Source organism: Sminthopsis crassicaudata, chromosome 3 (genome assembly GCF_048593235.1).
Source record: "Sminthopsis crassicaudata isolate SCR6 chromosome 3, ASM4859323v1, whole genome shotgun sequence".
NCBI classification, from domain to species: Eukaryota; Metazoa; Chordata; class Mammalia; order Dasyuromorphia; family Dasyuridae; genus Sminthopsis; species Sminthopsis crassicaudata.
The window spans coordinates 154,314,040-155,467,472 of NC_133619.1; the positions used below are offsets into that span (position 1 = coordinate 154,314,040).

The following is a 1,153,433-nucleotide window of genomic DNA, read 5'->3' on the forward strand; positions in this document are numbered from 1 at the left end:
GAATTCTAATACTATGTAAATTATTTGGAAAAATAGGTTAAAAAGGAGTACTACCAAATTCCTTCCATGACATAAATATGTCACTGGTACCTAAACCAGGAAGAGCTAAAACAGAGAAAGAAAATTACAAACCAATCTCCTTAATGAATATTCATGCAAAAATTTTAAATAAAAAATGAGTAAAGAGATTATAACAAATTATCAGCAGAATAATACAATATAACCAAGTGGGATTTATACCAGAAATGTAACCATAATCGACCATATCAATAACAAAAGCAGCAGAAATCATGTGATAATCTCAATAGATTATGCAATACAAAATATAGCATCCATTCCTATTAAAAATTCTAGAGAGTATAGGGATAAAGGGAGCTTTCCTAAAAATAATAAGTAGTAGCTATCTAAAACCTATAACAAGCATTATTTGTAATAGAAGATGGACACATTCCCAATAGTTTTGGGGTGAAGCAAGCATCCCTGATATCACTACTATTATTCAGTATTGTACTAGAAATGTTGGCTTTAGCAATAAGAAAAGAAAAAATAAATTAAAGTAATTAGAAAATAAAACTATCACTCTTTGCAGATGAGATGATGATATTCTTAGGGAATCTTAGAAAATCATCCAAAAACCTACTGGAAACAATTCACAGCTTTCGCAGAATTGCAGAGTATAAAATAAACCCACATAAATCATCAGCATTTCTATATATTTCTGACAAAGCCCATCAGCAAGAGATACAAAGAGAAATTACATTTAAAATTATTGTAGACAAAATAAAATCTTAGGGTTCTACCTAAAAAAGACAAACTCAAGAATTGTATGAACACAATTATAAAACACTTATCATACAAATAAAATCAAATCTAAACAATTGGAAAAATATCAATTGTTCAAGGCTAGGCTGAGCTAATAAAATAAAAATGACAATTCTATCTAAATTGCTCTACTTGTTCAGTGCTATACCAATCAAACTGCTAAAACATTATTTTATAGAACTAGAAAAGATAATAGCAAAATTCATATGAAAGAACAAAAGGTCAAGAATATCAAGGGAATTAGTGAGAAAAAATTACAAAGGATGGTGACTTAGCAATATCAAACCTAAAACTATATTATAAAGCAGCAGTCACCAAAACCATTTGGTATTGGCTAAGAAATAGAGTAGTGAATCAGTGGAATAGGTTAGATACACATGACAATAATCAAAGCCTGTAGCAATCTAATGTTTGATAAATCCTCAACTCAGCTTCTGGAATAAGAACTGATTATTTGACAAAAATTTCATGGAAAACTAGAAAATAATGTGTCAGAAACTTGGCACAAACCTACATCTCACACCTCATACCAAAATAAGATAAAAATGGATACATTATTTTGACTTAAAGGATAATACCATAAACAATTTAGGAGAATAAGGGGATAATTTATTTATCAGATTTTTGGAGAAGGGAGGAATTTATTATCAAAAGATTAGAGAACATAATAAAAGGCAAAATGGACAATTTTGATTACATTAAATTAAAAATGTTTTGCATAAGCTATTGTACTGAGAAAAACAACAAGTAAGACTTGGTAAAATTTCAAGTGGAGTTTATTTGCCAGTGGGTGCAAGGAATGTAGTAAGATCCAAATCAAGCAGCCCAAAACAGTGGAAGGCAAGGATTTACAAAACCTAAAACCACAAGCTAGAGAGTTTTTAATTGCATAAGATGAAGATACAGAAGTAGAAATCAGCAGTTAAAACATTATCAAGAGTAGTCTGAACAGGGGGTACAGAATGGGGTGCTTTGACCACAGAGCACAAGGAAGTTCATTCTGTTTAGATAAAATGCTTGGGGGGATGGGGCAAGCAGGAGCTAGTATAAAAAAACAAAACAAAACAAAAAAACAACAGAGACAAGATTAAAAAGGGAAGTACAAAGCTGGGAAAAAATCTTTACAACCAGTGTTTCTGACAAAGGTCTTATTTCTAAAATATATAAAGAACTGTGCCAAATTTTTAAGAATACAGTCATTCCCCAATTGATAAATGGTCAAAAGATATGAGCAGATAATTTGCAGGTGACAAAATTAAAGCCATTTATAGATAGTTATATGAAAAAATGCTCTAAATCAAAGAGAAATGAAAATTAAAACAATTCTGAGGTACGATCTCACATCCTCTCAGATTGGCTGAGATGATAGGAAAAGATAATGATAAATGTTGGAGGGTATATGGGAAAACTAGAACACTAATACATTGTTGGTGGAGTTGTGAAATGATCCCAACATTCTGGAGAGCAATCTGGAACTATGCCCAGAAACAATATATAAAACTGTGCTTACCTTTGACTCAGCAATGCCATTTCTGTGTCCCAAGGAAATCATAAAGGAGGGAAAAGGACCCCATGTGCAAACATTTGTAGCAGTAGCAAAGAATTGGAGAAGGAGTGGATGCCCATCAATTGGGGAATGGCTGAACAAGTTATGGTACATGAAGGTAATGGAATATTATTGTCCTATAAAATGATGAACAAGCTGATTTTAGAAAGGCCTGGAAATATTTACATGAACTTATGTTGAGCAAAACAAGCAGAATCAGGAATATATCGTACACAATAACAGCAAGAATGTGTGATGATCAACTATGAAAGGCTTGGTTCTTCTCAGTGGTTCAGTGATCCAAAGCCATCCCAATAGACTTTGGACAGAAAATGCCATCTGCATCCAGAAAAAGGACTAAGGAGACTGAATGTAAATCAAGACATGCTGTGTTCACTTCTTTTTTCTGTTTTTTTTTTTTTTAATCTCTCCCATGATTTTTCCCCTTTGCTTTGATTTTTCTCTCTCAACATGATTCATAAAGCAATGTGCAGTAAAATAAATAAACTTACTACAATAAAAAAGGAACAGTGTTCTGAAGATTATTGACTATAGTGACAGTGAGGTATGGCTTCATTTGGTCCCTGAAATGTGCCTGTTCAATTCAACTCTGAGAGGAGTGTGTAGTTGTAAACTTTTGTACAGCACCACATCCATAAATAGAGAAAGGAGGGGTATAATTTTTCTTCTCTGGTGGTCCCTGCTTTTCAATTTCTCCTTTGTGACTTAGATGATTTTCAGTTGTTTTGGTAGCTTTGCTTATCCATTTTTGATTCTTTGCTTTGTGAACTTTGGGCCTTTTAACTAGTTGTTGTTTTGCTGATGGGATAGATCTGAGTTCAACCTTGCTTCTAAAATTTACTCCCTATATAGACTTGGGAGAAATCTCAAACTCACAAATCTCTTTGCATAAATCTTCTCTTCCAAACTTTCTTACTTCTGTCAAAGGTATCAGTAACTTTTCAGTATTACCAGTTTTGTAATCTTAGCATTACCTTTATTCCTTACTCTCTCACATCCCACTTAATCAATCAATTGCCAACATTTGTCATTTCTAGCTTCTAGTCCTCACTAGCTCTCACTTATACAATTGCATAGTCTCATATTTAGTTTCCCTGCCTTGGTTCTCTGCATTCCAGTCCATCCTAGATACTACTGACCAGAATACTAACCCTACTCAGTCAACTTCAAGGACTCCCCATTGACTAGTGGGATAAAATATAAACTATTTTAGTTTTTAAAAGTATTCACAACATGGCCTTGAATTATCTTTCTGTTCTCATTGGACATTACTCCCCTTTTGCATTCTTTGATCTAGTTAAACTGATCTCTTTGTCTATCACACACTAGACTATTGTATCCCCTCTATCTGTCCTTTTTATATTGGTGGTCCCTCATGCCTGGAATGTTCTCACTACCATTTGACTTTTGCCTCATAGAATATTTATTTTTTTTCAGGATGCAACTCAATCTTTACTTTCTACATGAAGCATTTCCTGATTTGGTTATTGTCTTCTCTTCCAAAAACAACCTGAAATTTAACTATTTTGCATTTTTCTCCTTATACAAAGTATCCCAAAGTCTTAGTGCCATTTAGTTATCGATGCTCTTTCTATATTTATATAAAAGTGAAGAATAAATAAATATATGACAATATTAAACATATGTATATATTATATATACTCTCCATCTATATATGTATGTGTATATATATACATATATATATACACACATACACACACATTCTTATGTATTCTCCATTAGAATGTAAACTCCTTGAGAGTAAAAATTATTATATTCTCTGTGTTTCTATCCCAGCACGCAGCACAGTGCCTGACACATAGTAGTTACTTATTTATTGATTGATAGAAGTCACCAAAACCTCCCTAGGCAGAGAGACACAGAGACACAGAGAGAGACCAGAGAGACATAGAGACAGAGAAAGACAGACAGATAGATGTAGAGAGAGTTATAGAGATAGAAATAGAGAAAGAGAGAGAGAGAGAGAGAGAGAGAGAGAGAAAGAGAGAGAGAGAGAGAGAGAGAGAGAGAGAGAGAGAAGAGAGAGAGAGAGAGAGAGAGAGAGAGAGAGAGAGAGAGAGAGAGAGAGAGAGAGAGAGAGAGAGAGAGAGAGAGACCTATGAAGCATCAAGAGATGCACTGAATATACAGTAGAATCTGATACTTTGCAGGTGTTCTTAACTTTAGGTATGTGATTTGGTTATTTAATATTTTGCAAACCATATTTCAATATAATTGATTTCCTTTGTGATAATGTGTTTTATTTTATGTATTTAAAAACATTATTCTGAGAAGAAATTTATAGATTTCACCAGACTGCCAAAGGGTCCATGACATAAAAAAGATTAAGAGTCACAGTTCTATGACCTTTTTAATATTCTTATAAATTTATTGAGCACAAAGTTCAAAAGTATTAAAGGAGACAGAGCAAAAGAGCAATAATTTTCTCAAGGATATTAAAAATTCATTAGAAGTTATAGGTAGAAATATAATACATATGGCATGTTCCATCTGTCTAACTCCTTAAATACTGAAGGCCAATATTTCTACTAGCTTCTATTGTGAATTGAATCTATTTTAAGTGGATGAAAGAATTATATAATTAAGCTGTGATTCTTAAAACATATATTGATTCGATATCAGCTTCCCAAGATTTGAATATTATATGCCCAATTTTTATAATTTCCCTAGATTTCAAATGACTGACACTCAAAATGATTCTCAGCTAACCCCAACCTCCAATGTGATATATTTAAAGACAATTTGTTCCATTAATGCAACCATCCATCTATTCATCATCCCTTCATACATCTTGTCATAGTAACCTGGCTAGAGCACGGGGAGGTTGGGGAATCTATAATTGTTGCTTCACCTGAAGTTTCTATTGGGAAGCAGGCACTGTTGGCTATTCTAATTCTGTGTCCAAAATTTACACAAATGGGATAGAGGTGGAGTGGATAGGAATCAGAGTCCTCTGTACTTCAGAAAGAATGGTTTACATATACACCATGAAGAATTTCATTCCTTGTGACTTCAGCGTGTAGAGGTGGAAAAGACTATTGAGACCAAAGCTTATCTTTTAATAGATAAAGGCAAGCCAGGATTTGGAAGGAAGACCTTCTATAAAAAGTCCTAGAGTAAAGGAAAACATCTGGAGCCTTCTGGCTGTCTGAATGGTACATGGATTCTAGCTAACTGTAAATATCCATGAACAAAGAATATCTCAGTAGCCAATATTTTTCTCTGCTGGTATCAAATGAAATTCATTTGGTACCAGCTGGAGTTTTTATAGTGCTAATGGAAGTTATTTTCAGTTATCACGTCAGTCCATAAGTATACAAAGGCAGCAATTTCACTGGTAATCTGGAGATCGGTTTGTATGTGGGGGGTATGCTTTAGACCGCTTTTGCAGTGCAAGCTTTTATCTTAAGAAATGTGGGGAATCATAAATAAAGACGGAATGATAAAACAGAACATTCAACCAGGGCTAAGGTTGGGTTTGGAAACATTTCATAGTGTGAACATCTGAACTCCAGAGATGGGGTGATGTCCAGGAAGCCCCATGCTCAATGGGGAGCAGATGTAGCTGCAAACTCAATCTGCCTGATGTTAGTTAGCCCTCACCATAATTAGTCTTTAAATACTGACAGTCCTGTTTGTATGTAGCAGCGAGCTGTTCTCATTCCATTGGATGGAATAGGGCTGGAATCATCCAATTTTGTGTTTTTAATAAACTCATGTAATTTTATCATTCACCCACCAGGTGCTAGAATGACGATGAAGCCCTATAAATAAGACTTTGCTCTCTGCAGGTTTTTAATTATTTATATTTATTTTTTCACAAGCAAATCCCTACCCCTCAGCGAGAGTAACATGTATGGAGACTGGAGTTTTAAAATGTATTGCCATGGTTGCTCAACTAGATAGGAACTATATAATTTTTTTCCTCCATGAAGATAAGAATCACAGAATATTAAAGTTATAAAAGACTTTATTTGGTTCATTCCTTTCACTGAAGAGATGAGGAAAACAGAAGCCTAGAAAGATTCCTGAGGCCTTGAAGCAATGGCAGAGTCAAGCCTAGACCACACATTTACCAACTCTCAGACCAGCCTTCTTTGCTCTACTCCATGACTGAGGAAAAACACTTTATACCTCAACTATCTATATCTATTCAGTGCCAATGACTAGAAAACATTTAAAAATAATATTTTTGTGGAATAATCACAATAGTGGAAGTCTCTATAGCCAAGGAGCTGTATGTTTCAAAGATCAAAATAATGAGCAGCTGATTCATGAAAATTGCATTCTTTTCTCATTCCAGATTAAAGAATAAAGGTTTTTAAAACCCATATATTAACAATTAGTTTGTCTACTGTTCACTGAATGTTCTCTGCTAAGATAGAGTATTGTACTTAAGATTTGGGTACAAATCCTACCTATTACACTTATTAACTTTGTTTCTGAATCTCAGTTTCCTCATCTGCAAAATAACTATTGTAATAAAACTTTTTCATAGGGTTTTTAAGAAATTCTGAAATGCTTTACAAACTTTAAAGAATTAAACAAATGTCAAATGTCAATGATTGCTATTATTGATTTTTTTCAAAAGCAGTTAATAAATGCTTGCTGATATTTATTCAAAGAATTTTCATTTACATTGTCTCATGATCTTTGCAATGATCTTATGAAACAGGGTAGGCATAATTATGTTTCTTCAGATAAAGCAATGAAAGTTTGAAAAATTAAGTGAAGTTGATTAAAGTCAAATAGCTAATCAACAGTGAATTGGGACTAAAGACTTGCCCATTCCCATTTTCTTTCCACAATATCACACTTGCTGCCAATTTTGTGTGTGTGTGTGTGTGTGTGTGTGTGTGTGTGTGTGTGTGTGTGTGTGACCCCATTTGGGGTTTTCTTGGCAGAGATTCTGAAGTGGTTTACCATTTCCTTTTCTAGATCATTTTACACATGAGGAACCTGAGGCAAACAGGATTAAGTGACTTTCCTAGGGTCTGAACCTGAAAATTTAGGAATCAGCTTTTGAAATTTAAGCTGACCAGTATATCTTGGACTAAAGGTAATGGTAGCACAGAAATGGTAACCCAAGAGTGCAGACAGGCTGGGCTTCCCATTGGTGTTAGATGTGCTATGCCAAAACCACTAGTAGTCTACAAATATTGCTATAGATACACAAAGGGAATGCAGATGGATAAGTCTTCTGGATTTCTTTTTCTGGAGGGGAGTGGGATTCTCAGCAGAGCATGAGAAACCACACCTTGGAAAATTGCCCATAGTCTAAGCACCATGTTGTTTCTCGGTCATGAACGTCCCACCTAACTATTTCTCTGTCTCTCTTCACCTTCTATTGCCACAGCACCGTGATGAATGGTCTAAAGAACAATATTAATACTCCCGATATGTTGGCTGTACATCTTATGTGTCTTGGCTCTGGGAAGTACTATTGCACTTTCCTAGCACAATAACCGCACTGGCTCCCTTCCTGCCTCTGTGTATCAGCTGTGATGTCTCTCCCACTGTAATTTGGTTTTGAGTCCCTTCATCATCCTGATAGCCGTTCTCAGCTTGCCAATGTCCCTCCTAATGTGTAGTGCCCCGATCTGAACACAATATTGCAGATGTGACCTGAAATGGAAGAGTATAGAGCCAGACATCTCCCTGGAAATCTAAAAGGAAAAGGCTGCAAATGAATTCCAAACATTCTTTTGATCTGAGAATTAATTTTTAAAAATATTGAAGTTTAGTGGCTTATTCATTGTTGAAAATAGTGCCCCTATGTGCTGCTAGCCCTGCCTCTATGTTTATTTTAGTTGATGATATCATAATCCAATGATATCAGAAGCTTATTATACTTGAGGGCAGCAAGGAAGAGTAAAATGCTGTTTAGCATAGCAATGAGCTTCTTCTCTAAGGTATGCTTCCTTAACCCATTACTTATGCACATTGCAGAGGATCCCCCCTTTTTTGGTTCAACTGCAACCAAGGCCCCTGTCCTTCTCTACCTTCTCCTCATGGAATTTCTCCCAGTGTAAGAATTCCTATGTATAATTCTACATTCTTTGGGCTACTTTCCAGGGCATTAAGGTATTTAATGAGAACAAAAGAGTAATATTATCATTGTTTCAGCCTCCTTCTTCCCAGTATAGTCAAGTAAAGGGGTTCCTTTTTGGACACTGTCAGCATAAACTACCCCACATCAGCATTCTATTTAGAATTTGGGGGTTAATTTAGTCTCCAAGTTTCTCCACACTTGGTATTTTTCCTTCTCTATGATTAAGAAAGTCCCTATCTCCAGATCCCTATGGTTCAGAACTGCTGTCTATCTAAACAAGAATCTTCTCCTCTCTTATATAACCCTCCTCTAATTTTTATGTTACTTTTACTCCTCCCCAGTTCCTATCCTATTCTACTGATATTACTTTGTTCTCTGAAACTCCTGCTAATATATTTGCATTCATCTTTGAATCTCTACCTGTTATGTTATGTTAATCTTCTGGTACTAACATAATCTTGTCTTTCTCCCATCCCTTTAAAATCACCTTTAATATTTATTAACACCTTTTAACCTCTCCCAAATTCCACAGCTCCTTCCTCTACTTTCTCTTCTCACTTCCCACCCAATTATTCCCAGTATTTAGAGCCAGGGCAAGAGAAGTAATCTTTGTTACTTAACATTTACTTATTGCTTCCAACTACTGAGCCAATAAATGATGTAAGAGGAAGTCACAAATCTCTTAGAATGATTAATAATTCTTTAAGGTGTACAAGATACTTTATAAATATTACCTCACTATATTCCCATAACAATCCTGGGAGATAGGTGTTATTATTTTTCATATTTTATAGATGAGGAAGCTGAGACAGAGGTTAAATGCTTGCTTAAGGTCACATAGCTAATTAGTATCTGAAGCCTGCCTGAAATAAACACTGTTCTTCCAACTCCAAGTCTGGAACTCTATGGGTCATCCATATACCTCTAAAAGAATAATTAGTATTTATATAGTACTCTAAAATTTGTAAAATATTGCATGAAAATCCTCAGATTCATCAATGATTGATTTACTATTACATTCTCCATAGCAGCTGCTTTAAAATTATTTTTAATTAAAATTTATTTTCTTTCTCTCTTATTCCCCTCCCCAAATTGAAAAAGAAAAACAAAACTTTTGTAAAAATATGCAGTCAAATAAAGCAAATTTCCACCTTCATCACAACTAAAATATGTCTTCTTATGCATCTTGAATCATTACTCTTTTAACAGGTGACTAGCAAGCTTCAGCATTGATAGCCTGAAACTGATGGTCATTGTATTGATCAGAATCCTTAAGTCTTTTAAAGTAATTTGTTTTTACAATCTTGTTTTATAAATTGTTCTCCTTCTGGTTTTGTTTACTTCTCTCTGTAATAGTCATTCTTTCCCCTTTCTCCACTTCATCTCCATACCCCATTTCTCTTCCTCTCAGTAAATGACATCATCTCTTGCTTTTCTGAGAAGACTGAATGATTCCCTTTCCTCTTGATCTAATCTGCCGTATCTGAGCTCATTTTTCTTCCTCTATGCCACAAATAAGTCCCAATTTTTCATTCTCTTCTTATTTCCTACAATCTCATTGCCAAGGAAAGACACTCCATGTGGCTTTTTAATCCTATGTCTCCAGTCTCCTTTTGAAGTTTGTTCTATCACTCATTTCCTCTCTGATGTTTACTTTCTCCCTACTGTCTAAAATTTTTTCAGACTTTTGTAATACATAAAAGTTTTACTTGTGATTTAGCATTTGATAAAAATTATTGTTTTTCTTTTTTAAGTGCTAATATTCCAGAAAGAGCACTTATTGCCTCTATTTCCTCTACCTATTCATTCTTCTGCACCTTGCAATTTGGCTTCTGACTTATCATTCTACTAAAATTGCTCTCTTAAAAAAGTCACCAATTACTTTTCATTTCTGAAATAGGCTAGCCTTTTTTTTTTTTCCAGTTTTTGACCTTTCTATATATTTTACCACTGTAGACCATCCCATCCTTATATGACTTCAATTTTTGATTTCTATAATAGCACCCTCCTGGTTTTTCTGTCATTTATGCTTATATTATTTTAATATCTTTTTACTGGTGTTCATGCTTCCAGTGGCCCTCCCTGCCTCTTTCATTTCATCTTCCAATGTTATAGCCCAAAATAATTTTCCTCAGGCACAGTTCCAATCATGTCATTTCCTGTTCAATAACCTTCACTAAATCTTTATTTCTTACATGATGGAACATCAACTTTTTTGCATTTTGGGGCTTTTAGAATGTGCTTCTAGCCAATCTTTCCAGATTAATTCCATATTATCTTTCTTTTTATGTTATGTCCTAACTAAATGTAAGTTCTAGTTAATCCCTGAACTTTATTTACTAGTTTTAGTCCTTGGGCAGTTGACCAGACTATTATTCATTTAGTCTGAATTACCTCTTTGTTTTGCCTGTGAATTTATTCTTATCTAAAAGATTGAGTTCAACTATCACCTTTTTCATGAAATCTTTCTTTTTTTTTCTCTAGCTGCAAGAATTCTCTCTTCTTTCAAAATTCTCCATGGCATTTTCTGAGAAATCTTTCCTTCAATGTCATCAAATTCTATTATACATGATACTAACTTGTATAGTTTCTTCCATATTTTTTTGTTTCTTACATAGTTAGTTTCTTCCATATTTTTTTGTTTCTTCCATAATTTTATGTAATTTCTTTGAGTTCAGGAACAATGTCATTTTTATTTTTGTCTAAGTGATCAGCATAGAGTTTTTCCCATGTGGACACTTAATTAAATATTTGTTGAACTGAACTGACTTATCAATGGTTTGATCTTATGTTAGGAAGATTTATTACAAATTTTGTGTAGAGTGAGGATAAGACTATATTGTATGCCTTTTTCATGAAAGTTCTCTTTCATAACTGTCTTCCTCTGTGCCAATGAGAAGGAAGATATCATTGTGTGTCATCTACTTTTTGCTTCCTTTGGTAGGTTTTGAATAGAGTAAGACCATGTTTGGGATAAAATTCTACCCCAGAAATCTTTAACAATTTTCTTTTTAGAAATTTTTACAGTATTCTGAAGAAGATGGCAACATAAGGTTCATTAAAAAAGCTAAAATGGACTTTTAAGTAATTGTGGTAGTATTAAATTTCGACTTTACCAAGAGTTAAATATAGCTCCTACTATGATGGATACTTTCAAGATGATCTGGTGACATGTTTATAGTTATGCTTTTTTAAAAAGTATCTTTTGCAAAGAAATACATTTTGGCAAAGTTATATATCTATATATTTATATATATGTGTGTGTACATACATATATGTATACATATATACATGTATGAATATATAACTTTTAAAAATATTTATTTACTTACTTTTTAAAAAAATCTTATTTTCAAAATATATGCATAGCTTTCAACATTCACTCTTGCACAATCTTGTGTTACAAATTTTTTCTCTCTCCCTTCTCCCTACTCTCTCCCCCAGATGGCAAGTAACAATATATGTTAAATATGTGCAATTCTTCTATGTATATTTCCACAATTATTATGTTGCACAAGAAAAATCAGATCAAAAAGAAAAAAATGAAAAAAAGAAAACAAAATGCAAGCAAAAAACAACAACAAAAAGTGAAAATACTATGTTGTGATACATACTGAGTCCCACAGTGAAGATGGCTCTTTCCATTGAAAAACATATTCAGGAGGACCCAAATTCAGATCTGGTCTCAGACACTTAACACTTCCTAGCTGTGTGACTCTGGGCAAGTCACTTAACCCCAGCCTCAGGAAAAAACAAAACAAAAACAAACAAACAAAAAAAAACAAAAACTATTGCAACTGGCCTGAATCACCTCACTGTTGAAAAGAGATTGATCAGTGTATAATCTTCTTGGTACTGTGTACAGTGTTCTCTGGGTTCTGCTCATTTCACTTAACATCAGTTCATGGAAGTCTTTCCAGGCCTCTCTGAAATTATCCTCCTGAGTATTTCTTATAGAACAATAACATTCCATAACATTCATATACCATAATTTATTCAGCCATTCTCCAATTGATGGGCATCCACTCAGTTTCCATTTTCTGGCCACTACAAAGAGGGCTGCCACAAACATTCTTGGGCATACAGGTCCTTTGCCCTTCTCTAAGATCTCTTTGGGATATAGGCCTAGTAGAAACACTACTAGATCAAAAGGTATGCACAGTTTGATAGCCCTTGGGCATAGTTCCATATTGTTCTTCAGAATGATTGGATCAGCTTATAACTCCACCAACAATGTATTAGTGTCCCAGTTTTCCCACATCCCCTCCAACATTCATCATTATCTTTTCCTGTTATCTTAGTCAATCTGAGAGCTATGTAGTAGTATCTCAGAATTGTCTTAATTTGCATTTCTCTGATCAATAGTGATTTAGATTGTTTTTTCATAGGACTAGAAATGGCTTTAGTTTCTACATCTGAAAATTGTCTATTCATATCCCTTGACCATTTATCAATTGAAGAATAGCATGTATTCTTATAAATTTGAGTTAATTTCCTATATATTTTAGAAATGAGGCCTTTATCAAAACTCTTGGATATAATTTTTTCCCTAGTTTACTTCTTCCCTTCTAATCTTATCTGCATTGGTTTTGTTTGTATAAAATATATTTTTGTGTTTCATAATGTACTCTAGTTCTTTTGTGGATACAAATTCACAAATTCTTTCCTTCTTCACAGATCTGAGAGATAGACTTTGTTCTTCTAATTTGCTTATAGCATCACTCTTTAGCACTTTTAAAATGTTAGACCACTTGTGGCAGACAGGATCAGTCTTTAGTAAGGACTGACCATGTCCCAGGATGAATTTCTAATTAACTTATTATTCTGAGACTTCACTTAATTACCCTAGTACATTTCTAAGAGCTTTAAGACATCTCTCATGTATAAGAGAAAACTGAACCCCACAGAGTTAGTAGGGGGAAAATATATTGACCCTGGTCAAACCACAGTTACCATTATTATATCCTAGATATGTTGCAACAATGTCCTGGAATCTTTAGTGCCTATTCAATCCAACCTTTTCATTTTATGGATTAGAGGTAAAGTCATTTGCACAAGGTCATACAGGCAGTGAGTTATAGAAGTAGATCCTTCCATTCTAAATCCATTTTTTTTTCATCATACCATACTGTCTTTTATACATCACTTTTTGACTTCTGTGATTTTAGTGTGACTTTAATTGTCAGCATGCCCCATGTTCTGTCCCAACGGTAGTTGAGTTTCAGTAGTGACCGATATTAGGATCACAAGTCTTTACCTGCCTCACGGGCTTGTGATGGGCTTTGAGCTACCCAAATGAACCATAAATATATACTTTTTGTAGTACATTTTGGTGGAGTATGCATGCAAATGCTCTGATCAGAACTTCATATAATTGGGGCTTCAATTAATTGAGGCAGCTGGCCAGAAGTCTTTGATGACTGTCTTCCAGGCCTAAGGGATCCAAAAAGTGGACTTCAAAGCTTGCTGGATAATGCTGCAATTAGAGAAGCTGACAGATAGTTTGCCCAAGGCAGAGTGGCAGCATCAGGAAAGGATGCTCAAAGGATGAAGAAGGAGTACTTGCTGCCTCCTCTCTAGAGCTGGGAAGCCCTGGGAAAACCAGCTGACAGCTCTTCCTGAAGCCCAGACACCCCTTGTACACATGCTCAGATTGATGACTTGCTGGTTGGTGATATGCAATGTCAAGTGCCCCATTGAGCCCTTTTGTATGTCCTGCTGAGCTGCCATTGAGGACTTAGAACAATGTGATTATCTTGGGCTTCAAACCTTTTGTAGTGGGACTTTGAAATTTTCCTCTTACTCTTTTTATTTCTCATGAATGTTTCATTTACATGTCCTCTTCAGAAAGAAAACAAGCTCTGGATATATCTGTGTGCATCTTTGGAATTACTAAACTGGCTCATTGTTAAGCCTGTGACACGACATATCTTAGGTTTCTTGATCTCCTCCATATTGCCGTAAATATCTTAAGAATTTACTACATTTATATTGATGTATTGATTTTTTAAAACATAGTCATCCCATGAGAATATTTTCCATACCTGAGGCAGATTTCTTACTTGTTTAATAAAATGGTTTCTTACACATATTTCATCAGACCATAGATTGAAAACTAAAAAGGATGGTAGAAGATACTAGTTTAAGATTCTCATGTTAAAGCTGAAGAAACTGAGGCAGACTGAGATTAAGTGACTTGCTAAGAATAACAAAGATGTCTAAGGCAAAATTTGAACTCAGGTGTGCCTAACTCTAAGTACTAATTCTATATGATTCACTTTCAGTGTTAGATATTTAAATATAGTGTATGTATCTATATATGATTACATAATTATATCTTTTCTTAACTGTAACTTGCTTTGGGATCATGGGGGAATGCAAGGGGGAAAAAGAATAAAGTAAATAAGTTGTGCAGCAGAGAACCAAAGAGCAGTTTACAAGGAAGTAAAGAAAAATGGACATTCATGAATATAATTTCTTCTACTAATATATATATATATATATATATATATATATATATATATATATATATATATATATATATATGAATATATATACACTTTCTTGATTTGGTAATTTATTCTTATATATTTTGAATCCTCCCTGATGTTCTGCTGGACACATGACAGTATTATCTTTTGTTTTGCTTTATTTTGTTTTGTATTTCTTTTCTGTTCTTTTTTTCTTTGATTTTTCAGATAAAATAAATTTAAAGTAAAAACAATTATGACACAAAAGTGTTTATCAAAGTATTCATTACATCATTCTCTGGTAGCAAAGCAAATGGCTAAGCCAGCTACATTGCATTATGAATATATGTTTATAATTTACATATACATATATAATAGTTAACATAAATATGTAATATGTATGTAACATAGCAATGTAATGTGTATAATTTGGGTCTAATAAAAAGATTTTCCTGTTTAAAAAAAATGGGAGACAACTAAATAGGGCAGCCCTGAATTCAGGAGGACCTGAGTTCAAATCCAGCCTCAAACACTTAACACTTCCTAGCTGTGTGACCCTGAACAATTCACTTAACCCTGATTGTCCAAAAAAGAGGAAAGAAATTTAAATACAAGGCAGAACTTAAGACATTTATTAACAATAATGATGGTAATGATTCTAATAACAGAAAAATATAAGAAAGAAAATAGCTCACATTTATACAAAGCACTTCAAATAGATATTTTCTTTTGATATTAGAGCTTTGTTAAACATAAATTCAAATGAATTCAAAGAACAACAGAGGTTGTCGTTGGGCCCCATTCAAAATGGAATTGTTCACTGAAGTCCTCAAAATACTTCATTATATCACAATTTCACCTATCACAAAATGGCTGTATGGTATGAACCACTTGGATATGATCTATCCAAAGCCATATGGATACTATGAATCCTGGTATTTGAATTTCAGTCCTCTGACTTCAAAAGGAGGCTCCTTTCATTGCATCACAGTTTGTTAAATCTAAGATGTATATAAATGATATTTTAATTAATTTGATATTTAATTTATGGTGCTTCCAAGTTTAATATGGTACCTTCAGGTTTTTAATTAAAATATGATATAGTGGAAAGATTATTGACTTTGGAATCAGAGGACCTGGATTCAAATTTTGGGTTTCTTACTTGGGACAAATCACAAAATGTAGATGAGACTTTTTAAAAAAAAAATAAATGACCTCTAAGATCTTTTACAGCTCTCTATATAAAATACTTTGGAAATTTGGTAGTTCCTGTAGAACCAGTGTCAGAGCTAAGGGGTCATGGAAATGATGTCCCTAGATTCCTTTAAGATTCAATTCGAATCCTATCTCCTGTGTGAATCATCTCCCAGCTGCTGGTGCCTTTTCTTTTAAGGCTACTTTACACTTATTTTCTAAATATCTAATATACAATTATTTATATATTTCTTCTTCATTAGAATGTAATCTCTCTGAAGGCAGGAATTATATATTTTTTATTTGTATATTCAACAGTTAACATGGTACCTGACAGTAAGAAATGCTTGCTAATTGATTGTCCAAGTTCTTTTATTTGTTTAATTAATTATTTTTACAGAGAAGGAAATTAAAGTCCAGAAAAAAGTGACTTGCTTAAGGTCATTTAGTTAGCAACAATTAGAACTGGAATGTATGAGAGCTGCTGGATGGAGAACAGTCCTGACCTATCCTGGTCATTGTCTCAAAAGTCCAGGTTTTGTAGGATTTCTAATAATCTTAGACACACAAAATAAAGATACAAATGAAATATGAAGAATGAAACAAAATAATTATGAAGTACTTGACTGACCAAGCAAATGTTAACTCATTTGTAAGAGATATAGGGACTGAATATAACTAAATGAAACCAATGAATTGTGCCAGTGGTAAAAATGCCAACACCTGGTGGTAGAATATTCCCTAGAGGGCAAAGATTCTATTTCAGGAGCTAATGTGTGGGCAATAAACTCAGCTCCCCAAAATCAGGGTCCTCATTCCCAGCAATCTCAGGAGAAGGAGTTGAGTCTTATTGAGTTTAATTTGATTCTATTTCATTCCCCTTCTCCCCAACTCCCCAATTTATATTCCTTTCCCCCCTCCTCCAGCCAACTTGGTCCTTGAGCAATGTGCTAGATTGGACCAAACAAGGGCTAGGTCCTAGAATATTCCCTGTACTTTTTGCGAACTGAAAATGAGACCACACACTGGGTTCTGGTTGCTGACTATTGACCTTTGTACTATCTCCAGAGCCTTTGCTGTCCTGAGATTGTGGAAGTTGAGGAGCCACACATGAGTGTTTGCAAAACTCCTTATGTGATGGGGGAAAGAAAAAAAAGACTTCTGAAGGCATCCAGGAGCTTCCCTCAGACAGCTAGATGAGATGGGTAAGTACAAGAGCAATCTTGTAATTGTCATGCTCCTGTTCTTAAGGTCTTTCTCTCCCATCCCCAAAAGACCTTGAATGGGGAAAAATATACAGTGGAGACATCATGATTGTAATAACAACAGTTAGCAAATACATGGCACTTTAAGGTTTACAAAACACTTAACGTGCTATTTCATTTAATCTTCATAACCTGGGAGTAAGTGGTATTATTCTTTGTTTTACAGATGAGGAAATTGAGAGTGAAAAAGATTAAAAGATTTACCAGACGTACAACTAGCAAATAATAGCTTAAACAGGATTCGAACTGAGGTTTTTCTGACTTTTAAGTCCATTTCTCTCCCCACTGTACCATCTAATTAAGTATCTCAATTACTATCTTTGAAACCTCAGAAATAGTGGATTTGGAAACTTTTTTTGGATTCTTTTTTGCTATCAAGATCACTACTAGAAGTAGTGGGCATAATGTGCAAGGAGGTAGATTTCAACTTAGTGTAAAGAGCTGTTGAGAGGCAGCATGGCTCTCTGTATGACCACAAGCAAGGCATTTAAATTATCAGTCTCCTATGTCAGTGTTCTATTTTTACAATGTACCCTTGTCAGTAAGTCAACAAGCATTTATTAAGTGTTTACTATGTACCAAGAACTGTATTAAGCCTGGGAATACAAATATAAGTAAACAGAAAAACAATCTCTGCCCTCATGGAATTTAAAATTCTCAACAAATAAAAGGAAGCTAAAAAGTTGCTGAGGGGAAGGTATAGAAAGAGAATAGACAAAAATAGGAGGGCATTGTAGAAGTAATTTGGAGTTTAGCTAGGAGAGGAATGAAACATGAATTGTGAGCAGTATAGGAGTGAAGTGAGGTATCACAGGATTAAAGTTATATATTGTTTTATTGAATAACAGAGGTGAAAGGACACACACACACAGTCCCAGAGTGATAAGTGACTTAATCCTATTTGCCTCAATTTCCTCATCTGCAAAATGAACTGGAGAAAGAAACGGCAAATCATTCCAGTATCTTTGCCAAGAAAACCCCAAATTTTGAGCAGTCTTTCTCTCTCTCTCTCTCTCTCTCTCTCTCTCTCTCTCTCTCTCTCTCTCTCTCTCTCTCTCACACACACACACACACACACACACACACACACACACACACCTCCCAGAGTGATCTTGTAGATTACAAATATCATCCAATTTTAGCAGTCTTTTTAGCTCTGGATAATCCAGTGTTTGAAATTACAATACTTTTATGAAGAGAAGCTAATTATTTTAAATCTTCATCAATAAGTCTCCCTCATGGAGAAGTAGGATCTTAGAATGTAGTTGCAAATAATTCTGGGTTAGGAGAAAAGGGACTTCAGATGACATATCCCAAGAGTGAAAGCTGTGGTGCTCACCTCCTGTTGGTCATTTCTTACAGAACAATAATATTCCATAACATTCATATACCATAATTTACCCAACCATTCTCCAATTGATGGACATCCATTCAGTTTCCAGTTTCTAGACACTACAAAAAGGGCTGCCACAAACAGTTTTGCACATGTGGATCCCTTTCCCTCCTTTAAAATCTCTTTGGGATATAAGCCCAGTAGAAATACTGCTGGATCGAAGGATATACACAGTTTGATAACTTTTGAGCATAGTTCCAAACTGCTCCAGAATGGTTAGTTCCGTTCACAATTCTACCAACAACCTATTAATGTCCCACTTTTCCCACATCCCCTCCAACATTCATCATTATCTTTTCCTGTCGGATGATTCTACTTTTGAACAAGTGTAGTGATTGGAAAAATTTTCCTTATATAAACCATGAGTCCATCTCTTTGAACTTTTCTTTTTTTTTTTAGCTTTAATTATAATTATTCTTTTCTTTTTTCTTTTTAATTTTTAAAACTTTTTATTTTCAAAACATATGCACAGATAATTTTTCAACATTGACTCTTGCATAACCTTGTGTTTCAGATTTTCCCCTCCTTTCTCCCACCCCCTTCCCTAGATGGTAAAAAATCCAATATATGTTATTCATGTTAAAATACATGTTAAATCCTCACTTCCAGTTGATCAATGATGGACAGAAATAACTACACCCAGAGAAGAAACACTGGGAAGTGAATGTAAATTGTTAGCACTACTGTCTATCTTCCCAGGTTACTTATACCTTCGGAATCTAATACTTAATGTGCAACAAGAAAATGGTATTTACACACATATATTGTATCTAGGTTTTATTGTAACACATGTAAAATGGATGGGATTGCCTGTAATCGGGGGGAGGGAGTAGAGGGAGGGGGCGATAACTTGGAAAAATGAATACAAGGGATAATATTATTAAAAAAATTACTCATGCATATATATTGTGAAAAAAATTCTAAATAAAAAAAAGTTAAAAAAATACATGTTAAATCCAATATGTATAAACATATTTATATGATTTTCTTCCTGCACAAAAATCAGATCAAAAAGGAAAGAAAATGAGTAAGAAAACAAAATGCAAGTGAACAACAACAAAAAGAGTGAGAATGTTATGTTATGATCCACATTCAGTTCCCACAGTCCTCTCTAAGGGGGTAGATAGCTTTCTTCATCACAAGCACTGAAACTGGCATTAATCAATCAGAGTCACTTCTATTAGAATTGATCATCCTATAATCTTGCTGTTGCTGTGTACAATGATCTTCTGGTTCTACTCACTTCACTTAGCATCAGTTCATGTAAGTCTCACCAGGCCTCTCTAAAATCATCCTCATGATAATTTCTTATAGAGCAATAATATTCCATAATAATCATATATCACAATTTATTCAACCATTCTCCAACTGATGGGCACTCACTCAGTTTCCAGTTTCTTGCTACTACAAAAAGGGCTGCCACAAATATTTTTGCACATATGGGACTCTTTCCTTCCTTTAAGATCTCTATGGGACACAGACCCAGTAAAAACACTGCTTGGGTGATACCTTTTTTGAGCATAGTTCCAAATTGCTTTCCAGAATGGCTGGATTCATTCACAGTTCCACCAACAATGTATCAGTGTCCCAGTTTTCCTACATCCCCTCCAACATTTATTATTATCTTTTCCTGTCTTTTATCTTTCCTGTTTTTCTTAGCCAATCTGAGAGGTGTGTAGTGGTATCTCAGAGTTGTCTTAATTTGCAGTTCTCTGATCAATAGTGATTTAGAGCATCTTTTCATATGATTAGAAATGGTTTTAATTTCTTCATCTGAAAATTGTTCATATCCTTTGACCATTTATCAATTGGAGAATGGCTTGAATTCTTATAAATTTGAGTTAATTCTCTAGATATTTTAGAAATGAGGCCTTTATCAGAACTCTTACATGTAAAAATGTTTTCCTAATTTATTGCTTCCCTTCTAATCTTGTCTGCATTTGTTTTGTTTGTACGAAAACCTTTTAACTTAATGTAATCAAAACTATTTGGTGTTCAATTATGATTTCCAGTTCTTCTTTGGACACAAATTCCTTCCTTCTCCACAGATCTGAGAGGTAAACTATTCTATAATTCTTCTACTTTGCTTATAATATCACTTTTTAATGTCTAAATCACGAACCCATTTTGATCTTATTTTTTAATGTGGTGTTAGGTGTGAGTTTCTTCCATACTAGTTTCCAATTTTCCCAGAAGTTTTTGTCAAATAGTGGGTTCTTATCCCCAAAGCTGGGGTCTTTGGGTTTGTCAAACATTAGATTGCTATAGTTATTGACTATTTTGTCCTGTGAACCTAACCTATTCCAATGATCAAGTAGTTTATTCCTTAGCCAATACCAAATGGTTTTGGTGACAACTGCTTTATAATATAGTTTTAGATCTCCCCCAGCTAAGCCACCTTCATTGACATTTTTTTTTTCGTTAATTCCCTTTTGTTCTTCCAGATGCACTTTGTTCTTGTTTTTTCTAGGTCTGTAAAATAATTTCTTGGGAGTATGATTGGTATGGCACTAAATAAGATTAATTTAGGTAGTATTGTCATTTTTATTATATTCATTCTGCCTACCCATGAGTGCTTGATATTTTCCCAACTGATTAGATTATTTGTGTGGAAAGTTATGTTAATACAATGCCTAACTTTCCCTTGGCAGATATATTCCCATACATTTTACACTATCAACAGTTATTTTGAATGGAATTTCTTTTTGTATCTCTTGCTGCTGTACTTTGTTTATATTATATATAAAAATGCTGATGATTTACGTGGATTTATTTTGTATCCTGCAACTTTGCTAAAGTTGTGAATTGTTTCTAGTAGTTTTTTTTAGTGGATTCTCTAAGTATACCATTATATCATCTGCAAAGAGAGATAATTTGGTTTCCTCATCACCTCATTACCTACTCTAATTCCTTTCATCTCTTTTTCTTCTCTTATTGCCAAAGCTAGCATTTCTAATACAAAATTGAATAATAATGGTGATAATAGGCAACCTTATTTCACTCCTGATTTTATTGGGAATAGTTCTAGCTTGTCCCCATTACATAGGAAGCTTGATGATAGTTTTAATGCTACTGATCATTTAAAGGAAAAGCCCATTTATTCCTCTATTCTCTAATGTTTTTAATAGGAATGGGTATTGGAGTTTATCAAATGCCTTTTCCACATCTATTGTCTCTTTGAACTTTTTATTCATTGCTCTAGGCTCTCCTAATTGGAGAAAATATAGGACAAATCTATTCAGCCATTCTCCAACTGATGGGCAACACTCAGTTTCCAGTTTCTTGCTACTACGAAGAGGGCTACCACAAATATTTTTGCACATACGGGACCCTTTCCTTCCTTTAAGATCTCTATGGGACACAGACCCAGTAAAAACACTGCTGGGTCAAAGGGTATACACAGTTTGATAGCTTTTTGAGCATAGTTCCAAATTGCTTTCCAGAATGGCTGGATCCATTCACAGTTCCACCAACAATGTATTAGTGTCCCAGTTTTCCTACATGCCCTCCAACATTTTTTCCACATAAAGGTCTTTCAGATACTTGAAGACCATTATCAAGAACTTTTAAAATTTTCTCTTTTCCTAGATAAATATCCCCAGTCTTTTTAGATAATATGGCTACTCTTGGCTACTCTACTCCCCACACAATTACCAATGTCCTTCCTCAAATATCTTGCCTTGAATGGAGTATATTTGACTTGAATTCCATTATTATTCCATGGTGGCACTTTAATTTTTCTGCTATTGAACAGAAAATAATGAAAAGTTATGAGAATTTTTTTTTAACTTTCCTCATCAGATGATGCTCCAGAAAAGAACATCTTTTTTTTATTTAATAATCTTATCAGACACATTTTGTGGTGTTAAAACTTTCATATGTGCCAAAACAACCACTTCAATAAATAATATAACCATTTCATCTGGGAAGAAGCTATTATACCTGAGATTTGACAAAGAAAGGATATTTCTGTTTTGCTTTGTTTTTTCCAATAGCTCTATTTCCTCTTCTAACTGATTTTATTACTGTTGCCATAGTCAGGGATTTGTGAACTTAAAAACAAATAATAACTATATTTCAATGTAGTTTGTTTCTTTTGTAATCCTATGTATTATTTTATTTAATGCATTTAAAAGCATTATTCTGAAAAGGGATTCATAGCCTTTACCAGGTGATTAAAAGGATTCATGAGAAGCAAAAAACAGATTAGAAAACCCTGCCTTAAAACTTATTTCTGCTAGTTCAAATGTATTTAATATATATTATCCTTTTGCTTTTTAGAAATATTGAAGTTAACCATACAGATTCAGCCCCAGTTCATCTACTTCTTTGGTTATCATATAATTTAGATTAGTTTTTGCATCTAGTCCTTCTGATAATTTCAGAATATGAAAATGGTAGGGACCTTGAGGCAATTTAATTCAATCTCTCATTTAAAAACTAAAAACAAACAAACAAACAAACTCAAAACAAACAAACCTCAAAAAAGATAAAGTAGATTTTATTGAATCATATATCTGAAACTGGAAGGGACCAAAGAAGTCATCAACTCCAACATTCTCATTTTAAAAGTGGGGAAACTGAAGTACAAAAAGAGTAAATAGCTCAGGGTAATACTGCTAATAATGAAGTCCCTGAAGTGAGATCTGAATCTGGATATTCCTGATCCTAAATTTTGGCAAATTCTTCACTGTGATATCCACTACTTTTTGATACTTCTTGACTTTTTGAATCTATGGATCTAGTTGATGCTAGATCCAGGACTAGATAAAAGATGTCTGTTCTCATTCTTAGTATTCATCAATACTGGATAGCGTACATTTATGGAATAGAGGCTAGAAAATACTAGAATCAGTTAATTTTTCAAAATACTAGGCTCATAAAATTGCATATTTAAAGCTGTAAGAGATCTAACAGTCTAATAATCCAACATCCTTACTTTTACAAGTGAGGAAATGGAGGTCTAGAAAGGTTAAATGGTTTGCCCAAAATTATACTACTAGTAAATAAGTCCAGGTTCTCTGACCCCAGGACCAGAGCTATTTCTACTATCTCATGATGGATGCTAAATACTGTATAAAAGGATTTTTGCATAGATCTGTGTATAGCAACATTAACTTAGAAGACTTCATTTTCCTGTTTCTTTTCTTCACTTCAAAAGACATAACTTATGATAGCTGTTTACACACATGTAACCTAGTAATGAGGGACCCTGAAACCCTCTGAAAACTCCTTCAAGGAGAAAGTCTACTTGAATCCTGCCTCTGTAAAGACCCTACTCGAGGACAAACAGCTTCATTCTGTTATCTAGGTGGGGCTGGTTGAGTCCTGAGATGGAGAATTCCAACCCTATTGAATTGAAGATTTTCTATTCAATTCAGCTCAAGCTGTACTCAGCCCTATCAAGAACTGCCCCAGTTTGTAGCTAAGGCTTCTATTATAAAAAGAGACAATTTTAAACTCACTCCTTGCAGAAGACCTAACATGCCATGCTATGCCATGCTATACTAAGGAAACTCTGCCTGCTGAAATAATATTCCCTTTAGCATTACCCTCTCTTTATCTCCCTCACCTATTTCCCTAACAAGACTTTATATCTCTCCTTTGGGACTTTGCCACTAAGGAATTCAGCCTTCCTATTCATGCATAGCAAAGGCTGACTTCCTAATGCCAATAATAAACTTTTTTTTTTTTTATCAGTCTAAGTCTTCAGGTTCTTAAATTCCTTTACAAAGGACTTCTGCACTGCCAGAAGGGGGTTCCCAAAACTCCCTACCCATGCATTGATTCAAAGGGGATTTAGGGGAGCCAAACCTCTTCATTTGGTTCCCTGAATCCTGAACCAGCCACTAGACCTCATCATTTTAACTCCCTAACGGCCAGGAACCCTAATCTCATCATTTTGGTTCCCTGAATCTAATTGCATCACTAGAACACCTGGTAGAAATTTCCTTTGTCAAGGAGCCAGCGCTGTCTTTTTCTTTTTTTCCAATGAGAGGGATGATACCTAAATAAAAATCTACTTGACTTTTCAATCTGCCTATCAGAATTCATCTCTTTTGCTATTCTGTGTGAAAAATGTCACTTTTCAACTTTGGCAGCCTTTCACTTATACTCTCTTAGTTCATTTGCCATGAGGACATATCCTGCTCTTGAGATGTCTCTGTTACAGCTGTTATTTTGATATTGTAGAAGAAGAGGTAGCTACTTAAGTAAAATGAATGTAAATGAAAAAACTCTCTCCTTTGAATTTCACCCAGAAATTTTCTGTGAGCCAGGGCAGCAGATAGAGGACAAGTAGGGTCATAAAGGACCTGGGAGAGTTAGCTCCATTTTGTCAAAGGGAGAGCACAAAATGGTTTTGAAGAATAATTCCTTATGGAAGCATGTTGTTCCCAATGAACAAATTGGAAACTCTAAATTCATAGATGTCTATTTTAGTAACTAAGATTTTTGGATTTTAAGAGCCTTTGACTTTCACGATTCATTTTTAAGGAAGACTTGAATTAGGAATAGGTCTCTGGTAGCATACTCAAGTGGCAGTTTTTAATTTGGTCCTCAAATGGTCAAAAGGAAAAAAAAATCAGTGTTTTTACTGGTGGGCACAGAAAGGAACCTAGTGAAATATATTATTCATAGAATCATAGCCTCTCTAAATTGGAAAAAGATTGTAGATGCCATTCCAGCCAACCCACCCTTATACAAAAGCTCCTCCACAATTTTTCTATCCAGTTAGTACTCAAAAAACTAGTCTAGAGTAAATTTTTACCTTTTGAGACAGCCCATTCCACTATCATTAATGTTGGATTAAACAAACAAAAAAAAAACAATTTCTGTGCCAGCCTAAGTAGTGTCCTAAGAAAGGACAAAATATCCTGGTGCCTATCTCAAAGAAAGTGAAGGAATTGGATATGATAATTTCTAAATTCCTCTCCAATTTAAAATTTTGATAGAGGAACAGGATTTGGTGCTATAAGCCACAGTTATAGAATGGTTCAAAAGGAACAGCATTGCATTGTAGGTTAGATCTGGGCTCAGATTTCACTTTTGTATCTTGCTGTTGGTGTGACTAATGGGGAAGACATATAGTTTCTCTGGGCTTTAATCCCCTCATCCATAAATAGGTGGACTAGAGCAAGTGGCATCTAAGGTCCCTTATAATTCTATACCTATTATGCTATAAATCTACCTGATTATACTTTTCTCAATAAAATGAAATGACTGGTTTGATGGTAATTTAAGGGCTGAGAGAGTCAAGTGTCCAAACTCAATCTGGAGTTTTTACTGTCTGTGAAAGAAAGAACAGGCATTATAGGACAATCCAAACTTTAGTCCTGCTTAAAGCTTTTAAATTGTCTCTTAGTAACTATTACTTTTTTAGGTTAGTGAGCTATCTAATTATATCCTATTAGATTCTGTAAGATCTTAATTAGGCCTTTTAAAATCTATTCTATTTGCATTCATTGTATAGATTATCCTTTAACTCAGTTTGTCTTTGCTACTTTTATGGCCTTAGCATTCTTTTATCCCACAAGTACCCCTAACCATTGATCCTAAAGGCATCTACATGAGAGACTTAATGAATCATTGAACTTTCGAAATTTTAAGGATGAATCCTCTGTATTAAACAATTTAAAGGAATGTTCTTTAGGTTTTTTTTTTTTTTTTCCAGCATGTAGGAGTCTAACATTAACATAACCATTTAGATATAATTATAAATACATCAAATGCAATGCAGTTTTAATTATAGGAGGACCAACTGAAAAGGCAAAACATGAATATGCGATTTTAATTAAGATATATCCATAATTGCAAGTGTGCATCTCATGAGGGAAAGCATACAGAGGCTCATTCTTCACTCTTTCTCTTTCCCTTCCCCCACTCCAAATGGTGTTCTTGATCATTAAATTCCTTAATAGACTTTGAAATTTTCTGCCCTAGTTTTTTCCTTGAGTGCTCATTGATACCTAGAGTTAAGAACAGAGCCTAGGGCTGACAGAAATTCAGCTGCACCAAAGAGTTTGTAGTGGGTGTTGCTCTGAATACTCTTTTCAGAATGAGAAGAGTTGACATATTTCTGTATGTCTTAAAAACAAAGTGACTGTGAATTGTCCAGCTTTTAGAAACTTGTCAGCTATCAAAGACCTGATTGATGTTGAATTTCTGAACCACTATTTAAATGGGAATGCTCTAATTTCCTTGTATAGCATATAATCTAGCATTACCTTCCCAATATTTACTGGCACAAGCAGACTGGGTACTGAGGGGCAGATGCTACTTTTATCCCCATGGCTCTAGGGCACTCTGAGGGTGTTATTCTAATGTTATAGCTTGTGAGATCCCATGGGTGTGTCCCCCTCATGTTTGTCAGTTGTTATCAATTAGCTAGCTGGCCTTAATTAGCTTTTAGAATGGGTATGTATTTATCAAGGAGGTATAGTAAAAATAGTTGCTCAAGTATATGTAGAGTCCCCTGAAAAGTGGGCTTATATAGAGAACACATATAACAAAGAGATAACTTTTTAACATGAATTCTCAAGATTTTCTTTATATATATATATATATGTATGTATATGTAGTTTTCTTCCTGTCTTATAAAGCTTTGAATTTACCAGTATTTAGCTCATTCAGTCTGTCCTTGTCTCCTAAAGCAAATATTTCCATCAATTGTTGTCTTTCCTGGAATATTACTTGGACAACTAGGGAAAAAAATCAAAATCATAAGGTTTTGTGAAGTTCGTAAGGTGATGAAGAGAAGATCAAGACTGAGGCCATTTCCTTTAAGAAATTCTGGTGGGAGCTTGAATGAAATGGCTCTCTTTTATGCTTGCAGAAATTAAAATCACTAGGTTTATTGATGACTAAGTTTTCTCAACCAATCTGAGCATACTTAGCAAACAGCATCATTCTAATTCAACCAATAGCTTTCAAGGACATATAAATTGATTAATGACTTTTTTTTCCACTTAAACCAAAGCTGTGAAGTGTTCTCACCTAATTAAGGCATCAAAGTGTCACTTTAAGGAGGGTGCAGTAATTGTTTGATTGATTTAATTGTTCTTTACTAGGTCAAAGATATCTGACCAAACATATATTAGACCTCATATTTTTCCATGCTTACATATCAATGATTTAGTGATTCAAAAACTATTTTATTTAACCAAAGTATTCTCATCTATAATAGAAATCTTGATTTGTGTTTATAAAAATATACACTTCTACTTTAGAAGATTGTGGAAATGGGATTGTTACTAATTACACTAAGCTTAAATAAATCTCATATAAGCACAAATACTTTAGACAAATTTGTAGGACCTGAAAAGCTTGCACACACTTCATTTATCTTCATAGATAATTTAGTTGAACTCTAACCAAATAGTTCCTGCTTTATTTAGACATTAAATGGCATGAAGATGGTGATGAAAGGGGAGAGGGTGGTTTCAGATGATGTTAAACTCCTCTGGTTAGTGTAGATCCAGAACAAAGTTGTCAAGGAAAAACAGATCTTGAAAATTTTGTGGGTAAAGAACAAAGTGTCAATGGAGTTTTAATGGAGAAGCCCAAGTAATTGCAGCATGAATAAAAAACACAAGTATACACTTATATGTAAATATATATTTGCATATAAACTACAAACGTATGCACATAAACATAAACACACATATAAAAATATAAATATATGCCTTCATACCTACATGTGAATGTATATATTGATGTATATGTGTGTGTGTGAGTGTATGTATATATAAAATTAAGCACCTTGCAACATAGAAAAGGACCAGAGGGATTAGTCTCTCTGGAAGTCCCTTGCCAAAAGGGACCCTGTCTTCCCATGTTCAGATCATGGGAAGTCTGCATCATAGCCTGGGTATAAAAGGTATTTGTGTCCACTGTGGCACAGCATTTTATGATCTCATCTAAAGAAGCATTGTGTAGTCCTAGTATAATTCTTCTATAAACCTCATTAGCATTTTCTTTAGCAAGTTTTTTTATCATAATTTCTGTTGCTGCATTTTCACCAATAGTTTGTATAACAGCTGTCTGCAGATGTCCCACGAAATCAGCAAAGGGTTCATTTGGACCTTGCTCTATTTTAGTGAAGGCTTCTCCTGTATCTTGTCTTCCTAGGTGGGTGTCCCATGCTTGGATATAGCCGCAGCAGCAATTTGCTCACATGCTTCTATAGGGTAATTAATCTGTGCTAAAATATCTGCATAAGGACCTAAACCTGCTTCTTGATCAAAGGTGACTGGTATATTAGCTCCAGTCTGCCTATTTCATTGGGTTTGTATTCTACAGAATTCACTATACTCAGAAAGCCACAAGTTTTGACCAGGTTCTAAAGATGTCCTTGGAATAGATTTCCAATCACTAGGGGTTAAAATTTCAAAAGCCAAATTCTCTAATACCATCTTAACATAAGGCTGTGTAGCTCCAAAAAGAGTGTAACCCTTTTTCAGATCTTTAATAATTTCTAGACTAAAAGGAATGTATCTTCTTCTTTCTTGATCTGAAGAGTCAAACTCTTCAATCACAGGGTATGTTTCTATTCTTAAATCTGATATACCCTGCCCTTCCTCTTTAATTTTAACTAGTGTCTTTTATAATTGTGTCATAGGGGATGGACAAAACTGCTGTATGGGTGGTGTTGATGGTGTCACTCCCTCTCCCACTCCTCCTCCTCCCTCCACCTATAATGTCCAGGATAGCTCCCTGGAGGGCCTCAGAGTCAGACAGAATCATGATAAATCAAAGTTCTTCGGGAGTCTGGAGTCTCCAGCATCTCTCCTCCTCCTCCTCCTGCTGCCAAATGACTCTGATTTCTCTTCCCCTGCCCTCTAGTCCATGCGTACAATTATCTCACTACCAAAACATTCAGCAAGCACCAATGGTGAGGAGAGCCATCTCATCTAATTATGTATACAGAGCCATTATCTCACATCAAATAGATAATTAGCTTTAAGTGCTTTCATGCCTGATTCAAGCACACCTTTTTCAGAGTTTTAGCCCTCTATATCTACCCACAAAGGTGAAGGGTCATGAGATGGGAAATATCCTAAGGGCTCCTGCTGAGAAGCACCATACTCCTTAATTTTCATCATTACTTAATTCCTTTCTTGTCCAATTCTTCATGCTCTTCAGTTGTTTTGTCACATTTCCCCTCCTGTTCTTCCTCCTTTTTCCTTATTTTAAAACTCATAGGATTCCTTAAAGCTAAGTGTATTATGCTATATAAATAGAATATTTCCTCAGGAATTGAATCAGGACCCTTAGCTTCATACTATATAATTAGTTGTTCTCCCACTAGTTTCCACTTATCTGGCTCTAATTTTTTTTTTCCTTAAAGAACTAAGTTCAGGGCTCCAGCTTCTGCAGGGAGTCCAGGGGGCTGAGCAGGAGGAATAAGATTGGCGTCAAAGGAGTCATGGGGTAGTTTGAGTGAGGAAATGATAGAAGTGATGCTCCCACTTCTCTCAGGCTCCTTCAGGCTTTATTTTTATACTATATCATAATCATATACTTTTCTTTAGGTCAACATAGTCTTCAGACATGTGTCTGACTTATTGACTTTTATATGTTACTATATTTGACACTTAATCATTTAAATGATTACATTATGCTAAGCCAATAATGAAAGAGTAAATGTTATACAAGGTTAAATGTCTATGAATTTTGTTAGTTTATTTATGACTTCTTTGTCAATTCTATGGATTGTTTGATTCCTCTATTTCTCCTACTTGAAACCATGTACATAGGCATTTAGGGCAATTCCTAGTTATACTTTAACCATCTTTTGGTTCCTAGATATACTGATCTTTTCTGAGTCTAAGTTAGTAAACACCATTATTTCTTGGACCTTTGGATTCTCTGTGATAGTGACAATGCTTTCTATAGTGTTCTCTCCTTTATCATTTGTCTCAGTGAAAGATTAGTTTTATTAGCACAGAATATGTGGAATCATTTCTAGTTAATTTGCCCAAATTCCCCTTGTCATCAGATTTTTTTTAGATAATGTTTTAGTGCTGTAATCAAGCCAATTATAAATAATATAGGAAAGAGTAGTCCACTAATGAGAATCTTAGAAGGAAATGTTGTTCCTGCATGAGTGTTGTGCACATTTGATCTCAGTGCTGGGCTTTGCCAATCAGCTTAGAGATTGTGGCTGCCAACAACCAAAGAGTTGAGTACTCTAATATATCTAAGAGTCCAATGATCTGCTCCCAAGTTACCAACAAACCTTGCCATTTTATTAACCTAACTATGCTTTCTACACACCTCCCTTGGGGTGGGCAAGTCACTTTTCTTAGTATTTGCCCCATTTCAGCTGAAAAACAAAAGTAACTAGTTTACTTTCTGGGTCATAGGACGATTGCATCAGTTGAACTGCTGAGTGTAGGTCCTTACATCCAGAGCCTAAAAATGTACTATTCTTTTTTTCAGTGCCCCACGTTTAGATGTCAAAATGTAGTGTCCAGATTGAGCTCTCTGGGGGATCTTGGGACCAGGCTTGATCTTAGTGGAGGAGTGAAGAAGGCAGGAGAGCCACCAGGAGGATCATCAAAGATGGAATGTCCCATTTCCAGTCCTCTAAGCCCTTAAATACCTCAGTATGATTACATCATTACAGCACATTAAGTATATATGAACTAGAGAACCATCATCTTATCAATCACACTGAATAAATAGCCTGTAATTATATTTGTTTCAAGTATACTTTTCTCAGAGTTCCCCAATATCTGTGGTGCTCTACACAATACATTTATAGATATGTTAATGAATTTTTAAACAGGCCTACCAGAATTTATAAAATCACATGTATTATTTCTTTAATTTTCAACTCAGGCCATCAATTTGATAAAATAAAATTAAAAAAAAAACTTATCATGTAAAAGACATTATGCCACATGATACAAAATGAAAAGGAAAATCATACTCAGCCTTTGATGAGTTTACATTTTACTAGTGTTAAAAAAAATTTATACATATACAGGATAATTTAAAGAAGAAAAAACTCTAATAACTTGGGGGATCAGGAAAGACTTCTTTTAGAAAGTTGTATCTGAGTTGAATCTTGATGGAAGATAAAAGTCTAAGAAATGAAAGCAGTAGGAAGTGCTATTAGGCATAAGGTACTGAACTGTGCATTTGTTTTATCTCTCCAGGCTTCCAACTAAGCCTGCTGCTAGTTTTTTGTAGGAGACAGGATTCCTGCATGAATGACAATAGAGAATGCTGAACACATTATGATATAAATCTTCCAAATGGTTGGGGTGAGAGTGTAAGAACATGGGTGGTGCCAGAGACTCTCTGGGAAAGACATATATAGAAGAAAAAAAATCTGACATGTCAGGAAAGATTGCCCCTCAATATTTTCCTGATTTCCAGCTTGCTTCCCTAGATCCTACTACAACAGTTCTCCTTGGAGGAGATTAGGCCCTATGGACTGATGAGCTGAGTTCAACTCAATCCCAGCTAAATGGTTATTCATTCTTGTATACTCCAATCTGTATAACATCTCAAATTTTTCTTCGGTGTTTGCTTGGCTAAATGGATTTACTTTGTCTTCATTATTTTTGATGTCTTTTGTGTAATCAGCATTTACTGGGAAGAAGCTAACTTGGCCAATGCTATTCTCTCCCTATGGAATGTTCAGCAAAACTGATTTCCTTCTGAACCAGACTGGTATTCCTAGAGCACACAAAACTTCCAGTTGGGGATAGGTGAAGGAAGAAACTAGTGTCTTACTATGGTCCTCCCATTCTCTCAATATGCAAATAAACTTCCTTTGGAGGAGGGCAGATTCTAGACCATGCAACTTGTGAGTCACATCAATACAATTAGGCAAGTGAGACAGACATGTCTTACATGGATACATATCTATGTTACAGTAGGATGTACTCCCTTCTCCTTTCCAGTTCTTGGAATCCTTAGCTTTCTTCAAGCTTCAGCTGAGGTGCTAATTCCTATAGGAAGCTTTTCCTAATCCTTCTCTTCTCCTTTATTTATTTATTTATTTATTTGTTTGTTTGTTTGTTTGTTTGTTTATTTATTTATTGAGGGCTTTGTTTCCTCCCAAATAATTTATGAATGTTTTAAAATGCCAAGTGAAGGAGTTAGTATGCATTTCTAGAGTCAACAGGAAACCACTGAAAATTCACCTGGAGAAAGGTTGACATGACCACACTGGTGAAGATGATTTTGGCAACTATGTGGAGGATGTTTTATAAAAGGAGAAAAAGCTTTCCTTCTTTATTTCCACCCCCTTACTTTCTTCACTTCTTAAAGTCTATTTTCTGCAAGAACTGTTTCCCAGTCTTTGAGCCTTAGCATCTTTCTTTTGAAATTATATCCATTTTATTCTGTATTAGCTTTAAAAATTTTTTTTGTAAATAGTTGTTTGCACTGTGAGAGATTAGAGCTTTCCTTTTTTGCCTTTCTTTTTTTATCCCTATGCCTAGTTGTTGTTGGTCCTTTGTGCTTGGAGAGGATCAAAAGGATATCACAATGTGATTATTCCCAGTGCTAGTACAGTGCCTGCCATATAGTCGGTACTTAATAAATGCTAGTTGGTTTATGACTGAGACTGGAAATAGTGGGACTCATTAGGAAGCCATTGTAAGCATTCAAGTAAGTGAAGATGAGGACTGGAAGTAGGATGGTGACATTCTCTTCATTGAAGCACAGACTGAGAAGTTTTGAATGGCTTATAATGTGCATTATCCGAGAGTGGATACATGAGTGTCACAATGGATTCCTAAGCATAACAGAGAATATAATTTAAATTGGGGTCAGATTAAGTTTTTAATAAGTTATATTTAATTACAGTTAGTCTTTTCACACATGCTCAGCCTTCAGTTTGTTACTCATGTGCCTTAGTTGTCTACTTACAACTTCAAGAAACAGATGGGGCATTAGTTATATTACTATCTAGTTAACACTTGGGCTTCAAATTGCCTAGCAACGAAGTATGCTCATCTCCTAAAGCTGGGTACAGTGTGACCATTTAGAACACAATGATTGGGAGATTTTCTTTCTTCTGCTATCATTATTGCAAAGGTTTGAGTGGACATTCACAGTACCACTTTGGAATTGGAAATGCCTTTCAAATTAGTGCCTTTTGTCTTTCAGAAAAATTGGGGAGCTTTGTAAGTGATTTTCTTATGCAATATTCTCTTAATGAGTCTGAGAGTAGCATGATGGTTTGCAACATTTTTTTTTTAATTGAAAGCATTTATTTAAAGCATTCTTCCATTTTGTAAAGGGGTCTGATTTTATGGGTTAGTTCATCCTCCTCACTCAAAAAAAATTCCCTAATAAAATCTTCCTATTCCCCAAACCAGCTAGAATCTCAAAAAATTGAAAAGCATTTATGTCATTTATAATGCTCGTTTCAAAACACTCCCTGAAGTCATTGTCATGAGTCATTAGGCGAAAATGAGACTGTAAGTTGTGTATTACTAGATAGGTAAAATTGTAGTTACTGTTTCTAATGTTTTAATGATATATAATTAGAAGTCTTTGAGGTCACCATTGACCTACTTCTATTTACCTTATAAATACTTCTTAATTATTCATATTGTATATATTCCAAACAGAGAATGGGAAGATTGTTGTAATATTAAAAGATTTGTCTGAAACTCTGTTTTATCATTCAATATCACAATAAGTTTCAGTGTCACTGTTAACATTTTTGAAGAAAATAGAGGTTACAGACATAAGAGATAAAAGTCCTTCACCCACATCAATATTTAGGGCAGTGTTTTGAATGCAGTAGATGCTCAGTAACTGGTTGAATTTAAATGAATTCAGTGAACTACATGCTTGTTTAATCAGATGGTTGAAGAATCAGTATTCTGGTTATCTCAGTATCTTGGCTGAAAGATATAGTGATTGGTAATTATAACTTACAACTTTCCAAAGAATTAGAAAATTTCAATGAAAATAAAACATTCCCATGAAAAAGATATCAAACATTTTCATGAAGAATCAAAAAAGGCACTTCAGAATCTGGTGGTTTCACATCTTCCCCATAATTAATCATTGCATAGGACTTTAGAAAAACATTCTGATCATCAGAATTTTCTGGGAATTAGTATTCTGGGGCCATGGATCCTATATGTTAGACTTCTCATCTTTGCATAAATTGTATGGTTTCCAGTAGTGCTGGATACTATCTATATACATCTAGCTCTGTTGAGATAATGAATATGGTATTATGGTCTCATGTGTTTAAAATCACACTATATGAAGTTGTTATTACATAAATATGGTAACTGCTTCAAATCCAATGGAAAATTTACAGTGCAAATTCAAATAATGGGACCACTTCATGGAATTTAGTACTCATACCAATCAGGAACTGGTTATATATAAATAAGAATTAACACTAGTTTGGAGGCAGTTATCATGTATTGAAAAGTATACTGGATTTGGAATTAGGGGACAGATGCTATATGCTGTGTGGTTTTAGATTATGATATGTGAGGTTTACAAATTAAGTTTAATCTTTTTATGCTTCAGTTCTATTCTCTGTAAAATGGGAATAATAATGCCTGTACTACTTAGCTCACAATATGGTTGTAAGAAAAGTAATTTGTAAACCTCACATATCATCTATTATAATTTATCTTACCTATTATTTTATTTTGCCCAGTGGAATCAATGAAGAGTCTATGGGAGAGCATTTATACCCAAATATTTTCAGCTTTTTTTCCTAATCACAGCTTTCTTGCCTCTTTGCTTCCTTTCCATGTCTCCTATTTGTACAATGACTCACCTTATCCTACATAGGAAATAACTCAGAATCCCTGTTATGTTCAGAATTTTGGGCTTATTCCTTGCTTCTCAAGGGTGGTGGGTTGGGTCCTTTTACCCTCTTCCTATTCCCTAAACCACCCAGAGTGGACAAGCTAATTACATTGCTTGGATGAGCAGGGAGTCCTCAATAATCCTTTTAGTGAGATTTGGGACCACTAGACCTTCCCATCTGCTTTTCCACTGTGTTATAAAATAACCTGGCAACTACTGGTGTTATAACATAATCTGGCAACATCTGGCTGATGCAAATTAAGCACCCCTAGACCTTGTAATTGCTTGATATCCTGCCATGAATGATTAGAACTTCTATATGTCTTGTTTCTCCCAATTAGGGAGTGAGCATCTTCATAACCAAGAATGTTTTGCTTTTCTATCTGTTTTTGGTATGTAGTAGGTCCTTACAAAATGTTTTTTAATTCATTCATGCATTCATGTATCCATTTTGTTTGTTTTAGTTTGAAATATTTCATATGGCTTCCCATGCTTTCTGAATGTTATATTTATCATTTCATTTTTTTGGGGGGTGTTGCAGCTTAAATTAATTTTATTTAATTAATGCAATAATATTTTCCCAGGTTCATATGAAGATAGTTTTCAACATTCATTTTTGTAAGACGTTGTATTCCAAATCTTTCTTCCTTCTTCCTCCTCCTTTCTTCCCCAAGACAGCAAGGAATCTGATATAGGTTAAACAAGTGCAATCCTTTTAAGTATATTTCCATATTTGTCATGTTGTATAAGAAAAATCAGATCAAAAGAGACAAAAATATGAGAAAAAAGGAAACAAATGAAAAAAGATGAAAATACTATTCTTCAATTCACATTCAGTCTCCATACTTCTGTCTCTGGATGTAGCATGGCATTTTCCATCTTAAGTCTATTGGAATTGTCTTGAACCACTGAATTGCTGAGAAGAGTCAAATCCATCACAGTTAATCAAAACCACAATCTTTTTGTTACTATGTACAGTATTTTCCTGGTTTTGCTCACTTCCCTCAGCATCAATTTGTGTCAATCTTTCCAGGCTTTTCTGAAATCAGCCCCCTCATAATTTCTTATAAACCAATAACATTTCATTACCTTTATATACCACAACTTATTCAGCCATTCGCCCACTGATGGGCATCCACTCAATTTCCACTTCCTTGTCCACACAAAAAAGGACTGCTACAAACATTTTTGCACCTGTGGATCCTTTTCCCTCTTTTATGATCTCTTTAGCATACATGCTCAGTAGAAAAATTGCTTGATCAAAGCGTAGATACAATTTTATAGCCCTTTAGTCATAGTTCCAAATTGTTCTCCAGAGTGGTTGGATTATTTCACAACTCCACTAACAATGCATTAGTGTTCCATTTTTGTCACTTCTCCTCCAACATTTATCATTATCTTTTCCTGTCTTCTTAGCCAATCAGATGTGAAGTAGTACTTCAGAATTGTCTTAATTTGCATTTCTCTAATCAATAGTGATTTAGAGCATTTTTTTCATACATTATTTCTTATAGTATAATAATATTACATTACATTCATGAGCTACAAGGATTCCTGATTTCTGGGCATCTACTTTGTTTTTGTTTTTTCCTACAACAAAAATTTCTGCCATAAATATTTTGTTTTATATGAAACTTTTCCCTTTTTATCATCTATCTACTTGAACATATGATAAGCACTGCTATGTATCAACCAACTTGATAAAATGTTTCTCTGAATTTGGTTTGATTTCTCTGGTATTTGAAGCCTTTATATTTGGCTTATTATCTAGTAGCATTGCTTTGGCGAATCATGATTTATGCCTATGCCTATGATTCCAGTGGTCCTAGATTGTTTATTTATCTATGCATATTCTTTTTTTTTTCAACTAGATTCTAAAAGTCATTGGAGGGTGAAATCTATCTTGTACCTTTGTGTAGACCACTTATTTCAGTAGCCTGCGCATGGATAAGGCTCAAAATGAATATCTTGATGATGATTATAAGAACAGATATGCATATGTATTGCACTCACAGAAATAAATTATGTTGCTCTGCCTTCTCTCTGGACTTTGGTCTCTGGTTTATAGTTAAATTTTTTCAAATCTGACTTACTGATTTTGCATTAGAGAGTAATGGCAGTCCTATACTCAAACTAAAAGTTTAAGGATAGATTACATTTACATATTTTCAGTTTATAATTTGCTTCCATTTTTTTGCCAAGGAGTTTGCACCAGAAATGATGGAATGCACTAAAAAGGCTAGCAGGGAATTGATATCAAGACAAATGAGGAGATAGTAAAATACCAACTAGCTGCTTGAAAAATTAAAGGTAGTGAATTTCCTTAGAAGTTAAATGAACTGGTGGATATCATGACAAAATAGTTTGATCAAAAATTATCTGGAAACTTTATTCATCAAACATCTTTGATCACTGAGCCATTGTGTGACATTTTAAGGATTGCTGTGAACAGGAGAGTCATGGTGATTAGAAAAGAGCAAATTTCTTGTATTTTTTTTAAAAAGGAGAAATTGAGTTTTCAAACCATAGGCTGATGAACTTGACTTTTCTTCCCTATAAGAAAAGGCTCTTTATATGCATTTTGAGCATATAAAGCCCTGAATTCAAATTCTGTCATATCTTTGTTAGCTATATGACACAGGGCAAGTCATTTAACCAATGTCTACCTCAGTTTCATTATTTATAAATTGGGGATATTGATGCTGTTGTTGTGAAGATCATATGAAATAATATCTATAAAGTACTTCGTAAAACTTAAAGCATTGCGTGATGATATTAATGATGATGACAATGATGATGATGATAATGATGATGATGATGATGGTCATGATGATGACCATCTAGACCATTAGCTGAACATCTAATAAAGAAGTGGTGAGATTACAAAGAACCAACAGGATTTCATCTAATGCATTACAATAAACATTTATTAAGCACCTACCATGGTCAGTCATTGTGCTAAATGCCTGGGATAGAACTAATAGAAAAAAAAGAGTCCCTGCTGTCAAGGAATTTAGAATTTAATATGTTCATCAAAAACAGGCCATACTATAATAACCTCATTTACTTTATTTTTGACCATGTTTTAAAATGATCAGGTCAGAGAAATTCTGCAAATATACTTATTCTAGATATTAGCAAAGAATTTGATAAACTATTTCATGCTTATAGAAAAGATAATAGTATAGTTAGATAAATCCAGGATTGGCTGAAATTACTAGACTCAAAAGGTGATCATTAGTTTGTATTGAAGAAGATTTGCTGTGAAGTTAGGGCCTATGGTCCATATTTATAATGTTGGGTAAGTTTCCATCTTATAAACCTAGTGAGGGCAGATAGTGCAAGTATCATTGTTTTAAAAGCCTTCTTAAAATTTTAGAGATAAAGAAACTGAGGCTTAGAGAGATTATGATTCCATAAAGGTTTCATGTTTAGAAAATAACACAGCTAGAATTTCTTTCTTTTCTTTTTTTTTTTTTTTTTGCAAGATAAAGTTAAGTGATTTGTCCAGGGTCACACAGCTAATAAGTGTAAGGGCCTGTGTCTAGATTTGAATTCAGATCCTTCTGTCTTCAGGGCTGTTGCTCTCTCTATTGCTCCATATCCCTTCTACCAGAGATAAAATTTCAACCCAGGTCTCTCAAATCCAGTGTTTTTCCCACTACATAACTGCCTCTCCAGAATTTGTCCAGAAAAACTGATACTATAATATCCATCAGTCTCTCCAAGGACTTGCTGAGCTTATGATTTGATTCTCTACTTTCTTGTCCATCACTGCCTCCCTGGGCAGGGTGATGGTCTGTATTGTCAAAGATAGTCTTTGACTATAAGGGACTATTCCCTGATGTTGCTGGTATATGACCTCTGTCTCTCAGTTAATTTTCAGTCCTTAACACTGGATGTTCCTGCTAAGCAGTTCATCATTTTTCATCATTAAAAAAACCCCTTCTCCTTGGAAACCCACTGAAGTATTACTTAATATTTGACTCTTCGTCAATTGAATGTGTTACATATTTAATTTTCTACAGAAATCTGGTTTGATCCTATCATCTTCAATGTTTGGAGCATACTTTCCTCAGCCCTTGACTAAGCTATGTATAGATAGCTGATTTTTTCCCCCTCAGAGGCTGTGATCTGAGAATTAGCATCAATTATGCTGTATTTATGATAATCAGAATGAAAAATGTTGGCCTTATTAACATTTCCAGCTTCCAATATTGTCAACAATATACTTTGCTTATTTTAGAAATGAGTTCCACAAGCATCAATACATAAATATCTGCTAAAGTCCTATTTTGATATTTCAATTTATTATAAAAGTAACCTTGGGTTCTTAAAGGATAAACCAATGGAGTATGAGCAATGGAATACAGTTTCTACCAACGTGTAAAAAGCCTGAGTTCCATTTTTCTGATCCTCAGGTCCATTGGACCAGGCTGATTTTTATTCTTGAATAATGATCATGCACATTTTTGTAGATCATATAAGTTTACAAAGTGCTTTCCTCTCAACAACCCTGTGAAACAGATACAGGTGAAGCACCTGGAACTCAAAAAAATTAAGTAAGTTAGAGTCATAAAGGTAATAAGAAGTAGAGCTGGATGTGAACAAGAATATCTCAATTTCAAACCCAGCATTCATTGTATTTTCTCACGTTGTTACTCCTAAATTAGGCCCTGGAATAATATTAATTAACAGGCTGTCATGTGCTTAATTAGCAATTGTCATTTGTAACTTAAAAACTCTCATAAGTCTCTTAAAATCAACCCATTATCATTTACCCCAAGTTCTTCTGTCTTCCTACTTATTTGTTTGTCAAGGATATCACCACCCTTCTGGTTATATAGGCTGCTAATCTAGATGTCATTCTCAGTCTTTCCAATCCTGTTTTCCAGTCAGTGGCCAAGACCTGTCGGGTCTACCTTTTAACATCTCTTGCATATGCTTGCTTCTTTCTTGCCATCACCCTTGAATGGGTCCTCATTCCTGCCATCCTGCATTTGATATTGCTCTTTTTTTGAAAGCAGGTCTAAGCATGTAATCAAAACTTAGCATAGTACCTGGTAGATAGTAAGTGGTTAATAAATATTGATTGATGCAACTTCCCCTACTCAATAAACTCCAATGCTCCCTATTATCTTAGGGATCAAATATAAAATCCTGTTTTTTTTAAAGCCCTTCATAGCCTGACTCCCTTCTTACAATCTTAATTTTTACTCTCATATATATAGTCTGCAATCCAGTGATACTGTAATCTTTGCTGTTCCTTGTGTAAGAAAATGCATCTGTAGTAATTTTCACTGACTGTTCTCTATACTTGAAATTGTTTCCTTCATCTTCTCTGTCTCCTGGCTCCCCTAGATTTTTTTAAATTCTCAGCTAAAATTCTACCTTCTATATGAAGCCTTTCCCAACCCCCTAAATTTTGTGTGCATTGCCTTTACTCTCTTGTTCTCTCTTTCTCATGTCTTCATTTCTTTCATCATCCTTCATCATCATCATCATGATCCTTCCTCTTCCTCATCATCCTTCATTATCACCCTTCTTCATCATCATTCTCCATCATCATCATCTGTCTTTCTTCATCCTTCTTCATTTTCTTCTCCCTCTCTTCCTCCTTCTTATTTTTCTCATTTGTATGTAGACTCTCAGTAGACTTAAATCTTTGAAAACTGATTGTTTTGTGCCTTTCTTTATAGCCTCACTATTTAGCACATAACAGGTGCTTAATGAATGCTTGTTGACTGACTAAATCTAGCAATCCTTTGACAGTTTGCTGGGAGGATAGCAACTAAATTGATGCTAACTAGATATAGTTTAGCAATTAGAAATTAAGGGCTTTCAATGAATTTTTACCTCTAGTCAAAATAAGGACTCTGACAGAAATGATGTTTTTAGTGACTAGGACATTTTATTTTATCTGGGTTTTTAATTTTATGAGCATTGGGAATACTCAAGTAGGAAACTCTCTATACTATATACATCTGTAATTATTCTACAATCTATTGTCTTTGAGAGTACCATAGCCATTATGGGTCAGAGGGAAGACTTGAGTCAGGTCTTCCCAGCATTAGTGCTAGTTATCTTTCCATCGTCTTATGGATTTTCTAACCAGGAAATAAGATAAAAAATAAATAGGTTCTAAAGGCAGTAATTAGATGTGTATGTAGTAGGTGTTGGGAGGAGGGGAGCAGGTATTGATTGGCTTTCTAAAGAGCTTGGTACCTGGAATGAAGGATTTTTTTTTTTCCTAGAGAAAAAACATCCATTTCACCCAAAGACAGGAGAAAAAGGCAAACTCCTGTCCTCCCTCAAGATGAGGTAATCTTGAAGGTCCTTCCCTGACTTGTTCATTGATTAATTAGATGAGTAAGGTCTTTTCCATTGTAAAAAGAAGTGTAACTGCCTCTTCTCCTTATCTCATCCCAATCTTTAACCTAAAAGAGCAATGGCTGAACTTGCTCTTTTTACTGGAAAGAAGAAGAACCTCAGTTAGAGAGTATGGCTGAAGCCAGGAGCTGGAAGCATTGAGAATCTTTAAACTTTTATGATCAGTGGAACTGTTTTGGACAGTGCCAGCAGGCACTTTGGGATCAGCAATGGTGGTCACCCAATCCATGCAGGGTCCAAGACCTGGTCGAGACTCCATGATAGTCCTTTTTACCTTTTATAACCTAGACCAATCCTTGCTATTAGAACATTTTTCTTCTTCATCAAAATTCCTCTTCTTATTGTGAAGGTCATTGTCCTCTTGTTCAGGCAGTTGTTGTGAAGTTCTTTGGTTCTATTGGAGCCATGCTAAAATAGCTTTTAAAAAAATGTTTTAATATTCCACAACTAGAAAGATGTAAACATTTCTAAGAAGGAACAGAGAAGGAATCCCAGAGAAGGAATCATAGATCTCAAGTTCTATGTAAAAAAGAGGATCCTTGATATAATGAGCTGATATTTTGATTCATCTGTGAATTGGATTTAATTGAGGCAGAGTTGCAAAACTTCACTCTCTCTCTCAGTCTTAGAAGTTCAGTGGTAGGACAAGGTTCAAGACCACTGGCTATGGCCCAAAATGCAATGGATGACCTCATTGTTTCTGATATCTGACTAAGTACCTGCTTTAGCTATCTCCATAGCTTTTAGAACAAACTCATCAATTCATCAAAGGCTTTGAGGCTGGTTGTTTACCCTCAGGCAATAATAGGCATGGAAAACAGTTAATTATTCTTTAAATTATTTTTCTTAAGCAGGCAGATAGATGGTACAATACTTCCTGGTGTCTGGAAGATCTCAATTTAAATCGCACCTCATCCCCTTACTATCTGTGCAAATCTGGGCAAGTCATTTGAATATTTTCTGCCTTAGTTTGCCATATACAAAATGGGGATTATAATAATAACACCTTACTCTCACCTACATCACTACTCATTTATGCCTAAATAAGATAATATTTGTAAACTGCTTAGCTTGATACTTAGCTCATAGTGGGTATTATATAAATGCTAGTTATTGTTATTATCATCATCATCATTATTATGATGTATAAAATCATCCACCAATGTTTTCTACTCAGCTTGAATAATCTCAGTACTTTAACCTTTTCTTCTTTTGTCTTATTTGAACTATTCTCTTGAATATCTCTTGATTTATCCACAATTTTCTTCTCTATAAAACGAAAGGATTGGATTAGATGACTTTTCATAAGGTTCTTATGAATTTGAGACCTATGATTTTGTGATTCCTTCTTTGTTCCTTCTTAGAATTTATTTCATATCTTTTTAGTTGTGGAATCCTAAAACATTAAAAAAAAAAAAAAAGAGGGCTATTTTTTAATAGTTTTTATTTACCAGATATGTGCATGGGTAATTTTACAACATTGACAATTGCCAAACCTTTTGTTCTAATTTTTCCCCTCCCCCCCCAAGATGACCAATACATGTTAAATATATTAAAGTATAAATTAAATACAATATATGCATACATGTCCAGACAGTTGTTTTGCTGTACAAAAAGAATCAGATTTTGAAATAGTGTACAATTAGCCTGTGAAGGAAATCCAAAATGCAGGTGGACAAAAATAGAGGGATTGGGAATTCTTTATAGTGGTTCATAGTCATCTCCCAGAGTTCTTTTGCTGGGTGTAGCTGGTTCAGTTCATTACTGCTCTATTGGAACTGATTTGGTTCATCTCATTGTTGAAGAGGGCCACGTCCATCAGAATTGATCATCGTACAGTATTAGTATTGAAGTATATAATGATCTCCTGGTCTTGCTCATTTCACTCAGCATCAGTTCCTGTAAGTCTCTCTAGGCCTTTCTGAAATCATCCTGCTGGTCATTTCTTACAGAACAATAATATTCCATAATATTCATATACCACAATTTATTCATCTATTCTCCAATTGATGGGCATCTACTTAGTTTCCAATTTCTGGCCACTACAAAGAGGAAAGAGGGCCATTTTTAGAATGGCCCCAATAGTCCTGAGTATAAGAGAGGAGTTTGTAGATACTATCAATGTATTCATTTACAACATTTTAACTCTTCTTATGCCTGACCAGACTCATGCTCTATTTATGGAGTTCCTCCCTTTTTAGGGATCCCTACAAACTTGACTCTGATGGTTAGTCATATTTCTCAGCAAACAATGGGAAGTTATAGTCCTTTCCTAGGAAAAAATAAAATGTCTGGGTGCAGTTTCTTGGTGCTTTTACTAGATAAAGGGGACATTCATATAGTATTCACCAGTCCTTCTTAGTTTGAATCACCTGATTTGGCTCTACTGGCTTAAGTTTATTTAATTATTTTGCTTAAGTTTATTAGGAGAATTTGGGTTTGCTGTTCTTTTTGGTTTATTCACTTAAACCCAGGGGTATCAACATGTGGCTTTCTAGGGCTGAGATTTACATAAATATTTCTGGGACATCTGAATCTCACTCATCAAAGTTCCAGATATGGGGCATGCAGATAAGAATTCCACTTAGAGATCACAGCTCACTAACTCAGGGATAGCTATCCTTCAGGAAAGCTGTGATTCAATGTTTTGCCTCTGCAAGCTGCAGAATAAGGACCTGGGATGATTCTTTTGGCATGTATAAGAATCAGGGCAAGGAGCCATTTTTTTTTTTTTCCTTTTTTGAGAGGAAGGGAATTGTAATTTCCTTTTAATGTAAAAAAAAAAAAAAAAAAAAAAAGTCTTCTTGGAACATGCAATATCCATCTCTCAATTAGTATTAACAGTTAATCAGAGTCTGCCAGGACAACAGTGCTCTCGTCTAACAGCAGGCTGCCCATTTTATTTTTTTGATGTGGCTTAAAGATTATTCGAAAAACCTCCTTCAGGGATCTAGTATGCAGGGAGCCACCTAGTCCCAGTCAGAGCTTAAACAGATCCAAAATACAATATTAATGATTGATGCAGAAACACACAGTTTGGCGCTGGGGTTTAATTAGATAAGTGTTGCAGCTGTTTTCGGGTAGAGATGCCTTGATGGCATACCAAGCTATTATGGGCCTTCGCATCTATAGGACATCTATTGAAGTGGAAACAGGAGAGAACCACTAGGAATTACAATGATGACATTCCTCTTTCTGAGTTGAAACTGAGAAACAGCCTGATTTGGGGGAGGGTTGGGCATTCTGCAATTAAAACAGAGGACTGGGAACATTTCCTTTCCTTTACCTGATGATCTTGACAGTCACAGAAACCAGATGGCTACAGCCAAGGAAAAATCTGGCAAACTGAATATAAGAACTACCTTTACTGAATTCTTCTGGCCCATTCCACTTCACACTTACTAAATCTTCCCCAGCCCCAGACCTATCCTTCACCTTGAAAGAGTTACATCATTTATACCCAGCTCTGTAGCAGTCCAAGGGAGGCAGACAAATATCTGCCAGACCACAAATAATACTTTTCCCTGGATGACTTGAGAAGAATTTAAAATAAGGTCCCATGGTTGTACCAAGAGGATACTTTGATGTTTAATGACATTAGCAATTCTAAGAGGCTTCTTTGAGTGAACTGAAAATGGCCAAAGAGCTTGTTATGTGCCATCCCTTTTTGCCTACAGTGCTGAAACTCAGATTAGGAGAATATGGTAAAACCCACATGTCATCTAGTAATAGGAATTGGATGTAGGAAAGAAAATAATTTATTTGGAATCAGAAAAAAAAAATACTGTGGAGCAAGAGAATTAAATTCTTCCAAGGATAAAATCCTGAATGGTGTGAATTTTCAAAAGATATTATTCAATTGATTAAAAAAAAAAAAAAACCCACCAAAAGCTACTTCAAGCCAGTAAAAAAAGGAGACCCTTTGCTGGATGTTTTGAGTTTAGAGATAATTAAAACAGTCACTCAGCCAACTATGAAACAATCTTTAATTGTTGATTGTCAAGAATTTCGAAATGCAAAGGGTTTTGGAATGCCAAGCATTCTTCTTATTGCCAGGAATTGATTGGGAATGAATCTTAATGAGACTAATCCTGATCATTTATAAATCTGCTTAACTGTGGAAATTTTGAATGGGCTCATCCAACCTTTCCAAAATGAGAAAAGAACAAATAGATCTTTTGCTGGAGGTGTGTTAAGACTTTCAAGTAATTAACATAACATTTAATGTCCTGAAAAGGGAAATCCACTGAATAGTATCCCAGGAGGAGAGTAGCTAATTCAAGACTCATTTATAGTCAGTTTTGGGATATGTTTTCATACTTAATTTGAATGTGGGTGTGGTTGATGTGCAATATCTTCACTTGATAAAATTGCTTTGTTGGGGCAGGATGCTCTAATCAGTAGTTTGCTCAATTACTATCATAGATTAAGAGCCAGAAGGGACCATAGAAGTCATTCTAATCCAATCTTTCATTTTAAAGATGAGTAGTAACCCACTGTGACTTTTAGTGTTGGGTAAAGTAAGATTTTGAACCCAGATCCCTGAATATCTTTTCCATTGATTACAATTATACTCTACATATTATTCCACACATCAAAGGAGTACATTTAAGCACATGTACCCTGCCCTCAGATCTTTTGTAGATAAGATTTTCCATTTAGGAATGCTGACTGGTTAAAGAATGAATAAATATTGACTGAGCAATTATAATTGGAAACAAAAGAACCTATTGAATAGCATATAGAAAGGAGGATTTATGATGTGGTCGCTTTAAACTCTGAAGTTCCCTGGTGATATGTCTATAACTTTGTATTATATACTTCTATGGATATAGCTACCATTTTTGTTCAGGTCCTCATTATCTTTCACCTGTACTATTGATAGTAGCCCTTTAATCATTATTTCTGAACCAAACTTTCCTCTCTAATATTTCTTCATCATAGCTGTCAAATGGATATTATGAAAATACAGGTTTGATCATCACTCCCCTACTCAAGAAGTTCTAGTGGCTCTCTTTCCTCTTTAGAATTAAATATAGCTTTCAATTTTTGGCTTTTAATGTCTTCCATAGAGGAAGTAATAGCTTATTTTTCAAGGTTAATTTCACATTATTCTTCTTCATGCATTCTCTGATCCAAACAAATTGGCTTACTAGTTGGTAAATTTCATATCATGAAATCTTTGATTTACTTCAAGTGTCAGCTAATTCTACTAAGTGCTATATTCTATAGGAAGTCCTGATCCCTCAGTTTCTACAATCCCTCTTCCCCCAGAAACAAAGTTGCATTTACATTATATACATTTTATATTTAATTTTCTGTATATATTTTTTAATATCCTAAATACTCTGTAATGAATGAAAATCTAGAGAAACAGTTTCTGGGTAATTAATAATCAATTTATCTATTAGATTAGTCAGCAGTCAATAAATTGAGGGTTGTGGGTTTCTCCTGGTAGCCAAAGACACCAATAGAAACCTTGAAATTTTATTCCCCTCTAAAAGGGAATTCCCCTGAAAAGTGAAAATCAGCCCTACTTGGTGAGCATTTAATGAATTTCTAGTCTTTAGCTCCTCCTGAGAATATGGCTTGATCTTGACACTCTACAGGCTTAAGACATCTAAGCAGGAAAAACCATTTCCATCTATCCAGATCTTTCCAATTAGTTTTCTCTTGCAAGTACTGGCTTGCCCTACTCTTTAATGGAGGAAATCACAGCCTGGGAACTCTTCCCCCAGGCAAAAAAGGCTCATTCAGACTGTATTCTGTTTATATTCTGAACAGAAATTAGGTCTCCCAATTGAGTGCCATCCAGCCCAACTAACAAGCATGTGCCTCTAGAGCTAGGAAAATCTCATGAGATATCTGTGCCCTTCAGAAATTGACTGATTTAGGAATTGAGTTTTAACAAAGGAATGATCACAAATTAATAATTAATATTATAGCATAATATTAATTTCTCTCAGCTTCTTGAGATCATTATTATTATTTTTTGTTTCTCTATACAATACCTAGTATAATGTATATCTAGTACCTGGTATTGATATAAATTGTGAAACTTTGTCTCCCTTTTGGGGGGAAACTCCTGAGTCTTAAACTCTCCCAGACTCTTGGGAGGGACCACACCTTTCTGTCCATAAGGGAAACTCCCAAGATAAGTAATCTCTTTTCAACTGGAAATCTAGGCCTGGGGCATAGTCAACATTAAGTGGCTCAAACTCCCAGTTAAGTGATCTCATTCAATTGGAGATCTCACAGTCAATAGTTCTCTATTGAGTGCCTCAAACTGCTCACCAGCCCTCAGCCCAAGGTGTACCCAATATAATCAAGGGTTGGTCAAACCTATCTTCTAAGTCGGAGGAACAGGATCATGATCACTGCTGAAGATATTTTCTTTTCAGTGTAACCCACTTTTGCTATATTCTTTGCCCAATAAGAAGTCTGTCTTTCTAGCAAGCTGGCTACTTAGTGCAATTAAACCCATCCTTTGCCACAATCCTGGTGCCTGTATTTATTGGGATTTGTGAATTCTTTTGCAAAGTCTGCCACCGGCCCAGGGATCCCGTTGCTGTTAGGGGGTCTTTTTCTCTCAATTCTCGCACCTCATCATTTGCACCTCATCAGTATAATGTCTGATATTATATCTCAACAGGCTAGAATGCCATGTTTTCTTGAATAAGATGAACTTCAATAGGGTAAATGGACAATCCTACCAGCAAACAAAATATCAATTGCTCAATTAAAGGAGGTATGGCTAGATAACAGAGTTCCTATGAGGGGAAATATTTTGTTTCAGTTTTTTACTTTATATACTAAAGTTTCAGGAAATATAAAAGAGTCAACTGAAAAATTCTAACACATGTGGGCCTTCATTTGTAGTGAGAAGTCAGTATACATATTTGCACACACTATGCAAACCTTAAAAACTGACTTGTTTTTCTTATATTCTAGAGAATTCTCTTAAACATAGATTAAGAAGAGAGCTCTTAAAAAGGTTTCATCTGAATTGATTGAATTAGACATTACTTATTTTTAAAAGATTTTCTGTTGCAATTTTCTTTCTGAAACCTCAATGTATATGTACATAGTATGGTAGACAGAGTGCTAGTATCTGGAAGTTGAAAGGTCAGTTCAAATCTCCCCTCACAGAAGTATAATAGGTCTGACTTAAGGCAAATTAACTAATTTCTTTGTGCCTAAGTTTACTTAGGTATAAAATGAGGGGGTTAGAATTGTAAGGATCTTTCTCATCCCAAGTTTTACTTATGGAATTATAGGTTATTAAATCTATTATCCTCATTTTTTTTTTCAGCTGAGGAAAATGAGGCACAAAGAGATGTAGTGATTTGATATTTTGGGGAGAAGTTTGGGACTATTTCTTTGAGTATTCCTTATTCAAAATGTGTGATCATAAGATCACACATAGAATTCTCTTATGGGGACATTAGTGAACATCAAGTCCAACTTCCCCATTAAATAGATGAAAAAAACAGAAAATGCATGAAATTAAGTGACTTATCTAGGGTCACATACCAAATAAATATGAGGTGAAATTTGAATGTAGATCTTCCTGATTCCAAGTCCAATGATGTATTTACTATTCCTTTCCTAGTGTATGAAAAGTCTGGGCAATGACCAAAGCTATTAATTTGGGGGTCCCATAGCAGTTAGATATTAATTGAGAGAGATGAGCAGTAAGCAAAAAGGAAATATTTGATCAGCTGATATGAAACAAGAATCAAGGCCCTTCTATGTACTGTCAATTCATAAACCATCAACAAGTAGTAGGACCATCCTTTCTTCTTTCTACAACTTCCAATCAGGCTGCCATTTTGTGACTATTTTTCTTTTCAATATTGCCTTTGGCATTTAATTTAACTTGGTTTCATTTGTATAAAAATATATGCCCTTGTAGGGGACAAGTGAATAGTAAACAGTGTGATATATTGTGATTCTCATCCTGTTACAGTTGACCCTGCCAATGGCAAATAAAAAGGAAAAAAAAGAAGAGACTCTATCAGTGTTTTCCCTCAGAATATCTGAATTATTTTAACTAGTAATAGAAGTTTGTGTTGTTTCCTTCCATATGCTCTGTGTAACTAAAGCTGGCTCTTGGTCCCATCTCTTGAGTGGATTTAACAGGTTGTCTTAGCTCCTTGTTTACTTCATGAAAGGATCAGAAGGTCACAAATTCCCATGCTGCTTCTCCAGTAATTCTAGTACCTGCTGCAGATGGCTAGAGATGAACAGATGTTGGTGGGTTTTTTTTTTTTTTTTTTGGTAGGCAAGAAACATAAATGCAATATACCTAAACTGAATTATTTTAAAACCCTCTAATGATTTTTCACACATTCACCCAACCTATTTGAAATTGACAGAGATGACAATAGATAAGTATTTTAAAAAGGAGATGGGAGAAAATTGGTCTTATGAATTATTTTTGAAAATATTGCACATGAAAACTAGGAAAAAAAGTTTTAATCGTCACTTTCTAGCAAGCACAATAATTTATGTGAGCTACACAAATATCAACCTCTTTTAAATGTTGTTTAAAATCCAAAAGTTCTTAACCTGAGTTTTCTGAAATAGATTTAAAAAAATATTTTGACTTCATTATATAAATCTGTATAAATTTACATATTCAATTTTATGCATTTAAAACAATATTCTTAGAAGAAATCCATAAAATTCATGAAGATTAAGGACCTCAAAATTAGATCACCATCTCTGCATCATTAGTCCACCCACTATTTAAAGTCTAAAAACATTTTTTCCCTATAAGTTCTTACTACCAAAAGTCATATGACTTAGAGCTGCTAAAACTCTAACTCGATCCCTTTTATACTCTAAGAATCCAGGGCACACCAAGAAAGGTTGTGTCTGAAGTCATATTGATAAACATTTTTTTTTTTAAAGCATTATTTCCCAAGCTGTTGAGAGCCATTGTAAAGAAATTATAGGAGATGAGTATTTCTCACATGGCAATTCAGATAATTTGGATAATTTGCCAATCTATAATATAGTTTAAGTTGGTAAACATTACCCTTGAGTACAATCTTCTATCCTATTTTTCTATTGCTTTATTCATCAAAATTAAATCTGTTTTTTCCCCCTTCATATCAAGGGAAGAACATGAGCTGGAACATTGGTAGAGGTCACAGTTTATATTCCTCCTCTCCAATGTTTCTAATACATTCTTGAATTTTCTAAAACCTTCTAGGTAATTTGTAAGTCTGGGTACTTGTTATATAGAAGACATAATGGGAATTGAAAAGGCAGTTGAGAAAAGGGTGTATGTGTTTGTCTCCAAACTCAGATAAACCAGAAGGTTGACTGCATGGAGGCACCCTTCCTGTGCTCTGAGGTCGGGAAGAGATGAATGGAATATAGTTTCTCTCACTCAGGAATGAATAGAAAATAAACATTCATTAATTTCTAGGTTCTGTGCTAAGCATTTTAGGAATATCATGCCATTTGATCCTCACAATAATCCTGGAACATAGATGCTATTATTACCTCCATTTTCATTTGAAGAAATTGAGGCAGATAGAAATTAAGTGATTCTCCAATGGTCACACAGCTAATAAATAAGTGTTTAAGACCAGATTTGAATTATTGCATTTAAATATTTTTTATTTACCTCTGATGGCCTCCTTATAATACTTTTTCAAACTTTTTTCCTTTCTCAAGAACCCAACTCTACTTACATTAACCTGTTCAGTCATTTTTCTGTTGTGTCCAAGTCTTCAAGACTCTATTAGGGTTTTATTGGCAAAGGTACTAGAGGTTTGCCATTTCCTTTTCCAGCTCATTTTACAGATGAGTAAACTAAGGCAAACAGAGTTAAGTGATTTGTGCAGGATGAGGCCAAATTTGTACTCATGAACATGAGTCTTCTTAGGCCTACCACTCTTATCTACTACTCCCCCTTGTAAATGAGTTTGCCTCCTAATTTAATAAGAGAAAAATGGGACAATCACTGTCAATTAGTTTATTGAAATCTAGGTTAAAGCATGTCTATTGTTTTCCAATTGCCTACCAGTCTTTTGATGCTATTATTAGAAAAAAATTAATCTGATCTGATTTAGCTGAAATGAAGCTATGATAAATTTTTCATGATCACTGATTTCCTTTCTAGTTGTTGAGAATCCACCCCAAACCATCTATATTCTGGTATTTTACTAGGGATTAAATTTAAATTCTGTTATCTGGTATCTCTTTTGCAGATTGTCCCTCTTCATTTTTTTTTTTAATTGGGATATCTTACAATGCTATCTCCCATATTTTTTTTTGCAATGTATCTTCCATGTTTTTTTCATAGTTCCCTCATGGTACTTCAATAATCCTATTTTCTGTTCTCTTGGGATTTAGCTTATAATTTGAATTTACTGAGAGCAGCCATGTTCAATTTTCTCCTTACCTTTCTTGGATTTCAATTTATTAAGAGCCAGGTTTATTCCATCAATGATTATTCTGTCTGACAAAAAACAAAAATAAAATTTGAGTTGAGTAATTTTCTTCTTTCTTCTTCTTCTTCTTCTTCTTCTTCTTCTTCTTCTTCTTCTTCTTCTTCTCCTCCTCCTCCTCCTCCTCCTCCTCCTCCTCCTCCTCCTCCTCCTCCTCCTCCTCCTCCTCCTCCTCCTCCTCCTCCTCCTCCTCCTCCTCCTCCTCCTCCTCCTCCTCCTCCTCCTCCTCCTCCTCCTCCTCCTCCTCCTCCTCCTCCTCCTCCTCCTCCTCCTCCTCCTCCTCCTCCTCCTCCTCCTCCTCCTCCTCCTCCTCCTCGGCAATTGGGGTTAAGTAGTTTGTCCAGGATCACACTGTAAGAAGTGTTAAGTGTCTGAGATTAGATTTGAATTCAGATCCTCCTGACTTCAGGGTTGATGCTGCAACCACTTCACATCACCTAGTTGCCCTCTTGAGTAGTTTTTCTTAACCCCATTGACCCATCCATTTCAGATAGTACCCTAATCCCTTTTAAAGAAAAAAAAAAATCTTCCTTTTCCTTTCTTACAGTTATCTGTCCACTTCATCATTTGCTGTTTTTAGCATTCCTTGCCAACTTTATCATCTTTATTATTTTTGATGATATTTTAAAAATATGTTGTACTATATTTGAAGCATCAACAATACTATAAAATTACTGGGGTGCTCTCTTATTACATACCTATTTCCATATCTATTTCCACTACCTCTCAGCTCAAGTCATCACCTTGATATGGCATAATGCAAGTTTCTTAACTTTTTTTCTTTCATTTAATTTTATTCCCCTACAATCAATCCTACATATGATGGCTAGTTTAATTACCCTAATATGGTGCTTTATATATGTTGTTCTCTTTCATGATCTGTATCAACCCCTTTTCTAGTCATTTATTCATTTAATTATCAATCTGCCTATCTGCCACACAAAGAAATTAGTTACTAGGCACTGTATTGGATACTGGGGATACAAAGAAAAGTAAAAATAAACAAAACAGAATTTGCCATCAAGAGGCTTACATGTGAATGAAAAGACAACATATAAATAATTAAATGCATAACACACACACACACACACACACACACACACACACACACACACACACACACACTAAATAGAAGAATGTAATCTGAAAGGGGAAGGCATTAGCTGCTGGGAATACCAGGAAAAGCCTTGACTCACCTCTCACTATTATTCCCCAACAATTCTTCATTCTATCAAAGCTGATTGATCTGGACATCATTCCCTAAACATTGTTTATAATTTCCTTTTCTCTTGTACTTTGGAATGACCACATCTTTTTCCCTTTCATTAAGTTTTGGTCTTCCTTAAATGCTCTTCCTGTGACATATACCAATATATCTCTAGTCCGCCTTTAAATTGTGGCCCTTGGCATCTGTACTGATTGTTTGGGGCTCATCATATACTATTTTATATCACCATTTGCCTCATGTATGTGTTCTGTTTTCAGATAGGAAAAAGAGAATAGTCTAGTGACAGAGGCCAGGTATCCTGAAGAATGGAAATAGTTCTTGATTCTCACATCTGATTTAAGGTTTTGGGAGAAAAATTAAGTCAACTGTATTTTGTGTTATGATTTTCTATGAGTTTCTGCTATATAGAAAAATGATTCGTTCACTCAAGAGGCCACTGGGAGCAACTGAACTGTTTGGCTGCTAAGAGATCAAAGTAATAATAATGTGAACTAGACATTTGGCCTATTTGGACAGTGAAAACCTCTTACTATTTATGATGGGTTTATACTTCTAAGTGTGGTATCCTGATTGCTTTAGCTATAAAAAAAAACCCTCATGCTTTTGCTAGTATAACTTATTGCTCCCAGGTCCTATTATTTTTTTGACTACTGCCTTGTTGATACTAAGCTTTTCCACTGATTCATTCTCTTAAATTATTTCTCTTTCTCCTGATTTTCCATTTGAGTTTAATATCCTGGAAAGATTGCTTAGTCTTATAATTTTTACACTGACACAATAGTTTTATGTGGGTGTGCAAAAACACTTCTTGAGTGTCAATATCTTCATTTATAAAATATTATAAAATCTAATATTTTCTTCATGAAAGGTTGTTGGGTTTGGTGTCAGAGCCCTGGGTTTAAAGCATGGCTCTGTTCTGATCTGAGACAAATAACTTCTCTTCTCTGTTTTAAGTCTTTTCATCAGTAATATGAGAGAGGTGGATGATATTATCTCTAAGGTTCTTTCTGGCTCTAAATCTATGAAATATACATTATTATCACGGATAATGAATTGATGGGCCAAGTGTGGGTCCATCTCTGAATTTCTTGATTGATGTCTATTACCCTCAGCTTAAGATTTTGGGGATCTTATCTCTTTCTTCTGATTATGCATACATCTTTGTTTTTACAGACTGGCTAATTTACCAAGTGCTTTAATATTGACATTGTTTAGTATTGACAGATTATGGAATGCCAGGAGTTGCACTGCTCCTCAAATCCACTGCCTGTGCTTTCTGCCAATGACTTTTCCTTTCTAATCTGAATGAATGAATGAAAATGCTTAAACACTTAATACTTATGCCAAAAACTGTTTTAAGCACTATGGCTACAGACAGAAAAGGAAGACAGCTCTGTTCTCAAGGAACTGACATTCTAACAGGGGAGATAATACATATAGGCACATTCAATTACAAGGAAGATGATTAAGTAGGGTGGTATTTAAGATGCAATTATAGTTTGACATGGGGCAAGCCATTTCCACAAAAATGGTCAAGCTAAGTCATATTTGTGCTTAATGTTAGGAGAGGAAGAGTGAAGTGGGGAGGGCGGGAATGGGGTTGGAAGAAGGGAAAGAGTGTGTTGTAAAAGGAAAAAAGGAAGAAAAAAATAAAGGAAAAATTTACATGATAAACTTTATTATATATTTAAAAGAAATATCAAACTAAGGATAATAGATTTGTAGTTTCATGAGCAATTATCTTTTTTTATTCTACTGTTATGGAAATGCTTATTTCATAAGTTAAAAATAAAATAAAGAGTTCCAGGAGGGGGGAAATAATAACTTGTAAGGTCTCTTTTTAGTTTTATTTTGTGATCCTGTATAACTTGTGTGTATTTTATAATGTATATATTATTTATTATATAATATGCAGTATATTATACATATATAGTCCTGTAAGTTATTGCATCTTATGTGATCATATGTAATAAATTGTTTCTAAGTTAATATATATTTAAATACGGATATATTTTGTGTCAGATGGAGAACCTAATGCATTGAGAAATTTAGATGACCTATTCCACTTCCTACAGAATTAAAATGAATGCCATAATTAGAAGTGAGGAATTAAGGCGATTAGAATTCTTCAGATAAAAGTACAGTAATTTTTCATTGAGATATAATAGGTATAAAATACAGTGTTCTATGAAAATTTAAGATGAAATTTTCCTTAATATCAAACACTCCGATCCTAAAGATTCCACTGTTGTCTATTTACCCTAACTTGGAGTCCAATCTTTCTGCTTAGACTTTCTGTTTATCTGACCTATGGGAAGCATGTGCTTCAGTATTCCCTTTTAAGGCAATTGATTTTAAGGTACTGTTGTTATTTAAGAATCTATAGAAAGAAAATATCATTTTTAGGGAAATGATATAAATAATATGCCTTCCCTCCTCACTTCCACTTCTGGCTTCACTGGTTTAAGTTTGCATGTTGGCTTAGCCATTAGAATGTGATCTCTTTGAAGGCAGGGAACATATTTTTGCCTTTTTGGATCCTCAGAGCACAGCACAGTATCTGGCACATAGCTACACTTAATAAATATCTCTTATTTTTATGGAATTTTTCTCTTTATTCTCTCTTTGACTTTATCTTTAGTCAAAATAATCTTTGTAGAGTTTTAACATTGTGGTCTCGTATATCCCCAAACATTTGACCATCTCTTTGTAGGAAGGAGTAAATACTATGCCTTACTGTGGTAAGATCATTTTAATGGCAAGGAAATGATCATGTTCCAAGACCAGTAATTACAACCTATTCCTCACTGGCTGTCTTCCTTGCTTCCAGCATGGCTCCCCTGCAGTCAAGCCTTTTCAAAGCTGCCAAAATCATCTTTCATACCCGCTGCTTTGACAATGTCACCCCTATCATCAAAACCCCATAGTGGCTCCCTATTACCCTTCCCACCCATGCCAAAAACCTTACCCTGACTTTCAAGATCCTCTGTAGGGCTGCCCCAGACAATCTGGCTTTTTGGCTCTGAAGTCCAATTCTTCTCCTCTGATGTTGCTAATGTTTGCATGATCTTTTTGGCCAACTTTTCTTAACTTTTGACTCTGGGCCTTGAATTTAAGATATATTTATTGAGGGCCCAGAATTCTCTCCTCTTTTCCTTTCCCAACACTGCCAAACCTCTCTCAACCTTCTTAAATGATTGTCTCATCAAATTCTTTAGAACTTTTCAGAATTAAATGGATTTTAGATTTGGATTCCCTGCACGTTTCTCTTTACAAAGACAAGAATTTTAATAGGAAGGAAATAGAAATCTTTGGCTCTATGGGAACTTTTATTTAATTGATAATGAGGAAAGTTTTTTTCTTTTTATATAATGCTTTGTGCATATCCTGAAACCTATTATCTGAAAAATAAGATAACTTTTGAAATTGGAAATTATATTTAGACATTGACTAGTTCAACTTTAGAAGCAGTGAAATTGCATTCATCTGTTTAAAAATTACACCCCTATCAGGAAGAGCTTAATTCCTTGGGACAGGTGACCATTCTTCATTTTCTTTAGATAATCACCCCCACAATGTATGTAACACTTTGCACATTTTCTTTTCTTTTTTTGGGGGGGGGGCTGAGGACCATATAGAGGAATAAAGACCAATGAATCAACAAATATTATTAAGCAATTATGAGTTAGGCCTTATGAATGGTGCTCAAAGGAAGGAAATGAGCATTTCTTAAGTGTCTCCTATGTCTCATGCACTGTGCTAAGTACTTTACAAATATTTCATTTCATCCTCACAACAATGCTGGGAGAATTGTGCTATTATTATCCCTATTTTCCAGTTGAGGAAAGTCAGATAAACAGAAGTAAAGGGACATTCCCAGGCTCACCCATTAGTAACTATGTCTGAAGCCAGATCTGGTCTTCCTGATTCTTAAGTGCTCTATCCACTGCATCACCTATCAAATTACAAATATAAGTAAGAATTTAAATTCAAAAGTACAAAATAAATTGGGAGTGGGAGAGTCAGTGGCAGCAGACAGGAGAATCAAAAAGCTCTTAGGCTGAGTGGGTCACCTGGGCTGAGCTATGAGAAACAATAGGTTTTTCAGATTGGCTGGCATGCCTGAAGTATAATAACAAGGAATAAGACTAGAAAACTAGATTGTAAACAGGTTGTAGAGGACTTTAAAAGACAACCAGAGGTTCATCTTAAAGGCCATAAGGAGACACTGAAGTTTTTTGAGAAGGAAGTCTTCCATTTAGAATTGTGTGTTAGAAATTGCAGTTTATATTATTATTAGAGACTGTATATATTAGAGAGTGTTGACACTGTAGGTAAGGACACCAATTGAGAAGATATTACAGTAGTCCAAAAGAGAGACTGTGATGAATTAATTTATCAAGCATTTATTAATATTTACAAATATGAAAGTGAGATAGTTCTGAATGAAAGATTTTAGATTCTACCACAGAAATTCAACATGTATTCAAAGAAGAGGAAAATGGGGAATTGTATTAAGGGTTTGATGGAGGCACATTTCATCAAATAGCTTGAATTATACATTTTTGATATGTTTTATTTTATGAATGCTTTGTGCATCATATTAATTTCTAAATACATTCTTTTTTCACCACCCAGGAAGAAAGGTTAAAAAAAAGTAAGTGGGAAAACAGTTGAGCAAAACTAACCAATATATCAACTATCTCTAATGGTTATTCATATTTTCCCACTTTTTCAGTGTAAGTAGGAAGGTGCATTTTCTCAATTTTTCTTTGGGACCAAACTTAAATATTATAATTAAGTAAAACTCAATTTACTTTTCTTCTTTTCTTTTTGCATAAATGGAGAGCAGTATGAATTAGTTTATATGTCTGCCTGTTTCTTGGAATTTTTCAAATTCTCTTTCTTACAGTTTAGTAATATTCTAATATATCCATATACCATAATTTGTTTAATTTTTCCCCCTATTAATAAATACCTTGTTTCCAGTTCTTTTCTACCTTAAAGCTATTATGAACATGTTGGTGTATATGGGACTTTCTGTATTTGACTTTTTTGGTCTTATATACTTAGCACTGGAGTCTCTGGGTAAAATGGGTATACCTATAGCAATTATTTTAAATAAAATTATAATTTCAAATTGTTTTCCAGAATGACTAGACCAATTCACAGCTCCAATAATACTCTTATGAACTTATGAGCTATTTTCCACAGTGTAACAATCTTTTTCAGCAATGACTATTTATACCTTTTGTTAACTTTGTCAATTTACCCAGTGTGAAATGAAACTTTAGAGTTATTTTTATTTGCTTTTCTCTTGTAGTGATTTGTAGCAATTGTTCATGTTGTTGTTATAAGTTTGCAATTTTTTTGAGAACCGCTTCTTCTTATACTTTGAACATTTATTTATTGGAGAAATGATATTAATTTGTTTATGTAGATAACAGCAAAGATTTTTTCCAACAAATTTTTTTCTTCCTATCCTAATTTAGTTGCATTAATATTGTCCACACAAATGCTCAATGATTTTTTTTACATTGTTGTGATCATAATCATTCAACAGGTATATGTTAAGCATCTATTATGTTTTAGATACAAGATAGGAACTGGAGAAATAAAGAAAAAAAAATTAAACAGTTCTTGTCCTCAAAAAGCTTAATGTGTGTACATCTAATTAAATTATACAAACACACACACACATAAAGTAAATAAACAAAAGTCAGTTTTTTGGGAAGAGACACTAGTATTCATGAGGATCAGAAAAGATTGAATAAAGAGGTAGCATTGATCTAAACATTTTCAGCATTGTGAAAGACACTGATTTTATTCTCTTCTAATTCTTTTATGATATGCTAACACTACCATTGGACTAGAAAGGACACAAAAGAAATAACCAATAAGGAATTGATGACCAAGTATTGAGTTAATATGAAGATAACAAGTTGTTAAGGACAAGTAAATTACATCCTGGTGTACTGAAAAAAACAACAACATGTGGATGCTATTGTTGGATCATTGTCAGTTTCTTAGAATCAATGAGAACAGAAGTCCCATAGGAATGGATAAAATAAAATGTTCTGGCAGAGGATAGTATCTATACATGAAACTGAACATAACTTTGATTCTCAGCAAAATTCTAGAATACATGATCAAAGGAAGGTTAATGAACTAGAAAAGGAAGGAGTCATCAAAATGTTATACAGAGAGAAAAAATCCATAGATTCATCAAAAGCAGGGCATGCCGGGAGAAGAAACACACGACTCAGTGAACGTCCTCACTCCCTCACAACCAATTAGATAAATTAAGTCTCAAAATTAGCTCAGGACTGATAGATACCACAAGGACTGGAAGCACGACTTACCAGCTGAAGAGAATCTGGAGTTTCAACAGGAAAGGTCAGTTCTCAGGGGAGGAATAAGAAAGACCAGCACAGACGGTGGGGTAGGGGCACACTGCGCCCATTGCGCTGGGAAGGGCTCTGGGATCAGAGAAGCCACTGAGGTAAAGGAATCTGGCACAGGCTGTTAGCTCTTCTCTGCTAATTATTTAGCAGTTCAGAAGAGAAAGCCAAAATATTTTAAAACTCAGATTAGATTTTCCCCATCCTGGGGGGTGACTCAGCAGACTCGGCACCAGGGGGTGTGGCCTCAGCTACCTCCTGAGAATAGTTAAGAGATTGACAAGTGGTGGATACGGCCCAAGGCAACACACACTGCCTAGCTTAGCTGGAGGGAGTGGAACTCAGCTCCAGGAAGTCCCAGAGAAGCGGAACCTTTGAACTAGGGACCGCGGTTTCTGGCAGACACTTCCAGTTTGAGCACAGGGGCTTCTCACGTCACCTGCTGCAGACATCCACTCCCCACCCGGACACATAGGCTGGGCTTCCTGCTATCTTCACTATTCTACGCCCTCGAAGCACAGTAGTGCTAATCACCTCTGAGGCACTTCCAGGGAGGGGGTGGGGAACTCTCTCCCAGAGCTCTCTCTTAGCTCAGGCGCGGGGGGCCGCTGCATCCATCCAGTCTGGGAGGAAGCTGGTAAAGAAGTAAATAATTTCCTACCCCAGGGACAGACCCCAAAACATTTTTTAAAATATGAACAAAAAAGCTAGAAAAACTATAGATTCCTTCTATACAGAGAAAGAGCGGGTATCCAACCCCGAGGAAGTTAACAGCAAAGATTCAGAAGATAACAACCTAAAGGGGAACGATTCCTGCCCCCCATCACATAACTCTCTCCTAGAAGAAGCTCTTAAAAAATTGAGGGAGATCGAAGAAAAATGGGGAAAGGAAAGGGAAGTTATGATAGAGAATAACAACGTCCTGAAATTGGAGTTGGAAAAAATAAAGAATTCACAGGAGATGCAGGGAAACAAAATTAGTGAATTAGAAAAGGTTAAAAAAACACAGGAAAGTAGGATTTCTGAATTGGAAAAGATAAAAAAGTCTCAAGAAAATAGAATTTCTGAATTGGAAAAAGAAAATAATTCTCAAAAAAAAAAATTAGGGAAATGGAAAAAAATTCAATAGAGCAAAATAATTCATTTAAAAACGAAATTGGGCATTTACAAAAAGAACTAAAAACTGTGAAAGAAGAAAATAACTCCTTAAAAGTCAGGATGGAACAAATAGAAATGAATGATTCACAGAGAACCCAAGAATCAGTCAAACAAAACAAAAAAAATGAGAAGCTGGAGAACAACGTCAAATACTTAACTGGGAAAATCTATAGACCTGGAAAATAGATCTAGGAGAGATAATCTGCGGATTATTGGACTTCCAGAAAACTATGACCAAAAAAAGAGCCTAGATTCTATTTTACAGGAAATTATCAAAGAGAACTGCCCAGAGATAATAGAAACAGAAGGGAAAGTAGATGTGGAAAGAATTCATCGAACTCCTTCTGAAATAGACCCTAAAAAAAGAACACCACGGAATATTGTGGCTAAGCTGCAGAATTACCACACAAAGGAGAAAATCCTGCAAGCAGCTAGAAAAAAACAATTTAAATACCAAGGTGCCACAATAAGGGTCACCCAAGATCTGGCTGCCTCCACATTAAAAGATAGAAGGGCCTGGAACCTGATATTCCGTAAGGCAAAAGATCAAGGACTGCAACCAAGAATGAACTACCCAGCTAAGTTTAGCATCTTTTTCCATGGAAGAAGATGGTCATTCAATGAAACAGAGGAATTCTATATGTTTCTAAGAAAAAAACCAGACTTAAACAAAAAATTTGATCTACATCCACAAGACTGAAGAGAAACAGAAAAAGGTACACAGAACCCTTGAGAACTGTAACTCTGTTGTGGGTATATAAAAAATACTCAAGGATAATTTGATTTTACTGATATAAAAGAAAAAAAGGGGGGTGTAGTAAAGGGAAGGAGGTCGGTTCAGAAAAAGGGGAAGGAGTGATAAAAAGAGGGAAACTACATCCCAGGAAGAGACATAGAAAATACACCATATCTGAGGGAACTTAGTGAGGGGGAGAATCATTGTGTGAATCTTACTCTCATCAGAAGAGGCTCAAAGAGTAAATAATTAACATATTTGTTTTTCAGAGAATTTTCTCTCACCTCATTAAAAGGGGAGAGAGGAAAAGGGAAAAGGAAAAGGAGAATAAGTGAAGGGACTTGGAGGGAGGGGGGAGGGATCCTAAAAAAAAAAAAAAGAGGGAGGGTTGTGCGTCACAAGGGGGGTCTGTAAATTAAATATCGGGGAGGGGGATCAGGGGGGTCAAGGGAAAAAAGCATAATCTGGGGATAATACGATGGCAGGAAATACAGAATTAGTCATTTTAACTGTAAATGTAAATGGGATGAACGATCCCATCAAACGGAGACGGATAGTAGATTGGATCAAAAAGCAGAACCCTACAATATGTTGCCTACAGGAAACACACTTAAAGCAGGGAGATACATACAGAGTAAAGGTAAAAGGTTGGAACAGAGCCTATTATGCTTCAGGTAAAGCCAAAAAAGCAGGGGTAGCTATCCTTATCTCAGATCAAGCAAAAGCAGAAGTAGATCTTGTTAAAAAGATAAGGAAGGAAAACTATATCCTGCTGAAAGGTAGCATAAATAATGAAGCCATATCAATACTAAACATATATGCACCAAGTGGTATAGCATCTAACTTTCTAAAGGAAAAGTTAAGAGAACTGCAAGAAGAAATAGACAGTAAAACTATAATAGTGGGAGATCTCAACCTTGCACTCTCAGATTTAGACAAATCAAACCACAAAACAAACAAGAAAGAAATTAAAAAAGTAAATAGAACATTAGAAAAACTAGGTATGATAGACCTTTGGAGAAAACTGAATGGCAATAGGAAGGAATATACTTTCTTCTCAGCAGTTCATGGATCCTATACAAAAATTGACCATATACTAGGACATAAAGATCTCAAAATTAAATGTAGGAAGGCAGAAATAATAAATGCCTTCTTCTCAGATCACAATGCAATAAAAGCTACATTCAGTAAAAAGTTAGGGGTAAATAGACCAAAAAGTAATTGGAAACTGAATAATCTCATCTTAAAGAATGACTGGGTGAAAGAGCAAATTATAGAAACAATTAACAATTTCACCCAAGATAATGATAATGATGAGACATCATATCAAAATCTTTGGGATGCAGCTAAAGCAGTAATAAGAGGAAATTTTATATCTTTAGAGGCTTATTTGAAGAAAATTGAGAAAGAGAAGATTAACGAATTGGGCTTACAACTTAAAAGGCTAGAAAAAGACCAAATTATAAACCCCCAACCAAAAATTAAACTCGAAATACAAAAATTAAAAGGAGAAATCAATAAAATTGCAAGTAAAAAAACTATTGAATTAATAAATAAAACCAAGAGTTGGTTTTATGAAAAAGCCAATAAAATAGATAAACCTTTGGTAAATTTGATCAAAAAAAAGAAAGAGGAAAATCAAATTGATAGTCTTACAAATGAAAAGGGGGATCTTTCCACCAATGAAGAGGAAATTAGAGAAATAATAAGGAGTTACTTTGCCCAACTTTATGCCAATAAATTTGATAACTTAAGTGAAATGGATGACTTCCTCCAAAAATATAGGCTCCCTAGATTAACAGAGGAGGAGATAAATTGCTTAAATAGTCCCATTTCAGAAAAAGAAATAGAACAAGCTATTAATCAACCCCCCAGGAAAAAATCCCCAGGGCCAGATGGATTCACATGTGAATTCTACCAAACATTTAAAGAACAATTAGCCCCAATGTTATATAAATTATTTGAAAAAATAGGGGATGAAGGAGTCCTACCAAATTCCTTTTATGACACAGACATGGTACTGATACCTAAACCTGGTAGATTGAAAACTGAGAAAGAAAATTATAGACCAATCTCCTTAATGAATATTGATGCTAAAATCTTAAATAAGATATTAGCAAAAAGACTTCAGAAAATCATCTCCAAGATAATACACTATGATCAAGTAGGATTTATTCCAGGAATGCAGGGCTGGTTTAATATTAGGAAAACTATTAATATAATTGACCATATTAATAATCAAATTAATAAGAACCATATGATCATCTCAATAGATGCAGAAAAAGCATTTGACAAAATCCAACATCCATTCCTACTAAAAACTCTTGAGAGTATAGGAATAAATGGATTATTCCTTAGAATAATCAGGAGTATATATTTAAGACCGTCAGTAAGCATAATATGCAATAGAAATAAACTGCAACCTTTCCCAGTAAGATCAGGAGTGAAACAAGGTTGCCCACTATCACCATTACTATTCAATATAGTACTAGAAACGCTAGCCTCGGCAATAAGAGCCGAGAAAGAGATTCAAGGAATTAGAGTAGGAAATGAGGAAATTAAACTATCACTTTTTGCAGATGACATGATGGTATACTTAGAGAACCCCAAAGACTCTGCTAAAAAGCTACTAGAAATAATTCAAAATTTCAGCAAAGTGGCAGGATACAAAATAAATCCACATAAATCCTCGGCATTTTTATATATCACTAACAAAATGCAACAGCAAGAGATACAAAGAGAAATTCCATTCCAAACAAATGTTGAGAGTATAAAATATTTGGGAATCCATCTACCAAAGAAAAGTCAGGAATTATATGAGAAAAATTACAAAACACTTGCCACAAAAATAAAATCAGATTTAAATAATTGGAAAGACATTCAGTGCTCTTGGATAGGCCGAGCGAATATAATAAAGATGACAATACTCCCCAAACTAATCTATTTATTTAGTGCTATACCAATCAGACTCCCAAGAAACTATTTTAATGACCTAGAAAAAATAACAACAAAATTCATATGGAAGAATAAAAGGTCAAGAATTGCAAGGGAACTAATGAAAAAAAACTCAGAGGAAGGTGGTCTAAGTGTACCTGATCTAAAGCTATATTATATAGCAGCAGTCACCAAAACCATTTGGTATTGGCTAAGAAATAGACCGGTAGATCAGTGGAACAGATTAGATACAAAGGACAAAAAAGGGTACATCTATAGCAATCTAATCTTTGACAAACCCAAAGATTCCAACATTAGGGATAAAAATTCATTATTCGGAAAAAACTGTTGGGAAAACTGGAAACTAGTATGGCAGAAATTAGATATGGATCCACACTTAACACCATATACCAAGATAAGATCAAAATGGGTCCATGATTTAGACATAAAGAGGGAGATAATAAATAGATTAGAGGAACAGAGGATAATCTACCTCTCAGACTTGTGGAGGAGGAAGGAATTTATGACCAGAAGAGAACTAGAGATCATTATTGATCACAAAATAGAAGATTTTGATTACATCAAACTAAAAAGTTTCTGTACAAATAATACTAATGTAAACAAGATTAGAAGGGAAGTAACAAATTGGGAAAATATTTTTAAAAACAAAGGTTCTGACAAAGGTCTCATTTCCAAAATATATAGAGAACTGACCATAATTTATAAGAAACCGAACCATTCTCCAATTGATAAATGGTCAAAGGATATGAACAGACAATTCTCAGAGGAAGAAATTGAAACTATATCCACTCACATGAAAGAGTGTTCCAAATCACTACTGATCAGAGAAATGCAAATTAAGACCACTCTGAGATACCACTACACACCTGTCAGATTGGCTAAGATGACAGGAACAAATAATGACAAATGTTGGAGGGGATGTGGGGAAATTGGGACACTAATACATTGCTGGTGGAGTTGTGAAAGAATCCAGCCATTCTGGAGAGCAATCTGGAATTATGCCCAAAAAGTTATCAAACTGTGCATACCCTTTGACCCAGCAGCGCTACTACTGGGATTATATCCCAAAGAAATACTAAAGAGCGGAAAGAGACATATATGTGCCAAAATGTTTGTGGCAGCTCTTTTTGTTGTAGCTAGAAACTGGAAGATGAATGGATGTCCATCAGTTGGAGAATGGTTGGGTAAATTGTGGTATATGAAAGTTATGGAATATTATTGCTCGGTAAGAAATGACCAGCAGGAGGAATACAGAGAGGGTTGGAGAGACTTAAATCAACTGATGCTGAGTGAAATGAGCAGAACCAGAAGATCACTGTATACTTCAACAACAATACTGTATGAGGATGTATTCTGATGGAAGTGGAAATCTTCAACATAAAGAAGATCCAACTCACTTCCAGTTGATCAATGATGGACAGAGGTAGCTACACCCAGAGAAGAAACACTGGGAGGGGAATGTAAATTGTTAGCACTAATATCTGTCTGCCCAGGTTGCATGTACCTTCGGATTCTAATGTTTATTGTGCAACAAGAAAATGATATTCACACACATGTATTGTACTTAGACTATATTGTAACACATGTAAAATGTATGGTATTGCCTGTCGTCGGGGGGAGGGAATAGAGGGAGGGGGGGTAATTTGGAAAAATGAATACAAGGGATAATATTATAAAATATATATATATATAATAAAAAAAAATAAATAATAAAAAGGAGCATATATTTTAAAAAAAAAAAAAAAAAAAAAAAAAAAAGCAGGGCATGCCAAAATAAGTTTACTTACTTTTTTTGGAGGGAAAAGGTTAATAGATTGATAAATCAGGGAAGTACTATTGATGTTGTTTAGATTTCAGCAATCATTTGACAAGGTCTTTCATGCTTTTCTTGTAAATCTAGTTAACAAAAATGTTAGCTAGATGATGTAACAATTAGCTGGATAAAGGGATTGGTTGAATGAAAGGACCTAAATGATATTTAATTACTAATGATTTAATGTCATTGTGGAATGAGAAGTTTAATGGAATGCCACATGTATTTGTTTACATTTTTATCAATTACTTGTATTAAGATATGTACAACTATACCTAACAAATTTGTATATAGATCAGAACTAGGAGAAATCCGTAACATGTTGAATGACAGAGTCAAGATCTAAAAACATTTTAGAACATTAGATGAATATAACACGGTAACCAAAAAAAATCAAGGCAATGTATTTCTGAATTGAGAGGTATGATGTTTAAATAGGACTAGAGAAGCGACAGTCTAACTTATATGGTGTTTATAGTTTTATTTGCTTTTCTCTATGGGTACTCCAACTTATCAATGTCCTTTCAAAAATTGGCACCCAAAACTGATCAGAGCATACATGAAGTATTGAGGTCTAAGTTTCAATTTTTGGAAAGACATTGATAAATTGGAGTACATATAGAGAAAACTATAAACACCATATAAGGATCATTTGAAGGCATTGGGGATATTTAACATGGAGAAGAAATAAATTTAGGATACATATAATAATTTCTTCAAGAATTTGAAGGGCATTTATTTAGAAGAGGGGTTTTTCTGCTTGTCCTTAAAGATCAGAATTAACTTGCAAAAACTATTGATTCAGCCTTATTGTAAGAAAAACTGAACTAATTAATGACTATCCTGAGACAGGTACAGAGGCTCAGTTCTGGAGGTAATGATTGTGGTGGTAGTGGTAGGTTGTCTCCAGCTTTAAGTTTAGTCAAGAGGACTGGAATGAGATCCAGATCTGGTTTAAATTGGTTGGTTGGTTGTTGACCTTCGTTCTCAAAGATGAGCAAAATGACATCACTATGTTGGAATCAGGTAAGGTGTGCCAAACTGTGGTTCATCAGACCGATATGAGTTCAGAAGACTCTATCAGAGGTTGAGTACAAACAGTCCATATAAATATATGGTGGGAATGTCTCTAAATTTGTGCCTCACATTTCTGTGAGCTATTATAATTCTTCTTTGCTCATACAATGCTCCTTCTTTGATACAGGCACACCATATTGGGTGGTTCTTTACCAGTGTTCCCCATGTCATACAATTGATTCAAAAGGAGAAGGACATTAATCAGACAGTGCAGAGTCTCAGATTTTGAATTTAAGGCTAGCAACAATCATAGTAGAGAGATAAACTGAGATTAAGAGAGAGGAAGAGATAAAGAGGAAGGGACAGGATTACGAAGGAAGAATGGGGGGAGACAGAGAGAGACCAGAAGAGTGAGTGAGAGACAGAGTGGATGAGAGTGAATAAGGGTTATTTGCAAAAACCAGAGAATACCAAGACCTAGAGACCCTGAAAAGGAAATGGGCTGGATATAAAGAAAACATATATAAATAATTATCAATGAGTTATCCTAATTGACTCTATTGTCAGTTGTTACCAGTTCTGGAACTTCTAGACCTTTTTAATTGTGCTCATTTTTGCTGTGTCTTGATTGACAACATAGGGCTTTGATATATTCTTGATTTTACTGTTTGAGTATTACTTACATAGATTACAATCCTTTCAATGATGTTTTATTCTGTATAATTCTCCCTAAATTCACTTCTGAGAGTCTACTTGGTAGATAAGATTTTTTTTTATTGTTCTTTTAGTATGACAGTTGCACAATATGCCATGATTAATGGATTTTTTTTAGATGGGGTTGCTCTCCTGGAACTAAGATTTTATCCATGAAAGAAATTTATTCCTAAAATGTGGTAAGGTCTTCCGATGAGGATTGTTAATTTACTAATTTGATTTAATTTCATTAACATTATATCTGATGTAGAATATTTCCTAGAGAAGTGAAATGTTAAAGGCTTTGCTTGTGGATGTAGAGCTATTATGTATGAAAAGCTGAATTTGAACCTGACTTCAAGACCAGTCCATCATCATACTGCTTAATTGATATTTCAGGGCTTAATAGGACTGTTTAAGAATATCACGTGATGATCCTTTATGTTACTGAAACTTTTTCTGAATTATTGTAGTAGTCATTCTTCATTTTTAGCATCTTTTTTATTTTTAAAAGGAAACACTTATTTTAAAAGAACATCATTTTGCCATTGGGGTCCCTGTTTCATGTTCTCAAGCATGGTTATTAATGCCTATTTCCCAAGCTGATTCTATTCACAGAAAGTGAATCTGTCTATAATCATATTATTTCAGTGTTTCAATCAATTTGCTGATCAACAAGCAAAGTGCCAGGTACCATGATAAGCACTGGGAATACAAAGATGAAAGTGAACATAATGCCTGCACTAAGGAATTTACAATTTAGCCAAGGAATCTAGATCTTTTTGGAAAGTTACTTAACCTCTCTGTGACTCAATTTTTTCATCTAGAAGATGATAGGTTGGACTAGATACTCTCTAAGGCCTCTCTTAGTTTTAGAATAGAACTTTGATGGAGAAGTGAGAGCTATCTGCTATAATTTTTTTTTGAATAATAGATTTTTATTTTCAAAATATATGCCAAGATGGTTTTCAACATTAACTCTTGAAAAACCTTCTGTTCCAAATTTTTTCTCCCTCCCTTCCTCATACTCCTTCTCCTAGATGGTAAGTAATCCAATATACTTTATACATGTATATTCTTCTCTACATATTCCTATAATTATGCTGCACAAGAAAAATCAGATCAAAAAGGGGGGGGGTAAATGAGAAAGAAAACAAAACCAAGCAAACAACAATAAAAAAGGTGAAAAAACTATGTTGTGATCCACATTTAGTCCCCACAATCCTCTCTCTGGCTGCAAATGGTTCTCTCCATCACAAGTCTACTGGAATTGACCCTGAATCACCTTGCTTTTGAAAAGATCCATCTCCATCAGAATTGATCATAACAAAGTCTTGTTCTTTCTGTGTACAATGTTCCCTTGGCTCTACTCATACTTTAGCATCAATTAAGTAAGTCTCTCCAGGCCTCGCTGAAATCATCCTGCTGATTGTTTCTTATAGAACAATTATATTCCATAACATTCATATACCACAACTTATTCAGCCATTCTCCAACTGATGGCCTGCTGCAACTTTAAAGAGCTATCTGCCAGACAGAAGAGGGATTAGACAGGTTTGCTTTACTCCCATAGGTTTAATGGAGCAATTAATGGAAGCTGCAGAAATAGATTTAGGCTCTTTATAAGGAAAGACAGCACTTAATGCTGCCTAAAAAAATGCAAGTGACTGTTTCAGGAAATAGAGGCCTTTTTTGAATTTAAAAAAAAAAGTTCTTTTTTTTTCTTGCAAATTTGTTATTAACAAATGTGAACATTTCAATACTCAAAGAAGAAAAAGAAGATTGTGTAAGAAAATACGGATTTATGGTCAGTTTGTTTTAAAGAAGGAGCTAAACATACATACATATAACATGTATATTATAAATAGGGTACATATACCCCCTGCCTTTCCTCTCTCCCTTCCTAATTCTCTGTCTCTCTTTCTCTCTGACTGTCTCTTTCTCTCTCCCTCTTCTCTCTCTTTCTGTTTGTAGACATATATGAGATAGGGATTAGACTTCTGATTATTAGAAAATCCTGTTGAAATAGATGACTTTGGAAGGCATTTCTACTTTGAGATCACAAAATTCTAAGAACAGTTGAAAAGCTATTTGAAGAAAAGAGTAGGATTATTTCCCCCTCTTAGTTAAAATTGTTTAAATCTTCAGTTTAATTTTTCATTCATCTCAGATGTAGAAAAGGAATTCTGACTGCTTTCTATGCTGGCAGAATCCAGCATTTGTCATAAAACCCAAGCTGATAAAGCAAAATTGTGTGTGTGTGTGTGTGTGTGTGTGTGTGTGTGTGTGTGTGTGTGTGTGTACATTTAAAGATAACAGCAAAGTGAAAGACTAATTGTAGGTTACTTTTTGATTTGATAATTTTGCAAGCAATTGAACATCCCTCTCTTTTGCTCTCCTTTTCTTCTCTTTCTTTTTTCCTTCCTTCCCTTTCTTCCTCTTCCTTCTTTTCTTCTCCCTTTCCTACTATTTTCCTTTTCCCTCCTCTTCCTTTCTCTCATTCCTAAACTCAGTTCTTCTTCCTTTCCTTCCCCATCCTCAGAAGCTCTTTTCATTTCTACCCCATACCTAAATTTAATCCTGAGACATCCTGATTCTTAACTTTTTCTTGGCGTTTCCCCTTAGGGACATGTTCTTTGCCTTGGATTTGAATTGCCCTCAAACCCACTCCTATTTATGTCAGATTAATGGGAAATTAAGAAATTAAAAAAAAAAAGAGAAAGGAGATATGGACTTGCAATCAGTAACTACCAGTTTACACATTAGGAAATTCTGTGGTGTGTGTGTGTGTGTGTGTGTGTGTGTGTGTGTGATGTGGTGTGTGTGACATGAAGTTCATCAAGGGGAAGGTACTTTTCATTATGTTTCTAGAAAGGGTTTATGTTGGATTTTTCCTGGATGATGTGTAGCACTAACTAAACTAAATGAATGGGGTGGCTACAAGAGAGGCCCAGAACTTGACAGGTGATAGGTAGTAGAGAAAAAACTGTGAAAATTGAGGGTGGTGACTAATTATTTGGGGCACCTATTAGTTATTTAAAGTGTTAATTAATAGAATCAGTAATATCTTGGCTTAGAATTTTTTAGATTTGGAAATAAATATTTTCCCCTGTTGACAAAGTTCTGTTATTGAAGTATTATTATACCTCTCTTACTAAGGCATTGTAGTTAGAGAGATAGGATTTGGAGTCAGAAGAGTCTTGAATTCAAATCTTACCTTCAAATATTCACTAGGTGTTAGACAATGGGCTAGGTTGTTAACTTTTCTGGGCCATACTTTTCTCATATTTAAAATATCTGTAGTACTTAGTTCGCAGTGCCTTTATAAGCATCAAATGAGTTGGCAACTCACCAGAGGGAGCTCATGAGTGAATTCAGGTACTGGTAGCATCACTATGTTGTTATGAAAGCATCACTATGGTAATTGTGTGTGTGTGCAGTGGAAGCCCTTACCAAACTAATGTTACCTACATGAAAATCACCTCTTCTGCCTCTCCCAACCTTCATGCCACAGACTAGATTTTTTAAATATATGGTGCCTTCTTGGAGAAATAGAAGGGGAGACAGTCATAGTTTTGTCTTTCTAGCTCATATTTTGTAGTCTAGTTAGAGCCTAGTTCATTTTCAGAACATCGTTGTCATCTACTTATTCTAGTTATCATCATTGTGCCACGTTCAAATGAATCATCAGTTCTGGTGATTTCACTGTAGAACTTAACACTATAATGGCCTTTGGTTTGCTCTTTCCTCTCCTTTCCCCAGGATCCTTCCAATTCAAAGTTAATGGTAGACCCTAGGAACTTTGAGAATGTTGGATAAAACACCTTTGACAAGCAGCAATGAAAAGGAATAAATTCTTTTTTTCAGAAAATACTCACTTGAAAGAGTTTAATATCACCATAATTTATTATTTATTGTTCAGTCATTTTTTCTATTGTATTTGCCTCTTTATGATCTCATTTGGGGTTTTCTTGGAAAGATACTGGATTGGCTTGCCATTTCCTTCTCTAACTCATTTTATAGACAAGGAAATTGAGGCAAACAGGGTTAAGTGATTTGCCCAGGATTTCACAGATAGTGTCTATGGCCAGATTTGAACTCATAAGATAAGTCTTCCTGATTCTAATTTTGGTATTCTATCATTGCACCACCTAGCTTCCCCTCCCTCCTAATTTAGCAGTCATATTTGCCAACTTTAAGGGATTGGGAACAGACATTTGAGTAGATATAGTCTGCTCTTCCAAGTCTGAGGGACAGGCAGATTACATATGTAAAATTTCTGAAAACCTTAAATCTTAAAGCTAGATAAATGTCAGATATTATCAGTTAGACTGCAATACTTTAGGACAGAGGTGAACAATTTGTTACCTGAGGAACCTAGAATGCTACAGTGCTCAGGAATTTCACTAAAACACTTTAATTATCACATTTCTTTGCTTAGAAACCAATAGTTTCATGTTGCCTGTACGATAAAGTCTAACCTTATCCGTGTATTCCCACATTCTAGTTACAACCTCTCTTTTCAGGTTTATCTGACACTACTGCCCTTCACATTTTCTAGCTTCCACTTGAAATATTTCCTGCTCCTTGCCTTTTCTTTTTCCTTCTTTTTGTCCTGCACTCAGAAGACACCAAATAAAAGGACTGTTTTTATTTAATCTGTTGAACTAATGTTGTTTTGGTTGAAGTATATTAAAAAAAATCCAATCTCACACAGATTATATAGTTAGAAAAGGGAGGAATGTTTAGTTGATAAATACTGTATCAGTATTTGAAAATAGTTTTGTTCTCTAAATCCTGTGAAAGAGACTTGATTTCTGGCCTAGAATTCCTGACATTTTCCAGTTGTTTCCTACTGAAATACTAAATAAGTCTGATGTAACTTAGCTTTGAGATCAGACAAGATCAGTAGGATATGACTGTGTGCTAGTACATACTCCAAGGACTATCTCCCCATATTTTGTCTTATAGTCAATTCCTATGACATTTTTTCCCCAGACAGTCTCAGTCTATTTTCCTTACTTCTTATATTCACAAACTATCAACATTTTCTATGCTGTTCAACATATTTCTTTTCAGGCAGAATTCGGCATCTGTCATAATGTTGGCCACCCTGAAATTATGTATTTATATTGTAGCTTTATCAAATTGAGGCCAATCAACTTGTCATTCAGTGAAGATGTTTTCAATGGAGTCTATACTGACATGTAGGAATGTTTATGTCACAGCTACAGGGAAGCTTTTAAAATACATCACTCCATAGACATAAATTCTTTGTTAATCAAAATAGAGGTTATATGGATTTCCACTTTGAATAAACCTTTTCCTTTGAGTTCTTTTCAATTATATCCTGGCTTATGCCAAGTCCTTTTTGGAATTTTATATGAATTTTTATAATTGCCTCTGCATGATAAACACACTACTACCAAAATACTAAACCAAGTCAATACAAAAAGTTCAAACGCACAATGTAAGAACAATGAACAGACATCATAGAATCAGTCAAGAGCCTTGCCCCAGACCTCAAAGTGCTCAAATAGGAACATAGGGTCAACATAGGGTTGGCTGGAACTCCCTCAAATGAGGGCTCTTTTCATAAATAATTCATCTCTTTTTAATTAATTCTTCTCAAAACATGATTAATCTGTGCTTGGTAGGAAAGATAACTAAGACTCACCTCCAGGTTTTTAGTCCAGGTTGACTTTAATAGAGTACTTGGAGGTAATAGAAATGATGATATGTGGTTTCTCAGGCTAAACCTTACCATTAATTATGTGACAGCCTTAAGCCCCAGTTTTATCTCTAGGATGGAAATACTTGCACTGCTGCTACTTACTACAGAAAGATGAAGTTACTATGTATATGTTGGATGTTGGTAATTGTATCTTTGAGGAGGCTTACCATTAGATGGATTTGATAACCTCAAGAGGTATCATAGATCCAGAAGAGAACTAAGGGGCCATCTGGTATAGCTATCTAATTTTATAGTTGAGAAAACTGAAAATTTGGGGAAATAGGGGTATCTTACATATCCAAGGTGACAGAAATGAATATCAGGGGCAGGAGTAGAATCCATGTAATTTGATTTCAGAGCCAGCATACTTTACACTGAACTAATGCCTCTCCAATCAGACACTGACACAAGTGCCCCTTTCACCATTTAATGAGAATAATTCCTCAGTTCTAATGATAACAGAGTTTTCCTTTTTTAACATATGACATTTCCTGATATAAGAATGATATTATTTCAGCAAGATTCTTCTAAGATAAGATTAACTCACACAAAAACACATACAACCACACATACACACACAATCATACACAGACACACAATACCTACAGTCTTCTCCAGATCTTGTTACAAACATTTCTATTACCTTCAGCCAAACTATTTCAACTTTTCAAGACTCAGTTTCACAATCCATAGAGCAAAAGGACTTAGAGTAGGGGATCACTAAGGCATTTTCCAACTATGAAATTCAATAATTGAGAAATCTTTTGTGGTCATACTAAGCAAACAGAGTCAAGCTGGAAAGAATAATAATAATTTTCCCTTTCCCTTTAGAGACAATATGACGAAGTATAAAGAGATACAAGTTTGGAATCAATGGCCTTGGATTCAAATCCAACTTGTACTATTTCCTACCTGTATGACCTCTCTGGGCTCAAGATGTCTCATTTATGAAATGAGGGAAGTGAAAGTGATGGCCTTTGAATTCAGTGACAAATTTATTATTCTCTGATGTACTCTTCCCTGATATTGGCAAGATCTGTTAACGTCTTTTATCATCAGTTAAGCCATATACAACCTAGAGTAATTAGATACAGTGGCCTGATTGTGCTTAGAATAGGTGCTACATCTCCTATATGTGGTTCTTAATCATTCTAGCTCTGAATGTAGGCTTCATAGAATTATCCCTTCCCCTCACTTTTTTTTCTTTTTCTGAATGCAGATGACTTTTTCTACCCAAAGTTTATTGGGATTGCCTTGGATCATTGAACCCTTGAGAAGAACCAAGTCTTTCCTCATTGCACATGCTTGCTGTTATTGTGTACAATGTATTTTTGGTTCTGTTTGTTTTGCTCAGCATCAGTTCATATAACTTTTTCCAGGACTTTCTAAAACCAGCTTGTTCATAATCTTTTACAGAACAATAATATTCCATTACCTTCATGTACTACAATTAATTCAGCCATCCTCCAGTTGATGGACACCTACTCCCTTCCACCCATTTTTTTAAAATGTCATTGAAAACATATTCTTGAATGCTAGTTTAGTGTTAATTTCCAAAGGAATATTGGAGGAAACAGGAAAAACTTTCCAGAGAAAAATCTATTTGAAGAAAAAATTCTGGCCTTGGGATGTTTATGCCTTTTGGGCTTTTAGAGCAAATCTTGAAAACCTTGGCTAACCCTTGTCACTATGGAAACTAGACTTCATTCCCAGAGGATTCTGAGGGTCATTAAGCCAGGATTATTTACCTTTTTCTTTTTATATTCTTAAACTTTGACTTGAAATATTCTTAGGCTTTGTTTCCTACTTTTTACTAAATAATATAAATATGTCCTGAATTTCAGTGTTTCATGTTAATTATTGTGTGTTGATTTTAAATGTTTCTGTTTCCCCAAATACTTTTATCTTTCAGATTAGTTTCTATTGTCTATGATAATTCATAATGTCAGAAAAAATACTCCAGTGAATTACATTTAGGGAGCCTTATTTTAAAGGACACTTCTTAGTTTCCACCAAAGTTGTTAAGCAATATCCTGGCAGCTTTATTTAATTCAATATTCTCTTCAGCAGACTTAATTCAAAATAGTAAGGTACTAACATTTTTTTAAAAACTTCCTCTAACAAAGGACAAAGATTTATATCCAATGATAAAGACTGACTTTTCTAGAAATCAGAAGTGTATTTTTGGAAGCACAGACACTTCTCCCTCCTTTCTCCCAAGATTATACCACTGTGTTTGGAAAGCATGACTGGAACAGCTGTGGCACATTTGGAATCAAGTTGGTGCCAATAGCATTCAGCTCCTGGGGCAGCTGATGCACCCTGCCAGTCCTTCCTGTAGTCACAACTATTCTTGAAAGCTTATGATTCATGGTTCTAGACCAGCTATGGGTAATAATGGGAAGGTCCTTCATTCAAATATATCCTGCTTTTATTAGTTCATGGTAGCTGACTATAGTAAGCCTTCAATCTCAAACTCACCATCTGGTATTTAGGATTTCCCAAGTGTTTCTACTGGACGGTTCTTAATTTCCTCCTCAGAATGCTCATATTCTCAATTTTATATATTGATTGGATTTTACAGTTGCTAGGTTGTGGAGATTCCATTACCCATGAAGTCATCATAAAGATTCTATTGTATTCTGATAATCAAAGAACAATTTTTTTAAAAAACTCCTCAAGCTCTTTGAATGAAAGAAGAATAGCTATGGGTTTACCAGTGTCTATAAAACCTTCTAATTGTGATCCAACTACTTTGTTTATTTAAAATCATGTTTTTAGTGACTTTCTTCATGTTTAACTTGTTTATCTTTATTCTTCTATGCAATATTGTGTTATGTTGCTACCTGAAGAAATTCCTCTTAATTTTTGACACAGATATTTTACGACATTATTTCTGAGATAGAGACCAGTGTTTTTCCTACTCTCCAAATGGGCCATATGCCCCATAAGGAAATGATTATGTCTTATTTACATTTCATATTTCTCACAATACCTATAAGAGTAGTTTGAGCAGAGAGATTTAGTAAATATTAAATGAATTAATTGTTGAATGTGAAACTTAATATCATTATCTATGTGATTTCATATGTGTAGGGAGTTCCCCAATGAAGAACATTCTTCTATAAATTTAGATTAATACTTCTACAAATTATAATCTTTCATTTGACTACTTTGTGTATATTTGCATTTTTAAACTTTCTATTTATGCTGTATTTTATATGTAATTTTAAAAAATAATGATAATGATAGTAATTACAATAACTAACATTTATGTGTATATATGTCAGACATTGGGATAAGTACTTTTAAAATTATTATCATCTTATCTTCATAACAACCCTGTGAAGTAGATGTTACTATTCCTATTTTACAGAGGAAGAAAATGGGACAAACAGAAATTTTAAGTGACTTGCCAGAATAACATAGCTAGTATTTGTCTTCATTAGAATGTGCATATTTGTAAATAGGGAATATTTCATTCTTTTCCTTATATCCCCAGTAGTTGGGACATAGTATGTGCTCGATAAATACTTGATGATTAATTTATTGATAGGATGATGAGGCATTAATGGATGATCTGTATTGTTGGGAAGAGAACTGACTCATCAAAATATTGAAGTGTTTCTACATATGTAAAAGATGGGGTGGGTAGTTAAAGGATGAATACAATCCTTTATCCAATACCAGATTTCAGGAAATGAAACACAACTCCATGCTCTCTAAATTCATCTGTAATGATTATAAATAATATAAAACAGTATTAGTAGATGCATATATAGATTACTTGTGTTAATCAGTGTTACCAATTTCTCATTTGTCTTATTTAGTATTTGAGAGGAAAAGATGCACAGAAAAGCTAGTTCCATACAAAACTATAGGCTATGTCTGAGCATTAATATTATCTAGGACTAGCACTGCTTTATAATTATGAGAGTAAAAAGAGATCCTGCTTTAGCAACAACGTTAGGTAAGCATACCTAAAATGCCTTTTGAAATACCCATCATGACTAAGCTAGAGTAGGGTTGGCAGAATTTCTTTGGTGTTAGAGTTTGCATTTATGAAGTCATCCTTCATTCCTTCTAGCTGTTTTTGTCTACTTTTTGTAGTCCCTCTTCTGCCATATGGATGAAGGGGCTCAGTCTGGCTAAATTGAATCAAATGCTGTAATTAGTGTCAGGATCACTAAAGTACAGAAGGAATGGAGCCTGTGAAAGAAAACTAAGGATAAGTAAAAAGAAAAAAAGAATGGGCTCAAAGGAGTGACAGGATCATGCCTCAGGGTTAATGGGATGATGATAAAGGATGATGGAGAGAAGGCAGAACTCTTACAATCTTGTTTTTTGTGTATTTTCTACTAAGAAGAATGATCTTTGACTCTTGGGGAAAAAAAGAGAACGATTGGTTAACAGGTGAAACCCAGGACAAATAAGGAGATAAGGGATCCTAGCTATCCTTCATGAGTTCAAATCAGAGGGCCATATGAACTATATCTTGTACTGAAATAAGTAGTGGATGTAATAACTGAGATAATTTCAGTGATTTCTGAGCTTTCATAGATCATGGTGGTTCCAGGAAAACCAGCTCAACAAAGAAATACAGACTAGGTCTGCTAGCAATGGTAGAGCTGGCACTGGATTATACTCAGAAAGGTCATAGAACTTGCAGGACTGAACAAGTACAGAATATAGAATAGAAATGATAGATTATGGTGCAATGCCTTAGATTTTGATTCCTTGCAAAATAATAGCATATATTATTAAATTTTATTCTTGATTTCTTACATTTTTGCATGCTTTTAATTTCTCCTCCCCTTTCCCTTAGACTCTGGATAGGGAGGTGTTCATATGAACAAAAATCTAAAGCCAAAAGGTTCCTAGGGCTCATTTTGTCCAAACACCTCATTTTAGAAATGAGCAATTTGACACCCAGAGTGACCTGCCCAAAGTCACAAAAGTAGGAAGCAGCAGAACCAAAATGAATCAATGCCAGGTCTCTTTCCTGAATCACACTGTTAGACAAGATGGGTTTCAGGTCTGAAATTGTTTGATACTGAGATTCATCAATTATGTGATTCTTTAGTGCCTTCAGTAAGATAAAAAAATATATTAATCTTATGTAGGGTAATAGCTTCCAGAGATTGCCATAGGCTTAACTGTATAGTAGGTAGTTTGTCTAAATGAAATAATGTATGTAAAAAGCTTTATAATCCTGAAATTGTCAGTTATTGTGATTTCTTCTTAGTAGAACAAATGCAGTTGAAGAGTTTTGCCTTTTCTTCATTATCCATTATTATCTTCCTAGCCACTCCAAATTAGGCTCCTATTTATTTTTTTTGACATTTAACTTGTCCCTAAAGTACTTTTAAAATTGTTTTTGGTTGGTTTGTCATGTTTATAAAAAGTTCCCATTCCCTATAATTTTTGGCTTTTGGGACATTATTCTTACCAAACCTTATCATACATGGGGATTTCTTTTCAATTAATTCTCCTTATCTCTCACACACATGTCTAACTTAACTTATGACATGGAGCCATAACAGAAAAACTGAGTCTGCCTCAAGGTATTGATATGGATATACATATATACATACATACACACATATACACACATGCATTTTTGCACATGACTAATATGGGAATTTGTTTTGTTTCGAGTATGCATATTTGTTACTATTTATTTTTCCCTTTTTGGGGGTGTGGGGAAAAGAGGGAGGATAATGAAATTGGCTGTTATTAGTTTAAAAATGAAACATTAAAAAAATGGTCAAGCAAACTTATAATGAAAATAGATCTTTTAGAACCAAAGGAGTTAATAGTTCTTGTAAATTATTCTTTTTAATTTTCTCTCACAGGGAATGATTTGGAAACTATCCATACTCAGCTGGGATTTCATGTCTATCATAGCTGGTGAAACATTTAAAATGAAAGAAGATCAATATTTGGAAGGAAAGATCAGCCCAGTAACATTTTTAAAATGAAGTATTATTTAAAAGAAGGTACTGAAAAGGAAGTCTCTTAATGTTCTTCATGCAATTAAGGGCAGCATTCTGGCCAATTACTTTTAGAGCCACAGATGTAGGAGGTCAATGCAATGGAGAATTCAGAGCCAAGTACTAAAGATAATAGTCTAGTTAACACTGTTATGAAGTTTGATTGAATTCAGGAAAACCAAAAATCGTTAAATAATGCCAGCAGAAAATATTAACATCAACATATGAACCAGTAATGTACCATTCTAAAGAGGAAAAGGATCTTTCTACTAGTTAGATATAACAATAGGTATTATGTTTCTCTTTTATTTTTCACTTCATATTCATTTTTTAACACCTACTCTTTTCTTCTAGTTTGGCTACCCACAAGGGTGATCACCTTTGATAGTATCATTTTCCTTAGATATTTTACTTCTATAACCAAGTATCCTGCAATTCTTTTATTTCACAATAATCTTCTATTATCCCATCCCTTCTAATGTCTCACCTTTCCCAAATACATTGTTTTTATCCTTACTGTGACATCTATTTCCTATAGTCCAGCAAATCCTTTCCTAGGCAGTCACTGATACTCTGACTTGATTTTCCTTTTTTCCCAATTTTGAGCTTATAGATCATCAATTTAACTTTATACTACCCTGCACTTTTGAATCATTTGCCTCCTTAGCCTGTTTCTATTTTGCTTTACCAAAATTCCTCCTCCTACCACCTATCTTCTCAGTTCTTATCTTAGTACTTAAAAGTACTACAGGAATTTTCCATCACTTGAGTGATTGGGTGCATTACAAATTCATGTTATCTGATATCAGCTGGGACCTCATTGCCAAATAATCAATCATCAAGCATTCATTAAGCATTTACTCAGTGCTAGATAGAGTGCCACATGTCACTTTTTTTTTTATTACTCTCTAATTGACTCTATATTGTGTTCTCCATAGTCAAGCCTATCTCCCAGAGTTGTAAGGATCAAAATAAAATATTTGTACAAAACCTTTAACTCAATACCTGGCATATAGTAGACATTATATAAATGCTTATTACTTTCCCCTTCAGGATTTTTGAGCAGTTTTTTCATGGTTGTCTTACTTCTCTGGATCATTATTCATGGTCTACCCTTTAACTTTAAGTATATTCTAAGACTCTGGCTTTGTTTTCCTCTGTACATTCTCTGAGTGATCTTATTAATTCCCATGGATACAATAGCCCAACATATCTAGGCCTGATCTCTGTCCTGAGCTGATTCTATGCCATCAGATGTCTATTGGACCTTTCAAATTAGATGTTCCTTTGATCACACTTAATGTGTTCAAAACAAAACTCATTATCTTTCCCCTAGTTGTCATTGCTGTTCATTTATTTCAGTCAGCTCTGACTCTTTGTGACCATATTTGAGGATTTCTTGACAAAGATACTGGAATGGTTTGCCATTTCCTTATCCAGCTCATTTAACAAATAAGGAAACTGAGGCAAACAGAATTAAATGACTTACCCAGAGTTACCCAGCTACAGTGTCTAAGACCAGATTTGAACTTAGATTTTCCTGACTCCAGGCCTGGTGTTCTATCCATTGGACCAGCTCGCTGTGCGTCCCCCACAACATACATCCTCCATAACCCCTCCTCCCCCCATTTAGTCAACTACTTTTGTAAAATTAGAATCTTTGCTGACTTTTCACTCTCCCTTATCTCCCACATTAATTTTGTTAGCAAGTCTTGTTGATTTCCTCATAACATGTTTTATGTCTATTCCCTTTTCTCCACTCATATGGCTGCCATTTTAGTTCAGGTGCTGATAATTCCTCAACTGGACTATTGCAATAACCTCCTAATTGATTTCCTAGAGTCTAGAGTCTCTCCCGTCTTCAATTTATTTTCTTTACATCTGCTAAAGTGATATTCCTAAAACATAAGTCTGATTGTGTCACTTCTATGCCTATGATACTCCAGTGATTTTCAGATTACCTCTAGACTCAAATTCAAATTCCTTCATTTGGAATTTAAAACCCTTCACAAACTCACTTTAGCTCTCTTTACCAGGCTTATCGTACATGATACATTACTCTCCTTCACATACTCTGTATTAAAATCAACATGGCTTATTTATTCCCTCTATACCACATTTTCTTTGGTCTCTGTTTGTTTACACAGGCTATCCTTGTCTCAAGAGTATTTCTTCTTCCTGTCTGCCAACACAAAGCCTATTCTTGTCCCTCATCTACTTGACATTATTTTTATTTACTTTGTATGTGTTTCATATTTATTAATATATACATATATATATTCTGTCTTTCCTATAAAATATGTCAGGGCAAGAGAAAATAAAGACAGAAATTCTTTGAGATATACACATAGAAGTGCTTAATCTATTTTGTTACTCTGCCATATATTGGAAAGAAAGGAAGGCAAGATGGCCAGAGAGCAGAGAAGATTGAGAGTTAGATCTCATCTCTGACAAATTTTGTCTCTGTGACTTTGGGCAGTTCATTTGACCTAACACTGCCTCTGGCACTGTCTTATGCAACTTGGCAATTCTTTAAGATGATAAATTACAGAAAAATGCCCATCTGGATTTGTAGGACAAGTTTCATTGCTTGGAATTTCTTGTACCATTGAAATCACAGTGTTATGTATGCAGATATGTATAGAACAAATGCTCCTAATTTATGTTTCTTCAGTTCATTATTTTAAATATTGGCATGCACAATTCTAAATCAAGCCGTTACTGCAGACAGTCTAAATATATACAGCTTAGAGACTTGAGTTGGAATTCTTTATGCCAATATTTAAAATAATGAACTGAAGAAACATAAATCAGGAATAGTTCCTATAAAGGATAAAAATCTTTTTTTTTTCCTTTTGTGGATGGCTAGACAAATTTCTAGCTGTTATAGATTTCAAAGTAACATGATTTGGATCTAGAAGAGATTTTGAAAGTTACCTAGTCCAGCTTTCTCATTTCATAGATGAGAAAACTGAGAAGAGGTTCTTAGCCTGGGGTCTGTGAACTTTAAATATATATACACATAGCATGTATGTGTGTACACATATATAGCATGCATAAGTGTGTGTATGTATATATATACATACATATATACAGGTTTAGGGTATAGATATATATGTATGCATATAGATAGATAGATTACAGTTTCAATATAATTGGTTTCCTTTGTAATCTTATGTATTTCATTGTCTACATTTAAAAACATCCTGTGAATGGGTCAATGGTTTCACAATGTTGTCAAAGAGAGGCCCATGGAACAAAAAAGTTAAGAATTCCTGTTCTGGGGCAATTATGTGATTGAGTTATTAAGAAAGATAGAACTGTTGAATATTGTAGTCAGTCTTTGACCATACCTAAGAAGATAGTGATTCAAGAGGCTCAGCAGGAAGCCTTCTCCTTTGGCAGAATAGGCTACTTTATGGTCTCTCAAGCTCATTCATCCCTCTTACCTTTAGGCTTGTGCAAACAAAAAGCAGGAGGGAAGAACATGACCTGGAGAAGTGGAAGTTGAGGAACTGCCAACAAGAGAAATGGATAAGAGGCTTCAGGTGCTCAGAGGGATTTGAGCAGGATAGTGTGGATGACCACAGTCAGAGTTGTAACTATGTGATGGAAATCTTTTTCTCCCAGAGACTAAAACTGTTTATTTTAAATTTTCCCTCCCATTCTCTTGAGAAGGCAAATAAATTCACTTTGAATGTAATGCTTCCCTCTGAATTTGGGAGGTATTTACCTTTCTATACTTACAACTTTATTTTGTTTCCCAAGCTGACCAATGGGATAAAGCTTTTCATCAACATAATTTTCAAACTGTATGTGATATTGGCTGAATACCATTGGTTGAAGTGGTTTGATTGGGAATGATCCATAAGGGGAACAAAACTTAAAACTGTTTTGTCTGCTCAAGTGAGATTTTTTGTCTGGGGGCTCATTATCAAAAAAGAGAGTTATTGATTTATTTTAACAGCTTCCCGGAACTGAGAATACATTTTCTGGGTTGTCTCTAGGAATCAAACAAATCAGAAACACTGTGACAAACTAACTTTCTGACATTAAATCATTAACTTACATCTTCTTAGGAAAAGAAACCCCTTCCCTAGAGAGGAGGATGCTGAGGGAGAACTTCATACCCTCAGGGTATGGGGGAAGAGTAAAAGTGACTGGCAATTCTGCCTGCCTGTAACAGTCCAGGAGGAAGAAGCTCTCTTGAAGTAAAGACAATAATTCCCTGAACATTCAATCCATTTTCCAAGCTTGGGTGAGGAGTGGAAAAGTAGGAGAATGCCAGCTAAGATTGTAGACAGCAGTGAATGCATGTGCTCTGAAACCACCACCATAGATAGCAGCCAAGCTTTTACAGGAAACTTGAAATGCTACAAAATTAGTCTAAAAGACAATTAAACAACTTTAGCCAAGCAACAGGATATGAGATAATTTCATAAAATAGTCTGTTTCTATCTAAAACTGATAAAAAAACAGAGAAACATGGTGAAAAAAATTTGTAATAACAAAATGTACCAAATATTTGAGTGGTGCCCTATCAATATATCTATATATTTATCTATATGTATATCTATATAGATAGATATAGATGATCAAATGAAATATTTTAAAAAGTACCTAGCACAATACCTGGCATATAGTAAATGCTTTATAAATGCTTATTCTCCTCTCTTTCCCTTATTTCAAGATCTTTATGGATTTCTAGTAATAACTGGACAAATAGTGGAATGTCCTTTAATATTTCCCAAATTAATTTACATATTTAATAAAATAGGAACCAAAATACCAAGACATGACTTCATAGAACTAGGTAAACTAATAACACCATTCATATGACAAAGTAGGAATGATGTTAAAATAATATTAAAATTATTGATAATTAAGAATATCAGAATCATAAACCACCAAGAAATAATAGGTGGAAAATTTGCCTTAGTAATCTGGTACTGGAAAAAATTTTAGAGAAACAGATCAGTGGAATAGAATAGAGAAACCAATATTTTAAATTAGTATTTGAAAAGGCTATGTTTAAAAACACTGGGAAATAGAATTACTATTTAATTAAATGTGTTGGGAAAACTCAATAGCCACATGGGGGAAAAATGAGTTTAGAGTTATAACCAAAACTTTATAATATAATTAACTTTAGATCAATGTTCTAAATATATTAAAAACTCATAAAACTGGAAGAGAAAAGAATAGCATATTTGTTTCTGTTATGAAGAAGAAGAATGATTTTTATCAATCAAGCAAAAGAAAAAAAATATTTGGACACAAAATTATTGATCCTAAAAGATCTAAAGATTTTGCCCGAAAAAGCAATAAAGGAAATGAAAAAGAAATGAAACATTGGGAAAATTGTTTGCAGTAAATATATCAGAAAACTGATCACTGGATTATATAAACAACTGGTTTTTATCTATAAAAATACCTTTTGAAGGAATAAATAGAAATTGTCCAAAAAATTGCCCCATCCATGAGAAGGAATTTATATATTTTAATGGCTATAAAAATGCAAATTAACACATATCAACTAATTTGCTAAAAATTGTAAAGTAGAATAAAAAAAATTCATAAAAACACTTAGTATGTGTCAAGGTTTGTGCCAGTCTTTGAGGCTGCTAAGATAAAAAAAAGAAATATTCTATACTCTAAATAAGCTTACATTCTATGGTGGGTAAACAATGCATGTGCATTTGTTTAAAATACATATAAACTTAATGAACTGATTCAATCATTCTGGAGATTTGGAACTATATGGGCTATAAAACTGTGCATACTCTGACCCAGCAATACCACTATTAGGTGTGCATCCAAGAGGTCAAAGAAAAACTCAAGATTTAATAAGAAAGAATGTTAAGATGTTAGAAATAAATGGCAAAGTAGAAAAATATTTTAAAGTGAAACTGATATAGAAAAATTAAATGCAGCTAATTTGGGGGGGCAGAAGCACTTTTAGCTTTGGAAGTGGGGATCAGGGAAAGCCTCATATATGAGATCACATTTCAAATGTTTGGAAGAAAAGAAGTGATTCTGTGAGGCAGAAATGGGATAGTGCATGACAAACATGGGGAAAAGCTTATGCAAAAGTGGAGTAAGAAAGAAGAATTAATTTCCCATGTGGGAAAGCATCCCATATGCCAACTGGCCTGGACTATAGAATGTGAGAATAGGAGTAATGTATAATAGTCCTGGAAAAGTTGATTGCAGTCAGGCTGTAAACATACATAACATATATTGTGTAATATATGTTTTATAAAATGTATGTATATGTATAAATATATATGTATATAAATAAATATATAATGTAATATGCCAAATGGGAGTTTTGATCCTAGAACCAAGAAGGAACAATTTGAAGTTATGGAAGAGGACATGACATGATCATATACATGCTTTGGGATCATCCTTTTGGAAGATGTGTGGAGAATGGATTGGAAAGAGAAGACACTTGTGGCAGGAAAATCAACTATTGTTGCAATAGTCCAAGCATGAGATGATGTGGTCATTGGCTGGACTGCAGGAAGATAGACTCTCCTTTAGGGTGCAGTTGGAATTGTAGATATATTCCCTATTTTTTTGAAGAGTAATATGGTAATATATAATAATAGTTACAAAACTGATTGTATCCTTTTTTCCCAAATGATTCTATGGCAATAGGTTTAATATAAAGATAATTATGAAAAAGAGAAAAATAGTCATTGTTGGGGGTAATAACAAGCTAGAGTTGAAGAGGATTTCATAAGATGATAATAGAAAATCTTCATGTCTTGATAGAAGAGATTCTAAAACTCTAACATATTAGCAAATCAGAGTGTGATTTGAAGAAAGGGAAGAGAGTACTAACCACAGGATTATTGGAGAAAACTTTAAGTATACTTTCAGAGAAGGTGGGGGTCTTGAGAGGAGGAGGTAAAAAGGGTGAGTGCTCCAAGCATAGGCATTTTCAGGTTGTTCTGATTTAATGTCAAGTTTGGGGGACTACTTATCATTCTGCTATGTTTGGAGTGTATGTTTACGAATGGGAGGAGTCAGGAAGCAAAGGTAGCTTGGGCCCACATTCTGGAGGCCTTTCAATACCAGGCAGGAGAATTTGTATTTTATTTAAAATTCTGAAATTATTGGAGATTTTTTGAGAAGGAATAACATGGTCATAGCCATTCTTTAAGAAGATTCTGACTTTAAAATGATTATATTATAAATAGGGTGGATTATAAAGAAGAAGTACTAGGAACAAAGAGACCATCTAATACTAATCATCCTGATGAGGGGTGAGCAGAATTGAAATTAGAATAGTGACTGTTTAAGATGAGAAGAGTGTTGCAGAGGTACAATCTTTAAACTTGGCAAAAGATTGGATATAAGGGATGAAGAAGAGACACGGATAATTCTGAGGTTGCAAAACTGGAAAAGTAGGATGTGCTTCCCTGAATAGAAATAGAAATAGTTTGTTAGGTAGAAGAGAACGATTATGGAAAAGGCAAGATAGGTGGAAATATCAGTTCAATTTTGAACATAGTGAATTTGAGATACCAAGGGGTAAGGTATTGTATCTTCCAACAGACATTTATCATGAGGTTCTGGTGGTCAGGGAAGAGATTCACTAATCAACAAGTATTTATTAAGCATCATAAAAGTGCTAGTCTCTCATAAGTAATCTAGGTGAGAGGAAATGAAGGATTGAACTAAGGTGCTAGGTATATAAATGGAGATAAGAGCCTTAGGGAAAGAAATGTTGTGAAGATAGAAATGATAAGATTTCATAATTGATTTGTATTTGTGAGGTGTCATCTGCATCAAGATAATTGATCTCATGGGAAGGGAGGAAATTACAAAAACAGAATATTTATGTAAAGGAATCTACTCAAATAAAATCCTGGATAGTCATTTAATGGGGAGGAGAAAGAAAATCTAGTAAAATAGACTAAAACAATCATCAGACAGGTAGAGTAGAACCAGGAGAGAGTAGTATCATGGAAGCTAGCAAGGGGAGAATGTTCAGGAAGAAGCTGCATAATGGTCAAATAGAGTGAGTTTTAAAAAGTCTGTTAGATAAAAATGAGTTATTTAATGTAATGATCTGTAATAGTGTATGTCTCTGGAGCCGTCATTCATGGAAGTTTTGAATTAGAATCACTTAAGTGAGGATCATAGCAAAATGTGACTGCCTCAAAGAGATAGGGCTATCATCTCATCTTACTTGTCTTCTGAGAAACTTGATGTGTGGCCCAAGAAGAAACAGTACTGAACAAGGAACAACTGATTGGTTTAAGACTGGGGGAAAATGTAAGGCAAGGCTGCCTATTGTGATCTTATTTAATTTATATGCAAAGTACATCATGTGAAATGCCAGCATAGATTAATCAAACATCAAAATTAAGGTTTCTGGGAGCAACATCAGCAGTTTCAGATATGCAGATGATACCACTCTGATGGAAGAAAGGGAAGAAGAATTAAAAAGCCTCTTAATGAGGGAGAAAGAGGAAAGTGTAAAAGTTGGCTTACAGTTTAACATAAAAAACTAAAACAAAGTAAAATAAAAAATCCTAAGATCTTGACAATTGGTCCCATCATTATTGTTGTTAGTCCTGTTCAACTCTTCATGATCCCATTTGGGATTTTCTTGACTAAGATATTGAAATGCCATTTCCTTCTCCAGTTCATTTTACAGACCAGAATTGAAGCAAACAGTGACTTTCCCAGGGTCACACAGATACTACATGTCTGAGGCCAGATTTGAAGATTTAAGTTCATGAAGATGAGTCTTCCTGATTCTAAGCCCAGTGAACTATCTAGATGACTCCACTGGTTTCTTCACTTTTTGGCAAATGGGTGGGGGGGGGAGAGGAGAGAAGAAATGGAAGCAGTTTCAGGTTTATTTTCTTGGGCTCAAAGATCCCTGCATATTTCCATGAAGTTAAAAGATGCTTCCTCTTTGGAAGGAAAATGATCTCAAATCCGGAGAGCATACTAAAAGTAGAGAGATCACTTTGTAGACAAAAGCCCATATAGTCAAAGTTAAGATTTTTCCTGTAGCAGACAGTGTCATAGAGACAATGAACCTAAACTTGGATAGACTTTGAGAGATAGTGGAGGATAGAAGCCTGGCATTCTATGGTCCATGGGATCAAGATTTGGACAAGAAAAGTATGACAAGACTGAATCACTTAATAATAACAAAAGATTCAACAAAGAACTTACCATATCTTCTCTGGTAGTTACCCAGTGGCTTTGTTGTTTAATGAGTACTTTAACCCAGTGTTCCTGAGTGAGGTCAGCTACATCTCCCAGTTTGGGGGTGTAGGTGTCCACATGAAAGATTGATTGTATCTTTTTCTGCTTCAATTTGCTCAAGCCCCCATTCAAGTTTGTTCCCCCATTGTTAGCAGCCAATGACTACTGACCTAGTTAATTAATATAAATACGTTTTTCAAAGTGGTAGTTATTTTGAGGATATAGAAAGAACAGAAATAACAGAAACATCTTTCCCTTCTCCCACACCCTAAAACCTCAATGGGGCATACTCTCACCTCTACTATTAATAGTGAGCTCAAATTTTACACAGTTTCTATACTAAGTGATATGATTGCTGCTTGTCTCATCTACCTGTGGGCTGGGACTTGAAGGTCTCTTTTGATCCTCAGGGTACTGTGATTTGCAACTAGCCTAGCTGCAAAACTCAGACTATGATTTATTGCTAGACCACCTCCAATTCCCTTCACTTAAAAAAAAAGAACAAATGCAAGTCAAATAACAGAAGTCTGGGATCATGGGCTACATGTTAGCCTTAAATGGAAAGGATCTGAAACTTCTTCCTTTATAATGTTTTCTTCCTTCTCTCACTGAAATGCTACCAGGCAGAAGTACTAACACCAGGCTAAGGGACAGGGTCTACTTAACTTGTGTTTTATTGCTTCATAACCTAAGAAACTTCTTTTTATGGTTACAAAACATTTGCACATGCTCATAAGGGTTAAGCTTATTGGCCAGTCCACATTACATATAACTTTCCTTGCTGCATTTTACAATCCAGCTGACCTGTTCTATATATTCATCCTCTCTTCCATCTCTCTTCTTCATGTCTTTGTTCTAATCATTCCCATTACTTCTTCCTCTCTTTTGCTTTGGAGAATTCTCTGCTTTCTTTAGTACTGAATCCAAGCACAACCTTGAAACTTTCTTGATTCTCCCAATCATTAGTTCCCTCCCTTCCTTATTAGGTTGTATTTGTTTACTTTGTATTTTTATTGTATTTACTCTTCACGTGTTCATTCTGTATATGCTTTTTATGTCCATGTTGTCTGTTTTGATAGAATGTGTTTCTTTTAAGCAAGACTGGTTCCATTTTTCTTTGGTACCTAGAACATCAAAGTTGTTCAATAAATGGTTCATCAATTAAGTCTTTATTTCCTACTTTTTATTTATATAGCTGGATGTAATCTTTTTAAAAATGGGAAGGACTAAACTTTGATACTTTAAATAGTTCTTGCTTACCTCTCTATATCATGATAGGAAAATAAAAAAGAAATAAAACTTGGCACTGGTCAGTTAGATGTAGTAACAGAAAGCTTGATTGTCCTTGAGGCAAATAAATTCCCAGTCACTTAAAGACTGATTATTGTGTTATTTGTTGCTATGACACTGCAATCTTTACATCTAAGGATAACATGTCTGAAAGAAGATATTAATCATTCCATTCAGGCCTCAGATTAATAGAATAAATCAACATCTGCCTTATGGGTATAGCCCTGATTACATTTTAGTAGGCTTTCTAGGACAGTCAAGCTCTAAATGGAAATAATGACAGATAGAGACTGTCAAGTGAACCACTCATTCCTTTTAAATAAATAAAAAGTAGCAAAAATCAGCTATAAGATTATTGCTTTAATGACTCAGCATGTAAGTCAGAGCTCCAAACATTCCCATAGTTTTACTATTTCTTAAATGCTATTTCCCCTCCTCTCCTCCTTAACTGTCACATATGTCAGAGCCCAAATTCAAACACCAATTGAAAACTTGTATTTTAGAGAATAATTATTTCTTAATATTTCTCTGGTTATATACTACCATCCAAGATCCACAGCTATTATTGTAGTCAATTAGCTAGTTCACTGGTTTGTGAAAGCTTTTAACTTTCTTGTAGGGGCAATAAAATTAAGACACTGCCATCATTTGGAAAGGCAGCATGAATTAGCAGTATGGTTTTTTGCTACTATCAGTTGTCCTCAGAGTCAGAAATTGGAGCCTTAGAGGATCCAATGATATCTAAAGGGATCTGTTTGAGAGTCGTACTCAAGTGTGGCATTCTTGTAGTCTGAACAGGACATGCCATCTTTGTAAGATGGGACTGAAACATGACACCTTACCAGGAAAGATTTTTATCTACCTCATTAACTTAACTTAAAAATGTGTGTAGGCTTATTTTGGCTGCTGGTGAAAAAGTTGTTGTTTTATCTTTATTAAATTGAACACCTTTTTCTATTAATATTGGCTTGCATATTTTTAGATTTTTTTCTATTACATTATTATTTTTCTAACAGACTGAGAAATCAGTTTATCATTTAACAGCTAACCATAGGGCTCTGTCCAATCTCATCCAATCTAATCCAATCCAATGCAACTCAATGAACATTTAAATACCTTCTACATCTCTGGCAATGAGCTAATGACTGAAATAAAAATTACCTGTTCCCTGAAGGTGTTATAGTATAAGCAGAAATTTTGTATTAATTTTGTTCTTGTTGTGGAATCATTTCAATTGTGCCAAACTCTTTGTGAGCCTATTAGGAGTTTTTCTGGCAGGAGAGGTTTGCTATTTCCTTTGCTTGTTCATTTTACATATGAAGAAACTGAGGCAAACTGGGTTAAGTGACTTGCTCAGAGTCTCCCAGCTAGTAAATATCTGAGGCTGGATTTTAACCCAGGGCTTCTTGATTTCCAGCCCTAGCACTCTATCCACTCTTATATACTGGTCTTTTGTATTAATGGAGTCTCAGAGAAATTTAAGCAACAGCATAGCTTAGTATAGTAGATTCATGACTTGCCAATGAATCAATAAACTTGAAATTTATTCAAATTATACCTCAGACACTTAGAGCTGTATTTAGGAGTGTGCTATATAGTCAACTGACTAAGCCAATTATTCAGTTTTCTGTGTGAGCATATACTCCTTAAAAATGGGCAAATCAGGACTTGAATCATTTTGTTGATTATTTACACTTGTGTTAAAAAATAATAACAATAAAAATAGAACTTAAAGTATATTTTAAAGAAAAAAATATTATGAATACATTTTTCTTCTTTTGGAGAGCAATTGTTAAACTGTTAAATACATTCCTAAGTATGATTGTGGACAAATTATTAAATTATCTTATGGTCATTTCTTCATCTGCCAAATAGGTATGATAATATAGGTAGTGTTTCCCAGAATATCTGTGAGGAAAGCACCACATAAATGTGTGTTATTATTGGGAAGAACCTTAGCTGGACTGGGAGACTTAGTGCTTCGGGCACTAGCTGAATCAGGTCAAATCTAGTCAACAGCATTTAAGTTGCAGACACTGTTTTGGTGCTGGAAATTTAAAAGGAAAAAACATTACCAACTCTTAAAGAGCTTTGTGATCACTTTATCCATTCAGTTTCTCATCTCTTGAATGAGCTGGAGAAAGAAATGGCCAACTACTCTAGTATCTCTGCCAAGAGATTTACCAAACAAAAACAGCCTTAACCTTCTTCAAACTCTCATAGTACTTTGTCATTCTTATATGTGTTTGTAATATTTTAATTTGTAATATTCTAAATTGTAATATTTATATTTCTTATTTTATTAGCCTTCAAAAATGAATTTAAATCAGGCTGACTAGGACTTTTTCATAGGATGTCAAAATTTATATACTTGTGACAACATTTATAAGTCCTTCAAAAGAGTAAAAACAATTGAGGATACTACAGTCAATAAGAATCTAGTTAGATTAGGAAGCTTTGGGAGTTTTATCCCTTGGTGTCTGCAGGACAGCAGAATTCTTCCCAGCAGGTCATACTGCCCCTATTGGTATCTTTCTCAGTAGTAGCTTCAAGGTATTATTCTGATCTCTGTCCTCCCAACTCATTCAGCTTTGTGTCATTTGCTAGAGTCCCCCAAAGGACTGATTGGGATCCATATTCCATCCCCACTGACCTCTCTCTGGATGCAGATGATTCTCCCCATCACAAGACCATTGGAACTGGCCTGAATCATCTTTCTGTGGAAAAGAGCCATGTCTATCACAATGGATCATCATATAATCTTGTTGCTATATACAATATTCTCTTGGTTCTACTCAATTCACTCAGCATCAGTTCACGTAAGTCTCTCCAGGCCTTTCCAAAATCATCTTGCTGATCATTTCTTACAATAATATTTCATAGCATTTATATGCCATAATTTATTCAGTCATTCAGGAATTTTTCTGGTTTGATCAGAAAGAGAAAATAAGGTTTAGGTTTAAAAAATCATCCTTTTACAATCAACATAATGCATAATTCCCTAAGTGCAAATTTCTATATTTTCTTAGGGAACATGGGGAAAGAAAAGAATTTTTGTTAGCTAAGAGATGTCACAGAAATTTTAGAGTCTAATTCAATAGGAAGCTTTGATCTCAGCCCCCCTAAATGGTGGGAAACAATAACATTTAGGTTGTAAATAAATAATATGTTGTTTTCCATTGAGGATCAGCTATATACTATTTATGGTCACCTAATTTTCACAATCATGTAGATGCTATGTAATTGAAAATTTCCAATTTGCCAAATTGTTTTATCTTTCCAATGTTTGACTTATTTTGCCTCTAAATTTCTCTGGTTTGAAGAATTTGTTCAGTTCTATGGACTTTTTTTTTCTTTTCAAGCTATCTTTGTCTGCTACTCAAAATTTTTAAAGGATATGTTATGATGATTCTGATGGGGGAACCCTGAAACTGTCCTCCTTGAAATTGTCCTTCTTGACTTTTGGAGTAAGCCTGGAAACTCTCCTAAAAGGGACTCACCCTTCTGGGGCAGTTGAGTAGTTTCATTAAGATTGGTCCAGGGCCACTCCCTACTTAGCTCCAATTTAAGTGGTCTCATTTAGCTGGATATCTGGACCTGATATTTCTATTGAGCAGCTGGCAGCACCCTCTACTGAATTGAGTCCAGGACCACTCCTATTTAGCTTAAACTTAAGTGATCTTATTCAATTGCCCTGGGGGGCAGTGACAACATTGAAGTAATTTCATTCAATTTCCTATTAAAGGGCAATTTGGGGCTCATTTCTTTGCAGAGGCCCTAAAGCAGGACCATGCCTCGTCAAGGAACCTCTTTCCTTGGCATAGCTGTTTGTCAGGACCTCTGCCCACTGAGAAAACATTCTTTTCTCAGTGTTAACACCTTTGTTTATCTCTCCCAGGATTTCTCTGCTAAGACCTTTATCTCTCTTCTAGAACTCTTTTGCTGAGAAGTCAGTTTCCCTAGCAAAAGCTGATTTCTGCAGTGCCAACAATAAACTTCCTTTTTGCTGGTCTAATATTTCAAGTTCATGAATTCTTTCACATTGGACCTGTGCCAACCAAAGAGGGGTTCCCACAACTCTCTGCACTGCCACTAACCACATCATTTAGTTCCATAACCTCATCAATTCTATAAAATGTTATAAGGATTTTAAAATTTTAATTTATTGGATCTTATTATTTGGGACTCAAAGCTATCCCTCCTGCAACTTTTGGTTAACTTGTAGCCTGCCATTTATTAATATTACCTTGACCTGACTCAAACCAGACTCAATGGATAAGAGTGTTACAGGAAGACTTTCGATATTTCTGAAATAAGAAATCAAATGAGAAAAGCAAAATATTTTATTTGTGGAAGAATTTGCTTGATTCCTCTTCATTTTGACATATAAACCCCTTCCTTTGAATTAACCCATATGACTAAAATATAGTCTTATAGTTTTCTTAAGTGTTGGATTTTTGCAAATGCAGTGTTTCTTCTGTAACTCACTTCATTTTTCTTTGAAGTCTGTTAAACTGGGCTTGCATCCTTAGGGGATTTATAAGACTATGACTCAGTTTATGAGATTTAAGGAAGCAAGGGATCATGAATCTATCTTTTTAAAACTTTAATAGCCTAAAAGAATATATAAGATTGCAATATGTAAAAGAATTTGTGTCATTCTGATGTAATTTTGTCTATAAAAACCTTTTTAAAATCCTAATCTTTGTTCATGATTATTTTTCTACATACTGAACTTAAGCATAATAAAAACCTAGATTTTTACCTGTATAATTTCTGCGTTATGGTAGATGTATTTCAGTGCCAGATACCTACCATGTGAATTAAAAAAAGAAATATTTCTTCCATAACAGATGTAATAGAATGCTTAAGAATTATATGAATTTGTAGCCAAGTTAAATTCAGAATTCTGTGTTCACTGTCATATGACTAAGATGTTCATACAATTAGGTTTATTACTTTTGTTGGAATATTTCAATAGCTTCTCAATTGGTCTTCCTTTCTCTAATTGTTTCTATTTTTAATCTAGTCTCTTTATAGCTACTGAAATGATATTCCTAAATCACAGATCTGATCATATGATTCCCTTGCTCTTTAAATTCTAATATGTAAAAGAATTTATCTGTTATTTTGATAAATTTTTTTTCCATAAAAATCTTTTTATTGTTTAGTCATTTTCAGGCATGTCCAACTCTTCATGATTGCATTGGGGGTTTTCTTGGCAAAGATACTGGCACAGTTTGCCTTTTCCTTCTCAAGCTCATTTTACACATGAGGAAACTGAGGCAAATAGGATTAAGTGACTTGCCTAGGGTCACACAGATAGTAAGTTTCTGAGGCTGGATTTGTCCTTGTGTCTTCCTGACTTGCCTGATTCTCTGTTCACTGTGCCACTTAGGTGATCAAATTAAACTCTAGTGCTTCCTTATTATCTCAGATACAAATGCACATATTTAAAGGCCCTTTATAATTTTACTGTAATCTACCTTTTTAGCTTTTTTATACATTACTCCCCATTACATGCTCTCTGTAGGTGTTCTCAAACTACTGCCCACAGGCCAGATGCAGCCACTGAGGAAGTTTATGTGGTCCGCCAGATTACTGCAAATGAGCTGAGGGGCGCAGACAGAGTGTGAGTTTTTGTTTTTACTATATTCCCGTCCTCCAACAGTCTGAGGGACAGTGAACTGGCCCCCTATTTTAAAAGTTTGAGGACCACTGCATGGTCTAGCTATACTGACCTTTTTGTTATTCTCTAATTCCTGTTGTTCTAGATCTTTGCACAGACTGTCCCTCATGCCTAAAATGTACTTCCTTTTTATGGTTGCCACTAAAACCTTAGTTTCCTTTAAAGTCCAGCTTCAAAACATCACCTATTATATGAAACCTTTTCTGATTGCCTTAGATGCCAGTCTTCCTTCCCAGTAAGTTTGTATTATTTTGAACTTATATGTGTGCATGATATTTCCCTTTCCATAACATAAATTCCTTGAGAGCAATCTTATACCTAGGCATATAGTTTGTGCTTAATTAACTTGTTGATTGACTGATTTTTGTACATAATGTGGTCCAACTCCCCTTTCATGTGGTATAATCTCAGTCTTGAAATGGACCTCAAGGGCCATCAAGCTAGTTTCTATCTAATCAGGAATTCCTTTTTTTGACATCTTCTTTTTGGACTAATAGAACCAATGAATAAAAGTAGCTGGGAAGCCAATTTCAGATTAATTTAAAGCAAAATTTACTAATAGGTCTGGTCAAAAGTGAAAGGGCTAAGAAGTAAAATCTATTTAGTACTAATGTTCATATACATGTTATCTTTAAAATCTACAAATAGATATAACTCAAAACATATTGCAGTGTTCCTAAAAATTATGCACTTTAATAACTGTTTATCAATTGATGAATAATTATTCATTTAGGGCCTTTACTGTGCCTAGTACTGGGCTAAATAATAGGAATGAAAGTATAAAGAATAAAGAATTCACAAGATGTTTACACTCTAATAGATAAGAACATACAAATACACACAACAAAAATAGAATGTGAATAAATGCAAATATATACAAATACTTAAATTAAAGGTACTTTGAGAGGAATGGCATTAGCATTTGCTGAGATCAGAAAATCCTGCTTGAGCTGTGTCTTTTTTTTTTTTTTTTTTTTTTTTGGTTTGAGCTGTGTCTTAAAGGAAGAAATGTATTTTAAGAGGGCTTGAGAAATGGTCAGTACAACATCTTGGGGATAGGAAAAGTTGGAATGTCATGTATGGAGAATAGAAAGAAGGCCACTTTGACTGTATAGCAGGATTCTGGAGGGAGTAGGGTTCCAACTCGGAAATGAGAATAGGTAACAAAATATAATTCATATTTTCTTCTTCCAGACATTCTAGTCAGCCGTAGAGCTAGTGATAAAAAAAAGTCTTAAACTGCTTGAAATTTAGCTCCCTAAGAAGAACCCGTATATTACTATGTATATTTAAATGTTTAGAAAAGACAAGGTAGGGCATGGTGCTACATTTTCTCAGTGGGACTCATTTCAGAATTTTGATTCCTTCTTCACTGCTTGTCGGCAAAAAAGGTTGAAATGTTCATTTGGAAGAAAAGATAGGAGTCATTCAAATGACCTCACTGTCTGCCAAGATCAAAGCAGCAGTTGCACATCTTGAAATTCAGCACATCATCTGATACATAACAATATGACCTCACTGTTCTGGAATGGCTACCAAGCATACAGAAATCTCAGCTCCAGCTATGTGGGTTCCTGAGATTGTGAGAGGGGAATGTGAAATGGGAGAGCTCTCTGGTGGAGAAGGAAGTCAAACAAATAATGGATGGAGACAAATGGAGGAGGATGGGAAAGCTGACTAGTAAAAGTCAGTCAACTAAATATAGTTTATTGTTATTAAAGAAACACAAATAGTATACTTTGTGCTCCATATTTGCATCAAACAGGATCTCCCAAGTGTTAGTTTGTGACAAATCTAGTGGTAAACTGACATTTTTTTAATATGTGAGGTCCTGGGCAAGCAAAGCTATCAATATTGCATGTCCCACAAACTGCCAGGAATCAATAATAAGAGGTCAATTGTTTTAGGTTGGATGCTCTTGAGTAAATTCTAATTAACATATTTTTGTTTTATCTGCTTAAAGAGCAACTATGTAGGAAGGGTTCCTCTCAGCCAGTTTTTTAAAAGGGATTTTGAATCCTAATGGTGTTTCCCTGCTCTATTCTTTTTGCTCTGGGTTTTTAAATTTTTTTCTACTCTCTATCACTTCTTGCCTGAGAAATGTTGACTTGACCCTGGGTATAGAGAGATATAAATTAGATCTTTATAAATATATAAAATAGGTAATAATAAATCATAAAGAAATTTATTTAAAATTTTTTTTTTCTGGCATACATTTACTTTTACCATTTATTAAATGAGTTGGGTGTATTTGTTTATTTTTACATAAATAATTAAAACTTGATGGAATAGTTGATACTGTAGTATACAGAACATTCAGAAACTTTTTACTGTTGCCAAATTTTTTTGTGATCCTACATTCAGAAGCCTTTTTTTTTTTTTTTTTTTTTTTTAATTTGATGGGGCAGCTATGAGATGCAGTAGATAAAGTGCCTGGCCTGAGTCAGGAAGACATCTTCCTGAATTTAAATTTGACCCTTACTAGCTGTGTGATCCTAGGTAAATTACTTAATCTTGTTTGCCTCAGTTTCTTTACTTGTGAAACTTGTGTTTACCTGGCAAACCATTCCAGTATCTTTGCTAAGAAAATCCCAAATAGGCTCATGGTGAGACTGATAGGACTGAAAAATGACTGAATAACAAGAACTTGCATTTGAATGTATTGCCACAGACTAGTCATATGAATATCTGGAAAAATCTTAAAAAGGCACTTTGAAGAAAAATTTCAAGTATTTGCTTATGTTTTGGAAGAAAATTTCCATTCTAGAAATTACAGTTTTTACTTGTATTTTTTTCTTCTTTTACCTGAAAATAATTTTTTTTTTGAGGTACAGATAATTTTGTTTTTTCCTGCTCACATCCTGGAATTATTTGTTACATGTTTTTTAATTTTTATTTTATAGAGATATGATGAGATTATTTCAGCTAGGTTGGTTTTATTCCTTCCTGAAATTAGTAAAAAAATAATTTTAGATGATTGTAGAATTTATTTATATTCTCTTATTGATAAAACTGAATGCATGGTTAATTGCTATATGTTAATATATGAAAAAGTCATCAGTAATTTGTGCTAATTTGAATTTATATCTGATGCTATAATATTGAATTTTTTCAAACAAAATATAATTCAGTAGACCATTGTTGCTGTCATAGTACACATTTATTATTTGCATCAATATTTATATAATAATGTGGGTATATATAGAAGCTATCTTAAAAAAAGTGATGTAGATTGAGTGATATTGATGTAAAACAGAGATCTTGGGGGGAAAGAGTGGTTCTGGGATAGAAATCTCAAACTCCCTCTAGGAGGGGCTCCACCCTCTTTTCACAGGAGAAATTCCCAGATAAGTAATCTCCTTTTATAATTCAATTGGAGATCTTGGCCAGGGGCAAAATGACCACCTTTTATTGGATTGAAAATTAGTCCCTCAAATTGCTCCCTAGATCCCAGCAACAAAAATCCAATCTAACCAAAAACTGTGTGCCCAAAGTTTTGCAAAAAGGTCCTAACAGAATTTTGCCCACTGAGTTTTTTTTCTCAGTGTAATAAACCCATTTTTGCCACAAACTTTGCCATTCCGGATTGCGAATTCTTTTGCAAAGAAATCTGCAGCAACAACCAGGGGATCTCTCAATCCTTATTTCTCACACCTCAACAGTATCACTTTGCATCGAAAAACATTGTATAAGTAGTTTAAAAATATTGAATGGGAAAGTAAAAGACTTGGGAAATTATACAATTAAGATCAATAATGTTAATGCCTTTGAGTCAATGCAGAAACTAATCCACAAACCTTTATTAAGCAATCACTTTATTCCAAGCACTGTGGTACAAGGTAGGGATTAAAAAAACAAAAAAACAAAAAACAAAAAACAAAAACAGTTCCTGCTCTCAAGGAGGAGCTTACAAGTAAACAAAAGAAATTACATGGATTTTTATATAAAAAGACTTTTATATAAAAAGACTAATGGAAGCATTTTTCCATTACCAGTGTGAGTGTATGTCCTAGTGTCCTTCAAGGACACTAATCAATCTTCAACAGCTGATGGAAAGACTACTTGGGAACACATACTACTTGTTAGTAGTATGTATACCTTGTTGATATTATTGTCTTCTCTATAACAAGGTGGGAAACAATTGAAAGTGTTGGAGAAAGCTAGTCTGAAGCTATCAATTGATAAGTGCTATGTTATAGAGCTACTGTTAACTTGCAGACAATTCTTTTCTTTTTTCCCCCAATAGTATTTTATTTTTTTCCAATTACATGCAAAGATAGTTTTCAGCATTCACCTTTACAAAACTTTGTTCTAGATTTTTTCTCTCCTCCCCCTCCCCAAAATAGCAAGCAACTCAATATAGTTTAAACGTGCAATTCTTCTATCTTTGCATATTCATCATGCTGCACAAGAAAAATCAGATCAAAAGGGTAAAAAACATGACAAAGTGAAAAAAAAAACAAAACACTAACAAATAACAACAGAAAAGGTGAAAATATTATGCTTCTATCCACTTCCAGTTTCCATAGTTCTCTTTCTGGATGCAGATGGAATTTTCTATCCCATGTCTATAGAATAGGCAATTGCTTTCTTTGGAGAGAGCACAGGTCAAGAAGAGCTGGCCTAAAATCTAACCTGAAACACTTACTAGCTTCATGATCTTGGGCAGTTTACTTAACCTCTGTTTGCCTTAGTTTCTTCAAGTATAAAATAGGGATAATAATAGCACTGCTTCTCAAGGTTGTTGTAAAGAGCAAATGAGATAATATTTTAAAAGTGTTTATTATAGTTCTTGGTACCTAGTAGGTACAATATAAATGTTCATTCCCTCTTCCCTTTCTGATCAGAGAATTCTGTTCTAAGTTATGATGTTACTGATAATCTGTAGAAATAGTTACCCTTATATCTAGACTGGAGATCATCCATGTGAATATCTTGCTTGTAATTGTATCTGGTTTATTGTTGCACATGTTTAAATATCTTTATTTCTTCTTTTGCTGTTATATTCATTTGGCTAAGCCGTATCCTTTTAAATATAGGAATATAAATAATATTTTTGTTGCTCTAATTATAATTTACAAATATGGTTAATTAGCCTTGCATTGTTTTTATTAACTTCTGATGGCTGTGTACTATGGATATTCTAGTCCTTTTGAGCCAACTATGCTCTGCATTTATTTAGGCATATTATTCCTGAAAAACTTTGTCAAGTGATGCTATGTATATTTACATATCTATTATATGTACTGTTAGTGTGTCTATTTTGTTTTGTTTTGTTTTCAATTATAGTATAGATTAATTTATTGGGACATTGGAAAATGTTTTAAAGTGCTGATGTTTATGTATATGTTATTTAATTATATGTTTTAAACTTGTCCAGGCTGAATTTTGTAAGTGATTTCAAATAATTTTGACTTAAGGGAGGAATATAACACAAGTTTAAGCCTGAGGCTTTTGGGAAACCTCCTCCTAGACATGATTGCAGATTGGTAGAGAAAATACCAACTCTGAGTTATATTACTGTATAAGAGGGGAGTTGATATAAAACCTTTGGAGAGAAATTCTTATTTGTTCCTTCTTTGATAAAGATGAACAGGACTAGATTCTTTTAAGAGAGAGGGAGGGGAAAAAGAGGGAGGGGAGAGGGAGAGGGAAAGAAAAGGGAAAAAAGGGAGAGGGAGAAGAGGAAAGAGAGGGGAGAGGGAGAGACAAGGGAGTGAAAGGAGAGGGAAATGGAGGCAGGAGTAGAGGGAGAGATAGGGAGAAAAAGAGGGAGAGATGGGGGAGGGAGAAAGAGGAGATGGATGGAGAGGAGGAATAGGGGGGAAGAAGAGATTGGGAAGTGGCAGGCATTAGAAGAACTAATGTCTCAAAATGTCTCTGATTTTCAGCTTGCCCCTTTAGAGACTTTGGGTATTTCCCTTGGATGAGAATAGGGCCTCTCTTTTGGTTGAGCTATTTTGCTCCCAGTTGGGAAAGCTAATTAATTTCATTTTCATTTTGTTTTCATTTTTATTTTCTTGTATATTCTAATTGGTATCACTTCTCTGATTTCAGTTTACTGTTTGCTTGGGTAACTGGATTTACTTGCGGCTCATTATTTTTGGCATTTTTTTGGTAGATAACATTTGGTGGGAATGAGTAATGCATCTGGATGTAAGATTGGGAAGTTACTCTTCTACTTTTATGGTTGAGCAATCTGGGAAAGTCTAATTTTTTTTGCTTTTAAATCTAAAAAATTTGAGTTCTTCACCAAGCAATATTTAGGGGATAAGACTGATGCAATTTTAGGTAGATATAATTCCAGCACTTATCACAGTGCAGGCACTAAGGCACACAGTAAACTCTTAATTAATGTTTATTTATTAATTTTATTTTTATTTATTTTTATTTTTATTTTACTTATTTTTATTTTATTTATTAATTCTAGTACATTATCACACTCTTTCAGAGGAAATTGAGCAGTCAGCTTCTGTACCTCTTCTCCTCTGGAATTCTCTCCATAAAGGAATCTAATTCTGCATTGGAAAAGGATGAGCAAGACTCTAAAAATATTTACTGATGTCTCTCCATAAGTTGTAGGTACATACACATCTTATGGGCATACATTTTGTAAAATGAAGGCACTGAACTAGATCATCTTGAATGTTTCTTTCTTTTTTTTTTTTTTTTTTGCTGAGGCAGTTGGGATTGCCCAGGGTCACACAGCTAGGAAGTGTTAAGTGTCTGAGACCAGATTTAAACTTGGGTCCTCCTAACTTCAAGGCTGGTGCTCTATCCACTGCACCACTTAGCTACCCCTACCTTGAATGTTTCTTATACTCTTAATATCTTTAATTCTATCAACTATTACAAGTAGTTGTTGTACAATATTTATAGGTACTTCAGTATTGCATACTATGAGAAACCTTTGAAGGTAAAATGACATCATGGATAATGAGTATATTTCTCTCAAAAGGCTGTATTGAAGACGCCAACAAATGTACTTTATCACTCTAGCACTAATATTCACAATGTTAAAAAGAGAATATATTTTATGACTCTTGGGATTCAGTCTCAAAATTATATTATTGGAACTGTAAATTATAAAGCATTTGTCCTTGTCCAAATCTTATGTGTGTTCTTGGTGCTTTTATGTTTATGTATACTTCATTGTGGCTGTATGCTTGACTTAATATTATCTAGCAAACACCTGTCTGAATGCATATTATGGGGACAGCACTGTACAAGAGAGAAATACAAACATATAAAAGATTTGAAACATGGAGTAGTAGCAAATTCAAGGTTTGTGAGTTTAGACAATTGTTCATTTCATTTCTCTCTCTGACAATAAATAGCTTCATGAACATTGGGGAATCACTTAACTTTTTTGAGTCTGTTTTCTTATCTATAAAATGGTGATAATGTTACCTGCTGTATCTCCAAGGTTATTGTAAAGATCAGATGATATAATGACTGAGAAAGCTTTTTATAACTGCTATAGCAGCATAAACTCTATCCTTTCTCTTAATAACTGCATGTTTTTTTCCCCCTCTGTCACCTTTTCCTTCATCTTCTTCAGACCTGGGATTTCACAAATACATGTTGGATAAACATTCTCTATCTCTTCAAAAAAGAAAAACAAAACAAAATAAGACAAAACACCCAACAACTGATAAGAGGTGAATGCACAATCATTTATGTAACACAAAAGTATGCAAGATACCTAGAACATTTTATAATGCAACTAATAAAACCATTTGTACTAATTATTTACATTGCACTCTGGATTTCCAGAATATTAATGTATTTTTTTCTCAGCCATGTTGAAACATGTGTATTTAAACTTGAGAGAATTTCAGTTCCTTTTTAGAATACATTCTTGCCATTGTATATTGTAGCTATCCTGCCATATGTTGCCATCTGTTTTCTGTGAATATATGCAAAACATTTTAGCACCAAATAATGGGATAGTGAGCATCTTCAGGTCCTGTATGCCACTTTATGGTAGCCTTAAGTAATCAGATGTTCATCTGAAAAGTGGATCATCAAGTAGTTTGTGGAGAAATAAGCAGTAGAACTATTGTAGTTAAGAAAACAAATGTAATCTTGGAATATAAAGAAAATCTCATATTTCTGTCTTGTAAACAGACCAGCTTACCAGTACTAAGGAGAGATCCAAGGGTTTTTTTTCTCAAACTTAAGGAACAATACATACTAACTACAAGTTTTAGTATGTTAGTCTCAAGGAATAATTTGAAGATCATAGAGTTTATTTGCCCAATGTTGCACATTAATACAAATGTCTAGAGGAAGGATTTAAATTCAAGTTTTATTGTTAAACTCTAATAAGATAGAGTTAAAGAATGGGTATGTTAAAAGGTCAGAATTTATATAGAACAATCATCATACCTTTTTGTTTGGAAAGATCTGGGGTACAGATTTTTAGTTTACAGAACAGCTAGATGGTGCAGTGGATAGAGCACCAGCCCTGAAGTCAGGAGGATCTGAATTCAAATCTGGCCTCAGACAGTTAATACTTCCTAACTGTGTGACCCTGGGCAAGTCACTTAACCCCAACTACCTCAGCAAAAAATAGAAAAAATTCAGTTTACCAAAGGCTGAAGTGTCCTCCAAGAAACATAGCTCATTCTCAGGAATCTATGGTGATAAGGTTTAAAGAAAGCATGAATTATTGAAATCCACAAAAAATTTAAATTTTTTTTAAGTTAAAAGCTTTTTATTTTCAAAATATATACATGAACAATTTTCAACATTCACTCCCACAGAACTCTATGTTATATTCCCCCCCCCCTTTCCTTCACTCTTTCCCTTGTCAGGAAGTGATCCAATATATGTTGAACATATATTTCCATAAATATCATGCTGCTCCAGTAAAATCAGATCAAAAAGGACAAAAATGAGAAAGAAAACAAAATTCAAGCAAACAACAACAAAAAGAGTGAGAATTCTATGTTGTGGTCCATATTCAGTTCCCACTCTCCTCTCTCTGAGTGCTGATGGCTATCTTCATCACAAGATCATTGAAACTGGTCTGCATCATCTCATAGTTGATGAGAGCCACTACATCAGAATTGATTATTGTATAATCTTGCTGTTGCTATGTACAATGATCTCCTGGTTCTGCTCATTTCACTTAGCATCAGTTCATGTAAGTCTCTCCAGACCTCTCTGAAATCATCCTGCTGATTTTTTCTTATAGAACAAAAATATTCCATTACATTCATATACCATATAACTTGTTCAGTCATTCTCCAGTTTCCAGTTCAAAAAAAATCTCTAAATCTCAGTTTAATCAATAGGCACCATTGGGCAAGTCACTTAACCCTATTTGCCTTAGTTTCCTCATCTGAAAGGGAAGGCAATGGCAAACTACATCAGTATCTTTGCCAGGAAAGTCCCCAAAGGAGTCACAAAGAATCAGACACAACTGAAAATAATAAACAACATTTTTCCCTCAAGAACTTTTAAACAGAGCAGTACTCAAAGTAGCTAAACATAATTTAGTGGCAGTTAGGTTCTTATTTAGGGATTTTTATTTGAACTTTCTAATATTCCATACCTTTCCCTGACTGTGGTCATTCTATGATTGTGATAACTGCTAAGTTATCTCTTAAAGCTAAGGCTCTAGAATTCTGAGAAATGTAGAATGCCAAAGTTAGTCAAAAATATTGATTGCACCCACTATGGGCCAGGCACTGTTTTAAATACTGAGAATATAGAGAAAGATAAGCCCAGTTACTGCTCTCAAGGAGCTCACAGTATAATGAGGAGATAACATGCAAACAACTATGTACAAACAGGATGTATACAGGATAAGTTGAAAATAAATAACAATAATAGAGAGAAGGAACTAAAATCAAGGCAAAATAAGATCTATCCAGGGAAAAAGTAAGGGAATTACCTGCAGAATTTTCCCTTGAGGAGGATCTAGCAGGTAGTTCCTTCTGGGAAATTGGAACTAAAGACCAAATGTGATTATACTCAACTGAATAGTAAAAAAAAAAAATGGATTTTCATGCTCAGTGTATGTGGATGGTTTTTATGGAAAGATACTACACTTACATATTTGTGTCTCTGTAAACTTCCAGTAATTATCTTGGAGGAGAGTCTGCATGAATACTTTTGTGATCCTAAAGATGGAAAACCTTGGTGTGAGGATGATTTGGTTGTAGCTTCTTTCTGCAGAGTTGATTGGGTGAGTCTTGCTGGTTAAAAACATGTGTTCTTACTCCCTTATGGCTTACTGTGTATTCTTCTTTTTAAAAGAGGCATTCAGGATTAAATGACTTGCCCAGAGTCATGTAGCTAATGAGAGTCTGAATCCAAACAGGTCCTTTTGAATTCAGGTCATTGAATTCAGGTTCTTCTGACTCCAGGACCACTGCTCTATCCACCTTGCCATCTAGCTGCCTTGCGGTCATCCTTTCTGAAGCTGTTCTTTTAGTTAAGGAGGAAATTCTTTCTTCATAGAGGAAGTGCATTTTTAGTCTGTTGTTCTGTGTATTTATGCTTTCTTGCAAGTACTTCCTAAATAAGATCTCAAAGTTCATTTGTATGTTAAAAAACACCTTGCTTCTGTTTCTTGAGTTTTTTAATTTAATTAATTTAAATCTGAAAATGGCAAACAAACCCAATACCAGATGATTTGTGGAGAGAGGAGAGGATATAATCTTGGAATCATTTTAAGAGGTACATGTCCTGGACACTGTGACAAAATCTTCAGAAACATTTTTATCTAATAGTAACAGAAAATAATGTTACATCTTTGCGTCAACAGGCACAAACAGTGATGATCACAGTAAGAAATGGGACCAAAATAGCTCTGAGACATTAAGGTTAACACATGGTTAATGATGTGACTATTTTCTGCCTTCTTACTTGGCAGGTACCTTTTTGCCTTTAGTATTTGGAACATCAGTCAAAGGAAAGTGGCATTTCCCAAATGCTGTTTCTTGTGGAAAGGTTAGCACATTAATGACATTTCAGGAAGAACACAAAGTTATTTTGTTTTCTTCTTGAACATATGAGGAGGTAAATTTGCTCTCAGACAGAGCAGAATTTTTATGATTGTAAGATAGATCTGAATGGCACCATAGAACTATAATTTATTAACTTTCACTGACTTCACAGCCATTTGATAGATGAAGAGTTGGTGTATTACTTTTTGTGGATACAAAATAAGTACAGATTTGAGACTTGTTATGGTTGGCCCTAGAGGACAAAACTCACATCAATAGGTGGAACTTATAAGGAGATAGACTGAAATTTGCTATTAAAAATTAGGAAATTATAGTTTTCCAAAACCAAAAGGGATTATCAAGAGATGATAGTAAGTTGCAAATGTTTCCTTTTATAATATGGAGTGTATTTCAGAGACATTGTAAATCTTGGAATAAACTTGGATTTAATGTGTTACTTATTGACTGGTAGGAGAAAAATTCACTGAAGGTTAAAAAAAACCCTGTTATCACAGTATCTTTAATAATTCACATTAATTATTATATTAATGATTCGTGTTAGTTCTTATTATCTATTCTCTATGCTATTGCTTATTGCAGAGGGAGAAAACTATGACCATAAAAATATTGCTATCAAACATTTAACATCAGATATCAAAGTTATATAAAAAGGATCCAAAAGCCAAATAATAGAATCTACTAAATGCCAATTGCATCTGAATAATGAGTTCAAATATTTCATTACTTAACTCTGTTTAACTCATCCTTTACAATTTACTACTGCTCTTCAGATATAATATGCTGAAAAGATGTGAGTAGACAATACCAAAAGGTTGGTGCTTTATCTAGATGACAAGGATTCTTTAAAATCCTTTGCTAGGAATAAGTGTTGTCCAATATGATTAAGAATATACTTCTGGTGTTCCTGCTTACAGCTATATGACTTTAAAAATAATTTTCCAGAAATGATCTTATTTAATCATCACAACTTTCTTTTTTTTTTACTTTTATAAAAATTAATTTTATAATTATAAATTTTTTGACAGTATATATGCATGAGTAATTTTTTTATAACATTATCCCTTGTATTCATTTTTCCAAATTTTCCCTTCCCTTCTTCTACTTCCTCCCCTAGATGACAAGCAATCCCATACATTTTACATGTGTTACAGTATAACCTAGATACAATATATGTGTGTAAATCCAATTTTCTTGTTGCACCTTAAGTATTGGATTCTGAAGGTATAAGTAACCTGGGTAGATAGACTGTAGTGCTAATATTTTACATTCAATTCCCAGTGTTCCTTCTCTGGGTGTAGTTGTTTCTGTCCATCATTGATCAGCTGGAAGTGAGTTGGATCTTCTTTATGTTGAAGAGATCCACTTCCATCAGAATACATCTTCATACAGTATTGTTGTTGAAGTGTATAGTGATCTGGTTCTGCTCATTTCACTCAGCATCAGTTCATGCAAGTCTCTCCAAGCCTTTCTGAATTCATCCTGCTGGTCATTTTTTATAGAGCAATAATATTCCATAACCTTCATATACCATAATTTACCCAACCATTCTCCAAATGATGGACATCTATTCATCTTCCAGTTTTTAGCCACTACGAAAAGAGCTGCTACAAACATTTTGGCACATACAGGTCCCTTTCCCCTCTTTAGTATTTCTTTGGGATATAAGCCCAGTAGTAGCACTGTTGGATCAAAGGGTATGCACAGTTTGATAGCTTTTTGGGCATAGTTCCAAATTGCTATCCAGAATGGCCGGATTCTTTTACAACTCTACCAACAATGTATTAGTGTCCCAGTTTTCCCACATCCCCTCCAACATTCATCATTATTTGTTCCTGTCATTTTAGCCAATCTGACAGGTGTGTAGTGATATCTCAGAGTTGCATTTCTCTGATCAGTAGTGATTTGGAACACTCTCATATGAGTAGATATAGTTTCAATTTCATTATCTGAGAATTGTCTGTTCATATCCTTTGACCATTTATCAATTGGAGAATGGTTTGATTTCTTATAAATTAGGATCAATTCTCTATATATTTTGGAAATGAGACCTTTATCAGAACCTTTAACTGTAAAAATATTTTCCCAAATTGTTACTTCCCTTCTAATCTTGTTTGCATTAGTATTGTTTGTACAGAAACTTTTTTAGTTTGATGTAATCAAAATCTTCTATTTTGTGATCAATAATGATCTCTAGTTCTTCTCTAGTCATGAATTCCTTCCTCCTCCACAGGTCTGAGAGGTAGACTATCCTCTGTTCCTCTAATCTATTTATGATCTCATTCTTTATGCCTAAATTATGGACCCATCTTGATCTTATCTTGGTATATGGTGTTGTGTGGATCCATATCTAATTTCTGGCATACTAATTTCCAGTTTTCCCAACTTTTTTTTCAAATAATGAATTTTTATCCCTAATGTTGATATTTTGGGGTTTATCAAACACTAGATTGCTATAGCTGTACCCTTTTTTGTTCTTTGAACCTAATCTGTTCCACTGATCGACCTGTCTATTTCTTAGTCAATACCAAATGGTTTTGGTGACTGCCACTATATAATATAGCTTTAGATCAGGTACACCTAGACCACCTTCATCTGACTTTCTTTTCATTAATTTCCTTGAAATTCTCGACCTTTTATTCTTCCATATGAACTTTGTTGTTATTTTTTTTTAAGTCACTAAAATAGTTTCTCATCACAAGTTTCTCAAATAAGTATAACCAACTCCTATTTTATAGATTAGGAAACAGGCTTAGAGGGCCTACCCAATTTTGTAATATTTACTTTGATCATTTGCAATGTTTAATTTTTTTCTATTCAACTTTCAAGGTTTATTCATCCCTCATAATCTGATTTTGCAGTTAGGTACATCTTTTGTTAGATGTCCAATTCAACAATTCAATTCAATGAAAATTTACCAACTGCTCATTTACGTGTAAGTCACTGTGCTAAGCACTTGAACTACCAAAAAAAACCCAATTATACATGCATGTAAATCAAAACTTCAGAATGTACTAAAAACTGAGGGATTCAGGAAAGGTTTTTTACAAAATGGGGCAAGTAAGTTGAACTTTGGATGTAACTAAGAATTCTACATCATACAACAAAGAGTGGGATAAGGGGAAACTCAGTGCAAAGGTATGAAGGCTGGAGATGGAATACCAAATCTGGAGAACAAGAAGTGGACCAATTTAGCTGGAACAGAGAAAGTATGATTGAAAACGATGTAAAATAAATTTGGAACCATCATAAATTTAATAAGATGTAAGCTTCTTGAAGAAAGGACCCTTTGGTTTGGTTTGGTTTTTTGTCTCTCCAACATCTAGCATTGTACTTGGAGCATAATAGTTATTTAACAAATGCTTATTGATTAATTGAAATATAGACTGGAATCTGACTAGTCCCAGTTCTTCTCTTTCATACCTCTGCAGCCTCACGCTAGTCATTTCATTTTCTACTTTTTTTTAACTTTGAGATTATGTGATCTTTGCTATTATCCACACCACTTTGCTATAAAAACATTTGGGAATGCTGGAAAGAAGACATTATACAAGTAGGCAGCATTCTTAAGTGTATAGAATTTTATGCTTTCATATCAAGAGTGGCCAAGAAAAAGATGGGAAGGAAGAAATTCTTGTTCTTTAATAGATTTAATGAAAGATCTTTAAAAGTTATAAGAGGGGTATTAAATTTGGTTTTATATCTAAAATCTTCAAAGGATATCTTATATTTCCATTAAGATTAAGTTGAAGTTTTCATTTATTTAAAAAAATTCAGTTGCATCAAAGAAATCTGTATTCTCTTCACTCTTGTTATGAATAAAGAAAAATGACTCCTTTGTTTTTGTAACCCTAAATGCCCTATAGAGTCCCTCCACCACACACACACACTAATTAGTTCAAATAGCTTTCTCTACTTTTTATTTATTGGATTTAGAATTTATATGGTAAAATATATTTTTATTCCCTGGTGTATTATTAGAGGTGCAAATTAAATCATGCATTTATACCAACAAGTATTTGCCTTTTACATATGAATATTATGTAAAATTTGGTCATACATTTCATTTGCTCACTGCTCTGTGACTTGAGGAAGCACAATTTTGCTTTTGCCTAATGAATAACATGTGGGGGAATAAAATAATGGACATATTGCTGCATTTTATCAAGTGTATTTTATATTAATATATCCTAAAACACCAAAATAATGATTCCATAACATTCATATACCATAATTTTTTCAGACATTTTACAATTAATGGGCATCCATTTGGTTTCCAGTTTCTAGCCACTACAAAAAGGGCCGCAGTGGTCCCTTTTAATTTCTTTCTGACCATTTGCTTAATCACTTTACTGTTTTTGGCTGGAGAACTCCCTATGACACTGTTGTTCTTGTCTCCACAACTACATATTTTTATTTGTGAGCTCCAGACTAGACTCCACCACCATGTCATTGACTTTTCCTTCCAACCTTCTGAGTTTTCTTGGCCTGGAAGAATGTTGAACCCTGATCTTTAGTTAGCTCTGCTATTAGCTTTGCATTTTATTACAATTGTTTGGACGGGAATGCTGTGAGAGTTCAGTTCTAGTGCTTCCTCAACCCTGCCATCTTGGCTCTATACTCTCAGAACTCCACCTAATGTTCTATTTAAAAAAAAAAAATACAAAACAAAACAATACGACCCTAGTTTCTTGAGCTTTGAAAATTCTGAGTCAGCCTAAATCATCCTTTTATTTTGAACATTTTTGGGAGCTGTCCTTTTTTTCAACAGTAACATCCCCTGAGAATTGAGGCTGTTTAATTCCTTGTGTTTATATTCCCAGGACCTAGTACAATGCTTGGCACATTACAGCATAGTAATACATGTTTATTGGTTGATTTCTCATATAGAATCACTAGCATATGTTTTGTAATTATTTTTTTCTCTTTTTATCTGCTTCCTCATTTTGGCACCAGTCTTTGAGAAAGTAAATATTTATGTAACAAAAGTCTTGATGACCTAATTTTCTTTTCTTTGGATTTGATATTTAATATTGCTAGCTACCTCAGAGATATCAGGCTTCAGATGAAATCTCCTTGGCATTTTATAAAATGATTTGATGATACCATCAGCTCAACAATCCTATAGATGTCTTTTCTGGAGGCATCAAAGGAACCATATTTGTTAAGTGATTAGAAATCAATATAGTCAAGAAAGAAAGAAATGAATCTAGGATTCCAAGACTCATACAAAACATTTTTTATGTCACAAATATTAAATATATCATTATGGGGACAAAATCTTTATACAATGATCAAGAGAGGAAAAGGAAAACTATATATTTTTTACCTACTTTTCATCCCTTATCCCTCATGAAATGAAAATAAAATCATACATCTTTGGGATTTGACATTGGAATTCATCCTCTCTCTTCCTTCCAACATTTTCGGGTAGCTAAAAGATTTCACTAGTACTGTATTCCTATCTTCACGTTTCACTGGAGAACAACAGTAATAGATTGTCAGCAGGAAGATATTTAGTCATAGGCATTAAATTGTTGCCCAAGAAAAAGAAGTGGTAATTTGTGTAATTGAATAATATCAGCAATATCTCTCTTAAGGAAGATTTGACTGCTATAATAAAAATTGAATTACTATATCCCTTTATGTTGGGGAAAAGAAGCATTTTTATTGTCCTATTTCTTTTTTTAGGCTCTTTACTATATAGATCAGAAACCTACTCTTAGATTTTTTTTGTCTCCTATGTGTGGGATTATTGTGGATGACTGTTAGCCAGGAATATTCCTTTTCTAAAGTTAGTTGTCATTGTCCATTTTGAAACAATAAACTAAACAAGCAATCTTGTGCCCATCCTTATGTCCTAGAAAATGTGATCTTACTTCAGCCAAAATTTAGAAAAGGTCAAAAGAAATACCTGTAAAAGGAAGCACTGACCTTTGTTTTAATTCTTCTTGCAATTTTTCAAGTTTTATTTAAACTTCAGTAAACCTCAAATGGGAAAATTCAGTCAAGGTTCTGAGATGCTGAGCCCACCATTGGAGTCTAACTGCTTTGTGGCATATCTGGCTAGCTGTGCTGGCCATTAGTAAGAAAGAAATTTGATGCTTCTCTCATCCCTATATAGTAAGAGGCTGATGAAAATGTTAGGTCCTGGGGATTAAAGAAGAAAATGACAACTAAACATACAAAATAGGCCTGAAGATGACAGATGGAGTAGTGCAATAATCTATTATCTTGGATAGAAATTTTGTTCATTAGTGCGGCAGGGATTCTGCACTAGGTCTTTAAATATTTCTCTTAAAGGCTGAAATGGCTATAATGTTCCCTTCTCCAAGGGACATTCTCCTTTAACAACTGGGTCTGAGCTATAGAAGCAACAAAGCATTTATTTGGGCTTGTTTATAGTGAAAATGATGAAAGATATCAACTCATCTAAGGAATCATATATTGTGAATATTCTAGGTAAAACAGAGCAAGAAATGGAGGTGACATGGCATGGTAGAAAGTGTTAGATATGTTGTCAGACATTGTAGTTATTCAATTGTTTTCATTGTGTCCAACTCTTTGTGACCCATTTGGAGTTTTCTTGGCAAACACAGAAGTAGCTTGTCATTTCCTTCTCCATCTCATTTTACAGATGCAGAAACTGACTTGCCCAGGGTCACACAGCTAGTAGAGTCTGAGACCAGAGTTGAACTCAGAAAAGTAAGTCTTAGTAATTTCAGATTTGATGCTATCTGCATTGTACTACTTAACTGTCCTTATGTAGTCAGAAAACCTGGATTTAAATCCCAGTTCTACGTATATGCTGTCTAAATCATCATTAGCATAATTTCTGTGGGCTTTTTCATCTCTGAAATGAAGGAAGTGTATTAGGTGCTAAAGTCCCTTTTAATTTTACATTTGTGATCCTAAATAATAATGTGGACTGCTTGAAATAGTGGAATGGTTGGTGCTTGAAACACCATTAGGCATTTTATTAATGTTTACTGAATGAATGAAGCAGCTAGTTGGTGTAATGGATGGAGCTCTGGCATGGAGCTAGGAAAACCTGAGTTCAAATCTGCTTTTAGACACTTACTAGTAGTGTGGTCCTGAGAAAGTCATTTAACCCTGTTTGCCTCAGTTTGCTTATCTATAAAAGCAGATAATGGCCCTATCTCCCAGTGTTAATTGAAGATCAAATGAAATATTTGTAAAGTGCTTTGCAAACCTTAAAAGTACTAGATAGATGCTACTTAAAATTATAACATCTCTTGGAATAAATCTTCTGAGTGAATGTTTTAAAAACAGAGAGTATTAAAAGGAGAGTGAATTTGGTATGAATTTGAATCCCAGACCTGCTGTTTCCTACTTCTGTGAGTTTGGGCAAATCTTTACCTCTCTGGTACTCAGTTTTTGCATATGTAAAAAGATGTTAGATGAGATGATTTTGGGGATCTCTTTACAACTTTAATTTCTTTAGGATAGCTGCTGAATCTGTGATTTCACTGGTAGGGAGCTCCCCAGTGAAGAAACTTAATGAAGATATTGACATTTTCTCCACAATTCATAATCTTTGGGAGCTGTCCAGAGTGCTGAAAAGTTAAATGGACTTTTCTATGATCATACAATGAATATATCAGAGAAATGCACCCCCAACTTTGAAGCCAACTCTGTATCATCACTACCTCTTGACATACTATATATAGATATTGCTTGGTAGTAGTAGAAAAAAGATGAAAATGCAATGTACACTGAATGATCTTACAATTTAGTCAGGGAGTTAAAACCAACACAAATAACAACAGTAATACTGTGAGTGCTATATAGAGAGCTACATAGTGCAATGATATATTGCAGGAGAGCTAGGGGTTCTGTTTAGGAACGTAAAGAAGAGATAGCACCTGAGTGGGGCCAAGAAATATGGGAAGGATTCAACAATGATATAGAGAGAGTGCTTTACAGGGGCAGAGAATGGGAAGGATTTCAGCCCTCAAAGATAGGAAAAAAAAAAAGAAGAATGCCTTTTACACTCAGGGGAAGGTATTAACAAAGATCTATTGTTAAAGGAAAGTGTGAGATAAGTTCAGCAGTGGGTGAGTAGAATTAGGTAGAATATAGGTACCTGAAGGGAAAATGTATGAAATAGGACTGAATATGTAAACCATTTTGGGGAGGGCTAAGTCAGACTTCAGCTTTTTAAACTGTAGACATTGGGGAGCAAAAGAAGGGCTTTTAAGAAGGAAAATGATTTGATCATATCTGGAACTTATAAGGATTATCTTGTTTGTGGTATATAAGATCATATGGAATGGTGAGAAATTGGGATAGAGAATAAAATGAGCATATCTAAGGCACCTACTATGTGCCAGGCACTTTTCTAATTGCTTTACAAATATTATCTCATTTGATCCTCATAGCAATACTTCAAGGTAGGTGTATTATTACTCACATTTTACAGATAAGGAAAATGAGGCAAACAGTTTAAGTGATTTGTGCAGGATCACAAAGCTAATAAGTGTCTGAGATTAAATTTGAAATCAGATCTTCCTGATGTTATGTCCAATAGTCTAATCTATATATGTTTTGGTTATTCTTCTCTCTGCATTAGTTTATACATGTCTTCACAGTTTTCTCTAATTTCTTCTTATTCATCATTTCTTAAGGCACAAAATAGTTACATTATATACACATACAATAGTGCCACAATTGAAAGGGACCTAAAATAATTTCCATTTATTTGCTACTACAAAAAAATGTTGTTGTAATTATTTTTCTATATATGGGACTTTATCCTTGTCTTTGATCTCCTTAAGATATATGCTGAGTAATTGTATTAGCAGGACAGAGATCACTGTCTAGTAACTTTTTCATTGAATTATTCTATTTAAAAAAAAAAAAATTTGTGTTAAACCAAAAGTTTATTTATGTTCTTCATTTCCCACAGACTTTCTGACATTGGCCGTCATCATTATATGTCCTTTTGGTTAGTTTGGTTGTAAAGCTAAATTAGTATTTTAATTACCATTTTGATTATTTTTATTGATATTTTAGTAATATTCTTTTACAAGGTTGTTGAAAGCTTACATTTTGTCTTTTATTTAATTATATTTATTTATTTTTACATTTATTTCAAAAAACTGCTTGTTGTATCCTGTACTCATCTGATGGGAAATGGCTCTTATACATTTGTATATAAAATGCATGTATGTAATATGTATAACATGTACATTTTATATACATATACATATTTACACAGGCATGTATATGCACAGATAGCATACACATATGTATGTACCTGTACAGATGTACAATGTATACATGTATACATCTTCTTTACATATTTTATATCTGATCTTTATTAGAGGATTTTGCTGCAATCTTTTCCTCTTTTTTATTAATTATTTTTCTTCTAATTCTGTGTTGATTTTGCTTGTAGAAAGCTTTTCAATGTTATATGATCAAAAATCATCCATTTTGTTATATAGGATCACCTTTATCCCTTGTTGAATTAAGAACTCTAGGTCATTCTTGTATAAGCATAACTCTTTTTATTTTCCTTTTAATTTTAAATTAGATCTTCTGTCCATTTGGAACTTAGTTGATCTGAACCTAATTTGTTTCAGTCTGCTTTCCATTTTCCCCAGAAAATTTGGTTAAATAGGGCATACTTAATTCAATAGTTGATGTTCTCAGATTTATCGAATATAAGGTTATTAAATTTGGTTATTTTGTGTTCTTATTCTCCTACCATATCTAGCTAATCAATTTAAAAATTTTTTTTAAAAGCAGCAAAAATATCCTCCTTACATTTAATGCTTTTAAATATAGGTTGAGATTAGATAGTAAACACTATGTAATATTACTATTAAATAATAAGTAAGAGCTCCTTTATTTCTCTTTTAAAAAAATCTTCATCTCTCTTATCTTCAAGTATTTTCTTTTTTTTTTTTTTTGATGAATTAAAAAAAAAGATTTTGTATATCTGTATAAAATACATCCTTAGTAATTTGGTTGGTATGATGGTATATAAATTAATTTAGCTTATAATGCCATTCTTATATTGATATGACATCTGTAAATAATGAATGCTTTTCCAATTATTTGTTTTACTTTATTTCTATAAATAGTGTTATTTTATTTATATTTATCTAAGACTTAAGTGTTTCTTGATAGATTTACCCAGAGATTTTTCATGACATGTAATTAATATGAATGTACTTTATTTTCTAATTGTTAGTAATATATATATGTATATGCATATATATATACACATATGCATATATATGTATATACACACATACACACACACTATATATATACATATATATGTGTATATCTATATCTATATCTATATCTATATCTATATCTATATCTATATCTATATCTATATCTATATCTATATCTATATCTATATCTATCTATCTATATATATATATACATATATATACATATAAAGGTAGTTATTTTTTGTGGATTTATTTTATATTCTGTTAATAAACCGGGGTTGTCAATTGGTTCAATGAATTTTTTTCATTGAATAATTAAGTTTCTTTAAGCAATATCATAGTAATTGCATATATAATGAATATATAAATATATATTTGTCTCCTCTTTACCTAATTTTATTTCTTTAGTTTCTTTTTCTTGTTAAAGCTAGTATTTCTATCAAACAATAACGTGACCTCCTTGGTTTGCCCCAGAGCTAATTGGAAATATCTCTATTTTTCCCATTGTAGATACTTTATTTTAGATAATATTTGCAATATTAGGGAAGGATGAATTTTTCCTATTTATTTAACATAAACAGGTGCTATATTTTCTCAAAGGCTTTTTCCTAATCTATTGACATACTTATATAATTTTTTGATGTTTTTGTTAATGTTACCCATTAACTTGTCATTTATATATTCAGCATTAGTTTTGATAAATCTAACCTAATCATAGTGAATTATGTTTTGAACATAACACTGTGGCTTCTCTGCTAATATTTTGTTAAATATTTTTTCAATAATATTTATTAATAATAACATTTGTATAATACTTTTAAGAATTGCCAAGTACAATGAATATATTATTTCACTTGAGCCCTATATATCTATGTAGAAGATGCTATTATTATAACCATTTTACAAATGAGGAAAATGAGACAGACAAGTTTAAGTGCCTTATTTAGGGTCACATAGCTAGTAAATGTCTGAAGTAGGATTGAAATTCAGGTCTTTATGCTTCTGTGTCCATTGTGTTGGGTAGTTCTTTAGAATAGTGGTCTATATAGTCTGAATAGTTGTTTGTTTCTCTTGTGCTTGTGTCTAACCATCTGGAGAGTCAGGAACATATTTGCCTTGTAATAAGAGTTTGATAAGGAGCTTCTATCTCTGTTTTTGCAATCAGTTCAAGTAACATTAGAGTTGATTGTGCTTTGAGTAGTTTGATTTTATAATTCAAGTCACATGCCAAATTAAATGATCTTTTTTTTTTCTTTTGCCTATGAAAGTTTTTTAGGGATATCAAATGATACGGTATTTTTCCTATGAAGGGTTTAGATTGAATCTCAGAAGTTTGACATTTTGCCTCATTTTAATCAATTTATTTGATAAGATTAATGTTTTCTACATTTTGATCCTTGATCTACTCTATAAGATTATAATATTAGCCTCCATTTAAGTTTGGAACTCTTATTTATATTCCTATTTATACTTATTCTAATTGTAATTTTTATTACATGTATATATATAACATATATATGTAAATATATACTTTACCTTTATCCTAATTTTATTGCATTATAGTCCCAACATAGAAAATTAAGGAGCACAGAACTCAGGTGACAAATATAGGATTTAAATTTTGTAAGATATAGAGGTAAAAATAACTTTAACTGCTAACTTGTATTTCTTCATTTTAAAGGAAAATAGTCTAGGGAGCTTCAGTGAATTGCCTATAATCATACACTTAATAAGCATCATAATCCAGGTGTTCTGTTTGCAAATCTAGAGGCTTTTTTGTTTATATTTATCACCTTGCACTACTTCTGGACACATGTCTCTTAAATCATGTTGGATCCTGAGGTTTTTCCTTTTTGAGAAGAAATTGATCTGTCTAATCAGTCTATGGTAATCAGTGAATGAACAAGTCTGGCATTTGCTCTCTTGGTCATCTTCTTGACTCATTTACTCAACTTTGGCAGTGTGGAGGAGGATCGCATGGAAATAAATTGGGTGGTCCGTTTCTCTGATTTTTTAAAAAAGTTGATATTATGGTCATTTTTACTGTGGGACTCATCAGCAGTTAAGAAGTCTTTAATAGAAAGAATAACCCAAGGCTTCCTGGGAATTAGTTATGATCACTTGGCTATAAGATGCTGTTTAACTGATCTTAATTTCTATTCAGCTTCAGGTATTATAAAGGGTCAAAATCCTGCCATTTCCCATTACTGAAATAGGCTGAAGCTATAGTATGATTTTGCCTGTTAATTTAAGCCATGTATTATTTGTCAAATGTTTTTCCTTTCCCCTATCTTTATTTTGTGTACAGAAAATAAAACAAGTGTTGAGAGGTTATGTTATTATAAAGCAGCATTGGAAAAATGGTAAGGATTACCACATGTTATTTTAAGAAAGCAATATTTGTAAAAGGGAGAAATTAGATTCTGGTTGAATACCCAAGCTGTCCTATAGGTTTCTGTTTATCTGTTTCACATGTGTTAAAGCTTTAGTGTCTTTAAAGCTTCTGTGATTAATTTAAAGAAATGGAAGAAATCTTTATTAATAGATGTTTGATTAAGGTGAACAAATCCAAAAGGGACAAAACAAAGGTATTCAGGGATAGGAAAGACAAAAGAATTTTTTAAAACTGATTGTTGCATTTTTTTCATTTAAGTAGATTTTATCTTTGCAATGTAACCAATGAGGGGAAGATCTTGGTTTTCAAATTATTTTTAGTACCTATGATCATAAAAGGACTATTTATCATAACAAGATATAGTAGCACTTAATTATGGGGTAGTTTCACAGAGATTTGGGAGTAAAAGGAGTAAGTAGCCCACCCCACCCTTGGCACATTGCAAATTATAATGATAGAAATGAGCATGGCAAAGCTGTATGCACATATGATAGGATTTGACTGTGGTATAATTGAATTTGTGTAGCAGTTGAATATTAGAGCAATTTATAGTAGATGTTTTACTGTATTAGACTCTCAAATCAGAATGGCAAATGCTCTATGTACCTATAGAAACTAAGGTGACTAGATGACTCAATGGATAAAGTGCTAGACCTAGAGTCAGGAAGATTTGAGTTCAAATCCAGCCTCAGACACTTACTAGCTGCGTGATGCTGGGCAAGTCTCTTAATCTCTGTTTGCCTTAATCTACAGAAAGGGGAAATGGTGAACCACTCTAGTAGTTTTGCCAAGAAAACCCTGTGGCCAATATTGTCATATTATGGAACATGGGGTAACAGTCAGACTCAAATGAAGCCTGAAAATGAGAACCTACAAAATGGACTGCTCTTTATAGAAAACATTCTTTTTTTTTTGTTTTCTTTTTTAAAATTAATTTTATAATTATAACATTTTTTTTACAGTACATATGCATAGGTAATTTTTTACAATATTATTCCTTGTACTCCCTTCTGTTCCGAATTTTTCCCCTCCTTCCCTCCACCCCCCCCCTAAATGTCAGGTATTCCCATACATATTAAATATGTTATAGTATATCCTAGGTACAATATATATATATATATATATATGCAGAACCACATTTTGTTATTGTTGTTGCAAAGGAAGAATTAGATTTGGAAGGTGAAAATAATCTGGGGAGAAAAACAAAAAAATGCTAACAGTTTACACTCATTTCCCAGTGTTCCTTTTCTGGGTGTAGCTGATTCTGTCCTTCATTGATCAATAGGAATTGGATTAACTCTTCTCTATGTTGAAGATATCCACTTCCATCAGAATACATCCTCATACAGTATCGTTGCTGAAGTGTATAATGATCTCCTAGTTCTGCTCATTTCACTCAGTATCAGTTCATGTAAGTCTCTCCCAGCCTCTCTGTATTCATCCTGCTGGTCATTTCTTACAGAACAATAATATTCCATAACATTCATATACCATAATTTACCCAACCATTCTCCAATTGATGGACATCCATTCAGTTTCCAGTTTCTAGCCACTACAAAAAGAGCTACCACAAACATTTTGGCATCTACAGATCCCTTTCCCTGCTTTAGTATTTCCTTGGGATATAAGCCCAGTAGTAGCACTGCTGGATCAAAGGGTATGCACAGTTTGATAACTTTTTGGGCATAATTCCAGGTTGCTCTCCAGAATGGTTGGATTCTTTCACAACTCCACCAACAATGTATCAGTGTCCCAGTTTTCCCACATCCCCTCCAACATTCATCATTATTTGTTCCTGTCATCTTAGCCAATCTCACAGGTGTGTAGTGGTATCTCAGAGTTGTCTTAATTTGCATTTCTCTGATCAATAGTGATTTGGAACACTTTCATATGAGTGGAAATAGTTTTAATTTCATCATCTGAAAGTTGTCTGTTCATAGCCTTTGACTATTTATCAATTGGAGAATGGCTTGATTTCTTATAAATTAGAGTCAATTCTCTGTATATTTTGGAGATGAGGTCTTTATCAGAAATGTTTTCCCAATTTGTTACTTCCCTTCTAATCTTGTTTGCAATAGTTTTGTTTGTACAAAAGCTTTTTAATTTGATGTAATCAAAATTTTCTATTTTGTGATCAATAATGATCTCTAGTTCTCCATTGGTCACAAATTCCTTCCTCCTCCACAAGTCTGAGAGGTAAACTAGCATATGTTCCTCCAATTTATTTATAATCTTGTTCTTTATGCCTAAATCATGGACCCATTTTGATCTTATCTTAGTATGTGGTGTTAAATGTGGGTCCATGCCTAGTTTCTGCCATACTAATTTTCAGTTTTCCCAGCAGTTTTTGTCAAATAATGAATTCTTATCCCAAAAGTTGGGATCTTTGGGTTTGTCAAACACTAGATTGCTATTTTTATTCACTATCTTGCCCTGTGAACCTAACCTATGCCACTGATCAACTAGTCTATTTCTTAGCCAATACCAAATTGTTTTGGTGACTGTTGCTTTATAATATAGTTCTAGATCAGGTACAGCTAGGCCACCTTCATTTGATTTTTTTTTTCCATTACTTCCCTTGAAATTCTCAACCTTTGTTCTTCCATATGAATTTTGTTGTTACTTTTTTCTAGGTCATTAAAAAGTTTCTTTGGATTCTGATTGGTATAGCACTAAATAAATAGATTAGTTTAGGGAGTATTGTCATCTTTATTATATTAGCTTGGCCTATCCAAGAGCAATTAATGTCTTTCCAATTATTTAAATCTGGCTTTATTTTTGTGGCAAGTGTTTTGTAATTTTGCTCATATAATTCCTGACTTTCTTTTGGTAGATATATTTCCAAATATTTTATACTATCAACCATTATTTTGAATGGAATTTCTCTTTGTATCTCTTGCTGTTGGATTGTGTTGGTAATGTACAAAAATGTTGAGGATTTATGTGGATTTATTTTATATCCTGCAACTTTGCTAAAGTTCTGAATTATTTCTAAGAGCTTTTTAGCAGAGTCTTTGGGGTTCTCTAAGTATACCATCATGTCATCTGCAAAGAGTGATAGTTTGACAGTGCATACCCTTTGACCCAGCATTGCTGTTATTGGGATTATATCCCAAAGAAATACTAAAGAGTGGAAAGGGACCTGTATGTGCCAAAATGTTTGTGGCAGTTCTTTTTGTTGTAGCTAGAAACTGGAAGTTGAATGGATGTCCATCAATTGGAGAATGGTTGGGTAAATTGTGGTATATGAAGGTTATGGAATATTATTGCTCTGTAAGAAATGACCAGCAGGAGGAATACAGAGAGGCTTGGAGAGACTTACATCAACTGTTGCTGAGTGAAATGAGCAGAACCAGAAGATTGCTGTACACTTCAACAACAATACTGTATGAGGATGTATTCTGATGGAAGTGGAAATCTTCAACATAAAGAAGATCCAACTCACTTCCAGTTGATCAATGATGGACAGAAATAACTATACCCAGAGAAGGAACACTGGGAAGTGAATGTAAATTGTTAGCACTACTGTCTATCTACCCAGATTATTTATACCTTCGGAAGCTAATAATTAATGTGCAACAAGAAAATGGTATTTACACACATATATTGTATCTAGGTTATATTGTAACACATGTAAAATGTATAGGATTACCTGCCATCGGGGGGAGGGAGTGGAGGGAGGGAGGGGATAATTTGGAAAAATGAATACAAAAATTAAAAAAAAAGAGTGATAGTTTGATTTCCTCATTATCTACTCTAATTCCTTGAATCTCTTTCTCTGCTCTTATTGCTGAGGCTAGCGTTTTCTAGAAAACATTCTAAGGTATGCTTTCTCTTCATATGTGTACTCACCATAAAAGTTATGTTCCTTGCCTTCCCATCTTGCTATTTTCTCTCTTCTGGAATCTTGGCCTTCCTATCACAAACTAAATCATTTAATTAAATTTTTCCCATTTAAGCATACACACATTCCAAATACTACAAACCTTTTTTAGCCATTCTTCACAATTCCTAAAACTATTTGCTTTTTTTTTTTTTTTTTTTTTTTTTTTTTTTTTTTTTTTTACTACAGGTAAAAAAGGAATGCTTCCTTTATTTCCTTCTTGATTTTCTCTCATTAAGTTGATGACTAAGATCATAGTAGAGGAATATACTTCTTTTAGATCATGTCTGAATTCAATTCAATTCTACATGGCCTCTTAGCTCCCTTCTGTCCCAGGAAATCTGCATCCCAGAGCCCAGGGAGGCACATGTCTTTAACAAGAATATTTGTAGTCCTTGCATATTGTAATTGTTGACCTATTAGGAATAGGACCTAGTTTTTGTCTCTTTCTCCTTATAATGATGATGAATTTTTTATACTAAGGTTGACAAAAGTAATCTTGTCAATATTGAGTGAAGGGTACCTTTTTTTCTCATTTCTCTGAGGATAGACTGACTTGGAGGATCCATATCTGGAGAATGAAGTTCACACCACATCTGGAAGTCCAAGTCCAGAATCCTCTGAATTTACCACAGAAGATTAGCATGGAATAAAGCATATTTTTAAAAAGTATTATGTTATTGACATTTTTGTTTCTTTCTCACTTTGTCCCTGTGTGTGTCTCTCTCTCTACACACACACACACACACACACACACACACACACACACACACACACACTACAACTTTTCTTTATAATAGACAAAAAATCAAAATTAAGTAATACAACAATCATTCCTAATGACATGCAACATCCTCTATCCATAATTTCTAACAAGAAGAAAGAAGTTGATTTTCTGGAACCAATTTTTTGAATCTAAACTTTTTTTTGTTAGTTTTCTTTTTATTCATTGTATATATTTTTCTCTTACTACTGCTTTTTTCCTTAATACTACTTCCCATATTTCTCTGACTTCTTCATGCTTTATATTTTTTATGGCATAGTGATATTTCATTTTTATATAACTACTTTTATTAGTCATTACACAATAGGGACTCACTTTATTTTTATTTCAAAAATGATCATATGTATACACACACATATGGAATAGTATTTAAATAGAGCACTGGATTTGAAGTCAGGTTTACTTGAATTCAAATTCTAATTCTGAAAATTACTAGTTGTGTGATCCTGAATTAGTCCCTTAACTTCTCTATGTTTTAGTTTCCTTCTCTGTAAAATTAGGAGGCTCCACTGTCCTTAGATAATCACCAAGTGATGTGGAGAGACCCAGAAAGTGGTAAATGGAAGGGACCAGATAGGTTAACTGCCTAGGGGAGAGCGTTTGCTTGTATTTCTTCAGATGGAGAAGGAATCAGATGGGTGCCAACGAGTAGTAATCGCCTTGTCCATTGGAGAGAGACAGAAAAATAGAAAGACCTCAAAACAAAGAAGAAAATCTAAGAAACATCTGACACTGAAAGAGCATGGCTAATAAGAAGACTGTTAAAGAACTTTAAAAATCAGCAGGAATCATTGGATTTCCTAACACAAGATGAGACTAATGGACAATGGACTTATGGACATTTATAAATTCTCAATTTATGATTATTTGTTCATGTTATTTGTTACATACTTCTAGCATGTGTTATGTTACTATGTTACTATGTGTTTATGTAATCTATGTAATTATGTGTAATGCCTCCCATATTGATGGATTTATGTTTCAAGGTCATGACCACCCTATGTTCTAAATCAAAAAAAAGGGGGAGATATTAGGTTCTTACTAAGTGCTAAGTCGGTACTTGACAATTCTCTAGTTCCAGCCTTTACTGGGAGTTTTTACTTGTGAATTCCTGGGGAAGAGCTTGCATGCTTAGGAGGAGCAAGTTCATTGGTTGAAGTAATTTTTCCCAGAAGCCCTTGAATTATCCCACTCCCATTCTCTGGGAGGATAAAAGAGGGAAGTCACTACTCTGGATCAGAGTTGACAACAACTCTGTTGTTGACAACAGAAGAATCTGTCCAAGAGATTTGAGTTAACACAGAAGATCTCCTCCCAGAGAGCAATCGGCAGCTTCTGGAGACAACAGCATGTTACATTATTCCTTTTAAACTTTAGATAAAATTTATACCTGAACAAAAATAATCCTATATTTTTGTTTTGCCTCTAGGCCAGAATGAACATATCTTATTCTTCTTCAATACAAAGGTCCTTCAATACTTCTAACTTATATCATCTCTTTACCCACCAAATTCCAAGTCATCTTCTTGCTAGGTTTCCTTTATTACATAAAATGTTTCTTTTACTGATCTTCATATGGCATGATTTCAAGGCCATTCACTATCATTATTACATATATATATCTTGTCCTATTTTATTTACATGTAATGTATTATGAATAGTATAGTATATAGTATAGAAATAGTATATACAATATTAATACAATACATATATAATGAAAGACACATTGAGTTAAGAGAAAACTGAGTTTTTATTAACTTTAAAAAATTCTATTTTAAACAAATTAAGAATGATAGTTTTATGTAGAGAACCAAATAAAGTTCCTTTAACCACTCTTCATAGATCTTCCTTTTAGAATAAACAAATTGTTAAGGAAATACTAAAAGCTTCTAATAAAATTTCCTTATATTTTGTTAAGGGTACCTTCTTTGGGATACTTTACTCTTTATTCACTCACTAATTCCCAACTGGTTAATTATAAAGAGGAGTACAAAGTAGCATGTCATTGTCACAAACTTGTACAAGACATAGGAACAAAGAGATAGATTGTCCCTGCTGATTTTCACCTTGATCAAATGAAAATTTGGTTCATTGACATTTGAGTGAAAATTAGCTCTTGCTGGGCTAGGAACAGGGCAGTTACAATTAACCTGTTGGACTCTGTGAGGTTCCTTATTTAGACTTTGGGTTACTGATTTCCTTGTGATAGCACCCCTCTAGAGGTATCTCCCTCTCAACTCCAACTTGTAAGTTGGCTTCCCTGTCATCCCTCGGATGACAGACATAAGCACTATATTTTATAAATCTCTACTCTTATATCTATAGCTCATAAGCCACTACCAATATGTTTATCTTTTAATAGTCAGCCAAAAAGTAAAAATCAGCTTAAAACAAAGGCATTACTGGAATCATTGGATTCCACTGAAATTACTGGAATAATAAGAAATATAGATAAACATCCCTCCCCCACAAACTTAAGGCACATTCATCCATTTATACAACTAGTATCATCAGAAAAATGACACACATAGAGGTTGTAAATAGATAGGCACCCATATAGTAAAAATGTGGCTTTGTCCTTTGTGGACCTATTTTATAAGTACACAATTCTTGGGCAAAAAGGGTTGAGAGAAGAAAAGGTTTAAGAAGCCATGATCTAAAGAGATATTTCTGATTTATTCTTCCCTTTGGGAATATAAAGCCATGAAAAAAAGACATGCAATTATAGTGTTGAGAACCACAGTTTATGAAGTTGGGTTTTAGATGAGCCATTGCTTGAACTCTTCAATTCAGAAACTTAGGTTTAGGAAGAAAAATCCTTGAATTCTATTCTCAAGCTGGTAGTACACACCTCCTGTGGCCATGAGTTTCTACTATTACATGTAATTATCAATTGGGTAGAAGAAATATATATCTCTGTACCAGTTTTGCTGTACCCCTAAAGTCATGAAACAAAAGGAAAAAAAAAAGAGTCCTCAGTAGCTGAATCATTCTTTAAAAGTGACTATGTCCACTTCCTTTTTCTAGGGATTGTTTCCTTGTTTTTAACTAAGGCTATCTCTGTTCATAATTGCTTATCCATTATCTGTGATAATATTTAGCCCCGTTGTCTGAGTTTCCTGCCCTTTGTCACTGAAAGTCTCAAAGAGGCAAGCTTTTATATTTAATTGTCTCAATTATCTTCTCCTTATATCTTACATACAAGGTCATTCAAAGTCCAAATAACATTAGTCTGAATTGTAATTTCATATAATAGATTGGAAGACTCAACTCATCAGGATACCTGATAAGTCTTGCTCCTTGCAAATACATTGATTAGTGCTAACAACTTCTCTCTCATTTGTGATGAGATTGGCTTTTAAGAGAGCTGATGAAGAAACAAAACAAAAGAAAACAAAATAAAACAATAACTAGGTTTTCCATGCAGTTTAAAAAGATAAAAAAAATCATCTTAAGTGTTTTCTAATTTTGGGTACAGTTGACATCAAACTTGTATATAATAACTATACATGTGTGTATGTATGTGTAATAATACAACAATGGTCTGGAAGAAAAATTGATAAAATGCATTCCCTTTTTTCTCCTCTTTTTTCTATGTAGGCATCTGTGTGCATGCTACCAATCTCCTGACAGAGAGCTAATGACCTCAAGATGCAGAATGAGACATATATTTTTAGATCCAATACATGTGGGAATGTTTTTTATTTTTTGTTTGATTATTTGCTTCAAAGATTTTGCTTTTTTTTTCCATAGAAGGAATGGAATGAAATGGGAGAGGGAAAATATTTGTTAATGAAGAAGAAGACAAAGAAGATGATGATGATGATGGTAACAAGACAATGAAGGAAAGAAGAAAGGAAGAAAGGAAGGAAGGAAATTATGAAGAAGTAAAAGATGAGGCAGTAGGAACTTGGAAAGATACAGTGAGACCATATATAAAGTGCTTAAAAAAGTTTAAATTTATCAGAAGTAATAGGAAGGCAGTTTTTGAGCTGGTAAGAGGTACTTCATAAAAATATTTCTGGTAGCTGACTAAAGGATGGATTAGAGTACTTTAAGATTGCAAGCAGATAGTAGTCTGTTGTCATGGTTTATCTATGATAGATGAACAGGGTCTGTATTTGAAGACAGTCTATAAAAGAAATCAGTAAACTATAAGTTCAGCACTGAATCTGAACTTCTACCTATTTCTTTAATCTGTAGCAAAGAATGGATTTAATATTTTAAAACATAATAACACTTTTTTTTAAAAAACATTCTTAGCTTATCAACAGTACAAAAACAGGCAGCAAGTTGAGATTTGCTGACTTTTGTTTCTAGAACATTGGGCTGAAACTAGTAAATCTTTAGTCAAAAACGGGATGATCACATCTGAGGTGTTTTAGGAATAATTCATTTTAAGATCCAGGTTGGACAAAAGGAAAATAAAGGACCTTTTTCCTCTGAAATTTTTTGATTCTGTGAATACAATAGCAATAAAAGAGCTATTACCAACAAAAAAGAGGCCTGAAAGTTATTTTACAGTAGAGGGGGAAATCAGGGAGAGAGCACACGGACCTTACTCTGATTCATTGGAATTGGCTCATAGAGAATAAAATATATACTCAGTTGGCTGTAGAAATCTATTCTTACCAGAGAAGAAAGTAGAAGGGAATTGGATAAGAGAAAGTAGGAGAGCTGATGGAAGGAAGGCAGTTTGGGGTGGGAGGTAGAAGTCAGAAGCTAAACAGTTTGAGAATGGACAGAATAAAAAGATAAAGAAAGTAGATCAAGGGGGGAAAATAGAAGAAGGGAAAAACATAGTTGGTAATCATCACTACAAAAATATTTTTTACAATGAGTTTCTCTGATAGATTTTATTTATCAAACATATATAAAACTGGATTAAATGTAAAGAAATGAAAGCCATTCCTCAATTGATAAATGGCCAAAGGATACTGAGAGGGAGTTTTCGGACAAAATAATCAAAAATATCTATAGTCACATGAAAATGTGCTCTAAATCACTACTGATGAGAGAAATACAAATTTATACAACTCTGAACTACTACCTTACACCTGTCAGATTGTCTAATATGACAGAAATGGAAAATGCAAATGTTGATGGTGATGAGGAAAAACTAAAACATTACTATAATATTGGTGATGTTATATATTGATTCAAATGTTCTGAGGAGTAATTCAGAACTATATACCCAAGGGGCTGTAAAACTATGTACCCTTTGACCAAGCAATACTACTTCTAGGTCTACATTCTAAAGAGAAAAAAAAAAAAAAGGAAAAGGACCTATGTCTACAGAAATATTTCTAATAGCTTTTTTTAGTGGTGGCAAAGAATTGGAAATTGAGGAAATATTCATCAACTGTGCATTAAGAAATGATGAACAGGATGCTATCAAAAAAAAAAAAAAACCTAGAAAAATTTATGTGAACTGATGCAAAATAAAATCAGAGAACACGGTCAGGAGAACATTTTATACAATAATAGCAATATTGTGTGATGATCTACTATGAATAACTTCGCTATTATCAACAATATAATGATACAAGGCAATCTTGTAGGACAAATTATGAAAGGTGTTTATCTCCAGAGAAGAATTGGTAGAGCCTGAATGCAGATCAAAGATAATATTTCTTTACTTTATTTTTCTTGGGTTTTGTTTAGTTTAGTTTTTCATTTATTTATTTATTTATTTTTTGGTCTTCTTTTTTCACAGAATGCCTTACATGGAAATGTGTTTTGCATGACTACTCATGTAAAACCCATGTAAAATTTCCAAATGTCAGGGATAGGAAATGAAAGAAGATTTGGAATTCAAAAATTTTTGGAGAAAAGAATGTTAAGATTGTTTTTAAATTTAATTCAGAAAAATAAAATATCAAATAAAACTTCATTTTAATGGCTTCTCTGTAGGATCTCACAGACAAGATCAAGCAGGGATGCTGACATATGAAAGCATATTTATCTATATGTTCATAATATACTAGTCTTTTATCTTCTGGTCCACTGACATGTGTCTATTGAGGCAGCATCCATATTGTGACAATTCAGTTATCATTTTAAGCTTGAAGTATATTCTGCTATTTATTGAAATGTAGTAGGATTCAAAATTTTGCAGTTACATTGAGATCTTCCTTTGTCACAATCTATTGGGTATTTCTGTTATATTACAGAAAAAAAGGGTTGTCTATCTATCTATTTATTTGAATTTTATTTAAAATTTTTTAAAAAGATTTTTATTTTCAAAATACATGAAAAGATAGTTTTCCACATTCACCCTTGCAAAATCTTGTGTTCCAATTGTGCTCCAAGTTTTTCTCTCTCCCTTACTTGCCTCCCCTAAATAGCAAGTAATCCAATATATGTTAAACATGTGCAATTATTCTTCTATACATATTTCCACATTTATCATGCTGCTCAAGAAAAATCAGAAAAAGGATTATTATTTAAAAGAAGAAAATTAGCCTTTGGTGGAGTAGCTATAGTTAGAACCACTTATATTTCTGAAGATCAGATTGGATTAGAAGAGATTAGCTCCTATATATTGCTGTTCACTTGATAAAGAGATGAAAGCAAGATTAAAATGAAGAATTACTATTTTTCTGAACAGCTTCTGATTTCATTTTATTTTAATTGATTTGACAGAGATTTGAAATTAAGCCAGAAGCAGCAGGCAAACATGGAGAAGAGAACGAGATTTTTTTGTGGAAATACATCATCTGATAGAGCAATTCCATTATTATTTGAATGATAGATCCTGTTATTGGCAAGTCCCAGTGAAATTTGATGGCTGTAGATTCAATATTTCTAAGGTCTTTTACTGAAAGGATTCTTTTTATAACTCATGTTAACTTCAATGGATAGCTATGGTCTTAGAGGAACAGGGGAGGGATGCGCAGATGCCAATAATTTAAATTGTCATGTGTTTCCTTCTTCCCACATTTGTGTTGAGGATCTCTTTCCTTATTCAATCAAGCGAGGTTTAGTTACAATTAATGTGTGGTTGTTTTAATAGTATTTATTATTGAGTCATTTTTCAGTCGAGACTAGCTCTTCATGATCCTATTTGGGGTCTTCTTGGCAGGTATACTGGAGTGGATTGCTATTTTCTTTTCCTGCTTATTATACATTGAAGTAAGTGTTTGGGGCAAACTTTGAACTCAAGAAGTTGAATGGTTTTAATTCCAGGCTCAGCACTCTATCCACTACCATCTAGTCTAGCTGCTGTTTTTAAAGGTCTCCTAGGATTTTTAATTTAAAGTTGTGAGTTCCAAATTTTATCCCTCTCCCCTTCTCTTCACCCTGTTCTGAGATTGTAACTAATCAGATATAGGCTATACATGTGCAATTACATAAAAATGTCCATTTTGAACATTTTGTACAGAAAGACAAAAAAGAAAAAAGAAAAAAAAAGAAAGTTAAAAATAGCTTATCTATATTTAATCTATCTAAGTTCTTTAGGAGGATAATATGTTTCATCATTTGTCTGTTGGGATTATCTTGGCTCATTGTATTACTGATAATACTAGTTGCTATTTTAATAATAACAAGCATTTATGTAATTTTTTTTTTGCAAAGCACTTTTTAAATGTTTAATTTTATCTTCATAAAAACCTTGGGAGCTCTAAGAGTATCCTCAACCTATAGATAAAAAACTAAAGAGTATTACCACTATTTTTATGGATGAGGAAACTGAATTTCATAAATGTGTCATGATTTGTCCAAGATCATATAGCTAATGGCAGAGCTAGGATTCAAACTGATTTTATGTGCTTATTTTACCTTGGGCACATTGTTTTCTGTTGACATAATTATTAATTAGATCATTTGTCAACAACTTTATTTATACTGTCTATGATCAATTTCTTATTTTAAAAATTAATTTTAAAAATTTTATTGGCAATTTATCTTTGCCAATTCTAAATGACTCTTTCATATACTGACACTTTTCTCTGCAATGGAAAAACATGCTGCAACTCAATAAAACAAAGCAATGTATCTGTCTCAGTTCCTTTATGACTCTACCCTCCAGATATTTTTTGCTTCTATCTTCTTTCCAGCTACCTCATCCGCTCTCAGGTATCTTCTATCGTTCCCCCTCCCCACATTATGTATATTCCCCCATTGAAAAAAAAAAAAAAGCTATCATTTATATAGCACTTAAAGATTTGCAAAGTGTTTTACAACTAGCTCATTTGACCTTCACAGAGACCCTGCAAGGTTCTATTAATATTTTTATTTTATAGATAAGAAAACTGACTTGACCAGGTCACATAAATAGTAAGATTAGATTTGAACTCAGGTACTATGTTTTATCTACTGTAACAGGGTAGGGATTATCTTGCATGCTTGTATTGTATTCTCAACATTTAGCACAGTATTTAGCATACAGCAATCAATTTGATAAATATTCTCTTTTATTCATTGGTTATATTTTCCATCCATCTAGTAGTCCTATGAATCAGCTTCAGAGAGGACTGAGATGGGCTTCCTGGCTAAGGTAAAACTATCCACTTTTCCCCTTATCCCATCCCATCCCATCTCCTTTGGGAGCTTTCTCTAGCTCATTAAAATGATCAAGGACTCCCCCATTAATATCTATTACATATGTATATTCATTTATTCAATAATTCATACTAAAAGTTCTTCAGAGAGACCTTGAGAGTGTCCTTGTACCACTTTTTCTGATCTCTGTGTGAGCACTTGCCTCATGAGGGTTTTCTGTAAAACAGTTTTTTAAAAAAATGTAAACATATGTTTGGCATTTGAACAGAGTTTCATTCTCTGAAGTAGAATTTGAATACTTGGAAGTTCAGCTTGAGAAATGATCTCAGTGACTGGTACCTTTTCCTACCAGTGATCTTCAGCATCTTTCTAAGACAACAAATGGAAATAGTTCAGTTAGCTGGCTTGGTGCTGATAGATTGTCCAGGTTTAACAGGCATACAAAAAAGAAGGTATGAGAAATGCTTGCTCGCCCAGCATGGCTTGCCCATGTCAAAGAAGGTGCAGTGCTCTATGAACAAAGCAGAATCACAGTACCACAAAGGAATTGTGAGATGCACAAACCTCAAATTCCCAAAATATCCAAACAGACTATTTGTGTTCAATCTGTGATAGAGCCTTTTGAGCTTGTGACTTATCAGACATGGTTAAACACACTGTACGTTGACTTAAATATCATGCTGTTGTGGTCTTCTTCAAATGTGAAGGACAAACAACAACAATAACTTGTTATATAAGCATTTATTTAGTCTCTATTATATCCAAGAATCATGCTTGCTCCTGCTGATAGACAATAATGAAACAGTCCCAGTTTTCAGTGAATTTACATTCTGCTCCCATAAATTGAGGGGGAAAAGATTTCGAGGGGGATTTTATATACCAAGAATTATTCTGGCTGGATATTTCTTTTCTTGGTCTGTCCTGCTCATTATTCTGCTCAGTGATTTCAATGAGTAGCATATTTATACTGACATTATGAATTATCTTCTTGATATCAGCAGTTCTGAAGTAAATTAGCTTACTATCAATAACCCTTCTAGTTAATCCTTCATCTTCCTGACTTATTGCACTGTTTATTGAACAGCTGTTTGAAGGAGGAGGGGGAGTCCTTCAAATTGTATTAAATATGTTGTTTCCCTCTGTTATAGGTTTCCCTACTCTTTTCCTCCTAATGGCATTGATTTGCTTTTCTTCCCTCCATTTCTGAAAAAGTTTTGCTCCCTAGGATACTTTTATTTTGTTTGCTGACCAAAGCATTATTCCCACGTTGGTCCTAGCTAGCAAAAGCATACTCTGCTCTTTTTCCTGTGCTTTATAAGATCAAAGAGTTTAGTCCAAAGTTGGGTTTTACAGGTTGTGCAGTTGAATGCAGGGTCGCCTCATTCTGTGACTAGCCTGGTAGACTTCAGCTAAAGAAATTGTTATTATTTAAGAATTCAGAGGATATATAGCCTCCCACAGTTGACTGTTTAATCTGTCATTATTTGTTTGATGGTACCTTCTGTTCTATTCTGCATTATTTGAGTGGCTGAGATGAATAAATTAAGTACTGATGAACCAAGTCTTCTAGGAATATATAAATCAGAGAGAGAAACATGGGCTGGGTGAGGGGAGTCATGACCAGTCTACAGCTAGTATTATAAACATCTAGGATTACCTTCAGTGACTTTACATAATCCAATCCATTCCTTATGTAAATAGGATATAGAAAGAGTTCAGATAATTGTGATCCACAGATAATCTCCAAACTTCCTTTTAAGCCATAAATTTTATAGCAAAGATCAGTAAATTGCCTGAATTGTGTGTGTATTTTTTTTTTTTTTTTTTTAAAGAAACTGGCTTCCAAGTTTATTGAGATAACTTAGCTGATTTATTGCTGTATTTAAATGAAATCTGTTGCCTTAACTTTGCAGGAAATTTACATTCTCAAAGGAAGATTCTTTGAAACAAACACATATTTCATTTTTGCCCCAAGGAAGGCTTGAAAATTTTGCTTAGGCTGGTGCTTTATATGACTATCAGAGATAAATGATTAGTTTCATCACAACAAACCCATTTTCCTTCCCAGTGTAAGGAGCTGAACAGGAATTTAGGATCTTTGAGTCAAAAATTGGACTCAAAATTACTTCTTGAGTCACCATTATTTAGTGTAGTCAAATGTTAGAAAATTATTAAAATTTAAAATTTATTTAGCCAAATCTATGGATTTGAAGTGGGCTCCCAAAACAACTAACAAACTCATGAAAAGAAAATAAGCCCAAACAAAATATATTTCAATGTCAAATATGTACAAATTTTGGTTTATCCATTGTTTAGAACTAAAAATGCTTCTGCCTACAATGTATCTGTCTCAGTTCCTTTGTGACTCTACCATCCAGATATTTTGCCTCTTCCTTCTTTCCAGCTATGTCATCTCCTCTCAGGTACCTTCCACTGTCCCCCTCCCCACAGTTGTACTTTATGTGTATTTCTCCATTGAAATAAAATAACAATAGCTATCAGAGTTGCTAATCGGAAGATTAAGGTAATTGAAGTCAATTCATTCTTTATTTACCTGGTTCTTTCTGTGGAGTTGTTAGCCCCCCAAATGAGAAGAAACACGAACTTGGATAATCCAGAATTATAGCCATAAGAGATCTTAGAAATCAGTCACCTCGTTCCAACCTTATCAAAGAAACAGAGGCTTAGGGAGATTAAGTAATATGAACATATGGGTAATAAATAGCAAAGTCATAATTTGACCATAGATCCCTTACTACCATATCTTGTTCCTTCTCTGACTAATTGAGAGTTCTCTAGGGAAAAATACTGGATTTATGAGAATTGTCAAGGTAATTGAATGGATTTGGGGTCTGAATATTCACTTCATTATTTTTTGTATAACAGTCATTTTGCTAGTGCATTGGGAGAAAGCTTTGAATGTTTCTCTTTGAATGTTTCTATATTGCTTCATAATAATGTTAGTCTTTGTGCTTTGCAGCCAACATTTCTGTAACTTGTGGATTCAAGCCCATGACTTCAGGTCATAACACTATATGTACTCTCAGGCTTGATGTGGAGAAACCTGGGTAATAGGCCATCTGAAACAGAAACTGTTTTTGTGTTAGATCTCTTGAAATCCAATATACCCTAGAAAGAAGTGATCAATAAGCAGATGGCCCAGGCCCATGCACATGCCAAGAGATGAATTTTCTAATTAACAGTTAGATAAGGGTGTGAGACAGTTGCAGAGGTGGACACAGGGATCCTTCTGGGACTCCTCTGGGTAAAGACTACCAGGATCTGTGGCTCCGACATGTGGATAAAGTAGGGACTCTCCTCTAAAAAAAGAACTCCAAGCTAGAATCTTTATGAAGTATCACTTCCCATTTTTCCTGGGCTCCTCCACTTTCCCTATGCCCAACAAAAGAAAATCCTGGCTAGAAAAAAAGGCAACTGATTTAAGATTTTATTGACTTTCATCCCTGATGCAGGGAGGGAGTGTGATACAGTGGAGAGAACACTTGATCTGGTTTCAGAAGAACTAGGTTCAAATCATTTTCAGGATATACTTCTGCCACTTTCTGGGTCTCAGTTTCTTAATGTGAAAAATCAGGGAGTTAGATTGATAGACCCAAAATCCCTTTCAGTTCTATCTCTTAGGATGTTATAGACATTGCAAGAAATCCTGAAGCTTCTGCAAAGAATGCTTCCATTGCTTACTATAAAATAGGCAAGTTTTACAAAATTAAGTAGAAACAAAACGTTTGTAGGCTTCTTGAATTGAATCATAAGATTTAATTTTTCATTTCTGATATGAAGAAGGCCTGAAAACATTATTTTCTTTGTTAGACCTTGTGCCTTTGCCCAAGAAGAGCATATCACGGAATTCAAACATTCCTACAGTCACCCTCTCCCCCGCCCCCATTTTCTTTTAATTTTAAGACTAGATTCTCCATATTTCACTCCTATTGGCAATTCAGATATTACTCTGATATATTCTGATCCCACTTTGATTAGTATGGAAGCTTTGACCTGCTCCATTTCTTATCTGGTCCACTTCCTTAGTCAATTCACCTTGATTTTGGTAACTCATTATTTTGGTGCTGAATTTAATATGGAAATACAATCATCAGCTAAGATTCCTGTAGCTCAGAATTCCTGAGCTCAGGAAATACAATGACCTCAGGCTCCCTGCCACAAGAATAGCATATTGGTATGTACTATCTTCCCTATGAAAGTTGCCTTTTCTTCATGAATTGGAGCACACATTGTTTCTGTGGTTCATGGATAAAGGGGAGAGTTGGAATTCAGATTGTAATCTGATCTTTAATATATAAAATGTTCCCTAGCACCATTTTAATTACACTAATACACACTCATAGGTTTCATATCTTTTATATTTCCTTTGGCACAACTCTTTATATTATTTATAAAATGAAATATAGAACCTAGGGATGTCAAGGCTGATGTACCTTAATGTAAATATCTCATTATTACACATAAAGTACACCACAGTGTCTGCTTTAACCACCTTCACATCCATCATTCCTCTGGGGAAAACCTTCACATGCACTGGGTAGACCTCCCCTAACTCACTAATGGATTTAAAGCCTGTTAGTTACCCTCAACATGGTTTGGCCCATCTGCCAAAATAGTTTTACTGGGGTGCAGCCACTGAACATGCTATAGCTTTTTGGAGCCCAGATGAGAGCGTGATGATATGAAGACATTAATGGTGGATAAACAGCCCTGAAAAGGGCTCAAAAAGCCCTCACACCAAAGGTACTAGTCTTCTCTGAACAGTGGAACTTAAAAGAACAGTGTTGGGAAAAACGTATTTCTTTTGTAAATATGATGTATTACTCCTATATTATGAAAATTGGGGAAATTGCTACCAATAGAGCAACAGTTCATAACAACTTCTTTAGACTTCAAAGATTTGTGATAGTTATGAGAGGCCCATGTTCTACTTATAAAAGTCACAAATTTTCTAAGGCTTAGTATATATTTTAATGAGTTATGATAGCTCAGACTTAATCATCTTGTGGGGAAAATTCTTGCAATGAACCTCTTTGTACTGAAGCTAGTTCTTAGAAGATATAAGCATACTGTGATGCTAGACATGGTACTGAAGTATTTTTAGATTCAGTAATTCAACTACCAAATATTCATTAAATGTCTTTTATGTGCTAAGTGCTGGGGACACAGAAAAAAAGAATGAATTATTTTAATGAGGAAGAGGAAAAAAATATATATATATACACATACATACATACATGCTTGTGTGTATATGTGTGTATATAGAATAAATATAAGGTATTTATATAAGGGAACGAGATTGATAAGTCTTGCCAGAAATTGTGTTCTACAAAGGCACAGCCTTTTGGAACTCAGGGTCACCTTCATGCTACAGTGAAATGAGGAAGATTTTGGTGGAATCCATTTTTCTCTTTGTATTCTTGGTCTCCATGGAGGAATGCAAATGTTGGCAGGAATGAAATCTGTATTCTTTTCTCCTTGCTCAGCATAAATGATTACTTGGCAAGTGACTCTTTTCTGAGACTACACGAACCAACTACTAAATAGTAAAATGATATTCATTCTGTTTATTGGAGAGGATGTACTCTTGGCTTCTTAGCCTCTGGGAACATTTACAAGAATTACTGGGAAAAGTCACTTTGTTTTGGCTCACAGCCAGTAGAAAACATACAAACAAGACCCATATTGAATCATATTGTTTTTGTTTCTTGTCACTCTCTAGTAGTAGAATAGGTACTGAGGAATGTAGAATATCAGAATTCCTGTGGCAGGATGTCCTAAAATGTGGTCCAGGAACCACTGAGGGACCATGACTACATCTGTTGTGATATGAATATTGTAGATTTATGTCCAAAAATTTTATATTGTCTTGAATTGATAATTCTTTTACATCTTTCATTGATATTTGATCCAAAGTAAAGTTAGAGCTATTTTTCCCCCCATGGAGAGTAGTGTGTGTGTGTGTGTGTGTGTGTGTGTGTGTGTGTGTGTGTGTGTGTGTGTTAAATCAAATAATACCTTTATAGATAGAAAGAACCTTTGAGGTCACTGAATCCAACACTTTCATTTTATAAATGGAGAAACTGAGGCTCATAGCATTTAAATGGCTTGCCCTGGGTCACATAGTTAAATCTCTGAATTGAATTCAAAGCCAGTTTTTCCAAACCCAAGTATAGTACTCCATCCATCCACCATACCATGTGGACTTTCAAATGCTCCAGTAAGTAGGTTCGTTTTTCTTTGTTGCCTGTATCTAGGAACTAAGAAAATTTGAGAACTATGGATGCAACGGACTGATTGGCTCCTTAGTTACCTGAAAGAATGAATACTGACTTACTGTCAGGAAGAACTTTCTTACTAGAAAATGATCTTTCTCCTCTTCCTCATTTTCTCCTTGCTTTTTTATTCCTTTCCCCCCCTTTTCTTGTACTTATTTCTCTCTTTATTGTATCATCATTATTTGTGTATATGTCTTTTTTTCCATTAGCTTGTACAGTCTTTGAGCATAAAGTGTAAGAATTAAGCACATAGTAGGTTGCAAAATCGAAATGAACTGATTTGAAATTCTTTCTCTCTACCACAAATATGTGTGTGCATATGCACAGATACACATTCCTCACCAAGTCTCCATGATTAAAATGAAGTGAAGAATGGCAGTCATTATGCAAATTATTCAGGCAGAAACAACACCCCTCTTTGGCCTAATTTATCTGGATAGTTCCCTGCTGTGGGTTCCTGGCCACAGAGAACTTTTCTTGGAAAATGCTCTGGCTGGCAGCCTTTAGCTCAGTCTGTTGATTCATTATTTTAGATTGATTTGACTTGGCTTGAGTTGGAATACAAAAGTATCAGCCTTTAATATGTATTTATTTTCTGAGAGCTGAGAAGCTTTTGACAGCACTTTATAGAAAACACAGATGATAATGTAATTCTGTTCTTGTTTGGTACTCAGGGTCCTTTCAGCAACTACAGGTGTGTGTGTATGTGTTTGACAGCATGTAAATACTAAACAGCCAAATGGTAGATCAGGCATCAGGAACAGAAACAATGCTCCAGAATAAGTGTATTCACTTAATAAATATTACTTGAGGGTCGCCACTCACACTGTACAGGAAATGGAAACTACAAATATCAATTTGAGAAAGAAACAGAATGAAACTAAATTATTCACCTCCTAGGTTGGTTGCTTTGTGTAACCAAGCTTTAAGATTTCTATCATCTTTGAAATGCTGCTAGCACAGAGCAAGAGGATTGTAAATAAACTCTACCCTAGCCCTAGACTGCACTATTCTCTGCTTAATTTGATGGGAAGGTAATGTTAGCCCTCTAGTGTTCAAATAGAATTTCACTAGGGATTATACTGAAGAATTTTGAGAAACATAATGGGTAACATGTAAATTATGTACAAAATGAGGCTTTGAGTGCACAGTTTTTAGTTAGTTTCTAGGACACTTTGTGTTAAAGAATTATAGTACTTCATTTGAAAGAAAGAAATAAAGCCAGTAGAAAGAAAATTGGTATAAATTGAAGGATTGATTTAATGTGGTGATAGGTGGAGTTAAAATACATTTTATAGTGTAGCCCTTTAAGATTTACATGCTGACACTTTTCTCATAAGAACAACATAATGTAAGTAGCATTATTTTGTACATTTTGCTGATAGGAAAACTAAGGCCTATTCACATAGCTAGTATGTGTCAAAGCAGGGAACTAGAACAAAGATGTGTGTTCTTTCCACTGTTATACATTGCCTTTGATCCTAATGAGAATGTTCTTGCTGAAAGTAGGAGACTAGATTTCATGAGATCTATTTTCAGCTCTAAGGGCTGTAAAATAATGAATTTTTTTTTTCTACCAAGCTAGTGCTTCTGTTGTCATAGATAATTCCCAGTGAGAAACCTCCATTTACCAATGCAGATAGGCAGTTCTGTGACTTAAAAGTCTTAGATAGTTGTCTAAGAATCCCTGAAAAAGTAAATGATTTGTTCAAGTTCATACAGGTAAGTGTGTCCTAACTCAAGCCCTGTTCTATAGCTGCAGTGCCATGCTACCTCTCAAAATAATGAAAATTGGGAGAAAACAATAGATAACATACATAAGGGACCATTTCATCTTAGCCCTTCATTCAGAACCAGATTTTTTCCTTGGGTCCTGAGCTATCAGAAAAATGGTCTCCAAGTTTCTCAGATATCTTTATTTCCTCATTTATAGTGTATATGTATGTACATATATAATATTATATATATATATATATATATACATATATATATATATATATATATATATATATATATATATATATATATATATATATATATATATATATATATGTATATATATATATATATATATATGAGGAGAGAGGATTCTTTTAACCAGAGGGATTCAGAACCTACTGTGTTTTCAGGCATAATATCCTGAAGTTGCAACTCCACATAGATCCAGCTAAGATCAGACTTTGTTTCTCTCCTGAACATTATGCATGAAATGCAAGAGTCTCTGTGGTCTCTCTAATGAAATTCTCTATCAAGTGGGTGGGGCAAGAGAAAAAGAAAAATCTGGGTTAAAAATAGCTCAGGTATAGATTCCTAGAATTTCCTTGAAAGTGAAAAGGACTTCAGAGCTTCTCTAGTCCAACCTGATAACTTCAGAGGTTTAGAGATAGAAGGAATCTCAAATATCAAATTCTACTCCTTCATTTTTTCATAGGAAGGTACTGAGACTCAGAGAGGTTAACTTCTGACCCAAAGTCACACAGGTAGTGTCAGAGACAGGATTTTAACTGAAGTGCTTTAACTCTAGTCCCAATATACCTGACATTAAACCATACTCCCTTCTTTTTCAGAAGACTGCCAGTAATATTTCCATTACTTGCTGAGACACTTTCTTATTTTGGATCTAATTAGGTAGCTTCTCCTACAGTAAACCCTTATTATTTTTGTACATTGCTCTTACTTTAGGTTCATCAATCAATTAACAAGCATTTCTTCAGTGCCTCCTATGTGGTTGATGCTGATACAAAGAAAAAAAAATGAATCAGTCCCTATCCTCAAGCTAGAAAGACAATATATTTATCTTATCCTCTCTTTGTCTGTGTATACATTTGTATTGTATTGTATTGCATACAATAGATATGTACATATCTTATCTATATGTATATAAATCTATCTATCTATATATATATGAGATATAGACACATACACACATATTTATATATGTAGGATATATATCCACATATATATATGCACATGTACAGGATATATACACATATATAGATAAATATACACCTATAGGATATACATCATATATACTTGCAGATATATCTATCTATCTATCTATCTATCCATACCTACATACATTTATATATATCTCCTCTCTCTTTCTATTGTACCTCCCTTCTTCCCCTTTACATATGTGTATTTATGCACAGTATACATATATACATATGTTTACACATATATGTGTGTGTATATTTAGCTAGCCTATTATACTTATATCTTACATCCTTTGTATCCTTAAACATTTACATCATTACATCCTTTATATCCTCACACACACATATGGGGACTGATTAATTTTTTTCTTGGTGTTCACAACACACAGTACATTGTTGGCAGTTATTAAGTGTTTGTATCTATTTTGTATTTATATAATATAGATATAAAATGGATGGAAGATCATTTTGATAACCAGTATTTGGAGGTGTCAGAAAAGGTTTCGCTTAAGCTGAATTTATGGAGAATAATTTTAATCCTTCTTCCAAATGAGAATACTTCAAATATGCAAAGATTGCATTCCCCATTCCTTTAGTCAATACCCAGATGGCACAATATGCCGTCTTTCTTACATCCTGCTTGCCTACTCTAGAAACATTTCAACTTTTCAGTGTACTTAACTAAACCATGACACTAACAAAGACCCACACTTAAATGTGACAGAGTACAACTGAACAATCACTTCTCTTGTTGATATTCCTTCCTGCCCCAGTTTTAAAACAGTCACCTTGACTGCAATCTTCTGTTCAAGGTGAAAGCAGCAGATCAGGTGATAACTCAAGCGGCTGCCCTTGAAAAGGTCTGGGATTTTCAATTTCTAAGCTAAACAACCTGACTTTCTTTTATTCCTACTTTCCACAGTTAGATTGCCTGAGCAGAAGCCAGACATTTCATTCAAAACCCTGAGCTTTTGAATGAGCTGGCATGGGGAAGGCTGATTTTTTTTTTTGGACCTTGTTGACTTTCCTTTCTAGAATTTTAATATTTGTTATGTCCCTTTCAGCTCTAAAATTCCAAGATTTATTTGGATTTAAACTAGAAATAATAGCTCACTTTTATGTTGCACTTCACTCACAATTATCCAGTAAGGCAAATAGGGCAGGTGTTATATCCCATATTTTACAGATACAGAAACTAATCTCAAAGAGGTTACATAACTTCATAGATCTAGTAAATGCTAGAGACATGTCTTTTAAACTAGGTCTTCTGACTTTTCCCACAATATCACGCAATCTCCTCATACCACACGACTAATTATACTTTGTTATTGTTGTTTTTCAATCATTTCAGTCATGTCTGATCCTTTTTATTTATTTATTTTTTTACATGATATTTGGGATTTTCTTAGCTAAGATATTGGAGTAGTTTACCATTTCTTTCTCCAGCTCATTTTGCAGATGAGGAAACTGAGGCAATCAGGATTAAATTAAATTAAATCAGGATCACACAGCTAGTAACTGTGCAGCCAGATTTGAACTCAGGAAGATGAGTTTTCTTAACTGCAGGTCAGGGGATTTATCCATTACTACCTAGCTATACTAATTATAGCTCTACCTAGTTATATATGGTGAAATACCTTTGCTGAGATGCTTGTATGTTTTTCTGGATTTGATGAAGGGGAATGCATTGTTTAATTTCCATTGACTTTATTTTTTTGTGCTCAGAGTAGTAGACCAGGCCTAGTGATATTTAATTCTAAATTTAGAGCACTTTTTACTAGAGAGGGTGCAGAAAGGAAGTTCTTTGAAGGCAGGAACTATTATATTCTTTTTAGCTCCTCAATACATAGTACAGAAGCAAATGTTTAATAAATGATTGTTGCATGATTATACAGAATTCCAGAAATGAATTTGAAGTTAGCTCAGAAGTTATACAGTCTGAATAGCACCTGAAAAGGAAAAATCTCTTAAAAATATCTGACTAGTACTCATTTAGCCTTTTCTTGAAGATCTCCTGTCATAGGAACCCTGACACTTCCCAAATCTACCCATTCTACTTTTGGATAGCTTTGTAAGGCAGTTTCCCCCTCTAACATTAAATCTGCTTTTGTGTGACTTTTATTCCTCTTGAGAGCCAATACTTAATAGCTTTAGGTATTTTATAGGTTCTATGAGTCTGTATCCATGCTCAGAGTTCTATTGATCATTTGCAAGACTGGGCAATTAAGTCAAATATCCTAAAGACCAGCATGGTAAGTTGTTTTGTGGTGTGCTTCTGCAGGAACTTTAGGGTTTTAATAATCTGAAAGATGATGAGAATGTCAGCAGTACTGCTGAAGAATCTCATTGCTTTCTTTTAGAATGTGTGCGTGTGTGTATGTATGCCATTTTTGTTCAGTCTTTTTTTTTTTTAAATTCAGGAATTAATGTTTTTTGATAGAGAAAAGGGAAGCAGATTAGGAGTTAAGTAATTCAGTCTTCTCTCCATTGTTCATCATCATTGTTCCAGTCATCTTACAAACCATGACTATTCCTTCTTTGTCTTCCCCAAAATAGCTTCTTAAAAACTGTCTCTATTTCAATGTCTTTAGCATTTCTTTCCAGTCTCAGCTCATTCTGTGCTTTAACACACCTGACAATATTGATAGAGACTAATGTCATACTTGGATATTATCCTTACTTATGTACCTATGTTTCTAGCTTCTGATTTGGCTTTTAAAAATCTAAGACAGTCAATGAGTTCTCTACACATGGACATTATTATTTTTTAGGCCACTCCCTTTTCTCTTCCTCACTGGAATTGTTTCTCTTTGTGTCTTCAGAGTTTCATTCTTGAGAGATTTTTATCCTTCCTGGGTCAATTTGACCTGCAGTATTTTAAGCCAGGATATCTATCCTACTTATTCTTTTTAAAGAATCTTTTAAAATTCTTTCCCCTAAATCCACATTTTATGTCAGACTCTGCTAGTTTTCTTTTCCTTTTATCACAAATTTTAATATGAAGCAGTCCTTTCTCTTACTAAAGTGCCCATTATTTTGTGCTTCTTGGTAATAAGCAGGGCCAGAATAGCTGTTCCCCTTAGTGGCCCTTCTGTAATTTTAAATGTCACAGGAGTTATACTTATGCTATACATGACAACCTCTGGGTCCTGATGATAAAATTTAAGATGTGGAGAATTGGTGGAACAGAGTCAAATAATGGGAGGATCAGAATAGACCCATAGCTATCCTAAAGTTCTTTTTGGTGTGGCTATCAGATGTGCTTGGCACTTCAATACCTATTTGTTTTTGGGAATAGAATTAGATTAATGATTAGCCATTTGATGATTAAAGAAGGAAGAAATTATCTTTAAATCCCAAGCCAAAAATCATTAATTGTCCTTTGGCAGAGAAACTCCAGCAGTTTATTATTAATTGATATCCCTTTTCACTACTATGAGACATATAATAAATACATTTTCACAACTGAAATCAGGAAGTTGTAGGTTCAAATTCAGTCTCTGACACTTGTTATATAACCGTGGGCTAATCAATTAACCTCTCAATTTTCCAGACAAATGTCTAACACTATAAGTTTTTGAAGAATTGTTGATCTGTATTGATGGAGATAATTTCCATGCTTGAAGTTCCCCATACTGATTAAATCATGCCAAACTAATTTATTTATTCATTTATTTTTTTTTTTATAAAGCATGCTCATGCTACAGTGCCAAACTTTTGATTTGTTCCTGAGATATTTTCTCCTATCTTCCTTCTTCCCCTCACCAATTTCCTTTTTTAGGTCTAGGTGATGAGACATATACTCTGTTAATAATATTGCTTTGGTTTCTGCCTGCCTTGATCCTCATCCAAATATTCTTGATCAGACTTCCCCATATCTGGATCATGGGATTTCTCTATATGACTGCATCTTATCAACATACATGCTTTTCTTTCTACTTCCCTCATTGCATTATTTATCCTTTTCCTTTTGAATAAGCTATAATTTCTTAAAGTCATGAATCCCATTACCATGACTTGTATAACTTATTTTGGAAGTTATAGCTCAATGATCTTTTTGATGTCCTATTTGTCTCCTTACATTAGGATCTCTAATTCTTATTAACCAAATTTTGGTAGAGTTACATGTAAACATCTGAGAGGAGTTTTCTTGATGGCTTATTCCTTGAATTTTTGGATTTTATCTCATGTAAATTTTGAGATCTTTATTATTATTTTTGCTTTTATAATATCTACTTCATTATGGCATCTAACTGGGTAAATATACCCATACAGTCTTTTTTTCTCCCCCATCTGTTTAGGTAAAAGTGAGTGAAAATATTCCACCATTTTTAGCTATTTCTTCTTGCAAGATGATTAGTTTTATTCCCTTATACATTTTACTGCAGTTAAGGAACATTAATTAGGAAACTTTTCATGTAGAAAATGAGAACTGAGTCCTTGAGGTTTTGGATTAGTAGAGAGGAAAGCACAAAACATGTCAAGAGACAGGCTTGGCATTAGTAATCTTAGATCAAGTAGATAAGCATTTATTAAATGCCCACCATGGGTCAGGCACTTACTCAATGCTGCAGATGCAAAGAAAGAAGCTGAGGAGCTTCAGTCTAATAGAAGAGGCAGCATGGAAACAATTAGATATAGATAAACCATATGGGTTTCTTAAACTTTTTTCCACTTGAAATACATTTTCACTCAAGAAATTTTTATGTTACCCTGAGTATATAGTTTTATAAAACGGATATAAACATCTACTACTACTAAATTACCTACTAATGAAATGGATGTGCTTGTTTATTTTTTGTAGAAAAAATTAAATGTTGGTGCAATATTTGATCCCTTTTACTGTTGCCAAATTTTTCATGATGCCCATATTCAGTTATGTGATATAAGAACTTTGGGATAGAGGCTTTTGGGATAGAAGATAAATTATTCAAGCTTCAAAAAAAAAACTCTTGGAAGTAGAAGCTATAATTAAAACCCCACTCCCCCATTTTGTAGATAAGGAAATTGAGGCTCACAAAAATTAAATAATTTTCTAGGTTCATATAGGTTTGAGGCTAGACTTTAACTCAGCTTTTCCTGACTAAAGATCCCTCACTTGCTCTCTCACCTAGCTGCCTATAATGATAGCTTTCATTGCTGTAGTGATTTATAAATATTGTTTCATTTTAGAGAATTGGGAAAATGATGTTGTTATGTTTTTTTTTTTTCCAGAAGGGATTTTAGTTGAGACTTGAAGGAAGGCAGAGAAACCTGGAGGAGGTGGAGATAAGGAAGGAGAGTATTCCAGATCTTGTTTGAGGAACAGCAAGTGTCTAGATTATAGAATACTTGCAGAGGAATAAGGTGGAAGACAACTGGAAAAGTCATGAAGGGCTAAGTTAAAGTCAGAGTATTTTATATTTGATCTTGGAGGTAAGAGGGATTCACTGGGACAACATAAAAAGAGCAACATAGGAGGACTGAGGGGAAGATAGATTAGCGTGGGGAGAACCTTGAGTAGGGAGTCTAGCCAATAGGCTATTATAATCGTCAATACATTAAATGATAATGCAGAAGTGATAAAGTATGAAATATAGGGGAGAGGAAAAAAAAAAGACTGGATCAAAATGAACAGCCTCAGACATTTGGATTTTGAATATAAATATAAACATTGAATGTAAACTTGTCCTGACAATCAGTTAGTGGCTAATTCAAGCCATTTTGAATAAGGAATAGCTTGATAATTATGAATTAGAGATTCCTGTGCTCAAAAACCTTCAGTGTCCCCTTACTGTTGACCAAGTGAGATTCCTAATTTTTTACCTGATATTCAAAGCCCCCTACACCTACCAACACTTTGACTTCCTGCCTTACTGTCTTATGGATATACTCTACATTCTAATCAAACTAAATTTGTGTCTTCTCACTATTTATTTTGTTTTCATAATTCCATATTTTTCTTCATGTTGTTCCCTGTATATTGAAGGTTTTCTGTGCTCGTTTGGACTGCCAAATTCCTTCCCGTTCATGAAAAGCTCTAATGCTACCCTCTACATGAAGTTGTCTCTAAGACCCTCAAGTAATATGGAGAGTCCTGTTGGACTTCATATAGCATTCGCTTTTCATCTCTCTAATGATCGTACATAATATTGTGCAGCACAATTACCCATGTTTTTATCTGTAAAGCTCTGTAAGATCTATGAGGGAAAGAACTGGGACTTAAGTGTTGGTTAAATTTGTGATGGAATGAATGATAATGAGAGAGGGGAGAAAGCAGGGTGAAAATTTTTTTTTTTTTTTTTTTTTTTTTTTTTTTCTGAGGGAGGCTGTAGGGTGGATTAGACTTGGGACTTCTCTGGCATTTAGAAATACCAGTGACGATTGGTACAATCTGTTCCAGAGACAATCTGTTCATTGTGGTCTCAAAGTCAATCTGTGTAAAAGGTAGGCCACTACCTCCAAGGCCGGCTGTTCACTGTGCTATCCTCTGCTTCTGGAGGAAGCTTTCATGTTAATTCAGATGGGAATTCATAAAAGTTAAAATGAGGACAGTAGTTAGGGGATTGAAAAAAGGACACAAATTAAGAATTTATAGGATTGGGAGGCAGACTAGATGGATATAAGAGATGAGAATTAAAAGCTGGCTTCATGGTTTTCAGTTTGGTTACCAAGTCATTATTGATGCCATTGACAAAGAATAAGGAAATTTAATGTTTGCTTATCACTTTGCATATCTTATGTGATGTTCATATCAATATTGTTAAGTAGATGCATCATTTATTTCCATTTTATAAATGAGGAAATTAAGCTTGAAAGTATATTCAGGATTACACAGCTACTGTGTAATATAGGAGTTGAAATCAGGAATTGCTGATTGCAAGTTCATGTTTTGACTTATTATACCACCTAGTTGCCTACTCACTTGCAATGAATAAATATTCTAGGCAGCAATAAATACAGGTATGAAATTCAATTTAGAGGCTGGTACTAGATATGTCTATTTGGGGGTCAGTGACATAAAAGCTATAACAATGGAAAAGTTTTGAGGCAGTATTAAGGGAGAATGAGAGAGGACCAAGAACAGAACCTGGTGAAGGGAGGTTGGTTGTAAGTAAGAGGAAAAGAATAGAAGAATAAGAGAATGAACAGTTAAATGAAACAAGATCTCAGTGTTAGTTATAGAAGCTGAATGGAAGAGAGCCTCAAGGAAAAGAGTAGGGGGTAGTGGTAATGAACTGAGAAATGGAAATAATCCATTAGATATAGCCAAAAGAGGTAATCAGTGACCTGGAAATAGGATCAGCTAAAGAAACTGAGAACATTTAGCCTGAAGGAGAGAAGACTCAGGGGGAATATAACCGCCATGTTCAAGTATTTGAAGGTTTGTCATGTGGAGGAGAAATTAGATTTGGAATCTGTTTGGCCCCATAGGGCAGAGATCCAAGACCAGTGAGTAGAGTAAATAATGCAATTTAGATAGGCTGCATGTCAGGGAGAACAAAACAAAACAAAAATTATTTCCTAGCAATTAGAGTTCTCCAAAGGTTTATCTCAAGAAATAGTGGGCTGCAAAGAGATCTTAAGGGAGGGAAAGGGACCCACATGTGTAAAAATGTTTGTGGCAGCCCTTTTTGTAGTGGCAGGAAATTGAAAACTGAGTGGATGCACATCAGTTGGAGAATGGTTGAATAAATTATGGTATATGAATGAGGTGGAATATTGTTGTTTTTTAAGAAATGATCAGCAGGATGATTTTAGAGAGGGCTGAAGAAAGTTACGTGAACTGATGCTAAGTGAAATGAGTAGAACCAGGAGATCATTGTACACGGCAACAAGAAGATATGATGATCAATTCTGATGGACGTGACTCTTCTTAGCAATGAGACGGTTCAGTCCCTTTCCAATAAACCTTGTGATGAGAGCCATCTACACCCAGAGAGAGACTGTGGGAACACATTGTGGATCACAACATAGCATTTTTACTTTTTTTGTGTTTGCTTGAATTTTATTTTTTTTTTTCTAATTTCTTTTCCTTTTTGATCTGATTCTTCTTGTACAGAAAGATAATTGTATAAATACATATGCCTATATTGGATTTACATATATTTTTTATCATGTTTAACATATATTGGATTACTTGCCATTTAGGAGAGGGGGTGGGGGAAAAGGGGGAAATGAGAACACAAGGTTTTGCAAGGGTCAATGATGAAAAATTATCCTTGCATATGCTTTGAAAATAAAAAGCCTCAACAGAAAAAAAAAAAAAAAAAAGAAATAGTGGGCTGCCCGTTCCTGAGAGCACTTCAAGCAGAGGCCAGACTGCTACTCTAGAGAGAGGGATGAGAGACTCTGATTTCTCTGAGTAAATCAATTGTTGTCAAGAAAAATGCCGAGATGGAGACAGTGCTAAATGAGAGGTCCTTCACTGGACAACATTATTTTTCAGACTTCCTTTCATTACCTTGTGTTTCCTCAGATTTACCAAATGTGCTCCATTACTGAAATACTCTTTTTTCTCACCTTTCTACTTTAGAATTAATTCCTTTCTTCCCTTAAGGTTCATTTTGTCTTACCCCTAGAGGGATATTCCCTCCCCTCCATTAATACTCTTTTTCTTCTCAAATAATCATATGTTTACTTGATTATTTACAGTTTTTTATTCCCCCAATAAAATGTTCTCTTCTTGGAGGCAAGAACAGTTTTTCCTTTTGTCCTGAAACAAAATAGATTTAGATATCTAAGCACATTTATAATTGGATTAAAGCAAAATATGTGGCCTTCTTCATCCTTAGGATCTTGTAAGTAGAACCTGGGTGGGGGAGGAGATTGCCATTTAAGTACAGAGTTGAGTAGACAGCCTCTCAGGTCTGTCCAGTTTTATGAGGCAATGGATATTTGGTTATCTGATTGTAGGATTGTATTTTAACTTTTAGGATCAGAGAGTTTTTTGTTGTTTTCCTTGATAGTTTTTGAAAGTTGATGTCCTAGGGGATGTGGGAAAACTGGGACACTAATACATTGCTAGTGGAATTATGAACTGATCCAACCAATCTAGAGAGCAATTTGGAACTATGCCCAAAGGGCTATCAAGGGTGCATACCCTTTGATCCAGCAGTGTTTTTCCTGGGCTTATATCCCAAGAAGATCATAAAGGAGAGAAAGGGACCCACATGTGTAAAAATGTTTGTGGCAGCCCTTTTTGTAGTGGTGAGAAACTGGAAACTGAGTGGATGCCCATCAGTTGGAGAATGGCTGAATAAATTGTGGTATATGAATGTTATGGAATATTATTGTTCTGTAAGAAATGACCAGCAGGATGAATACAGAGAGGTTTGGAGAGACTTAAATCAACTGATGCTGAGTGAAATGAGCAGAACCAGGAGATCATTATACATGGCAACAATAAGATTATACAATTCTGATCAATTCTGATGGACACATCTTTTCAACAATGAGATGACTGAGGCCAGTGATGAAGAGAGCCATCTATATTCAGAGAGAGGACTGTGGGAACTGAGTATAGAGCACAACATAACATTTTCACCCTTTTATTGTTTGCTTGCATTTTGTTTTCTTTTTCATATTTTCCTTTTTGATCTGATTTTTCTTGCAATATTTGTATATATATTGGTTTTAATAATAATTTTTACCATGTTTAATATGTATTGGATTACTTGCCATCTAGGGGAGGTTATGGGGGGAAGGGAGGGAAAAATTTGGAACACAAGGTTTTCCAAGGATCAATGTTGAAAAATTATCCTTGCATATGTTTTGAAAATACAAAGCTGTATAAAAAGGAAGAAGAAAGGAAGGAAGAAAGAAAGGAAGGAAGGAAGGAAGGAAGGAAGGAAGGAAGGAAGGAAGGAAGGAAGGAAGGAAGGAAGGAAGGAAGGAAGGAAGGAAGGAAAGAAGAAGAAAGAAAGAAAGAAAGAAAGAAAGAAAGAAAGAAAGGAAAGGAAGAAAGAAAGAAAGAAAGAAAGAAAGAAAGAAAGAAAGGAAGGAAGGAAGGAAGGAAGGAAGGAAGGAAGGAAGGAAGGAAGGAAGGAAGGAAGGAAGGAAGGAAAGAAGGAAGGAAGGAAGGAAGGAAGGAAAGAAGAAAGGAAGGAAGGAAGGAAGAAAAGAAGAAAGAAAGAAAGAAAAAGAAAGAAAGAAAGAAAGAAAGAAGAAAGAAAGAAAGAAAGAAAGAAAGAAAGAAAGAAAGAAAGAAAGAAAGAAAGAAAGAAAGAAAGAAAGGAAAGAAAGGAAGAAAGAAAGAAAGAAAGAAAGAAAGAAAGAAAGAAAGAAAGAAAGAAAGAAGAAAGAAAGAAAGAAGAAAGAAAGAAAGAAAGAAAGAAAGAAAGAAAGGAAGGAAGGAAGAAAGGAAGGAAGGAAGAAAGGAAGGAAGGAAGGAAGGAAGGAAGGAAGGAAGGAGAAAAGAAGGAAGGAAGGAAGAAAGGAAGGAAGAAAGAAAGAAAGGAAGGAAGAAAGAAAGAAAGAAAAGAAGGAAGGAAGGAAGAAAAGAAGGAAGGAAGGAAGAAAGGAAGGAAGAAAGAAAGAAAGAAAAGAAGGAAGGAAGGAAGAAAAGAAGGAAGGAAGGAAGAAAGGAAGGAAGGAAGAAAGAAAGAAAAGAAAGAAAGAAAGAAAGAAAGAAAAAAAAGAAAGATGATGTCCAAGGTCCTTTTTTGATCATGACTTTCAGGTACACCAACAATTTTAAAACTATCTTTCCTGGATCTATTTTCCAGTCAGTTGTTTTTCCAATGAAATATTTCACTTTTTTTCCTATTTTTTTCATTTTTTGGGGTTTTGTTTTATTGTATTTCTCAGCTTCCATTTGCTCAATTCTATTTTTTAAGGAATTATTTTCTTCAGTGAGCTTTTGTACCTCCTTTCCCAATTGGTCAATTTTGCTTTTTAAGGCATTCTTCTCCTCATTAGCTTTTTGTATTTCCTTTAGTACCTCCCTCAATTCTTTCTTTATTCAGTTAGATTCCCATATTCAATCTTTTCTGCCTGGAGCTGTTATATGTGTCCCCCACCTTACTATAGCTGTAAGATCTAGCTTGCTGGCCTGGGTAGGAGCTATGCTGACAGGGGCTGCACTGGGAATGCACACCAGTCCCACCGCTTTGGCAGAGACTCTCCACTGCCCTTCTGAGTCCTACCTGGTGTCTCTGAGCTGAGAGACTGTTGGTCTCATTCAGAAGTCCTGTCTTTCTGATTCTGGATCTGGGATGGAGTTGGGGCCTAGGCTGGGCCTGCACTGGGGCCACACCAGCACTCCTCCTCTGGTTCCACAGACCTTTTCTGCTGACCTTTCAGGTCCTCTCTGGGCTGAGGGGTCTGGAAACCACCAGGACTTGGGCTGGGTCACTCCCACTTTTTCTGTTGAGCTTCTAAATTGCCTTCAGTTGTAAAATGTTCTATTACATTTATTTCAGTGTTCTGATGCTCTGAAATTTATTTAGTCATTATTTAAAGGAATTTGGAGCAATTTGGGGAAGAGGTTGAGCAAGTTCCTGCCTTTATTCCACTATCTTGGCTCTCCTTTCCCCTCATTTTATAGTTGAGGCAATTTAGATTCTGGGAAATTCCAAGTCATGCAAATAATGTCAGAAATAGGATTTGACTCCTTTGACTAATGATCCTGTATTCTTTCTGAAATATCACTCTATCTCTTTGTGATCTTCCTAAGTTCAATGTTAAGTCTCTGGTAGAATGTGGCACATGGCCTAAAAAATACACAAGTATGAGGGAAGAAAAGTTAAGAGGTTTCTTGTCAATGAAACAAGGTCTGACACCCTTAGAGCAACAGCACTTGACCTAATCTCTAAAGTCTTTGTTTTTTCTGTCTTGAGGCAAGATGAATTCATCTTCTTGTGGTTTCATTCAGTGTATTGCATAAGAAAATTTACCAAGAAATTAGCCTCTAAGGTTCTTTGGCAGCTTCTTTTGAATACTTATACCTTTATCTAGATATCATCTTGTAGATAGTCATTGTATTTGAAAGGGAAAATATAAGACAACAGAGAAGAGAAGCAAGAAATTCATTTTGTGTGTCCTGGCAGTAGGGCTGTAAGTTTATAGAGCTGTTATATGTGGACATTGACCTGAGTTAGAGTGGAGCAAAGCTGTTATCCAAGCAATTCCAACCATAAATTGACACAGTGCCCAAATCTTGACCTAAGACAGTTTTCCTCCCTACTTGGTAGAGAGAGATATTGGAGAAAAGAGAAGACTGGGGTATAAACAATTCTGGGAGCTCTCTGACTGTCGTAGACCATAACATATAGAAAGGGCAACAGAGGACCCTCACTGCCATTTAATTAAAAGCTTAAGAAAGCTGAGTGATTTCCCAGAAGTGGGATTTGAACCTATAGGATCAGTGCTTTTTGATGTGGACTTTGAGTTTATTCTCTTCCCATATCAGGAAAAAGCTCAACTGGCTATTATTCAAGCATAACCAAGTTCCAGACAATTCTGTTTGTATAGAGTGATGTAAGGATGTGAGAACTCTTCAACAACCTCCACTGTCTATCCGTCCAACCTTTGAGCATCTTTAAAACAATCTTTAAGATATTAATTAGTATATCTTTAGACAGGTCTGGGACCTGCTTAGCTAGATGGATTTCACCAGTGTCCTAAATTTCTCCTTCTGAGCCACCAAATTCTTCCTCCTACTTCCCTTTCTTCCTTGAGATTATATTTCTCCTATAAAAGATGTGCTCATGATGTATATCTTTGCTAAGTTCTTTTTTTTTTCTCTTCCAAATAATGTCTTTTCTATAACTATGTATACACATATTGGATTCAAGATGTTTAACATGTATTAGACTACCTGCCATCTAAGGGATGAGGTGGAATAAGGGGAAGGAGGGAAAATTTGGAACAGAAGGTTTTGCAAGGGTCAATGTTGAAAAATTACTCATGCATATATTTTGTAAATAAAAAGCTTTTAAAAAAGCAAATAATGTCTTTCATTTAATGATGTTTTTCTCCTTATTCTAGCTAACTCTGGTTAGACTGCTAAACTCCTCTAAGGATTTAACCTGCCAGTCAATGGCATAACTCAGGCCTCATGAAATATTCCTTTAATAGATTCTTCCAAACTTCTTTTCCTGATAGCACTATTGCTCTCCCAAATCTATTTTATATTTACCACTCCTGGAGCCTATTTTACCTCTTCATTTTGTCAGTAATCTCTTCTCCTGAATAAATGTCCCTTTTGGCAAAGAGAATGGCCATTGTGGATTTTCAAACAAGGAATTGCCTCCCTGACCTCATCATTTATTTTGATGACAACACATTACTTTTGGTACTCTTGTGATAGCAGTGGTGCATTGGCAGGAACTTGGAAGACTGGAAAATAAATAATTTAGGTATTTCATTCAGTATATTTGGTTTGTGTGATCCCTCACCTAGTCCAGGTGTGGTTGTTGCCAATAGCTTATCTACACAAGAGAGACAACCAGATTCTCCTTGTGCCTGAGCAGAGGACAAAGGACTTGCTGCTGGGTGTTTGATTCTACAGCCAGCTGTTTCCCATACCACTGGTTTTCAGTTGTTATTTTTTTTTTTTAAAGGACTGGGTTAATAGCAGCACTCTGCTTGTAATAATGATTTGCCCCTGCTCCATCATTGGTTCTCTCCTTTGGATTTCCCTGATTCGGCCAGATGCCCAGTGCATATGAGGTGGTCTCATTTCAAATCTCCTACTCCTTACACTTAATGGATGCTCCCAGATCAAATGGAATGGTTTTGATTAGAGACAGTGGGTGGTATAATGAGAGGATTAGTACTTGAAGTCTGGCCTCCCTGAGTGCTGTGGCTTATTGTCATGTTTTTCCATCTGTGTAACCCTTTCGTTTTAGTTTGTATATGTGTATTTAATGGTGAAAGAGAAGAATGGACAAAAGATTCTCACTAGTCCTCTCTGTCAGCACTGCTTGCTCTAGCGACAAGTGGGTCATCCCCTTTTCCCCTTGTGATATTTCAGGGATACTATGCCTTTAAATATTCCAGCTGCTATTAGGCCCCTTACTTTCTTGCAGAATGAACAATGCTTGCCTCTGCTGAACCTTAATTGCAGACTTTTCAGAGAGGGCTCAGCAGTCTTGGGAAAATAGAGTTCTATTACCCAAGTGCACTGAACCAAAAAAAAGAAATCTTCCATGAGACATTGAGAGGAAGTTTGAAGTAGTGGAAAATACATTACATTTGACATCTGAGAATTTAGGTTCAAATCCTGTCCACTTCTTACTTGCTTGCCTTTGGGCCAGTAATTTAATTTTTGTGCCTTAGTTTCCTCATCTCAGTTCACATGCTAGCTTTTAAGATTTAGAATTTCAATTTGGAATCATTTAGAATCATCCAGATACCTTATATTGTCATCTGATATAAGCTAAGGATCCCTAGGACTCCCCATCTACCGAACAGCTTAACTTTCTCTTAATAGGTTGTCTTCCACACTACAGTGTCAGCTCCTTGAGAACAGGTGTTGTCACACTTTTTTCTATCTGTATACCCACTGCTTGGCATGTAGCTCTTAAAAATATGCTAATTAATAAATTCATCTAGTCCAACACACATATGAAAGAAGTTCCCACTAAGAAGTGTCCCTTCAGCTTCTCCTTGAATATCTCTATTGTCACTTCGTAGCCCAAGATTATTTTGTATGTATTTTATATGTCTTTATCCATGTACATGCTCCATAAAGAACAAAAACTCCCAGAGACAAGGAGCAATTTCATTTTTATCTTTGTATTTCCAGTGCCTAGTACTGTGCTTGACACACAAATAGTATTTTTAATAAATGTCTTTTGACACTGATGGACCTATAAAGTTAGAATGTTGATTTAAATCAGCAGCTCTTAAACTTTTTGGTCTCATTCTCTCTTTATACTCTATAATATCAGTGAGGACCTGAAAGAGGTTTTATTTATGTGGTTATATCTATAAATATTTACCATATTAGATCTTAAAATTCATACATTTTAAAATAATAATAAATTCATCGCTTATTAACAATTTAAATAAAATATATATTTTCCACAACAAAAATCTTAAGAATAATGCCATAGTTTTACCCAATTTTGCAAATCTCTCTGTTGGCTTAATAGAAGACATTTGGATTCTTTATTTCATTCCACATTCACTCTTTTGAGATGTATTGTTTTAATTGACATATTTAAAGAAAATATGACCTAACACAGAGATAGATTTGGAAAGGTGAACTGTATTTTATTTTATTTTATTTTGTTTTTTGTTTTTTTTGTTGTTTTTCTGAGGCTGGGGTTAAGTGACTTGCCCAGGGTCACACAGCTAGGAAGTGTTAAGTGTCTGAGACCAGATTTGAACTTGGATCCTCCTGAATTCAAGGCTGGTGCTCTATCCACTGCGCTACCTAGCTGCCCCCTGAACTGTATTTTAATAAGCAAATAATGTCTTAATATCAGTATGAAAAGGTTTTTACTTCATGGGTCTCCCAGGGTCACTGCATTAGATGATTTCTAAGATGCCTTCCAAATCCTAAGTTTGAGTCTTGGGCAGATATATAGATATAGATATAGCTATGGATCTATATCCATAGCTATATCTATATCTATATCTATATATGTCTCTATATATATCTTTCCTCATTTGTATTTCAACAGTATGAGTGTTCTCTTACAAAATCTTATCTACTTCTAAGTAGAAACATTCTGGTCCACTGAATTCATAGAAAGCAAGTTCTCTTTAGTTATATGTCTACTACTGGATTTTGACAAAAATAGAAAATTATGGTTTTAGGGTTTATTTATTAATTGGCTGAGGGAAAAGGAGGAATAATTTGTAACACGGATTTTGTTGTTTTATAAACTGAGTTTATCTCTTTTTTATTATATACAAAAGGTAAACTTCAAAACAAACACAAAATCAAATGTAATCCTTTTTTGAACCTAGTGGTGTGAAGTTTCCCATAATCTCATAGTCACAAGTTAATCTCATCAAAGACAGACTGTCAACACTTCATCATAGATGTTACACAGAAAGTCAAATTTAACTATTTTAAGAAAATATAGAACCGATCCAACTTAAAGTAAATTAAACACCAAAAGGAATATGTACTTTTTGAGACAGTTACAGTTATTTTTAAAAAAGAGTATGAAATGTTCTATTCAACAGACCTGAAACCTAAGGAGAGTGGATTATATAGTCTAGAGCTACTTTTGCTTCCCAGGGCCAGTGATGATACCACAAATTCTGCTTTCCAAGCATTCTAAATTTCTGACTTTCTCAGAGGAGATACACCACTGACTTTGGAAGGGCAGAAATTGTCAAACATCCTACCTGCTGTAAGCAGGTAGGCAGACTCTTGGGGAAGGGACTATTATTTCCACAGGAAATTCTGGTGGCAGAAAGTTGTCTTGCAGTGAGACAAGCACTGAGATTCTCACTGCTGAATCAGGTCATTGTAATTAGAAAAAAAAAAGTAAGAAATAAATTCTACAGTGATATTATACAGGTGAGTCCTATAGAATTGAATAGAGTTTCCATTATTTTATCTTAATTATTTTTATTGTTGTCATTATTTGTTGAAGGCTCTTTATGGAAGTCAAGCTATTTGTATAATTATGTCCCAAAGTTATCTATTTACAGGTTTGTCTTAAGCCAGTTATTCCCCATGAGCCAAATTCTTTGCCTGGTACCTACACATGAATTTCTCTTGACACAGATGGGAAGTTGTGTGTGAATGACTGAGGCAAGAATTTGTCTTCTTCTGATTTCTATTTTTTTTTGCATATTTAAAAATAATATAAGAAAAAAGAATGCATGTTTTAAAATTCAGACTTTGTAGTGTGTAAAAATACTATCTCTTAGCATGAGTGAGTATAGTGCTGACCGTTTCCGATCAATCATAAATAAAACATTCTCCCATGAGAAGTAATTCTAAATGAATTGGGGAAAACATGAAGTAAAGCCATGTCTTCTCTACCACAGAATGGCCATTTTAGACCAATTGGTTTTGGGGAGTTAACAATGCAGTAGGGCACATTTGACATTTGAATATACGTTATTAGTTTTCAGAGCAGGGTACATGACATTTAAATGATCTACAGCTTTTCATGACACGATTTCTAACTTTATTAATACTATCATCATACATGGCTTTTTTAGGGAGTGTAAATAACCAACTGGTCAAACATAGCTTCACTAGGTAGGGCTTGTGTATGTTTTCAGTGGCAGTATGGTGACATATTGAAGGGAAAAACAAACAAACCAACCAAAATCAATCAGGATAAGTTGAAGCTAAGTTATTTGTTGGCTATAGCTTGTTCACTTGAAAGGAAAGGGGATATGAAAAGTGGCTTTGAAATAAGATTTTCATTTATCTTAGTTTGTACTCAGATATCCAGAAGGTCATCCCCACTTTCATCACTCTCCACTGTCAGCTGCCGTGTCCACCACTTTTTGACTTCAGAGCCACAGGAAGCAGTGTCAGTCATAGGGTTCATCTTGCATACTACTGACTTCATAGTGGTACGACTGCCAAACCTCAAGTTGACCGAAGACACAGAATGGCTTATTGGTTTTGGTGCTGTAGAATTAGAGAACGCTGTTATAGTTTTCTGTTCTGAATCTCTTTTTTGCAAGACTCTAAGTAATCTTAACACTGCATTTGGTCAATTACTAATTCTCTTGGCAAATGTGTCTTGAATGGAGTTTATGATTGTGAATTCTGTTTGGTGATTTAGTCATCATAAATGAAAAAAATTTCTTATCCTGGTGCAGGTTGTTCTTATTCATACATTTTTATATGCCCTTTAAAAATGTCTTCATCAATCATGAAGAATATATTTACCTGCTGGTTATCATGAAAGCTTACGACTTGGGTCAAGGAGGTAGAGAAACTAATGTGTGTAGAGGATTGTATACTCACATACATACAACATAGAGTGAATATGAGAAAAATTTGAGATTGGATAAAAAAACCCAATCAAGCTAAGCTTTACTTTTCTGTGAATCCTCATTAGAATCTTTGGTGTTCTCTAAGGAGGACAATGATCTATATTCAAAACCAATTCTGAAATTTTAGCTTGAGAATTATATATAAAATCTTGCAAATATGTTACAACAATGGGTGTTTATCTGCCAAGACAATTCAAATTGAACACATTTACAAAACACTTTTCACACAAATAAAGTCAGATCTTTGCAATCTGGACTTTGGAAAAAAAGTTGGAAAATTTTTGGAATTGGAAAAAATTGAAAAAAAAATCAATTACTCATTGATAGGCCAAATTAATATTATAGAAATGACAATTCTACATGCTAGTCTACTTGTTCAGTACCATATCAATGAAACTGCTAGAAAATTATATTATAGAGATAGAAAAAATAATAACAAAATTTATCTTGAAGAATAAAAGGTCAAGGATATCAAGGGAATTAATGAAAAAAATATATATAAAGAATGGTATCCTAGCAGTACCAGACCTGAAACTTTAGTACAAAGCAACATTTGTCAAAAATATATTGTACTGGCTTAGAAATAGAGTGATGGATAAGTAGAATTGGTTAGATACACATGACACAATAATCAATGATATTTGAACCACCTAGTGCTCTGACTATGGTGCTACTGTTTAAAAAATAATAGCTAGCATTTATATGATACTTTTAAGGTTTGCAAAGCATTTGACATATGTAAATACCTCTCTCTCTTGGTCTCTCTGTCTCATTGTCTCTGTCACCCTTCCTCCCCACTCCCCTGCCATGTCCCACTGCAATTACTTACATGCCCTTATCTTCTTCCTCCCTTCCTCATGCATTCTTTATATTTGTCAAGGGTACTGCCATTATTCTAGTCACTTAGTTTGAATTTTTCCAAAAAAAAATCTTAATTTTATTATATTCAACCACTTACTGTGTTCATTCTTTTATCAAAATATCTTTTTTTATTCTTTTTCCAACTGCTGCCCCCTGATTTCCAACTCTCTACTTCTCTTGTCTGGACAACTATCAGACCTCCCTAATAAATATTTCTGCCTCTCCAAAATGTCTTACATATTTCTTAGTGATAAACCTGGATTCCTCATTGTCAACAGAATAAAATCAATACACTGAAGCCTATAACTTTAGGCTTGGACCAATTTTTGTCTTTCCTTTGGCAAGAAAGTATCTCTTCCTATCTCTTTTGAAACACATTTTACACTGTAAATCAACATTTTGAAATACAAAATACAATTCATTTACAATCCTTGAATAGAAAAAGTATTTAGATATTAATAGACTTACCTGAAGGTAACCGCCACTGCCCAAATTTCCTTTGGGGTTTTCCAGCATCTGTAGAGTCTTGCCGACATCCTCCTCTATCTGATAGAGTTGGACTTAGAAGCTGCTGTTGGCTGCTTGTCTAAATAGATGGAGAAGAACCAAGAAGTTGCATTTATGCATTCACACTGAATTTACTTCTCTTCCCCATGACTACCTATTTGAACCACCATCATAATCCATAGCTGGCTAAAAGATTGCTTTAGGTTAGGAAGATCTGGGTTGCCATGTCCTGAACTGGCTTCCATACATAAAGAAAGGAAAATAAAAATAGGAAGAAAATGAAATGTGGATAGACAATGAAGATGATGAAGCAAAACAAGAAAATGTGTTCAAAGTATCAAGGGAAGGAAAAGAGACTCCAGGCCTAAATTTGAGGAAAGGACATCCCTTATATACTTACTACATTTTTTTTTCTTAAGGTCTTGCTAGATTTTATCTGTTTGCTACTGAAGTATATTTGCTGGGCATATATACAGTGAGAATGCTGGTGATTAAACCATTTAAATGGAGTTATTGCATTCCAGAAAGGAGGACTTGGAAGATGATGTAGTTGATAGAGGTGAATTTGTCTTTTTTAATCATCTACTCCCATCTTTTTTTTTCCCCATAGCCTTACCTTGCATAAATCTCAGTTTTTCTAAATTTCAGTCCTATCCCCCTGCATGTTCCCTGTTCTGCCCACCCCATTTTTCTTTAATAACAATGGCCCTTTCTTTCATGAAAAAAGTGATTTGCAGTCCCCATTCTCTTTCCCTTATAACCCTCCCTTCTCATAGCCTTCTTTTATTGCCTAACTCTTGCCAAATATCTTACTCAGATTGTTATTTTAGTCTAGATTTTTGTCTGTGGGCTTGTTGTATTATTCTAATGCAGATGGTTAATCAGGAGTTGTGGAGGGTACTAAGAGGCAAATTGCCCATGTTCATACCTCTGGTATCAATCTGAGGTAAGACTAGAATCCAGGTCTTCCTGACCCCAAGATCAGTCACCTATCTACAACACCATGTTGTTTTAGACCAGGAAACTCAGATTTAGTACAAGTGAGCCCACCTTGGGAAACAAGTCCAGTTATTGATAAAAGTTTGGTGGTAATTGAGTTTATGTCTTTATGAAAGTATAAAAGATACACCTACAATTGGCCTATGGTGAAATGGGAGCATCCTGTAGGTCTATTATATTTAAGGTTAATAGGTTTATCTCTAGAACCTAATGAGGTTGTAAATACTCCACAAAGCTTTCATGCCATCAGAGAACCCTTCTCAAAATGCTGGATTTACTCCAGGTCATTAACCTTAAAAAACAATTGTACCATCACAAAGGCTGATGGGAAGAAACAGGATTTCTTTGCCAGCTGTTCGTAATAGCACTAGTCTCTCCAGGATTTTGATTACTGGCTGTATTTTTTAAATAGACTTGTAGATGATTGGGTTTATAGATGAAATTATGCTATGTCCTAGTAATAGTTGGTCCTAGAGATAATTTCTGTTCTATATCCATATGCTATCCCAATGCCCAGCCAAGGAAGAATGACTCCTCAGTGTATTTTCCCACTTAAGTATGTTGGAAGCCAATTATAAAGCTTTTCACTGTCTATAGAAGAAGTTCATATGACTTGGTGAATGCAATGAAAATAATTTCAAGTATCTAGGGTATATGAACTGTTTTCTTTTAAGACATGAGGTATTCTCTGGAAACAAATCAGGCACTTTTAGGAGTACTATTAATCCTAAGTCTAAAGCTGATATAATTATCACTTTAGGGCACTGAATCTTACTTTGATAACCATAAAAAGCCATTTCTCAAAACAGCATTTACTTGTTCCTAGTATTATAGAAACTGGAAAACTGAATCAGTGGTTACTTGAACAATAATAGTTAGTGATTATCTTTTGTTTTTCCCCTTCAAAAGCAGCTATTTGGAATATTGGTATTTTTTCTGAAGCAGTTTTATGAGCTATACAGATAGATTGTTATTTTTTAAAATAAAAATGGTATTGATAAGGATCCATACCTCTGGCTGTACATTATTGTCTTGGTTATTAGCATTCATGTCTTCACTTGGCTGTGTCGTCTCGATGCTAGGAGGATTCAGAAATTTGCTTAGTTCTTGTTGCTGACTCTCTCGAAGGCTGTGAATGATACTGCATGACTGTTGCTGTTTCTAAGACAAGAAAAAATATATGTGTATATCTGTGGGTATACCTACAGTTATTCTATTAAGGGGGAAATCCCTAGTCAGCAGTGTAAAAACACAAAATGTCATCATCTGGATCCCAGTTATATTTTGTTAACTTTGATGTCATTAACAATTTTTAGACATAAGTGCTCCACCTGACCCACATGATGGTTTGGAAACATCATAATATTTGCTATACCCTTTTATGTCATTTGCATAAAAATCTAAACACTTTTCTACATTGATTTTAGATTGCATTTTATTTGGAATACATTTGCATCTGTTCATGATTATTGTCTGTTTTCCCCCCTCTTTCTTTCTTAATTCTCCAAATTCCACTCAAGTAGTCTGGTCTTGCCTAGACTTAAGAAATTTCTAATCTAAAAGAACTAGAGAATAAGACTATGGAGGATGGAAAGGAAAATTAATTCTAATCCTTTCTATCTAGAATTAATATCTAAGTTCTCTTGGCAGAGCAGGAGATAATTCTTGGGTTAACTTTGGCACTTTCTGAAAATTTGTGATCTGGAGATGGACCAGACCCACAGACTGTTATAGACCTTCTAAACCTTCTTGGCTCCACAGTATATAATTTCTTATTAATCTACATTTTCCTTACCTTCAGTCTCCTAAACCTTTGTCATCATTTAGCTCTTCAGTACCTCAACCTTTTGGTGCTTTCTCTAGAGTCCATTACCCTTGCTCTGACTTCACTCATTCCTCATTCTCCAATGAGGAAAGTGTTAAAAATTTCAACTCTACAATGTCCTCTGATTTTTAATTCCTAGCTTCCTCATCCCATTGTCATGTATCTCTTTCCAAACCTCAGCCTGGATTACTTTTACATCTGCCCCTCCATTCCTACACATCTTTATCACTCAACAGAAACTGCTCTCTCTAAAGGTAGTAGTGATTCTACTACTGCCAAATCTAATACTCTTTTCTCAGTTCTCATCTTTCTTGATGTATCTGAAATGCTAATCACCCTCTCCTATTGGATGATCTTTCCTTTCTGAGTTTCCATGATGATACTCACTTCCTACCAAACAAAACACTTTTTTAGTGTTTAGTGACTGACACCTCAGTCACCTTTGTGGCTCATGATCTATAATCACACTCCTTAACTGAAGGTATTTCCCAAAGGTTCTGTCCCAATCCCTCTTCTATGTCCCAATCCTTCCTTTATGTTCTGCTTTATAATCTTATCATCTTCCATAGGTCTAATTATAATTTTTATGCAGGTAAGTCTTGAATGTTTGCATGTGTATGAAATGTCACTTTGTCTCCTTTGGGTTTCAGTTCTAAATCACCAGTTACCTGTTGGACATTTTCTTTTCTCCCTATTTCAAACTTACTTAAATGCCAATGCTGTTTATAATTAATACTTCTCTCCTCCATTCTTTTCACTTGTATTCTCAGTATCCAGCACACTGCCCAGTACACAGTCAATGCTTATTGAATGAATGCTATATCTAAGTCAATAGGTCAAAAATACATGAATGGGTCTGATACAATATTTGGCATATTGGTCTAAAGTGAATATTTTGGCTTTGGAAATCTCAAGTCAGATTTTATCTAGATTTTAGAAGTTGATCAAGTGAGATAACATGTGCACAATGCTTTGCAACACAATATATAAATATAAGATTATATAAATTCTAATTATTATTCTTTTTTCATCATTACAACTACTATAATAAAATTTCAATATCATAAACTTAGTTTACAATATTCCTTTTCTGAAGTTTCTAAGGACTATGCTTCTCTTTAGAAACAAGCTAAAAAAAAGCATAGCATAGAGCAACAGTAAGTACCTAATTTAAATTTCCTATCCAAAATCTTAGGTGGGTTTAAAGCTTCTGGAATTATAACAACTTATATAGAAACATAAGTGACATAAATTTATGTGTGGCTATTGATCAAAAACAATAATTCACAAAAACCATGATTTTAAAAACAGATATTTCAGGCACTAGGATTGGAGATGGATTTAAATAGGAAACTCTAAAGGCAGATGGTCTTTACTACAAATTAAACATTAACCACATTATGCTGGAAGCTTCTTTAATGAGAAATATTATTTATTTTCCCCAAAAGCTATGTTTTTTTTTGTTTCTCACAATTGTTTTGTCAAACACATAGCAAAAGTTTTAATATAACTTTTTTTTCAAATAGTTGTTACTTGTAAAGTTACTTTTTAAAAAGCCTTCAGATTTAAGTACCTCATTCAATGAATTTACAAGCTGCAGGCTTTTAAAACAAACTGGAAATGGACGACTTTGAAAAAAGTAGACTCTTTAACTAGAATTAATTTTTGATTAATCATTGGTTTTGTCATCAGTAGAAAGAACTGAACGGAACAGATTATACTACATACTCAGTAAAGAGTTCAGAGACTAGTTAGAAAAGGCTTTTTGTCCTAAAATGCTTTTATAGGATGTTAATATTACTCTCCCTTTTCTCCCACACATTAAAAGAAAAAAGTAAAAAGCAAAAATCACAAAAACTCACTGCTCTGATGCGCTTTAAACACTTCTTCAGCCACATTCGTATAGTCTGTTTGGCCACTTCTTCTTCAATGGTATACTCCAATTGTTCCCTAGCAAGGAGTTCCTCCAACTGCAAACTTTTTCTGATGTCAACAGATCTGTATGAGAGCATACTGATGGAGAAAAGAATGATGTTAATCCATGGCAAAGAATTCCAGAAGATGGAACGGTAATAATCAATGAGCAATGAACTAGACTGGCCTAGTTCAGGCTCTTCCAGCAGTTGACCATGTGATCTCAAGTGGTCAAACCACTTTTCTTCTCTGGCTTTTAGTTTTGTTATCTCTAAAAAAATGAGGGTGGATTAGATCATCTCAAAAGAATCTTATAACATTCTTTGAGAATGTGAAAGGTGCCTTAAGATTGGAAACAAATTTCCAAACTTTTCAAAAAATGGGAAGAAAGTATTGAATGTAACTCCTTGCTAAACTTTAGAATCATTCAAGGAATGATTTGTGGACATTCAAAAAGGGTGGCAGTAATTACTTTAAATTAGCATGAATAACTTTAAGTATAGATCACACTAGCTTAATCCTGTTTCCATTTTTGAAAATTACTATACTAATAGATTAAAAAGGAATGGTGTAGATAAGAGTTAAAAAATATTTTTAGGAAGTCATTTAGGGGAGGGGTTATAGTATCCTGCCCTGACCTCATCTGGAGTAAGATGCTGAGGAGAAGCAAATAGCTCATAAAAGGGTCAGTTGATAGAATTAGGAATATTTAATCTAGAAAAAAAGATAATTTAAAGGACGCATTGTAACTGACTTTATGCATTTGAAATATTGTCCCATGGAAGAAGGATTAGACTTTATGACCTAAGAAAAGAACTAAGAGTAAAGGTAAGAAGTTATAGAGATGCAATTTTGGCTTAACATAAGGAAAAACTTTCTGACAATTAGAACTATTGAGAAGTGGAAATGTTGGATGTTTTGAAGATGATTATATTGTTACATTCAAAGCCTTAGCTATTTTTACATTCACCTTCAGTGTGAATACTCATCTGCTGATAAAAATTCCCTACATGTTTTTTAACTAGAAATGTCATATCTTTATAAAGCAGACTGGGCAAATTCCTACAGTATCACAACATTATTCAGAGTTTCCCCAGGGTGTCAGGCCACTTCTCTAGCATTGTTTAGCAACCTGAAGGTCATCATTAGACTATAATAAGGAGTACAGGTTATTCTACAGCCCATTAAATAAATGCACAATTACCCTCTATGGGAAACATGACCTTATTTATAATTATAAAATAACAATTTGTTATTAATGTTTATTAGTTAGAAAGAGAGGGAAGGTAAGAGGGTAGGAAAAATATTTTTTGTCAATTAAAAAATTAAATGGGAGGCTGGTTGAACTAGGGTGGCCTCCAAAACACTTTCTAGCTCTATGATCTTATGTTTAAATTGGATCTAAATAAAAAATTTTGTTTTGGGGATTTAACCCAGAAGATGATTAGTGCCCCCAGTAATTAAAATTTGAGTACCTTAGAACATCATGGAAGGTGACATCACCACCATTATGCAGCCTCTCCATCTCATAACACATGTGCTTGAACAAAAGTTTGTCTTTGTCAAGATCCACTTCGAGCCTCCCTCGGAGGAGCCTCAACAGAAACTTTACTCGGAAAGTTGGAATCACCCCCTGAAAGAACATGGTACGATAACTTGTAAATCATCATTAGAAGATAACAATGCACTCAAGCTTCTGTTTTAGTTACAAAAGATGTCATAATAGCCATGTTTTATTGCTTTATTAAATATATTTGTTACATATTATTACATATTCTATAGAATTATATATTAGTTTTAGTTACAAAACAGGAGCTATTTCTCCAAAGATATCACAATAGCCATGTTTTATTGCTTTATTAAATATGTTACATATTATTACATATTCTATAGAATTATATATTATATATTTTAAAGTGAGCTGCTTTTTGTTTCTCAAAAGTATTGGGATAATGGTTCATTTTCCATAGATAACACATATCTCAACCTGTTTCCACATGTCTTTGATTTTTTTTCTTGGTCTCTGTATTTCTGAAAACTTTTCTTAAAGACACATTGAAGATTATGTGCATTTGGTATGGTGACATCCAAGAATATATTTATAAATTTTATATATAGTTACCATCAAATATAATTTCTTAACTCTTCTCTGTGTTTATAAAATAATTAGTTTATAATTGACCTCTTAATAGGTCAAGGTAGGCATACAATTTATCAATGAGCATTATCAATTATCAATGATCATTTGAGCAAAAGTATATACTTTCTGCTTCAAGATTAAGCATTCAGCTATTATGAGGCAGTGAATAGTGTTCTAATGTGCTAAGTAAGAACAGGATGCAGAATTAGTAAATTAGTAGGAGACTAGAGAAAGAAATTTGGATATTTCCATTTAAAGAGGGAGGGCAGATAAAGGGAAGAAGGGGATATCAACTGAGGAACTTGGAGATATATAATGAAGGATCTGGATACCTATTTGAGGAATAAGGGCACCATCAGACTAGAAAAAGAGAAAAAGGGAAAGCTGAGAGGACTGAAAACAAATGCCCTTGATAGATTTTGTCTTAAATTCCCTTTCATTCCTATTCTCTTTCCTTCCATTTTCCTTTCTTCTCTGTTTCATTTCTCAAAGTTTAGAATATGATGGGACATGGAAGAGAAACATACTGTTTCTGCTTTTTTTTCTTTTTAACTCAAACTCTGGTGGGGGTTTTAGATAATATGCCAAAGATATTTCACTAGATAATTGATATGTGAGATCTCATTTCCTAGGCTACTATCACACACACAGATACACACACACACACACACACACACACACACACACACACACACACATACACGCAGATCTTGATGAATTCTTGATTTAAAATGTCAATGATTCCCTACTGAGCCAATCAAGATATTGTGCATTTCAATTACCAACAGTAAGGATAACAGAATGGTTAAGGCATTTTTGGGGGAAAAATGTGAAATTTACAGTACAATACAGAATAGCATCATCAAATTTCCTACCTCCCTTTTGTCATCTACCATATTCCATATTATTTGAAAGTGGCGAAGATCATTATAACTTAAAAGCTGGTCTTCCTCAGTAGAATAAAACAAAGAGAAATTTTCCACAATTATAGCTAAAAGAAAAAAAAACACAATTAAACATTTTGTCTAATTTTCTGTATCTTTCAGAAAAATAAAGCAAAATAAACAAAATGGATTTTGTCATCAATATTATAGGACAAATTTCCAAAGTAGTTTGACTCTGGTCTCCAAGTTGGCATGTCTTAATTTTGAACCAGGCTATTTATGCAAGCTCCTCTCTTTCCAAAACATGAGGGTCACAAGAACAAACATGGATTCTGTGTACACAAATTCTTGCCAACTGGCTTCTTCTTCTACTTGGGGGTGCCAGTATGATTTGTAAAGGCCAAGTTTTGTTCTGGGTGGTCTCACAGCTAGGTGACTAAAATTAATCATTTCAAAGAGAAAGTGTATTATTTTGGGGATGCAAAGGTAGACCTTCATGAATGTTTGTTTAAGAATATTAACCCCAAACCCCACAAACTATAATGTTCATTACCTAAGCAACTGTGTTAAAATTTAAGTTTATACTGAATAATGTAGTCTTGAATTTGTAATCAAGTCTCATTTACATACCTATGAAATGATTTTTCAGATTAAGAGTCAACACTTTATAATTAACACTGTGAAATATCCACCCCAAGCAATCCCAGATAATTACTTGGAAATTATGTATAATTATCTTAGTTCCTAGATTTAAAGAGGCAAATTATTTTATATTCAAAGAATATTACTTACCAACAAGCAGATTTAGCATGATGTAGGCAATGATGACATAAAATGAACAAAAATACATAAGTGCTCCAGCATAATTTCCACAGTCTGTTGCCCAATATTTGAAATCATCTGGTGTACAAAATGGAGGCTGAACCTTTTTGGGGGAGGGACAGAGATTACAAAATCCTTTATTAATTGACTAATTAATTGAATTTAATTAGTTTTTAAAAGCATTCCTGAACAAAAAAGACACAATAAATGCCAGTGCCATCTTTAAAGATGATTACGTTCTGGCTACCTCACTAATTTTATTAATAATAAAAGTATATATTTTTATTTCTTTCTTTCATACTTAAAAGATACAATAAATACCAGTGCCATCTTTAAAGATGATTATGTTCTAGCTACCTCACTAATTTTATTAATAATAAAAGTATATATTTTTATTTCTTTCTTTCATACTTAAGAGTCTCAAGTGCATTAAATTGGATTAAAGGTTTGTACTGAAGAAATCTGATTCCCATCCTAGTTGATTAGTGGCCATTAATACAAATCCTGTGTTAACAGACAAAGAAATAATCTTTTATTTCTCTGACTTGAACAACAGAGCCAATTTTAGAACAGAAAAAAGTCTAAGTGATAAGAGGTACAAATTGGCAAATCTAATTTTAAAACAAAGCTATCAGGACCACTTTTATTTGATACCCAACAAAACAATGCTATCTTGAAATACTAGATTGTTGATTGGATCCATACTGATTCAAATTAAAGCAGTATCTGTGATTAGGTCATATTTACCATACAGTCGTGCATAATCTTGTTCCAATCTTCCCCTGTGACTATTCGGAAGAGCACAGTGATGGCTTTTCCAGCTGAGGAAAAATTTGCGTGCCTATTTTATTTTAAAAAGAAACAAAAAAAAATTCAGGTGCATAATTTGTCATGGAGGAATTCGGGAAAGTTTTTAACTGAGAACAGCTTTGTAAGATCATAGACTTAAAAGTGGAAGGAACTTCAGAGGTCATCTGTATCAAAACCTTTTGCAGATGAATTGTGACCTGTTCAAGGTCACACAAAAAGAGGGAGTGGGATTTGAACTCAGGTCCCCTTGATTAGAGAGTTATCCAGCAGTCTTCTCAGTATATCATATTTGTTTTCATATTTCTTCCCTACCTAAATGGAGGGCCATTTCTACATGTAATGTGCCAATATACAGCAATTCAAAAGAAGTGAAAACAATAAAACAGAAAAGTATATTCTAAGAATTAGTTCATTTCATGGTATGGTATTTACTGCTGTGGTGACAGAAAGGATGAATTTATAAACCACCAATTCTTCCACTCCTAGAGTTGGGATACCAAGCCTTTCTGTAGAAAGTTTCTAAATTGGAAATGTATGCTAACATCAGCTGGTCCTTTTATTGTTGAATCCTTTTTGAATTCCCACTGGGAGCTATTGGTATCCTTTTTGATTCTCCTCAAGATTCCAATCCCACTTCTATCAGATTTCAGGAGGTCTGTAAACTTGAGTGGAAGAAATTGTATTTCACTAACCATTAATTAAAATTTGGAATTTCTTTCACTTATGATAAAAATAAAAACCAATTACTCGAGAAGCCCACAGGCAACACAAAGCAATCTATCTCTCTCTCTCTCACACACACACACACACAGACACACACAATATTAAAAAGTTCTGGTGTAAAAGAAATTCTAGTAAAATCACCTTTCTCTTGTATCTCTAGCATCAAGGTAACAATCCAGGATAAATTCTTTTATGCTGTACTAAGGAGACCTGAATCCTTTTCTATGTCAGTCACATAGATCACCCTATTCTACCTATTATATTTATGCTTATTAGTAATATAATAGTAATCCTCCACAACCCATCTCTAGTCTCAGCATCATTTTTGAGCTCTAGTTTTAAAAACTCAAACTTGAACTCATAATCCTCTCCATCCTTAACATTCCTCATCTTGTTAATTCTCTATTTTTATTAGTGTACCATTTTTCTAATTGTCTAGATTTGAAATTTTTTATTATTTTTGGATTTTGCCCTCTTTCTCTCTCCCCTTATAATCCATTATCTTCCACCTGAGCTCCAATCTTACATCAATTGTTTGCTAGACATTTCCTCCTAGATCATTCTCAATCACCCCAAATTTGGTCCAGAATTAAATTCATTAATTTCACTTCTCTTAGTTTTTCACTTATTTCACTCATCTTTCTTAGTTTTGCATGTAGCATCTAACCCCAGTTTTTCTTTCTAGCTTAATTTCACATTATACTGTCTCTTATACTTCATATTTCTATTAAATTGAAAAACTACATATTCCTCAAATACTCAGTCTCTCCCTATCCCTTACTTCTCCATTTCTCTTATCCTCCACCTCTCCCTCACCCTCTCCCTTCCCCATACTCCAACCATAGTATCAATAAGTTAAAGGGTATTATACAGATTAGTGACTTTGGGGGAATAATTTCAAGTTGTTTTCCAGGATGTTGTAACATTTAGTAGTTTTATCAATAGTGCATAAGTATGCTTTTACCCTCATAGGTCTTCTATTCTGAAATTTTTTTTCTTTTATTTGTTAACTTTGATAATGATATAGAATCTCAAAATTATTTTATATGCATATCTTTTATTATTATTTGAAGCAATTGTATATATTGTTGATAGTTTGCTTTTCTCATCGTGGGAACTGTATGTTCATATTTTTTGACCTATTGAGGAATCTATTGTGGAATTTATTTGTCTCATTCCCTGGAAACTTTTAGATATCAGACTTCTATCAGAGAAATTTGCTGCAAAGATTTTTTCCTAGGTTAACAATCATTCTAATTGCATTTATTGTGTTTGCATGAAAACTTAAAAATTTTATGTGATGAAAATTATCCATTTTATCATTTATGATCATATTTATTTCTTTTTTTGGTTAATAATTCCCCCTCTATTCATAGTTGTTAAAAGTATCTCTTCTTCTTTTCTTAATAACATAAGGTTTTATAGTTAGGCCAAGTATCAGTTTTGAATTTATTGTGGCATATGGTGAGAAATGATGTTCTAAACTTAAGCCAAACTGTTTTTGAATTTTCCCAGTAGATTTTGTCAAAAAGTAGTTGGTGTCCTTGGGATTTCTGAATTCTATGCTGCCCTGATTCATCTTTTAAAAATATAGATTGTTGTTCTCAACTACTCAAAAAACTTCAATGATTCCCTATTCCTTATAAGAAAAAACATTAACCTTAGGGCAGCAAGGTGGCACAATGGATAAAGTGCCAGGTCTGGAGTCAGGAATACTCATCTTTCTGAGTTTGAATCCTGACTTAGACTCTTATTAGTTGTGTGACTTTGGGCAAGTCACTTAACCCTGTTTACCTCAGTTTTCTCATTTGTAAAAGAATTTAGAGAAGGAAATGGCAAATCACTCCAGTATCTTTCCCAAGAAAACCCAAAATGGGATCATAAAGAGTCAGACATAATTGAAAAGACTGAAGAATAACAACAACAAAATATGATTTTAACATATCTTTCCAGGCTTTTCATCAGTATTGCCAGTGATATATTGTGTTTCAGATGAACTAGCTTATTGGATAATAGATTTAGATTTGGAAGGCTTATCTTCACATATTAAAAATGATGATACTCAAGACTGGAGAAGTTAAATGACTTGTCAAAATTCTCAGAAGTACCAACTGATATAGCTAGACCTTGAACCCATGTGTTGAGATTCTAAATCAAATGTCTTAACTTATACCCTTCTCCCTGAATCCTATTCATTTCTCCTCAGATATGTTTTATTCTTTTCAGATTGTCTCAAAATATTCTGTCTCTTAGCATCTCTCTGCTTGATAAAGTCCAATCTTTCTTTACTATTTATCTTGAAATTGCCAGATTCTCCACCAAACCTTTTTCAGTTCTGTGTCCTTGTCATAATACCCACCATGTTCAACACAGAGTGGGAATTAAAGTTTTATTTTTCTGCATTGAAATATAGACTCAACACAATGTATATTCAAGACTGGCACTTTAATATGCTAAGTTTTCAATGGAAAAAATGGCACAAGGTTTTTATATCATAGGATTATGCCTAATTCTGGCGGTTTTAATCTCTTTTGGGTTCTCATTTATTACCTTTGTCCTTCTAATTCTCTATCAGATAAAACCTCGAACAAACAAATAATCACCCACAAAGATTTTTATAGCACTAGTCACATGCTCATGTATATAAAAATGGGGATGGTTTCTCTACTTAATTAAAAAAGGAAATGGATACTAGGGATGCCAACCTGTTAATGTTCTCTCCATATTTCACTGTACCAAACAAAACAACTCCAGCAAAGGCATAGCACAGCAACAATAAAAACATCCCCACGATGATAAAGAAACTTTTGTACATGCTGACAACCACTGTCAAAAGGAGCATCTTTAGTGTTACCTGCAAATAGGAAGAAGAATATAATTCAATCATGTAGAAGAGATAGGGGGAAAAGGGCATTTTATTTAAACAGATTGTAATAAAATAGATTCTCAAGAGATCTTCTATGTGTGAATAACAAACAAAGGATGCTTTGCTTGTATCACAGCTACTTTCTAAAATAGGTAATAAGCATTTTGGTGTCGAGGTTATGGTTATCAATATTATTAGATGACAATTGACAAACATTTATTAAGTACCTACTTTGTGCCAGGCACTGAGATAAATGTTTGGATACAAATATAAAAATAATATCTACTCTTAAAGAGCCTTCATGATGGTGTTATCTCTGTAGTCATGACAATGACAGGGTGATATGTTGAGATCACTTAGATGGCTTATTTGTAGTTTATATTTATATTGTCTACCATATCTATTTCAAAGACTTCCTATTAGTGGAGATCAAGAACCATAAACAGGTAACTTGCCTTCTACATTACCTCTCTATCTCTAGTTTTTTATTTCACAAGACTAATTAATTTCTAATTTTTTTTTACCCTGGCTGCTAAATCTTCAGTCAACTGTTGATCTCTTTAAGTGGCCAAGCCAACATGGGAAAACAGCAGTATCCAAACTTTCTCTTATGGAAGTAAGAAGCCACTTTGATTCTTTTCAGCAGCAATAAATGTTACTTATTTTAGGGGAGGCAATGTCTACTAGAATCATTACATAATAGCTTTAAAACATAAAAATTTTGCTTATTGTAGAATTTATGCTATACTTTGGGAATCATAGACATTATTCTATATTATATTCGATATATTCCCTTCTAGAAAAACAACAACCTATCAATAGAGAAGGCAGCAAAAATAAATCTGCCTTTTACTTTAAATCCTACAAGACATTATAGAGTAATTTTTCATAAGACTTGAAGTTTAGAACTGAAAGGGACCTTAGAGATTTTCCAATATGTTCATTTTATAGATAAAGAACCTGAGTAAAGTGATTTTCTTAAAGTTACAAAGGTATTGCTAGAACCATATTTGCACCTGGGACCAATATTCTTTCATTGTACTATGCTACTTCTTAGCTGCAAGAAATTCTTTTTGGTCTCCACAATTATCAGTGCCTATCTAAGTTGCATTTTGAGTATTGGTTATATTATTGAATTTATTATTCCCAGTAGCACTGATCTATAATATACTCTATAATAAACATAATCATATTTTCCCTCCATAAATGAAGATTCCCGTTAAGAACAAAGTTTATCACAAAGGAAAATGAACAATATTTTTTGTGGATGATGCAGATCTTTTTGACAATTTATTTGATTTGCTGAATAAAAAACCATATCATCGAAATCTACAAGCCTTTTTGAGTACAGATAGCTTATGAGGCTAAGTTAGCTACTGAGATCAATGAGTTCTTAGGTTTATTATTTTGAATAATTTTTGTTAATAATCCTGAAAAATATGTACTTAAATATGAAGCTTTCCTTAAGAAACTGTTGCCAACTTCTTATTTTATATTGTCTTTACAATTAACTTCCAGAATCATAACCTATGAGATACTTACATGTTTTCCACAAATGGAGAAAAACCTGAAGACAATCACACAGGCTCCCATCATATATGTATATGCATTCTGGAATATAAATAGAAGGAAGACTTTCATAATTTTCACAAGAAATTTTGTTCCAGTTCCAGTTCCATTTCTCACTTGAAACCATCTGAGAAGTCTACTGAAAAATTGCTTTAATAAAATGTGGAAATTCATATAGGAAATTTGTCTAAGAAGGTTCTGAAAAGGTCACTGTCACATCTCATGAATAAATATTATACATAAAATGAAAATAATAAATGAAACTTGGAGTTATGTTTTGCTTAGGTGACTTCTCTATTGAAGGGTTATTATATAAAATAAGCATTTAACAATCATTTATTAAGTGCTGCCTGTGTGCAAAGCACTAGGCTAGGCACTAGGAGCAGATTCAAAGTTCTAATAAGGTGCAGCTCTTGCCTTCATGGAATTTACAGAAGAATAAAGGAGATGCTAAAGATAGGATTTTCATGTCTATTGGCCCTAATGGCAGAGGATCTTGTGATGAAATATAAGGGATGATGGGATTTAGAGCAAAGAAAAGACTTTAGAGATCATTTAATTCCAGCATCCTATTTTACAGATTATAAAACCTAGAAAGGATTTTATAAGCCCAGAAAGGTTACATGATTTTTATAGTAGTGTGTACTACTGTATACAAGTAGTATATCAAAAAAATAGGATTTGAACTTAGACCTGCTTATCCTAACTCCAATAAGAGCAACATTCCTGATAAAGAGAGTAGTTCAACATTAAAATTAACTACCCAAGAAGATCAGGGATTCTCCTTCTCTGTAAGTTTTTTTTAGGACAAGACAAGAGGCTCATCAATCTAGGATGATTTGGGTATGACAATGCCCTTTTAGTGATGGTGACTAATAACTTTTTAAAGACACAGCCAATCCAATGTACCATTATTTGCTGATAAAAATTAGCCTTAATAACTTTACAACAATTGTCTTATTAGGAGGTAAAATGTTTTATTAGATAAAGCTGTTATAACCACTCTAATTTAAAAAAAAAGAAGAAGAAGCTATCAAAGGATGTTTGTGCTTTGTTGGGTTAGCCTAAGCAAATGTCACAGACAAATTTAAGCAGCATCCTATTTATCATAAGATCACAGACACAGAAAGATATGTGACTTCAGGATCATCAACTTAGAACTGGAAGGCATAGAAGCATTGTTGCCCATCTGCTTTATTTTACCAGTGAGACTCATAGAAGTAAAGTGGTTCAAATTCACCCAGGGATGGCTAAATTAACAGAGCTGGATTTGAAACCTGGGTCTCAGAATCCAAATCCAGTATTCCTTCCACCAAGCCACATTATTTCTCTAACTTTTTGTAAAGTTCTCAAATAGAAACATATGACTATATTTCCTATGTATATGTTTGTAGGCTAGAAGGGGTTCAGTATCTCTTTTTATATAATCAATTGTAAAAATTATTTTGATAAGGTTGTGTGGTTTCTGAATGAAGAACACAAAAAGTGATAATAGGAGAGTGAGTTTTGTCAGATTTAGGAATTTCTAGGTACAGTCCTCTGTATGTAGGGGATTGTTAGTCAGCTAGAGTTCATTAGGTGCTTTCTTTATACCCCGCAACTGTGCTGCCTTTGATCAGACCTTGAATGTGAGAGGGTACTTTTCTTTAGGGTATGCATTGGAAGGAAAAAAATATAGATGTTCTTCCCAATCCACTGAAGTATTGAGCAAATTTTTGCTAGATCCTTCTCCCTCCACGTGTCAACAACAGTGAGAATTGGGTTCAGAAAAAAGCTGCTGGTATCTAGGAGCTGTGACAGCTCATCCTAGGTGAGTTCTACTTCTTTATGAAGGCAGCATAATACAGATTACCAACATAGCATTTTCTTAATAGAGTCAGTTCGTGCTTGTAGATGTGTGGGTTCTTTGTGTCATAGACTATCTATAGCATACCAAGCCATTGCTGCTGGGGCTGAGTGGGAGGGAGATATGTGTACTCCAGAGACAAAAGATGCAGTTTCTGAATTATCCAATATTTTGCCTCTTTTCTACCTGTGCTTTTCTCCATTTGTAGTTCTAATATGGGACTGGCTTTAATTTTAATAAGCAAGATAGTTTTATTGCAAGTGAGGATCTTACAAGGAGAGCAAAATGAAGTATCACCCAAATGACACCAAGGGAAGTCACCAAGAGGTCATATCGATTCCTTCGGCTCTGCCAGAAGCCCGCAGGTGACATGGCGATAATCTTCATTGTAACCTGGTAAACAATGAAGACACATAAAATGATGGATTTTTTTCTAGCAAAACTTTAATTTACCAAGCACAAGTAGAGTCTACTACTAAATGAAAATACAAACAATTATTATTAGGAAATTTTTTTAAAAATTGAAATAGTTCATGTAAATTAAAAATATTTCTCACTAGACGAAACATGTCACTTTCTAAAAGAAATAAACTCACTAGAAATTGAATAAGCTATAAATTAATGGCAAAAGTCATTCCTCCATACTCAGTCTTTCCCCTCCCTCCCACTAATTTAGATAGCAGCATATTTTGCTTACTCAAGTAAAACACTCATAGGGATAGGAAACATCCAACACCACATATTTATAAGTTCCAGGGTCTTAAAAAAGTTGAATTGAATAGTGATTGTGCAACCAACATGTATTTTAAGGTAATCTTAGCTCTGTCAAGAGCAAACCCATGAGTCAGCTCTCCTTGCTATATTTTGAATACTCTAAATCACTGATTGTACAGCTAGACATCATTAACACTGCCACAACTCAGGCACAGTAGTCCCCAGAAGTGTCTCAGCAATTGGAAAAGGAAAAGAGAATATTTGTTATAAAAATGGAGACCATCATATTAAAAAAGGAGATAATTCTAATGATATGTTTTGAAAAACAATTCTTAAAATAATGAAATAATGGAAAATAATTTTCATTTAAAGCTTCTGTCTTAAAATAATGAATTGAGGGGAGGGGATGTGGTACAGGCGAAAAAAAGCTGGTTTTGGAATCAGTGAACCTGGTTCAATTTTCTGCCTGCCACTTAGTATCTTTGTGATCTTGTGTAAATCACCGAGATTCTCTTTTGAGAGTCTCAGCTTCTTCATCTGTAAAAATGAGGGGGTTTAATGGCATGCTCCTTAACAGCTCTAATATTCTAAATCCATAACCTGTACCCTATGAAAGTGAATAACAGGAAATGAGCAGAAACCACTTAGAGAGTCTTAAGCCCTTTATCATACCTCCAGGACAAAAATGAAGGTGAACACAACCGACATTGTTGCTAAAGGAACAGTAACTGGGTCTGCAACATCCCACTGAAATCAGAAAAGAAACAATATGTAACCATGCGATTCTTTAAGGTGGTTTTTCTCCTTCCTATTAGGAGAAACTTTTTTTTTTTTTTTTAAATTATGGGTGAGCTTATGTTTAGACAAGAATGACATCTTGCTAGATTCTCTGCTAGATGAATGAATGAATGAAAAAAAAAACAATTTGCAAATGCATAGTGTGAAGCAAAATATATTAAAAAAATGTACCTTGACTGACAGCAGCACAGATTGAGCCAGGACCAGCACGGCTATAGTCCTCTTAAAAAAGGGATGCTGGGTAATGTCATACATTTTAGCTCTAAAACCATCATTATCTGCAAAAGAAGGATTTTTGCAAGGGCATTTTAGTCCTGGGTCACATTTGCTTTCTTGTTTTTCATTTTCTATAATGATCATCTCAAGACACATTCAACATTTTCCCCCCACTAGTTTTAATCTAACTTTGAATATTTAAAAACAACAACTGCATGAAGCCTTTAGTACTGAGAGGACAGTCACATTTCTGTCAGGTTAATATATTTCACTCTCATTATTAAAAGGCAAGCACAAATATATTTTATTTAAAAATTCATTTTTTTCATTAAGGCTTATCCTAAAAGCACTGAAGCACAACCTTTGGGCGGCTAGTTTTAATAGCCTTATGCAGAGATCTGTGGTTAGATGGCTGTTTCTGCATTAACTTATGCACAACCTCCTAGCGGCCTCACGATTATTATTTTAATTTAAATCTTAGACTCCTGGGGAATCATGAACACTAGTGCCCAACATGAATGAAATCAGAGCATCTTTGATACCCGGGCGAGGTGGGAGATGAAGAGGTTGTGCTATCTTCAGTCTGCTTTTCAGATCTTCCCATCTTCTCTGATCTACAGTCAGTAACGCCGTTCCCTTAATAAACAAAGGAAAGCATAAAAAAGCCTTTTGTCATCTAAACCCAGAACATTCCAAATGTGGTCATCATAAGACAAAAAAAAAGGGGGAAAAAAACAGTGCTGCTTTTGGAGCTTAAAAGACAGCACTTCTTTCCACACAGGGGCACTTGGGTAAACAGGGTCAGAGTTTTTCTCCCTCACCTCCAGGGCAGTTCCCAAAGTCGACTCTTTGGCTGGTAGGCCTATTCAGTAAGAAGACTTACTGCTCTATAGACCTGGGGTAGTTAGCTGTGGAAAATGTTACTTTTTAATTTGATTTCTACTTGCTGGAATCAAACAAAGGGAAGGAATACCTGTTTAAATAGCAGCTAATTTTTATTCAGTTTCATTGCAGAAGACATTGCAGTAAAATAATGTCTTATTACTATTATTTTATCTTGTGAAAGTATTTTTCTGTCCCTCCTATCTTCCCATTGTCCTCAAAACGTGCAATCATATAAAACATAAAGAAAAAAAAAACCATCAGGTCTTTTCAAAGACAAAGGATTAGTGAGGAGGCAACAAATGCTCTGAATTCTGCCAATCCTTTAATAAGCAGCAGAATGATTATGTGGCAAGTTATTTTATCAGAACATTGTCATTTTAGGTGGGGACAAAACAAAATAAACACCCCAAATATTTTAAGGTTAGAAAAATGAAGTTTTCCCTGTAACTACAGTTCATTTAATGAAAGACATAGATATGCAAGGTTGGAGAGACTTGAAAAATGATTACTCATTCATTCACTCAGGAAATATTGAGCTCCTATTGTGTCCTTGGTACTATGAGATATATGAAAAGGAGGAAAATTTGTTCCCTGCCATTCAGTCACTTATAATGTAGTGATTAAATTCTAGAAAAACCACTAATTGGTTATAATTTCTTAACTGGAAATATTTATAAACGATCAGAGTCAACACTATTTCCATGCCAACATATATTCCCTTTCCTTCCCAAATTATTTAAATTTCTCCCTCTTTTCTCTACTTTTTTTGCTGTTTTGAGTTAGCAGAGACACCTGGGTTCAAATACTGCCTACTTCTGATACTGATTGGATAATCCTGAGGAAGTTAATTAACATCTCTGAGACTCAGTTTTCTCACCTATAAAATGGGGATAATATATTTTAATAACTTCCTCATTTGTTTCTTATGAAGATAAAATAATAAATATAAAGTCCTTCAAAAATGTTCACTAACCATAAAAAAGAGTACTTGAACCAAAATTCACAGATTCACAAGGGGTCCATGAAGTTGGACATTAGAAAAAATCATTTTGATTTTTACTGGAAATGAATGGAAATTTAACATTTCCTTAAATTGTTTAAATTCATTATTCTGAGAATGAGTTCTTAGGTTTCCCTGACTGCAAGGAGTACATGACATATACAGATAGGTTTAAGAATCCCTACCTGCTTTCATTAGCATAGGAAACGCCTTCTACCAATGCCTGGTTGGCACCTTCTATGTAAATCCTAGCATTTCCTGAGGTTATACACCCAATAAATATCATAGATGATATTTGAACTTTGGTCTTCATGGCTACAAGGCTAGCTTTCTATCCACTACACCATGCCATCTCTCTTAAATGAAAAAAAATTACTTATTATTGTTAATATTATCATTTCCCTCCTCTTCTTTCTTCTGTACAATATGTAAATATGTAACAGAAAAGAGCAGTTCTCATCAATGTTTTAAGCTGTTGGACCATTCTATATTCACCATCACCATGCAGTAAGAACAAACAAGTCTGGGATGTGGAAAGAAATGCTTTAAGTGGCCTGTAAGCTTGGTCAGGGATACTTGAAACTGAGTTGGAATCCTGGTTCTGCCAATGATTAGTTATGTGACAGTTGGCAAGCAACCATATCTCTCTGACTCTCACTTCCCTCATCTTTAAAATAAGAAGGTTGGATGAGACTGTAGGATCCTTGTTTTGGAGCTATGAGGAACCTCAGAAGTCATTGGGTGTATTATTTACCCTATTCCTTACATTTGAGAAAAGTAAGACCCAGGAAAGCTAAATGCAATTTAAAACATCTGCCTTCAAATATTTGATTACTAGTATCCTATAACCAATGTTTAAAAAAAAAAACTTAAAAAAAGAAATTGGGCACTGAGTTACATGAAGATGAAAATATAGACTCTCCTGACAGCATATTTTCACTGGCTGTCCCCTATGTCTGGAATTCTTTTCCTCCTCTGCCTTTTGGTTTCCCTGATTTACTTTGGGTCTCAGATAAAAATCTAATCTTTCTAAGAGGCTTGTCCTAATACCCAATAATGCTAGTACTTTATCCCTTCTACATTGCAACTTTCCCCGTTGTGGCTTTGATATATCATGGGTCAGCATAAAAAAAACTATATGGGAATTTTCTGAGAATTTTGTTGAAGCTGCCGATGACACTCAAAGGCCAGCAGATGACAGCAAACCTATGACCAAATACTTTATCCAAAGTTTACAATAAGGAACTGTAAATACCCCATAAAAAGAAAACATACAGATTTCTCTGGTATGAACGAAGGGCCAACAAATTTTGCTGGAATTTCCAGAACTTTATTGCCAGTAACCTTGTTGAATATCTCCAACTTATTTTCTATATGTTTTATCTGTATGTAGTTTACATGTTGTCATCTCTCCCCCCATTTTCCCTACCATCAGCCTGAGAGCTCTTTAAGAGTGGGGCTGTTTTGTCATTTTTTGTATGCCCAGGACTCAGATATACAAAGGCATCATGGTTTCTGGCACATAAATGCTTGTTGATTTGATTTCTTAATGTACATTGAACTCATCAGCTCATAGTTATAGAACCTGAAAAGGTCCTTAGAGACCATAAATCAATTACACAAACACCATCAATTTACTGTATTCTTTATTGGTTTTTATATGGTAATATACAGTTACTTTATCATCCTTGTTGCTCTCTTTGGGAACATCTCTGGGTTTTTGACTGATTTTCAAATGTTAATATCATCATAGAAGTTCATGCTTGCAAAAAGGATTTCACATGCAGAAACTCATTTGACCTTAACAGTAAAAATGAGAAATAGGGAGGGCAATTACTATTTTCATTTTACAGATAAGGAAAGAAACCCTGAGAAGTTAAGGAACTTGGCCAGGGTCATGTGAATAGTTAGCATTCTGATTCCAATCCCAGTGATCTTTCTACTATACTGTATTTTCTTTCTCAATGATATAGATAATATGGTAGATTTGAAATGTTCATTTATGCATTGATACACTAATGAAATCAGTAAATGATCTGGTAAAATACTTAGATTTGTTTATGTCACTTATAGAGCACTTGACTTAGTGAAAATGCCTAAACTATTAAAAAAATTCATTTTCCTTCTTATTGACCCTGCAGGAAAGCTGCTGCTAACCAGACTCACCAGAGGCTGAAAATGCCTCTTCTGTTTGTTGGCAAGGAAAAAGGGAGAAAGGCGGGGAAGGATCCGGAGGGAAGAGATTTATTCACAATGAAATGCTGTAAGGGAAGAGGAGAACATTTTTTCTGGTTTATGAGTAATTTCAGCAAAGAGAATGATCCCCTACGAGGAGGAGAGGGAAGTTGCTTCTCTTTGCCTATAGAGAGGATTTTTGGCACAAGTATCATAATTCAGATTCCAGAGCAAAAGTTCCCTTAGGTACTGGCTAGGAACAAAAATTCAGACTTTTACGTATATAATGAGAAAATTCTTGTAGAGATTCTATTTATCACAGGATAAAAACAAACAAAGAAACAAAACCCAAATGGTCTTATAGTTCCTTTTTTATATTGAGTGATGACTTTGTTTTCAAATTTAAAAGTAGATAAATACTAATGATATTGATATGAGTGTGAGGATTTAGGAAAAAAAAAGGAACAGGAAGCCCCCTAAAATGAAGATTTGGAGAGAGAGGAAATCTGGGCACAATTTGATATATACTCTAGATTCAGGGGGAATGGATTTATAGGGTTCAGAAAAAGGACAAGGTACTGTGGCCTAAATTTCTAAAGAGGAAAATATTTAGCTGCCATTAATAAAAACAAGCCACAAAATTCACTGAACTACATCCTAGGATACTGAAAGAACTAGTGATTTATGGTTGCTAAACCACTGTCAATGATATTTGAGAAATATGAGAAAAGAAGGGCCATGAATTTATAGAGTTATCTTATGGAAGAGGGGTTTGCCTTGTTTTCCTAAAACTGAAGGTAGACCAGTCTATTAATTAATTAATTAATTAATTAATTAAGTTCAGTAATCACTTCTGCACATATGACTCCTAAATCAGTCTGTAACTTTTAGCAAGCTATAGGCTCATATTTTCAAATAATTGTTGAATATTTCTACTTAAATGTTCTGACAAAGCTTCAAACTAAATATGTCCTCAAATTAATTCATCTATTTCTTCTGTAAATTTACCCCTGCACTTTTCAAGCTTTCCCATCCCTACTAAGGGGCACTATTCATTTCCAAATCATCCAGATGTATAATCTTAGAGTTATCCTTGGATATTCCCTTTCCCTCAACATGTAATGTTTCCAAGTCCTACTGGTTCTACTTTCAGGATGTTTTCATATGCATCCTTTTCTCTCCAGTGAACCCAAATCACCATACCATTTTAACAGCTTCCTAATGACTCTTTTTGGCTACCAGTTCCTTGACTTTCCAATATATCTTTTACCCAGCTCACAAAATAATCTTCATGAGGTACATGTCTGACCATGTCACTCCCCTATTCAAAAAACATCAGTGAATCCCTATTGATTCTAAAATAAAATGAAAAATCCACAGGTGGCCTATTTTTTTGGTCCTGTTTTCTACCACTCCCATTCATGAATCCTATTTTCAAAAACGATTATTTGTTTTTTCCTTGATTCAACAATCCATCTCCTATGTCCAAAAATTCATCTGAGAAACAAGATTCATTTCCATTTTTTCCTTATCTAGCTAACTACTTTCTCTTTATAAAGATAAAAATTCTCTTCTTACTCTAAGGCTTAGCTCAAGGTAGACTTCCTTAATCCCTCCTCCTCTGGTTCTTACACCTCTCTCAAAGAACCTTGGATCTTTGTATGCTCCCACTCCCTCACTCTAGTAGTCATAATTGTATTATAGATGTTAATAGTCATGCCATAGGAGACATTGAGGGAAGAACTCTTGCCTTAAGAGCCTGAGGTAAGTAATTTAATCTTCTTCACTTATAAAATTATCTTCCCCTTTTGGATTATGTGGCATTTGAGGCCCCGTTAAACTCTATATCTATAATCCCTTAGAATGTAGATGCCTTAGAACTGGAAAGCAGTATGGCAGAAACTAGGCATTGACTAATATCTAACAGTCTATACCAAAATAAGGTCAAAATAGGTTCATGATTTTGACATAAATGGTATTAGGATAAGCAAATTAGAGGAACAAAGTATAATTTACCTCTCAGATCTGTGGAGAAGGGAGAAATTTATGGCCAAAGGAGAACTGGAGGACATTATAAATACAAAAATGAATAATTTTGATTACATTAAATCAAAAAGACTTTACACCAAAAAATCCAATGCAGTCAAGATTAGAAGGGAAGCAGAAAGTTGTAGAAAAAATTTTATAGCCTTTGTTTCTGATTAATTCCTCATTTCTAAAATATATAAAGAATTAACTCAAATTTATAAAAATACAAGCCCTTTCCCAATTGACAAAAGGTTAAAGGATATGAACAGACAATTTTCAGATGAAAAAATTAAAGCCATTTCTAGTCATATGAAAAAAATGCTCTAAATCACTATTGATTAGAGAAGTGCAAATTAAGACAACTCTGAAGTACCACTTCATACCCTCAGACTGCCTAAGATGACAGGAAAAGATGATGAATGTTGGAGGGGATGTGGAAAAACTGAGACCCTAATGTATCATGGGTGGAGCTGCAAAATGATCCAACTATTCTGTAGAGCAATTTGGAACTATGCCCAAAGTGTTTTATAAAACTGTATATACCCTTTTGATCTCTATTAGGTTTATACCTCAAAAAGATCATTAAAGAGGAAAAAGGACTCATATGTATAAAAATGTAGTAATCCTTTTTGTAATGGCAAGGAACTAGAAATTGAGTGGATGCCCATCAGTTGAGGAATGGCTGAATAAGTTATGGTATATAAATGCCATTACATTTATTGTTGTTCTATAAGAAATGATGAATAGGCTGATTTCAGAAAAGTCTGGAAAGACATATAAACTGATGCTAAGAACATTGTACACAGTAACAACAAGATATGTGATAATCAATTGTGATGGACTTGGGGCTTTTCAACAATGAGGTGATTCAAAGTAATTCCAATATATTCATGATAGAAAGTGCCATCATCAGCCAGAGAACAAACCATGGAGACTGAATGTGGATTGAAGCATAGTATTTTCATCTTTTTGTTGTTGATTTTTTTTTCTTTCTCATGTTTTTTTCCCTTTTAATTTGATTTTTCTTATGTGGCATGATGAATATGGAAATATTTTTAGAAGAATTGCACATGTTTAACCTATATTGGATTGCTTGCTGTCTTGGAGGGGAGAGGTAAGAGGGAGAAAATCTGGAACAAAAAATTTTTTAAAAATGAATGCTGAAAACTATTTTTACATGTATTAAAAAAAATAAAATACTACTAAAATTAAAGGAAAAGAACAACCACAAAAAAGAATGTAGATCCCTTAAAGACATAAGTTGTTTTTTGCTTTTGTCTTTGTATTCCCAGTGTCCAGCACAGTGCTTTGCCCATGGCATGTCTTTAATAAATAATTCATGAATATTGAATTTAGCTATAGAAATTGAAACAATATGTATAAGTTATAAAGAGACACAGACTATAGCAATTGTAGTAGCTAACATTTAAGTAGTGCCTTATGATTTGAAACAATTTGTAAAAGGGAACTTAGAGGCAATTGAGTCAAATACTCTAATTTTACAGATGTGGAAACTGAGGCTGAAAGACTGGGGTCACAAATCAGGATTTGAACTAAATTCCTTGACAATGCCACCTTGTGGCCAATCCTTAGTATCACACCAACCAGAAATTGTATAACAAGTTAACAAAGACTGATTTCAAAAACTTTAAATAAAGAGGACATAATTTTCTTAAGAAGGATTGTTTTTTTAAAGACATAAGGGACTCTCTTTTCTGTTCTGCCTAATTCTGAATCATTAAAAAAACATTGCTCCCAGTGCTCACATTATTCCCTATCTTCCTATTTCATACCTCTCACATTGATTACCTGACTGAGAAGAGAGAACATATATGGAACCCTGTTTATTTACCACTAGGGAAGATTTTATCTGACGATTTATATTTTCATTTTTAAAACTTGAGGGAGAAGCCTTTCTGGGTAGACTAGAGGTGATTTAGATATTTGCTGCAAAGAAGAATTTATCAAGACGCAAAGCAGAGCTGAATGCTTTCAGCATGCACCTGACAATAGATCTAATATTCTCTTCTCTTCTCTGAAATCTTCCTTCCCTGCTTTCCCTTCTCATCTCTGAATCATCACAACATTTTTCTCTCTACTTAGAATATTATATGTGGCATAGTGGAACATGCACTAGACTTGGAATCAGGAACACCTGAATTCAAATCCTTGCCTCAGATATTTGCTTACCACAGGCAAATCAATCAATCTCTCTGTGCCTCAGTTTCTTTATATGAAAAATGAAAAGGTTGATCACAATGCCCTCTATGGTCTTTTCCAGCTATGATTTATGATCCTTCCAAGCATTCTATTGTTTCTTTAAAAATAAATTTAAATTTATTAATTTTTTTAAAGCCTGGGCCTTTTTAATTTACACTCAGTTTGGAAGCTTAGTAATCACTCATTGTCTCATCCCATTTGGATTGGCAGAGAAACTTTGCCTTGCTCCAATTTGTCCTCCTTAGGTCAGCTAGTACCCTCACCATTATGAGTACTCAGAATATTTATGCTAAATTAGTGAGGATACCTGATTAGCTTTGCTCTATGCAGAGCTGAAGAAATCCACTAACTTCAGCCACTCCAAGCAGGAATTACAGATATGACTGTGCTTTTTCTTTTAAAACACTGCTCAAGCCCCCTCTCTACAATGCCTTCTCAGATTAGTTTATTCTGACTCTGGTCAGTCCAGGTACTTTTAGAACTCCATATTTGTGTGTAATTAAATTAATTATTGATTGATTTGTTTTCCCTAAGATATGCACTTTTATTTAACTTCACTCATTTGTTCTTTGTCTGTTATGTCTCTTAATGCATGGTGCTTTGAATGAGCAATATAGAGCAGGAGAGGTAACATGGCATTCAGTGCTAGACCAGGAGTAAAGAAGACTTGCCTCTCATTTTACTTCTCACAATTATCTGCCATGTGACAAGTCATTTTATCTCTCTGAGCCTCGATTTCCCCATCTCCAAAAGAAAGGGGTTGTCAACTCCTTGATTGCCAACTCCATAATTGGCTCCATAGAGTCCCTTCTAGCTCTAAATCTGAATTTTCTTTTGAGACTCAGTATAAATGCATGATTAACAAGAAAATCTCATTTTATAATGCTGTTAAGAAAACTCATGGGAGTCAGGTGTATAGTTCCTGCAACATTCTCATCATACCATTCTCATACCATACTCGTTCCAAAACCTTGGAAGGTCCTCATAACATGTAGAAAAAACAAAACTAAGCTAAATTCCTTTGCCTGGAATACAAGATGCCCCATAACATGGTTGTACCCTAACTCTTCAATTTAATCTCACATCCCTCTTGTATGTATTCTATTAATCAATCCTAAACTTTCTGATGTACATGCTTTTGCTCATGCCAAGTGATACCTAGAATGTCATCACAACCGCAGGTCCATTGATGGAAGTTTTACCTAATCTTCAAAAAGTCTTCCATTAATTCTCCTAGCCCTGCCCATATCGAATCAACCCACTTCTATCAGCTTTCACAAGATCTTTGTATTTCACGCATGGACTTTACACTCTGATTTGTATTATATCTGTAGTTATGCTCTTGAGACTTCCTCATTCTTGTACCATTGGTACAAAGGTGTAACTCAGTACCAGCCAAGTATCTTCCCACAGAATACATTCAATAAATATTTAACAATGCTGTGAATAACAATATCTCTTCCTCTGGCACATGCATGTGTACTAGGAATTAATCACCCAAAAAAGGATTTAAATACCAACTATGTGCTGACCCTAGGAGATTCAGAAAAAAACAAAACAAAACAATGTGCCTTCATAGAGCTTAATTGGAGCAATATGGTATAGCAGTAAATCCAATCTATATTTAAAGTCAGGATAGAGATTCATCCTATAATTTTATTGAAATATTGTATGTAGAAACTAAGTCCACCAATGAAGATAAGCAATTTGAATTCTTAGAGAGTTGTCCAAAGAATTAAGAAGTCAAGTGTCTTGCTCAGGGATGCACAGAAAGAAACCTGGACGTCAGATCATTCCTGATGTGAAAGCTATCTCTAGATCTACTATATGGTGCTTCCTTTTATAAATATTACTTGCAAAGAAATGGAATTTGAACTGAATTTTAAAAGAAACTAAGAATTTTCTGAGGCTGGCATAAGAAGAAAATATATTCTAGCTTGTGCAAAACACAGAAACAAAAGATAGATTCTCATGTGTGGACAATGATAATTACATTAGCTGGACCATAGTGAATATGATGGGAAACAACAGATAGATAAATGGAAGACTACAGTTAGATTGGTCCTGCATTTAAGTGTCACGTAAAGGAATTTGTATTTTAATCTAGAGGTAAGAAGTTACCACTGGAGTTTTTTGCATGGTAGGAGTAACATGATCAGAAATATACTTTAAGAAAATGACTTTAGAAGCTGTGTATAGTATGGTTTGAAGAAAGGTAACACTCAAAGGAAGGAGCCCAACCAGGAAGCTATAACAATATTCCAGGTGAGAGGCTATGAAGGCTTGAATTAGGATGGTATCTGTGTTCATCAAGGGAGGAAACAGAAGTGAAAGTTATTGTAGGAATAGAAACAATAACACTTGGCAATTGATAGGATATGTGGCATGAAGGAGAATGAAAACTCAAGGATGATTTCAAGATCAATAGCATGAAAGCATATTTAGTCTTAAATGTCTGTAATGGTACAGAGATTACAGAACAATGTTTAGAGTTAGAAAAACTTAGGTTTAAATCTACCTTCAGAAACACTCTAGCTTTGTGATTCTGGGCTTATTCCTTAAGGCTTATTCATAAAGTCATATATACATGCATATTCCACCCTAGATATAGGAAACCACAAATGTTTTTTAAAATTTCATGATCTGTAGAAGTTTTAAATGAAGCTGAATAATCATTTCTTTATATTTCAGATGGGCAATGGACAAAGAAAGAAACTTAAATTTTGAGATTCTTTCATAGAAAAAAAATCCATTTGTAGCAGAAATGTTTTTCATAATTGGACCACTAAATTTATGTATGCAAAGAGAATGAAAGGAATGAGCAAATGAGTAAATGAGTTAATGTTTTAAACAAAAAGGAGATTATATGCAAAGCTTAAAGACAGAAAAATTAAATAGACTGAATTTGATTATACAAAAATAATAGTAAATAACAAAGCTAAAAGAGATTTCATCTGGTTCTTCCCCTTGTCTTCAGATGGAATTGTAATTGAACTATTTCAGAATGACATCTGTCAACTAATTTATTTGAACTTTCTAGAAATGATCATCCCACTTTGCTTGATAACATGTTACATTGGCATCTTTCCATGTTAGAGTGAATTATCCTCCAAATTATATAATTAAATGTAAAAATCCTACTTTAAAAGTAAAAGAAAGATTGAGAATCCCAGTAGAACTGATGACTGGAAGTGCAGACTGAAGCATATTTTTTCCTCTATTGTTCTTTTTAAAATTTTTACTCCTTATAACAAAACTGTTTTGCATAACTATATGTATTTGTATATATATATATATAAAAATGTGTATCATATTTCTTGCCTTTTTTGTGAGGCAATCAGGGTTAAGGCACTTCCTTAGGATTACACAGCTAGTAAGTGTCAACTGTCTGAGGTCATATTTGAATTCTTGCGCTCCTGACTCCAGGACTATTGCTCTATCCACTATGGAATCTAACTGTTACTGTGTTTCTTGTCTTCTTAATGAATAAGAGAGGATTGGAAGGAGAGGATTTGAAATTGAAAATTTTAAAAGAATCTGAAAAACTATTAGCAAGTGAAGCCCTCAAAAAAGGAGTTTGAAAGGATGGATGGATTTGGTGCAAAGATCATGCATCCTTTTTTGGAGACATTGAATTTGAGATAATCTACCAGATCCTCTGTTGAAAATATCCACTTGGAAGATGGTAATGCATGGAAAAGACTAGGGTTTGAAAACATATTTGTAAATAGGCAAAGAGATAATAATTGAACCCGCAGGAACTGATGAATCTGACAGAAAGAGAATGAAGAAAAGACAAGATTGCCCAGAACCGAACCTCACTCACAGTTTGGGAATGGGAGTTGGATGATGGTCCAGTAAATATGATTAAGAAGGACTAACCAGTCAGTTGTGAAGGTAACCATGAGAGCAGTCTCTTGAAAATCAGATTCAGAAGATAGCTAACCATGTCAAATGTTGTTGTGTAATCAAGAAAGATCAAGATTAAGAAAAAGATTATTGGATATTGCAATTAGGTCCCAAGTAACTTTGCATAGAATAATTTTAATTAAGTATTAAGAGCATAGGGGCAGCTAGGTGGTGTAGTGGATAGGGCACCAGACCTGAAGACTAGAGGACCTGCATTCAAATCGGGTCTCAGACACTTAACACTTCCTATCTGTGTGACCCTAGGCAAGTCACTTAACCCCTCAGGAAAAAAAAATTAAGATCATAAACCAGATCTCTTTTTTAAAATTAATTTTATAATTATAACATTTTTGACAGTACATATGCATAAGTAATTTTTACAACATTATCCCTTGTACTCCCTTCTGTTCCGAATTTTCCCCTCTTTCCCTCACCCCCTCCCCTAGATGGCAGGCATTCCCATACATATTAAATATCTTATAGTATATCCTAGGTACAATATATATGTGTAGAACCGAATTTTGTTGTTGTTGGATTTGGAAGGTAAAAGTAACCTGAGGAGAAAAACAAAAAATGCTAATAGTTTACACTCATTTCCCAGTGTTCCTTCTCTGGGTGTAGCTAATTCTGTCCATCATTGATCAATTGGAATTGGATTAGCTCTTCTCATACAGTATCATTGTTGAAGTGTATAATGATCTCCTAGTTCTGCTCATTTCGCTCAGCACCAGTTGATGTAAGTCTCTCCAAGCCTCTCTGTATTCCTCCTACTGGTCATTTCTTACAGAACAATAATATTCCATAACATCCATATACCATAATTTACCCAACCATTCTCCAATTGATGGGCATCCATTCATCTTCCAGTTTCTAGCCACTACAAAAAGGGCTGCCACAAACATTTTGGCACATACAGGTCCCTTTCCCTTCTTTAGTATTTCTTTGGGATATAAGCCCAGTAGTAGCACTGCTGGATCAAAGGGTATGCACAGTTTGATAACTTTTGGGGCATAATTCCAGATTGCTCTCCAGAATGGTTGGCTTTCACAACTCCACCAACAATGCATCAGTGTCCCAGTTTTCCCACATCCCCCCCAACATTCATCATTATTTGTTCCTGTCATCTTAGCCAATCTGACAGGTGTGTAGTGGTATCTCAGAGTTGTCTTAATTTGAATTTCTCTGATCAATAGCGATTCAGAATACTCTTTCATATGAGTGGAAATAGTTTCAATTTCATCATCTGAGAATTGTCTGTTCATATCCTTTGACATAAACCAGATCTCAAGGAGCTGCATAATGAATGAGAGCAAAAGTAGAAGCAATGGCACTAGGACATTTCCCCTCCCTCTCTAGAAGTTTAGATGAGAAAGAGTAATAAGATATAGATCAGTAGTGGGAGGGAATAGTAAGATAAAGTGAGAGTTTTAAGGATGGAGTTTGTAAGCAAACATGTAAGCTGTCATGAATTTGAAAGAATTAATGAAGGAGGAGTAAAGGGAATGCCTTATAGCAGTGAAAGCCAAATATCATTAATTTTTAGTGCACATGATCAGTTCCATTGCATTATTTCTTCTATTATTTTTCAAAAACATGTGAGCAAGGGTAGGAAAGACAAATGTGAAGTAAGAATACCTATAAGTACTGGATGAAAGCCATATCCATCACATGTCATAGTTCAAAGAACCATCTGTCAAGCATGCAGGGTCTGAAAAAGTATAACAACTTAAGCTTGCAGCCAAAGAATGAATGCTGAGACAAGGCATGTGGAATATATTCTCATTAGCTGTTGTTAAAGTGGAAGGCAATCACCCTGGCTAATCAGAACCATTAGGAAGGGTGCTTCTGTCACTGCTGATCTGATTCTGGCCACTTGCCTTAACCTGACATATATAATAATTATTACAGTATGAAATTTTCTATGGTTTCACAGTCAAAAATCTCATTGGATTGTCCGATCTCAGGAATTCCTTTCTTGTAGTACTCAAATCCACCTTCTTCCTTTTTAAAAAATAATTTTGTTATTACATGGGATTTTCTTCAGGACCTGTCCATTTGAGATTGAGCTCAAGGGTTTTAGACTACTGTTCCTGGAAGAGTGAATGTGGATTTCAATAATCTGTGTTTATGAGTACTAAAAAGAAAAAAAGGTGAGTAAAAGTGAAGCTGGTCAGATTATTAGGGGTGGTAGTCATTGATGAGAATGGTTCCAGACTAGCATAAATTAGAGGGCCCATGTGTGAGAACATGGTACTCTTTGTTTGTACTCTTCAGTATTGATGAATTGGGAAAAACCCAAGCATTCTCACAACAGAGAAAATGATGTATGAATACTACTTTGATAAGTTAATTTTCTTTATTTTGATGGATATAGAGCTGATTTTAGAGTCAGAATGAACTGGAAAGGGTCATCTACTGTCCTCTGACAAGTAGTTTTATAAATTTAGGGAAGTTATTTAAACTTTCCATGCAGTATCCAACCTTCTGAGATTCTAATTTGCAAAGAAGGTGACAATCTGCATTGGTAGAAGGGAACTTTTTCATCTAGGAGTTGAAATCACTGAAATCACAGGCCTAGTATTTATCCTTTTGCAAAGCAATCTTACAGCAATCCTCTGAGACTGATAGCTTGCATGTTATGAACCCTATTTTGCTCAAGAGCAATCTAAAGTTCTACAAGGTTAAGCAACTTGCCTAAGAAGGTATCTGAAGTGGGATTTCTTTTGACTCCAAATCTAGCATTCACTCCTCTATACATTTATGTGTTTCACATGAATCTCATCCATTTATACTTATTTACTTATTCATTACAGTCTTGTTTTTTTCAATATTTGTAAACTTGAACTGAAACTATGGAATTATTATGAACTGAACACTTACTCCATATAAAGTTTCCAAAAAATTGGGAATCTTCCCTTCATACTTTGTAAATTAGAAAGCTAGAATATGATACCAACTTCATCCAGAAGAGGAAAATTGTATTTTGTCTTCCCTCAACACCCCGAATTTTGATTGCACCAATTTGATCCATAACAACATCCAATTCATATTTTATGAAAGCAACATTGCATGCAATCACAGAATTCATTTCAGCCTCAGAATTTTAATAACTCTTTTTCACCTCCCTTTCAGTTTGAACAATAGAAGATAGACTGTCAGTTGTCAGGGAATCAGAAAACACTCTACTACCCAAAGTGTAAATTTAGTGAAAATTGCATTTGTAAGTAATGTGGCTGAAAGACAGCAACGAGGCAATTTGTAAAAGAGTCATAGAGATTATTTACACTAGTTACATTATTGTTTAATATGCTCTCATAGTATGTGCATAATAAAATACTTCAAAGTAAAGGACTAGCAATGAATGTGCTATTCGTTGGTATTCAAATGAAGAATTCTTACCTTGTTTTCATTGAAATTAGCAATGACTACTCCAACAAAGAGGGTCAGTCCAATCATGCAACCCAGGAATACAAAAACATGAATATAGATTCCGTGGATCTGCATAAATGGAAAATATGGTGATTCATCAAAGCAAATGAAAGCAGCTCTTGAAGCGTTCAAAGGATTCGATGTGCTTGCTTACCGGCCCCACACGATGAATAATAACATCCCTTACTTCCACCCAGCCTTTCAAGGAGAGAACTTCAAACAATGCCAGCATAGCATTTCCCACATTGTCAAAATTAAAGTTCCGAGGATTGGCCCTGTAATTCAGAGGAGGAATGCACTGTGAAATTCTGATAAGAAACATCCTAGGGCAAGTGGTTGTCATTTTTATTCAGTTTTAGATACTTGAGAAAGGCACATTTGACCTCTGAAAATGCTGGTTCTATGACATCCTGTTTGCTTTATGGAATCAATAAAATAGATTAAATTAGTCTGGATCTCAGACTATTTATTTTCAAATAGAAGGAAATATTAGCTATTCCTATATCCAAATTCCTAATTAACTGGTAATGTATATCCCTTAAAAAACAAACAAACAAGCAAACACAGTTGTTTTTTTCCTTTCTTCTCTTTCTATATGTTCTGCTTACAATAAACACTGAAAAAATTATATATATGTAAAGCTTTTGTTTTATACTGAACTGAGTAAAAGCAATTGCATACAACTCAACAAGCATTTGTTAAGCAGCTGCTACATTCAAGGCACTGGGCTAGCCACTGAGGATAAACAGAGCACAACTATGAATAGTTCTTGTTTTTGAAGGACTTTTAAAGGATTTAGGAGTGTGAAAAATTCAGCCTAGAATTATTTAGCTGACTGTTCTACTTTCTTTTTTTTTTTCTTTTTTTTCTTTTTCAAATTGTCATTATTTATTAATTATTATTATTTTCATTATAGCTTTTTATTTACAAGATGTATGCATGGGTAATTTTTCAGCATTGACAATTACAAAACCTTTTTTTTTCCAACTTTTCCTCTCTTTCCCCCCCACCTCTTCCCCCTGATGGCAGGTTGACCAATATATGTTAAATATGTTAAAGTATAAGTTAAATACAATATATGTATACTTGTCCATACAGTTGTTTTGATGTACAAAAAGAATCAGACTTTGAAATAGTGTACAATTAGCCTGTGAAGGAAATCAGAAATGCTGACTGTTCTATTTTCAATATGAAGCTGTACACATTGGAAATTGGGAGACTACTACAAATTGGGACTTGCTTTATTGTTTTATTGATTATTGTATTCTAAAAAAGTCATGAAGAAAATGTTAGTAATCTAAATAAAACTTAAAGTGTGTGTGTGTGTGTGTGTGTGTGTGTGTGTGTGTGTGTATGTGTGGTGTGTTGTGTGTATGTACCTGCGCACCTATTGTTAAACATTTATCATTATACTTCTGAAGATACATCATGCCAACAGTGATAAAGAAATGATAATTTAGGGGAGGGAGAGAACACTAACAACTCACAGGATCAGGAAAGAATTCCCACAGGAAGGGAGGGTCACCTTCACTGCGTCTTGAAGGAAGCTCAGGAGTCAGAAGGAAGGGCATTCCAAATATGGATAGCTTGTACAACTTCACAGAAGTGGAAGATAGAATATAGGATTTAGATAACAATGGCTGAAGTTTAGAGTGTAAGAAGGGTGGAATTGTGAAGTAAGAATGGAAATATAGGCTAGAAACTGATTTTTCATGGTTTTACATGCCAATTCAAATCAATGGACATCAAATTAAGTGCCTACTAGACAACTAGACAACTATGTTTTAAGTTCTAGGGATACAAAACCAAATAATCTTCAAATCGCTTATATTGCACTGTGGAGATGGATGATACAGAGGAACAACATAAAATGTATGCAAAGTAAACATGGAATTCTTTTTTTGGGGGGGGAGGGAAGAGTGCTAAAACTGAAGGAAATGCCTTTTCTAGGACAGAGTAATTAAACTCAGATTTGAGTAAAGGACAGAATATCAAGAGACTGAGGTGAACAGGATGAGAAATCAAGACAATAACAACCCGTCTGTTCAAAGGCATGAATGTAGGGGAATTTCTATTTTATCCTAGAAGCAATATGGAATCCTTGGAAATCCTTGAACAATGAATGACTAGACCTGTGCTAGAATAGAAACATAATTTTGTAAGCTAAATGGAAGATGTATTGGAGAGGGGAGAGACCAAAAGAAGGAATTATCTAATAATGATTCTTACAATGATTTGAGAGATTGAGAACCTCCTCTTGAATGGCAGACCAATGAACTGTAAAAGAGGAAGTTGTGAGAGATTCTGTAGAAGTAGAATTAACAAGTTTTGTCAGCTTATTAGATAGGGATGGTAAGGGTGGTAAAATAATGAAGAGTTGAAGATAACTCCTAAATTTTGGGATTCTGTTAGTGAAAGGATCTTGGTCTCCTAAAAAAGAAATAAGGAAAATTGTGGGGAGGAGAGGTTGTTTTTTGGGAGATGAGGAGAGGATGAGTTCCAATTTTGAATAGGTTGAGTTCAAGTTTATTTAATACGTCACAAAGTGTTTTTTCCCTCACAGCTAATACATTATCCTAATTTTGGAGATAAAGGAACAGAGGCTCAGAATAATTAGGTATCTTGCCTATAGTAGCATAGCATGAGAACTGGGCCCCAATATCTGGTCTTCTATAAGTCAACTTCTTGTTTACTTTTCATTATGCTCTATAATCTCTAAGGATAACTTAGATTGGAAAGTCTGACTTTTAAATTAATTTCTGTCTGTGTCCTGGTCAAGTATAATTAATATATATATATATATATATATGTATATGTATGTAAGCTTTAATCTCTTAAATGTTAAATAAAATTGTGAATTATATTTCTTTTAGGCATAATTTGGCTGTTTCTTAATGATACATGAACACAAATTACTTTGTGGAAAAAGAGTGATTATTTTTCGAGTTATTAAGGTATGATTATTTGTTTTTAGGCTAAGTAGCTGGCTCTGCTTTTTTGTGTTCTAAAAAGTCCTTTATGCTTATTAAAGGTCAGTGTGACATTGATGAGGAAGCAGTGTTCTCAGGTACTACTAAAGTTTACGTGGCTGTTTTCTCCTGCATTGGATATTCCTGGTAATGTGAACTTTTTAGTTAGTATTTTTATCATAGTTATGTGGCAGATAGAAGATAGATCTAGAAATTATGCCATAGAAAGACAAATTGAAGGAACTGAGAACAAATACCCTGAAGAAGACTTAAAGGAAACAAAGAACTATTTTCAAGAAATGAAATTCTGTAATGAGTTTTGTGAGGTAATGATTTAATTGGAAGACTGCATTTCATGGCCATCATCATTGCTTTCTATAATTTCTGTGGCTGCTTCTGTTCCTTACTACTCTTTCCACTTTATTGTTCACATTTTCTTTCATGTCAGCTTTCTCTCCCTTTTATATATTTCTTCTCCCCTACTTACTGACTTTGATGTCCAAAGTGCTTCTCTGAGAATTACTGGTAGCTGATGAGACAGACCTTTCTTTTTGTCAACATATTAGACCACCATATTATATTATTTTCCAATTTTATAGCTTTAGTTTTAGCTTAATTTTCTTAATATTAAATCTAGGACTTTCAGTGTTTTATTTTTTTCTTTCTGGATGTATTGCTATTCCAGAAAATTGAACATACTGAGCATCAGGGGATATACCTTTTGATCTCATTAAAGAAGAAGTTAATTTTAAAGCAGGAATACTGAATACTTCCATGTCATATTTATGTATCTTTAAAAAAAAACTATTAATTTGGGCAGCAAGATGGTGTGGTAGAGAGAAAACAGTCTTGGAATCAGGAAGATCTGAGTTCAAATCTGGTCTCAGACAAGAATAGATTAGTTCTGCAAAGTTTAATATATAAAAGAGAATAAAGTCTGGGCTCTGATCAGTCTCAATAAACATGGAGTAATCTATTTCATTACTTTTCCAGAACAAAAATTTGATTAGTTTTTATCTCTAAAATACAAAAAAGGTGTTATAAATCTAATAATAATGATAATTATTATTATGAAAACTAAAATATATATAACTATATCTGTGATAATGATTAATTTATTCATTGCAATACTGAGGGTTCTGGTTTTTAGCTGTGTTTGATATATGAAAGTAGATGTGTACTATGTTAGATTATTCACAGAATCTTTCCTTTTAGATTTCAATTGAACTGTATTTTTTTTTTTTCAGCAGAAAGAAGCTGAAAGGATTTTGCAGATTCCATAGTTTGTTCAAATGATGATTTCCCCCTTTCCCCCAGTATTGTGGTATGACTCTCAGATCTAATGCTGTATACTCTTTGACCCAGGCATTTTTTTTTTTTTTTTTTTTTTTACAAAAAACGGTGGGAGTTTTAGAGCTGAATTTGCAATAACAGCCTACTTTCATGTTGTATGTGCTTCAGGAGTAAGGTTACCTTTAAAAGCACACTTTCAGTATAAAAAGAACAGAGTAAATCACATTAAAAAAACAAACTAACAGCAAAACTTTCAGTATTAACTACATAAGATGTATTATTTGTGTTCATTTTCCTTCCATTAAAATTGGATAAACTATAAAGAAAGCCTTGTAAATTACAAGTACTACCCTTTATCATATGTTCATTGGTAGCAACATTTCTATTTGAAAGGACTACTGTGGCATAACATTTTAGGAAAATAAATTTAAAATGCAATGCATTTCTAAGTCAGAAAAATAAAAAAGTAAGATTGGACATTAATATAGGTCTAATGTGTACGTTCCAGTAGGAAATACACAGAAGATCAAATCACATAAGGTGGATTTACTCATCTGGCAACATTTAAAAATCTTTGTTGATTCTGTTCTTATATTCATGCAGAGGAAAAGCAAATATTTCCCTCTTTCCTTGTTGTACCCAAGAAAAAAGGCTGCTGTAAGTACTCTAACACTAAATAAATATTTACATAATACTTTTTATCTTTCTCTCTCTCTTTTTCTTTTTTATTTGAGGGGATATCCACTGAAATACTAGGGAGCTATTTAAAAGAACACATTCAATTTTCATTGAAAGGATATTCAATAAAGATTATATAGATTATTTTGAATGAATGAAACATTGTATTATTAAAATCTATTGAGTCTTTACCTAGCCAAAATACAATTCCAAATATTTTTTGGTCCTAAAACTCTCACAAAATTGATACAGAATCACACCTAGAAGCTGATCTCACTTGGCTAGCCAACTGAAGTATAATTGAAGAAATTATTCTATTTAAGGGTGACATTCACTTGCCAGAGTTTTTCACCAACTCATTAATAAACCTGATAATATAAACTATTGGTCAGTTGCTGTGGGATGAAGTTTAATTATTGTTCAAAATCCTTCATAATTTCAACATTTTGTGATGATGAACATTTTTTGAAAGTAAGGCTAAAAATGCCTAATAAAAATTCATATCAAATCTTCTGCATTCAGATGAACTATAATACATTTATATTTAAAGTCAGGAATTCTGATTTACAAAATGAAGGATAGAATAGAAGGAATCTTTTTTCCATTTTAGAGTCTATTAATTTCTTGCATTAAAAATTATGCTCCTATTTTCAACTTTAAAATATTCTGAAAAAGTTTAGGACTTAGTATTATGTTAATAATTTACAAAAATATAGTATTTTCATAGAATAGTAATGCATATATAAAATTCCAGTTAAATATAGTCTAAAAAGCTGAGACCTTTAAATGCACCACTCCAATTTTTAGATTGAAGAATTGAAAACTATGATACTGCTAATTTAATGATCCTTGGAGTTCCAGCTATTTCCTTTCAAATAATGTGACATGAAATACCACTAAATAAAATAATAATTGAATGAGTTCACTGGGCATGGGTTGCTATCTCAATACATCCTCTGGGGAAAGTATTTCTATTGGTCTTCCTTTGCAAGGAATATTCCTCACAGCATGTGCCAGCATACAGTCTATGTTCAATGCAAGATCATGAATGACCTTTGTTGGATTCTACCTCAATATATTTAACTACTTGTTCCCTTTCTTTCTATAATCAGAATTCCACTGTATGAGTACATTTTATTCCATATTATTTTGGATTATTTATAACCCATTAACTAATATAAATATTATTCCAACATGTACATTTATTACAAATACTACACCACTGAGATCCCATGGGATAATGTTCTCACAATAAAATTACTCACCAGACACGAGGTACCCAAAATCCAGGCTTTTTTTCTCCAGGCCTTAGCTTTAAATTTAAGTTTTTGGAAACACTTACATTAATTCTGAATATGCCATGGCAATCTTCCTAAAAGAGAACCAAGGAGAAAATCCAGTAAATAAGTGGATTTCCCAAAATGAAGAGTGAAAACCATTGACATATTTTCAGGACATTTTAAAACAGGTACTTTAAGAGATAAGAAATATGAGCCATTAAAATGGGAAAACTTAATGGGTATACAAATCTATGGAGAATATCTCTTATAACTCTCAACACAATCCTTTATCATAATTTCCTTTTGCTGTACCTTCTTTATAAGGATTGCTCTGATATCAGAATTTAGTGACAGTGGAAATAAATAAATACAGAGGACTGGAAGGAATTTCCTTGCTAATATGATTAGTCTGTGGTCCTGTTTGTGGAGATATATATGACAGGAATGACTTGCATTGTATATAATGTAACATAAAAGAACTCAAGAAATATACTCCAGGGAAGGAATGGAGTATCTTCTAGCAATGAAATTCAATATTAACTCTCATTAGGTTCAACCTAAGCTACATAATTTGTATCTTCTGTTGTTTATGTGGTATTTTAAGGGTATTCCATATACTTCCTTGAACCTATTATCCCACACCACTCCTTTTTTAAAAAAAGATTGAACTAAGATCATTGAGCTCATCATTTCTTATAGCAAAGTAGTCAAAACATCACAATCATATAGCACAACTTGTTCAGCCATTCTGCAATTTATGGGTATCCCTGCAGTTTTCAGTTCTTTGCCACTTCAAAGATAATTGCTATAAAGATTTTAGAACAATTAGATTATTTGCCTTTTTCCTACTCCCTTTTGTAAGTAGACCTAATAGTATTGCTGGATCAAAGTTTATTTCTCTAAAAATTACACTTGACATGAGAACAGAGCTATATGTAGGAAGCATGTAAAAATGGAAGCCTTGAGATACTCAAAGAAAAATATAAATTTAGGAATACACCACATTAGCTTACCCTGACCAACACAATTTTGTAGGAAGAAACATTATGACTAAATTTTTGCATCTGTGAAATCTCACTTGTGTCCCCATAACATTGTTCTGGTTAATGTCAGTGTTTTCATGGAACCCACAAATGACAATAGATGGAGATTTGTCTCTCTAAGTGATGAGGAAAGGGGACAAGACTTCCAGATAGTGTGTAAAACTTTATTAAGTGTGTACATATTTACATGGTAAATTGGAGATAATTAACAAACTGTAGGGGCTACCCTTAAAGGGGATCAGCAAAGGCTTTTTGTAGAATGTAGAATTTTACTGGGACTTGAAGCCAGGAGATAGAGCTGAGGAGAGAGAGATTCCAGATATGGAACAACAGCACTGAAAATGCCTTTAGTTGGAAGATGGAGTAACATGTCTTAGCAAATGAAGTTGACAGCTTCTTGGAGTTGGAAGGTGATTAAGTGACAAGTGATCAATGGATCACAGAGTAAAGGGTTAGGGAAGGTAAGGAGTGGGGCCGAGGGAAGATATGAAAAGATTGTAAAGGTAGAAAGTGGGCAGATTATATATGGCTTTTAATGGCAAAGAGAGGATTTTATTTTTGATCTGAAGGTATTAGGGAATCACTGGTTTTTCCTGAGAGGTAATATGATTAGAACTGAAGTTTAGGAAGACCACTTTCTAGGGGATGAACTGAAATGGGGAGACTTCTCCAAACAGGGCAAAATTCTTGCAAGTCTTGACCTAATTAGGATCCTATGTAAAAGCAGTGGCTATATCTTTTCTCCTTGGGTCTTTTTGTTCATTCCTTCTTTTGCTTAAGAATACCATTATTTTTCACAGAATTCCCTATCCTATCTCACATGCTCTGGGAAAAACGATACTACTTCATTATGATGTAGGTATTTGTCTGCTCAGCCTATTTATAAATATATAACCTACCAGAATAATTGAATATTTGAATTACATTTGACTAGAAAACTTAAAATTGAAAGTTTTTTTAGGTTATCAATAATATCCTGGGTTACCCAAAATTCTACAGGCTTCATTCAGTAAATTATGCTACTCATTCTGTTATTTAATTTAACATTAAACAAAATCCCTTATTTCCTTTTATATGTTACAGAGATTTTAATTCTTTTCAATTGATCTTGTGTTTATGTCCTATAAAAATTATTTTTAAAAATATCTAACCAGTCAATAAAAAATTTATTAAGTACCTACTATATACTAATCCCTATGTCAAGTGCTGGGAATACAAAGAAAGGCGAAGGATAACCTTGCTTTCTAGGAGCTTGAAATCAGTGCTACTGATCATTTCAGAATTATTAAGAACAATATTAAATGGTTTTAGGATAAAAATTAAGGGTTTCAATATAAAAGACCTGAATGGAACTCCTTATTTATGGACAGAATGTAAAATGACTTTGATTTTATACCATAAAGAAAAAACAGAATTACTTACCCTTCTTATAATGTGGGGATCATTGCACTTTGCCAACTTTCCAGCAAAAAGCTGAACTCCAAAGCTTGCAAAAACAAGCATTAACGTCAGCAAGAGAATGGAAACCTGAAAGATTGAAGAAATATGAACACTTTTCTTGCAACTTAAACATTAGAACACTATACCTAGTGCTTCTTAAACATACATCAATCAAATAAGCATATACTAAGTGCCCAGGATGTATGAGGACCTTTGCCAAGGATTGGAGACACAAAGACAAAAAATGAAAGTTCCTTCTCTCAAGAGGTTTCTATTCTATTACAGGAAATAGTGTGTTCTAATTTAAATAAACACAGATTGCATACAAAGTAAATTCAAAGCAATTTGTGTTATAGATGGAAACTAGCAGCTCAGAGTATTAGAAGAGGTAGAAGTTGAATTGGTCTTGAGGAAGGTGAGAAATTCCAAGATGAAGTGAGGAGAGAGTATATTTCAAGCATAAAGGTTAATCAATGGAAAGGTGTTGAGAGAGGAGATATAATGTTCTTAGTAAAGACAGGTATGGTTAGACTATACAGTTTGAAAGGGAGTAATGTGCTCTCCCAAAAATTTATAACAACAAAAAAAAAACTGGAAAGGTTATGGAGATAGATCATGAAAGACTTTAAATGCTAAATATAATATAGTACTTGTCATTTATCACAGAAGTGTTAGGTATCTAAAAATTAAGCTTGTTCTCTGATGTCAAAAGTTATAGCTTCCAAGTCAAGGTACTTGTTTTACCTCTTTGGGATGGCATAATAGTTATGGTAAAAACTCAAAGATTTAGAATGAACATAAAATCAGCTGGACCAATGCCCTCATCTTATAGATGAGAAAATTGAAGATCAGAGATATGAATAAAATGTTTTGCCCAGGGTTACAAGTGTACTAAGTATCAAAGATAGGTCTTTTAATTAAAAAGGGAGGGAAAAGAGTCGAATAGGTAGTTATTAAGCACCTACTATGTGTCTGGAGCTGGGTTAAGTACTTTACAAATGTTTTCATTTGATCCTTATAGCAATCTTAGGAGGAAGGAACTATTATGATTCTTGTTTTTACAGTTGAGAAAATTGAAGTAGGCAGATGTCAAGAACTTGCCCAGGAGCACCCAGCTAGTATTTGAGACTAGACTTGAATTCAGGTTTTCTGGACTCAGTCCCAGCACTTTAACTACTGAGCCGCTTGGCTGCATCTAATCATAAACTGAACACATTTTCTATTTTGTCATGATGCCTTTAATTTACAGGAATGTTATTAAAATGAAAAGAAGAACGACTTAGCTTTTACTCAAAGCTTCCACTTAAGCAAAAAGTCCAGGTGTTTTAAAATAATTTTTAGATTTTTTTTTTTTTTTTTTTAAATGTTAGCATGAGAACTTTTGCTATTCTTTGTTCAGGGAATTCAGTCAGTCCTTTCTTATAGCAATTGGTTTTTTTTTGCCCCCATTTGCTCGAAATGGATTTCAGTCTCTATCAAAAGAGAACAAATGAGCGGTAGTGTGAAGTTTATTGCCTTGTGGGCGGTCTGTGCCTGTGTGCTGAGATTTTAGATAATGGCAAAGCTCAGAGACTGTTATTTGTTAAGTTCCTTTTGCTCCCTCTGCTGGTTACTTAATTTAATCAAAGCAGAGAGCACTGGAATAGCTTTTAAATTATACTAGTCGAGATATTAAAATATATTCTTTTACTATGCTAAAAATTACACAGAAAATCTAATTATTAATAGAAGTAGAGTGTTTGAAAAAAATTCCTACTGGTATAGCTACAATATAAAAGATCATTCAAATGTTTGTTCTAAATTACTAAGCACATGGAGTCTTGACTTAAAGGAGGCTGAATATTTGTGTCTTAATTAGCAGCATTATATAATGCTCCTTTTCCCTTCACTGCTGGCTGTGTAATGCCATAAAAGTCCATCCATGTAGCTCTGGTTTAAAGAAAATATGGAAAGTCAGAGATATCTTTTAAAGGTTAACAACTGTAAACTGCTGATAACACTATCATCATGCTGTCTTGAGGAATCCTGCAAAATAAATACAACTAACTTTGTATCTTGGTTTGCATAGTAGGTATGTTGCTAAAGAGTTGCCTTTAAAAAAGTTATGTAAATTGAATTCTTTTATAAATATAGAAGTGGAACTCACTATTTCAAGGAATTCAATAGTAATTCCATTTATAAAGCAAAGATGCTTCTGTATACCAAATGATCTCCCCAATTTAACTTTATATGTTTGTTCGAATTTTTAGTAAGTTTGCCCCTGTGCCTAAATCACTATTCTAGTCATGTTGTGAGGTATATAGCATTAAATCTCTTTAAACTTAATTTGCAGATGGCAAAGCTGAAGCACTAAGATAAAATTTTGGTAAGATGCAAGTGCTGAAAGAGTCACTAGAAGTTGGCTTTCTTCTTGCTTATTTCATGAAAGCACATATCACTGTGCTTTATATGCATTTTGCTTGCTGGTAGACTAGCATTGGATAAATTAAATGTAGTGGAAATCAAAAGCAGTTTAATTTATTTAAATGCATATAGTTATTACTTTCACAAAAATTATCTATCCTGACTTTTAACTTCTAACATTAACCAAAAAAGTAAACTTTGTATAATCGAGTAAGCAAAACTCCTCTATTTTGTTATCTTTCCATACTCTATATCAGAACATAAACCCATTTTCATCTCAGTTCAATTAGACAAGCATTTATTGTCTACAATTTATAAAGCAATGATGATACAGAGTTAGCAATGAAACAGTCTATGATCTCATATTCTTATTTTTCACTAGATTGTATGAATTGAAGATGAAAGTCATTGGAACATACCAGAAAGATTTCCTTGAAGCCACTGAAAAGTTCTCGTACTACCTTCCTCATTTGGGGTACCAATTTGAAGATTCGAAGGGGTCTCAGGCACCGAAGCACCATCAACAATTGAGCTCCAGATTTAGCAGGTACATTTTGAGGCATCCAACAAAGGAATATCAAACTCACCTAGGAAAATAAAACGATAGCCCTGGAATATTACTTGAAATTTGGGAAACACTATCATTTTCTCATTGAAATATTGAAACTATTATGTGGAGGCAGGCTTTAAAGACTCTCAAAAGAAAAAGTCAGATCAGTGTTACTACTTGCTCTAAATCAATGAAAAACAGGGTAGGCAAGGGAATAAAGAGTTTCATGATGGAGACTGCTCAACACTGCCATATGCTACATGTTAGGAAAGGAGTGTGAGGACCAAGAAAATGCCATTTCCTTTGTTCATAAGGAGATAATTGGTGACCTTCAAAAGTGATAGATGCCACATTGCAAGGGTCTGAGAACTAATGGTGATAACAACAATAATAACTATCATTTATATAGCACTTTAGGTTTGCAAAGCCTATTATTTATATATTATCTCATCTTATATGTTATTATATTGTGGTATATGTTATATTGTGACATATGTGATATATTATTATAGCATGGAATTGGCACACTGTAATATATTGTTGATACTATGAAATCAATATTATCTCTCTTTATCCTTACAACAATCCTATTCTACTTCATTTTACAAATAAGACAACTGAGGCAGATAGTGATTAACTGATTAGCCCATGGTCACATAACTAGAAAGTATCTGAGGTCAGACTTAGGTTAGATTTATCTAGTTCTGAGAGGAGAAAGTTGAGGTGCCCCTACTAAGATGATTTTACCATCTATTTCCTTCTGTAACTAATTTAACTTCTTTAAAAGTTTGGATGCTATTCCATTTGTCACCTATAAATTAAATCATTAAAATAAATAGGCAGAATATTTGCAGAGAGTGAGGGAAGTAGGATTGGGTTTGGGGGCTGGAAAAGAGACAGAAATTTGGAATTCTAAAAGGAATGTTATTAGTCAATTATGAAAGTAGAATAAGGATTCAAAAACTGAAGAAGTTTGCCAGAGATATGTGAGGGTTAAGTTTCAGCTAGACAGCATGAATATATAGTGGACAAATTTGTGAGGACATTAGCAAGGAAAAGGAACAGAGGAAGCAAATTCTGGGGTTTATTCTGGATAGAAAATAACAAACTTATTTGATAGATGGTAGAAAAGTATATTGTTAAAAATACTGGGGTCAGGAGAACATTGTACACAGAAAAAGCAATTTTATATAGATTATCAACTGTGAAGATTTAGCTACCCTGATTAATACAAAGATCCATGACAATTCCAAAGGACTCATGATAAAAAATGCTTATCCACCTCCAGAGAGAGAATTGATAAACTCTGAATGCAGATTGAAGAATATGTTTTATTCTTCATCTCTTTGTTCTTTTTCAGGTCCTTTTTTTTTTGGTAACAAGGCTAATACATCAATAGGTTTTGAATGACTTCACATGTGCCTTTTCGAAGGATGGGGGAAAGGATGGAGAAAAGGGTAAAATATGGAACAAAAATGAATTTTTAAAAATAAAATTTTAAAAATTACAGAGTTCCAGCCTGGATTAGAGAGGCTAATCATATCAGGATGGAAATATTGGGAAGGACTGAGAGAAAGCATATCATGATAAGAATGAATCACAAGTTCATTTGGGAATGAAGGTGCTGAGAACAGGAGAAGATAATAAGGAATAGAATAAGAAAAATGAAGAAAGAAAAAAAAAAGGAATGTCTCCTGAAAGTGATGCATTATCATTGAGTCCTAACTCTGCTATGATGAGTAAACTTATTTATCAAATCATGTTTGATCTGAAATAATTTTAATGATTGATATTTATAATAATTCATAACAAGTACTTAAGTTTACATGAATAAGTCATATGTGATAGATGAGATCAATTGAATTTAGGGGCTCAATGTGATATTGATCCTTCTATGACTTACACATTAAATCATTGGACACTGATTTTGAAGTCAAAAGACTTTTGTTTTCATCCTAGGAATAATCCAATCCTGCTATTTATTACCAGAGCCAATCCCTTGATTTTTCTGGGCCTTAGTTTTCTCATCTCTAAAATGACTGATGGCCATTGCAGTTCTAAATCACTAATATCATGATTATGAATAGATTTGGGAAAAGTATTTAACTTCTCTGTCATTTTCTTTATCTATATATAATAATTCTTGTGCTACCTACTTCACATTGGGTAAGTACTAAGTAAAGTACTTAAAACCTTAAAATATATAAATGTGAGCTTTTATTATGATTATTGAAGCCAGCCTTTCCAAGTATCAAAACTATTCCCTAGGAATGCAGAAAGTTTCAAAGCTGTAAAGTCCTACATTGATAAGACATTAAAACTTACAAGATAGATAAATATGTCCATTACTCCACCAAAGTCTCTTATGACTGCAGTTGGAGTGAAAAACAAACCATCTGCCATAATCTTCAAGTTGAGCTCAATGCTCATGAATATCACAAACACATATTCAGCAATCTGCAAAAGCAAAGGGCAGGCAATAAATTTGGGGAACTCAGTGATCCAAATTATGCATTAATCATTCTCTGTCTTATCTGTGAGCTATGAGTTGGTAGTTGTACCTGCAATGTAGGTGCATGCATGACTCTCCGAAAGGGGGATTCAAACATCATTGAAATGCAAGAGCAGATAGTCACAATGATCATCACCCAGTCCAGGTAGGTAACCAATCCTAGCAAGTCACTGCCAAAGAGCAAACATGGTCAAGAATCATAAAAAAACTTGAGAAAAAGGCTTTAAGAGTCAAGGCATATTGCTTATGTGAATCTTAGTTCAATTAAGGGAATTGTGAAAGATTTCATCAGCTACTTCACAGAATAGTGTAATGAGGAAATAAAGGACAACAGAGAAATTTGATTCAGCATAAAATAGTACATGAAAACTTCAAATATGCATGGAAAGCTGACTTCGTGATGCTTACTATAGTTGATGGTATTTTGTATTTTTCACAGCTCCTGTGACAGGGTCTGTTTTAGAACTGAAAGAGATAACAGGGATATCAAATTAAACAATATATCAAACAGAGTATGATTCAGAAGTATAATATTTGTACACAAGTTTCAAATAGCTCAAATATTAGAGGCTCCAGTGATTTGAATATATAAATACTGATGTAAATCTTCTATTACTGACTGAAAGACACCAAGTAATAGTAGTTTAAATAACATAAAAGAAAAATACTTTATAGATTTTTTTTTACAAAATACGATTTTACCACTTAATCACAAGTGAGGACCTTGATTTAGAATTTATAGTTGCACACAAAAACCTTTAGCAGTAGCTTAAAAACAAATGTGATTCTGATGTCAAATATCACTTGAAAACAATGCTCTAAAATATTCTTTGCCTCATGAAACATCATGTGATTTCTTAAAATGATAAAATTATTTATAAGACAAAGTACTTTGTTATATCTGATCACCATTCTGTAGAATACTTTCAAAAAAGGCTGCCTTCAATAATGATAACCTTTATGGTTTGGGAATCAGAATAAGATTCTAAAGTTCACAAAGGCTATGATTATGTCTGATATTGTTACTCATGAGATGGATGCTTTCATATCCATTTTACAGTTGATCAAACTAAGGTTGACAAATATAAAGTGATTTGCTATGGGTTCCTCAGCTGGTAAGTATTTGAGGCTTGATTTATAACCAGGACTTCTTGATTCCAAACCCAACACCCTATTTACCACTTAAATGTCTCACATAATCTACATAAAATAATCCACTTTGATATTTATCAATATTGATCAAGTTAATTTTTAAGTGGCTACTCTTTTAACTTTGTGAGATCCTAGTAAAATTTTCAAGGAACAAATGACTTTGAATTTTAAATGGCAAGAAGTACGGTAAGATTAAAGAGCAACCAGATTTGGGAGTTAAGAAATTTTGGTTCTAGACCCAACTTTCTCATTAACTAACTGCATGACCTTGAATAAGGCATTCTATTTTCTCAACTATAAAAATATGGAGCTGGACCAGGTACACTCTAATGTTTCTTAAGCCCTAGAATTATGAGATTCCATAAGAAGATTCCATAAAGAAAACTTTAGGTATTATAAAGTTCAATGACTTTCATTTATATATGAGAACACTGAGGTCTAAAGCAATAATTTGACTTATTGAAATCATTCTGTTAGGAAAAGGCAGAAGGGAGACTAAAGCAATTCATCCAACACCAAATCAAGTAGTTATTCCACTCATGGAATACTTGATTATGACAGAAAATCACCACCAATAAAAGGGATCATTGATTTTGGCACTGGAGAAGGTACATCTGAATAAAAGCCTAGACATGGAATCATTTCACACTTAAGCTTTATTTCCTCTTGTACTTCTGGTTTTAACTGAGGTTTTACCTAAAATAACATTTGAGAATAAAAAAAATCCTCTTTTACATTTTATGTACCCAATAACCTGGTGTAGAGAGCCAAGAACATGGTTCTTTCTGAAGGATCTCTGGCTCCCTCACAACTTTTGATGTAAATCTTGTCTCCTTTCAGGTGGGAATAGAGAAAAGGAAAGAAATATGTACATGGCTGTTAATAGAAGCATTATTCATTTTTCCTACCCCATTTCCCGCCCCCCCCCCCCTTTCACTCAGTACTGAATTACACAGAGTGGTATATTTTGATGTCAAAGCGGCTGGAAAATTTCAGTGTAAGTATAAAGACTCAATCTATTCCTAGCCTGATTGATTGACCAACTCATTAAAGACACTGGTCAAATCAATTAATTTTCTTATAACTCAGTTTCCTGCTCATAAATCCTTGAACTAATAACATTGATCTCAAACACATTGAGTAGTGATTTGAAATAACAAAGAAAATGATTGAAAACATTTTTGCACAATGATTGAATATTACATATATATTAAATAAATCTTCTACCTACCTTAACTTCTTGATTTACTCTGGTAGTAATGGTTTGATTAATTATTGTTGGATCCACAAGAATTGCATATTACTTTTATTTTCTCATGAAATAACTCTTTGTAAATTTAGAAGAAAGAACTGATCAAAACTGAACATACTTACGCATTAAACCGTGCTCGAACCACTACTCTGCAAAAATTTCGAAACCTGTGCTCACGGCCAACAATGAAAAGGGGCTTGTCAAAATATGGATGGTTTTCTCTTAATTCTTCCTCTTGTACTTTCCTTGGGAGGAAAAAAAAAAAAGATTCACGGGAAAGTAAAGCTTAATTTTTTTTAGAAGCAAATGTGATCCATGGGTCATTGTATCCCTTAATAAGTTTTCATTTCAGCTTGTTCCTTTTTTTCCTATACCATCTTGGGAATAAAGGATTCATGGGAAATTAAAGCTTAATTTTTTTAGAAACAAATGTTATTCATAAGTCATTGTCTCATTCAATACCTTTTCATTTCAGCTTGTTCCTTTTTTTCCTGGATCATCTTGATTTCACTGTCTTCTCTTTGTGCATTTCTATATCTCACTGTGTTGGAATGCTATAAATATGTGAGAATAACATATTGAAATGAATTAATTTCATTTACATGATCATAACAAAATCATTTATTTTTTTTCACTTATATTCTTATTCTATAAAGATAACATAGTATTGTCCATAAGTGGGATTTCTCTCCTTAAGTATAACTTGAAATTCATATAAAGTCTTTAGAGAGGCAGAATGATCTAGGATTTAGTGCTGCTTCTAATAATGTGTTATCATGTAAAGTGATTTCTTCTCTTTGCCCCTCAGTTTCCTCATCTGTAAAATGAGGGAGAAAAGACGATGATGTCTAAGATTCTTTCCAAGTTTGGGTTACATCATTCTACAATCTCATGCTTATCATTACCTATAATTACATCACATAGAGTATTTTTGGAAAAAAATCATATTTACTAAAATTTAAAATTTTCACTAACTTGCAGTCTAATGAATTGGGGCAGGGATCCAGAGTGGAGATTTAAATGAGAAGGTGGTTGAAATGAAAAAAAAATCTCATGAATCCCAAAAAATTTTGCCAGTGTAATATGGTGGATGTGTATTGTTATTTTTATTTTTTTATATGATTTTGTCCTACCCAAAGTATAGTGAAATTAACCAAGATAATAACTTTAAATTCTGCTGTTGATAGTGTCCTTATTGGGTCACTTGAACAGCAAACATAATACATGTTTAAAGTCATCTTTTGTTTTGGCCTTTTTAAACAATGAATTTTTGATGAGTCAATTGGAAAGAAGTATTCTGAATCAATATTGCCCCTGTTGGTCCTTAGGCAAATTTCTCATGATAATGTTCTATCCTAATATTTATCCAAAGAATTATGAAGCCAAAAGTCACTTGAGGAATAATAATAATTCTGTGGTGAAAAAGCAGTGGTTAGTTGGACAGATTTGTGACTATGAATAGGTTATGAGCTCTGAACTTAAACTTGAATTTTTACTTGAACTGCATGACATGACTGTGAATTAGCTGATAAAGATGTCTGCAGGCTTCATCATTATAGGCTGATCATTTTTTCAGGGTTGGCAGTAGGTAAAGGTCAATTCTGTCCACAGTACCCACAACTCCCATATGTACCAGAATATTCATGTAGGCATTAAAAGTCCAGAGCCCTGGTCACTAATTTCATTGATTCCATGCTTATTCTGACATATCCATTTATTCCTTAGTTAAATGAGCAGTAGATGAACAACCTTCAAAGAGACTCTGCTCTGATTCTCAGTATTGGATAAATTGCTTAGGTTGCCTATGTCTCTATGTTTGAAATGAGAAATTACATATTCTCCCATCTCTCCTCACTAGAGAAATTTACCAGAGTTATCTTTGAGTCTATCCTTTTTTGCTACTTATTTATATTCTACTTTTTTTGAATAGTACATTGAAAGCTGTGGAATCTAGTATTCTACTAGCCAGAAAACTTTACAACTTGATTTTTGTGTCCTCTAGTTTGTAACACAACATACAGAATGTATTGAATTAATTTTATTGACTGAATGAAGTCTTCAGTTTTTCATCATAGAATCAGAATGGCCAACAAAGATAGCTATATAATTTTAAAAAGATCTAACTGGCGTTACATTGATCATGCTTAAGAAGAAAAAATAAACTTTTCCACCAAAACTTCACAAAAGCGATTTTTTTTCTTTTTTCCATTTTGTGAAAGAAGAAAATCCTTTCCACTTTGAAAGTTTCTGAAATGATTTGAATAGACAATTGAGGGAGGTGGTGACAGAAAGGCAAATCTGTAGGGAGCTCTAAGAAACACTTTACTGACTATATGTTTGGACTAGAAGGGCTCTGAAAATGTTCCTCATGGATCAAAAGGTCTTCTCTACTCAGGAGTCACAGTGCTTAGAAATCTATCACTACGGAATCATTCTTTGCGATTAAATATTGCTTTCTCCATTTGGTCTTAAAAAAATTCTTCTGGGAAGGACAAAACACTAAGTCACTAATACATTAATGAGAATTGGTTTAGCAGATTATTACTCTCCTTTGAAACCAGAAGTCATCTGGACAGTAAGAGAACTCTGGGTCCCTGGAAGTGAGAAATGAAAGAATGAGGAGAAGGGACAGAAAAACAAGACGGGTCACTGAAAGATGAACTTTGCTGGCTTGTGATTTTGACTGGATCATTTAGCACCTAGAATAAACTCAGATGATGAAGCAATTAAAACTCCAGTTTCCAAAAATTGACAACAGTAAAAATTTAAAGCTGAAAACTTAAGTTTTCAGGAAAAGGCAGATAAATAACTTAGATAATCTTTAATTTCTTAATTTATCATCTCCTGGATTATTTCCCCACATTGTTCAATTTATTTAATCTTCACAATAAACATATTGTTACTGCAATTTTATAGATGAGGAAACTGAGGCAGACAATATATGACTTACCTTCAAGGGTTCTTATTAAGTGACTTAAGTAAAATTTGAACTCACTTCTTCCTGGCTCTAAGCCTAGAGCTCAAGCCCTTGTGCAACCTAATGATAGTTATACTAGAAGTGCCAAATTCAAACAGAAACTGGTTGGATATCAACTTAAAAGAGCCAGATCTTCATATTATGTGTTTTATTTTTAATTCTATTTAATTTAATTCTAATATTTAATTTTATTTAATCCTATTTTGTTAATTATTTCTGTTATATTTTGACCACATGCAAGCAGCATTAGGGAATGGTGTAGGTCGCACACAGTTCATAATCTCTATTTCTGACACTTCTGAGTTACATAATTATCAAATTATAACAGTTAACAAGTAATAATTGCCTCTTTGAGCAAGAATTGAGTATGGTGTAATCCAGAAGCTTTAAGTAAATAAATGTTTGGTTGAATACCAAATAGACATTGAAAGATTAAGACTTTTGAAAAATGTTGTTTTAATTTTTTTAGAATGCAAGCTTCTAGAGGGCAGAAATTATCTTCTCTATTACAGCCAAAACATTTTAAACATGAATATATCAATAGTAAATGCTGTTAATCATCATTATTATATGAAACCTTTTTCATTAAGTCTTTAGTTATAACAAATATATTTCTTTAATCATAATAATTATTTATACCATGTTTTGCTTCTACAAATAATATTATATATCATAGTGATGTCATTTTTAAAATTTCCATTTGGGATTGAATATCAGGACCCTCTGGAAAAATGGTCTGAAAGTCTAGACACTGAATTTGTATAAACAACCATTTAAATGGAAATTTGTAATTTTGCTCCCAAAATCCAAAGCATCATGTAAAGACTTACATCTTGAGTCAAGGTTTCAAGAGATTTTCCCCTGCTGATTCGCTGGCTGTTAGAACCATGTCTCAGTGACCTGAAATAATCATAATCAATTTGATGACAAACTTCAAGATAATGGCCATTCTAAAGAACAACTTTCCTAATATGTTTATATGTAAATGCAATATCTTTAGAATCTCACTCTTTACATCAGAAACTTAAGCTCTTCAATTGTCTCTAATACTTTTTTAAAATTATTTTTTCCTTTGTATCTTTCAATAGCTCTGTAGTCAGTGAAGAAAATGACATTTGAAAAAAATTTTAAAAGTCTTTTTCTGTTTTATGAGACAATAAACTTCATTATTGTTTCTAACCACAGTTATTCTGTTAATCCTTGCTTTCCAAAAGTAGCAGTTATGATGTTTACCTATTTAAGTCTTTCAATCAAATAATTTTCCCCCTGAAAATTCCTTCACTGCTTTCCCTGCCCTGTGCATTTACCTGCGTTCTTGACGAATATGGTGCTGCACACTGAGTATTGACCTTTCTTTTGCTGGCTGCCCCTCAAATGATCCACTCAGCATGCGTTGTCTCGTACAAGCCCTGGGGGAAGAAAGAAAGAACCCAAGTTAAATGCATATATATATATATAATTTTTTTAGGTTTCACTAGAAATAATACACAGTTGCTAATTACTTATTACTTTTTAGAAAACCTATCCCAAGGCAAAAATATCGGGAGCTGCACAGGATAGGAAAGTAAAGCTAGATAGGCTAGACTTAGTGTCCAAAGCATCAGCGTGAGTTTTCCTCAAAAAACAAAGATGGAACAGTTCAGGAAGTTGGAGTTACATGATTTCTTATAATTATAGGAAATCATGATGTTAGTGGAAAATCGAGGTTTTGTAATGAAGGGTCCCTGACAAGGAGCTATATAAATAGGTTCTTGAAATTATGAACATTCCAGCTTTTTAGCTCTACTTGAAAGAACTTATAAACAACAGAATAACATAAAAAATGAAAAAAAAAGGTAAAAAGCAGTACTAAAGCCTGGAATTTAAAAATTAGAAAAACTGAAATTGAACCTGTACATACTCAGACAAATGATACAAACCACTGCTTTCCAGGACCTTATAACAAGGTGTAATGGAATCTTATAACAAGGTGTTATGTAAACCATGGCCAGACTTTCAATTTTAGCTAGTACAAATTTTCTGAGTTAATGCAATTATAGTTATGATGCAAATTATATTTCAAGAAAAAAAACTAATATTCCATCTTCTCCAAGAAGCTTCCTCTACTTAATTATAGAAGAATTGAAGAAATACTCCTGAAAATGCAGTGTCAGCAAGAAAAATGAATCAAGGATCAGCCAAACTGGGTTTAGATACAAGTTGTGCTATGAACAATCACTGACAAGCCACTTGAAATTTCTGGCTTCTGGTTTTGTTGTATGTAAAAAAAGAAGGTCAAACTAGGAGATTCCCACAAAATCCAAAAACACTATGCTCCATATGTATTTCTTCAGATACACTTTTCATTCAATCCAGTAAATCAACTTAATGATGACCTTATTTATGGGTGTATTTTTAATGATGTGCCATACATTTAGCATTTCTGATTCATTTCATTTCTATATACCTTAGGACATAAATGCCTAGGGAATAGAGACTACTTTTACTTAATACAGCAACATGAATCATTGTACTATGTGCTAAGGGGTATCTAAAGAATGTTCTTGATGATAATCATGATGATGATCAAAATAATGACTGATCCAATATACTACATTATATGGCATCCTGGTGTTGTAAGAAATGTACAAACTACCATCACCATTTATTTGTTACAGATATCAATCAGTAGTTTGGTAGAAAGGTTCCATAAAAGTCAAGATTTTAATTCAGAAAACAGTATTCATGTAGCAGTAGTAATAGAAAAGCAACATTTAACATCAGGATTATAGCTAAGTTATAACAGCAGTTGAAAAACTGGGTTGTTACCACACGTCATAATTTTGGTCTCTGAGAAAATAAGATATCACAGAATCTTCAAATGAATAACTTGAGATTTTTTTTGGAATAAAGAATGGAAGAAATATGTCATTTTCAATGACTTGGAAGTATCCTAGTAGGATTCATTCAGTGAAACCATTCTATAAAAGATTAAACCTGAATAGTTCTTGTCAACAATTCTGGAGACTTCTTTTATGCTACAGATTGATGGGTATTTATATGATTTGGGTTATAGTTATCTAAATGTCATAAGATGAAAAGCTAAAATCCCCCTTTTATTGTTTGTATCTATCTTTCAGTATTGTCTTCTAGAGAGAAATTGAAATTAATATATAAAAAAGTATATGACAATCAGCACCATGGAAATACTTTCTGAAAGTAAAAATTGATACCAACTAGGTTAAAATTTACTTCAACAAGTCACACATTATATCTTCAATCTATTTTTTTGAAAGATCTTTACTCTTCTCTTTTCTTCTTTCCCTGATCTGGATCTCCTTTTGGTGTGATCAACAGCTGAAAAATTCAGGGTTACCTATACCTATGAGAAAGTATAAAGTAGCACAGAGAGCACTTGATATCAGAACAATTTTTTCTATTTATTCTATTCTGCTTATTAGTGAAACTCTTTTTGGCTTGGAATCTGGACCCTATCTGTATAGACAAATGACAACTGTCTAAACCTTCCTTCATTAGTTGACCCCTCTAGATTAAAGTTTTAGTCTACCTGTAAGTGTGATAACTACTAGATTCTCTTGACCTAGCTAGAGTATCCTGGTTAATTCCATTTTGACTTATGCCTCAAAGAGATACTACTAAACATTTTACCATAGAAGTTGCCAAAGAAAAAGGAAAGGAAAGGGAATAAAAAAGGATATTATACATTATTGATTCTCATATTTTTATACTGACCTGCTTTTATTTAAAGAGTTTAAAATACACTTTTTTCAACATCACCAAAATTTCTGCCAGTATTCCTTTATCTCTGTTCTACAAGACATCCATCTCACATAAAAAAAAACCACAATATTTTTAAAGAAAAAAGGGAGAAATCGGCACTGCTATTCAATGTATCAAAAAAATCTGAAAATATGAACATTGTATCACAACTGTGGACCTCTCACTTGTGGAAAGTAGTTAGGTAGGAATTCTTACAATTTTTGACAGGGGTAGGGTAGGTTATGTTTGTTTCTTATCTCTTCCAATATGTCCTATTGCTCAATAATTTTTTCAAATTCAAAATTGTCATTTCTTAGTTGAGAAAAAGGAATTATGTTTTCTAGCAAATGGCCATTTAGAAAATACTTTATGATGAATGTTATTGAAATATAACAGGCAAAATTAAAGGCAGAAATGACTTGAAAGAACTAGAACTAATCTAGAACTAATAGGATATTACTAAATAAAAAAAACTCTAATCACGTGCTATATCTATAATACTTAAAATGATCAGTCTGTTTATATAAAACAGTTTCCTCCCAAAAAAAAAGTGATAACACCAATGACACAAGTTCTGTACAGACATATATAGTTAAAATAGAAACATGTGGGAAAGCCTAATTAGACTATACAAGGAGACATGATTGCAAAACAAATCAGCAGGTTGCTAGTATGTTGTTCTTGAACTAAAAAAGAAAATCTTAGAGCAGGGGTTTTTAACCTTATTTGTGGATGGATTTAAGGAATTCTGCTAATTTTTTTTTTTCAAATTAATTTGGTAACTATTTGAAAATAATAATTTTATATTGCTATGAATTTTATTCATTTACAAAGAATGCTCTAAGAGGGGGTCCATAGGTTTCAGCAGATTACCAAAAGGGAAACATCTAATACACAAAAAGGATTTAAAAACCTGGCCTTAAAAGAAATGGCTACATGTTTATTAGGTGAGAGCATCACATATTTTGAATAGTCATATAGTAAAGGTGATTTTAAGATATAGTTAAAAAAATGTTAGAAATTCTCCAAAATGCATTGAACATGGAGTCAAAAATCAGATTTCAGGCCTGCTTCTATTATTCTCTAGCTTTATGTTATAGGCAGGATGAAAAGACATGATAGGTCACTTTTTGTGAGAGATGATTCTTGTTAGGGAATGAGTTGGATTTGATGATCTGTAAGATCTTTTCCAACTGCCTCCATCAGTTTGAGGACAGGCTGTCTTTTGTCTCTTTTTGTATCCTGTGTTTATCACAGTGCCTGGAACATGGTAGGTGCTCAATAAATGTTTCTGATTGATTATGTGAAATCTTGTAGTTGAATTTTTGTTGCTTTTTCTTGTAAAAAAATTATGAAGCATTTTGCTTGGCTCAGTGAGAAAATTCTTCCTGATACAGTACATGCAATTCTTCTAGTCTTTCTACTTAGAGAGGTATTGTAACATAGTAGGAACACTGAGGCATTTTCTTTTTACCAGCAGGGGAGAACACTCTACCCTCCCTCCCCCAAATACATAACAAGACAAGGACCCCCTGATGATGATTCAATTGTAGGGATATTTTTTACCAAACACACATCTCCACTTGAAAAAATATTATCCCTGGTACCTTGCCAAGTTCACTGAACGACTGGGTTAGGAAAACATAAAAGATTGATTCTTTTTATTTCTGTATTACCTTCATGCAATGGAATTTTCATGACCTTTTCCATGAAAGTCATGTATAAATAAATCTATATGTGATTTTTTGGGGGTAGGGGAAGGAATAGATATGTCCTAAGGAATAATTTTCTATATTTTATTTGATAGTTCAACATCAAAAAAGATTTAGAAATTGGCTTAAGAATAATGGTTATAAAGAAACTTCATTCTTCTTTAAACAGCATTTATTATTTATAGAAACAGTAGAAGAGATCTTGGTTTCTGTATTCTCTATCTTCATGTCTTCTTTATTAAAATTTTAGAATAAGAAATAGGGAAAGCTTGGAATCTGTAACAAAAGAAAGAGGCTTGTGATTCAATTTTCCTCCTCTGTATTATTTTTACCTTTTAAGTCAGCATTCATTTCAGAAAAATGTATGATTGATTACATTATATTATGTCATATCAAATACTGTTAACCTTCCAAGGGAACTAGAGTTCAGCTTTGAACAGCAATGAAATTTGAGAGATTCTGGTCAAATCAAGACTCTCAAAAATTCAATAAATATTAAGTGCTACCAGATGCTGGATAATATAATATAATCACCTTGAGAAACAAGGAAAAATATTTCAACATCAATTATACAAGGATGTGATTGTAGAACTATATAACAATACATAATGAGTGTTTCCTGGGAAATGGGTCTTACCTGTTCCATTAGAGTGTCAGTGTGATCATCCAAAGGAGAAACAATAGCAGACTCTGGCATCTAGCTTCTTCCAAAATGGCCTCTTGCTGAGATTAGGAAAACCCCTGCATTTTATCTATGTCAATATCATGAGGATAAGTTACTAATTCCTAAGCATATGTCTCTGGTTCTTAAATGGCTAGAAAAGATTGCCTTTTTATTCTGGTGTAATCTTATATATATATATATATATATGTATATATATATATATATATATATATATATATATATATATATATATATATATATATATATATATATATATATATATACACATATATATATATATATGTTTTCCCATCTTGCTTGAAACAAAGATTACTAATATATTTAGTTTAAATCTTTTTTTAAAAGTTGATAAAATATACTGATAGGACACACATATATTTTGTCACTTGGATCTGATCTTGTATAACTACAATAAAACTACAAAAGTGAACAGTTAGTGAAAATCACATATTTTACATGCCTATGAAAAAAAAGGCAGAAAATCTGATTTTGCTAGTTTTAAGTGAGTACAATTCAACTCTAAGTCTTAATAAAAGCCCCAACCTGAGCCATGGATAGTTAATGCACCACATCACAATATGAATAAAGAGTGAACAAGTTGAAGATGAAAATTTTTTAAAAAGTATTCTTAACAGATTTATGTCAACACCTTCTGCCAAACAGGTCAGTTATTTAAGTTCATTGACAAAATAAACAACAAAGCTTCTCTGATGATAGATGTTTAATTCACACTATAAAATGTTTATCATAAAACAAAACACAAATATAACTTCCCTAAAATATTTTCCCATAAGATAAAGTGCAATAGACAGCTGAATTTATTCAAATAAATAATACATTTTTCTTATTCGGCAAATAGATCATAAAACATATATCATCTCAACAGGTTATAAGATTTCATAAGTAGCATTACATATTAAATGGATTGACTATAAGGTATTTTAAAAGGCAATGAATTAGTAACACTGAGAATCAGGAAAAGCTTAATCCTGATCCTTGAGCTGAGGCTCAGAGAGGTTAAGACATTATTATTTTAATAGTATTACATATTAAATTTAAGATTTAATATGGTAGAGAAGGAAATGACAAACCACTTTAGTAACCTTGCCAAGAAAACCCCTGGATAGTATGCTATCCAAGGTGATGAAAAGTCAGATATAACAACAATAATTTAATATTTTTAATAGTTTCCTTTTGACACATTTGGATATTTCTTGTTATCCATCTACATAGCTACATATCTGTGACACATGTATAAATACATAAACACAACTTGCCTCTACATCCTTCTTTGATTTCTGATAAGGCTTAATTTTCATCAGTTTATTCTATCTTTTGATCTTAAATTGTTTCTCAATACATCTAGATGGAAAATAAATGGAAGAAAACCTTGAAGCAGTCAGAAAGTAAGGATATCCATGAAGTTTCAACAAATTGCAAGAAACATCTTCACTGCATGAATATGCAGCATTATCTTCTTTCTTGGGAGAGTAGAAATGAATTTTGGAGTGGTGTTAGAAGAATGAATTTGTGGCTTTGCCAGGTTATGTTTTTCACAAAACAGGTACTTTATTTTAAAAAAATAATAATAATCAAGGCTATCATTGGCAGAGTCCTGTGAGAGGGAGGTGAGGTTAATCCCCTTATCTCAGCATTTGAATAGATTTATTTTCCTGCTTTGCTGCCAGCCCTTTGTTTAGTCAGCTCTTGTGCTGCTATGGGCGGGTGCTACTGAGGTTCCACTGGAAGAACCATGGAACTCCATGACATACCTGGCACATCCGGCAGCACTGGAGGTGCGTTTTGCCCGACGTACCTGGCACGTTAAGCAGCAGTGAACTGGTTTGACCTCTTCCAAAGATGCTGAATTGTAACTGGTTAAGAAAAGAAAGGATAATTTTTAAAAGGAAACTTGCCATATGGGAAAAGCCAAGTTGGTGGAGATATGATTAATATATATATATATATATATATATATATATTTTTTTTTTCCTTAGGCTCACTTGGATTTGTAATTATCTAGTCCAGCTTGAGTTAATTGGCAAATTGGGACTTTTGGTCCAGACTATGGAGGGAGTACTGTTGAAGAATTGGTTCCTTTCTCCCATTGTTAATTTATATTTCAGTGGGCAGCAGTCATACTAAGTGGCAACGTAGAAGAAGTAGTTTTGTCTGCTCTCTTAGAAATTACTCTCAGCTATTATAATCATGAAATACATTTGCCCTAGATTTCTCTATAAGATATTCACACTCTGGAGATACAGGCTTGCCTATCGTTACCTTTTAAGTGCTCTTAGCTGAAAGGAAGCCTTTTCAGATGTGCACTTTACCAGTCACTTCAGTTGAGAAGAACTTTTTTCCTCACCAATGAATCAATTAGGTCTATTGAAAACTTACTTGTACTTGGTATTTTAAAAAGATAATTTGTTTATGTGTATGGAGTAGACAGGAAAAGACAAGGAAATATAGATGCAGAAGAACAAGATCCAAAGATAAACTTGGTCTCTTACTTTTATGGAGTAAAAACTATCTAGTTGGAAAGATAAGATGCAAACACATGAAACAATGGAAGATTCCTTTTATGAAGCAATTTATATCACATGGCTGTTGTATGGACTGATCACATTAATACTGTTAAAGTGGAGCACATAGAAGACTGAAAAGGATTAAGCAGGATGCATTATAGAAAACTTCCTCTAGTAGGGAGTTTTGGTGCAGCTTTTGGAAGAGGGCAGAAAAATGGGTTGGCAAAGAACATGGGGAGAGCATGCTAGTTAGAGAAAATAACATGTATATAAGTACAGAGGCAGAAACAAACAAATTGGTGGGACAGTGGCTTACACATTATTTTAGAAAATGAAGTGAATGATATGAGAAGGGCTATTTCATTTAAAAAAGATCTTATAGAATAAATACACACAATAGAATCTTTTAAAGCTTCAACTATTACATAAGCCTTGCATAGTACAAGCAATTGATCTCAATTATAAAGGTGACTTCATGGGGAAGAGACTACAAACCCTTTATCCACTTCATACTCACATTCACTGACTAAATATTGTCCAGATAAAATGACTGAGAGAAAGCAAAATTCAACTCAAACAGGCTTTCCCATATCAGAAGACTTTTAGGATAGCTTCCTGTCTTGGAGTCAGGTAAATTTAGTTTAGATCCCACCTTTGATATTTGCTCATTATGTAATCCTGAGCATAACACTCAACTTCTAGTCTCAGTTTCCTCATCAGTAAAATAGGGATAATAATAGGACCGACTTCAGAGGTTTGCTGTGAGGATCCAATGAGATAATATGTAAATGTAAAATGTCTCACAAATCTTAAGTACTATGTTGCCTATTATTGTTATTGTTAGTAGTATTATTATACTCATTCCTAAAGGAAACATGAACAAATTAGTTATTTCAGATGTCTCTAACATTGTCTCCATTTTTTTACTCCCTGAACCTTACTTCTAATTAAGAATTTAAATTTGGAAAACTGCTGTTTAGAGGTTGATCATACTTTTATTTACTTGGAGCCAGTTACTTAGGTCTGGTAGCCACTCAAACCTATTTTCCCTCTCTCCTTTCTTTTCCCCAAGTATTTGATTCTTGTGATTCCTCTGAGGCATTTTATTCTGAAACCAAACAATTAATTAATAAACATTTATTAAGTGTTTACTTTGCACCTTGCATTGTGGCAAGAGTTGGGAAATACCAAAACAAAAGTGAAATAAATATTCCCTCTTCTCAAATTTTTATTTTAAAAGAGGAGGACACATGTAAAATATATAGATTGAATAAGGTCATTTTGGGAGAAAGTAAACTAGCAGCCTTGGTCAATCTGGAAAGGCTTTATATGGAAAGTAATCCTACCTTTTTTAGCAAGGTAGAAGACAAACCAGAGATTCCAAAAGATGGAAATGGGGAGCGCACACATTCTAGGTATGGGGGATAAAGTGTTGTGTGTTTGGAACCAAGCATCAAAATTATTCTCTGGTAAGTATTTAAATTCATCATACCCATCTACAGTAGGTATTTAGGTAAAGAATTATTCTCCAACATCATAGATCTTAAAAACAAATATTTTAATTTAATTCAAAAGACCAACAGAGTTTGTTCTCTTCGTTATATTTTCATGGCAGTTAAGAGTAGTTGAATAATTCTTTAGGAGAAGATTTTAACTTCTTTTAACTTCTGTCTTCAGTGATTCCATTTATATCTATAATCCACTTACTGTCTTGCAAGATATGCCATGCCCTTTCATGTAAAGCTTGACCTTTGAGGCATGTCATTGTAGGTACTCCTCAAGTGAATTCAAGATTTTGACCTTTTTTTCCCAATTGTTAGTCACTTCAAGAGCTGAAGGAGATTTCTAAATATGGCACTTCATCGGAGATTGAGAGGGAGAGGGAAGAGCAGACCAAACTTCCTAGGTTCAGTTCAATGGAACTAGTTATCTATTCAACTTTTTCTTTTTCCTCACCTTTTGCAAACAAAAGAGAGAGGTCAAAAATGCTGACTTGTGGACCTTTGAAAGATGTTCTTGTTGTTGCTAGCAGGGACTCTCTGACATTACTATTAGATTGCATTAAGGGTAAATTGGTAATTCTTGGTGAAGAAGACTGTGAAGAATATATGATTTGACCTACAATTATTAGGCAAAAGATAAAAAGAAAGCTTGCATGATAGTAACCTTATATTGTATGATATTCACATATTCCTAATTAGAAAAGATTGCTTAAAAATCTAAATATTGAGAAAAGATCAGAGAAATCTTAAAACCATAGGATAGCTTCGTTAGGATAGAGGTCATGTTTAACAGGAGGAAATAGGCAAGAAATTATTAGAAGTCATTCTACTTGGTATGCACCTAAAAACCTGCAAGTGCTAAGTGACTTAGTACTTCATTTTTTTCTTATTTATTTTTTCCAATTAATTTAAAACATTTTTAAGTTCCAAATTCTCTCCCTCCTCTCTCTTCTCCATCTTAATGAGAAATCAAGCAATTTGATATATGTTATAAATGTGTACTCACATAAAACCCATTTCATTCTGTGAAAGAACACAGATGAAAAAATCACCAAGAAAATAAGTAGAGAAAAAAGTATCTTTGATCACATTCAGGGTCTACCAGTTTTTACTCTGGAGATGGGACAACACCTTTCATCATTAGTCTTATAAAACTGTCTTGGATCATTGTACTGCTGAGAATAGCTAAATTATTCCTAATAGAAATCATAAGATATTGTCATTACTATGTACAATGTTCTGACTCTGCTCATTTTACTTTGCATCGGTTCATTTAAGTGTTTCCATTCTTCCAAGAGCATCAGAAATTGTCTCATTGTCTCACTAGTGTCCTCATCATTTCTTAAAAGGACAATAATATTCCATCACAATCACATACAGCAACTTGTTCAGCCATTCCCAAATTGATAAATATTCCTGCAATTTCCAATTATTTTCCACCAATTAAAGAGCTGCTATAAATATTTTGTATACATAGGTCATTTTCTTTTTATTTTTATCTCTTTGTGACACAATCCTATAAGTGGTGTTGCTTATGTAGTTTTTGGGGGGCAAAGTTTCAAACTGCTTCTCAGAATGGCTGAATCAATATACAACTACACCAGAAGAATATTAGGCTTTCCACATCCCCTCCAACAGTTGTCATTTCCCTTTTATGTCATAATAGACAACCTGACAGGTGTGTAGTAAAAGCTCAGGATTGTTTTAATTTGTATTTCTTTAATCAATAGTTATGTAAAGCATTTTTATATAATTATAGATAGCTTTGATTACTTTGTCTTAAAACTACCTGTTTATATCTTTTGACCATTTATCAATTGAGAAGTGGCTCCTATTTCTACAAATTTGACTCAGTTTTCTATGTTTGAGAAATGAACTCTCACTATAAATTTTTTTGACAGTAATAGTTGCCAACTATGTAATTTTTTCCATCCCATTTCCACCCGTTTATGATACTCTCTCTTTTCTTTTACCCAGTGTCTTCTCAAAAGGGATTTGCTTCTTACTTTTATCTCTTCCCAAAATTCCCTACCTTCTATGACCTCTTCCCCTTCTCTTATCTCCTTCTCTTCCTACTTTCCTAAATGGTAAGATTGATAGCAACATTCAAATGAGTGTACATGCTATTTCCTCTAGTATGGTTCCCACAGTCACTTCCATTCCCCCATTTTACCTCCAGAGTAAAATTCCTGTGTGCCAGATTATCTGTCTTATTTTACCTCTTCCTTTCCCCTTTTCCCAATGCATTCTCATTTCTCATCCCTTAATTTTATTTTTTTTAGATAATCACACCATTACATACAAATCAAAACTCTGCTTTTTGTCTATGTATATTCTTAACTGCTTTAATGAGAAAGTTTTTAGGAGTTATAAATATTGGGATAGAGCCAAGATGGCAGCAAATAAATAAGTCTTTGTCTGAACTCTTTCTGGTTTCCCTCAGATCAACAGTTAAGTCTCTGAACAAGTTTAAGAGTAAAGGAACCCACAAATATTTGTAATGCAACAAATTTCCAGCAGAAGATATACTGGAAGAATTTTAGAAAAGGTATGTTTAAATCAGGCAGTGGAGAGGAGGGGGATTTGCAAGCCTACAGGCTCAGGGCAGTGTAGTGCAGTGTGGGGAGACTCGGGGGGAGAGAAGCTTTTGGAGGGACAAGGGGAGGGAATCTAGTGGGAATCTCTTAACCAAAATATAGAAGTGGTTGCTATTCTGGCTTAGAAGAACCTGTGGAAGAAACCAGTAGATCAACAATACAACTGCAGAAGGCAAATGGTGAGCTTCTGAATTCTAGCATTACTTGGTCATGCCTACTTAGCACAGGAAGAAAAATGGCAGCATGAGCCCCAGGGCAGTGTGAAGCTGGTATTGCCTGTAGAGGAAGCTTGGGACAATTTCCTTTTTGCTCCAAGAGCAGACCTTTAAAAATAAGCAAAAAAGCAAAAAGAGCTCTGACCATAGATAACTTTTATGGAAACAGAGAAGTATATATCTCAAACCCTGAGAACACTAACAGCAAAACATCTCTAGATGAAGCCTCAAAAGGTGATATAAATTGGTCTCCATCTCACAAGGCTCTCCGAGAAGAATTCAAAAAGGATATCAAAAGAGAGTTTGAAGAAAAATGTGGTAAGGAAATAAGAATGGAAAAGGAAACACAGAAATTATCTGAAGAAAATCACTCCTCAAAGAATAGTTTTGGTGAAATGGAAAAAGAAAACAACTTCTTGAAAAGCAGAATTTGTGAAAATACAAAGAACAAAACAACTCATTTAAAAGATTAATTGGCCAAATATAAAAGAAGATAAAAGAAATCTAATTGAAGAAAATAATTCACCAAAAGTTAGAATTGAACAAATGGAGGCAAATGACTTAATGAGATATCAAGAATGAGTCAAACAAAACAAAAAAAAAAAAAAAAAAAGAAAAAAAAAAGAAAATGTAAAATACCTCATTTAAAAAAAAAAAAAATATATATATATATATATATATATATATATATATATATATATATATAAATAAAACTGATTTGAAGAGTCATTGTCTCCAGAAGAGACAATGAAAACCATAATGAAAAAAAGAGCCTAGAGAACATCTTTCAAGAAATCATCAAGGAACACTGCCCTGATGTCCTAGTTTACCCTAGCCATTGAAATAATCTATCAACCAGCTCCTAATAGAGACCCCAAAATGAAAACTCCAGGGAATATTGTAGCTAAATTCTAGGATTATCAGATCAAGGAGAAAATACTGCAAGTAACCAGAAAGAAACAATTAAAATACTGAGAAGCTACACTCAGGATTACAAAGATTTTAGCAGTTTCTACTCCAAAGGATCAAAGAGTCTGGGATATGATATTCAGCGGGGCAAAGGAAATTGGACTGTAGCTAAGAACCAACTATCCAACAAAATCAAGCATTGTCTTTCAGGAAAGATGGACATTTAATGAAATAGTTAATGTTCATGTGTTTTTGATTAAAGATCAGAATTGAACAGAAAAATTGATCTTCAAATACAGAAATCAAGAGAAGTAGAAAAAGGTAAAAGAGGGAAGGTTAAAAATTATGTTTTTTCAAGGTTCCCTATATAGGAAGATGATATGTTTACCTCTTGAGAATATATGTTTGTTAGTTCCTTAAAGGGTATAAGTATAAATTGACATTACTGTAATAATATAAAAAGAAACTTTGGGTGGAAAAGAGATTGTACTAGAAGAAGAGGTAAGGAGGGAATGTGGTAAATTATATCACATGAAGAGGCAAAAAAGACCTATTACATAGAGGGAAAGAAGGGAGGGGGATAAGCATTGTGTGAATCTTAATCTCATCAGATTTGCCTCAAAGGCACATTTAGTTTTATACAGAAACTTATACACAGCTTATACATCCTGTAGAAAAGTAGGAGGAGAAAGGGGAAAGGAAAGGGGGAGGTAATGAAAGGGAGAAGAGAAGTAGAAGGGAAAATAGATAAGATAGGGGAAGGAACTGTAAAAGGGGAGGGCAGATTGAGGGTAGTGGTGGTCAGAAGCAAAACATTGGTGAGGAGGGTAACTGTGAAATCAAAGAGAAAAATATAACTTGTGGAAAATAAGATGGTGGGAAATGAAGTTAGTAATTTTATCTGTGAATGGGATGAACTCTTCCATAACATGGAAGCACATAGTAGACTGGATTAAAAGCCAAAATCCTTCAATATCTTGTTTACAAGAAACACATTTAAGCAGAGAGAGATACATACAGAGTAAAGGTAAAAGGCTGGAACATAATCCATTATGCTTCAGCTGAAGTAAAAAAAGAAGGAGTAGTTATCCTGATCTCAAATAAAACAAGAGCAAAAATAGATTTAATTAAAAGAAATAAGGAGGGAAACTATATCTTGCTAAGGTACCTCGGAAAATAAAGTAATATCAATACTAAACAAATATGCACCAAGTGATATCGCATACAAATTCCTACAGGAGAAGTTAAGAGAGCTACAGGAAAAAATACACAGCAAAACTATACTAGCTTGCTCTATCAGAACTAGATAAATTGAACCATAAAATAAATAAGTATAATGTTAAGGGCTTAAATAGAATTTTAGAAAAAGTTAGGTGTGATAGACCTTTGGAGAAATTTGAATGGAGACAAAAAAGAATATACTTTTTTTTTTCTCAGTAATACATGGAATCTTCACAAAAACTGACCATGTGTTAGGGCAATAAAAACCTCAAATGCAAAAAGGTAGAAACAGTGAAGGCATCTTTTTTCATATCTTGATGCAATAAAAATTATATGTAAAAAAGGGCTAGGGAAAAAGAGATCAAAAGTTAATTTGAAACTAAATCTAATCCTAACAAACGAGTGGGTGAAACAACAAATCATAGATACAATCAATAATTTCATTTAAAAGACTGACAATAATGAGACATACCAAAATTTATGGGATGCAGCCAAAGCAGTTTTTAGGGGAAGTTTTATATCTCTAGATTCTTACTTACATAAATAAAGGAATAAATAAAGGAATAAATTGGGCATGCTACTAAAAACCCCAAAAAAAGAACAAATTTAAAACCTCCAATTAAATACCAAATTTGAAATAATGAAAACAAAAGGGGAAATTCATAAATTGAAAGTAAGAAAACTGTTGAACTAATAAACAAAAGAGTTGGTTTTATGAAAAAGACTAACAAAATAGATGAACCTTTAGTTAATTTGATTAGAAAAAGGAAAGAAGAAAATCAAATTGTTAGTATCAAAAATGAAAAGAAGAAATTAGAGCAATACTTATGACCTATTTTGCCCAACTGTATGCCAATAAATATGATAATCTAAGTGAAATGGATGAATACTTACAAAAATAAAATGTCCAGATTAACAGAGTAGTAAATGAATTAAATAGTCCCATTTTAGAAAAAATAAATTGAATAAACTATTAATCAACTCTCTTAAAGAAAAACTCTCTAGGACCAAAGGAATTTACATGTATAAAGAACAATTAATCCCAATACTATGCAAACTATTTGGAAAAATAGGGAAAGCAAAGGTCCTACCAAATTCCTTTTATGACACAGATATGGTATTGATACCAAAACCAGGTGAGGTCAATACAAAGAAAGAAAATTATAGACTAATTTCTCTAATGAATATTGATGCAAAAATCTTAAATAAAATATTAACAAAAAGAATAGAGCAAGTTACCACTAGGATAATACAACATGACCAAATTAGATTTATACCAGGAATGTAGAGCTGGTTCAGTATCAGGAAAACTATTAGCATAATTGATTATATGAAAAACCAAATAAAAGAAATTATATGATTATTTCAACAGATGCAGAAAAAAAGCATCCAATACCCATTCCTATTAAAACACTAGAGAATATAGGAATAAATGGAGTTTTCCTTAAAATGATCAATAGCATCTATTTAAAACCAGCAGCAAGCATTATATGTAATGGCGATAAACTAGAATCATTCCCAATAAGGTCAGCGGTGAAATAAGGTTGCCCACTATCACTGTTACTATTCAATATTGTATTAGAAATATTAGCTTTAGCAATAAGAGAAGGAAAAGAAATTAAAGGAATTAGAGTAGGTAATGAGAAAACCAAATTATCACTTTACAGATGATGGTATACTTAGAGAATCTTAGAGAATCAACTAAAAAACTACTATAAAAAAATTCACAACTTTGGGAAAGTCACAGGGTACAAAATAAATCCATGTAAAGGAGTTATAAATATTTTCCCAGGTAGCAATATAAACAGTTCAATCTTATCAAATCCCTCATGATTTCTATTTCTTGTTTACTTTTTTATGTTTCTTTTGCATCTTGTATTTGAAAGTCAGATTTTCTATTTAATTCTGTTTTTTTCATCAGGAATGCCTGAAATTCCTCTATTTCATTGAATAGCCATTTCCCTTCTGAAGGATTACATTTAATTTTGCTGGGGAGGTGATTCTTGGTTGTAATCTTAGCTGGTTTTGCATTCCAGAATATCACTTTTCAAGTTCTCTGATCCTTTATGTAGAAACTGCTAAATCTATTCTGTTTTTTTAAAAGCTATTGTCTTCTTTAGTATTTTTGTGATTCCTTTACTAAGTTATGACTATGTTTTTTCATGATTTCTTTTGGCATAACTCTCATTTTTCTTCCAACTTTTTCCTCTACCTTTTTAATTGATTTTTAAAATCACCTTTCAAAATGCTCCAAGTCATTATTAGAGAAATGCAAATTAAGAAAACTCTGAGGTATTACTACACCCATCTTAGATTGGCTAAAATGATAGGAAAAGATAATGATAGCTGTCAGAGGTAATGTGGGAAAAATGGGACACTAATACACTCTTGGTGGAGTTGTGAATTAAACCAATCATTCTGGAGAGCAATTTGGAATTATGCCCAAAGAATGATCAAATTGTGTATATCTTTTGATCCAGTAGTGTCTCTTCTGGGTCTGTGTCTCAAAGAAATTAGAAAAAAACCCCACATGTGCAAAAATGTTTGTAGCAGTCCTTTCTGTAGTCACAAGGAACTGGAAACTGGGTAGATATCCATTAGTGAAGAATGTCTAAATAAGTTATGGTTTATAAATGTAAACATTCCATTACATTCATCTGCATCCAGAAAGAGGACTTGGAGATTGAATGTGGATAACAGCATAGTATTTTCACCATTTTTGTTGTTATTTCTTTTCATGCTTGTTTTTTTTAATTCTCATTTTTTTCCTTTTGATCTGAACTTTTTTTTTTTTGAAGCAAGATAAATGTGGAAATATGTACAGAAGAATACCAGATGTTTAACATAATTATATGCTGTCTAGGGAAGGAGGTGGGCAGAAGAGCAGGAGATAAATTTGGAATACAGGGTTTTATAAGGGTGAATGTTGAAAATTATCTTTGCAAGTATTTTGAATTTTTTTTTTTTTTTTGCTGAGGCAATTGGGGCTAAGTGACTTTCCCAAGGTCACACTGATAGAAAGTGTTAGGTGTCTGAGGCCAGATTTGAACTTAGGTTCCTAACTTCAGGGTTGGTGTTCTATCCACTGTGCCACCTAGTTGCCCCCAAAAAACTATTACTAAAAAAATAAAATCCCTCTTTAGCTCTTCTATTCCTGAGATGAATCCATTATTTTTCTTTGAGACTTTGGATATAGAAATTTTGAGTTTGTTTTCTTCTGAGCAGGAATTTTGATCTTCCTTGTCACCATAGTAACTTTTTATGGTAAGAATTTTTCTTTTTTGCTCATTTTCCAGCCTATTTCTTGACTTTTAACTTCATGCTAAAGTAGGGTTCTTCTTTACAAAGGTATTGTTCCAAGCTTCAGGTTTTTTTCCAACTGTTTTCAGAAATAATTTTGGGAAACTTTAAGTCTTTGGCTCTTTGAAGGGTGTTTGAACAAGGAGAGATATATTTATTACTCTCCTTAACTGTGTAAAGTAACAAGATTAAGATGTTGATGGAACTGAGTGGGCAGGGAATGGAGAAGCATGAAGTTGAAAGAAGTTCAAGGAAACAGAAAGAGGGATCAAGGGATTCCAAAACATGGTAGTTAGCATGAAGCAGCAGTTAATTGTTCATTGTCATTAATGGCCACATTTCAGTTAAAAAAATGGACATTGGGGCTAGGCAGTTAAGATGTTGAGGGCAAGAAGCTTTTAAATAACTGTTGCAATGATAATGAAGAGTAAATTTCAGAGAAATAAATTATTTTTAATTGTTCTTGTAGTTCTTTCTCTCTCCTCCCTCTCTCCTTTCCTCCCTCTTCCTTTCTTTTCTTTCCCTTTTTCAATCTCTCTTTCTCTCTCTCACACTTATACATTGCTGTCTGTTGCTATATCTATAATATAGATAGCAAAACATATCTATCCATATTGTATATCTATATCATAGCTATATATCTCTATATGTATGTTTTCTGAGCACTTAGGAATATCAAAGATAGTAGGTGAAAGAACAATTTAGTTGGATTCCTGCTATACTGTTATTTACTATTGAACCTGTAATCTTGTTATTCCAATGAGGAAGAGAAGACAGCTGAGCAGCTGAATCCAGCCATCCTAACAAGTATTCCAGTCCCTTTTCTACATTAATGTTGCTGGCAGACAAAAGTAGCTAGACATACGACCTCTGAGCTGATGTCACTAAACTTGTTCTTATACTATGGATGTGGGTATTCTGCTGACAGGAAGAAAATAGAGCTAGATGTGCTACAGCAGATCAGATTTCAATTGTATAATGTTCTTAGCTGGCTTTTACTTTGTATTTGTATTTCTGTTTCCCTATACAGTGAATATTTCTGGAGAAGTCTTGGGCATCCCTGCATCAAACATAATATGCACTTAGTAAATGCTTATTGACTTCACTTGACTTACATGCACCAAGAATTGTGCATGAGCTCTGTAGCAGCAGAGACAAGAAAATATTTGGTCATCAGTGACAAGACAGGTTATTGGTACTTCTATTCTCTAGTGAGAATTTTCTATATTTGTATTCTCTATAGTGTTTATTTCCAAAATAGGTTGGGGATTCTTTGAGCCCTATAATTGTCAAGTGTTATTTCCCTGCATACATAATTACATATATATATATATATATGTTTAAATAAATAATTTACAGTCTTAGAGTTGCTTGATGGCACTTAGTTAAATGATGTGATTTGCCTAGGATAAAATAGCCAGCTTTTGTCAAAGATAGATCTTTATTACTCATCCTACAGATCTACTTCTACAGCTAGTTCTTTTTCTATGACATCATACTATCTCTTTTAATTATGCAAACAATGTAAAACATAAAAACCTAGGTGCCTGAGCTAAAGTTATTTAAATCTTATCCTGGTATAAAATTCCAATTCCTTAGACTTTTAGACTAATACAAATGTTGGTGAGAAACATTTTAATTTGAACAAAGCCAAATGAAATCAATTATAGGACCGACTTTCAAAGTTTTGAATATTAGAAAAATCCCCACTCAATTACCTTAGCTAAATGGAGGCACTTTCAGGCAAAACACACAAAGCAGTGTGTAACTTGTCAAGGTATTTACATTTCTTAATTATTTTGCATTAGTATATCAGTGTATCAATTTCTTCACAGGAGAAATAATGCATTATTACCCCCCTTCTGCAATAGATGAGCTGATGACACTATGAGAAATGAGAGCGCTGGTGATAGGTTTGAAAGCACACTGTTACAAGTTCTTGATTTCCTGTGATATATTGAAAAGGTCACTGCTTCTTGAAGAACACTTTCTTTAGAGGAGCTCAACAACACTCTTTAAATCAGAATACCAGGGAATTTAATAGTGCCCTTGAATTTCTAATTTAGGCAGTAAAACACCATCTCTCTCACAATACACTTCAGACAAGTCTTCAAAAACAAGACAGATGATTGTGCCAAGTGAAAACCTACACTTAGACACAAGACACATGATCCTCTCAAACTCTCTAAAAATGCCATTAATGTTTTCTTATTTAAAAAATTTACTTTTCTAGCATGGTTTGATATTGATAATAATAAAAATTAACTTGAAAAGACAAAATTGATAGAATGCATAATTGCTTAAGTAGAGAAATGACAGAGTTTACTGTTATTTACGAAGTCCAGACTGAGGTGCATTGCGTGTCTAACCAGCTTTCTCCTTCAAAGGGTTGAATTTCCTGTTTGTGGCGATTTATAAGGCAGGCTGCTTCCATTACAAAGAATGTTATGAGTTCCACTTCAAATAATGACATGCATTTGGGAATTTGGACCCTCAAAGTAGAGAGTACTATCTGCCTTTTATAGGACTTAGAAGATTACTATAGCCTATAATACATAAAAGCTGGTGGCTAACATTAAAAATAGAACACTTAATAGACATAAAAGTACATAAGGCATTTTATCTAACATTAAAAAGCCATTCTTGCTTTCCACTCCCTTGGGATAATTTGTTACCTTTATGGGGTCAGAGAAGTTCTATAATATACTAATTAATGATGTTGACTGTGTTAGAAAAACCGGTTTTACTTCCTCCACATAGTAAAGGAATTTCACTAGAATTAATGAGAAGAAAACTTGGGAAATAATAAAGCCTCAGACAGAGGTGAAAAGGATCTTGGAAACTAGCTTCAGATTTGGACTCTTATATTAAATCTTTTTGTGGGCCAGATCTTTTTGGCATTCTGATGAAGCCAACTGGACCCCTTCTCAGAAAAAAAAATTAAACATACTTGACAGAAAACACATAGTATCACAAAAGGAAGCTAATTATAATGAAATATAGTTACCAAACTATTTTAAAAACAATCATAAAGCCTAGATTCAGCCCTGCTTTGCCCAACTCTATTATTTTATAGATAATATAGATTTATAGATAATGAAATTGAAGACCAGAGAATTGAAATCAATGTCTTGCATCATGAGAGTCACACATGTACCAAATAATTTAATATCCAACATTAAAATTTCCACCATTCTCTCACAAAGTTTGGAGCTCATATGATTTATCAGTCACATTTTTTTAACCTGTTAGGGAAAAATGGAATGATCTCCATTCATGCAGATTCCATCTTATTAAGGTTTACCAAATATCTAATGCAAAGGGTCATTAGTACTCTAATCCAATTCTTCATGGCTACTTTTTTTTTTGGATATCGATCTCTGATTTGATTATTGTAATGAATTGCTAGTGAAGATACTCCCTACATCAATCAGCATAGATTGGCAAATCCTTTGGAATTTCATTTCTTATAGTTGCCTAGTTGGGCAATGGTATATATAACTTGACCATAGTCACACAGCTAGTGTGAGTCAGAATTGGGACTCGGATTCAATTCTTCCTGACTCCAAAGCTAGGATGATTTCAGCCATACTACTACTCTACTTACTTCCTGAGTCAAGTAACTGACAATGGCACAGCTTACTGACAGTCTCATTTGGCAAACAACCATCTTCTTGAAACTCCTCCTCGTGAAACTCTTTCTCCATTTGCAATGCCTCCTCAGAATATTGCCCACCTCCTGATAGAAAGCTGATGGATTCAATATGTAGGATGAAAATGTTTTTGAACATGATCCCCAAATGTTTAATTATGCATATTTGTTTAAAAGTTTTATGGGTTGTTTTTCTCATGGGAAAGAGGTAAGAGGATTTGTTTTGTTTTCCCAAGGAGAGGAGAGGTAAGAGAAGATAAAATAAATGTTTGCTAATCTAAAAATAATTTTGCTAATCTAAAAAAAAATATAGCTTTGTAGTGCCTTTGTCCCCAAATATTAACCTCACCACTTGTTATTCTATCCATATGATACCATTTTTGTAGGTCTTAAGAACGTTTCCGTCTTTGAGTCCCATTTAAATATATAATACTCTTAGGAAGAGTGACAATTTGATTGTTCTCTACCAACCTTAACAATTAACACTATACTAAATGACAGCTGAGAACAAAAATGATTCACAAAATATAGCTTAATGCTATAGAATCAGAAGAAACCAATAAAAATTATTAATCACTTAAAATGTACATCAAGTTCTGACAAATACTGAAGATACAATTACATCTTAAGTATAATTCAGGGCAAAATGTATTAAGTGCTAAGGAGAAATCTTGATAAAACAGTTTGAAAAATCTGAATGTGAATTTTTTTTTTTTTTGGAATTGGAGGGAATCAGTGAAGACTTTGGATATAGGTAGAATGACCAAGAGTTCAGTTTGCACAGGGTACGAGTGTGGGAAAAGACAGGAATATAAATAATGCTTGGATGATACCTTGGAATCAAATTGTGGTGGAGTTTGAATGTCAGGTTAAGTATTTTATATCTTATTTAGTACAAAATGGGTTCAAAGAAACTCTGAGCAGAAGAGTGATAAGGTAAATATGTGTTTAATAGATTACATATTAGGTTATGTGTAAAAGACTGGAAAGAAGAGATACTAGAGCAGGGATATCAACTAGTAATTAAAATAAGAGATGAGGAAAACCTGAATTATGATGGTATCAGTTGGAGTAGTAATGAAGTGGATGAAAAGAGAGAGGATAGTGAGACAAACTTGACAGAACCTGACAACCAGGGATTGATCAGGAATGTTAAGAAAACATAAAATAACAAAGTTTCTTGAGGAAGTATTGGGGATCCACACTGCCTGCCTCACAGTTTTGTCTCAGGGAAGGCATATCTTGATTTGAATATTCCGGGTCAATTCCTGACCCAGCTGGAAAAGACTCCCCCCCCCCCAACTTAAAAAAAGCCCAGGATGGTATTTGAAGTGTTTCAGATACAGTGACAACAGCACATCCTTTTAAAACTGTTTAATGGATTCAGTTATAATAAGCAATCCCATGACTATTTTTCTATATTGAGGTAATTCTATGTTGAAAATTACTCCTTTCCTTTCTTTACTAGAAGTTATTTTTAAGAAAAATGACTTTTTTTTTTCAGCATGGGAGTTTTGCTCGAACCTTTATCCACAGGCTTAAACTAGGGACATATTCTGGAAATGACTAATATACTCAATTACAGTAGCTTTCATTTCAGTAACCTACACTTTTAACTTCATGGCCTCAGTGGCCATCAGTGAGGTAGCAATAAAGTGGTAATCTTCAAGGAAGTGAAATGGTCTTCTCTTAAGAACAAAAGAAAAAACAAGAAAACACTTATTCTCTAAGAGTTTTGGGTTCTTAGTTATTTTTCTAATTTTGGATTGCTATTTTATGTTTCTTATGATACATGTGGAATATATACTTAGATACACTTAGAATTTCTGAGCTCAGTCAAGCTACCAACACTGAAATTCCAGTAGCAGGGATTTACAAAAACATACCACTACTTGGTGTAATAGGCACTAATAATAGCCCATTCCAAAGTCAGCTGGAGTCCTGTTTTGTTAGATAAGTTCCATATTCTATGGATGATCCCTTTGATATATGAGTAAGGCTAAGAGAGAAGGTTATAGATTGGTCTAGAACTTCTGCTCCAGTGAAATCAGAACTTTTTGCAGGTGCTTCAAGTAATCTGTTTAGAAGTGCATGCTTGTAAATGTACATGTGTTTGTTTTGGAGATATTCAGCATGTAAGAGTTTTCAGGTCCCATGTTAAAATATCTTGTTTCAGACAGTTTTTGGAAAATAATACTAAATTTGGTAATGTGTGCCCAGGTCATTCCATAATTTAGCAGTATTGACTAGGTTAGATGTCAGTGCTGAATGCCTCATCATGCTACAGGTCTCCATAGAGATGTCCTATGTATAAACTGGGCTATTGTAGTATCCTCTGAAGATGCACAAAGGTATGTCTTTCTCTTTCTGCTGGAATGTGTTTATGTATCCCACAGTACCCTGTGAGTGAAAACATCTTTCTCTGGCTAAATGCTCTTATTTTTCCTCTTCAAGATGAGTATGTATGTGTGTATAAGTGTGTGAGAAATCTTCTGTGTCTCCAATTTTCTCTGCCATTCTGCTTGTTTCTTGATGTACTGAAAATGAATTTCCCTCTGAGACAAAATGGACAACTAGAGAGATAAAACCAATAGGACCGGAGGACTCCTTAAATAGAATCACCAGAACAAGCAGCAAAGTCAAATCATGGATGAAGAAGCAATACTCTCACCCTTCACTCGGGCAATCACACCACTCCTCTTCACTAGTCAGCTGGAAGATGCTTCTTATGGAGACTTAGAGCAAGTTCAAAGACAGGTAAGTGGTCATTACAATATTTGAGCTTCTTATACACTGAAGTCAAAAGAAGGACACTTTGTCCATATTTGAAATTCCCACTTCAGTACATGTGGTTTATCAGATACTGTCCCATTGCTGCTATTCCAAATACAGAACAACAAATTTCTTCCTTTTAAAGGTTAAGATGGAAAAGGATAATTTTTTTGCACATGCAAAATTAGAAGGGGATGTACCTTATTATCTTTTTTGTAACTTTTCCCATGCAAATGGATATTTGTTAATGCATATGATGATTGTATTCACAAATGAATGAACATGCAAATGCTGTGAAACACATAAATGGGAAGTCCATTTTTTTTTAAAGGCCCTACTATACCTTGGTCTGAACCTGTAAAAAAATAAATAAGTTCCTCAATTGTAGTGTTCCCCTTAGCAATGAGTAATATGAGTTTTTATATTGTCTGTACTACATTGCTCAGGGACTGTTACCTACTACTTAAATTTTACATACATACATATACATATATGTATATATATATATATATATATATATGTATTACCAACTATCAAGCCCAAAAGTACATTGTCCATTGGCTTGGTAAGCAATCTTAAAACTATTAATCTGAGGTTGACATGGAATTTGTGTGTTGATTTTTTCCTAATTGGTAGCTATTTGGAGTTACAGGTGCTCTTTTATCTTTAGGCTACAAGTAGCTAAGCTTTTGTTTACAACAGGTGTGTTGCTATAAAGCCTAGAGTAGGTAATATTGCAGGAGAAAACTGTATAAGAACTCAAGTGTATAAAAGGCAGAAGATATCCTTCTCCCTTCCAGTAGCTGGTGGTGGCTGTTAATTACCATAAACACCTGCTTTTACCTGACAAAAGCTACTCAGGCCTAGCACTTAGCTGTGTCTGCAATTATCTCTTTCTTTGGTCAGAATATGAAACAAATTTATAGAAGATTGTCTGGCTGATTAGCATATCCAGATGATATAATTTTAAGGTGAATGCAACAGCAGAGCTTTGCAGATCACATACTGTCAGGTTGATTTTTGGTCTTTAGGCCACAATAAAAAGCTAGTTGGGGGAGAAAATTCTCCAATGGTAACTCTTTGTAGAGATGTTATTGGTGAGGGGGGATGAAGAAGAAAACAGAAAGAGGCTTTAAATTCCCTCATTGCCCATAAGATTTCCTTCAAAATCTCCAAAGACAGCTCATGTCTAATCTCCAGTGTTGGAGAACATGTTTCATTTAAACATGAACAAAATTTTAATATTGATATATACTTACTATAATATAGGCAATAATGAAACAAAACAAAAGAGAACCATTCAATTTTGACTGGCTGAGCTCATTATATATTATTTGAGAAAAGACCACAATTGTGTTTTTTATAAAAAATGAAAATATTTTCTTTTCAGAAACTGTTATAAATAAAGCATTCATAAATCAGTAATATACATAGAAAAAATTAACACATGTATGTGATATGTATACATACATGTTTGCTATATTCTACTTATCAATATAGGTGTATACATATACATATATATGTAATATCCATTTTAAAAGGAAAGATGTATCAATCAACAGTTCATTGTTACCTGAGGATTTTTGTGACTGCTGTCTCCTTTTCCAGAAGATTCCTTGCCCTGATGCTGAAAACAGACTTACGAAGCTGGAAAATTTAAAGAAGGTGATTTTAGATTTTGTGCATAATGGGGAAATACAGCAGCAAATAGTGCAACAAGTTACATCAGCAGATAGTGCCACAAGTGCAACATTAAGAACTTGTACAAAGATTGTATTTCATGAAAGAATATCAAAATAGGTCTAAGACTAGTGTTAATAGTCCCAGATATTGAATGACTGTACTTTTTTACTCTAGCATCAATTTTTCTCAGTCATCTAGGAAGGAGATAGCAGAAATTTCCCTGTGAGATCTTCCAAATAAATAGGAGTTACTAGATACCTGAGAGTTTTAGCATACAAAAGTAATCCAATTCGGTAAAATATTCACTCTTGTGACCTCTAAGATAAACCTAGGGATATATCTGTATAAACCACACCTAGTGTTATTAGTCTCTCTATAGAATGGAAAATGTTTCCTTTGTTTACAGTGTGGCTTGGTATGCTGCCATTAATATAAATAAATTGTTTATGTCTGAATTCTTGTGAAAAGAGAAGATGAGTTTTCAAAGTTTCTTATGAACCAGTAAGTCTATGATTGATTCTGAGAAGACTGACAAAATAATCCTGGAGTACTATTATCTGAGCAGTGTAAAAACCTAAATCCTTATAGACTAGCTCTATTTTATAGGGTTATTTAAAGAAGCTGGACAATAACATGGTAAACAAGTGCTTGGAATATGATTAAGCAAATCTGGGGATTAAACACTGACAGGGCAGAAAGAGCTCTATGAGGAAAAAGTGAAGCAGGAATGTATCAGTTTAAATGCAGAAGAACTGTAGCTGCAGGAGAATGAATATGCTGGAAGGGAAATACTAGCAACCTATCCAAATATATCACTCAGTTCAGATCCTCATGGCTATTATGTATCAACCATAAGAGTATGTTGCTTCCTTTCCCAATGAGTTCAGTGACTGAGTCAAAGTTTTGTTTTTCTCCTCCCTATTGCTTGCCCTCATATTAAGAGATTTCAATATTCATAATGATGTTTCCTCAAATGCTTCAACTTCTTAGATCTTCAATCTATTTAGTCCTTATAACTTATTCCTCTACTTTATTTTAGATTACATACAAAGATAGTCATGTGCTAGATCTTGCCATCACTAAACTGTGAAATTTTTTGAAATGATGATAATTTTTATCATTATATATTTTTTCCCTATGTCTTATGTCTCCTACCCTTTTCTTTTTTCTCACTATGGCTTTCATTCCCTTCAGACCTTTCCAATATGCTGGTCAGGCCACTTTCCCTATCTTGAGATTTTGCTAAACCAACTCAATTTCACATTTCTCCTTCATTCTTGAATCCTGATCTGTTGGTGATCATGGCCCATTCTCCATCAATAAACTACTCAGACCACATATCTCCTTTATATCCTACTTAATGGAGATGAAGAAAATCAAGAAACCATAACATTCTACTGAGATCCCCTTGAAGGAAAGCAAACTTCTATTCTTCCCTAAGTGATTTGCTATTCATCTACAATAGTTATTCCAATCCTTGTTTTTCTTCAAGCCTTCTATGGGCATCTATAATCCCACTGAAGGTTTTTGTTTCAAACTTCATCAAAAATTGAGGTCATCCACTGAGATCTCCCTTTGATATCTACTCATTGACATCATTCAGGCATCTTTCTCTAACCAAATTCTTATAAATCTTAATCCTTGAGATTCAGAATTTTTTTAAAAGTCAGAATTTCTGGAAATTATAAGGAATTTCTCAGATAACTTATTTTGTATTTCTATAAGATCATATTTACATGTTTTAACATAATCATTTTTTTTCTGTGATAGGAGTTATAAAAATTTCAGAGGTTTTCTCTAAAAAGAAAAATGAAATATTAGTAAATGTATGGTTTATTATGATGATGATGATGAGGCAGCAAGGTGTCCTGGAGTCAGGAAGATTCCCCTTTTTTTTTAGATCAAATCTGACCTCAGACACTTTGCCTCAATCTCCTCATCTGTAAAATGAGTAGGAGAAAGAAATGGCAAATCACTCCGGTATTTGGGTGAAGAAAACTCCACATGGGATCATGAAGTGTCTGACAAGACTGGACTATGACAATAATAACAATGTTTATCTCTCTTCCCTTTCATAGATAAAATCTTTGTGAAAGCCTTCCATGTTGTTTCTTCCACTTTCCCTACTTTCACTGTCTTCTGAATCCTCTATAATATGATTTATAACTTCATTATCCAAGTAAAAAAGCCAAACTAAAAGTTGAAAATGATCTCTAAATAGACAAATATATGAACTTTTTTTTTCCAATCCTAATATTCTTCTTCTTCTGGATGTCCTCTCCTTAACTAAATGCTAAAGCATATGAACAAATTTGCATATAAAGAGAGATACATAAATTAATGAGCCATACTTTTTGCTAGACATAGTATTAAGAACTGGGGTTGCAATAAAATCCCCAAATCCCAAAACAAAACCAATCAAATAAAGTCACTGCTCTACAAGAGCTCATAGACTAATTGCAAACAACTATATAGGATAAATTGAAAATAATCCAAAAGGGAAGAAATTAAGATTAAAGTGAACTGAGAAAAACTTTTGTAACTTTAAAGCATAATGTTAAATTAATTTGTAAGTTAAAGTGAAATTGTTTCTTTATAAACAAAGACATTAAAAATCTTTCTACAAACCAAAGTGGCTAAAAATTGCAACAAGTTCTACGAGTGATGGTTCATTACATCAATGGTACTCAGAGAAATCATAAATAACTAATGATTTGGGGAGATTCAGATTTCTGCCTTTTATGCTCATTTTAAGACCTTTGTTTGTCCCAACTCTGACCCAGACTCGACTACTCTCCAGACCCAATGCTGCCCTCTTTTATCCTCACAGAGAATAAAAGAAGTGAGAACTCAACAGGACCTGGGGAAATACTTCAACCAATGAACTTGCTCCTTTTAAAGGTTGTGTAAACTCCTTTTTAGAAGTTCAAAGATGTAAACACCCCCTAAAGGCCGGAATTAAAGGTCTAAATTCTGAACTAGAGAATTGCCCAGACAACCTGAGTTCTCACCTTGTAATCCTAACAAGTCTTTTTAGCCACTCCTGGAAACAAATAAAAGAATGTCATCTTCAACGCATGTAAATAATTCTAGCTTTCTACTTCTTGCCCATGAGACTTGGGGGAAATCATTTAGCAATTTTAGCCCTCAATTTCCTCATCTATAATGTGAAAGTTGTAGTGGATAACTACTGAGGTCACTTAGAGCTCTAGATGATGATCCTATGATCTGTTTGATTAGATGAAATCTGATGTTCTTTCTAGTTCTGTCCCATTGATCCTGTACAAAAAGACACCAGTAACAAACACAACCCACAAAGAGGATGGTAACATGGTTTTGATAGTAGAAAATTCTACTAAATGAACAATACCTGACATTTAAGTAGGTCATTAAAATTTACAAACATTTTATATACATTATCTCATTTGATTTTCTGACAATGTTTATCTATTATTCCCATTTTAGAGATGAAGAAAATAAAACTGAACCAGGTTATGGTCACTTGTCCACAGTCATATACATAATAAGTGTCTGAGGTAGGATTCAGGTGCTAGCTTTCCTCATACCCCCAATTCTATTCTCTGATGCCTTATTGCCTTAGTAGAGAACTTTGTAGCAAATAAGTTTATGGGAAAAAGAAGACCAGAAAACATATTGGAAGGATTCCATAGAAAGGGAAATTATATACTTTAACATATGTAACATGTATTGGTCAACCTGCCATCTGGGGGAGGGGGGTGGGAGAAAGGAGGGGAGAAATTGGAACAAAAGGCTTGGCAATTGTCAGTGTTGTAAAATTGCCCATACATATATCTTTTAAATAAAAACTATAATAATAAAAAAAGGGAAATTAAAGAAAAAATTTAAAAATATAACTACTATGGCATTGGGGACAATATTTTCTCACAGAGAAGCAATTGGCTCAAAGATAGGAAACAATGGTGACCTTTAGCAGTGGTTTAACCTCTCTGGCCTGACATCAAGGAGAATAATCAGTCTCTCTTGCTAGATTATTGGAATCATTGTCAATGATGGAATGATTGACCTGGATGGAATATAATCATTAAAGTCATAATGACAGTTCATCTATTATTAAACACACATAAATGCACACACACACATACACACACACACTCAAGAGCAAGTTCAAGACCACAGAGATATTTGAGGTACATGTAGTAGGAGTAGAAATCATACATTTGTCTTTCCAGTTACACTTGGGAAATAAGCAATCCCATCCTCAAAGGGTGATGACATGTTTCAGTCACTTTTTTCTTACTGAAAGGTAGCAGTCTGAATTCAATCAAGCACAGCCGGGAAGTGATTGAGCTATTGAATCTTATAACAATTTTCTTCCTGTTAGAAAAAAACCCTTTTTTCAGAAACAGAGAATTTTATAGAGTTTCTCTCATTGTTTATAAGCCATATATGCTAAAGTACTGTTTATTTTTTCTTTTCTTTATTTGAAAGGATAAAAAGAGGGGAAAATGAGTTACTAATGAGAACATTAGAGCTAGTTGCCTGATTGCTAGTTATTTCACCAAGTAAGTACAAATACTGGCTATTTACAAGGTAGCAGCAGAATGAATGTTTCAATAGATCTTCTGATGTTATACATGTTCTTGGGTTTTAAACAGATTGCATTGGGGAAAATCTTGAACAGAGGGGAGAATGGCAGTTACAAATGCTTAAATAGGTAGGTAAAACATTATAATTTTACTGATAGTGCCTTTTTCTAGAGAGCAACAACAACAAAAGATGGCAATTTCCCCATTTATTATAGTAGCCTCTCACAAAGCTTGAGTAAAAGTTGATAGTCGTCATTTAGCAGAGAATATTCTTCAATCACATCAGAATCCTCTTGACTGGAGTGTGAGCTTGCACTAACTACTCTGCAGTGCCATCTTCTGTTTCTAAATGATACTACTTGTCTCTGCTTATTCTAGAGAAATGACTATTTTTTTTTTTTTTAATTCAAGACCTGATTCAAGAGAAACAAGGTAAATTTACAATGTGTGTTTGACAGCATTGATTACTGAGACTGATTACTATGATAGGCATAATGGAACTCAATCAATGCAAAATCCCGGGAGGAACACTTTCATAGAAAGTTAGATTCCATTTTAATTGAAGATAAAAAAAAAAAAAAAAAAAAAAAAAAAAAAAAAAAAAAACACTTTTTTTTTTTGTTGTTGTTGTTCTGAGGCTTCACATGTCCAATTTATTATTTTAAACTAAATATATGGAGAATAACTTGTTTAAATAACCAATTAACACACTAAAAGGATCAACCCAAATTTGAATGTAACTTTTTCATTTTTAAACATGTATTTTACAATCATGATAATGCTGATGAAATTTTAACTCAGCATTCTTCATTATTTGCATAGATTTATATGTGGATAAAGATCGGTATAGTTATCAGGATGCACAAGTATAATTGTAATTTATTGGGCATAATAATTAATGTGGAAGTTATTACTTACTTTTGTAATTTTAAAGAGCTGAAACTTAAATATATTAAGTACTTTTTTTAAGATTTTGAAAACCAATCAAAATGAAGCTGAAATTAAGAGATAAGTTTTGGGATTTCATGTCTCCAGGACTAATAGGTCACTCTTTTAAACAACATATGGAAAACAATTACCATATAGTTTTATAAATAAGACCAATAAGTGCCAGAGATTAAGGTATATCTCTTAGTTTTGCTCTTTAGGCTAATCTCTTTTCTATCAGTTTGCCACTACTTTTTTAGTACAGTGATTCATTAATATTTGAAACCCCTAACCAGGGCTTATCTTATTTTCTAAGTTAACACTTGTATAAGGGCAGTTGACTTGGTGTAGCTATAGCAATACAAGCAAACCAAACTCCATTTGAAAAAAAAAAGTTTCATGAATTTTCTCAACTGATGGTGAGACTGGACCTTTTTCAAAAGTGGCAGCTTCTTATGTTGTGTAGAAGTATAAAGACAACCCAGAGATGTTATCTTGAGAAAGGATAGTCATATCTGACCTAAAGAAGATATTTGGGGTGATAGGTGAATGATACGTTAAGGGAAATGAAGCTCCAGGATAATTTACTTGGTGCTGCTGCTAGCTTTCAGAATCCTATGGGAGTTTAAAGGACTTTATTCATCCCAACTTAAAATCATGCAGGCCTGAGGAAATTACTACTGAGGAAGAACAAAGTAGTCAAAAGGCAAGATTTTTACTTGAAGGAATCTGCTCTATTGGCTGAGTATAATTATGGTGGTAAAAAGAAAGATAAAACAGTCTTTAAGAATGGGAAAATTCACAAAAGAGAGATAAAAATTGTCTTTGAGGAAAAAAAAATACCAGCAGCTCGAGAGAACTCCAGAAAATGCTAGTGTTTCATCAAATAGCAGAGAAGCAATCCAGATCAAATGTCAGCAATTCAATGGAACAGAAGAAAGTAGCATCTTTGAAGGCAGAGTGGACATCATTTGAGACATAGTGAATTGTTAGGAGACTAACAGAGTTGTGAGAATTGTTCCAGCTGGGATGCAACCACAAAAGTTTGAGTTGCCTAAGGAATTTCCTCTTCCCCTTAAAACATGATAATCTGTGGGATATTGTGCCTCTGTGGATATGGAAGATATCCTTTTGTTATTAATTGAATGGCTTCTGCTCTGAATTAATGTGTCATCTTGGTCTGATATAAGGAGATAAAATGGGAAGAGAAGAGGACTAGGGTTGTTATTCTGAATAAATGACTATCCCCCAAATACCATGACCATGAGAGTTTTTTAGGCAGGTGAAAGAATAAGGGAGAACTGAAGCTAGATTTGTCTTTGTCAAATGATTTGATGAAAGTCAGGTACATTATATCTAAGACCTCCTCCAGACTAATTAGTCTAGTATCCGTGTTCTAAAAGGAAATGTCATTAGTCTGGCACAATCTGTTCTTTCTAAATCCAATCCAGCTCTTAGTAATCAATGCTTATCTTCCTGAATGGTCATAAGCTCTCTCTGTAATAATACATTCTAAAATTTCATCAGGAGTTCAAGTCAAGCTTAATAGTTTGAAGTTTGAAGATATCACCTTTTTTTCTTTTCTGAATACTGGTGAATACTTCTTTTTTATGTAAGTCTATAGCATGTTATATGAGCTCCACGATTTCTAAAAGTTTATATATAAAGTAACTTGTGCAGATATCTGAGGCCAGATTTGAACTTTCTGACTCCATACCCAGGATTTATCCACCTCGCCATGTACTGACAGTGTAACTTTCTTGTACTGAATTGACTGAATACTGAGGTTGATTCCCTGCTACATCTAAATTATTGGGCTATGCATACTCACTGATCCCAAGGAGCCTATATTCTATAGGGCACTCTCATTTTGTGCTTTTTTAAATAATTAATTCTGGATCAAGATCATCTGTGGTATCTCTCCAAGATATATGAGTTATCTGACCAATTATATAGCATGATATATCTTCATCTACTTAGTTTTCCCTCTATGTACTGTTAAATTGAATTTATTGGCTGATCATGGATTTTACTGAAGAGGCTCTGTAATATAGATTTTGATATAATAAGGGCAACATCATCTGCAAATAGGAACATCTAGAATAATATGTCATGATTTATTGGGGATTTTTCTTCTAAATGTATTTTGTATAAAGTGTCTTTAAGAACACTGACAAATACTTTTGTCAACTAAACATATGTATTATTCTTTTACTTCAGGATGTTGTGGAATTAACCAAATCATAAGCATTGAATGCCTTCTAGGTATCACTGTGCTTGGTGCTGGAAATATAAAGGGGAAAAAGCACATATCAACAAGAAACTTTCATTTCAGCAGAGAAAATATCATATAAACACATAGAAGTAAACATAAGCCATACACCAAGTGAATACAATAATTGAGGGGGGGGGTCATCTAGCAGGTGGGATTTATAGAATCAAGGAATCCTGATATGCACAAATGATAACTGATCACAAAAGAATCTTTATAGTTGGGTCTTGCTCTAACAAATCAAATGTTTATATATATATGTATATATATATATATATTTTAACAAATAATAAATATAGTAGTAGCTCTACGCATTTCACTCAGTTGTATGACTACACAGATGTGTTTGGCTACAGGCAATCAACTGTGAATATCTTCCTCTTCCTTTCCTAGAATTCCCCCAAGAATTCCTTAATACATGCAAGGACTATATTTATAGGAATTCTCTTGAGATTAGAAAATAACAGTATGGTTTAATATTGTTTATGAATTGTTGATAATAGTTGCTAAAGTAATCTCTTAATAGATATTGGTTTCAATACTGCTTGTTCGAACTCACTGAGGAAATCCAAGAATTTTCTTATTATCTTTTCACTAATTGACCATTTTATGCTATCTTTCCAAGCCCAAGAGAAGATAGAAGTAGAAATGGAAAAAGAAAATTAGCAAAAAGACAAAAATAGTTTAGTTCTATAATCTCTGCATAATTTGTTGCCTATCAAAAAAGATGCTTATGGACTAAAACATTTATATGTCAATGTCCAAAATAAGATAAATAAAGTGAATTAATATATTAAAAAATACAGATCTATCTGGGTGGAACCTATCTTACTGAAATATGATGGAATACAATTCACAATTGGAATGTGATAATGGAAAAATCTGCTTGTTCAAAAGGACCCATGTAAATAGTTACCAGAGCATTATTATGCTTCAAAGATTTTTTTTTGAACATCAACAGACCTGGAGAGGAGGAAGAGTTTGTAACATTGAGCATGGCCTGAAAGAGAAAAACAGAAACAAAACCCAAGCATATATTAAGTGCCTACTATGTGCATTGTGCTAAGCACTTCACAATGTTATCTTACTTGATAATTCTAAGAGATTATTATCTTCCTTTCAGAAAATAAGAGGTGATGCCCAGCAATTTGATTGTTGATTTTATGTTCTTTGCCAAAGAGAATGGCAATGACACTGGATTCTAGACTCAAAAAGAAAGGGGGGAAATGGATCGTAGGAAGTTGATAAGGGAGGAAACAGTAACAGAGCACTTATCTATCTTTGATGAATTAAAATCACCTAGCCAAGATAATTTGATGAGATGTTCATATATTGAAATAACTAGTAGATTTGTTTCTTCAGCTATTGCCAGCAGAATTGAAATCTGTGGAGATTGGGAAAGGTAAACATGCATGGAAAGGTGTATATAATGCCCAGATTTTTCCAAAATGGGAAAAAAAAAACTTTTGAAAATTTAGTTCAGTTAGCTTGCTATTGATTTCCAGTAACTTTTTAGAAAATTTATGAACATAATTAACTATACCAATTGCAAAACAACGAAAAATCATGGTTATCTCAAGAGATGCAGGAAAAAAAAAACTTTTGACAAAATGCAATATCCATAACTACAAAAAGTGCTAGAAATCATAGGAATACATGAAGTTTTCTCAGTGAAGGTTACTAAACAAGTATATTACAAGAGTCTCTTGCAATATTCTTATAAACTAGGTGGAAAGAGAGTTTTTGTGGGAATATGTTTCAGTGGATTTGGAATGTGTTGGCTGACAAAACACATGCAAAAAATTTAATGGGATAATACTGTTTTAGAGCTTCACCTTTGGTAGAGTTTTTTCATCAGTCTTGGAAAAACAATTTATCAGTGTTGGAAAAAGGAGCATATTTATCTACTTTATGGATGACACATGTCTAAAAGAGATGGCTAATATGTTGTACAGAAGAATTAATACCCTAAAATATTTCAACACATTGAAATAGTAAGTTTCAAGAGTTGAAAAGTTAAATTTGTATTAGGACATCCATTCCAAGGACACAGACATATAGAATAATATGTCTGATTCCAAGTACTACACTTTAGGAAAGATTTTGATAAACCAGAGGTAGTTCAGAGGGGGAGGACCAACATATTGAGATAATTCAGCTCCTTTAATTTTAAAATGAGAAAATACAAATCCATAGAGGGTTCCTATGGTCACATGAGGTAAAAACATCTGGGATCCAAAACCAGTTTATCAGACTATTAAGAGGAATATTCCTTTCCCTTCATTCTCTGGTTCAGCAACCATGATAGTGAAGAGCCTCACAACCATTGTAAGGCAGAAGTTTAGCCTGGAGAAGATAAAACAGAAGAAAGATATAAGCATTTTCTTCAAGTACTTGAAGAGCTGTCATATGAAACAGAGTTGGTTTGTTCTGCTTTGTGGAGAAAAGAATTAGAAATGCTGGACAGAATGTATAGAAAGGATGCTTGCAATTCAGTGCAAAGGGAAGACATTTTCCAACAGTATTATATAAAAATAGCACAGGATGCTTTAGGAAGTATTGGCTTCCTTCATCAATAGAAATCTGCAAGCAGTGGAGAGCTAGCATAATCTCAACAAGTATTGGTCAGACTAGGATGACCTTTGAATTCAATTTCTTGGAAAAACTCTGACTTTTAGATGATTGATTTCAAATGTCTGAAGGTTTTAAAGAATTATGTGGAGAATGGATTAGGTTTGTTTTGCTTAACCATAGAGAAGTCAATCGATTATATTGGGTCAATTGAATTGAATTACAAGGGAGCAGTATTCAACTAAATATAAGGAAAACCTTATTAAGAGAACTAACAAATGGAAAAGGTCTTCTCATGATAGGGAAGTAAGTTCTCCATTGTTGAGGATTTTCAGGGAATTACTAGATGATTAAAGATTCCTACTTTGGACAAAGTCTGGAGTCTGAGGTTCATTTTCAGATTCTTGATGACTTTTACCTTGAAGCAGGGAGAATTTGGAGTCTGTGAATTGAGTCTTAAATATATTTAAGAATAATAAGCTATGTTTTTTTATCCTTGTTGCTTTTCAGATTACTTAATATATTAATATTTATTTTAAGAACTCAATGAAATAAATATTGCATGCTTTCCTTAAAAATCAAAGAAAAATGTTTATTGTTACAGTACATATTTTTGTCCATCTGTGGGGTACTAGTTGATTTCTTTATCCTTCCCTGAAAAAAATCAAAATATGTGGAAAAATAGTTATAATAAATACATGACCACAAAGGACCCAAACAATGGTCATATGAATAGGGCTTGATAAGAATTACTTCTGTTAGAAAGGTGTAGCACAATTATCATAATGAGCTACTTTATTGAATGAGACACCCACATAAAACATAGCAATTGGGAATAAGTAATTACTCAAAATTATATAGCCAGAAAGTGGCACTTTACTTAAGTGTATTTGAATTTTTCATGCAACCATGAACTGAAAATCAATCCCAAACTCTGAATGGAAAGGTTGGTATATCATAACATTTTATAGTGAAATACACAGAATGAAACAGAAAGGACTTCATTAAAGTAAAATGAATAAAAACATCCATGTTAATATTGATTAAGAGTACCATACTATATTGTTAATTAGAAGAAGGATATATATCTATATGTTTTATTATGGATAAAAATATTTAAGTGGATCAATGATTCTGGTCTCTAGTCAATATAATCTGCTAAAACCTGAAATTTAAGGAAACAGGACATATTCCAAAATGGAAGACTTTTCATTTCTGAAAATAGTGTTCTGTACAGATTTGCTTAAATCATTTAACCTCAGATAACTAATTCCTTAGACAACTTCCTAGACTTATCTATGAAGCCAAAGATAATTGCAGTCATCTTGGGGAATAAAATATATTCTCTCTATATAATATATAATGCAATCTATCTATAAATGCTCTTTGTATATATTTATCTTGTCAATAAATACATTGTTAAATGTGTATTATAAAACAGTAATCCAATAAAATATCTCCTACTTCTTCCCATATTCTTATGAAATAAATATATGTACCAATGGGGGTGAATCATTTGAAATCTAGGAGAGAGCTCAGCAGTTTTGTAAAAGGCCTCAACTCATTGTGCACCAAAATCTTTATTAACTTAAATTCTCAATTAAACTCATTTTGGGGGGGGGTTAGGAGAGCACTCAACTTAACTTTTATGAATTAGCACTCATTCAAAAAGAAATCAAGACCCCAAAATCATTCTGGATTTATTTAACACTTTAGCCTGATATATAATACCAGTATTATACAATGAAAATAAGCAATGAATGTGAATACCTTTTGATCCAGCAATGTTACTACATATCCTGTATCCCAAGAGATCATAAAAAAGGGAAGAGTACACACACATATGTGCAAAAATGTAGCAACTCTTCTTTTTTTGTGGTGGCAAAGAATTGGAAATGGAATGGATGCCTATCAACTGGGGAATGACGGAATAAGTTATGGTATATGAATGCAATGGAATACTATTGTTCTATAAGAAATAATGAGCAAACTGATTTCAGAAACTGATGCTAAGTGAAGTGAGAAGAATGTTGTACACAGCTACAACAGGATTATGTGATGAGCAAATGTGATGTACTTGGATCTTCTCAGCAATACAGTGATTCAAGACAATTCCAATAGACTTGGGATGGAAAATGCTATCTACATCCAGAGAGTTTTGAAGACTAGATTCTTTCCTAGTATTTTTACCTTTTTTGTCTGTCTGTTTGTTTGCTGGCTTGCTTTTTCTGTCTGGTGATCTTTTGCCTTTTGCGCTTATTTTTCTGGCAGAACATGACAAATATATGTTTAAAAGGACTGCACATGTCTTACTGTCTTGGGGAGGGAAGAGATAAAAGAGAGAGGGAGAAGGAAAGCCATTTGATGTCAGTTACACATGCACAATCATGAAAAACATTTCTTTATTAGCCATGTTGTAAAAGAAAACACAAAGGCCTCCATGAAAAATAAAGTTTAAACAAATGTATGCTTCATTCTGCATTCAGATTTTATCAGTTTTTCTCTGGAAATGGACAACATTTTTTCATCATACGTTTTTTGGATGTCATATCATTTTATTGATAAGAATAGCTAAATCATTCACAGTTGATCATTACATAATATTGCTGTTACTGTGTACACTGTTATCCTGATTCTGCTTACTTTACTTTGCATCAGTTCATAAAAGTCTTCCCAGATTTTTTGAAATCTTACTCCTCATCACTACTTATGGAGCAATAGTATTTCATCACAATCATATATCACAACTATCCCAATTTTTCACATCACTGCAACATTTCTTATTTTCTTTTTTTATATCATATTAGCCAATCTGATAGGTCTAAGGTGGTATTTCAGAGATGTTTTAATCAGCATTTCTCTAATCGACAATGATTTAGAACATTTTTTCATATCATTATAAATAGCTTTGATTTCCTATTGGTTTTGGTTTAAGACCTAGTCCTTAACAAAGAAATTAAATCAGAAAACCTCAAAATATTTTAAAATACTTTTAAGAGCATCTGTACCTAAGGGTATGATAGCCTATGTGGAAAGAAGGAGGAAGAAAGGAAGGAAAGAATGAAGAACAAAGGAAGGGAAGAAGGAAAGAGGGAAAGAAGGAAGGAAGGAATGGAGGAAGGAAGGAAAGGAAGAAGATAGGAAAGAAAGAAGGGAGGAGGAAAGAGTGGAAAGAAAATTGAAGGGGAAGAAGGAAGGAAGGAATGAGGGAAGGAATGAAGGAAGGGAGGAGGGAAAAGAGGAAGGAAGGAAGGGAGAAGGGAAAAGAGGAAGGAGGAAGGGAAGGAAATAAATAAGGGAAGGAAGGAAGGTAGGAAAGGAGGAAGGGAAGAAGAAAGGAGAGGAGGAATGAAGGAAGGGAGGAAGGAATGAAGGAACTAAGGAAGGGAGGAGAGAAGGAAGGAAGGAAGAGAAGGAATGACAGAAGGGAGGAGGGAAGGGAAGTAAAAAGGAAGGAAAGGAGGAGGGAAAGGAAGAGGGAAGAAAGGGAGAAAGAAGGGAAAGAAAGGCAGAAAATAGGGAGGAAAGAAGGAAGGAAGAAAGGAAAGAATAGAGGAAGGGAGGGAGGGAGAAAAGAAGGGAGGAAGGAAGGATGGGAGAAAGGAAGGAAGGGAAGGAAGAAGGAAGGAAAAAAGGAAAGAAAGAAGGGAGGAAGGAAGGGGTCTTCTAACTAATCGATTCCAGATCAGCTTTACACTCATAGAGTTTGTTATTGCCCTCCATTCCTGAAGATAACCATGACATCAGGGAGATGATGTCATGACATGCAAGTGAATTGGATTTAATTGGATTAAATGAGGTAGGGCTGTTCAATATCACCTGCCTCACTTTCCCTCCAGAGCCATCTGGTTCCAAAAACTAAGATTCAAGTATTCTCTGCTACTCCTTATCTTCTGCTCTACTGTAAAGGCTCTTTTGTGACTCTCTTATGTGAAATAATTTGCTTCTTTTTCTCTCCCTCTTCATACTTACCCCAATGCATCCCTCTTTCTCAACCTTTATTTTTTATTTTTTTAGATATCATCCTATCATATTCAACTCACATCTGGGCTTTCTGTTAATGTATACTCCTTCTAACTCCCCTAATAATGATAAGATTCTTAGGAGTTATAAGTATTATCTTCCATGTGGGATTATAAATAGTTTAACCTTATTAAATTCCTTATGATGTTTCTCTTTCATGTTACCTTTCTGTGAGCCTTGTATTTGAAAGTCAAAATTTCTATTTATCCCTGGTATTTTAATCAGGAATGCTTGAAGATCCTCTATTTGATTAAATATTTATTCCCCCCCCCCCAAGAATTATACTCAGTTTGCTGGGTAAGTGATTCTTGGTTGTAGTCTTAGCTCCTTTTCCCTCTTGAATATCATTTTAATCTTCTGATCCTTTAAAGTACAAACGGCTAAATATTATATTAGCTTGACTGTGGCTCCATAATATTAGAATGGTTTCTTTCTGGCTGTTTGCAATATTTTTCCTTGTACTGGGAATTTGACTGTCATATTTCTGGGATCATTTAAGGGATTCATTTTAGGATCTCCTTCAGGAAGTGGTTGCTGGATTCTTTCACTTTCTAATTTATCCCATGGTTGTAGAATATCAAGGCTGTTTTCCTTGATAGTTTTTTTGAGAAATGGTGTCTTGTTTATCTTGGATTTCAGGATAGCTCAATAATAATGATAATAATATTTTTATATATTTATTTATTTGGTGAAGTAAGCAAGGTTAAATGACTTGCCCACAGTCACATATTAGTGACAAATATCTGAGCACAGATCTGAATTCAGCTCTCACTGATTCCAGGGCTACTGCTCTATTTAGCTTCTCTGGCCAATAATTTTAAATGAACTCTCCCCAATCTATTTTCCAAGTCAGTTGTTTTTACAGTGAGATATTTCACATTTTCTTCTTTTATTTTGTTTTACTGTTTCTTGATGTTTCATGGAGTCACTAAGTAACTACTAGTTGCCTGATTCTAATTTGTAAATAATTATTTTCTTCAATGAGTTTTTTGTACTTATTCCATTTACCTAATTCTACATTTTAAGGAGTTATTTTCTTAAGAGAATTTTTATGCCTCTTTTTCCATTTGACCAATTTTGTTTTTTTTTAGAAATTCTCTCCAATGAATTTTTGTATATCTTTTACCATTTTGCCTATTCTGTTTTTAAGGTGTTATTTTCTTCAGTATTTTTGTCCTCCTTTACCAAACTCTTGATTTTTGTTTCACTATTTTCTTGCATCATTCTCATTTCTTTCCTCATTTTTTTTGAGCTCTTGCAGGAATTCATTTTGGGCCTGAGACCAATTAATATTTTTCTCAGAGACTTTGGATATACTTGTTTTTATTTCTGTTGTCATATGAGTTTGTGTTTAATCTTCCCTGTCCTCACAGTAGTCTATGTTGATCAAGGTAAGATTTTTCTATAATTTTTTTCCCCATAAATTTAGCTTCTTTAATTAGATTTTTCTCATTTTTTTTCAAAATTTCTGACAAAATAACCATTAGAAAATTCTGGATTTCAAAGGCAAGTTTGTACAGGATTATTTTTTGTTGTTTACTCATTTTTTTTTCTGGTCTGTTTCTTGACTTTTAATTTTATATCAAAGTTGGTCTCTGCTCCCAGGTTGGTGGGGACACTGTTCTAAGTCTCCAGTTGTGTGTGTGTGTGTGTGTGTGTGTGTGTGTGTGTGTGTGTGTGTGTGTGCAAGTGCTGTTGTTTTTAAAGTTAATTCTGGGGGTCTAGAAGTTTTCAGTTCTTTCAAGGTGATATGATCTAAGGAGAAGTGTGGTCCTTGTTCTCTTGGGCTGTGTTCTGATGAACTACCATGAGCATTCTTTCCTATCCTGAAACTATGACCAGCATCCCCTTTACCCATGGTCCCATATTCTAGTGTGCTGGTGTTCCTCCTTACTCTTGGCCTGAGACCTGTAATGCAGACTCTCATATCCAGTGCCATCAAAGACTTCAGTGTAATCTCTTTCTGAACAGTTGTCTAACACACTTAACATCACTGACTGTGCTCTCTGGAAGCTGCCACTGCCAACTTAGTCACTCCCAAGTCTGGTTTGCTATGGTGGTTTGTGTGGAACTATGCTTTAATTTTACCTCAGCAGACAGATTTTTTCCTGCTGACCTTCTAAGTTTTCTTGTACTGGAAAATTATTTTATCCCATCTTTTTGTTGGTTTTAGTGCTCCAAAATTCCTTTTGAGTTGTGCCTATCTTGATTCAGCCTCTCCTCTCTCCAAAACTTTCAATGAGATCATTAGTTGATGTAAGTAAAGAAAGTTCAGAATAGAAATATCAATTGGAAATAATAATTTTTTTCAAGTAATCTGAGAATTTTAGAACTCAATATATAGGTTTTAATATAGAAAAACCTAGGCTATTTGCTCAATAGTTATTATATTACATAGCTATTATTTCTGGTATTCCTGCAGTAATAACATCTTAATGGAATATACCAAGTGTATTGTCTTCAGGATTTTAAAAAAATTGGCATGAATTTTAATGGAAAAATAAATTTATAAAGTAACCTAAAGTTAAATGAATACAGTTTTATTTCAGATTGAGTCAAGAGGGAACATTTAAAGAACAAAAGCAAGTCAAGTTAATGTGATTTAATAGGCATCTATTACAAATATAACACTGTGCTAAGCACTGGGGATAAAAAAGCAAAAGCAATCTCTTCAGGAACTCTCCACAATCAAATGGAAAGGGCAACATGGAAACAATTATGTACCAACTATACATAAGTGTGTGTGTGTGTGTGTGTGTGTGTGTGTGTGTGTGTGTGTGTGTGTGTTACAGAGCTACAGATACGTATATATACAATATGTGAATACACAAACATATTCATGCACACATATACAGTATGAATTCAATTACCAAAAATGGTTACATAGTACAAAAAAAACCCCATAAATAACTTCTTAAATACTTAGAGTTTTAACTAACAATTTGGTGCCTAGGATAAGCTTTATGAAATGAACACGGGCCAAATTTAGTTGAGGTTGGAAAGAGATGTTGAGACACAAGATCTTGGGATTCTTGTCTCTAGAAAGAAAAATCATCTGGTGGGTCTTAATAGACATTTGACTATTAAAGGCATAAGTCATTTGATAATTTCATATTTTAAGGCTACTATTACTTCTTTGATACTCAAGGAGTATAAGGCTAAATTCCAAAGCCTTGAAGAAAAGATCTAATTGCACTACTCTAAATAAGGGTCTGTAGATACTTTTGAGTCAGGTCTTCAAAGTAGGGCTCCATTGTTTTGTTTAATTCAATTCATAGATCAAACATATCCATATGCTCATGTAAACACAAAAACACACAATAATAGTTAAATATTAATTCTCTGCTGATTTATTGCCCACTTTGAATCATCTGTGTTTATCTGAAAACATGTAATGGTAGATAGAGTACAGGAAGACATGGATTCAAATATTTCCTCTGCTATGTCCTAGTTGTATGACGGTAGATGTTCATTTACCTTCTAAGTGCCCCAGGGAATTCTGCCACATTATTTACAAAACAGATACTAAATTGAACTATTGGTAGAGAGAGCTTATTGTCAGAAGCCTCATATCATTGAAATCACAAGTCCTGTAAAAATCAAACAAACATCTCCTCATCCCCAGCCCACAAATTTACTTTCACATATGAATATACTAAACATAAACATACACTAATACATGTTCAAGCTAAAAAGAAAAGGCTTTGATAATCTATTGTTTGATATTATCTATAACACTTCCCTACCCCCTTGCCATATAACTTCTTGTCACTTTTTGAGATGTCATATTAAGTGGTGAGAGATATGATTTTTCCATCTTTCTCTAAAGAGGCATCTTGCATATTATTATCAAAGTCCTAAGTTATTTTTGTAAGTTATTAGAGGATACATAGACTTGGGAAATGGTTAACAAGCTAATTTTTATATTCCGAAAAAAGGCTGACTCTGAAAATTATAAAGCAGGCTACCAAATGATGCCTAGGAAGTGACTAGAACAAATCAAACAAGATGTAATCACCAAGAAGAGCACAATGTGCTGGACAGCAATCACCAGGGCTTTGTTGAGAGCAAATTGTTCCTGAACAACTTAATTTTCCTCTATGATAGACTGAGGAGCTGCACAGACAAAGAAGAAAGCAATAGAAATGTCATGAGGAAAAATCCAATTCTTCTCTGCAGTGAGGGGAAAAATCAGTAATTCATGCATTAAAATTTTGTTTAGCCTTTAATCCCAAAGCTCATTTGTTAAAGAAAAGGACTTTTGCCTTGATTAAAACTCAAACTTCCCAAATATTGGATCTGTAGTACAAAATGCAACAATGAAGGAAATAAGAATAGCAAACAAAGGCATGATTATGAATCTGTTATATTCTTGTTTCACTTCAACGCAGGATCAGTCTTTAATTGTAATATATACCACTTATGTGAATTTCAACAAAGCTTGTGATTCCATATATTCTGTCATTTTATTATTGAAACAAAAAAAAATACTTGCAGGATCTAAATCAAGCTGCAATGTCCTTGAACAAAAGGGAAGAGTGGCATTTTTCTGACAGATTAGGGAGACAGAAACAGCTTACAATCCTTCTTTAGTCTTAAGCTGATGTCGTTCTTTGGAGGATAATTCATGTTTCCCAGACATTCATTTGAGGATTGCCTAGTCTGAATGCACACAGACCATCTGAAGAACAAGATTCTCAGTAACTCAGCTGAGGAAGTTGACAAGGAGAAAAAATGGAAATGTGGAATGTGGATAATATGAGAAGTGACTGAAAATTAGACATCTACTGGGGGAGATAAAGCAATTGTACAAGCTAATGTGTTGGTAGGGATGTCTATATTTCTAAACTCCAATAAAAAAAGCACAATGGAGATTTTCCCTTGAAAATTATATCTGGAGGTGCAGCTGGTCACATCCAAGTTGTTTGTTAAGGTTATGAGAAAGCTAAACCTGCTTTCATGTTTAGGCTTATAAGACAGAACATTGGGCTAGATTATATTGAGCCCCCACACAAAAAAATCTAGGATTAATCATGAAAATATGGGTAAGAATTCAGAGAGCATCTCTATCTTAAAAGAAGCACTATCGAGTTTCCTTGTGCTACATGAAAAAAAATCCTCTTAAGACATACTTGTCTTATGTTAGCCATAAAGAAAAAGGAATTCCTACTTTGTCCACTCATGGCTCTTATCTTGAGTTGGTAAATCCAATCACTGTGGAAATTGCTATTTGAGAACATTTTATGGCCAGAAGGTCAAGGTTGTGTGACAAGGAAAAAAAAAAAAAAAGCAAGGAGGATTTTCTCTTTCCTTCCTTCCCCACTCCAAGTCATAAATCCTAACTTCTTATTCCTTTTGATCCTGGAATTTAATAGAAACTGATAAATCTTTTGTTTCCAGGGAGAGAGACAGGTGTTGAAGAAGTGGAATCAAGGTAATCAAGATAGGATTTTTTTTTTAATAAAAGAGCTTGCCAAGGATGTGGAGTTGCCATGGTAACCACTTGTTACTGCTAAAAGCCAGAGTAATTACTCTGACAAAATCTTCCCTAACATACACTTCCTCCCTCCATTTTCTGCCATTTTTGACTAGCACTTTATTTTTTCCCACTGATTTCCTTCAGGTTTTTGATGGCTTGAGGTTTCTCCATCAAGAGAAGGAGTAATTTGCTTTAATACAGAGGTAGATAGGATTTTCTAACCTAAGAGTAATGATCAAGGGAAGAAATCTATTTTGTTGTTGCTCTAAGTGTCATGGATAAACCAGCCAGAATTCTCTTTTTACTTCTTAAGCAATGAGGAGAAAAGAGCTTATTCTGTCCTAGAAAGTGCTGCAGGGGGATTTCAATAAAGTGAAGAATTCTTCATCTGAAATATACAGACTGGCACTTTCTAAGGCCATTGTAATTTGGCATGCCAATAAAAATGTCTGAGCTTCTCTGGCAAATTAATTTCTTTCAGGGTCCCAACAGTAGTTTCTATTCAGTTAAAATTGAGTATACTTTTGATTTTTAATGCCTTCAAAGGATTTCGATAAATGCAATACATGAATTCTAGAAATCTCTTCTAGAATTGAGATTTGATAGTCTTTTTGATGCTGAGGTGAACTTTCTACTCATTTTACTGTATTACTTCTCATATTTATTTTTTCCCCTATAATTATATGCTGTAACTAAATGATTATCAGCATTAAGTCTAATATCAATCTGGGAAACCCCTCAGAAAAGAGCATCACCCAGATGTTTTTCTATTTTGAACTTGTGATTGAATATCAAGGAGTATATGTCTAGGCATGGAACTTACTTTGAGCCATCTGGAGGTTCAAATCTAATAAGTGGAACCAGCTGGCAGGAGGAAAAGGTCTTGCCACTGAAGAGAATGATGCAAGTCTAGTTGTTTTACCAGAAGATAATTTTGGGATAGTGAAACACCAAAGTAAAACATAATACAAAATGGCTAATTAGAAGTCTTGTTAATTGCTTTATGCCCTGATAAAAATTAAATGATCAATCTCCCAGGAGCTTGTAACAATAATTTAAAGTCACTGAGTTTTTTTAAGTCTTTAAGGACTTGTTATTTCTCTTTATTTTCTTACAAGGTATTTTTTGGGGGGAAGGGAAGGAGAGTGAAATGTGTGTTAATGACTTTAATATTTAATATTTCTTTATGTGTAGGAAAAATTACTTGCTTCAAAACTCATTCATATAATGCACTGGATATCTGTTACTTCCATTTTGGGGGGAAGGAAAAGAGAATCCCTAGATGTCAGTCATATTCAAAGTTTTAAGTAAAATTGTCCACTAGAAACTGGGCTGTGGATTTATTTATTTTTTTTTTCTGTTTTTTTTGTGAGGATGGGGATCCCAGTTCCTTTTTCATTCAGAAAGGTTTCCTGGAATAAAACAAATCCAATACTTAGACAATACTCTAGACAATAGTACTTTGGCTAATACTATGGGTCCAGAAATAATAGTTTCTCAATATTAGACTAGAATTAAATTGCATTTTCATTGTTATCTATTGTTGATGAATAGGTTTTATGATTACTTTTCTCAATATAAAAAGAAGATGAGTTGAAGCACAGAAACAAAGAAATTCAGATTTGGAAGGAATCCTCGAAGTTGTCTAGTTTAAGTAATAACTGAAAAAAGTATTTCCTCTATATCATGCTTTATGAGTTATCATCTAGTCTTTGCTTGAGGATCTCTAATGAAGGGAAATCCTGTAAGTAATGAACCAGTGTATTCTACTTTAAGTGAATTTTAATTGGTAGGAAAATTTTCCTTATGTTTAACTTTGCCCAAGTTTAAAATCTTCTCCTTATTCCCCAAATTATTATTTGAGGCCAAACAGAACAAAATTTCATTTGTCATCTATGTGACAGGCTTTCAAGTTTTTAAAGATAATATTCATGTCCTTTCTGAATCTTCTCCTTACTAGACAAAACATTCCTTATTCCATTAATTGATCTTTATACAACATAAACTTAAAAGCCTTTTTACTATTTCTGGTTGTTCTTCTCTGGATAATCTAGATGATGATGATGATGATGATGATGATGATGATGATGATGATGATGATGATGATAATAATAATAATAATAATAATAATAATAATAATAATAATAATAATAATAATAATAGCTTCCTATGTGACACTGTCCTAAGCACTTTATAATTCTTATGCCACTGGATCCTCATAACCACAAAAGGAAGTAGTTTGCTATTATTTTACTATTATTTGTCATGATCACCCCCAGTTTACAGATGAAGAAATAGGCAAACAGAGGTGGAATGGCTTTCCCAAAATCACACAGCCAGCAAGTATTTGAGGTTGGACTTGAATTCAGATCTTCTTGACTTCAGGCTCGGTGCTGTATCTATTGGGATACCTGCTGCCCCTAGTAATCAATGTCCTTCTTAAAATGTGGTACGCAGAATGAAAAAAACATGGCCAATTGTAGTCTGATCATAGTAGAGTACAGAGAAACTATCACCTCTTTATACCTGGAAGACATGACTCTCTAAATGTAGTCCAAGATTACATTAATTTCTGATGCTATATGGGTCTGTGAATAGTATAAACAGGTCTTTATTAAGGAAGACTCATCTTCCTGAATTCAAATCTGTTCTCACACAGTTTCTAGCTGTGGGTAAGACACTTAACCCTGTTTGCCTCAGCTTCTTCATCTGTAAAATGATCTGGAGAAGGAAATGGCAAACCACTCTGGTACCTTTGCCTAGAAAACCCCAAATAAGATAATGAAGAATTAATTAGACATGACAGAACAACAATACATTTTTTCAGTTTTCATTTTTCTTATATACATCCCCTTCTCTTTACTTATACACTTACCACTCTAGTTCTGACCTTCATATCATTTCCCATGGATTATTAAAAAACCTTCTAATTGGCCTTTTTGTCTCAAGGCTCTCCCAATTTAAGTCCATTCTCCACAAAGCTGTCAATATGATTTTCCTGAACTCTAGATCTGACTTTGTCACCTCTATTCAGTAAATTCCAGGGGCTCATTATTGCCTTCAGGATCAAATATTTATTTGGCATTTAAAGCTCCTTACAACCTGATTCTTTACAAGTTTAACAGACTTTACTCCTTTCCATGAACCTTAAGATCCATTCATACTGGCTTACTTGTTCTATTTCTGTTGCTTTACCCTAGACGTACTCTGTCTGGAATGCTCTCCCTCTTTACCTCATTCTCTTAGACTTTCTAGATTTAGTTAAAATTCAGCTTCATTAGAAGACTTTCCCATCATTGCTAGTGCATTCCTTTAAAAAAACAAAAACAAAAACAAAAACTCTCCATCTATTTTGTACGTATCTTATATAAATGTACATGTTTTCAATACCAATGTTTTCAATGCCAATCATGACATAGGACAGAAAAACAGAGGTTATTTTTTTTCCTTTTGGTTCCTTTGTCTAGTTGTTAGCACAATGCCTAAAATCTCATAAGGACTTAACAAATGGGTCTTAGTTAATTGAAAAAAGAATTGCTCTATACTTACGTGGCCCTTCCAGAATAGAATTTTTTTTTTTCAATTCTGTTTTTCAACTGTAAGGAAATGAGCATAGCAAAGGGAATATTCTTAAATTTAAAAAGTAATTCTCTGGCCCTAATATTATCCCAATCTGCTTTCACTAGTCATAAATAGAAGCAAAGAAAAGCACATTTTGAACTTAATTTATGTTTTTTTTTTTTTTTTAAACTGTCTAAATTATCCTGCTCTATCATACTATGTCATATGGCTCCCAATGAGCCAGGGCAATTGGATCCTGGGGCCAAACAGAATGACACCATGTATTCTTTTAAAACAGAACAAATTGACTTAACAGTAAATTTGTTTATTAGAGACAGTGTTACTTGCCTTTTGGTCAATATATTTGTTGTCCTCAATTGCAGATCTCTTGGAATGATCACAGGATGAAGATGAAGCTGAAGGAAGTCTTCGTAAGAGACAGCTTGTGTCTTGTTGTTGGCGGTCAATGAATTGTTTCATAAAGCTTTCCCTTTATACACAAACCAAAGAGAAATCAAAGACTTAATGAAAAGAATGAATGAATGCCCAGTTTCTGACTGAGATGCCCTTCAGACAAAGCAGGGGAAGAAAAGAGGAGATATAGAAACAAAAAGCTTAGATTCTGAAAGCCTTATTCTGTGGCCAGTATTATCTTTGAAAACACCTCAGACACTGTATTTTCTTTTTTTCAGTAATATTCTGAAGTAGATGACATTTAAAAAATTCTGTTCTGGTAATAATTACAGATTTGCAGAATCTGGGAGTTAGGAAAAAAGCTTGGGGTCACCTAGTCAAATCTGCCACCAAATAAAGAAATTCCTTTTATAGATATTGCCTCATTAAAAAGAACACAATGATGCATCCCTTGTAGAACACACTATACCTAAATTTAAAAGGGTGAATTAGTAACAAAGGAGGATTTTAATATTTTTAAATATACTTTTGCTCAGAAACTTGGAAAAAAAAAGTTACTAACTTTAAGTCACATAAACTATAAGCAATGAGGATAGATATTGTATGTATATATAATACACATTATATTTATATACAATAAATTTATATACATTAAATATAAATAATATTTATGAAAAATGAATATTTACCTTATTAATTCCCACTTAGAGAAGTATGTATCAAACTTCATTTTTACAAAGAGCCACTATTAATATAATTTTTTTTCATCATAATGATCTTCTCATTTTCATTTGGGCAGCATGTTTATTACAAATATAAACTTTGAATTTTAAATATAATGGAATCAAAATTTGTCAAATACAATGAGAAATTAAAAAATAAATCACTCTCCCCCATCTTTAACTCAAAAGATCAAATTCTGATGGATGTGGCTCTCTTCAGCAATGAGAAGATCCAAATCAATTGTTCCAATTGATATGTAATGAACAGAACCAGCTATACCCAGTGAAAGAACACTGGGAAATGAGTATGGAGCATAATATAACATTTCCATTCTTTCTGTTATTGTTTGCTTGCATTTTTGTTTTTTCTTCTCAGGTTATTTTTACCTTCTTTCTAAATCCAATCTCTCTTGGGCAACAAGATAACCGTATAAATATGTATACATATATTGTATTTAATATATACTTTAACATATTTAACATGTATGGGACTACCTGCCATCTAGGGGAGGGGATAGAAGGAAGGAGGGGAAAAGTTGAAGCTGAAGTTTTTGCAAGGGTCAATTTTGAAAAATTACCCATGTATATGTTTTGTATGCAAAAAGCTATCAACAATAACAACAACAAAACTCAAAAGATGAATGAGAGATAAAAGAAGAGCTAAACAATTATTTTATCTAATCCTATTATTTTGCAGATAATAAGAAAAGGCCCCAAGGTTTTATCATTTGCCAAAGTAATAAAAGTGGTAGGCCTTAGAGGCAAGAAATGAACCCAGATTTTTTGACTAAAAAGCCAGTCTTCTTTCCAATGATTGCATCTTGATTCTCTTTTAAATAAATGATTTTCACTTTCAGTTGTTTTTCCCCCCACAACTATAGATCTTGGAAGTTCTTTGATTAAACAATGATTAGGAGGTGATAGTAATTGTGACTAGTCTGTTACAAAATTCTCTGATACCAAAGCTACTTTTCTATTTATTTGGTAGTCAAAAAACAAACAAACAAACAAACAAACAAAAACCAAGTGAGTGTCTCAGAAGAAAAGCCAATTATTCAATTATTGCTTAGCTTCTAAAAAAAGGAGCCTCCTCATCCATACCCAAGGAATAGAAATTCAGAAGCTATTTTGTGTTTCAGCTTTGTTTATGGGCAGTCTTTCTAGACCAATAGCAAATTTTCACTTCAAAATATAAGCATAATAGCTAATTCTATTGAACTTTATGTTTTACAAATTGATTTACATATATTATCTCATTTAATCTTATTTTAAAGATGAGAAAATAAGGCTGAAAAGTTAAGTGACTCAGGCTCACTCTCTGATTCCATGCCAAGCAATCTATATATGACTGAGACTATCTTTTGAGGGGTGAAAGGCAATTTGAAGAAATACTAATACATTTCAAAAATGTTTTTTCTTTGTGAATATATATGTACTTTTTCATATATACCTATGCTTTTATGTATATATGTTATGTACTACAAGTACATTTACATATAACTATATAGCATAATACAGAATTGTGTATATATATATATATATATATATATATATACACACACACACACACACACACATATATATATATATATATATATATATATATATATATATATATATATATATATATACATATACATGTTACAGAGTATACATATAAATATATTCCTAAATTTGAGATAAAGCACCTAAAAACAGATCTAAAATGAATCTGGGACATGAATCTAAGAAATACAAATAAACAAAGTACCTGATTTTAGGAACAGTAAAATCTGAAGGAAGCTTTGAGATTTTCACCATTTGTGGTCGATTGGGAAATTTTTCAAAGATACGTAGGCGCAAAGGGAGCTTTTCCTTGGTGTCTGCATTTGCTTCACTTTGCTTCAACTAAAATAAAAAATGAAGGTATATCAGTAACTGTCAGTTAATGATTCATAATCAATGGAGCAATAAGAGTAATCACACAATGAAACATAAGATGGCAGCAAAGACCTACCAAGCACTGCCAAACCAAGTGCCGTGCATACTGAGAGGCTGAAATTCTATCAGTGCACAACTAGAAAAAAGACAAGTAAAATCTATAAAAAAGAGAAATTATCTGTATTTTTATTTTCAAATATTAGCCTCTTGACAGTACCATATAGACAATTCTATTTCATATATGGTTTACTCTTTTGTTTACTTGCCCTATATATATAACAACATATAAATATAAATTACTTTTGTGTTAATTACATTTCCAAATGCATACACAAACACACACACCCCTTTCTACTCCCCTTTTAAGGTTTAAACCTTTTTTGTTAAAGTTAAAACTTTGGTTTCATTGGTATAAGAAGCTCCTAATTAGGAACTGACTTTACTAATGCAGAATAATAATAATGTTATTATTATTATAACTAGCATTTATATAGATTTATTGGTTCGCAAAGCACTTTACAAATATTATCTCATTATTATATTCACAGCAACCCTGAGAAGTCGGTATTACTTTTATCTTCATTTTACAGATGAGCATACCAAAGCTTTCCTGATACTTTTAATTCTAGAAGCTTTCTTCTGTTGATGATTTCCAATTTATCTTGTATTTTTTTTTCTGTTCATAGTTGTTTGCATGCTTATGTCTCCCACATTAATGAGACTGTGAGCTCCTTAAGAACAGGGACTGTCTTTTGCCATTCTTTATATCCCTATAGTTTAGCAGACTACTGGGCACACAGTAGGTATTAAAAAATCTTTATTGACTGATTTGGTGACTTATCCAGAGTCACAAAGCTAACAAATGCCTGAGATAATATTTGAACTAAGGTTTTCCATTTAAAATTCCCCTACATTACATTAAGAGTGAGAACTTGTATTGGTAGAGTTTTCTTACACTAAAGTTGCCTATATCAATGACATTTTATGGAGTTTAATTCATCTGTCTATATTATCTCCATAGTCAATCAATCATATAATAGTATCATAATATAATCATAATAATATTATCATTTATATAACTTTATGATTTGCAAAGGGCTTTACACTCGAAGTATCAAAAAACCTGCAACAGTCTTCAGTAGGGCAGAGAAGAGATTAAAATAGAATTGGGAAATATTTGACAAAATAAATAAAAATACAATAGGACATATATAATAGTAATGTGTGATTTTTAAATTGATATGAAGCTGGAAGAAATCCTTACATATGGTTAAGTGGCCCCAGTTCTATTTGACTTTGTTACCCTGCTTTACTAAATTATCTTATTTGATCTTCACAACACTTGAGGTAAATGCTATTAGCAAATGGTACAGGTAAAATCATTTCTCTTTTACAGAAGAGGAATTTAGGCTGAGTAGAATCAAGGGAGTTGTTTATGGTCTCAAATATGTTTAAGGTATGAAAACAGGTCTTCCTATGATCTCTTTCCTTTTTAAAGGAGTTCAGCACCCAACTCACAATCTTCCTCCACCCTTCAACTCTCTTACATTTGACATTAGTAGACATACTGATGCTCTTCAACTATCTCTTCAAATAATCACCTGGCTCCTGTATTTTCCATACCAGAGTTTTTTCCATAGAAAAATCTTTAAAACTTAGCAGTATAAAATGCTCAGTTAAAGAGTTCTCTCTCATAGGGAAGGAGGATATAAAGTTATATACTTCAACTTGTCCATATATTCTTTTTAACATAACAATCCTGTAAAGTAGGCTGTACAAATATTATTACATACATTTTATAGATAAAACTTGGGCCCAAAGAGTGTAAATTATGTATCTAAGATCACTATGTGATACTATGTGATAAAGCCAAATTTTGATTCTAGATCTTTCAAATTATTGTAGCTCTTGGGCAAGGGGCATGTCTGTTTACTTATGTATACATATTATACTGTAATATAAATATTATTATGTATAATATAAAATACTATTATACCATTTTTATTGTTAAACTTAAAATACTCTTATGTAAAGAAAAGAAGCTGATTAACAAAAATATGAAAAAAATCAAGAGATTAAATTAATGAAACTATTCTCCGATGCAAATATTAGAAGAAAAAACAATAGCTAGGAATGATGAGAGTGGACAAATAGAAGGTAAAAAAGAAAACTGAGGTTAATATATAAAGTCAGACGAGACAAAAAGGCAAAAGAAGGCTAAGATAGAAATTTAGAGAAATAATAGAAAGAGTTGAAGTGGAAAAGAAAGATGTATAGCAGAAAAAAGAAAATATGTCAACAGATAGTGCCCACTAAAGTATGGGCATGGTGGAAGCATAGGAGGAAATGAGCAAAAATAAATGAAAACATCGTTTGTATACAAGATTTATAGCATATCTTTCTATAGCAGCAAAGAACTGTTAACTAAGGAGATACTCCTTAATTGAGGTGAGATTAAAGAAAATTATGACATGTGAATGTAATGGAAGTATATTGTGATGTCAAAAATGAAGAAAAAGATGATTTCAGAGAGACATGGGAAGACTTGTATGAACTGATGCAGAGTGAAGTAAGCAGAACCAGGAGAACAATTTCCACTATAACATCAGTATTGTAAAAAAAAATCAATTCCGGTTGCCTTAAGAACTCTGGTTGATGCAATGATCAACCCTGATTATGAGAGACTGGTTATAAAAATGCAACCCACCTCATGATTTAGTGATGTTCTAATATGCAGAATGAGATACACATTTTTATGGGAATTTGTTTACCTTTATTATGCTTATGTGCCCCAAAGATTTTATATTTTCTCCTTCCTTCTCTTTCATGTCAAGAGTAGGAAGGGGAAAAAACAAATCCTTTTAATTGAAAAAATAAAATGTTACTACTTAGAAACATTTCAGAATTGTAAGGCAGTGAACTCTGCTAATAAGCATACTTGAAGAATAGCATGGTCTAGTTTCTGAAATATACTAATATACAGAGATAATTGATGTTTAAAAATTAGATTCCAAGAAAATTCACTGAAATATAAAATAACAATGAATATAATTGCTATCTGATGATTCAAATCATACTTTGTATGCGTTTAAGTACTAGTTAGAACAAATTTCCAGTTCATAGAATATCAGCTAAACAGGGTTTTACTGCTGAAGCAAAAAATTATATCCAACCTCATTTCTAGGTGAGCAAATTTCTTCTACATGCTAATTCCCAATAGAATTCTCTTTGACCTTAAATGACTGACTCTTGAAAGGAGAAAGGGATTTTAACAACTTGGATCATATGGAGGATGTTTTCACTACATATAGATCATGGCATGCAAAAATGCATGGAGGTAGGACTGGAAAATATGAGGACAACAATTATAGAGGATTCTAGAGGGAATGAGATCAAAGTCCTAGGTGGAAATGTTAGTTTTTCTTAGATATGAAGAATGCTTATTTTCTCAGAGTTAAGTGAAAAGGAGAAAAGAATTAAAAATAGGTATAAAAATAAAGAGAGATTTCAGGCTGGTGGGAAGGTGAAAGGGTTTTAATATTGTCAGTAAAATCAATAACATAAAAGGTAAGTTCATCTTCCTTGGATGAACTGAAATAATTGGGGGCATAGGAGAGTGTAAAAGGTTTGGAAATAGCTGCTTTGGGGCCAGCAATAAAAGTTGCTAAAAGACCTGCACAGCAGATAAATTTAGGTTACTACTCAAAGGGTGAGAGATCCATATGCTTGAGTATTAAGAAATTATCAAAAATAACTAAAAGAAGGACTCTAGCACATTTGATGGATGCCTTGTGAAAGAATATTGCAAAGCATGGGGTCTCAGTGCAAGGAATCTTAACTTGGAGTTCACATGATAAGTATTTTAATATAATTGGTTTCTTTTGTTGTTTTTACTTTATTTAATGCATTTAAAAACATTCTGAAGTCTTCCTAGACTTTACCAGACTTTAAATAAGCCTGTTTTAGAGAAGGAGAGGGGACATGTGTGGCTGACTAGGTTACAATCACCAATGGCAGAAATTATATCTACATCCATGAAATCAAAGATACTAAAATATATCCCACATGTAAAGATTTAATTCTCTTCTAGCTTGTTGCCTAATAATGTTTTTAAATATCAAAAAACAAGTCCCCTGAATCTCATGTAAATCAACTTTTCCCCACAATGATGAGATTAATCAGTAATGTATATTACCTCAGTAACATTTAGTATCATCTATCTATATTCAGATCATAATACAGAAATACTAAGGACAATGAATGAACTAATGTTTGTTGCATAATGATGTTTGATAATCATATCATTTAAGGATACTCTTGTCCCCCTAAAAAGATATTTTATCAACAAGAACAACAAAAAAGGTGACAGATAATCCCATCCTCCCCTATTCTCTATTATCTTTTTCTCACACCAAACTCAAGAAATAGTTAACATTTAAATTTTAATGCCATTGATGTAAACAAGTATGAAAACTTTGTATGAATTCATTATCTTTCAAATCCTTGAATATAAACAAATTCATATTACAGTCTCCTGGCTCTATAAAAGCATGATGGACAATACCAATTATTACAAATAATGGGGAATATATACCAAGTGTAGTTGAAAGATGTGGGTCCTTGAGGGACTGAAACATAATTTACAGGAGCCTTGGACTTTATTTTTTATATTCAAGAAAGAAAGTGAAATGTAAAATGTAGCACAAAGAAGGGAGTTTATAATGGCTTCAAATGAATAAAAAACCTGAATCCTGCAGATAGAAAAGAGAGACCTTTGTAATAAACATAGTAAAGAAGCAAAGCCCAGCTGCAGCCCTTCCCCCCTAAAAAAGTAAAGGAACCTTAAAAAAATTCCTTGTGCTTAAAAAAATATCAGTCATCTAAGCTTACTGCTATTCTGTGGCTCAGCATCTGTCACAGTGAGATATCATTACATACTGGGCAGCTGAAAGCATTCTGCCTGAATTTGGCCTCTTGAGAGATCTCGGCTGTAATTGCACTGCATGACATATACCCTATTCTGTCTCATCACTTAAATCTTCCACATCTCAGCCAGTGCTTTCTTCTTTTAAATATATATAAACATTATTCAGTTTCATTTCCTTCCTAATTGTGGCATATAACAACACAATAAAAAGATTCAGTTGAATGAAATTAAGCAGGACTCAGGGTTAGATTTATTTGTGGGTACTTTTTTCAAGAAAATGATTTAAATTTTTTTTTAATCATATGCTATTTTGCTTTCGTTCAGTCTCTTTCAGTAATGAATGACTCTTCATGACTTCTTCATTTGGGGTTTTCTTGGCAAAGACACTAGAATGGTTTGCCATTTTCTTCTCTAGCTATTTTATAGATGAGAAAATTGAGGCAAACCAGGATCTTGCTCAGGGTTTGAGGCCAGATTTGAATTTATGAAGATGTCTTCTTGATTCCAAGCCCAGTGCTCTGTGACCCTATATAGCTGCCTCTACTTTTTTCAAGAAAATGATTTAAAATCGCCCAAGTCAGATGTTATAACATTACTTATTTGTAAGTCAAGTTTAGGGTTCCTCTGAAGGCATTGTGTTGACATTTGTTAACTGGTGGATATAGGGAAATCTTTATGTTCTGATATACTACTGTTTTGTGTTAATTCAATACAAAAGAGATAACTTTATTTCTAAATTTTTATTATGAATAAAAAAAATAATTTTCTCTTGACTCCATTAGTTCTGCTGTTTTTTCAAGTTGCAGTCTGATGCAACAGTTCAGAAGTCATTTTCAAAGTGCAAAAAATTATCCCAAATGAGTCATTTCTACAGCTATTTTGCTTAAATAATTTTACAACTCAAATCACATGGGTTATGAATAAATACAGGGATATATATAGTGACATCTGGAGCAATTATTAAATATGTGGACATAACTAATGCCATATGCAATTTGGCAAAATCTTGTAACGCAACATGAAGATTTTTCTATTTGACCTTGTGACATCAAAGAGGCAGCTAATGAAGAAAGAGTTTGTCTCATTTTCTGCATTGGATACAAAATAATCATCACTATAACATGTAATATAAAGATCAATCAATTTAGATCCAATTATTTCATTTTTTATTTATAAACAATTCTCAGTTGATCTTCTTTTGGTTGTTTACTTATTTGTGATGAATTAAATTCTAATAATTTGTGTTAGTAATCAATCTAATACATTTATTTTTCCATCATATGTCTATTGAAATTTCTCTGGATCACCTCATTGTTGAAAAGAGTCAAGATTATCATAGTTAATCATTCTGTGATCTTCCTTTCCTTTCCTTCCTTCCTTCCTTCCTTCCTTCCTTCCTTCCTTCCTTCCTTCCTTCCTTCCTTCCTTCCTTCCTTCCTTCCTTCCTTCCTTCCTCCGTCCCTCCCCCCCTCTCTTTCTTTCTTTCTTTCTTTCTTTCTTTCTTTCTTTCTTTCTTTCTTTCTTTCTTTCTTTCTTTCTTTCTTTCTTTCTTTCTTTCTTTCTTTCTTCCTTCCTTCCTTCCTTCCTTCCTTCCTTCCTTCCTTCCTCCGTCCCTCCCCCCTCTCTTTCTTTCTTTCTCTTTCTTTCTTTCTTTCTTTCTTTCTTTCTTTCTTTCTTTCTTTCTTTCTTTCTTTCTTTCTTTCTTTCTTTCTTTCTTTCTTTCTTTCTTTCTTTCTTTCTTTCTTTCTTTCTCTTCTTTCTTTCTTTCTTTCTTTTTCTTTTTCTTTCTTTCTTTCTTTGTAAATTTTCCTCTCCTCTCTACCCTGAATTGTACATTTCTTGGGGACCAGGTATGTTTCTCATTTAATTGTTTTTTATTTCCAATCCAGTCCTACATATAATACATGTGTTTGTCGATATTAATTCCATTATTATATTGCAAATGGGACTTATAAACACTTGAAGATTTAGGTGACACTGGAAGATTTAGGCCATATATCATATTAGCAGGAATAAAATAAAAAAGCGATCTAGTTTTTCTATTCCATAAAGAAAAGAATCTAATATTGGATTAACAACTCCAACTTCATGAGAACTCATCACAAATACAGCTCTTTTCTCCTTAAAAAGCCCTATGTTGCAAGAAATATTTTTGATTTGAAGTTACAGAAATTTTTGTAGCAAAAAAGCTATTCATCAAAAGATCACTACAGCAGGAATACAGAATAGGGAATGAGTACTGATTGTAGAGTCAGAGGGTTTGAGTTTAAATTTTTCCTCTCCTACTATGGTATATTTTCATTTTGGAATTCAACTACACTAATCTCTGAATCTTATGACATATCCGCCTTTTACAGTATATTTTCCAAGTAAAACTAGATGTATTTTTACTACTATTATTGCTTTGTTTCATGACTAAGTTATGCCTGTCATAATGTAGTCATGATTTTTAAACATCTGAAAAGCAAATTATTTCATAATTGATTAGTTTAACCATCTGTAAATTAGATTTAGTCAAGAGAACTGTTGAAAGTATCAAATTGTGTATGCCTTGGCTTATTTTGTCATTCTTTTATATTTAGTCACTGGATAACTTCCCTCTAACGACTACCAGTACTTTACTGACATGGAAAAAAGATAGATGATATATATATATATATATATATATGTATGTATATTTAGAAATTATATCAAGTATTCCAGAATTAGTATTACTACTAACCACAGTGCCATTTGCTTATCTGGCTGTTTTTCCTGAATATACTATCCAAAACATATCTTAGACCCATGATAAATATTCCATTAATAAGAATTTGAATGAGGTTTCAGGAAGTATTGTGAAAATGATTTTCCTCCAATAATCTTGATTTTTGCAAGTCCCTTCAGAAAGCAATATTTAAGAAAATTATGACTGGAATTTATTTTAAAATTAGTAGCATATGAGAAGAAATGATTGACACAGAAAAATACATATGAAGAACCAAAAAAGAGAATAAAATTCTTTTCCTTAAAAATAAACTTTAATATCATTTTTTTGTTCCTGGCTTATAGGATGACTAAGTAATCATCCTGCAATGATGATTATTCATCATGAGAGGAGAAACAATGGGGTGCCAAGAAAGGATGAGTCTATGTGCAGTTCATTCAAGGCTTCATGTAGCTCATCCACTACACCAACTTCATCAGCAAGAAAATGGCCATCAAGAAGTTCTTGATCAACAACATCATGGAAGCCAGTGCATCAGGGACATCCTTGAGGCTGGTAGTTTCAATTCCTATGTGCTGCCCAAACTCATAAGTGAAACTACTTCCCTGTGTGAGCTGTGTGATCCACAGCAAGGTAATGAGAAATTAATTGGTCCTGGGAAACCCTAAAGGATTGGACACTCTACCCCATATCAGACTTGCTGAAAAAGGACTATCTTCCATCAATAGCCTTGAACCAATCAAAGAAAAATAAAACAATTGGTCTACTCTAAAAATAAATAAATAAATGAACTTTAACAATAATTAAGTTATATAGAGAGTAGCTCTAAATTGTATCTAGAGAGCTGGCCTTCATGTCCTGCCTTTGACACATATTGGCAAATTGTTTAAACTCTCAGTTTTCTTAGTGGTGAAAAGAAATAGAATAGAAAAGGAAAAGAATAGAAACTGAGGCCCTTAACCTGTACAAAAGGATCACTGTGATTACACATTGATTTAGAAAATCACACCTCTATATATTTCTTTTATTTTTATTTTTTTATTAATAAACCAACATGTTACAATTACCCCTCTTCCCCAAACTCAGGTACTTGGCTGTGAATTTGATAATTCTGCCTTAGGTAACTTCAGCATTCCAAGTTGCAGAGAAAGTGCTTTTAACTCTTTAGAATTGTATTCTCAATAAGAAAGCCACTATAGCTGTACCAGGGAAATCATTTTCCAGGTTATAATTGGTGACTTGAGCAATATTTCTCCATTAGTTTGATGAAATTGAACCTAAAGATGGTTTTGGCCTTGGATCAAAGATTTATCACCAGTGCCTTAGATGAATATGATTGTAGAGAACTAAAATGTTAATTATCAAATTCAAATCCACTGAAATAAGCAAAGTTTTCATTAAATCATTTTGTCCCCAAATTTGGTTAAAATGGATTCGAAGAGTAATAGAACAAGGAACAAAATCTGCTTTAGCATTAAAAATAAATTCTGTTCACAAAAGTGAGCATGTATATGTGTTTTAAGCATTACTTCTCTCTTGGGTTGTATAAATGAGCTGCCTTGATCGCTGTGAAAATCTGCTTAATCATAGAAATATGTTCATCATGATTAAAAATCCATTCTGTTCTCTCCTTCAGATAAAATTATATTAAATTTCCACATAAACCAAATAATACTAAATTCTTATCAGATAAAATTCAATAATAATTTTTAAAACCTACACTGAAAAGAAATAAATGCAAGGTATTCTTGTGCAAGCATCTTAACTGGGATCTCCATAGAGGTAGCATATAGCACTGATTAAAGAATGGTGAAGAGGTGAGAAAATCTGGGTTCAAATATTAGGAAATTTCTTTAACATTCTGGGCTACAGCAGTGTGTGTGAAAAGGAGGATTCCCTAAAATATTAGTTAGATTATATAATAATATATTTAAAACAATTTAAGCCCCTTGGGGAAAATGTTCTATAAAAGTTCAATCTGATATTCTGCAGCTATAAATGCTGACTTTGACATAAAACAATTTAATATTACTAAATATGGAGGAATGCAGATGGTAATTAATATGTACATACTGTGCTTTTTCTTTGGGATTTTGGGATTCCATTGAATGATCTAGTTATTTCTGTTCTTCTACTAAAAAATCTTCAGCATCTCTTCATTATGTATGGAATAGTATTCAAGAACTACCTCCTATCTGTTTTCTCTCTCCTAATCTGTTTTCAATCTTCCACCCATTGCAACATCTTCTCATACTATTATTATCCAGGATGTAGACTATTGTACAGAAAAATCGAACATAGAATTCTGTTCTCATCCTGTCCTTTCTGCCTTTGCTCACAAAGTGATTTTCTCAGCTCCTGAAAACATCAATCTAAAGCTGGAAGCAATCCTAGATGACATCTAGAGCAAGTCTCTCATTTTAAACACAAGGAAGATGACTTGCCCAAAGTCATACATGTAGTAATTAAGAGAGTTCAGATGTGAACTGAGGTTCTCTCACTCCCTATTTCTTCTTCTATCCATTATAACACAGGATCTTAGATACATAACTAAAAGATACCTCAAATTCTATTTGGTCTCAACTTCTCATTTTACATATGAGGAAACTAGGATTAAGACTAAGTGACTAGCCAAATGCACATGAGAAGTAAGTGGCATTAAATATCAGTAATTAAATTTCAATGACTCTCTCCTACATGCTTGAAATGATACTCCCCCCTCTCTAATGAAGTCCCTCTTTTCCTTCAAGGCTCATCATAAATGCCACCTACATGATTTTTGCATTTTCTTTCTCTGTTCTCTTCTTAACCTTAGTGAAAAAAAAATCAATTTTTTTGTCTTTATCACCATTTAGAATGTAAGCTCCTGGAAGGCGAGGTCTGTATGTTGTATCTCTAGAACAGTACCTTGTGCCTTGTGAGCATTAACAAAAAATGCTTGATAACAGAAAGATGGAATGAAATATCCTTTCTTGATGTTTGCAACAATACCTAATTAGTGCTTTATAGTTTTTCTGCAACATTTAATCTGTTTCACCTTCCCTTAAAGCACTGGTTAGAAGAAGAGGCATATCCATCACCTACAGAGCCACAACATTTATTCAATTCAACAAATATTTATTAAGTATTCTAATAGGTGCCATAAAATGTGGATGTGTACACAAAGATAAAATGAAAAAAATAGTCATTGCATTCAAAGCAATTACAGGAGAAAACAATTTTTAAAAGATAAGTAAATACAGGATAATTTGAGGAAAGGGAGAGTACAAACAACTATTTCAGGGGTTCATTACCTTTTCTTCCTTTTTTTTTTTTTGCTCATGGCCCTGTTTAGGAGTTTGCTTAAGTACATGTTCTTCTGCTCAGTCATGTTTTAAAATAATTAAAGTAAATACTAAAGTCCAGGTAGAGATTAATTAATATACATACCCAATAATATAGGTATAGAAATATAAATACATATATATATATATATATATATATATATATATATATATATATATATATATATATATATATATATTTGTGTGTGTACTTGTGTGTGTATTGTTTCCTTATATAAATTCTATCTCAGAAAAGCCTTTATAGAGGAAGTGATATTTTAAGACTTAAATAGGGAGTGAATTCCAGGAATAGCAACAGCCTAGGTCATGGGTTCTTAGCTGGGAGTTCCAGAACCTCCAATGGGTCTCCAAATAGATTTTAAAGAGACTGTGAAATGAAACAGTAAAGAAATTATATTTTCATTTTACTATCTAATATCTGAACTATCTTAATATCTTATATCTGAAATTAATTTCCTTTAATAAAACAACAACATTATTCTAAGGAATCTGTCAGTTTCACCAGACAAAGGGATCCATGGCAGACAAAAAGTTAAGAATCCATATTCTATGTAAAAGAACAAGGTAAGGTGTTGATTATAGAGAAAAGCAAGGGGTTCAATTTTAAATTTCAACTGGAGTTCCCGAAGGGGATTTTTGTGAAGTAAGTTAGGAAAGGCTGGCTGGGTCTAGATTATAAAAGGTCTGGCTGAAGGGTGTGTTTTTAATCATACAGATGCTCTGGGAAAAAATGGGGACTTACCAGGGCTGATGCAATTCAAGAGGACTATATTGAAAGATTCTGATATTCATCACTGAAGAAACTTAGGGGTACATTATTTTAAATCATCTCATGATTTTTATGGAATTGACATTTTTATCTGAGAAAATCTGCTTCTTTGCCTGATTCTCCAATTATATACTTCTTATTTTTCTGAAACAAACATGTATAACCACACTTGGTCATTCTGTGTCTCAAAGGAGAAAGTTGACTGTCACTGAAGCTTTCTTTTTTCTTTTATAGGTTCATATTGATATTTTAAAGGACTATTTCTTTTATCATTTTTTGTTTATACTAAGAGGTTATATTGTTACTGCCTTGGATATGAGAATTCTTGGAGAGGGTTTGTGGGGATCTAGACAGAGGCTAAGAGCTAAGATGTGGATGCTGATAATCTGTCTACTAAATATTCATTCAGTAAGGCTATGATGTTGCATTTCAGATACCTAATAAGGCACAAGTTGGGACAAGTTCACAATGGGCAAATTTAGATTTGACATAAGGAAAGACTGTCTATTTACTTGAGTTAGCTCAAGCAGAATGAACTACTTATTTGAGATTTTTAAGTCAAAGTATAAAGAGGGATTATGTCCATGAATTTAGATTTACATTACTGGAGAATTGGGGTGTGTATGCATTTGGGCGTTGAAACAGGCAATTTTCTTAGCAGTTTTTTCCAAAGAAGAAGGATAAAAATCTGGTTCTTGATAAAAAAAAAGGTAGCCTTATTTGCATCAAAATAGGAAAGAGACCATACGAATGTGAGTTCATGGGTTTGCCAAATATATTCCATACATGGTTTGCCTGTGTAGTTGAAAACAGATTAATCACTGGAAAAAACAAAACAGAACTGAAGTAAAAATCACACGTTTCTTTGTACCCAACTTGAATCATCTAACCATACTCTTTAATCTTAATAGAAATTGTTATTAATATTATTGCTAGGGACCATACCATCATTAATTAGTTGAAGTAACTCTAATACCAGAAAACAATGCTATTAATATACTACTTTAGAATTGTGTGCTTATGCTTAGGTATGTATCCAGTGGGGTGAAGTGGGGAAGAGAAAGTCAGAAATGGTGATTTCATTTTTATAGGGAATATTAGAAGAAAGAAACTTTCAAACTCTCTTTATCAATAAAGATTTGCACCTTATCCATAACTTATAATTTTACAGAGTTACCTGGGGACACCTTATTGATACAGGGAATTTGAAAGTTTCCTTTATAGCTTTTTATTTACAAGATATGTGCATGGATAATATTATAGCACTGGCAATTACCAAGCCTGAGACATTTTCTTAGTCAAATATTTTGGGAATAGCAGATGCCTGTTGTTTTAGACAACCCTTCATAGAACTTACTGTAACTGTCATTCTCTCTGCAACTACTCACTGTTTTAACCTTTTCTTTATTGAGTGCACTTCTGCTTTTGTGCCTGTTCTAGATGTTTGTTATTCATCATCAAGGGCTCTTTCTCCTCAGATGTATTACTTATCAACAACAATATAAATTCAATCAAGATTCCTCTCTTGTGAGGAAAACAGCTTTGAAAACTCCTTGAAATAGAATGTCTTCTGAGTCACTTGGAAATTAAAGCTATGTGACAGAAACATGTTTCTAGGACCTTCCTGTACATAGCAATGTTCCTGTAGTTCCATTCTGATTGAACTCAGAACTCTCATCTCCAAAGTTGATAAGTATTCTTATCCTTCAATGGGACTCTCCTCTCTACTTCTTTTAAAGGAAACATTTCTTGGACCAAAACAACCTCACTGAAAACCTTTGATAAGGAATAGAAATTGTTTCTGAGTTTTAGGATTGGATCTTATTAAATAAATATATGGCCATATAACAGTATCATTTATATTGGTTACATTCTTGTCTTGACATTTGTGCTAATTATTTACATCATGCTGGTTACATTATAATTGTATATTTTAGAATGGTTACATTTATGTCTTCACATTTATGTTGGTTTGCCCAAGATTGTACTAATATAAAATAACAATTTCAACAATATAATAATATAGAACTTTGAATGCTATGAATTGCTTTCCTCATAACATCTCTGTTCCAGTTTGTAGATGAAGAAACTGAAACTCTGGGAACTGGTTCACTAAGATTATAATTCAGGCCTGACTCCAGGTCTAATGTTCTTTTTACTACAGAAATGCCTTTGTCTATATTGATCAATTATACTACTCAAAAAACCTTTGTTTTTTGTTATTAAGTGAGAAACTGGAAAATTTTGAGAAAAATATACAATTACCTAAAGTAAAAACAGCATGGCTAATCAGTAAATAAGAGTTCTGGGTCTGGAATCAAGAAGAAAGAGACCTGAATTCTGATCTGGTCTTAGACAGTTGCTTAAGTCACTGCCTGCCTCAGTTTCCTCAATTGTGAAATAGAAACAATAATACTTTATATTTCTTAGGGTGGTTGTGAGGATAAAATGATATAATGTTTGAAAAAAAGCACTTAACATGCTGCCTGACTTAAAAGCAGATGCTTAATAAATGCATGTTCTATTTCCCAACCCCTCCAAGAAAACAATATGATGGAGTAGGTGAGTGAAATGGAACTTGGAATTAGGAGACCTGGATGATGTAAGCACAAGTCAATGATATATATGAAAATAAAATATAAAGCTCTTCTGATGTCGCTCTCAGTTTGGGGGGACAAGTACCTCATGAACGTGGAAAACTTTGATCCAAAATAAATAAAATACCTTTCTTTTTGTAATAATTATACTATTGAAAAGTTGCATGTAAAATGATTTTTTGAAAATCAGTGCTAAAAATGCACCAAAAAGCATTTACTATTCAAAGGAACCCTAAGTAAAATTATTTTGAAAAAACAAAAAATACTTTGACAAAGCAAAAACTAAAAAAAAAAAAAAAAAAAAAAAAAAAAAAAAACAACCCCGCAACAAAACTTCCTTATAATTCCAAATTTTAATTTATTAGATTTTATTTAAATTACAACATTTTTATATACTAAGTTAAAGACTAAAAACTGACAACTGCATAATAGTTAGAATCAAAACCTCTGTTCAAACCAAGCTAATTCATATAGTTAAACACATTTCCTAGGGAGAGGAAAATTTCACTTTTCATTTTTAGGCTCCAAATTTTGGCTTGAAGATAACATTAGAAAATGCTCTGACCTACTAAATAAGTGTAGCTAGAAAATAATGCAATGAGTTCTCCAAAAAGAGAGATCATATTAAAATCTCAAGAAAATAATTGCCACCAAATAATTATTTTAGTAGAGTATTTTAGATACTTTATTTTATATGAAATATAAGTTATCATGATTTGTTCAAAGACCTCTTTGCAAGTACAACACAAATTAAAGTCAAGTAAAGGTATATTTGGATAATTTAGCAGATAAAATATTATAATATCATTATTTTTAAATCTTGGTTCTTATTACTTCATTATTTAGTTTCTTAGTGCTGTAGAATATTTCTTATTTTAAAATTTTATTCTATTTATAATTCCCCCTCTATCATATGAGTATTTCTAGACATGAAATATGACTAAATTATACTATTCACATTTAATAAATAAGGAATTAATTTTGGTTTTATTTTAAATATACATTTGGGGTCTCATCTATTTTCTCTTATTTTTCTTGAGTTTGAGAAATGATGGTATCAGCAGCTAGTAGACTGTGTGAAAATATTATAATAAGTATTATAGTACTAATTCATTGAGAACAACCTTTTTAAAAAATAGGATAATAAGTATATAGGTTATAACATATATATTGTGTTTCATCAAAGTAGACATTTTTATTTTCTTGAATTTTAATTTTATAGAGATGACTGATATTCTATTTTCACTTTTTAGTGAACTATATAGAACTGACCCCAATGTATTCATAGAAATTTGTTTCATTTTTCCCAGCAAGAAGATATTTATGAATTAAACACTTACAGCTACTATATTCTCTCAAATAATAGTTGAGAACACACACACATCACTTATTTTTCATAATCAAATATAAATTATCCAGAAAAATATTCTCTCAATTTTAGACAAAACTTTTTTCTGCTCATTGACATTATCTATCTAATTAGAGAAGTAGTTATGTAGGAAAAAAGAATGCTGACTTTGGAATTAGAAGACATGAATTAAAAATCCCATCTTCTTACCTAAAAAAATAGTAGCAAGTCACTTAACCATTCTGGTTCTAAGTTTCATCATCTATAAAATAAAGGAGTTGGTTTAAATGGCCTCAGAATTTAAGAAGTGTGAGCTTTCCTTTTTTTTTTCTTCCCATAAAATTGTTCTTTTTAGAGAATCTTCATTTTATATATATTTTACATTTATTTTACTTGTGGTCAGGAAAACAGAGTCTCTAGTTTTATCATCTTGGGTAAGACAATCTCTATGAACCTTAGTTTCTTTAGCTGAAAAATGGAGAAAATAATAGCTTTAGCTTCTGCACCAAAGCTTGTGTGATGGTCCTATAAGATTCTAGTACCAATGTGCTTTGCATTCAAAATAGTAGGTGAATATCAATTATTAACATCTATAAAATGGTAAAAATACAAAATCAAAAAACCCAACTACTCTTCACTATCTGATAGCATTATCAGGAGCAAATGCATGTGAAAACTAAAATCTACAAAAGTCATATTCAAATTATTTTGTTTAGTATCAGTGACACAATATTCAAGAAGGAGAATAGTATTCAAGACATGCATACATTTTTATTTTCTCATGTTTTGATATTTGTTTTAAATTCGATAGTATTTTATTTTTCCAATTATATGTAAAGATAGTTTTCCGCATTAAATTTTGAGTTCCAAATTTTTTTCTTTTTCCCTACCTTAAATCCCCTCCCAAGATTTCAAGCAATTTTATATAGAATATACATGTACAATCATTTTAAATTTATTTCCATATCAGTAATTTTGTAGGAAAAATCAGAACAAAAGGAAAAATCATGAGGAAGTAAAAGCAAACAACAAAACAATATGGAAAATACTATGTTTCAATCCACATTCAGTCTCCATAGTTCTCTCTTTGGATGCTGATGGTATTTTTTATTCTAAGGCTATTGGGATTGGCTTAAATCACTGCATTGCTAAGAAAAGCTGGTCTATTACACTTGATCATCACATTATCTACTGTGTACAGTGTTCTCCTACTGCTTAAATTTAGAGCTATGCCCAAAGGACTATCAAAATGTGCACACCCTCTGACCCCGTAGTGCTATTGCTAGGTCTGCAACCCAAGGAAATCATAAAGGAGAGAAAAGGATCCACACATGCAAAAATGTTTGTGGTGGCTCTTTTTGTGGTAGGAAAGAATTGGAAAATGAGTAGATGCCCATCACATGGGGAATGACTGAACAAACTGTGGTATATGAAGCTAACAAATTATTGTTCTATAAATATGATAAATAAACTGATTTTAGAAAGGTCTGGAAAGAGTTACATGACCTGATGCTGAGCAAAACAAGCAGAACCAGGAATACATTGTACACAGTAAGATTGCGTGATTGTGTGAGGATCAACTATGAAAGACTTGGTTCTTAGCAGTTCAGTGATCTAAGGAAATCTCAGTAAAACTTGGGATAGAAAATTCCATCTGCATACAGAACTATGGAGATTTAATGTAAATCAACATATGCTATGTTCACTTCTTTTTCCTGTTTTTTTTCTCTCTCTCAGGGTTTTTCCCTTTTTGTTCTGATTTTTCTCTCCTACCATGATTCATATAGAAATGTATATTTAAAAAGTTAATATACATATATATCCAGAAAAATAAAACAATCAACAAAAATTAAAAAGCAAGCTGCTAAAACATTTTTGCACTTGGAGGTCCTTTTCCCTCTTTTATGACCTCTTTGGGATACAATAGAAACATTGTTGGATTAAAGGGTATGCACAGTTTTATAGCCCTTTGGGCAGAGTTACATATTGGGCTACAGAATGGCTGGATTAGTTCACAACTCCAAGAACAATGCATTCGTGTCTCAGTTTTTCTACATCCTCTTCAACATTCATCAGTATCTTTTCCTTTCATCTTAGTCAATCTGAAAATTGTGAGATAGTACCTCTGAGTCATTTTAATTTGTTTTTCTCCAATCAATAGTGATTTTGACCACTATTTCATATGTCTAAAATGGTTATTTATCCTTTGACCATTTATCTTCTGTTAAAAGTTTGACTCAATTCTCTATTTTAGAAATGAGATCTTTATTAGAAGCACTGGGTATAAAATTTGTTTCTCATCTTAAAGGAGGGAAAAGGACCCATATGTGCAAAAATGTTTGTGTTAGCCCTTTTTGTAGTGGCAAGAAACTGGAAACATCCATTTGTTATGGAATAACATTGTTCTACAGGAAATGATTAGCAGACTTTTTCAGAAAGGTTTCAGAAAGGTTACTGATGTTGAGTAAAGTAAGTAGAACCAAGAGAACATGGTACACAGTAGTGTGATGATCGACTCTGATGGACTTGGTTCTTTTCAACAATGAGGTGAAGCAGGCCAATTCCATCTTCATCCAGAAAGAAAATTGTGGGGACTAAAGGTGGATAACAATATACTATAACAACATACTAATTGCCCCTTTTTGTTATTGTTTGCTCTTTCTTTCTCTTTTTTTTTCTTTCCTTTTTTCTTTCTTTCTCATTTTTTCCTTTTTTAAAAAAAACCTAATTAATTAATTAATTAATTTTTTCCCCCCCTGAGGCTGGGGTTAAGTGACTTGCCCAGGGTCACACAGCTAGGAAGTGTTAAGTGTCTGAGACCACATTTGAACTTGGGTCCTCCTGAATTCAGGGCGGGTGCTCTATCCACTGCGCCATCTAGCTGTCCCCCTCATTTTTTTTTTTTCCTTTTTGATCTGATTTTTCTTGTGCAGCAAGATAATTGTGGAAATATGTATATAAGAAATGCACATGTTTAACATGTATTGGATTGCTTGCTGTCTAGGAGAAAAGGAAGGAAGAAGGAAGAGAGAAAAACTTGGAACTGAGTTTTGCAAGGGTAAATAGTGAAATCTCATGCACTTTGAAAATAAAAAGCTATTATTTAAAAAAAAGAAATTTAATGTAATCAATATTATCCATTTTGTATTTTATATTTTATAATGTTCTCTACTTCTTATTTGGGCATAAATTACTCTATTCTCCAAAGATCTGACAGGTAAACTATCCATTTATGTCTACATCCAGAACCTGTTTTGACTTTTTCTTGGTATAGGATATAAGATATTGTCTATGCCTAGTTTCTGGCATACTATTTTTCCAGTTTTCCCAAGATATGTTTTTGTCAAAAGTGAGTTCTTATCCCAGAAGTTGGAGTCCTTAGTTTTAACCAAATAGAAGATTACTATAGTCATTGATTATTGTGTCTTCTATATCCAATCAATTTCACTGATATATCGCTCTATTTCTTAGTACTTTATAATATAGTTATTTATACACACACACACACAAATACATAGTATAGTTTTAGGGCTGTTAAGGCTAAATCACCTTTCTTTGTAATTTTTTTCATTAATTTCTTTGATATTCTTGATCTTTCATTTTTCCAGATGAATTTTTAAATTATTATTTCTAGCTCTATAAAATATTTTAGCAGCTTGATTTGTATGGCACTGAATAAGTAAATTAATTTAGATAAATTTGTCATTTTTATTACATTAGCTCAGCCTACCCATATACATTTGATATTTTTTCCAATTGTTTATATCTGATATTGTTTGTGTAAAAAGTGTTTTGAAGCTGGTTCATAAAATTCCTGAGTTGTTCTGGCAAGTAGACTCTCAAATATTTTATATTGTCTACAGTTATTTTAAATGGAATTCCTCTATATATGTCTTGCCGCTGGGCTTTGTTGATAATATATTGACATTCTATTGATTCAAATAGTTTATTCATAATTTTTGAAAGAGCTGCCTTTGACAGTATTGAAACTTAGTTCAACTTTGAAAGCTAATTCCTATGCTTCCTTTTCCTTGGTATAGTACTTGATTCTAGCAACTTTTAATGACTTCTTCTCCTTCAATATATATGACTTCATTTTCCATCTCTCTATACATTTCTCTAGTGTTTTACCTGACAGTTATCTATGTTTCTGCCTCATCCATATTTTAAACTATAAGTTTCAAGAGCATAAGAAGTATCTTTTTTAAAAAATATTTATTTCAGAACCCAGTTTTGATTCTATGTAATATGTTGTTCCTTCTCAGTCATTATTTTCTGTGAATGAATGAATGATCAAATTTATTTCTTAATTTGCTTGTTAGTGGATTGAAGATGTGGTCATAATGAGAGAATTTTAACTAAGAACAATGACTAATTGGAAGCCCAAGTCATTACTGATCTGCAGGAAAGTATAAGTCTCTTGGTAAATGTGGCCCCTCAGGTTATCTGGGGAATAACTGCTGACATGCTATGACTTATCAAATAACCATACCTGCTCTGGAAATCAGGTCCATAGAGGCAGCTAATGCATAGAATTTTGGGCTTAGAATCAAGAAGACTTCAATTCAAAACTAATCTTGAACATTTACTAGCTCTGGATTTGGAGTGTGGGAATCAGCAGCTATTTGACCCTGGGCAAGTCACATAACATCAATTCTCTTGTTTATAAAACAGAGGCAATAATAACATTTATCTCCCAGGATTATTGTTATTTTTTTTAGAAGTTACATATCCTTTAATGTCAATGTTGAACTTTTTCTATAGTAAAATCAAACAACTGGAAGAACAATGAAGACTTTGAGAGAATGGAATAAGCAACTGGTCCCAGGATTGTTAAAATGATAAAAATAGATAATATTTGAAAATCTTAAATCTCTCTATAAATACTAGCTATAATGATGAGAAGAAGTGAGTGAAAGAAGTAAAAGACAAAAAGAAAGAGGAAGAAGAGAAGGAGAAAAAGGAAGGGTGTCTTGGGAATATCTGATTTACTGGTTATACAGAACTAGGTCACTGGGTCCTACTTTAAACATTACTTTTATAGAATCATAAGACTGAGAACTGGAATGATACATTCTTAGAAGTAGAAGGGACATTAGCAATAAGCCAATTTTTTTTTCATTTCCTAGAAAAGGAGTCTGAGGCACAAAGCTCTGTAACTTGTTTAAAGTCACAGAGGCAGTAAGTAGTAAGTAGCAGAGACAAAACTCAAACCCAGAACCTTTGCCTTCAAATCCAGTTCTTGTTCCACTGCATCTTTACTCAAAGGAAGATATAACCAGGAAGTCAGGAAGTTTCTTGAGAGCAGGGATTGTTTTTTTGTTTGTTTATTTGTTTTTTGTTTGTTTCTTTTTGTTATTGCTTTCCTTTGTATCCCCAGCATTTAGTAAAATGCCTATTACTTAGTAGATGTTTAATAAATCCCATAGCTAGCCAATTGACTAATTCAGAAGTTTATATTTCTTACCTTCCACCATCCTATTTGTTTGATTTTTTCCCCCTGAAAATTCAACCTTTAAGTTATTTCCTTGGTAGAAAAATACCTACACAAATACAAATCCACCAGAAATCCCACTGCAGAGGAAAATGTTTTCACATACCATTCAGATGGAATGGTTAAGTCCCAGTGACAAAGGAGGAGATGTGGAAGGAGGGAGATGAACTAGTTATAGCCAAAGGGGGAATAAAGGTTGTGAAATAAAAGAATTTCCAAAAAAAAAAAAAAAAGCCGGAGACCCAACCACCAAACCACAGACCCCTATCTTTAAAGTAAATAATGAAAGACAATGCAGAATTGTGAAGTGTAAATGAAGGCCACAAGACAATATTCTTTTGTTTAAATGAAACCACATGAATCTGGCATCTTGGTCTACGTGGGTTCAGCAGGGGATTCCAATGAATTTCAAAAATCTAATCTGTATTTTTAAATTTGGGATAGAGGAAAGATAGCCCAAGATCCCACTAGTGAGACGTAGAGCCAGTGGGGTGACACATTAGAATACTAATGTACTCTCAAATACATTTGACACTTAAAAGCATTTTTAAAGAAAATTTTCTGTGTGGCTGCTGACATTGTAGTTCTTAGATTAAAAATGACCTCCACTGGTAACCTAGTGACAACAGAGTGATAATGAAACTTGGGAAAATACTTTATTCCCCATATCTCTTGCCCTTCCAACATATTTAAAGTCCATGAAGGGGACATTAAGCTGATAAACATCAAGAGCTGATCAATGGTACTAGGAAAGCTTATTGCTTTTTTGCTTCTCCTTCACAAGTGATTACTTTTCTGAGAGATTACTGAAATCTAAAAGCATATAAAGCATAACTAATAGCATGAAATGGCCCCATTACCAATGTTTCTCTTCCATTTTCCTAAATAGACAAAAGCTCCAGAGTTGTTAAGCTGTGGGATATGTTGTTTAGGAGGTGCAACAACCTAGTGAAATAAACAATATATAATATATTGAAAAGTAGAGGAAAATATATTTATTTTCTCTGAATAGGAAATGATTAAGGAGCTTATCAGAAGAGGAAAAAAGACTATAGGTCCTAAATTAGCTAACAGTATTTAGTTCATTTCAATACATTTACTTTTTACAGGGTTATGGGGAGGAGAGAGTGGTAAGGCATACACAGATAAGTGAATATAAATTGATAAAAATAAATAACTGGGGAGAGAAGGGGTGAAAGAATCAGGAAAGACTTCTTAGAGGCTCAATTTAAAGGAATCTGTGGATTCCAAGGAACAGAAGTAAAGAAAGAAGACATTCGAACCATTGGGGTCAGACAGTTTATGCAAAGGTACAAAGATAGGAGATTAAATGTTATATAGAGAATAATAGTAAATAGGCCAGTTGGGATACAAAGCAATGCTTTAGTGGAAGTCTGTGGTTATTAACATTAAGACTTCTCTCTACGATTTTCCCTCTAAATCTACAATATTATTTAATAAACAAAAATGTGTCTGGGAATGCCAAGAAGCAATGTTAGTTCATGGAGATGTAATCCTCATTTTTCACTTTCCATCTCATCTGTATTACGTTCCATTCCATACCCATTTTCAGACAATAGCCAGAGAAAGCTGGCTCTTCATGGCACAGGTTATTTCATTTCTGTTTTTTTCTCTTCTGAGTGGCCTTAAACAAAATACTTGAACAAATGTATGATAGGTTGTTGAATTCCTAATTTGCTCTATTTTATATGCCTGAAAGAAAGAGCTATTTAGCTATACAATTCAAATTTATGTAAATTGACATACAAATTATTTCAAAATCAATATGAAAAATAAGAGTAACAGGAAACAATGTAACAAGAAAATATATCTACAAATTTCTAGAAAGAATCCAAGGTGTTCTACTATAAATCTAAGAGGGCTTTTATGATTCTAGCCATGGCTATTCCATAGCTATTTTTCACCACATAATTTGGTAGTTTATTACATTACTGACAGAGTTGCTTATAATTTTTTTCTTTCTCTTGGAGGTCTTTACTATAAAATATGCTTCTCATATACTTCTCAGTTGTTTAAACACATACACATGTTTACTATGTCATACCACACGTGTTTATCCTATTATTGAACTCATTTGAAACAAATCAATTGCAAAATGTAGGCTTTAAACAAAATGGAGACAATTATGCTGTTGACAAATACATTCCTGCCATCTTATTAAGATAATGAACCTTTTTTTTTTTGTTATAAGCAAGGAAAGGCCTCCTCCTTTTCCCTAACAAACCTGGACTGGGAATAGGGGCTTGCAGTAAAGGTTGTAATACTTTGGTTCTCTTTTCTGTAAAACTAATAATTAAAGCTTCTAAGAATAGGACAGGGAATGAGGATGCTAAAATGAAAAACAACATTTCATGGTTTAGAATTTATAAACTAATTGCCAAATGGGGGGATTTGGATATGAAAGAATTAAGAATAAAACAAGGGTGTGTGTGATAAATACAAACCAGAAATTCAAACACAGACCTATAAGAAATATATTTTAAAATTTCTGTTTTTGAGCAAGAGACTTAAGAGAACTCACAGGTGAGGCAATCTGCTGAAGATAACTTGAAATATATAATTATAATTATTATTATTATTATTATATGCCATCTATTATGTTCCAGGAACTGTGATAAGTGCTTTATGGCAATTGTCTCATTTGATTCTTGAAACCATTCTATGAGGTAGGTGCTATTATTATCTTAATCCTTCAGATGAGGAAATGAGGCAGGCAGCAGTTACATGATAGCATAGCAAGGATATAAGTTTTTTTTTTTTTTTAATAATTGTTTGCTATTTGTTATTTTTCAGGTCTTTTTTGTGAGGGGTGAAATCTGGAATATTGACTGGTTTTGTTTTGAACCAGTTTTCTATTCAATGTTTGTCTCCTTTGTTACACTGAGATGAAACTCCAGATAAATCTATTAATCAATCAATAAGCATTTATTAATCACCTACTACAAGCTAGGATCTATGCCAGGAAATGAGGATATTGAAGTAGTAATGTAATGGCCAATGGAGGTCACTCTAAGCAAAGCATTTTGTCCTTATAAAGTAAAAGAAAGTTAAATTACAAGCAATGAGATAGTCCATCTGAAAGAAGAGAAATAATTAACATTTATCCTTCTTCCTCAGTCTTACAGCTTCTCACTTTCACTCCCATATTCATGCTTTCCCTAGCCAGGAAACTTTAAGGATCATTCTTAGGTTTCATAATATATTTTTAAAGGTATAGCCAGAACTAAACTAGAACTTGGTTACTGAACCAAATAAACTTATAGCTCTACCCTCAAAATTTGGCAAGGAAAAAAAATCCTAAATTCTAACAGAAATAAAAAATAAATGAAAATACATCTTTCATTCATTTTAGAAATCTCTCTTGACTTGTCTTACACAAAGCATAAAAAGCCTGACTAAAGCTTAAATACTGAGGAACCTTGGAAAGAAATGTTAGATATGGATTCCAATTAACTTTGCCAGTGTTTGCTGTGTAAATCTTAGTGTCAGAGTTCTTTATTAAATGAAGATGACAATCTCAAAAATCAATGCAAGCTACCAAAGGTAGTACTAGAACAGACTCAAGTGTATAAATGCGCATATAATTTCCTCTTTTCTGGTTTCAGAGAAAAATAATTGTGAGGGGAAAAGAGAGATATTTCCTGTATATAAATATAGTAGTTAAAAAAGAAAAGGGATATGTTAATATCCTAGTGATTCTTCTCTTTAATCTATGCATAATTTTTTTAAAAGGTAGGAATGTCAAGCAGAATTCAAAAACAGAATAAGTATTTTCCTTAACTGGTAAAAGTATCATCAAGTCTTTTTATCTAGAGAACAAACTGTTTATGGTAGGAATCTGTAGAAGCCATCATCACACATTTCACTTAATTGCAGAATATTCCAACCTTTGGCCTGAACTTGGATGTCATTACTTAGATATTTCTACCACAGGCACCCCATCCCTGGGCTTCATGCTTCCTCCTCTTCCTCTTCCTTCTTCTCCTCCCTTCCTCTCTTCCTCCTCCTTGTCATTCTTCCCTTCTCTCTCCTCCTAATTCTCCTCCTCATCTTCCTTCCCTTCCCCCCTCTTTTTTTCTTTCTTTCATGAAACCAGACTTTTAGAACTAGAAAGAAATTGAGAGATCATTTGTTCCAATGCCTCACTTTCCCATAAGGAAACCGAACACCAAAGAATGTGGACAATTTACTCAAAGGAGACTAATTTTTTTTCACTTTTTTTCCCAAATAAGGATTATTTTCTTTCATTTCTACATCCTTAATGCTTTGGGGACAGGATGAAGGGAGAGAACTTCAGGGGAAACTTTGTGTACTTTAATATTGTTCTACTACCTTTTTCATGGATTAAAAAATTTACAGTACTTATCCTTTTTTTTTTTCTCTCTCCCTCCTCTTCCCCCTCCCTGTCTCCTCTTCTTCCTTTCCCTCTCCTCTCCTTCCCCTCTTCCTCTCCCTTTCCTTTCCTCTCTTTTCCCTTTCCTCTCTCTCCCTTCCCTTCTGCTCCCCTCCCCTCTTCCCCTCTTCTCTTACATTTTCTTCCCTTCCATCTTTTTCTCTCCTCTCTGTCTCTCTGTCTGTGTGTCTATCTGTTTCCACCCCCTCTCTCTGTTTCACTTTTGATTCTCATTGTATGTTTTTTCAACTTCCCAAGGAAGAAAGGCATATAAAGGAGTAATGGAGGTATCATCAGGGGGATGGAATTAGAAGATAGTCCAGAAACTCCATCAATCTCTGTGGTTCCTAATAGCTTCCTCAAAAATGGTCTTTAAATGTTCCATGAGGGAAAATAAAGAAAATGTGTCTACTTTCATGGTACCATGGTGTGCATACTGAAGACTTTCCCTGTTCCCAACTCTCTACTTATAGTTATAGGCTATGGTCAAAATAAAAATTTTAAATGAGGGAAATTTCCATACAGTATTGGCTACAAAATAAGGCAAATGGCTTGCTCAATGTTCAGTAGGAAAACTAAATTATGAAAATGCATATTACTCAGAGTACAAAATAGTTGTATAAACAGCTTGTGTTAATCCATCTAGTTACCTTCTTCTGATTAAATAAGTGAGCTTAGCTCTTGGATATAATCTTGGATATAATATACATTTCTTGGATATAATGTACAAAACTTTGATATGAGTCTATCAATTGATTGATGATGATTAGAATAGAGTAGGAGTCCAAAAGAATTATTTCTCATAATAATATTAGAAAATATAACTCATAATGTAAAATAATGTAACAACAACTATATTAAAAATTGCATAGCACTTTCAGGTTTGCCAAACACTTTATATATATTTCATATGATCCTTACAACAACTCTGGGTGGGAGATGACATTATTATTCCCATTTAATAAAAGTATAACCATGTGGTAAGTTCATCAGTTTGAGCCCTCACCTATAAAACAAAAAGATGAATTCCAGTATTACATGTTTCATAGGGAAGAAAACATTTTGTTTATTTAAATAACTATCTAAATATGAGTTTGTCTTATTTCAGTCTTTCGACCTTTCTCATATACTTATCAAATTTTGTATTGTCAAAGAATTATTTGGTGTTTATGTCTTTTTTTCCTACTGTGCTGAAAGCTCTATTGGAATAGAAGCTATGTCTTATTTAGGTTTGTATTTCTAAAAGATCACCTGGTAATGTGGTCCTGCACTTAGTATGGCTCAATAAATATTTATTCATTTAAATTTTGTCTGAAAAGAAACCTAGGGGCAGCTGGGTGGCTCAAGGCATAGAGCAGCACCACTGAAGTCAAGATGAGCTGAGTTCAAATCTGACCTCAGACACTTAACACTTCTTAGTTGTATGACCCTGGGCAAGTCACTTAACCCCAACTGCCTCAGCAAAAAGCGAAAAAGAAAGAAAGAAAAAGGAACTAGGAGAAAGGGCAATTTTAAAAGTATACATGTGGTATTGTTTAATTATAAAAAAGACACTCATTACTACTATCTCTTCTTATTAACACTTTAAAGCAACTGAGGCAGAGGCTTCATTCATTTTTGAAAGTGGAACATCAAACACATAACCCCTGCTTAAAATTGATTCTCACCCATTCCCCCCCCCCCCACCTTAACAGAATAATTTCCTGTTACCAGTGAAAGGAACTTCAGCAAATGTGTTAGCTTTCTCTTAGTTAATTATCTCCCTTGTTATCTTTGATAATGTAGAAAGTTCGGAGTTCTTACAATTTTATACTCTTGCTGAAAAGATATGTATCAAGCCAAGTTTAGTTAGTAAAGGCAAAGGACTAGAACCCCAGGGATACTGATTTGGAGTTATTGCTATAAATATGAGCCTGGGCAAATTACTCTTCCATGCTCTCCCTCTTTTTCAAGTGAAAAAGATTACTTATTTCACAAAAATGTTATGGAAGAAATGGCAAGAATCACTATATAATTAGAGAAACAGAACCAACAAATGCCCACTGGGTAATCTCAGGCAGGTCACGAAAACTCATAAACATAGTTTTATGCCTAATATAGGATGACACTGCAGTGAGAAATCACCTGCTAAGATGCCAGTGGATAGGGCCACTGATTAGATTCTAGGACCTTTTTATGCCCACTCCAACTCCTCTTCCCCTTGACAAAAAATTGGGGACAAGGGAATCTGTTTTTAGTCAGCTGAAATAAAACTGAGCTACTGTTTTTATTGCTGACCACAACACATTTTGGATTTTCAAGATATGCACTGGAGTGAAATACTAAGACTTTTTATTGTGCAGTCTTTTAGTTTCCATCTGTAAAAAGAGACTAATTCCTTAGTGTTCTTCAATTATATAAATATATTTTAGAATATCTTCATGGTCAGACATTTTAATTGCACAAATTCTACATTATAACATCTGTATTCCATCTTTAACCAGTATAATCAAAGTGGAAGATTGATAGTAACTAATATTTAAGGCTTGCAAAACACTTTACAAATATATCTTTTTTTAAAAATCCAAACAACAATTCCAGGAAATAAGTGTTATTGTTATCCCCATTTTATAGAAGAGGAAAGAGAGATAAAGAGATTTCAATATGGTTTCAGAATTACATAAGCAGAAAGGATCTGAGGCTGTATTTCAATTCAAATCTCCCTGACTCTCTGTCTAGCACATTATCACACCATCCAGCTCTAGATTTGGAGTTCTGGGTTTAAGTATTGGCTCCTTCACTTACTACTTGTGTGATGTTGGCTAGTCATTTCCTCTCCTGGTTCTTAATTTTCTTGTTTGTTAATTTAGGGGCTTAGATTAAATAAATAACCCCTCAGGTCCTTTCTGATTTAAAAATTTATGTAAGATGTAAGAACATCTTGTGTTTCTTGTTATTGTTTCTTGTTCAGTTATTTTAGTCATGTCTGACTCTTTTTGAGTGTTTTATCATTTCCTTCTTTAGCTTACTTTTATAGATGTGGAAACTGAGTGAAAAAGGGTTTAGTATCCTACTCCAGATCACACAGCTATTGAATGTCTCAGGTATATTTGATCTTAAGAACATCCTTCTTCTCCTGTTGGATAAGAGATTAGTCTGGAAATACATGCTTTATCCATTGTGTTACTTAACTGTCTTTTTGTTTTCTTACTCCATAGTAAAATTCAATTACTTGTATGCTCCTTTGGATTTGGAATTGCTTCCAGTTATTGAAGGAAGTATAAAGAGGGACAGAAGACAAACCATTATTGGCCCAAGACCAACTTCCTACTGCATTCTAATCTTTGAATCTTTGGCTCAGAATTGTACCTTTATCATTAATTGTTTTTTTTTAAATTCATTTTGTTTTTCTTTCTTTTAATATGTTTTAAAATAAAATTTATTTGTTTTTCTTAATAGTATTTTATTTTTTCCAAATACAATAAAGAGTTTTCAACTATTTTTGTAAGATTTTGTGTTTCAAGTGTGTGTAAGTTTCTAGACAAACCATTCAACTATGCTGTATCAGTTTCTTTATATATAAAAGGTTATGATAATTCTTATTTCATAGGATAAGCTAGAAACAATAAATATTAAAGGTAAATATTTGTTTAAAATTCTATTAAAATTAAAGACTAAACTAAACTTATGCATAGTATAATAATCCATACCTTAAAACTAAAAATTATGAAATTAAAAAGCAAAACTATGATTTTAAAATGATTTTTTAGACCATATAATGTGTCTAGGCACACCCTTTACTCAAACTCATGCCTAGCAACAGAGATGAAAGAAAGATAGAGTGAAAGAATAAGGATAAGAAAGACTCTTAAAATAAAATTGGAGACCTTATTAAGAAGAAACTAACATTTTCTCCACAGTCTGAACAACTCTTTCCCTGACCTTCCCTGTCAAACAAGCTCTGCCATGCACACAGGGAGAGTTATCAAAAATGAAAAGTAATCAAATTTAGTTTAAGGATATGAATAAAACTTTCATTAGGACTGAAATTTTTTTTTTAAATCATAGCTTTGAATTTAATCTACACACACTATCTACCATTTTCTTTTCTTATTATTCTTTTCCTGAGGCTTCCCCATGGTTCCCTTGGGACTTAATAGATTATATATAGGGGTGTGTGTGTGTGTGTGTGTGTTTAACAAGCATATATATTAGTCCATGGCTAAGTTAAGAAATCATTCAGGCTATTAAAAAGGTTGCTTTTAGCTTGCAATATTTTATAGTTCTACCCTGTAACCCATTCTTTCATCTAAATAGCTGTATCATCCTGTAATACAGTTTAAATGATCTGGTATTTTTTCAAAATCTAAGGTTAGAGCTCTGATTTTTTATGGGTGCCAAATCAAGTTAAATAAGCAGTTAGTATGTCCCAAGCATTATTTGTAGTGTTGGGGATATAAACAAAGGTAGACAAGTCTCTGCCTTCAAGGAACTTACAATCTAATGGGGAAAGATATTATGTAAACAGCTATATCCATATACAAGATACAGACATATAGACATATTTATATCTTGATGATTAGCTGTAGGTAAATCATAGAGAGGAGGAATGTAAGGTTATTTTAAAAATAAGTTTCTTGAATACTGGTTTATTTTATTTCTGTCTTTGTCCCAGTCTCTCTCTCCCTGTCTTTGTCTCCTTTGTCCCTCATGGGATTTTATGTACATGCTTTTTCAGTTATAGTTTTCCAGTTTCAAATAAAATCACTTTTTAAAAAGTCCTTGATGTAAGAAATTCTATGTGACTTATCCAGAAACAGTGAGGGGTTATAAGCTACTTCAAGTCTACTATAGCTCTACATTAAAAAAAAAAAAAGCTTTATTGATGCATTTTACTTTTACATTACAAATACCTGAAAAATATATGCAACATTCCATATTTTTTATAAATTCCTATATTTTTCAAGTAAATAGAGTGAAAAATTTCATATTATTAACAACAACAATAAAGCTAGCATTTATATAGCACTTTGAGGCTTACCAATATTACTCAGTTTATACCAATGTTATCTCAGTTTATCCTCACAACAGTCATTGGAATATAGATGCTATTATCATCTCCATTTTGAAGATAAGGAAACTGAGGCCAACAGAGATTAAGTGATTTGGTGAGGATCACACAGCTAATGAAAGTATGGATTTGAACGTACATCTTCCTTATTCCAGGTCCAAAGCTTTATGTACTCTCCCATTTAAATTCTGTGTTATGCTATTACCATTTGAAGAATGGTAAAGGAAAGACAAGTGAAATAAATGTCATATTAATAGCTATCTTGTTATATCGTGAATCTCATTGAATAAAGGAATACATGAGAAAGAAAAACCTCAACTGTGTTTTGATAGCAAGGAGAGAGTTTTGATAGCCTCACATATAAAGAAAACAATGGAGAAAGGAGAGGAATGTTATTGCACTTCTTTTCAGGCAAATTAATCATGGATAGCAACCAGAACCAATTATGTGAACAACTGTGGTATGGTTTAAGTCTTCTTGGTTTGGAATCAAGTTTTAGTTAGAATCATGGTTCTGCAACTTAATATTTATGTAACATTGGAAAATTCACTTTACTATTTGGATTCTGGTTTTTTCATTTGTAAAATGAGGAGTTAGACTAGAGATTTTAAATTTTTCTTTCAACTCTACATCTATGATTTCTTGAATTATATGAAATCATAATTGTGAGTTCATGGATGGTTCTCAGATGGAACCTAAGTCAAAAATAGTTTTGGTTCTTGGAAAACATATTTGGTCATCAAGAAATGTGTATCCTACATGTAAAATGTATGGGATTACCTGTCATCAGGGGGAGGGAGTGGAGGGAGGGAGGGGATAATTTGGAAAAATGAATACAAGGGATAATATTATAAAAAAATAAATATATAAAAAAAGAAATATGTATCCTAGATTTATCTCCATTTATATTTGTATGTGTAAGTTTCAAGACAAAACATTCAACTATGCAATGTAGTTTCTTTGTATATAAATGGTTCTGATAATAGCCATGATTCTTATTTCATAAGACAAGCTGGAAACTGTTAGGATTACTAAGTGAGAACTCAGGTTGTCTGGATGGTGACAAGGTGAGAATTCAGGTTTTCTGGACAATTACAAGGTGAGAACTCAGGTTGACTTGATAGAGGGGGCAAGCTCATTGGCTGGGGTGGTTCTTCCCAGAAGCCCTTGCATTATCCCACGCCCATTCTCTGGGAGGATAAAAAGAGACAGCAATGGGCGCAGACAGCAGATCGGCCTGGAGAAGGACAAGAGCTGGAGGAGATTCAGAGCCAGGATTCAAGAGAAAGACTCTCTGCATTACATCAGGCCTGACGGGGCTCTCTGCAGGAAGGGAAGTCACTTCTAAGGACAAGAGTTAACAGCAACTGCCTGGAGACAACGGTTCGTTACAGGAAGAAGAATCTGTCTTAAAGATTTGAGTAGACACAGCAGATCTCTTCCCAGAGAGCGATCCAGCAGCTTTTGGAGACGACAGCTCGCTACATTTGGCGCCCAACGTGGGGCCAGGACATTTGCTTATCCTGACAAGAAGAGATAGACCAGACCTTCGCAGGAAACAATAACAGAACAGGTGTTTTTGTAAATAAAAAATAATTATTTTGTAGTATAAAGATCAAGGTCCTTCTTCCATCCATGAAGATTGTAGCCCACTCTACAACCTAGTAATCAAACAATCAGAGGTCATTCTTGTTCTTCATTCTCAAAGATGACCAAAATGATATAACTATGTTAGAGCTAAGTTACAGTGTGTGTGACTATGGGTGACCAAATCAATACAGGTTTGAAATACTCACAGATTGGGCATAAATAATCCATGTGAACAGGTGGAATGGATTTTCTAACTTTTCACAGCTCCTGTCTCTTGAGCTATTTCAACTTTGTTTTGCTTTTAGAACATAGAACCTTCTCTGATGAGGGTACACTGTTCAGGAAAGTCCTAGGCTAGTCTCTTCCACATCATGCAATCAGTTCTAAAAAATTAGGAGAGAATTAAAGAGTGTCCTGGTATTGCCTTTTTATGTATGTATGTATATGTGAGGCAAGTGGATTAAGTGTCTGAAGCTGGATTTGGACTTAGTTCCTTCTGACTTTAGGGCTTGTGTTCTATCCACTGAGATATCTAACTGCCCATCTTGTACTGCTTTTTTCTGACCACCAATTGAATATTTGTCCTGTGTAAGTTCTCTATAAAATAGTCTTTTCTACAATCTAACCATTAAGAATTACCCTAACTGAAAAAATCATTAATCTTTCCAAAACCTCAAGCTAATATGAAACCATTCTGTGAAGCTCTTCCAGTTGGGCAAGAGTTGCCTTCAAGATCACTTCTTTATTTATTTTTATTTTATTTTTGCTCAGGCAACTGGGATTAAGTGACTTACTCAGGATCACACAACTAGGAAGTGTTTAGTGTCTTGAGGTCAAATTTGAACTCGGGTCCTCCTGACTTCAGGGCTGGTGCTTTAACCCTTGCACCAACTACTGCCCCAAGATCACTTCATTAAAACAAGACATCTGAGAATAAAAATACTAGGTATAAGCATAACAAAAATACAGTGGTAATAGGGGAATTCTAATTTTAAAATTCCTTTCAATACTGGGACAACTATGTGGCACTATGGATAGACCAATGGCCCTGGAGTCTGAAGGAACTGAGAGCCTCAGACTCCTATTAGCTGTGTAACCCTGGACAAGTCACTTTACACTTAGTTCCTGAAAAAAAACAAGCAAACAAAAATATTTCAATATTGGAAAAGAGGCAATGGAGAGTTAGATTCTTAGTGGTAATACCTTATAAATTATTTCTACAGGGATATTTTGGGGACAGAATAAAAGTTGTACTATTAAGTAAGTACCCATTTATTATTCTTGCCAGTCTGCTTTTTAAAAAATCCTTAAGTATGCAAAACTGTCATCTTATCCAGTCAGTCAGCAAGCTTGTAAAGCATGCAGAATGTCATGGTACATGCTTGGGGAAATAACCAAAGAAACAGAAGACCCAAGCTCCAAATTCTTAGACTGTTGAAGCATTGCATCCTGTCACATTAGCATTCTTTGAAGATGTACCTTTTCTCTCTCTGGATTTAAGCTCACTGAATAGTCTCTTCTTGCAGCTGTCTCCCAACCCATAGAACTTTATCTTCCATTTTCTCCTGAATCTTTTTCTCCTTTGTGCTATTATTTATTAAACTTTTCAGCTGGTTCCTGCATTTTCACATCTACTTCTCTTAACTAGTTGTTCTGATGTTGCTTAAATGTCACGTAAGGGCGTGATCAAGGTAGGTCTTGGTACCTGAAATTCACTTCATCCAGCTAAAGTTTATTTCTTTCCTCAGTTTGGGAATTCTTTAGGCCCTTTCAACACTCCCATTGAGGGTTTCTTATGGCACAGACTATATTTGTTCCAATATTCTGTTAATGTGGCTTCTGCTGATGATTATCTTGAGTTTTTGATCCTGCCATCTGACAATTCATAATGATGTATATAAGTACATTTATTAGTATGGGGGCACATTGGGGAAAATTTTAGACCACTTTTCACTTTTACATATACTGTAAAACATCAGATAAATAATTTTTATTATTAATTTCCAAATAAAAAAGAAAATATACCATGTATCTGTAGTCTCACACAGCAATTATGACCAAAGCAGCTGTCTGAAATCATACGGAATATTTTACATACAATATAAATTCTAATGGGTTTCTTTTCTATAATCTTAGCTATCTAGTTTTATGAGAAGTGCAAAAATTACATCAGATCAGTGTGAAGATTTTCTTGGCTCATCTTTTTGCTGGAAAGCTATTGAATAAATATCACATTCTAAAACCTTTTTTTTTCTTTTCCATACTTTCTTTAGGAAAATTTGTTCCTTCAAGCAACAGCTTTGGTATGCATAATTATCAGGGAAGCACAGTTGTAAATTAGTGTGCATGAAAAACACATACAAAAAAGGCAGCATCTGATATTATATTGTACTGGAATTTGTTTAATTTTACTCAGAAGTGGTCCCTGTGCCCAGAGACATAGAAAGAAAGTGAATATGGAAGATAAAACTGAAACACCATTGATTATATAATAAGCACAGATGTCAATATAAAAGTATATTCATATATTCTTATTTATAAATATATACATACATATGTACATATGATGGGGGCAATAGCCCCTTTAAGATTCCTTGTCGATCTCCAACTTCCTTTGGGACTGACCTTTGATTACAAGATCTTGTCAAAACTACCCTTTTGTATTCCACAGGGAAATATCCTATCTGAGCCAGTTTGGGCTTGTACCCAGCCCCCACCGAATCTGAGCTGGCTTAGATTTTCTCAACCCCCACTATCTGCTCAGGTTTCCCCAAAACTATTTCTTCCTTATCTGAAAAGCCTGCCAAGAATTTGCCACTGCCCTAGGCTTCTTGAAGCAAATAAAAGAGCCTAGGAGGGAATCATCCCTTGGCAGAGAATCGAAAGATGCCAGCAACCATGCTTTGCCTCAGAGACTCTCTGTCCCGCTGCCTTTGGTGTATTTCTTCCTCTATCTAATATCTTTTACTAATCAGACTTTAACCTTGCTTCCAAACCCTGCAATAAATCTCTTTTTATTAATCTAGTTTTTCAGGCCTATAAACTCATTAACAGGGGACTCTCACCACCACTAGACCTCATTTAACTTTGTATCCTTGCGCCGAATCCTAAGGGGTTTCAGGGGAGCTCCATTTGACTCCCTGTACCCCAATCCTGCCACTAGACCTCAATTAATCCTAATTTTAATGAGGTTATACCTCATCATTCGGTATTTACCTCATCACATATGTATATATGTATTAAAGATTTAGCATAAAGATGATATGAAACTGTTGCATTAATATAAACTTTTCATAAATATATTAATAATAGTAAAGCTTTATAGTTTAAAAATCCACAAATATTTCTGGGAGATTTTGTATAATACTTTTTTGGCACTAAAACCAGTATATTTCCTTTGCTACTTTCACCAAACTAATTATTTCTGAATTTCAATAACCACAAAGATAATACACATTAAGACTTCAATGAAAAGTCTTCAGTTTGATAGAAAAATAACTGAAAAATCGATTACAACTTTATAGAGGATTTTTGAAAGGTCACAAATGAACAACAAAAAAGGAGTCCTTAAAAGTTTCCTTTTTTCCTATGTGTCAATAAGTCTTAGCATTGAAATCCTTTAAGTAAGTCATATAATAAAGGTCAGAGTCATTAGGGATACTGAAATGAAGGAGATAGAAAATGAAGGAACAACCTATTGAAAGTTAGCAACAAGGCTGGTAAAAGAGAGGATCAGGAACATTTTAAATTATAATAGTGCATGGGTCCATATCTCTTTTAAAGATAGCAACTGAGGATTTAGATGTAGGAAATACAAATCACCCCAATTATCTGAGTAAATACATAATTTTAGCTCAATTATAAGAAAATAATATGAATTAGCAAACAGCAAGCCAGCAATCACAAAGCATTATAAAGAAAACTATGCTAAGAAGTGGGCTAAGCACTAGAAATACAAAGAAAAAGCAAAAACAATCTCTGGCCTCAAAATTTTTGTTATTGTTACATTATTTCTAATTGTGCTTTTCAATGACCAAATGGTTGTATGCATATGAAAAGGGTCCTTGACACTGCAGGCAAGAACAATTGGTTGTATCCATATAGGTCCCCATTTTCTCAAATACAAAGCATCATGGAGAACAACTCAGTAGTTAACCAAAAGGTTATTTATTCATGGGATGTAATAGATGAGTTATTTTCAGAGTAATATAGCGTACAATCTATTATAATTATATGGTCGAGAAAGCAAGTCTCATTATCATAGGAGGCATATTGATTTAACTTTCATTCAACAAAATTTTCTAAGCATTTGATACATGTTAGGATAGGAGTTGTATCTGCTAGTAAATTATATCAAACTGGAATATTTAAGAAATCTCAACACTAGAGAAATTTGAAAGTTAGCTTCAACAGATAAATCTGAAATCCCAATTCTTCTTGTGTAAATCTTACATGTACAAATGTTAAAGTATCAGTGAGGGACAATGAATACTGGAAAACTCTATTAAAGTTGGAACTTCAAATTGTTTCCATTGTACTTACAGATCAATATACATTCTAATTAGATTTTTCCTCCATTGGTTGTTCAAAATCTATGTATTTTAATACAATTCACAAAATGGTAATATAAAAATATGTAACTTAAAAATAAAGTTTATAGTTGGATTTGGAAAGCTGAGCCTGGTCTGTTAGGCAAGAATAAGTCTCTCTTTGAATACATCTGGATTAAGTTATAACCAAATGCCAATAAACTGTCAGTACATTTTGGCAAAGTTTCAGAGAATTTATTTTATATTTACTTCAATGATACTGAGGATGTTCTGAACTCTTACTATTCTGTCCAAGATTTTGGTTGTTGCTGCCACTGTTTGAGGACTATTGAAAGGAAAACAAAACAAAACAAAACAAAATACCATATTCTTTAAAGCATTATATGTCCCTTCATATTCTGCCCAGCATGCCCAAGCATAGGAAATACTTTATTGGCAACTTTTGAATACATAAAAAATAAATTCACTTCATGCCAACCATTTTCCTCTTAGTGAATGCTAGTACATGATTATAAACCTGGACAAACGACCAAATGAAGGATTAAGATGTTCAAAGATTAGTCTTCAGGTAACAAAAGTTACCCATCCTACTGAAGATCAGAATGTCAGGGTAAGAGATGTTGCACTAGGGTTTGCTCTTGGTGCTCAAATCAACAGGCTGAAGGTTTCATTGCGCCCAGAAACTTGTTTTGTTTTTTTTTTTGTAATTTAACCCCAGAATACATTTTCCCCTATTCATTTCTGACATTGGCGCCATAAATATATGGTGTCTATAAAGAAAGTTAGACATATGAAATAATTCTCTTTCTTGTTAACAACAGGAATAGTCACAGATAATTATGTAACTTACCCTTTGGACAAAATTTCAGATATGATATATTATTATAGTGAGTTGGAGAAAAGTTATAAACCAATAATTACCCAGTGCAAATAAATGAAAAAGACAGGTATTTAGGACTCCTATTGATTAAATCAGGTCTCATTTCAAAGTGATGGAAAAAGTTGTTGTTGTTTTTTTAATTGGTTTTTCTCTTCTCTCCCCTCCTCCCCAATTGAAGCTAATCTAAAAAGTAAGAAATCTTTGTTCAGCTCTCCAAGTTTTCAAATGCCTAGAATAGGAGGACAGACATTTTCTTGATTCAAGGGACCATTATCTATGATGATACATGAAGACAATTTACAATTTTTGCACATACACCTATGTACCTATTGCATAGCTTAATTTAAAAAACCTAAAAGACTTTTTGAAAACATAATTCCTTTTGATAATTAGAACCATGTGCTGTTTTACAACTCCAGAGTATGATAAAAATGTACACCAACATTCATGAAAGTACAAACTTTAATTCACTAGTCTACAAACTTGAAGATTAATATTAATTAAAGAATTTTTTTAAAAGGATGAATTTTGAAAGTGATCAATAGTACTGAAAATGAAACAAATCAAAATTTTTAACTCTTATGGCTACATTATGCATATCAGAAGGAAAAGCTAGTCACTGAATATCCCAAAATATTTTACAGGTTCTCACATTAACCAAAATGTATCTTAGAAATGTTTTTTCAATAGCATTCCAGTTTTTTTCTATGTGATGTGAAAAAAATTAAGCCAGGACTCTATTATTCAAAAGAGTTTTCTCACATTTATATAAGAGCTCTTAAGGGATAAAGCTAGTAAAATAGCCAGACAATATTAAATTGAGGCTAATTTACCTACTGTCCAATATTTTCCACATAATGGAAAATTTTAAATGAGTCAATATTTCTATTTATTCTACCTTTCTATCATTAAAAATAAGAATAATACAACTTTTCTACTTTTTCCTAGCTAACAGTCCAAAGTAAATATCTTAAGAATATGTTCATGTTTCTTTGTGTGGCAGATGTCCTACACACAGTCCAAACTAAAGAATTACTTAATGATAGATAATGTGCTCCAAATAAACATCACAGATATCAGCATGCTAATAATACCAAGTATACTAAATGATTTACCCATAGCAAAAGAAGTGTATCTGCCACAGAAACACACTCCCCTACATTTTCTTTTTGGACTGGTTTTGTAGATGGATGTTGAGCTGGTACCATAACTGAGGAGCAGATTGGGTAGGATCTCACAGAGAAGTTGGTACTTTCAGCTTTCTACACTATTCAGTACTTCAAAAATCCAGCTCTTTAAAGACCAAAATTCTCTCAGTGGCACCATATTCTGATGAATCATGGAACACATTTTCTTAAAAATGGAAACATTAATACAAATAACCCGCCACACAAATATTGCTTACTTGTTTAAGTTTCTTCAGATCTTCATCAAGCTCGAGGTTGTCCAAAATAACAGCAACAAACAAACTCAGGAGAATCTACAAAATGATAAGATAGTGGTTAAAAAGAAAACAAATAGCACAATTCTCAGAAATAACCTAATCATTCATATATATATATATATATATGTAATTCCCTTCTCTGTTTTACAAATATACAGTATCCTATTAAATGGGGGGAAATTGAAAACTGGAAAACTAACATGAAATCTGCTATAAACTAAACATGAAAAAACATTAATTGAAAACACACAACACAAAATATGACTTTTTATTATGAAAATAGCTGCTCAAATTGAATCCTCTTTCTAAAATACAATGAACTATATGGTTAAAATAAAAGAAATACAGTGAAGCAAAAGTTAGCATTTAAAACAATTTTGTTCTTATATTTCATAGGAATTTTTTTTATATTTATATTTTCCTAATTAGTTCTAATTACAAGGAACTATCATGTTGGTGCATTTTACTAACATCATCCCTTTTGTATCTCATACTTCTTTTCCTCATTCACATTCATTCATCTAGAATTTATTAAAAGCTTATTATATGACTGGCACCATAGTAGGCTTTAGGAATAATATAAAGTAAAAAAAAAAAATCCTGCTCTCAGTGAGCTTACATTTTGTTTTGGTGAAAAAAACATGTGTACTTGATGAGGTATATACCTAATGATGAGGTCTATACTCAATAAAATTAGGATTAATTGAGGTCTAGTGGCAGCTTTGGGGTACAGGGAGTCAAGTGGAACTCCCCTGCAACCTCTTTGGATTTGGTGCAAGGAATCAAAGTTAAATGAGGTCTAGCGGCAGTGAGAGTCCCCTGTAAATGAATTTACAGGCCCGAAAACCTAGATTGATAAAAAAAGGTTTATTGTAAGGTTTGGAAGTAAGGTTAAAGTCTGGTTAGTAAAAGGTATTAGATAGAGGAAGAAATACACCAAAGGCAGCGGGACAGAGAGTCTGTGATGCAAAGAATATTGCTGGCATGTTTCAACTCTCTGCCAAGAGATGATTCCAGCTTGGCTCTTTTATTTGCTTCAAGGAACCTAGAGCAGTGACCAAATTCTTGGCAGGCTTTTCAGATAAGGAAGAAATAGTTTTGGGGAAACCTGAGCAGATAGTGGGGGTTGAGAAAATCCAAGCTAGCTCAGATCCAGTGGGGGCTGGGTACAAGCCCAAACTGGCTCAGATAGGATCTCTCCCCTTGGAATACAAAAGGGTGGTTTTGACCAGATCTTGTAAATCAAAGGTCAATCCCAAAGGAAGTTGGAGATCAGACAAAGAATCTTAAAGAGGCTACTGCCCCCCCATCATACTGATGACATATCAAAACCTAAGCAGGTGGGGAGGGGAAGGCTTTCTTTAGGATATGGGCCTTGTGCTAAGCCTTAAAGGAGGTCTGAGGTAGAGGTGAGGAGGGAATATGTTTTAAGACATGGGGCACTAGCTGTTAAGAGACATCCAGCAATTATGTTTTCTATCTATGAAATTAATTACTAAAAAGGTCAAAGCAACTTAGTGATTGCAGATTTCTTCATGCCCAATGAGAAAATAAATTTAGATGAAGCATTGTAACCCAGTTACCAGGCAAGATTTCTCCATAAAGTTGCTGTTGCCATTTTTGTTTGTTTGTTTGTTTTTTAAGATTTAGCGATAAAGATTTTATTTTCTCCCCTATTTTTCTGTTAATATGAAAATTGTCCTTTTAGATACATTGGTTAAATCACCACCCACAAACTAATATCTTCAAGCCCTCATATACATTCTTCCATGTGTAGCTTTGCCCTTCCCCTTTTCATTTGTCCATCCAAATCCTTAAAGGCCAGCTGAAAACTTGTAAATCCAAGCTATTAATGGACATTCCCATCCACAACATTTCTTCCCATTTCTTAGTTATGATAGCACTTTCTGACTGTGCTTTTTTGTTGTTGTTGTTGTTGTTGTTGTTGTTGTTGTTGTTGTTGTTGTTGTTCAGTCATTTCAGAAGGTCTTAACTCTTCATAAGGCCTTTTGGGATTTTCTTGGCAAAGATACTTGAATGGTTTGGCATTTCCTGCTCTAGCTTATTTTATAAATGAGGAACTAAAGCAAACAGGGGCAAGCAAACTGTCCAGAATCACACAACTAGTAAGTGTCTGAGGCCAGATTTGAAGTCAGGAACAAAAGTCATCCTGATTCCAAGCCCATTGCTCTGTCTCCTGTGTCACCAGTTATCCATACTATACTATACTACAAGAATTTTAAAATGTTTATTGATTTACTGATTTAATGAGATAGATGCTGCCTTGTTTTGGAATTCAGCTTTCAATATTACTCTACTGTCTTATTTGTGTCATTCAATCATTAAAGTCATGTCTGACTCTCAGTGACTCATTTGGAGTTTTATTTGCATTTCCTTTCCAGGTTCATTTTACAGATGAGGAAATTGAGGCAAATAAGGGTAAGTCATTTTCCCAACATCACATAGCAAGAAAGTGTCTGAGAGCAGATTTGACTCCAGGTCCTCTTGATTCTAGCTCCAACACTCCATACCCTCACATTCCCAAACTGTTGACGAAGAAGATTGTATGGGGAAGAATTGTAGCGCTAGAGTACACTAGATAGAGAAAATAACTTTAGCAATGATTTATCAACACAATTAGCACTGTATATGAAGAATCTTATGAGAAGGTAGAGAAAGAAGAAGCTCTGGACTAGATGTTAGGGGAACTAAGATTTTTTAAAAAATGCCTTCAAGCAACTTACAGTTTAAATAAATAGAGTATGAGGTATGGCATGGTATTAAAATAAATATGGTATGAAGTAGAATTTGATGAAGACCTAACTGGAGAAAGTGCTGTAGAAAAAAATAGAGGGGATGGGCAGAGCCATCATGGTAGAAAAAAAAGCATAATCCACTTGAGTTTTCCCCCAATTATCTCCAAAGACTTAAATAATGCCTTGAAACAAATTCTGAAGTGTCAGAACCCACAGAATTATGCAATGAAACAAATCTTCAAACCCCCAAATTTAGAAGGTCAGCAGGAAAGGTCTGTTGTATCAGGGTGAAAATGTAGTGCAGTCCAGTGCAGACCAGGTCTCCAAAAACCAGGAACAGGCCTTGAGAATGACTGCATTCATAGAGGCTTCCAGAGCTCTCAGCCCATAGACAACAAGACTGGTCAGAAGGAGATTACAGTGGCTAACACTGAGGCACTTTGTTGCTTTGGTTATATGAGGGTCCATCTCATAGAAAAACCATGAAAAGAGTCAGCAGTTTGATAAAGGAGGCATAAGAATATGATAAAACAGGTACAAAAATCTAAATGAAGAGAAAATACCTTGAAATGGAAAGAGAGGCTCAAAAATTCACTGAAAAAAAAATAATTCATTAAAAACATAATTGGCTCAATGGAATGAAAAGGTAGAAGGACTCATTGAACAAAACAATTCCTTAAAAATTAGACTTGGGTAGGTGGAAGCTAGTGACTCTATGAGATCAAGAAATAATCAAATAAAACCAAAAGAGTAAAAAAAAAAAGAAAATGTGAAATATATTACTGGAAAACAATCAATCTGGAAAATAGATCTAGGAATGATCATTAAAAAAAAGTACTGGGCTTCCTCAAAGTAATTATTAAAAAAATAAAAATAAAAACCCAGACATCATCTTTCAAGAAATTATCAAGGAAAATTACCTTGATTATTCTAGAAACATAGGGTAAAATAAAAATTGAAAGAATACATTGATCACTTTCTGAAAGAGATCCCAAAATGAAAACTTCTAGGAATTCAAATTCCAGAACTCCCAAGTCAAGAAGAAAATATTGCAAGCAGCCAGAAAAACCATTCAAGTGATATGGTACTGTGGTTAGGATAACACTAGATTTGGCAGCTTCTATATAAAAGGATAAAAAGGATTGTAATATGATATTCTGAAGAACCAAGGAGTTAAGATTATAACCCAAAAATCATTTATGTAGTAAAACTGACTTCAGGGGAAGAATGAATATTCAATGAAATTCTAAACTTTATTGATGAGAAGATCAGAGGGGAAGAGAAAATCTGGCTTCCAAACAAAAGACTCAAGAGAAGCATAAAAAGTAAAAAAGTAAATGGAAATCATTAGGAAATTAATAAGGTTAAATTGTTTGCATTCCTACATGAGAAGATGACACTTGCAATTTATTAGGGCAGTTAGAAAAAGGATAAATAGACAGATAGATAGATAGATACATAGACAGACAGACAGACAGATAGATGGATGGAGATGGATCCAAGACAACTCTAAAGAATTTAGGATGAGAAATGTTTTCCGTCTCCAGAGAAAAAAACTAATGGAGTCTGAATGCAGATCAAAGCACATTTTTATTATCTTTGTTTACTTTGATCGATGTTTTTTCTTTTATAGCACGACTAATAAAGAAATATGTTTTGCATGACTACACATGTATAACCAACCTGTATCAAATTATTTGTCTTACCAATGTGGAAGGAAGGGGCCAAAGGAGGAAGGAAATTTGGAATTCAATTTTAAAAATGAATGTTGAAAATATTTTTATATGCAATTGGGAGGATAAAATACTAAAAAGAAAATAAAAAGAAATGCTTACACTCAGAGGAAAAAAGAAGAAAAAAAAGTAGAGGAGATCAAGATCACTGTCAGAGTGGTGTTGGTGGGAGCTGAAAAAGGCTTTCTAAAAGAAGTGACACCTCATTTAGGTTAGAGAGTAATGTGTTTCAGCAGTCAGAAATGATGGAGAAGTGTATTCCAGGGATAAATAATGGCATTTACAAATGCTCAGAGGCAGGAGAATACAAGTCAATCCTGTAAGAGTAGTGTAGTTTGACTTTAACTTAGAGAGTGTGAAGCAGAATGGTGTAATAAAATAGAAATAGTATTCAATCTGGTCTAGGAGAAAGAATTTTGGATTCACAGTCAGAAGACCAATGATTCAAGTATTAGCTCTCCTGCATGTCATTTAAACCCCATGAACCTCAGTTTCTTCATCTTTACATGAAGTATGATAATGGCAGTCATGAGGAAAATGCTTTGGAAATTATAAATCACTATATAATTGTGAGCTTGTATTGTTTTTGCTTGTAAGGCAGTTTGCTTATATATTCTGTGTATATATGTATATATAGATGTATTTGTGTATATATCTGTATCTATCTATCTATCTATCTATCTATCTATCTATCTATCTATCTATCTTTCTATCTATCTATCTATCTATCTATCTATCTATCTATCTATCTATCTATCTACCTATCTATCCATCTATGAGCAGGAATGGACCGGACAGAAGAGAGTGATTTTGTCCTTAATATTTTTTTTATTGCTTTCCCTCATTTTTTCTTTTATTTATTTGCATTGGGGACCAAAATAATTTTGAGTGAAAAATTGGGGAGGAAAAGGTTTGGGTTTCCTGACCAAAGGAAGTCTTGATAAACTCCAATTTGATGCCGATGATTATTTTTTCCCCTTTAGTAGAAAGAAATGGAGGTTGACAAATCATTTTGAGTCTGAAGTTGGGTAGTTCTGTGCTTCAAAGAGTTTGTCAACTGGAACAAGAAAGAAAGAAAGAAAGAAAGAAAGAAAGAAAAAGAAAGAAAGAAAAGAAAAAGAAAGAAAGAAAGAAAGAAAGAAAGAAAGAAAGAAAGAAAGAAAGAAAGAAAGAAAGGAAACTGATAGAGACTAACTGCAGATGAAACATTAAAAAAAAGAATAATGATTTTAGGGGCAGCTAGGTGGTGTAGTTGTTAGAGCACAAGCCCTGAAGTCAGGAGGACCTGAGTTCAAAGGCTTCAGACACTTAACATTTGCTGGCTGTGTGACCCTGGGCAAATCACGAAGAAGAAGAAAAAGGTGAAGAAGAAGAAGATATTGTTAGTGGAATTGTAAACTAAACTAACTATAGTGATAAGGAATATCAAAACACAAACTCAGAAGATGACAAGTTACATTTCCTGCATTCAAAGCCTCAAGATAAATATGAATTCGTCTTGGCAGGGAAGAGCTGAGAAGGAATTTTAAAAAGCAAGTTTGAAAGGCAATGGAAAAAAAATTGAAGAGCAATGAGAATGATACAAAAAAAATAGAAAAACACAAACAACTTGGTAAAGAGGCACAATAAATTCTGAAGAAAATAATACTTAAAAACCAGAATAGGCCAAATGGTTAAAAAAAAAAAAAGGCAACAAAAATCTAATGAATGAAAAGAAGAGAAAAACAGCTTCAAAATCAAAAATTGATTAAATGGAAAAAGAGGTAAAAAATTCACTGAAGACAACTCCCTAAAATGTAGAAGTGAACAAATAGAAAAGTAGGAACCTAGACTCGCTGAAAAAAATTCCTTAAAAGTTAGAATTGGGCAAGGGGAAGCTAATGACTTTATGATACATCAAGAAATAATCAGGCAGCTAGGTGGTGCAATGGATAGAAAAGCAATCCTGAAGTCAGGAAGACGTGAAATAAAATCTGATCTGAGACTCTCAATACTTCCTAGCTGTGTGACCCTGGGCAAGTCACTTAACTCCAATTGTGTCAGCATGAAAGAAAGAATCAAACAAAATCAAAAGAATGAAAAAATAGAAGACAATGTGAAATATCCCACTGGAAAAAATAATTGCCCTAGAAAATATATTTATGATAGATAATTTCAGGATTATTGGACTACATAAAAGTTATAATCAAAAAAGAGCCTAGATATCATCTTTCAAGAAATTATCAAGGAAAACTGACCTGATATCCTATATATCTTAGTTATCCTATAACCAGAGGCTAAAACATAAATGTAAAGATCTAACAATCACCTCCTAAAACAGCTCCTAAAATAAAAATGCACAGGGATATTATAATCAAATTATAGAACTCCTGGGTCAAGGAGAAATCATTGCAAGTATCTAGAAAGAAACAATTCAAGTATGTGGAGGCATGATCAGGATAACATAGGATTTAACAGTTTCTACTGTAAAGGACTGGAGGACTTAGAATATAACATTCCAGAAAGCAAAGAAGTTGGGTTACAACCAAGAATCAGCTACCCAACAAATACTTCAGAGGAAAAATGGATAGTCAGTGAAATAGAGGATTTTCAAGCATTCCTGAAGAAAAAGATCAGAGATGAATAGAAAATTTGACTTTCAAATACAAGATGTAATAATAATAAGAAGAAGAAACCATAAAGGATTATGTAAGGTTAAACTTTTTATATTCCAACATAGGAAAATGATGTTTATAACTAGTAAATACTTTCTCATTATTGGACAGTTAGAACTAATATATATACATAGACAGAAAACAAAGGTGTGAGTTGGATGTAATGGTATGATTATATAAAAAATAAAATTAAGAGATGAGAAATAAGAATGTACTGGGAGAAGGAGAAAGGGAGATGTAGAATGGGATAAATTCTCTGCCATAAAAGAAGCCTGAAAGAGATTTTACAGTGGAGGTAAAGATAGGGGAAAGGAGGTGAATGGGTAAACCTTACTCTCTAGAGGGAATAATATACACTCGGTTAGGTTACTTACTTTCTCAATGAGGGGAGGAGGATAGAGGAAGGGAGAGAATTTGGAACTCAAAATTTGGAGAAAGAATGTTAAGATTATTTTTACATGTAATTGGTAAAATAAAATTTTAAATAAGAGTCAAAATAAAAACAAAGAAAAGCATCATAAAAAGCATCCTCAAATGAATGGAAAAGGAGTAGACAAAATCTCAAGGATAGAAACATAAGGCTTTTATGGAGTAGAAGCTAAGAACAGGGAGAGAAGAGACATAGTACCATGCAATAAAGTCCTATTTTCACTATTCTTTCTAATTGGCTGACAAGTTATGTTGTTTCTATAATTGCAAATACTGTCAGGATCTTCAAAATTCATTAACTTGTAAATTTAGCATCTTGAGGCAAATGCTGTAGGTCCCTACCCTAGAAAAAGGACTTAAATTACTTTTTATCTCATCTTAATACATAGGTGTGTATAAAAGAATCAATAGTTCAGAAATAACTGGATATTAATGTAAATCACAATTTCCTTTGAAAAAATAGTAACAATGCACATGAACAATCTAAGATAATTAGAAAATTATCTATAAATATTTGTTATGTATCATTATTCAATGTGATTTTTTCAAAATGGCCACATCCTGTGCCAAAAATAATGCATCTGAAGGATGTGTACCAAGCAGTATCTTAATGTAGTAGAGAACTTTTAAGAGTTTTATGCCATACCAATTTTTGAGAACTTCATAATGAATCATTATTAAGATGAAACACTTTATCCATTATAATTTGCCAACTCTAAATTATTCGGTCACCCTGCCCTGCTATAGTGCTTATAACATTTTTTATTTCTGAAACTACATTATTACCTCACGAAATATTATAATAGCCACTGCTACTTTAGAAATAAATATTTCTTCTACATGGGAAAATTCTTAATATTCATTAAAAATGCTGCATATAATCCTTAGTTCTATCCCCAACCACTAATAATTTTCCCCTTATTTTTTCACAAGTCTTTTTGGAAATTTTGAGAATCTAAGTCTAAAAATGAATTTCAAATTACAGAGGAAAGTTCAGAAGATAGGGCTCTGATTATATCTTTGGAAAGTTTTCCTTGGAGATATCCACAAAAACTGGGAAAAATAATGATATACAACTTGACACTGTATACATTGTCTATTTACATACATTGATATACAGGGGATCTATAATATGAAAAATGGGTTCAATAACCTTGTCCATTTTAGCTCAAAATTCTATGATCTTATGAAAAATATTAACAGTTAATAATGTGCAGTTTTATTGTCATAAAAGTTAATAACTTATAGTTAATATTGTATAGTTTCACTGTCACCAAATGACAACTGCTCTGCTAAGTTACAGCCTTAGGTTTATGTTTAGGGTGCCAAGAAGTTAAATCACTAGTACAGACCAAATATCCACGATGCTACAGGAAGATCACTAATTTAGAGATTCAAAGGATCTTAGAAGCATTCATGCCAACTGCTTCATTTTATAGTTGGGGAAACTGAGTTTCAGAGAGGAGAAGGGATTTGACTAGGTCTACACAAGGAGTAAATATCTAAAATGGAACTTGAAGGGATTTTTTTTTTCTGATTACTGTATTCATTGGGTCATTTTACATATAAAAGGAAGTTAATATGATCATTTCTCCTTAGCAAATACAACAACAACAAAAAAGACTTACTTCTTCACAACAAATTTATGGCTAATGGTTTAATTGGACAGAAACAGCATTAAGAGCAGTGGCAAGGACCCTGAAATTCAGATCAGAATAGGTCCCAGCTCTTAAACTTCCTCTTTATGTAACCAGGGGGAAATTTCATTTCATTTATTTGAATTTCTTGGTTAAAATGAGGATGATTTCCTTCCCAGGGCTTTTGAGAGGAAAAGTACTTTGCTGACCTAAAAATCCCACACACTTGTAAATTATTATCATTAAGCCTCAAGAGGCAAAGGGATAAGAGTGGGACTGGGAGCCAAATTCTAGCTATGGACATGTAACCTCTGTGACCCGAGCAAGTCAATTATATCTTTTTAAGGATGAGAATCTTCATCTTCAAAAAAATGGGACAGAAATAGATTAAGAGTTGTTAGCCTTTTTTTTTTTTTTTTTTAAATTCAGGTCTCTTTCAGTTTCAAAGTCTATCATCCTAGATGCTTTAGATTTTGTTGTGAACTCTCTCCCTCTCACTTTACTCAATAGATATTTTTGTCTGCATAGAGTATCGCTTCTAGGCTTAGTACAACTCACTGCTCAAGTTACTGAAAGTTGTCTTTTATTTTTATGTTTTGCTTCATTGCTTTTGAAGTGCCTTTCTCCATTCTTAACCTTCCTCTGGCTTGTTTCCCTTGTAGCATGACCTACTTTACATTCTAACTCACCATACAGTCATGCCTTCTTTCCCTTTCTTTCAATTTTCATTTTCTTTCTTTCTTTCTTTCTTTCTTTCTTTCTTTCTTTCTTTCTTTCTTTCTTTCTTTCTTTCTCTTTCTTTCTTTCTTTCTTTCTTTCTTTCTTTCTTTCTTTCTTTCTTTCTTTCTTTCTTTCTTTCTTTCTTTCTTTCTTTCTTTCTCTTTCTTTCTTTCTTTCTTTCTTTCTTTCTTTCTTTCTTTCTTTCTTTCTTTCTTTCTTTCTTTCTTTCTTTCTTTCTTTCTTTCTTTCTTTCTTTCTTTCTTTCTTTCTTTCTTTCTTTCTTTCTTTCTTTCTTTTTTTTAATAGCTTGCAAATGCTCTGTGGTTCCACCCATGTTCATCTCTCCACATAGCCTAAAGATGGCCCTTTAGTTGAAATGCCATCTTTAATCTTATTTCCTTTTTCAAGTGTGAACTTTATTAATAAGTGCTAGTTTTGTTTAATTTGAAGCTTATGCCTGAAACTCAGCAGGAGTCTGGCCAGCAGACTATAATCGGTTTTGTTTTGTTTTGGCATTTACAATCATGTCCTACTCTATATTATCTTGCAGCCTGTGGCTAGAAACAATTTCCATCTTTTTAATAGGATGAATTTAATCACAACAATATAAATTAGGATATTTTCAATGGGGATACAATGTCAGTGACTTTTAAAAACATCAAATTATATACTTCACACTAGATTATGTTGCATTTTAGCCCATCAATACAGATTTTCAGTACATGGATACTGTATAAGCTACATTAGGATTTCATTCCTTTGATATTTTCACTTAAAAGGTAATAAGAATATTTTAATGCCTGCTAAATTATTAATCTTTAAGCATTTTCTTATCAATTTTTTTCTTTGAAACCATTATAAGGGAAATTACACACAAACCTAGTGTTTCTTTCATGTGGTAAAAGTTATATGCATTCTATATTCACTAATCATAGACAGAATTGGGTTGAAAAGGGGGAGCATATTATCAAACTTAATTAAAGGACAATGTGAGAAGACAAAAACAGAGAGCAAACAAGCCATTTGATATGAGGGAGGTCCAAAAAGGGTGCTAAATAATGCTTATGGAATGTGCATTCACTGTGCATCCTGAGTTTAATTTTCATTCTAGGCTGACAAATTGGTACTCTCCAGGGGACAATGAGATGACATGCTGCTTTTTTGTTCCAGTACAAGCTGTAGGAAAACATGTTTTGCCATTTGGCACATGTCTGGCCCTGAAAAAATTGAATCAGAAACACACACAGTCAGATGGCACCACTGGCCAGAGTTTGCTTAAACATGATTGTTTATGGTTGTTAAAATAGTTAACAAGAAGGAAATAAATGCTTGCACAAGGGTTTAAATTTAATACATGTTAAAACTCAAAGACACCATCATGAAATAGGGTTCAAAATTACTAATAAGTAGCCCAAGGTTATAATCTTACACATTATTAAATATTCAGATGAGTTCTTTTGGAAAAAATCTTATAAATGAGGCATTACAAAAAAATCAACCAGCTCACTTTAGTGCCATCAATTTCAATACTTTGTATCAAGATTAATTATCAATTGCTGAAGAAGAATTGAGTATTGCTTGGACATCCAGAATTTTATTCATTTATAATACTACCTAGGAGAAGCAACCATGGTATGTAATAATTATAAATATTATAAAAATTAATGTAAGTAATTATAAATAAAAAGTATTATAAAATTTAATACGGTAATTACTAATAAACTTCACACTAGCAAAAAGATCAGAATTTGGCCCTGGATTTAGTAATATATTAGCTCATATTCTGACTTAGACATATGTTGTCTATATGATCCTCAGTAAATTATTCAATCTCTCAGTACCTAGACCAACTTTTGAAGATAAGATATAGAAGAGATCTGTACTGATGGAAGAAATTTCCTTGTGGCAACAAAATTACAACTCTAATTCCTCCTCCCTTCAGTTCCAGATACCATTATAAAACATTACAGGGTTAACAAACTAAAATACAGTGGAATTATGTATTCAAGCAGTTGTGTGACTTAAAATTTGATGTAACACAGAATATAATTTACAAAAGCCTGCATGTTTCCTTTGTGTGTCTTCATCAAAGATGCTCTTGAAACAAATACAATTTTGTTGAGATGAATAAATAAATGCTTTCTTGTTCATTTGATATGAAGTACTGTTCACTAAACATTTGGGATATAAACATAAAAAGGCCATAAAAAAAGCTTTGCTCTCCAGTTCACATTTCAAGGAGAGGAGACAACACATTAAAGAAAGATCAACTGCATTGCAGTTTGAAAAGCCTAGTAATCCTCCATCTTATCTAAAAGAAGAAAATTGTTGACTTTCACATCATCCAAGCTATGTGAATAGTCAAATAGTCTAGATAAAGAGTGCATTCTCCCAATCATGGGCCTTCTCACTTCATAGCTCTTTTGAATACCATTGAGGTAAAAATGTAATTATATTGTTTAGTAATTATTGACATTTTTCAGCACCCTTTTTTGGTAATAATACCCAACATTTTCCCCCTATTTGGTGTCTTCACTTTCTTAAGTCTTGAGAACTGAATTTTGTGTATTCTCAAGATTTTGTTGTCTTTTATGAATAATACAGTAATTCTTCTCATTTGATCTGTCCAGATACATTTCTTTTCTTTCTTTTTTCTTTTTTCTTTTTTTTTTTTTTGTAGCAGAAAAGTAAATGTAGTAATGGTAGAGTCCAAAGGTGACATTTTAAATATCACTGATAGAAAAAAAAATGTTGTTTTTTGGGGTTTTTTGTGGGTGAAGAAACCTTGACAGGGCTTCTTCATTTTTTATCTCTTTGTTGTTCTTTCAGTTTTCATTCTTAAATATTTTTTTCATGATCTGGTTTATTTGGGATCCATATATTTATTTTTGTCTTTGACTACTTTTTGCTGTATTGCTGCTCATAATGTGATAACTGTTCATAATTTTCCACCATAAGATTTTTTCAAATAAATTTCTATTCTAAGTTATTATAACTTGTGGCTATTATAGTTTTTTTATTTACCAATAAGTCAACAAGTATTTATTAAGTTTTTACTATGTGCTAGGCTAAAAGGGAAGGGGGAAAATAGTTTCTCCTTTTAAGGGCTCATAGTCTTAAATAGGATCAAGGTTTTGCTGACTAATGTGGTTTTAAATACTTTTGCTTTCATCTGTGGCAATTTATTATTTCAGTTTAAATTTATTAAATTCAGTAAAATTCATTCAATATTATCTGACACAGATGGAATTATTCTATGTCAATGCTTACTCTTTTATGCATTCCCCTAATTTTAATGTCACAAAGTTTAAAAAAAAACATCAAATTTGAGTTGTCTCAAACCATGTAGCTTCTCATTTTTTCTTCAAATTTAATGTAATATTATTAATTTTTATTTTGGCTCTAGAAAGCTGGTGAACTTTTTCTATATAGCTAATTGATGCATAAATGACTGACACTGGTAAAAAGCTAATTTTTTGTTTTGTAAACTATCATATAGTTTGTAATATCATATAGAGTGTAAATTTCACTCTATATATTATTTTCAGCTCACCATTTATGTTATTCTTTATTCTTTTTTTTAATTTTTATTTTATTTTATAATTATAACATTTTTTTGACAGTACATATGCATGGGTAATTTTTTACAACATTATCCCTTGCATTTACTTCTATTCAGATTTTTTCCCTTCCTCCCCCAACCCCCTCCCCCAGATGGCAAGCAGTCTTATATATGTTAAATATATTACAGTATATTCTAGATACAATATATGTGTGTAGAACCGAATTTTTTGTTGCACAGGAAGAATTGGATTCAGAAGGTAAAAATAACAGTTTACATTCATTTCCCAGTGTATTCTTTTTTTGAATCATCTATTTATGTTTATAGTCTTCAAAACTTTCTCTCTCTCATTTATTATTCCTATTATTATTATGTTTTCCAATAGTATCTTCACCATCTTTCATTATGAACACTCTAACATTTAATATCTAACAATTGATGAATATAGGATGTAAAGTAGGTATGTATCTTTACTAACAGAGGGATTTTCCTCACAGGGAAGTTCCTATGCTAACTGGAATTACAGATTTCTTCTCCCATCCACAAAATATTTTACATTATTTTTCATCTTTTATTTCTCTAAATGATTGTATTATTATTTATTAGAGGAAGCTGGTAGAACACTAAACAGAACATTGACCCAGGAAGACCAGTTCAAATTAGGCCTTTGAACTGATTTGTGTGATGATGGGCCAGTCAGTTAACTTCTTTGTCCCTCAGTTTCTTCATCTTTGAAATGGAATAACTGTATCTATCTCCTAGTATTATTATGAGAATTAAATAACATACTATTTGTAAGGCACCTAGTATAATGACATGTAATGAGCACCATATAAACCCTTTCTTTTCCTCATTAAAAAATGTACTATTTAGTCAAATTCTTGAAAATGTCCTCTTAGTATATGATAATAAAAACAAACAAGTCAACCTAGAAATTTTGGTAGGATCATGGGTTTGATTATGACCTTATCATCAATACTGACTATATCTTAAATTACTAATTTTTCTTTTATGTCTGTAAAGATATTTCCCTGTTGTATTTACAGTGAGGAAGCATGATGAAAAGAACTGAGAACTATATCTTCAGTAAGAAAAATCTATGTTCATCTCATCTCACACACTTACTGGTTGTTTGTCAATAGGCAAATCATAAAAACAGTTTTCTTAACTTAGTCAAACAAAAGCATAGAACTTAATGAGCTCTAAATTCCATTCCAACTGTAAATCTGTGATCCTGTGTGACTTGGTAGATTGATTCTGAAATCATTAATACTTTATGCTATTATGCTAAATGAAATTTTTTATACTTTCTCTTTTTCCCAAATTTTGTTAAGTACATAAAATCTTTTGAATTTTGTGGATTTATTTTAAATTTTGTTTCTTTAGTAAAGCTATTAATTATGTTACTTTTTTCCAATTGATTCTGTGTGGGTTAAGATTCCTTTCTAATTCCCAACCCCCATGAATTCCAATGGGAGATATCCTGACTCTCCCAGCCCCTATCAGATCTGAGCTAACTTGGGCTGTCCCAGCACCCATTCTAATGATCTGCTCAGGTTTCCCAACCCCCACAAATAGCTTCCTCCTTATCTAAAAACCCATTGAATTCTATTCAAATTCTAACCCTGGCTGAAACCCAGCCAGGAGCCAATATGGGACTCCACCCATGAGCCCCTTTATATTAAAAGGGGGAAACTGTAGCCCACTCTTTGCAGGAGTCCCAAACATGGCATCCTTACGCCGGCCATGTGAAGAGTTCCTGCCCACCGGTGCCAGCCCTGGCCCTGGTGTCTTTCTACCTTCTCACCTTATGTCCAAACCCCACAATAAAACTCTTTTATTAATCTAGGTTTTTGGGTCTGTAAATTCTTTTACAGGGGACTAGACTTAATTTAACTTTGTATCCTTGTGCCAAATCCAAAGGGGTTGCAGGGGAGCTCTATTTGACTCCCTGTAATCCAAACCTGTCACTAGACTTCAATTAAACCTAATTTCATTTAGCTACTTACTCCTTACCTAATTCTCATCAATTCTGTATTTCAGGGGTTCTTAATTTTTTGGTTTTGTTTTGTTTGCATCATGAATCCTTTGGGCAAGCTGGCAAAACACTTCTCAGAAAAATTTTTTTTTAAATACTTAAGATTAATTACAAAGGACTAAAAAGGAAAGAAATTTTAGGCAAAAACAGTAATCAAAATATTTTTTAAGAACTTTTACCCTAGTCCAACAAAGCCAAGAGGAAAATTACCTTACTTCTAATGTTTACATGTCAGTGGCAGAGAAGAAACTTAAACACTGATATTATGACACCAACATATGGCTTAAACTATTTTGACTGTGTTACAGTTTTGCCAATCAATTCTGTTCTATAGTTCTGTTTGCCATACCTTCCCTAATACTCTCCACTAGCCTCTTGTGATTTCCAGCTTATGATGTTTTATTTAAACAGTAAGGTTGCAAAAATAATGGTATAGCATAATCTTGTAGAAATACATGTAATTATTAAACCTAATAACAACAAATCATCTTATACTGCATAACATTTTATGACAATGATAATAAACAAAGGAGAAGGAAGAGGAGCACTAATTTAAAAAGTAAAATAAGACAAAAATGAAGACATATGGATTAAGCAGCTAATATGCAAGAAGTTACACATTGAAAAAGTCAATCTCAAGTATCTTAGATAAGAAATGAAAATAATATGAGCAAAATAATAATAACTATCTCCTATTAACAGGTCATAAATATTATTCTTTGATAAAGCATACAAGTAGTGGTGTATCTATTAAAATGACAAGTATAGTAACTTTGATTAAAAGAACAGATCCATAAAATACTGGAGCTCAAAAACATGCCCAAGATTGGCTATTCCAAGGGATCTGGAAAGAGATTGCCTCTTGGTCTAATTCTTTTAACATATAAACAGAATTCATTTTTCCCATCACTTTCTTATATCTTGAAAATCAATGATATAATAAAGCAAGTCCTCACAATGCTTTCTGTTTCCAGGTGTGCCCACATGAAATTGCTTCTTCCTCTCTAGTATGAGCTGACTCTAGCAAGCCACTACAGTTGTTAGCCATGGATTATTGCCATAGATATTATGGAAAAGAAAGTCAAGATTTTGAAATTAAAAAAAATACTTCACTATTTGCAATGTTCCTCTCATATACCACAATGCTTTCTACATGGATTTCCCCACATTCTTTTATCTGCTATTCAGCTATATAGTTTGCAAACAATTGCTACTCAACTGACATTTTTCTAAAATGATCAGTGAATTAGGAAGGGTTTAAGACATAATAACTAATGTCATCATAGTGCTTTATATATAGTAGTTACTGCAAAAATTATTTCCTTTTTATAGATAGGGAAACTGAAGGGAAAAGGAGGGTATGTAATTTGTCCATTGGTCACATAAATGGTAAGTGGGAGAGGCAGGATTCAAATCCAGACTCTTGTTAACGCTAAATGTAGACGTGTTTTTCATTTCAAAACATCACCTCCCATATCTTGAAAGCAGGTCAGGTCCAGAATTTGTACTTTTCATTTGCCTCAAGTATGGAAATAAAAGCATGGTACTAGATCAGTCATAAGTTTCTAGTATTCAGGGCTGCTTCTTGAAGATATGGCGGTCCCATTCACTGACACAGGCAATTATACTGTTACACAGGGCTATACAATATCTTTTACAGTGTTCATTAGCTAATAATTTATAACTTTATTTACCCCTACCATGGAAATGCATCGGGGAGTGATTTCTGCTTTTCTGACAGGATTGTATTTCTCATGGATTTTAGTATTTCATTTTGTCAAGCTATTCCTTCACCTACCATCATGCATTTTTCTCCCATGTGCTTCTTTCAGGAGAACACAGCATGAAAACATTGTGCTGATTTCTAATTAACAAATAGCACCCTGAGGTCTTAGTCTTCTGTCTCGGTTTAATTACAGCTGTGAAGAGAATGTAATGAAACTGAGCAGAGTGTCTCTACATGATAAACAACAAGCCTTGGTTTCACTGTTAGATTATCTGATCTGTGAATGCTTACAATGGTTAAAAGTGCCAGATGAGCAAAGGGATCTAGTTCTTCTAGCAAGGACCCATACCTGGTAAAGGGCAACTACTTCCTTTAGAAATTTGAAAGCTAGTCCATGACATGTGGGAGATCAAATATTTAATCTTTTGCTTCTCATGAAGAATTTTATAATCGATTAAATATGATGCTCATTATAAAATCCAAACTAAAATTAAAAACAATGGTGATAAAAAATTTCAGTGTTTCATGTCTAACTTACCAGAGTAGCGAATAGATGATAAAGAATGAAGTAGATGGCAACCACAGGTGCCCACATGTGGCCTACAGCATTGAGAGTCTGGTCCATGACGTCTACCCATCCTTCCTGTGTAAGAATCTGGAACATTGACATAAATGCCTAAGAGAAAAAAAAAAGAAATGTATTAAGATACAAGCATTAGGCCTGAATTGATGCTGAAAATTGGTTTATGCAGATATAATTTCAAAATGTAGGCTGTGAGAGTAAGAAAAGTCAGAATGAATGACTATCATCTAGGCATATTTATGGTTAAGAAGAACCAAGGAATAAACTTGTAAGAATAATAATTTAAAAATTAAACATATGGTATGGGAAGGTGAGAATTAGAAAATCATTGATACAATTATTCAATAAATATTTACTCAAGGCATTCCTGAAGTGATAGATATATCTGTATCTATATATCTATATCTATATCTACATCTATCTATCTATCTATCTATCTATCTATCTATCTATCTATCTGTCTATCTATCTATATATGTAGTCCCTGCCTCATAGAAATTAGAGTCTAGTTGGTCAGATAAGTTATGAAGGAAAATAATGAAGAAAAAAGGAAAAACAAAAACCAAAAAAAAGCTTAGTAAATTGAATGAACATATAAAGAAATCTGATATTATATGTAGTAATAATCAAGGTAAAATATGAAAGTACATGCTTTCAGTTGCTTTCAATTGCTCACAAAGTGCCAAATCAAGTTGTTCCCCTTGTTCCCATTCTTTCTTTATTTGTATGGTGACTATAAGGCTCTTGAAAGTAGACCACTGCCCCATGGAGATCAGTTGGAAACCTAATGTAGCTCAATCATGCTGATTAGACACAGGAGAGAGGAACTGCTTTTATATTAATTAATCTATTAGAGAGAATTGATTAAGGAACATAATATTTCAAACACAGTCTTAAGCATTGGGGATAAAAATGCAATGAATCAAATAGTACCCTTGGACAAGATGATTATGGCTGCTTAAATTCTCATCCACTATTTGTTATTTAAATGGAGCTTTTTCCCAAGGAGATACTTTAGAAATCTGTACCTAACGGTCTGAAAAGCACCCTCAATTTTCCCAGGGATCTACTCTCAAATACACATGTTCAGAAATAGTGATTTAACATATCCTCAGTTTCCATACACTTGAATTAATTAAGAACTCCATACTTTCAAGTATTTTTTCAAAGTAAATACAAACTCTTCAACTAGTACATAAACACCTGGGAACTAGACAGCTTCTAATCTTGTTCATTTTCTAGCCCAGAAAAGGAAAGAATTATTTTTAATAACTGCAAACTGGTGTTAATTTTTTTCACTGATACATATATGTGCTACCTTTTTAGTGTACATCAAACAAAGAGCTGTGTTAATTCAAAGAAATGCAAGAATGTTCTGGTGGGAAAGAAAGAGGGAAGGCTTCATGGAAATATTTGAAGGATTAATAGAATTATTTAGATAATGTTATAACAGGGAGTACTTTAGCAGAAACAATGTGAACAAAGGAATGGTAGTGAGAGGCCATGGATTGTATTTTGGGAATAGCAATTTCTCTTTTTTGGATAGAGTTTTGAAATAGAGCAATGAAGGATTGTCTAGAAAAGAAGGCTGGGAGTTCCCTTGGAGGTGTGTTGGTAAATGTTTAACAATCAGCTGTCTAAAATCCATGTTTATATAATTTATTTTAAAATTTAATATGCATTATTAACAATTTGCTTTAATCTTCCTAAATCTAAAAAAAATTAATGATAAATTGAGCACTGATTTATAGCCAACTTTCAAGGCATAAATGATCATATGCTGAAAAATTAACAGCCAATGCAACTGCTGAGAGCTGACTTCAACAAAACCTGTGGTTGGTTCCTTGAAAACCAAGTTAGGAGGTATTAAATAGCCTATTTGATCAAGGACATCAGTCAACAAGCATTTAGTAAGCACTTGCGATGTGCAAAAAAGACCTTGTACTGTGCTAAGTACAAGAAAAGCAGAATGACAGTCTCTGGACTTAAGGAAGTTGCATTCTATTTAAAGGTTTTTTTTTTTCATTAAAGAGTTCCAATTATTGGTGTTTACATGCTTAAGGGGGAAGACAGCACATAAGAGGGAAATAAAAAGGTTGTATATTTGCGTGTGTGTGTGTGTGTGTAGTGGAAGAAGGTATTAATGTTGTTGCATGTAGATTTAACAGTGCAGCCTAGAGAGGGAAAATAATATTGTTTGCATAGATTTTCTCCTTAAATTAGAAGTTTTAGGAAGAACCAGACAATCACGTAAGTCCTGAAATATGGAGAATGCTTCAAAAATGAGAAGTAGTCTCAGGATGGGGTGAACTTCCAGGATGTAGAAGTTTCTATAGCATGGTAGAGAATATGTCATGTACATAAATCAGCACTGTATTCTGGAGATGAATGGGATGAAAGAAACATGATCAGATCTATGGTCTTAAAACAGTTCTTCCAGCTTCTTGTAGGTAAATAATTAAATAATGCAAAAAAAAATGGGAGGGTGGTGAGCTGTCTTAGCTCTTTGTTTTCTTCAGATAAAGCCATCCATTTAAAATTCCTAATAGATTTTCATGTTTTTTTTTCTCTGAACCACAACATGTTATTTACAGCATATTAGAGTTGCATGTCTAAATGCTAATATGACAACACTAATAACCCACTTTTGCTTTTATAGTACACATCTGCCAAATTATTCTAGACATCATATTAAATACTTAGCTTTTAAAAAATTAGAAAATTATTAAATGATACAGCCATGCCAAACATCTTAATAACAAACATATCTTGTGTTTAAAAAAATGGCCTAAATCCAAGTCCCTGATAAGGCTAAAAAATAAGGAGGTTCACTCTCAGTATAATAATTAGTTTCTAGAGTTAGAAAAAATAATAACAAAAATTCATCTGGAAGGGAAAAGAGTGAAGAAGATCAAGTTGTTTTTTTTTTTTTTTTTTTGGTTTTTTGGTTTTTTAATGTGAAGGAGGGCCATGCTTCTGAAATCTATTAGCAGTAACAAATTTCAAATTGAATTTTAAAAATCAGGAATCATTGAAACAGTCTGGTACTGGCTGAGGAATAGAATAGTGAAAGTACACAGAATAGAGTAATAAATGACCATAGTAATCTAAAGTTTGATAACCCCCCCAAATCCAAGCTTTTAGGGTAGGGATTAGCCATCTCAGCAAAAATTGCTGGGAAAACAGGAAAGCAATTTGGCAAAAACTAGTCATAGATTCACTATTGTCTACTATAATAAGATCAAAATGGATAAATGATCTAGACTGAAAGGGTGCTATCACAGGTAATTTTTGGGAGTATTGAAAAAAAGAAGAATATATGACCAAACAAAAAATAGAAGATAAAGGAAATAAAATTGATTGTTTTAATTACATGAAATTAAAAAAAAAAACACATTCAACAAACTGATCTAATGTAGCCAAAAAGAAAACAAGGATCTGAAGGAAAAAATAAAATAAAAATATATAGCACGTTTCTCAATAAAGATTTTCCATAGGGAATTCGGTCAAATTCACAAAAATAACAACCATTTTCCCAGATGATAAATGGTCAAGTGATATGAAAGATAAGGGAAGTTATCAACAATCACATGAAAAATTCTCTAAATCACTATCACCTGCTTTTTTTTTTTTTTTTTTTATAAAAACACACTGACACATTGTAATTGTTTCCTTTTCTACAAGTTCACTAGCCATCCCTTGAATTCAACTTAGAACTTTCATAGTAAATAATATATGATTATATTAAAAATATAGGATGTCTTCAAAGTCTTAGTCTTTAAAAGTCTTTTGTGAGGACTGAAAAGAGTGTTTATAAAGCAGTGTGCCTGGAAACTTGACACTTGACAAATGTTAGGATTACTAAGTGAGAACTCGGGTTGTCTTGATGGAAGGAGCAGGCTCATTGGCTGAGGTGGTTCTTCCCAGAAGCCCTTGCATTATCCCACGCCCATTCTCTGGGAGAATAAAAGAGAGGACTCCCAGAGATAAAAAGAAGACTCTGAATTGCATCAGGCTTGACTGGGCTCTCTGCAGGAAGGGAAGTAACTTCTAAGGACAAGAGTTAACAGCAACTGCCTGGAGACAACGGTTCGTTACAGGAAGAAGAATCTGTTGGAGAGATTTGAGTAGACACAGCAGATCTCTTCCCAGAGAGCGATCCAGCAGCTTCTGGAGACGACAGCTCGCTACAGACAAATGCTTATTACCCTCCAGGTTTAAACTGCACTAAGTCTTTTGTGACATTTTGCACAATGGTCATATTTATGCTTCAAGTTATTGCAAAATTGGTACTGCTCTCAATACTGATCTTAACTTTGTACCATTTTTTTTTAATTCATGGATGATTATACCTTCCCTTTGGTCAATTTATTAAGACTTTTAAAGTTAATTATTATCTTTCATGTCTCTCCTTTAGGTACTTTATTATGATCTTTAGAGTAAATTATTTTATCTTAATAACCCTTAGATAGCAACCCTATCTCAAAATTTTCCCCAGTTTCATAGCCACACTATGCTTCCTCTCCATTCCACCTTGCCCCAACTTCCTATTCCTTTCATTAATTTACCTCATCTGCCAATATACTCTGAAGATTTTCTTTAACTTCCAACTTTGTTAAACTTAACTTTTCTTATTTGTATTGCCTTGTTGACAAACAGTTCTTGCTCTATGATTGTCTTTCCTAAGGTCTTCACAGCTAAATAATTTACTTCTCTTAGGTTTTGGTTTTTTAAGTGAATTCCTATCACCTCTCTATGCATTCTTTCAGTTTTTATTTGAAAATGAATAGCATAAAAACCATTTTAAGTTAAGGAGATCTATATGTTTACCTTTGTTAATCATATCATTATTATTGTTAACAGACATCAACAAATGTCTCTTTATTACTGAGAGATTTAATTATACCATTCTCCTGTCCACCATAAAAACTCTTATTTTCATATAACTTTTATATGAGATAATTGTACTCAATCTGATCCTTTCCCCCTCCTCTGAAAGTATCCCTCTTTCTTACCTATGCATTTTTAATATTATTCCAAGATAATCAATTCACTTCCATGCCTTCTATTTAGAATCTTTGTAATGGTCCTAATAAGGATATATTCTTATTTATTATATGCATCATCATCCTATAAGCAGTATAACCTTTCTGAGTCACTTATGCTTTCCTTTATGATTTTTCTTTCATGTTTATCTTCTTTAGTCTGGTCTCTTCATCAAGAATGTTGAAAAATTCTCTATTTCATTAGTTAACTATTTTTTCCCCTTTAAAGGATTACATCTGAATAGGTTATCTTTGGTTCTAAATCTAACTCTTTTTTCCTTTTGAAATATCATATTCTAAGCCTTCTGCTCCTTTAAAATGGTAGCTGTTGAATCTTGGATGATCCTAACTGTGGCTCCATGGTATTTGCATGGGTTCTTTCTGGATGCTTGAAGTATTTTATATTTGACCTGGGTACTCTGGAATTTGCTTATAATACTTCTGGGAATTTTCATTTTGGGATTTCCTTTGGATTGTGATCATGGGATTCTTGAATTTTCTATTTTACCCTTTAGTTTTAGGGTTTGAGAGCAGTTTTCCTTGATGGTTTCTTTAATTGAAGTCTATGTTCTTTCTTTGATCATGGCTTTCAAGTAGTCCTATAATTCTTTCATTATTTTTCTTGGATTTATTTTTCAGGCCAATTGTTTCCTTTTTTTTTCAATGAACTATTTAACATTTTTGTCTTTCTTTTCTTTTTTTTAAATTTTGTTTCTTGTTCTGTTATGCAGCTATTTGCTTATGCTTGCACAATTCTTTTTATTTTAATAGCTTTTTGTTTTTAAAAATATATGCAAAGATAATTTTCAACATTCACCCTTGCAAAAATCAGTGTTCCATATTTTTCTTCATCCCTCTCTTCTCCCCCTTCCCTAGATGGCAAGTAATATATATAGGTTAAACTGCAATTCTTCTAAAATGTTTCCACATTTATTATTTTGAACAAAAAATCAGATCAAAAGGGGAAAAATGAGGAAAAAATAAGCAAGTAAAACAACAACAAAGGTGAAAATACTATATTATGATCCACATTCAGTCTCCACAGTTCTCTCTCTGGATGAAGATGACCTTGATGCTTTGGGACTGTAATCAGGGTCCCTAAATAATTGTGAACCAGAAGTCATATTGTTTCTCAAGGATCCATCTCTCTGTTAGCAAAAAAATACTACTCTCTGACCTTGAACTGTGACTCAGAAGTGGATATGGGCAATGGATTTGCCAAACCACATCTGGCTCTGTATCCAGTACTAGCACATGGGTCTCCAGTAGTCTTCTCTGATCAGTTAGTTACCAGATCTCTTCACCATCTCTGGCCTGAGAGTCCTCAAAATTGTTGGTCCTTCTGTTGCCAGCACTTAGCTAGTAGAGGTCCTTCATACTGTATGGTTAACTATTATGTTTGATAGGAATTCCTTCATAGTATGTTTAGGATTACACAATTACTAAGTTTTTTTCAAATCTTTTTTTCAAATCTCAAATTTGTAGTTCTACATTAAAAAAGAAGAAAATCTACCTAAAATAATATGTCTACAACCATAATCTTAGACCCTTTATATCACTACTCCTACTTTTTCATTTTATAACTGCTAGGCAGGCAGGCAGGTGGCACAGTGGATAAAATAATGAGGTTAGCATCAGTTTGAATCTGGTGTGGACAGTTAATAACTGTGTGGAAATAATAATTGTACCTACCTCCTAGGGATGTTGGGAGTATCAAACAGATAGTATACTACTTAGCAACATGCTTGTCACAAAGTTAAGTCTTTAATAAAGTTTCCTTCTTTGTTCTCCTTCCTTTCTCACTTTCCTTCCTTCTTCCATTTGTTTTTTCTCCCTTCCTTCTTTCCTTGTTTCTTATAGATGAGGAAGCTAGGTCTCTGAGAAGTTAAATAAGTTGCTTTAGATTGCACAAGTCAATTAGTGGCAGAACTCAAACCTACACCAATAATTTCTGACTCTCTATCCTGTATTACTAGAGTGTAAAGGAGAACCTAACCTTTAAAAAGGGAGAAACTTATGTTTATTTTGGAATTTATTATTCGAATAATTTTTCCTCCTCATTTCAGGTTAGAATTTTATGAAAGTTATAACTACAGAATACAGATTCCAAAGCAGTTAGTTATTCATTCGAAAATGTGTTGTGGAATCTTCTTTACTAAAGACATAAATAATATAATTAATAACTATTCATCAAACAATTCAAAAATATAAGATGAGGCAGCCAATAATGCTAGACAATAAGGCAAAAAAAGTAATTCAATTGACATGGTTTTTTGTTTCTCAAGAAGTAGAATACAAGTTGACAATTAAGAGAGGACTAATTTATTCTGGGTATTTGTGATACAAGATACTCAAGTGTTACACTTCAGTAGACTTTGGCACCAAATGCTACAATTTGTTTTCTCATCCTGTGGTGCCTTCGTGAATTTAATGGCTATTATGCATTCAGGGAATGCTTATGAACAGGAAACTTGGGGCAAAATAACCTGTTTTTGTGAGATAAGTGATTTGGGCAAGAACATAATTTGACTGTTTTCAGAGCTTCATTAGGATCCATGAAGACAATCTAAGTTTTGTATAACTCAGTTACCTGAAATTCACATTAAGAAAAAGATCTAAAATTTATTCAATATTAAAGCTTTCTATCACCATAGGGATGCATGTGTTTGCTAATATTACTTTTGGGTAGTGGAATGAGTTTGTGAATGGAAGTCACAGATTTGGATGTAATACCACTCAGTCACTATGTGACCTTAGTCAAGATATCTCTGTTTAAATAGCAAATAAATGGTAACATGAAAGAATCGCATTAGATTATGTTTAACATTCCATTCAACACTAAAATTCCATGAATAAAACAAATAAATCAAAAGTACTACTCAGGAATTCTCTTTTTGAAAAATTGATAAATAATTCACCATTATGTTATATTCTTAAAATTGATACAAATCATATTTTGTCAAGTTCTTAAATATCAATGACTTGGTGATAACTAGCATTTATATAGTATTTTAAAATCTGCAAAGTATTTTAAATATGCCATTTTATTTGAGGTTGTTTCTAGAGGTATTATTATAGATGAGGGAGAAATTAAGTGACTGGACCATGATTAGATAATTAGGAAGTGCCAAAGTTAAGAGCTAAACACTGGTCTTCTTCACTCCATCTTTAATACCCCTATCTCCTGCTTAATACTCACTGAGTTATAGGATTCATGGGGTTTCTAATTTCATTAAAATAATCCTTGGAAATATATTCAGTTCCAGATTCCACTTATAATGTTAGCTGCAATACATAAAAGTAAAATTTGCTACCTGCCTCAACTAATCTTTTCAGGAAAATTCTAAAGTCATAGGAGAAAGAGGCTCTGCTAATGAAACTAAATTTATTGATAATTTTAAAATAATGTAGCATTCATTTTTGGAGTAGGAAATCATGTATTTTCTTCTTTGGAAAGTAAACAATTAATATTCCACCTACATATAAGACATATTCCAGAACTTATATAAGAACTGAAAGACTAAAGAAATCATAATAGCATTTATTCAGTTTTTTAAACTAAGAAGCTAAATATCTTTAAAGAAGAAAAGTTGAAAAAATTAACAAAGATATTTAGTAAGATTTTGGCTCTTTTAAAATTTGGCAAAATGTTAATCAAGTTTTATTAAGTATGGGCAGAGAGGAACAATGATTTTTACCTCAAGTAATCCATCATTTTCATATTAATAAACAATGATTTTGGTAGGCATATTTTCCCTGAGTTTCTTGGAGGAAGAAGTACAGAACCAAGCATACATTTTAACTTAGATATCTATAAATTCTCAGGTAGCTGCTTCATAGGCCCAGATTTAGAACTGGACAGATAGAAGATTACAGGTAAGTGAAAATCATTAACATTTCAAAGAGACATTTAATCTTTCTTTATCCTTAGTGTTTTTATGCTTTAAAGTGGCAAGTTTTTGTGATGATCTAAAGGAAATATTTTCCAAGGATTACCCAGAGTGATTGTATATACATACTCATATTTGTAAAGTACCTACATACTTTGTATAGCACATGTGTATGAGTCTATTTTGTGTATGTTATAATTCTATGTTACAGACAATAAATGTTTAAGATTTTTGGAGGGTGAAGGAATAAAGGAGGCCTTGAATAGTCAATTAAGGCTTTGAAAAGTAAATGACTTGGACTTAAACAATGATTAAGACTTGAATGAATAAAGTTGCAAAAAAGATTTATAAAATTCCTACAATGTGCAGGGCCCCTAGGGATGTAGAAGTAAAATAATCTTCCCACTCAATGAATTTACACTGAATTCTTCATTCTATTACTGATCTTTTTTATTCCTCTAACTAAGCATGCCTCCAATACTGCAAAGAAAACACAAAGAAAAGAAAAAAAAGTATTTGGCTATTATACCTAATTTGGAGAATATTAATTATTAATATACATGTAGTGACTTATATGTATTAAACTATTCAGTCTTTACCACAAGGCAAGGATGAAATATTATTATCATTAAGGATTATCATTAAGGATGATTACAGATGAGGAAACTGAGGCTGAGAGAAGTGAATTGATATGCTCAGGATGACACAATTAATCAGTAAGGTGGGATTTGAAACTAGTCTTCCTGACTCTAGATTCAATCCTGTATCAATAATACCATCATATTGACTCTTGATTTAAAATCAATCAATCAATCAATCAATGAACATGCAGGATCAAATTCCTGTCAGCACTCAGGGCTCAAAAACATCGTAAATATCACAACTATTGACAGATATTTACTTTGTCTTTTGCAGAGTTGGAGAATCTTTGTCCACAATGGCCTTTCCTTAAAAGAAAGAAAGGAGAAACAAAGAAGAAAAGAAAGAAAACAATCTACTTGACAACTTACAGAATAGCTCACCTTTAATTCAGTGTGTGCCTGCTGTGTCTTACAACTAGGCAGTCCAAAAATAGAAAGAAGGCCTAGCTTGATGGTATTCACTGAAGTGCAAAAGTGACACCTCCTTCTGTGTCAATTATCATAATTATGCTCTAGCTCTATGCTTTCGTCTGCTCCTTGTCTTTCTCTCTCTCTCTCTCTCTCTCTCTCTCTCTCTCTCTCTCTCTCTCTCTCTTTCTCTCTTTCTTAAATTCTACAATTAAAAAATATATGTGTGTGTATGTATGTATGTATGTATATGTGTAGATGACATCATTAGTATTTTGTAGGATGATTCCTTTCTCTGTTGCTCACTTAACTCTTAATATTCTAGCTATTTTTTAAATGATTAAGCATAGAAAAATAGCTTTTAAGAGTTCTAATTTATATGGAGAGCACTGACTAGTTCACTTGTTGTCCTTTTAAGAATAGGTTGGTGTCAAAGTACTTAGTATATTAATGAGCTACTCATTCATTTTTGGATGCACATTAGTTAACAAAGCACCCTCAACACTATCCCTTTATTTTAGATAATAAACACAAAAATATTTCCGCCTTTTCTGTACTTCAACTGCACAACACCAATATTAATACTTAAATTACTACTTGGGAGAATGGGAAATGCAACTCCTTAACTGATCTATCAACAAACTTGTATTAAGTGCCAACTATGTGTTAAACACTGCACCAAGAGCTGGAATATAAATTCAAACATGATGCAGCCATTGCCCCAAAAGAGTTTACTTTTTAAAAACAAGATTTATTAGACTCCCATGTTTAAGCAGGTAAAGGCAGAAATTTTGCTTTGATACTTAGAAATGTTTGAAATTCCACCAACACAAATTATAACCTCTTTATATCATGTGAATTACCATAGATAAGGAGTCTTTAATCCTTTTGCAGTATTTTGACTTATGGACCCTATTTGATAATCCTGTTTTTAAATATTTGTTATTGTGAATTGTGAAAGTTTGTGGAAAACTGTGTCAAAATTTGTGTCTGGAGAAGTTCATCATAATTGTACATCAGTTTCATGACAGCTTTATGTTCACACAAGTTCTGGATAAAAGACAATGTTTTGTAATTTTTGTACACAAGGCTGTGTATTTTTTGCCCATGCTTTTTAGCATGATGCCTTCAATAACATTTTCAGATGCCTTCAATGAGGATGAAAGTGGCATCAAAGTCAGCTATCACACTGATGACAAATTATTTAATCTGAAGGGACTACAAGTCAAGATTAAAGTGGAAGGAGAGAAGGTGCATGATTTCTTGTTTACAAATGACTTCATAATCACTGCAACCTATGTGGTTGAAATGCCACAAAATATGAATCAGTTCTCTGCCACTTGTACTAATTTTGGCCTAACAATTAAAAAAAAAAACTTCAGGCTCTCTACCAGCAGCACCACACCATCCATATGTGGAAGCATCAGTTACAGTAAAATAAAAATTTTTGAATGCTATGAACGAGTTCACTTTTCCAGGCAATATACTTTCCCAGGGATGTACACAGAGACAATGAAGTTGATGCATTCATTTCTGGAGCTAGTTCAGTGTTTAGGGAGGCTCTGAATAAAAGTGAGAAAACAGGATAAGACTCCCTACCAAAGTAAAAATCTACACAGCCGTTGCTTATTGTTGCATGTCTGTGAAATCTGTACAATATATCAGCACCATGCCAAGAAACTGAAATGCTTCTATTTGAATTGATATAGGAAGATTTTGAAGATTATCTGCAAGGTAAGATACCAGACACTAAGGTTCTTTCTCAAGCTCAACTGCCAAGCATACAAACTATACTGCAAAGAACACAATTGCCAAATATAAGTTTGCCTAAAAGACTATTTTATGTAGAACTCACACAAGGTAAACACTCACTTGGAGGTCAGAAGTAAGACAAGAGCATTCTCAAGATCTGTCTGAAAAAGTTAGGGATTGATCACCCAGCATAGTGTGCCCACATCAAAAAGTGCTTACTCTATGGACAAAGCAGAATTATAGTACCTGGAAGGAAAGGTGAGATGAACAGATATAGACATTCTACTCCATGTGTTCATGTGAATTATTTATGCTTGACCAATGGAAGAGACTTCTGAGTTTGTATTGGTTTGATCAGCCATAATCAGACACACTGTACCTTGCCTCCAACATAGTGATATCATTTTGATCTGCTTTGAGAACAAAGGATACCAACCATTTATTTATTTATGGATATATTCACATATATACCCATACATACACAGATGATTGTGAAAGAATGAAGGATATATAAAGGAGAAAAAAAGGGAGGAAAGGAAGGAAAAGGAGGAGGAGGAGGAATTAGAAGAACAAGAAGGAGAGAGAGAAAGAGAGAGAAAGTATACAAAAAAACCAAAGTCAGACTAATTATATTGCTAAAGTTACCAAAACATTTAAAAAGTTCATGGACTCTAACTTTAGCCATAAAACAACTCCTCCCCTAGTGAGCAATCTTCTTGTAGGAGCTAATTTTTTTCTTTTTTTTTTCCCCCTGAGCTACTGGGGTTTACTGACTTGTCTAAAGTCACATAGCTAGGAAGAATTAAGTGTCTGAAGTCAGATTTGAACCAAGTCTCCTGATTTCAAGGCTGGTATTCTATCTACTACACCAACTAGCTGCCCTGATAGGACCTTTTCTATCCTTACTGCAGCTGATCATCAGGCACAACTATTAAAAGAAGAAAAAAAAAAAAAAGGTCCTAGCTTAGTAACACCCATCTAAGCCTGCATCATAATGATATAGACCAAAAGGATTCTGGGTCAATTCTTTATCATAACGAGGCATTCTACACCTTTAATGGTGGGAATAGTGTATAGAATCCAGAAGGGAAAATGATGATAGGATAATATTATTAAAATATAGAATCCCTTATTTAAAGAACACTTACTATAGTGAACTGATCTGTATGCAAACAATAAATCATTAATAGCAATCCTATGAAATGATAACAGACCAGGAACAAAGCCTCCTATATGTTGGATATATTTGTGAAGTAGTTACATGATGATAAAGAAAAGAAGAATTACTGATAAGGTCTGAGTGGGTTGAATCTTCAACTACTAAAAATGCATCAACATTAATAAGAACACATTCAATAAGTTATGGAGGAAGAAGAATCATGTTCAGAGAATATCTAATCCTCAGGCTTGTATATAATAAATAATTGAACACTATTAACAAAATGATTGCTTTTAAAAGGAATGGCTAAAATCTTTGTGTTTTAAAAATACTTTATAGTCTGGATATAGATAAAATGAAAAGATGAATTTAAAAGTCAAGACAAAATATTGCTCTTTAGCCCCAAGGGCACATAATTTCTCATGTAATAATTTCAGGATCTGCACAGACTTCATAAATATTTTTTATTTATTTTAAATACTATCAATATACTTTGTTATGAAATAAATTTTCCTTAAATATAATCCAATATTATTGATTACATTCCTAATGTTGATTTTTATTGCTCCATGGGGTCAAAATATTTTTGACTTGAGAGCTCACATTTCAAGTAGAAATTCACAATCGAAATAGAAAAAGGCTGAATAGAGTAAAATTTGTTTTATAATAAATTTTCGGAGAATACTTGCATTCCATAAATAGTACAGAAAAACTAAAAGAAGGGCGTTTTGTTAAAATTATCTTTCTTTTTTAAAGACACAAGATTTGTGGTCATTTTAATTCATTGCAGGGTCTTTTTCAGAATAGCAAAAATCCAGTGCTATATACTTGTAATTACAAAATGACATGAGACGATAGTTCTGGGCAAATCAGATGTGTTTATATGCCACAATAGGTATTTTAACATATTTCTTGGAATTTATCTATAATAAAATTTGATATTCTATGCAGTCACACTGTTAATCCTATATAAGAGGGTTCAATTGCCAAAGAACTTAAGGACAATATCTGTAAAACCTATATCAAATTTAATTAAGATTCCTGGAAATCTATAGCAACAGAATTAATACTGTTCAATAAATCTCTGATAAAAAAAAGTTTTAAAAGATGCATAAGTTGAGGAGAGGTATACTTGCCAAAGGTATTTATCACCATATAAACAATTCAGAGTCCAAGCTGAAGGGAGATCCCTTGTGGATGCTAAAATAATCCAGAAAGAAAATCCAGATTTTTCTCTCATGGAAGACATTATCTTTATTGCATCAAGCCACAGAATATTATAGAGCTTCTTGGAAGCTGTCTATAACTATTTAAAATAATTTAAGCTGTCCATTCTCACAGGAAAAAAAAGTGGAGGAGGAATGTTTGCTGTCCAAAATATAACAAATTATAATTAGTATTACTAGAAGGAGTTATAAATTGATGAGGTCATGGAGTAATCTGAATATCGGTAATTTAGAAAGAGGTTTGATATCAAAATTTGTTTCTCTCTAGATCTGCTCACTTCGGCATATTTAAAGAATTACAAAAATTTATAATCAACATCACTCTTATTAAGTGAAAGCAATGACAAGCTGATATGGTGCTGTTTTCTATTACTCTATTAAAGTACTTTTTATTTTTTAATGTTGTTTACTATTCAGAAGAAGATGGGCATGTCACAACTGGCATTTTTAACTGATGATACAACTACATTCTCAAGTTGGCAGGAAGGATTTTTTCTTTCAAAGTCAGTCCAAATTATTTTGTTTGCTTTTCTATCCCCAAGATAATTGTGTTGCCAAACATATTTAGATTTGCAAAATGTGATAGAAAAAGAAAAGAAGGAACAAATAGCAACTTTTCAAAAATAGTTTAAAGTCCACTGCAAAAAAGTCTATGCAAACAGATATATATTCTCATCTGTTTGGATAGTCCTTCCAATATTACATATTGCCACTCATTTATGCATATCCTCCCTGGGTGATTCTTGCCCATGTCCTACCAAAACTTTGCCGTGTGTATGGCTGACTAAAAATACCCAAAATGCTGCTTGTGGTCTCTTCTCCTAAAATCAAAAGTATAACAATGGAACATTCAAGCTTTCTATATGCAGTCTTTTATTCTAGCCACCAATCTCTTCTATCTATTTTGTATTTATTTTGTATATACTGATTTATGCACATCTATTTTATTTTCATAAAATCAGTTCCTAGATTTATTTATTTGTTCAATAGTTATTTTTTAAACTTTCAATCTTATTAATCCCACCTAGTTATTCTTTATTAGCAAATTATTTAGTTTCCAACTAATTTATAATCTATCTTTCCACTGTCCTTTGTAGAATGTGTTTTTATTGTACTATGATAAAAATACATTTAGTATTTCTACTTCTCCATATGTGATTTTAAGGTTTTTATGCCCTAATACATGGTCAATTTTTGTGTAGATGCTATGTACTGGTGAGAGAAAGGCATCTTTCTTTCTGTTAACATTTAGCTTTCTCCAATGGTCTTTTATACCAAATATTCTAATATTTTATTTAATCAGCTTCTAATTTATTTTTGGGTTGGATTTATCAAGTTCTGAGAAAGAACAATTAAAGTCCCTCATTAATATAGTTTTGCTCTTTATTTCTTCCTATAACTCAATTAATTTCTGGGTGCATTTGTATTCAATATTGATATTCCTATTCATATTCACAGTTATGATTACTACCTGTGTTTTCCCTCCATATTATAATTCTCCTCTTAGTTATCTTTTTCTTTTCATCCTTTCCCTCCTGCTCAGTGTTTTGCTTCTATTTAGTAACTTCCTTAATCTGTTCTACCTTATGTCAGTCCTTTCTCTATTTAATCTTCTTCCTTCCTACTTTCCTGTCAGATAAGATGGATTTCTATATTCAATTGATATATATATATATATATATATATATATATATATATATATATATACACATATCATTCCTTCCTTGAACCATTATCGATGAGAGTAAAGTTTTTTCTTCAGGGGATTTTTATATTTCCTTTTCCATTTGACAGCTTCTAATTTTTAAGAAGTTATTTTCTTTTTTGCAAGTTGTTGACTTTTTTTCTCACAATTCTCTTGCATTGCTCTCATTTCTTGTTCCAGTTTTTCTTCTAGCTCTCTTATATGATGTTTAAGCTCCTTTTTGAAGCTCTTCTATTGAATTCTTTCTGGTCTTGAAACCACTTCCTGTTTTTCTTAGATAGAAACTTGGTCTTAGTCTTTCTTGTCACCACAATAGCTGTCAAAAGTCAAATTCTTTTTTGTTTGTTTGTTTGCTCATCTTTTTTGGCCTTCTTCATTTCTTTTAAATTTGAGCTCTGCTCCTGGAGTAGGAGCACTGCCTTTGCCTTCTTGTGTCAGGGACTGCAGGCTCTGACTGTTTATATCCATGGTTTCACTGAAATGGTGTAGTGAGAGTGGTGGTGGTGGTGGCTGACATTGTTGCAGGCCATAGAGAAATGACAGTCTATCAATTGCTGACCCAGAAATCTACTGATGGTTTCTGGCATGTGTTGAATATAGTGGATTGTTTCTGTGTTTCCCTGGGGATACACTGAACACATGGAGATCTGACTCTGGCAGCTGTCTGTTTGCCCATGGTTATACTAAAGCAGGTGGAGGTCTGGCCACTAGAGGTTGCTTGTTTACCCAGAGTCATGCTGAAGCATCTGCTGGTTCTCAAAACTGAAGTCTGTCCATTATACAAAGCATGCTGAGGCATTAGGGCTTTGGTGGGGAGAGGGAATCCTGGTATTGGCATTTGCCTTATTCAACCACTGTAGTTCAGGATCTTCCATTGGTTTGCTGAGGTGCAGCTTGCTGTTGGCTTGCTGGATGTTTCTTGTCCTGGATTGTACTCCCTTTTTACCTTAGTGAGACAGATCTGTCCTGCTGATGTTCTAAGTTTCTTGGATTCAAAGATTGTTTCATCTTATCTTTTTGCTGGTTCTGCTGTTCCAGGATTTGTTTTGGGATGTAAATTTATGGCTGTTTGGTGATGAATAGGGGAGACATGTGGCAATTTACTGCTCATCCTACCATCTTGATTCCAAGAAATGCTTAGTATTGTTTTTAAAACAAGAATGGCATTGGCCCTCTTTGCAAACTTGGCAAGTGGATAAAATTATTAACTGACATAACAAATCTTTCTTGAAAAAACTGTAATGTAAAGATAAAGATATCCTAATATTCTTTTTTCAAATCATTTGTTTATATAATTTATAATTTAAGAAAATTTCTTAGGTGACATAAAGGTTATACAATTGCCCATTTTCATCTAACTAATATATTTCATTAGTAGGATTTAAATCCAGGTCTTTTGACCCTAAAATAGGTTTTATATGCATTATGCCATGCCATCTCTGGTTTCAAATATTTATTGTTCTTTTCTCATGATTCAAATTATTTAAATGTACCATATTTACTTCATTTCTAAGAAGTGTTTTTAGTTCTAATCATCTTCATATAGAATAGTATGAGGAAAATTTTAGGCAGCTCAGTGGCATTGTTGAGAGCAGTGAACCTGGAACCAGGAAGAGGTGAATTCAGATTTCACTTCAGACATTTACTGCATGACTAAGGGCAAGTCATGCTGGGGTTAAGTGACTTGCCCAGGGTCACACAGCTAGGAAGTGTTAAGTGTCTGAGACCAGATTTGAACTCGGGTCCTCCTGAATTCAGGGCTGGTGCTCTATCCACTGCGCCACCTAGATGCCCCCGGCATTCAATATTTTAAGAGTAAAGACAGCAATTTTTTAATTTTTAAAATTTTTATTTTTAAATTTTTCTTAAAATGTAAAATTAACTAATGTACTTCAATAGTAAAATAATATAAGGAGACATTTAAAAGCTAAAATTCTTCTATTAAAATTATTTGTTTTAAGCAGGGCATGAGGGAGAAAATCAAGAGGTACTAAATGATTGTGTATTTTTTCTTCCTACAAAATATTTTCCAGTTCAAGCTATTTTTAGTTGAAAGGTACACTTCCAACCATTTATGTTAAAATAATTTTGAAATGCAACCTTCTAGCTGACAAAGCCAACAGCTGTGAAAATGATACCTAGAAATTTATGCAAATAGGGGACTTCTGAATTAATTTTCTTCATAGAACAAACTGTCAAGTTCCTTTGAGCATGTATACCCTATTTCTTAATTAACTATTTTGCTGATGTTACTCATGCTACATTTTCATAATGTGGAAAATGTATTTCATTTCCAGATACTGCCAAAAAAAAATAAACCAGGTGAAAGTAGCAACTTCTTGCTTTCTCTATATTTAATAATACTCACAAATGGACATTACTCAAAGAGCCACAAAATATTTAACTTCACTGTAACATAAAAGAGTAGATAATAGAAAAACCTTGTACTATAAAAGTATCCTTGAATGTCTTGTTTTGTTCCTGATTTCTGGGAAATGTTGTAAAGCAGTTTCTGATGCTTTGATACATAAAGATCTTTCTGGCAGGAAGTTTATATTTCAATGGGAAAATTACATTCAAGAAATTGTATTGATTTCAATACAATACTCTGCCTACTAATTTCTCTCTGTAGACAAATGGAAGGATTGACCTGTCACTAAAAAAAAAAAAAATACTGAATTGTTCTTTTTCTAAGTCATCTCAAAAACATATTTCCTAGTATCTTTTCTTTGATTCACAGATCGTAAGAATGCATTAAATAGGAAAATTGGAAAATTCTTTCAAATGTGTATGCATATATTTGTGTGATGATGACATGCTATCTCTTTTATATAGTTGTCTGTTCTTTTTCTCCCTATGGATATCAAAGTTAGATATTTGTCAAAATAGATCATATAGAGCATAACATGGTCCTTTAACATAATTTCAACACGTTTGATGATGATTATTTAGCATACTTGCTATGGCTACAAAAATTAATTCTACAAAATACATAAGAAAATGCTTAATTACTTCATTTTTGCAAATCAAATTACTTTTTTTTTAACATCTCCTATTTTCCACTATATGGACAATATTCTGAACCTGCAAGCCTCAGTGTAAGACGTGAAAATAAATATATCCTTAAAATATTTTTTTCTGGACAAAAATCAAACAAGATCTTCAATAATAATATTAGCTTACCATTTGCTCCTACTTGATTACTAGAGGTCACTGTAGGGAGTCTAGACATGTAAAAAAGAGAAAGGATATAATAGAACTTTTCATTCATTATTCTCTTTTATTTTGGATGGTGATACAGTACTCAAAGAACTGATAGCTAAGGAAACATTAATAAGTTAGGGTTGGACAGTGAAAAATCATTATGGAAAAAGAGATATGTTTCAAAACAAAACTGCAATTCTCAGGAGAATATGAAGAAAAGTTACAATGCTTTTGTTATGATTAATGTGATAATTTCTGGGAATAGGTGTTGCTGCTAACTATAGTTCTGCTATGTGGACAAAACTTATATTTATGCATATTCCTCTTATGTATATGTGTATGATTAAAATATTAATGATATATAAAGGAGAATAGTGTATGTACATTATTTTTCTGCTCAACTAAAAACTACAATTAAATATTAAAATTTTAAAAATTAAAATTAAAAATTAAATTAAAATACTATACAGATGTATTTATAAGAAAGAAAAGGAAACAATTAGAGGAAAGAAAAGTAATTTCAAAATGTGTGAATTATGGTATGAAATATTTTTAAATGCTTAGAAAATTAATTTTAAAAATCCTTCTACTTGGTTGCTCTTTGACCTTTGTCACAACATGCTATACCATCTTATTTGATACCCTTTCTTAATTTGGCTTCCATAACACCAAAATGACAGATCCAACAGAACCATAAATTTAGATCTGGAAAAACCTTAGGACTATTTTCATCCAGTCCTCTCATTTTAAACATAAAGAAACTGAGCTCTCTTGCCCTCCTTCACAAAGATACTAAGTGGCAGAGGTGTAGTTTAAACCCACATTCTCTGGTTCCAAAACAACTTTTCTTTGCACTCTGTTATATTGCCTTGGACTTCCCTTTCTAACTGGTCTCTTTTCTATTTCTTTGGCTAGTCACTCTATCTAACCTATACCATGGTGCTTTTGCCAATTTTTTTTTCTTTTTCCTAAGAACCATTTTGTGTGTGTGTGTGTGTGTGTGTGTGTGTGTGTGTGTGTGTGTGTGTGTGTGATTTCATCAATTCTACTGCCTTCTGAATTACTCCTTAAGTAGATGATACCCAAATCTGCATCTTTAATCCTAACCATTCTTTAGAGTTCAGTCATGATTTTTTTTTTTTAAACTATCTACCTGATATCCTGATCTGGGTATATCTCTAGTATTTCAAATTCAATATTTCTATAAGGGAATTTAGAATTTAAAAAAATCTTTTAACCTGTTCTCCCAGGAATTTTTATTTCAGTCAATGGAACTCTCTTCCAAAATTGTAACCCTAGCAAAATTGAATTTTTATAAAGTATTCCATGCTACTATGTGAAAATGTTATTTGTAACTGTTATAAAAGTTATGTCAATGTATCTTATTTACCATTAAGTCCTTTCTATTTTCAGTCTCAACTCCCAAGTTTTTCTTTCCCTTTATTTTTTAATAGTAATCTGCCTGATTTGTTTGATGTTGCTGCATAGCATTCCTTCACTTTATATATAATTAGGCATATATCTTTGGACAAGTAGCTTCTAGAAGAGATATGTTGCCAAAACCAAAACAAAAACAAAACAACAACAACAACAACAATAGAATCATTTCCCTTATATTCTGTTTTAATAGTAGGTAAATAATTGGTGATTTCTGAATTCACTCATGGTAAAGTTACCAAGCTAAATTTTTTCTTTACTCATCTCGGTGATACATGAATTCTCTCTGGTATGTAACTGTTTGCTTGATGCTATCCAGTTATTTCAAAGTTATTACATAACAGAGGGAAACAATATTTGACTTAAACAAATATCTCCAATTAAAACTACAGTTGTCTAAGTGGTGGGGTTTTTTTTGGCCTAAGGGTATACTTAATAAAATTTGATAAGGGAATAAGTGGATTTTTGAAAATTATTTTTATAGGTTACCCACATTCTCATAATCACAAAGCTGAATGAAATGTATAGAGATTACAAATCCTGCTGTTTACATTTGAATTTTTAACAGCATTCAACTTGTAGAGAAAATAGTTTTCCTTCAACAAAATGAATTCCATATGTCCATCAGTTGGAGAATGGTTGGGTAAATTGTGGTATATGAAGGTTATGGAATATTATTGCTCGGTAAGAAATGACCAGCAGGAGGAATACAGAGAGGCCTGGAGAGACTTAAATCAACTGATGCTGAGTGAAATGAGCAGAACCAGAAGATCACTGTACACTTCAACAACAATACTGTATGAGGATGTATTCTGATGGAAGTGGAAATCTTCAACATAAAGAAGATCCAACTCACTTCCAGTTGATCAATGATGGACAGAGGTAGCTACACCCAGAGAAGAAACACTGGGAGGGGAATGTAAATTGTTAGCACTAATATCTGTCTGCCCAGGTTGCATGTACCTTCAGATTCTAATGTTTATTGTGCAACAAGAAAATGATATTCACACACATGTATTGTACCTAGACTATATTGTAACACATGTAAAATGTATGGTATTGCCTGTCGTCGGGGGGAGGGAATAGAGGGAGGGGGGGTAATTTGGAAAAATGAATACAAGGGATAATATTATAAAATATATATATATATATATATATATATATATATATATATATAAATAAAATAAAATAAAAAAAAATGAATTCCATACAAAAGTTATCAAATTCCTTGAGAGATATAACCAAAGAGATAACTTTGTTAAGAAACTCTGATATTTAAACCCAAGAAAGACATACAAAAGCAATGTATGCTCACATGTTCATTGAAGAAGTCCTGCATTAAGTTTAAAATAAAGAGAAAAGAACTTCCTGGAAATTCATATCATCACACTGATTTACTAATCTCTAAGATTCTTCACAGTCTCTTCAGAGACAAGAAGAAACTAAATCAAAAGCCTGAAAAATACAAGAAAATGTGCAATATCTCCAAAGAAAAACTACTGCCCTGAAAAATAAATCAATAATATAAATTGAAGAATTATTGGATTACCTGAAAGCCATGATTTTTTTTTCTAAAAGAACCTTGATATCACATTTCAAGAATTTTTCAAAGAAAACTGCCAAAATGTCTTAGAATCAAAGGGAAAAGTAGAAATTAAAAACATCTACTAGTCATGTCCTGAAAGAACTCTCCAAAAGAAAATTCCCAGAAAGATTATAGTCAAAATTCAGAGCTCCCAGGTCAAGGAGAAAATGATTTGCTGCAGGAAGTCAAAAAGAAAAAAAAAATTAAATGCTATCAAAACCAGTCAGGATTTATTATCTAATATTATAAAGAAAGGAATGTTTAGGATATGATTTTCTGGAAGGTAAAAAGATCTAAAATTACAACCAAGAAAACCTATCCAGCAAAGGTGAGTATAATCCAATATGGGGACTTTTGAGCATTTCTGATAGAAAAATATGCCACTAACTTAGGAGAAACATAAAAAGTTAAATATGAATGAGAAGTCATAAGGGATTTAACAAGATTAAAACTGTTATATTCTTATATATGAAAATAATACAATATAACACCTTGGAACATTATAATTATTAGAGAAGTTATAAGGAATTTATCTAGAGGGCATGGGTGAAAGTAATGCTTTTAATATTTCTATTTTTCACTATAAAATGTTTATACATAAACATATGTCAAATTTTCTAAAGCTACCATGAGCCATTAAGAAAAAAAAAAGATATACTCCTTTCTATTTCCATTCATTTTCTTTTCACACATCTGTCATAATGAATTTTTCTAAAATTTTATTCAATTCCTTGACATTATTCGTTCTTTTTTTTTTGTTGCTATTTCCTTCATTGCTAGATTTACCTTGTTCTGAGACATGAAGATTAAGGTCCCCTTTTATATTACTACTATTATCTGTTTCTACTTGTAATTCACTTGACTTTTCTTTTAAAAATTTCAATGTGAAGAAGGATTTGGAGAGAGTAGGTCAATAAATTTCAAGCTCTCCAGATTTCCTCCACAAACAAAACAAATTTGTACCTCAGAGCAAACATAGACTAACAAAAAATCAAGAAGACTTGGGACAGATCAGGGCTCCACCTCATACAATCCAAGAAGATCTGAAGTAAGAACCTAGGCCAAGGATTAATAAGCGTGAATGGTTGGGATTCCTGAGACTAGCTGGATTTGCTGAGAGCCATAGCAAGAACCAAAGAAACTTTTATCTCTTGGACAATATGCAACATTTAGGAATCTGAGTCTGGGAAGACTAAATTAACCTCAGCTGATTAGGAACATCAGGCCCACTGTGCTACAAAGACTCACCTATAGGAGAAGGAACAAGCAAGCCATGAGGTAGAGATGCTGCTGGCTATGGGTACTTGTAAAGAAGTGGGAGCTTTTGGTTTGGGGTTCCAGGTCAGAGGAAAGATCTGAAGTGAATCTAGAGGCACCGTCCTGCAACCTATGATTAGAAGTGCTTATAATAATACTTCTCTTTTAATCTCTTTTTCATCTCTTATTGCCAAAGCTAGCATTTCTAATACAATATTGAATGGTAATGGTAATAGAGGGCAACCTTGCTTCACTGCTGATTTTATTGGTAATGGTTCCAGTTTATCACCATTATATATGATGCTTTTAAATAGATGCTACTGAATGTTTTAAGGAAAATCCATTTATTCCTGTACTCTATAGTGTTTTTAATAGGAATGGGCGTTGGATTTTATCAAATGCTTTTTCTGCATCTATCGAGATGATCATATGCTTTTTGTTAATTTGGTTATTGATATAGTCAATTATGTCAATAGTTTTCCTAATATTGAACTAGCCTTTCATTACTGGCATAAATCCTACTTGATCATGGTGTATTATCCTGGGGATGATTTTCTGTAATCTTTTTGCTAATATTTTAGTTAAGATGTTTGCATCAATGTTCATTAGGGAGATTGGTCTATAATTGTCTTTCTCTATTTTCATTCTACCTGGTTTAGGTAGCAGTACCATGTCTGTGTCATAAAAGGAATTTGGTAGGACTCCTTCAATCCCTATTTTTTCAAATAGTTTATATAGCATCGGAGTTAATTGTTCTTTAAATGTTTGGTAGAATTCACTTGTAAATCCATCTGGTCCTGGGGATTTTTTCTTAGGTAGTTGGTTAATAGCTTGTTCTATTTCTTTTTCTAAAATGGGACTGTTTAGACTATTTACTTCTTCCTCTTTTAATCTAAGCAAGCTATATTTTTTGAAGGTATTCTTCCATTTCATTTAAGTTATGGAATTTATTGGCACAAAGTTTGGCAAAGTAACTCCTAATTATTGCTCTAATTTCCTCTTCATTAGTGGTGAGTTCTCCCTTTTCATTTTGAAGACTAACAATTTGATTTTCCTCTTTTCTTTTTTTAATCAGATTTACTAAAGATTTGTCTATTTTGTTGTTTTTTTTTCATAGAACCAACTCTTAGTTTTATTAATTAATTCAGTGGGGTTTTTTACTTTCAATTTTATTGATCTCTCTTTTTATTTTTAGAATTTCAAGTTTAGTGTTTGGGGATTTTAAATTTGTTCCTTTTCTAGCATTTTTAATTGCAAGCCCAATTCATTAACCTTCTCTTTCTCTATTTTATGCAAGTAGGCCTCTAGAGGTATGAAATTTCCCTTTATTACCACTTTGGCTGCATCCCACACACTTTGGTATATCATCTCATTATTGTCATTCTCTTGGGTGAAATTATTGTGTCTATAATTTGGTGTTTCATCCATTCATTCTTTAGGATGAAATTATTTAGTTTCTGATTTTTTTGGGTCTATTTTCCCCTGTAATTTTGAATGTAATTTTTATGGCATAGTGATCTGAAAAGGATACATTTGCTATTTCTGCCTTTCTGCATTTGAATTTGAGGTCTTTATGTCCTAATATATGGTCAATTTTTGTACAGATTCCATGAACTGCAGAGTAGAAAGTATACTCCTTTCTGTCTCCATTTAGTTTTCTCCAAAGATCTGTCATACTTAACTTTTCTAGTGTTCTATTTAACTCTTTAACTTTTTTCTTATTTATTTTGTAGCTTGCTTTATCTAGTTCTGAGAGTGCAAGGTTGAGATCTCCCACTATTATAGTTTTGCTGTCTATTCTTTCTTGCAGCTCTCTTAACTTCTCCTTTAGGAACTTAGATGCTACACCACTTGGTGCTTAGTATTGATATTGCTTCATTATCTATGCTACCTTTTAGCAAGATATAGTGGCCTTCCTTATCTCTTTTAATTAGATCAAATTTTGCTTTTGCTTGATCTGAGATGAGGATAGCTACCCCTGATTTTTTTTTTTACTTTATCTGAAGCATAGTAGATTATGCCCCAGTCTTTTACCTTTACTCTGTATGTATCAACCTACTTCAAGTGTGTTTCCTATAAACAACATATTGTAGGATTCTGGCTTTTAATCCAGTCTGCTGTCTGTCTTTGTTTTATGGGGGAGTTTACCCCATTCACATTTATGGTTAAAACTACTAATTCTTATTTCCTGCCATCTTGTAATCCCCAAATTATGCTTTTCTCTTTCCTTTCCTCCTTCCCCCTTCCCCTATATTAAACTTATGAGCACCATTTGCCTCACATAGTCCTCCCTCTTTAGAATCCCTCCCTCCTCCTTAGAGTCCCTACCCTTTTCTTAAACCTTTCCCTTACAATTTCTGCATTCCCTTCTATTTAGCCTACCCCTTCCCTTTTTGCTTTTCTCCTCCCACTTTTCAATGAGGTGGGAGAAGTTTCTCTGTAAACCAAATATGTCTAATATTTTCTGTCTTAGCCAATTCTGATGAGAGTAAAATTTACACTATGTTCATCCCTCTCCCTTCTTTCCCTCAGATATAATAAGTTTCCTTTGCCTCTTCATGAGATGTAGTACTTCCACTTTTCCCTTTTTTCTGGTACAATTTCAATTCTTTTTAATATTATAACAATAAAATCAAATTATATATGTACTCTTTATGTATACCTATAACAGATATATAGACTTCAAAAGTTCTTTATATCTTTCCATACTTCTCTTGAGTCCTATCTTTGGAGGTCAAACTTTTTGTTTAGCTCTCATTTTTTCATCAGAAATGAGTTGGAGTCACCTATTTCATTGAATGTCCATCTTCTTCCCTGGAAGAAAATGCTCACTTTGGCTAAGTAAGTTATTCTTGGCTGCATACCAAGTTCCTTTGCCCTTCAGAATATCAGATTCCAGGCCCTTCGATCCTTTAATGTGGATGCTGTTAGATCCTGAGTAATACTTATTGTGGCTCCTCAGCATTTGAATTTTTTCTGGCTGCTTGTAGCATTTTTTCCTTGGTCTGATAGTTCTGGAATTTAGCCACAATATTTCTTGGAGTTTTAATTTTGGGATCTCTTTCAGTAGATGATTAATGGATTCTTTCAATGTCTATTTTACCTTCTGATTCGATGACATCTGTGTGGTTCTCTTTAATAATTTTCTGAAAAATAATGTCTAGGCTCCTTTTTTCTCATGTTTTCAGGGAGTCCAATAATCCTTAAATTATCTCCCCTAGATCTATTTTCAAGGTCTGTTATTTTCCCAAGTAGGTATTTAACTTTTTTTCCTATTTTTTCATTTTTTTTTTGGTTTTGATTGACTGATTCTTAGTGTCTCCTCGAGTCATTCATTTCCATCTGTTCAATTCTAATTTTTAATGAATTATTTTCTTCATTTACTTTTTAATTTTTTTTTGTAATTGTCCAATTGAGTTTTTAAATGAGTTGTTTTGTTTTATGGAAATCTGCTCTTTTTCAGAATAGAAGCTATTTATAGTTAGAGCCCTTTTTGACTTTTTATTCATTAAAAAATTCTGCAGTCTGCTTATGGGGTAGTGAGGTATTTCCAAGCTGCCTCTACAGACAACAGGCAGTAGCAGTGAAGTGCAGTGGCTGTTCTGGGATTAGTGGTTGTGTGCTGAGATTGTGCTGAATCCCTCCCAGTGCTAAGTGGGTATGGCCAGGTCCCAAGAGATCCTAGCATTTTGTTGTTATAGTCTTTACCCTCTGTGTTTATAGCTTCTCTGCTAATCTACTGGCTTGCTGCCAGGGCAGAGTAGCTGACACTGTGGTAGAGTTCTCGCTGCAGATTTTCCACAGAGACTACACCCCACACCCTTCTGGACTGCTCAGCATGAGGGGTTCTCTGCACTCTCACTGTCTATCTGCCTGTGTCTGCACCTGGGCTAGCTTTGTTTCATCCCTTTGTGTGAGTAAAAACAGACCTTTTCTGTTGAATTTCAAGATTATCTTCTATTGGTAATGTGTTGTACTCCCAATATTTGTGGGTTCTGACAGTGAAGCACTAATTTAGAGGCTATTTCATAAAATAGTTTGAGGGTAGAGGAGAGTTCAGAAAAATATGTGTGTCCTCTTCAGCATCTTGGCTCCAACTATACTAATACTCATAACAAAAAAGTGAGCCAGCATAGAAGAAAGAATTCAATCATAACAACTTATTATTGCAATAGGGAAGACTAGTACTCATTTAGTACTCATCTTCAAAGGAAGACAGGGAAGTAAAATAAAAAGTTCCTTCTATACCAAACAGTAACATTAAATGGCTACCTGTCCAAAGAGAATTTATATAAGAAATCAAAAACAGACTTTAGAAATCAAAAGTGAGGCAGAGAAAAAGCTACCAAAAATCCAAGGAAAGCAAGAAAATTATGAAAATAATTTATCAAACTAGAAAGGGAGATATAGAATCTTAAAGATGAAAATTACTCTGAAAATTAGTACTGGGTGAAGGGAAACTAGTGAAGCTATAAGAGACCAAGAAATAACAAAACAGAATATAAAGAATGACAAATAGAACAGAATGAAAAATAAGAAAGACAACAGATCTGGAGAACAGATCAAGAAGAGAATGCATAAAAATAATTGGACTACCTGAAACCTGTGACCAAAAAAGAACCTTGACACAAAAATGCAAGAAATAATAAAAGAAAATTGTCCTAGAATGATAGAATGTGAGGGAAAAGTCAAAATAGGAAAAATTCACCACTCACCACCTCAAAGAGATCTTTTGTAGAAACATCTAGGAAAATTTCAAAATTTAGAATCAAAGAGAAAAATTTGCAAGAAACAAGGGAAAAAAGGAAATAAAATATGCTAGAGCTGCAACTAGAATTGTAGAGGACTTATTAGCAGCTACAATAAAAGACTCCTGGAATCATTTATACCAATAATTAAAAGAACTATACCTGCAGCCAAAAATGTCATAGCTAACAAAAAATTATCCATAATATTGAATGAAAAAATGAAATTCAAAAATTTTGCAAATTTTCAGGATTTTGTTTCAAGCAAATATGAACTCAATAGAAAATTTAACATATAAGAGCTTATGTCAAAGATTAATTTCAAGGAAATTAATGTGTTCAGATTGTTTGTTTCTTTACATGGAAATGTATGCCACATGTTTAAGAATTGGATGGCTCAAAAGAAAGATTTATACAAATGAGGTACAGAGGAAGAATAGACACAGACGCATTAGAGGGAGGAGGAGGGCTCTTAGTTCTGAAAATCTACTCACATCAGCAATGGATTAAACAAGCAACACTATACATATACCACTAAGGGTATAGCACCCTACAAAATCCATAAAGAAATAAGAATATGATGGGTGGAGGAGGAAGCAAAGGGTAGGTAAGAAGATAAGATGGGATCCATGGTTGAGGAGAGGTTAAGTATTAATAAGACAAGTTAAGGAACAGTATTAATGTAGTTCAGTTAGCAGGTAAAGGAAAGCAGAGAAATACAAAATCACTACGACAAGGATCAGAAGTTGAATTTATTAGAAAAAGAAGTAGGGTAGTAATCACTCATCTTAGACAAAGTCAAACTTAACGATTCAATCAAGAGAGAAATCTACATTATATGTCAACCATACTAATACTGTTTTAGATGCATGTTTATTAAGGCTAAATGTGTATGTTTAAGTATATGTAGATATGTATGTATATTCTATGTATGTATGTATAAATATATGTGTGTGTTTATATCTGTATGGGTGTGAATGTATATATATATATATATATATATATACACACATATGTGCGTGTGTGTATCTATTAAATATATCTATGCTTAACTATAGCCTGTTTAGGGGAGGTAGGAGGGATGAAAGGAGAACAAAAAGCCAAAAAAATACACAGAAGAAACAAATCAACAGCCAACAAGGAAGCAAAGAAAATATGGACACATGAATATAATTCCTTCTACCATTATATCTCCTTTCTTGAACTGGAAATTTATTGTTATGTGTTTTGAATCCTTTCTAATGTTTTGCTGGGCACATGACAATATTCTATTCTGTTTTGCTTTCTTTTTCTATCTTTTCTTTATTCTTTTAAAAAATAAACAAAAGAAAAAATAAAAAACAGCAAATGTAACTGAAAAAAATTACAGCAAATTTCTCTGAAAATAAATTAGATGCTATCATATTTGATGCATATAGATTTAAAAGCTGCATTAATAAATAACTCATACTTATATTCCAATATCTTCCAGTTTCTGCACATCTTTCTTGATCCTTGCAGTTCTTAGAGTTTTTTCCCATGAATAATACTTTGTACGTAAGTATTAAAAGTTTTAAGTGTAAATGTAAAAAAAATGACTTTTTATTTTCAAAGTACATTAAAAGTACAACATTTACCCTTGCAAACTTCGTGTTTCAAATTTTTCTCCATCTCTTCTCCCTTTCCCTCTCCTAGATAGCAAATAATCCAATATATGTTAAGCATGTACCATTCTTCTAAGCATATTTTTACATTTTTCCTACTGCATAAAAAACCAGATCAAAAAGGAAAAAAAATGAGAGAAAAAAATAAAAATCAAGTAAACAAAAGCAAAAAAGGTGAAAAAGTTAAGTTGCAGTTCACATACAGTCTCCAAAGTCCTCTTTCTGGATGTCCACTCAGTTTCCATTTCCTTGCCATTATAAAAAGGAATGCTGCAAACATTTTTGTACATGTGGGCCCATTTTCCTTTTTTATGATCTTTTGGAATAAAGGCCCAGTAGACACACTGCTGGATCAAAGGATATGCTCAGTTTGATAGTCCTTTGAGAATAGTTCCAAATTGTTCTCCAGAAAGATTGCATCAGTTCACAACTCTACCAACAATCTACCAACTATCTACCACTATCCCAGTTTTTCCACATCTCTTCCAACATTCATCATTATTTTTTCTTGCTTATTTGAGAGGTGTGTAGTGCTACCTCGGAATTGTCTTAATTTGTCTTGGCAGATAGACTCTCAAGTATTTTATGTTATCTATAGTTATTTTAAATGAAGAAATGCTGATGATTTATGTGGATTTATTTTGTATTCTGCAACTTCGCTAAAGTTGTAAATTGTTTCCAGTAGTTTTTAGTTAATTCTCTAGGATTATCTAAATGCATCCACATATTATCAGCAAAGACTGATAATATGATTCCTCATTATCTACTCTAATTCCTTTAATTTATTTTTTCTTCTCTTATTGCTAACACTAACATTTCTGATACAATATTGAATAGTAGTGGTAATAGTGGGTAATATTGTTTTATGCTTGACCTTATTGGGAATGCTTCTAGTTTATCCCCATTACACATAATGCTTGCTGATGGTTTTAAATACATGCTACTGATCATTTTAAGGAAACTATTATTTATTCCTATATTATCTGGTGTTTTTAAAAAGAATGGGTATTATATTTTTCAAATGCTTTTTCTGCAGCTATTGAGATAATCATATAATATATGTTATATAGTCAATTATGCTAATGGTTTTCCTGTTATTGAATCATCCCTGAATTCTTGGTATAAATTCTACTTGGTCATGATGTATTATTCTGGTGATAACTTGCTATAATCTCTAATATTTTATTTAAGATTTTTGTATCAATATTGATTAAGGAAATTGGACTATAATTTTCTTTCTCTGTTTTGACCCTACTTGGTTTATATATCAGCACCATATTTGAGTCATAAAAGGAACTTGGTAGGATTCTTCTTTCTTTATTTTTCCAATTGATTTGCATAGTTTTGGAATTAATTATTCTCTAGTTGTTTGGTAGAATTCACTTATAAATCCATCTGGCCCTCCTGGACATTTTTTTTCTTAAGGAGTTGATTAATATCTTGTTCAATTTCTTTTTCTAAAATGGGACTATTTAAGTAATTTATTGTTAATAAATTTAATCTGTTAATCTGGACAATCTTTATTTTTGTAAGTCTTCATCCATTTAACTTAGATTATCAGATTTATTGGCATAGCTCCTAAATATTGTTTTAATTTCCTCTTCATTCATCCTCATTTTTGATACTAGCAACTAGATTTTTTTCTTTCCTTTTTAAAAATCTAATTAATTATTTGTCTATTTTGTTTGTTTTTTCATAAAACCAACTTTTAGTTTTGTTTACTAGTTCAATAATTTTCTTACTTTCAACTTCATTAATCTCCTCTTTTATTATCAGAATTTCAAATCTGGTATTTAATTCGGAGTTTCTAATTTGTTTTTTTTTTTTTTTCTAGCTTTTTAAAATTGTATTCATTGATTGATCTCCTTCTTTTTTTATTCAAGTAAGCATTTAGAGATATAAAAATTTCCCTTAAGAACTGTTTTGGCTGCATTCCATAAATTTTGCCATGTTGTTTCATCATTGCTATTCTGTTGGATGAAATTATCAATTATTTCTATGATTTGTTGTTTCACTCATTTGATCTTCAGAATAAGATTGTTTAGTTTCCAATTAATTTTTGGCCTATTTTTCTCTGGCCCTTTTTTACATGTAATTTTTATTGCATCAACATCTGAAAAAATATACATTTACTATTTCTCCCATTCTGTATTTGATTTTGAAGTTTTTATACTCTAATACATGGTCAATTTTTGTGTAGTTTCCCTGTACTGCCGAGAAAAAAAAGTATCCTTTTTGTTTTCATTAAGTTTTCTCCAAATGTCTATCATAGCTATTTTTTTAAAAAAATTCTATTAATTTCCTAACTTCTTTTTTGTTTATTCTGTAGTTCAATTTATCTAGTTCTGATACAGAAAGGTTGAAATCTCTCACTAGTATAGTTTTATTGTCTATTTCTTCTTGAAGCTCTGTTAACTTCTCCTCTGGGAATTTGGATACTGAATGCTATACCACTTGGTGCATATATGTTGAGTACTGTTTTTATTTTTTGTTTTTTTAATTTTTTTCTTCAGTTGAAGTATAATAGATTCTGCTGTAACCTTTTACTTTTACTCTGTATATATCAAATATAAAATAAAATAAAAACCAAGATATTATAAGATTACATCTGCTATCCACTTATGTTTTATGGGAGAGTTCATCCCATTCACTTTCACTTTATTAACTATTTATTTCCTACCTTCTTATTTTCCCCAAGTTATACTTTTCTCTTTTCTTTCCCCCTTTCTCTCCTCATCATTATTTTGATTTTGACCATCATCTCTCTCAATCTGCTCTCCCCTTTTACAACCTCCCACTTTTTAAAATCCCTTTCTCTACCTATTTCTATTCTTCCTTCTTTCACATTCCCCTTTTCTTTCCCATTTCTTCTCTTACTTTTCTATATAGGATGAGACTAGTTTCTATATTAACCTAAATGTGTCTGATATTCTCTCTTTGAGCCAAATCTGATAAGATTGAGGTTCCCACAATGCTCATCCCTTTTCCTTCTTTCCCTCAATTCCAAGAAGGTTTATTTATTTATTTTTATTTATTTTTTTTTTTTGCCTCTTCGTGTGATGTAGTTTACCACATTTTACATCTCCATCTCCTCTCTTAAATTCTGGTGCAATTCCTTTTCCACCCTATTTTTTTTTCCTATCTTTACAGTAAAGTCAAACTATACCTATACCCTGTAAATATACCTCTAACAAAGATACAGTTCTCAGGAATTAAACATATCATCCTTTAAAAACAATTTTCCTTCCCTTTTTATGCTTCTCTTGAGTTCTATATATGAAGATCAAATTTTCTGTTCAGCTCTAATCTTTTCACCAAAAATAAATGAAAATCCCTTATTGTTTTCCCTGAAAGATAATGCTTAATTTTGCTGCATAGCTGATTCTTGGCTGCAGTCAAAGTTTCCCTGGAATATCATATTCTGTTCCCTTTGTTCCTTTAAAGTGGAAGCTGTTAGGTCCTGGGTAATCTTGATTATGTCTCCTTGATATATGAATCAATTTTTTCTGGCTACTTGCAAAATTTTCTCCTTGATCTGATAATTCTGGAATTTAGTTACAATATTCCTTGGAATTTTCATGGGAGTTTCAGGAAGTAAATGGCAAATTTTTTTCAATGGCTATTTTACACTCCAGTTCTAGAACATTTTCCTTGATGATTTCTTGAAACATGTTATCTATACTCTTTTTTTTTTAATTATGGTTTTCAGATAGTACAATAAATTTTAGATTGTCTCTTCTGGATCAATTGCAGATCATTTTTTTTTTTTTTGCTGTATTTTACATTTTCTTCTTTTTTTCTTTTCTTTCTTTCTTTTTCTTTTTTTTTTTTAATTTTTTTTTGTTGGTGGTGGTGGTTTTTTTTTTTTTTTTTGGTTTTGTTTGCCTGATTCTTGATGTTTCATTGAGTTATTCATTTCAATTTGTTCAATTCTCATTTTTAGTGAATTATTTTCTTCAGGTAACTTTTTTATCTCCTTTTTCTTTTTCTTTTTTTTTTTTTTAGCTGAGGCAATTGGGGTTAAGTGACTTGCCCAAGGTCACACAGCTAGTTTTTTTTTTTTTTTTTTTTCCATTTGGCCAATTGAACTTTTAAATGAGTTGTTTTGTTCATTGGATTTTTTTCCATTTCACAAATTCTGTTTTTCAAGAAGTTGTTTTCTTTTTCCATTTTACCATTTTGTCAAAACTATCTTTTAAGAAGTGATTTTCTTCAGACAATTTCTGTGTTTCCTTTTTCTGAGCTTTTATTTGCTTCAATTTTTTAAACTCTCTTTTAAGATCCTTTTTTAATCATTTCAAGAGAGCCCTGTGAGATGGACACCAATTTATATCACTCTTAGGAGTTTCATTTGGAGATGCTTTGCCTTTAGTGTCCTCAGGATTTTAGGTCTGTTCCTCCCTGTCTTTATAAAAGCTATTTAGGGTCAGAGCTCTTTTTGGGTTTTTTCCACATTTTTAAAGAGTTCTGCTCTTAGGAGAAAGGGGAGATTGCTCCAAGCTTCTTGTATAAGAGACAGTAGATTCACACTGCCCTGGAGCCAGTGCTTCTGGCTTCCTTCTCTTGCTGGGTTAACAGTCAAGTCTCACTTATTATGTTGGGGTGCAGCGGCTCACTATTTGCCTACTGAAGTTTTACAGCTAATTTCCTGATCTACTAGCTTCTGAACCAAGACAAAATAGCAAATGTTGCTGTATTTGGACTATGAGCCTCCCACTAGATTCCCCCAGCATGAGGAGGCTCTACTGAACTGCACCTGTGCTAGGCTGCAATACCCCCTTCCCCACACTCACCTTCCAATTGAGACACACCTTTTCTGAATTTCTTTCAAAATATCTGTCACTGGAAATTTGTTACACTCCAGATATTTGTGGGTTCTGTCATTCCAAAACCATTTAGAGACTTGATCTGGTGTTGATCGAAGGGAAGCCAGGAAGAGTTGAGATAAAGATCTATCTGCTCTACCATCTTGCCTCTGCCCTATGTAAAGATCTATCTGCTCTACCATCTTGCCTCTGCCCTATGTAATTTTTTTAAAAACACTAGTTGATTGATTATTAAGGAATATACAAATAGTGATACTATTTCACTACTGCTGAAAAGAAAACTGAATTAGTTGGAAACAAAAGAAGTTTTACCTATGATTACAGAGCTGAAAATGAGATGAATGGTAAACACAGAACCTTCTTCTCAATCTCTAGTATTTAATTTACCATACAAATACAATTTTCAATCTTTAATTACTTTGCTTTCATTTTTCTGGTGAGAATTAAATAAACTGTTTCAATTATGTAGAGATAAGGTCTAGATAAATTCTCAAAGACCTTTTCTCTGAAGGTTTCTTGTTTTTTTGCTAACCTCAAAATTTATGTTGCCTTTTAAACCTTAAAATATTTTTTTCTTCATTATTTTGATAATTTAGAAATCATAAGTTAAATATTAGCTTTATATAAATAATATAAATGGTCACTGAAAACAATACTTATACAATCAGCCTGCTCTTTCTCAAAGATAATTCATTCCTAGGAGCATGCCATTCTAACTATGTTAGCCTCAAGTTTCATTCAATCCCAGTATTTCATTCTGATTTATTCTTCCCATAAATATTCAGGACCACTTGGGAAAATTTTACAATGGACAGAAAATTTTTAAAACTGTGTCCTACTTCAGCAACAGCAGCATCTTCATCAAATTCAGATTATACTAAGTCATCAGAAAGGTTCCAGTAGTGATGAGCATTACTGAATCTAAAAATGTATTTTTGTGTCTTATTAGTATTCCTACTCAGCATTAAAACTAAAAAAGACATTGCATCCATTACTCCTTTTTTTTAAAACCTACCCTTGGAAAAGTTGTGAATCTGTCCAGTTCTTCTACAAAACAGAACATCTGTAAACTAATTGCTGACATCACAATTAAGAGGCTGGCAGTGAATACAACTAAACTCCCAAGTTTCTTCCCAGGACCAAATATCTTGTATACAAAGTCTTCTAAAGCAGGAGAAATCTTAATAAGTCGAACAACTCGAAGAACCTGCAAAATAATAGAAAAAAACATATTAATTATCCTTCTAATAAATAAGTTCATTTCAATTTTCACAGGAAAATTTCACTTTGTCTAACTTTTTTCCAAAAAAAAAATTGTATTTCACCATTAGTGAACTTATAAAATAGAAAATACCGAGAGGTCAGCTAATATATATTGTGTTACTAAAATGTTAGTAAATGTATTAATAAAATAAGCTTCATAATTTTTTCAGCCGACAAAATTGTAAAGGTCTGTTCACTGACACTTTTTTTCTTTACAAAATAAATCTATTTAACTATATATAATATTTTTCACTAAGAGAAATTAATCAGTGCCCTTAAAAGGCAACCAGTAGTAAGAAAATGTATTTAATTCAGAATATATTGAACAATGCTGTGCCAAACATTATTATGCATACTATGGAATAAGAAATAAATATACAACATTCTTCTTGCTCTCAAGAAACTTAATATAATTGGGAGGCAAAACTCATATGAAAACATCTTAGAACAATATAAGGCAATATGTAATTAATTGGCAAGATCTGTAGAATTATTTAGTGTAATTTCATGCAAAGTAATATCTACAAGTACAATTCTTTTAAAGAAAGAATTATCACTGATATCAAATTTTATAGATACAAATGGTATTATTTATAGAAACAATGCAATATGATTTATTAAACTAAATAAAAGAAGCTTAAGAAAATTAAAAAGTGCCAGATAAATTTTATATGATCAAGTAAACAAAATCTATTAATTTGTTGGAATGGATTGATTTTGATCTATATACTTTCTCTCTCCTTAAAATAAATTTAAAAAATTAAACAATCATCCTGTTTCCAGGCTAAAAATTTAAGCCTCTCTTTTCCAAGAGTAAACAAAACAAAAAAAATCATCTCCCCAATGTATAACTTTTTAAGTTAAAAAATTGAACTTTACTAGTATCTGTAGATTAATAATTTGAAACCATTCATATTTTATTGATTCAATCTATTCTCTGGCATAAATGTGTCATTAACAATTTTAAATAGCTATATCCAGACTAATTTACATTAGCTGTCTAAATATGGTTTATAGCTCAAACTTTGAAAGGATATATTTTCTTGTCTATTTGTATTAATATCATAATTACAAGATGATCCAAATAATTTTTATTTTCATCCCAGATATCAATGAAAAGCATTCTATGAACAGCTGTTAAATTTTAACAAATCTCTTAAATTTTCATTTTCTTGAAAAACCCCTCTTACTTTCTATTTGTAAAAAATGAAATAAAGTACTTGCCAGTTTTAGGGGGCTTGCTAAATTGTATTAAAAGTGAAATGTAACCCTAAAGTTCTAGAAACATGGGTTCTCTTTTTAGCATTATAAATATTTTCTTTTTTTAAGTTAGACCCCAAAACTGATATGTTTTTAACTTCATAATAAAATCAAATTAGGTGATAATTTCAAATCCCAAATTTTCAATATTAATGCAAATTCTATTTCTAACAAGTTACTTTACAATGTTAAAAAAAATCTGAAAAACCTAGGAATCAAGACAAAGATTATGAGATGAATAAGATGGTTTGGCAAATTACAATTTTGCTTTCCTAGCCATATCTTCATCTTATTTATGTGTCCTAAATTTGGGAAAACCAAATTTTTTAAACAGAGATGAGTCTTAGAAAATTCTTAGATCAAGCATTAGATCAGGCCATCATATTGGATCTTTTGAAAACTATGAAGGGAAAATATTATAAGAAAATGTCAATCTTCGTTTCTTATTTATTTTTCCCAATTACATATAATTTTTTATTTTTGTTTTTTAAATTGATGTCCAAATTCCTTCCATCCCTTTTGACTTTGCCCCTGAAAAGGAAAGCAGTTTAATAAAGATTATACTTGTGCAACCATGCAAAATATTTCCATTAGTCATGTTGTAAAAGAAAATGAACCAAAGAAAAATAAAACAAAAAAGTATACTTCAATCTGAATGAGACTACATCAGCTCTTTCTCTAGATGTAGATAATATTTTTTCATGTCTTTTGTAACTTTGTTGGATCATTGTATTACTGAGAATAGCTAAATCATTCACAGTTGAACTCTGTGTAATATTATTGTTACTGTGTACAATGTACTCTTCGTTCTGTTGAGCTGCACCTTGAAGAAAGCCAATAGATGAGATTAAATAAATGTGTGCTTTCCAAGCATGAGGGATAGCCATTGAAAAAACCACAAGTTAAGGAGAGTATGCTATTATAGGATCAGTAAAAAGGTAAAAAAACCAAAGGCCACCTCTTTACCCCCACAAATAATAAATATTCTTCAATTTGCCCCTCTGACTCTTTTTCTGAAGATGGGTGGCATTTTTCATCATCAATCTTTCAGAATTATCTTATTGCTTGGAATAGCTAAGTTATTTATAACTGATCACTGACAAAATATTGCTATTATTGTATACATTGTTCTTCTGGTTGATCTGCTCACTTCACTTTGCATCATTTCATGTAAGTCTTTACATTATAATCACATAACTTGTTGAACCATTACCTACATGTTGGTTATCAGTTTCCCATACTTTGCCAATACAAAAAAAGTTTCTATAAATATTTTTATGAACATTTTCTTTTTGTTTTTATCTTTGTGAGATATAGACCTAACTGATGATATTTCTATCTACGGTTTTTATAATCCTTTGGATGTAGTTCCAAATTTCTCTTGAAAATGACTGGATCATTTCATGACTTTATCAACAGTGAAATAGTGTCCCAATTTTACCATATCTCCTTGGGCATTTCTCATTTTCTCCATCACATTAGCCAATCTGATATATATATATAGTACTTTATAGCTGTTTTAATTAGCATTTCTATAATCAGTAATTATTTAAAGCATTTTTCTAATGACTAAAAATAGTTTTGATTTCTTCTTATGAAGACTGAAACTGTTCACATTCTTTGGCCATTTATCAATTGGTGACTTCTTTATACGCTTACAAATTTGACTCAATTCTTTATGCATTTGAGAAATAAGGCCTTCATTAAAGCTGTTCATTGTCTATGGTTATTGTTTTTCAGTCATTTCTGTCATATCCAACTTTTTGTGATCTCATCTGGGATTTTTTTGGCAAAGTTACTGGAGTGGTTTGCCCTTCTATTTATTAGCTCATTTTATAGATAAGGAAATTGAGAAAAACATAGTTAAACTTCTCCAGGGATACAAAGTTAGTAAGTATCTGAGGCTTAATTTAAACTCATGTTTTCCTGAATCCAGGACCAGTGATCTGCTTAATGTACCAAATAGATGCCCCATCATCTAAAATCCAGTTTTATAAATTGTGGGTCATGGCTCCATGTGGGGTCTCATAAGTGAATGTGGGCATTGCAAAACTGTGATTTATTATCAGTAAATGTTTTATTTGTATATATATTTTATATATCTATATATCTAGGATCACATAAAAATGTCATGAGTGAAAAAAGGTTTAGAAGTAGAAAAGGTACCTTAGTTTCCCTGCTTATCTCGTTTAATTAGATCTGTTTTTGCTTTTGCTTTGTCTGAGAGGATATATGTTACCCTAACTTTTTTTAAACTTCATCTGAAGCACAATATATTATGCTCTAGCCCTTTAATTTGCCTATGTCTTTCTGCTTCAAATATGTTTCTTGTAAACAACATATTATAGGATTATAATTTTTTAATTCACTCAGTTCTTCAATTCTGTTTTATGGATGAGTTCAACCCTTTCAAATTCACAGTTATTAATTCCTATAAGAGAAAGTTTCAAGAATTGCCCACTTTTATCCTCCCCATCTCCTCCATGATAAAAGCTCTTTCATGTCTTTTTTATGTGAGAAAATTTATTCCATTATACCTCTGCCTTTTCTTTTTTCCACTTCATCCCTCTTTCTCAAACATTGATTTAATTTAATTTAATTCTGGACATCATCCTATTATGTTAAATATATAATTATTCTCTGTCTTTCTTTCTATCCATCTATGTATCTATCCCTGCTACAGTAATAATAAAATTCTTAGGAGTTAATATGTATTATCTTCTCATACAGGAATGTAACATTTTAACTTCATCAAATCCCTTGAGATTTCTCTTTCCTCTTTATGCTTCTCTTGAGTCTTGTATTTAAAAGTCAAATTTTCTGTTAAGCCTGACAAATGCTTCAAAGTCCTCTATTTCATTAAATATCCATTTTCCCCCTGAAGGATTATACTCAGTTTGGCTGGATGGGTAATTATTGCCACTCTAGCTCTATTGCCCTCTGGGATATCATCATTTTATGTCCTCTGAGCCTTTAAGGTACAAATTGTTAAATCTTGTGTAATTCTGACTGTGGTTCTATAACATGTTTTTTCTAGCTGCCTGCAATATTTTCTCCTTGACTTGAGAGCTCTGGATTTATGACTATAATATTCCTGGGAATTCTCATTCTCATTCCCCTTCTTTAAAAGGGGATGGGTGAATTCCTTCAATTTCTATGTTAACTTCTGGTTCTAGAATATCAGGATAAATTCCCTTGAGTGTAGAGGGCCAGAAGTCAGGAGAAGTATACTTGAAACAAGGTGTTAATTCAGTGGAATTGATGAGATAATGGTTCTCTAGTTCACATATATCTAGTATGACATAATGATATAATCACTCTAGATTGGTTTATACTCAGTATACTATAATGATGTAATTGTAATAGAGTTTTTAACTGGGGACAAAATCAGACTTGAGCGAGACTGGTTGAGACTGGCAGACTGCAGATTGGCAGACTGCTGGAAGAGGCAGCCTCCTGCTCCTGGCTCATGAAGGACACTTCCAGGAGGCTCAAAGCTGCTGGCAAGCAGGGTCTGGTCTGACCGCGGGATCAGAGGTTTGAGCCTCATGGAATTGTCCCTTGTGTGCCAGGTGCAGGAGGCTGCCAGATTCAAGAGCAGGGGTCCTCAAACTACTGCCCACGGACCAGATGTGGCCCATTGAGAACATTTATGCGGCCGCCGGGTTATGGCAAACTCAGACCAGAAGTGACTTTTGACCTAAACTCATGTTAGCAATGCACACTTCCAGCACTGGGCTGAGGTTCATAGTTTTTGTTTTTACTATAGTCCAGCCCTCCAACAGTCTGAGGGACAGTGAACTGTCCCCCTATTTAAAAAGTTTGAGGACCACTGCTCAAGAGAGACTCAAGTGAGAGTGCACGAGCTTGATCTCAGACTCCAGATTCCAAAAAGATCACTTTGAGGATTTCTTGAAATAAATCTAAGCTCTCTTTTTTTTCGAAACTCCTTTTCAGGGACATTTTAATTCTTAAATTATCTCTTCTCAATCTATTTTCTAGGTCAGTTTTTGCCCCCAATGGGATATTTCATATTTACTTCTATTTTTTTTCATTCCAATAGCTTCTATTGGCTCAACTCTACTTTTTAAGGAGACTGAACCTTTGTACTTCTCTTTCCATTAAGTCAGTTGTACTTTTTATAGGAGCTCTTTTCTTTGGTGAATTTTTATAACTTATTTTCAATTTGGCTATTCCTGCTTTATAAAGAATTCTCTTCAATGTATTTTTGTGCCTTTTTTTAAAATTGCCTTTAAAGTATTATTTTTTTGAGTATTTTTTGTGCCTCTTTTAACAAGCTGGCACTTTTTAAATTAATTTTATAATTTTAACATTTTTTGACAGTACATATGCATAGATGATTTTTTTTTACAACATTATCCCTTGTACTCCCTTCTGTTTCAAATTTTTCCCCTCCTTCCCTCCACCCCCTCCCGTAGATGGCAGGCATTCCCATACATGTTAAATATCTTATAGTATATGTTTGGTACAATATATATGTGCAGAACCGAATTTTGTTGTTGTTGTTGCAAAGGAAGAATTGTATTCAGAAGGTAAAAATAATCTGGGAAGAAAAACAAAACAAAACAAAATGCTCACAGTTTACACTCATTTCCCAGTGTTCCTTTTCTGGGTGTAGCTGATTCTGTCCATCATTGATCAATTGGAATTGGATTAGCTCTTCTCTATGTTGAAGATATCCACTTCCATCAGAGTACATGCTCATACAGTATCACTGTTGAAGTGTATAATGATCTCCTAGTTCTGCTCGTTTCATTCAGCATCAGTTGACGTAAGTCTCTCCAAGCCTCTCTGTTTTCGTCCTATTGGTCATTTCTTACAGAACAATAATATTTCATAACATTCATATACCATAATTTACCCAACCATTCTCCAATTGATGGACATCTATTCATTTTCCAGTTTCTAGCCACTACAAAAAGGGCTGCCACAAACATTTTGGCACATATAGGTCCCTTTCCCTTCTTTAGTATTTCCTTGGGATATAAGCCCAGTAATAGCACTGCTGGGTCAAAGGGTATGCACAGTTTGATAACTTTTTGGCCATAATTCCAGATTGCTCTCCAGAATGGTTGGATTCTTTCACAGCTCCACCAACAATGCATCAGTGTCCCAGTTTTCCCAAAGCCCCTCCAACATTCATCGTTATTTGTTCCTGTCATCTTAGCCAATCTGACAGGTATATAACAATATCACAGAGTTGTCTTAATTTGCATTTCTCTGACCAATAGTGATTTGGAACACTCTTTCATATGAGTGGAAATATTTATAATTTCATCATCTGAAAATTGTCTGTTCATATCCTTTGACCATTTTTCAATTGGAGAATGGCTTGATTTCTTATAAATTAAAGTCAATTCTCTGTATATTTTGGAGATGAGGCCTTTATCAGAACCTTTAACTGTAAAAATGTTTTTCCCAATTTGTTACTTCCCTTCTAATCTTATATGCATTAGTTTTGTTTGTGCAGAAACTTTTTAATTTGATGTAATCAAAATTTTCTATTTTGTTATCAATAATGATCTCTAGTTCTCCTTTGGACATAAATTCCTTCCTCCTCTACAAGTCTGAGAGGTAAACTATCCTATGTTCCTCTAATTTATTTATGATCTCATACTTTATGCCTAAATCTTGGACCCATTTTGATCTTATCTTAGTATGTGGTATTAAATGTGGGTCCATGCCTAGTTTCTGCCATGCTGGCACTTTTTTTTGATGATTTTCTTACATCACTCTCATTTTTTTTTCTATTTTTCCTTTATCTCTCTTATTTTATTTTTAGCCTCATTTTTGATTTTTTTTAGGTAACAATTTTAGCCTGGTAACCTATTCCCATTCCTCTTGGAAGCTTTTGGATTGTATTAGTTTTGACTTTATCTTCTTCTTTTGAGTTTGTGTTTGGACCTTTCCTGATACCATACTAACCTTCTTTGGAGGTATTTGCTAATTTTTCTGGCTTATTTCTTGATCTTAAACTTTATATTAAAGTTGGGTTCTGCTCCCACTGTGGAGTGGGAATTGTCCTAAGCTTCAGCTGTTTTTTGTGCTGCTGTTTTCAAAACTGTTCTGGGGGTCCACACATTTTTTGTTCTTCCATGATAATACAGGGTAAGGAGAGATGTGATTACTGTCCTTCTCACCTATGAGCTGGTCTATGAATGACCACAAGCATTCTTTTCTGCCCTGGGACTATAACCAGGCCCTTCTTCTTGCTAGTATTCTTCCTCACTCTGGGACTGGGACCCAGAACATTGTTAAGAATATGGACAAAACAATAAAGTCCTATTTCCAGTGCCAGCAAATATTCTCTTATAATTTTCTTCTGAGCAGTTGTCCTATTGTCCATCTGCGGGCTGAGAGCTCTGTAAGCCTTCAATGATTCAATTATCCCCAAAGCTTTCTGCTACATTGATTTAAGAATATCTAGTACTGGAACATACTACATTCTTACTCCAGTTTGACTGTATTCTATGAGCAAAGAAGATTTGTAGTAGCTGAAAAGAAACATGATATGTGCAATTTTAGAGATCTTTCCACTCCAAATGTTCATATGGATGATTTGTGCCCAAACGGCGGAAGAATTTTCTAAGTTTGTATCAGTCTGATCAACATCAATCACTTTGTACTTTTGACACTGACATAGTGATGTTACTATAGTCTTTTTCTAGCATGAAGCACAACTTGCTGACCTTCTAAGTTGTCTTGGGCTGGAGAATTCTTTCATACCATGCTTTTGTTGGTTCTGCCAATACAGAATTCATTTTGAGCCATTATTTTAATGTCCTTTGGAGAGGAATTTTAGAAAGCTCAGGCAAGTCCCTGCCTTTATTCTACCATCTTGGATTCACTCCTCCAATCTTCTATATTTAAATTTAAAAACCCATCAACTTCATATAAGCATCTGGCTTTTTCAATTTAAATAATATGTTTACTTGTTTCATAGTAGTCCAAGAAATGTGTTTCTTGTTATTTACATCTCCTTTCAATCCTAATTGGTAGAAACTGGGGATGGTCTCACTCAATTAAATTTAACTTGTAATGATTTAGATGTACACTATGCTAGAAATTAGAATATGAAGATAAAACAAAATGTCCACTATCCTCAATTAGCTCCTATTATATTTGGGATAGATTAGAAGGAAAGTGCCTGTTGGACAATAGAAAAGTATGCTAATGTTTGGACAGTCATTAAACTTCACAGGGCATATAAAAATAGTCACAGAGAGATGAAATAACAAAAAATTACAAAATGGTAATCTTAGTGGGGCTATACAAATAATTGCTCATGATGATTACTGTGCAAAAAACAATATGATATAGAAGGTAGAAAGTTGGCTTCATAACAAGAAAGACAGTATTAAGTCCTGCCATAATAATTATGTAAATCTGAGCAAGCCAGTTAACTTATTAATGCCTTAGGCAATCCTCTAAAATAGACCTTCTTAATCTGGTATTCCTCTTTTTAAATTTTTTAAAATTGCTTTAAAATTATTGTAATAGTTATATTTAAACATATTTGATTGCATTTGTAGTCCTATTCATTTATATAGCTTGTTTGTACATATTTGATTGTTTATTGTCTAACCCTCCCCCCTCCCCCCATTTGATTGTGAGCTCTTGGAGGGCAGGGCCCTTTTTGAATTCCCAGAACTTAGAACAGTATTTGGCACAAAGTAGAAGTTCAACAAATGTTTTATAGACTAACAAGTAAAATCATTATTCTAAGAAAGAGTCTACAAACTTTACTAGACTGTCAAGTCCATAATACCATGTGCAGGGAGCTTATTATTTGGAAAATCCCATCTCCCTGCAAGAAGTCAGTCATTGGCTTTAGTACTCCATTTCTCTAGTACTCTCTGTCCCTATGAATGAAGGATAGAAACAGGAATTCCAAAATTTCCACTTAAAGAGGAAGCACAATTCAACATCCTTTTTCGTGCTATCAACTCCCATCATATTGTAAACTTCTAGAGAACAGAGAATATTTTCTCTGTCTGTGTTTATATTCTCCAGGGCTCAGCACAATACCTGGTATATAGGAGGCATTTAATAAATGTGTATTTACTGACTGCCAAAAAACTCAAGAAATCTTGTTCTAAAATTACAGTTTTAGAAAAGGTGCTGAACTGCAATGATAAAAGAAGTTCTTCAAACCAGTGGAATCACAGATCCTTGTCTTTGCTAAAGCTTTGAATTAGAACCCTTGTTCCTACTTTGACATATAGTAAAATGTCACGAATGCTTTTTTTAAAAATTTTGAATCTGGATAATTCCTAATTATTTCACTAAAGAAGAAGCAAAATGATCTTTTGCAGAGTAATAAATATGCCAAACTACCTAACAATAACCTATATTACAGTTATTAAATTATAATTCTAAAGGTCAACAAAATATTAAAATGCCAAAATGTCACAGACTGTGTATCCTACTATCTCATGTACCCAAAGTATTGACTCAATAGATATATAGAAGTATTGATGGGTTAATGCTGTTGTGAAAATGAAACAGTGAATGAAATTAATTTTGGAATAGGTATCTGTCTTTGTTATCAAAGGCGTAATAAATTCAATGTTATTCTTGCCTGGAAAAAACATTTTTTTCTAAATCACTCTTCATGCCAACATTGTTCAACAGCTACTGTGTTAACAGTATTTTTTGGATCCCTAGCACAACAATACTGTGTGTCCACATATAATTATTCCTTTCCTTTTGATTGTGAATTATAAAACAATATATTTCATATTCTATGAAAACAAAACAAAACAAATGATAAAAGAATCATTTAGTTATTAGATACCTGGGGCAGGGAGGGTAGGTGGGAATATACTGGATCATAACTTTTAAAAGTATCATTTAAAAAATAACAAGTAGGATGATTTCAAAAAAACCTGGAAAGACTTAGATGAATTGATATATAATGGAGTGAACAGAATAATAGCAATACTGTTCAATGAAGAATTATAAATGACTTAACTATTCTCAGCAATACAATAATCTAAAACAATCTCAAAGGAATCATGATGAAGCAAAGTATCTACCTCCAGAGAAAGATATGATATTGATTGAAAACAGATGGAAGAATGCTATTTTTACTTTTTTTCTCTTTTATTCAAGTCTTCTTGTATGAAATATCTAATATGGAAATGTTTTACATAATTGTACATGTGTAGCATACTGATTGCTCAGTATCTTGGAGAGGAGAAGGAAGGTTGGAAAGATGGAGGGATAGAATTTGAAACTCAAAACTTTAAATAAAAATGGGGAAAATATAACTTTGCTAAAGCTTTGAATTAGAAATATCATCAGACATTATTTTTGACCAAGACATCAAATTTCAAAGTTTGTGCTTAACTAATTAAATATATTATTGAATAATGTAGATAACATAATAGAGGCAAGAGCTGGAGGATGATACAAGGTGTTATGGGACAGAAGTCTGAAACAAGGATTCTTACAATGTGTTAAGTCAGTAGAATTGATGAGACAATGATTATCTAGTTTAGCATGGTGATTAATAATTCTCTAAATTCAGTATGATTAATTTAATCTTACAACAAATAATGGTTTCTTAGTGATATAATGATTGGTTTATATTCAGTGTAGAGCATATAAGCTGAGATAAACTCAGCCAAGGGACTCAGACTCAGAGCCAGAGAAGACAAGGGAACGGGAGGAGGGTACTCAACCTCTCAGAGCTAAGGAAAGAGAGATTAATTTCCATCTTCATCAGCCTTGTGGTGGCTGGCTTGTCCTCCTGCATTTTCTCCTCTGATGGCCAAGAGAAAACTAGCTGAGCACCAGGCAAAAGAGACAATAAAGATTTTTGTACTTTAACACCTAGCTATTCTTGTGGTGATTATTGAGATGAAATGAAGGCTTCTCCAAGACCTCCAGAAAACCAAAAAGAACACTACAGCAAGGTTTTAAGTTCTGTCTCTGACTATGACATTATATAAATCATTTAACCTCTTAGTATTCCTTAGAATAATTTTATGTATACATGTAAGTACTGATGTTTATGTCTGCATTATACAATTATATATGCAAACAGTCTATACTGTATTTAAACTTGTTTTCCCACAAATTAATAAAAAAAATTCTTACACATTTGAATAGTAAATGCTCAATAATTACCTTCAAAATTATTGTAACATATTTATAGGTCATAAAGTAAAATCACCAACAAATATTGAACTGGAATAGATTAATGTGTAAAAATGATTTGTCAACATTCTGAGATATTATCAATTAATTATTAATTTAGTAATTTATATACTTTATAGAAGTACATCAAAAACCAGTTTTCCCAGGAAGAAAAATCTCTGCATGGGAACTCTCTTCATTGATGAGGTACCTCAATCTATTTGTATTTTTTAATCTTAGAAGATATCAGCTGAGATTAAGTCACACAATTAGTGAAATTCAGAAAGAACTTCAACCTAGATCTTTCTAACTCCAAGTTTACCACTCTATTTAATATAGAACATTGCCTGTGTCAATACAGAATTTCTATATCATTTCTCTATCTCTATATTTATCATATATATATATACATATTTGATATACTAATACACCCATGTATGTAGAATTTTTTTGAAAAGATATTTCAGCAATCTGATGAAATTCAAAGTTTAGAATTTGTCTATATTACATCTGTGTATTCATTCCTTTAAGAAAAAAATAAACATATGCTAAACTAAATAATCATTTTTCTTGTGCTAGTTGTCTTGACTTTTTAAACTACTACTATTACTACTACTATAAAATCCATATACAAAGTACTATACATAATTTTTCAGTTATCCCTTGGACTCTATCAGGTAAATAACACTATATTTACATGCACAAAAAGTTTGAATGAATTTAATAAATCTTTCAGTTTACTTTTATAAACCAGCTGCTTTAATTTTATGCACTGGTTTGTGTAAATATATAAATATTTGGATAAAACAGTGGCTCTTCTTAGTTAAAAATGATTAGATTAGTTACATATGTTGATATAGCTTAACTGATTCACAAAATAAAGTAGAGAATTCAGATCATATATAGCAACTCATATCTGACTGAGACTACTCATAATACAACCCTACCCCAAAAGTGGTTGTCTGGTCTTTTGCTGAAAATCTTTGGTTTTTATAGTTGGATGGAAAGGCAGGCAGTAGATAATAGGGATATAGAGCACCACTTCTCAAGTCATTTTAGTTAATTTTCAGTCAGCTCTAATTTTTAGGGAGTATACCATTACAAAAAAAAAAAAAGGAAATATCTTTTTCTAAAGTGTCTATCTAATCTCTATTCTCTTTGGTCTTCCAGATGACATCTATTCAAATACTAATACTTTAAGTCACTCATGATACCTTCCCTCTTACTGTCCCAATTATTTCAATCAATTCTCATGTGATATAATCTTGAAGCTGTGTGTTATCTTCCTTTGAATGGTCTTCAATTTAGCAACATTCATTCCCAATGTGGTATTCGGAATTGAAAACAATACCCTAGATAAACTCTGACTAGGGGAAAGTACAGTGGGACATCCATATTTATTTCTAGAGGAAATACATATTGTGTTTTATATGGTTATATTTTATGGTTTATGGGGTTTTTTTTGTATAGTTATACTGGCTTTTGACTCTATCAAACTGTTGATTTACATTAAGTAAAACCATCAATGTAACTTGGAAGAAGCAATTATTAAATTTTCATTTTTATATTTATACCTCAGAAATCATAAATCATAATCTAGATATTTATTTATTATTTTGTTGATTGGCTAGGTAAAAAAAAATGACAGATGAAAAAGTAAAAAGGCAGATTAACTTTAAAAATGTGTCATGTAAATTTTGGGGGGGAGGAGAGCTAGTTAATCCCCCAAATCTTTTACTATATATTTTCTATCTAATTATTTCTCCCCTTTATGTATGATTTTTAAAAAACCTAACAGTAAGGCTTAACAATATATCACTAACAAAGATTCAGCAGATACAACTGTCTTTACTTTCACTGTTTTTTAATGTAGTTCATTTAGGTCTGATTTGAACTCAATAGAATCTAGGTGAATCAATTTCTCTCTTTCAGGGTCAAAGATCCTTTGAAATAAAAACAAAAAAAATAGTTCTACTTTTTCTCTTTAGAAAGCTATCATTATTGGTGACAACTAGATGGCACAGTAGAATCGAACACAGACCCAGGAAATGTGAACTCAGACACTTAATACTTCCTCATTCTTTGACCTTGGGAAGGAAAGACAGAAAGACAAAAAAAACAGACAGAAAGATAAAGCTATTATCATCCTATGCACTCTGAGATGCACAGACAGAAATAAAAATAAAGCTATTATTGTCCTATGCATTCTGGGCTGCTATTTTATCCTGACTCTGGTCCTTTCATTTCCCCTTTTATAGCTAAAAATAATCCAAAATCGTTTTCTATTCATTATCATTATTCATTATGTTTAATTCAATTTGATTTTTAGGGCCTGAAACAATATTAATAGGATAATATTTCAATTTAGTATTCATTATTAAGTGAACAAGCATTCTATTCCTACTATATGCCAAACACTTGGCATACAAAAAAAGCAGTGGAGGGCAGAACTTGAATTCAAGGAACTCACAATCAAAAATATAACCAATTATGTATAAACAAGATATATACAGGTAAATAATGGGGCTAATCTCAATTTAAAAAAAGACACAAAGATTAAAGAGTAAATAGCTTCTTGCAGAAGGTACATCTTCATCTAAGACTTTTAAAAAGTTCAAACAGAAAGAGGAGAGTAGAGATAAGTAAGGCAGGAGTTACAGACATGGTTGAAATGCCACTATCACTGAGTATGTAGGGAATGAGGGAGATAGTAAGGATAAAAAGATTGGAAGTAGGAAGATACTAGAGCAGGGGATTTAAAAACCAGAGAATTTCACATTTGATCCTGCAATATTCTGCTGAAGGAAGAATAATTTGATATTTGAGTGGCAGATATATTAAAATGCCAAGAGACTTGGGGTAAAGAGGTAAGTGCCTATTGCATTTCTTTAAGAGCCTGCACCAGGGTGGCAAAGATAGAACTAATAGGACTCAACAACTAATTGAATCTTCTGTGTGTGTGTGTGTGTGTGTGTGTGTGTGTGTGTGTGTGTGTGTGTGTGTGTGTGTGACAGGAATCTAGGATGATGTTTAGGTTGTAAGGCTTGGGATGGGACCTCTTGACAGTAAAAACTGAGTAAGAAGGGAGATATGAGAAGATATGATAATGAATTCATTTTTTGACATCAATAGATGGTAAGAGAGACTAGTATTTATGATGTGAATTAAGACTCAATCATCTGAGAATCATTTGTACATCATAGATAACTGAATCTGTGAGAGTTTATGAGATCATTTGCAAACAATTAAAGGAGAAAAAAGAGGGCTCAGGACAGAGTCTTGAATTAAAATAACATAAAACAATTCCTGAAGCAGTAGAACACATAAAAGATTGGGAGAAAATAATTTTCTTACCAAAGGCAGTTTTGAGGGTCAGTAGGAAAGATCTATCATATCTAGATTATAATGGAGCACAGTTCAATGCACGCTATGACAATACATATCTAATCCCAGAAAAGCAGGAGCAAGCACTGAGAATGAGTGAATCAGCAGCAACTACATCTGCTTGCAGAGCTTTCACCCCACAGATGATAAGGAGGTCAGAACATTACAGTTCTCTTTGCTAGCATTGAGATGCTTTGTTGCTTGACCCATACTCAGATCAGGGTCATAGTCTTGAGTTCCTCACTCTGGAGGAAAGTATTAGCATACAAAATTTGTAGCCACAAAGGGACGGGGACCCTCCTCACAATTCCAAGGAAGAAAAAAGACCTTATGATCATTCACAGACAAGAGCACAAAGAATAGTAAAAATCTCTCTTTAGATCATACCACCTTAGAAGAACTGAAAACTTATTGGACCCTAGAAGTATCTCTAAAAGCAGATGCATAAAACCCCTGAATCTTGGACAATGCTAGTCTAGAAGCAAAGCCCTACTTTAACAAAGAACTGAAAGTCGAGAAATAGGCTAGGGAAATGAACAAACAACAGAAAAATATCTTCACCCTAGGATACTATTGTATCCTATATATCCTATATAGTATTCATACTATTATGATGAGAAAGATCTTATCAAAAATTCAGAAAATAACAAAATCAAAGCTCCTTCATCCAAAGCCTATTTAAAAAGTAAAATGAAATAAGCATGATCCTAAATGAAAAAAAGGACATTCATGAATTGCCATACTTCCAGGAGTTTGTTGCAAAAATATCTGAATTTAAGATAAAATTTGAAGCACAATATGCAAGATAAATATCAAAGACTAATTACAAAAAAAAAAAACTCAATAAGGATAAACTATATACATAGAAATATAAACTATATGTCTGAGACTATCATTAATAATTTGGTAATTCATAAGAAAGATTGTAGTAGAGGTGAGTATGATTTACCTTTTTTAGAAAAGTAAAACTGCATTGGAAACACAGAATAATTAGATGGGGGAGAAGTTGTGGAACCCTATTACTCTCATTGGAAATGAGTTAAAGGGGAAATACATATATAATTAGAAGGGTATAAAAGTCTTTTAAATTCAAAAAGAAATATGAGGGTAAGGGGATAAGTGGGAAGAAAGAGGATAAGGGAATAATCCTATGGGTCAGGATAGGTTTAATAATAGAAAGGCAAGGTATTGGGTGGAAGTAAAGCAGAGTAGTTGGGAGAGATAGAAAATAAGTAATACATACAAACATAATATAAAAATCAAGAGTGCAATTTATTCTGTAAATAGTTACCATGATCTCAGATAAAGCTGAAATTAAAATAGATTTAATCAAAAGACAAAAACAGGGAAACTATAATATATAAGCCAGATTAATAAGTATTGACAGAGAATTTAAAATAACTAGACAGTCTAAGGATGGAACATTGTCATGGTGTAGGAAATGTTGAGTTAGTGAAGTTGGCAAAATATGGAAAAAATTGGAGTTAAGAAGGAAGAAGTTATTCATCTTCAGAAAAACAGGATAAATAAGCACAATATGGTCTTATATACATGCATGTGGATGTATATGTATATATATGTGTGTGATTATAAATTTATATGTATATGTAGGTATGTGCATCTATATTACAGATATGTGTGTATGTCTACATATATGTGTGTGTGTCTGTGTGTGTCTTTGTGTTTGTGTGTCTGTGTGTGTGTGTTTAACAGTAATCTTCTTGGGGAAGGGGGAGAAAAGAGGGAGGAAAAGAATAAAGTAAAATGTGTACAGCAGAGAACAAAAGAAAATATATAAGCAAACAAAGAAATGATGTACAGTTCTGAACACAATGTTTAGTATTTATTATATAGGCTTTTCTGAAATGGAAATTTATTATTACATATTTTTAATCATTCAGTTAGGGATAGAAATTTATTTAATCATCTAAAAAATAGGAGGAAAAACAGGAAAACAAAAGGGAAGGATAGGATAAAAGGGAATTGCAGAATGGATTAAAAAACAGAATCTTACTAATGTTGTTTACAAGAAACACATGTGATAGAGGGACACATACTGAGTAAAGGTAAAGGCTGAAATAGAATTTAATATGCTTCAGCTGAAGTAAAAAAAAAAAAAAGCAGGGTAGTAATTCTGATCTCAGATGTGTATGTACCAACTGGTAGAGCAGGCAAATTCCTAGAGAAGATTTCAAGCAATTTATAAGAAGAAATGGACAGCAAAACTATCCTAGTGGGGGACCTTAAACTTTCCCTTTCAAAATCAGACAAATCTAACCACAAAATAAATGAGAAATTAACTAGGGAGGTTAATAGGATTCTAGAAAACCTAGATATGATAGACCTCTGGAGAAAACTGAATAAGGACAGAAAGGAATACACCTTTTTCTCAACAGTAAATGACAAAAATTGACCATGTATTAGGGCATAAACAAGTCACAATCAAATGTAAAAATATAGAAATAGTAGAATTCTTCATTTTTCAGGCTACAATGCAATAAAAATTATACTCAATAAAGGGCCAGGGGAAAAAAGACTAAAAACCAATTGGAAATCAAATAATCTAATTCTAAAGAGTGAGTGGGTCAAACAACAAATCACAGAAGCAATCCATAATTTTATCCAGGAAAATGACAATAATCAGACAATATACCAAAATCTACAGGATTTAGCCAAAGTAGTTCTTAGGAGAAATTTTATATCTTTAAATAGCTACATAAATAAAATAGAGAAAGAGGAGACCAATAAATTGGGCATGGAGCTAAAAAAAAAAAAGAACAAAAATTAAATCCGCAATTATAGCAAATTAGAAATTTTGAAACTCATAGGAGAGATTAATAAAAATAGAAAACTTAAAAAAAACTATTGAACTAATGAAACTAAGAGTTGGTTTTGGGGGGGGGTGGAAGTTAACAAAATAGGTAAACCTTTGGTTAATTTAATCAGAAAATGGAAATGTAAAAAAATCCCAAATCATCAGCATTAAAAATAAACTTATCATCAATGAAAATGGAATTAAAGCAATTATTAGGAGCTATTTTGCCCAACTTTTTAGCAGAAAGTCTGACAATCTTACCAAAATGAATGAATATTTACAAAAAATATAAATTGCTCAGGTTATGAGAAGAGGAAATAAAATACTTAACTAGTCTCATTTTAGAGAAAAGGAATTGAACAAGTCATTAATGAATTCCCTAAGAAAAAAATTTCCAGAGCCAGATGTATTCACAAGTGATTCAACCAAACATTTAAACAACAATTAATTTCAATATTATGTAAATTATTTAGAAAAATAGGCAAAGAAGGAGTACTGCCAAATTCCTTCTATGACACAAAGATGGCACTGATACCTAAACCAGGAAGGACCAAAACAGAGAAAGAAAATTACAGAACAAACTCCTTAATGAATATTGATGCAAAAAATTTTAATTAAATATTCACAAAGATTACAGCAACTAATCAACAGGATAATACCCTATGACTAAATGGAATTTATACCAGAAATGCAGGGCTGGTTCAATATCAGGAAAACTATTACCATAATCAAACATATCAATACAAAATCAACAGAAATCATAGGATAATCTGAATAGATGCAGAAAAAGCTTTTGACAAAATACAGCACCCATTCCTATTAAAAGTTTTAGAGAGAGTAGAGATAAAGGGAACTTTTCTTTTTTTTTTATCATAACATTTTACTGACAGAACATATGCCTGGGTAATTTTTTTACAACATTAAGGCTTGCACTCACTTCTGTTCCGACTTTTCCTTTCCCTCCCTGCACCCCTTCCCTAGATAACAAGCAGTCTTATACATGTTAATTATGTTATAGTATATCCTAGATACAATATATGTGTGCAGAACCAAATAGTTCTCTTGTTGCACAGGGAGAATTGGATTTAGAAGGTAAAAATAACCTGGGAAGAAAAGCAAAAGTGCAGTTTACACTCATTTCCCAGTGTTCCTTTTCTGGGTGTGGCTGATTGTGTCCATCATTGATCAATTGGAACTGAATTAAACCTTTGTCAAGAACTTTTCTTAAAATAATAAGCACTATCTATTTAAAACCTAAAGCAAGCATTCTTTGTAAAGGATAGCAGCTGGATGCATTCCTAAAAGATTAGGGGTCAAACAAAGATGCCCATTATACTAATATTATTCAACATTGCACTAGAAATGTTGGTTTTAGTAATAAGAAAAGAAAAAAAAATAAAGGAATTAGAATAGCCAATGATGAAACAAAACTATCACTGAGGATTGTATGATGATATAAAGAAACAATTAAAAAATCATCCAGAAACCTACTGGAAGCAATTCACAGCTTTAGCAAATTTGTAGGGTATAAAATAACACTCCCCACATAAAAAAGCAATTATTATAGTTTATATTTTCTGATTTATACCCCTGCCTTTAGTCTTTTCCTACTACAATCAATAATCCACTCAACTCTCAAATGATTTTCCTGAATCCATGGCAACATCACACTAAATGGAGTGACAAAATCCTTTACTAAGGAAAGGTCAGCAGTTCCATTATGTCCAGGATCATATAAAAACTAACTTGATTGTAAAACTTTACAATCTGGTCCTTTTCTACCAGTCTTTATGTCTTCTTACAGTATACTCCCTAAAAAAGTCATTTCTTGCTTTATTTCAGTCTTCCCCTGCTGTAATCATTGAATGGGCAGTTGCTTCAGTTAATCTGAGACATGGTAAAGACTTTAGCTTTAAAAGAACAAGGTATTCCACTGCATCCAGGGTCATCTCCAATCTTTCTGATCTATATCTGGCCATTAGATCCAGATGGTTCTGGAGAAAAAAGAAAGGCACAATCCTTCCTCCTTCAAATTCAATTCTCTTGCATGCCATGTTATCACCTCCCTAATGGCATAGTCTTCTTCAAAAAGGAAAGACAAACAACAACAATTGGGCTACATCCTATTCCTCAAAGAGAATATTGAAATTTCTCATCTCTAAAGGAATTTGCATTGAATATCTTTCTAGAATCTTTTCTACCTCACTTCCAAAGCTTAGTTTTCATATCTTTTCTTTAAGGCTTAGTTCAAATTTTAACTTTTGAAGGATGCCTCTCGTAATAGTCTCTTACACCATTTGACTGCCTTCCACATATTGTATACGTATGCATGAATGCATCTATATATGATGTATGTATTTATATATCTATTCCTAATTTTTTACATATTGACTCATTCATTAAAATTTGCATTCCTACAGAGGTGAGATTGTTTTGCCTTTCTTTCTATTCTCCACACCTAGCACCATGCCTTGGATATAGTAAATACTTAATAAATGCTTACTGAGTTCCTCTTTTTAGTAAATCTTAAGACAATTGTCTAGAAAATAAAGACACTCCAATGCTGAAAAATTACCCATGCATATATCTTGTAAATAAAAAGCTATAATAATAATAATAATAAAAAAGAAAATAAAGACACTCTTAATTTATTAGCTACTATAAGGAGGTCTTTACCAATATTTCACCCATGGATAAGAAAATCATAAAGTATTGAAATAAACGCTGAATAAGAAAATCCTAAAGAGGAAAATATTAGAAAATATTTTCATTACCTGAAAGTATGTGAACTGTGAGTGATATAGATCAGGATAAACATGAAGAGTAGTTCCAATCACCAGTAGCAGTTCAAATTTGTGAAGAGATGAACTAATATAACCAGTAAATCCCAAACACCATATTTTCAGAAGAGCTTCCAGATCAAACAGGACTGTAAAAGCCACCTGGGAGAATATTTATGAAGAAAAAAAAATGACGACATCTCAATCCAGAGTTATGATTTATAGTCACAAGTCTTAAGCATTAAGAATGAATAAATTTTAGCCAGTATAAACTGGCAAGTAGTCTAAAAAAGAAAAAAAAAATAACACAAAGAATATTTTGATCATATAATGAACCTTACAACCTACAAGGTTGAATAAATCAACCTACAATGCCAATCAATCAAATATGTCAATTTTAATATTTCAGCAATTTATATTTTAATTTAAGTTACATTTAATATAATATTAAATAATTTCATTGTCAATTAAAAAAGTGTGATTAGAGATGCTAATATACAAATATACTTGATACTTGTTTTTAAAGCTCAAGTTTCTTTAGACATTCTCTCAGAGTTCTGAACAAATATAAATAGATATAGAATTTTAAAGCCTATGTTAAATCAGATGTACACTGTTTTGTGTCAGAAGAAAAAGTAGAGAAATGTTGAAACTTTGGAATTATAAAACTGATGCTATTTTAAAGTTCAATTCTTTCAAATACTTCTTTTGATTACATAAAAACTAGGGAGAACATTCAAAGCACATAAAATAATCAAGTCTATTTTGTTTCTTGAATAATTATTTAATTTTTAAAAATACCTTACATACATACTGATACATATTGCCATTAAAGCATGTATGTCAAAATATTATATTTTTAATATATTTTTGTTTTTATTGGTTCTGTGGGCCAGGTGATTCCATTTTTAAGGAAGTTGAAAGAGAAAAGAAGTGAACTAGTATCTGAAACTGCCTACAGATAAAAAAAGTACAAAATGCAAATATTTTTAGTAGTTAGGTATGACATATTTCAATGAAAATTTAGAGATTTAAACAAATTAAAGGGAACAGACAATCTAGTTCCAGTCTTCCTAGATCTCTTCTTTATAGGATCTCAAATACCAGATTTTTCACCAAAATCTAAAAATCTCCAGTCATATAGAGCATAAGATAGAATTTCTTGCCTTCCAATGTATTCATTAATTAATTTAGTCAATATCATTAATTTAGTGTTAATGTTTAGGTTAATGTATTTTGTGGAACAATTTTTAAAATCTGCTTTCATGACATTCATGGTCTATTATGAGGATATAAAACATTTTTTAGAAAATAACTATCACCCTAGTATAAACATAAAGTGTAAAAACTAAAGCAGATACAATGAACTAGTAATAGCAATTCAGAAAATTGAGAGATTTCTTCTGGCTCAAGGAAACTGAAGAAAGCATTCATAGAAGAAATTACATTTGGCCAGGATCTTAAAGGAAATTTAAGGTCATCTCATGTCAAGCAGAAAAATTTACTAAATTTTTCAATGCAAAATTTTGAAGAAACAGCTAATTCTTTTTAATGTGGAAAAAATAATTTACAATTTTAATACTCCTAAAATCTAGCAAGGCTTTTCATGCTGCAATATCTTCCAACTTGAAATATTCACTCCTAGATTTCATTGGCATAACATGCTTAACTTTTTAAGTTTTTAAGCATTTTTAATTTTTTAAATGCAAAAAAATTTACAATTTTAATATTTTTAAAATTTAATAAGGCTTTCCCCACTCCAACTTCTTCTAATTAGAGATATCCTCTCCTTGTCTTCATTGGCATAACATTTTTAACTAGACCTTCACTTTCTCTTCTTTCACTTTACATTTGAAATTTCAAATAAAGTTATGAAATATATCTCATCATGTTATTATGAACTTTATTATATTCCAATGAAACTATTCACTTTAATTTTAGATATGTAATCAACAAAAATAAATAAAATTATACAAGTAAATTTTAATTCATGGCAAAAATGTGTAGGCAGCACCATCTGCATTTTTATTTTTTCTGTGGAAAAATTTTATACTTTTCAAAAAGACCCACAACATTCATAATTAAAAATACATCAGATGATTTGCATAAAATGTGGTTAACATTAAACACCTGTCTTTCCACTTAGAGGATGGTTATTGGTCTTTTTTGACTTATGAAATTCCACTAGAAGCATTAAGAAACACAAAACCCCTGGCTGAATCTGTTGTAAAAAATATATTGCTCTAGATGTCTGCATAATGTCTAGAATTAACTCAAACATAATGGCACTTTAGGAGAAAGTGACATATTTCCAATATAGATAGATGATTTATAACTTGCAATGAAGATACAAAATTTCCACTTATATTTATTTTAGAAACAGAAGATTGTCTCCTCTTCCCTCAAAAATGTACTTTCCCATTCATTACAAAGTATTTGATGAATTCATTACATTTGTATCAGATGAAAACTATGATTTATAAATACAAAAGAATTCTTTGGTTGAAATATTGCCATGAATGTGATGACTCTGAAAGAGGAATGCATAATAATATGTATTCTCACTTTCGGAAGCAACTAAGTGCATTTGCTTCACATCCATCTCAGAAACATAGTAAATATATTCTTTTCTACAGAATCTCCAAAACAATTACACCCAATTAATAGATGAGGAAGTGGGGCTCAGAAATAAGAAGTGCACTTCATATAAGTTCTCTATGGAAATACACAGATTAAATCTCAGATGTTTTTCGGACCCTATATTTTGTGCTCTTTGTCCACTATTTTATAAAGGAAACAGCATGGATATGACATGGATATGAAACAGAGGATCTCTACTTTCCCTTGACAATCTTCTTAAATCCTTGATAATTTATGATAATAATAAGATCAAAGATTGAGATAGATTAAAATTTATAGGGCATTGAGCATAATCTCTTTTTGTCTTAAGTGAAGAAAATGAATCTCAGAGTGTTTAAATCACTTATTTAAGGTCAGAAGTAACAAGCATCTGTGGCAGGATTTTAACTCAGGTTTTCTGACTTTAAGCCATATACTTTATACCCTGCATCACTTAGTACATAATTATTTACTACATCGTAGCCAAATATTGAAATACATGAAAAAAATTAAAGAAAAACAGCATTTTAATATAAATTCAATTTAAAATGTTTGAGAAAACTGACACCATTAAATTCTATATATAATGTATTGATAATCAACAAATGGAAAATCACAAACTGGTTGTTATCTAACTCTAGTAAAATAAAATGTTTATTATTCACATATTAAAAATTAAGAATACTATTCAAAATTGCAAGCACTAGTCTTTATAAAAAACAACTTTGTTGAGTCAAAGCAATTTTCAGAAAATAATAGAAATAATGACTCAAAATTCAATAATTCTAGAGTCATTTAGCCAAAAATTCCTAACAAAAAAATAAGGCTGAATATGCCTTTGGGAAGAAGACGTTAGAGATGGAAGATTGTACCATCGTAGATGTAGACTTAGAATTTATCTCAGATACCTCCCCATAATTTTATCGATAAGAAAAAGTGAGGCCTAAGGATTTGTCTATGATCACATAGGTAGTAAATAATGAAAGAGGGGAACTAGAATCTTGGTCCTCTGTCTAAAGAATCAGTGCTCTTTCCATTATACATTCTTCCCAAGTCTTTATGGGTTGCCTTTCAGGAAAGCCTGATTTTTTCTGAGTTCTGCAGTCCTAACCAGAAATCTTCCTGAGTCATCTGGGTATTCAAATTATGAAACTGTCAGAAGATATCTCTTCACTGATGTTTCTTAAAAAAAAAAACTTAATTAAATCTAATAATAGTGTCAAGGACTGAAACTAAAATAAGATGACATGAATTCTCTTAATTTTGTCACTGCACATGATTAATGAGACTTAAAATGAAGGTATCAAGTTTTAGTGACAGAAATTAATGAATCCTTTTGTTACTTAATTTTAACAAACATCATGAAACAGAATAAAATCAAAAAATATATAAAATTAAATTTTAAATAAATAGGAAAAGTTTCCAATAGATGGATATTAAGATAGCAAATATAATTGGTTCTCTCTATCACAAGTCTTTTGGAATTGGCCTTAATTACCTCATTGTTGAAAGGAGCCAGATATATCACAATTGATCACCACAAAATCTTGTTGCTATTGTGAACAATATTCTCTTGGTTTTACTCATTGTGCTTAGCATCAGTTCATATCAGGCTTCTCAGGCCTTTCTGAAATCAGCCTGCTCATTATGTCTTATAGAACACAATACACTTTTTTTCAAAAAGGGTTTGTTCCCTATTTCCATGTAATCTTATTTTTAGATCTCTTATACACACAGACTTAAGTTATTTTCATTGAAGTAATAATACTTTGCTTTTATTTAAAGTGTACTCTAAACTGTGTAAAGCACTTTACATATGTTATTCCTTTGCACTTTCAAACAAACACAAGAGGTAAATACTACAAATATTATCCCCATTTTATATATAAGGATATACTCGGAAAAATTGAGTAACCTCTTTCCTCAGGATGATATAGCTATTAAGTATAAACAGTAGGACTCTAGATTTGCAATAATTGTATATAATATGAATATTTTCAGGAACTAGAAAATTGTTTTGTTAATTTTTAAGAAATACACAAATGTTTTAAAATAAAAATATAATTGGAAATGTGACTAAAAACAAAGTCAATAGATTATCTGAACTAATCTGAGATATAAAAGACACAAAAAAATCTATCTGACACAAAAGATTATATAAGTTTCTGCCTTCTTTTGATTATTCCTATCCGAGATGAAACAGACAAGTCTTTTATTTCTACTTCTAAAACAAGTTCTCAATTTAAATGAATTAGTTCAAAGAAAATAAAGAGTTTGAAAACAGAAAGTATGTATTTTTTAAGAGACTTTAAAAAAATCTAATTACATCTTGACTCCTAAGAGGTAGAATAGTTTTTTTTAGTTTTACAAAATCTCTAAAGATGCCCTTGGGGATGTGAATTATTATATCACCTGTGGGGAATTCTATTTTAAAATATCTTTTTTAAAGTTTACATAACTAATGGAATATTATTGCTCTGTAAGAAATGACCAGCAGGTTGAATACAGAGAGGCTTGGAGAGACTTGCATGAACTGATGCTGAATGAAATGAGCAGAACCAGGAGATCATTATACATTTCAACAACGATATTGTGTGAAGATGTATTCTGATTAAAGTGGATATCTTCAACATAGAGAAGATCTAATTCAGTTCTAGTTGATCAATGATGGACAGAATCAGCTACACCCAGAGAAGGAACACTGGGAATTGAGTGTAAACTGTTTGCACTATTGTCTTTCTACCCAGGTTTCTTTTACCTTCTGAATCCAATTCTTACTATGCAACAAGAAATTCTGTTTTACACACATATATTGTATCTAGGATATACTGTAACACATTTAACATGTATGGGATTGCCTGTCATCTAGGGGAGGGGGTAGAGGGAGGGAGGGGAAAATTCCGAAAAGAAGTGAGTACAAGAGATAATGCTGTAAAAAAATTACCCATTCATATGTACTGTCAAAAATTATAATTATAAAATTAATTTTAAAAAGTTTACATAACTATATTGTTTCAGAGACTTTAGTACTACAGTATATAACCTTTTAAAGAACATCTTTGATCCTTCATATTTGAGTGACTAGAAGGTGCCTTCCAATTATAAAGCCTTTAACAATATCACCAAACCTAACTCTTCAGGCTTATTTCTCATTATTCTCTTTCATGTATAGCTTCTCAAGTACTGACTTACTTTCTATTGCCTGAATATATAATTGGCTTTCATCTCTTTCATGAATGTCTTTGCTCTCAAGCTGTCCTCAATACCTACTCTTAGAATGACTGTCTTTCTTTAAGACTCAAGTCATGAATTACCTTCTACAGAAAATATTTCCTGATGTCCCTTGTTGTGTTGCTGCTACTGCTGCTGTTATTTGTCATTTGTTCTCAAAAAAGATCATGATATCAGGGAGATGATGGCAGGACATGCAAATAAACTGAATTTAAGTGAGGGAGCATTTTGTATCTTCAAAGGATAATGTAACCATTTACTGATAACCTCATATAAATGGTTTGCTGTGGTTGTTCAGTCATTTCACTTGTGTTTGAGTCTTTGTAACCTTTTCTTGGAAAAGACACTACATCAATTTACAATTTCCTTCTATATTTCATTTTACAGATGTAGAAACTGAGGAAAATAGGATTAAATGACTTGTCCAGAGTCATAAAGGTACAAAATTCTGAGTCCAGGTTTGAATTAAGAAGAGAAGTTTTCATGACTTTAGGACAGGTGCTCTATCCACTGTACCACCTAGCTGACCGAATAAATGGTTTCCTTCCTAGTGTTAATATGGGCTCTATATTGACTATGCTATAAATTTGAACTTCTCCTCTTTACAGAGAACAATGAAGTTATACAACAACTAGTAAATTAGAAGAATTTCTGAAGTTCATAGTTGCTTGACCTACCAGTGATCCTTTACAAGTAAATTTTAGCAAACTTTGGAGATTCTGATAGCTGCCAGATACCCCAGAAGCAGCCTTGATGAGCTAAACAGTGGAAACCTGAAACTCAAGTCTTTGCTTGAGAGTTTCTAACCATACTGCTGCCTGGTTTATTGTGTCTATAGATGTCTTCTCTTTTAATTCCTTGCTCTCTGCATGAAAGCCTCCAGAAATTATATTTTACACTTTTCCCATTCCTTTTTGAGCAGCTGAGAATTCTTTGCTCCTATATACATACATACATATATACATACATACATATATATATATATATATATATATATATATATATATATATATATTTTTTTTTTTTCCCCTACAAGTCTTTTCTTGAACAATTTATGTTTTTAGTTGGTGTTATCAGACTTTTTCATTTCAGGTCCCTTTATGGTCCTGGGGATGTTTTCACTAAAAAAAAATATAGGAATTTGGAGATGGAGAAATGCAAAAGGAGAAGAGAGGGAAGTAAGTATTTATAGAGCATCTAAAATTTGCAGGGAACTGTGTTAAATGCTTTTTAAAAAAATATTATTTTATTTTATTCCCCAGATAACCCTGTGGAGTAGATACTGTTATTATGCCCATTTTATTGTCAAGAAAACTGAGATAAAGAAGTTAATTGATAAGTATCTGAGGTCAAATTTGTATAAAAGTCTTCCTGACTCTAAGCTTAATGCTCTCTCATCCCTGTACATGGGATGCACACGCCATAAGACAGATGGGTTTTCTTTCTTTCTTTCTTTCTTTCTTTCTTTCTTTCTTTCTTTCTTTCTTTCTTTCTTTCTTTCTTTCTTTCTTTCTTTCTTTCTTTCTTTCTTTCTTTCTTTCTTTCTTTCTTTCTTTCTTTCTTTCTTCTCTCTCTCTCTCTCTCTCTCTCTCTCTCTTTCTTTCTTTCTTTCTTTCTTTCTTTCTTTCTTTCTTTCTTATCTTTATTATTTTCTTTTTTGGCTATACATATACATTTAAAAAAATACACTTCTTTATGAATCATGTTGCAAGAGGAAAATCAAAATAAAAAGAGGGAAAACATGAAAGAGAACAAAACAAAAGCAAAACAGAAGGAAAAAAGAGTGAACATGGCTTCTGTTGATTTACACTCATTCTTCCTAGTTCTCTCTCTGGTTGCAAATGGTGTTTTCTATCCAAAGTTTATTGGGATTGCCTTGCATCACTGGATTGCTAAGAACCAAATCTTTCAGCACACAATTTTGCAATTAATATGGACAATGTACTTCTGGTTCTGCTTGTTTTTCCTGGCATCAGATTTTGTAAATCTTTCTAGGCTGTTCTAAAATCAGCTTGTTCATCATTTTTTATAGAACAATAATATTCCATTATTTCACATAACGTATTCAACCATTCTATGTTAAGGATCATGCTTAAGTGAAGAGGCAGGTCAATTCTCCTAGAGCCTCCACAGCTGTGGATCATAACATCTGAAGGAATTGCAAAGCAGCCTTTGCTGACACTGGTGTTGCTTGTGGACTGGGAATGAAATAAATTGGAGGCAGAGGGAAGAGGAGAGAGGTCAGACAACCCAACTGCCTCTCAGTATCCTTGTATCATCCTTCTCCTCTTTCTCCTTCTCCTCCTCCTCCTCTCTTCCTCCTCCTCTTCTTTTTCCTCCTCCTCTTCTTCTTCCTCCTCCTCATCTTCCTCCTCCTCCTCATCTTCCTCCTCTTCCTCTTCCTCCTCCTCATCTTTCTCCTCCTTCTCCTCCTCCTCATCATCTCACATGAAGAGTTCCATTCTACAAGTTTGAGTTAGACCTCAAGCAGCCACTGGCAGGTGGCTTTCATATTACAACAATTCCCCAACTGATGGTATCTACTAATTTTCCAATTTTTTGCCACCTCAAAAAGAGTTGCTAAAACGTTTTTGTATATGTGAGTTCTTTTCCCTCCTTTATGATTTCCTTGGGATACAGACTCAGTAGTAGCATAAGCAGATTGATTTTTTAAAGGATTAAAATAATGCTAATTCCTAGTTAAGAAGCTTCAATTTAAGTATTTTTTTTCTTTTACAGAATGTTTATCCTCTTTGGGGATAAGCAATAGAGATATACTTTTCTTGAGAGTAAGGACTTTTTAAAAATCTTGTCATTTTACACTTAATAAGTAGCAAAGCATCTTATACATAACTAATTGGTTACTTATTGGATTGGTGTAATATTCTGTAATCTAAATCCAACTATTTTTTTTATGAATTTAACATATAAACCCATCCACACACTCATGTACATACATTTATAGTTTTAAAAATATAAAAACTATTTTCAGTTGCAGAGAAAATTATAATTGTATTTACTCCAAGTCTCTGTAAAGCTCAAGTACAAAAACCATGTTATTACTCTTGCTTTTAATAAAAATAATTTCTTCAATATTAAATAAAACAAATTAATAATCACTAATAATAGATTACATATACAACTTTCATTGAGTGAACTGTCTGTTTCACAGAATTAAGACAACACTATATGGGTTATTAAAAATCAAATGAGCTTTTAATATTGCTGGAAAAATCACACTTGTTAGTATTCTTTACTTTCAATATTTTCATGCAATATTCAAATAGTTCAAACTACAGTTACTACAACTGCCTTGGAACTCTTCAGGTCAAAAAATTAAAATTAACACTGAAATTACTACAAAAATATTAATAATTTGCTAATGGCAATAAAAACAATTTGCCTCCCATTACTTTTTAGAGACAGAAATGTAGAAGGTAAGCAAGTTAGGGCAATGGATCTGTCATAATTAAACTAATCATGTAAATTCATATTTCAGAATCTTCAATTTCATTCATTTTTTTCTATGACCAATGTCAATTCTCCATAACTAGGTTTCATTTTAAGATAGTGAAAGTCAGAATTTTAAAATATTATTTTCACAACTACAAGCTGAAAGTTAAACTAACCAAATCATCACTCAAATATCAATTAAGTAAATATTAATTTTATGTTTGGACCCTCTCTAATTAAATAAGTTTTTTTATAAGATCTAATTTTATTTTAAAATAGAATAGCTGTTTCAATCTAAACTATTTTATTTATCTAAAATAAGTAATGTTATTTAGCAACTTAAAATACATGGTAATATAACCTATACCACAATTCATTTTCTATTCTTTTTTTTTTCCCCTAGTTGACCATATTATTCATAGAACATGTCAGAGTTGCTGTAATAACCCATTTGCTCTGATACTTCAAAGACAGCCATTTCAGATAAATTATATAATTTAACTTGCTCAACAGGGAATGATCTATTATTTTACATACTTTTTTGAAGACTCAATTTTACAGAATGTAAAGAATGACTATTTTGTAGCTGCTAATCTATTACTTTTCAGTGAATTTGGAAATATTTGATTCATGTGCAAATTGTTGATAAAAAAGTCATTTTTGTAGCTAGCTCTTTTCATGGCCAAATATTAATTTATATAGGATGAATTGAAATGACTATGAATCTTGTGTATTTTATTATATAGCTACTGTGGCAGAGGAAATGTAAGATTGCAAAATGTCGTGAATATTTTTAACTAAAAAAATTGCTTTTAAATGTTAACATAGCACACATTTTCATCCAAGTTTTTTATAGTTAATAGCAATTACTTTTTCAAATCATCTAATGAAATTCATTTTAAAGATGCTCTACTATTACCAAGCGAATTCTAATTGATCTAGCATTGTCAGGAAACAATGAATTTCATGTAAGCCTTTTTTTTCAAATACAAAACATAATACTTTATATATTAAAGCATTGTTTTCAACAATTTTAACAACTTTGATAGAAACGTCTACACTCATTTAAACATCACCATATATTGCTTAAGTCTGATGACTAAAACTCACCATCATATACCATTGTTATCATACTTTGTAGTAAAACAGTTCTGCATTTCATAATCTGGGAATGTTGGGAGTATTAAACAAATTTTTATGCATTCATATCAACAGCTAAGGGAAGAGAAGATAGAGTTGATTGATTCCAAGGACTTTAATTTTCTGCCTTTAGCTTCTAATCTGCTTCTGTCTGAGAAACCACATAATAAAACTTTTTATGAAATGCATATCTAATAATATCAGCAAGTCTGGTTTAAAGTAAATGGTTTAGTCTTTGTGACAGCATCTGCAGCATTTTTTTCTTTCCCATTCAAATTAGTAATGTGATACAAATGGATGAGACGGCTAGAAATGATTGCTAGATAAATATAAGGTCACTGCACTGTGACAGAGGTCTAGTATTAGAGTTGACACCCAGAGTCTGTTTGCCCTTCCTTCAATGAGAAGTGAACAACTTTAAATGTGAGGGAAATACAAAGGGCAAAGAATCAACTTCAGGGTTTATACACACATGTATACATGCATACAGGCATATAGGTGTGTGTGTGTATGTGTGTGTATATATACATGTATGTGTGTACACATATGTATATATATATATATATATATATGTACATATTGTCACTAGATGTTTTCTATAATCACAAAAAGAAAAAAAAAACCTGGGAAATCCATTTATAGCTTTTCTTGAAAGCTGAGAAACTTATACTTTTTTTTTTTTTTTTTTACTTTACCCAGTGCTATAAGACATGAAAGTTTGATATTGATATCAATTGAAAATAGGGAAATATGATGGTAATGGATTTTCAGAGAAGAAGATGTTTACATCATTTGGGTACTGGTTACAACCCTGATAAGAAATTTAATAGGAAATAAGCAGTTTGGCAATTTTACCACTTTGCCTGCAGAAGCTCTAGTACAGTCTAACTTCATTATCAATGACATTTTGTTTCGGGGAATTATCTTCAGAAACACTGGTTGACAGCTATTTTTACATACTGTTGGAGAGAACCTGAACAATAAAGAAATGATTCTAAGAAAGAATTAAAAACTGACACATTAACTATGTATTGACATTCACATAGGTATCTATTTCCTATAGGTATACCCTGCTAAAAAGGCATTTATGTCTTACTGAAAAATTGTGCAAAATTTCTTAAAATCAAACTTGATTGCACCAAGATTTGAAGAACTCTGAAGAAATGCTTGCATTTTAGAATGTAAAATATCTTTATAATATAAATAACTTCAAATTTAACCTTTTTAAAAAGTTTACATTTTTATATTAAACCTGAATTATGTCATTGAATAGAAAGCTGACCTTGGAAGTGAGGAACATATGGATTTAAGTTCTGCCACTGATAAATACCAGTCCTTTGATCCTTAGCAACTCATCTAAACTTTTGGTAACCAACATAACTTCTCTACAACTATAATTAGCAGAAATAGAATTGATCCACCTTGGTTCAAGGAATTCTCTCCTTATGAACTCAATAAACTAATGCAATCACAGTTGAAATTCAAAACCAAAATTTTTTAAAAAATTTTAAAAATGAGGTACATTCACAAAATATTTGTAGGGGAGATATGACATGGGGGAAATAGCAAAATGATGGTTCACAGACTTGGGTTTAATTCCCTATTCTGACATTTATTTGCTATCTGAAGCTGCATAAGTCATTGTCTCAACTATATATCCTCGAAAAATAGGCATAATAGTTTCACTATCCATATTCTTGTTACAAGGAAATTTTCTAGTAAACCTTCATGCACTATATTTAAAGGAAGATTTCATAAATCATATTTATATAAATAAAAGTTCTTGATGTATATCAAGGATTTCAGCAAAATGTTCACTTAGAAAAAAGTGGCTAATAAAATCATATTACATATATACCTTTTGAAAACCATGTCTTTAATTACCCATTGACTAATATTCAGTAACTCAGTTATTATATATATATATATATATATATATATATATATATATATATATATATATATATATATATATATATATATGATACTGTTTAAGTTAGACAAGCTATATCCTGTTGCTATAACATCTGGTTATAAAGATGGTAAAGATGGTCTCTCCATCCTGCCATCTTTCCTCTTTCCCTTTCCCCTCCCCTTTCCTTTTTCCCTCCACTTCAGAGCAAAGACTATGGTAAAAGTGAAACACTGAGCTTCAGTTGACTTAGCTGCATTAAGTCAAAGATGAGCAATTCTCATTTTTTCCCAAATAGAAGAATACAATGGCCACAGATGAGTTTCCTCAAAGGACAGGATCAGTACCATGTTTTTATAGTAGAAATTGATCTATAGAATTCTTCATTTTCATACTTGAAAAATATCTCGATATCACAATGAATATACTTACCTCTGCTAGGTAGAACTCATCATATTGTCTTCTGAAATTCTCTCCTTTGTAGTAATTGCTAGCAGCAACAATAACATCTACAGTCACCATGCTCAGGATAAACATGTGAAAAACTGATGATCTCATCATTTTCTGGAAAGAAAAATATATATATCAAATTAAGGGTTCATTTTTATTAACAAGAAGACATTTTGGTTTTGGTGAATAAATAAATATGCACTATATGGTATGAGCTCATATATCTTAATGAATTTCCAATCACTCAAAGTCCTTAAACAAAGGCAAAATATGGGATTTTGTGGGTTATAAAGAACATTCCTTCTAAGTGACAGCTTGTATTAGATGACCTCAATAGCCTGTGACAAATAAGAATTTTGTGGTTATTATTATTGGGTAGATGACATAGAGCTATATATATTCATTTTTAGTCTTGTATCACCAACTGCTTCTTAGAAAATGAGCCTTCTATAATCATATTAAACTTAACATATTAAAAACAACTCATTTTCTTCTCCCAAGAACTTCTCTCCTTTAAACTTCTCTATTTTTTTTGTAAGAGTATCACCATATAATTTTTTAAAAGTCATCCAGGTTCACAACAGTGTAGTTGCCTTTTAGTCTCTGCTGTCTGTCTCCCATTCCTCATATGTAATCAGTTTTCATTACCCATTACATTTGTACAACATCTCTCATATTAGTCTCCTTTTTGATCATATTTGCATCATCACAATTTTGCTTGGGCAATCTTCTAAATGAAACCCCAGATTCCAAGCTTCCCTTTCCCAAGCATCCTCCACAAGTGTCAAAATAATATTCACTAAGGACAATTCTGATAATTCTGGCCCCTTCTTTAAAAACAAAACAAAACAAAACAAAAAACCCTCAATGTTTTTTATTGCCTCCAGGATAAAATAAAAACTATGCAGCTTGGCATTAAAACAATTTTTACAATCCAATTTAAACTTACTTTTCCAGATTTATTATACATTTTGCTCCTTCACATATTCTATATTTTAACCCAACTGGCCTTTTCAATATTCCTCATGTCAAAAATGCACTCCTTCCTCATCCCCCACTTTCCTCAACTTAGTTCAAGTGTTAGGTCTTAAGCTATATCCCATAGGAACATTTTTCTAATTCCTTTCAATAATTAGTTCTCATTTTCTCAAATTCTAATCATTACATACATGTTTTATCTGTAACACATTTCATCTCTCCATTAGAATGCAAATTCCTATCAGAAAAGAGCCATTTTCCCCCCATTTTTCTTTTAGTTTCCAGCATTTAACAAAATGACTTAGGCACAATAGTCATTTAGTAATTATTTGCTGAAGTGGAGTTTAAGTTCAATGGTGAATTATGCTTTTTGATGTACAAGGCATAATTAAAGGAAGTATTTGTATCAGAATGCTTATCTAGAAAAGCTATATTTTAGGAAAACATTTTCTGGAAAGGTGTATTCAAAAGGAAAACTGCTGCCAATAGTGGGCTTGTTTCCATGTTCCACTCTCCATTCCTCCAATTTTGTTTTTTGTTCTAAAGAGTAGATGTTTAAACAGATGTTAGTTATCTGTCTGTACAGACAAGGAAATTATCTGAGATCTGGTATCAAAGAACAAAATGAGCTTGTGAACTAAAGAAAAGGAAGAAGTACATTTAATTTTAAAAAGAATAAATAAAAAAATTAACAGGAAGAGACTTAGGGTTACTTTCTCTTCTGGTAAGTATTTAGGCAATTTTAAAAAAGCAATTTCATCTGGGATTATTCTGATCTGTATCTTGCCCCTGGACCCAGATGGCTCTGGAGAAGAAAATGAGGCTGCTGACTTTGTACAGCCCTCCTGCCTTCAAATCCAATTCATTTGCAAATGAGGACATCACCTTCTTATTGTCTTCCTCCTCTTCAAGAAGGAAGGATGGACAATAACAAAAAGGCAATTTATCTTCATACTCTTCAATAGCTTTCCTAAAATGACTGTCTTTTGATTGACAAATATAAAGAAAACAGAATTGTTACAAACAGAAATCATATGATTACATGAATAGATGCAGAAAAAGCATATGACAAAATTCAACACCCATTCCTATTAAAAACCTAGAAGGCATAGGAAAAAATAGAGTTTTCCTTAAAATGATCAGTATCATCTATCTAAAACCATCAGCAAGCATTGTACATAATGGGGATAATCTGGAAGCATTCCTAATAAGATCAATGTAATATTCTCTGTTCTCTGTTGAGGTTTTCTTGGGGTCTCTGAAGGAAGCCTTTGTTTCAGTTCAGTAATCACCACAAATGCAGCCAGGGTTAAAGTCCAAATCTTTTACTGTCTTTTTCCAAGTCTTGTCTCCTTTTCTGGGGCTAAGCTGCTTGGCTTTCTTAGAGGCTTGTCTCTCTCCTTGGTTCCAAGAGCTTAAGCTCCTGCCGCCAGCTTCTTGAGGTCCTCCTGAATGTGTCTTGGTTTTTGTGGGGGAGACAGGAGCACTGCCACCAAGGTTTTTGTCTTTCCTAGTTCTGATTCTGGCTGAGTTTGTTAGAGCTTATATAGTCTCTTATCAAAGGTGTGAATCTTGTAGAACTATTGTAAGTACCAAGTTCATGTGCTGAACTAGAGAACTGTTAAGTACCATGCTAAATAACTATTGTCTCTCTCAATTCCACTGACTTAGCACCTTGTTTCATGTTCTGGCCCATAACAGATCAAGGATCAAACAAGTTACCCATTATTACCATTACAATTCAATATTATATTAGAAATGTTAGCTTTAGCAATGAGAGGATTAAGAAATTAAAAGAATTAAGAGTAATAAGAAAACAAAATTATCACTCTTTATAGATGATATACTTAGAGATTCCTAGAAAATCAGTTAAAAACTAATAGAAACAATTAACAATTTTAACAGAGTTGCAGGATACAAAATAAATCCACATAATTATCAGCATCTCTGTATGTCACCAACAAAGTCCAGCAGCAAAGTGATACAAAGAGAAATTTCATTTAAAATAACTGTAGATAAAATATTTGGGAGTCTACATGCCAAGACAAAGCCAGAAACTATATGAATACAATTACAAAATACTTTCCACACAAATAAAATTAGATCTAAACAATTGGAAGAATATTAAATGCTTATGGATAGGCCAAGCTTATATAATAAAAATAGCAATTCTTCCCTAAATTAATCATACCAACCAAACTTCCAAGAAATTACAGAGCTAGAAAAAATAATGACAAAATTCACCTGGAAGAATAAAAGGTCAAGAATTTCAAGGGAATTAATGAAAAAATGTAAATGAAGGTGACCTGATTGTACCAGACCTAAAACTATATTATAAAGTAGTGGCCCTCAGAACCATTTGATACTGGCTAAGATCAGTGGAGTAGGTTAGGTTCATAAGACACAATAGTCAATGGCTATAGTACTCTAGTATTTGATAAACCAAAAGAGTCCAGTTTCTGGAGAAAAACTCACTACTTGACAAAAATTTATGGAAAAATTGAAAAAAATAGTATGGCATAAACTAGCCATTGACTAACATCCAGCATCCTATATCAAGATAAGATTGAAATGGTTTTGTGATTTAGATATAAAGGGTGATATTATAACAAAATTAAGAGATTAAGGGATAATCTATCTCTCAGGCCTCTGGAGAAGAAAGGAATTTATGGTTATAGAAGTACTAGAGATCATTATGAAATGCAAAATGGATAATTTTGATTATATTAGATTTTTTAAAAATTTTGTCCAAATAAAACCAATGCAGCCAAGATCAGAAGGGAATCAGAAAACTGGAGAAAATATTTTATATGCAAGGGTTTTGATAAAGGCCTCATTTCTAAAATATGTAGAGAATTGACTCAAATTTATAAGAATACAAGTCATTCTCCAATTGATAAATGGTCAAAGGATATGAACAATTTTCAGATGAAGAAATTAAAATCATTTCTAGTCAGAAACAAAAATGTTCCAAATTAACTACTGATTAGAGAAATGCAAATTAAGACAACTGAGCTACTATTACATACCTCTTAGATTGGCTAAGATAACAGGAAAAGATAATGATAAATGTTGAAGGGGATGTGGGAAAAATGGGAAACTGATGGGAAAAAAATATAGAACTATACCAAAAGGGCTGTCGAACTTTGCCTACCCTTTGATCCAGCAATGGCTCTACTGGGTCTGTATTATAAAGAGATCATTAAAAAATAGAAAAAAGACCCACATGTGCAAAAATGTTTGTAGTAGCCTTTTTTGTAGTGGCAAGGGACTGAAATTGAGTGGAACCCATCAGCTGACAAATGATTGAATACATTATGGTATATGAATGTTATGTAATATTATTGTCATATAAAAAACAATTGGCAGGATGATTTGGAAAAGCCTGGGAACATGAAAGGATGGTAAGTGAAATGAGCAGAACTAGGAGATCATTATATAATTATATATATATACATATATATATATATATATGTATATATATAATTATGTAAATTACATAATGTTGCAATAACATTATGTGATGATAGATGTGGCTCTTTTCAACAAAGAGGTGATTCAGACCAATTTTAATAGACTTAAATGGAGAGAACCATATATATCCAGAAAGCAGACCATGGAGACTGAATGGAGATCACAACATAGTATTTTTACCTTTTTATTGTTTCTTTTTCTATTTCATTTTTCCTTTTTACCTGATTTTTCTTATGCATCATGAAAAATGTGGAAATATGTATAGAAGAATTGTAGATGTTTAACATATATTGTATTAGTTGCTGTCTAGGGAGGGGTGGAGGAGAGATTTGGAACGCAGGGTTTTACAGGGGTGAATATTGAAAATTATCTTTGCATGTATTTTGAAAATAAAAAAAAAACTAGTACTAAGAAGACACAAAGACAGACAGACAGAGAGAAACAGAGAGACAGACACAGAGACAAAGAGACAGAGAGAACATAATTGTTGTCTTGCCATTTGGAAACTATGCTCCCTGAATAGTAAAGGACATTTGTGTTCTAGGACCTCAAATTTTATAATTATTGTAACCTATTCTTAAAAAAATGTTTTTATAGACATCAGGATTCTACACTTAAATGCGCATAGAATAAACCATAACCTAGAGTTGAGAAGTAGAAAAACAAAAAGCAAAATAAGTAGGTACTTAAAGGGATCAGGTGCCTTTTGGGGGGGATAATTTATTCATTAACTCTTAATTTGTTCTAGGTCATTTACTATTGGTGGTTTCTAAGTTTTTCCTTCTTATTACATGTGACCTACCTTCACAGCATCACAAACCTTGAATCTCATGTAGTAAAAGAGTTTTCATAAAATGTCTTAGAAAATCAGGAATGAAAACTCAGTTTCAGTTTTACATATGAGGTAGGAACAGCATAAACAAGAGAAATAAAACTTGAAGGAATATTCACAATTTTGAGAATAAATAGACTTTTTTAGAGAGCACATAAAGGTACACATGAGTATTGAGAAATGAGGCTAGAAATATAATTTGGGGGTTACAGTCTCAAGTTATATTGACCATTGTGTTAAAGAAAATGAAATTTATTGGTAAGAAACAAAGGACCATTAAATTTTTTTGATTGAATCTTTGACATTAGATAAGCACAGGGGCAGCTAGGTGGCACAGTGGATAGAGCACCAGCATTGAATTCCGGAGGACCCAAGTTCAAATCTGGTCTCAGACACTTAACACTTCCTACCTGTGTGACCCTGGGCAAGTCACTTAACCCCAGCCTCAGAAAAAAAGAAAAAAAAAGACATTAGATAAGCACAAAGAGAGAAGCAAAAAAGGGTACATAGAACATTTATCAAAGATTTCCCATACACCAGGCATTCTACTAAGTGTTATTGATACAAATGAAAGTACTAAGACTATCCTTGCTTCAAAATCTTATATTCTCTTAAGAAAAGACAACATAAATGTAGCTAGAAACTGGAAGATGAATGGATGTCCATCAATTGGAGAATGGTTGGGTAAATTATGGTATATGAAGGTTATGGAATATTATTGCTTTGTAAGAAATGACCAGCAGGAGGAATACAGAGAGATTTGGAGAGACTTACATCAACTGATGCTGAGTGAAATGAATAGAACCAGAAGATTGCTGTACATTTCAATGTTGTATGAAGATGTATTCTGATGGAAGTGGATATCTTCAACCTAAAGAAGATCCAACTCACTTCCAGTTGATCAATGATGGACAGAAATAACTACATCCAGAGAAGGAACACTGGGAAGTGAATGTAAATTGTTAGCACTACTGTCTATCTACCCAGGTTACTTATACCTTCGGAATCTAATACTTAATGTGCAACAAGAAAATGGTATTTACACACATATATTGTATCTAGGTTATATTGTAACACATGTAAAATGTATGGGATTGCCTGTCATCGGGGGGGGAGGGAGTAGAGAGGGGGATAATTTGGAAAAATGAATACAAGGGATAATATTATAAAAGAAATTACTCATGCATATATACTGTGGAAAAAAAATTCTAAATTAAAAAAAAAGACAACATACAAAGGGAACCTGAGAAGTAGACTTGTATGTGAGAGATATTATATGTTGCTGGAATTGTCCAGAAAATGAAAAGAAGGTTGAAATTGAGCACAATATGCTTAATTTGGCCTATCAAAACTCAATGTGATTTCACAGATAGATAACATTAGAAAGACGCCTTTTTTCAGTTATAGACCAGACAGAAATAGAAAAAAAATTGGAAAGACCAATTATAAAAGGCAAGGAATAATTCACTATTATGATAGCAGTGTGAAGGAAAAAAAGGTGACAATACACACATGCATATAAACGCATATACTGTATTTGTATGTATGTATACAATTTATAGTAGCAACTGATTATACATGGGTCAATCAACAAACATGGGTTAAGTAACTATTATGTTCCAGGTAAAACCAAACATTTGTTATTACTGTTTTATTGGTTCAATTTTTTTCAGTCAAAAAAAGTAAAAAAATTAAAAAAATGTTTTCAATCCTATCTGACTCTTTATGACTCCATTTAAGTTATTCTCAGCAAAGATTCTGGAATTGTTTTTTTCTCTTCTTTGCCAGCTCATTTTACAGATGAGATACCTGAAGCAAATAGGGATACGTGACCTGCTCAGGATCACTCAGCTAGTAAGTGTCCAAAGTCAGATGTGAACCCATGAAGATGGGTATTTCTGATTCCTGGGCCAGCCTTCTATCCTTTGGGCCAAACATTTCTAAGCCGGAGATAAAGAATTCTTGGGGAATAAGAAAGTGAAGATCCATGAAGTACAATAATTATAGAATACAATCCCAGAGAAGTTGGAGGGAATGGGAACATTAATATGTTCAGAACAAGTAGCCTTAGTCAAGCAGAGGGATATTTATTTTCCAGATAAAAGAGAAAAAGAGAAAGGTGAACATGAAATTCTGGGTTGATGAATAAGAAATAAATTGAGGAAAGTCATGTGGATGTCTTGATTTTCTCATCAAAGGAGGTGATTTTTTTTTTTTTTTTTGAGAATTCTTTAAGAAAGAAAGGAGTTGATAGTATTAATAGAAAGGAATCATTTAGGAACATTACATTCTAGAATTCAATAGGGAATAAACAAGAGGTAAAAAGATTATGATTATGAAACAATAGTGAAAAACTCATAGGCAGTTAGATGGTACAGTGGTTAGAGCACTGGATCAAGCGTCAAGAAGCCTGAATTCAAATCTAGTCTCAATCATTTACTCTGTAATCCTGTAACCTTAGACAAGTCCTTTAACCTTGTTTGCCTCAGTTTTCTCATCTGTAAAATGATCTGGAGAAGGAAATGGTAAACCTCCCCAGGATCTGTCAAGAAAATTCCAAATGGGATCATAAAACATCAGACAAGACTGAAGTGGCTGAACAAGTGAGGACTCAGGATTTCCACTGACAATGAAACCTAATTAAGAAACAAAAATAAAAGCAAACAAAATGTCTAGACTAAAAAAGTTTCAGAAAATAATTCACTAATGTGTCTAAGTCCAATTAATAAAAAGGTAAAATAAAATTAAAATTTCATTTCTTTCCACAGAGTGATATAAGAAACCAGAGTATTGGATCAGCAATTCTGCAAACAAATTTTCTGTTTTCACTGTGATTTTTACAGCGATTGGGTCTTTTTTATCTATTATGAAATGAGTGAAATATGTATAACTACAGTGTTATTAATTTTCTATACTTTCTTAGCACAAAATTCTTTTAAGAACATTTAAAGAAATATTTACTTCATTGCCAAATAGCTTCACATTCTCATTTCTCTACTCCTGCTTGGGAAATTTTCCTTTAAACATAAAGATTTATTACTTAAAGTCCAAACAAAGCTTCTAGGCAGGACTGTCAAAAGCATTTTAGTTAGGTTTTCTGGGTGTCACTACTCTACTTTCATGCTGTCATTATAATTATGTTGTTTTTTTATCTGAGTCTCTACTTTTCCCTGCTGATAGTCATTAAAATAATCTCTCACAATGGATTTTGATACACTATAATCACCTACTCAGCTGCTTTGTCTAAGTAACAAATATCAAATTTTCAAAGACTTGAAGTTAAAAAAAAAAACACTAAAAGAAAACAAAAAAAAAATTCACTAACAATCTCTGATACAAATTTACTCAGTACATGGACTAAACTGAAATTACAGACTATGTGTCTTATGGCACACCAGTGAATAAAGGACTTTAAAAAAGAATCCAAAGCTTTTAAAAAAAGAAATGACTCACATCATGTCCAGTTTGCTAAATAAATTTTGAAGACAAGCCTAACCTAATAAGTTCCATGTTTTCTTCCTTTTCTTAAAGTTTGCACTGACAAAAAAAGATACCCATACAAATGTTTACAGTTAAGTTTTTGAATCACAAAATAACAAATAATCTGAAGTTCACAAAATTCTATTACTGTATAATGCTGTGAAATATCCTTCACATCTCATACCTCTGACTTCTTAAAAACATATTTAATACTCCTCTAAAATGTTCTGATATTTTGGCTTTATGTATCTTTTTTTCCAATCTATGACATGGATCCAATCATCTATTTGGTACTTGGTCATAAGAAATAGAACCTAATGAAATTGTACTCAGATTAGTATAACTGCATAGATTCTTTCAAACTATAATATGCCAGAAAGACTAGAAAATGCTCCTATAAAGTGTAAGATATTGGGTTAGATGACCTCTAGGGTCCTCCCTAGGAATTTCAGGATTCTATGATTCCCAATCACAATGAAAAAAAATCTTAGGTATTGTAGAAGGCTGAAGTTGAGCAGATGCCCTTGGATAACCAAGCACTTAGGCTAATTACCAATTGGACAATACTTTATTAGCATATGCTTGGAGAATGGCCCAGCCCACTATACAGTGCTGGCTCCATCTGTGGGTGTATACAGGAAAATGTGAGAGGGATCAGAGGGTGGAGTAAGACAATGGGGAATCACTTTTTGGCAGTGGAGAGAGAGAAAAAAAAGTGTGGAGATAAAAAGTTATCAAACTGTGCATACCCTTTGACCCAGCATTGCTGCTATTGGGCTTATATCCCAAAGAAATACTAAAGAGCGGAAAGGGACCTGTATGTGCCAAAATGTTTGTGGCAGCTCTTTTCATAGTGTCTAGAAACTGGAAGTTGAATGGATGTCCATCAACTGGAGAATGGTTGGGTAAATTATGGTATATGAAGGTTATGGAATATTATTGCTCTGTAAGAAATGACCAGCAGGAGGAATACAGAGAGGCTTGGAGAGACTTAAATCAACTGTTGCTGAGTGAAATGAGCAGAATCAGAAGATCACTATACACTTCAACAACAATACTGTATGAGGATGTATTCTGATGGAAGTGGAAATCTTCAACCTAAAGAACTTCAACTCACTTCCAGTTGATCAATGATGGACAGAAATAACTACACCCAGAGAAGGAACACTGGGAAGTGAATGTAAATTGTTAGCACTACTGTCTATCTACCCAGGTTACTTATACCTTCGGAATCTAATACTTAATGTGCAACAAGAAAATGGTATTTACACACATATATTGTATCTAGGTTATATTGTAACATATGTAAAATGTATGGGATTGCCTGTCATCAAGGGGAGGGAGTAGAGGGAGGGAGGGGATAATTTGGAAAAATGAATACAAGGGATAATATTATAAAAAAAATTACTCATGCATATATACTGTGAAAAAATTATAAATAAAAAAAATGTTGAAAAAAAAAAGAAAAAGAAAAAAAAAAGTGTGGAGATTCCTATATCTATTCTCCTGACTGAGGCCCCAAAAGAACAAGGACTTTTGCTTATCCTGATTCCGGCTGATTCTAAAATATCCAGAGTGCTAACTCAGTCTTCACAGGTATTGTGTAGAAAATCTTTCTATTAACTGGAATCTATGCATATCCCCCAAATAAATGAATTAAATAAAATTATTTATAAAACATTCAGTGCAATATGAATTCTCTGCTTTTTGACCATTTTCTTTTAACTCATTTCATACCTCTATGATTTTTCATGACTATTCTCCATTCTTAGGATGTACTCTATCTCACAACTATCTCTCAGAAAACCCCACTTCCTTCAAAAGTCAAATTATTTGCCACTTCCCACATGAAGTCTTTCCTGATTTCACAATTAAGAATCTGCTGAAATTGATTTTATAAAGATGTTTTCTTTTTACTTATTTGTATGTACTGCTTTTCTTCAGTAGGCTATGATGTCTTTGTAGCCAAATACTGTTTCCTTTCCATCATTATATCCTCACTATTTGTTATGATAGTATCTTGCAAACAATAAAGGCTTAGTAAGTGTCTTTTCGTTGACTGATTGCCATGAGTCCGGTGCAGGGGAAGTAGTACTGGATTCAGGGTTAGAAAAGTTTGGTTTAAATCCTCACTCTGCCAATTACTACTTATATGTTCTTGGACAAATTGTTTACATTCCCTATGTTGTTTCCTAATCTATAAAATAAAGATGTTACAGTAGATGATCAATAAGTTTTTTTTTTCTGTCCTAGGACCTCATAAATACTTCATAAAATGGAAAAAGCCATACACTAGGAAATGAAGAAGTCACAGAAGGTTTTTAGTTATCTGAAAATTCTTGTACATCATTTGAAACTCAGAAGAGAGCTCAATAGCCATTAATCAATCAATCAATCACCATTTGTTTTAAGTGCCTTTTTATTTTATTATTATACCATATTATTTTAATATAATAGGAACTATACAAGGTAACTGGAGATACAAATATAAATATGAAATAGTTCTGTTCCTCAAGAATCTTATTCTATATTCTACTGGGGGACATGTTAGTTACATGGAAAATAAATACAAAGTGATTTGAGGATGAGGGTAATATTAGGAGCTGGGGGATCAAGAGAGGCTTCATGTAAGAGATGTCCTTTCAAAGTAACCAAGAATAATTAAAAACCCATTTATGAAAATATGGCAGCAGCTAGGTGGCATAGTGGATTAGAGCATAAAGGCCTGGAGTCAGAAAGACTCATTTTTCTGAGTTCCCATTTGACCCTGGTCAAGTCACTTAATCCTGTTTGCCTCAGTTTTCTCATCTATAAAATGAACTGGAGAAAGAAATTATAAACCACTCTAGTATTCTATGCCAAGAAAACTCCAAATGGGGTGATAAAGAATTGAAACAACCAAACAACAACAATATAACAAAACAATCTTTCTATAATATATCTGAGAAAATGAATTTGCTGGAATTCAATGGATTCAACAAAGATGAATCCATTATCTATTAAAGCAGTAATACAGCTCTAATTTTTTGTTGTTACATGTTAAAACTAGTTTCTTTGCAATTTTCATCTTCACCTCTCAATTCCTGTTGTAATATTTACCATTCTCCTTCTCTCCCTTATCTTCAGTCTCTTCCTATGTGTTGATTTTCTACTGTCCATAAATACCAGTGTCTCTCTCCACTGTTCTTAAAAAACAAACAAACAAACAAACAACAAACAAAAAACCTCACATTTGATTCTCTCATCCTTTCAAGCTATTGCACTTTACATCTTTTCATCTTTTTAGTCAAAATCTTTGAGAAAATAAGATTTTATACTGTGCAACTTAGCTTCAGAGTTCAATTAAAAATCTCTCTTTCCATGTGCTAGGAGTGAACCTAGAAGGATTTGGTGAACAATGCACTAATTCTCATACTATAACAGAACACTCCCTCTCTCTCTCCATATACAGACATACATAAGTGTATGTATGTGTTGTTTTAAAATATGTTTATATATGTGTATATATATATACAAATATGTATATATGTATGTGAATAATATGCTATATTCCCAGCTGCATTTATCTCAGACAGTTTAGATATTATTCTCTTCATTAAAGTATGATTGTAAAATATTTGATAAAAATGATGTTTATTTTTCTCCACTGTTGAGAAAAGAACTAAAGTCACTGAACATGTTCAAGGGAGCTAGACAAGGGCAAAGATTCAAATAACTGAGTAAGAGCACGGAGGGCTCAAGATGTGTAATTGAACTTAAAAGATGTGATTTTGAACAAGTACCTTAATCTTTATCAGAGACTCATTTTTCTCATCAGAAACATATGGAGAATAATAAAGCTATTGCCAACTTCACAGTATTATTTAGAGACTTAATAGCAGGTTATTTATGTGAAACATTTTGTTACTGTAAAGTATTGCATAAATAAAAGAATAAGCTGTTCTTCTTATTACTTTGTTAACCAGCCATCATGTCATCCTTAAAACCTCACTCTCAACTCATTTCACATAATCAGTATTTTGCTAAATCTTATTATTACCTTTACAACATCTTTCATATCTCCCTTCTCTCTAATCACTTGGTCACCATCCTAATTCAAGTTCTTATCATGGCTTGACAGGAATTGGTGTCCCCTCTCCAAGTCTCTTCCTACTCCTCAACCTCCTTCTACTTAGCTACCATTGTGATTTTTCTAAAGCTAATTTCTAACCATTCAACCTCATATTTAATAAACTTCAGTGGTTCCTTATAACCATCAAAATTAAATGTAAAATTGTCTGCTTGGCTCAATCTTAGTTTTGCCAAACTTGGTGCAAATTTTATGCACCACCTCAGCTTTATAATCTAAATATATTGAGCTATTTGATTTTCTTCACATACAACCCTCCATCTCCCATTACTGTGCCTTTCTACAGGATGTTCTCCTATTTCTAATATTCTTACTTTTCTTATCTTTACTTTTTAGTGTCCCTGTCTTTCTTCATTACTGTTTGTTCCCAAATCCCACCTTCTATAGGAGACCTTTCCAAATCCCCACAGCTACTAGTATTTCTCCTCTCGAATTAAATTACTTCTACTTTGTTTCTTTTAACTATTTTTTCTTGATGTTACTTCTACTTTGTATCTAGTAAACTACCTATTATCTGCTCCAATTAAAATGTTAATACCTTGAAAGAAGGGGCTGGTTTTGCCTTTATGTGTCAAGTATTATCATAATATATGGTACGTGAAAATAATCTATATGTTCTAAAATATTTATAGGGAAAAAAGTAATAACAATGTAAATGCTTGTTGAGTTAAAGATTTGTTTCTACAATAGTCACAGTTACCATAGACAATGTTTTGTTGCTTCTGTTGAAAAGGTGGTGACTAAAAACTTAGGATCAAAGGTCTACAACTGGAAGACACAGCAGAAACAAACTACTCCACTTCTTTCAATTTACAGATAAGAAAACTGAGATCCAGGAAAGTTAAGGAAAGTTATATTCCAAGTAACAGAGAGCAAACATCAGAGGGGAGATTCTGGTCCTCTTACTGTCCAATAAGTTGTATTTACTCTGTACTACACTGCTTCTTTTAGTTTTGTTTTTAGTTTTGTTTTTTGTTTTTGGCAATGCAATTGGGATTGAATGATTGCCTGAGGTCATTGTTAAATATTGTGCCATCATGCTGCCCCTAGTATTCCTTAATCAGATACCCTCACTTATAGATTTGAAAAAAAACTACATGGGGCCAGGTGGGTCAAACCAATTCCACCATCTTAAATGTCACTTTCTCTCAGACTCTGATGGAAATAGCCCAGAACTCTGAGCCCACACCTGATACCATAGTATACCATGAGAACATTTTAAAATAGATTGACTATAAGCATTTAGGTTTGAAATTGCATACAACACTGACTTTTTCTTGAGCCCGCACAAAAAAGGGATGCTTTTTTGTGTATGGTATACAAGTGTATTGCTATTTTACCAAGCTGATTCTTGAGTTTCCAGTCAAATCAGTGCCACATCTAATCTAACTGTGTTGCACTCAAATGTTTCATTAAGGTCCTTATGAAAAAAAATAAACATGAGCATATCATGTTACTTAATAGTGTTAAAAAGAGAGAAAACTTTTCAAAGTGTCACAGTTTCATTAAGTTAGCACATAGCTATATTGGGTGCTTATTTCTAAATAATGAATGTTTAAATTTCTTAAAAACTTTCAAATAAGACATTATTTTAATCCTGAATCTGATCTGAGCTCAACTGTAATTATTTATGTAATCTTATAAATAAAGCAAACATAATTTTCCACAGCATAGTCTGAATTAAAATTTGAAGTACTTCCTTTCTTACTCCTTGTCCCCTTCTCTGTGTATGTTATGTGTCAATGTGGTGCATGGTAAATGTCTATGCTGAAGGGACAGAGAAATAAAAAGAATGAAAATTTTCAATTAGTAATTTCTCTGAATCCATTTTTCTTTTTATTCTTTATTCTCTACTACCTCCCTATTCTTCATTATAATAACACTCTAAATTATCTGAATAGTACTTTACTTAATGAACTGATGATTGAGGCATTATAAGAAAGCAACCCTGTCAGAGTCCTACTCCAATGAGAGACTAAGAGTGTGTAAGACCCAAGGGCCAGGTGGAAGATATGCTATACAGACTTCAAATTTATTAATCTAAGTGTCATTCAATTGGAGATCTTGGCCAGGAGCATAATCATCACCTTCTACTGAACTGGAAATTAATCCCTCGAACTGCTCTCAGCTCAGGAGCTTGGGAAAACCCTGAAACAGCCTCACTAGGCTTAATAAAAGGCGACTCTGACCCCCGAATGTCTGCAGAAGTTCTAACAGTATTTTGCCCACTGCCGAAGATATTTTCTTTTCAATGTAACCCATCTTTGCAATAGTCCTGAAAGAACCTTGCCCACTAATAAAATTGTCTTCTGGACTTCCAGGGGTAGAGCCAAGATGGTGGAGAGGACACTCTTTTCTTTCTGATCTTCTCCCATAACTCTCAGATAATTAACAAATCAAGCCTCTGAATTAGTTCTGGATCAGCAGAACCCACAAATATTGGGAGTGCAAGAAATTAATAGTAGAAGATAATTTTGAAAATTGCCAGAAAGAAGTATATTTCAATTGGAAATAGGGGGGAGGAAGGCAACCTGCATGAGCAGCTGGGTACAAACACTAGAGCAAACAGTGCACAGTCCTGGGTTGGTGCATTTTCTGTGTGGTGGTGCAGACTCTGTGTGGTAGAGAATCTATGGGGAGGAAACAGACCAGAAAAATTCTGTTTAAATCAGAAATGGGAGGGAGGCAGTCAAACACAAGCAGCTAAATGCAAAACCCAGAGCAGACAACACAGAGCCCTGGGATGGTGTGGACTCTGTGGGGCAGTGTAGTGGGGCAGAGAATCTATGGGGTGGAATCTAAAGGAATCCACAGCAGTGTTGTATTAGAAATGCCAGCTTTGGCAATAAGAGAAGAAAGAGAGATTAAAGGAATTAGAATAAGTAATGAGGAAACCAAATTATCACTCTTTGCAGATGATATGATGATAGAGAACCTCAGATAACCAACTAAAAAGCTATTAGAAATAATCCACAACTTTAGCAAAGTTGAAGGATACAAATAAATCCACATAAGTCATCAGCATTCTTATACATCCCTAACAAAATCCAACAGCAAGAGATACAAAGAAAAATTCCATTTAAAATAACTGTTGATAGTATAAAATATTTGGGAATATATCTACCAAGGGAAAGTCAGGAACTATACGAGCAAACTATAAAACACTTTCCACACAAATAAAGTCAGATCTAAACAATTGGAAAAATATCAAGTGCTTGTACAAAGGTTGAGCAAACATAATAAAGATGACAATAATCCCTAAACTAATCTGTTTAGTTAGTGCTATATAATTCAAACTCCCAAGAAACTATTTTGCTGACCTAGAAAAATAACAAAATTCATCTGGAAGAACAAAAGGGCAAGAATTTCAAAGAAATTAATGAAGAGAAAAGCAAATGAAGGAGGCCTAGATGTATCACATCTAAAATTATATTTTAAAGCAGCGGTCATCAAAAACATTTGGAACTGGCTAAGAAATAGAGAAGTTGATCAGGGAATAGGTAAGGTTCACAGAACAAAATAGTCAATGACTATAATAATCTAGTATTTGACAAACCCAAAGACTCCATCTCTTGGGATAAAAATTCACTATTTGACAAAAATTGCTGGGAAAATTGGAAACTAGTATGTCAGAAAGTAGGCATATTCCTACACCTAATACCATATACCAAGGTAAGGTCAAAATGGGTTCATGATCTAGACATAAAGAATGATTTTATAAACAAATTAGAAAAATATAGGATGGTTTACTTCTCAGATTTGTGGAGGAGGAAGAACTAGAGATCATTATTGATTGCAAAATAGATAACTTTGATTATATTAAGCTAAAAAGTTTTTGTACTAACAAAACTAACACAGACAAGATTAAAAGGGAAACAATAAACTGGGAAAACATTGTTTTACACCCAAAGGATCTGATAAAGGCCTCATTTCTAAAATACATAGAGAACTGACTCAATTTTACAATAGTTTAAGCCATTCTCCAATTGATAAATGGTCAAAGAATATGAACAGATAATTTTCAGATGAAAAAATTGAAAGTATTTGTAGCCACATGAAAAGGTTCTCCACATCACTATTGATCAGAGAAATGCACATTAAGACAACTCTGAGATATCACTCTGGACCTATCATATTGGCTAAGATGACAGGAAAAGATAATGATGAATGTTGGAGGGGATGTGGGAAAACTGGGACACTGATAAATTGTTGGTGGAGCTATGAATGGATCCAACCATTCTGAAGAGCAGTTTGGAACTATGCTCAAAAAGTTATCAAGCTGTGCACACCCTTTGATTGAGCAGTGTTTCTACTGGGATTATATCCAAAAGGGATCTAAAAGGAGGGAAAAGGACCCCATATATAAAAATGTTTGTGGCAGCCCTCTTTGTAGTGGCAAGAAAAGTGGAAACTGAGTGGATGCCCATCAATTGGAGAATGGCTGAATAAATTATGGTATATGAATGCTATGGAATACTATTGTGCTGTGATTTCAGAGAGGCATGGAGAGATCTACATGAACTGATGCTAAGTGAAATGAGCAGAACCAGGAAATCTTTATACACAGCAACAACAAGACTATACAACAATAAATTCTGATGAACGTGGCTCTCTTCAACATCGAGATACACAGTTCCACTTTTCCAGTGATGAAGGGAATCCACTCCACCCAGAGATATAATCATGGGAACTTGAGTGTGGAACACAACATAGCATTCTCACTCTCTCTTTTGTTATTTGTTTGCATTTTGTTTTCTTTCTCAGTTTTATTTTTTCTACCTTATTGATCTTATTTTTCTTGTGCAACAAGATAACTGCATGAATAAATCTATATATTTGATTTAAAATATATTTAGCATATTTAACATGTATTGGACTACCTTCCAGCTAGGGGAGAAGGATGGAGGGTAGGAAGGGAAAATTTGGAACAAAAGGTTTTGCAAAGGTCAGTGATGGAAAAATTACCTATCCATATGCTTTGTAAATAAAAAGCTTTAATAAAAAACTTTTTAAAAGAAAGCTGTCTTCTTAATGTAAATACATCCCAATCTTTGCCACAAATCTAATGCCTGTATTCATCAGGGTTTGCAAATTCTTTTGCAAAGCCTGCCACCAGCCAAGAGGATCCCATTGCTGTTAGGGGATCTCTTAATGTCAATTCTCACACCTCATCACTGGCATCTTTTCCATCCAACATTTGGAGTCTATGTCTTAGTAGTTTCTGGCCTTCAACAGACACCTTTTAAAGGTTTGGAGACTCTTTCTAGGGAAATTCTTCAAAATTTTTTCTTTTTTTTTTCTTCCTCCAACACAACCTGGTAATCTTTAGTATTCCTTCTTCACCTCATTTTCAAACTAAGTCCTCATGAAGTCACTACATACTCAATCTATTCTTGTGCAATTTAATGCAAAGAACTAAGAGAATAATATCATCAAGTATTTTCATGTTAGAGAATCAGAGTAAAGTGGAAATATAGGGATATAGTTTTAAAACATATATCTCCACAATGAAATACAAAAAGGCAGAAAGAGTAAATGTTTCCTTTTCAGACTACAATCCAATTATATTCAATAAAGGATCAGGGAAAGATAGACTAAAAACCAATTGGAAATTAAATGATCTAATTCTAAAGAACATGTGGGTCAAACAACAAATCACTGAAACAATTCACAATTTCATCTAAGAAAAGCAAATTAAAGGGACAACATAACAAAACCTACGGGATGCAGCCAAAGTAGTTCTTAAGGGAAATTTTTTTATTAAAGCTTTTTATTTTCAAAACATATGAATGGATAATTTTTCCAACATTAACCCTTGCAACACCTTGTGTTCCAATCCACCCCTTCTCCCAACCCCTCCCTTAGATGGCAAGTAGCCCAATATATGTTAAACATGATAGAAATATATGGTAAATCCAATATGTGTATACATATTTGTACAATTATCTTGCTGCACAAGAAAAATCAAATCAAACAAGAAAAAAATGAGAAAGAAAATAAAATTCAAACAAACAACAAAATGAGTGAAAATATTACATTGTGGTACACACTCAGTTCTCACAGTCCTCTCTCTTTTGCTGATGGCTCTCTTCATCACAAGATCATTGGAACTGGTCTGAATTATCTCATTGTTGAAGAGAGACATGTCCATCATATGTATATAATCTTGTTGCTATGTACAATGATCTGGTTCTGCTCATTTCACTTAGCATCAGTTCATATAGGTCTCTCCAAACCTCTCTAAAATCATCCTGATCATTTTTTCTTGAAGAACAATAATATTCTATAACATTTATATACCATAATTTATTCAGCTATTCTCCAACTGATGGGGATACACTCAGTTATGCCACAAATATTTTTTGTGGTCCCTTTCCCTCATTTAAGATCTTTTTGGAATATAAGCGGAGTAGATACACTGCTGTGCAGAGGGCTAGAACTCTGGATATTTATATTTGAAACAAGGATACTTATAACAAGGTGTTAACTAAGTGGAATTGATGAGATGACGGTTCTCTAGTGTATGAATGCTGTGAAACTATTCCCAGACTGGGATTTCTGTCTATCCTTGTGGTAACTATCCTGCTGAGACCAAGGCCTGTCCCTAAGGACTTCCAGAAAGTCAGCCTGAACATTACACTGCTGGATCAAAGGGTGTACACAGTTTGATAACTCTTTGGGCATAGTTCCAAATTGCTCTCCAGAACAATTATTCTGTTCATAATTCTACCAACAAAGTCTTAGTGTCCCAGTTTTCCCACATCCCCTCCAACATTTGTTATTATCTTTTCCTGTCATTTTAGCCAATCTGAGACATGTGTAGTGGTATTTCAGAGCTGTCTTAATTTGCTAAATAATTTAGAGTATATATATATATATATATATATATATATATATATATATATATATATATATATATATATATATATATATACATATATATATGTAATATTCATATATTACATATATATACTCTCTATTTAGTATAATATATAGAGTAATATATACTCTAAAGTATAGAGTGTATATAACATATACTTTACTTTATATACTAAAGTAGAGAAAGAGGAGATCAATTAATTAGGCTTGCAACTAAAAAAGAAAAAGAACAAATGAACCCCTAATTAAATACCAAATTAGAAATTTTGAAACTCAAAGGAGAAATTAATAAAATAGAAACTAAGAAAACTATTGAACTAATAATAAACAAAACTAGGAGTTCATTTTATGAAAAAAAAAAAAAAACAAAATAGATAAACCTTTGGTTATTCTAATCAGAAAAAAAACAAAAAAACAAAAACCAAAATCACCAGCATCATCAATGAAAGGGGGAACTTATCACCAATGAAAAAGAAATTAAAGAAATAACTAGGAAATATTTTGTCCAACTCCATGGCAATATGTGTGACAATCTAACAAAAATGGATTAATATTTATAAAAAATATAAACTGCTCAGGTTAACAAAAGAAGAAACAAAATGCTTAAACAGTCCCATTTTAGAAAAAGAAATTGAACAAGTCACCAATGAACTCCCTAAGAAAAAAATCCCCAGAGCAAGATGGATTCACAAGTAAATTCTACCAAACATTCAAAGAAAAATTAATTACAATACTATGTAAATTATTTGGAAAAACTGGTAAAGAAGAAGTATTGCCAAATTACTTCTCTGACACAAATATGGCACTGATATCTAAACCAGGAAGGGCCAAAACAGAGAATGAAATTTATAGATCAATTTATCTAATGAATGTTAATGCAAAAATTTAAATAAAATATTAGCAAAGAGATAGTAGCAACTTATCATCAGGATAATACACTATAACCAAGTGGAATTTATATCAGGAATTCAGGACTGGTTCATTATGAAGAAAACTTGCATGATCGATCATATCAGTAACAAAATACAGCACCCATTCCTATTAAAAACACTAAAGAACATAGAAATAAAGGGAGTTTTCCTTAAAATAATAAGCAGTATCTATCTAAAACTTATAGCAAGCATCATATGTAATGCAGAAAAGCTGGATGCATTCACAATAAGATCAAGGGTGAAACAAAAATGCCTATTATCACCACTATTATTCAACTTTATACTAGAAATGTTGGTTTTAGCAATAATAAAAGAAAAAGAAATTAAAGGAATTAGAATAGACAATAAGGAAATTAAACTATTACTCTTTGCAGATGATATGATGATATATTTAGAAAATCCTAGTAAATCGTCCAAAAATCTACTGGAAACAATTCACAGCTTTAGCAAAGTTGCAGATATAAAATAAGCCCACTCAAAACTACCTGCCAAGACAAACCCAAGAACTATATAAATACAATTACAAAATACTTCTCACACAAAAAATCAGATCCAAATAATGAGAAAAATATTAATTGTTTATGGCTAGATCAAACTAATATGATAAAATGACAATTCTGCCTAAATTGGTCAAGTAAATTGAACAAGTATATTCAGTACCATACCAATCAAACTATCAAAACATTTTATAGAACTAGAAAAATAATAACAAAATTCATATGAAAGAACAAAATGTCAACATTACCAAGGAAATTAATGAAAAAATTTCAAAGGATGATGAATTAACACTACCAAATCTAAAAATATATTATAGAGCAGCAGTCATCAAAACCATTTGGTATTGACTAAGCAATAGGGTGGTAGATCATTGGAAGCAATAGATACACATGACACAATAAGCAAAGCCTATTTAGTGTCTGATAAACCTCCAATTACAGCTTCTGGAATAAGAACTCACTATTTTCCAAAAATTGCTGAGAAAACTGGAAAACAATATGACAGAAACTTGGTATAGACCTACATCTCACACTCCATACCAAAATAAGGTTAAAAGAATACATGATTTAAGCATAAAAGATAATACCATAGAAAAATTAGGAGAATAAGGGATAATTTACCTATGAGATCTTTAGAGAAGGTAAGAATTTATGACTAAATAAGAGCTAGAAAACATTATAAATTCAAAAGGTTTTGCACAAAACAAACCAACAGAAATGAGATTAAAAGGAAAGTACGATGCTGGGAAAGAATCTTTACAGCCAGTATTTTTGATAAAGTTCTCATTTCTAAAATATATAAAGAACTGTGTCAAATTAGTAAGAATACATATCATTCCCCAATTGATAAATGGTCAAAGGATATGAACAGACAGTTTTCAGATGACAAAATTAAAGCCATTTATAGTTATATGAAAAAATGCTCTAAATCACTATGGATCAGAGAAATACAAATTAAAAGAAATCTGAGGTACTATCTTATATACCTCTTAGATTGGGCTAAGATGACAGGAAAGACTAATAATAAATGTTTGAGAAAATGCAGGAAAACTGGGGCATTAATGCATTGTTGGTGGACTTCTGAAATGATCTAATCATTCTGGAGAGCAATCTGGAACCATGCCCAAAGGGCTATAAAGCTGTGATACTCTGACCCAGCTGTGCCATTCACATGTCTGTATCACAAGGAAATCGTAAAGGAGGGAAAAAGAACCTACATGTGCAAAAATGTTTGTAGCACCTCTTTTTGTGGTAGCAAGGAATTGGAAAAAGAGTGGATGCTTATCATTTGGGAAATAGCTAAACATGAATAGTACAAGAAAGTAATGGCATATTATTGTACTATAAAAAATTTATGTACAAGATGATTACAGAAAGGCTAGGAAAGATTTACATGAACTGATGCTGAACAAAACAAGAAGAAGCAGGAATGGATTATACACAACAACAGCAAAAATATGTTATGATTAACTATGAAAGGCTTAGCTCTTCTTAGTAGTTCGGTGATCCAAAGGAATCCCCATAGACTTTGAACAGAAAATGACATCTGCAATCAAAGAAAGAACTAAAGAGACTGAATATAAATCAATACATGCTATTTTCACTTCATTTTTCTGTTTTTTTTTTTAATTTTTTAATTTAACATTTTTAATATTTAGAAACTTAATTTTTCAAATAATTAATTAATAAAACTATAAAAATGAAGTAACTGATTAGACCCACAAAATATCAAGGAAAATCTTCATATAAGCTTAGATATAATGTATACTTTTCTTTTTGTATTTTTTTAGCTTTTTTTGTTTTTTTAAATTAATTATAGTTTTTATTTACCAGATATATGCATAATTTTACAGCATTGACAATTGCCAAACCTTTGTTCCAATTTTTCCCCTCCTTCCTCCCACCCCCTCCCCCAGATAGCAGCTTGACCAATACATGTTAAATAACATGTATAAATAAATAAAACATTTATTGTTCAGTTGAATCTGACTTTTGGGGACCATATTTAGAGTTTTCTTGGTAAAGATACTGAAGTAGTTTGTCATTTTCTTGTCTAGCTGATTTTATAGGTGAAGAAATATCGCAAAGAGAGTTAAGTGATTTGTCCAGGGTAACAGTCCAGTAAATGTCAGAGGCGAAATTTGAATTCAGATCTTTCTGACTCCAGGCTTGGCATCTAATGACTGAGCCAACTAATTGCCCACTACATAAAACTAATACATTATTAATAATAAAGCCATTATGCAAAATTTATATATTATACACTAGTTTTACTAATCATTTTCTTTATTATAATAGATAATTCTGTGGGAAGCAGTAGGGGCACAGATACAAGGAAATTTTTAAAGGATTAAAAAGCAAGCAAGCATCAGATTTTGCTCATTTAAAAATTATAGGTAAAGTGAAGGAGAAAGGGTTTTCAAGAATAATTATTTCACTTTTGGATCAATAATTCCACAAATTTCCTACACATTATTTCCTAGATTTATACCTCCAAGTAAGTACAACAAATATAATTCTGCTTCTATCTGATAGTTTTTTTTTTTAAAGTATCTAAAGTAATAAAGAAGGAAGGAGAAAGAAAATAATAGAAAGCTATGGCTATTTAAATATCTGGTTCTAGTTTAATATATTTTAAAGGATGTTATATACTTAACCTCACAAATCAAGTCTTGTAGGAAAAACAGAACACAGTCATCATTTCCATGGCAATGTTGAAGATAGCAATCATCCCCTGACATTCACATACCCTCCAAATAGATGATTGTACATTCGGGGAATAGAGCTAGTAAATGTCCACTGATTAATATAATCACATGTGAAAGTTTCACAATACTTATTCAAACTAGACTATGGGCAAGGAAATTAATTTGAATGGCAATGTTAAGCTATTCAAAAACCAGAAAATATCAAGTGGTTTAGAACATGTCTTGCTTTTGACAAACTTCATAAATCCAATTCATTTGGCCTCTGATGAAAAAAGTCAATGTCTGTGAAGGAGGTGTAAAAGGAGTGTAAAACAATTATATGCAATTTCTTATCTTCTTTCTTTCATATTCCAGCAACTGAAAAATTATTTTTTTCATAACATCTGGATTACACAAGTTGTCAGATGTTTTAATAAAGATTTAAATCAAAAGGATTAATCATGAATCCCATTACACAGACAAATATCCAAACAGAACATTTTCTCTTCAGCTTGAGATTCTGATGTGGAATTACCTGTATTGTCTTTAGATTAATATATAAATCTATTAGAAATAAATCTATTAATGTGTTATAAGATATTCTCTTCCCTTGAAATTATGTCAGAATACTGTATTGAAAACCTTGAAGAAATTAAATAGCCATCTATTTCATCTAATTTTTTCAATTTTTCAGTAACTAATGAAAATAGCATTATGTAAAATTCCTTCCTTATTTTCAGTACCAATTTGTCAATTTTTTTGGAAGAAGTTTCCTTAAAGATGGCTAAATGAATATACGTTCTAGAAAAATAATATAATTTTTTTTCAATTATTTAGTTTTGCATTGGTCATAGACCAAAGAGAAGTTAAGTAGCCCAACTGTAGAATAAATTCAAAATAGATAAGTAATTAAAACTAAGCAGTAAATCATTAAAATTCATTTAATGTATACCTTTCAAATCAATTTACCTGGGAATTAACTAATACATTCATTAGTTCAACAAATATTTCTTGAGGTTTATTATGAGCATTGGGAAGCAAAAATGGTGCCTTTTTACAATTAGTTGATAGTAAGATAGGTAAGATATGCACATGAATAACTAAACATAAGGCAACATAAGATAACCATAAAAACAATATGAACAAGAAGCCAAAAAGTTCAAAGAAAGGATTAGAGAATAGAAAGGCTTATCTTGCCTAGGCTGGAAGGGCAGGAGGCAAATCCATTCTAACTAGCACAAAAGCTTTGATCTGCTCTCTTTTGGACCTGGAACAATTTGCCCTGCTTAAACAAACTGGTTTCCTTTCCCCCTTCCAAGGGAGCTAACCACTTTAATGTCAAATTTAGAGCATATATCTGATTGGTATTTTCCAGTATAGTTCAGTATTACTAATATCAAGAGATCCACCAGCCATATTCTCCTTGGTCTACAAAAAAACTCTTCCAACTTCATTCTGAACCCTATATTTACATCTTATAAACCTTGTTTCAGAAAGGAATTACTAGGGCACACATAAAGTGTTATACTTATTTTTTATTAAATCTTATTATTTACAAAGCATATGTGTGGGTAATTTTTCCAACATTGACCCTTGCAAAATTTTTTGTTCCAAATTTTCCTCTCTTACCCCCACCCCCTTCCCTAGCTGGCAGGTAGTCCAATACATGTTAAATATGTTGAAATACAGGTTAGATCTAATATATGTATACATATTTTCTTGTTGCACAAGAAAAATAAGATAAAGAAGGAAGAAAAAGAAAAACTGAGAAAGAAAACATAATACAAACATATAAAAACAGAGACTGAGAATGCTATGCTGCATACTCAGTTCCTACAGTCCTCTCTCTGAGTGTAGATGGCTCTCTTCCTATCACTGCACAAGTGGGACTGGTTTGAATCATCTCATTGTTGAAGAGAGCCACATCCATCAGAATTGACCATCATATAGTCTTATTGTTGCCATGTATAATGATCTCCTGGTTCTGCTCATTTCACTTAGCATCAGTTCATGAAAGTCTCTCCAACCCTCTTTGAAACTGGTCATTTCTTACAGCACAATAGTATTCCATAGCATTCATATACCATAATTTATTCAGCCATTCTCCAATTGATGGGAATACACTTAGTTTCCACTTTTCTTGCCACTACAAAGAGAGCTGCTACAAAAATTTTTGTACATGTGGGTCCCTTTCCCTCCTTTAAGATCCCTTTTGGATATAATCCCAGTAGATACACTGGTGCATCAAAGGGTGTGCACAGTTTGATAACTTTTTGAGCATAGTTCCAAACTGCTCTGCTGAATGGTTGGATCCATTTGCAATTCCACCAACAATGTATCAGTGTCCCAGTTTTCCCACATCCCCTCCAACATTCATCATTATCTTTTCCTGTCATCTTAGCCAATATGATAGGTCCAGAGTGGTATCTCAGAGTTGTCTTAATGTGCATTTTTATGATCAATAGTGATTTGGAGAACCTTTTCATGTGGCTACAAATACTTTCAATTTCTTCATCTGAAAATTGTTCATATCCTTTGACCATTTATCAATTGGAGAATGGCTTAAACTACTATAAATTTAAGTGAATTCTCTATATATTTTAGAAATGAGACCTTTATCAGATCCTTTTGATATAAAATGTTTTCCCAATTTGTTGTTTTCTTTCTAATCTTGTCTGAATTAATTTTGTTTGTACAAAAACTTTTTAACTTAATATAATCAAAATTATCTATGTTGTGATCAATAATGATCTCTAGTTCTTCTTTGGTCACAAATTTCTTCCTCCTCCACAAATCTGAAAGGTAAACCATCCTATGTTCTTCTAATTTGTTTAGAACCTAATCTATTCCACTGATCAACTTCTCTATTTCTTAGCCAGTTCCAAATGTTTTTGATGACTGCTTCTTTATAATATACTTTTAGATGTGGTACATATAGGCCACCTTTATTTGCGTTTCTCTACATTAATTCCTGGGAAATTTTTGCTCTAGATGAATTTTTTTTTGTTATTTTTTCTAGGTCAGTAAAACAGTTTCTTGGGAGTTTGATTGATATAGCACTAAATAAAAAGATTACTTTAGAGAGTATTGTCATCTTTACTATATTTGCTCGACCTAATCATGAGCACTTGATATTTTTCCAATTGCTTAGATCTGACTTTTTTGTGTGGAAAGTGTTTTGTAGTTTTGCTCATATAGTTCCTGACTTTTCCTTGGCAGAGAGATTCCCAAATATTTTATACTATCAATAGTTATTTTAGATGAAATTTCTCTTTGTATCTCTTGCTGTTGGATTTTGTTAGGGATGTATAAGAATGCTAATGATTAATGTGGATTTATTTTGTATCTTGCAACTTTGCTGAAGTTGTGGATTGCTTCTAATAGTGTTTTAGTTTATTATCTAGGGTTCTCTAAGTATATCATCATATCATCTGCAAAAAGTAATAATTTGGTTTCTTCATTACCTACTCTAATTCCTTTAATCTCTTTTTCTTCTCTTATTGCCAAAGCTACCATTTCTAATACAATATTGAATAGTCATGGTGATAGTGGACAACCTTGTTGATCTTATTGGGAATGGTTCTAGTTTATCCTCATTACATAAGATGCTTGCTGATGGTTTTAAGTAGATGTTACTGACTATTTTAATAAAAAGTCCATTTATTCCTATGCTCTCTGATGTTTTTATTAGGAATGGGTCTTGGATTTTATCAAATGCTTTTTTTGCATCTATTGAGATAATCATATGGTTTTTGTTCATTTGGTTATGGGTGTAGTCAATTATGCTAATAGTTTTCCTAATATTGAATCAGCCTTAAATTCCTGGTATAAATTCTATTTGGTCATGGTGTATTATCCTGGGGATGATTTTGTATAATCTCTTTGCTAATATTATTTAAGATTTTTGCATCAGTATTCATTAAGAAGATTGGTCTATAATTTTGTTTCTCTGTTTTTGACTACCTAGTTTAGGTAGTTTAGGTACCATGTCTGTGTCATAAAAGGAATTTGATATGAGTCCTTCATTCCCTATTTTTTTCAAATAGTTTATATAGTATTGGAGTTAATTGTTCTTTAAGTGTTTGGTAGAATTCACATGTAAATTCATCTCTTCCTGGATATTTTTTTCTTGGGGAAGTGATTAATAGCTTGGTCTGTTTCTTTTTCTAAAATGGGACTATTTAAATAAATTATTTCTTCTACTGTTAATTGGGACAATCTATATTTTTGTAGGTATCCCTCCACTTCACATAGGTTGTCAAATTTATTGGCATAAAGTTGGGCAAAGTAACTCCTAATAATTGCTCTAATTTCCCCTTCCTTGATGTTTAGCTCTCCTTTTTCATTTTTGAGACTAATAATTTGATTTTCCTCTTTCCTTTTTCTAATCAAATTAACTAAATAGGTTTATCTATTTGGTTGTTTTTTTTTTTTTCATAAAACCAACTCTTAATTTTATTTATTAATTCAAATATTTTAATTTCAAATTTATTGATCTCTCCTTTTATTTTTTAGAATTTCAAATTTGTTATTTGATTGGGGGTTTTAAATTTGTTCTTTTTCTAGCTTTTTTAGTTGCAAGCCCAATTTATTGATTTTCTCTTTCTCTATTTTATGCAAGTAAGCATCTAGAGATATAAAATTTCCCCTTATTACCCATTTGGCTGCATCCTATAAATTTTGTTATGTTGTCTCATTGTTGTCATTCTTTTGGATGAAATTATTGATTGTGTCTATGATTTGCTGTTTCACCCATTCATTCTTAAGGGTGAGATTATTTAGTTTCCAGCTTCTTTTTGGTGTATTTTCCCTGGCCTTTTATTGAATATAAATTTTATTGCATCATGATCTGAAAAAAAATGTATTTACTATTTCTACCTTTCTGCTTTTGAGTTCTTTATGTCCTAATATACGGTCAATTTTTGTATAGATTCCATAAACTGCTGAGAAAAAAAAGTGTAGTTTTTTCTGTCTCCATTCAATTTTCTCCAAAGATCTATCATATCTAGTTTTTCTAGTATTCTATTTACTTCTTTAACTACTTTCTTATTTATTTTGTGGTTTGATTTATCTAGTTCTGAGAGAGCAAGTTTGAAATCTTCTGCTATTATATTTTTGCTGTTTATTTCTTCTTGCAACTTTCTTAACTTCTCTTTTAGGAATTTAGCTGCTACACTACTTGGTGCATATATGTTTAATATTGATATTGAATCATTATCTATGGTACACTCAAGGTAGATGTAGTTTCTTTCCTTATCTCTTTTAATTAGATCAATTTTTGCTTTTGCTTGATCTGAGATCAGGATAGCTACTCCTGCTTTTTTTATTTATTTATTTTTTTAACTTCACCTGAAGCATAATAGGTTCTGATCCAGCCTTTTTCCTTTACTTTGAATGTATCACTCTGCTTTGAATGTATTTTTTGTAAACAACATATTGTAGGATTCTGGCTTTTATTCTAGTCTGCTATCCACTTATGTTTTAAGGGAAAGTTCATCCCATTCACATTTACATTTAAAGGTACTAATTTTGTATTTCCTGTCATGTTATTAACCCTAAATTATACTTTTCTCTTTCCTTTTCCCCTTTCCCTGCTTCTTAGTATTTTACTTATGAGCACTACTTTCCTCAATCAGTCCTCTCCCTTTAGAGACTTTCTCCCTTTCTCATACCTTTCCCCTACTATTTCTCTTTTCCCTTTTATTTACACTAACCTTTCCCTTTTCCTCTTTCCACTCCCAGTTTTCTAAAGATGAGAGATGTTTCTCGATGAAAAGAAATATATTTCTTTCTTTGGGCCAAATCTGATGAGAGTAAGATTCAAACAATATTCATCACCCTCCTTTCTTTCCCTCAATTATAATAAACTATAATGATGAAAGAGATTACTAAGGAAAATAATTTAAAGACACAAGAAAAGAGATTTAAAGAAGATTTGAAGAATATGGAAAAAGAAGACAAAGACAAAAAGACAAAAATTTAGCAGTTAGTGATAAAGGACAACTAAGATTGTGAAATTCATTGTTGCCACAGATGTAAAAAGAATCACATAGGAAAACACAGCCAACATTGTCAAGGAGGCAGAGATACAATAGCAATCAGAAATCACTGGTGAAAAAACATTTTAGTACAGTACAAAATCATATTGCAAGGAATTATGGACTAATAAAGAAAATGGAAACAGTGAATGCAGACAATAATTTTAGAAATTTTGCAGTGATAAATAGGAGATAATCAAGATAATAGCTCCAGCAAGCCTCAATAGTTCAAGATCGATAAAATAAAGTCTTTTCAAAGCCTTGCGGAAAGCTGATTTTTCAGGGGAAAATAGTATAGCACAACTTTTTAGTTTCTAAAATGTAGGTCCAGATGAGTATAGAGATGGTCAAATGTCTGACTGGGAGAATGGAAGAAGATATCAAATAACCAAAAGTGAAGATGAGAGTGGGAAACACCAGTAAGAATAGAGAAATCATTTTAGTGAAAAAAATAAAGCAGCAGTGATGAGGGAGGGATTTCCTAAGTTCAGATAAAACAGTTTAAATGATGATGTCTGTTTTTCCTTTTCTCTTATATTTAACTGAACTGCTTTAGATAAAATGTTTCTTTTATCTTTCTTTTATTCATAGTTTTCTAAAATTTGTCATTCCTCTAAATCATATTTTATAAGCTTTTTTGTTACTAACAATTACAAATAGGGATGTGTGTGTGTGTGCATATGTGAAAGAGGGGGGCAGGGGGTGGAGAGAGAATGCCTCTAGAGAAAGTAGCATTTACTCATAGGTGAAATTGTATGAAAATGAACCTTTATTTTTCCTTTCCAGAGTTGGGCAAATAAAAACTTATCTAAAATGTATTATTAACTGGATGAAGGGAATATCATTGTATTTATAAAAGAGGACAGCTATGAGGATGAGCCAGTACATAAAGGATGAATCAAATTTTCATTGCCTATTCATCAGTAGAAATTACTTCAGAGACTGTGAGAAAATTAAATAAGAAAACTATTATCATTTTTATATATGAAACATATACACTAAAGAACTTCACTAAGAAAAAAAAACACCCTGCATATTGGAAGAAATTATCATCCCAGAATCATTAAAAATACAACACTACCAAAACTAAAGCAATAATTTGACAAAAATTGACCTACTTTGGTATTCCTTCATTATCCCCCCTTCTTTACAGAAAATGGGGCAAACACAAAGGAACATTACTAGCAAGGAAATTAATGCAGGCATGTCAGGTTTCATGTATGCTTTCATTTTCTTGTCACTGACTACCTTCAAGATAATACAGTACTGGTGGTGTGTTGGAGGATGGCAAGAAACACCCAGACACATCTGTCAAACTGTCAAAGGGAGAATACTACCTGAAGAGCAGTAAGAAAACAGTCTGTCAAAGTGGCAACTAAAATATGACATTGTGGTTTAACAGACCTCTATTTATTGTGTGTTTGGTTGACCTCAAAAAGTTGTAGATTATGCATAAATGCAGTTTGCATTCTTGACAGAGGCAAATCTGGCTGCAGATCTGACCTCATTTCAAATCTAGTGAAGAACCCAAACAGTTCTTGGATGCTTTCTCCAATATGTTTCACTACATCTGAGGATAAGAATGATGTTCACAGATTTTTAAAGTTCATATTACAGATTAGGACTAAAATGCCATTGTACTATACAAACATAAAGAATGTTGTAGGAACACTTAGAATAGATTATTCTGACCTTTTATTTGTATTATTTGTCTAATCTACTATTGTTCATTTGAACAGTGCCCTCACCTTCCCCATCTCAAAACTAAATACTGTGGAGGAAGGAGAGAGGGGGAGAGAGGGAGAGAGAAGGAGAGAGAGAGAGAAAGAGAGAGAGAGAGAGAGAGAGAGAGAGAGAGAGAGAGAGAGAGAGAGAGAGAGAGAGAGAACGAATGAGAGAGAGAGAGAAAGAGAGAGAGAGAGAATGAGAGAGAGAGAAAGAGAGAAAGAGAGAGAGAGAGAGAGAGAGAGAGAATGAGAGAGAGAGAAAGAGAGAAAGAGAGAGAGAGAGAGAGAGAGAGAGAGAGAGAGAGAGAGAGAGAGAGAGAGAGAGAGAGAGAGAGCGCACACCTTGGAACTTCTAGAAGATGGTAAATATAAGTGAGTAACCTTTGTGTACAACACATTAAAGTGGAAATATTCCTTGTCTTTTTTTTTTTCTTCAAATTCCACATTTTGCTCACAGATTACTGTTTTCTAAAACCCTCTAAACCCTTTCTAAAATCCTCAACATAAAATTTATATTCGTAACTTCCGGCCAAGATGGCGGCGTGGAGGCAGACAGCTGCTTGAGCTCCTCGTTTTCTCTCAGAACTTACTTCATGACAAGCCTCTGACTTAATGCTTGACCCAGAAAGAAATCCACAAATTATCACCAAGAGAAGACATCCTTGAAAGTCGCCAGAAAAGGTCTGTGTTTGTTCGGGGGAGGGTCAATCAGACTGGGCGCAGACTGAGGGCAGACAGCCAGAGCAAGACAGGCAGCTCACACAGCTCAGACCGGAGGGGGAGGGGTGTGATCTCTGCCGTTTCTGTGAAAGGGCTTTTGCCCCAGTGTGGATGCTCCGTCTTGGCAGCAAGCCAGGAGCGGTGGAGAGGGTGTAAACACCAAGGTGAAGATTAAAACCCCAGAAAGCCAGCGTCTCTCAGAGCCCGGCCACCCCCAACCCCCACCTGGACTGACTCGGTGCGTTCTAGGAGCCTCAGAGTGCAGACTAGGCTCAGCCATCGCTGTTCTGTTAGTGCCTCTCTGCTGCCCTACCCCCAGTCTGTAGAGGAAGCCCATTAATACCATCCAGCCCTATCCCCCGCAAAACAGACCAATTGTTTCTCTTGTCAGTTTGTTTTCTTTGATTCCTACTCTGACAAAATGAACAAAAAATTCAAAAGGGCTCTAACCATTGACAGCTTCTGTGTGGAGAGGGAGCAGACTTCAAATGCTGAAGAGACTAGGAACAGAATGTCCCCAGATGTATCCCCTGGGAGGGATATAAGCTGCTCCTCAATACAAAAGAACCTCATAGAGGAAATCAAAAAGGCTCTCACAAGAGAGCTGGAAGAGAAATGGGAAAAGGAAAGGGAAGCTTGGCAAGAGAGCCTGGAGAAGTCATCCCATGCATTCAAAGACAGAGTGGATAAAGAAATCAAATCATTGAGAAACAAGATTAGTGAGCTGGAAAAGGTAAACAACTCCAAGGAAAACAGGATTAGTGAGCTGGAAAAGGTAAACAACTCCAAGGAAAACAGGATTAGAGAGCTGGAAAAAGAAATCAGCTCTCTAAAAAATAAAATGGATACAATGGAAAAAAATTCCATAGAAGATAAAAACTCAATTGGACAATTACAAAGAGATATAAAAAAAGTGAGTGAAGAAAATACATCATTGAAAATTAGACTGGAACAAGTAGAAATGAATGACTCAAGGAGAAACCAAGAGGGAGTCAAGCAAAACCAGAGAAATGAAACAATTGAAAAGACTGTCAAGTACCTTACCAGAAAGACAACAGACCTGGAAAACAGATCCAGGAGAGACAATTTGAGAATAATCGGACTCCCTGAAAAATGGGAGGAAAAAAAGAGCTTGGACACCATTTTCGAGGAAATTATCAAAGAGAACTGCCCAGACATTCTGGAAACAGAGGGTAAAATAGACATTGAGAAAATTCATCGATCACCTACTGAAAGGGACCCTAAAATCAAAACGCCAAGAAATATAGTGGCCAAGTTCAAGAACCATCAGACAAAGGAAAAGATATTGGAAGCTGCTAGAAAAAAACAATTCAGATATGGAGGATCCACAATAAGGATAACACAGGATCTAGCAGCGTCCACATTAAAAGAACGCAGGGCCTGGAACATGATATTCCGAAAGGCTAAGGAACTTGGTATGCAGCCAAGAATAACTTACCCAGCAAGAATGAGCATCGTTTTCCAGGGAAGAAGATGGACATTTAACGAAATAAATGAATTCCATCTATTTTTGATGAAAAAACCAGACCTACATAAAAGGTTTGATCTTCAAATACAGAACTCAAGAGACTTCTAAAAAAGGTAAAAAGAAATCTTGAGAACTATACTTCTGTCAAAAAAATATGTAAAGAACATATGTACAATTTGTCTTAGAAACTAGAGGTGGAAAGGAGATTATATCATAAAAAAGTATAAAGTGGTGGTACTACATCTCATGAAGAGGCAAAGGTAACCTATTATATCTGAGAGAAAGAAAGGAGGGAGATGAACATAGCGTGTATCAATAGACATATTCGATTTATGGTGAAACTTCTTCCACTTCATTGAAAAGTGAAAGGGAAGGAGTAAGCTAAGGGGAAGGGAATACAGTAATTTCGAGGAAAAGGGATAAAATAAGGGGAGGATCTTTAAGGTGGGGGAGGGATCCTAAAAAGGGAGGGCTGTGAAAAGCAAGTGGTGTTCACCAGTTTAATACTGGATAGGAGGGTAAAAGGGAAGGAAAGGGGAAAAGCATAAGCAGGGGTTAATAGGATGGCAAGCAATATAGAATTAGTCCTTCTAACCATAAATGTGAATGGGGCAAACTGCCTCATAAAGAGGAAGCAGTTAGCAGACTGGATTAAAAGTCAGAATCCTACTATATGTTGTTTACAGGAAACACACCTGAAACAGGATGAGACATTCAAACTAAAAGTAAAAGGGTGGAGCAGAATCTATTATGCTTCAGGCAAAACCAAAAAAGCAGGAGTAGCCATCCTCATCTCAGATCAAGCAAAAACAAAAATTGATCTAATTAAAAGAGATAAGGAAGGGCATTATATCCTGCTAAAGGGAAGCATCAATAGTGAAGCAGTATCAATATTAAACATGTATGCACCAAGTGGTGCAGCATCTAAATTCTTAAAAGAGAAATTAAGAGAGCTGCAAGAGGAAATAGATAGCAAAACTATAATAGCGGGAGATCTCAACCTTGCACTATCAGAATTAGATAAATCAAACCACAAAATAAATAAGAAAGAAGTCAAAGAGGTAAATAGAATACTAGAAAAGTTTGATATGATAGATCTTTGGCGAAAACTAAATGGAGACAGAAAGGAATATACTTTCTTCTCAGCAGTTCATGGAACCTATACAAAAATTGATCATATACTAGGGCATAAAAACCTCAAAATCAAATGCAGTAAGGCAGAAATAGTAAATGCATCCTTTTCAGACCATAATGCAATCAAAATAACATTTAATAAAAAGCCAGCGGAAAATAGACCAAAAAATAATTGGAAACTAAATAATCTTATACTAAAGAATGATTGGGTAAAACAGCAAATCATAGACATAATTAATAACTTCACCCAAGAAAATGACAATAATGAGACATCATACCAAAATGTGTGGGATACAGCCAAAGCAGTAATTAGGGGAAGTTTTATATCTCTACAGGCCTACTTGCATAAAGTAGAGAAAGAGAGGGCCAACGAATTGGGTTTACAATTAAAATTGCTAGAAAAGGAACAAATTAAAAACCCCCAGACAAACACAAAACTTGAAATTCAAAAAATAAAAGGTGAGATTAATAAAATTGAAAGTAAGAAAACTATTGAATTAATTAATAAAACTAAGAGTTGGTTTTATGAAAAAACCAACAAAATAGACAAACCCTTAGTAAACCTGATTAAAAAAAGGAAAGAGAAAAAGCAAATTGATAGTCTTGAAAATGAAAAGGGTGAACTCACCACTAATGAAGAGGAAATTAGAACAATAGTTAGGAGCTACTTTGCTCAACTTTATGCCGATAAATTCGATAACTTAAATGAAATGGAAGAATACCTTCAAAAATATAGCTTGCCCAGACTAACAGAGGAAGAAGTAAGTAGTCTAAATAGTCCCATCTCAGAAAAAGAAATAGACCAAGCTATTAACCAACTTCCTAAGAAAAAGTCCCCAGGACCAGATGGATTTACAGGTGAATTCTACCAAACATTTAAAGAACAACTAACTCCAATGCTATGTAAACTATTTGAAAAAATAGGGATTGAAGGAGTCCTACCAAATTCCTTCTATGACACAGACATGGTACTGATACCTAAACCAGGTAGATCGAAAACTGAGAAAGAAAACTATAGACCAATTTCCTTAATGAATATTGATGCTAAAATCTTAAATAAGATATTAGCAAATAGACTTCAGAAAATCATCCCCAGGATAATACACTATGACCAAGTGGGATTTATACCAGGAATGCAGGGCTGGTTTAATATTAGGAAAACTATTAGTATAATTGACCATATTAATAATCAAACTAATAAAAACCATATGATCATCTCAATAGATGCAGAAAAGGCATTTGATAAAATCCAACATCCATTCCTACTAAAAACGCTTGAGAGTATAGGAATAAATGGACTATTCCTTAAAATAATAAGGAGCATATATTTAAAACCTTCAGTAAACATCATATGTAATGGTGATAAACTAGAACCTTTCCCTGTAAGATCAGGAGTGAAACAAGGTTGCCCACTATCACCATTACTATTCAATATAGTACTAGAAACTCTAGCCTTGGCAATAAGAGCTGAGAAAGAGATCCAAGGAATTAGAGTAGGAAATGAAGAAATCAAATTGTCACTTTTCGCAGATGACATGATGGTATACTTAGAGAACCCCAAAGACTCTGCTAAAAAGCTATTAGAAATAATTCAGAATTTTAGCAAAGTCGCAGGATACAAAATAAATCCACATAAATCCTCAGGATTTTTATACATTACCAACACAATCCAACAGCAAGAGATACAAAGAGAAATTCCATTCAGAATAACAGTCGATAGTATCAAATATTTGGGAATATATCTACCAAAGGAGAGTCAGGAATTATATGAGCAAAATTACAAAACACTTGCCACAAAAATAAAGTCAGATTTAAATAATTGGAAAGACATTCAATGTTCTTGGATAGGCCGAGCGAATATAATAAAGATGACAATACTCCCCAAACTAATCTATTTATTTAGTGCTATACCAATCAGACTCCCAAGAAACTATTTTAATGACCTAGAAAAAATAACAACAAAATTCATATGGAAGAATAAAAGGTCGAGAATTGCAAGGGAACTAATGAAAAAAAAGTCAGAGGTAGGTGGTCTAAGTGTACCTGATTTAAAGCTATATTATAAAGCAACAGTCACCAAAACCATTTGGTATTGGCTAAGAAATAGACTAGTTGATCAGTGGCATAGGTTAGGTTCACAGGACAAGATAGTGAATAAAAATAGCAATCTAATCTTTGACAAACCCAAAGATCCCAAATTTTGGGATAAGAATTCATTATTTGACAAAAACTGCTGGGAAAACTGGAAATTAGTATGGCAGAAACTAGGCATGGACCCACATTTAACACCACATACTAAGATTAGATCAAAATGGGTCCAAGATTTAGGCATAAAGAACGAAATCATAAATAAATTGGAGGAACATGGGATGGTTTACCTCTCAGACTTGTGGAGGAGGAAGGAGTTTGTGTCCAAGGGAGAACTAGAGACCATTATTGATCACAAAATAGAACATTTTGATTACACCAAATTAAAAAGTTTCTGCACAAACAAAACTAATGCAAACAAGATTAGAAGGGAAGTAACAAATTGGGAAAACATTTTTACAGTTAAAGGTTCTGATAAAGGCCTCATCTCCAAAATATACAGAGAATTGACTTTAATTTATAAGAAATCAAGCCATTCTCCAATTGATAAATGGTCAAAGGATATGAACAGACAATTTTCAGATGATGAAATTAAAACTATTTCCACTCATATGAAAGAGTGTTCCAAATCACTATTGATCAGAGAAATGCAAATTAAGACAACTCTGAGGTATCATTACACACCTGTCAGATTGGCTAAGATGACAGGAACAAATAACGATGAATGTTGGAGGGGCTGTGGGAAAAGTGGGACACTGATGCATTGTTGGTGGAGTTGTGAAAGAATCCAACCATTCTGGAGAGCAATCTGGAATTATGCCCAAAAAGTTATCAAAATGTGCATACCCTTTGACCCAGCCATACTACTGCTGGGCTTATACCCCAAGGAACTACTAAAGAAGGGAAAGGGACCTGTATGTGCCAAAATGTTTGTGGCAGCCCTTTTCATAGTGGCTAGAAGCTGGAAGATGAATGGATGTCCATCAATTGGAGAATGGTTGGGTAAACTATGGTATATGAATGTTATGGAATATTATTGTTCTGTAAGAAATGACCAACAGGAGAAATACAGAGAGGCTTGGAGAGACTTACATCAACTGATGCTGAGTGAAACGAGCAGAACCAGAAGATCATTATACACTTCAACAATGATACTGTACGAGGATGTATGCTAATGGAAGTGGATTTCTTCAACATAGAGAAGAGCTAATCCAATTCCAATTGATTAATGATGGACAGAACCAGCTACATCCAGAAAAGGACTGGGAAATGAATGTAAACTGTTATTTTTACCTTCTGAATCCAATTCTTCCTGTGCAACAAAAAATTCGGTTCTACACACATATATTGTATCTAAATTATACTGTAATATATTTAACATATATAAGACTGCTTGCCATCAGGGGGAGGGGGTTGGGGGAGGAAGGGAAAAAATCTGAATAGAAGTAAGTGCAAGGGATAATGTTGTAAAAAATTACCCATGCATATGTACTGTCAAAAAATGTTATAATTATAAAATAAAATTAAAAATTTAAAAAAAAAAAAAAAAAAGTAAAAAAAAAAAAAAAAATTATATTCGTTTAGGACACAGAATTCCCATGTATGATTTGAAAGGAAATATTCATTCATCTGAAACAGTGATTGAAATAAAAAACAATTTTTAATCCTTAATTAGATAATATTTGTACTGTGACATACTTATTTAAAAAAAAGTTTATATTTCCAGGTGATTAGATTCCAACTTTGCCAGAAATTATGTTTAATTCTCAGCAATAGCAAAGCCTAGAGGGAAGATAAACCAACTCTCTCTTACCACATGCAAATACAAACACACATATACACACACATACACACACACATATGCCTTTTTTAAAGAACTTTAAAAATTGAGAAAAAATCTGAAACGTGCCTTATAATCCCTTTACTTCGATATTTCCTATTTCTTTTGATTCATCCTCTTAGTCACTAAAGTTAGCAACCTCCGAATTATTCTAAATTTCTTCCAGCCCCATTTTAACTTGACCTTCTCCCAAATCTAAAAAGTTGACAAGCCTTGTTAACTTCACCTTGATAAAATTGGTATTTGCATGTGTCCTTTTCATTATACTTAGAGTCACTAACCTTAGTGCAATTATCATTATTCTCATCTGTGCTATTTCAGTAGCTCATACATTGACTTTTTAGAATTCACTGTCTCCTTTCTCCATGCTTTACACAAAATCACAAATTCTTTATGTATTCATAAAATTAACGAGAATCAACCATTAATAAGTGGGCATTGCACAACTAGAAATTGCAATAGTAGTGTTATTATATATTTAAACTTGCATAAATGTATGACATTACTAGTATCCACTTAATGCCCGACTCTTTAAGACTTAATAGAAAGGCCAGGAACATGTTCATACATCTACAAATTAAAAGTCATTAGGAGGAAATCCACTACTAGTCAAAGTTGTGCTCTTTTCTCTTATGAAGATAGTAGTGCCTTATGGAGAATGATAAATATCTTGTTCTTGTATTTACAAGTGTTTTAGAGTTGCATTTCATTAGCATACACAATTATACTAGATATCAATCTGAATTATAATGATCAAAATTCTCTATTTTTAAAAAAAGTATTACATGGGTTTAAGATTGAGCTCAAGGGACATAAAGTCCAAGTAGCAACATATAAACATCACATCAGAAACATTCTATCCATCATTTTAAAAATTCATAAATAAGAATTAATCTATTTTTTCTTAATTTCTGTGCTCACATAAATCTTCCAAACATTTTTCCCTTCAATTTTTAAGTTTCTCTCAGAAGTCTTCATCCTTAATGTCCATTCTCTGTAATTTGCTTCTCCACAATACATTCTGTTACAGTAGTGCCATCAACTATAAGCAGAACATTTTTACAACTATAAACCTAGACTCTGTTTTATTTCTTGGGGCATGATTTAAAATATCCAGCATCTGCTGGACAGCACATTGATTAGAATAAAGAAAACAGACAGTGAGAGATCTCAGGGGCTGTCCTGGTTGGATGAAATATAAAAGAAATATAGAATAGTGATTGGTGAATTGGTGTACTGTGGAGTCCAGACTTACAGGGTAGATAGAAAGAGATTGACTGACTGAGAAGATACCAAAGGAATGAGGAAATGGAGATGAGGAAGGAGAATTAACTGAGCAAGAATGACTGAGTAGGAAAAGTGACCTAAGAAAATCTCAGAGAGTGAGATTCTGTGAACATGGTACAATTTTGAACAATAATTAAGTTTAAGCTGTGGGTGCACAGAATGAAAATAAAGGGGAATGGAATTGAGGAAATCAATGCAACAAACATTTATTAGGTGCCTACTATGTGCCAAACATTGTCTCATGTGCTGGATTTGGAGTCAGGAAGACTCATCTTCCTGAGTTTAAATCTGGCCTCAGATTCTTATTAATTTTATTATTCTGGACAAATCGTCTAAACATGCTTGCCCCAATTTTCTCATCTGCAAAATAAGCTGGAGAAGGAAATGGTACCGAGTATCTTTTTCAAGAAAACCTCAAATAGGGTCATACAAGTTGGACACAACATGACTGAAGCCAATGAGTGTTAGCATCAAATTACATATCAGAGGCACTGTGCTAAGCACTGGGGACACATAAAGAGAGAAAAGAGTCCCTGCCCAAAATCTGCTCTGAACAAACATTGAAAAATAACAATTATACTAAATCCAGCCTTCCTAAAGTACCATCTCTGTTTTCTAGTGTGAAGAGTTCACTAGTCTCACAACCATGTAATATTTCACTTCTCACTATCTTCCAGCACAAAATGTATTATACTGTCAAGTCTTGTTATTTCTTCCCAGAAAGACCTCTCCTGAATCGCTTTCCTTCTTTTTTTTTTTACCATTTCCAAAGAGTATCTTTTATATTTCTCTACTATAAGTTTTTTCCTAGTCTCTACCCTAAACTTAACCTCCCCAAAATCTACCTACCTAGTCTATTTCTCTACTTATATTAAAGTTCTCAAATGGTAACTCCATTGTATAGAATCTTCAATAACTTTCAGTATTAATACTTACTAAAAGTGACTTTTGTGCTCTTTCATCTGCCCTTTTCCAAGTACTGATAATTCCACTAAAATAAAATGTATATATGCATAAATCATGTAAATATATATACATATATATATATATATATATATATATATATATATATATATATATATATATATATATATATATATATATATATATATATATACTACTTCAAATTGCATTTCTCAGGAATCTATTAATCTGTCTTTCAAAAAACAAAGATTATTTTGATCAACATAGGTTTCCTCAAGTTGATAATACTCAATTTTATATCTTTTTTACTGCTACAGTTATTTGTTTTACTGACATATTCTTTCAAAACATGGAATTGTTTTGTGTGAGTAATGCAGAGGACAAAGTCAGAATATCTGAGCCCTAATTCGAACTTAGTAACTTAAAATCTGTGTGAATTTGTTTAAGCTTTTTGAGTTTCAGTTTTTATTTGTAGAATAAGGATAATACATGCCCTACTTGCATTAGAGAGATACCACAATGTTCCAAGAGGAGAACCCTTTAAAATACTATGAAAACCACAAATTGTTATATGAATATAAAGGAGCATTATTAATTCTTTTTAAAAATTTGAGGGGGCAACTAGAAAGCCCAGTAGATAGAGCCCTGATCCTAAGGGAAGACTTGAATTCAAATCCAGCTGCAGACTCTTACTAGTCATGAGACCCTTGGCAAGTCACTTATCCACAATTGCTTTTGGTTTTGGTTATATTTTAACTTTCAAACTATCTCCTTTTCTCTTTCATACTACAGAAATATATCATGTGGCACAGATTTATAATTGTATATAAAATTGTATTTCTGTTTATTAGCATTTTCCCCCCTCTGGATGTAGATAGCATTTTCCTTCATAGGAAACTGGCAGTTGATTTGAGTATTTATAGTACTCAAAACCACTTGGTTGATCACAGTGATTCTGCACACAATATTGCTGTTATTATATACATCATTCTCTTGGTCCTGCTCATTTCACCTTTCATTATTTCATGCAAGTCTTTCCAGGATTTTTCTAAAAATCACTGTGTTTTTTTGCATCACAGTAATATTCCATCACAATAATATAGCACAACTTAAATAGCCATTTCCCAATTGATGGACATTCCCTCAATTTCCAGTTCTTTGATGCCACAAAGAAAGCTACTATAAAGATTTTGGAACATACTAGGTTCTTTTTCCCTCTTTGTTCACCTTTGGAAGTATATGTTCTAGTGGTCTTGCTGGAACAAAGGGTAAACTCAGTTTTGTAACTCTATGAGTATAATTCTAACATTTCAAAATGGTTGCTCAGTTCGCAATTCTGACAACAGTGTATTAGTATCTTAGTGATTAATTCTTAAAACACAAATTGCATCTCTTTTTCTCTCCTCATCCTCATCCACACATTGTATACATGTGTGTATATATATACATTCTGAAATGTTTTTGGAAATGTTAAGATCTTTATATCTAACTCCTCCCACCTCATCATAAAATTTTAATTTAGCAATTTAAATGAAAACCATTTTGGCTTTTCATTACTATGTAACAAGTGTTAAGAATTGCATAGTTAATTAGGTAAGGCAGCTAAAATAGCACAATGGATATAGTATTGAGTCTGGAAAAAGGAAAACTTCTCTTCCTGAGTTCAAGTCTGGCCTCAAACACTTCCTCGCTATAAGACCTTGGGAAAATCACTTCACTTTCTTTGCCTCAGTTTTCTCACCTGTAAAATAAGCTGGAGAAAGAAACAGTGTACCCCTTCAATATCTATACCAAGAAAAACCCAAATAGGATCACAAAGAGATGAATATGATTAGCTAGCTAGTAAGTATTGATACTCTAAAGTTCAAGAACTATAAAATTTTATGTTTTTATTAAAGTTAACAACCTTGGATGATTTTATAGAAATAGTATTGAGCTATACCTGTAAGCAAGCTGGAGCTCTGCCCTGTGGTTTGTTGACATCCACAGCTACCAGCTGCCATCCTCCAGCAGCATCTTCATGAAACATCTTCAGGGAAAAATAAAAGATAGAGGAGAAATGCAATTGCATTACTTGTTAAAAATGACAAAGTCAAGAATCTATTTTTACATATATGTAGTTTTGTGCTTTGGAAATTTATGAATATGTAAATATTCATCCTAATATTGCTTATCATTTAAAGCTTCCCATATTAGTTTATTTTATTTTCCCCTGAGGTTAAATGACTTGCCCAAGGTCACACAGCTAGGAAGTGTAAAGTGTCTGAGACCAAATTTGAACTCGGGTCCTCCTGAATTCAAGGCTAGTGCTCTATCCACTAGGTCACCTAGATGCCCCCTTCCCATATTATTTTAAATCAATGAGAAAAAAAAATATTTTAGTTATCACATATAAAGTTCATGATTATAACTATATCATGCTAATACAGAAATTAGCTAAGGATAAATAAATCAAATTGAACATTCCCATTCATTTAACGTGATACACTTATAGTACAATGCCAAAGAAATGTAGTTGTCACAAATTTCCTACTAACTCTTCCCTACTGAAATAAAGTACAGAACAAGTATAAGGTCTCTTTGGGGAGATATTAGGCACAGAAGCTGATCTTAAGGTAGGAAATTGATACTGCTACCAGTAAAAAAAAGGAAAATTATTCAAAGTATGCCAAAAAGGGGCTAACTCATCTTAATTGCTGTTTCTCAATGCCAGAGATTCATATCTCTTACTTCTCAAGAAGCACATTGAATCTCAAATGCAATCTTACTCATTTTAGAGGTCATGGTCAAAAACAGCTCATCAACTGCTTCATCTAACAAATATTTCACTTTTTAAAGAGGTATCTGATAGAAAAAAATATTTCCTATTTATAACAACGTTTCCACCAATATTTTCTCCTCTCAATTTTTTCATGAAATAAGAATTTCTATTTTTTAACCAAAGGTTCTTTATAATCAAAATAGTTAATATAATACAATCTATATTGCAGACAACCATTTAAAAATGTAAAAATTTTCTGCCTTATGCACTTACATCCTTGTGTTGAACTACCTTTTTATTCAGTGATGGAGAAATAAAAGAAATATAAAAAGATGTAAGATTCCATAATAATCATGAGGCATAACAAACTTTTGATAGTAGATCATCTCTTGAAAGCCAAATAGTTGTTACAGAAGTTATAAAGTGTGACTGACAAAATTCAGAGATTATCTGGACCTCAAAAGAATAGCTTGGTCTGTGTATTTGTGTGCTCAAAAGCGCATGCGTGTGTGTGTGTGTGTGTGTGTGTGTGTGTGTGTGTACGTGTGTGTGTGTGTGTGTGTGTGTGTAGACACAATATAACTATAGTGATTATTTACATGTCAGGAACACAGTTAATTCAATTTGTCCAGGCATTGGATACATATCTTTTAATAGAAAAAGAGTCAATTTACAAGTTATAATCAAGGAAAGAATCATGAACAATCCATTCTTCCATAACTCTTTAAGTCTTATTCTGAGACATAAAAACTGACTTGAAATCGCTTTCTTCAAAGTCATTAAAAAAAACTTGAATTTCCACCTAAGGACAAAAGGCCAAATCAATTCTGTCAGTCATGTGCAAAAAACTCTCTGTTGATATATCCTGTGTTCTCTTATCATGGCCCCAAGATCCCTGGGGCATGTATTTCCTTTGATCAGCAGCAGACTAATTTTCTCTGTTAAATTAATTTTTCCATTGGACAAAAATCAAATAAATCAATTTAATCATCAGTAAAAGTATGCTGCCAAGGTCACTTCTTTGTTTGAAATGATGGAAAGGACATGCAAATGTGTTCAGTTTCTGTCTAGTCTTTTGAATCAAGATTGAGGTTTTGATCATCTGGGGCAGAAATGACTGTACTTTTTCTAAGGTTATCTAAGTGCAGTTTCTTCAATAACTCTTTGAAAGCAGGCCTCGAGCATAGGTGGAGATCCTGTTAGCTTCTAGGAATTCTCTAAGGGGAACTGTTATTAGAAGTGGTTGATTGCAACATAGACAGAAAACTGGGATTGGAATAAGGAAAGCCTGAGCTCAAATTCTTTTTCTGACACTTACTAGCTGTGAGACCTTGGGCAAAACACAACCTCTATTTGCCTCAGTTTTTTTCAATTAAATGAAGGTAATAATAGCACCTACTTTGCAGGATTTTTGTGAGGGTTAAATGAGATAATATTTGTAAAAAGTACTTAGCACATTTGCTGACCCATAGTAGGTACTAATTAAATGAATATTTCTATTCTTTCTCCTACCCCTACATAACACTTCTCTTAAGAAACAGGTTTGTTACAAAAGTAAAGTGATCAAATTAGCTTTTTAAATAATATGGAACCAAAAGAGGTAATTGCTTATTGATGATATCTATACTATCTATCAATAACCTAGTCATTAAAAGTGTTTTTTGCTTTAAAATTTTTGCTGTAATTTCCCAAACCCATGCCATAACCAATATTGCTTTTGACTAATGAAATACTTTTCCTGAATTAGAAACATTAACTTTAACCTTATAAGGATTAATACTTGTAAAATCTCCTAGACATAAAGGGCTAAATTTTCTAGGGATTCATAGTTATGGATGAAGGAATTCAAAGCTATTTAGGAACTAACAAAGGGGTGGTATTCGGTGTATAAATGGGAAAAAACAATAGAACACTTTACATAGGTATGGTACAGAACGATTACTTGTAGAGGAAAATACCAAATAAAATAGGGAATGTGGAAAAATACCGGGTAAATATTTTAGTTTATTTATAACAGGAAACCCCCCAAAAAAAGTGTGTTGTGTAAGTATGTGTGTATATATACATATATATGTGTATGTATATATATATGTTTCAAGTCTTAAATGTTAGAAATCTTGAAACTGAATATAGTCATTAGTCATAAAAGCTGCTGAGGGTGGATGTACAGTTCAATTTCATCATTAAATAATATATTCAGTGACTCATCTTTCCTAAATATAATCTCATTTATAACTTTACATGACTGACGTATTATTCTGTTGTTATGATTCCTTATTACAACTTAGTGCCCTCTCATAACACATGCTTTGAAGGACCTTGTCACTGCACAGACTAAAGTGATTTCAAATATTTTTCATATATATGTTTGTGTATATATATATATATATATAGACACACATAATATGCATATATACATACATATGCATATGCAGATACATATGTATGTATATTCATATATTGAAATCACATATTATGGCATAATGTATACTTTGTAATACATATTTAAGTACTTTTCAAATTTACATTTCTAATATATTTTCATGTGCAAACCAGTATCTTTTAAATTGTTATTAACTTTAATTTTTAGAATAAGCTTTGTGTCTTAAAACTTGAAGTGATACACATATTTCTTTCAGTAGAGGGGTACAGTTTTCTTTTTCTAATATTATTATCTATTTATAGAGAAGTTGAACAAAATAGTACAGGGTATAGAAATCACCTTACATCTTTTAATATCTTGATAACAGCATTTTAAAGTTCTCTTGTTAAGAATGGTAGGACTAATAAAAATAATTTATTTTACCTTCTCTGCTTTCATTCTTTTATTTCTTGTCCCTTCCACTCTAAGACTTTCAATATCAGTTCTCATCAGTCTCTGATATAATCTAACCTTTAATTCCTATGTTCTTTTCCATTAGTGGAAAATATTGCATGTACTAACACTGATTAACCTGCTAAAAACTTCCCTACATCCATCATATGTCTTTTTATATGCCAAGCCAGATATTAAGTACAGAGGCGTTACTAGCTAGAGAAGCACAGGATCAGAGGTAGAACAAACTTTATTTTAAAAACTAGAGAAGATAATAACAAATATAATATAGCTCTTTTTAAATTTAGCAAATGTACACTATATTATTTACTTTGAGCTTCACAAATACTTTGTGTAATAGGTATAGATAGTTTTATTTTACAGATAAATAAATTCAGTGATTTGCTCTCAATTAATACTGAGCAGAGGGTTTGAATCTACATCTTATAAAATGTTACAAAACACTGAACAGTATCTATCAGGTCCACAGAAGCATCAGAGTCCTTATTCTTACCAAGAATCTGCTTAATTATTGCTAGCAAAAGCATCTACGTGTTAACTGCAGAGGTTGTAGTAACTCATTCATTTGAATAAATAGTGTGACTTGAAGAATGTTTTATGGCTATCAGTCTGTTTCTGAGTCCAGTTGTCGATCCCACTGGGCAGGTACCAAGCATTTCATTGAACTGTGTATATACCATGTGGATACTCTGGATATAAGAAGGAGGTTGTCCTATTACAGAGAATCATTTTGACATTAGGTCTACACCTATAAGGATATTTTCTCCTTATAGAGTTGCCTATCATTTCTGTGCATTTTCTCTGTATCTCTGCTGGATATTAATCAAGCATTCTCACTCTTTTCATTTCACTAGAAAACTTTATCACTTCTGTTCACTAATCAAGTTTTTAAAAATACTTTTCTACCTCGTTCTAAGTTGTTTGTTTTGTGACCTTCCATAAGTTTTTTTGTTAAATCATTGACTTTAGAAGACTTCAGGCATTTGATTGTGAGAATATGGATGAAAAATGGCTGTTTTACTGGGTTTTTTGTTTGTTTTGTTTTGTTTTGTTTTTTGCTGAGGCACTTGGGGTCAAGTGACTTGCTTAGGGTCACAAAGCTAGGAAGTGTCATTTGAATTCAGGTCCTCCTGACTTCAGGACTGGTGCTCTATACAATGAGCCACATAGCTGCCCCTATTTTACTATTTTTAAATAGTCACTATTTTTGCCTCCAGCAGTGAACACTGGAGCCAATTACATCTAAGCTGACACATTAGAGTGTCTCAGTCTCCCTCTTTGTCCAACAAATATGTAATTTGTTTCTCCCAAACCCTCACAAGTCTCTAATAGAGAAAGTTATGAATATGATGGCCAAATGATAGGTTCCTTTTTTAAGCTTGCATAAAGCTTTCCTTTAGGGATATTTTAAATTCAAAGAGTTATAAGAGAAGAAGAAAGCCACCGTCCATTTTTAAACAATTTTGGGTTTGTAGATAACCCCCATCATTCTCATGTTTGTTTGTTTTTTTATCATAGATTTCTTTATGACTTAGTATGAGCATAAATTTTGACTGTTATCAAAAGGAATATTAATTCCGGTGAGTGGGGTTCATGCATAAATTTTATTTTTCCCTGCAAAGATCACAGATGTAATAAATTTAAAAGAAATGCAGCTCTTTCTATGCTACATCTTATAGTGAAGATTAAGGCCGCTTCCCATGCTACTCCTAAGGAGGTAGGAGGGAAGGATGGACTGGTTGCTAGGCAGTGTAAATAGTGTTTTGGTAAGAGGCGGAAATAAATGTATTTCTGTTGCTTAGCAACAAGATCCACAGCAGTAGCTTTTTTTCTTCATCTAGATTTCCTGCAAATTTTTGTATTATTTCCTCTGTTGAATTTCATGATGTTTTCCAACTGATTTATCATCTTTCTCTACCTTTTTGCCACAAAATTATTTGATCCAGCTCTGGCCTCTTTCCTTTACTTTTCAAGGCAAATTGATGTTAGGTAATGATTTCAAATTGAAAAAAAACAAACAAACAAACAACAACAACAACAAAAAAAAACTACACCCAAAGATGCTTTTAGGTAATAGTTGATTTCTAATTATAGTATTTACCTTATATTATAGTTGATTAAACAATTGTTTATGTAGCATTTTAGAAAATCTCTTAGATACATTTGAATGTAAGATCCATGTGCAGCTTCATACTATAATATTACTGAAATTTGTTTCTTATTACATGCAGGAAAAATATTGACAGCTCTTAGATCGTGGCTTATCTAGTTCCAATAGCAATTCTAGGACTTAACTGGAACCTATTTAAAACTTCATAGTAGAAATTGATTAGGACTGAACATTATACATTCTTAACTTCTTACCTTGAAATTGATGGATGTTATTTACTTTCTTAAATTTAATTAGGCAGTTATTTTTCATTTTATATTATAGCCCATGTATAAATTTTAAAAGTTCTATGTAAAAGTCAAATGAGAATTGCACACATAAATGCTTTTGCACTTAAATAAATAGTGTTTAATAGCTTATCTTTTGTAAGATATATGAAATATTTCAAGGGAAAAAAAGTGCCTTGGATTTTTGACAAAAACAGGCATCTTTGATTCTCTCAAATAAATGCATTTTATAATTCAAGATAAGAAATAATAGTTCCTTGGAGTACTACTTATTTTATTACTATATTTTTCACATTTTCATAAACTCTCTCTCTCTGCATCTTTCTCTCTGTGTCTCTCAGTATCTCTCTCTCTCACTGTTTCTCTCTCTTTCACACACACATATACACACAAACACGGTGCAAAAAAATAAGGAAAAACCAAAAAAAAGTTCTCTATTGCCTTCTCCTTCATTTAGGAGATGACATAATTTCTAGGTTTGCTCCTTTCTGTCCACCTGAAAAAAAAGACCTAGCCCAAAACTATTGGTTTTAACAAAGAGGCAATCAAGTATAATGGATAAATCACTGGATTTAAAGTGGGACTTAAATCCCAGTTTAGATAATTTACTAGCTAGGCATATCACATTTTTTTTCCTGAGTCTTAGTTTACTCATCTGTAAAATTGGAATAATAACAATATTAACCTCAAAAGTTTTTTCTGAGGTTCAAATGAGCTCATATATGCCATTTCACAAAACTTGTAATACCATATATATAACCACCAGTGATTATTTTTAGATCTAAGGTAAATGGAAGCTTTATTAAATGGAAGCTTTTGGTAAACATAAAGAAGACCCTATGAAAAGCTATCTACAGAAAGCAAGGGATTGAATTTGGGAGGAGAATAAGTCTTTGTTATATTTTTAGAGGGGACGTATTTTCCTTTTCTTCCAGATACATAGAATAAGGGAGAGAAATATGGAACTAGTCAGAAAGAGATGACTTCAAAACACTTTCAGGAACAACTTATGTGACCCTGGGCAACTCATTTCATAACTGTCTGCCTTAATTTCTTCATTTATGAAAAGAGTATTATAATAATAGCATATACCTTTAAGAATGTTATAAACCTTAAACCATATAAAATATAGTTATTTTTATCATTATATAGTTTTACATATTCATGTGTCCCAAGTGTAAATCAGCGATCATTAAAGAAACTATACATGAGATGAGCATAAAATTTCTAAGAAGCTTTTCCAGTTCTTGGCTCTTATAGTGTCTTCTGATCAAAGAAACATAAGAAAGAAGTTTTCTGATCCCACGCAATACAGGGGGGCTGAATATAAGAATGTGAATCTTGATTTTTAATATCCCACGTGATTTATTGATATGCTTCACAGGGCTGCTATATCAACTTGGGTTCCTAAAGTTTCAATATGGGGGCAAAAACAAGAGTAAATTTTATTTAACTGGAAAACTTGGGAACATATACCCAAAACTATATATATTTTTTTAATCTAAAATATAAGGTCCTGACCTCCAGTTAAACTTGGAAAAGGATCATGACAAGGAGACTGACCCTAAAATTTACATATAACTTGACCTAGAAATTAATGAATAAATTCCACTAAGTCAAACAATCGTTATATTTTGCTTCAACTGATATGCTATTTACATGGGTGAAATCTGTAGCTTTTTAAAAATGCTAAATTAACTGCATATTTCACATAATTGACATTTGTCAAAATTAATTTTCTTAGACTCAATTAAAATGTTGCCAATGCTTTACCTGTGTTGTAGCTGTTGAAGTAGTGCTGCTCCTGGATCCCCACATCTGTTGGAACTGCACCCTTATTTCTGCAAATGTTTCAATAATGACGGCAATAAATACATTCTGAAGGGGAGAAAATAGACATATGAACCAGACTTAGCATAAGATTCAGCAGAGATGGAGGAATTCTAGCAGAATTTCAATTTGTATGTCCGACAGATTTATCGTAATAAAGTATACAATACCTTAACAAGCCAAGCAAGAAAAAATATTAAGGTGATGAAATAGAAGTAAGAGCGCCATCGTGGAAAGCTGTCAATTGCTCGATACATAAGGAATACCCAGCCTTCTTGAGAGGCAGCTTCATACACAGTAAAAATACTTGTACCTGTTAATAGAAAAGGGAAACACATTGTGTTTCTTTTTTAGATGAAATTTTTTTTTTTCTCAGAAAAAAACAACCACTATTGCTTACCTTCCTTTTTTTAGTGAAAAAAGTTCTCCCAGAAGGATTATGTTTTAGATGATACTTTATTGGGTTTGATTCTTAAAACTATGAATAAGTATTCCTGCCATGTAAGCAATGAAATTCTAGGTATTTTGTTCACAAAGAGATAATTCAAAGGCAATATAAAGACAGCAAGAAGCCATCTTTTTGGCATAATGTTAACAGAAGGATACCATGAAAGTGAAGTAAAGCAATAACAAGCTACAAAGAGGTCTTAATACTTCTGGTTCAAAAGACTATATTTTTGCATGTATCCTTGACATCTATGAAACAAAAAAAAAATAGAATGTGTTACATATGAAATACATTTTAAAAATGTGCTTTCTATTTGAAGCAGTATTTTAGAAAGATGAATCTATCTGGGCAACTTCAAATGAATATCACCAAAGCCATGTTTGGTTTGTCAAGTCTTTACTGAATACCAAAGTATGAACTAGTCAAGTATCTAATTATATTTCACATTTTCTGACAAAATTATCCTGCTCCAAATCCTTCTTCTCAGCAGGAAGAGTTAAAAGATAAACAGGTGAATTAATTTTAAACATATTATTGACTCTGTAGACAAAACAAAATTTCCAGACATCAAGAAGCCTTAGGGCTTACTTGGAAAATAAAAGAACCTCAAATTGTTTAAGTTGAATTTAACTAATGTTTTTCACTATTCTGATTTCCTTTGGGGTTTGTATTTTTTTTAATAAATTGTCCAGAAAACTGTTTCCCAGATAATCTCTAAGCAAAATAATTTGAGGGGAAAAAAAAGATTTTGTTTGAATGACTATGATAAAGATTAAAAGTTGAAAAAAGAACACATACAGGCATAAGGACAAATAGACTATAATAGCATGTAAGAAACTAAATCCTTGGGTAAGCCCACATGTAAGGTTAAAACAAAATGATAGAAGAAAAACAAATTATACCCACTAGCAAAATAATTTTCTATATAATTGCGGCTTTATAAAACAAATAAAATTGGATATAACAAATAAAAGTAGTTCATTTCCATCTAAGGTAATTGTTACTATTCTCTAGGTCAAAATAGTATTGGTCTGCATAGAAAAAGTTTTATTTACAAACTGCTTATTTTCTGCTAAAAATTGAAAATTTATATTAGAAATAAAAACAGCTGAGGTCCACGGTGTTACCAGATTTCCATTCTTGTTTTGGGGGCAAGGTGTCAACTCAATTCAATTCAATTCAAGAAATTTACACAACCCCTACTTTGCAAAGAACTCATTGTGCTAGTATTCAGAATACCAAGATAAAAAGTGAAATAATCTTGTCAAGAAGTTTAGAGTTCAATGGATCCAGAAGATATTAATAGCTACTTGTTTAAAAAATTATTCTATCCCATCTCAACTTTTCTAGTTGGTTTAATTAGGGGATTCCACATTACTCAGAAGCATAGTTATGTGGTATGTTTTATTACTCATACTATTAGCCTCCATGATATAGGGTGAGCAAATCAGAAAAAAAAAAAAAAAAGATAAAAATGAAATCAGTCCATTTGTCTTAGTAACTACATTCAACACAGTATTTAATATAGATGCAAAATCCATTCAATGAAGTTTGTAAACAATCACTAGATTAATAGGTCCATGCAATTTTTGCAATCTTTGACCACTGATAAAATGTTCAGAAAATGTTTTTAACTCAAACTAATTTGGAGGCTGATTTTCTATGAATGGTGATGGGTTTAGATTGACTCATCCAAACACTTTCAATTTGGACATCTAGTAATTAGTATGATACACACTTGAAAGAAATTGATAGGGACATGACATGTTGGGAACTAAAATGATGAAGAATCTATCAACCACATATTATGAAGATAAAATATTTGAGGAACTATCTCTAGAGAGTAGAATTGGAAATAATGCCTTGGCAGAGGCATATTTTGGCTTAATATAAAATAGACCTTTCTGTGGTTAAGATATACATTTTAAAAGCATACTCATGCAGGGAGTTCCTATTCATTGGAAATATTTAAGTGTTTTAAGAGTGTTTTGAGGAACCAAATAAAGAATTCAAGCCATAGATGGATATTAAATGAGATAATCTTCCAGTCCTATGAATACTAGAGTGACATATTTAAATTTCCTTCCAAAATAATTAATTCTTTGTCAAAGAAATATCATTTTTACAGATAAGTAAATAGGAAATATAAATAAAGCAAATTGGGAGGACAGCACTAATAATTGACAGGGATAAGGAAAGCCTTTGTGTAACAGCTAGCACATGAATGGAGTCTTGAATGAAATTAGAGATTCTAAGAGGAAAAATGAAAACAGCCTGTATGAAAGCATAAGAGGAAGCTATGGAATGTTATTTACAAAAAAACACGAAATGGGAAGTTGATTGAAATAAAAATAATCTAAAGCACATGAAGGGGAAGAAAGGGGAAATCAGGCTGAAAAGTTAGAATGAGGTAATATCTGAAGCATATTATATAATGCCAAGCAAGAAATGTGTAATTTGTGCTAGTGCAATAGGGATAGCTTGGTGGCACAGTGGATAGAGGTCAAGGTCTGAAATCAAGATGAAGAATCTTCCTGAGTTCAAATTTGATTTCAGACTCTTAATTGCTAGGTGACCCTGGACAAGTCTTTTCACCCTGTTTCTTCATCTGTAAAATAAACAGGAGGAAATGGCAAATCAATCCAGTATCTTTGCCAATAAAACCTCAAATGGGGTCATGAAGAGCTGGACACAACTGAAATGAGTGAAACAAAGATGCAAAAGGCAGCCAATGAAGTTTCTGAAGTGACAGTCAGATCTGCATGTACTATGCATCTCAGGATGCTTCTTTCTCCAGTGATTTACAAATGAGTCACTGAAGTGTCAATGATGCACAGTTCTTAGACACTCCCAGGCATTTAAAATGAGAGATTAAAGATGTAGATATATAGATGTCCAAAGATGTTAGAAATGATGGAAAGGGAGAGTGACCTGCCCTCTATTTATATGGGGAAGTGTAGCCCTAATAAGAAGAAGGTATCCTTATCTGAAACCTGAAAGTTATAAGAAAGTCTTGGAAATTAGGAGGAGCTCACATTGGTGGCATTATAATATTATAACATCCTATTTTTTTTTCAAATTTCTTCTCAATTGATGGTTTTGTCCTTTGTGTTAACCTTCAAGTAATTACTTTTTCCTAGCCATGAACTCTAATCAGTCTATGCCTCCAGACACTTCCTTTTAAAATCATCATCCTTGTTAGATGGAACTAAGGAGGTCATAAATTTCCACTGAAATTTTTAGCCATATCTTGGAGCATTTGAGCAAGATTCTACCAATCTGGTGATGTCTGTGACAGGAAACAAATAACCCCAAGTTTCAAAAGGCAAAATAATATATCTTTTCTTACCCAAAGGGTATTCTCAATCATACTTTGCAATGACTATCCAAGAATATGGCAGGAAGAAGAAGCAAATAATCATGGTCTTCTAACTTTCCCATTTACTAACATATTTTCTATTTGGCAGAGGCCTGTCTCTTAAAAAAATTAATCTCCTGATATCTAAAATTTTAGTTCTCATATTTTCATCCTAACACTTAATAAAATAACTTTGATAGACACAAAGAAAAAGTGAAAATAAGAGGATAAGCCTATAAATTGTCTAAACATAGGAAGAAGTCACATCCCACCCAATGCTACATTTGATCCTTAATATCCTGAAATAATTAATCACAACTTAACAAATACCCTGCCTAATGACCAAATGACGACAATAACAGCTTGCAACCAGAGGATTGGCTCAATGTAATTCTTACATCTACAAATGCATATTTCTGCTTGAAATATTAATAAAACATTTTAAAATAAATCCAAGAAGGCCAATTCATCCTTGAGTCTGAACTATGAATTACATTTTGTTATTGGCCATATTACAGAATCATAAAACATTAGAACAAGAAGGGGCTTTAGTCCTTACCCTTTTAATAAAGGATGATCTATCTGAAGGAACAAAAAATAACTTGCTTAAGGCATCAGAGCTAATTATTTTTATTTTTCTCCTTACCTTTGTTAGTCTACTCTTGTATAATTTGTTAGTCAATAAATTAGATTAATACTCCCAAATTATTTAATAAAATATAGTTTTGGACACATTCATACTTTCCTTTTCTAATGGTAGAGCATAATGGAATGTTGGGGGTCTAAGGACTATGCCAGTGGAACACAGACTCTACCGAATACTACAAAGTCAAAAGGTTTCTGGTAATAGTGTGAAAATAGCATGAGTATCTGGAATTTCAGCTGAAGGCTGTCCATATGTTTTTGTTTGTTTGTTTTTCATTTGTTTTGTGATTGAGGATTTAGTCATTAAACATCTACTAAGACATAGAAGTGATACAATCTATTCTATATCATTTAATGGAGTATTATTGGTACTTTTTTATATTATGTGACTTAGGAAGTATTGGCTGTTGTTAAATAATTTCAGTTATGTCAAATTCTTCATGATGATTTGGGGTTTTCTTGACAAAGATACTGAAGTGGCTTGCATTTTCTTCTCTAGTTCATTTTATAGATGAGAAACAGACAAAACAGAATTAAAGGCCCTATCCAAAATCACACAGCTAGTGTCTGAGGTCAAATTTGTACTCAGGTGTTCATGCCTCCAGAACTATCACTCTATCTACTATAGCATGAAACAGTATTATGAATTGTAAATAAACCTAATCCCATTTCCTTATTCATGAGCGCCTCTCCACAAAAAAAAAAAAAAAAAAAAAAAAAAAAAAAAAAAAAAAAAACCCAATCCAGTCCCTCAACCTTGACTTCTACAACTAAAATACTTTTAACTCCCTCTTCCTCCCTCTCCTTCTCTCCTTTCTCTTCTCTTCTCTTCTCTTTTGTCCTTCTCCCTCTCCCTCTCCTTCCCCCTCTCCCTCTCACTCTCTCTCTCTCTGTGTCTCTCTTTCTCTCTTTGTGTCTCTCTTTCTCTCTCTCTCTGTCTCTCTTTCTCTCTCACAGACACACACACAGGACACACAGACAAATATGGTTCATTCAATTTAGGACATTTGCAAATTACTGAATTTATGGCTTATCTTCTCAGAAGCTAATTCCTTATGGGGGGTACCATATTTCTTCTACCAAGAAGATAGGGTAAGTAGAATTTCCAGTAAATCAACAGATAACTAATAAAATTAAAAAAAAAAAAAAAAAAAAAAAAAAAGACTAACCACGCTAAATTTCACTACAGGCAATTTTCTTTTCAAATGCAGATATTTTATAGTTAAAGATAATTCTTGTGTCAAAGATTTGTGTTAATCAGAGAGCTGATCTGAAAATTTCCTAATTATGGTTCTGTTTGTTGCTTAAGACAAATTATAAAAGACAAGCATTAATATAGGCAAGATCCCCTGGCCTAAGAATATGGTACCTGAGAATAAAATTTGAATTTCTTAACTAAGGAAATAACAGACTCCTGACCAGGGATGGAGTATACCTCATCAAATCTAGTAAGCGTACATTTGACTGTATTCTTCCAAATCCAAACAAATTTTTTAAAGATGAAAGAGAAAACTGTCCATGAAGCTAGCTATTATTGTAATGGATAAAGAATAAATGAGAAAACAAAATAAATGAGAAAAAAATTAAAAATATTGTGTGTGTGTTTTTAAATAGCTGCAAATGTCTATAAACATGTACAGTGTAATATGTCCCACTCACAGGAGTACTCACTTTACATTTGCACTGAGGCATACTGCAATAGTAAAATGAGTTGCTATATCTGGGTAAGCCACCAGATGGTGGTCCAAGCCTTGAGCTCCAATTTGAATAAATACAAATTTTCTAATGTAAAAACCTGTATGTTCCAGTATTGCTTAGTCATGCCACATATTTGTAAACTTCCTTTTCTCTCTCTTGAAGTGTAGCAAAGTGCTTTCCTAGGCTGTTATCTAATTGCTAAGTAGTGTATGGTCTCATACTCAAAAGGAGTTGGAAGAAAAAAAAAAAAAGAAGCTGATTTAACACTCTCCCATGCAACATCACATCTATCCCTGCCCTTTTACAGCCATCAGCATGGCCTTCTATAGGAATCTTCTCTTCCTGGGAGATAACAAAGGGAAATACATGGTCCAGTAATTTAGTAGATTGGTCAAAAAAGGTTGTTAGGTCAAGGACTGACTTTCTGTTTTCTCTCAGTGGGCTCTGCAATGACTTCCCCAGAGAATTTATATCTCCAGGCTAATGGGCATCTATACTTTCTCATTGTACTCCAGACACCCTAGTCTCTTTTAGGGTGCTCCTGCAGTGCTGGGTCATGATCCTTATTAAAATTTTAAAAAGAATGACCACTTAATTCACCTGAAGAAAACTGCCATGTTGTCCATTTCTTTGAAACTTTAAAAAGCACTTGGTGTAGGGAATAGACAACAAGGGAGAAGACAGAAGTCATAGACAGGTAACAGTGGAGAAATAAATCAGGGGCATACTTCTTTAAGAACAGTGTCAGGATTACTAAAGCCCCAAAAAGCCAGTGGGTGCTGTGGAAATCTAAGACTAAAAGAAAGTATTGTTATTTTGTCCTATTTATTCAGAAGGATTGATGCAATGATGACCAATGACAATAGAAAAAAGTCAAAGATGTTCTTACTTTGTTTCTCTTTTCTACCAAAGAGAATTACCTTAGAATTAGAAAGAACAAAACATAGATTGCTAATAATTGATAGGCAAGAAAAGTAAAAAGGTTGCTCTAAGGTGCCCTATATAAATTCAATATGGCCAAGACAAACAAATTTTCAGGTACTTGTAATGTTCTTTTTCTCTAAATTATAACCTTTCTCTGGGAGCAGGATTTCTTTGGGAGCTGCTGGGAGCAGCCTTAGTTTCAGTTCAGTTCAATGATCCCAAATCCAGCCAGGAGATAAAGTCCTTTACTGTCTTCTAAATCTTATCTCCTTCACTTGGAGCTAGGCTAGTTTCCTGGAGGCCTTCCTCTCTCTTTGATTCCCCGAGAGCTCTTGTCCAAATGTCTCCAAATCCAAAGGTTTGTCCTTCAGCCTCCAGCCTCTCATCCTCCCAATGTCTCCAGCCAGCAGGAAGTAGAGGTGGGAATGAATCAACTCCACCTTCAAGAGTGGGATTGTGGGCTTCTGTGTTGTGAATCTCCCAGAAGTCAATCCTAGTTCTGAATCTCCCAAAGTCCCTGAAGTTCTCTCCTTCACTGAATCCTGATTCTGAATCCCCTCCCAGAGAGTGGGCTTTTATATGCTCTCTAAAGGTGTGAACCTAATGTGTGGACCAGTGGGTGAACTCCTTTAAAGGTGTGAACTAAATACATAAGTACCTTGTAAGAATCCTAACAGGCACTCAAATTGTGATTCCTGAATTATTGTCAATAATGGAAAGATCATAAAGAATGAGAGAAGTATCAATAGATTGGAAAAGGGCAAATGTCCCTCTTTTTAAAAAAGAGGTTATGGAAGGAAGATAAAAAATAGTGCCTGAAACAGATTTGTAGGACAGTGAACTTGACTTCAATTCTTGGTACCATTTTTGAATTGTTTGTTTAATATATAAAAATGGAAACAATAATTACAAATTACCAGGCTATTTTTATAGAGAGTAAAATTACCCATATTTGACTTTTTGAGTGACTAGGTTATTAAACTAGTAGATCAGGGACATATTAAAAACATAGTTTTCCCTGGTTTTTAATTTGTTTGTTTTTTAATAGATGGCAAGACATGTCCTACTAGAAAGCTGTCATTATATTTTTCTTCATGACATTCACAATGAGAAATGGAAAAAAAAAAAACAATTCACACATACTTATGAAATTTAAGAAGACCTCTTACTGTGAAGCAGGAATGATATAATTAAGTAAGAACACTTCAGTTCAAACAAAGATTTATTAAACTTGACAATAGATGCTTAAATATGGCTCTAATTAAAATTATTCTAACAGTTAATATTGTTTGAAAATGCTGTTCTGTATTTGTGGTTGTTAGATCGAGATAAATGCAAAGATAGTTTAGTAGCCAGTACAGAAGAATACCATGAATGTGTAAAACTTTTTTTCCCTTTAAAACAATGAAATTAATATATTACATATTAGGAGAGGTTCTTTGTGACATGAAAGAGATCTTTGTTTCTCTATATTCTGCTATGCCAGAAAAAAGCAAGTTCTGGCAGATTCTATCATGCAACAGAAAATCAGAGAGTATCTTCACCATAAGGCTGTTCACCAGGTGATGGACTTTTTTTTTCTTTTTATATCACAGTAATTTATTAAGCCATCTGCTTAAGACAGAGAGATTGAGATCATTATTGGTTGAAAGATAATTCACAGGAATGAAATCCTAAATTTCCCATGATAATTCAATAAATTCAAATTAAGTAAAAATAAGTTTATGATGTGACAAAACAACACTTTTCTGTTCTAAAAGAAACTAATATCTCATGCTTTTGAAAACACTAACTTTTTTGAAATATTTTCATTGAAATTTTTTGAGAGCAGACATGAATCTTCCACCAAATTTTAGCTTTGAGATGTTTACTATTAGAAACTTCATTCATCTGTTCTTACATGCCCAAAATACATGGAGGAATTGGTATGACAAGCATTAAAATTTTTAATTTATTTATTTTGTTTTACAGGATGAGTAAGAAATAACTATTTAAAAATTTGAAGCAAGGGAATAGGATCCCAGAAAGTTGCAGGAAAATGTTTCTTGTGATTCTTTCTAGTATCAATGTTGCTTGAGACAATTACCTCTCTACTACTAGCCCTCCTGGATCCAATAGTTAATTAATCTTTACAGAATTATAAAGGCTAGAAACTAAGACACCAGTGCTGTAGAAATGAATTACCAGTTCTGTAAGTTGTATCATAATACTGATAATTCTCAGTTTGTGGTTTACATGATCAACATAGAAATACATTTTATATACTGTGATTTAATCAGAATGTAGTTATACAACTCAAGTAAATTAAAATCAGTTCTGCTTGCAAGTACTCTGAATTTATACCCCACTAGTTAGAAACATCAAATACACACATTCAAAAAATAGAAAATATTTATAAAATGATACCAAGTAATTTTAGGACATGGAGTATAAACAAACAGGGGTATTAGAAAAGGCTTCTTATAGGAGACAGCACTTGAAATGAACTATAAAGAAAGCAAGTAGTTTCAAAAGATGGGGATCGGCAAGGACACAACAGAACAATTTGTATAAAGGCATAATGGTAGAAGATCAATTGTTGTATGCAAAGAAGAACAAGCAGAAAAGCTTTGAATTTTAGTATAGCAAGGCTGTGGATAGAAGTGTTTAAGTTGTGAGCAGTTTATATTTCATTCTAGAGACAATCAGGAGCCTCTAAAGTTTCTAGAGCTGTGAAATGATAAGTTAGACACCTGCCTAAAGAATATTTATTTGGAAATTGAATAAAGGATAGATTGAAGAAGGAATAGAGAATAGGATGGAGCCATAATAGTGAAGAAAAGGCAGGCATTTGCCTAAACTCTCCCAAATTCATTTCCAAATAACTTTTAAAAATACCTTGAAATAAATTCTGGAATAGCAGTATCTACTTCAGATGAAGTAAAATGATTTTCCAACCCAAGACAACTTAAGAAAGTCAGTAGGAAGTCTCATGGGATGAGAGTGGAGCATAGATAGTGTATTGCAAACTTCATCCCAGCAAAGTAACACTGGGCCTTGGAGACTGAATCAGCTGCTACAGAGAAGACTTCAGGATCTCTAAAGCATAGATTGTCAAGGAGTGGGGCAACTAATCAAATGGTGATTGCTTTCACGAATTATCATTCCTTAATCTATTTTCTAAATCAATTTTTCCAATGAGATATTTCACATTTTCTTCTATGTTTTCATTTAGAAATATCTTATGGCTTCTTGATATATCATGGAGTCATTAGCTTGCATTGCCCAATTATAATTTTAAGGAATTATTTTCTTCAGTGAACTTTTGTCTATCCTTTTCTACTTAGTGAGTTCTGTTTTTCATAGTTCTTTTGTTCAGTGAATTTTTGTGCCTCTTTTTTATTTGACCAATTTTTTTAAAGGAATTATCTTCAGTGAAATTTTTATCTATGTATATTTTTTTCCATTTGGCCAGTTCTGCTTTTTTAAGGGTTTCTCCTCTTCACTGAATTTTTATGCCTTTTTTTATTTGGCCTATTCTGTTAAGGCATTATTTTCTTCATTTTGTGTAGCTCCTTTATAAATCTACTGATTTAAAAAAATATTTCTTGGATTAGTCTTATGTTTTTTTCCCAATTTTTTTTCTTAACTCTTGAAATTTATTTTAGCTCTTTTCCAAGAATTTTTTGTGGGGGATGGGGTGGTAGCTGAGACCAATTAACAATTTTCCTTTGATCCAATAATAGAACTACTAGAGCTATGTTCCAAAGACATAAAAAGAGAAAAGATAAATAGAGACAAACAGATATCAAAACAAACAAAAAAAATGAAAGCAGCTCTTTTCTTGTGGCAAAGAATTGGAAATTGTGGGGAAAGCCATCAATGAAAAAAGGTTGAACAAGTTATGGAATAGACTGTGATGGAAGACTATTGTACTATACGAAATAATGAGCAGGATATTCTCAAAAAATAGCTGGAAAAACATATAAACTGATGGAAAGTGAAATGAGCAGAACCAGAAGATCTTTCTATTTACTTTCTAGTTACAGCAATATTATATAATGATCAACTGTAAATGACTTAGCTATTTTACAATGAACCAAGGAAATTCTGAAGGACTTATGTAAAAAAATGCTACCCATTTCCAGGGGGTAAAAAAACCCAATGGAGTGTGAATGCAAATTGAGGCATAATTTTTACATTTTTTCTTTATTTTCATGGATTTTAATATATTTTCTTTCACAATTTAAAAAGTGAATGTCAAAAATGTTTTACATGCAATTATGGAAAATTATGGAAAAGTAAAATATTAACTAAATATATCTTAAGTAAAAAATAAATCCTTGTGCCACCAAGGCAAATCAAGGAAGATAATTAATATTTATAGAACTGTTTATGTTGAAGTGCTAATTAAGTCAGCAAACCTGGAGGCCAGAAGACCTGAGAGCAAATGAAGTCTGAGACACTTAGTAGTTATGTGACCATCTCTTTGTCTTAATTCAGGGGAAAAGGAAATTGCAAACCACTCCACTACCCTTCCCAAGAGAACCTCAGGAACAATATGGTCCATAGGATCTCAAAGAGCAACAAGAACATTATTATAATGAACTGGAAATAAATAATGAATATGTTTATAAGACCTCATTAAACATATCTTATTTAAAAAAAGAAAAAGAAAAAAGTATAAAATATGAATAAGGAACTTTATTAAGAGGTACAATGGTCTAAGACAAAAGTGATTATTGCATGATTTTAAGAGTGACTCTAAAAGACAGAGACAGAGAGAGAGAGAGAGAGAGAGAGAGAGAGAGAGAGAGAGAGAGAGAGAGAGAGAGAGAGAGAGAGAGAGAGAGAGATGATCCAAGAGTTCGGAAGAGTTCAAATTCTGCTTCTCAGAATACTGTATGATGTTGAGCTCATAGAAACTCTAATATTAACACAGAGTTGTCTTAATTTGCCTTTCTCTGATGAATAGTGATTTGGAGCACCTTTTCATGTGGTTACAAATATTTTCAATTTCTTCATTTGAAAATTATTCATATTTGACCATTAATCAATTGGAGAATGGCTTGAATTCTTATAAATTTGAATTAATTCTCTATATATTTTAGAAATAAGGCCTTTATCAGAACCTGTGAATGTAAAAATATTTTCCCAATTTATTGCTTCCCTTCTAATCTTATCTCCATTACTTTTGTTTGTGTAAAAACTTTATAATTTAATATAATCAAAATAATTTATTTTGTAATCAATAATGATCTTTTGTTCTTCTTTGGTCACAAATTTCTTCCTCTTCCACAGATCTGAGAGGTAAACTCTCCTATGTTTCTTTAATTTGTTTATAGTATAATTCTTTATGTCTAGATCATGAACCCATTTCGACCTTACCTTGGTATATGATGTTAGGTATGGGTCAATGCTTAGTTTCTGCCATACTTCCTTTCCAATTTTCCCAGCAGTTTTTTTTTTCCAAATAGAAAGGTTTTTTGTTTTTTTGTTTTTAAGTAACTTGCCCAGGGTCACACAGCTAAAATATGTCAGGTGTCTGAGAGGAGATTTGAACTCAGGTCCTCCTGACTTCAGAGTTGATGCTCTATCCACTGCACCACCTAGCTGCCCCCAAATACAGAGTTCTTATCCCAAAAGCTGGGGTCTGTGGTTTGTCAAACACCAGATTACTATAATTATTGACTATTTTATTCTGTGAACTTAACCAATTCCACTGATCAAGGCAATACCAAATGGTTTTGATGACCACTGTTTTATAATATAGTATTAGATCAGGTACAGGTAGGGCATCTTCATTTGCTCTTTTTTCTCATTAATTCCCTTTAAATTATTGACTTTTTGTTCTTCCAGATGAACTTTGGTTTTATTTTTTTCTAGGTCAGTAAAATAGTTTCTTGAGAGTTTAATTGGTATAGCACTAAATAAATATATAACTTTAGAGAGTATTGTCATCTTTATTATATTGCTCGATGTATCCAAGAGCACTTGATATTTTTCTAATTATTTAGATCTGACTTTGTGTGGAAAGTGTTTTGTAGTTTGCTTATATAGTTCTTGACTTTCCCTTAGCAGATAGATTCCCAAATATTTTACATTATCAACAGTTATTTTAAGTGGAATTTCTCTTTGTCTTGATATTGGATTTTGTTACTGAAGTATAAAAATGATGATGATTTATGTGGATTTATTTTGTATCCTGCAACTCTCCTAAAGTTGTGGATTATTTCTAATAGTTTTTTAGTTGATTCTCTAGGGGGGTCGTTATTTCTCTGATGAGTGCTGCTTAAGTGACCTTGGGCAAACTAAGCTATCTCTTTGGATAGCTGCAAAATGAGGAGATTGGATGTGATGGCTCTAAGAGTCCTTTCTAAATCTATGATCCTATGTTATTTCATTTTTCCACAATAGAAAAAGATTAATAAATGTATGTGGAGCTGCTAGATTTTATTATGGTTTGGTAATATTAATATAGATATATAAAATGAATCTCATCAAAAATTTAAATGAAGTGTTGCTATGCTATTGCATTTCTGTATCTATGAAGTAAATATATGTGGGCCTTTTAATTAACTAATTTATAATTAAATACTTAACTATTTTTTAAAATGTCACAGTGTTTTAATTTTGTACTGTCACATTACTTGACATTTTAATAAATTACTTATATATCTTTCTCTCGTTTATCACAAGACTTAAAAATGTATCTTCCTTCCATATATGTGTGCTGTGTGTTTGTGTATGTGTGTATTCTATTATGATTGCTAGCTATAGTACAGTGAATTTATTAAATTAAAAAAAAATTTAGGAGAAAGACTAATGAAATAAAAGCTTCACTGAGTTATAGTGACAGCAGATGCAGAATGCCATCTGCCTCACAAATGTGAATCAGTTGTGGTTATCACAAAAACAACTCAATTCTCACCACAGTACAGGCTGACTTTGGAGGCACATGACTTAAAAAAACAAAGCTAGTAAAGAATATCTCTACTTTAATTGGATATGAGTCTACAATAAATAATAATAACATTTAGAATTGATGTTTCCTGTACATATATTAATGAACAAGATATGAAAAATATCCATATACCAGCTGAAAGAAGCAAAAATCTATCTTAATTAGTAATATGGAAGCAAATAAAACATTTCAAATCAAATTACAAAGAATAATATACCCTTACTGAAGAACAAAACTGTTACTAGGAACATTATTTTCTCTTCATTGTAGAAATATTTCTTTACACTGAAATATATTTATATCAATTCACGTTCCTCTCCTAATAGACTAAACAGTAAGTGTGTAACTTTTGTCTTCAAAAATTAAATTAATTTTTTTTTAATTTGAATTAAAGAAGTAAAAAATATTTAGTTTTACAAGGGCTATTAAGTAATGGAAAGAGTGATTTATATTCACTCTGTAGGGGAAAATATGTAAGATAGGGGCCTATATATATTGAGTTCCAGTCTCATCAGTGACCTGTATATTCTTCACTAGGTCAAGTGACTTCCCTTAGTCTCAGTTTCTTCTTAAAAATTAAAGCACTAGGTTTTCAGGCGGTGGAGCCAAGATGATGAAGACAACACAAGTTTCTTTCTGGCCTTCTCCTACAACCCTCAGATTAATTAGCAAAACCAGCCTCAGAATTAGCTCTGGACCGACAAAACCCACAAATAATGAGAGTGTTAAAAAAAAAAATCATTAGCAGAAGATAATTTCAAAGATCACCAGAAAAGGTCTGTTTCAATTGGAAACAGGAGGGAGATAGCCATGCACAAGCAGCTGAACACAAACACCAGCACAGACAGTGCAGAGTTCTGGGGTGATACAGACTCTGTGAGTGAGGTGGACTCCATGGGCAGTGTGGACTCCATGGGTGGTGTGGACTCCACAGGTGATACGGACTCCATGTGGCGGAGAATCTACAGGAAGGAATTTACAGCAGTGTTGGCCACTCTAGCCTTGTTGCAAGCCAGTGAATAGCAGAGAAGTTATAAAACATCCAACACAAACACAAAAGATCAGTAGTGAACCCTGAAATGCCAGAATCTCATGGGACCTGGCCATGCCCACCCAGCAATGAGAGTGAATTAGCACTGACCCAGCACAGCCACAGCTGCTTATAGAGAAAACTGCTGCTTATAGAGGTAATTTGGAAAACCTCTCCTGCCCTAAAAGCAGACCTTAACATTAAAAAAAAATGAGTAAAAAAATTAAAGACTCTGATGATAGACAGCTTTTATGGTAAAAGAGAAGAACAGATTTCAAACCCTGGGGAGACTAAAGGCAGATTTTCTCCAGACGAGGCCCCAAAAGATGATATAACATGGTACCCAACACAAAAGATTCTCCTAAAAGAAATTAAAAGGATCTTAAAAGAGAGCTAGGGAAAAAAATGGAGAAATGAAATGAAAACTTTGCAAGAGGATTTGAAAAATGCATTTAAAAGATAGATTTGATAAAATGGAAAAAAGCAACCCCCAGAGAAAAAAATAATAATTTGTGAAACAGAAAAAGAAAATATCTCCTTAAAAAAACAGAAGGTGTAAAATGGAAAAAGAAAATAACTACTTAAAAAACAGAATTTGCAAAATGGAAAAAAAAAATTCATAGAACAAAACAACTCATTTAAAAATTCAACTGGGACAAATACAAAAAGAAGTAAAAAAATGTAAATGAAGAAAATAATTCACTAAAATTCAGAACTGAACAAATGGAAATGAATGACTCAATGACACAACAAGAATCAGTCAAAGAAAACAAAAAAAGAAAAAGAAAAAGGAAAAAATGTAAAATATCTAATTAGGAAAGCAACCGGCTTGAAAAACATATCTAGGGGAGATTCCCGGAAATACATGATGAAAAAAAAAAAAGCCTAGGCACTATCTTTCAGGACATCATATATCTGTATATCATAGAATCAGAAGGTAAAATGGTCATTGAAAGAATTCACCAAACACCTCCCGAAAGAAACCCAAAAATGAAAACCCCAAGGAATATCGTGACTAAATTTCAGAACTATCCAACCAAGGAAAAAATAATACAAGCTGCCAGAAAGAAATAATATAAATACCAAGGAGCCACAATAAGAATTACTCAGGATCTAGCAGCTTGCACTTTAAAGGATCAAAGGGCCTGGAATCTGATGTCGTGAAAGGCGAAGGAACTTGGAATGCAGCCAAGAATAAATTATCCTGCTAAACTGAGCATTTTCTTTCAGGCAAGAAGATGGACATTCAATGAAAATGGTGAATTCTATATATTTTTTGATGAAAAAACCAGAGCTAAACAACAACAACTACTACAAAAAGTTGACCTCTAAATACAGAAGTTAAGAGAAGCATAAAAAAGGTAAAAAAAAAAAAAAAAAACAAACTCCAGAATTAATCGTTTGAACTGTAAATGTGAATAGGGTGAACTCTCCCTTAAAACATAAACAGATAACAGACTGGATTAACAGCCAGAATTCTATAATATGTTGTTTACAAGAAACACATTTAAAGCAGAGTGAAACAGAGTAAAAGTAAAAAGGTTGGAACAGAATCTATTATGCTTCAGGTGAAGTATAAAAAGCAGGGATAGCCATCCTGATCACGATCAAGCAAAAGCAAAAATTGATCTAATTAAAAGAGATAAGGAAGGAAACTACATCTTGCTAAAAGGTACTGTAGATAATGAAGCAATATCAATATTAAACATATATGCACCAAGTAGTATACCATCTAAATTCCTAAAGAAATTAAAAGAGTTCGAAGAAGAAATAGACAGCAAAACTATAATAGTGTGAGATTTCAACCTTGCTCTCTCAGAACTAGATAAATCAAAACACAAACTAAATAAGAAAGAAGTTAAGGTGGTAAATAGATTACTAGAAAACCTAGATATGATAGGTTTTTTGAGAAAATTCAATGGAGACAGGAATGAGTACACTTTCTTCTTGGCAGTACATGGGACCTATAAAAAATTGACCATATATTAGGACATAAAGAACTCAAAAACAAATGCAGAAAGGCAGAAATAGTAAATGCATTTTTTTTTCCAGATCATGATGCAATAAGAATTACATTTAATAAAAGGTCAGGGGAAAATACACCAAAAAGAAATTGGAAACTAAATAATCTCATCCTAAAGAATGAATGGATGAAACAACAAATCGTAGACACAATCAATAATTTCATCCAAAAGAATGACAAAAATGAGACAGCATACAAAAATTTGTGGGATGTAGCCAAAGTGGAAATAAGAGATGCTTACTTGCATAAAATAAAGAAAGAGAAGATCAATGAATTGGGCTTGCAACTAAAAAGCTAGAAAATAACAAATTAAAACCCTTCAATCAAATAACAAACTTGAAATTCTAAAAATAAAAGGAGAGATAAATAAAATTAAAATCAAAATAACTATTGAATTAATAAATAAAACTAAGAGGAGTTGGTTTTATAAAAAAAAACCCACAAAATAAATAAAACTTTAGTTAATTTGATTAGAAAAAAAGAAAGGGGAAAATCAAATTATTAATTTCAAAAATGAAAAGGGAGAACTATCCACCAATGTAGAGGAAACTAAAACAAATATTAGGACTTACTTTGCCCAACTTTATGCCAATAAATTTGACAACCTATATGAAATGGAGGAATACCTACAAAAATATAGATTGCCCTGATTAACAGTAGAGGAAATAAATTACTGAAATAGTCACACTTTAGAAAAAAAGAAACAGAACAAGCTATTAATCAACTCCCTAAGAAAAAATTCTCAGGTTCTACCAAACATTTAAAGAACAATTAACTCCAGTACTATATAAACTATTTGAAAAATAGGGAATGAAGGACTTCTATGAAACTCCTTTTAGGGCACAGACTTTGTATTGATATGTAAAGCAAGCAGGTCAAAAACAGAGAAAGAAAATTATAGACCAATCTCCCTAATGAATGCAAAACTCTTAAATAAAATATTAGCAAAGAGATTACAAAAAATCATCCCCAGGATAATACACCATGACCAAGTAGGTTTTATACCGGAATGTAAGGTTGGTTCAATATTAGGAAAACTATTAGCATAATTTGACTATATCAATAACCAAATTAACAAAAACATATGATTATCGCAATAGATGCAGAAAAGAAATTTGATAAAATCCAACACCTATTCTTAATAAAAACACTAGAGAGTATAGGAATAAATGGACATTTTCTTAAAATAGTCAGTAGCATCTATTTAAAACCATCAGCAAGCATCATATGTAATGGGGAGAAACTAGAACCATTCCCAATAAGATCAGAGGAGAGACAAGCTTGCCCACTATTCACCATTACTATTCAATATCGTATTAGAAATGCTAGATTTGACAATAAGAAAAAAAAAAAAAGGTTAAAGGAATTAAAGTAGGTAATAAGGAAACCAAATTATCACTCTTTGCAAATGATATGATGGAAAACTTAGAGAACCCTAGATAATCAACTAAAACTTATTAGAAGTAATCCACAACTTCAGCAAAGTTGCAGGAAACAAAATAAATCTTCATAAATCATTAGCATTCTTATGCATCACTAACAAAATCCAGCAGCAAGAGATACAAAGAAAAATTCCCTTTAAAATAACCATTGATAGTATAAAATATTTGGGAATCTATCTGCCAAGGGAAAGTCAGGAACTATATAAGCAAAGCTACAAAACACTTTCCACACAAATAAAGTCATATCTAAGCAATTGGAAAAATATCAAGTGCTCTTGGATAGGCTGAGAGAATATAATAAAGATAACAATACTTTCTAAATTAATCTATTTATTTAGTGCTATACCAATCAAACTCCAAGAAACTAATTTACTGACCTAGAAAAAAATAACACCAAAATTCATCTAGAAGAAAAAAAGGTCAAGAATTTCAAAGGAATTAATGAAGAGGAAAACAAATGAAGGTGGCCTACCTGTACTAGATCTAAAATTATATTATAAAGCAGTGGACATCAAAACCATTTGGTATTGGCTAAGAAATAAAGACGTTCGTTGATCAGTGGAATAGATTAGTGGAATGACTATGACTATCTATTTATAGGCCCAGCTTTTAGGATAAGAATTCACTATTTGACAAAAACTGCTAGGAAAATTGGAAACCGGTATGGCAGAAAATAGGCATAGACCCACGCCTAACATCATATACTAAGATAAGGTCAAAGTGTGTTCATGATCTAGCCATAAAGAATGATATTATAAACAAATTAGAAGAATATAGGATAGTTTATCTCTCAGATTTTTTGGAGGAGAAAGGAATTTGTGACCAAAGAAGAACTAAAGGTCATTATTGATCACAAAATAGATAATTTTGATTATATTAAGTTAAAAAAAATTTGTACAAAGAAAACCAGTGCACACAAGATTAGAAGGGAAGCAATAAACTTGGAAAACATTTTTACTTCCAAAGGATCTGATAAAGGCCTCATTTCTAAAATATTTAGAGAATTGACTCAAATTTATAATAATTCAAGCCATTCTCCAATTGATAATTGGTCAACGGATATGAATAGACAATTTTCAGATGAAGAAATTGAAAGCATTTGTAGCTACATGAAAAGGTGCTTCAAATCATTACTGATCAGAGAAATGCCAATTAAGACAACTCTTGAGATACTACTACACACATATCAGATTGGCTAAAATGACAGGAAAAGATAATGACAAATGTTTTAAGGGATGTGGGTAATCTGGGACACTGATACACTGTTTGTGGAACGGTGAACAGATCCAACCATTCTGGAGAGCAATTTGGAACTCTGCTCAAAAAGTTATCAAACTGTGCATACCCTTTGATTCAGCAATGTTTCTATTGGGATTATATCCCAAAGAGATTTTAAATGAAGGAAAGGAATCCACATGTACAAAAATATGTAGTGGCAAGAAACTGGAAGCTGAATGGATGCCCATCAATTGTAGAATGGCTGAATAAATTATGGTATATGAATGCTATGTAATACTATTATTTTGTAAGAGATGACCAGCAGGATGATTTCATAGAGGCTTGGAGAGACTTATATGAACTGATGCTAAGTGAAATGAGAACCAGGAGATCATTATACATGGTAACAACAAGATCATACTATGATCAATTCTGATGGATGTGGCTCTCTTCAACAATGAGATGATTTAAACTAGTTCCATTTGTGCAATAATGAAGAGAGCCATCTACACCTAAAGAGAGAACTGTGGGAACAGAGTATGGAAAACAATACAGCATTCTCATTCTCTCTGAAGTTATTTACTTACATTTTGTTTACTTTCTCAGTTTTTTTTTCTTCCCTCTTGATCTATCTTGTGCAACAAGATTACTATATAAATATGTATACATATATTGGATTTAATATGTATTTCAACATATTTAACATGTATTGGACTACCTGCCAGCTAGGCGAGGGGGTAGGAGGAAGGAGGGGAAAATTTGGAACAAAAGGTTTTGCAAAAGTCAATGTTGGAAAACTTACCCATGTATATGCTTTGTAATAAAATGCTTTATTTTTTTTAAATTAAAGCACTAAACCAGTGGTATCATGCTCAAATCAGGCTATCTGTTGTTAGAGCTAAAATTACAGAACAGGAAAAGTTCGATTCAAGTTACATGGGAAATCAATTACAATCAAATAATTAGGATATAATGGTTGCTCAGAAATGATCTCTCCTAGTAGGCTTGGGTTAATTGGAGCACAGAGCCTGAACAGGGTCCTCCTAGTACTTCTGGGGTTCTACTTTTACTTTCAACTGAATTGCAGTGTAGTTTCTGTGCTAGAGTCTTCCCATCCTCACCAACAGACTCAGTTCTCAGTCTATCTGTGATATTGCAACATTCCTGCTGCCTGTTGTCCAGAGCCAACTCTTTCCAACTGAGCTTCAGTACTAGAGACAGTTCCTGGTGGATCCATGTAGAGGTGGACCTTCCCTATCTTATCCTGGATATTATAGAAGCATGGAAGAGGGGTACCAGTAGCAAGAAGAGACTGGTAGTTGGGGTCTACTAAGATAATAATATGAAACATTATTGTTCTAAATGTTCATTAGTCAGAAGCTCAAGTTGCAGGAAAGAACATGAAAAAAGAGTATCTTCTCATTGCAGGATTGGTTGAATTTTGCAAGACATCAGGAGAGATATCACTGGGCACAAATAAGGAGATGCTGAATAACAGCCAATATACTATTTTATAGACAATTTCCAGAACATGGGCGTTAAGGGTAGGAGCAAGTTTTCTGCAACCATTATTTAAATTCAGCTGGGATGTCTATCTTCCTAAACTATCCTGAAGAAATCATATTCCCATTTTCAGGGACATTAGTCTGTAGCTGAATGGCTACTGCTACTATAACTGAGAGAACTGTGGACTTCCCAGGAGTCATGGAAGATACGTAAAAAAAAAAAAAAAAAAAAAAAAAAAAAAAAAAACGCAGACAGAATGTTACCCTCCTGCACATTTGTACTCACAAACTCAGGGGAATCCATCCTTGTCCTGAGTAGTAGAAATAAATAGAAACCCTAGTAAAACAAAGGAAATTCTTTGCCTTTTTTGGCATGACATACCAAGATTTATTTAGGGGAGATAGAAACAAACATGCCTGGGCTGTTTGCCATTTTATTGATCAGGGCCTTCATATCTTTCTCTGTCAGCCACATGCCAGGAATATGAGCTTGTATGGTGTGTTGGAACCTTCACAATGATTTGTAAAGTTTCTGATCAAGTCAAAAGAATAAGATCCCAGATTAAAATCCTGATTTGTTCATGTATTCCAACTTGTCTCAAATTGTTTCCATGATCTTGAATAGTCCTGATCGAATAGCCAATGGTTGCAAGAGGTGAAAGGCATGGCAGATTATATCATTAGCATGTTGACTCAGATAGTTTCAAGAAAGAGAGCTCCTCCCACAATTGGTAAGCACATCAGTAACTAGATTGGCATGTTTTGTTTCAAGGCCTGAAACCTGAGTAATTAGAACACTACCAAAAAATTTTCCATGTATATGACAAAAGATGGACACATGAAGGCAGTAACAAATCACAATCATTTTCTGTGCATTCAATGAAGCAAAATGAAATCCCAGATCAAATGAGATTGTAAAAATACTTACTACAGAATCTGGAACATAGTAAATACTATATAAATGTTCATTCTCTTTGATTTCATTCTTCCCATATTAAGCCATGAATCACAAAATATGAATTTGAAACCCAACATGGTCAAAGGATGTATGTTTGTATCTACACACACACACACAAACCCATGTGTATATGAAGACAAATTACAAAAATTGTTATTCAAAAGTCTGCCAGGTAAATATAAAACAAACACAAATTATAAGTAATATAAAGTAAAGGAATCTAACATGCTTTTCCCCTAAGAACAGTCATAAACTATAAGTATCTTGATGTAGTATTTAAGAGAGGAAATGAATATTTTTGGGAGGTGTATACTAGTTAATTCTAAAAGAAATCCAAAAATTACTGAAAAAAGAATGAATCTGCAGAAGAATTTATTCTTTTCATATGTATTTGTCTGAGGCTAAACTTCCATGTGCTATGAAAATGTTTAAAGAATGTCAGGAATGTTTCACTAATGCTTCATTGAAAATGACTTTTAAATTGCAAAACAATTCAGGCCACAATTAAATTGAAGTATTTGAAAAAATACCTGGAGTGTCTGTTTGTCATTGTTTATTGATAGTTTATTGTTCAAGATGATCCTCTAAGTTTTAAAAATCTGTTTCTAGATTTAGAAAAGGAATTTCTTCTGAACTTAATTACAATAACCCCTGATTGTCCATAGGCTGCCTCATCAATTCCTCATTCCTCCTTTACTTTCTCCACGTATATATTTGTGCAAGCAACATTCCAATTTTAACCTAATGTGAATTATTAATCATTAGGAGCTTTTCTTCACTTTTTTTTTTGTCATTTCTCATGTTTTTGTATTTCATTAATTTTCCTTCCTTCCCATACTTGATACATCATTCTCTTAAATAAAAATATGGGCCCAGTAAAATTCTAGTAAATTAAGATAAAACTTTGTATATGGGATATCTGAAACTGGGATATCATTAAAATGGCCAGATTTCATTGATTAATGGATTGGACATTTTTGTGTGATTTTGAAAATATTGTTTAAACTGAGTTTTAGATTCCATATTTAGTAAACGAGAATATTTGTTCTACTACTCTCACACTAATCTTTTAAAAATTGGAGCTGTAATTTCATCCATGTAGGAGGTTTACTTTTAAAAATACTACCAACTATAGAGATTTGCCTAGAGGTTACTGCTTTCTGGAGAGAATCAAGCTTTCAAAATCTCTACCATTTAATAGGATCATTTGGCCCAAAGTGATTTGCTCTTTCTCACTTTAATCATGCCAACATCATTAGCCAAATACACTCTTTCCCCTAATGCCATGTAAGTTTTTTCTTTAACTGCCCATGGGATAATCAAATTTAATTAGATTTCTTGCTAAAAGTTTGCAAAATTGTTTTCCCTTCTACCAATTCTTTTTATTTTCAAGACAATACTGCTAATAATCTTCCATTTTACCACAGAAAAATTTGATGAATTAGAGTGAATGTTATTAATTATGTGGATTATACATAGTCTAAAATCGTATTGCTGTTGGTTGGCATATATTTATTAGGCAAGGAAATCAAACACTTGCTAGTTGGAATGTCATCATTTTTAGTTTCTTTGTTGCAGCAATTTATTAACATCAGCTATACTTTCCTAAGAAATTCAGAAACAAAGAAATATCATAATTTCTATCATTTTGTGTCCTTTTATTCAATTATCATTTTTGAATCAATAATTTATTTACATAGAATTGGAACTATTTTCATTACATAACAAATCTGCTTATTTTTATTTTTTTCTAAGATGGTTGATTTAAATTTTAGTTGATTTTAATCTTTCCTCTAATAATCTGGGCCTGACTAAAAACAGATGATTCTGAAACTAAACTGTCCCATAAAGTATTGTCAGTTTCAGGTGGGTGTGTAATGTTTATGATTATTATCTCTGACCAGCACCCCATGATTATATTGAAGAAGATAGTTATGTTATCTTCTCTATCTCTGCCTTCACCACTGTCTCTATTTTATGTCCTAATTTTTACTTATTTATTTTATTTATACTTTTCACTGTCTTTCCCTATACCAAATAACTTGCATTAAAATTGAATATCTATATATATATATATATATGTATGTATATATTGTTTGTAATTTGCATATACATATAAATATACATATATATATATATATATATATATATATATATATATATATATATATATATATATAGTTTTTAGCTGTTTATATATAGTCTTTAACACTTAACACTTAAGACCTAAGACCTAAATTTAAATCTTGTCTTAAATACTTACTGGCTATATAATTCTGGGCTAAATCAATGCTTCCCAGTTTCAGTTTTGTAAAATGAGGATCATAGTTGTACCTATTCACAGGGTTATAGAGTGATCAAATGAAAAACTCTTTACCAACATCAAAATAAATATAGTTATTATTATAAAATATATGCTGAATTCATTTGTATTTATTCAGTTGAATTCATTTGAAACAAGTATTTTATAAAATTGTTCTCCTTTGTCATACTCTACAACAGATGTTGACAGATAAGCTACAATTATCTTCCTGAAACTCTTTTGGCAAATGGTCATTATAAGACCTTCAATATACAATGACTACATATCTAATGAAATTCTGTTTCTTTTGTTGTCTCTAGATGTGGGAAAAATACCAACCCTGCCAATTCTTTAATTTGTCTTTCCAAGGAGAACTTGTGCTCCAACCCATGACTGCAATGAGGTAGACCTCTATTCTATTTTCTGATTTCATTAATAGTGAGAATAACACACGAAACTTTGTAAAACACCTCAATAAACTATCCTGCAAATGCCGATTTTGGATAGGAAATAGGTATGATATGAAGACAAATCTGAAAATGTAATAGTACATCAGAACTTTAAGCAATCCTCATCAATCTCGTAGCCTAATGACAATTGTATCTAGAATAAAAACATTATGCTTATTTTCCCCAGATATTTTATCCCTTAAATTCTCACTTTGGCTGTTTTGGATATCAAAGGAGTTATTTTGTTAAGAGGATTTGACACTCAGAAGTAGATCTTCAAGGATTTGATCTTATTTGGAAGATACATTAGAATCCCACAAGATCTGCTCATCTTCTCCAAAGCATAGGTGGCCCTCCCTTTAATCATCAGGTATTTACTGAACACCTACAATGAATCAGTTGTTATTATAAAGTTTACAGTTCCCAAGGATTATTAGTTTAAAAACTGAAAGAGACTCTGGGACTTCCGGCCAAGATGGCAGCATGGAGGCAGACAGCTGCTTGAGCTCCGTGTTTTCTCTCAGGACTTACTTCATGACAAGCCTTGGAATTAATGCTTGACCTGAAAAGAAACCCACAAATAATCACCAACAGAAGACATCCTTGAAATTCACCAGAGAAGGTCTGTGTTTGCTGGGGGGGTGGGGGGGGGACGGTCAAATAGACTGGGCGCAGACTGAGGGCAGGCAAGCCAGAGCAAGACAGGCACCTCACACAGCTCAGACCAGAGGGGGTAGGGGTACGATCTCTGCCTTTACTGCAAAAAGACTTTTACCCCAGAGTGGATATTCCATCTTGGCAGCAAGCCAGGAGCAGCAGAGAGGGTGTAAACACTGGAAGTGAAGATTAAAACCCCAGAAAGTTAGCGTCTCTCTCTGAACCGGCCACCCCCAACCCCCACCTGGAGTGACTCTGAGTTCTCAGAGCCTCAGAGTGCAGACTCAGCGAAGCCATCGCTGTCCTGTTAGTGGCTCTCTGCTGCCCTACCCCCAGTCTGTAGAGGAAGCCCATTAACACCATCCAGCCCCATCCCTCCCAAAACAGACCAATTGTTTCTCTTGTCAATTTGTTTTCTTCAATTCAGCTCTTGATAAAATGAACAAAAAATTCAAAAGGGCTCTAACCATTGACAGCTTCTGAATGGAGAGAGAGCAGACTTCAAATAGTGAGGAGACTCTCCCCAGAGGAACCCCCTAAGGGGGATATGATCTGCTTCTCAATACAAAAGAATCTCATAGAGGAAATAAAAAGGCTCTCACAAGAGAGCTAGAAGAGAAATTGGAAAAGGAAAGGGAAGGTGGAAAGAGAGCCTGGAGAAGTTATCCAGAGTAGATAAAGAGATCAAATCATTGAGAAACAAAATTAGTGAATTGGAAAAGGTAAACAACTCCAAGGAAAACAGGATTAGTGAGCTGGAAAAGGTAAACAACTCCAAGGAAAACAGGATTAGTGAGCTGGATAAAGAAATCAGTTCTCTAAAAAATAAAATGGATAAAATGGAAAAAAATTCCATAGAAGAAAAAAACTCACTTAAAAACACAATTGGACAATTACAAAAAAATATAAAAAAAGTCAGTGAAGAAAATACATCATTGAAAATTAGACTCGAACAAGTAGAAATGAATGACTCAAGGAGAAACCAAGAAGTAGTCAAGCAAAACCAGAGAAATGAAACAATTGAAAAGAATGTCAAGTACCTTATTAGAAAGACAACAGACCTGGAAAACATATCCAGGAGACACAATTCGAGAATAATCGGACTCCCTGAAAAATGTGAGGAAAAAAAGATCTTGGACACTATTTTCGAGGAAATTATCAAAGAGAACTGCCCAGATGTTTTGAAAACAGAGGGTAAAATAGACATTGAAAAAATTCATCGCCTACTGAAAGGGACCCTAAAATCAAAATGCCAAGAAATATAGTGGCCAAGTTAAAAAACCATCAGACAAAGGAAAAAATATTGGGAGCTGCTAGAAAAAAGCAGCTCCTCCTCAGATATGGAGGATCCACAATAAGGATAACCCAGGATCTAGCAGCATCCACATTAAAAGAACGCAGGGCCTGGAACATGATATTCCAAAAGGCTAAGGAACTTGGTATGCAGCCAAGAATAACTTACCCAGCAAAAATGAGCATCGTTTTCCAGGGAAGAAGATGGACATTTAACGAAATAAATGAATTCCATCTATTCTTGATGAAAAAAACAGACCTACATAAAAGTGATCTTCAAATACAGAACTCAAGAGATTTCTAGAAAGGTAAAAAGAAATCTTGAGAACTATACTTCTGCCATAAAAATATGTAAAGATCATATGTATAATTTGTCCTAGAAACTAGAGGTGGAAAGGAAATTATATCATAAAAAAGTGTAAAGTGGTGGTACCACATCTCATGAAGAGGCAAAGGTAACCTATTATATCTGAGAGAAAGAAAAGAGGGAGATGAGCATAGTGTGTATCAATAGACATATTTGATTTATGGTGAAACTTCTTCCACTTCATTGAAAAGTGAGAGGGAAGGAGTAAGCTAAGGGGAAGGGAATACAGAAATTGTGAGGAAAAGGGGTAAAATAGGGGGAGGAACTTTAAGGTGGGGGACGGATACTAAAAAGGGAGGGCTGTGAAAAGCAAGTGGTGTTCACAAGTTTAATACTGGGTAGGAGGGTAAGAGGGAAGGAAAGGGGAAAAGCATAAGTAGGGGTTAATAGGATGGCAAGCAATATAGAATTAGTCGATAGTATAAAATATTTGGGAATATATCTACCAAAGGAGAGTCAGGAATTCTATGAGCAAAATTACAAAACACTTGCCACAAAAATAAAGTCAGATTTAAATAATTGGAAAGACATTCAATGCTCTTGGATAGGTCAAGCGAATATAATTAAGATGACAATACTCCCTAAACTAATCTATTTATTTAGTGCTATACCAATCAGACTCCCAAGAAACTATTTTAATGACGTAGAAAAAATAACAACAGAATTCATATGGAACAACAAAAGGTCGAGAATTTCAAGGGAAGTAATGAAAAAAAAATTTAAATGAAGGTGGTCTAGCTGTACCTGATCTAGAACTGTATTATAAAGCAACAGTCACCAAAACCATTTGGTATTGGCTAAGAAATAGAATAGTTGATCAGTGGCATAGGTTAGGTTCACAGGGCAAGATAGTGAATAACAATAGCAATCTAGTGTTCGACAAACCCAAAGATCCCAAATTTTGGGATAAGAATTCATTATTTGACAAAAACTGCTGGGAAAACTGGAAATTAGTATGGCAGAAACTAGGCATGGACCCACATTTAACACCACATACTAAGATTAGATCAAAATGGGTCCAAGATTTAGGCATAAAGAACGAAATCATAAATAAATTGGAGGAACATGGGATGGTTTACCTCTCAGACTTGTGGAGGAGGAAGGAGTTTGTGTCCAAGGGAGAACTAGAGACCATTATTGATCACAAAATAGAACATTTTGATTACACCAAATTAAAAAGTTTCTGCACAAACAAAACTAATGCAAACAAGTTTAGAAGGGAAGTAACAAATTGGGAAAACATTTTTACAGTTAAAGGTTCTGATAAAGGCCTCATCTCCAAAATATACAGAGAATTGACTTTAATTTATAAGAAATCAAGCCATTCTCCAATTGATAAATGGTCAAAGGATATGAACAGACAATTTTCAGATGATGAAATTAAACTATTTCCACTCATATGAAAGAGTGTTCCAAATCACTACTGATCAGAGAAATGCAAATTAAGACAGCTCTGAGATATCATTACACATCTGTCAGATTGGCTAAGATGACAGGAACAAATAATGATGAATGTTGGAGGGGCTGTGGGAAAACTGGGACACTGATGCATTGTTGGTGGAATTGTGAAAGAATCCAGCCATTCTGGAGAGCAATCTGGAATTATGCCCAAAAAGTTATCAAAATGTGCATACCCTTTGACCCAGCAGTGATACTACTGGACTTATATTCCAAGGAACTACTAAAGAAGGGAAAGGGACCTGTATGTGCCAAAATGTTTGTGGCAGCTCTTTTTGTTGTAGCTAGAAACTGGAAGTTGAATGGATGTCCATCAATTGGAGAATGGTTGGGTAAATTATGGTATATGAATGTTATGGAATATTATTGTTCTGTAAGAAATGACCAACAGGAGGAATACAGAGAGGCTTGGAGAGACATCAACTGATGCTGAGTGAAACTAGCAGAACTAGGAGATCATTATACACTTCAACAATGATACTGTATGAGGATGTATTCTGATGGAAGTGGATTTCTTCAACATAGAGAAGAGCTAATTGAATTCCAATTGCTCAATGATGGACAGAATCAGCTACATCCAGAAAAGGAACACTGGGATATGAGTGTAAAATGTGAGCATTGGTTTTTTTTTTTGTTTGTTTTTGTTTTGTTTTGTTTTGTTTCTCTTCCCAGATTATTTTTACCTTGTGAATACAATCCTTCCTTTGCAACAACCACAAAACACAAAAAAAAAAAAAAAAAAAAAAAAAAAAAAAAAACTGAAAGAAATTGTTCTTAAGTATTTTCAAAATAATAGACCATTTGTTTACTCTCAGCCCATTCTCTATTATTCTTGAATTGTAGGGCCTCTAGGTGACAGATAATTTCCTCTGTATCTGATAATAACAGATGATATTTACTTTAAGTTTGCCAAGCACTTTATGTAAGTTACCTCACTTGGATATGAGATACTTATTACTATCTCCATTTTATAGATAAGGAAACAGTGTCATCTAAGTTCACTGAATTGCTCCCAGCATTTATCCATGAGTCCAGGTTTCCTGAATATGATAACCATGATCCATTTTATTTACCAAATAAATTCTACATATGATAAATTTTCTGGAAACCCATGGGATGATTGATAAACTTCCATAACTGTAACTGCTCATGGGTTTTATTAAGATCTCTGTATGACTATTATGTTGATATGAACAGTATGCTAGACAATATACCTGACTGACCATCACAAGGCAATAGAGTGTTTATTTGATTTAAATTGAAAGGACTTGGGTTAAAATCCTTTCTTTGAGTATTTATTTTTTCCTGAAACTTTTATAACAATGATAGTATAAGTTGTCCCAATTATACATTTCTACAGAGATGTATTCCACTCATGTTTCCTGGCCAAATAGACTTCTAAATGGTATAGCTTCATGTTTTTTCCCCATACCAGATGTTTCTTCCATAGATGTCTTTCATATATATTCCCTTGTTATATGTATCTCAGTGTGTATGTACCCTCTCCCCCCAGATATATGGTAACTTATGGGAGAATAAATAAAAATAATAATTACTAGCTTATGCATTATTTCATAGTTGGCAAATCACTTCATAAATACTATCTTATTTGATTCTCAAAAGAACCTCATAAGTAATACTATGAATGATTCCATTGTACAGATAAGAAAAAATGATTTGTACAGGCTTACACAGCTAATAAATGTCTTAGACAAGATTTGGAATCTACTCTTCTTGACTTCTAGCCTAATTCTCTAGAAACTAAAAAAAAAAAATAGCTTTTACTAGCAAGTGCTTCATAAAATGCTTTATGTTTGTAAAGTGCTTTACAAATATTTATTTTAATTTCAGAACAACTTGGAAAACAGTTGCTATTATTATTATCCCCCTTCCTTTACTTGTAAAGAGCCTGAAGCAAACTAAGATGGTCCAGGGTCACAAAGCTGGTAAGGATCTAAGGCTGAATTTCTGTCTCAAAGACCAATGTACCATCTAGTTACCAGTAATGTAATTGTACCAGTGGGGTAGCATAGCTGGAGGCAAAAGGAAGAGTTCACCCCATAAGAATGTTTTATTTTAATGAAAACTTTTAAAAGCATATATTTGTCTGTTCAGTGGTTATAGAGATAGTCTGAAATGGAAACTGCAGGAGGTAATGATTACATTCTCTAGTTAGAAATAGTCCTATGATCAAATATGTAGAACCTGAAAGCATGATGGCTGGCTAATCTTTATTATTTTAAGCTTTTTTTTTTTTTCTTTCTGTTTTTTTGTGTTACAGGCATATATAAAGGCTGGAATATAGGCAGATTGTTATCAGCATCTATGGTATAAGACAAATTCTAATAAATATATAATAATTCAATTCCAAATTAAAGTGGATCAGTAACATAGACAATAAAAATGACAGATTAATTTTCTATTTAGCTCCAGAATGCAATTTATTCTACTCTGATATTGCCTATATGATATCAATAGCATCAAGTGAAAAGAAAAGAAAAATCAATTAACCAACCAGATATTTTCCTATATACTGTTAAACCATGGGATTGATTTATTTAAACAAAGGTGACTCATTTGGATACTGGATTAGCAATTATCCAAAGCTTGGCTTAGATAAGCATTCATAACATTTACTATTAGAAGGTCCTTTGTCTAATCCCATAGTTTTATTGATGATCAAAATAAATTCAACACAGAGAGCTAAAGTTAAGTTTAGAGAATCCAATAGACAATAAATAGCAGGAGTAGAATCCAAGTCTCCATAAAAGTGGTGAGATAGAAAGGTGAGGGAGTAATAATGGGAAAAACAAGCTATACACCCAGCATAGAGGTAAAGTGTTATCACACAGAGAAGTAACATCTACTATAAATACTTGAAGAAAAAAACAGCAACAGAGATACAAAGTAACTAGCAGACTTTCATAACTTAATGGCTTATGAAAACTTGCGTATGAATTCTTTGAAATGTTCTGCTTGAAGTAGAGGAGTTTGGTTCTTGTTTTTATTTTCTCTCTCTTTTTTTTTCTTTTTCATTTTGTAACTGTATAGCATGATTCAATAATACAAAATATAAGTTGTTTCTAAAAATTAAGTAACTGCTTTTTAATTGACTCTACTCATAAAACAAAAAACACATCAAATGCCTGCTATTTCTCGACTGTGAAAATATTAAAAGGTAAGCAAAGTTCTAAAATAAAACCACATCAAATTATATTTTAAAAAACAGGAATGGAATCAAAACACACCCACAGACCTTCACATAGTTAAAATGACTACCAAGCCTACACCTTGTGATTATAGGCAGAAAAAATATGAGAGATTTTTTGGTTGTCATTGCAGAAAGAAGTATTTTGGCTCTTCATCAGCAAAACTGTAAGATATTTCAGAGACTCTGAACATATAATCACTGGTTACAGTGATGGATGTCACTGTCATATATAAAGCTGAAATTCCAGAAAGTTAGTAGAGAAATAGAAGAGATGTATGCCTTCATTTCCTTGCCTGCCAATCAAAATCACTCACTAACTCTATCAAAATAATTTCATCTATTTCCAAAAATCTTCAAAACAGCAAGTTTCATTTTTCCTTAATATGATACAGCTTACAAAGTTTGCCTAAACATGTGCTAATTTTTTTTTTTTTTTTGTATTTCAGCCTAAACAATAATCATTTCATTTTACAAAAGAATTTCCTTTTTTGCCCCTAAGGAAAGCTTATATTAAGGGTTCTTTTTGCTTTTATTTAATACAGAAGTTGCTAGTAATTTGGATGTTTTGCTTCCTGGATCAATAACTGAATCCTGGCCTTCCAGCTGTGGAATTTTACCATCAAGAACCAGTATTCCAACTAGTAAATGCCTCACATGGCTTAAAGTATTTAAGGGTTTTAGCCATACTCCACTTTTCTTTCCTTTCAATTTTTCATCATCCATTTTGCTATTTTATGAATACCTTGCCCCATATGCTTTTTGATTTTGGAACCATAATAAAATCAATACCATCACTCTAAAGAAAAGACTATGCCAATAACCTCCCCTATGACTCTATTCATCATGTCAGTGACTTCCTAAACTAACAAAAAAAGAAAATCATGGTTGAATTAGTAAATGGAGAGTTGAACATATGGAAGGTATGAAATCCTATTAGTCACAAGCAATATGAATTCTTGTTTTCCTAAATCAAAACCAACACAATATATGTAGGTCAACTGGTAAATACACATAAAATCATAAGGCAGAGTTCTGGCTGGATCAAGTAGCAGCTTTGTCAAAGATTTCTTTTATGGATGATCTTTTCTGTAGTTTAGATATTTGCATTTCTGCTGAGGCCCACAGTCTCCTATCTTTTCCTTTGCACAACACTGCCTAATTTATTATTTGCTATATCTATTTATTATCAACCATACTTAATTATTCATTTTTAAATTTTTATTTTTTTGCCTTTTCAAGAAAATAGTGTGGCATTATTATTGTTCTTTTACCAACTGTCACAATTATACTGGCCAAGCTTATTTAATATTTGTCCTACTGCTTCTATTTATGTATTCCTAGTCCATTGTATAAGCTTCTTATATTGTAATTTACATTCTCACCCAAAAATGTAAGTTCTCTGGAAGAAGATATTGTTTCATTTTTGCCTTTGTGCCCTTAGCACCTAGCACAGTTTCAGGCACATAGGAGCTATTTAATAAGATGCTTGTCAATTGATTCTTATAAATTCTGCTAAAATATTAATAGTCACAATAGTGAATTAGCAAGGCAGATGAGCTTGTTTACAGGTAGAGTCCTATGAGAAGAGGGAGATTCTGTTGGATCCTTTGTGTGTGTGTGTGTGTGTGTGTGTGTGTGTGTGTGTGTGTGTGTGTGTGTGTGTCTTCTAGGGGAGAGGTCAATGTTTTCTTTTCTTTTTCTTATTTTTTTTATTAATTATAGTTTTTATTTACCAGATATATGCATGGGTAATTATACAGCATTGACAATTGCCAAACCTTTTGTGCCAATTTTTCCCCTCTTCCCCCCCCACATGGCAGGTTGACCAATACATGTTAAATATGTTAAAGTATAAATTAAATACAATATATGTATACATGTCCAAAATGTTTTATTTTTATTGATAATGACTATAATCACTTCTAATCTCAGTTTTCTTGTCTTTAAAACAGAGATAATATGGCCTATCAAAGCTGCTTGATGTAGTTGTTTGAAAAAAGCCCTTTGTATATGATAATATGCTTTTGTCTATTTTTAGCAATTCTCAAAAATAAATGCCAACACACCACAGAAAGTTGCTAGCTTGTCAGGTTAGTAGGGAAGAGAGAAGAAAGGGATAGAGTAGAACAGAGGCAAATTGACATGAATAAATAAATAAAAACTACCCAGGATCAAAAAGAGTTGACTGGAGAGAACTGGGGGAGAGGGAAATTTCCAAGATATTTTCCAAGAGGAAATCAAAAAAGATCTTAGGATTCAGAGTATCGAGGTGTCTTAGGACATTTAATCCAGCTTTTTTCATTTATAGATGGGGAAACTGTGAACCATTGTGGTTAGGGATTATATAGTAAGCATCAGAGGTGGGATAAATGTATTCTAAAGCTAGCACTTATTCTTAAATTTTCAGTGTTGAACATGTACACCTTAGAATACTGCCAACACTATAAATCACGACTTGGATTTATATCTTTGCTGACTTCTAGATTTTAAATAAAACAATGCATATTTAAAACTAAAAGTATGTTGTGAGTAAATTTTTTCAGAGCCAATAGTTATTATGACAGTACTAGATTTCAACCCAGATTGAAATAGTCACCAATTATTTTGGCTTTCCCCTTTATATAAGAAAGGCTTTAAAAGCATATATCTCTGAAATGATATATCTGAAAGGCTGAGTAGCTTTTAAGCAGATGGATGGAAAAATTATTCAAGAAGTATTCTAGGAAAAATCAACCAATTGCCAAGTATTTAATAAGTGTCTAACTTACACTAAACTGTTAGGCATTAGAGCTACAAAGGCAAAAAATGAAATAGCCCTCATTCTCAAAGAATTTGCATGTTATTGGAAGGGCAACAAGGAGTGGTAAAAACATACAGATTAAGTACAAAATCAATGCAGGATAGTTTAGAAAATAAACTTGATTAGTATCCAGCAATTCAAATATGAGTTGGAGCAGATGACTTCTACAGTCTCTTCAATTCTAAAATTCTCTAATCTGATAAAGAAAAAAAGATTGTGATATCTTAAAGACCAGTACTGAAAGTCTAGTGAGTAAAAAAAATGTCACAGAAGAATAAAACAATTTCCCTCCAATTCATAGTTTTATGCAATATGTGCCAAAGAATAACTATTGTTGAGTTTCCATATTGGCCTCTCACTTGTCATTCATCCACTGGGAAATTCTATAAGCTTAATTAGCATGAGTCAAAAACATCTTGGATTGAATTCTTAGTGTCATATCTTGAATTACCAAGATCCCATGTTAAATGAGAACAATCCATTTAGTTTTACAAGTTTCTAATGCTAATGTGCCTCTCCATTCAAATTCCTAATTCTAGTTATCTACTTCAACCCATTATGCAAGCAGTTTCTCCTTATTTGCCCCCTTTAAATTCCTTCATTCTAAATGGAATTAGCTCTAGGATCCCCAGGATCACTTCAGTTGCTTCAACTCTCTCCTAGTCTACTACTTTATTTTGTTCTTGAGACTCATATCATTCTCTTATGTTTTTTTAAAAATACTTTCTCTTATGTCCTTCCTTTTATATATCCCTTTTACCTTTTTTATAATATATTCCTTTTACCTCTTTGATTTAAATGAAATCTGGCTTTCTCTAAGAAATCGCACCTCTCTCCACTGATGGTCACTTTTTCTACCTCTTTCTACCCATACTAATTTTATAGGTCTAAGAAGTGATCATCATACCCTATATTCATTCCCTTCATAGAAGGGTCTTTAGTTTTCTTATAGTATCTTAAATACTCTAATGGATATGTAATTTCATTGATTTGGTGTCTCTTCCAATGATATGCATAGCATTACACCCATGCTGGCTCAGACTGTATATAACTCTTGTCCAAGTGTTTGCTTCCACTATTTCCCTAAGGAGAGTAAGGAGGGGGAGAGTGAGATTTTTATCCAATGTTCTGGAGTCTTCTTTGTTTTTTTCTTGATATCTCAAGATTATCAATGATGAACTTAGACTATCAATTGTCTCTCATTCTTACCTCATGATCAATCTATCTTTTTAATCATATAATTTTTTGCTAACATCCTGTATTCCTGTCTACATGATTTCTTGTTAAGGACAATGCCTAAGCTCAGAAAGCTTGTAAAGGATTAAAGGATACTGTACTATTAAGGGATATTAAGTCCCCAGAGCTGTGAATCATAACACACTTGAAGGAACTGCAAATCAGCCTTTATTGACTCAGATGTTGCTTGTGGATTGGGAATGAAATAAATCAGAGACAAGAGGGAAGAAGAGAGAGGTCAGAGAATGGAACTCCTCTCAGAATCCTTGTAATGTTATCATCCTCTCACATGAAGGGATCTATTCTGCTGGTCAGGATTAGATCCTCCGCAGCCACTAGCATATGGCTTCCATAATAATTTCTTACTTATACTCTCCTTACATTAAGAATCTTATGCTTGTGGAAGATGAATGGATGTCCATCAATTGGAGAATGGTTGGGTAAACTATGGTATATGAATGTTATGGAATATTATTGTTCTATAAGAAATGACCAACAGGAGAAATACAGAGAGGCTTGGAGAGACTTACATCAACTGATGCTGAGTGAAACGAGCAGAACCAGAAGATCATTATACACTTCAACAATGATACTGTACGAGGATGTATGCTGATGGAAGTGGATTTCTTCAACATAGAGAAGAACTAATCCAATTCCAATTGATTAATGATGGACAGAACCAGCTACATCCAGAAAAGGAACACTGGGAAATGAATGTAAACTGTTATTTTTACCTTCTGAATCCAATTCTTCCTGTGCAACAAAAAATTCGGTTCTACACACATATATTGTATCTAAATTATACTGTAATATATTTAACATATATAAGACTGCCTGCCATCTGGGGGAGGGGGTTGGGGGAGGAAGGGAAAAAATCTGAATAGAAGTAAGTGCAAGGGATAATGTTGTAAAAAATTACCTATGCATATGTACTGTCAAAAAATGTTATAATTATAAAATAAAATAAAAAATTTAAAAAAAAAAAAAAGAATCTTATGCTTGGGGCATCGAGGTGGCGCAGTGGATAGAGCACCAGCCTTGAATTCAGGAGGACCCGAGTTCAAATTTGATCTCAGACACTTAACACTTCCTAGCTGTGTGACCCTGGGCAAATCACTTAACCCTAGCCTCAGAAAAAAAAGAAAAGAAAAAAAAAAAAAAAAGAATCTCATGCTCACCATGTACTTTTGTTTCTCTTTGATATTCAGTTTCAACTCTTTCAATACTATAGCTTTCCATAATTTGTAGCCAAAAACACTAGTAGTATGATGTTTTTTAAAAATGGGCTGGTATTTAAGAGAAATTATTGAGGTCATTAAAATACTTGTGAAACTTTCCAAAGGCAATACAGTTTGCTTTCCTCTTTTTTTTTTTTTTTTTTTTTTTTTTTTTTGGTCTTAAACCAACTTACTGACAATTTTCAGTCCAATATAAATGATATTGATAGATGACCTTTCATTGTCAAATTAACTGGATTTGACTCATGTACTAGAAACAAGCATTCTTTATCCACTTGATTTCCCCTAGTGGGTACTTAAATTTAAAATATTTATGGATTATGAGTTCTGCAATGTTCCAAGGAATGAAAATGATATTGTTTGAAAAGCAGATAAACTAGGGGGCCTCTTCATCCAATACTAATTTCTTCTCTTAAAGTATGTGCAATGCATTTTTACCCTCTCCTAATTTTTATTATTTTTAACTATCACTTTACTATCACTGATTGACTCCCATTACTCTCCCAAGTAACCTAATGACTTTAATATCTAGTTTATAGTCTTCCTCTCTATCACCCACCATCATTTAAGGGGCTTTGGTATCCATATTAATCACTCCATCACATTCATATTACATAATTTCTCAATCTTCTTAAATCCAAAATACTCCCTTTCCAACCCCTGTTATTCAAATACTGTCAGGTTATGCTTTAGATTTCACATTCAAACAGGCTTCTGCTCTCTAAATCCAAGTCCTTTTACTCCCACCTTTCCCAGTTTTTCTTTATGCTAAATTTGTTCTTTGACCTCTTTGGTACTTATCTTTTGAGTCTGAGCAATCCTCATGCTCCCAGTTTCTGACCTGATTCTGGCTATATTTCTGGATCTGGAAACTTTGATCCTTCAGTGGAAGAAATAGAGACAAGTTGAAGATGCATGTTAAAGAATCATGACCCCTTTTTTCTTATAAGATTCAGGAAAAGGATGACAAAATGGGCAATGGTTTTGAAAATGAATAAAGAGAATTAAGGTGCTTATCAGTTGCTGATCTCAATTTTATCACTGAAGTAGGTGGCTATTGTGGGAGGCTGAAATTATTGTTAAAATCTTAAGCAGGGAAAAAAAAAACTAAATGTTTGCTCTAAGACTGAGATGGGAGATCAATAAAGGAAGAGTAGAAACATTTCTAAGAAGCAGTTAAACCTCAGTCTGTTAAAAAAAAAAAAAAAGTTCAATTTCCTGAAACATACTCCTCTTTTTAAACTGTGAAAATTTTTCCTATTTTTAAGACTCAAGTCAAATGGCACTTTCTTTGAATCTTCAGTCATCCTTTGTACTTTATGCAATACTTTACTTTTACATTTTCTCTTAATGTGAACTTTGACTTTTTATGTATATATGTATGTATGCATATAATGCTCAGTTTTATTAAAGTAGGTATCATATCATAGTTAAACTTTGAATCCCTTTGACTGTCTACCATCTTGCTATTTTACCAATACTTGTAGTAATCCTGTAACAGTACATGTAACAATATAATTTCATTAACTATACTGAAAAAAATAGGGTGTTCCACTATACTTCTACTGAAGACATGAGGTTCTCCCATAGAGAGCTAATTCAGACTTTTGAGATATACCTCTAGTGTCTTTAAAGTTCTAGGTAGAATAATAAAGGATAGATGGAACTTTTAACTCCAGTGACATTGAAGAGGAAGGGAGGGTTAACAATCTTGAGGGAAAAGATTTTCTGAACAATGGCTTAAGAATGAAAAATGACCAACTTCTGGTTACAAACAAAATGCATCTCAGGAAGATTTGGAAAACTGTTTGGCCTGATTAAGATAGATTTATATTGATAGTTAATAGTAAGGAGGAGAAAAACTGTGTAAATTGTTAAAATCAGATATTATTGAGGAAAAGAAATCACAAAGGAAAAATGGCTAAATTAGAATGACAAGCAACTCTAAGACACCAGTGGGGAAGCAATTTGGGACTAATATTGTTGCTCTCAAATATTCAGAAACAAATTCACAGAGGAGAAGTAATTTTAAAAAGTATTAGAAATTTAAATATACAGAAGTAAATAAACATTATAGGATGAGAAAGTTGTATAGCAGTTTATGATAAAAAGCAAATTAACAAAGAGTAGTATAGAACATTTGGATTTGAGTGAAAGAAATGTGATATAGCTGTTTGCAGATACTGTAAACCATCAAATCATGTGAATGAGAAACACAATAATTTTAAGAATAAAGAACAAGTAAGACACAATAGCTATGGGAGACTTCAATACTTCAGTTGTAAAGGGCTAGAACTGAGCAATGCACTTGGATAATGAAGCACGTGAGACTAATTGCCAATTGGACAGTTCCGTATTAACTTGTTTGAAGGTTGACCCTCCCCACCTGTTCTGTGCTGACTTGATTGGTGGCACAAAGAGGGGGAAGTGACATGTGTGAGAGGATCAGGAGGAGGAAGAGGAAATTGAGATGCGGATGCTGAGTCAGTCTCTCCTGACATTTGAGGGAGGAAGGTGTGCGTGAGATTGTTAGACCTAACCCTTTGACCTTGACTGTAAAAGATCAAGATTAAAGTTTAGTGATCCTGACTCTGGCTGATTTCTGGGAATACAGTTCCAGCACTCAGTATTCCATTGGAAGTTTCTATCAGCTAAACAATCTCTTAAGTAACGCAGCCTGGTTTTAATGTACAATTTCATTTTTAAGAAGGCAGTAGAGTAGTGAAGAAGAACTAATACTCTGGAAATTCTGGTTGTAAAGGAAGAAATAGTTGCTGAAGTGGGATTGAGAATCATCAGGAGAAAATGAATGTCTTATCTTGGAGTTAATATAAATAAGAAAAAGTCCAATTTAATTATGATGTGTCCCAGATATTAGGATTGCTTATATATGAATGAATGAAAAGAAGCACTGTGCTATATGCACTGGGAATATGAATAAAAAAACAAGATAGACTTTGTCCTTCGGAAGCTTACATTTTTATGTGTGAGACAACACATATACAGAATAATGCCCAGGCATTTTGCTTTCAAAATTCATAAACATGATGAGTATAGCTATAAGTTAGGCAATTGACATCCCAATCAAGCTATTAGGAAGTGGATTGCAAAAAAATGGCCAAGGTTGTCATCTGAATGGGATACTAATGATGACTGGTAATCCTAAATCAACTATCTATCTATCTATCTACTTATGCAATCAATACATGTAAATCAAACAGCTAATTCAGCACCATGAATTTAAGAAAATCTGTGCTGAAACATTCTTTGGTCAACAAAATGGTTCAAAATAACCAAACAAACTAATATTAACAATAAAATTGTGCAATTTGCCAATATAAATTATCTTTTTTCCCTCATGACTCTATTTTTCAGTTTCTCATATACAACATGATATGGGTAATAAAGTATTTAAAGTATATATGTTTGAGACACAAGATCTCAGGCTCTTTGAAAATGTCAGTCATAAAATTGTGATACAGATAAATTATGCCTTTGTTAATTTTTTTTTTAACAGAACTACAGCTACATCCCCTCAGCAGTTTCCCTCTCCTCTCACTATGGAAGATATGTAAGTTTGTTCTTGTTGCTTTCCAATATTTCTGCTTCTGCTTAGTCTTTTCCAAGAGATATAAGAAATGAATATTAAGTTAATAGTTTGGTTTATGTAACAGCATGTATATATACATGCTACTATGGTCTTGCTTGTTCTAGACCAGTGAATTTAATGATATGGGAAATGCTAAGTATATAAATTCCCTTCCCTAATAAAGAGAGAGAGAACTGCTTTCTACACTGTAAAGAATTAGCTAGCATTAAGTAACTTGCTAGGCAGATAAGTGGTGTTATGGATAGAGTGCCAGGCCTAAAGTCAGGAAGACTCATATTTATGAGTTCAGATCCAGCCTCAGATAGTTACTAGCTATGTGACTCTGTTGAGACCAGTTATCTCATCTATAAAACAAGCTAGGCAAGGAAACGGCAAACAACTCTATTATTTTTACCAGGGAAACACCAAATGGCAAGAGTTGGGCACAACTAAAATGACTTAACAACAAAGTAATTTGCCAGTTGCCACATTGTCAGTATCAGATGAAACCAGATCTTCCTGATGATGAAACTCCATTACTATTCACTATACCCTAATGGTTCCTACATAATTCATTAGACAAATGTTTTCCCTCCAATAAATAACTCAACTAAAATGCATGTTAAGAAGGACTTTTTAGAAGTATTTCCAATGTTAGGAATTTTAGGCCAACCAATGCAAATAAATTTTGGTCAAGATTTGAGCCCTTAGACTCGTATGTGCCAAAATGTTTGTGGCAGCCCTTTTTATAGTGGCTAGAAACTGGAAAATGAACAGATGCCCATCAATTGGAGAATGGTTGGGTAAATTATGGTATATGAATGTTATGGAATATTATTGTTCTGTAAGAAATGACCAACAGGAGGAATACAGAGAGGTTTGGAGAGACTTACATCAACTGATGCTGAGTGAAACAAGCAGAACTAGAAGATCATTATACACTTCAACAATGATACTGTATGAGGATATATTCTGATAGAAGTGAATATCTTCAACATAGAGAAGTGCTACTCCAATTCCAATTGATCAATAATGGACAGAATCAGCTACACTCAGAGAAGGAACACTGGGAAATGAGTGTAAACTGTTAGCATTTTTTTGTTTTTCTCCCCAGGTTATTTTTACCTTCTGAATCCAATTCTTCCTTTGCAACAACAACAAAATTCGGTTCTGCACATATATATATATATAGTACCTAGGATATACTATAACATATTTAATATGTATGGGAATGCCTGCCATTTAGGGGAGGGGGTGGAGGGAAGTAGGGGAAAATTCGGAACAGAAGAGAGTACAAGGGATAATGTTGTAAAAAATGTTATAATTATAAAATTAAAAAAAACATTTGAGCCCTTAAATCATACTTTATTTACTCACTGCACCTATTGCAAAGCCATGTATAATTGGCTGTACTGTATTGTTAAATTTTTTTACCATTTAAATGTGATTAGGCTATCTTTGTTCAGAATATCAAAATCATTCAATTTAGCATTTTTTAACTTTTAAGTTCCACATATGAAGCACATGTTTACAGGACTTGTACTTTTAATATTAATCTTTCCTCCCTCTCAATCAGCACTGGAAATATTTAGAATCACCAGAGGAATTTTTCATACCTGGGATTCTCAATTTAAAACACCAGATTTTTTTTGGATAATAGATTACTGCCATCTGTCAACACTAACCCTTCTTATGAAAAATAAAGCATTTCTATACCTATATTGTTTTAATTTGTTACATTATTTTGTCACCAGAAATTTAAATAGTTGGGAAATACAAAGAATAATACTAAATTTATATATGTATCTACTACTTTCTGATGCTCTTAAAATAAGTACATGTTGGAAATTCTATAAGTAAGTTTCATGAGACATATTATCATGATGAATTAGAGTTATTAAAGTCTTTCTTTTAGAGCACTAAATAAGATACTAGTTTTATTGTGTGACTTTTGGCAGGTCATTATCTATTTGTGATTCAGTTTTATCATCTCTATAATTGGGATAATAATATGGGATATGGAATAATTTGTGGTAGTGTGTAGAAAACTTTGTACATTTATTCAAGAGTTAAGTTTATTTTCAATTTCTTAGTGAAAAATAGAAGTTATGCCACAAGACCAAACCACTAACAACCACAATGACATTTATAGACTATTGTAAGGTTTTAAAAACCACTTATCTCACCATAACACTAGGAAAAGTTATCAACCAATATGAAGAATTCATTAGTTGCCTTATATGTGATAGGCACTATGCTAGATAAAGGGTATCTCAAATTCAACCTGTTCAAAACAGGTCTCATTATTTTCCTCTCAAAACTCACTATAAATTTTTGCAAGCTAGTTGAGGGCACCATCATTCTTCAGTCACACAGTTTTGCAACTGAGTCATCCTCAAATCCTCATCTTTCCTCATAATACATATACAAAAAGTTGCCAGATTTTGTTGATTTTGCCTTCACAATATATCTTGAATCTATCACCTCTCCATTCACAGTCATCATCCTAGTGCAAATTCTTGTCATTTCTCACTTGGACAAAAAAAGAAAAAAAAACCCTCCTAAATAAAACTTTCCATCAAATTCTTTCCTCTCTCTAACAGATTCTCCATACATTTGCCAAACTGATATTTCTCCTAGAAGCAGTTAAGGGGAATACTGGAAGAACACTGAAATTATAGTCAGGGAGATCTAAATTCAAATACACTCTAATACACTGACAAACTGTGTGATCCTGGATAAGAAACTTTTTCTGCTTCATTTTACTCATCTATAGATAGAAACTGTATCTCAAAATTGTTGTGAGTATAAAATGAAATATTTGTAAAGCACTTTACAAACTTTCCAACCCTGAACAAATGTTAGCTATTTTGTTGAAAAGGCTCCAGTAATTTCACATTGCCTCTAGGAAGAAATTAAAACTCCTCTGTTTGGCATTTAACACCTTTTAAAACAAGTCAAAATCAATAAATATTTATTAAACTCATATTATATGCCTGCATTGTATTAAGCATTGAGAATATAAAGAAAAGTAAAAGACAGTTCCTGCTATCAAGGAGTTTACAATCTAATGGGGAAGAAAAAAATACACATACTTCTGCATAATATAGGGCCATAAATATAAAATATTATACAATGGATATATGTGTATTATGTGTTTGTATGTGTGTGTATGTACAGATAAAGATAAATCCATACACAGCACTACCATCCCTCCCCAAGATGAATTGGAAATATCAATAGGGGCAGGAAGGGGGTTAAGGTATTCATATTAAGCAGGATCAGACAAGGTCAGACTTTAGCTGAGATTTAAAGGAAAGCAGGTCAGCTGGAAAGTAGAAATGAAGAAAGAGCTGTAGAAATGGAGGGTGGTAAGTGAAAATATCTCATATTGGGAATGGGATATTTAGTTCAAGAAAAAGCAAGGAGTTAAGTATGCCTTGATAGTCTAATTTGAACATATTCTTCTAGATTTATTAGATATTACTCCCTTTAATAAACTCCATATATATCTAAATTAGCCTATTCAACTGTTTTTCATTTAAGACATTCTGTCCCCCCTCTCTAGGCATTTGCATTAGATTTCTCTCAAACCTGCAACATACTTTCCCTTCATCCCCACTTCTTAACATTCCTAGCTTTCTTTGATGACCTGAGGACTTTTCTAGTTTGCTCAGCTAAGAGATTCTTCAGGAGAATTTCTTTCTACTCCTTTTAAAATTTATTTTTAATTGATCATACTCAATACTACATGCTGAAAAAGATTAAGAATGCTCTCATGTCAGATATATATTCTGAAAAACTACACTTCTCAATAGAGGGACTACTAAAAATGCAACCATCCCCAAATATGCTGACTCTCAGTTCATAAAAACCATACTATGGGCATGCATTAAATCCCCATAAAGCCTCATCAGCTTTTTTGCATTTTTGTGATGTGATGCAGTTGAAAGCCTATTAATTAAATTCTCAAGTATGGCATAAGTGAGCATATGAATGGTGGAAAAAAATCCAGACAGATTTATCTATAGAGTGAACAAATGAATTTTGTAGAAAGGACACAGGGAATAATTAGCTAGATATAAGTTTTGAAGAAAAAAGACCTGCAGGTCAAAGGTGAACAGAGATCAACATTGAATTTGAAAAGTCATGCTGTCATGAGGAAAAAAAAGGAAGGCAATGTTTGCCTGAATATAATTAGAATCTGTAGCATCTAGTACATAATCTTTCTGCAATTAAGGACTATCAGCACCCTGCTGGGCATACAGGTGTTAGTTAATCTTTACAATAGACTAAGGTTAAGCATTAAACATAACCAGATCATGTTCAGATATGTAAAACCCAGAAAAATTCTTCCCAACTTTTTAAGAGAACTGGTTTGAAAGCCATAAAATCCTTGGTTTCAGTCTTATCATTTACTGTGTAAAACTGAGTCTGACACTTCTACTCCTAGAGTCCTGCTAAACTCTCTAAGTTGCAAAAGAGATGACAACTTACATTGTACAGAGGGCAGTTTCTCACCTGGGAATTCCCTATGCCAGAGAAATCATAGATTGTCTCTCTCCATATATTTTTCTAGTATGAGAACCTGACCTTTCCTGCTCTGGATCTGCTATGCTTCTGCTCACATCTTACAGGCTTTCTTTGCTGCAGATCAGATCCTCAATTCTGGGCTTCTCAAATCATCCTGAATCCTAGATTCCATATTCTGATTTCTTCCTCACTTGAACATCTGGTACTGGTATTATTTGTTTTGGATTGTACTGATGGCAATTACCCTACCCAGAGCAGATCAGCACAAAGGGTTGGAGCTGTTCCCCTGACAAATTAAATATTCTTGTTTTCTTTTAAGAAATGCAAAGAAACTAGAGGGAAGGAGGATAATAACATATATTACATATATATATATATATATATATATATATATAAATACATATATATATATATATATATAAAACAATAAAAATATATATCATAAAAATTATTGCTGTTTTTTAGTTGTTTCAGTCATATCCAACTCTTTGTGACCTCATTTGGGGTTTTCTTGGCAAAGATACTGTAGTGGTTTACCCTTTCCTTCTCCAGTTCATTTTACAGATCAGGAAACTGAGACAAACAGGATTGAGTAACTTGTTTAAGGTCATACAATCATTGTCTGAGGTAAGATTTTAACTGAGGAAATTGAGCCTTCCTGACTTTAGACTCAGCACTTTTCCGCTGCTGCCATATAAAAAACTGTTGTTATGAAGGCAAAGTAAACGTTAGGGGACTTATTCAATGTAAGGAAAGAACAATATTAAAATACTTAAAGGTTTATTATGGGGATAGAATGGATCGATATGGTCTCAACCAAAGACTAAGAAACGTCACATAACTATTTTACCTAGATTCACACTTGGGAGAAGGGAGTTTTTGGAATATGTCCAAACTGCTTAATGTGGAGGCCTCTATGTCTCCTTCGACATAGATAGAGGTAGTTCCTTTACTTGACTGCCTGAGTGTTTAAAACCGGTGCAACTAAGATCTCATTTTCTGTTACTCTCTTTTCAAGCACACTTATCTACTTCATCCAAGGTTAAGGATGACAGTCTACCCAAAGCAGTAGCACATGAACTAAAGCAGTGAAAAAGGAAGGACTTCCTTTTGTTCTCTCTCTCTCTTTTAGCCCATTTTAGAAATGAGCCTGGCTGTGGTTTTTTTCTGGTTTGTCCTCCTCATTTTCAGATGTCAGAAGTGATTTTCATGACACCTGGAAGTCTGAGCCATGGGGACCCTGATACCAGGATTGCATTGGGGAGGTATATCCATTTAGTCTAGACCAAAACCCCTGAATATCTAGGGTGCCTAAGACTCAGACCTGATGGGAGAGGTTGGACTTAGAACACGAACTGGGTTTTAAGGGAACCAAGCAAAGCTTTGAAATCAATAACTTTTCCTGTTAGGATTACAAAGTGAGAACTCAGGTTGTCTGGACAATTACAAGGTGAGAACTCAGGTTGACTTGACAGTTCTCTGGCTCAGACCTTTGGTTCGGGCCTTTAAAGGGAGTTTACACCTTAGGAATTCTAAGAGGAGCAAGTTCATTGGTGGAAGTATTTTCCCAAGCCACATTGAGTTCTCACATGCCTATTCTCTGGGAGGATAAAAGAAGAGCAGCATTGGGTCTGAGACAATCAACTCTGGGCTGAAAGGACAAGAGCTGGAGGAGATTCAGAGCTCCCAAGAAACCTGCGCACAGAGGAAAAGATTTTACAGATCTCCTCACAGAGAAGGATTATAATTGAGCAGACAACTGGACCCTCACAATTCAAGAACTTTACATTTTCCTTCCACAGAGACTAAAATCATAAAAAGGAGAAAAATTTTGCTTCCCACATGTTGAGAGAGTAAGTTTTTGTATTTATTATGATACTTTTGAGTAAATATTTTCTTCTAATATCTAATCCAGAATGCTAATTGGTAAATGGAACTACAATTGGAAGAACACTATTGGCAGGAATTAGAGCCATTTGCAGAGAGCATAAACACTTCATTAATATCCTTAAACATAGCAGAGAACTCTGGCAGAAAGAGTAAAACATAACCTATGTGTAAGACAGTGAAGGCCAGAGAAGTTTGTGTTACACGTATATGAACATAAATTCATCTAAACTTTCCATGTTTCTTTGAAATCATCTATTTCTTATGGCAAAGTACATATTATATCACATTCATAAACCACAACTTATTCAATCATTTCTCAGTTGATGGACTTCCTTTTAGTTCTAATCTTTTATCATCACAAAAAAGTTGCTATTAATATTCCTGTACATCTGTTTTGCAAGATAGTTGTTAGCCTACATTGAAAGAGGCAGTTTCTAACTTAGAAATTCACTTTTATGATGGAACTCCAGGTTTAGGCAAAAAAATAAAATTCCAACTTTGAATTACAAGTTATATTAATACCTTTATCTCTTAGATGGCATGGAAAACAAATGGTTTTTTTTTATGGAAATGAGAAATATTTATGAACTGCGGATAGATATTCTATTTATGTGAAAGAACTGAGAACTCGATAATCAACAGTCTCTTCCTTCTACTACTTTCTTTGATACTATACAATGTGGCTTAATCCTATGGAATAAAACTTGGAAATATTGGCATCTGTTAAAACCCAGGGACACATCCCCAAAAGTAGATGCTTAATCACAATTCATTCAACTACCTAAAAAAAATTCATTTCATATTACATGTTTTCTATATAGCTTATACAATTGATCTTCTATCCTGGCTTTTTAGGATAATTATGATTATTTTTTAAAAGTGGGTACCTTGAAAAATTGTAAAGCATAAATGATACATAAGCCTGACAGGTGATGACAACATTACAGAAAAGGTTATGAAGCTCTTTCCACTATCCAGATTAGTTTTTCCCCATAAAAGAAATAATCCTAATTCTTTGGGAAGCAACAAGTAAACATAACTTGTGTTGATTTATGGTGTACAATATATTCCTGGTTTTGTTTATTTCATTCAGCAGCAGTTCATACAAACCTTTTCAGGCCTTTCTAAACTCAGCTTGTTTATCATTATAGAACAAAAATATTCCATTATCTCAATATAGTACAACTTGTTCCACCATTTCCCAATTGATGGGCATCCATTCACTTTCCAATTCTTTACTACTATAAAAGGGGTATCTACAAAAAATTTTTGCACATGTGGATCCTTTTTAATCAATAGTGATTTAGAACATTTTTATATGATTGTATATAGTTTTAATTTCTTCACCTGAAAATTTGTCTGTTCATATCCTTTGACCATTTATCAACTGGGAATGACATGTATTCTTATAAGTTTGACACAATTCTTTATATATTTTAGAAATGAAGCCTTTATCAGAAACACCAGCTGTAAAAAATTTTCCCAGTTTTGTGCTTCACTTCTAATCTTGGCTATGCTGGGTTTTTTTGAAAACTTTTTAATTTAATGTAATCATAGTTGTCCACTTTATATTTCAAATGTATTCTAGCTCCTCTTTAAGACTTCTTTCAACTCTAAATTCTCTGATTCTCTGAACACTACCTCTTGTACTTCCTTCTGGTTATGTGACTGTGGTCATGTCACATCCTCCCTGAAATCTGTTTTTCTCATCTCCAATATTTATACACCCAAAACTTCATAGGTTTTTTTTTAAAAAGTTTTTTTTTAAATAAACTCTAAAGAACAATACAAATTGAGGTCTTGTGGTCAATAATAAAAACCAGATCATCCAATTATCCAAAGCATCCTATTCCTTAACCACTCTTTTTCAATTTCTAACATAAGTTCTATCAAGGTAGGAACATGCAATGTTTACATTAATGTTTCTTGTAATTCCAAATAATCAGCTCTGAATATCAAAGGTGCTCAACTTTTCTTGAAGTGAATTGATTGTTCATAAAAACTACAAAAAATTTACTTCTCCCATCTATTATAAGACAGGAACATATGAATGACAAAAGATTTTCTTTGTGTAGGCCCCAGCTCAGTACTATAAAAGGTTGATAATGGCATTTTTGAATTCTCAAAAGGAGCCAGAAAATGTCATAGTTTCTATAAAGTGAAAGATCAAAAGATTTGCTGTGAAATATCTTTGACTTTGTTAAAAACAAATATCACATTTACTGTTATAATTGTCTCCATCTTTTTCTAGTTTCCTTTTTTAAAATTTTGAGTGGAGAGCTTTCTGCCTCCTAAGGATGATCTATTTTTCCCCTCTCCTTCAGGCACATAACAGTGAGGGGGACCCCATCATCAAGGTTTCTGCTCAATACTTCACTGCAGGAAGTCCCACAGTTTTTATAAATAAGACTTGCCTCCACAGGTGGCAACTTTGCAGTTATGTAGGACTTCATGAAATTCACTGAAGTGTCAGTTATTTTTTCCCTCTGTACCTTTCAATTCATTTAAATTACATTAAAAAGAAGAGAAAATTAGGGAATCCTCAGGATTCTAAAATCAAATGCCAGCTAATAAACCTCACACTCACTTTTTAGTTTGATTTCAAGTTGATTTTTTCCCCATCTTTGGTTTTTAAATGAAACTACACACTCCAGGGCATTTAAAATTCTATAGTTATTTGGTTTTCAGCTTTGTATGTTTTGAGGCACTTGAAGTACTTAGCAATGTCACAAGGTATAATTTTTATTATGTGTTATTCCTTTCCAATATTGTAGAATTGGCTGTGTGTGTGTGTTTTAAAGTCTGTTCTTCTAAAAGCACATACTGGGTAGGAGAAAGGAATACTTATGGAAAGCTTTGTTCTATTAGTTTACATTTTATCACCTTTTAGACCTTTAATTTTAAGGAATGGTTTATTATCTAAGGCTCTTCCATTTAGTGTTTCTTTCCAAGGTTTCCCTTTGCTCTTTAGTGCAGACATTTAGGAATTCTTTCCTGGAACCTTATCCTTATTGTTGGATGACCTGATTATCCTTTTCATATGTTCTTTATTTTCTGAATGCAGGCAACTATCAAACATTCTTCTCTTTTCACAATGAATTTCTCTTTATATAATTCTATCAACATTCATTCCATCATATCCTATTTTACTCTATCCCATTTTATTTTCAAATATTTATGTATACTATGCATCAGGAACCTTCCATCATCCCTATTATGAACATGTTTACTTCTCATCAACCCAAGTTACTCCTCAAAAGTGATAAAGGAAAAAAATGACTTCCTTTGAGAATTCAGTGTTAGGTTCTTGATAATGGTAAGAGGTGCTAACATTGCCAAGGACCCTATGGTCATGATGTAAAACTATTTTTGACTTTTCATGGACTATTTGTGTTATATTTTTAGTCTTCTATAATATCTCATTGCTACTTGTTAACCCTCCAAGTTAAATTCTTATTCTAGGTTCTGATTACCTCCTATCCAGATTATTATTATATTCTAAATTACATAGAATTATATCTTTATTTTTTCCATAACTCAAAAATATGTCCCTTTTCCTATCATGTAAGTCAGTCAGCTATTAGCATTATTTACTAAATATTTACTCTATACTAGAAACTTCATGAAGCTCTGATGATATAAAGGCAAAGAAGTTACTGATTTAAAAGACACCATAATCTAATGGAGAAGACAAAATGATCCAACTTTGTTCAAGCTAAATATGTACAAGATAAATTGGCAGCAATTTCAGAGGGAAGGCCCTAAGACTAAGGAATATGAGGAAAGAAGTATTACAAAATATAGAAATTTACTGACAATCTTTAGGAGTCTAGGGAACTAGTAGTTAGAGGGGAGGAGATAGTGTTCCAGGAATCAGGGATAGTCAGTGAAAAAAAGCATTGAGTTGAGAAATGTAATATCATTTGAAAGAAGCAGCAAAAAGGCCAGTCCTATTAAGTCCTAGGTGAGAGTATTTAGTTTGGAGTAAGGTGTAAGAAAACTGGAAGTACAGGAAGGGGATAGGTTACATAAAGTCAAAAAGATTTTATACTTGATCCTAGAGGTAATAAAGAGGGGTAGTATGTAAGATCTCTCCTTTAGGAAGATCATCTAACAATTGAGTAAATAGTAGTTTGAAGTAAAGAAAGACTGAAGCCAGAGAGACAAACTGGAAGAAGTGTTCACTATGAGTTATAACCTCTCTTAGGGGAAAAAGTATATAACAATAAAATCACTTATTTTTGAAAACGGAATTGAGATAGAGACTATTTTTGTTTTGTTTTAGTTTCTCCTTGTCTTTGTATACTTAGCACTTAGCATAGAAGAGATGTTAAATAAAAGTTTATTGAATTAATGAATGTGTGAAAAACAACTTCCATCTTGGCATTTAATATATTCTTCAATTTATAAATTTTATATATAAAATATAAACTGAAAACTGGTAGAGGGTGTATATTATTAAAGTTTCATATTGTTCCAAAATTTCATAAGTATCATTTATACTTGTATTTAATATAATTCTTATTTGGATTAGGCCATAGTTCAATATTGATAATAAACTATTTCACTAAAGAATTTTTAACCTCAAAAGTTTCTTTAAAAAAAAAAAAAAAAACTGAGGAATCTAGTATTATTCAGTGAAGAGATACACACAAATACATTTCTGGGACTTGTTGATTTCAGAAGTTTGCAAATCATATAAAAATGTGGAGATGGCAGAAAACAATATACTCAGATTCTTTTGATAAATAACTCATAACTAGAAGAAAAAAACAATTTCAATGTTTTAGAATGTTTATATTTAAATAGACTAATTGCATTTCATTAATTCAGTTATCTTCAGCTAGATAATCAGACAAATTAATTTTAATGTATATTGTTCCTTTTATTTATATACTATTTACAGATGTGCAGAGGCATAGAGTTGATATTTTTCCATATTTTTCCTATCTCAATTTCTATGATATGATTTCATAAAACATTACATTAAAATTGTGTGCCTCAAATTAAGGACAAATGTCATTTTATTTTTGAAAGCTTTGAAGCCTATAAATACAAATTTATCCAATAAAATAGAATCTACTGGGATAGGTTGCTTAACATGATATTTCATTAACAAATATATCAATAATTTTGAAATTAATCAGCTAATATGTTGGTTTGCTAGATCTTCACATCAGTGACATAAATAATTAACATGCTAATTTTCTTAGCAGATGACAAGGCTTAAATAACTCATAATTAAAGATCTCAACCATTTGTCATAAATAGGAAAAGCGTCTCTAGAGTTGTCAAGATTTGCCAAACATTTTACATATTTAATGGCATCATCTGTTGATATTAAAAGCCAATATGCACTCAAAATTTCTGAAAATGAACACAGCAATTCAATTTCACTAATTCAGAAAAAGCACAATAAGTTCCTAGGCTGTGATTCTCAATATCTTTTGTTTTAGAGAAGCTCTTATTTTTTTTTAGGATTGTATTTTTATAGTACTTAATGATATCATCATTTACTGAAACAACAAAAAATTAAATTATATAATTTCACACTCTAAACAAAATGGATAGGTTCACAGACAAATCACTTCACCTATTACCATAGTATAATCAAGCTAATATAAAGTCCATCTCTCATAATGTGTTTATGAAAGGAGGAGAATTATTATTTTGGAACAATGAAAATAAGGCTGACTCACTAAAAGGGCAATTAAATAACAAGTTGATCTATTCACATACTTAATATGACTACAACAAAAGCATTACAAACACTAAATGTATCTTTCTCTTTTCTTGGGCTCTCCAAATATTACTCATCATTTAAGGTTCATCTCAGGCTTCATTTCTTTATTCCATGATCTTTCATTGCACTTCTACATACCATATCCTTCTACAATTCATTTTACAAATGAGGAACTGAGGCAAAAGTGACTTGCACAAGATACACTGTAAGTGTTTGATGCTATATTTGAACTTACTTCCCAACTCCAGTAGCTATTTATGACATTGATGTCACAACTTCTGCTACCATGCAAAGTCCTAAAAGGTAATCAAATATTGTATGATTTAAACTGTTTTTAAAGCATTGAACTCTAAAATATTAATTAATGATATTATTTTAATAGGACCACAATCAACAAGTTGCCTCATTTTGCCTCCTAATAAGCACACTTTCCCCCCATACTTTTTATATCACTTAATACAATAAAGCTTTTGCTGAATAAATACTTTTTGATTAATATATTCCCAAAATATTTATTTGATAAAATAATGCCACAGACCAATAGAAAGTTGTTGTACTTTGGTGCAAGTGTTCATTTTCTAAAAGAGAAACATTCTAAAACCATTAATCAAAAAGATTTGAGAGATCTATTTTTATAGAGAAAAAAATTCTAGTTGGAGAATGGTCAGTGAATCTCTACTGGGACTTCTTTCCTTTCAATGGTTTATATAGAATCTCCATTTTCTGCAAGGGAAGATATTTTCCTCCAAACTAAACACAGTGATTTTTATAGTAAGGGCCCTTACTCTACTGTGCTGCTTTTTCTTCCAAGGCTGTTCATAAACCTGAAAGGTGTTTTATATCCTTGATCTCTAATCTAATCTAACTTCCTGCAGAAATTCATGCTATCATTCTCAATCTTGAACATTCTCCCTTCCTCGTTTTTTACTTATGTAAATCCTTCAAGAATGAGCTAAAGGCATACCTCCTACATTAAATACTTTCTGATGATTCAAACACAATCATCAATCATTTCTCCTGCCTTCAAACTCCTAGAAAACTTACTGTCTATATCTCTCATTGGCAATTTACCCACTATTACATAAATTATTAGTTAATGAGTGTGTATTTGTTTTTTCTGCCCAGTAAAATAGTAAGTGCTTGGAGGACAAGGATCATGTTTTCATGCACAATTAAATTCCTCTCTATTAGACACTCAAAAATATTTTTTTCAAATCATAAAATAGTGGAGCTAGAAAAAAAGCCTTATGTTCTCTAAATTTTTCTCTATTTGTAAAATGGGGGTAATAGTGTTTATGAATTATCAGAATATTTTGCTGAGAATAGTCAATGATTTTTTTTTTTGATATTTGGAGAGATCTGCTTTCTAACCAATGTAGATATTCCCCTCAATGATATAGGTTGCAATTCATGCTAGGCCTTCTCATCTTGTGTGTCTGTTGTTCATATCTTAGTCCCCAACACTTTTTCTTTTTCTAATGCAAATACTGTATCACAGCCATTGAATAAGAAGCCAAGTGGATTATGTTATTCTTTATACCTTTGAGCCCATTATATTATTGTAAATATATTATGTACAATGAAATATTTATAAAAAGATTTTTCCCTTTCCAATACCTTCCTCAATTTTCCCACAGCTATACTAGCTAATTATTGCCATGAAAATTTTGTAGAGATGTTGCAGGAAAGCAGTTAGGTAGAATAGTAATTTTATATAGCCTTTATTGCCCTTTTTGTAGAAATAATGTCTGAAATTTTTCAAGGCATGAAGTAAATATTTCAAGAAATCATGATGTCAATGTAAGCACTCCTTCTACTGACACTGATATCTATAGCTCCATGTTTAGTAAAAATTTCTTTAAAAATGCTGCAAACATTTTATTTACCCTGTTGTCAATATATGCTGTTTAGTCATTAATTTATCTGCAAAAACGATTGGTTTACCCTCAAATACCAGGAATGCAGTTCATTCCCTGATCATCACTAGTAACCTATTTATTTTTGCAGGAAATCCATACCTCTTATTTTGTATGAATAGTTTTGAGAACCCTAAGTCACTTCTAAGCTTCAATGAGACAATGAAGGAGATTTTAGTGTGGAAAATTTTTTTATTTCACAATCTTTAATTTAAATTCTGTCTCTCTGAGAGCATTGTTCTGGTATTCTCCAATGTATTTCTTAGGAAAAAACTTCAGCTTGCACTTAGAAATCTATTAGATATATTACACAAAATCCACTTAAGTAATAATTTCCTGTTTATAGTTATTATTATGTTAGGCTGATTCACAACATTTGATATTGTTCCAAATGGCCCAATCATCTGATTCTCTGTGAATCTTCTTTATATAGTTGAATTAAACTATTGTGAGAACCCAATTTGTCTGTAGTTTTATTTAGTTTAAAAAGCAGTTTTAATTTTTTAAAAATGTATTAATTAGTTTTAGTTAGTTTTAAAAATGGGAAAAATTAATGATATGGCAAATGCCTGGAGAAGATTTCATGGAAATATCGAACTCCTCCTTGGTCTTTACCTGAAAATAATTATTTTAAATTTCTATTGAAAGGTTGTTTCTTTAGATATTTTCCTTACTTAGTCCTTAAAAAAAACAACCAAAAAAAAACCCCTAAAACATCACATCAGATGAAATTGAAGTACCAATTATTTATTTTATTGATAACTGAATTTTTATTGAATATGACACATATTATATATTTTAATAAGTATAATAAATAGCTAGCATTTATATAGTGCTTTCAGATACATATATGGTCTCTTTTGATCTTCAAGATGACCCTTTGAAATAGGTGCTATCAAATTCATTTTACAAAGAAGGAATCAGGCTGAAAAAGAATGACTAGTTCAAATTTAAAAAAAAATCTAATTATATATACACAGTATGCCACCACGCACACACACACACAAATATAAGTTCTTCTTTTTCCCAATTTAAAGATTTCTCAAGTACTTCCTTGAAAATAAAGTATCCTTGAGTTCTGTTCTCAGACCAATCAGTCTGGTGTCTACTTCCCTCAGCAGGGTCCACTCTTAAAACCCATCCCATTTCTTCTTTCCATTGGCACAAGGCTCTCTCAACCCTTTTCTAGGTCTAAGCACAATAAGATTTTAGCCTCCAACTGTGCCCTTTCATTCTCTGTAGACTGGCCTTATTCTTCCTGGGGACTTATGGCTAGCTTCTTCTTAGCCTTTGCAGGGAAATTACATACAGCAGCAAGCTAATTAACCCCTCCAGGTGTCTTCCATTAAGTTAGAGTGCCATGAGGCTTAGGATACAAACCTGTTACAATATGGGAGAAAGATCTATTTTGAGCTTCTATTTCCTTATATTTCAGATTCTTTAAGGAATTATGGGAGTGGGGAAGGGCAGCTAAGCAGGAAAAAAATGACAATTAAAAAAGTAGTTAACACTAAGAAAATAGCGGGGAATAAGAATGTTTAGTGAAAGAATATAGCTTTTTCATTCCTATCACAAAATAGGTTCAATACTTTAAAAACATGTAATTAGTAGAAACTCCTTTTTTAAGAATATAAATTTATTTTCAAATTATGTAAGGAGTTATTCTGGTGTGACTCAGTCCTTTTTTTGAAATTAAGAATGGTGTTTTCATTTAGACATGAAAAAAATCCAAGTCAAAGCTCAAAGAAATCAAGAAGAGGTCAAGTGTATGTGGAAATGAGAATGAGTGATGCAGGAGAATGGATAAGAATCTTGTTTTTGGAGTCAGAGGATCTAACTTGGCATCTCAGTTCTTCAGCTCATTAATTGAATAATCTTGAGCAAGTTATCAAACCTCTCTGATTCTCAGTTTCTATATTTGGAAAATGAAGGGGCTGGGCTCAAAGATCTTTACAATTTCTTCCAGCTCTAACTCCCTAACTATGAAAGTATGATGAACTTTCTAAATGCTAAACTTCTGCAGATTCTAATGCTCATTTTCATCATTCAAAACACAATCATAAGCCTGGGGAATGTAAAAACACATGAAAATATGTGTGTATATACATACCCACATACATATTTATTTTTAGCTAAGCACACCACACTTTGTGGCATGACATTTTATATTCTTTCTCAGGGTACAAAATTAGCTATTTATGCTAAAACTATATTATTGTGGTTCTAAATGTAATATTGTTTTAAAAACCAAAACTCCATTTCTTTCCTTGATCTCTACCTTTTCATTAATATATCTTTTATAATACAGATAGTAGAGGTTGAATTGGTGTAATTATTTGGATGTAATATCTTCCCAAATTTGTAAAAAGCAGTCCAGTTTGGTCAACAAGAAAGCCTGGCTTCAAGTCTCTTCCCCGAAACATGTTAGTTGTTCAGTCCTGAACAAGACATTTAATTTTTTTGGGCTTCCCTTTAAGGATCAGAGGGTCAGAATGCTAGACTCCAATGTCCCTGCAAATTTTAAATGTATAACTTCTTTTCAACATTGAAATTCTTTTAAAAATATTTGTTTTTGCCAAATGACATTTACTAATTTTTAACATTAATTTTGTCAAAATTTGAGTTGTAAGTTCTCTCCTCCTGTCTACCCCTTTAGAGGGCTAATATGATATCAATTATACACATCACTGAACATCTAAATTGTTTTTAATACACATCCAGATAATATTATGCTATATTCAATAGCAAAAGTAAATCAGAATCTGGTCTAAATATTTTTCTTCTCTCTTCAACAACTTCTTAATTCAGAAAATGAATGACAAAGTTAATCCTCAATTACAGACTTCTAGACACAGAAGGTACCTCAGAGATCAATCAGTCCAAATTCTCTATTTTACAGTGAGAAAAATAAGATGTAGAGGGAGTAAAGTTTGTACTAGTACTATTGATTTGTGAGAGTTCCATAAAGATGCCTGTGGATTTATGAATAACTGTTACAAATGTACCTACAAAGCGATCTGTAAGTGTGTGACAACTAGTATGTAAATTTAGATTAAACTTGTCAAATTTGTGTTTTGAAAACTTTGATCTGGTCTAGAGTAGAAGTTCTTTTTATTTTAATTCTGAACTTAAGAAATAAAACAAGCATTTACTTAACACAATAGAATAACTGCCAATCTATTATTACTATAGTTTTCTTTTCTTTTTTTCTTCCTCCCCCCCACAAGATAGCTACCATTAGACACAAGTGTACATGTGAAACTATTATTTTCATACTTCCTTCATATATCCTTTGTAGTTAATTTGTGCATTTATAATAGTCAAAATCATTTATTTTCTCAAAAGTTGCTCTTGAAACAATATTGCTGTTACTACCTATGATATTTGTTACTGCAGGGGTTCATGGATAGATTTCAGGTGGTATGTGAACTTAAATGGGAAAAAAAACTAAATCCTTATTGCCATTAACCCCCAACAGTAATTTAACAACTTTTTCCAATTATTTCAAAGGACATATGGGTTTCATTGGACTATTTAAAACCTGCCCATGATCAACCAAAAAACCAAACCAAAACAAACAAACAAAAACCCTGGATTTCTAGATGAGGGAAAAATCTTAGAATCTAGATTTGTTGTTATTGTTGTTTGTGTTTGACTCTTGACCCCATGTGAAGTTTATTGTCAACGATTCTGATGTGGTTTGCCATTTTCTTCTTTTTACATCTCATTTTATGGATGAGGAAGCTAAAGCAAACAGGGTAAAGTGACTTGTCCACAATAATAGAGCTAGTAAGTGTCTAAGGCAAGATATGAATTCAGAAAGATTAGTCTTCCTGATTTTAAGCCTGGTACTCTATTCACCCAGTTGCCCCAGGAATCTAGAATATTATTAGCCTTGATTCTACAAAGACCTAAAGATAAATTCATTCAACAAACATTGATTAAGTATTTCCTCTTCCAGCTATTGAGTAAGAAAGATGTAGCAGTAATAGGTATCAAATACCTGTCTTTGTAAAGCCTAAACTTAATTAAAATTCAATTCAGAAATAATTAATAAAATAAAAATATATAATAAAATATGAATAATCCTAATGTGCAATTTTCTAAGTTATTATGCTGCCTGTAGCAGAAAAGCACAAAAAAACTTAAATATGAAATATAAATGAATGATATTATAATATGATTAGGCAGCTAAGTGGTATAGTGGAACTTGATGTCAGGAAGACAAATTCAAATCCATACTCAAATATTATTTCTGTGACCCTAAACAAAGCACATCTGTTACTTCCTAAATTTGTAAAATGAAGATAATAATATAACTTATATCACAAAATTGATGTGAAGTTAAAATGAGAAAATAACCATGAAGAGTATTTTGCAAAACTTTAATAAAGCATTAACTAATGCTAGTTATAAAATCATGTAAGTACATGGAAGAGTTCATGATACTTGAATATGAAGATTAATATCTATAAGAGAACTTTGGAAAGTTTCCTTAGGAGAAGACCTTTAGTTTGTGCTTTAAAAGACATAAAGGTGAAGAAGGAGGATGGAGCCCATTCTAGGCAAAGGGAACATGAGCCAAGACATGGAGGCAGCAAGGACAGAGTAGATTTGGTGGTCAAAAAATAGTACTGTTTATCTGGAACACAGAAAGCAATGAAGATTATAATTGAAGTGGGAAAATGGTACCATATTATGTTGAGAAAAGAAATTTAAAACACATGACAATAGCATTAAAGCTAAAAAGGAGCTTAAAGGTGATCTAGTCAAAAGATTCTTAATCTGTTCTTCATGATCTTATATGAGGTCATGTAACTGAACGTGTGGGTTGTAAAATTATGATGTATTATCAACAAATGTTTTATTTGAATATATGTATATATATATATATATATATATATATGTAAAAATAAAACTATATATTTGAGGTCATGTAAAAATTTCTCCAGTGAAAAAGCGTCTTGAGTGAGAAAAAATTAAGAAATGTTAATCTAGTCCTTTATTTTCATAAATGAGGAATGCAAGCCCCAAAAAGGGTGAAGTGATTTTTCCATTATTCCTTTGATATTTAAATGCTATGATCCTTATGAAACATAAATGGCAGGTAACAAATGTTAGCCATTTAATGAGCTTTTATCATGTGCAAGGCACTGTATTGATCAATGAATGATGGCATAATAGAGAATATTATGAAATCAAAAAAAAGTAGGAGAGAAACATTACAGAATCTATTTTGAATATGTTGAAGATGACATGATCTTAAGATATCCACATAGAGAGGTCCTGTAGCTAGTTGGGTCTGAAACTCTCAACAGAGGTCCAAAGTGGACATAAATCTAGGCATTATTTGCAAGAAGATAATAGCTGAAACTATTAAGAGGAAAGAAAATTATAGCCAAGGAACCAGACCCTAAAGGAATATGACTATCAAAGGATCAGGACATCATTAAATGGCAGCCATTAGAGTGGTTTTGTTCACTGGATTTTTTTTCCATTTCAAAAATTTTAGTTTTCAAGGAGTTGTTTTCTTTTTTCCATTTCATCAAAACTATTCTTTAAGAAGTGGTTTTCTTCAAACAATTTCTATTTCCTTTTCCAAAGCTTTCATTTCCTTTCCTCATTTTTCACCTAACTCTCTTTTAAGATCCTTTTTGAATTCTTCCAAGAGAGCTCTATGAGATGGAGATCAACTTATATCACTTGTTGAGGCTTCATTTGTAGATGTTTTGCCTTTAGTTTTAGGTAAAGGCATTTGAGGTCTGTTCTTTCCTGTCTCTATTAAAGCTATCTATAGTCAGAACTCATTTTGCTTTTTTTTGCTCATTTTTAATGGTTGAGGTCTGCTCTTAGAGCAAAGGGCAGATTATCCCAAGTTTCCTCTGCAGTTAACAGTGGTTTCATGTTGCCCTGGATCTGGCATTGCTGGTTTCCTCTCCAAGATGGATGGGCATGGCCAAGTTCACTATGCTGGGGTTCAGGGGCTTACTATTACCCTTCTGTAGTTGTGTTGGGGATCTCATAGCTAGTCTGCTGATCCAGTGGTTTCTGAACCAGGACAGGGTAACAAAAGCTGCTATATTTTGGCTATAAGATTCCCACTAAATCCTCCAGAATATGGAAGCTTTTCTGCCCTACTCTGCACTGAGTTGTACCTGCTTTGGCCTGCAACACACCCTCCTCTATGCCAGATTGATAAAGACCTTTCTTGAAGTTCTTCCAAAATATCTTCTGCTGGAAATTTGTTACATTCCAAATATTGTGATTTCTGTTACTCCAAAATTCATTCAGAGGCTTGATCTGGTATTGATCTGAGCAGTCAGGAAGAGCTCAAAGACTTGACTACTACTCCCTGCCATCTTAGCTTTGCTCCCAACAGAGAGTTGTTAGAAAAAGGAGATCCAAGAGAATACTGTGTTTTTGAAGGTATGAGAGAATAGAGTATCCAAATGGAAAATGGAATCCATCATATCAAAGACTACAGAAGAATGAAAAAGAAGACACAGAATCTCTGTTGGCAGTGGTTTCAGTAGACTGGTAAGGACAGAAGGACTGCTGCAAATGATCTGAAAGATATTGCTTGTAAGGAAGTAAAGCACCTCCCTCCTAACTCCTCAAAGTTTAAGAGCAAATGGGGGCAACAATACAGTATGGTAGTGAGTTGAAACAGTAGAATCAAAGAAATCCTTAAAATTAAGACTAAGGAGACCTTTAGAGAAAGTCCAGTGGTGAGGACAGAGATTACATACACATACATACACATTATACAACAATATGGAAGAGACCCCAAAGATCCAAGATCGATTCATTTTGATTAAACTTTGTATGAGAATAGAGCTATCCCAAAATTCTGAGGGACCGGAGGGAGGCCCTGAAGTTTAACCTTCTATCTCATATCATTCTTGCAGCCTTCAGTGATAGGACTGAAGAAATAGAGATTTAGAGAGGTGGATGATAGATTGAAAATGACATTGGCAGTTAGGATCAAAACTGAGATTTGACCTACAGTCTTCTCTAGACATCCCTCCAGAGAAAGTACCCTTGTCATTGTACACTGTTGCTTCTGTTTCCAGAGAGAAGGAAAAGGCATGTGATGATGGTTACACTTTCTGAAGGGCAGAGGAGGTGGAAAGACAGAATTCACATGCAACAAGTAAAAAGGGAATATAATCTGCTATATAAGGAGAAAGTTGGGTCTTAGTTGAGAGTACAAGGGGAAAAAAGAGATTTTTGGGACATTTTGCTGTGAATGAAGTTGTTCTTGTCCTTCATTCTCAAAGAGAACTAAAATGATTTGAGTCACAGTGTGTCTCTCTAAGGCTGATCAGACCAATACAAGCTCAGAATGCTCTGCCACAGGTCAGACACAAATAGTTCCTAGGAACAATTGCAGTAGATCCTCTAACATTGCACATTTTGTGTTTCTTCTGAACTAATTCAATTCTGTTATGCTCAAAGAGTACAGTACCTTCTCTGATGAAAGTACACCAATGCCAGGCAGTCCTGTGCCTTTGCCTCCCATGTAATACAATCAATTCTAAAGTTCTTAAAAGAGACCTTAGGATTGTTCTTGTATTGCTTTTTCTGATCACTTTATGAATGCTTGCTCTATGTGAGTTCTCCATAAAATACTCTTTTAAGGAACAGGCAAGGGGAGAAGTATTGAAGAGCCACAGGATCTGAAACTGAGACAAGGAAAGTGAACATATATTTATAGAAAAGTCAGCTTAATTTTGTGCTTCTGTCCCCACCTTTCATTTAACCTTCTGTCAGCTATTCAAGGCCACAGCCAGACAAACTTACAGAATTCTGGAAAATTTCAATGACTTTTTTGAGGTCAGGAAATACCTTCATTCTTTTGTCTTTGGGTTCTTAGGGCTCAGCCCAAAGCCTGGCATGTAATAACAACTTAATAGCTATTTCTTGAATTGAGAAGATTCTACCAACAATTATTTCAAAGTTAGAATAAAAAAGGTAGGGGGTATAAATTATGGAGAAAATCACTTTACCCAATTCTCTTCTCAAAATGTGCCAACAGAAAATAAAATATGAGAAAAAAATTAGCAGTAAATATGCTGTGTATGTAGTCAGTGGAATGCAGATCAATTCTTGATTTAATTCACAGCATAACATAATTTAGAACTAAGTGAAAAGCTGCTTTAGTTTAGATTCTTTTCAGTGTCAGGTACTGTTTCAACCAGTAGCAAACGCTTTCCTTCTAAAATGTTTAAAATTCATTGATGAGATCCTTAAGAATCACATTTGCTTAAGGAAGCTTTGTTCACTTAATTTTCCAATAAATTCTCATTACAGTTTCTTATTCTGTACTGACTCCCCAGAGAATTTCTACCCACAGCCAGAAGATATGAGTATTTGTTGCAATTTGTTACAGTTAAGAGATTCTGAACTGGGCAAATGTTTTTCACAAGACACTGAGACTGTCATACTTTCATATAAGCCATTGTCCTCTATCTCATATGCAAGCTGTCTGCTTTGGAATACTACCAGGGACAGCAGGAGAATCCAGAAACCAAATGCATGCCAAGGAATTACAGTAGCAGTATCTGGAGGGATTAGAATTAGTCAAATTCTCTCCTTCCTCAAAACACAGTTAACAATGGGGAACATATGGAGATACTTGAAAGGATCATTTCCTTAACCTAAGGAACTCCAGAGGTGGAAACTTCCTCCACCAAGGTAAATTACAATCTTTCTATGATTTACTAATCCTAGATAAGTCATGAGGATCTGAAAGAGGTACATAGAGTTTAAGTGATATATCTAGGGTCATATAGCCAGTTGATGTAAGAGATAGGGTTTGAATCTTTTTCTTTCTCATCTGCTTATATATAAGAGTTTGGGAGGCTCTGACCTATGATATGACAAGTGTGGAGAATTCCAATATAGAAATTCCATTCACTGATTCAGATCAGCAACTATCTCTTTTTTTTTTTTTTTCCTTCCTTTTCTGAGGTTGGGGTTTAGTGACTTGCCCAGGGTCACATAGCTAGGAAGTGTTAAGTGTCTGAGACCAGATTTGAACTCGGGTCCTCCTGAATTCAAGGCTGGTGCTCTATCCACTGTGCCACCTAGCTCTTAACTTATATCTTTGAGAAGTTTCTGGGTAAACTGCTAAATAGCTTTAAAAAATCATACAGTTACATTATGATGGAAGCAAGATAGGAACTGAGTTTTTCCTAGCCACAAGACAAGCTCTCCATTCACTCTGTCGTGCTACATCAGTTTCCTCCACTATAAATGTGGTCACTAACAATACTTAGCTTGTAGGGTTATTGTGAGGATCAAATGCAATACTTGTCAAAAGCACTTGCATAGCGTCTATATTTAATAGATATTATATAAATGCTTTTCCCCCCTTTCCTTCTTTTCCTTAACATCAGTATTTTCCTTTGATGCTACATTGCTACAAATTGTAGCAATGGTACTTTAGAAACTTAAAATGATAAATGTCCCAGAGGAAAAATGAAAAAGACAGTTGAAAGAATAAAGTTATCTGGTTAAAAAAAAAAGGAAGTGAATCAACGATGTAAGGAAAAATGGAAATAGCAGATGAATAGTTTGAATGGCATATTGGTGCTAAAATACTAAAAGAATAACTGGAGGGTTTCCAGATACTTAACGGGATCCTCTGGAGAATTTATGAATTAGGAATCTCAAAAATGAAGAAGTCATGGAAGTGTTTCCATTTGTTTTGGTGGGGAATCATGGGTACTCACACAACTATAAACAAGAATTCTTCAAAGCACAGAGTATGAAGACACATGGGGATAAAAGTTAATCTCCAAAAAGAATGAAAAATTATTTAATCAAATATTACTTAAATGGATTACATTTTTCCATTAAATTATATGAATAACTTCAATATTATGATAGATACTTCAATAGAACTGCCACCTCAATGATGGAAGTTCTTTCTCTGAAGATAGAGACCAAAATACATGTATAGCTTCACATTGTGTACTGCACCTGTCGATGCTTTTTTGGGGGGGGACATATAAAACAGCAGTAATTCTATTAGAGCATATGGGCCATCTGTCTTTCTCTCTTGCTGCATTTCTGGCCCACCTACTTGTGCATCTCTCTAGTGACATTCTTTATGCTAATTCTCCCATATAATGCTTTGCTGGGAATACTTTATGTTGTAATCTACTAATGTCTACCATGTAACCAATCTGTGCCTTTTGGGTGACTATCAATTTTAATTCTTTGGAGATTATGAAATTCCATGATCTCAGTCATTCAAGTATAAATCTAAAAGTAATGATATTTAAATTTCTTCTTTGTTTCAGGGAGAACTCTCAGGTTATCAAAAACTTTGAACAATTTCTCTAATTCAATAAAGTTAGACGCTTTAAATGCTTGACAACATGGACAGATAATGTATCTTGTCTAAATGTTCTCAAATACTAAATCAATACTGGATACATAATGTTAAAGTATTGATTTTTCTCCTTTGTTATTTTGGGGAGCTGAATATCATTTAATACTGTCCTTTTCTATGTTATTTGATATACTAAATAAATATGTTCCCTTATTTTCTACACTATTAAAATGTGGAAATCAGCTTTAATATGTCTCAGCTAATGGTGATATTAATGTAGATTCCTGTTTTTGCATTTGTGATGGGGAAGCAGATCTAGACTTAAGATGGTGTCTCCCTAATGAGTAGGGGGTGTCAAAACTTCCTCTTCCTCTCAAACCTGTGGGAGCATCTCCATATTTCATTTCCCTATTTCTGTCCTGAGTGGGTCTGAGATTACACAAAACAGCAGGGAAAGAGGAAGAATTGGATCTGTATTGCTGGAAATTATCGCCTTGGCTGTCTCCCCATTTCCAAGGCAATAGCTGACATTAATAAAAGCTATTAAAATAATAAAAAGATGAAGAAACTTTGCTGAGGGTTTATCCTCCTTTCTTCAACTATTTAGCTAGTGAAATGACTATGTAATACCATGGAATGTCAGGGGAATTTGTATTCCACTGACTGTTTGTGCCAGCAATAAAGTTTTCTTTGACTGTCATTTCAAGACAGCTGTACTAATCTATTCACATTAGTTTCACCTGAGTGCCTGGTTTAATGTAGAAATTAGTTATTTTCAAAGTGAAAACAATAAATTCAAATTTTGTCACAGACTTTACTGGTTATATGACCCCTGAGCCAGTTACATAATCTCTCTAAGCTTCAGTTTTCTCAGCTGTAAAAGGAGAGTTTGACTTGACAGTCTATAAATCAACTTCCAGAACTAAATGATACAATAATGATATTATGCAAGTATAACCTATTCCTTGTTGTCTTGGGCAGGACGGAAGTAATGGAGAAAAGGAAAAAAAAATTGGAACTGAACATTGAATATTGTTGAAAACTATCTTTACATATAATTGGAAAAATAAAAAAACACTACTGAGAAAAATCAATAATACTATAATCCTATGTAATAATCCTATATACCCTAAAACTATCTATGATCTACCTTTTATCTATCTATATTCATATCCCTATTTATACTATCATCCTACATGATGTAAGAGATGTTTTGAAAGCAGACTCACCAAGACTTGACTAACTGGATATATTGCATGTGGCGACTGAGAAAGAATATAAGAAAACTTCAAATTTGAGAACACAGATGATTGAAAGATAGTAGTATGTCCTTAACAAGAATAAGATATTTGGAAAAGGGGTAAATTTAGGAGGAAAAATAATGAGATCTATTTGGAATGTGTTGTGTTTGAAATAATTATTGATGAAACTGATTTGAATATCCTACAAAGGATTAGGGGAAAGATCTTTTAAGCAATATACTTAGTAAGTCAATGTAAAGAGTGCCGGAGGAGGGAATATTATTTAAATAAATAGGTTATAATAAATTTTAAAGATTCCTTGATGGGCTATATTATTCACAAATTTCCAGGACCCTTCAGAGTTTTGCTTAAAGATACAGCTGGGGGGCAACTAGGTGGCGCAGTGAGTAGAGCACCAACCTTGAAGTCAGGAATACCTGAGTTCAAAATCTGGTCTCAGACTCTCAACACTTCCTAGTTGTGTGACCCTGGGCAAGTCACTTAACCCCAATTGCCTCAGCCAAAAGAAAAAAAAAAAAAAGATATAGCTCAACATTTTGTGTGGAGAGGGCTGAAACTCTGAATAGGTATATTTGAATCAGACAAGGGAGCATTAAAGCTAATTACCTATTCAATATGAGACAATTACTCTATTACCATATATTTGGATAAATGGCTCTTCCCACAGTTGATGCTGCATGAATGTTTGATGTTAAGATAATCAGAGGCAAGGATTAGAGGGCCATAGGATAGAGGCCAGTGTCACCTTGCAAAAAGATCAGTTGGAGAGAAGTTGGTGACTTTGGACTCAAGAATCCAGGATACATCATTGGCAAGCCTCTTGGCAGTTTGTCTATCTCCTTCACTTCTCCCCCTAAAGACCAAGGATTTTTACTTATCCTGACTCTGGATGATCCTGAGACATTCAGGGAGCTAGCCTAACTTAAAATTTTTGTAGACTATAATAACGTCTCTTTTAGTTTACCCACATGCAATATCACCCACATTTTTCTATGGTATTAACACTCCTATGTTTATTCAAAATCCATTTTAGTCCCATTTCCTCTTTGAAGACTATCATTATCAAAACAGTTTCTAAGAATTTGCTTCTTTGAAGTATTTTAATATTTATAGCACATGTTTATCACTTAATAAATGCACTTCTTAAGCTCATACTTTGCAACTTAGACATATTTTCTATGTCTTTCCTATGGGCACTGCCTCTACTGCTGCCAACTATAACCCATTCACCGATTAATCATTCAACAAGCATTTGTCAAGCACCTACTAGGTACTAGACTTTATGCTAATTGGGAAGGGAGGAAGGGAAGGATGGAAAGGAGAATCAGAGGAAGGGAGGAAGGGAGGGAGGGGGAAAGAGGAAGGAGGGAAGCAAGAAAGGGAAAGGAAAAAAGAGGAAGAAGTAAAGGGAAGAGGAAGGGAGAGGGGGAGGGGAAAGGAAAAGGGAGTAAGAAAAGGAGGGAAGGCAGAAAAGAGGGAGAGGGAGGGAAGGATGCAAGATGGAGGAAAGGACATGGAAAAGACAGAGGGGGGATGGGTGAGGGAGGAAGGTAGGGAGGACCAATTCTTACTCTCATGAAGCTCACATTCTGTCAGAAAATAACTCCTCCTCCTATACATACCTCCCAGAATCAGAGAATTTCAAAATTAAGAGGAAGAATGCAGTGATTATTGTGACCTAAAAAGTATCTCTTTCTATTACATAACTCACAACCTGTTATGCAGTTTTGATAATTTCTAAGGAAATATAACTATTGATTTAGTCATTTTAGTTTTAGACAGCTCTGATTGTTAGGAAGTTTTTTTTTTGTTTGTTTGTTTGTTTGTTTTTGTTTGTTTTTTTACCCCTAATTTGCTTCTTTGCAACTTCTACCTAACTTTCCTAGCTCTCTCTCCTGGATCAAAGCAATTCAAATCTTAATCCAACTACATGAAATCCTTTTCAAATCTTAATCCAACTACATGAAATCCTTTTCAAATCTTAATCCAACTACATGAAATCCTTTTAATCACTTGAAGATAGCTAAAGTCTCTAGTTTCTGGAGTCAGCCTCTGGTACATACTATCTATGTCACTTTATGAAAGTCTCTAAGCTTCCCAGAGCCTCAGTTTCTTTATCTTTAAAATAAGTCAATCAGAAGAGATGGTCTTTGAAGTCCTTTTGAGAGTTATGTCCAAGATACTCATGGAGCTTCAGTTTTCACATCTGTGAAATGGAGATAATACTAATAAGTTTTACTGTGAGATCTGAATAAAAATATATGGTAAACCAAAACTGTTATAATCATTGCATTCTTTAGGTTTCTAATAGATTGATTTCCTTTTATATTTGATGCTGGGCAAATATTTTGTCCATATGTTTACCATAACCTTCTGCTTTTCATTCTTGAAGAATTTCTATTGAGAACATTGAGGATGTTCAAAAACATGAACTGAATCATTTGGCTAACTAATTAAATGAACTAAATTAAGTTTCATGATCTTATGAGTCAGACGCTCCCACTAAACACATGAATCCCTTGGATATTAGACAGTCTAGCACTTGTGAAGTTACAGATATTCTTTGGGGATTGAAGGCAACTAATTAGTAACTTACTGCTTCATTGCACTAAATGGTATCAAGGTGGCCCAAACAGTTAATGCAGCAGTCATTAATATCTGATGTATTTTTAGGTATTATTCACCTCATGGGACAATCTGACTCAAGAAATTGTCTTTCTTCACCTCACTTCATCTCTTATATACACTTGTACTTTTCTACTTAATCTGTAATAGAAAGCAATTTTCACTTTGAGTTTTCCTATATTCTACATAAATGGAACACTAGCATATTAAAAGGTAAGGGATTGTCTTAGATAATTGCTGGGATGGGTATAGACAATCAGAGACTAAGTGAATTTCAGGATTGCAGAGCCAATATATGACCAAAAAAAGGGCTATCAATCCAGATGTCATGGCCCTGAGGTCTATACAGCTCTTCCTCTCCTCAAGAACTTTATGAGTTAGGTGACAATATTCTGCTTTATGCATAGAAAAAAAAAGGCTCCAAAAGAAAGTATGGAAGGATAAGTGACAGGATAATCCCTCATAGTTTAGATATTGATTTGTTAGGAAAAAAAATCTTACTCTGTCAACAAAAGGGTGGTATCTATCTCCTCAAGGATGAGAAATGTCATTACATATCATCCATATGAATATTATTATTATATTCATACTTATTTTTATTTACTTAAATGGATTTTATTTATGCAGCTTATCTTATTTTCCTATACTTATTAGAAATCTTAGCAACTAATTAAACTGATAATAAAAGCAATTTTAATTTGGTCTTTCATTAGATTTATATTGACTTCTTTTTCATGTCTATTTTTGAGGATGGCTATAATGACAAATTTATTGTGAATCTTTTTCTTATTTAAAAAAAGTTTTATGGTCTAGAATTAATCTTGTGACTAAATAATCTAAGCTGTTTAACCAAACTATTTTGTTTCAACATGAATATGCAATTAATTAGCAGGAAAAATGCCACATTTTATACTCATCATTTCCAGTTCTAAGATGATTTACCTTTTTTTGAAAGATCATGACATTTAAATTATTAGTTTCACAAGTCTTTGCTGTTACTCATTCATATTTGCATGTAAGATAGATTCAGAATTTCTTTTGTCATATCTCATTAATTTAGCTAGCTGTCTCCACAAGGAGCATTTCTTCATAGGATGGAAATACTAATTTTCTTTCCTGAAATTAAGAACAATGCTTATAGTGGGTTTTTTTTTTTCATTTACTTGAGCATTATCTTTTGATCACCCACTATATGAAGATAAAATGAGACTCAGAGAAGAAAGTATTGGAGGGAAATATGCCATGAACTAGAATCTAGAATAGAATTTTGCATTCCAGTTCTGCCTTTTCTAATACCAACCTGTGGAAAAGTTCCCCACAGAGTCTCAGTTTTATCTTCTCATAAGCATAATAATAAAATAATTATAATAATTAGAGTGATAATAGTGATTAATAATAACTAACAATAATTCTTAATACCATATGTCAAATAATATGCTAAATGTTTTACATTTATCATATTTGATTCTTACAACAATCCTAGGAGGGAGATCCTAATATTATACCCATTTTATATTTGATGGAACTGAGGCAAAATTTAAATGATCTGCCTAAAGACACATACTCAAGTAAATGTTTGAGTCAGAATATGAACTTTGATAGGCTTTCTTAACTCCAGTTCCACAGCTCCTATGGCATCATCTATTTAAGGTCCTTTCTAGATCTAAAATTCTAATTCTAATCTCAAGACCATTACTCATCCTATAAGTAAATTTGTTAAAATTATTGGGTTTCCGAACCATTCTCCAATTGATAAATGGTCAAAGGATATGAACAGACAATTCTCAGAGGAAGAAATTAAAACTATATCCACTCACATGAAAGAGTGTTCCAAATCACTACTGATCAGAGAAATGCAAATTAAGACCACTCTGAGATACCACTACACACCTGTCAGATTGGCTAAGATGACAGGAACAAATAATGATAAATGTTGGAGGGGATGTGGGGAAATTGGGACACTAATACATTGCTGGTGGAGTTGCGAAAGAATCCAGCCATTCTGGAGAGCAATCTGGAATTATGCCCAAAAAGTTATCAAACTGTGCATACCCTTTGACCCAGCAGCGCTACTACTGGGATTATATCCCAAAGAAATACTAAAGAGCGGAAAGAGACATATATGTGCCAAAATGTTTGTGGCAGCTCTTTTTGTTGTAGCTAGAAACTGGAAGATGAATGGATGTCCATCAGTTGGAGAATGGTTGGGTAAATTGTGGTATATGAAGGTTATGGAATATTATTGCTCTGTAAGAAATGACCATCAGGAGGAATACAGAGAGGCCTGGAGAGACTTAAATCAACTGATGCTGAGTGAAATGAGCAGAACCAGAACATCGCTGTACACTTCAACAACAATACTGTATGAGGATGTATTCTGATGGAAGTGAAAATCTTCAACATAAAGAAGATCCAACTCACTTCCAGTTGATCAATGATGGACAGAGGTAGCTACACCCAGAGAAGAAACACTGGGAAGTGAATGTAAATTGTTAGCACTAATATCTGTCTGCCCAGGTTGCATGTACCTTCGGATTCTAATGTTTATTGTGCAACAAGAAAATGATATTCACACACATGTATTGTACCTAGACTATATTGTAACACATGGGATTGCCTGTCATCGGGGGGAGGGAATAGAGGGAGGGGGGGTAATTTGGAAAAATGAATACAAGGGATAATATTATAAAAATATATATATAATAAAAAATTTAAAAAAATTATTGGGTTTCACTATTGGTTCAGTTTCTTTCCATTTTTAAGCTATTCTAGCAATTACACTGTATTTTTGAGATAACAAAAGTATCCAAAATGTTGGAGAGGAGCCATGAAGCTGAAAGGACAGACAAGTATCTATCAATCAACAAAAGTGTATTAAGTGCTCATTATGTGCCGATACTATGCTGGGGATATAAAAAAGAGTGAAAAGAGAGTCCCTACCATCACAGAAGTACCATCCAATGGCAATTGACTATATACAATAGGACATTTAGAAGCAGGTGCAATAGGTAACTAATATGACTTCAAAGACACTGAATGTATCCCACAACTTTGATTTTTTGAGGTACTACAGCAGCTACTCACAGAGAAATTCTGATGTTAAATGAAATGGCTTTTTACATTAAGAAATGGCTTCAGATTATTTAAAATATCAGGGTAAAACACTCTGCCACAAATGGCTAACAACACTCACAAAAAGACCCAAACCAGATTAAAATGTAATTAGAAAAAAAATTTTTACAAGACAATGTAATGTAATAAGTCATTGATTCAGTATGTGGCCTTTAATGATCCTTATGTATGGATTAGTAGCCCTTATTTTTATTTGATTTTGACATCACTGATTTAAAGCATTGTGGAAATTTAAAAATATAATCCAGAATTCTGCATTCTTTCTGCTTAATTGTAGGTGCTTATCATAATTTTTTTTTTATCCCCAGACATACACACTAATTGGAATAATTAATTCAGTGCTCTCACCATCTCAATGATGTAGTTTGAACAATAGGGATTCTTCTTTCATTTTGTTTCTTAGTATGGTTCCAAATGGTTAATTTCTTTAGAATGAATGTGGACCTCACTAAGACACCAGATGCTCCAGTCAGCAATGTTATCTGAATAAAGAGACATCTTCAAGACATCCTAGAGTTACTCACATTTTGATATTATATTCTGAAATTCACAAAATACTTTTCACAGGATCATAGCTCTCAAGCTGGAAGGCCAAAAGCCAGCTATTTCAACTCCTAATTTCAAATATGAAGAAACTGAGATTAAGTGATATATTCAATGTCACACAGCCAGTAAACATCAGAAAGGATGGATTTGAATCTACATACACTGATTTCAGAGATAGCATTCTTTCTAATTCTGAGGGTAACTTTTTCATTTAGTCCCTGAGAAGGATAATCCTCCATGATAGTGATAAATCAATAATAAACCTATATTACATGCCTACTATGTGTGGGCTCTGAATTATGTTTTGAGTTACAAAGTCTAAATATAATTATTCCTACCTTCAAGAAGATTACATTCTATCAATAGTAAATACCATTTTAATTTTTTTTATTTCAAAAATATTTTAGGTCTCATTTGATATTAATATTCAAGTATAAATTAATAATTATCAGAATATCACTAAATACAACTGATTGATTACATCTATCAAGAACTAAACAGAAGGGACATGAATAGGAGTAATGATAGAATATATACATGTAGGGAAAGTATGTTGCAGGTACTCTTTTAGAGGGGAAACATCTCTAATTCTAGAGAATTGCTATTGTTTTCTGATGACATTATCAAGCTGTTTTATCCTAGGCCTGCTCCCATTTCTGAATCTGAGCTCTATTTCATTGTCTACTAGAAATCCTGTGAATAATAAGCCTCTTTCCTATAAAGGAGGAGATGGTTCTGTCAGCCAGCTCTTTTAGCCACCTTTACCATTTACTGGGTACAGGAGGGGGCTGTGATTAGTAAGCCTCTTCCCTGCAGGTGAGGGTTATAGCTCTCAGTCAATTCTTTCAGCCAATATCTTTGAAATTCTTCCCAACAACCAGACTACTCACATAAGGTAACATATGCCCAGGTTGAGATAATTTCTTCTCTGTAATTCTCTCTCTTCCAATAACACATCTGACTCTCTCAGTTCATCTCTCATTTAGCTTAAGGTCAGAAATCCATTTTCATTCTTATTTCTTATCATAATCCTCTAGCTAAGTAAGTATTCCCAGAGCTCTTTTTCTTCAAAGACAAAAAAAAAGAGCTTAACAAAACTGTGATGACAAATTTACCTTCAACTTCTTGTTCTTAATCTTGTTCTTTGGTTTTATACAAATGAGAACAAGACTGAGCTAGTTGGAAAATGCTAAAAAAAAAAGCCTATTGGTCTTTATTTTATTCTATCATTCATTCATAACCTGGTATCTTCTCTCTGGCCTTTCCATATTTGGAAAATACCTTAGTGGAGAACAGCCTTTAAGGATATGTTTTACCTTTACTCAGTAATGCGTTTTTGCAATCAATACATAATAAACACAGAGACATCTCATATTCTTTGCACAATTTCAACCATGTGATTCTAAAGATGTGATCGGCAGTGTAAAATTGTTTATAAAATCTTCCTATTCTTTTCTTATATATAATCAAACATTTGGAAAAAATATTGGATTTAGAGTAAATGTCTGGGCTCTGCCATATCTGTACAATCTGGAAAAAGTCACTCATCTCCCTGAATCTTAATTTCCTCAACTATAAAATGAGGGGATTAGACTAGATCACAGTTTCTTAACTGGGATACACTGGTCCACTGAAAATTTCAGGGAATAAGTAAATTTTAATAGGAAAAATATCTTTATTTTATCTCTAATTGAAATTCAGCATGCTCTTCCATTATGCTTTTTATAAAAGGTAAACATAATTCTGAGAAGAAGCCCATAGATTTCATCAGAAAAGGTCCATAAAGGTTAAAACCCTCAGTATAGATGGATTCTAATGTCCCTACCAGCTCTAAATCTATGATCCAAGATCTTTGATATGTGTAGATAGATATAATTGCCATAATATCTCATAGAGATAAGATAGTTCAGTAGCATCTTCTGTTAACTTTTATGAATAAAAAATACAATCTGTTTTTCCCCAATTGTTTGATAACTTCTTCTCCTAGAAACAGTTTATAAATAGATCCCTCTATACTTTCAAGATTGTCACCTCCCACAGGATTTCTTCTGTGTGTATGTGTATATGTATGTACATACATATATATATATATATACATATATATATATCTTCTAAATCTAGTTGCTCTTTTTTATTTGATTTTAAATGTGTCATATTTAAGTCTTCATGTAGTACATGTGTGACTATGTAGTCACTAACAAAATGAATAAATCACTATAAAATACTGTCAAACCTGCTCAAGGGACCTGTTTCTAGAGGAGGTCTAGTCTGACCTCAAACTCAGTCTGTATTTGTCCTGTGGAAGAGATGAAAATAAACAGGATGAGATGAAGCTTCTCCCTCTCACTGGCTCATTATTCATATCCTAGAATAAGTTGTGGTCCTGTCCTATTTCTTGGGAAATTTCAATAGATCTCTATAAAACTTGAGGATATATAGAACTATATATTAAGCACTAATCTTTCTTCCAATCTCTAGTCACCTTTTTCCAAATGCTCTATATTTGAACTAGATATTTCATCATAAACTCATCAAATTCAACTTGTCTAAAACAGAACTCATCTTTTCCCCAAAATTCTGTCCTCTTTCAAATATTTCTAGTCCTATCAAGGATACCACTATCTTTCTAGACACCTTGGTTTGCAATTTTAGTTTCATCCTCAATTTATCCCCATTCCCTGAATCTACAATCTAGCTCAACGAACCTACTATCTCTTCTTCCCATGTGAAATTTCTTCTCCCACCTCTGTACCTTTGCTCTGGATGCTGCCTATGCCTGAACTGCACCTCTCTCCCAATCTCTCTCTCTCTTGTAATGCCTTGTTCATAATGCCTTTAATACTTAACTCTAGTACCACTCTTTTAAAATTTGCTTCTTTTAGAATTTAGCTAAAATATTACCTTCTATATGAAGCCTTTTTATGGTTGCTTCACTTACTAGTGACTCCCTACTATACTCAACAAGTGACTTTATATTTGTTTTGCTTCTGTCTCACATATTGGAACAAAAGTTTTTTGAGGTTAAGATCTGTTTCACATCTGTCTATCTCCAGTACCTAACATGGTACCTGGAATATAATGAATGGTTAAGAATGCTAGCAGTTTGACTTTGCATTTATTTGTTCTTTCATCATCAATTTCATCATTAAATGCTCTTGGAATATTTCCTTTGGTTGTGACTCAAGCTTATTTTTCTGTATGTTTGTTTTTCCTTCAGAGCTTTTGATATTTTATCAGTTGTTTGATCTTAATCTTCTATCACCTTATCCATAATGTTTAGCAAATGAATATAAAGTCTGATTTTTCTCTTTATTGCTACATCTGTTCACTTGATAAAAATCAACAGTTTAGAGCTTCCTCGTGTTTGCGTGTGGGGGGGAGAGAATAATTGCTTCATACTAATGAAGCTTCTCTAAGAAATGCTAAATATAATTAATAACAATCTTTATGCATTTTCTATTTTTCATTATCTACAGATTATTTGAAGCATTCAGCTTGGACCTGAATTTCACACTATTTTTTCTTTAATTTCATGTTAATTTTGACCTCTGCTCTAGCTGATCAATGATCTGACTCAAATGTGTAATTAAAAATTTTCTCACTTGGGACAAAAACAGGCAGGTAAGCAGAAATAAAAGAACAATCCAAGGGAAAGGGCAGTGACATTGGAGAGAAGACATTAACTCATGCAGATAATGGTGATCAGGCTGGCAGCAAAGTATAGACTATGAATTCAGCTATGCTGAAAGAAAATCCAGTTGTGGAAGTAGAGGTTAAATTTGAAAGTGACATTAAAATCAAGTTCATCCCCTTCATTTAACAAAAGAGGAAACTAAGGCTTATAAAATTTAGAAACTTACCCATGTTCACATAGTGTTTAAGGAGGGATTGGAACCCATGACCTTCTGATTTCAAATTTAATGGTCTCTTTAGCTACAATCAAGTTGCTATTTGATCCCCTCTCTTTCCCATCCTTGTCTTATCATCTGCCTGGTACCTAGCTCTAGCCACTCTAATTGGAGAAGCATGTCCATATTGTGGTTTAGATAAAAGGTCTGACTACCCTATTCTAGTTTTGACTCTGGTTTGACTGCAGAGAGACAAGCTATTCTCATATAACTTTTATATCAATAAACAATCCACAACTAGCAATCAAATGGATACCACAAGTATATGGAAAGATCACTAGATATAGAGTCTAAGCACTTTGATTTAAATCCCAGCACTAGCAGTTGTAAATTGTGTGACCTTTGGGCAAGTTGGTGCTTTTAGCATAATTGGTTAAAGCTTTTGGAAGAAGCATTATCCTCAGTATTCTTGTATGTTCAGGAGGGCCATTAATAATAATAACAACAATGCAAATTTACATATCACTTAAAAGAATTCTAAAGTTCTTCCTTTCCTTACCAGTTTTTCCTAACCAATCTATGTAGTTTATCTTTTATTCTGATGTCAGGGAGGGGATGCCATGACATGCAAGTGAATTGGATTTAAGTGAGGGAGGGCTGTGTAACAGGTCTCAGTTTGACTGAGGCTGCACTCATTCAGTGATTAAGGCTAGGTAGCAAATTAGTCTTTCCTAATCAATCTATGAGAAAAATTGTGAAAACATTACTATTTTCATTTCTGGTTTGGCCATAAACCCTGAGTGTCTTCCTCTCCCATATTTATTTGCTTTATTAATTAATTGATTTTATTTATTTATTTAGGTTTTTTTGTTTTTTTGTTTTTTTTTAATGGAAAAGAGGAGATTCTTTGCCTCAATAACTATCTAGTCTTAATCACTGAATTGGTGCAGCTTCAGTCAAACTGAGACTATTAAAAAGCCAAAGTTTCCCAATTTCATCCAGAGCCATCTCCAGTCCTCTTGATCTATATCTGGCCACTGGATCCAGATGGCTCTAGAGGGGAAAGTGAGACAGGTGACTTGGCACATATCTCCTTCACTCAAATCCAATTCACTCATATATCAAGGCATCCCCTCCTTGATGTTATGGTCCTTTTCCAGAATGAAGGACAGATGACAACAAGAAAAGGAAGAAATTGTACTTAGCTAAGTTTTTTTTTCCAATTCTAAATTTCTGATACTGTTATTTAATACTTAAGGTATTGTCAATTATTTCTTTTCCTCCTCTTTTTGCCCTCTGTAACCTATACTTTCCCCCTTTTTATTCCTCCTCTCTTTTTTAAGAATGCTGTTTTCTTTATGTAACTCTTTGCTACAGTGGCCTTGAATTCTTGTTCCTTGCGTTAGATCCTTTGTATCCTTACACCATATATTTTTACTGCTGTTCATCATGACTAGAATCCTCCTCCTCCTGATCTCTCTCACCTGGCTTTTCTGGGATCCTTCAAGTCCCACCTAAAGTCCCACATTTTGTGAGAAATCTTTCATAATCATCCTTAATTCTAGTGCCTTCACTTTCTTTATTATTTCCAACTTATCTGCATTTTTTTTATTGCATATAACTATTTTCATGCTTTCTCCCCCTCTTGACTTTGATCTCTTCAGAAGTAGGAACTGTCTTCTTTCTTTTTATTTCCTACAATTAGCACAATGCCTGGCACATATTATGTGTTTAATAACTGCTTATTGATAGAGATAAAAAGAAAACAAGCCACTAGACTAAAATCAGGCAAAAACATAAATCAGCATGAAAGAAAATATTAATCCTATCATAAAACAGAATTAGATTACAATGGTCTAAAACTCATGTAAAATATGTAATATCAAGCAAAACCTTTAATGCAAATAGTATTTATAATATTTTGAGGAACATATTCCTCAAAATTGAGGAATCCATTCAATTTCAATTTGTCTTTTCTCCTGGTAAAAAATAGTACTCTCTCTACATATCCTAGAAGAAGGTCATAATACTATGCACTACTCTATTTCTAAAGATTGGCCCAGGACTCTTCACATAAATCTCAAAATAAATAATGGCTTGATGTTGAGCTAATATTATCCTGTGTCTGCTACAGGATGGCACAATCCATCAATAGTGGAGATTCCACATACATTTCACATCAAGCACTTTTCTCAAAGGTTAGAAAAGGTGTTGCTTGTAATATCAATATAAGACATTAGGTTATACTATGCGTGGCTTTTTCATTCATCCATCAATCAAATCAAGTCAACTTATTAATGAAACACCTGCCTTTATATCAAACAACAAAAATATCCCTTGGCCCAATTTTCTTAGCTACAATCTTCTATCTAACATTTGGTAAAAAGCAGTGCTGATGACTCCCTTTGGACCATATTCACTCTCCAATAAGAAACTCAAAATGTTTCCCTTTAAATCTGAAACCCTATACCATTTTAATTTAGTGCCAGCTACCTCAAACTATTGTATTGTTATTTTTAAATATTAATTTGTCAACTTTGATAATCAAGTATATATGATATTAAATTATGGAAAAATGAAATTATACTAATAGATCTTTGATTATTCTGTATAATGATGCATTTTAGGAATAAATAGGACAAGTCAAGTTTAGCTTTAACATGTAAAGCACCATAAAGTAAATTGTTCATTCATTTTGCATGTATTTATTATGTAGTCTTAATGTATGTTCAATATATTTCTAATTACTTGAAAATGATTTTAAATGGTATAATTTGAAAACCAAAATAGGTAAGACCAAACATCTATATCTATATTTACATTTGTAGACACAGTGATATACACAGATGTATAAATTATGCATGCATAGTTTCATCCTCCTCCTCCTCCATTCCAAAATTCCAAGAAATCAGTGCCATTATGAATATTTGAGGCTTTAGAGAATCTCTGCATTTGAAGAAGTTGTTTAAAGCAGTTTAAGAGAGCCAGACAAAACAAAAACAAGCAAAATCCAACTCTTTTTATGACTGCTTCCCATCAACCTGAAAAATGTTTCTTTATATTATCTTTTAAAATGCAATCCATTACATTGCTTGAAATTCTAGCAATAAGAGATATTATAGAAAAAGGATTCTCTTTAAAAAACACAAGTAGCATCAGTCTTTTATTAAAGGACTATCAGCCATTCAAGCTTAAATGCAATTTTGTTAGCAAGATGGATTTTTTTGAATCTTCTACACTTTGGGAAAAGATTTGATTTAGAGAAAGGACTAAATAAAGAACATTTGGAGAACAGTTAGGTATAGAATAAACTTTCAAATAGGGATTATGCAAGAGAGAGACCATAACTTTACTTTGCACCAAATTAAAAGAAAGCAAAACTTGAACCAAGAAAGTACAAAAATGAAGATTAAATTTGCCTTTATTCTTCATTTCTACCCCATATATTCTCCAATTTGTATTATGGCCAGAAGTCAATACATCCCTGGACACCTGCTCTAGTACTAGGTACATCTTTTCTCATGTTCTCCCACATCACTGAGACAAAAAAAAAAAAAAAAAAAAAAAAAAAAAAAAAAAAAAAAGTAGACATTGTCTTTGTTCCTCATTCCCATTCCAACATTTCTTTTTCTACCATCACTAAGAAGCATCCTTTTCTTTCAGGTTCACTTGATACATCCTTACAATACAATCCATTTCAACCCATGGTTGTAGTTATCTACTATGTTCCAAGCCATTTTCCCTTTTATCTCAGAGGACTCAGGTTGTAGATTACAATCTTTCTTCTCCAGTCCCTGTCTTCCCTGTCTTCATACTTGGAAACACATACATACACACACACACACACACACACACACACACACACACACACACACACACACACACACATTTTGCTCTTCACCTTTGTGCTCTATCTACCCATATGACAGGAATTGCTCTAGCAGTTTAACTAGTTCCCACATATCCTGATTTTCAATTTATATTACATAGCTTACTTGAATCTAGGTAATTTCAGAGAGTCTGGCCAAGAAAACCTAATATCTAAAGTTCTAAGCAACATGGCACCCATCTATCTTTGCAATCTTGTTTAATATTATTGTGTTTCTTGCACTGTAAAATTGGTTAGATAATTATATTCCATTTCTTATCTCCATAGTTTTACATGTCATTCCCCAAATCTATAACATAATCCATCCTCACCTCAGCTTTGTAAAACCAAACACAGCACATATACTGTCTCCTAGGTGGGTCTTTCCTAATTCTCTCAAAAATTGCTTTTTCTCTTACTTTTCTATAGTTTATTTTGCCATTACCTCAAAAGAACATAAGCTCCTTTACAGTAGAGACTATTTAGTTTTTATCCTTTTTCTTGATCACTCCCTTTTACTAGCACTGTACCTTACTAAATGTCACTTAAATATTTGTGAAATTAAATTGAATTTTGAAATGAAATTTTGGATTACATTTTTAAAGTTGGGAATAGAATGTATGTGTGAAAAGAGGTTTAAATATATGTATGTGTATATATACATATACACATAGGTTTACATAGATAGATTTGTATATAAATATGCATATGCACACACATATAAATATTTCATACCTATAAATACATGTATATATGCTTATGTGAGCATGTTCATACATATATACCTACATATATATATATATATATATATATATATATATATATATTATATACATATGGCACAATCTTGTGTTACTATATTCATGAACAAGGTATGTTTATGTATTGTTTGAAAATAAAAAATAATTTATAATTAGAGATAATTAACCTTTTTTGCTACTCTTAAAATACATGGAACAGAGGAAAAGAGGAAAGTCTCATGTGCATACTTTTTCTCAATAAATATAGACAATTAAGAAATAACTATTGGCACATAAGCATGTGTATGCAAAAGTATACAACATATGTATATCCTTTTGTCTACAAATTATTTTATATAAGCATTATATACTTAGAATCCCATTGAATAAAAACATCTTAAGTAAGTCTCAGCCATGCCTTTTTTGTAACTTATTTTTTGCTGAAAACATGAGAATATACTTGTAGTTATCTGATAGAATTCCAGGAAAGCATAGAGAAAGGAAGGCTTTAATCATAATATCCTTTATTGCAGCCTTGCTTTTACCCCCAAAACCTGACCAGTTCCTTAAATAAACATAGTCTTCCTAAAAAAGTGAACAAATATTCTCCTTAATGGGCCTCTTGTAATGTAGCATTCTATACCTGGGAGACTGCTATGTCTCAAGGGTTACATATCAAATGAGATTACTTAGCATAGTACCTTCTTTTTTCTCCTTAGTGGAAAGGGACTTGGAGGATTTGGGCTAGGAAGTCTTATACATACTTGCCAGTAATGGCTCTCATTATAGATTCTGAATAGCTGTGATCATGAGTCCTATCAGGCAAGGAATTCAGATCTTGGAGTGGTGATGATATATTGTTTGTTTTAATGGCTATTGTGCTTGTTAAGTGTATATTACTTTTGAGCTTTGAGTTTCCTCTTCTCTTATATTTTATTTAAATCAAGATTCTGAGTAGTCATAAACGTGTACCCACCCTTTTCAGGACTATACCTGTTGAATACAAATTCAAAACTTAGATTAATCTTATAGGTATGCATATGCACAAATCTATAAATTTACAGACTAAGTGTATATACTTGAAAGCTTATGTGATAAGCACTTTTAACATAATTTGCTTTGGTATTGCAGTGACACCTAAGCAATGCTTGTCTTTGTACTCTGATATTTTGAAAGATCAATTATTTAATCTCATTTGGACATTTCTCATACTAATATAATGATTAGCATGAATACTAGAATTAAGAAGATCTAGGGTTAAAGTTTGGTTTTTACCACATACTGACTGATCCTGGAAAAGTCATTTTATTCCCCAGTATTCCAGGTAACTAAATACATAAATTTCAGAGGTGTCAACTTGCTTTGGTATCTGGAATATCATCAATCAGGAATTCCATATACCACTTAAATCATATGTCCAATCTCTATTCAAGTTTATAAAGATATCATAACCTTTTTCCTCATACTTACCACACTTAAAACCTTGTTACACACCAACCATATACCAAAGAAGATCAAATATCTCCAATTGTATATCATATTTATTTTCAAATTGAATCATTAGAATCATTCTCCTATTAGAAGAGGTATAATGATAATGGTTTATATTTGTGTTACAAAGTACTTTACATCTTTATAGTAGCCCTAGAAATTTTACAATAAAATAATTTATGTTCCCATTTTAGAAAATGGGGAACTCAGCTTCAGAATAATTAAATGTTTTTCCCTAAGGGCATAAAAAGTGTAATAAATGATAGAATTGAAACTGGAATATAATCCAATATTTTCCTCATTATAACCATGCTGCATTAATTAGTGGCTAAAAGGTTTGTGGTATATATAAAATAAAAATGATACTAATTATAAATCATGTTTGATTTTATCACATTTTTTACCACATTTAAACAAACACAGTATTAAAACACTATGTTAGAGCATAAACTCCTTGGAAACAGCTGCTGGATCATTCTTATTTATATATTATCACCACCTAGCAGAGTTCCTGGCATACAGTAAATATTTAATAAATTTTTGTTGAATGGCTGATAGACAGCAATAGTATATATATCTAGAAATTGACAGTATATTTTTCTTTACACATTATATCAGAAATAATATTTCCCTTATCCCATTAATGCTATAAAGTGCACTTAACATAGAATAATCAAAGATGTTAGTATTTGTTATTTATTTCAACATTTAATAAGCATACCTATATATAATTAATGATTCAATTTAATATAATAAATTATTAGAGGTGATAAAATAAAACTGAAAATATTTATATTAATTTGATAATAATAAATGACTACAGAATAATAATTCAATTGTTTAACTATATATTCATTGCCTTTTATGTAATGTATGCATATATATGCATATATGCATTCAACTCTCTACATATACTTATTTAGTCAATTTCCACCTTTATTAATGCAGATCACAATGCCTCCACACCCATCTCAAACAAAAGAGACTTGGTTTTTGTTCTCTTGGTATTTCAGGAATATCAAAAGTTAATTATTCTCCATAGTCCCTAGCACAGCAATTTATATATAATAGCAATTTGTTTGTATATTTATTAACAACACTCCAGTTTGTTCTATTTGGTTTGGGAAGATAGGGAGGTGTTGATCACATCTACAACTGCTATGTTCCTAGAAAATTATATAAGCTGTACAAAGCTTTTTTGTTGTTTTTCATCTCAATTACAGCCTTCTACTATGTGTATCCTATTTTATGTAGGTTTGCTTACTTTCTGTCTTTTTTTCTTTGTTTCTTTTTTTTTTTCTTGAGACAATTAAGTGACTTGCCCAGGATCATACACCTAGGAAGTATTAAGTGACTGAGGCCAAATTTGAACTCAGGTGTTCCTGACTTCAAGGCTGATGCTCTATTCACTGCGCCACCTTGCTGCTCCTTGCTTACTTTCTTAGAAAAAAACAAATGAAAAATTCTCATCACAATACTGTAGGGACTTCTCTTCTAAAAAGAATTATGTAAGGCACTAACATCCACTTCATAACATAAGCTATTATATTATTTAGACAACAATTATTATTAGACAACAATTGGTACCTCATTCAAGATATAAAGTTATTTTGGAAAATATAAATTCAGCACTGACTGATTATATATGGGATGACAACTAATTTATCTAAGGGAAATTTGTTGAAGTTTTGAATTCCAGTGAAACAAAATAGATAATTATTTGTTCTTTACAGGTTAATCACAAATGGACATACAAAAAAAGAAACCCAAATTAGACAATTTTTCTATAGAAAAGAATTTGTTTTCCTTTTTAAGGTTATTTTATAATTTTAGTCCATAAGATTAGACTGAAGTAAACATACTTTTATATCATTATACCAAATAATTAAATGAACTACTTTATTTTTATATATGTTTTGATATTTTTATCAAAAAAGAAATGCCCTCACTCAAACATGAAAAATCATCTACATGTAAACTCTACTCAATTTATAAACATTTTAAACAGATACTGAAAAGGTATTTTACCAGTAAGACAGACCTATCTCATTAAAGCCACTGTAGCCAAGCTCTTGCCTGCTAAGTCCCAGATCTTCAAGATCCATGCATTTAAATCCTGGTGGGCATTGATAACCTTCTTCTGTTTCTCTGGAGCAATGTGTATCTGGGATAGCTAAATTATTCCAGGTCACATTTCTGCAAACAAATAAAAGGAAAAGTGTTAGATAATAGTAGTTAATGGCCAATGTATTTAAAATGTTAGAAGTTAAGTTTAATTATTGTTCGTTAATGACAATTGAAAATTGAGTGGAATTTGAAATAAATGATTTGAATATAGCTAATACATAATCTAATTTGTTTTTCAAATATTATCTAATTCATTCTCATAGTCTCCCTGTATGAGACTGTAAGTGATGTTATATTCTATTAGATTTTGAACTCCTTTAGGGCACTTTTTTGTTTGTGTCCCTGACACTTAGCAAAGTGTCTGGCAAATAAACGACACTTATATGTTTTTTAATTTAAATTCCTGTTTAAGAGTCTTGGAAAGTGAGACATCAGCAAGTGAAAAGAAATTTTCAAGTGGAATAGGAGTCCTATATTATTAGTAGTAGTTTTATTTTGTTTTATTAATATACATTTCCTTATGAATCATATTGAGAGAGAAAAATAATCCTATGTTATTAAATGTAGAATATATGCCATCCATATGACTGATGCTCTGATGATTCTTAATAAATTTAAGCAAACAATGGAGAATATAAATTTCTTAAAGGCAAATAACTGATATCTATCATTGTTTCCCCATGAAAGATAACATGACTTAGAAGACAATGAGCTGGACTTAGAATCATGAAGCCCTGTATTCAAATTTAGCTTCTGACAGATACAGGTTGTATGAGCAACAGCAAGTCATAACCTTTTACTGTCTCAGGCAATAAGATTCAGAAAAGTTGTTGATCTGAATTGATAATCTAATTTCATCACCTAAAACTGGAATGACCAATAAAATCACAGCTCCAGATATACAGCCTCCAACTCCCCCCTAAATCCTCAGTGTAGATTTCAATGTTTTGCATATAGGAAAAAATAAATGAGTGCTTCCATAAACTAATTTTTGTTATTCAGTTGGTTTTCAGTTGTGTCAAGCTCTTTGTATTCCTTTTGGATTTTTTTTTTTTTTTGGTGAAGATACTGCAATAGTTCACCATTTCTATTTCCAATTCATTTACAGATGAAGAAATTGAGGCAAAGTAGCAACCACACTGCTGCTAAATGTCAGGTCAGATTTGATTTCAGGGAGATGAGGCTTCTTGATTCCAGGTTCAGCACTCTATTCACTGTTCCAGTTATCTGCCCTATCATAATCAATATCACAAATCAATAATGATTTTTTCTGTATTTGTTCTTTGATTAAAGATAGAGTCATTGGATTTAGAGTCAATGGAGTTGGAGATCATTTAATCATAGGGTCAAAAACTTACAGATGGTGAATGTGAAGGGATCTCAGAGGCTGCTGAAGCTAATTTTCTTTTCCCTCAATGTTTATAGATGTCATCAAATGAAATTACAGAAGACAGGATAGTAGAAAGACAGAATAGTAGAAAGAAGTTTACAGGAGACTCAGAATGTGACAAAACTATGAATATATGATAGTCTGTTTATTTACAAGGGTCCTAGCTTCACAAACAGTTGATCACTTTAAGGCAGACTAATTGGCACCTATCTTGTAGAAGTTAGACTCTTAAGAACACATTGAGATGTCAGTGAGGAATGGAAATAGCAAATGATAACAACTGGTTAAGAGGAAGCTTCATCCTTATCACATTCTGTGTCTCCTATAAACTGTAGTTTCAGTGTTCCTAATTCTGGGAAATATGTCAACTCAAACACACAGATTTAGCTAGCTTCAGGGCAACCTTCCCCTCTTGTGATCCAGGTGGCCTCTGGGTAAACTGTTGATCACACCTGGCAAAATATTATCTTAAATACCACTTCAGTAGAGCATGTGGAGGCAAGCGTAAAGAAGCACTACTCAAGGATAAAGATTAACAGAGAGAAACAAACAAGAGACCTAACCCCTGAAGGATGGCCTAAGTCAATGAGCCGAGGGCCTCCTGGGAGTCAGAATTACTGAGTTAGGTCAGAGAGGTTTAAGAAATTTAACATATTGGAATGATACAGAACAGCTGTCTGGTCCCCACAAAGTGGGACCAGAACCATCTACAAATCAACATACAAGTAATAGTAAGAAGGCACAAAATGAAGGATACATTCAAAAAGAAAATCTTTATAACACCAAGATAACCAAGAGAACTTAGTAGACAGATCAAACTTAATTCTGGATCTCAACATTATACTTAACTCCTGCTCTCTATTACTTAAAAGGAAAGGAATGCCACAAGCTATGTAAGCAAGACTTGCCCACTTTCTCATTAAATGTCAGTAGCATAAAGATTGCAAATATTGCAATGTAAACTTTTAGAAAAATAGATAAAGAAGGAGTACTACCATATTCCTTCTATGGTGCAAATATGATATCAGATACATGATATCAAAAACAGGAAGAGCCAAAACAGAAAAAGAAAATTATAGACCAATCTCCCTAATAAATATTCATGCAAAAATTTAAAATAAAATGTTAGCAAAGAGATTACAGCAAATTTTCAGAGGATAATATACTATGACCAAGTAGGATTTATACCAGAATGCAGTGCTGGTTCAATATCAGGCAAACTATTACTATACTTGAACATGTCAATAAAAAAACCAATATAAATCATATGATAATCTCAATAGATTCAGAAAAAGCTTTTGACAAAAGATAGCACCCATTCCTATTAAAAATTCTAGAGAGCACAGGAATAAAGGGAGCTTTCCTTAAAATAATGAGCAGTTTCTATCTAAAACCTATAGCAAGCATTATTTATAATGGAGAGAAGCTGGATGCATTCCCAATAAGATCAGGGGTGAAACAAGGATGCCTATTGTCACCACTATTATGTAACATTGTACTAGAAATGTGGGCTTTAGCAATAAGGAAAGAAAAATAAATTAAAGGAATTAGAATAGACAATGAGGAATTAAAACTATCGTTCTTTGCAGATAATATGATAATATATTTAGAGAATCCTAGAAAATCATCCAAAGAACTACTGGGGGAAAAAATTCACAGCTTTAGCAAAGTTGCAGGATATAAAATAAACCCACATAAATCAGTATTTCTGTATATTACTGATAAAACTAATTAGCAAGATATAGAAAGAAAGGTTTCATTTAAATAAAAATATTTTGGGCTCTACCTGACAAGACAAATCTAAGAACTATAGGAATATAATTACAAAACACTTCTCACATGAATAAAGTCAGATGTAAACAATTGGAAAAGTATCAGTTGTTCATGGTAGACTGAACTAATGTAATAAAAATAACAATTCTCCTAAATTGGTCTATTTGTCAGTGATACCAATCAAATTGCCAAAACTTCATTTTATAGAACTAGAAAAAAAAATAACAACCTTCATCTGAAAGAATAAAAGGTCAATAATATCAAAAAAATTAATGAAAAAATACAAAGGATAATGATTTAGCAATACCAGACCTAAAACTATATTATAAAGCAGCAGTCATCAAAACCATTTGGTACTGGCTAAGAAATAGAGTGGTAGATCAGTAGAATAGATTAGATACACATGACACAATAATTAAAGCCTATAGCAATCTAGTATTTGATAAATCCCCAAACTCTAATTTCTGGATTAAGAACTCATTATTTGACAAAAATTACTGTGAATACTGGAAAATAATATTTTGGAAATTTTACATAGACTTACATCTCACACCTCACATCAAAACAAGGTCAAAATAGATACAGGAACTGGATATAAAGGATGATACCATTAACAAATCAGAAGAACAAGGGATAATTTACCTATCAGATCTTCAGAGAAGGTAAGAATGTATGACCAACAAAGGACTAGAGAACATTATGAAAGGTGAAATGGACAACTCTGATCACATTAAACTAAAAATTTTTGCACAAATCAAACTAACAGAAACAAGATTAAAAGAGAAGTATAAAGCTGGGGAAAAAATCTTTACAGACAGTATTTCTGAAAAAGGTCTCATTTCTAAAACACATAAAGAACTATTTCAAATTTATAAGAATACAAATCATTCCTCAATTGATAAATGGCCAAAAGATATGAGCAAACAATTTTCAGATGATGAAATTAAAGCCATCTATGATATGACATGAAAAAATGCTCTAAATAACTATTGATTAGAGAAATGCAAATTAAAACAACTCTGAGATACCACCTCACACCTCTCAGATTGGCTAAAATAAATGTTGGAGGGGGGTGGCAAAACTGAGACACCAATACATTGTTGAGGAAGTGATGAAATGATTCAACCATTCTGGAGAGCAATCTGGAACTATGACCAAATCCTGAACCACAGCAGTGCCATTACTAGGTCTGTATATCAAGGAAATCATAAAGGAGGGAAAAGGACCCACATGTGCAAACACACACACACACACACACACATACACACATACAATAGCTCTTTTTGTGATAACAAAGAATTGGAAAATGAGTAGATACCCCGTCAATTGGGGAATGGCTGAACAAGTTGTGGTATATGAAGGGTAATGTAATTTTATTGTTCTATTAAAAAAATGATGTAACAAGCTGATTTTAGAAAGGCCTGGAAAGATTTACATGAACTTGATGCTGAGCGAAACAAACAGAACCAGGAATACAATTTATCCAATATCAGCAAGAATGTGCAATGGTCAACTATGAAACACTTGGTTTTTCTTGGTGGTTCAGTGATTCAAAGGAATCCCAATAGACTTTGGACAGAAAATGCCATCTGCATCCAGAAAAATAACTAAGGAGATTGAATGTAAATTAATGCATGCTATGCAATGTTCATTTCTTTTTTCTGTTTTTTTTAAAAATCTCTTCCATAAATTTCCCTCTTGCTCTGATTTTTCTCTTCTAACATGATTCATAAAGCAATGTGTGTAAAAAATAAATTTTAAAAAGGGAAAAAAATTACAACTATTGAAGAGCAAATAAACTCACTTAAAGTTAAAAACAAACAGAAATCAGCAAAGATATAGGAATGAGATTATATAAGACATAAACAGAGTAAATGAGTTGTTTTAGGGAAAGGAGAGAGGAACTGAGGAAGAGAGGCCAGGAAAAGAGAAGGAAGAATTTCCCTTCAGTTTCTACTGGAGTAAGGATTAGACATATGATTGAGATTTTGTTTTCCCTACATGTTAATTTCTTCTCCATTTCACTTTCCCTTCAGAGATCCAGAAAGAACCTACAATCACAAATCATTTCTATTGCAGTTAGAAATCAGAAAACCAGATTTTCTTTTCTCCCAAGCTATTGCCAACTTCACCCCTCTAATGCCTCATTATCAATTTCCACCAATGAAGAGAGCCTTATGTAAATGACCTTTGAATGAGGGCTTACACTATGAATCTCAAATTCATAGGATCATAAATGTGGAGCTAAAAGATACTTTAGAACTCATCTACTCCAATCTCTTCAAAGAATTTGAGAGAGCTGGAGAGCAGATGGGAAGAATAACTTAATAACATCACAAAGGTGATAAGTTACAGAGTCTGCCTCCAAATCCATTGCTTTCTTTCAATATAGCACAGTGACTGCTCAGTTACATATCTGTCAGATAAAGATACTACTTGAATTACTTTCCTCCCTGGATTATGTTTGAAAATTAAACGGGGCAGGAATTGAAAGCATCATCATGATGATAACAATTAGCATTTATATAGTGTCTACTATATTCTAGTCATTCTTCCTATTACTAAGAGCTTTACAAGCATTCTCATTTGACTTGTACAAGAACCTAGGAAGAAAGTACTAGTTTATGACTGAGAAAACTGAAGCAAAACCAAGTTAAGTAAATCGTTCAAAGTGATATTCCTAGTAAGCATCTTAGGTGAGATTTGAACTCAGGTCTTTCTGACTCCAGGAAACATTGTTCTCAATGGAGGATTCATGATAAAAGTTCTTTAGTGGTACATTAAGGAGTAAATAATTGCTCAATTATATTTCAGACGTTTCCCCCTGTAAAGATAAACATCTGTATGTTTAAAACATTCTAAAATTGTTTCTATAATGATTTAAAACATTCATGATCAATCACATTAGGGTTTTTGGTGCTCTTCCAGTGGTTATAACAAACTCTGACTGCTTCTGACTCAGCACAATACGTTTTTACATTTTCTTAAACTGCCATCAAATTATTTCCTAAATGCCAGAAGGGATCAACATTCAAATGCAAACCAATTCCCTTAGGATAATCAGACATGTGTGAATATCCTCATTTGCATTCTGTATACTGTACCAGAGTAGTTCCCTCATTTCCTTCTGTTCCTCTGCAATCAGGGGTTATCAGCTATATAATCATGATCTAGACATTAGGAATGTTCATGCTCTTGTAGCACAACTGCTAGACCGTTTGAACACCCTGATTTCTGGACATGGAGATTACAAGCCATCTCCAAACCATCACAGATTTTCACAAATGATGTGCAGAAACAAGCCTTATGTTATCTCTCATTGGAGTAATTATGGTAATTTTCTGATCTTGTTTTCTACTTATGTTATCCTTCTTCTATCTAGTAGATTTTCAAACGATCTAGTTGGCAACATTAGTCATTCATTAGTTTCTGTGACAGTAAAGCTGTGTACCAAGGGATGAAAGAGAAGAATCTAAAGGCATTATTTCATTGCCAAGAAAACTTGGCAAGGTACTGAAGTGAATTGCCATTTCTTTCTTGAGCTCATTTGACAGATGAGTGGCTGAGGCAAAGAAGGCTAAGTGACTTGGCCAGGATCACATAGCTAGTAAGTATTTCAGGCAGAATTGAACCCAAAAAGATGAATCTTAATTCCAACCCAAGTACTCTATCCACTGAATCATCTACTGCCAGCAGAAAAGTAAATATCATAACAGGTTATTAATTTCCCATTGGCTATATAGATAAGATAACTTTTTAAACTTTATTTCTCTTGGCAAGAGAGTTTGCAAATTTTTCTTAACAATTTCTATCGTGTTAGTGTAAAATGTTATTTTTATTTTATTGTTATTTTAAATCAAAATGCATAAACTGAGTACAGAACCAGGTTTGAGTCAGATATTACAAAACTTTATTCAAATAAAAATCTAATATAGAAAGTTGATTTATAGTAATTATATGTTAAACATATTTCAAGTTGTGCCTTAATTAAAATGTTACTTATACTCCACAAAATTTGTGAAATAAGTTTAAAATGAAGTCTTGCAGATAATAGTCTTCCTGGATTACTACTAAAATTAAAAGTACCTCACATAAAATTTCCACAATCATCTTATAATTAGTTTTACAATTTTATGAGTTTTCATAATTATTGGTAGAGTACATTTTATATTTTTATAATTATATAATGTAAATTTTAATTTGGACCTTTTGCTTGGCAAACCTTATCACTATAGTTATCCTAAGCGCATAATTAATCTATGTAAAACAGTATAATAAGTTAATATATTCAACCATACTGAGGGATTCTCAACGCAATTTTTTTGTTACAGTGGTGACTGAAAGGGGTTTAGGGAAGAAAAAAAATGTTTTAATTCCTTAGCTTGTACTATTGTACTATCTGTACTATTTGCAGAAAAGGCATGATGTGGTTTAAAAATGGTTTTGGACTTAAGGGAAAAGTTTCAAGGAACTGAAATTACTCAGCCTGAAGAAGATATACCATTATGAAACATCTAATGACTACCTTTAAAAATAGGCAGGTTAAAGAGAGGACATTGCTATGTTCTGCTCTTATCTCCTCTTAAAGCTGAATAGAGTTTAAGCTTGGGGGGAAAGGATTTAGATATAAAGAATAGTTTTCTGACAGAGATAGGATTTAGAAATTGGAATAGAAGATGTAAAATCTCATCTTGGAGAAAAGACTTAAAAAATAGGATAGAGCATCTTTTTTCCTAGATAATCTAAAAGTGAAGTTTGAAGATATAGCCACTTTTCCATTTCTCTACATTGTTCTTCACTGCAAAAATTAATCCACCACATTCCCAGGGACTTGGCTTATGTGCAACCATAGAAAAACCTAGCATTTGAGGGAACAGTTAGTTTAGTCAACTGTAATCATTGGTGTCCTTCTTTTTCCTCTTTGATGTCCTATCTCTCCTTTTAATGCGCCTTGCTATATGTCCTTTCCTGAAGTCCTACTTTTGCAGCAACTAATTTATAGTGTGTGGACATTCTCTCTCCAAATATAATCTTGCTCTAAAATTTTCTTCTAATCACATGAAAATATATGGTTCCTGTGACATTCTTTCTAAATGAGTAAACTTGGTTACCTTTGACTCTGTGTAAGGAATCGTCATAGACATATCTTTTTTTTATTTAAATTTTATTTCTTTTATAATTTTTATTAATTTTTATAATTATAACATTTTCTTTGACAGTACATATTCCTAGGTAATTTTTTTTACAACATTATCCCTTGTACTCCCTTCTGTTCCAAATTTTTCCCCTCCTTTCCTCTACCCCCTCCCCTAGATGGCAGGCATTCCCATACATATTAAATATCTTATAGTATATCCTAGGTACAATATATATGTGCAGAACTGAATTTTGTTGTTGTTGTTGTTGTTGCAAAGAAAGGATTGTATTCGGAAGCTAAAAATAATCTGGGAAGAAAAACAAAACAAAACAAAACAGTGCTCACAGTTTATACTTATTTCCCAGTGTTCCTTTTCTGGATGTAGCTGATTCTGTCCATCATTGAGCAATTGGAATTCGATTAGCTCTTCTCTATGTTGAAGATATCCACTTCCATCAGAATATATCCTCATACAGTATCATTGTTGAAGTGTATAATCATCTCCTAGTTCTGCTCGTTTCACTCAGCATCATTTGATGTAAGTCTCTCCAAGCCTCTCTGTATTCCTCCTGTTGGTCATTTCTTACAGAACAATAATTTTCCATAACATTCATATATCATAATTTACCCAACCATTCTCCAATTGATGGACATCCATTCATTTTCTAGTTTCTAGCCACTACAAAAAGGGCTGCCACAAACATTTTGGCACATACAGGTCCCTTTCCCTTCTTTAGTATTTCCTTGGGATATAAGCCCAGTAGTAGTATGGCTGGGTCAAAGGGTATGCACATTTTGATAACTTTTTGGGCATAATTCCAGATTTCTCTCCAGAATGGTTGGATTCTTTCACAACTCCACCAACAATGCATCAGTGTCCCAGTTTTCCCACAGCCCCTCCAACATTCATCATTATTTGTTCCTGTCATCTTAGCCAATCTGACAGGTGTGTAATGACATCTCAGAGTTGTCTTAATTTGCATTTCTCTGATCAATAGTGATTTGGAACACTCTTTCATATGAGTGGAAATAGTTTCAATTTCATCATCTGAAAATTGTCTGTTCATATCCTTTGAACATTTATCAATTGGAGAATAGCTTAATTTCTTGTAAATTAAAGTCAATTCTCTGTATATTTTGGAGATGAGGCCTTTATCAGAACCTTTGACTGTAAAAATGTTTTCCCAATTTGTTACTTCCCTTCTAATCCTGTTTGCATTAGTTTTGTTTGTGCAGAAACTTTTTAATTTGGTGTAATCAAAATGTTCTATTTTGTGATCAATAATGGTCTCTAGTTCTCCCTTGGACACAAACTCCTTCCTCCTCCACAAGTCTGAGAGGTAAACCATCCCATGTTCCTCCAGTTTATTTATGATTTTGTTCTTTATGCCTAAATCTTGGACCCATTTTGATCTAATCTTAGTATGTGGTGTTAAATGTGGGTCCATGCCTAGTTTCTGCCATACTAATTTCCAGTTTTCCCAGCAGTTTTTGTCAAATAATGAATTCTTATCCCAAAATTTGGGATCTTTGGGTTTGTCAAACACTAGATTGCTATTGTTATTCACTATCTTGCCCTGTGAACCTAACCTATTCCACTGATCAATTAGTCTACTTCTTAGCCAATACCAAATGGTTTTGGTGACTGTTGCTTTATAATATAGTTCTAGATCAGGTAGAGCTAGACCACCTTAATTTAATTTTTTTTCATTACTTCCCTTGAAATTCTCGACCTTTTGTTGTTCCATATGAATCCTGTTGTTATTTTTTCTAGGTCATTAAAATAGTTTCTTGGGAGTCTGATTGGTATAGCACTGAATAAATAGATTAGTTTAGGGAGTATTGTCATCTTAATTATATTCGCTTGGCCTATCCAAGAGCACTGTATGTCTTTCCAATTATTTAAATCTGACTTTATTTTTGTGGCAAGTGTTTTGAAATTTTGCTCATATAATTCCTGACTTTCCTTTGCTAGACATATTCCCAAATATTTTATACTATCGACTGTTATTTTGAATGGAATTTCTCTTTGTATCTCTTGCTGTTGGGTTGTGTTGGTAATGTATAAAAATGCTGAGGATTTATGTGGATTTATTTTGTATCCTGCAACTTTGCTAAAATTCTGAATTATTTCTAATAGCTTTTTAGCAGAGTCTTTGGGGCTCTCTAAGTATACCATCATGTCATCACAGCCATATCTTTTGCATAACTTTTTTTTTTTTTTTTTTTTTTTTGCTTAGAATGTGCTTGCAGTTATCTGATGGACTTGCAGGAAAAGCACAAAAAAGTTGGTAGGTCATCCTTTCTTGTGCATTAATCAATGATTGCAGACTTGTGTTTACCCCAGAAACCTGGCCAGTTCCTTGATGAAACACAATTCTCCTAAAGGAATGAACAAATATTCTCCCTGGAGAGCCTTGTACCTGGGAGGTTGCTATGTCTCAAGAGTCACATATCAACTGAGAATACTTAGTGCCTTCTTTGTTCTCAGCCTAAAAACACCTCTTAGTGGAAAGTGACTTGGAGGATTTGGGCTAAGATGTCTTGTACAAACTTGCCTAGCAATGCCTCCTGCTTGAGAGATTCTGAATAGTTATGACTATCCTCCAAGACAAAGAATACAGATGTTGGTGCTTCTTTGGAGTGATGATGATTTGTGTTTGTTTGTTACAGTGGCTACTGTTTGTTAATTGTATGTTATTTTTGTGCTCTGAGTTTTCTCTTTTCTTATATCTTACTTAAGCCACGGTTCTGAGCAATAATAAACTTGTACCCACCCTTTTTAAGACTATGCCTATTGAAATTCGAATTATGAACCTAGATTAGGTTCATACATACACATTGCTATGACTTTCTCTTCACTTCCAATTCATTATCTGCATATTTGATTCCTTAGGATCTCAGCTCTGCTACTTGTTATGGGAGTTATCTTGGATAATTAACAAACATTTACTAAGAGCTTACTATGTGTCAGCATGCTAAATCCTGGGGATAAAAAGACAAAAATAAAATATCTCCTGTCCTCAAGAAGTTTACATTTTAACATATAGATATGTAAGAATAAACACAATAAATATAAAGTAATTTTAGCACTTGAGGAGATTAGGAAAAAGCTTCACATAAAAGAACCTGTCACTTGAAATTTTCTAGACCTCTAACGCCTCATGTCTAATATGATAGAATTTGTCTAGGGAACCTTTAAAGTGTAATATGAAAGGATTTTACTGGGTGACCTTTAGAATTTCTTCTGCTTCTATGATCCCTATTGCCTATTCCTTTCTTAGTGTTTTTCCTATCAACATCTAGGTTTTCCTTATCTCTCATTTAATAGCTTCCTAACTAATATCTTCACCTTGATTCTATTATATATAGCACTGGCATATTTGTTTTATAATCACATCATTAGTAAGTCTTCATATTCTTCAAAAACTGAAATTCAAATGACTTTGACATTGCACATTTTTGTTGTATCCTGCTTTTTCATCCTTTTTTCACACTTCTCTTTTGCAAGTCAATTTATAAATGAGTCAATCAGCAATATTCACCACATTTCTTCTTAAAGTTCTTCAACCTCTTAATACATTCCTTCTTAAGTCATTTCCTGTTGGAATCCTCCAAAAATGCAGCATAAATGCAAGATTCTCTATGATGCCTTTTTAAACTCTCTCTTAGAATTCTCTTGTTGCTTTACTTCTATCTCTAATAATCTTTTAATAACATAATATTTCAGACTTCTTTGGTATGAAGGGAGGAGCAAAAAATTTTATGTGAATTTTCCAGATCACAGAGATGCCCTCAACTCCTGAAATGTGGAAGGAACAAATATAGTTCAGTTTTTTTTAGAGCATATCAATTTATTGGGCAAAGACTAAAATTACAAATTTAGAGACCATATATATATATATAAATTATTTTTTTAATTCTAGAAAAAATAAATTCTCAGGACTCTGCCCTTTCTCTCATACATGTCTCTGAGAAAATAGAATGGTCCAATGCAAGTCTGAGAACCATTTGAATTTTAGATACATAGACATTGTATTGGGTACTCATTGCTACCTTGTGATGAAAGATTTGTCCTAGCATTATAGATCCTTCCCCAGAAAAAGTATAAATATCCCTATCAACACCACTAGTCACAACTAGCCATACATGTTATTTGTGTTTCACATTTCTCAAGGTATTATTAAGCCTGCCCTATATTTGATATAGGATTAGCTCAAGTGTTTGCATGAGAATTGAAGACTTATTCTTTCTTCAAATAGCTAAACATCAGCTACATTCTGATATTTCAGGAAAGACTCTAGGTGGGGAAAATAGGGAGAGGAGAGAGCTCTCTCTAGACAGAGACAAAGAGACAGAGACAGAGAGAGACAGAGACAAAGACACAGAGAGATACAGACAGAGAGAGATGGGGAGAAACAAACACAGAGAGAGACAGGCAAAGAGTCACAGAGAGACAGAGACAGAGGGACAAAGATTCAGAGAAACAAAGAGGACAGAAAGACAGAGATTAAATTAAAGAGACAAAAGACCATTCACTCCCCTTCACATTATTAGACAACATCTATGTATCTGTTATGAGTCATGTCCACAGTTTCCATGCAGTATCAAATTACTACAATAATTTTTCTGTGTCTCTGAATTTGAATTATTCTTGGAGAAATAGTAACTACATATTTTACATAGTTTACAAATGGTGCCATATTGTAGAAATAAATGGAACTAGTAATTTCCATCTGGCATTCACCTTACCTATTCACTAAAAACAAATACAGATTTCAGGGCTGTCTTCCAGGTCCTCAAAAATGGAAGTCAATTTTGAAAAATTTTATGAGAAAATTTTAAAATACTCCATTTCTCTTCATAATATGTGTGTGTGTGTTGAGGGGGAGAAGACAGAATTGCATGTTTAGTTGTTCTGTGATATTAGATCTATGAAATGTTCTATTACTTAAAACATAATTCAAATTCAGAAAGATCAATTTCATAATTGATTTTAATTTGAAGTTGTTTTCTGATCACTAAATAGAAGCAGAATGGGAGGTATCATTAGTACAGAGGAAAAAGCAACAGATTTAAGATGTGATATCAGATCCTATATGTTGAATCCTGTATTTGCCACCCACATGATCTTCAGCAGCTTCTCTAAGAATAAGTTTCTTCATCCATAATACACTTGAGCTAAACTATATGACTTCTAAATTCTCTTCCATCTCTAACTCAATAACCTCATGTTTTATGATAAGCATCTGGCATAAGAGAATCCCTTTTGCAAGGATGTAAGGTTCCCCTATTGACTCTTGATCTGCATATACAGTGCCATACTCCACCCCTCAGCAGTGGTAGTGTGGTTGTCAATAGATTAAATCCTTGTACAGGACTGCTGTTGGGAGCCACAATCTCTAAACTGATTGGCAAAGCCCACCATTGAGATCAAATATGCACAGGAATCATGCAGGAACAACATTTCATTCTATGATTCTCATTAGTAGACTATATTTTCCCATATTATTTATTTTTCTCCTATATTATTTATAATTTGCTTAATTATAGGATTAAATATTATCTTTAAAGAATCTGGTGACAAGGGGAATTTGGGCAAGTTAACTAGAAATGAATCCACATGCATATTCTATCCTAATAAAACTAATCTCTCACTGAGACAAATGATAAAGGAGAGAACACCATGGAAAGCATTGTCACTATGGGAGAGAATCCAAAGGTCTAGGAAATAATGGTATTTACTAATTTAGACTCAGAAAAGATCAGTATGTCTAGGAACCAAAAGATGTTTAAGTATATCTAGGAATTGCCCTAAATGCTTATGTACAAGGTTCCAACTCAGGGAAATAGAGGAATCAAATAATCCATAGAATTGACAAAGAAGTCATTAAGTAAACTAACAAAATTCACTGGCATTTAACCTTATATAACATTTACTTTTTCATTATTAGCTTCATGTAATATAATCAATAATTAACACTTAACCATAAAAAATTTACTCAAATATTAAATGTCAAATATAGCAACATATAAAGGTCAATAAGTCAGACACATGTCTAAAGACTATGTTGACCCAAGAAAAGTATATGATCATGATATAGTATAAAAATAAAGCCTGAAGGAGCCTGAGAGCATTGGGAGCATCACTTCCATCAGTTCCTCACTCAAACTACCCCATGACTCCTGTCTTCATTTGACACCGACCCTATTCCTCCTGCTCAGCTCCCTGGTCCCCCTGCAGAGGCTGGACCCCTGCAGACTGGTCTATGTCTTAAAGGGAAAGAAAGTCTGCGGGATAGGCAGAGAAGCCAGAGAAAACAACCCCTTAATGAGTTCAAATGTCAAGAATAATATATAGAACAATTTATATTGGGCAGCAATGTTGTTGTTGTTTGTGCATCATTCTTGAAAAGGATCATGAAATCAGAAATATAATGCCATGACTTGTAAAGGAAATTTTAAGTTACCACATCCATTCCCTCCACCAGAGTCATCTGGAGCCAGTGGCAAGATAGAGATCAAATCTATTAGAGATGGCCCTGGATGCATTAGAACACCCTATTTTTGTAAAGGTCTTTCTTAGGATTCAGTTTGATTGTTGAAAAGCCCATTAAGTGATTAAGTCTAGGTAAAAATTAGGCAAAGTAAGACCCCTTTTACCTAGTCAAAACATCAGTCTAGTTAGGGAAGACCATCAGGGTTTTTAGCCAAAAGCCTATTGGATGTTTTGTATTTTTGCAAAAATAATCTGTGCAGGACATCACTTAACCCTTTTCAATTGATAGTTACTCCTCCCTTCCTTTCTGTCTCCTTCTATCTCCCATTCCTCCTTCTTTTTTTTCCTTCTGTGAAAGACCATTAAAAGTGTTTATTTCAGTCCTTATGTGACAAATACACATTCATAATTCACCATGCATAACAGAGGTATTCATAAAATCATTATGAACCCTAAAGAGGGTCCTGGGAATACATGACAGCTATATTAAATCTTGAGCATCAGACTAACTGAAAGTAATGGTATCTATAATGTGAAGCAAGAGCAGCAAATGGCCTTTGGAAAACTGAGATTCTATATGACACCATTTGTAAAGATAGATCCAGATGCGATTGAATTTATTCTCAATTTATTATTATATTCTCACATAAAGTGAGATGGGTTCTCCTATTAGAAATAACTGTGATCTATGACCCTTTATAAGTAGATAAAGTAAATCTGTGATTTTTGACCCTCTCTATAAGTAGAAAAGTGGAAAGTACACTTAATAGGTAGCAATAAATCAATATATTTAGAAACAAAAAAAAAATTTGCTAAAGGTCTAATTGGTTCAAAATTGCTTTGTTCTGGCCTTGAATGAAATAAGTATAGAATGACAAAACTGATAAGATTAATGAAGTAGATTTTGCATTCAACTGAATTGATGTAATTTGACTGAGAATAATTTTTTCATGTTTTAAATTCATACAATTGTTTGTTATTATTCTGTTACTCAATTTCTTGAATTTTGAATTGAATAAGAAATGCTATTAAGAGGATGATACAATTGTATCATTAGTATAATTAACTTCTCTTTTAATACAGACTGAAATTTTGTTGTGAAATTATTAATTAAATTCTTGGAGGCTGTTGTCATAATGTTCAAACTTATCAAATATTTAATTAGTTATGTGTTGTTTTAAAATGAATAAAAAGAATAATAATTACTTACTTTGTAATAAAGTTAGAAAAATAGATCCCATAAAAGTCTTATTCTATAAACCTGGAACCTTCTACTTGGACAAAGTCATAAAATCTTATTGACCCAATGGAAGAAGTTGCTAAATGCTGTAAAATTCAAAAATAATAAATTGTTTTACTGAGAAACTGGGATCTTTTCCTCCATCACAAACACTTACAGATAAAGTAAGGGGGATTCAAAAGTTTACTTATAGTATGTAAGTGATTTATATGATGATTTGTGACTATGAAAATTGTGAAATTATACCAAGAAAATATATGTTGATGTTACATCTTGAGTTAATCTCAATAAACTGGCCTTAACCACTTATTTTGGACACAAGGAATTAACTATTATTCCTGGAATCCAAACTCATTAAGGGCTTGTTTTCCCTGATTTCTCTTTTTGGCACATAGGTCTAACTCTTAGTCATAAACTCAATCCCTGGACAAGGAGTGAACCTATTGATAGCTGAATCTACACTGGGGAAGTATGGCACTGTGAATTTAGTTATAGAAAGTAAGGGTCAAGGGTCTATGTTCTCCCAGAAGGGATTCTTTTATGCCAGAAGATTGTCACAAAACATCTCATAAATCAAAAAAGCTCCCTGTAATATTCTAATCATTGTATACAGGTCAAAACTAAAACAGCTTCCAGACAGGGAGCTATTTATTCTATTGCATTTTATCAATGGAGACAACATATACACGAATAAATACATTAAAAAATTGAATATCTGCAGTCTTTTTAATTTTTTTATCTGCAGTCTTAAAGAAGTTTTAAGATATTAAAGTTTCTAAATCTTTGGGGATAGCCCAAATGAGGTACTTTTTCAGGGCTGGGGAATGTACTAGCCACTGAGGAGATTAGGAAAGGTCTCATGGTAGAGGTGTGACAGAGCTGAGCTTTAAAGTTAATTAGGGAATCTAAGAGAGCAGAGGTGAGGAAGAAAGGCTAACCTATGTTAAGTCACAGAAATAGGAGATCCTATCAAAGTATATTTTAAAACTACAAATTGTAGCCCTCTCTGTCACTACTATTCAATTTTTAATCCAGATACATGAAAAGCCTAATTCTCTAACATGAAGATTGGAATAGGCTTTGTAAATGACCAGTGAACACTCTTGATATATTTATACAGAAGAATAGATGAGGATGTTGCATATAATTTCCTGATCCATTCATCTTTTTCTAAAGATGCAAGTATACGACTCTTCTATGTCTATATTCAATCAAAGAAGATGAGAAAATTTATTTAAATAAAATACACACACATATGCATATAAGTGAAGTCTTCAATCCACCATGGAGAATTCACAGGACAAAGCTAAGCAGCAGATTTTTCGAGAAAGTACAGAGAGAGAGTGCAATCTGTTCTGGTGGAGAGAATGTGTAACCAAGAGATTATAGCTCTTTCAACATATATACTAAACTGATAGCAGCAATAGGCAGGCACTATTAAAATCATCCATATCACTATATATATCTTCAGCTTAGTAAAGAAAATAAAAGTTAATATTTCTCTGTGTAGGAAAACAAATCAAGCGAATTAATCATGGAATTTTGTGACTACCAATATAACAAAATAGTTATATTATATTATATTATATACATATATAATAACAAAAAATGTTATATTGTCTTCCATTCCAAAAGAAATGTTACATTGTGCTAATTTGCTTTATATGATAAAGGTTGTCTTTTCATAATGTGCAAAGAAGGAACTTCTCTATTGCTTTCATGTACTTTTCTCCTTTCACTCCCTATATATCCTACAATGGCAGAGATTTTTAAATTGCATTTTAAACTGCCTTAATAGTTTCCATATTTCAAAATGAGTCTCCTGAATCCTCCAGAGGAATAATTTTTCAAAAGACTTTAATTATCTCCCCACTAGAATACTTTTTTTTCTTAATATAAGCAAAATGTTAGTTGCAAATATGAGTATGCAGAAATATACAATCTAAGAGATTATAACTAAAATAGCATGCTAATATAGCTACAGTAAGCTCTCCCACATCATATCTCATCCCTTTACTTTCATGGCTCCATCATTAATGAATAAAAATTTAGCATCATTAATGAAGAAAATCATAGAACTCATCATAGAGAGTGAAGAGACCTGAATCCTTCTCTGGATTCTACTAGTAAGAAACTATACAATCATGAGAATTCTTTATGGTTTTTGAGTCTCTATTTCCTCATCTCTTAAAAGAGAGAGATGCACATGATCTCTCAGGCATTCATCTTTTTAGAATTAAATAATTCTATTGAGCCATTTTTCCGCATCTTAACTTTTCAGATGAAGACAATAATTACAGTGAGACAAAATGACACCATATTGAAATCAAGGGTCATAATGTAAAGTCAAGGATTACTCCCACTATTACCATAAGTACTAGCAAAAGACTTTATGTTCCAATTAATAGGCTTGTTCATTAGTCACAGTGCATTTATCCTTTTCTTTTCAAAAAACTATAATACATATGGCTAGATATTCACTGCTTTCTTCTCTGGACTTCTAACTACTGTCAGTAGAAGCCAAAAGTGTGTTTATCAGCATTATTTAGCACATCCTTGGCAAAGTATTTTATTTCTGCAGGAGCCAGGTATTCTGGGCTAACTCTTTTAAAAGTAAACTTTAATTGCTTTCTCAAAATATGTAATGCATTTATTGTGGTCAAAATCAGAATCTCCTCAAATTTCTTTTTTCTCCTTTCCTAAATAGTATACATAAAAGACTTAGCATGAATAAGAACAAATATTCCCAAAACTTTCCTATTTTTCTTGTTTATTTTTCCTTCTCTGTTTAATATTTTAATAGTTTTTATTTACCAGATATATGCATGGGAAATTTTACAACATTGACAATTGCCAAACCTTTTGTTCTAATTTTTCCCCTCCTCCCCCCCCCCCAGATGGCAGGTTGACCACCTTCTCTGTTTAAAATCTCACTCTTGGTTAGCATAGTAGTGCTTAGTAAATGCTTCTTGACTGCTTGAGGAATTAGGCTTGTCCCATTGGGGCTTTCTCATCTATTCTCAGTAGTTTTTAGTGGGCTTATGCTTTTTCCAAAGCATGCCCATTGAGAGCACACAAGTAGGGAGTATTTTCATTAGTCCTCAGGAAGGGCTAAGAAGATACTATATATATGCTCATTTCCCTGATCTTGCAAGTCCCCTCTTATATGCATGCCAAGTCTGCATGGTCTCAGACACTTTGAAAGTTATATGTATTTTGTGGACATAGATGATATTGGTAATAGGGAGTAATTTCATCTGGATCATTGCTATGGAAAATCCATGAAAAGAATCCATATTAAATCAGTTAATTAACAATTCCCCTTCCCTCTTTTCTCACTTGTAATTTCTACCCAAATATCTCCTTTCACAATCTTTTGCCATTCTTTTCCTGTGGCTGGAAAAAAAACCAACACAATATTGCTTACTATGAGGTGTGTTAGGAAGAAAGGGAAAGTGGCTCGGAGGTTCAGAGTGAGTAATTGCCTTAAAAACACAAGATAAAACCTACCAAAGCTGAAGTTTGAAAGTCAAGTGTGAGAGCTTCTTTGCACTAAATATGGAAATATACAGCAGGGTATCCTGGGGGTAGTTAGATTCAGTAGAAATGTCTGGCAACTACATAGAATCTTTAAAATGTCATTACATATTAGATTGTCTCTCATAGTCTTTCCATCTATTCAACTCACTGAATTCATCCTGCTTCTTCATAATCCCCCAAAACATTTCAATCCAGGATGCTTGGAATAATTTTCTTCTAGTTTACCGAACACATAAAAATCTAGAACCACCAAACATAATTCAGCTTCTGCCACCTTCTTTTTCACTGAGTAAATACAGTAGCATGATGTAATGGGGGGGAAAAGCTATAATCAGAAGAAAAAGGTTCAAACCTTGCCTCACACATTAACTGGTAGCCTGTGTTTTTCATTCAGAACTTTTGTTTCCTCATTTTTATAAAATGAGAATCATACTAACACCTACTTCATAAAATTGTGAAGAAATTAAATAATGTTTGTAAAGCAATATGTAAATATGAACTATAATAATAAAACTTCATAATCATTTATTTAATAAAATAAATATAATATAAAAAGAAAAATATTAGATAATTCTATAATAATTATAGTTATTATTTCTTCTCAAAATAACTTTCCTTATGTTTCCCCACAACTATAGTAAGGAAGAAAAGACATACTTCCTATTCCCTCACTATCATTTCTTTTTCCCTAATACTCCACTTAGCCTTGACTTATCAACACTAACACTTTGCTACCCAAACAGAGTTCTGGACTTAATTTTATTTGCATGCTGTTAAACACTGATGAAAGAAGTCACACAAGCATACTAAGCCAGCTCCATTTTTCCCAACCAAGACCTCATTCTTGGGAATGTTTAATAACACCAATAACTCTAATGGTGAGAAGAATAATTCTCATTTATACAGTGTTTTAAGGTTTTACAAATACAGAAATATTTCACACAACAACCCTAGATCTATCATTATTCACATTTCACAATGAGAAAACTGAGGAAGAGATGTTAATTACTGGTCCAGGGACATACAGATTTTAAGCATCTTAAGGTAGGACTGGAATTAAAGGTTTCCTGATTTCAAGTCCAACACTCTATCCATCATGCCACTAATAGGTGTTGCTACATAGCAATCATTTGATTCTTTTCTTATGGACTCTTATCAACTTAATAGTTATTCTAAACTTCTCATGTACCCTCAAGTAGCCAAAAGCACTCTCCAAAATAGAGAGCATCATCTCTTGCTTTATTGAGAAAATAGAGGAAAACCATTCTAAGTTCCCTTTTTTTCTACTTTGGGAGCTTATGCTACCTTTCTCCAAAATTTTACCTCTGGATACCTTGCTGGAATTTGTTAGGATGGGTAGGAATTTCTGATCACGTGGAAACTATACCACCATCTTTCAAACTACACTACATAGTATAATGATGAAGTTTCTTTTTAGCATGGTCTTTGACAAAAGACATCTAGAAAGAGCATTCATATTGTATGAGAAAAACTCTAATAAGACTCTTGATCTGAAACAATTATAAAAGATCATTTAAATCTTAACATAATTCATTCAGCTCTGAAAACTACACAGTACTTATGTCTGCTATTAATGGCAAAATATGAAACATAAGTTAATTTTCTAGAGCAAAGTTTATCTGTTCCTATTCAGCTGCTTAGCCCTTACTTCATATGCATTTAATTAAACTGACCCAACTATTCATATCTTCCCTTTCAAGTTCATTCCAGGAAACCATCTAGTTTCATTTTTATTCTTAATTAACTTTGTCTTGTACAGACTAATCAAATATTATTCTGAATTGTCCCAATTCTAAACATAGATATTAAAGAAGGCTAATCTTTAGTAGAAATTTGATCTTTTACTGGAAAAGATGACATTGTTTAGTGATATCTTACAATTCTTTGTTATTTAGATGAAATGGTTAAAAGGAATTACTACTGCTTACTATAAATGTCACCTATTTCTCAGGCCTATGCCAGGACTTAAGAAAAATGCTTAAGAAAAGAGGGGCAAGGATACCTCAGGGATATCAGACCTAGATTTCCCTAACAAGAGGCATCCAGCATTTTGTTCCAAATATATGGACATGTCTAGAACCAGTGCTTTTCATCTCTCCTCAAACCTGCCAAGGTCCTCCCTGTCTAATGCACACCTTGTGAGAACTTTGCCACATATGCATGATTTCTTTTTATTGACTACAGCATCAAATCCTCTGATTTGCTTTTAAAGCCTTTGATAACCTAGCCCTTTCCTATCTTATACCCCCCACTCCCCTCCCTATACTCTGTAACCTAAAATGAATTAAAATGCTATACTGGTGAGGTCAAAGTTCCCAAAGCCATAGAATCTCTTAGTTGGAAGGAACCTCAGAAATCATTCAATTAAATCTATGCCATCCCACTATATACTTAATGAGTTTTCATTTATTTCTTTGCTTTGATTGGCTCAAACATCCTTATTCACAATGTTTTAGAAACCCTTAATTGTTTTTTTTTTCCCTTTTTCCATCATTTTCCCTCCCATCTTTCATGTGCTTCCTTTTCTTTAGCTTTCTTCCTCCACTTCCTTTTCCTCTTCTCGATTCTGTGACAGAAAGGTTTGTGTCTTTAAGTTTATAAAGTCCAGACACCCCATATGGTTCAAAAGAAATACCTGATACCAGAATGTAGCAGAGAAATTGAATATTTTTAAAATGTAATTAACTAGTGAGTGGGTCCGCAGTGCTCAAACATCTGCCTCTAGAATGGTTGTGTAAATGACTGTTATCAAGAGTAGTGATAGCAGTCCCCAATTAATTGTAAATTATCGATAAATATATATAATTAAAATTAAAATTTATTAAACCTCCATATATGGATTTTTGAGCATGTAGCCCTATGGACACATTGAGGTCCTTATTACAAATGGAATACAATCTTAGGGACAATACACCATAGGGACAGATTCCTAATTTTCTGTCCATCCCATTCTCTTCTATCTACTTGAGGAAGCAGGAAAAATCCACTTAGAGATGATTGCATGGCTCTTTACTATTTTTGACATCTGTCCTCCATGATGTATGCTCTGGAAGTTCTGTCTAATATGTCAACTTATATTACTTTTATACTTTATACTTTTATTGGCTTGTCTTTTGAATACATAAATAGAATTAAGCAACAACATTAACAAAAGAGAAAAGGGTATTGCAGAGAGGAACAGATATTTATGAGTAACATAAAACAAAAAGCAACTGAAATCTGTGAGTAAAGGAATCACATAATCTTAAATTTGGAAGGAAATAGTGAAGGTCATAGAAATCTGTTCCCCTATCACTATGCTAAGAACACAACATCACAAGCTGCCTAGATTAAAACTCCTTTCTCTCTCTCCCTACATACTGTTCCTTTTTATCTATCAGTGTCAGTCTCTCAAGCCCACTTACATCCCTAACATTTTTCCTGTTCAATGCATAATCTAGAACCTCCCCTTCTTATATTGGTAAGTATCTTCCTTTCATCATATTTAAATAATTACTATGAATCATCTACCTGTCAGCTCCTTTACAATGTGGTTGCTGCTTTGCTTTTTTATGCTTTACAGCTTACCACAATTCTTCTAATTAAAATGTTATTCATAAGACAAAGAAATATTTCAGGTGCAGTCTGACTAGGGCAGGACACAGCAGGATTTTCATGTACTTATTACAAGATACCACATGTCTTAATACAGCAAGATTCTATTAGCTTTAATTTTTCTGTGGATCTTTTCTTAATACTATTTTTCAATTACATTTAGTATACATTTTATAAGATTGTGAGTTCCAAATTTCTCTCTCTCTTCCTCTCAACCTCTCTTCCTAAAATGATGATCAGTTTGATATTGGTTATAGGTGTGCTATCATTTAAAATCCATTTCCATCTTAATAACAGTTGTAAAAGAAGAAACAGATCAAGGGGGGAGAAAGAGAAAAAAGAATAAAGTAAAAAATATGCTTTTATCTGCACTCAGAGTCTATCACTTCTTTATATGGATTTGGGTAGCATTTTCCTTCATGAACCTCCTTTGTATTTGTCTTGCATTATTATGTTGTTGAGTCATTTATAATTGATTATCACTCAATGTTAACTGATACTGTGTGCAATGTTTTCTTGGTTCTGCTCATTTCATAATATTTAAGTTCATACAAGTCTTTCCAGGTTTTTCTGAAATCTGCCTGTTCATTTCTTATTGCACATTTGAATTACATTCATATACCACAGCTTGATCATTCACGCTTCACTTGATGGATGTCCCTTTAATGTGAATATTTTGCAAACATGAAAAGGGCTGTTATAAATATTTTGCACATGTAGGTCCTTTCCCCTTTTTAATTATAATTTCTTTGCGATACACACCTAGTAGTAATATTGCTGGATCAAAGGGTATGTGCAGTTTGGATGCCTTTTGGGTACAGTTCTAAATTATTCTCCTGACTGGATGGATCTGGTAAGAACTCTACAAACAATGCAATTTTCCCATAGCCTCTCCAATAGTTATTTTCATTTTTTGTAACATCAGCCAACTTGATAGGTATGAGGTGTTACCTCAGAGTTGCTTTAATTTGCATTTCTCTAATGATTTAGACTACTTTTTCAAATATCTATAGATAGTTTTGATTTCTTCAGCTGAAAAGTATCTGTTCATATCCTCTATCAATTGAGAAATGACTTTTATTATTGTAAATTTTACTCAATCTGTATATATTTGACAAATGAGGTCTTTATCAGAGACACTGTCTATAAAGATTGTTTTCCAGATTTCTGCTTTCCTTCTAATCTTGGTTGTTTGTATTGGTGCAATTGGTACAAAAGCCTTTTAATTTAACATAATCAAAATTATCTATTTTATATTTTGTAATATTTTCTCTTTCTTCTCATTTAAGAATTTATATACTATAATCTTTGATCTGGCAGTATCTCTGCTGAGTATGTATCCTAAATAGATTATAAAAGATTTTCCCCATAAAAAATGTGGAAAAATATTTATAGCAATACTTTTTGTAGGAGTAAGGAGCCAGAAATTGAGTGGATATTTTTCAGATGGGGAATGGCTGCATAAGTTATAGTATATGAAGGTAATGGAATATTACTGTTCTATAAGAAATGATGAGTGGGCTGATTTCAGAAAAGCCTGGAATGACTTACATGAACTGATGCTAAGTGAAGTGAGCAAAGCAAGAGAACCTTGTATATAGCACAAGATTATGCGATGATCAGCTATAAAGGACTTGATTCTTTTCGATAATGAGGTGATTCAAAGTAATTCTGATTGACTTGTGATGGAAAGACCCATCCACATCTAGAGAGATAATTGTGAAGACTGAATGTGGATCAAAACATAATATTTTCTGTTTGTTTGTTTGTTTGTTTGTTTTCTTTCTCATGGCTTTTGTTTCCTTTTGATCTAATTTTTTGCACAGAATGATGAAAATGGAAATGTGTTTATAAGAATTGCACATCTTTAATTTATATCAGATTACTTCCTGTCCTGAGGAGGGGAGGAGAAAGATAAAAATCTGAAACACAAAGTTTGCAAAGGTGAATACTGAAAGCTATCTTTGCATGTCTAAGAAAAAATTGAGAAAAAAAAAAACTTAAAAGAAAAAAAGTATTTGGATTCTATACCACTTGATACATATATGTTTAATATTGATTTTAGTTCATTTTCTATGGCGCCTTTCAGGTAGTGTCTTATCTTTTAAAATTAGGTCTATTTTTCTTTTGCTTTCTCTGATTGATATGACTGCTTTTTTTTTTTTTTTACTTCAAATGAAGCATAATTGATTCTCCACTAACCAATTATCTATACTCTCTGTGTGTATCTCTGCTTCAAGTGTGTTTCTTGTAAATAATATATTGTAGGATTCATTTTTTTGATCCATTCTGCTATCTATTTCTATTTCATTGGAGAGTTCATCCCATTCACATTCACAGTTATGATTACTAACTGTATTTCCCTCCATTTTATTTTTCCTCCTATTTATCTACTCTCTCCTTTCACCCTTTCCCTCCTCAACAGTGTTTTGCTTCTGTCTACCATCCCTCCTGATCTGCCCTCTCTTTTGTCAGTCTCCCCTCCCTTTTATCTAATGTCTTCCCTTCCTACTTTTCTGTCAGGTAAAAATAGATTTCTATATTCAACTGATAAAGTATATTACTCTCTGTGCCACTATTGATGACAATAATTTTCAAGTGATGCTCACTGCCTTTCCTTCTCTTTTTTCTTCAATTGTAATAGGTTTTTCTCACCTCTTCAGGTGAAATAATTTCCTCCTTTATATTTCTCTCTTCCTTAGACAACCAATGTAGTTTTTCTCATCCTTTAATTATTTTTATGTAATTCTCTCAGATTCACTCTAACCTGTACCCTTGCTCTTTGTATAATTCTTTTAACTACTATTAGTGGTACAATTATTAAGAACTGCAAATATCATTTTCTCATGTAAGGATATAAATAGTTCAGCTCCATTGAATGCCTGATGCTTTCTTTTTCCCTTTTTACCTTTTTTTAGGCTTCTCTTCAAAATGGATATTGGAAATAAACATTTTTATTCAATTCTGGTTTCCTTATGACATCTTGAAAGCCTTCTATTTCATTAACTGACTTTTTCCTACCACCCCTCTCAGAATTATTATGCTTAATTTTGCTGTGTAGGTGATTTTTGGTTGTAATTCTAACTCCTTTGACATCTGGAATATCATGTTCCATAATCTCCAAAGCTTTAATGTTGCAGCTGCTATTGTAATCCTGATTGTGGTTTCTAATATTTATTTGAATTATTTTGTTCTGGCCACTTAAAGTATTTTTCTTTGACCTGATAGTTCTGTAATTTGTTTATAATTTTCCTTCCTTGTACTTTTTATTTTGGGAACTCTTTCTGAGGTGATAGGTATATTTTATCAATTCCTATTTTGATTTCTGGTTCTAGAGTATCAGGGAAGTTATGCTTGTTTTTCCAAACAGGTATTCTACATTTTAAAATATTTTTTCATTCTTTTAAATTTGTTTGATTCTAGATATCCCATACAGTCATGTGTTTCCACTTGTCCAATTCTTACTTTTAAGGAGTTATTTTATTCAGTTTTTTAATACTTTTTTTCCCCATTTGATCAGTTGTGCTTCTTAAGTAGTTGTTTTCTTTTTTCCAAGATCTTAACTTTTTCTTAATTCTCTTGCTTCACTCTCTTCTCTTATTCTATTTTTTTTCTTCAGCTTCAATTATATAGTTTTAAACTTCTTTTTGAGTTCTTTCAGTAGTTCTTTCTGGGCTTTTTGGGATACTCTACTACAGAGCTCCTTCCAATCACTGAATCATTAATAACTGCTTTTTGGCTTTGGTCATTCAGTCTGTTCTAAGTCCATTCAGTTGTACTATCATCTCTCACATATGTCTTCATCTTGTCTACAAGAAAAGCATATGAAACTCTTGTAACATGCTTTGCCAGAAAGTAATATGCCTCCAACATTTTTTTGATATATCAATGAAAATAGCAACTCTATCACAAAATGGAAATTTGGTTACTGGGGAAGGAATTGGTCTTCATGAAATCAAGCTGTCTCTCTAGTTCTCTAGAACTTTAGTACTATCCTCATATTCCTGAATGAAAGCAAAGAGAGAGGAAGCATGTTTTTCAAGCCCTGAATAAAAGCCTGAAATTAAGGGGCAGAGTAGCTGACACCAAAGAGGTCAAGACATAGATTCCTATCTAAATCATTAAACCATGGCTCAGAGAGATTGCTATTTGACTAGAACCTATAAGTGGCAAATTAAGGACTCAATTCCAGGTTCTCTGCCTCTAAATCTAGTCTCCCTTTATTCCCCACTATTTAACATATGGCATTCTGACTGCTCTTTGCTTTTGTGTTCTTAAGGATCATTAATATATATATATATATATATATATATATATATATATATATATATATATATATATATATATATATGTCCCTAGAAGCTGTTTTCCATCTGTCCTTTGTACACCACATGTATGCTGATATTTCCTAACCGAGCTACTTTTCCATGTGAGGTTTATTCCTTTGATAAAAATAGCTTAACATTTGATTTTTCTTCTGGAATGTCAGACTTTTCAGGAAAATCCAGAATGTAGTTTTGTTATATACACAGAAGCCACTCTAACACCTTTCCTCAATTTGTTATGATGATAAAAAATGGTATTAGTTTCCACAGAATCCTGTTAAGAGTTTGTGATAGCTATGAGATGAAAATTTCCAATTTTTAATGGCATTTCATTGTATCAAATAAACTTTACCAGAAATTGACTTTAAAAATTTCTAAGTTGAACTTTTTTGGGGAAAATCTTTGTAAAGTTGCATTTTCAGTAGCACAATATGATATCAAAACTCATTAATATAAACATTATGATGAACCAACTTAGATCTCCTGAAGGAGAGCACTTCCATTAAATAAAAATCCTCATGAAACACTGTAGAAATACTTTAGTATGGATGACAGGCTGTTAACACTGCATTATTTTACTGTACAATATTATATATTTTGGAAGCTCTTTTATATAAACACATTATATGCAAGTATCAAATATTACCAAAACAGAATGAATCAATGTTTCTTTAATGTATCCCTAACCAAATTACTTTTAAAAGCAAATCACCAAATTATTTGAAAATTGATTTTCTGTAAATTCATTTTTATTTCTCCTACTAAAAGTTGAACTCTCTAGAGGAGAATTCTAGTTTGCTACAGTGAGTTGTTTTCAAAACAAGAGCAGGCATCAATCAAAAAGACCTCATAACATCTGTAACTGTTGCCCTTCTTGCTTTTCTGATTCTAAATATCTCTCTTCATGAAACAAATACAAATTTAAAAATCTTTCAATACCTTTCAATATGTCTTACTCGTTGTTTCTTTGATGTGTATGCATGTTTTTAAATAACTTTTAATATACTGCCTGCTGTTTCTTCAGTTTTTCTCATAGTTATATATTACTACACATGTAAGAGAATAATGTATTTATTTGCCATATATAGTTAAATCTTACTTTTAGTACATGTTTGTGCATGTATGTAGGTATGTGATAATTAGGAATACATTTTCTTCCATCACAACTGATGCAACACAAGAAACCCCATGCAATTTGAATTGATCTCCATTAATCAGCTAGTAGGAAACAAAGATGTGGCTTTTCCTTCTAATAGTCTGTGCCCTTATTTTTTCATTGCACTCAACAGCTAAAAATTGACATGATCCAAGGCTACTTTACACCAAGCTCTGGTAGCTGCCACTAGACCTTTTATCTATATAAACAGGATCACTGAAATTTGTTAGGACAACTGATTGAACTGTGCTTCATTACACTTTAGTAATGATATATGCCTTTAAAAAATTCTAGCAAACCTATTTTTCCCTGGGATAACTTAAAAAACAATAACTCAATTACCTAAACTCCTTACTTTTTCCTCTAGAGTGCCAGGAAGATGCCAAATCTTTATATCTTTCCTTTTATCAAACAATTCTTTTTTCCTGTGTTGTTATGAAAGTATCAGAAGGCTTTTTGTCAGCAAAACACGGATTCTCTAACATGTTTCTTTCATAAACCATTGTTCTTCTCAAATTTTCTTAGGCTAGGAACTGTTTAGTTTCAGATGCTTCCTAATTATCTTAAATTTCCCTTCATTAACAAATTGAGATGCAGCTTTTTCTAGCATTTCTGATGATGAGATGACTAAGGATACCTTCCTATTTACTACTGAGAAATTATATCCATTGAAAAACCAGCATTTACAAATTAATTTGTTTTTCTCTTCCTTTTTGACTCATAGATTAAATACAATCACTTCCAGAATGTACCAGAAATACCACAGAACAGTATGAGAATAAGTAAATCTCTGTCTGAAAAATTATCCCTACAGGTGCACTATGTTCCTTTTCAATCAACAGAAATTGTTAGAATTATTAAAGGTCAAAGTCTAACAGAGCTAAAATAAATGTGAACATTGCATCTGGTGGCTTCTTTACAGATTACCATCATAACAATAACATCATAATCAGGGAAATTGTTATTGCTAATACAGGAAATTGTGTCCAATAAACATCAAGAAAACCCAAAGCTGATTTTTTTTTTTACTATGCAATGTTCAGGTTTCATTATTTTATCAGTGGACTGGCATTGTTTGATAAGAAATGTGACAAGATACCTCACAGAAATTCCAGTCTTATAATTTGAAGAACTTTTAAAATAAGAATTAGCTATATACTAAACTTATAATATAACCTTTTGCTTGAAGAATCCTAGTGAAAGGAAAGCTGCTAAGTGTATGCAGAACATTTTGCTTCTTTTCATTAGCTCTAATTACTAGGAGAGACAGATAAGACAGCTAGATGGCTCAACGGATCCAGCATTACAGGGATTTTGAGAGGATCTGAGGTCAAATTGAGCCTCAGACACTTACTAGCTGTGTGACTCTAAGCAAGTCATTTGACCTATGTTTGTCTAATCCATTGGAGAAGGAAATGGCAAACTACTTTATTATCTTTGCCAAGAAAACCTTGTGGGTATTATTAATATGTTATGGCCCACAAAGTAAAAAAGAATCAGACAGTGATTGAACAATACAATTATTAGGAATTATTACTCACAGACTTCCAGAGGTAAAGCCAAGATGGCAGAGTAAAGCCAGGAAGCTGCTTGAGCTACCCAAGTTTCCCTCAAAAAAACACATGAAACCAACCTTCTGAATAGACTCTGAGGGAAAGAAACCATTTTCCAGCTCAAGACAGGTTGGAAAAACTTAAAGAAAGGTCATTATCACTGAGTTGAAAGTGGTGTTCAGTCCAGCTCAAGCAGAATCTGGAAAAGCCAGCAGGAGTTTCTTAAACACAGGAGATCAGTAACTAAGACCCTTAGTCCTGGCTCAGTATTAGAGCAAACCAGGAGGGCAATCCCCAGTCCCAGCTCCAAAGGCAAATTCTGAGAAACCAAAGTTTTTTTTCCTGGAAAGAACAAATAAAACTACCCCCTGCAAACACAAGGGATCTTTGTGCTCAGAGCTGCCCAGGAAGCTTGGGATAGCACCACATTTTACCCCAGGAGCAGAGCTCAATGATTAAAGTAAAAATAAAAAAAAAATTTAAAAAAGAAGAAATACCAAAAGTAAAGAAACAGAAAAGAAACTTGACTACAGAAAGATACTATGGTGATAGAGAAGACCACAACACCAACTCAGGTGAGGACAAAATGTCCACATAGGAAATCTTGAAGAATGATATGAATTGGTTTCAAGCTACCTCTTTTTTTTTTAACTTCAGATGAATTCTGTCCCAGCCTTTTACTCTACATGTATTTGACTCTCAGTGTCAAATGTGTTTCTTGTAAACAGCATATATTGTATAGTAAAATAATGCAGTGTTAATACCCTAAAATCCATACTAAAGTATTTCTACAGTGTTTCATGGGGATTTTTAGTTAATGAAAGGCCTGATATTATAGAAACAGAGAGGGAAATAGTCATCAAAAGAATCCATCATTCCCTGAATCACTATTGCAATGAAGTAGTAACAATAATAAATGTGTATGCACTAAGTAGTAGAGTAGGCAAATTCCTGGAGGAGATTTTAAGTTAGTTACAGGAAGAAATAGACAGCAAAATTATTCTAGATCAAAAATTAATTGGAAACTAAATAATCTAAGCCTAAAGAATGAATAGGTAAAACAACAAATCATAGACACAATCAATAGCATCATCCAAGAGAATGACAATAATGGAACAACATACCAAAATTTGTAGGATGCAACCAAAGTGGTTATTAGAGGAAAATTTATATCTCTAGATGATTACTTGCATAAAACAGATAAAGAGAAGGTCAATGAATTGGGGTACAACTTAAAAAGCTAGAAAAAAGACAAATTAAAAACCCTCAATTAAATACGAACTTTGAAATTCTGAAAATAAAAGGGGAAATTAATAAAACTGAAAATAAGAAAACTATTGACATTACAAATAAGAGTTGATTTTATGAAAAAACTAATAAAAGTAGATAACCTTTAGTAAATCTGATTAGAAAAAGGAAAGAAGTGTAGTGTCTCTTAAAGCTACCCTAACTTTGTAGCTCCCCTTTGAGCTATTCTTAATGCCCCTGTCAACAACATGGCTAGGCCACACTTACCCGTCTTTGGGCACCAACCTGGATAACATAGAGACAGATCACCAGGAGGTAGAGGTGAAGCGAAAGAGAACTTTATTCTTAGACAGTATATATTTATATCCCCTTGAGGATTTGGGAGAAGGGGGAGGTCCACTAGGAAACTGGCATAATGGGATTGGCCCGAGAAGAGGGAGGGAGGGAGGGGTGCTAGGCTTTGAGAGTACTAAGGAGGGAGATGAGGTACCTGAGGTCAGACACCACCTGTTGGGGCTATGTCCCACCTCCACATAGGACTCCCCTGTGCCTCAGTACCTCTTATCCCTTAGGTCCTCCCACATGTGTTGATCCCACTCCTTGCTTCTAGAGGCTTTTTAACCCTTACAAGAAGAAAATCAAATTGTTAGTCTCAAAAATGAAAAGGTAGAACTTTCCACCAATGAAGAGAAAATTAGAGCAATAATTAGCAATTATTTTGCCCAACTATATGTCAATAAATATGATAATCAAAGTGAATGTAGGACTATCTACAAAAATATATAGATTGCCCAGATTAACAGAAGAGAAAATAAATTATTTAAATAGTCCCATTTTAGAAAAAAGAAATAGAACAAGCTATTAATCAATTCCTTAAGAAAAAAATCTCCAGGGCCAGATGGATTTACATTTGATTTCTACCAAACATTTAAATAACAATGAACTCCAATACGATATAAACTATTTGAAAAATTAGGGAAAAGAGTCCTACCAAATTTCTTTTAAGAAACATATATGGTGCTAATATCTAAACCAGGTAGGGTGAAAACAGAGAAAGAAAATTACAGACTAATTTCCCTAAATGAATATTGAGGCAAAAATCTTAAGTAAAATATCAGCAAAAAGATTACAGAAAATCTTCCCCAGAATAATATACCATGACAAAGTAGGATTTATATCAGGTATGCAGGGCTGGTTAAATATTAGGAAAACTATTAGCATAATTGACTAAATCACTTACCAAACTAACAAAAATCATATGATTATCTCAATAGATTCAGAAAAAAAATTGATAAAATCCAACATCCATTCCCATTAAAAACACTAGAAAGTACAGGAACAAATGGATTTTTCCTTAAAATGATCAGTATCATCTATTTAAAACCATCAGCAAGCTTCATATGTAATGAGGACAAACTAGAATCATTCCCAAAAAGATCAGGGGTGAAATAAGGTTGTCCACTATCACTATTACTATTCAATATTGTATTAGAAATGTTAGTTTTGGCAATAAGAGAAGAAAAAGAGATGAAAGGAATTAGAGAAGGTAATGAGGAAAGCAAAGTATCACTCTTTGCAGATAATATGATAGTACTCTTATTAAAGAACCCTAGATAATAAACTAAAGAATTACTAGAAACAATCCACAACTTTAGCAAAGTTTCAGGATACAAAATAAATCTATATGAATCATCAGCATTTTATATAATACCAACAAAGTCCAGCAGCAAGAGATACAAAGAGAAATTCTATTCAAAATAATTGTTGATAGAATAAAATATTTGGGAATATATCTGCCAAGGGAAAGTCAGGAACTATATGAATACAGTTACAAAATATTTTCCACACAAATAAAGTCATATCTAATAAATTGGAAAAATATCAAGTGCTTATTCATAGGCCAAGTAAATATAATAAAAATTATAATATTATCTAAATTAATCTACTTATTTAATGCCATACCAATCAAACCCCCAAGAAATTATTTTACAGACCTAGAAAAAATGACAAAGTTCATATGGAAGAACAAAAGATCAAGAATTCCAAAGGAATTAATGAAAAAAAAATATCAGTGAAGGTGGCCCAACTGTGCCAGACCTAAAACTATATTATAAAGCAGCAGTCATCAAAGCCATTTGGTATTGGCTAAGAAATAGAATAGTAAATCAGTTCACAGGACAAAATAATAATTATAGCAATCTAGTATTTGACAAGCCTAAAGACCCCAACTTTTGGGATAAGAATTCACTATTTGACAAAAACTGCTTGAAACATTGGAAATTAATATGGAATAAACTAGACATTAACCCATACCTAATACCATAGACCAACATAAGGTTTAACATTGGTTCATGATTTAGACATAAAGAGTGATGTTGTAAGCAAATTAGAAGAACATAGGATAGTTTAATTCTCAGATCTGTGGGGAAGGAAGAAATTTGTGACTAAAGAAGAACTAGAACTCATAATTGAATACCAAATAAATAATTTTGATCATATTAAGTTTAAAAGTTTTTGTACAAACAAAACTAATGCAGACAAGATTAGAATGGAAACAATAACTTTGGAAAACATTTTTACATTTAAGGGTTCTAATAAAGGCCTCATTTTAAAATATATAAAGAATTGACTCAAACTTATAAGAATTCAAGCCATTCTACAATTAATAAATGGTCAAAGGAGATAAACAGACAATTTTTAGATGAAGAAATGGAAACCATTTCTAGTCATATGAAAAGGTGCTCTAAATCATTATTGATCAAATTAAGACAACTCTGAGATACCAGAGATACCCACTTACACACCAGTGGGCTAAGATGACAGGAAACGATAATAATGAACGTTGGAAGGGGATATGGGAAAACTAGGACCCTAATACATTGTTGGTGGAATTGTGAATGGATACAGCCATTATGGAGATCAATTTGGTACTATGCTTAAAAAATTATCAAATTGTTCATACCCTTTGATCCAGTGGTGTTTCTACTGGACCTATATCCCAAAGAGATCTTAAAGGAAGAAAAGGGACTCGTATGTGCAAAAATGTTTGTGGCAACCCTCTTTTTTTTGTAATGGCAAGAAAATGGAAACTGAGTGGATATCCATTAGTTGGAAAATGTTTATAATAAGTTATGACATACAAATATTATGCAATATTATTTTTATATAAGAAATGATCAGTAAGATGATTTTAGAAAGGCCTAGAGAGACTTACAGGAACTGATGCTAATTGAAATGAGCAGAACCCGGAGATACACCGCAACAACAAGACTATACAACTATCTGATGCACGTGACTCTTTCCAACAATGAGATGATTGAGGCCAGTTCCAGTGATTTGTGATGAAGACACCCATCTAAACCCAGGGTGAAGACTGTGGGAATTGAGTATAGATCACAGCATAGAAATTTCACTCTTCTTGTTGCTGTTCACTTGCATTTTGTTTTCTTACTCATTTTCTTTCAGATTTTTGATCTGATTTTTCTTATGCAGCAAGATAATTGTATAAATATATGTACATATATGGGATTTAACACATATTTTGATATGTATCGCATCTATTGGCTTACTTGGGTAAGTAAAGGAAGGGGGTGAAAGGAAGGAGGGGAAAATTTGGAACACAAGGTCTTGCAAAAATTATCCATGGACTGAGTGGATGCCCATCAATTGGAGAATGGCTGAATAAACTGTGATATATTAATATTATGGAATATTATTGTTCTGTAAGAAATGACCAACAGGATGATTTACTGGAAAGACTTACATGAACTGATGCTGAGTGAAATGAGCAGGACCAGGAGATCATCATATACTTCAACAACAATACTATATGATGATCAATTCTGATGGACGAGGCCTTCTTCAACAATGAGATGAACCAAATCAGTTCCAATAGAGCAGTAATGAACTGAACCAGTTATACCCAGCAAAATAACTCTGGGAGATGACTATGAACCACTACATAGAATTTCCAATACCCTTATTTTTCTCCATCTGCATTTTTTATTTCCTTCACAGGCTAATTGTACACTATTTCAAAGTCCAATTCTTTTTGTACAGCAAAATAACTATTTGGACATGTATACATATATTGTATTTAATTTATACTTTAACATATGTAACATATATTGGTCAACCTGCCATCTGGGGGAGGGAGGTGGGGGTAAGGAGAGGAAAAATTGGAACAAAAGGCTTGGCAATTGTCAATGCTGTAAAATTACCCATGCATATATCTTGTAAATAAAAAGCTATAATAAAAAAATAAAATTTTAAAAAAGAAAAAAATTATCCATGCATATGTTTTGAAAAAAAAAAAAAACAATTAATTAGTAAGGATACTAAATGTATATTCACCAAGAGGTGGAGCATACAAATTCCTAGAGAAGATATTAAGCTAGTATAGATAGAAATACAGAGCAAAATTATATTAGTGGGAGACCTCAATTTTCCTCTCTGAAACAGACAAATCTAAACACAAAATAAACAAGAAAGAAACTAGGGAGGTTAATAGGACTCTAGAAAATTTAGATATGATAGGCCTCTGGAGAAATGTAAATAGAGAAAAAAGGAATACACCTTTTTTTCAACAGTACATGGCACCTACACAAAAAGTGATCACATATTAGGGCATACAAATCTCACAATCTAATGCATAAAGGCAAAAATAGTAGTCTTCCGTTTCAGGCCACAATGAAATAAAAATTATATTCAATAAAGAGCCAGAGAAAGATTGACTAAAAACCAATTGGAAACTAAATAATTTAATTCTAAATAATGAGTGAGTCAAACAAATCACAGAAAGAATCCATAATTTTATCGGGGAGAATGATAATAATGAAAAAAAAATACTAAAACATATGAGACACAGCCAAAGCAGTTCTTAAGAGAAATTTTATATCTTTAAATAGCTGCATGCACAAAATAGAGAAATAGGAAATCAAGGAACTGGGATGCAACTAAAAAAGCTAGAAAAAGAACAAATTTAAAAAACCCTCAATTAAATATTAAATTAGAAATTCTGAAACTCAAAGGATAGATTAATAAAATTGAAACTAAGAAAACTATTAAACTAATTAAGCTAAGACTTGGTTTTATGAAAAAAAAACAGAAATGGATAAACTTTGGTGAATTTGATTAGAAAAATGAAAGAATAAAACCAAATCATCAGCATAAATGAAAACAGTGAACTTACCACTAATGAAAGATAAATTAAAGCTATAATTATTATAAAGCAGTAGTCAATAATTGGGCTATTTTGTCTAACTGTATGGCAGCAAGTTTGACAATTTAATCAAAATAGATAAATATTTACACAAATATAAATTACTCATATTAGGAGAAGAGTAAATAAACTATTTAAATAGCCCCATTTTTGAAAAAGAATCTGAACAAGCCATTAATGAACTCCCTAAGAAAAAACCTCCAAAACCAGATACATCACAAGTGCATTCTAACAAACATTTAAAGTACAATTAATTCCAATACTATATAAACTATTTGGAAAAATAAATAAAGGAGTCTTGTCAAATTCCTTCTATGACACATATATGGTACTGATATCTAAATCCGTAAAGGTCAAAACAGTGAATGAAAATTACAGACCAATGTGTTGTTGGTTCAATATCAGGAAAACTACTATCCAAATGAATCATATCAATAAGAAAACCAACAGAATGACCATGTGAATAATAAAACCAACAGAAATCATATGATAAGCACAATAGATGCAGAAACATCGTTTGACAAAATATAGTACCCAATCCTATTTGAAACACTACAAAGCATATGAATAAAGGGGGCTTTCCTTAAAATAATGAACAATATCTATCTACAACCAACAGCAAATATTATTTGTAAAGAAGTAGATGCATTCCCAGCAAGATTGGGGATAAAACAAGGATCTTCATTATCACAACTAACATTCAACACTATACTAGAAATGTTGAATTTAGCAATAAGAAAAGAAAAAAAAATTAAAGTTATTAGAATAGGTAATGAGGAAATAAAACTATTACTCTTTGCAAATGATATGATGACATACTTAGAGAATCTTAGAAAATCCCAAAAACCTACACGAAACAATGAACAGTTTTAGCAAAGTTGCAGGTTATAAAATAAACCCATACAAATCATTAGCATTTCTATATAATAGCAAGAACTAGAAAAATAGATCCCATTTAAAATTATTCTAGACAAAATAAAATACTTGAGGGGTCTACCTACCAAGACAAACCCAAGGATTATATTGATTACAAAACATTTCTTACATCAATAGAGTCAAATCTAAACAATTGGAAAAAATATCAATTGTTCATGGCTAGGTAGAACTAATATCAGAAAAATGGCAATTCTGCCTAAATTGGTGTACTTGTTCAGTACCATACCAACCAAACTGCCAAAACATTATTTTAAAGAACTAGAAAAAAACAATAACAAAATTCATCTGGAAGAACATAGTGACAAGAATACCAAGGGAATTAATGAAAATAAATACAAAGAATGGTGGCTTAGCAGTACCAGATCTGAAACTATATAATAAAGCAGCAGTCATCAAAACCATTTGGTAGTAACTCAAGAAATAGAGTGGTGGATCAGTGGAATAGATTATATGCACACAACACAATAATCAAGGCCTATAGCAATCAAGTATTTGATAAAATCCTAAAGTACAGCTTCTGGGATAAGAACTCACTATTTCACAAAAACTGCTGGGAAAATTGCAAAATATGTTAGAAATTCTGCAAAGACCTATATCTCACACCTCATACCAAAATAAATTCAAAATGGGTTCATAATTTGGGCATAAAGGATAATACTATAAGCAAATTAGGAGAACAAGGGATAGTTTACCTATAAGATCTTTGGAAAAAGGAAGAGTTTGTGATTAAAGGAGAGCTAGAGAAAATTATGAAAGGTAAAATGGACAACTTTTATTATATTAAATTTTTAAAAATTGCACAAACAAAACCAACAGAAACAACATTAAAAGGAAACTGCAATGCTGAGAAAAAATCTTTACAGCGAATATTTCTGGTAAAGGTCTCATTTCTAAAATATATAAAGAACTTTGTCAAATTTATAAGAATACAAATCATTCTCCAATTGATAAAGGGTAAAAGTATATGAACAGACAATTTTCAGATGATAAAATAAAAACCATTTATGGTCATATAAAAATGTTCTAAATCACTATTATTCAGAGAAATGTAAATTAAAACAACTCTAAGGTACCATCTCACACCTCTCAGATTGGCTAAAATGACAGGAAAAAATAATGATAATTATGGATAATAATTGAAGGAGATGTGAAAAAATTGGGTCACTAATGCATTATTTGTGAGGTTTGAAATGACGTAACATTCTGGTAAGCAATTTGGAACTATGTGCAAGGAGGTATAAAACTGTGCATACCCTCTGACCCAGAAGTACTACTATTGGTTCTGTGTTCCAAGGAAATCATAAAGGAGGAAAAAGTATTCATGTGTGAAAAAAATGCTTGTAGCAGCTCTTTCTGTGGTAGCAAAGAACTGGAAAATAAGTAGATGTCCCTCAATCATGGAATAGCTGGACAAGTCATGGTATATGAAGATAATGGAATATCACTGTTCTATAAAAAACGATGAGCAAGCTGATTTTAGAAAGACCTAGAAAGATGTACATGAATTGATGCTAAGTGAAACAACCAGAACCAGGAATACATTGTACACAATAACAGAAAGAAAATGTGATGATCACCTATGAAAGACTTGGTTCTTTTCAGTGGTTCAGAAATATAGGGCAATCCAAATAGACTTTAGTTGGAAAATGCCATCTCTATCCAGAAAAAGAACTATGGAGATTGAATGCAAATCAATACATGCTATGTTCACTTCTTATTTTTTCTCTCGCCTATAGTTTTTCTCTTTTGTTCTGATTTTTCTCTACCAATATGATTAATAAAACAATGTGTATTAAAAACAAATAAATAATTATAACACATCTAAGCACTTCATCATCCTTAGGTCTTTCCTCAATGATCAAGCAACAAAATTCTTTAACCCTTCTCCCTCCCCATAAAATTTTTTCAGGAATATCCCATGCCTTTTCTTCTCTTAGATGAACATCTTTACTACATTCAATTGATTGTTTTATTGTACAGTCTTAAGGTTCTGTGGCATGTTGGTCATACTCAAATACTTTCCAATTTATTAATGGATATGAGATTTAGCACTGAGCACTGTATTCCAAGTGTATTCTGGCTGGGTACAATGGAATAAATACTTCCCTTTATCTGTATGCTACATATTTCTTAATGCAGCCTAAATCACATTGGCTTATTTGGTTCCTCAGCTGATATAAAAGTAAAATTAGAACTCTGCCTACTTATGTATGAATGAATTCAAAATCAAAAACAAAGCAAAACAGGTCATTATTCTTTGCCAGTGCTTACCATTACAGGATTGATGGCCACACAGGTTTCCCCTAGTAAGAAAATTATACTGGCTACATTGTGGGAATCGGCTGGCAAGGGGAAGGGGGGTGGGGAAAGGTGAAGCTTTTAAATGTTTAATGGTGCTACTAGACTATTTTCAATTTATGGGAGGACTAAGTATTCTGAAGGCATGGTTTGAAAAAGTCAATATCTGTAGGAAACTATGTCACTCCTGCTTATATTTACAAAATAGTTAATTAATGTTCTCAATTAATTCCTCTGACTGGGTGGCAAACTTAAAGGAGTCCTTTTCCCCTAGACTTACATAATTTCTAAATAGAGTTAGATATGGAACTATTCAGAATGACTTTTTCAAATGATTTAATATTCAGCTTAAACTCTGATATAATCATGAAAAATTTCTAAAATTCATCAATTCACCTTGTCCTGAATTTATTAAAGTTAAACTTGATTTGTAAGCATTGTGCCCAATTGTACAGATTTGTTAACAACTTCTACAATTCTCTCAATCTGAGTTACTTTAAAGAAAATACAATTGTAACTTTAAATGCTCATCCCAAGGTGAATGTTCATAGAACACAGGCTTTTTTATTCAAGCACCTCCTCTCTCTTCCTCACCTACATATTCACTGTCTTCAACCCACTATTTTATTCCACCTACATATCCATTCATTCAACAATTTAGACACATCCAACAAAAATCATGCACTTTCACATAGCTACCCACACATTATTTGCCTTCACACATTGTCTCTTTTTCTCACCCACTCATTATAATGGCTTACTCACCAATCCATGTACTTATCTTTATATTTTTCCTATCTTCTTGTTTATCTTTCCCCATGATTCCTCACTAGTCTCTCCTTTTTTTAATCCCTATTCTTTCTGCTTTTCTTCTCCATTCCCTCTGTTTTTATCAAGTTTTGTTGTTGTTGTTGTTGTTGTTGTTTCACTTCTTGTAAATACAAGCTATTATTACAGCAACGAATGTTGTGTAAGACTTTCACTTTCCAAAGAAATGTTTTCTCTTTATTATTTCATGTGGGAAATTTGCAAGAGGGAATGCTAACTGATGCCTCTAACAGGAAGGAAAATTTAACTAAGTGGTGAATTGTTTTTATTTAATTGTTCCATTTACAAGGCTGTATGATGAATGAACCGTCCCCTTCTTGATTATATTATTTTCAGTATATGCATGTTATTTAAATTTGTAATTCATGCTTCCTAAATGGAAGTATACTTGTCAAATATGTTCAGGTGATAAAAGTTCTGATCAAGGAAGATTTTGGGAGGAGGGGGACAGGGGAAATGCCTATTGGGATTAAGCAACTTGCCTAGGAGCACAAAGCTAGTTAAATATTAGGTGTTTGAGACCAGATTTAAACTCAGGTCCTCTGGAATTCAGGCCCAATGCTCTATCCACTGCACCACTTAACAAGGCAGTAGATCTTAACTAAATAAATGAAGAGAAGTTTTATGCATTGAAGTTTATGCAAATTTACAATTAATGAACTCTACAATTTGTGTTCAACAGTTGTTTGGGTTCAATAGAAAAAAATAGGTAAAAGAATCCCTCTTCCTTTCCATGTATATCCCTTCTAAGTCTTTGTTTGCATTTCTTGTTCCCTAAATTTTATCCTATTCTTCACCATCTTATTCAGTATTACATTATACATACACAAATTTTCACTGTATTGGGAAAAAAAATCACTCAACTCTGTTATCACATCCATTATTCTATTTATTTTCTGTCTTGATATAAAATTTATTAAATTAGTGTTTTTAGTTGTTTACCTCTATTTTCTTTCACATTCTATGCTCACTCTGAATATACTGAAATCAGCTATCTGTCTCATCTTTTCTATGGAAATTATTTTCTTCAAGATAATTAATAGATTCCTAATGGTCTGTTTTCTCCACTCTCTTTGATTCTTTGTAGCACCAGCCTGATAATCATATTTCTTCCTGTTAGACTATTCTTTTTCCTCTGCTTTCTTGGTTTTCTACTTATGATAACTCCCTGTTTCTGCAATGATTTCTCTTCTACTTATATCAATAATTCTTAGTTTGAGGTGCATTAAATTTTTTTTTAATTTTGATAAATATTGCAAAACATTTGATTTACTTTGTAATCTTGTATATTTTATTGGACACATTTAATAATGTTATTCTGAGCAGCAGTGCATAGAATTCAGTAAATTGTCAAATACGTCAATGACATGAATATGTAAAGAACTTCTTCATTACAATCTCCAGAACATGCTCCTGTGTGAGCTTTCTCTGTCACACAAATATACATATACACAGAGACATTTATTTTTTCATATTTTCACCTTTACACAAACTCCTGAAATTTATCTCTTATCTCTTAAATGATCACCTTAAATTTATAATTTTCCAATGGGCATTTTCATTTAGATAACTTTCTATAATTTCCAACAATATATATGGATGTGTGTGTATAATATAAAATTAAGCTTATCATACACTACCTCCTCCTCAAAAACAAAAATGAAATATCCTCATGAAACAATATACCAAAACCTCTCCACTGATATTTCTATTTGCTGTTAATGATATTCTTTCAGTCATTCAGACTTGAAACCTCAGAGTAAAATGAAATATTTCTCTTTTGCTTTGTCTTTTGTTGGGTCATTTCAGTCATGTCTGATTCTTCATGGTCCCATTTGAGGTTTTCTTGGCAAAGATAGTGAAGTGATTTCCCATTTCCTTCTCCAGTGTATTTTACAGATGAGGAACTGAGGCAAACAGGGTTAAGTGACTTGCAAGGAAGCAAGAGTCTGTGGGTTTGAACTTGGATCCCTTCTGAATCCAGGACCCATTCTTTATTTCCAACATTGCATAGCTGCCCCTTACTTGCTAAATCCAATTAATCATTAAATTCTAAATATTGTTTCTTAATTATGTCCCTGTCATATATCTCTTTCTCTTTTTACTTCCACTTGCATAGTTCAAGATTTCTTGATTGGATTGAATAATCAAAAATGCCTCTTAAGTGGTGCTCTGACCTCCAGAATAGGTTTTCCTATTCATTCTATATAATGTTTCTGATTTTATTTCTAAAATAAATGAATAAATAAATAAAATGTTAATAATAATTAAATAAATTCCTTAGTTTGTCATTTAGAACCCTCTACACCTTTTGTATTTTCTTACACACCATTCTCATTCACATATGATGTGCTCTAGACACATTATTCGACTATTCCTGATCTCAAACTCTTCTTTAGATTCCAAACCTTTCTGTACATAGTCCTTTATGTCTAGAATTAATTTCTTCTACCATATTTCTAATTTAATAAAAATTTATTTGTATTGTTTCTATACTTAGAAATGTTATCTCTTTCCTTGAATCTTTCAAATTATTCCCTTTGACTTTTTCTATGGAACTGATAAATTAGGAATATAGGACCATCTTCACTGTATTTATGTGTATAACATATATACAAATATATTCTTATTGTATTATAGATGTATTTAATATAGATACAGATATGGATGTATCTAAGTCTATAGTTATACTATATTGCATATATGTGTGCATGTATGTATATGTGTGTTAGGTTCTTACTAAGTGCTAATGAGATAATGAGATATTAGGTTCTTACTAGGTGCTAAGTCGGTACTTAACAATTCTCTAGTTCCGGCCTTTCCTGGTAGTTTGACTTGTGAATTCCTAAGGAAGAGCTGCGTGCTTGGGAGGAGCAATCTCATTGGTTGAAGTGGTTCTTCCCAGAAGCCCTTGCATTATCCCACGCCCATCCTCTGGGAGGATAAAAGAGGACAGCACTGCAGAGATAGGAGAAGTCTCTGCATTACATCAGGCTTGACGGGGCTCTCTGCAGGAAGGGAAGTCACTTCTCTGGACAAGAGTTAAGGGCAACTGCCTGGAGACAACGGTTCTCTACAGGAAGAAGAATCTGTCCAAGAGATTTGAGTTGACACAGCAGATCTCTTCCCAGAGAGCGATCTGGCAGCTTCTGGAGACAACAGCACGTTACATATGTGTATGTGTGTGTGTTTCCTTATCCATAAATCTACAAAAATAGAAAGAACATGCCTATACTCTACTTTGGTTTTTCTTTTTTTTTTTTTTTTTTTTTTTTTTTTAATTATTATAGCTTTTTATTTATAAGATATATGCATGGGTAAATTTACAGCACTGACAATTGCCAAGCCTTTTGTTCCAATTTTTCCTCTCCTTCCCACACCTCCCCTCCCCCAGATGGCAGGTTGACCAATACATGCTACATATGTTAAAGTATAAATTAAATACAATATATGTATACATGTCCAAACAGTTATTTTGCTGTACAAAAAGAATCAGACTTTGAAATAGTGTGCCATTACAGGTCATTAGCCTGTGAAGGAAATAAAAAATGCAGGTGGAGAAAAATAGGGGTATCGGGAATTCTATGTAGTGGTCCATAGTCATCTCCCAGAGTTCTTTTTCTGGGCATAACTGTTTCAGTTTGTTACTGCTGTATTGGAACTGATTTGGTTCATCTCATTATTGAAGATGACCATGTCCATCAGAATCGATCATCATATTGTTGTTGAAGTATATAATGATCTCCTGGTCCTGCTCATTTCACTCAGCATCAGTTCATTATACTCTACTTTGTTGACTCTACTAGATTCCTATTTCATTTGCCCTTTGGTGTTACCATAAGTTCTCAAAGTATATACTGCAAAAGTTCAAATTGGAGAGGATAGTTTAAGGAGGATTATATGGGAGGTAATAAAAAATATTAAACACTGCAGAGAAGTCAAGGATAAGGCTAAAGCAAAGATTATTAAATATGATAATTTAGAAATAGTTGGTAATTTTAGAAAGAACAGTTCCAGTTGAATGATGAGGATGGAAGCAAGACTGAATCAAGTGAGAGCAAAGAAAGTGGATTCATTGATTGTAGACAGCTTTCTCAAGGAGTTTGACCATGAAAAGGAAATAACATATTAGTTGATAGCTACCTGGAATGGTCAGATAAAATAAATTTTTAAGGATAGAAGACATGAGAGTATGTTTCCAGATAGCAGAGGAGTAGCCAACATAAATGGAGAGAATGAAGATTTGTGAGAGTGGGGAAGAAAGTGAAGGTAATCTTCTGGAGAAAACTGGACATTATAGGGTCAAAGGTACATATCGAGGCATTTCCACTGGCAAGAGAAATGGCTCCCTCTCCATACCTGTCCATAAAATTTCCTCACATAATACATATCGATTAGAAAACATATATTAATCGATTGGCCTAGCTATACCAGACCTAAAACTACATTTAAAGAAAATAGTCATTAAAACCATTTATTACTGCCTAAAAATACAGTAGTGGATTAGTGGGATAGGTTAAGTAAGCAAGACACAGTAGTCAATGACTATAATAATCTAGTGTTTGATAAACCCAAAGACCTCAGCCTCTGGGATAAGAACTCTATTTGACAAAAATAGCTGGTAAAATTGGAAAATAGTACAGCAGAACTAGGCATTGACCAACATTTAACATCCTATACCAAGATAAGGCCAAAATGGGTTCATGATTTAGATATGAAAGATAATATTATAAAAACAAATTAGGAGGGAGACAGAGCCAAGATGGTGGAGAGGACACACATTTCTTTCTGACCTTCTCCTACAATCCTCACACTAATTACCAAATCCAGCCTCTGAATTAGCTCTGGACGGGCAGAATCCACAAATATTGGGAGTGTAACAAATTATCAGCAGAAGATAATTTTGAAGGTCATGAGAAAATGTCAGTTTCAATCAAGCATGGAGGTAGGCCAAGCACAAGCAGGCTGAGCACACTCTCAGAGGGGTGCAGACAATGAAGAGTCCCCGGGCAGTGTATGGAGAATCTACAGGGAGGAATCTACAGTAGTGTTGGCTACTCTCTGCCCTGGTTGCAAGCTAGTAGATCAGCAGAGGAGGTATAAAACATCCAACACAAACACAAAAGGTAAATAGTGAACCCCAAAATGCCAGAATTTCACAAGACCTGGCCACGTGGGAGTGAGTCAGCACTAACTCAACATAGCCACCGGTTCTTATAGAGGAACAAACCTACCTTGCCCTCACCTCTCTTGCCCTAAAAACAGATCTCACCTTATTAAAAAATGAGTAAAAAAGAACTCTGACCATAGATAGTTTTTATGGTGAAAGAGAAGAACAGATTTCAAACCCTGAGGAGACTAAAAGCAAATTGTCTCTAGATGAAGCCCCAGAAGGTCTTCTAGAAGAAATTTTAAAGGATCTTAAAAGAGAGCTAGAAGAAAAATGGGGAAAGGAAATTCAAACTTTGCAAGAGGGTTTGGAAAAGGCAATACTGAAATTATCTGAAGAAAATTCACTAGAAAATAGAGAGTGAAATGGAAAAAACAAATTAGGAGAGCAGATCTTAGAAGATCTTTGAAGAAGCTTTCTTATGGCTCAATAAGAACTAGAGAACATTATGAAAAGCAAAATTGATAATTTTGATTGTATTAAATTAAGAAAATTTTGCAGAAATAAAACCAATGCAGTCAAGATTAGAAAAGGAAAGCAAAAATTTGGGAAACAATTTTTATAACCAATGCTTTTGACAAGGGTCTCATTTTTAAAATATACAGAGATCTGAGTCAAATTTATAAGAATACAAGTCATTCTCCAATTGAGATATGATCAAAGGATATGAACAATTTTCAGATGAAGAAATAAAAGCCATTTATAGTCATATGAAAAAATGCTCTAAATAATTATTGATTAGAAAAAGGCAAATTAAAACAATTCTGATGTACTGATTTACACCTCCCAGATTGGCTAAAATAACAGGAAAATAAATAAATAATAAATAAATAAATAAACAGGGAAATAAATGTCAGAGGGAAGGTGGCAAAACTGAGTCACTAATACATTGTTGGTGGAATTGTAAATTGATCCAACCATTCTGGAGAACAGTTTGGAACTATGTCCAAAGAAAAATGAAACTGTACACTTTGATTCAGCAGTGTCTCTACTGGGCCTATAGCCCAAAGAGATCATGAAAGAGGCAAAAAGATCCACATATGCAAAAATATTTGTAGCAGTTCTTTTTGCAATGGCAAAGAATTGGAAATTGAGCATATGCCTGTTGCTTTCAGAAGAGCTGAATTAATTATGGTATGTGAATATAATGGAATATTATTATTCTATAGGAAGCAATCAGCAAGAAAGGCCTGGAGAGACTTAGATGAACTGATGCTGAGTGAAGCAAGCAGAACTAAGAAAACATTGTACAATATAACAATAAGATTATATGATGATCAGCTATGATAGACTTGGCTTTTCTCAACAATGCAGCAATTCTAAGAGAACTGGGCTGGAAAATATCATTAGTTTCTAGAGAGAGAATTATGGAGACTGAGTCTGCATCAAAGCATAGTATTTTCATTTTTGTTTGTTTTTTTCCTTTCTAATTTTTCCCTTTTGGTCTGATTTTTCTTACAAAACATGGCAAATATGGAAATATGTTTTAGTAGAATTGCCCACATTTAACTTATGTCAGATTACTTGCTGTCTTGGAGAGGTAAACAAGTGAGGGAGAGAGAAAAAAAAAAAACTGGCACAAAAAGTCTTATAAAAATGAAGGTGGAAAATTATCTTTACATGCATTTGGAAAATAAATACTATTGAAAAATTTAAAAACACTTTACTATTATCTATATTGTAGAATATTTCTTATTTTGTTAAATATTTCTCAACTACATTTCAATCTGGTTTGTTCTGCAGTTTGGAAAGTTGTGAGCAATGAGTTTAACACATCAGATATGGCTTACCAAGCAATCAAAACAAGAAACTTGAAAATGAAACATTTATATTTGAGGGCACAATCAAGAGTATGCATATGTAACTGTGGTAGAATGGAGGAGGGTCATAAGAGCAGAATATATTGAAGAATTAGGAAGTAAAGATATTTAAGGGAATATCATTATGTAAAACTGAAGTGCCCTAGGATGAGTGCAAGATTTTATGAGCTATGAACTGAATTCATGAAGAAAGAAAGAGGAAAAAACCACCAGGATAAATGGTCACCAGGATTTGAACTACATGATATATTTAAATAGTGTGAACCTCAGAGGAAGAAAGTTTGCTAAGATATGGGATATGGAAGAGACATACAGAATGAAAGGAATTCCAACTCTCCATATCCAGTGAGTTGGGAGGTTATGAAATAAACATATAGCCACTTACAGAAAGTGTAATAATAAAATCAGTTTCATCAGGAGGGGACTAGGTATTGTGAATAGAGTACAATTTAAGGAGTAAGAAAGAAAGGAGTTAAAAGGATATTTATTAATTGTGGAGCAGACATTCCCAGAAGGCACAGCAGAATAGGTAGAAAGATTTAGAGCTAGAAGTGGGGCTAAGAAGGGTGTAGAATCAAGAACTAAAGAAGATAGTATTTAGGAATGGAGAAATAGGATTTATATATTGATATCTAGGGTTTTGAAATCACTGGGAAAGGAAGAGAATAAAAGGCTGAGGATAAGTACTGAGAAGTGAGTTCAACATTGTATTGAGATGTCTTTCCTACACTGAAAAAAGCCGAGGGAGACTGGAGGCTGAGGGAACTGTGTACTAGTATGGCCTGCACTGGAGAAGAACATTGGAATAGATCTTGACAGATTAAATTTATTTTCATTTTTTCTCAAAGGAGATGCTGTAAAATTAGTTTTTCTAAAATTTAGACAACAAATTAATAAAATGGATTATTCTGTCCTTATGAAAATGAGGGAAATGATCTAAATAATAATAATAATAATAATAATAATAATAATAATAATAATAATACAATTATTGAGATTAGAAATGGATTGAGTGGTTGACTAAAAACAGCAATACCAACTAGACAGTAAGTCTTCAGGGTTATAGCCTCAGTAATTTAACATACTGATCAATGAGTTGGCGAAGACATATGGTATTCTCATTTGATTTGCAGATGATACAATGCTGGGGGGAAAGGTTAACATAATGGTTGACAGAGAAACAATCTAAATATACCATGTCAGACTAGAGTGCTGAGCTGAATTTAATGAGATGAAATTAAGTATGGATAAATATAAAGTCATACTTCAGTTGAAAATAATCATCTTCACATGTACAGGATTGGAGAGCAGAGTCTTTTCTTAACAGTCTTTTGAAATGATCTGGGGGTTTTGGTGGACAACAAATTCAACATGATTTAACAGCACAGTATAGCCAGAAATATAATGGAATCTTGTACTGCATTAGGGAAACAATATTCTGGAATAAGGAGGTGATAGTCTCACTGTAACATGCCCTCCTAGCAGTTACAATTACTAGTCTGTCCTATGCCCAACAGAGTACCTTTGACCACTGACCTTTGCAGTGTCAACTCTACTCGGCTCACCTTCTCTGAGGCCTTCAAAGATCTCTGGCCATAATTTCTTGAATCAATAGTTTAATAACCGGTAGCGCACTCAAGAACAGCCACATGTAATCTTAAAAGCCTTTATTATATCTACTCACATAATGCACTGACTTAATGCCCTGACTTGTCAGTTCCCTAGTGAACACCTAGTCTGAAGACCCAAGTGTTCACTACCAAACTCCTTACCTCTCTTGGTTATCCATCAGTTTGGCTAGGCTACCCCAGGCTAGGAAGCCAGGTTAAAGAGAGCGACTATTTTCTGCAATGGGCTTATAAAGGGCCTGTGAGGTCACACACACAGCCAATCAGCGAGAGAGCCGTCACCCATTACAAAGCTATCTCAATATGGCCAGGATCATACCCACAGGGCAGTCCTATATCCACAGAAATTACTTCTGGGCCACTCAAATCTCCTGTTGCGCTGTGGCCGCCCATTTAAAGGACCCTTACAATTCCCTTTCTCTTGTTTTGCGGGAACCACACATCTCATCAAGCTAAACTTTTAGCACCAGCTATAGTTCACTTGATCCATGAGATGACAGAGTGTTATGCCCAAGGAGGTACAAAGCAGCAGATCAGTAAACAGAAGTATGACAATGAGAACTAGGCTCAACAGTGGCCAAGTGTTCAACCCAATCATTAAAGTCATACTCAAGATAAGCCAAAGAGGTTGGATGCCAATGAGGTAGGATGTCAACACTGAGGGGGGAAGTCAACAAGGTAAAACATCACAATTCTAGTTAACAATTAAATATCAGTGAGGTAGGTTGTCACAATTCTAGTTACATTTATCACAATTCTGGACCAATTCTAGTTTCTCACAATTCTCTATTGCACTTTTCACAATTCTAGAGCAATTCTAGCTTATCACAATTCTCTATTGCACTTTTCACAATTCTAGAGCAATTCTAGTTTCACAGGTGCACATAAGCAAAATCATGTCCAGAAACATTGTCTCAATAACAATGGCAGGTGGGTGTGTTGGTTTTTCACCCACTAACTTAAAAGCATAGTCCTTCAATAAAAAGCATGGGGCAAAGCCTCTCCCCAGGCCACCATATGGAAAGTAGTCATGGGAGAAGGAAACAGGCCCATTGTCCATTTATAGTCTTTATATTGCATATCACCCAAAACAGTCCATTTCAGCTGCTACACTGGAACTGTGTCTGCTGTCTCTGGTGTCACGGTCAGGAGGGACATTGCTGTCATCAGCGTCTGAAGGGCTCCTGACATCTGGCTGGTCCCTCTGGGCTGTTGTGTGGTCCTTCTCTTGGATCCCCAGTTCAAAAATGTCTCTGGTGGGGATCAACTCCTCTGCTGCTGGATCTGTACCTAGGAAGGAATGTACCCGAGGCCCCAAACCCTGGCCCAGCTTGGGCTTTCCAAATGCCATTCGGGCCTTTCCACATCACTGTGGAAAGAAATTTCTTTTCAAAAAGATGAACAAAAGTCAGACAATCTGTCACTTGGCTGCATTTTCTGTGTGTGCCAGAAGTGCATTGCTAAGGTAAAATGCAAAGAATTTTAAAATGTAAAACCAAAATAACTTAGTAATGTAAAATCAAAATACTTTAAAGATATAAAATCAAAATAACTTAAAAATGCAAAATCAAAAGAGTTTAAAAATGTAAAATCAAAATTTAAAAATTGCAAGTAATCACATATATGTATTGCCACATCTTGTGCATATGCCAAAATTCCCTTCTCTTGTTTAGAGAAGATCTAGGTGATATTGTCTGTCCAGTAATGACTTGGCTAGTAGGGTTATAAGAAATGCCAATGGAATGGACAAAATCAAATTTAATGCAAAAACATCTAAAAGCAAAATATTCATAAGCCAATCCATAACCTCTCTTAAATGCATGTGAGATTTCTACAATGGAAAAATGGTTGATCACATGTCTAGCTGCTTCTCCAGATTAGAATGAATCCATAATGTCCATTAGTCTCAAAACATTAAATTTCAAACCATAAGGGTTTCGTCCTATGGGGAGCATAGGAGAGTAAAAAGAAAGATAAGCTATATAGCCTTTAGCCATGATCCTAGCTTCTTCTTTAGTTATCACAATTTTGCAAATATAAGACTCTAGCAGCCTGATTATAAAAGATATGATTTGAAAGTCCACTCTGAAAATGGACGTGTAGGGTATATTTATCTGAGTGCTTTCTCACTCGCTCTCGAAGTTCTTTTTTTTTTCTTTTGTCTTTTTTTTATTAATTTTTTTATAATTATAACATTTTCTTTGACAGCACATATTCCTAGGTAATTTTTTTACAACATTATCCCTTGTACTCCCTTCTGTTCCAAATTTTTCCCCTCCTTCCCTCTACCCCCTCCCCTGGATGGTAGGCATTCCCATACATATTAAATATCTTATAGTATATCCTAGGTATAATATATAAGTGCAGAACCGAATTTTGTTGTTGTTGTTGCAAAGGAAGGATTGTATTCAGAAGGTAAAAATAATCTGGGAAGAAAAACAAAACAAAACAAAACAAAACAAAAAAACAATGCTCACAGTTTACACCCATTTCCAAGTGTTCCTTTTCTGGATGTAGCTGATTCTGTCCATCATTGATCAATTGGAATTGGATTAACTCTTCCCTATGTTGAAGATATCCACTTCCATCAGAATACATCCTCATACAGTATCATTGTTGAAGTGTATAATGATCCCCTAGTTCTGCTTGTTTCACTCAACATCAGTTGATGTAAGTCTCTCCAAGCCTCTCTGTATTCCTCCTGTTGGTCATTTCTTACAGAACAATAATATTCCATAACCTTCATATACCATAATTTACCCAACCATTCTCCAATTGATGAACATCCATTCAGTTTCCAGTTTCTAGCCACTATGAAAAGGGCTGCCACAAACATTTTGGCAAATACAAGTCCCTTTCCCTTTTTTAGTATTTCTTTGGGATATAAGCCCAGTAGTAGCACTCCTGGGTCAAAGGGTATGCACATTTTGAGCATAATTCCAGATTGTTCTCCAGAATGGTTGGATTCTTTCACAACTCCACCAACAATGCATCAGTGTCCCAGTTTTCCCAAACCCCCTCCAACATTCATCGTTATTTGTTCCTGTCACCTTAGCCAATCTGACAGGTATGTAACAATATCTCAGAGTTGTCTTAATTTGCATTTCTCTGATCAATAGTGATTTGGAACACTCTTTCATATGAGTGGAAATAGTTTCAATTTCATCATCTGAAAACTGTCTGTTCATATCCTTTGACCATTTATCAATTGGAGAATGGCTTGATTTCTTATAAATTAAAGTCAATTCTCTGTATATTTTAGAGATGAGATCTTTATCAGAACCTTTAACTGTAAAAATGTTTTCCCAATTTGTTACTTCCCTTCTAATTTTGTTTACATTAGTTTTGTTTGTGCAGAAACTTTTTAATTTGGTATAATAAAATTTTTCTATTTTGTGATCAATAATGGTCTCTAGTTCTCCCTTGGACACAAACTCCTTCTTCCTCCACAAGTCCGAGAGGTAAATCTTCTCATGTTCCTCCAATTTTTTATGATTTCGTTCTTTATGCCTAAATCTTGGACCTATTTTGATCTTATCTTAGTATGTGGTGTTAAATGTGGGTCCATGCCTAGTTTCTGCCATACTAATTTCCAGTTTTCCCAGCAGTTTTTGTCAAATAATGAATTCTTATCCCAAAAGTTGGGATCTTTGGGTTTGTAAAACACTAGATTGCTATTTTTAATTCACTATCTTGCCCTGTGAATCTAACCTGTTCCACTGATCAATTAATCTACTTCTTAGCCAATACCAAATGCTTTTGGTGACTGTTGCTTTATAATATAGTTCTAGATCAGGTACAGCTAGACCACCTTCATTTATTTTTTTTTTCATTACTTCCCTTGAAATTCTTGACTTTTTGTTGTTCCACATGAATTTTGTTGTTATTTTTTCTAGGTCATTAAAATAGTTTCTTGGGAGTCTGATTGGTATAGCACTAAATAAATAGATTAGTTTAGGGAGTATTGTCATCTTAATTATATTCACTCGGCCTATCCAAGAGCACTGAATGTCTTTCCAATTATTTAAATCTGACTTCATTTTTGTGGCAAGTGTTTTGTAATTTTGCTCATATAATTCCTGACTTTCCTTTGGTAGATACAGTCCCAAATATTTTATACTATCGACCGTTATTTTGAATGGAATTTCTCTTTGTATCTCTTGCTCTTGGCTTGTGTTGGTAATGTATAAAAATGCTGAGGATTTATGTGGATTTATTTTGTACCCTGCCACTTTGCTAAAGTTCTGAATTATTTCTAATAGCTTTTTAGCAGAGTCTTTGGGGTTCTTTAAGTATACCATCATGTCATCTGCAAAGAGTGATAGTTTGATTTCCTCATTTCCTACTCTAATTCCTCGACTCTCTTTCTTGGCTCTTATTGCCGAGGCTAGCATTTCTAGTACTATATTGAATAGTAATGGTGATAGTGGGCAACCTTGTTTCATTCCTGTTCTTACAAGGAAAAGTTTTAGTTTATTGCCATTACATATGATGTTTACTGGAGGTTTTAAATATACGTTCGTTATTATTTTAAGGAATAGTCAATTTATTCCTATACTTTCAAGTGTTTTTAATAGGAATGGATGTTGGATTTTATCAAGTGCTTTTTCTGCATCTATTGAGATGATCATATGGTTTTTATTAATTTGATTATTAATATGGTCAATTATACTAATAATTTTCCTAATATTAAACCAACCCTGTATTCCTGGTATAAATCCTACTTGATCATAGTGTATTATCCTGAGGATGATTTTCTGAAGTCTTTTTCCTAATATCTTATTTAAGATTTTAGCATCAATATTCATTAAGGAAATTGGTCTATAGTTTTCTTTCTCAGTTTTCATTCTACCTGGTTAGGTATCAGTACCATGTCTGTGTCATAGAAGGAATTTGGTAGGACTCCTTCAATCCCTATTTTTGAAAATAGTTTATATAGCATTGGAGTTAGTTGTTCTTTAAATGTTTGGTAGAATTCACATGTAAATCCATCTGGTCCTGGGGATTTTTTCTTAGGGAGTTGGTTAATAGCTTGTTCTATTTCTTTTTCTGAGATGGGACTATTTAGACTACTTACTTCTTCATCTGTTAATCTGGGCAAGCTATATTTTTGAAGGTATTCTTCCATTTCATTGAAGTTATCAAATTTATTGGCATAAAGTTGAGCAAAGTAGCTCCTTAACTATTGTTCTAATTTCCTCTTCATTAGTTATGAGTTCTCCCTTTTCATTTTCAAGACTATCAATTTGCTTTTTCTCTTTCCCTTTTTAAATCAGGTTTACTAAGGGTTTGTCTATTTTGTTGGTTTTTTCATAAAACCAACTCTAAGTTTTATTAATTAATTCAATAGTTTTTTTACTTTCAATTTTAGTAATCTCACCTTTTATTTTTAGAATTTCAAGTTTTGTGTTTGTCTGGGGGGTTTTAATTTCTTCCTTTTCTAGCACTTTTAGTTGTAAGCCCAATTCATTGGCCCTCTCTTTCTCTATTTTATGCAGGTAGGCCTGTAGAGATATAAAACTTCCCCTTATTACTGCTTTGGCTGTATCCCACACATTTTGGTATGATGTCTCATTATTGTCATTTTCTTGGGTGAAATTATTAGTTATGTCTATGATTTGCTGTTTTACCCAATCATTCTTTAGTATAAGATTATTTAGTTTCCAATTATTGTTTGGTCTATTTTCCCCTGGCTTTTTATTAAATGTAATTTTAATTGCATTGTGGTCTGAAAAGGATGCATTTACTATTTCTGCCTTACTGCATTTGATTTTGAGGGTTTTATGCCCTGGTATATGATCAATTTTTGTATAGGTTCCATGAACTGCTGAGAAGAAAGTATACTCCTGTCTGTTTCCATTTAGCTTTTGCCAGAAATCTATCATATCAAACTTTTCTAGTATTCTATTTACCTCTTTGACTTCTTTCTTATTTATTTTGTGGTTTGATTTATCTAATTCTGAGAGTGCAAGGTTGAGATCTCCTTCTATTATAGTTTTCCTGTCTATTTCTTCTTGCAGCTCTCTTAATTTCTCTTTTAAGAATTTAGATGCTGTAGCGAGTTGTCGTCTCTAGAAGCTGCTGGATCGCTCTCTGGGAAGAGATCTGCTGTGTCTACTCAAATCTCTCAGACAGATTCTTCTTCCTGTAACGAACCGTTGTCTCCAGGCAGTTGCTGTTAACTCTTGTCCAAAGAAGTGACTTCCCTTCCTGCAGAGAGCCCCGTCAAGCCTGATGCAATTCAGAGTCTCCTCCTCTTCCTGGAGTGCTGTCCTCTTTATCCTCCCAGAGAATGGGCATGGGATAATGCAAGGGCTTCTGGGAAGAACCACTTCAGCCAATGGGCTTGCTCCCTCTATCAAGTCAACCTGAGTTCTCACCTTGTAATTGTCCAGAAAACCTGAGTTCTCACTTAGTAATCCTAACATCTCCCCCTTTCTTTTGATTTAGAACATAGGACAGTCATGACCTTGAAACATAAATCCATCAATATGGGAAGTATTACAGATAATTACATAAATGACCTTGAAACATAAATCCATCAATATGGGAAGTATTACAGATAATTACATAAATTACATAAGCACATAGTAACATAGTAACATAACACATGCTAGAAGTATATAACATAATCATAAATTGAAATTTATAAATGTCCATAAGTCCATTGTCCATTAGTCTCATCTTGTGTGAGGAAGTCCAATGATTCCTGCTGGTTTTTAAAGTTCTTTAACAGTCTTCTTATTATCCATGCTCTTTCAGTGTCAGATGTTTTTTAGATCTTCTCCTTTATTTTGAGATCTTTCTCTTTTTCTGTCTCTCTCTGATGGACAAGGCGAATATGACTCGTTGGCACCCATCTGATTCCTTCTCCTGCTGAAGAAATACAAGCAAACCCTCTCTCCCAGGCAGTTAACCGCTTTCTAAATCTCTTCTCATCATCTGACAATTACATTGGAGTTGTTTGCACTGGGCACAGCCCTGTTGGTTTAAAAGGCCTGTATTCTCCCCAAGTGTAATCCATTTTTGCAATCTGATTGCCTTTTGACTGACTTATCAGGTAATCCCTTTCTGCCATGTGATTGCTTCTCTGCTGATTGATTAAATCAGAGTCCTGGCCTTCTAAAGGCTCTTTAGGTGTAACATCAGCTGCCATCATGCCCCAAGTCTTTTTTGCCTGGGGCCCTGGATCTGGGCCCCTCATCCTATTTCCCTGAATTAGTTTACACTCTGATGCCCAATGGAGTCCTCTGTTGCATTTTGGACATGGGGTTTTAGGTCTTCTCTCACCCTGTCTTCTCACTGTATCTCCATACCTACACTGAGCTCTTAGATGTCCAATTTTTCCACATTGAAAACATCGCCGAGTTTCTCTAGAAGGCCCTTGCCAGGAGGGACCCTGTCTTTCCACATTCATCATTGTCCGGGTGTAAAAAGCATTTGTTCCCACTGTAGCACAGCGTCTTATGATCTCCTCTAAAGGAGCATCTTTGTCTAATCCCCATATAATTCTTTTGCAAATCTCATTGGCATTTTCCTTAGCCAGATGTCTGGTCATTATTTCTGTAGCTGCATTTTCTCCAATAGTTCTTTTGACAGCAGTTTGCAAACGTCCCACAAAATCTGCAAAAGGTTCATTGGGACCTTGCTGTATTTTAGTGAAAGCCTCTCCACGATCTTTCTGTCCAGGAAGGACACCCCAAGCTTTTATTGCAGCCTTAGCAATTTGTTCATATATTGTCATGGTATAATCAGTCTGTTCTGAATTCTCTCCATACCGACCTTCACCAGCCAAGTGCTCAAAAGTGAATTGTGTGTTAACTCCTATTTCCAAATTGCATCTGACTTGAATTTTACATAATTCATGAAATTCCGAAAGCCATAATAAATTTTCTCCAGGTTCCAGGCATATCCTTGCTATGGATTTCCAATCATTTGGGGTTAGGACTTCATAAGACAAACCATCTAGTAACATTTTGACATAAGCTGATGTAGCCCCATAAAGGGTACAACCTTTTTTCAAATCCTTAATTTTATTCAAATCTAAAGGTGCATATCTTCTCCTTTTTTTACCTACAGAGTCAGTATTTTCAATCACAGGATATGCATGTATAAAATCACTTATATCCTGTCCTTCTCTCTTAGCTTTAACCAATGCTTTTTCTAATCTTGTCATAGGCTTAGGCTTCTTCACAGGCAATTCTGTTTGTGTTTCTGCCTCTTCCCCTCTTTCTTCCTCCATCTCTGAAGGTGGGGTTGATGTGGGCCTGTCAATAATCTGTTCTCTAGGCAGGGTTGAAGCTTCTTCAAGAGAATCATACCATAATTCCTCATTTAAATCCTCTTGCTCTAGGGAAAGATCTTGATCTTTCCTTTTTTCCTCACACTTCCTCCTCTGTTCATTTTTAGAACTTTTCCTTCTCCTACAACTTGCTTGATAGTTTAAGGCTAATTGAACTATGTTGTAGATATAAAATACTTCTGCAGAAATTGAACGAGGCCCATTTTTTGCTTGAAATTCTTTCATTTCATATCCCACTAGCTTCCATTTATCTACATCTATCTTTTCTTCCTCTAAGAACCAAGGAGATGTGCGTCTTAATGCAGCCAAGAGTTTAGCAATCTGTACCCAGGTTACAAGTAAACTCTGCTCCTCAATTATGTTGATTATACTCTCTATAGTACCACTCCTGAATGGGGGTGGAGCTGAGGTTTCTTCTGGGGCTGGGGATGAGTCGGCTGAGGTCCAGGGATTGAATATAGCTAACATCTGCCCCATTTCAGCTATAAGAGATTCCTGGTTTAGCCCTTAACAAGTTAAGTTCCTTATTTATCTATTAGCACGCTCACTTAATCTTTAACAAAGTTTCCTCGTTACTCACGGTTCTGGGTCAGAGAGACTGAGATCTAGATCAGAAGCTTTTCCACTGGAATCAGGACTGTGTCTGTCCCTGTTCAGGCGCCAAATTGCGAAGGTCTGGTCTAGCTCTTCTTGTCAGGATAAGCAAAAGTCCTTGCCCCACGTTGGGCGCCAAATGTAGCGAGTTGTCGTCTCTAGAAGCTGCTGGATCGCTCTCTGGGAAGAGATCTGCTGTGTCTACTCAAATCTCTCAGACAGATTCTTCTTCCTGTAACGAACCGTTGTCTCCAGGCAGTTGCTGTTAACTCTTGTCCAAAGAAGTGACTTCCCTTCCTGCAGAGAGCCCCGTCAAGCCTGATGCAATTCAGAGTCTCCTCCTCTTCCTGGAGTGCTGTCCTCTTTATCCTCCCAGAGAATGGGCATGGGATAATGCAAGGGCTTCTGGGAAGAACCACTTCAGCCAATGGGCTTGCTCCCTCTATCAAGTCAACCTGAGTTCTCACCTTGTAATTGTCCAGAAAACCTGAGTTCTCACTTAGTAATCCTAACAAGATGCTACACCACTTGGTGCATATATGTTTAATATTGATACTGCTTCATTATTGATGCTACCCTTTAGCTGGATATAATGCCCTTCCTTATCTCTTTTAATTAGATCAATTTTTGTTTTTGCTTGATCTGAGATGAGGATGGCTACACCTGCTTTTTTGGCTTTGCCTGAAGGATAGTAGATTTGCTCCACCCTTTTACTTTTAGTTTGAGTGTATCACCCTGTTTCAGGTGTGTTTCCTGTAAACAACCTATAGTAGGATTCTGACTTTTAATCCAGTCTGCTAACTGCTTCCTCTTTATGAGGGAGTTTGCCCCATTCACATTTATGGTTAGAATGACTAATTCTATATTGCTTGCCATCCTGTTAACCCCTGCTTATGATTTTCTCCTTTCCTTCCCTCTTACCCCCCTATCCACTATTAAACTTGTTAACACCACTTGCTTTTCACAGCCCTCCATTTTTAGTATCCCTCCCCCACCTTAAAGTTCTTCCCCTTATTTTACCCCTTTTCTTCACAATTTCTGTATTCCCTTCCCCTTAGCTTACTCCTTCCCTCTCACTTTTCAATGAAGTGGAAGAAGTTGCACCATAAATCGAATATGTCTATTGATACACACTATGTTCATCTCCCTCCTTTCTTTCTCTCAGATATAATAGGTTACCTTTGCCTCTTCATGAGATGTAGTACCACTTTTACACTTTTTTATGATATAATTTCCTTTCTACCTCTAGTTTCTAGGAAAAATTATACATGTGTTCTTTACATATTTTTATCGCAGAAGTATAGTTCTCAAGATTTCTTTTTACCTTTTTAGAAATCTCTTGAGTTCTGTATTTGAAGATCAAACATTTTATGTAGGCCTGGTTTTTTCATCAAGAATAGATGGAATTCATTTATTTCGTTAAATGTCCATTTTCTTCCCTGGAAAACGATGCTCATTCTTGCTGGGTAAGTTATTCTTGGCTGCATACCAAGTTCCTTAGCCTTTTGGAATATCATGTTCCAGGCCCTCCATTCTTTTAATGTAGATGCTACTAGATCCTGGGATATCCTTATTGTGGCTCCTCCATATCTGAATTGCTTTTTTCTAGCAGCCCAGTATTTTTTCCTTTGTCTAATGGTTCTTGAACTTGGCCACTATATTTCTTGAAGTTTAGATTTTAGGGTCCCTTTCAGTAGGTGATCAATGAATTTTTTCAATGTCTACTTTACCCTCTGTTTCCAAAACGTCTGGGCAGTTGTCTTTGATAATTTCCTGGAAAATAATTTCTAGGCTCTTTTTTTCCTCACATTCTTCAGGGAGTCCGATTATTCTCAAATTGTGTCTCCTGGATCTGTTTTCCAGGTCTGTTGTCTTTCTAATAAGGTACTTGACATTCTTTTCAGTTGTTTCATTTCTCTAGTTTTGCTTGACTACTTCTTGGTTTCTCCTTGATTCATTCATTTCTACTTGTTCGAGTCTAATTTTCAATGATGTATTTTCTTCACTCACTTTTCTTATATCTTTTTGTAATTGTCCAATTGTGTTTTTAAGTGAGTTTTTTTCTTCTATGGAATTTTTTTACATTTTATCCATTTTATTTTTTAGAGAGCTGTTTTCTTTTTCCAGCTCACTAATTTTATTTCTCAATGATTTGATCTCTTTATCCACTCTGAATGACTTCTCCAGGCTCTCTTGCCAAGCTTCCCTTTCCTTTTCCCATTTCTCTTCTAGCTCTCTTGTGAGAGCCTTTTTATTTCCTCTATGAGATTCTTTTGTATTGAGGAGCAGATCATATCCCCCTTAGGGGATTCCTCTGCGGACAATCTGTTTTTAGTCTCCTCAGTATTTGAAGTCTGCTCTCTCTCCATACAGAAACTGTCAATAATTAGAGCCCTTTTGAATTTTTTGTTCATTTTGTCAGAGCAGGAATTGAAGAAAACAAATTGACAAGAGAAACAATAGGTCTGTTTTTGGAGGATGGGGCTGGATGGTGTTAATGGGCTTCCTCTACAGACTGGGGGGAGTGCAGTAGTGAGCCACTAACAGGACAGTGATGGCTGTGCTGTGTGTGCGCTCTGAGGCTCTAAAAAGGCACTGAGTCACTCCAGGTGGGGTTTGGGGATGGGGGTCCCTAGAGAGAGAGAGACGCTAGCTTTTGGGGTTTTATTCTTCACCTCCTATAATTACACTTTCTCTGCTGCTCCTTGCTTGCTGCCAAGACGGAATATCCACACTGGGGTAAAAGTCTTTTGTGCAGAAATGGCAGAGATCGTACCCCTCCCCCTCTGGTCTGAGCTGTGTGAGCTGTCTGTCTTACTCTGGCATGCCTGCCCTCAATCTGCACCCAGTCTGGTTGACCCTCCCCTGAGCAAACACAGACCTTCTCTGGCTAATTTCAAGGATGTCTTCTTTTGGTGATTATTTGTGGGTTTCTTTTCCAGTCAAGCATTAACTCTGAGGCTTGTCATGAAGTAAGTCCTGAGAAAACACAGAGCTCAAGCAGCTGTCTGCCTCCACGCCGCCATCTTGGCCAGAAGTCTCGAAGTTCTTAAAAGAGCTGATAACTTTTCAGTGGTCTGCCACTCATACAGTTAATGAAAAAAGGACACTCTGCTATAAAAGCTTCAGTCCATAATATCCCTGAATTCTTTTGCCTAAAATCAAAGTTTGAATTTCTGATACCCAATTGTACTTCAGGAGTGTGAATCAATACATCTGATGTTACTTCTCCTCCTGGGTCAAAGATCACACACTATCTATTTATTCTAGTGATTAAAACAGCAATTTTCCAAACCATTCTAAAAATACTCGTAGGGGGTTGGGAAATCAAGCCCACCTGTAGAAGTAGAAAATCCACGAGGTAAGAAAAGAGGAGTTCCAACTCTCCAAAGACTATCCTAGAGGTTTTATAAGTATAAAACTCCACTCTCTCTAACTGCAAGGTCTTATCCTTGTAAGGTTTCTTAGAAATTAACTGAACTGTATTTTTAAAATTTTTCTGAATATTATAGTCAATACACCACAATTCCTTTTTGTCTTGGGCCATAAAGCTTACTCCTGTCTTTTGAGATGAAGACTATGAATGAATCTATAGTTTAATAACCTGTAGCATGCTTAAGAACAGCCACATGTAATCTTAAAAGCCTTTATTATACCTACTCACATAATGCTCTGACTTGTTAGCTCCCTAGTGAACACCTGGTCTGAAGACCCAAGTGTTCACTACCAAACTCCTTACCTCTCTGGGCTATCCATCAGCTTGGCTTAGCTACCCCAGGCTAGGGAGCCAAGTTAAAGAGAGTGACTGCTATCTGCTGTGGGCTTATAAAGGGCCTGTGAGTTCAAACACACAGCCAACCAGCAAGAGAGCTGTCACCCATTACGAAGCTATCTCAATATGGCCAGGATCCCACCCACAGGGCAGTCCTATATCCACAGAGATTACTTCTGGGCCACTCTCCTTTTGTGCTGTGGTACCACCCATTTAAAGGACCCTTACACTCACAATATTCTGCTTTGCTTAGACCACATCTAGATAACTTTGTTCTTTTCTGAGAACTGTGATTTAAGAACACTGATAAGCTAAATACAGTCTCAAAAAGAGAAACATTAGATCATATAAGACATCAAGTTCTTGTTATATCAGGTTAGATTTAAAGAAATTGGACTATTTAGATAAGAGAAGATCCGTTCAAGTGTTTTCAAGTATCCGAAAGTATACAAGATTTAAGACAACAGACTTGTTCTGTTTGGCACCAGAAGGTAGAATCAGAAGAAATGGATAGAACTTACAAAAAGGCAAATTTAGGCTTGACAAAAAAAAATTCTTAGTAATCAGAAGCATCCTAAGTGAAATGGCCTACATTGGGAGGCAGTGGGTTTTATATTATTAGAGATATTCAAGCAAAATCTATTCAACAATGTGTTGAATATGACATGGTGTTTAGGATCTCATGCAGGTACAAGCTGAATTAGATAGCCGCTGAGGACCTTTTTTTCTCTAATAATTATATAACCATGAAATCATAAATTTTTTAAATTATGAAGGAACATGTTATTATATTAGAAATCCTCTCTCTATTTTAAACTATTAGCTGTCCCCCACCCCTTGCAAACCGGTATGATTATGAACAAATAAGTAAAAATGAAGTATTCCAGATATTGACTAGTTGTGTGAATTAATATTGATTTTTATTCAATCAAACCTATCAAATAAAACCTATGTCTCATCTTTTGTTGACATGTGGAGGGCAGACACAAAAACTGAGACAGTCTAGTTAGTATAACTGAAGCCAGATGTTTTATCATAGCTACTAAAAGGATAAAGTGACTTTAATAGAAATCCTATAACAAAAGGCTTTATCAGCATTACATTTTATAGCAACATCAATTAGAGCAACTAAAGCTTTTAAAAACAGGTTTTTTTTTTTTTTTTTAATTTTCCTTTTAGTAAGATAAATTGGATAAACTGTAGTAGGGTCAGGATCTATTTACAAAGGGCTATGTGACTAAAATAGGCAGATTAACAACCACAGAAACAGAAAATGCTAAAGAATGTGACAGGGTCTTCATTTATTCCTTTAGGAATATTGAATTTCAGAATTGGGAAAGACCTATTAAATCATTTGGTTCAATTTCAGCTCAAATTTTGAGTACTTAACTGTACAAAGTATCCCTGTAGGCCACATATTGATTTAGTTTAAAAGTATGTTATCTATGTTGTATTGTATTTTTTGTTAAATATTTCCCAATTACATTTTAATGTGGTTCAGAATATATTTGGGTATTGTGGGTCATATGTTTGATACTTCTGATACAATCCAACAACCTCATTTTTCTCATAATTAAATTAAGGCTTTGAGAAGAGGAGTGGTTTGCCTAAAGGCCCCAAGGTACAAAATAGATAAACTTCAATTCAAATACTCTCTAAATTCAATACTCTTTCTATTACAATATTCCCATGTGAAATTTTGTTGTTGGTTTTTGTTTTATTTTTTTAGAAAGAATTGTTATTTAAAGTCTTTTATGGAACTGATTTTTTTTCTTCTCATCATATTGGGCCACATTTTCCATGAAATCTAGTGAGGCAGATTTGGAAATTATATGATTTTCCTTCATATCACTAGAGTCCAATATAATAAATGCCTATTTCAATACCCCCAAATGGAGTCCTTGTAGAATTGTAGAAAAAAATTATATTGTCATCTGCTTAAATGATGATATATGGTTTCTTACTTATTGGTAATGAGAAGCGGGTAGTTTCCAGGCAACCAATTTGCCTGCCTGTTTCTAAAGGAGATGCTAAGTAGTTCCCTATAATGTCTTACAGAATGGTTAAGGCAAGCCTTATCAACAAATGAAATGATTGAATTTTTAGATGTTTACTATCACACAAGGAAGAAATCTTTTGAGATTGTGTAAAAGGTAACAAAAGACAAGGTTGAAGGTGAGAGACCTGTAAATACAAATTTAGCTTTAATAGCAGAGCCAAAGACCAGCAGGGAAAATTTGCTCTTCATTTCCCAAAAAATAAGATCCTGGTTCACATAATACACTTAGAAAAATGGCAAATTCATAAAGCATTTCATATCAGGCAAAAAAAAAAATTTCTCCTCAGCCATAAAAGGCAGAAAAATAATTACAATAACTCACATTTATAATAATAATTAAAATAACAACAGCTCTTTTGTTAAGTAAAAATTTATACATGTTTCTTAAAGAGGTGAAAACACAAATGTTACACTCAACTGTTAAAAAAAAAAAAAAAAAAAAAAAAAAAAAAAAAGCTTGGGCCAATTGATAGATATCTTCTCATTTTCCAAATCTTTGCCACCAAAAAAGAACTGCTTACAAACGTTTTTGCACATGTGGGTCCTTTTCACTTTTTTGTGATCTCTTGAGGATACACTAATGGCACTGTTAGATCAAAGTATATGCACAGTTGTGTAATCCTTTGATCATAGTTCCAAATTGCTCTCCTGAATGGTTGGATCAGTTTACAACTCTACCAACAATACATTAGTGTCCCAGTTTTCCCACAGCCTCTCCAACATTTATCATCATTTTTCTGTCATGTTAGCCAAACAATAGGTATGAAGTGATATCACAAGTTGTTTTAGTTTGCGATTCTCTAATCAAAAGTGAGTTAGAGCATTTTTATATGACTATAGATGGCTTTTATTTCTTCACCTGAAAATTGTTCATGTTCTTTTCCCATTTATGAACTGGGGAATGACTCATATTCTTATAAATTTGACTATATTTTTAAAATGAGGCCTTCGCTAGAAACATTGGCTGTAAAAATTGTTTCCCAGCTTTCTCCTCTCCTTCTAATCTTGGATGCTTTTGTTTGTGAAAAACGTTTTTTAATTTAATGTAATCAAAATTATCCATTTTGCATTTCATAATGTTCTATAATTCTTCTTGGGCCATTACATCCTCCATTCTCCAAAGATCTAACAAATAGACTATCCTTTGCTCTCCTAATTTTCTTATAATATTACCCTTCATGCCTAGTTTTTGGCATACTATTTGCCAGTGTTCCCAGCATATTTTGTCAGATAAGTTCTTATCCTATAAAATAGAGTCTTTGGGTTTATCAAAGAGTAGCTTACTATAGTCATTGATTGTAATATCTCATGTACCTAAGCCATTACACTGATTCACCAATCTATTTCTTAGCCAGTACTAAATGTTTTTGATCACTGGTGCAACATAACACAGTGTTAGGTCAGAAAACCTTTTTAAAAGGAAATGGAAGATACATATTATCTAGCTTAGAAATTATATAAGTATGGTTTGGAAAACCCTGGGAGCAGTAGATTACTAAAGCCAGCTTGTACCTATTTATTAGAGCTGATTCTTAAATTTATGAACCAGTTATTAAACATAGCCAGCATTCAATTTAATCTGGTGCTTTATTGAAAAGTATCAACCAGAGCAGACTATTCTATCAATATATTACTCTCTTTTTTGGATGACTGTGGCCTTAATAATAAACTCAATATGAATAATAAACTCAAATGAAAAGACATCTCTTCAAGCCAAATACTTACTTAGAAAGCCACAAATTAACAACATTTATGTTATATTATTTCTTAATGAGGAAAGTAGGATCCAAGGTTTGATTCCTTTCTCACCAAAACAAAAGTTTCACAATGAACATACATATTGAATAGTAAAGAAACCTATTTATCTAGTCAATCACAAAATTATAATTAGAGAAAGTATACATACGACTACATAGCAGATAATATAGAGTAAAGGAACTCTCTTATAGGGAGTGTCATAATATCTTAACTAAGAGAGTCCCAGATGTCACTGAAGAGGTAATTCCCTAACGTCTCTAGTGTAGTAAGCTGTAAATAAGAACATAATGGAGACTGTTTGTTCCTCTCATATTAGCTTCTTCCTAGAGTCTTATTCTCCTCTCAGGTCGTAATTGTCCATCTTCTCTCTTGAAATAGAAATCAGAAGCACCCAAAGTCACTAGAGACCCAAAGTAGGTCATCTATTGAAGAGACACTGAAGACCCCTAACAAGAGTGAAGTTCTACTTTCTCCTACTCTCAACAATTCTGTTCTGCTTACCATGCAGGCTAAGGGCTCTGATATCCATCAATGAAGAGAAAGTTCCATACCAGTAGACTTTAGATCTAGATTTAAACTAAGAAAAATAGTGATTTCTAGGAATAACAATTATTTTGTAGCTTATTCATAATGAAAATGGGCCGTTTGCTTCATATTTAAGCCACAGCAGTGAATTATTAAATTTTTCCTATTTTATAAAATGCATAAAAGATTATTTAAACTTCCATTTGATTTCAAAAATTCCTGCAAGTAGCTAAGAGTTTCCAGATGTTTTCTATAGCCAGTGGAGAAATTTAAGAACTATTTAAAAATCATATTCAAGGCAAAATTTCTGACAATGTGGTAACACATTTTCAGGCTAAAAACACCAAAAAGGAAAAGTTATTTCTATCTCTGTTGCTTTCAGTCTCTTTTCTTTATCTTAACAGTCATAGAAATTATTTCTAATATGCACCCAAACTCCCCACTCTCCTCATATACTTTTTTCTCACAAAATAAAGTTTTAACAGATTAGTCTTACAAAGAATTGATAGAAAATGGGTAAATTATATATATATATATATATATATTACATTTATACATATATGCAAAAAACTATAAATATAAAAATTATAATGTCCTAGGAAGGAGAAAAGTTTCAACAGTTGAAATTCATGTCATGATATTTATCAGAGAACAAGGACATAGAAAAGGAAGAAACATTGAAATTCTCTAATTGAAAAGATTAAGAAAAATTACTTCAGGCAAGTCAGCTGAGTTAAAAAAAACAAACCTAATATGTACTACTATTACTACTACTAAACATTTATGTAGCACATTAAGATAGGAAAGGCATTTTACAATGATAGTCTCATTAACCTTTACAACAATCCTGGGAGATTGGTGCTATTATTATCCCAATTTTATGCATGAGGAAACTGAGACAGATATAATGTCACAGAGCTACTAAATTTCTAAGCCACAATTTGAACTCATCTTCCTGACTTGATCTAGTGCTCTATCCACTGAGTCATCCAAATGTATAGTTAGCCCTCAAGATACAGGTTGTTTCACTGAAAGTTGAACTAATTTGGCTTTTTTTTTGGGGGGGGTTGTCTTTGTGTCCCAAGATCTAATGTAATGCCTGGCATATACTCATTACTCTGCAAATATTTGCTAATGGCTTACTTGATTAATGGGAACTCATATTCCTCATGAGTAAAATGAAAGGAGTAGTTAGATTGAATACTCTGCAAATTCTCTTTCAATGATAAGTAGATAAAGCTGAAGTTTTGGGACTTGATAATACCATTGAATTTCCTTTAAAAATTAAAAAAAAAAAGTGGAGTTGTAAAAGAATCCAGCCATTCTGGAGAGCTATTTGGAACTATGCCCAAAAAGTTATCAAACTGTGAATACCCTTTGATCCAGCATTGCTACTATTGGGCTTATATCCCAAAGAAATACTAAAGAGGGGAAAGGGACCCATATGTGCCGAAATGTTTGTGGCAACCCTTTTTGTAGTGGCTAGAAACTGGAAAATGAATGGATGCCCATCAATTGGAGAATGGTTAGGTAAATTGTGGTATATAAATGTTATGGAATATTACTGTTTTGTAAGAAATGAGCAGCAGAATGAATACAGAGAGGCTTGGAGAGACTTATATAAACTGATGCTAAATGAAACGAGCAGAACCAGGAGATCATTATATACTTCAACAATGATATTGTATGAAGATATGTTCTGATTGAAGTAGATATCTTCAACATAAAGAAGATCTAATTGACTTCCAGTTGAGCAGTGATGGACAGAAACAGCTACACCCAGAGAAGGAACACTGGGAATTGAATGTAAACTCTTTGCACTACTGTCTTTCTACCAAGGTTATTTATACCTTCGGAATCCAATTCTTACTGTGCAACAAGAAAATTGGTTTTACACACATATATTGTATCTAGGTTATACTGTAACACATTTAATATGTATGGGATTGCCTGTCATCTAGGGGAGGGAGTAGAGGGAGGGAGGGAAAATTTTGGAAAAATGAATACAAGGGATAATATTGTAAAAAAAATTACTCATGCATATGTACTGTCAAAAATATAATTATAAAATTAATTTAAAAATAAGTAAAAAAAACTCTCAAGGTCTTCCAATTTCTGGATCCACAATTCTTTCTCAGATTCTTCTTGCCTGAATCAAGTGCACATATGGTCTTAACAAAGTATCTACTCTGGATTCAGCTCTGGACAACATAGCAGTTCACTAACTTTGACAAAATGTTGAGATACTATGACCAGGCAGAATAAGATTGATTGGAATATAATAAGCCTAGAAACATCAACAGAATTTCTGGGGGTTTTATAGGAAAAATTTATCATGTTTCAATGATTTTGAATTGTTTTCCTTTATAGTGAGAAAATAAGCACTTCTATATTTCTAATATGGATTTTGAAAAAAAATGTCGAATTGAAAAGAGCATGGCTATAGGGTTACTTTAGAACACGGGCTCTTTGCCTTTTTCATGTCAGTCAAGTAAAGCTTATAAATTACTCAGAATATTATTTCTAAATGCAAATAAAATATATAACATTATTTTATAAACAATCAACAAAAAATTGTTAATCTCTTACTATGTATAAGATACTGTCCTAAGCACTGGATCACAAAATAAACCCATTTTTTAAAAGATAGTTATTAAAAATTCACAGATCTCAGGTTTATAACCTCTATATAAGAGGGTAGATTAAGGCATGGGCTAGATCAAAAGAAAAACAAGCTAAGAGTATACAAAAATACCTAAAGTTTTTTTGAGGGAAGCAAATAATGGTAATCTGAGCAGGGTGTTCATCAACTAGGAAATGACTAAAGAAGTTACTATTATATGAAAGTATTGGAATACTATGATGCTATAAGAAATAATGAAGGATCTAGATGTCTAGGGAGGGAGGAGGTAAGGAAAGGAAGAGAGAAAAATTTGGAACACAAAATTTTGCAAGAATGAACACTGAAATTATTTATATGTGTATTTGAAAAAATAAAGTACTATTAGCGTAAAAAAAAGAAACAATGGCAGATGTCTTAGAGAAAAGGGTGATAACCATAAGCAAATTAACACAGTAAAGCTAATGTCAGACCTTTGGAGAAAAGAAGAATTTATGATCAAATAAAAGAGAAAAGATTTAGTTAGATATGAAATGAATAATTTTCTTAATATTAAATGTAAAAGGTAATATACAAACTAGTGCAAACAACACTGGAAAAAAAGCAGAAAACTAAGAAATAATTTTTACTGCAAATGTCTCTGATAAAGGTCTCATTTCTCAAATATATATAGAATTTAGTGAAATGTATAAGAATAAAAATCATTCTCCAATTAATAAATTGTCAAAGATATGAATAAGCAGTTTTCAGAAGAAATCAAAATTATCTATAGTCACATGATAAATGTTATAAATTGCTAGTGACTAGAAAATTACATATTAAAATAACTCTGCAATACTCCTTCATACCTATCAGACTAGCTAATATGATAGAAAAAGAAAAAAAATGTTGGAGTAAATGTGGGGAAAAACTGGAACACCAATATACTATTGGTGGAATTGTGAACTGATCCAGGACATTCTAAAGAACAATTTGAAACTATCCTGAAATGACTATAAAATTTTCTTTCCTTTTGATCCAACAATACCATTATGGGGCAATGAAGGATATAGTTGTACAAAAATATTTATAGAAGCTCTTTTTTGGAAAAGAATTAAAAATTGAGGAGATATCCATTGACTGGGAAACAGATGAACAAGTACTGGTATATAATTATAATGGAATATGGACTGTGTTTTAAGAAATGATGAGTAGGCAGATTTCAAAAAATCCTGGAAAAGCTTACATGAACTGATATAAAGTGAAGTTACAAGAACCAGGAGAACATTGTACAAAGTAATATCAATACCATATACATATTAGCTATGAATGACTTAGCTTTTTTCAACAATAAAATTATTTAAGAGAATTCCAAAGATTCATGATGGAAAATGTTTTTCACATCTATAGAAAAAATGATGGAGTTGGAATGCAGTTTATAAAAGCATATAATTTTAAGATTTCTTTGTTTTTTTCACTTTTTTCACCTTTGGGTCAGTATATTCATTTACAATATAATGTCCTTTTTTACATTATGACTAATAAGGAAATAGGTTTTGCATGATTTCATATGTATAACTATGAAATTGCTTATCATCTCAGGAAGGGGGAGATGAAAAAGGGAAAGAGAAATTTTGGAACTCAATTTTAAAAAATGATTATTAAAAAGTATCTTTTAAATGCAATTATGAAAAATTAGATATTTTTTAAAAAAGAAATAATAAAGGATTTCAGGGAAGTCTAGAAAGATTTGTATGAAGTGCTGAGTAAACAAAAACAGGAGAACAATTTATACACTGACAAAAATACCATAAAGAGTAACAAACTTTGAAAGACATCTAAATTACAATAAGTTTGATGACAAACTACAGTTCCAGAAGATTAATGCTACCCAACTCCGGATTTATGTAAGTATATGTGTGTATGTTTTTATATGTGGGTGATATATATTCGCACATTACATCAATTCAGCTTAACCATATGTGTTATACATGCACACAAATAAATACATACATACATATACATATATATACATTATACACACAAATATATTTTATTCATATACATATAGAGTCAGAGTTGCGTGTTTTTGTTTATTTGTTTAGTTGTTTTCACTTTGTTTAGTTGTCTTTTGTTCTGTACAACTCTTACTGATCCCTTTTGGAGTTTTATTGCAAAGGTTTGCCATTTCCTTCTCCAACTCATTTTACAGATGAAGAAACTGAAGGAAAGAAGTTTAAGTGATAGCTAATAATTATCTGAGGCCAGATTTAAACTCCAGTCTTTCTGCCTCAAGACCTGCACTCTATCCCCTGTTCTATCTAGCTGCCCAAATTAACACACACACAATACAAATACATATATGTGTGTATATGTATATACAAGTATATATATGTATATACAAGTATATACATATACAAGTATATGTATGGCTATTCTTTTGAACAGAGCCCACTCAAAATTTTGTTTTGTTTCACTATTCCCATTTGTAAGAGAGGTTTCTTTTTCTTTTTTTCTCCAATGGGGAAAGGCACACATGGGAGGGAGAGAGGATGGATTTTTACTGATTAAAAAAAAAAAATAACCGAAACAACAACAATAACAACAAACCTTTCTTGGCTATCTTTCAGTTCTTTATAAATGTGTTCTAGAAGGCTAGTCACTGAGAACCCAGTTTGTGAGTACAAACAAGGTAAAATAAGAATAAGACCAGAATGAAAAGAATAATCACAAGCCACTATGCATAGCTCTATGCTACCACATCTGACAACATAAAAGAAACAGAGAAGTAGTTTTAAAATACAAAATTTATAAAAAGAATAGTAAATATAAAATTTAAATAATTCACTTTCATAAAAAGAAATCAAATTTGTTTTAAATGAATTTGCAAAGAATCCTGATCTTAATGGATTGATTCATTGGAGAATTCTATCACATTTTTATTTTTTATAGCTTTTCATTTTTCCAAATACATGCAAAGATAGTTTTCAGTGTTTACCTTTGTAAAACCTTGTGTCCTAAATTTTTCTTCCTCCTTCCTCCCTACCCTCTCACACAGACAACAAGCAATCCAATATAGGTTAAACATACACAATTCTTCTGAATTCATTTGTCATGCTGCACAAGAAAAATCAGATTAAAAAATACAAGAAAAATATATCACATTTTAAAAGAATAATTAGTACCAATATGGTACCAAATATTCTCAAAAATTGAGAAAGCACCTTATCATAACCCTTTAATGGGATAATTGTAGTGCTGATATTTAAAATAGAAAAGATAAAGCACAAAAAATACTCTAGACCAATATCATTAACAAGTATCTATTCAAATATTTTCAATAAAGCCCCAGCAAGCAGACTATTGCAATTCATTATGATTAACTGGGACTTACACCAGGGATAGAAGGATGGATAGACAGATGGATAATTAACATTGAGAAAACAAGCATCATAATTTTATATGATTTTAATTATATTAAGACAAAAAGTATTCTAAGCCATTTGGTTTTCTTGATTTATACAGAAAAAGCTTTCAAAAATACAGCACTCATTTTTACTACAAAAAAGTCCATAAAGTATAGGTAAAGAAGGGCCTTCCTTCATAATATAAAAATAATCTCTCTAAAATCAAAAGCAAGAATCATATATAGTAGGGCCAAATTGGAATTAGAATCCTTTATAATATTAGAGGGCTGTTATGAGGATAAATGTAACATATTTTACAAACCCTAATATATATATGAATGATACTTAATATAACAAAAGTTACACTTATACAATACATGCAGGAACAAATCAGGAATACTTCATTTCTCCCACTATCTTAATTTGCTGACAACATGGTAGTTTACTTAGCAAAGGTACTAACTGAGACAAAAGCTTCAGTAAAGCCATAGACTATAAAACAAATTGTAAAACCAACATCATTTTTACATAACAACAATAAATTCCAAGAGATACTAATAAAAAAGTAATTCCATTCCCAGTAACTAAAAAATGCATGAAATATTTGGGGATCAATTTACCAAAAGACATCAAATATTTGTACAAATTCACTTAAAAAGTTTCCATAAAGAAATTAAATAGCTGTAGAAACAATCATTTCTCATGACTAGGCCATACCAATATAATGGAAATAACAATATTACCAAAGTTAATTTACACTTTTGATACTATACCAAATTATACCAAATTATCAAATCTATTGATAGGACTTGATAAATTAACAAAATTAATTCTGAAAAAACAGAAGAACCAGTATGTCATGGGAAATAATGAAAAGAGGTACAAATTAAGAAAGATAGTACTTCCAGATCTCTAAGGGTATTATCAAGACCAGTCATCAAAAATTTTAAATACTGATTAAAAAACAGTTAGATCAATGGAACAGCCTAAATAAGGACAAATGGGTGAGAGGGAAAGGGGGAAATAATTCTACAACACAATGTCTGATAAATCAAGAAACATAAGTTGCATAGATAAAAACACCTGATTTTAAAAAATTTGGGGGGAAACTGAAAAGTAGTCTGATAAAAACTGGGCTTGCTCCATATTCTATAATACATTCTACATGGATATGTGACTTACATATTACATATTCTATGGAAAAAAACATCATATGACTTTCACAGTTATGAGTATTCTTTAAACAAAAGAGATAGAGGCAAATATGATAAAATAAAAAAATTGATAATATAATGCTGAAAAGATTCTGCACAAAATTAACACACTTAGAATAAGATGACAAGTGGTTGAATAGTTTAAAAAAATCTTTGTTTGAAATTGATGAAGACATTACATACAAGGTAAATAAAACATTAATGTATATATAAATGGAAGATCAAAGGCTATTCTTCAACAGAGAAGTGGTCAAATAATATGAACAGTTTTCAAAAAAATAAACTGCAAATTATTAACAACTATATTAAAGAATGCTTCAAATCATTATTATTAAGAGAATCATCATGAGGTAGTAAAACCTGAGGTTTCACCTAATACCCTAAAAATTGGCAAAAATAACAAAAGACAATAGTCTATGTTTGAGGGGTTGAAAAATATTGATATGTTGTTGAATGAAGGAAGTGTGGATCAGTATATTGTTTTTGAAAGCTATTTGGAACTTTTCAAATAAAATGTCTAAAACATCCATATTCTTTGACCCAAAGTTTCCAGTAATAGATCCCAAGGGGGAACAATTTTAACAACATTCCTACCAGGAATACACCAGGATATTTATAGCAGAACTTTAGAAGAAAAGTAGATGTATATCAGTGAAAGAATGGATAAACAAAATGTGATTTGTGAATATAATGGAATATTACTATATTATAAGAAATTATAAATATGATGAATACAAAGAATTAGGAGGAAATCTACATTAATTGATACAGAAGGAAGTAAGCAGAGCCAGGAGAATATCTATGACTACAACAATGTAAACAGAAAGACCCTCCAAAAATATCAAAAATTAAATATTATGAAATTTCTAAGAATAAACATGGTTCCAAAGAATGAGAGATACTCCCACCCAAAACTCAACCTATATTATTAATATGTTCCCATTGGTTTGCACAAAAGAATAAATTAAACCTACTTATTTTGCATTCTAAATATTTGCACTTAAAATTTAATATTTAGCTCTGATGAGTCAGTTTAAACTTTCTCAAACTGGTATACTCTTGCCTTTTTTGCAAAGGAAGGAAGTTCACAAGTTTGATGGACCACATTTAACATATTTTCATACTTTTTTTGGACATTTTGATTAATTTTTTCTGATTTTTTTCTGTCATTTACATTTTGTTTTATTTTTATGTTTTAAATGTTTTAAAATATTATTTGTCAAATGGGATGGCCTGTGGGAGAGATACAATGGGAAGCTTTAATAATGCAAAACATTAAAAAGTTATCAATATATTTTTATTTTTAAAATAACTCTTTTCTTAGGGTATCTTTTAACTCCATCCAATTCTGTTGAGACTAATGAGAATTAGACAATGATTATCCAGTCTACATAGTTTACTTGAATTTGCCCTGTACTGTGGGTTATATATAAAGTATGAACACTATTCTCTGCTTGCTACTAGTCCAACATGTGGAATTTTGAGAACCCAGATTCCAGTTGTTAGTGAGCTCAGAGAAGTTGGGACTTGACTAACATCTTTAGCCTTTATAGCACTTAGCAAATATAGTACCATACATTTCAATGTGTTCCTTTAATATTTATTTACTTACTATACTTAATATGGAAATATAGTATTCATTAAAATTTTCCCTATAATGATTTAACAAAGGGGCATTTAAAGAAAAAACTTTAAAAGCTGGTGTTTATAGTTTTATGTATAAACTTCCAAAATAATGTTAATGGTTTTACACATTAATTAGGTTCTAAAGTTCCCTTTAATCGAATTGTTCAATTTATGAAATAAACAACTTTAGGTAAGAAGAGTCTTTAAAAATGTGCTTACCTAGTCACTGAATTTCTTTCATGTTGTATATTTGAACACATAATTCAATGCTTCATTTTTGTGTTTTATTTCCTCCTTAATACAAATGGTTCCCCTGATAATTCATTCATTGATCCTATCATGGACACCTCATATTTTTGACAGCATTAGTTTACCTAGAAATTTAATAATTGGTACAATCCTGTTTTGCTTTATTTTTTCCTTCACAAATAGCATTTTAAAATAAAAATATAATTGCATTTCAGAAAAGCAATAATAGTCTTGGAAAGAAAATAAAACACAGTGCTGTCAACTTCTGACTTAAAAGATTATTTTTAGAATGTACATGTGATTTACTTATTTTCTTGCTGTTAAATAATCATCCTGGATTGTTTGTTTTGTTTGATTTTTTTAAAACATGTATTTTTAAAAAGCATGCATTTAAATTAAAATATGTGAATTGTCTCATTTTTCCCAGAAACATTAATTCAAACTGACAACTTTAGAAAATCCATGATTCATTTTTTTTCTCTTATTATATTACAAAAGTAATTAGTTGCTAATAGCTATTATCCTATCACATTTTTATTAAAGAACTTAGTTTTCATTATTGATTTTTGTTCTTCATTTGATGTATTCTTTTTTTCTCCATCTGGTAGAAATGATTTTTTAAAAAGTAAAACAAAGCTTATACAAAAAATTACCTTAAATTATGTATATAGAACTTTCTGATAATTTGTCCATGGTATTTTTCTATTGACAGATCACTTGTCTATCATACTTAAGGAGGCGTGTGTGTCACCCTTAAATGTGTGTATATTTGTATATAATAAGGTATGTAGTTCCATTTGTATAATTTTCCAAATGTAAAAAGGAAGAGATTAGTCTTACACTTATGAAAAGAATAAGATTTTCTTACATTCACTTGTTTGGGGTAAATGATTTATATTTTGATAAAACAAATTACTTTTCATCAAATACAGTAGAAAATCATTTATAGCAGAACTTTGGAAGCAAAGTAGATGTATATCAGTTAAATAATGGATAAACAAAATGTGATTTGTAAATACAATGGAATATTACTATGCTATAAAAATTATACTCATTATACATATTATATTATATATATTATCATATGTTATACTCATCTAGAGCCACAGCTGGTGATTTTCCCTCTTCCTTTTATGCTTCATTCTCCCTCCAAAGGGAAGTAAAGAAGTATCCCTAGAGGTTATGATTGTTTTTTTTTTAAATAAACATTGGCATTCTCAAATAAAAAGGGTAATAATCCTTTTATAAAGAGGAAGAAAATGATTAAACAGTATAATTGACAATCAGCCCTGTTTCACAAGGAGACACTAAGTGGTGTAGAAATATTTTTTTAATAAAGAATCTAAATTAAGTCAATATTCATAAGAAAACTTACCCTGGTTGAGTGTCAATTGTTACACAGTGATAGGTAAAAGTGCCAAACATCTGAACTCCTAAAATTCCATATAGAAGTAGAAAGAAAAGTAGGAAAATTGAAACACTCCAAATCTGTTCTCCTGAGCGCCTAGAAAAACAAATATTTAAAAACATAATATAGTAAGCTTGCTTACAAATAAAAGTTCATTAAAAGTTCGTTAAAATTATGGATTGAAACACTTACTTTAAAATATTTGTTATCCTTGTTCTTGGTAGTTCAAATCGGAAATAAATACGGAATGCCCGGATCATAATAAGAGGCCGTGGAATCCTCAACATTCCCCAAGGCGACATCTGATCAACTATGTCAGCAATTTCAAATACCTATAAATACGCAGATGTAGATTCAGATTTCCTCTTTCTTATCATATTTATATTTCCTAGGCTCTAATAATTTTATCATTTTAAAGCTGTTTATATATCATGTAATACAATCCATACCTAATAAGTAGGCAATTAGCCTCTAATGGAAAACAATCAGTGAAGAGAAATTAATTCCCAAAATGTACCATTCCATTTGGGGAGAGAGGATAGTAAAGGAACAATATCAATTATTAGAAAGTTTTGCAGGTTATTTTCTTCAAAAAAATTTAATTGCATATTGCACCCTAAATTTAAATTTAAATGCAATCATTAAAGATAATTAAGAAAGGATCATTTAGTATGGAAACTACCAAAGCTAAAATTCAGTTTTGTGCCAACTGTGTGCACTATGACTTATTTATACAAACAACCATTCATGTAAAGTTATAATTACTTTAGAATAGCAATTTTAAATATGAATAAATATGAGCAATTTATAAAAGACAACTTTTTAATTCCTTATATCCTTACTAAAAATGATGAGAGCAATTTGAATTCTAATTGTTTTGTACCTGTAAAGATATAAATCTAAAACATATGGAAGAAGGTTGGGTGATAAAAACTATATAAGAAAAATGTAAATAGTATAATTTAATCTAAAGGAAAGGATAAAGGGCAGTTTTTATGTTATTTCATACCTTTGTTCCAATGAGAATAGAAGAAGACCATAAATTATATCAGAATAAAATCATTTTAAAAGCAATTGATAGCAATTCTATGATAGTTTGTAATACCATTCCTGAGATACAAGGTTATGTAGCCCTGCTACATAGTCTCAAAGTAATCAGAAGTGTTATTTGGAGTCAGATTTTCCTGGATATTTAATGAGTTAATAAACAAGTATTTCTTAACTGCTTAATATGTACCAAGTAGTGGGATACAAAGAAGAGTAAAAATGTATTCTATTTATTTTCTAATGAAGGCAAGTACAAGAAAAGAACTCTACATACAAAATATATACTGTGTAAATATATAATATTCTCTTATGGAAGGTACTAGCCATAGAAAAGACAAAGGGAAAGGAATCACTTCCATTAGATATACTAGATCTCCTATTCACTATGCCAGGCTGCCTCTCCAATGTACTTTTTAAAATTAAGAAAAATAACTAGTTTAATTGAAGCCAATGTAAATCATTTCTAAATATATTCTGATAAACTAAATTACTACTACTATTCAGAATAAAGCTTTACTTTATGTTCCTTTTACAACTATATGTTACTCTATTTTTCCTTAGAAGGAGCCTGGTAGAGCCAATGCAGTTTGTCCTAATCTGATGTTCATGATTTTTAAAATGAATAAGAATGTATGAACTATTTCCTATCAATTTTCATCATTTAGTGCCCCATAATTCAGTGAAGCTTTCCTTCTTTTATTTGATTTAATCTAATTTTGGTATTGTATGATGAGGCTAGGTGATGAAGAGTAATCTAATATGTGAGAATATATAGATAATTTATATCCAGAATGAAGTTCCTCCTCTCACACATTCTGGCTATTGAATTCTGGGCAAGACCCTTAACTTTTTTTCAGTGCTCCTAAGCAAGTCTTAAAAGAGAAGAAACAGAACAATGACAGATCTACACAAGGTGTTTTTCCTCTAAGAGATAATGATGAATTCACAAGTTTGGACCCAAAAAATGATGGGGGTAAGCCACTTTATCTTGGGACAGATTATAAAAAAATATACAGATGGCATGCTAAAGTAACATACCAATTAAATAATGGTAAAGAGTGGGATAAATTTCTCACATATAATTTTCAAAAGAAAGGTAGTATTTACCAAATGGTATGCAATTAAGTATAATTGTGCATATTTTCAAAAAAGTCCCCTTTTATAGTTCTATTTAGACAATTTAAGAATAGGTAGTGTATATTTCTGAAAATGTGACTCTATAATTTAAAATTATTTAATTACCTGTAACACCAGAGACACCCAAAGGCAAAAGACCATAAATCCATCGAAAACACACCAACGATCTTTCACGTAAGAATTATCCCCCTAAAAAGAAAATTTACATAGCATTATTGTCAATTCATATGAAAATATTGTTGGACTTCTAGAAAGGAAATATTCAAATGTTATATTATTTATTAAAGTAAAGCTAGAGATAATTTTATTATTCATACTCAATAGATATTTAAAGGCTCATTCCTAAGATAGAAAAATGGTAAATTCTGTTACAAGCCCTAAAATGATTACATACATGTTCTTTTCTCCAAAGGATCTTTTCCCTACTAGGTTAAATTTAATATTTGTAGAAAGGAAAAATACATCCATGGCATAAAATATATCCATGGCATATCTTTATATTTAGAGAACTTAACCAAATAGAAAACTTGAAGGTAGCTCATTACTTGGAAGATTCTCCTCCTGATGAGTTGACAGAGTTTGAAGAAGTCAAGTTACCCGAAGGAGCCATTAAAATTGTCCTATCTACCACTCATTTTTTATTTTTTATTACAGATTTTTATTTACAAGATATATGCATGGGTAATTTTTCAGCATTGACCCCAGCAAAATCTACTATTCCAACTATTGCCCTCCTTCTCCCAACCACCTCCCCCAGATGGCAGGTAAACCAATACATGTTAAATATGTTAAAGTATATGTTAATTACAATATGTGTATACATATCCATACAGTTATTTTGCTGCACAACAAGAATTGGACTTTGAAATAATGTAAAATTAACCTGAGAAGGAAATAAAAAAGCAAGTGGACAAAAACAGAGGGATTGGAAATGCTATGTAGTGGTTCACACTTATTTCCCAGAGTTCTTTCACTGGGTGTAGCTGGTTCCATTCATTATTGAACAAATGAACCTGATTTGGTTCATCTCATTTTTGAAGAGAGACACGTCCATCACTCCTTTTTCTAATCATATTTACCAAAGGTTTATCTAATTTGTTGGTTTTTTTTTTCATAAAACCAACTCTTAGTTTTATTATTTCAATAGTTTTTTTTTTTACTATCAATTTTATCAATTTCTCCTTTTAATTTTAGAATTTCAAGTTTAGCATTAGATTGGGGATTTTTAATTTGCTCTTTTTATAGCTTTTTAAGTTGCAAGCCCAATTCATTGATCTTATCTTTCTCTATTTTATTCAAGTAAGCCGCGAAAGATATAAAATTTCCCCTTATTACCGCTTTGGCTGCATCACATAAATTTTGGTATGTTGTCTCATTGTTGTCATTCCCTTGGGTGAAATTATTAATTGTGTCTATGATTTGCTATTTTACCCATTCATTCTTTAGGATGAGATTATTTAGTTTCCAATTACTGTTTGGTATATTTACCCCTAACTTTTTGTTGAATGTAGTTTTTATTGCAGCGTGATCTGAAAAGAATGCACTTACTATTTCTGCCTCTCTGCATTTAATTTTGAGGTTTTTATGTCCTAATATATTGTCAATTTTTGTATAGGTTCCATGAACTGCTGAAAAGTAAGTGTACTCCTTTCTGTAGCCAGTTTTCTCCAAAGATCTATTATACCTAACTTTTCTAATATTCTAGTTCCTCTTTAACTTCTTTCTTATTTGTTTTGTGATTTGATTATCTAATTCTGAGAGTGCAAGGTTGAAATCTCTCACTATTATAGTTTTACTGTCTATTTCTTCTTGCAACTCTCTTAACTTCTTTAGGAAGTTAGATGCTATACCACTTGGTGCATATATGTTTAGTATTGATATTGCTTCATTGTCTATACTACCCTTTAGCAAGATACAGTTTTCTTCTTTACCTCTTTTAATTAAATCTATTTTTGATTTTTCTTGATCTGAAATAAGAATGGTGACCCCTGCTTTTTTTTACTTCACCTGAAGCCTAATATATTCTGATCCAGGCTTTTACCTTTATTCTGTATGTATCATCCTACTTTAAATATGTTTCCTGCCAACAACATATTGTAGGATTCTGGCTTTTGATCCAGTCTGCTATCCACCTCCTCTTTATGGGAGAGTTCATCTCATTTACATTTACTGTTAAAACTACTAATTCTTATTATCCCCAGATTATGCTTTTCTTTTTCTTTCCCCCTTAATCCCCCTCCCCAGTGTTAAACTCATGGACATCACTTGCCTCACACAGCTCTCCCTCTTTAGAATTCCTCCCACCACCTTTACATCCCTTATTCTTTCCCTTATTACTTATACCTTATACCTTTCTTATTACTTATACCTTTTCCTTATTACTCTTTTCCTTTTCCCTTTTCCTTTCCCACTTTTTAATGAGGTGAGAGAAGTTTCTCTGTAAATTAAATATGTCAATTATTTTCTCTTTGAGCCAAATCTGATGAGAGTAAGATTCACACAATGCTCCTCCCCCTCCCTAAATTCCCTCAGATAGGATAGGTTTCCTTTGCCTCTTCGTGGGATGTAATTTCCCTCTTTTATCTCCCCTTTTCCCTTTTTCTGATACTATCCTCTTTCCACTTCTAATTCCAGCTTTTATATTATATCAGTAAAATCAAATTATATACACGCTCTTTATGTATGTCTATAACAAAAATACAGTTCTCCAGAGTTCTTTTACCTTTTTCTACTTCTCTTGAGAAGTATAGTTGGAGGTCAAATTTTTTGTTTAGATCTGGCTTTTTCATTAGAAACAAATGGAATTCACCTGTTTTATTAAATGTACATCTTCTTCCCTGAAAGAAAATGCTCAGCTTAGCTGGGTAGTTGGCTGCATCCCAAGTTCTTTTGCCTTTCCAAATATCAGAATTCAGGCCCTTTGATCCTTTTATGTGAAAGCAGCTAGATGCTGAGTGAGCCTTATTGTGGCTCCTCGATATTTGAATTGTTTTGTTCTGGCTACTTGTAATATTTTTTCTTTAGACTGACAGTTCTGAAATTTAGCCACAATATTTCTTGGAGATTTTATTTTAGGGTCTCTTTCAGAAGGTGTTCAATGAATTCTTTCAAAGCCATTTTACCTTCTGATTCTATTATATCTGGGTAGTTCTCTTTGGTGATTTCCTATAAAATAGTGTCTAGGCTCTTTTTTTCATTATAATTTTCAGGAAGTCCAGTAATCCTCAAAATTATCTCTCCTACAAATATTTTTGAGGTCTGTTATTTTCCCAAGTAGCTATTTAACATTTTTTCTATTTTTTTTTTTTTTTTTGGTTTTGCTTGACTGATTCTTGATGTCTCAATGAATCATTCATTTCTATGTGTTCAGTTCTGATTTTTAATGAGTTATTTTCATTAGCTTTTTTTTACTTCTTTTTGTATATGTCCAATTGAGTTTTTAAATGAGTTGTTTTGCTCTATGGATTTTTTTTTTCCATTTCACTTTTTTTTTTACTGTTATTTTCTTTTTCCAATTCACAAATCCTGCTTTCCTGGGAGTTCTTTATCATTTCCAATTCACAAATGCTATTTCTCTGGGAGTTCTTTACCTTTTCCAGTTCACATTTCAGGAAGTTGTTTTCTTTTTCCACTTTATCAAAGTTTTTTTTTTGTGAGTTAAATGCCTTCTCCATACTCTCTTGCAGATCTTCTCTTTTCTTTCCCCATTTTTTTTCTACCTCTCTTTTAAAATCTTTTATAGTTTTTTTTTCTAGGAGAGCCTTGTGTGATGGGGACTAGGTTACATCCTCCTTTGGGGTTTTGTCTGGAGACTGTCTGCTATTAGACTCCTCAGGGTTGAAAACCTATTCTCTGTCTGTATAGAAGCTATCAATAGTTAGAGTTCATTTGGCTTTTTTACTCATTGTTTTAAAAGACCTTAGGGTCTGCCTTCAGGGCTAGGAGGTTACCAGCTTCCTCTACAGAACAGGGATAGATTGATGGACAGTAGCCATTCTGCAAACAAGCTGCAAAGAGTAGCCAAGGTGCAGAAGTGCCCTGGGAAGAGCCCCACAGCGAAAGTGTCACTGTTCTGGGAAGCAAGACCTGCTGCTGAAGTTCTACTGCCCTGAGCAGAGCCCTCCATGCTGTGCAGAAGTGTGGCTGCCTTGGGCAAAAGCCCCATGCTGCAGAATATGGCTGCACAGCTGTACTGTGGTCAATGCTGAGTCACTTCCGGTACTGAGTAGGTGTAGCCAGGTCTTGTTAAGCTCGGGAGTTTGGGGGTACACTCTACATTTGGCATTTGTTTAAACTCTCTGCACTGCTTTGCAACCAAAGCAGAGCAGACAACCTGTGGTAGAGTCCTCCCTGCAAATTCTCCACCCAAGGAGAATGCACTCACCCCTGGTCTGCTCAGTGTGCTATTCTCTGTGTTCTGCCTCCCTTCCTGCACTGACCTCCTCCCATTGAACAGGACAAACCTTTTCTGGTAATCTTCCAGATTATCTTCCACTGGTAATTTGTTGTACTCCCAATATTTGTGGATTTTACTAGTTAAGCACTATTTCTGAGGCTGAATTTGGTAATTAGTAGTGAGGGCAGAAGGGGAGCTTAGAATGACACATGTGTCCTCTCTATCATCTTGGCTTTGCAAAAAACCCAAAAACCCCTCCCCCATCTACCACTCTTTTTTTTTTTTTTTTTTTTAAATAGTTTTTATTTACCAGATATATGCATGGGTAATTTTACAACATTGACAATTGCCAAATCTTTTGTTCCAATTTTTCCCCTCCTAACTGCCCCCCCCCAAATGGCAGGTTGACTAATATATGTTAAATATGTTAAAGTATAAATTAAATACAATATATGTATACATGTCCAAACAGTTGTTTTGCTGTACAAAAAGAATCCGACTTTGAAATAGTGTACAATTAGCCTGTGAAGGAAATAAAAAATGCAGGTGGACAAAAATAGATGGATTGGAAATTCTATATTCCATCTATCACTCTTAAGAAGGACATTAACTAGAATCCCAGATTTCACAGAACAGAGGTAAATGTTTGACAAAATAAGGAAGTATATATATTTTTGTGATGAAGGATAACATTATAAAGCTTAGACTATTTTCACTAATTTTGCTTAAGCTAAGAAGGTAGAAAACAAAGAGATTTACTTAGAATCCATTTATTGAAAAATGAGTCAACTTTAATGAAGATCAATGAAGAATATTGGGTCAAGTATTTTATGTAGTACTTAATCCAATTTGGAACATGTTTATATAATGTGGGTTTTCTGAAAAAAAATCCTTCTTTGCAATTATTCAAGATAAACACCTTCATATGCTGAAATACAAGCATCTTTTCTTGCCTCACATTGTCTCATGTGAGGTTTATATTTTATGAAACAATACAAAATCCTGGAGTTTTTCAGATATTGCATTTCTTCTCCTTGTGAATCAAAAAAAAAAAAAAAAAGGAGCACAGTAACCTCTAGAATCTTTCCAAAGTCTTCTCCTAGGTCATTTTTAAGATCCATGTTTACTTGATATTCTTTAAAAGAGATTCAATGTTCTTCAACAAAATAAACTATTAAAACCCATGTTTAGTAAAAATCCATTTGTTTCTCTGCTAAATTACAAAAGTTTCTCTTTCAGCTGTCATAGCTATGTTTCCCTTTTGTATTTGAGTATTTTTAAATGATTTTAAAATGATAAATTTTCACTTTTTCCTGCTTTCTCTTTGTGTCATCTGTCTGTCTGTCTCTCTCTCTTTTTCCCTATGTACCCCCTCTGTGTGTTTGCTTCTTTGTGCTTCTGTCTCTGTCTCTCTGACTCTGTTTCTCTCTGTCTTTCTCTCTACCTCACATTTTTTCTCTCTCTTTATCTTTTTTCCCACCACCCATAATATGTCTATTGGGTAGTTGCATTGTCAACAACACAGGTGACAGTTAAGAAATTGGGAGAAAGGTTTAAAAGAATTTGATGTTTGTACATTCTTGGGTAATTTCTAAAATTTGGGAAAAGCAAAAGTTGGCAAGATTATAGGGGTCAGATGCATTAGCTATGAATGACAGGTAATGCTATGCCCAGAGGTGGAAAAGGAAAGAATATGCCTAAAAGAGACAGAATGTACTTGTCTGACAGTCAGACTGCTTTTATATATAAAGTAGGAAGTGAACAAAAAATTATTATATTTTTGAGGTTGGTTTCACAATCTGATCATTAAAAGAGATTTTTAAAAGGCATGCTGGATGTTGAAAAGGAAATAAATAAAAATCATCAGGAAATTTCCAATAATAAAAGAAATATTTTTCCAGATTTTGTATTATCTAGGCCCAGACTGAAGGTGAATATCATCACTGAAGAAATATCAAATCTACTGAAGTTCACTTAGCAAATTTAATATCTATGCTAATTTCACACTCTTGTTCCTTACCTTTATTAATAGGGTAAAAAAGTCTATACTAAAACAATTTTTGGTGTACTCAGCAGCCAAAGTAGGTATTTGTCTACAAAAGAATATACCCAATTAATATGCTCTCTTCATATCTAATCTTTTGACTTACAAAATCCTCTTTGTAAGATTCAACTAATAATGTTTTATAATACATGTTTGCTATACATTCATTTTATAAAGTAGTGTCTATTCTATGTCCATGTTCTACCAACAGTTTTATTTTAATGCTTCATTGCAGAGTAAAAGTGACCTATAGTTGTCAAAGACAAGACCAATAAAGGTCAGTCTCTGACAGGTACCAAGATGAAATGGCTTTTAATACAAACCCAATGACAAATAATGTCTGCTGTCTGTCAGTCAGCCTAGCTAAATATGGAAAAGACCATCACCAGAACATTGCTCAGGAGATGATGAGTTTGTGGGGGCAGGAGTGAGTTTGTTCTGTTGACTTTTTTGTTAGTGACAATTGATGAAAAGAAACATATAAAGATTTTTAAATGGCCCTCTTGTGAAGTACTGTATTACTTCTACAGTAAAGAGCCATGGAAAAGTAGACAGAAGAACCTACAAGAAATATTAATGGCAGCACTTTTTGTGATATCAAAAAGAAAAAAAAATATGGAATCAAAGCAGTTCATCATTTGGGTAATGAACTAATCCTGGTGTGTTAATGAGATAGAATATTATTCTTCAATTAAAAAGAAAATCAGGAATATAAAGAATTCAGAGAAATTTGGGAAAACTTATGAATTGATATGAAATAAAATAAGCAGAAACCAGAAAATTTATATATTATATTATATTTATATGGGGAGGAAAAAGAAAACATAAAAAAAGAGTCAAAACTTAACGCACTCCAATCTTGGCTTCATTAGACAGGCAATAAAACATATCTTCCCTCTCCCAGGAGTGAAAAATTATACTATATACATACAAAATGTGACATACTTTGTCAGATTTAGAAAAAAGACAGATTTGTTCTGCTTAATTGTGTTTCTTTCTACAAAGGAGAGTTCTCTTGGAAGAGCTAGGCACTATTTAGAAGTAATGGTGATGTACAAAATAATCAGTAAACCATTTTTTAAAGGAAAAAATTCACTGTATGTTTAGAATTACAAAATCCTTAAAATATTAGTAAACATGAACTGAAATCTGGTTTATACTTTGTCACTGGACAATAGCATTGAGAAAGTAAATAATCTCCATAGTGACATTCATATCATATTTCCTAGAAATGAACTGAAATGAGTTTAAAGGCTGGGATAATGATCAGGCATGTGCTATAGACTTTCCTTTTAATTGAGAGACAAGATGTGAATGAAACAACACTAATCTAGGTTAGAATCAGAGTTTCTTTAGACTATCAAAATTTAAGATTAAATTAGAAAGCCAGTTATTCAGGGGGTTTAGCCAGATATTATATTAATGCATCCATCTGAATATGTCATTCACTCGTTACATTAATTGACAATCTAACTTGAATCTTCTTTCCTAGTTACTATATTTTTGGTACTTTGAATGTTTATTTAATAAAAATAAAAATGTGCAAATTTTTACTAATTTTCTTTGCTCTTCACACAATCATTGGTTTAGACGAAATGGTATTTTTGGGTCTTTTGTTGGTGTTGGTAGTATTTTTTTCCATGTCCACTATGTTCAATCGCCTATCTTTTTTACTCCACATAGCTTCTTTCTCTTCACCTTTGTCTCAGAAAAGTTTAGCCCAAATAAAGGCTGATTATAAGTTTGTTTGTTTTTTCTGACATTATTGTTCTATAAAAAATGATCAGCAAGATTATTTTAGAGATGCTGGGAAAGACTTAGATGAACTGATGCTAAGTGAAATGAGCAAAGCAGGAAATCATTGTACACAGTAACAAGATTATACAATGATCAATTCTGAGGGATGTGGCTCCTTTCAACAATGAGATGATTCAGACCAGTTTCAATGATTTTGTGATGAAGAGAACCATCGACACCAAGAGAGAAGACTATGGGAAGTGAGTATGGATTACAACAGAGTATTTTCACTCCTTTTGTTGTTGTTTGCTTGCAATTTATTTTTTCTCATTTGTTAATTTTTTATTTTTCTTGTGCAGCAAGATAATTGTATAAACATATATGCATATATTGGATTTAACATATACTTGCTATCTAGGGGAGGGGATAGAGGGAAGAGAGAAATTAGAACACAAGGCTTTGCAAGGGTCAATGTTGAAAAATTATCTATGCATATATTTTGAAAATAAGTTTTTCCTGATGTCCTGACTGCTAGTAACTTGTATCCCCACTTCAAGCCCTCCAAAAAAAAAAACACAAACAAAAAAACCTTGTATGTTTGTTGCATATTCATATATTACATGCTGTTTCGCTGAGACTATATAATTTCTTGAATGGCATAGATAATTTCATTTTTGTCTTTGACTCTCCAATACTTAGTATTGTACATGGCACATGATGTTGTTGTTGTTTGGTTATTTTCAGTTATATTAAACTCTTGGTAAATATGACAGAGTTGCTTGCCATTTCCTTCTATACCTCCTTTTTAGATGAAAAAACTGAGGCAAACAGGGTAAGTGACTTGCCCAGGGTCACACAGCTAATAAATATCTGAGGCCAGATTTGAACTCAGGAAGAGAAGTCTTCCTAATTACAAACCTAACATTCTATTCATTGAGCCAACAAAGAGATAATTAGGGAAACTTGTTGTTTCTGTTCAGCCATGTCCAGGTCATCATGACCCTATTTGGAGAAATTGGAATGATTTGTTGGGTACTCTGTCCACTGTGCCACACTAGGTAGCCCAATAGTTACATGGTAAATAAATGCTAGCTGATTAATGTCCTCTTGAATTCTCCCTACTTTATCAAAGTGGTGTATAAACTTCGAATATTATTTTCTGATAGAAGGACTCTTGTCTATGTGGGTATGCAATATAGGGCCTTTTCTTGCCCCTATGTAAGAAGAGTTATAATGAAGACTATTCTTTCCCCTAGAAAAGAGGTTTTAAAACTTTTGGCCTGCAGATATGATTATAACACTCTCATATTAAAATGTAATTGGACAATGTTTAAAAGAATAAATAAAAATACAACAGAGTTAATGTTAATTTGTGGTTTCCTGAGTCATATGATGCTCCCTGTTTATATTTGAATTTAACAGTGCTCCCTTCGAATGCTTCCCTAGATCTGAAGCTATGGTTTGTTAGTAGCACAATTACTTTGAGGAGAGGTGTCTAGGACCTACTACATCATTGCCTTTCCTGCTATCTACAATTCATGACAAAAGGTAAAAGTTTAGAGGTTGTAGTTCATTTATAAGGGAAGCCCATATTATATTAATGACTAGCAGATAGGAAGAAAGAAGACAGACAATTGTAACCTTTCTGGTAGGTCATGCTATACAGGGCCAATGTGAGGAAGATGTAAACTTTTTAGGTCTACTAGTTTTCTAAATGATCTACTACTATGGAGATGGTAGTATTTGGGACTTAAAAAATCCATACCTGTGATCTCTACCATTGTATAACTTTTCCTCACTAACATAAATCAATAAATGGTTGGCTACTTTTTTTGTAGTTTGAATGTTTATTTAATAAAAATTAAAATGTGCAATTTTTTACTCATTTTCTTTGCTCCTCAGTCTAGCATATGAATTGTTGATCTTAGCTAACTTAGCTGATCTTTCAACAATGTTTTTCTAATTCTTATAGAAAACATTATGAGCAACATCAGGAGCACTTTTAGCTTTTTAACATTGTGCACCAAAAACTTGGTGTTTGGTCTTCTTATTGCTTCTATAACCAATATTGGGCACCAACATCTGGTCCTCAAATTGTCTTTGCATTCTTATTGTTAATGCCTCTTAATTTATGTCATTTTCCCTTGATCTTGACATATCTAACAGATTTTGGATTATCTTTTTGATCTTCTTGAGAGTTCTCAGGTACATTCATACTTGATTTTTCTGTGATTCTATAACTAATAATTATTAAGGCAAGACTTAAGCACAATTCATCCTAACTCAAAGGTCAACCATCTGTCCATTAAACTATGTTATGGAAATTGCATGAGAAAAAAAAAGTGAGATATTGTTGACCTACTCAGTGGCTTCTAAAATGAATACTGGTAGCCAACTATCTCCTTTTAAACCACTGTACCTATTAAAAAATATGATGCAATTTAGGCTGTGCAATTTCCATAATTCATATAAAGCATTATATTCTAGGTAGACATCCAAAGTGAAGGGATTTCTACAGTATCCTAAAGAAAATATAAAGTCAGTAAACAGAGGAATGAAGCTAAGAAGGATTGGAAATTCTCAAAATGAAGGTTCTGGGAGAAAGCATCCCATCAGGAGCAGAGTCTATTTCCAATGTGAGAAGCAGTCCAGAAGTAAAGCTTAAGTTATCCAGGACTACCTCCAAAAAAAAAATGCTAATCAGTGGAAAAGGCCTGAGAAGTGGATCATATCTTCAAGGGAAGTAGAGTGTATAGTGTATAGTATAGTGTAGAAGCAGAAAAGTAGAAACCGTAGTCTGAACCTTATTTAAGCACAAGTGAATAACTGGGATTAACTACATCATCAACAAGAATTTAAGAGCCTAGTATGTGCAAGGTAATTAAGAATTTAAAAGTGATGTGTTATTTGCATTGAAGTATTTTAAGAGACAAAGATGAAGAGGAAACAGATTCCAGGTAGGGAGGACAATCAGTAAAAAGGCACAGAGATGGAATGGAGTGCTGTGTAAGGAACAGCATTCTTAGAGACTAGATAGATAGGTAAGACTAGTTTGTGAGGGGCTTTAAAAGCTAATCTGAAAAATCCCTGTTTTACTCTGCAGACAAGGAGCCAATCTGCACTTTAGGAAAATCACTTTGGCAGCAATATATATTGACAAAAGTGAAGTGGGAAAACATTGAAACAGAGAGATAAATTAATTAAAAGGTCATTATCATAATCTAGGCAAGATGTGATGAGAGTTTCAATTAAAGAGAGAGATTTTTTTAAGTAGAGACAATGGATCAACTTCTAGATATTTAGGAGACTTAGAAAAGCAAAATTTGTCCATTGATTAGAAATGGATAGTAAGAGATATTAGGAAATTAAAGATAATAAAAATAATAATGATCTAAAACTATGGACCAGGAAGACTGGGGAAATGGTGTAGTCTGAAGAGAGAAGAATAAGTTTGGAGTAACATCTGTAAGAAATGAAACAGGAATTCAATTAGAGAAAAATAAAAAAAGAATAAAAGGATCCCTTTGCAGCAATGAGATTATAATTAAATTTGTATAACTTCAATATATAGTATATCTAGTTAGAATAGTTGTGTAACTTCTTCCAGCTCCATAAAAGTCCAACAATGAAATTGTGGACAAAAAATATATATATATAGCTTTTTTTAAAATAAGTTTTACTATACACAGTTGCAGTGCTCTTTTCAAGGATTCTATAAGTTTCCAATTCCATCAAAAATAAATGAGTCCCACATGTACAAAAATATCTGTAGCAGCTCTTTTTGCAATGGCAAGGACCTGGAATTTGAGTGGATACCATCAGTTGGAGAATGGCTAAATAAGTATGATATATGAATGTAATGAAGTATTATGGTTCTATAATAAATGATGAGCAGACTGATTTCAGAAAAACTTGGAAAGACTTACATGGACTGATGCTAAGTGAAATAAGCAAAACCAAGAGAACATTATACATAGTAACAACAAAATTATGTGATGATCAACTGTGATTGACTTGGCTCTTTTCAATAAAGAGATGATTCAAGATAATTCTAATAGACTTGTGATGGAAAGAGCAATCCACATTCAGAGAGAGGACTATGAAGACTGAATGTAGATCAAAGCATAATATTTCATCTTTTTGTTGTTTGTTTGTTTGGTTTTCTTTTTACTTTCTCATGTTTTTTCCTTTTGATCTTATTTTTTACACAACATAACATATATGAAAACATGTTTAGAAGAATTGTACATTTTTAATTTATATCAAATTGCTTGCTCTATTGAGGGGAGCACAAAAGGGAGAAAAGGGAGAGAAAAATTTCGTACACAAGGTTTTTCAAAGTGAATATTGAAAACTATTCTGGCATGTATTTGGAAAAATAAAATACTATTATTTTTTTAAATAACAACAACAACAACAAAAGAATGAGTGGGTCTAATTCTTTTTGACAACCCCACAAACATTTGACAAGAGAGCCTTTCCTAGGTTTATTGTGAGGATAAAATGAGATGATATGTGTTCATAAAGCAACTTGAAAACCATTAAGCATTACAGAAATGTTGCTATTATTATTGTTGTTATTTTAATGTTATTAACTTTATAAGTTTTATGAAAATGAGCCTCTAAATGTATTCTTTGGGAAAATAGGAGAAAAGAGCAGACCTGGCTTTTAAATTATTTTCTACAGCTGACCACATCTTTCCAACAAGGTCATGTATAAAAAAGAGATAAGTGATTCTTTTAACAAAAGATGGAGATTACAGATCAAGATATAAATGCTGAACTTTTAACTATAAAATATTAAAAGATTTAGAGGTAATCCTCCATTATTTTGGGCAAATCTACCATGAAAAATTTTAAAACAGAAATACATTTTACAAGAAATAAAGGTATGGTAAAATTGTGATTTTCACCAGTGGAGGGAATAAATATATTAATGAAAATACTCAACTATCCAAATTTTAACTCCATGACCAAACAAAATATCATATTACCTCTCACTCTTACTAAATCATAAAGACACAAATATGCTGTCTAAAGATGTTTAACATATGTAGTGAATCAATGTACTATTAATCATCCAAGTTAATTTCATCAACTACTAAAAACTTAAGGTCTATTATTAAATGCACAGCTAAAAATTTAATATACCAGACTAATGTTGCCATTTCTAGAATTTATCCAACATTATTTCTATGACATTACATTGGAAAAAGGACTGGATTCTAAATAAAAGGATTTGAATCAAAATCTTGACTCTTACTACCTGTATGATCTTAAATTAGAAAGTTCACTGAGCTTCAGGTTTTTTATTTGTGAGATAAAGGAGATGGACAAAATGACTGATAAGTATCTTTCAACTTTAAGTCTCTCATCCCTGGGAAAATATTGTTGTCCAAATGTCATAGTATTCTTGCACTCTAATACAATATAAATATATTTTGAAAAACATGTTTATTTCATAGAAAATTTGACTACAATGCAGAGAAGTATAAAAAAAGAGTTGTTTTTTTTAATTAATTTCATTTCCTTAGATTTTTTGTTTGTTTAATGTCAGAACCAATAAAATGCTATTTGAACATTACATATGTTTAACATTTCTTTGAGTTCCATAATAAGAGAATGAAGTGACTGTCTTGGTTGTTATCACAAATATATTGTGTTAATTATTTTAGTACATTAAAATGAGGACACGAAACAGAAAATAAACCACTTGATGTTAGTTAAAAGAACTAAGCAGTAAAGAAGATTATTTTGAAATTCAAAGAGCTTAAAATTAGAACTAAATTTTTCAGAGGCTAAGAAAAGAGCTATTTAAAGATGGGAACAATTAATAAGTAAACACTGAATGGGAGAGAAATAATTATATATATCATCTTGGATAGATGTACCCAAAAGTAGCTGACATTTTTTAGTTTATATGATACTTTAAAAAAAACCAGTAGATATTGGCTTTTATTTTATTTTGTCATTAACAAAGTTATATTTAATGTCAGTACAATTATCTTCTCTTTATTGCAGATAATTTGCTTTAGCAATGAACTAAATTCAATGAAATAGCATGCTGAGCATCTTATATTATTTTCAGGATTGTTTTAAGTAAAAAAAAAAGATATTTAATATGAAGTGAAGAATGCATCCAACATTTTACCCATTAAAAACTGCTTCAACAAATCCAAATAATGCAATTAAATATCATTAATTAAGATGCATCTAATGAAGAATATAAAGGAACTTGGGCCAATTTTACCTTTTAATTGACTATAAAATAAATGGTAAATACATCTTACCATTTATGGTTTATGGTTTGTAAGCAAATTAATTGTAGAAACAGGAATGCAGATGACATTTTTTAACTTGTTTGAAACAACAAATTACTTTATTTTTCCATACAAATAAAAGCTAATTACAAGTAATCCTCTAATTTCTCAATGCAAGGGTAACATTTCTACTGGTTAACACAATCATTAAATGGAGTTATATGCATTTGAAAGTATTTGAAAATGAATTACTTTTTAAAAATTCTGTCCTTTAGATTTCACATTAATTCACAATTACCTCAGGCTGAATTTATAAGCCATTACAACTGACCTATATTAACTTCTTTTGGAATGTGTGTTTGTATATCTTACATCACAAATTTTACTAGTTCCACACTTAAACTTCTACTTATGATGTTCTTTTAAGTAACTTCTCAGTTTATTTATTTTTCCCAGACTCTATCTCAGTACTGCCCCATAAAGAGGGGCAGTATGTTGCAATTCACTGTTAAAATTTATGACTGCTTATCAACCTTTATTGTTGCTGGGTGCTGCAAATTCTACTACTAAAGTTCAGGCATTTTCAAGTTCCACTCAAGTCTATTTTCTGAAACTCCAGTTTTATTACTTTCTCAATTCATTAACATTCTCTCTCTCTCTCTCTCTCTCTCTCTCTCTCTCTCTCTCTCTCTCTGTATATATATATATATATATATATATATATATATATATATATATACACACACACACATATCTAATTCACAAACAAACATAAGGCAAAAGGGTTCAAGTTTTAGTCTTGCCTCCAATTAGCTGTACAAACATGAGCTATTAATTTCCCATCTCTGGGCCCCAATTTCCTTATTTGTAAGACAAGAAAAGCTGAATTAAATACATTTTAGGATACCTCCCAGGTCCAACATCCTATTGCCCTTCGCACCCTCCACAACACACAAACACACACACACACACACACACACACACACACACACACACACACTTAAATACCATTTTCCTTCAGAAATCTAATACCTTTATAAGGGGGAAAGTTAGGGCCTACAAGTAGCATTAGGGGAAAAATGGTGAGGAAAAATGCTGAAAATCTCTTACGCTATGAAAGGAAATCAACTTTTAAAGGCTGTGCATTCTAGTCATTCAAGAACTGTTGATCATATTTGTTATGAAAGGTTAAAACTTGGAGGCTGCCAATCAACAAAGCAGAAATATGGAGCAGCTAAAAAAAAAATCTGCCATGCATGTACTGAACAATGAGAGAAACTCAAATACCTCTACCTGAAAACATTTATGTCAATGTCTCAGTTTTTAAATGTTACTCACTGGGATAGCCTAAAAAACAAAACAAAACAAAAACAAAACAAAACAAAAACAAAAACAAAAAAACAATTCCATGGCTTATATTTATGAGTTTCTAGGATCCATCTGCTATGAAATTGTATCATTATTTATTACTTGATGAGTGCACAAAAAGACAAATTATATTTTAAATTTGTTCTACTTTCATTAAAAAAGGGGGGGGGGCAAGAGTCAGGATGAAGAATTTGAAATATATAGGATGCATGAAAAGGTTCTTTTCTCCAATGAGTTCTTTGTTACCTGACAATCTTTGTTCTTACAACAGCTGTTACTGGGAAGATTGCTGAAAGAGGGCTGGTAGGCAGTATGAAATAAATCATCCAACAAGCAGCTCTATGCATGGGGAATCCTTATGCCAACTGGAAGGAACTGTTTCTGTTTCAGTATTTTCTCCAGCACCCAAAGTATTAGTGGAACCAACAAATATTAAATAAGGAGTATTTTGGGGAAAAGGAAGTCTAGGTGCTTTGACTTGAGTGTAAAATTATTATATTTTAATACAAAATAGTGTGAGTAATGGGTAGAATGTTGTGCTTAGTCAATTTCACAGGGGCCAAAGCTCAGGCTTGAGATTTTTCTTCGGATCTTTTTGGGTTATCCCAGGAGAACCATTGTTTTACCCCAACTAGATTCTGATGTGGTCTTTCACATTAAATATTTGACTTTGAATAAGTCTTAATTTTTGTCTGCCTCATGCAGCAATTTAGGACTTTATCCATTAAAGGCAATCTTTATTATTGGAAAGAATGTCGTCTTTGGGAATATCCAAGGCTGACAAAACTGCCAATCATTCCTGTATACTTTAATATGTAAAACAAACTAAGATACCATAAAATATTGGGAAACACTTTGAAACTCACACCTCCATTCTTCCTTGGTTGAAAATAACCAACTGTTTATCAGTTAGATTTCTAGCACAGGACATAACTTATGTTTGCAGCATTTGTTTTAAATCAATTGGTCGTATGCATGATGCACAGGTTTTATCCAGACCACAATAATTCTGAACCAGACTTGCTCTGCTTTTTTTTTAAGGCATATGACAAATGGGCATGAGCACTTTGGTTTTTCAAGTAAATGTTTTCCCATGACTCAGCCCATTTCCATAAAGAGATGCCATCTCTGTATGGAAAAATGGTCTTGACAGGTAGACATGTTAGAAGTATAGGGCTTCAAAGTACACACACACATGCACACACACACACACACACACACATTCTCTCTCTCTTTCTCTCTGTCTCTCTGTCTCTGTCCCTCTCTCTGTTTCTGTCTCTCTATTTCTGCCTCTCTGTTTCTGTCTCTCGCTCTCTCTCTGTCTCTGTATTTCTGTCTGTCTCTCTCTCTGTCTCTCTCTTTCTCTTTCTTTCTTTCTCTCTCTCTCTATCTATCTATCTCTCACTTTCTCTGTATCCATCTCTGTCTCTGTCTCTCTCTTTGTCACACACATACGCATGCACTCTTATTAACAAAGAACAATCACTGTAGAGATGTGGGTAGTAGTTTCCTACTACCTATCTACCTACAAAAACCAAATTGTTCTATAAGGTTATTTTAATTAGTCATTTGCAAAGTACTCATGATTTGTACAGCATTACACTGGACCCTAGTAAGGGATTACAAAGACATTATAAAATAATGAGTCAGAGTGTCAGAGAGATACAGTAGAGGAGCTAAGAGTGGATTCTGGAAAGATGTTCAGAAAATTCCAAATTCTCCAGATTTCTCCTATAAACAAGAAGGCTAACAGAGTGGTAAAAATAAACAAGAGTTGGGGTAAAACAATGGTTCTCCTGGGATAACCCAAAAAGATCCGAAGAAAAATCTCAAGCCTGAGCTTTGACCCCTGTGAAATTATGAACACTTCTAGGCTACCTCTTTTGCAAAAGCAAGCAGTAGATGAATTAGGAAATAGCCTCAGCCCCAGCCATAGGAATTTTCACCTCCCAAACAGTATGGGGAATCTGTCTGAGCAGAGGAAGACTGAGGAAATCCTTGCTGGGGCAAGAATGCTGCTAGCTATGGGCATCCATGGAAAAGCTGAGTTTTTGGATTCAGTTTCAAGAAAGAGGAGAGAACGGAAGGAGGACCTTAGACTACAGGCACCATCCCCCATATCCCAGTACTAGAGATGATTATAATAAGCTTCTATTTAAAAAGAGAGAGAGAGAGAGAGAGAGAGAGAGAGAGAGAGAGAGAGAGAGAGAGAGAGAGAGAGAGAGAGAGAGAGAGATCCAGCAAAGGAGAAAGAATCCAACCATAGAAAGTTACTATGGGAACAGAGAAGCCTAAGATTTGTCTTCAGAGGAAAATACTGAAGGGAAAAAAGGCTTTCTTACCCCAAAAAGAATTCACAGAAGTGCTTGAAAAAAAATTAAAAATCGAATGAAAAAGATTGAGAGAAAACATTTTTTAAAGATTATTAAAACAAGATTGTGAAAAGAAAGTCAATAAACTAGAAAAATACAGGAGAACAGATTAAAAAGAAAAAAAAAACATAATAATAATCAGTCTACCTGAAAGTTACAATCAGAAAAAAAGACTCAATATAATAATACAAGAAATAAATTTTTTTAATTGTCTTGAAGTGTTAGAACCAGGGGAGAAAGAAGAAACAGAAAAATAAATCTACTAATCACCACCTAAAAGAGAAGTGATGAGGAAAACCTAATAATATCATAATCGAATTCTGAAACTTCCACCTCAAGGAGAAAATATGAGCAACAAGAAGAAAACAATTCAAATATGCCACAGCCACAATTAAAATAAAAAATAAATAAATAAATAAATAAACAAACAAACAAACAAACAAACAAACAAATAAATAAATAAATAGAAAGAAATCCAAGCAGCACCTACCCTAAAAGACCACAGATCTTGAAATACTATATATTGAAGAGCAAAAGAATTAAAGTTGTGGCTGAAAAAATCATACCCAGCAAAATTAAGCATAATGGCTGACCAAATGAAACAACCAACCTACAAACAAAAAGACATCCAATGATTTGGCAATCTAAAGATTTTGTTGCAAAAAGGTCTGAACTTAAAGGAAAATTTGATATACAAAATTAAGAGAAATTAACAAATGCTGCAAAACGGGCCTTGACTTATTGTTGCATTCCTCTCTCAACTTGAGGTGAAAAACTGTTAATGAAGCAGATTAAATTTAAAAAGGTGTCAAAAGTACTTCCCCTTATTCCAGCTGGTTGATATAGTTAATATAATACCACTGCTACAAACATATATATGTATATTCAGTATGATTGTTAAGCTTTCTGGCTGAAAAGGATAAAGATATACATGGAATTTATTACAAAATTTGAAGAAAAGGAAGATATGGGGTTAATGTACCAAAAGACTACATGAATGATTTAAATTATAAGAGAGACGGTGAACAGCTTTTTGAAAGATTGTATTTAATTATGCCTTTTATTGGCTATAATACAGGACACAACAATAACGGGTAGATGGTCTTAAATAATCCAAACCTCCAAAGATCTATGACTTAACTGGCATGAATATGCCTGCTATACCAAACCATATCTGATGATACAACAAAAAGAACATCAGCCCTAAAGTCAGAAGAATTCCATTCAAATCTTCCCTGTCACTTACTTCCTTTGTGATCTTGAACAAATCATTTAACCTCTTTGGGTCCCAACTCACTTATTAGGAAAATAGAGTAGAGATTTAAACCAGAAGGTCTCTGAGATTTCTTGTATTTCGGTATCTATGAACTATATCAGCTTTAGCAATGAGTTTCTCTGAATTTAGCAAAACTAGCTTTCTAATGATAGTCAATAGTTAAGTGTCAACAACTTAAGTCAATATACTTGAAAATTTTCTGGGGTTTTTAGACTCTGGAAGAATTTATGATCCACTGATACAGAATTCTAACATCTAGGATCACTTCAAAGTCATCATGATCATCAGAGCACACAGCAAAGGTGAAGTCTAGATAAAGTGTTATAAGAAATGTACTAATCTCCTAATCTCCTACTGTCTAGTAGATTAGCAGTCATGGAAGAAGTGATATCTGAACTGTACTACTGGAAGAAGATAGCAAATGCCTACCTTTTATCACAGTTATTTTATATATTTGGCTTATCCTCATAATTGGTTATTAGATCACAAAAAAAAATCCTTATGAAAAGTCAGAACTTAATGTCTGTTTGTTATATATACTGAACTTAATCACTGAACTATATCTGGGAAGTCAATGACTCACAATGACAACTAATGAATACTATATACTAAAGAACAAAAGGCTAGTGGAAATTCCTAAATCCCAGGGACAAAAGGACCTAAGGATCATCCAATTGTAAAATCAGGGAACATTTTTTATTAGATCATTACCAGGGTAGGCCACAGAGTCAGTGTTTACAATGGTCCTGTCAACTTTAATCTTGGATTTGGTTAGAAAGCTTTTTTTTTTTTTTTTAAATCATCAGAATAGGAAAGTTCTGCGTTGGGGAGAACTTCTGGAGATTTAGGATAATATGGATACTCATCATCTCCTCTGAACTAATTTGAATCTGAGATTGAATCAGAAACAACCTCAATTTTCCCCATCCTATTATAATTTTTTATTCATTCTCAAAGAGAACCATGATGTCAGAAAAGACACATTGTGACTTGCAAGGGAAGGGGAGAGAGGAAGGAGCTACATTGCCACCTTGAACTGGTTAGCTGGGTTCCCAGTAGTATGGCTGCTACATGCAATAGCCTGAGACATATGACAGGTAGATCTCTTACAAAACTGTAAGTTATTTCAGTCCTTTTTGGAATATGATGCCTGAAAGGTCCAGAGCAGGTATTCTTAACCATCAAGTATATGAAGTTTGATGGAGAAAAATTCTTAATTTTAATTTTCACATCTCTAGCTGAAATGTAGCATCTCCTCTAATTATTTAAAAACATTATCCTGAGAAAATTTTCTTGGACTATCAAAATATAGAAAACGTTGAAATTCCCTGCTCTGAAGTTATTTTGAACTCTATATAGGATCTTTTTGGCTTTTTTAGTATACACAGTCCAATTCAATTAATATTTATTATGCCTTTACTATATGCAAAGTGCTCTTAGGTACTTAAGAAACACAGACAAAAATTTTAAATGGCCTAAGAGCTTTTATTTTATTCAATGACAGGAGGCATCTTGTGATCAGGCTGTCCACTGGAATCATGACAAACTATTAGCATATGTCTGATATAATGGGCAAAAAATGAGACTTATCACTTAAGGGATTCTGGTTTGTCATGGATTCCTTAGTTCTTTTTGGTTGTGGTTCTTTATTCAAGAAGTTGTTCTCATATTTCTATCCTCTCCCAAGTTATTCTTCTCACCTCAGAAAGTAGTTACTAAAATTGGCACTGTTCAGGTGTTCCTACTAAAAGAGTTAGTTGCAAGAAATCTTCAAAGAGCATGTTTATTCTGACAAGTATGTTTCATTTGAGAAGATGTTTGCAATTAAAGCCTAATTAGAGAAAAGCTTTCATGGGAATATAACACTGGGATGAATCATTTACGCTCCCAAAGCACTGCCTCTCATCCCATGCCTCCAGTCTTGCCATTGTCCCTGCTTTTCCACTGCTGCTTTTCTCTGGATTTAGCTGTCCATTGTGATATGTGTTACAATAATATTCCAAGACTCCCATTCTTCTCTCATATTTTTAAATTTAATTTTTTCAATTATCAAGTTTTCTCTCCCTAACAACTCCCCAATCCAATGGAGGGCAAGGAGGAGGGGAAGGGAAAAGAGGGGGAGAAAAAGCCTTAGTAGCATCTATGCACAGTCAAGCAAGACAAATTCCCACATTGGGCATGTCCAAAAATATTTTTATTTTCATATGTAAAGATCAGTGGAATGTGCATGGGTACTACAAAATTATGGCTGGTCATTAGACAGAATGAGACTTCTCAAGCATTTGGAAAATTTTTTGGTTCAGAATATTGCTATTGTATAACTTGTATTCCTACTTCTGTTCGCTTTACTTTCATAAGTTCATATAAGATTCCCAAGTTTATGTGAAACTATGTCTTTTATCATTTTATAGCATAGTAATATTAAATTAAATATGCACAAACACACTGACACACACACACATACACACACACATATACATATATATATATATATATATATATATATACATATATATATATATATATATATATACATATATATATATATATATATATATATATATATATATATATATATATATATATATATACATATGTTTGCATCCCAAAATATACAAGTTGCTCTACAAGAGTACATAGTTCAGAGGAAACCAATTAGGAGGATGCAATTCAAGTAGATCAGAATAAAGAGAAACCATCTACCAAGGTACTGTGATGTCCATCAATATAGAGTTCTAAAATGATGCAATCAAATTATTTTGAAATACTCAAACATAGTTTTTCAAATACTCAACTTACTACACTCAATTTTTTTTCATATCAAAGTCTGGTTTTCATATTTAAAATATGTTGATTTCAAAACTTTAATTTTTGTTTCTAAACTTTCACATAAAATTACTTCATTGAGGCTCTAACTAAAATAAATATTCTAAAAATAATATTTCCAAATATTATAATATTTATGGATTAACCAACAAGTGTTTACATTATCTTTTAACATTTTTTAAAATAAAATAATGAAAAGAATTATGTGACACCTTTTTCCAATAGCCAATTAATGGAATATTACAGGAGAAATGGAATCATTTCAATACTGCATTCTTATTATAAGCAAGAGGGGGAGAAGGAGGACAGTTGGCTTTATTGAATCTAAACACAACAAGAAAAAATCATTTCATGTAACATTTGGTTATCTCTTGTTGCAGTGCTCATGATAAGTATTTTCAAAAGGTCCACCATGAAAAGGACTGCAGCTTGTATGCCAACATCTGTTCCAGAGAATAAAGAGGGAAAGAAGTTCAATGGAAAATTGTGTTGAGCTAAAATTAAGAACTAAAACTTGGGCCAAGATATCTGCCAACTAATGAGAAAACTCCTGGTGCAGGATATTATGATTTAAAACAGGTACATTTGTGTAGAACATATAATTGAAAAGAAGCAATGTAATGACTCTTCTTTTATTCTGTTTTTTTAAACGTGGGACATGTTTCCATTTCCCAAGAAATAGACTATTTTAATTGTCGTTCATATACTTTTTTCTTTTTTTTATCCATTTTGACACTTTTTTCTTTGACTATTTTTAAAAGTACACAGCTATCCATTTTTATGGCAGGAGCTTGTTAAAGTTGCAATATTCTTACAGATATGGAATTAGTTTATGCAGAATAATGATCTAAATGTATGTGCAAATAAATTCATTATGCTTGAAATATTTTAGCCTTTTTTAAACATAAATTAAAATAAAAGGTAATTATGTGTTAAGTCAGTTCAATAAATCTTTCCAAAATAAATTGATATGTATCTTGATATTTGATTAATTTAATGCAAAGTTAAGAATAAGCAAGGATAAAAAATGTTGATGGAAAAATATGATTCAATAGCTAAGACTGAGAAAGACCAAAGGCTCACATACAAGTTTCATACATATGCCATTAATACTTTCTTGGAGAAAAGAATCTGAGGGCAGTGGCCATCACATCACACAAAAAATGAAGCAGATTACATTTTAACAGACAGGAAATAACTCTTTAATGATTTGGAAATTATTCTTGAATCAACATTTCTCATGCCAAGTTGACATTGGTTTAAACATAACTTTTTTTTTGTAAAATCTTACAAAAAAAAGGATAATGGATTATTCTAATTAGTTTCATCTTATCAAAAAATGCCTAATTATCAAGTATTCATTAAGTTATTATATTTATGATACACTTAGGCTATCAAACTTGTCCATTAGGCCATTATATCTTTCATTACAAAGACGATGAACTAGTCTTATATTTGAACAGGAGGAAAGACTGAGCTGTGTTGCCTACAGGGAAATATAAAATTATTTTAATGATCCCTAAACTTTTCTCTGAATCAAAGGTTAAAATGTTTAATAACAATTTTCTGGCAATATTATGGCTGAAAGGTCATAGTATCTGAAGGATTTAAATTAAGGATTATCCCAAGGAGGATGGAAAAGTCTTAAATGTACAAGAGCAGGCTGAAATGTTATAGACAAGGAGTTGCCCTATTCCCTCCTTAAAAAAAAAAAAAAAAAAAAAGAATAATCTCAGATATATTTATATCTAACTCTATCTATTTCTCTGTCTGAGATATATTTAATAGAAGGGAATGGCCATCTTTTTGGCTGGATGAACTAAAATAAAGATAAAAATAAGGGAGTTGAAGTTGATGCACCTGGAGCTTAGAGTATTGGAGGACATTCAAATGTAGAACCTAACTACTAACATAGTTTCTGGCATATTGTAGGCACTTATTAAAGGTTTGTTGAATTAACACAAATAATTAACACAAAAATCACGATCTTGAAAGGAGACCTGGTAATATGGTGAAGAAGAGGGATAATTAATGGATGGCTCTTTTTGATGGCATCATCTCTTCAAGAAAAATTGAGGAAAGTTCCCAGAATATTTTATGAATCTTGAGATAGTGCATCTATGTCAAGACATAGACAAGAATTATACTAGAAAAAGGATGTTATATTCTGCATTATTGAAAATATTACTTAGATTGATCTATTCACAGATTAATTCTGTAGCTGTAGTATTAGTGAAAAACTTAAGACCTTGTTTCATTTCTTGGTCAGAAATATAAAAAGTGAACTAAGACTAGATGCTTTTATTTATTTTTCTTTCTTTTAAAGTAAAAATGTTAGCTCCCTATTTTTCCCAGGTAACTGTCAAGAAATGTTTTCTTCTCCAATGAAGTAACTGAAAGAAAACAGCTCTAATTTTTCCACAGGGAGCAAATATTTTACTGCTGAAATGTGGTTAGGAAAAGGGAGGAACAAGTATGGAAGAACAGGGAGAATATGTTCTCTTATTTATCCACCACCCATTTCAGCAGTAAAACCAGGTGCCTGTAAAAAAATTCTATGTAAGCTGGCTCCAGTCCCTATTTATAAAATTACTTCAAAAAATTGTGCCCTTTACATACTCTATCATACAGTCTATTGCTGTCACTTAAGCACTTCATTTTAACTCCTACTCTTTAATTTTGGACAAGTTGACTCTGATCTCTAAAATTTTCTCTCCCCTCACTTCTGACTCTTAAGATTTCCAGTCTAGATCAAATATGAACATAGTCATTTCTTCCTACTTGTTTATTTACCTTAGTTTTAACTGTTCTGTCATCCCATCTATGAAATAATTTGTGTCTACTCATTTTATATGTTATTATATGTTATTTTAAAATATGTTATTTTCCCTTTGGAGACTATAACTTCTCTGAAGTCAAGCTTTCTTTTTTTCCCTTCATTTTACCAATGCCTCACACTATGTTTTGCAGATAATGGGCACTCCAATAGGCAAGTCTTACCTCACCAGGTCTTTCCCAAATATTCTTCACTAAGAAGATAGAGTAATTGACTGTTTCTTTTATTTCTGTTTCCCTCCTGCTCTTCAAGGTTATACACATGCTGTGTACTTTTTTCCTATTAATTTGGTTACAGCATTTGAAATACAGAAAATGAATTTTCCCTGAGCATATATGTGGTAATTTTACTCATTACTCAATGTAATTTTGTTATGGTGTGGAATCACAATATTCTATTCTATTAAAGATAATATACATCATAATTACATATTGAAGCAGACATTGTGTAGCATAATAATTGACTACATTCTCTATTGATTCAATAATATCTGCATGTTTGCATACTTATGAAATGTATACATCTTTGCATACAAATTATCCTGTCTTTGCACACATGTCATATTTCCATTATCCAAGAAAAATAATGGTTTAAGGTTTTTTTTAATGTATCAAGCAACATGATATAGTGAATAGAGACTCAACCTCATACTTAGTATAATTTGGGTACAATTCAATATGTGGCACATACTAGTTATTGAATTGTGGGTAAGTCATTTAACTTCTCATCACCATTACTCTAAGACTGAAAGTTTCAGAATAGTTCCCTTGGAGAATGAATTTCCTCTCTATGAATTTCTTTCAGCAGGGAATTCATCCAAGTATGAGATCATAATCATGATGACTGACTATCTCTTTCTCTGTATGTAGGTGTGTGTGTAAGCTCATAGTAAGAATTCCTGTCTCTTCTCTATTCTTCCTCTAGTCTCACCATCTGGTAACTTTACACCTCTGCTCAAAATACTTCAAACAGTAACTTACTGCTTCCTCAGAAAAGTTATTTTGCATAGTATTCAAGATTCCTTCATAAGTATCTTGCTACTTTGTCAGATTTATTTCATATTATTTCATGTATTTTGTATTCCAATCAAACTGAGTCCAGAAACCCCACCCACACACTTTACCATCTCCATGCTTTTGCTTACACTATTCTTTTATGTCTAAAATAGTTCTACAAATAAATTCCTGGCAGTTCCTTACAGACCACTTCATAGGTCATCTTTTGTGAGAAGCTTTATCTGATCTTTCCAATACTTAAAAAGGTCTTCAGACCATAGAGCACATGAATTGTACATCTCTTACTGAACACTCTTATTATCTATTATTTTGTATCATTACTAACATGATACTTGTGTGATGAAGGTGACCATACTCATAGTAAGAATTCCTGTCTCTTCTCTATTCTTCCTCTAGTCTCACCATCTGGTAACTTTACACCTCTGCTCAAAATACTTCAAACAGTAACTTACTGCTTCCTCAGAAAAGTTATTTTGCATAGTATTCAAGATTCCTTCATAAGTATCTTGCTACTTTGTCAGATTTATTTCATATTATTTCATGTATTTTGTATTCCAATCAAACTGAGTCCAGAAACCCCACCCACACACTTTACCATCTCCATGCTTTTGCTTACACTATTCTTTTATGTCTAAAATAGTTCTACAAATAAATTCCTGGCAGTTCCTTACAGACCACTTCATAGGTCATCTTTTGTGAGAAGCTTTATCTGATCTTTCCAATACTTAAAAAGGTCTTCAGACCATAGAGCACATGAATTGTACATCTCTTACTGAACACTCTTATTATCTATTATTTTGTATCATTACTAACATGATACTTGTGTGATGAAGGTGACCATACTTTCTCTAAGACTACTATTCTGATAGATTCCTGATTAGAAAGGCTTATAAGATCAAAGGGATTTGAGCATAAACACACTAGTGGACCATGTGTTCTTTATCTTGTCATTAACATTTGCAAAAGTAGCATCATTATGAAGCCAATAGTGATATGTTTTCATAGCCAGTTAATAGGTAGACAACTATAATGCTTTACAACTTTACTACATCTACATTATAGATACAAAATCTGCAAGGTGGAACAAAATTAGACCTGATAAAAATCACTTAGCCTTCAGAAAATCTTAGGATGCATTGTCTCAATGGATATAGTAACCTGTACCTTTATACATAACAGTGAGAGATTGCTAGTTTACAGAGTAATTGCTAAAAGGTATTAATGCAAGGGTGAAGTCTCTTCACCTCAATGGTGAGACTTCACAACAATTTATTGATATTAGTTAATGCTCATGGAAAGATGTAGAAAACGGGACCCATTGATTCCAATTTCTACATCTTTCCATGACCATTAATCAATATCAACAAATCCCAACTAATGAAAAGAATCATAAGCAATATTCCTCCAATAAACACATTAATAAATTCTATTCACTGCTCTCCCATATGCATGTCACAGAAATATGTTTTAAAAAGATGATTTATTTGTATTCTACTAATCCCATATTTGTGATAGTTTGATTAGACAGTGCTTAATTTACCTTTGCATTATCTATAAAGAAAGGATTTGCTAAGCAAATCTATAATGTAAACAAGATTGCCAAGAGAGGCATATTTAGCCTGCTTAAGAGAACAAATGTTTTAAGGACTTTGGTGTATTAATTATTCTCACATAAACAGATGAGTCTCTTGTAGTTTCTCTTCATGCACTTATTCACAAAGCATTAATTAAAAATCTATAACACTCTCAACTCAGTAAGAAGAGACTTAAGGGTCCAAGGACAAAAGCAAAAATCCATTTCTTTAACATGTATACATACAAAGCAAATTAAGTACAAAATATGCATCAGTAAAGCACACAGTAATTTCCTGGATAAGGTATTTTTCAACCAGATAGGATTCCTTTAGTGTTGCACTTGAACTGAATTTGGGGAAAAGCTATTTACAAGGTGAGAAGTCACCTAGTCAGTAATTTTCAGCTATCTGGAATATATCATGCAAAACAAAAGGGCTAAAGATGGAAATGGAAGAATGAATGCATGGTTGCTTCCTCCCTGGCATCCAGAGACATTCTCTTTTCTTTAGCTGATTTATGATAGGTTATTGTCTGTTGAAACCTGACAGCTGAGGCAGGATTTATATTGGTAAATGTTGGGGAATCGAATCACATACATACAAAAAGTACTAAATACATAAATTGTACTAATATTTTTTCCTTTTCTTTCTTAATGCTATATAATTAACAAAGCAAACATCAAGTCCCAATTTGTAGCATTTGCCAATTTCTGGGGTATAAATGCTCACACTAAAAGGAAAGCCTTAAGAGTTAGCTCCAGTAGCATCTATGAGTCTAGGACATAAACACCCTTGGATGGAATACAAGAAAAGTAGTTATAAGTCTAGCTCTTCCACTAACAAATCTTGCTAAAACAAAGAATGTGTGATGCAAAACAAGGTGAAATAAACCTGGAAAGCTTGCGAAGGGCTTTAAACACCAAACAGAGAAGTATGCTTTTTATTCTATAAGAAAGAGGAAGCCACTGGGATTTTTTGAGCCAAGAAGTGATATACTTTAGAAATATTGATTATTGACTTGGCAAACATGGAGAATAATGTGGAGGAGAAATAGGCTTTGTAAGAAAAACAATTAGCAAGCAATACCACAAGTGAGAGGTGGTAAAGGCCAGAACTCAAACAGTGCCTATGGAAGTGAGGAAAGCAGGTAGATGTTAGACATATTGAGATGCTAATGGAATTAATAATGCTTAGTAACTTATTGGACAGAAAAAAATGAGATAAAAGGAAACAATGAATCAATTAACAAGAATTTATTAAATGCTTACTGTGCATTTAGGTACTGACAAATACAAAGATTAAAAAAAAAATGAAACATGTCTATCCTCAACTGCTTTACATTTTACTGGGCTAGGAAAAAGGATGCCAGGCATATCTTTAAGGTTCATACAAAGCCAATAGAGAGCAATTTAGAGAGAAAGGACGCTAGGAATTAAGAAAGATATGGAAAGGACTTTGGTAGAAGGTAGTTTGAGCTGAGTTTCAATAGAAATAAAGTCATGCTAATGTATAAAAGGAACACTGTGTGGTAACCTCTTAACACATTAACACAACTCATCAAACCCTCATCATTTCTCTCTAATAACTGAAAGGGATCTGGATGGTGAACAATCAAAAATTGGTCACACCGAGTTGGAGAGTTGGAAGTAAACTAGGCTAGGAGCCAGTAGTGTAAGAACCTGTCAAGCAGACAGAATTGCTCCTTTTTTTTTCTTCTTCTGAAGGAGGGGAAGTAAGGGAGATTTCTCTCTTCCTTTGGTCTTAGCATCTAACTATTTGACAGAATGAGATTCATTATCATGTAGTTAGGACAAGAGAGATTTATGGGAACTCAGCTGAATGACAAATATAGGAAAAAACAATGTAGTCAAGAGGAAATTTCATGAGGACTGTATAAGGAGAAAAGGACAAAGCCATGGAATTCTGAATTTGTGAGCTGTTCTGACTACATATATTCCCTATGCAGGAGTAGTTAAAGTCAAAAGACTCAAGTTTGAATTTGATTCTAACAGATATCAGCTAGTAAAATAACTAAAAATAAAAATTAAATTAAAGAATATGAAATTAAACTAAAGGTACTAAACTAATGTTTACTATCTAATGAGAGGTGGCACAGAGAGTAGAAAACAGGCCATAGACTCAGGAACAATGGGTTTTATTACCATCTCTGACAAATGCAAGCCGTGAAATTCTGGACACGTTTACTAAAGTTCTCTGTGCTTCAAATAATTCTAATGTGACTATAAAAAATAGGATAGTTGCAATGGACATTAGAAGAATGAGTTTCTTTCATGAATAAAATCACAAGTCAAGGCAAAAAAAAGAGTATATCTCAAAAGAGCTATTGAAAAAAGCAAATGAGAAAATATGTTCAAAGTCTGCCCTAAACTTTAAGGAAGTCTTTAAATGTGAATTCTTATTTTTAAGTGAATTGAGTTTTTTTAAAAAGTGATCTTCTGGATCTCTGGACCAGCTTGTGGGTTGGACCAGCTTATTCTCAGGAATTTCTAAAGCAACCATCCTGTTGTTATTGCCAACCATGATGGGAACCCAAGTTTTCCCAGACTGTCTTGATTAGCATATTTCAGAAAGTTTTGATGGAAACTCAAGTTTTCCCCAACTGTCTTTAAGACAGTCTCAAGATCTCAAAACATTGCCTTGTCACTTCTTAGATCCTGCCTTTATTTTCCCCTTCTCCCTCTGAGCTCCAAAACTCCTTCTTGGTATCTTCCCTTAGTAGTTAGATCTTGTTAAAAAGCAATTCAGGCTGATAATATTTTCCCCCAAATTCTGCCTCTTTCTGATTAACTAGTTACCATTCATCTACAGTTTTGGCTTCTCCTAGCAGCCATCCCCCAAGCCATGCATGCACTTTACATAATTTCTATTTTCATTTTACAATTCTATTTTCACTAAAGCTCAGTAATCATATTATTTTACTCTAAGTAATTTGGCATGAAAAAACTAAACTTGCCTAGCTTGTTTTTAATAAGTACAGTGATAGTATTAAGCTTCCCTATTCAGATTACAATGTCTTTTATGTATGTAGGTTTTGTGGGGTTTTTTTAATTGAAAAACTCACCTTAACTATGCCACGAATATGCATTTTTGCTATCATCTCAGCAGTGTAGAGAAACATCAACAGAGTATCCAGGGTAAATGTGACATATTGAAGAGGTGGATAATGTTCAAATGTCTTTGGAGTATTCATACAAACTGAAATGACACTGATGATGGCACAGATGCGCAGCAAAGAGTGAACCCACTGGAAAAAAAAAGGCAGTTAAATAATTAATTTGATTTCATCATATGATATACTATTGAATGCTTGAAACTCATGCTAAAAAAAAGTGAAATATTTCAAAAGACAAATTCCTAATTTGTCAAATTGTAAATTGTCTCATTATTATATAAAGAAAATCCAGTTAAATTCTCTATGTAGATTATCTTTTGCCTTTTTTTTTTTTTTTAGCATTTTTCACATTAATGATATTATGAAAACTTGCAAGTGTAATTTGTTGATCCAATGGATAGATTGATAGATTGGAGACAAGAAGGTCCAATTTTAAATACTGCCTTAGACATTTACTAATTGTGTAATGCTGAGTAAGATATTTATCATTTCTTAGTTTCTGTCTCACTACCTATAAATGGGCACAAAAAGCCATTTCCTGCCTCACAAGTTATTGTAAGGATCAATTAATATAAAATAGGTAAAGTAATTTGCAAACTATAAAGTATAGCTTTTATTGTTACTATTATACTATTTCATAATATATCAGGCAATCTTTTTTTTTTAAATACTGTGTGGTGGGGTTTTTTTAAATATATTTTATTTATTTCATTACATATTTACCAATTACATGAAAAAATCTGATATCCTAATTATCTCCTTTTCTACCATGTCTCCCCCCCACTACTTGGGAAAGCAAGCTATTTGACATTCATTATACATGTATGCAAAACATATTTTCATATTAGTCATGTTTCAAAACAGACAAAAAAAAAAAACCAAGAAAAATAAATAAGGAAAAGCCTGCTTTTATCTTCATTAAATTCTCTCTCTGGAGGTAGAAAATATTTTTCATTATGGAATTTTTGGAATTGTCTTAGATCATTGTATTGATCTAAGAATAGCTAAGTCTTTTACAGTTGATCATTGATACAATATTGTTGTTACTATATATAATGTTCTTCCATTTCTGTTTGCTTTAGTTTCTATGGATTCATTTAAGTTTTCTCAAGTTTTTCAAAAAGCATCCACCCTCCTTATCATTTCCTATAGCACAATAGCATTTTATTGATGAGGTCTTAGGGTAGCTAGGTATGTTAGCAGAGAAAGCCTGAAGATAAAATTATAATATTCCCTGAGGCAAGCAGGAGAGGGCACAGATGGAATCAATTCAGCCTTACAGTCCCACCTCTGGTGGAGTTCTTTGGAAAAGTCACTTTACTACATCCAATTAGAAAGCCAAATTGTGATGTCAAAACACCTAACATTAAATTTCCCCTATAAATCTGTCTATAATCTATGCCATCTTTGCTAAAATCATTTTATCATGCTGCCTCATGATATATTCCATCTCATTCCCCTCTTCCATGCTTTTCAGTGACTTTGTCTTTGTTATACCTAACTCTTTTATGATGCCAAATCCCTTTTAGGGTTAGCCCACCAATAAATGATGTAATCCCCTTCCCTTGCTAACCCTCTTTGGGGTTAGTCTCCTACACTCATCTATGGATTTAGTCTGAAAGTCAATGTATTCCCACAATCTTCTGATTAATTGGGAGTCCCACTAGGGAACTTGTCTTTTCCATTATTAATTATTAAAAATCTTTTTTCCTTGTTAACTATAATATTCTTTCTATTACTCTTCCTAATGTATTTCACATGTCCCAATCCTGGTGTTTTATCTTTTCATTTTGTCTGTAACCTATTCTCATAAATAAAGTTATCTTTTTTGCAAAGAATATGCCATCATAAATTTTTCACATGTGCCTCGTACCTTGTACCTCATATTTTGAACCAGGAATTGATACCCTGAGCACATCATTATCATAATCATATACCATAATTTTTTCAGCCATTCCCCAACTGACAGGAATTCTCTCAATTTCTAATCCATTGCCATAACAAAAAGAGCTGCTATAATTTTTTTTTGTATAGATGATTTCCCCTTTTTTATTTCTTTGGGATATAGACCTAGCAGAAATTTTGCTGGGTCAAAGGGTATGCACAGTTTTATACACTTTTAGGCAGAGTTCCAAATTGATCTCCAGAATGGTTGAACTAGTTAACAATTCCAACAATAGTGCATTGGTGTCCCCCCTTTTTTTTTTCACATCCCCTTTCTATCATGTTAGCCAATCTCATAGGTGTGAAATGGTATGTCAGAGTTGTTTTAATTTGCATTTTTCTAATCAGTAGTGAGTTAGAATATTTTTTTCATATTCCTTCTAGCTGCACTAATAGTGACACAATTTTTAAGAATTATAAATATTTCTTCCCATGTAAGGATGTACACAGTAAAGTTCCACTGAATCCCCTGTTTTCTTTTTCCTTTTTTACTTTTTGTCTTGATATTGGAGTACAAATTTATTGTTCAATTCTGGTCTTCTCTTTTTGAAAGCTTGAAATTCTTCTAGTTCACTGAATGTTCACTGAATGATCACTTCCCCCCTTGAAGTATTATGCTTAAATACATCAGGTAGGTCATTCTTAGGTGTAGTTTTAATTTGTCTTCTGAAATATGTTCCATGACCTTCAGTTCTTTAATGCTGCAGCTGCTAAGTCCTCTGTAATCCTGATTGTGGCTCTTCAATATTTGAATTGTTTCTTTCTGGCCAGTATTAGTATTTTTTCTTGATCTGGTAGTTCTGAAACTTGACTACAATATTCCTTAGAGTTTTTATTTTGTGTTCTCTTTCCTGAAGTGATCAGTGGATTCTTTCAATTTTGTTGTTTGATTCTAGGATAATAAGGAAATTTTCCTTGATAATTTCTGGAAAGATGCTGTCCAGGTCCTCCTTTTGATTATGACTTTCAGGTAAGGTAGTCCAATGATTCTGACATCATATTTCCTGAATCTATTTTTCAGGTCAGTTGATTTTCCAATGAGGTATTTCACATTTTCTTCATTTTTTCACTCTTTTGAATTTCATCAATTATTATTGTGTCCTAGCATCATTAGCTTCCATTTGCCCAATTCTTACTTTTAAAGACTTGTTTTCCTCAGTTATCTTTAGTACCTTCTTTTCCATTTGGCCAATTATATTTCTTAAGCAGTTTTCTTTTTCCAAGCTGAATCTTTTTTTCCATAATTCTCTTGTATCAGTCTTATTTCTTTTCCCAATTTTTCTTCTATCTCTCTTATATGATTTTTCAGCTCCTTTTTAAGCTCTTACAAGAGTATTTTCTGGGCCTGAGACCTCTTCCAATTTTTCTTTGAGGTTTTACTGATAGTCACTATAAAAACTTTCTGTAGTCAGTCTTTTTTTTTGTTGTTGTTGCTGTTGCTTTTTGCTTATCTTTTTTGGTATTTTTCCTATCTTTTAAATTTAAGCTCTGCCCCAAGGGTGGAAGGAGCACTATCTCAGGCTTCTTGTGCCAGGGGCTGCTGGCCCTGGCTATTTACCTGGTGAAACCTCCTCATGATGCTTCACTGTACGGGGACCTGCCCACTTGCCTGATTCTGAATTAGGGTTCTAGTGCTGGTGTCTAGTGTGTGCTGAGGCCAGTAGAATGTTACTGCATTTCCTCAGGATTACACTGAAGCACATGAAGGTCAGGCTCCTGAGGGGCTGCCTGTTTTCTCAGTGCTACATTGAAGCAGGAGGAGTTTTAGCTACTAGAAGATGGCTATTTGCCTCTGGATATAGAGAAACAATTAGTGTTTCTTAGATCTGGATTCTGTCTATCCCCCTGACTATGTTGAGGCATATTGGGGTTCGGTGTTAGTGTTTGCTTGATCCACTGCATCAGGGCACAAGAGTTCCTGCTACTTTGTTGAGGTGGGATTTGCTGTTGACTTTCTAGAATATTTCCTGTCCTAAACTATGCTTCCCTTTCACCTAAGTAAGACAGACTTTTCCTGACAATGTTCCAAGTTTCTTGGGCTAAAAGATTGTTTTACCCCAGTTTATTTTTCTGGTTCTGCTATTACAGGATTTATTTTATAATACAATTTTATAATTATTGGAGATGAAAATAAGAGAGTTTCAGCAATTTACTGCTTACTCTGCCATCTTGCCTTCTAGAAATCCAAATTTATTCACTTTAAAAAGCATAATGTATTTTCAAATTCACTTTCATACCCAAGTCTCAAAAGAGAGTTTGCCCAAAGGAAATAAACTTTTTCTGAACTTAGGGAAGAAGTATCAATCCTTTTTCTCAGATTCTGGCCCTTTTCCTGAGTCAAGGAAATAACAAATCTTTTGGCTATCTTTAGAAGACACATTATATTGTTGTACTTGAGCATTCAAGTTGAGAGTTCCTTTCCTACTTGGTTATAAGGAAAACCATAGTCACAGCTCAAAAAAGCTTAGGAATCCTACTTTATGTTCATGATCCCTTTAAGCCATACTTACTGATAATTGTTATTTTTATAACTAACATTTGAATGAAAAGATTCAAATAAGTACATCTTCAAATCAAAATAAAGAAAAGAAATAGTAATAATATATCAACAAAAAGTAGCTGCATAAATTTAAGACTCAAGTTCATTGCCTTGGACATTATACAGTTTTATGTAAGAAACTTTCAAAAATGCATCTAATAATGAATGTTATATTCATTGTAAGTAAGCCTAATTACGTATCATTAGTAAACGTATCATTTCAACAAAATGAAGAAATTTCAGAATACAATCATGGATTTTAACACAATATATGTAAATCAGTTTTTTTTTTTCATAAGATGTTTTAATTTTGAATGTTATCCTCACTGATAAAATCAGTTGACACTACACTTATATAAAATAACACCTCAGGTAAAAATGAAAATGCTAGTCAGAACTTTGAGGAATCTCAGACACTGGCAGACTGGTTATTGAAGTATGGTATATTTTTCTTCTAACTGTTAGAATATTTACAAGAAGAAAATATTAGTGCTTATGTTCATATAGGCTAAGTCAGGAATAATTCAATCTTTTTGAAGAACTGCCACCTTCTTGAGGGAGTCTAGAATTATTTCAATAGAGTTGTTTATGAACACAGTATAATGGAGATCTCCCAATTACCTAAACTGTTACTAGTGTGATATAATGGAAAGAGTACTATACTTTGAGTTTAAAATCTAGGTTTGAATTTTAGCTCATTCTCTTCATACCTATATGATATTTGGAACTTCTTATTGTGATATACAGAAAATAGGTACTAAAGATTTTTTTCTTACATGATAAAATAGCTCTTTTATTTCACTATTTCAAAAGTATATACTTGACATATATAAATATGTAATCACTGTTACTCCACCATATCATTAAAGTCAAGTTGATTAACTTTTTTCTGTTTCCAAGATAATGAATATGCTATGAAATATGATAGATTTTCATTCTCATCAATGTGATTATGTGGGTTACTATATGCTTTGATGTTGCTAGGTCCTCTTATTTATTGCTATTCTGTTATGAATTTTAGATTGTAGAATGGGATCTTTGGATCTAAAATATTGGATGATCTTTCACAGTTCAGGAAATGTACTAATTTTTAAAATGTACTAATAAAATCATATAGTAAACTGATAAAGAAAATAAACTTTCCACGTGTAGAATGTTTTCCATCCTCTGCTCAAGCTACTGATGTCCCTGACTCCCCGATTATATTCCAAATAAATCTCACCTTCTACAGGAAGCCTTCCCAAATCCTTCTTAATCCAGTGCTTTCCCTCTTTTAATTATTTCTCAATTTACCCTGTCCAGTATGTTGTTTTGTATATATTTGTTTGCACATTGTCTCCCTCATTAGACTATAAGTTACTTGAGGTCAGAGACTATCGTTAATCTTTTTGTATTTCACCAGCACTTAGCACAATGCCTGAGTTATAGTATGTATTTAAAGTTTATTAAAGGAATGAGCCTATTGAAAAGGAATTCATTTTTGTCTCTCTGCTAAAGAAATAATATTTTTAAAAATCTGAGCAATTCTTCCTAGAGTATTTTTTCTAATTTTCATATGAATTGTGAATTTCCATAAATATACTAATATTCTCATCTAATTATAAATTCTCACTTCAAAGGCAAATACAAATTATTTTGGATTGTTGGCACCAAATTATTCTTCCATTAGCATGAAAAGCAAAGAACCTAATTTTTCTTAATTTAAAAAACAAACCAACAATAAAAGAAAATATAACTTACTGGTTTGTTAATCCACAATATATCTGCATTATCAGACAAAGATTCATCAGGACCAAAGTCTGTAACTGGCTGGGCTTCCACCCTAGAACTCTGTTTCCTTTTAAGCATGCTGAAATTAACTTTGGTCAGCTAAAACAACAAAATACCCTGAAAAAGAAAAGAGAAAATTTAGTCAAAATTGCTCATGAGACCAATGAGCCCACTAAAACTTAGCTGTCAAGTATTAGTCCTGGCTATTCAAGAACAGTGAATATTAAAAAATACTTCTAGATCACAAGTGGATTCTTAAGCTTTTTATGCATCACAAACCCCTCTGGTAGTCTACAGAAGCCTATGAACCCAGATTCAGAAAAAAAAAAACTATAATTCATAAAAGACTTTGAATTACAAAGGATACCAATTATTCTGAATTGCACTTATTAAAAAAATGTTCTTAAAACTTTTTTTTTTTAAGTTCACAAAACCTTTGTAAGAAATGACCAGCAGGATGACTTCAGAAAGGCCTGGAGTGACTTACATGAACTGATGCTGAGTGAAATGAGCAGGACCAGGAAATCATTGTATACTTCAACAATAACACTATATTATGACCAATTCTGATGGAAATGGCCCTCTTCAACAATGAGATGAACCAAATCCAGTCCAATAGAGCAGTAATGAATTGAACCAACTATACCCAGAAAAAGAACTCTGGGAGATGACTATGAACCACTACATAGAATTCCCAATCCCTCTATTTTTGTCTGCCTGCATTTTGGATTTCCTTCACAGGCTAATTGTACACTATTTCAAAATACAATTCTTTTTTATACAGCAAAATAACTATATGGATATGTATACATATATTGTATTTAACTTATACTTTAACATATTTAACATGTATTGGTCAACCTGCCATCTGGGGGAAAGGGTGAGGGGGAAAGAGGGAAAAATTGGAACAAAAAGTTTTGCAACTGTCAATGTTGAAAAATTACCCATGCATATATCTTGTAAATAAAGAACTATAATAAAAAAATGCAAAAAAAAAGTTCATAAAACCCAAATTAAGAAACCCTGCTCTAAATACTTTGGGTCCATTCAATGGAGTCACCTTCCATGAAATTTTCTGATTAATCAATTCTGATTAAAACTAGAAGAGAAATGTATTTGTTTTTGTTTTGTTTTGTTTTGTTTTTTTCTTGAAAGATTGCTCTTAGATGTCTCCAGTTCCTAGTGATAATTCCTTTTTAGTTGTCAAATGTGGTGGAGTCACATGAGGTAATATATCCTTTATCAGATAATCCAGTCTGACAAACTGTGAGCCCACTAGAATAAAGGCTGTCATCTGTTTTATGTGGCATGCTATCTGCCAACTAATAGAGAAGATGGGAATGGCCACTTGCATTCCTATTATTAAAACCTCAAAATCTGTTATGTAAGTCTTGAGACTTTTATTTCTTGTTTTTATCAACTTCTACTATTCTGTAGCTATAGAGATGTGTATTGATCAGAACAAAACAGGGACATCATGAGAGCATAATTCATACTTCTTCTATAAAAAACTAAAACATACATAGAAAAGGATAGAGCCTTTTCAGGAAGTATTTACTTGAGAGGGGAGGAAGATGAAGGGAGAGGAGGTGAAGGAGAGTAGCATAGGTAGAAAAAGGAATAAAATTGGAAACAAACACTTAGGGGAAATATCTATATAGTATAAGTCTTCATTTATGTGTTTGTATATGTGGGGATGGGAGAGATTCACCCCAAGTAGATTCATTCATGTCTATATGATTACATCTATTAATCCCAGATGTGATCAAATTAATTGGTTTTAAAATGTGTTAGGTATTTCTTGCCTGTCATGCATGCCCCAAATACTAAGGTTGGACTTTGCAGTAAGTTGTGCCAATTAATTTTATTTTACATAATTGGAGTTAGGGATTCTTGAAATGAATATGCAAATATATGTAAATATTCAAATTAGTCAGATCCCTGATTTATCAGAGTGGGAATGGAGAAAATGACATCTGGTAGCCTTAATTTGGGATTCCTTTCCAACTACATTTCTTGAATTCCATTTATTTAAATGCAGAATCTTATAGGAAACCCCACAAGATTTTATACAAAATATGGAGAAAAAATCCTGAGGCATAAATAGAAACAGGTGCTTTAGGGTAACATCAAAAAAAGAGTCATATTGACTTTTCTAATTAACCATAAATTAAAAATTGGAAGGGGAATAAAAAGAGAAGAGATTCTTAAAATAACAGTCTATCTTTGTTTATGCTGCCCTTCTTCAGGATTCACTAAGGTTGGAGGTGGATATGGGGAAGGTGGATAATGAAGCAAAAAGAGAAGGAATTTTTTTATTGCCAACTTATATCATTACCTTGAAAGGTCATGTCCTTTTTGGAATATAAAATTCTTAAACTCAAACCACATTCATTCATTTTAGCTCCCTGATCAAAGTTCTTACCAGAACAACTAACACAATCACCATACTGGCTAATTTGGTCTCTAGTGTGGGCTTTGACCTCATTTCACCTTCTGGAAAAAAGCTAACAAAGAGTGAAGAAGTAAACCTGAGTAGCTGTGAAACTAAGGTGAAGGAGAAAGAGACTATTTAATTCACAGAGTCCTGGATGTATAAGAGTTATCCACCATTCATTTGAAAAGTTAAACTGAGGCAACAAATACATAATTGAAATACAAAGTTAGTCCATTTATCAGATTCTCTTTTGCACAAGGAAACACACTTCTTCACAATAATAGTTGTTGAATCAATATAATCTAATGCATCAGACCTGTTATTATACTGATAAAGACCAATAGGGCTCTAGAGTTAAGTATCCAAGGAAAGCTGATAATATTTATAATTTCTACAATTTATTTTAGCCTTAGTGTAACCTTATCATATTTATATACTTCATAGCCAAACTGTTTTTCTTGTTTCCAAAGAGATCCTTATCAAACTCACAATGATTAATCAGTACAGTTAGATAAACATGGCTTTCAATAGCTTTTTTAAAAACAAATATAATTATTAATAAGAGCTGATATAAATCTTAAAATTGGGAATTGGACAGCCAGATTATATATACACTAACTACTTCATGGAAAAGTACAATATACTAGGAAACAGAAAATCTGGGTTCTTGTATCAAGTTCAACATTTACTAGATCAGCATTCTTGGGTAAATAACTTTTTTTAACCTATTATCTGTAAAATGAGATAATAATCTCTTCAATTTCTACCTCATAGGATTGTTTGAAGGATCACATAAAGAATAAATTACTCTGCAAACAGAAAGTGTTATTTTACTTGGAAAGAGATCACATTAAGCTAGTTTGTTGTGAGAATCTGTAATTCCATCAGTACTATGAGTTTCCAATGAGAAAATTCAATACAAGCAGCTCTTGATTGTACCTCTATTTGTACCTGTCCCCAGAATTTGAAGTCTTGAAAATAATGGGGGGTGAAATAAATGTTTATTGATGCAAACCAGATTGAATTAAATTGAACTCAAATGCATAAATTCCACATTTTAAATTTGGAAGGAAGAGAAATTCTGTATGGAGTTTCTAAATATCAACAACTTAATTACCAATGCTTTTTGCTCCTTGTCTCTAATATAGATGAAATTCTATACATCCAAAACTTTGCTTAATCTTTCACTTAAGAACTCCCTTTCAGGAACAGGAAGAGTTATTAAAAAAATTTTTTTTTAAAAAGCTGCCATAGATTCCAGTTAACTCTGCCAGCTGTACAAATATGGGTGAGTCATTGCCATTTAGCAAATAGAGGTGTGAATCTCAAAGATAAATGAAGGTTGCCAAGGGTTGGCAAAAACTCAGGACCCAGATGTTTGAATAAATTTGTCTCTCTATCTCCCTTTGACAGGAAAATCAGAGGAATTAAGGCGGGTGTGAAAAATAATGTGGTATGTGGGTTTGAAATGGATGAAAGTAATGGTGAAAGAAAATATAACATCTGTATCTTTTTTAACCTTGCTTGACAATATTGTATATGCATATGTACACATATTTCTTAAGTACTGCAAGCATGTTTTAACTCCAAAATATAAATTGAAAACTTTCTAATATATTGTCACAAACAATACAGATACTCAATAAATATTCACATTGAAATAAATAGAACCAGATCACTGTACACTTCAATGTTGTATGATGATGTATTCTGATGGAAGTGGATATCTTCAACATAAAGAGGATCCAACTCACTTCCAGTTGATCAATGTTGGACAGAAACAACTATACCCAGAAAAGAAACACTGGGAAGTGAATGTAAATTGTTAGAACTACTATCTATCTACCCAGGTTACTTATACTTTCGGAATCTAATACTTAATGTGCAACAAGAAAATGGTATTTACACACATATATTGTTTCTAGGTTATATTGTAACACATGTAAAATGTATGGGATTGCCTGTCATCAAGGGGAGGGAGTAGAGGGAGGGAGGGGATAATTTGGAAAAATGAATACAAGGGATAATCTCATTTAAAAAATTACTCATGCATATATAATGTCAAAAAATTTATAAATAAATAAAATTTAAAAATAAATAAATAAATAGATATTCACATTGATGTGAATAATGACAATGTGAATAATGACAAGCTAATAACACTGGCTATAGAGCTGTGGTATTTCACTCACTTTTTAAATGCTATAATTCCCATTAATTTTGCATTTCAACTCTGAATGCCAAGTAAAAATATCTATATGTAATATTCATTTTGAGATTTTATCCTTTGATATTTTCATAATGCCAATATTTACATAAAAATATGTTCTATCAACTAATTTAGTTACATTTAGTAACTTTTTCACAATATTTTCTTCTAAAGGCTTATTTTAAAAGTTATCTATTCTTTCCAGACCCTTAACAATGTGCTATTTAAAAGAAAATATTTGTTAGCTATTTTGAAACTTTCTAACATAATAAGGATTCTGTGGCTATAATAATATGTAAAATGGTTCTAATTGTAATAACACTGATCTATTTTTCTTATTAGTTGTGCTGATTTCTAGATCTAGTTCATCAATCATTAAATAGGAGGATTGGACTAAATGTATTAATCTATGAAAATCAAAAGACTTTAGAAATGATAATCAATTAATTGGGTAGAAATTTTTCTTTCATTTCTTTCTTTTTTTTTCTTTTTTGCTAATGTGAAGATTAACTGAAGAAGGTAATCTAAATAGAGAAATGCATATATATATATATATGTATGTATATATATATATACATATAAATATATATGTATGTATGTGTGTGTGTATTTGTACAGAAGGAAGGGGAAAGGAAGCATCTCTCTGTGAGTAATCTGTCAATTGATCACTAAACATGTATTAATCCTTTATTATGTGTCAGGCACTATAAGTCATCACACAAACATACATAGACACACGCACACTTACATAGCAATCTTTCTTAAAAGAAAATTCGATACCAACTGGTGAGACAACTGGCAAATAAACACATATAAAGATGTATACAGATTAGTACCCATGCATGTTGATGAAATCAAGAAAGATAGTGCAGCAAGAAAGAAGCCCAGAACAGAACCTTGGGATTCGAGAGGTTGTGATAAAAATCCAGCACAGAAAACTGAATAATGTTCAAATAGGTAGGAAGAAAATACAGAGAGTATTATCATGAAAATACATGGAAGAAAGAATATCCACTGGAGAAAATAATCAACAGTATCAAATGCAGCAGGAAAGCCAACATTGAGAAAAGAACCATTTGATTTGGCAATTAAGATATCATTGCTAACTTTGGAGAGATCAGCTTTTGAATTATGAGGTCAGAAGTCATAGAGTAGTAATTTTAAAGGAGAAGGTGTGGAGTCAGCAAGCATAGACAATTTTTTCAAGGAGCTTATTAGAGAAGAAAGGGAAGAACATAGGAAGATAGCTATCAAGTATGGTGATCAAGCAAGGGTTTTTTGAGAATTGGTGAAAAGTGGATATGTTCAAATGCAGCAGGGAAGGAGCCAACAGATACACAGAAAATGAAAATTGGAGAGTGGGACTGATAGTGGAGGGCAACCTACAGGAGAAGAAAGGAGAAGATGGAATCCAAGTAGTGTGTTTAACCTTGGCAAAGGAGAAAGACTATCATTGAAATACAGACAAAGGTGAAAGAGAGAACAGTGGAAATGATTTCAGAGGGATAGGAAATTAGGGAAAATAGAGTATATGGCCTCAGTGAAGTCCTCAGCTGTGAAGATGGAAGAGAAATTCCAAAGCGAGGTAGGAGGTGAGAAGAGATTTGGAAGAGTAATTGTGGTAAACAAGATAGGATATTGGGAATAGCTGAACAAATTGTGGTATATGAAGGTAATGGAATATTATTGTTCTATAAAAACTGATGAACAAGTTGATTTTAGAAAGGCTTGGAAAGATTTATATGAATTTTCAATGCTGAGTAAAATAAGCAGAACCAAGAATACATTGTACATAATAAAAGCAAGATGTTCAACTTGGTTCTTCTAAGTGGTTAACTGAATCAAAGTAGTCCCAATAGAGTTTAGACAGAAAATGTCATCTGCATTCATAAAAAGAATTAAGAAGACTTAATGTAAACCAACACATAGTATGTTCACTTCTTTTTTCTGTTTTATTTTATCTTCCCCATGGTTTTTCCCTTTTGCTGTACTTTTTCTTTCCCAACATGATTCATAAAGCAATGTGTGCTAAATATATATGCATATATATATATATACACACATATATATGTGTATATAAATTAATTTTTTTAAATATAAGATATCAATTAGAGAGAATAAAGAGATTGCCGTGCTATGGTGAAATTTACATTGAGATAACATTTTTTTCTTAAACCCAATCAGCATGGTTTTGGAGGCAGCTAGGTAGTATAGTGGATAGAACACCAGGTCTGGAGTTAAGAAGATCTGACTTTAAATGCAGCCTAAGACACTTAATTAATTACTTGTGTAACCGTGGACAATTCACTTAACTGGTTTGTCTCAGTTTTCTCATCTATAAAATAGGAATTTTATATAACTACTATATAAGCACTACATATCTTTTAGCAATTATTGTTGTTGTGACTATTATTCTTAATTTTTAACTTCCTTCAGATGACACTCTAGTAGAGGGTTGAGGTGGTTCACCAAGGAGTTGACAGAAAAGAGAAAAATGGATAAACAATATAGGGATAACAGCCTGAAAATAATCACTACTCTTAATGATCTGATAGCCTAGTAGAGGAGATAGTACAAAAACAGCTTTGTACAAATAAGATATGCACAGGATAAATCGGGATGTTATCAGAAAGAAGGTATTAAGAACAAGAATGAATCTTGCTTGGCTAAGATGACCGGAAAAGATAATGACAAATGTTGGAGGGGATCTGGGAAAACTGGGACACTAATACATTGTTGGTAGAATTGTGAACTGATCCAACCAATCTGGAGAACAATTTGGAACTATGCCCAAAGGGCTATCAAACAGTGCATACCCTTTGATCCAGCAGTGTTTCTACAGGGCTTATATCCCAAGGAGATCTTAAAGGAGAGAAAAGAACCCAAATGGGCAAAAATGTTTGTGGCAGCCCTTTTTGTAGTGGCAAGAAACTGGAAACTGAGTGGATGATTATATGATAATCAATTCTGATGAACATGACTCTTTTCAACAGTGAGATGATTTAGGCCAATTCCAATGATTTTGTGATAAAGAGAGTCATCTATACCCAGACCTTGGGAACTGAGTGTGGATCACAACAGAGTATTTTCACTCCTTTTGTTGTGGTTTGCTTGTATTTTATTTTCTTTTTCATTTTTTTTTCCTGTTTGATGTGATTTTTCTTGTGCAACAAGATAACTGTATAAATATGTATTCCTATATTGGATTTAACATATATTTTACCATGTTTAACACATATCAGATTACTTGTCATCTAGGGGAAAGGTAGGAGAAGAAGGGGGAAAATTGGAACACAATGTTTTGCAAGGGTTAATGTTGAAAAACTATCCGTGAATATGTTTTAAAAATAAAAAGTTTTAATAATAATAAAAAAGAATGAATCTTGCAGAAGATGGGACTTCAGTTCAGATTTGAAGGAATCTGGGAGATCTAGGAAGCAGAAATGGAATGGGAGAGAATTCCAGACCTCGAAGATAGTCAGACATATTCAAACCAGAGACAGAGAATACTGATGAGGTATGATTTTCAGGGCCAATATGATTGGGCAAGATGGTGGAGTTCCTGAAGCATGATAAAGAAACTCAAAGGATTTAGCATTTTCTGCAGAGGAAACCAAAGGCAGATATGCCATAGTGGTATGTAGCTATATTTCAGTCATAGTAATGGAACTCAGACCTACAGAAATACTCTATCCTTGCTCCAATATAGACCAGAAGAGCTTAGGATCTACTGAAAGAAGTTGCCTCATCCTGGCAAAGCGAACAAAAAGCACTGATGTGGGTCTCAACAGCAGCAGATTAAGAAATGACTAATGAGTAGCAAAAGATAGGCCCACTGTAGCCCATTACTCCCTCTAACATAAAATGGATTGGATCCACATCAGGTAGCTATTTACCATCACTGGTAAAAAGAATAGCTTCTCCCCAGTGAGAGCTACAAGAGCCAAGGAGTACTGTCAATGGAAAGGAGTTTGCTTTCTTTCCCTAGAAGGAGGTGAAACCAGCCATAATAAAAAAAAAGAAAGAAGTCCCTCAGAAGCTACTCATGGGACAAAGATTTTATATAAAATTCTACCCCTCCCTCTCCAGGCTCCCAGGAAGGAGGAATGTCTTGGCTGATGAAACAGGGAACACTGAGTGGTTTTGGGGGGGGGTAATTCTCCATGACCTGTGATGAGGATCAGTGACTGATGAATTAAGTATCATTATCCTTGCTGCAGCTCTGCTATTCCTGGTATAGCTTTCACTTAAGTTACCCGTTTTAACATTGACATATCCACTGTAAACTGCAATAATTTGTCATCAACTACTACTTAGTGATGATCATTTAGACCCCAGATTTAGTCCTTCCTGAGACTCTCCTAGATTCAGTCACTCCTTCAGGCAATTGTTATATTGCTTGTTTTATTCTTTTCCCCTTAAATTTCACTTTTAGTCACTAAATCTCTCAGTATCCCCAAGCAAACCTTTAAGGCTGGAGTTCCAAGTGTATGTTTATCAAGGATGCCTTTGGCAGGCTGGTGAAACCTAAGGATTCTTTTTCAGAATAATAGTATTCAATACCTAAAATACAAAGGAAACCAAATAAATTAATGAAAATGAAGATGCAATTTTTCCTACTCAAGTGCACATATTCCCTGAAATCTCTTTGTAGCCCTCTGGGGTCAGTGGACCCATAGTTAAGAATCCTTGCTTTCAGGCTTTAAATTATGGATGAGTTGGATGATGGAACTGTCTAAAATATTTTAAAATAGTGAAATTAAAGAATACAAACCAAAATAAAACAAATCAAGAAATCCCAAACAGAAGATAAAGAAAAGAAGATGATTTGTGAACTATTATAAAACAACTCTGCTTATCATATTCATGAGTTTGAGGCAGCTAGTTGGTAAAATGCATAGAGTACAGAACTGAGGCCAGAATCAGTTTCTGTTTCAGGTAGTTATTAATTGCTTGACCCTGGGTGAAATAACCTCTCTCAACTATAGTTTTCTCTTCTCTATGGTTCTTGTGAGCATAAAATGAGTTGTTATATAAAGTGATTTGTGAAATTTAAATCTCTATGTAAATGTTGGCTACTATTATAATAAAAAGTATGCAGGTTTCTCTAACAGAACAAGGGTAATTTTAGATGATGCTAGGTTGAAATTTGTTTTTGGAAAAGGGTTTTTAAGGAAATGATAATGTTTCACATCTATTTCAAATTAAATTTCTTCATACAAGTTTCAGTTAATAATGAACCGTAAGAGGGAGCAAAATGTTTCTCCCAGAAGACTTTAAGACAAAATGACCATCAGTTCTATAAATTATTTCTATGTTTCCAGATCTTTTTAAAAATAATGGATAAATTTCTCAAAAGCACTTAGCATGATAGGATGAAGCTTTCTGAATCTTATCTAAGATTGGAAAAAAATCATATATTACTAGACATGTTAAGGCTTTCACACACACACACACACACACACACACACACACACACACACACACACACACACATAGAGGCAAAGCCTACATGAGCCAAGCATCTTCCAATACTAAATTCTCTGCACTAAAGTCCTATTGTGATGTCTACTCATCAGGTCACATGAGCTTCAATTCTCAAAGGCCATTCCAGGGTAGTTTAAATTCTAGATTTAACAAGAAGATTAGAAAGAAAAAAAAAAAAAGAAAACTTTCCCACTACTAAACAATATTCCATTTTATCATGGAGCCATAATATAAACACAAGTGTGTCTAAAGAATAACCTAACTACATATAGAAAGAATCATCATCAAAAGTGTATCCATCTTGTAATGAATCCCACTGATCAAAGCAACTCACAAAGACTATCTAATAACAGGTTATATAATATGTATTGATGAAGAGTACCCATACCAATCTTTCACCTTGAAGTTATTAAGAAATAATTAATATTCTGAAACAAAATACTTGACTTGGAGCTATGAGGAACATATAAAACAAAACAGGGTATTATTACTAGGATTAGCTATATACTTATTTAAAAATTTTAAAACTCTTTAAATATGGCATGACACATATATAATCATATAGACATATAGACATATGCATGCTCCCTCATATATACCTCAGCATTCTTATTGAAAAAAAAAAACTTGGACAAAATTGAATAATTTCTTCCTCAACATTTGTTGCGAAGTAGATATAGTAAGACTGAAAACATCTTCTTAGATAAGTAAAAACACAAGAAGTAATGATGAAATGAGAAAAAATAGGAACTATATATATCTATAGTTTTCTATTTATGTATACATATACATTTATACTATATTTATTATATTATATAAATGTTATATGCAAAAAATTCTCTCCAGGAGCTCATATCCTATTAAAAAGCTTTCTAATTGGTCAACTACTCTAATTCCCTTTTCATTCTCATAAATGGATGTTGTTGTTTTTTTTTTCCTAAAAGCTTTATTGATATCCTGTTAAATCCTCTCCCCCTGGCTTCGAATCAGAAAATCCTCATTATCCTTCTCTTGAATCTGGGAGGGAGAGGGAGTAGAATTCTTAATCTTTACATGATTGACTGCCAACACTGACTCACAAAGAAGTATGGAAAAGCTGGCAAATGTATTAAACTTCCTAAATTATTTCCAATCCTGGAAAACAATGTTAGTAAGTTTTGAATGTAATAACCAGGAAACTGACTTATGTGGAGAAGGCAAATGAAGACTCATGGGTAAAGAGAAATATAACAACATATGAATGTTAAAAGAAGTTGATATTTTCTGGAAGTTTTGAAAAGGCCTATTCAAGTCAACAGGCATTTATAAATTCTCTTCAACATATATGATACTGCTTTAGTCACAGGATTGGGAGTAAAGGGAAGGTGGGACTAAACCATCCTATCCCTCACTGAACTCCTGCTTTACTAAGAGAATACAAAATATAGAAAAATATGAAAAAAATTTAAGCATATGAAGCCATTTTAGAGGGATATGGGAGAGCAATAATATCAGGGGAGAAAAGGAAGTGCCTCATACTTGAAGTGAGAATTTAGTTGACATTAAAAGGTAGATAAGAAAAGGCAAAGGTGAAGAGACAAAGAATTTGAGACATAGAAGTTAAAAACTGTCAAATTGTGGAGGATTTAAACAAACAAAAAACAAAAAACAAAACAAAAAAAAAGATGAATTTGTACTTGATCCTAGTAGCAATGGTAAATTATGCATCCAGGATATCATCTGGACTGAACAGACCTCTAACTTATGGATGGCCATAGCCAAAAGGTAGGCTAGAGACAGGAGAATCGAGAATCAAGCATAAGTTTCATTTCAAAGTGAGAGCTTGGAAGAAAGGACACATGTTAGGGCTCTATCCCTAGTAGTGGGACCTGAGGCAGTGTGGGCAGATTTCAATACTTCTCAGTGAGTTTTAATCCTGAAAAAGAAGATCATAACATCTCTTACTCCTAATATCTTGACAGGGGCCAACACCAGTCATCCTCATCTATATCTTTCTACTGTACCCAGAAGGACTCTGGAGGAGAGTCAAACTATTGATTTTGCACAGCCCTATCTGACTTAAATCCAATTCACTTGCAAGTCATGATATTGTCCTCATGATCTCATTGATACAAAATAAATAAATAAATAAATAACAGTGATGACCTAATGCAACTTTTGAGCAAAAGAGTAATAAAATAAGATCTTTGCTTTAGATAAGATCAGAAGAAAAAAATGTATGAAATGGGTGTTTTTTTAATCTTACACTCACTCTCTAGAGAACATAAAAAATTATACTGACTCTAAATTCAATGTTCAATTGCCAAGCATTTATAAACTCCTATTATGTGTTAAGCACTCAAACATAAACAGTCCCTGTCCTCAAGGACTTTACATTCTATATCAAGAAATAGCCTAAAGATAAATAAAAATTTTAAATCATATTAAAGCCTATACAAAGTGATATTGTGAGGTAAGAGAGGGCAATAGCAATGAGGAGATGGAGATCAACAAAGACTTCCTGCAGGGTGTGACACCTGAGCTGAGCTCTCATGGGAATTAGGAATTTCAAGCAGTGAACATTAGGAGGGAATATATTCTAGGTACGTGGGGCAGATAGCCTGTGCAAAATCACAGAGATGAAAGATGAAATATGTGGGGAATTGTAAGCCAGCCAGCTAGGCTGCAACATATATTGTGTGAAGCATAATGCTCAATACTAGTCTATATTGTAACAAAAAGCAAAACTAGGACTAGTAAAATTATAAGGAAACAAATGCTGATTCAAAATAAAGAATTTTCCATTAGAAAATTCAAGTCTCTACTGACCCTAATTTATAAGAAACCGAACCATTCTCCAATTGATAAATGGTCAAAGGATATGAACAGACAATTCTCAGATGAAGAAATTGAAACTATATCCACTCATATGAAAGTGTTCCAAATCACTACTGATCAGAGAAATGCAAATTAAGACAACTCTGAGATACCACTACACACCTGTCAGATTGGCTAAGATGACAGGAACAAATAATGATGAATGTTGGAGGGGATGTGGGAAAACTGGGACACTAATACATTGCTGGTGGAGTTGTGAAAGAATCCAGCCATTCTGGAGAGCAATTTGGAACTATGCCCAAAAAGTTATCAAACTGTGCATACCCTTTGACCCAGCATAGCTGCTATTGGGCTTATATCCCAAAGAAATACTAAAGAGCGGAAAGAGACCTGTATGTGCCAAAATGTTTGTGGCAGCTCTTTTTGTTTTAGCTAGAAACTGGAAGATGAATGGATGACCATCAGTTGGAGAATGGTTGGGTAAATTATGGTATATGAAGGTTATGGAATATTATTGCTCTGTAAGAAATGACCAGCAGGAGGAATACAGAGAGGCTTGGAGAGACTTACATCAACTGATGCTGAGTGAAATGAGCAGAACCAGAAGATCACTGTACAATTCAACAACAATACTGTATGAGGATGTATTCTGATGGAAGTGGAAATCTTCAACATAAAGAAGAGCCAACTCACTTCCAGTTGATCAATGATGGACAGAGGTAGCTACACCCAGAGAAGAAACAATGGGAAGTGAATGTAAATTGTTAGCACTAATATCTGTCTGCTCAGGTTACATGTACCTTCGGAATCTAATGCTTATTGTGCAACAAGAAAATGGTATTCACACACATATATTGTATCTAGGTTATATTGTAACACATGTAAAATGTATGGGATTGCCTGTCATCGAGGGGAGGGAGTGGAGGGAGGGGGGGATAATTTGGAAAAATGAATACAAGGGATAATATTATAAAAAAATATATAATAAATTAAAAAAAAAGAAAAAAATATCTTTGACCAATCTGTCCCAACTTTTTTTGAGGTTTGAAACATACTGTAGTATGTTTAAAATGTAAGACAACATATTTATTTTAAAATTTAAATAATAAATAAAAATTATATTAAAAAAAAAGAAAAGAAAATTCAAGTCTCTGAGACAGAAAATGCCATCCACAAAGCAAAGAGAGAACTTTGGAGACTGACTATGGATTGAAACATAGTGTTTTCATATTTTTGTTTGTTTGTTTGTTTTTTCTTTCTCCTGTTTTTCTTCCTTTTGCTCTGATTTTTCTTGCACAACATGAAAAATAGGTAAACATGTTTAAAAGATTGCACATATTTAACCCATATCAAATTGCTTGCTGTCGTGGAGAGAGGGGAGAAAAGGTAAGAAGGGAGAAATTGGAACACAAAGTCTTAGAAAAATGAATGTTGAAAACTCTTTTTACATATATTTGGAAAAACAAAATACTATTGAGAAGAAAAAAAAGAGAAAATGTAAGTCTCCAGTCATATAATAGTTCATCCCAAGATAATAGAAAATAATGCCAAACAAATAAAATTTTGTAATAATACCAAATGTGTTGAAACCAAGGAAAGGTTGAGTACTATTCCCAAAGTCTCACAGGTAATGTACATTTTTATCTGAACCACAGTAATTTCCTAGAGACATCACACCTTTCCTTTTTCCTCATATTCAATTTGTTAACCTCCTCTGTCTGATTTCTTCTTTTCTGTTCCCAAACTCCTGGAGTATTGTTGGGTAATGCAAAGAAAATATATTTATTTAATGTACCATGAATGACTTCCCATTTAACAAACCCAATATCATTTTCTCAGCCTTCTAACCATCTTTAACCTCTAGGACACTATTGATTATTCCCTCAAAATTTTCTCCCTCAGCACCTGTGACACTTCACTCTCTGTATTCTAGTTTTGCTTTCTTGATTGTCCTCCGTCCCTCTTAGTGATCCTTTCTCCTCATCACATTTCCCAGTATACCCATGCTTCAGAGATCTGTCTGCCATCACCTATTCTCTGACTTAGCTCTCTTTCTTTGCTAGCTCAATTACTTATACAAACTTCACTGCCATATTAACTTTGTGCTGATAACTTACAGTCTCAAACTATCCCCCAAATGTTTCTGGTTCACATTTCCAAATGACATCTTCACCTTTATCAATTATATGGCCAGACCTGTGATTCAGGAAGATCATTTTGATAGCTGAATAGAGATCAGACTGTAGTAGAGAGAGACTAAGTACAAAGACCAACCTACTAATAGGTTACTGTAATAGTTCAAGTGTGAAGTGATAAGGGGCTGCACTATGTTGATGGCAGTATCAAATGAGAGGAGTGTGTGTAAAATAGATGTTATTAATGCAGAATTGACATGACTTTTTTAGTCATTTTTTTCTTCCAAATGTCTTCCACATATATCCTTAATACAATTATCACAAAATCAAACAATGTATTTATTATAACAGCTTCGTTATGGATGTCTCAGACTCCAGTCAACATCCTAAAAAAGAGTTCCCCATTGGCTCCCAGATAAAATATAAATATATCCAGTATTAAAGACCTTCTAAAATTTGACCCCCACCAAACCTAACTATCCCATTTTACCTTCTACAACTCCATTTTGTCTATGATCTTCAGTAATCTAAAACCTGAAGATTATATTGTGACACACATTCACTAAGTACTTGACCATGGGCAATTGATAAAACCCTCTGGGTTTCATTTTCCTTATCTGTAAAATGAAAACATGGAATTTGATGGCCTCTAATATCCAGTTTCCCATATGATTCTAAAATGCTACAACGATTGGTCCTTTCCCTTCCACAGAGAGTTGGAAAAAGGAAGAATGGGTTACAGGGCATTCTAGAACAGTTCTCACTATCTCACAAATAGCAAAATAGAAATGAAGCCTTTGAAATTTAAACTGGAGTAACATCACCTCTCATTCCACAAAAGCTTATCCCCTATATACAAAGGAACATTTTCTATGCCTCAAAAGAGATATCCATCTAATTTGGCTTTTAGTGGGCAGTAAGGAGGATGCAAACTAATGGACACTTTTTCTTCCTTCAGGGAAGCCTACAATCTTTTCCATGTCCATTTGCATGAGTAGTACATAACACATTTACTTGTTAGTTGGATTAAAGCCACAATGAAAATATGCTTTTCAATTTTACCACTGATACTAACAATTTAAATACATTGTTGCTTTTATTCCTTGCTTCTGCAATTATAGATTATTTGGAGATGATTTTAGGATCTCTTTTTACTAGGAAATTGCCCATATTGTTTTTCTTTTCTCTCTACTCATTTCAGTTTGCTTCTGTCTATTTACTAATGTCTCTCTCAACCCTCACCAAATAAGAATAGTAGTATTACAAAAACATAATGTTTCATGAATGGTAGTTACACAGCAGGACCACAACATAAAACTGGCAAAGAAATTAAGGAAGTCAAATATTTCAAAGAAGTATCTCTAAAGAAAGCCTCTTCTATGTGCTTTTCTTTTTTGTCAGCACAAATGATTCAAAACAAGAAGCAATTGGTAATTTTTATACTGAACCTATCATAAATCAGAAGAAAAAGTTGTAAATTTTTTCCTAGTTATTGCTTCAAATACCTCCAATAGAAGGATCATTCTCTCACATGAATGACTTTTTTAAATTGCTCAAGATACATAGTTGTTTTAAAGAGAAGTTGTTTTTCTCTCCAATATACAAGTGATAGTCATTTTTTTTCTAATTATAAATGTGGAGCTGGAAAGCAATAAAAGAATCATAGATTTTAACTAAGAAACTTCCTTACTTTGTAAGTGAGGAAACTGGGCCTGCCCCACAAAATAAATAAATAAATAGCCTAAGTAACTCAAGTAGTGAAAGCAAAGCTAAAGCTTAACTGAAAGTCCTTTGCCTCCAAATTCAATATTTCTTACACTCTCTCATTATTCACCTCCTCTAACTCATCATTTTATAGACTAAGAAAACTGCTGGCTTCCAAAATAAAGTAGCTTGTGATGACTACTTAAAGAAAAAAGGGACAAGAAACATTTCTATCACCTAGGTCCTAGTATGATTATGAATTAATATAATCTAAAAGAATATATAGGCTATTATATATAATATACATATTATATATATATTATATATATTATGTATAACATACATAATATATATTATATATATATAATATGTATTATGTATAATATACAGTTCTATTCTCTACCTAGGGAAATGTAGTCTATTCACTTAATAAATCTTTTTTTCATTCATTTGTGTTTTGGAAGGAATTATATATCCATATATGGGATTTTCCCCCCTTTCCAAGTACTTAGGGTTATTAGGGTCATTAGGAAAAAAAAATATCTCTATTTAAAAATACCAGAGAATGAACATTTTAGTTTTATATGTTTTATAATCATATGAATTCAAGGTAAGGGAAAATTTTGAAGAGAATGCTGTAAAGCTTTAGTTATCAAAGTAGTCAAATTTTAGATCAATTAAATTAGGAGTGAAACATTTGAGAAAAGACATTTGGTATGTAAGCATCTACATGGCACTGTGAATAGAATATTGAAAGAAGAGTTTAGAAGAGCTGAGTTCAAATGTACTCTCAGACATTTAAAAGCTGTGTGACTTTGGGAAAGTCATTTAATCTGTCTGCCTCAGCTTCCTCATCTGGAAAATGTGGATAATAATAGCTAAAATGGAAAAATACCTGTAAAATGCTTTGCAAACACTTGTTGCTTGTCAGTCATACTCAAAGAGGACCAGGATGGTGATGCTATGACATGCAAGTGAATTGGATTAAAGTGAGGGACTTCTATGTGGAGATGGCCTGACTGAACTGAAGCCACACCCATTCAGTGATTAAGGCTAAGTAGCAAATGAAATAAATAATGACCTCTTTCACCTAGTCAAAAAAAAAATTAAATAATAAAATAAATAAATCTGGAAGAGGAAGACTGCTATTTACATTCACTCTGAGTCAATCTATAATTGGCAATAGTGTTGGCAAACTTAAGATACTATATGTTCATTATTATTATTATTATTTTTTGCTGTAGCAATTGGGGTTAAGTGACTTGCTAGAGTTATACATTGAGGAAGTGTTAAGTGTTTGAGGCTAAATTTGAACTCAGGTTCTTCTGACTTCAAGGTTACTACTCTATCCACTGTACCATCTATCTGCCCCTATGTTCATTATTATTAAAGATGCAGCTTTATCAAGAGGATGTGATGGTGGTGATATATGTAGGAAAGATCCAAGTTCCAGCATTTAAGTGGAGAATATAAATTGAAAGGAAAGATTAAAAAAAGGGGAAAAGAGCTTCCCCATTATAAGAGTAATATCTTTTTAAAATATATTCCTATCATGTAAATATAACTTTTATAATTTAGATGTCCAAAATTGAAATGTATACTTGAATACTTTGTATTCCAGCAGTGACTTGTTAGATGTAATATCTGTACATAAGGTGTGTTTAGAATTAATCTAACTGCTGTTCTGATTAATTCAATAAATATGTAGGAGCTTATTTGTTCAGAAATGATTGTGGAATGATAAACTTTGGTGAACTGGATATTCTGATTAAAGAATTACCTTTAGGTAGACCATATGTCAACTTCCCAAAAAAGTATTTATTATTAAAATTATACTGAATTTAGAAAGTAAGGAAGGAATGATCTTCAGTGCCATATGAAGCATAGTGAAGGATGAAAATGAGAGGGAAAAAGGGGGAAAGCCTTTTTATGGTTTGTTTTAGGATGGATTGAGCTATGAAATGGGCATTAATGATCTGAGAGAGCTGAATCTGAAAATAAAGGTAATTGAAATTTACATTGGAAAGGATTAATGACTGAATGATGCAGAAATTTGTCAGTTAAATATTGTCCCAATAACTTTTCTTAAATTAAAAAAAATAAAGAATGGAATATGCTAATCATAAGGCTTTGAAAAGCAGATAAAGTTATTTGTAAGTTGAATGAATATTGTTCTCAGGCTAACTTTAATACTTACATTAAAACATTTATACATAATTTTATTCCCCAGGCCATTTATTCTATTCTTTAAATACTGAAATATTCATGTTTGTCAAATTAATGAAAAATAATAATCATAATAACTAATAACTGAATTAATATTAATTAATCTTAGACCCAATGAAAGGATAGGAAAATGTATCTCCCACCTTCCAGTAAAAAAAGACTTCACTATAAGACATATTATTCTTCTGTATTCTTCAAAGTATTATGAAGAGGGTGTTCATGTATGGGGTTTATGATCCTATATGAGGTCTTAAAACTGAATGGGGGAGTGTTGTGAAATTATTTTTTTATATCAGTAAACATTTGACTTATTTATCTGATCACATACATATATATCTAGCATAAACATTTCTCAGGCAAAAAGGCAATGCAAGTGGAAAAAGTTTAAGAAACTCTGAACAGGTAGCCAGTTGATCCCCAAAATGTTAATTCAGAAGAGGATAAAATACTTACATGTGAATCCTCAAAGAAGGATATAAATTGGCCCAACAAACCTTCTTGGAAGAGCTCAAAAAGTATTTTTAAAAGTCAATTTAGAGAGGTAGAAAAAAGTTGGGAAAAGAAACAAGAAGTATAATGAGAAAGTCAACAATTTAAAAAGGAAGGACAAAAATTGACTGAGGAAAATAATTCCTTAAAAATACAATTGGTCAATTGGAGGAGGGGGGTCCAATGGGGGAAAAAAACTCCTTATAAAGTAGAAGTAGCCAAATGGAAGAAGAGGTACGAAAGCCAACTGAAGAAAAGCATATGTAAAAAACTAGACTTGGGCAAATGGAAGCTAATAACTTTATAAGATATCAAGAATCAAGTCAAACAAAATCAAAAGAATGAAATAATGGAAGAAAATGTAAAATATTTCATTGCAAAAACAACCCCAGAGAATAGAACCAGGAGAGATAATTTAAGAATTCTTAGATTATCTGAAAGGCATGATTTTTTTTAAAAAAAGCTTCCACAACATCTTGAATAGAGCAAAGGTTGACTAATAAAATTAAAAATTAAAAACAAGGCAAAGACTGGAAAGCTTTGAAAGCCAAACACAGAACTTTATATTTGATATAGTAAAAAGTTTGCAGAAGAGTATAACATTGAAAAAATACATAAGGAAGACTAAAATGCAAATTCTGCAAAATCCCAATCTGATTCTGTATCATAATAGAAGAGTGAACCTGGATTCTTAATGGCAGTCTCAGTGGAATACAAACTTTAGCAGGTTCTATGATGCTGAAACAATTTTGAATATGGTTTTGGTAAAAGACTAAATCAGCTTTCTGTGAACTACTTTACCAAAGCATTGAGATACCTATTAGAGTAAGGATTTCTTGATTGCACATAGATTAGACTAGATTTTTTGCAAAAGTCTCTTCCAATTCTCATGTTCCATGATTCCATGATTCCCTGTGGATCATGAGGTTTGCCGATTTTCTTGTGTTTTTAGCATCAGGTGCCAAAAATTATAGTCTCCTGAAAGAGATCTGCAACCACTCAAGAGACTTTGACCTAACAACTTATACTTCATCTATTTGTTTTTTCTGGTGTATTTATTGCTCATATTGTGAATTGCAGTTAAGATGAACACTCATCTATCACTATATATGCATATGTATGTGTATATATTTATGTCTATATCTACACATATAAGGTCCTTGGCTACATAGGTATATAAAATATATATTAGGTAAATAAAAGTATAGATAGGTATTTCTGTACTTATATAAGTATTCATAATATGTAATACACATATATGTATACACATATATATTCATTTGTGTATAAAATGACAGTCTAAGAGTTCACAAGTGTTCTCATCATGTCATATCTACAACTATACTTCTCTTTCTGACTCTGTGTGTCTCTGGTTGATGAATTAAGTTCAAAATTAAATTGGAGGAGGTAAACAGACTAGCTTGCTCTCAAGAAATAGCAAAGTTTCTTTAATATCCCTAAATTCTCTCCGCAGTTAAGGTCTATCTTTTTAAAAATTATATTCTACCAGAACTATTGCACACACCTGCAAAACAGAATAAAACTGCCTGGTGTCGCAGGGGGATAGAATTAAAATGAATAGCTCACAAAGAACTCTGAAGATGATTAACACACATCATCAAACAAATATATGATCATAAAAGGTCAGCTAGACATATGATGAGGGCAAGAGAAAACAGGCAGAGGTCCTAAGTACTCATCGGTATAAAGACCCTCCTCTCACTGACCTTCTTGTGTTAAGTGGCACTTTTATGCATGTTAATAGGCATGAATTTTTAAATATTCATCCTTGTAGGATTATAGAATTCAGGGGAGTGTAAATATCTTTGAATCATTAAATAAAATGACAATGGTGAATAGGATATATAAAGATAATGATAAAGATAATGAGTGACCAATGAAAACTATAGTAATAATCAAGGAGTGAAGGAATCAGTAAGATTGAAGTGGTTGTGACCAGAATGAAAACACATCTGGAACATTTTGGGGGGAAAAAAAAAAAGCTACGGGATTTTTTTCATTGCTTATTGGGAGTGAAGTTGATAGAGAACTTTAAAACTACTATAAAACTCCATGGTCAATAATGGGGAAAATAATTGTTTTTGAATAATTTCACTTTAATTTTCCTTGATAAAGTGGGTATTTCATATTTCTTTTTCCTAATTAAAGTATTTTCAAGGTGTTATTTGAGCAACCAATTTACTTCACATTTTCTCCATGAAATGCAAATGATATAGCAACTTTTCCATAATCCCTTTGATTCTTTTAGACTAGAATAATAAATAATCATCTCTTATTACTTCTGAAATATGTACAGTTGAAAATAAATAAAACAATGTTTTCTAAAATTTTATAACTTTAAATATGATGGTGAATTCTGTGACTTAAATGTTACATTTTTTCATAGATATTACTTACTTAAAATGAGTTCATGTATATACCCATTCCTACATGGCCTAAATATGTTGTAGCAGAAAGAGCATGGAACTCACAGTGAGAAGATGTGGACTTGAGTATCCCTATCTGGTCCACAGTCTTTGTGACTTTGAGCAAACCACTTCTTTTTCTAAACCTTATTTTTCTCATCTCTGAAAAAGAAATAACACTTGTGCTACCTACATTATAAAATTGTTACTAAGATCAAATGAAACAATGTATTCGAAAACACTTTGTAAATATAAGATATATTGTTATTATATCTTTATATCCTGAATATGTTTCTTATAGTTTCTTGCTATACAATGTCATGATCATTTGCATTGCTACTGTTAAATTTATATTATTATTTGATTTGATTTTTAAGTAATTTATAATTATTTGATTAATATGCTTATATTTGCTATGAAATCACTCTGAGCAAAGGCAAAATAAAACACATACAATAGTGTATAGAATTAAAGTAATTCCAAATTGGAATTTACATAATTCTTCTCCTGAAGAAGAATTTTTAATATTCCTAGTTGGAATATAAAAGCTACCATGTATGTTTTAAGTAAAGGATTTAAATCTTTTAAAATAAATAGCTGTGTTTTTGAAGAACCATTTATATTAAATGTTCCCTTTCCTTATTTAAAATATATAGCTAGGAAAATAAATTGTATATAAAATGGGAAGAGGGGAAAGATTACATTGACCTCTAAGGAAACATATTTTCAAAAATCTTTCAGATCAAATATTTAATGACTTGCTTCATGAAACTGGAATATTTGTGCATCATTTGAAAGAGGAAAAATGTGTTATAATTATTTTAAGAATACATATAAGATATAAATTAGAAAACTCGGGAAAATTCTGGAAAAATGATGGAGTAGAATGGTAAATTTCAACCTCTCCCGTTTCCCCCACAAATAGCACAAATCTGTGCCTTAGGGTGAACATAGATTCGTGAAAAACCTAGAACAAGGATCTTTCTGACATAACCCAAGAAGATCTGAAGAAAGACTCAGGACCAGGATTAACCCCTCTAAAATGCAAATACCTCCTAGCTAGCTCCCTAGAAACAACTAGTGGGGAGCCCTAGGGCTATATGGGTGTGGAGAGGCCTAAGTAGGAACCACAGAAACTTTCACCTCCTGGACTGCTGGTTCAATCCAGGTATGAGTCTGGAAAGAGGGAACCACAGCAGATTAAGGATACCAAGCCCAGTTGTGTTGCAGAGACATGGCCCTAGGCAAGAAGGAAGCAGCACATCCTCCATGAGTACAGAAGAAGTGGGGCAGGATACTGCTGACTGTGGGCACCTGCAGGAGGAGGAAACTCTTGATTTGGGGTTGCACGTCAGAGGGGGAACTGAAGTAAAGCCAGAAACAGCATGCCCCCACCCCAGGATTAGGGGTGCTTACACTAATACATTTTATTTAAAAAAAAAAGTGAACAGCAAAGAAGAAAGAACCCCACCATGGAAATATACTATGTGATCAGGGAAGACCAGGCAGGGTTCATCTTCAGAGGAGGACACAAAAATTAAAAAAAAAAAAAAAAAAGCTTCTATCCCAAAGAGGAATGTGAAATGTCTCCCTGCCCAGAAAGAATGTATAGAAGAACTCAAAAAAGAATTTTAAAATCAAATGAGAGACAATGAGATAAAACTAAAAAGAAAATGAAAAATCATCTAAGATAAACAAGATTATGAAAAAAAGTTAACCAACTAGAAAAGGAGATACAAAGTCTCAAAAATGAAAATAACTCTTTGAAAATTAAAATTGGGCAAGGGGAAGGGAGTGAAAATATGAAAGACCAAGAAGTAACAAAACAGATTATAAAAGAATGAAAAATAGAACAGAATGTAAAACATCTTATAAGAAAAAATGACAAATCTGGAGAATGGATCAAGAAGAGAAAATATAAAATATTTTATGACATAAAATATAAAAAATAATTAGACTGCCTAAAAATGGGTGACCCAAAAAAGGACCTTGACACAATAATACAAGAAGTAATCCAAGAAAATGTTCTGGAGTGATCGAACATTGGGGGAAAGTAGAAATTAAAAAAAAAAAATCTCCAATCACCACCTCAACAAGATCCTTTGTGGAAAACACATAGGAACATTACTGCCAAATTTTAAAACCTCCAGCTCAAAGAGAACATTTTGCAAGAAAAAAGAAAAAAATTCAAATACACTGTGCTGCAATTAGAATTGTACAGGACTTATCACCTGCCACAATACAAGACCACAGATTCTAGAATCATATCTCCTGATAATCAAAAAAACTAGACCTATGGACAAAAATATCATGGGATGGGTGAACAGAGGTGCATAGGATGAGGGAAAAAGACAAAGGAATCATCCATGGATGGGGGGAGGTTAAGTAATATCAAGGCAAATTGGGAGCAGAATTAAAGCAAAGTGTCAAAGGTATAGGAAATATATGTATGTATGTATGTGTATGTGTTTATGTGTGTATACATATCTACATAGGTATACATAAATGTTTACTTATAAATTCAGAAATACAAATTGTCAAATTCCTGGCATTTGTCTCAATCACTTTTGTCATATCTTTTGAATATTTTCTTTTTGTTTTCTGATACTTCTTCTAACCACCCAGGCCTTCATCATCTTACTCTTAGACTACTGCAATAGCCTGCTGGTTTTTCTATTTGTATCCTCACTGAAATCTATATTCCATTTGGTTACAAAAATGAATTTCCTAAAGCACAGGTTCAACTACATAATGCCCACTCAACCATCTTCAACAAACTCCAATGGCTCTTTATCATTTTCAGGATCAGATACAACATCCTCTGGTATTCAAAGCCAACTTTACCCCTCTACTTTTCAAATCTTCTAACTTCTGATTTAGTTTTTCTATTACTTAATCTGTGTCTGTGGTTTTTGGTTATACAACCAATATTGGAAGAGAATATCTTTTAGAGATAAGATCAAACATATATCTTCCCTGTTGAAATCAAAGTTGGAATCGAAGGAAGGACTGAAAGTAACTCAGAATGATCATGATTCTTTTAACCAGCATTTAATTTTAAACACATTAAATAAGGTCATAGGAAATTTGGCATCACTCAATCAATAAACATTTATTAAGTACTTATTTTGTATCACAAACAATAGACCTCAGAGGTCATGTAGTTCAGTTCCCTATCTTATACACAATATTCCTGACAAAGGATCATCATTTCTACTTAAACACATCCCTTGATAGAGAAATCATTGCCTTGTAAACTTCTCCAGTTAACTTTTTAAGATATAGATCTAATTGTTGAAAAAATATTATAGATCGCTTAAATTCCATTCACTGGTCAAGGTTTAACATTCTAGAGTTACACAAATTAGGTCTAGAATGCAGTATAATTGTGTGGAAGACTATAAGTGTTGCAGTGAAATTAGTGAATTAAATAATTAATGTGTGGAAGACTTTAAGTGTTGCAGTGAAAGGATGACTACTGTAGATTAAAGTGGCCAGAAAAAGTGGCAGAAATGTTAATATAGTTTGGAATACTTTTAAGAAGACATTCCCTTTATATTGGCAATGAGGCCATCTTTCTAAATATTATAAGTACAAAACATAAGGGGTGTAAAAAGTCCAATTTAGAGGTAATATGCATTTCTGAAGCTTATCAGAATTTCTACTTGCCCAATAGGACATCTTTCTGACCATCATTGGCTTGGAAAATGGATCACAGTGTTTTGTTTTTAGCAAATTGCATCATCTTAATCTAATTTGAGTAAATTTCATGGTTCATGACTGTTTCATCTCAATCCAATCACAACTGCACTGTCCTAACTAGGCTTGGTCCAGTACACTTCTGAAGTCTTCATGAAGTTATAGAAAGATGAGTAAGATTTGGAAAGGCAGGGAATGTTCCAAGCAAAGTATTTCAAGTTTTGTTTTGTTTTTTTTTAATCTAATCTGTTGTAGGGGAAATGATCTGCTTTATACTTCCTAAAATACCCAGCTTTTCTTCACAATCTGATAGCAACACTTTCAACCAAGTTGAAACATTCAGACACTGAATGAAATAGAAAGGAATACTGAATGCGATACATTCTTCTGGGTGAATAATAACAATTTACCCATATAGTACATTTAAACCTTCACATCAATCCTGAGGTATGAGTAACATAAGTATGTGCCTGATGAAGATACTAATATTCAAAGAATGTACTCATGGCCACACAGATTATTTCTGGACTGAGATTTAAAGCAAGGTATAGTGATTCCAAGTTCAGCAGGTCATTTGACTTTATGACCATCTACAGCAGGAGGTTAATACTCATAGGCAGACATTCTAATATTCATTGAAAGAAAAATCATGCCAATATTAAACTGTATCATCCTGCTAATTAAGATATTTCTTCCTTTCTCTTTTTCCTTTTTTTTTCCTCTTTTGGTTAGCAAGCTGAATAATACAAGGGGATTCAATTGAAGTACAGCAACTAGGTTCAATTAAGAGCAGTTGAGTTTGGTAGGCAAACTCCCTCTAATATTTAATTTGGTTTGGGCCATTTCTGTCAGCATGGCAGAGTAGATATAATGACAGCCTTGATAAGTCCCTTACTGGTACAAACTGACTAAATGACCCACCTCTTCAAGTAGTAAACCTACTCTTTTTGTCCCCAAAAGCCCATAACCCTATAAATTGTGGAGCAGGTGCTGCCTGACCTGTACAACTAGAGAAAATTTCCTCAACCCTTTTCTTATATGAAAGTACAAATCTGGTAGAAACAAATTGTATGGCAATGACTATTGGTAGCACACACAAAAATGTCTTCTGTAAAAGAACAAAACAGGCAATCTTTGTGAAAATTCCACCTCCCTTTCTGACTCACTCTGTAGCTTCCTACCTCCTGTCTCATGAGATTTTGAGATGGAAGAAATTTAGAAATTATCTATTCAAATAACACTGACATTTTATAGAAAAAGGATCCTGAGACCTAGAAAGTTTCAGTAACTTGCCTGAGATCAAACAGAAAAACAAAACAAAGCATGTAAATTAGTAAATATTAAAGAGAGGACTAAAACTTAGGTCCTCTGACTTAAAAATCATTTCCCTTAGTACCATGTCACTCTGTCCCCACCATCATTCTTTGCCAACTCAACTCAGAACTGCTTAACAAAATGTTTCTTCTAGACCCCAGTCTCAGAATTCCCCTTCCTTGAATATTCAACAGCATTCATTTGGTTACTAATCTAATTATATGATAAAAATAATTCACAATATGGGTCAATCTCCAGGAGGCACTCATATTAAACAAATATGAATTTTAAAACAAATGTAACAAAATGTAAAACAAATATAAATTTATCAAAAAAACTAAATCTCTAATTGGGATATACTTTTGATCAAGAAAATTTCAGGTACTTCCTTCTCCTTTCCCTTAACTAATCTGCCAAGGAAAACAAAAAGTTCTTGCTTTGGGAGAAATCTAAGTTGAAAAATCTGATAATATATACATTTGACCATGAATCTTCGAATATGGAATTCATATTTCATAGCTTCTGAATTCTTTTGAGTAAAAGTTTAGAATTTTATTGAATCTTCATTGGCTGCCCATGATGGGGGACATCAGAGATTGTTCCTTTGAAAGAACTTTGTGTCTTAAAAAAATGAATGTTAAAGCTATCCTAAACATAATTGGAAAATATCATTAAGAGAAAAAAATAAAGTATTTGGGGCCCAAAAAACAAAGAAAAAATTTTGTGGGGGAAAAAGAACTAAACCTGAGAAGACTTTGTCATTTACTCTTTGTGCTGCCTTCATAATTCTCAATGTATCAGTAAAATCATTCAGTTCAAGATGGATTCATTAAAGAATAACTCTTAACTTACCCTGCTTATAAGTGCAGGCCACTAACCTAAAAATGGAAAAACAAATCCCTGGTTCTAAAAAAAAAAAAGAAATTTTTCACATAATTAATGTCACATCCCCTCATTCAAAAAATGATAATTGAAAAGGATACCTTGTCATTATTGTTAGACTCTTGCCAGGATAATAGTGTCTTTAACGTACCAATCAAGGTCAAATATGACAACAGTACTTCTTAAGACAATGAGGTAAATATGTTTAAGAGTAAGAGGTGTGTATGATCATATTCATATGTCAATATTGTTTTAGATATTATTTTAATATATTAGATATATGATATAATATATTTAATATAGATTTAGATATTATTTTAATGGGAAAATAAAGCACTTTTGGTACCCCAGAATAAAAAAGATAGATACCTAAGAAGGGCAGAGAAACCTTTCTTCTGACCAAAAGGGTAAAGAAAGGTAAAAGAAATTATCTGTTTAGAATTTTGTTCCCCTAATAAGTCTAAAATCTGTATGTCACAGCCATAAAACTTTTTCCTGTTTATATAAATATATGTACCCACAAAAAATGCTGATACTGATCCTGTTTTAACAGACTTAGACATATGCTCTAGTTGCAGTTTTTGTAGTTCCCTTGGCTTGAAAGGTCAAAGACTTAATGGATCCCATTTGCTATGACTGATAAAAAAAAAAAAAAGAAAGAAAGAAAGAAAATGGTTCCCAAACCTCCTTTTGGAGTATTTGGCTCCAAATTGATCTTAATCATTTTTAAACAGTTATCTTTCTATATAGAACTATCATCAAGGCAATAATCAGAATGTGTAAATTTTCACAAGAAATGACAACTTCACTTTTCACAGACTCTCCAGCAAGAGCACAGAAGACAAAGATAGAATTCTCCTAGAATAGCTGTCCAAGCAAGTTTCTACCAGTTGGCTATCCACATTCTAAAAAAGGCTGTCCACTTTTGAACTTTCCATTTCTAATCCAAAGCCACACTTTTGATCATTCATACAATTTTAGCTCTTACTAGGGCTGAGGTCTACCACAAAAGCCTGAGAGGAAAACCCTTAGAGGAAAACAGTGCATCTAAGTTCAAGAGGAAAGAAAAGTCAAATGGCTTGTAAATACTTTCCTGTGGTTAAACATTTATAGAAAGGGTGATTTTTAAAGGTATGGCAGCTGAATATATCTATTTAGCATGCCAGTTCACCTGTGCATTAGGCTGAGTGGTAAACCACACTACTACTTTGTTTCCTCTCTGATTTAATTTCAAACCACAGTCATGGTTATGAAAACATCAATAACGAACAATAACATATCCATCTGTCAAATTCTGACCCATTTTTCAGAATCTTTTAAAGAAAATTATTTTTAAAAAGCACTAGTTTCATTTTTATTCACTACAGCCCTTGGAGGTGTGAAGTCACCAATATCATTCCCATTTCACAGATGAATTTGAATCCTGAACAGATTATCACACATACAGAGACGCATACAGATTTAGAGTACCTGACTTTTCAATCTAGATAGAAACCTATCTAATAAATATTTTTGTGAAAACTCTTACCTTTTCAATAATATATTTAAACCCAGAGAGAATTCAATTATCGACCAGCCTCTCAGTTCAGGATTCTAACGCTGAGGAAGTATAACCATCCTTGGAAAGGAGGAGCAATGCCAAATGTATAACCTATTACTCACTGATCAAAGGAGCAGCGGAGGGATTTAGGCCAGAGTCTCCCACCCACTATGATCACTAAGGACAGCTGTACATACGTACCCCAGCTCTTTAAGGCTCAGGGATCCAAATCGTGTAGCTAAAGGCAGGAAGATGCTTTGTGTTGGTGGTCACCCCAATTAAAGATGCTCAGCAGCCCAATGAATAAAAAGGAAGGCTGATAAGAAAATAACATGCCAAGGAGGTAGAGAGGATGGAGGAAGGGCAGCGCGGCCTCCTTTGGAACCGACCTGGCGCAGAAACTTCTCTCCACACCTGCAAACAGAAAGTCTTCCCCTGGAGCAGAAGCAGCATCAGTAGGCCAAAGGAAGCCAGCCCGGCTGCTGCCTCTGCGTGAATCGACCATACCCTTCCCTGCCTTCCAGCAGCCCTTTCTCCCCCACCCCCCACTCCAACCGCACCTGGAGCGGAGACAGGCCTGGGGCTTGACCAGGAGAGAGAGAGCGCCCGACCTTTCCACCCTCAGCGTTTAACACAGCTGCAGCCAAGGCCAGAGGAGCCGGCAGCCTGCCTCCCGGCTCCAAAAAGACAGCTCACTGCAGGGGACAGCCAGGGTGGGATGGAGAGGGAGAGCGCATCCCCATACCCAGCGGGTCGCATCTCCAAAGAAGCCTGACTGTACCCCACTTTTTTCGGCCCTTCCCCGACCTTTGGCCAGGGGCAGCCGGGAGGGAGGACCCCCCGGGCAATGCGGGTACACCCGCATCCTCCCACCTGCCTCGGCGCCTTAGTCTGCCCCAGCTTCCCCTCATCCCCACCCTCCCCCATTCCCATCGCCAGCCTCCGGCCCAACCCCTGGGAGATGCAAAAGCGAAGGAGCACCGCGGGCCTCCCTTATTCGAGCCCCTAACCTCCCCAAAAACCACAGCAGCGGCGACCAACCTGTAACCCTAAGAATAACCATGGGCACGGGCATCGCGGGGAGACGGCGGCGACGGCGGCCACACAAGGGAAGCTCGGGCCGAGGAGAATCGAAGCCGGGAAGAAATCAGTCACCAGGGCGCGCGCGGCTCCGACACAGGCGGAGACTCCCCAGCACCTTACCTAGCGCAGCTCCCACCCGTCATTGCGTGATCGAGGGGGGACTGGTGGCTGTGGCTCTGGGGCTATTTTATTCATGTTGTTACTATTGGGCCGATGATTATGATAGTGTTGGGGGGAGTGAAATTGGGGGACTGGGAGCTTCTTTCTTTTTCTCTATTTTTTATCTCTTTTTTTAAGTTGTCATTACTGCAGGGTCTGCAAGGATGCTGTGGGCTGAATGGAGGAAGTGAGAGAGGAAGCGGAGATTCAGTTGGTAGGGATAATAAGGGCGTCGGTACTGGCAGGTTTTCTCTGTGGCTACAGCCTTCAGTCTCACAGCAACAGCTGGGATCTTCTAATCTGAACTCTGTTCCCTCTCTCTTTTTTTTTTTTTTTCCCCCTCCCTGTCCCTTTCCGGCTCTCTTTACCTTTTCTTCTCTATTTTTATTCCTCTCCTCTCTTCTTTCTTTCTATGTGTCTCTGTCTCTCTTCTCTCTCCCCACCTACTTTCACCTTCTCCAACCTATACCCCACCTACCACCCCTACTCACACAACGAGCATAAATGTGTCAGGTGTGCACCCGAGACAGGCAACATAATATGCATGAACCACTATTACCTGAAATTTCATATACCCAGATAAATACATGACATAGTAGTTTCAGTGCTACACTTGAAATTAGGAAGACCTGGCTTTTAAATCCTGGCTGTGACATTTGCTAAACTGTGAGAGCATGAGTAAATCATTTAATCTCTCTGAATTTCAGTTACATCGTATGTAAAATGGAGATGATAATACCTGTAATACTTATCTTACAGGCTTCTGAGGCTCAAATAAGACCATGTAAAGAACTTTACAAACCAGAAAACCAATATAAATATTATCAGTGATGATGATAGTGGGCTTGGAAAATGAGGGCAAGGTGGAGATGGGCATGATGATCTTTGTCATGATGATCAATATGATGGTGATGGTCACAATGATGCTAATGTCTCATTGACACTCTGAGTGCCCCATATTTAAGACATTTTTCCTCCTTGAGCTTCAGTTCTCATCTCTAAAATGGAGATAAGACCTGTGGAACCTACCTCATAGGGATACTGTGAGGTTCACAATAAACAAAGGAAGTAAATCATTTTGCAAATTGTTATATAAATGCCAGCTATTATTATTATTCCTTCAATAGAACCTAGTCTACATAAAGTATTTCTGAACATGCTGAATACTTAAGTGGATGGTATAAAGTTTTACTCATGACTATGGCATAGCTAACTTTTTTAAGCTGATTTCATTATTTCTGTTTTGAGGGAGTAGTCTGAAAGGAGCTCCCTTTATGAACATAGATCAGTGCCTGCTTTGAACCTTATAATCTTAGAGAGTTTCCTAAGGGCATGAAGAGGTTAAGTGGCTTGCTCAGGGCCATATATCTGCTGTGTGTGTGTGTGTGTGTGTGTGTGTGTGTGTGTGTGTGTGTGTGTGTGTGTGTAGGAGGGAAACTTAGCTCTGTTTTCCTGTCTCTGAGGTTAACTCTCTATTTATCACACCACATTGCCTCTTTAGCTAACTTATTTATGTCATTTCTAAGAGTTATGTTTCAAAGTGGATTTGTATGTCATTTAGGTTTTTTTTTATATTTTTCTGCTTTTGAATGAAACTTTTCTACCCATCCGAAATGTAAGGGACTCTCTAGAATATTTGTGGTTTTCCACTATGGAGAAATACATATATAATTCTAAAAGCTTGATCAAAACCTGGATACTCCCTGATGTCTGCTCATAACCAAACCATTATAGAAACTTTAATTACCACATATCGCATAATTTTATCCACATGTATACTCACTAAAAAGAAGACTACAAATTCACTGGAGCGATTTAAAGTGAAAAACCAAAAATTCATTGATTATTACTTTGTATCTTCCATATTCGACTTGAGTTCCACCTCACATCCATGTGATTGAGAAAGATGACCAAAACAAAAAAAAAAAAAAAAATTATCCCTGTTGGAGATCAAATACAAGAGAACAAACACATTGAAGAACACCTGAAGCTGTGAAACTGATTCATTCTGAAAAACAATTTGGAAATATACTACAGAAGTCACTAAACTGCATATTCATTGTTCCATTATTTCTGCTATTGGGTTTACACTCCAAAGAGATCATATTTGCAAAGGAAAGAATCCATATGAACAAAAATATTTATGACTTTTTTTGGAATGATACTGAAATGATGCTTGTAAAAAACTAGAAGATCAAGGAGAATTGCTAAACAATTTGTATCATATGAATGTAATGGAATATCATTGCACTGTAAGAGACCATGATGAAAGGGTTGGATTCCAAGAACCATTTGAAGACTTTAAGCAAGTCAGCTGGACATGGTAGAGAAGGCCTATAATCCCTGATTTTGGTGGATCACTTAGGCTCAGGAACTCAGAGCTACAACAGGCTAAGACTATGCGGTGGCTGAATCAAGTTTGGCACCAGTGTATTGAGCATCCTAGGAGATAACCATGAGGCTTGCCTTAAGAGGGTGAACCAGTCCATACCAGAAATGGAGGAAGTTCAATGTTCCACTTTTTGCCCAGCTGTGGAGTTAACCCTTTTAATCTGAGATAGGGTCTCTCTTTCTATCTCAAAAAAAGAAAAAAAATCAAGCAAATGAGCAGAATCAGAACAACTTCAATAATAATGTAGCACTTTTGAAAGATTAAAGAACTCTGATCAATACAATAATGCCCAGAATTCCAAATGACATTAAAAATAATGCCATTTATCTCTCAGAGAAGGTGATGGACATAGACTGTAGAATAAGACATACATTTTTGGACACAGCTTTTGTGTATATGTATTTTTTTTGAGGGGGCTTATTTAATATTATTGCTTAGATAAGGCTGAGTCTGGAATGAGGGATGTCTTTTCTAAAGTGACCTTGTGAGTTCAAAAGATTAAGTGGAAAGGCCAGAAACTACCCCAGTGCCCTTGGAGAGAACAGCCACTATCAAGAAGAAGGAACAAACCTGGCCTATTAGTAATTATAAGTTGTTATTGAATTTTATTCTAATAGTTCTAATATATATGCTATGTTTCTTTTATGCTTAGTATTTGTTTATGTAAGTAGGAATAAAACATCTGTTAAATGTCTGCATCATAATGGACCTATTTTTCTTCACTTCCTCTTGAGGAGACTCAGACATGAAGCATTATTGCCTCCTGAATAAAATTATCCCAAGGATCCTGGGTGGGAGGCTTATGGCATAGATGAGTGTGAAAATGGAACATAATCCTTTTAATTAAAGAAAAGCTGCCCTAGCACTGAATCTCCTACAGAAATTGAAATGTTTATGTGTAGGACAGGTAATTGCTCAGTACTAGAACTTGGCAGAACTAGTGCCTTTCATTATATATGACACTCTCGTTGACTTTTTGAGAAACTGATTTGATTACATGAATCCAGACTACCTAATCTCTCTTTGGAGATGGTCAACTTTATTTAATCATGGACAAAAAATCTGCTTGTCCTATTTCTGGTGGTTAGGAATTCAGTAGAATTGCATACTGATGCAACAGGTTAAAAAATCAATATACAAAAAAATTAAGCACAGTAGTCTAAGATTTGATAAATCCATACATCCAAGCAATTTGGATTCAAGTACATTATTTGACAAAAACTACTGGAAAAAATGGAAAGGAGATTTGTGTAAGCTAAATCTACATTAAAGCTTCTTAAACTATATGAAGTCATGTGACAATGTAAGGGGTTGCAAAAATTATGATATCAGTAAATGTTTGATTTTAATATTTCGTTTCTATATCTATAAACTCAGACTTGTGTAAAAATCTCTTGAGCAAAAAGGAGTCATGAGTGGAAAAAGCTTAAGCAGCCCTGGCCTAGACCAACAATGTATATCAAGATAAGTTCCAAATAGATACCTATTTTAGGCATAAATTGTGACAACATAAACTAATTAAAGGAGCAAAAGTAGAAATTGCACATCAGATCTATGGATAGAGGAATAGTTCATGACCAAATAAGTGATTAAGATTACAAAAGATAAAATGAACAAATTTATTACATAAAATTTAAAAGTTTTAGCATAAACCAAACCAATAAAGTGAAAAATTTTTTTAAAGTAAAAAGAAAATAATGCAGCAAATATATCTGATAAAGATCTCATTAGGGAATTGATTCAAATATAAATATTATTTCTTCCTCAACTAATGAATAGTCAAAGGATTAAAGGTATTTTGTTTTTCTTTCTTAGAGAAGGTAGGAGGGAGATAAGGCAGATTTTAGTTAATTTGGGGGGAAGGGATTACTTAAGAATTAACAAAAATCCCTGGAAAATTTGCTGTGTCTGAATGTGAAGGGACACTTGGTTGTATTTTATCCAAATCAAAAGAGAATAATGGAAAATCTCTTACCCATGACATTTTGTTCTCTCACCTTTCCAGGACAGAATCTATATTAGTGAGGGTTTTCTTTTATTTTTTGTTTCCATAAGCATTTTAAAAATAAAACATTTATACTTTATGAATGTTTTTCATAGGAAATTATGATTTTATTCATCATGAATTTATGATAGCAATAAAACCAGAATGAAATATTTTGTCTCATATCTCTGAAATTCTTGAAAGGAAAAGTTGTAATTTTCTTTTAGATAAAATGACTAATCTAGATAATAATAAAGTAATGTATCTCAAAAAAAAAACCCAAAAATGTTTATTTATAGTTATTTAGCCAATGCAAAATAAGAATATTTATGCACAAAATCATTTCAGCATATTAATTCATTACAATCAGTTGCTTGATCTAAAAAGTAGCAAAAAAGGCAGTTAGATTGCACAGTGCATAGAACCCTGAATGTTGAATTAGAAAGACCTGAGTTCAAATCCAGTCTCAGACTGTATATAGTAGCTATATAACTCTGAGCAAATCACTTAAACCTCCGTTTGCCTTGATCCATTGGAGAAGGAAAAGGTAAATTACTCCATTACCTTTGCCGAGAAAACTTCATGAAGAATATTGACATGCTGTGGTCCATGCAAGTCACAAAGAGTTGAACACAAGTGAACAAAACAAAAAGAGCTGCAAATCTTACATTCTTCTTATTATCTATTTATTTTTTCTTAAATCAAATATGGATTAACATTCTTTAAAACTCATCATCATAGAAATAAATATGAAAAATTTAAAATTAAGTAACTTTATTTAACATTTTTGAATTTCAAATTATTAATGTGTTTCACAAATGGAGATTCAATGTTTCAGTAATAAGATAGATCTGTTCCATTTATAATCCTTTGTTTATGAAATATTTCAGTCTTCTTTGCCACTTTTATTCAGCAGCTAAACTGTATTTAAAAAGTGGTATCTTTGATATAATTCAGGCCCTTATTATAGTTCCCATAATCATGAAGAGAAGTTATCTGAGGGAAAAGAATTGCCAGAATTTGAGAATCTGTGTATAAGTATCCATTTAGCCTCTAGAAACTCTTTTGATATTGGACATAATAATGTATCTGTAGGAGACCAACACTGATCGTTTCACTTACTTATTAATATAATCCCTTCAGTTTTCTCAGATGAAAATGAGGAGGTTGGGTTTGAATTCCAAAGTCCTTTCTACTATTAAGATTCCTTGTTTTTTACTAACTTTGGAATTATTAATTATAACCACAAAGCACAAGTATTAGTGAACATGGAAAAGACACAATTCATGACTTTTAGGAGTTGGCAAAATACAGTCGTCATTCAGCTATGCAGCTAAAAGAATCCAATGTAGACTAGGGAAAATTTTGTTTAAAAAAAAAACAAAACTGTCAGGTCCTTTGAAAGAGAAAGAATTACCAAAAATAAGAGTGTAAAATTTTTGTGAAAATGAGATCCTTGTATCTCAAATTTGTCTATTCCTACTGTTTATTTCCTATTTAAAATTAATATTCTGTTTGACACCATAACGAGTAACTAAATAAACAATGATAATGCCAAAAGAGAGCATAGTAAAATCATGTGGGGAATGGCATAAAGTATAAAGCAATGTATGCCACCAGATTCTTTAAAAATTTCCTTTAAATCATGAGAACATGAATTAGATATAAAAGGTGTTAATATAAGCAAATTAGGAGAGCAAAGGACAGTTTACCTAAAAGATTTTTGGAGAAAGGCAAAGTTTATGTCCAAAGAAGAGCTAGAGAATATTATGAAATGCAAAATAGACAACTTTGATTACATTAAATTGAAAAGGTTTTGCACAAACAAAACCAACATAGCCAAGATTGAAAGGGAAGCACAAAGATGGGGAAAATTTTTATAACAAGTTTTTCTGATAAAGGTCTTATTTCTAAAACATATAAAAACTGTGTCAAATTTATAAGAATACAAGTCATTCACCAATTGATAAATGGTCAAAGGATATGAACAGATAATTTTCAGATGAAGAAATTAAAGCTATTTGTAGTCATATAAAAATGATCTAAATTGGTATTGATTAGAAAAATACAAATTAAAATTCTGAGGTACACTTCGCACCTCTCAGATTGACTAAAATGACAGGAAAAGATAATGATAACCAATGCAATGTTGGTGGAGTTACAAACTAATCCAACCATTCTGGAGAGCAATTTGATACTGTGCCTAAAGGGCTATAAAACTGTGCATACCTTTTAATCTAGCAGTGCCATCACTGGATTTGTATCCCAAATAAATTATTAAAAAGAGGAAAGGACACACTTATGCAAAAATGTTTGTATCAGCTTTTTTTTTTTTTTTTTTTTTTTTTTTTTTTGTAGTGGCAAACAATTGGAATATGAATAGAACCCATCAACTGGAGAATGGCTAAATAGTTAATGGTATATGTAAGCAATGGAATAGTATTGGTCTATTAAAAAAAAAAAAAAAAGATAAACAAGCTGATTTTAGAAAGTCCTAGAAAGATTTACATGAACTCTTGCTGAACAAAACAAGCAGAACCAGAATTATATTGTACATAGTACAAAATGCTGCTGTGATCAACTATGATAGACTTGGTTCTTCTCAGTGGTTCAGTAATCCAAGGCAATCCCAATAAACTTTGATAGAAAACTTTAACCACATTCAGAGAGAGAACTATGAAACTAAATCAACACATGCTAATGTTCACTTTTTTTTTCTTTTTCTTCTGTTACTCTCATGTTTTTCCCTTTTGTTCTGATTTTTCTCTCCCAACATGATTCATAAAAAATGTTTTTGTTAAATGAATGTATACATACAATAAAGAATATTCTTATGTGTAACTGGGGAAAATAATTTAAGAAAAGTGAGATTCATATGAGCTCTCCAAGGTCAGGAAGACAAGATTTTAACCTGAGTCTACTTTCCCAAGTTTCATGCCTTTTTCACTATACTGATATCTGAGGCACATCTCTGATTTCAGCAGGTTCAATACTAGAATAGAATGAAGTATTTACATATATGCCTATTTATATATCTATAGATCTGAGGTCACATTAAAAACTTCTGAGTTGAAAAAGGGTCACAAATGAAAAAAGTTTAATAAACCCTGACCTAGATTTTATATCCTAAGATAAACAATAAACTGGACAAAAGAAAGAGCATCCAAAAGGTAGAAGAAAACATCATAGAAGGGGAAAACAGTATGATTGGTTACAAAGTCAGAAGCATTCTAGATGTGGGGGGACAATGTAATTATCTGGAAAATTAGAATGCAGAGCTAACACAACCCCTTCTTCCATCTTGTCATTATGGAAAGCTCATTGGTTGTCTATATGCATGGCTAGTTAGTGTCACAGTGATAACTTGAAGGACAACCAGAGATACAGAAACAACAGATCAGACTCCCTAGTCTGATGCATTCTTCAAGGATAACAGATTTCTTTGACATAAGAATACAAAAATGATTGACAGGAAAACTGAACTTCTAAACTTAACTTGAGACAATAAGTGATTTACAGGAACCTGAACTTTTGAACTTAACCCAGAGATGCTCCTTCTTTCGCCCATAAAAATGATTTGTCAGTCCTCATTCAGGGTCTGGCTGATTGAAGACACTGCAACTCTGTTGGTTTTGAGCCTCAGTGTATCTTAATTTCCATAGGAACAATTCATAATCATGAAGAAACTGGGGAAAGGCCAGTCCCTGGAGCAAACTCTTAGGGGAACACTGCCTAGAATACTCCAATGGAATTTTCAACAAGGAGACTTCTTCATGAAGGATTGCAATAGATTTTCCTCATTGAAGATGTTTTAACAACATTGCTGAAAAGATCATGCTAAAAATGAATGGGAAGCCATACATAGCTCTGTTTCACTATATTGACAACTAGGAAAGCACAAAAGCATCATTGACTCTTAAAGACAAAACTTCTGAAACAAAGGGATGTAACCCCAGAGGGATTGTGTAACTGAATATAGAAGTCATGAAATTATGTTTCACTATCAGTAAATGTTAGATCTGTATATTTATTTCATATATCCATGCACCCGAAATTATATAAAAACTTCTTAAATGAAAAGGAGTTGTGAATGGAAAAAGTTTAAGAAGCCGTGTTCTAAGAGACCAGAGTATTATTATGTCCTGCAAATCTCTATGCAACACTCCAATCCTCTCCATTTAAAAAAAAAAAAAAAAAAAAACTTAAGCTAGATTAGAGCTGAAAATATTTTATCATTTTGTTCAAGAAATATCCATCATCAATGTTTATAAAGTGAGGGAATATTTAGGGTTTATACTTGGCTATTGAAACTTAATCTGTTTCTCCTATATGCATTCAGGCCATTCAACAACTCTCTGCACCCACTACTTTTTTTTTTTTTTTTTTTTTTTATTTTATAATTATAACATTTTTTTGACAGTACATATGCATGGGTAATTTTTTACAACATTATCCCTTGCACTTACTTCTATTCAGATTTTTTCCCCTTCCTCCCCCAACCCCCTCCCCCAGATGGCAAGCAGTCTTATATATGTTAAATATATTACAGTATATTCTAGATACAATATATGTGTGTAGAACCGAATTTTTTGTTGCACAGGAAGAATTGGATTCAGAAGGTAAAAATAACAGTTTACATTCATTTCCCAGTGTTCCTTTTCTGGATGTAGCTGGTTCTGTCCATCATTAATCAATTGGAATTGGATTAGCTCTTCTCTATGTTGAAGAAATCCACTTCCATCAGCATACATCCTCATACAGTATCATTGTTGAAGTGTATAATGATCTTCTGGTTCTGCTCGTTTCACTCAGCATCAGTTGATGTAAGTCTCTCCAAGCCTCTCTGTAGTTCCTCCTGTTGGTCATTTCTTATAGAACAATAATATTCCATAACATTCATATACCATAGTTTACCCAACCATTCTCCAATTGATGGATATCCATTCATCTTCCAGCTTCTAGCCACTATGAAAAGGGCTGCCACAAACATTTTGGCACATACAGGTCCCTTTCCCTTCTTTAGTAGTTCCTTGGGGTATAAGCCCAGTAGTAGTATGGCTGGGACAAAGGGTATGCACATTTTGATAACTTTTTGGGCATAATTCCAGATTGCTCTCCAGAATGGTTGGATTCTTTCACAACTCCACCAACAATGCATCAGTGTCCCAGTTTTCCCACAGCCCCTCCAACATTCATCGTTATTTGTTCCTGTCATCTTAGCCAATCTGACAGGTGTGTAATGATACCTCAGAGTTGTCTTAATTTGCATTTCTCTGATCAATAGTGATTTGGAACACTCTTTCATATGAGTGGAAATAGTTTTAATTTCATCATCTGAAAATTGTCTGTTCATATCCTTTGACCATTTATCAATTGGAGAATGGCTTGATTTCTTATAAATTAAAGTCAATTCTCTGTATATTTTGGAGATGAGGTCTTTATCAGAACCTTTAACCGTAAAAATTTTTTCCCAATTTGTTACTTCCCTTCTAATCTTGTTTGCATTAGTTTTGTTTGTGCAGAAACTTTTTAATTTGGTGTAATCAAAATGTTCTATTTTGTGATCAATAATGGTCTCTAGTTCTCCCTTGGTCACAAACTCCTTCCTCCTCCACAAGTCTGAGAGGTAAACCATCCCATGTTCCTCCAATTTATTTATGATTTCATTCTTTATGCCTAAATCTTGGACCCATTTTGATCGTATCTTAGTATGTGGTGTTAAAGGTGGGTCCATGCCTAGTTTCTGCCATACTAATTTCCAGTTTTCCCAGCAGTTTTTGTCAAATAATGAATTCTTATCCCAAAATTTGGGATCTTTGGGTTTGTCAAAGATTAGATTGCTATTTTTATTCACTATCTTGCCCTGTGAACCTAACCTATGCCACTGATCAACTAGTCTATTTCTTAGCCAATACCAAATGGTTTTGGTGACTGATGCTTTATAATATAGCTTTAAATCAGGTACACTTAGACCACCTTCCTCTGACTTTTTTTTCATTAGTTCCCTTGCAATTCTCGACCTTTTATTCTTCCATATGAATTTTGTTGTTATTTTTTCTAGGTCATTAAAATAGTTTCTTGGGAGTCTGATTGATATAGCACTAAATAAATAGATTAGTTTGGGGAGTATTGTCATCTTTATTATATTCGCTCGGCCTATCCAAGAACACTGAATGTCTTTCCAATTATTTAAATCTGACTTTATTTTTGTGGCAAGTGTTTTGTAATTTTGCTCATATAATTCCTGACTCTCCTTTGGTAAATATATTCCCAAATATTTTACACTATCGACTGTTATTTTGAATGGAATTTCTCTTTGTATCTCTTGCTGTTGGATTGTGTTGGTAATGTATAAAAATGCTGAGGATTTATGTGGATAGTCCATTTATTCCTATACTCTCAAGCGTTTTTAGTAGGAATGGATGTTGGATTTTATCAAATGCCTTTTTTGCATCTATTGAGATGATCATATGGTTTTTATTAATTTGATTATTAATATGGTCAATTATACTAATAGTTTTCCTAATATTAAACCAGCCCTGCATTCCTGGTATAAATCCCACTTGGTCATAGTGTATTATCCTGGGGATGATTTTCTGAAGTCTATTTGCTAATATCTTATTTAAGATTTTAGCATCAATATTCATTAAGGAAATTGGTCTATAGTTTTCTTTCTCAGTTTTCATTCTACCTGGTTTAGGTATCAGTACCATGTCTGTGTCATAGAAGGAATTTGGTAGGACTCCTTCAATCCCTATTTTTTCAAATAGTTTACATAGCATTGGAGTTAGTTGTTCTTTAAATGTTTGGTAGAATTCACCTGTAAATCCATCTGGTCCTGGGGACTTTTTCTTAGGAAGTTGATTAATAGCTTGGTCTATTTCTTTTTCTGAGATGGGACTATTTAGACTACTTACTTCTTCCTCTGTTAATCTGGGCAAGCTATATTTTTGAAGGTATTCTTCCATTTCATTTAAGTTATCGAATTTATCAGCATAAAGTTGAGCAAAGTAGCTCCTAACTATTGTTCTAATTTCCTCTTCATTAGTGGTGAGTTCACCCTTTTCATTTTCAAGACTATCAATTTGCTTTTTGTCTTTCCCTTTTTTAATCAGGTTTACTAAGGGTTTGCCTATTTTGTTGGTTTTTTCATAAAACCAACTCTTAGTTTTATTAATTAATTCAATAGTTTTTTTACTTTCAATTTTATTAATCTCACCTTTTATTTTTTGAATTTCAAGTTTTGTGTTTGCCTGGGGGTTTTTAATTTGTTCCTTTTCTAGAAATTTTAATTGTAAGCCCAATTCGTTGGCCCTCTCTTTCTCTATTTTATGCAAGTAGGCCTGTAGAGATATAAAACTTCCCCTTATTACTGCTTTGGCTGTATCCCACACATTTTGGTATGATGTCTCATTATTGTCATTTTCTTGGGTGAAGTTATTAATTATGTCTATGATTTGCTGTTTTACCCAATCATTCTTTAGTATAAGATTATTTAGTTTCCAATTATTTTTTGGTCTATTTTCCCCTGGCTTTTTATTAAATGTTATTTTGATTGCATTATGGTCTGAAAAGGATGCATTTACTATTTCTGCCTTACTGCATTTGATTTTGAGGTTTTTATGCCCTAGTATATGATCAATTTTTGTATAGGTTCCATGAACTGCTGAGAAGAAAGTATATTCCTTTCTGTCTCCATTTAGCTTTCGCCAAAGATCTATCATATCAAACTTTTCTCATATTCTATTTACCTCTTTGATTTCTTTCTTATTTATTTTGTGGTTTGATTTATCTAATTCTGAGAGTGCAAGGTTGAGATCTCCCGCTATTATAGTTTTGCTATCTATTTCCTCTTGCAGCTCTCTTAATTTCTCTTTTAAGAATTTAGATGCTGTACCACTTGGTGCATACATGTTTAATATTGATACTGCTTCACTATTGATGCTTCCCTTTAGCAGGATATAATGCCCTTCCTTATCTCTTTTAATTAGATCAATTTTTGTTTTTGCTTGATCTGAGATGAGGTTGGCTACTCCTGCTTTTTTGGTTTTGCCTGAAGCATAATAGATTCTGCTCCACCCTTTTACTTTTAGTTTGAATGTCTCACCCTGTTTCAGGTGTGTTTCCTGTAAACAACATATAGTAGGATTCTGACTTTTAATCCAGTCTGCTAAGTGCTTCCTCTTTATGAGGCAGTTTGCCCCATTCACATTTATGGTTAGAAGGACTAATTCTATATTGCTTGCCATCCTATTAACCCCTGCTTATGCTTTTCCCCTTTCCTTCCCTTTTACCTTCCTATCCAGTATTAAACTGGTGAACACCACTTGCTTTTCACAGCCCTCCCTTTTTAGGATCCCTCCCCCACCTTAAAGATCCTCCCCTTATTTTACCCCTTTTCCTCGAAATTACTGTATTCCCTTCCCCTTAGCTTACTCCTTCCCTTTCACTTTTCAATGAAGTGGAAGAAGTTTCACCATAAATCGAATATGTCTATTGATACACGCTATGTTCATCTCCCTCCTTTCTTTCTCTCAGATATAATAGGTTACCTTTGCCTCTTCATGAGATGTAGTACCACCACTTTACACTTTTTTATGATATAATCTCCTTTCCACCTCTAGTTTCTAAGACAAATTGTACATATGTTCTTTACATATTTTTTTGACAGAAGTATAGTTCTCAAGATTTCTTTTTACCTTTTTAGAAATCTCTTGAGTTCTGTATTTGAAGATCAAACCTTTTATGTAGGTCTGGTTTTTTCATCAAAAATAGATGGAATTCATTTATTTCGTTAAATGTCCATCTTCTTCCCTGGAAAACAATGCTCATTCTTGCTGGGTAAGTTATTCTTGGCTGCATACCAAGTTCCTTAGCCTTTCGGAATATCATGGTCCAGGCCCTGCGTTCTTTTAATGTGGACGCTGCTAGATCCTGGGTTATCCTTATTGTGGATCCTCCATATCTGAATTGTTTTTTTCTAGCAGCTTCCAATATCTTTTCCTTTGTCTGATGGTTCTTGAACTTGGCCACTACATTTCTTGGCGTTTTGATTTTAGGGTCCCTTTCAGTAGGTGATCAATGAATTTTTTCAATGTCTATTTTACTCTCTGTTTCCAAAACGTCTGGGCAGTTCTCTTTGATAATTTCCTCGAAAATGGCTCTTTTTTTCCTCCCATTTTTCAGGGAGTCCGATTATTCTCAAATTGTCTCTCCTGGATATGTTTTCCAGGTCTGTTGTCTTTCTGATAAGGTATTTGACAGTCTTTTCAATTGTTTCATTTGTCTGGTTTTGCTTGACTCCCTCTTGGTTTCTCCTTGAGTCATTCATTTCTACTTGTTCCAGTCTAATTTTCAATGATGTATTTTCTTCACTCACTTTTTTTTATATCTCTTTGTAATTGTCCAATTGAGTTTTTATCTTCTATGGAATTTTTTTCCATTTTATCCATTTTATTTTTTAGAGAGCTGATTTCTTTTTCCAGCTCACTAATCTTGTTTTCCTTGGAGTTGTTTACCTTTTCCAGCTCACTAATCTTGTTTCTCAATGATTTGATTTCTTTATCCACTCTGTCTTCGAATGCATGGGATGACTTCTCCAGGCTCTCTTGCCAAGCTTCCCTTTCCTTTTCCCATTTCTCTTTCAGCTCTCTTGTGAGAGCCTTTTTGATTTCCTCTATGAGGTTCTTTTGTATTGAGGAGCAGCTTATATCCATCCCAGGGGATACATCTGGGGACAGTCTGTTCCTAGTCTCCTCAGCATTTGAAGTCTGCTCCCTCTCCACACAGAAGCTGTCAATGGTTAGAGCCCTTTTGAATTTTTTGTTCATTTTGTCAGAGTAGGAATCAAAGAAAACAAACTGACAAGAGAAACAATTGGTCTGTTTTGCGGGGGATGGGGCTGGATGGTATTAATGGGCTTCCTCTACAGACTGGGGGTAGGGCAGCAGAGAGCCACTAACAGAACAGCAATGACTGTACTGAGTCTGCGCTCTGAGGCTCCGAGAATGCACCGAGTCAGTCCAGGTTGGGGTTGGGGGTGGCTGGGCTCTGAGAGACGCTGGCTTTCTGGGGTTTTAATCTTCACCTCCCGTGTTTACACCCTCTCCACCGCTCCTGGCTTGCTGCCAAGACGGAGCATCCACACTGGGGCAAAAGCCCTTTCACAGAAACGGCAGAGATCGTACCCCTCCCCCTCTGGTCTGAGCTGTGTGAGCTGCCTGTCTTGCTCTGGCTGCCTGCCCTCAGTCTGCGCCCAGTCTGATTGACCCTCCCCCGAGCAAACACAGACCTTTTCTGGCAACTTTCAAGGATGTCTTCTCTTGGTGATTATTTGTGGATTTCTTTCTGGGTCAAGCATTAAGTCAGAGGCTTGTCATGAAGTAAGTTCTGAGAGAAAACGAGGAGCTCAAGCAGCTGTCTGCCTCCACGCCGCCATCTTGGCCGGAAGTCTGCACCCACTACTAAATGCCAATTTGGTGCTATATCTGAAGTGATTTTATATTACAGACAATGGAATCCTTTACTTGATATTGTCAAGACCCTTGTTTTTGTGACTAAAGACCATTCCAGAAGATTTTCAGCTGGTCCATCAATACCTCTCTATCTGGCAGACCTCATAAGTACCCTATTATGAGCATTTGAAGTGGGAATCCCAGATTATAGTAAATCCTTCTCCCTTTTTTTATATTTTAGCAAAGCAGAGTGACTTCTGGTGTCCTAACTCACACATTTGGACCTGCTCTATACGAGGCTGTTTATTACTCTGCTCTGCTTGATATTGTGGGTACTGAAGCATCATTATGCCTATAGAACTGACTATCACTGTCCTTTTTTTGGTATAGAAAACTTTTGATTTAGTTTTGGGATACCCTCTTAATTGTACAATGTCCCCCATAAAGTAGAGGCTTTTTATTTCATCACTTCATCATGCCTTTTAGGATCAGATACTTGCCAAATATAAAGTGATAAAGATTACTTGATAATAAATATATACTATCAAGTGATATACCATCCATCCTTAACCCTTTCATATTGCTCCCCTATCTGTCAATCTTGTTGGGAAGTTGGTGTACCACTTTGCCTCAACTGTGGACATGAATGAAAAACCCATCAATAATCTTACTGATACCTTTTGCAAAATTGTGATTGTACTTAGAAATACATTTTATGAGAAATGGTGCTTGCTCTACTGGCACTGCTGTGGTTTCTGACTATTGCACTTTTTGGATAGGCTCATTGCACTCTAATCGTAGCTTCTTAGCAGCTGAGCTTATGATCCTTACCAAGTCTTGCCGAGGGGAAAAAGTACCATTATTTATACTGACTCATGGTTTACATTTGATATCTGTCACCTTTTGGGAGGTGGCCAGACTGTTAGAAGGGGTTTTTTTAGACATCTGTCAGTAAGCCCATTACTCATGTGGCTTTCATCAAAAATCTCTTATCTGTTTGGAGATTTCCCACTTCCTTAACCACTGTCCATTGTCCTGCCCACAATGGTCGAGCAGCCCTGGTGATTCTGTTGTCAAGCTTCCTATCCTAGAAGGCCTTATACATGTTTTTAATCTCTCTTTTTTTGTGGTGATAATAGTTCATTTTCCTGTGTTGACTGAAGTTGCCAAATAGAAATAATGATTTAAGACTAGATATATTTCTGAGGTCTCAGGTGACTTATAGAACCATTCTTCCTTCAAAGTTTCTATCACCAGGAATGTCTGTTTATTCACAAGGTGAGGGGGTGCATTTTGGCATTCAAGGAATTGTGGATTTGATTAAGAAACTTTGGGTTGCTCCAAGTATCACCCACCTACCTTTCTATGTGTGTTCTTCTTGCTATAACTTCCAGGTACATCATCAGCAGGTTTTTCATGTCATTGTCTAAAGAGGATGTCCCCTGTTTTAGATGCTTTTTGAACATTTGCACATTCATTTTATCTCTATGTCTAACTTTGGCCACTGTATCATCTGCCTTGATATTCTTGATATCCCAAGTCTACTCATGTCTGGAGGTTGTTTCTTGCTTCTTTCAATGCCCAGATCTCAGGCCAAGTTGAACATATGAATAAGGAGGTTAAAACTGTGATTGGCAAGTTGCACACTAAGACCTATTTGAAATGACCTGATGTCTTTCCCTTGTTCAATCTATGCTATAGGCTAAGGGAAGATTTACCTATATCTCCTTTTGGAATGCTTTTCAGGCACACACATACATACCCCACACCCCTACCCAACCAAGCAAAATATTTTTCTCTAGAATATGCAGTCTTACTGGGAGAAGTTATCTTTGTTTGATTTTTATATAACTAGAACTACAAAAAAAGACCATGTGAACATCACAATGCAGGAATAACACTGCAGACTGGATCTTTGGACTCTTCATTTCTTCATTCTAGAGATAAAGTTTACATCAAGAATGTCTGGTGGACAATTGTGGATGTTGCTGACCACTGCAACTGCAATCAAGATGAGGGAAAAAGATTCTTGGATAAACTATTCTCAGGTGATACATGTTTCCCTAGATACATGTTTCCTTTATTTTATTTGATTGTGATTAACATCACCTATTGCTCTTTCTCTTGTCCATTCCTCATGGGAGGATTGGAAAAAGCTAAGTACTATTAGCAATCACCATGAAAAAGTGAGACAGGTATTTATACAATCACAACAAGAATGCACCTCATGGATGCTAGATTTGTCATCATATCTACCAGAGGCCCTGATCCATGCACATTTTCTCTCATTACTAAAAAGACATCTTCATAACTCTCTACTTTTAATGTTATTGTTTGTTTGTTTGTTTTTGTCTTTTGCCTTAGCCACCAGTAATCTTAAGGCTCAACATAAAACAATGATGAAACAATCAAGAAAAAATCATTCCTCTCCAGATGTAACTCCAGATTACTCTTAAAAGTATTATTATTTAGTTTAAACCCTTGCTGCATAAGGTGTTCAAGGAAGACTAGTACCTCTAATCTGAGGGCTGCTGAACCCTTTTCAATCCTCCTTATTCACATTTTTTATATACCTGCCATCTAACTCTCCCCTATATTTGCAAGAAACTTGTAGCATGCTCAGCAGCCACACCCAGTAAAAACCATCTTGATAGGCCAAAACAGGGTAGGGTAGTTACTGATCTGAAAATCATCATGAATTAAGGGGATATCTACTCCAAGCAAGTGAAAATTTTACTTAATGGATTAAGTAGATGTGAACAATGTGTCCCAATAGACCGTGAAGGTGGTGGAAGCCGGTGCTGTGGAGTACTTAGAGGCTAAGACATTCAGAAGCCAAGGTCATCCACTGAATCCTAAACCATCATAAATTGTCTTGCCACTAGACTTCAGTACTGTGGATTAAAGAGTGAAACTGACAATTGTGGTTCATTTAAATCCTATTTAAGCCAAAAGACAAACTCATGCCATTTTACTATTTTATTATTTTACTACGTGACAGTATTACAATTTTACTATTTTACCTACCTTAAAGTGCCTAAAGACGAGTGATGAAGCAGTAAGTATGGTTGCACTATGAGTGGTAATCACAACTCTACACATAGGCAGCCCAGGACATAGGATCTTCTCAGTGGACAGAAGTAGTGGGATTTAGCAGCCCTCTGGGTGTCTGAGCATGCTTTCAAAGTACCCCATTTCTTACCTTTTAAGGAATGTGTTAGAAAAAGTGATCTAAAAATTGTCTGCTTCATTTAACCCTAGCATGTTTACTGTAGTAAATGGGGACTCTACACTATGGTCAAAACCCACAAAAATTATACGAAAACTTTTGTGAAGATGATTCTACTCACTGTTGATAGATGGAATGTAACTAAAATCCATTAAAATCTAGTAAACCTGAAAGATGAATAGCTCTTGTGAGAGAACTCAGCAAGTATCTTATCCATGTAGCAGCCCCAAGTGAAACAAGAGTGACAAATTAAGTCCAGTTTATGAAGTCAGAGCTGGCTACATATTTTCCTGGAGTAGTCACCATGATGACATTATGACATTACAGATGTAGGTTTTGAATTTAAATCTAACAAGCTTGTATGCCTCCTAAAAGGAATTACCAACTTTGAATTTATGCTGATAATACCAATCCAAAGTTCTATAATAGCCTGAAAGCTAGATCAAAGGCTTTTGGTGAATCTCAACTATCCAGCCCTAGTAGAGAGATGGGCTAAATACTTCTACAATTTCTCAAAAGACCATCAACCAATGCAGAAGCCACTGATGATAAATGTCAAGTTGAAGTCAATCCCTCTCTAGCTGAATTTCCAACTGAAGGAGAGATTTTGAATGCCATTTGGCCCCTCTTATGTGTCAAACTTCCTGATTCTGAGTCTATGCCATTAGAAATCTACAATGCAGGGGGTTCAGTGTCCATACAAACCTGACTAAAACCTTCCAAATTATGTGATTAGAGGAGGTTATCCCCTAAGATCAAGGATGCCTCTATTTTTCATCACTATAAATAAAAAGCCTTATAATACCAGTTTATAGTTAAGTGATTTATGGGAGACATGTCTTTCACTGATCAAAGTGGGGAACTGAAAATTGAAAAAAAAAAATTTATTCTATTCTGTAATTACACTTAACTGCAGAGATAATAATCCAGATTTCTAGGAATCTTTCTATTTCCTTCAAAGATAACAGATTTTCTTGATATAAAAGTTATTAGCAGGAAAACTGAACTTCTAAGTTTAATTCAGAAAAACATGAGTGATAACCCAGAAAGTTGAACTTCTAAACTTAAGCCAGAAACAAATGAAACATGACTTAGATAGCTACACAAAATGTCAATGATGTAGTTATCTCTACACCACCAACTTCTTCAATAAAGTTTGTTCTGTTTTTACTGTGACATGAACTAGACATCCAGGTAGATACCACCAATAAGCTTTCTAAAGAAACAAACTGAAAGGAGTTCTTGCCAGCCCTGCAATTCAAGTTTAAGTACACATCTATGATGCTTCAGGCTTTGTAACCAATCATATATTTTACTTTATATCCTTATAATGCAAGAAATAAATAGATTTTGAGTAATAGGTAAACATATGTGCAACAAGAAAAAAAAAGAAAACTTGAATACTGAAAATTGATACAAGTATGTGTGGGGGCATCATCATTTTCAGCTTATCAGTAATGGAACCATTGTTTCTCTTCTTGGTTGGGTGGCAGCTCTTTAACATAGGCAGAATGAGAAAATACTGACAGTTGTACTTATTTTCCAAAGAAACTCCTTCTCAGTAGGAAAAAAGGAAGGATAGCAAGTAGAATCAGGCAGTTATCCTGATTAAACAGTTGTGCTGAGAGCACAACAGAAACCTTATTGTCTTGTTGCACAGCTGAGCCAATAATGAAAAGAAACTGATGAACTTCCAAAAACAAAGGTCATGTTTCAAGTGAATATCTCAGTTATGAAAATATAGAAACAAATTTAGTGAGAATTGAATAGCTTGTTAAACCTTCCATGAAATTTGTGCATTTCTCCAAACTTAAAAAAAAAGTACTTCACATAGTGTTCTCAGTTCCCTCCCCTGAAAAATGAAGAACTAAATTAGAACATTTCTAAGCAAAGCTCTAACATCTTTTGATTTTTGAAGAGACAATGTCTTATTAGACTGAATTATGGATACATCATCAAAAATCATAGCCAGAGGATATCATTGATATAAATGAATTGATGAAAAAAATTTTAAAGAAATATATATATATGTGTGTGTGTGTGTATAACTTTATTTTAATGATCATCAATTTCAATGTTTATATATTGTTTATTACAGTATAGTCTTGAAATACAAACATAAATTAGTGTGTAATTCTCTCCTTTTATCCATACCCTTTGGGGATAAGCTAAATAGATTTTAACACTGTGCCAGTAAAGAACTTTCACTTTCAGGTGGGGAAAGATGGTAATGTCTCACAAAGAAGATGGGTTCCTCATCTAAATGATGCTTAAAAGAGAAAGCAAGAAAATGCATTTTGAGTATGAAAGACAACTTATACAAATTCAAAGAGATAAAAAAATTTAATTTTCATTGTTCAATAAATAAGAAGTCCAATTTGGCTTTCCTGAGACATAAAAATCATGTATACTCCAAACATAACTCTATCATTTCCTCCTAAAACTTCCCTTTCTGGTATTTAAGAAAATCACCATAAGTAACCCAGATTTGTAATATTAGTGCTATTCTTGATTCCTCTCTATCTCTTCTTCCCCATATTCAATCATTTGCCAATTGATCATTGTTCTTACATAACATCTATTACTTCTTTAATGATGACCTGGTCAATGCTTCCCCCCAAAAAAAGTGTTTAATATGCTTTGTCTGCTACTAGGACACATGCAAGAACCCAGGGAACTTGCTTGCCAAAATATCTGTAGATCCTCCAATTTGTTTCTGGATTAGAATAAAAGCAAATCAATTTGTCATTTAAAGCCTTTCATCATCTGACTCCAATATACCTTTGTAAAATTATTTCTCTTTATAGCTCTTTATGAACTTTATTTTCCATCCAAATTAACTTACTTATTACTTTTCAAACTTTGAATTCCATCCCTTGCTTTTTCAAAGGCTACATTTGGACTGTATATCTTAAACCCTTTTGCTTTCTTTTAAGGTTCATTTCAGTCTCAAAAATTCCTTAAGCAGTAGATGGTACAAAGGATAGATACTGAATCAGATATCAGGGGAAGAAGGGAAAGAAAGAAAGAAAGAAAGAAAGAAAGAAAGAAAGAAAGAAAGAAAGAAAGAAAGAAAGAAAGAAAGAAAGAAAGAAAGAAAGAAAGAAAGAAAGAAAGAAAGAAAGAAAGAAAGAAAGAAAGAAAGAAAGAAAGAAAGAAAGAAAGAAAGAAAGAAAGAAAGAAGGAAAGAAAGAAAGAAGGAAAGAAAGAAAGAAAGAAGGAAAGAAAGAAAGAAGGAAAGAAAGAGGAAAAGAGAAGACAAAAAAATGAAGAAAAAGGCAAAAATTGGCCTTTAACACAATTGATAATTTGTATAAGTATTAGGAGGCCTTCCCAAGAAACAATAAGAACTTTTTGTTATCCCAATAATAAGTAATTTTAGACTTGTATCAAAGCTGGGAAATATATATTTTTCTTCCTAGGAGCTGTATGACATTCTGACTTGGTAATGGACAATGATTATCAGATAATTTGATGAAATCAGTGCCTACAAAGAACAGACAGTTCACATTCAGAAAATGTAATTAATTTACAGGCATGGGCAATATTATTTACAATGTGTTTTTCTTGTGTCATGCTAGATGGAAGTAATACGCATTATTGTTTAAAAGTTGGTACTTCAGACTTAAGTGCTAAATATTCATGTTAGTGTAAGGTACTTGCTTTTTCATATAGAAAATTTTGAGTTTAAAGAAGCAAAAAAATATTTTTTCCAAAGAAAAAAATAATTTAATCAATTGGTAAAGTAGTTTCTCCTTTATTGTTAAACAATTTGGGGGAGTGAAAAAGAGGAAAAGAACTTTATTGAAAATGGCTAAAATTCTATTAGTAACAAAACAGTTTTCAGATAGGCTATGAGAAGTTTAGTTGCAAAATGTAAAGAAAATTTACTATTACATAAATATAAATATGTATGTTACTATATAAGGGATGCAGGGTAATGTCTCTTTTTGTATGTCAACAGTTTGGTGGTTTAAAAGGGCATAAAAATTACTTTTATTTATCAAAATTAATAAAATGTCAGCATAAAAACAGTTGTCAGAGATACAAATTGCTATCTTCAATCTCTTTCAATAATAGAGAATGCTGAAGTATATTGTATTCCTCAGTTTATTTCATATAACTTTGGGACTTAAGGAGGTAAAAATTAAATGGAAATATAAAATAATGGCTTAGGGACCATGAAATGAATAAATAAAGATAGTTGATTTTATAGGAGCAGAGGATTCGTTTTTATCTCATGATTGAAAAGTGAGTCTAAGTCCCAGGTCTGATTTAAGCCATTGAATGCAGTGAAAAATGGACTATAAAGAATGTGGCAAATAGAAATTCAAAAAAGAAAGGTGAATTCTGTGGAATCTCTGTGAAAAAAACTGCAGCTGGAGCAATCAGCTGATAATAGGCTTCAGCTGTGAGATGTCTAAATGGTTGCTAAGAGGCCAATCTTACTGGACATCTGTGGTTTTCATTCAGCACCACCTAGAATGTGGCAAAAATGAAACTTATTTGAGAAAAAAGACAGGCTGAGGAACTATTTTGCTGTGAATACTGCTTGCTACAAGATCGTTAATCAATGCAATTTTTGGTAAACTGGTTAAGGCCCAGTAAGAGCCAGCCTGATCAATTTTTCAATGCCTTAAAGTGACTGTTAGTCAAAGGCCTTTAAAAAAATTTTTTTTAAATTATTTTATTATTATTATTATTTTATTTTCCCCCAATTACATGTACATTCTAAATGATTTCCCTCCCACACTGAGAAGGCAAGCAGTTTAACAAAAGTTATACATGAATAGTGATGCAAAACACAGGAAGAAAGAAAATACTGAAAAACCAAAAAAAAAAAAAAAAAAAAAAAAAAAAGAAAGAAAAAATATCTTCTAGCTATATTCAGGATCTACCATTTCTTTGTCTAGAAAGGGATGGTGGCTTTCACCATAAGATTTTTAGAATTGTATTGGATTATTATATTGCAGGAGCTAAGTTATTCACACCAGATTATCATACAATATTGTTGCTGTGCACAATGTTTTTCTGAGAGCATAGAGCATTTCATTTCTTGAATCACAATAGTATTCCATGTCAATAACAAAAAAGAAAGAAAGAAAAAGGATATCTAGGCAGTCCAATAATTCTTAAATTTATATTTTCTGGGTCTATTTTCCCAGTTAATTGTTCTTCCAATTAGATATTTCATAGTTTCTTCTATTTTTTCATATTTTTGATTTTGATTGATTGTTTTTTGATGTCTCATGAAATCTCATAGTCATTCCATTTGCCCTACTTTTCCCCTGAGGCAACTGAGGTTAAGTGCCTTGCTTAGTGTCACACAGTCAGGAAGTATTAAGTGTCTGAGGTCAAATTTGAACTCAAGTTCCTCCTGACTTCAGGGCCAGTGTTCCATCCACTATACCAACTAACTGCCCCATTGCTCTAATTTTTAAAGGAGTTTCTTTCTTGAGTGGATTTTTGTACCTCTTTCCCCACATGGCCAATTCTGCTTTTTAAGGATTTCTCTTCACTATTTGTTTGATTATTTCTTTGTTGCATTTCATTTTCCATGTGACCAATTCTTTTTTTTCAAGGCATTCTTTTCATTGGATTTTGATGTCCTTTTTATCATTTGCCTATTCTGTTTTTTAAGATATTGTTTTCTTTAGTATTTTTTGTGCCTCATTTACCAAACTGTTGACTATTTTTTTCATGATTTTCTTGCATCACTCTTGTTTCTCTTTCCAATTCTTTTCTCTACCTTTCTTACTTGATTTTTAAAATCCTTTTTGAGCTGTACCATGGCCTGGGGCCAATTCATATTTTTTTGAGGCCTTAAGTGAAGGAGTTTTGACTTTTGACTACTTCTGAATTTGTGTTTTAATCTTTCCTATTGCCATAGTAGCTTTTAAAAGTCAGGATCTTTTGTTAAATTTCCAGCCTATTTCTTTGCTTTAACTTTATGTAAAAGTGGGGTTTTGCTTCTGTAGTGTAGGGGGCAACTATTCCAAACTTCACACTTTTTTGTGCAGCTGTTTTTAGAGGTAATTTTGGGGACCTAGAAGTTTTTTTTCCAAAGTGGTATTATCTAGGGAAAGGTGTCCTGCTGTCCTGTGCACTGGTCTGTGAATGACCACAAGCATTCTTTTCTCCTCTGGAACTGTTACTAGGGTGCCTGGTCTCCTCTAGCTACACAGTAGTGTGCTACTGCTCCTTGCACTGGGATTGAGACCCTGAGACTGTGACCTAGATCCAAGTATAGACAATGCACTAAATCTGCCCCTGGTGCCAAACATATAACCCCTGTAATCTCTCTATGACCAACTGTTTGATCCCCTTACCACTGTAGGCTGAAAAACCTGGAGACCACCATAGATGCTACTTATTCAGTCATTCCCAAGACCTATTCTTTGTGTTCTGGGGTCTGTAAGTACATTATAACTCTTCAACTTAGTCACCTTCCCTGTCTCAAATACTATGTGCTTTGGTAGAATAGTGTAATATATTTTTATGTATGGATCATTATGTATTTATTCCTTCATTTAATTTAATAGATGTGTTATGTGAGGTGCTATTTAAGTCAGTCAATAAACATTATTATATACCTACTATGTGACAGGCATTGGCAGTACAATAAAAGGAGAAAGAAATCCCTATCCTTAAGGAGTTCTTTGCCTTATTGTTACATAAATTATGTTTAAGATCTAAATCTGTCATTATTGTGAGTGTCTTGGATTATATAAATGGAAACTCACTGATGGGATTCAAGGGCAATAATGTTAAGTACAGGCAATATATTGTCCCATAACAGGGTTACCTGAAAGACCTTCAGGGAGATTCAATATATCTACATGGCTGTGGTCCCTCTCTGGGAATTGACAATCAGAATTCATCATCATTAAAATATTTTAAAGGAAAATCTGGGTTTCCTTCTGAAAGAATTAGGTTCATTTGCAGTTTAGATTATTTTTTATAGATGCTAATATTGTCTTTAACCTTATAGACAGTGAATAAGGAGCTACTCAAGGCAACTTTTCTCTCATGTTGTGAATTTTTTGGTTTAAATTGTATCCAACATTATTTTTTTTTTCCTTCTTCCATTCTTAGGAATAATTTTGTACTCATTTTCAAAAATGACTGAGTGTTTCAAGCTTAAAAAAAAAAAAAAAAAAAAAAAAAAAAAGAATCTTACCAGAGAAGCAATTAATCTATGTTTGTAGTGCCAGAATGGCTATAACAACTTGAGAATAAATGGGCTAGTAATAAATATGTTTACAAAGCGAAGAAGCATTAAGGCCATAGAATGACAAAAAAGACAGATGCTTGTATGTAACAACAAAAACAAAAAACAAAAAAATTACACCAGACCCAGTAAGTTTATAAGGTGGATAATTTTATCAAATCCAATCAATCTAAAGCCAATCAACTCCTTCTCAGAATGACAAGTTCTCCATTAAGAAGCTATTTTTTTTCTATTTACACAAGAAAAGTAGATTTAAGAACATTTCCTGGATATATATGATGACATATATTGCCAGATCTTATTTAAAATGAACTATATTTCTCTAGTATGATTAATTAATAGTAAAAGCTGACTAGGTACATTGATTTCAGATGGACTTTCACGCCAAGCAGGAAGGATAAGATAAGATAATAGAATGCAAATTGCTCCAATTGTCCTTGATAATTAGCTCCATGCCTGATTTTTTTTTTTCTGCTTTGACTAATCAAATGTATTCCCAATACTCTGAATTTGGACATGCCCTGAGTATATTGCCTCTGAAATCTAACAAGAATATCTAACAAGATATTGCTATAGCTTTTTTACTGCTTCTCTATTTTTTATATTTTTTTCTTTCTTTTGCTTTGCTCATCTGTATATTCTTTTTAAAAATAATTTAATTAAATTTAATTTTCAAAATGTATTTTATTTTATAAAACAGAGTAAGAAAAAAAGGAAAACTGAAAAGAAATACAAAACAAGATAAAACAAAACAAAACAAAAAAGAATTGTTGTGCCCAGCAGAACATCAGGAAGGATTCAAAATATATAACAACAAATTACCAGATCAAGAAAGTATATATATAATACATATATATATATATATATATATATATATATATATATATATGTCTTAGTAGAAGAAATTATATTCGTGAATATCCATTTTCATTTTACTTCCTTGTAAATTGTTCTTGAGTTCTCTGCTACGCATCTTATTTACTTTATTCTTTTTTCTCCCTTTCATCTCCCCCCACCATCATCTCCAAGCAAGCTACACTTAAGAAAAGATATTTTTTATGTATACATATGTAGATATATATACATAAATACATTTATACTCACACATACCCCATATACATACATGTTTTTCCTATCCCTGCTTCCTCTTTAATTAAATTCTGTTCCATAATTTGCCTTCCTATTACTTAACCTCCCCCAGCCACGGATTCCTCCCTTACCTTCTTGCCTCACTTTTTCCTTCCCCATCCACCCTCTTATTTCTTTATAGATTTTGGATGGTGTCATACCCTTCATGGTATATATGTAGTGCTGCCTATTGAACCCATTCCTGATGTGAGTAGGTTTTCAGAACTATGAGTCCTCCTGCCACCGCTAATGCCTCTGTTCCAAGATGTACATATTTTAAACTAGGTTGGAGGAGAAAACCAAGATAGAAGGCAAGGCCAGGCATGGACTCTCTACCTCCTGTATCACCAAAATGATTTATTCCACAGGTTAGATGTTGTTACTTGAGTTTTGAACTGATCTGTTATATTACACAGGATCTACAAGTTTTCTCAAGAAACCCAAACACATTTTCTATGTACTATCACTCCAATTTATCCACTTTCTTTAAAGGTAATCTAAATTGATGGAAAACATTTTCAAGCTCAATCTAAAGCTTGTGACTAATGCAACTGAGTATTTTCATCTAATTAATTTTTCAGGTTGTCATTCATTTTAAGTGGGGTAGGGTAATTTATTGAATGACTCAATTGACAAATCCTTACACCCCTCCCCTTATAATAGGAATGGTCCCTAGTTTCTCTTCTGAAGACAGTAGTCTAAGGATGTCTGAGATACCATTCTAGATCATGCTTTATCTCTTTTGTTTCTTTATTCTTTTACAACTTGGCATTAGTGTTTCCCAACACAAGATTTCCAAATTTTCGGGACTACCTTTTCTTCCCTTTCTGAGCACAGGCTTGCATCTTCAACTTACCTTCAACTAAGCTTTCCACATACATGTTTCTCAATTTACATTTTTTGGGGTCTATTTAGTGTTGTTTTGATTATTATTTAATAATTTAATAATATTTGCTTTTTCTTTGGTGGCTAAAACTTCTTGCCTGATGTCCTGGCAAACAAATTGATCACTTCTATATCATTCTGACTTTTGATTATGAAATTATTAGGAAAAAATTGTCATTGAAAATCTCTTATTTTAATTATAGTTTTTTTTGCATGTCAGTTTTAACATAGGAGTATGTGTGTATGTGTGAGTGGATACATATGTGAATATAATTTTGTATATATTGTATATGTATATATATACACACACATATAGATATAGATCTATATGTACATGCAGAGAGACACATAGACACATATGTACTTAGTTTGTCCCAATTTACTATGGTGAAAAGAGCATTGAGCCTGGAGTTAGACAATCTAGTATGAAATTCTAGCTCTTATATTCATTGGTTGCCTTATTGCTGTTGATTCAAATCCTCTCCAAGCCTCAGTTTCCATATCTTCAAAATCATGATGAAAAATGTTCTTAATAACTCACAGAGGTTAATTGTCAAGTAAGCACTTGATAAACTGAAAATATTACTTAAATTGTATCATTATTTTTAATAACAGCAAAGTATTACAATGCATATAAGAATTTTGGCATGAAATTCAATAATAGCTAGTAAGATTTATTTCTACAAGTAAGTTTCACATTGTTCAACACTGTAATGAAGAAGAAAATGAAATCAAGAGACTCGGGGATAGATTCTCATTTTTCTTTACTGCTAGTGAATCCTGGTACACCTGATTTCCTTGAGAATTTAATAACTATTCTGGTTATAGATTGGGCATGCTGTGTGAAGAACAAAATGAGAAATGACACCATGGATGAAAAGAAAACAACTGCTATTCGAACAGCATCAGGCTGAGTAATAAAAAAGACTTATTAAACCAGCATGGCTGGTGCTTTGTCTCTAAAACTATTTGTTAACTCCAAAGCTATCTTCAGTTATAATTGACATTTTTATCTGTAGAATCTAATGAGTCAATAAAAAAAAATCATACCTAAAAGAGGCAAGTTGTATATGGCCAGGAAAAAATAGGATTAATATATTGAGATATATAATTCCAAAAAAATAAAAATATCACTTTTAATTACAAAGGAAAATAATTTTTATATATGCAAATGCCATATGTTTTATATTAATTTAAAATGTTTTATTTATTTAATTATGTCCAATGATAGTTTTTAAAAATATAAAGCAAAGCTTTATACTATAGCCATTGTTGTAAATTTCAGAACTTAGCACAATACATGTTTAATATATGTTTATTGGCTGATTAATCTTCTCTCACCAGATTTTAAATTCCTTGAAGGAAGGGATCTGGTCTTAACCATTTGGTTATTTCCCATAATGCTATTCAGTCATAAGTACTTTTTAAGCATCACTGTTTGACAGGTACTATATTAGATGTGTAGGGAAACAAAGACAAAACTAAAACAGTATCTCCTCTCAAAAATTTTATATTCTAAAGGGAGAGAAGATGTACATACATTAATATATGTAAAATATAAGAGAGAGGAGAGAGAGAGATAAAAGGGGAGAGAGAAAGAGAAAAGGGGAGAGAGAGAGAAAAAGAGAGAGAGAGAGAGAGAGAGAGAGAGAGAGAGAGAGAGAGAGAGAGAGAGAGAGAGAGAGAGAGAGAGGGAAGGAGGGAGGGAGGAAGGGAGGGAGGGAGAGAGGGAGAGAGAGAGAGAGAGAGAGAGAGAGAGAGAGAGAGAGAGAGAGAGAGAGAGAGAGAGAGAGAGAGAGAGAGAGAGAGAGAGAGAGAGAAAAAGAAAAAGAAAAAAGAGGAGAAAAGGAATGTAAACATGAGGAAGCTGCCTCTTCCCTTGCAGAGAATATATAGAAATCTGCTTAGAGCTCTGAAAAGTTAAGTGACTTGTTAAGAATCTATGCAGTCAATATATTTTAAAAATAGGAGTTGAATATAGCTCTTCTTGCCTTCTGGATCAGTTTAATATGCATTATGCCATGTTGTTTCAATAGATAAATAAATAAACAAAAATTAATAAAAGGTAAATTAATAAAAGGAAATGGCACTGTCGTTAAGTAATGGTTTGCCTCTTTTCAAGACATTTTTCTTCCCTCCCTCTTCTTGTTGAGACTAGACCCATAGTGAGTGAATGATAAATATATATTTGTTGGGTGGATGAATGCATGAAATTTAATTGAATATCCTATTTTTTATCTCCAAGAATTTTAATATCTTTATTAAATTGATGCTTATTCTAATAATGTTTTAACTGCATAGTTAAATATTTTGTGTTTTAGGAATAATAAAATTTCCTTAGAAATTAGAAATAAAATATTGGTTATGTCTTTAATGGAATGGATATTTAGGATATTCAATTAAATTTCATGCATCCATTGTCAGTGATTTTAAATAATATTGGGGGAAAGAGTAGGATTTATTTATTCATTCGGTAAGTAAGCATTTATTACAGATGAAGGAAGGAATAGAGAAAAAGTGGAAGTGCTCAACTCTTGTTTTACTTCTGTTGCTCTGACAAGAAGAGTGATCTTTAAACTAGAAAGAATGAAATAAAAGTGATCAATAAAGAGATGAAACTCAAAACAACCAAGCAAATAATAGAAGAATATGGTGTATCTTAATAAGGTTAAGGGCACTGATCCAGATGAGTCACTTCTCAAGATTGTGAAAGAAATTACAAATGTGATTCTTGAACCACTGTACTGAAGAACTGGAGAAAGGAAAATCCTGTATTTTTAAAGAGGAGTCTGAAAATGGAATATCTAACTTGATTCTGATTCTTATCAAAACATCTACAAAGAAAGGAGGTCATGCCAGACATTTACATTTTTGACAAAGTTACTAAAATACCAACTCAGCTTTATACATTTTTAGACATGTTACCCAGATTTCATTGAAGTATGTAACAATATCTCATACAATTCTTTGGTACAAATAGAAATAACATTTTAGACATGTTACTCAGATTTCATTGAAGTATGTAACAATATCTCATACAATTCTTTGGAACAAATAGAAATAACATTTTAGACATGTTACCTAGATTTCATTGAAGTATGTAACAATATCTCATACAATCCTTTGGAACAAGTAGAAAAATGAAGGAAATATGATAGTAGGTATGAAAGGATCATAAGGTATTAATGTTGATTCTTCTCTTTTTATAACAGGTTTCTGATGTGGGCACCCCATATGTAGCACAATCATCCCTTAGAAAGGATGATCTTGATTGGGTTTGACTCATTTTTCCTTCAAGGTTTTCTTTCTCTCATTCTTATTGCTATTTCTCTCATCTTTAGCTCTATAGATAGCTATGTAGATAGATAGATAGATAGATAGATAGATAGATAGATAGATAGATACAGATATAGATATAAATATACTTATACACACATGTATGTGTATTATATATGTATATAAACTCACACCCATATGTGTATATGCACACAAATGCACACACAATTTAATCTTATTGGCTCTCCTATTTTTTGGAAATCTTTACTTGTCTTTCTTGGCTTCAGGGATATCAAATTGTGCCCAGTATCATTGTCTCATTCCTACCTTATTCTGCAATATGGAATATATTCCCATCTCTATAGATATTAAAATCTCTTCTATAATTTCTATAAACAAAAGAATCACAAAAACATTGATTAACAGTTGCCAATTTTTCATTTGTTTTTCAAGCAGAATAAAGTGATAGCAATGAGCGTATAGTGAGCAATGACGGTTTAGAAGAACAATTCATTTAAATAAGAGAATAATGGCTTGGGTTGCCAACTACAAAAATAGAATGAAACTTTCCTCACTTTAACTCTTATGCCTCAAAACAAGAAAGGAAAGATAAAACTTGGATGAGTTGGCCAGATTAAAAAATACTATGTAACTTACGGAAAGGGAAGCCTTCAGCTTGGTATATACATTCTCTCACCAATTATTATTTCATTCTCAGCAATGTTTTAGGTATTCTAGAAATCTGATCTCTCCGTCCTGTCTCAATTTCCCACAAAAGTACTGGTGTATAGATGGCCAAAAGGTAGGAAGAAAAAAGAACCATGTAAAAGGTGTACAGAAATTCCTTTTGGCTTCTCTCTCTTAGAAACCTCCAGAAATTTTGCTCTTCACAAAAACAAGTTAGTACACATTATTCAAATGGTAAAATCTGGAATAGCATTCACATAAGCATCCTATTGCCATAAGAATATATAGCATACAGTTACTACAGGTGTATTTAAAACTGGTTGAATCTCATGGATGGCATAAGAACTAAAGTTATAAAGTTATTAGTATAGAAGCTTCCACTGAAGAATTTCTTCTATCAATATCAATATCAATATTTTCAATCAATAATCAAAACATCTTTGCAACTTTTAGTCCTGGAGAATTTTCTAGAACTGGAGCAATGAAGCATTAAGTTATTTGATTAGTCAGCCAATATACAGAGACAGAACTTGAAATCAACATTTCCTGACTTTGAGATCATGCTGTTTGGACCCAAAAAAAGTCATCACCAATTGGCTTGACTCATATGAGAGCTCACATAGTGGTCTCTTGTAGATGCTACAATATTCTGTGCTTGGGTCTCTGTTGTTAAACTTTTTTATTATTAGTAAATAAATTGACAATGTGATCATCAAATTTGAAGATGACGTAAAAAGTACTGAGGTAGTTCAAAAACTGGATGCACAATCAGGCTCCAAAAATGTCTCAATAGAATAAAACATTGGGTTAAATATATTGAGATTGTATTTAAGATGGGCATTATTTCTTTACCCTCCCATCTATATTTATCTTCCTGGTAACTGTTTTAAGGCCCTCATATAAACAAAAACAAAATTATCTAGCTTCAATTTTCATATACTTGATTCTTTGTACTTAACTTATTTATATGTATTTGAAAGCTGGCTCTACTAAGCTCTAGTATTTTCCCTTAAAAGTATTTGGAGTTATGGTATATGAATGTAATATAATACTATTATACTATTAAAATTATTATATAGCTGCAGAATTTTAGAAAAACCTGAAAAAGCTTACATGAACTGATGCAAAGTGAGTGAATAGGATCAGAACAATATTGTACATAATTATCAACAATATTGTCCAATGATCAGTTAAAAAGACTTACATCTTCTGAATAATAGTCTTCTCTAAGGCAAATTTAAAGGACTCATGATGGGAAATTCTATCTATATCCAGAGAAAGATTTGATGGAGTCTGAATGCAGATTAAAGTATACTATTTTCACTTCATTTTTTCATAGTTCTTTTTTTTAGTTTGTTTCTTTTTTTATAACATTAATAATATGGAAAGGTATTTTCCATAATTGGATATACATAACATATCAAATTGTTTAGGAGTGGTAAGGGAGGGAAGGAAAAAATTTGGAACTCAAAACTTTTTTTAGAATGAATGTTTAAAATTATCTTTATATATAATTTTGGGGAAAATCCTATTAAAAATAAATGATTTTTAGTTCTCTGCCAAGAGCCATAGAATACAAGTCCCCAGAGTGAGGAAGACCCATCTTTCTGAGTCAAATCTGGCCTCAAATACTAGCTTTATGACCCTGGTCAAATCACTTAATCCTGTTTTCCTTGCTTTCTTCATCTATAAAATAAGGTGCAGAAGAAAATGACAGTATCTTTGACAAGAAGACCTCAAATGGGGTTACAATTAGACAAGACCAAGCTACAATAAATGTTTATTTTTCTCCTTGAAAGATTATATTCTGTTTTCCTGGGCAAATAATCATGGTTTTATGCTTATATCTTTTTCATTCTTGGGATCTTATTTCATGTTTATCACTCTTATGGGGATCTGTCTTCTAAATATTGCATAATTTTGGCTATGGTTCCCAGATACTTGAATTCTTTCCTACTGATTGCAGTGTTTTGTTTTTGAACTGGAAGATTTCAATTTTGGCTATAATGACCCTAAGAGGTTGCATTTCAGAGTGTTTTTCAAGAAATGACAAGTGAATTATTTCTATTTTTTATTTTGTCAACCAATCCTAAAAGACTCATACAGATTTGTTTCATGATTTCTTGAAGTGATCCAATAATTCTTATATTATTTTTTTCCTGGAATTCTTCCAGCTCAATTGTTTTTCATATTAAATGCCTTTCATTTTCTTCTATTTTTCAGTCTTTTGATTTAATTTTAAAATTTCTTGTTATTTAATGGAGTTGCTTCTCTTTGGTCCATTCTATTTTTTATGAATTTTTTTATGGTTGGGTATGATTTGTATCTCCTATCCCCAGTAACAAATTTCTTTCCAATTCTTTCTTCTATTGCTATTATTTCTTTAGTACTCTCATTTCATTTTAATAACTTTCATTTTTAATTGTTAAGAAAAATCTCTTTCCTCATTTCTTCCAAGAATTCAAGTTGAATTTGTATACAAACTGGAGTCATTTTCTTCTGGATTTATGTCCTAAACCTGCTCATTACCATAATATCTTTATGTTGGGACTTTTTGTTGTACTTTGCTTACATTTTTTTTGGCCTTAATTACTATTAACTTTGTGTTGGAGCTTGGTTCTGAATATTTTTGGAGGGGACTGTGAGGTTATTATTAGTCCTGTTTTGTATCCTTTTGGGTCACATTGCTACTTTCTTGGTGTGTTGACCATTGTGTTAATCAAGCATCTTTGGTATAGCACAGGATGGGGATATGGAAAACTTTCAGTGAGTATGAAGTAGTCTGATCCAGGACAAATTCAAAGAGTCTGAGTTTTACAAATTCTTGATTTGGGTTTTGATCTGAGTAACACAACTGTGGGCTTTCCCCTGATTGGTGAAGCAATAGAAAGTTGCTCGAATCAACCACTACAATGATGAAAATTTCTGAAGTTTCAGTGACAAAACTGCATACTTCCCTTTGCTCTAGGTTTCTGATCTGGTTATTCCACCTGGGCTGGGGATGGAATCTCCAGGAATCTGAGTCTTACAGCACATGTTTGATTCTATACTTGTTCCTTGTTCAGTATGCACTTCTGGGCTATTTCCTTGTCCTGGACTGTCACCATTCAGAACTAGTCCCTCCCTCAGTTTGAACAGGATCTCTGAGTTAGTTTTTTCTTATGTTGGCAGAGACATCGTTGCTCCCTGAACAATTCCTGGCCAATATGTTTTCAGAAATTGGATCTCTTCTTGCCCTGATAGGTAGTTTTGGTCAACTTCTCTTTCAGTCTCTGTGCTTAATGGCTTAGTGAAATATGTTCCTGGCTAGACTACATTCTTAGTTTTCACAGACTTCTTTGTTTTATTCCCAACTGGGATGGAAGAATTATGTGATTATTTTCCTGGCTTTACCAATTAGATTTCATTCTGGTATTTTTTCTGTCTTTGGGTGGGACAACTAGGGTGTACTGCTTTCTCTTCCTCTGACATCTTGGCTAGTCTCTCTTTAATAGATTCTTTGTAGACAAAAATCACATGGCATGAATTTATATAAAAGAAATTCAACTAAAATGAAATATCAGAACAAAAATAGTGCATTGATTTGGGTATCAAACATTTTTAGTGACCATACCCAAATCCCTGCTGCCCTTACCTATGTGTCCTAGGAAGGATTAGTGTTATCTCTTTATTAACCATTCTATCTCCATGCCATAATAGAAAGAACATACAACAAACCAGTCAAGGTGAAAATTAATGACATTTCTTGGGAGCTCTATACTTCTTGGTATGAGATCTGTAGGGAAGGAAGCTTCAAGCATTCACCAAAATGGTAACTGTAATTTAGGGAAGGCAGAGCTTCTCTATATAAGAATTGATCACAGAAATTTTGTGCTACAACTTGAAACATCATCAAAAAGTTCTTACTGGAACACCAGAATTCCAAATGCTACATTTTCTTCCTCTTCCTCTTCCTCAAGCTCCCTTGTACTCTAATCTCCTATCTTATTCATTGTGGAGACTTTTGCCAAGACTTCCCAAATATCTTGCTCTTGGAGACTTCTATAAATTCTGCATAGCTTTCTAAGATATTTAATTTCATGGTAAATACAAAGTCCATAACATGTGAAGTCCTACTCTAGATGTAAAAAGCATGTCTTCAGAGAGTCTAGCAATATTCATAGATTTATTGATATCAATTTTAGTTTGAAGTCAGTGGAAGTACTATACTATTTTAAAGTATTTGGGGGAGACATATGTAAGTTTCTTGAGGGCAGAAACCATTTCATCTTTGTCTTGCACACAAGAATCTAGCAAAGTTCCTAGCATATAATAAGCAATTAACAAATCATTATTTAATTAAATTGTATATGAATGATGTCCCCAAGTATTTGAAAGTCTCTCCTATGTAAGAGGGACTTATCTTATTTTTCTCAGATCAGATGACAGAAGTAGAATATGCCAGTTAAAGTTAAGCAGATTCTTGATTCACTGTAAGGGAATTAAAAACTCTCAGTAATTAGAGATATACAAAAGTTGAATTGACTAAACTGGAATATAGTGGTTCCCTTATCAACAGTGGTCTTTGACAAAAATCTACATAGTCATTTTTTGCAAATGTTGGATAGCTGTTACTCAGCTATTGAACTGAGTAAATGGTTTTTTAGACTTCTTTCAACTCTGAGAAGCTTTGATTCTTGTCATAAATTAAATCATGTAATACAAAAAGTTCAAGCTTAAAGGATAGTTCACAAATTTTTCCAATAGAAGCAAATAAAAGAGATGGAAGAATTTATTTCACCATGTGTCCAGCAGCAGTAGCAGCAACAACAACAACAACAACAAAAAAAAAAACACTAATCTTATGGAACACTTTCCATCTCACTCAGGAGTGAACAAAGCATGAATCATGAAACAAAGACCATAGAGATTACTGCAGCTTAAAGATTATAATAAGTTTCAGGGAATGAAGAAACAAACATACAAAAAAAAAGTTGCTGTGAAAACTTGATGAGATGAATCTTACAGGTTGAATAAGCCTATACTGTGATTTCTTGTGACTTTTATATGAAAGTTAACAGGATACTAAAAACAAAATTGGAGAATGTAAATCAAAATGAAGAGGTGAATGATGGCAAAATCTTGTAAAAGTTACACAGTTGAGCATCATAAAATATTTTCCTTAAGAAATAAGTAGGGCTTTATTAGACATAGCAAATAGTAATTGACAAATAAAATGAAACTATCTACATATTAATAAAGAGGAAAGTATTTATTAATGAAAAAGCAATTATTTCAGAATCTGGTAACTATGTACAACTATGTGCAACCTGATCAACAAATATAACCAAGGTAAGAATCAATACCAAATTCATAGAAAGGATAATGATATGATATCAGGTACAAATATAATACAGTAGACAAAACTAAATACATAGCCTTCTTGACAAGTTTTTAAAGATATTCAAAACAGCATAACAACAAAAAGAATGAAAAGGTCTAGGAAATTATATCTGAACCAATAACAATCTTTATCAAACAAGAAAATTGTGTAATCAAGGGATAACATTTAGTACAAAGAGTGCAAATTCATGTGCAAAACATTACAGAAGAAGAAGCAGAAGATATTTGTAAATGTTATGGATGGGCAAGGTTATAAAAAAAAAACCCCAGCAAAACCTGGGTTTAAGTCCTGACTAATACCTTCTAGCTCTCTGATATTGGACAAATTACCCTTTCAATGACCCAATTAACCTTTTTAGAGTAGAAATTGAAGAAAGATTTCAGATTTATGTTGATAGTGTTTCCTTAGAGGAATCACAGACTTTTCTGTGAAAATAGGATTTTTTGTTTATTTGTTTTGGTACTTTTTTTCCCTCCTGAGGAATCCTTCCCAATTAGATAATAGCCCCGTAAGGGTACAAATCAGCTTTTGTCTCATTTTTTATGCCTAGTAATTGCTATTGCTTTTGTCTTTTATTCTCAAAGAAGACCATGACATAAGGCTGGTGACACCTGAATTGGATTTGAGAGGAGGACTGTGCAAGGTCACCTGCCTCACTTTCCCTCCAGAGCCAACTGAATTCAATGCCAAGATCAAGAGATAGCCCTGCATGAAATAGGAGACCTTGATCTTTTTAAGCCAAAATCTTCAAACAAGTCTCAATTTAACTAAGACCACACTCATTCAATGATTAAGGCTAGGTAGCAATTGAGGCAAAGAATTTCCTTTTCCATCTAGTGCAAAAAAAAAAAATTAAGTAAATAAAGTTTGCCCACAAGATGAAACTAGTCAACTGGAAGACTCCATTTCTCCCTTTTCCACCTCCTCCCTCCTTTCCTCTCTCAACTTCTCCCTCCTCCTCCCTGTCTCCCCTCTTTTCTCCTTCCTCACTTCTTTCCTCCCTCCCTCCTTCACTTCCTTCCTCCCACATTCCTTCACCGAATTCTCTCTCCCTCCTTCTTCCCTCCTTCTCTCTCTTCCTTCTTCCCTCTTTCCTTCCCTCATTCCTCCACCCATGCCACAGATGCTTCCAAAAGCATCCCAAGTCCTACCACAGTGCCTGACACATCATTTGATTTAAAAAAATATTAAATGAATGATTAGACTGAAAGCTATCTTTGATGAAACTATAAAGAGAGAAAATTCAGGCTTTCTCAGATGACCTTGTAGAGCAAGCCACAGTTTCATCCTTGCTTAGCTATTGGAGAGGTAAAGAGAATGTAACTGCATTGTGTCAAATACTTATTAATTTTTTAGGCATTTGATTTGATAAAATAAATTTTAATTAGACAGCTAAAAGGAAAAGCTAGCTATATATAATGGAATTAAGTATGTTCCTTTACACTCCCCTTTTTCTTCTTCTCTGTTTATTGGAATATTAATTTTATTGTTTGTTAAGTTCAAAACAAAAAAAATGTTTAGAAGAATATGTTTTATATTTTAACATATTTTACATGTATTGGACTACCTGCCATCTAAGGGAGGGGATAGGGGGAAGGAGGGGGAAAAGTTGGAACAGAAGGTTTTTGCAAGGATTGATGTTGAAAAATTACCCATGCATATGTTTTGTAAATAAAAAGCTATAATAACAAAAAGAAGAATATGTTTAACATGACTAATATGGAAATATGTTTAAGATGATTTCATATGCACAACATATATCAGATTGTTTGCTATCTGGGGAAAAGAGGATATAAGATGGAGAGAGGGAGGAAAAAATTGAAATTAAAATTTTATAAATGTAAATGTTGAAAGCTGTCTACACATAATTGGAAAAAAATAAAATATTATTAAGTTGAAAGGGGGAAGAATATAAGTTTAAGGTGGCTGCTGGATACTACTAAAAATAATTTGCAGAGGAAATGGCATAAGAGAAAGCATCACAAACATCTAATAAATCATGATATGGTGAAAAGAATGATGGCCTTAGAATCACAGGATATGTTCTAGTATGGAGAAAATTGGTGAGCAGAAGAAGATTTACATATTGTCAAGGAGAAAAAACAAATAGCTAAGCAGAGTACCTCATTGGTTTTCCCCAAATAGTAGAAAGGGAAATACAAGGCCTCTGATTTATAGTCTGACTATATCTAAGATTGAGGATTAATATATATGGACACAGGATGAGAATACATGGAGACAGAATTCTGTATCATTGGAGGGAAAGACTACATCCATAAAATATTTGATGGGAAAGGGTCTGAATCTCACTGCAATGGATTATCCTTCTAAGCATTAATTGCCTTTAGATACCAAAAAAGTAGTGCACTAAGAGAGTAAGCCTTGTAGATGTAAACATTAAACAAACCAGATTACATGATTAATATATTCTAATTCCATTCTATAACTCTGTTAGTTAAGTAGTTAGATACTTAACAAACGTAAGCATACAAGTAGAGTATATGCTAGTTGACTATTTCTCATAATTTCTACTGCATGCAATCCCTGTGTGGAATTTTGAGGAAATTAGTGGATAATATAATTCATTAATATGAATCATAATTCCACAAGATCAGATTCTTCCCCATCCATATCTTATAACTCACATCTTTTCATAAATTACTTCGAGTTATCTTTTTAAAGCCTTTCTCTGTTGTCTAAATATATATATATATATATAGATATATATAGATATATAGATATATATGGATATATATATATATAGATATATATATATATTTCATAAGTGTCAAAGCAACACTAAAACAATCCATTATATCCCCCATTCTCTTTATAACACCATCTCTATCAGTCACAGATTTTTTTTTCTTATGCAATACATCTCCAACATGTTACCATTAAAAATATCCCTATCCTAATTTTCACTGGGCCCATATATTTTCTTTGTGCTTTAGGATACCTGAAATTTTTATTCCTTCAAGATCATGGCTACTCCATGCTGTTGATTATACTGAATGTCATAATCTGGAAAATATGCACTTGATTTTTTTCTATATAAATTGTTATTTAATCCCTTTTTAGTTGTGGATCTAATTAGAAAATATCATCATTTTGGAGCTTAGTGAAATCAAGATAATATGTTCTATACCCTGCATGTTTTCCAGATTATGGCATTCAATTGGATCAACAGCATATTGAACTATTCCATCAGTATATACATCTTAGACAAAAATTGAAATTGATCATACTTTGATGTTGTTCCCTGGCACAAAAGTCTCTTTTGTAGTATTTTTCTCTTGGAGATGGTATATGGCTTCATATTGTAGAGTACTTATGATCCCAAAAGAATCAAAATTTTGGGTAACCTAAAGCAAAATGAAAATATACGTATTACAACAAAACAAAGTAGCCTTAGCATAAAAAGTGTTAATCATTGTCAATGGAAGTTGTTAGATATTTGAGAAAGTTTCATTGATTATTTCAATGAGATATGGGGAAATACTGGAGACTTTTAACAGATGTTTGGAAAATGAAAGCTCAGTCAGTCAGTTGGATGTTTTAGTCATTCAGTTTACATGATGCCAAATTGACTATTTGGGGACTAAACTAACAAAACTAATCATTTGTTTTGGCATTTAAGCCACAAATTGAAATCCAATCTACTTAATGGGGCCACCAAGATCAATAAATATATAACAGAGAGAGAAGTGGTTACCTTTTACAACTGTGGGTAGGTAGCCAATGATATATTTTTTAAGACTTTTTAAAGATATCTGGATAATTGAGACACTAGGTAATAATTCTTAGAATATGAAATATTGGCCACCTCTTTTATTGAATTAGAAATAATAGTTCCCACTAAATTTCTGTTATTTCCTTTTTAAAGCTACCTTGTTTTGTTGCAACACATAAGTTTTTTTGTTGTTTTGTTTTGTTATTGTTGTTTTTTCTCTAAAGCAGAAGGCTTTACAACCCTGGAAAAATGATTTCCATACTGGTTGCTAACTTAATTTGAATTGCTAAATTGTTTCTGAACATGATACTTATATTGTCTGTCCAAAAAATTCTAATAATTTGGTCAAAGAAAAGGTATGTGAAAAATTATCTAGTAGAATAAGTTACTATAAGAATCTTACAAAATCCATCATAAACACTTAATGTCTGTAGTTAGATTTTTATAAGTTGTGCAATATTATGAAAAAAGAAGAAAAAAGTTTATTTCTGTGCCATAACCGCTAGTCATAACAGAAAAACTAATGCTTTCTTCACTTTTCTTAATGATGCATATCCTAGATTTATTGACCAAATATTCAGGACTAAGAATATTGCCACAGGCTTCTGAATGTGATTTCTCTGATAGTTTCATGTCTTGTGTTCTTAATACTGCTATTTGATGATATAATGAAAGCCTATAAAGGAGCAGACATATATTAAATGGGAGTGTTTTAAATGGACAGAAAATATATGAAGATAAATTAAATTTCCTGAGTGCTACATGAGTAGATAAGTTCCACTTATGGACAAGACTAAGCACATTATGGAAGTGAAAGACACCACATGTGTGAAAGAAATTTGGTAATTAATGTAAACTCATGCTATATAAAAATATTTTTGACAATTGCATGTGGCATAAGGTATTACTGTTTTTACTTTACTTTTATTTATCTACCTCTTATTTCTAGTCCACATTATTTATTAGTTTATTATTCACTTTTGTTAGGGGTTCTTTTCCTCACCAGAGGAATTATGCATTTTGTTAAAGAACACACAGGTTCAAAATTTGACTAGATCATTTACTAGTTAATTATATGAACATGACCAATTCACATTTCTGCTCTGTGGTTTTTGTGATGATTGTTTCAGTTACTAAGCATTCATTTATTCTTCCTCATATCTTCCATTCCCCTGCACCAAAAAAAGAAAAAGAAAAGAAAAAAGAGAAAAATACAAAAACCTTGTGTCATATATGCATTATCAAGCAAAACAGATTGCCACATTGGCCACATCCAAAATTATAGTTCTCAATCTATAGATTAGCTCATCATCTCTTTCTCTTAAGAGTCAGCATTCTTCACATTAATTTCAATGACAAAAGAAATCATATTATTTTATCATTAAGTGGAGAAAAAAGCTTTTAAGAAAAAAGATGCAGCATTATATGTAATAAATTAGAGTGTTTTTTACCTCCAATAGGATTGGACTAAAATAAAAATACCTATTGTCAGTTCTTCTGGGTGACATGATTCTAGAAATTCAAGGTATAGGAATAAGACAAGAAAAAGAAAATGTGGGAATAAGCATAACTAAAGAAGTAACAAAATGATCACTTTCTAAAATTAACATTGTTGAGGTTGGGAAGGGACATCAAAAGGTTGGGGGGGTCACAAATCAGTGTTGTGTCTCAAAAGAATTTGCAAGCTTGAACCCATATCCAAATCAAGGGGCAAAGTTTATTGTAATTATAATGTCAATTGAAGTGGGCAAAATTTGAAAAGTATCAGAAGCAAGGAGACACATTTATGTAGTTCTTCATATCAATGATATGCTCATTTTATGGCCTAGAGTTAGAGCAGAGAAGTGACTAACAGATCTAGGACTATCCTAAAGCTAGAAGATCCTAAAATCATTGACAGACAAGATTGTCAGAACAATAGTATTCTAAGGTTAGAGAATCTCCGGATCACTACTATATCTTCCCTAAAGTCTAAGGAAGAAATATTATATTCCTAGGCCAGACAACTTTTACAATCAGACAGCTTACAGAACAATAGTATTTCAAGGTTATGGGGGGGAGAGGGGAGACCTTGGAATCACAGATTCCAAACTCAGAAGACTTTAGAATCACTGACAGATTGTTAGAACAAAAGCACCCTAAAGTCAGAGGACCTTAAAATTATTGCTGTCTCCCCTAGAAGCTATATTCCCAAAACATGATGGCGTACTTAAAGAACCTTAGAGCATTAACTGAAATTAATGGAAACAAAAATTCAAACAAAGTTGTAGGTTATGTAGAAATTTACTCAAGTCTATTTTTTCATCTGTAAAATGAAAGTTATACTATATAATATCTATGATCCCCTCCAACTCTAAATCCAAGATCCTATTATCCCTTGGCCTAAAGACATTTATTTTTAAGGAATATAACCTTGAAAGGAATTCAGAATTTAAAGCATTTTTTTTTTTGTTCTCTTATAGAAGAACAGAAAAATTTTGAGAATTTGAAGGACTTAGCAAGGTAACTGAGCTACTGAAGCTGGTAACAGAGTGAGGGAAGGAAACTTTTTGCTTACTATCCAATTTTGCTGAATTTTCTCCAATTATAGCCTGTGCTGAGCATTACATTAAAATGAAATTTTAAAAAAAGCTTTTGAATTGTGCAATGCGTTTATGAAAGAACAAATTTTTTTTCTCCCAAGTCAGTCTAACTTCTCTATAACTTTAATATTTAAATAACTTTTATGTATCACCTGGAATTTCAGTGTCTCAATTTTGTTGAGGAAAAATAATCCTTCCTATCTCTATAATTCCTATTTGCTTTGGGTACTCTTTCCTTGCCAGGGGGGAGAAATACCTTCTTTTCTGCACTTGTGTCTGGAAAAGATGTTAACCAAATGCCTTTTTATTCCACAGCTTTGGCTCAGCTGAGTTCTTTTTCTTGGAAATGTAAACTTCTTTTTATTGCTGCCTGGGAATATCAAGTCTTCCTGACAGCTTTGGTGTACCTTTTTTGTTTGAGAACTTGGAAGGCACTTTCTGGTAAAGATTATCCAATTGGGTTTTGATTACTGTTAAGAATTTTTGCATTCTAATTTATTACAGGCCATCAGAAGTCTTGATTTACTGAATCTGGACTAAAGATCTTGATTTTCATATTAAAAGTTTCCTTTTCTTATTCATAATTGATCTTTTTCTTATCCTACTTGGTAATCTCTTTCCTAAATGCCTTTAGTCTATCACACTTAGAATTCAGTACAATTTCATTTAATAATTCAATTCCATACATTTTTGTTATGTATTCAGATAACGAGATACTTAGAAAAGAGAGATAAAAAGATGGCCCCAGTTTTACTAGAGCTTAATGAATAATAGAGAGATACAACACAATACAAATAGTTATGATACAAAATAGAATATATGGTGTTTAGAAAATAGGTATCCAAAATAATATTTAACATTTTAATATTACTTTAAGTGTTATGAAATAGTATACATACGATATTATTATATTATAAAATAATGATATCATATTGTTGAGGTTGAGAAGGGACCCCCAAAAAATTTGGGGTCACAGACCAATGTTGCAAGGGGTCTCAAAAGAATTTGCAGACTTGAATCCATTTCCTAGTCAAGGGGCAAAGTTTTAATTGTAATTGTAATGCCATTACAAGTGGGCTAAGTTCTAAAATAAATTAGCAAGAAAACAGAAGCACATTTATCCAGCTTTCTATCATTGACATGGCTAATTCTATGGTCTCCAGAATTTGGTTATTACTGACCAACAAATTATCTATCTGACAGTTAGCAAGGAATTGAGGAGTGGTCGATTCATTATTGTCTCAGGAGTTTAATCTGTGAGACTATCCTGAGGCCAGAAGCTATCTGACTGAGGAATGACAGATTGGGTGTGGGCGTTTCCTGAGGCAGACTCCAAAGCCAGAAGATTTAGGACTATTGACTTAGTTAGAACAAAATCAAGGAACCACAAAATCATTGTTGTCTCCCCTAGAAGCTATATTACATCATTTTCTCCTCTCAAGCAATCATCCCCCAAATTCATTTGGGACAAAGGGACAGAGATCATCAGCTGCTTCATGCTGATAAGGGGCATAGAGATGTCCCTGCCTAGTGAGGCACACAACTTGAAGATGGTTGTAGCAGCATTCAGCGGGGAGATAAATGTCAGAATCAGTTAACCAATGGTATTCAGGGTGAACAAATAGTTGGAATTTCATACCTTCGAGCCTGGAAGAAACAAAATCACAAGTAGGTTAAAAATACAGGGGCCAAATTAAAAAAAATATGGAGAGAGAGAGATGATAGCCAAGAACCCCACTCAGAGAAAAGCTGGAGGGGAGGGAGGTATCATGAATGCCTCTCATCCAAACAACTTTTCCAAGAATAAATATTAAAAGAATGTTTTCCCCAAAATTCCTGCTTTTGTCTCCTTGAAGGAGTGGGAGCAATGTCTGAAGCAGTGACTACTATACACAATGAAAGGAGCACTCAGACGACCTGGGTGCAAGCACTATAACAGGGCCCTCAGAAACATCAAAGTAGAATGGAAAATCCATTTTTCAAAGGAAAGCTTATCCTTTAGGTGCCCAGATAGGACCTGAGGTCAAGTTTTGTAGTAGCTTCCTAGTTAGTTGTCCTCAAGGATGATTACAATTATATCATTATATACATTATATCAATCAGAATGTTAGTTCTCAGGAGGTTATGAAGAAGCTTCAAGGAAGATGGTGTAGGAGCATTATAAGTGAATTTGCCAGAATAATTTTGGAATAGATATCCTACAATTATAATGTGGGTAAGAGATTTCTGGCAAGAAAACAGGGGGATAGCCAAGTTAAAATTATTACCCTGGGGGGTGGGTGTTGGCTAGTACAAATGGGATGGCATCCAAGTGGGGATGGTGCCACTTGGGAATGGGACCTTTGCAAATAATGCATCAGGTCACATATGTGGGCTGCCTTGAGAATGCTGAGAGCACACCCAACAATCCTGACTAAAGACTAAGAAGTTATCTCCCCACTGGCAGGGGCCCATTGTTAAAGGACAGGTCAATTCTCTGAGAGACTCCACAGCAGTGGATCAAAGCATCTGAAGAAGTTGCAAGGCACCCTTTGCTGACACAGTATTGTGGACTGGGAATGAGATAAATTGGAAGCAGAGGGAAGAGGAAAGAGGTCAAACAATGGCCTTTCAGTCAGAAAGGTCAGAGAACAGCAACTGCCTCTCAGTCTCCTTGTTTCATCCTCTCACAAGAGGAGATCCATTCTGGGTTGGAACTCCAGCAGCCACTATTAGGTGGCTCCCGTGTATTGCCATGTATTCTAACAGCGCAGAGTGACATTGAGAGGGCTGAAAAGGAAATACTAGGAGCAAAGCTTTCATCCTCAGGGTGAGGGAGGGGGTGGGAAGGAGGGGAAAACTTGTCAATGTTGTGAAATTAGCCACTCATCTATCTGCTAAATAAAAACTAATTTTTTAAAAATAAAATAATGAAAATATTGAAAATAAAGCAAATTTTAAAAAAATGTATCGGTTAGTACACCACATTTCCCAGTTCATCAAAAAAAAAAAAAAAAAAAAAAAAAAAAAAACCTAGAAAAAGTAGAAAATAACAAGAAATAAAGAAAGCTAATATTAAGTGTCTCAGACACTTTTTGAGTTATTTGAAAAGTGAAGGCTGGACCATTGTGGCTCTGCAAAGAACTGGGCTGGCCAGAAAGAAGTGGCTTTCCTCTGGGATTAGAAACTGGGCTGAGGGTGTTAGAAACCACCCAGAAGGAGAAAGGTGATGTCCCTTTTCTTCCAAGATGGGGAAGCAAAGGTGCCATGGTCAGGGGCAAATGGGCAGTAGCACAGGCAGCTGAATCTACAAATCTGTTCCCCTTGCATATTTAATAGAATTGTTTTTGCTGTCAAATGCCCTCTTTCTTTCCATATAGCTCTATGAGTGTGCAAAATATGAAAAGTATATTGGAAATCTATATAGTTGTTCACTCTCATTCCTTTCCCCATTTCCAAGAAAACTGGACTCATCTGTAAACCATTCACTATCTGGGTTGTAATGTCACCCAACTGAGTGTTGTAAGGGAACAGAGTGGTGGGGGTCAAGAGTGTGACACACCTAGAGAGTCAAGTGGAGCTTGTCTAGCAGGAGACCCTGATCCCTGGTAAGCTTCTCACTAGCAAGACACAGATACTCTGAACTTGATGGGGTTGGCCTGGGGTAAGCTTAGAGGCTTCCTCAATTAGAAGGGCTATGGCAGCTAGCTCTAAGGCAGGAGAGTCACTCCAAAGACACTTAGTGTCTTTGAGAAGTAAGCAAGCATTCTGGGAAAAGATTTAAGAGCCTTAGTCTGCATCCTAAGGTCTGGCCCCATCTTTCATCACCATACAGAGTAAAAGGCTTTAATTAGAGTTAAGGGCAGAGCAAGAGATTAATTTAGCTTTCAGGGTCTTAAAAACTTTGATCTGATCAGGCTTTGATAATATTGCTTCTTCTCACTGTGAGCAAAAGGAGATGGTCCAAATACTTCAGGCAAAAAAAAAAAAAAAAACCAAAAAAAAAACCACTTTCTCCAGGAAGCAAGAGAATTAAAGATTTTTTGTTTGGTTTCTGTCAGAGAAGCCTTCAGGGCTGGGCTATAGATACACATTTATATTGTCCTCATGCCTTCTACTGATCATTGGCTCTGATTATAGAAATTTGCTATAAGAGTAAACAGAAGAGACACGATTATGATAGCATCAAAACAAGTCCTTTGGGGTTTCAGTCTGAGAGCACATACACAACAGAATAAAGCACCCTTAGATCTGTTGAACAGCTGATCATGAAGCAATAATTAGCCATACTCAGAAATAATCCAGTGGGAAACAAAGAAATAGGACTGGGAAACTGAGTCAGAAGAATTCCACGTTAAGCAGAGACTAAGTTGTCCTCAATTCTTGCCCAGATAAATTTTCCACCTAGACATTTCAGGAAAGCATTCTCATGGGTTTTTGTTTTTTTGTTTTGTTTTGTTTTGTTTTTTATGATATTTTTCTCTAAATAGTGGACTACTGATTTAATGATCAGGCAATCAAATTCAGAACTCAAAAGAATATCAATTACAGTCCCAAAAATTTTATCCCTAATAGCAAATTCTACTAATCACAGATGAGAGTTAGATATATTATTTTAAAAGTTTTCCAGGACTTAAACTCATAAGAGATTTTGTTTTACATGTTTTATATGTTTAAACTTATCCTGGTGCAAAGGATCATTCATTATACAGACATAAATTCTTAGTAAATGCATTCCTTGTTTATAAACTATAAATCCTAAACAGGCTTGTTTCTCAGGGATGATGACCTTGCTCATCCTGATGGTTTCAAGAAAACTGACAAACTTACAAATTAAGGAAAGTTGACAGAAATTCCAGGGAAAGAGTTGAGCTTGATGTTGCCCATCCCAACTATTCTTAGTGTTCTCATGAGCTGTACTGTTTGATATTACACACCTCATACTTGGAGGTAAACTGATAAGGCTTCACATAATTATAATAACTCCAAATAACTTACTAATTTTAGAATTTTCTTAAGTGATAGCCAAATAATCTTAGCTATAGTTTCTATTACCTTAAATAAGTTTCCCTTTTGTTTTAGAAAGAAAACAAGATAATTCTTAAAATTGAGATAAAACAGATTTTAAAATTGATTCATCTTTAATTAATGAGATTATCTATATTCTGATGAAATGTTCTAGACAAATTGAATTGCAATTTGGTTATTTTCCAATTTACACAAATCCTTTCTCTTTTGTGAGCTAGGAAAAGTGCTAAGGTGCCAATTTTTACAGACAGTGCTCTCAGAGATCTGACTCTAGATAACTCAAAAGCAGGCTTTTTTGTAGCCAGACTTAGCAAACTGCTTTTCTGTTTTCCTAAAATTCCCAAATTCTTCCTTCCCACTATCAGTGCAAATAGACTACAATTCATATATCCCTTTAGGGAGCCTTAATTAGAACTCCTTTTTAATTTCTTTTACTATCATATCTCAGACAAATTTCCAAATTATTTTACACACAATAGAAATCATTTATCTAATGGTCACATAAAAAAAACCATAAAGTTATCAAATATGAAGCAATTATATCCAATAAAGCAATTAACACTCATATAGCATGTTTTATGCTAAGCGCTTTTGCAATCATGTGGTCTTTACAACAACTATTATTTCTCTTTACAAATCAGAAAACTGGGCAGAGAAAATAATTTGCCATAAATTATATTACTAATACATATCCACAATTGAAACAGATAATGGTGGTCTTACCAAATGCAGAGGCTGAATGGCTTTCTCACATTACACTGCTATGTTGGGTGGTACCAGAGGTACCCAAATTCTTCCCAAGCAATTCCTGGACAGAACCTGCTGAAAGTTGGGGTGACTGGTGCCAGGATATCCCTTTGATGGTAGTTTCAGGTGCTGGGGCTCAGGGAGGGCTGTCCCTGGAGCCTAACCTCCACTCCATCCCCATTCCTCTCAAGCTGGATTGGGGATGTGTATGGGCAAGATTTTATGGGGTTACCACCATTTTGCTTCCCCTCTTTCTATAATTTTCTATAATTTGAATTTTAATCTAATCTGAGATGAGAGAGGTTAGTAAACAGAGAAACTTTGGCTATATTGATCTTGTTAGCAATTCCCACATACTCAGGACCACTCCAGGGAGTGGGGTGGAGTGGATCCCTTAATACCTTCTGGGGTGCTTTCCCAAAGGAGCAGAAGGAGACTCTGGACAAGATAGGAATCATGGAAGGGTTAGCAAAAAGTTGCTATTTAGTTGTTTGTTTGTTTTTTTCCTTTTCTTTTTTTCTAGAATGGGATAAATTCCTGGAATTATCCCCATTTTTCAGGAATTTTTCTTGCAATCTTAAAATGACTAATTGCCAAACTTCTTAACCATTGCTTTCAAAATTTTGAAAATCTGCTAAAATGCTATTTTAATTAGCTAACTTTCTGTGTAGCCCCCAGCTTGGCTAGAACAGAAATCCACTGAAAAGTTAGGCTTTTTAAGAAATTTTCCTAGCATTTTAACTATACAGCATAGAGGGTTTTTGTTTTTTTGTTTTGTTTTTGTTTTTGTTTTTTTCCTTGCTGGTTGCATTTTAACTCTTTCAAGGTAACAAAATCTAGCTAACAGAACAAACATGTCACAGACATTCTGCACGGAGACACAGAGACAGACAAAATGACATAAAAGAGGATTGCCTCAGCTTTGCCAAAAGCTATCCTACAGCACTTCCATCTTCTCTAGTGTCCTAGAGGAGGTGAAAAGGTGGCAAAGAAACTTTGCCAAAAATTTCAAGAATTTCCCAATCTGGGCATCCCAGTCAAGAAAAGCCTGCTGAGTGTAGCGTTCATGATGATACAGACAAGCCTTTTTCCAGTGGCTTGGGGCGTCTTGCTATAGGATTGTGGGAGAAAAATAGGGTGTTTACCTTGACAAGGAGGGAATCAAGCTAGAGGAGGTCAGACTCTCCCCATACCAGGACACCAAATGTTGAGGTTGGGAAGGGGACCCCCAAAAGTTCCCTTCCCCCAGGGAAGATGGAGTTAAAGACCAGTGTCAAAAGGGGTCTCAAAAGGATTTGCAGGGTTGAACCCATTTTCTAGCCAAGGTGCAAGATTTTATTGTAATTGTAATGCCATTACAAGTGGGCTAAGTTTCAAAAGGAATTAGCAAGGAAATAGAATCATTTCTATCATTAACATGTTAATTCTATGGCCCAGAGGAGTGGAATCTGGAATTTGGTTATCACTGGCCAACAGATTATCTATCTGAAGTCAGTGGTGAACTGAGGAGTGGTCTATTCACTATTATCTCAAGAGTTTGATCTGTGGAACTATCCTGAGGTCAGAAGCTATCTGACTGGTCCATTCAGAATCTGACAGATTGGATGTGGGAATTTCCTAAGGCAGACTCCAAAGCCAGAAGATTTAGGACTGCTTGATCATTGTTAGAACAGAAGCCTTCCCAAAATCAAGAACCATAAAGTCATTGTTTTCTCTCTTAGAAGCTATATTACATCAACATTATGCTATATAATACTCTATATTATATTAACATTGTGTTATTTTATTATGATGAATTGTATTATTAGATTGTATCATATTACATATTATATAGGATTATATGTTATATTTTGTTATATATCATGTATGTGTATATTTCTACATATAGTTTATCAGATGAATTAATATTATGCTATTATATTAATAAATATTTATTTATTTGTGATTCACTCTTTTCCCTCTTACTTCCTTTAAAACTCATCTCCTGAAAAGGCAAAACAATCTCTAAAAGACATATATTTGGCATTTGAAAGTCCACACAACTTGGAATCTGTTGTTTCCCGCTTTCTAGTGCCCCCAAGTTGGAATGACAAAACGTACCATACTTTCTAGAGCCCCTATTCCGGATGACTAAAATATACCATAGTAATGAAGAAGTGATGAGGTGGGACTCCTGAGGATGGTGGGAAAATGGAGTCTGTTTATTCCAAGGACTTTCCCCTTTATATATCCTCATACCTTTATGTAACAAAAACACTGGGCATGCACCCAGTATATACTGCCCACTTGGAATATTGGAATAAACAACTTGCTATTATATGTAGTTTGCCACCTGGTATCACTTTTGCCACCTGGTATCACTGCTTCAATTACAACACAGGTTGTCACTGCCCCATGACTTCTCAGGAAAGCCTAGAGCCCTCAGGGAAGATGGGAACCACATCAGACACCAGCCCTCCAGGGGATATCTCAGTAGTCTTAGCACACAGTTCTATTCTTCCTAATTGAAATCCCCTTACTCCACTGGCCTCTCTGGGTGTAACAGAAGTTGCCATCATGCCCCCAAGTATTTTTTGCCTAGGCCCTGGAGCCAAGCCCTACCTCTTGTGAAGAGGACATGGGGGTGGGCAAAATTGCTTTGTGTGTGATGGTGTCATTGCTCCTCCCACTCCTCCTCTTTCCCTCCCCCCCCCCAAGAAGATAGAGTTGAGAGAAGAGGGTCAGAAGATGGGGGATACCCTAAGGGCGAATGCTCAGGTGTAAGCAGAATTGAAAATTGAAGGTGAAAAGCAAGCTCATAAGCAAAGTTCTTAAGGTATTTAATTCCTCTTCTGCCCAACTCCCTATAGTACTTAAGATACTTAACTATTTTCTTACCTAACTGGCTACAGCCTGTAAATCTCCTAGAGCAACAACAAGGAAAAGAAATCAATAAAATTTATTAAAAAAAAAAAAAAAAAACTTCCTTAACTACATCCCACATGCTGTACCCTCCCAGGCTACAGGCACCAACCCTCTGCTTGTTTTTCTCCTTATACTTCCTGGTTTGACCACCCAAGTTAAAATCTTTCCTCTTTTTAAAACTTGTGGGATTCCTTAAACCAATTTTACTCCATTGTATTCAGTTAGTTGTTCTCCCACTAACTTCCACATCTCTGGCTCAAAACTCTCCTTCTTACAAAAGCCACTGTGACTTGCACTCCCAAGCATCTGAGAACTCAGTGATTTGTTTCCAAGTTACCAACAAACCTTGCTTCTCTGTTAACCTAACAAAGGTTGCTTCATATTTTCCTGGGGGGGGAGGCTCATTTCTTACTATCTGCCTCATTTTGGCTGAAAAAAAGAAAGTGACTAGATTAACCCCTTAAAGATTCTTCCTTCTTGCTTATTTCTATACTTGCCCTCTTCCTAAGGTCATCAATCAATCACATCAATCAAGCTGATACACGTAGGATCTCATGTAGAGCCCTATGTTTGGGCACCAAATGTTGTGTCCTGCGAAGGCTCCCAAGTTGGGGGGACAAAACACACAGTGCTTTCTAGAGCCCCCATGCCAGGGTGATTAAAATATACCATCTTAGTAGAGTAGTGATGAGGCAGGACTCCTGAGGATGGTGGGAAAATGGAGTCTGTTTATTCTCAGGACTTTCCCCTTTTTATACCCTCACACCCTTATGTAACAAAAACACTGGGCATGCCCCCAGTATATACTGTGCATGTGGAGTATTGGAATAAACAATTTGCTATTGTATGTAGTTTGCCACCTGTATATGTGATCCATTTATTCCAAAGACTTTTTCCCTTATATACCCTCATACCCTTATGTAACAAAATCACTGGGCATGTGCTCAGTATATACTGCACACATGGAACCACATAAACAACTTGCTATTGTTTGCCACCTGGTATCACTCTGCTTCAATTACAACACAGGTTATCACCACCCTCTGACATCTTAGGGAAGGCTGAGAGCCCTTAGGGGAGATGAAAGCCAAACCTGACATTGTCAGCAGGTTGTCTCTGGGCTGAAGGGTTTTATACCTCATCCAGAGTTCCCTCACTGTCTGTGGCCCTCTGCAGGAATCATAATTTCTGTTTAGAGTATAAACAGAATCCAGTCTGAGAGAGTATTGGCCTGTTCTTATTTGCCTCCTTTAGAGTTTAGGGCAATTCAGCTCAAGCAGTAAAAATCAGTGAGAGAGATTCAGATGGAGTTGGTTTCTCTTGTCCAGTTGCCTTGAAACTGCTGAATTTTATGATCAAGACAAATTCTCAGTAGGAGGACCTGAAGACTTTTAGTCCTTCTCTTCCTTAAATATCCACCAGCCAAGTTGAACAACACTTATCAGGGAAGTTCTATCTCCTTTGCCACCAAAGTGCCTATGTATACCAAGAATTGTATAAAACTTCAGTAAAAATAAATAGATGGAAGTCAACTTGTAACCAGGGTATGAGGGAAATTGTCATGGAAGAAAAGACATCTTAGGTGAATCTTAAAAATTGAATAGAATTTCAAGATGTGGGAATAGATTGGGATGAGGTAGATTCAGAAGGACATTGCCTGAATAAGGAAAGGCATGAATAAAGGCTTGGATGCAAAAAAGTACAGAATGGGTGAGTAATTAAAGATGACTATGACATTGATTATTATGTTGTGTGGAGTAAGGTATGGGGAAGAACCTACAGATTAAGCACATATTGATCAGAGACTGCTAGCTAACGGAAAATCAGGCCTATAGGCCCCAGTCACGTGAAGGCTGCATTCCTTTGCCCAAATAGGGATTAACCTATACGTGGCCCAAGAAGCTATAAATCATATTGCCAGCTGCATTCCACTGACCAAATATGACCAATCACAACCTATGGAGGGTGGGATTTTGAAGGTTCTTTGTCTGAAATGTATAAAAGTCATGAGCATCTTCAAGGGAGTGGCTCTCTCCTGCTGTGAATCTGGCTCACAGACCAGGATGGGGTCCGCTTCTCGAGATTCTAATAAATAATTCTGAGTGATCTCTGAGTAGTCATTTTTGGATAGGATTTTCTATCCCTCACAATGTGAAGGGATATAATGTGAAAAGAGACTGGATCAAAAAGGAGTGCCAGACTCTAGAAGGTCTGGTGAATCAGGCTAATGAATTTAGAGTTTATTAGGTAGGCAGGTGTTAGGTAGCCATGAAAGAGTTTACAACAGAGCAATGACATGATTGTATCAGAATATAATCTAATAGTGATATGAAAGGGGTAGATAGGCAAGGATAGATAGGATAGTAGGGCAAGATGACAAGTGGGAATTCCATTTAGGATATTACATTAGTGTTCATGGGAATTAAGGAGAGCCTGTTCTAGGATCTTAGCAGTGGGAAAATAATTTTTTTTTCTCCTTGATTTAATAATCAAATGTGTCCCAAAGCAGAAGGAGTTTGAGAATCTGTTTTACTTTTTCTCTGCTTTAAGCAGAAAATAGATAATTGGGGAAGTTGTACAAGCTGTCCTTATATAAGCATATTCCAGTATGTATTCAAACATTTAAAATAGCTCCCAAAGAACAGGTCAAAAGTACAAAGCCATATGGCATTCCAAGAAAGACCTTATTCCCAGTTGACATTTTTTGTTGTTTCCCCATCATTCCCAAAGGGGATCAATGACATGTGAAGGTGATGCCTTGACTAGAATGTGAATTGAAGTTAAATGAGTCAGAGCAATGCAAGGTTATCAGTCTCCCTGTGTCCTCAGATAGTCAATAAAGTCTAGTGGCTAGACAAGAATTATGATGAATAGTGATAGCCCAGGATGCAGGGAATAACCTTGGTCTTTCTAAGTTAAGGTCATTCCCAGGAATCAGTTTGTTTGAGACCAAAAAATTGAGTCAATAAAATGAACTAATTTATCATTACAAAATATTATCATTACTAAAATATTAATCTGCTTCAAAATATCTATTCTTGCTAGAATAGAAAACAATTGCTATTGATGCTCATTCTAAGCCATCAAAACCTTCCATAGAGTCTTGAGCTGGAGAATATATTGGGCATTCAATGAAAGCCAGAATGACTTGGGTTTAAAGACACTCAAATAACTCCATTTGAAATATTGTAAGTTGGTCCAGAGAATCAATGGACTTCTTTAAAATTATTTTTGAGCCTGCTTTTTCAGAACTATATTTCAAGAAATTATATAAGGAAACTACACAGGACAAAAAATAAAATTTCCCAGATTTGAGGGGGAAAATATAATCCCCAATTCCCAAACTTCTGTCAAAGTTCACTCTCTTTCCCCTGCTTAAATCAAATGCTATGTCCTCTTTGTCAACCTGATAATGCAGTGATTGGATAGAATAGGGTGAGGTGGTTTTCCGAAAAGTTTGGCCTGAGTTGAGCCTTGAAAGAAGGGAATCCAACAAACATATGGGACAGAAAAAAGTTTATTTTGAAACCAGAACTTTTAAAATGTGCTAAAGTTTTTCAAAGTGAGTCTCCTCTGCTTTAGAATTTCATATTTCAAATATCATCCATTATAATCTTACTCTGATGCAGTATCATGGTATAACCATGACATCTGAATTCTTAAAGGCTATGAAGACAAAGAACAATCTCTAGAAGCTCTTGAGTTGGAAAGGCTTCATGTATATGTCCATATGGCTATTATATCTTGGCCCTGCATAAAAAACTTATTCTGTCTTTTCAGCCCTATCTCTATTTGAAGTTTTCTTAATAAAGATACTAGTGGTTTGCCATTTTTTTCTTCAGCTCATTTTACAGGTAAAGAAGCTGAGGCATACAGGTTTAAGTCATTTGCCCAGGGACACATAGTTGGTAAATATCTGAGACTAGATTTGAACACAGAAATATCAAGTCACATGTCAACCCTTTCCATATATTAAATACAAAACTTTCTAAAATAGAAAACTTGAATCATTTTTATTTATATGTGTTATTGTGAAATTTGGACAAATAAGTGAACCACTCATCTGATGTATAGGATTGTGGACAACACACGCTGAAACTAAGTGCTGAAGAGGAATGATGCAACAAATGTTGAGTAGCACTTGGGTTTCTATAACATAACTGAGGAATTGCATCATATTATCTCAAACGGTGAAGCTTTATAATGCTGAGTACATATGGCATGGGATCCCAGAGATTCAAGTATGTATTCAGAACTCAATATTTGCCTCCAATACATATTGATGGATGTGCTGGAATCAGATTGAATCAACTCTTGAGAACCTATTGTTAGATGCTCCACAAACACTCTAGATCAGAATATTTTTGGTTTTGGGTTTTTTTGTTTGTTTGTTTGTTTTTTGGTCTAGACTTAAGAAAGTAATGGAGAAAAATGTTGATAATGCATGTTAAATTTAAAAGTGTACTATACATACATTTTTCCCCCTGAAGAGCTGGTGGTTAAACATTTATCAGCTCACCACTGGTTGTAATATTTATTATTCAAGGCAATTCTACAGGCTTCTTTATGCCTCTTCATAAGTCTGTGTCCACTCATACTGGTAGCTATGCAAGAATTGAGAATAATTTCAAATGTTATTCTTGTTAGTAATAGAGCTAACTAAAAAGATAAAGAGATTATAATTAGGGAAAGCAAATAGAGTGACAAATGTCAACAAACTAGAATGAGTCTAATGATTATGCAGGGAAAAGGATTATCTCCTCCTATGCTTACTATGTTCATACCAAGAACCTGAAACCTGGCATGACTGGACTGAGATTTGCTTCCTATGAACATGTATTTTTTTTTTTTAATTACTGTCTGATATCACAAGTCAAAAGTAGTAATTCTGGTGCTTGAGGCAAAATGAATTGACCTTGGCTGGAAGAGAAGAGAATAAGATGTAGTCCAATTTGTGGCTATTCTTGCATATAATTAAAATAGATTAGAACTAGAGATAATATTTGGAGATGTTGAGGAATTAGAGGTCAGAGTGTTCAAATGAATCAGAAGTTATGGTTGAGAAAAAAAAAAAACTGTGATTCGTATTATTAATTAAGGAGAGTGACTTGGAGTAGATAGAAAAATTGTTACAAACATTGTCACATCCTGATTCTCAGAAGGAAACACCTGGTTGGGACCTGTTAGTTTTGGCTCTTCTTCTCTGGGTTTACTGTGAGGATTAATAATCTCAAGAACAGGAATTATATGTTCTACCTCTTCCTTAGTACAATGCTGTGTGTGTGTTAGTATTTATATTTTTTGACATCTCATCCTTCCCTCCAAACAATTTTCTTTCCCAACAACGAATGAAAAAGCATTTATTTAGTATTTATTGTGTCAGGCACTGTGCTAAGTGCTGGGGATACTACAAAAGTACTACAGTCCCTGCCCTCAAGGAACTTATTTTCTAATAAGGGAATACAATACATATAACCGAATGGTGGCCTAGAAAGGTTGTTCTGAACTGGGAAGTCACAGGGATTGGGAGTAAAAAATAAAAAAAATAGTGATGCAAGTCTAACCAACACAGTCAGTAGATCTAATAACATGTGTAATGTTATGAATTCATAATTCTCCATGTCTTCAGCATAGGAAAATGGTACCATCTTCTTTTCAGGACCAAAACTGATCATTTAAAATTATGCAGTTTTTTATTTTTTTTAGTGTTAATATCCTTAATACATTATAATTTTCCCATGTTTCCCATGACATTCTTCCTTGTTTATAATGTAATAATATTCATTTCCATTCATATGTTGTAATTTGTCCAGCCATCTTCCAATTAAAGAACATTAGCCCTGTTTTCAGATTTTTTGCACTACAAAATTATTAATTTAATTAATTTGGTGTATTAATTATTAGTAATTTGGTGTAAATGGAATTTGTGTTTTTGATCTCTTTGGGGGATAGGCCTGCCAGTGGCATCTCTTCAAAGAAATTTTAGCCACCTTAATATTAAATTTAGTTCCAGAGACCTAGTGATATCTCAGACCTATGCCAAAGTTAATTCAAAGCAATTGCTCATCACCATAACTTACTTGAATTTCCTCAGGTTTTCTAGACTAGAAAAATGTGTTTCAGGGTAGGTCTAATACTGAGGGCCCATCCAGAGCACAATGTGTTCTATTGAAAGAACATTATGATTTCCTCAGTTTGAACTCACTTGTCCAGTCCTTGCCAAATTGGCATCTGGGAGTAAGGGAGAAGATAGATCACATTAGAATAATGCTTTATAGTTTTCAAAGCTCTTTAACATATGTGTTCTCATTTGGTCCAACACATATCAGAAGCAAAGCTAGCTAGTGGTCTGGACTTTGTTAATTTTCAAAGACTAACAAAATATGAATCAAGTGATTATGTGAGGATCATTATTTTGCTGCTATATTTCTTTTTAATAATCCAGATTATGTTGGAAGGATTTGATTGGGTTCTGAGTGCCATCTTTTGAGACGGTCATTGAAGAGGTGGAAGGAGCATGATTAAACTGATAAGTGAAACCAAAAAGATTTCATGATCACTGCTTTTATTGAATAGTTAAATAGTTCTATTTTATTCTATGAAGCTCCTAATGGCATAACTAGGACCAACAAATGGGTATAAATTCCAGGTAGGTCAATTTTATATAAAAAGAAAATAAAATGTAGTTATCAGATCTTAAATAGGTTTTCCTGTAAGGTAGTAAGTCTTCTATCTTTAGAGACTAGATTGTCACTGCTTTTGTCATTTTGGAGAAGATTCATGCTTTTTTGTAGAAGTTGAATTACATTATACTTAAAGTTTTTTTTACAACACTAAGAATTCATGATTTTTTGTGTCTTTTGTGGGTGGTTTTTTTTTTTTTAACTTTTCATATGCCCTTCCTCCACATCCCTACCAGTCCTAAAGTTAAATAAGTTAGCCCTTGAAATGGTAGTAGGTGGTTACTGCTTTTAAAATCTACAAATCAGATATGTGAGTTGTCTCCAGAAAAGTAAAAGGCACCAGACTGTCTGCTAATCACAGTACATTTTAAGTTATTCATGGTATTTTGACAGAGATTCTGAGGACAAGAGATATTCTACTGAGTCACAGTGTCAGCTATAATACAACTATTTTAAATTACTGGAAATGTTTCTTCTGTGAGTCACAGAAAGAAAATGATCTGAGAATTTAAATGTTTTCTAACAGATAGATATTTATTTCACAGCTGTACTTTTTTTTATAGAATACCATAGTCTGTGAAAATACTAGAGATTAAAGTGACTTTGGAAAGCTAATCCTCAAAAGAGTTTTCCAAGAAAAATAGGACCCCTATTTCAACACAATAATTAGTTTTCTTTCATCAAAAGCATCACCCCATTATCTATAAAAATTATCAAAACATTCAATAACAAATTGTAGTCAGATTATGCATTTTATTCTTCCCTTCCCATATTAACCTCAATAATAATTGAAGTGGAATCTTATTTGCAAAGGGACTAAAGCAAAGGCCCAGCTATTTTCTTGAATTGTGCATCTGTTCTAACTGCCTAGGGAAGCATAAATGAGCCACAAGTGTACAGATAGAATTAAAAATGAATAGAAATTCCTTCATTTTATACTGCTTCATTCCAGTTGTACCTCTTGGAGAAAAAACTTTGATCAAAACTTGGATGTTCCAGCCACCTGAAAAATCAATTGAAGAATTCTGTGGAGTGATGGGGGAGGGAAAGTTTTTAAGATTTGGCTGATCTAAGTTTTTGACTATCACACTCAGAAGTACTGTTCTGTGACATGCCAGTGCATGAGAAAGTAGAAAATTCCAAACCACATTTTTTTAAAAATCAAGGAAATGAAGAATTATAATTTAAAACCGAGGAAACAAGACTGAGTTTAAAAAAAAAAAAAAAAAAGAGATGACAATTTAAGGTCTCCCACTCATCACCAAAATGACAGAGGATACCTTCTGAAAATCATCAGGCTGCTGTTACCACTAATGTTTTCTGATCATTGTGGGCTTCCCCCCACACCCCATCACATCTCATAGATTATCTAACATAATCATTCATATAAACTAAATCCAAATATTCTCTGTTCAAATATTTATGGTGCCTGTATTTGAAAAACTAGATAGCTTTCTCAAATCTGTGAACAGGACACTTTTTATGTCAAAATAAACCATCTGCTTGTACAACTGTTTCTAATTACTTCCCTGCCTAGACTGTAAACTTTAGGGTTTGGCACCAACATCCCGCCCAGAGGAGTACGGCTGCTGCCCAAATCCTTCCAGGCAGCTAATCAAAGGCACTTGTAGCACGGAGAAGAGCTTCAAGTTCATTTTGGACAGCTCTGGCAGTTTCAAACCAAGGTGTCTGGCTGTCTATCTGTTCTTCCGTCTGTCTGTTTGCTTGTCTGGCTGCTGGAGCCTTTGCCTGTGTCACCCCTACCTTGCAGAAGGGCAGACCTGCTCCTCACAACTTGGGATATCTCATCATGCACACGCAGAGTCTCAGCAAATTCTTACTGCTGGCTTCATCCCTTTTCTTCACTGTGTCATCAGCTGTTCCCCAAGGTTTTTCACCATCCCTGAGGTAAGTTGGGTTTGCTATCCTAAAAGACATATGTGTTTGACAGTTGCTTGATGTGGCAAATCCCAGTTGAACCTTATAGTTATCCCAATTATGTAAGAGTTTCTAATTTGAAAATAGGAAAAATCATTTTCAACCTACTGTCATTTCTCTCTCTAAATCCAGACTTCTATTCAGACTCCTAGATTGTTTTTTTCCCTCTATACAAATACATGTGTATTTTCCCTGAATATACATATGTATAGAGAGAAATATGTATCTAATAAAACTCTCATTATTATAAAACTAATTTTTAGAGAGATTCAGATATATCATGAGGCAGGCTAAATAAGATTACTTCACATTGTAAAATTTTTAAATGAAATTTCCCCTAATGATAGTAAAATTAAAGAGATTTTCACAGGGAATATACATAACATTGCAAAAGGCATTAAGAGATTTATTTCAACAATGCAAATATTTTGTAATTTATGCTGTTTTAAATACATTTGTATTATCTTTATCTTAGCTAAATTTTTTTAATAAACACTATTAAGAAAGTAAGCATCTAGCTAGTAATATTTTTGTCACTTTGGATCTATTCTCACTCCACTAAAAATAAAGCTATCTATAAATTTTCATGGGTTTTCAAAGAAGAACTGAAAAGTTTTTAAGGGAATTAAAAGAAAAACAATCAAGTGCCACACACTGGATTAATTTATTCAAACTTAAACATGCGTGTATGATTCAAAGACAAAAAAAAGTTCAAGGGCAAAAACATTTCTCCACTTTCAGCTACTGTCCTGGCCTTTCTAGATTATTCAAGGGCTGCTAGGCAGACCGGGGCTACCTTAGTCCACTAGGGAACTAGGCAAATTCATGAGCTGCCAGGTCACTGGGCAGACTTTCTGAGAAATTACTGCGTCCTAAGGGATGGTGGATGTGGCCCTTGGCAAGCAGACACTGCAGTTCTCTGCATACTCCAAGGAAAGTGATGAACACTCTGGGGTGGCCTGAGCCGGCTCAAGGTAAATTAGGGTAGCAGATGTTTCAAGAGAAATAATTAAAGTATCTCCCGACTCAAGACGTGAAGATCAGAGTTCCAAGTTATGTGACTTTTCAAAGATTTCCCTAAGTCTTTATTGCTGGTCATTACATCAGGTCTATGTGTCTGCGTTGGAAAACTATGGGAAGAGAGTGGAGAAGAGGGAGAGGAAACAGATGCGAATAATTCATGTTCTTTGCCCGAATAGACAGGTGCTGTTTTTTATCCATGTAGGAGTGGGCCAGGAGCTACTTGTAGGTTGTCCCGGACGGAGGCAGAACGAAGGTGCCGAGCACCAGGACAACCACCCGGGAGCCAGCTGTGCAATGGCCGAGGCCGCTGTGATTGTGGAGTCTGCATCTGCCACGTGACAGAACCTGGCATGTACTTGGGGCCTCTCTGTGAGTGCCACGAATGGGTGTGTGAAACCTACGATGGGGAGACCTGTGCTGGTAAGGGACTAAAGTGGGATAAGGGCAAAGAGAGGTGTCAACGTGCATGGATCCATGTGCTCTTTCCCTTTTCATTATACATGCTCAGAATATCAGAAGAAAATCAGATGCACCTGTGAACATGTTTGACTTTTACCCCTTTGAGAATGCTTGATTAGTAATTGGTTTCTGAGAATTCTGTTATTGTGGTCTAGTGGGTTTGTGTGAAGGAGTTACTCATTTAGTGGATAAGAAAACTGAGTTTTCCAGTTAGCGGTAAAGATGTTATCTTCCTCTCTTTGGAAGAATGTCTTCCCTCCACATTGGACCCAAACTTTGATGGACAAATTTCACTGAAAATCTGCTCAACCACCTTATGAGGCTCAATTGTTTCTCTTTGAGGTTTTCATTTTGGACAAAATGTATGCCCCTGTGGATGAACCTTTGATTTAATGGAGTTTAATTATCCTGAATAAGAATTGCAGTTCATGAAATACAGGCCATAGCATCAGAGTCCCAACTTGGGTGGGGCAATGGAAACTTTGCCTAAATGATTCAAAAGTTAAGGATGTTAAAGTTAAAGTTAAAATATGACAATATTTATAATTATTTTGTCAGTAGAAACTACTGAGATTATACCTTTTTTTTTTTTTGATGACTTTCCTTATGATTTCTTTTTGCAATTAGACCTGATCAACAGCTCTTTTTTAGTTCATAATCTTAAAGTTGTCCCTATGCCACGAAGAGTTTAATTGACTTGTGCAGAGTCACACAACTAACTGTGTGTCAAGGGTAGGATTTTAATTGAGGTTTTCCTGACTTAGAATCCAATTATCTATCCATTAGAACAGAGTTTCTTAAACTTTTTCCCACTTGGGGCCCCTTTTCATCTGAGTAATTCTTATATAACCCCAGGTATATAGGTATATAAATCAGATTTTGTTGATAATAAATCATTAAGTTATAAGACCCCCATATGAGGTTATGACTCACAGTCACTCACTGCTCACTAGCTGGGCTGCTGCTCTTAGCCCCTACTTATCAAGATTAATTAACATAGGAAAAAATCCAGATACTTCCTCATAGCCATCACCCATCCACTCCCCTTTCCATCTGCCCTTATGGGTTCTTTTCAGCAATTATTTTACAGTTGGCTGAGTGACTTGTCTCCCTTCTCCTACTCACAGAATAACGTTCTTGGTATGCCTCCTCCAATGGGGTCTTCCTTGCCCTTCATGTCTGAAGTCTCTTTCAGAATTTTCCCCTCCCTAATTAAATTTGTTTCCAAAACTTGATCTGAAACCATGTTCCTTGTTGCTTGCCACAGGAAAAAAAATTGAAGCCCCTGCTCCAGAAATCAGAACCGCTAATTTTTGTTCTCCCCAGGATTATATTTTATCTGAGAAATTAATGACAATTTTATTTCATTTTCTTTAGATTTCTAGTTTTCTTGTGTCTTTAATTTCTAGATTCCTTACTCATCATTAAAGACATAACAGAGCTTAGGATAATAGATCTCCAATTGGAGAGGTCATTAGTTGGAACCCCTCATAAGACAGAGGAGAAAACTAAGGAATATTAGATACTGTTATCTTCTACTTCTATGTATCATAACTTTATATGGGAGCTGCTCAGCAGTGGGAAAAGTAGTTAATGTGCATGAGTGAGAGGAGCACAGGGGCTCTTGTCCAGTCAACTTACATTGTGAAGGGTTACACTTCAATTCTTTAAAATATAAATTACAATAGTTGCAGTGAAGGATTTTGAATTCAGCTTTTATAATTCAAACATCAACACTCATTTCACCCCACCATATTACATCCAGGATAAATATGAGTATTTGTAATGCAGATTAGAATTCCTATAAATATAAGCAGAAAAATAAACATTTGCTATATGAGCAACATCCCTATTTTACCCTTTGAACCGCTTGTGTCTGACTCTTTTGAATTGTGGTCAGTGTTTTATAGACAGTTGAGGATTAGGGTGTGAGAACAAACTCATCTTCATCACTATTTTTTTTCTTTAAAGGAAAAGGTGAGGGCTGATAGGGAAAGAGATCAGAATAATTCTTCTTTTTAAGGGACTGCCTCTAACCTCTTTCCTAGTTTTCATAAACGTGTCATTTTTGATGCCAAGAGCCTCAATTAGGTCATTGTGAATGTTACAGGAATTCTGTTAGTAAAAGGATAACACAAATGCATTCCAACGGGGCTTTGGCAAGTCTGGTAGGAAAAAAAGAGCAACTTATTTTAGCAACAATGTAGCTAAGAATATGAAGTCCAATACTAACAGAAGAATATCAAGAGCAGTTTGTAACAAAAAATCCTTGTGGCTGGCATCGAGGGCCTCCTGGTATTCTCACGGAGAAGGGACTTGATATGCAGAAAGTTCAGCAGTGGAAAAAGTCATCATGTAAATGTTCAGAACAGTACAGGTGCTCCTGGGTAACGATTTCCTCTACGCAGGAGCTGGGCTCAATCCTTTAAAATATGACTTGCCGTGGTTTGTTATTTTAACTTTCTAAGTCTCAGAAAGCAAAGTATTATTGAGGGTAGTCATTTGGAAGGAAAAAATATATATCTCCTATTTCATTCCAAATCCAACTACTATGTGGCTTTTATTGCCTGTGGCATTTCTTCCTGTAATATCATGAGTTTTTAACGCTCTTTTTTAGATTTGGTTTTGTTTTGTTGGGAGTAAGAGAGTTGAATCTGAGAAATTCTCAACTGAACAGCCAGATTTTAAAAGACATTAGATAAAAATCCTCACTTGTAAAAAACTTGAGATGGCTTGATTTGGGAAAATGAAGGCTATAACTGTGAATTATTGTATTGTTTGTTTTTGTTAATTTTTTTCTTTTTTGGTAGTAAAGTGGCTTGGTATTAATAGATGATGCATTGTGAGGAAGTGTTCAGAAGACTATTTAACTGCATAAAGTGAACATTTCTTTCTGTTATAATCTGTTCAGGTTTTTGTTTTTGTTTTTATTTTTTGTTTTGTGTGTGTGTGTGTGTGTGTGTGTGTGTGTGTGTGTGTGTGTGTGTGTGTGTGTTTTCCCACCAACAAGATTGTGTGTTTTTCATAACCTAGTTAAAATTCTAGACATGAGAATTCAACTGTTGAAAGCCAGTTTGGGCCATGGTAGCTCCAGAGTGCCAATCCACTTGAGTGCCTGTTTAGACTTCGGAATTAATGAGAGACAACGTAAAATTGAGAATTTTAAAAGTTAATCCTTTATTCATTTTAAATTTAAACACAAAATGCAAAAAAAAAAAAAAAAAAAAACCCTCACATACAAAGAACATAGATGATTCAATATAAATTTCCATTTCAGACTGTTTATATTTTTTTTAAAAATTAATAAATACGACATTGTTTTCAAAGCTATCCAGCTTTTTTTGTGCTTCATACATTTTCTGTTGTTTACTGCTATGTAATTTTGTTTCTACCTTTCTCCCCACCCCATCCTAGAGAAACTACATTGAAAATAAATATAAGTATGTTTGTATGTGAGTATGTACACACATATATTTATACACCCTCCTTCCTTTTGTCATTAGTTTCTTTGAAATTCTTGACTTTTTGTTTTTCCAAATGAATGTTATTATGTTTTCTAGCTCAGTAAAAATTATATTTTAATTATTTAATTGGGATGGCATTGAATAAATCAATTATTTAGGTAAATTCATTTATTCAATGCCTCCCAATTAAATTATTAAAACTTATGTAGATAAATTGTTACTTTTAGTATATTGGCTTTGCTTACCCATAAACAATGAATATTTCTCTAGTTATTTAAATCTGACTTGACTTGTAAGGAATATATTATAATTATGTTCAGATAGTTCCTGGGTTTGTTTTAGCAGGAACACCCTCAGGAATTTTATATTGTTTATACTTATATTAAGTGGGTTATCTCTTGCTATCTTTTCTTACAGTATTTTCTTAGTGAAATATAAAAATGCTGATGATTGATTATAGCTTTATTTACATCCTGTTACTTTGCTAAAATATTTTTTTCCAATAATTTTTGTTGATTCTTTATGATTTTCCAAATGTATCATCATATTGTCTTCAAAAAAGAGATAATTTATTACTTTATTTCTCATTTGGATTCCTTCTATTTCTTTTTTTCTCTTAGTATTATTGCTAGCTTTTCTAAAACAACATTGAATAATATTGGTGACACATAGTGTAGTTTCCATGTTTAGCTCTATCAAAATCCATTTTAGATTTAACTTATTTCTGAGACCATGATATCTATTCCTACTTTTTAATATCAGCTAAAGTAAATAAATTTTACTTCAGATCTTTATTTTAATACTGTGCATCTCTAATTTTTAGTTGTGTTTCTTATAAAAGATGGATTGTTGAATTCTAATTTTTAATCCATTCTGTTATCTATTTCTCTTTTATGGATAAATTCCTTCCATTCACATTTAAAGTTATAATAAGTTATGTGTTTCCTTCCATACAATTTTCCTCATTATCCTTCTTGACCTTTTTATCTAATTTACTTGTAACCACTACTTTGCCCTCCTAATCTTTATTTTACCTACCTCTAAGTGTATCTCTTTTATCCTCTCTCCCCAGCCTTTATCCTAATCAAACCACCCCTTTAAAAGCCCTTTCCATATCCTCTCTCCCATACTCATAACTTTCTAAAAGTCTCTCCCTATACTATCCCCTTGACTTCTTATTTCTTTATATTAGATGAATCTTATATTCTTCTAGATGTATGTTTACTCTTTAACTCATTTTCAGCAAAAGTGAGTTTTCAACCCTTCTAGCTCTCCACCCCCACTTGCTTCTTCTATATCAGTTTTTCTGTTTATTCCTCATTGTATGAAATAATTGCTCTTTTTAAAAAAAACTTCCCCCTACCGAGTTTTATTTTTTTTGATTAACCTATTTTACTTATCTTAGTACAAGTCTTTTTTTTTCAAACTATCCAAGTGATGGGTCTTAAGTACTGATATTTTCACATACAAGAAGTAATGAATTTTAGCTTATTAAAGTCCCTTATAATTGTTCTTTAATGTTTACTTCCCGTTTCTCCTGAATCTTATATGTTGAATTTTCCTTTGAGTTATAGTCTTTGGGTCACAAATAGCTAAAAATCTTTCAGTTCATTGAATATCCTTTTTTAAAAATTCAAGATTATACTCAATTTGGCTGGGTAATTTATGGTCATATGTGGGATGAAAATCCTTACCCAAAATGACTATTCAGAGATCACTCAAAATAAAAAGCAGAAAGGTTGTTTATTAAACTCTGGAGGATGAGCCATCCCATCAAGAGATTAAAAAAAAAAAAAAAAAGAAAGCTAATGATAGGAGGGCTAAAGAAGTAGTAAAGATACACAGCTTTTATACAAGAGATTACTATCACAATTAAGAGAGCATTGAGAAGGGAAGGGGGAGGCATTTAATTGGTTGTTGCTATCTGGAGAGATTAGAATGGAAGGTTTCTCTTTCCTGAAATCATCTGATTTCTAGGAAACAGAAAGTCAGGCCTTCAGGCTTTTAGATAATTAAACAGACAGTGGTCAAGCTAATAGACTAAATAGTGATAAATGTCAAATACTGACAAATGTCAAGTTAAGTAAATATGTTTATAGCTGTCCAAGGCTCAAGTAAATATGGACCTGCACATATTATACAGGTCATAGGGAAAACACAGAAATAATGAAAATAAAATACAGAAAAAGAATTCATACATTCCTGTAAGTTCTTCACCTTATCTCTCTATTCCACATAGTCACAACTCTATCTCTTTTGCCCTTCAAAATATTGTTACAAAACCTGTGGTTTTTAGAATAGACACTCATAGGTCTTATGTAATCTTGATTGTAGCTTGTGGCTTTTGATTTTTTTTTTTTTTTTACTTTTGCTTGCAATATTATTCTTCTTAACTTTGGAGCTCTGAAACTTCACATGATATATCTGTAAGTTTTCTTAATGGAATCTTTTTTTAGGTAGTGATTGGTGGATTTTTCTATTTATATTTATTATTCATTGTTCTAAAACTTCAATTGTGTTGTATATAATCATTTGTGATAAAATCAATTTTAATCAATTTTCATATAATTGTAACAATTCTAATATTAAAAATATTTTGTCATAACTTTCAGGTAGTCCAAAAATCCTAATGTTGTCTTTTCTTAATCTGTTCTCCAGATTGGTTGTTTTTTGTTGTTGTTGTTGTTGTTTTTAATAAGACATTTCACATTCTCTTCTATTTTTTTTATTATTTTGATTTTATTATATTATTTCTTGGTGTCTCATGATGTCATTAGCTTTGCTTTGCCCATTTCTAGTTTTCATGGAATTATTTTCTTCCTTACATCTTTGAATCTCTTTTTCCAATTGGTTGGCTTTCTTTTCATAATTTTTTAGGATTTTTCTTGTTTTCTTTTTCCTCCATCTCCATTATTTTATTTTTGAAGTCCTTTTAAAGTTTTCCCAATAACTCTTTTGGGTCTTGTGACCATTTGATATTTCTCGTTGAGTTTGAAGTGGCTTTTTAAACTTTACTTCCTTCTTGTAAAATGAAGCTAGATCTTCTCTGTCCCCATAGTAGTTGTCTATGTTAAAGTTCTTTCTCCTTTGCTTATTCGTTTTTATTTTGTTTTATTTTATTTTAAGCAGTTCATTATTTTAATTGGCTTTAGATCTATGATAGAGGGAATAGTATTTGATGTCCTTCTACTGGTTGTTTTCTGAGCTCTGGGTTGGGGTGGAGTGTGAGTGAAGCCTTGGTCATGCCTTTCTACCTCAAGTCATAGCTAAGGCCCCCAGCCATGCTGTCCTATAACTTATGTTGCTCCTTGTGATCTTTCCTGTGACTACAAACTTTAGCTTCCCCTTTTCCCTGAAATTAAAACCAGGGACTGGCTCTCCTGCAAGTGCCCAAAGCCAGCAGTATCCCCATGAATTTACTATTGCACTTACCAAAGGTGTACTAGCTCCAGGTACAAACTGGGGATTGTGTCTAGTCAGCAAATTTGGTCCTGCAGTCCAAATTGTGGAAAAGATTGTGGAAAGTCCTTCAATCATCCTCTGCTCAGCTATTTAACCCCTACACTATCTGTGAGATGAAAGTTCCTTAGGCCTGATTTAGCTGTCTTCAGGGCTTGTTTCAACAGAGTCTGCCAAGAGGTATATGTTCTTTCTTCACTAGGGAAGAACCTTTGCCCCTGGAATTAGGGTCTTTCTTGAAACCCTCTCAAGTTGTCTTAAGATGACAACTCCTTTATCTTAACTTTTGTTTATTTCTGCCATTGTATGTTCATTTGAGGTGATGTTCTCTCTTTTTAGTGGAGGAAATTTAGGGAAGCTGGAATTTTCTACTTCACCATCTTCCCAGAATCCTCTCTCACAATTGGGAATACTTATGATCATGTCACCTAAAAGCCATATGATGTTGTCAAATGGTTTTGCAGATGAGAATATATATTAAAGGCATCGTGACATTTTAAATCTGTGGCCAAAGGTTTCTCATTTTGAGGAGCATCAGGCATAGAACAAAAGCAGGTTTAAATTATAATATACATCAAGAGCTAATCATATTCTTCAATTTCCAAATTGTTTATGACTCCGGAATCTCCCATAGAATTATGTAGTTTGAAATATGACCTAATGATCATCCTTTGAATTTTATTATATTGTTTATTATTTGGTTTGTGCAATGATGTATTGGTATTTAACAAACAGCTCTCCATAGGGGAAAAGTGTACCTCTAACATAACTTTTAAGTGTAATCTTCATCATTAGCAGTCCCTTCATCACTTTTATGCCCAGTCAATAAAAAACAACAATAATATATCAAGTGTTGATTTGTATTATTTGTAAATTTCAGAATTATAAATGCATACATTGAAAATTTAAGAATCAGACTCCTGAGGAGCTGGCTCCAGTATACTCCTGGAATGTAATGTAATCCTGGAATGTAATCTCCACTAAAATCATATTTTGATGCCTAAGGTTTTGGGAAAACACTAGATTTTCAAAGGTGAAGTCAGAAGAGTACAATTTCAGGTTGCTTCTAACCATCTAAAATAGACCACTGTCAAAGACACTGTTCTAATTCAGGCCTTGATCACTTTTAATCAAAAGTATTTTAATAGCTTCTTAATTGTTTCTTTGCTTCTAGTTTCTTCCCTTTCCAATTCACCCTCCATATTGTTAGCAACATATTAACAAGTCACCATTCTGACCATGTCATTCACTTGGTCAAAAAGCTGTAATGATTCTCTCTTGCTTCTATGATCAAAGGGTTCCTCTTCTGGGCCATTAAAGACATTCACAATCCAGTCTTAATATATATTCCTCTCCTATACAGGGGGATCTGTCATTTCTCATATATGATATTAAATCTCTGACTTTACACAAGTTGTACCCCTTTCCCTAGAATGAGCTCATCTCAATTCTACCTATTAAAATTCAACTATGTCCTTCAAAATTCAACTCAGATCACACCTCCTATTTTATACCTTCCTCATTCTTCCTTACATCCCATACTCCAACTCCAATCTGAAATTATTTTTCCTCTCTTTTGTGTGACTTTCTGATATGGATATATGTTTTTCTTCAATAGAACATAAGTTCTTTGAGGAGGGGACTGTTTCAGTTTTGTTTTCATAACCCCAATTCTAAGAATATTTTCATGTATGAAATATCTCACACTTAGGCTCTTAATGCCTGTTGTTTCAAATAAAAATAAAATGAGAGAAATAACAGATGGAGAACCTGAGTGCTTCTGTATTGTTATCCAAGTGATTATATGCTTCTCTTAAGGTAGGATAAAATTGTATTAATTCTTTGGGGTTTTTTTTTTATTGTTGTTACCATATCCCACTTTTGATTCACTGTTGGACTTGAAAGCCACTAAATCCATCCAGATTTTTTTCATATAAAGTGTTTTTAATAGCACTAATTCCCCCTTCTTATAACTATGAAGTCTTTTTAGAATGGTTAACATTTATTTAAAAGGGTCTAACATTTGTTATCATTATTAGTAATAAAAATATTATATATATATATATGTATACATATATGTAAAGTAAACATCAGAGTTAAAGTTTGAACCTATAATTTCTTTTTTTTAATTAATAATTTTTATTTACCAGATATATGCATGGGTAATTTTACAACATTGACAATTGCCAAACCCCTTGTTCCAATTTTTTCCCCTTCCTCCAGATGTCAAATATGTTAGAGTATAAATTAAATACAATATATGTATACATAACCAACAGTTGTTTTGCTGTACAAAAAGAATTGGATTTTGAAATAGTGTACAATTAACCTGTAAAGGAAATTCAAAATGCAGGCAGACAAAATTAGAGGGACTGGAAATTCTATTTAGTGGTTCATAATCATCTCCTAGAGTTCTTTTGCTGGGTGTAGCTGGTTCAGTTCATTACTGCTCTGTTGGAACTGATTTGGTTCATCTCATTCTTGAAAATGGCCTCATACATCAGAATTGATCATCATACAGTACTGTTGTTGAAGTATACAACGATCTCCTGGTCCTGCTCATCTCACTCAGCATCAGTTCATGTAAGTCTCTCCAGGCCTTTCTGAAATCATCCTGTTGGTCATTTCTTACAGAACAATAATATTCCATAATATTCATATACCACAGTTTATTCAGCCAATCTCCAATTGATGGACATCCACGTAGTTTGTGAAGTTATTTTTTAAGCTTGTGCCCCAGTATTTCCTCCCTCTCCCATCTCCCTCTCTGTCTTTGTTTCTCTCTGTTTTTGAGTGTTTCTCTGTGTCTCTGTCTCTTTCTTCCCTCCTTTTTGTCTTTCTGTTTCTCTGTCTCTGTCTTCCCTTCCCCTCTCGGTCTCTGTCTTTCTCTATTTATGTATCTATCTATATGAATGGGATGGTAAGAAGATTAGTATGTGTAGCGAGCTGTCGTCTCCAGAAGCTGCTGGATCACTCTCTGGGAAGAGATCTGCTGTGTCTACTCAAATCTCTCATACAGATTCTTCTTCCTGTAGTGAACCGTTGTCTCCAGGCAGTTGCTGTTAACTCTTGTCCTTAGAAGTGACTTCCCTTCCTGCAGAGAGCCCCGTCAAGCCTGATGCAATTCAGAGTCTTCTCCTCTTCCTGGAGTGCTGTCCTCTTTATCCTCCCAGAGAATGGGCATGGGATAATGCAAGGGCTTCTGGGAAGAACCACCTCAGCCAATGAGCCTGCTCCTTCCATCAAGTCAAACTGAGTTCTCACCTTGTAATTGTCCAACCTGAATTCTCACCTTGTCACTATCCAGACAACCCGAGTTCTCACTTAGTAATCCTAACATCTCCCCCTTTCTTTTGATTTAGAACATAGGACAGTCATGACCTTGAAACATAAATCCATCAATATGGGAAGTATTACAGATAATTACATAAATGACCTTGAAACATAAATCCATCAATATGGGAAGTATTACAGATAATTACATAAATTACATAAGCACATAGTAACATAGTAACGTAACACATGCTAGAAGTATATAACATAATCATAAATTGAAAATTTATAAATGTCCATAAGTCCATTGTCCATTAGTCTCATCTTGTGTGAGGAAGTCCAATGATTCCTGCTGGTTTTTAAAGTTCTTTAACAGTCTTCTTATTATCCATGCTCTTTCAGTGTCAGATGTTTCTTAGATCTTCTCCTTTATTTTGAGATCTTTCTCTTTTTCTGTCTCTCTCTGATGGACAAGGCGAATATGACTCGTTGGCACCCATCTGATTCCTTCTCCTGCTGAAGAAATACAAGCAAACCCTCTCCCCCAGGCAGTTAACCTATCTGGTCCCTTCCATTCACCGCTTTCTGGATCTCTCCACATCACCTGGCGATTATCTAAGGACAGTGGAGATGCTCTCACTGGACACTGCCCTTCTGGTGGGTTATAAAACCTGTCTGCTGGAGCCAGTGCATCTTTGTCAAAAATTAGAAAATTAATGGTATAGAGAACTAAATTTAGAAGTTCCCTAGGGCTACCTGTGGCTCCCCCTTTCTTTTGTTTTTGGAGGAGTGTCTTAATATCTCTGTTTCTTCTCTCTACTATTGCCTGCCCTTGAGGATTAAAGGGTATGCCCGTGGTATGTAAAATCTTATACTGTGCACAAAAGTGTGTAAAATGTTTGGACGTATATGCAGGTCCATTGTCTGTTTTTATTGCTTGTGGCACACCCATAATTGCAAAAGCTTGTATAAGGAATTCAGTGACCACTCGGGCTGTCTCTTTTGCTGCTGGCATTGCAAATGTGAATCCTGAAAAGGTGTCTACCACGACATGAATAAAAGATAGACGACCAAATTGTCCTTAGAAGTGATTTCCCTTCCTGCAGAGAGCCCCGTCAAGCCTGATGCAATGCAGAGTCTTTCTTGAATCCTGGCTCTGAATCTCCTCCAGCTCTTATCCTTCTCCAGGCCGATCTGCTCTCTGCGCCCAGTGCTGTCTCTTTTATCCTCCCAGAGAATGGGCGTGGGATAATGCAAGGGCTTCTGGGAAGAACCACTTCAGCCAATGGGCTTGCTCCTTCTATCAAGTCAACCTGAGTTCTCACCTTGTAATTGTCCAACCTGAATTCTCACCTTGTCACTATCCAGACAACCCGAGTTCTCACTTAGTAATCCTAACAAGTATGCACATCAACTTTTGAGGACCCAGTAGAAAAACTCTCTACCCATTTATTTGGACTACTTACTTTTTATTAGTATATCCAGCTTTTAGGGCAATCTCTTTACTGTAGTAAATATGGTAAATGCAATTACTATAAATGCATATTGGTTGATTGATTAATATTTCTTCAGTGATTCAGAAGGCTTTTCAGAATCTTTCTGCGACAGGATCATAATGAACTCAAATTATTATTGTCCAGGATAACCAAAAAAAGGAAGGAAGGAAGAAGAGAAGGAAGGAAAAAAGAATGAGAGAGTGAGTGAGAGAGCAAGAGCAAGAGCAAGGGAGGGAAAGGGAGGGAGAGGGAAAAAGAAGGAGGGAGGAAAGAAGGAAGAAGGAAAATTGGTTATTTGGGATTATTTAACAAAAGAACTTTAACTCTATTTTTCCTTTAATTTCACCTTCTTAGGATTTTCTCTAAACTTCTTTTGGAAAATGTGTCTTCATTTATTTTTTTCTTCACATAGAGCCATGTCATGCCTAATTTTTTATTCCACTTAGTACTCCTTTTAGAGTTTATCATTTTTCATATTGTTCTCATCACTAATTCCCTTACTCATTACATTCTTTTGGTGCCCCATCTCTCTGCTCTATAGAAACTTTTTGCCTTACCCCAGTTCACACTTAAAGGTCAAAAGTCCTTTCTACCTGGGGAGGAAGGAAAGAGCTAGAAATTCTCTTCCCCCCAGGTAAGTGTTCTATCATGCCTAGAGCTCTGCTGCACTGCCCTGGAGGCATAGGCAACTTGCCTTTTGCAGAAATATCCTGGCATGGGTCCAGTTCATTTCAAAGCTTGGAAGCACTAGCAGGGCATATTTCTATCATATTATTTTGACCAACATTACAAATGGTATATTTTTAGCTATTATTTTTCAATATTAAAGCAAATGAGTAAAATTTCCTAGAATATAGAATACAGAACAGAAATAAATGGGTTTTTTATATTATATTTAGGTTTTAAAGACAGGTTTTTCCAAGAACTCTTCAAGTTTTCAAGCTATATAAAAGCAGAGAGCCAGCACCTATTGGACTGAGGTGCTCTATAAAAATAATAAAAAAAAAAAGTTGCTCAGTTTTCTAGGCTTTGAACCAAGAATTTCTGAAAATAAATGTGATAGAAATTTGTGCTCTAAGGATAGTGAAGAGAAAAGAACCTTTAGATGAGGTTCTTAAGTCTTTATCTAAGCAGGAAGAATTCTTTTCTAAGTCATAAGGTAATAGAGCATAGGATCAGAAGAGGATGTTTAAGATACTCAATTTCCCAAAGCTACAAAACAAAAACTGAAATGCATTGTCTTAGATCAAATAGATAATTTGTTCCAAACTCAGGATGTGAATCCACATTTTCCAAATCTAGTATTCTATTTACCCCATGCATTATGTTTTCATAGAATTGCATTTTCATAGCTGGGACTGAGATGGTGTCTAGTGTTAGCTCTATTAAATAGAAAGTTAATGACCAGTCTAGTAGGGTGAGCCTTCCACACTGCAGCAAAAGTGGTCATTCTATAATAATAACCTAATATTTACATAGCACTTTCATACACTAAACAACACTGGAAAATAGGTGAGGCATTTCTCCTCATTTTATAATTGAGGAAAATGAGTCAAATAGAGGTTAAATTACTTATCCAGGATCACATGTCTTATAAGTATGTAAGGTCAGATTTGAAATCAGCCTCCCTTATTTCAAGTCCAGTCTTCTACATACTGTACCACATAGCTGTAAAACAAAAAACCAGTCTGTTAAACTCAAGTTATTTAGCCAGGAGAACACAGTCATCTGTGAATATAAGATCTTTTTTTGTAACCCCAGCATAGTGCCTGGCACATAGTTTATTTATACACAGCATAAATGTTTTTTGAAAGATTGATTGTATTTATCTATCTCAATAAGAAAATTATAGAAAAATAATGGAGTTTTCCATGGTTGCAATTTCTGTAGGGGATCAAGGTGATTAGGGTTACCTCCAAATGCTATCTCAGGGAACTCTATTAGTTCATTCACTGGGCTAGACTTGTCAGGTTGGGAAATATAGCTTCTGCATCTATATGCAAAATTGAGAACTTTGTCCTTTGTTTCTGTGGCAGGTGAAAGATGAGATGACTGAGGGAATGAAAGTTCAAATTTCCAAGCCTATTGATTTATTAAGCAATACATGCCAATTGCCAAACAAATAAGGAGCAATAACCTTCCTCAGTCTTAACACTGGACCCCAAATATAGGGAGAGACAGATTTGTATACATTAAAACAATTAATTGAGTGAGGCTAATTAAAAGAAACAACCAGAAAACAAAATTAGATAATCTGATCTGTAATTAGAGGAAGGATTAGGGTTTTCCAAGGAGAGAGAGAAGAGAAAAGAGGAGAGGAGAGGACAAGTGTAGAGAGGAGAGGAGAGGCAGAGAGAGACAGGGAGAGAAAAAGAGAGACAGAGAGAGAGAGAGAGAGAGAGAGAGAGAGAGAGAGAGAGAGAGAGAGAGAGAGAGAGAGAGAGAGAGAGAGAGAGAGACTGAACAGTTACAAATTACTGAAATCAGATAGAGATGTCCCACTCCCTCCAAGTGTCTGTAGGTAATCAGAGGAACATAGGAACAATAATTGATCAGAAAAGACATATGTATAGCTAGAGATATATATGATTGTGGGGGGGAAATACTTGTAGCACTTCTTATATCTTATTGGGTTTCTGGTCAGTATAACTGAGTGCATTACTAAAGGGTCTCTAAGGAATAAGTGGAGGTGGTCCAGCTTTCCAGCAACACAGGACTAGGTTCAAATAATACAATAAAATTTACTTGCAATTCCTACAACTAAATAGTGTTTTCATAGGATAGAAGTTGTATTAGACCAATAATTACATAGAAAGGAAATTGAACTAGCTTCAGAACTGAGTCACCAGATTGAGTCTATTCCTACAATTAACTACTTGCTTTTTTTTAAGTCTGAATGACATTCTATTTTTTTAATTATTTAGTATTTTATTTTTCCTTAACTACATGTAAAAACAATATTTAGCATTCATTTTTAAAATCTTGAGTCTCAAAATCTCTCTTTTCTTCCCTTTTTACTCCTCTCTTTGAGAAGGCAATTTGATATAGATTACATATTTTTCCATATTGGTCATTTTGTGAAAGAAAATATAGATTAAAAAATTCTGGAAAATATAGATTGAAAAGTATGCTTTGATTTCAGACACCATCAATTCTGTTTGAAGATGGATAGCATTTTTTTTCATGTCTTTCAGAGTTGTCTTGGATCATTGTATAGCTGAGAATAACTAAGTCATTCATAGATGATTATCTTACAATATTACAATTAATTTGTAAACCATGCCTTTCACTTTGCAACAGATCATAGAAGTCTTTCCAGGTTTTTATGAGAGCATCCGACTCATCATTTCTTATAGCACAATAGTATTGCCTCCCAATTATATGGCATAATTTATTTAACTATTCATTAACTGATGGATAGCCTCCCAGTTTCCAACTCTGTGCCACCAGAAAAGAGTTGATTGATATATATATATATATATATATATATATATATATATATATATATATATATATATATTTCATACATATAGATCTTTTCCCTTTTTGTTGTTTTTAAATCTCCTTCTGGACATATTTGTTTTTCAGAGAATTTTCTCTCACCTCATTAAAAGGGGGGAGAGGAAAAGGGAAAAGGAAAAAGAGAATAAGTGAAGGGACTTGGAGGGAGGGGGGAGGGATACTAAAAAAAGGGAGGGCTGCGTGTCACAAGGGGGGTCTATAAATTAAATATCGGGGAAGGGGATCAGGGGTGTCAAGGGAAAAAGCATAATCTGGGGATAATACGATGGCAGGAAATACAGAATTAGTAATTTTAACTGTAAATGTGAATGGGATGAACGCTCCTATCAAACGGAGACGGATAGCAGACTGGATCAAAAATCAGAACCCTACAATATGTTGTCTACAGGAAACACACTTAAAGCAGGGAGATACATACAGAGTAAAGGTAAAAGGTTGGAGCAGAGCCTATTATGCTTCAGGTAAAGCCAAAAAAGCAGGGGTAGCTATCCTTATCTCAGATCAAGCAAAAGCAGAAGTTGATCTAGTTAAAAAAGATAAGGAAGGAGACTATATCCTGCTGAAAGGTAGCATAAATAATGAAGCCATATCAATACTAAGCATATATGCACCAAGTGGTATAGCATCTAACTTTCTAAAGGAAATGTTAAGAGAACTGCAAGAAGAAATAGACAGTAAAACTATAATAGTGGGAGATCTCAACCTTGCACTCTCAGATTTAGACAAATCAAACCACAAAACAAACAAGAAAGAAATTAAAAAAGTAAATAGAACATTAGAAAAACTAGGTATGATAGACCTTTGGAGAAAACTGAATGGCAATAGAAAGGAATATACTTTCTTCTCAGCAGTTCATGGATCCTATACAAAAACTGACCACATATTAGGACATAAAGATCTCAAAATTAAATGTAGGAAGGCAGAAATAATAAATGCCTTCTTCTCAGACCACAATGCAATAAAAGCTACATTCAGTAAAAAGTTAGGGATAAATAGACCAAAAAGTAATTGGAAACTGAATAATCTCATCTTAAAGAATGACTGGGTGAAAGAGCAAATTATAGAAACAATTAATAATTTCACCCAAGATAATGACAATGATGAGACATCATACCAAAATCTGTGGGATGCAGCTAAAGCAGTAATAAGGGGAAATTTTATATTTTTAGAGGCTTATTTGAAGAAAATAGAGAAAGAGAAGATTAATGAATTGGGCTTGCAACTTAAAAGGCTAGAAAGACCAAATTAAAAACCCCCAACCAAAAATTAAACTTGAAATACAAAAATTAAAAGGAGAAATCAATAATATTGAAAGTAAAAAAAAAAAAACAAAACTATTGAATTAATAAATAAAACCAAGAGTTGGTTTTATGAAAAAGCCAATAAAATAGATAAACCTTTGGTAAATTTGATCAGAAAAAAGAAAGAGGAAAATCAAATTGTTAGTCTTACAAATGAAAAGGGGGATCTTTCCACCAATGAAGAGGAAATTAGAGAAATAATAAGGAGTTACTTTGCCCAACTTTATGCCAATAAATTTGATAACTTAAGTGAAATGGATGACTTCCTCCAAAAATATAGGCTCCCTAGATTAACAGAGGAGGAGATAAATTGCTTAAATAGTCCCATTTCAGAAAAAGAAATAGAACAAGCTATTAATCAACTCCCCAGGAAAAAATCCCCAGGACCAGATGGATTCACATGTGAATTCTACCAAACATTTAAAGAACAATTAGCCCCATTGTTATATGAATTATTTGAAAAAATAGGGGATGAAGGAATCCTACCAAACTCCTTTTATGACACAGACATGGTACTGATACCTAAACCAGGTCGATAGAAAACTGAGAAAGAAAATTATAGACCAATTTCCTTAATGAATATTGATGCTAAAATCTTAAATAAGATATTAGCAAAAAGACTTCAGAAAATCATCTCCAGGATAATACACTATGATTAAGTAGGATTTATTCCAGGAATGCAGGGATGGTTTAATATTAGGAAAACTATTAATATAATTGACCATATTAATAACCAAATTAATAAAAACCATATGATCATCTCAATAGATGCAGAAAAAGCATTTGACAAAATCCAACATCCATTCCTACTAAAAACTCTTGAGAGTATAGGAATAAATGGACTATTCCTTAGAATAATCAGGAGCATATACTTAAGACCATCAGTAAGCATAATATGCAATAGAAATAAACTGCAACCTTTCTCAGTAAGATCAGGAGTGAAACAAGGTTGCCCACTACCACCATTACTATTCAATATAGCACTAGAAACGCTAGCCTATGCAATAAGAGCCGAGAAAGAGATTCAAGGAATTAGAGTAGGAAATGAGGAAATCAAACTATCACTCTTTGCAGATGACATGATGGTATACTTAGAGAACCCCAAAGACTCTGCTAAAAAGCTATTAGAAATAATTCAGAATTTTAGCAAAGTGGCAGGATACAAAATAAATCCACATAAATCCTCAGCATTTTTATATATCACCAACAAAATGCAACAGCAAGAGATACAAAGAGAAATTCCATTCCAAACAAATGTTGAGAGTATAAAGTATTTGGGAATCCATCTACCAAAGAATAGTCAGGAATTATATGAGAAAAATTACAAAACACTTGCCACAAAAATAAAGTCAGATTTAAAATAATTGGGAAAGACATTCAGTGCTCTTGGATAGGCCGAGCGAATATAATAAAGATAACAATACTCCCCAAATTAATCTATTTATTTAGTGCTATACCAATCAGACTCCCAAGAAACTATTTTAATGACCTAGAAAAAATAACAACAAAATTCATATGGAAGAATAAAAGGTAGAGAATTGCAAGGGAACTAATGAAAAAAAACTCAGAGGAAGGTGGTCTAAGTGTACCTGATCTAAAGCTATATTATATAGCAACAGTCACCAAAACCTTTTGGTATTGGCTAAGAAATAGACTGGTAGATCAGTGGAACAGATTAGATACAAAGGACAAAAAAGAGTACATCTATAGCAATCTAATCTTTGACAAACCCAAAGATACCAACATTAGGGATAAAAATTCATTATTTGGAAAAAAACTGTTGGGAAAACTGGAAATTAGATATGGATCCACACTTAACACCATATACCAAGATAAGATCAAAATGGGTCCATGATTTAGGCATAAAGAATGAGATAATAAATAGATTAGAGAAACAGAAAATAGTCTACCTCTCAGACCTGTGGAGGAGGAAGGAATTTATGACTAGAGAAGAACTAGAGATCATTATTGATCACAAAATAGAAGATTTTGATTACATCAAACTAAAAAGTTTCTGTACAAACAATACTAATGCAAATAAGATTAGAAGGGAAGTAACATATTGGGAAAATATTTTTAAAAGTAAAGGTTCTGACAAAGGTCTCATTTCCAAAATATATAGAGAACTGACCCTAATTTATAAGAAACCAAACCATTCTCCAATTGATAAATGGTCAAAGGATATGAACAGACAATTCTCAGATGATGAAATTGAAACTATTTCCACTCATATGAAAGAGTGTTCCAAATCACTAGTTATCAGAGGAATGCAAATTAAGACAACTCTGAGATACCACTACACACCTGTCAGATTGGCTAAGATGACAGGAACAAATAATGATGAATGTTGGAGGGGATGTGGGAAAACTGGGACACTGATACATTGTTGGTGGAGTTGTGAAAGAATCCAACCATTCTGGAGAGCAATTTGGAACTATGCCCAAAAAGTTATCAAACTGTGCATACCCTTTGACCCATCAGTACTACTACTGGGCTTATATCCCAAAGAAGTACTAAAGAGCGGAAAGAGACCTGTATGTACCAAAATGTTTGTGGCAGCTCTTTTTGTTGTAGCTAGAAACTGGAAGATGAATGGATGTCCATCAGTTGGAGAATGGTTGGGTAAATTGTGGCATATGAAGGTTATGGAATATTATTGCTCTGTAAGAAATGACCAGCAGGAGGAATACAGAGAGGCTTGGAGAGACTTACATCAACTAATGCTGAGTGAAATGAGCAGAACCAGAAGATCACTATACACTTCAACAACAATACTGTATGAGGATATATTCTGAAGGAAGTGGAAATCTTCAACATAAAGAAGATCCAACTCACTTCCAGTTGATCAATGATGGATAGAAACAACTACACCCAGAGAAGGAATACTGGGAAGTGAATGTAAATTGTTAGCACTAATGTCTGTCTGCGCAGGTTACATGTACCTTCGGAATCTAATGCTTATTGTGCAACAAGAAAATGGTATTTACACACATGTATTGTATCTAGGTTATATTGTAACACATGTAAAATGTATGGGATTGCCTGTCATCGGGGGGAGGGAGTACAGGGAGGGGGGGGATAATTTGGAAAAATGAATACAAGGGATAATGTTATAAAAAATAATAAAAAAAAAAAAAAGAAAGAAAGATGATGTGTAGCACCTGTCAGATTGGCTAGAATGACAAGGAAAGATAATGCAGAATGTTGGAGGGGATGTGGGAAAACAGGGACACTGATATATTGTTGGTGTAACTGCGAATACATCCAGCCATTCTGGAGAGCAATTTGGAACTATGCTCAAAAGTTGTCAAACTGTGCATACCCTTTGATCCAGCAACGTTGCTACTGGGTTTGTATCCCAAAGAGATCTTAAAGAAGAGAAAGGGACCTGTATGTGCAAGAATGTTTGTGGCAGCCCTCTTTGTAGTGGCCAGAAACTGTAAACTACATGGATGCCCATCAATTGGAAATTGGCTGAATAAATTGTGGTATATGAATATTATGGAATATTATTGTTCTGTAAGAAATGACCAACAGGATGATTTCAGAAAGGTCTGGAGAGACTTACATGACTGATGCTGAGTGAAATGAGCAGGACCAGGAGATCATTATATATTTCAGCAACAATACTGTATGATGATCAATTCTGATGAACCTGTCCCTCTCCAGCAATGAGTTGAACCAAATCAGTTCCAATAGAGCAGTGATGAACTGAACCAGCTACACTCATTGAAGGAACTCTGGGAGATGATTATGAACCACTACATAGAATTCCCAGTCCCTCTAATTTTGTCCGCCTGCATTTTGGATTTCCTTCACAGGCTAAATGTACACTATTTCAAAGTCCGATTCTTTTTGTTCAGCAAAACAACTGTTTGGTCATGTATACATATATTATATTTAATTTATACTCTAACATATTTAACATGTATTGGTCGACCTGACATGAGGGGGAAGGGCAAAAATTGGAAGAAAAGGTTTATCAATTGTCAATGTTTTAAATTACCCATGCAAGTATCTGGTAAATAAAAATGAAGAAAGGAAAGGAAAGGAAAGGGAAAGGGGAAAAAGGGAAAAGGGGAAGGGGAGGGAAGGGGAGGGAAAAGGGGAAGGGGAAGGGGAAGGGGAAGGGGAAGGGGAAGGGGAAGGGGAAGGGGAAGGGGAAGGGGAAGGGGAAGGGGAAGGGGAAGGGGAAGGGGAAGGGGAAGGGGAAGGGGAAGGGGAAGGGGAAGGAAAGGAAAGATGTGTAGGTTCCTTTTCCAATCATGGTCTTCATTTAGTTACAATTTTTGAATTATTACTCCTAGATTCCCTTGCAGGTCAGTTGCCCTTCTAATGGGATAGTTCATGTTGTCGGTTTTTTGTTTTTCTTTTCTTTCTTTGACTGTTTCACTGTCTCCTGTTTTCTTACAAAATCATTAGCTTCCATTTGCTCAATTCAGATTTTTAAGGAATTATTTTCAGTGAACACCTGTACCTTCTCTTCTATTTGACCAACTGTGCCCTTCAAGGAATTCTTTCCCTCATTGGCCTTTTACACCTCTTTTACCAAATTTAGCCTGTTCTATTCATTAAGGTGTTAATGTCTTTCTTATATTTTTCTACCTCCTTTACCAAGCTGTTGATTAATTTTTCATGATTTTCTTGCATCACTCATTTCTCTTCCCAATTTTTCTTCTACCTCTCTTACTTAATTTTTAAAATCCTTTTTGACCTTTTCCATGGCCTGAGACCAATTTATATTTTCCCTGAAGGCTTTGGATGTTAGAGTTTTGACTTTATCTTTTTCTGAGGGTGTGTTTTGATCTTTCTTGTCAACAGAGTATTTGTGTTCAGATTTATTTTTATTTGTTCATTTTCTTACCCTATTTCTTGACTTTTACCTCTTGTTAAAGTAGGGTTCAGCTTCAGGGCAGAGGTCACAGTACCCAAAGATTCAGGAGTTTTGTGCAGCTATTTTCATATATACTTCTGGGGACCTATAAGTTTTCAGTTCTTCCAAGGTGGTATGATTTAAAGAGAGGTGTGTTTACTTCTCTCCTGGCCTGTGTTCTAGTCAGGAGTGACCACAAGCACTCTTTTCTGTCCTGATACTGGGACCACAGTTTCTGCTCCACTTTGGTCACAAAATCTAGTTTGGTGGTATCCCCTTTTGCCCTGAGACAGCCACACACACAGGAATATTACTCAGATCTGAGTATGGGTAAAACTGTACAGAGTCCTGCCTCAGTGCTGGGAAAGAGACCACTGTAATCTCCTCTGACTAATTGTTCACACCCCTTACCATCTGTGGGCTGAGAACTCCCTAAGCAGAAGCTGATGATGATAATTTAGTGATTCCCAGTACCTGCTCCTGATTTCTTGGAGGCAGGACTTTGCTGGTGTGGCCTGTACTCTTACTCAAAATGTGCAAAAGACATTTATTTCCTTGTGATCTAAATTATTCTGGGCTGGAAAATTATTTTACTCCATCCTTTTGTGAATTATGGCTCTTATAAGTTATTTTATTTAAAGGTGTTTACAGTGGTTTGTGGGAGACCTCAGTGAGTCCTTGCCTTTTCTGTGCTATTGTAGCTGTCCTAATGCCTTCAATTCTCTTATTTTCTAAAGAGCCTGTGTTGATGACCTTTATTTCCACACCTTGGGCATATTTAATTTCATGTAATAAATTCGTCTTTGTAAAGATCCTCTTCTTTCTTCTGGCCTCTTATCATTAGAATAATTATCACTGAAGATAAATGCTCCTGAGTCAGAATATTCTGCCAGCATCACATTATAGCTTCTGAAAAGGCCTGGACTGGTGGTATTAGGGTCTTTCTTCGGGCCATTCATGTTCTTAATTCTAAAACTTTTCATTCCAGAGTCTGCCACAACATTTCAAAGTTTGAACTCATTTTCATTTATTCCAAATTAGACTCCTCTTCCTTAGGCCCAGCCTTGTATCTTTCAGCCTTTATTTTGGTCCTAAATTATTGTTGACAATTTCTTTGCCTGATTCTCCCACTTCCTAAAAATATAATTGTGATTCTGTGATAAGGTAGTTTGAATGATCTTCAATCTTCTAGACCTGAATATGTTTATGATATACTTAAGGTTGCAGTTTCTTATCCTGAAGAACCACATTATTGATTTAATCTGCAGCATTGCATCCCACTCCACTTACACTTCAACAGAATTGTATTTCAAGCTTCAGCTAAACAACCTGGACTAATTAGTATTTGAGGCTTACCTTCTGTATTACTGACTCTGGATATTGATATTAATGAATGTCTTTGTAACTGATTGAAGAGAAATGTTAGAACCCTCCTCTCATCAGGAACACTTTAATCATAAATGTCACACTATTATTTATCTTCTATTCATTTCTTCACATTCTTGTGCTAGGTCCAATTTTCATAGTGCTTTTCTATTTTTCTATTTTCTCTTGGTGTCTATTTAAACTTTGCTCTCAATAAATATTAGGTGATTCCCTTTTTAAATAATTAACTTGATTTGGGGGGCAACTAGGTAACGCAGTGGATAGAGCACCAGCCCTGAAGTCAGGAGGACTGGAGCCTTAGACACTTAACACTTCCTAGCTGTGTGACCCTGGGCAAGTCACTTAACCCCAATTGCCTCAGCCAAAAAAAAATTTTTTTTTTAACTTGAGTTTTAATTAACAGCATTCTTCTCTCTCTCTCTCTCTCTCTCTCTCTCTCTCTCTCTCTCTCTCTCTCTCTCTCTCACACACACACACACACACACACACGTGTGTGTGTTATACATATACATTTTCCTTCTGTACCTGAATCCATCACCATGTTTTATCATTAGTCTTCTGGAATAAAGGATGGTCTCATTATATTGATTACAGTTTTTAACTGCTTTCAAAGTTGTTTGTCTTTACAATATTGTTGTTACTGTATGAGTTTTTTCTTCCTGGTTTTTGAGCTCATAATTTATTAGAGACTTAAGCCTCTGGCTTCTTTCTCTTTGGAACTCATGTTTCTCTCCTCCCTTCCACTCTCTTCTTTCTCCCCTTTTAGTATTTCTTGTCTCAGGATTAGAGATAGAAACCAAATACACACACGTACATACATATAGATAGAGATATTAAATAGAAGATATTAGTTGTGGTCGTGGAATAACCCTTCTTTAACTTTTAATTAGAATATGTGGGATTTAACTAGATGTGAAATTTGAACATAGGTCTTTGTGATTATGAGATAAACTGACCCATATACTTGCTTTCTGACCCTAGCAAAGTCATTTAAATTCTCAGTGCTCTAGCCTACTCTCTAATTTGAAAAAAATTTGAAAGAATTTGAAGAAATGAATAGAAGATAAATAATAGCTGACATTTATGATTAAAGTGTTCCTGATGAGGGAATGATGACATTCATTAGTATCAGTGTCAAGGGTCACGAATACAGAAGTTAAGCTGTAGAGAGGGGACTGGTCTGCCCTGGGAGACAAGATTTTTTTGGGAATTCTCAACCAATGGATTCACAGATCCAAATCTTATTCCCAATATAAGATATTTGAGACAAAATGTTGCATAGTGGATAGAATTAACCTCAGAGTCATAAAGAATAGAAAGTCTTACCTTTGAATCATTTTGTCTGGGTAACTCTGGTAATTCAATTAACTTTATCCTTTTCTTGTACTTGTTACATTGTTTCAAATATATAAAACACTTTGTGTTTTCCTGTGGGGTTTTCCTGGCTTGCCATTTCCTTCTAGTGCTCATTTTACAGATGAGGAAACTGAGGCAAATAGAACTAAATGACTTGCCTGTGATCACACATTAAGTATCTGAGGGCAGATTTTAACTCAGGTAGATGTATTTCAAAGTTCAGATCTTGTATCAATTCCATGTGCCACCTAGCTTAAGGATTTCAATCATTTTTTTCAGTCATGTCAGCAACTCTAAGACTAGTTAAAAACTAAAGAATAGTTGCTGATCTGTATTTATAGAGGGACTTCTTTCATAACCATTGATGAAATTATGGGTCTGGATCTATATATCTAAATCTGTATTTGTGCGCAATATTACATCTAAAGTAACATCAAATTTTCATTTGGGGAGTCAGCTCTTAGATAAGGAAAACATTTTGTTTCCTGAATTGGGGAATTGAGCCCTCTGATATATGCAGACATATTTTCCAAGTTTTTATGTTAGTCCTGGCTGGAACTGAATATTTAATTCACTGGAGTTTGTGCCCCTGTTTTAACTTCACCTTTTATGAATAGATGAAGACTGTGAAAAATGCCTGAGGGTGTTATTGCCAAGAGCACAGTTTCTCAAGGGAATGAAATGAAAGGTGTTAAACAGGATCACTGGGTGTGTTCAATTGATAGAACATGGTAAGTAACTCTTAGGCAGAATGGGGCTAATTATAAGGATGTTATTTATTTGTAAAAAAAAAAAAAAAAAAAAAAAATCTAGTATGGATTTATTTATTCCACCAGAAAGATCCTATATGGTATTATCAACATAGATAATCTGAGGCAGAAATAGAGGACTAAGAAGCTAGGTTCAAAGATTTAAAACACACATACACGTCTAAAATCAAATACCATCTTCTGCCCCTCCACAAACAAGTTCTGTTCCCAGTAGAGCTGTCTCCGTCAACATTTTCTGAAGTCACTGAGTTGAAATCTTTAAGAGAGCTACAACTTCTTCACCATTTTCTCCTTTGCCTCCCAAATTTAATAAATCAAGTATTATCATGGATATGAAATTCAGATATAAATCAGAATTAATATATCAATAAAGTTTCAGGTCCTTTCTAGTTATTTTAAAACTTTGTTTAGCAAGATTGAAACCAACAAAGAATCATTTAAAATGATGTTTGTTTTTAAAAATGCTGCTATTATTACCACTAAAGAAATTCCATGGAGCATTCAGAAATCCCTCAGAAGCCTTTATTGCATGCTAAGTTTCTGACTGAAGGGTTTGGAGATGAAAATTACTTTTGGCTTTTGGTAAGGTAGCCTCTAGGGGGAAATACACTAGAGAACAGAAGGCTAGTGATGAATTCCACGTTTCCACAAGGGTGCCCTCAAACCCCTTTTCCTCCCTCCACCCTGTGGTTTTGCATCTAGACATAAATCTTGTTGTGTAAGGAAGAAATTCCTATCTTAACTCCTTCTGAGTTTTTTGGTGACACCTTTTCATGGAGAAAACAACAAATAAGGAAACCTCCATCTACTCTCTAAGCTACAGTTCTTTCTTTTTACAGAATGCTCTCACTTTGATAATCAAATTGTTGTATGGGACAATGACCCTTACCCAAATTAAAATCAGAGACTCTCAAAGTAAAAAGCAAAGAAAGGATTTATTATAAGAAAGGGCAACTTCCAACAGAGAAGAATACAAAGCACAAACTGCAAAATACAAGGCTATCTAGACCCTAATGCAGAACCTCCCCCACTTCTGACCCTTTCTCCCATTAGCTAGGGAAGTTCAGGTTTACATCCTAATTTAAGAAAGAATACTAATCAATAATACACACTTTACCTTATTAGATACTAAAATGCTAATGAAAAGGTAAGGGGGGCAGTAGAGGAAAGTAAGTTTATCTAAGATAAACTTTTATCTATAGCTTTTAACTATAGCATAACTTGTTATTGCAGTCTCAGGTCACAATTAGGGCACAGGTCAATTATCACATTCTTATGAAAAGTCTTCACTAAGTTTATCTCATTCACAATCCTTCCTCTTATTTATTAACCTTTAAAAACCTCTCACACCACACTTGATACATTTCCTCAACCGTCTTGTTATTTTTTTCCTATCCCTCTAGATCTGGTTTGTCCTCTTGCTCTACTGGAGTCCATCCTTGTCCTTTTAATACTGTAACTGAACCTTCCTCTCCAGGTTGTTCAATCTTTACCATCTTGACCAGTGATGTCTTTACTACCATGTAATAAGCTGCATCATCCAGGAAAAGGCAGACAGAGAGTAGTGTAACTCGATTTAAAGCTATCAGCAGGAACCAAATAACTTGTTTCCCCAGCTGCCTCCAGACCAAGATCACTAAGAGGTATTAATGGTGAGGACCAGGTCTGGAATGGAACATGGGCCAATTTTTGATGTCTTGGGTGATTTCCTTCACTCCCTGCTATTATCATCAATTTTCACACAGCAAGTGGGAGATTTAATTTCCCACAAACTCCACCTTCTTCAGCCAACAAGTAGTCTAATACCAATTTGTGCTGGACTACTCTTTCTGTAGTCTGAGTGACCTAGTTTGCTAACAAATTCAGTGCCTTTGTCTTCTGATTATTTTTACCAGAGCCTGGAGTCTAATGAGCCTATTCAGCACACAAATTGGGGTTCTGTACCTGTAACTCCTATCTGGAGCCATCCATCATACCTAGGTAGATGTTTAGATGGGTTTAAATTCAACACTACACAAATAATTTTATTTTAAGATGCTCAATAACCAATCTATTATCAAAACATGTTTTATTTTGATGTTTTTGAGACTAATCATTAAGTTGCTTGGCACTGGCTGTCAGCTAATTTGAGTTAGTCTATAGTATTTTTAAGAAGGACTAATTTACGTGACATGGTATTAACCATGTTTAAAGGAACAAAGACATAAACCATTGAATCTTTCCAAACAATGGGAACAGCTTTAAGATAACCAAACACAATCAATTAAAACTCACATAGAAATATTGTCCTAATTTCATAATAAAGAACCCTATTAAAATTAACATTAACAATTTCTTCATTCAAAAAAATGTTAATGGGGGCAGCTAGGTGGCGAAGTGGATAGAGCACCAGCCTTGAATTCAGGAGGACAGGAGTTCAAATCTGGTCTCAGACACTTAACACTTCCTAGCTGTGTGACCTTGGGCAAGTCACTTAACCCCAAGGGGAGAAAAATGTTAATTAAACTTTTTTCACTCGAGGAGTACCTATAAACTTTTCTGGAAATATAAATAATAGGTACAACACCAATGTTATTAAAATAATAAACACAATTAATCTCACCTGCCATCAGAACATTCCTAATTGCCCTGGTGCAAAGTCAATTTTAGAGGTTATGAATTGTCCTTAACAGTCCATTCTTGAGGTTCCCCCACAGGTTCTTTAACTCTGATGTTCTCAAACTCCAGACTTCAGTCTCAGTCATCTGTTATATCTCATAAGGTTCTTTCCACTTTGCATGGTCCAGGACTTAATAAGCACCCACTGTCCTGGAACTGCAGTTCTAATTCTTTAACAAAACAAAAGGCAAACATTTGGTCCAAAGCAACCCAGTCTCTAACATTAATTTAGTAACCCATTTCTCAAGGCAGATGCTCAGGTGTATAGAATTGTCATTCAATTTTCAGTCTTTCTCCATTACTTCTTATAAAATCTTAGAAGTAAAGTATGTTCCATTATCAGGATACTAGTTTCTACCAATCCATACTTAGGTACAATTAGGTCCAGTATTATTCCACTACTGCCTCTTAAGGCAGCAGAACTCAGAGGCAACTTTCCAGTCATCCTATCAAATGGTCCACTATAACCAGTAAATATCTTGAGTTTTCCTACTGGTATCATTTTAGTAAAATCTTGAATATTCCGGAGCCAGGCTTCCTCCCTCCAAAGGGACAACTCCTCAGTAATTTCTTATTTATCTTTAGGCACATCGCACACATCTTTTAGATATTGGTTTTACAATTACACATATCACCATATACCAGATTTTCTTGCTTTGCTTCTGGGTGTTCTGATGCTCCAAAATCTGTTCAGAGTCATCAGGAAATTTCGAGTGGCCTGAGGGAAAGGTCAAGTAAGTTTCTGTCTCCACTCTGCCATCCTGGTTCTGCCTTTCTAATTTTTTTTTTTTAAATTCTCCACACATTGCTTGAGCACCCCCAATGACTTACAGTTAAAATCTTCCTAGTCATGACCTTATTTAACATTTAACTTTTATCAAATAATTACCAATATCTTTCAAGGTTGGGTGGGTTTTTTTTTTTTTTTTTTAATTTTGCAGTTTTTCTGTAAGCCTAGAGTTCAGGCCCTTAGAAGGCTTTTAGTCCTGTAAATTAGTCCTTCTTAAAAATGCCAATTAAATTAACTGACAGCTAGTGCCAAGCAACTTAATGATTAGTCTCAAAAATATCAGAATCTGCTAAAATGTTTTAGCAGTTCCACAACTTTCACTATTTCTGCAGATCCAAAATATTTTCCAAACCTTTTCCTTCCTTTTGTGAATCAGGAAAGGGCTAAGTACCCAAAAAAAGTTGGCTGTTTGCTGCCAATTTTTAAAATAGCAGTGAACTGCCTTTCTATTTCCCTAAGATTGCCCCAAACTCTCAGATTCTTCATTCACACTGTTTCTTTTCTATTTTTCTTATTCTAATTTAATACTTTATCTGATTTCTTCTATTTGCTTTTAGCTTCTTCACTATGCTAAGTATATTTTATTTCCTTCTTTATCCAATTCATCCATTCTTTCAACACGGAATGGGGGTAGTAGGGCTTGGAGAGAGAAAGAAAGTTTTCCTTCAAAATCTTCAATCTTATCAAATGCTTTCCCAACCAACCTTTCTTGCTTATAAACCATATTTTTTCCAACAAGATTTTATAAATTTTACCTTTTAAGTATAAAGATAGAAAGCAAAATTCAAGATTCAGAATGTAGGTAATATCTTAATAATTTTAGACCTACCTTATGTCCAGCAAAATTGACAAAGTATACAATTTGGGAGAGAGAGGGAGTAGAGGGAGGGAGAGAGGAAGGGGAAAGGGGAGGGAATGGGGAAGAGGGGGAAGGAAAGGGGAGTGGGGGAGGGAAAGGGAGAGAGGAAGGAGAAGGGAGAGTGGGGGAGGGGAAGGAGAGTGGAGGAGGAGAAGGAGGGAGAGGGAGGGGAAGAGGGAGATGAAGGGGAAGAGGGAGGGGAAGAGGGAGAGGGAGGAGATGGGGAGTGGGGGAGGGGAAAGGGGAGTAGGGAGGGAAAGGGAGAGAGGGAGGAGAAGGGGGAATAAGAGGAAGGAGAGTGGAGGAGGGGAAGGAGGAAGAGGGAGGGGAAGAGGGAGATGAAGGGGAAGAGGGAGGGGAAGAGGAAGAGGAAGAGGGAGGGAAGATGGGAGAGGGAGGGGAGGGGAGGATAGAAATTGCTTTTCTAAGTCAATCAAGCTCCCATTGTCAGCCTCTCTAGGGATGCATTCGAGGAGGGGGGTATTCCAGAGCCACAGCCATAAGAGCCGGCCACCTGGAGAGCATATAAATTGTCCTGCAGTTAGCAACCACAAGGCTACATGTTCACTCTCCTTCAGTATTAAAAGGCTCCTTTGAATTTATACCCAGGCTTCAACAGATGGACAGTTCCTCAAAGTGCTTAAATAAAACAATAGTATTTTATCATTTTCTTTTTTATCCTTCCCTGTAAAATTTGGCATTACATCCCAGTTCTTCCTTAAGGGCTATCTTCCAGGGCACTAGATAGGTTTTTAGAGCCAACTACCTTAAAATTGTTCCTTTCCTGAGATTCACAGTATCGTGTCCTCTTTGATGAAGGACTTACCCCCATTTTACCAAAGGGAAATACAAGAACTTTCACAGACTCTAACTGTTTAAAGTCTCTCTTAATTCTATCTAGTCACCCAGACAATTCACCAATTCTTGTCAAAGGGAAAGTAGTCTTACAGACTTTAACCATATAGAGTCTCTCCCCATCTCACCAATTTCTTACTTATTTGGGTTGTGCAAAATTTAGCTGACTGATTCTATTGGCTTATCTCTTGAGCTGAATTAATCCATTATTTTTCCTATCCCATTTTTGTTTTTGCTTTCTTCGAATGTCTCTCTTCGGGGATTTATCCAGTTGGAGCTGAAGTTCCTGAGCAGAGTCCAAGGACCACCAGAGAATTCTCTGGAGGGTGTCTGCCCAAGGATTTGGTATGGGAGAGATTTTTTGTGAACAGGAAATATCCTGGAACCAGCCCCCCAACTGTGCTTAATAAATGCTCCTAGACTTCACTAGCTATCCATAGGACCCTCAGGTTTCAACTCATCCTGCTTAAATCTCCATCAAGATAATCTTCTTTAAAATTATTTAAATACTGCATGCCAAATCCTTCAAAGCCCACCTCTTCTGAAAAGTCTTCCTTGATCATTTCAGAGCTCTTGATTTCTCTTTGCTTTGCATTCAAAACTCATTTGTTGTGTTTACCATATAGTTAAGTGATTAACTATATGTATTGTGCTTTACTTTTTTGCACCTGAGTTGCAATGAAGTATACAGCTGCATTTTGTAAAACAGAAGAGAAGCAAAGCCAGCATGAAGTCCTGAAATAAAAGATGTCATCATGGCAAGAATTTGCTAAACTCAAATCTTCTCTTCAGTAGGTTATTCTATTAGACTTGGCTTCTTCCCACTTTACCTTGTTCAGTTTGTTTATCCTGCTGGTGATTTTACTTTATGCTGAGGTCCTGCCTTTTGCTTTTCTTCAGGACTGATATCTAAGTGCTGTTTATCATAGTCATCACACTGTGTCTTATTTCTAATTCATTATTTCTTCTTATTCTTAGGACACACATCTGCTAAACATCCTAGCTCTGCTACTTATTGTCTGTGTGACGGGCGGGCAATTTGTTTATTCCCTCTGAACTTCACCTTCCTTCCTATAAAAAACAACAACAAATAAATGAGTATGGTAGTTTAGATGATCTTAAAGGGTTCCTTCATTTTCTCTGAAGCACTATGAAACAGTAGAATGAATACTGTTTTTTGGAATACAAAGTCCTGTGTTCAAAATCTCTCTGTGTCACTAGGATTTTTGAGAAACCATTTAATCCCTTTAGCCTGTAACATCCTCATTTTTAACATGGAGTTAGATTACATTACATGACTAAAATTTTTTCCAGTTCAGTATTCTGTAATTCTCCAACAATGGTTCTGCCCCTCCCAACCTTCCAAAACAGTCTGGATTCAATGAGATGATTCACTATAATAAATGTAAACTAAAGCTCAAAAGCCATTTGCATGGGATTCTTCTCTTGGTGATAATTCATACTTATATACCCTGTGTGAGGGATGGGATTGGTGAAAACTTGAGGGAAGAGAGATATTGGTTTTATGGTTTCTGGCTTTGAGAGAAATTACACCCTTTGGGAAGGTAATTCAGTTAGAAATCCAAGTTCTGTCAAGTCCCTGAGGCTAAATTTTTCCCATAAATTTACTTGTGGCTCATGGCTTCAATACTTCCTTCCTTTGGGTCAATCTGACATGGAACTCTGCCTCCTGGTGTCTTTCCCCTTGCCCCTCCCCCATGCCACATGGTGTCTCTCCTAAACTAACTATGCTTCTCAAATCCATATCTACTCCTTATAGGTAACTAATTGTTTTAGAGTGCTTAATTCCTTTCAGGATTTATTCTACCAGCTAAGCATTCCCCAACCTCATGCAGTTTTCTTTTCTGCTAGGTAATTGTGAGTTCTACTAAGGAGCTTGTCTTTTATATGATCTCCCATTCTATTTCATATTTACCATTCCTGATAGTATTCGTCATTTTTATTCTGTAACCTCTTCTAAATAAACCCACTTTTTGCCAAAGAGAATAGCCATTGTGAATTCTTCACATGACAGAACACCAGCATTTGATGCTTCTCTTAAAGCACATCACCTGATCAGCCACATCACTACTGACTTTTTTTGTTGTTGTTGTTCTTTGAAACTATTAAATTGTTGAGACAGCTGGTGTGGTAGATTGAGTCCTTGTCCTGGAATAAAGAAGTTCTGAGTTCGTATCTGCATTTTTATTAGCCACTGTTTGTTCAGTTTCCTCAACTGAAAAATGAGGAGCACCTGCTTTCTGGAGCTATTTTAAGGTTCAAATGAAATATCTGTAAAATGCTTATCATAGAACATGGCACATTGTAAGTGCTTTATAAACACTTATTTTCTTCCTTTCTAATAACTTCCTTTCTCCCAGAACATTTAAAATATGATTTAATTTGCCAACAATTGTTGATTAAAACTACTTTAAAATATATAGGATATAAAGCACAACATAAAATAAAATAATTTTTGTCCTCTTCCGATATTTTTTCCTTAAAGTTAAAAATAAGAGCTAAAAGTAACTGATGATGAGGGAATCCCATGCATGGAAATAATCTAAAAGGATGAGAAGATTGGAAAAATGAAAATATGAGTTCAGATGATCAGAGGCTATACAATGATATAGAAAGGGTAAGAATTATCTCATTTCTAAATTTTCTGTCTATTAGAAATAGGAAGTATTTCTTGAAGCTTGATGGAGATATTTTTAACTCAAAAATGTCTGTACCTTTCATGGCAAGTAGTATCCAGAGTAACCTTATGAAAGAAGTGGCATAACTGTTTCATTCACAGAGGTATTGTAAAGAAAATACTTTGTAAATCTGGAAAAGGGATATGGGAATAGAAGCAATCATTATGAAGGGGAAAAAAAACAGTAGACTGATAGGAAACAGAACTGTAGTGTAGGACCAATTCTATCTCTAATTCAGTGTGTTATTTTGGACACATCAATCAAGTGAGATGGAGAAGTGCTTACAGCTCTGAAATTCTAGGCCTCTAAAAAACTCTAGCAACTTAAGAACTCATATAACTTATTCTTTGAGGCCTGGTGTGATAGGTAATTCATATACTTCTTGCAAATGGTTTAAAATTTATGTAAAGAAGAGTTTCTCTATAAAGGGCCATTGAAGGGATGATGGAGAAGTTTGATTCATTGAGATATCTGAGGATACATCAAGAAATTTTCTCTCACAAAACTCACCTTTTTAACTGCTGTCAAAAGCAGAGAAAAGTCTAAATGGACCTTGAACATAATACTGAGCTCTGACACAGTGTTTCTACAATCTCAAAAGCCTTAGAGCATTTTATACTTTATAAAAACTTAAAGCTGCTTTAAAACTTTTGGGACAGTCATATAAGGTTAATACTTTTATTCATTCTCTACTCCTGTATCTATCTACACACCTCTTTCATGAAAAGAAATTTATTTTTAATATATATATTTTAGCAGGACATCTGGATGACAAAATGGATAGAACATAAGGCCTAGAGTCAGGAAGATTCATCTTTCTGAGTTCAAATCTGACTTTAGACACTTACTAGCTGTGTGACACTGGACAAATCATCCAGTTTGCCTTGGTTTCCTTTATCTGTAAAATAAACTGGAGAAGGAAATGGCAAACCACTCCAGTATTTTTATAAAGAAAACCCCAATGGAATCACAAAGAGTCAGACATGACTAAACAACTAAACACAGCAACAAACTGTTTTTATAATAATTTACATGAAGTAACTATGCATCAGATTATAGAGAAATGTGAAATTGAGAGTAAAATGTTTTAAAAACAAAACAGGTAATGGAATATGAAAACAAGACAAAACACAAGTAAATTACTTAGTGCTCCTATGATCCTTTTCTTGTATATATTTAGGCAACAACAATTTTGGGGTAGAATAATAGTCTGAATTGTGATATGATTTGTGATATGATTTTCTAATAAACTCATCTCTCTGGGACTTATCTATGTCATTTTTAGACCTAAGAATGTTTTTAGTTGGTAAGAAAACAGAGACTTTGAATAGAAAATGATTTTATTTCATTGGTTTATTTTCAAAGCAGAAAAGCCCTGGGATTTCATTAATATAGGATATCTCTAGTTAAAGAGAGCTTCCACTAATGCCATTTGGCAGCTTCTTAGTGATGCATAATCATAGAGCTCTAGAGAATACTCAAAGGTTAAGTTATTTCACCAGAGATACGTATTAGTATGAGTCAAAAAGCAATACCAGAGGCCAAGTCCTCCTATTCTCTCTCTCTCTCTCTCTCTCTCTCTCTCTCTCTCTCTCTCTCTCTCTCTCTCTCTCTCTCTCTCTCTCTCACACACACACACACACACACACACACACACACACACACACACACACTTTTTTTTTTTTTTGATGAGGCAATTGGGGTTAAATGACTTGCCCAGGGTCACACAGCTAGGAAGTATTAAATGGCTGAGATCACATTTGAACTCAGGTCCTCCTGACTTCAGGGCTGGTGCTCTATCCACTTCACCACCTAGCTGCCCAAGGCCAATTCTCTTTTGACTTTACATCTACTATACACAAAGCATTCAATAAAAACGTTTTGTTTGGTTTTGTTTTTAACAAAAGGGAACATAAATATAAAGCAATTATATCATACTTCTTTCTATGAAATTCTGAAGCTTAAGTAAACACCTCAAAATAATGGAGCTTGAATTTGGCCAACTTTTGGCTGAAAGGTTTTATCTTTATCATTCAGCCCTTTGTTCTAAATAATTTTTAAGGTATTAAAAATCACAAATTCAAATGTCTCAATGAGATGGCACTATGAATAAAGTATTAGATGTGGAATCAGGAGATCTGAATTCAAATCTTCATCAATAGCTGTGTGTAAGGTTACATAACGTTTTTGTGCTTCTGTTTCTTCATCTGTAAAGTGAGGATAATAATAGCACATACCTCCCTAGCTCATTATGGGGGTCAAATGAGAGGATAGAAAAAGTGCTTTGCAAACATTAAAGTTTCATGTAAAAGCTAGCAGTTGTCATAAAATTTGCATTGCTCTCATTCCCTGGTTTATGAGAACCAGTCCCTTTCCAAGACCAGCAACTTAGTTAAGATGTACATAAAATGAGATTAAATTTTAAACAGCTTGGTAAAAGTTAGTTGTATGATGTGGTTTATAACTGTAATTATAGGATGTCAGCTGTGTATTTTCAGTGACAAGTGGGGCTTGATAAAAATTTGGCTTTATCAAACTGAACCCATCAATAACTCTTAGAAAAGAGTAGCTAATTTGCCAACCAACCAATAAATATTGAGAATTTATTTTGTGTGTAGAAGGCAAACAAGAAAAAGGAAAAACAAATGTTTGAGAACCCCCACATCTGCTTCACTGACCCAACAACAGGCCTTGAATTAACTATTTGTGTGTAATTGTCAAAAAAAAAAAGTTGTGTGTAAGGTCAAAATAAGCAGCAAATTAGACCAAAAAGAGAGATAAAGATAAGAGGATAGTTGACTCCTCTAACCTGATCTGTTTAACAGAGAGACTGAAAAATAGGAAATGGATAACAGTTAAGATGCTGACATTGACTATTGGCATTCCTAGAAAAGTTTGAGCACATAAAATTACCATTAATTACTATATAATTCTTCCATGAGGAAGAAAAAGACTAGTTTAGCTAACATAACAAATTTAGATTGTAAAATTATTTTTAAAAAATATGATGAGCAATATTACCTTAAAGAAAAGGAAAAAAAAAAACGCACTACAGAAAGTTTGGTGTGAGTTCCTGTTAAATTAATCTTTCTGAGAATATATTTAGATGGGACTAGAAGACATATAGCAAGTATATATATATATATATATATATATATATATATATATATATATATATATATATATATATATATATATAACATGGAATAAATCTGTCAGCAACTTTATAGTTATTTATCCTCATAGCAAAAAAAAAAAAAAGTGACATCATTGTATTTGCATTCTCTTACCACAAAATCTAAAGTACAGAATAAAGAAAAAGTAACATTAGAAGCAACATAATTTAAAAATACTCTTGGCATTTCATTCTGAGAATGACAAAGAATATGGCTAATGATTCCAAACACAAACTATATATGACATAAATTTAAAATAAGCAATAGGATGAAGGCACAAGATTTAAAGATATTGGGAAAGTCTTTCTGAAAAAAGTAGAATTCTAGTTGGGATTTGAAGGAAGTCATAGAAGCCAGTAGGTGAAAGGGAGAATGTTTCAGATTTGGAGAACTGTCATTGGCAATGTCTTGAAGTGGGAAATAGAATATGTTAGAGTCAGGAGATAGGATGTGCTTTTAAAAGAATTACAAGGAAGCTGTTATCACTGACTCACATAAGATTTGGGACATATATGTTTCAGACGGTGGGGGTGTTAGGTTAGGAAAGACTTTGAACACCAAATAGAGGATTTTATGTTTGATTTGAAAAGTGATAAGGACTCTGATCTTGTAAATTCTTTATAGGAATGGTTTAGGTATTCATTGAAGGCCCCCTTGATGAAAAGTTAAGAAGAGAAAAGGTAGGCCTTTTCAGGTAAATTTATACATCAGATTATATTATAAAATCAGAAAAATGACATTGTGCTTTGTTTATTTTTTACTGTTAGATTATATTTTAACACAGCCATCTAAGACAAACAAATGTGCAAACCCAAAAGAAAGCATCTCTTCAATGGAGGGAGTATTAGCTACTGGAGTTAACTCTGAGTTGTTTCTGTTTTATGTAAGGGGCAATTAGGTGGATCAGTAGATAGAGCCCCAAAGTCTAAAGTAAAGAAGACCTGAGTTCAAATATAGTGCCCATATTTACTTAGCTGTGTGACTTTAGGCAAGTGACATAAGCAGTTTACTTCAGATACTTCATTAGAAAAATGGGATTATAAAAACACTATTGTGTTGTGAGGATCAAATGTGATAATTGTATAGTAGTTAGCACAGTGCCTAGCAAAATAATAAGAGCTATATAAATGTTAACAATTAATTCCAACATTATTTTTATTCATATAATTACTATCCATGTATGGTTTTCTTTTTTAGATATTTTTTTCTTTGCTGTCACATCACATCTTCCCAAACTTTTTGAAAAATGCTTATTTCTCTTCTCATGGCAAAACAATATTCTATTATACTCATCTATTCAATCATTCTACAGTTATTGAGTATGTAGCTTTTCTTTACCCTACTTTAGGCTCTTACAAACAAGATTGCTCTAAATACATTTACATAAATAGAACTTTTCTTTTTTTCATTAACCTCCTTGGGGTTATTAACCTAGTAATAGGATCATTAAATGAGAGGATAGGAAGAACTTTGTAACTTTGCTTGCATAATTCCATAAAGCTTCCTAAAATAATTGATCCAACTCCCAGTTTTCCCTAAAGTAAACCAATTTGCTTGTCTTCTCAAAAATGCTGCCTAAATGGAACACTTTTAAATTTTTATTTCTTTTGCATTTTGGGGGGCCATTGGCAATTTTGAATAATTTTTAAATGATAAGCACTTAATAAATATTTAATTAAATAAAATGATTGTTCATAATTGGTTTTTTACTTCAAAAATTGACTTCATATTCTCTGAACAATTATCTATTTGGCCATGACTTTTAATACTATGTATATACAATGGAAATATTCTTTTTTCTGTAATTTGGATCTTTTTTAAACTTCATTGCTTTTATTTGCGCAAATGCTTTAAAACATTTATGTAATGGTTCATAATGTAATTATGAAAATTGTTCATTTTAAAGCCCCAGACAATAGATTATATTTTAAATTAATGGTAATATTCTCTAAATGCTCTCATTCACAGATTGTATAAATTGTATTAATTCATATTATATTAATTGGATAAATTACATTAATTGCATAAAATATCTCCTTGCAAACTCTGATTCTGTGAAATAATTGTTGTATACAATCTGAAAAAATAAAATGAATATATAGATAGATGAACATCCTGTGCATTTATCTATTGATAAATCTACCTGGACAATCAATAACTTCAGCAAAGTTGCAAACTATAATATACATCCATGTAAATCATCACATTTTGTGTTTTACCAAAAAAAAAAAAAGTAGAAAGTGTTAGAAAATAAAGTTCCAATTAATGAAACTACAGAATGTATAAATTATTCATAGTCTATCAACAAGCATAAGAACTATATGAATATAACTATAAAACCATCTTTATAAAAATAAAAAATAAGAGAGTATTAGTTGCTCCTAGGTAGACCAATCCAATATGATAAAAATCATAATGCTAATAAATTTTATTTATTTAGAATTATGCAAATCAAAATGGTCAAGGATTACCTTGTAGACTTAGAAAAAATGGAAGTGAAATGAATCTAACATGAACAAAATCTGTCTTCAGGTTTTCAAAGGAAATAATTTTAAAGGTGGGAAAGAAGAGTTCTAGCTATATCAAATCTCAGACTATACTTTGAAGTAATAACCATCACATGTTAAAACTAGAAATAGGTGAAACCAGAATAGGAATATCATAATATAGTATAGCAAATTAACCTAATATTTAATTAACAAAGATAGCCAAGGTATCAGGATAAAGCCTGAATTTTCAACATAGTTTCCTGGGAAAACTGGAAAATAGTCTGGCAGAAATTATGTTTAGACCAACATCTTAAACACACCAAAATTGGATGCAAAGGGATGGATGCATGATAGGGAAATCAGAAGAATAAGGAAGAAATGCCCTTTTGCAACTATGGATAAATAATTATTAGGAAAGTGCAAATTAAAACAATTGTGAAGAAAAATAAAAGCAACCCTTAGTTCCTACTTCAGAGCATATTGTCAAAATTGGCAAAAAAGAAAATGATAAATGTTGGAGGGACTGTGAGAAAATAAACATTAATATATTTTGGGTAAAGTATGCATTGATATATTTTGTCTGAAAATGAATCTCCAAGTATGTCCAAAAAATCACTAAACTGTGATCTGATGATATCCCATTAATCCCAAAAAGACCAAAGAAACAGAAAAAACACTTTTGTATGGAAAAAAAAATGCTACAGCTCTTTTTGTAATAGCAAGGAATTGGAAGTTAAAGGGTAGGGTGCCCACCTATTGGGGATTAATTGGAGAAATTATTATATATGAATATATTATATTTTACTATTGTGCCAGAAAATGATGAAGGGAATAGATTCGGAGAGAATTGAAAAGTCTCTCTCTCTCTCTTTCTCTCTCTCTCTCTCTCTCTCTCTCTCTCTCTCACTCTCTCTCTCTCTCTCTCTCACTCTCTCTCTCTCTCTCTCTCACTCTCTCTCTCTTTTTCTCTCTCTCTTTATATATATATATATATATATATATATATATATATATATATATATATATATATATATACATATATATGTGAAATATATGGAATAAAAATATGAAATATATGAAAAGTCTCTCTATATATAAAACAATTATATGAATTGTTACAAAATATTAGAATTTCATTGTTACAGAATGAACAGAAACAGAACTTTTATTTTAATAATAAACCTTTTTCAAGATAATGACTTTGAAGTACTTTAAAACTCTGGTCAATGTAATGCTCACCCATGATTTTAGAGAACTGATGATGTATATTATTTTTCTACTAATAGAGAAGTGATGAATATTAGATTACAAATGAGGAACTCATTTTTGGACATGTTCAATGCTGCTATTTGTTTTGCTTGCCTATACATATCTGTTAGAGAACTTCTGTCTTTGCTTTCTTGTTAATTTGGAGGTTGAGTAAAGGAAGGAAAAAATGCTTCTTAGTTCAAAATTAAATTAAAAGAAATAAAAGCATTGTGGACAGGTACATAAACTGAATTGGGTCCAGAACTATGAAGGAAGAGATTTCTGGGAAATTTGTTACAGTATTCAAGAATTTTATATTTCCGTCTTAAACAAAAATCCATATCTCCAATATAAATAAAGTTGCTATAGGATTACAAGTCTTTGAAAATTGTAATCCCTATAAAGTTAATATCCCAAGAAACGTACATGATAGGATACAGGCAAGCCATATGTTATCAATGATGACTTGTGTATAACAAGTATTATAGAATACATTATCAAGGATATGTATGGCCAGAAAAGAGATTAAAGAATCATAGTATTTCTGAAAATAGTTTCCATTATATTGAATCAATCCTCTATGGAGGATTTTTAAGAAAATAGCAACAAGGGTTATAAAAGCTGAGAAATTAAAGATAGGTTGCCATTTATATTGATAGAAGGAGTACAAATACAGATAAAATCATGGTTCTGTTTGAGTAAGGGCACTAATTTTGTAATATTAGCACTAATTTCTTATAGGTTTAGGTATATGTACTACTGTTTTCTTAGTTGTTTATTTCAGCTACATTACAAAGAATTTTGAAATAAGCAAAAAGATAACTTGGTGTTTGCATCACTTTGTGTTCAGGTCAATGAAATATCATATTATTCATAATCTCAATTTCATTCTACTTTCTTAATTACTTGAGCAACAGAAATATCTTAGTGAAATAATTGTATATGAAAATAATGTTAAATAGAATATGAAAATGATTTTAATGAAATTAATACAACATATTTTTCTTGATTCACCACTTATAGAATCAATTTGGTATTGTATATTATACATTAGAATGAATGTTACATGAACTTAATGACACTATCTCTTACATATTGCTTTCCTAGTAGGTAGCACTATGTTCAGCAACAGAAATACATTAAAATGAATTTAATGATTTTCATATAATATGCCTAATATAGATCTAATAATTTATGTCAGGTGAATAATAGAGCATCATTTCACTTTTAAAAAAAATTTGACATGTCTAAAAATCTGATTAATCAGGTTGTTTAAAAAGAAATTTGAGCATATGAACTATTAAACCTTATCATTCCCCAAACTCTATCTTCCACCTCCCACCTCTGTTCACTTATACAAGGCATCCTAGCAATGTACACCTTTTCTATCTCCTTCAGAATCTTTACCTTCCTTCATGTTTGAGTTCAAGTGCAGCATCTTTCAAGAAGACTATCCACATTATCCCAGTTTTTAGTTTCCTCCTTAAGTTATAATTCATTTACATTATTGGTATGCATATTGTCTAAGGCACCTAGGTGATGCATTAGTATGCTCGGTTGGGGTCAGGAAGACTCATCTTCATGAGTTAAAAAAATAATCTGGCCCCAAACACTTAGTAGATCTGTCACCCTGGAAAATATATAGGAAAATATCAACAAGAATTGTAAAAGTTGAGGAATTGAAGATAGGTTGCCATTTGTATTGATAGAAGGACTACAAATACAGATAAAATTAGGGTACTATTTCAGTAAGGGCACTAATTTTGTAATATTAGCTTCAGTTTTCTATCTATAATGAGCTGAAAAAGAAATTGTAAACCACTCCAATGTCTCTGCCAAGAAAACCCCAAATGGTATCATGACATAAATGAAAATCAACTAAACAACTACACATTATTTACCTAGAATTTCCCAATAGAATGTAAGTTTCTTAAGAGCAGATATTATTTTAATTTTTATCTTAATATCCTCAGCATCTAGAACTTTGTATGTACTTAACAAGTGTTTGTTAGAGTGAGTGTTTTGTTAACTTACTATGCTCCCTTATATCTTGCTGTTCTACGTGAAATTGTGATGGCTTACTATCATCAGGGAAGGTGGATAGTGAGCCAGAAAGAGAAATCAAAACTTAGTCTAATTTATTTCTCAATTCATTGTTACTGTGCTTTCAAGACTATCATTTTCTGTTGTGCAAAATAATTAGACAAGGGTAGCTATTTTTCTTGTAAAATGAATTGGCCATTTAAACATTCTTTTCCTCCCTGAAACAAACAAACAAAAAAATGTTATGTATGAGTTTCTTCTTAGTCAGTATCATTACTTATATAAGCCTGAAGGCATTCCAAATATTTAAAGAATTAATTTCCTTTAAAAAATGAATGATTATCAAATCCAGTATGTTGTTATACGATATTTTCATTTAAGATACTGCTGGACAGATTCCACAAGTAATCATCTGGGGATGGTAAACACACATTTTGGCTCTATAGAAGGAAAACCATCCTAATTAGAACTGCTCCAAAGTGGAATGTTTCTTAGTGAGGAAAAAGTGCATTCCAGATATTGGGGATAGCTCATGCAATAGTACAGATTCTCCTGAAGTAAAACACTTCTTCTTCTGCTAGCTCACTATTCCTATCCCCATTCAATGTGATTCTAAACCTGACCTCAAATTTATTTTTTAGATTTAAAAAAAAATGAACTTGACTCATATCTGTAAACATGAATATTTTCCTATCTAAGGAAGAGACTTGAAGAACAGCAAGATAGCCAATTGAGCTGGACTACAGAAATCATAAAAGGAATAATGGGGAATATATCTGGAAATGAGAGTCAATCAATAAGTATTTATTAAATATTCAATATGTGCCAGGCACTGTGCTGAGCACTGAGTGAGATTATGTAGAGCTTTAAACGGCAAGTTCAATACTATGTATCTATTTCCCTAAAGAAAAGGAGATGCTAAAATTGTTAGATTCAGGAAGTGAAATGATCACACCTGTGGTTTATTTGAGAAGTTATGAGGCAGATCAGTTGGAGAAAGACCTGAAACAGGGAAACCAATGAAAAAGTTTGTGAAATAGTTCATGGGAGACGTGAAAAATGCTTGAATAAAGTCAGGGCTGTGGGAGGAAGGAGAAAGAGACAAAAGTTAAAGATATCATGCAAGGTGTTTATAAAGGTGGACTGTTAGGTGGTGTAGACTCTGGAGTCAAAAAGATGCATCTTCACGTTTAAATATGGCCTCAAACACTTATTAGCTTTATGACTTGGGCACTTTGTTTGCTTCAATTTTCCCATCAATAAAATAAATGAGTTGGAGAAGGAAATGGCAAATCATTCAGGTATCTTTGCCAAGAAATTTTCAGATGGAATCTTGAAGAATTGTACATAACTGAAATGAGTGAACAAACAGAAATTGTGAAGGTAAAATTAGCAAGACATGGCAAATGATGCCATTTAGAGAGACAAATCAAGGGTGCTGCTAAAGTTGTGAACCTTAATGGAAATAGGGAAGTTAAGAGGAAGAGCTAATTTGGGGTGGATGATGAAATCCAATTTCAAATATAGAATATGACAAAAATTGTGCATGGATTCAATTATAGCTTGCAGCCAATCATATAATCAATGAGACAGAGATGGGGTTGGGGACTACGGTTTATGTTCAAAGCACAGGTATCACTGAAATAAAAATTAGTCAGCCCCAAACATAAATTTTAAGCTATCTTAGGTTTGGATTGCAGAAGAAGGATGAGTACAAAATAATTTCAAAGGACATATAAAGATAATGATTTATAGCCCAAAGTATACAGATAGGAGAAGGGGAAAGTCTATTTTATGTAAATCAGAAACTAGCTAATTAACAGTAGAACTATTGCTGATAATAACAAGAGTTTGAGATTGCTATGGGACACAAGTGAATAGGTTAAACAGGAAGCTATTGATATGAAACTATGGAGTTCAGGAGTTTTGAGTAGGTGATTATCTACATTTAGGAGCCATCTTCTTAGAGATGATGGTTCAATCCATCTAAATAGATGAAATCCTGGAGTGTAAGAGTGAAAAGAAGAGGTCCTAAGGACATAATATACAACTAGGGGCAGGAAATAGATGATCATGCAACAAAGGAGACTGACTAGGAACAATCACATAGACAAAATGAAATAGCTGGTAGGATTATCACAAAAACCAATGATTTATCAAGGAAGTCAACAATATTATTTATTTAAGAGAAGTCGAGAATGAAGATTTTTTAAAATGCCTTCAAATTTAGCAATTAAGAGATTATTGAGAACCTGAGAAAAAAGTTTTACCTGAATAATGAGTCAAAAAACAGATTTTCAGCAATTAAGAAGTGAACTTTGTCTGAAGACTTTTTGTCAGATCTCAAACTTTTAATCAATCTTCTCTGACCTCTCAAGAACTTTTGAGTGTTGTTATTGTTCAGTCATTTCATTTGTGCATTACTCTTTACGACTCCATTTGGAGTTTTCTTGGCAAAGATATTGGAGTAGTTTGCTATTTCCTTTTCCAGCTCATTTTACAGATGAGGAAACTGCGGCAAAGTGGATGTCCAATATCACACAGCTAGTAAATATCTGAAGCCAGAATTGAAGTCAGGATCTTCCTCATTCCAGGACCAGTGCTATATTCATTGTGCCTCTTAACTGCCTCTTGACCTTAATTTTTTGGATTATCTTGGCTTCCGTGATACTACTATCTTGTCACTTTCCTCTTACTCTTCTGACCATTTCTTATCAAACTCATTGTGGGATCATCATTTGCATTTTTTGCCACTTAACATCAGTATTCCCCCAAGACTCTAGTGTGGACACTTTAACTCAGGGCTTTCTGAATTATCTAAAGTATCACTCAGCTGTGTTGAAGCTAGAAATTTTATACTTTCTATCTTTATATCTCTAGCACAGTGCCTGGCAAATGGTTAATGTTTCATTATTATATATATATATATATATATATATATATATATATATATATATATATATATATATATATATATATATATATATATATATATTGAGTGACCAGATAATTGATCACACAGTCATTTGGGGGAACTATTTCTCCAGAGCTTATATGTTGGTGAAAGAAGCAATGAGCCTTGATGAAAACACAAATCCTTTTAAATATTATAGAGGAAAAAATATTGTGTCAGACTCCAAGAACCTACCACAGCAAGTGATGTCCTCAAAGGAAGTGAACATGGAATATTAACTCATAAAGAGTGGATCTTTCTTCCTCATCTGCTGGATATGGTTCTATACACATGTATTATAAACTAATCCATTTGTGCCTTAGGAGGATTGTACAAGATATTCCTGCACACAGAGACATAACTCTTTGCTGATTCTGAGCTTATAAATCAAGGGGGGAAAAACAAACAAATAAAGTAAGAAACTCTTCTTGGCCTTAGTCCAGAGAATCAAATTAAAATCAGGCTCATGTCGAAGTTACTACTCCTTCCCACCCCCATATCGTGCCTATATAAGAGAATACTTTTCTAAATTAGTGTTCAAAGAGAGAGCTAGGTGAGAGCAACCACTGAATTCAAATTGCTTGTCACCCCTTGAAAGAGCAGTTCCCCCAACAATAATTGAGGATCTCAGAGCAATTGCATTTAAAGTCAACTATTATCCAAACAGGCAGCTTCATTCTGAGTCAGCACTGAAACCATTCTCTCATTAGCTTGGACTTCCTTTGTCCCTAGTGGCAAAAGGAAAAGAGAAAAAATACAGATAAAGTTTATTTTCATGGATTTTAGCTATTTTTATATTGTGTGCTCTGCATAATTTCTGTTTATTATGAATAGTAAATCACAAGAACAGGGGCTTTCTTTGGCATCTTGACAAATACATTTCATATAAGACCACTTTGAAATTTAGTTAGAAAAGAGACCTCCCAAATTCACACATTTATAATGATTTACTTATGCTTAGAGCAATTTTCATAACCAAACAGTTGAACTCAATGGGCTCTGTAGACTAAGACTCTTGGGAATAGGGGTAGGCAGGAGACAGGGAGAAAAATAAAGATATTAAACACACTGTTCCCAAGACCAACTAAACAACTCCAATATTTTCCAAAATTTGATAAAGTTCCAGGAAAGGTCTTAGTGTAAGAAAGCTCTTCCATGACATTGTCATTTCCATGCTGGTAAATGTTTAACTGTCTCTCTAGGAAATATATATATCTTTAAAAGTGTAGGCAATCAACAAAACAATAAATCAAATCCTAATGTGTAGCCAGATTTCTGATAGGTAATATAGCTCACACTAGAGATTTAACATTTTTTAAGTCATCTCTGTATGTTAACCTCAGTATAACTCTGCATATAGGCCTGAAATTTTACCACTAAAATTTATATTCATTTAGGGTAAGGTTCTCTCTCTTATTAAAATGTAAACTCATTTGGCCTGGGCATTAAAAGGCAGATAGCAATTAATCAGCTTATGGGGAATAGGTTTGGAGTGAACAATAAAGAAATTATTTTAGCATATTAAGACTTATAAAGTACTTGCCTTTTTGGATAATAGTGCTGTGAGGTAGTATTAAATATCCCTCTCATTTTTAGATAGGAAGATTCAGAGAAGACATTCTAACAATTACATACATAGTGTTAAAGTCAAGATATGAACCCATGTTAGTTTTAAAGTTGTCTTAATTGTCGCATATCTATGTGAATGTCCCTTTTTTTCTTTTCATGATTTTTAAGGTATTTTTATGAATCCAACTTTTAATATTTTAATATAAATATTGCCAGTTTCTCTTCTTTCTGTCCTCCAATTAAAAATGAAAATAAGTGTTGGTAAGCAAAAATGTACATACTTGACATGTCTAAAAAAATATAGATCTCATTCCAAAACCCTGAACCATTACCTTTTTATTAGGAGAAAGGCTCATGCTTTATTATTTTTCTCTGGAGTGTGGTTTATCCCTGCATTGACCAAAGTCCTTCTTTCAAAGGTCTTCATTTTTGCAATATTATTATACAAATTATTGTTCTGGTTCTGTATATTTGCATCAGTACATACAAATCTTTCCAGATTCCAAATCTTTGATTTTGTTCATTTCATCATAGCCTAAGAACAATGGAAGTCCATTGTGTTTATAGGTTATAGTTTGTTCAGTCATTTCCCCACTTGGTAGGGACCGCTTTTGGTTCTGCTTGTTTTTTACAAAAAAAATCTGTTATGAATATTTTATATTAGAGTCACTGACTTTCTTCGATCCCTTTGGATGTAGACCTAGGAAGTGGTATCTTTTGTCCAAAGGGTATGCACAATTGTGGGACACTTAGATAACACAGTGGATCAGGCCTGTAACTGGGAAGACCTGAGTTCAAATTTGACCTTATTACCTACTAGCTGTATAACCATGGGCAAATCATTTATCTTAGTGACTTCTTCTTTGAGAACTAACTTTTACACTAATTTTAGTGCCAATCCCTATCCTCTCTGCATATTCTCAAGCTGTTTTTTTCCATACATGTGCTCTGTCCTTCCAATTATATTTTACTGTCCACAGTAATATATATAATGTATGTGTTTCTGTATACATATGTATTGTATATATATATGTATTTTTGCATATTGCATATAATTATAATTATACATAATTTGTAATTGTATAACATAGCAGAATATATATAATTTATATATAAATGTGTATATATGGTTGTATATACACGTGTACACATTTGCACATATACACATATACATATGTGTATATATGCTTGTACACACACATTCTACTTCATTCCCACTCCTAAAACCTAATAGGTTGTATGAATACAGCAGGTTATTGATACATTTTGTTGATTGGCTAATATGTTTATAAATGTGCCTTTTATTCTCAAAATATAATTTGATCTTGCTACTGTGACTTTCTTTTTTTTAACAATTTCTTATTGTAATTCTTAGTTATAGTGCTAACTATAATCACAAATGATTTAGTGAAATATATTTAATATCATTTGGTGAATTATATTTAATAATGTAATATTTAAATAGTTTCTGTAATATATTTATATATGTGCATGATATATTTATAATATTTAATATAGTGAGTTAATGCTTATTTAATTAATATATTAAATAGATTTAATGAAGTATAATAATGAATATTTAGTTATTCTTGAAATCTGGAGTTTTTTATATAAGGAGAAAGGTTTAAAGTCAAGTATACAAAATGTTATAACCTTGAGCTAAATAAATTTGAGAGATATTTAGACATGGCTGTATTAACCTCATTTTGCGGGGACAATGAGGGAGAGTAAATCTGCAATTTTATTAATATTGGGAACTCCTAAACTTCCTCTATGAATACAGATCAGTGCTTTCTCCATTATTTATATTCTTAGACATTTGCCTGTCGGCTCTGGGAAGTTAGTTACCTATGGGTCATATAGTGCATAAGTTATTCTGGCTATACCCATGCTTCCAAATTGACTCTCATATTAGCATCACCAAAAAAGACCAAATTTTATAGTTTTCAAATACTTTTCTACTAAAAATAAAATCTTTGATACTTAGCTCAATTGTTCAACTTCTTTTTTTCTCATCCATATTTATGGATCATTTTTAATTGCTGACATACCATATTTTGTTTTCATTTGACTTTATTATCAACTCAACAATATATTTTATTTGGCTAAAGAAGATTCATTTCATAGAGTTTTGTATTAATGTCTTTGGAGAAACAAAATGGAAAGGTAGCAGTTTCTATGTCCAACAGGCAATACTCCACTCTATTAATTTTCACACAACTACAGAATTCAATTTCCTTAAGAGGAAAGAGAAATATAATCAGATGCAAATTGCCTTAGCTTCCATCTCTTCGACCAGAAGTTAGGAACTAACTGAAAAACATTGTCCATTTCTTTCTTTAAGTAAACATGAATAATAAACACCCTTCTTTAATGAGCATTCCTATGATTTAAAATTAGTTTTGAAATCCATCAACTCATAAACCCATAACCTCTAATCTATTTATAATTATATATATACTCATGCATATATATATACACATACACATTTATATGTGCTTATATAGAGAGATCAATTTTAACAAAATATTGATAAAAATATCTTATTTACTTATGTGTCCTCTTTTTATTATTTCATAAATTTTGTATATACATACACACACTATATATATCAACTTTGACAAAATATTAGTAAAAAATACATTATTTGTGTATTGCCTTTTGATATGTTTTTCTTTCATAGATTTTATTTTCTTTTGTATTTTGTTCCTTTTACTCCTCTAAAGTCCTCCTCTGATGTTTCATCAAGGAGTAGAAGCAAACTTTGTTGTTTTGAGATGATATAGGAGTTATGCTGAGAACCACCATCTTGCTAGTCACAAATTCATGATTGTTTTATACCATCAATTTTCCAAAATAATTCAATTTTATTGAACTTATTTTATATTTTGAGACTATGCACAATGTAATAAACCAGGATCTATGGTAATAATAATCCTTATATTTTTCTAAAACTAAACATACTATACAACTGTCTTCAAGACAGTTTTTTTAGTGGCAGTCCAGGCTCTGTAACCAACTAACTATGATCTTGTATGAATTACTTCATAAGAACATGTTTCATTTTCCTCATTAGAAAATTGAGAGTTATCTCATTTATATCAAATGTTTGCAAAGAATTGCCTAAGAGACATTATTATTTTCAGTGCTATTTTTATACAGGTTGTGGGCTATGAATACATAAATAAATTTTATTGCACTAATAGGTAGCTGATTTTATAAAAACTTGTCTATATGCCAGATTTGGCTTTCTGCTCTAGGTTGTCAACCCAAGAATAAGATAACTTCAAAGGTTTTTTCCTATTTTTGTGATTTTCTGAAGGTAGCACATTACAAATTTATCTAAATTTTTCTAATGAGAGATTTCAAGGACATAAGGCATCAGATCAATCAGTAAGCATCTATAATAAATAAAGTATTACACATCACTGTGAATCAAAAACAAACAAACAAACAAAACCATTCCTTAAAGGAGCTTAAAAGTGATAAGATCACCTAGATGGTAGAAGGAACCATCATGAAATGTCATAATGAGAAGTAATAAACATCAAAATCTATTGGGATATTCACAGAAAGAAGGGATAGGATCACAGCATGAGTGATGAGAGATAAGAGGAGGGAGGGAGAAGGGAAAAAGTAGAGAGCAGGGATGCCAAATATGGGCTGCCAGCAACATTCCATGAGTGGGCCAAACCAGATTAAAATGTAATTTGAAAATGATAAATAAAATACATTAAAATATAATAAAACACTGATAATCTTACCATGTGGTTTTCCAAGTCAATATGTGTTCAAAGGGATCCTTCATGGTTTAGGAGGCCACAATTTTACTTGAGTTTGACGCACTGAGGGAAAGAATCAACTCCTTTCCTTAGCAAACATGCTCATGCTGTATAGAAATCCAGAGGAATTGTGGAGAAGGGAGTTCCCTAAGGACAACCATGGCCATCTAGCCAGGACTGCAAAGAGAGTTTTTATATTTACTATTTATTTATTTTGACACCATTTTAAAAAAACACATTTAAGTTTCAAATTCAAATTTAAAATTAAGTTCAAATTCAAATTCAAATTCTTCCCCTACCCCTCCTACAAAGAAGGCAAGCAATATGATATTAACTACATGTGTTTAAATCAAAGAAAACTGATCTTTTGTGATATGTCCATATTATGAAGAAACATGAAAAATAAAGTGAGAAAGGCATACTTCAGTTTGCATTCAGAGTTTGTCATTTCTCTCTCTGCAGGTAGATAGTATTTTCCATCATAAATCCTTTGGAATTATCCGTGATCATTGCATTGAGCAGAAGAGCTAAGTCTTTCATAGTTGATCATTATGACAATATGACTGTTATTGTGTACAGTGATCTCCTGGTTCTGCTCACTTTATTTTTCATCAGGTCATATAGTTCTTTCCATGTTTTTTTTCTGAAATAATCCTGCTTGTCATGTCTCATAGCAGAATAGTATTCTCTCATAATCATTTGTTACAACTTGCTTAGCCATTATACAACTAATGGGCATCAACCTCAGTTTCCAATTCTTTGTCACTATAAAAAGAGTTGCTACAAATATTTTATGTATATGGGTTCATTTTCTTTTTCTTTGTTTTCTTGTGAAAACATTTTCTTGTAGATGATAAAAAGAATTTTTAGCATTAATTTTTGCAAGATTTCAATTTCTAAATTTCCCTCCAATCCTCCTTTCCCTCCCCTCTTCCTAAAATAATAGTCAGTTTGATATAGTTTATACAAGTGCTATCATCTAAAAATGTATTTCCATGGTGATCACAGTTGTGGAAGAAGCATATCAAAATAAAAACAGAGAAAGAATAAAGTACATGGAAAAAATAAGCATCTAGCTGCATTTAGAGTCCATCAGGTCTTTATTTGGTTAAATATATATATATATATATATATATATATATATATATATATATATATGTATGTATGTAATTTTCCTTCATGAGTCCTTTATAGTTGCCTTGGATCATTGTGTTGCTGAGAAAAGCTGAGTTAATCTTAGTTGATCATCAAACCATATTGCTGAGATTGTATAAAATGTTTTCCTGGCTCTGTTCCTCTTACTTTGCATCAGTTTGTACATATCTTTTCAGGTTTTTCTAACTTCTGCCTGTTTATCATTTTATATTTCACAATAGTATTCTATTATATTCATATATCATACTTTGCTCAGTCATTCCCCAATTGATGTGTCTCTTTCAATTTCCAATATTTTGCCACCATGGAAAGGGCTACTATAAATATTTTTGCATATTTAGGTTTCTATAATTTCTTTGGGATATAGGTTTAGTAGTGGTATTGTCTTGTGAAGAGTCTTGATGTGAATCATGTACCAAGAAGCTACACTGGAGATATACCTAATTAGAGCTCTGGTCAGAGTAGTCCTACCATTGACTGAGGTTATAAAGACTTTTAAGGAAGGATTGCTCCTATATTGATATTATTTTCCAAGGGTTCTGATGACAATCAGATGGTTACATTTTCATTTATTTATAAACAAATTTGGGGAGAAAGATTCTGGGAAGATTTCAAAGTAGGTCAGTAAATTTCAAGCTCTCCAAAGTTCCCCCATAAACAAAATATATTTGCTGGTGAACAAAAAGAAGACTTGGATTAGAACTGGAACAACTCAACAAGACAGGAAGAAAGACTCCAGACTGGGGATTAACCCATGTGAAAATGTAAACATCTCCAAGTTAGCATCACAGAAACAGCAAGAAAGAGAGAGTAAGAAAGAAAAAGAAGACAAAACTGTGAAAGATGCTTGTTTTAGTTTTAACTTTCTCAATGGCATTAGGAATATCAGGAGGGAGAAAGAAATGTTAGGCGATTCATTAAAGTATTAAGAGATATTGTCATTAATAGCACCTAGGGAATTTTATTTTATTTTTTAGGCAATCATTTCTGAATATTATTTCAAATGACATTATTTTTATTTATTAATCTAAAAAAAAACTTAAATACTTAAATTTTATTTTATAATAATGAACACAAATGAGATATAAAAATACTTTTTTGGGGTAGATATTAAAATTACCAGATACATTCTTCATTCCCTGTATGCATGCTTATGAAGTCTTGGTTTATTTCCCATCTCAGACACTAACTAGCTCTGTGACCTTTGACGAACCATTGAACTTCCCCATGTCTGTTTCCTTATTTATATGTAGGGATTAATAATATTCAGTCTCATAGTGTAGTGATTAAAGTACTATGAAAACCTTAAAGTGAAGACCAACTTGTTTATAAAATTACTTATACATGCAGGATTCAAGTAACTATAGTTTTTTCCCTTCCTATTTTCACCACTAACCCCCATTTTAAAGTACAGAATGGTAAAATTTTTAAAAGTTATTTTTAAAACTTTAAAAATATACCAGCCACCTGGGAAATAATCTATTATGTGTGAACATTTTCTTAGTTATTAACTTTGCATCATCTCTTTATAAAAATAATTTCTTAATTTTTATAACATTTTAAATTTCTTAGCACTTGTATATTAGCTTGTACAAAATGTCTATAACAAGCAATTTTGTTTATTTTCACTATATTTTTGTAAAATAGTCATACCCAAGTCTTATAAAATTTTCCCCATTCATACCATATATTCTTCTGGTCATAGGACAATCTGCTCTTGAACTAAGACTTAAAACCATACCGTCCTCTCTGTCCACACAACTCATAATTATTTTTGTAAAATGGAACATCCCTGTTGGAAATTTAGAGCAACACTAATTAAAACAACATAACAACCAGGCAAAAAATAATTAAAGTTGTTTTAAAATGTGCTTTCAGTTATTGCTATTGAAATGCTGACAATGTCATTTTAGGCAAAATTGTCTAGTGAAATCAGCAGCAGACATATATGTATTAAAGAATTAAGCTTGATTCTTTTATATAGAAATGTGTCTGGTGTTAGCTTTTGGCATAGTTTCACTTCTTAAGAGAATAACGACCATTCATTTGATAATATGAGATTGACCAAATTCTTTCCCCCTTTCAAGAACTTGGCTGTGTTCAGTGAACAATGGTCTATTTGTAACTTTTTGTAATTCTGTAGTAGCCTGCCATCATGGTATTTTTCCCAGTTAATTCAGAAAATTAGTTGAACCTCCATTGTTCATATTTCAAAGGATAGATTTCCATGTAGTTATTATTAAACAATAGGGAAACAATTTTTTTCAACCAAGAATTATTTAAGCTACTGCTTTGTGAAAGTATCAACTTCACACTAATTTTTTTTAATACTGAAAACAGAAAATAATTCCATGACTGAACTTTCAGAGGGGGTCATTAAAACTCAATTATGTCAATAAATATTTATTCTTGAACACAAATGGTCAGATGCCATCAGAAATATGTTTCCAGAATTTCCCATCCAAATGCAAATGTATGTTTTGGGTGTGTGTCTATATATGACACACACACACACGTATCAGCATTGGTCAAGGGAATTTCTCACTGCAAGTTTATTATATGATTAATATCATAAGTACAGAAAGGAAAATAATTTATATGCATGCATGGAAAATGTATATATTTTTGTATATGCACATTGTTTGTGTATGCACACATATACATGTGTAAGTTCATATATATACATATAGAATAATAATATTTATGTAGTACTTTTTATGAGTTAACACTCTGCTAAGTACTTTGCAATTATCTCATTTGAACTTCATAACAACCCTTGGTGGTAGATGCCATAATTAACCTCATTTTATAGATGAGGAAACTAAGACAAAGAGATCAAGATCACAAAACTAGTAACTACCTGAGACCACATTTAAATTCAAGTTTTTCTGACTTGTCTGGAGTTCTACCCATTTTATTACTTCGCTCAGGTATGCACATGTGTTTGAATGTTTAGATGTATAAATGGAAGACATAGTTGGTCTAGATCAATGTCTCTGAGTGTGGTGACTCCCTACTCTAATGCAGATAATTAACTTAGTTATAGTTTATGGTCTTAGAGAGCTGCCAAAGAAGTAAAAGGTCATAATTGTATTCCTATCTACTCATAAAACACAGATTAGCTTTGTCTATCTCCAGTATATTAATTTTACTAGCTTTTCTCAAATAAATTGACCCTATATAACCAGAAATGACATCATATAGATTCTAAGAATTAGAATAGTTTAATAAGTATGTTTTTGTGTTATATTCTAAAAGTATAAACATAATAGAAATAACTTCTCTCATATACCCCTGAAGAGAAATGTGGTTGCTATATAGGCTTACCATCTTGTTTGAATCAAATGGAATTGACAGCATAATTCTGTAATTGCATCATTTCCTATTTCATGCTTGGAAAATTTAAAATAAATTTTTCCTTACAGTTTTAGGAGTCAAATGTATTGTCAACTTAAAGAGAGTTATATGTCATGATGTGATTGCTGTGCCTCCCCAGAGAAGCAAGGTTGACTGTTAATTTGCAATCTTTCTTTGTATGGTCAAGAATCCATATATTGCAATACTTCTGTCAAAAGTAACTTAAATAAGAGTTTCTAAAAATAAAAAAATAGTTCTGAAATAAATAATAGAGAAGAAACACTACATCAAGTATAAGAGCAAACATGGGTTTTCTGATATATAAAAAATAAACATTTTAGAAATTTTTTTTGTCCAATTGACAACTGGTCAAAAAAATTGAACAGATAGTTCTCAAAAGAAAAAAATGCAATCTATAAAAATTATATAAAATATTTCAAATCACATGCTATAAGAGAAATTCAAATCACATAACTAATTTATTTTTACCCATCTGGGGTTTTCTTGGCAAAGATACTGGAATGGTTTGACATTTCCTTCTCCAATCATTTTACAGATGAAAAAACTGAGATAAATAGGGTAAAGTGACTTGTCCGGGGTGACAAATTTAGTAGTATTGCACTCATGTTCTCCTGATGCCAGGCTCAGTGCTCTATTCCAGTGCGCTGCCTAGTTCTCATTTAATAAGAAAGACTTAATAAATTAATGAGAAAAAAAGAAAGATATGAATGAATGAATAAATATATAAATGAGGATACTAAACCTTAAATTCCACATCTCTTAGGCTGTGTTAAGATTAAATGAGATAATGTAAGGGGATGCATTTTGGAATGAAAAAAGCACAATTCTCACCTGTGATCCACTTCTCAAGGTAGCGCCTATGCTACTCCACTACCACTGTTAAATTTCCTAGGAGTTTTTTATATTAACTTTAATTTGAGAAAAACTATGCCCTTTTCTTTATGTAAAATTTTGCCTGTCTAAATTTGAGCTACATTTTTACCTCATTCACTAGTTTTTCATCATATATTTCCAAGAAAAAGTATACTTAAAGTCGCCCTAAAAAGGGACAAAGTTTCAAGTGATCTCTATGAAGCACGTCTATAATTGAAGAAAAAATATATCTGCAGGAAGTGGTTAAATGCCTTAAGGGAGGTTTTCAAAATTTTTGATTTTAATAAACTGAAACTCAACCTCAAGAATATCAGAGCCCAAAGATACCTTAGAGATCATCTAGAACAACTCCTTCATTTTACAAATGAGGAGATGAGAAGTTAGAGAAATGAGTTGATACCCAAGATAGCAACAGATGGGAAACTAGAACTCATCCCTCTAGCCATCTATTAGTTGTGAATACCTGGCAAAGAAAGAAAACAAAAATGACTTCAAGGTTTTGAACCTGAATCTCAGAATATCCTATCTCATAGAAATGAATTAATCACCCTGTGAGCAAGCTTACCTTGCTTATCCTCTTCATCTACAATTTCTAATGTAATGTAACCAGTTCCTGTCAAATTTTGGATACTTGATTATAATTTATGTAATGTTTTTATTATTTAATTTGATCATCAAAACAATCCTGTGAGAGTAGTGTTTTAAAGAGGAGTAAATAGAGGTTGAGAGATATTAAGTAACTCTCCCAAGATCACATGTGTCTGAAGCAAGTGTGGATTCAGGTCTTCCAGACTCAAATTCCTGTATTCTAATGCAGTATTCCCCTCCCCACTCCCAGCTGCCTATGCATTGTAATATGAACATAGAATAGCAGAATTTCATAATGACAGAGCCGAATTCATCATCTTTTTACCACATTTGAGCTTATAGTAACCTTTTCAGGTTCTTGTTAAATGGGGAACATACCTATAGTTTTGGGTAGCAGAATGAAGACTCAATGTAGAATACTCTGTGTGTGTGTGTGTGTGTGTGTGTGTGTGTGTGTGTGTGTGTGTATGAGTTTTAGACTGGATCAATGACTTCATTGGTTTAGGAAACCCTCATAAAGGAATCTTTTTTCTAATAATGCAGATTGGCACTTTTTGCTAATTTGCCATATTGGAAAGTTGCCTAGAAACATTTCTAAGAGTTTAAAAGATTTTCCTAGGGCTATATAGCCAGTATGTGTGAGAAATGAACTTGAATCCAAGTTTTCCTAACTTGGGAGGCAGCAAGCTATCTACTCCATCATGTTATCCCTTGTCTCTTGTTTGTATGTGTTCAAGCATATATATGTACATATTTGCATATGTATATGGAGATATGTGACATATACATGTGTGCATGAATATACATGTGCACATGTGCATATGTGTGCATTTTAGAATTTAGAATGTGTTGTGGGTACTTTTATATATAGAAGCATGTATATACATGGAGCACACATTTATGTGTTTGTGCATTTGTATATCTATGCCTGATTGTACATGTGCACACACAGTCACCTTCCTCAACATACACACACACACAAATATGCATACATACACACGTATACGTATAGAAGAACCAGAGCCAGGACTTTCTCCAATCCTTCCTGAGTTCATCAACTGAGAAAGCAACAATCTTTATTATCTCTTGCCCCACCATTCCTTTTCATCCTAGTACCACAGAACTTCCATTTTCTTATCCTTTACAAAAACCAATAAATGGCCACAGGGATGAAGGGCCAATGATGCCTGCTGCCCCTGAAGGGAAAATTGACTTTTCTTTTCCCTGACCAATCTTCTTTATCCCACTGCATAGTTCTTATCAGGTGTAGTAGTGCAAGACCAGCTGGATCTGACCTCTCCCTACCTCATATCCCAGCACTGTTCCACTCTAATTTTTGTTCTATTGGGAAAGAACTAACCTTAGCCATTTGCCCTGTCTTTGTCCCCCAAGATCCTCTGGACTGTAGCCTCTGTTCTACCATTTCTCCTGTCTAAATTCTACCTCGTCTTTCTATCATCCATGAATTAAATATTAATAATATGAACTAAATATTATGTGTTGTCTCTCCCAATTAGAATTTAAGTTCCTTGAGATCTGGTGTTCTCATGATTTTTTAGTATTGCTTGTGTTTAGCAAAGTGATAACCCCTGGTGGATCTTTGATAAATGCTTCTCTATTCCATGTATATACACATATATGTATATGCGGAGAGAGAGACAGAGAGAAAACCTTTGATCATAGCTATCATTTAGAGAAGTATTTATAGGTACAAAATATAGTTCAACAGAAATTCCTGACATTAACTGTAATGATTTTATCCCAAAACTAAACAAGATGAATTAATGACTCTACAAGGTTACCCATAAGAATCCAGAAATCATCTTAGTTTGCATACATCTGACTAACTTGCTGAGCAGAGAGAAATGACTGCCAAAAGACAGGACTAGGTTATCATCTAAATCTTATATAAAATCTTACTTAGAATGATAATGAATAGTACTGTCTAATAAAGCAGTGAAAAGTAAAATTAGTTTAAAGATATATTGGCAAAATACTTAATTAAGTAAAATCATCACAATGGCATTTTTGGATGAAAACCAAAGGAGGTTGACAAACAGAAGAAAAATGGAAAAGATTTGCAAAAATCCTTATAACAACCCGTTTTCTTCATTAAGAAATATAATTACAACACTTGGACTGTAACATTATAGTCCCAAATGTGCTTATAGAAGAAATAAAAAGAGAATAAAGAAGGGAAAATCAGCAAGAATGAAGCAAGTTTATATATATATATATATCTATCTTGTTGGAGTCAGCACAATTGTGAAGATATTTAGGGACCCATATACAGGATATCTGAAGACATGGAAACAATCTTGACCATATTAATATTAATGTTGAAAAAGATAACCAGGAGAATAACAACACCTTTTGATCTATAGATTTGCCATCACATCTGTGCAAAAATATAGTCATCTATGTATAAATGCATAAATCAATGATGAAAGATTAGAAGGAACAAGCCATAATGAACAATAAAATACATCTGTACAATTTAGCAATTATATGTCTGATGACAGAATCTCATTTTGCTTACTGTTTATTGATGATAAAAAAGCATTTGATTTACTAAAACAAAATACTATCTTATGTGTTCTTCTACAACAACTTGTTTCTCATCAAAGTCACTCAAAGTTCGTTGGAACATACTCTGAAAATAAACACCAGAAGAGTCACAAGTCAGGAAGATATATGTCTGCTAAAGACATCTGCTTCGCTGGAAAAAAATTCAGCACAAGTTTCAGGTCAAAGAGGGATTCCCTGTGGGTGCTGAGATCCTCCATATGCTTTGTGGAGGATATTGTGCTGATAACATCAAGTCTCAGAGCATTATCCTTCTGAGAGAAATCTGTAGTCTCTTAAAAGAGATTGGCCAGCCCTTCAACATAGGAAAGACAAAATCAATGCATTTTAATTAAGAGTATTTATTAAGCAGCTAGGTGGTGCAGTAGATGGAGTGACAGGGTTAGATTTAGGAAGACTCTTCATCCCTAGTTCAAATCTTACCTTAAACACTTATTAGCTGATGGATGCTGGACAAATCACTTAACTGTTTGCTTCAGTTTCCTCATCTATAAAAACAGCTGGGGAAGGAAATGGCCAATCACTCATATCTTCACCAAGAAAACTCCAAATGGGATCACAAAGACTCAGATATGACCAAAATAACCCAACAAAAAAAAAATGTAATTGATCAAATGTGCTGCTTCCTTGAGGGCTTCTTTAATCCTTAAACTAGAAGTATTAGTTCTTTTTCTTTATTATGAATGATTTATTTGCTCCTGTCTTATGGCTCTCAAGACGTTAACAACAGTTAATTCTGTATATTTCTTATCACATTTCTGGACTGTAAGCCTTGCAAGAATAATAACTGTGCCTATTTCATGTTCATATCCTAACTATCTCTTTCCCTAAAGTCCGAGTTATTGTCTCATCATTTTGTGACATTAAATCAGGATTCTGAAAGGTTAGACCAATGCAACAAAACTTCAGGCAGTTCAAGAATGGGCTTGATAATAAATTGGTAGCATTTATGAAGGACAAACCTGGTCAAGCTCAGAGAAATTCATCACCAGAAACATGGCCACTTAATAATGAACTATTCTTACTATAGCCAAAAGACTATATTGTAGTTTAAGTATCTCTATCCACACATACATGTTGATGATAAAGAAGCAACCTGGATGAAATCAGCATCTTTTTAATATGCTAACAATGTAAAAGACATTATGATAGGCTAACTGTAATTTAATTGAAATGCATTGAATGAATGTGCCTAAGCAATAGATATTACCTTCAATGATGGACTCTGGTAATAATATTTGATAGATATGCCTCCTTGGGTATGGATGCAACATACTTTTTCTGGTACTAGGTTTCCTAACCTTCTCATGTGTTTCAAAAGCTTAGAAAAAGAGAGGGATACAGTGAAATGTTTTTGTCTTTGATATGGAATTAGACTATAAGTAAAAATATTGTAAAAAGAAGAAGGAAAAGGAGAAGGAGAAGGAATAGAAACAGGAGGAAGAAGAAGGTAGTAGGAAAAAAGAAGAAATCTTTTCCAGAATTAAAATCAACATCTATATATTTGCATTCTTTTTTGCTATTATTGTTGTTTGTCTTTCCTTCTCGAAGAGCATCATGACATCAGAGAGGTGATACCATGATATGCAGCAGTGACAAAATCCATAGAGTCAGCAAGGAAGTCACATGAATTCATATAGTTCATGGCACTTTCGATGTGAAAACATGTCAGTAATTTGAAACAACATTACGAGAGTAGTTATTATTTCCCTTAAGCATTTTTGATAAAAATCATTCTTATTCAGGAATTTCAAGAAAAATCATCCTTAAGAACACTAAAATTGGAAAATAGCAGAGAATTCCTAATGATTATTTTATAGAAAAAGACCAAAGACAAAACAAAATAAAACAAAGAGCAAAAAGAATAGCAAAACAAAACAAAACAAACAAAAAAAAAAAAACAAAGCCTTAAGGTAGCTTTGAAAATCTAGAGAGGAGAGAAAAGAAATAAGAAAGGAAATAAAAATACAGCATAAAATATAATAGATACATAGAAATAATTTTCTGTTTAGCTAGTTGGAATTACTTTAAGACAAAACAAATACTTTTATTAAAAATGTTATTGTGAAAGTGGATGATTACTTAAAACTAAAGCTAAGAAATTAGCATTAATATTAAATATTATTAATGTATTCAAAACAGGAAGGAATATCCTAATATTAAATGGCTTTAAGTCATTTTTGAAAACCTTTTTTCTCTTCACACCATTTAAAATGTTATTTCCTTGTGGATATTTGGATTATTATTGTCATCTATATCAGTAGGAAGTTTGTAAAAATAGCATATGATACATTTGGTTAAAGACCATATATAAGCTAAACTCTTCAATGAAAAAAGAACACTTGGTAAATGCAAATTTTGTGATTGTAGTAACCATATCACACTAGAAGACACCATTGCAGCCAACATGGCTGTTCTTTTCTGTCAGGGACATCAAAGTAGCTCATTAACCATAACATTTTTAGAGCTATGTTTTTTGTACTTCAGCTTTAAAGTATCTCTAGGAGTAGGTCTATTCCTGTACTGATCAAACCATTTGACCTCACTTACTTTGCCACTCCCATTGATGAATGATCTATTGATGAATGAGCTTTGTGCCCACAAATAATGATCATCATCTTCCCTTTATATAGGCAATACATTTTCACAGAATTTTATAGTTTAAAGAAAAATTTGTCTATTTTTAGTTTGTTTTACACTCTTGTTATATAAGTAAATAGTGTGTATTCTCAACTTGAGAGTTTAGATGACTTGACCAAGCACCCAAGACTATTAAATGCCAGAGCCAGAAATAGTACTCATTTTCTTTTTTGTTTTGTTTTTTCTTCAAACTTCTACTTCAGTGTTTTTTGTAAGGTGCCACACTGGCCTGTGCATTTAACTACAGTATTCTGGAAACATTGCCCCATAATTTTCTTGTTTAGCTGATCAGTCATTGTGAAAATGAAAATTTCAGGCCAGGCCAGGACAATGAGGGAGAGATTTTTGAGTCAGTCTAGGGATACAGCTTCCCTTAAATAACCCTTCTTAAGCTGCCAGCCCTGTATTGCATCATTCCTTTAAAGACTGTCAACAACCTGGATTTCATCCAACCTAACCATTTCCAGTTCCTCTTCTTTGAACTTACTGATTAAATACAATCATCTCTAAAATAAATTATGGTTGGGTTTACATGAAAATTAAGGCAAAATTATCCACTCCACATTATTATATTTGCCACTTCGTCGTAAATGCCTATCTAGATCAATGAGAATATCAGAGAGAATGATTCAATTCTCCAATATTAGTGAATGTCCATAATAAATCATGACATAGAGTCCTTAGATAACCCTAGTTAAGTCCCTGAAAAAAGGGATGGATTTGGAGTTGTTTTCTCCTAATTCTACAGGCAGAAAACTACATGTACTTCTGGTGATGAGGTCTTTGGTATCAAAGGACACTAAAATACAGATACAAACTGATAAAACAGCATTCAGTTCTTCTGACTCACTGGTCAAAAAATAGAAACCCTTGAAAGGTGGATTGCAGAAGGTTTATTTCCTGATGTGATGATTGCTAGCTTTTAGAGGGGGGAAAAAAAAGAAAAACAAAATGTTTTTATGTTAGGCTTCCTGTCATAAGAGCTTACACAGGGCAACTTATATAAGAATTCAGATAGGCCTTAAAAATTCAGTCTTTTAATACTTTGCTTTGAATTGCACATATTAGTTATTATAGCATCATTCCAATAAATCAAATCTCATGAGTTTTGGAGAATATATGGATGGATCTAAATGGTCTAAATTTAAATTAGAAATTTAAGAGCTGGAAGAATCTTAGAAATCATCGAATCTACTCCTTCCCACCTCATTTATAGTGAGGAAAGTGAGTGTGACAGAGGTTAGATGATAAATTCAGGGAGATATAACAAATAAAATTATGAGGTAGGATTTGAACTCAGCCTCTCCTTATTTCAAGCCTAATAGTCTAACCCCTATACAACCTAGCTCTCTCATAAAGACTAAAACCACCTGAATTTCCCAAGCAGTCTTTCATGCAGACCAGTGCAGACCCAGGTTTATTCTACCTCACCTCAGAAACCAGATGGGAACTGCCTTCTCTTAAACAATTCATCCTCTTTCATATTATTAAAAATGAAACCACAGTTGTTACTTCTTTTATTTCCTTTATTTAATCTCTTTTTCTTGAGAAACTTGCTGTCTAATCTGTGCAAGTCACACATACTCCTGAAGTTGCTATTTGAAGAATTATAGAACTCATTATAGAAGTTTCAATTGTTAACTATCTTACTTTGTCAAATCCAACATGTCATTTTATTTTTTCCCTTTTAAAATTTGATGTATTTTTTAAATAGAAAAAAAGCCTAGTGGGGACAAAAAAAGGATACAACAATAAAACTCTAGTAACAAGTACATATAGTTAAGCAAAACAAATTCCCATATTGTCCATGTCGGAAAAATGTGTCTCATTCTGAATTCAGAGTCCATCACCTATTTGTCAGAGGTACAACATGTTTATTTTAGCAAAGAGGAAATCAAGGAATTGTAGAAAGTTTTTGTTTGTGGTTGATTAGTTATGTCTGATTCTTTAGAACCCTATTTGAAGTTTTCTTTACAAACCCAGTAGAGTGGCTTGCCATTTCCTTCTCTAACTCATTTTACAGAAACTGAGGCAAACAGAGTTAAATGACTTGCCAGGGGTCACACAAATATTAGTAAGTGTTGATGCTAGATTTGAACTCAGATTCTTCTGATTCCAGGGTCTGCACTCTATCTACCTACTTACCCAATTATAAAAATAAGTTAGCATAAAAATAAATGTAAGAATATACCAAGCCATCTTTCATTTTAAAAATCATCATTTATCATATTAGGGATCTTAGGTTTTCAAAGATTTCATAAAAAAGCAAAAATTCTGACAGGTTCTTTTAAGCTGGAAAGTTTGGAAAAGTTTAACTTGTACAAGTTAAGTTACCCAAGTGAAAGGGGGGGGGTGCCTACATTTGACAATCAGCTTAGCTAAATATGCAAAAACTTATCACTAGAAATTTCACACTAAATAATATTTTTCCTTTCTAAGAGTTAAAATGCGCAATGTCCTACAATTATGAGAGCTTCCTTGTGCTGCTATAAGGATAGTGAGAGTAAAAAAGAGGATCAGGTATTAGAAGTTCCAATTCTTAAACTGTGTACATGTATAACCCAAAGTTGCTGAAGAGATGTGAAGTAGACTGTATAAGTAGGCACATGATTTGAGGAATTGAGTTATATCCATATTAGCATTTTTACTGTAAAAGAAGCCAGGAGACATAAAGAAGTTGTATTTAAAAGAAATAAAGGTTGACAGGTTCTCCTCATAGAGTCAAATATAGGAAAAAATGAAACTAGTTTCATTGTTCCAAAAATAACAAGAAATATCATTTCCCAGAATTTTGGTCATTTCATCTATTGTTGCTGACAATAAGCTCAAAAAAGCAGAGCACATTGAAACTAATTGCACTGTATACTGAATATTACACTAGGTGAAAAGATGAAAAAAAAAATACATGAAAAGTTTGACAAGATCTTCCAAGTCAACATATACCTTAATATATTAACTCAGAGAAGGATACAAAGAAAGATGGCAGAAATTGCATGGACAAATATGGTAAGAAATTAGATTTGTGCATTATTCAGAAGCCTGTTCATCAAAACTATTTTATTCAAGCTGTTTGCCATATTGAGTACCAACCATATCACAAAAAATGAAATTGACTATATTGTAACATCCAAAAAAAGCTGGTTACCGAAGTCCTTTCAGAATCAATTAGATCTGTACAGTCAAATAATTAAATGATTAGAAGAAAGATCAAAATCAATACCAAATTAAAAGAAAAGACAAGTATAAGAAGACATGTTCCATCACAGTAGCTCCAACCTGACCTATTTAGACAAAATGTCAAATGCCCCCTCAAAAAAAAAAAAAAAGAAAAGACAGAATAGACAAGGATAAATACATAGACAGTATTACACTTTATAGAAAAGTTTAATTGATGTACAAGTGAATGCTACCCGAAGGAGATTGATAAAACCACCTCTATTCTCTCTCCCCAAAAGAACAACCCCAAACCACACATTATATAATAAATTATTGGGATTGCCAATCAGAGAAAAATATCAATTAAGGATTCAGAATGAAAATTGATTTACAAATTATTAATAAGATGAAATATGGAAAATTATTAAATATCATCTTCTGTACCTTGCCCTCTCAAAATAAAGAACCCTTAGTGAAAAAATAAACTTGAAAAGCTTGCTAATAAACCCAATTAAGCCAGCATATTGTCAACAAGCAGATGAAAAGAAGAAAGAATTTGCCAGCATGGATATAAGGGTCTATTCTTTTGGGGAAGAATAATGGACTGGGCCTAAAATTGTTTTGGAAAACAAGATAGTGCTGGCTTCTGGATTTCCAGTGACTTACAAACTGGTTACAACTATATAATCTCATATTTAATATGTTAATATTCTCTGTGATGATCTCAGAAGAATCAAAATTGCATATGAGTCAAAATGAAATGGATAGCCATAATAGATATTGGCAGGCTGCATCATATTGTCAATTATAATTTGAATTTAAAGAAAATAAAAATGGATGCATCAAGGAAAAATATGACCAGAAAAAAAAGCTATTCATATGGGGATATTAATGGATAGTCTTAGTATTTCTTCAGTATCTCCAATTATTAAAATGTAAGGAAGATCTTCATAATATCAAGTAGATTGCATTTATGAGATTTAGGGAAAGACATGGAAACTCATAGAAATTCATTGATATCTGCACCAGTAAAGCAAGTACTCCTAACTTCAAGAAGATATCACACTCATTCATATCTGGGTATAAGCAATCCATATACTACTATGAAGCAGACTGTTGAATTTAACTTAGATTTAACTTTCCTGTGCTGGCTCATACAGATTTGCATAAATTGGAAGACAGTTTTGAATCAATAGAGAGATCAACTCTGAATAATAGTTTCGCAAATGATGAGCTGAAAATATCACGATTCCCTAATGTTTTCAGAATCAGCTTTGCTCAAAGCCAAAGGACGTCTATTGACATTTAATAAAGGAAGCTTTTGGCATTTTCCTGCCTATCTGCTTTTACAATCCTATTCCATCTCCCATTCTGAATGAGTAGTATGCTAGCTAGCATATGCATGTGTAAGTTATTTTTAGAATTTTTGGAAGGCACACTTGGCTGAAAAGTCTGATGCTGAGTTATTTTTAAAAGGCATTTATAATGTTAAGTGCTATACAATTTGTAACTGCTAGTGTGTCTCCAATTTGTCTTGGAGGAATTTATGAAGGGTAGTTTATCTCCTGGTTTGGTTTTTTCCCCTTCTCTTTCTGTTGTTTTTAAGAGACTGAAAAAATTAACTATCTGGAATCAGTACTTAAAGATATTGAGCGACATCATTAAAACATATACAAAATTCTCAGCAAACTTAATTACTATTTACTGTTCTCAGTTATCCCCTCCTTTTGCATAATTTTTTTTCAACAAGTCCCTAGGGAAATTGAAGCAACCCAGGAGAAGGTCAGAAGCAGAATGGGGACAGTGTATTCTCTTTCTGGAATAACAAAAGACATATTCTTAGGCTATCCTGAAAGGCCAAGATGTTATTTTAATTTAATTTAAAATCGACTAGTGGCGGTCTCTTACAATTGGGTTGCCAAAATACAGCTGGGAGCAAACCCCTTAGGACATGATACATTCAGCAACTGCTTAACTTGATAGAAGTTAATTCATATTGCCATCTGGTATACTGTCCCTCACAAGAAAAAGGAATTAAAGAGAAAGAAAGAAAAAAGAAAAGAAAAGACAATTTTGGCTGAGTTTTAGGATATAATTCTGTGACCTTAGTGGTCCAGTTAGTGGTTAAGCCTTATCCTTCTGCTTGGCATCAGGTTTCTTATTAATAGCAAACCTATTACTAAACTAGTACTTTCTCTGTTTTGGTTTTCTCATGTGTAAAATGAGTGTATTACATTAGTGTCCACCATGGTTTCAAATCCAATTCACTTCCATGTCATAGTAACACTTTCCTGATGTCTTTGAAAACAAACAAATAACAACCTCTGTGAATAGGAGCTGCTCCAATGAGGAACAGGCAGCCAACCTTCCTTCCTTCCTTCCTTCCTTCCTTCCTTCCTTCCTTCCTTCCTTCCTTCCTTCCTTCCTTCCTTCCTTCCTTCCTTCCTTCCTTCCTTCCTCCCTCCCTCCCTCCCTCCCTCCCTCCCTCCCTCCCTCCCTCCCTCCCTCCCTCCCTTCCTTCCTTTCTTCCTTCCTTCCTTCCTTCCTTCCTTCCTTCCTTCCTTCCTTCCTTCCTTCCTTCCTTCCTTCCTTCCTTCCTTCCTTCCTTCCTTCCTTCCTTCCTTCCTTCCTTCCTTCCTTCCTTCCTTCCTTCCTTCCTTCCTTCCTTTCTTCCTTCCTTCTTTCCTTCCTGAAGCTGGATTTCTTTCTTAAGGACCATGCCATTCTCTGCCGCATTTCTTACCTAGCCTTAATCACTGATTGAGTAGTTGTATCAGTCAAATTGAAACCTGTTAAAGCTCAGCTTTAAAAGGCCAAGGTTTCCTACTGTCTGTGGGGCCATCTCCTGTGATCATGATCTGTGTCTTGCATTGGACCCAGATGGTTCTGGAGGATCAAGTGAGACTGGCAACATTGTACAGTTCTTCCTCACTTAAATCCAATTGACTTGCATGTCATGTCACCATCCTTATATCATGATCTCATTTGAAAATAAAGGGCATGGGGCAGCTAGGCAGCGCAGTGGATAGAGCACCAGCCCTGAATTCAGGAGGACCCGAGTTCAAATCTGATCTCAGACACTTAACATAAGCCTCAGGAAAAAAAAAAGAAAAGAAAAAGAAAATAAAGGGCAAACAACAACAAAAATCCTTCTAGCACTAAATTCTGTCTTCCTATCCAAATATGGTGGAGTTATATTCTCTCCATTCACTGAAAAAATGTTTTTTATATCCTATTCTTTACAAATATATTGGACCTTAATGTGCAACAGTGAAGGGGGAAAAGCATAGTTACTAAATAAGTAGAAGGATTAGACTAGATGTTGTTATCTTACTTTTCCATTAATCATAAAGTTCATGGAGCAAGTCGGTGGCATCTTTAAAGTTTCATTCATGGAATCATAGAAGACCAGGGCTGGCAAAAACCTTACGTATTATATAATCCAAACCCTTCATTTTATAGAAAGTGAGTCACAGATACTTTAGACATCTGTATCAACACAGAGCTAATCCTTAGCAAAATCTGGGCCTCCTCACAATTTCAAAGGTATTCCTTATACTATAGAATAGTGACATTTTCTCCAACCATTAATTTTAGTGTTTTGCAAAATATTTTCCCTACTTTGGACTGCTCTGAAAGATCTCATTGTTCTAAAACATTCAGTGGCCGTGGTTTTTATAAACACCTTCAACTTTTGTGGATCTTTTTTTTTTTTTTTTCTACTGTCAAATAGGGTTTTTTTTTTTCTTTTGACTGTTAAATAGCTTCATAAGCATAAATTCATTCCTTTGCATATTAAATTGTAAGATAGCAGCAGGAATTTTGTCATAAGCATGAGCAGTTTTGATTTCATAATGATTCATTATGAAATAATTTTACTAGGTAAGTAGGAAGAGAATAACTCACTTTTAAATATAGCTCACTTTTAAAAATTTGCATTAGAAGTGTGATGGCTATTTTAATAATTAGACTGATGAATTGTATTGAATGACTCATTATTCTTTTGTTGTTTATTTCAGTGGACTTGTGATTTCCTTATTGTAGGTTAACAAGATAGTACATGAATTAAAAAGTGTTGATCTTGGAGTTAGAGAGAATTGAGTCTTGATCCTGCCTGAGACACTTACTATATCTTAGGTCAGATCACTTAATCTCTGTTTGCTTCAATTTCCTCAGCACCTATTCCCCAGAGTTTTTGTGAGATAAAATGAATGCTTACAAATATCAAAGTGCCATATAAATGCTAACCATTATTATTATATTGCTGACAGTGTTGAACTATTTTTATTAATGAAAATAGGTATTGACTCTGTAGCAGATAGCTTTAGAGAGCTGTTTGGGGTCCTGCCAATTTAAATGATTTGCCCAGGGTAACTTGACTATATCAAAGTAGGATTTGAAACCTGGTCTTCTTCACTCTAAGGTCATATTTTTGTTCATTTTGTTAGACTGCCTCTTTCTTTATCCTTTGAAATACAGAATAAATGCTAAGTTGCTGCTCATATTTAGTTTTTTAAAAATATATATAGGGGTTTCAATTTATATATATTAATTGTATATATCTTATAATTTCATATTTCTATAGATTATAAATAAAGACAGCTCAGAGTTAAAGCAAAACTACCTAATACATTAATAGGTAGTCTCTCTGTATGACTGTCTCTCCTCTGATCTGAGCTTGTCTCTGTCTCTCTGTTTCATTCTTTATCTCTCTTTCTGTCTCCCTCTCCATTTTTATCTCTGTGTCCAAAGTCTGGTGTCTTTCTCCCTTCCCATTACTTTCTCCCTACACTCTTATTTTTTTTTTTAGTTAACAGTAATAGAGAATTGCCACTTTGCACCTCAATAAAATAAGGGACAGGGAGATCCAAGGAAAAATCATGATCTAGAACCCTGAAATCTTCATATTAAAAATCTATTTCAAGGACATTAGCACAGATCTGAAAAGACCACTAGAGCTTATTGTTCATCTATAAAGAAAATTGAGCACTTAAAGCTTACTCCTTTTTACTCCCCCTCCAGGAGATAATTGTGCTTTCCATCTGTTACTTTCTGTCCCACTAATGTAAAGTCTTCTATGAAGAATAAAGAAAATATTGAATGATTTGAGGGTCTTTTTCTAGAACTATTTAAAATTTTAAAATAAAACAATCTTTAGGGTAATGTAATATTTATTATTAGACCGAATAGGATGCTAAAGCATTATTTTGAGATACTTATGCCAGTGATCTTATATCTAGGTTGGGATAGTTCCTATTTGTAGAAGTCGATATTGGAATGTAGACTATTTTTAGACTTTTCCAAGTTTTTCCAGCTGCCTCAATGTCTTTTCCCAAGAGTTTTGAGTCTTGTCTTAACCAATCTATTATCCTGCCATTTCCTTTCTCACATTTGTTCTCCCTTTCTGTGAAGCTTTTAGCCTACATGTCTAATGGGGAAAGGCTTGTTTGTTTGGGGACTTGAGATTTGAAGCTCTTGGAACATTGATCTCGGTTTTTGTCATTTGACACAACTCCATTAGCTGTTTCTGTCTCTTAGACAAGTTGAACTAAGGAGCTGTCTGCCTACACTTCTTAGTAAAGGCTTTGAAAAATTTCAAGGTCAAGTGGAAAACCTATCTGATTCAAAGTATGTTGACTAGTAACCAACTCCCAGTCTTGAAAATTGTTAGAGGATTTTCCAGGAAGCCAATGGAAGTCACACCTGCTTTTTTTTAAATGTGGGTTTTATTGTTGTTGACAATTTTTAAGCTTGTAAAATCTGTGACCTTGAACAAGTCACTTAATCTATATTTTCAGTTTCTTCACCTGAGATTTGTAGTAAATGTACCCTTAAATTCTTTTTTCCCCCTGAGGCAATTGGGGTCAAGTGCCTTACCTAGGGTCACAAAGCTAGGAAGCATTAAGTGTTTGAGAACAGATTTGAACTCAGGTCCTTCAGACTTCAGGGCTGGTACTCTATCCACTATGCCATCTAGCTGCCCCTCCCCTTAAATTCTTAATCCTTGGTCCTATAATATATTTTAGACCTTTCAAAATGATTAAATACAGGTATTGGAGGAGGGAGAGTAATGGAGAGATTTTTTTCCTCCAAATAAGCCATCTTTAGTGGGCATAATATTAATATACATGATAAATGTGTATATGCATTAAATAAAATACATAAAATGAAGATATCTTAAATATGCATTATATATCTTATAAGGCATGAAGTATCTTAGAAATGCTTCAATATAGCATGAAGGTATCATAAAAATCACCTACTTATAAATCACAAAATATTAGAGTTTGAAAAGAATTTAGATTCCATTAATTCTAATTCTTTTATTTTTTTTCCTGGTTCAAAAGTCCAATACTCTTTCATGTATGTCATCCTGCTTTCCTCATTAAACAAATGAGGAAACTGAGGCTTGAACAAGTTATTCAAATTGCACAAGTTCATATAGCTACTTGAACAAATTTGTCTAAAAAAAAGGTAGTGTGTCATCAGTGATTACTGCATGCAAGGCATTGTACTAGCTTAGTGATTGAAGTGGATTTCTAAGGTCATCATTGAAGGAAGTAAAAGAATAGATTCTGAAAATAATATAGTAGGATAGAAGTTGATTTAGTCAATAATTCAGTCAACAAGTCTTTAATATATGTTTAAGGGATTATGCTAACCACTGTTAGAATTCTAGAATTTTCCATTGAATTTGTAAGTATTCAGAGGAAATGGTGGTCATCAGAGCTAACATGGACTATTTTTTTTCCTTTGTTAAAAGGATAAATAAAACTGTTTATACTGTAGAATCAGTTTGTTCAAAGTTTAGGAAGATATTTGAAAATATACATAAATATATAATTATATGCACTAAAAAAGAAATAAATGCAGACTATATAATAGACAAAGATGAGTATCTATTCAAGTACATATCCAACAGTATATTTAGGTGGATACATGTTAACTTAGAGGCATATTACTTAGTGGCATATTACTGGGTCCAGTCTTCTTCATCATTTCCCTTTTTTAAAATTAAACCTCTATAAATTGAGATATCATGATTTAGTTGGTTGAGAACTGGATTTAAAGCAAGAAACAACTGTCTCTTTAAATACTAACTTTGTGATCTTGCATAGCTCATTATAAGACAGTTATCTAAAGCTGTCAATTGTAATGAAAATGTCATGCTACATTGGTAGAGGGAGTTAAAATCATCTAGGAGTTCCCTATACCTATATAATCACAGGTCCAGTCCCTATTCTCTACTATTTTAATTATTTAAAAAAAAATTAATTTTACTGATATTCTTATTGTGGAGGTAAGAGCTACTAGATTTTATCTAAAGAACATAATTTCTTGTTATGTTCTTTAATAAGAAGAATATATAAATAAATAAATAATGAATAAAGAAGGGGGTTGATTTTTGGAATCCAACAAAATTGCAGAGCAGGGCATTCCTCCCTTAAAAATTCATCTCTAACCATATCCCACATTATTTTCATATGCTCTTTGACCCAAAAGTATTCCAGTTTCTTATTTAATATGAGTACTATTTCATAGTATATGAATATTTTCCTCCTAACCTGCCACATTTCCTGAAATCTTTACTAATTAGAGTGATTCATTTTAGTCAAAGCATTGTGTTCACAGAAGATTCCATTTCTGTGAAAATGCCTCACCTAAAAGGAATGACCCTGACATTCATTAGCATAAATTAGTTATTGTTGTTTAGCACCATGACATCAGGGAGCTGATGCCATGACTTGAATGCAAGTGAATTGGATTTAAATGAGGGAGGGATGTGCAAAGTCATCAGTCTCACTTTCTCCTCTGGAACCATCTGGGTCCAGTGTCAAGATACAGATCAAGATGACTGAAATTGATGCTGAATTCAGAGGGAGACCTTGGACTTTTTAAGCTGAGATTTTTCACAGGTCTTAATTTGATGGGGGCAACTGTCAATCAGTGATTAAGAGTAGGTAAGAAAAAAAAGCAGAAAATAGCCTCTTTTACATAATTTTAAAAATCAATCTGGGAGAAGACCCAGGGTTTCTGGCTAAAATAGAAACAATTACTATTTACATTCACTCTGAGTCAATCTGTGTTCAAATAATGACCTGGGACCTATTGTTAGTCAATCAATGAAAGCCAGAGTGATTTGAGTTTAAGGGTTGGTTTTAACTAGTAAACCCCAAAATATCTTGGGAGGTTTCAGCCTTCAAAATTTGCATTCTTTTGGGGAGAGTACCCATAGTTGAGGGCATGACACCATATGTGGGCAGAGGGAATTGAATGGAAAGAAGAAAGGGAGGAGAGAAAGGAGGAATAGTGTTATGCTACAATTCTCTTTTATTGTCCTGACTCAGTTTCCTTAATTATCCTGACTCAGTTTCCCTAATTGTTCTGCCTCAGTTTAAAATTGTTCTGCTCAATCCTGCAAAACCACTCTTCCCTCTTAATCAGAATTTGATAAAGATAAAAGATCTGATAAAAGAGTCTGTGCCAGTGTATATATGTAATTGAGAACTCATATTGTTTGCTGGATTTTTGGAGATGATAGTCTCATTCAGCCTTGGGACCAAATTATGGATCCATTTGGTCCCAATAAATCTCTCCATTTTAAATAAATTATTAAATACTCTCTAATCTCTATCTTGCCTCAGTTTCTCCAGCATTACAATAGAGAAGAGAGGGGAGGTGGGGAGAAATAAGAAGGGAAGGAATGGGAGAGAAGGAAGAAAGAAAAAGAAAAGAAAAAGAGAGGAGAGAAGAGAGAAGAGAAGAAAGAAGAGAAGAGAAGAGAGAAGAGAAGAAAGAAGAGAAGAGAAGAGAAGAGAAGAGAAGAGAAGAGAAGAGAAGAGAAGAGAAGAGAAGAGAAGAGAAGAGAAGAGAAGAGAAGAGAAGAGAAGAGAAGAGAAGAGAAGAGAAATAGCTGTGTTGCCCAATTGGCCAGTTCCATTTGGATCCCCAAAAGGGCAAACTCCTACTCCTATCCATCTGTCCTCTTTGAGAATGTCTCAAAAAGAAGCAAAAGATATTTCCCTGCCCTCAAGGAGCTCACATCTGTGATGGGGGGAGACAATATGCAAACAAATATAACAAACTATACTATAGGTAGAATAAATAAGAAATCATCAACAGAAGGAAAGCAATGGAATTAAGGTTCTCTGTAGTAGATGGGATCTTAGTGGGACTTAAAGAAAGCCAGGAAAGTGTACTGTCAGAGCAGAGGAGAGATGAGCATTCTAGCCAGCGAGAATGCCTCTAGTTAAGAAAAGTAGTATCCCTGTTTGTGGAATAGCTAAGAGGCCAGTACATGAATTCGTTACTAACAACTAGTAAAACATAGAACTTTAAGTTGATGGATCATAGGGCATGTTTTTTCAATTCTTAACCAATGCTAAATAAAGGAACATTTCAACCTATAAAGTGTAACAGAGAGAGAGAGAGAGAAGAGAGAGAGAGAGAGAGAGAGAGAGAGAGAGAGAGAGAGAGAGAGAGAGAGAGAGAGAGAGAGAAGGAAGGAGGGAGGAGAGAGAATTGCCTAAAAACCATAAATCATTAACAAAAACTTGTTTTTTCTATAAAACATATAATAAATTCAAAGATAAATTTCAAATTATCTTATTTCTTTGTATTTTCTTGCTCCTTCTTTTCTCTTTTCTTCGCATTTAAGAATGCCTGTGATTTTTTTTTTTTTTGATAACTTCATTGCTGATTTCCTTTTCTCCCCCAATTCTTCCCCAACTGGGGGGAAAAAGACCCGTCTCATAGCAAATTCTCACATTCTCTCTCTCTCTCTCTCTCTCTCTCTCTCTCTCTCTCTCTCTCTCTCTCTCTCTCTCTCTCTTTCTTTTTCTCTCTCTCCCTCTCCCCCTTCCCTCTCTCCCTCCCTTTTTCCACCCCCCTCTCTCCACACATATGGGGGGGGGCAGGCAAATTCTGATAGTTGAAGAAGGAAATAGGACTAAATTGGGAATTTTTCCTGTTGAAAGGGATAGTTTAGAAAGCCCATATATTTTATCAGGATTGGGTAGAATACATTGAGCCCATGGAGAGACTGATGCTTGACAACTTAAAAGAAAAAAAAGACTAATTTGACTTTATGTATTATTTCTTAAGAGCCAATTCTATACTAAGAACTGTTGCTTACATTTGTGACTGCTGAACAGAATGAATATACAATTCATGCACTGACAACTATTGAAATCAGCACAACTTTTTTCCTTTAGGAACATTATTTCCTTTGTCCCTCTGTACATTCTGAAATACCACATTGATGTAAATCCCGAAATCACCTTTCTCTCTCCCCTTTTCCAGAAAGTGCTAAAATTCTCATTCTAGGATCTTAGTTTCCCAGATTGTTTTATTGCCATAAGTAAAGCAACCATGATTTGTCCATATTATCTTGATAAGCATCTTTTTTGTAGTAAGTTTAACTGTTTTTTATACACATTGCTTTATGAATCATGTTGGGAGATAAAAAAGGAAAAACCATGGGAGAAAGAAAAAATAACAAACAAAGTGAACATAGCATGTCTTGATTTATATTCAGTTTCCTTAGTTCTTTTTTTGGACGCAGATGGCATCTTCTCTCCAAAGTCTATTGGGATTGCTTTGGATCACTGCACTGCTGAGAAGAACCAAGCCTTTCATAGTGGACCATTGCACATTCTTGCCGTTATTGTGCACAATATATTCCTGGTTCTGCTTGTTTTGTCCAGCATCAGTTGATGTAATTTTTTCCAGGCCTTTCTATATCAGCTTGTTCATCATTTTTATAGAACAATAATATTCCATTACTTTCATGTACCACAGCTTGTTCGGCCATCCTCTAATTTTCCAATTCTTTGCTAGCACTAAAAGAGCTGCTACAAACATTTTTGTTTATGTAGGTCTTTTTTCCTCCTTTATGATTTCCTTGGGATACAGACCTGGTAATGGCACTGCTGGGTCAGAGGGTATGTGTAATGTGTCTGCTGGTTTTCTGGAGGTCTCTGGGCCAGCCTTGGTCTCAGCAGAATAATAACCATGAGAATAGTCAGGGATAAAGTCCAAATTTATTATCTCCTTTGCCTGGGTCCTGACTAGCTTTCTGGAGGTCTTCCAGAATGCGTCTTGATTTCAGTGGAGGAAAGCAGGAAGTAGGAGAGTCACCAGGATGGTGGTCGAGTCTTCCCTCTCTGGCTGAGTTTGTCCACAGTTTATATACTTTATTACAACTACATCATTATAGTACACTGAGTATAAACCAATCATTAGATCACTAGGGAACCCTTATTTGTTGTAAGATTAAATCAATCATACTGACTGAACTAGAGAACTCACATGCTAAACTAGATAACCATTGTCTTATCAATTCTACTGAGTTAATACCTTGTTGTAAGAATCCTTGTTTTAAGTACATTTCACCAGAGTTCTGGCCCATTATAGGTATATATAGTTTGACAGCCCTCTGGACATAGTTCCAGATTGCTCTCCCAGCATGGTTAGATCATTTCACACTACCAACAACAATGCTTTAATGTCCTAGTTTTCCCACATCCCCTCCAACTTTTATCATTATCTTTTCCTGTCATTTTAGCCAATCTGAGAAATGTGTAGTGATATATCAGAGTTGTCTTAATTTGAATTTCTCTACTGATATTTTTACATATAAGAAGTAAATAATTTGACTTCATTGACTCTTGAATAATTTGTTTTTAATGTTTACTTTATAATTTTCCTGGGGTGTTTGTTATATGTCAAATTTTCCTTCAAGTTTTGCCTGAACTTCTTTGAGTTCATTAAATATCCATTTTGTCCCTATTCAGGATTTTAATTAACTTTCCTGGGTAAGTTACCCTTGGTTATGACTCGAGGTTTTTTACTCTATGGAATATAGTATACTAAGACCTATAGTCTTTCAATGTAATAGTTGCTAGGTCTTGTGTAATCCTTATTGTGGCTCCATGATAATTATTTTTTTCTCTTATTGATTCCAATATTTTCTCCTTAATTTGGGAGCTTTGAAATTTGGCTATGATATTCCTTTAAGTTTATCTCCTGGGATCTCTTTCATATTGTGATTAATGTTTTTTTGTTTTTTTTTCCCCCTTTATCCTTTACCTTCTTGTTTTAGAACTTCAGGGTAATTTTCCTTGATAATTTCTTATAGTATTGTATCAAGATTCTTTTTTTTTTAATTATAATTTTCATGTAGTCTATTGTTTCATATTCTCTCTTCTATTTTTATTTTATTTTATTCTCTCTTGGTGTTTTAAAATATCATTAACTATCTTTTACCCAATTCTAGTTTTCTTTTTTATTATTATTTTTAAAAGATTTTAATTTAATAGGAAATAGAAAAACAAACCAAAAAAAGAATAAGTAGTCATATACTCAGCAGAAGATTCAAAATATGCAACAACAAATTACTATTTCAAGAAAGCACAGACATATGTGTTTGTGTGTATGTGTGTATGTGTATGTATTGTTCCCTCTTTAACCCATTCCCAATGTAAGTAGGATTTTAGACTACTAACTCTCCACCCCATCTAATTCTTCTTTCAGTTCTTGCTCTTGAGCATCATTTGTATAGAATAATTATTGTTATTACCTTTTCTTCCATGGTTTTGCTTTTCGGAATCACGTTATATTCAGTTACATCCCAGTCTTTCTTTTGGACTACCCAATTACTACTGACTATCTTAGATATATGATTTATATTTCCATGTCTTTAATGAGTCCCTTGAAATCAGTCTTTGATATTGTTTCTTATATGTCAAATATTCTATTGAGTTAAGATTTGTTTGCAATAATATATATATATATATATATATATATATATATATATATATATATATATATATATATATAATTCAAGGACCTGTGGTCTTATATTGTAGCTGCAGATACTTGATACTTGATACTTGATACTTGAGTGATACTAAATGTAGCTCCAGCATATTTGAATTGTTTCTTGATGTCTGTAAAGTTTTCTTTTTGATCTTAGGATTTGGGAAATTTTTTTTATTAAAACTTTTTATTTTCAAAAAATATGCATGCATTATTTTTTAACATTGACAGTTGCATAGCCTTGTGTTCCAAATTTTCCCCTCCTCCCCCAATCCTCTCTCCTAGATAGTAAGCAATCCAATATATGCTATACAATATTCAATATATGTAAACATATTTATACAATTATCTTTTTTTAAATAATATTATCCCTTGTATTCATTTTTCCAAATTATCCCCCCCTCCCTCCACTCCCTCCCCCCGATGACAGGTAATCCCAAACATTTTACATGTGTTACAATATAACCTAGATACAATATATGTGTGTAAATACCATTTTCTTGTTGCACATTAAGTATTAGATTCCGAAGGTATAAGTAACCTGGGTAGATAGACAGTAGTGTTAACAATTTACAAATTTACATTCACTTCCCAGTGTTCCTTCTTTGGGTGTAGTTATTTCTGTCCATCATTGATCAACTGGAAGTGAGTTGGATCTTCTTTATGTTGAAGATATCCACTTCCATCAGAATACCTCTTCATACAGCATTGAAGTGTACAGCGATCTTCTGGTTCTGCTCGTTTCACTCAGCATCAGTTGATGTAAGTCTCTCCAAGCCTCTCTGTATTTCTCCTGTTGGTCATTTCTTACAGAGCAATAATATTCCATAACATTCATATATCATAATTTACCCAACCATTCTCCAATTGATGGGCATCCATTCAACTTCCAATTTCTAGCTACAACAAAAAGAGCTGCCACAAACATGGGAATTTTTTTTAGACTTGTTCCTATATATATTCTTTGTGGGATCTCTTAAAGTGATGGTGGATTTTTTTCCATTTCTATTTTCTTCTCTTCTATCACTTCAAGAAAATTTTCTTTAATTATTTTATTTCATTAATTATTTAATTATTTTGTTTTATTATTATTAATAAATTATGTATTAATTATTTTATTTTATTAATTATTTAATTGTTTTATTTTATTAATTATTAATAAATTGTATTGTATTATTGTTGTTGTTTTTTGTCATAGCTTTCAGGTAATACAATTATTCTTATTTTTTCTCTTTTCTTGATCTATTTTGTTGTTTTTCTTATGAGATGTCTCATGTTTTCTTCTATTTTTTCATTATTTCTATTTTGTTTTTTTACTTTTTTCTCTCAGAACTTCACTGACTTTGTCTTCTCTAATTCTAATTTTCAATGAGACATTTTCTTTCTTAAGACTTTGAATGTCTTTTTTACAGTCAAAGGTTCTTATAAAGGCCTCATTTCCAAAATATAGAGAGAATTGACTCTAATTTACATGAAATCAAGCCATTCTCCAATTGATAAATGGTCAAAGGATATGAACAGACAATTTTTAGACAAAGAAATTGAAACTATTTCTAGCCATATGAAAAGATGCTCCAAGTCATTATTAATCAGAGACATGCAAATTAAGACAACTCTGAGACACCACCACACACCTGTCAGATTGGCTAAATGACAGGGAAAGATAATGCAGAATGTTGGAGGGGATGTGGAAAACAGAGACACTGATACATTGTTGGTGGAATTGTGAATACATCCAGCCATTCTGGAGAATGATTTGGAACTATGCTCAAAAAGTTATCAAACTGTGCACACCCTTTGATCCAGCAGTGTTACTACTGGGCTTATATCCCAAAGAGGTCTTGAAGAAGGGAAAGGGACCTGTATGTGCAAGAATGTTTGTGGCAGCCCTCTTTGTAGTGGCCAGAAACTGGGAACTGAGTGGATGCCCATCAATTGGAGAATGGCTGAATAAATTGTGGTATATGAATATTATGGAATATTATTATTCTGTAAGAAATGACCAACAGGATGATTTCAGAAAGGCCTGGAGAGACTTATATGAACTGATGCTGAGTGAAATGAGCAGGACCAGGAGATCATTATATATTTCAACAACAGTAATATATGATGATCAACTTTGGTGGACGTGTCCCTCTCCAGCAATGAGATGAATCAAATCAGATCCAATAGAGCAGTAATGAACTGAACCAGTTACACCCAGTGAAAGAACTCTGAGAGATGACTATAAACCAATACATTGAATTCCCAATACCCCTATTTTTGTCCACCTGCATTTTTTATTTCCTTCATAAGCTAATGATACACTATTTCAAAATCCAATTCTTTTTGTACAGCAAAATAACTGTTTGGACATGTATACATATATTGCATTTAATTTATACTTTAACATAGGCAACATGTATTGGTAAACCTGCCATCTGGGGGAGGGGATGGGGGGAAGGAGGGGAAAAATTGGAACAAATGGTTTTGCAATTGTCAATGCTGAAAAATTACCCATGCATATATCTAGTAAATAAAAAGCTATAATAATTACAAAAAGACTTTGAATGTCCTTTCCTAGTTGGTCGATTTTCTTTTCATAATTTTGTTTTTCTTGGCTTGTACTTATTTCATTTATTTTTAGTTTTTCTTCAATCTCTCTCATTTGATTTTAAAAGTCTTTTGAATTATTTTGGGGCAGGTAACTACTTAACATTATTCTTTGGTGTAGGAGAGACTTTTTTGCTTCAATATCCTCTTAAAAGGAATCCTATTATTCCCTATTTCTATAGTTGGGTACTTTCTCCTTTGCTTGCTCATTTTTTATTTAATAAGAGCTTTTTTAGGGTATTCATCTAGGGTAGCTGCATTTGGCTTCAAATCTTTTAGTCCTCTCATCTGGCCTGTAACCTAAAGCCAAGAACTCCAGCCTCCTGTAAGTGCCTGAGGTCACCAGTACCCTGCCCTGCTGCTTCTGCTCTCATTGGGCATATGATGCTTCCTTTTCATCCAGGGCTATTTCTCAGCAGCACAGATAGGCCTGACCTTTCATATCAGCAGAGCATCATTCAATCTTCCTTCACTTAGACACCCCTTACTCCTGATACTGTCCATTTTCTGTGACTGGGCCTGAGGCTACTTCCAAACCCAGCCAGTCCCAGGTATTCCCTGCTTGCTGTGTCAGCAGACCTAGCCTGGACATGTATATACTTCACAAACCTCATTCCTGGGGTCTTTCTTAGGATCTTTTCTGATTATCTCAAGCAGAACTACTGTTTTTCCTTAACTCTTATTTGTTTTTCCGTGGTCTACATTTGCCCTGGGGTGCAATTTTGTTTTGTTTGTAGGGGAAATCTAGAAAGCTTGAAAGTTTCTGACCTATTCAGAAATCTTCCTAGAATCACCCCCAATTTTAGTTTTTAAGGATTTTTTTCCTTAAGTTTTTGATATTCCATTTCAAGTTAATTGATTTTTAAAAATAATTTTATTGGTTTTTCTAGTATTACTTTCCCTCCTAATTTTTCCTTTATCTCTCTTATTTGATTTTTAAAATCCTTTTTTAAGTTCCTCCAAGAACTCCACTTGTGCTTAGAACTATTTGCTGTTTCTAATTGAGAAACGGATGGCTTTTTTTTCTCTCCTTTGATTGCTCATTTTTATTCATTTATTTATTTTTTTTTTTTTAAGCAGCTATTAGTGTAATCAAGTTATAGGCCCAATGTATGGGGAATAAATAATGTTCAAAAGCTCAAGTCCTTCTTATTGTTATTTTCTGAGGTCTGCTCTGGGGCTCAATCTTGAACTCTCCTCTCTACTTCTATGCCATGGTCCCCACACATACTGTCCCGCAAATGATCTTGCTGCCTTTGGTCCCTTTGGGGGTTGCCCACTATAGCTGTCTTCTCTGTCCAGGAACTGAATGAAACCAGGGACTCTGCTCTCTGCAAGTGATGCATTGTCATGTGTGAACTAGTTCCTTCTTCCTTGCAGCCACAGCCTGAGGTCAGCACAGTTGTGATTGGCATCCCTTGACAGTGAAAGGTCCTTCACACTTCACCTACTCCTCTGTGAGACTTGTTGAAGACCTTCATTTAAAACAGCTATGGTCTTCGATTGTATCCAGGGCCAAATGCAATCTTCTTGATCTATATCTGCCCATTGGAACCAGATGTCTCTGGAGGTAGGTGACCTTGCACAGCCCTCCCTCACTTAAGTCCAATTTCACTTGCATATCATGGCATCCCCTCCCAGATGTCACGGGACTATTCAAGAACAAAGGACAAATAACAGCTCCTCTATGAGTTGACAGTTTCTGGGGCTAAGGTTGCCAGTAACTCCATTGCCTCTCTGGGCTTCTTTTTTGTTGATTTGTCAGAATCAGCCTGGAGGTATTTGCACTTCACTGCAGCTGAACTTCTACTCCCTAAAGGCTGTAGGGTCTTTCCTAGGGTCTTTGCAGGTTGTCTTAAAAGAACAACTATGTAACCCCAACTTTTGTTTATTCAGTTTCTCAATATTACCTCTAAGGTGATGTTCTGTCTTTTTTTTTGTAGAGGAAATTTGGGGAACCTAGAGATTTCTGACTTCTCTATTATCATCCCAGAATTGTCTTATCATATTCTGTTGTAAATTGACAATAAAATAGTTCTTGTTTTAATAGAAATTAAAAGAATTGCATGATATTAAAAATATGTAGCTCCATTTTTTAATCCAGATGGCAATTAAATCAACAAGATTTGCCTCTGTGACATTTCTCTCATGTAAAATATATTGAAGTTGTAGGATAAATTTCCAAGAAATTTTAAATTAACTTTTAATAGTATTCATTTAACTCTGGTGTCCACAAGCAGATTAATAATGGTGGCTTATTAAAGTCTTGCAGGGGTAAAGTACCTTATTAAAGACACAGAGGTAAGATTCTTTCAGGAATTTACTTTAGCATAGTGCCTGTTATAAAGTTGACACAATAAAATTTTGTTGATGGATGGATTCAGGAAGAAGCTTTAGATAATTAAAGGAATTCTTCTTAATACTCTTGGTCTTTTAAGAAAACAAATACATGATTGTTTATCCAATACCTAAATTATGGTTAGTAATGCAGACATTGGCTTGCTTTCTATGATGAGGCTCTAAATATGCTACTCAGAACACATGGTGAAAGGAACATGTATATGCAGCATGGTATAGCAAGAAGAGCAAAGGAAAATCTGGAGACCTGGATTTGAGTCTAGACTTCTATTTTAATATACTGATGTAGTTAGAAAGGAAGAGGTACCTTAGCTCCTGAAAATGTCAAAGGAGATATTATTTTGTGAATTTGTATTGATATCTTTTGTTTTTATTTCACTCCATTTTTCTATTGTATATTCCATACTCCCAGAAGACCATCTCATATGATGTATTTTTTTTAAAGGAAAAGAGGAATATAAAAACAATCAATAAAACTGGTGAATTGAAAAAAATCTGAAAATGCAAGTAATGTGTCCTACCTGTCCTACAAAAGAATAGGAGCAGAAAAGGAAGGGTCTTCTAAAGTTTCTTCTTTGGGGATATGTATGGTCTTTCTAACTTTGTAGTGTTCACTTTGGATTGTTTTGTAGTTGTTTTTCTTTCCAACTATATAGTTGTAGTCATGGTATACATTGTTATTATTAATTTGTCTTTACAATACTTCATGGAAGTCTTTCCGTGCCTGTCTGTATTTGATTATTCTAGTAATTTCTTGAAGTCATAGCTACATTCCATAACTATTCATGTACCATGATTTGTTTAACTATGCTCTACTACCACAGAATATTGCTGCTCAACAATAACTTGGCTTATATGGGAACTTTATTCTTTTCTGAGTTCCTTGGGATATGTTCCTAAAAAAAAAAAAAAAAAGGATCAGGATATTTTAGTCTCCTTATTTGCATAGCTTTTCAAAATGGTTGTAGAAGATGCTACTTAGGAGAGTAGGAGATGAAGAAAAGAATTAAAGGCAAAGAAAGAAATTAAATAATTTATCAATTTAGACTCAGTTTAGTTGATGTTTGCTTGAATAAAGATGATATGGATAAAAAATTTCGTGGTGCATAGTTGCTTCATCTGGACATAAAGAGAGGGCCTTATCTGATAGTTTTCTGTTTGAATCTAAAAATCTGTTTTCTGTTTGGATCTAAATCTGAAGAAAATTACCCTGATATTTAACAAGATATCAAAAAGTTGTTTTTTTAAATTTCTTTTTACTAAAAAAAGTTTGACAATATTTTTCCCTATCCAAGTATAATGTGTGTCTGTGTGTGTGTGTGATAGCAGTTGCAAAACTGTTTCATATAGGCTTCATTATCGTAAGGGTTGGATACCAGCCTTTACTAGCATGTTTTTTTAATCTGATGTGGGGAGCATCTGAAATGGCTTTGAGACTATCATGTAATTTGGTGTTTATAGGCATCTATGTCTTTGTCTAATATTCTGGATCATTGTTTTTAAGAAATTTAAATAAATTTTTCCATTATTAAAATTCATTTCAGAACAATCAGAAAATCATTTTACTTCTCCTTGGAGACAATTGTTATTTCCCCATTCATTTTGTCTGAAATCTAAAGCATTGGTTGATATGAGTTTCAGCCACTTGCTATTTTTCATTTTATTTTTTCATTTTAGTCTGGTTACCAGATTATATTTGCAAATGTAGCTAAGCCTCTTTCTTTCTTGAGCAAGGTGAAGTTTATTCAACTTTGGTGAAGTATTTCCTTGTCCTGAATTGTCTGACAATGGGAATGGAGAAATATTATTTCTTCTGCAAAAATTAAATATAGGCTTAGTGAGGTTTTTCATCTTGTCTAAAAATTTTAATACCTCTGAGGTTTCTATGTGAATAATGATTACTTAAGTTGATTGTTTTCTTTATGGAAAGCATTTTTATAGATTCCCATTCCTTTTATTTTCATAGAATAATTTGGGTTTTTTTGCTTTTTAGCTTTCTCTGATGCTATAATTAGGATAATATATAATATAAAGAATCCTTTTGAGAGAGAGAGAGAGAGAGAGAGAGAGAGAGAGAGAGAGAGAGAGAGAGTTTTCCCTTAACATGGCTAGTTTTGTACAATGAAATCCATTCTGATCATCTTGGAAATTAAATTTCATTTTTGACAATGAAATGAAAAGAAAATGCCAAGCCAAAAATTCCACACTGTTCCTTGTAACTAACTGGGTTTCATTATCCCTAGATGATTTACTTTTCTGTTGAGTAGTTCAATGTGTTTTCTGAATATTAACTGTTATAACACCCTTCCATGAAGTCATGACTGTCCTTAAGTACTGTATTAATGGGAGGCAATACAACATTGTATTATATTTACAATGCTATTTTGGAGTAAAAACAATCTAGATTTTAAGTCCTGCTTTAGGTGCTCACTAGTGTTGTGATCCTTTATATATCTCAGGCAAAGTCCTAGGATTTATCTACTACATTGTAAATAGAATAACTAATTGAGTAATTCATGAATAAATAATCGTTCCTAGTCTAATTACATAGGTTCAATGTAGCTGAATAGAGCATTAAAATTGAGAGATAGGAAGATGTGAGTTCAAAACCATCCTCAAATATATGATCCCTGGAAATCACTTTAATCTCTGCCTCAATTTCTTCAAATGTAAAATGGAAATGATAATAATAATAGCACCCATGTCCTGCCGTGGTATATTGTTAGGATAAAATGAAATAATAGCTTTAAGGCACTTTACAAACTTTAAAGTACTACATGAATTCTAGCTACTATTATTAATGAAATATTTCTCTAAATAGGAGAAAGAATATTTCTCTCTTATTTAGAACTGAAATGACAAAATGGTTTTTTGGGTCATCCATTCAGTTCAACTCAGTGAAGATAGAGTCATGTGCAAAGTTCCTATATCAAGTTCTAGGAATGTCCAAACAAAAATAATGGCATAGTCCCTGCCATCCAAGAGCTTACAATATTGAATAAAGATTATTCCATTACATAAATTAAGTATGCTATGAGGAAAACCATAATAGGTTTAAGGAGAAAGCTATAAAAAGATGTCCTTTTTTTAAATGAAAACTTTTTATTTTCAAAACATATGCATAGATGTCTCTCCAGATCTATAACATTCTTATACCACAACTTATTCCTTCATTGTTAAATTATGGATTCTTCTGAGAGGGAATACTAAGGCCACCTCAACTCTTGGTGTACAATAAGTTTTCTTTCATGTTGCCGAAATGCCCTTGTTGAGCAAGGAGCATTGATTTATCATCATGGGAATAGGTGAGCTGGAGGGTCACAGCCAGTGGCTATGTAAACAGAATTGCCTGAACAGTGTCTCTTGCCTGTGAGCGAGCTGCTGAATTGCTAGATTGGCTCTCCTCCCATTGGTTAGACACCATGCATATGCAATGCCCACAAGCTGCTTCTCTGAATAGTGATTGGGGATTGCCTATTGTTCACGCACTGATCATGTTTGCAAAAATGTATATCAACAAGGCTTCATGGCATAATAACCTGGAGCTTTTTTCACATCCTATAAGTTCCCTGCCTCATTCATCTCACCTCTGAGATCAAAGGGGTCATATTCCATGAACTCTTAAAAGACAGTCACAACAAGTTATTCTCCAACTGATGGGCATCCACTCAGTTTTCTGTTTCTTAGAACTAAAAAAAGGGTGCTACAAACATTTTTGCATATGTGGATTCTTTTCCTTTTTTTATGGTATCTTTGGGATATAGGCCCAGTAGAGAAACTTCTGGATCACAGGATATGGACAGTTTGATAGGCCTTTGGACATAGTCCTAAATTAATCTCCAGAATGATTGGGTCAGTTCACAAATCCACCAATAATGTATTACTGTCCCAATTTTCCCACATCCCCTCCAACATTCCTCATTATCTTTTCCTGTCATCTTAGCCAAGCTGAGAGATATGTAGTGGTACCTCAAACTTGTCTTAATTTACATTTCTCTGATCAGTAGTGATTTAGAACATTTTTTCATATGATTAGAAAAGGTTTTCATTTCATCTAAAAATTGTCTGTTCATATCCTGTGACCATTTATCAATCAAAGAATGGCTTTAATTCTTCCCCTTCCCCCCCAGCTTATTGCTTTCCTTCTAATCTTGTCTGTTTTGGTTTTGTTTGTACAAAAAAAAGAGGTTTAACTTTATATAATTAAAATTACCCATTTTACATTCCATAATGTACTCTAATTCTTCTTTGGCCACAAATTCCTTCCTTCTCCAGGGATCTGAAAGGTAGACTATAATTTGTTCTTCTAATTTGTTTATGGTATCACTCTTTATGTCTAAATGATGAACCTATTTAGAGCTTGTCTTGGTATAGGGTGTTAGATTTGGTTCAGTGCCTAATTTCTACGATACTAATTTCCAATTTTCCCAGTAATTTTTGTCAAATAGTGACTTCTTATTCAAGAAACTGGGGTCTTTGGATTTATCACTAGATTGCTATAGTCTTTGACTATTGTGTCTTGTGAACTTAACTTGTTCCACTGATTGATTTCTCTTTTTCTTAATCAGTACCAAATGGTTTTGATAACCTCTGCTTTATTATGTAGTTTTAGGTTTGGTACAGTTAGGTCACCTTCATTTGCATTTTTTCATTAATCCCCTTGAAATTCTTGACCTTTTGTTCTTCCAGATGAACTTTGCTATTATGTTTTCTAGCTCTGTAAAGTAAGTTTTGGGAGTTTTTGGTATGGCACTGAAAAAGTAGATTAAATTATGTAATATTGTTACTTTTATTAGTTCAGCCTACCCATGAGCACCTGACATTTTTCCAATTGATTACATCTGATTTGATTAGTGTGGAAAGTGTTTTGTAGTTGTGTTCATATAATTCTTGACTTTGTCTTGGCAGATAGACTTTCAAATATTTTATATTATCTACAGTTTTTTTTAATGGAATTTCCCTTTGTATCTCTCACTGCTGGACTTTGTTATGTTAGTAACATGTAAACATGCTAATGACTTATGTAGATTTATTTTGTACCTTGCAACTTTGCTAAAGTTGTGAATTGTTTCTAGTAGTGTTTTTAGTTAATTCTCTAGGGTTTTCTAAATATATCATCATATCATCTTCAAAGAGTGATGATTTGCTTTCCTTGTTACTCTAATTGCTTTATTTTCTTTTTCTTTTTTTCTTGCTAAAATTAGTATTTCTAACACAATATTGAATAGTAATAGTGATAGTGCTCTTATTGGGAATGGTTCTAGTTTATCCCCATTACATATGATGCTTGCTGATGGTTTTAAATAGATGCTACTGATCATTTTAAGGAAAACTCCATTAATCCCTCTACTGTCTTGTGTTTTTAATAGGAATGGGTATTGGATTTTGCATCTATTGAGATAATCATATAATTCTTGTTAGCTTATTGATATAGCCAATTATGCTAATAGTTTTCCTAATATTGAACCAGCCCTGCTTCCTGGTATAAATCCTTCTTGTTCATGGAATATTATTCTGGTGATAATTTGATGTAATCTCTTTGTTATTTTAAGATTTTTGCATCAACATTCACTAGAAAAATTGGCATATAATTTTCTTTCTCTGTTTTGACCCTGCCTCTTTCAGGTATCAGTACCATATCTGTATCATAAAACAAAATTAGTAGGACTCCTTCTTTATTTTTCCAAATAGTTTGCATAATATTGGAATTTACCATTCTTTAAAAGTTGGCCATAAAGAAGATCCAACTCACTTCCAGTTGATCAATGGTGGACAGAAACAACTACACCCAGAGAAGGAACACTGGGAATTGAATGTAAACTGTTAGCACTACTGTCTATCTATCCAGGTAACTTATACCTTCAGAATCTAATACTTAATGTGCAACAAGAAAATTGGATTTACACACATATATTGTATCTAGGTTATACTGTAATACATGTAAAATGTGTGGGATTGCCTGTCATCTAGGGGAGGGAGTAGAGGGAAGGAGAGGAAAATTTGGAAAAATGAATACAAGGTATAATGTTATATTAAAAAAAAATTACTCATGCATATATACTGTCAAAAAATTTTATAATTGTAAAATTAATAAAAAATAAAATAAAAAGTTGGGTAGAATTCACATGTAAATCCATCTGGCTCTAGAGTTGTTTTTTTGTTTTTGTTTTTTTTAGTAAATTGATTAATAGCTTGTTCAATTTCTTTTTCTAAAATTGGACTATTTAAGTAATTTATTTCCTTTTCTGTTAATCTGGGCAATCTATATTTTTGTAAGTATTCATTCATTTCATTTAGGTTATCAGATTTATTGGCATATAGTCAGGCAAAATAGCTTCTAATTATTATTCTAATTTCCTTTTCATTGGTGGAAAGTTCTCCCTTTTCAGTTTTGATGCTAACAATTTTACTTTCTTCTTTCCTTTTTCTAATCAACTTAACTAAAATTTTATCTATTTTGTGAGTTTTTTCATAAAACCAACTCTTGTTTATTAATTCAATAATTTTCTTACTTTCAATTTTATTAATCTCCCCTTTTATTTTCAGAATTTCAAATGTGGCATTTAATTTGGGGTTTTAATTTGTTCTTTTTCTAGCTTTTTTGGTTGCATGCCCAATTCATTAATCTTCTTTCTCTTTCCTTATTTTATGCAAGTAAGCAAGTAAAGATACAAAACTTTCCCTAAGAACTGCTTTGGCTGCATCCTATAAATTTAGGTATGTTGTCTCATTAGTGTCATTCTCTTGAATGAAATTGTTGATTGTGTCTATGATTTGTTGTTTTACTCACTCATTGTTTAGGATTAGATTTTTTAGTTTCCAATTAATTTTGAGTCTATTTTTCCCTGGACCTTTATTACATGTAATTATCTAAAAAAAATCTTTAAAAAGATACATTTACTATTTCTGCCTTTCTGCATTTGATTTTGAGGTTTTTATGCACTAATACATGGTCAATTTTTGTTCTGGTTTCATGTACTACTAAGAAAAAAGTATATTATTTTTTGTCTCCATTAAATTTCTCCAAAGGTCTATCAAACCTAACTTTTCTAAAATTCTATATACCTCCATAACTTCTTTCTTATTTTGTGGTTCTACTTATCTAGTTCTGAGAGAGCAAGACTGAGATCTCCCTCTAGTATAGTTTTGCTGTTTAATTCTTCTTACAACTCTCTTAACTTCTCTAGGAATTTGGATGCTATATCACTTAATGTATGTATGTATGTATATATATATATATAGTATTGATATTACTTCCTTATCTATGGTACCCTTTAGTACAATGTAATTTCCTTCCTTGTTTCTTTTAATTAGATCTATTTTTGCTTTTGCTTGATCTGAGATCAGGATTGCTACCTTTGCTTTTTTTTTTTTTTTTTTTTTTTAAATTTCAGCTAAGCATAATAGATTCTGTTCCAGCCTTTTACCTTTACTCTGTATGTATCATTCTGCTTTAAATGTCTTTCTTGTAAACAACATCTTGTATGGTTCTGCTATTCACATCCATTTTATGGGAGAATTCATCCCATTTACATTCATAGTTAAAATTACTAACTCTGTATTTCCCACCATCTTATTTTCCCCAATTTATTCTTTTCTCTTTATTTTTCCCCTATCTCCTCCCTAGTGTTTTACTTCTGACCATCACCTCCCTCAAACAGCCCTCCCCTATTACAGCCCTTCCCCCCTTTTTATGCCTTTCCCCTTCTACTTCTATTGTCCCTTCCATTAGCCTTCTCCTTTCATTTCCCCTTTCTTCTCCTATTTCCCTATAGATTGAGACAAGTTACTCTGTGGAGCTAAATATGTCTGATATTTTTTCTTTGAGCCAAATCTGATGAGAATAAGGTTCACACAATGCTCATTCCTCTCCCATCTTTCCTTCAATTGTGATATGTCTTTTTTGCCTCTTTAAGAGATGTAATTTACACCATTTTATTTTCATTTTATTCTTCTTCCAGTACCATGCCCCTTTCCATTTCTAGTTTCTTCATATATCATCATGATTAAATCAAATTATATCTACATTCTCTAAATATAGCCATGACAAAGATATCTACATTCTCTAAATATAGCCATGACAAAGATACAGTTCTCCAGCATTAAACATATCATCTTCCCATATAGGGATGTAAACTTTTTAACTTTTAAAAGAAAAAAATTTTTTTTTCATTTATTTTTACCTTTTGTATGGTTCTCTTGAGTTCTGTATTTGAAGACCAAATTTTCTGTTTGGCTCTGGTCTTTTCATCAACAATAAATTAAATTCACCTGTTTCATTGAATATCCATCTTTTCCCTTGAGTGATAATGCTTAATTTTGCTGGATAGTTGATTCTTGTCTGCAATCCAAGTTCTTTTGCCCTTTGGAATATCAGATTCCAGGCCCTTCTCTCCTTTAAAGTAGGTCCTGGGTAATCCTGATTGTAGTTCCTTGATATTTGAACTATTTCTTTCTGTCTGCTTGCAATATTTTCTTCTTAATCTTATAATTCTGAAATTTAGCTATGATATTCCTTAGAGTTTTCATCTGGAATCTCTTTCAGTAGATGATCAGTGAATTCTTTTCCTTAAAATTTCCTGGAAGTTGTTATCTAGATTCTTTTTTTCATCATGGTTTCCAGGTAGCCCCGTAATTCTTTTATTGCCTCTCCTGGATCTATTTTCCAGGTCAGTTGTTTTCCAATTTTCTTCTATTTTTTCTCTTTCTTTTTTGGTTTTGTTTTACTGACTCTTGATGTCTCATTGAGCCTTTTACTTCCATTTGTTCAATTCTAATTTTTAGTGAATTATTTTCTTCAGTTAACTTTTTCATCTCCTTTTGCATTTGGCCAATTAAACTTTTAAAAGAGTTGTTTTGTTCATTGTATTTTTTCCATTTCATAAATTCTGTTTTTTAAAGAGCTGGTTTCTTTTTCCATTTCATCAAATCTATTTTGTAAGGAGGTAGATGCTTTTTCTATTTCTCTTGATCTATTTTTAAGAATTTTTTCTACAGATAATTTCTGTTTCCTTTTCAGAACTCTCCTGCAAAGTTCTCATTTCTTTACTTATTTTTCTTCTAACTCTCTTTTAAGATCCATTTTGTATGCTTCCAAGGGATGGAAGACTAATTTCCTTGTGAAGTGGAGACCAACTTATATCATCCTTTGGGGCTTCATTTGGAAATGTTTTACCTTTAGTGTCCAATATTTGAGGTCTGTTCTTTGTCTCCATAAAAGTTATCTGTGGTCAGAGATCTTTTTGCTTCTTTGCTTTGAGGGCAAGACAACAGCATCTATAGACAAAAGCAGCTTCACAGTGACCTAGGGCCATTGCTGCTGACTTCCTTCCCATACTGGGTAGGTATGGCCAAGTCCAACAGTATTCTTCACAGGGGCTCATTATTTGTCTTTTGTAGTTGCATTGGATGTCTCACAGCTAATCTGCTGATCCACTTCTGAACTAGGACAGAGTAGACAGCACTGTTGTATTTTGCCTAAGAACCTCCTGGTAGATTCTCCCATTGCACTCTAGGTCCCTGAACTGTGCCTGAGCTCATCCATCTCCCTCATCCTCCACTTTGAAACAGACCTTTTCTGAAGTTCTTCCAAAATATCTTCTACATTCCAAATATTTGTGTGCTCTGATATTCCAAAACCAGTTCAAAGGCTTCATCTGATTTTGATCTGAGAGAAGCCAGGAAGATTCAAAGACCTATCTACTCTCTGCCATTTTGCCTGTGCCCCCATCTAGATAAAATGTTCTAAAAACATTTGAGGAGAACACTAAAGAGATATCAGAGAGGAAATCAACTTGATCTGGATCTCCTTATAAACCAGAAGAAATGAGGAGACATGAAGAGAAACTTAAGAGGATACAGTATGAGATCAGATTTTTAAAAATTTAAAGACTATCAGACTATCTTTTTTAACTTAGTGGTTTAAAGTAAGTCTCAAAAGTAGGCTGATGCCTTAAATGCCTGTTAATAGATCTATATTTTATCAAATATGGAGCCATTGCTAGTTTTATGCAGAATGTGCCATTATTGCTATTCATTCTCCAGCTTTTTTCTACTCCTCTTCTCCAAACCTTTCACTTAACTTTTGGAAAGGTAAATTAATAAAATAGCCTAAAAATTCCTTGAAAAAAAAAGCATTTTTAATCATTCTATTGTAAAGTTAGTCAAAAATCAATCTATATTTGATTATCTACCCTGGAAAACTGATCATAGTAAATACTTACTAAATATTTGTTGAATGAATATGTGAATCTATATTAAATATAAACCATATAACAGATATAAGTAGCTGAGAGTATTCAGGTCAGCTTGTATGATGTGATAATTTCATGAACCTGTTCCAGAAGTATCCTGGAGCCAGCTCAAATTGACTCTCAAGAGACAGTTGTTAAATGTTCATTGTGAAAATTTATACCTCAGAAATAATCAAATTCTATGAATCAGGGCTTGGGTTGTTCTTTTTTTGATTATCTAGATGTAAGAAATTAATAGAGAAAATGTTGATAATGTGGATACAACTTAAAAGTGCTTTCTGTGACTTTTCTTTTCCTGGGTAGCCAGGATAAATAAATATTTGCCAACATACTTCTGCCCTGTTCCCACATAAAACTGTAGACAGAACTTCTCCCAGTTAACCCAGTATTCTGCCTCTAATTCTTCCAATAAGCATATTCTTAAACAAAAATCTGACCATCTCACTGCTCTTCCCTACTGTCAAAAACTTCAATAGCTCACTATTATTTCCAAAAAACTAATAAAGTTTTCTGTTTGGCATTTAAAGTTCATTTCCATCTCATCTTTTCCTGCTTTTTCTAGTCTTCTTACATTTTAATATCCTCCAAGCATATTGATTCATCAATACTAACTTTCTTGCAGGTCTTTCCACACCACATCATATTTATCTGCATGTCTTTGCATTGGCTGTCTCCCATCTTTGGAATTTCCTCTCTTCTCATCTCCATCTCTTGGCTTCCCTTATAACTTATATAGTTTCTCTTTTATTCAAATACAAACTTTTTGACCAACAAGGACTATTTTTCTCTTTTTTAAAATCTTCAGGCACAAAGTAAATAAGCTTAAGTGCTTATTGACGCTAGTCAAAATATTTTTTACAAAATTATCTTTCTTCTGGAGAAAAAAATAAGGGGGAAGAAACGAAGTAGGAAAGGGAGCAAGAGATGTTGTGAACATTAGTCCAAGCAGGATCTTATGAGATTAGAATTTAACAAAAAAGATATTAGAGGAACCTTTACTTACTATGCCAAGAGTCCTACTGAATATAATATAACATTTGCCTAGATTGACTTCAAATACAAGGCTTCTAGAGATTGTGTTTCTAAATGAAATCTGATTTTAAAAAATTGTTCAAAATGGAATTTATTTTGAAGTGACTACTATTTCCAGTCAATGAGATGTCATATTTCTTTTTTAAAAATTTATTTAGGATTTTATTTTCCTCAGTTACATGCAAAAACAATTTTCAACATTTATTTTTAAAACTTTGAGTTTTTGTTTGGTCATGTATACATATATTGTATTTAATTTATACTCTAATATATTTAACATGTATTGGTCGACATGCCATCTGGGGGTGGGGGGGAAGGAGGGGAAAAATTGGAACAAATGGTTTGGCAGTTGTCAATGTTGTAAAATTACCCATGCAAATATCTTGTAAATAAAAATTAATAAAATTTAAAAAAAAAATTTGAGTTTTAAATATCTCCCTTTGTCCCTCTCTCCTCAAACCTGTATTGAGAAGGCAAGCAGTTTAATATAAGTTATACATGTGCAGTCATGTGAAACACATTCATAATAATCATATTGTAAAAAATAAAACATATACCCTACTCTCCCTACTCTCCCCCTCCCCAAAAAAAAAACCTGAGAGAGAGAAGGGGAGGAGGGAAAGAGGAAAAATGCTTCAATCTGTATTCAGACACCATCAATTTCTTTCTCTGGGTATAGCATTTTCCATCATAAGTTCTTCAGAGTTGTTCTGGCCCATTGTATTGTTGAGAAGAGCTGATCATTTTAAAATATTGTTGTTACTTTGACCACAGTACATTTTGCTTTGCATCAGCTCAATTAACTCTTTCCTAGAACACAAAATTATTATATTATAATCACATACTACAATTTGTTCAGCCATTCCCCAATTGATTGGCTTCCTCAGTTTCCAATTATTTGCCACCAGAAAAAAGAACTGCTATAAATATTTTTGTACATATAGTTCCTTCCCCTTTTTGTTTTGTTATTTCTTTTGGAATATATATGTAGTATTAGGTATTGTTAGATCAAAGAATATGCTTGTTTTATAGCCTTTTGGGCATGGTTCCAAATTGTTAAATATAATGGTTGAATTAATTCACAACCCTATCAACTATGCTCTAGTCTCATTTTCCCTACATCCCCTCCAACATTTTGCATTCTCTTTTCTGTCCTATTAGCCAATCTAATAAGTAGTCTCAGAAATGTTTTAATTTGCATTTCTCCCATCAATAGTGAGTTAGAGCATTTTTTCATATGTCCATAGATAGCTTTGATTACTTCATCTGAAAACTGTTCATATCTTTTAATGATGCCATATTTCTTAATAAATGTTTCAAATAATGGTAACACAGTTAATTCAAAGTTCAATTTTATGGTCCTTTATGGTTTGAATTAATGAAATTTTAGGAAGTAAAATGACGAGATTCAGGACAAAAAGCAAAAACAAAAACAACTCATGCTTCTAAAAAGGCTGAAATAGATCTAAAAATTACTTTCCTTTATTACCTGAATTTTTTTATGTTACATTGTAGAATGATAGTAAAATGAAAGGTGATTTAAAAAAAAAATTGCACGGCTTGTCTGTCAATTGGTAAAAGATCAAAGTAATTATAAATAGTTGACATTGAAGGAGACCCTGCTTGTTGCTAATACATTAGAGCAATTTTTCCAGACATATTTAGCTATTGGAAAGTAAGTTCCCTATGGTGCTGTCAGATTCACTGTGTGCTAGCTGATATACTCTTGAAAAGAATTGGTCTAAACAAATGAATCTTTTTAACTTTAGGCTATATCTACAGGATGCCAAAACAATTGGTTTTGATTCAGTCAAACAATAGATTAAATCAATTTTTTTTTTAATTTTTTTTATTATATATATATATATATATATGTTTTATAATATTATCCCTTGTATTCATTTTTCCAAATTACCCCCCCTCCCTTATTCCCTCCCCCCGACGACAGGCAATACCATACATTTTACATGTGTTACAATATAGTCTAAGTACAATACATGTGTGTGAATATCATTTTCTTGTTGCACAATAAACATTAGAATCCGAAGGTACATGCAACCTGGGCAGACAGATATTAGTGCTAACAATTTACATTCCCCTCCCAGTGTTTCTTCTCTGGGTGTATCTACCTCTGTCCATCATTGATCAACTGGAAGTGAGTTGGATCTTCTTTATGTTGAAGATTTCCACTTCCATCAGAATACATCCTCATACAGTATCGTTGTTGAAGTATACAGTGATCTTCTGGTTCTGCTCATTTCACTCAGCATCAATTGATTTAAGTCTCTCCAACCCTCTCTGTATTCCTCCTGCTGGTCATTTCTTACAGAGCAATAATATTCCATAACCTTCATATACCACAATTTACCCAACCATTCTCCAACTGATGGACATCCATTCATCTTCCAGTTTCTAGCTACAACAAAAAGAGCTGCCACAAACATTTTGGCACATATATGTCTCTTTCCGCTCTTTAGTATTTCTTTGGGATATAATCCCAGTAGTAGCGCTGCTGGGTCAAAGGGTATGCACAGTTTGATAACTTTTTGGGCATAATTCCAGATTGCTCTCCAGAATGGCTGGATTCTTTCACAACTCCACCAGCAATGTATTAGTGTCCCAATTTCCCCACATCCCCTCCAACATTTGTCATTATTTGTTCCTGTCATCTTAGCCAATCTGACAGGTGTGTAGTGGTATCTCAGAGTGGTCTTAATTTGCATTTCTCTGATCAGTAGTGATTTGGAACACTCTTTCATGTGAGTGGATATAGTTTCAATTTCTTCCTCTGAGAATTGTCTGTTCATATCCTTTGACCATTTATCAATTGGAGAATGGTTTGGTTTCTTATAAATTATGGTCAGTTCTCTATATATTTTGGAAATGATACCTTTGTCAGAACCTTTGTTTTTAAAAATATTTTCCCAATTTGTTACTTCCCTTCTAATCTTGTTTGCATTAGTATTATTTGTACAGAAACTTTTTAGTTTGATGTAATCAAAATCTTCTATTTTGTGATCAATAATGATCTCTAGTTCTCCTCTGGTCATAAATTCCTTCCTCCTCCACAAGTCTGAGAGGTAGATTATCCTCTGTTCCTCTAATCTATTTATTATCTCCCTCTTTATGCCTAAATCATGGACCCATTTTGATCTTATCTTGGTATATGGTGTTAAGTGTGGATCCATATCTAATTTCTGCCATACTAATTTCCAGTTTTCCCAACAGTTTTTTCCGAATAATGAATTTTTATCCCTAATGTTGGAATCTTTGGGTTTGTCAAAGATTAGATTGCTATAGATGATTAAATCAATTTTTAAAATGATCATTAAAAAGTTTTTTTTTTCCCACCTGACTCATCAGAACAAAAGGATAAACCTAATTTAATCTGTTAATCAATAAACCTTTATTAAATACCGACTATATGTCAGGCAAAAGTGCTAGGGTTTGAAGATAAAAATCCAAGGGAAGAAACAATCTCTACATACAAGGAATGTACAGTCTAATTAGGGTGATAAAAATATACAGCCTATATAGAAATATATAGATATAAAACAAAAAGAGAGAATAAGTATAAATAAATATTAAGTAGATAAAGGCAAGAAAGTTGGGTGGAAGGGTGCTAAGGGTTATAGGATTAAGAAAAAGTTTCATGATGAACATGTTGATTTAGTTGCCTCTTGAAGTGATAAGGGGAACTTCTGAGGTAACCATGAAGAGAGTGCATTCAGATATGGAGAAAGTTAGCACAATGTAAAGGTTACAGAAGAGAGAGTTATGTGTGTGCAACGGAGAAAAGGGGGATGATATCTATTGAGGTTAGAAATATAAGTTGGGGCTGGGTATGAAGAGCTTTAAAATTAAATAGAAACCTTTGTATTTTCTCCTAAAGGTAATAGGAATTAGACTTCTTAACCTTGATAATGTCGGATATTCCCTTAAGCTCTTAAAGAACAATTTCTCTATACACTTACTCCTACTGCCAGTGACCACCCTTTCAGTGTAGTAGTTTCCCTTATCCTTTCAGTCCACTCCAAATAGAAATAGATAATATTTAGAATTTATTAACTATAAGGAAAGTGTTATAATTTTTGATTGGACCTATTATTTCATTACTAAGAGGAACTCTGTAAGAGACTTCCTTTAAGAAAACAAAACTATCTCATCCTCTACTATTTAAAATCTTAGAAGATTGGGGACTGAAAAGTTAAGTGAGTTGTCAGTGGAAGGACTTTGAATCCAAGTTTTCTTGACACTTTTCTTCATCACATGCTGTTCCATGGTGGTTATGGGATGTTGATAGGAACATATAATAATAGTGTATAACAAAATCATAACTTTCTTTTTTTCCATCTTAATAGATATATTTATTTATTTATTCTCTTTTTTTATTAATTTTATAATTATAAATTTTTTGACAGTATATATGCATGAGTAATTTTTTATAACATTATCCCTTGTATTCATTTTTCCAGATTTTCCCCTCCTTCCCTTTACTCCCTCCCCTATGACAGGCAATCCCATACATTTTTACATGTGTTACAATATAACCTAGATACAATATATGTGTGTAAATATCATTTTCTTGTTGCACAATAAGCATTAGCTTCCAAAGGTATAAGTAACCTGGGTAGATAGACAGTAGTGCTAATATTTTACATTCAATTCCCAGTGTTCCTTCTCTGGGTGTAGTTGTTTCTGTCCATCATTGATCAACTGGAAGTGAGTTGGATCTTCTTTATGTTGAAGATTTACACTTCCATCAGAATACACCTTCACCCAGTATTGTTGTTGAAGTGTATGGTGATCTTCTGGTTCTGCAAATTTCATTCAGCAACAATTCATGCAAGTCTCTCCAGACCTCCCTGTATTCATCCTGCTGGTCATTTCTTATAGAGCAATAATATTCCATAGCCTTCATATACCATAATTTACCCAACCATTCTCCAATTGATGGACATCCATTCATCTTCCAGTTTCTAGCCACTACAAAAAGAACTACTACAAACATTTTGTCACACACAGGTCCCTTTCCACTCTTTAGTATTTCTTTGGGATATAAGCCCAGTAATAGCAATGCTGGATCAAAGGGTATGCACAGTTTGATAACTTTTGGGGCATAGTTCCAAATTGCTCTCCAGAATGGCCGGATTCTTTCACAACTCCACCAACAATGTATTAGTGTCCCAGTTTTCCCACATCCCCTCCAACATTCATCATTATTTGTTCCTGTCATTTTAGCCAATCTGACAGGTGTATAGTAAATCATAACTTTCTAAAGAGTTATGCATAAAAGTCCCTAGTATAGAGTTCATATGTAGATCTTATCTGAAAATCTCTTCCAATGTGCCCCACTAAAGTTTAGGTCTCCACATGGTAGAGATATCTTTGTTCAGGAACAGGACTACTCTTTCCTAATGTGTGTCAGGCTAAATTAGAGCATCCCTGCAATCCATAAATTTTTCATGTATCATTGTTTATTTAAAGCTGAGTCTTGAGAATCTTTATGTGCACCTCTCATTTTATATAGAACAACTGGTTGTAGGCTGAAATGACTAATCAATTGTGCCAGAAATATAGATCCCAAAGCTCTAACATAGGTTTTAAAATTTCAGAATTCTCATTTACAACTTATTAGCTTTGGAAGTATGTTGCAATGAAAATTTGAAATATTTGAAAATGGAAATATAAAAAATCATGTTAAAAATTAGTGAAAGCAAATATTTCCCAAATGATGTAGTCAAAAGATATGAAGAGATAATTTTCAGATGAAGAAATCAAAGCAAAAATGCTCTAAATCATTCTTGATTTAGAGAAATGCAAATTAAAACAACTCTGGGATACCAAATCACACCTCTCAGATTGGCTAACATGACAGGAAAAGATAATGATAAATGTTGGAGGAGATGTGGGAAAACTGGGGCACCAATGCATTGTTGGTGGAGTTATGAACTGATGAATTTTGGAGAATTTGAAACTATGTTCAAAGGGCTATAAAACTACTCATGCTCGGAATACAGAGAGGCCTGGAGAGACTTACATCAACTGATGCTGAGTGAAATGAGCAGAACCAGAAGATCGCTGTATACTTCAATGCTGTATGAAGAGGTATTCTGATGGAAGTGGATATCTTCAACATAAAGAAGATCCAGCTCACTTCCAGTTGATCAATGATGGACAGAAACAACTACACCCAGAGAAGGAACACTGGGAAGTGAATGTAAATTGTTAGCACCACTGTCTATCTACCCAGGTTACTTATACCTTCGGAATCTGATACTTAATGTGCAACAAGAAAATGGTATTTACACACATATATTGTATCTAGGTTATATTGTAACACATGTAAAATGTATGGGATTGCCTGTCATCGGGGGGAGGGAGTAAAGGGAGGGGGGGATAATTTGGAAAAATGAATACAAGGGATAATATAAAAAATATATAATAAAAATTATTAAAATAAAAAAAAAAAGAAAAGGCCAATGACTAGGTCAGATCGAGATAGAACAATTTTACTAGAAATTGGTGGCATTCTTGTTTGGGAAATTTTGTATTTTGCTTATTTTCTATCAACTTCATGACAACTTTTTAGCTCTGTCTTTGCCAATAAAAGAATATACTTTTAGTTAAAAAAAAAAAAAAAAAAAAAAACCAACAAAAAAAAAACTACTCATGCTCTTTGATCCAGCAGTGCTAATACTGGGTCTGTATCCCAAGGAAATCATAAAGGAAGGAAAAGGCTCCATTTGCAAAAATGTTGGTAGCAGCTCTTTTTGTGGTAGCTAAGTTTTGGAAAATGGGTAAATGCCCATCAATTGGGGAATGGTTGAATAAGTTGTAGTATATGAAGGTAATGGAATATTATTGTTCTATAAAAAATGATGAATAAGCTGATTTTAGAAAGGTCTGGAAAGATTTACATGAATTGATGCTGAACCAGAAATAAAACACATGCTAGGTTCACTTTTTTTCTGTTTTTTTTTTTTCTCTCTTGTGGTTCTTTCCCTTTTTTTGTGATTTTTCTCTCAACATGATTCATAAAGAAATCTATATTTTAAAAGTTTTTAAATTTAACATACATATATAACCAGAAAATAAATAAAATGATTTTTAAGAAGTTTTAAAGAAAAGGAAAAAAAATAGTAAAAGCAGAGAGATTCTAACAAGTTTAATTATAATTCCACTTTGACCAGTAGACTTTCCCTTTGGAACAAGTTTCACCTAAAGAAATATAATTTCTAAAATGATAAAAGACATTGGGATTGCAGTTGAATCATTCATTTAACTTGCTTTTAAAACTACTTCCTCCCTCTTGTCTGCTTTTGAGAGGAAAACACACCTGGCAAATATCTCAGATGAACATGCATTGTACTGTTTGGGGAAAATGCCAGCTTTATGTAATGTCAAAAGAACAACTGCATTACACTGGCTTTTTTGTTCAAATTAAGGATAATTCAAGGAAAGTAGAAGTAGGTGAAGATAGAATACAGTGTTCAGCAGGTCATCTCCACATGAAGTACTTAGCACTCAGGCATTTTGTGTATCCGTGCTGTGGCTTAAGTTGTTACTGTGTCACAAGTTGACTATGTACTTATTATAAACAACTAGAGTGGGAGGTTTCACAAAGGACCAAATTTGAAAGAGGGAATTTATGCAAAAGAAAAGGTTGTTGGGCATGATTTTTCTGCCTTTACTGAGATTGTCATTGGAAGTGTCTGGGGAGAAATCTATGTTCCTCTCAGTTCTTCATCCAGAAAGTCAATCTGATTGGGGCATTAAGGAACAAAAAAGATTCATCTGAGCTTATGTCAGCCCCTATTTATGTGTTACTTTATCAAAGTCAAAAAGTCAAATGACATCTTTGGTTTTTTTGCCAATATAAGAAGACAAGAGGCAATGGAGGTGGCACAAGGGATAGAATGCTGGACCAGGAATCAGGAAGAGACCAGAAATGAGATTCTGAGCAAGTCATTTAACCTTTATCTTCCTCAGTTTCTTCAACTGTAAAATGGGAATGATAATAATAGCACTTCCTTCCAAGGGTGTGAATATCAAATGAGATCACATTGGTAAAGAACATAGCAAAATGTCTGGCTCAAAGTAATACTTAATAAATATTTGCTTCCTTCCAAAGTAGGCAAAAATATCATAAGTAGATGATGTGGGAGTGAATTTATCTTTATAAAAGCCTCTCCATATTAAGAATATGACTATCTAAGCCTGAAGCTCTTGGTTGGGATTGGCAGGGAGTTAGTTAAGAGGGCAATAATATGGTTCATCTGACCCATGAAAAGTTTATCAGAGCAGACATAAGACATGTATAATTTTGCCAAAATTAAGTTAAATTTGGGGAAGATATTTGAATTGAAGTATTATTCTATTTTAGTTACTAATCTCCTACAGACCTCCTTAGCTTGAAATATCTACTCTAGGACCCATATCAAGTCCTTTGATTTTGGCATTCTAGATAAATCTTGGCTCCTGCCCCAAATCAGTCTCTGGTTTATGTTAGTTGAGATCCTTATCCCTATCCCTATATTTTCTAGGAACCGTAGCATTTGCTTGAATTATAGCCATTCACTAAATGAATTTGGATGAGTATTCTCTGTCTGAATTCTAGGAGTTTTAAAGAGGAGACTTGATCAGTTCTTCCCAGCTTTTTCAATAAATTTGTTATGTCATAGTTATTTTTCTATATTAGGAAAAAGAAAAGAAGAAAATCCAAATGCTAGATTTATTTATCCACAAGAGATATATTAAATAATATTTTGTGCAGTTCACAAAAGCCTTAGGAGTAATAGGGACAAAAGAGACTTCTGTGTTCCTTTAAGGCTTTATCCAAATTGGAATGGTTTTATATCACTTCCTTAGATTTTTCTTTTAGTACAAGAAAAGTCTCATCTCTATTATGTATTAGGGATATTCTTTATCTTTTGAATGGTTCCAGTGTGGTGATTGTGTGTAAGCAAATTACTATAACCTCGACTACCAAAAGTTTGCTTTGGGATTTTTGAGCATTGTAACCTGTAAGGAGCTGACAAAGGGAGAAAAGGAAGTAAGAAGAGATTCTGACTTTTTGTCTCCCTATTTTGGGACTTAGTCTCATAGATATAGAAATCCACTCTTTATGGCCCTGACTGGATTTCATAAAAACTCTCCCTGGGTAAGATGTCATTAGCTCATACAAAGAATAAATGTTCCCAAGCTTATTCATTTCTGACCTAAATTAACACAACTCTCTGATGTTGTCATCATTGGTCCAGTAAAGAGGCTAACATTCATTTAGAGCCTTTTGTACATCACTTTATATATGTAAGTATGTTTTATACCTATACAATTGTACATTAGGAAATTTGCCCACGGAAAAACTACATCTCAACATATTTTCCTAATAACCAGCCTGCAGGGATCCACGTAAAGGACTTAAAATATAAACTACAATCTTTAGGTAGAGCCAAAGCCAGAATTCCTTCCCAAGTACCAGAATTAATAGTGGAAATTTACTATGGTAAAATAAAACCATTGTCCTGCATAAACCTTTATAATCTTGAGGTAAGCCTCCTTCCAGGGAAACATCAGCAACAATATCCTGTTCAAAAGACATGAATAAATATTCTATAGAGCTTTGGTGCTAATAGTTAAAATGGAAGAACACTTCGTTTCTTAAAAAGTTTTGAACATTATCATTATCTGACTCTGTTACCCACTACTCTTTACCCATCATCTCAAGGGCTAGTTAACAGAGCTTGGGGGATAATTAGGGAATTGGTCATAAATACAATTTAGTCCAGGTATGAAAGATTTTGAATGGAAGATGCCTTTCTAGGCACAGCAGAACTCATAGTCGTTCCTAACATTAGCTGGTAGATTTGCTATGAGGAAGCTTCCACATTCTTTCCATTTTTCTTTTCTCTCTATTTCAGTACTTTGATCAGATATTTCTTTGTTCCTTATATCTTGCAAGAGTTCATGCTCATACTGAATATACTGCATGCCAATTGCATGTAAGCTGTGGTATAGTAATCCTTGTGTGTAATTGTATTCTCTGTAGATTTGGAGGGATGCAGTTACCAACTCTATTTTAAAGCTGGACTCTATTTACTTGAGAGTGGAGAGACCTTGTCCCAAGCTTCAGGCTATTTTTAGTTCTAGTTCTGAGGGTCTGCAAATTTTTGGTGTTTCCTAGGTGGTAGGATCCAGGGAGGAGGATTGGGTACTGCTCCTCTGTACCCAGTATCAGCAAAGAGTCCCCTGAAATCTCTTTCCAAGCAGTTTGTCTAACCCTCTCACTATTGGCTGAGAATTCCCATGCTTCTGTAGGATTACTGTCCTGGGGCCTACTGTCTGGGTTTTGAACTGTTTACTGTGTGGGCTTTGGACAAGCTTCTATTTTACTCTTACAGAGACTTTTTTTTTTTTTTTTTTCCTGCCTACCTCTTAAATTTTCTTAGGCTGGGGGAAAAAAAATCTCATTTCAAATTTTTATAGGTATGCCGCTCTAAAATTTGATTTGAGGCATTCTTTTAAAATTGTTTGAAAGAGAATGTTGGGAAAATTCAGCCCTAATTCTCTTTTTTGGCTCCACCATTTTGCTTCTTGATTTTTTATTTTTTTTTGGCCGTGTAACTAATGTAGAAATGTTTTGCATAGGGCAGTTAGGTGGCACAGTAGATAGAGCACCAGCCCTGAAGTCAGGAGGACCTGATTTCAAATCTAGTCTCAGACACTTAATATTTCCTAGCTATATAACCCTGGGCAAGCTACTTAACTCCAGTTGCCTCAGCAAAGAAAAAGATGTTTTGCATGAATTCATATATATAATGGCTATCATATTTCAGTCGATTGAGGAGGAGAAGGATGGAGAGAAAGAATTTAGAAGTGAAATCAAAATAAAATAAAATTTGTATCTTCCTTTAAGACTCATTTTTGTTTTTGGTTTTTTTTTTTTTTTTTTTTTTTTTGTTTGTTTGTTTTGTATTTGTTTTTGTTTTGTTTTTCTCTGAGGCTGGGGTTAAGTGACTTGGTCAGGGTCACACAGCTAGGAAGTGTTAAGTGTCTGAGACCAGATTTGAACTCGGGTCCTCTTGAATTCAAGGCTGGTGCTCTATCCACTGTGCCACCTAGCTTCCCCAAGACTCATTTTTGATGTTAACTCTTCATTGGATCTACCCCTAAGTTCAATGAGTTTCTTCTCCCTCCCCAAATTCCTTTATATTTATTTATTTGCATGCATATTTTTCTTCTTTCTATAATAGAATGTTAGCTTCTTAAAGGAAGGGACTACTTGATTTTTGTCAATCATAGTCAGCATTCAATGCATTTATTTAATTGGAATAAAACATTTTATTATTTTGCCATACTGGCCTGATAGTTAAAAACTTTGTCCTGGAAAGGTTAAGAAACATTGAATATGTAGCTTATTGGTAGAGATTTGGCAATTTGTGGGAAAAGTTCATCAATATAAATTTCTACCTCGTATGGTGAAGTCATTATGTCAAATTCTAAATTCTATTACTTAATTTCTTATAGTAAAATAATAAAATTATTACTTAGGTTTCTGGAAAAAAGTTTCATTTCATTCAAGCAATAAAAAAAAAAATGAACTGCTATTATTTCAAGATAACTTTAAGCAGTTTCTAAATTATGGAAGGATTTTCTTCCTTCTCATAATCCAGTAGCTCAGAACCTATTTTTTCATAAAGACAATGTAATACCCACTAAGGTACTAAGCCAAGTCCACAAAAAGCCTATTTAATCCTAATGTACCTGAAATATTATATTATTTCATGTACTACTCATTCCTCGGGAAGCTTACCAAGGTGAATAACCTTTTATATGTGAAACTGCACTGAATTCCAGTTAGATTGCCAGAAATACTTGCCTTCTTGTCCATTTCTCTCCCCTCTATTCTTTGGAGAGATCAGCTTTTATATTTCCTGACTTTTTCTGGAACCAGGAAGCTATGAGCTCTAAGGCACTATTGCTTGTTCCCTTGGCTTTGGATAAAGTTAAAAAAAGGATGCTGGAAGACTTAGAAGTGGGAAGTGTGGGGATCAGGAGCAGGTCTCTCTCTAGGAGACCCAGATTAGGAATTAGAAGAAAAGGAGTAACAGTTTGAAGACAAGGTAGTAAACAGACCTTTCTTGGGCTTGGAGCTGAGAATACCTTAATTCATTTCTTGCCTCAGATACTTCCAGTATTAAGTTTCTTTGAGCATTTAATCATAGTTTTCCCATCTATAAAAGGAAATGATTGGTCTCAATGGCCTTCCAGATCCATTCCAGCTGTAAAACCAAGATTCCCTGAAGTACATGCTTACTCTTTAAAGTGGAAATGATGTTGTTCAGGGCCTGAATCCTCCCAAATACTGGGGATCAGGGCCATTGTCACAACGTGCCTCAAAAGAATTTGTAGGTTTAGAGCATCTCTAAATAGAGGCAAATATTTTACTATGCTGTTGGTAGAGGGCTAAATTCTAATAAGGAGTTTGGTGAAGAAGTGGGATAATTCACCACTGACTGGCAGTAAATTCTGAAAAGGAGCACCTCCCCATTACCAAGAGGAAAGACTGACAAAATCACAACCTGACCTTGTGATGCTTAGTAAGGCAGCAAAGTTCCTAAAGAACTTGCAATTAGCAAGGGGCAAGTAGGGGCTTATATAGCAGAGGCATAACCTCTGGGGTTGATATATCTATAGCTTGATTGATTACAATAACTGTGGGATCAAGATAATCCAATCAGTGCAAGCAATTCAACCTGGGCCCACCTAAATAAAGGCTCACTCTAACAAAAGATAAATCCATCAGTGCTCCTCTCTGTTTGCCTCAGAGAATAACTTGACCTCCAGAATGTAAACTAAATGTGGGAATTCAACTGTGGTCCATTCCAAAAAAGGCCCATTTAAGGTCCAGTTAAATTCCACAAAGGCCCACAAATATTCAACAAAGGCCTTCTCTTGTCAATGCCTTCCCCTACCATGGCATACTTAGCTACCAAAAACTATATCTTTTGCTGGGGTCTTATTCACTCATCAGAAATTCCTGAAGATAGTTCTGATTCTCAGTAAATAAATGATTTATTTTCCCTTCACATCCCTTATAGATTTTCACCAGGTTTCCTTTCTGGACCCTCTACAGAACAGAATGACTATCTTGGATGTATTACTTTTAAGATATCCTGAGGGATTTGACTGCTAGTAGGCAACCAACTTCCTGATAGAGAAGAGATAGGCAGAATATGCAGAATGAGGTACTTTTTTGGACATGGCCCTTGTGAGATTTTGTTTTATTTGGTTATGTTAATTTGTTACATTTTTTTTCCCAGATGGAGGGGATGGGAAAAGGAGAGAAAACAATGCTTGTAAATTGAAAAATAAAATTTAATTTAAAAATTAAGGAAAATAAAACTTATGTAAAACTGGCACTTTTTTATCCCATCTTATTTTCCTTTTGACACTTAGATGCTCTAAGGGGAGGATCCCCTCCAGGGGGAAAAAAAAGTGAAAGGGTGCTAATGCTAAGTGTTCCCTCCTGAAGAAGCAAAATAAGATATATTTGCATTTCAAAGGCAAACTCAGAAGGCTTTGTGGCATTTTATTCTCTAGGGTTCTGACTGCTGAATCTGGAGAAAAGAGTAGGGACTCTGGTTAAAGATTTTTCAGGAAAGCTGGAGTTAGTGTTGAGGATGAAAGCTAGGCAATTCCAGTGATTTTAGACAAAAGAGGGAAGGGTGGAGCAACCTTGGGGTTTGCCTAAGGACCAAAGTGATTAAAAAAAAAAAAAAAAAGAAAAAAAAAAAAAAAAAAGGAAACTTGGAAGAAGGGATTAGAAAGCCTCTAAGAGGGTGAGAGAGAGAGGAGAGGAAAATCCCAAACAGCCACTTTCCCTTTCCTAAAAGAAGGCAAGCTGCAGGAACTCTGTAACCACTTGATATATCTGACAAGTTTTTAAGAACATTTATAAAGTAAGGACAGGCTGTATTTTTTAAAATAGAAGAGTAATTTCTCTAGACTTTTATAATATACTTGTATATCTTGATAAAATAAAATAGGCACCATGAATGGTAACATGTAATAGATTTGGGAGAGCATAATTGTAAAGTGTGTCATAAAAATAGTATAATAGAAATTCGGTTATAGTTCAATCAATCTGAAGAAATCAAGTCAGGCATTTTTCACAAATTTACAAAGGGGTTCAATTTTATTTATGTGAAAATAACTTTACAGGCTCAAGCAGACAATGCAGAATCATAAATGAACCAGCAGTTTACATTTAGGGGTATACAGATATAAGGTCTCAGGGAAGAGGAAGCAGGATCTATGCAGTAAGAGGAGGAACCAGGGAGGGATCAAGGAGGAGCAGATGAAATGACCAGTTTTGGAGCCCTGTCTAAAGATATATTCAAAGAGCTCAAAGGTTTTTTAAAGATGCTTAGAGATTGGAGGGATAGACTATGGAAGAGTTCTGTCTTCATATCACTCTGTACAAGCAGGACAGTCTGGCACTTGCTATGACTCACAATAGCTGGATGAGCTTCTTCCTGATAAAGGAAGAGAATAAGCTGGTTTCAAAGTCCATATCAATCTGGCTAACAAATTTTATAATGTCTCAGAAAAAATGCATGCCAAGATAACTGTTCTCTTTCTTTTATTTGTGACTTTTTAATTTTCTCCAGTTTTTTTTTTTCTTTTAATTCATCTTTTATAATTTATGTATTTAGGGCTGAGGGGTAAAGAATTTTTTAGATAAGATTTAATGTTATATAATTATACTTGGATTGAGATGCTTTGTTAATACTCTAACACAAGTGAGAGTGTCAATTAAAAATTATTTTGGGATTCAGGAGTTTGGGTTACTTGGGGTCTGTCTGTATACGGGGACTTTCTTAACCATGAAGGAGCCTGAAAATGGGAATTCTTTAAAAGAAGCAAGGTGAAAAAAAAAAATTAAGGAAAAGGTAATAGATGAAACCCATAAGTCAAATAAGTCAACCTGAGATTTTTTATTTAGGATAAAAAACATGCTTAGAGACAGGAAGTATATCCCTAGATTTTTGTAATGTCTTCTACATTGCAGATGGAAGCTACTTATTAAATTTCTTTGCTTGTCAGACATGGCATCATAGATTCATAGATTTGGATCCAAAAAGGAGCTGTTATTGAGTACAACATGCTCATGCTACAGATGAAGAAATTGAGAAGAGTAAATACATATAATGTCTGAAGTGAGAGTATACAAAAACAAAATGTTCTTTGTCTATTTTAGAAAAATGTATCAGTGTCCCAGTTTTCCCACATCCCCTCCAACATTCATCATTATTTGTTCCTGTCATCTTAGCCAATCTGACAGGTGTGTAGTGGATACCTATATTTTTAAATGTTTTCTCTGCCTCTAGCACTGATCACCATTCCAGAATCCTCATCTTCAAGAGAATAACCATTATTTCATTGCAATATTACATATCACTTTCTTCTAGAACAAATGAATTATGAGATACATACTTACATTAAAGTCATTTTTTTCCTTAAATGTAGAGTAGACCATTGAAATGAAGCTTCAGTTTGCTACTTCCTACTACTACCTTTCCAATGTGTCTTATTGGCTACCATCAACAGGTCCTAGTTATAAGCTGATTAGTGACTGAGAAACAAAGCATGAGAGACTTTCTGATGAGGAAGATGTTGCTTTAAGTTTCTCATTTCTGTTTTACTGGTGACTTGTGTCTCCTTCATGACTGCTGGTTTGTGCCGGCTGTTTCTGCCTTAATTTCTAGTAATATTCTTTTAATTGTTTTGCTTCTGATATCTAGCTTTATCCTGAAAAGGGAGACTCTTTGGCCTTCATCAATTTTCTAACTCTTTCATTGTTATTCTGTGGAAGAAATGCCTAATAAGTACTTATAATATACTTATAATACTTATAAATAAGCTCTAAGAGAACACCCTTCTAGGCTGTCCTACACATCAAAGAAGGCCCTTGCAGCTGAACTATGGATTGTGACCAAAGAGCAGTTGGGATCAATAGCCCTGAATGCTTACCAGCCTTTCTTTTACTATGGAAGTAGCCTGCATCTAGCACAACAATATGTGGATAAGTAATGCTTTTTGGTCCTCATTCTTGCATTTTTTCAAAAACCTTGCCGAATTGAAGTGGGAAATAGGAGGTAAATTCTCTATCACAATAACGCAGCCCACTAAGAGGGTTATATATTATAGAAAGTCCCTAGAATATAGTTCCATACTGTGAAATTCTTCTCTCTGTTGTGTATGTTTCCTAGTGGAGTGTATGTGAATATGTGCAGGGAATCTTAAGGCCTAGATGTCCATGGTCTGAGAAATACCAAGGGATTTAACAATCATATCACCAGATTAAATGACAGCTATATCTATAGCAGCAACTTCTGAATCCCTGTGTCTTTCCTAAGAAAAATGAGTCATAGTCTGGGAGGTCACAGTCACAGATCACTAGAATGACAGAGAGCCTCACTTGCCAAAAGAGTATTCTTATAGAGCTATTTCAACAGTTAACCCTTTGCCTGTTTCTTCTTTCTTGTTTTGAATCCAGCTACCTCCTGTCTTGCCCTGCTTACTTAATCTTATGGCATTTGCTATTTGATTTCTTCCATGTTTAATTACAATGAGTCTTTTTATATTCTGGTTTAATTTTTTTTTTTTTTTTAATATTTTAGGCTCTTTCTGGCCTGGCACTGTGTTGAACTCTCTTTACAAATGTTTGGTTCATAGGCTGCAAATGCTACCTGAGGTCAATTCTTATGAAAACATGACTATTTTCTGCCAGTCACTGTGCTAGGAATTAGGTATAGAAAGATAAAATAAAAGCAAAAACAAAAAACAAAAACACAAGGAAATACTCCTGCCATCAAAGAGCTTATATTCAATTAGGGAAGATAAAATGCATATATGTATACATATGAGTGTGTACATATTTGTATATGCAAAATAGATAAAAATAAATGATGTAATGGGGGAAGAGGCAATGATATTTGAGAGGCTTAAGAAGGGACTCAAGTAGAAAATGACCCTTGACCTGGGCTTTGGAAGAAGCTGAGGATTCTAAGGGGCACAGGTAAGGAAGAAGTATATTCTACGCATCCCAACCCTTCCACTTGAACCCACTAACCTTTCCACTCATTTACACATTGTATACTTCCAGTTGTTAGTGATCTCTCCATCTGTGCCCCAGCTCTGATATGTCAGCTGTTAAGTTCCATTAATTGTGATAGATAGCAATACCTACTTCGAAATAAACACGTGACAAATTCACAATAGCCATTCTCTTTGGCAAAAAATAGATTTATTAAGGGGAAGTCAAAATGAAGAGGTGAAATATGCTCTAGAAGTGGCAAATATGAAATGGAGTTGGGAGAGCATATAGTTAGCAAGGGAAAAGACAAGTTCCCCAGAGGAACTCACAATTAATTTGGAGAAAGGAAATACTCTGTGAGAGTGAGGTTAGACCAGAGTTAGTTATAGTAAAGAGAAAGGCACTATTAAAGGGAAGCACCATGAGAGACAGAGGGAATACCTCATAGTGGGCTTAATCCTGAAAGAATTAAGTAAAGATCTTTTTCACAAGCAGATCTTTTATAGAGAAAATACAGCCCTGGCGGTAGGTGGAAACTCAGAGGGAGAGGTTAAAGAGCCAAGTGGAAGACTAGGTCCCAGACCTGTCTAAAAATATGCTAATCATTGCTGTTATTGGGATTATATCCCAAAGAAATACTAAAGAGCAGAAAGGGACCTGTATGTGCCAAAATGTTTGTGGCAGCTCTTTTTGTGGTAGCTAGAAACTGGAAGATGAATGGATGTCCATCAATTGGAGAATGGTTGGGTAAATTGTGGTATATGAAGGTTATGGAATATTATTGCTCTGTAAGAAATGACCAGCAGGAGGAATACAGAGAGGCCTGGAGAGACTTAAATCAACTGTTGCTGAGTGAAATGAGCAGAACCAGAAGATCACTATACACTTCACAACAATACTGTATGAGGATGTATTCTGATGGAAGTGGAAATCTTCAACATAAAGAAGATCCAACTCACTTCCAGTTGCTCAATGATGGACAGAAATAACTACACCCAGAGAAGGAACACTGGGAATTGAATGTAAATTGTTAGCACTACTGTCTATCTTCCCAGGTTGCATGTACCTTCGGAATCTAATGTTTATTGTGCAACAAGAAAATGATATTCACACACATGTATTGTATCTAGACTATATTGTAACACATGTAAAATGTATGGGATTACCTGCCATCGGGGAGAGGGAGTGGAGGGAGGGAGGGGATAATTTGGAAAAATGAATAAAAAAAATAAAATAAAATAAAAATATGCTAATCAATATTTCAAAAGGTTTTTTCGAAGATACCTAAAAGTTTCAGGATGGACAGTGGGAGTTGCTAAATAGTTCCTTCTTAGATAGCCTGGGAATTATTTGATAATAGAATTATCTGATAAAAGCTTCTTCCTGACCTAGAAAGAGAATGTTACATTATTATCACAGTGCATATGATCTACCTGCTGAATCCTATAAGCTAGTGAGTTTTAGCTAGAGCCCAGACACTTTTAATTTGGGAAGATGTACATTTCCCCACTACATCAGGCTCATTTTCCGTGACTGGCTGCCCATATAATCCAACTGCCCAGCTTCTGAATATTAAGTCTGGCTGGCTCTTCTACTTTTAGTTTTCAGTTTTTCTCTGCTTCCTTTCCTCCCAGTCTTGATCCATGCTATCATGACCTAACTCTCAACATGATTCTAATATAAAAGGAACATGATTCTGACATAAAAGGAAGCACAGAATTACATGGATCCTACTCACATCCTGCAGTGGAAAATATTAGAATAGATCCTTTTTCTCAATGAGGAAAGAGCCCTGATCTGAGACTCAGAGAAGCTGGACCTCAACTTTTCTATTGTAAAATGAATAGGAGGTTTGGATTAGATGATTTTCAAGGTTCTTCTTAGCTTTCAAATCCTGTGATACTCTCCTGTATTTTCTCAAAGTAAAAATATATATTTATGTATTTTAAACTTAAAAAAAACCACCCTGCTTTATATTTGATCACATCTATGAATAAGACTTACTATATTATGTACAATAGAGAATTAGAATTTCATCACTTAACTTCGGTATATCCAGCATGGGTCTATGAAAGAGTGAGTGCTTAATGTTATTCATATATATAGTTGATAGGGTATAGTCAGAACTTAATGTAATTTTTGAACTGATGATGGTGACAAAATCTGTCTTTTGCAGAATGGTTAAAACTAGACTCCTTATAAAGAATAAAATCAGTATCTGATTGTAGAATAAATGAATTGGGAGATGCCTCCCTATTCTTGAATTAGAATGTTTTTCTTAAATGTATATTAGAGTAATTAAATTAAGGCTTGGCTAGTAATTAAAGGACAAAAGATTTTTTTTTTTAACCTTGGTATAATTATTTTTCTCCTTGAAATTTTATGTTGCCATTTACCAAAAATTCAAACCACTTTCTGTTTATTTTTTAAGAATTGATTGATAATTGTTGCCATTTAATTCTATTTAATTTACTAATTCCTCACCTGGGCTTCTCCATAAAATAGGAATAAATGAAACAATAGTAATGGAATTAAAGAGCTCCTCCAGTGCCTTGATAATTTTCTTTATTACAAAAATTTTTCCTTAGGGAAATGATTCTGAGGTACTTCGGTAAGGGAGATTCCAGGGCAGTGGAAAGGGGTAAGGATAATAATGTTAGTTGTGTGGGAGATAATGTTTATTGAACATTGTAAGATGAGAACTATCTTTCTATGCCCTGGGCTGGGGGTTAAAAATATAATCCACCAAGGGTTTAATTTGAAGGTTTTCCATAGGGTAGGATGAAACTTTCTGAGCTTGATAGCAGGGAAAGGATGTGGTCAAGACATTACCACCCAGAAAGAGTTCATAAATATTGGGATTAGTTTTCTGAGCTCTCCATTAAGAGGTATGTGAGTGGCTGAACTGAGAAGCTAAAGATTGTGTCTAAATTATATGCACAAATTATTATTAAACAATCCCCTCAGCCATATAAACATGATCTGAGTTGGGAAGAAAACTTAATTATTAGGAAAATGAATATTTGAGTTTCATTATGAATTTGAGGCAATTTATTAACACTAGGTTTCTTGTGAATGTATGTATATTATAATGGCCAGACATAAAATGTAGGCACAAGTCTAGGTTTGCATTTTGAATCTATCTTTATTCTGTTCTCCTAAACTTTCTTGGTTTATTTATCTACTCCTTTATGTATAAGGCTGTTGCTCAGGCAATAGAAGTAATCTTCAGTTCTGTATTGCAAATGGTGATTATTCTTCAGTCTCATGCAGGACTTCCCTGGGGCACAGATTTATTAATCCAAATTGAAGTTGCAAGAAAGGAAATCCATGCTGTGTGGTTATTTTCTTGGTGGTGCCCTCCCAAGAAGTCAGAATCATTATTATTCTAAAACTTGTTGAAGTACTATTTCCAAGAATTTGGATATCCATAGCACCTCCAGACATGAAAGGTCTATTACCTAATCTGTCATTGATTCCATCTTTCTTAAGCAAAATTAGTATCTCTTTCCTTTTAATTTCTTGCTGTTTTGAATTTTTAAGCAGATATTTATCATTCCTCCATCCCCCCAAAAGAACACAGCAATGTCATTGTGTGTGTGTGTATGTGTATAAAATAGTAATTATTTATGGTATTATTGATATTGCTAGTGTGACATAGCTATTTAAAAGTTTTTTTTCCTTTAATCTAAAATGAAAACTGGTGGATTTGCTGAATAGGTAGACTGAATAAAGGAAAACATTAATCTGTGACAAAACTAATAGCCAACTGCATCTTTGTACTTGGAGAAGGGAATCTCTTAACTATTCTTAGTCTCTATTGGACCCTTTTTTCACATGTTTATGTGTAGTTCCTTAATACTAAAATGCAAAATATAATATTTAATTGGGCATTTTCCAAAGTATAGCATTTTCCTTTATTTTAAAAGAACTATAAATTTGTTGATTCAAAAATTTCATAAAATGTTTGTATCCTTAGAGACATATATATTTTACTCTTTCATTGAGACAGATAAGTTGGTTGACTTTTGTTTTTAATTTTGACTCATAAGCAGAATTGCTGGCAGGAAAATATTTTGTATACATTAATCCCTACATTTATGTATGTTGTACATATAACTATTATTATTGGATCTGTGATTTCTTGGATAAAAGAAATTTCCAATATAGACAATTCCTTTACCAATGGTGTTTGATAACTATTTTGTTCCTTAGAGCATTATTATTATTATTTCCAAGTGCAATTGAAAAAACTTGCATACTAGAGCAGGCAGGATTTTAACTAGACCTGAAAATTCATTTCATGAAAAAAACTACATCTTTCAAATTGCCTTTCTTAAACTAGGTCCCTCAAGTGAATAAATGATTCCCTTAGAATTAATTGAATTAATTAGGCACTTTGGAAAGTACATTAACTCTTTCAGATCACAAAGGGTACCATTTGGTAAATTACATCTAATTATTTCCTATAACAGGCCACAAGGGGACCATTCAGTAAGAGTTAATAGTTCTCAAAGTCTCTGATTTGCTCTGAGGTGTCATTTATGCAGTGAGAGACTCTATCAGGATAACATATTTATAATCAGTAATGTGTCCAGAATGAATTTAATCATGCTCAGTAATATTATATGAATTTGAATTTTTCCTTTCCCTTTCTATTTTTAATATTGCACCATTCCAAATCAGATTCAGTCTCTTAGAAGCTAATCTCCCTTCCTCCCATCATCACCACAAAGGCACAAACAAGAAGCAGAGGCATTTAACATCTATGGACCTTGAACTTCAGTTGCTTGATTCTCCCTCCTCCCTTTCCATTCTGCACCGCCCCCCCCCAAAAAAAAGTCTAAGTATTCTGTTAGTAGTTGAGATGGTTAGTATAATTAGTTATGATTTTAGCCACCAGAGGGCTCCCTTTTCCTTCCATCTAATGAATGAACCTTAGCTTTGCAAGAAATCTAAAATATCCAAATTCATAACTGGTACCCATCTCACATATAAGATCTTTTTCATTTACTGGCCTTGTCTTATTTAGGTTAAAGTATGTTAAATGAACGTACAAAAGTAAAGTGTTCCTTCTTGTTCTGGTTAATTAAAAAAAAAGGGGGGGGCCAGTTCACCCCTTTTCTCTTAAATCTAAATAAAAATTGAACATACATAATACAAGTTAAACCTAACTTTAGCTTTAGTTCATTATATAGCTTTCGTTCATTTGTGATCAATATGGAATTCCTTTTAAAATTTTAGTAATCTTCTGATCTCTAGAATCTGTTGGAACTCTGTCTTCCCAGAATCAGCCAAAGTCAGGATAATCAAAAATCTTTATTCTTGGTCTTTTGCGGTCACTGTCAGGGGATTAGATCTAGCAATCTCTACACCTCCTTTCTCTCTCTCCATCACCAGGAGAATGCCTCAATTTCGTCCTCCTACTCCACCTACTCATGTCACTTCCCCTCCTTTGTCCATACCCACCGATCCAGCCAGCACAGAATAGTTGGGGAGGGTCATCCTTCAAACATGTTAATAGAGAATTGTCCAATTGGCAATTAGTCTCACGTGCTCCATTATCCAAGTGCATTTGCTCAGTTCTAGCCCTTTACAAGAATCAATAAGCATCAATAACTTCAAAATGAAATGAACAACATGAAGCAAAGACAGAAACTATAGGACAGACATTTACAATTATAGATTTAGATAGAAAAAAATTCTTTGAAGCTTCCCTCCAGTCTGAGGAGCCTCCAGAATAGAGAAGTAGAGGGATCCTTCCCCTCTGATCTTCTACTTTGAAAACCATGTGACTGGGATGCTCTTAAAACAACTCACCATGGGAAGATAGCTTAGAATAAGAAGATATTTATGTCAGAAGAGCCTTTAGAGATCTAGACCAATCCTCAAACTTTTCTGACAGGCTGAGGCTTTACAAATAAAATCTATAGACTAATGCTCAAAGATGTAAAAATGATTTTAATGGAATAAGTGGAATGCTTTGGCACAAAGAAATTCAATGAGAATAAATGGCCTAAAATAAAGTGAATAACTTAGAAATAACTTAAACTAGAAAGCAGAAAAACTTACCAAAATAGCAGACTTCTTTAAAGTTAGGATAGACCAAACAGAATTTGATATCACAAAAATATAAGAAATATTAGAACAAAATAAAATTTGAAAAAAAAGAGAAGAAAATGTAAGTTATCTACCAGAATAACTATCCTGGAAAACAGGTTGAGGAAAGAAAACTGAAAAATTATAAAAACCAAAAAAAAATATGAAAAATAAAAAAATTAAAAGCCTGAATACTGTATTTTTAAGAATCATAAATAAAATTTTTCCTCTCTTCATAGGTCCTCACAGTAAAGTGAAAATTCAAAAGAAGGTCATAGACAAAATCAACAATTTATAGGCCAAATGAAAATACTGCAAGCTATCAAGAAAGAAAGTCAAACTACCATGGAAGTAGAGCCACAATCACAAGTCATTATAACTGCTTTTATAAGGAAGATAAAGGTCCTTGCATCCATACCATATGAGAATAAAGAATAGTATCAGAAAGAACATAAATGCTATCTTTTAGTATTTGAAGGACTACCTTGGAAGAGACATTAGATTTGTTCTTATTGGGCTAAAGAAGAAAGAGGCAGAAGCAGGGAGTGGAAATTGAAGAGAGGCTAATTGGGCTCAAAGTTAGAGGGGAAAGAACCCAAAACTTTTTTGTATTTTGACAATTACAGCTGTCAAAAAGTGGTATGAACTTCTTTAAAGATGGATCATCCCTGATTCTTAAAGGTTTCCAGCTGGAGGCTGGTCATTTGCCCAAGTATATAACCCTAGGAATTCCTTTTGTGTATAGATTTACTTAGTTGATGGATAAATCCCTTTCTTTTTTTATGTTTTTTTTTTAATTGATTGATTGATTTTACATATTTTTTATTTCAATAGTATTTTTTTCCAAATTATGTAAAGATAGTTTTCAACATTCATTTTTCATAGGATTTTGAATTTGAATTTTTTTTCCATCCATCCCTTATCTCCTCCTTCCCCAAGATAGTAAGCAATCTGATAGAGGTTATACATATACAATACATATACAATACCTATATCCGTATTAGTCACATTGTGAAAGAAAACTCAGAACAAAACATAAAGATCACAAGAAAAAAGCAAACAATAATAAAATTGAGGTGAAAATAATATACTCAGTGTATTCAGTCTCCATAGTTTTCTCTCAGGATGCAAATGGCATTTTCTGTCCCAAGCATATTGGAATTGTTTTGGATCATTGTTTTGTCAAGAAAAGCTGAATCAATTATAGTTGAACATTATATAATCTAGCTATTACTGTGTACAGTGATATCCTTGTTCTGGTTGTTTCACTCAACATCATTTCATGCAAATTTTCCCAGGCTTTTCTGAAATCAGCCTGCTCATCTTTTCTTATAGAATAATAATATTCGATTACCTTTATATACCACAACTTACTCAGCCATTCCTCAATTGATGGGCTTTTTTTTTTTTCAATTCCTTGGCACCACATAAATAAATGCTTTTTAAAAAAAAAAAAATTTGCACATGTGGCTCCTTTTCCCTCTTCTATGATCTTTTTTGGCATAGAGATCCAGTAGGGGTATTGCTATATCAAAGTTTTCCCACACACCCTCCAACATTTCTCATTATCTTTTCCTGTCATCTTAGCCAATCTGACAGGTATGAGGTGGTATTTTAGAGTTGTTTAATTTACATTTTTCTAATTAATAGTGATTTCTGGTATTTTTTTTTCTATATGACTATTAATGGCTTTAATTTCTTTATCTTAAAATTTGTCTGTTCATGTCCTTTCACCATTTATCAATTGGGGAATGACTTGTAATCTTACAAATTCATGGTATCATCCTTTATGCCCAAATCATATATCCATTTTGACCTTAGTTTGATATGGATTTTCAGATATAGATTTATGCTGATTTTTAACTACTTTCCAGTTTTCTCAGCAATTTTTGTCAAATAGTGAATTCTTATTCCATAAGATTTATCGAATATTAGATTGCCATAGGCCTTGATTATTGTGTTGTAAGTATCTAATCTATTCAATTGATCCACCACTCCATTTCCTAAACAGTACCAAGTGGTTTTGATTACTGCTGTTTTATAATATAGTTTTAGGTTTGATACTGCTAAGCCACCATTCTTTGTAATTTTTTTCTATTAATTCACTTGATATGCTTGACCTTTTGTTCTTCCAGATGAATTTTGTTATTATTTTTTCTAGTTCTGTAAAATAATGTTTTTCTGGTTTTATTGGTATGACACTGAACTGGCAGACCAATTTAGGCAGAATTGTCAGTTTTATTATATTAACTCAGCTGAGCTGGCAAAATAGCTTCTAATTATTGCTTTAATTTCTTCACAATTGGTGGTAAACTTACATCAATTTTTCATTTTTGATATTGGTAATTTGGTTTTCTTCTTTCTTTTTTCTAATCAAATTAACCAAGAGTTTTTCTACTTTGTTAGGGTTTTTTCATAAAACTAACTCTTAATTTTATTTGGTAGTTTATTTTCTTACTTTTAGTTTTAATAATTTCTCCTTTGATTTTTAGAATTTCTAATTTGGTATTTAATTGGGATTTTTAATTCTTTTTCTAGCATTTTTAGTTGCATGCCCAATTCATTGATTTCTCTCTATATTTTATTCATATAAAAAAATAAGAGTTACAAAATTTCCTGTAAGAACTGCTCTGGTTGTATAACATGAGTTTTGCTATGTTGTCTCATTGCTGTCATTCTCTGGGATGAAATCATTAATTGCTTCTATGATTTGTTATTCTATCTACCCATTCTTTAGAATTAAATTATTTAGTTTCCAATTAATTTTTGGTCTATTATGACGAATTACTTTCTAACTCTGAAATTCTATAACTTCGTGACATTTTTAATATAAAGAAAAGGCTTTCAAACAAAATGATCCTACAAGACTAAATTGATGTGTATAGGAAGAAAATGATGTCCTTTTAATGGAATGGAGAAATTCATATAGCATTATGGAAAACCTCATGTTTTGTTTTTGTTTTTTTAGAAATGTCTTTTTTTAAAAAGGGGAGGAGGGAAGCTCTTGGGACTAATCTGTAACTGATATTTTACTATTTCGTCTAAACCATCAGGATGATCTGTGATGTCCTTTTATATCACCCATCATTTATTTTCAATAATTGAAAAGCTTATTTAGCATCCTACCTTTTTGAACTACATATTTCTAGAATTCATTACTTATAATTTTTTTTCAGTTAAATGTGCATCAAGGAGAATAACATGAAGGAACTGATTAACTCAATTATACCACCCACACCTAGATGAAGTCTTTTCGTCTACAAGATTGAAACATGTTTTTTTAAGAGAAAATAAAGCAATCTGTTCTCCTTAAAGCCATTATGTTCTTCTAGCCTGAAGAGTGCTGTGCTTTTTTTTAAAGAGAAAATTACAAATAATTGATGTTATAATTACATGTAGTATAACATTTAACATTTTAGAAGTATACAAATTTAGTATTTTAGCTATATAAATGAACTCCTGAATGTTATTTTTGATGATGATTATGATGATCAACAATTTGAGTCCTTCTCTTTTATCTTTCAGTCACAATTTGCTAAGTTCATTAAGCTGCTTCAGTGAATGAAAGAGTATAAAAGAACAAGTTTATTAAATTTTTACCATTTGCCAAGTAGCAATCAATGTAGAAAGTAAATCTTGTAGGGGAAGTTCTAAGTAGTAATTTCATTGATCCTGGGAATTCCTGATTGGAAAACTCTTTCTACCAAGGCAAATCAGCAAGTGTTCTGCAATTTATCACTGTGTTTTCAGATGGAAACTGAGAAATTCACTAAGATATTAAATGACTTGCCCGGGGTCATGCAAGCAATAAGCATCAAAGGTAGAACTTAACCAAGACTTTTGGGATTTTAAGGGCCAATTGTCTATCCATATAATTGACACAGATTACATAATCAAAATCTCTGTGTATGTGACTGTTGAATTTGTCTTGCCTTTGTTAACTTACACTTTGGAGTGTTTCACAATGTTAACTCAAAGAAAGACTTTTTTTTTTATCATAATCCTCTTTCTCATGTGAGGACCTGTATTCCCTTATGTCTTTTCTAATTTGTATATTAAGAGTCACAGAGTTTAATTCAGCTATTACCCGTGATTCACTAGGACTTAGATTTGACAATGCTCACAAGCATTTAAATTCCATTTCTACACAAAGAAGTCTACAAAAATTGCCAGTGCTAATCAACTTTATTGCAGAACTCTCTCTGTGTTCTAGTTTTAAACATGATTAAGTAAATGAAATGGTTTTCCTTAGAGATAAGTAAAGACTTTTATTCTAACAAAATTGAACATTATCATAATCCATCCTATGTTTGGATTATGTATCACTTCAAATGTTTTCTTGGGTGAAAACATTCTGATCTGCAATAACTTCACTTAGTAAGACTTTTCCTTGTGATCACTTTTGACAAAAATGAGATATTGAAGCAATTATGTGGATTATCAAGCTGCCCAGACAATGATGGAAGAAAGATTCTATGCTATACAGTTGGTGGGAGGATTCATTAACCTGGATCATCAATACTTATGACTTGTACCAATGTTTCATAATTGCCTAGTTTTTAAATGTCCTTCAGTGTTTTCATGAAATAAAGACCATTTTTTAAAAAGATAATATTGTTCTGGACATACAGCACAGTTCAACAGATAAAGATCTGTCCTAGAAGTCAGAAAGACTTGAATTTAAGTTTGACTCTAAAACATACTAATTGTGTGAACCTGAGCAAGCCATTTATCCTCTGAATCCCAAAGAATACTCTAACATTATAGGTAGCAGAATTTCTGCCATTCTAGATTGATAGAGGGAATTTTCTTAGTGGGAATTCAATACACCAATGAAATCACAGTCCCAGACCAAAAAAATTCTACTGATGAAAAATGACTATGAATTGTAGAATACTCATTTTATAAAGAATTAATGTTGAGGGTCCCTCAAAGGACAAGGGTGAGGTATGTAATAGATACGAATAGGTTATATGAAGTAGTATATGTCATTAGGTGAAATACATTACTAGAAAATAAGGAATATTGATCATAGAATTAGAGTGAGAGATAGCAGATGGACAGTTGGTGCCCATCATTAATAATACTGTTAAGAAAAATAGAGCAGACATCCAAAATATTGGATGGATCTCCTGTGAAAAAATTATGAAAGAAGGACAAAAACTTCATAGGATGAGAGAGTAAATGTAGGCTGCAATATGCAGAATTGGATTGAGTTTTAAAACTGATAAAAAATACAAGTCTCATAGAATAAGTCCAGAAACCTGAAGACAAAGATTTTTGGCTGTGTGTTAGTGAATAATGATCCTGATTCTATAGTTCATTCTGCATACTTAGTGTTAATTTCATGGAATTCCCTTTTAGAAAGGCAATTTTTACAAATCTCAAGATTCCTGAGGTGGATATCTATTCAAATGATCTAAGGTATAGAATTTATTCAGAATCATATGTTACTTCTGGCTGCCATGTAGAAAGATTTCTGTGATTGATATCCAGTAGCACAGAAAAAAGGATAGATCCTGAGCCTGTGATATTGTTACTGTAGGGAATTCCCAGGTGATTTACAGTCTGAGTTACCTATACCTGAATTATCCAGTATAACAGCCAGTATGTGTGGGGGGAGAAGATGAACCCAATTTTTCTTGGTCAAAGTCAGCTCTTCAAGCACTGTGCCATGGTGTCTCTCACTAATATGCATAATAATGCGCTAGAGCATTGATTGTAGTCACAAAAAAGAAAACAAAGAGTAAGGAGCTAAATAGAAGATCAACAAACCTGGATTTATATGTTGTGACTTGCTGTTGCTGTATAATGTTTGATTCTCCTCTTTTAAAGTAGGAAAAAAATCTCTATATTCCTATTACTCAAGTCAAAAAGTATTTACTCAATGCTTAGTAAGTGTGCCATGCATTGTGTTAAGTACCAAAGATAAAAAGGCAAAACAGGGTAAAACAAGCAAACAACAACAAAAATCTCAGTCTCTACTAACAAGGAGCTCACACTCTAATGGGGAAATAAATACATAAATAACTATGTACATTCAAGATATATTTAAGATAAATTGAAGGTAATCATAGAAGGCATTAGCATTAAAGAAGATGAGGAAAAGCTTTTTGCAAAAGCTGAGATTTTAGTTGGCACTTGAATGTAGCCAAGAAATAAGAATTGAGAGAATATTTCAGACATGCATGGAGAACAGTCATTGAAAATGAAAGATGTATTATCTTGTGAAAGGTAAAACAAGGAAGCCATTGTCAATGGACTATTGTCAGGTCCAAGGAGACTGGAAAGATAGGAAGTCCAAGTTATTATGGGTTTTAAAAATCAAACTAAAGATTTTATATTTGAACTTGGAAGTAATAAGGAATCATCAAACTTTCTTGAATAAGAAATGAGCATGATCAGAGCTATATTTCAAAAGTACTGAGTGAAGGATGGACTAAAGTGGGGAGAGACTTAAGGCAGCAAGGCTAACCAGAAACTATTGCATCATTTGGGCTTTGATATGATGTGAGAAGAACCTGCACCAGAACTGTGGCAGTGCCAGAGGAGAAAAAGAGACCTGATGAGAAGATAAAATGGATACGACTTAAAAAAAATTAGATAAGGGCAAGATGAGAGAGAATATACAGTTAAGGGACTGGTGATCCTTGGTGACTGGGAAGATAGTGGTACCCTCAAAAGTAATTGTGAAATAAGAAAAAGATGAAAGTTTGGGATGGTAGAAGAAGACATGAGTTAAGTTTTGGATAAGTTGGATTTAAAACATCTATGGGTCATGCAATTGGAGATACCTACATATGCACTTGTTGAAAGGCAAATGGTTATCACATAGCTCTTATGCTTGGGGTATTTATCTCTGTTTAAAACCTCTAGTGCCAATAAGCAACGGCATTTTTTCAAATGCTTAATCCATATTAAATGTTTTTTCTGTCTGATATTTAGGATGAAATCTAATCTTAAAAAAAACAAAAACAACCCAACCAACAACATATTAGAAGTGAATTAAATCCTAGTGAGCCAAGGCATTGTAGTATATGTCCAAAAAAATCTTTAAAGTGACAGATAAAACATGAATTCAAATCCTAAATCAGCTGTTTATAATATGGATATGGGCTAGTCTTAATTTCAAATGTGTTTTTCCAAGCATATATTAATGTTGAAGCCTAAGAACACACTAATGATTTCCTAAAGGATTTTCATTTAAAATTGTATTTTATTGATACATTTTGGTTTTTATTTCAACTTCCTCTTCATTTTATGATATATTGCTCCTTTTCCTTTCATAATTACCTTTTAGAAAAAAAAAGTTAAGCAAAAATAACCAATACACCAACCAAATCCAACATTAAATGTAAAGTTTTGCACCCAAGGATTTGTCTAACCTTCTCTGCAAAGAAGGGAGGGAGATACAGTTTCTTCTATCTCTTCTTGTTTATTATTGATTTATAGCATTGTTATTTATTGATTTATTAATTGATTGATTGTAAGGCCACTTAGTTAGGATTTGAATTCAGACTCTCCTGACTTCAGGGCTGGAGCTATAGCCATTGCACCCTCTAGCTGCCTCCATTTTACAGCATTCTTAATGAGTCTCTAAAAGTATTCAGTGACTAAAATTATTTGGAAATTTAAAAATACGGTTAAGTAGCTTAGGAAAATAATCCAAACATCTTTGAAGACCATCTATTAGTAAGAAAAATATGATTTGCGTATAAAATCTTCACAAGAACAATTGGAATGTTCTCTTCTCTATCAGCTGTTTTTTTTTTCTGTCCCAGATACTAATTCCTAGTATACTATACTCATCATATTAACTTCTATTTCCAAACCTTCATTGTTCTAATTTTTTAAATATAAAAATAACAAACTTATCCTGATTTTCACGGCCATCCAAAATCTAGTTCTGTCCCTCCAATCTAATTTCATGTTATTCTCCTCTAATAATGAATCCATCTATTAAGCAGTTTGTGTGCTAGATTCTATGCTAAGTGCTGGATATTCAAAAAAGGGCTAATACATGGACCCTGCCCTCAAGGAGCTTGGGGTAGATAAAATATCCAAAGCTACATATGTGCAAATCTAATCCAAGTTCATGAAACCTTTATGTAATCTTGGAGGGAAAGGGAGGGGAAAATGTGGAAGGATGATCAAGAAAGGCATTCTGCAGAAGATAAGTTTTGAGAGAAAGGAGAGAAAGAATTTTAGATCTGGAAAAAGGCAGATAAAAGGCAGAATAGCCAGTGTAACAAAATAATAAGCCATGTGGAGAGGAATACAGTCTAAGAAGACTTGGAAGGGGTGGGAGGGTGAGTTAGGAAGGACTTTAAAAGCCCAAAGGGATTTTATTTTTGGTGTTGGAGTTAAGAGAGAGACACAGGAGTTTATTGAGTAGGGTGTAACATGATCAGACATGCACTTTAGAAAGAAATCAGTTTGTTATTTAAATAGAAGATAAATTGGTATAGGGAGACTCTTAGGGCAGGGAAATCAATCAGCTAGATGGCTATTACAATATATTCAAGGCATGAAGTAATTTGAGCCTGTATCAAGATGGTAACTAAGTAAAAGAAAGGTATATTGTGGAAATATTAATGACAACCATTCTCAGCAATATAATCATCCAAGACAATCCCAACTACTAATGATGTGAAGCATATAATCCACCTTCAGAGAAATAACTGTCTGAATACAGACTGAAGTGTGCTATTTTTCATTTTCTTTCATTCATTCTTTATTTTTGTTCAAGTGTTCTTATATAAAATGAATAATATGGAAATATTTTACATGATTGAATGTGTATAACTATATTGAATTATTTATCACCTCAGTGAGGGGAATGGGAAAGGAGGGAAGAAGAGAATTTGGAACTCAGAACAAAAAAAATATTTAAAAGTTTTAATATATAATTGGGGAAAATAATATATAATACATATGTACCTATATACACAAATATATACATATATATCTAGATATGTCCTAATAACAAGATATGGCAATAGATTAGATATATGGAGGGAATACAAAAGAGTTGGGGATGATTCCTGGTTTGTAGTTTGGGTGACTGTCACAGGGGACAGTTCGGAGGGGATGGCTTAGGAAAGATCCAAGAGGCAGAAGTACTGCAGGTCAGGATTAGGGTAAAAAAAGAAGAAACGATAAAAATTTCCTATCAGGTAAAGGAATGTAGGAGCTCAAGAACATGGAAGAATATTTTTGAGTGAAGGCAAAATAAAAAGTCTGACCAAGTAATCTCATCAAATGGGAGGTCTCCTTTTTGCCTCTTGTTTTCCTATTGTCCTCTTATTTCTGTGCTTTTGCTCATTTCTCTCCACCCATAATTTGAAAAGACTCTGCTCTTCCTCATCTTTACCTTTTGAAATCCCTCCCTTTCTATAAGGTGTTATTCAGGTGCTACTTCTTCAATGATCTCTCACAGTATTGTCTTAGTTTGTCCTTTAAAGCTCTTATAATATATAGTTTTCGCTACATGCCTTATATAATATAAGCTCTTCGATTGAATTTGACTAGATTAGAGATGTTGAACATGTGATTCTTGAGCTATATGATGCCTACAACACTTCCAAGTACAGCCAGAACCAGATTAAAATGTAATTGAAAAATATTGATCAAAATGAATAAAGCACAATAAAACATATATAAAAATATGTCATTTTAAAGCCAATATGTAATTCCCAGACATCCTTATGTGTAGTTTATTTTATTTTTACCTGTGGCCCCTTTTTTATTTTAGTTTAAAACTTCTGGCCTCTACCTCTACTGTCACTTGTGGCTTTCAAACCTGTGATACTCTGTTAGGAGTTGCTGTTTAAGGATATTGCCTAATCCTTCCTAGGTAAGCCTAACCACTCTAGTTCCTACACTTATTTTTATCTGACTTTCTCACTCTTTTTTAACTTCCCTTCACCTGCCATCCTTTTTCCAGCTCATTTAGAATTTTGATTAAAGATTCCAGGTACGTAATGTACCTAGAATGTATAAGTTGATTTCACTTTTAATTGAATTATAGAAGGTAGAAGGAATAAGAATAATAAAGAAAAAAACCTAGCGCCTTAATTATATATTGTCCCAATAGGAAAAGTAATTTCCCCCCTTTTCCTAAATTGTTCTTTAGCCATGAAAGAGAATGCTAAAAGATATTTTCTTTATGCTGGAATGTTAGTCTCCCATGACAAAAAATTTTATTTTCCCAAGTAAAAAACAACATATTTAATTTTATGTCTAGAGACAAAATGTATAATGATGACTCTTACCTTCAACCAGCTTTTTCTCTAACCATGAAATCATTTGATTAAAAACTCATTTAAAAACTATATTATATTAACATATTCATCTCAAGACTGTTTTGATGGATAATTTGTCTCTGTCTTCTCCAAGTATTTATGTAGTCTGTCTAAACAGCATGAATCACATTAAATTGCATCAACTTGTACCACCTCCAGTGTAACAAACTGAAGTCGAATTGATTTAGTCTCACTTCCAGTTCCCTAATCACTCAGAACATCTGAATAACTTTTTGGTTCAGTTTGGTTGCTTCACTTTATAGAACATTGGATTCTAACTTATAGAGAAAAGGGAAAAGGATACCAATAGGCCTATTTTTCCAATATAAATCATTGTTCTTAATTGTCATTAGGCCTTAGTAGGGGCAGTAGACTTAAAGAAGAGATTATTTTGGCTAAATTGATGAACAAGAATGAATCATTTTGTTTATACATTTTCTTTGCTGCACAACAGACTATTTAAAAGAAAGAAATTTTGATGAAACATTTTGTTAGGTTATCTGGATTATAACATTAAGAACTGTTACCTATACCCATATATAGGTTTATTTCTGAGTGTTTATGAATTGCTGTTTGTTACCTTTCATAGTGACTATAGCTTTAGAAATTTGTAATTGAAGGAATTTCATCAAAGAGGGAAACCAAAAGCCAGAAAACACTCCAATACAGATTTATATATATATATATATATATATATATATATATATTTTTTTTTTACATCTAAGAATAGATTTTCTTTTTTGAGCTTCAATATGGACTTCCTAATTGAAAAACAAAGGTTGAGAGAAGACCTGGTTGCAATCTATAAAGTAATGTTTGTTGTGATCTTTCAGTTTCCAAAAAATGGTACTTATAGGTAAATGTGGAAAACATGTATATTGAACTTTTTACTTAGATACAAAGACGAGTAAGGTAAATCTTTTTTTCTTAATGATCTTTCCATCCAAGATGCAAAAGGAAAAAAGAGAAGGGCTTGAATAGAAGACAAATTAGTAACAGATAAACACTATAAGAAATACTCCAAAAATGTGCTATGAGACTTTACAGGTTAAAAATGATTGAACTCAGTTGGGAGGATTAAATGCAATATTAAATGCAATTAAATATGGTCCATGAAAAATGGATTGAATTTTGACAGGAAAAGAATACTCTACTATATCATACTGCCCTTGTTCTAACTCCCTTCTTGGTCCTCTTATTTTGTTCTTCTTGATTACCCATTGGTATATCTAGTGAGAAAAGGCAAAATGCTTGAGGGAATTCATGAACCCTTTGGCAGTAAAAGTAAATTAATCAGAAATTTGAAGTTGAATATTTGTTCAGCCCTAGGACTATGCTTGCATTGTTCTCATCCTAGACTATCTTGGGGTTAGGTTTGGAAACTTATGTATCAATTGAAAAATTGACCCCTCAATATTTACTATTCCAGATAATAGAACTGCTTACTTCTTTTACTTTTGTGTCCCTAGTGTTTGGTATGATGCGATATGAAAGTTATGTATGCTCAATAGTGTAATGATAGTGATAATTAATTATATGACCACTAATTTTTTTTACTTTTTAACTTTATTTATTTACTATTTTCCCCAGTTACATTCAAAACAAAACAAAACAAAACAAAAAAACATTTTTACGTTTGCTTTTAAAATTTTTGAGTTCTAGAATCTTTCCCTTTTCCCCATCCACAATTAAGAAGTTAGTTGTGAAGTTATGCAAAACATTTACATAAAAGAAAAAATATATCTCCCACCCTAATGAAAATAAAAACCCTCAAGAAAAACTAAGTTAAGAGAGAGAGAAAGAAAAAGAAAGAGACAGAGAGACAAAGAGACAGAGAAAGACAGAGAGAGAGAGAGAGACAGAGAGAGACAGAGAGAGAGAGACAGAGAGAGAGAGAGAGGGAGAAGGAGGGAAGGAGAAAGAGAAAGAATGCTTCAATCTCTGTTCAGGCAATCAGTTCCTTCTTTGGGTATAGATATAATTTTTCATCATAAGTCCTTCAGAGTAGTCGTGGATGATTGTACTACTGAGAATAGCAAACTCATTCACAGCTGGTCATCCCCAGAACATTGTTATCATCTTGTATACAGTACATTTCACTTTGCTTGAGTTCATGGAGGATTTTGCAGGGGTTATTTTTCCCCCTGAAGGCATCCTGCTCATCATTTTTCATATAACAATAATATTCCATCATAAAAATACACCACAGTTTATTGAGCCATTCCCCAATTGATGAGCATCCCCTCAATTTCCTTTTTTTCTTTTTTTGCCTTGAGAAGAGGGTTACTATGAATATTTTTGTACATTTATGTATATGACTCCTATTAATACTCATGGTAAGTAGTATGACAAATAAAAATAATAGAATTTACCTAGATTACACAATGTTTGATATGAATTATCACATTTGAGCTTTACAACAATATGGGAGGTAGTTGCTATTATCATCTCCATTTTGCAGATTATGAAACTGAGGCAGGAGATTTTAAGTGTCCTGCCTAAGGTCTCATGGCTAGTAAGTGTTTGAGGCTGAATTTGAACTCACTTCTTCCTAAGTTCTATTAACTCTGCACCTAGATGCTTAAATTTGATAAACGGGAAGGAGACTATTTGACCTCCTTGCCATATGAAGACTACAAACTTTATTAGGGGAATTTGTAAAAGAAGTTTTACCAGGATTCTTTCAGAGAAATGTTTTCCTAAACTAGAATGTCCTATTGCTGTTTTCTTTGGTGACTTTGGAGGAAAAAGGGAATAATAGCATACTATATGCTTTCAAAATACAAGTTGTATTCTTTTTAAATTTATTGTGATTGGTAAAGTTGTTTTTGTTGCATTTATAGACTATGGTGCCTCATTGCAATTTAACCCTAAATCTGAATTACCATATTGATCTTGATTGGCCTTGCCCAGAATATGGACACTCTCTCTACTCCAACATTCTGTCCTTCTATATCATACTTTCCAGATCATAGGCCATGGTATTACTTTACATATCATTTCACATCATTTTTCAAGGATTTGAGGACTTGCATCATAGAGTTCTATTCAGTCCCTTCCATCATATTTGGGAATTTCTATATGAAAATCATTGTCTCCTTGTATACTTAAGATTCCAAAATGATTAGTTTCCTAAACTCTCATGACATAAGTATTAATTCTATCATCCCTTAAAATTTATTATCACCTATGATTGTTCTGCATCCTTTTTATCAAACCCTGACATTTTTCTTTCTTATTATAATATGTTATTTTTCATCTCTTCCTTTCCCTCATTCCCCTGAAAATCTATTCTTCATCCTTATGTGACTTCTAGTTTCTCAATCCCACGCTGTTCTCCAAACACATCTTCCCTACTGCAACTTTATTTCTTTTTCTTCACAGTTGTGACTATGTATGATTAACACACACACACACACACACACACACACACATACACACACACACTAACTTCTTACTTCCCCCTCATTAATATATTGTCATTGTGCCCTGACATTCTCAAACACTCCAAAGTTGGGGATTCTCTTCTCCTGCTCCTGTTGTACATTCATATAAACTTCATTCACTACTTCATTCATTTTTTGGTTACCTACTCTCAACTGGGTCCTTATTACTGAATAGAAATCCTTTTTTTCCTCTCCTAATTATTTTTCTATAACTCTCTGTGAAATGGTTGTATCTACATTTTTTTTGTCTTAAATACTCTTATCCCTTCTTCATTCTCTATTATCTTCCTTTTGGGTTTGGCCAGTTGAAGTTCTAAATGAATTGTTTTGTTCTTTGGATTTTTTTTTCCATTTAATAAATTTTGTTTTTTAAGGATTTGTTTTTTTTTTCCATTTCATTAAAACTATTCTTAAAGAGTGGTTTTCTTTAGACAATTTCTGTTTTTCCTTTACAAAGCTCTCATTTCCTTTCCCCACTTTATTTCTAATTCTCTTTTAATATCCCTTCTGAATTCTTCCAAGAGAGTTTTGTGAGATTGAGACCAACTTATGTCAATCTTTGAGACTTCATCTGGAGATGTTTAGTATCCTCAGGGTTTGAGGTCTGTTATTCTTTGTCTCCATAAAAGCTATCTACAGTCAGAGTTCTTTTTTGTTTTTTGGGGGGTTTTTTGCTCATTTTTAAAGGTTGAGGTCTACTCTTAGGGCAAAGGGAGATTGTCCAAAGCTTCCTCTAATGGTAAGAAATGGTGAATCATGCTGACGTGGGGTTGCTGCTGCCATGTTCAGGGGCTCATTATTTACCTTTTGTAGTTGCATTGAAGGTTTCACAGTTAATCTGCTGCTCCACAGTACAAGGTAGCAAACACAGCTATATTTTAGTTATGAGACTACCATTAGATTTTCCCAGAAAGAGGAAGCCTTTCTATCGTGTGCTGTGCTGTGTTGTACTTGCATTAGCCTGCAACATTCCCCACTACCCAATTGAGACAATCTTTCCTGAAGTTCTTCCAAAATATTTTCTACTAGAAATTTGTTACATTCCAAATATTTGTAGGTTCTATCACCCCCAAACTCATTCAGAGGCTTGATCTGAGAGAAGCCAGGAAGAGCTCAAAGAACTGTCTATTCTCTGCCATCTTGATTCAGCCTCTCTCCATTCTCTTAATAGTTGACCTAAATTCCTATGAGCCTTCATTTCTCCTACTATAAGCTCTATACTATCCCCATTCTCTCTTCCTTTGCTCTAACTTCTAAAGAAGGGGAGTTCTCTTTTCCCCTTTTATTGTATCCCTTAGGCATTGCATAATGACTAGTACATAGGATGCATTTGATTAATGCTTGTTCATTGGTCTATTGAATTTTGGACTTGTAGTCCATTAAATCTAATTTCAAAACCCTACTTCCAACATTTACTAGTGTTTTAAGGGTATCAAAACATTTAATACCTACCCCACAGAAGAGTTGTGAAGTGTAAATGAAACAATGCATGTAAAGCAATATACAAATTTAAGGCACGATGTAAATGTTAGGGATTATTATGTGGTAAAGTATTTTTAAGAAAAGAAAAACAATCAAGTTGGTAAATTTAATCATATAAAAATATTTGATCATCTTTATTATCATATTTTTATTCATTCAAACATTTCAAAGTTGTGAAGTAAGCACATTCCAGTCCATTTGACCAAAGAAATCAATAATTGCCTGTTGTCACTTTTATTTTTTCCATATCAAAAAAGTGTTCATATATTAAAACTCCTTTCAAATATAAAAAAGAAGGGGAGCCCTTTCTCTTTGGCAGGGTACTCTGGGCCTTGCTCCAATGATCATACTTTTCTTTGTCTCGTTTTTTTTTCTATTGGCTTTTCCCTTGTTGCCCATAACTATACCCAAATTTAAGCTCTTGTCTTCCTTGACCGTTCTGCAAATTTAGACACTTGATCGTAATTTTCACATAATTAACTTATTCTCTTGGCTTTCTTCTTTATAGATCCATTGCTTTCTTAAGTTTTATCGTATCATGTAGAAAACTCCCAAATCTATATCTTTCACCTTAACCATAGTCCTACATTCCCCATTTTTACTGAGAATATTTTTTCTACATATCTAATTGCAACTAAACATGCCCTAAACAGAAGTCATTATCTTTTTCATAAGCCAGAGTGTAATCCAAATTTCTTTATTCCCATTGAGTGTGCTTCCATATCCCCAGTGATCTAGGTCTATAACCTTGGATTCTTTTCTCTCTCCCAATTTGTTCAAATGACATATAATCTCTAGCATTTGAGACTATTCTTCACTCAGTGATCATCATACTTTAGAATCTTATTCACTATGACCACAATTATTGCAATAGTCTCATTTGTCTCAATGATCCTATTCCTTCTCCTCTCTGATACATTTTCTATTCATATTTGCTATCATGTGATTGCATGACCAGCTAATATTAGATAACAAAGACATTAGAAGGTTGTGTATAAAATCTATCTTTCAACTTAGCCTAAAATCCACTATGAGCTATAGGTATAGTTGTCAACTTAATAGAAAACACAGTAGATTTTCTAAATGGCACTTGTTTAATGTTAAGAGCTATGCAAAACTTTTCCTCTTTAGTACTGCTATTTGTCCCAAGTTGTTTAGGTGAACAATAAAAATGAAGATCAATCAGGTAGAAGAACAATTCTGCTTTCTTCCCATCCCCTCTATAAAGGGGAAATGATAAGGCTTGTTTGGACTCTGTAATTATTAATTTATAAATTCTTGTTTGTTCTTTGTTTGGGCAAATCTACTATACATTTATTAAAATCTGAGAAACAGTTTCTATCTTCTCTGAAATCAACTGCCTCCTCCAATACTCATTCATAATGCCATTCCATGACTTGAATCCCAGTGGCAGTATAAATTCTTTTCATAGAACTAAGCCTTTTCTATTCTTCATTAAGAAACTACTTGTAGGACTTCTGGCCAAGATGGCAGAGTGGAAGCAGACAGCTGCTTGAGCTCCATGTTTTCTCTCAGAATTTACTTCTTGACAAGCCTCAGAGTTAATGCTTGACTGGAAAAGAAACCCACAGACGACATCCTTGAAACTCACCAGAGAAGGTCTGTGTTTGCTCAGGGGAAGGTCAACAGACTGGGCACAGATTGAGGGCAGGCAGCCAGAGCGAGGCAGGCAGCTCACACAGCTCATCTACTATGCTTCAGGCAAAGCCAAAAAAGCAGGGGTAGCCATCCTCATCTCAGATCAAGCAAAAACAAAAATTGATCTAATTAAAAGAGATAAGGAAGGGCATTATATCCTGCTAAAGGGTAGCATCAATAATGAAGCAGTATCAATATTAAACATATATGCACCAAGTAGTGCAGCAACTAAATTCTTAAAAGAGAAATTAAGAGAGCTGCAAGAAGAAATAGGCAGCAAAAGTATAACAGTGGGAGATCTCAACCTTGCACTCTCAGAATTAGATAAATCAAACCACAAAATAAATAAGAAAGAAGTCAAAGAGGTAAATAGAATACTAGAAAAGTTTGATATGATAGATCTCTGGTGAAAACTAAATGGAGACAGAAAGGAATATACTTTCTTCTCAGCAGTTCATGGAACCTATACAAAAATTGATCATATACTAGGGCATAAAACCCTTAAAATCAAATGCAGTAAGGCAGAAATAGTAAATGCATCCTTTTCAGACCACAATGCAATTAAAATTATATTTAATGAAAAGCCAGGGGAAAATAGACCAAACAATAATTAGAAACTAAATAATCTTATACTAAAGAATGATTGGGTAAAACAGCAAATCATAGACATAATTAATAACTTCACCCAAGAAAATGACAATAATGAGACATCATACCAAAATGTTTGGAATACAGCCAAAGCAGTAATAAGGGGAAGTTTTATATCTCTACAGGCCTACCTACATAAAATAGAGAAAGAGAGGGCCAACGAATTGGGCTTACAACTAAAATTGCTAGAAAAGGAACAAATTAAAACCCCCCAGACAAACACAAAACTTGAAATTCTAAAAATAAAAGATGAGATTAATAAAATTGAAAGTAAAAAAGCTATTGAATTAATTACTAAAACTAAGAGTTGGTTCTATGAAAAAACCAACAAAATAGACAAACCCATAGTAAACCTGATAAAAAAAAAGGAAAGAAAAAAAGCAAATTGTTAGTCTTGAAAATGAAAAGGGAGAACTCACCACTAATGAAGAGGAAATTAGAACAATAGTTAGGAGCTACTTTGCTCAACTTTATGCCAATAAATTTGATAACTTAAATGAAATGGAAGAATACCTTCAAAAATATAGCTTGCCCAGATTAACAGAGGAAGAAGTAAGTAGTCTAAATAGTCCCATCTCAGAAAAATAAATAGATCAAGCTATTAACCAACTCCCTAAGAAAAAATCCCCAGGATCAGATGGATTTACATGTGAATTCTACCAAACATTTAAAAAACAACTAACTCCAATGCTATATAAACTATTTGAAAAAGTTGTGATTGAAGGAATCCTACCAAATTCCTTTTATGACACAGACATGGTACTGATACCTAAATCAGGTAGATTCAAAACTGAGAAAGAAAACTATAGAGCAATCTCCTTAGTGAATATTGATATAAAAATCTTAAATAAGATATTAGCAAAAAGACTTCAGAAAATCATCCTCAGGATAATACACTATGATCAAGTAGGATTTATACCAGGAATGCAGGGCTGGTTTAATATTAAGAAAACTATTAGTATAATTGACCATATTAATAATCAAATTAATAAAAACCATATGATCATGCTCAATAGATGCAGAAAAAGCATTTGATAAAATCCAACATCCATTCCTACTAAAAACTCTTGAAAGTATAGGAATAAATGGACTATTCCTTAAAATAACGAGCATATATTTAAAACCATCAGTAAACATCATATGTAATGGAGGTAAACTAGAACCTTTCCCTGTAAGATCAGGAGTGAAACAAGGTTGCCCACTATCACCATTACTATTCAATATAGTACTAGAAACTCTAGCCTCGGCAATAAGAGCCAAGAAAGAGATTCAAGGAATTAGAGTAGGAAATGAGGAAATCAAACTATCACTCTTTGCAGATGACATGATGGTATACTTAAAGAATGCCAAAGACTCTGCTAAAAAGCTATTAGAAATAATTCAGAATTTTAGCAAAGTTGCAGGGTACAAAATAAATCCACATAAATCCTCAGCATTTTTATACATTACTAACACAATCCAAGAGCAAGAGATACAAAGAGAAATTCCATTCAAAATAACAGTCGATAGTATAAAATATTTGGTAATATATCTACCAAAGGAGAATCAGGAATTATATGAGCAAAATTACGAAATACTTGCCACAAAAATAAAGTCAGATTTAAATAATTGGAAAGACATTCAGTGCTCTTGGATAGGCCGATCAAATATAATTAAGATGACAATACTCTCTAAACTAATCTATTTATTTAGTGCTATACCAATCAGATTCCCAAGAAACTATTTTAATGACCTAGAAAAAATAACAACGGAATTCATATGGAACAACAAAAAGTCGAGAATTTCAAGGGAAGTAATAAAAAAAAAAATTAAATGAAGGTGGTCTAGCTGTACCTGATCTAGAACTATATTATAAAGCAACAGTCACCAAAACCATTTGGTATTGGCTAAGAAATAGACTAGTTGATCAGTGGCATAGGTTAGGTTCACAGGGCAAGATAGTGAATGAAAATAGCAATCTAGTGTTTGACAAACCAAAAGATCCCAACTTTTGGGATAAGAATTCATTATTTGACGAAAACTGCTGGGAAAACTGGAAATTAGTATGGCAGAAACTAGGCATGGACCCACATTTAACACCACATACTAAGATAAGATCAAAATGGGTCCAAGATTTAGGCATAAAGAATGAAATCATAAATAAATTGGAGGAAAATGGGATGGTTTACCTCTCGGACTTGTGGAGGAGGAAGGACTTTGTGTCCAAGGGAGAACTAGAGACCATTATTGATCACAAAATAGAAAATTTTGATTACACCAAATTAAAAAGTTTCTGCACAAACAAAACTAATGCAAACAAGATTAGAAGGGAAGTAACAAATTGGGAAAACATTTTTACAGTTAAAGGTTCTGATAAAGGCCTCATCTCCAAAATATACAGAGAATTGACTTTAATTTATAAGAAATCAAGCCATTCTCCAATTGATAAATGGTCAAAGGATATGAACAGACAATTTTCAGATGATGAAATTAAAACTATTTTCACTCATATGAAAGTGTTCCAAATCATTATTGATCAGAGAAATGCAAATTAAGACAACTCTGAGATATCATTACACACCTGTCAGATTGGCTAAGATGACAGGAACTAATAAAGATGAATGTTGGAGGGGCTGTGGGAAAATTGGGACACTGATGCATTGTTGGTGGAGTTGTGAAAGAATCCAACCATTCTGGAGAGCAATCTGGAATTATGCCCCAAAAGTTATCAAAATGTGCATACCCTTTGACCCAGCAGTGCTACTACTGGGCTTATATCCCAAGGAAATACTAACAAAGGGAAAGGGACCTGTATGTGCCAAAATGTTTGTGGCAGCCCTTTTCATAGTGGCTAGAAACTGGAAGATCAATGGATGTCCATCAATTGGAGAATGGTTGGGTAAATTATGGTATATGAATGTTATGGAATATTATTGTTCTGTAAGAAATGACCAACAGGAGAAATACAGAGAGGCTTGGAGAGACTTACATCAACTGATGCTGAGTGAAATGAGCAGAACTAGGAGATCATTATACACTTCAACAATGATACTGTACGAGGATGTATTCTGATGGAAGTGGATATCTTCAACATAGAGAAGAGCTAATCAAATTCCAATTGTTCAATGATGGACAGAATCAGCTACATCCAGAAAAGGAACACTGGGAAATGAGTGTAAACTGTGAGCATTATTTTTGTTTTGTTGTGTTTTGTTTTGTTTTTCTTCCCAGATTATTTTTACCTTCTGAATACAATCCTTCCTTTGCAACAACAACAACAACAAAATTCGGTTCTGCACATATATATTGTACCTAGGATACTTAAGATAAGATATTTAATATGTATGGGAATGCCTGCCATCTAGGGGAGGGGGTGGAGGGAAGGAGGGGAAAAATTCAGAACAGAAGGGAGTACAAGGGATAATGTTGTAAAAAATAAATAAATAATAAAATTACCTATGCATATGTACTGTCAAAGAAAATGTTATAATTATAAAAATTAATTTAAAAAAACTTTAAAAAAAGAAAAGAAAAAAGGGAAAAGGATCCACATATGCAAAAAATAAAAAAATGGAAAAAAAAAAGAAACTACTTGTAGTATGCGCTATTCTTAATTTTACAAGGTGCCTGATTTAATTATCATCCTGATTTTATTCATTTGGATATATATTGAGGATAAGGTAAAGGATGTTTGAACTGAAGCATTCAACCTACAATCTTCCTTTCATATCTCCAGATTTCACAGAGTCTTGTAATTCATTAATTACTGCGATATGTTGTCCTGAGTGAAGTCACAGGCACACAGAATCACTAATGCAACTGGAAAATATTTGTTCAAGGAATTTTATAATAAAGGATAGATGTTTACATGAGTCTTATGGAACATAAATACTGCATTAGAACACAGAACAAACTTGTCCACCCTGAGGGTTTATAAGAGAAGAAAGAGCGTATGTGCAAAAATGTTTATTTCTTCTGCCTGTTGTACTCTGAAACCAATAGGAAGAAATTTAATTCACTCAGAATTTGAAACTGTGTACCCAATGATTCAAAATCAGTATTCTGTATTATATGCCCTTTTAATCTGTTCCATTTTTCATTCCCTCCAAAAATTCAGTTTTTTTGGAATAAGGGAAAATTCTCCCTACTTTCACTCTCTTAATCAATGAAACACATGCTTCCCATTGTTTCATGGGTAGTACTTACATACTACTTTCAAAAAACTCTAAAAGGAAAATTTTGAAGCAAAATCTAGATTTTTTTTCTTGTCAGGAAACTCATGAAATGACTAAAACACTAATAGTTATGAATTTTCCAAGATCCCAAAGTGTTCTAAATGTGGTTTTAGTCCTTGTATTATTTGAGCAAAAAGAATATTTACAATTATATGTATATACTTATAAATCTCTTTCTTTATCATCTTAGAAAATCTATTACATGACCCAAACTAGGTGAACAAGCAGAACTTGCTTTCCAGTATCCTAATGAAAAAATATTGAATTAAATTTTCCTAACAGAGAAAGCCTTGTTCCTCTATTAACTTTGTTTACTCCCTATTGAACCTCTACCAGCATTGGGTGCTGATGAAGGCTGGCTGGCCAGTTGATTGAATTGATTGACTAGAATGAAATCATTCTCCTGTAGGCAGGTGAAAGAACTCTAAGTTAGGACCACTTTCTAGAATACAAAATCAGTCATCAGGGAAAAAAAAAAATAGGAGCAGCAGCTGGCATGGCAGGCAGAATTGGATTCATTAGAATTTGTTATCAGCTTCCTGGTGACTCATGGAGTATTTTACAAAATTCAAAAATCACTTCTTGGACAAGGTGAAAAAAAAAAAAAAAAGAAAATGAATCCATGATAGATGCCCTTAAAAATAAAACTGGGTCAGTAGACAGGAGAAATAGAGAAATTCTCTCTATAGAGAAAGGTTCAACAGGGGCATTATATATATTTTTCACGTCCAATATTCTCTAACACATGCTTCTATTACTGATGGACCCACTCATTTCCTCAATAACACATATTGGACACAACTTCCTCAGCAAATAACGCTCTAAGCTTCTTTTATATAAGAGACAGAGGTACAAACAAAGCATGAGATGAAGAGTTAACAAATCTTTCCCTACCCAGATGATTTAACACCACGACTTTGTGAATAGATCTCCACTTTCAAAGGCACTTCACAAAAGAGCAATGCTGTACTTTTGCTCCATCATTTCTAGCTTCTGCAGAACACTAGTATTCCCCGGTATCACCAGAAAGGATATATCAGAAAACAACATAAATCTGAATAATACTTTAAGTACTGGGTCCTGGTGATAGGGACAAGTCATAAATGATTGAACAGACCTGCCACAGACAGAAAAGTCAAGCAGAAAATTAAAATGTCTCTGTGTTTCCAAACAGCCACAGGTAATTCCCCTGGAGTTTATTAACCTCCAAGCTGCAAAGCTCCAGACATCAAAGAAATAAAAATTTTCCATGGTATCTTATGTATTCATTTGTTTTATCCTGATTTAAATCTAAATGATTTGGAGATAATAGAAGTGTATAAAAGTGAGTAGAGTCCTCCCAACATAATGGAGTAAATTTCACTAAAATATAGTTCTTCAAAGTTTTTCATGTGCATTCTTTTCAGTTTACCTAGTATTATTAAGAACCTACTATGTCTAAACCATTGGCTGGAAAGTGAAGGTACAAAGGTTAAAAACAATAGTCAGTATTCTCAAGAAGGCAGGGTGGAACGAATATAATTAAAACATGGTTGTAGAGGAGTAAAAATAATATTTACAAAATAATACATAATAAAGTGGCTAAGAACACTAGCAACTGAAAGAATAAAGAAAGACTATATTAGGAAGTGACACATGATCTGTACTTTGAATAAAAGTGGGGTTTTGGAGAAAGAAGTGACCACCAATGTTACTATTTTGGCCATTATTCTATTCTGATACATTGTTATCCTAAGGGACTAGAATTCCTCTAAAACATGTGCTAGCTTCCTCTGAGGTTAAGAGAGAGATTAAAGAAAGCACAGAGATGCAACAGTCATACCTTGTTCAAAGAATTTAAATTCTTTATTTAAAATATATATGAATTTCTAATAAGCAAAGATGAGGTAAGAAATCCAAAACAACGGTACAAAGTAAGATTTTCAGTCTCCCTCCTTTAATTCTAAAACATTTCTATGTTCAAATGGGTCTGAAGATATGGAGACCATAACATTAGCAAAGACACAACATGTGCTTTAATTTAATTCTACTTAATACTCGATACACTAAAATTTTAGGACATTTTATTTTTTATAACAGTATTTTTCTGAAATTCCCAAAATTTTTCTAAATGTAAAGATAGCTTTCAATATACATTTTTTTTAAACTTTATATTTAAATATTTTGTCTCTTCCTCCCTTACCTTCCCCCTCTCTAAGACAGCAAGCAATCTGATAAATAGGTACAATACTTTTAAACATATCTCCATATTTGTCATGTAGAACAAGATATGCCATGGCATGGCACATTTATGATCCCTAAACTATATTGAATGAAAAACTATAGAGACATCGAGGGGGAAACAAAACTATGGGAGAACAGAAAGCAACACATATCCTCCTCACCTTTCAACAAATAAAATTATTTTGAAGATACTTTGAGTCTTCAAAAGATGAGACTATATCTTAAACTTTCATTCAATTACAATAAATAAAATAATTTTTATTTAAATGTGCAACTGACCAAAAATTAAACATAAAATTACAATGTCCTAGAACCTTTGTTAAAAGAAAAATGATGAAAAAAATAAGACATGCTGCCACTAATAATAACATTCTTGCCTAGAAAGGAGCTTGAGATTTATGAAGTACTTTTCTCATAATTCTGTAAAGCAGGTAAATATTCATTTAGGAGGCACTTTCAGAGATTTTAAAATCTTGATCTTGAATCTAGAAGCATCATATTAAGCATGAGTCAACTCTTTCAGAAGTCAGCTTTGGTCTAAGATTGAAAGGACAGAGAGGATATTGAGAATAGTAAATTGATTCTACATTTCTGTAAAGGGTTAACTTAGGATACAAAAAATCAAAACATTTTTTCCCAGGATGCTTTTTCCTCTTTATTAGCCCCTAATGGAGGTTGATCAGAATTCCAGGAATCTCAGAAACAGCATGCTTTCTTTGGGGTAATTTTGTCTCATAAGATCCATTTAAAAGGAAACATAATACTGGGAGAGGAGTGCTGTATCTAGAATTTGGAAACATGGATTTTGTCTATGGATTTCTACTATTTCCCAGCTGTGTGATTCCGGGGAAGTAACTTGCTCTCTTAAATTCTCTCTTTCTTTATTGGAAATATAAGGACAATATTATTTGCAACTACTGAGTTGCAATGAAAAAAGTGTTACATAAGTATGAACCATCATTACTATCATATATCTTCTCCACTGAAGTTATATCTTCTCCGCTGGTTGTTATAATGTTGGTAACTCTTGCTGTAAGGGTCATCCTCCTAGATTCAGGTATTGTCTCCAGAAAGCCTCTACTAAAATTCAAATATTTATCTAGGAAAAATGGCATCCTTAATCAAAAAACAAAGGCCTGGGGTAATCATACAGACGACAGCATGTTCAAAATATAACACAGACAGAAAAGTTAGCCAACAACTTAACATTAATTAAATGTTTATGATGTTCCCAGCATTGTAATAAGCACTGGAACATAAAGGGAACAAAATAAAACAAAATATGAGCCTTGTGTTCAAGAAGCATATGTTATGATCTAGAAGACAATGTTCAAACAACTTCATGATACATAAAGGCTTTGTATAGTATAATCCGTCCCTCAGAGGCCATTGCACTAATATAAATGGGTTGGAAAGTGATTGAAGAGGAAAAGAACAAACGGTGGGAGGATTGGCAAAGGACTGTTGCATAAAGTTGAATTTATATTGAGTCTGGAAGAGAAGACCAAGAGGAAGAGGGGAAAAGGAAGAGGAAATGGAGGAAATGGAATGGAGGAAAGCCAGTGAAAATGTAAGGAATCAAGAAATGGAATTTTTTTGTGTGTAAGGAACAACATGAATGGTAATGTTGATAGGTCATAAAATTGGTGCAGAAGAATGAAGTATAAGAGGAGACCAGGTTTTAATGGCCTTTAAAAACCAAAGAATTCTATATTTGATCCTGTATCTAATAGTGAGTTACTGTGGATTTATTCAGGAGGAGAGGGGTGACATCAAATGTTCACTTTAAGAACACTTTGGCATTTGAGTGGAGGATTAAATACAGTAGGGAGAAATTGAAAACTGAGGTAGAACAAGTAGCTGGTCATTGATGAGGATCAGCAATAGCTGTGGGAATAGAGAGAAAGAAACATATGTAAAATGTTGTGAAGTTAGAAATGATAAGATTTGGCAACAAAGTGGATTTGTGGGGGTGAGTGCAAAGCAATGAGGTCATCTATATCAAAAAGGACAAATGCAAGTGGTATCCTGAATTAGGATGTCTGCAAAATTAAGGGGTCATGTGTGATGCTAATGGTTTTGTATTATTGCTGTTCAAGAGCCATGATTTTGGACTTGTCTTCTACTGTTTCCCTCTTACCTGCATTTGCTGTGCTGTGTGTGTGTGTGTGTGTGTGTGTGTGTGTGTGTGTGTGTGCGCGTGTTACCTGGTTTTGATTAGTAGTTCAGTAAAGTCCCAGACAAGGAGGCAGGAAGATTTAACTTCAAATCCAGCCTCATACTCTTATTAATAATTAATCTATTTCCTCAACTCTAAAAAAAGAGATAATAACATTTACCTCCCCTGATTTTGTGAGAATAAAATGAAGTAATATTTATGAAAAAATTTGTAAACTTTTAGGCATCATATAAATGCAAATGGAAATTATTATTACTGTTACTAAATATTGCCATATGAATATTGGTATTCAATGAAATTTATTTAATATTGCTGTTGTTCAATTGTGTCTGACTCTTCATGACCTCATTTGCTTTAGGATTAATTGATTGATGGTGTTTAACTTCCTCTGTTTTGAAAATCCACCACATTTCTGCTTCTTTGGGAAAGTTGCATTACTTTTATAAGCATCATTGCTAGGAAGAATATGCTTTAATTCTAGTTAAAATGGTTTCTTATTGGTTAGTCAGATCCATCAGTCTTGAAATTCTCCTTTATAAGTACTGGGGAAAAAAGGTCATTTAGGTAGCAGTGAGTCAATTGGTGACTCACTCTTCTTAAAGAAAAGTATTCAGCTTTACTCTTCCAATGACTTAGGACTACTAAATTCTATTCACCTCTTCTCTGTGTTATACTCATTATCTATCATTGAGTGTTTCTGAATTTGGGAAGTTATATCCACCTAGAAAGATAGATGAATTGATGCAATAAACAGAAACAGAACACTTGATCATCATCATCATCATCATCATCATCATCATCATCATCATCATCGTCACTAGCATTTATATAATCCTTTAAGATTTATAGAGTTTTACATTTATTAATTCTTTTGATCCTTATAACATTCCTGTGAGTTATTTTTGTTGAGTCATTGTGTCTGACTTTACATGACCCTATCTGGGGTATTCTTGGCCAAGATACTTGGAGTGGTTTGCCATTTCCTTCTCCAGCTCATTTTACAGATGAGGAGTCTGAGACAAACTGAATTAAGCAATTTGTTTAATGTCTCAAGAGGGATTTGAATGCAGGTCTTTTTGACTCTAGGCCACTTAGTGGCTTCTTTATTATGTTGAGGAAATAATGACATTATAAAGACAATTTTGAGAAAATTAAGAACTCTGATAAATACAATTCCAACCACAATTCCAGAAGAATACTAAATAAGCATCCTCCCCACTTCTTGACAGATAGATGTCTTGATAAACTCAAAATAAAGAATGAGACATAAATTTTTAGACACAGCCAATGTGTGATATTTTTGGCTTAACTATATTTGTTATAAACATTTTCATAGATGGCACAATGAATAGAATGCTCAGCCTGGGTACTTACTAGCTATGTTATCCTGAATAACACTTAAGTGACTCAATAGTCACTTAAACTTCAGTTTTCTAATCTATAAAGTAAGAATAATAATAGCATATACTTCCCAGGGGATGTTGTGAAATCAAATGCAATAATAATTGCAAAATGTTTAGCAAGGTGCCTATTTCATAATAAGTATTATATAAATGTTAGCTATTAGGGTTATCATAGTTATTGTCATCATTGTCATTAAATGTGGCATTTAGGATTAAAATAATGCTGTTCATTTAAAAAAATGAAATTTAAGAAATTAGCCATTGAATCTAAATTTTAACTAAGTGCTCTTGTTCTTTTGAACTGAAGCGTTATTTTTAAGTTTTCATATTAAATATATTAATATATCTGTCACTGTAAACACCTGTTCTTTTCTTGTGTCACTGTAATTCAGTATTTACAAAACAAAACAAAACAAAACAAAACAAATCTAGATATAATATATGATTCTAAAAAGTTAGAACTGGAATTAAATATTCATTGACATTAATAGCCAAAAGTTATTTAACAGGATGATTTTAAAATGTTCCATGATGGCTCATACCATAAGTAAGAAGACTTTAAGCTTCTCTCTTACCACCCTGATTGCAGTGGCTGCCAGTACTTACTGAAAATAGTCAGATGACAGCTATGTTATTGCCTATGGCATAGATCCTACATTCCAGGAATCTCTAACCAGCAGAAAGTCTTAATTCTATCACTCAAATTAGAATAGCAACACATAAATCTATGTGCTAGGAGCATCTAAGCTACAACATGTTCTCTTATATGAAAGGAGCATTCAGGTAACAGCAGTAATGAAATTCTGCAACAACATTGCTAAATAAATCACTAAGGCCAAAGTCCTCATCTTTCTGCAAAATAACTAAACTCTTAAATATTGCTTCACTAGGATTCTTTTAACATCTCAAGAATGATTACTCTATCTTAGAATTTCTAGACCACCTGGATTTCTAAAACTATAAAGCAAACTCACAAATATAGAGCATTGATGGAGAGGATAACATTGATGCTAGAACTATTTGGCTTTATTTCTTGATTCTTGACAACTATTCATATCAATATACATATCATTGAACTTACCAGGGCCCCTAGAGAACAATCTAAGATTGTAATTTAGAGATAAGTTGCTTATTAAATACATATATGCATATGTGTTTACATTTCAAATCATGAATGTTTAAAATATTTTATAATAAAATAAAGTTTTGTAACCTCTCATTGATAGTAAAATAACAAACTTATTTCTGTAGGTTCTATTTTTCTGCTTTTAATCACATACACAAAATTAAATAGAAAAAAAGGTTAAAAAAAACCTTAAAATAACTCCCATTATAAAGTGAGGGACTACTACTCTAATCACTAACAGTCACTTTGCATCCCTTTCCTTCTGGTTTAGATTCTATGGTTAGGGATGATAATCCAATCTACATACTTGTATATGGCCTCTGATAGCAAGCCTGATGCTGCTCTTTAACAGAATCTTGCAATAATTAGTGAGTCTCAACTCTTCCTAGAAATTTATGGAGACAGAAGATAGGGGAGGAGGTGACTGGGCTCTGCCTGAGGAGGCCAAAAGGTAGAAGAAATTCTCAGAACACCCACTCCAACCTATTTCAAGCCTACAAAACATAATAGGAATAAATTTGTAACAGCCTAGTTTAAGAAATAAAGAATTGAGGGAATTAGGATAGTAAAATTCACTGGACTTGAAAGAAAGGACAATAAAATATAGCTGGGGGTAGACCCAGAAATTATTGGTGCTGGGAAATGAACTTCCCATCTCAATGAACTGGTGGGGTGAGAGGATCATGTTATGTTTCTTTTTACAAAAAGCATGTTGTTGTTGTTTTTTTAAATAATTTTGCAATATTCACTTTTGATTTTGTGTGTATGGCTTCTGCTTACATTGTTATAGTCACTATGTATATTGTCTTTGACTCTGCTTACTACTTTCTGCATTAGTTCACATAAATCTTTCCATGGTTTTCTGCATTCATCATCTTCAACATTTCTTACAGATCAGAAGCATACCACAATTTGTTTATCTCCTACTTAATGGACCTCTACTTTGTTTTTAATTCTTTTCTATCATAAAAGGTACTTTGGTGCATATGAAGACTTTTTTCTTATCAATGGGATAAAAGCCCCATAATGGGATTTTGGGGAAAATTGTTTGATATTTTATTGAATAGTTTGGATTTATTTATTAAATAGTATTGATGCACAGTTACACTAACAATGTACTAGTCAATGTGCTTATCTTTCTAGCACTGACCCAATGTGACTATTTCCATATTTTGTCATATTTAGTTCAGAATTTGAAGTAAAACCTTAGCTTTCTTATGACTTGAATTTCTGTTATCAGCAACTTGAATTATTGTATGTGATTATTAATAGTTTGCAGTTCTTCTTTTGATATCTGTTCATATCCTTGGATTACTTATCTATTGGGAAATGGCTTGATATATGGGTATTAATTGTTTATATATTTTGGATAACAAACCCTTATCAGAGACATTTAATAAAAATATTTTTTCCTATTTAACTGCTTTTCTTCTTATCATAGGCACTTTAATTTTGTCTGTGAAGAGCCTTTCAGGTTCACATAATCAAAGTTATCTGTTTTATCTTTTGTAATTTCCTGTATCCTTTGTTTGGTGAAGAATATATCTGCTCATGATAATTGTGGAAATATGTATAGAAGAACAATACATGTTCAACATATATTGGATTTCTTGCCATCTAGGGGAAAGGATGGAGGAAAGGGAGGAAGAAAAAAAATTGAAGCACAAGGTTTTCCAGGGATGAATGTTGAAAACTATATGCATATGTTTTGAAAGTAAAAAACTTTATGTTAAAAAAAGAAAAAGAATATATCTGCTACTTGTATCTGTGAAAGATATATTGTCTGCTTCTCTTCTAATTAAAAAAATAAATATTATTATCTTAAGTATTAAATTCACATTCATTTTGAAGTTTTGTGGTGTGTGTTGTGAGGTGTTAGCCTCAACCTAATTTTGCCAGACTATTTTCTACTTTTCACTTATTGATCAATTTTGCTATTTTTCCTCTTCTTCATCTTTTTCAAAAAAAAAGTGTGGTGAGAAAGGAATAATTATAAATATAATAGTATAGTCCTTTGAGCTTTACAAATAGTTTCATGAATATTATTCTATTTTTTCCTCAAAATAACCTTTATTACCTCAATTTTAAAGGTGACAAAACTGAAGCAGATAAAGGTTAAGATGCAATTAGGGTCACAAAATTAGTAAGTATGTGAGACAGAATTAGAACTTATATCCTCCTGACTCCAATTCAGTTGTCCTATTCAAGAGGCATCTAGATGCCAACGGGGGAAATTTAGACAATGTAAAACTAAAGATGTAAGTAAAAATGTAAGAGAAAAGGAGACAGAAAGGGAGAGAGAAGGAAGGAGAGTTTATATTGAGCATGGATGAAAAGTAAGCAAAAAGTAGAACATTCCAGTCATCTTTGTGTCAATTTCATTTGATCTACACATTATCTTATTTCATATTCTTCCTGATAAATTTGAGAGTCAATTTTTATTTCTTCTTCACAACTTAACAATTCTGCTTCTGGCCATATTCTACCTGACATGCATTTTCCAAAGTTCCCAAATTTATGATCCCTTGATTGCTAAATCCAATACTATTCATTCTCTTTTACCATTCTGTAACATTTGACATGGTTTAATCACCCTTACCTCTTTGATATTCTTTTCTCTTTGGATTTTGGGAATATAATTCTAGTGGTTCTCATCCTACCTATCTGAATATACCTTCTTAGTCTCTTTTGATGGGTCATCTTCCACATCACTCTCTCTAACCAAAGATGCCATTTGAGGTTTTTTTTTTTTTTCCCCTCTATATTATTTCACTATATGATCTGGTAAACCCTATAGATTTAACTACCATCTCTATGTTGAACAATTTTCAAATCTTCCTTTACTACCCCAACCTTTCAACTTAACTCTGATTTCTGATTTCCAACTGCCTTTCAAACATCTTGAATTGGAAGTGCAGTAGACATCTTAAATTTTTTTATTTTTCTATTTTTGCAGATAGGAACAACATTAGTTCACAATATGACATAATAGCCTAAAAAGCTAACTTGAATGTGGGCTACATTACATTTAAATTTTAAGACATTACTTATTTCAAGGAATGGAGAAGGTAAGGAAAGGAGAAATTTTAACTCAAAACATTTTTTTTTAATGTTGTAAAAATATTTAACATAAAATTGGGGAAAAATAAAATATTATATTTTTAAAATGGATGGTTCCACAAATAAAAGAGGTTATAATAACCCTTATATATATTATAGTGTCTCTTATTTTGATATAATATTTTAAATTATATTATTATTTATATTATATATTATTTGTAATTATGTTTGCATTATGTATCATATATTTTGTTAGTGTTATATAATATAATGTTATGTTAAGTGTGTTAGAATTATATATTTTATCTTAAGGTACTGCATTATTGAGTTGGATTCTATTCAAAGAGGCCTAAAATGAAGCGAGACAACTAGAAATTATAGCATGTAAGGATTGGCTCAAAGAAATGGTTGTGTTTAGCCTGAAAAAAAGGATACTTAATGTAGTATTGATAGTTGTTTTGAAGTAGTTCAAGGACTATAATGTAGAAAATGGATTAGATTGTTGAAGAATTTAGAAGAGTAGATAAAAGTTGCTGAGAAGCTTGGGTTGATTGTAAAGAAAAGTTATCTAACAATGAGTGAGATGCAAAATTGGAGTAGGTGGGTATCCTATTTTTAACAAAAAGTACCTATTAAGCATTTACTAAGTTATAGCCACTGTACTACTTATTTGCAATAGAATGACAAAAATCAAATGGTTTGACTACAGTAATCTTATATTCTATTGGGAGTGGGTAAAAGAGCAGGCACTGAAAAAAATGAATACAAAATAAATACCAAATAGTTTAGTATGGAGAGGAAGGTCCTAATAATCAGGAGATTTCAGGATAAGTCTCATGTAGGAAGTGGCATTTGGATGGAACCATTTTGTATAAAATGGGTTTGAGGTGTCTATTGAACACCAAGTTGGAAATGTCTTTTTGAAATTTTTAAATTTATTTTATTTTTAATTTATGGAATGAAACTAAAATTTCCACAACATGGTATAATTTTTTAAATGATTGCATATGAAACTGCAGATTTATTATGTACAACTTGTTATTCCTTTTAAATATATGATGAAGTTATCATGTAAATTTCTGAGCTATTCCTCTTATCTTCTCAGATATCTCAAGACAGAGATGTCTTAAGGATAAAGAATTGACTATATCTTGGAGTCTTTTGCACAAAAAGGACCTTTTAAATTGTCCAAAAGTTGAATGGCCTCTCTCAGCAATGGTGGGTTCTTCCCCCTGGAGGTCTTCTTCAAACAGGAACTATACAATAATTTGTCGATTCTTGTAGAAATTACTTTAGTGTTTAGGTTGGACTGGATGACCTCAAATTTTGTCATTCAGATTCTCTGACACATCTTGATTCTGCTGCTTAGAGTCATCTTCTTCAGCCTTGGTGTCCTCAGCTTTAGAAAGAAGTTTGGACTAGATACCCTCTAAGGTCCCTTCCAATTCTAAATCTATTATCCTCTGTGGAAGCATGGTACCCATTGTAGAAGAGCCAGTTTAAGCAATTGGATATTCCATACAACATATGAAGACAATGCATGACCCATGATGGGCTGTCTGCTTAGTGCTATTTTACAAGTTGTAAAATTTGAGAAAATTTGCAAAAATAAAGTTAATCTACCATTCTTAGCTAAATACCTATGCCCATTAATCAGTATAGCAAAGCATTAAGTGGGAAAAGATAAAAAGGAATTTATAGAAACAAGAGTATAATATCTACCGTGTTAATTTCAACCAACTCATTTCTGAAAAAAATAGCTTGTTTTCTCCTATCTAAACATTTTTCTAAGCTGAGAGGATTGGTCTCCTTCTAAAGAACAAAAGGTGTATCTGGCTGAGTCAAGCAAAGGTCCAAAAAAGGAGTATAGTTCTTCTGGTTGTTTGCTGATCTCATTAACAGCTCACAGATTTATCATGCTTAACTGCTGTAAAAAAATGCTCAGCTTCCCACCTTCTTCTCTTCCACTCCCACACTTGCCTGAGTGTCAGCCTGTAATGAGTGAGTTATTTGGTCTTAGATACAATTCCATCAACAATCAATTTTTTTTTTTTTTTTTTTTTTTTGCCACCATTGTAGCTGACTGAGTTAGGGAAGCTGGAAGGGCAGTTTTTAGCCAAGTTAGTTATGGTCCAAGAGGTAATTGCTCATGCATGTATAGAATGGCGATGTTCATCACAAGCTGGGTTTGATTCATTCCATCTGATACTTGCCTCTGTTGGCACAAGAACTGAAGATTATTGCAGGAGTAGCCACACATGAGCCAGTCTCTTCCTTTAACTTTTTTTGGGAATGGATATATGCTCCCAGATGCACATTGCACTTTTATCCTCTAATTATTTTAAACACAAACAAATGTTTTATAAGAGAGAATAACAGAAGTTATTCAGAAAAAAAAAAAAAAACCATTTATGTGCTGCTTTAGTTTGGAGTAAACAACTTGATTTTCAACATTTAGAAAATCAGTTGCTCTACAAGTTCAAGCAATATGCAGAAGAGAAGCATAAAAATTAGACATTTTAAATCCACATTAATACTAATCACTATAATGCTATAAATGTACTATACTGTATAAACTGATAACAAAATAAAATGCAAGAATGCAAATATAATTAATAGCATTGTCAAGATATACTATTCATAAAAAATACCAAACAAAAAAAACTGATAAGTTTGACATTTTTGATGTCAAAATATTATAAGAACATTAACTTCAAAAGTACAAGGATTTGAATGATACATTTCCCAGGACACTTTCCAAGCAGACTTCTTTAGCTAAATAACTGAATGATCTTGATTAGTCAAGGAGGGAGGAAATAGTGAGAAATTTTTTTTAAATTATTTTTTTTACAGCTCAATTATGGCTTTCTATTTCTATTGACAAGTAATTAAAGATGCCCAAAGATTGTTGAATCACTTCCAAGAAATAGTCAAATTCCTACGAATTCTTGGCATCAAGACCAGCTATTTTGTTCCAGTTGCAAAGAAGCTAGTATGGATATTCCTCACTCTGTGGAATCGATATGTTTTAGCAGAGATGATTATAAAGGGGATTTCTTTGAAACAAAGCCCATTTTCTTTCTAACTAGTAGCATGTGATCATAAGTTTATTTAAAAAGTGGGATTCCCAACCTGAATGAAGAATTGAGAATGAGAAATGTAGATGGGGAAATAGTCAATCAGTTAATATTTATTAAGTACCTCAATATTTATTAGGTACTCAAAAGATGTATACAGACTAAATTGGAGATAGTGTCAGAGGGAAGTCATTAAGATTAATAAGGAATAGGAAAGGCTTTATGCAGAATCTGGGACTAGCTCAATCTTGAAGAAAGCTGGGGAAGCTAAGCCATTGTTGTAGAATACCAGCAAACCAAACAAAACAAAATAAAACACACAACATATTTTCAGTTGAAATACCTGGATTCCAATCCTAGCTCTAGTCCTTATCACCTCTTCTGTGCTTGCCAAGACCCTTCTCCTTTGTTTAATTTTCATGATATTTTTTACCACAGGATCTCCCTCCTGCTCTTTAATACATGCTTTCTCTTGAACTGTCCAATCTATACTCTCCAGGGCCACATGTATATTTCCTTTGCCAAGAAAATTTCCTAATTCAAAACTACTACCAAAATTTAGTTCTGCATTTTTCTCTTTTTATATGACAACTTAAACTATCAGTTGATAGCCTATCATAGTAACTAGGGATTGAACCTGTGATTTCACAGGTATAAGCTCAGATAAGAAAGTTCCTTCTATCAGTGAAGATCAGCATGTCTTCTTGAAATTTAGTCATTGAGGCACATTCAAGGTTACATAACCAGCATATGTTAAAACATACCAATCTTCCTGACCCCCAAAAGAGCTCTCCATTACATTACTCTGCATCTTTTCTCATCAGTTATAAAACTGAAATGAGAGAGATAGAAGGAAAGCAGTGAAGGGTGGAAAGAAAGCAAGAGAGAGAGCATGAGAGAGAAAGAGGGTATCCCCACTAGAGCATTCAATGAGAAATCAGAAATCAGTACAGATGGTATCAAATACAATACAGACCCTAGATAAGGTTAATAATAATAATAATAATAATAATAATAATATTTATATAGCTCTTTAAGATTTACAAATCACTTTACAAATATTATATCATTTTATCTGCACAAAACAATAGAAAGTGTTTTATTATTATCTCCAGTTTACTGATATGAGGATTGAGACAAAAATCAAATGTCTTGCCTAGCCTTACACAGTTAAGTTTCTAAGGACAAATGAGAATTCAGGATTTCCTAACTCCAGGTCTACCTGGATCCAGGTCCAGTAACTAAGAGCTAGAGTGCTACAAAACATTAAATAGTGGGAGTCCATCCCAGAGGAGACAACTGCAAAAAGGAAAAGTCCACATTGTTAAATGTTAGAGGGCAAAAAATTAATAAGCCAGCTATAAAATAAGTATTGGTTATTGGGAATGGAAAAAAAATTATTTGGTTTGAATTTTGTTTGCTATTATGATTTCATTATTGTAAGAAACTCTCTCCTTGAAATCTCCCTCTGATAATACAAGTTTGCAGATATGTTGGAACTTACAGTCTTAGAGACAGAGGATAAATGACTTAGAAACAGGATAAATGACTTGTCTAAAATCACACAACTAGGGTCAGAAATTGAATTTTAATGCAATCCTATACTCCAAATTGTTCCCTATTTTGTAGATCCCAATCTTTGAGTTTGTCTTAATCTTTTGTAGCACTCTAGCTCTTAGTTACTGGACCTGGATCCAGGTAGACCTGGAGTTAGGAAATCCTGAATTCTCATTTGTCCTTAGAAACTTAACTGTGTAAGGCTAGGCAAGACATTTGATTTTTGTCTCAATCCTCATATCAGTAAACTGGAGATAATAATAAAACACTTTCTATTGTTTTGTGCAGATAAAATGATATAATATTTGTAAAGTGATTTGCAAATCTTAAAGAGCTATATAAATATTATTATTATTATTATTAACCTTATCTAGGGTCTGTATTGTATTTGATACCATCTGTACTGATTTCTGATTTCTCATTGAATGCTCTAGTGGGGATACCCTCTTTCTCTCTCATGCTCTCTCTCTTGCTTTCTTTCCACCCTTCACTGCTTTCCTTCTATCTCTCTCATTTCAGTTTTATAACTGATGAGAAAAGATGCAGAGTAATGTAATGGAGAGCTCTTTTGGGGGTCAGGAAGATTGGTATGTTTTAACATATGCTGGTTATGTAACCTTGAATGTGCCTCAATGACTAAATTTCAAGAAGAGATGCTGATCTTCACTGATAGAAGGAACTTTCTTCTCTGAGCTTATACCTGTGAAATCACAGGTTCAATCCCGAGTTACTATGATAGGCTATCAACTGATAGTTTAAGTTGTCATATAAAAAGATATTGGATATCTTAAATGACTGTAGCAAATATTTTTTGGTATGTCATCCTATTTAATATTTTGGTTGACATTAATATTGTTATACATTATCCAGAAACCAGCCTCCAACTTCATAGAATTTTAAGTGAAATTTCCAAATCTTTTTGCCATTACTTTGAAACACCATGAGTTCTGCTGTTTACAAAATTTGTCAAACTTCACCAAAATAATTTTTTATAAAAGATCTTCAGGATTCCTGCAAGCCATTGTTTTGTTTCAATTTGATTTAATTAATCATAAACTAAATATTAAGTTAATCAATACTTTTAGTGGTTTTATATTTTGTTGAAAATAAGTAAATTCTTGCAGAGTTTTTAATGAAGCAGATTGCAATTATACAATATTGAATGCTATTTCATTCAGTTCAACTTGATTAAAAATATCTTTATGAATAATAACTACTGGTTAGACATTATGCTTGACTCTTCACATTCAAAGACAAAGCAGTTACTGTATTCAACGAGTATATAGTCTACATTCATTCCATAAAATCTAATTTGGAATAGTGGGCAGATAGGTGGTGCAGTGGATAGAGTGCTAGGTCGGAGTTAGGAAGTCTTGAGTTCAAATCTTTGCTAAGAAAACCCAAAATGGAGTCACAAAGAATTGGGTAAAACTGAAAAGAATGAATAGCAACAAATTTGGAATAGCAAAATGTCAGACTTGGAAGAGAATTGTAACTTTTACAGATGAATAACATGAAGCCCAGAAAGATTATGGAATTAATTGAGGGTCACATAAACATTTAATATCAGAATGGGGTCTAGAAGCTGGACGTTTTTATGGTCAATACTTTTTCAACCACCTTCCTCTCTTTTCTAGCAGCCAACTTTAAAACTGGACTCTCTCCATGAAAGATTGTTTTGTTAGCCACGGTAGATTCTGTCCTGACTAAAATAAGGAATCACTTGAAAAAAATCTCCCTGAAAGGTTTTATTACTTATATCTCAGCAGTGTCATAGTTTCAAAAGTGGTCAACTTATTTTTTACTCTTCCTATTCTGTATCAGAAGAATGGCATGGCCATTGTTAAGATTTGGGATCAGAGTTCCTTCAAGATGTCAGAGTGAGTGAAATTATACCAAAGGGAGCTTGTAAACCAGAACTGCTAGACAACTTGTCTTAAAAGTTATCCAACTTCCTGGTTCATCCAACTTTCTTTGTGATTCTAGCTCATGGGACTTTTAGGTTTTTTGATCCCATATATGTTCAGTTCACATCTTCCCCTTTTGTCTATCACTTAATATCTCTTTCTAGTACTATGTTTAGTGGTTAGAATGATAGCACATGGAGAGGGAAGGTCATTAGTTCTAATCTTTTAGATTTTAGAATGAAAACTAAGGGATGGGGAAAAAAGTATCTACTTGCCCAAAGTCATATGACTAGCTTTGTTCTGACATCTTCCAATGAGTCCAATCTCCTAAACGGAAGTGACATTTGACAATCATTTAATCAGTCCATCAGCAAGTACTGATTAAATGCTTAACAGGTGCCAGACATTCTGTTATTGTTAAATAGTCACCGCCCTCAAAGCCTTAAATATGCCAATGTACATATATGTATTTACACATATCTATACAAAATGGATACAAGTCAATTTTGGACTAGAGAGATCACTATCAGATTTTATCAGGAAGATGGTAATAGATAATAATCATTGATCTTAGACAAAGTCAAACTTTAAAAAGATTCAATCAAGCATGAACTCTACATTATATGTCAGTCATATTCATATTATTTTAGATACGTGTAATATGCTTATATATGTGTGTATGTATATCTATAAATATATCTATGCTTAAGTGCAGCCTGCTTGGGGGAGTTAGGGGAAGAAAAAGCAGAAAAAAATAATAATAAAGTAAAGAAGTACATAGCAGAGAACAAAACAAAACCTGAAAGAAAGCAAAGGCAAAATAAACTGTTATGAATACAATATCTTCTATTAATATATATGCTTCCTTGAAATGGAAATTAATTGTTACATATTTTAAATCCTTCCAGATGTTCTGCTGGGTACATGACAATTTTTTGTTTTGTTTTGTTTTTTCTTTTTCTGTCTGTTTCTATTTTGCTTTTTCTTATTTTGCATTTGTTTTAAATAAGTAAATGCATTTAGAAGAAGAAGAAGAAGAAGAAGAAGAAGAAGAAGAAGAAGAAGAAGAAGAAGAAGAAGAAGAAGAAGAAGAAGAAGAAGAAGAAGAAGAAGAAAGAAGAAGAAAGAATAAAGAAGAAGAAGAAGAAGAAAGAAGAAGAAGAAAGAAGAAGAAGAAAAAGAAAAAGAAGAAGAAGATGGTAATTGATCTGAATCTTGTAGGAAACCAGAGATTTGAAGAGATACTTGTGCAGAGAGAGTATATTCTAGAGATGGGAAAAGTCATGAAGACAAGGGATGAAAATTCATATTTATGGAACTAAGAACCTGCCAATATGACTGCATCAGGATTCATGGAGAGAAGTAGCATGTAAGATTATTGGAAAGATAAGATTAAGCTAGACATTGAAGAAATATAATGCCAAAGAGTTTATATTTGATCCTGAAGTAAATAGAAAACTCTCAAAGTCTATGCATTAGAGCTGAACATGATTAGTATTGTGCTGTAGGGAAAAACTTAGATTGATCGGAGTAATGGATTAAAGTGGGGAGAGGCTTGGGGCAAGGAAGCCAATTAGAAGGCTATTATAATAATTTGAGTAAGAGGAGATAAGCACCAGACTGAGGGTGTGATAGTTCCTGTAAGTAAAAAGGTGGGGATATATTTCAAAAATCTTATAGAGCTAGTAATAGCAAAATTTAGTAAAATGAATTTACTGCATAACTTCAGATGCTTTGGTTTCCTTTCTTCATATTTTCTACACTTACATAGGCTTACAAGAATGAATAAACTAGCAAACTTGGCTTCCTTGGCACTTTTTTGTAATAACCATAGAGACCAAGAAAATCTTATAAAATATGATGAAAACGAATTAAAATGAAACCCTTTTTAAAACCGTTTAAAAAATGGAAATATGGTTATGTATAATTGTATTTATAAAACTTTTTGGGATTAGATATGTTTATTACAAAATTTCATTGAATGATAAGGATTAAGTCCTTGTGTTTGACATATGGCTTGATGCATAGTATATGTGGAAACTCAATTACTAAGTATGTAGGAATAAGCTCTCTTTATCTCTGTTAAGATCTAAGTAGGCATTACTTTTCTAAATATATATGTATATAAGTGTAGAATTCATCAAAACAACAATAACTCAGAAGAAGATTATTTTTCATCTCTCCAAGATTTAGTAGGGCATGAAGTCAAAGAACTATAGCCAATCCAATAGTGAAATTATCTTGGGTTGTTTACTTAAGGACAGAATGTACACATGCCAGACAAAAGTTTTGTTCTCCAACTTTGTTTGTATTTCCATATTTTTTTCTTATTTTGGCAGGGGTGGGACAACTAATTTTTCTTGTTTTTGTTTTTGTTTTTCTTTGTTTTGTAGAAGGCCATTGGTAAAGAATGCACCAAGCCTGAAAAAAGTTTTTTCTTTATATGTGAAAGCAGTTTATTTTATTTAAAGACCAGAAATGTTTTCCTCCTTAGTGCTATAATGTATTTTGATTAGCATTTATCTTTACTGACTGAAGGAGATTAGTGATTTTGCACGCACACCCAGCCCCAAGTAAAAGAGATTATGAAACTAAGTTGTTGTATTGTTTATTTAAAGAACCATAAAAAAAAAACATTTTTTTTTCAGAACTTCAGACCTTTATCAGCAGAGATCGTCAGTAGCTCACTTGGGAAGCATACAGCAAGGGATATTAGCTAAGCTACCCCTTGTGTTCTTAAAAATCAAAATAAGACATTTTTATTTTACCTCCCACAAGAGCTTATCTTCATTTGCCAGTTAAGACTACCAAATACCACTGGCCATCACTAAAGCAGCAAAAATAGCAGTTAATCCTTCACTCCTAGACCCACTCCCATCCCAATAAATTGGTTTGGGGATGTTTTGCTTTGCAGACATTCAGTTTTTTTCCTTGACTCATTTGACTCAGCTTTGAAGGTCAGCAGACTTATTTTCAACTATATAGGATTGTTCATTTTGAGAAACACATTTCATACCTTTGGAAATTAAGTTACTAGGAAAGAAAAACTTGTGCTGGATTTTATTAATAATATGGGATGGTCTGGGCAGCCACCAGCAACTGAGTTATGCTTGGCTACCTCTTTTACATAAATGAACATGACCACTCCATTGAGGCAAGCAATAAGGACTGATTATTTAAGGATTTGTCAAGTGTTTGTTTTTTTTTAATCTAAATCTTCTTCTAAATCTTGTTTTTATTAAAATTTTTAAAAAATATTTTTCTCCAGTTACATGTCAAGAAAATTTTAGCACTCATTTTTAAAGCATTTTGAATTCCAATTTTTTTTCCTCTCAGTATTCTCCTTCCTTCTTCCCAAGATGATAGACAATTTGAAAGAGTTTATATATATATACATATTATACTATGTGAAACTATTTCCATATTTATCACTGTTGTAAAAGAAGAAAAAGATCAAAAGAAAAAATACAAGAAATAATAAAGTAAATGAAAAAATAGACTTTGATCTGCTTTGAGTCCATCAGTTCTTTATGTGGTTATGGATGGCATTTTTCTTTATTAAGCTGCATGTATTTGTATTCATCTTAGGTCACTATGTTGCTGAGAAGAGTTCAATCATAGATGATCATCATACAATGTTGCTGCTACTGTCTACAATGTTTTCCTATTTCTGTTCATTTCACTTTCATCAGTTCATACAAGTCTTTTCAGGTTTTTCCTAAAATTTGCCTGTTTCTTTTTTATTTCATAACAGTATTTCAATTTATTCATATGTCACAGTTTGTTCAATCATTCCCCAACTGATGGGCTTCCCCTCAATTTCCAGTATTTTACCATAGTGAAAAAGATTGTTATAAATGTTTTTACACATATAGATACTTTTCTCTTTTTAGTGATTTCTTTGGGATACAGACCTAGCAGTGGTATTGCTAGATCAAAAGGTTGCCTTTTGGACATACTTCCAAATTTTTCTCCACAGTGGTTGGATCAATTTACAACTTCACTGACAAGACAGTATGTCCCAATTTTTTCACATCTTCTTCAATATTTATCACTTTCCTTTTTTGTCACATTGGCCAATCTGATAGGTGTAAAGTGGAATATCAAATTTGTTTTAATTTGCATTTCTCTTATCAAAAGTGATTTAGAGCACTTCTTCATATGTAATTCTTCATTTGAAAACTACCTGTTAATGTCCTTTGACCATTAATCAATAGGGGAATGACTTATATTATTATAAATTTGACTTAGCTTTTGAGAAATAAGGCCTTTATCAATGTCTGTGATAAAGATTGTTTACTGGATTCTGCTTTTCTTTTAATCTTGGTTGCTTCTGTTTTATTTCTCATAATGCTCTCAATCTTTTGTTTTGTCATTAATTCTTCCCCTTCCCAAAAATCTGACAGATGGACTGTTCCTTGCTTTTCTAATTTTGTCAAATATTGAGTTCTTAACCCAAAAGCTGGAGAATTGGGTTTATCAAACACTAGATTACTATGGTCACTGACCATTATGTTTTGTGTTCCAAGTTTATTCCATTGATCCATTTCTTAATCAATACCAGATAATATATTTGTATTTTGAGATCTGGTATTGCTAGACTAACTCTCTTTGTAATTTTTTTTTTCATTAATTCCCTTGATATTCTTGACCTTTTACTCTTCCAGATGAATTTTGTTGTTGTTGTTTTTTTTTTTTTCTAGTTCTCTCAGATGTTTTTTGGTAGTTTGATTGGTATTGCACTGAGTAAATAAATTAGCTTAGACAGAATTGTCATTTTTATTATATTTGCTCAGCCTACCCACGTGTAGTTGACAAATATCCGATAGTTTGAATTTATTTGTGTGAAAAGCATTTTATAATTGAGTTTTTATAGCTCCTATAGTTCCTGAAGGAACTATATTAACTATGAGTATATTAATCTCTGTATTACATCACTGCCGTCTAATATAACATGATAATAGAATAAGGAAAATTGAACTTGTATTATTTCTCGTCCTCAAACTTTTATTTATTTATTTTCTGACCTCTTCCTTCTCCTTTATTTAAAGTTGCTGGTGGAATTCAAGCATTTTTTAGTAGCATTTAAAGTTGTTCCTAATCTCTTGTCTATATGAACAGACCCTAAAGAGAAGAAAGAAATATCAGTACTTCACATCAAATTGAAAGGAAATCTTGGTAGCCTTCTATGTTTTTAATGTTCTGAAATCAAGAACTTTTCATAGGATTATGATTATACATTTGGATAAGACCATCACTGATCTTGACCCTGTTATTTTACATATGATAAAACCCAGGCAACAAAGAATTAAATCACTAGCCCTAGTAAATATCTAAGATAGGATTTGATCTTGTGAAGCTCTTTCCAAGTTCAGTGCTGTATTTTATCAACTTGTCTTTCAGTGAACAAGTTATTTTTGTTTCTCTTCTTAGATACATATATTTTAAAGTTGTAAAAACCCAAAACTTACAAAAACAGTTAAACTCAAAATTCTGCCATCACTGTTAATTTGTGGAGCCTCTTAAAGATTTGGAATTCTAAATTTTGGGATTTTAATGTCCATAAGTAGTGAATTAATCAACAAACATTTCTTAAACACTTAATGTGAGGCACTGCCCTAAATTAAATGGATATAAAGATGAAAATGGCCCTTCCCTAAAGAACTTAAACTCAAATGGGGAAATAATGTGTAAAACCAAGGAATCAATTCAAAAACAGCAACAATGGTAATATAAAAGTTATATATTCCATTGGATATTCAAAGTTCCATTCTTCTTTTCCTTAATCCCCACCCCTACACCACATACATTGTAATGAGACTGACATTTGACTCCTTGCTATTCCTTAAACAAAATTGAGCATTTTAAAAGATTTTACCCCATGCCTGGAGTTCTTTTTCTCTTCATGCAGGCCTCCTGGTTTTTTGGCTTCTTTCAAGTTGCAGTTAAAGTCTCACCTTCTATAAGAACCCTTTCCCAAAACTTCCTTAATTCTAGTATCTTCTCTCTGTTGATTTGCTCTAATTTATTCTGTAAATAACTTATTCGTTCAGAATTGTTTGCATGTTGTCTTTCTCTTTAAGCTATGAGTACCTAGAAGACAGATTTTTACCTTTCTTTATGTCACAAGCACTTAGCACAATGACTAGTACAAACTAGACTTTTAATAAATGTTCATTGATTGACTTGAGTAGGGAGGAAGTAATATGAGTAGAAAGACCCTAACAATCAAAGAGACTAGGAAAGACCTCCAGCAGAAAGTGGGATTTGAACTCAATTTTGAAGTAAGATGGAGAAACTAAGAGATCATGAGGGGACAGCATAACCTAGATCAGGCATGAAGATGAGAGATGAAAGGTTAGGTAAATGAACTATAAGGAGACTTCTGTTGCAGGGGTATAGAATATATGGAGGTTATTTAAATATGATAGCATTGTCAAGCTAAAAGAGGAGCCAGATTATAAAAAACTTTAAATGCCCATCAGGAGATATTATATTTGATTCTCAAAGTAACAAGGAGCTATTGAAATTCATTGAGGATAGATTGACCTACATCTGCTTTAAAAATTCATTTTAGTAATAAAATAGAGAAATTAATGGAGTGGGGAGAAATTTAAGGGAGAGATACCATTTGGGAAACTGTTGTAATAGGCTAAATGTTTTTAAAATGAAAATATATGAAAACAGAATAGAAAACCAAAAAGTGTGAGACAATGCAAGTATGGGTGTATGTACATATAAATTTAACAAATCTTGTGTAGACTTTTTTTTTCTTTTCAAATATCTTGATTATTAAGGGAAAAAAATTCAATTATAATGTAAGATCACAATTGAAAGTGACTAAGACAAGATCCAGAAATGCTTTTCTTCACAACTGAGTAATCATAATCCTTTTCTCACTAAATTTGAAGCCCTTTTTTGTGGTAATGACTAAAAATAACTCTTCTCTTTAAACTCTGATTGCTACTGGTTATTATATCAAAAATATTGTATTTAAATATCCTGAAAGCATTAACACAGCATCTAAGTTGCTAATTTATATCCAAGAAGAGTTTAGGTACTCTAAGAATTTGGCTTAACATTTTAATAAATAGATTGGATGGTTGAGTAGAGAGAGCACTTATGTTTGTTGATGATACCAAGTTGGCTGGAATTGCTTGCACTCTGGAGGGCAGGACTAGAATCAAAAAGAATATAAACAACTTGGAGGAGAAGTCTGCCTCGAATGAGATGAATTTCAAATAAGAACAAACTTTCTATTTAGGACAGGATAATTAATTCCACAAATGCTGTATGATTAGGAACTGGCTACATGGAATATGACATATGGAAGAATATTTCTGAGAGACAGAGTGGAACACATACTCATGCTGTGTCTGTCTATGGCCAGACTAATGGACTGTGACACATCTGAACCATTTATCTTGGCTGATCAATCTGGATCACTCTATGATAGATTTGACTATGGTGCATCTGAGTACCCAGATTGCCAAACCCAGAATGACTCTGTTGTGTAATGGTCTGTTTATTTTAAATATATGGACAGACATCTTTGTGAGATCATGAAAGGGAATTGGCTTTGGAGAGAAGAATCAACTTTCATGTTAGTCAAATCTTTGATTACTCACTGTTTGCAAAGCATTGGGAAGTGATACTTTTCTCTTTGGCACCAGTGAGAAATTGGCTGTAGCTCTATGAATTCAATTTGATTCAATTGGCATTTAATACTATTTAATACCATTCATACCAGAATAAGCTGTTCACCTGAAATCTCAACTCCATGTAGTTTGACTTAGTTTTTCATAATCAAAATGTTTTTAACTCACCTTTAGTATCTTCTCCCCCTCTTCTTAAAGGGTAGAATGTGGAATGTTATTATCTTTCCAAAGCTTGCTTTTATAGAGGGCTCAAAATATCCCAGTAAATCCATTTTCTATTAGCATCTCTGTTTGACTTCATGGAACCTCGAACCACCATACCCCCCTACTGGTTACCACCTGGTATCCTGCCTTTTGCCTTCCTTTTGTATGGAAGCTCATTGAGGACAGTGGCTCTCTCTTTTTTTCTCATTTATATCTCCAGCCACAAAGTCTGGTACACAGTAGTGTTTAATATATGGTTTTTTTTTTTGTTTTTTTTTTTTTTTTTAAATTGACTCTGTTATATGCAAGGCTCTATGGTAGATATGGGGGAATACATAGATATTTTCAAGAGAATTTTCAGAAAATAATTACTTTCTCTTCCAGCTATGCAAATCCTATTTTTTCCACTTATCCCCAAGGCTCACCTGAAGTCTTATCATCTCAACAGGAACAACAACAAAATACAACAACAAAACTTCTTCAGGCCTATTAGCTTTCTTTCTTTCTTTTTTTTCTTTCTTTTTTTTTTTTTTTTGACATTTCAGAACTTACATCATCTATAATTTCCATCCTAATATGACAGTTTTGTATAGTACTCAACCAATTATTCAGGTTATTATAGTATCTATACATAATAGACTCTATCTTTGTCTTTTTCAATTGTAAATTAGCTTTCTCCACAACATTACAATGCCTCTTTTCTCATCCATTATAAAATAGGTAAATAAGAGAGATGGAGATGAAAATGAAAAAGAAAAAGGGAAGTAAGGGGAGAGGGAAAAAAGGAGAGGAAGAGAGAGATACATATGGTGCAGTGGGAAAAAAATGCTGAATTTGCGTTTGCACAGTGTGTATACAAAACATATAATAGGCTCTCTTTCTCTGTATTTCTCTGTTTCTATCTACATGCCTCTGTCTTTCTGTCTGTCTCTCTCTCACCCCATTCCTAGCCCTTTGTTTTTCTCCCTTCTCCATAATGGAAAAAAGTACTGAGCTTGGAGTCATAAGAATTTGATTCCAGTCTGCCATTTCCCATGTCATAAATGTAGGCAAGTCAATCAATCTTCCTGGATCGGTTTTCTGATCTGTAAAATTGAAGAGGTTAGGCTAACCAATGTCAACAGTCACTTTCCATCTCTTGATCTCTGAACCTGTGATTCTATGAAAATTTGTTGCTGCTGCTAATGACAATACTATAGTGTTTTATGTTTTTATTATATCTTCCTAATTAGTTCCTTGAAGATAAGAGACAGAGGCAGTTAAGTAGTACAGTTGATGCAATGCTGGGTTTCAGACATTCAAATCCAGCCTCAGATACTTACTATCTTGTGTGATCATAGGCAAGTATTTAACTTTTTTGTCTCAATTTCTTCAAATGTAAAATGGGGATAATAATAGTACATACTTCCCAGGGTTATTGTGAAGATCAAGAGAAGTAATATTTGTAAAACACTTAGAACAGCAGGCATTAATAAAAGCTTGTTTCCTTCTTTTCTTCATTATACTTCTGTATCTTAGTGGTGCCCAGTTTAGTTGGGCATTGTTTTTCATAGTTCTCAGTTTGATTGGTTAATGAGAAACAAAACTTCAACCAAGCAATTGATAGATCTAATTATAAGAAAGGTCATTTTGTTGGACACTCTCTAGGAAGAATGTCATGAATTTATCTTTCCTTTGAAAAGAGTGGAGGTTACCTTTAATAAATCAATGAAATTTTTAGATTCATAAAAAAAAGACACTATTAAAAAAAAGCTTTAATAAAATGGTTTCTTCATCTGAAGGCTTTTAATTTTATCTGTAATATGTCAAGTCTTTATGATATATGTTGGTGCAGCAAGCATCTATAGTCCAATAATATTGACTCTCAATCTTTCTATAACATAGAAAGCTTTCAAGAATTTCTGTGACCAAAAAAGGGAAAAAAAATCACCACTCCTTCATCTTTCTGCCCAGAGGACTTCTCCAAACTTAGCTTGGTTAGTCTCAAGAAGACTATTATACATTGGACCATTTGACTAGAACAAAAGTTTTCCAGAACAGTAGAATATATCAGAATTCATCTTCTCCTGACATAATCTTTAGGGATGCAGAAACCATCAAATACAGATAAGGATACAGAACATTACAGTAGGATTTTGGCAGGAAAAAAAAATCTGGCCAACTATAATTAAATGGCAATGAAAAACCAATCTATCAACAAGCATTCGTTAAGCAGCTATTATATTGCAGGTTCTTTATGGCAATGCAGGGTAATCGAAAGGAACTCTAAGAAAAGTTTCAGGGTACAAGTTTGATATTTTTTAATATTAAGAATTAATATTAACTATTAACAGACACAGATGTGATTGAATTGAAGTCTGTAACTTAAATACTATAAAACCTTTCGGTCCTCAGTGAAAAATCAGCAAAGATTATTGTTTTATTGTTTTGCCATATCCTAAAGTTTCTTGGTAAATTTAGTTTGGCTTCTTAGAATAAGGTATTTAAAATGGGTTATATAAAAAAGAAACATTTTGCCCAATATTGGCAGAAAAAGCAGAAACAGTAAATAGGAAGATTCACCACATCCATTTCTATTTTGTAGTCCTGCACCTTTAGAGTGTTTATTCTCCCTGATTTATGTTATTATGTTAATTAGATACTACTTTGTTAAATTCCTAGGCCATGGAAAGTGTGACTGTGGCAAATGTAAGTGTGATGAAGGATGGTATGGTGAAGCTTGCCAATACCCAACTAATTGCAATCTTACAAAGAAAAAAAGTAATCAGATGTGTAAGAATTCTCAAGATACCATCTGTTCTAATGCAGGTAAGAATTTTATTTTTCCTTATGAATATAAAATTTTCCCCTGTTAACTTGAAGACTTTAATAATTATGTTTTTGGGTAAAATACTCAGCTTTATGCCTTTTAATGGAAGTGTGGCTGTGGAGAAATGCTGAAGCACCAAGTAAGAATGTATTTTCCTGAAATGAAATTCAGATAAATCAATAGGGGAAAAAATGTCATGTTGTTGAAGCTCACAAGATTGACATATATTCCAGTTGTTTCAAATGCTTTCTTCATGCAGGATATTTACTGGAAACAAAACCTTGGCAACATTTTATGTAAATTGCCAAAAAGGAGTTTCAATGCTGGATCTTTTGGGAGGGATTTATGTAAACTGACAATTATTTTCTATGTTAAAGATGAATGCTTTCGATTTCTACCTTAACATCAGTTAAATCTATTGTGATCTCAGACTGATAACTTGTTTCACTTGATCTTTTTATAAAACTTAGGGAAAGATCATAAGTAACAGAGTAGGATATAGATTTTTTTGTTTGTTTTGACAAAAATACATCATAATGTTTAGAAGGCATTTGAAAACATTTTTCAGAGATTGATGAAAAAGTCACTAAGATTCTTCACTAAAACAGAGTGAGAGGAAACATTTGCAGTTTCTGCTGACTTGAATGGTCTTTACAAGTATAAACAAAATTATCCACCCTTTATTTTCCTGTTCTGGCCATATCATCAAGAATCACATATTGGTTCTACAGAGAAAATAAGGTGTTACATTGTCAGCATTTGGAGGGTGGGAGTGTATGTTTTGTGTGTACTGGCTGAGCCGTTTCTGACGCAGGGTTGAAACTTTGTCACAGGATCTTTGATTCTTACAAATTGCTTTGTGTGGATTAACCTGTGGAAAGGAACATGGGAACTAAGTTAGAGAGAAAGCATGTCCAAAGAGAGTTGTCATTGGCTCAGGGAGAGAACTTCATTGGTCCTGGATCACTTTGTATTGTTACTGTTATTATCAAATATTTACCTTCAGCATTAATTCCAAGCACTTATTTCCAATTGCTGGCTAGACTTTTCTGTATGTATATTTCTACTGTAATCTCAAATTCTACTTTATCATTTTTCTATTAAAAACTTTTTTTAATCATTTTGTTATTAGCACCAACATTCTTCCAATCAACTCAATAACTTCAAATTTTAGAATTGTGTAAAAGAAAAAAAAAAAAAAAAACCTGAAACAGTAGAAAGGAGAGCAGGGTACAAATCTTATCTATGCTATTTAATATCTTTATGATCTTGAAAATATAATTTCACCACTCTATGCCTCAGTATATTTGTCTAGAGAATTATATCCAAGATCCCTTATACTCTAAAAACCTACAATGAATGAATGGATAGATGTATGGATGAAGCAAGCATTTTAGGTGGTTACTATTTGCTTGTTGCTGTTTAGTCATGTTTTTCATCCTTGTCCAACTCTTTGTGATTCCTTTGGAAGTTTTCTTAGCAGTGATACTGGAATTCCTTTTCCTTCTCCAGCTCATTTTACAGATGAGGAAACTGAGGCAGACAGAATTAAGTAATTTGCCTACAATAATACATCTAGTAAATGTCTGAAACCAGATTTGGACTCAGGAAAATTGGTTTTTCTGACTCCAGGCCTGGTGCTCTATTCATTGCACCATCTAGCTACTTTGTACCATCCTCTAAATAAATCTTGTATTATCTTGCTTCCAAATTTTGCATGTCACTCTGGAAATACTCCTTATTATTTTTAAGATCTCTTCCATACAGTCCTAACAATTTTCCTTCCAGTTTTCACATATATTCAAATTACATATGTTTCCCTTCCACAATACTGATTTCTTGTTAATTAGCATGTTATTGGGATTACACGTGATTCTTATTTGTTAAATTTACACTTGGAAATGCCAATATTTTTCTTCCTTTTGAAATACAATATTATTTATATTCACTTTGTTATTCATTATGAGAATTAATCTATCATCTATCATGTAGCTGCCAGTTGTAGTATTTATATGTACTAGAATGGTTAGATGGATAGATGGACAGATATGGAAACTAGCAGTTGGAACACCTATAATTGGTTTGAGATTTTATATTTTTTTGAGAATCGTTCAAAATTGACAAGTAATAAGCACATATCTTTCCTTTACTTCAATGTTTTCAGGTACATGTCACTGTGGCAGATGTAAGTGTGATAATTCAGAAGGAAATGGACTAGTTTATGGGAAATTTTGTGAGTGTGATGACCGAGAATGCATAGATGATGAAACGGAAGAAATGTGTGGAGGTATGTATATTTAAAAACCTTCAAAATTACTTAAGAGTTCTGCTTTTTCATGTATTGTGCAATTATAAGAAACCATGTTAAGGTTCATTTTATTTTTCAAGCTTATGAACTATGAGTTATTAATTGTATATGTACTTATATTTATATATGAGCAACATTTCAATTGAGAGAGGTAAAAGCTAGTGCATTTCAGTACAGATAAAAGAGATGTTTAAAAGAGATGCAAGGTTACTCCTAGCATAAAGACAAACAAGGCAACCTAGATGGATAGGTCATTGAAACAACTATCACATAAAATGAGTTCTTCTTTATCTTTACTTTTTTTCCCTCTTCTTGTCTTCTCTTCTACTCTAGATCTTTTCCTTCCTTTCTTCTCCTCTGTTCTTCAATCTAAACAGTGTTACCTAATGGTATGTTTTGTAGGGATCATTGAAGATCAATGTGTGTACTTAATTTGAACTTGGCAAAATATTTCAAGTAAATACACCATATAGACTATTCTGCACATTACTCATAAATGTCTTGTTTCCACTAATTTGTTTTTTGACCCCTGGTCATACCCTCAGCGATTTAGTATATTGCTATAATGATATATTTTCTAATCTATAGCTTTTTGTGGCTATAGATTATGGTCATCCTTAGCAAGCATAAAGTTAAGTGAAGAACTAAGGCAGATACTTAGATATAGCATATCTAACATACTTTGCTTAGGTTTATTTGCCTAAATCTTCCTTTCAGTCTAATGATTGTTTACTTCTTGGATAGTATTTGAACATGATAATTGTGTGTGTGTGTGTATGTGTGTGTGTGTGTGTGTGTATGTGTGTATGAAAAAGAGAGCAAGACAGAAATAGGCAGAGACAGAAAGAGACAGAGACACAGAGAGATTGACCTCATTGTTTCTGAGTAGTCCTGATCTCTAACCATTATATAGAAAATTGTTTTTAACAGTGACAACTCAAAAATCACAGAAAAGTCAGAGGAAATGATATCACATTAGAACAAGTTTCACTAGCATTAGTAATACATATTCTTGTTTCCTCGGCTCTTTTCAGGTTTAATTCCTGTGGTGAACCAGATGCTCTTCCTGTACATCTGCTTCCTCCTTTCTCCTTGGTCTCTTCCCTTCTCTTCCTCCCCCTAGGAAAAGTCCTTCTGTTAGATTTTCAAGCTAGTGACCTAAGTTGGCTGTAACCCAGGCATTCCTGTTCAGGGACCTAGTCTAAATTCTTTGAACAGTTCAACAGATTCGCACACACAAATCATATATTTGCAGTCTTACTGTTTCTTTATAGTTTAAGAAGATAAAGGGGATAAAGGGAACAAAAATGTCTGGGGACCAGTAGCAGTCTCTTATGCTTGAGTATAGTTGCCTCATTGATACCTAGTGAAATGTAGATGTTAATTTTTACATGTAAATATAGAATTTCCTTTTGATTTGTGTCATCAGTAATTATTTAGCATTTGGTTCATGCATTCTATTATAACTTATAATATGAACAATTTATAATTATATTTTATTATAAATTTCACTACTGATGTTTGTATGTATGTATATGTATGTATATATATATGCATATATATATATATGTTTATAATTTTTTCAGGTTAAGGGTTTTGATTTTATGTATTGTTCTTATTGATAGTTATTATGGTAGCCTTCATCTTGTCTCCTGTAGTTAAATAAGATCTTTTTACCTGCTAAAATATTTCTACCTGATAAGCTATTTTGTTATATACATTCAAAAAAGGATGGCAGCCAACTCATGATTAGTGCTCAATTAGACTGACAAAATGGTGTGTTTTCTGGGCCTTTCCCACCCAGTGGCAAGCATGCTGTCTGATTAATAGGAGTCTTGCCGACAGGGATGTCCTGGACACCAATTCTGTCCTATCTCCCACTTCCTACCCAATCTCTACATTCTCCATCTGCTCTCCTACCACCTGTCCAAGCTGTTATAATATAGAATTTAAAATAGTCTCACAAGTAGTTTTCTTTGAGCTGTGAGGTTTTTGTGAGTTTTACAAAGGGATTGACAGAAAGTAGAAGGAGATAATAGAATGATAGAGACCCACATGTAAACAACTTTCAGAAAATGCAGGCTATATGATTTAAAAAAAAATATAAAAATGTTGATAGAATAAAAAAATGCCATCACATTTATAAGAAGAAAAATTCATATTCTAGAAAAAGTTATACTAAGATCTTCTAATAAAATCCAAAGGAGGACTAGAGGTCTGGCTACCTCAGTATGTAGAAAAAGTGATAAGAAGGGGCAACACTCTTGGTTGGGAGAGTTAGAAGTGGAAGAGGATCATAGAAGTATGAAAGAGAAAATTAGCAAAACATTGCTTGGGCAATTAGAAGTTTGGGGGAACCTGAACAGAAATTAAAAGGGAGATTGATGTTAATAGAATCATGGACATAGATTTGGAATGGATCTTGATGTTCCCAAAGAAGTTGTTCAGTTTCTTAAATTCTACAGATAAAGAAAAACATGTCTAAAGAGAAAAATTTTAAAGATTATACAGATGGTGACGGACAGACCTAGGATTCAAGTCCCAATCCTCTGCCTCTCAATGCAGTATCCTTTTCACTATATCACAGTATACTGAGCTTAGACAATTGATTGAAGGTGGGCCTGGTTATATGGAATCTTATTATTAACTAATTGTCTCTTCAATATAACATATGCAAATGAAAGCAAGAGACTGAAATGAGCACTAAATGAGCACTAAACTCTTACTGAAAATAATTTTTCCATATGTCCGGAATGGCTAGGTAAAACCCTAATCAGCTCATAATGGTCTAGGCATTAACAATATGCCTATGAGTAGTACAGTTTAAACCATTTGTTTGGTTCCAAAATCAGTACTAGTAGATGCTAGCTCAAGAAATGTCATATAAGAAAATGCTTTGGGAATCATTTAATTTGGTGTGTTATTTTTAAGTCTAAAGATAGAATAATTTGCACAATTCTCTATTTGACTTTTTGTTGCCCATATGTGTGTGTGTGCAATTGTGTATATGTGAATGTAAAATCTCATTTATCTGAAAACATGAGGTGAAAAGGATATTTGGTTTGAATCATCTCCATACATGATTGCCTCTATTTTCCACTTAATTTGGGGGCTGTAGATGACACCATGATGTGTTGGCACATTTCATTGTCAGAAAATAAGCTGCCTTAACTGAGAAACTGTAGATATTGTTTTATTTTATAATTCCATATATACATATATATGTGTGTATATACATATATGTACATATATGTATATGTCACAAGTGGGCTAGGATGTTAATTCTGCTTTTTAAAGTTGCTTTCTGTTTTTTTCCTCCTCACTGTATAAAATTCATTTTGGGTAAAGGCCATGGAAAGTGTTACTGTGGAAACTGTTACTGTGAGGCTGGTTGGCATGGAGATAAATGTGAATTCCAGTGTGACATCACCCCCTGGGAGAGCAAGAGAAGATGTACATCTCCAGATGGCAAAATCTGCAGTAACAGAGGTGTGTCATTCATGTACTCTACTACAGAGATGAAAACAAAGCCAGTAATTGCTGATGATACTTGTCTTTCTCAACCCTTCCCCCTACCCCCACCATATTTCCTTTGGTGAAGAAGGATGTCTGTTTTTAAGTCATTCATATGTGATGCAAATCAAAATGTACTCTGTATTTAATTTCCAGTTTTTTTTTTCAATTTGATAAAAAACAACACAGAGATAAGAAACTTCCTTTCGTTATTTTAGCTTCACTGAACAAGCAGTAATTTCTTTGGCCACTGTCCAAAACTGGCACAGTACAATTCAAAGGCAATTCATGAAGTTAGTTCTGTTTAAATATTGTTTGATGGATGCTATAGATGATGGTATAGAAGGATGAGCATCTAACTATTCTGAAGTCATTTAGAAAATGCTCTCATCTTAATTATGGGGAAATAGAAAGCTTGAGTCATATCCAGAATGGATGTAGACTTATTTCACTTTTAGATTTCAGCAGTGAAAATGATCTCCTGAACATGATATAAATGTATAGATAGAAACATAGAATGTCAGGTTAAGTATTAGGATCCAGTTATATTGATATTATTTTAGCAAATAAAGTTAGAAAGATCTTAGGCAAGAAATATTTCTTTAAACATTATTAGAAATGAAAGACAAATTATGGTAGGTGATATTCATCCAGATGCAGTTTTCTGCAGGATATTGAATGAAACAACTGGGGGCATTTTTACCAATCTCCACTGCCATCTCATTTCTCTGCTTGCTGTGTACCTAAGGAATCTGACACATTTTAAACTTATTTTCCCTTATTCTGCTATTATTAAAATGGTGATATTTTAGCATTTGAAATTAAAACAGACAACAGAGCAGGGAACCTCCACTTATATATTAACATATTATACATTAAAGTTGATCAGCATTTATTAGTATAGCATATGCTGAGCACTGTAGATACAGATAGAAAAAAGTGATGTAATTTCTTCATTCAAAGACTTAATATTCTAATTGAAGCAGACAACACATGAAAGAATTTGGCTAAAAGGAGGAAGGAAAAGCCTAAGTTACACTGTAGAATATGGCAAGGCACTGGCACTCTAGATTCTCTCATGGTGGAGACACAATAAAAAATGGACATATTTTTAGGGAGCAGCACAAATAAAAATGTTATCTGCACAAGAATCTTGGATAAAATAGATACACATACATACAATATTATGCAGATTTTTTTTTTCTGTCTGGATTTCATCTATAAAATAAATCACCTTTTCTTTCTATTATTAAATTGATATTTTTCCTGTCCAACTCTTTTCTTAGGCTATACAACAAAATATCAGCACTATGTATTGGTGATTCATAATGCTAGAATAATTGTGCTACTGAGCCTAAATTGGTATCTGCCAGTGAGAATGGAGAGGAGGAATTATAATTGTTGGAGAAGGGTCATGAGACTCACTGTCCTAGAGCAGTAGATTAAAAGTTGCAGAGACTATTTTTTTTTCTCAGAAGAATAGACAAATTATATCAGTTTCATCTTTTACCTTTTATCTACCTCAGCTAGGTATTTTCTGGCTTAATTATGCAGCCTGAGATCAGATTTGAAGTGAGTCTCAGAGGCTGATGCCCATATGAAAAATTTCCACAAAGCCGGTGCTTAGAAAACATGATGATTAAGTGGCAGATTTAAGAGTTTGAAATTAGAATCACTGGCTCCAAAGCAAATGAACTTTCTTCTGTACTTCAGCAATATATTGAGTTTAATCATTCCACATGTAGTAATACATTGCATCACTATATGTGTTGATACAATGTATCACTATAGTTTAAGATTTGCTGTTGTATATATAACAGGACACAGGTTTTTTTGTTTGTTTTTTTTATCTCTGCTCTAGAATTTAAACTGTTTTACTCCTTCACATTATTTGGTATTTATTGAATTAATAAATGAAAGAAGAAGATAAAACTGTATATGAGTATCTGTTTTATTTCATATTATTTGATTCATTACAATATTTTACCTATCAGGATCTTTTGGGACTCTTACTTTTTCATCTGTTGTATGATTTGCAAATTTGATAAAGATGCTATTACTTCTTGCAAGTCAGTGGTAAAAGTGTTAGCTAAGTTCCTTTATTTCTGTAGGCCTGTTTCTTTAATAGTAAATGGCTTTACATTAAATGGCTTCTGGTGTTCCTTTCAGCTCCAAATTTGTGAGCTTAGTTAATGGTATTATGTTAACTGTTACCAGTCCAGGTACATATCCCTGACCCTTTCCTCTGGAGATCTTTTTTCAATTTAACATTAAACTGTTAAGACTAGTTTTGGGGTTCAATGTCAATGCTAATCTAAATCTTTCTAATTTTACTATCATCTATTTTGTATCTATTTTTTTTATGTTTGCTAAAGTCCCGGCAAACTGTACTGACACTTCCCTGATTAAGCAATTTGGGACCCTATTTTAATTTTTTGTTATTATTATTATTTTTGCTGAGACAATTGGGATTAAGTTACTTACCCAGGGTCACACAGCTAGAAAATGTCTGAGGTCAGATTTGAACTCTGGTCCTCCTGATTTCAGGGCTGGTGTTCTATCCACTGTGCCTCTTAGCTGACCTTGTGACCCCATTTTTAAAAAAAAAAGGGAATCAAGTTAATCTGGAATTATATGTTCTTGCTAAAATCATTCTAGTTCTTTGTGAATAATTCTTTCCAGAAATTTAATAAAGAAAAATTCAACACCAATGACCCATAGACTCACTCTTTCTATTATTATTCTTGTTTTTTTTAATTAAATTTTATTTTTATTTTCAATTCCAAATTTATATGGTTTTGTGGACCATATAAAGCCAGTGAAATCATTTGCTAAGGTGCCTGCAAGAGATGATAAACTGAAAGTCAGCAACAATTACCTACTGCTTGAGTTCTCTAAGTTGATAATTTTCTATGGCTTGTGAATGATATTATAAATATCCAAATTGCCCTTGGCAGAAAAAAGGTTCCCCACCTTTGCTCTACTTCCTTCCCATTCATTAAGGAAAATAAGAAATACAGTACCCATTATGTTTTCTGTAGCCATCCAAAACATATTTCCACATATTTTGAGAGGGGAAAAAACACCAAGAAAAATAAAGGAAAATCATATGCTTCAATCTGCACAGTGATTCTCTTGTCAGTCTCTATCTGGAGGTACACAGTATTTTATCATGTGTCCTTTGGAGTTGTGGTGGATCATTATATTGATCAGAGTTACTGAGTCATTCACATTTAATTACCTTTACAATATTGCTGTTACTATGTAGATTGTTCTCCTCCCAGGTTTTTCTGAAGCTGGCTCATTATCATTTCTTTCTTCATAATAGTATTCCTTCACATTAATATACCGGAAACTTTTCAGCCATTCCTCAGATGCTGGGCATTCTCTCGGTTTCCAAAATTCTTTGTCAGTACAAAACAGCTACTATTAATGTTTTATACATGAGTTCTTTTCCTTTGACTTTCTTGTTGTATAGACTTAGTAATAGTTACATCACAGAGTATGCATAGTTTTCATAGTCCTTTGGGTATAGTTCTAAATTGCTTTCCAGAATATTTGCACTAATTCACAACTCAACCAATGGTATATTAGTGTTTCTATTATTAGGGTACCTATATCCTCTACAGCATTTATTTATGTTTTTCTTTTGTGCTTTGTTAGTTAATGTGATAGGTATGAGGTGGTACCTCAGAGTTGATTTAATATGCATTTCTCCAATTATTTGTGATTTAGGATATTTTTTCCATATGATAATTGATAGTTTTGATTTCTTCTGAAAAGCTGCCTTTTCATATCTTTTGATTTTGGTTCTTAGAAATTTGATTCAGTTCTTTATATATAATTTGAGAAATGAGGCCTTTACCAGAGAAACTTGCTCAAAATTTCCCCACTCTATTTCCTGCTTTGATTCTATTTTTTGGCTGTATAAGTTTTGTTTGCAAAAACAAACAAACAAAAAAAACCAAAAAAAACCAAAACCAAACCTTTTAAGATTTATGTAAGTAGAATTATCCATTTTTATCTCTTATCCTCAATATCTCTTGTTTGATTATAAACTCTTTCACATCCATTGGTTTGACAGGTAATTTCTTCTGTGCTCCCCAAATTTGTTTATATCACCCTTTTGTCTAAATTTTGTACCTATTTTAAGCTTTTCTTGATAAATGATATGATATGTTGCTTTATGCCTGGCTTTTGCCAGATTACTTTCCAAATTTCCTAATAGTTTTTGTCTAATAGTTCTTGCCCCCATAGTTCCAGTCTTTGGATTTATCAAATGCCAAGCTCATCTGCTGATTCGCTTCTGTATATTATGCACCTAATTTCTTCCATGAGTACTACTATATATTTATGTAGTACTAAATTATCTTAATGAATACCACTTTGTAATATAGTTTGAGATCTGAGACTGCTGGGTCTCCTCTCTTCACATTATTTAAAAATGGATTCCCTTGATAGTTTTGGCCTTTTGCTATTCCAGATTAATTTTGTTATTATTTTTTCTGTCTCTAAAAAAAAATTCTTTTTTAGTTTAATTGGTATGACACTTAATAAGTAAATCAATGTAGATAGCATTTTCATGGCTTAGCCATGAGCAATTAATATTTCTCCAAATATTTAGATGTCTTTGTATGATGAGTGCTTTATATTTATGTTTATATAGTTCCTGTGTGTGTGTCTTAGCAAGTAGACTACTAAGTATTTACAACCTTCCCTCACTTGTATGTTATCACCTCCCTGATGTCATGGTCCTCTTTGGGAATGACGGACAAAATAGCAACAACTGTTGGTAGTTATTTTAATTGGATTTTTTTTCTGTTTCTTTCTGCATAGTTTTATTGATAATATATAGACATGGTAATGATTTGTATAGGTTTATTTTATATCCTCCAGTTTTGATAAAGTTGTTAATTGTTTTGTTGGTTTTTTAGTTAATTCTGTATGGTTCTCTAAGTATGCAGTGAGCAATGGTTTTATTTCCTCATTTCCTATGTTTATTCCTTCAATTTATTTTTCTTGTCTTATTGTTATAGATAGAATTTCTAGCACAGAACTGAATATTAATGAATGTTCTTGATTCATGGCTGATCTGATTGGAAAGGCTTCTAGCCTATCCCTATTATAGATAATGTTTGCTGTTTGATTTCTATTAAATTCTTTAAAGAGAGAGAATTATTTACCTCCTCTATTCTTGAGGTACTTCTGAGTTCCTTGATCTTTTATTTTTCATAGAGAAAGATAGAGTTCATGATGTATGTCCACCAGTTTTCAGTATTCAAAGCTTTTTTCAGTACCCAAAATTCATCTGTACTAGCTAGTTTGTTTTATCTATCTTGAACATTAGGCCTCTACCTTCTTTGATTCTTCTCTTTTTCACAATAGAAGTTAATATCAAATAAACAATAAGCCTTGGTAATATATCTTTTATTGTTGTTCTTAGCCATGTTGAACATATTTCAAACTAGTATTCTTGATCAGGCCACACCTTTGTATATATCTTTTGTTAGCTATCATTACTTTTATATTTTATATTTATATTATTATTCTCTAAATGGGTGAGTTATCTAAGCATCCATGTTGGTTTCTTCAAATATTGCTTCTTTTCCTTCTTCAGTGGGATTATTTATTTTTGTGATAATACATTTGCCTTGCTTTTTGAAATCCTCATTTACATAGAAACCAGCTTTTACAAAATCAGCTATTTCATTTTATTGGTTAAGTTGAGTTGACCTAAAGACTAATATAAACCATATTTTTTTTTCCCCTCCACAGGAACATGTGTGTGTGGTGAATGTTCTTGCCATGATGTGGATCCAACAGGAGACTGGGGAGATATTCATGGAGATACTTGTGAATGTGATGAAAGAAACTGTAGATCAGTCTATGATAGGTATTCTGATGACTTCTGTTCAGGTAAGAGGTAGTTATAGTTAAATGGTTAGAATTTGTTCTTAATTTTTATTTGGAATATAATGGTATTGTATTTACACAATCATAGTATTCATTCGGATTCTCTCTGGAATTGAGCTAACTAGATTTTCCAGTATTGATAGTGTCTTTGGTAGTCTTTTATTTAGGCATTAACAATATGTTTTATGAAACTGAGCTTATCAAAGTTAGCCTAAAATTGTTTGTTTGTTCTTTGGGAAGTCGAATCAGCTTGCTAGATATTAATTTTCTTCTCTGTAAAGAATGGGGGTTGAAATCCATGGAGTCAAATACCTAGTTGCAGAAAACTAATAGTGAAAAAGATTCCTTGTACTATTTGCATTTATTTATTTTGGTCTATACTTTTGCTTTGATGTGTATGGTAGACTCCCAGTATGGAAACTTCCTATACTGATAATAAAAATGGGCAACTATTTTGTACTTTATATAAAATTTCTTGGGGGTACTGAGAAATTAAATGACATATTATTATATATGAAAACCATGGTATATACCCAGATCAAGATAGCTCTTCATTTAATCCTATGTAGTCTTTCATTTCTCTAACAAAATCTCTTAACTAGAAGGCTTAAAATATGGAAGAGCGTTAGAAGGTCAAAATTTTAAAAATCTGATTTTGAGCATTGCAAACTAAGAATTATCTCTAACTAAAATGAGGAGATTCAATTAAGGATTCATGTTGGCTCAAATCATAAGGGATAGTATATTCTCTGAAAGATTTATTGATTACTAAAATGCAATTATTTGTCCAGTTCTATTTTTGAACTGAGACATGCCATAACTCTGACTAGCTGAGGTGTAGTTAGGAAACTCCATTTGTCCCTTTGAAAGACTACTAGCAGAGAACAGATAAAAGACTTGCCTTATTTAAATGTAAATATCCAGCTTCAAAGATTTTACAGGATTGGTATAGGAGACCCTGCTGCTTAAGACTTCCCATCACAGAGGGCTCTTTCCTTTGGAGAATTCACAGTACTTTGTGAGGATTTCCTAGTTACTGTCTGAACTTCCTATTGCTAAGTGAATTTTCTCCTTTTCAGTTTGTAACTAAATAGTTATTACTTCAACATTTTCCCTTTTAATTACCCCAATTGATTTTAGTGAATATTTTTAAAAGAACAAGAACCCTCTCTAAGAATGTCACTTTATTTAGTCAAAATGATCTTTTCTGTGTGTATGATAACTTCTATCAGTTGTTTAACTATTCATTAGCTAAATTTTTGAAAAGTGGATTTGAAATCAAGAATGGACAAATAATTGCATTTTTGTTTGCTTTTTCTTATTTTTACTATTTTTGACATTTTTTCTTAAAACTGTGTTATTCGATATCATATAAAATACTTTCTAGATTTGTACTCACGTGTAAACTTAATGCAAACATATTGTAAAGTGATATCAAACAAATCTTAGTTCAGATTTTACTCTGATTAATGAGGTAAACTCAGAGAAAGAAAGCATCATAGAGAGATGGGATTAGTACAAATGCCTCTGAGTATTTTCCAGACTGACATTTCCTGCAGCATGGTTGTACCGAAGTGTAAGGTCATAGGATCATTTTAGACTGAATGCACCAGTATCTGTCTGTGCAGAGTGATTTTTTTTATTTTTTTAAATTAATTTTACCAATATTTTTTGCCTTTGTATCATCTACATTTTTTCAATGTAACACTTTTATTTTCTCTATAGATCCTTCCCTTACAAAAAAGAATAAAAAAGGGAAAAAATTTTTAAAAAGTTACAAAACATATTGAAAATATGTGATATTTTCTGTACTAGTTCCCTATGTCTGAAAGAAGAGTGTCATTTCTCATATCTCTTCTGTGGGGCCACATTTGATCTTTATAGATACACTACATTCAGTATCTGATATTTTTGTTGTTGTTTTTTCCATTTACATGATCATAGCTGTAGAAATCTGTAGATAGTGGGGTAACTCTGAGTAAGATTGAAGACCCTTTACCCCAGAGGAAACTCACTGATAATATCTGGTTTGGCTCCCCATTTCCGTTGGTGTTCACGCATTTTCCTGAGAAGTCAAGGAGGGCATGATAACCTGTGTTTTACTTGAAGCAAGGATACTTAAAGCAGGGTGTTTACTCAGTGTGATTGAGATAATGGTTCTCTAGTTCACATATACTTAGTACTTTGTATGGTGATGTAATGGTTCTACAGTTGGCACATGCTCAGTGTGCTATCATAATGTAATTGCACTAAGGTATTTAAGGACTGAGAGGACTGGAGAGAGTGAGAGTGAGTGAGAAATTAATTTTAAAAAATAAAAAAAATCACTCTGCACAGACAGATACTGGTGCATTCAGTCTAAATGATCCTATGACCTTACACTTCGGTACAACCATGCTGCAGGAAATGTCAGTCTGGAAAATACTCAGAGGCATTTGTACTAATCCCATCTCTCTATGATGCTTTCTTTCTCTGAGTTTACCTCATTAATCAGAGTAAAATCTGAACTAAGATTTGTTTGATATCACTTTACAATATGTTTGCATTAAGTTTACACGTGAGTACAAATCTAGAAAGTATTTTATATGATATCGAATAACACAGTTTTAAGAAAAAATGTCAAAAATAGTAAAAATAAGAAAAAGCAAACAAAAATAAAATCAACCTCTTTCCCATAAGGATCTATGATTACAAATTTGCTTAACTGTTCAAGATAAAGCAAATGACCTTATGACTTAGAGATCCATAAGCAAGGCAATAATAACTCTGAAACATAAACTATGTAAATTAGTCATATATTGCACTATTCTTTTTGTCCTCACCTCAATCCCTCTCTAGGATAAAAAAGTGGGAAAAAGTGAAATGAACAAAGGATACCTGTCTGTTACTTTTATTTTAGTATTTTCTTTTTAAAGTATTATTATTTGTAATAAGAAAGAGATGTCACAGTTTGATTTTAGCAGATTGAAAAGCCCTAAATGAGCAAGATGAAAGTTCTGATATATGTGACTTTGGTTGACCACATTTTTTTCCAATAACATTTTAGGAAGAATATTGACATGCTAGAAATATTTCACAGAAAGATATTCAGGAGGGTGAAGGGACTGTAGGCCATGCTTTATGAAAAGTGATTAATAGAACTGAGTTATTCCTGAAGCAGGAAGAAGATGTAGAAAATTATAGTCAACTTTGAAGGGCTTTTTTATAAATAAGGAATGATACTTATTCTTTCTGGTCATTAGTGGAAATTTCAGAGAGCTAGAATTATTCTTGGTATAAGAAAGTACACTCTAATGAATAGAGTTAGTGGGGATAATATGTATTGGTTGGAAAGTGAGGAATTGGCTCTCCCTCACTGGAAGTCTTCAAACAGAGCCTTAATGATGACTTGTTATAGACAATATATAGGACATTCTTGATCAACATAATTACAAAAGGTCTTTGAGTTCTGGGATTCTATAATTTTAAAAGATGAATAGCTCTGAGTAAAATATTCAGTGATCTGGTATTTGCTATCTGGTATCATAGAGGCAACCAGAAGATTAAAGTATCATTTTGAAAATATGAGTCTCATTTTAGAAATATTCAGCTGAATGAGCCTCATCTATCTAAGGCATAAATATTTTTTGCCTTGATCATTCAAGTAAAATTGCTCATTTTCCCACTTTATTTTGACAATGAATGCCTAGTACATATTTGAAAACATTATTGTTATATGACCTTTCAATGTGGTTTATTGGAAAGAAAGACAACTGGAATTAGTGGATCTGAATTTGGATATCCTTTTCTCCCCCTCTGTCTCTGGTCCCATCTCTTGCCTCTTTCTTCCCTTCTACTCTCTCTCCTACAATGAGGAAACCTTCCATTCCAATAAATATTTCAAACTGTTTTTCAGCTTATACTCTTAGAGAATTGTCTGTAGTCCCGAGAAGTTAAGTGCTATGACCAAAATCATACATTTGGTATGTGTCAGAGGTGGACCTTTGCATATCCTGCTTTGGACACATCAAATCTGAAGTTTTGTTGTCAGTTCTGGGCACCATCTTTTAACAAGGTCATTAATAAGTGGGAGACCCTCCAGAGGAGGACAGCCAGAATGGTCAGAGGCTTTCAGTCCATGCTATGTAAGTTGAAAGAATTAAGGATGTTATTCCTCAGGAAAAGAACACTCATAGAATTATAGAAAAAATTGGAAGGGATCTCAGAGTCTATGGAGTTCAGCTATTTCATTTCAGCTTCATGGGGAAGCTGAGGTTCATCGAGACTAAAAGATTATCCAAACTTTCATGGGTAATAGAATTACAAAGGAATCCACTTATATATTCGTAGACCTTACATTAAGAATACCTACTGAGTCTGATTGACATATTTGTTCTCCCCGACTCCCATGAGAGACAACCTGAGTTCTCACCTTGTCACTGTCCAGACAACCTGAGTTCTCATCTGGTAATCCTAACAAGGCATATCATGATACATGTGAGATTTTCTTCAAGTATTTAAATATCAATCATGAGGAAGACTTGTTCTACTTGATCCCAATGAATACACCCAGGAATAATAAATTTTTAGGAAAATTTTCCTAGTACTTAGAACTATTGAAAAGTAGTGTTGTCTGTTTTTTGGAGTAGTGGAATCTACTTCATTGGAGGTCTTCAAAGATCGTTTCTTAAAGTATATTATACTGAAGATCCCTTTGGGAGCATAGGGATAACTAAATGTGATTTATGAGGTAGAATCTGCATCTAGGTCTTTTGGGGTCTGTGGTAGAAAACTAACCTGATAACTAATGTGGTAAAGTTGATGGACCCTTTTTCAGATTAAAAATATACTCTCATAATCTGATTCCAATTGATCTTTCTAAACCATGAGTTCCTAATTTGTTTTTGAGTTATGGACCCTTTTGGCAGTCTGATGAAATCAATGGTTCCCTTTTCAAGATAAAAATATACATAGGGTTACAAAGGAAAACATTGAAACTCATAGACCTGACATTAAGAACACCCACTGAGTCTGATTGCTTTTTATTCTCTGTAATTTCAGCCAAATGAGTCTTCTTGCTCCTTATGCATAATAAATTGTCTATTGCTTTTGTGATTGTGTGCCAAAAATGCTTTCTATCTACCTTCTGGAATCCCTAACATTCTTCAAAGTAAAGTGTAGTTTCCATGTCCCAAGAGAGGCTGTTCCTAATTTCCCTAGTCATTGGTTTCATGTTCCAAAACTGCTTGACATTTTTTCTGAATACATTTTGCATATGTTTGTTTGCATATGTGGTCTTTTCCCTCAACAAATTGCAAGATCTTTGTGAGGAAAGACTGTTTATTTTTGTCTTTATTGTTAGTTCCTGGCATAGTTCTTGGTACATAGCAGGCAATTAATAAATGCTTATTTATGTAGCACAAGTTCTGGAGCAAATCTTTTAAATCTCAATTCAAATTGGTCATAAGAAGCTACAGGGAAAGGGAGAAAAGACCAAGGAAGACTCAGAAACCAAGATACTCTTTACCTCTCCCCCAACCACTTCAGCCAAACAAGGCCTACTCTACTGATTGATGACCTCATGAACTCTTATTTCATGAGAGACTCAGCCATCCGCTCACTTTACTCCCTGTTCAACCCATTCTCTGGACTGTTCTATTTCTCCACATTGGCACCTCTCATTTTCTTCCTCCCCTTCCTTTTCCTCATTCCTGTCCTAGCTACCTTAATGTTTGGTTTTCCTGTATCAGAGTGTATACTCCTTAAGAAGAAGGATTTATCATCTCTTCTTGTATTTGTATCTGCAGCACTTATCACATAGCCTGGTATATAATAAGAGCTTAGTAAAATGCATTTTTCTGTGTTTTATCTGTCTATACTGAAATATAGTTATCAGACACAGAGTGTCTGGATTAAGAACGCATGTTTAAAATCATTCGTGACTTTATATTTATATGAATGATTTTATGGTAATTCATTATCTTATTGATAGCCCTCTACTTGAATTAAAAAGTCCATTGGGAACAATTTAAAACTGTGGCACAATTTAAGATGGTAGTTGCATAGAAATAGTTTGTTAGCTGGTAGTTCAGTAATACTGAGTCATCCAGAATCTCTAGAGTATTCAAAGTCCAGCAATGATAAAGGGTGTTTTAGAGACTTAGCCTATATTCAGCCAGATCATTTATTTTCCTAAACATTATCTAGAAAGATTAGCAGTTGGAACATCAAAATAAAGTTCTTGTTTAGTTGTTTTCAATCCTATTCAACTGTTTGTGATCCTATTTGAAATTTATTATCAATGATTTTAGAATGATTTTCCATCTCCAGCTCGAAGAATCAGAAACTGAGCCAAATAGAATCAAGTGACTTCCCTAGGACCACATAGTTTATAAATGTCTGAGGCCAGATTTGAATTCAGGAAGATTAGTCTTCCTAACTCCAGGCCCTGCACTCTCTCCATGGTGCTACCTACCTGGCCAGAATGATCAATCCAATAATAATTTTGGTTTGGTTTTGTTTCTTATCTTCACTGAAGTAAAGATACCTCTTCTCCATGGTATAGGGACAATTCAGAAATACTAAATCTATGGGAATAGAGCATAGATTCATTCCTCATCTATGGCTCTTTTAATCCTTATCTTCCTTCAAGTTTTAATCCACATACTACCTCCTATGGGAAATCTTTAATTATTTCCCTTTGTTCAAAGCAATTCAGTAAATAAAATGTCAGGGTATGGGGAGGTTATTAGTCAATCAATCAAGTTATTCACTTTACCCACTTAAAATAAATGACACATTTTTATTATCTAATACTTTTGTCAGGGTAGCTGTTAACTAAGATTTAAAGACTAAGCCTCTGCCTTAGTCTTCATTCCCCAGTTCCATCCCCCAAGCTCCTCTTGACCCAAAGAGCATTTTGTGGACTTTGGAGAGTGAAAGGATTTTTCATCACTGTCCTACCAATATGACTAGGACAGCAGTTGCTGAAGGCAATGTCTGTATCGGGAGGTAAGGACAAAATGTACAAAGAGGAGTGACTGATTCAGGCTTTATAAGGAGCCTAGTATAAAAGATACATAATATCTAAAGGAAACATTTTGAGGATTCCAGCATAAAGACTTTCATCTGAAAGTGGGTAATATAGCTGATGGAACATAGAGAAGCCAGAGAGTTAAGTTGAAAGTGGAATGATGAATAATATTGTTGATTCCCTTAGTAATCCTGTAAAATTTTAATACATAAACATTTATTTTACATTAAAAAACTATTATTAGAAGTCGATAGACTTTACCAGAATGACAGGGGGTCTATGACACAAAAATGGTTAACCCAGGCTTTGAAACAAAGAACTTTAGTGTTACAAGGGATTATAGTATGCTTTAGAATGTAAGCCCTTGAGTCTAACCCCACCATTTGGTTGAGGAAACTGAGGAACAGAACAGTTAAGTGACTTACCTAGGTTTACAGAAGTAGTATGCATATCTGAATGTATTTGAACCCCAATCTTTTGCCTATAAGTTCAGAAATCTTTCCATAACACCATGCTGCCTCTTAGAAATTAACTTTCATTTCTATTCTTTCATTTTGGGAAAGTAAATATAGAAATCAAGTAGCTTGTTTACAATTATATAGTAGCAGAACTGATTGATTCTGTCACTGTCCATATGGTGTCAGAAACTATGGAACCAAGATTTGTTACTTCCATTACAAACCCTTTGTTATTAAACTATGTCTTCTCTTTACCAATACTTTAATCTTCTCCATTTATCATATCTTTCTTAAGGTAGTTCTTATGCTATTATCATAGACATTATTATTAAAACCAGTTTTGGATATGTAAACTTTTCAGTTGCCACCTAAGTAGTATACATCTCTCAATCCTTGCTGCAGTGGGATTGCTTGGAAAGCACATTAAGGTTATCACACCTCTCCGATTGGCTAAGATGAGAGGAAAAAATAATGTTGAATGTTGGAGAGGATATGGGAAAATCAGAACATGAATACTTTGTTGGTGGAGTTGTGAAATAATCCAACCATTCTGGAGAGCAATTTGGAACTATATCCAAAGGGCTATCAAAATGCATACACTTTGATCCACCATTCTCATTAATGGTTCTGTATTGCAATGAAATAATAAAAAGGGAGAAAGAATCCATATGTGTAAAAATGTTTGTAGCAGCTCTTTTTTGTAGTAGCAAGAAACTGGAAATTGAATGGATGCACATCAGTTGGAAGATGGCTGAATAAGTTATGGTATATGAAGGTAATGGAGTATTATTATTCTATAAGAAATGATGAGCAGGCTGATTTCAGAAAAGCCTGGAAAGACTTACATGAACTGATGCTGAATGAAATGAGCAGAAGTGTACACAGTATACATTGTAAACAGTAAGATTATATGATGCTCAACTGTGATGGACTTGGCTCTTCTCATCAATGCAAAGATTCAAGGCAATTCCAAAATACTTGGTATAGAAACTGCCAATCACACCCAGAGAGAGAACATCCAGAGAGAGATTGAATGTGGATCAAATCATAATATTTTCACTTTTTTGTTTATATTTGTCTTTTTCCTTTTCTCCCCTTGCACAACATGACAAATATAAAAATATGTTTAAAAGAATTATACATATTTTGCCTAAAAAAAAAAAACCACTACGATCAGAATTCAGAGGCCCTAAGTTTAAATCCCGATTCTATTCCTTACTATTTGTATGACCTTTGGTCACATCTTATTTGAATCTTAATTTCCTCAGCTGAAGGATAAAGTAATTGTTCTTAAAAATATGCAATACAAATAAGGCAAATATGAAGTAATTTTGAAGCATGTAGATCAGGAAGGACCTTATGAAGGAGTTGGAATTTAATATGAGCTTTTAAAGAAGCTAGAAAATCTAAAATTCTTGCATTCTAATATTTTACTAATAACAATTGTTATGGGGATGATATCACATGGAGTAGTCAGAAACAAGGACAAAATAAAGTAAGAATGAGTTCACATTGCTTAAAGGGGATGTACCATGAAATAAATCTTGAACTCTGATTAGAATTAGTATCTTTTCTTGAATGCCAAGCTAAAGTATTTCTTTGTTATTCATTAGGAAATAGGGAGTAACTTAAAAAAATTTAAAAACCCATCTTTTAACAAGACACTGTCCATGAACCTATATATTAGAAAGATTGTTTTTCGGGGAGGCAGGGAAACTCTTTAGGAAGCTATTGTAATTGTCCAAGGGAGAGGTAATAGGAAACTAAGCTATAATCACAATCGTGTCACTCCACAGCTCAAGAAATTTTGTGTAGCTTTCTATGGCCTCTGGAATAAAATATACATTTCTCCCTCTAGTATTGAAAGCCTTCCATTTCCTCATTTCATCCACTAGATTGGTCACCCATTAATCACTCTTATGCGCTCTATGTTATAGCCAAACCAGGCTACTCACTGTTTTTCATATGGAACATTCTCTCTCTTGCCTCCCTGCCTTTGTATAGGTATTTCCCCATGCCTAGAATGCTCTCCTTACTTACCTCTTCCCCTACGGATAGTTCAAGTGCTACCTCCAGCATATGTTCATGTCCCCATTTCCTCAACCCACATAAGCAACTTTTTGCCTACTCGATATATTTTTGTATAGACTTCTCTGTGTGTATATTGTTTCCTCCTAGTACACTGTAAGCTCTTTGAGATAAGGGCTCTCTCTCTGTCTTTTTCTCTCTCCGTGTGTGACTCTCTTACTTCCTTCCCTCCTTCTTTCTCTTCTCCCTTCCCTCCTTCCTTCCCTCTCTCCTTCCCTCCTTGTTCTTCATGTGCCACTACACTGCACTTTAAATTACTTCTGGTCTTCTTGGATTAAAAAAACAAAAACAAACAAAATTTCCACTTTCATATGAATCTATCCCTCCACTCAGAAAGCTATGGTTTCATGTTCTGCCTATGACATATCCTTGCTGTGTGATCATGGGCAAATTATTGACCATCTCAGTGATTAGTAGGACTCTACAATTCTAAAATGCAGAGAATTTGATGACAGACCTCAAGGAAGACATTTCTATGTTATAAATTCCTTACATGAATAAAATCAGAGGTCCAGACCAATCTCAATATTAATCTCCCACCAAAATTACTGTTACTTAGTGCAAAGAAGCTACCAGTTTTAATATCATTAATGATTCACAGCAAGGAAAACAACTTTCCTTAGAATACAGCATATGATATTTAAATTGTTTTGGTCTATGTTCTTTCTAACACCCACTCATTTAACTTCCCCTTTTAACTAGCTGTCCGCCTATTTCATTTGCTTTATCCAAGAGCAAGGAGTAGAGTTGGTTATAAACATCAGATAGCAATTGTCTACCATTAAATATGAATTTAGGTATCCTACCATGGTAGGTGCTCTTCAATCCTAGTGCTATAACATAATAGTACCTGCCACTACCAATATTTTTCATCGACATTAATTTTCTAGATATCCCCATAAAAAGTCAAAAACCTTATGTATGTGTGTGTCTGACTGTTCCTGTAACCACTATGAAACTGTTTAAAATTGGGCTTCTTTTTTCTTTTCTTTTCTTTTCTTTTATTTTCTTTTCCTTTCTTTTCTTTTCTTTTTTTTTATTGTTGTTACTGTAAATCTGTTTAAATCTCTTCCTTAGTAGATAGTAAAATTGCCTTTCTGATATCCAGATTGAAGTTCTATTATTTAATTAAGTTGTAAAAGTGCTAGTCTTCCCAGAAAAGACAGCATGTTCTTTCTTTGTCCAGCTCTCTGACAGCAGGTCTAGCTGTTCTCAAAATGAAAGCCTCCCACTTCTAAGCATTTTGAGGCCACTAGACCCCAGAAACCTGTAAAATCCTTGGTACCTTAAAAAGCTTTTTATCTTTCTATTTATTTAACTCTATCCATGCCCCCAAACATAATGATGTAGTTAAAAATATCTCTTTATTATTTCTTTTCCTTCCTCCTTCCTTCCTTCCTTCCTTCCTTCCTTCCTTCCTTCCTTCCTTCCTTCCTTCCTTCCTTCCTTCCTTCCTTCCTTCCTTTCTTCCTTCCTTCTTTCTTTCCTTCCTCCCTCTCTCCCTTCCTTCCTCCCTCTCTCCCTTCTTTCCTTCCCTTTTTGTCTCCTTCTCTCCTTCCCTATTTCCTTCCCTCATGTTAAAGTTGGGTTCTGCTCCTGGGTTGGAGGGCACACTGTCTCAAGCTTCAGGTTTTTGATGCTGCCATTTCTAAGCTAACTCTGTTGGTGTGTAAGTTTTCAGTTTTTCCAAGTTCTTCCAAGTTTTCATTTCTTCCATTTCTTTCTCTGGTTTGTGAGTGACCACAAGCATTCATTTCTGCCCTGGAACTGTGACCAGGAAATCTACTCCTCTGACTGCATGATCTAGTGAGATAATGCTTTTGTTCATCTTGGGACTGCCACCTGAAATTGAGTATGGGCAATATAACATAATCCTACCCCTCCATTGCCAGCTAAGGGGCTCCTGTATTTTCTTTTGTATGAGCTGTTCAACTCCCTTACTATTTGGAGTTTAAGACCTTCAGAAGCACCCTTTGATTCTGATTCAGTCACCCCCAAGGCCTGCTGCTGGCTTACTAGTTATGACCTACTGTGGACTTTTCTCTACTTTCACCCTAATGAGTCAGATCTTTATTGTCAAACTTTTAAGTTATCTTGGGCTAAAAAAATTGTTTTGCCTTGTCTTTTTGTTAATTTTTCAACTCCAGAAATTGTTTTGAGGCATGCTATTAAGTTTGTTTAGAAAGGAATTTGGAAGTGCTCTAGTAAGCTTCTATTTTTACTGAAACCTTCTCACCAATAATTTCTAATTTGTCATGTCTCATATTATCTTCTCTCTGAGCTTTTGAAACATTTCTCTCTCCTGTTGCTTTCTTATTACTTCTCATTTTCTTCTCTGTTTGTTTGTTTTTTCTGGATCTTTATCCATGACTCATCTATTAGCTATCAGAATGTCTGAAAGTTTTGTTCAGGATCCTCTTGCCTTTTCTTTCTAGACTGTCTCAAGTGGTGACCTCACTAGTTCCATATTTTGCAAAAAGTTACTGAATTCACACGTCTACCCTTGATCTCTCTTTGAAGTCTACTTTCATATTGGACTATTTTTTTTCCTATTACATATTTCAAATTGAATATTCCATTGCTGACTCAAAATGAAAATGGACCTATCTTTCCTCTTCAAAACCTATCCCATTTCAAAAGGTTGTTGAGATTGTTGAGGATCCCATCATCCTCTTATTATGGTTTAAAATCTCATTGATCATATGCCAAACATATAATTATTCACAAAATTGCCTACTTTCTACTTACATAAGTGACTACCTGTTTTTGGCCTTTGTCATCTCTTGCCTGGATTCTTGCTATAGTCTTTTAATTGAACCTTCTGCTTTTCATTCAAATTTATTCTCCACTCAAATCCCAGAATTATTTTCCTAAGGTACTGATCTGACCATGTTGCTCCTTTTCCATTTCTCTGGTACTGACAACTCTTCATTATTTGCCCCCTTCCTACATTTCTAATTTTCTTATGTTTTATTCCCTTCCATGCTTTCACTCTGGCCTATTTGCTGTTCTCTACACATAACTCTTCATGTCCCCTCGCTGCCTGGTGTGCTAAAAGAAAACCAGCACCATTGCCTTTAAGGTCTATGATGTAACTCAAAGCTTAAAATCAAAGTCCAACTTATTTAACATCCCCAGGAGTAAATACAAGTGTCTTAGTGGGAATTAAGGAATTTCCAGTTGCTATCATTTTGCTTTCCTTTGTGATCCCAACTCCTTTCAAGTGCATTAGATCCTTAGAGGAGAGAACATCCTTTGCTCTGGGGTTTTTTATTGATCTTATGAACATTTCATAATAGAGAGAGGTTTTAACTCTTTCCTAACACTAGGACAGTTTATTCTGCAAGACCTTGAATTCCATGCAGGCTTTAGCTTTAGCATCTCAACCAAATGAAGAGTAGAGTTCAGAAGGTATTGACAGCAAAACGATTTGGTTTCTAATTCCCAACTCCACCCCTTCAGCAGATCTTAAGTGTCATGAGGACATGGAAAGATGCAGTCATTAAGATAATCAAATTCCAAACCATAGCCATCATGTATATTGTTTTTTAGAACTGAAGGGAGCTAATTAAATGGCATGCATCTGGATTTCTCTCATTCTGACTGATTCAGAATTTGTCTAGCATAAGATTGATTTTAATCAGCATGACTGAATTCCTTCATCATAATAATTTAATAAAAATCCTTTTTAAGAAATTTAACATTAAACAAAATATATACTTCTATTTTTAAAAAAAAACATATTGTCCAAATTAAGATCTCAATTTACAGAACATTTATTATTTGAATATAAATAACATTTGACTTTTAAAAAATCTGTTTTATTTTAAAGGTCATGGTCAGTGTAACTGTGGAAGATGTGACTGCAAAGTAGGTTGGTCTGGGAAAAAATGTGAGCATCCCCTTTCCTGTCCATTGTCTGCTGAGGATAGCATCAAGAAGTGCCAAGGAAGCTCCAATTTGCCCTGCTCTGGAAGAGGTCAGTAAAGTCAGGTCATCAAAGCTTTCTCAGTTCCTTTTTGCTCTATGCATGTGTGTTTTCTCACTCTCTCTGTCTCTTTTCACATAGATGTATACAAATCTGTATATAATTTATGTGCACACATGCATGTACACACATGTACATATACTAATAGATATATATTGTTGCCTTCAAAAGCAGATAATATGCCTTGCTAAGTTGTCATATTAATGCTAGTCATATTCCCAAATGACAATTTATTTTAAAAATTCTTCAATTTTAGCTATCTTCTTAGTTTTCAGGTTGTTTTTTTTTAATACCAAAAAAAGAGTTTTTATAAATGTTTTTGTACATAAAAAAAACTATTTCTTTGTTCTCTTTTTAGCATAATAAGTTTAATAGTGGTAGAACTAAGCCAAAGTGCTCTTTCTGAAAGAGTTGCATTTTCAGAACTAATAAAGACTTGCTTATATATGAATGATTATACATGGAAAAACAAACATTTAAACACCACACACTCATTAACTATACTTTCACCATCTTCCTTTTTTCTTTGTTTCTCAACCCATTCTTACCTATTATTGTCTCTCCAGGGCATTCACCCCTTTGGCATCTGGCATATTTCATTCATTTTTGTGTGGGATGACTGTTTGTGTGGAGGATTTTTAAAGTTCATATAAGATCAATTTTGATGTTGATAGATGTGTGCTCCACAGCCAGAATGTATGAATGACAGCACCTAATTGTCCCAGTGACATTTCTAAGACCTTAGAACATTGCTTGCGGAGCTTTTTGTCTTTGGCAAAAAGCTTTGTCTAAAACAGATATTTATGAATTGGCATCTGCTTTTGGGAAAGCATGCAGTCTCAGGTGTGTTCTCAGCATTGGATCAACAAAAATTGGAGGCCAGAGAAAAATCTATCCAAGAAGAAAACTGGTTCCATTCTTTTTGATTTATCAAAATATGAAATGTGGTTTCATCTCTCAGATGAGAATAGAAAAGTAAGTGCAAAATGGACTTTTGTGTGGTGAGTAATTGAAGTTATTACAAATGTTACCCACTGAAGTTGTTGATAGGGAAAGGAGGAAAACTGTTCTTACTTCTGTGGATGACCTTCAATTTAATTTAATTTTTTCTGAGTTTCCTTATTAATATTATTTATGCTAGAATGCTCAAAAGTTCAATATATTTTCTGTGCTTAATAGTCCCACCATCATTTCCCCATCCTTGAATTTACACCAAGAGCATTATACATGGCATTGTTTCCATGAACATAAAATTAGCATTCTTGTGTAGAAACAAAGAGCTAAATATAGGTTTTAATCAATCTGCTATTTTTACCTTTGTTTTTCCAATGCAATCCCAGTGGATTTGATGGTTAGGCTGCTGTTTGTAAAGCCAAAACTTCTTTATCAATGGCAGGAAAAAAATGGCTAATAGAAAGCTTGTTCTTTAATGGTAACTGGAATCATTAAATTATGAACTTATAAGTTTGGGCAAGGGAATTGGGAATGGAAATAACTCATTTTGCTTCAAAGTATGACTTGATTCTCATGAAAATTCTGGTCTGTTAAGGTTGCATTTCATATATGGTGATAGGAGAAGAAGTAGAAATTGATCTCTAATTGGATAAGAGTGAGACATGACAAGAGAGGTAGTGTGTTCCATTGGGATTCTTGAGCTCTCAGGCAGGAGAGAGTGAGGAATCTTTCAAGCATGTTAGATAATCTTCCATGTGGTGAACTTTTTGAAGAATTTTAATAAAATCTTACAGAATAGACAGGTTGGACTAGCTGGATCAAGTTATTTATCATATTAGGGTATTTTGAAAGCAAAGAGATGATAAAAACCATTTCAGTATTTTAGGCCTTTAATTTGAGATGATCTGAGGACAAAAGACCTATAAAGAAAAAAAAAAACAGATCCACTGTATTCAGGCTAAACTCAAGAGTATATAGTTCTGTATAATAATTGACTTGTGACATACCATGCTAGTGATCAGACATAGGAAGAAATAAACTGAACTAGAAATTTTACATGATACTTCAAGCTGAGGAGACAGAGTTTCTGTTTTATTTCATTTAAGACCAAAAAAGAGAATATGGGAAGGCGCAGTACATTGTTGAATGGATGCTTTGTGACATATTTATGAGTAGATTTGAAGAAGAATTTGATGAGATAGGCATGATTGGGCAATGTCCATCAATGGAGGGAATACCTGTATTTATGATTTAATACACCCACTTAGGTATTGGGATAACTTTTTAAAAAATAATTATTGTTTTTGAAATCCTATTTTGTTATTTTAAGTAAGCTTCAAAAAAGGGAAGGGAAATTGCAGAATATAAGAAATTCTCATAGGAATTCTTCATAGGAAAAAAATCCTTTGTTTTAAATTTTAGAGAAATAGCAATTCATCCTTTTACCCATAGATAATCATTGAAATTTTTCACACATGATAATAGGCAGCTATATGTTGTGGACTTCATATTTTCTTTCATAAACTTCTGCACAGAAAAAGGTAAGCATTCCTTTACTTCTATCCAAGATATACATTTTCATATATTTTTCTAATGGTGCCAGTAACTTATTTTGCTATTATACTTAAGCTATGCATCACTATATTTTATTATAAAAATGTTGGGAGTGAGAACATACCAATATTGCTTTGCATTTTTATAGCTCCTTTCATCTGAGCCTCTTGAAGTATTTTACAAGAAAATAATAACTTTCCCTTTTTTTCTGGCTGGGAAATTGAGGCATAGAGAAGTTAAGTGATTGGCCAGGATACCATAACAAATTGAAACAAATTCAAGAATGAAAACCAAGTACTTATGATTGCCAGTCCAGTCTGCAGACCAGTGGATATCGCTCCTTTCTGTGTGACACTTCACTACACCTGCAAAACTCCTTGGCACAGGGTATTTTTTGAAGCAAATGGCTAAATTGGAAAATTTTTTAAAGGATTAGATTTACTGTTTATGAATGAAAAAGGCAGCTGCAGTTACACTAGCGAAAAAAGCAATTACAAGGCCCATCAATTCTCATGCTTCAGAGCCTCATCTGCACACCAGCTGGGGGTCAAGGAAGAATTCTTCTCTTGGTAGAGTTGTGTATAGTGATTCTGGAATTATTCAGGTAATGTTGCAGAGGAAATGGAATTCTAGATTATCTATTTCTGCCAGCAGGTGGTTGTGATAGTGACAAAATCACTGGTTTTGAAATTAGGAGATCAAGCTCTACTATTTGCTATCTCTGTGACCTTGGACAAAATCCTAAACCTCTTTGGTTTTCACTTTTCCCATCTGTAATATTGTACTAGATAATTATTTGGGCTTTATCCAAATCTAACTTAAAATTTACAGTTTAAATTATATTTCAATGTATAAAATGTAAGTCACTTAAGGACAATTTCATTTTTTTCCTGTCTTTTTATAGCTACACAGTAGGTGCTCAAAAATGTTTTTCAACTTGAATTGGAATTACTTTTGTCCTAGATCTAGTTGTTATAGCTTAAAGATAACAAAATAATTGCCTTACTACCTGAGATCTGTTTTGATCCTATTATTAAATATACTCCTGGCTTTTTTTGTAGACATGTTTTATTGAATATTTTGACTACATTCAATAAAAAATATTTTCAATCTCATCCTTCCTCTATCCACAAATATACAGTGAATATTGTATAATATCTTCTTTATTCTGTGGAGATTTTTAAGAATCTTAAAAATTTTCTTCTACCCTAGTCATTGGACTTTTTCCTTTAAATCTTCCCAAAAATGTACTTTCCATTCAAGTGGTAGTAGCAGCTCTAACACTATTCCACTCCTTGCTGTGGCCCAGCCAGGTGATTTTTACTTATGCTGTTCCCACCAGTGGGAATACCCTTCTTGTTTCTCCTCACGTTAGCTAAAAACTAATTACTCATCCTTCAAGTACCAACTCTGATGTAAGCTCATCCACAAAGACTTCTAGTCCATGCTGATTTGTTGAATTTTAAAAGGTTCCTTAAGATCATAAATTTAGAGCTGAGACTTTAGAGGTTAGTTAGGCTAATTATACTCATTGTTTTGTAAATGAGAAAACCATAGTTATAAATGATAGAGCTGGTCAAGTGAAACCAACTAGTATTTACTTACTAACTAGATATACTATGTTCTGTTTGCTGGATAAAGATAACAGGAAACATTAAAAAAAAAATCCTTGTCAAGGAACTCCTGGTTTAATGGGGGAGACAACAAATCTGCAAACAGCTATGTATACCTAATAAAGCATTAGATAAATTGGAGATAATCTTAGAAGGAAGGCAATAATCTTAAGGCTCACTAGGAAAGACTTCTTGAAAAATATCCAAAAACTTTAGTCTAGAATTGAAAAAAGTCAAAGAAAGTTGGAGTGGGGCATAAGAAGGAAGAGAATTCTGAGACTAGGAAAATGCCTCAAGTCAGGAGATTGAGTATTCAGTGTGAGGAACAACAGATATGCCAGGGACATTGGATTGCTGAATATGTACTAGCAGAGGGAAAGGTAAGATATTAAAATGACAGGATTAAAGAGTCAGGGTTAAAAGCTCAAAGGTCTTCTTTGTCAAGATAGAGTGTCTGATGTGTCATGCTTCTTTCCTATACTCCCATTATTTTAATTCCATATATATTCCCATTTACATAAGATAAAGCTACTTTTGTCTCACTTATGGGATTGTACCTGGAAAGGAGGGAATCACATGGTTTACTGATCTGAACTCTCTTCCCTTTATTGTTCAATGACACAATTTAACACTTAGTGTTCAGCTAGTTCTATGTTTTCTACTTTTCTCCACAAAAATATAGGAAGGCAAAGAATCACTTCTTAGAGTTCTTTTATACATCTATCTCTTCCTGCAGATCTCATTGTACTTTGGGACTCCATAAGTACCTATTGGTAAATTGAGGTTTTAGCAAACAATCTAGTTTTATCTTCAAATCACAACATCCTATAAGAGCTTTGGAAAAGACCTTAAAATATTAAGTGTGTGTGTGTGTGTGTGTGTGTGTGTGTGTGTGTGTGTGTGAATTAAATTCTCTCACTATACCTTCAGTATCATTGAACTGGAACTTACTCCAGTTTAAACTGATTACTCTAGTTTAAAACCTGTGTTTTGTAGAATTGATCAATATTATTTTTTATAATGTTTAATGTTTCAGTCTCATTTGATAAAGTTTCTTTTGTATGGCCAGATTTTCTAATGCATTTTGTTGTTTTTAATGACAATGTTTTTAATGATTTAATAAAAAAAAAATTCCTCTCTTTCTCAGCTTTTCTTTTCATAAAATGTCCCTCTCCCTACACACAAATATGAGATTCCAAAAGGACAGTGTGTCTACAAGGACTCAGAGCTATAACTGGGAACAAATGTGATGTATCTGAATAAGTGCTTTCTTCAATTGTATAGAAAATATCTAGCCATCCCAAGATCTTCCCATATGTGAGCAACTACTCCAGTAGAAAGAATAGCAGACCTGAAATTAAGAAGTCTTATTTTTCTGAGTTCAAATCTGGTCTCAGACACATACTAGCTATGTGATCCTGGGCAAGTCACATAACCCTGTTTGCTTCAATTTTCTCATCTATAAAATGATCTGGAGAAGGAAATGGAAAACCACTCCAGTACTCCCTTTGCGAGGAAAACCCCAAATGAAGTCACATGAACCTGATTGAAATGATTGAATAATAACAACAACAATGCCATTAAAGATTCATGGAGATGACTCTCCTAATAATAATAAGTCAAACTCACTTTCTGTTGAGGGTCCCTTTAACAATTAACTCAATTGATATTTAAGTTACATTTGCAATATTGAAAACGAAAATAAAATGAAAAATAAGACATAAATGGAGCATTCTATTCCTTCCCAACCTCTTCTGAAAAATCCTTCATTATTTTTCTAGCAAAAGATTGTGCACATAAAGACCTTTATATATAAATACTTTAATATACTCTATTTTTAAAGTCACAGGGGGATGAGGAAGAAAGAAAATATTGTCACACTATGCTCCATCTTCCCCATCCCTTTGTGTAGTTATAGTGAATGATTTCTCCTGGAAAGCCAGGTGAATAATTTCTACCTCCTGGTGAATACCCTGATGCAGTTTCTGGTTCTGTGCCTTTTCCCTTGGTTGTAGTCATGCACCCTGCACGTTCCAATCAGGAAGAATGAACTTTTGCAAATTGCCTGTTGCATGATGAAATCACAGAAAGCTAAGAGAGATGAATGTGATTCATTACAACTTTTAAAATCCTCATCTGTATAGAATTGCATTATGTCTGACTACTGTTTCTTCTCAGTCTGGAACCCTTTTAATCTCATAATTTCATTCTTACTATGTAACTAACACTCCCCAAATAGAACACAATGTTTCTGCATCCTTCTGCACAAAGGGAGGTTTTAGTATTGTTATCATTTACTTATTGGACTATTTTAAAAGTATTTGTCATTTACCCTTGTATAGTCACATCATTGGCTCTCTGCCCTTTATATTTTGTGATATTCTCATGTTTTAATCTTTGTTGTTATCCTTGTTTAGTAGACACTATTTTTTTTTTTTGTTGAAAACAGCTTTTTTTTTTTTTTTTTTTTTTTTTGGTCACATTCACCCGTTGATTTTTGAACCACAATAGAGGAAAGAAACCTATTGTAAACTTATGATATATATAATAATACTTTCTATATCTGATATGATAGATTGTCATATTCATAGTAGTTTTTACAATAAGGTAAATAAACTACATTCTGTATATATTGCTATACATATTTTAATTTTTCTGGTGTAGATTCATGGAAGAATAAATCTAAAGGACATTTTATAGGGAGGAAATGGAGATTAGATGTCTAGATGATTATGAAAGAAAAATTTACATATTAAAACATTTTAGAAAATAAGAATTATGGCTGTTTTTTTAATCGGTTAATGTGTTTTAGTTAATGTATACTACAAGATATTTCAATTCCTGTTTCCAAGAAAATACTTTCAAAGAGAAATGATGTGCTAAATTTCACACATCTGGAGGTTTTTCAGTTTTCATCATTGCTAAGTTACCCTTGTTGCCCTATAATGATGCATCTATAAGAAATCTTGGTTACATTTCAGAGAGTCATTGGACTGAAAAGGACCATAAGAATCCAACAAAATAGTTCCCTATGAATAACAATTTTTTGTTTAAAATATTTGGCTCAAATTATTTTGTGACAGCAGAATATAAAATATAATATAAAATGCACATTTATTTGTATGAAAGTTTTTGAATATATTAAATTAAATTGTACAAACAAAACCAAAGCAAATAAGATTAGAAGGAAAGTGGAAAATGGGAAAAATTTTACATCCTAGAATTCTGATAAAACCCTTGTTTCTAAAATATCTAGAAAATTGACTTAAATTTATAAAAATACAAGCCTTTTTTCAATAGATAAATGGTTAAAGGATATGAATAGAAATTTTTCAGATGAAGAAATTAAAACCATTTCTAGTCATATGAAAAATGCTCTGAGTCACTATTAGCTAGAGAAATGCAAATTAAGACAACTCAGAAGTGCCACTACATACTTTTCTGATTGGCTAAGATGAAGGAAAAGATAATGATAATATTGGAGGGAATGTGAGAAAACTGTGACACTAATACATTGTTGGTGGAGTTGTGAAGTGATTCAACCACTCTGGAGAGCAATTTAGAACTATGCCCAAAGGGCAATCAAATTATGCATAACTTTGATCGAACATTGTCTCCACTGCGTCTATATCCCCAAAAGATCATTTTTTAAAAGTATAAAAATGTTTGTGGCAGCCCTTTTTGTAGTGGCAAGAAATTGGAAACTAAGTGAATGTCCACCAGTTGGGGAATGGCAGAATAGTTATGGTATATATATATATATATATATATATATATATATATATATATATATATATATATATATATATATATATGTTATGGAATATTATTGTTCGATAAGAAATAGTAAGCAGAATGATTTCAGAGATGCCTGGAGAGACTTACATGAACTGATGCTAAGAAAAGTGAATAGAACCAAGAGAACTTTGTACACAGCAACAGGAAGGTTATGTGTTGATTAATTCTGATGGACATGGCTCTTTTCAACAATGAAATGATTCAGGCAACTTCCAATATAATTGTGATGGAGAGAGCCTTCTGCATCCAAAAAGAGAACTATAGGGATTGAATGTCAATCACAACATTATATTTTCACATTTTTTGTTGTTTGCTTGTTTTTTTTTTCTTTTTCATTTTTCCTCTTTAATCTGATTTTTTTTTTTTTTTGTGCAGCATGTTAAATGTGAAAATATGTATAGAAAAATCGGACATTTAGTATATATATCTAGGGGAGAGATTGGGGAAAAGAAAGGGAGAAAATTTTGGATTGCAAGATTTTGCAAGGGTGAATATTGAAATCTTTGCATTTATTTTGAAAATAAAAGGATTTTTTAAAAGAGCGTGACAGAAAAGAATTAAGATAAATGCTTTATGGATAGAAGGGCATAATCATGACTAATTCTCTACTATTCAAGAACACTGACACCCAATTGGTGTCCTTTGTTTCTATATGTCTTATTTCCTTTCCTCTATTTTATAATAAAGGAGAAAAGATTGGGAAGAATAAAAAGTCAAAGTATACAAATGACATTTTAGACCATGGAAAGATTAGTGGAAGAGGAGGAGGGTGAAAATGATAGCTAAAGTGAAAGTTTTAAATTATCTGTGGTTTTCACTCATCATACTTCAAAAATTGAGAGGTAATTCCATTATTTCCTTTCTTTTTTCTTTCCTTCTTTCCTTCTGATCTCCCTCTTTCTTTATCTCCCTTCCTCTTTCTTTCCCCCTCCTTCTCTCCTTTCCTCCCTCCTTTTCCCCTCCCTTTTCCTGTTTCCTTTTTTCCATCCTTCCTGCCCTTCCTCCTTCCCTCATTTTCTTCTTCCTTCCTTCCCCCCTCCCTGTCTATGTCCTCTCCTTCCCCTTCCTTCCTTCCTTCCTTCCTTCCTTCCTTCCTTCCTTCCTTCCTTCCTTCCTTCCTTCCTTCCTTCCTTCCTTCCTTCCTTCCTTCCTTCCTTCCTTCCTAATAACTCATCAGATTTCTATTGTATACCACGAAGAAGGCACTGTTATTACTGTCAATAAAGACAGAACAAATATTGTCCAAATTATGGTCAACCAAAGATCTTTTTGGAACATAGTTCATCTCTGGTGATACGGAACAGTTATTATTCATAGATAGTTGTCAGTGCAATGGGAGGAAAGGTAGTTGACAAATTTTGGCTGTGATAGCTTATGTGGGAAACTGAATACAAACCTCTAAGCAAAATTTTTTGGCTAAGAAGGGAAGCATTCTAGTCAAAATTAGAATAAATATTGTCAAAGCCTATTTGAAGTGAACATGGAAAGTTGGATAAGCTTTCAATTACAGTTCCTTTAAATAGGCATGAAACTGAATTTATGACAAGTGTGGCATTGCCTTTACTATAATGGCACAGTTATACTGGAGCTATTCCTACACAGTACAAATTTCTTTATGGAATTTTGACAATCAGGTGGCTAATCCTCTTCAATAGAAAGAATCAAATCAGTTAATTCAGGTTGTAAAAAAAATCTAGGTTCTAGTTTATTTGTTGCTTATCTATATTTGCTAAAACTCTAAAATCTCATTTGTATTATGACTTTGTATTTCCTTTGTATATACATATATCAAAATGGAGACAGCATGGAATAGTTAACCAAAGGATTTTCTTAGGCATTAGAGAGACCTAGATTTAACTCTTATCTCTAATAATATCATATATCTCTAATATGTGATGCTTAGTGCAGTTCTTTCCCTCTTTGTGCTTCATATTACTTCAAATTTCAAGTTTTGATGTGCATTTATAGAATTTCCTGCAACAATTAAATAATAAATCTGATATCTCTAACCCCTCATTTTTATTTTGCACATTTTATCTACATACATATAATGTACATATGTATAGTTTTAAATATGTGTGTATATACATACACATACATATAACATATGTGTGTGGGTAGATGTACATATAAGTATATACTGTTTACTAATATTTTATTATAAGCTTCTTGAAGGCAGTATTGTCTTGCTTTTGACTTTATAACCACAACAGCTAGCATGGACCTTGGCATATAGGAATTAGAGATTAGGGATTAGGACTACAATTTCATTGATATGGGGAACTTTCAAACTCTCTCTAACCAAGTAAGTCAGCACCTTTTCTATCTTATTTATTAGTTTTAAAATCATAGCATAAGATATTAGAGCTAGAAGATCTATGGGATATCATGTGTTTAAACCCTTTTACAATAGAAAAGGTAGTTTATGAGTTATCTTGTTAACTAAAGAATATATTGAGTCCTATAACAAAATGAAATTTCAGCATTATTCAACAGCTCTTGGAGTCATAAAGCTAATAAGTCAGTCATCAAACATTTTATTAAGGCTCACTATGTACCAGATATTCTACTCCCCTTGAGGAATCAAAGAAAAGCAAAAATAGCTCCTGCTCCTAAAACACTTGGAATCTAATGAGAGACAATATGTAAATAGCTAAATATAGAAAAAAATATATCCAAAGTAATTTGGAGATAATTTCAGGGGGAAAGCACTAGTATTAAGAAGGATCAGGAGATGTTTCTTGTGGAAGGAGAAATGAACTGAGAGTTGAAGATAGTTAGATTAATCAGAAGAGAGAGAAGAGTAAATAAAGAATGCAAGGTATGGAAAACTACCAGTGCAAATGTCTGAGATTCAGGAGGTAAGAGTTTCTTGTTTAAAGAACAGCAAAAAGGCCAGTGTCACTGAATCTCAGAGTGCATGGCAGGGAATAAGGTATTAAGTAGACTTAGAGAAGTAGAAAGGGGTCAAGTTAGTTGTAAACGACCCTGAATGTCAAACATAGAATTTTATATTTGATTGGGAGTACTGAAGTTTTTTGATTAGTGGGTTGAGTTGGTCAAACCTTTGCTCTAGAAAAGAAAATTCTCAGATGAGTGACTACACTCAGCTAGCCTAGAGTAAAAAGTCTTGAGGCAGGAAGAGCAGGTTGTTATAATGGTTCAGCATAAAGTAATAATACCTTACCATGATACCCCAGGGTGATTTGTCAAAGAAGACAAGAGGGCTTTGTGTTATAAAGTTAGAAAATACAGGATATGGCAACAAATCTGTATAGAACAAGGCTTCTTACACTTTTTTCTCTCATGATCCATTTTTTCCTGAGAAATTTTTAGGTGACCCTGGGTATATAAGTATATAAAATAGATATACAAATCAAATATTTACTGATAACAAACCATCATTTTATAACCCCATATTCAATTATAAGACTTTATATGCAGTCACAATCCATACTTAAGAAAGCTGGGGTATGAGGAGTAAGAGAAAATGAAGAGTTTGTGATTTAAGTGAATGTGGGCTGTTCTCTGGAGTTATTTAGATCCAATGGCAAGATATAGATCAAGACCACTTGATACAGATACAGATAGCCCTAGATATAGTGGGAGACTTTGATTTTTTAAAACTAAGGTCTTTTGCAGGTCTCAGTTTGACTGAGGCAATATACCCATTTAGGTGATTAAGGCTTAGAAAAAAATGAATGTGGGAGGGGAAGATCTTGGGGTTTCTAGTCAAAACAGAAAAAAAAAAATCTCTTTAAATTCACTTTGCAATTAAGATTCAAAAGATCCTCAACTGGGGCTTGACCTAGGACTTATTTTGGGTCAATCTATGAGAACCACAGTGATTTGAGTCCTTAAGAAATAGAGACCTAAAGCTTTCTAAATCCTTAAGGGTGATGGAAAGAGACATTGTAATGGTTTAAAGAAATAGACTTGAATTCCGAATTGTCTATAACAAAACTATTTTAAGTATTCAGTTCAAGATAGTTAACTCAAGTTAGTGAACTTAACTATCTACTTCAGATAAAAGTATATACTTAATGACTCATTTTATGTGCATTAAAGAAAAGTTATAAGTCAATTTTAGCTAGAAAAAAGATGTCATCTAATATCAAGTTAAAAAAAAAAACAGAAATGAAATAGCAATTCATTCTATGAATTCTCTAATCCTGCAGAATTGTACTCTATTCTAATGTCTTAAATGGTTCCAAAACCTCATTATTTTAAACAAATTAATGAGGTACCTTATTAGAAAAATGAAATAAATTATTCAGAACTCTCCCAAACAAAGAATAAGTAAAGAAAACAGCATCAACTCTTCTGAAAAGTATGCTGATGACCTGAACTCTGGACATTTTCAAAGTAAAGTGAATGTATAGATTAAAACTAGAGAGAATTGATAACATTTATCATTAATGTTAAAAAATATTAAAAAACAAAATGATTAGCAATTAGCATCTTATTTTTCTATCATTAAGGCCCCACATTTTAATACTTTGTTCCCACAAGGGGAAAAAAAAAAGAACACAAAAATTTAGAAGCATTTACTTCATTGCAAATATTTCTTTTTTTGTTGTTCTTTGTCTATTGAAATGTATGTTATTAATTATTAACTTTAAAAACTAAAAAATTTAAAAACAAAATTAATGGAGCTAGAATTAATTATTTCTGAGGCCTTTTCTAGTTGATATTCTATGGTTGCAATAAATTTATAATAAAATTATTTTTTTAAAAATGTTATGCTGTATTCCACATTCTGACCCTGTAGCCCTGTCTCTGCATGCAGATGACTCTCTCCATCACAAATCTCTTGAAATTGCCTGAATCACTTCACTGTTTTTTTTTTAAATTATAAAACTTTTTATTTTCAAAATATATGCATGGATAATTTTCAATATTCACTTTCAATATTCACTCTTGCAAAACCTTGTGTTCTGATTTTTTTCCCTCCCTTCTCCTCACCCACTCGCCTAGACAGGAAGTAATCCAAAATATGTTAAAAGTGTGCAATTCTTCTATATATATTTCCACAATTATCCACAAGAAAAAGCAGGTCAAAAAGGGGAAAAAAAGAAAGAAAGAAAACAAAATGAATGTATAAACAATCACAAAAAGAGTGAAAATACTAGGTTGTGATCCACATTCAGTTTCCACAGTACTCTCTCTGAGTGCAGATGGCTCTCTTCACAAAACCACTGGAACTGGCCTGAATCATCTCATTGTTGAGGAAAGCCACGTCCATCAAACTGGTCATTATATTATCTATCTATTGCTCTGTATAATGATCTCCTAGTTCTGCTCATTTCACTTAGCATCAGTTCATGTTAAGTCTCTCTAGGCCTCACAGAAAACATCCTGTTGATCATTTTTCATAGAACAATAATATTCCATAACATTATTATACTATATCTTATTCAGCCATTCTTGAACTGACACTTTAGTGTTTCTTGACACTACTATTTGCTGCCACAAACATTTTTGCACATATAAGTCATCTTCCCTCCTTTATAATTTCTTTGCGATACAAACCCAGTAGAAACACTGCTAGATCAAAGGCTATGCACATTTTGATAGCCCTTTGGGCATAGTTTCAAATTGCTCTGCAGAATATTGCAGAATTGGAGCTCTACAGAACTCCACCAACAATGTATTAGTGTCCCTGTTTTCCCATGTCCCCTTCAACATTTGTCATTATATTTTCCTTTCATCTTAGCTAATCTCAGAGCTATGTAGTGGTACCTCAGAGTTGTCTTAATTTTCATTTCTCTGCTCAATAGTGATTCAGAACACCTTTTCATATGACTAGAAATGGTTTTAATTTCTTTGTCTGAAAATTGTCTGTTCACATCCTTTGACCATTTATCAATTGAGGAATGGCTTGAATTCTTATAAATTTTAAAAATGAAACCTTTATCAAAATCCTTGAATGTAATTTTTCCCCAGTTTATTGTTTTCCTTCTAATCTTGTCTGCATTGGTTTTTGTTTGTACAAATTTTTTTTAATTTAATATAATCAAAATTATACATTTTATATTCAGTAATGTACTCCAGTTCTTCTTTGGCCACAAATTCCTTTCTTCTCCATTGATCTGAGAGGTAAACCTATCCTTTGTTCTAATTTGATTATAATATTACTCTTTATGTCTAAATCACGAATCTATTTTAACCTTATTTTGGCATAGGTGTTAAGTATGGGTTAGTGCCTAGTTTCTGCTATACTAATTTCCAATTTTCCCAGTAGAATTTGTCAAATAGTGAATTCTTATCCCAAAAGCTGGGGTCTTTGGGTTTGTCAAACACTAGATTACTATAGTCATTGACTATTGTGTCTTGTGAACCTAACTATTCCATTGATTCACTATTCTATTTCTTAGCCTGTACCAAATGATATTGATGACTGCTCCTTTATAATGTAGTTTTTGAACTGGTATAGCGAGGCCACCTTTATTTGCAATTCTTTTTCATTAATTCCCTTGAAATTCTTGACCTTTTGTTATTGCAGATGAATTTTATTAATTTTTTCTAGCTCCCTAAAATAATTTCTTAAGAGTTTAATTGGTATGACACTGAATAAGTAGATTAATTTAGGTAATATTCTCATTTTTATAGTATTAGCTCAGCCTACTTATGAGCACTTGATGCTTTTTCCAATTAGTTAGATTTACTTTATTTGTGTGCAAAGTGTTCGTTGCAAATGTTTCTACAAATTATAAGCTATCATCTGTGATCAATATATAGTAACGAAACTTGAGTACAATAATACCAAATTAGGTAAAGGACTCTAATATTGGTCTGGAATAAAGAATACTTTTAACCAAAAGAGTAATTCTGAATTCATAAGAAGGAATGTGTTTAATGGTTAGGACACTGAGGAAAATTCTGTCTTATTTGATAATCAATTCTTCATGTTGACCTTTCCATTTAAGATGGCAGAAGACAAGAATTACTATAAATTAGTGAAGGCCCAACTGAAATACCAAGTGATCAATAATTTCTTCTCTAGTAGGAATTCTCCAGTACATATAGATTCATTGTACATAAACATTTTCAGAAGTTTACAGTTGTTATTGGGCAGGATGCCATTACTTTTTATTGATTTCATTTTGTTTTTAAAATAAGTTGAATTTTTTTTTAAAGAAAATAAGCTTTCATAGGATCTTTTTGTATATCTGCCATGTAAAGATGTTATAGTTCCTTATAAGGTTCTGAATTAGATTTAACATTTTGTTTAATCTAATAATTATATTGCTGTGGGAGAGTGTGAGTTGGAGTGAGAACTCACACAGAGCACTCTTTAAGTCAAAGCTTATTTTGCAATACTAAGTGGGCCAAGTAACATGGGTAACTAATTGGCAATTAGGGTTGGGGTAAAGAATGCTTATAATACAGTAAATCTGGTTCTAAGCCATAGTTAGGAATACTAAAAATGCTATGAAAATGCCGAGGCTGTTAGAAACACTATTTTCTTAGATAGTAACCTAGTCACAGGACCTACTGAATACAGAAATAGTCAAAACATCAACATTGTTATCTAGGTTCAAGGGATAGTTATTTGAAAAGCATTCCTTCTATGGCTTTAGCCATATTAGTAATTCTGGAAAATCCTAATGTCAGTAATTTTTAGCCTTTTAGAGTTTTTTAGAGTTAGAGCCAAAATGTCTTCTATACTAAGATAAATACATAAATAAATAAATAAATTTGAAAAGTCCAGTTAGAGAGGAATGAGATATTTCAGAAGAGATCAGTTGGCATGGGTTTAAGATTTAGGGTTTAGGGAGAGATCCAGTTTAGGCATGAATTAAGGAAAAAAGCAGAGGAGTTTTGAAGAAAGGAGAGGATTTCAATGATGGAATTTTGGGGGAAAAGTAATCTCTCAAGGGAGTGAGACCACTAATTTTAAATAGCAGAAAAGGGTAGAAAAAGAAAGAGGAATGGTTAATAGTTCAATTTGGCTATGTGAAGAAGTCTGGTATATGATAATACTACAAAGATAGTTCAAAACCAGATTGTAGGGAACTTCAAGTGACAGACTGAGGAGCTTGTTTTCCAAATATATTTCATTTGGAGACTTGAAACAGCATGCAATTAAATAACATTTATATAATGTTATAAATTATACTTCTTTCTATAAGACAGGGTGATACTATCCATACTTTGAAAGTTATTGAATATACCATTACCCTGTAGCAATATGAATATTTTAAATGTAACACTGTATATGCTAATGAAAAATAAAATTGCCAGAAATTTCTATGCTAAATGTCAAAATAAGGAGAAGCAATGTCACTGAAATGGAATGTACAAATGTAGACCATTCTAATGGGAAATAATGTGTTTTCAGGTCATAGTCATCACTGAGTATTTTTGGAACTATTGTAGTTCACTAAATGATGTATTATGACTCTTAGCATCTTATTGCCATGCCATGGGCCACTACAGGTACTAGGGCTGTTGACTTCTTTCCCTGGGGGCTATGGTGTCCTGATGAATAAGGACTCATTTTAACCAGTTAACCCCAGCCTTTCCCCAAGCCCATCATGTTCTATCATGCTTCTTTATGCCTGTCTACTTGCTATTTCTCTAGGAGTCTATTTCCTACTCCTAATTTTTAAAATTTAATATTTTATCCCCCTCCCCCAATCTCATATAACAACAGTTTTAAAATTATTTTCCTCCCCAAATTTTGAGTTCCAAAATCTCTCCTTTTCTTCTTTCCACCCCATATTGAGAAAGCAAGCAATCTGATATGTTATAGATATGCAATCACACACAACATACTTCCATGTAAGTTATGATGTGAAAGAAAACAGACAAAAAAAATCTAAGAAAAATAAAGTGAAGGAAAAATATGCTCCAATCTTCATTCAGACTCCTTCAGTTCTTTCTCTGTAAATGGATAGCATTTTTCACTGTGAGTTCTTTACAATTGTTTTGGATTATTGTATTGCTGAGAATAACTGTGTTATTCATACATCATCATCATACAACATTGTTGTCACTATATACGATGTTCTCCTGATTCTTCTCATTTCACTTTTCATTAGTTCATATTAATTCATATTTCATTTTCTGAAAGCAGCTTGATTGTTATTTTTTTGGTTACACATCATAATTGTTTGGCCATTCCATAATTGACTAACATCCCCACAATTTCCAATTCTCAGCCACTATTAAAACAGCTGTCATAAATATTTTTGTACATATTTTCCTTTTTATTTCTTATCTCTTTAGGATATGTACCTAATTGTAATATTGTTTGGTTAAAGGTTATGCATGGCTTTGTAGTTACAAGTTGTTCTACAGAATCAAACAACCCTCCCACACACATTTTTTAAACCTCTTGCTCTGGGAACAGTAACTGAATTAGTTTTATTATTACTTTTAGAAAAGACAAAGTATCAATTACCTTATGGCTCCATAAGCTATCCTTGAAATTCCTAGCATAAACCATCTTTCCATTGCTCACCTTTAGATGAGATGATTTGATGAAGATTTGATGTCCTATGGGCATGCAAATTCCTTGAGGTCAGGAACTGTCCTTTCTTTTCAGGTCGTATCCAGTGCTCAGTGTAGTGTGTGGCACATAGTGAACATTTGATAATAATTTGCCTTAGTTTTTTCATGGTTACATTCATTTATTCTACCCTTAAGTCAGAAACTAGATAAATTCTGTGGATGTAGCCTTGTGGCCTACTTGAAATATATAACTACTTTGCTAAATATTAGGTGAAGCCAAAAGTAATGGAAGCAGAACAATTCAGAGCTCAACTAATCAGTCAAGCATCAGTAATTTATTAAGTCCTTACTGTTTTAAACACCAGGGATACAGATGCAAAACAAAACTAAAAGCAACAGGCCTTACTCTTCAAGGAACAAGTGCCCTGGGGTAGAGAAAAAGAGTTTGAAGTCTGTATTGAATTTGGGAGGAGGGAAAGTATGCTAGAGGTCCATAAATAGTATCAGTTTGGACTAGGAAAGGATAGTATAAACTTTAAAGGAAGGGAAGTGATTATTGTATATGGTAGAAAAGAAAATGTTTGTCCTTGGTGGAGGGAACAAGGAGTATTCAAACTTCTTTTTTTTTTAAAAATAACTTTTGCATGTGTGCGTGTGTTTCAGCTCATGTAAATCTTTTTAGGCTTTTCTGAAATCAGCCTGCCCATCATTTCTTCTAGAACAATAATATTCCATTACTTTTATATAGCATAACTTATTAGCTATTTCCCAACTGATGGGTATCCGCTCAATTTCTAGTTCCTTGTTACCACAAAAAGGGCTGCTACAAATACCCTTGCACACATGGGTCCTTTTCTCTTTTTGGCATCTCTTTGGGATATAGACCCAGTAGTGGCTGGATCAAAGGATATGTAGTTTGATAGATCTTTGGGCATAGTTTCATATTGCTCTCTAGAATGGGTTGGATAAATTCAGAACTCCACTAACAATGTATTAGTATTCCAATTTTCCCACATCCTCTCAAACATTCATTATTATCTTTTCCTGTCATTTTAGCTAATCTGACAGGTGTGAAGAGATAGCTCAGAGTTGTCTTAATTGCATTTCTCTACCCAAGTGATTTAGATAATTTTTTTCATGTGACTAGAAATGGTTTTAATTTCTTTGAAAATTTTCATATCCTTTAATGTAATGTTCTGTTTCTCTAGGTTATGATCATTCTCTGGGGGCAGGATTCTTGGGGAGCTTCTGGGAGTAGCCTTGGCTTCAGTTCAGTTCAATAATCCCAAATCCAGCCAGGAGTTAAAGTCCAGATCCTATATTGTATCCTTCAAAGCCTTGAATCTTTTCCTGGGGTCCGGCTAGCTTTCTTAGAGGCCTTCCTCTCTCTTTGGTTCCGGATGAGCTCTTTTCAGAATGTCACCAAGCAGTATGAACATCAAAATGGGAATGAAATTTTGACTCCTCCTCCTTGAATCCTGGCTCCTTATATCCTCCCAGAGAATGGGCTTGTGGGTACTCCCTGAACTTGTAGAAGCTCCTTAAAAGTATGCTCTCTTAAAGGTGTGAAAGGTGTGAACTCTGAATTAGAGAATTGTTAAGTACCATGCTAAATTAAATAATTATATCCATTCCAGTGACTTAGCACCTTGTAAGAATCAACACTTTAATCATTTATCAATTGGGAAATGGCTTATAAACTTGAGTCAATTCCTTATATATTTCAGAAATGAAGTCTTTATCAGAGCCCTTAGATGTAAACATTTTCCCCCAGTTTTCTGCTTCCCTTCTAATCTTGTCTGCATTGGTTTTTTTGTATAAAACCTTTTTTAATTTAAGATTTACATGTTGCATTTCATAATATTCTCTAGTTCTTCTTTGGCCATAAATAGATTATCCCTTATTCTCCTAATTTTCTTATAGTATCATCCTTTATATCTAAATAATTAACTCATTTCAACCTTATCTTGGCATAGGGTGTTGGATATTGGTCAATGCCTAGTTTCTGATATATGATTTTCCAATTTTCCTAGCAATTTTTTGTCAAATAGTGAATTCTTATCCCAAAAGTTGGAGTCTTTGAAATTATCAAACACTAGATTTTGACTATTGGGTCTTCTAAACCTAGTTTATTCCATTAATTTATTCCCCCCCATGAATTCCCCCATTAATTCCCTTGAAATTCTTGGTCTTTTTTCTTTCAGGTGAATTTTATTAATTTTTTTTCTAGCTTTATAAAGTAATTTCTTGGCAGTTTGATATGGTATTGAATAAATAGATTAATTTAGATAGAATTGTCATTTTATTATTATTAGCTCAGCCTACCCATGAGCTCTTGATATTTTTCTAATACTTTTGATCTAACTTAATTTACATAAAAAGAATTTTGTAATTCTGATCATATAGTTTCTAACTTTGTCTTGGCAGATAGTTTCCCAAATATTTTATATTTTCTACAGTTACTTTAAATGGAATTTCTCTATCTCTTGCTGCTGGACTTTGTTGGTAACATATAGAAATACTGATGATTTATGTGAATTTATTTTATATCTTGCAATTTTCCTAAAGTTGCTAATTATTTCTAATAGTTTTTTAGTTGAATCTCTAGGATTCTCTAGACATACTATCATATCATCTACAAAGAGTAATAATTTTGTTTCCTCATTACCAACTCTAATCCCTTCAATTTCTTTTTCTTTTCTAGTTGCTAAAGCTAATATTTCTAGTATAATATTGAATAGTAGTGGTGATAATGGGTGGCCTTGTTTTACCCCTGATATTATTGGGAATGCTTCTAGTTTATCCCAATTACATATAATGCTTGCTGATGGTTTTAGATTAGTGACTATTTATCATTTTAAGGAAAAGTCCATTTATTTTTATGTTCTCTAGTATGTGTTATGGTATTCAAATTTCTAGCTTACCTAGCTATGTTCGAGAAGGAAGAGTCACCTTTAGAGAAAATGCAAGATGTTATGACTGTAGGAAAAAAGTTTATTATAGCCAGCATCCTGGCTGTTCCATTCACATACATATACATACATACATACATACATACACACAGAGAGACATGATGCATATATATATATTTTTTTTGTGATAATAGTAATATATATGTGATATATAGAACATATTACATATATCATAATATATATTTGTTTGCATTAGATTGTAGGGATTGTTTATTTTCTTTCTTTCTTTTCTTTTCTTTTCTTTTTTTTTTTTGTATGCTTAGGGTTTAGGTCAGTGTTTGGTACATAATAGGCCCTTAGTAAATATTGAGTAAAAAATTGATTGAGCTGAATTGGGAGGAGACAATAGGAAGGGGTTTCAGGAGGTAAGTGTTTTCTCCTAGGCAAAATATGTTTCTGAAATACAGGAATTTGAAAAAAAGGAGGTTGGAATTTGCATGACATGGTTGGTGGGAGACACCCCAGAAGCTAAATCCTAAATTCTAAAAAAGAAGATGTTGTACAAGTACCTTAGAAGATTTTGCTTTTCAGCTATCAATTCCTTAGCTGATTACAGTAGGAGAGAAAATATTTTGCTTACTTGATAGAAAAAAGTCAATATGGCATCATTTTCTACAATATTTTATTGAATACTTTGTATAGGGCATGATGATAAGTGTTATAAAGATCAAAGGAGAGATAGGAAACAGAATCTTGCAAAAATTTACTAGTTAGGGATTAGGACAGTTCATACCACTTTAACAACTGGTCTGTGACATTTCATGAGGTGTGATTTCCATTTTTAGACATGGGGAAAAGATGGCTGTGAAGATCTGTAATAGCCCATCCCTGCTAGTTATCATTCCTTTTCTTTGTCCACTTTTTTGACGAAACTCCTTGAGAAGATCCTGTTGCTGCCTCTACTTTGTTTACTTCCATTTCTAAACTCTGTAGTCTGGCTCCCAACAGAATAATTCAGTCAAAACTGCTCTCTCCAAAGTTGTCAAATGGCCTTTCCTTATTTTTAATCCTTTTCTCTGAAACTTTTGACATTGTCCATCACATTATGATTGATACTATGTTCTCTCTAGGTTTCTGTGGCACTGATCTTTTCTGGTTGTCCTCTTACCTAATTTCTCAGTCTTTTTTAGATCTTCATATCCCTAAATCCAGTAGATGTCCCCCAAGGTTCTGTGCTGGTCCCTCTTTTCTTTCTTATTTTATTTGTAAATCTCATCAATTCCTATTTATTCAGTTATCATATCTTTGCTAATGATTCTCAGATATACTCATCCAGGCTTTACCTCTCTCCTGACTCTGTTCTGTCATCTCCAATTGTCTATTAGTCATTTCATACTAGATGTTTTTTAGGCATCTTAAATTCAACATGTCCAAAACTAAATTCATTATCTTTGCCACTATCCCCCATCTCCTATTACCTTCTTCCTAAGGAAATCCTCATTTTCCCAAATACCCAGACATGCAAAGTAAGTATATCCATGACTCCTCAATCTCTTATCCTCCTCACCTCCCACAACATTCAATCTTTTGTTAAGTACTATCTTAATTCTACTTTGATAATATCAATTTTATGCTTTTATGTTTCTTCTAACACTATCACCACTCTTGGACAAGCCCTTATCACATATGTTTAAATTATTGCAGTAATCTTTTTATTGGTCTCATCAACTCAAAATGCTTCAATCAAAACTTCCTTCAATCAAAACTTTTCCTGCTTTCTTTTAATATTAGGGCTTTCTCTTTGGGATTATCTCCATTTTATCCCATATATATCTTATTTGTACCTAGTTGTTTGTATTTTGTCTCTTCCATTAGACTATAAGCTTGTTGGCAGTAGGAACTAATTTTCATATATATATATATATATATATATATATATATATATATATATATATATATATATATATATATATATATATATATATATATATATATACACATATATATATGTGTATATATATATATATATATATATATATATATATGTATGTATGTATATCTTCAGTGCTTAGTGTAGTGCTTATGCCTACTAGGGCTTAGTAAACGTTTATTGATTGACTGATGAATGAGGTATATGGTTTGAGGACAGTTCTACTTGGTTTTTTCCACTGAAATGTGGTACAGGACAGCCTGGGTCGGTATGGGGGTGGGGGGAGATATATCTAGTTATGCCATAGTAGTTGTGGATCTGTTGTACAAGACAGTATTTTACCTTTCAGGAACTGTTAGTTTCCCCACACCCCCCACACCTCCAACCAATTTTCAATATAGTTCCATATAGAATATGATTAAATTTAGCCTGAAGATCAGATAAAATGAATACCAAACTAACAAAACCAAATGTATCATTTTCTAAGAAATTATGAGAAATATTGCATTTAATCATTCTCTCCAGACCTCTTCATTCTTATCTTTAATTTTTCCTTTATAACAATTTTCCTCCAACCACACTTGGCTTTACTACTTAATTACCAAATAACCTCTAGCAAGCTATAGAACTTTCCTGGGCCTCAGTGTCTGTATTTGTAAAATTTGTAATAATTTCCTCAGAAAACCCTAGTTTAAGAGCCACCAACACTGACCTAGAGTAGAGACTCCTCCTTGCTCAATGTTGTCTTCTTTTATCCTCCCAGAGAATGGGTGTGTGAGAACTCAAGGGCTTGTGGGAAAATTACATCAACTAATGAACTTGCTCTTTTTTAAAGGTTGTGTAAACTCCTTTTCATATGTAAACTCCTCCTCAGAAGTTCAAAGTGGTAAACTCCCCTTAAAGGCAGAAACCAAAGGTGTGAACTAGAGAATTGTTAAGTACTGATTTAGCACTTAGTAAGAACCTAACATCTCATTATCTCATTAGCACTTAGTAAGAACCTAACAATTTCCAACTTGTCTAGCTCACAAAATAGCTGTATAATCCAAATTTACGAAATACTAATTAATGTTAATATGAGTCCCCACTCTAAGGTCTAGTAGAGAGACAAAGAAGTCTTCAAGTAGCTTAAAATGTAGTAAGAGGGATTCAGCCTCAAAATCCCCAAATCTATAATACCAAGTAAAATTTAAGAAGAGCTTAAGGGAAGTAAAGGAATAGTGAGTATGAAATTCAAGGAAGCAAATCTCATTTTGCCTGAAGGGATTAAGGAAAGTTACAGAAAAGAGTAAGTATTTGAGCTTGAAAGATGAAGAGGATTTCAACAAGTGAAATCTGGAGAGGGTGATTTGAATGAGATAATTATAAGTGCATATAGCTGGGAAGGCCCTATTTCAAATGTCATATATTGGTTTGATATTATAGGCAATTATTGCTAACTGACTATATGAGAGATTTAAGTTTACTGAGTGCTGTGTGAGGCTTAATGTAAGAAAACACAGGACCAGATGGTAAGCAGCAGTCATTTGCTAGACACTACAAATTCTATGGGTCCTGGATGGTTGTTTTAATAACCACATGCCCCTCCTGTTCCCAGATTTCTAATTGCCAAGGCCATAGTAGATCCTGTGGATGGTCAACAAAGAATGTTGAGCATCTGTTGGAATTGTTGTGGGAGTTCTAAATGGTCTGTAGATTCCCTCTTTGGCAAACAGGTTATATGCCTCTCAAGAGAAAAGCAGGGGGAAAATAATATATGGAAAATCCTTTTAAAGTCAAAGTACAGCCTTGATTAATGACACTGGATACTGTTTGCTTTAGTACTTTATCATCCCTTTTATTAAATACCTCTTAAGTTAGCCCCTAATAAAGTTCACATAAGGAGAAGTTACCTCGGTAGATAGGTAGCACCATAGTTAGGGAGTCATATTTGGCCATGTATCCCTACCTGAATTAGCAATATATGAATTCAAACTCTATCTCAGACTTAGCTGTGTGACCCTGGATAAGGCAAATTGTTATCAGCTTAAGTTTACTCATCTGCAAATTGGGGAGCATTGTAGCACTCACTCCATAGAGTTATAATGATCAAATGAGATAATATATGTAGTGTGTTTTGCAGTCCTTAAAGAGTTGTATGAATGGTGGTGATGGTAGTATCTTGTCAAGAGCTTGGACAAATGGTAGATACCTGCCTTATCTTAGGAAACAGGGCTATGATTAAGTGCCAAAATTAGAATTTGAACTTAAGTTTTATATAAAGCCTGTGCTCATTGTATGGAAAAAATAATTTAAAAGGTATAAAGGATGAAACAAATTTAACATATTATTATACTATTCCCAGTTCTTTATGTTTGCTCTCACTGCTGACTTTTTCCAGAATTCCCTCTTTCTTCCTTTCCACACTGTCTAGATTTAACCTTTACTTTTTGAAGTTTTTCTCTTTTTAATTTTTACCTTTTGTTTATATACCCTGTACATGTTAATTTCCAAACATAACCTTCTTATTTCCTTTTCAACAAGCTTTTCCATATAACAAAATTTAAAAAGTAAAAAAAAGTGCAAAAATTTCATCAGAATCGACCACCTTCTTTTACTTCATTTGAGAACACATGCAGGATTCTATAATCATAATCCCATCACTTTACCAATGAAGGGAATTATTTCCCTTGATATTTTAGATTTTTTGTTTCTCTAAATTAATTTTATTATTTTGTCTAGTTCTATAACCTTACAATAATTTAATTTGTATATCATTAACTCTGTAAATTATTTTACTTAGTGCTATTATTTTTCATTAAGTTGATGTGGCTCAAATGAACAATGAAGAATCCTTAAATTATTGTCTATTTTCTGTGAGGGGTGTTTTAAAAATGTGATTGTCTTGAGTATATTTTGATAAATTGATTTGGAGATATTTTGTACTTATTTTGAATGGGATATTTCTTTTTATAATTTCCTCTTGTTGAGATGATGACAGATTTTCTGGATTTCGTTTATATGCTGCTACTTTAATGAAGCTGTTAATTATTTCTGTTACTTTCTTTGTTGATTGTCTGGGGCTTCTTAAGAGAAAATCATCATGTCATTTGCAAATATAGATAGTTTCATCTCATCTTCATTGATATATTTATTTCTTCCTGTCTTCTTATTATTAGCATTACTAGAACTATGTTAAACACTAGGAGAAAGAAAGTATTTTTCCTCTAACTCAGGTAACACTTCCCCAACAACACTTTTTCCCAGCTTTCCCAGTCTCAAAGATTGATCCAAGTACTGAGGTTTCTAGAGTCCTGCTTCGTTCTCTTCAGCACAAAATAATGGAAATAATACTAAACAAGGATAGGAAGAGCAACTGAACTGGATCAAGGTCACACAACATAGAATCTTACTAAAAGAAGGACAGTTTTGAGAATGTTAAGAGGGATTTTTATTGTAAGAGTGATGTCTTCATGGTATTTCTCTATACAAAGGACAATCTCTAGGATCTACTACACACCAATTCAATGAGATATATAATGCTATAAAAGAAATGTATATAATCATTCATGCTAGGAAAAAATATGGACAAAAATAGATGCTGTCTGGTGACAAAAATTTAATGTAGCAATAGTTTTCCCTAATTGGTCCATTGGTATTTTTACCTTAAATCCTCCAGATGAATAATTAAATTTAATTGAATGGAAATTGAATGGAAAGAGTAGGTAGTGCTTAATGGTATTTGGAAAATTGTGCAATGCTTTCATTAATCCTTAATTATTCTACTTCCATAACTAATGTATAAGGCAAAGGGAAGAAGAAGAGTCAAGAGCAGCACTAGAGAGATAAACCTTGGCAAAAAGAAGGACATTGCTTTTACCAAGACAGAAGTGAGAGATAGGAGAGAAATTCTCATGATACAGAGAAGTTTATAAATGGATAGGAAGTTGAATTTGTGTATAGATGTCTGGCATGGCACAAGGATTACTTATGGATTAGCAGAAGTTGAGTCAAATAATGATTTATTTTAGTGTAATATATTACCTGGCCTAGATGTTGTCTCACCTTTAATAGATCATATTGCTTATAATTTCAGGGGATAAATAGTGTGACTTTTGCTTTGCTTTTGAGAGTTAAGGTCTTGTTTAAAGTACATAGCACAATACTATACTTGGCAAGATGCTTGCAATTTGGGAACATTGCCCTGTTGTGAATTGCTATAATTATTGTAATTGCTATTACCAAATCAAAGAATATACTGATGTTAATTTATCTCAGGCTTCTCTTCCATTTATATGTTCTTTGCTAAATAAACTTGGAGTAGATTCACTTATGTTTTGGTAAGCATCTTCAAAATCCAGAAGAAAGTAAGCAGTTGAAAAATGATTGGTGTACTTAGAAGTTATTTGAGGGTAGCAGTTGGATTTTCATATCTATTCAGGAGATCTGACTCTAATCTATGTAAGAAATAGTGTGGGAAAGCTTATCTTGTCTTTTCCCCTTTCTATTTTGTACTCTTCTTTCTTGTTTCTCTTGTTTCTCAGAGAACCCTAAACTTGCCATACCATGTCTACCACTATCTTTCACTGCAAATGGAAACAGATTATTTTCCATTATACTGTGAGTTCCTTGGAAACATAGACTGGTTTTTGTTTGTTTTATTGTTGTTGCTGTAGCGAGCTGTTGTCTCCAGAAGCTGCTGATCACTCTCTGGGAAGAGATCTGCTGTGTCAACTCAAATCTCTTGGACAGATTCTTCTTCCTGTAGTGAACCGTTGTCTCCAAGCAGTTGCTGTTAACTCTTGTCCAGAGAAATGACTTCCCTTCCTGCAGAGAGCCCCGTCAGGCCTGATGTAACGCAGACACTTCTCCTCTTTAACTCTTGTCCTTCTCCAGTCCAATCTTGCCTCTTTTATCCTCCCAGAGAATGGGCGTGGGATAATGCAAGGGCTTCTGGGAAGAACCACTTCAGCCAATGAGCTTGCTCCTTCTATCAAGTCAACCTGAGTTCTCACCTTGTAATTGTCCAGACAACCTGAATTCTTACCTTGTCACTGCCCAAACAACCTGAGTTCTCACCTAGTAATCCTAACAGTTGCTGTTGTTTGCCTTTTTTATTTTACCAGTATGTGCTTGAAATATAATAAACACTAATAAATTAAGTTGAATTGAATTCTCTGGATATTTAATAATAACTAGGATTCATACAATGCTTTAAAGTTTGCAAATTATTCATGTCATTCTCACAATAATTCCAGGATGTTAATGTTATTGTTATTATTGCCATTTTACAGATGAGGATACTGAAGCAAAGGTTAAATGAATTTCCTAGGGCCACACATAGAAAATATCTAAGACCAAATTTGAACTCAGATTTTCCTACCCCAATAGGAAGACTCAAAGATCTACTGTTTTGCTTACTATATCACCTTGCTCCGTAGCATTTGGACTTTGTCCCTTTTCAAATTTAGTTGTCCTGCTCTTCTTTCTCCTAAAACCCCTCTATTTGTTTTCCAGTGTGACAGCTTCCTATCTGATAAATTAATACCCATAAGGTTAATTATATTTAGTAATAAGATTGCCTATTAGGCATTCCAAGGGTGTTCGATTTTAATAAGGAATTAGGTATTAAATGTAATAGTTTATCAGGTCTCCATGAGCAACAAAATAGCCAAGTAGACATTTTTTTCTCATCCATTCAACCTCTCAGATCTCCCCTAAACAGAAATTGTGCGGCAAAGACAAAGCTACTTTAGTTATTTTCATGATCTAGGACACTAAGTATCCAAAAGAAGGTTAAAAAGAAACCCCCCAACCCACAAACTTATGCTTATTAATTCTGAGCTCATTCATCCCACATCCCATCCTATCCCATACAAGATTGTACTAGCAAACCCACAGATATGACATAGGCTTATATCAAAACCATGTCCAGCTTCATACTTCCATTGTCACAGAAAGTGGAAGTTTACTCTGGCCTCTACAGCTTGTTTAGCTAAGGGCAAAAGACTGCTGGGGGCTTCTACCCAGAAGCATCAGTACTGAAAAGCTTTGAATCAGCAGTGCCAGGGAAAGCAGACATTGAGGTGCTGGAACTGAACTAACAAACTATGAACAAGAGGAAATAAGACAGGTCACCAGAACAGGATGCTGTGAATGTAAGGGAGCTGTGTGGCACTCTACTAAGCCTAATGGAAGAGCCTAATATCCAAATGGAACCAGTTCTGACTTTTCAAAAGGCAGGTGGAAGAGAGACTTAGGCTGATGATCTATGAATTGCTCCCTGTAAGAGGAGGCTAGGATGCTTTGAAATCCAGCACACAGGAAAATTTTCATGGGGAGGGGGTTAGAAATGAATGACAAATAAAGTAAGGAAAAGTATCCCCAAAAAAACCTCCAAGTACCACAGATTCCAGGAAAAAGAAATATCATAATTTTTTTTTCTTTTTATTTATTTATTTTTTTAATTTTATAATTATAACTTTTTTTTTTGACAGTAGGTATGCTTGGGTAATTTTTTACAACATTATCCCTTTGCACTCCCTTCTGTTCCAAATTTTCCCCTCCTCTCCATCCCCTCCCCTAGATGGCAGGCATTCCCATATATAGTAAATATGTTATAGATACAATATAGGTGTGCAGAAACAACTTTTTTTTGTTACACAGGAAGAATTGGATTCAGAAGGTAAAAATAACCTGGGAAGAAAAACAAAAATGGAAACAGTTTACACTCATTTCTCAGTGTTCCTTCTTTGGGTGTAGCTGATTCTGTCCATCACTAATCAATTGGATCTGAATTAGATCTTCTCTTTGTTGAAGATATCCACTTCCATCAGAATACATCCTCATACAGTATTTTTGTTGAAGTGTATAATGATCTCCTGGTTTTTCTCATTTCACTCAGCATAAGTTGATGTAAGTCTCTCCAAGCCTCTCTGTATTCATCCTGCTGGTCATTTTTTACAGAACAATAATATCCCATAATATTCATATACCATAATTTACCCAACCATTCTCCAATTGATGGACATCCATTCATTTTCCAGTTTCTAGCCACTACAAAAAGGGTGGCCACAAACATTTTGGCACATACAGGTCCCTTTTCCTTCTTTAGTATTTCTTTGGGATATAAGCCCAGTAGTAGCGCTGCTGGATCAAAGGGTATGCACAATTTGATAACTTTTTGGGCATAATTCCAGATTGCCCTCCAGAATGGTTGGATTCTTTCACAACTCCACCAACAATGCATCAGTGTCCCAGTTTTCTTACATCCCCTCCAACATTCATCATTATTTTTTCCTATCATCTTAGCCAATCTGACAGGTGTGTAGTGATATCTCAGAGTTGCCTTAATTTGCATTTCTCTGATCAATAGTAATTTGGAACACTCTTTCATATGAGTGGAAATAGTTTCAATTTCATCATCTGAAAACTTGTCTGTTCATATCCTTTGACCATTTTTCAATTGGAGAATGGATTGATTTCTTATAAATTAGAGTCAGTTCTCTATATATTTCTCTTTGTATCTCTTGCTGTTGGATTTTGTTGGTAATGTATAAAAATGCTGAGGATTTATGTGGATTTATTTTATATCCTGTAACTTTGCTAAAGTTATGAATTATTTCTAATAGCTTTGTATCAGAATCTTTGGGGTTCTCTAAGTATACCATCATATCATCTGCAAAGAGTAATAGTTTGGTTTCCTCATTACCTACTCTAATTTCTTTAATCTCTTTCTCGACTCTTATTTCCAAGACTAGCACTTCTATATATTCTATATATTCAATATTGAATAGTAATGGTGAGCAACCTTGTTTCACTCATCATCTTACTGGGAAAGGTTCCAGTTTATTGCCATTACATATGATGTTTACTGATGGTTTTAAATATATGCTCCTGATTATTTTAAGGAATAGTCCATTTATTCCTATACTCTCAAGTGTTTTTAGTAGGAATGGATGTTGGATTTTGTCAAATGCTTTTTCTGTATCTATTGAGATGATCATATGATTTTTGTTAATTTGGTTATTGATATAATTGATTATGCTAATAGTTTTCCTAATATTGAACCAGCCCTGCATTTGGCATAAATCCCATTTGGTCAAAGTTTATTATCTTGGGGATGCTTTTCTGTAATCTTTTTTGCTAATATTTTATTTAATATTTTAACATCAATATTCATTAGGGATAATTTTTAACATAAATAAATCAAAATGAAAAATGACAATTGAAGGAAATGTGACCTCCAGATCTAGCAAATGAGTTTAGACATCTTTGAATAGATACTGAAAAATGATCTAACACTTGATGAGACAGAGAGCTTCACGGAAGTTGAAGAGAATATAAAACTACAATATCCTGTTGCTAATTTGTTTAAAAAGAAATGAGAATTATTAGAATAGAATTGATAAGTGGACACCAAAGATAGATGAGCAGCCCTGAAAAGGACTCATCAGGTCCTCATAGCAGAAGTGCTAGTCCTTCTTGAACATGCAATGCATATGTGCCCTTATACATAATAGGCACTATATAAATAATTATTCTCTTTCTCCTTAGTCAAAATCAATATCGGTGATCAGCTAAATTCAATTACAAATATTTTTAGTGATATTACTTTTTTGTGTAGTGTTTGGTTATTCATAAATTAAGTGAAGTCAAGAATATATAATAATAGTTGCCATTTATATATCATTTTTTAAAATATGGAAATTGTTTTACCTATGTATGTTGTCTCCTCCTAGTGATACAAAAAAAGGGAGAAGAGTGACCATTTATATAGTGCCTACTATATTCTAGTTACTAAAAAAAAAAAAAAAAAGCTCAGTGTTTTTGTTTTATTTTTTTTAAACAATTATTACCTCATTTGACAATAACACTGTGAAGCAGGTAGTTACCGCAGGTAGTATTCCAGTTTTGTAAATGAGGGAATGGATATTCAGAGGCTTGAAGAGATTTGCTATGTCACACAGCCAGTAAGCTCAATAAGCAGATTGTGTATTCAGTGCTCTTCTGATTTCCAGTTATATCATCTTTCCATTACCACTTCATGATTTTCTAATTGGTTGGTTGATTGTTGTCCTTCATTCTCAATGAGGAACAAAATAACACCATTATGTTAGAGTCATGTTTCAGTATGTCTGACTGAGACTGATCAGACCAATATGAGCTTGGAATGCTCTGCCACAGCTTGGATCCAAATAGTCCCTATGAACATTTGGGATGACTTCTCTAACATTGTGCATTTCATGTTTCCTCTGAGCTAATTCAGTTCTGTTTTGTTCATAAAGCACAACATCTTCTTTGATGAGGGTATCCCATGCTGAGTAGTTTTGTGTCAGTGTTTCCCATGCCATATAAGACCTTAGCAAAAGACTAGCATTGCATATAAGTGACCATTCATATTCAAATGCCACAGGAATATATTGGGACTCTAAAACATTGGTTTTTAAGGTTAGATTCCTACTTGCCTCTGATCTTGGGTTTAGCTTTTTATCATTTGCTTCAGTAAGTGTCGTTTGAGACAAGGAATTTGGGCTTACTCAGTAATGGTTCTTATTGGGATTCTCTGAAGCATAAGGAATTTAATGGGATAATATAGAAGAGAAAAAAATTAAATTATTTAAATTTAAATTATTTCCCTTAAAATTATTTAAAATTTCTTTTAAAATTATTTCCCTATTTGAATTATTTCCCTTAAAAGAGAGTTGTTCTTCACCAATAATGTTTTAGGGCTCAATTTCTTCTGGGGGAATCTATTTTGATCTAGAAATGCTTGTAGCAGTGGATAGCTCATAAGAGTGCAATAAGGCATTCCAAAAATATGCAAAGAACAAGAACCAAAGGGAATTTCATTTGTATGCTAATTGAGCTTCTGTTTGAACTGCTGCAAGGAGGCCCATCTCACTAGATATAATATTTTATTTATATATATATATATATTTAAAAGGCACATTGGTGCTTAATTGATATAATGCACAGCTGTCATGTTTTTAAATGCAGGTTTCTTCTGCCCCAAATCATGCTTCCATTCAGAATTTCAGGGTATTTTTGTTATTTTTTAATGAGAATTGTATGCCTATATCTTTCTATAACTTAGACATGAGCAGATTAATGTTCATATAAATCTATTCTTTGGCTACTCCTCAATATGTATTTGGCAAGTTCGATGTTCTATGTTTAACCAGCTGGTGTTGACATCTGCCACATGAGTTATGTTAACATTATGAGGTTAATGTTTGCAATGCATCATAGGATCATGGGATTTAGATTAGGAACCTAGTCTAAAATGTTGATTTTTGTAGATGAGGAAACCTTAGTTACTAGAGAACTTGAATGACTTAATTAGAATTATACCAGTAGTTGTGGTGTGGTACAACCCTTAGGAATGTTGTGAACTCTAACCAAGTCTATCCTGTTCCTATTGACAACCTTAACACACACACACACACACACACACACACACACACACACACACACACACACAGAAGTCAAATTTCTGAGATGACTGTTTTATTTTGTCAACATGACTAAACCTGGCTTTACTTGCCAAATCAGTAAGGATCCTGCAGATAAGGGACCCTTTGTTCCCCTGAGCAGATCACCTAGAAAAAGACTTGCCCTACAAATAACCTTTGTGATCAAAGCTGCCTCATTATCCAGTGTTAACATATCCCCCTTTCTGAGATCTATTATGTAATTGCTTAAACATAATGCTCATGCTCGTTTGTTCTCAGTTTAGACCCTCCCTACCTTCCCTACCTACACCCCACCTTTACTTCTGCTCTCCCTCTTGCACCTGACTTTTAAATGGAGTCCCTTCACTCACAGACTTCTACTAGATCAATTTGATTGACCTGTTTTTGTTTTTTTAATGACAACAAAGGGACTCCTTTGGGTTACAAGAAGCCTTTGTGACTTTTTCACATTCTGAATTGCTCTCCCAAAACCTGGCACTTCATCAGTTGCAAGCAAAAATAAGATGCAAATCCAGGTCCAATGATTAAAACTCAGTCAACTTTTTGCTGTGCTCAGTCTACCATATGGCTTTTCTTTTCCCCATATTTTGAATTTTAATGGATAGTTTTCATTAATTTCTTGATGCAACTGCAAATTGACAGATTTCTAAATAGGACCTATATTTTAGACTGGCACAAAAATTAAAGATTAAGCTTGGCCCAGAAGCTGTAAATGCAGGAATTCAGCAATTTTTATCAAATATTAATTTAGCTTGCTTGTAATTCTAGTATCTACTAAAATAGTTTGAAGCAAGATTTCACTAGCTCGATGTTATTTCCTGTTGGAAATAATAATGTGTGAGAATAAAAATTATTTGAATTTATTTCACACCTGTATACTAACTACTAATTTTGAATTTCATGATAAAGATCATCCTCAATCAAGTTTTATTTTTTTCAAAACAGCATCTTCAGAAGACCCAAGCATTGCAATGGGCTGAGTCTGAATTCTTCTAGGACCAAGCTAGAACCTGTTCCCCTAAAGGCCTCAGAACAAACAACACAAATAAATACTTTTTTATAGCCATTGCTGACATATTTTTGAAATGCTAAGGGCAGATATTTTTTAGCTATCAGTTTAGAATTCACACCTATTAAATTCTAAAATAATGATAAGCATCTTGTCTCAAAAAAGTGTGAAAACAAATTGAGATAAGGTGACAAAACATAATGTCTTTGTACTCCTAGACAAAAAATTCTTCTTAAAGTATAATCCTAAGGCATAATAATGCTATGAAAAGAATATATTTTCATGCAGAGTTTACTTTTTACATTAAAAATCATAGTTCTCCTATGGTTGCAAAAATACAACATTTTAAAATTTGCTTAGCTCCTGAGCTGTAAAGCTATAACTGATTTGGTATTATTTCTTTTCTTTTCAAAAATGTAAATTTCTCAAACTATTAGAAGTAGGTTCATAATTGTGTGAATTTTTTAAAAAATTAACTAAAGCTTGAAAATATAAGCAGGCCCTCTCTTTCACTTTTTTATAAGGAAAAGAAAAAGTGATACAGCTTACCACTTTCTCTGAGAAGTGAGCAGTTACAATTTTTTTTCCCCCTGAGGAGGGGAAAGTATTAAAATGTTAAGATAAAACTTTTAAGAGGATGTGGTAAGGCAGTCCCATTTTTATTAATTAATGGAATATATGAGTTTAAGATCATGGTTGTCTTAAAGTCTTTTTCATAATCAGTTTTAACAAAATATTTTATTCATTAATTCACTTTGAAAATATTTATTGAGCTCAATTGACTCAATTTCTAAATCATCAGCTTATTCAACTCAATAAACATTTATGAATCATTTATTATGTGCATGGCAGTTGGCTAGTCAATAGAGACAACAGTTAGCTAAATCGGTAATAGTTTCTCCTATCAGAGAATTTATAATCCAGTATAGAAATTGTAACACAAAATACAATATGATAATTAAGAACATAAAATAACTCTCAGATGCTCTGAAAAAATTTTGTGGAGAAAATGGAAAAAACCTTTTAGATAGCTAAAGATGTGGGGTTTTGTGTAACAAATGGCAGAATCTCATCCTATCATTGTTTCCTATCAGAAGGATAAAGCAAAAAAAATTAACTCCAATTTTATTTACTCTTTCAGTCTATGAGATTACTTGATATTGAATTAGATGTCAGATAGTCTGTTTTTTGCAATATTTCTGCAGGATATAAAGAACCATGCTATTTGTGTCATATACCTTATCTTTCCGGGTTTTGCAGGGAATTGGGGGAAATCACCTTTTATGCTTTGAACATTTGAAAGGAGTTTCGGAAGTCAAAGAAATGGAGTATTCAGAGTTATATTTAACTAAATTTGTTCAATATTGACATGAGGCATGAGATTTTGAGTCTATCATTTTAAAAACTTTTATAGCCTAAAAGAGTACATAAGATTGCAGTATTTAAAGTAATTTATTTCTCTGTTTTTTGGCATAATTTTCTTTATAAAATCTTTTCAGAAAGTCCAATCAGAGTTTAGATTGGTGAGATACCATAAATACTACTGCCAATAATTTTTAATAAGTTACCTTAATCAAACTGAAACTACACACTCTCTAAAGAGAGTCCAGATTCTGTTTCTATCCATAATTTGGATATTTGGATAACTGAGTTGACAAATTTTCTGTAATTTTGTTCTTTTAAAATAAATTTTATTATCTTTTGTTTTTATATTACTCAAATTTATCTCTCTATCCCTTCACTCCCTTTTCCGTGAGAACTATTTCAAAGAAAATAAGAAAGGAAAAAAAAGTCATTAAAGTCAATCAATATGAATGAAAAAAAAAGTCTGAAAATAAGTTCACTCTATTAAATTTCTGAACCTACTACCTTAGCAAAAGAAAGAGAAGAAAATTTTTGTTCATATTTCTCTTTGAGGCTATGCTTGTTCTCTGTAATTTTGCCACATTTATTTTTGATTGTTTTGTGATAGTTATTTTATATTCTTCAATGTAACTGATTCTCCCTTGTATTATCAAATACCATTTTGATTCTTCAGTGATATTGTGGTTTGGGCAGTACAATGTCACATGTCTATATATAACCATATATGCAAATAAATTCTACATATTCACTTATATATAGATACATATATCACACATGCATGTATATATGTATATATGCATATACATATGCACAATTATGCATATTATATATACACATATATAAATGTATGTGTTTTTCTTCTTGAGGTCTATAGAAGATTCATTGAGTAGTAAGACATTGCCACAAAAAATAAATTGTATATGTTTTTTGTTCATAATTCTTTACTCTAAAAGAGACTTTTGGAAACATTTTCTTATCTAGAATCTTCAATATCACCTGGCCACCTTTTTGTTGATTTTGTAAAGAAATTCTATGATGGAAATTTTAAACTCAGGATCATCAAATCTTCATAGTCCTTGTCCCAATATAATCCTGTCGGTGCTTTCTTATCCTTCAAAAGGCAGATTTGTGGTCATAAAAATCCACAGACAGAGCTTGCCTGTTTTTGTTTTTTTTTTTTACTTAAAAAAGGATAAGAAAATTGATCCATCCTTTGCCTGATCATAAGCTCGAGATCAGATCTGTATATTTATTTAGATATGTTTCTGAAATTTAGGGTCTTTACAGTAGCTTTGGGAATTATTGTTGGCTGTATCTTTATAAGATATATTAGACAGAAGAATTTCAGAATCTTAATGCATTGATAGGAAGACATTAAAAAAGAAGGAAGGATTTGCCATTTTGGAGGTACTTTTGGGGAATGGTGGGCTTTTATCTTAGTCAAGGGGAAAAGGAGGGTTGGAGGAAAAATTAAAGCTTTGAAGCGAAGCAGGGCGAGGCGGGGTAAAAAGTCTGGGAGATTATCTTGAAAACCCAAGTAAGACAGTAAAATCCCCCCAAAGCACCACAGATATGTGAGATTCTGTGCGGTGCACAGTTAGGCTCTAGGAAAAGAGATATAACAGTGGGGAGGAGGGATGGGTTAGATGTATCAACCTTAGGGCAAAATGAATGATGATCTTGACTGGATAAATTTTTTTAAAAGATTGTTTTTTATTAAAAAATATATTTTCAGTTGTCAGCTCTGTCATTATTAAGATTCCTAACTTGAGTTACCTTCTCTCTATTCTCAAAGATACCACCTTTGTTCAATCTCTTATCACTTTTCACTTGGACTACTGTTTGAGGCTTCTAGTTCCTCTTTTATTCCAGTGTCTCCTCTCTTCACTTTATTCTCCACCCAATTACCAAATTTATAACTCTGGGACACAGGTTTGACCTTGCATGTCAAGAAACTTCAGTGTCTCCCCATTTTCCCTAGGATGATCTTCAGTACTCAAACCTCATTCCAGACCTATTTCACATTACTATATCTTATGAACTCATGTCCAGTCAATTTAACTTACTTTTTACTCCCATAAGTGACATTTGATCTCCCACCCTTTTGCTTTTGTATAACATGTCTCACCTAGAATACTTCCTCTCTTTATAAATGCCCCTTGAATTCTTGATTCCATTCAAGTTTCAGCTCAAATGCTGGGGAAAAAATATTAGATGCTTTTACCAATTTCCCCAGTTTTTGATGCTTTCCTCATTCTGAAATTACCTTGTATTTCCTTTTTAAAAATTAAAAAAAAAAAAATGACATAGCTCTCTACAAATTGCATGCTTCTAATTAAATATAATTTCTTTTCTTTTTCTTTCTTCTTCTTCCTTCCTTCCTCCTCTCTCTCTCTCTTTCTTTCTCTCTCTCTGTTTTTTTTTTTTTGTTGTTGTTGTTGTTGTTGTTTTTTTTTGTTTTGTTTTGTTTTTTTGCTGAGGCAATTGAGGTTAAGTAACTTGCTCAGGGTCACACAGCTAGAAAGTGTTAAGTGTCTGAGCCAGATTTTAATTCAGATCCTCTTGACTTCAGGGCTGGTGCTTTATCCATTGCGCCACCTAGCTGCCCCCTAAATATAATTTCTTTAAAGGGAGATATTATTTCAGTTTTAATGTTTGTACTACTAGCACACAATAGGTGCATCTTGAATTAAATGCATTTAGAACTTAAAGGAATTATTTTTGTTCCATCATTTCAGTTGTATCTGATACTGCAAAGATACTGCAAGGGTTACCCATTTTCTTCTCCACCTCATTTTATAAAGAACTTTGCCTAGCAGCTACTATGTCCTTGAGGTCAGATTTGAATTCAGGAAAATGTCTTTCTGACTTCATTGCGCCACCTAGTGCTTATAAAACTTTTTGGCACTGAATTCATATGGTAGTCAACTGTCATCTGTAGTTTTGCTGTGCATAAATTACAAATTTCCTTTAGCCAGAAAGGCAATATGTCTTTCAATCCTTTGGTAGGCCACTATATCATGACTGATTGGAGATTATTTTTTATAAAGATAGATACTTCTTAATATTTAGTTTTTTCCCAGGTAGTAAACTGAATACTTGGGGAGAGAAATTAATATTTTCAGGTTTCTTAACTAAAGTACTGTTTTGTGGTCCTCTGCATCTCACAAACCTAATTAATTTTTTTATTTCTTTAGTCTATTACAACCAAATTAATCTCTTTATTGTCTCCTTCTTACAGTTTTCTTCTATTTCCTACGATGTGTCCCTGAACATGTCATTTTATAAAGTATGTGCCATTTCTTTGATTTTAAATATATTAGTCTTGTTCTACATGTCTAGGTTATCTTTAACCTGGCTCAAAGTTCATCTCTAAGAATCTCTTGATTGATGACTACTCTAATCACTTCTTTGTTAATATTTTCTAACAACTATGTCCACAATTTCATAGTCTTTTGTACTTTTTCATTACTTTTTCATTGTATTCAAGTTCCTTCATAAACATAAGATTTGCTTTCCTTACTGAGAATTTGACTGAAATATTGAATTGAATTCAAAATATATTCATTGAAAGCCTTCTCTTACCATGTAAGCCTTAGACTTTGAAATGTGTTACTATTGTATCTATCATCTACATAAACATATTTTCAAGATATCAAGATAAGACTCAAATATATGTTTGTTTTGCTGAGGCAATTGGGGTTAAGTGGCTTGCCTGGCTTCACACAGCTTGTAAGGGTTAAGTGTCTGAGGTCAAATTTGAACTCAGGCCCTCCTGACTTCAGGGCTGGTACTCTATCCACTGCACCACCTAGCTATCCCATGTTTACTTTTCTTAAAAATGATTAGGTTGAACTAAATCTTCTGAAAGGTCCCTTCCAGAACTTCCAGATGTAAACTAATCAGGAAAAACTATATAAAGTGAATTGTGGAGAGGATTATTGGAAGAAAGTAGGGTAAATCAGAAAATTCCAAAATCTCCAGATTTCTCCCATAACCAAGACAAAATAGTGTCTTAGGGAGAACTTAGAGTAGTAAAAACTAAATAAGAGTTGGGACAGAGTAATCTTTCTGGGACAACCAGAGAAGATCCAAAGAAAATCCCTGGATGGAGGTTTGACCTGTGTAAAATGTAAACTCCTCCGGGCTGCCTCCTCCTAAACCAGCAAGCAACCAGCCTCGGGGTAGCTCAGCTGGGAGGTAGCTTGGCCTTAGCCATAGGAATTTTCTCTGAACAGTCTCTGGACTGCCTCTTAACAATATGGCAGATTGATTATCTGAGCTGGAGATGATTGAGGGAACCTCTGTTGATAAGGGACACTAGGCCCAGCAGTACTGCCAAGACATACCCCTGGGCAAGAACCAGCAGATGCTCAGTGAGTGCAGAAGCAGTGAGGCAGTGATGTTGCTGGCTGTGGGCATTTACAGGAGGCCTGAGTTCCTAGTTTTGGTCCCAGACCAGAGGGAAGAACTGAAGGAGGACCTGAGACCAGAGGCGTCATTCCACACATCCCAAGACTGGAGGTGATTTATAATAACAAGCTCCTATTTAAAAGAAAGAAAAAAAAAAAAAAAAAAAAAGATACTTGCTGTGGTAGCACATATATTAAAATTGGAACAATGCAAAGAAAATTGGTCCCTGAGCAAGGATGATATGCAAATTTGTGAAGTATTCCATATTTTTTTAACAGCAACATTGTGTGGTGATCAACTTTGGAAGACTTTGCTTTTCTCAGCAATATAATGATCTAAGACAATTCCAAAAGCATAATGAAAAATGAGATCCATATCCAGAGAAAGAACAATGGAGTGCTAATACAGATCAAAGTTTATCATTTTCATGGGGTTTTTTGTTTGGTTTTGTTTTTTCTCTCATTTTTTTTCTCTTTTGATTCTTCTTTCATGAAATAACTAATATGGAAATATGTTTTATATGAGGGTACATGTATGGTCTATATCAGATTGTTTACTGTCTTGGGGAGGGGAAAAGAGAGGGAGGAAGAAAAAAATGAAAATAAAATTCTATAAAAGTAAATATTGAAAACTATATTTACTTGTAACTGGCAAAAAGTACTATTAAGTGTAAAAAAAAACACACAAATCATTTGTAGAGAAAATGGCAAAAAAATAAAATAAACATTTATTAAGACAAAAATGAACAGGAAAAGGAGAAAGAACCCAACCATAGAAAGTTACTATGAGAATAGAAAAATTAAGAGTTTGTCTTCAGAGAAAGATGCTGAAGCAAAAAACCGAAAAGCCTCTCCTACTCCAAAGAATAATGTTAAATGCCCACCTGCCCAAAAAGAATTCATAGAAAAACTTTTTAAGACTTAAACATCAAATAAGAGAGATTGAGGAAAAATCAGAATGATCAGACTATCTAAAACTATGATAAAAAGAATCTTTATAAAATAATACAAGAAATAATTTATGAAAATTATCCTGTAGTGTTACAACTGGGGGGGTGGGGGAGTAGAAATTTAAAAAAAATCTGCAGATCAGAGCTTGAGGTTCTATAAGAAACACAGGAATATCATAGTCAAATATCAAAAGTCCCAGGTGAAAGAGAAAATATGAAAAATAAAGAAAAACACATTCAAATGTGGCAGATCCACAATTAGAATCACATGAGATCTAGCAGCAGCTACCTTAAAAGACCACAAGTCTTGGAAGGTGAAACATAAAAAAGCAAAAGAATTGGGATTGCAGCTGAAAATATCATGCCCAGCAAAATTAAGTATAATCCCGAATGGGAAAAAAGAAAGAAATTTAATGTATTTCCAGACTTTAAAGATTTTGCAAAAACACCTGCACTTAAGAGAAAATTTAATTTATAAAATCCAAGAGAAATATAAGGTAAACTTTAAGGACAATCACAAGGAACTCAATACAAAAAAAGCTGCATACTTTTAATATATGAAAATGTAAACTGTATGTCTAAGATTGCTTTTCATTAGTAGTTAAGTAGCTCAAAAGAAGAATTGGGATAGAGCTGAGTATGATTTTATCTAAAAAGCAAAATCACATAGGAAAAGTAAAAAGAATAATTATAAAAATGAGATGCAAGAAGAAGAATTGACAGAGAAATTAGATGGGGAAGAAGGGGTGCTAGCAGTTCTGGAACACTTATTGAGGTTCAGGAACTCTTATTGAGAATGAAAAAAAGAGGAAATATGTGTGTGTGTGTGTGTGTGTGTGTGTGTGTCTAGAAGGATATAAAAGTCTTCTAAATTTATAAAGAAATAAGGGTGAGGGCATATAATAAGGGGAGTATAGAATGGTATTTAAATTATGGGGAATCTCATTATGTTTATTTTTTGCTGATTCTTTGAATAAAATATTGCTTTAAAAGCACTTCACCAACAAGTGTTCTTCCATGCATGTTCAATTCATGTGTGATATGCCTGGTATTCCTTCCCTAATGTAATTCCCTGTCTGGTCCATGGGCTTTCTACTCACTGTCTGGCTCACTTATCTTCATACTGTTAGGCCAGATCTCAGAGAGGGATCATTACCATTATATTATATTGGAATTCTTTCAGAATTCTCTCATATGGAGAAATGTGTTACGTGGAGAAATATGTTGACAGGGAGAAACAAGAATTTTATATTATCATTAACTAGTATTAGTAGTTCCTTTTATTAAGCCAGTGAACTGCAAAGTTCAGTCATTAGTCTTAGATGGCTCTGAGCAATATACTATTTGAATTCACCACTGTAGTTCTTGAGTTCCTGACAATTCACTCTCACTGCAGTCACTCAAAATAATTACACCATTAGATGATAAATATAAACACTTACCTAACAGTATGACAGCTGTAGATTTTGACAATCATAATATCTACATATTTCAAAAATGCTGAACACCACAGTACTCATTGCAGAATCCTGTACCATTCTACTGAAGACCTTTTCCAGGATACCAGAGATTGGAAAAGGAAGAACAATGTCATTAGTACTTAGTATGAATACATTTAGAAAGCTAGTTAGTATATCACATTTTATACATAAAGCTAGATCCCAATGTCCCCAGTATCTGTGAGAAAAAGTAGGCATGCATTATGGAATTTTGGAATGGAGATGCACAAGTGAGAAAAACTATGTGTACTCTAGATTGTAGACTTTTATATCGGGGGTCAAATTAATAGTATCAGGAGTGCACAAAAATACCTTTTTGCTAAATGGTCTGTATTTAGTCCATATAGTTCTCCTGCTGGACAAATTATCTTCTCTTATCTTCATAAACTTAGGAAGCATAGCCAGATTCTTTTAATCACCATTACCTTTAATAGAGCATTGAGAAAATGTTAAACTATTGATTTAGTTAGTACAGTTATTTCTTCCACATTGCAGCAAGGGGAGTGGCACCCTTATGATCAGGAAAATCTATATAATTTTTTTAACCTCTTTCATAGTAGAAGCCTGATTTTTTTTCTTTTTTTCTTTTATGGGTTTCTTATAATACCTTATTGCAAATTTTGGGTTAAATATTTGGTCATAGGCTTTCTGATATCTGCAGCTTCTGCAAAACTCCACCAGAATTTGTATTTAACATCTTCTGATGACCTCCAATATATTGAAATTGCAATAGGAAAAAAGCACAATGTGGAAAGGATAACTAATTCTCTTTAAGCCAAGGATCTAGAAAGTTCATTAGGCAGGTACTAGTTTGGGGTAATGCAGACAAACTAGGCCAGCTCTTTAGTCACAAGAATTCTACCTCTTCCTATCAGCTGTCATCTCAGTAACAAATCAGATAACCAAAACCTGGCTTTTCACTTGCTGTTTTTCTTTCTCAAACCATAGAGGAGTGAAGAGAATTAAAAGTACTTTCAAGAGTCTTTACCTCTCACACTTTGAATTGCATCAAAAGGCAATTCAGATGTCTACCCAGACAATAAGGAGCTAGTATCTAAACTTGTCAAGTTTCTCTCATGTTGCCATTTTTGCAGTTATGTCCATACATCACTATCACAACTGACTTTTTCACCTGCTTTTTTGAATTTTTGTTTTCTTAATTCTACATATATATATATATATATATATATATATATATATATATATATATATATATATATAAAATCATTTTCCTATCTAGGAATGTGAACAATTTAACCTTTAAATAATAAATATTTTCCCCTGTTTAACCTTTCTATGCTTCTCTTGAGTCCTGTGTTTATAGATTAAATTTTCTGCTATTTCTGGTTTTTCCAATAGCAAGCATCTTCAGTTTTTCTCAGTAAATCTCAAAACAATCTCAAATAAGGCCTGGAACTCAACAATTTGTTTTATGAGGATAAAAACACCACACACATACACACACACACACATACATGCACACACACACTCATACACACATTTAGTAACTTTTTTGCTTATTTAATCTTTCTAAAGTTTCAAATCAGTTAAGTGATTTATATTTTTATGATTTTTAATCTCCTAATCCTTAAAAATACTTACATGCAAATGAGCTGAGAGACCATAATCTCCCTTAGCTTCTGCCCTATCTCAGCCCAATTGGCATTATTAATATTCTATGCCTCTGAAAATTGCATTTCTTAACAACAATTTTTAGGATTTTAGTAATAAAACTTCACTTTATAGCCATCAAACTGTTGACCTATGAAAAGGGTATTGTCTGATATTCTTCCAAAGTTGATTTATTTCATCTTCTAGTTACAAAATAACTTTTCTTTATCTATTTCTTTCAGTAAATTGCTCATATCTTGAGGGGACAGTTATTTATATTAATTATATTAATGCATGTATTAAAATAATATAAAATTCTAGATAAATTGAAACATAGCATTAGCTTTGCTTAATAATACTTTGATTTTTGATATCAAATAATGCATAAAATATGCATATGACACACTTGTCAGAAGTAGTGGCCAAAAATGTTTGTGGCAGCTCTTTTTGTTGTAGCTAGAAAATGGAAGTTGAATGGATGTCCATCAATTGGAGAATGGTTGGGTAAATTATGGTATATTAAGATTATGGAATACTATTGCTCTGTAAGAAATGACCAGCAGGAGGAATACAGAGAGGCTTGGAGAGACTTACATCAACTGATGCTGAGTGAAATGAATAGAACCAGAAGATCGCTGTACACTTCAAAGCTGTATGAAGATATATTCTGATGGAAGTGGATATCTTCAACATAAAGAAGATCCAACCCACTTCCAGTTGATCAATGATGGACAGAAATAACTACATCCAGAGAAGGAACACTGGGACGTGAATATAAATTGTTAGCACTACTGTCTATCTACCCAGGTTACTTATGCCTTCGGAATCTAATACTTAATGTGCAACAAGAAAATGGTATTTACACACATATATTGTATCTAGGTTTTATTGTAACACATGTAAAATGTATGGGATTGCCTGTCATCGGGGGGAGGGAATGGAGGGAGGGGGGATAATTTGGAAAAATGAATACAAGGGATAATATTATAAAAAAAATTACTCATGCATATATACTGTGAAAAAAAATTCTAAAAAAAAAAAAAAAGAAGAAGAAGTAATGGCCAGTAATATGGAGAATGTCTTTTGAAGTCCAAAAGTTCAAAGGATTCCTAACAGATATTGAGCAATATTCCAAAATATTCATTTTTTTTGCAAATAAAATCATTTACTAAAATATTTTTTAATTCCTTAAAACTATTCATTTCTATTAAGGAAAACTGTCCCAATATTCTAGAAACAGAGGGAGAAATACTCATTGAAAGAATCCATTGATCATCTTTGGAAAGAAATCCCACAAAGAAAACCTCAAAGAACATTGATGCGAAACTCTGAAAATATAATCTAAAGGGAAAAAAAATTGCAATCTGCCAGACAAAAACAATTCAAATATCAAGGAGAAATAGTCAGGATTACTCAGGATCTGGCAATTTCTATAATAAAGGATCAGAAGTCCTGGAATACCATATTCTGGAAGGCAAAGGACCTTACAACCAAGAATTAACTACTCAGGGAGACTCTGCATCATCTTTCAATGAAGGAGATGGATCTTCAATGAAGTAAGAGATTTTAAATCATTTTTATGGGAAAAACCAGAAAAAGCAGAAAATTTAATCTACAAACATAGGACTCAAGAGAAGCATAGAAAGGTAAACAGGGGGAAATATTTATTATTTAAAGGTTAAATTGTTCACATTCCTAGATGGGAAAATGATAATCTATAATTCTTGAGAACTCTGTCACTGGGGCAGACAGAGGCGGACATCACATAGACTGAGAGTGTGGTTGTGAATAGACTTTGATGTGATTACATCAAAGAAAAAAGATATTAAGGGTCGGAGAAAGATCTGTACAGGAAAAAGTAAAGGGGAGATATAAATGGGACAATTAGATCATATGAAGATGTGTAAGAGACATATTACACTGGAGGGAAAGAAGTGAGGGAGATAAGCATTGCCTGAAGTGTGATCTCATCAATTTTGACTGTAAGTGGGAATAATCTAATCATTCAATTGGACATAGAAATTTATATAACCCTATGAAGAAGTAAGAAGAGAAAGAGGAAAGAAAAGAGAGGATCAGGATAGAAGCAAGGACAGAAACACTAGGGGGAAAGGTAAGAGAAGGAAGGAAGAGATTGTAAAAGATAAGGTAGTGGATGGACTGGGTTAAAAAAAAACTACTAAGAGAAGGGGAGAGGTGTGATAAAAGATAAGGTAGGAGGTTTTTTTTTTTGTTTTTTTTTTTAAAGCACAACTAACAATAGGATGGAAAGAAAGAACAAAAGTATATACAGGGGGAAAAACAGGTGGGAGGGAAATACAGAGCTTGTAATCATAACTATGAATGTGAATGGGATAAAAATCTCCCATAAAATGGAAACAAATAGCAGAGTGGATTAAAAAACAGTATCCTATAATGTGTTGTTTGACACAGAGAGATACATGCAAAGTAAAGGTAAAAGGCTAAAACAGAATTTATTATGCTTTAGCTGACATAAAAAAAAAAAAAAAGCAGGGGCAGCAATTCTGATCTCAGATAAAGCAAAAGTAAAAATGGATCTTATTAAAAGAGATAAGGAAGGAAAGTATATCTTGATTAAGTGTACTGTAAACAATGAAGTTGTAACAATACTAAATGTGTAGGCACCAAGTGGTAGAGGAGCCAAATTTCTAGAGAAGAGTTTAAGACAATTATAGGAAGATATAGAGAGCAAAACTATACTTCCCCTTTCAAAATCAAATGAATCTAATCACTAAATAAGCAAGAAAGAAACTAGGGAGGGTTAATAGAAACCTAGAAAACCTAGATATGATAGACCTCTGGAGAAAATTGAATAGGAACAGAATTTTTCTTAGCTGTACATGGTACCTATACTGACCATGCATTAGAGCATAAAAACTTCACAAACAAATACAAAAAGGCAGAAATAGTAAATGCTTCTTCTTCAGACCACAATGCAATAAAAATTATATTCAGCAAAGGGGTAGGGAAAGATAGACTAAAAATCAATTGAAAATTAAATAATCTAATTCTAAAAATGAGTGAGTCAAAAAAAAACAAAAAACAAACAAATCTCAGAAACAATCTATAATTTCATCCAAGAGAATTTCAATAATAAGACAACATACCAAAGAAGAGATTCATGAAATTGAAACTAAGAAAACCACTGAACTAATAAATAAAAGTAAACGTTGGTTTTGTGAAAACAACAACAACAATAACAAAGCAGATAAACCTTTGGTTAATTTGGTTAGAAAAAGGAAAGAAAAAAACCAAATCACCAGCACTGAAAATGAAAAGGTGAACTTACCACCAAAGACAAAGAAATTCAAGAAATGATTAGGAGCTATTTTGACTATTTTTAAATAGTCCCATTTTTAAAAAAGAAATTGAACAAGTCATTAATTAACTCCCTGAGGAAAAAAAAAAATCTCCAGGACCAAATGGATTCACAAGTGAATTCTACCAAACATTTAAAAAACAATTAATTCCAATACTATGTAAACTATTTGGAAAAATAGATAAAGAAGGGGTACTGCCAAATTCCTTTTATGATCCAAATATGGCACTGATATGTAAACCAGAAAGGGCCAAAACAGAGAAAGAAAATTACAAACCAATCTTTTTAATGAATATTGATGCAAAAGTTTAAAATAAAATATTAGTAAAGAGATTACAGCACCTTATCAGCAGGATAATACACTATGACCAAGTAGGATTTATACCAGTAATGCAGGGTTGGTTCAACATAGAGAAAACTATTACTTAATCAACCATATAAATAACAAAACCAACAAAAATCATGTGATAATCTCAATAGATGCAGGAAAAAAACCTCTGAAAAATATAGAATCAATTCCTATTAAAAACACTAGAGAGCATAGGGATAAAGAAAGCTTTACTTAAAATAAGCTGTATCTATCTAAAACCTATAGCAAGCATTATTTTTAATAGAGAGAAGCTGGATACATTCCCAATAAGATCAGGGATGAAACGCGGGTGTCCATTATCACCACTATTATTCAACTTTTACTAGAAATGTTGGCTTTAGCAATAAGAAAAGAAAAAGAAATGAAAGGAATTAGGCTAGTCAATGAGGAGATAAAACTATCACTCTTTGCAGATGATATGATGATATACTTAGAAAATCCTAGAAAATCATCCAAAAGCCTTCTGGAAGCAATTCACAGCTTTAGCAAAGTTGCAGGATATAAAATACTCATTATTTCTATATATTATTGAGAAAGCCCATAAGCAAGCTATAGAAAGATAAATTCCATTTAAAGTTACCTTAGACAAAACAAAATCCTTGGGTATCTACCTGCCAAGACAAACCCCAAAACTATATGAACAAAGTTATAAAACACTTCTCACACAAATGAAGTCATATCTAAACAATTGAAAAAATATTAATTGCTCATGGCTAGACTAAGCTAATATAATTTTTTTAAATGACAATTTTGCTTAAATTGGTCTACTTGCTCAGTGCCATACCAATCAAATTGCCAAAATATTATTTTATAAAACTAGAAAATTTTTTAACCAAATTCATCTGCAAGAGCAAAAAATCAAGAAGATCAAGGGAATTAAGGAAAAAAATTACAAAAGATGGTGGTTTAGCAGTACCAAACCTAACACTATATTACAAGGCATTAGTCATCAAAACCATTTGGTACTGGCTAAGAATTACACACAACATCATAATCAAGGCCTATCGCAATCCAGTTTTTGATAAACCCCCAAACTCCAGCTTCTGAAATTAAAAACTCACTATTTGACAAAAACTGCTGGGAAAATTGAAAAAATAATATATGAAAAAGCATACATCTCATACCTCATACCGAAATAAGATCAAAATGAGTACATAATTTGGGCATAAGGGATGATACCATCAACACATTAGGAGAACAAAGATTAATTTATCTAGCAGATTTTTCGAGATGGGAGAAATTTATGACCAAAGGTAGAGAGATGGAACTCTGGAGAAGTATACTTGAAACAAGGTGTTAACTCAATGGAATTGATAAGATGATGATTCTCCAGTATACATATATACTTAGTACTTAGCATGGTGATGTAATGGTTCTCTAAGTTCACACATAATCAATATGCTATAATGATGTAATTACAATAAGATATATGAGGACTAACAAGGACTGGAAGACAGATATTCTATCTTTGATTAGCCTCACAGTGGCTCTCCTTCCTCCTGCACTATGGGGAGACTGGTTCAGACTGGGGGACTGAAGGAGATAATAAAGACTTTGGACTCTATTCATGACCATTCTCGTGGTATCTATCCTTGTAAGACCAAGGCTGGTCCCAAGGCCCTCCAGAAAGCTAGCCTAGACATTACAACTAAAGAACTACAAAACATTATGAAAGGCAAAATGGACAACTTTGTTTACATTGCGGTTTTTTGCACAAACAAAACCAACAGAAACAAGTTTAAAAGGGAAAATTAGGATTAAAATGGGAAAAAAAAATCTTTACAGCCAGTGTTTCTGATAAAGAAATCATTTCTAAAATATATAAAGAACTGTGTCAAATTTATAAGAATAAGAAATCATTCCCCAATTGATAAATGGTCAAAGGATTTGAACACTATTCAGATGACAAAATTAAAGCCACTTATAGTTACCTGTAAAAATGCTTTAAATCACATGATTAGAGAAATGCAATTTAAAACAATTCTTAGGTACCACTTCACACCTCTCAGATTGATTAACATGACAGGAAAAGATAATGATAAATCTTGGAGGGAATGTAGGAAAACTGGGACACTAATGCATTATTGGTGGGGTTGTGAAATGATCCAACCATTCTGGAGAGCAATCTGGAACTATCTACAAAATTGTGCATATTTTTTTACCCAGGAGGGCCATTCCTGGGTCTGTAGCCCAAGAAAATCATAAAGGAGGGAAAAGGATCCATATGTGCAAAAATTGTTTCTAGTAGCTCTTTCTATGGGAATGGTTGAACAAGCTGTGGTACATGAAGGTAATGGAATATTATTGCTCTATAAAAAATAATGAACAAGCTGATTATAGAAAGACCTGGAAAGATTTACATGAATTGATACTGAGCAAAACAAACAGAACCAGGTATACATCATACAGAATAACAGCAAGAATGTGTGATCAGCTATGAAAGGCTTGGCTCTTTTCATCAGTTCAGTGATTCAAAGCAATCCCAATAGACTTTGGATAGAAAATGCCATCTGCATCCAGAAAAAGAACTAAGAGATTGAATGTAAATCAACACATGCTATTTTCCCTTCTTTTTTCTGTTTTTTTTTTTTTTATTTTTTATCTTTTCCATGTTTTTTCCCTTTTGCTCTGATTTTTTTCTCAAAAAGGGAATTATACAAAGACATGTATAATACTTCATAGAATGAGAAAATGTCCTTATTTTTTTACTTGTATACCACTACAAGGAATACCTTCAATCAATGAGATCATATATCTTGGTAATACCAGCATATTTTGAATGATAATACCCACATATTCTGAAGTCTCCTCCATAATGTCTTAGATATAGCCCTTTTAGATTATGAACCCACATACTTCTTGAAGGCCCTTTAAGAGAGCTGAGCATATATAGTTGAGTCAAACTTTAAAAAAAAAAAAAAAAGGCATTGGACCTGTTGTATGATTGACCTTAGGTCAAAGATCACATAATACAAAAGTTGAAAAATCTTCTCTAAGTGTCCCATAACCACTGTTTTTAAAGGCACCAATGTCTCTTTGGGGTTTGTCCTATATAATTAATTAAATAAAGCAATTATATATATATTCTAATTAAAAATGAAAATAGTGACTATACTCAGTAGAATAGACAGCCATGCTTAGCATTTTGGGCCATTATGAAATTCTTGTTTTGTTTTTATTTAGTTCAGATCAAGTTTTCAGAGAAGCTAAAAAAAATTCTCTGAAAAAAAGAACTCATTTATTATAGTATATTATTCAGACAACAGTACTTAGTGACAGTATATTGATTCTATTGGTTCTGGAAAAATAATGATAGTTCTTCTCATTTGTTTCATATAAAAATGGACATAATAAAAATGATAATTAATTTTAGACTTTTTCAAGGTGTAAAGCAATATATAAATGATCGTTATTATCATTGTTATTTAAATGCTCACTTGTAGGCCCATAAATGTTTATTTTAGAATTTCAAATTTTATTTTTTATTTGTATTACATCTTATTTTGAAAAGCGTCTGCCTCTAATATTTGGCAGCATCATTTAATGGATGAATAATTGACCTTAAAGTCATAAAAACCTAGCTTCAAGTTACACTTTTGTCAGGTGCTGGCTTTGTGACTCCAATCAAGTCATTTAATCTCGTGTTAGTTGTCTACAATTTTAAAAACATTGGTTATAGGACACTTTATTAATCTGCCTTTGGTAGAAGGAGTTTCCTCAATCAGAATATGTCTCAACTAATGGAATCACAGATCCTCTCATCATTCTTATGATCTGTATTGGGCATTTTGCTGTTAAAAATAAATAAACAAACAAAAAACTACAGAACATTATATTTAAAAAAAAAAAAAAAAACAACTAAACAACAAACAAAAAACCTGCTTTTGAATGTAAGGTCTCACTGAAAACTTACATGATTTCTCATTTATTTTCAGTATTACTTGAACCTCTTTTAATTAAGCTGGTGAAATAATCTTTGTTATTTTTTTTTAAGGATTATAATTTGGGAGTATAGTTTGAGATCTACTCTTGCTAGGTCCTCTTCCTTTCATTTTCCCCTACTTTGTTTCCATTAAGATTCTTGATATTTTTTCAACCACATGAATTTTGTTATTATCTTTTCTATTTTTATAAAACAATTCTTTGGCAGTTTGACTGGCATGCCATTGAGTAAGTAAATTCATTTTAGGCAATATAATCATTTGTGTTCCATTGTCTTATATGGGATCAACATATCTACAAATTAACATTTCTCCAATTATTTAAATCAATCTTTATTTGGGTAAAGATTATTTTGATATTATGTTCATATAGTTCCTATAATTGTCTTGGGAGAGGCAGGTCCTAAGTGTTTTGTGATATTTCTAGTTATTTGAAATGAAGCTTCTCTCTTTCTATTTCTTTTTGTTGGAGTTTGTTAATAATATTTAGAAGTATTGATAATTTTGGGGGTGTATATCTTGAAACATCACCAAAGTTGTTAATTTTTAGTTCTTTTTTTAGTGTTCCCTAAATAAGCCTTCTTTTTGTTTGTAAAAAGTGAGATTTTTTTTCTCTTTCTATATAAATTCCTTTAATTTATTTTCTAGTACAATATTGAATAATAATAACGGAAATCCTTGCTTTATCCCAAACTTATTGATTTTATTTAGATTTCTGGTTTATAACTATTATAGATAACACTTAACTCTTAATTTTAGGTATATACTACTTATCTTTTAAAAATAAATTCTATTTCATCTATACTTTCAAGTTTTTTGGTTTTTGGTTTTTGGTTTTTTTTTTTTAGTTACAGGTGTTATATTTTGCCAAAAGCTTCTGCCTCTATTGAAATAATAATTTGATTTTTGTTGTTTTTGTTATTGATGTGATTAATTCCATTTATAGTTTTTCTTATATTCAATCAACCTTGCATTTCTGATGTAATACATTGCATTAATCTTCTTGCTAGTGCTTCATTTAAAATTTCTACATTAAAATTCATTAAGGCAATTGCTCTATAGTTTTTTTCTCTATTTTGGCCTTTTCTAATTTAAGTATCAAAACCACATGGAATTTGGTAGTATTCCTTTCTTTAGTTTTTTAGCTATTATAGTGTTGAATGTAATTGTTCTTTAAACATTTGGAAGATTTTGCAGGAAAATTCACTTAGAGTTTATTTTTTCATAAGAAGCTTATGACTTTTTAAGGGGTTATTTAAATTGTCAATTATCTCTTCCATTGATCTAGTCAATTTTTATTTTCATCCATTTAACTTAGATTGTAAATTTTATTAGTATATAATTGGGCAAAATAACTCCTAATAACTGGTCCAATTTAATCTTTTTTTTCTTTTTCTTTTTTTTTTTCTGAGGCTGGGGTTAAGAGATTTGCCCAGGGTCACAGAGCTAGGAAGTGTTAAGTGTCTGAGATCAGATTTGAGCTCAGGTCCTCCTGAATTCAGAGCTGGTGCTCTATTCACTGCGCCACCTAGCTGCCCCCAATTTAATCTTTTTAAATTCAGCATTTCTCCTTTTTATTTTTGATGCTGATAATTTGCTTTGCTTCATTCATCAAGTTTATTTATTTAATTGTTATTTTCATACCACTAGCTCCTAGTTCTATTAGTTCTAGGTTCTTTCTTTCTTTCTTTCTTTCTTTCTTTCTTTCTTTCTTTCTTTCTTTCTTTCTTTCTTTCTTTCTTTCTTTCTTTCTGTCTGTCTGTCTTTTCTTGATTCCAATTAATTCTTGGCCATCACAAATATAGCTATTATTAATATTTTTGTACAAATAGGTCCTTTTTCTTCTCTTTTTTCCTGGATGTCTTTAAGATATAAACGTATTAGTAGTGTTGCTGGATCTAAGAGTATGCACAGTTGAATATGAACATAGTTCCAAATTGCTCTCCAGAATGGTTGGGTCTGTTCCCAACTCCACCACAGTATAGTAGTGAACCAGTTTTCCAAATCCCCTCCAAAATCCAATGTCCTCCCCCCCCCTCTCTCTTTTTTTTTTTTTGTTATATTAACCAATCTGATAGGTATGAAGTAATACTTCAAAGTTGTTTGAATTTACTTTTTTTTTCCCCTGATCAATAGTGATTTAGAGCATTTTTTTTATTTGATTATAGATAGCTTTGATTTCTTTTTCTGAAAATCTGTTCATATACTTTAGCCATTTATCACTTGAGGAATGATTTATATTTTTATAAATTTGACTCTCCATATATTTCAATCTCTATATAGTTCTCTATATAGTTGATAAATGAGGACTTTGTCAGATACGTGTTGCAAAATTCCCATCATCACTCTCCTTTTCACTCTTTCCTTATAATTTTGGTTGCCCCAGTTTTGTTTGTGCAAAAACTTTTAAATTCTATATAATTAAAATTATCTGTTTTACATTTTATCATGCTCTCTATCTCTTCTTTGGCCCTATTTTTTTTTTTATTTATAAATCTGACAGATAAACTGTTTCATGATCTCTTAATTTGCTTGTAGTATCACTTTTTATATGTAAATCATGCTTAATTTTGACTTTATCTTGGTACACTATTTGTCTATATCTATATCTAATTTTGACCATATTGTTCTTAAGTTTCCCCAGAAGTTTTTGTCAAATAATGAGTTTTTATTCCCCAAACTTGGATCTTTGGGTTTATCATATAATTGTCATGGTCATTTAATATAATGTAATTAGTATATTAATCTATGCCATTGATTTACTGGTCCATTTCTTAGCCCATATCATATTGTTTTGATAATTATGACTTTATGATACATTTTGAGATCTGGTATGGCTAGACCACCTGCTTTTACATTTCTTCCTCTTGATAACCTTCAGCATTTATTTTTCCAGATGAATTTTATTATTTTTTCTAGTTAAAAGTACTTTTTTTGATAGTTTGATTTGGCATGGCATTGAATAAATATATTAATTTAGGAAAATTGTCATTTTATTCTAATGCCGCAGCCTATCAATGCACATTTAATATTTTCCTAATGATTTAGATCTGACTTTATTTGTGTGAGAAATGTTTTATAGTTGTATTCATATAGTTCTTAGGTTTGTCATCATAGGGAGGCTTTCAAGTATTTTATATTTTTAATAGTAATTTTAAATGGAATTTCTCTTTTTTACCTCTTGCTATTGGACTTTGTTGATAATATATAGAAATGCTAAGGATTTATGTGGATTTATTTTGTATTCTTGTAATATTGCTAAAGTTTTTAATATATTCATGTAGTCTTTTAATTACCTGGAAATTTCTGAATCTAAGATCATATCATCTGCAAAGTGTGACAGTTTTCCCCACACACACACACACTTCCTATTCTAATTCTTTTAATATATTTTTCTTTTTTTATTGCTGCACATAATATTTCTAGTATAATATTAAATAATAAAGATAATGAGCAGCCTTGCTTCATTCTTGATCTTATTAGAAAGCCTTCTAGCTTATCCCTAAAATATATTGTATTTACTAATGGTTTTAGATAAATATTAGTTATCATTTTAAAGTAAGCTTCATTTATTCATATGCTTTCTAGTGTTTTTAATAAAAATAAGTGTGGTATTTTGTCAAAGGCTTTTTCAGCCTCTCTTGACATGATCTTTGATTTCTGTCTGTTTTGTTATTGATATGGTTACTTATGCTGACATGGTTTTCCTAATATTGAACCAACCCTGCATTCCTGATTTAAATCCCATATCATCATAATATACCATCCTTATGATACATTGTTATAATCTCTTTGCTCCTTTTTATTTCTAAAATTTTTATTTAAAAATAATTTATACCTTTCTTTCTCTGTTTTGGCTTTTCATGATTTGGCTATTAGCATTAAGTTTATATCATAGAAGGAATTCAGTAGGACTCCTTTTTTGTTTATTTTTCCAAATAACTTGTGTAGTATTGGGATTAATTGCTCTTAAATTTTTGGTAGAATTCACTTGTGAATTTAAATGGGATTTTTTCCTCAGGAAGTTTATTAATGGCTTGTTCAATTTCTTTTTCTAAGATTGGGTTATTCAATTTTTTTTCTGTTAATTTGGATAATTTGTATTTTTGTAATTATTTATCCATTTCATTTAGACTGTTAGATTTATTGGCATATAATTGGAAAAAATAGATTCTAACAATGGTCTTAATTTATTCTTTATTAGTGATGAATTTACCCCTTTCATTTTTGATGCTACTAATTTGGTTTTCTTCTTTCCTTTTTTCTTAAAAATCAAATTCATCAATCATTTATCTAGTTTATTGTGGTTCTCCCCAACCCCCATAAAAGCAGGTTCTTGTTTTATTTATTATTTCAATAGCTTTCTTGCTTTCCATTTTATTGAAACTCTTTTGGTTTTCAGTATTTGGGCATTTTTAATGTGTTTTTCCCCTAATTTTTTTTAGTTGCATGTCAGATTCATTGATCTATTTTTTTCTCTAATTTTTTCATGTAAGCAATTAGAGGTATAAAATTTCCCCTAAGTATTGCTTTGGTTACATCCAATAAATTTTGATATGTTGTCTTATTGTTGTCATTCTCTTTGATGAAATTATTGATTGTTTCTACATTTGTGCTTTGATCCACTTATTCTTTAGGATTAGTTTATTTGGTTTGCAATTAATTTTAAATTTATCTTTTTCACTACCTTTTATTGATATCATTTTTCTTGAATTACAATACAAAAAATGCATTGAATATTTCTGCCTTTCTACATTTGGTTTTGAGGTTTTTAATACTTTTTATATGGTCATTTTTTTTTGTAGGTGTCATGTGCAATTAGGAAATAGGTATGTTCCTATCTCTTCCCATTCAATTTTTTTCAAAGGTCTGTCATATCTAACTTTTCTAGCTTTCTTTTTACCTCTTTAGTTTCTTTCTTGTTTATTTTTGGGAGGGTTGGACTTATCAAGTTTTAGTGAAATCTCCCACCGCTATAGTTTTTCTATTTCTCCTTTTAATTCATTTAACTTCTTTAAGAATTCGGATGCTATACCAGTATATGTTTAGTATTGTTATTGTTTCAGTGTGTGGTATCTTTTATCAAGATGTAATTTTTGTCCTTATCTCTTTTAATTATATCTATTTTGCTTACATTTTGTCTAAGATCAGGATTGCTACTCCTGCTTTTTTACTTCAGCTAAATCATAATAATTCTGCTCCAGTCTCTTATTTTGACTTTGTATATTTTCCACTGCTTCAAATGTGTTTCTTGTAAACAACATTGTGGAATTCTGGTTTTTTATCTACTCTGCTATCTGCTTTTGTTTTATAAGAGTCACAATTATGATTACTACCTGTATTTTTCCTTCTGTTTTGTCTTCTCTTTCTTTTCGGCCTTTCCCTATTCATCAGTGTTTTGCTTCTATGTACCATTTAATTTGATCTGCTTTCCCTTCTGTCAGTCACCACCATTTCCTACTCTTACTTAATCTCCTTCCCTTTTATTTCCCTGTTGAGTAAAATGGATTTCTATATTCAACTAATTATGTAGGTTATTTTTCTTTGAGTCAATTCTAATGAGAATAAAGTTCGAGCCATGCCCATCAACCATCACCCATCACCCATCACCCATCCTCCCACCTTCCACTTCTCTGTAATAGGTCTTTCCTACTTTTCCATGTAAAATAATTTATACCATTCTACCTCTCCTTTCCTTCTGCACCCAGTCTACTCTTTCTCATGTCCTAATTTTTAATGTTATTCCATCAAATTCACTTTATACCTATACCCTATATATATATATATATATATATATATATATATATATATATATATATATATATATATATATATATATATATATATATATATATATATTCCTTCTAGGTGTACTATTAGTGAAGCAATTTTAAAGTATTACAAATAACAATATCATTGTTCCATGTAGGGATGTAAACAATTCAGCTCTATTGAATCCCTTATGTTTTCTTTTCCCTTTTTTTTTTTTTTTTAAACTATTTATGCTTCTCTTGGGTCTTGATATTTGAGATCAAATTTTTTGGTTTAATTCTGATCTTCTTCTTATGAAAGCTTGAAATCCTTCTATTTAATTGAATGACCTTTTTTTTTTTCCTCTTGATGTTTGTACTTCATTTTGCTGGATAAGTGATTCTTGGTAGTAATCCTACCTTCTGGAATATCATGTTCCATTTCTCTGACCTTTTAATGTTACAGCTGCCAAGCCCTGGTAATCCTGATGTGGCTCCCTGATATTTGAATTATTCCTTTCTGCCCACTTGTATTATTTCTTTCTTGACCTGATAGTTCTGCAATTTGGCTATAATGTTCCTTGTACTTTTTCTTTTGGGATCTCTTTCTTGAGGTGATCAGTGAATTTTTTCAATGCCTATTTTGCCCTTTGGTTCTAGGATACCAAGGTAGTGTTCCTTGATAATTTCTTGAAAGATGCTCTCTAGTTCTCTTTTTGATTTTTGATTTTCAGATAGCACAGTGATTCTGATTCTCTTCTGCATCTATTTTCCCATAATTGTTTTTCCCATGAGGTATTGAATTTTCTTCCATTTCTTCCCTTTCTTTTGAAGTGTGATTCTTGATGTCTGATGAAGTCATTATCTTGCTCTTGTCCAATTCTAATTTTTAAAGTGTTATTTTCCCTCAATAAGTTTTTGTACCTTCTTTTTCATTTGACCCATTGTACTCTTTAAAGAGTTATTTTTATATCCACTGGATTTTTCTGTCTCCTTTTTTCATTTAGCCAATTTTTTTTAAAGCAATTGTTTTCTTTTTTCAAGTCAATTACTCTTTTTTTCATAATTCTCTGACAGCATTCTCATTTCTTTCCCCAAGTTTTCTTCTGTATCCTTGATATAATTTTTAAGCTCCTTTTTGAGTTCTTCCATAAGTGCTTTCTGGACTTCAGACCATTTCCTGTTTTTCTTTGGGATTTTGCTCATAGATGTTTTGACACTGTTGTCTCTTCTGAGTATATGTCTTGATCTTCTCTGTCACCATCATAACTTTTATTGGTTAGATTATTGTTGTTGTTGCTTTTTACTCATCTTTTTTGGTCTTTTTCCTTTCTTTTAATTTTGAGTTCTGTTCCTGGTGTGGAAAAGGCATGGTCTCAGGTTTTTTGTACCAGGGACTGCAGATACTAGTTGTTTACCTGGTGTTGCACCAATGTTGACATGAGGTCTACTTGGGACCTTTGTGATTGGTGCTATGCCAAGGGCTGAGTAGCTGGTGCTCCTAGAGGCCATAGGGGTCTGGCAGCTTATCTAGTGTTGGGCTGAACTCCTAATGCTGGTGTCCAATGTGTGCTAAAGCCACTGGGGTGTTACTAGATTTCCCAGGGGCTACCCTGAGGCAGTTGGCAATCTGGCTGCTGGGGGCTGCTTGTTTGCTCTGGTCTGTATTGGAGCATAAGATACGGACCCAGTAAAAGCTGCCTGTTTGCTTAATCATTTTTATGGTTGGCATTTACTGTTTGCCTGGAGCTACGCTCAAGCACATGAGAGTCTGGTTGCTGGAGTTTACCTCTTTCCTAGCACTATGCTGAAGCAAGTAGCAGTTCTGAGAGCTGAAGTCTGTCTGTTCCACTGGTTATGCTAAGGAAGTAGTGAGGAAAGGTTACTGGCATTGGCATTTGCCTGCTCAACCACATTGGGGCTCAGGATCTCCCATTAGTTTGCTAAGGTAGGGCTTGCTGCTAGCTTGTAGGGATGGTTGTACTGACTTACTCCTCTTATACACAAGTGAAACAGACCTTTTTTGCTGATCTTCCACATTTCTTGGTCTAAGAGAATGTTTTCTCCATCTTTCACTAGTCTGCTGTTTTAGAAGTTGTTTGGGGGTATTATTTTATAGTTGCTTAGAGGTAAATATGGGGGAGTTGTGACAATCCACTGCTTACTCAGCTAACTTGCTTCCTGAAAGTCAACTTTTAGTCATTTTCTTAAGTATTTTATATTTTTAAAAAATAATGCTGTTAATCTCTTTTCATAACTTTTTTTAAACAACTCATTTCTTTTTGCATTTCCTTTACTGCTCTTTATTTTTAATTTTTTTTCTCTTTCTTTAATTATTCTAAGGGTTTTTGTTAATCTTGTGTCCAATCTGAACTTTTCTTTGAAGTTTTGCTTGTAAATGTTTTCAGTCATTATTTTCTTCTGTGTTTGTGCCTTGCAGCTTTCTTGTTACCATAGTAATTCTTTGGTATTTGGTTCTTTTTTTGTTTCCTCTTTCTTCTAGCCTGCTTCTTGATTTTTGATATTATTTTATCATTGTGCTCTGCTTTTGGGAGAGGTTGTTGATTCTGATATTCTGTTTTATATAGCCTCTTTTTGTTTTTACAGCAAAGTCTGGGAGACTGCAAGTTTCAGTGCTTCCACAGTGATGTGGTCTAGGCCAAAGTTTATTCCCCGACTTCTTGGTTTCAAGTTCCTGACCCAAGTTTAGGTCTGTTGGCTTGTGGTTGAATCTTAATAGATTGCTGTTTGACTCATTTACTGTTAACCCTTCAGTGACTGAACTGTGTGACTCCTTTTTGATCTTGGTTTTTTGCCCTTATTATTCCACTGAAAGATTCTGTGTCAGGATAATATTAAAAATGGAGTCTCCCCTCTGCTCATGGCCTCAGAACCACATAGCTAAGTTTTTGGAATGTCTTTCTTCATAGGTAGGGCCCCTCATGCTACTACAACCATACTTCTGCCCTGGAAGTCTGATCTAGAACTGGGTTATCATTAATAGGGCTAGCAGCTGAAACCCATTACTGTTCCCAGAACTCTGTCCCCAAGCTAGGATTCAGTCTCACTCCTCTTATCATCCCTCAGTATTAGAGAATGATATCCACTGCTGTCACTGCCCATCTAATTAACTTGTGCCTTAATATCCATACTCTTTTCTATCTATGTAAACTGCTTTGGGCTAGAAAAGTGACTTATAGAGTGACTCACTGTGACTTTTAATGGCTTTCTGGATCAGGACTCAGTCTGCTGTATTTTCTAGGTTTTTTTGGAGTATATTGGATTAGCTGGGTGAAATTGATATGAAGAAAGATGCTATATATATCCAGAGAAGAACAAAACAAATAGAATATTTTACCATATAAATATATATATATATATATATGTATATATATTATATGTTGCATACTTATTTGTATCTAATAGTAGCTATCTCTAGATTGGAGAGGGGGTAGGGAAAAATTACATGATAATTTTATTATATTTGAAAGGAATAGCAAGTGGCACATAGTAGAGTTGCAGTTTCATGTGTAATTTTTTTATTGTACTATGTTATGAAAATGTTTGCTTTATTCCACAAATTAAAAATAAAATAAATTTCTATTGAAGTGCAAAAAAAAAAAAAAAGATGGTTATTACTCTGCCTTCTTGACTTCTAAACATTTAAATTTTGAGAATTTTTTCCTACCTAGACCTTTGATTTCCTTTGCCTCGGAAACTCCTTGTGAGGGAGCTTCTTCTACCAATCTATACAGTTTGGAAGAAGTTTGCAATTTGTAGACTTTAGAGAGTTGTCTGGGGATTTTGAGGTTAATTGACTTGCCAACTGTCACATAACCAGTATTAGATCATTCTACCTCAAATTTTTGCAGTCAAATTCTTTTTTTTTTTTAAATTCCTATTCCAAGTTTTTAATTGCTCACATCAAGATTTTGTGTTTGTTTTTAAAGAACCATTACCTCCATGGATAAAAACTAAATAATGAATTGGGTTACCAGAAAAGGGCAGGGAGTCACCAATCAGAGGAATGAGGAGTTATTACATTAATTAGATAACTAAAAGGTAATTTTGCAAGGTCAGAAATATCTATGGATATCCATGGATAAGGACTAAAAGGAAATCCAATATGGCATAAAGTAGAGATACTAGGAAATTCTGCCTGTAAAATTCTGTCTGCATTTTCTCCTGGTACCTTCCTACTCTCAGCTTTTCACCCGCTCATGCTTAGGAAGACTGAAACCTTATTGAATGTCAGGCATGAAAGCCAAACCTCAAGGATTTTCCTCTCAATTCTCTTTCTGGTGATTAGAGCCAGATTTGCTGAGGCAGCCAGGTGGAACCACCCACAGATTCCCTTTGTTGATAAGTGGTTCAGAAAGGTGAGGGAAGCCCTAGTTTTGCAGCAGACTGCAAAAGAACTGAAATATAGAACAGTTCACCATGTAGCTAACATTTGACCCTCATTTCCAAGAGAAAGAAAAGGTATTTTTGTAGTACGACAATGCAGTATGTGAATCCTGTCACATCCTCAATTAAAAGAGATTTTACTTGTGAGCTGCATACAGTGGGGAAGAGGTAGGTAATTATTCAGAGATAATGCTCCTGGAACAGAATGTTGTCACAGGATAATGGTCCCCTGCTGATAGATAAATGCAGAGGCAAAGTCAGTATGTTTATTTTTCAAATCGGGGAACATTTTTTTTTCCTGTGACACAATTGCAGCTCTTGCAATTACTTTTCCTGTTTTACCAAATGAATGTTGTAGATTTAATCATTATGTCTGATGGATGGCTAATGCAGTAAAGTGACAAGAGCTTTCCCAGTGATTATGAGCCTACTGTTCTCAGATTGGCTTAGAAAATAGGCATCCAAGAGTGTTGACCAATGAGGGAATAATCATCTATAGATGGACAGATTGTTGGTCAAATATTCTACTTTTTTGAATGTTACAGTCCAGATGGATAAAGCTTAATTAGTTTTTGCCTTGTCAATTAGTCAGCTGGCCAAAAAACCTGTGTGGTTTTAGGGTATAATCACAATTGACTTATAGGTTTTTTCCTATTTAAAAATATAGATAAATAATCAGATCTGGCTCTGATGGATTCAAAATTGTATTGCTCACCTCTGACATTAACTGTTGCAATCAATAACTGTTCATATGCTAGCTGACCTGCACCAGAATAATATAGGTTTTCACTCTATTATTGCTCCTAACTTCTTTTCTTTCTCTCTTGCTCATAGCTTTTCCTTTAAATCCAAACTCATCCCTCAATATTTTTCCTGTGGTACAAACCCAAACATTTTGTCATTGGAGATGATTTCCCTTCTGTCAATGATTAGCGCTGGAGTGAATGCTTCCTTCCAGTCCTTATCCATTTGGTGATCTCCCATAATGCTTTCATTTCCAATCCTTCATGAGTAGCTTAGCAACCTTTCCTCCTGTTATGGACAAACTATGCTTTGCAAGAGTTGGTATATTAGATGCTTTCTCCAATTGGGAGACCATTAGAATGACCATATTTCATGTAATTATAGGTTGTGGCATTTTAAAATGTGTTGGTTGGTTACTAATTATGGAGCAGCATATTATCTCAAGAAATTATCCAGTTCATTTAGTGCTTCTAAATATCAACACTAAAAAGAGTGATAAAGAAATCTTCTCTGAAACACTTATGACACAGGGAAAAATGAATTCAGCTTCACTTAAGTAATGTACATTTTAATTCAGGTATGTGTTTTATGTTTAATTTTAAAGAAAAAGAAGTATAAAATATTTTCATTGCCTACTTTTCAAAATAAGAAAAGGAAATGATAAACTCTATTAAATACTTGAAACAAACTATAATTAAAATGACTTTAGTTGCATATTTTGATGTAATTAAAGGAATAATAGGGAAGAGGAAATCAGAACAGAAAAGATAAGACCCAGGTATAGACAAAGGGAGGAAGATATGATGTAGTCTCAGTTTATTTTAGCCCTTTAAGAATTAGGGGAAAAACTTATTATTCACAAGTTATTTGTCCTTCATTCTTGAAGAGGATCATGACATCATGGAAGTGATATCATAACATGCAAGTGAAGTGGATTGAAGTGCAAGATCACTTGCCTCACTTCCTTAAGAGCCCTCTGGGTCCAATGGCCAAATATAGTTCAGGTCAGCAGGAAATGTAAGCAAAAGATTATCATTTATATATTTTTGGGACAGACCATAAGGTATTAATCCCACAATTTTGCAATTGAGGAAACTAAGCCTTCAAGATCTAGGGGATGGGTAAAGCTCACTGACCAGGATTTGTAAATCAAAGGTCAGCCATGGGGGGGGGGTCTTAAAGGGACCTCAACTCCCATCAAAAACATGCATGGATAATTTTTCAACATTAACTCTTGCAAAACCTTGTTGTTCTAATTTTCCCCCCCACACACACACACACACCCAGATAGCAAGTAATCCAATATATAACATCATAGATTTTAGAATTGGTGGATACCTTAGTGTTTGTCTCTTAGTGGACTGCTAAGTGGCTAAATAGATAGTGCCAATTTGGAGTCAGGAATATCTAAGTTCAAATTTGGCCTCAAACATAACAGCTGTGTGACCGTAGGGAATATTTAACTCTGTTTGCTTCAGGTTTCTCAACTGCAAAATTATGATATTAATATTTGTACACCTACCTCATGGTAGGAAAACAATAAGCTTTTGCTCACAGAGTTATTGCATAATTAAAATTACTCCTTCCTCCCAGGGTTGTTGTGAATCTCCATTGTGATTATACTTGGTAAAACACTTAGCTCCATCCTGGTAACTTAGTTACCTACTATCTAGCTAGTAATAAATAGTAATAGTTGTCACAGCATTAGTTATTATGGTTGTCATTTTCAAAAAGACTGATCAAATACTTAATTTTATATACAAATAAATAGTCATGGAAAGCTTATGATTTATTTATCCAAAGTCATACAAGGATTCAAAGTAGCCTCTGGTTCCAAAACAATGTTCTTTGTACTACTTCAACTCTTCCCACTCCTATCTCTCCTTAAAAAAAATAAAAAAAAAGAAAGAAAAAAGATATTGGAGACATAACAAGAAAGAGCTACAGATACATACGTTTCAAAGTAGCAGAGAAATCAAGAAATTTATATTCACTTAACACAAGCAAAAATACACACACAGACAAAGGGATTTTAAAACAAAAATCAATGAAAATTAGGCACATTTTAAAGAAAGTTTTCATTCCTTATCTAAACATAAGCATTAGAAAATTTTAGTTAGGGAAAACACCCACATTCCTGCTTTTTAAATGTCCTTTACAGAAAGAAAAAAAAAATTCCTTTAAAAAAATTGCCCTTGTTTTGATAGCCTTTTTGACTATTGCTTCCAAAGATTTTCAGAGCAAGTTCGCACTGACATAAAGGATGTTTTCATTTGGGATTCAGATTGGATGGTTTGGGATTTTACCCTTTTATTTTAATGGCATTAGACTCCATAATCTCCCTTGGCACCCCCCTCTCCTATCTTTAATTTCTACTGCAAACAAGAAATCAGTGAAATCCAACAGCAAGCATAAAATCAAAGAATGCTAATGACAAAAGGGAATGTAGTAGTCTGCTCTTTTTGTTTGAGAAATCAGTCAATATTAGCCAGCTGACAAGTATCAAGGCTTAGTATGCACCAGACTTTGGCTGAAGATGCAGTGAAAAGTGAGTACAGTTCCTACTCATAGAGGGCTTACATACTTATGGAAAATAGAACATGTACATAAATTGACACATACAAGATACGTACAAAGTAGATGGAATGCAAGGTAGTTTAGAAAGATAATTCATATGATATCACATATTGTTTTATTGAGAAAAAGTGCTATCCATATAAGCCATAAAGCACCCTTTACCCTCCTTGACTCTACCTTCCATTTCTTTAAATGAAAGAAAAACATATGTTAATACCATCTATATGGCAATGGTTGATGTACCAACAGTTCAGCAAAAATTTCAATTTACATAGCTCTAGAAGTCTAGAGCATTTTTCTGTTTGGGTTGTAGATCATAGAATTATCATTCATATCTTGCCCTGATGACACTATATGTAAATTCTGTAGTCACAAGTGAAAGTGCTTTAACTGTGACTCAGAAGCCTTATCAAATAATGATCAGATGACTGGACAATCCCTAGACATCACAGTTAGCCATAGTAACTTATGTGTTTTATAACTTAATTAGTTCTGCATTTTAAAAAATGGAAAGTCTCTATAGCTATAAGTTATAGCTAGTAAGCTATAACTAAGTAATGCAGTTACCAAATAATTACCTTTTATTGTAAAAAATTAGCTTGCATGAATTTTAAGCCTAGTTGTTTGACATCATTTAAGTAGATGCTATGACATGAAATAAGATCTTTATAGAAACTTCTTTTAAAGATTCCTCTACAAGAAACCTAAGTAGATAAAATTAATTGTGAATACTCCTCTGTCCTCTAGATCTACTTGAAATGTGAAAGGATGCCAGAAGATGTAAAAGTAATCAATCTAAGAACTTTTAAAAAATACTTTTTAACTTTGAAATGCAGGGCTCCTGGAAATTTACTTTCTTTAATTTGAGGCCCTTATGTTTAATAACTGATCAATAAATCAGCATTCAGCACTTATTTATCAAGAGTCCCTTTAGTTAAGTTCCAGCATAGTTCATTATTTACCCAACCACTTTAAGTTCAATTCCTAATTATTTAAAGCAGAGGATTTTAACTTGGGACCCATGAACTTTAAAAAAAAAAAATTTATTATCTTCTCCAGAATATGGCAAGTAATCTGATAACATTTTATCTTGAGCATTTAAAACTTTCTAATAAGAGGGTCTATAGGCTTCACTGGACTGCCAATGAGATTTATCACAACATACACACAAACACACACACACACACACACACACATACACATACACACATGCACAATGTTAAGAAACTTTGATTTAAAGTAGCATTTGCCTATAGAGAGGTTGAGGTCAAAATCAAAATGAACATTTCTAAATTCCTTTTTGTCCTCAAATCCTGAACCAGTCCTTGAATCTGCTTGTTTTTCCCTGCTTCTATCAATCAATAAACAATTTTAAATGCTTACTGATCCTTCCTCTTTAATCTGACTTAATTACCTTAGCCCAATTTGACTCTTCCAGACAAAATATTCTTCTAATTAGTCTTCCAGCCTCCAGAATCACAGTGAAATGAACTTGGAGTCCATTAAGTAATATCTCTATTTTAATTTTCTTTTGTATCATCCATGGGAAAGTTCTCTACTTGGAGAACTTTAATCAGAGGGAACACACTACTTCTGATGTAGTATTTTTCACTTTTAGATATCTTTAATTATTAGGAATAGGTTCTCCTCTCCCAGAGCCCTTTTGGATGAGGTCTTTTGTGCTTACTAGCTAGGTGAGCTTGACTAAGAGCTGGAATTACTGTAAATAATCTGGAATCTGAGCTACTCCATAAGGCAAGCAGGGAAGAACACTGATTGGATTACCTCTTTAAATGGACCTATTGATTTTGATCAGGCCTTTATTGCAATCTGCCAAGGTTGAATTTTTTATTCAGTTCAATTCTTTGTATTGACAAACCTTACTGTTATTATATTTAGTTAGAAGGTCAAGTTATGAAGGTTCAAAATTATTTTTCCCCCATAAAAGAACCTATCTATACTTGAATTCCCTGCTATCTCTTTTTAGAATGTTAAACACCTTTTTAGGATTAGTTTGCAATCCCCATAATTCTTTGCAGATTCATTGGGAAATGCCACATTATGGCATCTTCCCCCTTAATGGTATCTTCCTGATGATTGTGAGTTCCTTTAGGGAATTTAGCACCTGTCTTTCCCCTTGTAAATAGCTAAAACTAATAAAATCTTTGCTTCTTGATTTGGAGATGTTCTAAGCCCTACACTAATTTTATTTTATTTTTTTTTTAATTTTTTTTTATTATATATATATATTTTATAATATTATCCCTTGTATTCATTTTTCCAAATTACCCCCCCTCCCTTATTCCCTCCCCCCGACGACAGGCAATACCATACATTTTACATGCCTACACTAATTTTAAATGGGATTTCTGTTTCTATCTCTTGCTGCTGGATTTTGTTGATAACATATAGAAATGCTGGAGATTATGTGAGTTCATTTTATATCCTGCAACTTTGCTAAAGTTGTTAATTATTTTTAGTATTTTTTAGTTGAATCTCTAAGGTTCTCTAGGCATGCCATTATATCATCTGCAAAGAGTGATAACACCTTGATTTCTTCAATTTCTCTTATTGCTAAAGTTAATATTTCTAGTACAATTTTGAATAGTAGTGGTGATAATGAACAATCTTGTTTCACAAATGATCTTTTTGAAAATGGATGTAACATCCCCATTGCATGTAATGCTTGCTGATGGTTTTAGGTAGATGCTATTTATCTCCCATTTATTCCTATGCTTTTTAATGTTTTTAATAGGAATGGTTGTGGTATTTTGTCAAATGATTTTTCTGGCATCTATTGATATAATCATATGATTTTTGTAATTTTGATATTAATATTATTAAGCTGAGAGTTTCCCTAATATTGAACCAGTCCTACATTCCTGATATAAATCCTACTTGGTCATAGTATATTATCCTAATGATAAGTTGCTGTAATCTCTTTGCTAATATTTTATTTAATTTTTTGCACCAATATTCATTAGGGGAATTGATCTATAATTTTCTTTCTCTGTTTCATCCCTTCCTAGTTTAGATATCAACGCCATATCTGTGTCATAAAAGGAATTTAGTAAGACTCATTCTTTCCCTATTTTTCTAAATAGTTTATATAATATTTGAATTAATTGTTCTTTAAATGTTGATAAAATTCACTTGTAAATCCATCAGCCCAAGGAGATTTTTTTTGGCTTGTTCAATTTCTTTTTTCTAAAATGGAACTATTTAAATAATTTATTTCCTCATAATGATATTTTTATAGAGATTCTATTTAGTTTTTCCATCAGTATCATTCCCAGCCTACTGAAATGTCATGGACTTTTCTATTATTCTTTGGATGATTTTCAACTGTGAATCTTCGAAGATACACTATGGTATTACATAACTCATGGCAATAAAATGTCCCTTAAAGACTATTCATATTAAAAAGCTTGCTCTTTTCCAGAGCTAAAACCTCTGGTCAGACTAAAAGCCTATTCAAAATTTAATAATCTAATTCTAAAGAATGAGTGGATCAAATCACAGAAACAATGCATAATTTCATTGAAGAGAATGACAATAAGGAGACAACAAACCAAACCCTATGAGGTGCAACCAAAGCAGTTCTTAGAGGGAATATTATATCTCTAAATAGTTATATGAATAAAATAAAGAGGACATCAGTGAATTGAGCTAGAAAAAGAACAAATTTTTAAAACCCCAATTAAATACTAAATTAGAAATGTTGAAGCTCAAAGGAAAGATTAATAAAATTGAAATTAAGAAAACCATTGAACTAAATAAAAGTATGAGTTGGCTTTATGAAAAAAAACCAATAAAATGGTTAGTTTTATTAGAAAAAGGAAAGAATAAAACAAAATTGCCTGCAACAAAAATGAAAACGATAAACTTACCACCAATGAAAAAGAAATTAAAACAATAATTGAGAGCTATTTTTTCAACTATATGCCATCAGATCTGAGAATCTAATAGAAATAGATGGATATTTACAAAAATATAAATTGCTCAGATTAACAGAAGAGGAAATAAATTACTTAAATAGCCCCATTTTAGAAAAAGAAATTGGACAGCCAGCAATGAATCCTTAAGAAAAAAATCTCTAGAACCAGATGAACTAGTGAATTCTACTACACATTTAAAGAAATTAATTTCAGTACTCTGCAAACTATTTACCTAAAATAGGTAAAGAAGGTAAAATAGCTAAATTCCTTTTAGGGCACAAATAGGGCACTAATACATAAACCAGGAAGGGTTGAAACAGAAAGAAAATTACAGATCAATCTCCCTAATGAATATAGATGCAAAAAATTTAAATAAAATACTAGTAAAGAAATTACAACAATTTATCAGCTGAATATTACATTATGACAAACAGGATTTATACCAGGAATGTAGGGTTAGTTCAATATCAGGAAAACTGTTATCATAATCAACCATATCAGTAACAAAACCAACACAAGTCATATGATAATCTCAATACATCCAGAAAAAAACTCTAGGCAAAATACAATACCCATTACTATTTAAAACACTAGAGAGCATGGGAATTAAGGGAGTTTTCTTAAAATGATAAGCAGTATTTATTTAAAACCATCATCAAACATTATTGGTAGTGAAGAGAAAAGATGGATTCCTAATAAGATCATAAGGGATGAAACAAGGATGACCATTATCTCTACTATTATTCAATACTGTATTAGAAATGTTGGCTTTAGCAATTAAAAAAAGAAAAATAATTTAAAGGAATTGGCAATGAGGAAATAAAACTATTACTTTTTGCAGATGATAAGATGATATAGTGAGAGAATATTAAAGGATCATTCAAAAATCTACTTAAAACAATTACCAGCTTTAGCAAAGTTGCAGGATATAAAATAAACTCACAGAAATCTTCAGTATTTTTATATCTTACTGACAAAGCCTAGCAGCAAGAGTTAAGAAGAGAAATTCCATTTAAAATAACTGTAGACAAAATAAAATATTTGGTGTCTATCTACCAAGACAAATTCAGGAGCTATATCACAATTACAAAACATTTCTCACAAAATAAAGTCTAATCTAAACAATTGGAAAAATATCAGTTACTCATGGGAAGGCTGAACAAATATAATAAAAATGACAATTCTATTCATTTGGCCTACTTGTTCAGTACCATACAATTCAAACTGCCAAGAAATCACTTTACAGATCTAGAAAAAAATAATCAAATTAATCTGGAAGAACTATCAAGAGAATTAATGGGAATATATATACATATATATATACATTGAACTAAATAAAAGTATGAGTTGGCTTTATGAAATGCAATTTAAAACACGTCACACCTCTCAGATTGACTAAGATAACAGGAAAAGATAATGATAAATGTTGGAAGAGATGTAGGAAAACTGGAGTTATAAACTGATCCAATCATTTTGGAGAGCAGTTTGAAACTATGCCCTCAAAACTCTAAAACTCTTTGATCCAGCAGTATTCCTACTAGGTTTGTATTGTATCCCAAGGAAATCATAACGGAGGGAAAAGGACCCATGTGACAAAAATGTTTGAAACAGCTCTTTTAGTGGTGGCAAAGAATTGGAAAATGATTAGATGTCCATCAATTGGGGAATGGCTGAATTAGTTATTGTTTTTTAAAGTAAGGGAATGTTAATCTTCTATAAAAATTATGAACAAGCTTATTTTAGAAAGGCCTGGAAAGATTTGCATGAATGGATGTTGAGCAAAACAAGTAGAAACAGGAATACATTGTACACAGTTGGAGCACGATTATGTGATGATCAACTATGAAATACTTGGTTCTTCTCAGTAGTTCAGTGATCCAAGGCAAATTTTGGATAGAAAACGCCATCTGCACCTATAGAAAGGACAATGGAGATTGATGATAAATCAGCACATGCTATGTTCACTTTTTTTTTTCACTTTTTCTCCTATTTTTTTTCTTCTCATGGTTTTTCTCTTTTGTTGTGATTTTACTCTCCCAACATAACTCATAAAGAAATGATTATTTGAAAAATTAATATACATGTATAACCAGAAAAAAGAAAACAAAAATGGGAGGGGGAGAGAGCTTACTCTTTGTTTTAAGGAGAAATGTAGAATTATTAAAAGCAAATGTTACAAATTTCCCAGACAGTCCAAGTCCTTCTTCTTCTTTTAATAAGTTCCAAGTTCAGTTTATTTTCATGCTGCAGGATTTGCTCTAGATATCCATATTATGTGATAGATGAGGTTTTTTTGTGGTTTCCATCAACCTGAATGCCATTGCCAAATCAATAGGACCTTTTCATTCACCTGTTTGTTTTTCTATGTGGTAAGGCTGAAGTATTTAAAAACTGTATCAAATGATTATAAATCTTATAGAAAGAATATGTAATGTTCTAAGCCATGATACAATGAAAACATTGCTATCAGGAAAAGAAGTATCTGAAAGATCTCACACTCTATATAGAATCTGTTTTCCACTTTACTCTCTTTAGTTGGGGTTTGATAAACACATTTTTCTTCCTTTCATATTAACAATCACAGGGATAAAAATAGCTATTGCTATTTTATCTTTCAAGATATTTTGATTAATTTTTCTCCAATGTGGGAGACATTTTATTGGAAGTTGTTGTTTGTCCTTCGTTCTCTAAGAGGACCATTATATCAGGGAAGTGATACCATGACATGCAAGCGAATTGGATTTAAGTGAGGGAGGGCTGTGCAGGGTCATCTGCCCCACTTTCCCCTCCAGAGCCATCTGGGTCCAGTGGCAAGATACAGATCAAGACAACTGGAGGTGGCTCTGCATAAAATGGGAGACTGGTCTTTTATGGAAGAGAGATTTTAAAGAAGATTCGGAATTTCCCCCCACTGAATGAAAGGCAGTGGTGGATTGTTGTTTATGTTTTTAAAAAGTCAATGATTGATACCATGTGCTTTGTATTTCTATCAGTTACAAAATTCTAAAGATGTAGCCTGCTATAGGATTGTTTGTGAAAGCCTGACAATTGCCTTCCTAAATCTTCATCAGGGTTGCCCTTGTTTCTTGTAATTGTCCTTATCCCCACACATTGCAAGTCCATTTAGAGGAGAATTTGTCCCATAGTTTTAAATTTAGTGCTAGTGCAATACTTTATTAGTTTAATGCTTAATAAATATTTGTTGAATTGAATTATAGTTTTATATTAATATACAATCTGTACTTACCCTAATATTTTCATTTCAAAGACATTTTGAAAAGCCTGTGGTTTGTTCCTTGGATGTTATAGAGAAGACCCACTGTGGATTAATTGCCATACAGGATTTGAACAGATGGCTGAGTCAGAGCCTAAAAAAAAAAATGAAAGGGCAACTTGGATAAGGAATCAGGAGACTGAATTGATCTCAGACAATGGAGTTGCCAGTCACTCATTCAACAAGTATTTATTTAACAACTGCCATTTGCACAGGATTATGTTAGATGCTAGAGCGGTACAAAGCAATATAAAACACATGGCACTTAATATAAGACTTCTTGACTGAAATATTTTTTGGTTTATTTGTGTTTCTGGCAGTCTATCTACTTTTACATAAGTAAACATTTATAGATAATGTATTTTTGAAAGAAACTTTTAAAAAGTGCTATATCTTATTTCTCTGAAAGAACATTGAAACTTAGAGCTAGAAATCCAGCATTTTTATTTTAGAAATAAGGAATGATAATCTAGAGAGGTGAGCAAGGAGAGGGGATCAATAACTAGTGAAAGAATCAAGACTGGACTTATACTGTTTCCTATTCTGGTGCTTTTTATGTGACAAAAAGTTGTGTTTTCTAAAATCAGAAGTGACTGGTACTTTTCCATTTTATCATCCCCTAATCTCATGATGCAGGATCCATAGATACCTAAGATTCTTGGATTTCCTTAGTACTGCTCTCTCCTCTCTGATCCTCACTCCTTCCAACTACATCTTTTCCAAGTATTTACTCACTTACTTAGTTAAGTTAAGTTAAGAGCTAAGTAAGTGAGTTCTATTTTGTTCTATTTTGTCAGGAACTCAGTATTTTAATTTGTCAACTCTTCATCTTAAACCTTTTTATTCCTAGTCTAGCTCCTTTTATCTGTCTGTTCTGATGCAAATCTTATATCCCTTCTTCCCCTCTTTTCAACTAGAAAATACTATATCCCTGGATATCATCTCTGGTTCTAAATGCATCATCTATGATTCCTCCATTTGATTTCTAACATGGACTGAATCAATAGTCAGTCAAGCAAGCAAAAAACATTCATCAAAATTTTGTTTGCTCTCTGCCAGACATATTAAGTTTTACAAAGAAAAAAAGAAAAAAACTGTTTTTGAAACTAAAATGTTATGGTTGATAAGACATGCATATATGTGTGTATATATGTATATCCAAACATACACATTCAATTGTGAATATAAATGAATATATATATACATTTATATACACATATATACACAAAAATACACATAATTTTTTTACCTGTGCATGCATTTATATATATACCTCTCTATATATGTATATATAGAGTAAATAAAAAGTAACTTTAGAGCATATGACACTGGCAAATTGGGAAGGGATATTGTGGTCCTACAAAAGAATGATCTTTTCTTCGGGAGCCTTTTAGAACAATTTATCTCATAACTCCAGAAGGGATATCTTAAGAAGTAGCATAGAAATATATACCTCTGGGGAGATGATTACCTACTCTCTTAAGGCACTTGAGGCAAAGTTGTTTTAGGACTGTGATGAATGAAGTCCCAGTTGAGATTACTTAGAATGAATTTTAATGGACCAAGACAATAAGACTCTGTGACCTTAGACTCATATGGATACTCAAAGCTGGAGTGGATGCTTCCTTTCTTTCATTTTCCACAGCAAGTCTGTTAATAAGTTAGGTTGATTCTAGTTCACAACTATTACCTTATTTCTTACTCCCACTGACATTGCCCAAATTCAGATTCTCATTACCTTTGCCTGAACCACTGAAATAGCCTTCTGATATGCTTTACTCTGCCCTTGTCAACTTGTTTTTGGAAGTCTTTCTAATGCATAGTTCCAATTTTGTCAACCTTCTATTTAAAAACTTCTATTTAAAAAGAAGTATTATCAGAACCGAAAGTAAGTCCTCCCTCCGCATATTTTTCAGGATAGTTTTGAAATTTCCTAAGATAAAAGTGCACTTCAATTTCACAACGTGTTGGTCCACAACAAATGTAGACATTTTTCTATTTTATAGGTGCTTAAAGCATATTAGAAAGCAGTAGATAAAAGGTATGGTACTTGCAAAAGAACTTTCTATAGTGTTAAGATATTACAAACACCTGAGATAGCCCAATCTTATAAGTAAGAGAAAATCCTCCCTTCTGGGTTTACCTTCTATCTACTATGTATGTATATTTGATGCACCTTGTCTTCTTTATTAGAATGCAAGCTCCTTGAGGTCAGGGACAGTTTTTGTTTTTATGTCTAAATAAATGCATATTGTCTTACTGAATGATGGTAGTAGCTATCTACATATTATGATTTAAGGGTAGAATGCCAGCTCCCAAAGTATTTAATCCATTATTTAAAATAAGTTAGAATCCTATCATTAGAGATTAATTTTCTTCAGTTTGTTCATTCAGAAATTCATTTAATCAGTATATATATATTGTGCATCTACTGTGGAAAGGCCTCTGTTTTAAGTGTTTTGGAGAACAAACAATAATTGAAAAAGAGGCATAGGACTAGGAGGATGATAATCCTACAAGTATAATGTTCTGTTCTGAGTGCCATATTTTAGGGAGAACTTTTTGTTATTTGTAGAGAGTACAGGGTAGGACAACCAGGATAGAAAGATTTCGAAATATTGAACTTCATTTGAAGGAAATATGGATGTCTAAAATTGAGAAGAGAATACCTAGACAACTCTCTTCAAGTATTTAAAAGATTAATAGGCTTTGCTCTCGCTTAATTCTGTTTTGATTCTGGAGGGATTGAGGAGAGAGGCAGAAGAACAAAGTTTTGGAAGATAGAGACAGGAAAAGAGACAGAGATAGATAGGGATAGAGACAGAGAAAGACACACAGAGACAACCAGAGACAGAGATACACAAGAGAGATAGAAAAGTAGAGATATACACATAGAGAGGAAAAGACAAACACAGAGGCAGAGAGATAGAGAAACACACACACACACACACACACACACACACACACACACACACAAAGACAGAGACAAGAGAGATGGAGACAGAGAAACAGAAGAAACCAAGATAGAGGTAAGAGAGACAGAGATACATATGTGAGTGAGAGGCTTGATGGGGGAAAAATACCTTAATACTCAGAGCCATAAAAAAGAAGAATTGATTTTTTTTGAGAGGTCGTAAGAACTTAGTCATTAGAACTTTTATTTCATTTTTTCTTCTCATACCCCTATCCAGCTGTTAATGTTCTCTCTTTTCAAATTGTTTACATTAACTTGTTTGTTTGTTTATAAATCCCCAGTTGAATGCAAGATTTTTTTTTATGGATGGGCTCTTGATTTTCATTTTCATCTTTGTATCCCTCTTAGCATAACACCATGGACATAGCAGCTACTTAGTAAATACTTGATGAATGTGATTAAATGGTTTCAAAAATTACTTTTCAGTTTTGAGCTTCCATGATTCTTCTAAAAGATGAAGCTTACCTACAGGAAGCTTTTTTTGCTTTTTTTTTTTTTTCATAAAACTTTGAAGACTTCAAGTTGCCTCTTCTGAGAAGTGAATCTACTTAGAAAAAATAATTACAACTCAAAGGTTATTAGTTACCTTGCTATCTTAGGAACAAACTTAAGAGTCCCACAAGCCTTAAAAACTGACTCTGAAGAATCACTCTGTACATAAATTGGAGGTACCTTCCTATAGAAATTAGAGTTGGCATTAAAGTTTTTCTTCACTTTATGACACTGGCAAGGATGCTTGAGAGGTCATTTGATTCTGTTTAAGAGAACCAAAATCTCCTTTAAGCCTCAGTCATATTACCTTATCTATCTTGGTACCTCTCCAATTGAGCTAAGCCTCAACTAAGACTTCTAAGGCAACCTTGTAAAGAACAAGAATGCTTTTACTTCAAATTGTTTTTGATATTTTTAGCTGGAGCTGAAAAGCAATTGCTGATGAGATGACAAAATGCACTATAAGTCCCTTGGTATAAGTAACTGTATTTTATACATTTTTATAACCCTTACATCATCTAACTCTCATACCCAGAGAATGCTTACATTTTTGGTAGCTAAGAAAAGAGAGAGGGTAAAAATGTCTAGAAGGTTTAAAATGTTGAATTGTTGGCAAAGGACATGCTAAGAGGAGAAGACTAGTTCTGCTTATTTTCTCTTTTTTCTACAGATGGAGGTTTTTGTTTTCACAACAAAGTAAGTTTCAAGCCCGCTGTCTTAATTATTGTGCAGACAGCCAGACTGTAGTTACAGCAAAAACAGAACTGTTCACCATTTCTATCATCTGAGCAGGATATTCCTTTCAGAACTAATTGTGATTCTTTTTAAACAGTTGCAACTCCAAGATTTGGCTTCTAGCTAAATCACAAATATAACTGTATTCAGCTAAACTGTTCTCCTCTTCTAGTAAATGATTCTCCTAAGAGCTCTTGAAAGCACTAGAATCAACTATCTACCAATGGAGGACATTTCTGTCATCCAGTTCCTCTCCTAGATGTCTTGGAATAACTTGTTTGTTTTCCATCTCGCCAAAGATCTGAGACCATTTATGTAATACCATGAGGAGAGGAAATAGGTTACTTCTTGGAACTTGGAACTCCTTGAGGTATATGCTGTGTCTTGGAGGACAACCAATCAGTTGCCTCAAAGTGGTAATTAATCTTCAGTGGGCAAGTGCTTTAATGAATATAAATTACCACTTCTGGAGAGGCACATCGCCCAGCTTGGCAAAGTTCATTTATACATTGATTTAATGTAAATTTATTGCTGCATAAATAGGGCACAGCAGGCTCTATGTACAGGATCTTTCAACCCTATAGAGGACCAGAAATCTTTTAAAGATGAGGTATCAAGTTTCTGACCTTTTTTGTTCGGTATACACATGTGAAAGAGAGTATTAGCAAAGATTGTTCTGCTTCAAATGGTACTTCCATGCATTCTACCAATTAGAGGTTTACTGGACTTAAGGAAACTAAGTCATTCATACTTGGTGTGAGCTTCTTGGGTCCCTTAGTCAGGTTTTCTTTTCTCTTAAACCTCTGGTACAGAAATTGTGATTGATGAAAGGGTAAAGGGAAAAGAACAATAGCTATTCTTTGTATTTGGGGCCCAAATTCCATAATCTTTCCTCAGTTCTCCTTTACTTCTGGAGTTTTGACCATTTTCTGCTTTCCCCTTCTGCATAACCATTCTTCCTTTGTCTTTTGTTACATTTCTCTCTTTGCCTAATTGTCTAACCATTCCTTCTTACTTCCTTTACTGAATCATCATCATCCTTCCTTCCCTTAAGCGTTGGTATCCCCTATAGCTGTATCCTTGGTTTCCTTCTCTTTTCTTTCTAAACTATTTCTGAACCAATCTATCTAGATAGCTTGTGGAAATTTGAATTTATAGTTTTTCTCCCTAAACTAAACCTTCCAAACTACCTTATTCCTATCTAAGCACCTACTATTTAGTAAGTTCTATCCCAAGTTGTAGGAATAATAAGACAAAAGCAAAGTAGCCCCTTCTCTCAAAAAAGCTTATATTGTTTAGAGTATACAAAATGGATATATTTATGCATTCAAAATGTTGTTGTTTATCTTTTGTTCTGGAAGAGAACAATGACTTTAGGGAGGTGATACCATGACATGCAAGTGAATTGGATTTAAGTGAGGGAGAGCTTTGTAAGGTCACCTGCCTCACTTTCCCCTCCAGAGCCATCTGGGTCCAATGGCCAGATATGGATCAGGATGATTGGAGACATATATTCAAAATAGACACAAGTCATGGAGCTACATGGGATTGTGGGTAGCTGAAGGGAGCCAGAAAAATATTATTTTAGCATATATATATTACATATATATATATATTTATAGCAGAAAATATTTAGAATTTACCATTTGAACTGATTTTAAGAGGTATTCTATTGTTGTGATAGTAGAATGAAATAAGAACTTCAACTGGAACAATGTAAAAAAAAAAAAATCACTCTAAGAAGTCACGTACTTAGTAAAGGAAAAACCAAAGACATTCCCAAAGCATAGGCAATTCTTTCCTCACAGCAGAGAAAATGGGCACAACTGGGAGAGCAAATGCTATATAAACATAATCATTATATAGGAAATTTTAGTTCAAAACTTTTTCTTTGTCAAAAGAAAGGATTTATTGAGGCAGCTAAATGGTGCAGTGAATAGATCACTGGCCCTGGAGTCAGGAGGTGCTGAGTTCAAATCCAACCTCAGACACTTGACACTTACTAGTTGTGTGAGCCTGGATTGTTTAACCCCAAATGTTGTGGAAAAAAGAAAGAAAGAAAGAAAAAAAGAGAAAGAAAGAAAAAAAGAAAGAAAAGAAATGGTTCTATTTTGATGAGGATCTAAGGCTTCTGGAAATTAGTGTAATATAATGGCATAAAAACATCAGACAAATCAACAACGATTTATTAAACACCTACGACATACCAGGCACTAGGTTAAATATTAGCAATACAAAAAAAAAAAAAAAAAGAAAGAAAAAAGAAAACTAATTTTAATTTTAAAAACATCCAATAAAACACAAAAAAGATAAAAATGGAAGGTAATCTAGTGGTAGGAGATAGTACCTTTTAAAAAAAAAGTATTCATTTTAAACTTAAGTGAAAACAAATTTTCATATATAGAGAAGAACATAGAGGATTCAATTTAAAAAAAAAACCCACAAATTTCCATTTCAGATTGTTTCTTTAAAAACCACAATTATGCTATATGCATTATTTTCAAAACCACTTAGCTTTTCTATATTTCCTTTTAAATTTTCTTTTGTACTCTGCTGCCTACTTTTTTTTGGGGGGGGGAGATGAAGCAATTTGGGGTTAAGTGACTTGCTTTGGCTCACACCGCGTGTAAGCATTAAATTTCCGAGGTCAGATTTGAACTCAGGTTCTCCTGATACCAGGGCCAGTGCTCTATGCACTGTATCATCTAGCTACCTCTCCTGTGTGTTTTTAATATTTTTTTCTTTATCTCTTCCCACCCTACTTTGGAAATGGTTACAATTAAATACATGTGTATTTACACATACATATACATAGATCTATACACACAGATGTAGTACACACACACACACACACACACACACACATAGGTTAGATTCTACTAAACATTTTTATTTGTTAGTTCTTTCTCTAGAGGTGTATAGCATCTTTGTTTTTAGATCAAAATTTTTCCAATTTTTTCTAAAATCAAAAACTTGCCATTTCTTATATTACAGTTGGATTCTATCACAATCAATACCATAACTTGTTGATTGTTCACAATTTTATAGCCCTGTTGACATAGTTCTAAATTGGTTGGATCACTTCCCAATTCCACCAACAATTTATTAATGCCCCCAATTTCCCTCACCCCTCTCCAAGATTTATCATTTCTGGTAGGTGGAGGTGGTACCTCAGAAGTGTTTTAATTTGTATTTCTCTGATCAATAGTAATTTAGGGTATTTCTTCCAAGTGACTATAGGTATCTTTAATTTCTTTGAAAAATGGTTATTCATATCATTTATTTAATAATGGAAAATGATTCTTATTTTTATCAATTTGATTCTATTACATATTTGAGGGTTTTATAATGGAAATTTGCTGTAATTTTTTTTTTACATTACTTAGTACCTTTTTGCAAAATAAAATATCCTGGTTATCTATTTTACTTATTTTTTTTTTATTTACATATAGGAATTTACCTATTTCTACTTTTGCTATATCTGAGATTATGATTGCTACCAACTGCTACTTCAGCTAAAGCATAATAAATTCTGCTCCAACACTTTAACTCTGTATATAGTTTTCTGTTTCAAATGTGCTTTTTTCAAACAACATATTGTTGAATTCTGATTCTGATTCTAATTCATTCTGCTATCTACTTCTGTTTTTATGGGTAAGCTCTTTTTTTTTTCACATTCTCAGTCATAACTGCTATGCATTTCCCTCCATCTTCTTTTCTTCTATTTATCCTTTTTTCTCTCTCTCTTTTTAAATCCTGTCTCTTCTCAAAAACCTGTTTTGCTTCTGATACTACTTCTTTTCATATATCCTCACTTTTATATTTGCCATTTCCATATCTCTTATCACCTTCATTTCCTATTTCCCTATTGGGGGAAAATAAATTTCTGCATTCACATGAGTGTGGGTATGGATGTGCATGATACCCTTCTTCCCTTTCTACACATACTTATTTCCTCTGTGAACCAATTCGGATTGAGAATCAGTTTAAGCATTGCCCTCCACCAGTATCCCCCATTTTCTCTCCAATTATAAAAACTCTTCCTTATGTGCCTCTTTTATGTGAGAATATCATTTTTCCTAGTTTCTTTTTCCTTTCCCCTCGTCTGAGTGCATCCTTATTTTTCATTGCTTCATTAAAAAAATGGAGTTATCCCAACATAATCAACATACTCATACTCCCAGTCTCTGTAGACCTAATAATGATAAAGTTATAATGAGTAACAAGTCATCTTTTCCATAAAGGAATGTAAGTAGTATAACTTTATTGTGTCCCTTATGTTTTCACATTTTCTTCTATTTTTGCATTCTCTTGATTTTCTTTGATTATTTCTTGATATCTCACAGAGTTATTTGTTTCTACTTGACCAATCTGATTTTTAAGAGATTATTTTCTGCAGTGAGCTTTTGTATTTCTTTTTTAATTTCATCGATTTTGCTTTTTAAGTAATTATTTTCTTCAGTGAATTTTTATGCCTGCTTTTCCATTTAGCCTACTCTGCTTCTCTAAGGAACTTTTTTTTGTGCATTTTTTTTTACCATTAGGCCGGTTCAATTTTTCATGATGTTATTTTCTTTGATAATTTTTTCACCTCTTTTACCAAGCTATTAATTCTTTTTTCCCATATTTCTTGTGTATCATTCTCATTTCTTTTTCCAGTTTTCCCTCTGTTACTCTTATCTCTTTCTTTAACTCTTACAAGAATTCTTGTTGATCATGGGTCTATTGGGATTTTTCTTTGAGGTTTGCTTTTAACTATTTTCATATTATTGTTTTCTGAGTTTGTCTTGTTGTTACCTGTCACTGTAGTAGCTTTCTATCATCAAGTTGTTGTTGGTGTTATTGTTTTGTTTCATTTTTGTTTTGCTCATTTTCCCAAAGTTTTTTGTTTGTTTGTTTGTTTGTTTTTACTCTGATCTTTATGTTTAAGTTGGGCTCTGCTCAACAGGGAATTGGGGATGAGTAGGCATTGTCTCACACTTTAGGCTTTTTTAATGCTGCTGTTTTCAGAGCTAGTTCTGGGGATCTTCAAGTTTTTCATTGTTTGAAGGTGATATGATATAAAGTGAGGTGTGATTCTTGCTTTTTTTGGTCAGTTCTCTGGTCTTTACCCAGGAAGGATCTTTGCTCCCCTGTAGCCACAAGCACTAGTACTCCTCTTAGCCATGAAACTATGACCAGGATTCCTGCTCCCTTGGTTTTAATGGCAAGTGCTCTTCTCTGTCCTAGAACTGTGAATCAAAACTGTGTATAGACAATAGAGCTGCTAATCAGTGCTAGCTGCACTTATTGTCAGCAAAGGGGCTCCTGAAATCTCTTTCTGACCAGTTCTCTGACTCTCTTACCATATTTGTGTTAAAAATTCTCAAAGCTTCTGCCACTGTGACAGCTGCCTCCAAGGCTCACTGTTGGTATTATTGCTGAGTTTTCGTGTGACAGATCTCTTCTTACTGACCTCTTAAATTATGTTAAGCTTGAAAAATATCTTGCTCTGTGTGTTTGTTATTTGTTGTTGTTATTGTTGTTGATTTTACTGCTTCAATTTTTTTTTGTTTGAGGAATTAAAGTTATTTATAGAGAAATGTTGGGAGAGTTCAACTGTGTTATTCTCTTGTCATTTTGTCTTTGTTCTCTATAGTTAACTCTTAATAGTATATGTATGAAGAAAGACATCAGAATTTTGCAGATATATAACACTGCTCTCAAAAGCTGTCCATTTTGAGCAAGAACCAAGAGGTATAGAATTCTCAGTAGGTCATACTACACAATGGTCTAGTGCTTCACTTTTATCAAGTTAATGTTTCACAACTTCTTCTGGTTACAGTGTAGCTACACTTCAGGGAATCAAGAGAAATATAATTTTTATTCATTAGTAAACATAGCTATATGTTTCAGGCTTTTTTCTTATCAGTTTTCATTTTTAAGAATCCTTATTGAAATGAGGAAAATGGAAATTGAAAATTAGAACAAGAAAAAATTGTACCACTTACTGTAAGACTTTTCTTTCTTTTTTTTTTTTTTTTTTTTTAAGACTTTTCTTTTGGGGAAGAAACTTACACTTCTATTTAAAAGCAAGGCTTGTATTCTTTTACAAATGTTTCCTCTTTTCATTGCATTCCATTTGCTAGCCAGATTTCCTACCAGCAGTTAAGAAGATTAGCATTAAAGTCTAGAAATGTCTTTTAAGCCATCAGCAACTTTTGTGCTTTAATGGCAATGTCAGAGTAGGTATGAGAGTGGGAGAAAATTTAGCACTTAATTTGCTTAATAGACTAGCAAATTACATCATCTTTTCAAATCAAATCTATGGTTTGATCTATGATTTTTGGGGGGTTGAAAATATCATTCTTGTTTGTTACCATTTTTTCTTGAAATTCACTATCAGACTCTTTATCAGATGAAACTTTTCATTTTAATGATATTAATATATTGTATTAGAGAATGAATCAGAGGCAGCTAGGTGGGGCAGTGGATAGAGCACCAGACCTGAAACCAGGAGAACCTGATTTCAAATCTGGTCTCAGACACTTAATACTTTGTGGCTGTGTGACTTTGTGCAAGTCACTTAACTCCAATTGAGAAAGAGAGAGAGAGAGAGAGAGAGAGAGAGAGAGAGAGAGAGAGAGAGAGAGAATGAATCAGTTTATAATTTTGCAAGCAGTAATGATTTCCAAATGCTATTTCCCCTTTTTCCTCTACAGATTATTTTTCTGTCAAGGTCAGGGTCAAGGTCAGGGCTAGCTCCTCTGAAAGGCTCAGAATAAGTCCTTGCCCCACATTGTGGCACCAAAATGTAACGTTTGATTGTCTCTCAATTATAATCCTTCTCTGGGAGAAGGTTTCTTTTCTGTATAATCTTTTCCTCTGTGAGCAGTTTCTTGGGAGGCTTCTGGAACCTTCCCCTCCAAAAGTGTGGGATTTCTGGATTTGCAAATCCACAGGATATCTTCTCTTTGACTCAACCCAGACTGCCCAATCTAGACTGCCGTCCAAACTCAATCTCCCAGGCTAGACTGTTCTTCAGACTCAATGTTCCCTTCTTTTATCCTTGAAGAGAATGGGCTTGCAAGAACTCCTACAGCCAATGAACTTGCTCCTTTTAAAGGTGTAAACTCCTTTAAATGTGTAAACTCCTTTTCAGAAGTCTAAAGGTGTAAACTCCTTTTAAAGGTTTGAACTAAAGGTGTGAATTCTGAGCTAGAGAATTGTTTAGACAACCTGAGTTAGCACCTCATAATCCTAACATAAGTCTAGTGAACAATTTTAAAATATCTTCAGTTTATGGCTGAATGCAGGGAGGGGGAGTAACAAATAAATTATTCTTTCATTCAATGCGTGATAAAGAGAGGATGATGTCGATTTTTATTGGAACTTTTTCCTGGTACTATATTTCTATATCTTAATTAATAATAATATTGTTTCTTAAAGTAAAAATATAGCGAAAGAGGACATTCTGATACTTTTTAATGGTTGTTGAGATCATGTCTATTATAGTAACTCCATCATTTGGTGCAGAGTCCTACCTTTCCATTCTTCCTCATTGTATGCTATTCTTACCCACATCTTTTTTTTTTTTAAGTCTTCCATGAAGGATCCACTCAGAATGCTTGAAGGCCTTCCTCTGCTTTATTTTGTTTATGTATTCTATTAGGACCACTGCAATAAAAAGCCTTTCTATCTATGATCACTATTCCCTATTGTATAACAAGTTTCATTCCTGTTTTGGCTACTCATATTCCTTATGATAACATTTTTGCCTATTTTATGTGTTAGTCATTGATAATATAGAGCAAGCTACTCGTACTCATCAATTTTTTCTCTACTGCTATATGAAGCAGAAACAATTTTGATTCTTCAGAGATCATAATGCTCAATGATTTGTTACTACAGAGCACCAGTAGAATTATATTAGTGTTAGAAAGTTATAGTTTCAAAAGACCATTTGTAAATATATATCAATATGTATATACACAAATATATATATATTTGTACACATATATTTGTGAATGTATATATGTATATTATGGGTACATATCTGTACATACACACAAATTTGAGAAATTATTTGGTTGATTAGATATATTAGTTATGGCAAGTTTAAAAATTTTTTTCCTAAGTATTTCTTTTTTTTTTTCAAGTGGGGAGGAAAAGTAGGAGAGAGGAAAAATAAATACTTGTGAATTAAAGAAGATGAAATTTATTTAAAATATATATACAGGGGCAGCTAACTGGCACAGTGGATAGAGTACTGGCCCTAAAATCAAGAGAACTGAGTTCAAATCCTGCCTCAGACACTTAACACTTCCTAGCTGTATGAGCTAGGCAAGTCACTAAAATAAAAAAAATAAAACACACACACACACACACACACACACACACACACACACACATACACATATATATACACACAACCCTTCATCCCTAAATAAGCAGAAACATACATATTAGAAAAATAGGATAAGAAAAGCAGTATTATCAAACCTATGAAACAATTAAATGAGTAAATGAGTAAGTATAATTAAACCAGTTAGGAAAGAGAGATACTTTGAGGTATATACTTTTGGATTCTTCTTTCACTTTTATTCATTCATTCATTATCATTATTTATTTACTTACTAACTTATTTAATTTAATTTTATTTATTTATTTTTGCTGAGGCAATTGGGGTTAAATGACTTGCCCAGGGTCACACAACTAGGAGCTGTTAAGTGTCTGAGGCCAAATTTGGACACAGGTCCTTCTGACTCTATCCACTACATTACTTAGCTGCCCCTTCTTTCACTTTTATTAAGTCTGCTTAAACTTCAAATATTTAGAAATCATTTCTCTTCACATCTTCTATTAAGAAGGACTTCTATATAGCCAAAGCCAAAGAACTTTCAACAGGTAAATTCATAGACATATGTGGATAAAAGCTACAAAGACGGCAGGACTTAGAAGGTCTTAAAGCATAGCCTAATGAATATTTTGGACAGTTGCTGCAGATAGCCAGTGAACAGGCCCCAATGTTGAATAATATCTTGCCTGGAGTAAATAGCAAATAGAAAAATGTACAGTGCTTTCAGCAGTCATAAATTCATAATGGTATTGTCTTAGTTCAGATATAATTATATCTAGTGGTTTTTAATTAATTTTCCCAAGTGACATGAAATATATTTTGATATTGTTCAAGGATAAAAATTGATTGAAAATGTTGTCTAATTTTTATAGTAACAATGAAAATAATTATAAATAATCTCAGAAATATAATGGTTGGTCTCTTGTATATTTAATTTTCTTTCTGTTTTCACTGCTACCATGTTATTATTGGACCTTGTAACCATTCACCTGAATGATTGTGATAGCCTCCAGACCAATTTTCTTATTCCTAATTGCTTCTCTTTACTAATCTGTTTTACACATAGGCTATTGTGTTTGTTTGTTTTTATACTTATGGTTGCTGGTAGTGGAGTAGTTTATCCTTTCCTTCTCCCTATCATTTTGCAGGTGAGGAACTAAAACAAACAGGATTAAGTGACTTGCCTAGTTCCACACAGGTACTAATTGTCTGAGGTTGGATTTAAACTCAAATCATCTTGACTCTAGGATCCATGCTCTATTTAATGCACCACATATCAAAAATCAAAGTTACATATAAGTTCATGGCTTCCAACTTAAAACGTGTTTTGAGAACTCCCTATTCCCTAATGAGTAACATTTATATTCCTTAGCCTGGTATTTAAAATCCCCTACAATTTGCTGTTAACCCTACTTGAGTAATCTTATCCACTCCATAATACTACTAGATGTTCTTGTTTTCATATCCTTCCTCAAGCTTTTCCCTGTACTGTGACTGTCCCTAGCACCACTCTAGCTATAATCAGCTTAAATACTACTTCCTCCAAAAAGTCTTCTTCACTCAGTTGCTAAAAAACTTCTGAAATTAGTTTCATTTTGCTTATACCTTTTTGGTATCTTTTCCTACATCGTTTTGAATTATGATTATTTGGATGTGTGATAATAGTTGATGAGTAGATAATAGTTGAAAGAATACTAGATTGGAGCAAAGTATTTAACCTTTTTTTATATAATACCTTTGGCAGTTTGGTGAAGCTTATGTGTCCCATAAAATAAAATGCATAGGATTGCAAGAACATTAATTCTATCAAAACATAGTTATGAGAATTAAATTGTCAAATTTCATGGTTCCCAGTTTAAGAGCTTTCAATTTAGACTCAGAACAGCCAGGTATAAACCTTAATTAGCAACTCGGTACTTTGCTGTTTTACTTTGGCCAGCTCCCTTTTCTTCTTCAACCCTTTGTCCAAGAAGAATATGAAAGGATTGGACAAAGTGCTTTTCAAGCTTTATATAATTAATCTCCTTTTTAATAATAAATATAAAATATTTTATTACTATAATTTATAATTATATGTAAGCATAATTATAAATTATGATATAATATTAAAATAAAAATAAATTTTAATTAAAAGTGCCCCTCTTTAAAGTATAAAACAATCAAACCAAGTAATTATCTTAGTTGATCACATTCAATTTACTCACAACACACAATAAAATAATATATAGATAGTCAATGTGTCAGATTCCCTGACAAAGTCCATGTTTATTGTTTATGAGAATAATTGTCTTAGAGTGGCAACATGGCAAAAAGTCTATAGAGGCCAGCTTCAGACTATTCATACTGATGAGTTAAATATTCCCTTCCTCTCAATTTACCCCATGTGACCTTGGTTGATTCATTCATTTTATCACTACCATTGGACTTCGATGGCTCCAGAGGAGAGAGTGAAGTTGGTGACTTTTCATATCCTTCCCTTATTTAATTCCATTTTACTTGCAAATCATGACATCTCCTTTCTGATGTCATGGCCCTCTTTGAGAATGGAGGACAATCAATGTCAGAGCATTTGCCAACCTGCTTTTATACAATAAGTTTCCTCATCTTGAGGTCCCTATACCAATATGATCACAGATCTGATTAAACCTAGTATTATTAATATAATTTGTTTGGCTTGTTTGTATGTGGGGGAGGAATATGAAAAGTTTCTTTTCTTTTTTTAAAAATTTACTTATTTTTAATATACATTGTTTTATCAATCATATTGTGAGAAAAATCAAAGTAAAAGGGAAAAACCATGGGAAAGATTTAAAAAAAAATTCAGCATGTGTTGATTTACATTCAGTCTCTATAGTTTGTTTTTTTTTCCTGGATATGGTTGATATTTTCTGACCAAAGTCTATTGGGATTGGTTTGGATCACTGAACTACTAAGAAGAACCATGTCTTTCATAGCTGATCATCGCACATTCTTGCTGTTATTGTGTACAATGTATTCCTGGTTCTTCTTGTGTCACTCAGCATCAGTTCATGTAAATCTTTCCAGGTCTTTCTAAAATCAGCTTGTTCATCATTTTTATGGAACAATAATATTTCATTAACCTTCATGTACTACATACAACTTGTTCAGTCATTCCTCAATTGATGGACATCTACTCATTTTCCATTTTTTTGCTACATAAAAAGAGCTGCTACAAACATTTTTGCACATGTATTTTTCCGTGAGATACTGATCCAATAATGGCACTACTGGGTCAGCAAAGTTTCTTAAAAGATAAGTGTCTTTTTACTTATTTTTTTCAATAATTAATTTTCAATAACTAATGGTATTTTAGCTTTATAACTGTTACAAAAGAAAAACCCATTTCACTCAAATAAGGTGTTCTGTATGACTACAAAATGTACATTTTTTCTTTGATAAAGAGAAAAACCCTTAATTTTTATTTAATCAAACATAAGAATTTTTAGGTTTGAAATTTGTTTCAAATTAACTATCACAAATATGTCAATTCTTCTTGTTCAGTTGAAGGAAGACTACATGTACATATTCATCCCATATTTGTTCTAATTAAATCTCTTGTACTCACCTATATATAACTATACATGTGTATTGTATTCATAGAACAGTTAGGTAGCGTCCATGGAGAGAGTCAGGAAGACTCTTCCTAAATTTAAATTCAGCCTCAGAAACTCACCAGCTGCAATAACCCTAGTCACTTAACTTTTTTGCCTCAGTTTCTTCATCTGTAAAATGATTTCAAGAAGCAAATTGCAAAACATGCTATTATCTTTGTCAAGAAAACTCCAAATGGGATTAGGAAGAGTTAAACATGACTGAAATGACTGAACAACAAAAATATGTGTCTTTATAATAAACACATATATATATATGCATTCACAAATTCATATTTTCATATATATGTGTATATTTAAATCCAATATGAGCATTTTACCACATTTAATAATTTCTCAAAAGTAGAAGTAAGGTTAAACTTTTCATTTAAATAAGACTTTTAAGTATGTATAATTTTTTGAAGAAAATTATCCCAGTATTTCACAAGATAATTAATAAGATCTTAACATAAGTAAAATTAAGAATGTGAGAAAATTAAGTGAAAAATATGTCAGGCAAACTTTTGCCACTCATATAAAAATTCAAGGTGTTATGAGATCTAGACTACTGGAATTGGCATATTAATTATTTCCTCACCCTACCCCCTCATAGAAGCATTTGCATACAAGACAGTATAATCATCTTGAATGAGGAATAGAGGAAAGGGTATGGATTATGTCATGGAGAGGATTACCTGTGTCTATGAATTTGTGGATCCTTGGAATATTGGAATATAATTTGAATAAGCTATGATTTGAAAGATAAAACTGAATTAATTCATGTAGTATTTTAAAAGTGGGGGACCATGTTATTTTTGTCCTTAAATACTTATTAAGAACTTACACTATATGCTAAGGACTGTACTAAATATTGGAAATACAAAAAAAATAAATAAAAATAAAAACACAGTACTTGAATTCAAGAAACTTACATTCCAAAGAGAGACAATATGCAAAAATTATTAATATATAAGATATACGTAGCATAAATAGGAGATAATCTCAGAAAAAAAAAGAAATGGAGGAGGAGGAGTACTAGAAAAAGCCTCTTACAGAAAATGGATTTTTAGCTGAATTTTAAAGCTAGAGAAACCAGGATATAGAGGAGAAGGATATAAATATAGAAGGAGATGCAAAGCACGGTTGATTACCAGTGAACATGCTTAGAGGTTTTTTTAAAAAATAGTTTAAATATAATATTTTATTTTTCCCCCAATTACAAGTTAAAACAATTTTTTTTACATTTGCTTTTTTGTTGTTCTGAGTTCTAAACCTCTGTCTTTCTTTCCCTCCCTCATTCTGTCTCCTCCTCCCTCCTTGAGATTAGTAAGGAATCTGATATAGATTGTACTTGTTTAATCATGTACAATAGTACATTTCTAATAGTTCAATGGTAAAACATTTCCATGTTAGTCATTTTGTAAAAGAAGACTCAAATAAAATAAAGACTGAAAGAAAGAGTGAAAAATAGCATGCTTCAGTCTGTAGTCAGACAATGTCAGTTTTCTCTCTAGAGGAAGATAGCATGCTTCCTTATGAGTCCTTTGGGATTGTTTTGATTGGGATTGCTGAGAATAGTTAAATCATCCACAGTTCTCCATAGCAAAATATTGCTCTTACTGTGTACAATATTTTCTTGATTCTGCTCATTTAACTTTGCATCAGTTCATGGAAGTCTTTCCAAATTTTTCTGCAATTGTCTTGCTTATTATTTATTTTACCACACTATTATTCCATCACAATCATATACCATAGCTTTTTATTTTTGTCATTCTTCTTGATGGGTATTCTTGATTTACAATGCTTAATCTCCACAAAAAAGAGCTGCTACAAAAAGAAAATGCCCAGAGTTGAGAGATGAAGTGTTGTGTGGGAAGAATACCAAGAAAGCCAATCACTGCATTATTGCGTGTGTACAGGGAATTAAAATATAAACATATTAGAAAAATGGGAAAAAAGCAAAAGACTTTAAAAGCTAAACACCGCATTTTATGTTGATTCTAGAGATAATAAAGAGCCTCTGAAAAATATTGAATAGGAGAGGTAATATGATCAGACCTGCATTTGTTGTTATTAATGTTATTTTTATAAAATATTATAATTTGGCTATTTGATAATCTTGGATACTGAATAAATCTGGATTACTGACAATTAAAGTAAAAATTTAATACTGCATATTGAAAGTAAGAGAAGACTTGGATTTGAGAACCAGGTTTCACTCTTAACAACTAGATGTCTGTCAACCAGTCAAACAGTTTCTGTTTCCTTATATATAAAATGAGCAGACTAATTTTTGAACCATATTTATATAATTATTTTGAACTACTACTGATATAATAGGGTATACACAATACTTATACTACTTTATAATAGTTTTACTACCTATATCACAGGATTGTTTTAAGGAAAATATTTTCTAAGTCTGAAGGTGCTATAGAAATATAAACTGCTATTTGTATTCATTTCTTTACACTGATGCCTTAACACAAATGAGAATGAATTTCAGATTTTAGCAAACATTGTGTCTCAGTATTTAGCAAAGTGCTTTTTGCACACAGCAACTATGTAATAAATAGTTGTTGAACATAATGACAATCTAACATCATTTTTTCATACATTTTAATGCTCATAGAGTCCACAATGTTTAATTCCATATAACTTACAAATGATCTTCAAATATCTAATTTTGTTGTTTCATGTTACACAGTACAAGTTACAGTTTATTTTATAATTTCATTTTACCACCTTTAATGGGTATTGTATTCAATGTAAAATAAAAAATGAAAATGAAAAAAAAATGAAAATGAGGCAATTGTCAGATGGAGCTATTTCATGCTGTACAAGTGACATGGGCATGAATGGCAGGTTGTTGAAGTCGTGTTTTACTCACTGAGAGAAAGTGATTGTTCTTTCCTAAATATAGACGCATCTACAGATGTTTGATATCACACTCATTTCCTTGCATTTAAGCAGCATATTTTGGAAAAGACATTGGAACAAAAGCATTCTGGCTATTTGATAAAACTTTAGTGGATGGTGGGTGAGGAGAAACCTTTTTTCTTTTGCCTTTTTCTCTTTTCAAGTGAAAAAATAATCTCCAACTGCTTGGTGTGGGAGATTATCTATGGTAGACATTTGATGGTAGTTTTTTTTTTTTTCGTCAAAATATAAGCCCTCTTTTTTTTTTCCCTGGGAAGCCATTGTATTAATGAGGAACTGGAACATAATTGTGACTGAGAATTAAAATGTGAAAGCTATTGGGGAAGGCTGATGAATGGTTTATGTAAAGTCAGAATATAAATATTTTTATTGTCCTCTAGAAGGCAAAGCCATCTAAATTGTTCTCCCTTATGAAATATGACAAATCTACAGTTTAGATGATGATTCTTTCCTTTTTCCTGAAAAATGCTCAATGTTCAAAAAAAAATTAAGATGGAGTACAAGCTAATTATAAACATACATATTTGTGTGTATGTATAAAATATGTGAGTATTATATTATGAAACAGTTCTCTTAATTATTTATTCAAATGTAAATTTTTGAAACTGGATCTTGTAAGCTTATGGAAGGCCTTATTGATTTTTAAATGGTTAGTATTTGTTTAATTCAAATGTGTTTTTATAATTCTACATTTCAAACATTCTTGTTGTACATTTAGAATTGTATGGCAAGCATTGATTGGTTTTTCTCGGACCATTTCAGAATCTTGTTTTCATTTTTGAGGTACTTTTTGTTTGCTTTACCTCTAAAATGCTTTAGTGACATTTAATTTTGCCTTCAGATCATCCAATTATCACTATATCACTATGTACATAACATTGAAAGAATGAATCATTCACCCATTTCCCATCTTTTGTTTCCTTTGCTGATTGAAGGGTTCAATAAATTACTATGGCTCAAAATTACTATCAAAGTTAAACACTATTTTTATACATTCAGCTGTGCTTTGAATACAGTTTTGGTATCTATTATTCTGCCATGAACAGAAGCTCTAGAAACATTTGACAACTTATAATCTCTCCTGTCCTCTTGTCCATATTCATGTGAGAAAGATTACTTTATAACAGTCACATCACAATTTTTTAAAGTCAAATAACATAAAAGACAATCTTTTAAATATTACCTTACATTAAAGTTTGCTAAAAAATAAAAAAAATAAAAACCAAAAACAAACAAACAAAAAACCAAGCTATTCATTCCAAGGAAACAGCTTTGGTTTTAGTTGAATTATTAGTTTTAAATGAAATATGTATGTAATGTGTTTATAGATGTTCTTATTCAAATATACCCAATTTTTTATACATTGAAGTTGAATAGGGGTAATACCAACTAGAAAATACTAAGCATGTAAGAATTTGTTTTAATTTTAAGGGAAAACTAAGTTATGATTTAAATATGCCTTATTTTCTATTAGAGTACACATTTTCTTCAGTATTCTTTCTAATGAAATGTAAATTTAAAAAAAATTGAAGGATGGCTTCAACCCCTTATGGCCCTTTGTCTACTTTATCTGCCAGTCTACAAACCTTTTCACCAAATCCCATATTATGTTGCATTTATTCATTTGTTGCTTTTTCATTCTTCCCTGATTGTTTTGTATGCTCCCCAATCAGATAGTTACTGTTTACTTTATGTCTCCCAATGTAACCAGTATAATAATGACTTCAAAGTATAAACTTATTCATTATTTGTCTGAGAAGCTGACAGAAATATTATGCTGCCTATAAATTTTTAAACAAAGTACTCCTCCATCCTGATAAGATTTCCTTTTGTGACTTTTTCAAGTATTAGAAGGAAAGTATCATCCATGTATTTCCATGAAGCTTATTACTTTTATAAAGAGTCAATGCTCTCTTTACTAAGAATGGAAGTAATGAATGAAACTACATCTTGTTGTCTAGATAATGTGGAGAGCAGAAGAATGACATAGAAAAAGTTGTGGAGGTGCACAGTAATTCATAACAAAATAAATAATAAATAAGATTTTGCATCTATTTGCCACTGAGTCTTAGTAAAATAAGCCATGACTAGAATTAAAAAAATATATACTTTTTATTCTTCAAAAATAATTTATTAGATACTAGGAATGTTAGAATAATTAGTCTTCTATGAATATGACATGCAGTTGTATACAACTCCATGAATCTAATGGGAAACATGGTGGAGAACATTTAAATTGGCTCAAAGGAGGTAGAAATGAAAATATCATATTGAGAGAATGCTCCCAACTGCCTGGCCAGATTGAAGAAATAATTGAATTTTTAATGCAGTTCTTATCAGATGATCTACCAGAAAGTGCATTGCATCAAACCTCTGAGAATAGAAACCAACCTCCACTTTAATACCAGGCATTAGAGCTGGTTGAATTTATATTTATCACAAATATTTAAAACTTTTCTTTCTCAAGTATATGACGTCAAAGCTATTATATTCTTCAACTTCACAATGGGTGAACTTTGCTTAAAGTGCTGAGGATATCATACTAAAATCTCCTACTATAGCATGATCTGTCAGTGTACTTTATTGTATACTGTCATTTTCTTTAAGGTATAAGGTACAGGGATTATTAATACTTAAACATCTGAAAAGAAATTTGTTTGTAGATTAAACTAAAGAAGTTGGGCTTCCTTTAAAGATCAGCCTGTGTTTAGATCCTGAAACTCATATTTCCTATTTATCCATCACCTTTCTTGAGACATATGACTGTGAGATGCATCTTGGATTAATATTACCTCAGAGAACTTTATGGTTGTTGTTATATTTCACTTTGTTCTTCCAGTCAGACCTCCTTCCTGTGGGGCTTCAGAAGCAATAGTCACTTATTTTGCAGAAAGAGCAATAGAACCTTTTTCTTCCCTTGAGCTCATCAGTAAACAATGATTAATGTTAACTGGAAATAGAGTGTATGGTTCTTCTGGACATTAGGTTAATGTATTTCTTCAGACTCTAAACTGCACTTGTTTTTCTGTACCCATAAAACTGCCTAAATTAAAACATTCTATCATTATTAAAGGCAGTATGGTGAGAGAAAGAACACTGTTTAGGAAGTCAGAAGGTTTGAGTTCCAAACTTTTTTTCTGACACTAATTGTAGGATCATATCACTTAAACTCCCTCTTTCAGTTTCCTTATTTCTAAAGTAGTGAGGAATTGGAAATAGATTGACTCTAATTTCTTATCTATTTCAGAATCTAGGATCTCATGAGGATCATATCAAATCATACCTGAGACATCACATATTGACCCATTTTGCAACCTATTTAATCCATTCCACAGAGCTTCATGGTGAAACCAGATTGGATATGATAATAGGTGACCCTTTAAGAGGAGAACTGAGAAAAGATAAGAGAAGCAGCTAATAAATCTCTGTCATATTGCCATGATATTAAAAAATTACAAATATTCAATAATAACACTTTGCCACTTAATATTCTAAAAATGTACCTTTAGACACATTCTCATTTTTTTTTTTGCTCACAACAATCTTATGAGATAAGTGGAGAAACATTACCATTGTCCATTTAAAAGGGAAGAAGCCAAATACCAGGAATTTCTATTGATTTGCCCATAATCAAATATTTAGTAATTGAGAGAAATGGGACTTGATCTAGGTATTCTGACTTAGTCATTTCTCTTTCCACCAAACTCTGCTGATGTTCTTTGAATCAGAAATCCATAAAAAGGTGTTTGGTTCTGGGGATATAGTGACAATTTTAAAAAATCTCTTCCTTAAAAGATCATCCATTCCACTAGGAGAATACAACATTTACATAGACAAATAAATATTATAATTATAATAATAATTGGAAGTAGAGAGTCCTAACAAGTAGAAGATCAGGGAAGACCTCCCAATGGAGATTGCACCTGTGGTCAACTTTAAAATATGCCAAGGATTCTTGGAAGCAGAGATGAGGAGAGAATTTTGGACATAGGGGACACATTATTTAAAGATATGATGAAAGGAGATGGAATGCTGGGTTAAGGAACAACAGTTTATCTAGAATACTAAATGAATGAAGAAAAAGGAGGAAGACGAGATAAATTTGTAATGGTAGACTGTAACTATACTGTAAGGGCTATACTGTGAAGGGCTATAAATAACAATCTGAAAGGAACCCACCTGCATTTAAAGTTTAAAAAGAGCAGCCATCCTTACAAACAGGACCAAATTATTTCTCTTAATGAGACCTATTTATCTAAAGAAGAAGAATTAATCTTGCCGAAGAGAAGGATATTCTCTTCTAAGACTGCATGAAAGGCGGGAAGAATACATCATAATGATGAGATGACTTGAAGTATAAGAGGGAACTCCTAATAGATGGCATTCTTTTTCTTGGTGAAATATGAATTAAGATATTCTGCAGAGAGTAAGTATATAAGGAGGTGATATAGATGACTTGAGATGAAAGGTGATAAAGGAGATAAAAAGTGAATAAAAGACATTGGGAAATATATTATGGTGGCAATCAGACAAGAATAAAAGGAGTGATTTGTAATGGTGATGAAATTAAAGATAAAAATGGAAATAAATATCTGACAGTGAATTGGAACAATTGTTTTGTTTATATGTAGATTTACAAGTCAGATATAACTGGATCAGGTTTTTATTTTAGTGACTACTCTAGTTGCTTAAGTATTTTTCTTGTGAGGAACTTCAGTATGCCTGTTTGTTTGTTTGTTTTTTAATATTATTCTGATATCTCTTCATTGTGTAGAAAAGATGCTTAGTTCCTGAGGGCACAGTGAAAGTCCTAGTAGACCAGGCTTCTCCTATGGTCATATTTCCTCTCCTTAATAAGGCCAAATCATGCATTCTCAAAGTTCATTCTCATTGAAAACAAGAAAAAAAAACAGGATTAGTTAATTTCTTTGTCAACAACAGAACACATTTTTATATTCAAGCAAGTAATTCATAAGTTTAGATGATATATATTCTCATTTCATTTATAGTTTTTTTCATATTAAAAGAAACATTTGGCTCAGTAGAGAAAAATGTAGCCATGAAATATTCTTTTCAATAAAATGTGGCCCACGATTAGAAATATACAATACTAGATGGTAGATGTGACTACAGAGATTAAATATTTGATTAATTACTCCACTTTTTAAAGAGATATTACAGAGAAAGATGTATGTCCATCAAGGTGTTGGTTGTTGTCATAGAAGATTTTTAGCACATAAAGTCCAAAGGGAGAGAGTAGCTATTGATGGCATGGTTCTCCAAATGCCCTTATTGACTGATAACATTGTAATATTTTCTTTGAGCCCTAAAATGATAATTTCCTCAGCCAAAATTAGAATAATTTATTTGAAAAATATTTTATTTCCCCCAATCCATATTAAAACAATTGTTTAAACTTTTAAAAAGTTTTGCATACAAAATTTTATCCCTCCTTCTTTCTTTTTTCCCTCTTTCTAAGATGGTAAGCAAAAAAAAAATCAAAATAATTTAAGAGATCTAACTGTCTTTCCTGTAAAGACAAAGTTGAAGAAAACTGTTTGTTACTTATACTACAATACTCTGCAGTCCAAGGAGCCACCCAATGACACTGTCCATTGATGTTTGCATCCTTGGCAAATGGAATATAGATAAACAATGATCTGGGTGTCCCAGACTTGAGACAAGACTAAATTGAATTTAGTGCTTTCAGTGAGCTATAACTTTATGCCAACAAAAGCCTATATCTCTATCACCATTAATATCAAAGTAACATTATAAATGCCATGATCTGAATAATGGCCCCCCAGTGATCACAGAAGAATTTGAATCACAAAATGGCAATAACAATGCAAAAATACCAACTATGGATATAATAAGACTATAATGTAACTTTGGGGCAGCTACATGGCATAGTGGATAAAGTGACTGAAATAGAATAAAGAAAAATTGAATTTCTATATTACATTGAACACTTATGAAATATGTGGTTCTCAGTGTTTTACTTAACCTTTCTGTTCTTCAATTTCCTCATTTATAAAATGGAGATGACAATAATATCTCATAGGGCTGTTGCAAGAACAAAATGAGATAATAAAGTGCTCTGAAATTCTATGATTCTATATAAGTGCTTATCAAATTATTTTCTATTAATGGCCAATTGAATACAAATAGTAATGCCAAAGACCAGAAACAGAAAATATAGGACTATGTTCCATTCAATTAAATTACTATATATGTTTCTAATCTAGAATTGAAATTAAGATTTGTAAGTTTAGTCAATGAACAAATGAAAGATGTGTATAGAAACATAACCTATATAATAGAGGAAAACTCTAGTGATACAAATGGAATGAAAAACATTCAAACCCATTTCACAAAAAGCATCTTGTTATTTTATTTCTATTTTCAACCAATATCAACTATTATATTCCTTTTGATCCAAATTTAATGCATAGAAAGTTTTTTCATTCATAATAGTAGTCTCTGTGTTTTTAGGTTCAAGCTGAAAAAAAGTATCTCACTTGGGAAAACAATGAAAAGAGCATTGACTATAAAGTCATAGGATCTAGGACATTTTACCACTAATTCTTGTTGTATAACCTTGGAAAAGTTACTTCTCCATGATCTTAGATTCCTCCCTCATATGTCATCTAAAGATGTTGAACTATATAGGCTTATGAGTTTCCTTCATGATTAAGTTTAAGATTCTATTAATTTGTATAAATGTGACATCAGGTCTCTAGAGGATGATCTCTAAAATTTTGGACTGATCTTTTATAAAGAGTCTATGGCAGCATATAGGTATCAAACATAGAAGATCTATGATCTGAGTTTGAGGAAGATATCATTCTAATAAAATAATAATCCACTCAAGGTATCAGACTGTAGAAATTGTTTTCTGAATCCAGAACTACTTTGTCTAAAATTCCTTTTTCATAACTTTTCAAAATCAAATTATTTGTTTTAATATGTTAGATATGTGTGACCTCTGTGGTTTTCACTTCCATAGATACATCCTAAAGCTCAAAGCAACATACCTTCTTTTGCTTCTCTCAAAAAAAGGCAAAAACCAGTTTGCTTTTCAAATGAGCAAAATTAATATTACCAAAACTTCTGAAAATAAAATGCTTTTGCATGTAATTGATGACAGCTGTGTGTGTGGTCTCCTACAGAATTCATTTTTTCACATATAAATTCCTTTGATTTCATAGTAATTTTTGACATCTTGAACCTTTGCCCCATCTCTACATAGAAGTATGCCAAATTTATGCTAATTGATTATATTAATCACTCATCTTTGGCATCTTTTCTGAAATATTGCAGCTGCGGGAGTATACATTAATATTCTCACTAAAGTAAACAATACTGAACACCAGATTTCATGGTATTTTTTCTCCCTACTTAGATTGCAAGAGCATAAATTAATTTGCTCCTTAACAACAAAGAGAGAAGAACAATTATTTTTGTCTTCTCCCTTACCACTTCTAGCTCTGTGTTACCTGGCATGGCTGTATTTCCTATTTTGTGCATTAACCCTTGTAGGCATTCATACAAGAAATTCCCACACAGTTCCCACAGCTCACTACCTATTTGAGAGGTAAAAAGAAGAGAAGGAGAAAACAGAAACAACACCAGTATACAACAATAGTTGGATACCTTCCAAATAATCTTCCACCTTTTTCTCTTATGAGCAGTGCCTTTTGGGGGCAATTTCACAGGACCCACATTTGGGAAAACCAAATGGAGCTGTCCAATGCATAGTTCGGAAGTTTGATCAAGGAAAGAAAAGTTAGGGTTGAAGATAAATATTTCCAATCATCTTGAGGTGATAAGTGACCTCAGTTAAATAGAAGATCTTTTAGAGGAAGAGCAGAAGAATGCAAAATGATGTTTTGGGACACTTACAAATAAATATGTAAGAACAAACTGAGAACTTTCCAGTCCTCAGAGTTATTTTTGACTTTTCAGCTGCATCTTCCTCTACATCCAAGCAGTTACCAAGTACTGCTTATTCTAGTCTGACAACATATTTTACATATATCCCTAGTTTGGGTAGTTATACCCTCTCAGATAGAACCTTGTGTTAGTTTCTTAATTGATCTGATCACTTCCATTTTCTTTACTATTCTACTCATCAACTAGATAGTCTTGAAGTATAGATATAAATATTGTACTTTTCTCCTCATTCCTATGGTTTTTTATTGCTTATGGGATAAAATGCATATTTCATGGCCTGGAAATTAAGTTCTTCTGCATTATGTCTCTAATTTCTCATCCCCCAAGAATTATTTTAATTAATCCTTTTTCATGGACTCTGTTATTTTAAAATCAAAATATTGGTTGCTTCCTAAATCAACCTCATCAGTGTAATGATTCCTTTTTGCTTACAAATGCACTTTTGCCTCATTTTAGGTTTTCAAAAACTTTATCTTCAGTATTCACCTCTTCCATAAAGTCTTCCCTAATTTCTTGCAAGTGTTCTCTCCTTCAATTTTCCTGAAGGAACATCCTGAATCCCTCTTTTGCTATTATAATCCTCTATATAAGGAGTTCTTAGCTCTTTTTTCATGTAATAAATTGTTTGGCAGCCAAGTAAAGCCTATGGATTTCTCAGAATAGTATTTGTTAAATGCAAGAAATATAATGTGTAGGCTCTCAAAGGAAATCAATCATAGTGAAATAAGTTATCAACATATACTAAGTTCAGAGGTCCCCACATTAAGAACCCCTGCTCTAGATTATACAATAAATTCTCAATTTTCATGGGCTTAAGAATAAAAAAAAAATGTGAATGTTGATATATTGAACCTATTGCAAATAAGAAATAACTGTGACTACTAAATGACTACTAAAATTGTGAAAACTGGAAGTTTTTTTCTCTATGAAAAAATTACTGGAGAATGTGGAAAGTATACTTAATTCTGATAATATGCACTTTTCCTAATACAGTAACCACAAAATAGCCCATAAAATGTAGAACATAAAGTAAAACTGGTAACATATAAAACATTTTATCTCACTAATAATTCCTTAGAATTCTGTGATAGTTTGTGGTAATGTCTCAATAAAAAACATATTGATTTCAAACAATTTTCACTTTTTATAGTATGTGAAATCTACAGTACCATTTATATTGTGCAGGAAATAAAATCCTTAAATCTAAAAGGTTTTTAACTTGAATCTTAGTTTTCACTGTATCCAATGGTGGTGTGAAGGTGTTATATTATATATTACTTTGATTGCTCTCTAAAAATCAAGAAAGAGATCTTTGAGGCTTTAGGAATTCCTGCCTCCAAATAACTTGCATTCTAATGGGAAAGATATCACATTAATAAAAAGATGCATAGAAGATAAAAACAGATTAGATGGAAGTTAGCCTTAGTTAGGAAGACTATGGGCATTGCACAGATGCATATAGACAATAAAATATACACAAAAGTATTAGAAAATATAAGCGCATTCTTCAAATAAGAAGCCATGATTAACAAGATTATGATAAAAGAGAAATTGGTCTTGAGTGGTAAAAGTTCAAGAATGAAGGAGAAATTATGGAGGTTAACTTGATAAATATTGACTTAAATGACTTTTTTGAGTAAAAAGGCAGAATTATGTAATTGAAGTTGGAGTGCAGTTTATTAGAAAAGAAATGGCAAAATATAGGCTAATAACAAATATAGACAGAATGTATAATAACACTCAAATTGATATTTTTTAAGATTATGGACTCAGCACGTCTGTTTTCCTTTTCCTTATTTAGTTTAGTCACACATGTGGAAATATGGTTGCTAGACTTGCATATTTAAAGGAGGTGAGAAGAGAGTTGGTAGACAACATAAATTAATAGTAATAATTTATTTTCAGAATTTGCATTTCTCCTTTAACAGTTTTTCTGTTCTTCAAAATGTAATTGAAACACTTATTTAGCCAGCACATAGCAACCCTTTAAGGAATGTTAGAAATTATAGCTACCTATCTATTAGGTTACAAAGTGGGAAAAAAAATAAACTTGGCTCTTTATTTTTCTCTTATGCATCTTTCCAAATTGTACATATTTCTTTCACTCTCAGATGTTTTTGTAAATGTATTACCTCTCTATATATACATATTCCTACATATATTTATGTTTACACACGTGTATAAGCCTATGCAAATATAAACATGAAAAGTATTCATCAAGTATTTGAATAAATAGTAACGAGTATACTAAATTCTGGTGATAATCAAACTAGAATGAAAAAGTAGGTGCCATCAAGAAACTTATATCTTAACAGGAAAGGTATTCACATGGGTCTGTATGCAGTGTGTGTGGAGGGAGAGACAGGGAGAAAGAGAGGATACTACTAGATTGGGGAGTCAATAAGAATTCACGTAGAAGGTAATATTCAGTCTGATTATTTGATTATTAAAGAAAATAACAGATTTTCAGATGTGAAAGTATAGTGCATTCTCAGAATAATGGATAGCCTATGTGAAAACACAGAGATAGGAGAAGGAAGGCTGTGTATCAAGATGATATATGGATGGATGGGTAGGTAGATACTAAGTGGATAGTTTCCTATATTTAAGTGACCTCTTAGTTGTTTTATTTAGGGACTGGAAACCTTCAACTTGTAGAGTGATTTTAAGTAGCATAAAAACTGGCCACTTCTGTCACCTTGCCATTCTCTCTACTTGTTATAGTTATACAGTTAACATATCAAAATAAGAAAGAAGCACAGGCTTGGCATATCATTTAAAAAAAAATTATTGACTCTTGGTTTGATACTTTCAGCAAAATTGACCGGGTATACTTTTCACTCTGGTATAACCATATTCTCAGTCTAATGTCTCTTATTTTTGTCTATTTCCTTATTGCAATCTCATAGTTTTGTATGGATTATTGGTCTATATTACATCCTTTAACTCTCTCCCAATTGCCTTCACACACACACACACACATACACACACACATATATATATATGTGTGTGTATACATATATATAAAATTATGATTAAAGAATGATATTTCAATAAGGCTTTAAGATTTACAAGATACTTTGCTTGCAACAACTTTATGAGGCACACAGTTTATGTCTCCCTATTATGATTTTGTAGATGAACAAATAAAACAGAGAGGTTAGGTAAGTTTTTTTGAGGGTCACAAAGCTAATAAGCTCCAGAGCTTAGAACTCTGGACTTCTGATTCAAAGGCAAGAGCCCTTTCTTCTATAATTCTCTTATATAGGCTTTAAAGTAATAATCAGTAAATGCTAGAAAATCAGAGAGGCAGCACGGTGGAGTGGACAAAGAGTTGGCCTTGAAGCCTGACTTATCCCTTCTTTGGCACATACTGACTTTATGAGACTGGACAATTCACTTAAATTCTTAATATTTACTTTGGACACTTTTCTAACCTGGCAACACTCTCTTGTTTGATAGTAGGAATTTTGTAATGTGGGAACTCCCTATACCAATGAAATCACTGATCCAAACCTTATTCTTATGATAAATACTTATTATATATTTGGAGAAAGAGAAGAAGAAAGGATAGGAAGAGAAGGGAAAGAGAAAGGAGGGTCCCTAATGTATTAAAAATAGTAGATGAATTTGAAGTCAGAAGACCTAGGTTGAAATTCTTGCTGTACTACTGATTAGTTGTACGGCTCAGAGCAAGTAGCTTAATCTTTCTAAACCTTAGAATATCCTTTTGTAAAGGGAGGATTTATTTTTAAACCAGATCTATAATTTTATAGGTGAAGGGAACTCCTGCTGAGAGAAATTTCTTTTTACAAGTAAAGAATGGCAGCTTTCTTTCCAGGTTTTTTTGCCCTTTCCTCTCAAAATATTCTAACTACTTTGTCTTTCAAATAATACAGCATCTTTCTAAGCTGGTGTCTCATTTTTGAAGTCTAATGTACAAATCACTACTTTAGCAAAAATGTTTCATTTCCTTTGTGGCCTTCTTAATGGTTCCCTCTGTTTGAGTTAAATTCTAGGTTATCAACATCTGTGTTCTGTCCAGCCATTCAATGAATATTAATAACTGTTTCTACAAATGATGAACAATAATCTACATGATCCAGCACTAAATGGGATTATTCTCTAAATATACAAAAAATACAACAAAGGAAAATCTTCCCACTCCTTTGTGCTACCATCTCCCCTGCCTCTACCCCCACCTCAAGACACACATAAACCTTTCCTTTAGCCTTGGAAAAGCAGGCAAGAAATGGTGACTCATCTATAAAAGCTTGCACACAATGTCAAAAGTGGACATTGGAAAGATTAATTCGTTCACACAGAGATGGCTGAATACTTCCCATGATTGAATTAGCCTCCTCATTCCCATGGGTAGAAAATGAGCCACTATTCAGGCTGAAGGGAAATTCATCTAAAGCTAAAACTCTGTCAGCAGAATAAGTCCAATTGTCTATAAAAAGGTTGAAAGACTTTAGCTGACTTCTTAAATATATATATGCACACATATATTCACACACATGTATGTATCTGTCCTGTAATTAAGCCAAAATTCTTATATTGATAGAATGAATGAAATATAATCATCAATCAATCATCATTTTAGAAGGAGGAATATAATTAAAAGGAGTATTTTTCAAAATAATATAAATTATTTTTAAGGTTAAAAATAGGGAGAAGTGGAGTTGATTAACAAGGCATTTGGTTTTATAGGAGAGAAATTGGATATAAGAATTCAGCATCTTAGGCATACAGATAATGTACATGTTGCAATTAAACAGGTATCTCTGGCTGTGGTATGACCATAATGACCTAGAAGGATGCTATGCAAGACATTTATTCAGCTTGATAATTTTCTGGATTAATGTATTAATGAGGATTAGACACTTACTGAAAAAGTCAACTAAATGTTTCACTCATTGAAATCTTCAGAAGTGATTAAAAAAAAGCCTTTATGCTCATTTATAAAATAAATGGATTGGAATAAGCTCATCCAACATGACTTGAGTTGTCCTTAGAAGGACCTCAAAACCTATTGTACATTATTTGCACTTGGAGTTTATTACATCCAATAATTTATAAATATCAGGACAAACTGGAACCATCCCCTTGGTATGATTGCAAAGACATGATCACATTTTCCCAACAGTGTGTATATTCCCAATGAGATAAGCATGGGCTTCTCTAAACCCCGCATTTTAAAACTTTTTAATTATTAATTAAGGTCTTGTGCATGTGCACATGTGTATGTATACACTGTGCCTTATTTTAAGTCATAGAACTTATATTTACATCCTGATTCTGATGTTTATTACCTCATCACCCCTAAACTTCCCTTTTTCTTAGTTTCCCTGTTACAGTCAAGCATGCATTCTGTCAGTCACCCATGTTTTCAGTGTCATTCTTAACTTCTAAATTGCATTCACTTCACATCTTTAATCTATTGCTAATTCTAATACCTTTACAACATTTCTCCATATGACCTCTTCTTTCTACTCACAATGACCCTTGCCACCTCTTTCTATAACATTACAGTATCCTTATGGTTGGTTTCTTTATCTCAAGTCTTTCCTCTTTCTAATACATCCTTTACTCAGGTGCCCAGGTTACTTACCTCTGGATTTTAACTACAACTTTGTTAATCATTTTCAAATTGGAGTTTCTTTTAGGAGGTAGCTAATGAAGTTAGTTTCTTCTTGATTTACATCTTGGGCTTTTCTTAATTTATAGAAGTTCTTCATTGAATTCTATGTTGTCTCGGCTTTGTTTATGTCTCCAACATCACTCTCTATATTGAACTTTGTATCAGGGATAACATCCCTGACAGGTTTCAACTGAGTTATGAAGGTTGTGCTGGTTTCAGAATTCTGGGAAAAGCTCTTTGGTTGGATCTTCAGACAGGTAGTTCAAGCTCCTCTCTCACCTCACAGTCACCTGCTGGGATTTGGCTTTTGTCCCCTGGTATTGTCATCTTGAGCCTCATATGAGATATGAAAGACTGAGTTGGCTTTATTATTTATGTTATAATATATTTATATTATATATATATGTATATATATATATATACATATATATATATATATATATATATATATATATATATATATATATATATATATATATATATATATATATATATATATATATATATATATATATATATATATATATATATATCTTATTTCTTTATTTCCTTGGTCAGCCATGTTCTGGGATATGCTTTGTTTTATACTTTATCTCTAAGAAATCTGAACCAAAATTTTCAAGTACAGTTTACCAGCAATGGTGTATTGTGTCTAAAGAGAAATAAGTGTAACATTAAAAGAAAAAAGTGTTCTTTAAGAATCATTTCAAATGCACATTAGAACAGAAAAAATGTAAACTCTGTGAAAATGAAATTCTATTGAGTATAAGTTGATTTTCTACTGAAATTCTGTTGAGTATAAGTTGCTTTTCTTTTTAAATATATTGTAAATTTAATATGTTCCTTTCAAAGCTACCCTACTCTGTGATTCTTTCTGGCCTCCCTTTTGTCCTCTTTTATGAAAAGAAAAAAAAATTTCAATTTATTTTCACAACAATCTATATTTTTAAAATTTATTAAAGAACAAGTGGATTGATGATGGTAGATATTGGTTTCATACAATAACCCTTGGTAGATTTATTGTATTTTTAGTCCATGCTGGTATAGTGAAAAGTGGAGGGGGTCTACTATAGCAATGGATTGTTATTGTATTGTTTGAAGGGAGACATAATATACACCCCTAGCCTTTCCCTCCCTTCTACCCTTCTACAAGAGAGACTGTTATTCCATCTAAGAGAAAAAAGTAAATTTTGATCAAGGCTAATTTTTTTTCTCTTCAGAGAGAGGGAGTAAGTACTGGGACACTATGACTAATTAGGCTAATTATATGTATCTGTTTCCTTAAGTATAGTCTGTCAGGGGATTTGATTGGGTTTGATTGCTTTGCCATTTGGGGAGGGTCTAAGTAAGGTCTAAATCCTTTCCTACCTAAGACCACTTCCACCATAAACACACATAAAGAATAACAAAAAAGCCATTTGTCCAAATCATAACAAAATAAAAATCAGAGAAGGTATATGTAGAGAAATATTTACCAGGAAATACAGGGTGAAAGAATTCTCCCATTAGGAGCAAGATAACTCAGTTCAACCAAGAGAGATAGTCATCGATCTGAACCAATATATCTGCTATTGTTAGCTGGGGAGAAGAAAATGATGAAGACTGCTAGCTCCTCTGATTTCTTCTCAGAGTCTTTTCTTTCAGAAGCCTGAAGCAGGATTGACCTCTCCACTTCTTCTCTCTTAAAAATGTAGTTCCCAAAGAGACCTAACACTCAAAGAAGACCAATTTCAAAGCGAATGGGCTCTGAGGAATCATGCTGACATATTCCTCCCCAAGGTAACACATTCATATACACCATTAAGGAGAGAATCTCATACCAACAGTCCTTTTCACAGAAATTAGAGTCCTTCTCTGGGCCAAAACATTTTGCAGTCAAAACATGATCAAATGACCTAACATCAAAATAAAAACAAGCATTCTCCAAAATGTAGTAATTCATATGTGAAGCAACATGCAATTATAAGTAAGGCACATTTCACAAGAGAAATACCCCAAACTAATAATATTTAATTGAGGAGTTAGAGATAATTCCACCTTTATTCCTTCTTTCTCTGAAGAGAACAGAATGACAGCCTCTGGTTTCAACTTCTTGCTTTTCCTCCTGACAGAAATTAATCTCTCTTGGAGAAGGGCTGGGGAACATGAGGCTGTTTCCCTTTTTTGTCATACAATGATACTCCCTCACCACATGTGGGGACAGCCCAGCCCTCACTACAGTAGAAATAATAATTGTGTTTAAATAATACTTGCAGGATATAAAATACTTTACACATATTCTTTGTGGATACAACTGCTCATAGACACAGATAATGCTTTGTTCACTCTTAACCCCTTACTTTCATTTCTCTTTTAGGAAGAGTATTTGATTATTTGTCTACTTTTAAAGTAACATTTTTAAAGTGAATGTAAAATGAATTAATGGAAAAATTATTAAGCACTTAATGATGTATTTGGGGTTCAGTATCAAATATTGAGATTGATGTAGACATCAAATGTTGGGGTTCATATGAAGAATTTACAATAGCCATTCTCTGTGGCAAAAGGTGGGTTTATTTAGGAGAAGATGTTATAGACAAAATGAAGAGATAGATATCAAAAATTATAAATATTAAATAGATTTGGGAGAGCAATAGGCTTGCCAAGGAAAGAAGTTTGGAAAAATTCATCATAGGAATATGCCATGAGGTGGGAGTATTACATTAATTGATAGGCTAAATACATAGAGGAATTTAGCATCTTAAAAGAGTTAATTAGCTAAAAGAAGGACAAATATACACCATGAGGCATGGTGGTGGGGAGTTCGAGGAAAGAGAAGGAAATTTTGGTGTGGAAATCACAGGTGTGGTGAAGGAAAAATAGGGAAGTTGATTTATGGACCTTTCCCTAAAGCATTGGTTGTAAGGTACACACTCAGAAGGAAATGAATAAATAGATGGGGAAGGGTAGCTGGTCAGTTAGACATATTGGGCAAGATGAGTATATATTCCTTCACCCATCAAGGGAGCTCAGCACCGGCATAAAAAGAGAACAGTTTGTAACTTAACCAGGAACCAAAGCTGTGGTTTCTAGACATTTGGGTACTCTAGATGTTATTCTAGGTAACAAGAAGCATGGTAGAAATAAGACTAATGGCAAGATTGCTCAAATGAATGGCTAGGTAGTATGTAGAGCCATAGGGATCTGAGGGATCAACTTGTTCATCATTGCTGCAAATGAAAATAAGGAGGGATGTGAAGTGTTTTTCCTAAGTAGGAAATAACAGATCAAGGAATAATATGAAAATTAATAATAATAATAACACATTAAGATTTGCAAAATGCTTTATCTACGTTATCTTATTTGATCCTCACAACAATCCTGTAAGATAGATCCTATTTATGATCCTCACTTTACAAGTGAAGAAACTGAGACTGAGATTCACAGGTGAGATTCACACAATAGGTTGTTAGGATTACTGGGTGAGAACTCAGGTTTTCTGGACGGTTACAAGGTGAGAACTCAGGTTGACTTGATAGAGGCGGCAAGCTCATTGGCTGGGGTGGTTCTTCCCAGAAGCCCTTGCATTATCCCACGCCCATTCTCTGGGAGAATAAAAGAGAGAGCACTGGGCGCAGAGAGCAAATCGGCCTGGAGAAGGATAAGAGCTGGAGGAGATTCAGAGCCAGGATTCAAGAGAAAGACTCTGCATTGCATCAGGATTGACCGGGCTCTCTGCAGGAAGGGAAGTCACTTCTAAGGACAAGAGTTAACAGCAACTGCCTGGAGACAACGGTTCGTTACAGGAAGAAGAATCTGTCGGAGAGATTTGAGTAGAAGACACAGCAGATCTCTTCCCAGAGAGTGATCCGGCAGCTTCTAGAGACGACAGCTCGCTACAATAGGTGTCTGAAGAGAGGAATTTAAAGTCACATCTTTGGAATATTTCAGCATTCTAGGCACTGTGACACTCCACTGCTTCTCCACCCTGGTCCTGAGTACCAATCTAGGGTTTTCCAAGAGTTCTCTTCAGTTGTCTATGTTTCCTTTGATTATCCTTTACAGGGTACATTAACATTTTCCCACAAACCATATTTCAAAATTATCAAAAGGAATAAGTGAACCTATCACAAGGAAAGATTAATTGTAAAAAGTCTTGTTTGAAACCAATGTTCTTATTTTTTTAGTGCAACTGAAAATACCCAAATGAAATAGGTGAAACAAAAGATCATTTCAATTCCTAATTGTTATCTAAACAAATATTCCTAGACCATTTTATTAGTCTAACAAACAATAGGGAACATAATCAACCCTAGAGCTTTTTCAGACAAGGGAAAGAATAGAATCAGATGACACAATGGAGGCTAAGTGATTACATGTTTTAAATAATGATAAGCCAGACATTACACAAAAGAGCATTGTCAGAGGAGCTGTGATTATTTTTTGTCTCATTTGATCTTTAGTTAATACACCTGATCATTGCCTTATCATCCAGAGGTTTGATGTTTCACTCATTTTTTTCATGGTCTGAGATGTAATGATTCATATTATTAATTCTACTGGGATTTTTAATTTGATATTAATTTACTAGGCTACAAAATGTCAACTGGTTTATGAGACATTTAATTATCAAAATGTTAACCTCTTCTTGCTATCTAGTTGACTGTTCAGTGGGGATTGAAATTCTAACTTTTCAGGTTTCATTTATGGTAGGGGATGATGTGGTTTTTATTTTCACTTGCCAAAGTTCTTTCTTTCTTCTCAGACAAATTTTAAACCTGAAAAACGCCAGTACAAAGTTTTGATGACCACTAGCCTTACTTGAAGATTATAGGATGATATGTTCAGATACCATGGCAACAGATACTATGATCATCTGTCTGGCTTCTTAACTTATTCTTCAGAACATTTGAAGGGGGTACTAAGTGGTATTTATTTTTAAATTGCTGTAAAATGAAATTGCAATTGGATAAATAACTTGAACAATTGCTTCTAAGAAAGGCTTCTTCTTGGTCAGCAGTAAGATTCATATATATTATTTAGGACACAAATCAATTGTCTCCTTTACCCCCACCTCCACCCTTTTTTAAAAGAGACTAACTCTTCCCATTTCATTCAGGCTGAAAGTTTACTGACTAGTCACAGATCGGTTCTCCTGCTGCTCAGTATAGAAGTTTTGATCTACTCCATTTCTGACATGACTTGGTTTTCCCCTTCTTTGGCAAGTTGGTAGTCTTTGATGTATTCAGCAACTAATGCTGAACTTAATGTGAATATCAAAGCAGCATAGCCCACTCCAGCTCAGAATTACTCTATTTAAGAGTTGTGTAAGCTTCAGCCATCCCAGTAGTTGTGATTATTTGTGTAACTCCTGTCCCAGAGTCTATTGGTATATTGTAATGCTGAAGAAGCTGAGGCAAGATAGAGATTAGAAAGTTTTTAGTATTTTATTTGAGAAGGAGAGATTGTGCTGGGGGCAAAACAGGATCCATGTTGCCCCCAGGCTGAATTGGACTCTCAAAGCATTCAGCCATTAGTGAAGAATTCCAGGGATTCTTTAGAGGGTTCCAATGATCAGAAGAGACAAAGGCAAAGAAAGGTGGGTAGAGCACTGGTGAGTGGACCATAAATTTGGTGCTGACAGGTTTGGGGAGAGGACCATAAATTCTTGATAACTTAGGAGGACTTACAAGCTGGGATGTCTGAAATAGATCTCCCTTTTATCTGAGATTAAACATTTACAATTTATGTAGAGTAGCCAGCTCTAAGTTATATCAGTCCTAATGGTCAGGAAGTGAGGTTGCAACCAGGGAGATTGAGGCAAAACAATTCAGGTAAACTGAAGTAGAACAATTTAGAGAAACTGAGGAAGAACAATTTAGGGATACTGAGGCAGGACAATTTGGGGAAACTAAGGCAAAACAATTAAAGGAAACTGTGGCATAACATTATGACTCCTTATTTTTGAAGATGAATGCCCTATCTTACACAAGAGGATGCAGAAATGGGTACAGTTGCTCATCCAATCTCCCTCCTGGACTCTTTGTGGCCGGACTGCATTGGGATTTACAAGCTTCAAGTGTTCTTGGGGTATCAAGTCTCTTCAGGCACTCCTGGTTTCCAGAGAGAAAATATGAGAGACCAATCCTATTTCAGATTACTGATGGAAAAAACTACTTTGTGACTTCTGTTGCATGGAGTAGCCTAAAAGAATTTGAGAGTCTGAGGGTGGGGGAAGCAGCAAACTCCTCCCCTTCCCCACTAGCTTTTTAGATTCAGGATATTGTGACTCAGGTTTTTTGGTTTTGGTTTTGGTTTTTGAGATGGGGGTGGGTGGTGGAGTTGTGGATACAGTTTAAAATTGATTTGAAGGCAAAGGATTATCATAAAAGAATTAAGTGGAAGTTACAAGGATTTTCTAACTCTAGGACAGCTCTAATTTGAGATAAGGGCTTGAAAACTACAAGGCAGAAAGAAGTTAAAGAATAAATAATATCCTTGGTAGGCTTTGATTATTAACTAGGTATGACTACTCATAAGCCTTAGCTATACTACTTACTACTTAGCTATAGCCCTTACTATGGAGAAGCTTTTTATCTATTTAACCCTGATTACAATTCAAGATTGTCACTGGGAAAGCAAAGCAAAACTCAGCAGCTTTGAGAATAGCAGAGATAAATGAGCAGGAGACCAAGAAAGTCCATCTAACAGTAACCGCAAAAGTCAGCAAGCAGAAATACCTAACAAAGGCTTATGCTATATCACTATCCCTGACAGAAGGTACGTTCCTAATATTGTAGAATATATGCCATAAGAAGACAGTAGATACCATTCACTGAGCATAAAGAAAATGTATCTTCACTCATACATGAAAACAGATCCAGGAATCCATTTTCCTAAAGCATCTCAAACATTTTAGATTCCTTCTCTCTGCCATCCACCCTTTATCCTGCTCCAAGTTGTGTATCAGAGTTTCAATTCCAATGTAAAATGAAATAAATTTATTATTTGTAGTCTGAGCAAAAATACTTAAGTACAATTTTAATAACATTATAAGTAATTTTAAATAAAATTATTTAAATAAAAATTTAAATAAAATATAGATAAAGAGACAGAAAAAGAAAGAGAAAAATTGAGAAAAAAGAAAGGAAGGGAGATTTATATAGATGGGGAATGTTTGGTTAATATACAGATTGTGTTCAAATTAATTATTTTAACTTGTATCTTTGAATCCTACTTTCAGGAAGCAGTTTATTACCTTACAGAATTTTAAGATAATTAGAATTGTAGAGACTCAAATCATTATTTCACAAATGAAAAAATTAAGAACCAAAGAAACTACATGATTTGGTTAAGTGCCACTCTTCTAGGTAGTGAAAAATTCTGGAATCAGGAACCAAATATCCCAACTTCTACAGTTCAACATTCTTTCCAATACATTCTTTTCTCTCTCTTGCTCTTTCACCCTGTTTCTTTTATCTTTCTCTCAACCTCTTTAATTTTCCTTCTCTGCCTCCTCCCCTTTTTGTTTTCCATTGTTTTTTCTTCCTATTAATAGTTCTTTCCTATGTTTTTACTCATTTTATCTTTTAAAAATTTTTTTTGAAGTTATAGCTCATACCCCTTTAATACAGTGTGCTTTTATTGATGCCTTTGTTACATCACACATATTTTGAATATATCTCACCACACACAATGATCCTTCCTTTTAATGAACATATTTTTATTATAACTTTTTATTTACAAGACCCTTGCACAACCTTCTGTTCCAACTTTTCCCTCCTTCCCTCCATCCTCTTCCCTAGATGGCAGGTAGATCAATACATGTTAAATATTTTAAAGTATATGTTAAATGCAATACATGTATACATTTAATGAACATATTTTTATAAGATAAATGTAGTTCAAGGAAACTAATGCATTAAGTATGCTAGAGAGTATATACAATATTTCATATCCATACTCCACCATCTTTTCAAAAAGAGTCAGGAGTTATACTTTACCAATACAGGTAGTGGTCACAGAGAATAGAGTGTTGGATCTGGAGTCAGAATGGCCTAAATTCCAATGAAATCTCAGATATTTACCAGCTATGTGCCTATTACCTTGTGAGCTCCTTAAGAGTACAGATTATCTTTTGCCTTTGTATCCCCAGCATAGCTGCTGGCAAAACATAGGCACTCAATAAATGCTTATTGACGTAAATTGAGCAAGCCATTTAATCTTTTCAAAACTTCAGTTTCTTATTTGTGAAGTGGGCATAATAATCACATCTAGTGATTGATTGCTTTGAAAACTTTAAAGATTTGCTTAATTGCTAGATATCATTGTCATCATTATCATTATTCATAAATATTTTCCAGGGACAATTTGGCCATAATAGTCACACTGTTACTTTAATTTTGCTATTATCACTGCCACTGTAGTTCTTTCCATTTCCACTGTAGTCACTGCAGATATTTTATATGTCCTCTGTATTATTTTTTAAAACCTCAGGCTTTATTGAATTAACATATGTGTCATTTCTTATAGTCTAGTAACATTCCATTATATTCACATAACAATAATTTGTTTACCTATTTTTCAATCAACAGTCTCCTTTCATTTCTAAGTCTTTGTTTAAAGAAATGCTGCTAAGAATATTTTGGTATATATGGAATGCCCAAGTCTCCATTTAAAGAAATATTGCTATGAATATATTGGTATACATGGAATCTCTTTTTCTATTGTGTTTTGTAGTAGGATTCATAGTTCAAAGTATTTAGATATTTACTTACTTTTGTTATTTAAAAGTACAATCTATATTGCTTTCCAGTGTAGCATTACAGCATCTGTAAAAAAAAAAAAAAAAAAAAAAAAAAAAAAAAGAATCTTAAGAATTTGTTTAATAACTAGAATCCCTTGCTTGAAACCTTTCCAGTTTGTAAAGACCTGTCTGGGCTTACATTCCACTGGCATTTGTCTTTGAAACTCCAGGATTATTTCAGTTCCACACTGAGATGTCATAATAAGTCTTCAATATATGTGATCTATGTATATTGATAAAGGGAGTAAACATATAGATAAGTTAAAGATCAGGGATTCAGCAAGGATCCAATAAAATAGTTGAGTATCCCTCCCATTTTAGGATGGAATTTTAGGATTGTAGCGTTGGAAGGAAACACAGAGTTCTTCAGTCAGATCTATGGGAATTAAAATGATCCCACCTACAATAAGTGAGACTGAAACAGAGATCTGAGCCAATGGCACCTTATTAAATTATAGTAAATATAAATTTATATTATAAATTTATATTATTTATCAATTATATATATAAATAAATAAATATAATTTTAAGATTTACATTTTTATTAAATTATATTAAAATTAAATTATTAAAGGGTTCATAGTTCTCTTTAATACAGTTATGCTAAATATTAAACAGTGATTTCATTGATTAGCATATAATACTTAGGCTAAAATATGAATATCAACAGGGTCACAAATTGGGTGAGGCTATCACAGTCAGTGACCTAAGTGATCATAAAGATTATCATAAGATGATCACTTGCTCCTATTAGACAAATGATTGGTCCAAAGATGCAAAATATTTTGGGGGACTTTCCATGTAGTTTTGATCTCTGCTGAGCTTGGTTACCATGACAAGGGTGAGAAATCTTTAGTTAATTTCCCATAGTTAAGCAAGTGAATTTAAATCTGTAGCTCACAGGTCTGGGACCTTATATACAGAACTTTGATATGATTCTATTGAATTGAATAATGCTTATTGGAATAGAGTGGGAATCCAAATGAATTACTTCTTTCAAATTTTATCCAACTCAGCCCATTTAGAAAATCTTTGATAAGTGATTATCTAGCTATCCCAAAACCTCTCCTTAAATACTTCCATTAACAGAAATGAGAAGCAAAGAGAAATTCATAAGAATCAATAAAAATGGGGACATTAAATCATAAGACTAGCACAAGTCAGGAAGTTAGATCCGAAAGCATTTATTCATTGCTTTTACATTTGCTAGGTACTATGCTAAATGCTGGGAAAACAAATGCAAGTAGAAAGAATAGGAGTGTTTGACCTGTAGGAACTTGCATTTTAATGGGGGAAGACAACAGAAAAAAGGTATCAGTCTAATGGAGGGTAGGGAAGATAATATACCTACAATGTTGCATTGAAAGAAAAAAAAATGGAGTGTTAGCCTAAAATCCATAGAGGAACAAATATATGGTTGGTTTTAATATTTTCCTTAAAGGTTGTCCTGGGAGAAACCAAACATTCAGAGAAAAGTTTCCCAGATGTGGACTATATAACCAGGATGAGAAGACAAACAAAGTGAATTTCCAAGATGATGAGGCTATAAAAACTTAGTAGAGAGAGGGAGAGTAGAAATTCAGGATTAGAACTCAAACAGGAATAAAGAAACATACCCAGAAGGCTGCCATTCAAGATCAATAAAGAACACTACCCCACAAACAATGCCAGATTCTAAATCACTGTCTCCACTTTTAATAAAGTCAAATATTTTGGAAAGTGTTTCCTTATGTTGATTTGGAATCTCTCTCTCCATAACATATCATTGATACTCGTTCTACATTCTGGTGCCAAGCAGAATTTCTGCAACTCTGTGATAACCCTTCAAATATTTGGAAACTTAGGCTGTGTGCCTTAAGCATCCAGGCAATTGTCATTCTGATTACTCTCCTCTGGAAAAGTCCCAGGTTGGCACCTAAATTTCTTCTTCATCCTTGCCACTTCATCTCCTGTGTTACTTTAACAAAATAACATTTTATTTTCCCATTAAGACTGAAAACTCCTTGAGGAAAGAAGAAACTATGTCTTACTTCATCCTTGTATATTAGAACCCTTAGCACTCTGCCTTCCATCTACTTGGCCTTTTAATGGATGTTGGTTAAGTGAATTTAACTTCTCATCATCAGCTCTTCTAATTAATAGGTTCTAAAAAATTAGCAGGAATTATTGGCAAGTTCACTGGCTTGTAATTGAAATTATTTATTGAGTTTTTAAAATCCAGGAATTGGCCTTTGTTAAATCCTAAAGACACTTCTATTCACTGTGATTCCACAGAATGATCTGAAGGAAACTAAATAAGCACTTTTGTAAATATGTTTTTTTCCTGTACTTTAAATACAGATTATTTGGTATAGGGCATGGGAACTCATTGGCCAAATAGGTTTTCCCTTTTTTCCCTTCAATTCTGTTATATTAAATTTTAGTTCCAGATTGAGTAATTTTGTTCTCTGCCAGCATTGTAAAACAGAAGCCAAATAGTAGTAGGGTACTTCTGCCTTGCTTCGCTTCTATGGTTCATTATTGCCTCTTTATCTATAATAATCACTATTAACCATTTCTTTTCCTTCCTTTTACCTGTGACATTGCTAAAAATTGTTCTTATTGGCTTACATTTTATTACAAACCTAATTTTATTCTTGGCTATATACTTCTTGACTTTGTTGATATGATCCAATTTTTTTATAGACTTCAGCTACTTTCCATGTTATTTTCATAGATCATTCAAAAATGTCATATAAACGAAATGTACAAAATTAGCATTCTTTTCTATTTGATTTTCATAAGGTATTTCTTAACCAGCTGAAGAAAGGGTACAAAATTGTTCTGATTTTTAACTTTCTTTAAATTTAAAACCTCACTTGGACTACAATTTCCTAACTACTTTCTACCATGGAACATTTCTCTGGGCTTTAGTTTCTTAGGTTTCTTTCTCCACATGTAAAATTTTTAAAAAATCCTTTTGCACCTCTAAAAACTGATCTGAGATTCCATGATTCTAAGAGCATTTCATAGAAAATGAACTTCATTTTAAAAAATCCTTTAAATGAGTTTTAATGTATTATGATAAATGATTATTGAATGAAGCCTACACCTTTTATACATAAAAATGTGATTTTGCAATTTTATTTGAATAATAATCCAAGCAGTATAAAAAAGTCTCTCTCTTCTTGAACTGCAATTAGTATGAAGAATCATCCCATTAGTGTTTAAGCTCTCATTCTAGGGAACAAATATGAAAACATGGCCAAAAAGAAAATGTTCTCTGTTTGCTGGGCAACAACAGATTTGGTGTCTTCATGGAGTATAAGCTCAAAATGCTATCATGAAAGTAGACAGATGGAAAATATATGCAGCCTTGAGAGTTATCAAGCCATGAAAAAATTAACAGAATGAAAAATAAACTAATAACCCAGTAGCAGAGATTTACCAAATGGTGCTTAAAAAGATAGCATGAAGCAAAAGTTACCAAGACAGTTGCAGGAAAAGCAACAGAACTATTTTCTATGACACATTTGGGAATTGGCATGAGAGATTGTTCCAGATAATAATGAGTTATAATTTCAATGTTAGTCTTCCACTGAGTACAAATGACTAGTTTATATGTCATCAGTCAACTGTATCATAGAATTGTTGATTTTTCATTCACATTTTCTATAAACACAAGATTTGCATGAAACACCAGTGGAAAATGTTAATTTGGGAGTAATCCTTAGTCAAGTTAGTTACATGATCCTGACACATGTTCATCGTTGATACTGGAATTTAGTTAATGACTAAATTATCTGGTGTGAGATAATATGGTTCTGAAGTTGGGCTAATTGCATCCCAGTTGAACAACTTCATTCAACACTTATTTGCATCCATATACAAGTTCCTTATCCTTAGGTTCCTCTTAAAAATATCACCACTTCTATTACCTCTATCATGTGATATCTTCTTAGTATATCCTAAAGCTCTAAATAAATATGGATTCTTGCTCATTTTAATTAACTTAAATGTGCAGGAGTGATTTTGGTTTTCTTTCCTCCATTTTAAAAAGTTTTATATATAGATATATCTCTGAGTAAGAAAACAGGAAAAATTTTCAGTAGTATGTTGGTGGTTCTAAATGAAGCCTCAGATATAAATATAATTTTTAGAAAAAAAATACCAGATTCTGAAACCTTGCCTTCAAATATTTACCTGCTAGGTTCAGATACTTAAATCCTGTTTGAGCCAGTTTACAGCTTTAAAAAAATGACAACCCAGAATTCATTATATTCAATCATCATACTTATGAGATGTTAACCTTTGGAGGACTTTAAGGTTGTCTAGATCAGTCTTTTCACTTTGCAGAGGAGAGACTGAAGCTTTGGTATTAAAAATGAGAGTAAAGCAGATTTAAATACACATTCCTAAAGGAAAAAGGTAATACCCATTACCAAAATGAGCAATGCATTAAAAGTGAATCACAAAGCTAATTTGCATCAATAGTACTTCAGTGGCATGCTTTAATAAGGAGCATAAGAGAATTATCTTAAATGCATTTTTTTTAGCACTTCTCATTAAACTGTTGACATTTTATAGGCTGTCTGGGAACTAGCTAATCAATATATTGAGAAATGAGGTTTTTTTATGTATGATTCAAGATAGGTCAAGGGACACTTGAATACGGAAAATTCAGTAAACTATGCCATATTAGAGGTGAAGTGGAAAAAATACTGAATTTCAAACTCCATGGCACTGTAAGGATAGGAAGGCACTTAACTTTTTTGGACATCCCTTAGTTTTTATCTTCATAAAACAAAGTATCAGACTTGATATTCAAGGTCCCTTCTAGCTCTAAAGCTATGCTATGATGAATTCTTTTAAATGTAATGCAAGTAATTTTTTCACCCTTATTTATGACTTTTGAGGAATATAGTGGATAAATTAGGTGAATTTCTGAATAATACAGTATTCCTTTATAAAATCCAAATTGTTTTGTTTTTTAATGCTTTTACCTGTGCCATTGTCCTCATTTTATTTTGTTTTGTAAGCATGGTATAGCTCGAGTAAGAAATTTTTTTAAAAGTTCTGAATGTGTTACTAAAGAATAAAGAGGCCATAGTTTGAAATATAAGGTATTTGAAGATTCTCACATTATGGGATGTTAGGAATAAATATATCTATATGATAGATCCCATTAGACTCTTGTGGGAAAACTTTTAAAAGCTTAAAGAAGCCTGGAAAAATGGATATGGGTTCTAATGCTGTTTAAATACTTGTTAGCCATATGACTTTAGGGAAGTCATATGATTTCTGAGTCTCAATTTTTTTGTATTTTGGTGTTTTTTTTTATCATCTGTAAAATGGTGGTAATAGTAGCATCTATTTCACAGAGCTGTTCTGAAGATTGAGTGATTGTGTGAGAATATGTTCACGTTTGGGTGTGAGATTATTTATGTGTGCGTGTATGTCTAAACACACACATATATAGACATATGTTTTATATCTACACATAAGTCCAAACATATATAGATGTTGGGCATATATGTATACATATATTATTAATATTATACAATTATGTTTATATGAGACCCCATACAAAGTTGTTTATCATTATTATTATTATTATTATTATTATTATTATCAATATTATAAAAATGAATTTTCATTTCCTTGGAAGATATTGGTATTAGATGGTCCTTAATGTCCTTTCTGGCTCCATAATTCTATGATCTGACTGGAATTCAAATTTTTCTTCCCCCACAGTAAATGAAATGATCACCAACAACAACATATATGTTCTATAAGTATATTTCATATGTCTTTTTAAGTGTTTATTTCCTATATTCCTCAACTTAAGAATGAAACCCCTTACTCTTTTGTGCCAGTTAGTTGAGAAGTCCTGGGACTAGGAAGTAGGAGTTGACAATTCATTTTGGGGGGAGTCATAGGGAAAAAGAGGAGTTATTCTGAACTGCTTAATGACTGAAAAACTACGAGATATTTTCAGGCTACCCAGAAGCTGGCACCATTATAAATGACTTTATGCTTTGATCCTTGGATGCCAGTAAAGCAAGCTCAGCACTCTTGTTCCAGAATGTGATCATTTTTTTCTCATATAATGTGCTAAGAGTTGGAATCTTAGCAGATCAGATTGTTGGTCTCCCTTACTTTTACCCGCCTCGGTATGGATAAGATAAAAATTTCATTTGGATGCTTCCAAGTCTGACATTAGATTTCCACTAAATCCTTAGAACTTTAGACCTTTTTCTCCTGAGAGAAGCAAACTGCCTGAAAGTGAGACTTCATTAAGATATAATTAACATCCTCAAGACCAAGAATATTATTTCTGGCAAGAAATGTTCTTTTCTGGCAAGGAAAAAACTCCTACTTCACAAAAGAACCCTGCCCTGAAGTTTCAGACTTATGTTGTAGGTTCTTATAGGTCAAGAAGATTTATACTACCTCCTGGTGCTCAAAAGCTAATATGTATGAATCCAGAACTGGAAATTCCAAAGTAAAATGTTGTGCACTTACAGAAAGTGAGTTGAATTTTATTTGTAAGAATATGCATACCCACATTTATTTATGTTACATATTGCATGTGTACATATGTACATGTGTGTATATAAGCAATATTATTTAAATATAAACCAATGGCTAATAAATTATGTACAAACACCCACATATACAATAAATCTAAAAAAGAATTATTATTTAAGTCAGTCATTGTACTCAGCACTGGGAATTCAAACAAAGAAAAAAACATGGGTCCTTCACTTACGGAATTCACACATTATAATGGGAGAGAAAACATGCAAATTATGTATTTCTATATGGTATAATTAGACGGTAATATCTTTTCCTTTCTTTCTTTTCTTTCTTTCTTTCTTTCTTTCTTTCTTTCTTTCTTTCTTTCTTTCTTTCTTTCTTTCTTTCTCTCTCTCTCTCTCTCTCTCTCTCTCTCTCTCTCTCTCTCTCTCTTTCTTTCTTTCTTTCTTTCTTTCTTTCTTTCTTTCTTTCTTTCTTTCTTTCTTTCTTTCTTTCTTTCTTTCTTTCTTTCTTTCCTGCAAGGCACTTGAGTTAAGCGACTTGCCCAGCCAGACACAGAGAGACAGACACAGAGACAGACAGACTGAGATACAAAGAAACAGAGACAGAGAGAGACATAGACAAACAAAGAGACAGAGAAAGACAGTGACAGAAATAAAGACAGATAGACATACACAGAGACAGAGAGACAGAGAAAGACAGCAACAAAGAGACAGAGACAGAGCAGACCAATAGATACACACATACACACAGAAACAGAGAAACACAAAGACAGAGAGAGAGAGAGACAGACAGACAGAGAGAGAGAGAGAGAGAGAGAGAGACAGATTCACAGAGAGACCCAGAGAGGGAGAGTGTAAAGTAAAATATTAGAAAGGTAGGAATGGGCCAGATTATGAAGGGTTTTAAAAGCTGGAGAGAGTGTTTAGAAGCAGATGGGGAAAGGAAGCTTAAGTAGCTAGTGTAGACTGATTTCTTAAGCACTTTAGGAAAGATAGGGAATCATCCAGAGTAAATGGAAAATGACTACAGGACAGAGATTCTGGCAGTTGCTGACCTTCTACATGAGGAAGCATTTCAGCTGAGTTATGAAGGAAGCAAGGATGCTGAGAAAGGAAAGGAGAGACAACATTCCAGGAAAGGGGTATAGGGCTATCAGTGAAAAAAATAAGGATGGAAGATAGAGTACTATGTGGGAGACAGAGCAAGTACTATTAGAAATTTAGGAAGGACCAGGCTTTGAAAAGGTTTGATTCCAAATAAAGCACTTAAAATAATTTGTTCCTGAAATTAAATTAATAGGGAGCCACTGGACTTTAACGAATATATTTAACAGGTGTGTGTGTATGTATGTATGTATGTGTAACACACATAGGATCATATATTTGCCTGTATATACTTCTGCTTATATTTTATACTTTCTTTATACCATCCCTTTAATATAGTTTGGAATAATCATGATTATATCTGTTTTCTGTGCTTTGGAAATATTAAAAGAGCTACTGCTTGGGGTTTTTGTTGTTTGCTTTTTTTTTTTTGAGAGGCAATCAGACTTAAGTGCTTTGCTCAGGGTCACATAGTTAGCAAAAACCACGAGTCAAATTTGAACTCATTTCCTCCTGACTCCAGGGCTAGTGTTTTATTCACTGGATCATCTAGGTGTCTCTAATGCTTCTTTTGAATAAGCATAGCTAGTTCTCCTGTAGTAGATACTACAAACTAATTCTGTATTAACATACATTTTTTAGAATCACAAGATTTAGATCTGGAAGGAAAATTTGAAATCATAGACAAAGTTCTAAGGGACCTTAGAGAACATCTGATTGAATCCCCTCATTTTAAAGAATTAAGATTAAGAGTGACTAAGATCACAGGTAGATCAATTGATCCAGTGGTCTCATTTTTTCTGATGAGACAGCTGAAATTTGCTAGAGATTATATTGAAACTTAGGTTTCTACCCTAAATTCTATTTTTCTTTAAATTAGACCAACTGATTGCTTTTTTTTCCTGACATGTTGCAAAAAAAGGCAAACAAAAGGGATATGTATACAAATTAGAGGAACCAAGTGTTTCCCCTTTCCATTTTTCTTCAAGGATCCAATTTTATCCACATCTTAAGAATTATTTCTAAATTCAACTTTTCATAAAAACTTCCTTGTTTGCCCCAGTCCACTAATCTCTCTTCCTTCTGTGTAGTTCCTTGGCTTTAACTTATACACAACACTCATTTGGCCTGAATAGTACGATATTATTGTTGGACTTTGATTCAAGAGAATGTGGCTTCAAATTCTGTCTTTGAACTGATTAGCTGTGGGACTATAAATATGTTATTTCCTCCAAGAATTACACAATCTCCAAGTTTGTGAGTTCTAATGCTGAGAAGTAATTTCTTAGCCATATTTGCTATAGGTAATAGGACTTACTTGACTCCTGTCATGTGGAGTCTGTTTTGCTAAGGGTGTTTTTATTTCTTATTTCTACTATCAGATCAGACATCCCTTTCCAGCAGGAATCAGAGAATTATAAAATTATAGAATGTTAGGTTTAAAGACATATAAGATCCTTCCACATTTAGAGGTCAGGAAGATGAAATCCAGAGACATTGATGTGACTTGACTAAATTAAATAAAGGCAAGATTCAAACTCAGTTGTCTGACTCTCAGCTGCCTCTGTGACTCAGGTTATGTGTTTTCTGTAGTGCCTTGTATGTAATAGTCATAATGATAATGAAGCAAATTTAGTGAGTATTCAACATTGTTCATTAAATACTTAACTTCAGAGATGAATTTTTGAGGCTAAAAAGAAACTGTTGAGAGATATTAAGTTATCTTATCATATCAGTCCATCCTCACCAATCCCTCACAGAATCATGAACATGAGAATACAGTTGTTCATGATAATTTATTCCATCAACAATATATAATAAGTTCCAATAGATGAGAAAACTATGAGAAAATAAGTTCATTATAGGCAATTTTATTTTCATTACACTCTTCCCATGCGTAGTCATATCACCTTATTTTGAAGTAGGATTATCCCATTTTGTGGTTCTTTTGGTCAGGATCTTAGAAGAAAAGGTCTTTATGGAGCAGTAATGTCTTTCATACTCAATTACCGTTTCTTAACTCTAGCCACCTATGGCAATCAAGAGAAAATTATGGTCTGAATAGACTTTATTTGTTATGGGCCAGTACTCTGAACTTGAAACAAAAGATTCTTACAAAGTACTAAGTCAGTGGAATTGATAGAGACAATAGTTATCTAATTTAGCTTGGTTCAATATAATTGATTTAATCCTACAAAGAGATATTATGGGCCAGAACAAGGTACTGAGTGGAATTGAGGAGACAATGGTTAAATCTAGTTTAGCATTGATTTAATCCTACAACAAATAATGGTTTCCTAGTGATATAATGATTGGTGTATACTCAGTGTGGGGCATATAAGAAGAAGCTCTCAGGGCTAGAAGGACAAACGCACTGGAAGCTCTCGGAGCCTCAGCCAGGATTCTTTCTGGAATATTCAGAGAAGGCAGGTAGTAGCTCAAGCTCCGGGAATCAAGACTACAGAAGGCCTCTAAGAAAGTTAACGGGGCCACAGGAAAGGAGACAAGACTTGGAGAGAGACAATAAAGGATTTGGACTTTAATACCTGGCTGCATTTGGGGTGATTACTGAATTGAAACTAAGGCTGCCTCCAGAGACCCCAAGGTCTCAACAAGAGAAGATTACATTTTAGAGAAGATTACATTATTGGTCTTAAATGCTCAAGTGCTTAAATAGTTGTATTTATGCTTGTGTGTCTTGAAAGCACAAGTAACTATCCAGACATTAAAAGTTTCGCTTCACTAACAATTGATCTGTAATGACATCATAGTTTGTATCATTTTAAGAAGTTTCACCACTGAAATGGATGGCAAAAAGCTAGCTCTCATCTCAAAGGTCAAGAGCAAAGTTATTCTTCACTCACATAACATAGTGAAGATTTTTATTTGTTTTTATGTGTGAGCAAGTGGTACTGAATACCATATTTTTTAGGTTTTTCCTTCCTACTACATGATGTTAAATTTCAGGGATGTTTAGGATGCAGTCTGTAGGAACCTTTTCAGCATAATCCAGTTGCTATGGTAAACCTATTATTCCAGACAAAGAAGGAGCATCTTTAGTAAAGTGTGAATCTCTTTTTTTCCTGTTTTATGTGAGCCTCTAATTATTCTTTAACTATTGAGTTTGTAATGCAAGTCTGGTTATCACAATAAAAAGTGAAAGAATAAGGTCAGAGAGAATGTGCCTGCTATTATTTCAGTGGCAGATACATGTGATAATACAATGCTCTTCCTAAGAGAACTCTTTTTGGATCCTGTAAATACTTTATTTTTTTTAATAGAGGAAAGACAAAGGGTACAAATGTAATGAGTTGAAATTAATGTTACCTGCTGATGCCCAGGGCAATGCTGTGCATTTTTGGGAATGTCAACTATACTCATCTTTGGCATGGACACCACTGTAAAATTTAACACAAACTTTATTCAATGATGGCATAGAAAGGGCATTGAGAAAATGAATTACACCTTCCTCTTTCTACTCACCCCTCCAAAGAAGGAAAAAAAATAAAAGAACATCAATGAAACTTTTAAAAAGAATGCACATAGAGAACAGAAGGTAGATCACAGGAAAATCCAGACTAGCAGAATAGCCTAAAATATTTCCCACTTTTATTCTAGGTGTAAGGTTACTCCTCAGTATGGATTATTTTGTGTATATCAAGATTTCCCTTCCAGCTTTTCCTACATTCATCATATTTAGATGTTTTATTTCTCAGTCAGTATAAATTCTTTCATGTTGTATGAAGTGTTTAATGCCTTTTATGCTTTTAAGTACCTTTCTACAATTTCTCTTTTGTGTGAGTGAGGCTTTTAATGCCATTTTATGTAAAAGCTGTACCTGAAGGCTTTCCTACATTCAGGAAGAATTAGTTTATATGTTTGAAGGAGTGCAATCATGGTGGAGGCTTTCCTATTCTCACTATATTTATATTTCTTTCCAGTATGAATTTCCTGATGTTGAATTAGACATTCTTCTGGAATCTTTCTCATAGTCACAATATTCAAAAAGTTTCTGACCTGCATGGATGTATTTTATGAGATTATGTCTGAAGATTCTCCTACATTCTCCCGATGTATCCCTTATGTAAGGTTTCCAGGATCAATTTTCTGATGTCACTTAATAAATGACCTCTGCCTGAAAACTCACACTTTACACATTCATTGTATTTATAATGTGTTTTTTTCTTCCAACACAAACTGTTTGATGTTCAAATAGGTATTGCTTACTGCTGAAGGCTTTCCCACGTTAATTACTTGTATTGAGGGGAGATTTTTTTTTTTGGTACAGCAAAGCATATAATGATGCTAAAGGCTTTGCCACATTTCCCTGAGCATATATATACTCTGTGATTACAGGCAGGCATTAAATGATAAGCAAAGGGCTTTTTGTAATCAAACTTACAAAGATTATTTCCCAAGGATATTGTATTATATTTAGTTCTTTAAAACTGGTTTGAATTTATAGGAAAATTATAGCAATTCCCTGTTGAGGAATCAGGATTGATTCCCAGATGATTGTTTCTTCCAAAAGTATTACATTCATGAATTTTTAATTTATTAATAATTGTTCTGTGAATAACTACTAAATTTCTGTATAATCTACTTTTGCTAAGCTTCTTTCTTTTTGACTTGAGATCACAACCCCAAATTTCTTTGAGTTCAGAATTCCAGGGTCAATCCTTAGGATTCTCTTCTTAGATGATGTTCCATAGAGATATCTGGCTTGGGTGTTGAATCCTTGGTTTCATAAATGGTCTTCTGAATAATGGAATCTTGGGACTTCTGCTAGAAGAGCTAGTGCTTCTCTTTTCTCCAAATGAGAGATCAGAGCTGGTTTGGAAACTGAAAATGATCAGGCACAGAAAGTTCTCAAAGTTTTCCAGCATCATGTTCCTGAACTGGGAAGGTTCCAACATTCCACCCATTCCTCTAGAGTGAAATCCATGTCCATATCTTTGGAGATCAAAGATTTCTTAGGTCTAGATTTTAGGAGAGCAAAAGTCATTTTGTTCTATTCTTTCTTTTCTTCAATTCTCCTTTTGTGGGGAAGGTCAGAATCTTGAGATGCTAGAACTACTGTTTTGGACTATGCTTGAGGACTCAAGCCAGTGTGGTGGTTCAGATTCAGAAGTGGAATGAAATGTGATACTTGTAGATCACCCATCTGGGCAGCTTAGTAATGCAGTGGATTGAGTGCTGGACTTGGAGTCAAGAACACTCATCTACCTGAGTTCAGATCTGACTTCAGACATTTTTAGCTGTGTGACTCTGGGCAAGTCACTTAACTCGGTCTCAGTTTCCTCACCTGTAAAATGAACTGGAGAAAGAAATGGCAAACCACTCCATTATCTTTGCCGAGAAAACTGCAAATGAAGAATTGGATACAACTGAAAAATGACTGAGCCACAACAGATCATCCAGCTTTGGGAAGAACCCTCAGATCTCCAGCTTGTCCCATGGGATTCCAAGATCCAGATCCCAGTGGAGTCCCCTCTCAGGATCAGGTACCTAGGGTTAGAAGATAGTAGCTAGAGATGATCCCTAGAAGGTATCATCTTACCTAAACTTCCTCTTCAACAGATCAGGAATCCAAGATCCAGAATAACTGAGTTACTTATCCAGGGTCCACAGGATGTAGAAGCTAGATAGAATGCAAATTCAGATTGTTGGCCTCCACATCCATGATCTTCCTAAGATACTCCTGAAGATGATCTCAGGAATGAACATACTGACATTCACCACCCAGTGATCCTTCCTTCTTCTCTCCCCTTCTTTCCCTCCCTTTTCCCCTTTTCTCTCTTACCCTCTATCCTTTCCTCTCCTTCCCTTCTCTTCTTGTCTGTCCCTCTCTTCCCCTCTCCACTCACCCTTTTTTTCCCTCTCTTTCTCCTCCCCTCTCTCTTAGTCACACACTCACAGATTCAAGTTAGCCCTGGACTGACATGTTCACACATATTCACGTTCATCCGCATGATCCCACTCATATATGCTCACTCATCCACTCCCTCACAACAGGATGAAACATACTTACTCTCCACTAACCACATATTTTAAATAGGGCAGAATAACCCTTCTTGTACCTCACCCCCACCTCAAAGATTAAAATGCAGTTATAAAGTATCAGCTTCCCAAATTATAAAAGTAGGAAGGTATTCTACATAGCCTCAGTGATCCCTGTCTCAATGTCTGGATGTTTACATTGTTCTACTCTGCCTTTAAGATCCTACAATAATTCTGCAACTCACTGCCTGTGTGACCTTGGGGGGAAAAAAATCACTCTCGGACCTGAGTCTTTTCATCAGGACAATAAGAGGGTGGAATGAGATCATTGTTAACATCTCTCAGTGCTCCTAAAATGATGAGACTTTGCTGTTTGTTATTCCACATGCACTTTCATATCTGCTCTGCTGGACAGTATTATGCAGTACTTTGGGTCAAGGATTGAAAGTCATAATCTTTTACTAATTCTACTTGGATGTCTCCTTGTGGAGTATTGTTTTCAGGGTTATGATAGACTAAATATTCATTTTGTAGGAATGGAAGGACTTTGAATATAAGATCTACACCTGCTGTCTGAAGGCCATCAAAGCTAAACGCAAAGAGATTATCTGTGGGGAGACCACATTAGTGCTTTTTGTCTCCACTCACAAGGCTATCACCCAAGAATAGACCCTTATCACCTATTCTTAGAACTGTTGGTAGAATATCTTAATTGACCTCTTCTTCTAGTCACTTCTAGTCACTAACTACTCCAACTAACTATCTGAAAAACTAATACAATCATCCCTCTGATGTACAAAACTGCTTTTACCATTCCCAGGAACCTTTCATTTATTTATTTGCATTTATTGCATAAGGAATACATTGATTCCTGAGTCTAGCATTTAGGGTCCTTTACAATCTGATCCAATGTACTTTTACAGTTAATTTCACAACACTGACCTTCACCAAATTTCTCTTCCAGACAAACTGGACCTAACTTTCTATCTTCTTCTTCCTGTGCATTCATGGAAACCATCCCCCAGGTTAAGAGTAAGAATTCTCAATTTACTTTAAGGCTTAACTCTTTTTGCCTCCTCTCATAGTAATACTGACTTCCCCAACCTTCATTAAGTCCCAATTAAAATCCCACCTTCTACAGAAAGCCTTTCCCCAACTTCTTTTAATTCTAGTACTTTCCTTTTAAAAATAATTTCCCATTTATCTTATACATAGTTTGCTTTGTATATATTTGTTTGCATGTTGCCTACCCTTTCAGATTTTGAACTCTTTAAGGGCAGGGATTATTTTTGTCCCTTTTTGTATCCTCAATGCTTAGAAGATTGTAGGTACTTAATAAATGTTTATTGTCTGAATGAACTTACTTCTTCTGAGTTTCCTTCTCTGATAATACGGAGTTATAGATGTTTTCCTTCCTAAATTTTCTTTAGATAAGCACTCATCATTTCACTGTTATAATTTTTCAGTGAAAGATTTTTTTTTCTACCAGAGTATATTATCTTCCTTCTTTAGTCTTAGAGAATAGTCATGGTCATTGACAGGTTGAGACATATAGGATCTCATAGATAATACGTATCAGTGATGGGACTTAAAGTCAGATCTTCCTAGGCCAGAAGTCAGCTCTCTTCCTATTATGCTGCTTGTATTTACACATAAAATTTCTTAGATGAATACCGGTTTTTAGATTGTGATAATTTTTGGTGGTATTTTTGTTTTTAGGTCTTCAGTGTTTGACAGTGCTTGATATATAGTAAGGGTTTAGTAAATGTGTATTAAAAAATGTATTATTACAAATGTATGGTGGGGTTTTTAGGGGCTAAAAGAGGATATATGTGATATTTAAATATTAACACTTTCTTAAATAAGATGAGCAAGGCCAGAGAACATTTTGAAGAGGAGGGACAAGGAAGAAAATATATGTATAGAGTTAGAAAGAAGGTTTTCCTGGGATTTAGGAGTTGGATAACTCAGAAAGCAAGGGCATGTGATAAACAAGAGGAATGAAGAGAACTCCTAGATACCTATCAGATTGGCTAATCTCACAGAAAAGAAAAATAATAAATGTTGGAGAAAATAGGGGGAAATTAGAACATTTGTTCATTGTTAGGGGAGTTGTGAACTGATGCAAACATTCTGGAGAGCAATTTAAAACTATGACCAAAGGGCTATAAAATGTGCATATCCTGTAATCTAGCAGTAAGGTCTATATCCCAAAGAGGATTTTTAAAAAGGGAAAAGGACCCACAAGTACAAAAATATTTATAGCTGCAATTTTTGTGGAAGTAAAGAACTGGAAACTGAGGGGACATCCCTCGATTGAGGAATGCTTGAACAAGGTGTGGGATATAAACAAGGTGCAGACAGATTTCAGAAAAAAAAAAAAAAAAAATGGAAAGACTTACATAAACTGATACTGAGTGAAGTGAGCAGAATTAGGTGAATATTGCACACAGTAATAGCAACATTGTCCAAGGAACAACAATGATAGATTTAGCTCTTATCTGTAATACAGTGATCCAAGACAATGCCAAAAGACTCTTGATGCAAAATTATCTCTGCATTCAGAGAAAGAAATATGGAGTCTAATTGAAGCATACTTTTTACTTTGTTTTGGTTTTTGTTTCACTTTTCTTTCTCCTTATTTTTCCCCTTTTGCTCTTTTTCTTTTACAACATGACTAATGTAGATATAGATATATACACATAACATCTATCAGATTATTTGCTATCGTGGGGGAGGGAAAAGAGGAAGGGAGAAAAAAATCTGAAACTCAAAATCATATAAAATGTTGATGAAAAATATGGAAATATGTTTAGAAGGGTTGCATATGTATATATTGGATTGTTTGTTATTTTGTTTAGGGAAAGGTGGAGGAGGGAGGGAGAAAAATTACACATAAAATCTTATAGAAATGAATGTTAAAAACTATCTTTACATGTTATTGGAAAAATTAATATAAATGGGAAACAAAAGAGGAATGAGCAGAGAAGAAAACATTCTTTGTTACCAGCTTTGCTTTAAATAAGACTTTATTGATTATGACAATGAAATTGAATCGTATTTTCTTTTGATTTTAGGAAGTAGTTTTCAATAACTGGGGATTTTGGGGTAGGTAATTAAATTTTAAAAATTGTTTTTTTGGAACGTCTTCACAGTTGGTTATAATGGGCATCATTCAAAGTCTCAGAATCAATGATAGTAGATTTAAGCTATTAAAATGGGGGAAATGGGGAAACTGTAATACTAATATAGATTCTTCTTTCATTTTCAAATCCTGTGAGGGCAGATGTTATGAAGGAGTTAAATTAGATCTTGAACAAAAGCAGTTGAGAACTGTCGATAAGAGGTGAAAGCTAAGGAGCCAGCCTAATAAAGTTTTGACCTTTCAATTGCTAAAAACATAGTCTCTATAATCTTCATTTGATGAAAATCTTAGATGACTCCCAGAGCTACTTCTTTTCATTTCATCCTATAATTTGGTTGTACTGTTTTGTCCTACAATAGAAAATGTGTATTCACAGTGGGGCTATCTCTTACTACCATTGAAATAATGGAAGTTTGTTTATTTGCTTTAAAGTCATCATTGGCAACATCAAGAACAGACATTTCTTACAGAGTAAATAGGTTTTAGTATCTTTAAATTTTTTGTGTATTATGGTAATTTGGTAAAATCCCTTTTATCTTAAAGAAAGCTTTATTATTTATTATTTCTGTTCATTTTGGAGTCATAGAACTTGCAGATAGCTATGATGCATTAAGAATTGGTTATAAACACTAAGCTTTTTTTTTTTTTTTTTTTTTTTTGCTGAGGCAATTGGGGTTAAGTGACTTGCCCAGGGTCACACAGCTAGGAAGTGTTAAGTGTCTGAGACCAGATTTGAACTCAGGTCCTCCTGACTTCACAGGGCTGGTGCTCTATCCACTGAGCTCCCATGTAAATATTTTTAAAGAACTTTTTTTTTCCATTGAGAACTCTCAGGAAATTTCTTAATCCATGGAGTGAATATGAAGATTTAATTTTACCTTTCACTCTATTTTCAGTTCTCTAAAGGAAGAAAAATATTTTCAGGGTTTCTCAGTGATTTAGGCATTTTCTCCATGATAGAAACTTTTTATTCAGGCAGTTAATTTTTTTGGTCCTTATTCTTCCATAGACAACTCACCTCAAGATTCATCTAACATTGCAGGATCTCTCTGAGGTATTCACAATTCTAGATATACCAGAGAAGCTATCCATTCCACAGACTTGTCATATGTCCAGATCACTTTTAAATTATATTTTTATTTATTGTATAAATAATATTTATATGTCATATAAATATATACATATAAATATATATATGTAAATATCACATATATTTATAATGTATTATATATAACCAAAGTGTCCCAAAGTTTTAGTGCAGTTTTTAAATTTAATGATTTAAACTTTTAATATTTTGAAGTTTTAATCGTATAAAATTACACTAATGATTTTAGGACCCCATGTATTTCACTTATGCCACTTTTGGGAACAGCCCATTATTTGAAATAAACTGCAATTTGTACCCACTGTAGGAATAGACATTTATATAAGTCTTTGAGTCTTCCACATGGATCTACTCATATGCTTCACATGTTGGAGAGTTAAGTGTGCTCAGAAAGTTGATGCATTGTACTGGGAATATTTAGAGCACCATCTCAGTAACATAAATCTACTAATTTTGTCTGAGAATAAATCTAGCTAAATGTTGCAAGATTTATCTCCAGGAAGTTGGTCACTGGAGGAATACTTCATTAGCCATGGTGACTCAAAACCACCAAATGACATAAGAGCAAAAATGTAGTAACAGACTCTAAAAACTTTTTCCATGGCAGCTAAATTGTGCCAGTTATAACATGACAATAATATAATTGATGACAGTTGCAGTGGTAGCATTTAAAGTTTTGCAATGCACTTTTATATATACTACTACTACATATATATTACATTGAAACTCACAACTTTACAGAAAAGAAAATTGAGGATGAGAGATTGTGATGTCCTCAGAGGCACAAAGCTAATAAGTATCTGAGGCAAAATTTGGACATGATATTGTTCTCTCTAGGTTATTATAAGACAAATCTCCTTTTCCTTCTATTTCTTTGAACCCCCATTTCTTATTCTTTTTTGCTGGATCTTCATTCAAGTAGATCAGGCATGCTTATTGTCTGTGTTCCTGAAGACTATCTATGTAGATTCTTTGCTGTTCTCAGTCTATATTCCTTCATTTGGTGTTCTCACCAGTTTGCATTGATTCAATATTGTCTGCGTGTTAATAATTCTAAGATCTACTTATCTAGGCAATGAGTCTCTGGATCCATTGTTCTTTTTTCCTCTAAAATTAATACTTTTATTGTCATTGTTGACACTGGAAAAATTGCAAATATGTGCATGATATTTTTCTTTTCTAAAAATAGAAATTAATAGTATTTCATTTTTAAATTTATGTGTAAAGATGGTTTTCAACACTCATTTCTGTAAGATTTTGTGTTCCAAATTATTTCTCTATCCTTCCTCTTCTTTTTCCATCCTCCCCAAGACAGCAAGCTATCTGATATAGGTTAAACATATACAGACCTTCTAAACATATTTTCATATCTGTCATGTGGTAAAAGAAAAATCAGGTCAAAAGGGAAAAAAACACAAGAAAGAAAAAAATCAAACAAAAAATGGGGAAAATACTTTGCTTTGATCCGCATTCAGTTTCCATAATTCTCTCTGGATGCAGATGAGATTTTCCATCCCATGTCTACTGAAATTGTCTTGGATCACTATATGGCTGAGAAGAGCTAAGTCTATTATAGTTGATCACCTTGCTGTTACTGTATACAATGTTTTTCTGGTTCTGCTCTCTTTCCTTAGCATCAGTTCATACAAGTTTTTTCAAGCTTTTCTGAAATAGATTCTTCATCATTTCTCATAGGAAAAACAATATTCCATTACATTCAAATGCCATAACTTATTCAGCTATTCTTCAATGCATGGATACCTATACAATTTTCTTTTCCTTGTCACTACAAAAAGAGCTGCTATAAACATTTTTGTATCCTTCCTTCCTCCTCTTTTATGATCTCTTTAGATATAAATCCTGTATCTAAGATCAAAGGATATGCACAGTTTATAGCCCTTTGGACATAGTCCCAAACTATTCTCCAAGATGGTTGGATCTGGAATCCTTGTTTTAACTATCTGGTAATTAACTAACTGTATATGTCACTTGCTGTCCTATAGATATTTAAAACTCAACATATAAAAACTAAACTCATTATTCACTTCTTTCAACCTTCCCTTATTCCTAACTTTCCAATTACTCCTCAGGGCATTATCTTCCTCCCAGTCACCAAGGTTGTCATTCTTAATTCCTCATTCTTTTTTCACTGCCTCTCTTATCCATTCTGTTGCCAAGTCCTTGAATTTTCTACTTTTGAAACAAATATCATATACTATACTCTTCTGCCACATAGCACTATGGTGCAGTTCTTCATCACCTTACACCCCAACCTCTGCAATAGCTTTCTGGTTGTTCTCCTTGTCTCAGGTCTGTCCCCACACAAGTTCATCCTCCACTCAGCTGTTTTAATGGATTTTCTTAAGTTCATGTCTGACCATGATGTCATTATAAACTCTAGTGGCTCCCTATTGCCTTAAAAACCTAAAAATTCCTTTTCAAAATCATTTATAACCTGACTCACTCCTATTTTTTCCAGTTATTCCACATCTTATCTCTCCTCACCTTGCTGTTGTCCCATAAAACACTCTATCTCTAACTCCTAACTTCCAGGAGTTTCATTAAAGAGAATGATAACAATGAGATCACATATTATAATTCATGACTTTCTTGGCTATTCCTCATGTCTGTACTTCTCTCCCCCACTCATCTCCATCAACTAACTTTTTTTCCCCCCTGAGGCTGGGGTTAAGTGACTTGCCCAGGGTCACACAACTAGAAAATGTTAAGTGTCTGAGACCAGATTTGAACTCAGGTCCTCCTGAATTCAAGGCTGTTGCTCTATCCACTGCGCCATCAACTAACTTTTGTGATTTCTTTCAAGTACCAGATAGAATTTTATCTATATAAATACCCCTGATTAATCCCTTTAATACATCTACCTTCTCTCTATTGATTATTTTAATTTATTCTGCATATATCTCATTTATATATGATTATTTATAAATGGTCTCTTTCATTAAACTGTGAAATGTTTGAGAAAAGGAATCATATTGTCACCTTTCTTTGCATTTCCAGGACTTAGCAGAGTTCCTGACATGTAGTAGACACTGAATAAATTTCTGACTTTTTGACTTGACTTATATTTCTATGATTTTGTATAAATCCTCTCATGCTTGTGATGCACGTCTCTCTGTCTCCCTCACAATCCATATCTTGCTTCTTTCAAAGCTCAGCCAAAGTACTGCCTCTGCAAGAGATTTTTTATGGGGGTGGAGCCAATGTAATGGAGTAGAAGCAGAAAGCCACCCTAATTCTCTACATTTCCCATCCAAATAACTTTTAAATAATGCTTCAAATGGAATGATAGAAGCAACAAAAGATCAAGGTGAAATAATATTTCAAATTAGGAAAAACTGATATACAAAAGGTTTCATTTTCAAAATATTAGGCAGCAAAAGTTACATAGAAAAAGGGACTGTTGGAAGCACAGATTAAAAATTAATTGGAAACTAAATAATCTAATTCTAAAGAATGAGTGGATCAAAATAAAAATAATAGAAACAATAATTTCATTAAAGAGAATGCCAATAAGGAGACAATATACCACAATTTCAGGTATAGCAGTACTTACAGGAAATTTTATATTTCTAAACACTTACATTAATGAAATAGAAAAATAGCAGATCAAAGATTTGGGCATGCAATTAAAAAAAAAAAACTAGAAAAAATGAAAAATACCAAATTGAAAGTTAAAGGAGATAAATGAAAGTTAAAAAAAGTATCACATTGAACTAATAAAATTAGGAGATGGTTTTATGAATAAAATAATAAAATAGATTGATTAATTGGTTAACTTGATTTTTAAAAAAAGAAAAAACAAAGTTCCAGTATCAAAAATGAAAAAGATATATTCACTCATGAAATTAAAGCAATTATTAAGTACTATTTTGCCCAGTTATATGTTGATAAATCTAACCATTTAAGTGAAATGGATAAATATTTATAAAATTACAAATTGCCCAGATAAATAAAAGAGGAAATAGGATAATTAAATACTCCTCTTTTTAAAAAAAGAAGTTTAATAAGTCATAAATGAGTACCCTATGAAAAAATTTCGAGGACCATATGAATTCAAAGTGAACTCTACTAAACTTTTAAAGAACAATTAATTCTAATGCTATATAAACTAGTTGGAAAACTAGTTAAAGGAGTCCTACTAAATTTTTTTGATAAAAGTACAATAAATATAATACAAAGAAAGAAAACTATAGAATAATTTCCTAATTAATATTGCTGAAACATTTTAAGATATACATGAAACCCCAATGTGAAAGAGCAAACCTGGAATCCTTTTCTCTTGCTGGAGGTATGGCCAAGGTAGTACTGTAAATTATGGAGATTTTATACATTTCTGATGGGATTCCCCATCCATTCTGGGTATGAGAAATCCTATTTTTCTTGTTCATGGCTTTCTATGAGCTGAGAAGTGAATACTTTCCAGGCTCAACTGAGTTCATTTCAATTTAATAAGTATTTCTTACTATAAGCTTCCTTTCTACTCAGGGTTGTTGTTGTTTTAAGTGGTTGAGTCATTTTGGAATCTTTGTACTTCCATGGACTGAAGCTGACCTTTTATCCTCCATTCTATCTCCAAGTTTTCCCAATTTCATGTTTGTTTGTTTGTTTGTTTTTGCATAATACTATTTCTCTCATCTGCTGCCATCCCCTTTTCCTTTCATCTTCAATCTTTTTCAATATCAGAATCTTTTCCATTGATTTCTGCCTTCTCATTATGTGGCTAAATTATTTAAGCTTCATCTTCATTTCAGTGAACAGTCTGCTGGGATTTGGGGCAACTATTGTTAAATAAATACAAATTTTCTGCAAGGCAAATACAAGTTATGTTGGGGAGAGAGGGCGTATTACTGACAACTGAAGAATTTGGAAAGAACTTTGGGAACAGCTGTGCTAAAGGCATATAAAAAGGTATTGAATGTTCCATATAATGATCAGTTAGGAGGGGAGTTTGTCTGGTCTGAAGTATGCTGTAGAGATAATCTTCAAAGGTAGATTGAAACCAGTCTGTCAAACAGAGTGTATTTTATTTATTTTTTAACAGTGAAAGGGAGTTTTTGAATTCTCTTGAGCAGTGGTTGTGTTTAAATCCATTTTTAAACAGTATAAATTTTCCAGCCTTGTCTGGATGGATTGGAGAGATGATACCTGAGAAAAGGTATTTGGAGGCTGTTGTAATAGCTTAGATGAAAGATGATGAGGACTTGAATTAGATTTTATCTCTGTGAATGGGGAGGAGAGTAATATTGTGATTTCAGAATTGGCAAGATTTGGCAAATAATGGATACAGGTAATGAGGAAAACCTCAAGGTTGAAAACTTCAGTGGTTGGAAGGATGGCAGTTATGTTTGACAGAAATAGAAAAGTTTCGAAGGGGAAAGAATAATGAATTCTATATTGGATATGTTTTATTTGAGATTCCTATGGGACATCCAGGTGATGTTCACAGGAAATTTGTGGTTCATGCCTTGACCTCAGGAGAAGGCTGGATGTGTAGATTTGGGAGTCTTCTACACAGAAGTGATAATTGAATCCCTGGTAGCTGACAAAATCGCTGTAGGAAAAAATAGTGAAGAAAAATTAAAAGAAAACCAAAGGCAGAACTCCAGGATTCAACAAACTTTAGAGTGCACAAGAAGGTGATGGACACAATGGATGTTCTGGGGGGAGAGATTTCTTACTTTAATTGAGTAAGGGGTCTTTTGTCCGTTGACAACACTATCCCACTCCTAAACCATCATAGTCTCAAATGTTAGTCCTTTCTGATTCTTTTATGTGGCTATATTTAGATGCCTTGTGAGCCTCAGTGCTTATATAAGATGTTTGGTTCCTACCCTTTTTTCCTATCTATGAAAGATACTGCATGCGGTCTCCTAGTGAGAAGTACAGAAATCTATCTACAATGTAGCTCAGTATTGAGAAGGTACTTCTAAACAAGGGTTATGTACTCATGAGAAGGGATACACATGTTGTCACAGATTGAAAGTTGGAAGGACCTTTAGAAATAATAAGGTCCAACCTCTTTTTTTTGAAGCAACTGGGGCACAGAGGTCTTAAGTAATTTGTCCAGTCACACAACTTTAAATAGCTGAGGCAGGATTTGAAATCAAGTATTCTTGATTCCAAGTTCAGTGATGTATCCAACATAGTTCCATCCTCTCACTTTGCTGATGTGTAAACTGAGATTGAGTTTAGGTAGTTTTCCTAAGAACTACCAAGGCACAGATATAGGAGTAAAACTCATGTTTTCTGATGTCAAATACAACATTTTCCCCCCTGCACCCCACTGAACATTCCATTACTTGCATAGCGACAAAAGTAGGACCAGGAGCTATCCAGTTATGGTAGAAGTAGGATTGGGCAATCTGTGAAGCTATTCTAATTCACTTTTATAAAATAATTTTAGATTTTAAAAAGCAATTTACATGAATCTAATTTTCTCTCTACATCAGTCCTGTGAAGTAGAAAATATTCTCATTTTACAAATGAACAAAGTGAGGTTTATAGGGGATAAGTTAGTGGTCCAGGGAGAAATAGGGGGTGTGTGTATGTATGGAAGGGGAGGAAAAACACATTTATTAAGCTTTAACTATTGTGTCAGGCACTGTGCTAAGTGCTAATCTCATTTGATTTTCACAACTCTGGGTGGTATGTGTTATTATTCCCATTTTATATTTGAAGAAACTGAACCAGACAAAAGTAAGTATCTGAAGCTGGATTGGTCTTCCTTATTGTAGGGTCTGTTCTCTGTCTGCTTCTAAGTCAAGGCTGAATCCTGCAATTCCAAGTCCAACTCAACTCCATCCCCTCACCCTTTCATCCTCTATGCCAGACTGCCATTGCTATGTATCACTATGTAGCCTTTATGAGGAGAGGACCTAGGTTTTGTTTATATCATTGAACTATACATGTAGATGATTTTTAGTAACTTTTATTTCAAATAAACATTTGAATTGAATAAAAAATAGTATGTTTTATTGAAAAATTTTTCGAATCTATTTGGTCATTGTTTCTCCTATAAGTATTAAATTACATAACTAGATTTTATTTTTCTTATTGTAAAAACATAGATTACAAAAAATATTTTGCCTCAACTCCTTACCAAACTGAATCCCTTTAATAAGGTTTCATAAATATCAGAAGATTGATGAAAGATAGTAGACACAGCCATGAAAATTTTCATGGACTTCCCATAAGTGTAGGGGCTGATCTAATAATAGATTGTAGGAGTTCTCTCATATTACAATTACATTTTAGAAAGATCAATGCCAGATTAATTTTAATTTAAAAAACATTTTTATGTATACACTGTTTGCAAGGCACTGTGCTGGTAGTCAGACAAATAATCTATTGAGATTATATGGATGACATGTAGAATAAAATAATCATTGTTCTCAAGGACATCGCATTTCATTATGGAGAAACAAATTATGCCCATATAAGTAAATAAAATTTATATGTCGAATAACGATCTAGCATAATTTTTATATGAAAGGTAATTTGTTAACAAGAAAACAGTGATCACAAAAGGCACAGTAGAAGAGTGGGGAAGGATGTGTGACAGAAATTCAGGAGGGATGAAACTACAGGAGAGATGTCAAAGGCTGGATATTGAATTTTACTGGTAAATTATAATAGCTTTAAAAGACTCAGAAATTTATAAATTGCTATTAATAACTTTCTGATTTCCTAAATCTCAGTATTTTCATATGTTCTATATTTTATTTTATATCAGGAACAAATAACCATTTCTTTTAAGAGCATCTACTTGTTAAGAGCCTGTTATAATAGATATATTTTTTACATATTATATATGTGTATATAAACATAAATGTGTGTATACATAGTATATGTATATTATATTTATATGTATATGTATGTATACTTATATTTGATTTAACTAGCAAGTCTTTGGAATGTAAAGATGATCATAAAATATTCATTTGAAAATATTTACAAATATTAATTTCAAGATGGCAAACTGAGTCACAAATCAAATTCTGGGCGTTTCAGGATACTCTTTAGTGTTGTTCTGTTCAATAAAGATCCATCAACTCCTTTATAATTTATTGCCAGATATGAATTGCCACATGATTGAGTTGAAAGTATGACCTCACTTGTTCTATTTAATTAAGTCTGTGACAAGAGAAGTCTGACTCAGTCGAATTGTCTTTGTAAGTGAATGGCCAGTGAAAAGATTTAATGGAAGAAGACTCCCCGGGGTAAATAAGTCCACCAGTTCTAAAGAGAACAGATACAGAAATTGTACAATATGGAAATATCGTACAACTTCTGTATCTGTTCTCTTTAGAACTTGTGTTTGAACCTTATCTTAGCAAGGACACAGACAGAATGATGGCTACTGAAATATTAGCAGGAATAGAATTGATTTAGGTTGCTTTTATTTAGTCCTTTTTGCTTCTTCCTCACCTCTCCCCTAGTTTGTTATGATACCGTGGAGCTAATTTTACCCTTTTTCCCTTTATTGTCTCCCCAGGCAAATGTGAATGTGGGCAATGTACCTGCTATCCTCCAGGAGATAGCAGAGTTTATGGCAAGACCTGTGAATGTGATGATCGGAAGTGTGAAGACTTGGATGGGACAGTCTGTGGAGGTATTATCCATCCCCATAAGGGAAATGGCTATTCTGCCTTATATGTAACTTGTATTTTTTGGAGCAGCTAGGTGGTACAGGGAATAGAGCACTGAGCCTGGAGTTGGAAAAATATGAGTTCAAACCCTTTCTTAGACTTAGACACTTACTAGCTAAATGATCCTTGGCAAATCATATAGCCATTTTTTGCCTCAGTTTCCTCACTTGTAAAATACTACTAATAATAGCACCTACCTTCCAGGGATGTTATGAAGATCAAGTGAGATAATAATTGTAAAGTGCTTACTATAGTGCCTGGCACAGAATAAGCTCTATATAAATGTTAACTATTGCTATTATTTGGTTAGCTGGCATTATCATGATCTCACAGCCTTGCTCTCTAGCTAGTATTGTGAAAGCTAATGTATATCTTCATTTTAACAGGAAGACATAACTTAATACACAAACATTAGACCTTTAAGCCCAACAAACAATAATATGTTATTAAAGTGTGTTATTCCTATTCCAGGAAAAACCTTTTATCACATGAAAAGAGGTAACTATAGGTACAATAGAAAGTTGAACAGGAGTCAAGAATATGTGATTTCAAATATGATATTAAGTATGTGACAGGGCAAATAACTTATCCTTTATCTAAGATTTCTCATCTCTGAAATGAAGGTATATGTTTCAGAGATATTTGGGGTAATATTTGTAAAATACTTTACAAATTCCAAAGCATTATATAAATATTTATTATTATTTCTTGATCTTTTGCTATATTAATCATTAATCCACAAGAATTACTATGACCTATCCCTCCATCTCCCAAATAAAGCTGTAAAGTTTCAGTTATAAGAACAATTACAGATCTTTGAATACTGCTTATTAAGAATTTTAAACATATCACTAGATGATTTATTCTAAAGCCCAGATGACAAATAAATAGCGGAGGATGAATTTAAGCTTTCTATATGGAGAACCAATTAAATCACAGATTTAGAGGTTATCTCTTGCAACCCATGCTTCAACTAGATGATCTCAAACACTAATTCTCCAGCTTCCAGTAGCATCTCTAGGGCCATTTTGATCTGTTGGTTATGATACTTTCTTTTACAGTAATACAGAAAAATGCCTCATTGAAGTCCATCTGTTATTCTTAGTCCTTCAGAGTCCTTGGTCCTTCAGAGCCAAAAATAAAAGAAAAATTATTCCTTTTGCAAATGACTGTATTTCAACTAGTTAAAACAATACCATTATCTTTTCTAGCCAAGTTTTCCTTTTTTCCAAACTAAGCATTCCTACTTTTTAACTAATTCTCATTTGACTAATTCTAATTCTCTACATGCTCTAGTTGTTTTGCTCCAGTTTATCAATATTCTTCCTAAAATACAGTGTCCAGGATACTAAAAAAAGAGTAAAAAATGACTACTTTTAAGCATTTGGATGCTGGAAATTTATTGATATATCTTAAGACCATGTTAGCTTTTGCTATAGTATATTGGTGACTCATACTGGATTTTCAGTTCAGGAAAACACCCAGATTATTGTTACATGGAACATAATCTACCTCTACTTCCTTTCTCCTAAACTTTGATTATTTGAATCCCAGTACAAGACTCCTTCTACCCCTTATAACTCTTCAATTTCATTTTATTCCCCAGTGACTCCCTAGATATATGTTAGATTATCAACATTTTTTCTTTAGAATGACTAAACATGATAGGAGAGACTAGTGACTGGATGTGTAACATTAGTGCATGGAATAAGAAACCTCAATTTTGATGAATTTTTGATGGAATTTTGATAGATTAATTTGTATTGATATTTTTTATTTTTCATTCATACTTTTCCTAATGTTTCTCTTGCTTCCCAGAAAGCTAATGAAGCTGGTATAGAGAATAATTAAGAGGATGAGGAGGAGGAAAAAACAAAAATAGATAGTGAATGTGATTCAATGAAGCTTGAGTGAAGGAACCTGATTTTCAGAGATTATTTATGGGACTGAGTCATCAAGTTTGTATCCAGGAGATTAGAAGCCCCAAAAGTTGAGTATAGAGGAGGAAAAAGGGCATTCATTTTGATGGAGCCTTGAGAAAAAATGTGATAGGCTCTGTGCAAATATATGCCTTAGGATCCTCTCATTCAGTGGTGAAAACATGGGAGTTATCATGAGAGAATTATTGAGAGCTTGTATATCTGATTGACACATTTCTGAACCCCTCTAGTTTCTGTACAAGCAAATTCAAATGAAATTAATAGCAGGAGTGTGGGTACCAGTGAATGGCAAAAGAGGCTGCAACAGCAGTAAATCCAGATATACAGTATCTAGGGATTTTATATTGTGTTTAAGTATCTTGTCCATGATCACTCAACTAATAAGGATATGAGGCAGTAGATTTTCTATGTCCACCCTTCTATTCATTACATTATACTGCCTTTTATATAATTTGCTATAGACTACTCTCACCCCAGATGTTTTTTTCCTAATGATTTTAGGATTACTCTAAAAGTTAATCCTGTAGTTTATGGTATGGCATGACTCATAACAGTTTTTTAAAAAATAAAAGGTTTTGTAACAGGTTTTATTTACCATCATTTTATTCATCTTCTGGTACTGATAAAACCATGTAACACGATTTTTTCACCACAATTTTATTTATCTTCTGGTGCTGATGAAACTTGGATTCCTCTGAAAGGAACGATATCCTTGTCTCTTCTCTCTAGTACTGGGTATTTCTTCTGGACCCAAAGTGGAAGTAGACATACTCCTCCCTATTGCCACTTCAGTATTGCCACTATTATTTAGCAGTGTCTCTTCACTTGAGATTTACTCAATTACCTAACTTTTGAAGTCTAGATTCTTGGTGCAAACATGTACTAACTGCTAGGTCTTTCTCAGGTTAATCAATAAGCATTTGCTTGTTTATGTTTGCTCTTTGTCATGAGGATACGGATGCAAAAATGAGACAGTTCTTTCCCTTGAGAAGGCTGAGGGGGAAGTATAATATGTTCATAGATAAGCAGATACAGAATTATACACAAAATAAATATAGAGAAATCGTGGGAGGTATTAACAACTGGAGCCTCTTGAAGAAGATGTGATCTGAAGGATAAAAAGAATTAAATATTTCCAAAGGTAAGATTGAAATAGGAGAGTATTCTAGGAATGGAGGCAGAGAACTGGCTTTGTAAAAGGTTCTAGGTAGAGATGCAATGTAGTATAGATCAAAGATTTTTAAACTATCAGGGTATAATCTATGTGGGGTCACATAATTTAATGTGGGGATTGTGAAATTATGATTTATTTTCAGAAAAGTTTGATTGGTATATCATTTCATATACCTATATACTTGGAGTCACATAAAATTTTCTTGGGCAAAAAGGGATGGTGAGTGTTCTCTGGTGTAGATTAGTCTGTCTCTATTTAGAGTTGTGAGGCTGGAAAGAGAGGTTGGAATCAGACTTCTTTGTCCCCCAAAGTGAATCAGTACATTTGGGGGACAGCAGATATTAACATTTGGGCAAACAGGATAAAGAAACAAAATGACAGGGTAGGTGAGTATATAAATGGGAAGAAAGGATCTGGAGAACTGCATGGAATAACTTAAGTACCCTTAACAAGTCTATGAGTAAAATGGTCAAGGGATTTTATATATATATATGCTGGTAATGAAAGATGAAGATGATGCTGAAGAAGAGAAATTAGTATATTGAGAAACTACTTTTTTTTAAAAATAATTTTAAATAATATTCTGGCTTAGGAAAAGGGATATTTTAGCTGTTTTGAACTAAACTTTGGAGGAGCTAAGACACTGAATAGTGGATTTATTAATTTTTCTTTTTTAAAAAATTAATTTCTATTGATATTTTTCATTTCCTATTTTTTTCTAATGTATCTCCCAGGAAGCTAATAATTTTTAATGAGGAAGAAAGAAGAAAAAAGGGATCAGCAGTACTAGCCAACACACACAAAAATTATGACATTAGAGGATATTAAGTAGAGCTAATTCTGGATTGATTTTTTTTACTCTATTCTCTTAATTGTGACTTGTTTTCTAGAATAACTGGGCCAGTTCATATCTCCACCAATAATGCATTAATGTACTCATCCTTTGACAATCCTTCTCTCATTGATCATTCTCAACTTTAGTGAACTATATCAGTTTTGTAGGCAGAAGTTGGAACCTCTTAATTCTTTTAATGTGCATTTTCTTATTATTAGTGATTTCGTACATTCTTTCTTATTGTAATATTTCTCAATTGTTTTGAGAACTTGTCATATCCTTTGATCAGGTATCTATTGGAGAACGGCTTTTGGCCTTATATACCTTTTTTTCTAAAGGCTAATTTAATGTATAGTATTATATAAACCAAGACTATTATCAGAAGAAATCTTGGATTTCCTTTATCTCTAAACTGTTCTCTGTTATGTAAAAAAAAAAAAAAGAAAAAGAAAAGAAAAAAAAAGAGTAGAAGAGATGAGCACATTCACTAAAATAAACACTGAGTTATTTTCCCCAAAGGATGAGAAAAAGAGAATTAAGATACCTGACAAGGCAAGACAATTGTAAAGATGAATCTGAGTCCCCAGGCTTGTTTTTTTTCCCCTTTCTTATTAGAATGGACAACTTCACAATTGTTGTTCTGTCCTAGAAAATGTAAGATTTTCTGTTATATATTAGTGTGAATATTATGGGCTATAGCACAGCTGCATCTGTACCTTCCTATAAATTCCTTTATAATTATAGTCTCCTTCTTTAGCACTTTGAATGGCTGGTCTCCCATCCAGGAGGAGGAAATTATTTTGTTCTCCAAAAGATAATATCTGTCTCTTGATGCTCTTCACTCTCTTTATCCTTCAACCAACATTTTCAAATCCGTCTTTTCAGAATTATTTTTAACAAAGGTTCTTCAATGATGCTATTTTCTTGGAGAATCTTCCTGTAGAACACCCAAAAAATGGATAGATGGATATTATATAGAGAGCAAGTTGGATCAGGTCACTAGAATTTCTTCACATTACAATATTATTAAAGTTTTTCATTTATAAAATATATTTCAAATGTCCGTGTATAACTAAAATCTCATATTTTTCATAAATTATATTTGAATATGTTTTTTCTAAAGAATTTCTTGGAGCTTTTCATTATTATTTTGTATAAATTTGTACTTATATTTTTAGTTGTTGGTTCTCTGATAGCATTTAAGCTCTTTAAAGACAGGGACTATTTTAGTCAGTCAGAAAAGATTTGTTAAACACTTACCTTATATATCAGGTACTGTAGTAAGCATTAGCCATAAAGAGACAAAAGACAATTTCTGTCTTTAAAGAGCCCACAGTCTATTGAGAGAAGCCAATAAGCAGAAATGTAAAGGTCCAGGCTAGCTCTTCTGATGGGCTCAGAATAAGTCCTTGTCAGGATAAGGAAAAATCTTTACCCCACGTAGGACACCAAAATGTAAAGGTCCTGTCATCTCTAAGTTATAATCCTTCTCTGGGAGGAGATCTCTTTTCTATAAAATCTTTTCCTCTGTGAGCAGGTTTCTTGGGAGGCTTCTGGAGCCTCTAGCCAGCCTCTTCTTCTTCTTCTTCTTGGCTCCTGGTTCTGAATCTCCTCCAGCTTTTGTCCTTCCCCAGTCCAGACTGCTTGTCCAGGCCCAATGTTGTCTTCTTTTGTCCTCTCAGAGAATGGGTCCGTGAGAACTCAGGGGTCTGTGGGAAATACTTCAACCAATGAACTTGCTCCTCTTAAAGGTACAAACTACTTTAAACAAGTAAACTCCCCCCAAGAAGTCCAAACGTGCAAACTCCTTTCAAAGGCCTGAATCAAAGGTGTGAACTCTGAGCCAGAGAATTGTTTAGACAACCTGAGTTATCACCTTGTAATCCTAACATCTCCCCTTTCTTTTGATTTAGAACATAGGGTGGTCATGACCTTGAAACATAAATCCATCAATATGGGAGGTATTACACATAATTACATAAATTACATAAACACATAGTAACATAACACATGCTAGAAGTGATGTAACAAATATGATCAAATAACCATAAATTGAGAATTTATAAATGTCCATAAGTCCATTGTCCATTAGTCTCATCTTGTGTTAGGAAATCCAATGATTCCTGTTGGTTTTAAAGTTCTTTAACAGTCTTCTTATTAGCCATGCTCTTTCAGTGTCAGATGTTTCTTAGATCTTCTCCTTTGTTTTGAGGTTTTGGGTTTTTTTTTTTTTTTCCTGTCTCTCCAGGTGCTTGTTGGCACCCATGTTTCTTTCTGTCTGTTAAAATACAAGCAAACCCTCTCTCCCAGGCAGTTAACCTATCTAATTTCCTCCTAATTACCACTTTCTAAATCTCTCATCATCTGGCAATTACATTGGAGTTGTTTGCACTGGACACAGCCCTGTTGGTTTAAAAGGCCTGTATTCTCCCCAAGTGTAATCCATTTCTGCAATCTGATTGCCTTTTGGCTGACTTATCAAGTAATCAAGTAATCCCTTTCTTCCATGTGATTACTTATAGATTACTTATTACTGATAAATCACATCAGAGTCCTGATCTTCTAAAGGCTCTTTGGGTATAACCTCAGCTGCCATCATGCCCCACCTATCTTTTGATTGATATCTTGGAGCTGGGATCTACATTCAGAGGCCCAGTGCAAGCCCTAGTGACATTTTGGACATGGAGTTTTAGGTCTTCTCTCACCCTGTCTTCTCACTCTATCTCCATATCTACACTGAGCTCTTAGATGTCCAATTTTTCCACATTGAAAGCATCGCTAAGTTTCTCTTTCCATGTTCATCATAGTCTGAGTGTAAAAAGTATTTGTTCCTACTGTAGCACAGCGTCTTATGATCTCCTCTAAAGAAGGATCTTTGTCTAGTTCCCATATAATTCTTTTGCAATCTCATTGGCATTCTCCATAGTCAGATGTCTGGATCTCCTCCAGCTCTTGTCCTTCCCCAATCCAGACTGCTTGTCCAGGCCCAATGTTGTCTTCTTTTATCCTCCCAGAGAATGGGCCCGTGAGAACTCAGGGGCCTTCGGGAAATACTTCAATGAATGAACTTGCTCCTCTTAAAGGTGCAAACTCCTTTAAATATGTAAACCCTTTATGGGGCTACATCAGCTTATGTTAAAATGTTACTAGATGGTTTGTCTTATGAAGTCCTAACCCCGAATGATTGGAAAATCCATAGCAAGGACATGTTTAGAACCTGGACAAAATCTGTTGTGGCTTGCGGAGTTTCATGAATTATGTACGATCCAAGTCAGATGCAATTTGGAAACAGGAGTTAACACACAATTCACTTTTGAGCACTTAGCTGGTGAAGGTCAGTATGGAGAGAATTCATAACAGGTTAAATATACCATGACAGTGTATGAGCAAATTACTAAGGCTGCAATAAAAGCTTAGGGTGTCCTCCCTGGACAGAAAGATCGGGGAGAGGCTTTCACTAAAATACAGCAAGGTCCCAATGAACCTTTTGCGGATTTTGTGGGACGTTTGCAAATTGCTGTCAAAAGAACTATTGGAGAAAATGCAGCTACAGAAATAATGACCAGACACTCTGAGCTAGAGAATTGTTTAGACAACCTGAGTTATCATCTTATAATCCTAACACAGAAACATTTATAAATTTACATTATAAAATCCACAAAGGTAAGGCATTAGAATTAAGAGGGCTTGAAAAAAGCTTCCTCAAGAAGATGGAATTTTTCTCTGTGATGGAAAGGAATTCAGGGAGCTCAGTATGTGGAGATGAGGAGTGAGAATATTCCAGACATGGGAGATAGCCAGAGAAAATATCCAGAATCTGGAAAAAAATGTCTTGCTCAAAGGATAAATAACAAGAAAGCAAATGTTAATGTATCAAAGATTGCATTGCACAGAATAAAAGAGAAGTAGACTCAAAAGGGCTGGGGGATTGGTTAGGAAGATTAGGAAGAGATTAGGTTAGGAAGAGCTTTCAAGGGCAAGCAAAGGATTTTGTGCTTGATCCTGGAGGCAATAAAGACCTACTGAAATGTACTAAGTAAGTAGAATGACATAATAGGACCTGAACTTTAGAAAAACCACTTTGATAGCTCAATGATGGTTGAATAGGAATAAAAAGAGACCAATAATTTGAGTCAAAATTTTTCTTTTTGGGTCTCTTCAATTGTTTTTAATTTTTTGGTGTTTTTTTAAAGTTCTCGGTAGAACTTATTACAAATTTTAAATTTATGGATTTCCTTTGGTTCTGCTGATATTTCTACTGAGCATGCCAAAGTTTGATTTTTGAAGTTTGATTTTTAAGTCGCTTTGCTTTTGAAAAGTGAACAATCCATGACCTGCTCCATCTTTTGCAGTCTTTTTCTGTATTTTTGCATCAAAAATAGATTTCAAAATAGAGGATAAAATGGGTTTGGGACTGCCTGAGGGGATCTTCTTCCTAATTTAAAGCCAAGAATAACATTTGCTTCAATTATCTAGATGTTCTAATTACCTGAAGTAATTTCATAATTGGTTCCATTTTCAATTACACTTTGCAGAGGAGCCAGAGTTTGAGTTTCATAGCATCATTTTCATTTCAATAAAATTTCAGTTCAAGTGAAAATATGCTTTTTGGTTTAGTAGACTTTTAAACAGAGAATGCAACATGGAATGTAACAAATGACAATTATTGATATAAATGGACGATGATTTTTAGTGAAAGGGAAGGATAGCTTATTAACATTTTTCATTTCATTTGTTTAAATAGTCTCTCTTAAAATTCCAAATTAAGGAAAAAGAAAGGAAATATAAAATATTTCTTTGAGTTACTTAGCCTACATTTTAAGGTATTCATTAATTCATAGCTGCAATCTGGGAGAGATTGGCATGTTTAGTTTCAGCAAAGCCTTTAGAAGAGAAAAGCAGATTTAGCAAGTGAACATATATGGTTAAGAAGCTAGTGCTGGAGACTAGGATTAAGGATTCTGGGATCTGGACCTTAACATGTGAGATCCTGGCCAGGATAGCCTCCCAACTTGTTTTTTTTTTTTTGTTTGTTTGTTTTTTGTTTTTTTTAATTGCCTTAATTCTTGCAAATTTGATTTTTTTTTTTTTTAAGCTTTAAACTAAAAAGGAAGGGGAAAGAAAAAAATTACATAGCTATATCAACCAGCATAGAAACCTTAACAATAGGTAAAATTTAGTGAGAAATTTTGGTGAGAAACCCAGAAATTCACTGGAAACAAAATACAAGGGGAAAAAGCCCAAAATAAAACTCATGATCTAAGATATCTACATACAAGTGCATGAATTTGGATCACTAGTGATTTCAACAGAAGAAGGCAAATTTATCATAAAATCTTTATGGCATGAGACATGGGCCTGGAAGAGTATATATAATCCAAAAGAAACAATTGGTACAAACAAGTGGGTAGCAGGGAAAGTATATTTTATGTGATAGACTTATGTGAGGAAATCTAAGAATCTGGAATGTTTGAGGATGGGGATCAAGAAGCCGCAAGTATTAATTAAGTGCCAGGCATTGTACTAGGCACTGAACATAAAAAAACGGTGAATGAAACTTTATGTACAAAGTGTTCATTTTAATGGGAAGACAACAAAGACATATAGGAATAGGCAAGATAAATCTAAAAAGAATAAATATGAATAAATATATGACATTTGACAATAAGTATAATATTCAGCACCCAGAGTCTCTCACCTCTCCACCAAAAAGACAGATTTAAAGGTATGAACATATTTTCCCCTGGAATCTGTATTAGTCATTATAGTTAATAAGAATTAATTTTCATTTTATTGTTATTTCATTCATATTATGATGTTAGGTGCTCATATAACAATATCTTGGTTCTAACTACATCAGTTTATGTATTTTGGAACATTTTGCATTTGTCATTTCTTAACAGAACAATAATATTCCATTTTGTATTACATTCTGTTAAGTCAATTCCCAGTGGATAGGAACTTTGTTTCCGAGTTTATTTTTTTCTTTTTAAATGCTACCACAAAAAGTGCTGTTAGGAGTATTTTGGTATGTGTGAAGTATTTTTTTTTTCTTTCTCTCTTTGATATTCTTTGTAAAATGTACTCATTAGTGGATTCACTAAAAAAATAATGGATAATTTAGTGCATTCTCTAAGTTAATATTAAACATTTCCCCAAGAATGGTGGCATTAATTCACAATTCCACCAATTGTTTTTGTGTGTTAATCTTGCTACTATCCCTTCAAAGACAGACTAGTCTCATCTTTTATCCTTTCTGTCAATGTGGTAGAATGTAGTATCTCACAATTTGAAGTTTACATTTGTCTTGTGATTAGTTGAAGCATTTTTCATATTTTTATTATTCTGAACTTCTTTTGAAAACATCTTATGCTCATCTAGTGGGAAATGGCTCTCAATTTATATAGGGAATCAGATATACATGTCTTGGATATGTCTTTTTTGTGAAAAAATTAATATGAAGATTTTTACCCACCTGATTTTCTCTCTTCTTGTTCTAGCTACATTTTATCCTGTTTGTTTAAACATTTTTACTCATTTGTAATTGAAACTATGTTTTATTTTATAAAGAATATCCCCTTTTATCATAATTGTGGGAGATATCTTCTTGCATTCTTTTTTTCTTTTCTTTTCTTTTTTTTTTTTTTTTTTGAACTCTTCATAGCTAGTCCCTTGTAGTTTATTGTGTTATATTGCCCATAAGGCTGCCCTAACCTAAGTATCTATCAAGTTTCTTTCCAATTTTCACAGTAATCCTTATAAAGTAGAAAGATCTTCTAGTAGTTCCTTGTTCTTAGATTTACCAAAAATGAGGTTGCTGTGTTCAATTATTTCTAGTCATGCTTTTCTCCTCTATTTCACTTATGTACATTTCTTTTGTTCACCTAACCAGTACTGCTTTAAATAGTTTTGAATTTATAAGTTCATAGTATAATTAAAGATTTGCAAATACTGTTATTTCTCCTTCATGCTTGCTTTTTCCCCTCATCATCTCATTTCATATCCTACATTTTAAAAAATTCTTTAAATTAAATTTGCTTTTATCTAGTTTTATTAAAAAAAAAAACTTTGGTATTTTGATTTGCATGGAAATGAATATATAAATTAACTTTGATATTTACTTTTATTGTAATAAGCTAAATGCAAGAATAAATGTCTTTTAAATATTTACATTTTCTTTAATTTATGTAAAAAGTGTTCTTCAATTGTTCTTCAATTCCATTCTTGTGAGTGCTTCAGTAAATTAGTCAAATATATTTATATTATTAATATTATTGTTACTTTAATAAGGATTTCTCTTTCCATTTTTTCTGATACTATAAATAATTGCTGATTTTTGTGAGTTTCCTTTGCATTATACTACTTTATTGAAGTCATTAGCTATTCAGAGTAGTTTTTTCATTGAATATTATCTTTCCTCCCCCCCAAGGCTGGGGTTAAGTGACTTGCCCAGGGTCACACAGCTAGGAAGTGTTAAGTGTCTGAGATCAGATTTGAACTCCAGTCCTCCTGAATTCAAGGCTGGTGCTCTATCCACTGCGCCACCTAGCTGCCCCCTCATTGAATATTTTCTATAGCATAAGTATTCATCGCTTTTTAAACATTTGTTAGAATTCTTTTGTAGGTTTTTTTTTTGTCTTTTTTTTTTTTTTTACTTTTTAATACTCTATTTGTGGATTTTAATTTTTTTCCTATAGAGATTGAGTTATTTTAAAAATCTCAATTTCTTTCTACCATGTCATCTAGCTGCCTCTGAAAAATCTCAATTTCTTCTTGAATTATTAATCTTAGTTAATACAAATTTAATAGATAATCATAAGTTTCTAATTTTGTTGGAATTTTATTTTATAAAGCAAATTTTGGTTATTTTATTTATTTCCTATGTTTGATTATGAAGTCACAATGTTCATTTCAAAAAATTGATGATTGGATAATTTTTCTTTCTTTTCACCAGTCAAGAACAGGTTTATTGCTATAGTGGTATTATTTCATTTCATCTGTATGTCCCATTCTATTCCTCCTCACTCTTCTACCCTGAAAACTATCATAACCAGAAAAAAAAAACCTAAAAGAAAAAAAAATTCAGTAAAATTAATTTTTCATCCCCAGATGAAAAACCTCTGATATATGCAATGTTGTACAAACACAGTCTCTCCCCCATTTCTTGAATGAAGAACAAGAATAGGAGAGGGAATCTCAGAACTTTTTTAAGGTCAAGTTTGGTCATTGTTATTTTCTAGCATATTACTTTAATCATTTCATTATTGGTGTTCTTTCTATTTTCATTGTTGAGTTATGTGTTTGGGGAGTTCTAAAAGGCTAGCACCTCCAGCGTAGAGTTTGCTTAGCTCTTTTCAATGCTGGTCATTTGCCTTTGAGGCCCGCCTAAGATCCAGCTTTTACCTCTGGCTCCAAGAAGCTGTAACATATGTACAATGTCCATGTCTCAGTAAATAGGCTAAATCAAGTTGAGAGTAACCAGCAAGCCTCCAATTGGTTAATGAGTTAGGACCATATGAAGACTTGACTTGATGCAATGGTCGGATGAGAACAATTTTTTCCAAGGTCAGGAAGATGACTTATAGCTTGGTCAGCCATTGAGGAGTCCAAAGTCATCTTCTTCTTCCAGGTCATCATCAGCCATCTTGATTTTGAAATGCCAATGGACTTTGATGTCTCAAGAAAAGAATGCAAAGCTGATGACTTTGTGCAACTCTGCTTCACTTAAATCACTTTTGCATAAAAATCAAGGCATCACCTGTGACATCAATGATCTTCTTTGAAAACAAAGGACAAATAGCAGCCATCCTGTACCATGCTTCCTGGTTCAACTTGCTTCACTTCACATAAATTCATGAACCTTTCTATTATATTCTTTTTATTATTTTTTAAAGTGTAGTAAAATATCATCATATTTATGTAACAAAATGTGGTTAGCTCTTCTCCAGTTAATGAGCATCTATTCTGTTTCCAATTTCTTTACTTTCAAAGTAAAAAAAAAAAAATTCTGTTATAAACACTTTGAATATTTAAAAAAAAAAAACCCTTCCATTTTTTTTTTTGCAGTAATATGCCTGGTAGTTGACTCTTTATATCAGTTTATTGTTTGTTATTGACTTTAACTCACCTAAATACAATAGATTTTGAAGTTCAAAGTACGCAATTATGGTTTTTAGTATTCTTGTGGAAAGATGTGGATTCTCTTGATCAATGCTTTGTAGCCTGTATTAAGAATTGTTGGACTGTTTTCTGTTAGTTGCTGTACTATAGTCTTCAGGTGTTTATATCTGTCATACTCTGTAAAGGAGAATTATAATCATATATTCTGTAAGCAAGCTTAGTCATTTTGACTTGCATATGTGTTCTTTTAAGATGTTTATTTATTTTTTTCTTTTTTTGCAAAGTTTTCTTCCAGTTGTGGCTTCCATGTCAATTGTTTTCTCAGAAACTTTTTAATTTTCAGAAGAGCTTCTCCATTATAGAGTCAAATGCTCTTTCTCTGTTTAGGGTATTATTTTTTTTAATTTTACACTGCGAATTTTGACTTCTTACCTAAATTCATTTATACATTTTTATTTAATGAGTTATTTCTTTGGAATTTCTTACTGTCCCATGATCTCTGAGGAGAGTCCTTAGAAGTCTTAATACTGTTTTATTTTTCTTTGAGGTAATTGAGTGAACCATACTGACTTCATTTTGTGATTCAGTTCTAGATTTAGCTCAGTTACCTTTCTCTTCAATTGTGGATTTAGTCCAACTTCTGTCTTGTGAGAAAATTGTATTCCACCATGGAAATAGAGAAACTTTCTTGCATTGTTTGAACCGACCCTGTGTGACTGGGAAGCTGGAATACCTCTTATTGCTGCTGAAAGATTCTTATCTTAACTTAGTGCCTAGGTTTTGCTGACCAGAAACCAGAAACAAATTGGATGTGGGAAAGTGAATAGGTGAAACTCCCTGAAATCAGATAAAGAAACATCCCATTCCTCCCAAATGTCTGTATATAATCAAAGGAAGGTGGAAATAATAAATGATTGAGTAAGATAGGACCAGTTTTCAGATAAAACATATGAGTTGCTTGAGATGTATAATTGTGAGAAAACTCCTTGCCCTGGACCTAGTTCCAGCAAAGCAGGAATAGGTCCAGGGACTTCTGAATCATCAGCAGTACTGACAATTTCTAATCCAGAGACACAAAAGATGACTTAGATGGTTGACAGGAAAGCTTTGTTGTTGGGTGAGAGGAGGGCCTTGGGAGCCAACACACCAGCAATGACTATGGAAATCCACTTATTTCTCCTCTCCTCCTTCCATTGTTAAAGCTTTTTCTTACCTCTTTTATGGTAGACATTTATACCCATCCCAATTCCCTCTTTCCTTTTTTTCTTTTTTTCCTGTACTTTCCTCTCTCATTCCTTAATTTTATTTTTTTACATAGTATCCCCCCATATTCAATTCACACCAATGTTCTCTTATATACTCTTTGTAACTGCCATAATAATGAGAAAGTTCTGAGTTACAAGTATCATCCTCCCACATAGGAATGTAAACAGATAAATTTTATTAAGTCCCTTATGATATATATCCCTTTCCTAGTTACCTTCTTATGCTTCTCTTGTGTACTATAGTTAAAAATCAAATTTTCTATTCAGTTCTGATATTTTCATCACAAATGCTTGAAAATCTTTTTTTTTTCATTTACCTTTCCCCCTGAAGGTTTATACTTAGTTTTGTTGAGTAGATGATTCTTGGTTGTAATCCTACTTCCATTGCTCTCCAGAATATCTTATTCCAAATTCTCTAGTCCTTTAATGTAGAAGTTACTAAAACTTGTTATCCTGACTATGGCTCCACTATACTTAAATTGTTTCTTTCTGGATGCTTGCAATATTTTCTCCTTGATTTGGGAATTCTGGAATTTGGCTATAATATTCCTGGGAGTTTTCATTTTAGGGATTTCTTTCAGAAGGTGATCAATGGATTCTTTCAATTTCTATTTTACCCTCTGGTTCTAGAATATCAGGACAATTTTCCTTGATAATTTCTTGAAAAATGATAGCCTTTCTTTTGATCATGACTTTCAGGTAGATGATTAACTTTTAAATTCTCTCTCCTGGATCTGTTTTCCAGATTAGTTGCTTTTCTAATGAAAATTTCACATTTAAAATTTTTTGGTTTTGTTTTGTTTTTTTATTGTATCTTGATTTCTCATAGATATTAGCTTCCATTGGCTCAATTCTAGTTTTTAAGGAATCATTTTCCTCAATGAGCTTTTGTACATTCTATCTCTTTTGTTTATTTTATTTTGGTTTCTTTAATATTTGTTCTTCTTTTTTTAAAATAGTTTTTATTTACCAGATATATGCATGGGTAATTTTACAACATTGACAATTGCCAAACCTTTTGTTCTAATTTTCTCCCTCTTCCCCTACCTCTAAATGTCAGGTTGACCAATACATGTTAAATATGCTAAAGTATAAATTAAATACAATATATGTATACATGTCCAAACAGTTGTTTTGCTGTACAAAAAGAATCGGACTTTGAAATTGTGTACAATTAGCCTGTGAAGGAAATCAAAAATGCAGACGGACAAAAATAGAGGGATTGGGAATTCTATGTAGTGGTTCATAGTCATCTCCCAGAGTTCTTTCACTGGGTATAGCTGGTTCAGTTCATTACTGCTCTATTGGAACTAATCTGGTCATCTCATTGTTGAAGAGAGCCACGCCCATCAGAATTGATCATTATACAGTATTGTTATTGAAGTATACAGCGATTTCCTGGTCCTGATCATTTCACTCAGCATCAGTTCATGTAAGTCTCTCCAGGCCTTTCTGAAATCATCTGTTAGTCATTTCTTACAGAACAATAATATTCCATAATATTCATATATTAAAATTTATTCAGCCATTCTCCAATTGATGGGCATCCACTCAGTTTCCAGTTTCTGGCCATACACAAAGGGCTGCCACAAACATTCTTGCATATACAGGTCCCTTTCTTTTCTTTAAGATCTCTTTGGGATATAAGCCCAGGAGTAGCACTGCTAGATCAAAGGGTATGCACAGTTGGATAACTTTTTGAGCACAGTTCCAAATTGCTCTCCAGAATGGCTGGATGTATTCACAATTCCACCAACAATGTATCAGTGTTCCTGTTTTCCCACATCCCCTCCAACATTGCACACTATCTTTCCCTGTCATTCTAGCCAATCTGACAGGTGTGTAGTGGTATCTCCAAGTTATCTTAATTTGCATTTCTCTGATTAATAATGATTTGGAGCATCTTTTCATATGGCTAGAAATAGTTTCAATTTCTCTATCTGAGAATTGTCTGTTTATATCCTTTGACCATTTATCAATCGGAGAATGGCTTGATTTCTTATAAATTAGAGTCAATTCTCTATATATTTTGGAAATGAGGCCTTTATCAGAACCTTTGACTGTAAAAATGTTCATTCTATCTCATTTGATCAATTTTGCTTTTTAAGGCATTCTTTTCCTCCTTAGCTTTTTATATTTCCATTTCTACTACTCTCAATTCTCCCCCTAATTTTTTTTCTGTATCTCTTACTTGACTTTCAAAATCCCTTTTGAGTTCTTCCATGATCTTAGAGAATTTCTTATTTTTCTTGGAGGTTTTGGATATAGGAACTTTGATTTTTAAAAATTTTCATCTTTGTTTCCTTCATTCTGAGTTTTAAACTGCTTTTTGATTTTTACTCCTTTATTTTACCCAAATATGGACTCTCTATTTATACTTTTAATGTGCCTAATATAATGTGAGTTGGTTTTTGTTTGTTTATTTTCTAAGGAAAAAAGTATCTTTCCCAAACCCAGTCATAGCCATACATATGAAGGATGAACAGAATAGATTTTATTAATTTTATATGTCAACCTATTTTCTTTCATTGTTTTCAATTAAATTGACTAGTTCACCTCTTTTTAAGGAATTACTCAAATTCCTTTTGTTGAACATACAAATTCTCATTGATTAAACTCTCCAGAATATGATATTTAGAGAGAAAATCTGACAGTTTCTACTTTTCTAATTATTCTTTTCCAATCCCTACCCCTTTATGTCTTATAAATGAGAAATAGGCTGGCATTATTGATATTTATTTCTTTTGACATGGCAGGTTTTCTCCTAGATGTTCAGTAATATTTGTTTTTCAATGTTGGCCTTTGGAACTTTGTTCAGAATTTGTGTTAGTGTTTTGAACTTGGAGTGGCTCTACCTTGATATTCCAGAATTTCTCATAATCTGAAATTCTTTTTTTCCAACAGTTCTGGAAAATTTTCATGTGTGATGTTGGAATGTTGGAAGAATAATATTTGAATTTTTATTTTTGAATTATCATGCTGGAAGCCTTATATTCCTTACATCATATTTGAGCATCCTATCTTCAAATTCAGTTTTATAGAGCTCTCAGCTATTCAGATAATTTGGCTTTATGAATTAGTTTAATTTTCTTTCTCTTTTTGTTATTTTGTGTTCCAATACTTTTGTTCTCTTTTATTCCCAGAGAATTTATTATCTTGGAGAATTTCACATTTATGAGTAAATTTTCTACTCCTTTAAGGATTTCTTCCTTGAAAGTTCCAATTCCTACTCTTTAACAATTGTTTTCATTTTCATAGCTACATTTTTTCAATTTTTTCATTTTCATTTATAATCATTTTATCTGTCTCAGAAATATTCAACTAAGTATCCTTCAGCATTTTAAAAACTACTCATTACATTAGACTATTTTCTGGACTGAATATATTTTTCCTTTGTCCATCATTCATTCATTTTATTTATTTTTTCTATAATTCTCTTCCTTCTACTGTATTTCTTCTTAGCCATGATTTCTCTCTTATACCAGAGAACACTAAAACAGATTTGATGCTATATATGCACTTATGCCTGTTCTTTCCAAATTACTGGGTTTAGAGAGTTCTATGGCTTTAAGCATAATTGACTAAGTTTTTATCAAAGGATATTCCAATACATTTTTGAAACAAGGTCTATTTTTCTCCTTTCATTAAGCCCTGCAGGAAGCCTAGTCTATAGTTTACTATGCTTGTGACATATATTACAATGTTGGACTTTTTCCTCCTCCATACTTGTCAACCTTTTTCAGTTCCAGTCCCCTGATTCATGTGTTTCAACTCTTTTAGTGGCAGTTACACTTTTGAATGCAAAACCCAATGAGAAGCCTTTTTTTAAAAATCAAGCTGTGCTCTAATATTCACTTAATGTTCTGTTGGTCCTCCTTTGCTAGTGTGGGAGATGTCAGCATAATGAGACTTCAGATTATCAAATTTATCTTGGGGTTAATTATGTTCACCAGCAAGGGAGTCCCACCTACATGGGCAGAGATCCCCCAAAGTAAGTTTACTTGAGGCATATGTATATATACATATATATGTATATATATATATACATATACATATATATATCATATATAAGAAATTATTTTGTATATATATATATAATATAAAAGAAATATATTATGTATATATATATACATATATGTGTATATATATATATATATATATATATATATATATATATATATATATATATACATGGGCAAAATAATTTCTTTTCTTTTTTCTCTTCTTCTTGTTATTGCTATTATGGTATTAGGTACCTTTTTTGTTGCTTGTGAAGATATAAAAAGAGACCCAATCCTACTATCCATATCTTCCATTTTCATGTAAAAACACAATCTTTTAAAGGTAGATATGAGTGAAAAGCCAAATGAATTGAATAAAAAGTTTTCCTCCTTCAGTCTTTTCTGACCTGCAATGCATTATTAATGGTATGCCATCTAGACCAGATGCCTATGAAGCTACTAAGAAAGAATGTAATAAATGAAATAGTAAGTGATAAAGAACCCTTATTACTTTGCATCTGAATGTTTATAATGAGTCACTTGCTACTGAGGAGACAGCTGTTCACTGGGATACTATTAGCTAGGGGGGAAAAAAATGCTTTCCTGGAGGAGTCTCCTACATTAAAACCTAAAATATAATCCACAGTAATTCCCTTGATCTGATTTATGTTAAACTGTTTTGACATATAATAATGCTACTTGACCCACCCATTCTTTAAAAATTTAATTAATTAAAATTTGATTAATTAAAAGCCTCCATTTTCACCAGATGCACCAGGTCCTAGGAATTTGAACCCATATATGGAAGACACCAGACATGGTCATTTTTTTGGTTTGTTTTTGGTCACTAATGGGTGTTCATTTTTCTTTCTTTCTTTCTTCCTTTCTTGCTTTCTTCTTTCTTTCTTTTTTTTTTTTTTTTTTTTTTGACTAATCCTTAAAATTTTTCTTGGGAAAATTTAAATATATTTATTATATCTTTGAGAATCTGCCTATAAAAAAGAAATATTACAGTAGATTTAGGAGTATAGATTCAGAGCTAGAAATGACCTCAGAAGTCATCTCTTTCAACTCCCTCATTTTACAGATGAAGAAACTGATATTGAAGTATTAGTTCAAGGTCACACAGGCAGTAAGAAGCTGAGCTGGAATCTGAATCCAAGACATCAACTTGGCTTCTACCATTGATTCTATAATTCCATGCTGTTGTTTCTCAAGGATGGAAAAGAGGGATGATTTTCTCTGAAGGAGTTCCAATTTTCTTGAATCAATTGTTAAAATAATGAATGCAATTACCCACACAAAAGGCTACTTATTGAGCAATATGTATGTTTGTAAATATACATACACATATATAATATGCATATACATACATATATACTTACATAATGCATATGTCAATTCTTATATAAATTCTGCTTATATACCTATATTTACATATATTACATATATTTGTATGTATGCATAAATATATATACACACACACACAGTATTTGGTGCTAAGTAGATGTGAAATTAGTAAAAAAATTTAAAAAGAGCCTATCTTTGTCCCTTAGCTTAAAGGCTGTTTGGGATAATAAGATATATACAATGAAATAGTTAACTAAGAAAGCAGCAAATTGGAAATTACTCAAATAATTAGCATATACATTATGCATTATAAAAATTCATGAAATGAGATTATATGGGAAAGGCTTTGTGGAGAAGGTAGGTACCCTGCAGAATGAATATTATTATTTCCTGTGGGCACAGGAGAAAGAGAACAATGCTAATTTGAAGGAACTGCATCAGTGAAAGCTATAAATCGAGACTGTGCCTTTTCAGTAAACACTGAAGAGAGACAATAGCTAGACAAATCCACTGGTCTGCTGATGGGACAACAGTGTGATTTAGGGGGTGTTTTTTTGGGGGGAGTGGAGATGGGTTGGATTGGCTAATGCAGATTTTAAATCTCAAGGGGAGCTATGGGAAGTTTTTGAGCTGTGGAGTAACATGATAAAATTAGCATCTTATCACAATTATTTATGCCATGAAAAATAGTTTCAACATCCTTTCTCTTACTAATTAATACTTATTATGTTCCCATTGACAGAATGAATGAAATAACATGCTTTTGGAACACAATGAATTTTGAATATACAAAAACCCTAAGTCACAAGTGAGGTGGGTTTGGAGCAGGTCCAGAAGTCTATCTTTAGCTGCTCATTGACAGGTATGAGTCAGAAGCTTTGGCTTTTGGACTCAGACATAGAGTAGAAGAGCCGACAGACAGGAAAACATAGAATTATACATTTAATGTCTCTCCATGTGACTAAGTCATTTCTTTTTCTTCCGGTGAACAAAGTCTCAGTCTCTTTCTCTTTCTGTGGGTATACATATATGTACAACACGGGAGACACTGGCACAGGACCTCCCAGCATGGGACAATTTGCTGTGCTCTATGAGCAAAGCAGAATTGAATGCAAGATGCACAAAATTAAGAAAGCTTCCCCAAATGTTCCTATGCAGTGTTTGTGTCTGATCTGTGGCAGAGCATTCTGAGCTCATAGTGGTCTAATTTATTTAAATGCATTGTCTCTGCTGGCTGGTCTTGATGAATCCAATTTTAAGATGGCTCATGTTGTTTTTGCTTTCTTTTATTTAAATTTGTCTTCCTGCTTTCATAGTAACTCCTGCCTGATCTGATTATTGCTTGGCTACAGAGGTGAGAGGGGTGGGTGAAAGGGGAAGTTTCTCAGCAAGCACAGGGAGTACTGATGAGAGCACTGAAGGAGCTCTTGGAACTCTTGCCTCCTTATCCTAATATCCTGTTTCCTGGCACCTAAACTGTACCAGATGACCTTGCACATCCTTCCTTCACTCAATGACATCACCTCCCTCATGCTCCTCTTTAAAAACGAAGGACAAACAACCACAAACTATACCATCAGATGTCCGAGTAGGAGAGGAAGATCTAAAATATCCCTTGTAATATTGAACTTCATGGCTTTGCTTAGTTATTCTTTCTTCCTTTTCCTTTTCTCCTCCCCACCTATTCAATTTTTACTTATCCTCAGAGATCCAATGTAAGCTTCAATCCTTCCTCTGACCTCATAGTCCTTACTATCTATATCTTATATTTACCAACTCACCACATACTGCCTTGTCATATTTTTTTTTTCCTGAGGCTGGGGTTAAGTGACTTGCCCAGGGTCACACAGCTAGGAAGCACCAGATTTGAACTCAGGTCCTCCTGCATTCAGGGCTGGTGCTCTATCCACTGCACCACCTAGCTGTCCCCTTATCATAATTTTTTTTAATTCTTGATTTTGGGGGAGGTATAATTATATAATGTCTCATATGTGTATATTATAGTAGGTCAACTAAGTGATGTAGTGAATAGATTTCTGGGTCTGGAATTTAAATCTGGATTCATATACTTAATACTTGTATGAACCTGGCAAGTCCTTTACCTCTGTTTGCCTCCATTTCCTCAACTGAACATGAGGATAATAATATTAACTACCTTCCAAGATTAATGTGAAAACCAAATGAGATAATAATTGTGAAGCACTTAGCTGAGTACCCTATACATAGGAAGCATTCTATAAAAATTACTATTACTTTATATCTTTTAAAATTATTTTAATGATCAAAGATTTACTTATTTCCCCCATTTACTAGAGAAAAAAACAAAATCCATATAGCAATAGTCAAGCAAAACAAATTCCCATATTAGATTAATCCAATAATACCACATCTTGTCTTATCTACATTGTAAGAGCCTTAAGATTATGGAATTTTTTTCATACTTATCAGTGTAATTCACATCACATAGTAAAATGCTTTGTACACAGGTATCACTCAATAAATACCTATTGGTGGATTTAATTTATTAGCTCCTTCATGTTCTTCCTTTACATGGACAAAAATCTTACAACTGGTCATCCAACCTTGGATGGCATCCAGTATTGGGGAACCCACCATTGTCCAAGGCAGCCTATTTTACTATGGAATAGCTCTAATTATCAGCAAAGTTTTTCTGCTACCAAACTTAAACCTGGTCCTTTTTGCAGCTTTAGTCTGTTGGTAGCTCTCTTTGGGCTTTCTGAAATCCTGCTGGATGAGCCTTCCATATTGATAGATATCTATTATATCTTTGCTAAAACCTTTTTTCTTTCATTAAACTATCCTTGAGTGATAGAGTGGTAGTGGAAAAGGAGCAATCAGAATATACAGTATATATCTAACCAAGATATTCTTCATATAAGGCAGTCTGGCACAAGGAAGGAGCTCTGGGCTTGCAATCAGGAGACATGAGGTCAGATCAAAGCTCTGCTGTGTATTTGCTCTGTCTCCCAAGAGTAAGGAGTTATAACTCTCTGAACTTCAGTTTTTTCATCTTCTTAAATTGGGATAGTAATATTTGTCCTACCTGACTTCCAGCATATTTATGGAAGAAGTATTTTGTCTGTCTTAAAGACCTATATTAATGTGAATTATTATTAGTAATTTTTCAACCTAAATCCAATAGGTTGTTGTTCCATTAGTTCCTCACTTCCAGATCCTGGCAGATATAGCTTTTCCTGCATTATTATTTTTTTACTCTCTTCCATTCCCTTCCATATTCTAGCTCTTTTCTTTATTTTTTTCTTCCTCTGTTTATCAAGTGCTTCAAAAAGACAAGCTTAATGTGGGATCATGTGGAAAAACATCATGGAGAGTATGGGACTTGAACTGAAACATAAAGAATGGACAAGGTCCAGGTCCCTTGAAATAGAGGGAAAAGAACTATGCTTTTTTGAAGGAATTGCACCAAGAAGGGACTGAGGGTTGCTTTATTCAAAGAACAGTCAAGAAATAATAGCTCCAACTTTCTTCTTCTTATCTTTTTTTAGATTCACCAGGCATGACAGTGTCTCCTTACCAGACTGACACTTTTGTGCTTATCTCTGGAAAATGTTGAGTTCAGGCAGCAGAATTATTCCTCTACTCTTCCTCACCTTCCCCTTCCCCATCCAATACTAAGTAATAACAACAGGAAATGCTAATAGCAGGCCATGGTAAAAGGAAGAGATGGCAAGAACATTTCAAGTTGTTTTGATTCACTTTTTTTTTCCCTTAAGGCAGACACACAACTAATGTTTCCTCAGCCCAAATAGGAGAAAAAATCTTTCCATTGAGACAACAAAGCCAAGAAACTTTTAAAAGTCTCTTAGGTCTAGGTCAGACTCTCATATGAATGATTAGTCTCTACCTGATATCATTGAAAAGCAGACCTTTGGCTTAGGTTTGAATACTCCAAATAGCATGAAAATGGGCATTTTCAAGGTAGCCCCTTTCATTTTGGGGAACACTTCTCATTTGGGGAAGCATTCAGATTTTAAAAAGAGAAAGCAATTCTAAGGCCAGGGAGAACAAGATAATACTAGAAAGAGTTCTGATAAGTATATATATATATATATATTTTTTTTTAGATTGATAATAAAGGTTTATTGTAGGAAGTAAAGTTCAGTTAGAAAGACACCAGGGCCGAAGGTGGCCGCTAGGCGGGCAGGAACCCTTACATGGTCCGTAGGATACCATGTGTTGGTGGGAAGAGCTCCTGCAAAATATATTTCACTGATCTAGATAATTGAATCACATAGGATGAGGTAGTAGTGTAATATCATTTTTCAATCATGTCTTTCTTTCTCTGATCAAATTTGGGGTTTTCTTGGCAATAATACTGGAGTGGTTTAGTATTTTCGTTTTACAGATGAGGAAATTAAGGCAACGGGATTAAGTGACACAGTAAGTGTCTGAAGACAGATTTGAACTCAGGAAGATGAGTTTTCATGACTCCATGCACTGCACTCTACCCAAAATATTTTTTATTTATTTTTTCTTTCCATATAGTTCTCAGGGTAGCTACTTAAATTTTTTTTAAGTTAAAAAAGTTTAAAAAATAAGTTAAGTAAGTGAAAAAAATAAAGGGTCCATTTTGTTAACAGGTGTATAGATGAAATGAAGAGTAACATATTGAATTAAATTGTTGTCGTTGGAATGTTGGTGATAGCCTAAAGCCCCCTGAAATGGACAGTGAAGAATTAATAATAGAGGAAAAGTCAATGATTAGCTAAATATTCATTATGCTTTGTTTGCCAACAGCTATCCATAGGTATCTGAGTTTAGTCTTCCTGCTAAGCAGGCACTATTAATTATGCTTTGTGACATTTTATTTTTGTTTTTGTTTTGTTTTGTTTTTGATATTTGTTATAATGGTTCTGGCAAAGCAGGGAAAATTCAGGAAGTGAACAGATGCATCTATATCAATTTCAGAGAGGTCATAGTTGAATTTATGGAGATATATAACATTACACAAGGGCAGTTAGGTGACACAGTGGATAGAATGTCTGGAGTCAGGAAAAGTTATCTTCCTGAGTTCATATCTTGTATCAGACACATTACCTATGTAATGAGGACTTCTCTCTCTCTCTCTCTCTCTCTCTCTCTCTCTCTCTCTCTCTCTCTCTCTCTCTCTCTCTCTCTCTGTCTCTCTCTCTCTCTGTCTCTCTCTCTTTGTCTCTGTCTCTCTCTGTGTGTCTCTCTCTCTTCCTCTCTCTCTCTCTCTCTCTCTCTCTCTCTCTCTGTCTCTCTCTCTCTCTCCTTTCTCTCTCTCTCTCTGTCTCTCTCTGTTTCTCTTTGTCTCTCTTTCTCCCTATCTGTCTCTCTCTGTCTGTCCTTCCCTCCCTTTCTCTGTCTTTCTCTCTTCCTGTGTTTGTCTCTCTCTCTCTCCTTCTTTCCCTCTCTTTCTCTTTCTCCTCTTTTGCGATCTCTGTCTCTCTGACTCTCTCTCCTTCCTAAGTCTCTTTATTTCTCCCTGTCTCTCTCCCTGTCTGTCTCTCCCTCTCTTCCTCTCTTTCTGTCTCCAAATAGCCTTGTAATTTCTTTAATACAGAGATACTCTCAAGGAGGAAACTCCACAAATGCAGATCAGTAAATTCTTTGTAATCACAATATTAGAGAGTGGCATAGGTTACTCAGAAATGAGGTAATTTGCTCATGATAACAAGACTAACATGTATCTGAGGCAAAACGAATGCAGGCTGGCCCTCCCAAATATGCTGATCCTACCCTTTTCAACTGGCTTCCCCTCTTGGAATGCCCTTCCTCTTCTTTTTAGCATCCTAGATTCCTTGTAATGAGGGAAAGGAAAGGGGGAACCCCATTTCTCGGCGCATAGATAATCCCATGAGGCACAGTGTCCCCTGTAAATGAATTTACAGGCCCGAAAACCTAAATTGATAAATTTATTGTAGAAATTTGGAAGTAAAGCTCAGTTAGAAAGACGCCAGGGCCAGAGGTGGCCACTGGGCGGGAAGGAACCCTTGCATGGTTGGAAGGATACCATGTGTTGGGGGAGGCCTCCTGCAAAGAGAGGGCTCCGGTTTGGCCCTTTTATACCAAAAAGGAAGTTGGGTGGTATCCCTAAGTTCTCGGTGGGTTTTTCAGATAGCTCAGATCCGGTGGGGGCTGGTCCCAGATATTCAAAGGGTGCCTTTGACCAGGATTTATGAATCAAGGTCAGCCATGGGGGTTGGGCAGTCAGAGAGGAATCTTAAAGGGACCTCAACCCCCATCACTTGATTTTCTTCATAACTTACTTACCTCACACAAAACTTTTCTTGATTCCTCCCCACCTTCCCCTTTCCCACATAATTTTCTTCCTGCAGGAGACTGACCACATATTTTTCACGTGCATCTGTATGTGCATGTTGTGTTCCCTAAATTTCTTGAGTCCCAGGATTATTTTGCTTTCATCTGGGTTCTCAGTACTTAGCATAGCAGCAGCACGTAACAGATACTTCCTAAAGCTGATCTGATCATGCACGTGCTGAAAAAGAGTCACTGGAAAGTGAGGAACAAGTATATAGATATGTGCACATCATTGAGAATTTTTTAAGAATAACAAATGCAATATTTTAAAACTAGAGTACTGAGTCTCAAAATTGTGACATGAAACAAATTACTTTGAGCAAGATATTTTAGCTACTTAAGGCCTCATTTTTTCATATATAAAAATGAAGGGTTTGCACCAGATGGCCTTGGAGCACTTTTCAAACTCTACATCTGTGCATCCTACATGCATAGGTATACACTTGCTTTTACCTACTTTCCATAACATTCTTTAGATATAGATTGAGAGAGAGACTTTGTATATGGCCAAAGAATCTCCCAAGATCTTAAATTCAAATTTTATTAACTTAATATTAGTCCTAATAAAATTGATATGTTCCATATTATGGCTAACACTAGGTCAGATGTGTTGCTGCTTAAACATAAGTATATGAGATTATTAGGAAGACTTGAATCAGTAAGGAGGCATAATGATCATTGTATTTGGAATGAAGAATAACTGAGTTCAAATTTTGACTCAGAAATTGATTAGTTATGTGACCCTGGATAAGTACAACTTCTCTGTGTTTTAATTTCTTCATAAAATAGGGATAATAATAGTACCTACTTATCTGAGTGGCCATGCGGATTAAACAAGATAGCTTGTATAAAGTACTTTGCATACTTCAGGGTGATATATTAATGCAAGATGTTCTTATTCTGAGGCATATTGGTTATTTGTCCTTTGTTCATCAGGAAGGAGATGCCATGACATGCAAGTGAATTGGGTTTAAGGGAGGGAAGGCTGTACAAGGTCACTTACTTTCCCCTCCAGAACCATCTGGGTCCAGTGGCCAGATATAGATCAGGAGATGGCCCTGGATGCAGTGGGAGATCTTGGCCTTTTTAAGGATCACTTAGCAATTGATGCAAAGAATGGTCTCTTTCACCTAGAGAACCAAATACTGTAGGTAGGAAACAGTTAACTTTTTATATCTCTTAGGCATAACTAGGAAAAGCAATCGATAAATGTTGCAAGTAATTGAAACGTGACCAGTTTTTCAAATGTCAAGGTGTCCATGATGAGAATCAGCTCTAAGTCTTTTTAACTGATAAAAATGCAAATGAGGATGTGTTTTGTTATCAATTGAGGAGAGAGGAATTCCATTTTAAATAACTTCAAAGTTTGTTTTCCTCTTGGGTCTTCCTCAGATTCCAGCTCCAGATTTATCACATTAAGCTTGAGCACTGTCTGGAGAGTTCATCTGGCAATTATGGTTGAGCTGACTAATGCAGAAAGAAGCAGAACAGTTTTTTCCTCAGATAGGAAGTTCAATATTATAGTTTATTTGAGGTAGCCAGCTTTAGTGGAGAAAGTAGAGGACTTTTACCTTTTTTTTTTTTTTTTTTTTTTTTTGTATTTTATCTTTCTCCATTAGAGTATAAGCTCTTTGAGAGGAAGGACTGTCTTATTTGTATCCCAGTTCTAAGCACAGTGCCTGGTACTTAGGAGACTCCTAACAAATATTTATTTATTATTGACTAGGAATCAGAAGGCTTCTCTGCAACTTTCAGAGTTTCTCAGAGCACTGAGAGGTTAAGTAAGTTTCCCACAGTCACATAACCAGTATGTATTACAGGTAGATCTTAAATCCAGAAATATCCACTATATCATGCTACTTTGTCTTCTAAAGGTTAAATCCTCCTCATACTTTTAAGAGATTTGAGATCTGGATCTCTTTTTTGACACTTAACAAGGTCATAGATTTAGATTTGGAAGGGTACCTCAAAAATCAGCTTCCTCATATTACTGATGAAGAAACAGACCTACAGAAATAAAATGACTTCTCCAAAATCACAAAAGTAGTAGGATTCAGGGTGTTCTGACTAAAAATCCAGTTCTCTTTTTCCCTCCACAATATTACTTCCACTTCCTAGTTTCCCCAAAGCAAATCACATAGCTTGTCTGTGACTCAATTTCATTTGTAAAATGAGGATAATGCTGCTCATATTACCTATCTTACAAGGTTGTAATGAGGAAAACATTTTGTAAATAGCAAAGTTACATAGAAATAGTACCCAAAAGAAGAATAATCATTGAAATTGTTTATTTCCCTCTGAAAGCTCAGGTAGAACTTCTGAATATTTAATGAGGCTTTGTCTGCTTTTTTTCAGCCCATGGTAAATGTTCCTGTGGTCGCTGCCTTTGTGAGCGAGGGTGGTTTGGAAAACTCTGCCAATATTCAAGAAAATGCAACATAACTGAAGAAGAAAGCAAGAGTTTGTGTGAATCAGCAGATGGCATATTGTGCTCAGGGAAGGGTGAGTATTGCAGCCATGTACCTAGTCAGAATACTGTTATTCTTAGGTGTTCTATTGAATGAGAACTCTGATGTCTTATAATTGTAGCATATTTTTTAAATCTGAAGATTAAGCAATAAATCTAAGTAAATGGGACTCAGAAAGTAATAGCAACATCAAATCATAGCATGTGCAAAAAGAACCATGTGAGTTAACTTTTAAAATGGTGAAATAGTTATAGGATACAGGACTGATAAACAGATGCCCCTTAGCTTTGATGAAATTATAGAGAGACAGTATATCAAGTGAGAATGAAAGGTCAAATGAAGGGATTAAATATAATCCTTTCTCAAAAATTCAGCAAGCTCTTTGGTCCTAAGCACATAAGTTTGTCTTTACCTATGGTTTCAGACCTACTTCTGACATACTAGTTTTGTGATTCTCAGAAGCTTATTTAACCTCTCAGTGCTCTGGGTAGTTCTGAAAGTTACAGAGAAGGTACCAACTTGCACAGATCCAGTGACTATCACTAAGAAGATCAGACCAGAAAGTAGGGAGGAGGTATTAGAGATAGATGGCTAGCATTTAAAGCATTGCCTCATAAAAGAAAGATTAGATGTTTCAGTTTAGGCCCCCAAGGCTGAATTAAGAGTGGTACTTAATTGACTTTGCTAAGGGACAGATTTAGGTTGGATGACAAGAATAACTTTCTAACCATTAGGAGCTATCCAAAAGTGGAATAGGAGATAACAGATTCCCACTTAATGGAGGTCTTTAAAGAGAAGCTAAATGATCCCTTGGAGGTAATGTTATGCAGAAGATATCTTTTTTTAGGTATGGATTGAACTAAATGCCTTTTGAGGTTCTCTTAATTCAGAGATTTAAAGTATATGTCAATTAATTATTTAGAAGCTGTTCTAACAAGTATTCACAGGAAGCATTTTATAAGAACAACTGAAACTTTTTATTCACTCATCTAGAGAATGATGTTATTTTGGGAGGATAAAGATCTTGAGTTATAATTCTGTGGGGTCTTGTGAATTGCAAGGAGGCTAAATTAATTCTGTTTAGTTAATTTTATTGATGCATTTTTACTCTATTCTTTGAAAATTATGAGAATATTAAAATTTCATATTTGAGTAACATATGGGAGATAAAATACATTAGAATCCCTACTCTATTTCCACGGGTAATAATCAATTTGGTATTTTTATGTAAATCATATAGGGGTAATTAGATAAGATAAGTTCTTACAATAAGACTTTATAGCAGGCTTCAAAGTTTAACATAAAGTTCACTACTTGGTTACCACTAATGAAGCTCACTGGTACTGTCACAAGAAGGCTAATAAAAATATCTCCATCCGGTTTTATTCAAATCCTGTGTCCAAACTCAGCATGGATGGGATGTCTTGATTCTTTGGAAAGTCCACCTACTTATTTTTGTGCCCTTGGACCATCTTTTCTCATCCAACATGAACCTTCTTACATCTGCTTGTCACTGGAGATGACTCTTGTCTTGCCATTTTAATTTTTGGGCTGCAAGAACAAGGTGTATCAACCAAAGGAATTCTATATTTTGTGTAGCTCCTCTGGAGTACTGAGGTAGCAAACCTGTTGTCACACAAAATATAAATCAATAATTTGTGATGTAATCTTAGGAGATTGTTTAGGGTGCTGGCCAAGGTTACACATGACAAAGAGTTTTTGTTAGAGTGAGGGCTGAACACATAACTTCTTTACTCCGAAACTAACTAACTATCCTGCCTTGTGTCCTCTCATCTCTAAGATAATGGATTGTAAATCTTGTTTTTTGATTATTCTTTTTTGATCAGAAATTACTCAGTGAATAGTGCTAATGAAGCTGTAACAAAATAATGAGCACTATGATGACCTGGTTTATGAAGAGTTAGGCATTTGTGCTGAGAGGCACATGGATTGGAACTGATTCTGTGAAGGTGGATCTCAGTAAGTCAGAGTCAATCAGCCTAAATTCAGTCCTGCCCTTGATGCAAATGGGCTATGTTACCTTGGTTAATACACGGAACCTATCTCTGTATCCTCAACAATTCTCTGCAGAGCAATTGATGATTTATATTGGTAGAGGGAGTTTCCTGAGCTAGAGTTTCCTATATCAATGTAATCACAGGCCCAGTTCAAAATAAATGAAATCTCACTGCTTTCCCTACCCTCTCAAGGAGTACTCTTTTCTATGTCCGGTTCTTTACTGAAAATATATAGCTGCTATAATAAATTACCTTTGGCTGAGCCCTTCTCTCTTTTCTGGTCTAAACATGATGAATTCTTAGCCCTTGCTTTCCCTGGATTAGGGCCAGTATTTACAGATTTAAAAGGTTTCCCTGGATTGGGGGTTCCAAGGGAACAGTGAACAGAAAGTATTGACAAAGGGCTTTCTCACCAACACTGCTGCATGTTGATAAGACTGAAAGATCAAGATATGGCACAAATAATCTTATCACAGAGAATGAAGTGTTGGTCATGTCTTTTCCCAAGAGGTATCTATCAAGATTAAAGGTATTCTAAGCTAAAGCTCCAACAATAACCACTAATGCAGAGAATGTATGCTGGAGAGGAGAAAATTGACCCAAAATTTAGATGATGAATATTCAAGTTAGAAGCAACCTCAGAGATTTATTTAGGAATCTTCTTTATAATATCCCGACAATGAGATCATCTAGCATCTGCTTAAAATTTTGATAACTCACTATTATATATATATATATATATATATATAATATGCATTTTTATCTATGTGTACATATAATACATATATGTGTGTATATATACTTACTAACCAAATAGTTAATAGTTTTTTTCCAAGTAAAAGGTTATGAAAAAGGTTATATTTGCAAGGGTACAGAGTCAACTGATTAACCAAAAGAATATAAAAAACAATTTCCATAATTCAATTGTTGAATTGTAGTTTATCAGCTTGCCCCATAAAAGAGTTGTTTTATAAGTGGTTTTGTTTACAGGACAAAAGTATTTCTAAACTCTGATAAATTGGTTAGTCCCTAATATTTTTCTTTTGTTAACTGTTACCTAATCCTTCCTTTCCCCCATTCCTTAAAGCTCTCTGGATCATCATGTTATCTATAAGAGAAGATATTTTAAAAGAAGGCATTGTGAGAATCTTCACTTAGCCCATTAAGGTCTTTCCTGGAAATTAGTTGGCCACACATTTTGTTTTAAGGAAAGCACTGTTAGAAAGTATTGATCACTCCCTCATAATTTGTTCAGATTATCCCAAAATATTTTTGTACTGACAAGGCAGCATGATGCAACAGAATGCATTGAATTCAGATTCAGAGAAAGCAAGTGTTTATCCTGGCTCTAATATTTATTGCCTGTGCAACACTGGACAAATCAATGAACCTCTATATGGAGCATATAAGACACAGTCTAGAGCAGTGCTTATGCTTCATTCTTTTACAGGTACTGATAGGAAGAACAGAGGGTCTAGGCTGCCCCAAGATCTCTAATTCAGTGCTAGTGTGTGTAAAGGGAAGAATTGGGGCATCATGCTAAAGTGAAATGGCAACTGGCCTGGAAATTAGTTATATTGGCAGCAATGTGGCCCAGTGAATAGAATGCTGAGACTGGAGTCCTGAAGTTCTATGCTCACACATTGCCTCATGCATGTGTCAGCTGAGTGTTCCTAAGAAAATTACTTAATCTCTGCTTGCCTCAGTTTCACCATTTGTAAAATGGAGATAATAATAGCACCTTCTTCACCCTTTCAGCACTGTTGTGAGGATCAAATGAGACAATATTTGTAAATTGTATTCACTGTATCTGTATTTAATATATGCTTATTTTTTTCTTGGAAATCAGTCCCCATTGTACTTATCAGTTTATTTGATGATCTTAAGCAAGTTGCTTCACTTATCCTGGATTCTATTTCTTCATTCAAAGGAGTGGTTTGGACACAATTATATGTTGATAGATGTAAATCTAGAAGGATAGTAATATCCTTTCATTTTACAAATGAGGAAAAATAAACCCATACAGATTAAAAGATCAGCCCAAGATCTCATAGATAATAAGTATTGGAAGTGGGTTTGGGGTCTATGCCCTCACACTTCACCTAGTTTTTTCTGCTTTATTCCATTTGTCCCCATGGCCCCTTCTTGATTATCTTTCCATTAGAGAAGATAGCAGGAACAAAGGGAAGCATCTGCTCCAGATTGAGATCATGAATTCCTGTTAATCTATGGGAATTTGAGCAATTGGTCATTGCCTTCATCCCTAAGTCTTATAGGCTGCAGCTGTTGGTACTGACATTTGTGCTAAATACAAAATAATTATCCATAAAACTCAGAGTTTTGGGCTAAGTGGTATCTATGATCACTCTTGGTTCTCAGATTCTATTATTCATTCATATAATAGCAGGGAAGAGGTAAAAATACTCGTGTGCTTTTATAAATACCATGGTTTAATAAAAATTTGCTACTTTGGGAACAAACTTTTCAAGAGAACATTGCCATCCTAATTATAATTTACAGAGAAATCCCATGTTTGCTCTTTGGTATGGTAAAAAGATAAAATTATTCTGATGAGGATAAAGTGCTTTGGGTATGCCCTTAGACTACATATTACTTATTTACTTAATTTTTTAATGGCTGTTGAACAAAGCTGACACCTCATGACAGAAGCCGGTGAAGAAATAGCGTTTTATTTCTTTACAAATTTGTAGCCAAGACAATAAATCACTCCATAGAAAAAATTTAAAACGGATACAGTGTCTATGACCATTCATAATGGATGGAAAGGTTAGTACAAGAGTGAGAACCGCCTGTTGTGATGTCAGATTGCAGCATTTTGCCAGGCACGACAAAATAAAAATGAATTCCAACTCTACAGAGGTGACTTAGAATGAAGCCTTGCTCTTGGACTTCAAAGGTCTACATGGACAACCAAGAGAAGGGGAAATAATCTTAGTGTTCAGATCTCCCCTAATCTCATAATCTGGATTGCTTTCCATGGATTTAGTTATCTCTGCAGAGATCTGAGTACTATGGACTTTTTGATTTTGATCACTGAGTTTCTGTGTGTTGTATTTGGATCCTAGAGCACCCAAGCAGGCTTTGTCCATCATCGTTTCGACATAATTCCAGGTGATCATCACCAACCTTCTGTAAAATAATTGTTATGAGGAAGTGGATACAGACTTTAGATGGTGAACTATTTCCCCGTACTCTGTTGGTTGGGAGATAGGATTATGGCACTTTTTGAGTTCCAGATCACCCAAGCCAAGTGCACAGTATATCTCTTACTCCACAAGGGATGGAGTAGATTGTTCTTGCCTTATGTTGGAGCTAGTCTCCCAAATTTAGTTTTGTAATCTAATGTCTAAGAATTAAATGCAGCCCCTGCTGATAGGACACGGAAAAAATTGGATTCAGAGGCAATACAGATATGTTGGGGGAAGAGGGGAAACTGGTCCAGTTCCTAGTCTGGGCTATCTGTGTTGTCTTAAGTCACTTTATATCTCTAACTTCCATTTCCTCATCTGTGAAATCCCAACATTAGTCCCTCTACCTTTCTTAGAGGGTATGTTTTGAAGACCAGTAAAATTATATGCTTGATTTCCAAAAGAATGGGGGCAAAATGAGACTATGAACATTTCTAAGTGTTCTGCTCCTGAATGAGAATGAATCAATGATTCAGATATTGTTCTTCTGTCATAATTCCAGCCTGCTCCTCACCAAAGCTGTGGTTATGTTTAAGTTCCAGGTAAGATGATAATTGCCTCTTTCCTGAAAGGTTTGTAGCCTGAGTATGGCTGATGGGCAACTTCTCCTTTATTACCTCCTCTGGTAGGAGGGGGAAGCAGAGCCCATTATTTGTGAAAGCAACTGGAGCTCTCGGAAAGAAAAGTGCCTTAATGTCTCCTATTATGTTATACCATATTATTATTAACATAGGTTAAACTATTTCTAACCTAGGAACTAATAGGAAGAATTTCTCCATATCAAGGAGGCACTGAGCTTTTATAAATAGAAGTTTAAGAGCTCAGAGGGGAGAAACAGTCACTGTTTCATGGCATCTTCCTCTTTTCATTTTAGAGATTTCTGTTTCTGACACACTTCTGAGAGTTACTAGTACTCAGAGGTGCCGGTTTGAGACTTTTATTGTTCAAAGAGCTAGTATAATATCCCATAATAAGCTCCATTGTGCCTTTTAAGACTTAAGAAAGCTTTTTTTTTTAACCACAACATGGAAATGACCATGACAGAAACCATGTCACTAAGTAAAAAGGTTTCTGGATTTAACAACAGGAAGAACTGCCCTAAAGTAGTGAAAGTGAATGAGGTTAATGATGTGGTAGCTTGGAAGTGGATAAAGATGCCTGGACTGTATGTTGTCACACACACCAAAAAAAGAACCTTTAGAAACATATGATTCATGGAAGTGTGATTAAGAAATCAATTGGCTGCTATTTGTGATAATTAACTGAACTTTTCAAAATCTTTTTGTTCCTTATGTTAGGAGTCATTTTAGAAAATCCCAAATGATTCTATTTAATAAAGCATTTACTTTCACTCATCCATAGAAATAAAAGGCTCAGGATAGTATCTTATAGAATTAGTCCTATGACAATTAATGAAAATCAAAGTGGTTTTTTTTGGCTGCCTTTTTTTCCTCAATATTTGTAGCTGTCAGTCTATTTATCTATTAGCTTCAACATAGCATACTTCCATGACTAGAAATAAAAGAAGCTTGAAAGAACAAATGAAATACAGAAATAGGAGGAAGACCTATGCTTGAAAGAGTTGGGAAAGGAGAAAAGCCTGTTATTGGAAGAGATCCCACAATGACAACCATTTTAGCCAGAACTGAGGTAACCTTATCCTTCCTTTAAAATAGTATGCAAATTAGCACTGGCCCACAGGTAGAAAAAAATGGGCCAGATATAAAATCAATCACTGTTGATCAGTTAATGAAGAATACAAGTGGAAATAAAGTCAATGACTATCCACTGTGACATTTCCTCTTAATGCTGACAGCAAAATGGCAGAATGACATGGGAATAATGAAAAGTATTACATGAGTTGGTAAATATTTGATTTGCAAGGAAGCAGTTTGGGGGGACAAGGAATTTAGAATCTATTTGGAAAAAAATTAGAAGGAATATACTTGGGAAAGGTAATGTATATAAGTTCTACAACTATTTTCTTATTTTGCTACAAAAATGAAAAGCAATATTGGCAACTCCCTTTTGTCAGCATGTAAAAATATTAGCCTCCTTTCTGAGGTTTTTGGGAATGTCCTAACTGATGTTCAACCATCAAAAATGTTTAATCTTTTTCCAAAGGTCTTCTTGATACTGTAGAGATAGTACTTTTGCCCTGTTGCAATACACAGATTTTTTAGAAATACTCTATTTTGAAACCATAGAAGGGAATGTTATAGGTAACTATGTAGTAGGGCCTGACTTAATTAGTCAGTTTACAATAAGTTCAGATAGCAATGAATCACCTCCTGTTTTGTATATACAATCTGTACCCCATGTCCCCCACCCCCTTTTTACAAATGCAATTCCCTTTTTCCAATCTTTTTTTTTTTTTTTTTCATTCAAGCAGCTGTTCATTTATCACACAAATAGATGTTCCTTTTTGGAATGAATGTGTTTCCTGGAGGCACTGGAGACCCAGTTTTCAAACTTCTTAAACTAGTCTTGGTTGAAATTTCATGGAATATTTCAGAACTTTTGAAAATCAAAATTTTCCTAATAATATATACTTTTGGCCATTTAGATCTCCTGAATCCTGAATATTAAAACTATTGTTTAACAATACTTGACATTTAGAACTAGAAACCAATGCATGGCAATAAATTGTGGCTGAACGATATGGTTAAGGATTAGGTTTTAGGAGGCCTCAGTTTAATTCCTAGATCAGCCACAAAATTAACTATATAGTTTAGTTCAAGCCATTTAATCTTTTAGGGCCTTGGTTGAGGGTTAATCTAGATAGATTCCAAGATCCTTCCCAATGTCTTTTTGGTGGATGTCAAGCAAGAGAACACTTTCTTCCTAAGATAAATTATAGATGCAATTAATATATGTCAAAATATGATTTTTCTCAATAATATCTGTCTCTTAAAAAAAAAAGGATAGCTGAAAAATTTAAAAACCTTGGTAGAAAAAAAAGTAACCTTAAAAGAAATAAAGAACTGCAGTAGGAAGCTTTTTGAGGGCAGATACTTGGATTTGTCTAATCCTTCTCCTCCCTCAACTCTATACATCCCTACCCACACTTAAAACAGTGCACAATTTAGAGAATGGATAAATGTTTGTGAATTTTAAATGCTTACTAATAAGTGGGTTGTATCATTAAAGATGGCAATTTTCATTTTTGGATTTCTACCCCTCAGAGCCTAGCATAGTTCCTTGAACACAATAAAAGCTTAATGCTTTTTGGATGTAGTTGAATAATAGATTGACCACTAGTAGGCAACTTTTTGATTGCTGCTTTTGATTGAATTAGGAGTTTATCCTAAATGATCCTTTCTGGAAGGATTTATATTTCTGGAAGAGTTTATATTTTTAACATTAATTCCCAGTATTCCTCACTTTTAAGAAAAAAAACTCATAAATGAAAACCCTGATTTGTAAGCCAACTAGGGAGTAATTATTTTCACAACAAAAAAAAGCTTTCACTTTTCAGAATTCATTATTGGATACTCTTAAATTATAAGCTCCTGTCAGGCATTTAAAACACGATTTAATTTACATGACCTCAATTTCTACACAACAAATGCATTTGGGATAAGCAAATGGATAAGCACCTGTCATGGGACCTGAAATTGGACTTTACTGACATTTTCATAATGCGCCATTCTAACTTGGTTCAGTGACAAATATAGTTTTTGGAACCCCAAATGGATTTCCTTATTAGAAAACTCTTTGTGAAATAAAATGACAAATAGGGTATTCAGTAGAAGTAAATGTGATGTCAAAGCTCTCCTTTAAGCAACTTTGCTTTTCTCTTGATTTTATGCCTTCAGCAGATAGTTGCTTAGATGTTGGCTAGCTCTGGTCTATTCGAGACAGAAAAAAACAAAACAAAACATGTTTAGGCCATGACAATAAATAATAATCTTTGTGATTACAGGCTCTTGTCACTGTGGGAAGTGCATCTGTTCTTCTCAGGAATGGTACATTTCAGGAGAATTCTGTGAATGTGACGACAGAGACTGCGACAAGCATGATGGCCTCATTTGCACAGGTGTGTAGGTCCAGATCACCCCCTCCCTTGTTCTGAGCAGTGGGCTGCAAAACTGGGAAATGGAAATGTTAAGCAACAAGACCACTCCAGGTACAGTCTGTCTCCTTCCACGCAGGCACAGAAGGTGAGATGTTAAATTTTCCCATTGAGGTGGAAGTGACATTGCAAAAGGGAAGGGATGTGACAGAATAGGGGTACAATTGATTTTTGCAGAAAGAATTGGATAAGGTCTCAAATATGAGTAAATCACTGACAGGAATCATCCAAGACATTAAAAAAAAAAAAAGAATCCAAAGCATTTTAACATGTGGCAAATGGAAATGATTCTAATGAAAATCCTTCTACTTGAGTCTCTCTGTAAGGTGTATCTCATATTTTTCATAACTTCAGCCAAGGAAGAGGCTGCTATTGCATTGATCAAAGTGGGAATAATAGGAAGGAGGAGGAAGAGAATGTTATCATGATAATAGTGCAATGTCTACTGAAATGACAGGATTTTTAGAGTGGTTTTCTGAGCTTTGAGAACATTAATGACAAATGTAAGGGAAAATGGGGCCAGTTCCACCTTCCTTTACCTTCTCTTTACAAAAGAATAAAGCTCTCTAATGGGGGAGGGAGCACAGAGGGCATTTTCAAATGGTCTTTGCTAATATACCCCTTCTCTTCACTGTTCCCGTATAACAAGTATACCAGGCGTCTTCCTAGAGAGGAAATCTTTATGAGAGACCTGTTCTTTTTGTCTGATGTAATTCAACACTGCTCCTTTGCCACCTATTATGTTGGTTTATCTGAAACTGTACTGGTTAACTGTATTTGCACATTCAATCCTTATTAGACAAGCCTGCTGTATAGCTTGTTACCTTGCCTCTTTATGGAGAAAGAGGACCAATCGATGGCAATGGAAGCCCAGCTGGGTACAAAACCTGATGGAATAATTACAATAGTTACTCTTTGGCTGATGACTGTGCTGGAAAGATGCCATTAATTGTTTCAAAGAGCCAGTTTCTTTTAGCTGCTTAGTCAAATGTAAAGCATTCTACACAATAAGACAATCTCTAAAGGGCCAATGGAATGGTTTTTATTATGGCTTGTTACGTTTTATAACAACACATTTTAATGTAATACATTTCAATTATGATAATGATTCCCCTGTTCATTTTGTTCTAGGCAATGGAATATGTAGCTGTGGAAACTGTGAATGCTGGGATGGATGGAATGGAAATGCTTGTGAAATCTGGCTTGGGGCAGAATATCCTTAACAATTACATGACAAAGGACTAAGTTCTTTTTATTTTTGGCCATTAGAACACATAAATGCACAGCAAACAGCATATAATCACCACTAGGGCTACTCAAGCAAACTATTGTATGTTTTGTTTTGTTTTTTTAAATTTCTGAATGCCTGAGTAAAATCTGGGTACCTATTGAAATGAGTCTAAGCAGTTTGTGATGGAAATAGTACAAGAAAGGGCTTTCTTACATCATTTGCACGGTTGTCAGCTCTATACATCATCACACAATGAAAACCACATTAAGCCTAATGAGGCAGAGAACTCACCTATGAAATTGCAAAGCTATTGATCAGACAGACATGTCCTAGTCTGAACCTATAAATGTGGATGAAAGAAAAGTCAATGCCATAGTACATCCAGTTTGTGGCAAGTGCTCACAGTGACTTCAGAATGCAATCATTCCCTTTCAAAATTGATCACTTTCAACCTTTTAACTTGCTTAATTTTCACATTGTAGAACTCAAAAAGTTCATGTAAAGAAACCCTTAAGATGCAGAGGTAATTAAGAAAAATGTACAATTTACAAATTTTTAATAAATAATGTCATGTTATTATTCTGATTGTGAATATGGACTATCTGTTGATCATAAAAAAAAGAGAAATGATTATGTATTGCTAAATTTAGAGATAATCTGATTAATAATAGCCAGCATTGGTACAGTATTGTAAGGATTGTAAAGTACTTTAGAAATGGCCAAAGGGTCTGAATATGTAGAGAAATTTTCTCAATATGTAAATTTCTCGTTAGTAAGTTAAGGCATTTAGAGGACTCTGACTAGATGTTCTTATGGTTTAAATGACTTCTTATATACTTTTGATGGCCAGTACTTAGTTACTAGGAAAACAGAATCATTAGAAAATGTAATTTGGAGATTTATTGTAATCCACTGTATCCAACCCTTCAAGCTTTGATAAGGGAAACATAAAGGACCAATACAGTTTGAATAGCAAATATAGATAGTTGTATTGGTATGAACAAAATATTATTTCATCTCAATGATGAAATGTTGGTATGAAATCCCCATTGAATTATAAAAATACACAATTATTGAGGCATCCCTAATTTATTTACCATTAAATCTAATTATGCACATCAATATTGGCAACTTTTTTAAAATTTAAGGACAAAAATGCTAATATGCATGTTCTACTGAAATTGCTTAAATTTGGCAAAAAATTGGTAGAATTGTAGTAGAATTTAAGAAGTTATTTTAATATATTGAAATCTGCCCTTTTAAGTTGCAAATTCCAATGTCCAAAATAGACATTTTTGAATGATGATCTATGCTTTTGAAGTGGTAACATTAAAACTTAGGAACCATTCCAAAAAATGAACCATTGCCAAAATCACCTGATTTCTTAGGATATTGTTACTAGGGCTGATTTTTCCATTCATTGTAAATGTGCCATACTATTCCTTTAAATCAAGCATTTGTGTGTTCTTCATTATTGACCAGAAGTAAATTAATAGAACCTTCCTAGAGTCCATATTCTTGTAAGAACCAATTAGCTGTGATAGAAGTTTTTTTAAAAGGCAAGGAGTTAAGTCAGAATCCAAGAATATAGATTTATGCTTCCATTTTTTTTCTGTTGTGATGTCACACTACCAAACAAACTTCATTGAATATATTAACTGGTATTTTAATGAAAGTGGCCATGAGATGCAGCAGAAAGCAATGGACAAAGAGTTGGCTTCATAGTCAAGAAGGCCTGGGTTCAACTTCCTCCTTTGATATATACTGGATCTGAGATCCCAGGTAAGTCATTTAATTTTTCAGTGCCCCAACTCAGTTGTCAAGAATGTTCCAGTTCTATGTTGATAGGGAGAATTTCCTATGCCAGTGAAATGGTAGGCTTGTTCACATTCCATTTAATGGGAAGTACAAAAATAGCAATAGCATTTGTGTATTAATTGCCACTTCTATTAATTATGAGACTTTCTTCATGGAATTAGTAATTCTCCAAGACAGTATACTTTTTGTCAGGTAATTTTGTTTGTGATTTTTTTATACTTCATACTCTATCCCCTTGTAAAACAAAAAAAAATGCAAGCATATGTATATTAATATTTTCTATAAGTGTCAAAATGTGTTTTATATATATATATATGCAAATGTGTGCATGTATATGTATATACATATATATGTATATATTTCAGATACTGGATAAACTATTTTAACTTTAAAGATCAGAACATGTTTTGCTTAGATGTTTTAACAAAGAAGAAAAGGATTTTTTTTGTTTTATCAACTATAATGCGGTTTAACTAAATTATAGAAAATAAAACTGAAACTGGCTTATGTCATGAGACATAATTGTGTCTATAATTATGTATTTAATTAACAAAGATGGTTGAATAATAACAAAACTCATTTCTTAAATATCCATTTTCGTGACAAAATTTTTATAAAATCATCATAAAAAAGGAAAAGTGGTATTATTTGCACATGGCAAAGTGCTTACCCTGTGATATGATATAGGAAGCCTATCTTAATACTTAATACTCTTAATACTTGATGAATTCAGGGAATTCATGTGACAGAAGGAGACTTGTGATTGGGTAGTGATAGCTTCAGAGAATCTGAGTTCATGCATCACATAGTTTATAGATAGGGCACTGGTAGAAATGAAGGGGATCTTCATGCCTTTCTCAAAGCCAAATTCGGAGTGGGGCTGGGACTCTTGTTCCATGCTGTGGAGAAATAGACCTACTACACAAGAAAAAAGCTTCTTCTGCCAGTGGGTACACAAAAGTTATATAAATAGGGAAAACCAATTCAGTTTTAGTGTTTACCTTCTTGGCGGGGGGGGGGGGGGGGGGGGGGGGGGGGGGGAGGGGAAAGTACTTTATGGTCATCAGTTTAGAGGAAACATTTTAAATTTTATACAGCTAGGAACATGTAAGGAAATACTATGTATTTCCCCCCTTGCTAAAAGTCAGAGTCTCACACTCTTGGCTTTTTGTTGGTCTGCTTTTCCAGAAAATGTTGAACATTTATTCTTAGACATTATTTTTGTAGAATATAGCTTCTCTCTAAAGTGTATATACGAAAGTGACTATTTATCCCTGCCTTTTACTGGGTATTCCTCCTCCTTCCTGGGAAAGCATTTGCTAAGCAATCTAAATAGCATGTATCTGTGACTGCAAAGTGGAACAAAGAGTTTGTTACACTTTAAAAAACATTAAATCCCAACACTAGTATTAGTCATGATGAAAAATACCATATATTAGGGATTTAGAAATGAATTAAGCAACTGCTACAATGTACTCACGGGGGTGTTTATGAGAAAACACAATAACCTTATTTTGTCTTTCATTTCAACTGTTTTTGGTCTGTCACTTGAGTGTTAAACACCAGAAGAAGGCCTAGGGGAACTTGACTATACATACCACTGCATTTGGGAGGGTCTTCTTTCATTCTTCTCAAAATGATGGTTCTTTTATTGCTTTAAAGTTGGCATAATGTAGTAATAGAATTCCCAGGGACTATCAGACAAAAAGTCATTTAGATGATAAATGAAACAAGTATTTCCATATAAATGATGTTTGCTATTTTGGCCAAGCATGCTTTGCAGAAAGGGAACTACAATGAGACTGAGTGGGAAAGTAGGAAAGTGTTTAGTTTGGTTTCAGGAACAAACAGAGCTACTACAATCAATTTCATAGTCATCCAGTTGAAGACATCTAGCCCATCATGAACATTCTTCCTTATCCTGATGTTGAAGGGTGAATTCGTGTTGGTTCCCCTTATGATCCGGCTCTGAACTTAGTTTTGCAAAATGTGGAAAAATTCAAATCAGAAAACTTTCATTCCCACTTCTTCTCTGCATTGATGTTATTATACTCCAAAAGAAATTTCATATGGATATTCAGAAGATATTTAGCAATGGACAAAATGGGGGCCTATTCTGAATGGTTTAGTTTCTGTCTATTGTCTAAAGATAGGCTGATTGTATCACATCTCTGCAAATCTTGCCAACTTCTATTGCAGCCAAAAATTGTTGTTGTTTTTAAAATCGGGTTGGAAAACAAAGCTAATGCTGGGATATTTATGTCATGGGCATTATGGAAGCAGGGGTGATTGATAATATTCTGAGAGAGAGAGAGAGAGAGAGAGAGAGAGAGAGAGAGAGAGAGAGAGAGAGAGAGAGAGAGAGAGAATGTGCAAAGCAGTCAAATATGAAACCAGTATAAATCAAAGCTCCCGTAAAACACACATGCCAAAGGAATGGGCATCTCTAGAAACTTAATGCTTAAGGAATGGATATGTACATAGAAGTACAAGACACACAATCTGTAAGTACAAATCGATTCCATCAGATTTACTATACAGTACTGCGGCAGTAACATGTTTTACTTAATAACAGAAAACTTAATTTGGGGAAACAGAATGGTGAAATCTTATCCTGAAAAACAGCAAGAGAGGTATTGTCACGCAGCTAAAATTTTCTTTGGCATGGCAAAGGGGGAAATTGAATTTACCAACCTATTTACATGACATGTCTCTATATTTGTGGGTGGTGCAATGTTTGCACATTCTATTTCTTACATAAAGTTGTTTGATGTTTTTCAATATGCCTTTGTATAAATATTTTATTCAATATGTTGCATCTGTGTATACAACAAATGATAATAAACACAGAAACTGTACAATGCAGACAAACTCTTTGCATATATGTATGTAAATTTAGTAATACATACCAACAGTTCTTGATACACAGGGCCTACTACATGCAGTTCACCATTGCCATCCTCTTCCCATGCAACAGATGAGACCAGACACAAAATTAAAGGCCTAACCAAAGCACAAATAACAAAGACCCCTCTGTTCTATGTTGAAACATATTTTAGAAGAAACTTTTTAAAGACATCCATTCATAGGAATAAACACCCCTATAGACAGCCCATAGAAACAAACAGACAAACTAAAAGCAAAGGTATTACAATTACAGAACATTCTAGTCATTTACAAATTCAACTTTAATTTTAACCAGTCAGTGGGATTTGCAGAGCAAGAAGGACTCAGCAAATAGAGTTTTACATTGAAAACAATGGGTATGTTCATGGGAATGGGGGAGAGAGAATGGGGGTTTAGTATATGGTACTTAGAAGTCCCATCTCTTTTAAATCCCATGTTTGCTGTGCTTCCTTTATCACAACACAGAAAGAGACCATGTTTTCACCTCCCCACCATGTTACAGGAGAATGAACTTTACAAATTGTTCTTCACTTTCCAAAGTTAAAATCAAATAGACTTATCCTGCATTTAAAATGGAATTAGAGAAATAAAAATAGCTAAAAGAACCACTTCGCCTATTTGTCATTTAGTATCATCCGTGATACTCTATTCAAACATGATACTAAGTTTTATTTATTAAAACTGACTCCAATATGAAAATTTCAGAAGCATAAACAGTTCATTTATACCAAATTATTAATTAGCTAAGCAGACCAAAAATATTAAACAACAAGTAAGGGCTCTTACGATGCTTAGTGTGAAGTAATGACCAAAGCATTCTCTAGTGAACACACTGCAGATGGGAGAAATGGTGACCATGTCATCCATTCCTATGGACATACTATCAGGAGGCCAGGACATTGATCCCACATGGCGTTTTCCAGGACTGAGGTACGGATTGGTCATAATTACTTCTTCTGAGAACCAAAATTTAGGTTTCCTAAGCATTCACAATTTTCATCATTTATTAAATCTTTGATAAGTTAAACATTAAATATTTTGAAAATTGTTACCTTTAAGAGCTGACATTTTGCATGGCATTATTATCCCTTAGCCAACTGTTATAGCCTCTGCACTGAGCTCAGTGAACAGCCCTAAGTGTCATCAATAAGAATCTGCCCCACTCCCTCAAAAAGCAAAGAAAGAAAGAAAAAGAAAAGAAAAAAGATGAAGCTAAAAGCTGATATTCTAATGAGTTTGTTTTCCTTTGTTTGTTTTGTTTTTGTTTTTGTTTCTTCATCTATAGCAATTCAACAGACTGTATTCTGAGATCAAGGCAAGGCACCTGTAACCTAGCCATTTGTGGGCATGCCCCAAAGAGCTGGGTTAGAGGTATGTACTGGTGAAATACACAGTACTGGACTTGGCATGCTGAGCTAAAAAAAATACTTTTTTTTCTAATATGTCCAGTTTAAAAACTTGTCGTTAAACACCAAAAAATATTAAAGTCTAATTTATAACTATCCTTTGCATTGCTGCTTCAGAAAATAACACAACAGCCGCCTTGCCCATGCTCTGCTGAGTATGAGTGGAACGCAGCCAAAAATTGGGATGGTATTAAGTTCAGTTCATTAAAAACTGGAAAAGATTATATTTGAAATGGATTTAGGTAGCGCAATTCTTGTTAGTCATAATTATTGTTTTTCAAATAATGAAGATTAGTAGATGAAAAATGAGCCTTAATTCAGGCCTACAAGGCCTACAGAGTTCTTTGGACCCACTTTCTCAAAAACCAGTGGGTCTTGCTCGCTGGGCAAGGCAAATGTTACCATTACCAGTAAGCTTGTGATATGTATAAAACACACACACACACACAGAAAGAAACTATAGGGGGATGTCAAACACTTGTCTTAGAAAGCTTTCCACTGGTCATGTTTGACACACTTCCCTCCCCAAGTATGTTGACCTCAGGAGCACAGTATCTGATATTAGAGCATATTCACAATTTAATCAATAGTATAAGTCAACGACAACAACCTTGTTCTTTATAGATGCAATTTATAGTTATAGGTTTAGAAGGCTTCCTGATTCCCTGATTGCTTTCCAAACTCAGCTACCTGCAACATTTAAGTTTTAGAGAAACACAATCCCTGCAAAAGATCACAGACAGAGGAGCGAGCAGCCTTGTAAAAAAAGGGGGAGAAGAGAAATCCATAATAGCATGGGGTATAGCGTCTAACTAGAAAGTACTCAATATTATTGGTGTGCTACAAAATTGAACTTAAACACATGGATTTTGCTGAAACTGGACTCAGAAAGGGATTACGGGTAACTGTCAGCAGGCAAGGTATCAAGTGTATCAAGTGAAGTATGTCATTCACATGAAGTGTCACACAGAAAAGATATTAAAAAGGCATTCCATATCTGGTAGGGCATTCCATGGTCTGAGTTTAGCTGGTTATCCAGGTGTCCTCTTGGAGTGGGGAGAGCAAAGGAAGGGAAGAGGGTGCAACACGTTGAGCTTTATCCATTTGCAATAAGTCTGTTCGGAAGCAGCAAAGAGCAAGCCTTCACTTGCTTCCAGCTGCTCCATAGATTCCAGAGCCGGAATGTCTGGCAAGGATAAAGAGCTCAACTTTGCTCAGGATGCGTTAAGTCACCACACCTGTGAGGATCTGGCTATGTGGTCTTACTCTTGTTCACTGGTTTGCCTCCATTCATTATTGCAGACGCACTTGTGCTTTTACTTGGAGTCACCCCAGCCTTTGGCACTGTTTCTCCAACATCGTGCAAAGATGGTTCTCTGTACATGGCAACTGGGGTTTGGAAGAAAGACAAAAAGAAAATTCATTTACTCAGAGAAGCAGCAGTTAAGTAAAAGTTACTTTTAAAATGTTACTTAAAAAGAAGTAAGTAAAAAAAAAAAAAAAAAAGTTTTCTCCCTTTCTAGTTACCTGGACTTAAAGGTCATCCTTCATTTTTGGAGGAAGAAATGTGGCCCAAAGATAAAAAATGTTTTTTTCAAAGTCATACAAGAGAGCCAGCTTTTGTTGTTCTTGTTGGATTTTTTTTTTTATATCATCCCTAAATCCTAAAGCCAGCATGGTTTCTACTCCACTAGTCTACCTGAAACATTTTATAGGCAAATTATGAATGTTAAAAGTCATGAAAAACATAGAAATAGGTCTAACACCCATGTCTCCTGACTCAGTCTTTTATTTCTCCCATACCAAGTGAATCACCTTTGAAAAATGCCTATTTAACATTTTATCTTTTTACCCTGAGCCTACCATCTAAGGTTTTCTCCATTTCTGAAAAAACTTACAGACAGTCGGGATTTCTAGGTGTTGTGATACAGTGCAGTTTAAGAAATGAGCTTGTTTGTAAAAAAAAAGAAAGAAAGAAAGAAAGAAAGAAAGAAAGAAAGAAAGAAAGAAAGAAAGAAAGAAAGAAAGAAAGAAAGAAAGAAAGAAAGAAAGAAATAATAATAATAATACAATCTACTTGTGTCATTTCTGATTCTAGACTAATTATAAGCTACACTTTTAAGAAATTAAATGTGCAAATCTTGGTCATTTCTTGTTGCAGGCCATTCATTATTATTCTTTTTCTTTCAAGTGTTTCAAGGCCATCACATTCACAAAGTCAGAGTAATTCAATGTTATAATGAAGGAATCCATCCTTAATTATGTCAAAGCTTTTTAGTGAGCATCACTTAGTTTAAAATTTCCCCCTCTCCTCCTGCCTTGTTAATCATACTTGAACCAATTTTTAGCACCTGCATGACATTTATTGTCATTCTTCATATGCTTTTTAAAAAGCACTTTCCCCCTTCTTCTTTTTTTTTTTTTGTTTCATTCTATACAAAGCAGAAAGCACAGTGTGGGAAAAAAAAGTGAGCGGGAAGCTGACATTTGACTCAGCTCTGAAAAATGTTCAGAATGAACCTGGTGATGACGTACTTAATCACAATAGATGCCACTTAGGAGACCATTCCAGGAAATACTAGGAAAGCACATTTCAGTGACCAGTGGGTGGAAGAACAAGAAATACTAGAAATGATCTGCCAGCAGAAATCCAAATGAATCAGAACTGGCCCAAAGGGGCTTCAGGTATTTCAGGTATAAATCTTTTGTAGAAAATACATACCCATTCAGTTAGGAAGCTAGAGCATTAAAGCTGCCTGGCTGATGGATGTAGCAGAATCTCCATTTCTACTGCACTGAACCAGGTAATATTTCACTGAGATACAGGTTTTACAACATTTATGGAGATCAAGGTAGTCTAACAGATTAATCCTCACACAGTGGTTTAAAGGGAACTTTGTGTTGCTGAATGAGTCTAGTATCCCTCCCACCCTTTACAAATTATAATGGGAGACAGAAAGATCAAAGCACTGACCTTGATTTCCAATGCAGAAAAATTGTAGAGAGATGTGAAGAACCTATAAATCCTTAAGTAAGCAAGTACTTTCCTACTCTTTAATGCTTCTAATAACACCATTTAAATATGTCCTTAGTTTTGGAAATTTGAATTTAATTGATCTTTTCCCAATACCCATTTGTAGCAGGTAATGTGCCTTTCCACATAATTGTTTGCAAAGTACTTCTGTTTTCTAACTATTGGAATGAATCTTGGTGAACTCTTTTTGTTTTGGAGTAATTGAATCCAATTCCAAAGTTTAGTAATAATAAGAAAAGCTAAATGGATGAAGAATGCTTCTTACACAGATGAAGTCTAACTGAATAATTAAGAAGTTCCATCATTGTGCAGATTTGGGACAGGTACTACAAATGGATCAAGAATGAAACAAGAGAAAGAAGGCAGGTATTTTGAACAAGACTTGGGCTTCTCCTTGAAACAGAAATTGATTTTGTGAAATATATAGTCTTCTGGTGATGTTACATGGCTCCTGCTCGTGGACCCTCTGAAAATGATTTCTAGAAAGATGTGGGAATTAGAAAAAAGGTGGATGACTTATCTCTATTGTAGCAAAGGAGAAAATGCCTCCTATGCAAGCCAGGTTCACTGAAGTATGAGTATGTATGCAGATTGTATTGTAAAAATTCCCTTCAAGTACAATACTTAATCCCACCATTGAAATCTAATGTGGCAAAAATGAGAAAGTTACCTTGTTTCCTTATTCTACCCTCTTGGATCAATTTCTCTCAGCTTCCTCATTTCATTTTGTTTCTCTTACATTGAGGAAAGAACTGCCCCTTTCATCTATTTTGGGTTAAGAAGATTCTTAATTGTTTAGATTTCAAAGAGCTTGCGAAATAAGGGAAAAGAAATAAAGGATTGAGATGTCAGCAATTCTTCAATTAAACAGATTATAAAAATTTAACCATTGAGTCAAAATGTCCAGGTTACAGCAAAATAACGTAATTAGTGAAAGCCCAGTCCTTTGTGAGTGCCTGGAGTTGCATTTCCTGTTGGGTAATACGCAGCATATGCAATCCCCTCTGTCACTCTACTCCCAACCATTCCAGTTCCCCTCATGATTATGAGGTATCCTTTACTTCCACTCCCTTCCTTATTATGCTGGAACCAGTTTTTGATACTACCTGACTCACTTCAGAGCGTGTCCGAGTATACTCAGACATAACATCTTTCAAGATAGGATTAAATCATTAAATGATGACAGGTCTCACTACCTACCTAGGTTTGTTTTTTTTTTTTCCTTCAAGACAATGATTTCATTATTTTAAATGGTCTAATTGGCAACCTCAAATATAGTTATTTCAAGAAGTTTTAATATAGTATTTACATAAGAAAAAAGATCCTGAAAAGCATACAGTAGTCACTATATTAATTTCCTCTCTCAGATTTGCATCAAATATAAATTTGGTAAACTTGCCATTTATGTATTTATATCAGGCATAGACAAAAATGTTGATCAGCAAAAATCTGAGAGAGGAAATTAATATAGTGAATGATAGTATTCAAATATATCTTGAAAGTTTAGGCTATTTCCTTAAGGTGAAATTTAATGCCAATAAATGTGAGGTGGAAGAAGCAAGACTAGGGTAGAAAGGTGAAGTTAGAAAAAATTCTGAGGATTTTTGTAGATCTCAAAGTAAACCAAAAGGATGATAACAGTATCCAGGAAAGTAAATGGGATTTTTAGTAGCAAGGACATCGTTCTATTGCATTCTGCTCATTTTTGACTACATCTGGCAAATGTTCATTTCAGGACCACATTTTAGGATAGATACTGAGACTTAGGAAGAAAACTAAGAGGAGGGCAGCGAAGGTTGTGTAGATTCTCAAGATCAAATCATATGAGAATCAGTTGGGAATATTTACTGTAGAGAAGAGAAGAATTTAGAAAAGGAAGGAAAAACTGTCTTCAAGTATTTGGAGAACATTCACTTGAACAAAATATTAGATTTCTTCTCTTCTTTTAGAAGAAGTGGGTAGAAATTTCAAAGACACAAATTCAAACTCAAGAGAAAAATTCTAAACAATTAGATCTATGCAAAAGTGGAATAGACTGCCTTCAAAAGTAGGGTCCTTCTCCTCCACTGCCAGACGTCTTCAAGCAAAGGTTGGATGACTATTTGTCAAAAAAGTTGCTGAAGATCCTATTTTATGAGCTGAAATTGATGGGCACTGATATACACTCCAGTTCTGAAAGTCTGCAGTCCTATTGATGAGTTTAAAATATAGAGAAAATAAGAGAAAACTTCATAGGAAGGGACAGCTTTTCATTTAAGGAAAAAAAAAAAAAAAAGCAAGGATAGAACAGCCTGTGCTGGTTTGAATAACATCTTTATCCTCATTCGATGGAGTTGATTTTTTGCATAATAGAAACAAAAATCACTAGAACAGCCTTACAGATTTGAAATCCCTTAAAATCAAGTTTAACTTTGTAGTTCTCAGAACAAGTGCAACATGGAAAGAAATAAATGGCACTTTTGATGAAACTGTTACTGAAAAAGGCGTAAATGTTTTTTGATTAGTTAACAAGACTCCCTTTTAGGACAGCTGTGCAGAAATATGATCAAAGACAATGTGTGATGTTTAACATGACAAATGACAAACAACCTCTGCAAAATAATCTTAGCAAGATAAGGCATTTTTTACAATTTTATAAGAAGAATGGAAATTAACATGTTTTGAAATCTATAATGTCACTTGATTCCATAAGTTTGGGATATGTTCTCTAATCTTTGCCACGTTCAAAAAGGAAACTGTTATTTTAATCTAGACTAACAGCTACATAAGCAGATAACAACAACAAAACTGGCTTGCCCTTGGTATGTAGAATTTCTGAATTCCCTTTCTTAATGTAGGCTTTTAAACTTACAATGTACATTTATTTTGAAAATTACCAAGTCATTATTACAGTGGAATAGCTGTTGCCAATAAGAGTTACATTATGCTAATTGAATACTGAAAATAAATATAATACAATATCCAATATTGACTACTAACACAAAAAATGAAATAATTTTAATCCCATTGAGGAGGGTTTTATGATTTGTTTTGTATAAATTCTACAGAGTTAACTTTGGGAAGAGCCACAGAACATGTGAATTATTGGGATTCAGATCTTAAACTCTTCTTTCTATTAGCGAACAAAGTGAAACATCAAATCTATATGCTGGGGAAAGAGGAGGAACTAAAGCTTAAATAGCAGATACTTAAATTAACTATTTTTAAAATCTTTTAAATCCAATCTGAAAGTAATAATATAAATGTAAAACTTACCTTCCAATGGCTTGGGTAGAAAATGAGCTGCTGGTTTTGTTTTCTTCACTCTGTTTCCCTTCATAACTTGCCCTTCCTTGTTAAGACCCAAGAACCAGGCCCTACCAGATTCTTGTTGTCTGTACAGCATGGATGAGTAGATTACATAATAATTTTCAAAAACAGATTCTTTAAACTTGCATTCGGGGGTAAAAAGTTCCTGTAGGGAAGAGGAAAAAGAAGAATAAGTTAGAGCAAAGAATGACTACATTTGGGTTTTTGGTAGTGGTTTGTTAATTTTTGATAAACGAAAAAGTCCCAGGTTGCTTTGATTATAACATAGCCAACATTTTTAGAAATTGAAGCAGAAGATCTTCTCTTATTGGTTACAGTATAGCTTGAGATCATTTGAGAGTAAATAAGAAAACTATATAGATAGAGAAATGTAAAATATAGAGATAAGATTTTGGATTTTTACAATTTAAAAAGAGTTGTAAAGAGAAAAATATATTAAATAGCATCAATACAATAAAACTGAAGAATCCCTATTATCCACCAAATATTCTTATTCTTCCCAAAGAATAAAAGACAAAGAAAAAAGTATCTACATCCTTTCTATGAACATTATATGGTAAATATCAATCAATAGATATTAAGTGCCTACTGAGTACTAATCCCTGAGTGGAATCCTACAAATACAAAAAGAGGCAAAAGATCATCTCTGGCTTCAAGGAACTTACAATCTAAAAAAGGAAATGGTATATAAATACATAAAAAGCTATACAGAACAAATTGGAAATAATTAACTGAAGGAAAACATTGAAGGATAAGAAAAATTCCTATAAAAGGTGGGAAGTTTCTCTTCAAAGTTTTCCTTTCATGATTCATTAAGGAATAGACAAGTCCAGGAACTCCTTTATCTTGGAAGGTCACTTCAAGTACCTTCTGCCATTAAGATCCCTTCCTCTAATTATAGGTAGATGAGAGCGTTCATTCCCTCCAGTGTCCAAGCAGTCATCCTTCCATTTCTCAGGAGGTTGTCTACCTATGGACTTTCCATGTATCTCATCTCTCTCCCCCTTCCCTATTTAGCTTCCCTTTGTGTTCCTCTCCAAATATAATGTAAACTTATTGGGGAGGAACTATTTTTACTTGTTGACTGATTAGAGCTTAAAAAAAATCATATTTACGTAAAGCTGCAAAGGACAACAGAGACTATCTAGTTCAGCCTCTTCATTTTATAGATGACGAAACTGAGATTTACAAGTTCAACTATGTGCTCAAGGTAATCAGAGTCAGAGTCTGGAAAGACTCAAGAGCTGACTTTGGGACCTGGGATTCTGCTGCTATCACACACTGAATGTATGACATTGGGAAAGTGACAACTTCTCCAAGACTCACACAACTATCTTAGATTATAAATTATAAAGATGCTGATGTGAATTGGAGAAAGACATTTTTCAGCTGGAGCTCCTAGTACTAAAATTTGAAGAACTTTGAGATTAACCCAAATATTTGACTTGAAGATTTCATTGGAAATTGGTTTCTAACTTTCACTATACTGATGAATTAAAATGCTGAAGAAAATAACTGTTGGTGTCAATAATTCCAATGATATCAATTTGGAGCAACTATATGGTACAATGTAGAGTGCTGGAGCTCTAGTCAGGAAGCCTCATGAACTGTCAGAGTTCAAAAATCTGGCATTAAAGTAGCTCTGTGATTCTGGGAAAGTCACTTAACCCAATTTGCCTCAGTTTTGTCATCTGTAAAATGAGCTGGAGAAGGAAATGGCAAATCACTCCTGTATCTTTGTTGAGAAAACCCTAAATGGAATCATGAAGACTCAGATATGATTGAAAAATACAACTGAACATCAACTCAGTGTATACACACATATATGCATGTATACGATTTGTTAGTATTTATATTGATGAATAATCATATTATTTCATGTCATTCTTCATAAAAACCAACTCTTGGAATAAGTTGATAATGTAATTAATTATGAGAATACTGGATCTTGTTCAATAAGAATTCAGGGTAAGTACCTAACAAATTGAATGGTCAGATCCAGGGCATGTCTCTTGGATATTAACCCAAGAGGATTCTCATTATGAAACTCAAATGAATTAACATATTTAAAGTGTTTCACAAATTTCGTAATATTATATGGGTCAAAATTTTATGCACTACTGGATCAACATTTCTACTAACAACTTTGCATGGGAATTTTTGAATTCACAGCTTTACTATGAAGTAAATGCAAATGTGTAGACATGAATAACTCTAGCAAATATGAAATAATGCATTTGCTATAGTCATTTTCCCCCATAAGAATATATCATTTGTATATGTTTTTGGATAGAGTTCTGCATTTGGAGTTAGGAGGATCCAAACTGAAATCTGGTCTCAGGCATATATTCACTCTGTCACTCTTAAGTCATCTGTCTGCTTCGATTTTCTTATCTGTAAAATGGTGATAATAATAATAATGCCTCCAATGTAGTTATTAAGTGAATGACAATATTTGTAAACCATAAAATACTTTCTGAACATTAGCTATTACCAAGGCAGGGAGTGGTAGGTGGTACAGTTGATAGAGAAATGGACTTGGAATCAGAAAGACTTGTCTTTATAAGTTCAAATCCAACCTCAGATATTTATTAGCTGGTTGACCTGGGCAAATCACTTAACCCTGTTTGCTGTAGTTTTCTCATCTTTCATATGAACTGGAGAAAGAACATGAATATCTTTGCCAAGAAAACTTTAAATGGTCATTTCGTCTGGAAGGACTCAATAAAAACATTTCCAAGGTGGCTGTTGTTGCTACTACTATTACCATTATCACCAATACTACAAGAAAAGCAACTAAGAGGAAGGATTTTTATCGGATTGTGGGGTTTTTGTTTTTTAATCAATTCCATAATTTCTGAGTGAGAGCACAAGATGCATTCACTGTATCACAAATTAGCCACTCATTAGCAAGGAAAATAATCATGGATTCAATGTTGTTGAGCCATGTCTAACTCTTAATGACCCCTTTGGGAATTTTCTTGGTAAAGACAATGGAATGGTTGATCATTACCTTCTCCAGCTCATTTTACATATGAGGAAATTGGGGCAAACAAGGTGAAGGCGCTTGGCCAGAGTCACACAGTCACAAATGTGTGAAGTCATATTTGAACTCAGATCTCCTGACTCCAGACTAGGTACTCTCAGAAGCTTGGAGGTGGTAAGTCCAGCTCCCTCCATTCAATGAAATAGAAATCTTTCTCTTTGGTTATTCTATTCCTCCTAGTGACAGTTCACAAGAAAAGGCTTAACTGCCTATGATCCTTGTATTGAGTTTAAACAAATGAATATTCTTACAAAAACAAAACAAATTAAAGAGAAAATTGTAATAAGAGGTCAGAGTTTATTAAATTAACTTAAGAGTTGGTTTCTGATTGGCTTCACACTCCCTTGATGCTTTTGAGTTCATCCTAATTACACTCAGCCAGTAACAAATTGTCCTTTGTTCCTTTTCTAATATGAGGCTATAATAAAAGAAATAAAAGGACATTTGTTTTGTTTGACTGCCTGCCTTCCCCCCCTTTCATCCCATGTTAGAATTATGTACCATTTTAAAGTCCAAGGTATATGGAATTGCTAGTGATGAAATTCCTGACAGTGCAAATTAGCAACTATCTATAATTTAGTCTCAATAAGTAGTCTGGGGCGCTGGGAGGGTAAATAATGTCCCCACAGACACAGAACCAATATGTTTCAGAGGCAGGAGGTAAACCCAGAGCTTCCTGACACTGAAGCGAGCTTTCTCTGTCCTTTGTACTATATTGCCTGTTGTCTTTTCACGTGGTATTTTATAAATATTTGTACATATCTATACACTATTATTGACACTACAACATACACTAAAAATAAAATTGTTATTAAAATACTTATTAAGCATCCCCACATGTGCTTTAATATTGTGCTAACAGCTGAGAAAAATGCACTTTTGGGAAGTAAGGACCAACATCAGCTGTCTGCAGATGGGAAGCCAACTAGAAAAAGCAAGCCTCCCTGAATTCACTGCCCCTCAATTTAATCACCATTGCTAGTTTTTATCAGCTTCTGCATGACTACTCTTAGTGGGGTGCTCATTTCTTTCCACCTCATCAATGGATGGGGACCATTTTTTCCTCTGCCATTGATACTGAACGTTCATCAAAGTCCACGACAGAAGGAACTGTCTCCTTTTTTCTTTTTGTGAACCCAGTACTCTTGCATATACTTGGCATGTGGCAAGTACTTAATATATTCCTTTTCCTTACATTTAAAGATAAACAGGTTCTGGTTGATAAGTCCATGCCGCTGATGTTCTGATAAGACTTTGGGGCTATGTTTAAATTCCATGGGAATTATATTGAGAAGTCAATGGTAGCATTTGTTTTTCTTTTCAGTAGGGCCAAATTAACATATATATATATATATATATATATGTATATATATATATATATATATATATATATATATATATATACATATATATATATATATACACATATATACACACACATACACACACACACACACACACACACACATATATATATATATATATATATATACATACACATACACATCATAATAATAATAATATATATAAACCTCCTGTGCATGTGAAATAGCCCTTGCCCTAAAGGAACTCACAATCTAATCAGAGTAGATAATATAAAACTAACAATAACAAAAAATACAAACACACATATACATGATAAATTTTAGAGAGAAGGTAGAGACATTAAGAAGGATATGTTTTGTGCAAAAAAGTAAAATTTTAGTTGAGGCTCGAAGGAAGTGAGGACATATAAGTAAGAAGGAACAACATTCCAGACATGAGGGATAACCTATAAACATGAACAGAATGAGGAGATGGAGGGTCTCCTGTGAGGAACTGAAATGATTCAGCATTACTGGGTCAAAGAGATAGTGGAAGGGAGTAAAGTATCAAAAGTCTTGAAAAGGCAGGAAGGGTTCAAGTTAAGAAAGCCTTTACAAGAGGATTTTTATATTCTGATCCTGGAAGTAATAATTGAATTACTGGAGTTTATTGAATTTCGAGTGACATAGTCAGACCTAAATTTGGGATAATAAGGGAGGGAGTTCCATAATGAGTAGTAGAGCACTTAAAAATATACGTATTTGTGTGAGCATAAGGAAAGAAGTTCTCAATGGGACCTAAGTGTCCTTAAATGGAACAACGTAGCAACACGACAGTTTTATATGTTTGTATGTCTAGTGTGTAGCATGGAATGTGTATAGAGAGCTTTCAGTATTGGAACTTCCCCTGCCATTTAGATCTCATTAATGATAATGGGTAGGATTGGGGAAGTTCAAAGCAGTTTACATGTCTGAGCATGGGTGTGTTTGTGTGTACTATTACCATGTATTTTTTTTAAATATACAATTTATCCCTCCTCAAGAAGCTATGATGACAGAAGGAAAACTTTAACTAAGAAGCTGGAGAGATTGTAGCTGTCTTTACAGGATCATCCTACTTGAGGTCAGAGGGGGTCATTGACATTAAAATGCTTCCCACAAGCAGATGATTTTATTTTGTTTGTTGGCTTGTTTGTTTTGGATTATAGGATTTCCTATAAAACCATCTCCCATAGGCAAAGAAGGGCCGTAATCTATGGAATATGAAGAGTAATGAAAAATAAATCCTTAAAATATTGAAGTTTGGTTTAAAGTGTCAAATGAATCCAATTTTTTCCTCTGGGAGCAACTTTACAAGTGGTGGTGAATTTTTTTTAATGGATTCCATTGAGGGAGAGGGAGAAGGGCGGGGAGAGGGAAAGGGGGGAGAGAGAGAGAGAGAGAGAGAGAGAGAGAGAGAGAGAGAGAGAGAGAGAGAGAGAGAGAGAGAGAGAGAGAGAGAGAGAAATACCCAAATCTCATGGATTCCTTGAGATAAAAAGGAAAATTCCAAAAGGATGAAGAGTTGATACTGGAAATAGACTAGCTAGGTCTCTACTCTGCCGGACAGCATCATAATTCAGAATATTATTTCTGTCCAAGCAAATGTTTTAGTCATTCTTAATTTTTCCCCTTTTTCTCAACATAATTCCTTTAGTTCTCTAATACATTATAATTTCCCTCAGTCTAATCCCTTGTCATACTTTAGAGGAAGTCTGATAAATAATGCTGTATATACATTTGTGGAATGCCATAAAACTGACATCTCCTGGAGACCAATACAAACAATGTACTAGCTAAAACTATACCTTCCAAGACAGATTAAAACCTGATATATCTATTTGTCTTTTCTAACACAATCCATAGTGACCAAATCTGTTCTTTATTAGTTAGAAGAGAACACAAAAGCAACAAACAACAGAAAGCTATAAAAACTGACATAGAAGATTACTTAAATAAATAAATAAGTAAATAAATAAATAAGTATAAGTAAGTAAGTAAATAAATAAATAGATAGATAGATAAATAAATAAATAAATAAACGAAGCTAGTGACTGTTTTTGTGTTTGGGTGTAAGCTATTGACCAAATGCTACCATCAGGCAGATAAGAGGCAGTATCTGCACAGCCCTGGATCCATGGAAATATGGTTGGCAACTCCCTTTTCAGGAGCTGCTGACATAACTACTGATGTACCTCCAAAAGAAAATTCTTACTACCACAATTATTGGCTCTATCAAACAGTTTAATATTATAAACTCATGATTTTATCAATGAAGATGAAATGACATAAGATATGTTACTTTTTGCTCTCTTACTTCCATTTGACTTGGAGATGAAACTTTCTATGTATGTTGTCTCACCAAATGTGATTTCTTCTAGTCTCTCCTTTTCTACTTTATCCCTAATATTTAGTAAAGTACATTGCAGAGTAAGCATTTAATAAATGCTTTTTCATTCATTCATTTATCTATCCATCTATTCATCCATTCTCCTTTGAACCAAGATTTATGAGGAATTTATATTGGAGATGGAACTGTCATAGAGAAAACGAAAGATATCAGCAAACTAGGAATCCATTTTTTTCTTCTTATTATTATTTATGAATGTCAGGGATAATCAATGATTGGCCAACAATAGATACCAGGTCAAGCCCCAATTGGTAACTATTTGGGCTTTAATTGACTCAGAGTGAAGGTAAATAGCATGTTGTTTTTGACCAGAAACCCTGAGGGTCTTTCCTTCTTGAATTGGATTTATTTTTTTACTAGGTAAGAAGCCAATTCTGTCTCAATTCTCACCTAGCCTAAGTCACAAAATGGGTGTTGCCTAAATCATGCTGAGACCTGTTAATGTCCTTAGCTTAAATACAAACAAAAAAACAAAATAGGGTCTCCCACAGCATGCAGAGTCATCTGCAGTAATCTTATCTCTATCTGGCCCCTGGACCCTATGGCTTTCCAGGAGAAAATGAGATTGGTGAAATTACAAGGCTCACCCCCACTTATGTCCAACTCACTTGCATGTCATGGCAGCATCTCCCTGATATTGTGGCCTTCTAAAAAGAAGAACAAACAGTAACAACAATAGGGATAATATGTTCCCTATCATTTCAGTGGTGAAGGGGATTAATTTCCCTATAGGTTACCCAGATAATATGTGTTCAATTTGGAATTTAACCCTATTTCTTCCTGGCTAGGAGTCACAGTAACAGTATTTATTAAGTGCTTTCTACATGCTAAGTGCCAGGGACACAAAAAAACATAATGTCTCCTTCTCTCATAAGAATTCCAGTTATAATGAAAAGTCAGAATTTCTCATAGCTAGCAGGATATATTCAGTCTTGGCCTTTTTCTTTCAGCAATTATGGCATTAAACCATCTCAGAAAAAAATGATATATGTCATGCTTTAAATGAGTCTGTAGAAGGCATACAATCCCCTTTGGCAGATGTGCATGTGAGTGATACTGTACATAAGATTTTCCTTTGTGTTTCCTCACAATTTCAGTTCATTAAACTTGGTTCCATCCTCCATTGAAATGAAAAATTAAACAATATGTTCTGATACTCTGTGATAGTACTTTGTACTGTTATCAAATCATTTGCAATCTTTTTTTTTCCTATAGACAAAATTATCACATTAAAATCTATGCATATGTGTTTGTCATATATTGAATTGCTTGCTGTTTAGGGGACAAGGTGGGAGGAAAGGAAGGAGAAAAAAATTGGAACACAGGATTTTGCAGGGATGAATGCTGAAAACTATCTGTGCATGTGTTTTGAAAATAAAAAGCAAAAGGATCTATGCATATATTCATATTTTCACAGATCTAATTTTCCTAATGCTTCAAAAACTTTGCTTTAAAGGGGACTGGATTATTTCTGGGTTTTTCCAAAGCTTTCACCTTCTGAAGCTTAAGATTTAACCAAGCATTTATTTAGAAAAAAATGATTAAACACTATGGTTGACCCTGGAGATATGGATATAATTAATAGATCTAATTTATATATTGTTTTAAAAACAGTATATACAAAGAATTTTGATCATAGCAACCTTTTGAGATGAATAGTTCAGGTCTCACTCTTTCCATTTTACAGATAAAGAAACTAAAAACAATGATTAAATCACTTGCCCAGGTTAAGAGCTTATAATTAAAACTGACATTTTAATAGTAATTGGCAAAGAAGAAGGTCACGTGCTTTCTTTGCTACAGTTCCTGACATTGATTTTACAATCTAGTGTGTATTTGTGTGTGTATGTGTGTATAGGGGAAGAATTGACCCACACACAAATATTCAGAATGACAGTGGAGAATAGAATCCAATTAGAGCATCCGATCCTCTGATAGGTAATACTGCTTTGAAGTTTCTGAGGGAATCAGGGATGTTCTTGGAGGAGGTGACATTTATTCTGTTGCTTGATAGGTCAGCAGAATTTCAAAAACCAGAACTGGGGGAGAGAGCAATGCAATAATTAAGAATTGCATGAAGAAAACACAAATGTTAGAAAGTACTGATGAGGGAATACAAAGGCAGCACACATTCCAGTTTGGCTGGAATCTGGCACATGTAGAAGGAAGTAGTATCAGATCAAGGAGGAAATGTAGAAAATTCCCTTTTTTTGTTTAGTTTCTTGAATTATATAAAATCGTTAAAAAGTTTTAAGCAGAAGATTAATATGTAAAGGTAGTTTATTCTGTTAGAGATATGAAGAATGGGTAGGAAGAGAAAGGGAGATAATAGGTTTAGAAATCAAAGAATCCAGAGGGATTATAATGAAGGCCTATGATATAAAGGTGGCTTTGGGACTGGAAAAGAGAGTATGGAATTTTAAGACATTGCCAAAGTATAATCCATAGGAATTGGTTGCTTTCAAAAGGTACAGATTGACTTAATTGTATAAGAACTTTATCAGTTTCTTATATTTATGCAGATTATCTGAATTCTTCAATATTATATGTTTCTATTCTCATTTTGCATCTCAAATCTATCACCTCTGTCAGTAGGCAGCATGTTTCATTATTAGCCCACATAATTAAGATTATTTCTTGGAATATCATAGAATTATCATTCTGAGTTCACAAATCTTTCAAATTGTCTTTTTTGTTACTGTAAAAATTATTCTTATTCTGCTCATTTCATTTTTTTTTATCAATTCATACAAGTCTCTTCTTGTGTCTCTGAAAGCAACTTTCTCGCTAATAATAAATAAATAAATGTAAACAAATAATTTATTGTAGAGACAGTGAAAGTATAGTAGATAGAAAAATAATTTTGAAGATTTTGGTTTAAGTCTAACTTCTCACAAATCCACCTATGTGATCCTGGAAAAGTCAATGATAACAGTCACTCCAGAGGGCAGCTAGGTAGCGAGGTGGATAGAGCACCAGCCTTGAATTCAGGAGGACCGAGTTCAAATCTGGTCTCAGACAGTTAACACTTCCTAGCTGTGTGATCCTGGGCAAGTCACTTAACCCCAGCCTCAGGAAAAAAATGTCACTCCAATAATGATTAATCTGTATACCTAAGTATAATTTTGAGTGTAACCATGTTTTGCTTTAATATTTTTAATTAACAAGTAAGGTAGGGGCAGCTAGGTGATGCAATGGATAGAGCACCAGCCCTGAAGTCAGGAGGACCTGAGTTCAAATGTGACCTCAGACACTTAACACTTCCTAGCTGTGTGACCCTGGGCAAGTTACTTGACCCCAACTGCCTCAGGGGAAAAAAAAAAAAAAAAAGATTATTTTTAAGCAAAGTCCTCAATTGAATGTATACTTTTTGACTGCGGCAATATTGCTCTTTATTTCACAAAAAAACTTTTACAAAGTAAAAGATCTTCTATTATTTAATATGAAATTGTTTAAGAATATATTTAGTTTAAAAATCTAAGTGCATAAGGAAATAATACCTTTTTCTACCTGCATCTCCATTTTTGAAGGGAAAAAACAACTGGTGAGATAAAGAAAAGAAGATTATTACTTTTTAACAATACATAACAGGGGAATCAGCCTATAGCACCAAGTTTTATAATGTTAATCAAAGAAGTTTATATCAAATTTAACTTGTCTGGATATGATAAAACAATGTCTTAGCGTACACAAGTATCACTTAAACTGTGTAAGATAAGAGGTTTCATTCTTTCCTTTTAATTTTCTCCTCTTGGAATTCATAACTTTCTTCAGTCCTTTCCCTACTTTGCTTTTGACTCTTTGGACTTTGCCACCATGTATCTTTCTCACTTTAGAACTTCCCTCAATGCCTGGGTCTTCCTCACCCTGGAATAAACCTCTGATATTCTAGCCCCTTTCTTTCATTGATGAGGCTTTCTTGGAGTCTCTATTTTTGGGGAGAGGCCCAGGTCGGCCAACCTTCATCCAATTTTGTTTCTGATTTAATAGATTGTCACCACTGTACTTCAGTGGGAATCTCCATCCTAAACCTTTTCAGTTTCTTTTTGGTGTTTCTTTTTCCTTCATTAAAAAAGCAAGCTCCTTGAGGGCAGAAACTGTCTTTTATTTATTTGGTGACTGCATGCCTGGAAGTGGGTAAGCATTTAATAAATACATGGTGATTAATTTTTAATTATGATTTAAATTTTCTTAATAGATGAGGCACACCTAGATAAGCTTTTTAAATAAAATTAATCAAAATTTACTTAACTTCCACTCATTTCATTGGGATTCTCCCCTTTATATTATATTTTTATTAGCAATTTAAAAAAAATTAAAAGCATTTGCTGGCATTATTGTAGAATTAGTCAAATTTCCTATTAGTTTTTTTTTTTAATTTCAAACATTTTAATAATGTATTAGAAAAATGCTATAAGATATTTTACAAATATTATACAGGATATTCCAGATTGGCATTATATCAGGAATGCAGATCTGCTTCAATATCAATATCAATAACAAACTTGATGATGCAGATTAATAACAGCTATAAAAATCATTATTTTATCAATAGATGAAGAAAAAACACTTTGAGAAACTATAAAAAACATTTTGTTAAAAAAAACAACTTGAGAAGAATAGAACAAGTGTACTCTTTCATACATTGCATATATCTTAATAACATATCTTAAATCAAGAGTAGTAATAGAGACCATCAAGAGTTTCTACTTCAGGTAAAGTAAGATTATCCATTGTCAATATTTTTTTTTCTGAATTAAATATCATTTAATTTTTCCAATTACATGTAAAAGATAGTTTTTAACATTTTGGGGGGGGGGGGCTGAAGCAATTGTGGTTAAGTGACTTGCCCAGGGTCACACAGCTAGGAAGTATTAAGTGTCTGAGGCCAGATTTAAACTCAGGTCCTCCTGACTTCAGGGCTGATGCTCTACTCACTACACTACTTAGCTGCCCCATAACATTTATTTTTATAAGATTTTGAGGTCCAGAATTTTTCTTCCTCTCTTCCTTATCTTTCCCCTCCCCAGAAAAGTAAGCAATCTGATATAGGTTATACATGTACAATCATTTTAAACATATTTCCATATTAGTCATGTTGTGAAAGAAAAAATTGGAACAAAAGGGAAAAATAGGAAAGAAAAAGCAAACCCCAAAAAAGTGAAAATAGTATACTTGGATCCACATTCAGTTTCTATTTTTCTATTATCTATGGAACTTCAACATAACATTTTATGTATGCTGACATAAGGAGATGGTTTTTTTTCAGAAAATAATTTAATCTACATTATGTATTATAATTCAGTAGCCATATTTGAAGCAAAATACATTTCTACTTTAATCTAATCCAAAATTCATTTGATCATATCAATTGGTCTAATAGGAAAAGTAGAAATTATTTAAGATGGCCTTTTATCATAAGGCCCCACAACCATATTGTGAAATGGGTTGCAGCCAGAAGACTTGGCTTTGAATTATGGCTGTAATGGTAAGATGGTGGTAGTAGTAAGATCTAGGGTAAGTCACTAAAGTTTCCCTAAAGAATGTGATTCCTCTTTTATAAAACAGATCTAATAATACTCATATACAAGCCACTACATAGAACTATTGTGGTTCTGTAAATATTAAATAAATAAGAGTACACTCCACTGTTATTGTAGATAATCAGAGAATTATTCCAGTCATGATTAACTAAGGGTCTAAGGCCCACAAAGAAATTAAAACAATACATTTCTTGAGTGATTCTGTGCATAATTGCAAGCATAGTGTGATTTGGTTAAATAATAGCTTCTATCTCATGCTAGTCTCTTTGTAAAGGAAAGTCCATTTTCATTCTATATGTTATTACTCAGTAGAACTATTGGCTCTGAAAAGGTTATTTATTGAATGCCTTACTCAAGGTTCAAGTTATTTAAATAACTAGACTTGAGAATAGAAGTGTATATAAAAATGTGATTTATCAGTGTTTTATTTCTTGCCCTGAAGGGACATTTTTTTCCTGTTTCATTTTTTTTTAAAAGGTATAGCATATTTACCTAGAGAATATATAACCCTTGAGGATATTTTATTTTATTTTATTTTTATTGTTATTAAAACCTCAGTCCCAAGCATAGCATATTGCATATACTTAGTGATAAATAAATCTCTGTTAAATTCAAATTAATATAGGATACAGCAAATTTAGACGAGCATTTTCATTTTAGAAAATATATTCAATTAACAAAATGTATACTGCTTTGCCCATTTTCTCAATGTTATCTATCTGTCTTACTCTAGGACAATGTAGCTGACATTACAGAAGCTGAAATATTTATAAGACATCTAGAAGTGAGAACAAGCTAAGATTAAAAATGAAGGCAAATGTTTGATAGTTACTATTATTAAATACATATTTAGAATATAGACATTTATCAATTCCTAAAATAACACCGCTTATAACAAGAACAGATGGTTAAAGTGCTATATAGAAGCTAGTGATGAATATTAAAAATAAATAAAGTCAGTAAAACACAGATTGAGAAATTAGACTAATTTATTTGACTTTGTACAACAAAGGCTGGCTCAGCTTAAGAAAGTATGCTTTGTCTTTAATGTGTCAAAATAAGTATATCTGCCATCATATCATATTCAGTGGAAGAGGTTTAAATGTTTAGAGAGCTCTTTATTTCCACTGAATATAACAAAAACATCCCTTGTGTTCTTCTCAGTCTATTGCTTAGCATAGTTAAAAACTACTCAGTATCTTATTTTTTTTATGTGGTGTATGTTCATATATTGCAGAGATTGTTTTCTTATAAGGATATCCTAAAAATGGAAAACATATATGTTTGCAAAGAATGAGAAAATTAATTGAAGGCAGAGTAGGCAAAATAAACTCTATCCTACTTCTCTTTTTCTACTCATTACCTGAAGAAACATTGGAAGAACAGAAACATGTATGGCTATAACTAAAATATTGGCACCACCCACAGCCTTAGCAGCAAAGTATTCTCTGTTCTCACCTGCAATCATAGTGAAGGTAGAAATGACATGCAGATATCATAGAAGGAGGGGGATGATAAATGGTGCAAAATGATCTGTCAAATTCAATGTATTATTTTCCCAGTTTCCCAGTGATACAACTTTTCAACCTTAAAAATATGATAATACTGCTCAACTTAAGCTGCATATAATTTTTCAGTGAATGGGGGAGGGTTGAGAAAAGATAAAATATTAGACTTTTAGTATTTTGACAAAAAGAAAGTAAAATGAATGTATGATACATAATGCAGTCAAGAAAAAATACTTCCTTAAGTCTTTAAATATTTCCCAGACCACTCAAGCAAACATTGTCACCAGTCAGCAAATGAACGAAGAGTGCTGCCTTTTTTTTTCCCCTCACAAATGCCCAGAGGCTATTTTTCTAACATGATATGCTAAATCAGATCATCTACACATCCTCAGTCTTTGATGCAAGGCTTTTTCACATATCGTTTGTGATTTATAATTTGATTATATCCATATTAAGCTGGACTATAAGCAGCTCCATTACAACATCCTTGTCTGATTGAGTACTGATGGTAGTACAAACTACCATCAGTTTGTGCTTAAGGAAAATGACATAAGGAAGACATGACTGTGAGATATTTGATGTGATTAAACATTTCTAGTAGAGATGAGGAAAAGGGAGAAAGAGGATAAAACTCTAAAATTAAAAAAATACAGTTAAGTTTGTGGTTAGGACATACAAAGAAGTCAATACTGCCATACAAATATGTAACACTTATGAGATAAACCTCCTCAGATATCCATGTAATTTGGAGATCACTGCAATTAAGATGGAGAGATGTCAGGGAAAAAATGGGGAAGAATGAAATACAAAAACAACTAACATGACATTTAATGAATTATACTAAAGTACTTGACTTTTGAGAACTTCTGGGAGCCAAGATGATGGAGTAAGCAATAAATTGCTAAAAATCTCCTATATTCCATCTCCAAACAAGTATAAAAAAATACTCCCAAACAAATCCTGGAATAGCAAAAAAGAAGGAGTGAAAAATCTTTGAGCCCAAGAAACTTGGAAGATTATTAGTAGGAAAGGTCTGTCTCACTCAGGTAAAACACCCCAGCTCAGCACCAGCTAAGCTTCTAGAACCCTACAGCCTCCAGCAGTGCCAGCCATTGTCCACATCACCCTCTCAGAATAGCACTAATTATATGGGTCCCCTGTGGGCCTTGGGAAAACATCACTGCAGCACCTAGTAAATAGCCAGGATCTGAAGTCCCCAGCATAAGAAGCCTGAGATAGTGCCTTTTATAACTGGAAACAGATCAAATTTTTTAAAAAGGGATAAGGCCACAAAAGATGAGCAAAAGACAATAAAAATGTGAAACAGAAAGTTGTTATGATGACAGGGAAGATCAAAACATACTCAGAAGAGCATATTAGTGTCAGAACACACCTATAAGCAAAGTTGTTTCAAGTCCAGAAATAACTCTTAGAAGAGTTTAAAAAATATATGAGAGATAAAAGAAAAAAAAAACTTGGAAAAGAAATGAGAGTGATGGAAGTGAATTATGAAAAAAAGTCAATAGCTATGAAAAATAAAACAATTGCTTAAAAAGAAGAATTGTCCAAATGGAAAAGGAGATAAAAAATCCATTGAAGAAAACAACTTTTTAAAAAGTACAACCATTGAAGAAAAAACAACTTCTTAAAAATTTTAATGAACAAATTTCATTTTCTTTCTAGCACTGGCACATTTTCTAATATGCTTAGAGTGAGTTGAAAATATTTTCAAAGGAAGCTGTCAGTTATATGCCATACGTGACATTAGAGTACTGGCCTGTAACTATATCTATATGTATACACACATACATACATATATACACATATATATATGTGTATGTATATCTATATATATCCTATAATTCTTTTCTTGCTCATAAATCTTTTCCATTTCCTTATTTCCCTAAATATCTTCCTCTCTTTCAAGTTTTCCCTAGATTAGGGCTTCTTAAAAAAAGTGCAACCAGGAAAGAAAGCACAAAAGCTGACTAAATTTATTTGTAAGCCAGCTTTTCCTGGACAACACATAATATAAAGATTGAGGAATAGTTGTGTTTTGAAGTCTTCTAGTAAAAAGCAAAATTACTTCTCTCACTTTGGATATTCCAGCCTTTTCTGTTAGATCAGGTAAGCATACCTTTTCTTGCTTTCTTGTCTACTAGTTCCACTTACCACTTTGAACTTTCCACCTCTATTGCCCCTGCTCTGTATTTCCCAACCTGCTTTTCTTAGAGATCTTACAGGATGAGAAAATCGGAAGATTCAATTTATACCAGGATAATTCCTTCTGCATGACCTGATTTAAAGCCCAATTTACTTAGCCCGAACTTTACTTGCTCATTGTTTAAGTTTGGATGCTCAGAGTGAGTGAATATGGCAATTATTTCTGTTCTAGCCAGAAATTCGGAGTCTTTCCCTCACCTAATCAGCTTCTTACCTAGCCTTTAACTGCTGAATGGATGTTACCTTAGACAAACTGAGATCAAACTTTTTTTTTTTTTTAGCTTAAAAAGTCCAAGGTTTCCTGTAACCTGGGCCATAGCTAGTCATTCTGACTTATGTCTATGTCTTCCACTGTATTCAGACAACTCTGGAGAAAAGAGGGGGTTTTATGATTTTTCAGAGCGCTGCCTCACTTAAACCCAGTTACTTGCAAGTCATTGATCCTCTTAAAGAATGAAGGATGCACAACAAAATCTCTTCTTCCTCTGGACTTTCAGAGCACTTTGTCCATACTCCCTTTTTCTTATTTTTATACTGTTTCTATTGTCATAATTATTTATGCATGAATTCATTTCTTTCTTATTTGAGAAGTTTCACAGAGTCAGGAATTTTCTTGCATTTATCTTTATATACCTCCCCTACTCCACAGCTCTACTCCCTACAATAGAACATTGCATATAAATACTCAAAAAATTTGTTCAATTACTTTTGTTCAATGAATAAAAATAGTACTTTACTGCTTTCAAATTTCTTTCATGCATATTATCTAATTTGGTACTCATGACAATCAGGCTAGATATTATAACTCAGGAAATTATCAAGCATTTGAAAAATTGGACCTATGTTCACTGACAAAAAATTGCCCTGGCTCAAAAGTGGGACTTTAAGCTAAGTTTTCTTGGCTTTGAGGCTGGCCACTTTTTTCCCCCTAGATAGTTCTATTTCTTTCTGGAGATACAAAACCAAAAATGAAATAGCCTCTGCCCTCAGTATTCCCATATTCTATCAAAGGAGAAAGTTTGTGGATATATATGGATGTGTATGAACATATATTTGTGTACTTTATGCAAAACAATTACAAAGCAATTTGGGGCATGGTAGGCAAAACTGAGGTTTTAAGAACATTCTCATGGTGAAGGTGGTTCATGAGTTGAATTTTTAAGGAAATAAGGGAGTTTAAGAGGTGAAAATAAAGAAGGGAGAACAAAGAAAGGAGAGGGAGTAGGAAAAGAACACTTTGACATTTGAAAAAATTGACTAAGTCATCTAGTGTTGTGCCTCATGTACTTCACTAAAGAAAGGTCAGACCATTCCTTAAATTTTGAATCCAGTATATATTCCTTTATAACCAAATTCTTATTTAATAATATTTTAGACAATAATTTAAAAAATCAAATAGGTATGTTGCTATATATTTTCCTTCAGCTTAATAGAATTTTAAAAAGCACTTTTATAATGAGAGTTATGTTTATAATAACAAATCATTAATAATAGGCTCATGCATATGGCAGGGGGAGGGAACAGAGTGAAATAAGGAAAAGATTTTTTTCCTTGTTGCTTACAGGTATAAATACATAAATTATGTTTCTCCAGACTCTCAGGAACACCATGTCCAAAACTTGCAAAGGTCAATAGAAAAGGACACACAATGAACATCTACTATAGAGACTGAAAGAAGGAAAAGAGAGGTAATACCTTCGGGGAATATGAACTTCTAAAGAGAAAGAAATATCATTTGACCACCAATTGGCTAAAGAATTTTAACGAGGGAACACTTGAAGGCATTAAAGCTTATTTCTTATGCAGCATTAGTCCTTCCAAATTAGCACTAAATCCTTTTTTATCGACTTTTTTTTTTTTTTAACATTATACTGTCTTCTTTTCAAGGTTGTTAGTATGATGAGTAATATTTATTGTTGTGAAATAGGTAAAAAAAAAAAAAAAAAAAACCAAACCCTATGTCTTTTCTTTTATCATTTTCTGTGCCTAGAAAAGAGTCCCACTAATTTATGCCTTAACTAACTCTTCAAGGCCAAACTCAACTGCCAGATCGTTCATAATGCTCTTCCTAATACTCATTCAAAAATACTCATTAAATGCTTACCATATGCCCAGATATTGCTAAACTAATGATTCAAAGAAAAGCCCCAAACAATCCCTGCTCTCAGTATTTTATTTTTTTAATATTATGAAATAAAACAAGCATTTCCATAACATGGCATAGTAAAAATATGATTGCATATAAAACTGCAAATGCACTATGCTCAACTTTCTATTCCTTTCAAATACACAGCAAAATTATTATGTACATTTCTTTTTTTTTCTTCCCTCCCTCCCTGCCCTAGAGATGGCTACCATTAGAATCCTATGTCTGTTTATTTGTATGTATATGTATATATAGTACATATGCATGAATGTATATAATACAGAAATACATATAGAGAGAATAATTTTATATACACATATGATTTATTATTAATAAATATACATGTACATGTAAATTATTCTATATATTTTTGGACTTATGAATTCTTTCTCTGGATACAAATAGCATCCTTCTTCCTATGTCCTTTATAATTAATTTGGGTATTTATAATATTCAAAATCACTTATTTACTCCAAGTCATTCATAAAACAACATTTCTATTTCTGTATACAATGTTCTCTTGGTTCTGTTCATTTCACTCTAAATTAATTGGTGTAAATCCTTCGATGTTTTTCTAAAATCATTGAGTCCATAATTTCTTTTAGCACAGCTGTAGTATTCCATCACAATCATGTATCACAACCCATTCAGTCATTTCCCAGATAAGGACACCTGTAATTTCCAGTTCATTGCCACCACAAAAAGAGCTACTATAGATATTTTAGAACATACAGATTCCTTTTCTTTTTACCTACTTTCAGTAGGGGTCACAACATGTAAATTAATAGGTACATACAAGATGTAAGACACGTAGAAAGCTTATCTTCAAGCAGGAGTCATCCCTATTGGATTTCTCATAGCATTTTCTTCCCCTTCTATGTTCTTCACTACTGTTTATTAGATTTATATATGCACCTATAAGATTATTTTGTTTTTTTTAATTTAGGGATTATTTCTTAATCATTTTAATGCCACTTTATAGATACTTATCGCTACATTTTACATATATATATTTTATATATATGTATGTATATATACATATATATATTTATTTGTTACATACTTAATAAATTATGATGAGATTAAACATAGATGTAGAATTTAAAGGGACCTGGGGTAATCTATTTCAACCTTCTTTTTTTAAATAGAAAAGAAGCTAAGTAATGTAAAAAAAAAAAGTCAGAACTTATCAAAAAAAGGATTTGAAGCACGTTTCAAATCTCTATTTTCAGAGTCCTTGTTCTTTCCCTGGTACCATGTTTTCTCTCGATATGAACTGAATAGAACTAAAGTTTATTTGAATTGGTAATATCAAAAGATTTTCTCTCTCTTCTTTTTAAAATTATAAACTTCATTTTTCTATGTAGAAACGGTTTACTTTAACAATTTCATGTTCTCTTGAGAGAGTTGTATTAATTTATGGGGCAAAAAAATTCTTGCTCATAGCCAAGAGCATAATTGTGAAATTCTAGATCAGGAAGAGTGGAAAGATTGGAGAAAGCTGGGGATGACAGAGAAAAACCCATATACTTTAATGAAAAGGAATCAGTAAATATGTAATGGTTTGGGTAAGCAAGGAGTTCCCCATTGAGGATATTGAGAATATTGGCATGGAATTTATTACAGTTACTGTCATTTAGAACAGAAATGTGTAGATAATTACTGTACTATGTTGTGGTAATAAAAAGGCTCTATGAGGATCACTGTAAGATGTCAGTTTAAATTATTTTCATTTGTTACAGAAGAAAATGGGAAGTATTTTTTGGACTTTTGATTTATAGGCCAGTAGCTCAGTCAGACATTGAAATTATATGGGATGCAGTAATTTTTTTTTCTTATAACATACATAAAATTAGGAATTCACTTCCTTGATAAGCTGAGGATTTGGGGCCCTTTCTTTGTCTGAGACTGAAGGTTACAGATTTGTGTGCCAAAGTCCTGAAGCATTTCTTAATAGTTGTTATGATAAACTATCCATCAGAGTCTTAATCATTAAGGTCCTCTTGCTATCTACTCTATATGTACCTTTTAAGGGCTTAATATTTATATATCCATATATCCTCTCTTTTATTATAATATAAATTTTTTGAGGGCAGGGAATGTTTTTCCTTTAATTTGTATCTCAGGACATAGCATAATTCTTGACACACAGCAACAGTAAATTCTTGTTATTTAATTTATATATTATATAAATCTTCTTAAAATCCTATTATTATTTTCATCCTTTATTGCTTACATAGCTCAATATTTAATTCAAATTTACCATCTATTTTCCTTCAGTCTTTCTTCAATATTTATATATCTCCTATCAATACTGAGCTTCCTAGATGGATTCTCTCAAATTTAGTTTCATAAAATAGCCCCACACAGCTGTAATTAAGGTAGAATGTCTATGGATTTGCCCCAGGGCATTGGACTTCTTTAGAGGGAAAAAAAAAAATTTTGACACATACACTCCTTTAGAAACAACTGAGCTTTGCTCCTACTTAAAAATAGTTTGTGAAAATAGGAAGCTAGCAGATTTCATTATTAATAATACACTTGAGCCACTGTAGTAACTTCCTCTCCCACTCAACTGAATTCATTTTAATTACTTCTTGTGTTACTTTCACATTATGAACTACAAAATGTATTTGAAGGAACATTTCCTGCTGTTCGGCATCCAGCACCAAATTTTTTAGTTAGAGCTAACTTTTAGTTGGAGTTAGAACTTGTATCTCCATTGCTATGTGCTTTTTAGACCCCCAAAAGCACACAACATAATGAGTATCAAAAAGAAAAAAATATTAGATATAGAATCAAAAACATTATCTAAGTCTGTCCAGAATACAATCTGCTTTTTAGTATAATTAATATATACTGTACAATTCAATTCAATAAACAATTATTTTTAAATAATAGCTTTTTATTTTCAAAATATATGTAAAGAAAGTTTTCAACATTTATCCTTGTAAAACCTTGAGTGGCAAATTTTTCTCCCTTCCTTCCTCCCCTCCCCTAAATAGCAAATAATTCAATACTTCTTCTATACATATTTCAACATTTATCATGCTACACAAGAAAAATCAATTAAAAAATGAGAAAGAAAAAAAGCAAACCACAAAAAGGTGAAAATACTATGGTGTGATGCACATTCAGTTGCCATGGTCCTCTTTCTGGGTGCAGATGGCTCTCTCCATCACAAGTCCATTAGAATTGTTCTGAATCACTTCTCAACAAATATTTGTTAAAGTGTCAAATGTAAAACACTTTACAGAGCACTTGGGGAGAGGAAAGCAAAAGAAAAAAAAAAGTACCCTGTCCTTAAGGAGCTTCAATTTCAATGGTTGCTATGTCTTAAAATGAATTGGGGGAATTTGAAAAGAAATATTATAATCAAGGACATGGACATGTGTTAAAAAGTTACTCAGATGAACAGAACCTAAACAGAGAATGACTGCATTTATATAGCACCTATTATGTAATAGGCACTGTGCTAAGCATTTTAGAAAATGTATTTCATTTGTCTAGAAACACACAAATAAGCATCAGAAAATGACTTTGAAATCAGTTTTTCCTGATGTCAGCCCCAGTGCTCTGTGCACTATGGAACCACCTAGCTGAAGGATTAATGGATAATATATCTAAAACTGGGAGAACCTTCAAAAGCCAAATGTTCCAACCCCATCATTTTATAGATAATTTAACACCCATGGCCCACAGAGTTTTGTCTAGGATCACACAATTTGTATCAAAGAGTAGATTTTGTATGTAAAGTGAGTTTTTGTCTTTTCTGAGAACTAGAATTTAAAGAACATCACTTGAAGCTCTTTAATGAGAAAAATTTTTAAATGAAACAAAGTTTGGCTACATGTAAGAATAATAAATTTGTAAAATATACTATCCTAAAAGTTAGTAGAAACTGAAATGTAAATAATTTCAAGTAAGGTTTGTTTAAATATGTGGCTCCATGATATTTCAGAAATAATTTTACTATTTGAGTCAGAAAGGCCCTTTATCAATGTATTTCCCATAATATTAAAGAGATAATATGAATGACTCAACAGTACAAACTGTATGCTCTTATAATATTTTTTAAAATTAAAAAATATTAAAGACAATAGAAAAATATCCAGAAACTGTATTACGTGCTCCCTGGAACCATAGTGTTTTGGCTTTTGAAGCTCTTGTTAAAACTGAGCTTTAAATCCTCCTCCTCACAAAAACCTTGTATTTTTGAAAAAGAATTATTTCTAATTTTGCTTTCAAATATACAACACATTTTTCAAGCCATAAGAAACCAATTTTTATCAATGTCAACCTGAATCTTAAAGAATAGATGTGATTTTAGTGGAAATTTTAAAGAAATTGAGAAATGCAAGCACATATAAACAAACACAAACCACTGAAATATCTGAAGATTTATAACAAATGTGAAAAGTTTATACATTTTAAAAGTGAAATTAAAATTCCCAATGGGAATGGTACACAATTCTACCTGAAGATAAATCTGTTAAGGATTTATTCATAAGCATTAGTCTCAAATTTATTCTTATGGGTTAATCTTTACATTTGGTAAAATGGTGAAAATACCAGACAATCATACAAGATAGCTCAGTATAGACCCAACTTTTTCACTAACTGACCTTATAACTTGAGGCACATGTTTGCAATAGGATTCAAACTCAAGTGTCTTATCTCTAAGTATAGGCCTCTATCCACTGTAGAGTACCTCATTAAATGGCAAATAAGTAGGGAAAACAATATATTTTTTTAAAAACATTCAGGTTAACATGAGTAAAAGAAAATTAGAAAGTATGGATATGTTGGTAAATGTTTCATTCTGTCTTGGGGAAGGGAGACATAGTTATGATACAAAACCATCAATTCAGTCTTGTTTTGTATCATTTACCAATTTCCAAAGATGCAAATGCTCACACTGAAAATTAAACCAGAAGCTCTACCAAGCCAGTAGGAGACACTGATATTACAGATGAGAGTTTAAACTATTCAATTCAAAAAACATTTATTAAGTACATATTATACTCCAAGCTCAGTTCTGGGACAGTAAACAATGTATATGCTGAGAACAACAAGTATAGCTATCTGATAAAAAAAAATTAAAATATGTATTTAGAAGTCTTCGAAGATGCAATGTGAGAACTCATTTTAGAAGGCCATGAGTGTTAGACTATCGGCTATATATTTTATCATGTAGGCAACAGATTAATGAGGGTATTTGAGGGGCAGTGAAGCAGAGTTGCTACAATAGGTTTAGGAAGGGAAAATATATGTCTACAAGAAGCACTGTTAAGATAAACTTAAAAGGACTAGGTGATTTAAATAATGGGAGCACTGAATGAGATTCCCATATAAGTGATTGGTAAGGGAAGTCAGGATAAAGAGCAGGTATTTGAGAAGTTAAAGGTACAAAGATTTAAGAACATGCGGAAATGCTTTTGGATATGTTACATTAGAACTGCCACTACAGTAGACAGATGACTATATGGAATAGGAAACTAGAAAATGACACTATCCCTTCTGGGTAAATCCAATACTAGTTTGATTTCATGATTCACAATCCTAAATTGACTAGACATTCTGTCAGTCTACCATCATAAGGTAGAAGAATGGATAGATGAAAGGTGACATTCCCTCTCTTGGGAAAAATACAGGGGAAAAGTTGTTAAAATGTTATTAACACTGACTTGGAAGAAGACATAGATCCTATTCAATTGAACAAAATTTGATTAAGGATAAGTGCAAAATAAATTTATAGACAGGAAAAAAAGTGGAGAGGGATAGATAATGCACTAGAGGGACAAAAAGTCCAAAGAATCTCCACAGGCTCTTCCAAGGAAGTGAAGCTAATAAAATAAAACCTCATAAAAATACAAAATTGTATGTTTGATTTGATTTAATATGATTTCAGGAGAAATAATGCTGCACAAAGATTAGTTGTAGGAGAAATGTACTTGGACAGCAGCTCATTGGGGAAAAAAATTACAAAAATTGGGTAATTCAATTATTAACAATTAAGAGTGAAAAATGGCAGGCAAATCTATGTGATTCTAAGCTGAATTAATAGATGCTTCATACCAAAAATAAGGATTCCTTTGTATTCTACAATAATCAAGCTGTATCTGAAGTATTATGTTTAGTTCTGGGTGTCATAGTTTAGTAAAGACATTAACAAATTGGAGGACTTTCTGAAGATGGTAACCTGAATAATGAAGTTACTTAAAATTAAGTCAGAGAAGGATTATTTGAAGACAATGGGAATGTTTAGATTTGAAGAAAAGAAGAACTTTTGGGGCCATAAGAACTAATACTAAAGGCTATCCTATGGGAAAAGAATTAGACTTATTTTGCTCAATCACACAATAGAGAAGAAATGTAAATGTCAATTTGCTGAAAGAGAGACATGTCCCAACCATAGGAGCTGTCCAAAAGTAGAATAGTCTGGGGGAGGTAAAGCAACAAATCCCCCATTATTTGGGGGTCTTCAGGCAAAGAATAAATGACAGTTTATCAGAGTTATTAAAAAGAAAATTCAAGAAAGGTTGATTAAATGATTTCTGAGATCCCTTTGAAAACTGGGATGTTATTATTCTGGAAAAATTTAAAACCAGTCATCATTTTTTTAAAAAAGTCTAATTACAAACATTCATATTAAGTCTTCTTTCTGCAATAGAAACCACTTTCCTTAGTCTTCTATTAATTGGAGTTAGGATGCCATTTTAACTTTTGGACTCCTGAAATTTATTGTTTAATTTTAGAGGAGATGCTAAAACTTAACCAATATGAATTTGAAGTGTGAGAAGTGTTTACAGTTAATCACATATTATACTATGTCCTTATTCTAGCACAATTTAAACTTCATGGTTGCAGCAACTGATATTGCCATTTCTAAAGCCAGGTTTCCTTTTACACAGAGAAGATCTTATAACTACATTGGTGCTGTGGCAAGTCAAATTCTGGCCGTTTTTAATGAATAGTAAACTCTACTACTCTGGGTCATTGTTCAATTACTTCTATTAATTGTAGCAAGCAAAAATAAATTACTATGCATACACAAACTTATAATTAAGTCTTTTTGAGAAAGAGTTATAAGAGATGTCATGCTTTCCTTAGTAGGGTTACCTATAGTTTAGGCTCACATACTACATAAGCACTTTTTGAGCATCAAGGTGATATAAAAACAAAAGATAAGAAAAGAAAAAAAAAAGCTTTCAACATTTTCAAACCTATTTTCAGAACAACCTGGGAAATCCCAGAAATTCTTACCTGCCAAAAAAGTGAATTAACTGAACATGGAAATAGAAGGAAGGCAAGTATCTGAAGTAAAAAAAAAAAAAAAAATGTAGGAATAGGCCTGTGAGCCTGTGGTGATGGCAGTTTCCTCAGAAACAGACTGGTAAGCAGGTGGGAAACAGCTCAGTACAAGTTCTTTAATCTCTTAGATTCTTTGTAATGAACAAGTAACAGCATCAGAGTATGTCAAAAGAGCCAAACTCCTGCCAATGTAGCAATCATTTGGTAATATAAAGGAACAAAATAGTTCTGCCTACTCATTCATTCATTCATTTACTCATTCATCTCGGCAAGCCATTTAACACATTCATTGGGCATCTCCAACACCTAATTTTTCATCTAATTTTCTTAAGTTTGGCACAATAGGTTTTTTTTATAAGCCTGGTATTGGGGAAGAGGATTAATATATTATTGTTTCTGTTTTGTTATAGTCTTTCTTTCTATACAATGGTTATATTTGAAGGGACATTATTTAACCTGTACTATAAACAAATACCAAAATAAAATAAAATATAAACCTACAGAAAGCTTTCTTCCTTTCCCCAAAAATTTATTTGTTAAAATCTATAAGCTGATCATATAGCACCACAAAAAAGAACTAAAAGTAAATTTACAGAATAATTATACTTCTATATAAATTTTTGTACAAAAACACAAGTATTCTAATTTATTCCAATTTTAAAGACTATAAAATTGTCACTAACTGGTTGACTCTTTATCAATAAGTCAAATATATTGGTAAATTTTCATCTTTTAAAAAAATTTTGCCGAAGGCCTGATCCAATCCTTAATACAATTTAAATGATGAATATTTTCATTTCTCTGTCTATCTCAACATAATATACAGACTTTATCTAATTCAAAAGTATATCTCACCTTGATAAACATGCAAATGGGATGGGATGGAGTTATTACAAATATATTAATGCAACCTTACACTGAACTTATTTATTTTGTGGAAAGATAAGGAGACATGCTTTAATCGTAGTAATTTAATCCCAACAAGTACCATTATTTTACAATTGTGTTTGTTGTCATATAAAGTTGTCTTCCTATCCCGTGGTGCAGTGAAAATGATATCAGATTTAGAGTAATTTAAAGATCTGGGTTCAAAGCTTACCTCTGCTATCTGCTATTTAAAACAAGGGCCTTTCGGACACGCTATTTAACTTCTCTATATTTCATTTTCTTCACCTGTAAAGTAGGACTGTTAAACTCATTCTATAAATGCTCATTTCAGCTCTAAATCTATGATCCTATATAGTTGTTGCCATTGTGTTTATTGTGGCTTTTCTTCTATCTTCTTTGTAACTAAACTACATTGAAAATGTCACCATTATACAATAAAAAGTTCCTTAGAGATTTTAAAAGAAATTTTTATCATTAGCTATTGTAAAATAATAAAAGCAACTAATACTGAGTGCCATCACTTATTACTTACTACAATATTGATATCCAGTTAGTAAGTGATTAAAACTATAGAGAGTTTCAAATTTATGAAGAGGTCATAAAAATTATCTGGAAATCATACTGTATCATGGCAAAATATTTTTGAAGGATGTGGAGGGATGAAAGAGGTATTTATATCTTTGAAAAGCTATTTCATGACAAGGGGTACAGACATATACCATATAGTTTCTGAGGGAAGAATGACAATGGATAAAAGTTTAAAGAAATTGATTTCAAGCCAATAAAAGAAATAATTTTTGTTTCTCACCACTGGAAGTGCTGGATAGACTACATTAAAATATGGTAGAAGAAGAAACTTTTGCAGAATCCCTCCAGTACTATACTGTCTAAGCTACCTGGAACCTTAGGATTGTCAAAGCACAGTAAAATAAGCATAGAATCCAGAAATCTCCAGATTTCACATAGCAGTATTTATCCCCTATAAATGCACTACAATAATTCTCTAGAATATTTAGGAATTCTCTATAAATTTCTTGTATTTGATTTTCAAACCTAAAATATCTGTTTGTTTAAAGAGAATTTGGAGATTAAACTCATTCTTGTAGAGTTTGTTCTGTAGAAGAAAATTCTCCAGAGGATTTGAGGACAGTTGAAAAAAAGTGAAGATGTGTTCTGGAGATTTTGTCAGAAAATTATTCTTTGAGAATGAGTTCTCATTTCTCCTTACCTTAAGGAGAATCTAAAAGCAATTGCTTTTCGATGCAAATTATAAAAGTATTCTTTGGATAAATATTTTAATTCATGGACAAATTTAAAAGAAAACACTTGTAAAATGAGTAAGAAAAAAGTAAGAAAAAATTAATGTAGATTTATTGTTTTGTTACTCAGTTGTTTCAGTCACATCTTAACTTTTTCTAATTTCCCTTCTTTGGGGGTTTCCTGGCAGAGATACTAGAGGATTCTGATACTTCCTTCTCCAGCTTATTTTACAGATGAGGAAATTGAAACAAACAGGATTAAGTGATTTGTCAAGGGTTACACATCCAGTAAGTGTCTGAGGCTGGGTTTAAACTCAGATTGTCCTGATTCCAGCTCTGGTATTCTATCTATTGTACCACCTAACTGCCCCGATGCAGATTTAGTTCTATTGAAAATTATTCCCATTTTACTTCACTTGTTATTATAGAACATGATAATAGGGTAAGAAAAATAAGAGGGGAAATGAGACTGAATAATTTATATAGTATCAAATCATATTTTGACACTGGTCTTTTATTGGCTAATACAATTGGCATTTGGAGATGAATATTATAATTAAAATATTGCTTTTTCTCTCCAAAGAACAGATTTATATTATATGATTTCTTTCACAGTCAGGATGCAAACTGTTGCCCAGACACATAAGAAACAAATTGATATACATAAATCAGGTTAACAGGGATTTATTGAATACTAATTTTATTGTTGTTCTAAGGCTTGGTTGAATTCTGGGACAAAAAAGTAGCAATTTATTCTTTTAAGTGCACATTCTTGAATAAAACAGGAAGATGATGATTATGACAACAATATTACTCATTTGATTAACAAACCCACTTGATGAAGGGAGACTGTATCACTTTGGAAACTCTAATGCTATGAGTTAGTCATCACATTTTCATCTTCATGATGTTAAAACACACACATATATACAATGATTCAGTTTTATGTAACTATCTCCTTACCTTAGGACAGCTTCAAAAATATACAATGTGACAATTATGCTGGAAAGAAAAGTCTTTTGTATACTATATTTGAAAAGAAAATTTCTCATTTTAACTGAAGTGAATAAATATAAGAATATATTTAATATATTTTATTTAATAAATGTAAGAATATATAATATGATCTCATCGCTAACACAAATTCTTACAGTTGCTTCCCATCTTTTAAACTCTAAATCTTTGGTTTTGTTTCCAAGCATGTTTTGTTCACATGTAGACCTCTGTTTGCAAATAAGATTTCACATGATTTTTTCTCCCCTTCAGATGGATGATATTTCTTAGAAATATCCGCAGGTGTTTTTAGCTGTCTGAGCAAATCACACAAAGGAGATACCCTGGGGAGATAATTCAAACCTCAGGACATAATGTCTCACAAGCATTGAGGACTCCAGATATTATCCTTTGGTGGGGAGAGAGAAAAATCTCAGTGCACTAAAAGAAAAAAAAAACACCTGAGAGACCAAGTCTAACAGGAACTCATAAGAAGAAAGTCACGAGAGAAATGACACATGCCATTTGTAACTTCCTATTTTAATAAATAGCTACCTTTTCTCCTCTAAAAAGAAAATAAAATTTTATGGTTATTGTACTTTCCAAATATATCAATTCCTTTTAACTCCATAGAGATCCTTGGAATAAAGAATAAAAATGAGAAAGAAAAAAAAAGTTTAGCAAAACTAACTACCAAATCTATCATTAACTCATTTTGTGAGTTAGCTCATTGTGATGAGCTCAGTTGTTTTATATCCACTAATGGAGCACTAGTTGTTCCTAATGTCTCTAAATTTTGCCAACGGCCCACTTATTTATGATTGGAATGGAATAGAATAAGTATTTACTTAGTACTTAGAAGGAGCCAGGCCCTACATTTAGTGCTTTTCTAATATTATCTCATTTGATCCCCTTCAAGTATTTAATGAAAAAGGGATTGAATTTGTATTGCTTAGACCCAGAGTGTACAAATGAAAACAATAGAAATTGTAAAGGAGCACCCTAAGGTTCCTTGGAAGGAGAGTTCCTAACAACAATCAAAGTTGTCCCAAAGTGGAATGGGCTGGCTTTGGAGATTCCTTGTCGCCCTTCATTAAAGGTCATCATGTAAGAGTTAGAAGGTTTGTTGAAAATGTTATAGGAGAGATTCTTGTTAAAGTAGGAATTACTATGATGACTGAGGTGACTTCCAACTCTGCAATTCTGCAATTTTATGATCTTTTCTTATACATTAAGTTCTATTTTCACGAAGGATACACACACACACACACACACACACACACACACACACACACACACACAAAATCTTATATTATAAAGCTGAGATCAAAACGACTTCTGTACTTCACAAAATGTTTATGAAATACAATTCATTAAATGCAAACAAAAATAAGTATAATTGTAAATAAGATATCAAAAAGACAAATTTCTAAGTAACCCAATTTCTCTGGGTAGAGGTTACACTCGTTATTATTAGAATTATATTCCCTTTTAAGTTTGAAAGTTGATATAAATGAACCTAAGTTTTACAAAGTAAAACTCAATTTAAGACTTAGTTCCATGACTGAAAGGATCCCCATCAGTTGGAGAATAGCTAAATAAGTTATGACATATGAATGATATGGAATATTATTGTTTTGTAAGAAATGATCAGGAGGGTGATTTCAGAGAAGCCTGAAGAGACTTACATGAAATGCTACTAAGCAGAACCAGTGGCAACAAGATTATGTGATGATCAATTCTGATGTATGTGGCTCTTTTCCTTTCTTTTTTTTTTTATTATAATTTTTTTTAATTCATTTTTTCAAATTATCCCCTCCCTCCCTCCACTCCCTCCCCCCCGATGGCAGGTAATCCCATACATTTTACATGTGTTACAATATAACCTAGATACAATATATGTGTGTAAATACCATTTTCTTGTTGCACATTAAGTATTAGCTTCCGAAGGTATAAGTAACCTGGGTAGATAGAGAGTAGTGCTAACAATTTACATTCGCTTCCCAGTGTTCCTTCTCTGGGTGTAGTTATTTCTGTCCATCATTGATCAACTGGAAGTGAGTTGGATCTTCTTTATGTTGAAGATTTCCACTTCCATCAGAATATATCCTCATACAGTATTGTTGTTGAAGTGTATAGTGATCTTCTGGTTCTGCTCATTTCACTCAGCATCAGTTGATGTAAGTCTCTCCAAGCCTCTCTGTATTCCTCCTGCTGGTCATTTCTTACAGAGCAATAATATTCCATAACCTTCATATACCGATGTGGCTCTTTTCAACAATGAGATGATTCAGACCAATTCCAATGATGTTGTGATGAAGAAATCCATCTACATTCAGAAAGAGGACTGTGGGAACTGAATGTGGTTCACACCATAACATTTCCACTCTTTTTGTTGTTGTCTGCTTGCATTTTATTTTCTTTCATATTTTTTCCTATTTGATTTGATTTTTCTTGTGCAGAAAGATAATTGTGTAAATATGTATGCATCTATTGGATTCAACATATTTCTACCTTATTTAACATATATTGGGTTACTTGCCATCTAGGGGAGGGGGTTAGGGGAAGGCTTTGCAAGAGTTAATGTTGAAAAATTATCCATGCATATGTTTTGAAAACAAAAAACACTTTCATTAAAAAAAAAAAAGAGAATTAGTTCCAGGTAGCACATTACATAGAACCTTGGCTCAGACACTTACAAGCTGTGTGACCAAAGCTGTCATTTAATTCCTATTTACTTCACTTTTCTTAGCTATAAAATAAGGATGATAATAACACATACTTTCCAAGATAGGGAACAAATGAGATAATAATTATAAGGTGTTTATTACAGTGTCTGGCACATAGTAATGCTAGATATTAACATAAAGATAGCTTTTTATTAGCTATCTCCAAGTTATTAGCGGATCAAAAAGACAGCAATAAAGAAGGAAATTGTAGGAAATAAGCATTTATTAAGTGCCTACTATGTACCAGGTACTATGCTAAGCATTTTGTTAAAAAATCTCAGTAAATCCTCACAATAATTCTTTGTGAGGTAGGTGCTATTATTATCCCCATTTTCCATCTAGGGAAACTGAAGCAGGCAGGATTAAGTTACCTAAGATCATATGGCTGATGTCTGAGGTCACTTTTGGACTAAGATTGCCCCAATTCCAGGGCCAGCATTCTACTCACTGTGCCATCTAGTTTATCTGTAGCATGGTACAGATTTCTGCCCTTATCCACGTTTTTATTAATGACTTTAGATGAAAAAAAGTAGATGACCTACTTATGAAATGTATGGCTGACATGTACCTAAAAGAGATACCTAGAAAGGATAAATTGAGCTGAGAGTAATGAGCTCCCATCTAATGCTGACCTATGTGTGCTCTGAAATCTAGAGCTTTTGGAGAGTTATCTGGGCTAATGAAAGGTTAAATAAATAGGTCACATAGGCAATTGAATCAAAAGTGGGACTTGAATCCAGTTCTTCCTCTCTCCAAGGTCAATTTTCTATCCTTTGTCAAGATGCCTCTATGGATAAAACATAATAGACTGATATAAATTTATCAGTGTATTTCAGGATCTTCTCAATATAGTCTTCCTTACATTGCTACATATCAAATCTATCCATGATGTCTATTTTTTAAAATAAATTTTTCTTCTATAGAGAGATATTTGCCAGGAGCCATATGGCTGATATGTGTCAGAGATAGGACTTAAAACCAGGTTTTTTTTCCTATTTTCATTCCTTCATTATTATCATGGTGGTTACGACCTTCCATACTCCTTTTCAAAAGAGTTTAAGTTCCAAATAGATAATGCCTTTAGCTGTCACAATTCTCCATCAGAAAATGATTAGATATATAAAAAAGGGTTTCCTGGGTTGGGTGACTTCTGAAAACTTTTGGCTTCTTCATTGTGGTGATTTATTTTCTTATATATTGTCTAAAACTTCTAATTATCAGAAGTAATATATTCCCTTCCATTCATTTCCTACTTTTCAAAGTTAACAAGTTATTTAAATTTAATTAGGATAAATATAATATATTGTGGTAACTTTAAAAAACTACCTTAATGAATGAAGGGATATTTGTTTTTGTTTAGTAATTTTTTAGTTATGTCCAATTCTTCATGACCTCTTTGAGGTTTTCTTGACAAAGATATTGGAGTGGTTTGCTAATTCCTTCTCCAGCTCCTTTTACAGATGAGAAAACCAAGACAGGGTTAAGTGACTTGCAAGGGGTCACAGAATATCTGAGGCCGAATTTGGACTCAGGAATTGGATCTT

General features: G+C 33.3%; 3 protein-coding genes, 1 long non-coding RNA gene and 2 pseudogenes across 11 annotated transcripts in view; 4 read left to right on the forward strand and 2 right to left on the reverse strand.

The window, feature by feature from the left end:
* Positions 1 to 157,967: 157,967 nt before the first annotated feature.
* On the reverse strand, positions 157,968 to 676,703 carry NALCN (sodium leak channel, non-selective). Of its 7 annotated transcripts, XM_074299461.1 has the most exons (45): positions 676,305 to 676,427; positions 675,465 to 675,677; positions 645,869 to 646,015; positions 639,595 to 639,777; positions 608,913 to 608,996; positions 606,816 to 606,955; positions 606,591 to 606,719; positions 529,648 to 529,802; positions 445,049 to 445,191; positions 444,822 to 444,926; positions 436,997 to 437,083; positions 393,902 to 394,033; positions 381,109 to 381,276; positions 360,464 to 360,655; positions 324,881 to 325,018; positions 307,049 to 307,123; positions 267,804 to 267,940; positions 265,266 to 265,407; positions 241,407 to 241,480; positions 216,292 to 216,393; positions 215,815 to 215,884; positions 212,470 to 212,561; positions 212,130 to 212,252; positions 210,012 to 210,068; positions 209,653 to 209,773; positions 209,417 to 209,548; positions 206,961 to 207,128; positions 204,121 to 204,225; positions 201,641 to 201,747; positions 195,590 to 195,710; positions 195,406 to 195,504; positions 180,332 to 180,425; positions 179,745 to 179,851; positions 179,448 to 179,522; positions 178,335 to 178,454; positions 176,189 to 176,257; positions 174,486 to 174,634; positions 170,995 to 171,088; positions 170,218 to 170,350; positions 169,417 to 169,532; positions 167,877 to 168,034; positions 166,350 to 166,500; positions 163,674 to 163,823; positions 161,625 to 161,742; positions 157,969 to 159,924 (listed from the first exon to the last, which is right to left on the reverse strand). In XM_074299461.1, the coding sequence occupies exons 3-45, from the start codon at positions 645,974 to 645,976 to the stop codon at positions 159,731 to 159,733; spliced, it is 5,217 nt and encodes a 1,738-aa protein (XP_074155562.1). In that variant the 5' UTR covers positions 645,977 to 646,015; positions 675,465 to 675,677; positions 676,305 to 676,427; the 3' UTR covers positions 157,969 to 159,730. The 7 variants fall into 7 exon arrangements, with proteins under 7 accessions (XP_074155566.1, XP_074155567.1, XP_074155562.1 ...); XM_074299463.1 differs by lacking the exons at positions 675,465 to 675,677; positions 676,305 to 676,427 and adding an exon at positions 676,467 to 676,703; XM_074299460.1 differs by lacking the exon at positions 675,465 to 675,677 and having other exon boundaries at positions 676,305 to 676,437.
* On the forward strand, positions 459,705 to 466,890 carry LOC141559585 (aspartate aminotransferase, mitochondrial-like; annotated as a pseudogene).
* LOC141565144 (uncharacterized) lies at positions 629,294 to 631,970 on the forward strand. The gene is made up of 2 exons (XR_012488845.1): positions 629,294 to 629,376; positions 631,467 to 631,970. It is a non-coding gene; the product is annotated as an uncharacterized LOC141565144 (long non-coding RNA).
* Positions 676,704 to 736,389: 59,686 nt separating the features above from the next.
* ITGBL1 (integrin subunit beta like 1) lies at positions 736,390 to 1,108,592 on the forward strand. The gene is made up of 11 exons (XM_074299468.1): positions 736,390 to 736,718; positions 737,974 to 738,191; positions 903,693 to 903,839; positions 906,005 to 906,127; positions 909,497 to 909,637; positions 915,437 to 915,577; positions 928,965 to 929,111; positions 1,068,847 to 1,068,963; positions 1,097,368 to 1,097,514; positions 1,106,633 to 1,106,746; positions 1,107,914 to 1,108,592. The coding sequence occupies exons 1-11, from the start codon at positions 736,621 to 736,623 to the stop codon at positions 1,108,003 to 1,108,005; spliced, it is 1,485 nt and encodes a 494-aa protein (XP_074155569.1). The 5' UTR covers positions 736,390 to 736,620; the 3' UTR covers positions 1,108,006 to 1,108,592.
* LOC141565177 (U6 spliceosomal RNA) lies at positions 968,755 to 968,852 on the forward strand (annotated as a pseudogene).
* Positions 1,108,593 to 1,112,614: 4,022 nt separating the features above from the next.
* The window catches only part of FGF14 (fibroblast growth factor 14), a 774,907-nt gene continuing 734,088 nt past the window's right edge, over positions 1,112,615 to 1,153,433 (reverse strand). The window contains exons 4-5 of one of the 2 annotated variants that reach the window (XM_074299470.1): positions 1,120,434 to 1,120,632; positions 1,112,615 to 1,115,533 (exon numbers count right to left, since the gene is read on the reverse strand). In XM_074299470.1, coding sequence (XP_074155571.1) covers positions 1,115,397 to 1,115,533; positions 1,120,434 to 1,120,632 — 336 coding nt within the window. In that variant the 3' untranslated portion in view covers positions 1,112,615 to 1,115,396. The remainder of the gene's footprint in view (positions 1,115,534 to 1,120,433; positions 1,120,633 to 1,153,433) is intronic. The other variant, XM_074299469.1, reaches the window with a different exon arrangement.

Coding starts and splice junctions, on each gene's coding strand:
- NALCN (XM_074299463.1), bottom strand. CDS start 645,976: ATGCTTAAAAGGAAACAGAGTTCTAGGGTGGAAGCCCAGCCAGTTACA. Junction 168,035..169,416: donor TGGTAGATGACAAAAGGGAG/GTAGGAAATTTG, acceptor ATGTTCTTTCAG/GGGGTGATTCCAACTTTCCG. Junction 161,743..163,673: donor ACAATAATGTACAGCCAGAG/GTATGGATCCTT, acceptor CCATCTATTTAG/ACAAGCAGCCAACAGCAGCT.
- ITGBL1 (XM_074299468.1), top strand. CDS start 736,621: ATGCACACGCAGAGTCTCAGCAAATTCTTACTGCTGGCTTCATCCCTT. Junction 738,192..903,692: donor CGATGGGGAGACCTGTGCTG/GTAAGGGACTAA, acceptor TTAAATTCCTAG/GCCATGGAAAGTGTGACTGT. Junction 903,840..906,004: donor TACCATCTGTTCTAATGCAG/GTAAGAATTTTA, acceptor CAATGTTTTCAG/GTACATGTCACTGTGGCAGA.